Below are 1,153,433 nucleotides of genomic sequence, written 5' to 3'. Positions count from 1 at the left end.
CCCTATGTTGCAGCCGATGTCCCTCTCTCCACAAGTGTACGCAATGGGTCCGTAATGTTGCAACCAAACACAAGTTGACCTGCTGTGAGGAAAAAACGAGTTAGTACATTTCAAACATGCAAAAGGTCATTTTTATATCAATATAAAAAACCAAAATTCCAAAATTATCAAACACAAAAAAATGCTTACCGAAGAAAGAAAATGTATCGTGCTAGGCACCCTCCTACCGCCCTGTGGTGGAACTGATGTCCCTCTCTCCAAAAATGTACTCAATGGTACCGTAATGTTGCAACCACACACAAGATTACCTGCTGTGAGGAAAAAACGAGTTAATACATTTCAAACATAAAAACGGTCGTTTTAAAATCAACATGAAAAACCAAAATTCCAAAAGTATCAAACACAAAAAAATGTTTACCGAAGAAGCAAAATGTATCGTGCTAGGCACCCTCCTCCCGCCCTGTGGTGCAGCCGATGTCCCTTGCTCCAAAAATGTACTCAATGGGACCATAATGTTGCAACCACACACAAGCTGACCTGCTGTGAGGAAAAAACGAGTCAGTACATTTCAAACATGCAAAAGGTCATTTTAACATCAACATGAAAACCAAAATTCCAAAATTATCGAACACAAAAAATGCTTACCGAAGAAAGAAAATGTATCGTGCTAGGCACCCTCCTCCCGCCCTGTGGTGCAACTGATGTCCCTCTCTCCAAAAATGAACTCAATGGGACCATAATGTTGCAACCACACACAAGCTGACCTGCTGTGAGGAAAAAACGAGTTAGTACATTTCAAACATGAAAAAGGTCATTTTAAAATGAACGTGAAAAACCAAAATTCCAAAAGTATCAAACACAAAAAAATGCTTACCGAAGAAAGAAAATGTATCGCGCTAGGCACCCTGCTCCCGCCCTGTGGTGCAGCAGATGTCCCTTTCTCCAAAAATGTACTCAATGGGACGGTAATGTTGCAACCACTCACAAGTTGACCTGCTGTGAGGAAAAAACGAGTTAGTACATTTCAAACATGAAAAAGGTCATTTTAAAATCCACATGAGAAACCAAAATTCCAAAAGTATCAAACACAAAAAAATGCTTACCGAAGAAAGAAAATGTATCGTGCTAAGCGCCCTCCTCCCGCCCTGTGGTGCAACTGATGTCCCTTTCTCCAAATAAGAACTCAAAGGGACCAAAATGTTACAACAACACACAAGTTGACCTGCTGTAAGGAAAAAACGAGTTAGTACAGTTCATACATGCAAAAGGTCATTTTAAAATCAACATGAAAAACCAAAATTCCAAAATTATCAAACACAAAAAAATGCTTACCAAAAAAAAAAGAAAATGTATCGTGCTAGGCACCCTCCTCCCGCCCTGTGGTGCAACTGATGTCCCTCTCTCCAAAAATGTACTCAATGGGACCGTAATGTTGCAACCACACACAAGATGACTTGCTGTGAGGAAAAAACGAGTTAGTACATTTCAAACAAGAAAAAGGTCATTTTAAAATGAACGTGAAAAACCAAAATTCCAAAAGTATCAAACACAAAAAAATGCTTACCGAAGAAAGTTAATGAATCGTGCTAAGCACCCTCCTCCCGCCCTGTGGTGCAGCTGATGTCCCTTTCTCCAAAAATGTACTCAATGAGACCGTAATGTTGCAACCACACACAAGTCCACCTGCTGTGAGGTAAAAACGAGTTAGTACGTTTCAAACATGCAAAAGTTCATTTTTAAATCAACATGAAAAACCAAAATCCAAAAGTATCAAACACAAAAAAATGCTTACCGCAGATACAAAATGTATCGTGCTAGGCACCCTCCTCCCGCCCTGTTGTGCAACTGATGTCCCTCCCTCCAAAAATTTACTCAATGGGACCGTAATGTTGCAACCACACACAAGTTGACCTGCTGTGAGGATAAAACGAGTTAAAACGTTTCAAACATGCAAAAGTTCCTTTTTAAATTCAACATGAAAAACCAAAATTCCAAAAGTATCAAACACAAAAAAATGCTTACCGAAGAAAGAAAATGTATCATGCGAGGCACCCTCCTCCCGCTCTGTGGTGCAACAGATGTCCCTTTCTCCAAAAATGAACTCAATGGCACCGTAATGTTGCAACCACACACAAGTTGACCTGCTGTGAGGAAAAAACGAGTTAGTACATTTCAAACAGGAAAAAGGGCATTTTAATACAACATGAAAAACCAAAATTCCAATAGTATCAAACACAAAAAAACGCTTACCGAAGAAAAAAAATGTATCGTGCTAGGCACACTTCTCCCGCCCTGTGGTGCAACTGATGTCCCTCCCACCAAAAATGTACTCAATGGGACCGTAATGTTGCAACCACACACAAGTTGACCTGGTGTGAGGAAAAAACGAGTTAGTACATTTCAAGCATGCAAAAGATTATTTTAAAATCAACATAAAAAAACAAAATTCCAAAAGTATCAAACACAACAAAATGCTTACCGAAGAAAGAAAATGTATCGTGCTAGGCACCCTCCTCTCGCCCTGTGGTGCAACTGACGTCCCTTTCTACAAAAATGTACTCAGTGGGACCGTAATGTTGTAACCACACACAAGTCGACCTGCTGTGAGGAAAAAACGAGTTAGTACATTTCAAACAGGAAAAAGGACATCTTTAAATCAACATGAAAAACCAAAATTCCAAAAGTATCAAACACAAAAAAATGCTTACCGAAGAAACAAAATGTATCGTGCTAGGCAACCTCCTCCCGTCCTGTGGTGCAGAGGATGTCCCTCTCTGCAAAAGTGTACGCAATGGGACCGTAATGTTGCAACCACAGACAAGTTGACCTGCTGTGAGGAAAAAACGAGTTAGTACATTTCAAACAGGAAAAAGGTCATTTTAAAAACAACATGAAAAACCAAAATTCCGAAAGTATCAAACACAAAAAAAGGCTTACCGAAGAAAAAAAATGTATAGTGCTAGGACCCTTCTCCCGCCCTATGGTGCAACTGATGTCCCTCTCTCCAAAAATGTACTCAATGGGACCGTAATGTTGCAACCACACATAAGCTGATCTGCTGTGAGGAAAAAACGAGTTAGTACATTTCAAACATGCAAAAGTTCCTTTTTAAAATCAACATGAAAAACCAAAATTCGAAAAGCATCAAACACAAAATAATGCTTATCGAAGAACGTAAATTTATTGTGCTAGGCACCCTCCTCCCGCATTGTGGTGCAACAGATGACTCTTTTTCCAAAAATGAACTCAATGGGACCGTAATGTAGCAACCACACACAAGTTGACCTGCTGTCAGGAAAAAACGAGATAGTACATTTCAAACATGAAAAAAGTCATTTTAAATCAACATGAAAAACCAAAATTCCAAAAGTATATAACACAAAAAAATGCTTACGAAGAAAGAAAATGTATCGTGCTATGCACCCTCCTCCTGCATGTGGTTCAACTGACGACCCTTTCTACAAAAATGTACTCAATGGGTCCGTAATGTTGTAACCACACACATGTTGACCTGCTGTGAGGAAAAAACGAGTTAGTACATTTCAAACATGCAAAAGGTCATTTTTAGGTCAACATGAAAGACCAAAATCCAAAAGTATCAAACACAAAAAAATGCTTACTGAAGAAAGAAAATGTATCATGCTTGCAACCCTCCTCCTGCCCTCTGGTGCAACTGACGTCCCTTTCTAAAAAAATGTACTCAATGGGACCATAATGTTGTAACCACACACAAATTGACCTGCTGTGAGGAAAAAACGAGTTAGTACATTTCAAACAGGAAAAAGGTCATTTTAAAAACAACATGAAAAACCAAAATTCCGAAAGTATCAAACACAAAAAAACGCTTACCGAAGAAAAAAAATGTATCGTGCTAGGCACCCTTCTCCCGCCCTGTGGTGCAACTGATGTCCCTCCCTCCAAAAATGTACTCAATGTGACCGGAAAGTTGCAACCATACGCAAGTTGACCTGCTGTGAGGTAAAATGAGTCAGTACAATTCAAGCATGCAAAAGATTATTTTAAAATCAACATGAAAAACCAAAATTCCAAAAGTATCAAACACAACAAAATGCTTACTGAAGAAAGAAAATGTATCGTGCTAGGCACCCTCCACCCACCCTTTGGTGCAACTGACGTCCCTTTCTACAAAAATTTACTCAGTGGGACCGTAATGTGGTAACCACACACAAGTTGACCTGCTGTGAGGAAAAAACGAGTTAGTACATTTCAAACAGGAAAAAGGTCATCTTCAAATCAACATGAAAAACCAAAATTCGAAAAGTATCAAACACAAAAAAATGCTTACCGAAGAAAGAAAATGTATTGTGCGGGGAACCCTTCTCCCGCCCTGTGGTGCAACAGATGTACCTTTCTCCAAAAGTGAACTCAATGGGACCGTAATGTTGCAACCACATACAAGTTGACTTGCTGTGAGGATAAACAAGTTAGTACATTTCAAACAGGAAAAAGGTCATTTTAAAAACAACATGAAATACCAAAATTCCAAAAGTATCAAACACAAAAAAACGCTTAACGAAGAAAAAAAATGTATCGTGCTAGGCACCCTTCTCCCACCCTGTGGTGCAACTGATGTCCCTCCCTCCAAAAATGTACTCAATGGGACCGTAATGTTGCAACCACACACAAGTTGACCTGCTGTGAAGAAAAAACGAGTTAGTACATTTCAAACATGCAAAAGTTCCTTTTTAAAATCAACAAGAGAAACCAAAATTCCAAAAGCATCAAACACAAAATAATGCTTAACGAAGAAAAAAAAGTATCGTGCTATGCACCCTCCTCCCGCCCTGTGGTTCAACTGACGACCCTTTCTACAAAAATGTACTCAATGGGTCCGTAATGTTGTAACCACACACAAGTTGACCTGCTGTGAGGAAAAAACGAGTTAGTACATTTCAAACATGCAAAAGGTCATTTTTAAATCAACATGAAAGACCAAAATCCAAAAGTATCAAACACAAAAAAATGCTTACTGAAGAAAGAAAATGTATCGTGCTTGGAACCCTGTCCCCGCCCTGTGGTGCAACTTACGTCGCTTTCTAAAAAAATGTACTCAATGGGACGGTAATATTGTAACCACACACAATTTGACCTGCTGTGAGGAAAAAACGAGTTAGTACATTTAAAACAGGAAAAAGGTCATTTAAAAAACAGCATGAAAAACCAAAATTCCAAAAGTATCAAACACAAAAAAACGTTACCGAAGAAAAAAAATGTATCGTGCTAGGCACCCTTCTCCCGCCCTGTGGTGCAACTGATGTCCCTCCCTCAAAAAATGTACTCAATGGGACCGTAAAGTTGCAACCATACACAAGTTGACCTGCTGTGAGGAAAAAACGAGTTAGTACATATCAAGCATGCAAAAGAATATTTTAAAATCAACATGAAAAACCAAAATTCCAAAAGTATCAAACACAACAAAATGCTTACCGAAGAAAGAAAATGTATCGTGCTAGGCTCCCTCCTCCCGCATTGTGGTGCAACAGATGACTCTTTTTCCATAAATGAATTGAATGGGACCGTAATGTAGCAACCACACACAAGTTGACCTGCTGTCAGGAAAAATCGAGATAGTACATTTCAAACATGAAAAATGTCATTTTAAAATCAACATAAAAAACCAAAATTCCAAAAGTATCAAACAAAAAAAATGCTTACGAAGAAAGAAAATGAATCGTGCTATGCACCCTCCTCCCGCCCTGTGGTTCAACTGACGACCCTTTCTACAAAAATGTACTCAAGGGGTCCGTAATGTTGTAACCACAAACAAGTTGACATGCTATGAGGAAAAAACGAGTTAGTACATTTCAAACATGCAAAAGGTCATTTTTAAATCAACATGAAAGACCAAATCCAAAAGTATCAAACACAAAAAAATGCTTACTGAAGAAAGAAAATGTATCGTGCTTGGAACCCTCCTCCCGCCCTGTGGTGCAACTGACGTCCCTTTCTAAAAAAATGTACTCAACGGGACCGTAATGTTGTAACCATACACAATTTGACCTGCTGTGAGGAAAAAACGAGTTAGTACATTTCAAGCATGCAAAAGATTATTTTAAAATCAACATGAAAAACCAAAATTCCAAAATTATCAAACACAACAAAATGCTTACCGAGGAAAGAAAATGTATCGTGCTAGGCACCCTCTACCCGCCTGTGGTGCAACTGACGTCCCTTACAACAAAAATGTACTCAGTGGGACCGTAACGTGGTAACCACACACAAGTTGACCTGCTGTGAGGAAAAAACGAGTTAGTACATTTCAAACAGGAAAAAGGTCATCTTCAAATCAACATGAAAAACCAAAATTCCAAAAGTATCAAACACAAAAAAATGCTTACCGAAGAAACAAAATTTATCGTGCTAGGCAACCTCCTCCCGTCCTGTGGTGCAGAGGATGTCCCTCTCTCCAAAAGTGTACGCAATGGGACCGTAATGTTGCAACCACAGACAAGTTGACCTGCTGTGAGGAAAAAACGAGTTAGTACATTTCAAACATGCAATAAATCATTTTTAAATCAACATGAAAGACCAAAATTCAAAAGTATCAAACACAAGAAATGCTTACTGAAGAAAGAAAATGTATCGTGCTTGGCACCCCCCTCCCGCCCAGTGGTGCAACTGACGTCCCTTTCTACAAAAATGTACTCAATAGGACCGTAATGTTGCAACCACCCACAAGTTGACCTGCTGTGAGGAAAACGAGTTAGTACATTTCAAACATGAAAAAGGTCATTTTAAAATAAACATAAAAAACCAAAATTCCAAAAGTATCAAACACAAAAAAATGCTTACCGATGAAAGAAAATGTATCCTGCTAAGCACCCTCCTCCCGCCCTGTGGTGTAACAGATGTCCCTTTCTCCAAAATTGAACTCAATGGGACCGTAATGTTACAACCACACACAAGTGGACCTGCTGTGAGGAAGAAACGAGTTAGTACATTTCAAACATGCAAAAGGTAATTTTAAAATCAACATGAAAAACCAAAATTCCAAAAGTATCAAACACAAAAAAATGCTTACCGAAGAAAGAAAATGTATCGTGTGGGAAACCCTTCTCCCGCACTGTGGTGCAACAGATGTCCCTTTCTCCAAAAGTGAACTCAATGGGACCGTAATGTTGCAACCACACACAAGTTGACTTGCTGTGAGGAAAAAACGAGTTAGTACATTTCAAACAGGAAAAAGGTCATTTTAAAAACAACATGAAATACCAAAATTCCAAAAGTATCAAACACAAAAAAACACTTACCGAAGAAAAAAAATGTATCGTGCTAGGCACCCTTCTCCCACCCTGTGGTGCAACTGATGTCCCTCCCTCCAAAAATGTACTCAATGGGACCGTAATGTTGCAACCACCCACAAGTTGACCTGCTGTGAGGAAAAAACGAGTTAGTACATTTCAAACATGCAAAAGGTAATTTTAAAATCAACATGAAAAACCAAAATTCCAAAAGCATCAAACACAAAATAATGCTTACCGAAGAAAGAAAATGTATCGTGCGAGGCACCCTCCTCCCGCATTGTGGTGCAACAGATGCCTCTTTCCCCAAAAATGAACTCAATGGGACCGTAATGTAGCAACCACACACAAGTTTACCTGCTGCAGGAAAAAAACGAGATAGTACATTTCAAACATGAAAAAGGTCATTTTAAAATCAACATGAAAAAACAAAATTCCAAATGTATCAAACACAAAAAAATGCTTACCGAAGAAAGAAAATGTATCGTGCTAAGCACCCTCCTCCCGCCCTGTGGTGCAACTGATGTCCCTCTGTCCAAAAATGTACTCAATGGGACCGTAATGTTGCAACCACACATAAGCTGATCTGCTGTTAGGAAAAAACGAGTTAGTACATTTCAAACATGAAAAAGGTCATTTTAAAATGAACGTGAAAAAGCAAAATTTCAAAAGTATCAAACACAAAAAAATGCTTACCGTAGAAAGAAAATGTATCGTGCTAGGCACCCTCCTCCTGCCCTGTGGTGCAGCTGATGTCCCTTTCTCCAAAAATGTACTCAATGGGACCGTAATGTTGCAACCACACACAAGTTGACCTGCTGTGAGGTAAAAACGAGTTAGTACATTTCAAACATGCAAAAGTTCATTTTTAAATCAACATGAAAAACCAAAATCCAAAAGTATCAAACACAAAAAAATGCTTACCGCAGAAACAAAATGTATCGTGCTAGGCACCCACCTCCCGCCCTGTTGTGCAACTGATGTCCCTCCCTCCAAAAATGTACTCAGTGGGACCGTAATGTTGCAACCACACACAAGTTGACCTGCTGTGAGGAAAAAACGTGTTAGTACATTTCAAACATGCAAAAGTTCCTTTTTAAATTCAACATGAAAAACCAAAATTCCAAAAGCATCAAACACAAAAAAATGCTTACCGTAGAAAGACAATGTATCATGCTGGGCACCCTCCTTCAGCCCTGTGGTGCAACTGATGTCCCTTTCACCAAAAATGTACTCAATGGGACCGTAATGTTGCAACCACACACAAGTTGACCTGCTGTGAGGAAAAAACGAGTTAGTACATTTTAAACATGCAAAAGTTCCTTTTTAAATTCAACATGAAAAACCAAAATTCCAAAAGTATCAAACACAAAATAATGCTTACCGAAGAAAGAAAATGTATCATGGTAGGAACCCTCCTCCCTCACTGTGGTGCAACAGATGTCTCTTTCTCCAAATATCAACTCAATGGTAACGTAATGTTGCAACCACACACAAGTTGACCTGCTGTGAGGAAAAAACGAGTTAGTACATTTCAAACATGCAAAGGATTATTTTAAAATCAACATGAAAAACCAAAATTCCAAAAGTTTCAAACACCATAAAATGCTTACCGGAGAAAGAAAATGTATCGTGCGAGGCACCCTCCCCCGCTCTGTGGTGCAACAGATGTCTCTTTCTCCAAAAATGAACTCAATGGGGCCATAATGTTGCAACCACACACAAGTTGACCTGCTGTGAGGATAAAACGAGTTAGTACATTTCAGTCATGCAAAAATTTCTTTTTAAATTCAACATGAAAAACCAAATTCCAAAAGTATCAAACACAAAAAAATGCTTACCGAAGAAAGAAAATGTATCGTGCTAGGCACCCTTCTCCCGCCCTGTGGTGCAACAGATGTCCCTTTCTCCAAAAATGTACTCAATGGGACCGTAATATTGCAACCACACACAAGTTGACCTGCTGTGAGGAAAAAACGAGTTAGTACATTTCAACCATGAAAAAGGTCATTTTAAAATCACCACGAAAAATCAAAATTCCAAAAGTAACAAACACAAAAAAATGCTTACCGAAGAAACAAAATGTATCGTGACTAGCACCCTCCTCCCGCCCTGTGGTGCAACTGATGTCCCTTTCTCCAAAAATGAACTGAATGGGACCGTAATGTTGCAACCACACACAAGTTGACCTGCTGTGAGGAAAAAACGAGTTAGTACATTTCAAACATGAAAAAGGTCATTTTAAAATCAACATGAAAAACGAAAATACCAAAACTGTCAAACACAAGAAAATGCTTACCTAAGAAAGAAAATGTATCGTGCGAGGAAACCTCCTCCCGCCCTGTGGTGCAACTGATGTCCCTCTCTCCAAAAATGTACTCAATGGGACCGTAATGTTGCAACCACACACAAGTTGACCTGCTGTGAGGAAAAAACGAGTTAGTACATTTCAAACATGATAAAGGTCTTTTAAAAATCACCATGGGTAACCGAAATTCCAAAAGTTTCAAACACAGAAAAATGCTTACCAAAGAAAGAAAATGTATCGTGCGAGTAACCCTCCTCCCGCTCTGTGGTGCAACAGATGTCCCTTTGTCCAAAAATGAACTCAATGGGACAGTAATGTTGCAACCACACACAAGTTGACCTGCTGTGAGGAAAAAACGAGTTAGTACATTTCAAACATGCAAAAGATTATTTTAAAATCAACATGAAAAACCAAAATTCCAAAAGTTTCAAACACAAAAAAATGCTTACCGAAGAAGGAAAAAGTATCGTGCTGGGCACCCTCCTTCCGCCCTGTGGTGCAACTGATGTCCCTTTATCCAAAAATTTACTCAATGGGACCGTAATCTTGCAACCACACACAAGTTGACCCACTGTGAGGAAAAAACGAGTTAGCACATTTCAAACATGCAAAAGATTATATTAAATTCAACATGAAAAACCAAAATTCCAATAGTTTCAAACACAAAAAAATGCTTACCGAAGAAAGAAAATGTTTCGTGCGAGGAATCCTCTTCCCGCCCTGTGGTGCAACTGATGTCCCTCTCTCTAAAAATGTACTCAATGGGACCGTACTGTTGCAACCACACACAAGTTGACCTGCTGTGAGGAAAAAACGAGTTAGTACATTTCAAACATGCAAAAGATTATTTTAAAATCAACACAAAAAACCAAAATTCCAAAAGTTTCAAAAACAAAAAAATGCTTACCGAAGAAAGAAAATGTATCGTGCGAGGCACCCTCTTCCCGCTCTGTGGTGCAACAGATGTCCCTTTCTCCAAAAATGAACTCAATGGGACCGTAATGTTGCAACCACACACAAGTTGACCTGCTGTGAGGAAAAAACGAGTTAGTACATTTCAAACATGCAAAAGATTATTTTAAAATCAACATGAAAAACGAAAATTCCAAAAGTTTCAAACACAAAAAAATGCTTACCGAAGAAAGAAAATGTATCGTGCGAGGCACCCTCCTCCCGCTCTGTGGTGCAACAGATGTCCCTTTCTCCAAAAATGAACTCAATGGGTCCGTAATGTTGCAACCACACACAAGTTGACCTGCTGTGAGGAAAAAACAAGTTCATACATTTCAAACATGAAAAAGGTCGTTTTAAAATCACAATAAATAACCAAAGTTCCAAAAGTTTCAAAAACAAAAAATTGCTTACCGAAGAAAAAAATGTATTGTGCGAGGCACCCTCCTCCCGCTCTGTGGTGCAACAGATGTCCCTTTCTCCAAAAATTAACTCAATGGGACCGTAATGTTGCAACCACATACAAGTTGACCTGCTGTGAGGAAAAAACGAGTTAGTACATTTCAAACCTGCAAAAGATTATTTTCAAATCTACATCAAGAACCAAAATTCCAAAAGTTTCAAACACAAAAAAATGCTTACCGAAGAAAGAAAATGTATCGTGCGAGGACCCTCCTCCTGCCCTGTGGTGCAACTGATGACCCTCTCTCCAAAAATGTACTCAATGGGACCGTAATGTTGCAACCACACATAAGCTGATCTGCTGTGAGGAAAAAACGAGTTAGTACATTTCAAACATGAAAAAGGTCATTTTAAAATCAACATGAAAAAACAAAATTCCAAATGTATCAAACACAAAGAAATGCTTACCGAAGAAAGAAAATGTATCGTGCTAAGCACCCTCCTCCCGCCCTGTGGTGCAACTGATGTCCCTCTGTCCAAAAATGTACTCAATGGGACCGTAATGTTGCAACCACACATAAGCTGATCTGCTGTGAGGAAAAAACGAGTTAGTACATTTCAAACATGAAAAAGGTCATTTTAAAATGAACGTGAAAAAGCAAAACTCCAAAAGTATCAAACACAAAAAAAATGCTTACCGTAGAAACAAAATGTATCGTGCTAGGCACCCTCCTCCTGCCCTGTGGTGCAGCTGATGTCCCTTTCTCCAAAAATGTACTCAATGGGACCGTAATGTTGCAACCACACACAAGTTGACCTGCTGTGAGGTAAAAACGAGTTAGTACATTTCAAACATGCAAAAGTTCATTTTTAAATCAACATGAAAAACCAAAATCCAAAAGTATCAAACACAAAAAAATGCTTACCGCAGAAACAAAATGTATCGTGCTAGGCACCCTCCTCCCGCCCTGTTGTGCAACTGATGTCCCTCCCTCCAAAAATGTACTCAGTGGGACCGTAATGTTGCAACCACATACAAGTTGACCTGCTGTGAGGAAAAAACGTGTTAGTACATTTCAAACATGCAAAAGTTCCTTTTTAAATTCAACATGAAAAACCAAAATTCCAAAAGTATCAAACACAAAAAAATGCTTACCGTAGAAAGACAATGTATCATGCTGGGAACCCTCCTTCGGCCCTGTGGTGCAACTGATGTCCCTCTCTCTAAAAATGTACTCAATGGGACCGTAATGTTGCAACCACACACAAGTTGACCTGCTGTGAGGAAAAAACGAGTTAGTACATTTCAAACATGCAAAAGATTATTTTAAATTCAACACGAAAAACCAAAATTCCAAAAGTTTCAAAAACAAAAAAATGCTTACCGAAGAAAGAAAATGTATCGTGCGAGGCACCCTCTTCCCGCTCTGTGGTGCAACAGATGTCCCTTTCTCCAAAAATGAACTCAATGGGACTGTAATGTTGCAACCACACACAAGTTGACCTGCTGTGAGGAAAAAACGAGTTAGTACATTTCAAACATGCAAAAGATTATTTTAAAATCAACATGAAAAACGAAAATTCCAAAAGTTTCAAACACAAAAAAATGCTTACCGAAGAAAGAAAATGTATCGTGCGAGGCACCCTCCTCCCGCTCTGTGGTGCAACAGACGTCCCTTTCTCCAAAAATGAACTCAATGGGTCCGTAATGTTGCAACCACACACAAGTTGACCTGCTGAGAGTAAAAAACGAGTTAGTATATTTCAAACATGCAAAAGATTATTTTAAAATCAACATGAAAAACCAAAATTCCAAAAGTTTCAAACACAAAAAAATGATTACCGAAGAAAGAAAATGTATCGTGCGAGGACCCTCCTCCTGCCCTGTGGTGCAACTGATGACCCTCTCTCCTAAAATGTACTCAATGGGACCGTAATGTTGTAACCACACACAAGTTGACCTGCTGTGAGGAAAAAACAAGTTCATACATTTCAAACATGAAAAAGGTCGATTTAAAATCACCATAAATAACCAAAGTTCCAAAAGTTTCAAAAACAAAAAAATGCTTACCGAAGAAAAAAATGTATTGTGCGAGGCACCCTCCTCCCGCTCTGTGGTGCAACAGATGTCCCTTTCTCCAAAAATGAACTCAATGGGACCGTAATGTTGCAACCACATACAAGTTGACCTGCTGTGAGGAAAAAACGAGTTAGTACATTTCAAACATGCAAAAGATTATTTTCAAATCTACATCAAGAACCAAAATTCCAAAAGTTTCAAACACAAAAAAATGCTTACCGAAGAAAGAAAATGTATCGTGCGAGGACCCTCCTCCTGCCCTGTGCTGCAACTGATGACCCTCTCTCCAAAAATGTACTCAATGGGACCGTAATGTTGCACCCACACACAAGTTGACCTGCTGTGAGGAAAACACGAGTTAGTACATTTCAAACATGCAAGAGATTATTTTAAAATCAACATGGAAAACCAAAATTCCTAAAATATCAAACACAAAAAAATGCTTACCGAAGAAAGAAAATGTATCGTGCGAGGAACCCTCTTCCCGCCCTGTGGTGCAACTGATGTCCCTTTCTCCAAAAATGTACTCAATGGGACCGGAATGTTGCAACCACACACAAGTGGACATGCTGTGAGGAAAAAACGAGTTAGTACATTTCAAACATGAAAAAGGTCATTTTAAAATCAACATGAAAAAACAAAATTCCAAATGTATCACCCACACAAAAAAATGCTTACCGAAGAAAGAAAATGTATCGTGCTAAGCACCCTCCTCCCGCCCTGTGGTGCAACTGATGTCCCTCTGTCCAAAAATGTACCCAATGGGACCGTAATGTTGCAACCACTCATAAGCTGATCTGCTGTGAGGAAAAAACGAGTTAGTACATTTCAAACATGAAAAAGGTCATTTTAAAATGAACGTGAAAAAGCAAAATTCCAAAAGTATCAAACACAAAAAAATGCTTACCGTAGAAAGAAAATGTATCGTGCTAGGCACCCTCCTCCTGCCCTGTGGTGCAGCTGATGTCCCTTTCTCCAAAATGTACTCAATGGGACCGTATTGTTGCAACCACACACAAGTTGACCTGCTGTGAGGTAAAAACGAGTTAGTACATTTCAAACATGCAAAAGTTCATTTTTAAATCAACATGAAAAACCAAAATCCAAAAGTATCAAACACAAAAAAATGCTTACCGCAGAAACAAAATGTATCGTGCTAGGCACCCTCCTCCCGCCCTTTTGTGCAACTGATGTCCCTCCCTCCAAAAATGTACTCAGTGGGACCGTAATGTTGCAACCACACACAAGTTGACCTGCTGTGAGGAAAAAACGTGTTAGTACATTTCAAACATGCAAAAGTTCCTTTTTAAATTCAACATGAAAAACCAAAATTCCAAAAGTATCAAACACAAAAAAATGCTTACCGTAGAAAGACAATGTATCATGCTGGGCACCTTCCTTCGGCCCTGTGGTGCAACTGATGTCCCTCTCTCTAAAAATGTACTCAATGGGACCGTAATGTTGCAACCACACACAAGTTGACCTGCTGTGAGGAAAAAACGAGTTAGTACATTTCAAACATGCAAAAGATTATTTTAAATTCAACACGAAAAACCAAAATTCCAAAAGTTTCAAAAACAAAAAAATGCTTACCGAAGAAAGAAAATGTATCGTGCGAGGCACCCTCTTCCCGCTCTGTGGTGCAACAGATGTCCCTTTCTCCAAAAATGAACTGAATGGGTCTGTAATGTTGCAACCACACACAAGTTGACCTGCTGTGAGTAAAAAACGAGTTAGTATATTTCAAACATGCAAAAGATTATTTTAAAATCAACATGAAAAACCAAAATTCCAAAAGTTTCAAACACAAAAAAATGATTACCGAAGAAAGAAAATGTATCGTGCGAGGACCCTCCTCCTGCCCTGTGGTGCAACTGATGACCCTCTCTCCTAAAATGTACTCAATGGGACCGTAATGTTGTAACCACACACAAGTTGACCTGCTGTGAGGAAAAAACAAGTTCATACATTTCAAACATGAAAAAGGTCGATTTAAAATCACCATAAATAACCAAAGTTCCAAAAGTTTCAAAAACAAAAAAATGCTTCCCGACGAAAAAAATGTATTGTGCGAGGAACCCTCCTCCCGCTCTGTGGTGCAACAGATGTCCTTTTCTCCAAAAATGAACTCAATGGGACCGTAATGTTGCAACCACATACAAGTTGACCTGCTGTGAGGAAAAAACGAGTTAGTACATTTCAAACATGCAAAAGATTATTTTCAAATCTACATCAAGAACCAAAATTCCAAAAGTTTCAAACACAAAAAAATGCTTACCGAAGAAAGAAAATGTATCGTGCGAGGACCCTCCTCCTGCCCTGTGGTGCAACTGATGACCCTCTCTCCAAAAATGTACTCAATGGGACCGTAATGTTGCACCCACACACAAGTTGACCTGCTGTGAGGAAAACACGAGTTAGTACATTTCAAACGTGCAAGAGATTATTTTAAAATCAACATGGAAAACCAAAATTCCTAAAATATCAAACACAAAAAAATGCTTACCGAAGAAAGAAAATGTATCGTGCGAGGAACCCTCTTCCTGCCCTGTGGTGCAACTGATGTACCTTTCTCCAAAAATGTACTCAATGGGACCGGAATGTTGCAACCACACACAAGTGGACATGCTGTGTGGAAAAAACGAGTTAGTACATTTCAAACATGAAAAAGGTCATTTTAAAATCAACATGAAAAAACAAAATTCCAAATGTATCAAACACAAAAAAATGCTTACCGAAGAAAGAAAATGTATCTTGCTAAGCACCCTCCTCCCGCCCTGTGGTGCAACTGATGTCCCTCTGTCAAAAAATGTACTCAATGGGACCGTAATGTTGCAACCACTCATAAGCTGATCTGCTGTGAGGAAAAAACGAGTTAGTACATTTCAAACATGAAAAAGGTCATTTTAAAATGAACGTGAAAAAGCAAAATTCCAAAAGTATCAAACACAAAAAAATGCTTACCGTAGAAAGAAATTGTATCGTGCTAGGCACCCTCCTCCTGCCCTGTGGTGCAGCTGATGTCCCTTTCTCCAAAAATGAACTCAATGGGACCGTAATGTTGCAACCACACACAAGTTGACCTGCTGTGAGGTAAAAACGAGTTAGTACATTTCAAACATGCAAAAGTTCATTTTTAAATCAACATGAAAAACCAAAATCCAAAAGTATCAAACACAAAAAAATGCTTACCGCAGAAACAAAATGTATCGTGCTAGGCACCCTCCTCCCGCCCTTTTGTGCAACTGATGTCCCTCCCTCCAAAAATGTACTCAGTGGGACCGTAATGTTGCAACCACACACAAGTTGACCTGCTGTGAGGAAAAAACGTGTTAGTACATTTCAAACATGCAAAAGTTCCTTTTTAAATTCAACATGAAAAACCAAAATTCCAAAAGTATCAAACACAAAAAAATGCTTACCGTAGAAAGACAATGTATCATGCTGGGCACCCTCCTTAAGGCCCTGTGGTGCAACTGATGTCCCTTTCACCAAAAATGTACTCAATGGGACCGTAATGTTGCAACCACACACAAGTTGACCTGCTGTGAGGAAAAAACGAGTTAGTACATTTCAAACATGCAAAAGTTCCTTTTTAAATTCAACTTGAAAAACCAAAATTCCAAAAGTATCAAACACAAAATAATGCTTACCGAAGAAAGAAAATGTATCATGGTAGGAAGCCTCCTCCCTCACTGTGGTGCAACAGATGTCCCTTTCTCCAAAAATCAACTCAATGGTAACGTAATGTTGCAACCACACACAAGTTGACCTGCTGTGAGGAAAAAACGAGTTAGTACATTTCAAACATGCAAAGGATTATTTTAAAATCAACATGAAAAACCAAAATTCCAAAAGTTTCAAACACAAAAAAATGCTTACCGGAGAAAGAAAATGTATCGTGCGAGGCACCCTCCCCCATTCTGTGGTGCAACAGATGTCCCTTTTTGTCCTAAAATGAACTCAATGGGACTGTAATGTTGCAACCACACACAAGTTGACCTGCTGTGAGGAAAAAACGAGTTAGTACATTTCAGTCATGCAAAAGTTTCTTTTTAAATTCAACATGAAAAACCAAATTTCCAAAAGTATCAAACACAAACAAATGCTTACCGAAGAAAGAAAATGTATCGTGCTAGGCACCCTTGTCCCGCCCTGTGGTGCAACAGATGTCCCTTTCTCCAAAAATGTACTCAATGGGACCGTAATATTGCAACCACACACAAGTTGACCTGCTGTGAGGAAAAAACGAGTTAGTACATTTCAAACATGAAAAAGGTCATTTTAAAATTACCACGAATAACCGAAATTCCAAAAGTAACAAACACAAAAAAATGCTTACCGAAGAAACAAAATGTATCGTGACTAGCACCGTCCTCCCGCCCTGTGGTGCAACTAATGTCCCTTTCTCCAAAAATGAACTCAATGGGACCGTAATGTTGCAACCACACACAAGTTGACCTGCTGTGAGGAAAAAACGAGTTAGTACATTTCAAACATGAAAAAGGTCATTTTAAAATCAACATGAAAAACGAAAATACCAAAACTATCAAACACAAGAAAATGCTTACCGAAGAAAGAAAATGTATTGTGCGAGGAAACCTCCTCCCGCCCTGTGGTGCAACTGATGTCCCTCTCTCCAAAAATGTACTCAATGGGACCGTAATCTTGCAACCACACACAAGTTGACCTGCTGTGAGGAAAAAACGAGTTAGTACATTTCAAACATGATAAAGGTCTTTTAAAAATCACCATGAGTAACCGAAATTCCAAAAGTTTCAAACACAGAAAAATGCTTACCAAAGAAAGAAAATGTATCGTGCGAGTAACCCTCCTCCCGCTCTGTGGTGCAACAGATGCCCTTTGTCCAAAAATGAACTCAATGGGACAGTAATGTTGCAACCACACACAAGTTGACCTGCTGTGAGGAAAAAACGAGTTAGTACATTTCAAACATGGAAAAGATTATTTTAAAATCAACATGAAAAACCAAAATTCCAAAAGTTTCAAACACAAAAAAATGCTTACCGAAGAAAGAAAATGTATCAAGCGAGGCACCCTCCTCCCGCTCTGTGGTGCAACAGATGTCCCTTTCTCCAAAAATGAACTCAATGGGACCGTAATGTTGCAATCACACACAAGTTGGCCTGCTGTGAGGAAAAATCGAGTTAGTACATTTCAAACATGCAAAAGTTCCTGTTTAAATTCAACATGAAAAACCAAAATTCCAAAAGTATCAAACACAAAAAAATGCTTACCGAAGAAGGAAAATGTATCGTGCTGGGCACCCTCCTTCCGCCCTGTGGTGCAACTGATGTCCCTTTCTCCAAAAATTTACTCAATTGGACCGTAATCTTGCAACCACACACAAGTGGACCCACTGTGAGGAAAAAACGACTTAGCACATTTCAAACATGCAAAAGATTATATTAAAATCAACATGAAAAACCAAAATTCCAATAGTTTCAAACACAAAAAAATGCTTACCGAAGAAAGAAAATGTTTCGTGCGAGGAATCCTCTTCCCGCCCTGTTGTGCAACTGATGTCCCTCTCTCTAAAAATGTACTCAATGGGACCGTAAAGTTGCAACCACACACAAGTTGACCTGCTGTGAGGAAAAAACGAGTTAGTACATGTCAAACATGCAAAAGATTATTTTAAAATCAACACGAAAAACCAAAATTCCAAAAGTTTCAAACACAAAAAAATGCTTACCGGAGAAACAAAATGTATCGTGCGAGGCACCCTCCCCCATTCTGTGGTGCAACAGATGTCCCTTTTTGTCCAAAAATGAACTCAATGGGACCGTAATGTTGCAACCACACACAAGTTGACCTGCTGTGAGGAAAAAACGAGTTAGTACATTTCAGTCATGCAAAAGTTTCTTTTTAAATTCAACATGAAAAACCAAATTTCCAAAAGTATCAAACACAAACAAATGCTTACCGAACAAAGAAAATGTATCGTGCTAGGCACCCTTGTCCCGCCCTGTGGTGCAACAGATGTCCTTTTCTCCAAAAATGTACTCAATGGGACCGTAATATTGCAACCACACACAAGTTGACCTGCTGTGAGGAAAAAACGAGTTAGTACATTTCAAACATGAAAAAGGTCATTTTAAAATTACCACGAATAATCAAAATTCCAAACGTAACAAACACAAAAAAATGCTTACCGAAGAAACAAAATGTATCGTGACTAGCACCCTCCTCCCGCCCTGTGGTGCAACTGATGTCCCTTTCTCCAAAAATGAACTCAATGGGACCGTAATGTTGCAACCACACACAAGTTGACCTGCTGTGAGGAAAAAACGAGTTAGTACATTTCAAACATGAAAAAGGTCATTTTTAAATCAACATGAAAAACGAAAATACCAAAACTATCAAACACAAGAAAATGCTTACCGAAGAAAGAAGATGTATTGTGCGAGGAAACCTCCTCCCGCCCTGTGGTGCAACTGATGTCCCTCTCTCCAAAAATGTACTCAATGGGACCGTAATCTTGCAACCACACACAAGTTGACCTGCTGTGAGGAAAAAACGAGTTAATACATTTCAAACATGATAAAGGTCTTTTAAAAATCACCATGAGTAACCGAAATTCCAAAAGTTTCAAACACAGAAAAATGCTCACCAAAGAAAGAAAATGTATCGTGCGAGTAACCCTCCTCCCGCTCTGTGGTGCAACAGATGCCCTTTGTCCAAAAATGAACTCAATGGGACAGTAATGTTGCAACCACACACAAGTTGACCTGCTGTGAGGAAAAAACGAGTTAGTACATTTCAAACATGGAAAAGATTATTTTAAAATCAACATGAAAAACCAAAATTCCAAAAGTTTCAAACACAAAAAAATGCTTACCGAAGAAAGAAAATGTATCAAGCGAGGCACCCTCCTCCCGCTCTGTGGTGCAACAGATGTCCCTTTCTCCAAAAATGAACTCAATGGGACCGTAATGTTGCAATCACACACAAGTTGACCTGCTGTGAGGAAAAATCGAGTTAGTACATTTCAAACATGCAAAAGTTCCTGTTTAAATTCAACATGAAAAACCAAAATTCCAAAATAATCAAACACAAAAAAATGCTTACCGAAGAAGGAAAATGTATCCTGCTGGGCACCCTCCTTCCGCCCTGTGGTGCAACTGATGTCCCTTTCTCCAAAAATTTACTCAATGGGACCGTAATCTTGCAACCACACACAAGTGGACCCACTGTGAGGAAAAAACGAGTTAGCACATTTCAAACATGCAAAAGATTATATTAAAATCAACATGAAAAACCAAAATTCCAATAGTTTCAAACACAAAAAAATGCTTACCGAAGAAAGAAAATGTTTCGTGCGAGGAATCCTCTTCCCGCCCTGTGGTGCAACTGATGTCCCTCTCTCTAAAAATGTACTCAATGGGACCGTAATGTTGTAACCACACACAAGTTGACCTGCTGTGAGGAAAAAACGAGTTAGTACATTTCAAACATGCAAAAGATTATTTTAAAATCAACACGAAAAACCAAAATTCCAAAAGTTTCAAAAACAAAAAAATGCTTACCGAAGAAATAAAATGTATCGTGCGAGGAACCCTCCTCCCGCCCTGTGGTGCAACTGATGTCCCTCTCTCCAAAAATGTACTCAATGGGACCGTAATGTTGCAACCACATACAAGTTGACCTGCTGTGAGGAAAAAACGAGTTAGTACATTTCAAACATGCAAAAGATTATTTTCAAATCTACATCAAGAACCAAAATTCCAAAAGTTTCAAACACAAAAAAATGCTTACCGAAGAAATAAAATATATCGTGCGAGGAACCCTCCTCCCGCCCTGTGGTGCAACTGATGTCCCTCTCTCCAAAAATGTACTCAATAGGACCGTAATGTTGCAACCACACACAAGTTGGCCTGCTGTGAGGAAAAAACGAGTTAGTACATTTCAAACATGGTAAAGGTCATTTAAAAATCACCATGAATAACCAAAATTCCAAAAGTTTCAAACACAAAAAAATGCTTACCGAAGAAAAAAATGTATCGTGCGAGGCACCCTCCTCCCGCTCTGTGGTGCAACAGATGTCCCTTTCTCCAAAAATGAACTCAATGGGACCGTAATGTTCCAACGACATACAAGTTGACCTGCTGTGAGGAAAAAACGAGTTAGTACATTTCAAACATGCAAAAGATTATTTTCAAATCTACATCAAGAACCAAAATTCCAAAAGTTTCAAACACAAAAAAATGCTTACCGAAGAAAGAAAATGTATCGTGCGAGGCACCCTCTTCCCGCCCTAGGGTGCAACTGATGTCCCTTTCTCCAAAAATATACTCAATGGGACCGGAATGTTGCAACCACACACAAGTGGACATGCTGTGAGGAAAAAACGAGTTAGTACATTTCAAACATGAAAAAGGTCATTTTAAAATCACCATAAGTAACCAAAGTTCCAAAAGTTTCAAACACAAAAAATGCTTATCGAAGAAAGAAAATGTATCGTGCTGGGCACCCTCCTTCCACCCTGTGGTGCAACTGATGTCGCTCTCTCCAGAAATGTACTCAATGGGACCGTAATGTTGCAACCACACACAAGTTGACCTGCTGTGAGAAAAAAATGAGATAGTACATTTCAAACATGATGAAGGTCATTTAAAAATCACCATGAATAACCGAAATTCCAAAAGTATCAAACACAAGAAAATGCTGACTGAAGAAAGAAAATGTATCGTGCTGGGTACCCTCCTTCCGCCCTGTGGTGCAACTGATGTCCCTTTCTCCAAAAATGTACTCAATGGGACCGTAATGCTGCAACCACACACAAGTTGACCCGCTGTGAGGAAAAAACGAGTTAGTACATTTCAAACATGCAAAAGATTATTTTAAAATCAACATGAAAAACCAAAATTCCAAAAGATTCAAACACAAAAAAATGCTTACCGAAGAAAGAAAATGTATCGTGAGAGGCACCCTCCTCCCGCTCTGTGGTGCAACAGATGTCCCTTTCTCCAAAAATGAACTCAATGGGACCGTAATGTTGCAACCACACACAAGTTGACCTGCTGTGAGGAAAAAACAAGTAAGTACATTTCAAACATGATAAAGGTCATTTAAAAATCTTCATGAATAACCGAAATTCCAAAAGTTTCAAACACAAAAAAATGCTTACCGAAGAAATAAAATGTATCGTGCGAGGAACCCTCCTCCCGCCCTGTGGTGCAACTGATGTCCCTCTCTCCAAAAATGTACTCAATGGGACCGTAATGTTGCAACCACATACAAGTTGACCTGCTGTGAGGAAAAAACGAGTTAGTACATTTCAAACATGCAAAAGATTATTTTCAAATCTACATCAAGAACCAAAATTCCAAAAGTTTCAAACACAAAAAAATGCTTACCGAAGAAATAAAATATATCGTGCGAGGAACCCTCCTCCCGCCCTGTGGTGCAACTGATGTCCCTCTCTCCAAAAATGTACTCAATAGGACCGTAATGTTGCAACCACACACAAGTTGGCCTGCTGTGAGGAAAAAACGAGTTAGTACATTTCAAACATGGTAAAGGTCATTTAAAAATCACCATGAATAACCAAAATTCCAAAAGTTTCAAACACAAAAAAATGCTTACCGAAGAAAAAAATGTATCGTGCGAGGCACCCTCCTCCCGCTCTGTGGTGCAACAGATGTCCCTTTCTCCAAAAATGAACTCAATGGGACCGTAATGTTCCAACGACATACAAGTTGACCTGCTGTGAGGAAAAAACGAGTTAGTACATTTCAAACATGCAAAAGATTATTTTCAAATCTACATCAAGAACCTTAATTCCAAAAGTTTCAAACACAAAAAAATGCTTACCGAAGAAAGAAAATGTATCGTGCGAGGACCCTCCTCCCGCCCTGTGGTGCAACTGATGACCCTCTCTCCAAAAATGTACTCAATGGGACCGTAATGTTGCACCCACACACAAGTGGACCTGCTGTGAGGAAAAAACGAGTTAGTACATTTCGAACATGAAAAAGGTCATTTTAAAATCACCATAAGTAACCAAAATTCCAAAAGTTTCAAACACAAAAAATGCTTACCGGAGAAAGGAAATGTATCGTGCGAGGCACCCTCCTCCCGCCCTGTGGTGCAACTGATGTCCCTTTCTCCAAAAATGCACTCAATGGGACCGTAATGTTGCAACTACACACAAGTTGACCTGCTGTGGGGAAAAAACGAGTTAGTACATTTCAAACATGATAAAGGTCATTTAAAAATCACCATGAATAACCGAAATTCCAAAAGTATCAAACACAAAAAAATGCTACCGAAGAAAGAAAATGTATCGTGCTGGGCACCCTCTGTGCGCCCTGTGGTGCAACTGATGTCCCTTTCTCCAAAAATGTACTCAATGGGACCGTAATAATGCAACCACACACAAGTTGACCTGCTGTGAGGAGAAAACGAGTTAGTACATTTCAAACATGCAAAAGATTATTTTAAAATCAATATGAAAAACCAAAATTCCAAAAGTATCAAACACAAAAAAATGCTTACCGAAGAAAGAAAATGTATCGTGCGAGGAACCCTCCTCCCGTCCTGTGGTGCAACTGATGTCCTTTTCTCCAAAAATTAACTCAATGGGACCGTAATCTTACAACCCCACACCAGTTGACCTGCTGTGAGGAAAAAACGAGCTAGTACATTTCAAACATGAAAAAGGTCATTTTAAAATCACCATAAATAACCAAAGTTCCAAAAGTTTCAAACACAAAAAATGCTTACTGAAGAAAGAAAATGTATCGTGCGAGGCACCCTCCTCCCGCCCTGTGGTGCAACTGATGTCCCTTTCTCCAGAAATGTACTCAATGGGACCGTAATGTTGCAACCACACACAAGTTGACCTGCTGTGAGAAAAAAACGAGTAAGTACATTTCAAACATGATAAAGGTCATTTAAAAATCACCACGAATAACCGAAATTCCAAAAGTATCAAACACAAGAAAATGCTTACTGAAGAAATAAAATGTATCATGCTGGGCACCCTCCTTCCGCCCTGTGGTGCAACTGATGTCCCTTTCTCCAAAAATGAACTCAATAGGACCGTATGGTTGCAACCACACACAAGTTGACCTGCTGTGAGGAAAAAACGAGTTAGTACCATTCAAACATGCAAAAGATTATTTTAAAATCAACATGAAAAACCAAAATTACAAAAGTTTCAAACACAAAAAAAGCTTACCGAAGAAAGAAAATGTATCGTGCGAGGACCCTGCTCCCGCCCTGTGGTGCAACTGATGTCCCTCTCTCCAAAAATGTACTCAATGGGACCGTAATGTTGCAACCACACACAAGTTGACCTGCTGTGAGGAAAAAAGAGTTAGTACATTTCAAACATGCAAAAGATTATTTTAAAATCAACATGAAAAACAAAAATTCCAAAAGTTTCAAACACAAAAAAATGCTTACCGAAGAAAGAAAATGTAACGTGCGAGGACCCTCCTCCCGCCCTGTGGTGCAACTGATGTCCCTCTCTCCAAAAATGTACTCAATGGGACCGTGATGTTGCAACCACACACAAGTTGACCTGCTGTGAGGAAAAAACGAGTTAGTACATTTCAAACATGCAAAAGATTATTTTAAAATCAACATGAAAAACCAAAATTCCAAAAGTATCAAACACAAAAAAATGCTTACCGAGGAAAGAAAATGTATCGTGCGAGGAACCCTCCTCCCGCGATGTGGTGCAACTAATGTCCCTTTCTCCAAAAATGTACTCAATGGGACCGTAATGTTGCAACCACACACAAGTTGACCTGCTGTGAGGAAAAAACGAGCTAGTACATTTCAAACATGAAAAAGGTCATTTTAAAATCACCATAAATAACCAAAACTCCAAAAGTTTAGACACAAAAAATGCTTACCGAAAAAAGAAAATGTATCGTGCGAGGCACCCTCCTCCCGCCCTGTGGTGCAACTGATGTCCCTTTCTCCAGAAATGTAGTCAATGGGACCGTAATGTTACAACCACACACAAGTTGACCTGCTGTGAGGAAATATCGAGTTAGTACATTTCAAACATGCAAAAGATTATTTTAAAATCAACGTGAAAAACCAAAATTCGAAAAGTATCAAACACAAAAAAATGCTAAGCGAAGAAGGAAAATGTATCGTGCGTGGAACCCTCCTCCCGCCCTGTGATGCAACTGATGTCCCTTTCTCCAAAAATGTATTCAATATGCACGTAATGTTGCAACCCCACACCAATTGACTTGCTGTGAGGAAAAAACGAGTTAGTACATTTCAAACATGCAAAAGGTCATTTTAAAATGAACATGAAAAACCAAAATTCCAAAATTATCAAACACAAAAAAATGCTTACTGAAGAAAGAAAATGTATCGTGCTATTCACCCTCCTCCCGCCCTGTGGTGCAACTATTGTCCCTCTCTCCAAAAATGTACTCAATGGGACGGTAATGTTGCAACCACACACAAGTTGACCTGCTGTGAGGAAGAAACGAGTTAGTACATTTAAAACATGATAAAGGACATTTTAAAATCAACATGAAAAACCAAAATTCCAAAAATATCAAACACAAAAAAATGCTTACCGAAGAAAGAAAATGTATCATGCTAGACACCCTCTTTCTGCCCTGTGGTGCAACAGACGTCCCTTTCTCCAAAAATGAACCCAATGGGACCGTAATGTTGCAACCACACAAAAGTTGACCTGCTGTGAGGAAATAACGAGTTAGTACATTTCAAACATGCAAAAGGTCAATTTTAAATCAACTTGAAAAACCAAAATCCAAAAGTATTAAACACAACAAAATGCTTACCGAAGAAAGAAAATGTATCGTGCTGTGCACCCTCCTTCTGCCCTGTGGTGCAACTGGTGTCCCTTTCTCCAAAAATGTACTCAATGGGACCGTAATGTTGCAACCACACACAAGTTGACCTGCTGTGAGGTAAAAACAAGTTAGTACATGTCAAACATGAAAAAGGTCATTTTAAAATCACCATAAATAACCAAAATTACAAAAGTTTCGAACACAAAAAAATGCTTACCAAAGAAAAAAATGTATCGAGCGAGGCACCCTCCACCCGCTCTGTGGTGCAACAGATGTCCCTTTCTCCAAAAATGAACTCAATGGGGCCGTAATGTTGCAAGCACACACAAGTTGACCTGCTGTGAGGAAAAAACGAGTTAATACATCTCAAACATGAGAAAGGTCATTTTCAAATCAACATGAAAAACCAAAATTCCAAAAGTATCAAACACAAAAAAATGCTTACCGAAGAAAGAAAATGAATTGTGCTAGGCACCCTCCTGCCTCCCTGTGGTGCAACAGATGTCCCTTTCTCCAAAAATGAACTCAATGGGACCGTAATGTTTCAACCACACACAAGTTGACCTGCTGTGAGGAAAAAACGAGTTAGTACATTTCAAACATGCAAAAGGTCATTTTAAAATCAACATTAAAAACCAAAATTCAAAAAGTATCAAACACAAAAAATGCTTACCGAAGAAACAAAATGAATTGTGCTAGGCACCCTCCTCCTGCCCTGTGATGCAAGTGATGTACCTTTCTCCAAAAATGTACTCAATGGGACCGTAATGTTGCAACCACACACAAGTTTACCTTCTGTGAGGAAAAAACGAGTTAGTACATTTGAAACATGGAAAAGGTCATTTTAAAATCAACATGAAAAACCAAAATTCCAAAAGTATCAAAAACAAAAAAATGCTTACCGAAGAAAGAAAAAGTATCGTGCTAGGCACCCTCCTCCCGCCCCGTGGTGCAACTGATGTCCCTCTCCCCAAAAATGTACCCAATGAGACCGTAATGTTCCAACCACACACAAGTTGACCTGCTGTGAGGAAATAACGAAATAATACATTTCAAACATGAAAAAGGTCATTTAATAATCAACATGAAAAACCAAAATTCCGAAAGTATCAAACACAAAAAAATGCTTACTGAAGAAAGAAAATGTATCGTGCTAGGCACCCTCCTGCCTCCCTGTGGTGCAACAGATGTCCCTTTCTCCAAAAATGAACTCAATGGGACCGTAATGTTTCAACCACAAACAAGCTGACCTGCTGTGAGGAAAAAACGAGTTAGTACTTTACAAACATGAAAAAGGTCATTTAAAAAACACCATGAATAACCGAAATTCCAAGACTTTCAAACACAAAAAAATGCTTACCGAAGAAAGAAAATGTATCGTGCGAGGAACTCTCCTATCGCCCTGTGGTGCAACAGATGCCCCTTTCTCCAAAAATGAACTCAATGGGACCGCAATGTTGCAACCACACACAAGCTGACCTGCTGTGAGGAAAAAACGAGTTAGTACATTTCAAAATTGCAAAAGATTATTTTAAAATCAACATGAAAAACCAAAATTCCAAAAGTATCAAACACAAAAAAATGCTTGGCGAAGAAAGAAAATGTATCGTGCAAGGAAACCTCCTCCCGCCCTGTGGTGCAACAGATGTCCCTCTCTCCAATAATGTACTCAATGGGACCCTAATGTTGCAACCACACACAAGTTGACCTGCTGTGAGGAAAAAACGAGTTAGTACATTTCAAACAGGAAAAAGGTCATTTTAAAATCAACATGAAAAACCAAAATTCGAAAAGTATCAAACACAAAAAAATGCTTACTGAAGAAAGAAAATGTATCGTGCTAGGCACCCTCCTCCCGACCTGTGGTGCAACAGATGTCCGTTTATTCAAAAATGAACTCAATGGGACTGTAATATTCCAACCACACACAAGTTGACCTGCTGTGAGGAAAAAATGAGTTAGTACATTTCAAACATGAAAAAGGTAATTTTAAAATCAACATGAAAAACCAAAATTCCAAATGTATCAAACACAAAAAAATGCTTACCGAAGAAAGAAAATGTATCGTGCTAAGCAACCTCCTCCCACACAGATGTCCCTTTCTCCAAAAATGAACTCAATGGACCGTAATGTTGCAACCACACACAAGTTGACCTGCTGTGAGGAAAAAACGAGTTAGTACATTTCAAACATGCAAAAGGTCATTTTAAAATGAACATGAAAAACCAAAGTTCCAAAATTATCAAACACAAAATAATGCTTATCGAAGAGAGAAAATGTATCGTGCTATTCACCCTCCTCCCGCACTGTGGTGCAACTATTGTCCCTCTGTCCAAAAATGTACTCAATGGGACTGTAATGTAGCAACCACACACAAGTTGACCTGCTATGAGGAAAACTCGAGTTAGTACATTTAAAACATGAAAAAGGACATTTTAAAATCAATCTGAAAAACCAAAATTCCAAAATTATCAAACACAAAAAAATGCTTACCGAAGAAAGAAAATGTATCGTGCTAGGCACCCTCTTCCCGCCCTGTGGTGCAACAGACGTCCCTTTCTCAAAAAATGAACTCAATGGGACCGTAATGTTGAAACCACACACAAGTTGACCTGCTGTGAGGAAAAAACGAGTTATAACATTTCAAACATGAAAAAGGTCATTTTAAAAGCAACATGAAAAACCAAAATTCCAAAAGTATTAAACACAATAAAATGCTTACCGAAGAAAGAAAATGTATCGTGCTGTGCACCCTCCTTCTGCCCTGTGGTGCAACTGGTGTCCCTTTCTCCAAAAATGTACTCAATGGGACCGTAATGTTGCAACCACACACAAGTTGACCTGCTGTGAGGTAAAAACAAGTTAGTACATGTCAATCATGAAAAAGGTCATTTTAAAATCACCATAAATAACCAAAATTACAAAAGTTTCGAACACAAAAAAATGCTTACCAAAGAAAAAAATGTATCGAGCGAGGCACCCTCCACCCGCTCTGTGGTGCAACAGATGTCCCTTTCTCCAAAAATGAACTCAATGGGGCCGTAATGTTGCTAGCACACACAAGTTGACCTGCTGTGAGGAAAAAACGAGTTAATACATCTCAAACATGAGAAAGGTCATTTTCAAATCAACATGAAAAACCAAAATTCCAAAAGTATCAAACACAAAAAAATGCTTACCGAAGAAAGAAAATGAATTGTGCTAGGCACCCTCCTGCCTCCCTGTGGTGCAACAGATGTCCCTTTCTCCAAAAATGAACTCAATGGGACCGTAATGTTTCAACCACACACAAGTTGACCTGCTGTGAGGAAAAAACGAGTTAGTACATTTCAAACATGCAAAAGGTCATTTTAAAATCAACATTAAAAACCAAAATTCAAAAAGTATCAAACACAAAAAAAGCTTACCGAAGAAACAAAATGAATTGTGCTAGGCACCCTCCTCCTGCCCTGTGATGCAAGTGATGTCCCTTTCTCCAAAAATGTACTCAATGGGACCGTAATGTTGCAACCACACACAAGTTTACCTTCTGTGAGGAAAAAACGAGTTAGTACATTTGAAACATGGAAAAGGTCATTTTAAAATCAACATGAAAAACCAAAATTCCAAAAGTATCAAAAACAAAAAAATGCTTACCGAAGAAAGAAAAAGTATCGTGCTAGGCACCCTCCTCCCGCCCCGTGGTGCAACTGATGTCCCTCTCCCCAAAAATGTACCCAATGAGACCGTAATGTTGCAACCACACACAAGTTGACCTGCTGTGAGGAAATAACGAAATAATACATTTCAAACATGAAAAAGGTCATTTAATAATCAACATGAAAAACCAAAATTCCGAAAGGATCAAACACAAAAAAATGCTTACTGAAGAAAGAAAATGTATCGTGCTAGGCACCCTCCTGCCTCCCTGTGGTGCAACAGATGTCCCTTTCTCCAAAAATGAACTCAATGGGACCGTAATGTTTCAACCACAAACAAGCTGACCTGCTGTGAGGAAAAAACGAGTTAGTACTTTACAAACATGAAAAAGGTCATTTAAAAAACACCATGAATAACCGAAATTCCAAGACTTTCAAACACAAAAAAATGCTTACCGAAGAAAGAAAATGTATCATGCGAGGAACTCTCCTATCGCCCTGTGGTGCAACAGATGCCCCTTTCTCCAAAAATGAACTCAATGGGACCGCAATGTTGCAACCACACACAAGCTGACCTGCTGTGAGGAAAAAACGAGTTAGTACATTTCAAAATTGCAAAAGATTATTTTAAAATCAACATGAAAAACCAAAATTCCAAAAGTATCAAACACAAAAAAATGCTTGGCGAAGAAAGAAAATGTATCGTGCAAGGAAACCTCCTCCCGCCCTGTGGTGCAACAGATGTCCCTCTCTCCAATAATGTACTCAATGGGACCCTAATGTTGCAACCACACACAAGTTGACCTGCTGTGAGGAAAAAACGAGTTAGTACATTTCAAACAGGAAAAAGGTCATTTTAAAATCAACATGAAAAACCAAAATTCGAAAAGTATCAAACACAAAAAAATGCTTACTGAAGAAACAAAATGTATCGTGCTAGGCACCCTCCTCCCGCCCTGTGGTGCAGAGGACGTCCCCCTCTCGAAAAGTGTACGCAATGGGACCGTAATGTTGCAACCACACACAAATTGACCCGCTGTGAGGAAAAAACGAGTTAGCACATTTCAAACATGAAAAAGGTCATTTTTAAATCGACATGAAAAACGAAAATCCAAAAGTACCAAACACAAAAAAATGCTTACTGAAGAAAGAAAATATATCATGCTTGGCACCCTCTTCCCGCCCTGTGGTGCAACTGACGTCCCTTTCTCCAAAAATGTACTCAATGGGACCGTAATGTTGCAACCACACACAAGTTGACTTGCTGTGAGTAAAAAACGGGTTAGTACATTTGAAACAGGAAAAAGGTGATTTTAAAATCAACATGAAAAGCCAAAATTCCAAAAGTATCAAACACAAAAAAATGCTTACTGAAGAAAGAAAGTGTATTGTGCTTGGCACCCTCCTCCCGCCCTGTGGTGCAACGGATGTCCCTTTCTACAAAAATGAACTGAATGGGACTGTAATATTGTAACCACACACAAGTTGACCTGCTGTGAGGAAAAAACGAGTTAGTAAATTTCAAACATGAAAAAGGTCATTTTAAAATCAACATGAAAAACCAAAATACCAAAAGTATCAAACACAAAATAATGCTTACCGAAGAAAGAAAATGTATCGTGATAGGCACCCTCCTCCCGCACTGTGGTGCAACACATGTCTCTTTCTCCAAAAATGAACTCAATGGGACCGTAATGTTGCAACCACAAACAAGCTGACCTGCTGTGAGGAAAAAACGAGTTAGTACATTGCAAACATGAAAAAGGTCGTTTTAAAATGAACATGAAAAACCAAAATTTAAAAAAATCAAACACATAAAAAAGATTACCGAAGAAACAAAATGTATCGTGCTAGGCACCCTCCTCCCGCCATGTGGTGCAACTTATGTCCCTCTCTCTAAAAATGTAGTCATTGGGACCGTGATGTTGCAACCACACACAAGTTGACCTGCTGTGAAGAAAAAACGAGTTAGTACATTTCAAACAAGAAAAAGGTCATTTTAAAGTCAACTGAAAAACCAAAATTACAAAAGTATCAAACACAAAAAAAAGGCTTACCGCAGTAACAAAATGTATCGTGTTAGGCACCCTCCTCCCGCCCTGTGGTGCAACTTACGTCCCTTTGTCCAAAAATGCACTTAATGGTGCCGTAATGTTGCAACCACACACAAGTTGACCTGCTGTGAGGAAAAAACGAGTTAGTACATTTCTAACATGAAAAAAGTCATTTTAAAATGAACATGAAGAACCAAAATTCCAAAAGTATCAAACACAAAAAAATGCTTACCGAAGAAAGTAAATGTATCATGCTAGGCACCCTCCTCCCGCCCTGTGGTGCAGCTGATGTCACTTTCTCCAAAAATGTACTCAATGGGACCGTAATGTTGCAAGCACACACAAGTTGACCTGCGGTGAGGAAAAAACGAGTTAGTACATTTCAAACATGCAAAAGTTCGTTATTAAATCAACATCAAAAACCAAATTACAACAGTGTCAAACACAAAAAAATGCTTAACGAAGAAACAAAATGTATCGTGCTAGGCACCCTCCTTCTGCCCTGTGGTGCAACTGTTGTCCATCTCTCCAAAAATGTACTCAATGGGACCGTAATGTTGCAACCACACACAAGTTGATCTGCTGTGAGGAAAAAACGAGTTAGTACAATTCAAACACGAAAAATATCATTTTTAAATCGATATGAAAAATCAAAATCCAAAAGTATCAAACACAAAAAAATGCTTACCGAAGAAACAAAATGTATCATGCTAGGCACCCTCCTCCCGCCCTGTGGTGCAACTGAAGTCCCTCTTTCCAAAAATGTGCTTAATGGGACCGTAATGTTACAAACACACACAATCTGACCTGCTGTGAAGAAAAAACGAGTTAGTACATTTCAAACATGAAAAAGGTCGTTTCAAAATCAACATGAAAAACCAAAATTCCAAAAGTATCAAACACAAAAAAATGCCTGCCGAAGAAACAAAACGTATCGTGCTAGGCACTCTCTTTCCGCCCTGTGGTGCAGCTGATGTCCCTTTCTCCAAAAATGTACTCAATGGGACCGTAATGTTGCAACCACACACTAGTTGACCTGCTGTGAGGAAAAAACGAGTTAGTACATTTCAAACATGAAAAAAGTCATTTTTAAATCAACATGAAGAACCAAAATTCCAAAAGTGTCAAACACAAAGAATGCTTACCGAAGAAAAAAAAAGTATCGTGCCAGATACCCTCCTCCCGCCCTGTTGTGCAACTTATGTCTCTTTCTCCAAAAATGTACTCAATTGGACCGTAATGTTGCAACCACACACAAGTTGACCTGCTGTGAGGAAAAAACGGGTTAGTACATTTCAAACATGAAAAAGGTCATTTTTAAATCAACATGAAAAACCAAAATTCCAAAAGTATCAAACACAAGAAAATGCATACCGAAGAAAAAAAATGTATCGTGCTAGATACTCTCCTCCCGCCCTGTGGTGCAACTTATGACCCTTTCTCCAAAAATGTACTCAATAGGACCGTAATGTTGCAACCACACACAAGTTGACCTGCTGTGAGGAAAAAACAAGTTATTACATTTCAAACATGAAAAAGGTCATTTTAAAATCAACATGAAAAACCAAAATTCGAAAAGTATCAAACACAAAAAAATGCATACCGAAGAAACGAAATGTATCGTGCTAGGCACCCTCCTCCCGCCCTGTGGTGCAGCTGATGTCCCTTTCTCCAAAAATGTACTCAATGGGACCGTAATGTTGCAACCACACACAACTTGACCTGCGGTGAGGAAAAACGAGTTAGTACATTTCAAACATGCAAAAGTTCATTTTTAAATCAACATGAAAAACCAAAATACAAAAGTATCAAACACAAAAAAATGCTTACCGAAGAAACAAAATGTATCGTGCTAGGCACCCTCCTCCCGCCCTGTTGTGCAACTGTTGTCCCTTTTTCCAAAAATGTACTCAATGGGACCGTAATGTTGCAACCACACACAAGCTGACCTGCTGTGAGGAAAAAACGAGTTAGTACATTTCAAACATGAAAAAGGTCGTTTTAAAGTCAACATGAAAAACCAAAATTCCAAAAGTATCAAACACAAAAAAATGCTTACCGAAGAAACCAAATGTATCGTGCTAGGCACCCTCCTCCCGCCCTGTGGTGCAACTTATGTCCCTCTCTCCAAAAATGTACTCAGTGGGACCGTAATGTTGCAACCACACACAAGTTGACCTGCTGTGAGGAAAAAACGAGTTAGTACATTTCAAACATGAAAAAGGTCGTTTTAAAATCAACTGAAAAACCAAAATTCCAAAAGTATCAAACACAAAAAAATGCTTACCGAAGAAACTAAATGTATCATGTTAGGCACACTCCTCACGCCCTGTGGTGCAGCTGATGTCACTTTCTCCAAAAATGTACTCAATGGGACCGTAATGTTGCAACCACACACAAGTTGACGTGCGGTGAGGAAAAAACGAGTTAGTATATTTCAAACATGCAAAAGTTCGTTATTAAATCAACATGAAAAACCAAATTACAAAAGTATCAAACACAAAAAATTCTTACCGAAGAAACAAAATGTATCGTGCCAGGCACCCTCCTACTGCCTTGTGGTGCAACTGTTGTCCATCTCTCCAAAAATGTACTCAATGGGACCGTAATGTTGCAACCACACACAAGCTGACCTGCTTTGAGGAAAAAACGAGTTAGTACATTTCAAACATTGAAAAGGTCGTTTTAAAATCAACATGAAAAACCAAAATTCCAAAAGTATCAAACACAAATAAATGCTTACCGAAGAAACAAAATGTATCATGCTAGGCACCCTCCTCCCGCCCTGTGGTGCAGCTCATGTCCCTTTCTCCAAAAATGTTTTCAATGGGACCATAATGTTGCAACCACACACAAGTTGATCTGCTGTGAGGAAAAAACGAGTTAGTACATTTCAAACATGAAAAATATCATTTTTAAATCAACATGAAAAATCAAAAACCAAAAGTATCAAACACAAAAATATGCTTACCGAAGAAACAAAATGTATCGTGCTAGGCACCCTCCTCCCGCCCTGTGGTGAAACTGATGTCCCTCTTTCCAAAAATCTGCTCAATGGGACCGTAATGTTACAACCACACACAAGCTGACCTGCTGTGAAGAAAAAACGAGCTAGTACATTTCAAACATGAAAATGGTCATTTTAAAATCAACATGAAAAACCAAAATTCCAAAAGTATCAAACACAAAAAAATGCCTGCCGAAGAAACAAAATGTATCGTGCTAGGCACTCTCCTTCCGCCCTGTGGTGCAGCTGATGTCCCTTTCTCCAAAAATGTACTCAATGGGACCGTAATGTTGCAACCACACACTAGTTGACCTGCTGTGAGGAAAAAACGAGTTAGTACATTTCAAACATGAAGAAGGTCATTTTTAAATCAACATGAAAAACCAAAATTCCAAAAGTATCAAACACAAAAAAATTGCTTACCGAAGAAAAAAAATGTATCGTGCTAGATACCCTCCTCCCGCCCTGTGGTGCAACTTATGTCACTTTCTCCAAAAATGTACTCAATAGGACCGTAATGTTGCAACCACACACAAGTTGACCTGCTGTGAGGAAAAAACAAGTTAGTACATTTCAAACATGAAAAAGGTCGTTTTAAAATCAACTGAAAAACCAAAATTCCAAAAGTATCAAACACAAAAAATTCTTACCGAAGAAACAAAATGTATCGTGCTAGGCACCCTCCTCCCGCCCTGTGGTGCAGCTCCTGTCCCTTTCTCCAAAAATGAACTCCATGGGATCGTAATGTTGCAACCACACACAAGGTGATGTGCTGTGAGGAAAAAACGAGTTAGTACATTTGAAACATGCAAAAGTTCATTTTTAAATCAACATGAAAAATCAAAATCCAAATGTATCAAACAGTAAAAAATGCCTACCGAAGAAACAAAAAGTATCGTGCTAGATACCCTCCTCCCGCCCTGCGGTGCAACTTATGTCACTTTCTCCAAAAATGTACTCAATAGGACCGTAATGTTGCAACCACACACAAGTTGACCTGCTGTGAGGAAAAAACAAGTTAGTACATTTCAAACATGAAAAAGGTCGTTTTAAAATCAACTGAAAAACCAAAATTCCAAAAGTATCAAACACAAAAAATTCTTACCGAAGAAACAAAATGTATCGTGCTAGGCACCCTCCTCCCGCCCTGTGGTGCAGCTCCTGTCCCTTTCTCCAAAAATGAACTCCATGGGATCGTAATGTTGCAACCACACACAAGGTGATGTGCTGTGAGGAAAAAACGAGTTAGTACATTTGAAACATGCAAAAGTTCATTTTTAAATCAACATGAAAAATCAAAATCCAAAAGTATCAAACAGTAAAAAATGCCTACCGTAGAAACAAAAAGTATCGTGCTAGGTACTCTGCTCCCGCCCTGTTGTGCAACTGTTGTCCCTCTTTCCAAAAATGTACTCAATGGGACCGTAATGTTGCAACCACACACAAGCTGACCTGCTGTGAGGAAAAAACGAGTTAGTACATTTCAAACATGAAAAAGGTCGTTTTAAAGTCAACATGAAAAACCAAAATTCCAAAAGTATCAAACACAAAAAAATGCTTACCGAAGAAACCAAATGTATCGTGCTAGGCACCCTCCTCCCGCCCTGTGGTGCAACTTATGTCCCTCTCTCCAAAAATGTACTCAGTGGGACCGTAGTGTTGCAACCACACACAAGTTGACCTGCTGTGAGGAAAAAACGAGTTAGTACATTTCAAACATGAAAAAGGTCGTTTTAAAATCAACTGAAAAACCAAAATTCCAAAAGTATCAAACACAAAAAAATGCTTACCGAAGAAACTAAATGTATCATGTTAGGCACACTCCTCACGCCCTGTGGTGCAGCTGATGTCACTTTCTCCAAAAATGTACTCAATGGGACCGTAATGTTGCAACCACACACAAGTTGACCTGCGGTGAGGAAAAAACGAGTTAGTATATTTCAAACATGCAAAAGTTCGTTATTAAATCAACATGAAAAACCAAATTACAAAAGTATCAAACACAAAAAAATGCTTAACGAAGAAACAAAATGTATCGTGCCAGGCACCCTCCTACTGCCCTGTGGTGCAAATGTTGTCCATCTCTCCAAAAATGTACTCAATGGGACCGTAATGTTGCAACCACACACAAGCTGACCTGCTTTGAGGAAAAAACGAGTTAGTACATTTCAAACATTAAAAAGGTCGTTTTAAAATCAACATGAAAAACCAAAATTCCAAAAGTATCAAACACAAAAAAATGCTTACCGAAGAAACAAAATGTATCATGCTAGGCACCCTCCTCCCGCCCTGTGGTGCAGCTCATGTCCCTTTCTCCAAAAATGTTTTCAATGGGACCGTAATGTTGCAACCACGCACAAGTTGATCTGCTGTGAGGAAAAAACGAGTTAGTACATTTCAAACATGAAAAATATCATTTTTAAATCAACATGAAAAATCAAAATCCAAAAGTATCAAACACAAAAATATGCTTACCGAAGAAACAAAATGTATCGTGCTAGGCACCCTCCTCCCGCCCTGTGGTGAAACTGATGTCCCTCTTTCCAAAAATGTGCTCAATGGGACCGTAATGTTAGAACCACACACAAGCTGACCTGCTGTGAAGAAAAAACGAGCTAGTACATTTCAAACATGAAAATGGTCGTTTTAACATCAACATGAAAAACCAAAATTCCAAAAGTATCAAACACAAAAAAATGCCTGCCGAAGAAACAAAATGTATCGTGCTAGGCACTCTCCTTCCGCCCTGTGGTGCAGCTCATGTCCCTTTCTCCAAAAATGTACTCAATGGGACCGTAATGTTGCAACCACACACTAGTTGACCTGCTGTGAGGAAAAAACGAGTTAGTACATTTCAAACATGAAAAAGGTCATTTTTAAATCAACATGAAAAACCAAAATTCCAAAAGTATCAAACACAAAAAAATTGCTTACCGAAGAACAAAAATGTATCGTGCTAGATACCCTCCTCCCGCCCTGTGGTGCAACTTATGTCACTTTCTCCAAAAGTGTACTCAATAGGACCGTAATGTTGCAACCACACACAAGTTGACCTGCTGTGAGGAAAAAACAAGTTAGTACATTTCAAACATGAAAAAGGTCGTTTTAAAATCAACTGAAAAACCAAAATTCCAAAAGTATCAAACACAAAACATTCTTACCGAAGAAACAAAATGTATCGTGCTAGGCACCCTCCTCCCGCCCTGTGGTGCAGCTCCTGTCCCTTTCTCCAAAAATGAACTCCATGGGATCGTAATGTTGCAACCACACACAAGGTGATGTGCTGTGAGGAAAAAACGAGTTAGTACATTTGAAACATGCAAAAGTTCATTTTTAAATCAACATGAAAAATCAAAATCCAAAAGTATCAAACAGTAAAAAATGCCTACCGAAGAAACAAAAAGTATCGTGCTAGATACCCTCCTCCCGCCCTGCGGTGCAACTTATGTCACTTTCTCCAAAAATGTACTCAATAGGACCGTAATGTTGCAACCACACACAAGTTGACCTGCTGTGAGGAAAAAACAAGTTAGTACATTTCAAACATGAAAAAGGTCGTTTTAAAATCAACTGAAAAACCAAAATTCCAAAAGTATCAAACACAAAAAATTCTTACCGAAGAAAGAAAATGTATCGTGCTAGGCACCCTCCTCCCGCCCTGTGGTGCAGCTCCTGTCCCTTTCTCCAAAAATGAACTCCATGGGATCGTAATGTTGCAACCACACACAAGGTGATGTGCTGTGAGGAAAAAACGCGTTAGTACATTTGAAACATGCAAAAGTTCATTTTTAAATCAACATGAAAAATCAAAATCCAAAAGTATCAAACAGTAAAAAATGCCTACCGTAGAAACAAAAAGTATCGTGCTAGGTACTCTGCTCCCGCCCTGTGTTGCAGCTGATGTCCCTTTCTCCAAAAATGTACTCAATGGGACCGTAATGTTGCAACCACACACAAATTGACCTGCTGCGAGGAAAAAACGAGTTAGTACATTTCAAACATGAAAAAGGTCATTTTTAAATCAACATGAAAAACCAAAATTCCAAAAGAATCAAACACAAAAAAATGCTTACTGAAGAAAGAAAATGTATCGTGCTAGGCACCCTCCTCCCGCCCTGTGGTGCAGCTGATGTCCCTTTCTCCAAAAATGTACTCAATAGGACCGTAATGTTGCAACCACACACAAGTTGACCTGCGGTGAGGAAAAAACGAGTTAGTACATTTCAAACATGCAAAAGTTCATTATTAAATCAACATGAAAAACCAAAATACAAAAGTATCAAACACAAAAAAATGCTTACCGAAGAAACAAAATGTATCGTGCTAGGCACCCTCCTCCCGCCTTGTGGTGCAACTGATGTCCCTCTCTCCAAAAATGTACTCAATGGGACTGTAATGTTGCAACCACACACAAGCTGACGTGCTGTGATGAAAAAAGGAGTTAGTACATTTCAAACATGAAAAAGGTCATTTTAAAATCAACATGAAAAACCAAAATTCCAAAAGTATCAAACACAAGAAAATGCATACCGAAGAAAAAAAATGTATCGTGCTAGATACTCTCCTCCCGCCCTGTGGTGCAACTTATGTCCCTTTCTCCAAAAATGTACTCAATAGGACCGTAATGTTGCAACCACACACAGGTTGACCTGCTGTGAGGAAAAAACAAGTTATTACATTTCAAACATGAAAAAGGTCATTTTAAAATCAACATGAAAAACCAAAATTGGAAAAGTATCAAACACAAAAAAATGCTTACCGAAGAAACGAAATGTATCGTGCTAGGCACCCTCCTCCCGCCCTGTTGTGCAACTGTTGTCCCTCTTTCCAAAAATGTACTCAATGGGACCGTAATGTTGCAACCACACACAAGCTGACCTGCTGTGAGGAAAAAACGAGTTAGTACATTTCAAACATGAAAAAGGTCATTTTTAAATCAACATGAAAAACCAAAATTCCAAAAGTATCAAACACAAAAAAATGCTTACCGAAGAAACCAAATGTATCGTGCTAGGCACCCTCCTCCCGCCCTGTGGTGCAACTTATGTCCCTCTCTCCAAAAATGTACTCAATGGGACCGTAATGTTGCAACCACACACAAGTTGACCTGCTGTGAGGAAAAAACGAGTTAGTACATTTCAAACATGAAAAAGTTCATTATTAAATCAACATGAAGAACCAAAATACAAAAGTATCAAACACAAAAAAATGCTTACCGAAGAAACAAAATGTATCGTGCTAGGCACCCTCCTCCCGCCTTGTGGTGGAACTGATGTCCCTCTCTCCAAAAATGTACTCAATGGGACTGTAATGTTGCAACCACACACAAGCTGACGTGCTGTGATGAAAAAAGGAGTTAGTACATTTCAAACATGAAAAAGGTCGTTTTAAAATCAACATGAAAAACCAAAATTCCAAAAGTATCAAACAAAAAAAAATGATTACCGAAGAAACAAAATGTATCGTGCTAGGCACCCTCCTCCCGCCCTGTGTTGCAACTTATGTCCCTTTCTCCAAAAATGTACTCAATAGGACCGTAATGTTGCAACCACACACAAGTTGACCTGCTGTGAGGAAAAAACGAGTTAGTACATTTCAAACATGAAAAAGGTCATTTTTAAATCAACATGAAAAACCAAAATACCAAAAGTATCAAACACAAAAAAATGCTTACCGAAGAAACAAAATGTATCGTGCTAGGCATCCCCCTCCCGCCCTGTGGTGCAGATGATGTCCCTTTCTCCAAAAATGTACTCAATGGGACTGTAATGTTGCAACCACACACAAGTTGACCTGCGGTGAGGAAAAACGAGTTAGTACATTTCAAAGATGAAAAAGGTCATTTTTAAATCAACATGAAAAACCAAAATTCCAAAAGTATCAAACAGAAAAAAATGCTTACCGAAGAAAAAGAATGTATCGTGCTAGATACCCTCCTCCCGCCCTGTGGTGCAACTAATGTCCCTTTCTCCAAAAATGTACTCAATAGGACCGTAATGTTGCAACCACACACAAGTTGACCTGCTGTGAGGAAAAAACAAGTTATTACATTTCAAACATGAAAAAGGTAATTTTTAAATCAACATGAAAAACCAAAATTCCAAAAGTATCAAACACAAAAAAATGCTTACCGAAGAAAGAAAATGTATCGTGCTAGATACCCTCCTCCCGCCCTGTGGTGCAGCTTATGTCCCTTTCTCCAAAAATGTACTCAATAGGACCGTAATGTTGCAACCCCACACAAGTTGACCTGCTGTGAGGAAAAAACGAGTTAGTACATTTCAAACATGAAAAAGGTCATTTTTAAATCAACATGAAAAACCAAAATTCCAAAAGTATCAGACACAAAAAAATTGCTTACCGAAGAAAAAAAATGTATCGTGCTGCATACCCTCCTCCCGGCCTGTGGTGCAACTTATGTCCCTTTTCCAAAAATTTATTCAATAGGACCGTAATGTTGCAACCACATACAAGTTGACCTGCTGTGAGGAAAAAACAAGTTAGTACATTTCAAACATGAAAAAGGTCATTTTTAAATCAACATGAAGAACCAAAATTCCAAAAGTGTCAAACACAAAGAATGCTTACCGAAGAAAAAAAAAGTATCGTGCCAGATACCCTCCTCCCGACCTGTTGTGCAACTTATGTCCCTTTCTCCAAAAATGTACTCAATTGGACCGTAATGTTGGAACCACACACAAGTTGACCTGCTGTGAGGAAAAAACGAGTTAGTACATTTCAAACATGAAAAAGGTCATTTTTAAATCAACATGAAAAACCAAAATTCCAAAAGTATCAAACACAAGAAAATGCATACCGAAGAAAAAAAATGTATCGTGCTAGATACTCTCCTCCCGCCCTGTGGTGCAACTTATGTCCCTTTCTCCAAAAATGTACTCAATAGGACCGTAATGTTGCAACCACACACAAGTTGACCTGCTGTGAGGAAAAAACAAGTTATTACATTTCAAACATGAAAAAGGTCATTTTTAAATCAACATGAAAAACCAAAATACAAAAGTATCAAACACAAAAAAATGCTTACCGAAGAAACAAAATGTATCGTGCTAGGCACCCTCCTCCCGCCCTGTGGTGCAGCTGATGTCCCTTTCTCCAAAAATGTACTCAATGGGACCGTAATGTTGCAACCACACACAACTTGACCTGCGGTGAGGAAAAACGAGTTAGTACATTTCAAACATGCAAAAGTTCATTTTTAAATCAACATGAAAAACCAAAACACAAAAGTATCAAACACAAAAAAATGCTTACCGAAGAAACAAAATGTATCGTGCTAGGCACCCTCCTCCCGCCCTGTTGTGCAACTGTTGTCCCTCTTTCCAAAAATGTACTCAATGGGACCGTAATGTTGCAACCACACACAAGCTGACCTGCTGTGAGGAAAAAACGAGTTAGTACATTTCAAACACGAAAAAGGTCGTTTTAAAGTCAACATGAAAAACCAAAATTCCAAAAGTATCAAACACAAAAAAATGCTTACCGAAGAAACCAAATGTATCGTGCTAGGCACCCTCCTCCCGCCCTGTGGTGCAACTTATGTCCCTCTCTCCAAAAATGTACTCAGTGGGACCGTAATGTTGCAACCACACACAAGTTGACCTGCTGTGAGGAAAAAACGAGTTAGTACATTTCAAACATGAAAAAGGTCGTTTTAAAATCAACTGAAAAACCAAAATTCCAAAAGTATCAAACACAAAAAAATGCTTACCGAACAATCTAAATGTATCATGTTAGGCACACTCCTCACGCCCTGTGGTGCAGCTGATGTCACTTTCTCCAAAAATGTACTCAATGGGACCGTAATGTTGCAACCACACACAAGTTGACCTGCGGTGAGGAAAAAACGAGTTAGTATATTTCAAACATGCAAAAGTTCGTTATTAAATCAACATGAAAAACCAAATTACAAAAGTATCAAACACAAAAAAATGCTTAACGAAGAAACAAAATGTATCGTGCCAGGCACCCTCCTACTGCCCTGTGGTGCAACAGTTGTCCATCTTTCCAAAAATGTACTCAATGGGACCGTAATGTTGCAACCACACACAAGCTGACCTGCTTTGAGGAAAAAACGAGTTAGTACATTTCAAACATTAAAAAGGTCGTTTTAAAATCAACATGAAAAACCAAAATTCCAAAAGTATCAAACACAAAAAAATGATTACCGAAGAAACAAAATGTATCATGCTAGGCACCCTCCTCCCGCCCTGTGGTGCAGCTCATGTCCCTTTCTCCAAAAATGTTTTCAATGGGACCGTAATGTTGCAACCACACACAAGTTGATCTGCTGTGAGGAAAAAACGAGTTAGTACATTTCAAACATGTAAAATATCATTTTTAAATCAACATGAAAAATCAAAATCCAAAAGTAACAAACACCAAAATATGCTTACCGAAGAAGCAAAATGTATCGTGCTAGGCACCCTCCTCCCGCCCTGTGGTGAAACTGATGTCCCTCTTTCCAAAAATGTGCTCAATGGGACCGTAATGTTACAACCACACACAAGCTGACCTGCTGTGAAGAAAAAACGAGCTAGTACATTTCAAACATGAAAATGGTCGTTTTAAAATCAACATGAAAAACCAAAATTCCAAAAGTATCAAACACAAAAAAATGCCTGCCGAAGAAACAAAATGTATCGTGCTAGGCACTCTCCTTCCGCCCTGTGGTGCAGCTGATGTCCCTTTCTCCAAAAATGTACTCAATGGGACCGTAATGTTGCAACCACACACTAGTTGACCTGCTGTGAGGAAAAAACGAGTTAGTACATTTCAAACATGAAAAAGGTCATTTTTAAATCAACATGAAAAACCATAATTCCAAAAGTATCAAACACAAAAAAATTGCTTACCGAAGAAAGAAAATGTATCGTGCTAGATACCCTCCTCCCGCCCTATGGTGCAACTTATGTCACTTTCTCCAAAAATGTACTCAATAGGACCGTAATGTTGCAACCACACACAAGTTGACCTGCTGTGAGGAAAAAACAAGTTAGTACATTTCAAACATGAAAAAGGTCGTTTTAAAATCAACTGAAAAACCAAAATTCCAAAAGTATCAAACACAAAAAATTCTTACCGAAGAAACAAAATGTATCGTGCTAGGCACCCTCCTCCCGCCCTGTGGTGCAGCTCCTGTCCCTTTCTCCAAAAATGAACTCCATGGGATCGTAATGTTGCAACCACACACAAGGTGATGTGCTGTGAGGAAAAAACGAGTTAGTACATTTGAAACATGCAAAAGTTCATTTTTAAATCAACATGAAAAATCAAAATCCAAAAGTATCAAACAGTAAAAAATGCCTACCGAAGAAACAAAAAGTATCGTGCTAGATACCCTCCTCCCGCCCTGCGGTGCAACTTATGTCACTTTCTCCAAAAATGTACTCAATAGGACCGTAATGTTGCAACCACACACAAGTTGACCTGCTGTGAGGAAAAAACAAGTTAGTACATTTCAAACAGGAAAAAGGTCGTTTTAAAATCAACTGAAAAACCAAAATTCCAAAAGTATCAAACACAAAAAATTCTTACCGAAGAAACAAAATGTATCGTGCTAGGCACCCTCCTCCCGCCCTGTGGTGCTGCTCCTGTCCCTTTCTCCAAAAATGAACTCCATGGGATCGTAATGTTGCAACCACACACAAGGTGATGTGCTGTGAGGAAAAAACGAGTTAGTACATTTGAAACATGCAAAAGTTCATTTTTAAATCAACATGAAAAATCAAAATCCAAAAGTATCAAACAGTAAAAAAAGCCTACCGAAGAAACAAAAAGTATCGTGCTAGGTACTCTGCTCCAGCCCTGTGTTGCAGCTGATGTCCCTTTCTCCAAAAATGTACTCAATGGGGCCGTAATGTTGCAACCACACACAAATTGACCTGCTGTGAGGAAAAAACGAGTTAGTACATTTCAAACATGAAAAAGGTCGTTTTAAAATCAACATGAAAAACCAAAATTCCAAAAGTATCAAACACAAAAAAATGATTACCGAAGAAACAAAATGTATCGTGCTAGGCACCCTCCTCCCGCCCTGTGTTGCAACTTATGTCCCTTTCTCCAAAAATGTACTCAATAGGACCGTAATGTTGCAACCACACACAAGTTGACCTGCTGTGAGGAAAAAACGAGTTAGAACATTTCAAACATGAAAAAGGTCATTTTTAAATCAACATGAAAAACCAAAATTCCAAAAGTATCAAACACAAAAATATGCTTACCGAAGAAAAAAAATGTATCGTGCTACATACCCTCCTCCCGCCCTGTGGTGCAGCTTATGTCCCTTTCTCCAAAAATGTACTCAATAGGACCGTAATGTTGCAACCCCACACAAGTTGACCTGCTGTGAGGAAAAAACGAGTTAGTATATTTCAAACATGAAAAAGGTCATTATTAAATCAACATGAAATACAAAAATTCCAAAAGTACCAATCACAAAAAAATGCTTACCGAAGAAAAAAAATATATCGTGCTAGATACCCTCCTCCTGCCCTGTGGTGCAACTTATGTCACTTTCTCCAAAAATGTACTCAATAGGACCGTAATGTTGCAACCACACACAAGTTGACCTGCTGTGAGGAAAAAACGAGTTAGTACATTTCAAACATGAAAAAGGTCACTTATAAATCAACATGAAAAACCAAAATTCCAAAAGTATCAAACACAAAAAAATGCTTACCGAAGAAACAAAATGCATCGTGCTAGGCACCCTCCTCCCGCCCTGTGGTGCAGCTGATGTCCCTTTCTCCAAAAATGTACTCAATGGGACCGTAATGTTGCAACCACACATAAGTTGACCTGCTGTGAGTAAGAAACGAGTTAGTGCATTTCAAACATGAAAAAGGTCATTTTAAAATCTACATGAAAAACCAAAATTCCAAAAGTATCAAACACAAAAAAATGCTTACCGAAGAAACAAAATGTATCGTGCTAGGCATTCTCCTCCCGGCCTGTGGTGCAACTGATGCCCCTTCCTCCAAAAATGTACTCAATGGGACCGTAATATTGCAAACACACACAAGTTGATCTGCTGTGAGGAAAAAACGAAATAGTACATTTCAAACATGAAAAAGGTCATTCTTAAATCAACATCAAAAACCAAAATTTTAAAGTATCAAACACAAAGAAATGCTTACCGAAGAAACAAAATTTATCGTGCTAGGCACCCTCCTCCCGCCCTGTGGTGCAACTGATGTCCCTCTCTCCAAAAATGTACTCAATGTCACCGTAATGTTGCAACCACACAGAAGCTGACCTGCTGTGAGGAAAAAACGAATTTTTACATTTCAAATATGAAAAACTTCATTTTAATATCAACATGAAAAATCAAACTTCCAAAAGTATGAAACACAAAAAAATGCTTACCGAAGAAACAAAACGTATCGTGCTAGGCACCCTCCTCCCGCCCTGTGGTGCAGCCGATGTCACTCGCTCAAAAAGTGTACGCAATGCGACTGTAATGTTGCAACCACACACAAGTTGACCTGCTGTGAGGAAAAAACGAGTTAGTAAATTTCAAACATGAAAAAGGTCACTTATAAATCAACATGAAAAACCAAAATTCCAAAAGTATCAAACACAAAAAAATGCTTACCGAAGAAACAAAATGCATCGTGCTAGGCACCCTCGACCCGCCCAGTGGTGCAGCTGATGACCCTTTCTCCAAAAATGTACTCAATGGGACCGTAATGTTGCAACCACACACAAGTTGACCTGCTGTGAGGAAAAAACGAGTTAGTACATTTCAAACAAGAAAAAGGTCATTTTAAAATCAACTTGAAAAACCAAAACTCCAAAAGTATCAAACACAAAAAAATGCTTACCGTGGAAACAAAATGTATCGTGCTAGGCACCCTCCTCCCGCCCTGAGGTGCAACTGATTTGCCTTTCTCCAAAAATGTACTCAATGGGACCGTAATGTTGTAACCGCACACAAGTTGACCTGCTGTGAGGAAAAACAGAGTTAGTACATTTCAAACATGCAAAAGGTCATTTTAAAATCAACATGAAAAACCAGAATTCCAAAAGTATCAAACACAAAAAAATGCTTACCGAAGAAACAAAATGTATCGTGCTAGTCACCCACCTCCCGCCCTGTTGTGCAATTGATGTCCCTTTCTCCAAAAATGTACTCAATGGGACCGTAAAGTTGCAACCACACACAACTTGATCTGCTGTGAGGAAAAAACGAGTTAGTACATTTCAAACATGAAAAAGGTCACTTTTAAATCAACTGAAACCCCAAAATTCCAAAAGTATCAAACACAGAAAAATGATTACCGAAGAAACAAAATGTATTGTGCTCCGTACCCTCCTCCTGCCCTGTGGTGCAACTGATGTCCCTCTCTCGAAAAATGTACACTACGGGACCATAATATTGCAACCACACACAAGTTGACCTGCTGTGAGGAAAAAACGAGTTAGTACATTTCAAACATGATAAAGGTCATTTAAAACTCAACTTGAAAAACCAAAATTCTAAACGTATCAAACCCAAAAAAATTCTTACCGAAGAAAGGAAATGTATTGTGCTAGGAACCCTCCTCCCGCCCTGTGGTGCAACTTATGTCCCTTTCTCCAAAAATGTACTCAATGGGACCGTAATGTTGCAACCACACACAAGTTGACTTGCTGTGAGGAAAACACGAGTTAGTACATTTCAAACATGAAAAAGGTCATTCTAAATCAACATGAAAAACCAAAATTCCAAAAGTATCAAACACAAAAAAATGCTTACCGAAGATACTAAATGTATCATGCTAGGCACCCTCCTCCTGCCCTGTGGTGCAGCTGATGTCACTTTCTCCAAAAATGTACTCAATGGGACCGTAATGTTGCAACCACACACAAGTTGACCTTCTGTGAGGAAAAAACGAGTTAATACATTTCAAACATGAAAAAGGTCATTTTAAAATCAACATGAAAAACCAAAATTCCAAAAGTATCAAACACAAAAAAATGCTTACCGAAGAAAAAAAATGTTTCGTGCTAGGCACCCTTCTCCCGCCCTGTGGTGCAACTGATGTCCCTTTCTCCAAAAATGTACTCAATGGGACCGTAATGTTGCAACCACACAGAAGTTGACCTGCTGTGAGGAGAAAACGAGTTAACACATTTCAAACTTGAAAAAAGTCATTTTAAAAACAACATGACAAACGAAAATTCCAAAAGTATCAAACAGAAAAAAATGCTTACCGAAGAAATAAAATGTATCGTGCTAGGCACCCTCCAGCCGCCCCGTGGTGCAACTGATGTCCCTCTCCCCAAAAATGTACTCAATGGGACCGTAATGTTGCAACCACACACAAGTTGACCTGCTGTGAGGAAAAAACGAGTTAGTACATTTCAAACATGAAAAAGGTCATTTTAAAATCAACATGTAAAACCAAAATACCAAAACAATCAAACACAAGAAAATGCTTACCGAAGAAAGAAAATGTATAGTGCTAGGCACCCTCCTCCCGCCCTGTGGTGCAACTAATGTCCCTTTCTCCAAAAATGTACTCAATGGGAACGTAATGTTGCAACCACACACAAGTTGACCTGCTGTGAAGAAAAAACGGGTTAGTACATTTCGAACATGCAAAAGTTCCTTTTTAAAATCAACATAAAAACCAAAATACCAAAACAATCAAACACAAGAAAATGCTTACCGAAGAAAGAAAATGTATAGTGCTAGGCACCCTTCTCCCACCCTGTGGTGCAACTAATGTCCCTTTCTCCAAAAATGTACTCAATGGGAACGTAATGTTGCAACCACACACAAGTTGACCTGCTGTGAGGAAGAAACGAGTTAGTACATTTCAAACATGCAAAAGGTCATTTTTAAATCAACATGAAAAACGTATTCTAAAAGTATCAAGGACTAAAAAATGCTTACTGAAGAAAGAAAATGTATCGTGCTAGGCACCCTCCTCCCCCCTGTGGTGCAACAGATGTCCCTTTCTCCAAAAATGAACTCAATGGGACCGTTATGTTGCAACCACACACAAGTTGACCTGCTGTGAGGAATAAACGTGTTTGTACATTTCAAACATGAAAAAGGTCATTTTTAAATCAACATGAAAGACCAAAATTCCAAAAGTATCAAACACAAAAAAATGCTTACCGAAGAAAGAAAATGTATCGTGCTAGGCACCCTCCTCCCACCCTGTGGTGCAGCTGATGTCCCTTTCTCCAAAAATGTACTCAATGGGACCGTAATGTTGCAACCACACACAAGTTGACCTGCTGTGAGGAAAAAACGAGTTAGTACGTTTGAAACATGAAAAAGGTCATTTTTAAATCAACATTAAAAACAAAAATTCCAAAAGTATCAAACAGAAAAAAATGCTTACCGAAGAAACAAAAGGTATCGTGCTAGGCACCCTCCTCCCGCCCTGTGATGCAGCTTATGTCCCTTTCTCCAAAAATGTACTCAATGGGACCGTAATGTTGCTACCACACACAAGTTGACCTGCAGTGAGGAAAAAACGAGTTAGTAAATTTCAAACATGAAAAAGGTCACTTATAAATCAACATGAAAAACCAAAATTCCAAAAGTATCAAACACAAAATAATGCTTACCGAAGAAACAAAATGCATCGTGCTAGGCACCCTCCTCCTGCCCAGTGGAGCAGCTGATGACCCTTTCTCCAAAAATGTACTCAATGGGACCGTAATGTTGCAACCACACACAAGTTGACCTGCTGTGAGGAAGAAACGAGTTAGTACATTTCAAACATGCAAAAGGTCATTTTTAAATCAACATGAAAAACGTATTCTAAAAGTATCAAGGACTAAAAAATGCTTACTGAAGAAAGAAAATGTATCGTGCTAGGCACCCTCCTCCCTCCCTGTGGTGCAACAGAGGTCCCTTTCTCCAACAATGGACTCAAAGGGACTGTAATATTGCAACCACACACAAGTAGACCTGCTGTGAGGAAAAATCGAGTTAGTACATTTCAAACATGAAAAAGGTCAATTTCAAATCAACATGAAAAACCAAAATTCCAAAAGTATCAAACACAAGGAAATGCTTACCGAACAAAAAAATGTATCGTGCTAGGCACCCTCCTCCCGCCCTGTGGTGCAACAGATGTCCCTTTCTCCAAAAATGTACTCTATTGGACCGTAATGTTGCAACCACACACAAGTTGACCTGCTGTGAGGAAAAAACGAGTTAGTACATTTCAAACATGCAAAAGTTCCTTTTTAAAATCAACATGAAAAACCAAAATTCCAAAAGTATCAAACACAAAAAAATTGCCTACCGGAAAAAAGAAAATGTATCGTGCTAGGCACCCCCCTCCCGCCCTGAGGTGCAACTGACGTCCCTTTCTCCAAAAATGTACTCAATGGGGCCGTAATGTTGCAACCATACACAAGTTGACCTGCTGTGAGGAAAAAACGAGTTAGTACATTTCAAACATGAAAAAGGTCATTTTAAAATCAACATGAAAAACGAAAATACCAAAACTATCAAACACCAGAAAATGCTTACCGAAGAAAGAAAATGTATCGTGCTAGGCACCCTCCTCCCGCCTTGTGGTGCAAACGATGTCCCTTTCTCCAAAAATGTACTCAATGGGACCGTAATGTTGCAACCACACACAAGTTGACCTGCTGTAAGGAAAAAACGAGTTAGTACATTTCAAACATGCAAAAGTTCCTTTTTAAAATCAATATGAAAAACCAAATTTCCAAAAGTACCAAACACAAAAAAATTGCTTACCGAAAAGGAAAATGTATCGTGCTAGGCACCCTCGTCCCGCCCCGAGGTGCAACTGACGTCCCTTTCTCCAAAAATGTACTTAATGGGACCGTAATGTTGCAACCAAACACAAGTTAACCTGCTGTGAGGAAAAAACGAGTTAGTACATTTCAAAGATGAAAAGGGCCATTTTCAAATCAACATGAAAAACCAAAATTCCAAAAGTATGAAACACAAAAAAATGCTTACCGAAGAAAGAAAATGTATCGTGCTAGGCACCCTCCTTTCGCCCTGTGGTGCAACTGATGTCCCATTCTCCAAAAATGAACTCAATGGGACTGTAATGTTGCAACCACACACAAGTTGACCTGCTGTGAGGAAAAAACGAGTTAGTAAATTTCAAACATGAAAAAGGTCACTTATAAATCAACATGAAAAACCAAAATTACAAAAGTATCAAACACAAAAAAATGCTTACCGAAGAAACAAAATGCATCGTGCTAGGCACCCTCGACCCGCCCAGTGGTGCAGCTGATGACCCTTTCTCCAAAAATGTACTCAATGGGACCGTAATGTTGCAACCACACACAAGTTGACCTGCTGTGAGGAAAAAACGAGTTAGTACATTTCAAACAAGAAAAAGGTCATTTTAAAATCAACTTGAAAAACCAAAACTCCAAAAGTATCAAACACAAAAAAATGCTTACCGTGGAAACAAAATGTATCGTGCTAGGCACCCTCCTCCCGCCCTGAGGTGCAACTGATTTGCCTTTCTCCAAAAATGTACTCAATGGGACCGTAATGTTGTAACCGCACACAAGTTGACCTGCTGTGAGGAAAAACAGAGTTAGTACATTTCAAACATGCAAAAGGTCATTTTAAAATCAACATGAAAAACCAGAATTCCAAAAGTATCAAACACAAAAAAATGCTTACCGAAGAAACAAAATGTATCGTGCTAGTCACCCACCTCCCGCCCTGTTGTGCAATTGATGTCCCTTTCTCCAAAAATGTACTCAATGGGACCGTAAAGTTGCAACCACACACAACTTGATCTGCTGTGAGGAAAAAACGAGTTAGTACATTTCAAACATGAAAAAGGTCACTTTTAAATCAACTGAAACCCCAAAATTCCAAAAGTATCAAACACAGAAAAATGATTACCGAAGAAACAAAATGTATTGTGCTCCGTACCCTCCTCCTGCCCTGTGGTGCAACTGATGTCCCTCTCTCGAAAAATGTACACTACGGGACCATAATATTGCAACCACACACAAGTTGACCTGCTGTGAGGAAAAAACGAGTTAGTACATTTCAAACATGATAAAGGTCATTTAAAACTCAACATGAAAAACCAAAATTCTAAACGTATCAAACCCAAAAAAATTCTTACCGAAGAAAGGAAATGTATCGTGCTAGGAACCCTCCTCCCGCCCTGTGGTGCAACTTATGTCCCTTTCTCCAAAAATGTACTCAATGGGACCGTAATGTTGCAACCACACACAAGTTGACTTGCTGTGAGGAAAACACGAGTTAGTACATTTCAAACATGAAAAAGGTCATTCTAAATCAACATGAAAAACCAAAATTCCAAAAGTATCAAACACAAAAAAATGCTTACCGAAGATACTAAATGTATCATGCTAGGCACCCTCCTCCCGCCCTGTGGTGCAGCTGATGTCACTTTCTCCAAAAATGTACTCAATGGGACCGTAATGTTGCAACCACACACAAGTTGACCTTCTGTGAGGAAAAAACGAGTTAATACATTTCAAACATGAAAAAGGTCATTTTAAAATCAACATGAAAAACCAAAATTCCAAAAGTATCAAACACAAAAAAATGCTTACCGAAGAAAAAAAATGTTTCGTGCTAGGCACCCTTCTCCCGCCCTGTGGTGCAACTGATGTCCCTTTCTCCAAAAATGTACTCAATGGGACCGTAATGTTGCAACCACACAGAAGTTGACCTGCTGTGAGGAGAAAACGAGTTAACACATTTCAAACTTGAAAAAAGTCATTTTAAAAACAACATGACAAACGAAAATTCCAAAAGTATCAAACAGAAAAAAATGCTTACCGAAGAAATAAAATGTATCGTGCTAGGCACCCTCCAGCCGCCCCGTGGTGCAACTGATGTCCCTCTCCCCAAAAATGTACTCAATGGGACCGTAATGTTGCAACCACACACAAGTTGACCTGCTGTGAGGAAAAAACGAGTTAGTACATTTCAAACATGAAAAAGGTCATTTTAAAATCAACATGTAAAACCAAAATACCAAAACAATCAAACACAAGAAAATGCTTACCGAAGAAAGAAAATGTATAGTGCTAGGCACCCTCCTCCCGCCCTGTGGTGCAACTAATGTCCCTTTCTCCAAAAATGTACTCAATGGGAACGTAATGTTGCAACCACACACAAGTTGACCTGCTGTGAAGAAAAAACGGGTTAGTACATTTCGAACATGCAAAAGTTCCTTTTTAAAATCAACATAAAAACCAAAATACCAAAACAATCAAACACAAGAAAATGCTTACCGAAGAAAGAAAATGTATAGTGCTAGGCACCCTTCTCCCACCCTGTGGTGCAACTAATGTCCCTTTCTCCAAAAATGTACTCAATGGGAACGTAATGTTGCAACCACACACAAGTTGACCTGCTGTGAAGAAAAAACGGGTTAATACATTGCAAACATGAAAGAGGTCATTTTAAAATCAACATGAAAAACCAAGATTCCAAAAGTATCAGACACAAAAAAATGCTTACTGATGAAAGAAAATGTATCGTGCTAGGCACCCTCCTCCCCCCTGTGGTGCAACAGATGTCCCTTTCTCCAAAAATGAACTCAATGGGACCGTTATGTTGCAACCACACACAAGTTGACCTGCTGTGAGGAATAAACGTGTTTGTACATTTCAAACATGAAAAAGGTCATTTTTAAATCAACATGAAAGACCAAAATTCCAAAAGTATCAAACACAAAAAAATGCTTACCGAAGAAAGAAAATGTATCGTGCTAGGCACCCTCCTCCCACCCTGTGGTGCAGCTGATGTCCCTTTCTCCAAAAATGTACTCAATGGGACCGTAATGTTGCAACCACACACAAGTTGACCTGCTGTGAGGAAAAAACGAGTTAGTACGTTTGAAACATGAAAAAGGTCATTTTTAAATCAACATTAAAAACAAAAATTCCAAAAGTATCAAACAGAAAAAAATGCTTACCGAAGAAACAAAAGGTATCGTGCTAGGCACCCTCCTCACGCCCTGTGATGCAGCTTATGTCCCTTTCTCCAAAAATGTACTCAATGGGACCGTAATGTTGCTACCACACACAAGTTGACCTGCAGTGAGGAAAAAACGAGTTAGTAAATTTCAAACATGAAAAAGGTCACTTATAAATCAACATGAAAAACCAAAATTCCAAAAGTATCAAACACAAAATAATGCTTACCGAAGAAACAAAATGCATCGTGCTAGGCACCCTCCTCCTGCCCAGTGGAGCAGCTGATGACCCTTTCTCCAAAAATGTACTCAATGGGACCGTAATGTTGCAACCACACACAAGTTGACCTGCTGTGAGGAAGAAACGAGTTAGTACATTTCAAACATGCAAAAGGTCATTTTTAAATCAACATGAAAAACGTATTCTAAAAGTATCAAGGACTAAAAAATGCTTACTGAAGAAAGAAAATGTATCGTGCTAGGCACCCTCCTCCCTCCCTGTGGTGCAACAGAGGTCCCTTTCTCCAACAATGGACTCAAAGGGACTGTAATATTGCAACCACACACAAGTAGACCTGCTGTGAGGAAAAATCGAGTTAGTACATTTCAAACATGAAAAAGGTCAATTTCAAATCAACATGAAAAACCAAAATTCCAAAAGTATCAAACACAAGGAAATGCTTACCGAACAAAAAAATGTATCGTGCTAGGCACCCTCCTCCCGCCCTGTGGTGCAACAGATGTCCCTTTCTCCAAAAATGTACTCTATTGGACCGTAATGTTGCAACCACACACAAGTTGACCTGCTGTGAGGAAAAAACGAGTTAGTACATTTCAAACATGCAAAAGTTCCTTTTTAAAATCAACATGAAAAACCAAAATTCCAAAAGTATCAAACACAAAAAAATTGCCTACCGGAAAAAAGAAAATGTATCGTGCTAGGCACCCCCCTCCCGCCCTGAGGTGCAACTGACGTCCCTTTCTCCAAAAATGTACTCAATGGGGCCGTAATGTTGCAACCATACACAAGTTGACCTGCTGTGAGGAAAAAACGAGTTAGTACATTTCAAACATGAAAAAGGTCATTTTAAAATCAACATGAAAAACGAAAATACCAAAACTATCAAACACCAGAAAATGCTTACCGAAGAAAGAAAATGTATCGTGCTAGGCACCCTCCTCCCGCCTTGTGGTGCAAACGATGTCCCTTTCTCCAAAAATGTACTCAATGGGACCGTAATGTTGCAACCACACACAAGTTGACCTGCTGTAAGGAAAAAACGAGTTAGTACATTTCAAACATGCAAAAGTTCCTTTTTAAAATCAATATGAAAAACCAAATTTCCAAAAGTACCAAACACAAAAAAATTGCTTACCGAAAAGGAAAATGTATCGTGCTAGGCACCCTCGTCCCGCCCCGAGGTGCAACTGACGTCCCTTTCTCCAAAAATGTACTTAATGGGACCGTAATGTTGCAACCAAACACAAGTTAACCTGCTGTGAGGAAAAAACGAGTTAGTACATTTCAAAGATGAAAAGGGCCATTTTCAAATCAACATGAAAAACCAAAATTCCAAAAGTATGAAACACAAAAAAATGCTTACCGAAGAAAGAAAATGTATCGTGCTAGGCACCCTCCTTTCGCCCTGTGGTGCAACTGATGTCCCATTCTCCAAAAATGAACTCAATGGGACTGTAATGTTGCAACCACACACAAGTTGACCTGCTCTGAGGAAAAAACGAGTTGGTACATTTCAAACATGCAAAAGGTCATTTTAAAATCAACATGAAAAACCAAAATTCGAAAAGTATCAAACACAAAAAAATGCTTACCGAAGAAACAAAATGTATCGTGCTACTCTCCCTCCTCCTGATATGTAATGCAACTTATGTCCTTTTCTCCAAAAATGTACTCAATGGGACCGTAATGTTGTAACCACACACAAGTTGACCTTCTGTGAGGAAAAAACGTGTTAATACATTTCAAACGTGAAAAAGGTCATTTTAAAATCAACATGAAGAACAAGAATTCCAAAAGTATCAAACACAAAAAAATTGTTTACCGAAGAAAAAAAATGTATCGTGCTAGGCACCCTCCTCCCGCCCTGAGGTGCAACTGACGTCCCTTTCTCCAAATATGTACTCAATGGGACAGTATGTGCAACCACACACAAGTTGACCTGCTGTGAGGAAAAAACGAGTAAGTACATTTCAAACATGAAAAAGGTCATTTTAAAATCATCATGGAAAACCATAATACCAAAAGTATCAAACACAAGAAAATGCTTACCGAAGAAAGAAAAGGTATCGTGCTAGGCACCCTCCTCCCGCCCAGTGGTGCAACCGATGTCCCTTTCTCCAAAAATGTACTCAATGGGACCGTAATGTTGCAACCACACACAAGTTGACCTGTTGTGAGGAGAAAACGAGTTAGTACATTTCATACATGAAAAAGGTCATTTTAAAATCAACATGAATAACCAAAATTCCAAAAGCATCAAACACAAGAAAATGCTTACCGAAGAAAGAAAATGTATCATGCTAAGAACCCTCCTTCCGCCCTGTGGTGCAACTGATGTCCCTTTCTCCAAAAACATACTCAATGGGACCGTAATGTTGCAACCACACACAAGTTAATCTGTAGTGAGCCAAAAACGAGTTAATACATTTCAAACATGAAAAAGGTCATTTTAAAATCACCATGAATAACCAAAATTCCAAAAGTTTGAAACACAAAAAAATGCTTACTGAAGAAAGAAAATGTATCGTGCGAGGCACCATCCTCCCATCCTGTGGTGCAACAGATGTCCCATTCTCCAAAAATGAACTCAATGGGACCATAATGTTGCAACCACACACAAGTTGACCTGCTGTGAGGAAAAAACGAGTTAATACATTTCAAACATGCAAGAGATTATTTTAAAATCAACACGAAAAACCAAAATTCCAAAAGTATCAAACATCAAAAAATGCTTACCGAAGAAAGAAAATATATTGTGCTAGGCACCCTCCCCCCGCCCTCTGGTGGAACTGCCGTCACTTTCTCCAAAACTATACTCAATGGGACCGTAATGTTGTAGCCCCACACACGTTGACCTGCTGTGAGGAAAGAACGAGTTAGTACATTTCAAACATGCAAAAGGTCATTTTAAAATCAACATGAAAACCAAAATTCTGAAAGTATCAAACACAAAAATATGCTTACCGAAGAAAAAAATGTATCGTGCTAGGCACCCTCCTCCCGCCCTGTGGTGCAGCTTATGTCCCTCTCTCCAAAAGTGTACGCAATGGGACCGTAATGTTGCAACCACACACAAGTTGACCTGCTGTGAGGAAAAAACGAGTTAGTACATTTCAACAATGGAAAAGGTCACTTATAAATCAACATGAAAAACCAAAATTCCAAAAGTATCAAACAGATAAAAATGCTTACCGAAGAAACAAAATGTATTGTGCTAGGCACCCTCCTCCCGCCCTGTGGTGCAACTGATTTGCCTTTCTCGAAAAATGTACTCAATGGGACCGTAATGTTCCAACCACACACAAGTTGATCTGCTGTGAGGAAAAAACGAGTTAGCACATTTCAAACATAAAAAAGGTCATTTTTAAATCAAATGAAAAACCAAAATTCCAAAAGTATCAAACACAATAAAATGCTTACCGAAGGAACAAAATGTTTCGTGCTAGGCACCCTCCTCCCGCCCTGTGGTGCAGCCGACGTCCCTCTCTCAAAAAGTGTACGCAATGGGACCGTAATGTTGCAACCACACACAAGTTGACCTGCTGTGAGGAAAAAACGAGTTAGTATATTTCAAACATGCAAAAGGTCATTTTTAAATCAACATGAAAAACATATTCTAAAAGTATCAAAGACTAAAAAATGCTTACTGAAGAAAGAAAATGTATCATGCTAGGCACCCTCCTCCCGCCCTGTGGCGCAACTGATGTCCCTTTCTCCAAAAATGTACTCTATTGGACCGTAATGTTGCAACCACACACAAGATGACCTGCTGTGAGGAAAAAACCAGTTAGTACATTTCAAACATGCAAAAGTTCCTTTTTAAAATCAACATGAAAAACCAAAATTCCAAAAGTATCAAACACAAAAAAATTGCCTACCGGAAAAAAGAAAATGTATCGTGCTAGGCACCCCCCTACCGCCCTGAGGTGCAACTGACGTCCCTTTCTCCAAAAATGTACTCAATGGGACCGTAATGTTGCGACCACAAACAAGTTGACCTGCTGTGAGGAAAAAACGAGTTAGTACATTTCAAACATGAAAAAGGTCATTTTAAAATCAACATGAAAAACGAAAATACCAAAACTATCAAACACAAGAAAATGCTTACCGAAGAAAGAAAATGTATCGTGCTAGGCACCCTCCTCCCGCCCTGTGGTGCAACTGATGTCCCTTTCTCCAAAAATGTACTCAATGGGACCGTAATGTTGCAACCACACACAAGTTATTCTGCTGTCAGGAAAAATTGAGTTAGTACATTTCAAACATGCAAAACTTCCTTTTTAAAATCAATATGAAAAACCAAAATTTCAAAAGTACCAAACACAAAAAAATTGCTTACCGAAAAAAGAAAATGTATCGTGCTAGGCACCCTCGTCCCGCCCTGAAATGCAACTGACGTCCCTTTCTCCAAAAATGTACTTAATGGGACCGTAATGTTGCAACCAAACACAAGTTAACCTGCTGTGAGGAAAAAACGAGTTAGTACATTTCAAAGATGAAAAGGATCATTTTAAAATCAACATGAAAAACCAAAATACCAAAAATATCAAACACCAAAAAAATGCTTACCGAAGAAAGAAAATGTAACGTGCTTGGCACCCTCCTTTCGCCCTGTGGTGCAACTGATGTCCCTTTCTCCAAAAATGAACTCAATGGGACCGTAATGTTGCAACCACACACAAGTTGACCTGCTCTGAGGAAAAAAGGAGTTAGTACATTTCAAACATGCAAAAGGTCATTTTAAAATCACCATTGAAAACCAAAATTCCAAAAGTATCAAACACAAAAAAATGCTTACCGAACAAACAAAATGTATCGTGCTACTCTCCCTCCTCCTGATCTGTAATGCAACTTATGCCCTTTTCTCCAAAAATGTACTCAATGGGACCGTAATGCTGCAACCACACACAAGTAGACCTGCTGTGAGGAAAAAACGAGTTAGTACATTTCAAACATGAAAATTGTCATTTGAAAACCAACATGAAAAACAAAAATTCCAAAAGTAACAAAAAAAAAAAATGCTTACCGAAGAAAGAAAATGTATCGTGCTAGGCACCCTCCTCCCGCCCTGTGGTGCAACTGACGTTCCTTTCTACAAAAATGTACTCAATGGGACCGTAATGTTGTAACCACACACAAGTAGACCTGCTGTGAGGAAAAAAGAGTTAGTACATTTCAAACAGGAAAAAGATCATTTTAAAATCAACATGAGAAACGAAAATTCGAAAAGTATCAATCACAAAAAAATGCTTACCGAAGAAACGAAATGTATCGTGGTATGCACCCTCCTCCCGCCCTGTGGTGCAGCCGATGTCCCTCTCTCCAAAAATGAACTAAATGGGACTGTAATGTTACAACAACACACAAGTTGACCTGCTGTGAGGAAAAAACGATTTAGTACATTTCAAACATGCAAAATGTCACTTTAAAATCAACATGAAAAACCAAAATTCCAAAAGGATCAAACACAAAAAATGCTTACCGAAGAAAGAAAATGTATCGTGCTAGGCACCCTTCTCCCGCCCTGTGGTGCAACAGATTTCCTTTCTCCAAAAATGAACTCAATGGGACCGTAGTGTTGAAACCACACACAAGTTGACCTGCTGTGAGGAAAAAACGAGTTAGTACATTTCAAACTTGAAAAAGGTCATTTTAAAATCAATATGAAAAACCAAAATTCCAAAAGTATCAAACACAATAAAATGGTTAGCGAAAAAAAAAAAATGTATCGTGCTAGGCACCCTCCCCCCGCACTGTGGTGCAACTGATGTCCCTCTCTCCAAAAATGTACTCAATGTGACCGTAATGTTGCAACCACACACAAGTTGATCTGCTGTGAGGGAAAAACGAGTTAGTACATTTCAAACATGAAAAAGGTCATTTTAAAATCACCACGAAAAATCAAAATTCCAAAAGTAACAAACAAAAAAAATGCTTACCGAAGAAACAAAATGTATCGTGCTAAGCACCCTCCTCCGCACTGAGGTGCAACTGATGTCCCTTTCTCCAAAAATGTATAAATGGGTCCGTAATGTTGCAACCACACACAAGTTGACCTGCTGTGAGGAAAAAACGAGTTAGTACATTTCAAACATGAAAAAGGTCATATTAAAATCACCACGGAAAATCAAAATTCCAAAAGTATCAAACACAATAAAATGCTTAACGAAGAAAAAAATGTATCGTGCGAGGAACCCTCCCCCCGCCCTGTGGTGTAACTGATGTCCCTCTCTCCAAAAATGTACTCAATTGGACCATAACGTTGCAACCACACACAAGTTGACCTGCTGTGAGGAAAAAACGATTTAGTACAATTGAAACATGAAAGAGGTCATTTTAAATTTAACATGAAAAACCAAAATTCCAAAAGTATCAATCACAAAAAATTGCTTACCGAAGAAAAAAAATGTATCGTGCTAGGCACCCTCCCCCCGCACTGTGGTGCAACTGATGTCCCTCTCTCCAAAAATGTACTCAATGGGACCGTAATGTTGCAACCACACACAAGTTGATCTGCTGTGAGGGAAAAACGAGTTAGTACATTTCAAACATGAAAAAGGTCATTTTAAAATCACCACAAAAAATCAAAATTCCAAAAGTAACAAACAAAAAAAATGCTTACCGAAGAAACAAAATGTATCGTGCTAGGCACCCTCCCCCCGCACTGAGGTGCAACTGATGTCCCTCTCTCCAAAAATGTACTCAATGGGTCCGTAATGTTGCAACCACACACAAGCTGACCTGCAGTGAGGAAAAAACGAGTTAGTACATTTCAAACATGAAAAAGGTCATTTTAATAGATTATGAAAAACCAAAATTCCAAAAGTATCCATCACAAAAAAATGCTTACCGAAGAAACAAAATGTATCATGCTAGGCGCCCTCCTCCCACCCTGTGGTGCAACTGCTGTCCCTCTCCAAAAATGTACTCAATGGGACCGTAATTTTGCAAAAACACACAAGTTGACCTGCGGTGAGGAGAAAACGAGTTAGTACATTTCAAACATGCAAAAGTTCATTTTTAAATCAACATGAAAAACAAAAATCGAAAAGTATCAAACACAAAAAAATGCTACCGAAGAAACAAAATGTATCGTGCTAGGCACCCTACTCCCGCCCTGTGGTGCAACTGCTGTCCCTCTCTCCAAAAATGTACTCAATGGGACCGTAGCGTTGCAACCATACACAAGCTGACCTGCTGTGAGGAAAAAACGAGTTACTACATTTCAAACAAGAAAAAGGTCGTTTTAAAATCAACATAAAAAACCAAAATTCCAAAAGTATCAAACACAAAAAAATGCTTACTGAAGAAACAAAATGTATCGTGCTAGGCACCCTCCTCCCACCCTGTGGTGCAACTTATGTCCCTCTCTAAAAATGTACTCAATGGGACCGTAATGTTGCAACCACACACAAGTTGACCTACTGAGACGAAAAAACGAGTTAGTTCATTTCAAACATATAAAAGGTCATTTTAAAATCAACATGAAAAACCAAAATTCCAAAAGTATCAAACACAAAAAAATGCTTACCGAAGAAACAAAATGTATCGTGCTAAGCACCCTCCTCTCGCCCTGTGGTGAAACTTATGTCCCTTTCTCCAAAAATGTATTCAATTGGACTGTAATGTTGAAACCACACACAAGTTGACCTGCTGTGAGGAAAAAACGAGCTAGTACATTTCAAACATGAAAAAGGTCATTTTTAAATCAACATGAAAAACTAAAATACCAAAAGTATCAAACACAAAAAAATGCTTACCGAAGAAACAAAATGTATCGTGCTAGGCACCCTCCTCCCGCCCTGTGGTGCAGCTGATGTCCCTATCTCCAAAAATGTACTCAATGGGACCGTAATGTTGCAACCACACACAAGTTGATCTGCTGTGAGGGAAAACGAGTTAGTACATTTCAAACATGAAAAAGGTCATTTTAAAAACACCACGAAAAATCAACATTCCAAAAGTAACAAACAAAAAAAATGCTTACCGAAGAAACAAAATGTATCGTGCTAGGCACCCTCCCCCCGCACTGTGGTGCAACTGATGTCCCTCTCTCCAAAAATGTACTCAATGGGTCCGTACTGTTGCAACCACACACAAGTTGACCTGCTGTGAGGAAAAAACGAGTTAGTACATTTCAAACATGAAAAAGGTCATTTTAAAATCACCACGAAACATCAAAATTCCAAAAGTATCAAACACAATAAAATGCTTAACGAAGAAAAAAAATGTATCGTGCGAGGAACCCTCCCCCCGCCCTGTGGTGCAACTGATGTCCCTCTCTCCAAAAATGTACTCAATGGGACCGTAACGTTGCAACCACACACAAGCTGACCTGCTGTGAGGAAAAAACGAGTTAGTACATTTCAAACATGAAAAAGGTCGAATTAAAAACAACATGAAATGCCAAAATTCCAAAAGTATCAAACACAAAAAAATGCTTACCGAAGAAACAAAATGTATCGTGCTAGGCACCCTCCTCCCGCCCTGTTGTGCAGCTGATGTCCCTTTCTCCAAAAATGTACTCAATGGGTCCGTACTGTTGCAACCACACACAAGTTGACCTGCTGTGAGGAAAAAATGAGTTAGTACATTTCAAACATGAAAAAGGTCATTTTAAAATCACCACGAAACATCAAAATTCCAAAAGTATCAAACACAATAAAATGCTTAACGAAGAAAATAAATGTATCGTGCGAGGAACCCTCCCCCCGCCCTGTGGTGCAACTGATGTCCCTCTCTCCAAAAATGTACTCAATGGGACCGTAACGTTGCAACCACACACAAGCTGACCTGCTGTGAGGAAAAAACGAGTTAGTACATTTCAAACATGAAAAAGGTCGAATTAAAAACAACATGAAATGCCAAAATTCCAAAAGTATCAAACACAAAAAAATGCTTACCGAAGAAACAAAATGTATCGTGCTAGGCACCCTCCTCCCGCCCTGTTGTGCAGCTGATGTCCCTTTCTCCAAAAATGTACTCAATGGGACCGTAATGTTGCAACCACACACAAGTTGACCTGCTGTGAGGAAATAACGTGTTAGTACATTTCAAACATGAAAGAGGACATTTTAAAGTCAAAATGAAAAACCTAATTTCCAAACGTATCAAACACAAAAAAATGCTTACCGAGGAAACAAAATGTATCGTGCTAGGCACCCTCTTCCCTCCCTGTGGTGCAGCTGATGTCCCTCTCTCCAAATATGTACTCAATGGGACTGTAATGTTGCAACCACACACATGTTGACCTGATGTGAGGAAATAAAGAGTTAGTACATTTCAAACATGAAAAAGATCATTTTTATAATAGAAGGAAACATTCCACGAAGGAAAAATATACTTAAAAACAAAGATGATGTGACTTACCAAATGAAAGTGCTGGCAGGTCGACAGACACACAAACGAACACTAACATACACACAAAATCCATGCTTTCGCAACAAACTGTTGCCTCATCAGGAAGGAGGGAAGGAGAGGGAAAGACGAAAGGATGTGGGTTTTAAGGGAGAGGGTAAGGAGTCATTCCAGTCCCGGGAGTGGAAAGACTTACCTTAGGGGGAAAAAAGGACGGGTATACACTGGCACACACACACATATCCATCCACACATATACAGACACAAGCAGACATATTTAAAGACCCCCTAAAATAAGTTTTTCCCCCTAAGGTAAGTCTTTCCGCTCCCGGGACTGGAATGACTCCTTACCCTCTCCCTTAAAACCCACATCCTTTCGTGTTTCCCTCTCCTTCCCTCTTTCCTGATAAGGCAACAGTTTGTTGCGAAAGCTTGGATTTTGTGTGTATGTTTGTGTTCGTTTGTGTGTCTGTCGACCTGCCAGCACTTTCATTTGAAAGGTCATTTTTAAATCAACATGAAAAACCAAAATTCCAAAAGTATCAAACACAAAAAAATGCTTACCGAAGAAACAAAATGTATCGTGCTAGGCACCCTACTCCCGCCCTGTTGTGCAGCTGATGTCCCTTTCTCCAAAAACATACTCAATGGGACCGTAATGTTGCAACCACACACAACTTGAACTGCTGTGAGGAAAAAAGGAGTTAGTACATTTCAAACATGAAAAAGGTCATTTTAAAGTCAACTGAAAAACCAAAATTCCAAAAGTATCAAACACAAAAAAAAACTTACCGAAGAAACAAAATGTATCGTGCTAGGCACCCTCCTCCCGCCCTGTTGTGCAGCTGATGTCCCTTTCTCCAAAAATGTACTCAATGGGACCGTAATGTTGCAACCACACACAAGTTGACTTGCTGTGAGGAAATAACGTGTTAGTACATTTCAAACATGAAAGAGGACATTTTAAAGTCAAAATGAAAAACCTAATTTCCAAACGTATCAAACACAAAAAAATGCTTACCGAGGAAACAAAATGTATCGTGCTAGGCACCCTCTTCCCTCCCTGTGGTGCAGCTGATGTCCCTCTCTCCAAATATGTACTCAATGGGACTGTAATGTTGCAACCACACACATGTTGACCTGATGTGAGGAAATAAAGAGTTAGTACATTTCAAACATGAAAAAGATCATTTTTATAATAGAAGGAAACATTCCACGAAGGAAAAATATACTTAAAAACAAAGATGATGTGACTTACCAAATGAAAGTGCTGGCAGGTCGACAGACACACAAACGAACACTAACATACACACAAAATCCATGCTTTCGCAACAAACTGTTGCCTCATCAGGAAGGAGGGAAGGAGAGGGAAAGACGAAAGGATGTGGGTTTTAAGGGAGAGGGTAAGGAGTCATTCCAGTCCCGGGAGTGGAAAGACTTACCTTAGGGGGAAAAAAGGACGGGTATACACTGGCACACACACACATATCCATCCACACATATACAGACACAAGCAGACATATTTAAAGACCCCCTAAAATAAGTTTTTCCCCCTAAGGTAAGTCTTTCCGCTCCCGGGACTGGAATGACTCCTTACCCTCTCCCTTAAAACCCACATCCTTTCGTGTTTCCCTCTCCTTCCCTCTTTCCTGATAAGGCAACAGTTTGTTGCGAAAGCTTGGATTTTGTGTGTATGTTTGTGTTCGTTTGTGTGTCTGTCGACCTGCCAGCACTTTCATTTGAAAGGTCATTTTTAAATCAACATGAAAAACCAAAATTCCAAAAGTATCAAACACAAAAAAATGCTTACCGAAGAAACAAAATGTATCGTGCTAGGCACCCTACTCCCGCCCTGTTGTGCAGCTGATGTCCCTTTCTCCAAAAACATACTCAATGGGACCGTAATGTTGCAACCACACACAACTTGAACTGCTGTGAGGAAAAAAGGAGTTAGTACATTTCAAACATGAAAAAGGTCATTTTAAAGTCAACTGAAAAACCAAAATTCCAAAAGTATCAAACACAAAAAAAAACTTACCGAAGAAACAAAATGTATCGTGCTAGGCACCCTCCTCCCGCCCTGTGGTGCAGCTGATGTCCCTCTCTCCAAAAATGTACTTAATGGGGCCGTAATGTTGCAACCACACACAAGTTGACTTGCTGTGAGGAAATAACGAGTTAGTACATTTCAAACATGAAAAAGGTCATTTTTAAATCAACATGAAAAACCAAAATTCCAAAAGTATCAAACACAAAAAAATGCTTACCGAAGAAACAAAATGTATCATGCTAGGCACCCTCCTCCCGCCCTGTGGTGCAACTTATGTCCCTCTCTCCAAAAATGTACTCAATGGGACCGTAATGTTGCAACAACACACAAGTTGACCTGCTGTGAGGAAAAAACGAGTTAGTACATTTCAAACATGAAAAAGGTCATTTTAAAGTGAGCGGAAAAACCAAAATTCCAAAAGTATCAAACACCAAAAAAGGCTTACCGAAGAAACAAAATGTATCGTGCTAGGCACCCTCCTCCCTCCCTGTGTTGCAACTGAGGACCCTCTTTCCAAAAATGTACTCAATGGGACCGTGATGTTGCAACCACACACATGTTGAACTGCTGTGAGGAAATAACGAGTTAGTACATTTCAAACATGAAAAAGGTCATTTTTAAATCAACATGTAAAACCAAAATTCCAAAAGTATCAAACACAAAGAAATGCTTACCGAAGAAACAAAATGTATCGTGCTAGGCACCCTCCTCCCGCCCTGTGGTGCAGCTGAAGTCCCATTCTCCAAAAATGTACTCAATGGGGCCGTAATGTTGCAACCACACACAAGTTGACCAGCTGTAGGAAAAAACGAGTTAGTACATTTCAAACATGAAAAACGTCATTGTAAAATCAACATGAAAAACCAAAATTCCAAAAGTATCAAACACATAAAAATGCGTACCGAAGAAACAAAATGTATCGTGCTAGGCACCCTCCTCCCACCCTGTGGTGCAGCTGATGTCCCTTTCTCCAAAAACGTACTCAATGGGACCGTAATGTTGCAACCACACACAAGTTGACCTGCTGTAAGGAAAAAACGAGTTAGTACATTTCAAGCATGAAAAAGGTCATTTTAAGGTCAACATGAAAAACCAAAATTCCAAAAGTATGTAACACAAAAAAATGCTTACCGAAGAAACAAAATGTATCGTAATAGGAACCCTCCTCCCGCCCTGTTGTGCAGCTGATGTCCCTCTCTCCAAAAATGTACTCAATGGGACCGTAATGTTGCAACCACACACAAGTTGAACTGCTGTGAGGAAATAACGAGTTAGTACATTCCAAACATGAAAAAGGTCATTTTCAAATCAACATGAAAAACCAAAATTCCAAAAGTATCAAACACAAAAATATGCTTACCGAAGAAACAAAATGTATCGTGCTAGGCACCCTCCTCCCGCCTTGTGGTGAAACTTATGTTCCGCTCTCCAAAAATGTAGTCAATGGGACCGTAATGTTGCAACCACACACAACTTGAACTGCTGTGAGGAAAACAGGAGTTAGTACATTTCAAACATGAAAAACGTCATTTTAAAGTCAACTGAAAAACCAAAATTCCAAAAGTATCAAACACAAATAAAAACTTACCGAAGAAACAAAATGTATCGTGCTAGGCACCCTCCTCCCGCCCTGTGGTGCAGCTGATGTCCCTCTCTCCAGAAATGTACTCAATGGGACCGTAATGTTGCAACCACACACAAGTTGACTTGCTGTGAGGAAATAACGAGTTAGTACATTTCAAACATGAAAAAGGTCATTTTTAAATCAACATGAAAAACCAAAATTCCAAAAGTATCAACACAAAAAAATGCTTACCGAAGAATCAAAATGTATCATGCTAGGCACCCTCCTCCCGCCCTGTGGTGCAACTTATGTCCCTCTCTCCAAAAATGTACTCAATGGGACAGTAATGTTGCAACAACACACAAGTTGACCTGCTGTGAGGAAAAAACGAGTTAGTACATTTCAAATATGAAAAAGGTCATTTTAAAGTGAGCGGAAAAACCAAAATTCCAAAAGTATCAAACACCAAAAAAGGCTTACCGAAGAAACAAAATGTATCGTGCTAGGCACCCTCCTCCCTCCCTGTGTTGCAACTGATGACCCTCTTTCCAAAAATGTACTCAATGGGACTGTAATGTTGCAACCACACACAAGCTGACCTGCTGTGAGGAGAAAACGATTTAGTACATTTCAAACATGGAAAAGGTCGTCATAAAATCAACATGAAAAACCAAAATTCCAAAAGTATCAAACACAAAAAAATGCTTACCGAAGAAACAAAATGTATAGTGCTAGGCACCCTCCTCTCGCCCTGTGTTGCAACTTATGTCCCTCTCTCCAAAAATGTACTCAATGGGACCGTGATGTTGCAACCACACACAAGTTGACCTGCTGTGAGGAGAAAACGATTTAGTACATTTCAAACATGAAAAAGGTCGTTATAAAATCAACATGAAAAACCAAAATTCCAAAAGTATCAAACACAAAAAAATGCTTACCGAAGAAACAAAATGTATAGTGCTAGGCACCCTCCTCTCGCCCTGTGTTGCAACTTATGTCCCTCTCTCCAAAAATGTACTCAATGGGACCGTGATGTTGCAACCACACACAACTTGAACTGCTGTGAGGAAAAAACGAGTTAGTACATTTCAAACATGAAAATGGTCATTTTAAAGTCAGCTGAAGAAACCAAAATTCAAAAAGTATCAAACACAAAAAAATGCTGACCGAAGAAACAAAATGTATAGTGCTAGGCACCATCCTCCCGCCCTGTTGTGCAGCTGATGTCCCTTTCTCCAAAAATGTACTCAATGGGACCGTAATGTTCCAACCACACACAAGTTGACCTGCTGTGAGGAAAAAACGAGTTAGTACATTTCAAACATGAAAGAGGACATTTTCAAATCAACATGAAAAACCAAAATTCCAAAAGTATCAAACACAAAAATATGCTTACCGAAGAAACAAAATGTATCGTGCTAGGCACCCTCCTCCCGCCTTGTGGTGAAACTTATGTTCCTCTCTCCAAAAATGTACTCAATGGGACAGTAATGTTGTAACCACACACAACTTGAACTGCTGTGAGGAAAAAAGGAGTTAGTACATTTCAAACATGAAAAAGGTCATTTTAAAGTCAACTGAAAAACCAAAATTCCAAAAGTATCAAACACAAAAAAAAACTTACCGAAGAAACAAAGTGTATCGTGCTAGGCACCCTCCTCCCGCCCTGTGGTGCAGCTGATGTCCCTCTCTCCAGAAATGTACTCAATGGGACCGTAATGTTGCAACCACACACAAGTTGACTTGCTGTTAGGAAATAACGAGTTAGTACATTTCAAACATGAAAAAGGTCATTTTTAAATCAACATGAAAAACCAAAATTCCAAAAGTATCAACACAAAAAAATGCTTACTGAAGAATCAAAATGTATCATGCTAGGCACCCTCCTCCCGCCCTGTGGTGCAACTTATGTCCCTCTCTCCAAAAATGTACTCAATGGGACCGTAATGTTGCAACCACACACAACTTGAACTGCTGTGAGGAAAACAGGAGTTAGTACATTTCAAACATGAAAAAGGTCATTTTAAAGTCAACTGAAAAACCAAAATTCCAAAAGTTTAAAACACAAAAAAAAACTTACCGAAGAAACAAAATGTATCGTGCTAGGCACCCTCCTCCCGCTCTGTGGTGCAGCTGATGTCCCTCTCTCCAAAAATGTACTCAATGGGACCGTAATGTTGCAACCACACACAAGTTGAACTGCTGTGAGGAAATAACGAGTTAGTACATTTCAAACATGAAAAAGGTCATTTTCAAATCAACATGAAAAACCAAAATTCCAAAAGTATCAAACACAAAAATATGCTTACCGAAGAAACAAAATGTATCGTGCTAGGCACCCTCCTCCTGCCTTGTGGTGAAACTTATGTTCCTCTCTCCAAAAATGTACTCAATGGGACCGTAATGTTGCAACCGCACACAACTTGAACTGCTGTGAGGAAAAAAGGAGTTAGTACATTTCAAACATGAAAAAGGTCATTTTAAAGTCAAATGAAAAACCAAAATTCCAAAAGTATAAAACACAAAAAAAACTTACCGAAGAAACAAAATGTATCGTGCTAGGCACCCTCCTCCCGCCTTGTGGTGAAACTTATGTTCCGCTCTCCAAAAATGTAGTCAATGGGACCGTAATGTTGCAACCACACACAACTTGAACTGCTGTGAGGAAAACAGGAGTTAGTACATTTCAAACATGAAAAACGTCATTTTAAAGTCAACTGAAAAACCAAAATTCCAAAAGTATCAAACACAAATAAAAACTTACCGAAGAAACAAAATGTATCGTGCTAGGCACCCTCCTCCCGCCCTGTGGTGCAGCTGATGTCCCTCTCTCCAGAAATGTACTCAATGGGACCGTAATGTTGCAACCACACACAAGTTGACTTGCTGTGAGGAAATAACGAGTTAGTACATTTCAAACATGAAAAAGGTCATTTTTAAATCAACATGAAAAACCAAAATTCCAAAAGTATCAACACAAAAAAATGCTTACCGAAGAATCAAAATGTATCATGCTAGGCACCCTCCTCCCGCCCTGTGGTGCAACTTATGTCCCTCTCTCCAAAAATGTACTCAATGGGACAGTAATGTTGCAACAACACACAAGTTGACCTGCTGTGAGGAAAAAACGAGTTAGTACATTTCAAATATGAAAAAGGTCATTTTAAAGTGAGCGGAAAAACCAAAATTCCAAAAGTATCAAACACCAAAAAAGGCTTACCGAAGAAACAAAATGTATCGTGCTAGGCACCCTCCTCCCTCCCTGTGTTGCAACTGATGACCCTCTTTCCAAAAATGTACTCAATGGGACTGTAATGTTGCAACCACACACAAGCTGACCTGCTGTGAGGAGAAAACGATTTAGTACATTTCAAACATGGAAAAGGTCGTCATAAAATCAACATGAAAAACCAAAATTCCAAAAGTATCAAACACAAAAAAATGCTTACCGAAGAAACAAAATGTATAGTGCTAGGCACCCTCCTCTCGCCCTGTGTTGCAACTTATGTCCCTCTCTCCAAAAATGTACTCAATGGGACCGTGATGTTGCAACCACACACAAGTTGACCTGCTGTGAGGAGAAAACGATTTAGTACATTTCAAACATGAAAAAGGTCGTTATAAAATCAACATGAAAAACCAAAATTCCAAAAGTATCAAACACAAAAAAATGCTTACCGAAGAAACAAAATGTATAGTGCTAGGCACCCTCCTCTCGCCCTGTGTTGCAACTTATGTCCCTCTCTCCAAAAATGTACTCAATGGGACCGTGATGTTGCAACCACACACAACTTGAACTGCTGTGAGGAAAAAACGAGTTAGTACATTTCAAACATGAAAATGGTCATTTTAAAGTCAGCTGAAGAAACCAAAATTCAAAAAGTATCAAACACAAAAAAATGCTGACCGAAGAAACAAAATGTATAGTGCTAGGCACCATCCTCCCGCCCTGTTGTGCAGCTGATGTCCCTTTCTCCAAAAATGTACTCAATGGGACCGTAATGTTCCAACCACACACAAGTTGACCTGCTGTGAGGAAAAAACGAGTTAGTACATTTCAAACATGAAAGAGGACATTTTCAAATCAACATGAAAAACCAAAATTCCAAAAGTATCAAACACAAAAATATGCTTACCGAAGAAACAAAATGTATCGTGCTAGGCACCCTCCTCCCGCCTTGTGGTGAAACTTATGTTCCTCTCTCCAAAAATGTACTCAATGGGACAGTAATGTTGTAACCACACACAACTTGAACTGCTGTGAGGAAAAAAGGAGTTAGTACATTTCAAACATGAAAAAGGTCATTTTAAAGTCAACTGAAAAACCAAAATTCCAAAAGTATCAAACACAAAAAAAAACTTACCGAAGAAACAAAGTGTATCGTGCTAGGCACCCTCCTCCCGCCCTGTGGTGCAGCTGATGTCCCTCTCTCCAGAAATGTACTCAATGGGACCGTAATGTTGCAACCACACACAAGTTGACTTGCTGTTAGGAAATAACGAGTTAGTACATTTCAAACATGAAAAAGGTCATTTTTAAATCAACATGAAAAACCAAAATTCCAAAAGTATCAACACAAAAAAATGCTTACTGAAGAATCAAAATGTATCATGCTAGGCACCCTCCTCCCGCCCTGTGGTGCAACTTATGTCCCTCTCTCCAAAAATGTACTCAATGGGACCGTAATGTTGCAACCACACACAACTTGAACTGCTGTGAGGAAAACAGGAGTTAGTACATTTCAAACATGAAAAAGGTCATTTTAAAGTCAACTGAAAAACCAAAATTCCAAAAGTTTAAAACACAAAAAAAAACTTACCGAAGAAACAAAATGTATCGTGCTAGGCACCCTCCTCCCGCTCTGTGGTGCAGCTGATGTCCCTCTCTCCAAAAATGTACTCAATGGGACCGTAATGTTGCAACCACACACAAGTTGAACTGCTGTGAGGAAATAACGAGTTAGTACATTTCAAACATGAAAAAGGTCATTTTCAAATCAACATGAAAAACCAAAATTCCAAAAGTATCAAACACAAAAATATGCTTACCGAAGAAACAAAATGTATCGTGCTAGGCACCCTCCTCCTGCCTTGTGGTGAAACTTATGTTCCTCTCTCCAAAAATGTACTCAATGGGACCGTAATGTTGCAACCGCACACAACTTGAACTGCTGTGAGGAAAAAAGGAGTTAGTACATTTCAAACATGAAAAAGGTCATTTTAAAGTCAAATGAAAAACCAAAATTCCAAAAGTATAAAACACAAAAAAAACTTACCGAAGAAACAAAATGTATCGTGCTAGGCACCCTCCTCCCGCCCTGTGGTGCAGCTGATGTCCCTCTCTCCAGAAATGTACTCAATGGGACCGTAATGTTGCAACCACACACAAGTTGACTTGCTGTTAGGAAATAACGAGTTAGTACATTTCAAACATGAAAAAGGTCATTTTCAAATCAACATGAAAAACCAAAATTCCAAAAGTATCAAACACAAAAATATGCTTACCGAAGAAACAAAATGTATCGTGCTAGGCACCCTCCTCCCGCCTTGTGGTGAAACTTATGTTCCGCTCTCCAAAAATGTACTCAATGGGACCGTAATGTTGCAACCACACACAACTTGAACTGCTGTAAGGAAAACAGGAGTTAGTACATTTCAAACATGAAAAAGGTCATTTTAAAGTCAACTGAAAAACCAAAATTCCAAAAGTATAAAACACAAAAAAAAACTTACCGAAGAAACAAAATGTATCGTGCTAGGCACCCTCCTCCCGCCCTGTGATGCAGCTGATGTCCCTCTCTCCAGAAATGTACTCAATGGGACCGTAATGTTGCAACCACACACAAGTTGACTTGCTGTGAGGAAATAACGAGTTAGTACATTTCAAACATGAAAAAGGTCATTTTAAAGTGAGCGGAAAAACCAAAATTCCAGAAGTATCAAACACCAAAAAAGGCTTACCGAAGAAACAAAATGTATCGTGCTAGGCACCCTCCTCCCTCCCTGTGTTGCAACTGATGACCCTCCTTCCAAAAATGTACTCAATAAGACCGTGATGTTGCAACCACACACATGTTGAACTGCTGTGAGGAAATAACGAGTTAGTACATTTCAAACATGAAAAAGGTCATTTTTAAATCAACATGAAAAACCAAAATTCCAAAAGTATCAAACACAAAAAAATGCTTACCGAAGAAACAAAATGTATCGTGCTAGGCACCCTCCTCCCGCCCTGTGGTGCAGCTGAAGTCCCATTCTCCAAAAATGTACTCAATGGGGCCGTAATGTTGCAACCACACACAAGTTGACCTGCTGTGAGGAAAAAACGAGTTAGTACATTTCAAATATGAAAAAGGTCATTTTAAAGTGAGCGGAAAAACCAAAATTCCAAAAGTATCAAACACCAAAAAAGGCTTACCGAAGAAACAAAATGTATCGTGCTAGGCACCCTCCTCCCTCCCTGTGTTGCAACTGATGACCCTCTTTCCAAAAATGAACTCAATGGGACTGTAATGTTGCAACCACACACAAGCTGACCTGCTGTGAGGAGAAAACGATTTAGTACATTTCAAACATGAAAAAGGTCGTTATAAAATCAACATGAAAAACCAAAATTCCAAAAGTATCAAACACAAAAAAATGCTTACCGAAGAAACAAAATGTATAGTGCTAGGCACCCTCCTCTCGCCCTGTGTTGCAACTTATGTCCCTCTCTCCAAAAATGTACTCAATGGGACCGTGATGTTGAAACCACACACAAGTTGACCTGCTGTGAGGAAAAAACGATTTAGTACACTTCAAACATGAAAAAGGTCATTTTAAAGTCAACAGAAAATCATAAATTCCAAAAGTATCTAACACAAAAAAAAGGCTTATCGAAAAAACAAAATGTATCGTGCTAGGCACCCTCCTCCCGCCCTGTGGTGCAACTGATGTCCCTCTCTCCAAAATGTACTCAATGGGAAAGTTATGTTGCAACCACACACAAGTAGACCTGCTGGGAGGAAAAAAAGAGTTAGTACATTTCAAACATGAAAAAGGTCATTTTAAAGTCAACATGAGAAACCAAAATTCCAAAAGTGTTAAACACAAAGAAATGCTTGCCGAAGAAACAAAATGTATCGTACTACGCACCCTCCATCCCGCCCTGTGTTGCAACTGATGTCCCTCTCTCCTAAAATGTACTCAATGGGACCGTAATGTTGCAACCACACACAAGTTGACCTGCTGTGAGGAAAAAACGAGTTAGTACATTTCAAAGATGAAAAAGGTCATTTTAAAATCAACATGAAAAACCAAAATTCCGAAAGTATCAAACACAAAAAAATGCTTACCGAAGAAACAAAATGTATCGTGCTAGGCACCCTCCACCCGCCCTGTGGTGCAACTTATGTCCCTCTCTCCAAAAATGTACTCAATGGGACCGTGATGTTGCAACCACACACAAGTTGACCTGCTGTGAGGAAAAAACGAGTTAGTACATTTCAAACATGAAAATGGTCATTTTAAAGTCAGCTGAAGAAACCAAAATTCAAAAAGTATCAAACACAAAAAAATGCTGACCGAAGAAACAAAATGTATCGTGCTAGGCACCCTCCTCCCGCCCTGTTGTGCAGCTGATGTCCCTTTCTCCAAAAATGTACTCAATGGGACCGTAATGTTGCAACCACACACAAGTTGACCTGCTGTGAGGAAAAAAAGAGTTAGTACATTTCAAACATGAAAGAGGACATTTTCTAATCAACATGAAAAACCAAAATTCCAAAAGTATCAAATACAAAAATATGCTTACCGATGATACAAAATGTATCGTGCTAGGCACCCTCCTCCCGCCTTGTGGTGATACTTATGTTCCTCTCCCCAAAAATGTACTCAATTTGACCGTAATGTTGCAACAACACACAACTTGAACTGCTGTGAGGAAAAAAGGAGTTAGTACATTTCAAACATGAAAAAGGTCATTTTAAAGTCAACTGAAAAACCAAAATTCCAAAAGTATCAAACACAAAAAAAAACTTACCGAAGAAACAAAATGTATCGTGCTAGGCACCCTCCTCCCGCCCTGTGGTGCAGCTGATGTCCCTCTCTCCAGAAATGTACTCAATGGGACCGAAATGTTGCAACCACACACAAGTTGACTTGCTGTTAGGAAATAACGAGTTAGTACATTTCAAACATGAAAAAGGTCATTTTTAAATCAACATGAAAAACCAAAATTCCAAAAGTATCAACACGAAAAAATACTTACCGAAGAATCAAAATGTATCATGCTAGGCACTCTCCTCCCGCCCTGTGCTGCAACTTATGTCCCTCTCTCCAAAAATGTACTCAATGGGACCATAATGTTGCAACAACACACAAGTTGAGCTGCTGTGAGGAAAAAACGAGTTAGTACATTTCAAACATGAAAAAGGTCATTTTAAAGTGAGCGGAAAAACCAAAATTCCAAAAGTATCAAACACCAAAAAAGGCTTACCGAAGAAACAAAATGTATCGTGCTAGGCACCCTCCTCCCTCCCTGTGTTGCAACTGATGACCCTCTTTCCAAAAATGTACTCAATGGGACTGTAATGTTGCAACCACACACAAGCTGACCTGCTGTGAGGAGAAAACGATTTAGTACATTTCAAACATGAAAAAGGTCGTTATAAAATCAACATGAAAAACTAAAATTCCAAAAGTATCAAACACAAAAAAATGCTTACCGAAGAAACAAAATGTATAGTGCTAGGCACCCTCCTCTCGCCCTGTGTTGCAACTTATGTCCCTCTCTCCAAAAATGTACTCAATGGGACCGTGATGTTGCAACCACACACAAGTTGACCTGCTGTGAGGAAAAAACGATTTAGTACATTTCAAACATGAAAAAGGTCATTTTAAAGTCAACAGAAAATCAAAAATTCCAAAAGTATCTAACACAAAAAAAGGCTTACCGAAAAAGCAAAATGTATCGTGCTAGGCACCCTCCTCCCGCCCTGTGGTGCAACTGATGTCCCTCTCTCCAAAATGTAGTCAATGGGAAAGTAATGTTGCAACCACACACAAGTAGACCTGCTGTGAGGAAAAAACGAGTTAGTACATTTCAAACATGAAAAAGGTCATTTTAAAGTCAGCTGAAGAAACCAAAATTCAAAAAGTATCAAACACAAAAAAATGCTTACCGAAGAAACAAAATGTATCGTGCTAGGCACCCTCCTCCCGCCCTGTTGTGCAGCTGATGTCCCTTTCTCCAAAAATGTACTCAATGGGACCGTAATGTTGCAACCACACACAAGTTGACCTGCTGTCAGGAAATAACGTGTTAGTACATTTCAAACATGAAAGAGGACATTTTAAAGTCAACATGAAGAACCTAATTTCCAAACGTATCAAACACAAAAAAATGCTTACTGAGGAAACAAAATGTATCGTGCTAGGCACCCTGTTCCCTCCCTGTTGTGCAGCTGATGTCCTTCTCTCCAAATATGTACTCAATGGGACCTTAAAGTAGCAACCACACACAAGTTGACCTGCTGTGAGGAAATAACGAGTTAGTACATTACAAACATGAAAAAGGTCGTTATAAAATCACCATGAAAAACCAAAATTCCAAAAGTATCAAACACAAAAAAATGCTTACCAAAGAAACAAAATGTATCGTGCCAGGCACCCTCCCACTGCCCTGTGGTGCATGTTATGCCCCTCTCTCCAAAAATGTACTCAATATGTAAGTAATGTTGCAACCACACACAAGTTGACCTGCTGTCAGGAAATAACGTGTTAGTACATTTCAAACATGAAAGAGGACATTTTAAAGTCAACATGAAGAACCTAATTTCCAAACGTATCAAACACAAAAAAATGCTTACCGAGGAAACAGAATGTATCGTGCTAGGCACCCTCTTCCCTCCCTGTGGTGCAGCTGATGTCCCTCTCTCCAAATATGTACTCAATGGGACCGTAATGTTGCAACCACACACATGTTGCCCTTCTATGAGGAAATAACGAGTTAGTACATTTCAAACATGAAAAAGGTCATTTTTATAATAGAAGGAAACATTCCACGAAGGAAAAATATACTTAAAAACAAAGATGATGTGACTTACCAAATGAAAGTGCTGGCAGGTCGACAGACACACAAACGAACACAAACATAAACACAAAATTCAAGCTTTCGCAACAAACTGTTGCCTCATCAGGAAAGAGGGAAGGAGAGGGAAAGACGAAAGGATGTGGGTTTTAAGGGAGAGTGTAAGGAGTCATTCCAGTCCCGGGAGCGGAAAGACTTACCTTAGGGGGAAAAAAGGACGGTTATACACTGGCACACACACACATATCCATCCACACATATACAGACACAATCAGACATATTTAAAGACCCCCTAAGGTAAGTTTTTCCCCCTAAGGTAAGTCTTTCCGCTCCCGGGACTGGAATGACTCCCTACCCTCCCCCTTAAAACCCACATCCTTTCGTCTTTCCCTCTCCTTCCCTCTTTCCTGATGAGGCAACAGTTTGTTGCGAAAGCTTGGATTTTGTGTGTATGATTGTGTTCGTTTGTGTGTCTGTCGACCTGCCAGCACTTTCATTTGAAAGGTCATTTTTAAATCAACATGAAAAACCAAAATTCCAAAAGTATCAAACACAAAAAAATGCTTACCGAAGAAACAAAATGTATCGTGCTAGGCACCCTCCTCCCGCCCTGTGGTGCAGCTGAAGTCCCATTCTCCAAAAATGTACTCAATGGGGCCGTAATGTTGCAACCACACACAAGTTGACCAGCTGTAGGAAAAAACGAGTTAGTACATTTCAAACATGAAAAACGTCATTTTAAAATCAACATGAAAAACCAAAATTCCAAAAGTATCAAACACATAAAAATGATTACCGAAGAAACAAAATGTATCGTACTAGGCACCCTCCTCCCACCCTGTGGTGCAGCTGATGACCCTTTCTCCAAAAATGTACTCAATGGGACCGTAATGTTGCAACCACACACAAGTTGACCTGCCGTGAGGAAAAAACGAGTTAGTACATTTCAAACATGAAAAAGGTCATTTTTAAAACAACATGAAAAACTAAAAATGTAAAAGTATCAAACACAAAAAAATGCTACCGAAGAAACAAAATGTATCATGCTAGGCACCCTCCTCCCGCCCTGTGGTGCAGCTGATGTCCCTTTGTCCAAAATTGTACTCAATGGGACCGTAATGTTGCAACCACACACAAGTTGACCTGCTGTGAGGCAAAAACGAGTTAGTACATTTCAAACATGAAAAAGGTCATTTTAAAGTCAACATGAAAAACCAAAATTCCAAAAGTATGTAACACAAAAAAATGCTTACCGAAGAAACAAAATGTATCGTACTAGGAACCCTCCTCCCGCCCTGTTGTGCAGCTGATGTCCCTCTCTCCAAAAATGTACTCAATGGGACCGTAATGTTGCAACCACACACAAGTTGAACTGCTGTGAGGAAATAACGAGTTAGTACATTTCAAACATGAAAAAGGTCATTTTCAAATCAACATGAAAAACCAAAATTCCAAAAGTATCAAACACAAAAATATGCTTACCGAAGAAACAAAATGTATCGTGCTAGGCATCCTCCTCCCGCCTTGTGGTGAAACTTATGTTCCTCTCTCCAAAAATGTACTCAATGGGACCGTAATGTTGCAACCACACACAACTTGAACTGCTGTGAGGAAAAAAGGAGTTAGTACATTTCAACCATGAAAAAGGTCATTTTAAAGTCAACTGAAAAACCAAAATTCCAAAAGTATCATACACAAAAAAAAGACTTACCGAAGAAACAAAATGTATCGTGCTAGGCACCCACTTCCCGCCCTGTGGTGCAGCTGATGTCCCTCTCTCCAGAAATGTACTCAATGGGACCGTAATGTTGCAACCACACACAAGTTGACTTGCTGTGAGGAAATAACGAGTTAGTACATTTCAAACATGAAAAAGGTCATTTTTAAATCAACATGAAAAACCAAAATTCCAAAAGTATCAAACACAAAAAAATTCTTACCGAAGAAACAAAATGTATCAGCTAGGTACCCTCCTCCCGCCCTGTGGTGCAACTTATGTCCCTCTCTCCAAAAATGTACTCAATGGGACCGTAATGTTGCAACAACACACAAGTTGACCTGCTGTGAGGAAAAAACAAGTTAGTACAATTCAAACATGAAAAAGGTCGAATTAAAAACAACATGAAATGCCAAAATTCCAAAAGTATCAATCACAAAAAAATGCTTACCGAAGAAACAAAATGTATCGTGCTAGGCTCCCTCCTCCCGCCCTGTTGTGCAGCTGATGTCCCTTTCTCCAAAAATGTACTCAATGGGACCGTAATGTTGCAACCACACACAAGTTGACCTGCTGTGAGGAAATAACGTGTTAGTACGTTTCAAACATGAAAGAGGACATTTTAAAGTCAACATGAAAAACCTAATTTCCAAACGTATCAAACACAAAAAAATGCTTACCGAGGAAACAGAATGTATCGTGCTAGGCACCCTTTTCCCTCCCTGTGGTGTAGCTGATGTCCCTCTCTCCAAATATGTACTCTATGGGACCGTAATGTTGCAACCACACACACGTTGACCTGCTATGAGGAAATAACGAGTTAGTACATTTCAAACATGAAAAAGGTCTTTTTCATAATAGAAGGAAACATTCCACGAAGGAAATATATACTTAAAAACAAAGATGATGTGACTTACCAAATGAAAGTGCTGGCCAGGTCGACAGACACACAAACGAACACAAACATACACCCAAAATCCATGCTTTCGCAACAAACTGTTGCCTCATCAGGAAAGAGGGAAGGAGAGGGAAAGACGAAAGGATGTGGGTTTTAAGGGAGAGGGTAAGGAGTCATTCCAGTCCCGGGAGCGGAAAGACTTACCTTAGGGGGAAAAAAGGACGGGTATACACTGGCACACACACACATATCCATCCACACATATACAGACACAAGCAGACATATTTAAAGACCCCCTAAGGTAAGTTTTTCCCCCTAAGGTAAGTCTTTCCGCTCCCGGGACTGGAATGACTCCTTACCCTCTCCCTTAAAACCCACATCCTTGCGTCTTTCCCTCTCCTTCCCTCTTCCCTGATGAGGCAACAGTTTGTTGCGAAAGCTTGGATTTTGTGTGTATGTTTGTGTTCGTTTGTGTGTCTGTCGACCTGCCAGCACTTTCATTTGAAAGGTCATTTTTAAATCAACATGAAAAACCAAAATTCCAAAAGTATCAAACACAAAAAAATGCTTACCGAAGAAACAAAATGTATCGTGCTAGGCACCCTCCTCCCGCCCTATGGTGCAGCTGAAGTCCCATTCTCCAAAAATGTACTCAATGGGGCCGTAATGTTGCAACGACACACAAGTTGACCAGCTGTAGGAAAAAACGAGTTAGTACATTTCAAACATGAAAAACGTCATTTTAAAATCAACATGAAAAACCAAAATTCCAAAAGTATCAAACACATAAAAATGCTTACCGAAGAAACAAAATGTATCGTGCTAGGCACCCTCCTCCCACCCTGTGGTGCAGCTGATGTACCTTTCTCCAAAAATGTACTCAATGGGACCGTAATGTTGCAACCACACACAAGTTGACCTGCTGTGAGGAAAAAACGAGTTAGTACATTTCAAACATGAAAAAGGTCATTTTTAAATCAACATGAAAAACTAAAAATCTAAAAGTATCAAACACAAAAAAATGCTACCGAAGAAACAAAATGTATCATGCTAGGCACCCTCCTCCCGCCCTGTGGTGCAGCTGATGTCCCTTTCTCCAAAATTGTACTCAATGGGACCGTAATGTTGCAACCACACACAAGTTGACCTGCTGTGAGGCAAAAACGAGTTAGTACATTTCAAACATGAAAAAGGTCATTTTAAAGTCAACATGAAAAACCAAAATTCCAAAAGTATGTAACACAAAAAAATGCTTACCGAAGAAACAAAATGTATCGTACTAGGAACCCTCCTCCCGCCCTGTTGTGCAGCTGATGTCCCTCTCTCCAAAAATGTACTCAATGGGACCGTAATGTTGCAACCACACACAAGTTGAACTGCTGTGAGGAAATAACGAGTTAGTACATTTCAAACATGAAAAAGGTCATTTTCAAATCAACATGAAAAACCAAAATTCCAAAAGTATCAAACACAAAAATATGCTTACCGAAGAAACAAAATGTATCGTGCTAGGAATCCTCCTCCCGCCTTGTGGTGAAACTTATGTTCCTCTCTCCAAAAATGTACTCAATGGGACCGTAATGTTGCAACCACACACAACTTGAACTGCTGTGAGGAAAAAAGGAGTTAGTACATTTCAACCATGAAAAAGGTCATTTTAAAGTCAACTGAAAAACCAAAATTCCAAAAGTATCATACACAAAAAAAAAGACTTACCGAAGAAACAAAATGTATCGTGCTAGGCACCCACTTCCCGCCCTGTGGTGCAGCTGATGTCCCTCTCTCCAGAAATGTACTCAATGGGACCGTAATGTTGCAACCACACACAAGTTGACTTGCTGTGAGGAAATAACGAGTTAGTACATTTCAAACATGAAAAAGGTCATTTTTAAATCAACATGAAAAACCAAAATTCCAAAAGTATCAAACACAAAAAAATTCTTACCGAAGAAACAAAATGTATCAGCTAGGTACCCTCCTCCCGCCCTGTGGTGCAACTTATGTCCCTCTCTCCAAAAATGTACTCAATGGGACCGTAATGTTGCAACAACACACAAGTTGACCTGCTGTGAGGAAAAAACAAGTTAGTACAATTCAAACATGAAAAAGGTCGAATTAAAAACAACATGAAATGCCAAAATTCCAAAAGTATCAATCACAAAAAAATGCTTACCGAAGAAACAAAATGTATCGTGCTAGGCTCCCTCCTCCCGCCCTGTTGTGCAGCTGATGTCCCTTTCTCCAAAAATGTACTCAATGGGACCGTAATGTTGCAACCACACACAAGTTGACCTGCTGTGAGGAAATAACGTGTTAGTACGTTTCAAACATGAAAGAGGCTATTTTAAAGTCAACATGAAAAACCTAATTTCCAAACGTATCAAACACAAAAAAATGCTTACCGAGGAAACAGAATGTATCGTGCTAGGCACCCTCTTCCCTCCCTGTGGTGTAGCTGATGTCCCTCTCTCCAAATATGTACTCTATGGGACCGTAATGTTGCAACCACACACACGTTGACCTGCTATGAGGAAATAACGAGTTAGTACATTTCAAACATGAAAAAGGTCTTTTTCATAATAGAAGGAAACATTCCACGAAGGAAATATATACTTAAAAACAAAGATGATGTGACTTACCAAATGAAAGTGCTGGCCAGGTCGACAGACACACAAACGAACACAAACATACACACAAAATCCAAGCTTTCGCAACAAACTGTTGCCTCATCAGGAAAGAGGGAAGGAGAGGGAAAGACGAAAGGATGTGGGTTTTAAGGGAGAGGGTAAGGAGTCATTCCAGTCCCGGGAGCGGAAAGACTTACCTTAGGGGGAAAAAAGGACGGGTATACACTGGCAGACACACACATATCCATCCACACATATACAGACACAAGCAGACATATTTAAAGACCCCCTAAGGTAAGTTTTTCCCCCTAAGGTAAGTCTTTCCGCTCCCGGGACTGGAATGACTCCTTACCCTCTCCCTTAAAACCCACATCCTTTCGTCTTTCCCTCTCCTTCCCTCTTTCCTGATGAGGCAACAGTTTGTTGCGAAAGCTTGGATTTTGTGTGTATGTTTGTGTTCTTTTGTGTGTCTGTCGACCTGCCAGCACTTTCATTTGAAAGGTCATTTTTAAATCAACATAAAAAACCAAAATTCCAAAAGTATCAAACACAAAAAAATGCTTACCGAAGAAACAAAATGTATCGTGCTAGGCACCCTCCTCCCGCCCTATGGTGCAGCTGAAGTCCCATTCTCCAAAAATGTACTCAATGGGGCCGTAATGTTGCAACGACACACAAGTTGACCAGCTGTAGGAAAAAACGAGTTAGTACATTTCAAACATGAAAAACGTCATTTTAAAATCAACATGAAAAACCAAAATTCCAAAAGTATCAAACACATAAAAATGCTTACCGAAGAAACAAAATGTATCGTGCTAGGCACCCTCCTCCCACCCTGTGGTGCAGCTGATGTACCTTTCTCCAAAAATGTACTCAATGGGACCGTAATGTTGCAACCACACACAAGTTGACCTGCTGTGAGGAAAAAACGAGTTAGTACATTTCAAACATGAAAAAGGTCATTTTTAAATCAACATGAAAAACTAAAAATCTAAAAGTATCAAACACAAAAAAATGCTACCGAAGAAACAAAATGTATCATGCTAGGCACCCTCCTCCCGCCCTGTGGTGCAGCTGATGTCCCTTTCTCCAAAATTGTACTCAATGGGACCGTAATGTTGCAACCACACACAAGTTGACCTGCTGTGAGGCAAAAACGAGTTAGTACATTTCAAACATGAAAAAGGTCATTTTAAAATCAACATGAAAAACCAAAATTCCAAAAGTATGTAACACAAAAAAATGCTTACCGAAGAAACAAAATGTATCGCACTAGGAACCCTCCTCCCGCCCTGTTGTGCAGCTGATGTCCCTCTCTCCAAAAATGTACTCAATGGGACCGTAATGTTGCAACCACACACAAGTTGAACTGCTGTGTGGAAATAACGAGTTAGTACATTTCAAACATGAAAACGGTCATTTTCAAATCAACATGAAAAACAAAAATTCCAAAAGTATCAAACACAAAAATATGCTTACCGAAGAAACAAAATGTATCGTGCTAGGCACCCTCCTCCCGCCTTGTGATGAAACTTATGTTCCTCTCTCCAAAAATGTACTCAATGGGACCGTAATGTTGCAACCACACACAACTTGAACTGCTGTGAGGAAAAAAGGAGTTAGTACATTTCAAACATGAAAATGGTCATTTTAAAGTCAACTGAAAAACCAAAATTCCAAAAGTATCAAACACAAAAAAAAACTTACCGAAGAAACAAAATGTATCGTGCTAGGCACCCTCCTCCTGCCCTGTGGTGCAGCTGATGTCCCTCTCTCCAAAAATGTACTCAATGGGACCGTAATGTTGCAACCACACACAAGTTGACTTGCTGTGAGGAAATAACGAGTTAGTACATTTCAAACATGAAAAAGGTCATTTTTAAATCAACATGAAAAACTAAAAATCTAAAAGTATCAAACACAAAAAAATGCTACCGAAGAAACAAAATGTATCGTGCTAGGCACCCACCTACCGCCCTGTGGTGCAGCTGAAGTCCCATTCTCCAAAAATGTACTCAATGGGGAAGTAATGTTGCAACTACACACAAGTTGACCAGCTGTAGGAAAAAACGAGTTAGTACATTTCAAACATGAAAAACGTCATTTTAAAATCAACATGAAAAACCAAAATTCCAAAAGTATCAAACACATTAAAATGCTTACCGAAGAAACAAAATGTATCGTGCTAGGCACCCTCCTCCCACCCTGTGGTGCAGCTGATGTCCCTTTCTCCAAAAATGTACTCAATGGGACCGTAATGTTGCAACCACACACAAGTTGACCTGCTGTGAGGAAAAAACGAGTTAGTACATTTCAAACATGAAAAAGGTCATTTTTAAATCAACATGAAAAACTAAAAATCTAAAAGTATCAAACACAAAAAATGCTACCGAAGAAACAAAATGTATCACGCTAGGCACCCTCCTCCCGCCCTGTGGTGCAGCTGATGACCCTTTCTCCAAAATTGTACTCAATGGGACCGTAATGTTGCAACCACACACAAGTTGACCTGCTGTGAGGCAAAAACGAGTTAGTACATTTCAAACATGAAAAAGGTCATTTTAAAGTCAACATGAAAAACCAAAATTCCAAAAGTATGTAACACAAAGAAATGCTTACCGAAGAAACAAAATGTATCGAACTAGGAACCCTCCCCCCGCCCTGTTATGCAGCTGATGTCCCTCTCTTCAAAAATGTACTCAATGGGACCGTAATGTTGCAACCAGACACAAGTTGAACTGCTGTGAGGAAATAACGAGTTAGTACATTTCAAACATGAAAAAGGTCATTTTCAAATCAACATGAAAAACCAAAACTCCAAAAGTATCAAACACAAAAATATGCTTACCGAAGAAACAAAATGTATCGTGCTAGGCACCCTCCTCCCGCCTTGTGGTGAAACTTATGTTCCTCTCTCCAAAAATGTACTCAATGGGACCGTAATGTTGCAACCACACACAACTTCAACTGCTGTGAGGAAAAAAGGAGTTAGTACATTTCAAACATGAAAAAGGTCATTTTAAAGTCAACTGAAAAACCAAAATTCCAAAAGTATCATACACAAAAAAAAACTTACCGAAGAAACAAAATGTATCGTGCTAGGCACCCTCTTCCCGCCCTGTGGTGCAGCTGATGTCCATCTCTCCAGAAATGTACTCAATGGGACCGTAATGTTGCAACCACACACAAGTTGACTTGCTGTGAGGAAATAACGAGTTAGTACATTTCAAACATGAAAAAGGTCTTTTTTAAATCAACATGAAAAACCAAAATTCCAAAAGTATCAAACACAAAAAAAAAAACTTACCGAAGAAACAAAATGTATCATGCTAGGTACCCTACTCCCGCCCTGTGGTGCAACTTATGTCCCTCTCTCCAAAAATGTACTCAATGGGACCGTGATGTTGCAACCACACACAAGTTGACCTGCTGTGAGGAAAAAACGATTTAGTACATTTCAAACATGAAATAGGTCATTTTAAAGTCAACAGAAAATCAAAAATTCCAAAAGTATCTAACACGAAAAAAGGCTTACCGAAAAAACGAAATGTATCGTGCTAGGCACCCTCCTCCCGCCCTGTGGTGCAACTGATGTCCCTCTCTCCAAAATGTACTCAAAGGGAAAGTAATGTTGCAACCACACACAAGTAGACCTGCTGTGAGGAAATAACGTGTTAGTACATTTCAAACATGAAAGAGGACATTTTAAAGTCAACATGAAAAATCTAATTTCCAAACGTATCAAACACAAAAAAATGCTTACCGAGGAAACAAAATGTATCGTGCTAGGCACCCTCCTCCCTCCCTGTGGTGCAGCTGATGTCCCTCTCTCCAAATATGTACTCAATGGGACCGTAATGTTGCAACCACACACAAGTTGACCTGCTGTGAGGAAATAACGAGTTAGTACATTTCAAACTTGAAAAAGGTCATTTTTAAATCAACATGAAAAACCAAAATTACAAAAGTATCAAACACAAAAAAATGCTTAATGAAGAAAGAAAATGTATCGTGCTAGGCACTCTCCTCCCGCCCTGTGCTGCAGCTGAAGTCCCATTCTCCAAAAATTTACTCAATGGGGCCGTAATGTTGCAACCACACACAAGTTAACCAGCTGTAGGAAAAAACGAGTTAGTACATTTCAAACATGAAAAAGGTCATTTTAAAATCAACATGAAAAACCAAAATTCCAAAAGTATCAAACACAAAAAAATGCTTACCGAAGAAACAAAATGTATCGTGCTAGGCACCCGCCTCCCACCCTGTGGTGCAGCTGATGTCCCTTTCTCCAAAAATGTACTCAATGGGATCGTAATGTTGCAACCACACACAAGTTGACCTGCTGTGAGGAATAAACGAGTTAGTACATTTCAAACAAGAAAAAGGTCATTTTTAAATCAACATGAAAAATTAAAATTCTAAAAGTATCAAACACAAAAAAATGCCACCGAAGAAACAAAAAGTATCGTGCTAGGCACCCTCCTCCCGCCCTGTGATGCAGCTGATGTCCCTTTCTCCAAAAATTTACTCAATGGGACCGTAATGTTGCAACCACACACAAGTTGACCTGCTGTGAGGCAAAAACAAGTAAGTACATTTCAAACATGAAAAAGGTCATTTTTAAGTCAACATGAGAAACCAAAATTCCAAAAGTATGTAACACAAAAAAAAACTTACCGAAGAAACAAAATGTATCGTACTAGGAACCCTCCTCCCGCCCTGTTGTGCAGCTGATGTCCCTCTCTCCAAAAATGTACTCAATGGGACCGTAATGTTGCAACCACACACAAGTTGAACTGCTGTGAGGAAATAACGAGTTTGTACATTTCAAACATGAAAAAGGTCATTTTCAAATCAACATGAAAAACCAAAATAACAAAAGTATCAAACACAAAAATATGCTTACCGAAGAAACAAAATGTATCGTGCTAGGCACCCTCCTCCCGCCCTGTGGTGAAACTTATGTTCCTCTCTCCAAAAATGTACTCAATGGGACCGTAATGTTGCAACCACACACAAATTGACCTACTGCGAGGAAAAAAGGTGTTAGTACATATGAAACATGAGAAAGGTCATTTTAAAGTCAACTGAAAAACCAAAATTCCAAAAGTATCAAACACAAAAAAAAAACTTACCGAAGAAACAAAATGTATCGTGCTAGGCACCCTCCTCCTGCCCTGTGGTGCAGCTGATGTCCCTCTCTCCAAAAATGTACTCAATGGGACCGTATTGTTGCAACCACACACAAGTTGACTTGCTGTGAGGAAATAACGAGTTAGTACATTTCAAACATGAAAAAGTTCATTTTTAAATCAACATGAAAAACCAAAATTCCAAAACTATCAAACACAAAAAAATGCTTACTGAAGAAACAAAATGTATCATGCTAGGCACCCTCCTCCCGCCCAGTGGTGCAACTTATGTCCCTCTCTCCAAAAATGTACTCAATGGGACCGTAATGTTGCAACAACACACAAGTTGACCTGCTGTGAGGAAAAAACGAGTTAGTACATTTCAAACATAAAAAAGGTCATTTTAAAGTGAGCGGAAAAACCAAAATTCCAAAAGTATCAAACACCAAAAAATGCTTACCGAAGAAACAAAATGTACCGTGCTAGGCACCCTCCTCCCTCCCTGTGTTGCAACTGATGTCCCTCCTTCCAAAAATGTACTCAATGGGACCGTAATGTTGCAACCACACACAAGCTGACCTGCTGTGAGGAGAAAACGATTTAGTACATTTCAAACATGAAAAAGGTCGTTATAAAATCAACATGAAAAACCAAAATTCCAAAAGAATCAAACACAATAAAATGCTTACCGAAGAAACAAAATGTATCGTGCTAGGCACCCTCCTCCTGCCCTGTGGTGCAGCTGATGTCCCTTCCTCCAAAAATGTACTCAATGGGACCGTAATATTGCAACCACACACAAGTTGACCTGCTGTGAGGAAAAAACAAGTTAGTACATTTCAAACATGAAAAAGGTCATTTTAAAGTCAACATGAAAACCAAAATTCCAAAAGTATCAAACACAAAAAAATGCTTGCTGAAGAAACAAAATGTATCGTGCTAGGCACCCTCCTCCCGCCTTGTGGTGCAATTTATTTCCCTCTCTCCAAAAATGTACTCAATGGGACCGTAATGTTGCAACCACACACAAGTTGACCTGCTGTGAGGGAAAAACGAGTTAGTACATTTCAAACATGAAAAAGGTCATTTTAAAATAAACATGAAAAACCAAAATTCCGAACGTATCAAACACAAAAAATGCTTACCGAAGAAACAGAATGTATCGTGCTAGGCACCCTCCTCCTGCCCTTTGGTGCAGCTCATGTCCCTTTCTCCAAAAATGTACTCAATGGGACCGTAATGTTGCAACTACACACAAGTTGACCTGCTGTGAGGGAAAAACGAGTTAGTACATTTCAAACATGATAAAGGTCATTTTAAAATCAACATGAAAAACCAAAATTCCAAAAGAATCAAAAACAAAAAAATGCTTACTGAAGAAGAAAAGTGTTTCGTGGTAGGCACCCTCTGCCCGCCCTGTGGTGCAACTGATGTCCCTTTCTCCAAAAATGTACTCAATGGGACCATAATGTTGCAACCACACACAAGTTGACCTGCTGTGAGGAAAAAACGAGTTAGTACATTTCAAACATGAAAACGGTCAATTTTAAATCAACATGAAAAACTAAAATCCAAAAGTATCAAACACAAAAAAATGCTTACCGAAGAAAGAAAATGTATTGTGCTAGGCACCCTCCTCCCGCCCTGTGGTGCAATTGATGACCCTCTCTCCAAAAATGTACTCAATGGAACCGTAATGTTGCAACCACACACAAGTTGACCTGCTGTGAGGAAAAAACGAGTTAGTACATTTCAAACATTAAAAATGTCATTTTAAAATCAACATGAAAAACCAAAATTCCAAAAGTATCAAACACAAAAAAATGCTTACCGAAGAAAGAAAATGTATCGTGCTAGGCACCCTACTTCCGACCTCTTGGTGCGACAGATGTCCCTTTCTCCAAAAAAGAACTCAATGGGACCGTAATGTTGCAACCACACACATGTTGACCTGCTGGGAGGAAAACACGAGTTAGTACATTTCAAACATGAAACAGATCATTTTAAAATCAACATGAAAAACCAAATTTCCAAAAGTATCAAACACAAACAAATACTTACCGAAGAAAAAAAATGTATCTAGCTCCGCACCTTCTTCCCGCCCTGTGGTGTTACAGATGTCCCTTTCTCCGAAAATGAACTCAATGGGACCGTAATGTTGCACCCACACACAAGTTGACCAGCTGTGAGAAAAAAACGAGTTAGTACATTTCAAACAATGAAAAGGTCATCTTAAAATCAACATGAAAAACCAAAATTCCAAAAGAATCAAACACAAAAAAATACTTTCTGAAGAAAGAAAATGGATCATGCTCCGCACCCTCCTCCCGCCCTGTGGTAAAACTGACATCCCTTTCTCCAAAAATGTACTCAATGGGACCGTAATGTTGCAATCACACACAAGTTGACCTGCTGTGAGGAAAAAAACGAGTTAGTACATTTCAAACATGAAAAAGTCATTTTAAATACAACATGAAAAACCAAAATTCCAAAAGGATCAAACACAAAAAAAATGTTTACCCAAGAAAGAAAATGTATCGTGCTAGGCACCCTCCTACCGCCCTGTGGTGCAACTGATGTCCCTCTCTCCAAAAATATACTCAATGGGACCATAACGTTGCAACCACTCTAAAGTTGACCTGCTGTGAGGAAAAAACGAGTTAGTACATTTCAAACATGAAAAAGGTCATTTTAAAGTCAACATGAAAAACCAAAATTCCGAAACTAGCAAACACAAAAAAATGCTTACCGAAGAAAAACAATGTATCGTGCTTGGCACCCTCCTCCCGCCCTCTGGTGCAGCTGATGTCCCTCTCTCCAAAAATGTACTCAGTGGGACCGTAATGTTGCAACCACACACAAGTTGACATGCTGTGAGGAAAAAACGAGTTAGTACATTTCAAACATGAAAAAGGTCATTTTTAAATCAACAGGAAAAACCAAAATTCCAATAGTATCAAACACACATAATGCTTACCGAACAAACAAAATATATCGTGCTAGGCACACTCCTCAAGTCCTGTGGTGCAGGTGATGTCCCTCTCTCCAAAAATGTACTCAATGGGACCGTAATGTTGCAACCACACACAAGTAGACCTGCTGTGAGGAAAAAACGAGTTAGTACATTTCAAACATGAAAAAGGTCATTTTAAAATCAACATGAAAAACCAAAATTCCAAAAGTATCAAACACAAAAAAATGCTTACCAAAGAAACAAAATACATCGTGCCAGGCACCCTCCTCCCGCCCTGTGCTGCAGCTGATGTCCCTTTCTCCAAAATCGTTGCAACCACACACAACTTGATCTGCTGTGAGGAAAAAACGAGTTAGTACATTTCAAACATGAAAAAGGTCATTTTTAAATCAACATGAAAAAACAAAATTCCAAAAGTATCAAACACAAAATAATGCTTACCGAAGAAACAAAATGTATCGTGATGGACACCCTCCTCCGCCCAGTGGTGCAACTTACGTCCCTGTCTCGAAAAATGTGCGCAATGGGACCGTAATGTTGCAACCACACACAAGGTGACCTGCTGTGAGGAAAAAACGAGTTAGTACATTTCAAACATGAAAAAGGTCATTTTTAAATCAACATGAAAAACCAAAATTCCAAACGTATGAAACACAAAAAATGCTTACCGAAGAAACAAAATGTATCGTGCTAGGCACCCTCCTCCCGCCCTGTGGTGCAGCTGATGTCCCTTTCTCGAAAAATGTACTCAATGAGACCGTAATGTTGCAACGACACACAAGTTGACCTGCTGTGAGGAAAAAATGAGTTAGTACATTTCAAACATGAAAAAGTTTATTTTAAGATCAACATGAAAAACCAAAATTTTAAAAGTATTAAACACAAAAAAATGCTTACCGAAGAAAGAAAATGTATCGTGATAGGCACCCTCCTCCCGCCCTGTGGTGCAAGTTATGTACCTTTCTCCAAAAATGTGCTCAATGGCACCGTAATGTTGCAACCACACACAAGTTGACCTGCTGTGAGGAAAAAACGAGTAAGTACATTTCAAACATGAAAAAGGTAATTTTTAGTTCAACATGAAAAACCAAAATTCCAAAAGGATCAAACACAAAAAAATGCTTGACGAAGCAACAAAATGCAACGTGCTAGGCACCCTCCTCCCGCCCTGTGGTGCAGCTGATGTCCCTTTCTCCAAAAATGTACTCAATGGGACCGTAATGTTGCAACTACACACAAGTTGACCTGCTGTGAGGGAAAAACGAGTTAGTACATTTCAAACATGATAAAGGTCATTTTAAAATCAACATGAAAAACCAAAATTCCAAACGTATGAAACACAAAAAAATGCTTGCCGAAGAAAGAAAATGTATCGTGCTAGGCACCCTCCTCCCGCCCTGTGGTGCAGCTGATGTCCCTTTCTCCAAAAATTTACTCAGTGGGACCGTAATGTTGCAACCACAAACAAGTTGACCTGCTATGAGGAAAAAACGAGTTAGTACATTTCAACCATGAAAAAGGTCATTTTTAAATCAACATGAAAAACCAAAATTCCAACAGTATCAAACACAAAAAATGCTTACCGAACAAACAAAATATATCGTGCTAGGCACCCTCCTCCCGTCCTGTGGTGCGGCTGATGTCCCTTTCTCCACTAATGTACTCAATGGGACCGTAATGTTGCAACCACACACAAGTAGACCGGCTGTGAGGAAAAAACGAGTTAGTACATTTCAAACATGAAAAAGGACATTGTAAAATCAACATGAAAAACCAAAATTCCAAAAGTATCAAACACAAAAAAATGCTTACCAAAGAAACAAAATACATCGTGCTAGGCACCCTCCTCCCGCCCTGTGGTGCAGCTGATGTCCCTTTCTCCAAAAATGTACTCAATGGGACCGTAATGTTGCAACCACACACAACTTGACCTGCTGTGAGGGAAAAACGAGTTAGTACATTTCAAACATAAAAAAGGTCATTTTTAAATCAACATGAAGCACCAAAATTCCAAAAGTATCAAACACAAAAAAATGCTTACCGAAGAAACAAAATGTGTCGTGCTAGGCACCCTCCTCCCGCCCTGTGGTGCAGCTGATGTCCCTTTCTCCATAAATGTATTCAATGGGACCGTAATGTTGCAACCACACACAAGTTGACCTGCTGTGACGAAAAAACGAGTTAGTACATTTCAAACATGAAAAAGGTCATTTTAAAATCAACATGAAAAACCAAAATTCCAAAAGTATCAAACACAGATAAATGCTTACCGAAGAAACAAAATGCATCGTGCTAGGCAGCCTCCTCCCGCCCTGTGGTGCAGCTGATGTCCCTTTCTCCAAAAATGTACTCAATGGGACCGTAATGTTGCAACCACACATAACTTGACCTGCTGTGAAAAAAAAAAAAAGTTAGTATAGTTCAAACATGAAAAAGGTCATTTTTAAATCAACATGAAACAACAAAATTCCAAAAGTATCAAACACAAAAAAATGCCTCCCCAAGAAACAAAATGTATCGTGCTGGACACCCTCCACCCGCCCTGTGGTGCTACTTATGTCCCTTTCTCCAAATATGTGCTCAATGGGACTGTAATGTTGCAACCACACACAAGTTGACCTGCTGTGAGCAAAAAACGAGTAAGTACATTTCAAACATGAAAAAATTCATTTTTAGTTCAACATGAAAAACAAAAACTCCAAAAGTATCAAACACAAAAAATGCTTACTGAAGAAACAAAATATATCGTGCTAGGCACCCTCCTCCCGCCCTGTGGTGCAGCTGATGTCCCTTTCTCCAAAAATGTACTCAATGGGACCGTAATGTTGCAACTACACAAAAGTTGACCGGCTGTGAGGAAAAAACGAATTAGTACATTTCAAACATGAAAAAGGTCATTTTAAAATCAACATGAAAAACCAAAATTCCAAAAGGAACAAATACATAAAAATGCTTACCGAAGAAACAAAATGCAACGTGCTAGGCACCCTCCTCCCGCCCTGTGGTGCAGCTGATGTCCCTTTCTCCAAAAATGTACTCAATGGGACCGTAATGTTGCGACCACACACAACTTGACCTGTTGTGAGGAAAAAACGAGTTAGTAAATTTCAAACATGAAAAAGGTCATTTTTAAATCAATATGAAAAACCAAAATTCCAAAAGTATCAAACACAAAGAAAATGCTTACTGTAGAAACAAAATGTATCGTGCTGGACACCCACCTCCCGCCCTGTAGTGCAACTTATGTCCCTTTCTCCAAAAATGTGCTCAATGGGACCGTAATGTTGCAACCACAAACAAGTTGACCTGCTATGAGGAAAAAACGAGTTAGTTCATTTCAAACATGAAAAAGGTCATTTTTAAATCAACATGAAAAACCAAAATTCCAATAGTATCAAACACAAAAAATGCTTACCAAACAAACAAAATATATCGTGCTAGGCACCCTCCTCCCATCCTGTGGTGCGGCTGATGTCCCTTTCTCCAATAATGTACTCAATGGGACCGTAATGTTGCAACCACACACAAGTAGACATGCTGTGAAGAAAAAACGAGTCAGTACATTTCAAACATGAAAAAGGTCATTTTTAAATCAATATGAAAAACCAAAATTCCAAAAGTATCAAAGACAAAAAAATGCTTACTGAAGAAACAAAATGTATCGTGCTGGACACCCACCTCCCGCCCTGTTGTGCAACTTATGTCCCTTTCTCCATAAATGTATTCAATGAGACCGTAATGTTGCAACCACACATAAGTTGACCTGCTGTGACGAAAAAACGAGTTAATACATTTCAAACATGAAAAAGGTCATGTTAAAATCAACATGAAAAACCAAAATTCCAAAAGTATCAAACACAGATAAATGCTTACCGAAGAAACAAAGTGCATCGTGCTAGGCAGCCTCCTCCCGCCCTGTGGTGCAGCTGATGTCCCTTTCTCCAAAAATGTACTCAATGGGACCGTAATGTTGCTACCACACAGAAGTTGACCTGCTGTGAGGAAAAAACGAGTTAGTACATTTCAAACAAGAAAAAATACATTTTTAAATCAACATGAAAAACAAAAATTCCAAAAGTATCAAACACAAAAAAATGCTTACCGTAGAAAAAAATTGTATCGTGCTAGACACCCTCCTCCCGCCCTGTGGTGCAACTTATGTCCCTTTCTCCAAATATGTGCTCAATGGGACCGTAATGTTGCAACTATACAAAAGTTGACCGGCTGTGAGGAAAAAACGAATTAGTACATTTCAAACATGAAAAAGGTCATTTTAAAATCAACATGAAAAACCAAAATTCCAAAAGGATCAAACACAAAAAATGCTTACCGAAGAAACAGAATATATCGTGCTAGGCACCCTCCTTCCGCCCTGTGGTGCAGCTGATGTCCCTTTCTCCAAAAATGTACTCAATGGGACCGTAATGTTGCAACTACACAAAAGTTGACCGGCTGTGAGGAAAAAACGAATTAGTACATTTCAAACATGAAAAAGGACATTTTAAAATCAACATGAAAAACCAAAATTGCAAAAGGATCAAACACAAAAAATCCTTACCGAAGAAACAAAATGCAATGTGCTAGGTACCCTCCTCCCGCCCTGTGGTGCAGCTGATGTCCCATTCTCCAAAAATGTACTCAATGGGACTGTAATGTTACGACCACACACAAGTTGACCTGCTGTGAGGAAAAAACGAGTTAGTACATTTCAAACATGAAAAAGGTCATTTTTAAATCAATATGAAAAACCAAAATTCCAAAAGTATCAAAGACAAAAAAATGCTTACTGAAGAAACAAAATGTATCGTGCTGGACACCCACCTCCCGCCCTGTAGTGCAACTTATGTCCCTTTCTCCAAAAATGTGCTCAATGGGACCGTAAAGTTGCAACCACAAACAAGTTGACCTGCTATGAGGAAAAAACGAGTTAGTACATTTCAAACACGAAAAAGGTCATTTTTAAATCAACATGAAAAACCAAAATTCCAATAGTATCAAACACAAAAAATGCTTATCGAAAAAACAAAATATATCGTGCTAGGCACCCTCCTCCCGTCCTGTGGTGCGGCTGATGTCCCTTTCTCCAATAATGTACTCAATGGGACAGTAATGTTGCAACCACACACAAGTAGACCGGCTGTGAGGAAAAAACGAGTTAGTACATTTCAAACATGTAAAAGGTCATTTTAAAATCAACATGAGAAACCAAAATTCCAAAAGTATCAAACACAAAAAAATGCTTACCAAAGAAACAAATTACATCGTGCTAGGCACCCTCCTCCCGCCCTGTGGTGCAGCTGATGTCCCTTTCTCCAAAAATGTACTCAATGGGACCGTAATGTTGCAGCCACACACAACTTGACCTGCTGTGAGGAAAAAACGAGTTAGTACATTTCAAACATGAAAAAGGTCATTTTTAAATCAATTTGAAAAACCAAAATTCCAAAAGTATCAAACACAAAAAAATGCTTACTGAAGAAAAAAATTTATTGTGCTGGACACCCACCTCCCGCCCTGTTGTGCAACTTATGTCCCTTTCTCCAAAAATGTGCTCAATGGGACCGTAATGTTGCAACCACCCACAAGTTGACCTGCTGTGAGGAAAAACGAGTTAGTACATTTCAAACATGAAAAAGGTCATTTTAAAATCAACATGAAAAACCAAAATTCCAAAAGTATCAAAGACAAAAAAATGCTTACCGAAGAAACAAAATGTATCGTGCTATGCACCCTCCTCCCGCCCTGTGCTGCAGCAGATGTCCCTTTCTCCAAAATTGTGCTCAATGGGACCGTAATGTTGCAACCACACACAAGTTGACCTGCTGTGTGGAAAAACGAGTTAGTACATTTCAAACATGAAAAAGGTCAATTTAAAATCAACATGAAAGACCAAAATTCAGAAAGTATCAAACACAAAAAAATGCTTACCGAAGAAACAAAATGTGTCGTGCTAGGCACCCTCCTCCCGCCCTGTGGTGCAGCTCATGTCCATTTCTCCATAAATGTACTCAATGGGACCGTAATGTTGGAACCACATACAAGTTGACTTGCTGTGAGGAAAAAACGAGCTAGTACATTTCAAACATGAAAAAGGTCATTTTTAAATCAACATGAAAAACCAAAATTCCAAAAGTATCAAACACAAAAAAATGCTTACCGAAGAAACAAAATGTATCGTGCTAGGCACCCTCCTCCCGACCTGTGCTGCAGCTGATGTCCCTTTCTCCAAAATGTACTCAATGGGACCGTAATGTTGCAACCACACACAAGTTGACCTGCTGTGAGGAAATAACGAGTTAGTACATTTCAAACATGAAAAAGCTTATTTTAAAATCAACATGAAAAACCAAAATTCCAAAAGTATCAAACACAAAAAAATGCTTACCGAAGAAACAAAATGTATCGTGCTAGGCACCCTCCTCCCGCCCTGTGGTGCAGCTGAAGTCCCTTTCTCAGAAAATGTACTCAATGGTACCGTAATGTTGCAACCACAAACAAGCTAACCTGCTGTGAGGAAAAAAAGAGTTAGTACATTTCAAACATGAAAAAGGTCATTTTTAAATCAACATGAAAAACCAAAATTCCAAACGTATGAAACACAAAAAAATGATTACCGAAGAAACAAAATGTATCATACTAGGCACCCTCCTCCCGTCCTGTGGTGCAGCTGATGTCCCTTTCTCCAAAAATGAAATCAATGGGACTTTAATGTTGCAACCACACACAAGTTGACCTGCTGTGAGGAAAAAACAAGTTAGTAAATTTCAAACATATAAAAGGTCATTTTTAAATCAACGTGAAAAACCAAAATTCCAAAAGTATCAAACACAAAAAAAAGCTTACCGAAGAAACAAAATGTATCGTTCTAGGCACCCTTCTCCCACCCTGTGGTGCAGCTGATGTCCTTTTCTCCAAAAATGTACTCAATGGGACCGTAATCTTGCAACCACACACAAGTTGACCTGCTGTGACGAAAAAACGAGTTAGTACATTTCAAACATGAAAAAGGTCATTTTTAAATCAACATGAAAAACCAAAATTCCAAAGTATCAAACACAAAAAAATGCTTACCGAAGGAACAAAATGTATCATACGGGGGACCCTCCCCCCGCCCTGTGGTGCAGCTGATGTCCGTTTCTCCAAAAATGTACTCAATGGGACTGTAATGTTGTAACCACACACAAGTTGACCTGCTGTGAGGAAAAAACGAGTTAGTACATTTCAAACATGTAAAAGGTCATTTTTAAATCAACATGAAAAACCAAAATTCCAAAAGTATCAAACACAAAGAAAAGCTTACCGAAGAAACAAAATGTATCGTGCTAGGCACCCTTCTCCAACCCTGTGGTGCAGCTGATGTCCCTTTCTCCAAAAATGTACTCGATGGGACCGTAATGTTGCAACCACACACAAGTTGACCTGCTGTGAGGAAAAAACGAGTTAGTACATTTCAAACATGAAAAAGGTCATTTTAAATTCAACATGAAAAACCAAAATTCCAAAAGTATCAAACAAAAAAAATTCTTACCGAAGAAACAAAATGTATCGTGCTAGGCACCCTCCCACCGCCCTGTGGGGCAGCTGATGTCCCTTTCTCCAAAGTGTACTCAATGGGACCGTAATGTTGCTACCACACAGAAGTTGACCTGCTGTGAGGAAAAAACGAGTTAGTACATTTCAAACAAGAAAAAGGACATTTTTAAATCAACATGAAAAACCAAAATTCCAAAAGTATGAAACACAAAAAAATGCTTACCGTAGAAAAAAATTCTATCGTGCTAGACACCATCCTCCCGCCCTGTGGTGCAACTTATGTCCCTTTCTCCAAAAATGTACTCAATGGGACCGTAATGTTGCAACCACACACAAGTTGACCTGCTGTGAGGAAAAAACGAGTTAGTACATTTCAAACATGAAAAAGCACATTCTAAAGGCAACATGAAAAACCAAAATTCCAAAAGTATCAAACACAATAAGAAGCTTACCGAAGAAAGAAAATGTATCGTGCTTGGCACCCTTCTCCCGCCCTGTGGTGCAGCTGATGTCCCTTTCTCTGAAAAGGTACTCAATGGGTCCGTAATGTTGCAACCACACACAAGTTTACCTGCTGTGAGGAAAAACGAGTTAGTACATTTCAAACATGAAAAGGTCATTTTAAAATCAGCATGAAAAAACAAAATTCCAAAAGTATCAAACACAAATAAATGCTTACCGAAGAACCAAAATGTATCATGCTAGGCACCCTCCTCCCGCCCTGTGGTGCAGCTGATGGTCCTTTCTCCATAAATTTACTCAATGGGACCGTAATGTTGCAGCCACACACAGGTTGACCTGCTGTGAAGAAAAAACGAGTTAGAACATTTCAAACATGAAAAAAGTCATTTTTAAATCAACATGAAAAACCAAAATTCCAAAAGTATCAAACACAAAAAAATGCTTACCGAAGAAACAAAATGTATCGTGCTAGGTATTCTCCTCCCGCCCTGTGGTGCAGCTGATGTCCCTTTCTCCAAAAATGTACTCAATGGGACCATAATGTTGCAACCACACACAAGTTGACCTGCTGTGAGGAAAAGACGAGTTAGTACATTTCAAACATGAAAAAGGTTATTTTAAAATCAACATGAAAAACCAAAATTCCAAAAGTATCAAACACAAAAAAATGCTTACCGAAGAAAGAAAATGTATCGTGCTAGGTACCCTCCTCCCGCCCTGTGGTGCAGCTGATGTCCCTTTCTCCCAAAATGTACTCAATGGGACCGTAATGTTGCAACGACACACAAGTTGACCTGCTGCGAGGAAAAAACGAATTAGTAAATTTCAACAATGAAAAAGATCATTTTTAAATCAACATGAAAAACCAAAATTCCAAAAGTATCAAACACAAAAAAATGCTTACCGAAGAAACAAAATGTATCGTGCTAGGCACCCGCCTCACGCCCTGAGGAGCAACTGATGTCCCTCTCTCCAAAAATGTACTCAATGGGACCGTAATGTTGCAACAACACACAAGCTGACATGCTGTGAGGAAAAAACGAGTTAGTACATTTCAAACATGAAAAAGGTCATTTTAAAATGAACATGAAAAACCAAAATTCCAAAAGTATCAAACACAAAAAAATGGTTACCGAAGAAACAGAATGTATCGTGCTAGGCACCCTCCACCTGCCCTGTGGTGCAGCTCATGTCCCTTTCTCCAAAAATGTACTCAATGGGACCGTATTGTTGCAGCCACACAAAGGCTGACCTGCTGTGACGAAAAAACGAGTTAGTACATTTCAAACACGCTAAAGTTCATTTTTAAATCAACATGAAAAACCAAAATCCAAAAGTATCAAACACAAAAAAATGCCTACCGAAGAGACAAAATGTATCATGCTAGGCACCCTCCTCCCACCCTGTGGTGCAGCTCATGTCCCTTTCTCCAAAAATGTTCTCAATGGGACCATAATGTTGCAAAATCGCACAAGTTGACCTGCTGTGAGGAAAAAACGAGTTAGTACATTACAAACATGAAAAAGGTCATTTTAAAATCAACATGAAAAACCAAAATTCCAAAAGTATCAAACACAAATAAATGCTTACCGAAGAAACAAAATGCATCGTGCTAGGCACCCTCCTCCCGCCCTGTGGTGCAGCTGATGTCACTTTCTCAAAAATGTACTCAATGGGACCGTAGTGTTGCAACCACACACAAGTTGACATGCTGTGAGGAAAAAACGAGTTAGTACATTTCAAACATAAAAAAGGTCATTTTTAAATCAACATGAAAAAACAAAATTCCAAAAGTATCAAACACAAAAAAAAACTTACCGAAGAAACAAAATGTATCGTGCTGGACACCCACCTCCCGCCCTGTGGTGCTACTTATGTCCCTTTCTCCAAAAATGTGCTCAATGGGACCGTAATGTTGCAACCACACACAAGTTGACCTGCTGTGAGGAAACAACGAGTTAGTACATTTCAAACATGAAAAAGGTCATTTTTAAATCAACATGAAAAACCAAATTTCCAAAAGTATCAGACACAAAAAATGCTTACCGTAGAAACAGAATGTATCGTGCTAGGCACCCTCCTCCTGCCCTGTGGTGCAGCTGATGTCCCTTTCTCCAAAAATGTACTCAATGGGACCGTAATGTTGCAACCACAACTAAGTTGACCTGCTGTGAGGAAAAAACGAGTTAGTACATTTCAAACATGAAAAAGGTCATTTTTAAATCAACATGAAAAACCAAAATTCCAAAAGTATCAAACACAAAAAATGCTTACCGAAGAAACAAAATATATCGTGCTAGGCGCCCTCCTCCCGCCCTGTGGTGTAGCTCATGTCCCTTTCTCCAAAAATGTACTCAATGGGACCGTAATGTTGCAACCACACACAATTTGACCTGCTGTGAGGAAAAAATGAGTTAGTACATTTCAAACACACAAAAGTACACTTTTAAATCAACATGAAAAACTAAAATCCAAAAGTATCAAACACAAAAAAATGCCTACCGAAAAAACAAAATGTATCGTGCTAGGCACCCTCCTCCCGCCCTGTGGTGCAGCTGTTGTCCCTTTCTCCAAAAATGTACTCAATGGGACCGTAATGTTGCAAAATCACACAAGTTGACCTGCTGTGAGGAAAAAACGAGTTTGTACATTACAAACATGATAAAGGTCATTTTAAAATCAACATGAAAAACCAAAATTCCAAACGAATCAAACACAAAAGAATGCTTACCGAAGAAACAAAATGTATCGTGCTAGGCACCCTCCTCCTGACCTGTGGTGCAGCTGATGTCCCTTTCTCCAAAAATGTACTCAATGGGACCGTAATGTTGCAACCACACACAAGTTGACCTGCTGTTAGGAAAAAACGAGTTAGTACATTTCAAACATGAAAAAGGTCATTTGTAAATCAACATGAAAAACCAAAATTCCAAAAGTATCAAACACAAAAAATGCTTACCGAGGAAACAAAATATATCGTGCTAGGCACCCTTTTCCCGCCCTGTGGTACAGTTGATGTTCCTTTCTCCAAAAATGTACTCAATGGGACCGTAATGTTGCAACAACACACAAGTTGACCTGCTGTGAGGAAAAAACGAGTTAGTACATTTCAAACATGAAAAAGAACATTTTAAAATCAACATGAAAAACATTAATTCCAAAAGTATCAAACACAAAAAAATGCTTACAGAAGAAACAAAATGCAACGTGCTAGGCACCTTCCTCTTGCCCTGTGATGCAGCTCATGTCCCTTTCTCCAAAAATGTACTCAATGGGACCGTAATGTTGCAACCACACACAAGTTGACCTGCTGTGAGAAAAAACGAGTTAGTATTATTCAAACATGAAAAAGGTCATTTTTAAAACAACATGAAAAATCAAAATTCCTAAAGTATCAAACACAAAAAAATGCTTACCGAAGAAACAAAATGTATCGTGCTGGACACCCTCCTCCCGCCCTGTGGTGCAACTTATGTCCCTTTCTCCAAAAATGTGCTCAATGGGACAGTAATGTTGCAACCACACACAAGTTGACCTGCTATGAGGAAAAACGAGGTAGTACATTTCAAACATGAAAAAGGTCAATTTTAAATCAACATGAAAAACCAAAATTCCAAAAGTATCAAATTCAAAAAATGCTTACCGAAGAAACAAAATGTATCGTGCTAGGCACCCTCCTCCTGCCCTTTGGGCAGCTGATGTCCCTTTCTCCAAAAATGTACTCAATGGGACCGTAATGTTGCAACCACACACAAGTTGACCTGCTGTGAGCAAAAAAACGATTTAGTGCATTTCAAACATGAAAAAGGTCATTTTTAAATCAACATGAAAAACCAAAATTCCATAAGTATCAAACACAAAAAATGCTTACCGAAGAAACGAAATATATCGTGCTAGGCACCCTACTCCCGCTTTGTGGTTCAGCTGATGTCCCTTTCTCCAAAAATGTACTCAATGGGACTGTAATGTTGCAACAACACACAAGTTGACCTGCTGTGAGGAAAAAACGAGTTAGTACATTTCAAACATGAAAAAGAACATTTTAAAATCAACATGAAAAACATTAATTCCAAAAGTATCAAACACAAAAAAATGCTTACAGAAGAAACAAAATGCAACGTGCTAGGCACCTTCCTCTTGCCCTGTGATGCAGCTCATGTCCCTTTCTCCAAAAATGTACTCAATGGGACCGTAATGTTGCAACCACACACAAGTTGACCTGCTGTGAGAAAAAACGAGTTAGTATTATTCAAACATGAAAAAGGTCATTTTTAAAACAACATGAAAAATCAAAATTCCTAAAGTATCAAACACAAAAAAATGCTTACCGAAGAAACAAAATGTATCGTGCTGGACACCCTCCTCCCGCCCTGTGGTGCAACTTATGTCCCTTTCTCCAAAAATGTGCTCAATGGGACAGTAATGTTGCAACCACACACAAGTTGACCTGCTATGAGGAAAAACGAGGTAGTACATTTCAAACATGAAAAAGGTCAATTTTAAATCAACATGAAAAACCAAAATTCCAAAAGTATCAAATTCAAAAAATGCTTACCGAAGAAACAAAATGTATCGTGCTAGGCACCCTCCTCCTGCCCTTTGGGCAGCTGATGTCCCTTTCTCCAAAAATGTACTCAATGGGACCGTAATGTTGCAACCACACACAAGTGGACCTGCTGCGAGGAAAAAATGAGTTAGTACATTTTTAAATCATTTAAGTCATTTTTAAATCAACATGAAGAACCAAAATTCCAAACGAATCAAACACAAAAGAATGCTTACCGAAGAAACAAAATGTATCGTGCTAGGCACCCTCCTCCTGACCTGTGGTGCAGCTGATGTCCCTTTCTCCAAAAATGTACTCAATGGGACCGTAATGTTGCAACCACACACAAGTTGACCTGCTGTTAGGAAAAAACGAGTTAGTACATTTCAAACATGAAAAAGGTCATTTGTAAATCAACATGAAAAACCAAAATTCCAAAAGTATCAAACACAAAAAATGCTTACCGAGGAAACAAAATATATCGTGCTAGGCACCCTTTTCCCGCCCTGTGGTACAGTTGATGTTCCTTTCTCCAAAAATGTACTCAATGGGACCGTAATGTTGCAACAACACACAAGTTGACCTGCTGTGAGGAAAAAACGAGTTAGTACATTTCAAACATGAAAAAGAACATTTTAAAATCAACATGAAAAACATTAATTCCAAAAGTATCAAACACAAAAAAATGCTTACAGAAGAAACAAAATGCAACGTGCTAGGCACCTTCCTCTTGCCCTGTGATGCAGCTCATGTCCCTTTCTCCAAAAATGTACTCAATGGGACCGTAATGTTGCAACCACACACAAGTTGACCTGCTGTGAGAAAAAACGAGTTAGTATTATTCAAACATGAAAAAGGTCATTTTTAAAACAACATGAAAAATCAAAATTCCTAAAGTATCAAACACAAAAAAATGCTTACCGAAGAAACAAAATGTATCGTGCTGGACACCCTCCTCCCGCCCTGTGGTGCAACTTATGTCCCTTTCTCCAAAAATGTGCTCAATGGGACAGTAATGTTGCAACCACACACAAGTTGACCTGCTATGAGGAAAAACGAGGTAGTACATTTCAAACATGAAAAAGGTCAATTTTAAATCAACATGAAAAACCAAAATTCCAAAAGTATCAAATTCAAAAAATGCTTACCGAAGAAACAAAATGTATCGTGCTAGGCACCCTCCTCCTGCCCTTTGGGCAGCTGATGTCCCTTTCTCCAAAAATGTACTCAATGGGACCGTAATGTTGCAACCACACACAAGTTGACCTGCTGTGAGCAAAAAAACGATTTAGTGCATTTCAAACATGAAAAAGGTCATTTTTAAATCAACATGAAAAACCAAAATTCCATAAGTATCAAACACAAAAAATGCTTACCGAAGAAACAAAATATATCGTGCTAGGCACCCTTTTCCCGCCCTGTGGTACAGTTGATGTTCCTTTCTCCAAAAATGTACTCAATGGGACCGTAATGTTGCAACAACACACAAGTTGACCTGCTGTGAGGAAAAAACGAGTTAGTACATTTCAAACATGAAAAAGAACATTTTAAAATCAACATGAAAAACATTAATTCCAAAAGTATCAAACACAAAAAAATGCTTACAGAAGAAACAAAATGCAACGTGCTAGGCACCTTCCTCTTGCCCTGTGATGCAGCTCATGTCCCTTTCTCCAAAAATGTACTCAATGGGACCGTAATGTTGCAACCACACACAAGTTGACCTGCTGTGAGAAAAAACGAGTTAGTATTATTCAAACATGAAAAAGGTCATTTTTAAAACAACATGAAAAATCAAAATTCCTAAAGTATCAAACACAAAAAAATGCTTACCGAAGAAACAAAATGTATCGTGCTGGACACCCTCCTCCCGCCCTGTGGTGCAACTTATGTCCCTTTCTCCAAAAATGTGCTCAATGGGACAGTAATGTTGCAACCACACACAAGTTGACCTGCTATGAGGAAAAACGAGGTAGTACATTTCAAACATGAAAAAGGTCAATTTTAAATCAACATGAAAAACCAAAATTCCAAAAGTATCAAATTCAAAAAATGCTTACCGAAGAAACAAAATGTATCGTGCTAGGCACCCTCCTCCTGCCCTTTGGGCAGCTGATGTCCCTTTCTCCAAAAATGTACTCAATGGGACCGTAATGTTGCAACCACACACAAGTGGACCTGCTGCGAGGAAAAAATGAGTTAGTACATTTCAAACATGAAAAATGTCATTTTTAAATCAACATGAAAAAACAAAATTCTGAAAGTATCAAAAACAAAAAAATGCTTACCGAAGAAACAAAATGTATCGTGCTTGACACCCTCCTCCCGCCCTGTGGTGCAACTTATGTCCCTTTCTCCAAAAATGTGTTCAATGGGACCGTAATGTTGCAACCACACACAAGTTGACCTGCTGTGAGGAAAAAACGAGTTAGTACATTTCAAACATGAAAAAGGTCATTTTTAAATCAACATGAAAAACCAAATTTCCAAAACTATCAAACACAGAAAATGCTTACCGAAGAAACAAAATATATCGTGCTAGGCACCCACCTCCCGCCCTGTGGTGCAGCTCATGTCCCTTTCTCCAAAAATGTACTCAATGGGACCGTAATGTTGCAACCACACACAATTTGACCTGCTGTGAGGAAAAAACGAGTTAGTACATTTCAAACACACAAAAGTACACTTTTAATTCAACATGAAAAACTAAAATCAAAAAGTATCAAACACAAAAAAATGCCTACCGAAAAAACAAAATGTATCGTGCTAGGCACCCTCCTCCCGCCCTGTGGTGCAGCTGATGTCCCTTTCTCCAAAAATGTACTCAATGGGACCGTAATGTTGCAAAATCACACAAGTTGACCTGCTGTGAGGAAAAAACGAGTTTGTACATTTCAAACATGGTAAAGGTCATTTTAAAATCAACATGAAAAACCAAAATTCCAAACGAATCAAACACAAAAGAATGCTTACCGAAGAAACAAAAAATATCGTGCTAGGCACCCTCCACCCGCCCTGTGGTGCAGCTGATGTCCCTTTCTCCAAAAATGTACTCAATGGGACCGTAATGTTGCAACCACATAGAAGTTGACCGGCTGTGAGGAAAAAACGATTTAGTACATTTCAAACATGAAAAAGGTCATTTCAAAATCAACATGAAAAACCAAAATTCCAAAAGTATCAAACACAAAACAATGCATGCCGAAGAAACAAAATGTATCGTGCTAGGCACCCTCCTCCCGCCCTGTGGTGCAGCTCATGTCCCTTTCTCCAAAAACGTACTCAATGGGACCGTAATGTTGCAACCACACACAAGTTGACCTGCTGTGAGGAAAAAATGAGTTAGTACATTTCAAACACGCAAAAGTTCACTTTTAAATCAACATGAAAAACTAAAAGCCAAAAGTATCAAACACAAAAAAATGCCTACCGAAAAACCAAATGTATCGTGCTAGGCACCCTCCTCCCGCCCTGTGGTGCAGCTGATGTCCCCTTCTCCAAAAATGTACTCAATGGGACCGTAATGTTGGAAAATCACACAAGTTGACCTGCTGTGAGGAAAAAACGAGTTTGTACATTTCAAACATGGTAAAGGTCATTTTAAAATCAACATGAAAAACCAAAATTCCAAACGAATCAAACACAAAAGAATGCTTACCGAAGAAACAAAATATATCGTGCTAGGCACCCTCACCCGCCCTGTGGTGCAGCTGATGTCCCTTTCTCCAAAAATGTACTCAATGGGACCGTAATGTTGCAACCACATAGAAGTTGACCGGCTGTGAGGAAAAAACGATGTAGTACATTTCAAACATGAAAAAGGTCATTTTAAAATCAACATGAAAAACCAAAATTCCAAAAGTATCAAACACAAAAGAATGCTTACCGAAGAAACAAAATGTATCGTGCTAGGCACCATCCTCCCGCCCTATGGTGCAGCTCAAGTCCCTTTCTCCAAAAACGTACTCAATGGGACCGTAATGTTGCAACCACACACAAGTTGACCTGCTGTGGGGAAAAAATGAGTTAGTACATTTCAAACACGCAAAAGTTCACTTTTAAATCAACATGAAAAACCAAAATCCAAAAGTATCAAACACAAAAAAATGCCTACCGAAGAAACAAAATGTATCGTGCTAGGCACCCTCCTCCCGCCCTGTGGTGCAGCTGATGTCCCTTTCTCCATAAATGTACTCAATGGGACCGTAATGTTGCAAAATCACACAAGTAGTCCTGGTATGAGGAAAAAACGAGTTAGTACATTTCAAACATGATAAAGGTCATTTTAAAATCAACATGAAAAACCAAAATTCCAAAAGTATCAAACACAAAAAAATGCTTACCGAAGAAACAAAATGCATCGTGCTAGGCACCCTCCTCCCGCCCTGTGGTGCAGCTGATGTCACGTTCTCAAAAATGTACTCAATGGGACCGTAATGTTGCAACCACACACAAGTTGACCTGCTGTGAGGAAAAAACGAGTTAATACATTTCAAACATGAAAAATGTCATTTTTAAATCAACATGAAAAAACAAAATTCCAAAAGTATCAAACACAAAAAAATGCTTTCCGAAGAAACAAAATGTATCGTGCTTGACACCCTCCTCCCTCCCTGTGATGCAACTTATGTCCTTTTCTCCAAAAATGTGTTCAATGGGACCGTAATGTTGCAACCACACACAAGTTGACCTGCTGTGAGGAAAAAACGAGTTAGTACATTTCAAACATGAAAAAGGTCATTTTTAAATCAACATGAAAAACCAAATTTCCAAAACTATCAAACACAATAAATGCTTACCGAAGAAACAAAGTATATCGTGCTAGGCACCCTCCTCCCGCCCTGTGGTGCAGCTAATGTCCCTTTCTCCAAATATGTACTCAATGGGACCGTAATGTTGCAACCACACATAATTTGACCTGCTGTGAGGAAAAAATGAGTTAGTACATGTCAAACACACAAAAGTACACTTTTAATTCAACATGAAAAACTAAAATCCAAAAGTATCAAACACAAAAAAATGCCTACCGAAAAAACAAAATGTTTCGTGCTAGGCACCCTCCTCCCGCCCTGTGGTGCAGCTGATGTCCCTTTCTCCAAAAATGTACTCAATGGGACCGTAATGTTGCAAAATCACACAAGTTGACCTGCTGTGAGGAAAAAACGAGTTAGTACATTTCAAACATGAAAAATGTCATTTTTAAATCAACATGAAAAAACAAAATTCCGAAAGTATCAAAAACAAAAAAATGCTTACCGAAGAAACAAAATGTATCGTGCTTGACACCCTCCTCCCGCCCTGTGGTGCAACTTATGTCCCTTTCTCCAAAAATGTGTTCAATGGGACCGTAATGTTGCAACCACACACAAGTTGACCTGCTGTGAGGAAAAAACGAGTTAGTACATTTCAAACATGAAAAAGGTCATTTTTAAATCAACATGAAAAACCAAATTTCCAAAACTATCAAACACAGAAAATGCTTACCGAAGAAACAAAATATAACGTGCTAGGCACCCTCCTCCCGCCCTGTGGTGCAGCTCATGTCCCTTTCTCCAAAAATGTACTCAATGGGACCGTAATGTTGCAACCACACACAATTTGACCTGCTGTGAGGAAAAAACGAGTTAGTACATTTCAAACACACAAAAGTACACTTTTAATTCAACATGAAAAACTAAAATCAAAAAGTATCAAACACAAAAAAATGCCTACCGAAAAAACAAAATGTATCGTGCTAGGCACCCTCCTCCCGCCCTGTGGTGCAGCTGATGTCCCTTTCTCCAAAAATGTACTCAATGGGACCGTAATGTTGCAAAATCACACAAGTTGACCTGCTGTGAGGAAAAAACGAGTTTGTACATTTCAAACATGGTAAAGGTCATTTTAAAATCAACATGAAAAACCAAAATTCCAAACGAATCAAACACAAAAGAATGCTTACCGAAGAAACAAAAAATATCGTGCTAGGCACCCTCCACCCGCCCTGTGGTGCAGCTGATGTCCCTTTCTCCAAAAATGTACTCAATGGGACCGTAATGTTGCAACCACATAGAAGTTGACCGGCTGTGAGGAAAAAACGATTTAGTACATTTCAAACATGAAAAAGGTCATTTCAAAATCAACATGAAAAACCAAAATTCCAAAAGTATCAAACACAAAACAATGCATGCCGAAGAAACAAAATGTATCGTGCTAGGCACCCTCCTCCCGCCCTGTGGTGCAGCTCATGTCCCTTTCTCCAAAAACGTACTCAATGGGACCGTAATGTTGCAACCACACACAAGTTGACCTGCTGTGAGGAAAAAATGAGTTAGTACATTTCAAACATGCAAAAGTTCACTTTTAAATCAACATGAAAAACTAAAAGCCAAAAGTATCAAACACAAAAAAATGCCTACCGAAAAACCAAATGTATCGTGCTAGGCACCCTCCTCCCGCACTGTGGTGCAGCTGATGTCCCCTTCTCCAAAAATGTACTCAATGGGACCGTAATGTTGGAAAATCACACAAGTTGACCTGCTGTGAGGAAAAAACGAGTTTGTACATTTCAAACATGGTAAAGGTCATTTTAAAATCAACATGAAAAACCAAAATCCCAAACGAATCAAACACAAAAGAATGCTTACCGAAGAAACAAAATATATCGTGCTAGGCACCCTCACCCGCCCTGTGGTGCAGCTGATGTCCCTTTCTCCAAAAATGTACTCAATGGGACCGTAATGTTGCAACCACATAGAAGTTGAGCGGCTGTGAGGAAAAAACGATTTAGTACATTTCAAACATGAAAAAGGTCATTTTAAAATCAACATGAAAAACCAAAATTCCAAAAGTATCAAACACAAAAGAATGCTTACCGAAGAAACAAAATGTATCGTGCTAGGCACCATCCTCCCGCCCTATGGTGCAGCTCAAGTCCCTTTCTCCAAAAACGTACTCAATGGGACCGTAATGTTGCAACCACACACAAGTTGACCTGCTGTGGGGAAAAAATGATTTAGTACATTTCAAACACGCAAAAGTTCACTTTTAAATCAACATGAAAAACCAAAATTCAAAAGTATCAAACACAAAAAAATGCCTACCGAAGAAACAAAATGTATCGTGCTAGGCACCCTCCTCCCGCCCTGTGGTGCAGCTGATGTCCCTTTCTCCATAAATGTACTCAATGGGACCGTAATGTTGCAAAATCACACAAGTAGTCCTGGTATGAGGAAAAAACGAGTTAGTACATTTCAAACATGATAAAGTTCATTTTAAAATCAACATGAAAAACCAAAATTCCAAAAGTATCAAACACAAAAAAATGCTTACCGAAGAAACAAAATGCATCGTGCTAGGCACCCTCCTCCCGCCCTGTGGTGCAGCTGATGTCACGTTCTCAAAAATGTACTCAATGGGACCGTAATGTTGCAACCACACACAAGTTGACCTGCTGTGAGGAAAAAACGAGTTAGTACATTTCAAACATGAAAAATGTCATTTTTAAATCAACATGAAAAAACAAAATTCCAAAAGTATCAAACACAAAAAAATGCTTTCCGAAGAAACAAAATGTATCGTGCTTGACACCCTCCTCCCACCCTGTGATGCAACTTATGTCCTTTCCTCCAAAAATGTGTTCAATGGGACCGTAATGTTGCAACCACACACAAGTTGACCTGCTGTGAGGAAAAAACGAGTTAGTACATTTCAAACATGAAAAAGGTCATTTTTAAATCAACATGAAAAACCAAATTTCCAAAAATATCAAACACAACAAATGCTTACCGAAGAAACAAAATATATCGTGCTAGGCACCCTCCTCCCGCCCTGTGGTGCAGCTAATGTCCCTTTCTCCAAAAATGTACTCAATGGGACCGTAATGTTGCAACCACACATAATTTGACCTGCTGTGAGGAAAAAATGAGTTAGTACATGTCAAACACACAAAAGTACACTTTTAATTCAACATGAAAAACTAAAATCCAAAAGTATCAAACACAAAAAAATGCCTACCGAAAAAACAAAATGTTTCGTGCTAGGCACCCTCCTCCCGCCCTGTGGTGCAGCTGATGTCCCTTTCTCCAAAAATGTACTCAATGGGACCGTAATGTTGCAAAATCACACAAGTTGACCTGCTGTGAGGAAAAAACGAGTTTGTACATTTCAAACATGGTAAAGGTCATTTTAAAATCAACATGAAAAACCAAAATTCCAAACGAATCAAACACAAAAGAATGCTTACCGAAGAAACAAAATATATCGTGCTAGGCACCCTCCACCCGCCCTGTGGTGCAGCTGATGTCCCTTTCTCCAAAAATGTACTCAATGGGACCGTAATGTTGCAACCACATAGAAGTTGACCGGCTGTGAGGAAAAAACGATTTAGTACATTTCAAACATGAATAAGGTCATTTTAAAATCAACATGAAAAACCAAAATTCCAAAAGTATCAAACACAAAAGAATGCCTACCGAAGAAACAAAATGTATCGTGCTAGGCACCCTCCTCCCGCCCTGTGGTGCAGCTCATGTCCCTTTCTCCAAAAACGTACTCAATGGGACCGTAATGTTGCAACCACACACAAGTTGACCTGCTGTGAGGAAAAAATGAGTTAGTACATTTCAAACACGCAAACGTTCACTTTTAAATCAACATGAAAAACTAAAATCCAAAAGTATCAAACACAAAAAAATGCCTACCGAAGAAACAAAATGTATCGTGCTAGGCACCCTCCTCCCGCCCTGTGGTGCAGCTGATGTCCCTTTCTCCATAAATGTACTCAATGGGACCGTAATGTTGCAAAATCACACAAGTAGACCTGGTATGAGGAAAAAACGAGTTAGTACATTTCAAACATGATAAAGGTCATTTTAAAATCAACATGAAAAACCAAAATTCCAAACTTTTCAAACACAAAAAAATGCTTACCGAAGAAACAAAATGTATGGTGCTAGGCACCCTCCTCACGCCCTGTGTAGCAACTGATGTCCCTCTCTCCAAAAATCTACTCAATGGGACCGTATTGTTGCAACCACACAAAGGCTGACCTGCTGTGAGGAATAAACGAGTTAGTACATTTCAAACACGCTAAAGTTCATTTTTAAATAAACATGAAAAACCAAAATCCAAAAGTATCAAACACAAAAAAATGCCTACCGAAGAAACAAAATGTATCGTGCTAGGCACTCTCCTCCCACCCTGTGGTGCAGCTCATGTCATTTTCTCCAAAAATGTACTCAATGGGACCGTAATGTTGCAAAATCACACAAGTTGACCTGCTGTGAGGAAGAAACGAAATAGTACACTTCAAACATGAAAAAGGTCATTTTAAAATCAACATGAAAAACCAAAATTCCAAAAGTATCAAACACAAAAAAATGCTTACCGAAGAAACAAAATGTATCGTGCTGGACATCTTCCTCCCGCCCTGTGGTGCAACTTATGTCCCTTTCTCCAAAAATGTGCTCAGTGGGACCGTAATGTTGCAACCACACACAAGTTGACCTGCTGTGAGGAAAAAACGAGTTAGTACATTTCAAACATGAAAAAGGTCATTTTTAAATCAACATGAAAAACCAAATTTCCAAAAGTATCAAACACAAAAAATGCTTACCGAAGAAACAAAATATATCGTGCTAGGCACCCTCCTCCCGCCCTGTGGTGCAGCTGATGTCCCTTTCTCCAAAAATGTACTCAATGGGACTGTAAAGTTGCAACCACACATAAGTTGACCTGCTGTGAGGAAAAAACGAGTTAGTACATTTCAAACATGAAAAAGGTCATTTTAAAATTAACATGAAAAACCAAAATTCCAAAAGTATCAAACACAAAAAATGCTTACCGTAGAAACAGAATGTATCGTGCTAGGCACCCTCCTCCCACCCTGTGGTGCAGCTGATGTCCCTTTCTCCAAAAATGTACTCAATGGGACCGTAATGTTGCGACCACAACTAAGTTGACCTGCAGTGAGGAAAAAACGAGTTAGTAGATTTCAAACATGAAAAAGGTCATTTTTAAATCAACATGAAAAACCAAAATTCCAAAAGTATCAAGCACAAAAAATGCTTACCGAAGAAACAAAATATATCGTGCTAGGCACCCTCCTCACGCCCTGTGGTGCAGCTCATGTCCCTTTCTCCAAAAATGTACTCAATGGGACCGTAATGTTGCAACCGCACACAATTTGACCTGCTGTGAGGAAAAAATGAGTTAGTACATTTAAAACACACGAAAGTTCACTTTTAATTCAACATGAAAAACGAAAATCCAAAAGTATCAAACAAAAAAGAAAACGCCTACCGAAAAAACAAAATGTATCGTGCTAGGCACCCTCCTCCCGCCCTGTGGTGCAGCTGATGTCCCTTTCTCCAAAATTTACTCAATGGGACCGTAATGTTGCAACCACACACAAGTTGACATGCTGTGAGGAAAAAACGATTTAGTACATTTCAAACATGAAAAAGGTCATTTCAAAATCAACATGAAAAACCAAAGTTCCAGAAGTGTCAAACACAAAAAATGGTTACCGAAGAAACAAAATATATCATGCTAGGCACCCTCCACCCGCCCTGTGGTGCAGCTGATGTCCCTTTCTCCAAAAATGTACTCAATGGACCCGTAATGTTGCAACCACATAGAAGTTGACCGGCTGTGAGGAAAAAACGATTTAGAACATTTCAAACATGAAAAAGGTCTTTTTAAAATCAACATGAAAAACCAAAATTCCAAAAGTATCAAACACTAAAAATGCTTACCGAAGAAACAAAATATATTGTGCTAGGCACCCTCCTCCCGCCCTGTGGTGCAGCTGATGTCCCTTTCTCCAAAAATGTACTCAATGGGACCGTAATGTTGCAACCACACACAAGTTGACCTGCTGTGAGGAAAAAACGAGTTGGTACATTTGAAACATGAAAAAGGTCATTTTAAAATCAACATGAAAAACCAAAATTCAAAAAGTATCAAACACAAAAAAATGCTTACCGAAGAAACAAAATGCATCGAGCTAGGCACCCTCCTCCCGCCCTGTGGTGCAGCTGATGTCCCTTTCTCAAAAATGTACTTAATGGGACCGTAATGTTGCAACCACACACAAGTTGACCTGCTGTGGGGAAAAAACGAGTTAGTACATTTCAAACATGAAAAAGGTCATTTTTAAATCAACATGAAAAAACAAAATTCCAAAAGTATCAAACACAAAAAAATGCTTACCAAAGAAACAAAATGTATCGTGCTAGGCACCCTCCTTCCGCCCTCTGTTGCAGCTGATGTCCCTTTCTCGAAAAATGTACACAATGGGACCGTAATGTTGCAACCACACACAAGTTGACCTGCTGTGAGGAAAAAACGAGTTAGTACATTTCAAACATGAAAAAGGTCATTTTAAAATCAACAAGAAAAACCAAAATTCAGAAAGTATCAAACACGAAGAAATGTTTACCGAAGTAACAAAATGTATCGTGCTGGACACCCTCCTCCCGCCCTGTGGTGCAACTTATGTCCCTTTCTCCAAAAATGTACTCATTGGGACCGTAATGTTGCAACCACACACATGTTGACCTGTTGTGAGGAAAAAACGAGTTAGTACATTTCAAACATGAAAAAGGTCAATTTTAAATCAACATGAAAAACCAAAATTCCAAAAGTATCAAATTCAAAACAATGCCTACCGAAGAAACAAAATGTATCGTGCTAGGCACCCTCCTCCTGCCCCGTGGTGCAGCTGATGTCCCTTTCTCAGAAAATGTACTCAATGGGACCGTAATGTTGCAACCACACAAATGCTGACCTGCTGTGAGGAAAAAACGAGTTAATACATTTCAAACATGAAAAAGGTCATTTTTAAATCAACATGAAAAACCAAAATCCCAAAAGTATCAAACACAAAAAAATGCTTACCGAAGAAACAAAATGTATCATACTAGGCACCCTCCTCCCGCCCTGTGGTGCAGCTGATGCCCCTTTCTCCAAAAATGTACTCAATGGGACTGTAATGTTGCAACCGCACACAAGTTGACCTGCTGTGAGGAAAAAACGAGTTAGTACATTTTTAAATCATTTAAGTCATTTTTAAAATCAACATGAAAAACCAAAATTCCAAAAGTGTCAGACACAAAAAAATGCTTACCGAAGGAACAAAATATATCGTGCTAGGCACCCTCCTCCCGCCCTGTTGTGCAGCTCATGTCCCTTTCTCCAAAAACGTACTTAATGGGACCGTAATGTTGCAACCACACACAAGTTGACCTGCTGTGAGTAAAAAACGATTTAGTACATTTCAATCATGAAAAAGGTCATTTTAAAATCAACATGAAAAACGAAAATTCTAAAAGTATCAAACACAAAAAAATGCTTACCGAAGAAACAAAATGTATCGTGCTAGGCACCTTCCTCCCGCCCTGTGGTGCAGCTGATTTCCCTTTCTCCGAAATTGTACTCAATGGGACCGTAATGTTGCAACCACGCACAAGTTTACCTGCTGTGAGGAAAAACGAGTTAGTACATTTCAAACATGAAAATGGTCTTTTTAAAATCAACATGAAAAACCAAAATTCCAAAAGTATCAAACAGAAAAAAAATCTTACCGAAGAAACAGTATGTATCGTGCTAGGCACCCTCCTCCCGCCCTATCGTGCAGCTGATGTCCCTTTCTCCAAAAATGTACTCAATGGGACCGTAATGTTGCAACCACACATAAGTTGACCTGCTGTGAGGAAAAAACGATTTAGTACATTTCAAACATGAAAAAGGTCATTTTAAAATCAACATGAAAAAACAAAATTCCAAAAGTATCAAACACAATAAATGCTTACCGAAGAAACAGAGTGTATCGTGCTAGGCACCCTCCTCCCGCCCTGTGGTGCAGCTGATGTCCCTTTCTCCAAAAATGTACTCAATGGGACCGTAATGTTGCAACCACACACAAGTTGACCTGCTGTGAGGAAAAAACGAATTAGTACATTTCAAACATGAAAAAGGTCATTTTTAAATCAACATGAAAAACCAAAATTCCAAAAGTATCAAACACAAAAAATGCTTACCGAAGAAACAAAATATATCGTGCTAGGCACCCTCCTCCCGCCCTGTGGTGCAGCTCATGTCCCTTTCTCCAAAAACGTACTCAATGGGACCGTAATGTTGCAACCACACACAAGTTGACCTGCTGTGAGGAAAAAACGAGTTAGTGCATTTTTAAATCATTTAAGTCGTTTTTAAATCAACATGAAAAACCAAAATTCCAAAAGTATCAAACACAAACAATGCTTACTGAAGAAACAAAATGCATCGTGCTAGGCACCCTCCTCCCGCTCTGTGATGCAGCTGATGTCCCTTTAACAAAAATGTACTCAATGGGACCGTAATGTTTGAACCACACACAAGATGACCTGCTGTGGGGAAAAAACGAGTTAGTACATTTCAAACATGAAAAAGGTCATTTTTAAATCAACATGAAAAAACAAAATTCCAAAAGTATCAAACACAAAAAAATGCTTACCGAAGAAACAAAATGTATCGTGCTGGACACCGTCCTCCCGCCCTGTGGTGCAACTTTTGTCCCTTTCTCAAAAAATGTGCTCAATGGCACCGTAATGTTGCAACTGCTGTGAGGAAAAAACGAGTTAGTACATTTTTAAATCATTTGAGTCATTTTTAAATCAACATGAAAAACCAAAATTCCAAAAGTGTCAAATACAAAAAAATGCTTACCGAAGGAACAAAATGTATCATGCTAGGCACCCTCCTTCCGCCCTGTGGTGCAGCTGATGTCCCTTTCTCCAAAGTGTACTCAATGGGACCGTAATGTTGCAACCACACACAAGTTGACCTGCTGTGAGGAAAAAACGATTTAGTACATTTCAAACATGAAAAAGGTCATTTTAAAATCAACATGAAAAACGAAAACTCCAAAAGTATCAAACACAAAAAAATGCTTACCGAAGAAATAAAATGTATCGTGCTAGGCACCTTCCTCCCGCCCTGTGGTGCAGCTGATGTCCCTTTCTCCGAAATTGTACTCAATGGGACCGTAATGTTGCAACCACACACAAGTTTACCTGCTGTGAGGAAAAACGAGTTAGTACATTTCAAACATGAAAAAGGTCTTTTTAAAATCAACATGAAAAACCAAAATTCCAACAGTATCAAACACAAAAAAATGCTTACCGAAGAAACAAAATGTATCGTGCTAGGCACCCTCCTCCCGCCCTGTGGTGCAGCTGATGTCCCTTTCTCCCCTAAATTCACTCAATGGGACCGTAATGTTGCAACCACACACAAGTTGACCTGCTGTGAGGAAAAGACGAGTTAGTACATTTCAAACATGAAAAAGGTTATTTTAAAATCAACATGAAAAACCAAAATTCCAAAAGTATCAAACACAAAAAAATGTTTACCGAAGAAACAAAATGTATCGTGCTAGGCACCCTCCTCCCACCCTGTGGTGCAGCTGATGTCCCTTTCTCCAAAGTGTACTCAATGGGACCGTAATGTTGCAACCACACACAAGTTGACCTGCTGTGAGGAAAAAACGATTTAGTACATTTCAAACATGAAAAAGGTCATTTTAAAATCAACATGAAAAACGAAAATTCCAAAAGTATCAAACACAAAAAAATGCTTACCGATGAAACAAAATGTATCGTGCTAGGCACCTCCCTCCCGCCCTGTGGTGCAGCTGATGTCCCTTTCTCCGAAATTGTACTCAATGGGACCGTAATGTTGCAACCACACACAAGTTTACCTGCTGTGAGGATAAACGAGTTAGTACATTTCAAACATGAAAAAGGTCTTTTTAAAATCAACATGAAAAACCAAAATTCTAACAGTATCAAACACAAAAAAATGCTTACCGGAGAAACAAAATGTATCGTGCTAGGCACCCTCCTCCCGCCCTGTGGTGCAGCTGATGTCCCTTTCTCCCCTAAATTTACTCAATGGGACCGTAATGTTGCAACCACACACAAGTTGACCTGCTGTGAGGAAAAAAAGAGTTAGTACATTTCAAACATGAAAAAGGTCATTTTTAAATCAACATGAAAAACCAAAATTCCAAAAGTATCAAACACAAAAAAATGCTTACCGAAGAAACAAAATGTATCGTGCTAGGCACCCTCCTCCCGCCCTGTGTTGCAGCTGATGTCCCTTTCTCCAAAAATGTACACAATGGGACCGTAATGTTGCAACCACACACAAGTTGACCTGCTGTGAGGAAAAGACGAGTTAGTACATTTCAAACATGAAAAAGGTTATTTTAAAATCAACATGAAAAACCAAAATTCCAAAAGTATCATACACAAAAAAATGCATACCGAAGAAACAAAATGTATCGTGCTAGGCACCCTCCTCCCACCCTGTGGTGCAGCTGATGTCCCTTTCTCCAAAAATGTACTCAATGGGACCGTAATGTTGCAACCACACACAAGTTGACCTGCTGTGAGGAAAAAACGAGTTAGTAAATTTCAATCATGAAAAAGATCATTTTTAAATCAACATGAAAAACCAAAATACCAAAAGTATCAAACACAAATAAATGCTTACCAAAGAAACAAAATTGATCGTACTATGCACCCTCCTCCCGCCCTGTGGTGCAGCTGATGTCCCTTTCTCCAAAAGTGTACTCAATGCGACCGTAATGTTTCAACCACACACGAGTTGACATGCTGTGAGGAAAAAACGAGTTAGTAAATTTCAAACATGAAAAAAAATCATTTTTAAATCAACATGAAACAACAAAGTTCCAAAGGTATCAAACACAAAAAAATGCTTGCCGAAGAAAGAAAATTGATCGAACTAGGCACCCTCCTCCCGCCCTGTGGTGCAGCTGATGTCCCTTTCTCCAAAAATGTACTCAATGGGACCGTAATGTTGTAACCACACACAAGTTGACCTGCTGTGAGGAAAAAACGAGTTAGTACATTTCAAACATGAAAGAGGTTATTTTAAAATCAACATGAAAAACCAAAATTCCAAAAGTATCAAACACAAAAAAATGCTTACCGAAGAAACAAAATGTAACGTACTAGGCACCCTCCTCCCACCCTGTGGCGCAGCTGATGTCCCTTTTTCCAAAAATGTACTCAATGGGACCGTAATGTTGCAACCACACACAAGTTGACCTGCTGTGGGGAAAAAACGAGTTAGTACATTTCAAACATGCAAAAGGTCATTTTAAAATCAACATGAAAAACCAAAATTGTAATAGTATCAAACACAAAAAAATGCTTACCGAGGAAAGAAACTGTATCGTGCTAGGCACCCTCCTCCCGCCCTGTGGTGCAGCTGATGTCTCTTTCTCCAAAAATGTACTCAATGGGACCGTATGTTGCAACCACACACAAGTTGACCTGCTATGAGGAAAAAACGAGTTAGTACATTTCAAACATGAAAAAGGTCATTTTTAAATCAACATGAAAAACCAAAATTCCAAAAGTATCAAATTCAAAACAATGCTTACCGAAGAAACAAAATGTATCGTGCTAGGCACCCTCCACCCGCCCTGTGGTGCAGCTGATGTCCCTTTCTCCAAATATGTACTCAATGGGACCGTAATGTTGCAACCACATAGAAGTTGACCGGCTGTGAGGAAAAAACGAGTTAGTACTTTTCAAACATGAAAAAGGTCATTTTAAAATCAACATGAAAAACCAAAATTCCAAAAGTATCAAACACAAAAAAATGCTTACCGAAGAAACAAAATGCATCGTGCTAGGCACCCTCCTCCCGCCCTGTGGTGCAGCTGATGTCCCTTTCTCAAAAATGTACTCAATGGGACTGTAATGTTGCAAGCACACACAAGTTGACCTGCTGTGGGGAAAAAACGAGTTAGTACATTTCAAACATGCAAAATGTCATTTTTAAATCAACATGAAAAAACAAAATTCCAAAAGTATCAAACACAAATAAATGCTTACCGAAGAAACAAAATGTATCGTGCTGGACACCCTTCTCCTGCCCTGTGGTGCAACTTATGTCCCTTTCTCAAAAAATGTGCTCAATGGCACCGTAATGTTGCAACCACACACAAGTTGACCTGCTGTGAGGAAAAAACGAGTTAGTACATTTCAAACAGGGAAAAGGTCATTTTTAAATCAACATGAAAAACCAAAATTCCAAAAGTATCAAACACAAAAAAATGCTTACCGAAGAAAGAAAATGCATCGTGCTAGGCACCCTCCTCCCGCCCTGTGGTGCAGCTGATGTCCCTTTCTCAAAAATGTACTCAATGGGACTGTAATGTTGCAAGCACACACAAGTTGACCTGCTGTGGGGAAAAAACGAGTTAGTACATTTCAAACATGCAAAATGTCATTTTTAAATCAACATGAAAAAACAAAATTCCAAAAGTATCAAACACAAAAAAATGTTTACCGAAGAAACAAAATGCATCGTGCTAGGCACCCTCCTCTTGCCTTGTGGTGCAGCTGATGTCCCTTTCTCCAAAAATGTTCTCAATGGGACCGTAATGTTGCAACCACACAGGAGTAGACCTGCTGTTAGAAGAAACGAGTTAGTACAATTCAAACATGAAAAAAGTCATTTTAAAAGCAACATGAAAAATCAAAATTCCAAAAGTATCAAACAAAAAAAAATGCTTACCGAAGAAACAAAATGTATCGTGCTGGACATCCTCCTCCCGCCCTGTGGTGCAACTTATGTCCCTTTCTCCAAAAATGTACTCAATGGGACCGTAATGTTGCAACCACACACAAGTTGACCTGTTGTGAGTTAAAAACGAGTTACTACATTTCAAACATGAAAAAGGTTAATTTTAAATCAACATGAAAAACCAAAATTCCAAAAGTATCAAATTCAAAACAATGCTTACCGAAAAAACAAAATGTATCGTGCTAGGCACCCTCCTCCTGTCCCGTGGTGCAGCTGATGTCCCTTTCTCAGAAAATGTACTCAATGGGACGTAATGTTGCAACCACAACCATGCTGATCTGCTGTGAGGAAAAAACGAGTTAATACATTTCAAACATGAAAAACATCATTTTTAAATCAACATGAAAAACCAAATTTCCAAAAGTATCAAACACAAAAAAATGCTTACCGAAGAAAAAAAAAGGAATCGTGCTAGGCACCTTCCTCCTGCCCTGTGGTGCAGCTGATGTCCCTTTCTCCAAAAATGTTCTCAATAGGACTGTAATGTTGCAACCACACACAAGTTGACCTGCTGTGAGGAAAAAACGAGTTAGTACATTTTTAAATCATTTAAGTCATTTTTAAATCAACATGAAAAACCAAAATTCCAAAAGTATCAAACACAAAAAAATGCTTACCGAAGGAACAAAATGTATCGTGCTAGGCACCCTCCTCCCGCCCTGTGGTGCAGCTGATGTCCCTTTCTCCAAAGTGTACTCAATGGGACCGTAATGTTGCAACCACACACTAGTTGACCTGCTGTGGGGAAAAAACGATTTAGTACATTTCAAACATGAAAAAGGTCATTTTAAAATCAACATGAAAAAGGAAAATTCCAAAAGTATCAAACACAAAAAAATGCTTACCGAAGAAAAAAAAAGGAATCGTGCTAGGCACCTTCCTCCTGCCCTGTGGTGCAGCTGATGTCCCATTCTCCAAAATTGTACTCAATGGGACCGTAATGTTGCAACCACACACAAGTTTACCTGCTGTGAGGAAAAACGAGTTAGTACATTTGAAACATGAAAAAGGTCTTTCTAAAATCAACATGAAAAACCAAAATTCCAAAAGTATCAAACACAAAAAAATGCTTACCGAAGAAACAAAATGTATCGTGCTAGGCACCCTCCTCCCGCCCTGTGGTGCAGCTGATGTCCCTTTCTCCAAAAATGTACTCAATGTGTCCGTAATGTTGCAACCGCACACAAGTTGACCTGCTGTGAGGAAAAAACGAGTTAGTAAATTTCAAACATGAAAAAAAATCATTTTTAAATCAACATGAAACAACAAAGTTCCAAAAGTATCAAACACAAAAAAATGCTTGCCGAAGAAACAAAATTGATCGAACTAGGCACCCTCCTCCCGCCCTGTGGTGCAGCTGATGTCCCTTTCTCCAAAAATGTACTCAATGGGACCGTAATGTTGCAACCACACACAAGTTGACCTGCTGTGAGAAAAAACGAGTTAGTACATTTCAAACATGAAAAAGGTCATTTTAAAATCAACATGACAAACCAAAATTCCAAAATTAGCAAACACAAAAAAATGCTTACCGAAGAAACAAAATATTTCATGCTAGACACCCTCCTCCCGCCCTGTGGTGCAACAGATGTCCCTTTCTCCAAAAATGTACTCAATGGGACCGTAATGTTGTAACCACACACAAGTTGACCTGCTGTGAGGAAAAAACGAGTTAGTACATTTCAAACATGAAAGAGGTTATTTTAAAATCAACATGAAAAACCAAAATTCCAAAAGTATCAAACACAAAAAAATGCTTACCGAAGAAACAAAATGTATCGTACTAGGCACCCTCCTCCCACCCTGTGGCGCAGCTGATGTCCCTTTTTCCAAAAATGTACTCAATGGGACCGTAATGTTGCAACCACACACAAGTTGACCTGCTGTGAGGAAAAAACGAGTTAGTACATTTCAAACATGCAAAAGGTCATTTTAAAGTCAACATGAAAAACCAAAATTGTAAAAGTATCAAACACAAAAAAATGCTTACCGAGGAAAGAAACTGTATCGTGCTAGGCACCCTCCTCCCGCCCTGTGGTGCAGCTGATGTCTCTTTCTCCAAAAATGTACTCAATGGGACCGTATGTTGCAACCACACACAAGTTGACCTGCTACGAGGAAAAAACGAGTTAGTACATTTCAAACATGAAAAAGGTCATTTTTAAATCAACATGAAAAACCAAAATTCCAAAAGTATCAATTTCAAAACAATGCTTACCGAAGAAACAAAATGTATCGTGCTAGGCACCCTCCACCCGCCCTGTGGTGCAGCTGATGTCCCTTTCTCCAAATATGTACTCAATGGGACCGTAATGTTGCAACCACATAGAAGTTGACCGGCTGTGAGGAAAAAACGAGTTAGTACTTTTCAAACATGAAAAAGGTCATTTTAAAATCAACATGAAAAACCAAAATTCCAAAAGTATCAAACACAAAAAAATGCTTACCGAAGAAACAAAATGCATCGTGCTAGGCACCCTCCTCCCGCCTTGTGGTGCAGCTGATGTCCCTTTCTCAAAAAATGTGCTCAATGGCACCGTAATGTTGCAACCACACAAAAGTTGACCTGCTGTGAGGAAAAAACGAGTTAGTACATTTCAAACAGGGAAAAGGTCATTTTTAAATCAACATGAAAAACCAAAATTCCAAAAGTATCAAACACAAAAAATGCTTACCGAAGAAACTAAATATATCGTGCTAGGCACCCTCCACCCACCCTGTGGTACAGCTGATGTCCCTTTCTCCAAAAATGTACTCAATGGGACCGTAATGTTGCAACAACACACAAGTTGACCAGCTGTGAGGAAAAATCGAGTTAGTACATTTCAAACATGAAAAAGGTCATTTTAAAATCAACATGAGAAACCAAAATTCCAAAAGTATCAAACACAAAAAAATGTTTACCGAAGAAACAAAATGCATTGTGCTAGGCACCCTCCTCTTGCCTTGTGGTGCAGCTGATGTCCCTTTCTCCAAAAATGTACTCAATGGGACCGTAATGTTGCAACCACACACAAGTACACCTGCTGTTAGAAGAAACGAGTTAGTACAATTCAAACATGAAAAAAGTCATTTTAAAAGCAACATGAAAAATCAAAATTCCAAAAGTATCAAACAAAAGAAAATGCTTACCGAAGAAACAAAATGTTTCGTGCTGGACACCCTCCTCCCGCCCTGTGGTGCGACTTATGTCCCTTTCTCCAAAAATGTACTCAATGGGACCGTAATGTTGCAACCACACACAAGTCGACCTGTTGTGAGTTAAAAACGAGTTACTACATTTCAAACATGAAAAAGGTTAATTTTAAATCAACATGAAAAACCAAAATTCCAAAAGTATCAAATTCAAAACAATGCTTACCGAAAAAACAAAATGTATCGTGCTAGGCACCCTCCTCCTGCCCCGTGGTGCAGCTGATGTCCCTTTCTCAGAAAATGTACTCAATGGGACGTAATGTTGCAACCACAACCATGCTGATCTGCTGTGAGGAAAAAACGAGTAAATACATTTCAAACATGAAAAACATCATTTTTAAATCAACATGAAAAACCAAAATTCCAAAAGTATCAAACACAAAAAAATGCTTACCGAAGGAACAAAATGTATCGCGCTAGGCACCCTCCTCCCGCCCTGTGGTGCAGCTGATGTCCCTTTCTCCAAAGTGTACTCAATGGGACCGTAATGTTGCAACCACACACTAGTTGACCTGCTGTGAGGAAAAAACGATTTAGTACATTTCAAACATGAAAAAGGTCATTTTAAAAACAACATGAAAAACGAAAATTCCAAAAGTATCAAACACAAAGAAATGCTTACCGAAGAAAATAAAAGGAATCGTGCTAGGCACCTTCCTCCTGCCCTGTGGTGCAGCTGATGTCCCTTTCTCCAAAATTGTACTCAATGGGACCGTAATGTTGCAACCACACACAAGTTTACCTGCTGTGAGGAGAAACGAGTTAGTACATTTGAAACATGAAAAAGGTCTTTCTAAAATCAACATGAAAAACCAAAATTCCAAAAGTATCAAACACAAAAAAATGCTTACCGAAGAAACAAAATGTATCGTGCTAGGCACCCTCCTCCCGCCCTGTGGTGCAGCTGATGTCCATTTCTCCAAAAATGTACTCAATGGGTCCGTAATGTTGCAACCGCACACAAGTTGACCTGCTGTGAGGAAAAAACGAGTTAGTAAATTTCAAACATGAAAAAAAATCATTTTTAAATCAACATGAAACAACAAAGTTCCAAAAGTATCAAACACAAAAAAATGCTTACCGAAGAAACAAAATATTTCGTGCTAGAAACCCTCCTCCCGCCCTGTGGTGCAACAGATGTCCCTTTCTCCAAAAATGTACTCAATGGGACCGTAATGTTGTAACCACACACAAGTTGACCTGCTGTGAGGAAAAAACGAGTTAGTACATTTCAAACATGAAAGAGGTTATTTTAAAATAAACATGAAAAACCAAAATTCCAAAAGTATCAAACACAAAAAAATGCTTACCGAAGAAACAAAATATTTCGTGCTAGAAACCCTCCTCCCGCCCTGTGGTGCAACAGATGTCCCTTTCTCCAAAAATGTACTCAATGGGACCGTAATGTTGTAACCACACACAAGTTGACCTGCTGTGAGGAAAAAACGAGTTAGTACATTTCAAACATGAAAGAGGTTATTTTAAAATCAACATGAAAAACCAAAATTCCAAAAGTATCAAACACAAAAAAATGCTTACCGAAGAAAAAAAAAGGAATCGTGCTAGGCACCTTCCTCCTGCCCTGTGGTGCAGCTGATGTCCCATTCTCCAAAATTGTACTCAATGGGACCGTAATGTTGCAACCACACACAAGTTTACCTGCTGTGAGGAAAAACGAGTTAGTACATTTGAAACATGAAAAAGGTCTTTCTAAAATCAACATGAAAAACCAAAATTCCAAAAGTATCAAACACAAAAAAATGCTTACCGAAGAAACAAAATGTATCGTGCTAGGCACCCTCCTCCCGCCCTGTGGTGCAGCTGATGTCCCTTTCTCCAAAAATGTACTCAATGGGTCCGTAATGTTGCAACCGCACACAAGTTGACCTGCTGTGAGGAAAAAACGAGTTAGTAAATTTCAAACATGAAAAAAAATCATTTTTAAATCAACATGAAACAACAAAGTTCCAAAAGTATCAAACACAAAAAAATGCTTACCGAAGAAACAAAATGTATCGTACTAGGCACCCTCCTTCCACACTGTGGCGCAGCTGATGTCCCTTTTTCCAAAAATGTACTCAATGGGACCGTAATGTTGCAACCACACACAAGTTGACCTGCTGTGAGGAAAAAACGAGTTAGTACATTTCAAACATGCAAAAGGTCATTTTAAAGTCAACATGAAAAACCAAAATTGTAAAAGTATCAAACACAAAAAAATGCTTACCGAGGAAAGAAACTGTATCGTGCTAGGCACCCTCCTCCCGCCCTGTGGTGCAGCTGATGTCTCTTTCTCCAAAAATGTACTCAATGGGACCGTATGTTGCAACCACACACAAGTTGACCTGCTACGAGGAAAAAACGAGTTAGTACATTTCAAACATGAAAAAGGTCATTTTTAAATCAAAATGAAAAACCAAAATTCCAAAAGTATCAATTTCAAAACAATGCTTACCGAAGAAACAAAATGTATCGTGCTAGGCACCCTCCACCTGCCCTGTGGTGCAGCTGATGTCCCTTTCTCCAAATATGTACTCAATGGGACCGTAATGTTGCAACCACATAGAAGTTGACCGGCTGTGAGGAAAAAACGAGTTAGTACTTTTCAAACATGAAAAAGGTCATTTTAAAATCAACATGAAAAACCAAAATTCCAAAAGTATCAAACACAAAAAAATGCTTACCGGAGAAACGAAATGCATCGTGCTAGGCACCCTCCTCCCGCCCTGTGGTGCAGCTGATGTCCCTTTCTCAAAAAATGTGCTCAATGGCACCGTAATGTTGCAACCACACAAAAGTTGACCTGCTGTGAGGAAAAAACGAGTTAGTACATTTCAAACAGGGAAAAGGTCATTTTTAAATCAACATGAAAAACCAAAATTCCAAAAGTATCAAACACAAAAAATGCTTACCGAAGAAACTAAATATATCGTGCTAGGCACCCTCCACCCACCCTGTGGTACAGCTGATGTCCCTTTCTCCAAAAATGTACTCAATGGGACCGTAATGTTGCAACAACACACAAGTTGACCTGCTGTGAGGAAAAAACGAGTTAGTACATTTCAAACATGAAAAAGGTCATTTTAAAATCAACATGAGAAACCAAAATTCCAAAAGTATCAAACACAAAAAAATGTTTACCGAAGAAACAAAATGCATCGTGCTAGGCACCCTCCTCTTGCCTTGTGGTGCAGCCGATGTCCCTTTCTCCAAAAATGTACTCAATGGGACCGTAATGTTGCAACCACACACAAGTAGACCTGCTGTTAGAAGAAACGAGTTAGTACAATTCAAACATGAAAAAAGTCATTTTTAAATCAACATGAAAAATCAAAATTCCAAAAGTATCAAACAAAAAAAAATGCTTACCGAAGAAACAAAATGTATCGTGCTGGACACCCTCCTCCCGCCCTGTGGTGCAACTTATGTCCCTGTCTCCAAAAATGTACTCAATGGGACCGTAATGTTGCAACCGCACACAAGTTGACCTGTTGTGAGTTAAAAACGAGTTACTACATTTCAAACATGAAAAAGGTTAATTTTAAATCAACATGAAAAACCAAAATACCAAAAGTATCAAACACAAAAAAATGCTTACCGAAGAAACAAAATGTATCATACTAGGCACACTCCTCCCGCACTGTGGTGCAGCTGATGTCCCTTTCTCCAAAAATGTACTCAATGGGACTGTAATGTTGCAACCACACACAAGTTGACCTGCTGTGAGGAAAAAACGAGTTAGTACATTTTTAAATCATTTAAGTCATTTTTAAATCAACATGAAAAAGTCATTTTAAAAGCAACATGAAAAATCAAAATTCCAAAAGTATCAAACACAAAAAAATGCTTACCGAAGGAACAAAATGTATCGCGCTAGGCACCCTCCTCCCGCCCTGTGGTGCAGCTGATGTCCCTTTCTCCAAAGTGTACTCAATGGGACCGTAATGTTGCAACCACACACTAGTTGACCTGCTGTGAGGAAAAAACGATTTAGTACATTTCAAACATGAAAAAGGTCATTTTAAAAACAACATGAAAAACGAAAATTCCAAAAGTATCAAACACAAAAAAATGCTTACCGAAGAAAATAAAAGGAATCGTGCTAGGCACCTTCCTCCTGCCCTGTGGTGCAGCTGATGTCCCTTTCTCCAAAATTGTACTCAATGGGACCGAAATGTTGCAACCACACACAAGTTTACCTGCTGTGAGGAGAAACGAAATAGTACATTTGAAACATGAAAAAGGTCTTTCTAAAATCAACATGAAAAACCAAAATTCCAAAAGTATCAAACACAAAAAAATGCTTACCGAAGAAACAAAATGTATCGTGCTAGGCACCCTCCTTCCGCCCTGTGGTGCAGCTGATGTCCCTTTCTCCAAAAATGTACTCAATGGGTCCGTAATGTTGCAACCGCACACAAGTTGACCTGCTGTGAGGAAAAAACGAGTTAGTAAATTTCAAACATGAAAAAAAATCATTTTTAAATCAACATGAAACAACAAAGTTCCAAAAGTATCAAACACAAAAAAATGCTTACCGAAGAAACAAAATATTTCCTTCTAGAAACCCTCCTCCCGCCCTGTGGTGCAACAGATGTCATTTCTCCAAAAATGTACTTAATGGGACCGTAATGTTGTAACCACACACAAGTTGACCTGCTGTGAGGAAAAAACGAGTTAGTACATTTCAAACATGAAAGAGGTTATTTTAAAATCAACATGAAAAACCAAAATACCAAAAGTATCAAACACAAAAAAATGCTTACCGAAGAAACAAAATATTTCGTGCTAGAAACCCTCCTCCCGCCCTGTGGTGCAACAGATGTCCCTTTCTCCAAAAATGTACTCAATGGGACCGTAATGTTGTAACCACACACAAGTTGACCTGCTGTGAGGAAAAAACGAGTTAGTACATTTCAAACATGAAAGAGGTTATTTTAAAATCAACATGAAAAACCAAAATTCCAAAAGTATCAAACACAAAAAAATGCTTACCGAAGAAACAAAATGTATCGTACTAGGCACCCTCCTCCCAAACTGTGGCGCAGCTGATGTCCCTTTTTCCAAAAATGTACTCAATGGGACCGTAATGTTGCAACCACACACAAGTTGACCTGCTGTGAGGAAAAAAGGAGTTAGTACATTTCAAACATGCAAAAGGTCATTTTAAAATCAACATGAAAAACCAAAATTGTAAAAGTATCAAACACAAAAAAATGCTTACCGAGGAAAGAAACTGTATCGTGCTAGGCACCCTCCTCCCGCCCTGTGGTGCAGCTGATGTCTCTTTCTCCAAAAATGTACTCAATGTTGCAACCACACACAAGTTGACCTGCTATGAGGAAAAAATGAGTTAGTACATTTCAAACATGAAAAAGGTCATTTTTAAATCAACATGAAAAACCAAAATTCCAAAAGTATCAAACACAAAAAAATGCTTACCGAAGAAACAAAATGTATCGTGCTAGGCACCCTCCTCCCGCCCTGTGGTGCAGCTGATGTCCCTTTCTCCAAAAATGTACTCAATGGGTCCGTAATGTAGCAACCGCACACAAGTTGACCTGCTGTGAGGAAAAAACGAGTTAGTAAATTTCAAACATGAAAAAAAATCATTTTTAAATCAACATGAAACAACAAAGTTCCAAAAGTATCAAACACAAAAAAATGCTTACCGAAGAAACAAAATGCATCGTGCTAGGCACCCTCCACCCGCCCTGTGGTGCAGCTGATGTCCCTTTCTCCAAATATGTACTCAATGGGACCGTAATGTTGCAACCACATAGAAGTTGACCGGCTGTGAGGAAAAAACGAGTTAGTACTTTTCAAACATGAAAAAGGTCATTTTAAAATCAATATGAAAAACCAAAATTCCAAAAGTATCAAACACAAAAAAATGCTTACCGAAGAAACAAAATGCATCGTGCTAGGCACCCTCCTCCCGCCCTGTGGTGCAGCTGATGTCCCTTTCTCAAAAATGTACTCAATGGGACCGTAATGTTGCAAGCACACACATGTTGACCTGCTGATGGGAAAAAACGAGTTAGTACATTTCAAACATGCAAAATGTCATTTTTAAATCAACATGAAAAAACAAAATTCCAAAAGTATCAAACACAAATAAATGCTTACCGAAGAAACAAAATGTATCGTGCTGGACACCCTCCTCCCGCCCTGTGGTGCAACTTATGTCCCTTTCTCAAAAAATGTGCTCAATGGCACCATAATGTTGCAACCACACACAAGTTGACCTGCAGTGAGGAAAAAACGAGTTAGTACATTTCAAACAGGGAAAAGGTCATTTTTAAATCAACATGAAAAACCAAAATTCCAAAAGTATCAAACACAAAAAATGCTTACCGAAGAAACAAAATATATCGTGCCAGGAACCCTCCCCCCACCCTGTGGTACAGCTGATGTCCCTTTCTCCAAAAATGTACTCAATGGGACCGTAATGTTGCAACAACACACAAGTTGACCTGCTGTGAGGAAAAAACGAGTTAGTACATTTCAAACATGAAAAAGGTCATTTTAAAATCAACATGAGAAACCAAAATTCCAAAAGTATCAAACACAAAAAAATGTTTACCGAAGAAACAAAATGCATCGTGCTAGGCACCCTCCTCTTGCCTTGTGGTGCAGCCGATGTCCCTTTCTCCAAAAATGTACTCAATGGGACCGTAATGTTGCAACCACACACAAGTAGACCTGCTGTTAGAAGAAACGAGTTAGTACAATTCAAACATGAAAAAAGTCATTTTTAAATCAACATGAAAAATCAAAATTCCAAAAGTATCAAACAAAAAAAAATGCTTACCGAAGAAACAAAATGTATCGTGCTGGACAACCTCCTCCCGCCCTGTGGTGCAACTTATGTCCCTGTCTCCAAAAATGTACTCAATGGGACCGTAATGTTGCAACCGCACACAAGTTGACCTGTTGTGAGTTAAAAACGAGTTACTACATTTCAAACATGAAAAAGGTTAATTTTAAATCAACATGAAAAACCAAAATTCCAAAAGTATCAAATTCAAAACAATGCTTACCGAAAAAACAAAATGTATCGTGCTAGGCACCCTCCTCCTGCCCCGTGGTGCAGCTGATGTCCCTTTCTCAGAAAATGTACTCAATGGGACGTAATGTTGCAACCACAACCATGCTGATCTGCTGTGAGGAAAAAACGAGTTAATACATTTCAAACATGAAAAACATCATTTTTAAATCAACATGAAAAACCAAAATTCCAAAAGTATCAAACACAAAAAAATGCTTACCGAAGAAACAAAATGTATCATACTAGGCACACTCCTCCCGCACTGTGGTGCAGCTGATGTCCCTTTCTCCAAAAATGTACTCAATGGGACTGTAATGTTGCAACCACACACAAGTTGACGTGCTGTGAGGAAAAAACGAGTTAGTACATTTTTAAATCATTTAAGTCATTTTTAAATCAACATGAAAAACCAAAATTCCAAAAGTATCAAACACAAAAAAATGCTTACCGAAGGAACAAAATGTATCGTGCTAGGCACCCTCCTCCCGCCCTGTGGTGCAGCTGATGTCCCTTTCTCCCCTAAATTTACTCAATCGGACCGTAATGTTGCAACCACACACAAGTTGACCTGCTGTGAGGAAAAAACGAGTTAGTACATTTCAAACATGAAAAAGGTCATTTTTAAATCAACATGAAAAACCAAAATTCCAAAAGTATCAAACACAAAAAAATGCTTACCGAAGAAACAAAATGTATCGTGCTAGGCACCGTCCTCCCGCCCTGTGTTCCAGCTGATGTCCCTTTCTCGAAAAATGTACACAATGGGACCGTAATGTTGCAACCACAAACAAGTTGACCTGCTGTGAGGAAAAAACGAGTTAGTACATTTCAAAGATGAAAAAGGTCATTTTAAAATCAACATGTAAAACCAAAATTCCAAAAGTATCAAACACAAAAAAATGGTTACCGAAGAAACAAAATGTATCGTGCTAGGCACCCTACTCCCACCCTGTGGTGCAGCTGATGTCCCTTTCTCCAAAAATGTACTCAATGGGACCGTAATGTTGCAACCACACACAAGTTGACCTGCTGTGAGGAAAAAACGAGTTAGTAAATTTCAAACATGAAAAAGATCATTTTTAAATCAACATGAAAAACCAAAATACCAAAAGTATCAAACACAAAAAAATGCTTACCGAAGAAACAAAATTGTTCGTATTAGGCACCCTCCTCCCGCCCTGTGGTGCAGCTGATGTCCCTTTCTCCAAGAGTGTACTCAATGGGACCGTAATGCTTCAACCACACACAAGTTGACCTGCTGTGAGGAAAAAATGAGTTAGTAAATTTCAAACATGAAAAAGATCATTTTTAAATCATTATGAAAAACCAAAATACCAAAAGCATAAAACACAAAAAAATGCTTACCGAGAAACAAAATTGATCGTACTAGGCACCCTCCTCCCGCCCTGTGGTGCAGCTGATGTCCCTTTCTCCAAAAATGTACTCAATGGGACCGTAATTGTGCAACCACACACAAGTTGACCTGCTGTGAGGAAAAAACAAGTTAGTAGATTTCAAACATGAAAAAGGTTATTTTAAAGTCAACATGAAAAACCAAAATTCCAAAAGTATCAAACACAAAAAAATGCTTACCGAGGAAAGTCACTGTATCGTGCTAGGCACCCTCGTCCCGCCCTGTGGTGCAGCTGATGTCTCTTTCTGCAAAAATGTACTCAATGGGACCGTAATGTTGCAACCACACACAAGTTGCCCTGCTATGAGGAAAAAACGAGTTAGTACATTTCAAACATGAAAAAGGACATTTTTAAAACAACATGAAAAACCAAAATTCCAAAAGTATCAAACAGAAAAAAAATCTTACTGAAGAAACAAAATGTATCGTACTAGGCACCCTCCTCCCACCCTGTGGTGCAGCTGATGTCCCTTTCTCCAAAAATGTACTCAATGGGACCGTAATGTTGCAACCACACACAAGTTGACCTGCTGTGAGAAAAAACGAGTTAGTACATTTCAAACATGAAAAAGGTCATTTTTAAATCAACATGAAAAATCATAATTCCAAAAGTATCAAACACAAAAAAATGCTCATCGAAGAAACAAAATGTATTGTGCTGGACACCCTCCTCCCGCCCTGTGGTGCAAGATATGTCCCTTTCTCCAAATATGTGCTCAATGGGACCGTAATGTTGCAACCACACACAAGTTGACCTGCTGTGAGGAAAAACGAGTTAGTACATTTCAAACATGAAAAAGGTCATTTTAAAATCAACATGAGAAACCAAAATTCCAAAAGTATCAAACACAAAAAAATGTTTACCGAAGAAACAAAATGCATCGTGCTAGGCACCCTCCTCTTGCCTTGTGGTGCAGCCGATGTCCCTTTCTCCAAAAATGTACTCAATGGGACCGTAATGTTGCAACCACACACAAGTAGACCTGCTGTTAGAAGAAACGAGTTAGTACAATTCAAACATGAAAAAAGTCATTTTTAAATCAACATGAAAAATCAAAATTCCAAAAGTATCAAACAAAAAAAAATGCTTACCGAAGAAACAAAATGTATCGTGCTGGACACCCTCCTCCCGCCCTGTGGTGCAACTTATGTCCCTGTCTCCAAAAATGTACTCAATGGGACCGTAATGTTGCAACCGCACACAAGTTGACCTGTTGTGAGTTAAAAACGAGTTACTACATTTCAAACATGAAAAAGGTTAATTTTAAATCAACATGAAAAACCAAAATTCCAAAAGTATCAAATTCAAAACAATGCTTACCGAAAAAACAAAATGTATCGTGCTAGGCACCCTCCTCCTGCCCCGTGGGGCAGCTGATGTCCCTTTCTCAGAAAATGTACTCAATGGGACGTAATGTTGCAACCACAACCATGCTGATCTGCTGTGAGGAAAAAACGAGTTAATACATTTCAAACATGAAAAACATCATTTTTAAATCAACATGAAAAACCAAAATTCCAAAAGTATCAAACACAAAAAAATGCTTACCGAAGAAACAAAATGTATCATACTAGGCACACTCCTCCCGCACTGTGGTGCAGCTGATGTCCCTTTCTCCAAAAATGTACTCAATGGGACTGTAATGTTGCAACCACACACAAGTTGACGTGCTGTGAGGAAAAAACGAGTTAGTACATTTTTAAATCATTTAAGTCATTTTTAAATCAACATGAAAAACCAAAATTCCAAAAGTATCAAACACAAAAAAATGCTTACCGAAGGAACAAAATGTATCGTGCTAGGCACCCTCCTCCCGCCCTGTGGTGCAGCTGATGTCCCTTTCTCCCCTAAATTTAGTCAATCGGACCGTAATGTTGCAACCACACACAAGTTGACCTGCTGTGAGGAAAAAACGAGTTAGTACATTTCAAACATGAAAAAGGTCATTTTTAAATCAACATGAAAAACCAAAATTCCAAAAGTATCAAACACAAAAAAATGCTTACCGAAGAAACAAAATGTATCGTGCTAGGCACCGTCCTCCCGCCCTGTGTTCCAGCTGATGTCCCTTTCTCGAAAAATGTACACAATGGGACCGTAATGTTGCAACCACAAACAAGTTGACCTGCTGTGAGGAAAAAACGAGTTAGTACATTTCAAAGATGAAAAAGGTCATTTTAAAATCAACATGTAAAACCAAAATTCCAAAAGTATCAAACACAAAAAAATGGTTACCGAAGAAACAAAATGTATCGTGCTAGGCACCCTACTCCCACCCTGTGGTGCAGCTGATGTCCCTTTCTCCAAAAATGTACTCAATGGGACCGTAATGTTGCAACCACACACAAGTTGACCTGCTGTGAGGAAAAAACGAGTTAGTAAATTTCAAACATGAAAAAGATCATTTTTAAATCAACATGAAAAACCAAAATACCAAAAGTATCAAACACAAAAAAATGCTTACCGAAGAAACAAAATTGTTCGTATTAGGCACCCTCCTCCCGCCCTGTGGTGCAGCTGATGTCCCTTTCTCCAAGAGTGTACTCAATGGGACCGTAATGCTTCAACCACACACAAGTTGACCTGCTGTGAGGAAAAAATGAGTTAGTAAATTTCAAACATGAAAAAGATCATTTTTAAATCATTATGAAAAACCAAAATACCAAAAGCATAAAACACAAAAAAATGCTTACCGAGAAACAAAATTGATCGTACTAGGCACCCTCCTCCCGCCCTGTGGTGCAGCTGATGTCCCTTTCTCCAAAAATGTACTCAATGGGACCGTAATTGTGCAACCACACACAAGTTGACCTGCTGTGAGGAAAAAACAAGTTAGTAGATTTCAAACATGAAAAAGGTTATTTTAAAGTCAACATGAAAAACCAAAATTCCAAAAGTATCAAACACAAAAAAATGCTTACCGAGGAAAGTCACTGTATCGTGCTAGGCACCCTCGTCCCGCCCTGTGGTGCAGCTGATGTCTCTTTCTGCAAAAATGTACTCAATGGGACCGTAATGTTGCAACCACACACAAGTTGCCCTGCTATGAGGAAAAAACGAGTTAGTACATTTCAAACATGAAAAAGGTCATTTTTAAAACAACATGAAAAACCAAAATTCCAAAAGTATCAAACAGAAAAAAAATCTTACTGAAGAAACAAAATGTATCGTACTAGGCACCCTCCTCCCACCCTGTGGTGCAGCTGATGTCCCTTTCTCCAAAAATGTACTCAATGGGACCGTAATGTTGCAACCACACACAAGTTGACCTGCTGTGAGAAAAAACGAGTTAGTACATTTCAAACATGAAAAAGGTCATTTTTAAATCAACATGAAAAATCATAATTCCAAAAGTATCAAACACAAAAAAATGCTCATCGAAGAAACAAAATGTATTGTGCTGGACACCCTCCTCCCGCCCTGTGGTGCAAGATATGTCCCTTTCTCCAAATATGTGCTCAATGGGACCGTAATGTTGCAACCACACACAAGTTGACCTGCTGTGAGGAAAAACGAGTTAGTACATTTCAAACATGAAAAACGTCATTTTTAAATCAACATGAAAAACCAAAATTCCAAAAGTATCAAACACAAAAAAATGCTTACTGAAGAAACAAAGTGTATCATACTAGGCACCCTCCTCCCGCCCTGTGGTTCAGCTGATGTCCCTTTCTCCAAAAAAGTACTCAATGGGACTGTAATGTTGCAACCACACACAAGTTGACCTGCTGCGAGGAAAAACGAGTTAGTACATTTTTAAATCATTTAAGTTATTTTTAAATCAACATGAAAAACAAAATTCCAAAAATATCAAACACAAAAAAATGCTTACCGAATAAACAAAATGTATCGTGTTAGGCACCCTCCTCCCGCCCTGTGGTGCAGCTGATGTCCCTTTCTCCAAAGTGTACTCAATGGGACCGTAATGTTGCAACCACACACAAGTTGACCTGCTGTGAGGAAAAAACGATTTAGTACATTTCAAACATGAAAAAGGTCATTTTAAATCAACATGAAAAACCAAAGTTCCAAAAGTGTCAAACACTAAAAATGGTTACCGAAGAAACAAAATATATCGTGCTAGGCACCCTCCACCCGCCATGTGGTGCAGCTGATGTCCCTTTCTCCAAAATTGTACTCAATGGGACCGTAATGTTGCAACCACATAGAAGTTGACCGGCTGTGAGGAAAAAACGATTTAGTACATTTCAAACATGAAAAAGGTCATTTTAAAATCAACATGAAAAACCAAAATTCCAAAAGTATCAAACACAAAAGAATGCTTACCGAAGAAACAAAATGTATCGTGCTAGGCACCTATCTCCTGCACTGCGGAGCAGCTGATGTCCCTTTCTCCAAAAATGTACTCAATGGGACCGTAATGTTGCAACCACACACAAGTTTACCTGCTGTGAGGAAAAACGAGTTAGTACATTTCAATCATGAAAAAGGTCTTTTTAAAATCAACATGAAAAACCAAAATTCCAAAAGTATCAAACACAAAAAATGCTTACTGAAGAAACAAAATATATCGTGCTAGGCACCCTCCTCCCGCCCTGTGGTGCAGCTGATATCCCTTTCTCCAAAAATGTACTCAATGGGACCGTAATGTTGCAACCACACATAAGTTTACCTGCTGTGAGGAAAAAACGAGTTAGTACATTTCAAACATGATAAAGGTCATTTTAAAATCAACATGAAAAACCAAAATTCCAAACGTATCAAAGACAAAAAAATACTTACCGAAGGAACAAACTGTATCGTGCTAGGCACCCTCCTCCTGCCCTGTGGTGCAGCTGATGTCCCTTTCTCCAAAAATGTACTCAATGGGTCCGTAATGTTGCAACCACACACAAGTTGACCTGCTGTGAGGAAAAAACGAGTTAGTACATTTCAAACATGAAAAAGGTCATTTTTAAATCAACATGAAAAACCAAAGTTCCAAAAGTGTCAAACACAAAAAATGGTTACCGAAGAAACAAAATATATCGTGCTAGGCACCCTCCACCCGCCCTGTGGTGCAGCTGATGTCCCTTTCTCCAAAAATGTTATCAATGGGACCGTAATGTTGCAATCACATAGAAGTTGACCGGCTGTGAGGAAAAAACGATTTAGTACATTTCAAACATGAAAAAGGTCATTTTAAAATCAACATGAAAACCCAAAGTTCCAAAAGTAGCAAACACAAAAGAATGCTTACCGAAGAAACAAAACGTATCGTGCTAGGCACCTTCCTCCCGCCCTGTGGTGCAGCTGATGTCCCTTTCTCCAAAAATGTACTCAATGGGACCGTAACGTTGCAAACACACACAAGTTTACCTGCTATGAGGAAAAACGAGTTAGTACATTTCAAACATGAAAAAGGTCTTTTTAAAATCAACATGAAAAACCAAAATTCCAAAAGTATCAAACACAAAAAATGCTTACCGAAGAAACAAAATATATCGTGCTAGGCACCCTCCTCCCGCCCTGTGGTGCAGCTGATGTACCTTTCTCCAAAAATGTACTCAATGGGACCGTAATGTTGCAACCACACATAAGTTGATCAGCTGTGAGGAAAAAACGAGTTAGTACATTTCAAACATGAAAAAGGGTCATTTTAAAATCAACATGAAAAACCAAAATTCCAAAAGTATCAAACACAAAAAATGCTTACCGAAGAAACAGAATGTATCGTGCTAGGCACCCTCCACCCACCCTGTGGTGCAGCTGATGTCCCTTTCTCCAAAAATGTACCCAATGGGACCGTAATGTTTCAACCACACACAAGTTGACCTGCTGTGAGGAAAAAACGATTTAGTACATTTCAAACATGAAAAAGGTCATTTTAAAATCAACATGAAAAACGAAAATTCCAAAAGTATCAAACACAAAGAAATGCTTACCGAAGAAACAAAATGTATCGTGCTAGGCACCTTCCTCCCGCCCTGTGGTGCAGCTGATGTCCCTTTATCCAAAATTGTACTCAATGGGACAGTAATGTTGCAACCACACACAAGTTTACCTGCTGTGAGGAAAAACGAGTTAGTACATTTCAAACATGAAAAAAGCCTTTTTAAAATCAACATGAAAAACCAAAATTCCAAAAGTATCAAACACAAAAAAATGCTTACCGAAGGAACAAAATGTACCGTGCTAGGCACCCTCCTCCCGCCCTGTGGTGCAGCTGATGTCCCTTTCTCCCCTAAATTTACTCAATAGGACCGTAATGTTGCAACCACACACAAGTTGACCTGCTGTGAGGAAAAAACGAGTTAGTACATTTCATACATGAAAAAGGTCATTTTTAAATCAACATGAAAAATCAAAATTCCAAAAGTATCAAACACAAAAAAAATCTTACCGAAGAAACAAAATTGATCATGCTAGGCACCCTCCTCCCGCCCTGTGGTGCAGCTGATGTCCCTTTCTCCAAAAATGTACTCAATGGGACCGTAATGTTGCAACCACACACAAGTTGACCTGCTGTGAGGAAAAAACGAATTAGTAAATTTCAAACATGAAAAAGGTCATTTTTAAATCAACATGAAAAACCAAAATTCCAAAAGTATCAAACACAAAAAATGCTTACGGAAGAAACAAAATATATCGTGCTAGGCACCCTCCTCCCGCCCTGTGGTGCAGCTGATATCCCTTTCTCCAAAATTGTACTCAACGGGACCGTAATGTTGCAACCACACACATGTTGCCCTGCTGTGAGGAAAAAATGAGTTAGTACATTTCAAACACGCAAAAATTCACTTTTAAATCAACATGAAAAACGAAAATTCCAAAAGTATCAAACACAAAAAAAAGCTTTCCGTCGAAACAAAATGTATCGTGCTAGGCACCTTCCTCCCGCCCTGTGGTGCAGCTGATGTCCCTTTCTCCAAAATTGTACTCAATGGGACCGTAATGTTGCAACCACACACAAGTTTACCTGCTGTGAGGAAAAACGAGTTAGTACATTTGAAACATGAAAAAGGTCTTTTTAAAATCAACATGAAAAACCAAAATTCCAAAAGTATCAAACACAAAAAAATGCTTACCGAAGAAACAAAATGTATCGTGCTAGGCACCCTCCTCCCGCCCTCTGGTACAGCTGATGTCCCTTTCTCCAAAAATGTACTCAATGGGACCGTAATGTTGCAACCGCACACAAGTTGACCTGCTGTGAGGAAAAAACGAGTTAGTACATTTCAAACATGAAAAAGGTCATTTTAAAATCAACATGAAAAACCAAAATTCCAAAAGTATCAAACACAAAAAAATGCTTACCCAAGAAACAAAATGTATCGTGCTAGGCACCTTCCTCCCGCCCTGTGGTGCAGCTTTTGTCCCTTTCTCCAAAAATGTACTCAATGGGACCGTAATGTTGCAACCACACACAAGTTGACCTGCTGTGAGGAAAAAATGAGTTAGATAAATTCAAACATGAAAAAGGTCATTTTTTAATCAACATGAAAAACCAAAATTCCAAAAGTATCAAACACAAAAAAAATCTTACCGAAGAAACAAAATGTATCGTGCTAGGCACCCTCCTATCGCCCTGTGGTGCAGCTGATGTCCCTTTCTCCACTAAATTTACTCTATGGGACCGTAATGTTGCAACCACACACACGTTGACCTGCTGTGAGGAAAAAACGAGGTAGTACATTTCATAAAGGGAAAAGGTCATTTTTAAATCAACATGAAAAAACAAAATTCCAAAAGTATCAAACACAAAAATGCTTACCGAAAAAACAAAAAGTATCATGCTGGACACCCTCCTCCCGCCCTGTGGTACAGCTGATGTACCTTTCTCCAAAAATGTACTCAATGGGACCTTAATGTTGCAACAACACACAAGTTGACCTGCTGCGGGGAAAAAACGAGTTAGTACATTTCAAACATGAAAAAGGTCATTTTAAAATCAGCATGAAAAACCAAAATTCCAAAAGAATCAAACACAAAAAAATGCTTACCTAAGAAACAAAATGCATCGTGCTAGGCACCCTCCTCTTGCCCTGTGGTGCAGCTGATGTCCTTTTCTCCAAAAATGTACTCAATGGGACCGTAATGTTGCAACCACACACAAGTTGACCTGCTGTGAGAAGAAACGAGTTAGTACATTTCAAACATGAAAGAGGTCATTTTTAAATCAACATGAAAAATCAAAATTCCAAAAGTATCAAACACAAAAAATGCTTACCGAAGAAACAAAATGTATCGTGCTGGACACCCTCCTCCCGCCCTGTGGTGCAACTTATGTCCCTTTCTCCAAAAATGTACTCAATGGGACCGTAATGTTGCAACCACACACAAGTTGACCTGCTGTGAGGAAAAAACGAGTTAGTACATTTTTAAATCATTTAAGTCATTTTTAAATCAACATGAAAAACCAAAATTCCAAAATAATCAAACACAAGAAAATGCTTACCGAAGGAACAAAATGTATCGTGCTAGGCACCCTCCTCCCGCCCTGTGGTTCAGCTGATGTCCCTTTTTCCAAAAATGTACTCAATGGGGCCGTAATGTTGCAACCACACACAAGTTGACCTGCTGTGAGGAAAAAACGAGTTAGTACATTTCAAACATGCAAAAGGTCATTTTAAAATCAACATGAAAAACCAAAATTCTAAAAGTATCAAATACGAAAAAATGCTTACCAAAGAAACAAAATGTATCGTCCTAGGCACCCTCCTCCCGCCCTGTGGTGCAGCTGATGTCAATTTCTCCAAAAATTTACTCAATGGGACCGTAATGTTGCAACCACACACAAGTTGACCTGCTGTGAGGAAATAACGAGTTAGTACATTTCAAACATGAAAAAGGTCACTTTTAAATCAACATGAAAAACCAAAATTCCAAAAGTATCAAACACAAAAATGCTTACCGAAGAAACAAAATATATCGTTCTAGGCACCCTCATCCCGCCCTGTGGTGCAGCTGATATCCCTTTCTCCAAAAATGTGCTCAATGGGACCGTAATGTTGCAACCACACACAAGTTGACATACTGTGAGGAAAAAACGAGTTAGTACATTTCAAACATGAAAAAGGTCATTTTTAAATCAACATGAAAAACCAAAATTCCAAAAGTATCAAACACAAAAAATGCTTACCGAAGAAACAAAATATATCGTGCTAGGCACCCTCCTCCCGCCCTGTCGTGCAGCTGATGTCCCTTTCTCCAAAAATGTACTCAAAGGGACCGTAATAATCAACCACACACAAGTTGACCTGCTGTGAGGAAAAAACGAGTTAGTACATTTCAAACATGAAAAAGGTCATTTTTAAATCAACATGAAAAACCAAAATTCCAAAAGTATCAAACAGAAAAAAAATCTTACCGAAGAAACGGAATGTATCGTGCTAGGCACCCTCCTCCCGCCCTCTGTTGCAGCTGATATCCCTTTCTCCAAAAATGTACTCTATGGGACCGTAATGTTGCAACCACACACAAGTTGACCTGCTGTGAGGAAAAAACGAGTTAGTACGTTTCAAACATGAAAAAGGTCATTTTTAAATCAACATGAAAAAACAAAATTCCAAAAGTATCAAACACAAAAAAATATTTACCGAAGAAACAAAATGTATCGTGCTGGACACCCTCCTCCCGCCCTGTGGTGCAAATTATGTCCCTTTCTCAAAAAATGTGCTCAATGGCACCGTAATGTTGCAACCACACACAAGTTGACCTGCTGTGAGGAAAAAACGAGTTAGTACATTTCAAACATGGAAACGGTCATTTTTAAATCAACATGAAAAAACAAAATTCCAAAAGTATCAAACACAAAAAAATGCTTACCGAAGAAACAAAATGTATCATACTAGGCACCCTTCTCCCGCCCTGTGGTGCTGCTGATGTCCGTTTCTCCAAAAATGTACTCAATGGGACCGTAATGTTGCAACCACACACAAGTTGACTTGCTGTGAGGAAAAAATGAGTTAGTACATTTCAAACACGCAAAAGTTCACTTTTAAATCAACATGAAAAACTAAAATCCAAAAGTATCAAACACAAAAAAATGCCTAACGAAGAAACAAAATGTATCGTGCTAGGCACCCTCCTCCCGCCCTGTGGTGCAGCTGATGTCCCTTTCTCCAAAAATGTATTCAGAGGGACCGTAATGTTGCAAAATAACACAAGTTGACCTGCTGTAAGGAAAAAACGCGTTAGTACATTTCAAACTTGATAAAGGTCATTTTAAAATCAACATGAAAAACCAAAATTCCAAACGTATCAAACACAAAAAAATTGCTTATCGAAGAAACAAAATGCATCGTGTTAGGCACCCTCCTCCCGCCCTGTGGTGCAGCTAATGTCCCTTTCTCAAAAATGTACTCAATGGGACCGTAATGTTGCAACCACACACAAGTTGACCTGCTGTGGGGAAAAAACAAGTTAGTACATTTCAAACATGAAAAAGGTCATTTTTAAATCAACATGAAAAAACAAAATTCCAAAAGTATCAAACACAAAAAAATGCTTACCGAAGAAACAAAATGTATCGTGCTGGGCACCCTCCTCCCGCCCTGTGGTGCAACTAATGTCACTTTCTCCAAAAATGTACTCAATGGGACCGTAATGTTGCAACAACACACAAGTTGACCTGCTGTGAGGAAAAAACGAGTTAGTACATTTCAAACATGAAAAAGGTCATTTTTAAATCAACATGAAAAACCAAAATTCCGAAAGTATCAAACACAAAAAAATGCTTACCGAAGAAACAAAATGTATCATACTAGGCACCCTCCTCCCGCCCTGTGGTGCAGCTGATGTCCCTTTCTCCAAAAATGTACTCAATGGGAATATAATGTTGCAACCACACACAAGTTGACCTGCTGTGAGGAAAAAACGAGTTAGTACATTTCAAACATGAAAAAGGTCATTTTTAAATCAGCATGAAAAACCGAAGTTCCAAATGTATCAAACACAAAAATTGGTTACCGAAGAAACAAAATATATCGTGCTAGGCACCCTCCACCCGCCCTGTGGTGCAGCTGATGTCCCTATCTCCAAAAATGTACTCAATGGGACCGTAATGTTACAACCACACACAAGTTGACCTGCTGTGGGTAAAAAACGAGTTAGTACGTTTCAAACATGAAAAAGGTCATTTTTAAATCAACATGAAAAAACAAAATTCCAAAAGTATCAAAAACAAAAAAATATTTACCGAAGAAACAAAATGTATCGTGCTGGACACCCTCCTCCCGCCCTGTGGTGCAACTTATGTCCCTTTCTCAAAAAATGTGCTCAATGGCACCGTAATGTTGCAACCACACACAAGTTGACCTGTTGTGAGGAAAAAACGAGTTAGTACATTTCAAACATGGAAACGGTCATTTTTAAATCAACCTGAAAACCAAAATTCCAAAAGTATCAAACACCAAAAAATGCTTACCGAAGAAACAAAATATATCGTGCTAGGCACCGTCCTCCAGCCCTGTGGTACAGCTGATGTCCCTTTCTCCAAAAATGTACTCAATGGGACCGTAATGTTGCAACAACACACAAGTTGACCTGCTGTGAGGAAAAAACGAGTTAGTACATTTCAAACAGGAAAAAGGTCATTTTTAAATCAACATGAAAAACCAAAATTCCAAAAGTATCAAACACAAAAAAATGCTTACCGAAGAAACAAAATGTATCATACTAGGCACCCTTCTCCCGCCCTGTGGTGCTGCTGATGTCCGTTTCTCCAAAAATGTACTCAATGGGACCGTAATGTTGCAACCACACACAAGTTGACCTGCTGTGAGGAAAAAATGAGTTAGTACATTTCAAACACGCAAAAGTTCACTTTTAAATCAACATGAAAAACTAAAATCCAAAAGTATCAAACACAAAAAAATGACTACCGAAGAAACAAAATGTATCGTGCTAGGCACCCTTCTCCCGCCCTGTGGTGCAGCTGATGTCCCTTTCTCCAAAAATGTATTCAGAGGGACCGTAATGTTGCAAAATAACACAAGTTGACCTGGTGTGAGGAAAAAACGCGTTAGTACATTTCAAACTTGATAAAGGTCATTTTAAAATCAACATGAAAAACCAAAATTCCAAACGTATCAAACACAAAAAAATTGCTTATCGAAGAAACAAAATGCATCGTGTTAGGCACCCTCCTCCCGCCCTGTGGTGCAGCTAATGACCCTTTCTCAAAAATGTACTCAATGGGACCGTAATGTTGCAACAACACACAAGTTGACCTGCTGTGAGGAAAAAACGAGTTAGTACATTTCAAACATGAAACAGGTCATTTTTAAATCAACATGAAAAACCAAAATTCCGAAAGTATCAAACACAAAAAAATGCTTACCGAAGAAACAAAATGTATCGTGCTGGACACCCTCCTCCCGCCCTCTGTTGCAGCTGATATCCCTTTCTCCAAAAATGTACTCTATGGGACCGTAATGTTGCAACCACACACAAGTTGACCTGCTGTGAGGAAAAAACGAGTTAGTACGTTTCAAACATGAAAAAGGTCATTTTTAAATCAACATGAAAAAACAAAATTCCAAAAGTATCAAACACAAAAAAATATTTACCGAAGAAACAAAATGTATCGTGCTGGACACCCTCCTCCCGCCCTGTGGTGCAAATTATGTCCCTTTCTCAAAAAATGTGCTCAATGGCACCGTAATGTTGCAACCACACACAAGTTGACCTGCTGTGAGGAAAAAACGAGTTAGTACATTTCAAACATGGAAACGGTCATTTTTAAATCAACCTGAAAACCAAAATTCCAAAAGTATCAAACACAAAAAAATGCTTACCGAAGAAACAAAATGTATCATACTAGGCACCCTTCTCCCGCCCTGTGGTGCTGCTGATGTCCGTTTCTCCAAAAATGTACTCAATGGGACCGTAATGTTGCAACCACACACAAGTTGACTTGCTGTGAGGAAAAAATGAGTTAGTACATTTCAAACACGCAAAAGTTCACTTTTAAATCAACATGAAAAACTAAAATCCAAAAGTATCAAACACAAAAAAATGCCTATCGAAGAAACAAAATGTATCGTGCTAGGCACCCTCCTCCCGCCCTGTGGTGCAGCTGATGTCCCTTTCTCCAAAAATGTATTCAGAGGGACCGTAATGTTGCAAAATAACACAAGTTGACCTGCTGTAAGGAAAAAACGCATTAGTACATTTCAAACTTGATAAAGGTCATTTTAAAATCAACATGAAAAACCAAAATTCCAAACGCATCAAACACAAAAAAATTGCTTATCGAAGAAACAAAATGCATCGTGTTAGGCACCCTCCTCCCGCCCTGTGGTGCAGCTAATGTCCCTTTCTCAAAAATGTACTCAATGGGACCGTAATGTTGCAACCACACACAAGTTGACCTGCTGTGGGGAAAAAACAAGTTAGTACATTTCAAACATGAAAAAGGTCATTTTTAAATCAACATGAAAAAACAAAATTCCAAAAGTATCAAACACAAAAAAATGCTTACCGAAGAAACAAAATGTATCGTGCTGGGCACCCTCCTCCCGCCCTGTGGTGCAACTAATGTCACTTTCTCCAAAAATGTACTCAATGGGACCGTAATGTTGCAACAACACACAAGTTGACCTGCTGTGAGGAAAAAACGAGTTAGTACGTTTCAAAAATGAAAAAGGTCATTTTTAAATCAACATGAAAAACCAAAATTCCGAAAGTATCAAACACAAAAAAATGCTTACCGAAGAAACAAAATGTATCATACTAGGCACCCTCCTCCCGCCCTGTGGTGCAGCTGATGTCCCTTTCTCCAAAAATGTACTCAATGGGAATATAATGTTGCAACCACACACAAGTTGACCTGCTGTGAGGAAAAAACGAGTTAGTACATTTCAAACATGAAAAAGGTCATTTTTAAATCAGCATGAAAAACCGAAGTTCCAAATGTATCAAACACAAAAATTGGTTACCGAAGAAACAAAATATATCGTGCTAGGCACCCTCCACCCGCCCTGTGGTGCAGCTGATGTCCCTATCTCCAAAAATGTACTCAATGGGACCGTAATGTTACAACCACACACAAGTTGACCTGCTGTGGGTAAAAAACGAGTTAGTACGTTTCAAACATGAAAAAGGTCATTTTTAAATCAACATGAAAAAACAAAATTCCAAAAGTATCAAACACAAAAAAATATTTACCGAAGAAACAAAATGTATCGTGCTGGACACCCTCCTCCCGCCCTGTGGTGCAACTTATGTCCCTTTCTCAAAAAATGTGCTCAATGGCACCGTAATGTTGCAACCACACACAAGTTGACCTGCTGGGAGGAAAAAACGAGTTAGTACATTTCAAACATGGAAACGGTCATTTTTAAATCAACCTGAAAACCAAAATTCCAAAAGTATCAAACACCAAAAAATGCTTACCGAAGAAACAAAATATATCGTGCTAGGCACCGTCCTCCAGCCCTGTGGTACAGCTGATGTCCCTTTCTCCAAAAATGTACTCAATGGGACCATAATGTTGCAACAACACACAAGTTGACCTGCTGTGAGGAAAAAACGAGTTAGTACATTTCAAACAGGAAAAAGGTCATTTTTAAATCAACATGAAAAACCAAAATTCCAAAAGTATCAAACACAAAAAAATGCTTACCGAAGAAACAAAATGTATCATACTAGGCACCCTTCTCCCGCCCTGTGGTGCTGCTGATGTCCGTTTCTCCAAAAATGTACTCAATGGGACCGTAATGTTGCAACCACACACAAGTTGACCTGCTGTGAGGAAAAAATGAGTTAGTACATTTCAAACACGCAAAAGTTCACTTTTAAATCAACATGAAAAACTAAAATCCAAAAGTATCAAACACAAAAAAATGACTACCGAAGAAACAAAATGTATCGTGCTAGGCACCCTCCTCCCGCCCTGTGGTGCAGCTGATGTCCCTTTCTCCAAAAATGTATTCAGAGGGACCGTAATGTTGCAAAATAACACAAGTTGACCTGCTGTGAGGAAAAAACGCGTTAGTACATTTCAAACTTGATAAAGGTCATTTTAAAATCAACATGAAAAACCAAAATTCCAAACGTATCAAACACAAAAAAATTGCTTATCGAAGAAACAAAATGCATCGTGTTAGGCACCCTCCTCCCGCCCTGTGGTGCAGCTAATGTCCCTTTCTCAAAAATGTACTCAATGGGACCGTAATGTTGCAACAACACACAAGTTGACCTGCTGTGAGGAAAAAACGAGTTAGTACATTTCAAACATGAAACAGGTCATTTTTAAATCAACATGAAAAACCAAAATTCCGAAAGTATCAAACACAAAAAAATGCTTACCGAAGAAACAAAATGTATCATACTAGGCACCCTCCTCCCGCCCTGTGGTGCAGCTGATGTTCCTTTCTCCAAAAATGTACTCAATGGGAATATAATGTTGCAACCACACACAAGTTGACCTGCTGTGAGGAAAAAACGAGTTAGTACATTTTTAAATCATTTAAGTCATTTTTAAATCAACATGAAAAACCAAAATTCTTAAAGTATCAAACACAAAAAAATGCTTACCGAAGAAACAAAATGTATCATGCTAGGCACCCTCCTCCTGCCCTGTGGTGCAGCTGATGTCCCTTTCTCCAAAGTGTACTCAATGGGACCGTAATGTTGCAACCACAAACAAGTTGACCTGCTGTGGGGAAAATACGATTTAGTACATTTCAAACATGAAAAAGGTCATTTTAAAATCAACATGAAAAACCAAAATTCCAAAAGTATCAAACACAAAAAAATACTTACCCAAGAAACAAAATGTATCGTGCTAGGCACCTTCCTCCCGCCCTGTGGTGCAGCTTTTGTCCCTTTCTCCAAAAATGTACTCAATGGGACCGTAATGTTGCAACCACACACAAGTTGACCTGCTGTGAGGAAAAAATGAGTTAGATAATTTCAAACATGAAAAAGGACATTTTTTAATCAACATGAAAAACCAAAATTCCAAAAGTATCAAACACAAAAAAAATCTTACCGAAGAAACAAAATGTATCGTGCTAGGCACCCTCCTATCGCCCTGTGGTGCAGCTGATGTCCCTTTCTCCACTAAATTTACTCTATGGGACCGTAATGTTGCAACCACACACAAGTTGACCTGCTGTGAGGAAAAAACGAGTTAGTACATTTCAACCATGTAAAAGGTCATTTTTAAATCAACATGAAAAACCAAAATTCCAAAAGTATCAAACACAAAAATGTGCTTACCGAAGAAACAAAATGTATCGTGCTAGTCACCCTTCTCCTGCCCTGTGCTGCAGCTGATGTCCCTTTCTCCAAAAATGTACTCAATGGGACCGTAATGTTGCAACCACACACACGTTGACCTGCTGTGAGGAAAAAACGAGGTAGTACATTTCATAAAGGGAAAAGGTCATTTTTAAATCAACATGAAAAAACAAAATTCCAAAAGTATCAAACACAAAAATGCTTACCGAAAAAACAAAATATATCGTGCTAGGCACCCTCCTCCCGCCCTGTGGTACAGCTGATGTCCCTTTCTCCAAAAATGTACTCAATGGGACCTTAATGTTGCAACAACACACAAGTTGACCTGCTGTGGGGAAAAAACGAGTTAGTACATTTCAAACATGAAAAAGGTCATTTTAAAATCAGCATGAAAAACCAAAATTCCAAAAGTATCAAACACAAAAAAATGCTTACCTAAGAAACAAAATGCATCGTGCTAGGCACCCTCCTCTTGCCCTGTGGTGCAGATGATGTCCTTTTCTCCAAAAATGTACTCAATGGGACCGTAATGTTGCAACCACACACAAGTTGACCTGCTGTGAGAAGAAACGAGTTAGTACATTTCAAACATGAAAAAGGTCATTTTTAAATCAACATGAAAAATCATAATTCCAAAAGTATCAAACACAAAAAAATGCTTACCGAAGAAACAAAATGTATCGTGCTGGACACCCTCCTCCCGCCCTGTGGTGCAACTTATGTCCCTTTCTCCAAAAATGTACTCAATGGGACCGTAATGTTGCAACCACACACTAGTTGACCTGCTGTGAGGAAAAAACGAGTTAGTACATTTTTAAATCATTTAAGTCATTTTTAAATCAACATGAAAAACCAAAATTCCAAAATAATCAAACACAAGAAAATGCTTACCGAAGGAACAAAATGTATCGTGCTAGGCACCCTCCTCCCGCCCTGTGGTTCAGCTGATGTCCCTTTTTCCAAAAATGTACTCAATGGGGCCGTAATGTTGCAACCACACACAAGTTGACCTGCTGTGAGGAAAAAACGAGTTAGTACATTTCAAACATGCAAAAGGTCATTTTAAAATCAACATGAAAAACCAAAATTCTAAAAGTATCAAATACGAAAAAATGCTTACCAAAGAAACAAAATGTATCGTCCTAGGCACCCTCCTCCCGCCCTGTGGTGCAGCTGATGTCCCTTTCTCCAAAAATTTACTCAATGGGACCGTAATGTTGCAACCACACACAAGTTGACCAGCTGTGAGGAAATAACGAGTTAGTACATTTCAAACATGAAAAAGGTCACTTTTAAATCAACATGAAAAACCAAAATTCCAAAAGTATCAAACACAAAAATGCTTACCGAAGAAACAAAATATATCGTTCTAGGCACCCTCCTCCCGCCGTGTGGTGCAGCTGATGTCCCTTTCTCCAAAAATGTACTCAATGGGACCGAAATGTGCAACCACACACAAGTTTTCCGGCTGTGAGGAGAAAACGAGTTAGTACATTTCAAACAAGAAAAAGGTCATTTTAAAATCAACATGAAAAACCAAAATTCCGAAAGTATCAAACACAAAAAAATGCTTATCGAGAAACAAAATGCATCGTGCTAGGCACCCTCCACCCGCCCTGTGGTGCAGCTGATGTCCCTTTCTCCAAAAATGTGCTCAATGGGACCGTAATATTGCAACCACTCACAAGTTAACCTGCTGTGAGGAAAAAACGAGTTAGTAAATTTCAAACATGAAAAACGTCATTTTTAAATCAACATGAAAAACCAAAATTCCAAAAGTATCAAACACAAAAAATGCTTACCGAAGAAACAAAATATATCGTGCTAGGCACCCTCCCAACGCCCTGTGGTGCAGCTGATGTCCCTTTCTCCAAAAATGTACTCAATGGGACCGTAATGTTGCAACCACTCATAAGTTGACCTGCTGTGAGGAAAAAACGAGTTAGTACATTTCAAACATGAAAAAGGTCGTTTTAAAATCAACATGAAAAACCAAAATTCCAAAAGTATCAAACACAAAAAATGCTTACCGAAGAAACAGAATGTATCGTGCTAGGCACCCTCCTCCCGCCCTGTGGTGCAGCTGATGTCCCTTTCTCCAAAAATGCACTCAATGGGACCGTAATGTTGCAACCTCACACAAGTTGACCTGCTGTGAGGAAAAAACGAGTTAGTACATTTCAAACATGAAAAAGGTCATTTATAAATCAACATGAAAAACGAAACTTCCAAAAGTATCAAACACAAAAAATGCTTACCGAAGAAACAAAATATATCGTACTAGGCACCCTCCTACCGCCCTGTGGTGCAGCTCATGTCCCTCTCTCCAAAAATGTATTCAATGGGACCGTAATGTTGCAACCACACACAAGTTGACCTGCTGTGAGGAAAAAATGAGTTAGTACATTTCAAACACGCAAAAGTTCACTTTCAAATAAACTTTAAAAACTAAAATCCAAAAGTATCAAACACAAAAAATGCCTAACGAAGAAACAAAATGTATCGTGCTAGGCACCCTCCTACCCCCCTGTGGTGCAGCTAATGTCCCTTTCTCCAAAATTGTACTCAATGGGACCGTAATATAGCAAAATAACACAAGTTGACCTGCTGTGAGGAAAAAACGAGTTAGTACATTTCAAACATGATAAAGGTCATTTTAAAATCAACATGAAAAACCGAAATTCCAAACGTATCAAACACAAAAAAATGCTTACCGAAGGAACAAAATGTATCGAGCTAGACACCCTCCTCCCGCCCTGTGGTGCAGCTGATGTCCCTTTCTCAAAAATGTACTCAAGGGGACCGTAATGTTGCAACCACACACAAGTTGACCTGCTGTGAGGAAAAAACGAGTTAGTACAATTCAAACATGAAAAAGGTCAATTTAAATCAACATGAAAAAACAAAATTCCAAAAGTATCAAACACAAAAAAATGCTTACTGAAGAAACAAAAAGTATCGTGCTGGACACCCTCCTGCCGCCCTGTGGTGCAACTTATGTCACTTTCTCAAAAAATGTGCTCAATGGGACCGTAATTTTGCAACCACACACAAGTTGACCTGCTGTGAGGAAAAAACGAGTTAGTACATTTCAAACATGGAAAAGGTCATTTTTAAATCAACCTGAAAAACCAAAATTCCAAAAGTATCAAACACAAAAAATGCTTACCGAAGAAACAAAATATATCATGCTAGGCACCCTCCTCCTGCCCTGTGGTACAGCTGATGTCCCTTTCTCCAAAAATGTACTCAATGGGACCATAATGTTGCAACCACACACAAGTTGACCTGCTGTGAGGAAAAACGAGTTAGTACATTTCAAACATGAAAAAGGTCATTTTAAAATCAAAATGAAAGACCAAAATTCCAAAAGTATCAAACACAAAGAAATGCTTACCGAAGAAACAAAATGTGTCGTGCTAGGCACCCTACTCCCGCCCTGTGGTGCAGCTTATGTCCCTTTCTCCATAAATGTACTCAATGGGACCGTAATGTTGCAACCACACACAAGTTGACCTGTTGTTAGGAAAAATGAGTTAGTACATTTCAAACATGAAAATGGTCGATTTTAAATCAACATGAAAAACCAAAATTCCGAAAGTATCAAATTCAAAAAAATGCTTACCGAAGAAACAAAATGTATCAAGCTAGGCACCCTCCTCCTGCCCCGTGGTGCAGCTGATGTCCCTTTCTCAGAAAATGTACTCAATGGGACCGTAATGTTGCAACCACACAGATGCTGACCTGATGTGAGGAAAAAACGAGTTAATACATTTCAAACATGAAAAAGGTCATTTTTAAATCAACATGAAAAATCAAAATTCCAAAAGTATCAAACTCAAAAAAATGCTTACCGAAGAAACAAAATGTATCGTGCTGGACACCCTCCTCCCGCCCTGTGGTGCAACTTATGTCCCTTTCTCCTAAAATGTGCTCAATGGGACCGTAATGTTGCAACCACACACAAGTTGACCTGCTGTGAGGAAAAACGAGTTAGTACATTTCAAACATGAAAAAGGTCATTTTAAAATTTACATGAAAGACCAAAATTCCAGAAGTATCAAACACAAAAAAATGCTTACCGAAGAAACAAAATGTGTCGTGCTAGGCACCCTCCTCCCGCCCTGTGGTGCAGCTGATGTCCCTTTCTCCAAAGTGTACTCAATGGGACCGTAATGTTGCAACCACACACAAGTTGACCTGCTGTGAGGAAAAAACGATTTAGTACATTTCAAACATGAAAAAGGTCATTTTAAAAGCAACATGAAAAACCAAAATCCAAAAGTATCAAACACAAGAAAATGCCTACCAAAGAAACAAAATGTATCGTGCTAGGTACCTTCCACCCGCCCTGTGGTGCAGCTGATGTCCCTTTCTCCAAAAGTGTACTCAATAGGACCGTAATGTTTCAACCACACACAAGTTGACCTGCTGTGAGGAAAAAATGAGTTAGTACATTTCAACCATGTAAAAGGTCATTTTTAAATCAACATGAAAAACCAAAATTCCAAAAGTATCAAAAACAAAAAAGTGCTTACCGAAGAAACAAAATGTATCGTGTAAGTCACGCTTCTCCTGCCCTGTGGTGCAGCTGATGTCCCTTTCTCCAAAAATGTACTCAATGGGACCGTAATGTTGCAAAATAGCACAAGTTGTCCTGCTGTGAGGAAAAAATGAGTTAGTACATTTCAAACATGATAAAGGTCATTTTAAGATCAACATGAAAAACCAAAATTCCAAACGTATCAAACACAAAAAAATGCTTACCGAAGAAACAAAATGTATCGTGCTAGGCACCCTCCTCCTGCCCTGTGGTGCAGCTGATGTCCCTTTCTCCAAAAATGTACTCAATGGGACCGTAATGTTGCAAGCACACACAAGTTGACCTGCTGTGAGGAAAAAACGAGTTAGTACATTTTTAAATCATTTAAGTCATTTTTAAATCAACATGAAAAACCTAAATTCCAAAAGTATCAAACACAAAAAAATGCTTACCGAAGCAACAAAATGTATCGTGCTAGGCACCCTCCCCCCGCCCTGTGGTTCAGCTGATGTCCCTTTTTCCAAAAATGTACTCAATGGGACCGTAATGTTGCAACCACACACAAGTTGACCTGCTGTGAGGAAAAAACGAGTTAGTACATTATAAACATGCAAAAGGTCATTTTAAAATCAACATGAAAAACCAAAATTCAAAAAGTATCAAATACGAAAAAATGCTTACCGAAGAAACAAAATGTATCGTCCTAGGCACCCTCCTCCCGCCCTGTGGTGCAGATGGTGTCCCTTTCTCCAAAAATGTACTCAATGGGACCGTAATGTTGCAACCACACACAACTTGACCTGCTGTGAGGAAAAAACGAGTTAGTACATTTCAAACATGAAAAAGGTCACTTTTAAATCAACATGAAAAACCAAAATTCCAAAAGTATCAAACACAAAAATGCTTACCGAAGAAACAAAATATATCGTTCTAGGCACCCTCCTCCCGCCCTGTGGTGCAGCTGATGTCCCTTTCTCCAAAAATGTACTCAATGGGACCGAAATGTGCAACCACACACAAGTTGACCTGCTGTGAGGAGAAAACGAGTTAGTACATTTCAAACATGAAAAAGGTCATTTTAAAATCAACATGAAAAACCAAAATTCCGAAAGTATCAAACACAAAAAAATGCTTACCGAGAAACAAAATGCATCATGCTAGGCACCCTCCTCCCGCCCTGTGGTGCAGCTGATGTCCCTTTCTCAAAAATGTACTCAATGGGAACGTAATGTTGCAACCACACACAATTTGACCTGCTGTGAGGAAAAAACGAGTTAGTACATTTCAAACATGAAAAAGGTCATTTTTAAATCAACATGAAAAAAAAAATTTCAAAACTATCAAACACGAAAAAATGCTTACCGAAGAAACAAAATGTATCGTGCTGGACACCCTCCTCCTGCCCTGTGGGTCAACTTATGTCCCTTTCTCCAAAAATGTGCTCAATCGGACCGTAATATTGCAACCACACACAAGTTAACCTGCTGTGAGGAAAAAACGAGTTAGTAAATTTCAAACATGAAAAACGTAATTTTTAAATCAACATGAAAAACCAAAATTCCTAAAGTATCAAACACAAAAAATGCTTACCGAAGAAACAAAATATATCGTGCTAGGCACCCTCCTAACGCCCTGTGGTGCAGCAGATGTCCCTTTCTCCAAAAATGTACTCAATGGGACCGTAATGTTGCAACCACTCATAAGTTGACCTGCTGTGAGGAAAAAACGAGTTAGTACATTTCAAACATGAAAAAGGTCATTTTAAAATCCACATGAAAAACCAAAATTCCAAAAGTATCAAACACAAAAAATGCTTACCGAAGAAACAGAAAGTATCGTGCTAGGCACCCTCCTCCCGCCCTGTGGTGCAGCTGATGTCCCTTTCTCCAAAAATGCACTCAATGGGACCGTAATGTTGCAACCTCACACAAGTTGACCTGCTGTGAGGAAAAAACGAGTTAGTACATTTCAAACATGAAAAAGGTCATTTTTAAATCAACATGAAAAACCAAAATTCCAAAAGTATCAAACACAAAAAATGCTTACCGAAGAAACAAAATATATCGTACTAGGCACCCTCCTCCCGCCTTGTGGTGCAGCTCATGTCCCTTTCTCCAAAAATGTATTCAATGGGACCGTAATGTTGCAACCACACACAAGTTGACCTGCTGTGAGGATAAAAATGAGTTAGTACATTTCAAACACGCAAAAGTTCACTTTTAAATAAACTTGAAAAACTAAAATCCAAAAGTATCAAACACAAAAAAATGCCTACCGAAGAAACAAAATGTATCGTGCTAGGCACCCTCCTCCCCCCCTGTGGTGCAGCTGATGTCCCTTTCTCCAAAATTGTACACAATGGGACCGTAATATAGCAAAATAACACAAGTTGACCTGCTGTGAGGAAAAAACGAGTTAGTACATTTCAAACATGATAAAGCTCATTTTAAAATCAACATGAAAAACCGAAATTCCAAACGTATCAAACACAAAAAAATGCTTACCGAAGAAACAAAATGTATCGTGCTAGGCACCCTCCTCCCGCCCTGTGGTGCAGCTGATGTCCCTTTCTCAAAAATGTACTCAAGGGGACCGTAATGTTGCAACCACACCCAAGTCGACCTGCTGTGAGGAAAAAACGAGTTAGTACATTTCAAACATGGAAAAGGTCATTTTTAAATCAACCTGAAGAACCAAAATTCCAAAAGTATCAAACACAAAAAATGATTACCAAAGAAACAAAATATATCATGCTATTCACCCTCCTCCCGCCCTGTGGTACAGCTGATGTCCCTTTCTCCAAAAATGTACTCAATGGGACCATAATGTTGCAACAACACACAAGTGGACCTGCTGTGAGGAAAAAACGAGTTAGTACATTTCAAACATGATAAAGATCATTTTAAAATCAACATGAAAAACCAAAATTCCAAACGTATCAAACACAAAAAAATGCTTACCGAAGAAACAAAATGTATCGTGCTAGGCACCCTCCTCCTGCCCTGTGGTGCAGCTGATGTCCCTTTCTCCAAAAATCTACTCAATGGGACCGTAATGTTGCAAGCACACACAAGTTGACCTGCTGTGAGGAAAAAACGAGTTAGTACATTTTTAAATCATTTAAGTCATTTTTAAATCAACATGAAAAACCAAAATTCCAAAAGTATCAAACACAAAAAAATGCTTACCGAAGAAACAAAATGTATCGTGCTAGGCACCCTCCTAACGCCCTGTGGTGCAGCTGATGTCCCTTTCTCCAAAAATGTGCTCAATGGGACCGTAATGTTGCAACCACACACAAGTTGACCTGCTGTGAGGAAAAAACGAGTTAGTACATTTCAAACGTGAAAAAGGTCATTTTTAAATCAACATGAAAAATAAAATTTCAAAACTATCAAACACGAAAAAATGCTTACCGAAGAAACAAAATGTATCGTGCTGGACACCCCACTCCTGCCCCGTGGGTCAACTTATGTCCCTTTCTCCAAAAATGTGCTCAATGGGACCGTAATATTGCAACCACACACAAGTTAACCTGCTGTGAGGAAAAAACGAGTTAGTAAATTTCAAACATGAAAAACGTCATTTTTAAATCAACATGAAAAACCAAAATTCCAAAAGTATCAAACACAAAAAATGCTTACCGAAGAAACAAAATATATCGTGCTAGGCACCCTCCTAACGCCCTGTGGTGCAGCTGATGTCCCTTTCTCCAAAAATGTACTCAATGGGACCGTAATGTTGCAACCACTCATAAGTTGACCTGCTGTGAGGAAAAAACGAGTTAGTACATTTCAAACATGAAAAAGGTCATTTTAAAATCCACATGAAAAACCAAAATTCCAAAAGTATCAAACACAAAAAATGCTTACCGAAGAAACAGAAAGTATCGTGCTAGGCACCCTCCTCCCGCCCTGTGGTGCAGCTGATGTCCCTTTCTCCAAAAATGCACTCAATGGGACCGTAATGTTGCAACCTCACACAAGTTGACCTGCTGTGAGGAAAAAACGAGTTAGTAAATTTAAAACATGAAAAACGTCATTTTTAAATCAACATGAAAAACCAAAATTCCAAAAGTATCAAACACAAAAAATGCTTACCGAAGAAACAAAATATATCGTGCTAGGCACCCTCCTAACGCCCTGTGGTGCAGCTGATGTCCCTTTCTCCAAAAATGTACTCAATGGGACCGTAATGTTGCAACCACACACAAGTTGACCTGCTGTGAGGAAAAAACGAGTTAGTACATTTCAAACATGAAAAAGGTCACTTTTAAATCAACATGAAAAACCAAAATTCCAAAAGTATCAAACACAAAAATGCTTACCGAAGAAACAAAATATATCGTTCCAGGCACCCTCCTCCCGCCCTGTGGTGCAGCTGATGTCCCTTTCTCCAAAAATGTACTCAATGGGACCGAAATGTGCAACCACACACAAGTTGACCTGCTGTGAGGAGAAAACGAGTTAGTACATTTCAAACATGAAAAAGGTCATTTTAAAATCAACATGAAAAACCAAAATTCCGAAAGGATCAAACACAAAAAAATGCTTACCGAGAAACAAAATGCATCATGCTAGGCACCCTCCTCCCGCCCTGTGGTGCAGCTGATGTCCCTTTCTCAAAAATGTACTCAATGGGACCGTAATGTTGCAACCACACACAATTTGACCTGCTGTGAGGAAAAAACGAGTTAGTACATTTCAAACATGAAAAAGGTCATTTTTAAATCAACATGAAAAAAAAAATTTCAAAACTATCAAACACGAAAAAATGCTTACCGAAGAAACAAAATGTATCGTGCTGGACACCCTCCTCCTGCCCTGTGGGTCAACTTATGTCCCTTTCTCCAAAAATGTGCTCAATGGGACCGTAATATTGCAACCACACACAAGTTAACCTGCTGTGAGGAAAAAACGAGTTAGTAAATTTCAAACATGAAAAACGTAATTTTTAAATCAACATGAAAAACCAAAATTCCAAAAGTATCAAACACAAAAAATGCTTACCGAAGAAACAAAATATATCGTGCTAGGCACCCTCCTAACGCCCTGTGGTGCAGCTGATGCCCATTTCTCCAAAAATGTACTCAATGGGACCGTAATGTTGCAACCACACACAAGTTGACCTGCTGTGAGGAAAAAATGAGTTAGTACATTTCAAACACGCAAAAGTTCACTTTTAAATAAACTTGAAAAACTAAAATCCAAAAGTATCAAACACAAAAAAATGCCTACCGAAGAAACAAAATGTATCGTGCTAGGCACCCTCGTCCCCCCCTGTGGTGCAGCTGATGTCCCTTTCTCCAAAATTGTACTCAATGGGACCGTAATATAGCAAAATAACACAAGTTGACCTGCTGTGAGGAAAAAACGAGTTAGTACATTTCAAACATGATAAAGCTCATTTTAAAATCAACATGAAAAACCGAAATTCCAAACGTATCAAACACAAAAAAATGCTTACCGAAGAAACAAAATGTATCGTGCTAGGCACCCTCCTCCCGCCCTGTGGTGCAGCTGATGTCCCTTTCTCAAAAATGTACTCAAGGGGACCGTAATGTTGCAACCACACCCAAGTCGACCTGCTGTGAGGAAAAAATGAGTTAGTACATTTCAAACATGAAAAACGTCATTTTTAAATCAACATGAAAAACCAAAATTCCAAAAGTATCAAACACAAAAAATGCTTACCGAAGAAACAAAATATATCGTGCTAGGCACCCTCCTAACGCCCTGTGGTGCAGCTGATGTCCCTTTCTCCAAAAATGTACTCAATGGGACCGTAATGTTGCAACCACACACAAGTTGACCTGCTGTGAGGAAAAAACGAGTTAGTACATTTCAAACATGAAAAAGGTCACTTTTAAATCAACATGAAAAACCAAAATTCCAAAAGTATCAAACACAAAAATGCTTACCGAAGAAACAAAATATATCGTTCTAGGCACCCTCCTCCCGCCCTGTGGTGCAGCTGATGTCCCTTTCTCCAAAAATGTACTCAATGGGACCGAAATGTGCAACCACACACAAGTTGACCTGCTGTGAGAAAAAACGAGTTAGTACATTTCAAACATGAATAAGGTCATTTTTAAATCAACATGAAAAATCAAAATTCCAAAAGTATCAAACACAAAAAAATGCTTACCGAAGAAACAAAATGTATCGTGCTGGACACCCTCCTCCCGCCCTGTGGTGAAACTTATGTCCCTTTCCCCAAAAATGTGCTCAATGGGACCGTAATGTTGCAACCACACACAAGTTGACCTGCTGTGAGGAAAAACGAGTTAGTACATTTCAAACATGAAAAAGGTCATTTTAAAATCAACATGAAAGACCAAAATTCCAAAAGTATCAAACACAAAAAAATGCTTACCGAAGAAACAAAATGTGTCGTGCTAGGCACCCTACTCCCGCCCTGTGGTGCAGCTGATGTCCCTTTCTCCATAAATGTACTCAATGGGACCGTAATGTTGCAACCACACACAAGTTGACCTGATATGAGGAAAAAACGAGTTAGTACATTTCAAACATGAAAAAGGTCGATTTTAAATCAACATGAAAAATCAAAATTCCAAAAGTATCAAACACAAAAAAATGCTTACCGAAGAAACAAAATGCATCGTGCTGGACACCCTCCTCCCGCACTGTGGTGCAACTTATGTCCCTTTCTCCAAAAATGTACTCAATGGGACCGTAATGTTGCAACCACACACAAGTTGACCTGCTGTGAGGAAAAAACGAGTTAGTACATTTTTAAATCATTTAAGTCATTTTTAAATCAACATGAAAAAACAAAATTCCAAAAGTATCAAACACAAAAAAATGCTTACCGAAGGAACAAAATGTATCGTGCTAGGCACCCTCCTCCCGCCCTGTGGTTCAGCTGATGTCCCTTTTTCCAAAAATGTACTCAATGGGACCGTAATGTTGCAACCACACACAAGTTGACCTGCTGTGAGGAAAAAACGAGTTAGTACATTTCAAACATGCAAAAGGTCATTTTAAAATCAACATGAAAAACCAAAATTCTAAAAGTATCAAATACGAAAAAATGCTTACCGAAGAATCAAAATATATCGCTCTAGGCACCCTCCTCCCGCCCTGTGGTGCAGCTGATGTCCCTTTCTCCAAAAATGTACTCAATGGGACCGAAATGTGCAACCACACACAAGTTGACCGGCTGTGAGGAGAAAACGAGTTAGTAAATTTCAAACATGAAAAAGGTCATTTTAAAATCAACATGAAAAACCAAAATTCCGAAAGTATCAAACACAAAAAAATGCTTACCGAGAAACAAAATGCATCGTGCTAGGCATCCTCCTCCCGCCCTGTGGTGCAGCTGATGTCCCTTTCTCAAAAATGTACTCAATGGGACCGTAATGTTGCAACCACACACAAGTTGACCTGCTGTGAGGAAAAAACGAGTTAGTACATTTCAAACGTGAAAAAGGTCATTTTTAAATCAACATGAAAAAAAAAATTTCAAAACTATCAAACACGAAAAAATGCTTACCGAAGAAACAAAATGTATCGTGCTAGGCACCCTCCTCCCGCCCTGTGGTGCAGCTGATGTCCCTTTCTCCAAAAATGCACTCAATGGGACCGTAATGTTGCAACCTCACACAAGTTGACCTGCTGTGAGGAAAAAACGAGTTAGTACATTTCAAACATGAAAAAGGTCATTTTTAAATCAACATGAAAAACCAAAATTCCAAAAGTATCAAACACAAAAAATGCTTACCGAAGAAACAAAATATATCGTACTAGGCACCCTCCTCCCGCCCTGTGGTGCAGCTCATGTCCCTTTCTCCAAAAATGTATTCAATGGGACCGTAATGTTGCAACCACACACAAGTTGACCTGCTGTGAGGAAAAAATGAGTTAGTACATTTCAAACACGCAAAAGTTCACTTTTAAATAAACTTGAAAAACTAAAATCCAAAAGTATCAAACACAAAAAAATGCCTACCGAAGAAACAAAATGTATCGTGCTAGGCACCCTCCTCCCCCCTGTGGTGCAGCTGATGTCCCTTTCTCCAAAATTGTACTCAATGGGACCGTAATATAGCAAAATAACACAAGTTGACCTGCTGTGAGGAAAAAACGAGTTAGTACATTTCAAACATGATAAAGCTCATTTTAAAATCAACATGAAAAACCGAAATTCAAAACGTATCAAACACAAAAAAATGCTTACCGAAGAAACAAAATGTATCGTGCTAGGCACCCTCCTCCCGCCCTGTGGTGCAGCTGATGTCCCTTTCTCAAAAATGTACTCAAGGGGACCGTATTGTTGCAACCACACACAAGTTGACCTGCTGTGAGGAAAAAACGAGTTAGTACAATTCAAACATGAAAAAGGTCAATTTAAATCAACATGAAAAAACAAAATTCCAAAAGTATCAAACACAAAAAAATGCTTACCGAAGAAACAAAAAGTATCGTGCTGGACACCCTCCTGCCGCCCTGTGGTGCAACTTATGTCCCTTTCTCAAAAAATGTGCTCAATGGGACCGTAATGTTGCAACCACACACAAGTTGACCTGCTGTGAGGAAAAAACGAGTTAGTACATTTCGAACATGGAAAAGGTCATTTTTAAATCAACCTGAAAAACCAAAATACCAAAAGTATCAAACACAAAAAATGCTTACCGAAGAAACAAAATATATCATGCTAGGCACCCTCCTCCCGCCCTGTGGTACAGCTGATGTCCCTTTCTCCAAAAATGTACTCAATGGGACCATAATGTTGCAACAACACACAAGTGGACCTGCTGTGAGGAAAAAACGAGTTAGTACATTTCAAACATGAAAAAGGTCATTTTAAAATCAACATGAAAAACCAAAATTCCAAAAGTAGCAAACACAAAAAAATGCTTACCGAAGAAACAAAATGCATCGTGCTAGGCACCCTCCTCTTGCCCTGTGTCAGCTGATGTCCCTTTCTCAGAAAATGTACTCAATGGGACCGTAATGTTGCAACCACACACAAGTTGACCTGCTGTGAGAAAAAACGAGTTAGTACATTTCAAACATGAATAAGGTCATTTTTAAATCAACATGAAAAATCAAAATTCCAAAAGTATCAATCACAAAAAAATGCTTACCGAAGAAACAAAAAGTATCGTGCTAGGCACCCTCCTCCCGCCCTGTGGTGCAGCTAATGTCACTTTCTCCAAAGTGTACTCAATGGGACCGTAATGTTGCAACCACACACAAGTTGACCTGCTGTGAGGAAAAAACAATTTAGTACATTTCAAACATGATAAAGGTCATTTTAAAATCAACATGAAAAACCAAAATTCCAAACGTATCAAACACAAAAAAATGCTTACCGAAGAAACAAAATGTATCGTGCTAGGCACCCTCCTCCTGCCCTGTGGTGCAGCTGATGTCCCTTTCTCCAAAAATGTACTCAATGGGACCGTAAGGTTGCAACCACACACAAGTTGACCTGCTGTGAGGAAAAAACGAGTTAGTACATTTCAAACATGAAAAGGGTCATTTTTAAATCGACATGAAAACCAAAGTTCCAAATGTATCAAACACAAAAAATGGTTACCGTAGAAACAAAATATATCGTGCTAGGGACCCTCCACCTACCCTGTGGTGCAGCTGATGTCCCTTTCTCCAAAAATGTACTCAATGGGACCGTAATGTTGCAACCACATACAAGTTGACCGGCTGTGAGGAAAAAACGAGTTAGTACATTTCAAACATGAAAAAGGTCATTTTAAAATCAACATGAAAAACCAAAATTCCAAATGTATCAAACACAAAAAAATGCTTATCGAAGAAACAAAATGCATCATGCTAGGCACCCTCCTCCCGCCCTGTGGTGCAGCTAATGTCCCTTTCTCAAAATTGTACTCAATGGGACCGTAATGTTGCAACCACACACAAGTTGACCTGCTGTGGGGAAAAAACGAGTTAGTACATTTCAAACATGAAAAAGGTCATTTTTAAATCAACATGAAAAACCAAAATTCCAAAAGTATCAAACACAAAAAAATGCTTACCGAAGAAACAAAATGCATCGTCCTAGGCACCCTCCTCTTGCCCTGTGTCAGCTGATGTCCCTTTCTCAGAAAATGTACTCAATGGGACCAAAATGTTGCAACCACACACAAATTGACCTGCTGTGAGAAAAAACGAGTTAGTACATTTCAAACATGAATAAGGTCATTTTTAAATCAACATGAAAAATCAAAATTCCAAAAGTATCAAACACAAAAAAATGCTTACCGAAGAAACAAAATGTATCGTGCTGGACACCCTCCTCCCGCCCTGTGGTGCAACTTATGTCCCTTTCTCCAAAAATGTGCTCAATGGGACCGTAATGTTGCAACCACACACAAGTTGTCCTGCTGTGAGGAAAAACGAGTTAGTACATTTCAAACATGAAAAAGGTCATTTTAAAATCAACATGAAAGACCAAAATTCCAAAAGTATCAAACACAAAATAATGCTTACCGAGGAAACAAAATGTGTTGTGCTAGACAACCTACTCCCGCCCTGTGGTGCAGCTGATGTCCCTTTCTCCATAAATGTACTCAATGGGACCGTAATGTTGCAACCACACACAAGTTGACGTGTTGTGAGGAAAAAACGAGTTAGTACATTTCAAACATGAAAAAGGTCGATTTTAAATCAACATGAAAAACCAAAATTCCGAAAGTATCAAATTCAAAAAAATGCTTACCGAAGAAACAAAATGTATCGTGCTAGGCACCCTACTCCTGCCCCGTGGTGCAGCTGTTGTCCCTTTCTCAGAAAATGTACTCAATGGGACCATAATGTTGCAACCACACACATGCTCACCTGATGTGAGGAAAAAACGAGTTAATACATTTCAAACATGAAAAAGGTCATTTTTAAATCAACAAGAAAAATCAAAATTCCAAAAGTATCAAACTCAAAAAAATGCTTACCAAAGAAACAAAATGTATCGTGCTGGACACCCTCCTCCCGCCCTGTGGTGAAACTTATGTCCCTTTCTCCAAAAATGTGCTCAATGGGACCGTAATGTTGCAACCACGCACAAGTTGACCTGCTGTGAGGAAAAACGAGTTAGTACATTTCAAACATGAAAAAGGTCATTTTAAAATCAACATTAAAGACCAAAATTCCAAAAGTATCAAACACAAAAAAATGCTTACCGAAGAAACAAAAAGTGTCGTGCTAGGCACCCTCCTCCCGCCCTGTGGTGCAGCTGATGTCTCTTTCTCCAAAGTGTACTCAATGGGACCGTAATGTTGCAACCACACACAAGTTGACCTGCTGTGAGAAAAAAACGATTTAGTACATTTCAAACATGAAAAAAGTCATTTTAAAAGCAACATGAAAAACCAAAATCCAAAAGTATCAAACACAAAAAAATACTTACCAAAGAAACAAAATGTATCGTGCTAGGTACCTTCCTCCCGCCCTGTGGTGCAGCTGATGTCCCTTTCTCCAAAAGTGTACTCAATGGGACCGTAATGTTTCAACCACACACAAGTTGACCTGCTGTGAGGAAAAAACGAGTTAGTACATTTCAACCATGTAAAAGGTCATTTTTAAATCAACATGAAAAACCAAAATTCCAAAAGTATCAAAAACAAAAAAGTGGTTACCGAAGAAAAAAATGTATCGTGTAAGTCACGCTTCTCCTGCCCTGTGGTGCAGCTGATGTCCCTTTCTCCAAAAATGTACTCAATGGGACCGTAATGTTGCAAAATAGCACAAGTTGTCCTGCTGTGAGGAAAAAACGAGTTAGTACATTTCAAACATGATTAAGGTCATTTTAAAATCAACATGAAAAACCAAAATTCCAAACGTATCAAACACAAAAAAATGCTTACCGAAAAAACAAAATGTATCGTGCTAGGCACCCTCCTCCCGCCCTGTGGTGCAGCTGATGTCTCTTTCTCCAAAAATGTACTCAATGGGACCGTAATGTTGCAAAATAGCACAAGTTGACCTGCTGTGAGGAAAAAACGAGTTAGTACATTTCAAACATGAAAAAGGTCATTTTTAAATCGACATGAAAAACCAAAGTTCCAAATGTATCTAACACAAAAAATGGTTACGAAGAAACAAAATATATCGTGCTAGGCACCCTCCACCTGCCCTGTGGTGCAGCTGATGTCCTTTTCTCCAAAAATGTACTCAATGGGACCGTAATGTTGCAACCACATACAAGTTGACCGGCTGTGAGGAAAAAACGAGATAGTACATTTCAAACATGAAAAAGGTCATTTTGAAATCAACATGAAAAACCAAAATTCCAAAAGTATCAAACACAAAAAAATGCTTATCGAAGAAACAAAATGCATCATGCTAGGCACCCTCCTCCCGCCCTGTGGTGCAGCTAATGTCCCTTTCTCAAAAATGTATTCAATGGGACTGTAATGTTGCAACCACACACAAGTTGACCTGCTGTGAGGAAAAAACGCGTTAGTACATTTTTAAATCATTTAAGTCATTTTTAAATCAACATGAAAAACCAAAATTCCAAAAGTATCAAACACAAAAATATGCTTACCGAAGAAACAAATTGTATTGTGTTAGGCACCCTCCTCCCGCCCTGTGGTGCAGCTGATGTCCCTTTCTCCAAAAATGTACTCAATGGGACCGTAATGTTGCAACCTCACACAAGTTTACCTGCTGTGAAGAAAAACCGAGTTAGTACATTTCAAATATGCAAAAGGTTTTTTTAAAATCAACATGAAAAACCAAAATTCCAAAAGTATCAAACACAAAAAAATGCTTACCGAAGAAACAAAATGTATCGTGCTAGGCACCCTCCTCCCGCCCTGTGGTGCAGCTGATGTCCCTTTCTCCAAAAATGTACTCAATGGGACCGTAATGTTGCAACCACACACAAGTTGGCCTGCTGTGAGGAAAAAACGAGTTAGTAAATTTCAAACATGAAATGGTCGTTTTTAAATCAACATGAAAAACCAAAATTCCAAAAGTATCAAACACAAAAAAAATCTTACCAAAGAAACAAAATGTATCGTGCTAGGCACCCTACTCCTGCCCTGTTGTGCATCTGATGTCCCTTTCTACTCTAAATTTACTCAATGGGACCGTAATGTTGCAACCACACACAAGTTGACCTGCTGTGAGGAAAAAACGAGTTAGTACATTTCAACCATGTAAAAGGTCATTATTAAATCAACATGAAAAACAAAAATTCCAAAAGTATCAAACACAAAAAAGTGCTTACCGAAGAAACAAAATGTATCGTGCTAGTCACCCTTCTCCTGCCCTGTGGTGCAGCTGATGTCCCTTTCTCCAAAAATGTGCTCAATGGGACCGTAATGCTGCAACCACACACAAGTTGACCTGCTGTGAGGAAAAACGAGTTAGTACATTTCAAACATGAAAAAGGTCATTTTAAAATCAACATGAAAGACCAAAATTCCAAAAGTATCAAACACAAAAAATGCTTACCGAAGAAACAATATATATCGTGCTAGGCACCCTCCTCCCGCACTGTGGTGCAGCTGATGTCCCTTTCTCCATAAATGTACTCAATGGGACCGTAATGTTGCAACCACACATAAGTTGACCTGCTGTGAGGAAAAAACGAGTTAGTACATTTCAAACATGGAAAAGGTCATTTTAATCAACATGAAAAACACAAATTCGAAAAGTATCAAACACAAAATATGCTTACCGAAGAAACAGAATGTATCGTGCTAGGCACCCTCCTCCCGCCCTGTGGTGCAGCTGATGTCCCTTTCTCCAAAAATGTACTCAATGGGACCGTAATGTTGCAACCACACACAAGTTGACCTGCTGTGAGAAAAAAACGAGTTAGTACATTTCAAACATGAAAATGGTCATTTTTAAATCAACATGAAAAACCAAAATTCCAAAAGTATCAAACACAAAATATGCTTACCGAAGAAGCAAAATATATCGTGCTAGGCACCCTCCACCCGCCCTGTGGTGCAGCTCATGTCCCTTTCACCAAAAATGTACTCAATGGGACCGTAATGTGGCAACCACACACAAGTTGACCTGCTGTGAGGAAAAAATGAGTTAGTACATTTCAAACACGCAAAAGTTCACTTGTAAATCAACATGAAAAACTAAAATCCAAAAGTATCACACACAAAAAAATGCCTACCGAAGAAACAAAATGTATCGTGCTAGGCACCCCCCTCCCGCCCTGTGGTGCAGCTGATGTCCCTTTCTCCAAAAATGTACTCAATGGGACCGTAATGTTGCAAAATAGCACAAGTTGACCTGCTGTGAGGAAAAAACGAGTTAGTACATTTCAAACATGATAAAGGTCATTTTAAAATCAACATGAAAAACCAAAATTCCAAAAGTATCAAACACAAAAAAATGCTTACCGAAGAAACAAAATGTATCGTGCTAGGCACCCTCCTCCTGCCCTGTGGTGCAGCTGATGTCCCTTTCTCCAAAAATGTACTCAATGGGACCGTAATGTTGAAACCACACACAAGTTGACCTGCTGTGAGGAAAAAACGAGATAGTACATTTCAAACATGAAAAAGGTCATTTTTAAATCGACATGAAAAACCAAAGTTCCAAATGTATGTAACACAAAAAATGGTTACGAAGGAACAAAATATATCATGCTAGGCACCCTCCTCCCGCCCTGTGGTGCAGCTAATGTCCCTTTCTCAAAATTGTACTCAATGGGACCGTAATGTTGCAACCACACACAAGTTGACTGCTGTGGGGAAAAAACGGGTTAGTACATTTCAAACATGAAGAAGGTCATTTTATAATCAACATGAAAAACCAAAATTCCAAAAGTATCAAACACAAAAAATGCTTACCGAAGAGACAGAATGTATCGTGCTAGGCACCCTCCTCCCGCCCTGTGGTGCAGCTGATGTCTGTTTCTCCAAAAATGTACTCAATGGGACCGTAATGTTGCAACCACACACAAGTTGACCTGCTGTGAGGAAAAAACGAGTTAGTACATTTCAAACATTAAAAAGGTCATTTTTAAAACAACATGAAAAACCAAAATTCCAAAAGTATCAATCTCAAAAAAATGCTTACCGAAGAAACAAATTGTATTGTGCTAGGCACCCTCCTCCCGCCCTGTGGTGCAGCTGATGTCCCTTTCTCCAAAGTGTACTCAATGGGACAGTAATGTTGCAACCACACACAAGTTGACCTGCTGTGAGGAAAAAGCGATTTAGTACATTTCAAACATGAAAAAGGACATTTTAAAATCAACATAAAAAACCAAAATTCCAAAAGTATCAAACACAAAAAAATGCTTACCGAAGAAGCAAAATGTATCGTGCTAGGCACCTTCCTCCCGCCCTGTGGTGCAGCTGATGTCCCTTTCTCCAAAAATGTATTAAATGGGACCGTAATGTTGCAACCTCACACAAGTTTACCTGCTGCGAGGAAAAACCGAGTTAGTACATTTCAAATATGAAAAAGGTCTTTTTAAAATCAACATGAAAAACCAAAATTCCAAAAGTATCAAACACAAAAAAATGCTTACCAAAGAAACAAAATGTATCGTGCTAGGCACCCTCCTCCCGCCCTGTGGTGCAGCTGATGTCCCTTTCTCCAAAAATGTACTCAATGGGACCGTAATGTTGCAACCACACACAAGTTGACCTGCTGTGAGGAAAAAACGAGTTAGAAAATTTCAAACATGAAAAAGGTCATTTTTAAATCAACATGAAAAACCAAAATTCCAAAAGTATCAAACACAAAAAAAAGTCTTACCGAAGAAACAAAATGTATCGTGCTAGGCACCCTCCTCCTGCCCTGTGGTGCATCTGATGTCCCTTTCTCCCCTAAATTTACTCAATGGGACCGTAATGTTGCAACCACACACAAGTTGACCTGCTGTGAGGAAAAAACGAGTTAGTACATTTCAACCATGTAAAAGGTCATTTTTAAATCAACATGAAAAACCAAAATTCCAAAAGTATCAAACACAAAAAAGTGCTTACCGAAGAAACAAAATGTATCGTGCTAGTCACCCTTCTCCTGCCCTGTGGTGCAGCTGATGTCCCTTTCTCCAAAAATGTACTCAATGGGACCGTAATATTGCAACCACACACAAGTTGACCTGCTGTGAGGAAAAAATGAGTTAGTACATTTCAAACACGCAAAAGTTCACTTTTAAATCAACATGAAAAACTAAAATGCAAAAGTATCAAACAAAAAAATGCCTACCGAAGAAACAAAATGTATCGTGCTAGGCACCCTCTTCCCGCCCTGTGGTGCAGCTGATGTCCCTTTCTCCAAAAATGTACTCAATGGGACCTTCATGTTGCAAAATAACACAAGTTGACCTGCTGTGAGGGAAAAACGAGTTAGTACTTTTCAAACATGATAAAGGTCATTTTAAAATCAACATGAAAAACGAAAATTCCAAACGTATCAAACACAAAAAAATGCTAACCGAACAAACGAAATGTATCGTGCTAGGCACCCTCCTCCTGCCCTGTGGTGCAGCTGATGTCCCTTTTTCAAAAAATGTACTCAATGGGACCGTAATGTTGCAACCACACACAAGTGGACCTGCTGTGAGGAAAAAACGAGTTAGTACATTTCAAACATGGAAAAAGTCATTTTTAAATCAACGTGAAAAACCAAAATTCCAAATGTATCAAACACAAAAAATGCTCACCGAAGAAACAAAATATATCGTGCTAGGCACCCTCCTCCCGCCCTGTGGTACAGCAGATGTCCCTTTCCCCAAAAATGTACACAATGGTACCGTAATGTTGCAACAACACACAAGTTGACCTGCTGTGAGGAAAAAACGAGTTAGTACATTTCAAACATGAAAAAGGTCATTTTTAAACAACATGAAAAACCAAATTTCCAAAAGTATCAAACACAAAAAAATGCTTACCGAAGGAACCAAATGTATCGTGCTAGGCACCCACCTCCCGCCCTGTGGTGCAGCTGATGTCCCTTTCTCCAAAGTGTACTCAATGGGACCATAATGTTGCAACCACACACAAGTTGACCTGCTGTGAGGAAAATACGATTTAGTACATTTCAAACATGAAAAGGTCATTTTTAAATCAACATGAAAAATCAAAATTCCAAAAGAATCATACACAAAAAAATGCTTACCGAAGAAACAAAATGTATCGTGCTGGACACCCTCCTCCCGCCCTGTGGTGCAACTTATGTCCCTTTCTCCAAAAATGTGCTCAATGGGACCGTAATGTTGCAACCACACACAACTTGACCTTCTGTGAGGAAAAACGAGTTAGTACATTTCAAACATGAAAAAGGTCATTTTAAAATCAACATGAAAGAACAAAATTCCAAAAGTATCAAACACAAAAAAATGCTTACCGAAGAAACAAAATGTGTCGTGCTAGGCACCCTCCTCCCGCCCTGTGGTGCAGCTGATGTCCCTTTCTCCATTAATGTACTCAATGGGACCGTAATGTTGCAACCACACACAAGTTGACCTGTTGTGAGGAAAAAACGAGTTAGTACATTTCAAACATGAAAAAGGTCAATTTTAAATCAACATGAAAAACCAAAATTCCAAAATAATCAAATTCAAAAAAATGTTTACCGAAGAAACAAAATGTATCGTGCTAGGCACCCTCCTCCTGCCCCGTGGTGCAGCTGATGTCCCTTTCTCAGAAAATGTACTCAATGGGACCATAATGTTGCAACCACACACATGCTAACCTGATGTGAGGAAAAAACGAGTTAATACATTTCAAACATGATAAAGGTCATTTTTAAATCAACATGAAAAACCAATATTCCAAAAGTATCAAACACAAAAAAGTGCTTACCGAAGAAACAAAATGTATCGTGCTAGTCACCCTTCTCCTGTCCTGTGGTGCAGCTGATGTCCCTTTCTCCAAAACTGTACTCAATGGGACCGTAATGTTGCAACCACACACAAGTTGACCTGCTGTGAGGAAAAAACGAGTTAGTACATTTCAAACATGAAAAAGGTCATTTTAAAATCAACATGAAAAACCAAAATCCCAAAAGTGTCAAACAAAAAAAAATGCTTACCGAAGAAGGAAAATGTATCGTGCTAGGCACCCTCCTCCCGCCATGTGGTGCAGCTGATTTCCCTTTCTCCAAAGTGTAGTCAATGGGAACGTAATGTTGCAACCACACACAAGTTGACCTGCTGTGAGGAAAAACCGAGTTAGTACATTTCAAACATGAAAAAGCTCATTTTTAAATCATCATGAAAAACCAAAATTCAAAAAGTATCAAACACAAAATAATGCTTACCGAAGAAAAAAAATGTATCGTGCTAGACACCCTCCTCACTCCCTGTGGTGCAACTTATGTCCCTTTCTCCAAAAATGTACTCAATGGGACCGTAATGTTGCAACCACACACAAGTTGACCTGCTGTGAGGAAAAAACGAGTTAGTACATTTCAAACATGAAAAAGGTCATTTTAAAATCAACATGAAAAACCAAAATTCCAAAAGTATCAAACACAAAAAAATTCTTACCGAAGAAACAAAATGTATCGTGCTAGGCACCCTCCTCCCGCCCTGTGGTGCAGCTGATGTCCCTTTCTCCAAAAATGTACTCAATGGGACCGTAATGTTGCAACCACACACAAGTTGACCTGCTGTGAGGAAAAAACGAGTTAGTACATTTCAAACATGAAAAAGGTCATTTTAAAATCAACATGAAAAACCATAGTTCCAAAAGTATCAAACACAAAAAATGGTTACCGAAGAAACAAAATATATCGTGCTAGGCACCATCCGCCCGCCCTGTGGTGCAGCTGATGTCCCTTTCTCCAAAAATGTACCCAATGGGACCGTAATGTTGCAACCACATACAAGTTGACCGGCTGTGAGGAAAATACGAGTTAGTACATTTCAAACATGAAAAAAGTCATTTTAAAATCAACATCAAAAACCAAAATTCCAAAAGTATCAAACACAAGAAAATGCTTATCGAAGAAACAAAATGCATCGTGCTAGGCACCCTCCTCCCGCACTGTGGTGCAGCTGATGTCCCTTTCTCAAAAATGTACTCAATGGGACCGTAATGTTGCAACCACACACAAGTTGACCTGCTGTGAGGAAAAAACGAGTTAGTACATTTCAAACATGAAAAAGGCCATTTTTAAATCAACATGAAAAAACAAAATTCCGAAAGTATCAAACCCAAAAAAATGCTTATCGAAGAAACAAAATGTATTGTGCTGGACACCCTCCTCCCGCCCTGTGGTACAGCTGATGTCCCTTTTTCCAAAAATGTAGTCAATGGGACCGTAATGTTGCTACAACACACAAGTTGATCTGCTGTGAGGAAAAAACGAGTTAGTACATTTCAAACATGAAGAAGGTCATTTTAAAATCAACATGAAAAACCAAAATTGCAAAAGTATCAAACACAAAAAATGCTTACCGAAGAAACAAAATATATCGTGCTAGGCACCCTCCTCCCGCCCTGTGGTACAGCTATTGTCCCTATCTCCGAAAATGTACTCAATGGGACCGTAATGTTGCAACAACACACAAGTTGACCTGCTGTGAGGAAAAAACGAGTTAGTACATTTCAAACATGAAGATGGTCATTTCAAAATCAACATGAAAAACCAAAGTTGCAAAAGTATCAAACACAAAAAAAGCTTGCCGAAGAAACAAAATGCATCGTGCTAGGCACCCTCCTCTTGCCCTGTGTTGCAGCTGATGTCCCTTTCTCAGAATATGTACTCAATGGGACCGTAATGTTACAACCACACACAAGTTGACCTGCTGTGAGAAAAAACGAGTTAGTACATTTCAAACATGAAAAAGGTCATTTTTAAATCAACATGAAAAATCAAAATTTCAAAAGTATCAAACACAAAAAAATGCTTACCGAACAAACAAAATGTATCGTGCTGGACACCCTCCTCCCGCCCTGTGGTGCAACTTATGTCCCTTTCTCCAAAAATGTGCTCAATGGGACCGTAATGTTGCAACCACATACAAGTTGACCTTCTGTGAGGAAAAACGAGTTAGTACATTTCAAACACGAAAAAGGTCATTTTAAAATCAACATGAAAGACCAAAATTCCAAAAGTATCAAACACAAAAAAATGCTTACCGAAGAAAAAAAATGTGTCGTGCTAGGCACCCTCCTCCCACCCTGTGGCGCAGCTGATGTCCCTTTCTCCATTAATGTACTCAATGGGACCGTAATGTTGCAACCACACACAAGTTGACCTGTTGTGAGGAAAAAACGAGTTAGTACATTTCAAACATGAAAAAGGTCAATTTTAAATCAACATGAAAAACCAAAATTCCAAAAGTATCAAATTCAAAAAAATGCTTACCGAAGAAACAAAATGTATCGTGCTAGGCACCCTCCTCCTGCCCCATGGTGCAGCTGATGTCCCTTTCTCAGAAAATGTACTCAATGGGACCATAATGTTGCAACCACACACATGCTGACCTGATGTGAGGAAAAAACGAGTTAATACATTTCAAACATGAAAAAGGTCTTTTTAAAATCAACATGATAAACCAAAATTCCAAAAGTATCAAACACAAAAAAGTGCTTACCGAAGAAACAAAATGTATCGTGCTAGTCACCCTTCTCCTGCCCTGTGGTGCAGCTGATGTCCCTTTCTCCAAAACTGTACTCAATGGGACCGTAATGTTGCAACCACACACAAGTTGACCTGCTGTGAGGAAAAAACGAGTTAGTACATTTCAAACATGAAAAAGGTCATTTTAAAATCAACATGAAAAACCAAAATCCCAAAAGTGTCAAACAAAAAAAAATGCTTACCGAAGACGGAAAATGTATCGTGCTAGGCACCCTCCTCCCGCCCTGTGGTGCAGCTGATTTCCCTTTCTCCAAAGTGTACTCAATGGGACCGTAATGTTGCAACGACACACAAGTTGACCTGCTGTGAGGAAAAACCGAGTTAGTACATTTCAAACATGAAAAAGCTCATTTTTAAATCATCATGAAAAACCAAAATTCCAAAAGTATCAAACACAAAATAATGCTTACCGAAGAAAAAAAATGTATCGTGCTAGACACCCTCCTCACTCCCTGTGGTGCAACTTATGTCCCTTTCTCCAAAAATGTACTCAATGGGCCCGTAATGTTGCAACCACACACAAGTTGACCTGCTGTGAGGAAAAAACGAGTTAGTACATTTCAAACATGAAAAAGGTCATTTTAAAATCAACATGAAAAACCAAAATTCCAAAAGTATCAAACACAAAAAAATTCTTACCGAAGAAAGAAAATGTATCGTGCTAGGCACCCTCCTCCGGCCCTGTGGTGCAGCTGATGTCCCTTTCTCCAAAAATGTACTCAATGAGACCGTAATGTTGCAACCACACACAAGTTGACCTGCTGTGAGGAAAAAACGAGTTAGTACATTTCAAACATGAAAAAGGTCATTTTAAAATCAACATGAAAAACCATAGTTCCAAAAGTATCAAACACAAAAAATGGTTACCGAAGAAACAAAATATATCGTGCTAGGCACCATCCACCCGCCCTGTGGTGCAGCTGATGTCCCTTTCTCCAAAAATGTACTCAATAGGACCGTAATGTTGCAACCACATACAAGTTGACCGGCTGTGAGGAAAAAACGAGTTAGTACATTTCAAACATGAAAAAAGTCATTTTAAAATCAACATCAAAAACCAAAATTCCAAAAGTATCAAACACAAGAAAATGCTTGTCGAAGAAACAAAATGCATCGTGCTAGGCACCCTCCTCCCGCACTGTGGTGCAGCTGATGTCCCTTTCTCAAAAATGTACTCAATGGGACCGTAATGTTGCAACCAAACACAAGTTGACCTGCTGTGAGGAAAAAACGAGTTAGTACATTTCAAACATGAAAAAGGTCATTTTTAAATCAACATGAAAAACCAAAATTCCGAAAGTATCAAACCCAAAAAAATGCTTATCGAAGAAACAAAATGTATCGTGCTGGACACCCTCCTCCCGCCCTGTGGTACAGCTGATGTCCCTTTGTCCAAAAATGTACTCAATGGGACCGTAATGTTGCAACAACACACATGTTGACCTGCTGTGAGGAAAAAACGAGTTAGTACATTTCAAACATGAAGAAGGTCATTTTAAAATCAACATGAAAAACCAAAATTGCATAAGTATCAAACAAAAAAAAAGCTTACAGAAGAAACAAAATGCATCGTGCTAGGCACCCTCCTCTTGCCCTGTGTTGCAGCTGATGTCCCTTTCTCAGAAAATGTACTCAATGGGACCGTAATGTTACAACCACACACAAGTTGACCTGCTGTGAGAAAAAACGAGTTAGTACATTTCAAACAAAAAAAAGGTAATTTTTAAATCAACATGAAAAATCAAAATTCCAAAAGTATCAAACACAAAAAAAAGCTTACCGAAGAAACAAAATGTATCGTGCTGGACACCCTCCTCCCGCCCTGTGGTGCAACTTATGTCCCTTTCTCCAAAAATGTGCTCAATGGGACCGTAATGTTGCAACCACACACAAGTTGACCTGCTGTGAGGAAAAACGAGTTAGTACATTTCAAACATGAAAAAGGTCATTTTAAAATCAACATGAAAGACCAAAATTCCAAAAGTATCAAACACAAAAAAATGCTTACCGAAGAATCAAAATGTGTCGTGCTAGGCACCCTCCTCCCACCCTGTGGTGCAGCTGATGTCCCTTTCTCCATAAATGTACTCAATGGGACCGTAATGCTGCAACCACACACAAGTTGACATGTTGTGAGGAAAAAACGAGTTAGTACATTTCAAACATGAAAAAGATCAATTTTAAATCAACATGAAAAACCAAAATTCCAAAAGTATCAATTTCAAAAAAATGCTTACCGAAGAAACAAAATGTATCGTGCTAGGCACCCTCCTCCTGCCCCGTGGTGCAGCTGATGTCCCTTTCTCCAAAAATGTACTCAATGGGACCTTCATGTTGCAAAATAACACAAGTTGACCTGCTGTGAGGGAAAAACGAGTTAGTACTTTTCAAACATGATAAAGGTCATTTTAAAATCAACATGAAAAACGAAAATTCCAAACGTATCAAACACAAAAAAATGCTAACCGAACAAACGAAATGTATCGTGCTAGGCACCCTCCTCCTGCCCTGTGGTGCAGCTGATGTCCCTTTTTCAAAAAATGTACTCAATGGGACCGTAATGTTGCAACCACACACAAGTGGACCTGCTGTGAGGAAAAAACGAGTTAGTACATTTCAAACATGGAAAAAGTCATTTTTAAATCAACGTGAAAAACCAAAATTCCAAATGTATCAAACACAAAAAATGCTCACCGAAGAAACAAAATATATCGTGCTAGGCACCCTCCTCCCGCCCTGTGGTACAGCAGATGTCCCTTTCCCCAAAAATGTACACAATGGTACCGTAATGTTGCAACAACACACAAGTTGACCTGCTGTGAGGAAAAAACGAGTTAGTACATTTCAAACATGAAAAAGGTCATTTTTAAACAACATGAAAAACCAAATTTCCAAAAGTATCAAACACAAAAAAATGCTTACCGAAGGAACCAAATGTATCGTGCTAGGCACCCACCTCCCGCCCTGTGGTGCAGCTGATGTCCCTTTCTCCAAAGTGTACTCAATGGGACCATAATGTTGCAACCACACACAAGTTGACCTGCTGTGAGGAAAATACGATTTAGTACATTTCAAACATGAAAAGGTCATTTTTAAATCAACATGAAAAATCAAAATTCCAAAAGAATCATACACAAAAAAATGCTTACCGAAGAAACAAAATGTATCGTGCTGGACACCCTCCTCCCGCCCTGTGGTGCAACTTATGTCCCTTTCTCCAAAAATGTGCTCAATGGGACCGTAATGTTGCAACCACACACAACTTGACCTTCTGTGAGGAAAAACGAGTTAGTACATTTCAAACATGAAAAAGGTCATTTTAAAATCAACATGAAAGAACAAAATTCCAAAAGTATCAAACACAAAAAAATGCTTACCGAAGAAACAAAATGTGTCGTGCTAGGCACCCTCCTCCCGCCCTGTGGTGCAGCTGATGTCCCTTTCTCCATTAATGTACTCAATGGGACCGTAATGTTGCAACCACACACAAGTTGACCTGTTGTGAGGAAAAAACGAGTTAGTACATTTCAAACATGAAAAAGGTCAATTTTAAATCAACATGAAAAACCAAAATTCCAAAATTATCAAATTCAAAAAAATGCTTACCGAAGAAACAAAATGTATCGTGCTAGGCACCCTCCTCCTGCCCCGTGGTGCAGCTGATGTCCCTTTCTCAGAAAATGTACTCAATGGGACCATAATGTTGCAACCACACACATGCTAACCTGATGTGAGGAAAAAACGAGTTAATACATTTCAAACATGATAAAGGTCATTTTTAAATCAACATGAAAAACCAATATTCCAAAAGTATCAAACACAAAAAAGTGCTTACCGAAGAAACAAAATGTATCGTGCTAGTCACCCTTCTCCTGTCCTGTGGTGCAGCTGATGTCCCTTTCTCCAAAACTGTACTCAATGGGACCGTAATGTTGCAACCACACACAAGTTGACCTGCTGTGAGGAAAAAACGAGTTAGTACATTTCAAACATGAAAAAGGTCATTTTAAAATCAACATGAAAAACCAAAATCCCAAAAGTGTCAAACAAAAAAAAATGCTTACCGAAGAAGGAAAATGTATCGTGCTAGGCACCCTCCTCCCGCCATGTGGTGCAGCTGATTTCCCTTTCTCCAAAGTGTAGTCAATGGGAACGTAATGTTGCAACCACACACAAGTTGACCTGCTGTGAGGAAAAACCGAGTTAGTACATTTCAAACATGAAAAAGCTCATTTTTAAATCATCATGAAAAACCAAAATTCAAAAAGTATCAAACACAAAATAATGCTTACCGAAGAAAAAAAATGTATCGTGCTAGACACCCTCCTCACTCCCTGTGGTGCAACTTATGTCCCTTTCTCCAAAAATGTACTCAATGGGACCGTAATGTTGCAACCACACACAAGTTGACCTGCTGTGAGGAAAAAACGAGTTAGTACATTTCAAACATGAAAAAGGTCATTTTAAAATCAACATGAAAAACCAAAATTCCAAAAGTATCAAACACAAAAAAATTCTTACCGAAGAAACAAAATGTATCGTGCTAGGCACCCTCCTCCCGCCCTGTGGTGCAGCTGATGTCCCTTTCTCCAAAAATGTACTCAATGGGACCGTAATGTTGCAACCACACACAAGTTGACCTGCTGTGAGGAAAAAACGAGTTAGTACATTTCAAACATGAAAAAGGTCATTTTAAAATCAACATGAAAAACCATAGTTCCAAAAGTATCAAACACAAAAAATGGTTACCGAAGAAACAAAATATATCGTGCTAGGCACCATCCGCCCGCCCTGTGGTGCAGCTGATGTCCCTTTCTCCAAAAATGTACCCAATGGGACCGTAATGTTGCAACCACATACAAGTTGACCGGCTGTGAGGAAAATACGAGTTAGTACATTTCAAACATGAAAAAAGTCATTTTAAAATCAACATCAAAAACCAAAATTCCAAAAGTATCAAACACAAGAAAATGCTTATCGAAGAAACAAAATGCATCGTGCTAGGCACCCTCCTCCCGCACTGTGGTGCAGCTGATGTCCCTTTCTCAAAAATGTACTCAATGGGACCGTAATGTTGCAACCACACACAAGTTGACCTGCTGTGAGGAAAAAACGAGTTAGTACATTTCAAACATGAAAAAGGCCATTTTTAAATCAACATGAAAAAACAAAATTCCGAAAGTATCAAACCCAAAAAAATGCTTATCGAAGAAACAAAATGTATTGTGCTGGACACCCTCCTCCCGCCCTGTGGTACAGCTGATGTCCCTTTTTCCAAAAATGTAGTCAATGGGACCGTAATGTTGCTACAACACACAAGTTGATCTGCTGTGAGGAAAAAACGAGTTAGTACATTTCAAACATGAAGAAGGTCATTTTAAAATCAACATGAAAAACCAAAATTGCAAAAGTATCAAACACAAAAAATGCTTACCGAAGAAACAAAATATATCGTGCTAGGCACCCTCCTCCCGCCCTGTGGTACAGCTATTGTCCCTATCTCCGAAAATGTACTCAATGGGACCGTAATGTTGCAACAACACACAAGTTGACCTGCTGTGAGGAAAAAACGAGTTAGTACATTTCAAACATGAAGATGGTCATTTCAAAATCAACATGAAAAACCAAAGTTGCAAAAGTATCAAACACAAAAAAAGCTTGCCGAAGAAACAAAATGCATCGTGCTAGGCACCCTCCTCTTGCCCTGTGTTGCAGCTGATGTCCCTTTCTCAGAATATGTACTCAATGGGACCGTAATGTTACAACCACACACAAGTTGACCTGCTGTGAGAAAAAACGAGTTAGTACATTTCAAACATGAAAAAGGTCATTTTTAAATCAACATGAAAAATCAAAATTTCAAAAGTATCAAACACAAAAAAATGCTTACCGAACAAACAAAATGTATCGTGCTGGACACCCTCCTCCCGCCCTGTGGTGCAACTTATGTCCCTTTCTCCAAAAATGTGCTCAATGGGACCGTAATGTTGCAACCACACACAAGTTGACCTTCTGTGAGGAAAAACGAGTTAGTACATTTCAAACACGAAAAAGGTCATTTTAAAATCAACATGAAAGACCAAAATTCCAAAAGTATCAAACACAAAAAAATGCTTACCGAAGAAAAAAAATGTGTCGTGCTAGGCACCCTCCTCCCACCCTGTGGCGCAGCTGATGTCCCTTTCTCCATTAATGTACTCAATGGGACCGTAATGTTGCAACCACACACAAGTTGACCTGTTGTGAGGAAAAAACGAGTTAGTACATTTCAAACATGAAAAAGGTCAATTTTAAATCAACATGAAAAACCAAAATTCCAAAAGTATCAAATTCAAAAAAATGCTTACCGAAGAAACAAAATGTATCGTGCTAGGCACCCTCCTCCTGCCCCATGGTGCAGCTGATGTCCCTTTCTCAGAAAATGTACTCAATGGGACCATAATGTTGCAACCACACACATGCTGACCTGATGTGAGGAAAAAACGAGTTAATACATTTCAAACATGAAAAAGGTCTTTTTAAAATCAACATGATAAACCAAAATTCCAAAAGTATCAAACACAAAAAAGTGCTTACCGAAGAAACAAAATGTATCGTGCTAGTCACCCTTCTCCTGCCCTGTGGTGCAGCTGATGTCCCTTTCTCCAAAACTGTACTCAATGGGACCGTAATGTTGCAACCACACACAAGTTGACCTGCTGTGAGGAAAAAACGAGTTAGTACATTTCAAACATGAAAAAGGTCATTTTAAAATCAACATGAAAAACCAAAATCCCAAAAGTGTCAAACAAAAAAAAATGCTTACCGAACACGGAAAATGTATCGTGCTAGGCACCCTCCTCCCGCCCTGTGGTGCAGCTGATTTCCCTTTCTCCAAAGTGTACTCAATGGGACCGTAATGTTGCAACGACACACAAGTTGACCTGCTGTGAGGAAAAACCGAGTTAGTACATTTCAAACATGAAAAAGCTCATTTTTAAATCATCATGAAAAACCAAAATTCCAAAAGTATCAAACACAAAATAATGCTTACCGAAGAAAAAAAATGTATCGTGCTAGACACCCTCCTCACTCCCTGTGGTGCAACTTATGTCCCTTTCTCCAAAAATGTACTCAATGGGCCCGTAATGTTGCAACCACACACAAGTTGACCTGCTGTGAGGAAAAAACGAGTTAGTACATTTCAAACATGAAAAAGGTCATTTTAAAATCAACATGAAAAACCAAAATTCCAAAAGTATCAAACACAAAAAAATTCTTACCGAAGAAAGAAAATGTATCGTGCTAGGCACCCTCCTCCGGCCCTGTGGTGCAGCTGATGTCCCTTTCTCCAAAAATGTACTCAATGAGACCGTAATGTTGCAACCACACACAAGTTGACCTGCTGTGAGGAAAAAACGAGTTAGTACATTTCAAACATGAAAAAGGTCATTTTAAAATCAACATGAAAAACCATAGTTCCAAAAGTATCAAACACAAAAAATGGTTACCGAAGAAACAAAATATATCGTGCTAGGCACCATCCACCCGCCCTGTGGTGCAGCTGATGTCCCTTTCTCCAAAAATGTACTCAATAGGACCGTAATGTTGCAACCACATACAAGTTGACCGGCTGTGAGGAAAAAACGAGTTAGTACATTTCAAACATGAAAAAAGTCATTTTAAAATCAACATCAAAAACCAAAATTCCAAAAGTATCAAACACAAGAAAATGCTTGTCGAAGAAACAAAATGCATCGTGCTAGGCACCCTCCTCCCGCACTGTGGTGCAGCTGATGTCCCTTTCTCAAAAATGTACTCAATGGGACCGTAATGTTGCAACCAAACACAAGTTGACCTGCTGTGAGGAAAAAACGAGTTAGTACATTTCAAACATGAAAAAGGTCATTTTTAAATCAACATGAAAAACCAAAATTCCGAAAGTATCAAACCCAAAAAAATGCTTATCGAAGAAACAAAATGTATCGTGCTGGACACCCTCCTCCCGCCCTGTGGTACAGCTGATGTCCCTTTGTCCAAAAATGTACTCAATGGGACCGTAATGTTGCAACAACACACATGTTGACCTGCTGTGAGGAAAAAACGAGTTAGTACATTTCAAACATGAAGAAGGTCATTTTAAAATCAACATGAAAAACCAAAATTGCATAAGTATCAAACAAAAAAAAAGCTTACAGAAGAAACAAAATGCATCGTGCTAGGCACCCTCCTCTTGCCCTGTGTTGCAGCTGATGTCCCTTTCTCAGAAAATGTACTCAATGGGACCGTAATGTTACAACCACACACAAGTTGACCTTCTGTGAGAAAAAACGAGTTAGTACATTTCAAACAAAAAAAAGGTAATTTTTAAATCAACATGAAAAATCAAAATTCCAAAAGTATCAAACACAAAAAAAAGCTTACCGAAGAAACAAAATGTATCGTGCTGGACACCCTCCTCCCGCCCTGTGGTGCAACTTATGTCCCTTTCTCCAAAAATGTGCTCAATGGGACCGTAATGTTGCAACCACACACAAGTTGACCTGCTGTGAGGAAAAACGAGTTAGTACATTTCAAACATGAAAAAGGTCATTTTAAAATCAACATGAAAGACCAAAATTCCAAAAGTATCAAACACAAAAAAATGCTTACCGAAGAATCAAAATGTGTCGTGCTAGGCACCCTCCTCCCACCCTGTGGTGCAGCTGATGTCCCTTTCTCCATAAATGTACTCAATGGGACCGTAATGCTGCAACCACACACAAGTTGACATGTTGTGAGGAAAAAACGAGTTAGTACATTTCAAACATGAAAAAGATCAATTTTAAATCAACATGAAAAACCAAAATTCCAAAAGTATCAATTTCAAAAAAAATGCTTACCGAAGAAACAAAATGTATCGTGCTAGGCACCCTCCTCCTGCCCCGTGGTGCAGCTGATGTCCCTTTCTCAGAAAAAGTACTCAATGGGACCATAATGTTGCAACCACACACATGCTGACCTGATGTGAGGAAAAAACGAGTTAATACATTTCAAACATGAAAAAGGCCATTTTAAAATCAACATGAAAAACAAAAATTCCAAAAATATCAAACACAAAAAAATGCTTTCCGAAGAAACAAACTGTATCGTGCTAGGCACCTTCCTCCCGCCCTGTGGTGCAGCTGAAATCCCTTTCTCCAAAAGTGTACTCAATGGGACCATAATGCTTCAACCACACACTAGTTGACCTGCTGTGAGGAAAAATCGAGTTAGTACATTTCAACCATGTAAAGGGTCATTTTTAAATCAACATGAAAAACCAAAATTCCAAAAGTATCAAACACAAAAAAGTGCTTCCGGAAGAAACAAAATGTATCGTGCTAGTCACCCTTCTCCTGCCCTGTGGTGCAGCTGATGTCCCATTCTCCAAAACTGTACTCAATGGGACCGTAATGTTGCAACCACACACAAGTTGACCTGCTGCGAGGAAAAAACGAGTTAGTACATTTCAAACATGAAAAAGGTCATTTCAAAATCAACATGAAAAACCATAGTTCCAAAAGTATCAAACACAAAAAATGGTTACCGAAGAAACAAAATATATCGTGCTAGGCACCCTCCACCCGCCCTGTGGTGCAGCTGATGACCCTTTCTCCAAAAATGTACTCAATGGGACCGTAATGTTGCAACCACATACAAGTTGACCGGCTGTGAGGAAAAAACGAGTTAGTACATTTCAAACATGAAAAAGGTCATTTTAAAATCAACATGAAAAACCAAAATTCCAAAAGTATCAAATTCAAAAAAATGCTACCGATGAAACAAAATGTATCGTGCTAGGCACCCTCCTCCTGCCCCGTGGTGCAGCTGATGTCCCTTTCTCAGAAAATGTACTCAATGGGACCATAATGTTGCAACCACACACATGCTGACCTGATGTGAGGAAAAAACGAGTTAATACATTTCAAACGTGATAAAGGTCATTTTTAAATCAACATGAAAAACCAATATTCCAAAAGTATCAAACACAAAAAAGTGCTTACCGAAGAAACAAAATGTATCGTGCTAGTCACCCTTCTCCTGTCCTGTGGTGCAGCTGATGTCCCTTTCTCCAAAACTGTACTCAATGGGACCGTAATGTTGCAACCACACACAAGTTGACCTGCTGTGAGGAAAAAACGAGTTAGTACATTTCAAACATGAAAAAGGTCATTTTAAAATCAACATGAAAAACCAAAATCCCAAAAGTGTCAAACAAAAAAAAATGCTTACCGAAGAAGGAAAATGTATCGTGCTAGGCACCCTCCTCCCGCCATGTGGTGCAGCTGATTTCCCTTTCTCCAAAGTGTAGTCAATGGGATCGTAATGTTGGAACCACACACAAGTTGACCTGCTGTGAGGAAAAACCGAGTTAGTACATTTCAAACATGAAAAAGCTCATTTTTAAATAATCATGAAAAACCAAAATTCAAAAAGTATCAAACACAAAATAATGCTTACCGAAGAAAAAAAATGTATCGTGCTAGACACCCTCCTCCCTCCCTGTGGTGCAACTTATGTCCCTTTCTCCAAAAATGTACTCAATGGGACCGTAATGTTGCAACCACACACAAGTTGACCTGCTGTGAGGAAAAAACGAGTTAGTACATTTCAAACATGAAAAAGGTCATTTTAAAATCAACATGAAAAACCAAAATTCCAAAAGTATCAAACACAAAAAAATTCTTACCGAAGAAACAAAATGTGTCGTGCTAGGCACCCTCCTCCCACCCTGTGGTGCAGCTGATGTCCCTTTCTCCAAAAATGTACTCAATGGGACCGTAATGTTGCAACCACACACAAGTTGACCTGCTGTGAGGAAAAAACGAGTTAGTACATTTCAAACATGAAAAAGGTCATTTTAAAATCAACATGAAAAACCATAGTTCCAAAAGTATCAAACACAAAAAATGGTTACCGAAGAAACAAAATATATCGTGCTAGGCACCATCCGCCCGCCCTGTGGTGCAGCTGATGTCCCTTTCTCCAAAAATGTACTCAATGGGACCGTAATGTTGCAACCACATACAAGTTGACCGGCTGTGAGGAAAATACGAGTTAGTACATTTCAAACATGAAAAAAGTCATTTTAAAATCAACATCAAAAACCAAAATTCCAAAAGTATCAAACACAAGAAAATGCTTATCGAAGAAACAAAATGCATCGTGCTAGGCACCCTCCTCCCGCACTGTGGTGCAGCTGATGTCCCTTTCTCAAAAATGTACTCAATGGGACCGTAATGTTGCAACCACACACAAGTTGACCTGCTGTGAGGAAAAAACGAGTTAGTACATTTCAAACATGAAAAAGGTCATTTTTAAATCAACATGAAAAAACAAAATTCCGAAAGTATCAAACCCAAAAAAATGCTTATCGAAGAAACAAAATGTATTGTGCTGGACACCCTCCTCCCGCCCTGTGGTACAGCTGATGTCCCTTTTTCCAAAAATGTAGTCAATGGGACCGTAATGTTGCTACAACACACAAGTTGATCTGCTGTGAGGAAAAAACGAGTTAGTACATTTCAAACATGAAGAAGGTCATTTTAAAATCAACATGAAAAACCAAAATTGCAAAAGTATCAAACACAAAAAATGCTTACCGAAGAAGCAAAATATATCGTGCTAGGCACCCTCCTCCCGCCCTGTGGTACAGCTGATGTCCCTATCTCCGAAAATGTACTCAATGGGACCGTAATGTTGCAACAACACACAAGTTGACCTGCTGTGAGGAAAAAACGAGTTAGTACATTTCAAACATGAAGATGGTCATTTCAAAATCAACATGAAAAACCAAAGTTGCAAAAGTATCAAACACAAAAAAAGCTTACCGAAGAAACAAAATGCATCGTGCTAGGCACCCTCCTCTTGCCCTGTGTTGCAGCTGATGTCCCTTTCTCAGAAAATGTACTCAATGGGACCGTAATGTTACAACCACACACAAGTTGACCTGCTGTGAGAAAAAACGAGTTAGTACATTTCAAACATGAAAAAGGTCATTTTTAAATCAACATGAAAAATCAAAATTTCAAAAGTATCAAACACAAAAAGATGCTTACCGAACAAACAAAATGTATCGTGCTGGACACCCTCCTCCCGCCCTGTGGTGCAACTTATGTCCCTTTCTCCAAAAATGTGCTCAATGGGACCGTAATGTTGCAACCACACACAAGTTGACCTTCTGTGAGGAAAAACGAGTTAGTACATTTCAAACACGAAAAAGGTCATTTTAAAATCAACATGAAAGACCAAAATTCCAAAAGTATCAAACACAAAAAAATGCTTACCGAAGAAAAAAAATGTGTCGTGCTAGGCACCCTCCTCCCACCCTGTGGCGCAGCTGATGTCCCTTTCTCCATTAATGTACTCAATGGGACCGTAATGTTGCAACCACACACAAGTTGACCTGTTGTGAGGAAAAAACGAGTTAGTACATTTCAAACATGGAAAAGGTCAATTTTAAATCAACATGAAAAACCAAAATTCCAAAGTATCAAATTCAAAAAAATGCTTACCGAAGAAACAAAATGTATCGTGCTAGGCACCCTCCTCCTGCCCCATGGTGCAGCTGAAATCCCTTTCTCCAAAAGTGTACTCAATGGGACCATAATGCTTCAACCACACACTAGTTGACCTGCTGTGAGTAAAAATCGAGTTAGTACATTTCAACCATGTAAAGGGTCATTTTTAAATCAACATGAAAAACCAAAATTCCAAAAGTATCAAACACAAAAAAGTGCTTCCGGAAGAAACAAAATGTATCGTGCTAGTCACCCTTCTCCTGCCCTGTGGTGCAGCTGATGTCCCTTTGTCCAAAACTGTACTCAATGGGACCGTAATGTTGCAACCACACACAAGTTGACCTGCTGCGAGGAAAAAACGAGTTAGTACATTTCAAACATGAAAAAGGTCATTTCAAAATCAACATGAAAAACCATAGTTCCAAAAGTATCAAACACAAAAAATGGTTACCGAAGAAACAAAATATATCGTGCTAGGCACCCTCAACCCGCCCTGTGGTGCAGCTGATGACCCTTTCCCAAAAATGTACTCAATGGGACCGTAATGTTGCAACCACATACAAGTTGACCGGCTGTGAGGAAAAAACGAGTTAGTACATTTCAAACATGAAAAAGGTCATTTTAAAATCAACATGAAAAACCAAAATTCCAAAAGTATCAAATTCAAAAAAATGCTTACCGAAGAAACAAAATGTATCGTGCTAGGCACCCTCCTCCTGCCCCGTGGTGCAGCTGATGTCCCTTTCTCAGAAAATGTACTCAATGGGACCATAATGTTGCAACCACACACATGCTGACCTGATGTGAGGAAACAACGAGTTAATACATTTCAAACGTGATAAAGGTCATTTTTAAATCAACATGAAAAACCAATATTCCAAAAGTATCAAACACAAAAAAGTGCTTACCGAAGAAACAAAATGTATCGTGCTAGTCACCCTTCTCCTGTCCTGTGGTGCAGCTGATGTCCCTTTCTCCAAAACTGTACTCAATGGGACCGTAATGTTGCAACCACACACAAGTTGACATGCTGTGAGGAAAAAACGAGTTAGTACATTTCAAACATGAAAAAGGTCATTTTAAAATCAACATGAAAAACCAAAATCCCAAAAGTGTCAAACAAAAAAAAATGCTTACCGAAGAAGGAAAATGTATCGTGCTAGGCACCCTCCTCCCGCCATGTGGTGCAGCTGATTTCCCTTTCTCCAAAGTGTAGTCAATGGGAACGTAATGTTGCAACCACACACAAGTTGACCTGCTGTGAGGAAAAACCGAGTTAGTACATTTCAAACATGAAAAAGCTCATTTTTAAATCATCATGAAAAACCAAAATTCAAAAAGTATCAAACACAAAATAATGCTTACCGAAGAAAAAAAATGTATCGTGCTAGACACCCTCCTCCCTCCCTGTGGTGCAACTTATTTCCCTTTCTCCAATAATGTACTCAATGGGACCGTAATGTTGCAATCACACACAAGTTGACCTGCTGTGAGGAAAAAACGAGTTAGTACATTTCAAACATGAAAAAGGTCATTTTAAAATCAACATGAAAAACCAAAATTCCAAAAGTATCAAACACAAAAAAATTCTTACCGAAGAAACAAAATGTATCGTGCTAGGCACCCTCCTCCCGCCCTGTGGTGCAGCTGATGTCCCTTTCTCCAAAAATGTACTCAATGGGACCGTAATGTTGCAACCACACACAAGTTGACCTGCTGTGAGGAAAAAACGAGTTAGTACATTTCAAACATGAAAAAGGTCATTTTAAAATCAACATGAAAAACCATAGTTCCAAAAGTATCAAACACAAAAAATGGTTACCGAAGAAACAAAATATATCGTGCTAGGCACCATCCGCCCGCCCTGTGGTGCAGCTGATGTCCCTTTCTCCAAAAATGTACTCAATGGGACCGTAATGTTGCAACCACATACAAGTTGACCGGCTGTGAGGAAAATACGAGTTAGTACATTTCAAACATGAAAATAGTCATTTTAAAATCAACATCAAAAACCACAATTCCAAAAGTATCAAACACAAGAAAATGCTTATCGAAGAAACAAAATGCATCGTGCTAGGCACCCTCCTCCCGCACTGTGGTACAGCTGATGTCCCTATCTCCGAAAATGTACTCAATGGGACCGTAATGTTGCTGCAACACACAAGTTGATCTGCTGTGAGGAAAAAACGAGTTAGTACATTTCAAACATGAAGAAGGTCATTTTAAAATCAACATGAAAAACCAAAATTGCAAAAGTATCAAACACAAAAAATGCTTACCGAAGAAACAAAATATATCGTGCTAGGCAACCTCCTCCCGCCCTGTGGTACAGCTGATGTCCCTATCTCCGAAAATGTACTCAATGGGACCGTAATGTTGCAACAACACACAAGTTGACCTGCTGTGAGGAAAAAACGAGTTAGTACATTTCAAACATGAAGATGGTCATTTCAAAATCAACATGAAAAACCAAAGTTGCAAAAGTATCAAACACAAAAAAAGCTTACCGAAGAAACAAAATGCATCGTGCTAGGCACCCTCCTCTTGCCCTGTGTTGCAGCTGATGTCCCTTTCTCAGAAAATGTACTCAATGGGACCGTAATGTTACAACCACACACAAGTTGACCTGCTGTGAGAAAAAACGAGTTAGTACATTTCAAACATGAAAAAGGTCGTTTTTAAATCAACATGAAAAATCAAAATTTCAAAAGTATCAAACACAAAAAGATGCTTACCGAACAAACAAAATGTATCGTGCTGGACACCCTCCTCCCGCCCTGTGGTGCAACTTATGTCCCTTTCTCCAAAAATGTGCTCAATGGGACCGTAATGTTGCAACCACACACAAGTTGACCTTCTGTGAGGAAAAACGAGTTAGTACATTTCAAACACGAAAAAGGTCATTTTAAAATCAACATGAAAGACCAAAATTCCAAAAGTATCAAACACAAAAAAATGCTTACCGAAGAAAAAAAATGTGTCGTGCTAGGCACCCTCCTCCCACCCTGTGGCGCAGCTGATGTCCCTTTCTCCATTAATGTACTCAATGGGACCGTAATGTTGCAACAACACACAAGTTGACCTGCTGTGAGGAAAAAACGAGTTAGTACATTTCAAACATGAAGAAGGTCATTTTAAAATCTACATGAAAAACCAAAATTGCATAAGTATCAAACACAAAAAAAGCTTACAGAAGAAACAAAATGCATCTCGCTAGGCACCCTCCTCTTGCCCTGTGTTGCAGCTGATGTCCCTTTCTCAGAAAATGTACTCAATGGGACCGTAATGTTACAACCACACACAAGTTGACCTGCTGTGAGAAAAAACGAGTTAGTACATTTCAAACAAAAAAAAGGTAATTTTTAAATCAACATGAAAAATCAAAATTCCAAAAGTATCAAACACAAAAAAATGCTTACCGAAGAAACAAAATGTATCGTGCTGGACACCCTCCTCCCGCCCTGTGGTGCAACTTATGTCCCTTTCTCCAAAAATGTGCTCAATGGGACCGTAATGTTGCAACCACACACAAGTTGACCTGCTGTGAGGAAAAACGAGTTAGTACATTTCAAACATGAAAAAGGTCATTTTAAAATCAACATGAAAGACCAAAATTCCAAAAGTATCAAACACAAAAAAATGCTTACCGAAGAATCAAAATGTGTCGTGCTAGGCACCCTCCTCCCACCCTGTGGTGCAGCTGATGTCCCTTTCTCCATAAATGTACTCAATGGGACCGTAATGCTGCAACCACACACAAGTTGACATGTTGTGAGGAAAAAACGAGTTAGTACATTTCAAACATGAAAAAGGTCAATTTTAAAACAACATGAAAAACCAAAATTCCAAAAGTATCAATTTCAAAAAAATGCTTACCGAAGAAACAAAATGTGTCGTGCTAGGCACCCTCCTCCCACCCTGTGGTGCAGCTGATGTCCCTTTCTCCAAAAGTGTACTCAATGGGACCATAATGCTTCAACCACACACTAGTTGACCTGCTGTGAGGAAAAATCGAGTTAGTACATTTCAACCATGTAAAGGGTCATTTTTAAATCAACATGAAAAACCAAAATTACAAAAGTATCAAACACAAAAAAGTGCTTCCGGAAGAAACAAAATGTATCGTGCTAGTTACCCTTCTCCTGCCCTGTGGTGCAGCTGATGTCCCTTTCTCCAAAACTGTACTCAATGGGACCGTAATGTTGCAACCACACACAAGTTGACCTGCTGCGAGGAAAAAACGAGTTAGTACATTTCAAACATGAAAAAGGTCATTTCAAAATCAACATGAAAAACCATAGTTCCAAAAGTATCAAACACAAAAAATGGTTACCGAAGAAACAAAATATATCGTGCTAGGCACCCTCCACCCGCCCTGTGGTGCAGCTGATGACCCTTTCTCCAAAAATGTACTCAATGGGACCGTAATGTTGCAACCACATACAAGTTGACCGGCTGTGAGGAAAAAACGAGTTAGTACATTTCAAACATGAAAAAGGTCATTTTAAAATCAACATCAAAAACCAAAATTCCAAAAGTATCAAACACAAAAAAATGCTTATCGAAGAAACAAAATGCATCGTGCTAGGCACCCTCTTCCCGCACTGTGGTGCAGCTGATGTCCCTTTCTCAAAAATGTACTCAATGGGACCGTAATGTTGCAACCACACACAAGTTGACCGGCTGTGAGGAAAAAACGAGTTAGTACATTTCAAACATGAAAAAGGTCATTTTTAAATCAACATGAAAAAACAAAATTCCAAAAGTATCAAACACAAAAAAATGCTTATCGAAGAAACAAAAAGTATTGTGCTGGACACCCTCCTCCCGCCCTGCGGTGCATTTTATGTCCCTTTCTCAAAAAATGTGCTCAATGGGACCGTAATGTTGCAACCACACACAAGTTGACCTGCTGTGAGGAAAAAACGAGTTAGTACATTTCAAACATGGAAAAGGTCATTTTTAAATCAACCTGAAAAACCAAAATTCCAAAAGTATCAAACACAAAAAATGCTTACCGAAGAAACAAAATATATCGTGCTAGGCACCCTCCTCCCGCCCTGTGGTACAGCTGATGTACCTTTCTCCAAAAATGTACTCAATGGGACCGTAATGTTGCAACAACACACAAGTTGACCTGCTGTGAGGAAAAAACGAGTTAGTACATTTCAAACATGAAAAGGGTCATTTTAAAATCAACATGAAAAACCAAATTTACAAAAGTATCAAAAAAAAAAAAAATGCTTACGAAACACAAAATGCATCATGCTAGGCACCCACCTCTTGCCCTGTGTTGCAGCTGATGTCCCTTTCTCAGTAAATGTACTCAATGGGACCGTAATGTTGCAACCACACACAAGTTGACCTGTTGTGAGGAAAAAACGAGTTAGTGCATTTCAAACATGAAAAAGGTCAATTTTAAATCATTATGAAAAACCAAAATTCCAAAAGTATCAAATTCAAAAAAATGCTTACCGAAGAAACAAAATGTATCGTGCTAGGCACCCTCCTCCTGCCCCGTGGTGCAGCTGATGTCCTTTTCTCAGAAAATGTACTCAATGGGACCGTAATGTTGCAACCACACACATGCTGACCTGATGTGAGGAAAAAACGGGTTAATACATTTCAAACATGAAAAAGGTCATTTTTAAATCAACATGAAAAACCAAAATCTCCAAAAGTATCAAACACAAAAAAATGTTTACCGAAGTAACAAAATGCACCGTGCTAGGCACCCTCCTCCCGCCCTGTGGTGCAGCTGATGTCCCTTTCTCCAAAACTGTACTCAATGGGACCGTAATGTTGCAACCACACACAAGTTGACCTGCTGTGAGGAAAAAACGAGTTAGTACATTTCAAACATGAAAAAGGTCTTTTTATAATCAACATGACAAACCAAAATTCCAAAATTATCAAACACAAATAAATGCTTATCAAAGAAACAAAATATTTCGTGCTAGGCACCCTCCTCCCGCCCTGTGGTGCAGCTGATGTCCCTTTCTCCAAAAATGTACTCAACGGGACCGTAATGTTGCAACCACACACAAGTTGACCTGCTGTGAGGAAAAAACGAGTTAGTACATTTCAAACATGAAAAAGGTTATTTTAAAGTCAACATGAAAAACCAAATTCCGAAAGTATCAAACACAAAAAAATGCTTACCGAAGAAACAAAATGTATCGTGCTAAGCACCCTCCTCCCGCCCTGTGGTGCAGCTGATGTCCCTTTCTCCAAAAATGTACTCAATGGGACCGTAATGTTGCAACCACACACAAGTTGACCTGCTGTGAGGAAAAAACGAGTTAGTACATTTCAAACATGAAAAAGGTTATTTTAAAGTCAACATGAAAAACCAAAATTCCAAAAGTATCAAACACAAAAAAATGCTTACTGAAGAAACAAAATGTATCGTACTAGGCACCCTCCTCCCGCCCTGTGGTGCAGCGATGTCCCTTTTTCCAAAAATGTACTCAACGGGACCGTAATGTTGCAACCACACACAAGTTGACCTGCTGTGAGGAAAAAACGAGTTAGTACATTTCAAACATGTAAAAGGTCATTTTTAAATCAACATGAAAAACCAAAATTCCAAAAGTATCAAACACAAAAAATGCTTACCGAAGACAGAAAATGTAACGTGCTTGGAACCCTCCTCTCGCACTGTCGTGCAACTTATGTCCCTCTCTCCAAAAATGTCCTCAATGGGATCGTAATGTTGCAACCACACACAAGTTGACCTGCTGTGAGAAAAAAACGAGTTAGTACATTTCAAACATGAAAAAGGTCATTTTAGAATCAACATGAAAAACCAAAATTCCAAAAGTATCAAACAGAAAATAATGCTTACCGAAGAAAAAAAATGTATCGTGCTAGACACCCTCCTCCCTCCCTGTGGTGCAACTTATGTCCCTTTCCCCAAAAATGTACTCAATGGGACCGTAATGTTGCAACCACACACAAGTTGACCTGCTGTGAGGAAAAAACGAGTTAGTACATTTCAAACATGAAAAATGTCATTTTAAAATCAACATGAAAAACCAAAATTCCAAAAGTATCAAACACATAAAAATGCTTACCGAAGAAACAAAATGTATCGTGCTAGGCACCCTCCTCCCGCCCTGTGGTGCAGCTGATGTCCCTTTCTCCAAAAATGTACTCAATGGGACCGGAATGTTGCAACCACACACAAGTTGACCTGCTGTGAGGAAAAAACGAGTTAGTACATTTCAAACATGAAAAAGGTCTTTTTAAAATCAACATGACAAACCAAAATTCCAAAATTATCAAACACAAAAAAATGCTTACCGAAGAAACAAAATATTTCGTGCAAGGCACCCTCCTCCCGCCCTGTGGTGCAGCTGATGTCCCTTTCTCCAAAAATGTACTCAATGGGACCGTAATGTTGCAACCACACACAAGTATACCTGCTGTGAGGAAAAAACGAGTTAGTACATTTCTAACATGAAAAAGGTTATTTTAAAGTCAACATGAAAAACCAAAATTCCAAAAGTATCAAACACAAAAAAATGCTTACTGAAGAAACAAAATGTATCGTACTACGCACCCTCCACCCGCCCTGTGGTGCAGCTGATGTCCCTTTCTCCAAAAATGTACTCAACGGGACCGTAATGTTGCAACCACACATAAGTTGACCTGCTGTGAGGAAAAAACGAGTTAGTACATTTCAAACATGTAAAAGGTCATTTTTAAATCAACATGAAAAACCAAAATTCCAAAAGTATCAAACACAAAAAATGCTTACCGAAGACAGAAAATGTAACGTGCTAGGAACCCTCCTCCCGCACTGAGGTGCAACTTATGTCCCTTTCTCCAAAAATGTCCTCAATGGGATCGTAATGTTGCAACCACACACAAGTTGACCTGCTGTGAGAAAAAAACGAGTTAGTACATTTCAAACTAGAAAAAGGTAATTTTCAAATCAACATGAAAAACCAAAATTCCAAAAGTATCAAACAGAAAAAAATGCTTACCGAAGAAAAAAAATGTATCGGGCTAGACACTCTCCTCCCTCCCTGTGGTGCAACTTATGTCCCTTTCTCCAAAAATGTACTCAATGGGACCGTAATGTGCAACCACACACATGTTGACCAACTGTGTGGAAAAAACGAGTTAGTACATTTCAAACATGAAAAAGGTCATTTTAAAATCAACATGAAAAACCAAAATTCCAAAAGCATCAAACACAAAAAAATGCTTACCGAAGAAACAAAATGCATCGTGCTAGGCACCCTCCTCCCGCCCTGTGGTGCAGCTGATGTCCCTTTCTCCAAAAATGTACTCAATGGGACCGTAATGTTGCAACCACACACAAGTTGACCTGCTGTGAGGAAAAAACGAGTTAGTACATTTCAAACATGAAAAAGGCCTTTTTAAAATCAACATGACAAACCAAAATTCCAAATTATCAAACACAAAGAAATGCTTACCGAAGAAACAAAATATTTCGTGCTAGGCACCCACCTCCCGCCCTGTGGTGCAGCTGATGTCCCTTTCTCCAAAAATGTACTCAATGGGACCGTAATGTTGCAACCACACACAAGTTGACCTGCTGTGGGGAAAAAACGAGTTAGTACATTTCAAACATGAGAAAGGTCATTTTAAGGTCACCATGAAAAACCAAAATTCCAAAAGTATCAAACACAATAAAATGCTTACCGAAGAAACAAAATGTATCGTGCTAGGCACCCTCCTCCCGCCCTGTGGTGCAGCTGATGTCCCTTTCTCCAAAAATGTACTCAATGTGACCGTAATGTTGCAACCACACACAAGTTGACCTGCTGTGTGGAAAACACGAGTTAGTACATTTCAAACATGAAAAAGGTTATTTTAAAGTCAACATGAAAAACCAAAATTCCAAAGTATCAAACACAAAAAAATGCTTACCAAGAAACAAAATGTATCGTACTAGGCACCCTCTTCCCGCCCTGTGGTGCAGCTAAATTCCCTTTCTCCAAAAATGTACTCAATGGGACCGTAATGTTGCAACCACACACAAGTTGACCTGCTGTGAGGAAAAAACGAGTTAGTACATTTAAACATGTAATAGGTCATTTTTAAATCAACATGACAAACCAAAATTCCAAAATTATCAAACACAAAAAAACGCTTACCGAGGAGGCAAAATATTTCGTGCTAGGCACCCTCCTCCCGCCCTGTGGTGCAGCTGATGTCCCTTTCTCCAAAAATGTACTCAATGGGACCGTAATGTTACAACCACACACAAGTTGACCTGCTGTGAGGAAAAAACGAGTTAGTACATTTCAAACATGAAAAAGGTCTTTTTAAAATCAACATGACAAACCAAAATTCCAAAATTATCAAACACAAAAAAATGCTTACCGAAGAAACAAAATATTTCGTGCAAGGCACCCTCCTCCCGCCCTGTTTTGCAGCTGATGTCCCTTTCTCCAAAAATGTACTCAATGGGACCGTAATGTTGCAACCACACACAAGTATACCTGCTGTGAGGAAAAAACGAGTTAGTACATTTCAAACATGAAAAAGGTTATTTTAAAGTCAACATGAAAAACCAAAATTCCAAAAGTATCAAACACAAAAAAATGCTTACTGAAGAAACAAAATGTATCGTACTACGCACCCTCCTCCCGCCCTGTAGTGCAGCTGATGTCCCTTTCTCCAAAAATGTACTCAACGGGAACGTAATGTTGCAACCACACATAAGTTGACCTGCTGTGAGGAAAAAACGAGTTAGTACATTTCAAACATGTAAAAGGTCATTTTTAAATCAACATGAAAAACCAAAATTCCAAAAGTATCAAACACAAAAAATGCTTACCGAAGACAGAAAATGTAACGTGCTAGGAACCCTCCTTCCGCACTGAGGTGCAACTTATGTCCCTTTCTCCAAAAATGTCCTCAATGGGATCGTAATGTTGCAACCACACACAAGTTGACCTGCTGTGAGAAAAAAACGAGTTAGTACATTTCAAACATGAAAAAGGTCATTTTCAAATCAACATGAAAAACCAAAATTCCAAAAGTATCAAACAGAAAAAAATGCTTACCGAAGAAAAAAAATGTATCGTGCTAGACACTCTCCTCCCTCCCTGTGGTGCAACTTATGTCCCTTTCTCCAAAAATGTACTCAATGGGACCGTAATGTGCAACCACACACATGTTGACCTGCTGTGAGGAAAAAACGAGTTAGTACATTTCAAACATGAAAAAGGTCATTTTAAAATCAACATGAAAAACCAAAATTCCAAAAGTATCAAACACAAAAAAATGCTTACCGAAGAAACAAAATGCATCGTGCTAGGCACCCTCCTCCCGCCCTGTGGTGCAGCTGATGTCCCTTTCTCCAAAAATGTACTCAATGGGACCGTAATGTTGCATCCACACACAAGTTGACCTGCTGTGAGGAAAAAACGAGTTAGTACATTTCAAACATGAAAAAGGCCTTTTTAAAATCAACATGACAAACCAAAATTCCAAAATTATCAAACACAAAGAAATGCTTACCGAAGAAACAAAATATTTCGTGCTAGGCACCCACCTCCCGCCCTGTGGTGCAGCTGATGTCCCTTTCTCCAAAAATGTACTCAATGGGACCGTAATGTTGCAACCACACACAAGTTGACCTGCTGTGAGGAAAAAACGAGTTAGTACATTTCAAACATGTAATAGGTCATTTTTAAATCAACATGACAAACCAAAATTCCAAAATTATCAAACACAAAAAAACGCTTACCGAGGAGGCAAAATATTTCGTGCTAGGCACCCTCCTCCCGCCCTGTGGTGCAGCTGATGTCCCTTTCTCCAAAAATGTACTCAATGTGACCGTAATGTTGCAACCACACACAAGTTGACCTGCTGTGAGGAAAACACGAGTTAGTACATTTCAAACATGAAAAAGGTTATTTTAAAGTCAACATGAAAAACCAAAATTCCAAAGTATCAAACACAAAAAAATGCTTACCAAGAAACAAAATGTATCGTACTAGGCACCCTCTTCCCGCCCTGTGGTGCAGCTAAATTCCCTTTCTCCAAAAATGTACTCAATGGGACCGTAATGTTGCAACCACACACAAGTTGACCTGCTGTGAGGAAAAAACGAGTTAGTACATTTCAAACATGTAATAGGTCATTTTTAAATCAACATGACAAACCAAAATTCCAAAATTATCAAACACAAAAAAACGCTTACCGAGGAGGCAAAATATTTCGTGCTAGGCACCCTCCTCCCGCCCTGTGGTGCAGCTGATGCAGTGGTGTACACGTTCCGCTTTTAACCCGCCCATGCTTGCCCGCTGGCCAGGCGGGCAGGCCGCCGCGCGTTGTCAACAGAACGGGCAGGCTGCTTCACTCCCAGCCAAGCCAAGCAGAACCCAACCCGGGCGGGCTGCGGGAAATTTGCTTGCCTGCCCATATTACTGCTGAGCTGCGCTACGCAGCCGTTTAGACTGCGCGCGTCATTGTCGTATTACGAACGTTAGTTAAAAGTTTTTATTTTACCTGAGCACCAAAACACAAACCCCAATATATGTATTAATTTCAGGTCAAAAAATATTGGGCTTTATTTGTACATTCTTCCTTTACGCATATATTTCGGGCTTATTATCCATATAAATAAAAATGAATTTCAAATTTGTCGATAATCGTAAAACTCGAGAACGGCTGGACCAATTCGCCCAATTTCTTTTTTTTTTTTGCTGTACTCGTAATTCTCAAGAGAAGGTTTTTATGAAATGAAAGTTTTGGAGAATCGACCTAAAAATTGGAAAATTTGAGAAAAACTGAAAGTGCGTTTTCATTGTGCCCGTGTGTTTGTATTGCATACAACCTTGATGAAATATTGCACACTATACCTTGAAACTATAAAATTTCGTAGGGTGCATGGCAGAGGTTACTTCACCAAACGGAATTCGACAAATTGCAGATTTTTATTCCAACCTTGATTAAATTTGGCACACTTGATAATGTTTTTTGTTTTAGTGGAACGCAATGCAGTCTGCGTTGCATTTTTCAACACTGAAACGGATGGATATTTGTACTAAAGAAGTGAACCTCCATCCTCCAAAAAGAAGATTGGTCCCCTACCCAGAAGAATAAATTATCTACGCCCCTGATAACCACGGTACTGCAATTAGAACCAAATTAAGATTTTGGAAGTCTAGATTCATTAACTTTAGTATGTTTCAGCCAAATATGACTCCAGTTATACAAATATTTAACTACTTTTCCAGGATGTATTTTACTGGTTCTGTGAATTCATTCGAAGTTGGCAAAATCATTCTAAATTGCCAAAATGCATTTTAACAAAATCGAAGCACTTGTTTCGTATCCAGTTCGTCTAAAAACTATAGTGCTGGGAATACAATGGCGACTGTGAGCCATTTTTCGCGGCGTCTACGTTTGCGTCATGAGAGTCCACAGCGCAACCTGTTGTCAGGTGCAGCAAGCTGAGCGGGTCCCGTGAAGCTTCGCAGGCCTGAGGGAAGCCAGGTTGCCCGGGCTTGCGGGAGCCCAAGTCGGCCGCATTACCCACTATGCCTCAGTACACGCGCACTCTTGTGTTTACGTCGCGGCAGGCTGACCTGCATGAATGGTTGCAGAGGAGCTAGGGGCAAGCAGGCCGCAAGTGGAATTTGTACACCTCTAAGCTGATGTCCCTTTCTCCAAAAATGTACTCAATGGGACCGTAATGTTACAACCACACACAAGTTGACCTGCTGTGAGGAAAAAACGAGTTAGTACATTTCAAACATGAAAAAGGTTATTATAAAGTCAACATGAAAAACAAAAATTCCAAAAGTATCAAACACAAAAAAATGCTTACCGAAGAAACAAAATGTATCGTGCTAGGCACCCTCCACCCGCCCTGTGGTGCAGCTGATGTCCCTTTCTCCAAAAATGTACTCAATGGGACCGTAATGTTGCAACAACACACAAGTTGACCTGCTGTGAGGAAAAAACGAGTTAGTATATTTCAAACATGAAAAAGGTTATTTTAAAGTCAACATGAAAAACCAAAATTCCAAAAGTATCAAACAAACAAAAATCCTTACCGAAGAAACAAAATGTTTCGTACGAGGCACCCTCCCCCCGCCCTGTGGTGCAGCTGATGTCCCTTTCTCCAAAAATGTACTCAATGGGACCGTAATGTTGCAACCACACACAAATTGACCTGCTGTGAGGAAAAAACGAGTTAGTACATTTCAAACATGAAAAAGGTCATTTTAAAATCAACATGAAAAACCAAAATTCCAAAATTATCAAACACAAAAAAATGCTTACCGAAGAAACAAAATAATTCATGCTAGGCACCCTCCTCCCGCACTGTGGTGCAGCTGATGTCCCTTTCTCCAAAAATGTACTCAATGGGACCGTAATGTTGCAACCACACACAAGTTGACCTGCTGTGAGGAAAAAACGAGTTAGTACATTTCAAACATGAAAAAGGTTATTTTAAAGTCAACATGAAAAACCAAAATTCCAAAAGTATCAAACACAAAAAAATGCTTACTGAAGAAACAAAATGTATCGTACTAGGCACCCTCCTCCCGCCCTGTGGTGCAGCTGATGTGCCTTTCTCGAAAAATGTACTCAATGGGACCGTAATGTTGCAACCACACACAAGTTGACCTGCTGTGGAGAAAAAACGAGTTAGTACATTTCAAAAATGAGAAAGGTCATTTTAAGGTCAACATGAAAAACCAAAATTCCAAAAGTATCAAACACAATAAAATGCTTACCGAAGAAACAAAATGTATCGTGCTAGGCACCCTCCTCCCTCCCTGTGGTGCAGCTGATGTCCCTTTCTCCAAAAATGTACTCAATGTGACCGTAATGTTGCAACCACACACAAGTTGACCTGCTGTGAGGAAAACACGAGTTAGTACATTTCAAACATGAAAAAGGTTATTTTAATGTCAACATGAAAAACCAAAATTCCAAAGTATCAAACACAAAAAAATGCTTACCAAGAAACAAAATGTATCGTACTAGGCACCCTCTTCCCGCCCTGTGGTGCAGCTAAATTCCCTTTCTCCAAAAATGTACTCAATGGGACCGTAATGTTGCAACCACACACAAGTTGACCTGCTGTGAGGAAAAAACGAGTTAGTACATTTCAAACATGTAATAGGTCATTTTTAAATCAACATGACAAACCAAAATTCCAAAATTATCAAACACAAAAAAACGCTTACCGAGGAGGCAAAATATTTCGTGCTAGGCACCCTCCTCCCGCCCTGTGGTGCAGCTGATGTCCCTTTCTCCAAAAATGTACTCAATGGGACCGTAATGTTACAACCACACACAAGTTGACCTGCTGTGAGGAAAAAACGAGTTAGTACATTTCAAACATGAAAAAGGTTATTATAAAGTCAACATGAAAAACAAAAATTCCAAAAGTATCAAACACAAAAAAATGCTTACCGAAGAAACAAAATGTATCGTGCTAGGCACCCTCCACCCGCCCTGTGTTGCAGCTGATGTCCCTTTCTCCAAAAATGTACTCAATGGGACCGTAATGTTGCAACAACACACAAGTTGACCTGCTGTGAGGAAAAAACGAGTTAGTATATTTCAAACATGACAAAGGTTATTTTAAAGTCAACATGAGAAACCAAAATTCCAAAAGTATCAAACAAACAAAAATGCTTACCGAAGAAACAAAATGTTTCGTACGAGGCACCCTCCTCCCGCCCTGTGGTGCAGCTGATGTCCCTTTCTCCAAAAATGTACTCAATGGGACCGTAATGTTGCAACCACACACAAATTGACCTGCTGTGAGGAAAAAACGAGTTAGTACATTTCAAACATGAAAAAGGTCATTTTAAAATCAACATGAAAAACCAAAATTCCAAAATTATCAAACACAAAAAAATGCTTACCGAAGAAACAAAATATTTCATGCTAGGCACCCTCCTCCCGCACTGTGGTGCAGCTGATGTCCCTTTCTCCAAAAATGTACTCAATGGGACCGTAATGTTGCAACCACACACAAGTTGACCTGCTGTGAGGAAAAAACGAGTTAGTACATTTCAAACATGAAAAAGGTTATTTTAAAGTCAACATGTAAAACCAAAATTCCAAAAGTATCAAACACAAAAAAATGCTTACTGAAGAAACAAAATGTATCGTACTAGGCACCCTCCTCCCGCCCTGTGGTGCAGCTGATGTGCCTTTCTCGAAAAATGTACTCAATGGGACCGTAATGTTGCAACCACACACAAGTTGACCTGCTGTGGGGAAAAAACGAGTTAGTACATTTCAAACATGAGAAAGGTCATTTTAAGGTCAACATGAAAAAGCAAAATTCCAAAAGTATCAAACACAATAAAATGCTTACCGAAGAAACAAAATGTATCGTGCTAGGCACCCTCCTCCCGCCCTGTGGTGCAGCTGATGTCCCTTTCTCCAAAAATGTACTCAATGTGACCGTAATGTTGCAACCACACACAAGTTGACCTGCTGTGAGGAAAACACGAGTTAGTACATTTCAAACATGAAAAAGGTTATTTTAAAGTCAACATGAAAAACCAAAATTCCAAAGTATCAAACACAAAAAAATGCTTACCAAGAAACAAAATGTATCGTACTAGGCACCCTCTTCCCGCCCTGTGGTGCAGCTAAATTCCCTTTCTCCAAAAATGTACTCAATGGGACCGTAATGTTGCAACCACACACAAGTTGACCTGCTGTGAGGAAAAAACGAGTTAGTACATTTCAAACATGTAATAGGTCATTTTTAAATCAACATGACAAACCAAAATTCCAAAATTATCAAACACAAAAAAACGCTTACCGAGGAGGCAAAATATTTCGTGCTAGGCTCCCTCCTCCCGCCCTGTGGTGCAGCTGATGTCCCTTTCTCCAAAAATGTACTCAATGGGACCGTAATGTTACAACCACACACAAGTTGACCTGCTGTGAGGAAAAAACGAGTTAGTACATTTCAAACATGAAAAAGGTTATTATAAAGTCAACATGAAAAACAAAAATTCCAAAAGTATCAAACACAAAAAAATGCTTACCGAAGAAACAAAATGTATCGTGCTAGGCACCCTCCACCCGCCCTGTGGTGCAGCTGATGTCCCTTTCTCCAAAAATGTACTCAATGGGACCGTAATGTTGCAACAACACACAAGTTGACCTGCTGTGAGGAAAAAACGAGTTAGTATATTTCAAACATGAAAAAGGTTATTTTAAAGTCAACATGAAAAACCAAAATTCCAAAAGTATCAAACAACCAAAAATGCTTACCGAAGAAACAAAATGTATCGTACGAGGCACCCTCCTCCCGCCCTGTGGTGCAGCTGATGTCCCTTTCTCCAAAAATGTACTCAATGGGACCGTAATGTTGCAACCACACACAAATTGACCTGCTGTGAGGAAAAAACGAGTTAGTACATTTCAAACATGAAAAAGGTTATTTTAAAGTCAACATGAAAAACCAAAATTCCAAAAGTATCAAACACAAGAAAATGCTTACTGAAGAAACAAAATGTATCGTACTAGGCACCCTCCTCCCGCCCTGTGGTGCAGCTGATGTGCCTTTCTCGAAAAATGTACTCATTGGGATCGTAATGTTGCAACCACACACAAGTTGACCTGCTGTGAGGAAAAAACGAGTTAGTACATTTCAAACATGTAAAAGGTCATTTTTAAATCAACATGAAAAACCAAAATTCCAAAAGTATCAAACACAAAAAATGCTTACCGAAGACAGAAAATGTAACGTGCTAGGAACCCTCTTCCCGCACTGTGGTGCAACTTATGTCCCTTTCTCCAAAAATGTCCTCAATGGGATCGTAATGTTGCAACCACACACAAGTTGACCTGCTGTGAGAAAAAAACGAGTTAGTACATTTCAAACATGAAAAAGGTCACTTTCGAATCAACATGAAAAACCAAAATTTCAAAAGTATCAAACAGAAAAAAATGCTTACCGAAGAAAAAAAATGTATCGTGCTAGACACCCTCCTCCCTCCCTGTGGTGCAACTTATGTCCCTTTTTTCCAAAAATGTACTCAATGGGACCGTAATGTTGCAACCACACACAAGTTGACCTGCTGTGAGGAAAAAACGAGTTAGTACATTTCAAACATGATAAAGGTCATTTTAAAATCAACATGAAAAACCAAAATTCCAAAAGTATCAAACACAAAAAAATGCTTACCGAAGAAACAAAATGTATCGTGCTAGGCACCCTCCTCCCGCCCTGTGGTGCAGCTGATGTCCCTTTCTCCAAAAATGTACTCAATGGGACCGTAATGTTGCAACCACACACAAGTTGACCTGCTGTGAGGAAAAAACATGAAAAAGGTCTTTTTAAAATCAACATGACAAACCAAAATTCCAAAATTATCAAACACAAAAAAATGCTTACCGAAGAAACAAAATATTTCGTGCTAGGCACCCTCCTCCCGCCCTGTGGTGCAGCTGATGTCCCTTTCTCCAAAAATGTACTCAATGGGACAGTAATGTTGCAACCACACACAAGTTGCCCTGCTGTGAGGAAAAAACGAGTTACTACATTTCAAACATGAGAAACGTCATTTTAAGGTCAACATGAAAAACCAAAATTCCAAAAGTATCAAACACAAAAAATGCTTACCGAAGAAACAAAATGTATCGTGCTAGGCACCCTCCTCCCGCCCTGTGGTGCAGCTGATGTCCATTTCTCCAAAAATGTACTCAATGTGACCGTAATGTTGCAACCACACACAAGTTGACCTGCGGTGAGGAAAAAACGAGTTAGTACATTTCAAACATGAAAAAGGTTATTTTAAAGTCAACATGAAAAACCAAAATTCCAAAAGTATCAAACACAAAAAAATGCTTACTGAAGAAACAAAATGTATCGTACTACGCACCCTCCTCCCGCCCTGTGGTGCAGCTGATGTCCCTTTCTCCAAAAATGTACTCAACGGGAACGTAATGTTGCAACCACACATAAGTTGACCTGCTGTGAGGAAAAAACGAGTTAGTACATTTCAAACATGAAAAAGGTCTTTTTAAAATCATCATGAAAAACCAAAATTCCAAAAGTATCAAACACAAAAAATGCTTACCGAAGACAGAAAATGTAACGTGCTAGGAACCCTCTTCCCGCACTGTGGTGCAACTTATGACCCTTTCTCCAAAAATGTCCTCAATGGGATCGTAATGTTGCAACCACACACAAGTTGCCCTGCTGTGAGATAAAAACGAGTTAGTACATTTCAAACATGAAAAAGGTCACTTTCGAATCAACATGAAAAACCAAAATTTCAAAAGTATCAAACAGAAAAAAATGCTTACCGAAGAAAAAAAATGTATCGTGCTAGACACCCTCCTCCCTCCCTGTGGTGCAACTTATGTCCCTTTTTTCCAAAAATATACTCAATGGGACCGTAATGTTGCAACCACACACAAGTTGACCTGCTGTGAGGAAAAAACGAGTTAGTACATTTCAAACATGATAAAGGTCATTTTAAAATCAACACGAAAAACCAAAATTCCAAAAGCATCAAACACAAAAAAATGCTTACCGAAGAAACAAAATGTATCGTGCTAGGCACCCTCCTCCCGCCCTGTGGTGCGGCTGATGTCCCTTTCTCCAAAAATGTACTCAATGGGACCGTAATGTTGCAACCACACACAAGTATACCTGCTGTGAGGAAAAAACGAGTTAGTACATTTCAAACATGAAAAAGGTTATTTTAAAGTCAACATGAAAAACCAAAATTCCAAAAGTATCAAACACAAAAAAATGCTTACTGAAGAAACAAAATGTATCGTACTACGCACCCTCCTCCCGCCCTGTGGTGCAGCTGATGTCCCTTTCTCCAAAAATGTACTCAACGGGAACGTAATGTTGCAACCACACATAAGTTGACCTGCTGTGAGGAAAAAACGAGTTAGTACATTTCAAACATGTAAAAGGTCATTTTTAAATCAACATGAAAAACCAAAATTCCAAAAGTATCAAACACAAAAAATGCTTACCGAAGACAGAAAATGTAACGTGCTAGGAACCCTCCTTCCGCACTGAGGTGCAACTTATGTCCCTTTCTCCAAAAATGTCCTCAATGGGATCGTAATGTTGCAACCACACACAAGTTGACCTGCTGTGAGAAAAAAACGAGTTAGTACATTTCAAACTAGAAAAAGGTCATTTTCAAATCAACATGAAAAACCAAAATTCCAAAAGTATCAAACAGAAAAAAATGCTTACCGAAGAAAAAAAATGTATCGTGCTAGACACTCTCCTCCCTCCCTGTGGTGCAACTTATGTCCCTTTCTCCAAAAATGTACTCAATGGGACCGTAATGTGCAACCACACACATGTTGACCTGCTGTGAGGAAAAAACGAGTTAGTACATTTCAAACATGAAAAAGGTCATTTTAAAATCAACATGAAAAACCAAAATTCCAAAAGTATCAAACACAAAAAAATGCTTACCGAAGAAACAAAATGTTTCGTACGAGGCACCCTCCTCCCGCCCTGTGGTGCAGCTGATGTCCCTTTCTCCAAAAATGTACTCAATGGGACCGTAATGTTGCAACCACACACAAATTGACCTGCTGTGAGGAAAAAACGAGTTAGTACATTTCAAACATGAAAAAGGTCATTTTAAAATCAACATGAAAAACCAAAATTCCAAAATTATCAAACACAAAAAAATGCTTACCGAAGAAACAAAATATTTCATGCTAGGCACCCTCCTCCCGCACTGTGGTGCAGCTGATGTCCCTTTCTCCAAAAATGTACTCAATGGGACCGTAATGTTGCAACCACACACAAGTTGACCTGCTGTGAGGAAAAAACGAGTTAGTACATTTCAAACATGAAAAAGGTTATTTTAAAGTCAACATGAAAAACCAAAATTCCAAAAGTATCAAACACAAAAAAATGCTTACTGAAGAAACAAAATGTATCGTACTAGGCACCCTCCTCCCGCCCTGTGGTGCAGCTGATGTGCCTTTCTCGAAAAATGTACTCAATGGGACCGTAATGTTGCAACCACACACAAGTTGACCTGCTGTATGGAAAAAACGAGTTAGTACATTTCAAACATGAGAAAGGTCATTTTAAGGTCAACATGAAAAACCAAAATTCCAAAAGTATCAAACACAATAAAATGCTTACCGAAGAAACAAAATGTATCGTGCTAGGCACCCTCCTCCCGCCCTGTGGTGCAGCTGATGTCCCTTTCTCCAAAAATGTACTCAATGTGACCGTAATGTTGCAACCACACACAAGTTGACCTGCTGTGAGGAAAAAACGAGTTAGTACATTTCAAACATGTAATAGGTCATTTTTAAATCAACATGACAAACCAAAATTCCAAAATTATCAAACACAAAAAAACGCTTACCAAGGAGGCAAAATATTTCGTGCTAGGCACCCTCCTCCCGCCCTGTGGTGCAGCTGATGTCCCTTTCTCCAAAAATGTACTCAATGGGACCGTAATGTTGCAACCACACACAAATTGACCTGCTGTGAGGAAAAAACGAGTTAGTACATTTCAAACATGAAAAAGGTCATTTTAAAATCAACATGAAAAACCAAAATTTCAAAAGTATCAAACAGAAAAAAATGCTTACCGAAGAAAAAAAATGTATCGTGCTAGACACCCTCCTCCCTCCCTGTGGTGCAACTTATGTCCCTTTTTTCCAAAAATGTACTCAATGGGACCGTAATGTTGCAACCACACACAAGTTGACCTGCTGTGAGGAAAAAACGAGTTAGTACATTTCAAACATGATAAAGGTCATTTTAAAATCAACATGACAAACCAAAATTCCAAAATTATCAAACACAAAAAAATGCTTACCGAAGAAACAAAATGTATCGTGCTAGGGACCCTCCTCCCGCCCTGTGGTGCAGCTGATGTCCCTTTCTCCAAAAATGTACTCAATGGGACCGTAATGTTGCAACCACACACAAGTTGACCTGCTGTGAGGAAAAAACATGAAAAAGGTCTTTTTAAAATCAACATGACAAACCAAAATTCCAAAATTATCAAACACAAAAAAATGCTTACCGAAGAAACAAAATATTTCGTGCTAGGCACCCTCCTCCCGCCCTGTGGTGCAGCTGATGTCCCTTTCTCCAAAAATGTACTCAATGGGACAGTAATGTTGCAACCACACACAAGTTGCCCTGCTGTGAGGAAAAAACGAGTTAGTACATTTCAAACATGAAAAAGGTTATTTTAAAATCAACATGAAAATCCAAAATACCAAAAGTATCAAACAAACAAAAATGCTTACCGAAGAAACAAAATGTATCGTACTAAGCACCCTGCTCCCGCCCTGTGGTGCAGCTGATGTCCCTTTCTCCAAAAATGTATTCAATGAAACCATAATGTTGCAACCACACACAAGTTGACCTGCTGTGAGGAAAAAACGAGTTAGTACATTTCAAACATGAAAAAGGTCATATTAAAATCAACATGACAAACCAAAATTCAAAAATTATCAAACACAAATAAATGCTTACCGAAGAAACAAAATATTTCGTGCTAGGCACCCTCCTCCCGCCCTGTGGTGCAGCTGATGTCCATTTCTCTGAAAATGTACTCAATGTGACCGTAATGTTGCAACCACACACAAGTTGACCTGCTGTGAGCAAAAAACGAGTTAGTACAATTGAAACATGAAAAAGGTCATTATAAAATCAACATGAAAACCAAAATTCCAAAAGTATCAAACACAAAATATGCTTACTGAAGAAACAAAATGTATCGCTCTAGGCACTCTCCTCCCGCCCTGTGGTGCAGCTGTTGTCCCTTTCTCCAAAAATGTACTCAATGGGACCGTAATGTTGCAACCACACACAAGTTGACCTGTTGTGAGGAAAAAACGAGTTAGTACATTTCAAACATGCAAAAGGTCATTTCTAAATCAACATAAAAAACCAAAATCGAAAAGCATCAAACACAAATAAATGCTTACCGAAGAAATAAAATGTATCGTGCTAGGCACCCTCCTCACGCCCTGTGGTGCAGCCGATGTCCCTCTCTCCAAAAGTGTACTCAATGGGACCGTAATAATGCAACCACACACAAGTTGACCTGCTGTGAGGAAAGAACGAGTTAGTACATTTCAAACATGCAAAAGTTCATTTAAAAATCAACATGAAAAACCAAAATCCAAAAGTATCAAACACAAAAAAATGCTTACAGAAGAAACAAAATGTATCGAGTTAGGCACCATCCTCCCGCCCTGTGGTGCAGCCGATGTCCCTCTCACCAAAAGTGTACTCAATGGGACCGTAATGATGCAACCACAAACAAGTTGACCTGCTGTGAGGAAAAAACAAGTTAGTAAATTTCAAACATGCAAAAGGTCATTTTTAAATCAACATGAAAAACCAAAATCCAAAAGTATCAAACACAAAAAAATGCTTACCGAAGAAAGAAAATGTATCGTGCTAGGCACCCTACTCCCGCGGTGTGGTGCAACTGATGTCCCTTTCTCCAAAAGTGTACTCAATGGGACCGTAATGTTGCAACCACACACAAGTTGACCTGCTGTGAGGAAAAAACGACTTAGTACTTTTCAAACATGAAAATGGTCATTTTAAAATCAACATGAAAAACCAAAATTCTAAAAGAATAAAAAAAAAATGCTTACCGAAAAAGAAAATGTATCATGCTAGGCACCCTCCTCCCGCCCTGTAGTGCAGCTGCTGTCTCTCTCTCCAAAAGTGTACTCAATGGGACCGTAATGTTGCAACCACACACAAGTTGACCTGTTGTGAGGAAAAAACGAGTCAGTACATTTCAAACATGCAAAAGGTCATTTTAAAATCACCATGAAAAACCAATATCCAAAAGTATCAAACACAAAAAAATGCTAACTGAAGAAACAAAATAAATCGTGCTAGGCACCCTCCTCCCGCCCTGTGTTGCAGCTGATGTCCCTCGCTCCAAAAGTGTCTCAATGGGACCGTAATGTTGCAACCACACACAAGTTGACCTGGTGTGAGGAAAAAACGACTTAGTACATTTCAAACATGCAAAAGGTCATTTTTAAATCAACATGAAAAACCAAAATCCTAAAGTATCAAACACAAAAAAATGCTTACTGAAGAAACAAAATAAATCGTGCTAGGCACCCTCCTCCCGCCCTGTGGTGCAGCTGATGTCCCTCTATCCAAAAATGTACTCAATGGGACCGTATTGTTGCAACCTCACACAAGTTGACCTGCTTTGAGGAAAAAACGAGTTAGTACATTTCAGACATGAAAATGTCATTTAAAAATAAACATGAAACACCAAAATCCAAAAGTATAAATACAAAAAAATACTTACTGAAGAAACATAATGTATCGTGCTAGGCACCCTCCTCCCGCCCTGTGGTGCAGCTGATGTCGCCCTCTCCAAAATTGTACTCAATAGGACCGTAATGTTGCAACCACACACAAGTTGACCTGCTCTGAGGAAAAAACGAGTTAGTACATTTCAAACTTGCTAAAGGTTTTTTTTAAATCAACATGAAGAACCAAAATCCAAAAGTATCAAAAACAAAAAAATGCTTACCGAAGAAACAAAATGTATCGTGCTAGGCACCCTCCACCCGCCCTGTGGTGCAACAGATGTCCCTTTCTACAAAACTAAACTCAATGGGACCATAATGTTGCAGCCACACACAAGTTCACCTGCTGTGAGGAAAAAACGTGTTAGTACATTTCAAACATGAAAAAGGTTATTTTAAAGTCAACATGAAAAACCAAAATTCCAAAGTATCAAACACAAAAAAATGCTTACCAAGAAACAAAATGTATCGTACTAGGCACCCTCTTCCCGCCCTGTGGTGCAGCTAAATTCCCTTTCTCCAAAAATGTACTCAATGGGACCGTAATGTTGCAACCACACACAAGTTGACCTGCTGTGAGGAAAAAACGAGTTAGTACATTTCAAACATGTAATAGGTCATTTTTAAATCAACATGACAAACCAAAATTCCAAAATTATCAAACACAAAAAAACGCTTACCGAGGAGGCAAAATATTTCGTGCTAGGCACCCTCCTCCCGCCCTGTGGTGCAGCTGATGTCCCTTTCTCCAAAAATGTACTCAATGGGACCGTAATGTTGCAACCACACACAAATTGACCTGCTGTGAGGAAAAAACGAGTTAGTACATTTCAAACATGAAAAAGGTCATTTTAAAATCAACATGAAAAACCAAAATTTCAAAAGTATCAAACAGAAAAAAATGCTTACCGAAGAAAAAAAATGTATCGTGCTAGACACCCTCCTCCCTCCCTGTGGTGCAACTTATGTCCCTTTTTTCCAAAAATGTACTCAATGGGACCGTAATGTTGCAACCACACACAAGTTGACCTGCTGTGAGGAAAAAACGAGTTAGTACATTTCAAACATGATAAAGGTCATTTTAAAATCAACATGACAAACCAAAATTCCAAAATTATCAAACACAAAAAAATGCTTACCGAAGAAACAAAATGTATCGTGCTAGGGACCCTCCTCCCGCCCTGTGGTGCAGCTGATGTCCCTTTCTCCAAAAATGTACTCAATGGGACCGTAATGTTGCAACCACAGACAAGTTGACCTGCTGTGAGGAAAAAACATGAAAAAGGTCTTTTTAAAATCAACATGACAAACCAAAATTCCAAAATTATCAAACACAAAAAAATGCTTACCGAAGAAACAAAATATTTCGTGCTAGGCACCCTCCACCCGCCCTGTGGTGCAGCTGATGTCCCTTTCTCCAAAAATGTACTCAATGGGACAGTAATGTTGCAACCACACACAAGTTGCCCTGCTGTGAGGAAAAAACGAGTTAGTACATTTCAAACATGAAAAAGGTTATTTTAAAATCAACATGAAAATCCAAAATACCAAAAGTATCAAACAAACAAAAATGCTTACCGAAGAAACAAAATGTATCGTACTAAGCACCCTGCTCCCGCCCTGTGGTGCAGCTGATGTCCCTTTCTCCAAAAATGTATTCAATGAAACCATAATGTTGCAACCACACACAAGTTGACCTGCTGTGAGGAAAAAACGAGTTAGTACATTTCAAACATGAAAAAGGTCATATTAAAATCAACATGACAAACCAAAATTCAAAAATTATCAAACACAAATAAATGCTTACCGAAGAAACAAAATATTTCGTGCTAGGCACCCTCCTCCTGCCCTGTGGTGCAGCTGATGTCCATTTCTCCGAAAATGTACTCAATGTGACCGTAATGTTGCAACCACACACAAGTTGACCTGCTGTGAGCAAAAAACGAGTTAGTACAATTGAAACATGAAAAAGGTCATTATAAAATCAACATGAAAACCAAAATTCCAAAAGTATCAAACACAAAATATGCTTACTGAAGAAACAAAATGTATCGCTCTAGGCACTCTCCTCCCGCCCTGTGGTGCAGCTGTTGTCCCTTTCTCCAAAAATGTACTCAATGGGACCGTAATGTTGCAACCACACACAAGTTGACCTGCTGTGAGGAAAAAACGAGTTAGTACATTTCAAACATGCAAAAGGTCATTTCTAAATCAACATAAAAAACCAAAATCGAAAAGCATCAAACACAAATAAATGCTTACCGAAGAAATAAAATGTATCGTGCTAGGCACCCTCCTCACGCCCTGTGGTGCAGCCGATGTCCCTCTCTCCAAAAGTGTACTCAATGGGACCGTAATAATGCAACCACACACAAGTTGACCTGCTGTGAGGAAAGAACGAGTTAGTACATTTCAAACATGCAAAAGTTCATTTAAAAATCAACATGAAAAACCAAAATCCAAAAGTATCAAACACAAAAAAATGCTTACAGAAGAAACAAAATGTATCGAGTTAGGCACCATCCTCCCGCCCTGTGGTGCAGCCGATGTCCCTCTCACCAAAAGTGTACTCAATGGGACCGTAATGATGCAACCACAAACAAGTTGACCTGCTGTGAGGAAAAAACAAGTTAGTAAATTTCAAACATGCAAAAGGTCATTTTTAAATCAACATGAAAAACCAAAATCCAAAAGTATCAAACACAAAAAAATGCTTACCGAAGAAAGAAAATGTATCGTGCTAGGCACCCTACTCCCGCGGTGTGGTGCAACTGATGTCCCTTTCTCCAAAAGTGTACTCAATGGGACCGTAATGTTGCAACCACACACAAGTTGACCTGTTGTGAGGAAAAAACGAGTCAGTACATTTCAAACATGCAAAAGGTCATTTTAAAATCACCATGAAAAACCAATATCCAAAAGTATCAAACACAAAAAAATGCTAACTGAAGAAACAAAATAAATCGTGCTAGGCACCCTCCTCCCGCCCTGTGTTGCAGCTGATGTCCCTCGCTCCAAAAGTGTCTCAATGGGACCGTAATGTTGCAACCACACACAAGTTGACCTGGTGTGAGGAAAAAACGACTTAGTACATTTCAAACATGCAAAAGGTCATTTTTAAATCAACATGAAAAACCAAAATCCTAAAGTATCAAACACAAAAAAATGCTTACTGAAGAAACAAAATAAATCGTGCTAGGCACCCTCCTCCCGCCCTGTGGTGCAGCTGATGTCCCTCTATCCAAAAATGTACTCAATGGGACCGTATTGTTGCAACCTCACACAAGTTGACCTGCTTTGAGGAAAAAACGAGTTAGTACATTTCAGACATGAAAATGTCATTTAAAAATAAACATGAAACACCAAAATCCAAAAGTATAAACACAAAAAAATACTTACTGAAGAAACATAATGTATCGTGCTAGGCACCCTCCTCCCGCCCTGTGGTGCAGCTGATGTCGCCCTCTCCAAAATTGTACTCAATAGGACCGTAATGTTGCAACCACACACAAGTTGACCTGCTCTGAGGAAAAAACGAGTTAGTACATTTCAAACTTGCTAAAGGTTTTTTTTAAATCAACATGAAGAACCAAAATCCAAAAGTATCAAAAACAAAAAAATGCTTACCGAAGAAACAAAATGTATCGTGCTAGGCACCCTCCACCCGCCCTGTGGTGCAACAGATGTCCCTTTCTACAAAACTAAACTCAATGGGACCGTAATGTTGCAGCCACACACAAGTTCACCTGCTGTGAGGAAAAAACGTGTTAGTACATTTCAAACATGAAAAAGGTCATTTTAAAATCATTATGAAAAACCAAGATTCCAAAAGTATCAAACACAAAAAAATGCTTACCGATGAAACAAAATGTATCGTGCTAGGCACCCTCCTCCCGCCCTGTGGTGCAGCCCATGTCCCTCTCTCCAAAAGTGTACTCAATGGGACCGTAATGTTGCAACCACACACAAGTTGACCAGCTGTGAGGAAAAAACGAGTTAGTACATTTCAAACACGCAAAAGGTCATTATTAAATCAACACGAAAAACCAAAATCCAAAAGTATCAAACACAAAAAAATGCTTACTGAAGAAACAAAATGTATCGTGCTAGGCACCCTCCTTCTGCCCTGTGGTGCAGCCGATGTCCCTCTCTCCAAAAGTGTACTCAATGGGACCGTAATGTTGCAACCACACACAAGTTGACCTGGTGTGAGGAAAAAACGACTTAGTACATTTCAAACATGGAAAAGGTCATTTTTAAATCAACATGAAAAACCAAAATCCAAAAGTATCAAACACAAAAAAATGCTTACTGAAGAAACAAAATAAATCGTGCTAGTCACCCTCCTCCCGCCCTGTGGTGCAGCTGATGTCCCTCTATCCAAAAATGTACTCAATGGGACCGTAATGTTGCAACCTCACACAAGTTGACCTGCTGTGTGGAAAAAACGAGTTAGTACATTTCAAACATGCAAAAGGTCATTTAAAAATAAACATGAAAAACCAAAATCCAAAAGTATAAACACAAAAAAATGCTTACTGAAGAAACAAAATGTATCGTGCTAGGCACCCTCCTCCAGCCCTGTGGTGCAGCTGGTGTCCCTTTCTCCAAAAGTGTACTCAATGGGACCGTAATGGTGCAACCACACACAAGTTGACCTGCTGTGTGGAAAAAACGAGTTAGTACATTTCAGACATGAAAATGTCATTTAAAAATAAACATGAAACACCAAAATCCAAAAGTATAAACACAAAAAAATACTTACTGAAGAAACAAAATAAATCGTGCTAGTCACCCTCCTCCCGCCCTGTGGTGCAGCTGATGTCCCTCTATCCAAAAATGTACTCAATGGGACCGTAATGTTGCAACCACACACAAGTTGACCTGCTGTGAGGAAAAAACGACTTAGTACATTTCAAACATGCAAAAGGTCATTATTATATCAACATGAAAAACCAAAATTCCAAAAGTATCAAACACAAAAAATGTTTACCGAAGAAAGAAAATGTACCGTGCTAGGCACCCTCCTCCCGCCCTGTGGTGCAACAGATGTCCCTTTCTACAAAACTGTACTCAATGGGACCGTAATGTTGCAACCACACACAAGTTCACCTGCTGTCAGGAAAAAACGAGTTAGTACGTTTGAAACATGAAAAAGGTCATTTTTAAATCAACATTAAAAACAAAAATTCCAAAAGTATCAAACAGAAAAAAATGCTTACCGAAGAAACAAAAGGTATCGTGCTAGGCACCCTCCTCCCGCCCTGTGATGCAGCTTATGTCCCTTTCTCCAAAAATGAACTCAATGGGATCGTAATGTTGCAACCACACACAAGTTGACCTGCTGTGAGGAAAAAACGAGTTAGTACTTTTCAAACATGAAAAAGGTCTTTTTAAAATCAACATCAAAAACCAAAATTCTAAAAGAATCCAAAAAAAAAATAAATGCTTACCGAAAAAGAAAATGTGTCATGCTAGGCACCCTCCTCCCACCCTGTGGTGCAACAGATGTCCCTTTCTACAAAACTGAACTCAATGGGAACGTAATGTTGCAACCACAAACAAGTTGACCTGTTGTGAGGAAAAAACGAGTTAGTACATTTGAAACATGAAAAAGGTCATTTACAAACAACATGAAAAACCAAAATTCCAAAAAGATCAAACACAAAAAAATGCTTACCGAAGAAAGAAAATGTATCGTGCTAGGCACCCTCCTCCCGCGGTGTGGTGCAACAGATGTCCCTTTCTACAAAACTGAACTCAATGGGAACGTAATGTTGCAACCACACACAAGTTGACCTGCTGTGAGGAAAAAACGAGTTAGTACATTTCAAATATGCAAAAGGTCATTATTAAATCAACATGAAAAACCAAAGTCCAAAAGTATCAAACACAAAAAAATGCTTACTGAAGAAACAAAATGTATCGTGCTAGGCATCCTCCCTCTGCCCTGTGGTGCAGCCGATGTCCCTCTCTCCAAAAGTGTACTCAATGGGACCGTAATGTTGCAACCACACACAAGCTGACCTGCTGTGAGGAAAAAACGAGTTAGTACATTGCAAACATGAATAAGGTCATTTTAAAATCAACATGAAAAATCAAAATTCAGAAGTATCAAACACAAAAAAATGCTTACTGAAGAAACAAAATAAATCGTGCTAGGCACCCTCCTCCCGCCCTGTGGTGCAGCTGATGTCCCTCTCTCCAAAAGTGTACTCAATGGGACCGTAATGTTGCAACACCACACAAGTTGACCTGCTGTGAGGAAAAAACGAGTTAGTACATTTCAAACATGCAAAAGGTCATTTTAAAAATCAACGTGAAAAACCAAAATTCAAATGTATTAAACACAAAAAAATTGCTTACCGAAGAAAGAAAATGTATAGTGCTAGGCACCCTCCTCCCGCCCTGTAGTGCAACAGATGTCCCTTTCTACAAAACTGAACTCAATGGGACCGTAATGTTGCAACCACACACAAGTTGACCTGCTGTGAGGAAATAACGAGTTAGTACATTTCAAATATGCAAAAGGTCATTTAAAAAACAACATGTAAAACAAAAATCCAAAAGTATCAAACACAAAAAAATGCTTACTGAAGAAACAAAATGTATCGTGCTAGGCACCTTCCTCCCGCCCTGTGGTGCAGCCGATGTCCCTCTCTCCAAAAGTGTACGCAATGGGACCGTAATGTTGCAACCACACACAAGTTCATCTGCTGTGAGGAAATAACGAGTTAGTACATTTCAAATATGCAAAAGGTCATTTAAAAAACAACATGTAAAACAAAAATCCAAAAGTATCAAACACAAAAAAATGCTTACTGAAGAAACAAAATGTATCGTGCTAGGCACCCTCCTCCCGCCCTGTGGTGCAGCCGATGTCCCTTTCTCCAAAAGTGTACTCAATGGGACCGTAATGTTGCAACCACACACAAGTTGACCTGCTATGAGGAAAAAACGAGTTAGTACATTTCAAACACGCAAAAGGTCATTATTAAATCAACATGAAAAACCAAAATCCAAAAGTATCAAACACAAAAGAATGCTTACTGAAGAAACAAAATGTATCGTGCTAGGCACACTCCTTCTGCCCTGTGGTCCAGCCGATGTCCCTCTCTCCTAAAGTGTACTCAATGGGACCGTAATGTTGCAACCACACACAAGTTGACCTGGTGTGAGGAAAAAACGACTTAGTACATTTCAAACATGGAAAAGGTCATTTTTAAATCAACATGAAAAACCAAAATCCAAAAGTATCAAACACAAAAAAATGCTTACTGATGAAACAAAATAAATCGTGCTAGGCACCCTCCTCCCGCCCTGTGGTGCAGCTGATGTCCCTCTATCCAAAAATGTACTCAATGGGACCGTAATGTTGCAACGTCACACATGTTGACCTGCTGTGAGGAAAAAACGAGTTAGTTCATTTCAAACATGCAAAAGGTCATTTAAAAATAAACATGAAAAACCAAAATCCAAAAGTATAAACACAAAAAAATGCTTACTGAAGAAACAAAATGTATCGTGCTAGACACCCTCCTCCCGCCATGTGGTGCAGCTGGTGTCCCTCTCTCCAAAAGTGTACTCAATGGGACCGTAATGTTGCAACCACACACAAGTTGACCTGCTGTGAGGAAAAAACGAGTTAGTACATTTCAAACATGCAAAAGGTCATTTAAAAATCAACATCAAAATCGAAAATACAAAAGTATCAAACACAAAAAAATGCTTACTGAAGAAACAAAATGTATCGTGCTAGGCACCCTCCTTCCGCCCTGTGGTGCAGCTGATGTCCCTCTCTCCAAAAGTGTACTCAGTGGGACCGTAATGTTGCAACCACACACAAGTTGACCTGCTCTGAGGAAAAAACGAGTTAGTACATTTCAAACTTGCAAAAGGTCATTATTAAATCAACATGAAAAACCAAAATTCCAAAAGTATCAAACACAAAAAATGCTTACCGAAGAAAGAAAATGTATCATGTTAGGCACCCTCCTCCCGCCGTGTGGTGCAACAGATGTACCTTTCTCCAAAACTGATCTCAATGGGACCGTAATGTTGCAACCACACACAAGTTGACCTGCTGTCAGGAAAAAACGAGTTAGTACATTTCAGACATGAAAAATGTCATTTTAAAATCAACATGAAAAACCAAAATTCCAAAAGTATCAAACACTAAGAAATGCTTACCGAAGAAAGAAAATGTATCGTGCTAGGCACCCTCCTCCCGCCCTGTGGTGCAACAGATGTCCCTTTCTCCAAAACTGAACTCAATGGGACCGTAATGTTGCAGCCACACACAAGTTGCCCTGTTGTGAGGAAAAAACGAGTTAGCACATTTCAAGCATGCAAAAGGTCATTTTTAAATCAACATGAAAAACCAAAATCCAAAAGTATCAAACACAAAAAAATGCTTACTGAAGAAACCAAATAAATCGTGCTAGGCACCCTCCTCCCGCCCTGTGGAGCAGCCGATGTCCCTATCTCCAAAAATGTGCTCAATGGGACCGTAATGTTGCAACCACACACAAGTTGACCTGCTGTGAGGAAAAAACGAGTTAGTACATTTCAAACATGCAAAAGTTCATTTTAAAATCAACATGAAAAACCAAAATTCCAAAAGTATCAACCACAAAAAAATGCTTACCGAAGAAAGAAAATGTATCGTGGTAGGCACCCTCCTCCCGCCCTGTGGTGCAACTGATGTCCCTCTCTCCAAAAATGTATTCAATGGGATCGTAATGTTGCAACCACACACAAGTTGACATGGTGTGAGGAAAAAACGAGTTCGTACATTTAAAACATGCAATAGGTCATATTAAAATCAACATAAAGAACCAAAATTCCAAAAGTATCAAACACAAAAAAATGCTTACCGAAGAAAGAAAATGTATCGTGCTAGGCACCCTCCTCCCACCCTGTGGTGCAACAGATGTCCCTTTCTCCAAAACTGAACTCAATGGGACCATAATGTTGCAACCACACACAAGTTGACCTGCTGTGAGGAAAAAACGAGTTAGTACATTTCAAACATGCAAAAGTTCATTTTAAAATCAACATGAAAAACCAAAATTCTAAAAGTATCAAAAACAAAAAAATGCTTACCAAAGAAAGAAAATGTATCGTGCTAGGCACTGTCCTTCCTCCCTGTGGTGCAACAGATGTCCCTTTCTCCAAAACTGAACTCAGTGGGACTGTAATGTTGCAACCACACACAAGTTGAACTGCTGTCAGGAAAAAACAAGTTAGTATATTTCAAGCACGAAAAAGGTCATTTTAAAATCAACATGAAAAACCAAAATTCCAAAACTATCAAACACAAAATAATGCTTACCGAAGAAAAACAATGTATCATGCTAGGCATCCTCCTCCCGCCCTGTGGTGCAACAGATGTCCCTTTCTCCAAAACTGAACTCTACGGGACCGTAATTTTGCAACCACACACAAGTTGACCTGCTGTCAGGAAAAAACGAATTAGTACATTTCAGACATGAAAAATGTCATTTTAAAATCAACATGAAAAACCAAAATTGCAAAAGTATCAAACACAAAAAAATGCTTACAGAAGAAAGAAAATGTATCGTGCTAGGCACCCTCCTACCGCCCTGTGGTGCAACTGATGTCCTGTTCTCCAAAAACGAACTCAATGGGACCGTAATGTTGCAACCACACACAAGTTGACCTGCTGTGAGGAAAAAACGAGTTAGTACTTTTCAAACATGAAAAAGGTCATTTTAAAATCAACATGAAAAACCAAAATTCTAAAAGTATCAAACACAAAAAAATGCTTACCGAAGAAAGAAAATGTATCGTGCTAGGCACCCTCATCCCGCCCTGTGATGCAACAGATGTCCCTTTCTCCAAAACTGAAATCAATGGGACAGTAATGTTGCAACCACACACAAGTTGACCTGCTGTGAGGAAAAACCGAGTTAGTACATTTCAAACATGAAAAAAGTAATTTTCAAATCAACATGAAAAATCAAAACCAAAAGTATCAAACACAAAAAAATGCTTACTGAAGAAACAAAATAAATCGTGCTAGGCATCCACCTCCGGCCCTGTGGAGCAGCCGATGTCCCTCTCTCCAAAAATGTACTCAATGGGACCGTAATGTTGCAACCACACACATAAGTTGAACTGCTGTGAGGAAAAAACGAGTTAGTACATTTCAAACATGCAAAAGTTCATTTTAAAATCAACATGAAAAACCAAAATTCCAAAAGTATCAAACACAAAAAAATGCTTCCTGAAGAAACAAAATAAATCGTGCTAGGCACCCTACTCCCGCCCTGTGGTGCAGCTGATGTCCCTCTCTCCAAAAGCTTAGTCAATGGGACCGTAATGTTGCAACCACACACAAGTTGACCTGCTGTGAGGAAAAAACGAGTTAGTACATTTCAAACATGCAAAAGGTCATTTTTAAATCAACATGAAAAACCAAAATCCAAAAGTATCAAACACAAAAAAATGCTTACCGAAGAAAGAAAACATATCGTGCTAGGCACCCTCCTCCCGCCCTGTGGTGCAACAGATGTCCCTCTCTCCAAAACTGAACTCAATGCGTACATAATGTTGCAACCACACACAAGTTGACCTGCTGTGAGGAAAAAACGAGTTAGTACATTTCAAACATGCAAAAGTTCATTTTAAAATCAACATGAAAAACCAAAATTCTAAAAGTATCAATAACAGAAAAATGCTTACCAAAGAAAGAAAATTAATCGTGCTAGGCACCCTCCTCCCGCCCTGTAGTGCAACAGATGTCCCTTTCTCCAAAACTGAACTCAGTGGGACCGTAATGTTGCAATCACACACAAGTTGACCTGCTGTCAGGAAAAAACAAGTTAGTATATTTCAAAAATGAAGAAGGTCATTTTAAAATCAACATGAGAAACCAAAATTCCAAAAGTATGAAACACAAAAAAATGCTTACCGAAGAAAGAAAATGTATCGTGGTAGGCACCCTGCTTCCGCCCTGTGGTGTAACAGATGTCCCTTTCTCCAAAACTGAACTCAATGTGACCGTAATGTTGCAACCACACACAAGTTGACCTGCTGTGAGGAAAAAACGAGTTAGTAAATTTCAAACATGAAAAAGGTCATTTTAAAATCAACATGAAAAACCAAAATTCCAAAAGTATCAAACACAAAATAATGCTTACCGAAGAAAAAAAATGTATCATGCTAGGCACCCTCCTCCCGCCCTGTGGTGCAACAGATTTCCCTTTCTCCAAAACTGAACTCAACGGGACAGTAATGTTGCAACCACACACAAGTTGACCTGCTGTGAGGAAAAAACGAGTTAGTACATTTCAGACATGAAAAATGTCATTTTAAACTCAACATGAAAAACCAAAATTCCAAAAGTATCAAACACAAAAAAATGCTTACCGAACAAAGAAAATGTATCGTGCGAGGAACCCTCCTCCCGCCTTGTGGTGCAACTGATGTCCCTCTCTCCAAAAATGTACTCAATGGGACCGTAATGTTGCAACCACACACAAGTTGACATGCTGTGAAGAAAAAACGAGTTAGTACATATCAAGCATGAAAAAGGTCATTTAAAAATCACCATGAATAACCGAAATTCCAAATGTTTCAAACACAAAAAAATGCTTACCGAAGAAAGAAAATGTATCGTGCGAGGCACCCTCCTCCCGCCCTGTAGTGCAACAGATGTCCCTTTCTCCAAAAATGAACTCAATGGGACCGTAATGTTGCAACCACACACAAGTTGACCATCTGTGAGGAAAAAACGAGTTAGTACATTTCAGACATGAAAAATGTCATTTTAAACTCAACATGAAAAACCAAAATTCCAAAAGTATCAAACACAAAAAAATGCTTACCGAAGAAAGAAAATGTATCGTGCTAGGCACCCTCCACCCGCTCTGTGGTGCAACAGATGTCCTTTCTCCAAAACTGAACTCAATGGGACCGTAATGTTGCAACCACACACAAGTTGACCTGGTGTGAGGAAAAAAACGAGTTAGTAAATTTCAAACATGAAAAAGGTCATTTTAAAATCAACATGAAAAACCAAAATTCCAAAAGTATCAAACAAAAAAAAAATGCTTACCGAAGAACGAAAATGTATCATGCTAGGCACCCTCCTCCCGCCCTGTGGGGCAACTGATGTCCCTCAATCCAAAAATGTACTCAATGGGACCATAATGTTGCAACCACACACAAGTTGACCTGCTGTGAGTAAAAAAACGAGTTAGTACTTTTCAAACATGAAAAAGGTCATTTTAAAATCAACATGAAAAACCAAAATTCTAAAAGTATCAAACACAAAAAAATGCTTACCGAAGAAAGAAAATGTATCGTGCTAGGCACCCTCCGCCCGCCCTGTGGTGCAACAGATGTCCCTTTCTGCAAAACTGAAATCAATGGGACCGTAATGTTGCAACCACACACAAGTTGACCTGCTGTGAGGAAAAAACCGAGTTAGTACATTTCAAACATGAAAAAAGTAATTTTCAAATCAACATGAAAAATCAAAACCAAAAGTATCAAACACAAAAAAATGCTTCCTGAAGAAACAAAATAAATCGTGCTAGGCACCCTACTTGCGCCCTGTGGTGCAGCTGATGTCCCTCTCTCCAAAAGTGTACTCAATGGGACCGTAATGTTGCAACCACACACAAGTTGACCTGCTGTGAGGAAAATACGAGTTAGTACATTTCAAACATGCAAAAGGTCATTTTTAAATCAACATGAAAAACCAAAATCCAAAAGTATCAAACACAAAAAAATGCTTACTGAAGAAACAAAATGTATCGTGCTAGGCACCCTCCTCCTGCCCTGTGGTGCAGCCGATGTCCCTCTCTCCAAAAGTGTACGCAATGGGACCGTAATGTTGCAACCACACACAAGTTGACCAGTTGTGAGGAAAAAACGAGTTAGTACATTTCAAACATGCGAAAGGTCATTTTTGAATCAACAAGAAAAACCAAAATCCAAAAGTATCAAACACAAAAGAATGCTTACTGAAGAAACCAAATAAATCGTGCTAGGCACCCTCCTCCCTCCCCCTGTGGAGCAGCCGATGTCCCTCTCTCCAAAAATGTGCTCAATGGGACCGTAATGTTGCAACCACACACAAGTTGACCTGCTGTGAGGAAAAAATGAGTTACTACATTTCAAACATGCAAAAGTTCATTTTAAAATCAACATGAAAAACCAAAATTCCAAAAGTATCAAACACAAAAAAATGCTTACCGAAGAAAGAAAATGTATCGTGCTAGGCACCCTCCTCCCGCCCTGTGGTGCAACTGATGTCTCTCTCTCCAAAAATGTATTCAATGTGATCGTAATGTTGGAACCACACACAAGTTGACATGGTGTGAGGAAAAAACGAGATAGTACATTTAAAACAAGCAAAAGGTCATTTTAAAATTAACATAAAAAACCAAAATTACAAAAGTATCAAACACAAAAAAATGCTTACCGAAGAAAGAAAATATATCGTGCTAGGCACCCTCCTCCCGCCCTATGGTGCAACAGATGTCCCTCTCTCCAAAACTGAACTCAATGCGACCATAATGTTGCAACCACACACAAGTTGACCTGCTGTGAGGAAAAAACGAGTTAGTACATTTCAAACATGCAAAAGTTCATTTTAAAATCAACATGAAAAACCAAAATTCTAAAAGTATCAATAACAGAAAAATGCTTACCAAAGAAAGAAAATGTATCGTGCTAGGCACCCTCCTCACGCCCTGTGGTGCAACAGATGTCCCTTTCTCCAAAACTGAACTCAATGGGACCGTAATGTTGCAACCACGCACAAGTTGACCTGGTGTGAGGAAAAACCGAGTTAGTACATTTCAAACATGAAAAAAGTCATTTTCAAATCAAAATGAAAAACCAAATTTCCAAAAGTATCAAACACAAAAAAATGCTTACCAAAGAAAGAAAATGTATCGTGCTAGGCACCCTCCTGCCGCCCTGTGGTGCAACTGATGTCCCTTTCTCCAAAATGTACTCAATGGGACCGTAATGTTGCAAAATAGCACAAGTTGACCTGCTGTGAGGAAAAAACGAGTTAATACATTTCAAACATGCAAAAGGTCATTTTAAAATCAACATGAAAAACCAAAATTCCAAAAGTAACAAACACAAAAAATGCTTACCGAAGAAAGAAAATGTATCGTGCGAGGAACCCTCCTCCAGCCCTGTGGTGCAACTGATATCCCTCTCTCCAAAAATGTACTCAATGGGACCGTAATGTTGCAACCACACACAAGTTGACCTGGTGTGATGAAAAAACAAGTTAGTACATTTCAAACATGAAAAAGATCATTTTAATATCAACATGAAAAACCAAAATTCCAAAAGTATCAAATACAAAAAAATGCTTACCGAAGAAAGAAAATGTTTCATGCTAGGCACCCTCCTCCCGCCCTGTGGTGCGACAGATGTCCCTTACTCCAAAAATGAACTCAGTGTGGCGGTAATGTTGCAACCACAGACAACTTGACCTGCTGTGAGGAAAAAACGAGTTAGTACATTTCAAACATGAAAATGGTCATTTTAAAATCAACATGGAAAACCAAATTTCCAAATGTATCAAACAAAAAAAAATGCTTACCGAAGAACGAAAATGTATCGTGCTAAGCACCCTCCTCCCGCCCTGTGGTGCAACTGATGTCGCTCTCTCCAAAAATGTACTCAATGGGACCGTAATGTTGCAACAACACACAAGTTTACCTGGTGTGAGGAAAAATCGAGTTAGTACATTTCAAACATGAAAAAGGTCATTTTAAAATCAACATGAAAAACCAAAATTCCAAAAGTATCAAACACAAAAAAATGCTTACCAAAGAAAGAAAATGTATCGTGCTAGGCACCCTCCTTCCGCCCTGTGGTGCAACTGATGTCCCTTTCTCCAAAATGTACTCAATGGGACCGTAATGTTGCAACCACACACAAGTTGACCTGCTGTGAGGAAAAAACGAGTTAGTACATTTCAAACATGAAAATGGTCATTTTAAAATCAACATGAAAAACTAATATTCCAAAAGTATAAAACTGAAAAAAATTCTTACCAAAGAAAGAAAATGTATTGTACTCCACACCCTCCTGCCTGCCCTGTGCTGCAACTGATGTCCCTCTCTCCAAAAATGTACTCAATGGGACCGTAATGTTGCAACCACACACAAGTTGACCTGCTGTGAGGAAAAAACGAGTTAGTACATTTCAAACATGAAAAAGGTCATTTTAAAATCAACATGAAAAACTAAAATTCCAAAAGTATAAAACAGAATAAAATGCTTACCAAAGAAAGAAAATTTATTGTGCTCTGCACCCTCCTCCCTGCTCTGTAATGAAACAGTGGTCGAAGTATAAAACTCTGCCCTGACGTTTCGTCTCCGACTACGGGAGGCATCCTCGGAGGTACAGCTTGGATGTCAGAGTTGCACCGCAAGCGTGAAGATCGATTACTTTCAATCGACAATGCGTACAATGCGCCCACATAATTTTTTCATGTAAAAAATGTCTAATACAAATCCAACGAACTTAACACCCTCGAAGAACAGAAACATGAGAAATTTTTGCAAGTACCTGTAAGCAGAGCCGCTAATGATAATACGTCAGTCTCATCTTGGGCTACAAAAGAGGAGTATCTCTTACCTTCATGCCGAGTAGATTTCTGCTGGACGGTGGAAACAGAAAATAAAATCTTCTGTTACAGAAGTCCTTTATAGAATACTGGAAGTTTCGCATTCGCCTTGTATGTAACTGTCGAAGGCGGAGCAAAAAAGACAAGTCTTGCGAAGTGACAGCTACTTGTATACATACACCATTCAAAGAGCATTTATTCCTTGCGGGAAAACAGTGAGTAATTAATACGTTGCGGGAATACAATCAAAGAGTAAATATACGTGGCGGGAAAAACAGTCTCGTAGGGAACATGACTAAAACCTACGTATCAGTCGTACAGATTTTTGACATGAGCTCAAAATATAATATATGAATTCGAGTAATGTACTGTTTTGTAAATAGCAACGTCGATTGCAGTAGCCCTCTGTCGACCTGTATGTTTACAGAAATTATGGCCAAATTCTTCCATCCATTTATAAAGACCAGCTATTTATAAAGTCCAAAGATTCGAAATTCGTTTTTGCTTGACTCAGTGCCGCAACTTTAAATTTTTAGCTGACAGTTCGTTACACCGATAGCTAAACACGCACGCGAAAGAGATGTCAAATTTTACTTTTCCTTTGTTTGTTGCAGACTTGCGTAGTAAAGAAATAAACTTTTGCAAAACCCTTTGTTTATTCTCATAAAAAGCAACCTTTACACATGATTCATGTAGTTCTGGGCTATTAACGACGTATTCCTGTTGAGTATGTGGTTTTTAAAAGTAGTCTCACGAGAAGAGGTGTTACCAGGAACTAGGAAATGTGTCAAAGACAAAATAGAAAACTCAGCATACCACATTATTCATAGCCGACATTTGTTTGCACAGTCGTACCTCAACAAGTTTTAATGATAACATAGTGAACGGTCTGCTACGAGCTCACGCTGATTTCTTGTCTCAGAGTGTGTGCTCTATTGTGGTTAGCCGACATCAACAAGAACGAGAAATATCCCACTTGTCTACATCTACATCTACACGATTACTCTGCAGTTCGCAATTAAGTTCGTGGCAGAGGATTCATCGAACCACCTTCGAGCTATTTCTGTACGGTTCCACTGTCTAACAGCGCACAGGAGAAACGAGCACTGTGCGAGCTCTGATCATGATTATGATTTCTCGCTATGTGGGTGGGTGCCAACAAAATATTTTCGCATTCGGAGGAGAATGTTGGTGATCGAAATTTCACGAGAAGATTCTACCGCAACAGAAAGCGCCTTTTAATTACTGTCACCCTAATTCGGGCATCATGTGCGTTGCACTCTCTCCCCTATTTCGCAACAATAAAAAACGAGCTGCCCTTCTTTGAACTTTTCCAATGTCCTGCGTCAGTCCCACCTGATGCGGATCACACACCGCACTACAATACTCCAGAAGAGGGCGCACAAGCGAGGTGTACGCAGTCTCTTTAGTCGATCTGTTGCAATTTCTACATTCTCTAGCAATAAATCGCAGTCTTCAGTTTGCTTTACCCACAGCATTATCTATATGACCATTCCAACTGAAGTTATTCGTAACTGTAATCCCCAAGAATTTAGTTGAGTTTACAGCCTTTAGATTCGTGTGATTCATAGCGTAACCGAAATTTAGCGGATTTCTTTTAGTACTCATGTGAATAACTTCACACTTCTCTTTATTCGGGCTCAACTGCCACTTTTTGCACCATACAGATATTTTATCGAATTCCTTTTGGTCATCTTTTGACTTACAAGACGGTAAATGTCAGTATTTTCTGCAAACAATCTAGGAGGGCCTAAACACTTCCTTGGGAAACACCATACATTACTTCTATTTTACTAGATGATTTTACATCAGTTACTATGAACTGTGACTTGCCCAACAGGAACACACGAATCCAGCCGCACAACTGACACGATACTTCGTAGGCACGCGAGTTGATTAGAAGACACTTGTGAGGAACGGTGCCGAAAGCCTTCTGGAAATATAAAAATACGGAATCAGTTTAACAACCCCTGTCGACAGCACTCATTACTTCATGAGAACAGAGAGCCAGTTGTGTTTCAAAAGAACGATGTTTCCTGAATCCGTGCTATTAGTCAGTAAATCGTTTTCTTCGACATAATTCATTATGTTTGAACACAGAGTACGTTCCAAAAACCTACTGCAAATGGACGTTAGTGATAGGGGTCTGTTATTCAACGGATTACTCATGTTTCCTTTCTAGATGCGAATTGTACGACTTTCCAGTCTTTAGGTACAGATTTTTCAATGAGCGAACGTTTGTGTATCATTGTTAGATGCGGAACTGTTGCTGAAAGGAATCCGACTGGTATGCAATTTGGACCGGATACCTTGCCTTTATTAAGTGATTTAAGATGCTTCACTACACTGATGATATCTACTTCTAAGAAACTCATGTTGGCAGGTGTTCTGGATTCGAATTCTGGAAGATTTACTTCGCCCCATTTGGTGAACGAGTTTCTGAAAACCGTGTTTAATAACTCTGATTTAGAGGCACTGTCATCAGTGGCATAGCCATTGTTATTGCGCGGAAAATTATTATACACGCTATGTGATCAAAAGAATGCTGCGCGATGTCTGCGCCCATTGTCACGGTCCGTGCGGCTACCGCCGTCCGTGGTTCGAATCCGCACGCGGGCCTTGGTATGTGTGTTGTCCATAGCGTAAGTTGGTTTAAGTAGTATGTGGGCTTAGGGACCGATGACCTAAGTAGTTTGGTACTATAAGACCTCACCACGAATGTTTTTAATAGTATCCTGACACCCCCAAAAACATACTTTTTCATGTTAGGGGCATTGTGCTGCCACCTACTGCCAGGTACTCCACATCAGCGACCTCAGTAGTCGTTAGACATTGTGAGAGAATAAGAAAGCGGAACTCACGAACTTTGATCGCAGTCAGGTGTATGGGTGTAACATGTGTCATACGTCTGTATGCGAGATTTCCACAATACTAAACATCCACAGATCCACTGTTTCCGATGTGATAGTGAAGTGGAAACGTGGAGGGACAAGTATAGCACAAAATCGTACAGGCCGACCTCGTCTGTTGACTAACAGAGACCGCTGACAGTTGAAGATCGTCGTAATGTGTTATAGGCAGGCATCTATCCAGACCGTCACACAGGAATTTCAAACTGCATCAGGATTCACTGCAAGTACTATGACAGTTAGGTGGGAGGTGAGAAAACTTGCATTTCGTGGTCGAGCGGCTGCTCATAAGTCACACATCACGCTGGTAAATGCCAAACGTAGTCTCGCTTGGTGTAAGGAGCGTGAACATTGGACGATTGAACAGTGGAAAAACGTTGTGTGTAGTGACGAATCACACTACACAATGTGGCGATCCGAAGGCAGGGTGTGGGTATGGCGAATGCCCAGTGAACTTGATCTGCCAGCATGTGTAGTGGAACGTTAAAATTTGAATGTGGTGGTGTTATGGTGTGGTCGTGTGTTTCGTGGAGGGGGCTAGCACCTCTTGTTGTTTTGCGTGGCACTACTACAGCACAGGCCTATATAGATGTTTTAAGCAGCTTCTTGCTTCCCACTGTTGAAGAGCAATTTGGGAATGGCGATTGCATCTTTCAACACCATCGAGCACCTGTTCATAATGCATGGCCTGTGGCGGAGTGGTTACACAACAATAGCATCCCTGTAATGGACCGCCCTGCACAGAGTCCTCACCTGAATTCTACAGAACAGCTTTGGGATGTTTTGGAACGCCAACTCCGTACCAGGTCTTACCGACCAACACCGATACCTTTCCTCAGTGCAGCACTCCGTGAAAAATGGGTTGCCATTCCCCAAGAAGCCTTCCATGACCTGATTGAGAGTGGAAGCTATCATCAAGGCTAAGGGTGGGCCAACACCATACTGAATTCCAGCATTACCGATGGAGGCCGCCACAAACTTGTAAGTCATTTTCATCAGGTAGTGTAAGGGCCGCTTAAAAAGTTTCCGTTTGAGGAGCTGCTGCAGCGTATATGCAACATCGTGCGACTCGGATGAGAGTATACAAGCACCAACATGTTGGTAAGGGGTTAGTGTGACATTCGTGTCTTCCCGACACTCGTGTTGTAAATGAGGAAACCTGAAATACGACGACGTTATTACCAAATGTGTCCAAAAGCACCAACCATTTGTTATTCTGTTCGTGACTGCTGAAGGACGAACACCAGTAGACATCCACCAGAGAATGGAGAATGTGCCGTTGTGAATGGCGCAAGACTTTTTGTGCTGGTCGCGATTCGACACGAGGCACACTTCGAACCGGGAATCCAGCCTCATTTCAAGGAACCTGTGGCGTCCACCATGGAGGAACATTAACTGTGCAACGCTGGAGACTGTGTAGGATTTTGCTTCGACGGATGTTCTACAATGGCGGGCAGAGAGAGCGGTGTACAAGCCATTTTAAGACAGAACATTATCGATCCTCACACTTTCTTCGGTCAAGCCACAAACTCAATCTTGTGGCTTGCTGTGTCGTCTGAACAAGACACAGTCAGGGCAAAATCACCACAGGCGCAAAGATGCGAGCCGAGCAGCTCTCGCCCAGTTGGTTACAGATCATCGTCCAGTCCCGACTTAGTCAGGGAACGTCGTTTAGTGAACTCTTAGCGAACAGAGTGTTGTAGCCGGCCGCGGTGGCCATGCGGTTCTAGGCGCTTCAGTCCGGAACCGCGTGACTGCTATGGTCGCAGGTTCGAATCCTTAGGTTTAAGTAGTTCTAAGTTCTAGGGGACTGATGACCTCAGATGTTAAGTCCCATAGTGCTCACAGCCATTTGAACCGAGACTGTTGTTGTAATTGCATTTGCTATGTACTGTGAAGGTTACCTACAATTATTTGCATTTAGCCATTGAGGGTCTTTTTGTGTTATATTACAAGCAGTGCTGCAGACTTCATTGTTCAACAAGTCACAAAGATAAATCAACCTTTTCAACTCATTTGTGTCACTTCGTTACTAATTTGTTAGGGTGTTGTAGAACGTATCCTGCTATCTGGCCCTGGCGCATAGCTGTGTAATAGTGGCAGGGAGAAATTGTCTTAGCGTTGTATTGCACCAGAAGCCGTTTCACCAACTCACAAGCTCGATCTCCACAGCAGTAGCGACGAGGCCTTTACAAAATTGGCGGCGAGGCTTTACAAAATGGGTTAAGATACAAACACAGTGCCGAAAATTAGGAATATTGTTGCCATTGTAAAAAACACTATAAACATTTTTAGAGAATCGAATTTATCACGAATGTATAAGACGAGATGGCCTGAGAAATATGAAACCATCAGACTATTTTCTCAACATCGTGGGAGCTGGAAAAAAAACTCTACAGACGGATATTATGCAACAAGAGTATCTGTGTATCAGTTACATTCAGCCAAACCAGTGTTGATCTTAGCTTTACAAACAATAACCAAGTGCCCAGCAGTTTTGGAACCAGTAGTTCATGTGCAACTATCTAACAAGTCTATAGATATGACCTTGGCGAGGGAAAACATCACAGGAATCCTTGACGTTCTCAGTAACGACCGGAAGGAAGCAGATAGAATAATTACAGCATTGCTTGGAAAAACACGAACTATTCTAGGGGATCATACAATGTAAGGTTTCACGGCCAGTATTGTCTTCACTTAAAACTTCCGGGCTGATAGGTCGTGGTCGAAGTATAAAACTCTCCCCTGACGTTTCGTCTCCGACTGCGGGAGACATTCTCGGAGGTACAGCTTGGATGTCAGCGTTGCACCGCAAGCGTGACGATCGATTACTTTCAATCGAGAATGTTGGCATTACCGGACACAATCTCATAGCCGACGCCACGTGATCGACAGTGGCGCCCTCTGTACTGCCTATATAATCAGCGCTTCCTCGAGTTCTCTTAGCAGTTCGCCGCTGTATCTCGGAGGATGCCTCCCGCAGTCGAAACGTCAGGGGAGAGTTTTATACTTCGATCACGGCCTATCAGCCCGGAAGTTTTAAGTAAATACTGTAGAGGAATTGAAAATAGAAATTAATGTTCTATGTTCTGGATGCCAGCAAAAATTCAGAAGCAATCCGGAAAATGACACCGAATACTGGCGTCGTTCACTGATAGTACAATACATCGAATCGCTCATATGACAAACTGTGCGGATGAGATACCGATTTTGTAATATCCAGTAATACTGATAAAGCACTTTGAATGAGACAATTTGCCTCGGAAAGTTTTCACAGTGGTTGGCAGAAAATAATGGACATCCAGTATTCCGTTTAAGTAATTATTACACTATCCGACCCAAAGTTTCAAATCAAAGTGTACAATTTTACCCCAAACAGGGCAGCACTATTTGTGATGAACGTATACGCCACTAGAAGGAAAGTGCTTGTTTCTCCCTAGGGTCATGCCTGCCTTACACGTGTGAATATCTGTGGGCTATCGGCAGGTCGGGCAAGGATCATTTAATACCTTTTAAATGCCCGACACTAGGCCAATCACCAAAATCATTTATGCGTGTTGAATTAGATAGTGTTTCAGTATTTATTTCTGTTTCCTTTCTTTGTCATGTCATCACCGTCTACTTTGGATGGTCAAGATCAGCCGCTCTTGCTCCACCATTTCCTTCACCATCCGGGTCCGTGCAACAGCGCCCCTGTCATCCGAGTCTCGATGCGTTCGGAACTGGGAAACTGAAAGACGGCGTCTGAGTCAGACCTATCACTCCTACGGTTTTATGCAGAGCTGGGCTGAGTAACGTCTGCTAAGCTTAGCGATCGCAGACGCCAGGCAGTTGGCTTGGACCACGGTCAACGTAACCTCATTCAAACATAAGTCGATTTGTGTCTGCATTATAAAGTCGTTCTCGATTGAAAATGTCAGTTTACAAGCCTAATTCTCGTCATTTGCGGGAGGTGTTACTGTTTTGTTTCAGTATGAAGAAAACAACGGTTGAGTATCATCGAATGCTCTCAAGTACTTATGGTAAGGACGCTATTAGCGAAAGAACGTCTTGTGAGTGGTTTCAACGCTTCAAGAACGGTGGGTTTTATTGTCGTAGACCGGCATAGTGGTGGAAGAGAGAATGTTTTCGAAGATGCAAAATTGGAGACATTGCTGAGTGAAGACTCGCGTCAAACTCGAGAAGAATTGGCACGATTAGTGGGAGTGAGACAGTAAGCCATTTCAAAACGTCTCAAGGCTAGTGGCACGATTCAGACAGAAGGAACTTGGGTCCCGTGTGAGCTGAAACCGAGAGACGTTGAATGGCGTTTGTGTGTTGTGAACAGTTGCTTCAGAGGCAAAAATGGAAGGAATTTCTGCATCGTATTGCGACCGGGGACGAAAAATGGGTTAATTATGATAACCCTAAACGCAAATCAATGGGGTATCCCGGCAATGCTTCCACGTCGACGGCCAAACCGAATATTCACGGCTCGAAGATCGTGCTCTGCATTGGTGGGACCAGCTCGGCGTCGTGTACTATGACGTGTTAGAACCGAGTGACACAATCACAGGTGCTCGTTATAGAACGCAATTAATGCGTTTGAGCAGAGCATTAAAAGACAAACGGCCGCAAAACAGCGAGAGACTCGATAAAGTGATTTTGCAGCACGACAACGATCGACCCCACATTGCAAAAGAGGTCAAAACGTACTTGGAAACGTTAAAATGGGAAGTCCTACCCCACCCGCCGTATTCGCCAGACATTGCTGTCTCTGACTATCACCTGTTTAGATCAATGGTGCATGGCCTGGCTGACCAACACTTCCGATCTCATGAAGAAGTCACAAATTGGATCAATTCGTGGATCGCGTCAAAAGATGCACAATTTTTTCGATGCGGGATTCGTTCACTGCCGAAAAGATGGGAGAAAGTAGTGACCAGAGATGGAAAATACTTTGAATGGTACATGTGTAACCAATTTGTTTCATTAAAGCCTCAAATGACGGGGAAAAATGGCGGAAGAAGAGTTGTATTTGCCATGCACATTTAAAATTAATTTTCAGGGTTATAATGGGCTCATGTGCTGCTCAAAGTATTTTAAAGAAGAACTGTCTTACGTGTATGTAATAGTGTACTCCATTGGCAGTTACAGATAATACAAGTATCGAAGGCCACCTAGAATTAGGTTCCATTAGTTTCCGGCCTCGCCTTGAATACGACCGCGAAGGGGAGCTAGCGACATCTGCCAGTAGATGCTCACACAAACTACAGTCCGCTGCTAGCCTCACGCGTATGGTGACGACACTCCTTTCAGTAACGTGTTGCTTGCTGCGGTGGTGCAATGGATAAAATCGAGTACCGTGCAGGGATAAAGTTCCTCGGGTTTCCACTGGCTGTCTCCACTTGGATGGTATTATGGTGATTTTTCCCCATCATACTTCACAGTGAAGGAATGGTCTAAACAGTTTCGCCTAGGCAGAGAGAGCGTTGCTGATCCCCCCCAATCTGCCCGGGTCCTCCCCCCCCCCCCCCCCCATGCCCATATGCCATAGTGCAGTGTTCAGTGTTGTGCGTCCCTTTTGTAAGTGCTGCGAACAGAACCAGACTGTCGCCGTGTTCCTTAATTGTGCCTGTCTATTTCCTAAGTGTTTTAATGAGCATCACTGACCTCTTTGTTTTTTATTTCTTCACAACTTTTTCGCCATGTATGGCACCAGTTTTAAACAGTCACCGTTTTATCACCTCTTTTTATTGTTATGTCTCCTCATTATGTTTTTAACTTTATCTGTAGGCTGCAGAGCGGCGTATTACACTGCTGCCAGTCCGCCCCCTCCCTATGGGGAGGCGACATATAATAAAAAAAGGTTGGTCGGCCAGCTGAGATGGCGACTGAGAAAACTATAGCTATTTCTGAAAGTGAAGTTCTGAGCGACAGGCGGTTGAAAGTTAAGGACATTGCAGCAAGGTTAGAGTTATCTAAAACAAGCGTTTTCCGGGTCGTGCATGGTCATTTGCACATGAAAAAGGTTAGTGCAAGTCGGATGCCCAGACTTCTCTTTGCAGTGCAGAAGGAACAGCGCGTGACTCGTGCACCGAGTTTTTGGAGCTGTGCCGTGGCAACCAGAAAGAAGTTCTGGAATGTATGTTACACGGGATGAATCTATGGTTCTTTATTACGATCCTCTGTCCAAAAGAGAATCTCTCGAATGGCATAAACCAGATGATGCTCCTCAAAGAAAGGCGAAGGCTACTCAGTCCACAAAGAAGGTCACGGAACAATCTTCTGTGATTCCAGAGGAATTCTTTTAGTTCATTTCAAAGAAAGGGATACCACTGTGAGCGCACAGTACTATGCTTCACTTCTGCACAAATAACGCGAGTCCGTCATACTACAGGGGTGATGAAGGTTGTGACATGGTATTCGTCTTCTCCACGGCACTGCGCCAGTGCGCACAGGGGCAGTTGCGAGGGCTGCAGTAAAGGAATGTGGCTTCTACGAGACTGACCACCCACCTGCAGTCCAGATCTAGCCAACAGTGACTACTCCTCTTCTCCAAACTAAAAAACGTTCTTCGAAGAAGGCCATCTGTTGTGGCCGAGAGGTTCTAGGCTCTTCAGTCTGGAATCGCGCGACCGCTACGGTCGTAGGTTAAAATCCTGCATCGGGCATGGATGTGTGTGATGTCTTTACGTTAGTTAGGTTTAAGTAGTTCTAAGTCCTAGCGGACTGATGGCCTCGGATGTCAAGTCCCATAGTGCTCAGAGCCATTTGAGCCATTTCTTCGAAGAAGAAATTTGATGATAATAAAGTGAAAGCTGCTGTAATGGGACATTTTGCCGACACAGTATAAGATTATTTTCTTGAAAGGCATAGAGGTGTGAAAAGTATATTGACATAAAGAGTGGTTAGGTTGAAACATAATACCATTGAATGTAGTCAGGCAAGAGAGTTGTGGGACCTACGCCGTATAAGCAAACACCGTCTAAATAGCTGTTGATTCACTACTGCTTATTTGATATAGAGTTCCATTCGTAATCCACCTCATCGGCATCTCTGTTTATGCATAAAGAATACGTTATACCGAGGCATGAGATACTTTGTCTCAGTTGTGGCTATTCCGAATATGTAGAGACGCGCAGGGCGTGGAACAATAAGTACAACGCAATATCATGTACGTCTCCAAGGAAATGTTTCGTGTTGAATGCAGGCTGAAACATTGACGAGGGTGAGAAATTTCAGATAAATCTGGTTAAGGTCACCCATAGCAAACTAACAAAACATGGTAACATACGTGTACGTAACTATGTGTTAGTGAGAATGAAGCCATGTTCAAAATAGTTTCGATTATCGAACGTTTTTTGTTTTTTTCTTCACAAGTGGCGGAACGACAGTAACTGTCTCCGAGAAAATGTTTCGTGTTGAATGCAGGGTGAAAGACTTATGAAGGTGAGAAACTTCATATAAATCTGATTAACGTCACCCGCAGAAAACTAACAAAACATAATAACATACGTGAACGTAACTTTGTGTTTGTGAGAATGAAGCCATGTTCAAAATTCAGTTTCGATTATCGAACCTTTTTTCTTCATAAGTGGCGAAACGACAATAACTGGATAAAACTGGAGGACCATTTCTCTCAATATACTGGATAAAGACGTAGTTGTTTTCAAATTGGTAGTCCACTTATTTATTGTCTGTCTTATTTCTGATTATGACATAATCATACGAATTTTTAAAAAAATATAATCGATGTAGACGACTGACAGCAAACATTTAATGGCCTTTGCTACAAGATTATTTTTTCCGCCACGAGTTATTTATTACCGAGCGAGGTGGCGCAGTGGTTAGCACACTGGACTCGCATTCGGGAGGACGACGGTTCAATCCCGTCTCCGGCCATCCTGATTTAGGTTTTCCGTGATTTCCCTAAATCGCTTCAGGCAAATGCCGGGATGGTTCCTTTGAAAGGGCACGGCCGATTTCCTTCCCCATCCTTCCCTTACCCGAGCTTGCGCTCCGTCTCTAATAACCTCGTTGTCGACGGGACGTTAAACACGAATATCCTCCTCCCTCCTCGAGTTATTTATTATTCTCTGATTGTTTTGTTGCAACACAGTAGCTCCACAGTCTGACCAAGTTAAACACCCCCTAACTTTGAGAAATTAATGTTTGATTTTGATTGTATTTCTGCTTAACTAAGACATGAATGATCGCGAAATAAATGTAAAAAGAGCCAAATCTCGCTGATACAGTGAACAGCATATTCAGTTAACAAATACTTTCGTATACTGAATAACTGTAGCTTACTCCGCTGAAAGCAGTATAACGTAAACACAGTGTTTCATGTATAAGAAGCATGTAGGTACTTATGCTGCTGCCTGTTCTTGTTATGACTGCCACTTTTCTTGACACGTCTAATGATTAGCACTTTCGTACACGTCACTCGACTTTCTAATACACAGATATTACGCAAATGTAATTAATTTTTCTTCAAAAGACGACAGTGCTGAAGATTATTGCTTTTTCAGCAAAACCTGCAGCATTCGTTTCTTCTGTGTCGGGAAACTGTTTTAGAGATTCTGACGTTTTATTATCTCGTCTGTGTGGTGTCCTCTTCAGCCCAAGTTGTTGTTTGGTACGTTAAATAGGGCAGATATTGCATTCCATATAAGTTTCTTACGTTCTGTGTTCACTTATATATTTGGAAGTGTAACGAATAAAACTTAACGTTGTTGGGTAGTTACACGAGATCCTTCTGCAAAAGGTCAGGTCTCTTGCTGTTTACCAGTCACTTTTTGTTCTTAAAGGAAAGCGACATTCTTCAGTAAATATCTACAACAACAACAAAAATTATAGTGCATATGGCAGTACTGGCGGGGATTGGGGATTTTCCGCTGCCTGGTGCAGATCTTTTTAGTTGACGCCACTTCGGCGACTTGCGCGTTGATGATGACGAAATGATGGTGAGGACAACACACACGCCCAGTCCCGAGCGCAGAAAATTTCCTGAGGTGTCTTCCAGACTCTTTTAAGTTACTCATCGTAGTAGAAGACGAGCTTCTTCACGAAGAACTTCGAAATAACTTCTTCATGTACACGAATAAAATAACCTCTCCATTGAAAGAAAAATAAACAAATCTGCTCTAGGAAAATTAAGTAATTTCATTATGGGAAGAAGAGACGTTATGCCAAATTAGTCTGGAAGACACTGAAAAGAAAACGCTTCTAAAAGAAACAGTTGCCACTCCCCTTAAAGAAATAACTGAAACATGTTGGGAAGAAACACAGCGCAAAGACTCTCTATCGGAGATGGTGGAATTTTTTCTTGAGAGAAAACAATAAGAATTTCCTCGAAGAGTAAGAGAAAATCTCTTGTATAAACCCTCAATCTACCTGAAAGAGTTGCAAAAAATTGCAGATAAATTCTTTATGTTTCTGTTGTGACTTCTTTTTTAATAGCTTTGCAGTCGTTTAGCAGTGCCAGTCTGGTTGTAATAAATTTTTATCGGTATTGATAAAGGTGCTGTGCAGGTAATATGGGCCATTCTTTTGCGAAGCCACACCCACATTTTCTTTTGATTGACGCACACAGAACGGTGTTCCAGGATGTGTTATAGAGTACACTTAGTGAAATATGGATCCGGTGCCACTCCAACTCGGAACAGGTTCCCTCGCGTAACCACTTTGTCGACAACATCACACTACCATGACTGATGTTGGTGGGGAGAACACTGGGAGTATCACTGATGTTGGTGAGGAATTTTGTCTTTTCTAGTGACAATTGAAGTCCTACCTTGGCAGCTTGGAGTTTAGGCATATTGAGCTGCTTTACTGCTACTTCCACTCAGCTTGCTATAAGTGCCAGATCATCTGTGAAAGCTAAACAGTCTACTACCAGTCCCTTCCATTTGTGTCTAGGTAAATACCGTTCGGTATATTTTGATCTTCCATTTCTTTTCACCACTCTATGTTCCATAGGATCTCGGTCAACTTGCTAATTGCTTTGTCTCCAGTCTGCTTCCACAGCTCTGCAACTATAGCGTCTTCTCCTGGTGCTTTGTTATTCTTCAGGGACTGAATGATGTTTTTCACTTCTTCTTCTGTTGGAGGGCGAGAGTTTGGTTGTCTGGGACTGTCTCGATAAAGGAGGTTTTAGGGGACTCACAGTTGAGGAGATTCTCAAAATATATGACAAAATATTTGGCCAATATGTGGCAATTGTCTTTGTCATTATAGGCTATGTTTCCATCTGGTCCTCTGAAGTGTAAGCTGGGTGGGCCATAGCTTCTAATGTTTCGCTTGAAAGTCTGGTAAAAGTTTCTAGTGTTTTCTCCTTGATATCTTCATCTACTTTAGTCAATTGGTCCTGAGTGTACTGATGTTTAACGTGCTTGATGGTTTTGGCAGTTAGCCAGGGCTGTTCTATGAACTTCTCCTTATTTGTTTTGGACTTCTGTGAGCTCCATATTAGCCAAGCTGCTTGTCTCTTTGTGATCGCTTGGTCGCAGGTAATTGGTCCCAGTTGTTGCTTTCATGATCTAGTGTTTGCATTCTCTCTGTAAGCATATTGCAGGTTTTCAGTGTTTCAAAGTCAAACTTGGTGAGTTTGGGAGTTTGAGACTTTCTTGTATTCCTAGATAGAAATCGGAGAGGTAGTGGTGTGAGTCCAAGTTAACCTTTCTTAACTCTATCACATTCTGGACTTCTCTACAGGACTTTCTTGAAATGACCACATGATCTTTTTGAAACTCTCCTAGAAGTTTATTGGATGAAGTCCACGTCATTTGCTTTCTTGGTAGATGCTTAAAGGCTGTTGATTTCATTACTAGGTTAAATGGTTTACAGAGTCCCACAAGCCATTCTCCATTTCTGTTAGTGTGCATGTGAGCTGGGTATTCCCGCACTATATACTTATACTTCAGCTCTTTCCCTAACTGGGCGTTAAAATTATGCAATAATATGGCTGTATTCCTCCATGGGATCTTGCCAATAGTGTCCTCGAGTTTATTTATTTTTTTATTATTATTGAAAAGTTTATTTATTTATTTAAAGAGTTTTTCAAGAAATCGGTCACCACCCCCGCCAACCCATCACCGTCCCCCTCGCCCCCTTCACTCTCTCCCTTCCATCTGCTACCTGGAAATTAGCGGCTCTGCAGTGGAGAGGAAGGATCTCACGAAGGGAAATTCAAGGGTATATTGGTTTTTATAAAATAAAAGAGTTTGTGGGGCTTGGATTTCACTTGCTCATCATTTTCTGCTGTTTGGAAAGATGCAGGTCTTGTGAGAAGTAATTATATCGATCTCATTTCTTTTTTTTATTCCGGTTGCGTGAGGAATAGGGTCACGAAACACCCATCACACAGTTAAAAATCCTTCGATCGCGAAGCACGCACCGCCCACCGTACCCTGTCCACTGGACCGCACAGGACGCTACCGCACATGCTCCTAGGAGTCAGGATGCACCGTAAAGTGTTGACGTGGCCATCAGCTGCTGAACCACATGCAGGTGTCAGCTCGGGTCCCGCAAGGATGAGATGGTGGCATCCCTTTGACACGTGATAGCTGAGAAATACTTGTCGCAATATGTGCTCACCTAGGCACCGTTGCTGGCGCAATGATGCAGAGCTGCGGGTCTAGCGCTTTACAAATCTGTTCCAATGATCTATCTGCGAGATAATTTTCTAGTTACTCGATGGTTTACAGCAAGCTCCACCTCATTAACGTTTCGAGTTCCCAGAGAAATAATTTACGGTCTATATCTCGGAAATTATACTGCACAAGCGATACTGCTAAGCACGCATTATTGCTATGTACTAGATATCGAGAAGTATCACGAAAATGGTATGATATTCTGGCAAGCCGTGTGAAATTACATATGATCTTGTAACCCCAGAGTCTGGAGACTGATGTAGAAAACAAGCAAAGCAAGCAGGTTGGGACCGTGAACAGTGACGCCTTTGTGCCAAGGGGAACCGACGCGGCCTTTGTACAACGATTCTTCACGGTATATGTACGAGTGTCTGGTGGTCGATAGCCGTATGAATGATGCGAAAGGGGCGATTTTGTATGGCGCAAGATACGAATTGTATGTTTACTACATCGACACAGTACGCGGTGACATATTTTTGGGTTGGAGGTCTGTTTCATGCTCTTATGTTCAATCTTCCGTCCTCATTTGTGGAGCAGTGTAATTGAGTAAGAATCTTTCCATATTTGACGATCTGTAGGTCACTTTAGCAGGGTTTAACTGTCAGTGCAATATAGCGATCTGTACAAAATAGTTTCGGGACTGAAAGTCTTGTCTGCAGAAAGAAAAAGGCGGACAGTGGTTCTATACTGACAGCATCAGTAATTTGGCAGGTAAATTCAGTAAGTGCTGATCCTAATGCTCCATTCATTCACAAGATATCCTGTGTGACAGTACATAGGAGCCTCTATACAGGGTGGTCCATTGATAGTGACCAGGCCAAATATTTCACGAAATAAGCATCGAACGAAAAAAACTACAAAGAACGAAACTCGTCTAGCTTGAAGGGGGAAACCAGATGGCGCTATGATTGGCCCTCTAGATGGCGCTGCCACAGGTCAAACGGATATCAACAGCGTTTTTTTTTTTAATAGGAACCCCCATTTTTATTACATATTCGTGTAGTACATAAAGAAATATGAATGTTTTAGTTGGACCACTTTTTTCACTTTGTGATAGATGGCACTGTAATAGTCACAAACATATAAGTACATGGTATCACGTAACATTCCGCCAGTGCAGACAGTATTTGCTTTGTGATGCATTACCCGTGTTGAAATGGACCATTTACCAATTGCAGAAAAGGTCAATATCGTGTTGATGTATGGCTATTGTGATCAAAATCCCCAACAGGGGTGTGCTTTGTATGCTTCTCGGTATCCTGAATGACATCATCCAAGTGTCGGGACCATTCGCCGGATAGTTACGTTATTTAAGAAAACAGGAAGTGTTCAGACACATTTGAAACGTCAACCACAACAATTGATGATACCCAAGTAGGTGTTTTGCCTGCTGTCATGGCTAATCCGCACATCAGTAGCAGACAAATTGCGCGAGAATTGGGAATCTCAAAAACGTGTGTTGAGAATGCTACATCAACATCGATTGCACCCGTACCATATTTGGTTCAAATGGCACTGAGCACTATGGGACTTAACATCTGTGGTCATCAGTCCCCTAGAACTTAGAACTACTTAAACCTAACTAACCTAAGGACAGCACACACATCCATGCCCGAGGCAGGATTCGAACCTGCGACCGTAGCAGTCGCGCGGTTCCGGACTGAGCGCCTAGAACCGCTAGACCACCGCGCCCGGCGTACCATATTTCTATGCACCAGGAATTGCATGGCGACGACTTTGAACATCGTGTACAGTTCTGCCACTGGGCACAAGAGAAATTACGGGACGATGAAAGATTTTTTGCATGCGTTCTATTTAGTGATGAAGCGTCATTCACCAACAGTGGTAACATAAACTGGCATAATATGCACTATTGGGCAACGGAAAATCCATGATGGCTGCGACAAGTGGAACATTAGTGACCTTGGCGGGTTAACGTATGGTGCGGCACTATGGGAGGAAGGATAATTGGCCCCCATTTTATCTATGGCAATCTAAATGGTGCAATGTATGCTAATTTCCTACATAATGTTCTACCAATGTTACTACAAGATGTTTCACTGCACGACAGAATGGCAATGTACTTCCAACATGATGGATGTCCGGCACATGGCTCGCATGCAGTTGAAGTGGTATTGAATAACATATTTCATGACAGGTGGATTGGTAGTCAAGGCACCCTACCATGGCCCGCACATTCACCGGATCTGACGTCCCCGGATTTCTTTCTGTGGGGAAAGATGAAGGATATTTGCTATAGTGATCCACCAACAACACCTGACCACATGATCGGCGCATTTTCAATGCATGTGCGAACATTACGGAAGGTGAACTACTCGCTCTTGAGAGGAATTGTTGTTACACGTATTGCCGAATGCATTGAGGTTGACGGACATCATTTTGAGCATTTATTGCATTAATGTGGTATTTACAGGTAATCACGCTGTAACAGCATGCGTTATCAGAAATGATAAGTTCACTAAGGTACATGTATCACATTGGAACAACCGAAATAAAATGTTCAAATGTACCCACGTTCTGCATTTTAATTTAAAAAAACCTACCTGTTACCAACTGTTCATCTAAAATTGTGAGCCGTATGTTTGGGACTATTACAGCGCCATCTATCACAAAACGAAAAAAGTGGTCCAACTAAAACATTCATATTTCTTTACGTATTACACGAATATGCAATAAAATGTTGGGGTTCCTATTTAAAAAACGCAATTGATATCGTTTGACCTATGGCAGCGCCATCTAGCGGGCCAACCATAGCGCGATCTGGTTTCCAAAAAAAATGGTTCAAATGGCTCAACTGCTGTGGTCATCAGTCCCCTAGAACTTAGAACTACTTAAATCTAACTAACCTAAGGACAGCACACACATCCATGCCCGAGGCAGGATTCGAACCTGCGACCGTAGCAGTCGCACGGTTCCGGACTGCGCGCCTAGAACCGTGAGACCACCGCGGCCGGCAGAGGTTAATTAATTCATAAATTTAATTAAGTAGTCAATCGAATTGATAAGAGTGAGAAGGGCTATTACAATAACTCAGACCTGAAAGTATACCTGTAGCAGCGAGGGGGGAGCTTTCCTGAGAGGTGGGGGGGAGGTGGAGGAGGCGAGGAACAATAAGTTAAGGACCTGTCAATCAAAAGGAAGGATCCTTTTAGCAGAACAATAGGTTAAGGGTCTGTCAATCAAAGGAGAACAAGAGGTTGATGACCTGTCAATCAAAGGAGAACAGTAGATTTGCCTCTGAGTGCATACCTGTCCCTTACCTAGGCAACTGGCACTAGCAAAATGCGCTGGTGACTGCTTTGTTCCACTACTCACAAGCTGCTAAGTGAGTGTTACAAGAGAATCGTAAATGATCTATCCTATGATGTACCAGTTGACAGCAATAGAAAAGCTGAATCGCAAGTAACTAGTTTTGTTTTAAGGAGATCAGTAACACAAAATTTGAATTTCGTATTTCAGTGTGGACGAGGAAGTTTCCTTGGCATAAAGGTCAGAATATACGAGTATTACCAGTAAGAGAGTGTGGACAGCTGTGATTGTGCCCAGTAAGAACTGCAGGTCTTTGAGATGTGTGTTACTTCCATCCAGATGAGCTACGATGCGTTATGAAATGCTCACATGTAGTCTGTGCAACATGTATGAGTCACACATATACTCGAAATGCTGACATTTCAAGAGTTCTCGCTCTTTCACGGCAGTCGTTATCCATCACGTTAACCCATGGGCAAAACCTATACAGTAAGTGAAATTGCTTTTCTATTTATTGATTGTGCGTCGGAACAGGTAAAAAAGTTAGATGTGTTGTTATTAATGACTACTTTGAAGTCGTGTTGGTGACGCCCACTTGGTGCAATAATACCGTACAGTATATTCCACAACGTGAACTGACTCCGTCAGGCTGTTGTTTACGTTAGAACTTTACACTAGAATATATCTGACATACGCAGGTGTGCAGTCGAGTGAAATTAATGATCCGTGATCGTTATCATCCCTGTAGTTCCAGTTTTTTAGTGTGTTGCATGCACTGGCCTCCTGTTTTAAAATCAAAATCTCGTCATTGGAGCGCATGTGTGCATTCGGCCATGTTTCAGCAAACCAGCCGAAATAATGGCAAAATCCTTTTCCCCCCACATATCTCCCGTCCAGTGGAATTTCGTTTAAAATAGCCTGAATAAATTTTGTAGATGATAAAACTTACGATAAAGTTGTGTGTACAATTCTTTTATTCCTTGCGTGTTTCTAGATATCACGACTTAAAAATGCGTATGAGTTTGCCAAAACACGTATTTTGCACTAATACATTTGATTTGTCTTGAGTACTTCGTTCCCAGAGCAATTTTGAGAAAGATTAACTGACAAAAATGTAGCACAGCATAAAAGTTGATATAAGTAGTACCGAGGTAATCCTGCGCCCTTGATAGATCTGCCAAAATTGTTTCCAAAAAAGGTTGCAGGAGGAGGGGAGGGGGGGAGGGAGAAAAGTTGGCAACGGGAAGGGCATCGTGCTCCCTGCACCACTAACAAATTAACATACTGGCCCCGTGAAGATGCAGGATACAGCCTAGGAAAAAGAAGAAGAAGAGCAGATAATTTAAATCTGAACACCATCTTAGTTGATGTGTTACGGTTTACAACCGGAAAGTCAAAGCTATGAAACTGGTGGTTTCCCTGTAAATTTGATTTTCACAAACATCTACTTTTCTCAAAACTTTGTGTATGTTATTTGGGCCCTTATGGTTCTCAATGCCTCAATTATGGTCAGAGTTTACGTGAGTAGTCGTGAAAGAACCATATACGATATTTACAGTTCACTACAATATTACGCATAGTAAACACGTAATGTTATGGAATAGTGGTACTTCTCAGTAATAGGTATTGAATCTAACGGGATTAAAGTGGGAAGGTGGGGGTTTTGGGCGGGGGCAACTAACATCTAACACAACACTTGCAACAGAAAATACACAGAAAACGTAACAAGGACATAAGCAGGAAATAAGGAGAAAAAAATACTGAATTCCATAGAGTAAGGGCACTACACAGGTAACGAAAGGCAGAAACAATCCATGGAATCGATAACTAGAATGGAGCTATATATAGGATAGTTCTACTGATCGATTCCAACATTCATCATTTTCAGCGTTGTTTTCGTAGTAGGTGTGTGCAGTTCTTTGCTACAGGATTTCTGTTTTTGGTGTCGCTTTCAGTACTACCGTGATAAATAAAATATCTAGGAACCGGTATCTTGATTTCACCTACATAGGTCAATTCCAGTCGTCGATTCCATGGTTTGTTATTTATAGCGTTTTTGCAGTAGTAAAGGAATTAATGTCATAAGTTGAATCCTAAAGGAATTAGCAACTTTCGCGTAAAGAAAATGACGTAATAAAGGAACGTAGAATCGGCAATTAGAGTGGTAACACATACGAAAAATCTAAAAGAATGCACTGTAGATTATGCTTTCTTGGTGTTGCTTTCTGTAGTGTTGTTGTTACAGTAGGTGTGTATTGTGCATTCTTTGAGAATTGTCATCCATGCTATCACTCTAATTGTTGATTCCACATTCCGTTATTCTTCATTTCTACTGGCTGTTAATTATTTCGTTAAGGATTTGACTTGTTCGTATCGCTCACTAAGCTACTGGTAAAACGCTAAAAATAACAAATGTTGGAATCGACAACTAGACTCGTATAGAGGCACAAAAAAAGTCGCAGCAGAAATAAACACAAACACTCTATGAAAAATCACGACTTGACACACAAAAAAAGTCGTAGCAGAAATAAACACTATGAAAAATCACGAAAAATAATGAACCGTGAAATGGAGAACTGAAATTAAGCTATGTAGCAGTCCTCTTAGGTTGCTGCCTAACCACACGCTCGGCGATCGTGCGACATTCTAAAAAAAAGAAAAACAGCCAAATTTTTGTGAGAACCAAGATTATAAATATAGCTTCAAATCGTTTCACATGTAGCAATTTAAGCTTTGCCCTTAGGTTCTTACTTAAAGTCCCCGCCGGAAATCGTGTCATATTCGGAAAAAAAGTAGCCATATATATTTAGGAGAACCAAGATTATAATGACGATTGCTACTTGATTCACTCACAGTAATTCATGCTGTTCACTTAGGTTCCTGTCTAGCCACACCCTCGAAAATAGCGACATATTTGCAAAAAACAGCATATTTACGTCAGTTACTAAGAGAACCACAGATAACATTTAATAAAGACGCCAGTACATCATGCAGTACATTCTTCACATCGTGAACTCATGGCGTCACACAGGATGTGACAGGTAAAAGCCGACAGTTGGAATCACAAATAGTACTTAATACCTGAAATTCATCTACAACCCGTTAGAAATTCTTTTAAAAATATATTATTTCTTACGATAGGACCCTAGAAAACGTGTGTTTCAAGACAGCTTGGCGATGTACCAAACTTGTCGAACGTTATTTAAACGAGCGAATACGACAAGCACGTGGCACGGGCAGCTCCATATGAGCATTTACAATTTGTAGTATTCCGATCTCACTCTAATCACAAGATTTATAAAATTAATTTGTCTCCAGTACAAACTGCTTTAGACTAACCGCGATAAACAGTCTGGACGATTGGTTTGCATAATTAAATCATCCTGAATATAATTGCTGTGTCGAAGGTCTCTATTTCATTAAACATATATGACGTGAGAATTTGTGTTATGCGTCCGCAGAAAGGAACAATTGATCGACGCCTCTAGTTTTGGCTGCTAAGCATTCACAGAAGTAAGATGCTGGTTCGTGACTTACCAGACACCGCCATTGTTGCCCGTGCCCCTACTGCATTTCACGAACTTTGAAGGTTTTGCTGAATGCGGTCAGGAACACCCGAGTTGCTCACCATTCGAATCGTCTCAGACTGTTGCTAAGATACGGCCCGGACCGTTAAAGAGACCGCAGTATTGTTGAAAACTGCGTCACATCCCGATTTGTGTTGTTTACTCTAAGAGGGTACGCGGACAATTATCACCGTACAATTAAAGAAACTGCAAGCGATAATGACAGGGACACGAATGGTTGTGGCGTCTGGGGCAATGCCGCCGAGAACTAGGTCTGCCTAGCGCCCGAACGAAGGAAAGAAAGAAAACATATAATGAAACATTAAAACAGGAGGGAAAGATGGATAAAAATGGTAAAATGAATCAGCCAAAACAAAGTTTTCGCTACGTTAACGTAGTCAAAATAGTTTATTAAAACTTCTCGACAGATTAAAAATTGTTTTCGGGATCGAAAACCTAAATCGGAGCCTTTGCATTTCACTGACAAGTACACTACCACCAGAGCTATCCAAGCGCGACTTACAGCCGCTTCTCACAGCTATACTTCCGCCAGTATCTCATCTAATACTTCCCAAACTTCACAGAAGCTCTCCTGCGGAACATACAACACTAACACGCCTGGAAGAAAGAATATTGCGGAGACACGGCTTAGCTCCAGGCTATGGATAATCCGTGCCACCGCAATATCCTTTATCCCAGGAGTGCTAATCTTGCCTAATGAGGCACTGAAGGGAGTAAAGCTGTGAGGACGTGCTCGGGATAGCTGACTAGCGCATTTGGCCCCGGCGGCTGTGGCGAGAGAAGCGGGTTGTGCTTACGTCTCCGCTGCTGGTAGCCGTGTGGTGTTCAAGAATGGTTCAAATGGCTCTGAGCTCTATGGGACTTAACATCTGAGGTCATCAGTCCCCTAGAACTTAGAACTACTTAAACTTAACTAACCCAAGGACATCACACACATCCATGCCCGAGGCAGGATTCGAACCTGCGACCGTAGAGGTCGCGCGGTTCCAGACTGAAGCGCCTAGAACCGCTCGGCCACACCAGCTGGCCGTGTGGTGTTGTCAGTGAGTTTAACGCCGTTGAACTTTCGTAACTTATTGCCGCAGATCAGACAGCATTTTTGATGGCAGAACCTGTAAGGACACTTTGAAGTTTATGTTTGACAATAACTATGCACGACCTAAGCCGTTTGTGGTAGAGGACTTTACGGAAGAAGCAGTTAACAGTTGAGGATATAAGTGGAATCCTGCCTTCGACCAGTAGTAGACTATCTTAAGCTAAAGAATCCCGAAAAATGTGATCTAATTGTGGAATTATACACCAAGTGATCAAAAGTATCCAGACACCTGGCTGAAAATGAACTACACGTTCGTGGCGCACTTCATCGGTAATGCTGGAATTTAGCATGGTGTTGGCCCACCCTTAGCCTTGATGACAGCGTACACTCTCGCAAGTATACGTTCGGTCAGGTGCTGAAAGGTTTCTTGAGGAATGGCAGCCCGTTCTTCACAGAGTGCTGCACTGAGGAGAGGTATCGATGTCGGTCGGTGAGGCTTGGCACGAAGTCGGTGTTCCAAAACATCCCAAAGGTGTTCTATAGGATTCAGGTGAGGACTCTGTGCAGGCCAGTCCATTACAGGGGTATTATTGTCGTGTAACCACTCCGCCACAGGCCGTGCATTATGAACAGGTGCTCGATCGTGTTGAAAGATGCAATCGCCATCCCCGAATTGCTCTTCAATAATGAGAAGCAAGAAGTTGCTTAGAACAACAATGTAGGCCTGTGCTGTGATAGTGCCACGCAAAACAACAAGAGGTACTAGCCCTCTCCATGAAAAATACGACCATACCATAACACTACCGCCTCCGAATTTTACTAATTTCACTACAAACGTTGGCAGATGACGGTCACCGGGCATTCGCCATAACCACAGCCTGCCATCGGATCGCCACATTGTTTACTCTGATTTATCACTCCACACAACGTTTTTCCACTGTTCAATCGTCCAATGTTTACGCTCCTTGCACCAAGGGAGGCTGTCGTTTGGCATTTACTGGCGTGATGTGTGTCTTATGAGCAGCCGCTCGACCATGAAATTCATGTTTTCTCACCTCCCGCCTAACTGTCATAGTGCTTGCAGTGGATCCTGATGCACTTTGGAACTCCTGTGGATGGATGTCTGCCTATTACACATTACGACCGTCTTCAACTGTTGGCGGTCTCTGTCAGTCAACAGACGACGTCGGCCTGTACGCTTTTGTGCTGTGCGTGCCCCTTCACGTTTCCATATCACTATCACATTGGAAACAGTGACCTAGTGTGGAAATTTCGCGTACAGGCGTATGACTCTAGTGACACCCAATCACCCGACCACGTTCGAAGTCCGTGAGTTCAGCGGAGCGGCCCACTCTCGTCTCTCACGATGTCTAATGGCTACTGAGGTCACCCATATGGAGTACCTGGCAGTAGGTGGCAGCACAATGCACTTAATATGAAAAACGTATGTTTTTGGTGGTGTCAGGATACTTTCGATCACATAGAGTTGCTGAAATTCATCCGTCGACCAGTAGTAATCCGTCTATCTTAAGTTAAAGAATCCCGAAAAATGTGACCTACTTGTGGATTATACTGAACATTCTGTCGGCAATGTCGGTGATGTTAAAGTTATGAAAACGAGACTTGGACTGTTCCCTCACGTATAATCGTCTGTGGATATAGGGCTATTAATATTTATGAGGGGCAGCCTACAGCATGCACTGGATGTGGTTCCACGCGGCATGTACCCTTTCAGTGTCAGGAGCGCCGAGTGAGCCAACTACGGACGAGGGAGGCAGCTGTATCACCCACTATGTCGCAACTGCCAACTACTGATAACGTACGTCCCAGCAGTTCTTGGAACCCTAGCTAAGACATCAGAGGAAGTTACAGATGATCCTGCGGGCCACTTCGAAGAGGACACACGGATGGAAAAGACCGAAGCAGAAAATGCAGATATGCGGCCCCACGACAATAAACAAGGCAGTGGTGTAGATACTGCGCACAACAGCGCAAACGACGACGACATGGCCGCAGCTCCAAATACTCAGCACAAGTCCGCACATGAGACTGTATCACAGATGACAAACGACGAAACGACAGAAAGCTCCACCACAGAAAACAAAAAACGGAGGATTGCCCATCACGGAATTGAAAAAAGTGCGCCCACCTGAGAGGAAAAGCGAAGCGAGTACTACAGAAACTACATGACACACCATCGGAAAGACAATAAGATCACCAATAAATGGCGAAGAAATCGTGGGTAGCAGAACTGTCAGACCGTGAAATAGGAAAATTAGAGGAATACAAAAACACCACAAAAATTTAAAAAAAAATTTCAGCAAATACGAACAACCAACCTACGGAGGCACGAAATGAGAAAAAGGAAACACGGAAAGCCAACCATCCACAGGTATCGGAAGACGATAAGGAAGAAGGTGTTCATAACCAGGCAATGGCGGCGACTCTAGAAGACGAGGCTCGAAGAATAGGAAAAAATTTCAGGAGAAACCCCAAAGCAAAGAATGCCAAATGGCTGGCGTAGAACACAGGGACGTATTGAAAATCTCATTCCGTACAGCAAGGACGTGTCTGCAACATTACACGACAGTACACGTAGGAATGAAGAAAAGGAAGAGTGTAATCTGCCAGCAACACACGGTGGCAGACGCGATACAGGAACGCTCGGTGGCATGGGTGCAGACATGGAAGACGACTTCTATTAAAGCACAGCTGTGAATCGAGGACTGACCGAAATGACTACTGGCACTGATTTATAATCATATAGAACAGCTTGTGAGACCTGAGTTTCTTCTGGCGTATACAACTTTCAAATAACTTCCGAGAATTCAGCCAGGTAACACTTTCAGCGACCGCCGATATTTCGGTGGGAAAACACCCCGCCATTTTCAAGGCAAACTGCAACGGACAGGCGACGTACATGTAAATTATGTTATATAATAACACAGAGATATTGACTTGTACGTCCAGCTATTGGAGGCAGTTGAGATTAAATTAGCGAGCAACCTCGGTAACAGGGATGGAGGTTTTTCTTTAAACCCCCTTGTCAAAAAACAGAGGGACAGAGTCTATGCTACCTCACCTGCGAGTTCGTAGTCTCACTATCGACAGCTCCGACTTTGATCATCTTTGGTGGCACTAGTGTTCAGTGTGTGTGTTATCTTTCCTGCATCAGTCCGAGAACCGAGGTTTTAAATTTGCATGTACGTCGCCTGTCCGTTGTAGTTTGTCTTGAAAATGGCGGGGTGTTCTCCCGCCGAAACATCGGCGGTCGCTGAAAGTTTTACCTGGCTGAATTCCCGGAGGTTATTTGAAATATAGAACAGCTACCGTTAGCATTAACAGAATCTCTAATCTGACTAAAATAGAGTGCGTACGAGATTTTATATCTCGTACTTTCGGTAAGGCAGTCATGTTGCACGAAGTGTGCGTAAACAGGGTGGAACATATCGCGATATACAATGGTATCCTCAATAGAGGACCTAAAAGCGGTACCCCCACGTTATTCAAGGATGGAACTATACCTAGACGTGTTAAAAAGTTAGGAAGTGGACGAGTAATTTCTGCCGAAACAGACACAGCTCGGTTCGAAAGCCACACTGGCTAAAACTATCTTCTTTCAGGAAAGCATAGTTGAAATAATCAATCCCGCGAAACAAAACTCCAACCTTGTTGGTGATTTCAACCGTGTTCTTTCCGCCGCTGACCAATCACCCGATCCCAACATAGGGTTAGATCTGTGAGACTTAATGAAGGGATTGCACCTCGTTGACATCTTGCACAGCTAGCCAAGAGGGAACCCAGGGTTCACCTATATTACTAGCCACTCTATGAACAGAATAGACCAAATCTACGACTCTAGTACCCTGAAAGTGTATTCAGCGCAGAAACTTGTCCTGTCATTTTTTCTGCTCAGTTGGCAGTTGTGTCTAATATTAACATGCCAAGGCAAAGGACATTTAGGGGTAGGAGTGTGTGGAAATTCAATATCTCACACCTGATGGGCACAGCTTGAGCACGAGTTAAATTGAGGTTGGTAAATGTGCTTAAGGAACATACGGCGCTGCAGAACTAAGCTGGAATGGTGGGTAACACACACAAAACCTAATATACGAAATTTACTAAAAATGGTGGGAAACACACACAATGGAATTCTACTTCCGGTGTCTAAGAGAATTACATGGAGATGCTGCAAATATGCCACGTCACATCATGAAAATATAACGGGTCAAAGCCAAAATAACGCTGTGAAACGTCAACAAATATTGGGAGTTAAAATAAGATCGAGAGACAAAAGCGACGTCGAGCATGAAATGGTGATTGATGACTACTTATCCACCTACAGTACATCACAAATTTTGTCCAACGAGACTATATTCCGCAGAAGACACTGACGACAACGACAATTTAGAGGGTTTTTTAAACTGCACTGAACCGACTATGACGGGAGCAGAAAATGCAGATCTGGACTCTCAGATTACTGAAGAGAACTGTACGAAGCGTTGAAAGGAACCTCGGGAAACAAACACGCTGAACCTGATGGATTACAGATAGGGTTTACTTAAAGTACTGGAATTTGATCGGCAATATGTTGACCGCAGTGCTCAACGAAAAATGTACATCTGCCACCGGCCGGGATGGCCGAGCGGTTCTAGGCGCTACAGTCTGGAACCGCGCGACCGCTACGGTCGCAGGTTCGAATCCTGCCTCGGGCATGGATGTGTGTGATGTCCTTAGGTTAGTTGGCTTTCATTAGTTCTAAGTTCTAGGGGACTGATGACCTCAGAATTTAAGTCCCATAATGCTCAGAGCCATTTTGTACGTCTGCCACACTTCCTCGTGAGTTTTTAGAGGAGCTCATAATGTTGATCCCTAAAGAGAACTGCGCTAATGATTTGCAAAATACTCGTCCTAAATCGCTTCTAAACGCTGACTACGAAGCTAGCTGTTACCGTATTGCTTCATCGACTGAACACCATTGTTGGTCTCCTCACAGGTCAGTATCAGACGCGTACCGTCCCTAGGAGGACAATACAGCAAGCGCTGTAGGAATACCGTGATCTAACGGCTGTCGCTTCGGCATCCAATTGCAGAGTGACCATCATGTTGTTAGACATAGACAAAGCGTTTGACAGGGTCCATCACAACTACCTGCTACGTGTCATGTCGAAAATGCGATTGAAGCCATTTTTTGTAAATATCATCAGGAGATTATACATTCATTTAACTTCAAGAATTCTTGTAAATGGACAATTAACATAAAGAATTCCCATTCTACCGTCGATACGACAAGGCTGCCCCCTCTCGATGCTACTGTTCTCAATATCAATCGAGCAAGTTCTACGACCACTATCTGAGAAGCTTAATGGAAATGAAAATGGAGGCAACAAATATGTTTATAGATGTTACAGTGATGACCTGGCCGTGTACGTGTCTGATCCAACCGATGTTATGAAGATACAAGACGTGATTCAAATATGTAGTTCCTATTCTGGAGCTAAAGTCAATGTAAGAAAATCCAGCATTCTGCAGTTAGGTCGAGGGATATGATTCATTGAAACTGGGCCAGTAGAAAAGCAGATAGCATCAAACTTCTAGGGATGTGGTTGAGCGAATGCCCCACCAATAGCCGCATCCGGTAGGCGCGCGGTCCACGGCGTCTTGCCACGGTCCGCGAGGCTCTCCCCGTCGGAAATTCGAGTCCTCCCTCCGGCATGGGTGTGTGTTGTCCTTTGTGTAAGTTAGATTAAGTAGTGCGTAAGCTTAGGGACCGATGACCTCAGCAATTTTGTCCCATAAGACCTTACCACAAATTTCCAATTTCCTGCCGAGACAACAGCCTTGAATTTTAAAATGAAGCTCAGTAACAGCTGAGCGATATTAAGAAAGAATTCCACTCGTCTTCTAGTAATAACAGAAAAAAATCACGCCGATAAATCGTGCTATGCTACCTAGGGTGTACTCCCTCGCAAGTATTTTCCCCTTGCCTCCAACAATACAGAAACGCAATGAATCTGTTCCAGCGTGGTTCATATGGACACGGTGTGTCCTTATGGTTAATTACCAAACCGTGAATCTACCTGAAACAAATGGTGGCTTAAGGCTAACCGACGTTAGAGATAAATGCAGAGCTCTGTTGATATTTAGGACAGCAAATGTCCTAGCAACAGGTGACGGAAATCCCACAGCAGACGTTGTGAATGTTGCGTCTCCTCCAGATAGCAGGTTTCCAGCTATGGTCGGCCATATTAGTTATAAGTTGTTGCATATTAAAACACATATTATAGACAATAGGTACGTCAGATAAAGGGTAAGGAACTGAACAAGCAAGGAAGTCTATAAAGTGCTGGCAGAAGATAAGTGTGTAAGCAAATTAGCAAAGAACTTCCCCACAATCACTTGGAGTAAAGTTCGGCAAAATATTCGTGTTACAACCTTACTGTCGCATGTATGAGCTACGTTATTCAAATGGTTCTAAGCACTATGGGACTTAACATCTGAAGTCATCAGTCCCATAGACTTAGAACTACTTAAACCATCACACACATCCGTGCCCGAGGCACGATTCGAACCTGCAAGCATAGCAGCTGTGTGGTTCCAGGCTGAAGTGCCTAGAACTGCTCGACCGCAGTGGCCGGCAGCTACACGGTATTGCGCTTTATACAACACCACAAGCACAAATGAGCGTCTATTCAGGATCGGCTTGTCAAATACTGGACTGTCAGAACACTGATACACTCCTCCACCGTTTTATTTGCAGTGCTGCTAACGAGATATGGAAATGGACACGACATAAACTTGCCATTATGATCTGTACGACTGACAATAATATATGTGCTGGCTTAAGCTGTCGCTAGCGCACCAAGTGGCAAACAGGTTGCGAGAAGATCGATAGTAGGCACAAGCAATGCACCTATGAAGATAGAGGCCGAAAACAGACTCGCAGGCGACGCGCCGCCAACGGCCTCTCGGCCGCCAGTATTTAGATAGCCGCTGTAGACCAGAGGGCGTGGTCAATCCTGGGCAGTCATCCAGTGAGTCAACGAGTCGAGTCATCAGTCGCAGCCCAAAGGGAATTGCATTCGCAGTTAGGTCAGCCTCTAACTCAGAGTCAGTCAGTACCTTGCGACCAGGGTAGTGTGCATAGCGGGACGTGTACTTCACTCGCAGTGAGGCTAACGTGGACTATTACAGAAGAACTGGTACCACAACACCTGGACTGTCTTAAGTGACTTCTTGTTCTTACGAATAAAGAACCTTGTTAATACAAGCGTGCAGTTTGTGTTATAGAAGAAGATACCGGCCACCAAACAACATTGTCCCCTTGCTTCCCAGGGTACAAGCCTACTGTGACAATGAGTCGACACAAAAACTGGCGACGAGTATAATTCAGTGCAGATTTACTTGGTTTTCTTGTGTTTTTACTTGTAGGGGTGCTCGTATTCAAGTGTTGCTAATTTCTTATTGTATTCTTATATGTATTCCAGGAGGGGAACCGCAGAACTAATCAAATTTCTCTTTTCAGAGGCTTTGATTGCTTTTTTGGTATAACATATTTGTGTAAGCCATGGCTACCCCACCCCCTCTACCCCAGCCCCAGCGCCTCAGCCGCAGACGGCCAATGTGATGGCTCTAACACAAGCTTTTCAGTTTCAGAACCATCAAATTGCTGCTTTGATGACGACAGCACAATAACTTGTGGCTGCACAAGCCACGTCGGCCACACAACAGCAACCGACCGATTGACTAGCACAACAAGTGCCGCTGACCAGCATACCAGCGTTCCGGCACGGAAGAGGAATAGCTCGAATACCTGATACAGTTCCCAGCACATTATCAAGTTCATAGTGTAGAAGGTACTGTATAGCTACAATACTTTCTTCTGATTGAGGGGTCCCCATTGCTCAGGTTAATACAAAAACTATTCCCAATTGTATCTCCCTCTAGCACTACAGAAGAAATTTGATTTAATACGGTCATTCTTATCTTAAAAGAAAGATATGTATCCTTAATATTGTATTGTATGTTAACCGGGGGTCTAGAAACGACGGAGGGGCTCCGTCCCCGCCGCAGCCGCAGTGGTCCACAACCCCACAATGACCACCGCTGTCCACTTCACCCCTCCGCCGCCCAACACCGAACCACTCTTTCAGGGTTACTGTGCGACTCGGCCCCCGGTGGACCCCCCCCCCCCCTCCCCCCATTGAACGTCTCACATCAGACGAGTGTGTAACCCCTATGTTTGCGTGGTAGAGTAATGGTGGTGTATGCGTATGTGGAGAACTTGTTTGCACAGCGATCGCAGACATAGTGTAGCTGAGGTGGAATAAGGGGAACCAGCCTGCATTCGCCGAGGCAGATGGGAATCCGCCTAAAAACCATCGACAGACTGGCCGACTCACCGGACCTCGACACAAGTCTGCCAGGCGGATTTGTGCCGGGGACCAGACACTCCTTCCCAGTCCGGAAAGCCGTGGGGGTCTAACGACGCACGGCTAACCGGGTGGGCATCCTCACCATTCTTTTATATACACATAAGGAATATGTTTAAATTTTCAGGAAGTCTGTTCATTTATGGGTGCATAACACACTGTAAGTGTACTTAGAACATGTTTTATTTTTCGAGGAATGTAAGAATGCATTTCAGCTCTCAGGCAACAGAGATACCTGATACCACCATTTCTGTTTGATTGGTGTAGTATCATCTGAGTTTATTTCTCTGTTGAAGACGACATATGATAAAAAAGAAAACAGTTCTAGCAGAGACCTTCGTCATTATCAGCGCCAACGAAAATGGAAATGTCCACCTCCTGGCGAGTGGCACACTCCAAGTTAGGAGAAGTGGAATTAGTAAACAAAGAAAGAATAGTCCTTCGCGCATGCCAATTAATTGTACTTGAAAACAAGTGCATTGAAGCCAGGTGTATGTGTGTGTGTGTGTGTGTGTGTGTGTGTGTGTGTGTGTGTGTGTGTGTATAAAGTATGGTATAATGGTTAGCACTCTGAATCCAAAGGAAACAAAAGTTGGTAGAGCACATGCCTGCAAAAGGCAACGGTTCCGATTCGATTATCAGTCCGGCATACAGTTTTAACCTGCCAAGAAGTTTCATATCAGCGTACACTCCGATGCTGTATGAAAATTTCATCTTGGAAACATCCTACAGGTTGTGGTTAAGCCATAACTCCGCAGTATTCTTTTTTCCACGATGCTAGTCATGCATGTTTTGCAGCAGAGCTTCTATGAACTTTGGAAAGTAGGAAGTGAGGTATCTCCGCAAGCAAAGCTGTGAGAAGGGGTCGTGAGTCGTGCTTGGGTAGCTCAACTCCAAGCAAACAAGACTAGATCCCTCAACTGCTTCCAAAGAGCGCAGTTTATAAATATGTATGTTCTTAGTAGAAAGTGTTACCGAAACCAACTGACACTGATCACAAGCTTCTTGTTGCTATATATATATATTTTTTTTTTTGGAGAAAAAATATCATCAAAACTCCAGTTCAGATAACACTGGCTCGCCATGCAGGCAGGTTAGGTACACTACTGGCCATTAAAACAAGACTAGATCCCTCAACTGCTTCCAAAGAGTGCAGTTTATAAATATGTATGTTCTTAGTAGAAAGTGTTACCGAAACCCACTGACACTGATCACAAGCTTCTTGTTGATATATATATATATATATTTTTTTTTTTTTTTGAGAAAAAATATCTCCAAAACTACAGTTCAGATAACACTGGCTCGCCATGCAGGCAGGTTAGGTACACTACTGGCCATTAAAACAAGACTAGATCCCTCAACTGCTTCCAAAGAGTGCAGTTTATAAATATGTATGTTCTTAGTAGAAAGTGTTACCGAAACCCACTGACACTGATCACAAGCTTCTTGTTGCTATATATATATATATATATATATATATATATATATTTTTTTTTTTTTTTTTTGGAGAAAAAATATCTTCAAAACTCCAGTTCAGGTAACACTGGCTCGCCATGCAGGCAGGTTAGGTACACTACTGGCCATTAAAACAAGACTAGATCCCTCAACTGCTTCCAAAGAGTGCAGTTTATAAATATGTATGTTCTTAGTAGAAAGTGTTACCGAAACCCACTAACACTGATCACAAGCTTCTTGTTGCTATATATATATATATTTTTTTTTTTTTTTGAGAAAAAATATCTTCAAAACTCCAGTTCAGATAACACTGGCTCGCCATGCAGGCAGGTTAGGTACACTACTGGCCATTAAAACAAGACTAGATCCCTCAACTGCTTCCAAAGAGTGCAGTTTATAAATATGTATGTTCTTAGTAGAAAGTGATACCGAAACCCACTGACACTGATCACAAGCTTCTTGTTGCTATATATATATATATATATATATATATATATATATATATATATATATTTTAGAGGTAAAATATCTTCAAAACTCCAGTTCAGATAACATTGGCTCGCCATGCAGGCAGGTTAGGTACACTACTGGCCATTAAAACAGGACTAGATCCCTCAACTGCTTCCAAAGAGTGCAGTTTATAAATATGTATGTTCTTAGTAGAAATTGTTACCAAAACCCACTAACACTGATCACAAGCTTCTTGTTGCTATATATATACACCATATATATATATATATATATATATATATATATATATATATATATATTTTTTTTTTTTTTTGAGAAAAAGTATCTTCAAAACTCCAGTTCAGATAACACTGGCTCGCCATGCAGGCAGGTTAGGTACACTACTGACCATTAAAACAAGACTAGATCCCTCAACTGCTTCCAAAGAGTGCAGTTTATAAATATGTATGTTCTGAGTAGAAAGTGTTACCGAAACCCACTGACACTGATCACACGCTTCTTGTTGCTATATATATATATATATATATATATATATATATATATATATATATATATATATATATATATTTTTTTTTTTTCTAGAAAAAATATCTCCAAAACCCCAGTTCAGATAACACTGGCTCGCCATGCAGGCAGGTTAGGTACACGACTGGCCATTAAAACAAGACTAGATCCCTCAACTGCTTCCAAAGAGTGCAGTTTATAAATATGTATGTTCTTAGTAGAAATTGTTACCGAAACCCACTAACACTGATCACAAGCTTCTTGTTGCTATATATATATATATATATATATATATATATATATATATATATATATATATATTTTTTTTTTTTTTTTTTTTTTTGAGAAAAAATATCTTCAAAACTCCAGTTCAGATAACACTGGCTCGCCATGCAGGCAGGTTGGGTACACTACTGGCCATTAAAATTGCTACACCAAGAAGAAATCCAGATGATAAACGGGTATTCATTGGACAAATATACTATATTAGAACTGACATGTGATTCCATTTTTACGCAGTTTGGGTGCATAGATCCTGAGAAATCATTATCCAGAATGACCACCTCTGGGCGTAATAACGGCCTCGATACGCCTGGGCATTGAGTCAAACAGAGCTTGGATGGCGTGTACAGGTGCAGCTGCCCATGCAGTTTCAACACGATACCACAGTTCATCAAGAGTAGTGACTGATGTATTGTAACGAGCCAGCTGCTCGGCCACCATTGACCAGACGTTTTCAATTGGTGAGAGATCTGGAGAATGTGCTGGCCAGGGCAGCAGTCAAACATTTTCTGTATCCAGAAAGGCCCGTACAGGACCTGCAACATACGGTCGTGCATTATCCTGCTGAAATGTAGTGTTTCGTAGGGATCGAATGAAGGGTAGAGCCACGAGTCGTAACACATCTGAAATGTAACGTCCACTGTTCGAAGTGCCGTCAATGCGAACAAGAGGTGACCGAGACGTCTAACCAATGGCACCCCATACTATCATGCCGGGTGACACGCCAGTATGGCGATGACGAATACACGCTTCCAATCTGCGTTCACCGCGATATCGCCAAACACAGATGCGACCATCATGATGCTGTAAAATCAACCTGGATTCATCCGAAAAAATGATGTTTTGCCATTCGTGCACCCAGGTTCGTCGTTGAGTACACAATCGCAGGCGCTCCTGTCTATGATGCAGCGTCAGGGGTAACCGCTGCTACGGTCTCCGAACCGATAGTCCATGCTGCTGCAAACGTCGTCGAACTGTTCGTGCAGATAGTTGTTGTCTTGCATACGTCCCCATCTGTTGACTCAGGGATCGAGACGTGGCTGCACGATCCGTTACAGCCATACGGATAAGATGCCTGTCATCTCGACTGCTAGTGATACGTGGCCGTTGGGATCCAGCACGGAGTTCCGTATTACCCTCCCGAACCCACCGATTCTATACTCTGCTAACAGTCATTGGATCTCGACCAACGCGAGCAGCAATGTCGCGATACGATATACCGCAATCGCGATAGGCTACAATCCGTTCTTTATCAAAGTGGGAAACGTGATGGTACGCATTTCTCCTCCTTACACGAGGCATCACAACCACGTTTCACCAGGCAACACCGGTCTACTGCTGTTTGTGTATGAGAAATCTGTTGGAAACTTTCCTCATGTCAGCACGTTGTAGGTGTCGCCACCGGCGCCAACCTTGTGTGAATGCTCTGAAAAGCTAATCATTTGCATAACTCAGCATCTTCTTCCTGTCGGTTAAATTTCGCGTCTGTAGCACGTCGTCTTCGTGGTGTAGCAATTTTAATGGCCAGTAGTGTATAAGGATGTACGCACTCAGCGTCTTGCGGTCTTCATACATAGAACATGCAAAATAATCGTCAGCAACCAGACTGGGATATACGAGAGACTATTCACCTCCTTAATACCTCAGGATGTGACGCCGCCAATCAACGTTGGGCACACCAACCAAAGGCTGGGATACGTCAGCGTCTACTTCACGGAAACCAACTGCCGGCACCTGTCACTTCATCGTTTTAGTATATCTACACTTTACTTTGAACTGACAAAGAGACAACAACGAAATCCGATCGAAAAGAAAAACCCGGGTAAAACACGGAAACGTATATAGGCGAACATCACCAACCCCGTTCTTGTGTCGGTCATAGGTGCTGTATGGTATGACATTGTAACTAAAAAGATCTCCACAGGCGAAAAGATGCATCAAATTAAACTACGCCCTACACCATACTGTAACCAATGTCACTTCATAGATACAATGGCTCACACCTTCGTTTGTGGAGAGAACATCGTGATATGGAACTGGACGAGGGAAAAGTTATCGATTATTAACAGAACGACAGAGAATGCGATCACTGTGGACGATGTGTTACACCCGGACTAGCACTTGTTCCCTGCCGCGAAGAACAATAGTTATACCTGGCCCTCGGAAAACGTGCCTACTACATTGTCACCCAACAGCATGCACTCCTCAAAGCATTAATTTTGTATGTTCAGGAGCAACATCGTAATTTGGAAAAACATCCTAAGTATAAACAGTTGTTCCAAAACTTTTTTATTTGCGTTTTACCTCAAAACTGAGAGTCATTCCACATCGTACAGGGTGTCCGAAAAGTCTTTCCCTGATTACAAAAATTGATAACTCAGGCTAGAAGTAAGATAGACATATGAAACTGGTGTCTAATTGTTTACAAACTATCAAAGTTTTTTTCACACCCTTGGTAGCACGTAGCACATCTAGGCGATATTTAATTTCCGTGTGAATGCTCTCAAAAGCTGATCATTTGCATATCACAGCATCATTAGCCAACATCACTGGAGGGATCGATTCAACGACTGTGGTTATCCGTTGCCGCAGGGTTTCAAGATCTGGTACACGTGTTCGGTAGACCTCGTCCTTGACATAACCCCATAAAAAGAAGTCTAATGGGGTTAACCCCATAAAAAGAAGTCTGATGGGTATATGTCAGGAGAGCGTGGAGGCCAAACCATTGGCCCATCACGACTAATCCATCGCCCAGGAAAGGTCATATCGAGATAGGCACGGACGTCCAAACCCCGATGAGGCGATGCACCGTCTTGCTGAAACAAGGCATCGGGATGATACTGAAGCAGCTGAGGAACAGCATACAGTTGCAACATGTCCAGATACACTGCAGATGTGATGGTAGCCTCAGCGAAGAAGAATGGCCCGATAATTCGATCGTGCAATAGCGCGCACCAAACATTCACCTTTGGACTGCCTCTGGTGCACTCCATGACGTCGCCAGGGGGTTGTGAACCCCAAATGCGCACATTCTGGCGATTCACTACTCCACTGACAAAAAACGTTGCTTCGTCGGAAAAGACAATTGGTCTGAGATAACCATCATCGTCCTCAATATGTGATAGCATTTCGACCGCAAAGTCATATCGACGTGTACTGTCATTGGGCAACAAGGCCTGAACGATTAGCACTTTGTATGCACGAAACAATAAACGTTTGTGTAAAATGTCACGGAGAGAGCTTTTTGGCATCTGTAATTCACGTGAGGCCCTGCGCACCGATTTCTTCGGACTTCGCAGAAAAGACTGCCTCACAGCTTCCACCCTGTCTGCTGAGGTTCTTGGTCGACCACACCTCGAAGGTCAGCAGCTGATCCTGTGTTCTTGAACCTCTCGTACCAGGCTTTAATGCTCTTGACATCAGGTGGATTCCTTCCAAATGTTATCTGGAAGTGTCTCTGCACTGTGGTTGGTGATCGTGTCTCATGGTACCACAGGACACACTGTGCCTTCTCCTCATTGGTTAACATGGCTTCTTGGGCACTGCACCTCATCCACTACTTACGTACTGCGAACCTAAAACAGAAAAAAATCTTTGATAGTTGTAAACAATCCGACACACGTTTCATATTTGTATCTTACTTCTAGCCTGAGTTATCAATTTATGCAATCAGGGAAAGTCTTTTCGGACACCCTATATTACATCATGTTCGGAAAAGCATCTTACACATAGCTGACGAGCGCAAGCACAACAAAGTCACATGTACACACGCCAGTCGAGAAAACTGTAAATAGTCAAACGAGAAATGTTATGTAATTTGTTGGAGAAATCTTTTTTTTTCTTTTTTTTCTTTATTTCAAACTGACGCTTACATATTGCTGCAAAGTAAATTTCATTTCCAAATGGTGAGAAGCTACCACCACAGGAGAAGCAACTTTCCTTCCGTTTCTTTAAGTTTATTTGTTGTGAATAGCATTCATCCACAACATTCATTTGGATATTAAGAGAAGAAACCCATTACATGAACGCGATACCCTCCTCATATTCTGATGCGCCCAAGCTGGGAGAAAGGATCTTTCAGAGCGTGACGCTGAGAGTTCAGAGAAGATAAACAGAGAAATCCAAACTCGGGAAACCAGAGTGTGGATACATACCTGCCACGAAATGGAAAACCAAGAAACTACCCTTCGAGAAGACCAACTTGAAGCAGTCACTGAGCTGGGATTTCTCGTGCAGCGGAGGCGGGCGTAGACGGCTGCGGCTACACTTCACGCGGATACAACATTCACCTGTCCGCCACCGGTAGCTGAGTGGTACACCGGCACGGTAGCTCAGCGTGTTCGGTCAGAGCTACCCTCTGTAGTAAAAAAAAAAAAAAAAAAAAAAAAAAAAAAAAAAAAAAAAAAAAAAAAAAAAAAAAAAAAAAAAAACTGAGTGAACGGATCAACGAACAACCTGAACAGATGTCATGAGAAGTCCGCCCCGAACGTATACAACGAACAAAACAGAACAAAATGGGATCAACAAAATGGTCAGCGCGACACAATGTCAATCCTAAGGGCCCGGCTTCGATTCCCGGCTGGGTCGGTGATTTTCTCCGTTCAGGGACTGGGTGTTGTGTTGTCCCAATTATAATAATATCGCAAGTCGCCGAAGTGGCGTCAACTCGAAAGACTTGCACCCGGTGAACGGTCTATTCGACGGGAGGCTCCAGTCACACGACATTTATTTAACACCCACCTGATCGACGGCTGTCCTTGGTAAGAAGAAACCTGAAGCTGTACGTCTCCTGCAGGGATTGCGACCTTACAATGAAATAATGAAATGAATACTGAATGTCATGTACGTCTTTAAAAGTGTAGTCACTCTGCTGTTGGCCATTCTTGAAGACTTTCACTTTCAGGGGAGTTGGAACGCCCTATCCCGATAATGTTAAATTTATTGACTTGGTTTCCCTGTATTTAAGGAACTACTGTATCCATTGACATGAAGCTTTTACAGGGCGTTAAACTGTATGTTCTGTGTCTACTGATCTACAATAATTGCATTTCAGCAACTGCTTTCGCAAATACAATTTTTTAATTACATGGTTAGAATTTTGTGTACTTTTTTGTACGTTATCCTAAATAATTTTAATTATACATAACATTATGTTCTTCTTTTAGTTCAGTGGACTCAGGATATGTATCTCATTACTCCCTGAAAATTTGAATACTCTACTCGAAGTGGTATCTGAGATTTGGGGAAAATGCAACGGAAGACGTAAATTTTCAGGAACGGCTTCTAAAGTTTCAAAAGACTGTAGCTCAATATATGCTTGATTTTTTATTTTTAGTTACTCAGAAGCACCCTAAATCATACTGTATATCATCCTCTTGATCTTTTTCTAAGTTTTTTCTTCTTTCTGGACTCTTCAGTGGCCAACTGTGCTGCATACTCTGCTTTATCAATGCGAGCCTTGTCCATCCGTTCAAGTTCTCTGATACAGTTTGCTCCAGGATTAATTCCCATATGCTGTAGGACTTTCACCCTACCAATGTTGCCATCGTTAAAAGCAATAACAGCATCTCTGACCCCCATGTTAGTGTCTTCATTCCAACAAAAACATTTTTTGGTAAGCGAGTCCATGTAAGATTATTGAACGACTCATTGGGATTTTGAGTCTGACAATGCAGACACTTCTTCAGCAATTCAGGATTTGCCAGGTCTCTGTAAATAGGTGTTATGATGTCCACGGCTGCTGTTGGGATGGAATGTTTACGGCTCTATGAACTTTTTAAGTACTGGGCATTGCGGTAATTGCACCATGAATTAGGTCCTGGAGGGTTTTTCATCAGTTGACAGTCTGTGGAAGACGGTAGCACATACTGCCTGATTCATTTTCAACAAATCCTCAGTATTATTTCTGATGGTCATCCCATAATATTGCTGTAGTTCGTCAATCATTTTGTCTGTTAGCCTGTTTCTTATGGTTTTACGATCAGAAAGGTTCATGTCTCTCAAACTTTGTTTCAACTTCCTCAACCTGGTGCCCATCCTGTTCTGGACATTGCAGCCTTCTATATAAAAAATTTGCGATTTTATTAAATCTTGAAGTAATGCATGTAAAAATTTTAACATTTTCAACCAGTGTAGATTATATTTCAAAAAATAAAATAAAAGACTTCCCATGTGAGTGTATATATATATATATATATATATATATATACAATTTTATTCGGAAAATTGCAAATTTTATAATGAGATAAAAATCCGACAATGCGAAAAAAATTTTTTCCTTTCTAACTCCCCTTCTTAATGGTCAAGCTCTGTGATATCGTTGGTGAAAAAAAAAAAAATTCCCGCAGAAGGTAAAGGTCCCGAGTTTGATTCTCGGTCTGCCACGTAATTTTAGTCTGCCAGGAAGTTTCATACCCATGCACGTTCCGCCGCAAAGTGAAAATTTCGTTTTGGAATGTGATTTATTTATTTTTATGTTATTTTACACTTGTGGTTCATCAGGGCCAAACTGAGGAGCAAATCTCCGTGGTTATGGAACGGGTCAGTACATGAAATTAACATCAGAAACGTAAATAACAGTTAACGTTTACACGAAGCGTATGCAACTGACAAACTGATGAGTAAAAACTGACATAATCAACAATATAACACATGAATTCCCGTCACACTAGAAGGAGTGAGCTATGACAAAATTCTTCATGGTAGCTTATTGAAAATGAATGCACTATAATACTGTACGCCTTTCTTCACAAAGAGGAAAGGAGGTGTGAGTAAAATGCAGGCTGGATTTCTGCCTAGTATTAACTGACGGAAAGCTGCTACTTCTAGAGAGTAAGCTCAAGTTGTTAACAGCGAACGAAATTAAAGAAAACGTATACTGAGAGGCCTGTGTCAGAATTCCAAGACTCTTGAACAAGGGCCGAGAAGAGGTTCGCGAAGGTATATCACATTTTGCTCGAACTCCCCATTTCTGAACCAAAAATTGAGAATGGAAAGATTTATCCAAGAGTATAATACGATATGCATAAGCGAATGAAACCAAACAAAGTAGACTAATTCCCGTGTTGGTCTATCACTTAGCTCAGATACTGTTCTAATGGTGGTAAATATAGCAGCATTAAGTTTTTGAACAAGATCTTGAAAAGAATTCCATGACAGTTTACCAACTATCCGAATATCTAGGAATTTGGACTGTTCAAATTCATAAATCATATGCTCATCCTGTATAATCAAAATAGCAATTGTAGTTGAATTCTGTGTTGGAAACAGTGAAATCTGGGTCTTATTGTGATTTATCAACAATTTTCTTTCTACAAGCCACGAACTGTACTGTTTGGTACTTTGCCTATGCTGCACTCGATATCCTTCACTACCGAGTTAACAGAAATGTTTCAGGATCACCTGTCATATTAAAAAGTATAACATTTATACATATAAGAAGCGGGAACCGTCCCATCACCGACACCTGCGCCTCCCTCCCCAACCGTCTCTCAGTCAGGCTCCACGTCTTAGCCGTTCTCATTGCTGTGGATGTATGACCTTCCGCTGTATATTCTGAAAGTATGAGTGGAGCCAATTGCGTGTTACTGGTCTTATTCCAACTTCTCCAGTAATATTTTGTGACCAACACAATCGAGCACCTTAGTTAAATCAAAGAAAACAGCTAGTGTCCACGAGTTTTTGTTTAATCCAAGTGACTCACAGAGAAAAAAAGAATACATTATTTTCAGTTATTAAACCACTTCTAAACCCAAGCTGATCTTTTGACAGCAAATTATGTGAAGTGAAATGATTAATTATCGTTATGTATACAGATTTTTCCATAACTTTAGCTAACACCAATGGTATAGGATTACGTCTGAAACTGTCTACGTTATCCCTTTCTCCTTTTTTATATACCGGTCTCACTACTGAGTACTTTAATCGTTCAAGAAACTGACCATTCCTAAAGGAAAAGCTCTAAATGTGGCTAAGTACTGAGTTAATATGTGCAGCACAGTGCTTTAGTATTCTCCACGTAACCCATCATATCCATGAGAGCCCTAAGTCTCCAACGATTTAATTATTCACTCAGCCTCCCCCTTGTCAGTATCTCGGAAGTATATTTCAGAGGATAGTCTTGGAAAGCCATTTTCTGAGAGAGTTATGTGATTCTCCTTGGAAACTAAGGTATTATTTAACTCACCTGCTTTATTGAGAAAGTGATTGTGAAATATTGTAGCTAAATCTGACTTATCAGTAACGGAATCTGTATTAAATACTGATTTTATGTCATTGGCCTTGTGCTGCCGACCAGACACTTCCTTCAATACTGACCGTATGGTTTTAATTTTATCCTGGGAATTAACTATTCTATTAGCATATCACATGCTTTTTGCCTTCCCAACAACATTTTTAAGTACTTTACAGTACTGTTTGTAACGGGCTACTGCAATTCTATTGTGACTATTTCTAACGTTATATAATTCCCACTGTGTTCTACAAGATATCCTTATCCCACTAATCAGCTACCTCGAATGCCTGTTAGTGCTAGTATCCAGTATAGAGTGCTCTAATGGAAAGCAACTTTCAAACACCATGAGAAATATGTTGAGGAAAGTATTATATTTACTTGTCGGCGATGTTATCAGCTCTCTAAACGTCCTGCCACTTTTGTTCTTTAATGAAGTTAGAAAAAGTCTCTGTTGCCGCTGGATTAACTTTTCTAAATGCTTTGCGATTATATTTAACATTTGTGTATGCACAAATATTATCTGTGTTTGTGCTACCGTACCCTGCACTCTGGTCAGAAAGAACATAATCAACGTCAGATGACACGAATTTAACAGATCTTTCAACATTGTTTTTATTGCACAGTCACATGTAAAATTAATGTTAAAGTCACCACATAAACTAATTTTTGGTACTTTCTATAAAGTGAGCCGAGAACCCTCTCTAGCTTGAACGGAAATTTCCTGAAATCCTAATTAGGGGACCTGTAAATAATTAAAGTTTAACGTTAAGTTTCAATAAATTCAGCTACTCCTGCACAACAGTCGAAGACCTATACAGTGCAGTGCTTTGCTACGTCAGTAGGTTAAAATGGAATATTGTTTTTCATGTACATAGCCACTTCCCCCCCCCCCCCCCCCTCCGAAAAGAGCTCCTTGAAAAACAGACGGGTAACCTGTATGGTGGTAAAGGTAGCCTCTGAAATGTCACATAGCCGGCCATTGTGGCAGAGCGGTTCTAGGCGCTTCAGTCCGGAACCGCGCTGCTGCTACGGTCGCAGGTTCGAATCCTGCCTCGGGCATGGATCAGTGTGCTGTCCTTAGGTTAGTCAGGTTTAAGTAGTTCTAAGTCTAGGGGACTGATGACTTCAGATGTCAAGTCCCATAGAGCTCAGAGCCAATTGTAGTGCCCTGATATACCAACAAAGTCTGAGTCAACATTTATAAGCAGCTCACTCACTATGTTTACATGAGGCTCTCAAATCCGGATTTAGTAGACCGATTTCACAATTCCGTTTCAGGCTGGTCATATAAACACTTCAAAATTTAGTTTTCAGAGGAGAAAACAAGTGTGATGGGCAGAGTATGTGCTCATCACAGGTAAACACCACAGCTCGAGCCTTGTTCGGTCCAGGTGCCTGCGCATTGCTTTCTGGCAGTGGTACACATAACATACACTGCACACTATGGGGGCCAGGCCTAGATTCACAAAAGTCGTATATAGCAGCGTGATGAGCTCCTTTGTTCGTGCAGTCTTGATTTTACAAGCAGTGCCATCCGGGCAAAACACATTTCAAAAGAACTGTGTTTTTTTCCGACGGTTCACCTTCTGATAATGCTGTGCAGCGGGAAGTCAGTAACAGACGGAGATTTCTGTGTTCCTTGAAACGCGACTTAGCTGCATTGTATTCAGGAATTCTTTTTCCTTTGGGAACCGTTGGGCCAAATTTTCGTCGCCGGTTAACAGGTGAGCACACTCCTGTCTATAAAGTTTTAAGAGAGCTCCTCTCTGGTTAATCTTAACGAAACAGTAGAGAAGGGGAAATCGGGACGCCAATTTCCGCGAAATGTGAACGTGGACAGTAGCGTATTGGCTGAGGTGGAAAACTTAGGTGAAGAGTTGGAATTGTGTAAGAACTGAGCAATTGGAACTGAAACGATTGGTTAACATTGTAAAACCTTTCGCTATGCGGGGAGATAGTTGTGTTCTTAAAAAAATACATTGGTTGCATTTAGCAGAGCCTTTTCCATTGGCATGATGCAATTGCGCAGACTAGTAGAGTGGAAGGAGAAGTCTGTAGAGAATACGTTCTACGGCAAAAGACAAACGACGCACCACAAAGGAATTACCTGAATGGGACGGAAATCGGTAGACACGATGTACAGTCGTGCTAAAAAGTATCCGAACGACCTGAATTGCATTTCGCCCGATTCGCATACAACCCTCATAACGCAGCTGTCTATCAGGTCCTCTAATCGCTCCTCGGTACAGTCGTTTGACTATTGAAAATGGTTCCAACAAATCACCACTAGAAAACACTGCTCTGTATCGCAGTAACTCAAGATGTAAACTAATACCACGATGTTACAAATATCAGGGAACACCTTATCACAGGTAATACTGTCCTTAAGGCTTGTAAGTTCACATTTATTACAATAAATGAAATACCTGAAATGTTACCACTCTCATTATTACGTCAGATAGGTAATGCACGTAGTAAGTTCGTCGTATTCATGATTTCCTCTTAAAAGAAACGTACCGTACTTATTATTTAACACAAAATGACATTAAAAATTTACGTTTTTCTTGAGCTGCTAGTTGAGAATATGTATGAACTTCAAATGACAAGACGAACCGTCTCGTTATGCCTATGGATTCAAACCCAGGTCATGCAGACTAAGCAAAGATTTCGTGACTGACGGAAACTAATAATAATTCCTGACTAGGCATACAGAGAGTGATATACCTCGATTTTAGGTAGCATCAGTTAGGGAATACCAACTTTAAATTACATAACGTAAACATTTTTAACGGACGCGAATTCCTACCCAGCATCTATTGTCCATGTTAACGAACTACGAGACATGTTAAATATTGCTTCTTCACAAGTAACTTACTTGAAATGCCGTGAGGTAAAGCTTTGTGTTGGACAGGGATTCGAACCCAGAACCTAATCGGATTGTTACCGGAGCACAATCAACTGTGACATATCGGATTTTCTCGGCAGTAGCAAGATGTTTTAACTGAAATGGAGAGACGAAACATAAATTTTTTTCCTTCCCAGAACACCAACCCGGCACCTATCGCTGTTGTATCCTAGAGAAAACTAACGTTAAATATGGGTTTGTTACACCAGCAGCGACATGTCAGCATGTTTGAACTAGAAACAATATGACGAAGAGTTCAGTGCTGACTGGTAATCGAACCCCACACATATCGTTGTTGACTACACACAAAGAGACGTCAGCTACCGAATTTTTCTCCACCAGCAACTCGGAATAACATCCTTGAATTTACAGTGATCTCGCAAATAGTTCTGTGTCTCAACTAGGAGTCAAAAACGTCAGGTATCGTTAGTATTGACAACGAATGAAAATACGTTAAAAATCAAAATTATTATCCACCAGCAGATAGGTGTTCTCACGCTAGGGGTTGATAACACATAATGAAAACTTTAGTGCCGGGCCGGGATTGGAACCCATTCACGCCCAATGTGTGGAGATGTTGAGGAATCTGCAGTTTTGAACAAACAACAAATTGTAGTCGAGCTGTATTGTCACGAAGGGATCAAATTCCGCGTTAAGGGCTGTTTGAGCTGCATTCCCAGTTCAGAACCAATTTTATCGACATACTGAAGCTCAAATTAAAGATGGAATAAGTGTCCTGTGACCCTACATAGCGTTTGTTTCGTCACTAGAAATAAATAACTACTATAAGGAAGGTTACTAATGATAGAGTTTCTACATGTCGCCACTCCTGACTTTATTGTGGTTTAACCTAATGTCTACTTGGTAGAGAAGGAATATCATTTTTAATGTGAATTTCAGACCACAATGCCATTATACCTTCTCCACCTGGCGTAGCCAGAAGAGAATAGAATCTGCCTCTCCCTATCAAAAAACATTGGCAGAAGTTGGAAACGAACCGAGACCAACATCATATGAAACTACCATCAATCCAACAGACAACCAAACCCTCTGCTCTACGACTCATTTCTGTATCGTAACACCGTTGCGGCACACAAGATGAGAATTCTGACACACAGGCTCCCTGTAGTGGTTTGCAGGATGTTCAGTACATTCATTTACTTGGTTGACCGAATCGCCATGAACTAGCTGCCTTGGCTACCCAGTGCATACATTCGACTATTTTGAAATCACCGAAATAAAATAACGTAACTGCCACCTACACAGAACTGCCAACAGTGTAGGATGCAGAAATTTAAATAGGAAGTGTTCCTTTCCACTTGAGCTACTCTATTGCGCTATCTGTTTGTTGAAAACGCCGTGCAGTGCAAAATAAAAGCTGTAACTGTCTGTGTCTCGGAAGTCTACATCCGGCCATACGCATTGTCTCACAACACTGTGGAATGCGGAAGTTCTTGAGGTGCTGTAGCTACAGTTCAGCTGGTAGTGTAACGGTAAGTGTACTGCACTGTCGACGAAACGTCGCGAGTTCAAATACATTTTTAAAAACGCAATTCTGCTGTCTGATGAAGTTATCAATCTAATCGAACTTTGAACATAATTTCCTTCACTTCTCAACCCAAAATAGTCGCATGTGGAAAAAGAGCCAGCTACTGCGACATTTTTTTCTTTTCAGGTTTAATAGACGGCCAGGCAGCAGATGCATCTCGAAACTTTTGTATTATGTATGGGGAGAGCACATCGTGCCAAAATACGTCAGAAAAGTATTTTCTACATTAGCTGTCGTGTGGTAGTGGCATATTATTATTCTTCAAACCTTGTTTGACAGCATTAACTCAGAACAAGATTTTACCATGCATGTAATCAATAAATTGCATGTGCATTGTCAGACTGTTATAGATAACATCAGACAATTCGCATACATCGTTGATGATTAATTTCTCTCTCATGTTTACTATTTTTCAAACAACACTAAAACAAACATTACGAAAATTGTGCACTGTATTATAAGAAATGAAATAAAACTATCCACGATAACGTTACAGCGAAAGTCTGTTTTAATAAAGGTGAGTATCTGTACACAAGCGTGCCTCTATCGAACCGAATTAGTAAAATGCTACTCACTTAGATTTAGACTGGGTCTGTGTTTAATTGGTATGCTGTGTCATACTCAAGAGGTATGCAAATGTAGCATTTCATAAATAAAGTTATGTATTCCTAGAAACCCAAAATCTGCTTCTCAGCAATGGAAAGAGGCGTTACCAGTTGTGCATCAATGTAGATTTTCACCATTGCACTATGAACCGAAAGTATTTTCTTGCGTTTTCTTTATCGATGTTTGATCTGACTGCTTGTAGCTCTTTCACAGAAGGGATAAAAACGTCAGATCTAGCGAGACTGGAACCGCGAACCAGAACAGGCACTTTTTACATGTCTGCATATTACCACAGAGCTAGCGAATAAGTATGTATCCACGATTCCTATTACGAGGCCAATAGTGACTAGAACTCGTGAATCGCTATTTAAAGGACAAGATTAGTTGCGATTTCCACGTGCAACGAGTTTCCTGGGCTGAAAACGGTAAATTTACAATCTTTTGTTACACCTCAAGCGATAACAACTCAGATTATTCGATGGAACAGACAAGAAAAATCAAGTGAACTTTGAGGCTTAATTCTATGCACACCAGGAAGTAACTCGTCGATCACAGATTGCCAAATATACCTTGCCTTGTTGCCAAATCTCAGTTACAGAACCAGCAGGAAGAAGACGAACCGATGTGTTCCTACAGAGGGCTGGGAAGTGACCATAGCTGGCATCTCAAAGACGCGGCTGGCACGGCCTGGAATACGTAATGCGTCTGATTCACATTTCTGTAACTAGGTTTAGGGACTGCAGCGTAGTTACTAATAATACTCAGAAATGATTGTGAACCAAGCATCATAAATCAGTAACTCTCATGGTTGTTTTTATATTTCTTTCGTAAGTGTACTCAAAACTAAGAAACTCATTCATGGACGTTTTCGTGCCTGGCCGATAGTCGAGCACAACATTTGCTTGTTTTGAGGTCCATACATTAATTAATGGAGAAGTGAACGCTGTTCAAAAGTGATATTTAAAATGAAATGATAATTAGATGGACACCCTAGCTGCAAACAGGCGTTGATGTACTTCATTGGGGACATGTTGAAAATGTGTGCCCCAACCGGGACTCGAACCCGGGCTCTCCTGCTTACATGGCAGACACTCTATCCATCTTTTTCTTTTTTTTATCTCTAAAAGAGGGGCCCGACTTGTATCGGTTCCGCTCCGAAAACTAAGGGAGAAGGCAAAATTAAAGAATCTAACAGCACGCAGACTTCCTAGTTAGTCAGCGAGCCGTGTGCTAAGCACGCAAAAACGCTGCTTAACTTCGGTGATCGGCCGAGAACCCGTGTCGTCAGCGTGGCACAGAAGTCGGCGAGAACGTTTCCAGACGCGCGGACATCTTAGTCCTTTACAGATCACTTGAGATTTGCCTGGCAGTCTCGCGCTGCCTTTTAGGGAAGCAATATGGAATAGCCCTTGGTGGGACCTAACCCACAGCCTTCCCGTTATTAGCATGACACACTAACTTAGACAGCTTACTGCCCACGCAATACGGCCGCTTCAGAACTCCAGTACCTGAGCCACCGTTTCATCTATCTTTATTAAGGCCCTACGATTCATTTAAACACTGACGTGTTGCTGTTGAGGTTTTCTCGCTGTCGCTTGGAACGCAGAGCCACAACACAACGACAACGGAAACGTCCGTGAGAAGAGCTAAACCTCGACACAGGAAAAGTATGTTCCGCTATTTCTTTTCGACCGCTCGGGCTGTCACTGTCGTCTCTAGTAAAATCTGCATGGCGTGTTTCTGCGTAATTTACTTCTTGTGTAAGATCAAGAGAGTATGTTGGTTTCAGAATGTTTAAAATGCGTTGTCAGATGTGGGGTTCGAACCCACGCTCCCTTACGGGAACCAGAGCTTAAATCTGGCGCCTTAGACTTTTTTTTTTTTTTTTTTTTTTTTTTTTTTTTTTTTTTTTTTTTTGCGGCCCTCCTTCCTCCCCTACAGCCCGTCCTTCCGCTCGCCATTTGTGCCTTCTTCGGCTAGCTTCTGTGCTATGTTTGTTCCATAAGAGATAGTTGACCAACGAAGTCAATGTGTACAAGTGAACAAAATCCCTTCTTTTGGGGTTGTGGAAAGAAAATAGGTCCGCTACATTCTTCCATCATCGTGCGGGAGCGATTTTTATAGGAGAGCCAGGCGTACTTCAGCCTGCTGGCGTCTCATGTTTGCGTCAGCAACCTATTAGTGCTGCTACACGAGGGCAAAGGGTAAACGAAATAGCCACCTTGTTGGCGTGAAAAGAATGAGAAACTTAATAGATAATTTCATAAAAAAAGAAAAAAAGTAATCCTGATATTGTACAAAATATCGTTTAATCGTTCTTCAGCTCTGTCGGTAGGACAAAGTTCGGTTCAAGAAATTTGCGTAATTTTCTTTGTATTTCTTTTGTCGTTCGAGCTTTTGATGTTCTGTCATCAGGTACATCCAATAGTCTGCTGCACTCTTCGTCATAGCCGTTGAGATGTAATGGACTGTCAGTCCTTTGAGCCAGTTGGCTGACCTTCTTTTAGTGTTAGGATATGGCACGTCATCTGGCAGAAGGACGTGTGTCGGTAAATGGTGTTAGGTGACGTGCGGAGCACATGTGCTAGTTTTTGCCTGAAGAGATTCCACACGTCTTTCACATCGTCACAGACGAAACGATGTTCTTCAGTGTCGATGACATTGCAGCTGGGACAGTTTGGTGTGTGTGCCAGACGTATCGCGTGCAGTTTAGAGTTGTTGGGGATTTTTCTATTGACTGCGAGGTACCACGTAGATCGCACATTGGATGGTAGATGGGGGTCAGATATGTTTTCCCATATGTTTTTCCAGTTATAATGTCGAAACTTGTTTTCTATTCGATTGCGCAATTTTCCTTCCAGCAAGGTGTTGTAAACCTCCTTAACCTGATATATGTCCTTCTCCGGTATTCTATGGCGTACATAGCTGTATTCCACAAGAAAATGTTTATAGTGGTACAGCTCGTGGGAGATGTGATGCACATCGATAGGTGGATCTCTGCTGACTGGGGTGACTTCACGTAAGAGGTGAGCCAATAAGGTCCGCGGTGATCGTTGCCACTGTCTATAAGTTTTGCTAACGTACAGCGCTTGCGCTTTAAGGTAGATGTCTGTTAGATGTAGCCCTCCATTGCGTGTCGGTAGCGTCAAGGTATCATACGAAACCTTAAATATCTGACCTCTGCTGACAAAATATGGAAGCGCTGCTTGCATTTGGTGTGCTATGGTTCGTGGCAGAGGCAGCACTTGAGCAACATAGTTTACTTTGCAGGTTATATAGGTATTGGCTAGTTGCACTTTTTGTATTGCATTTAAATTACGCAAGCTGTGTTGTTTTATGCTTGCTCGTAATGTGGCAAGTAATTTTCTATAATTGAGAGCGGCTGTGCGGCGGATATTATTCGTATATTCTATTCCGAGGCATTTTATTTTTTCCACAGTGTTGATACGTCCAGCGGCTCTGATCTCTATGCCCCTACCAAGATTCATAATACCAGATTTATTGCGGTTGAGTTTAGCTCCTGACGCCAGTTCGTAGGTCGCCACAACTTCGAGTACTGTTGCCACCTCGCTTTCGTCAGTCACAAGTACCCCTACATCGTCCGCGTAGGCTTGACATATGATCTTCTGCCGTGTATATGTAGTCCACGGAGTTGCCGAGTCAGGGATACTAAGAGAGGTTCGAGCGCAATCGCGCAAAGCGTCATGGACATGGGGCAACCTTGTCTTACCGAACTGTGAATATTGATCGGGTGACTGAGTTGTCCGTTGACACTGATTCTTGACGTGCTATTCGTCAGTCTGTTTTTCACGGAGGCTATAATTTTCTGTGGGAAGTGCACGGATGTCATACACCGGAACAGGTACGAATGATCAACTTTATCAAAGGCTTTTTCAAAGTCAAGCGACATCGGGCACAGCGAATGTTGCAGGCTTCCGATATCGCTATAATGTCTCTGTAGTCGCATAAGGTCTGAAATATCGTTCTATCCTTTCGCACACTTGTCTGGTAAGCTCCTGTCACTGTAAGAATAACTGAATTAAACCTTTGCATCATGATACGGGCGAAGATTTTATAATCACTATTGAGAAGTGTTATGGGTCGAAGATTCTCCACGGTCTTGCCTCTCGGTGTTTTGGGGACTAAGACCACTGTAGCTTCACAGAATTCCTTCGGAAGGGCAGTGTCGGCATTTAGTATTTCATTGCAGACGAGGGTCAATTTAGCAATTATCTGTTCGCGAAAAGTTTGATAAAATTCAGCGGGTAGCCCATCTGGTCCAGGTGATTTATTCTTTGGACTCCTCGAGATGGCATCTTCGACGTCTTCGTCCGTTATTCTCGCTGCGAGCACATCAGCTTCTTCTGGAGTGAGTCGCTCTGTCGTCCTAGCAGTGAGAGCTTGCTGCGCTGTTTCATCTGTCTGTGTGTTGGCCAGCAATCCACTAAAGTGTCGATGGATCTCGTCTCGTACTGCAGCTTGATCTGTCAAGAGTCTCCCGTCTGAAGTTTTGAGTTCCGTCAGAATTTTCAGTTTTTGTCTTTTGTTCTCTTGGAGGATGTGGTACATCGATGTTGTTTCTTCTCGTGTACCGTTCTGCAAACGCGTTCGTATTTTAGAACCTTCGAGATGGTGTCTCTGCAGGGTGAGCAATTTTGCTTTTATTCTGTTGATTTGCCCATAGTTTGTTATGATTGTAGCATCCCGAACGCACAAGTCTCTCAGACAGCTGAAGTAAAAGTCTAATGTCCGCTTCCGCCAGGCGACTTTTTCACGGGAGTAAGTTTTCATTGTCTTTATTATTGCGGGCTTCGCGCAGATTAGCCACCAATTCAGCGCCGTACCGTACAAGTGGAACTTCCTTTCACATTCTGCCCAAGTGGTGTGGAAGGCGGCGTGACATCCAGGATCCGAAAGATGAGCAACGTTTAGCTTCCACTGACCTCTCGCCCTGTAAGTACCTTGTCTCTCTAAATTTATCGTACATATGTACGCGATGTGATCAGAGAAAATAGTGGGCCATAGCTCGGACTGTAAAACGTGTTTCCTTAAATTGGACGTTGCGTAAATCCTGTCGATACGACTGGCAAATGGCTGGTGATATAGGTGGAACCTAGCTGATCACCATGTTTTAGTTCCCAAGTATCTAACAGATGGAATTCTCTGACGATGTTCTCCAGCTCCAGAGATTTGTTAAAATTTGGCGTCTGATCTTTGGGACTCAGCACGCAATTAAAGTCACCCGCAAATATTATTTGTTCAAATCGCACCGCGAAAAGGGGGGCAATGTCCTCCTTGAAAAATTCGGCCCTGCGGTGCTTGTTTCCGGTTCCTGACGGGGCATATATGTTGATAAACCTGGTGTTGTTTATCGTAACAGCGAGACCTCTACTGTTCGGCAGTTTCGTCACGTCTGTAAGTAGGATCCCCTCTTTAGTCATAATCGCTGTGCCGAGGCTATTGTCATTGCCAGGATTGATGACGGCGTTGTAGCCAGTGATGTCGTCCAAACGGATAGCCGTTACTTCTTGCAGCATTAAGATGTCAACATCAGCGGCGTACAGAAAATCTTGGAGATTTCTCAGATTGAGGGTGCTGCTAATTTTATTTATATTCGAGGTCGCAAACCTGTACGCCTGCAAGGATGACATGTCGACTATACCGTGTCAGGTGGGATACTGTTTGCCAGGTGAAGTGGATGTTTGCTCTACTTAGAAGAAGTCGGCATCATCATCTTCTGCGAGAGCGTCTTTGATGGTGGTTTGTTGCCGGGTGGACACATCTTGTCGACGGTAGGGTGCCGTCCGTCCTGAACGTTGTGGTATGTCAGCCATCTCTGCATCACGGTTTTGCTCCTCCATGTCGTCCGCCCAATCTCGCGTGCACGTAACTTCCCGCGTGTCCGTTTTTGGTACAGGTGGAGGGTCCTTCGGACTAGCTGTACCGCCTGGAATGTGGATTCCACGGTCGGGTTCAGTGTCCTCGTTTCGGGTCTTCGTTTTTGTTGTTCGATCTTCCAGAGGAGCTGCTTGTGTCGTCTCCGCCAATTCTTGGCCTATCTGTTTCGCCTTTTCACGCAAGATTGGCGCTATTTCTGCTGCTCCCTGACGAGCAATTCGACGTTTCTTCCGTTTATTTGGTGAAACAGTTGTAGGCTGCTGGTCATTATCCTCCGATGTTGCAACTGTGTCCTCTTTGTGGTGCCCGACTTCTTCGAGTGGTTTGCACATGCCTTCTTCTGCCGTCTCAGCCTGGTCTCGTTCTGCACACCTGTCAGTTTCCTCGTGTTGTGAGTGTGCTGGACCTGTAGCTTCTATGCTGCTAGTATCCACGGCTACGGTACCATCGGGAACGTCGGCATAAGCAACTACCGCCCTGTCGAAACACATATCTGGGGCGACGTCACTGCGAATTGCGGCGGCGTACGTCACGGGTAGCGTGGCGGGTCCCGCTCTCCAGTCGGCAGTTGCGTCACACGCCGTTGAACACAATGCGCGCGGGCGTGTTGGGTCGAACCACAACCCGAGCAGGTTCTCGGCTGGCCATCGTAAATGACGATCGCTCGATATCCACCAATCCAGAGATACGATGGGATATGTTTCAGCATGTCAATCTTAACTTGCCTGACTCCATTTAATACTGGATACTTGTGCAAGCTAGACCATTTTTCGGCGACATTGCTGATAATGGCGCCATAGTCTCTCAGTTTGTTGTTAATCTCCTCGGGCGTTATTTCAAAGGGGAGCTCAAAGATTCGAACCGTTCTTATTCCCATTCCGGCACGCGAAACCGTGACCTGCCCCATGTGTCCGTCTGAATGTTTGAATTTTGCCACCCCACCACATGTTTCCACAATTTGGTCGCACTTGTCAGAACTGGATAACTTAAGGAACACAGTCGGACTGACAATCGACAGGTGAATTCCAATCAATTCATCCACTTTGATCTGAAAAGTTTCTTCGGTAAATGCCTCAACTTCGTAAGATTTCGGTCGGGCGCAGCTCGGATCGAAAATCAAAGTATCGCGTCGCGTCGTCTGTTCCATTATGTCGTTCTAGAATGTGATCGTGGACTACGACCAACGCAGGAAGCGCGCACTCACCACACAGCGCGGGCCGCTCGCAGCGACGACGTAAACACCGCAGCAGCCGCTCCGCACGGCCGCCGGCGGCGGACTGTCCATCTGAGCCACCGCGGGCACAGAGGATAGTGCGTCGACACATTTTCAACATGTCCCCAATGAAGTACATCAACGCCTGTTTGCAGCTAGGGTGTCCATTTAATTATCATTTCATTTCTAGCAAAGCTGCATGATCATCCACGGTAACTGTTCTTTCGGGAACAGATACTACCGTCATATATAGTTAGATATTTAAAATATTCAATTGGATTGAAGCCGACAAAATGGCCCATTTTGAAACTACCCAGAGAAAAAGTAAGTTGCTAGAGCCACTGTTAGCAAATGTCTGCAGAGAGTTCCTAATTGCTAATGTGGAAATTTATCATAGATGCCCTATAGTAATCAAGAGGTTCATTTCCTTTATACTTATCACGCTGGCATGTGAGTCTTAAGTGAAGAACAATATTGAAACTCTTATCATTGACACTCGATTCGAATTTCTTCAGATTCGCTTGTATTATGAAGCAGTTTGGCGGTCAGAAATCGAGATCTATGAATATTAACACAACTTTCTGTGTCGAGCTACCAAGAGGACTTGATGTGTAAAAGTTTTCTTCTAATTTCGTTACAGATTTTTTTTCTGGAAATTCGCAGCTCCATAAAATAAATCAGAAAAAAAACTTGCACACGCTGATCCCTGCCACGGTTAGAACTGACGACTCATTTAGCCGTTGCGACACGAGATACGGGCGGGGGCACGGGGCTACGGACACACTGCTGCCAGCACGCCACTCTCATCATGGTATTAGTCGCTCAACCTTATAACGAATCGTGAACGATTGTAGAAGTTGCCACTTACGTGAAGAATAGTATTTCTTTAGCCAAAAAATTGAATTTGCTGTGTCAGTGTCTAGGGGTTATATAGCAAGAGGCATTCTGATGGAAAGGGAATATCAAGTGAATTTAGCGAGTCAGTTCAGTACCATACGTGGAAGTGATTGCACTGTCACAGTGTCGCCAAATTTTTCTGACTCTGTTGCTAATTCTCAGTTGTGCTAGGAACAGCTCTGTAGCGGAATGCGAGGAGAATCCCGTGCTCGTGTCATTGGCGGATGTGGAGAAGAGGTGCGTTTTCTCCCACCAGTTGTGTCAAGCATTCAGGTGTATAAACTTCCATCACGAGTACAGTTTCCCACAAAATATATACGAATAAAACACTCACCCTGTTACTTTGTGACAAAAGATTATTTCAGTACAATAAAAAGTCTTTGGAAATCAACTTTTTCCGCCTATCACGAAAAGTAAGATAACAAACACTTTGCACCTTGAAATCGGTTGCATCTATGTGCAGTCTTGTGATTATACTAGTAGCGTTTCATGAATTGCACGAGAATGTAGAAAAATGTTGGTGGGAATGGAAGCTATAAGAAACACAGTTAACTCATTAGTCTGTGCCACGTAATAATCAATACATTTGAAAATTCAGAAGAGAAGGAACTAAAAATTATGCCCATTAAGACAGTAACTAAAGTGCACATGCGAGCACTGTGCAGGTCTGCGCTTTTGCATCTTCAGATCTATACGAATAATGTATACTAACCAGCGTATACATTGATCTTTTTTAGTTTTCTAATGATGAACTGCATCCACACCCATGAGTCTGATTGTTTCTTTGTATCCTTCCATCTACTATCTTTGTGTGTTATTGCTCGGTGTTGTAAAACAAAAACGTCATGCCTGCTTCCACGAGGTATTAGAACGAGGCCGCAACAAGGCTAACAAAGTATTATCAAGATACATTGAGACGCCAATTTGTCTGTCGTCATGGTGTTAAGTCGACAGATATAGTTGGATATTATTGCCTGCATCACCGGCATCCCATTGTTGTCTTCTCTTACTGAGATTTTCATATTACCCTGAACACAAGACGCCGAGATAGATGTGTATATTCTCCGTGACGAAACATCCCACATTCCATTCATCCTGATCCACTCTTCACGTGCATCGGCAGCAGTGAGCGATAGGAAAGCTATTGTGAGACGAATAACATTGAAAATGGTAGTAATAACAAATAAGTAATCAAGGATGTTTACTGCAGTACAGACGATTAACAAAATAACCAAGAAAGGCCGAGTGTTTAATCGGCCCACTGCATAGGTGTTCTTACCACTTTGTTACTGAATTCTGTTCTGGTTGTTTGCAGAGAGAAAAGAAAGACTCCTGTAGCCATACATATCGCTAGTTCAACGAGATATTACCTATCAACTATCCTTGCTTTACATCACGAGACGAACATGGCATCACCGAGCTGATATTTGAAATACATTTCTGTTTTCTCTCTGTTCCTCTCTTTTTCTTTTTCTTTTTATTTTAATTTTTTGAGAAAGCATCAAGAAGCGCGAGTAATAAGCAAGTAGGCATATAATCTATTTACAGTTAGTTTCATCGGGTTATATAATGCAAACATACACCTTTTAAGTGTATTGTTGCGTAATTCCAATTGTTGGTAGTCTATTCGTGAGCTTGCGCACATTCAGTGGGGTGAAACCTATCACAGAAGCAAGCAAAACACAAATATTTCTTGCCCCATGCGCAACACACAAACGAAACCTCGCTGCACTGACATATTTTCTGATATATTGCTCGGAAAACATATCTGATTCGTGTTGCTAAACACAGCTGTATCAGATATCAATGTGGATGCATACCGAGTGTATAAAAGTGTATCTTGAAATACACAGAAAGGCACAAAGTGGTAGTCGACTGAAACATAGCCATGAGCAAGATTGTAGCATCGTCGTCTCCCACCTTGACAACTCGAACGGTGACAGTGCTCGGTCGGTTACTTACGTTTACTGATATCAAAGCTACACCATGAAAACACAAAAATGTTAATAACCTGAAGATCATTAACTTTGGAACCCATAGTAAAGTAAAGCAGTCATCAGTCGGAAGATTGATTTGAACACCACAGTGCTTTAATAGGCACGGTCCTGTTGGAGGTGCTATGTCGTTGCTTTCCTCCGACCATTGAGTTGACGTGCCTAGACAGTTAATAGGGGAACCTACAGTTTAACGTGGCTATCGGACAACAGTGCAACTCGGCATTTTTCACATCAACAAACACTGCCCAAAGGGAAATAAGTGTAAAACGGGAGATAAAATTCGTGGGACTGTCCAGGGATCAGTTTTCCGCCATGTAGCCACCTCTGTAGCTTCTGCTTGGCATTAAAATTAAGGATCTCTCGTTTGTGCCTGCGTTGGCACTTGCGCGTCCCTGCACCAAAATAAAGAAAACTAAATTGAATGTAGTGCCTTCAAGTTCGCATAAACAGAAAAGGAGAAAAATTAAACAACGTAAATGGTCTCTCTTTGATGCCTCAACCTTCATTGCCATTATGCATCTTATGACGTACAGTGGAAGGTCATGTTGAAAATCAGGTAAAACGAACAGTGAGGTTGTCAGTAAAAGCACATTACTGTTGTCAGTATGATGTTGCCTGTAATGATAAAGGGCCCGTTTATCAGGCGCATTTTAGACAGAATTGGAAGAGAGAGCACTACTAAATTCTAAAATCCGTATGCGTTGCATACACACAGAAATTATTGTTACAGTTTACTTATGGAGCCCAATGGGTTAATTGCGTATTTTCCGGTGAGAAAGAGCACTGGCAAATAGTCTTCGCTATATCAGGTTACTTAAACTGATGTCATTGTGAGCTAGAATTTATGGTCAGCGATTAAGTGTAAGGTCAATGGGTCGGATACGGGTTTTGCAACTGTGAAATACTTTCCCACATTACAGAAGCCAATATTAAGTTTGAACTAATGTTGCGAAAACATGCTAATGTTGGATAGCTTAGAATGAAAATCTTTCTGTTTATTGCAAAGGAAAACAATTTATTTTCTAAAACATTCTCTGTCATACACAACTTGAAACAGGTCACGTCGACCAAATCATATGGAAGAACTGACAGCGACATATATCGGAAGGCAGTAAGATCCACTGACTTTTGGTTTGGCAGTATTCGACAGCCATTTCTAGGCGCAAGTAAATGAAAGACAGCGCGTTTTTGTTATCAAGTGACGTCTTCATCAATTACTTCAGTTTTAATGTAATCTACGTGTTATTGCTGATGTTTGATATTAACATGAAAAGAATTCCGTAGACAGGGAAAGAAACTGTTCTTGGGCAACTACTTCTATAATGACCAAAACACATTAAATGATGTTCAAGCACATGTGTTCCAGCAGCGGTATGAAGAAAATGATAATAATAATGATGGTAATAATCGAATTATCCGGTAACTTCACACTTCAAAGTGGATTTTCTGTAACTAAAAAATTTGCTGAATTAGTGAAAATTTCAAAATGCTTCACATCGAGGCTATGATGCCTAGAAGAGTCTTTACATCCTGCTGACATGAGAATTGCATAATCTCCTTCTCAGAAACTTGCTTCTACTTAACCATTTAATAGACTCGCATATTTTCCACCGTGACTAATGTTGTAAGCTAAGCATATGATCCGTTACAGCACACTCCTGGGACTGGGAAATGTGGCCACAATGGTCTGGTGGAACCATGGAGGTAAGAATAAGGGGAGATGGCGCTACGTATCCCAGCCGTACTACGTTTTGAAGCCATGGGGGCGTGGCTCGCTGCCATGACACTCTGACCAAAACATTGCCAGTGTGCTATAGCGCTGCGTGTATTACAGTCGCTAATTGCACCATATACACATGTAACGTCATCAGATTGGTTGTTTCAAAGTTTTTGTTTAACATAAAATCTCGTAAAGGCGAAATTCCGCGTTTCTTCTGATTAAAAATAGTTTTTAATGTAATATTACGAATAGCTAGCCTTCAATGTTAACGATACAATTTTGTTAATTCAGTAATAAACGTGTATCACAAACTAAATAATAGAAACTGAAAACTAAGTTAGCTATACCCTCCCTCCAAAGCCCCATAAATACATCTTCTTAGCGTCATCATCCCTCTGTTCTTTGTTTTAAGTTCCACGATTTCTTTTCGCCATGTTACTCTTTAAGTCTCCGATTTTATCGCCTGTTTTTATTATTTAATCTTTTCATCATTCTAACAAAGTCTGTAGGCTGAAGAGCGGCCTACTAAGCTGCTGCCAGCCCGCCCCCTTCGTGGGGAATTGAAATTCAATAAACAAAAACTGTATTTTACCCCTGCCACCTTCAGAATTTGAAAGAGAGTATTACAGTCAACATTGTCAAAAGCTTTTTCTAAGTCTACAAATGCTAGAAACGTAGGTTTGCCTTTCCTTAATCTATTTTCTAAGATAAGTCGTAGGGTCAGTATTGCCTCACGTGATCCAACATTTCTGCGGAATCCAAACTGATCTTCCCCGAGGTTGGCTTCTACCAGTTTTTCCATTTGTCTGTAAAGAATTCGTGTTAGTATTTTGCAGCCGTGGCTTATTAAACTGATAGTTCGGTAATTTTCATATCTGTCAACACCTGCTTTCTTTGCGATTGGAATTATTACATTATTCTTGAAGTCTGAGGGTATTTCGCCTGTCTCATACGTCTTGCTCACCAGATGGTAGAGCTGTTTAAGGGCTGGCTCTCCCAAGGCTATCAGTACTTCTAATGGAATGTTGTCTACTCCCGGGGCCTTGTTTCGACTCAGGTCTTTCAGTGCTCTGTCAAACTCTTCACGCAGTATCATATCTCCCATTCCATCTTCATCTACATCCTCTTCCATTTCCATAATATTGTCCTCAAGAACATATCCCTTGTATAGACCCTGTATATACTCCTTCCACCTTTCTGCTTTACCTTCTTTGCTTAGAACTGGGTTTTCGTCTGAGCTCTTGATGCTCATGGAAGTGGTTTTCTTTTCTCCAAAGGTCTCTCGAATTTTCCTGTAGGAAGTATCTATCTTACCACTAATTATATATGCCTTTACATCGTTACATTTGTCCTCTAGCCATCCCTGCTTAGCCATTTTGCACTTCCTGTTATCTCATTTTTGAGATGTTTGTATTCCTTTTTGCTTGCTTCATTTATTGCATTTTTGTATTTTCTCCTTTTATCAATGAAATTCAATATCTCTTCTGTTATTCAAGGATTTCTATTAGCCCTCGTCTTTTTTACCTACTTGATCCTCTGCTGCCTTCACTATTTCATCTCAAAAAGCTACCCATTCTTCTTCTACTGTATTTATTTCCCCAATTATTGTCAGTTGTTCCCTAATGCTCTCCCTGAAACTCTCTACAACGTCTGGTTCTGTCAGTTTATCCAGATCCCATCTCCTTAAATTCCCACCATTTTGCAGTTTCTTCAGTTGTAATGTACAGTTCATAACCAATAGATTGTCAGAGTCCACATCTGCCCCTGGAAATGTCTTACAATTTAAAACCTGGTTCCTAAATCTCTGTCTTACCATTATATAATCGATCTGAGACCTTCCAGTATCTCCAGGCTTCTTCCATGTATACAACCTTCTATCATGATTCTTGAACCAAGTGTTAGCTATGATTAAGCTATACTCTGTGCAAAATTCTACCAGGCAGTTTCCTCTTTCATTTCTTACCCCCATTCCATATTCACCTACTACATTTCCTTCTCTACCTTTTGCTACTATCGAATTCCAGACACCCATGAGTATTAAATTTTTGTCTCCCTTCACTATCTGAATAATTTCTCTTATCTCATCATACATTTCATCAATCTCTTCGTCATCTTGTGGAGCTAGTTGGCATATAAACTTGTACTAATGTGGCAGGCATGGGCTTTGTGTCTATTTTGGCTACAATAATGCATTCACTATGCTGTTCGTAGTAGCTTAACCATGCTCCTATCTTTTTACTCATTATTAAACCTACTCCTGCATTACCCCTACAACTTTGTATTTATAACACTGTATTCACGTGACCAGAAGTCTTGTTCCACCTGCCACCAAACTTCACTAATTCCCACTATATCTAACTTTAACCTATCCATTTCCCTTTTTAAATTTTCTATCCTACCTGCTCTATTAAGGGATCTGTCATTCCATGCTCTGATCCGTAGAATGTCAGTTTTGTTTCTCCTGATAACGATGTCTTCCTGGGTAGTCCTCCGTCCAGAGAGCCGAGTGGGGGACTATTTTACCTCTGGAATATTTTACCCAAGAGGACACAATCATCATTTAATCACACAGTAAAGCTGCATGCCCTCGGGAATACTTACGGCTGTAGTTTCCCCTTGCTTCCAGCCATTCACAGTACCAGCATAGCTAGGCTGTTTTGGTTAATGTAACAAGGCCAGATTAGTCAATCATCCAGACTGTTGCCCCTGTAACTACTGAAAAGCTGCTGCCCCTTTCCAGGAACCACACATTTGTCTGACCTCTCAACAGATACCCCTCCATTGTGGTTGCACCTACTGTACGGCTATCAGTTTCGCTGAGGCACACAAGCCTCCTCACCAATTGTCAGGTCCATGGTTCAAGGGGGGGGGGGGTTGTGAGATTGCTAGTCTTCAATATTAACAACAACCTTTTAAAGTTTTTAGCATTATCCTTAGTTGTTCAAGTAATCTTTAATGTGAAATATTTTCTCAATGAGCTATTCAGTTGCTGTTCGAGAACAACTAGATGCCTGGAAGTTTCATGAGTATACTAACAACTGATGAAGGAACGAAGATACTTGAAGCTGTGTCATGTAAGGTTATACATGATGAATTTGCTTTTCTGCAACACTAAAAACATTTTGTGGATCTGTGTTCCAAATGTTCAGATAATTTACAGAATTAGTGATGAACAAATATTTCTTTGATTTTGATATAAATGTTTTAAAGATTTACATTTTGCTTACCTGCAAACCACTGTGAAGTGCATGGAAGAGGAAACCTTATGCCGTAACACATGTTAGGGTTTTCTAAAATTCCGATTACACGTGGGGCATGAGAAAAATTACTATTTAAATATCTCTGAGCATTCTGTACCTAGTTTAATCTTGTCCTCACGGTTTCTATGGGAGTGATACATAGAGAGATGAACATTGTCTCTACAGATTCTTCACATAATACTGTTTCCGGAAACATCACAGCTCAGTTTCTCAGTATATATGGCATCTATCTTCAAGAGTCTGCAAATTCAGATTTTTTAACATTTTTGTGGCATGCTGCTATGAGTCAAAAACCTGTACAGTTTATGCTGCCCTTATCTGTATACATTCAGGATCCCCTGTTAGCCTTACTTTGTACTTGAGCAATATTCCGGGATGGGTCCTGTGAGAGTTTTGTGAGAAATCTCATTTATACACATATTGCATCTTTCACCAATATTCTATCAGTGAACAGATGTCTGCCAAATGCTTTACCTATGACAGAACCCACATGATCATTCAATTTCATACCCTTAGAAATTGTTACACCCTGGTGTTTGCATAAGATCACTGCTTCCAGCTCTGACTCACTGATGTTGTGGTCATAGAATATCACTTTTTTGGTTTGTTTAGTGAATGCACAATTTTACAGTTCCGAACACTGAAAACAAGATGCCAATCTTAACACCACTTTGAGCTCTGATTATCTAGCTCTACATATAGGGCAACTTATAAAAAATCTACATATTATAAAAAAATATGTAGACAGAAAAATGATTTGAATAAACTTAAACTTCGTCAAGTACAGATTGAATCTGTTTGTGTATGTGAAACAAGGTTTCAACAATTGGTTTAATTGTCAACTCCCATGCAATAACTGTGAATGTTTTGAAGCTCCAGTCAAACAAAATAAAAGATTTGGAACTAGTCACCCACTTTTTTGTAGTGGTTTACCTGCTGTTAGTTCTTTGTTGTTTGTTTTGTGTTAATTTTGTTTTTAATTTTTTCCCCCACAAGATGGAAGCAGAACAACATCAAAGCTTTGTCTATGGTGTGACTACCATCAAACAAGAGTCAGTAAGTAATGTTAATATGAGCTATTATGTTTTTGTTTTTTGAGATTGTAGCAGTATCTCAAAAATAAAACCAAATATAGGGAAACAAATAAGCCTTTTTAAAATGGGTTATTGTCCAGCACAATCACACAAAATTTCAAATGGATATTACTGGTTTCTGCAATCATTGACCAATTTCAGATCTTTTGTTACCCAATTGTTTTCACAGCTGTGAGCCACCTTCAGTGGGTCTTGCTTTTTTGGAAATTTAGTACAAGTTTGGCAGGTTTTGTGTATTGTTATTTTTATGTCTAAAACCGTAATAAGTGCATCAATCTTTGAAGTGATATCTCACTTTAAAGTGCATTACTTATGACTCAGATTCAACTATTTGGCATGTTGTACATTTATGGGCTGTCAGCTTGTAATATTTTTTGTCTTATGGTGCTTTCTTATTTAGAGAATGTATTTACTTTATTTTTTGCAATAATCCCTGCAATCTCATTTTGTATGATTGCAACAACAAATCAGCAGACTGGTTCTCCCTGTCAACACATTTCTTTTTTTTATTATTTCACATCCCCAGAAACCTTTGACATGTAGAAGTGTCAGAGCTGTTCATGTTACTCAGATGTTCTGGTTACATCTGGAACAAGACAGTACACAAAATAAACAGTTTTTTTAAAAAAAGGTGTATAATAATATAAGAAGTGGTAGTAATCATCAAAACAAGAAAACAGATCGTATAAAGGAGCTCATGGAATCACATACTTTCTTAGATCTCAATTCTTGTTTACAGGAGGGGCCCAGTGTTATTACTAACCACAACAATGTGTCCTTTTGTTCTCCAGGATTAGGAATCACACTCCTTTGAAACTAAATCCATTACTTCTTCAGTTGCTGCCATAAGTGAAAGTATGTATGATTGAGGTGTGGGGTACCAAGAGAGTGGGGCCTTCCTAACCAAACCAGTGGTGGTCCTGAAATGTCAGTGCTAGATGTTCTACCACACTGCTGCGAGAATGTGCTGGTGTGCCGTTGTGCTTCAACCTTATCTGTAGTCTTCACTGACACAACTCGTCCTTGATCAGTATTAATGAGAAAATACTGATAATGAGCACTGTTTAATCCCTGTGGCCCTATTAATCTTTGCCCAAAAACACCTGTCTTTTTGTTGTTTGAGAAACAGTGCTTATCATGTCTTAGTACAGGTGGATGATGTTTTCATCAGCCCCCACATGCTCATATTGGAAGTTTATGACACAAATTGATGTAAGCTGTGCACATTATCTGTACGTGAAATTTTAGATACAAACAAAGGATCTGCACTACACACTTACTTGTGCCATCGATAGAACTGCAAGTTGCCAATTGTGATCTTGTTGCCTTGATGTCTGGTTGTGCTGGTATGGATACAGAAATTGTGTATGAAGTACTGTCTATAAAAGGGTAGGAACCACACAGCCCACTAATCGTCACACATTTTATAGAATTTTTGTCCACTAAGGATGGCATGTTCCATCCATATCAGGTGTACGGAGTGGACAAGGCTATCGACTGTTTACCCTTTGGGTTGCCAAAGAACCTGTGTAACTAGGACTGTGGAAATGTTTGGCAAACAGTTTATTAGGTGCTACTCTGAGGTGCAGATATTTTTCAGCATGAAGTTAACATACTTGAAAGTTATTTACATTTGCTAAACTGTAACATAAAATCGTATTTGCCATATCATTTGTGGAGTAGTAGGTTTCCATTGTTGGAGAGAAAAGAAAATGCACTGGACCATTTTTACTTAAAAACAGTACAAAAGTAATCTGCATAAGTAGCTAAGACACCACAATAAACACCAAGGGTTGAGAGTAATTTACTGTACAGTTACATAGACTAACAAAACAAGCTATGCTACAACACAACTCTAGCCACATAACTGACTACTGACCACATCAGAGTGATGTGTACTGTTGACACACTTTATGAAGCACCAAGTGGTGACTGTGCTCACATCAGCAACCAATAGTCTTTCAGCCCCTCATGCAGATTTCAGACATGCCTCGCTTGGCACATGTTAATTGGACTTGTTTTGATGACTAACACCACTTCTTAATCTATTTGGCACTTTGTTTGTAATGCTCTGTAAATATCAATACACAGGATACAAATGCCAAAAGGCACAGCAATCATACCAGAAAATATTAGTAATAAACTTGACAAGGTGTGGTATCTCCAACTTCATTCTTTATTTTATGTCCTTTGATTGAAGTAAATGTTGTCACACATGACTATCAGTGGAGATGATGCAGTATTATCTTAAGAATTATGTAAAATAAGGAAACAAGGAACAGGAATGTGCATGTAGAGAGTGGCATCTCGATAAACAGGCCTGTCTGCGGAGGAGATAGGAAAAGGTACATCCATTAATTGTGTGAGGGTTCTTTAAGAAAATTTGGACCCACTTTCCTCCCTAGATGAGATGTGGTGAAACACCCTCCCTTTCCCTCACTTGAAGTTTACCCTATAATTTTTAAATAATTAAATTTATTTGATATGTTCATGTTTTTTGCTTAATACCACTAAAAATACCTAATGCAATGCTCAGAATTATTTTTATAAAACTTGAATATCATGTATTATGATAACAGATATTCTCTGAATATTCTCCACCATTTGGCAGCTTTCAAGAAAGTTAATTAAAATTGTTGTTTTCCATTGTAAATGTAGCTGTCATGCAGAAAAAATGTAGTACATCCATCTAGAAAGTGTATTAAATAGTATTTTCAACTCATGATTAAAAACATTTTAAAACACTTATTTTAAACATTCCAGCTCTGAGGAGTATCCAGATGGACAGACAAGAGTCTGACAGATGTAAAGGCTCTGCAAATATAGTATTCATAGTTTGATGGATAGGTAAAAAAACTAGACTTTTATTGATATATTTTATACAATACATTAAATCTCATTAAAGTTTTGCTTACTTTGCGAATGAAAGACAACATTGTTTGTACTTTCCTTTGAACTGCTCGATTACTTAGCTTTTCTCTCTCTTCATTTGAATGACTGCTAGAGAGGTCATGTTGGTGAACTCCATCTTAGCATCCGCCCATGAATGCTTAACATCTTGCTGGCATAATAGCATTGACTCAGAGGGGCCATAAAGGTTGATGGACACTTTTATATTGTTATACAGGAGAGTAATTTTGTAAATGAAAATGTTATCCACTATAATAATGTATATTCTTTCCATCAACAAACTGATGTGAGGTTTTCATTGCCCTCCCCTCCACAATTAAATGAGATTTGGTGAGGTTTTGAGTTCAGCTAGTTATTGGACATCCCCAAAGCATGTACACTGTTAAGACAGGTACCTCAGTGTCCAGAATGTGATAAGGTGGAAAGATAGTCCTGTATATAAAACCTTTCTGATATTCACACATTCATTCCTGATCCAAGATGTAATGGAGCTTGCATTTGAAGTTGCATTTCTGGCTCAGATAGTTTTGAAAATGCAAGTTTTACTGAAGGTGAAGGCTCAAAATTTGAACTTGAAACTTCTAAAAGCAAAATTAACAAGTAGTGACAGCAGTATTATCAGCTCTGTACTGTGGACAGTTGAGCATCATTGTGGGCTTGGCCCTCCACAGAGGAATGCTGCGGTGTACGAATTGCCATCATTAATTACGTAAGTAATTGACAATAAAACCAATTTTATCAGGTAAATGAGTAAATTAAAAGTCTTAGGCCATTTCAGAAATGATAATGAAGTGAATACCACCTTCAACTTGAGTTCTGAGAAAACCAACTCCATTGCATCCGTAGTGAGTGTAGTCCCCAGAAAATAATTGCCCATCTTGTGATTGGCCATGGTGATAATAAAAGGATGGAATTATTAGTCTGAATATTTTCAATGGGTATTATTGGACTCTAAAAATAATATAGTTGTACTGTAAAGTACTGTTACATATGGTTTCATATGTTTTAGTTGAGAGTAGTTCCCTCCATTAATGTTATAAAACTGTGGTCCTTTGTGGTGAAACTTGAGGTACACTTATAAGGCACTGAGATGAAATTTCAGTACAAGTGCCACTCCAAAATGAAAGATTCTTCCAGGAATCAACTTGCAGTCTTTGGATCTACATCTACATCTACATTTATACTCCGCAAGCCACCCAACGGTGTGTGGCGGAGGGCACTTTACGTGCCACTGTCATTATCTCCCTTTCCTGTTCCAGTCGCGTATGGTTCGCGGGAAGAACGACTGTCTGAAAGCCTCTGTGCGCGCTCTAATCTCTCTAATTTTACATTCATGATCTCCTCGGGAGGTATAAGTAGGGGGAAGCAATATATTCGATACGTCATCCAGAAACGCACCCTCTCGAAACCTGGCGAGCAAGCTACACCGCGATGCAGAGCGCCTCTCTTGCAGAGTCTGCCACTTGAGTTTGTTAAACATCTCCGTAACGCTATCACGGTTACCAAATAACCCTGTGACGAAACGTGCCGCTCTTCTTTGGATCTTCTCTATCTCCTCCGTCAACCCGATCTGGTACGGATCCCACACTGATGAGCGATAATCAAGTATAGGTCGAACGAGTGTTTTGTAAGCCACCTCCTTTGTTGATGGACTACATTTTCTAAGGACTCTCCCAATGAATCTCAACCTGGTACCCGCCTTACCAACAATTAATTTTATATGATCATTCCACTTCAAATCGTTCCGCACGCATACTCCCAGATATTTTACAGAAGTAACTGCTACCAGTGTTTGTTCCGCTATCATATAATCATACAATAAAGGATCCTTCTTTCTATGTATTCGCAATACATTACATTTGTCTATGTTAAGGGTCAGTTGCCACTCCCTGCACCAAGTGCCTATCCGCTGCAGATCTTCCTGCATTTCGCTACAATTTTCTAATGCTGCAACTTCTCTGTATACTACAGCATCATCCGCGAAAAGCCGCATGGAACTTCCGACACTATCTACTAGGTCATTTATATATATTGTGAAAAGCAATGGTCCCATAACACTCCCCTGTGGCACGCCAGAGGTTACTTTAACGTCTGTAGATGTCTCTCCATTGAGAACAACATGCTGTGTTCTGTTTGCTAAAAACTCTTCAATCCAGCCACACAGCTGGTCTGATATTCCGTAGGCTCTTACTTTGTTTATCAGGCGACAGTGCGGAACTGTATCGAACGCCTTCCGGAAGTCAAGGAAAATGGCATCTACCTGGGAGCCTGTATCTAATATTTTCTGGGTCTCATGAACAAATAAAGCGAGTTGGGTTTCACACGATCGCTGTTTCCGGAATCCATGTTGATTCCTACATAGTAGATTCTGAGTTTCCAAAAACGACATGATACTCGAGCAAAAGACATGTTCTAAAATTCTACAACAGATCGACGTCAGAGAGATAGGTCTATAGTTTTGCGCATCTGCTCGACGACCCTTCTTGAAGACTGGGACTACCTGTGCTCTTTTCCAATCATTTGGAACCTTCCGTTCCTCTAGAGACTTGCGGTACACGGCTGTTAGAAGGGGGGCAAGTTCTTTCGCGTACTCTGTGTAGAATCGAATTGGTATCCCGTCAGGTCCAGTGGACTTTCCTCTGTTGAGTGATTCCAGTTGCTTTTCTATTCCTTGGACACTTATTTCGATGTCAATCCTCATAATATTGTTTCACCTAGGAGTGCTAACTCAATAGAGGGTTAGAGGAGAACCTGTACACAGTCTTCCAAAACTGGAAGCAACTGCCAAGTTGAAGTTGGGTGTTGTGTTCAGACACGCAAAGTCTGGGATTGGCTCCAGATTGAGCACAAGTATTCTCCTAGTCACAAAGGTCACCTCAGTATGGTTTGAGTAAATGGGAGGCAGACCCCAGTGGTGCCCTGGTGTGAATGGTCTACTCTTCTTTTGTTGTAGAGCCATACAGTATCCCTGTAAGCCAACTCCCTGCAACCTGCGCACAACCTGATTCCAGACATTCAACCTGCAGCTGCACATTGGGGTGCCTAATACAGCAGGTACTGAACACTTCTTATGCTTGTGTTGCAGGAGCTATGTGTCTATTATGTAACTGAAATGAGTTGAAAGAGCAGAAATGAGTGGAGAGATCGGTACGGATGAAATTGGTGTAGATAGAGTAACATGAATTATGCCAGTGAAAACATTCAGGATATGCTGAACCTACAATGTGAAATATGTTGAAGGTATGCAAGTTGGTCTTGATGGGTAACAGTCTCTTCAGTTTATGTCACTGTGCGGTATTGATAAGTTTAATTTGTCATTTTTGTACTAAAAAATTCAGACAGCACCATTACAGATTTACTTTTGTTGTATGGATTATGGAAATAATAGCTATGTGGGTGATCATATCACATCCATTTGCCTTTTCTAATTACAGTATAGAATAAAAAAAAATCCAAAATAATAGTTTCACTTCCCAGAATTAGCTGTCAGGACCTTAAATTATTGTCAAGATTAGCACAATGACTACTTGTTAACTTATGTAAGAATTTATACTGTTACATATGGTTTTTACTCTGTGTTTTGGAATGAGATGTTGTTACATTATGGTTGTTGTTGATTGGGTAGCAGGCATGATGGTAATAGTATGGCCAGCAGTATGTGAAGTGGTAACTTGAGTAGAGTGGAAACACATTCTGAATGGTAGAGTGGAAACACATTCTGAACGGTATGTCTTCAAGAAAATATAAACAAACCCAAGAATGAAAAATTGCATATTGGATTTAACTCAGAAATCACCAATTCCACATTTGATGCATACAAAATAGCAAAATCCAGTGCTTTAAGTAAATAATTCAATTACTACAATCAACAACAGATGAGAACATTGATCCGTAAAGATGATGAGTAAAGCAAAGGATATGCTTTCTGCTCTTGAATAATTTTAAATTTGTTGTAAATTTTTTGTTGAGTAAACTGCATGTACAGCTAAATTCAGCATATATTCAATCTCATTGATTCCCTCAAAGTAGGAGTGTTTGAAATATGATGCATTGATTTCATCCATAAAGACCCAGTTATTTAATTTCGCAGCATTTAACTAACTTCATGTACATCCTTTGTGTGAGGCTAAGCCACAGTGGTCCACCGACTCTGTTCCCCTTGAGCTGCTGTTGTGTTCTGTACCACACATGTCATGGTTGCAGAACCTCAGGAAACAGGATTGTGAAATTGTAGGAGGGGACATCAGTGGCAAATGAAAGTCTGAATCAGGTAGGATGGTTTGTCAGACAATCTGACTATTGTGGCAATTTTGTCTAGGTTCAAGTCCCAGTCTGTCACAGACTTTCAGTTGTCATGACATATTCATTTATGTTGTTTAGACCCATTTTTCTATATTTTTGTAGCCTGTGTTGCACCTGTACCTCACATTTATTTTCATTCAGGTTGAAACTGACCCATCCACATCTCCAAATCAAGAGATTGAAGACATATTCATTAAGGAAGAAACTCTGGTAAGTATCAAACCTCATCTGTCTTTACATTGTCTGCAAATCAATGTGCACAGCATGACGGAAGGTGACTTGTGTGGATATTAACTCCTCGTCTTGTTATTTCACTCGTAGGTGATCCGTAAAGAATGTTACTGGCCCCCACATGCATCCTAGCCTTGTACCTTTTTTGTAAGCTTCTGGTGTGCCTTGTGTGATAGAGGTACAGGAATTTGGTTTCAGTCTATCTGAACTGCTGGTTTCTAAACTGGATTGAGTGAGGTAGAACACTGGTTAAGACACTGGAGGACAGGCGTTGTGAGTCCTGTATGACCACCCATATTTAAATTTTTTGGAGTTTCCCTGATTTGGATAGGCCAAATGCAGGACAGTTCCTTTGAAAAGGTTGCATCTGATTTTCTTTCCCATCCTTTCCCTGTAAAGATCTTGATACCTGCAAGGTGTTGAGCCCTAGTCTGTCTCGCTTCCTTCCCTCGATCTCCTTCAGTCTGGCATGCTGAGGTAAAAGGAACTATAAATCAAATATTCAGAAGTATTATTGATTATTTGTCAGTAAATGGTATATTGCTAGACGTACTCTTTATGAATCACAGTTCACACTATACAGTACAAGGAAAATAGGTCACTATCAATATAAGTGCATCACAGGAGAAAGGAAAGATGTAAAACTGACTGTTCAGTGTTCCTGGGTAGCAATGTGCATCAGAATTTTTATTGAATATGATATATCTTCTGAAACCCTTGGGTTCAGTGTTGTCCACTGTACATGACATTTGGTACTGGAAAACATTGCAAAATTAGCTTACTTTACATGCTTCCATCCATTGATGTCAAATGGAGTAACATTCTGGGTCATTTCTGGATGTACACATAAAGTATCCATCATACAGAAAAGAACTGTGAGAGTAAATCTGGTGCCCATCCTCAAACTTCATGTACACAGATGTTTAAAAAATTATGCATAGTAACAACAGCCTCACATATGTTTAGTATTTTCTGACCTTCTGTTGTGAAGAGTTAGTCACATTATTTGAAAATAGCAGCACACTTAAATAGGCACAAAAATGTCCTCCATTATCTCCAATATTACCTTAACTCTTGCACAGAAAGTTGCAAAGTATGCTACAACAAAAATATTTGATCACCTTTATGAATTAAAGTTGCCGGTAAATAATGAAATTTCTAAAAACCAATTGAAAGCCTTTCTATTTGACAACTATGAATTTCTGAATGTGCTTGGGTCACATTTGTCAAATTTTGTTGTATATTAAGATAAAAAATCTAGTTACATAAATGTTCATAATGTAGCAGTGTTTCAACAGTGAAAATGTGTCTTATTTGGAAACTATTGATGTGTTACAGATCACAGATGAGTTATTGTGAATGTGATTCATAGAACAGCAAAAAGTAAAGTAAACTACAAAGGATGTTCTGAAAACATGTTTCTGTTTGAAAAACAATGATGAAACTTGATTGCCAAAATCAAATACACCATGGCATCAAAAACTATACATCTTGCACTATTTTTCGACATAGTCACCACCAATATTAAAACATTTGTCATAGCGTGCAATCAGTTTGAAGAAACCACTGTGGTAAAACTTGGTACCTCGGGATGCAAGAAAATTTTGCACAGCCTGCTGCACTTCAGCATTGGTTTGGAAGTGACATCCCAAGACTAGATGGGGATAGTCTGTAGGCATTCACACACTAGTCCCATGTACCCTTTCGCACCAGATAACAGCACACGTTTCCATTGGTGACCACATTGTCAGTGCACATCTGTCTGCCATCATGATAGGTGCTCTAATAACCTCAGTTACACCAGTTTACTGCTATTCTTTCTTTTCTGGTGCTCTGTGCATACATCATTCTTCCTCCACTGGCACTCCTTCTCTTTCTAAACTAGCATTGGATGTCGATTCATGTGGCACCTGTTGTGTCACCTGGTGTACCACGTTCTCTTTCAAAAACAATGACAGAAGTTGCTTTTGGAATGTCCCTTGTATATCTATATATTAAGATGGCAAGGTGTTTTGTAGGCAGTTCTGTAGCAGTTCCACTCATAGATGAAGCTCGACAAGATTGATTACTTGCATCCCTTTCTCCATGCCCTGCTGTAAGTTTTTATTTCTGTGGTCTCTTCAGCAGATATATCTGGTGTTCAAAAGGTATGTGAAGAGTTTGTCCTGATAACTGAGACTTATATTTTTGTAAATATATTTCATGGGATTTTGTTCTCTTATTAGTATACTTTACCCGTAATTTCCATTATTATCTTCCACAGAACAGACAGGTGTGTAACCATTTCTGCTATCCCTTTCTTTTGCACAAGTTTAATGGCCCCTGTTAGTCCAGCCAGTTTTGGATCCCACACAATTAAGCAGTACTCTAACGTATGGCATAAGCAGTCTCCTTCACAGCCAAACTGAAAATTCCTGGTGGCCAATCGATGGATTAAACTTGCCATTTGTTTTACCTAAGACTAAGATTATCTAGTAGTTCAACTTCTTATCTCTACAATTTGTTTACGCTCAGACACTTGTAGGACAGGTCTGACTTTTGCTGTGATTCATTAACCCCTTAGTGCAACATTACTGCATTTGTTTGTATGAGACTGATATTTTGTTGAAAACCAGCTGGGCATTCCTACAATTCTTTATTGAATGACTGTTTGTCATAGATACATCATTTGCTAAAAGCTGAGCCTGCAACTAATACTATCTGCAAAGCAATTAATGTATAACATGAACAGTAACAATTCTATTACACATCCGTGAGGATACTAGGTATGAAATTCAGTAACTGTAGATGCTTCTTTATCCACTCATGACATATTATGACTGTCACATTCATGAATAGGTCTCCAAAAAAACATACTGAGTCAAAAACTTCTGAAAAGTGTCGTAATACCAAATCCAAGTCATATCCATAACTCTCACAAGGAAAGTAACCCAGCTGACATGGCTTAACCTGAATAAAAATAGTTTTTAAGCTTGGAGAAATGTCTTCTCTGCCACTCACCACTGTCATCTATCTGTGAAACTGTGCACAATCGATGATCAAAGGTTTACAAATTTGAATACTGCAGAAGCAAAAGTCCCAGAAGGTTCATGAGAATCATAAGTGATTTGGCAAAAAAATTAACACATGCAATATTTAGTATTATATTTCTCAAAATAGAACTTCCATTTTTGGGTATTTCAATCACCTCCTTGAATCTCCACAGTCACATTTCAGTTACTAATAGCGAAGACTGTACAGAAACCCAGCAGCATCTATTTTGGGGAATATGAGTCTTCAAGTACTGCATGTTTTTTCAAGCAAATACTTAGCTTTTTACATATGATATCTAATTTATGAAACTTGTGCTTCTGTAGTCATTGATTTGTTAACCTTTGAACATTGGTAGTGTTAAAATATTAAGGTTTATGGATAAATAACCTTGATGGGTGGTGGACCATACATATCTCCTTATTTTACACTAATTTTTATTAGTGTTACTCATCCAAGCTACTGTGGTTCCATTGTAGGAGTATCACGTATGAAGAGTACAGGATAGGTTTTACATCACTCACTGTTTAGGGAACCCAGACTCATTGCTGTAGAGAAAAAAATGGTTCCAATGGCTCTGAGCACTATGGGACTTAACTACTGTGGTCATCAGTCCCCTAGAACTTAGAACTACTTAAACCTAACTAACCTAAGGACATCACACACATCCATGCCCGAGGCAGGATTCGAACCTGCGACCGTAGAGGTCACGCGGTTCCAGACTGTAGCACCTATAACTGCACGGCCACTCCGGCCGGCACTGTAGAGAAGGTCACTTTGTCTTGAATAGGCCATTTTTAGTATTCTGTGGATCAGTTCTGCTGTTTATTTATTTATTTACTCATTTATTACAATTGGTGTGAACTATATTCAACAAATAATGGTTATTAGTAATTCACTTGTGCATTTTATGTAGGACCCAACAGGGATTAATCAATAAGTTTTCACGACTGCAAATGTTTCATTTATAAAATTATCTCATCTATTATGTTGAGGTGGAATGTATTTTCTGGTCTTTGGAGAATGTTCGGGAGCTGTGGCCCTTTCAGTTTACCAACCACTGTGGCTCAGTGCTGACTGATTTGGTGTACATCTGCACCCTAGTGTAGTATCACATGTTTGACATTATAATGCAGTGGACAGTGCAGTTGAAATAATAAATAATGTGAGTAAGAGTGTGACAGGAGAGTGGAAGGGCTGGTTGATTAAGTGGTTTATACTTAACAACCGTTATTAAAACAAATAAATTAGAACTAAACTTAATTATCTCCATGGGTTCAATTAAAAACACATTGAAGGTAGTTTAGGAGCTATGGCTGCTTAAGAAAACAGGAAAAATAGCAGTTGTCCCCAACTACCAAAATTATAACAAAAACCTTTAAGAATTTGGCATGACAATCCTGAAATTAAAAACTTACATTAAAACTGCCGTTGGCACCAATATAAAACAGAGAAACAATTTAACATTCAAATTTGATCAGTCATTTTACAGATATGCAAATTGAGAGATTGCCTTCACCACCTCGTTCTACAGAAACTCTTCAGATGTCCTCTTGAGTAGCTGGGAGTTACATTAAGATGCCTGTTGACATGGCCACATAGGTTGGTCCCATCACATTCGGCAAGACTTCCAAAATCGTCCAGGGTAAAGCTTTTGCTCTATATCAGCAGCCCGGTTGCTTGTCCAGTCAGTGTCCCATCAGTTCAGCCACAGCAATCATTCTGTCTGCCAGTCAAGTACTCTCATGGCCAGATGTCACTCTGTGTGGCCACTGCAAAATTAAAAACTTGCACAGCTGGCAGCTACAGAATGGTGCTTGTGTCCATCACAGCACATACTCCCGTTGCCAAAATGTCTAGATGAGGTAGGAGCTTCCTAGTGAGGGAACTTGAGAAGACAATATTAGTGCCACCACTGCACGGGATACTACAGTTAAATTAAATTGCTAAAGGTCCTTTTCTTTAGTGTTGTTACATCTCCAATTAAGGATAAATTGGAAGATAGCAGGAGTAGAGGTAGTGAAGATCTACCCATGCCTTGCTTAAAAGTACAATTTGTAATGTACATACATAATATACATAGGAGATGAATATTTGCTCACAGTTGCACCAGTTCGTTGAACACTATTACTGAACATTGGTTATCAAAACAGTTGCTCCCCTTCTTTATACAGGCTTAAATTCATAAACATCACTTATTACGTTTTCTTACATCATTAGTATTGGGTTTAACTTGGGATAAATACACCCAAAAAAAATTCAATTACAATGTGGGTTTTTGATGCAAAGGGTGACTGGAGTTGCAAACAGGAAGAGTTGTACCATCACCTTCAATCTGGGCAACAACTTCATCATTATTTTATTTTTCACTTTACTGACTGCCTGAAAGCTCTGCACCCAGACTCTGTCACCCTCTTTGAGGTGAGTAGGACATCTCCCCTTGTTATAATTCTGGGCTTCTTGCTCTTCAAATTAGCTCTTGTCCTCTTCCAGTAGTCTCAGATCAGCATTGTATCACTTTTCTCAGTTAACAGTTGGTTGATTTATCACAAATTTTCTAGTGGCATGTTGGGCTTACATGTGAACATAAGGCTAGCGGGATCTGTTTCTGAGACTCCTGTACCATCATGTTGAAGGCAAAAGCTAACCATTGAAGTGAATAGACCCACCAGGAAAGGTCTTCATATTGGTGTGCTATGTGGGCAGAACACAAATTGCAGTTGACTCATTCCTCAAGTGATGGGTTAGGACAGTAAGGCATTGTAGCAGTATGTGCAGTCCCCCTTTCAAAACAGGAACCCTTAAACAGTCTCGACTTGAATGATGCAGCATTATCAGAGACTAAATATTACAACTGCCCAAGGGTACCAAACAAGGACTTTAAGCAATTTATAGTGCCAGGTGCAGTCATATCACAGCTCGGAAATAACCTGCAAAAGCAGGTAAAGATATCCACACAAATTAATATGAACCTATTCCCGACATGCTACTGCAGAAGATTGTCTACATGATTTATGTATAATATCTGCGTGGGTGACGTTACTATTTCAGAAGATAGCAGTCACTCTGTGCCGTGTTCTCATCATTTGGTTACTCATTGCCCAGACTTTGCAAAACTATAACCACCCCGTAATTCCCTTGTCTGTGATCTGCCATATAAAATTTTCCTGAATTTTAAGTTGTGTTTTAAATATTCCTAAATGGCTACTGAGTGGCAACTCTCAGTAATATTTACATAGTAAAGATACTACTCCAGGGGTGAGAGGTGAAGCTATTTTGTCCTGTTTACTTCAACTGACTGGACAGCTCAAAACATTTACAGCTAAACAGCAGGGCTTATCCTTTTCTCCCCCTTTATCATCTCTTTAATTTCTTGTAACCTAACATTGGAATCCTGATGTTCTGCACTGTCTGTAAACAACCGCAGGAGATAGGTGAGGATAGCCACAAAGAAGTCTGCTTTGTGCTTACTGCCTCCTTGAAATGTCCGCTCACTGTATGATTCAATATCCCCTTTCCTGAACATAAAATTATGTTTGTCAGCAACAGCTTTATACCCTCCACCTATATGACACACTCTAAACTGGAGGCAGAGATCCGAATTGCTTCTCTTGCAGTACACCCCATCCACCTTGGTAGTTCCCATACCCAATAAGGGCATGGTTATCACTTTCAACAACGAATGGACGGTGCTCCCGGGATGTACGGATTTTCTGCAAAGCAAACAATACAGCCAACCTTTCCAGTCTGTAAACTGAATATAAAATTTCTAATCTTGGAAAACTGAGAGAGGTGTACCCTATCAGTCTTCTCCTTGACTAGTGTTCTAATAAAAGAAGAGGTGCTACACCTGATATAGAGGCATCCAGGGTATAATCCACCCTGAGAAAACCCTGACCCTTCCCCCTCTTCTTCTCTTAACCTTTTGTCCTGCTAATTGCTAAGTTGTGCACAGTCTTAAAGCAGCTTTGGTCAACAATAATATCCTGTGGAGAAACTGTGTGTGCCGAAAATTGCATCTGTGATGGTGCAAACTTTACCTTAGAAGGTTTGACTGTGAGCCACTGCCTTATTACACACTAAGGGTCTACTCCTTAACCTCGCTCCTACTACTGGCCTCTAATCAGTCAGAATTCTCGCTTTTCTTTCGCTAGATGCCTGGACAGTCTCATTTGAAATGGTCAGGACTCCCACACCTAAAATGTGTACATGGCATCCTGTTATGTGTAAGGCAGTACTGTCTGCCTCCTATAGGCACCTTTGAATCCTGTATCCCGGTCTCAGCCTTTAGAGTAGATGAGATTAGATTAATTATTCATTCCATAGACCCATAAAAGAGGGAATCCTTCTGGGTGTGGAACATGTCAACACATTACAAAAATGTAATTAGAAAAACTTGAGTTTCATTAATTTTTAAGATCCTCAGTAAATAAACAGTAAAATTATGTACATGAATTAAATTTAAACTTCTAATATTTACAGGTTTAATACTTACATCTGCTTTCATTAAATCCATAATTCAGACATTTGCTAGTTTCTTGGCTATTACAATCAAGTATTGTCAAAAATTAAAAGTAAATTATTCATTTCAGTGATCCTCAGTTAATAACAGTCAAGATTATGTACAAGATTTAAAATTAAACTTCCACTATTTACGGTCTTAAGACGTACATCTGCTTTCCATACATCCATCATTCACACAGTAGGTAGTTAGTTACTTGGCTGTTACAACCGAGTATTGTCAAAAATTAAAGTATAATAAAATTTCATTAAAATGGTCTACTGCACTTGTTGAGAAACTCATGGATGGAATAGAAGAAGTTGGCCACCAAAAATTCTTTTAAATTACGTTTAAATTGTGCCTTGTCTGAAACTAAACTCTTAATGGTTGCTGGTAACTTATTGAAAATATGCCTTGCTGAATACTGGACTCCTTTCTGGGCAAGAGTAAGTGATTTTAAATCTTTATGTATATTGTTCTTATTCCTAGTATTGATACTGTGTACTAAGCAGTTAGTTGGAAAAAGAGATGTATTATTTACAACAAACTTCATTAAGGAATAAATATGCTGAGAAGCTGTGGTTAATATGCCCAGTTCTTTGAATAGCTTTCCACATGATATTCTTGGATTTACACTACTCATTACTCTTATTATATGCTTCTGTACTCTAAAAATTTTTTCTCTGTTTGTACAGTTACCCCAAAATATGATACCATATGACATAATGAAATAGTGAAGGCAGCAGAGGATAGAGTAGGTAAAAATACGAGGGCTAGTAGAAATCCTTGGAAAACAGAAATATACTGAATTTAATTGATGAAAGGAGAAAATACAAAAATGCAGTAAGAGAAGAAGGCAAAAAAGAATACAAACGTCTCAAAAATGAGATCGACAGGAAGTGCAAAATGGCTAAGCAGGGATGGCTAGACGACAAATGTAAGGATGTAGAAGCTTATCTCATGAGGGGTAAGATAGATACTGCCTACAGGAAAATTAAAGAGACCTTTGGAGAAAAGAGAACAACTTGCATGAATATCAAGAGCTCAGATGGAAACCGAGTTCTAAGCAACGAAGGGAAAGCAAAAAGTTGGAAGGAGTATATAGAGGGTCTACAGGGTGTGGTAGATAAGTAATGAGACTCAGTCTAGAAAAACAAATTTATTGATCCAATTTGTGCAAAACGTTAATATTATTCAAAGTACTCGCCTTGGGCGTCGACACAACGTTGCCAGCGCGTTTTCCAAGCTTCATAGGCCCCACTGTAGTCCGTTTGAGTTATTCCAGTTAGTGCCTTTGTGACAGCACGTTGGATGTTCGGAATATCGTCGAAACGATGACCCTTCAGGCATCTTTTGACCTTCGGAAATAGGAAGAAATCAGGAGGACTTAAGTCAGGGCTGTATGGTGGCTGTGGCAATACTTCAACTCCAATTCGGGTCAAGTAGGAGGTCACGAGGAACGCTGTGTGCGCCGGAGCGTTGTCGTGGTGGAGACGCCAGCGTTGAGCAAGGTCCTGTCGCTTCCGTTTGACGGCTCTGTGCAATCGCTGAAGGACTTCTTTGTAGAATTCGGCATTGACAGTCTTCCCCTGAGGGACAAACTCTTTGTGAATTAACCCCCGCTTGTCGAAAAACACAATCAGCATTGTCTTGATGCGGGACTTTGACATTCTTGCATTCTTCGGCCGCAGGGATGCCGGTGTGTGCCACTCCGAGCTCTGGGATTTCGTCTCTGGGTCGTACTGGAATGTCCATGATTCGTCGCCTGTTACTACGTTGTGGATTATTTTCCAAATCATTCAACCTCTCATGGCAAACGTCCACTCGTTGTTGCTTTTGTTCGGCGGTGAGCACTCGGTGAACCAATTTTGCGCAAACTTACCTCATCATCAAATCTTGCGTAACAATTTGGTGAACCATAAATTTATTCACGGAGACCTCATCGGCGATCATTTTGAGACTTAAACGACGGTCGGAGTCCAGGAGTTCTTTCACTTTGGCCACCGTTTCATCCACATGACTCGTTGAAGGGCGTCCAGATCGTTCCATGTCTTCAACGGATTCCCTCCCGTTTTTAAATTCATTAAACCACCGGAACACTTGAGCTCTTGATAGGGAGTCTTCTTTGTAGGCCTCCGTAATCATAGCAAAAGTTTCCGAAGCAGTTTTGCCCAAGCAAAAGCAAAATTTGATTGCATACCGCTGTTCTATCGAGCGATCCATCTTCAGCGTTTTCACAAGTGTCACGGGCACACAAACAACGTAATACGCGAAGCTCGACCCTCACTGCACCACAGCTCCGACGCGACTGCGAACCGGTTCTATTGTTAGCTCAGATCCCCCACCACGTGACGTACAGGTGGAGACCGCCCTGCAAGCGACTGGGGCGCCGCGTGGCGGCCAGTCTCATTACTTATCTACCACACCCTGTATACAGGGCGATGTTCTTGAGGACAATATTATGGAAATGGAAGAGGAGGTAGATGAAGATGAAGTGGGAGATATGATACTGCGTGAAGTGTTTGACAGAGCACTGAAAGACCTAAGTCAAAACAAGGCCCTGGGAGTAGACATTCCATTACAACTACTGACAGACTTGGGAGAGCCAGTCCTGACAAAACTCTACCATCTGGTGAGCAAGATGTACGAGACAGGCGCAATTCCTTCAGACTTCAAGAAGAATATAATAATTCCAATCCCAAAGAAAGCAGGTGTTGACAGATGTGAAAATTACTGAACTATCAGTTTAATAAGCCATGACTGCAAAATACTAACGCGAATTATTTTACAGACAAATGGAAAAACTGGTAGAAGCTGACCTCAGGGAAGATCAGTTTGGATTCTGTAGAAATGGTGGAACACGTGAGGCAATACTGACCCTATGACTTATCTTATAAGAAAGATTAAGGAAAAGCAAACCTACGTTTCTAGCATTTGTAGACTTAGAGAAAGCTTTTGACAATGTTGACTGGAATACTCTCTTTCAAATTCTGAAGGTGGCAGGGGTAAAATACAGAGAGCGAAAGGCTATTTACAATTTGTACAGAAACCAGATGGCAGTTATAAGAGTCGAGGGGCATGAAGGGAAGCAGTGGTTGGGAAGGGAGTGAGACAGGGTTGTAGCCTCTCTCTGATGCTATTCAATCTGTATATTGGTCAAGCAGTAAAGGAAACAAAAGAAAAGTTCAGAGTAGGTATTAAAATCCATGGAGAAGAAATAAAAACTTTGAGGTTCACCGATGACTTTGTAATTCTGTCAGAGACAGCAAAGGACTTGGAAGAGCAGTTGAACGGAATGGACAGTGTCTTGAAAGGAGGATATAAGATAAACATCAACAAAAGCAAAACAAGGATAATGGAATGTAGTCGAATTAAGTCGGGTGATGCTGAGGGAATTAGATTAGGAAATGAGACACTTAAAGTAGTAAAGGAGTTTTGCTATTCGGGGAGCAAAATAACTGATGATGGTCGAAGTAGAGAGGATATAAAATGTATACTGGCAAAGGCAAGGAAAGCATTTCTGAAGAAGAGAAATTTGTTAACATCGAGTATAGATTTAAGTGTCAGGAAGTTGTTTCTGAAAGTATTTGTATGGAGTGTAGCCATGTATGAAAGTGAAACATGGATGATAAATAGTTTAGACTAGAAGAGAATAGAAGTTTTTGAAATGTGGTGCTACAGAAGAATGCTGAAGATTAGGGGGATAGATCACATAACTAATGAGGAGTATTGAATAGAATTGGAGAGAAGAGGAGTTTGTGGCACAACTTGACCAGAGGAAGGGATCGGTTGATAGGACATGATCTGAAGCATCAAGGGGTCACCAATTTAGTACTGGAGAGCAGCGCGGAGGGTAAAAATCATAGAGGGAGACCAAGAGATGAATACACTAACCAGATTCAGAAGGATGTAGGCTGCAGTAGGTACTGGGAGATGAAGAATCTTGCACAGGATAGAGTAGCATGGAGAGCTGCATCAAACCAGTCTCAGGACTGAAGACCACAACAACAACATGACATAATGGAGTGAAAATAAGCAAAATATACCAGTTTTTTATATTTATAAAAAAAAAAAAAATCCTATGTCTGACATCATTCACATTACAAACACAGACTTGTTTAGGCACTTTAGCAGTTTGTTAGTATGTTGCTCCCAACTGAATTTATTATCTCAAGAATTATACACTCTCAACTTCTCCTATTTCCATGTCATCATATTTTATACACACACCAGAAGGAAATCTGTTGGAAGTTCTGAACTGCATATAGTGGGTCTTTTCAAAGTTTAATGACAGTGAATTGGCTATGAACCACTTATTAATGTCAGTAAAAATTTGATTAGCTGCCATTTCTACATTTATATTTGATTTCCTATTTATTGCAATGTTTGTATCATCTGCAAATAAGGCAAACTTGGCATCTGGTAATGTAACAGATGACAGGTCATTAATATACACAAGAAACAGTAGTGGACCTAGTACGTTACCTTGGGGAACACCACATGTAATTTCTTCCCAGTCAGTTGATGTCTGGTTGCCTACTGCTGAAGAGTTACATAATGACACTTTTTGTTTTCTGTTAGTAAGATATGGCTGAAACCACTTCGCAGTACTACCAGTGACACAATAATATTTTAGTTTATTTAAAAGTATGCTGTGATTCACACAGTCAAATGCCTTTGACAGGTCACTGAATATGCCAGTTGCCTCTAATTTGTCGTCCAATGAATTAAGGACATTTTCGCTGTAAGTGTAAATAGCTTTCTCAATGTCAGAACCCTTAAGAAACCCAAACTGTGACTTTGACAGTATGTTATTTTCACTAAGGTGCTTAAGTAGACGCTTGAACATAACATTTTCAAAGATTTTTGAAAAAGTTGGCAAAAGTGAGATTGGTTGGTAATTTGATGGCATTTCTTTGTCCCCTTTCTTGTGGAGAGGTATAACTTTAGCATATTTAAACCAGTCTGGGAATGTTCCTGTGACAAGTGATTGATTACACAAATAACTTCAGATATGACTAAGCTCACATGAACACTCTTTTATTAACTTTGTTGATATGTTATCATAACCACCAGAATGCTTTGATTTCAAGGACTTTATGGTGGATTCTATTTCTTTGGGTGAAGTAAGTGTCAACTCTGTTTTACTGAGATTGCTTGTGTGCACTGGTCTCAGATATTCCATTGCATTATTTACTGAACCTGACAACCCCATGCTATCAGTAACAGAGGCAAAATACTTGTTTAATTGTTTTGCAACACAACATGCATTTGTTACCAGGGTTTCCTTTATTTTTAGAGCTGTTTGTTCCTCCTCATTTCTGGTCCTACCTGTCTCTGACTTAACTATATGCCATGTTGTTTTTATTTATCTTCTTCTCATAATGCAGGTGTTTAGATTTCTGGATAATCTTCTTCAGCATTTTGCAGTAATTTTTGTAATGAGCTATATTGCTAGTATCAAAGGTGTCCCTACATATCAGATGGAGTTTCCTTTTTGTCTCACATGATATCTTTCAGATTCATATCTGTGTAATGGATCGTGTACACACGTGTCTGCCTTGTAAATCCATGAATGAGTTGGCCTTTCCACAAACAACAACCAACACCTATCCTCTGGACTTATCCCTTCAACCTCTGCTTCACTCTGTGGTAAATATAATGCCTTTACTACGTCTAATATCCCACATGTACCGTGCTAACAGCTCCCTCTTTTCTTATACCCACCAGTAGTCCCTTTGCACTAATTCCTGCAGTATCTACAGAGAAGGTATCAGTTTCTTACACAAATAGCCCCCAAATTCACTGAGGCTACACTGTGCTATTCTAGCTGTATTATCAGAACACATTAACTGAGCTGCGTGCTTTGGATATAGCAACTTATAAAAGTGTTGTCCTGTCAATCCACAGTTTCCACCTTGTTCCTGTAACTCATCTAGCGACCACAATAGGTGCTGAATCTGGCCTAAAGTGTTGACTGACAATTTTCTACTTTGTAACAACCCAAGTGAAAAATTAGGTAAATTACCAAACAAATTAACGCCCCATCGGTCTGCTGTATTGTCTCGATATATACTGTAGAATAAGGGATGTGGCCAGAGTTGTGATAATCACTGATGGACCTTGTCAAAGATGAAACTTATTTATCAGTTGTCATCTTGAAACTGCCTGGCAGATTAAAAATGTGTGCCGGACCGAGACTCGAACTCGGGACCTTTGCCTTTCGCGGGCAAGTGCTCTACCCAACTGAGCGACCCAAGCAAGACTCACGCCTGTCCTCACAGGTTTACTTCTGCCAGTACCTCGTCTCCTACCTTCAAAACTGTGCAGAAGCTCTCCTGCAAACCTTGCAGAACTAGCACTCCTGAAAGAAAGGATATTGCGGAGACAGTCGGTAGAGCACTTGCCCGCGAAAGGCAAAGGTCCCGAGTTCGGGTCTCGGTCCGGCACACAGTTTTAATCTGCCAGGCAGTGTCATATCAGTGCACACACTGCTGCAGAGTGAAAATCTCATTCTGGAAACATCCCCCAGGCTGTGGCTAAGCCATGTCTTATTACTGAAATAAATGGTGAGACATAATAATTGTCGTATTACTTGATATCGGAGCACAGAACTTCTCCATGTCTGACATCTGCATCGTGTGTCACATTGCAGTTAGGCAAACAGCTTCAGTTGGTCTGTATGTGTTTAGAGTATATTTACCTATTTCTGTGTATTAACTTTGTCCCTAACTGTGAAAGAACTGTAAGTAAAACAGATCAACATAAATACATAGCGATATTTCGTCAGTTGACTGCCTCATAACCAGAATAATTCTTTCCTTCACATAAGCTAAGAATTGTACTTTCTCTCTTGTGGTCCTGTTCCAGCAAGAGTTGACTGAAAATTGTGATTAACTTAAAAAGTATGGAGGCACATTTACTATGTATATCAAGCAGAAATTTGAGAGATATTTCGAACACTATTTCTGAAATCCATTATGTATCATTTCTATTTTCAAAGCCAACATATGTTTTATCAATAATGCAGATTATGTCTGGGAAATTTCAAAATTAAATGTCCTGTTACTGTGTCACATTTGCAGTGTGTGTTTCTATGACAGTGAATGGTAACATAAATTCTGGTAGACAACATATTACTTTGGATATGAAGCATGTAAAATGTATTTTGCATAAGCTTGAGAAGTGAGAACCCTTGCACGTGTCAGTTTCTGTTTATGAATTAATAGAGGGAAACATTCGACATGGGAAAAATATATCTAAAAACAAGATGATGTGACTTACCAAATGAAAGCGCTGCCACGTCGATAGACACACAAACAAACACAAACATACACACAAAATTCAAGCTTTCACAACAAACTGTTGCCTCATCAGGAAAGAGGGAAGAGAGGGAAGGACAAAAGGATGTGGGTTTTAAGGGAGAGGGTAAGGAGTCATTCCAATCCCGGGAGCGGAAAGACTTACCTTAGGGGGGGAAAAAAGGACGGGTATACACTCGCACACTCACACATATCCATCCACACATATACAGATACAAGCAGAGCCCAGGCGCCGTGCCGCTAACGAAGCGATTGCCTTTGCTGACATCTTTTGCAATAACGACTGCGCGAATCGACGGTATCTTGAAAGGAAAGAAAGAGCAGCAGATGCTGCTGAGGACTCTCCCTCGAGCATTTCCAATGACTTTTTGAGCTCTTATTCGTCATGGCATTCAGGCAGTCTAGGGTGCTGTCGATTGCTGCACACGAATGCGAAATACCTGCATTGTGCGTTTCCGCAAAGTGATTTTTACGCCACAGTGGCGATCGTCCTAGAAGTTGTATCAGATGTGGAGGGCAGAGCGTAGCAGTTTCCGTGGTGTTTCTGTTTATATTTAGGAGTAATTCAACAGTTCACCCATAATTTTCCTGTCAGTAGTGGCTTGTCTGACCAGTCTGCATTTTTTGGGACACTTTATTTTACATATATCAAAGCATATTGCTACACAGAATCTGATTTATCAGTTTCTGCTGCCTCCCACGATACTGCTCTGCACATCCATAAATGGGCGAATAAAGCGTATATGAAAAGGAAAGAGAATCATTTTTATGTTTGGCCTGCCAATTTCTAGATCACACTCTACTTTTGAAATTATAGAAATGAACTATTGTCATTGTTTTGCACGTGTTTTGAAGCAGTTTATTTTTTCTTCTGCAGTATTCTAGACATTGGACATAACTGTTCCTTGTAGGTACTGTATGGAAAGTATTTTCTTTTTGTCTTAGTCACTCTTTGTTTCTTGTCTTACAACAACATGGCAGAGACTAAGTAAGAGTATTTTTTGCTGGATTACTCAGACAGCTACAGCTCGACGTCCAGTTAAGGTAGAGTCGATTATACGGTCTGGAAGAAACATTATACTAAAACTTAGTTTTTTCTGTGGGAATACCAAGTATACTAATTGCCGAGGGCATGAGATTATGTAGAGTCGTGACATGACTTGTGCATGAATGCACATTTGGGAGTAGCTCCTTTTCAATTTCTAAACAAATGGGAGTTTCCTGACACTCTCAGTAGTGCACAGGACCTCTGAAGCATCGAGAAAGAGGTGAGTGTGTCACATTGAAACTAAAAGTGTACCTCGGTTCCAGTTGTAACTTGCCAGTTAATGTGATTGCTGTAGGGTTCTTCCTGGTGCACCTAGATCACATGCTCGCTCTTTTATTATGTGATGTGTGTCGACTTGAGATGGCAATATAACAGCAGCAAAAGGTGTTTCGCGTTCTTCATCTCGACAGATACAGTTTAGTGCAACTATGGCATACGGTTATCACACTGTGCCTTTGACTTCCAAGATCTCCTGATCGCACAGTGTAATATTTATTTTTGTGGGGGTTTTTGTAACACTCCAACTATGTACCTTTGCTTCCAATGACTTTGGACGAACTGCGACACTGCCTAGCAACAGCATTGAATGCTGGAACTCCAGACTTGCTTGCAAAACTATGGGACAAGTATGACTATTATCTTGTCATGCTTCTGGTGGAGAGCACATGGAATATTTTTGGTAGTAATAAAAAGTTTCATAAATAAACATAATTTTAAAAAGTATTCAGAGATTTTATGCACACACATGTAGAAGACAAAACCTTGCTAAATTATAAATTGGTCTGGAAACAAGTTAAAATTCGCCTTAAGTTTCCACCTTCATTCATGTAGAAGATATGATCTTGTGAAATCTGATGACTCTTTTGAAACGTTAACATATTTTTATTTTTCATGAGTGATTTTGCTGCTATTATATGTCTGCACTTTATATCCTCTCATCTTCTTTTGTTATCAGTTATTATGCTGCTCAAATAGCAAAAGTTATCTACTACTTTTTGCATCTTGGTCCTATTCTCATTCCCTCAGCATCAGCTGACTTAATTCAACCACACTCGATTTATCCTTGTTTCACATCTGTTGATGTTCATCTTATAAAATCTTTTCTAGATGTTGACTTCTATGGTAATTTAATCTTCCAAACTCTTTGATATCTCTTACAAAATCACAACATCATCAGTGAACTTTCATGTTTTTAGTTCTGGTCACTTAATTTTAATTTATTGAATTTGTCCCTTGTTTTATCCAAAAATTAAATTTCTCATTGGCTTCCTTCACTACTTGCTTAGTGTAAGATGGAATAACTTGGAGTACGGCGTACATCCCAGTCTCACTACGTATTCAGTTGCTGGCCTCCTTTTATGTCTGGTTTTTGTTCGAGTTGTAGATATGATGTGACTTACAGAATTTTATTCGTGATAAGTTCAGAATTCCAAAGAGTGTATGCAAGACAACATTGGCAAAATCTTTTTCTTAACCTAACCTACCTCTACCTTCAAGGATAAGTCACAGAGCCACCATTGCCTGTCATATTCCTACATTTCTCCAGAACTCAAATTTATCCACTCCAGTATAGTCTCCTACCAGTTGCTCCATTCTTGTGTGCATAAAATGTGTTACCATGAGTTACAGGTTTTATGATTAAGTAATTCTCACACATGTTAGCAACTGCCAAAGTCAGCATTTAACATAATGTGCTCATCAAATGTAACATAAGATGACACAGTAATGTTTCTTAGCCCTGTCACAGGTATCACCAAACTTAACATACAATTGGTAGACAAAAATTAAAAAACACCAAAAACACTACCATGCCAAATACAGTGTAGGAAAAGAGTTGCATTCAAAACAGCTTCCATTTGTCTCAGTATGGATAAATTGAGGTTCTGTAAGGTTTTTACGGGAATCTTATACCATTTTTTGTGCAACTAGTTTTGCAAATTCAGGCAGTGACAGTGTAGATGGATAGCGATCATGCACCCTTCTAGAAACAGACCACAAAGGCTCAATAATATTGAGATCTGATGACCTTGGTGGCCAGGGGAGATGCAACAATACATCTTTGTGTTGTCAAAACGAGTCCTGGACGATGTGAGCTCTGTGAACAAGGGCCACATTGTCTTGTAACACAGTGTCACCACTGGGGAACATTGTACCATGATATGGACCTGGTCAGCCAAAATGATCACATAATCCGTGGCAGGAACACAACATTGCAGAGTAACCATGTGGCCCATGGAGTACTGTTTTACGGCTGCCCAAATCATCATCAAACCCCCTCCATGTTTCAGACTTGGGGCATAAACTTGACCAGAAATTGGAAACCTATGAAATAAGAGTCATCCAACTGGGTCAGAGAGGTCACTTCTTTCGAAGAGAGTAGCAGTGTGTGTTGGACAATCTGACTACGTACTTGGTTTGAAAAGGGTGGAAGCTGGCGTGCCATATAGTGGAGGCAGACGTTCTTATTCAGTTGTGACGTGAAGGGGGCATCCAAAACGGGCAACGCACGTACACAGAAACGTTTTCGCAGTAGCTTCGGCTGAAATATCGACTATTGGAGTTGCTTCTGCCCATCTTGTGCACATATCTATGGCCGGAAACAAATATCTGTAACCCTCTGACTGTGGGAGAGGTCCAACCAGGTCCACGTGAATATGTGAAAATCTAGCAGAGGTACCTTGAAAATCTCCAATACCAGTACGCACATGTCGTCCTACTTTACTTTGTTGACAAGGAATGCAGGAACGTACCCAAAGGTGCGCGTCTCTTTTCATAGAAGGCCACACATAGCGGTCTGTCAGCAGCTTGATTGTAGCGTTGGCTCCTGGGTGCGATAGTGTGTGTACACCATCGAATGCCGTCTTGCGTAATATTTTTGAAATGAATGGCCTTGGTCCGCCTTGAGAAAAGTCACACCACAGCTTCAGCTTGGAGTTAGGCACCAGAATTTGCTCGAACCTCAGATCTGTAGACGGGTCGTTTAACAGCTGTCGTAGCGCTGCATCCTTGGTCTGTTCCACTGCAATCCCGCAAATACGTGAAAAATAGTCAGCAACTAAATTTTCTGCCCCTCTTAAATGGCGTATATCTGTCGTGAACTGACTTATGAACTCAATATAACGGAACTGTCTTGGTGAGCACTTATCACTGGTGTTCATAAAAGCCGATGTTATGGGTTTGTGGTCTGTAAGCACAGTCACTTGTCTAGCCTCTATTTGTGGGCGAAAGTATCGAATTGCTTCGTAGATCGCGAACAATTCTCTGTCATACGCGCTCCACTTCTGTTGTGCAGTCTGTAAACTTTTAGAGAAAAACGGTAGTGGTTGCCATTGCCCTTCTACACGCTGGTGCAGCGCCGCCCCTATTGCTGATTGGTTCGCGTCTACAACAATAGCTAGCTGTGCGTAGTGAACCGGGTGAGCGAGCAACACTGCTTTGCTGAGGCTTGCTTGAAGATCATTAAACGCTTTGTCCATTTCTTGTGTCCACTTAATTATTCGCCGACCTTTGGCGTCGCGTCCCTTCAGTGCATCAGTGCGTGGTGCTTGCACCGTAGCCGTTGCTGGCAGATGGCGTCTATAAAAATTTATTGCTCCCATGTATCGTCGTAGCTCTTGGTAGTTTGTCAATTTCGGAAGGGCCTGTATCGCCGCGATCTTCTCTGGCAGAGGCAATATACCTTCTGATGACACAATATGGCCAAGGAAAGTGACTTGGTTCTTGTGCATGACGTATTTATTTTCGTTTAAAACGACTCCGTAGTCAGATAGACGCTTGCGAAGTTGACACAGATGCTGTTCATGTGTTTGACTATCCGGAGAGAAGACCAAGATGTCATCAAGATAAGCAAAGCAAAATGTTAATCCCTTAATCACTTCGTCCATAAAACGCTGCCAAGTCTATGCCGCGTTCTTAAGGCCAAAAGGCATAAACAAAAACTCGAATAATCCAAATGGTGTAATCACTGCTGTCTTCTGAATATCTCTTGGAGCCACCGGTATCTGGTTGTATGCTTTCTTGCAATCGAGGATGCTAAAAATTTTCGCGCCGGCCAAAGCACATGTGAAGTCCTGTATATTAGGTACTGGGTATCTATCTGGAATGGTCCTTGAGTTTAATGCTCGGTAATCCCCACACGGTCTCCATGATCCATCTTTCTTACGTACTAAGTGTAGGAATGAAGACCACGGATTGTCTGACCGGCGAATTATTCCCGACGGTAACATTTCCTCGAATATCGCCTTTGTTTCTTTCAATCTGTCTGGTGCGATTCTATGTGCTCGTCGTGAAACTGGTTGCCCTGGCGTGGTACGAATATAGTGAACCGTACTATGTTTAAATTCTTTTGTCTGTCAGAACATCTCCGATTCTTCTCTTCGCCATGTAGCTCATCGGCTTCAGAGTTGCCAATCGCCTGTAGCTTCTTACAAGTTGTATGCCCTTTAGTGCTTGATATTGCACTGCTGTCTGTCAGATTTAACAAACGTTTTCCTTGTAAGTCGACCGCCAACTCGAAATGTGCCAGAAAATCAGCGCCCAAAATAGGTTCTGATATACCAGCTATCACAAAAGACCAGGTAAACTGGAAAAACCTACATCAATCTTGCACACTTTACATCCGTACGTGTTAATCATCGAGTTATTCACTGCCTTCAAACGTGGCTGTATGTCTTTTTCGTTGTGTGGCGCATGGCTGACAGGAAGCGAACTAATGTCAGACCCGGTATCCACCAAAAACCTTGTATCCGTAAGTACGTCTGATACATACAATCTTTTCGAAGCAGGAGGCATATATATTGACGATTGCTGTCGCTGACATGAAAACACTGCACTGTTTCTGTGCATACCTTGGTTGTCTGAGTAGGCGCACGGTGATGTACATCTTGTAGCATCTCTCCCAAAACGTTTATGGTACCACACACCTTACGTTCGTCCTCTTGTTGACTTCGTGTTTCACGCCCAGCCCGGTCTCTCTTGCGCTTAAAGGTAACTTGTGGTCGCTGTAGCGTGCGTAGCTGCGTTCGCAAATCCTCTATTGCAGTTTTTAAATCTCTAATTTCTTTTGAACTTTTTGGTGTTTGTCGCGTTGCGACCGCGGCACAGTTTACTGTTATATCGTCAGTTTGGTCTTGCTGGTAATGGTAGTTACCGCACGTGGCATCTGTCGACGTCATTGCGACTGTAGCAGTAGGCTCGTGCGTCTCGCAGATTCTGTCTGCAGCGAGCAGCAGTTTGTCGACTGATCTTTCGTCGTATATAGCTAGTGTAGTTCTTAATTGCGTTGGTAGCTGTTGTTGCCATACGTGGAGTAACAGTCTATCAGAGACTGTCGAACTATCTACCAGGCTGCGTAAATGACGCCAGTATTCGGATGGGGTCCTATCTCCCCGTTTCTCTTGATACAGTACTTGTTTGACTCTGATGTCGACTGACTTCACACACCGAGAAATTAATTCTTCTTTCAGTCTACAGTATGCTCCTTCTGTAGGCGGGTTCACTATAATATCAGATATCAAAGCCGAGGTCTGATGGTCCAAATTACTTATCACCAAGGTGAACTTCTCGTGATCACTGACTATTCTTTGTTGTAAAAATATATTTTCCATTATCGCGAACCATGTGTATGGCTGAGAAGGCATGAATGGGGGCGCTCGTAATTGCAACCGTTGAGTTGGTGAAGCCGGCCGCGGTGGTCTAGCGGTTCTAGGCGTTCAGTCCGGAGCCGCACGACTGCTACGGTCGCAGGTTCGAATCCTGCCTCGGGCATGGATGTGTGTGATGTCCTTTGGTTAGTTAGGTTTAAGTAGTTCTAAGTTCTAGGGGCTGATGACCATAGATGTTAAGTCCCATAGTGCTCAGAGCCATTTGAACCATTTTTTTGAGTTGGTGAAGCCTTGAAACTAGCAGGTAGTTCCATTGCTGTTACTTGCTGTGGTTGTGTTGCAGTAGTCCCAGTTGCCTTGCTGGTATGTGCAATGGTTATTGAACCAACGCCATTCCTTTGGTCTGGTATATGCTTGAAGTTCATATCTTTCGAAATATGCAACTGTAGAGTTTCTATCTCATTCTGAAGCCTATGAATTTCTTCCGTTATCGAACCGTATCGTTTGCCGTCGTCGTCCATTGCTTTTGCAGTTAATGTTCGACGTAGCTAACGAATGGTTTAAAGTTCCTTAAGCGGAGGTCACCATTTATGTAGGCCACTTGCCTACAACAAATAATTGCATAGCCGTCCGGTATAATGTGTTGACGAAAAAATATTTATTCGAAAAAACTCACAATGAGAAGAAACTAAAAAACAACAGAGAAGTAACAAGAACTAGGATACTCTATAGTCTTACGGCAAAGATAAAAAAACAACACATGACCAGAAAAAAACTCTCGTGCACTTTTGAAATCACTTTGCACCAGACATGAATAATATCACTGCCGCATGGGCTTTAAATTTAGCATTGTCAGTGAAGCATCCACCAGGATGCTAGTGTTGAAGAAAGACTAGCAAGTGGTGATCCAGGAATTAATCAACAAGATGAGGCTTGTAAAAAAACATGATATTACTTATTGAGATCATAATGATTTAGAATCTAGATACCAAGTTGATAAAGAACTTCAATTAGCTGCAAAAGAAAGAATGCATGCAAGTGATGATTAGGAGAAATAGTTGTAGCAATACTAGTTAGAGGAAGAATGTACGGAAAACGAAAATTAGGAATGGGCTTAGACATGGATGACAATGGATAGGGCATATAAAAATTTCATCTTATTAAATTTTTAATCTGTATAAATAAACAACTTTTCGATCGATTATACTTTGCTTCCAAGTGGCAAAACCAAGCCAAAAGCGGTTAAATTAAAGTTGAATAATGAACAGTTAAATGTGATTGAACCATTTTTGACTGATGTTAAAAAGAAAAAGAAAGATAAGAAAACTGGTAGAAATTTACTTGTTACAGTAGCTATTCCTGTTGTGAAGAAAAATTATTGAATATCTAAGAAAAAGAAGGAAGGAAAAGTACTAACAAAACACAAAGGTGGATTTCTACCATTACTTTTGGTTGCATCACCATATCTAGCAACTATTGGTTCACTCGCTGGAGGATCTGCGAATGTAGTAATAAACAAGAAGAAATCCGATAAAGAATTAAAAGAACAGAAAAGACATGATCAAGCAATGGAGAAGAAATCTGGCGTTGGACGCAATCATAAGCCTGCTTCAGCAGGCACTGGCGCTAGACTGAAGAAAGCAAACAACATTTTGAAGAGCTGATCGAAAAATTTAACAGTCCTTTATCTAATTTTGACATAGAAAACCTACTAAACAATCTAAATGAAACATTTTCGTGGTGTATACATGATTGATAAAAGATCGAGTCATCCAAAAGAATATGAATGTGGAATAGTTAATATACATACATCTGATCATCCTGGTATTCATGGGATTTGTTAATATAAAGCGAAAAATTTAAGATTTGTTTTCGATTCTTTTGGTGGTAATATACCAAAACAACTAGTTAACTATTTGGGAAAAAAATGAACTATACTACAACACTGAGAGAATATAAAATTTCGATTGAAGTAATATGTGGTCATTTGTGTCTATTTGTTTTAAAATTCTTACGCAAATTATAAGTGAATGATATTTTTAAACTAATAAATGGACATTTTTGTGAATAAAATCAACACTGATGAGGAGCCACCATAAGATTTAAGCTCATTGGAATCAAGAATTAAAAGAGAATAGGGCCAAATTTAGCGAATTTAATCAAACAATTCCAGAAATAATTATGGGGCATTTTTATAATAACTAAAACTTTAATTGATTTTAGAGGCAGACGATTAGTAGACATAAAAGATCCAGTAAATGATTATGATGCTGTTACTAAACAGTACTTAGAGAAGGAACGTGTAACAAAACCTGAATACACAAGCATTCTAACACAGTTCAATAACTATGTCAACACTATACAGTTTAATGAAAAAATTAATCAGATTCATCAAGATAACTACTACACTATAAACAATTTCTTTACAAAAAAGGAATTAGAAAAAGCTTTTTCGGATTATTTCTCAAAAACAGATCCGTCTGCATCGACAGGTGAGCAAATTTAAATACATAAGTAATTGAATATTTAATCAATACAGTATATTCGTCAAATCTTCGTTTTGAACCAGCAGTTGCTGCTGTAGCTGGTGGCAGAAGGCCTATTATCATTTTCCAATCTTGAAATGATTGGCAAATTTGCATTTCAGAATAATAGTTCGACAGTTTGGTTAGTTTAAGAAATTCAGATGTTAACATATATTTCTTAGCTTTAGTATAGACAACATATTTCAATTTGGATGTAGGTCTACAACGAACTCTAGGTAACATTTCATGATTCTTAAGATCATTACCAAGTTGGTCGATGGGTCCCCTCCAGGCATCAAGATATACAGTAACAAGTGGTGAATGTATAATTTTATTATCATGCAGAAACAAGTAATCATCTACACCAGGTGCTTTATCTGAAACTTTGGCATCCCAATGTATAGAATCATTTTTCTCCTTCTTGTGTTCATCACTCCACTTCCGAATAAATTCTTGTGGATGCTGTAGAAACAGTAAATTCACTGGCATTTCTGGCTTTTTGTTGTTTGCAAATGATAACGTATGGCGTACACCGAATGTCCCATATTTTCATTACCACACTAGAAAGCATAATATAATTATAGGTATTTGATAAGTTTTACCCTTAGCAACAATGACACCATTAACATGGTAATGGGTGGGTAACTGTTCCTCTCGTCCATGGACTTAAAGTCGATAAAGTTGCTGGGCTAGAAAATTTGAACAGTCGTGACATCATTGCTTATCAGACATTTCACATCGCAGAGGTTTACAATAGAGTTATTGGTAAATCATATTACTTGTCATCAATGCCGTTGGTTCTGAGGACTATGAATCATTGTAAAATAAATGAATTTGAATCTGCATCAGTCTGGGTAAATGGTACTGAAAACTGTAAAAAAAATTAATGTCGTCAGTGATCTCACACATTATTATAGAAATTAAATAAATTTTTCCCCTTCTATTATCCTTACCAAAAAAACTACACACTGATCTTGCCAAAAGCCGAGAAGCAATTCTTCTTAGTGTTGTAGCTCTCTGGAGCACTCTGGGATGCACTCTATGTGAGCCGTGACTTCAGTCATTATGCAACCGCTTATCTCTCTGTGTTTACAAACAGATGCCCAATCGCGCATGCTGTTAGAGAGACTACAGCACGCATATGGGATTACACATCTCTGCACTTAGTAGTTCTTGGCTGACGCTGTGGATCAAAATTCTCTAAGTGTACATTGAGTATCGGGGGCTCAAGGATGCAACACTTTGTCTATACAAGTAATGAATCTGCATCTGGTAAGGAGGAGTCAGTCTTTGGGCAGCCACTTGAGCAACAGCATTGGACCACACACACAGAACATGCCACAATATTATAGGAGGAGAAGGTGTACACACCTTACAGGTTGTAAAGCAATAGACAATATTTCAATTAATACTGAGATGATAATCTTTACGAAATAACTTCATCTAGTCAGTCAATAAGAGTAAATAAGTCAAGTTTTCTGACTCTAACATTGAAAGATTCTGTTGAAACAGTACCAGTTGATGTTAAGTTAATTATATTTGCGGAAATAATTTAAGCCTTATTAAATATTTATTGTATATAAATGGAAAATCATGTTTTGCATTAACTCCTTAAGGACAATCACATTTATTGCTTGAAGTGTAAAAAATTTAGTGAACACACAATCCACACAGAGTAACAACAAAAATGAAAGACAAAGAATCGAAGGTCTTTATACAATATGTAAAACCAAATAGAGTAAATTTGTTAAAAATTTTTTGTAGATAGTGAAGGTCTGAATAATATTCATGAAGAAATAATTAATGAATTACATAAACCGATGAGGAGAAATTTTAAAAGAAAAAGGTTGTCTTTCTTGGTATAGACGATTTATGGCAAGCTGATCTATTCAAGATGGACTTAGGTAATCTGAAAGGAATTTAAAAAATAAATCGAGGATACAAATATTTATTAACTCTTATCAATGTATTTTCAAAATTTTCTTGGGCTGTTCCTGTTAAAGATAAAACAGGTAAGAATGTGGCTGATGCTGTCGAAAAAAATTTCATAGTAAGAAAGCAAAAAACTTTACAAACAGATAATGGCAAAGAATTCTACAACAAACAATTTCACGACCTGATGAAAAAATATAACATTAATCACTATTCATACTTTACTGAATTAAAAGCATCTGTTGTTGAACGATTCAATAGAACATTGAAAGAGAAGATGTGGAAAAACTTTACTCAACAAGGAAATTTGCAAATGGGTGGACTTAGTTAAAAATCTAGTTGATGAATACAACATCACAAAACATTCAACTATAAAAATAAAACCGATAGAGGTTAACAAGGAAAATTTAAAGATGGGCACCATTGTAACGAATCAAAAAGCGAAATTTAAGAATGGTGACAAGGTGAGAATTAGCAAACAGAAAGGACTTTTTGGGAAAGGATATACTGCCAATTGTCAACAGAAATTTTCGAAACTGAAGATGTTATTCCTTCGGATCCAATCACATACAAATTCAGAGACATCGAAGGAAATTTTTATGAACAAGAACTACAGAAAACAAAATATCCAGATGTATATCTTGTTGAAAAAGTTTTGAGAAAGAAAGGAGATACAGTTTATGTTAAATGGTTGGGTTTCCATAAATCACACAACAGTTGGATAAATAAAGATAATGTAGTATTATAAACTGTTGGTGATTAACTGATCTGCAGAGTACAAATAATTGACCTCTGCATTTTTGTCTCAATGTAAGTGTAACCGATGGCTACTCTTCAATTCTATATAATTTTTTAAAACACTATTAAAATTTTTGTCTATTAAATGGCTACCCTAAAAATGAATAAGCTAGCACTTTCATTCTTTCTAGCCGTATGTTATCCAAATGCAGATACATCAACATTCATAAATCAATAAACTGATGCAAATGTAAATTATTTATACGATCACAAAGGAGACAAACTTTGTATTGTTTATAAATACTTCAAAAAACAGCTATTGATTTTTCCTATCTTTCATGCTACATGATAATAAACCTTCTTTCATGTTACCATGCTGACTTTTTTAAACTAAATTCTTTTTGGTCTGCAGCGGGAAAATTTTACCCTTTGAAATTCCATACTAAAAATCCAGACTCTGAAAATCCATAGTGGACAAAACATCTTTTTGATCTGCATAAGGCATTTTGGATCTCGTAACTAAAGGATACCATCCCAGTTCATTAATAAATTTTGTGTGTGGACGAATATTTTGTGTGCGGACGAATATTTTAATAGCGTCATTTCACCACTATTCAAATTTTCATATGTTTTACAATGATTACAAACACTTGCTTACCATTGTACATCAGCTTGTTGTTGGCGTCCATTTATTAAAGTTCGACCGCAGGAACAATTAGAATTGCAACATAAAAATTCTTTCTCTCCTCATTAATTTCATCAACAATATCATTTGACTGATCACATAATTTCTCAACAAAGTATGATAGGCTGTTGAAGTGAATATTGTATATTTCTTTTCTTTTGTCTACTCTGAGTACACCAAAATAAATCTTGAACATTTGCTCTACTAAGTCATAATCTGTACCTTTGTATTTTCTGATGTAAAATAATATATTGTCTTTAGGTCTTCCACTATTATAGATCAATAATCATCCTGACGGATGAGTTTCAGATAATACACCACCAAAATATAATTTTTCTTGGCATAGTGTTTTGATGTTGCAATGTATATAATTTGTTCTTTTTCCATCTCTACTACATCAGAAATTACACCTCTTAAGTGAAGGCATTTTTTTTCCTTTTCTTTTAATTCTATTGATTGCTGTTCGATAATTTTTTGAGACTGAATGGCTTTATTTTCTTTTACATACTCAGCATAATCACGAAATATTTCTTCAAGAGCAATATAGAAATCTTTAATTTCATTAGCTACCTTAGTTCACAAACTCATTACAAGTTTTCTAAATTTTTTAATCGGCGCTGAAATCCATGTTTTTTTTTATTATTTGGTGTTATCTGTTTAGCTTCATTTTGAGTATATTCGGATTGTAGAGCAAGAGGATCGTTATATTTTATTTCGGTGTAATTATTTAAGGAGTGTACTAAATTCCTTTTAATGATGAGGTAATCTTCAGCTGATGGCACCACATTGGCTGAAATTCCATACTTAATAAAGCATAAATTGTCGATTTCATAAAAACATCCTTTTTATTAAATAAAGGAATCCAAATGTGATTTAACCAACTTCCTAAACTTAATTCATACTTCCTTTACTAGTGACAACTGCCAGTTTATGTAGAATGAAACAACACATTAGTAATTTTTCAGGGGTGACGCTCTGCATGCCTGCAATTTTTGTGACAGACGTGGTTGAGAGCAAATACTGTTGTTTAAGATCTGCAGGGGGAGAATATGCTCCTTCGAAAAAGTTGGTGAATCGCCCAGAGAGACTAGCACCATTGATAAAATAGTATGCGAGGGGAAGGAACGTATCTTCAGATAATGAATATTATAAGCAACAGGTCGATTAATAAGTAACTGTAATTTTAACTTCTTTATGTGTAATCTGTTCTTTACTACTTTTCATTGTTTTAGTTCTTTGAAGCAATTCCAAATCTTTGTGATGTTAATGTGATGTTCAACTTTTATTTGATGCAACAATTCTGATCTAGTTAAACTTAAATTATTTTCAGTTATGCAATCATCAAGAGCTTGATTTATTTTCTCCTTCATTTCTTCTGGATAAATAACTCCTCTTCTTCGGGCGTTATCGGGTCTAAAAAGTACATTTCCTGTAAGAGATTTTTAGTTAAATCATTAATGAAATGGAAAGGCTCGTTTATGTTTTTAATCGTTAATTTAGCACTCTTGAGCAGTTGTGTGTGATGTAAAACGAAGATTTCCTTGTCCTTTTTATCTCTGAAGTTGTCTAATACTCGTGAATCATCTTTTCTGTTTTATGAATATCATATACTTTATTGTAAAAACAGATATAGAATTTATCTTGCTCATTGTGTGAAGAATTGAAATTCAAGTTTCGAATAGACAAATTCCACTGTTTTTCCAACTTTAAAGTTGTTGATTAAGGAGTACCTTTCTGATGTAATTATGTAAATGTATGCACTTTTTGTTTGACTTTGTCAATAAAAACTTTCATATTCATTTTGAAATCTTTGATTCTTTTGTTTTCCTCTTTCAATTCGTCTTTCTCTTTTGAGTCGAACGAGAGTCTGTTTTGAAATCGTTGGCTAGTTGCTCCTTCTTCTTTATTGTTTGTTGCAGTTTATATTCGCCGAATTTTCGAATGGAAGGAACAACTTCATGAGTGACCCATTTTCTAAACACGTTTGCTTCTTCTTTTTATATTTTCAAATTAAAAAATAAAGACCTCCATCATTGATAAAAACTGAAGATTTTTCGTTGTCTCTTGAGGGTGTCTGAGACACTCTTTAAATCTTCAAACATTTTACTGTCATCTACATCCACATTTTCTCTAATTTCCTGTTTTGTGTCTTCTAATATTGCAGCAGAATCTTTTGCTTTGAACCATGGATTATTCTCTTTATCAATTATTACAAGCACTTGTTTCTTGTTGTTTGTAAGCTTGTTGTTCATGAGGTCTACAATCGACTCCATTTTATACAGAATGAAAATACAGTAAATTTCTTTGGCATCATGGTCTGTTAATTATTCAGGTGCCTGGAATTCCATCTGCAATTTCCTTAAGAGTGTGTTATTATATATCACAATTTGTTTTTCGTGAAATGTGCATTGTACTAAAAACTCATAAATGAAATAAAAAACACACAGTAGAAATACTAGTGACAGAAGGAAAATTAAGAACGTAAATACTTTATCTATATATTTAACAAGCCCACAGCAACATGCAAGAGGATTCATTTATTAAGGAGTAATTTTAACCCTTTCAGACCTGATTTTTTATTTACCCGCAAAAAAATCTGACATCATTTTTACAGTATGGTGAGTCTCCTGACAACATTTTTCTAAGAAAAAATTTCGTGTGATCTCTAGTTTTCTAGATATTTAATGTACACAAATGTGTTCATCAGGTCTTGAGCTTCATTCATGTCATACATTAAGGAGGTTAACAGTATGAATCAATTATGCCACTATTTATTTCACTTTAAAACAGAGGAAACAATAAAAATAATTCCATATTACATTCTTATTTAAAAAAACAATGGTCAACACCTGATTTTAACATTTAGTATGAAACTGCAAAAAACAGTTCGTGGTCTTTTGGAGACACAAATGTGTTTTACGTTTTCTGCACTGAATTCTTGAACACCCTGTACATTTTGGAAATTTGCGACTTGGAGCTCTTACATCATGAAAAGGCAAATGGTCAACAGAATCAAACTGTATCTCTGTAGCTGGCCGTAATTCCCCTCTTTTTCTTGGTGTGACTCTCATGTCTGAAGCCAGTCCTTCTTCATACAGATGCCCTCTCTTCTTTTCAGTCACTTTCTTTTGGCACAGTATCAATCCATCTGCTGCCCTGATACGAAAGGAAGAAGGCCCATTTGCTTCTTCTTTGGGACGGACAGGTTGTCTGCATCTCGTCTGTATTTCTAACCAACTTTGCACAATGGCAAAGTCAACAGCGTGAAGAATCATACGCAAGGCCATTTTCGAGATCTGATGAAATCTATGTAGCAGCTTATCAATTGATCAAATAGATCCACACTACCCATTGCATGATTATATTTTCTGACAATTTCAGGTCTTTCTACTTTCACATATTTATGGTGCTTTTTGTCCCAAAGCTCAACTTCATCCACTGAGCCTTTACCAACAAAGTTTGAGCACAATACAATTGGCCTATTGTCTAACCATTTACACATGGTAATTTCATCAGCACTAGTGATTTTTTCATAGTAACCTCTGGTTTGTTTCATTATTGTTTTATCATCTGAAAAAGGCAAGTTCTTTCCAAATCTGTTTTGATGGACAGTACCTGCTGCATTGATGCCTTGAGATTTCAGAACTTGAAACAGGAGGAACTAATCCAAATTTTTTTACAGCATGCAGTATTTAGTTCATTTGTAGCGCCTTGATCCAAAAGGAAATCATGAAACTTAAGTTTGGAAAGTAGGAGACGAGATACTGGCAGAAGTAAAGCTGTGAGTACCGGGCGTGAGTCATGCTTTGGTAGCTCAGATGGTAGAGCACTTGCCCGCGAAAGGCAAAGGTCCCGAATTCGAGGCTCGGTTGGGCACACAGTTTTAATCTTCCAGGAAGTTTCATTGATCCATTCTGTTATTTAACCATCGCTGGAGTTTGCATGGCTATTTACAGATCCAAATATTTACCGAAAAATACAATCGCTGTATTGAATAAAGAACAGAAAGAGAATTATAATAAGAATCCATAGCTTGGTTAAGCAGTAACAACATTCAACAAGCTCTTAAAGGTGGTAAAGTAAGAATAGCTGGTGCAAAAGTAGATGGGTTTGGTAAAGAAACTAATACTGTTTATCAATACCATGGCTGTTATTGGCATGAATGTAAAAAATGTTTCAAAAGTGATACGATTAACAGTAAAAATAAGGAGACAATAGATGACATTTATCAAAAGACTTTGAGAAGAAGTCCAGAAATACGAAATGCTGGATACAATCTGGTAGATATGTGGGAATGCGATTGGGTGAACTCAGCAGAATATAAAAGGCTTAAGAAATTAAAGCAGTTGCCTGAAATTGTTGAACTGTTGAATCCGAGAGACACTTTTTGTGGTGGTCGAACAAATGCAATAAAATTAAGAGATAAAGCAGATGGTGTTAGCTCAAAAGTAAAATATATTGATGTATGGAGTATTTATCCTGTGCAATTTCATGACTTTTATCCTGAACAACATCCGAGAAAAGTATATAGAATAAAATATTATTCTAAAAAATGGTACGGTTTAATAAAATGTGAAGTATTGGCTCTTAGAGGATTGTATCAGCCTGTTTTGCCTGTACATATGCAAATCGATAAAAATGGAAAACTGTTGTTTCCTTTGTGTGTCAAATGTGGTCAAGAAAAAATAGATAAGTGCAATCACAGCGATGATGAAAGAAGTTTTATTGGAACTTGGGACGACTGATGAAGTGAAGAAAGATGTAGAAAAAGGATATGAAATTTTAAAAGTGTATGATGTTTGGGATTTTAAAAATAAAATCAATATGTTGTTTGAAAATTATGTGAAAGATTTTCTGAAAATAAAACTCGGAACCAGTCAAATAATTTCGAGTCTGCTGAAGAGTATATCAAAATAGTTAAAATGAAGTTGGATATTGACTTGGATCATAACAGAAAAAAGGAAAATCTGGGAAAACCAGCTGTTGCTAAGATACGTCTTAATTCATTATGAGGAAAATTTGGGCAAAGGCAAAATATGAATCAAACAGAATAGGTAACCAATTTACAGCACTTTTATGAGATACTGCTGGATGACCAATTAGATAACTTAGATATCAATTTTATTACAGAGCAGATGGTTCAGATGAGATATAATTTCAAGGTTTATTAGATGGAAAAAAACACAGCTACAAATATTTTTATAGCTGCATTCACTACATCAAATGCAAGATTCAGATTATATGATATGTTAGATAAACTAGGAGAATCTGTTATATATTTTGATATCGATTCTGTAGTATATATTGATGATGGTGAAAATACTGAGGAAACAGGCTGTACGTTAGGCGAATGGATTGATGAAATGGGAAATAACTGGATTACAGATTGGGCATCAACAGGCCCAAAAAGTTACTGTTTTGAGAAAAATGATAAAAAGACAGAGATGAAGGGAATGGGCTTCACTCTAAACAACAGGAATATTCGAAAGTTGAATGGTGAATCCATGATATGGCTAATTGAGAGTGAAGTGGAAGAAAAGATACAGTTAGAGTACAATCAGATAACTAGAGATCATGAAACAAAAAATCTGGTCAACAAATAGGTTAAGAAAGAATTCTCATTTCAGTATGATAAAAGAGTGGTTCTAGAAAATTTTGCTGCAGTGCCTTATGGCTATTGAATCTCTTCTAATGAAAAAATAAACTTCATACCACATTCTTTATACAAATAATATAAAGTAGTTAATTGGGTTTTGTTGTATTCTGTGCTGTCTAAGTTTTTGGTTATAGAGTGAGATACTTTTAAAAATAATGAATAATCTTTCAAATATTTTTTGTAGTTCTGTTAAGAAATTATTAATAGACAAATTAGAATCAACTATTTGCTTTACAGTCATAAAATAGAGAGAACTGGAGTTTTCTAATTCCTCCCATATTTCTATATCAGTTTCCTCATAGCTATCAAAGTTCTTTTCATGTTTTTCTCCATAAATTCTCTTTAATACATTAACACGTTCAGTATGATTCTGACTTTTCAAGTGTTCTATAATTAATGATGGTTTAAAATATTCTTTGCAAGAATTACACTTAACATGTTTCTCTCTAGGATTGTTACTTCTCTCAACAAAGATGTCAAATTTAAATTCGTCCCACACATTAGTCATATTTATAAAGATTAAAAATTTAAAAGCTTATTAAAATTTTGTTCTACATAAATGGACGCTCTACTGAAGAAGCTCAATAATGAAAGCAATTCTAGTTTGTTTAAAAAGATTAATGAGTTAGAAGTAAATAAATTTTATTATATTACAGGCTGTGAATATTTAAAAACTAGAAATTGGGGGAAAGATTGCATGTAACTCGATGGAAAATTCATAGCTACTTTACTAAACAGATACAACACATTAATTAGTGGTTGGGACTTTCAGTATTTTGAAGAAGGTGACATTAAGCTAAAATATAAAGGAAAGAAGAAGATTAAAAATAAAGATTACGAATTTCATGTTCTGGAGTTCGTTGTGTGACTTTTGGGTGCGTTAGTTTGCACACTCAAGTGATTCGTTTATAAAAAATGTCATTAAGTAAGTTTCTAGTGTGCTCAACCTACCCGTTTATAACAAAATGAAAAATGTCAATAAATTACCTGCGAGTGCGCTCAGTCCGCCCACTTACTACTTAAACGATTTACTTCCTTTCTTCCATTTGTCTCCTGCCATTTGACTACCCTATTGCATTCTTTCTGTTCATATGTCTAAGCATTTTCCGAGAGAGAATTATCGGGGATGGCTGCAAACCAGTTGGAAGAGAGCAGCATATCGTTGGTGAATTTAAATAAAAATAATTATTCATTTGTTTAAATATTAATTTACAGCTTCGTATCACTTACTAACTTTACAAATCAACCAAAAATTGTTCTGTAACACCAGAAGTACGAAAAATTCATATTTAAGTAAATAAACACAGTACATGAATTAAGAATATACAGGGTGTTTTGAAAAGATTGACCTGGTTTTGGGCAGTAATAATTACAAAACGTGGGACGCGCCAGCAGGGAAATCCGTTTTTTTTTTTTTTTTTTCTTAATGGACGTGTCCAAGGTTTTAAGAAAATCGCCTTAGCTGTCATTCAATACGTTTTCTCAGTTTGCAGTCTCTCACAAGTAAGATAACGTCTGCTTAACGGAAAGCGTCTTGTGTGCTGTAGTTTTCAAAGAGTCAGTCAGTGATTTCGGCCCAGCGTGCTTTTGTCGCCGTTTTGGCATTGATTCGCCTGCACCCAAAAACATTCGTCGCTGGTTTCGTCAATTTGAAGAGACAGGTTGCTTGAGCAAAAGTAAGAGACCAGATGATAGTATGGTGGAAGGAATCCGGCAGACGTCTGAGCGGAGCCCACGGAAGTCTACTCGCCACGATTCCGCTGACTTCATTTTCCAATAGGATGGAGCTCCATCACAATGGCACAACAACGTGTGTTAGTTTCTCAATGCCGCTCTGCCTCAACGCTGGATAGGGCGCACGGGACCCCCATACACTGCTCTGCATTCTTGGTTTCCGAGGTCGCCATACGTGAAGGAAAGTGTGTTCATATCTCCTCTAGCTCGTGACATGCAAGAAGTCAAGAACAGAATAACAGCCGCCGTAACTTCTGTAAAAGCAGATACATTGTGTAAAGTTCATGATGAATTTAGCAATTCTCTGGATTTTGCTCGTGCTGCTGCTGCTGGACACATAGATCATTTTTAATAGCTTAAACTTTAAGATTTTGAGTATTTTGCAATTAATCCCATGTTTGTAGTATGTTTTTATCAATAAATATTGAGTTTTGAAATCAGATTATTCTTTTTGAAACATTGTGTACTTCATTTGACAAATACAGTTTTCCCCCTGTATCTAGATACGTTATTTCTGTTGAGAGAGGCTGGCTCAGTAGCTCAGAAACGAGTGGATGCCACTTTCGTCTGTCCCCGTGTTCTGTGCCTCTGACTGCCCACTGCCACTGGTGGCCGCTGTCTGGGGCGTGGCGCCACCATCTGGAACCTCCGTGGCAAAACTGTAGCTGAAACTGCTCCTTTCTCTCTTCTGGCCAAAAAACATAACTTCTTCTGATATTCTCATGTTCTCAACTGCCAGGAGGAAAGTGCACACCTGAAAAATAACATCAGCCTTTAGTATATAAACGCGACACTGTATTAGTGTAATAAAAACTCTCACTGTAAATGTTTGTACTACTGTCATGTACAAATAGTGTTTCAAAACAAGGAGCATTCTTACAGCTGATAGATGAATGTTTTGCGCTAATAAACTGGAGGTAGACTAGTGTGAGTAGCATAGCTAAAAAATTTGTAGTTTTATCTCCCTAACAGCGCGTAATTTAAAATTAATTTCGTTGTGGTGTTTGAGACATTCCTGATGTAATAACTGCTTCATTGGTTCACGGTCGTCGCGTCGGATAACGTTGTGAAACTCCGCTTCGTCCGAACAGGCCTCGAAAGCCCCAACTTTACCGACCGACCACCGCGTCATTCTCAGACTATAAGCCGCACTGGATACGGATATGGAGGGGTACACAGTCAGCACACCAATTTCCGGGCCGTAGTCAGCTTTCGCGGCTGGAGCCGCTGTTTCTAAGTCAAGTAGCTCCTCAGTTAGCCTCACAAGGTCTGAGTGATCCCCGCTTGCCAACAGCGCTCGGCAGACCTGGATGGCCAGCCTTACAAGTGCTATCCGAGCCCTACAGCGCTTAACTTCGGTGATCTGACGGGAACGCTGCACGGTTGTGAAAGCTGCACGGTACTTCAATGAGATAGCCACTCGCCATCTTCAGGTGCTCACTGGTGATTTGCTGGAGTGGTTCGCCAGAAAACTCGATAGAAAAACGCAGGCGCCAGTGGGTGGGGCTATAAAGTCATCATAGACGAATCGTGGAGCACAAAATCGACCAGAGTCCCTTACCAGAGAAATGGACCACGGTCTACGCTTTCTCAAGCAGCAGCCCTGCGTTCGCGTGGGCAGAGTGTTGGCACCCAGTGTAAGTGCCGACTCCGATTCCCCGTCTGAGTCGACTCACTGGATTCCTTGGTCTGCGGCCGCGAGGCCTTAGTGTCGCCATTGCTGGTTCCCATGCCTTGCTGAGTTGAAACCCCGTGTCTCTCGTTACTTACGCACGTTCCGCTTGCTTCTTTAATGATAGAGTCTCGGCACGTGGAGGCAGACGAAAGGATCTATGTTTCTCCATAGTTCATGCTATGTCCCTTGTGAAGACAGTACTCAGAATAGCAGACTTTCCTGGCTGACCCGATTTGGTATGAAGTCTATTTTCAGCGCATCTAACATTGCGACCTGTCTGTCCAAAGTATGATTTCCCACACAGGCACAGGATTTTACATATCCCTGACGTCCTTAGCCCAAGGTCGCCTTTAACAGAACCCATCATCGTTTTCACTTGCGCTGGTGGACGGAAAACACATTTTATGTGATGTTTCGTATACGGCCTGCCGATATTAGAGGACACACCACCAACGTAGGGTAGAAAACCATCCTCGTGCAATTCTCCATTTCTTTTGGCTATTTCTGAAGTTAAGTGCATGCAGGTTGAAATCCATTACAGATAGGTTTATCAGACTACAAACACAAATCAAAGATAGATAAGATCTACTGACAAGCTCCCTGCAGCTGAGATAACTCTAGCCCTACGAACGACAGTCATAATACGTCACTGCATTGAGATGGATGATGGCTATTCCTGAAGTTATGTGCATGCATTTTGAAATCCATTACAGATAGGTTTATCAGAGTACAAACACAAAGCAAAGATAGATAAGCTCTACTGACAAGCTCCCTGCAGCTGAGATAACTCTAGCCCTATGAACGACAGTCATAATAAGTCACTGCATTGAGATGGATGATGGCTATTCCTGAAGTTAAGTGCATGCAGGTTGAAATCCATTACAGATAGGTTTATCAGAGTACAAACACAAAGCAAAGATAGATAAGCTCTACTGACAAGCTCCCTGCAGCTGAGATAACTCTAGCCCTATGAACGACAGTCATAATACGTCACTGCATTGAGATGGATGATGGCTATTCCTGAAGTTAAGTGCATGCAGGTTGAAATCCATTACAGATAGGTTTATCAGAGTACAAACACAAATCAAAGATAGATAAGATCTACTGACAAGCTCCCTGCATCTGAGAAAACTCTAGCCCTATGAACGACAGTCATAATACATCACTGCATTGAGATGGATGATGGCTATTCTTGAAGTTAAGTGCATGCAGGTTGAAATCCATTACAGATAGGTTTATCAGAGTACAAACACAAAGCAAAGATAGATAAGCTCTACTGACAAGCTCCCTGCAGCTGAGGTAACTCTAGCCCTATGAACGACAGTCATAATACGTCACTGCATTGAGATGGATGATGGATATTCCTGAAGTTAAGTGCATGCAGGTTGAAATCCATTACAGATAGGTTTATCAGAGTACAAACACAAAGCAAAGATAGATAAGCTCTACTGACAAGCTCCCTGCAGCTGAGATAACTCTAGCCCTATGAACGACAGTCATAATTCGTCACTGCATTGAGATGGATGATGGCTTTTCCTAGAGTTAAGTGCTTGCAGGTTGAAATCCATTACGGATCGGTTTACCAGAGTACAAACACAAAGCAAAGATAGATAAGCTCTACTGATAAGCTCCCCTCAGCTGAGATAACTCTAGCCCTATGAACGATAGTCATTACGCGTCACTGTGTTGATATGGATGATAGCTATTCCTGAAGTTAAGTGCATGCAGGTTGAAATCCATTACGGATCGGTTTATCAGAATACAAACACAAAACAAAGATAGATAAGCTCTACTGATAAGTACCCTGCAGCTGAGATAACTCTAGCGCTATGAACGACAGTCATAATACGTCACTGCTTTGAGATGGATGATGGCTATTCCTGGAGTTAAGTGCATGCAGGTTGAAATCCATTACAGATCGGTTTATCTGAATACAAACACAAAGCAAAGATAGATAAGCTCTACTGATAAGCTCCCTGCAGCTGAGATAACTCTAGCCCTATAACGACAATCATAATACGTCACTGCATTGAGATGTATGATGGCTATTCCTGAAGTTAAGTGCATGCAGGTTGAAATCCATTACAGATCGGTTTATCAGAGTACAAACACAAAGCAAAGATAGATAAGCTCTACTGATAAGCTCCCTGCAGCTGAGATAACTCTAGCGCTATGAACGACAGTCATAATACGTCACTGCTTTGAGATGGATGATGGCTATTCCTGGAGTTAAGTGCATGCAGGTTGAAATCCATTACAGATCGGTTTATCTGAATACAAACACAAAGCAAAGATAGATAAGCTCTACTGATAAGCTCCCTGCAGCTGAGATAACTCTAGCCCTATAACGACAATCATAATACGTCACTGCGTTGAGATGTATGATGGCTATTCCTGAAGTTAAGTGCATGCAGGTTGAAATCCATTACAGATCGGTTTATCAGAGTACAAACACAAAGCAAAGATAGATAAGCTCTACTGATAAGCTCCCTGCAGCTGAGATAACTCTAGCGCTATGAACGACAGTCATAATACGTCACTACATTGAGATGGATGATGGCTATTCCTGAAGTTAAGTGCACGCAGGTTGAAATCCATTACAGATAGGTTTATCAGAGTACAAACACAAAGCAAAGATAGATAAGCTCTACTGACAAGCTCCTTGCAGCTGAGATAATTCTAGCCCTATGAACGACAGTCATAATACGTCACTGCATTGAGATGGATGATGGCTATTCCTGAAGTTAAGTGCATGCAGGTTGAAATCCATTACAGATAGGTTTATCAGAGTACAAACACAAATCAAAGATAGATAAGATCTACTGACAAGCTTCCTGCATCTGAGAAAACTCTAGCCCTATGAACGACAGTCATAATACATCACTGCATTGAGATGGATGATGGCTATTCTTGAAGTTAAGTGCATGCAGGTTGAAATCCATTACAGATAGGTTTATCAGAGTACAAACACAAAGCAAAGATAGATAAGCTCTACTGACAAGCTCCCTGCAGCTGAGGTATCTCTAGCCCTATGAACGACAGTCATAATACGTCACTGCATTGAGATGGATGATGGATATTCCTGAAGTTAAGTGCATGCAGGTTGAAATCCATTACAGATAGGTTTATCAGAGTACAAACACAAAGCAAAGATAGATAAGCTCTACTGACAAGCTCCCTGCAGCTGAGATAACTCTAGCCCTATGAACGACAGTCATAATTCGTCACTGCATTGAGATGGATGATGGCTTTTCCTAGAGTTAAGTGCTTGCAGGTTGAAATCCATTACGGATCGGTTTACCAGAGTACAAACACAAAGCAAAGATAGATAAGCTCTACTGATAAGCTCCCCTCAGCTGAGATAACTCTAGCCCTATGAACGATAGTCATTACGCGTCACTGTGTTGATATGGATGATAGCTATTCCTGAAGTTAAGTGCATGCAGGTTGAAATCCATTACAGATCGGTTTATCAGAATACAAACACAAAACAAAGATAGATAAGCTCTACTGATAAGTACCCTGCAGCTGAGATAACTCTAGCGCTATGAACGACAGTCATAATACGTCACTGCTTTGAGATGGATGATGGCTATTCCTGGAGTTAAGTGCATGCAGGTTGAAATCCATTACAGATCGGTTTATCTGAATACAAACACAAAGCAAAGATAGATAAGCTCTACTGATAAGCTCCCTGCAGCTGAGATAACTCTAGCCCTATAACGACAATCATAATACGTCACTGCGTTGAGATGTATGATGGCTATTCCTGAAGTTAAGTGCATGCAGGTTGAAATCCATTACAGATCGGTTTATCAGAGTACAAACACAAAGCAAAGATAGATAAGCTCTACTGATAAGCTCCCTGCAGCTGAGATAACTCTAGCGCTATGAACGACAGTCATAATACGTCACTACATTGAGATGGATGATGGCTTTACCTGAAGTTAAGTGCATGCAGGTTGAAATCCATTACAGATCGGTTTATCAGAGTACAAACACAAAGCAAAGATAGATAAGCCCTACTGATAAGCTCCCTGCAGCTGAGATAACTCTAGCCCTATGAACGACAATCATAATACGTCACTGCATTGAGATGTATGATGGCTATTCATGAAGTTAAGTGCATGCAGGTTGAAATCCATTACGGATCGGTTTATAAGACAAACACAAAGCAAAGATAGATGAGCTCTACTGATATGCTCCCTGCAGCTGAGATAACTCTAGCCCTATGAACGACAGTCATAACACGTCACTGTGTTGATATGGATGATGGCTATTCCTGAAGTTAAGTGCATGCAGGTTGAAATCCATTACGGATCGGTTTATCAGAATACAAACACAAAGCAAAGGTAGATAAGCTCTACTGATCAGCTCCCTGCAGCTGAGATAACTCTAGCCCTATAACGACAATCATAATACGTCACTGCGTTGAGATGGATGATGCCAACTCCTGAAGTTAAGTGCATGCAGGTTAAAATCCATTACAGATCGATTTATCAGAGTACAAACACAAAGCGAAGATAGATAAGCTGTACTGAAAAGCTCCCTGCAGCTGAGATAACTCTAGCCCTATGAACGACATTCATAATACGTCACTGCTTTGAGATGGATGATGGCTATTCCTGGAGTTAAGTGCATGCAGGTTGAAATCCATTACGGATTGGTTTATCTGAATACAGACACAAAGCAAAGATAGATAAGCTCTACTGATCAGCTCCCTGCAGCTGAGATAACTCTAGCCCTATAACGACAATCATAATACGTCACTGCATTGAGATGTATGATGGCTATTCATGAAGTTTAGTGCATGCAGGTTGAAATCCATTACAGATCGGTTTATCAGAGTACAAACACAAAGCAAAGATAGATAAGCTGTACTGATAAGCTCCCTGCAGCTGAGATAACTCTAGCCCTATGAACGACTGTCATAACACATCACTGCGTTGAGATGGATGATTGCTATTCCTGAAGTTAAGTGCATGCAGGTTAAAATCCATTACAGATCGGTTTATCAGAGTACAAACACAAAGCAAAGAAAGATAAGCTCTACTGATAAGCTCCCTGCAGCTGAGATAACTCTAGCCCTATAACGACAATCATAATACGTCACTGCGTTGAGATGTACGACAGCTATTCCTCAAGTTAAGTGCATGCAAGTTGAAATCCATTACAGATCGGTTTATCAGATTATAAACGCAAAGCAAAGATAGATAAGCTCTACTGATAAGCTTCCTGTAGCTGAGATGACTCTAGCCCTATGAACGACAGTCATAACACGTTACTGCGTTGAGATGTATGATGGCTATTCCTGAAGTTAAGTGCATGCAGGTTGAAATTCATTACAGATCGGTTTATCAGAGTACAAACACAAAGCAAAGATAGATAAGCTCTACTGATAAGCTCCCTGCAGCTGAGATAACCCTAAACCTATGAACGACAGTCATATTACGTCACTGCGTTGAGATGGATGATGGCTATTCCTGAAGTTATGTGCATGCAGGTTGAAATCCATTACAGATCGGTTTATCAGAGTACAAACACAAAGCAAAGATAGATAAGCTCTACTGATAAGCTCCCTGCAGCTGAGATAACTCTAGCCCTATAACGACAGTCATAATACGTCACTGCGTTTAGATGGATGATGGCAATTCCTGAAGTTAAGTGCTGCAGGTTGAAATCCATTACGGATCGGTTTATCAGAATACAAACACAAAGCAAAGATAGATGAGCTCTACTGATATGCTCCCTGCAGCTGAGATAACTCTAGCCCTATGAACGACAGTCATAACACGTCACTGTGTTGATATGGATGATGGCTATTCCTGAAGTTAAGTGCATGCAGCTTGAAATCCATTACGGATCGGTTTATCAGAATACAAACACAAAGCAAAGATAGACAAGCTGTACTGACAAGCTCCCTGCAGCTGAGATAACTCTAGCCCTATGAACGACAATCATAATACGTCACTGCATTGTGATGTATGATGCCTATTCATGAAGTTAAGTGCATGCACGTTGAAATCCATTAAGGATCGGTATATCAGAATACAAACACAATGCGAAGATAGATAAGCTCTACTGATAAGCTCCCTGCAGCTGAGATAACTCTAGCTCTATAACGACAATCATAATACGTCACTGCGTTTAGATGGATGATGGCTATTCCTGAAGTTAAGTGCATGCAGGTTGAAATCCATTACGGATCGGTTTATCAGACAAACACAAAGCAAAGATAGATGAGCTCTACTGATATGCTCCCTGCTGCTGAGATAACTCTAGCCCTATGAACGACAGTCATAACACGTCACTGTGTTGAAATGGATGATGGCTATTCCTGAAGTTAAGTGCATGCAGGTTGAAATCCATTACACATCGGTTTATCAGAGTACAAACACAAAGCAAACATAGATAAGCTCTACTGATAAGCTCCCTGCAGCTGAAATAACTCTAGCCCTATAACGACAATCATAATACGTCATTGCATTGAGATGTATGATGGCTATTCCTGAATTTAAGTGCATGCAGGTTGAAATCCATTACAGATCGGTTTATCAGAGTACAAACTCAAAGCAAAGATAGATAAGCTCTACTGATAAGCTCTCTGCAGCTGAGATGACTCTAGCCCTATGAACGACAGTCATAACACGTCACTGTGTTGATATGGATGATGGCTATTCCTGAAGTTAAGTGCATGCAGTTTGAAATCCATTACGGATCGGTTTATCAGAATACAAACACAAAGCAAAGATAGATAAGCTCTACTGATAAGCTCCCTGCAGCTGAGAGAACTCTAGCCCTATGAACGACAGTCATAATACGTCACTGCGTTGAGATGGATGATGGCTATTCCTGAAGTTATGTGCATGCATTTTGAAATCCATTACGGATCGGTTTATCAGACAAACACAAAGCAAAGATAGATGAGCTCTACTGATATGCTCCCTGCAGCTGAGATAACTCTAGCCCTATAACGACAATCATAATACGTCACTGCTTTGAGATGTATGTTGGCTATTCCTGAAGTTAAGTGCATGCAGGTTGAAATCCATTACAGATCGGTTTATCAGAGTACAAACACAATCAAAGATAGATAAGCTCTACTGATAAGCTCCCTGCAGCTGAGATAACTCTAGCCCTATGAACGACAGTCATAATACGTCACTGCATTGATATGGATGATGGCTATTCCTGAAGTTAAGTGCATGCAGTTTGAAATCCATTACGGATCGGTTTATCAGAATACAAACACAAAGCAAAGATAGATAAGCTATACTGATAAGCTCCCTGCAGCTGAGATAACTCTAGCCCTATGAACGACAGTCATAATACGTCACTGCGTTGAGATGGATGATGGCTATTCCTGAAGTGAAGTGCATGCAGGTTGAAATCCATTACTGTTCGGTTTATCAGAGTACAAACACAAAGCAAAGATAGATGAGCTCTACTGATAAGCTCCCTGTAGCTGAGATAACTCTAGCCCTATGAAGGACAATCATAATATGTCACTGCGTTGAGATGGATGATGACAGCCCTTTGCTCGTTGGTATAGACCACTGTGAGTTGGTTTACAGAACCTGATGTGACCTTAGGAAACGTCTTCTTTTCTGGGGGCCAAGACATTTAAGAATGGGATGACTTGATTTTTCTCCACTTCCATGCTGAAGCAGATGCTAGGATGGACGGAGTTAAGATGTTTCAGAAATGCGGCAAGTGATGCTGCCCCATATGGCTATACTACAAAGGTGCCATACACATATCTCCAGAATCTTTTAGGTTTTGACACAGCTGGCTGACTGCTTTTTTCTCGAAGTCTTCCCTGAAAAGGATAGCTGCTACTGGAGACAAAGTCAGTTTGCTCAAAATATCGTTCATTAAATAAAATGTAGGACAAGGTAAGCACATGTTTCAATAGCTGTAAGATAGCCTCCTCCAACTTAGCTGCTGTGGGTTGTAGTCAATCCATCGGAGATACTCGTGTGGACAAAGAGACCATATTGAAACTCAATAATATGTCAGCTGGTTCGAGACGCAAAGTGTTTAATCTCTGTATAACATTATTTTTATATATATGCATAACCATTTGTCTCCCATAGTGGCTAACATTTTCATGGAAGACTTCGAGGAAAAAGCAGTTCAGTCAACTGTGTTGAAACCTAAATCTTTCTGGAGGTACGTGGATGACACCTTTTTAGTAAGGCCACGTGAGGCAGCAAGGCTTCCTGCATTTCTGAAACACCTTAACTCCCTCAACCCAAGCATTTTGTTCATCATGGAAGTGGAGAGAAATGAAGGCAGGGTCACAGTGTGTGCAAACGATGCTGGGTTCTGTTGAGGTTTAAGGAGATCACGGATCGATAAAATTCCGTGCCAGGGAAATCATACATTGGCCAGACGTGTCGCACTGTTAACAATAGATGCGCTGAAGATAGACGTCACGCCAGATTGGGTCGAGTAGAAAAGTCTGCTGTTGCTGATCTTGACAGAGGATGTAGTATGAACTACGGAGAGACAAAGATCCTTTCGTCTACCTCCACGTACTCGGACTTCAATCCACAAGGCATGGGAACCAGCATTGGCGTCACCAGCGCATCGTCGGACGCAGACGAGCGAATTAGAGTCAACATAGATGCTTATTGGAATCCGGACGCTGGACCACCATTTGCGACCGTGCTTTTCCCGCGTCGCGCATGCGTAGACTGTGGCTCTGACAGGGGCGCTGGATGTCGCCATGCTCCATGATTTGTCTAAGATGACGTTACAGCCCCACCCCTTCTCGCCCGCGCTTTTCTAGCGAGCCGGCGCATATATTGGCGATCCACTGTAGCGACAAGTCAGTGAGCACTTGAAGATGACGAGCAGCTGTCTCGTTGAAATATAGTGCAGCCTTCACATTATTCCACGCAACGTCCGCTAAAATGAAGCACCAAATAGAATGTCAGCACAAAAAAGTTATGACGTACACACAGGAAAGTTTGATTTAATGGGATAATGAGGTACGGAGATCTCGGCATCCCTCGATTTCGCGTTCTGAGGAAAACAAGGAATTGCTTTGGAAAATACTAATGTTTGGCTAATATGAATATAGGTAAAGGCTGTACATGAAAGTAGCGGAATAGACTGTACATGCAGTCCTCCGAATATATTAAAAAGTTATGCGTACCACCACGTTTCCAACTTTGATAAATGTTGGATTGTAGCCTATCGCGATTGCGGTTTATCGTATCGCGACATTGCTGCACGCGTTGGCCGAGACCCAATGACTGTAAGCAGAATATGGAATCGGTGGGTTCAGGAGGGTAATACGGAACGCCGTGCTGGATCCCAACGGCCTCGTATCACTAGCAGTCGAGATGACAGGCATCTTATGCGCATGGCTGTAACGGATCGTGCAGCCACATCTCGATCCCTGAGTCAGCAGATGGGGACGTTTGCAAGACAACAACCATCTGCACGGACAGTTCGACGACGTTTGCAACGGCATGGACTATCAGCTCGGAGACCATGGCTGCGGTTACCCTTGACGCTGCATCACAGAAAGGAGCGCCTGCGATGGTGTACTCAACGACGAACCTGGGTGCTCGAATGGCAAAACGATATTTTTTTCGGATGAATCCAGGTTCTGTTTACAGCATCATGATGGTCGCATCCGTGTCTGGCGACATCGCGGTGAACGCACATTGGAAGCGTGTATTCGTCATCGCCATACTGGCGTATCACTCGGCGTGATGGTATGAGGTGCCGTTTGTTACGCGTCTCGGTCACCTCTTGTTCGTAATGACGGCACTTTGAACAGTGGACGTTATATTTCAGATGTGTTACGACCCCTGGCTCTACCCTTCATTCGATTCCTCCGAAACCCTACATTGGAACAGGATAATGCACGACCGCATGTTGCAGGTCCTGTACGGGCCTTTCTGGATACAGAAAATGTTCGACTGTTGCCCTGGCCAGCACATTCTCCAGATCTCTCATCAATTGAAAACGTCTGGTCAATGGTGGCCGAGCAACTGGCTCGTCACAATACGCCAGTCACTACTGTTGATGAACTGATGATGTTGAAAGTGCATGGGCAGATGTACCTGTACACGCCATCCAAGCTCTGTTTGACTCTATGCCCAGGCGTATCAAGACCGTTATTACGGCCAGAGGTGGTTTTTCTGGTTATTGATTTCTCAGGATCTATGCACCCAAATTGCGTGAAAATGTAATCACATGTCAGTTCTAGTATAATATATTTGTCCAATGAATACCCGTTTATCATCTGCATTTCTTCTTGGTGTAGCAATTTTAATGGTCAGTAGTGTATTTGTTGGAAAATGTTATATTGACTGGTGGTTTCATAAGTAGGAGCGACAGACACTTGTGCTCTGAATTAAATCTCGTAACGTGACTGTAGGGAATTAATAAGTGACAGCGTGGCACGGTATGACAGCCTATAGGATATCTGACCAACATCTGTAATAAATACATATGTTTGGTACGTGATACGTGATTGGGGAAATGTCAATAAAGCAGCTTTCATGCTAGCCAGTGCACCATGTCTTCACACTTGATTGGACGAGCAGCTTCAAAGACAGCTGCTACGACGAGAATGTAACCAAAATAAAACAGTAGCTCTGATCTCAAGCTTTTGTGATACTTGACATTAAAAATTATATTGTCCAAAACTGGATGCACCAAATGAGTCGGAGGAGAGATAGAATAAGTTACACAAGACATCCCAAATGAACTCTTTCAAAAGATTGTGGACTCATTACCCTCGTGTTTAAGCAATCTGATGGACGCCGCTTGTACCTAAGTGTGTGCCCAAACCAGACTGCAGTTCTAGATGAAGAATATGAAACAGTAGTTCAGAAGGGATTATTCAGGGTTGTATTTCACATGTTTTTCATTCTGTTGACAGAGAATGGATAAAAGGAAACCAAGGAGAAATTTGAAAATGGAATTAAAGTTCAGAGAGAAGAAACGACGTCAAAGAGCTAGGAATGAATGGAACGGATAATGTTTTGTGTAGCTCCACAACAGATGCTTATACAGATGACGACGGATACTACGGAAGTAACTGTAAGTAATCGCAAAATATAGTCGCGAAAACCTTTTTGGTCAACAAATTTACATTTTTAGATATAGTAACTTCTTAACTTCCCACTCAAACTTACAATGACACCATTTCCTTGCATATAGAAAGCTGTAGGGAATGCCCTACAGAAACTAACATTCACAAAATAAGGCAAGAATCACGGCAGACATTAACTGTTGGTATGCATAATTTTCGTGATAATAATTATCACTTAAAACATGTTTGCATTTTTAGAACTGAATAAAAGTACCCATTGATGACGGCGCGAAGGTGCCGAAACATGTTTGGTAAAGTTCAGCGTTGAGAATTTTAAAATCAAAATTTGAATTCCTTTTTGCTTGCCACATATGTGAGACGCTGCTACAGATTTGTGATCTGGAGATAAGGTACTGGCATTTTAGCAGACGGATACCACAAGGCTTTAGAATCTAAATTAAGAAACCACATTAGAGGTTTGGGAGCCTGAATAAAGAAACCGACGTCTGCCAGGTATTACACGATTACCAGGTATGACCCCTACGGCGATGGCGTTGCCGGTTCCTGTTCTTGGACCGGTAGTTTCAATGTCACCATGGATCAAAGCAATAGAGAGAGATATTACGTGTCAATTTAAAAATAAAAACAACGTGCAGTGAAACACAGACAATAGGTTGCTGCAATATTGTCTGTTACCTGGAACATTCCCTCAGCTTTGTCTGTCGTTTTCAGGTACTGTTAGAGCACGTTGGAAAATCGACCACGGTTTTCTAAATGCTTGAAAACATGCTCTTTAAAATGATATTAGTTTGAAATCAGTTATGCAAAAGAGATTTACTAAAAGCAAATTGAATGTGATTTATTCTCGTAATTTCTACGAAAATCTAGTCTGAACTGATTTTGTGGAAATTGAGAAAGCAGCACGTGAATGATATGTTACTAAGTTGCTGTTTCCAAAATTTTATTTTTATCATGCCTTTAATCAACGAGGTATAACCCAAAGTTATAACTGTATGCGCACCTAGTTTGCGTCAATTTATATACCTCTGTTGGATATTTTACCCACTGTTCTGGGAGGAAGCTAAAAATACGTTATTTCGAATGAGACTCGTTTTGAGGCTTTAGCAGAAAACGATATTTTGGAAAATATTAGCTCAATGATTTTGTATTCTACACTCTTGTGCTACCGAGGTACTGCGAATTAAGTTTCGTGTTCACCATGTGTTTACTCTACGAGATATAAGAAGCCAAAGTTCGCATTTTTTTCGTGTCGCGATTTCCGTGCCAAAATCTGGTTAAAATCATCTAGTATTATTATCCCGCGTTTGGTAATCAAATACACTTTTCTAGGCCGTTTAAACCATGGACTTTCTAATAAGTCCAGGTTAGAGAGATTTTTAGGACATAGTTTTTTGCAAAATCAGGACGAAAATTGCGCATTTTTTACCTTTTCACGAAATCTTCAACTTCGTACTTAAATTACTCAGTATTGGAAAGTGGTACATGAATGAAACTTTATATCTGGGAATCTTGTATATTTAAGTTACTACATGCCAAGGTTCACACTCGTGACACCGTTAGTCTCTTGCTATATCAAAAATAAACATGGAACTTTTTCGAATGTCCGTTTTCTCGGGTTATTTTATCTAAAATTTTCTGGCTGAAGATAGCTTTTAAAATTCTTTTCGTTATTGCTCTTAAGAGAAAGTTTACAGCTGTAGAAGACGGACAAATTTCATTTCTTTCAACAAAGAGTGTCCGAGATATAACAAGTCTACATCGTCAGAAGTTCATGCTCGCTCTGCGCCAAGTCGCACATGGAGTCAAACTAGTGACTGTATGTCAGGCAGTATTACTTCGACGAACGTTAAAATTTACCTTTGTTCATAGGGGATATGTGCGAATATTCACATGACATGTCATCAAAATCATTCTTTCATGGAGAACAGATACTTCGTTGGCGAGTGTGGTTGAGGGAGGGCATTGGTCGGATGGAGTTCGGTTAAGGAAAATATGTATTGCTATGAGTACTGCAGAAAGGCCGTTATGCTATTTCTGGATTGAGCTGAAGTGAATATAAATACTGTGATTAGTTTTCATATTGTCTTGCAACCACTGATTCTCTGTTCACGCCACTTCTCCGCAAGCACGTGTGCTATATCGAAAAGTTATTCCTTGTTTCCTGGCGCGAGTTGTATTAGTAATAGCAGTAGTTGTAATGTGTATGCTGATCTCTTTTGCTGGTTATCAGAAGAAATTACATTCGTAAGCTGGTCAACTTTCTGACTTGAGTATTGTTGTTTGAAAGGGAGCACGTGTTACGCAATATGTTAGGCTGGTGCGTACGTTCGTAGCATTTTCCCGGAAGTTTAATAACGTATACTATGATATGTGTGAAACACATATCTGCTGAACAAGCGCTCACAGCACTTAAGGTATGCATTTTTGAGCCCACGTTTATTGGACGTTTTTTGCTTCTATTGGTCCGTACTATCACCTCTGGCTGCCTGCCCTGCTGTCTTAGCAACAACAGCACCAGTACGTGTATCTGACTGTCAGAGGTATCAGGACTGTTTTCGCTTATAACTTTCGACTGGTTCGTTTCCTTGAATTTTGTCGTTTTGGGATGGCTGAAGGGCGATCTGTTAAATTGTGAAAAACCATTCAACAGTCAGGATCGCATATATTACTTTTTTAAATTTAAGACAACCTATTTCAACAGATTATGCTGTCATCTTCAGGTCTCAAAATCTTTTTGCTCTAAACATGTTCCTTTTACGCTGGCATCACACATGTTAAGTGGATAAAAATAGCACATTAATAAAATATTTAAAAACATAAAGCCTCTTGTGCAACAGGCTATGTGCATATACATATTGTTCACAGTTGCATGTTGCACCATAAAATCACGGTATACAAAAAGCGCGTTTCCGGGGCAGCGACCTTACCCTTTTTAACATCGTCGTGGAATCACCCTGCATATACATACAGGGTGCGCCAATAAAATGTATACACACTTTGAACTGTCATAGACAAATTATTTCCCGTTCTACAAGGTTAAATATTTGTGAGAAAATAATGTTATGTTTCTTCGACAGGTGGCAGCAGTGGCAAGGAAGTAACTGCAACATGGCGGACGTGCGTTTGAGCTTTAAACCGCGGAAGCAGATAATTAAGTGGTACTGGAAGTTGGAGAATGTAGCTGCGGTTCGAAGACAGTGAAGAAGTGAGTATGGTACAGAACCACCTTCAAGGTTAACAATTACACGTCTACGAGACAAATTCGAAATTCATGGAACAGAGTGTGATGTGCATAAAGGTCGATCAGGGCGACCTCGTACAGCTACAAGTGATGATTCCACAACCGTGGTCTTGGAACTGTTTCAGCGTTCGCCTCAAAAATCTTCAAGGCAAGTGGCATGTGAGGGTAATGTAAGTGCTAGTAGTGCGCTACGCATTCTGAAGAAAGGCAAGTTTCGTGTGTACATTCCAAGGCTGGTGCATACCTGACGATGATCCAGATCGAAGGTTAGACTTTTGTGAATGGGTACAGGAGATGGTGAGACGTGAACCGGGATTTATGGGTAGCATAATTTGGTCGGATGAAGCCCAATTCAAACTGAATGGAACTGTGAATAGACACGATCGTGTACGGGGCTGAAGATAATCCTCACATTACAGATGAGAAGGCTGTGAATTTGCCTGGTGTAAATGTGTTGTGTGGTTTGTCTGCAACGGGACTTATTGGGCCTTTCCGCTTTGAAGGTACTGTTACTGGAGAAACGTACCTAACAATGCTTGCTGACTCTATATTCCCTGCCATTCGTGCATTAAACAGTAATGATGAGTTTTATTTCCAATGAGATGGCGCCCCGCCGCACTATCATAGGGACGTACGAGCATACCTGGATCACAATGTGGCAGGCCAGTGGATAGGACGCAGGGGACCAATCGAGTTTCCTGCACGCTCTCCAGACCTCACGCCGCTGGATTTCTTCTTATGGGGCACAGTAAAAGATGAGGTGTACAAACGTAAACTACGTAACCTGGACACACTTTGGAATGAGGTTCAGGTGGTGTGCGCAGAAATCTCATTGGACACTTTGGTACGATGTACGGAATCAGTCGTGACTCGTACTCAGAAATGCATTGATGCTGAAGGCCACCAGTTTGAACATTAATCACATTTGCAAAGTACATTTATTTTTCGAATTGGACTTTAAGCTATCCATTTCCAGAAATTTAACATTGTAGAACGGGAAATAAATTTTCTATAACGCTTCAAAGTGTGTATACATTTTTTTGACACACTCTGTATACGTACAAGCGCCGACGCCTATAATTTTGACGCTGTGCGCCGTCGTTGGATGGCGTTTCCGGACACAGTTTCCTATGTAAAACTCGATCCACTAAGTTCCGTCTACAACCTCGTGAACTTGAAACACCCTGTAGAGCTTGGTTATAAAATTAAACTTTCGGTACTTTAAAGCACGCCCCCTCCTCCTCCCCCCATGAAAACCCAGTGATCGTAGGACAATGAAATTTTACGGAAATTTTTGCAAAGGCATGCAGAAATGAAATTACGAATATGACGTTGAAAGAAACACATTTTAATTTCCACATAAGAGGGTAAAGTTTGTTAACTGCATACCGCTTCTAAGTCCCAGGCTACAAGCGTTGCGTAACGGGACTGCCGTCTGCAGCGTACAGCCTGGAACCACACTGGACATTGCTCTACTGCTGCCTGGGACTTCTCAGCTGGGACACAGGCTGCCCCCTTCGCTTCGCTCACGTCAAACCCCACACTGCGTCCAGCATTCTCCGCCGTGGCAACAGAAACTTTTTCAACAATTTGTAGCGCAACTGGCTGTCAGCTTCTCCCAGGAACAATTCCCAAATCCCCAATTAATGCGGATGAGTAGGAGGAACAAATCCGTAATGTTCGGATACAACATTAGTAATGTCCTGCAGACACAGTCACGTCCTTTAAATATCTGGGCGTAACGTTGCAAAGCTAACATATAAGGACTGTGGTCGGAAAGGCGAATGACCGACTTCGTTCTATTGGCAGAATTCAGATTCACCTGTAAAGGCGACCGCATATAGTACGCTAGTGCGACCTATTCTTGACTACTGTTGGAGTGTTTGGGATCCGCACCAGGACGCCTTAAAGGAAGACATACAAGCAATTAAAAAGCGGACTGTGAGATTTGTTACTGGCAGTTTCGAACAACATGAAAGCGTTACGGGGATCCTTCGGGAACTCAAATGGAAATTCCCGGAAGGAAGGCGACCCGTTTCGACGAAGACTATTGAGGAAATTTAGGTAACCGACATTTGAAGCTGACTGTACAACGATTCTGTTGTCTCAAACATACATTGTCCGCAGCTCGTGGTCTCACGGTCGCGTTCTCGCTTCCCCAGCACCTGCCTCGAGATGGCTGGGTGTGTGTTGTCCTCATCATTTCATCATCATTCATGAAAGTGGCGATATTGGACTGAGCAAAGGTTGGGAATTTGTACGGGCGCTGATAATCGCGCAGTTGAGCGCCCCACAATCCAAACATCATCATCATCATCCAAGATACAATGCACGTAAGGGCCACGAAGATAAGATACGAGAAATTAGGGTAAATACGGAGGCATACAGACAGTCGTTTTAGCCACACGTCCTAAGGTCGATTGCAGAGTATCGATGTAGATGTAGAGGTAGTTGTAATTCGAATTTTGAATCATGTTCTTCAATTCCGGTGTCGAAAGAGGACCTCTCAACCTTTCTTTCACGCTTCGATACTCCCGAAGAGCAGGAGCGCTATTGCTGTTATTTTGATATAACCGCTTTACCGTAAAGCTCTGCTCACCTCATCCAGACCTACGTTGACTGTCTGCAGCTGTAGTGCACGCTGATGCTTGCTTGTGTTTCACCTCTACGTCCGCGTACCACTACATGCACTTAACGGCAAGTCATGATGACACTAAGACTACTACCAACAGTTTGAGTGAAATACCTATAAAACTGGGCACTCATACGGTAAATATTTTCCCGTCAACAGCGGCTCAAGTGGCTAAAGTCTGACTATAACCATCCTGTGCTTTCCTAACAACATAACGTGTCTGCAACACAAACAGGTGGCATTCTACATCTACATCTACATGATTACTTTGCAGTTCACATTTAAGTGCTTGGCAGAGGGTTCATCGAACCACAATCATACTATCTCCCTACCATTCCACTTCCGAACAGCGCGCGGGAAAAACGAACACCCAAACCTTTCTGTTCGAGCTCTGATTTCTCTTATTTTATTTTGATGATCATTCCTACCTATGTAGGTTGGGCTCAACAAAATATTTTCGCATTCGGAAGAGAAAGTTGGTGACTTGAAATTTCGTAAATAGATCTCGCCGCGACGAAAAACGTCTTTGGTTTAATGACTTCCATCCCAACTCGCGTATCATATCTGCCACACTCTCTCCCCTATTACGCGATAATACAAAACGATCTTCCCTCTTTTGCACCCTTTCGATGTCCTCCGTCAATCCCACCTGGTAAGGATACCACACCGCGCAGCAATATTCTAACAGACGACGCACGAGTGTAGTGTAAGCTGTCTCTTTAGTGGACTTGTTGCATCTTCTAAGTGTCCTGCCAATGAAACGCAACCTTTGGCTCGCCTTCCTCACAGTACTATCTATGTGGTCTTTCCAACTGAAGTTGTTCGTAATTTTTACACCCAGGTACTTAGTTGAATTGACAGCCTTGAGAATTGTACTATTTATCGAGTAATCGAATTCCAACGAATTTCTTTTGGAACTCATGTGGATCACCTCATACTTTTCGTTATTTAGCGTCAACTGCCACCTGCCACACCATACAGCAATCTTTTCTAAATCGCTTTGCAACTGATACTGGTCTTCGGATGACCTTACTAGACGCTAAATTACAGCATCATCTGCGAACAACCTAAGAAAACTGCTCAGATTGTCACCCAAGTCATTTACAGAGATCAGGAACAGCAGAGGTCCCAGGACGCTTCCCTGGGGAACACCTGATATCACTTCAATTTTACTCGATGATTTGCCGTCTGTTACTACGGATTGCGACCTTCCTGTCAGGAAATCACGAATCCAGTCGCACAACTGAGACGATACCCCATAGGCCCGCAGCTTGATTAGAAGTCGCTTGTGAGGAACGGTATCAAAAGCTTTCCGGAAATCTAGAAATACGGAATCAACTTGAGATCCCCTGTCGATAGCGGCCATTACCTCGTGCGAATAAAGAGCTAGCTGCGTTGCACAAGAACGATGTTTTCTGAAACCATGCTGATTACGTATCAATAGATCGTTCCCTCCGTGGTGATTCATAATTTTTGAATACAGTATATGCTCCAAAACACTACTGCAAACCGACGTCAATGATATAGGTCTCTCTTCCCCTCCACCGCAAAATAAATTAAAAGCCACATCATCCTACACCTCCCATCTCTTGAGCATACTACGCCGAATGTATTTGATGTCTTTGAACTTCAACGTCTAAGGTAAGTTTTTTCAGACTCTCAGTCTACGAGTCGCGTAGGTAAGTTAAAAAGAGTTCCCATTGCGGTAATTACTGCGAATGTCATCGACAGACCACTTGTGTTAATTAAGTTCAGGAAACTGCGCTTCAAGATTGATCCTTAGAACCGTACTAAAGCAGTAGGAATATCTAGGCAACCGACGGGTATACATGATAATTTGTGTTTCTTCTTCGACATTTAGGAGTCGGATTTTATGTGAGCTAACAAAGGGCTTCATAGCTGTCAAAGGTAATGCATATTTTCAGGTCGATGACTTTAGTGATATTGCAGCTGTTATTCTGGTCGTATCTGAGTATGTGATTGAATGTGTCCATGCACCTTTCACTCTTACAGAACAATCAAATATTTTGATATTATACTATTAATGTTATCATTATATTATTATTTTGACGTAATTACAAGCTATATAAGGCCAATTGTTCTTGACGCAACAATGGTTAGACAGACTCGTCTGTTACCCCAATTGTCTCTCCAATTCGTAATTTTCAAAAATCTTACATTCTTTTCGAGATTACTAAAAAATCAGCTGTCCTTATTGTTTTCTTCCTTCTTACTCATGTATACGTGTAATCTAATTACATTATCAGTCCACTTAATGTTCCTAGCATTTAGCTTTGCTATAATGTTAGGAATCTTAAATTAATTATAGAGCATTCGCCATCCCTTAGTGACATCCCAGATCACGTAAGATCGGGGGTGACATGAGCCTTCATTACACCAAATACTTTGTAAGTTTCCTCTCGAAATTCCTTCGTGCTGCGTATGTTAAAAGTGCAGTGTAAGTGATCGACAGATGCCCGTCTTTGCCTTGCTATAGGTATATTTGAACTTTATGACGTCGTGCAGGGCATAAAACACTTCGTGTACGCTTTCAATGCTGGTTTTAGTGTTAGCTTTCATATACTACATTTAACATTCCACCCTTCCCAAATATAAATTGCAATGTATTTGTTCAAATGTTTCGGTTTAAACTATTAATTTTATCATTACCTTCGGTAATATAAGCAAAAATATATAATTTTTGTATTCTTTATTATATGCTTGTAATTTAAGGCAAATGGGTAGGTTGAAGTTAGATATAGTGGGAATTACTGAAGTTTGGTGGCAGGAGGAACAAGACTTTTGGTCAGGCGAATACAGGGTTATAAATACAAAATCAAATAGGGGTAATGCAGGAGTAGGTTTAATAATGAATAAAAAAATAGGTGTGCGGGTAAGCTACTACCAACAGCATAGTGAACGCATTATTGTGGCCAAGATAGACACGAAGGCCATGCCTACTACAGTAGTACAAGTTTATATGCCAACTAGCTCTGCAGATGATGAAGAAATTGATGAAATGTATGATAAGATAAAAGAAATTATTCAGGTAGTGAAGGGAGACGAAAATTTAATAGTCATGGGTGACTGGAATTCGAGAGTAGGAAAAGGGAGAGAAGGAAACGTAGTAGGTGAATATGGATTGGGGGTAAGAAATGAAAGAGGAAGCTGCCTGGTAGAATTTTGCACAGAGCACAACTTAATCATAGCTAACACTTGGTTCAAGAATCATAAAAGAAGGTTGTATACATGGAAGAAGCCTGGAGATACTGACAGGTTTCAGATAGATTATATAATGGTAAGACAGAGATTTAGGAACCAGGTTTTAAATTGTAATATATTTCCAGGGGCAGATGTGGACTCTGACCACAATCTATTGGTTATGAACTGTAGATTAAAACTGAACAAACTGCAAAAAGGTGGGAATTTAAGGAGATGGGACCTGGATAAACTGAAAGAATCAGAGGTTGTACAGAGTTTCAGGGAGAGCATAATGGAACAATTGACAGGAATGGGGGAAAGAAATACAGTAGAAAAAGAATGGGTAGCTTTGAGGGATGAAGTAGTGAAGGCAGCAGGGGATCAAGTAGGTAAAAAGACGAGGGCTAGTAGAAATCCTTGGGTAACAGAAGAAATATTGAATTTAATTGATGAAAAGAGAAAATATGAAAACTTAGTAAATGAAGCAGGCAAAAGGGAATACAAACGACTCAAAAATGAGATTGACAGGAAGTGCAAAATGGCTTAGCAAGGATGGCTAGAGGACAAATGTAAGGATGTAGAGGCTTATCTCACGAGGGGCAAGAAAAATACTGCCTACAGGAAAATTAAAGAGACCTTTGGAGATAAGGGAACCACTTGTATGAATATCAAGAGCTCAGATGGAAACCCAGTTCTAAGCAAAGAAGGGAAAGCAGAAAGGTGGAAGGAGTATATAGAGGGTCTAAACAAGGGCGATGTACTTGAGGACAAAATTATGGAAATGGAAGAGGATGTAGATGCAGATGAAATGGGAGATACGATACTGCGTGAAGAGTTTGACAGAGCACTGAAAGACCTGAGTCGAAACAAGGCCCCGGGAGTAGACAACATTCCATTGGAACTGCTGACGGCCTTGGGAGAGTCAGTCCTGACAAAACTCTACCATCTGGTGAGCAAGATGTATGAGACAGGCGAAATACCCTCAGACTTCAAGAAGAATATAATAATTCCAATCCCAAAGAAAGCAGGTGTTGACAGATGTGAAAAATACCGAACTATCAGTTTAATAAGTCACAGCTGCAAAATACTAACGCGAATTCTTTACAGACGAATGGAAAAACTGGTAGATACCGGGAGCGAAAGGCAATTTACAATGTTTACAGAAAGCAGATTGTAGTTATAACAGTCGAGGCGTATGAAATGGAAGCAGTGGTTGGGAAGGAGTGAGACAGGGTTGTAGCCTATCCCCGATGTTATTCAATCTGTATATTGAGCAAGCAATAAAGGAAACAAAAGAAAAGTTCGGAGTAGGTATTAAAACCCATGGAGAAGAAATAAAAACTTTGAGGTTCGCCGACGACATTCTAATTCTGCCAGAGACAGCAAAGAACTTGAAAGAGCAGTTGAACGGAATGGACAGTGTCTTGAAAGGAGGGTATAAGATGAACATCAACAAAAGGGAATTAGATTAGGAAATGAGACACTTAAAGTAGTAAAGGAGTTTTGCTATTTGGGGAGCAAAATAACTGATGATGGTCGAAGTAGAGAGGATATAAAATGCAGACTGGCAATGGCAAGGAATGCGTTTCTGAAGAAGAAAAATTTGTTAACATCGAATATAGATTTAAATGTCAGGAATTCGTTTCTGAAACTATTTGTATGGAGTGTAGCCATGTATGGGAGTGAAACATGGACGATAAGTAGTTTGGACAAGAAGAGAATAGAAGCTTTCGAAATGTGGTGCTACAGAAGAATGCTGAAGATTAGATGGGTAGATCACGTAACTAATGAGGAGGTATTGAATAGAATAGGGGAGAAGAGGAGTTTGTGGCACAACTTGACAAGAAGAAGGGACCGGTTGGTAGGACATGTTCTGAGGCATCAAGGGATCACAAATTTAGCATTGGAGGGCAGCGTGGATGGTAAAAATCGTAGAGGGAGACCAAGAGATGAATACTCTAAGCAGATTCAGAAGGATGTAGGTTGCAGTAAGTACTGGGAGATGAAGAAGCTTGCACAGGATAGAGTAGCATGGAGAGCTGCATCAAACCCGTCGCAGGACTGAAGACTGTAAATCTGTTGAAGGTGAAGTTAAGAAACTAAAATTCGTCCCTTCGGTTACAATAGAGCAGTTTCGTGCAATTACCTCTAATATTATAATTCTACTCAATCAAAATACTGTTAATTTTTTATATGCGTGAACCAATGAAAAACTGCATTATAGTATCAGTTGTGCGAAAACACAATCAGAATACAACTTTTACACAAATGGTCAAACTGTGTCATCATAAGAACTCCACATATCTTAGCGTGACACTTCCATCATAGTTAAAAAACATTTATTGTCAACAACCGTTGTACTTACCGTCAAATGCCCTTTCTTCCTGGCCTTGTGGTAGATGAGATTGAGACATTTCCTTCGCACCTTTGCAGAGATCAAGAATACAGCAAACTGCAAACCATGAGACTATGTCAATGCATTTTTACTATCTTTACCGTAATAAAAAAAATTAGCAACAATCCACAGAGAAAAACAGCTATTTTACAAGCCTACATATTTTCCAAAAATGGAAATACATTTTGAGTCCAAATCTCGTTGCAAAACACCCTTGAAATTGTATGGAAGTAGCAAACCTGGCAAAGCGTCGCAATTGCTAAAAATGCTTGGGAATTGAATGTACATCCTAAACTCCTCCCCCCTCTCCTCTCTGACCCTCTTTCCCCTCTCTTCCACCATCTCCTCCTCCTTTCCCTCTTTCTGTCCATCTCCTAATCCCTCTTCTCTATGTTCACTTCATCCCCCCCATACCCCACCGCGGCCACTTACCATTTCTATTTATTGTTTATTGTTACTGCAAACGAAACCTTGATACCCCGTAGTAAGTCAATAGTCCCAGCCAATTTACCTGTTCACTTTAAGCAACTTCAGTATCCAAACACCTCTTTATCTGATAAACACACATGAAAAACAGTTTTGCATAGCCCCAGTTCCCAGAACTCCTGAAGATAGACGTTGACAATGGATATTGTATCACAGACACAGTCCCTTCGACTGTTCAGAGATGTCACTAAACCCGCACAAAGATGTAAACAACCATGCATGAGCAGCGTCTATTAGACGGAGGGGGTCCGACAGCCGATCAGTTCCAGTCATTCCTCCAGGAAGGAGGTACACGGCTCGTGTAGTCTGTCGTTCAACCATGCCGGTTCGATCTGGTCAACAAGGGAAGTGTCTAGGCGTCTCGGAGTGAACAAGAACGATATTGCTCGACATGGAGGAGGTAAAAAGAGACAGGAACTGTCGATGACATGCCTCGCTCAGGCCGCCCAAGGGCTACTCCTGCAATTGATGACCGCTACCTACGGACTATGGCTCGGAAGAATCCTGACAGCAACGCCACCACGTTGAATAATGCTTTTAGTGCTGCGACAGGACGTCGTGTTACAACTCAAACTTTGCGCAATAGGCTGCATGACGTGCAACTTCACTCCCAAGGTCCAAGGCGAGGTCCTTCTTTGCAACCACGACACAATGCAGCGTGGTACAGATGGGTCCAACAACATCCCGAATGAACCGCTCAAGATTGGCATCACGTTCTCTTCACCGATGAGTGTCGCATATGCCTTCAACCAGACAATCATCGGAGACGTGTTTGGAGGTAACCCGGTCAGGCTGAACGCCTTAGACACACTGTCCAGCGAGTGCAGCAAGGTGGAGGTTCCCTGCTGTTTTGGGGTGCCATTATGTGGGGCCGACGTACGCCGCTGGTGGTCATGGAACGCGCCGTAACGGCTGTACGATACGTGAAAGCCATTCTCCGACCGATAGTGCAACCATATCGACAGCATATTGGCGAGGCATTAGTCTTCATGGACGACAAATGGCGCCTCCATCGTGCACATGTTGCGAATGACTTCCTTCAGGAGAACGACATCGCTCCACTAGAGTAGCCAGCATGTTCTGCAGACATGAACCCTATCGAACATGCCTGGGATAGTATGAAAAGGGCTGTTTATGGACGACGTGATCTACGCCGAATCGCCGTTGAGGAGTGAGACAACCTGGACCAACACTGCCTTGATGAACTTGCGGATAGTATGCCACTACAAATACAGGCATACATCAATGCAAGAAGACGTGTTACTGGATATTAGAGGTACAGGTGTGTACAGCAGGCTGGAGCACCACCTCTGAAGGTCTCGCTGTATGATGGTACAACATGCAATGTGTGGTTTTCATGAGCAATAAAAAGGGCGGAAATGATGTTTATGTTGATCTGTATTCCAGCTTTCTGTACAGGTTCCGGCGCTCTCTGAACCGAGGTGATGCAAAAAGTTTTTTTTTATGTGTGCATATGAGAAGCATGCACCTTCAGTGACGGCATTTCGCAATGTTAGTCTGTGAATGGATAGGATTACTAACTTTCGGACTATTCAGGTTCCGTAGTAGTATTCTAATCATAAGCCGTAAATACAGCTTTCCTGTATTCTGTAAAAATGATGGCGAGAAATAAAACAAAGCATCGCACTGTTGTGTGTAGAATTTTTGTTTGAAAATACGTATAAGGAGAAAGATTATATAAATTGGAGAAAAAAGTTTGTCTAGTGGTTTACAAGCGCTCACGCCCCCCCCCCCTTTCGTAGTTGAAACGGTGTCATGTATTCTCCGCCCTGTGAATTTTCCGCCCTGCGAAATTTCCGCCCAGAAAAGGTCGACGAAGGGCCCACTAATCCTCCGTGTATTCTCCACCTTTGAAATATCCGCCCTGTGAAATTTCCGCCCAGAAATGGTCGAGGAAGGGCCTACTAATCCCCTGGGGATGTGAGCTAGCATGCTCAAGCCGTACGGTACTAGGCATACTGTATACTGCATGTAACAATTTCAATGTAATTAATTCTGATATGTATATGTTTTTACGTAGAGAGTTCTTACTGATTAAGAGCAAAAAAAAATGATTCTATTAATTTATGCAGAAATTTGGTTTATAACACACACACAGCGATGTTGCCCAAATGGAGCACAAAATAAGTAAATAAATAAATAAACAAGTAAATTGTGGTCAGGTTTTTGAAGGGCCATTTGTTGGCTGGTTCAGTGCTGAAATTTGTTAAACTTTCGTCGGAGAACCACTCGACCCAAAGGACATGAAAGAAGGCGCAAAAATATTATAGTTGAAGAGAGCATTTGTAGATAATCAAAAATTTGACGAGACTAACAAAAACTAAGAACCTATTAAGTGGGTGGTTCTTGATAAAACTGAAGGACTTAAAGAAAACGTAGAAAATCTTGCACATAACTGTCATCAAAAGATGACAGTGTATTAGTCGAAGAAAGAGCACATGAAGAAGAATCCAATGAAAGTAGTAGCAATATTTTCTTTTTTGTTATCTGTCAGTGACCTTTGACTGTCTTGAAAATCTAACAGTTGAATCTTCAAAGTGGTAAGTGACAAAAAATTTAAAAACAAACCTTACTCATTCGTTTTTGTTTAACAGATGATGAGATAAAAAAAAGCGTTAACTAACAGTTAACGTCTGACTCCTTCTATATCAGCCACAACGTGAGAATGTTTTTAAAACTTGGATGTCACATTCAAGTAAAAATAACAGTTTGTACTAATTTTGTTGTAGTCTCTTTACCACATATAAATTTGTTAAAAGTTTCAAGAGTAGTTGAATTTTTAAACCTTAAAACCTTAGGAACAAGTCTAACTGTAAATACCTTACCTAGACAGCACCTCAAACGGAAGAATGGTTCTATCTGAATTAGTAAATAAATAAAGGATTTTGTGAGGATGGTAATTGATGAGGATGACAGAAGTCCACGTTTGGTTCCAAAATACATAGCTCAACCACTGCGTAAACGTCAGTCTGAAGTTGTGACTCACAACTTCTTCACTTTCGAAGGCCAGACATACCAACAATTAAAGGGAACAGCCATGGGTACCAGGATGGCCCCCTCGAACGCCAACCTATTTATGGGTCGCTTAGAGGAAGCGTTCTTGGTTACCCAGGCCTGCCAACCCAAAGTTTCGTACAGATTTATTGATGACATCTTCATGATCTGGACTCACAGTGAAGAAGTACTCCATAATTTCCTCTCCAACCTCAACTCCATCAGATTCACCTGGTCCTACTCCAAATACCATTCCACTTTCCTTGACATTGACCTCCATCTGTCCAATGGCCAGCTTCACACATCCGTCCACATCAAACCCACCAACAAGCAACAGTACCTTCATTATAACAGCTGCCACCCATTCCATATCAAACGGTCCCTTCCCTACAGCCTAGGTCTTCGTGGCAAACGAATCTGCTCCATTGCTGAATCCCTGAACCATTACACCAACAACCTGAAAATAACTTTCGCATCTCGCAACTACCCTGGTACAGAAGCAAATAACCAGAACCACTTCCTCATCCCCTCGAACCCAGAACCTCCCATAGAAGAACCCCAAAAGTGCCCCACTTGTGACGGGATACTTTCCGGGACTGGATCAGACTCTGAATGTGGCTGTCCAGCAGGGATACGACTTCCTCAAATCCTGCCCTGAAATGAGATCCATCCTTCATGAAATCCTCCCCACTCCACCAAGAGTGTCTTTCTGCCGTCCACCTAATCCTCGTAACATCTTGGTTCATCCCTATGAAATCCCAAAACCACCTTCCCTACCCTCTGGCTCCTACCGTTGTAACAGCCCCCGGTGTAAAATCTGTCCCATGCATCCTCCCACCAGCACCTACTCCAGTCCTGTAACCTGGAAGGTGTACACGATCAAAGGCAGAGCCACGTGTGAAAGCACCCATTTGATTTACCAACTGACCTGCCTACACTGTGAAGCTTTCTATGTGGGAATGACCAGCAACAAACTGTCCATTCGCATGAACAGACACAGACAGACAGTGTTTGTTGGTAATGAGGATCACCCTGTGGGTAAACATGCCTTGGTGCACGGCCAGCACATCTTGGCACAGTGTTACACCGTCCAGGTTATCTGGATACTTCCCACTAACACCAACCTATCAGAACTCCAGAGATGGGAACTTGCCCTTCAATATATCCTCTCTTCCTGTTAACCACCAGGCCTCAACCTCCGCTAATTTCAAGTTTCCGCCGCTCATACCTCACCTGTCATTCAACAACATCTTTGCCTCTGTACTTCCGCCTCGACTGACATCTCTGCCCAAACTCTTTGTCTTTACACATGTCTGCTTGTGTCTGTATATGTGTGGATGGATATGTGTGTGTGTGCGAGTGTATACCTGTCCCTTTTTCCGCATAAGGTAAGTCTTTCCACTCCCGGGATTGGAATGACTCCTTACCCTTTCCCTTAAAACCCACATCCTTTTGTCTTTCCCTCTTTCCAGATGAAGCAACCGTGGGTTGCGAAAGCTTGAATTTTGTGTGTGTGTTTGTTAGTGTCTCTATCAACATACCATCCTTTGGCAAGTTACATCATCTTTGTTATATAGTTTTTGAAGGTAGGAATAGCCTTCAAGCAAACCCCTTACCTCACCATACCCCTCGTACTTTTTCAGTATTTTCTCCAGCCGTGCATCCAGTTTATGTACACTGTTTTCTTTCTTTTACCTTCCAATATCAGTTCTGTTCTCATTAACGCGTAAGTTGAATATTCTGCTTCCGTTTTCAGGCAAGTCATTACATCACTAATTTTAGGATTTGGTTTGGAAAGCATATTAATAATTTTGTCATGCCAGCCCTTTACAGAGTTAGTTGTTCGATAGAGCCGTTTGTAGCAGCTCCAAAGGCTGATAGGATGTTCATTTTCCAACGATCTCTCTACAAAATAGCCGAAAAAGTCAGAAAGCCTAGGAAAATCCGGTGCTTGTGAATGTATCTGCAGCCAGCCATCACATACATATTCAGGCCGTAGAAATGCCAGCGTAGCACACATGCGAATTTGTTGTCTTATTTCATTTTCTTTATACACTCCTGGAAATTGAAATAAGAATACCGTGAATTCATTGTCCCAGGAAGGGGAAACTTTATTGACACATTCCTGGGGTCAGATACATCACATGATCACATTGACAGAACCACAGGCACATAGACACAGGCAACAGAGCATGCACAATGTCGGCACTAGTACAGTGTATATCCACCTTTCGCAGCAATGCAGGCTGCTATTCTCCCATGGAGACGATCGTAGAGATGCTGGATGTAGTCCTGTGGAACGGCTTGCCATGCCATTTCCACCTGGCGCCTCAGTTGGACCAGCGTTCGTGCTGGACGTGCAGACCGCGTGAGACGACGCTTCCCAAACATGCTCAATGGGGGACAGATCCGGAGATCTTGCTGGCCAGGGTAGTTGACTTACACCTTCTAGAGCACGTTGGGTGGCACGGGATACATGCGGACGTGCATTGTCCTGTTGGAACAGCAAGTTCCCTTGCCGGTCTAGGAATGGTAGAACGATGGGTTCGATGACGGTTTGGATGTACCGTGCACTATTCAGTGTCCCCTCGACGATCACCAGTGGTGTACGGCCAGTGTAGGAGATCGCTCCCCACACCATGATGCCGGGTGTTGGCCCTGTGTGCCTCGGTCGTATGCAGTCCTGGTTGTGGCGCTCACCTGCACGGCGCCAAACACGCATACGACCATCATTGGCACCAAGGCAGAAGCGACTCTCATCGCTGAAGACGACACGTCTCCATTCGTCCCTCCATTCACGCCTGTCGCAACACCACTGGAGGCGGGCTGCACGATGTTGGGGCGTGAGCGGAAGACGGCCTAACGGTGTGCGGGACCGTAGCCCAGCTTCATGGAGACGGTTGTGAATGGTCCTCGCCGATAGCCCAGGAGCAACAGTGTCCCTAATTTGCTGGGAAGTGGCGGTGCGGTCCCCTACGGCACTGTGTAGGATCCTACGGTCTTGGCGTGCATCCGTGCGTCGCTGCGGTCCGGTCCCAGGTCGACGGGCACGTGCACCTTCCGCCGACCACTGGCGACAACATCGATGTACTGTGGAGATCTCACGCCCCACGTGTTGAGCAATTCGGCGGTACGTCCACCCGGCCTCCCGCATGCCCACTATACGCCCTCGCTCAAAGTCCGTCAACTGCACATACGGTTCACGTCCACGCTGTCGCGGCATGCTACCAGTGTTAAAGACTGCGATGGAGCTCCGTATGCCACGGCAAACTGGCTGACACTGACGGCGGCGGTGCACAAATGCTGCGCATCTAGCGCCATTCGACGGCCAACACCACGGTTCCTGGTGTGTCCGCTGTGCCGTGCGTGTGATCATTGCTTGTACAGCCCTTTCGCAGTGTCCGGAGCAAGTATGGTGGGTCTGACACACCGGTGTCACTGTGTTCTTTTTTCCATTTCCAGGAGTGTATTTGCAATTGAGTCCAAGTTCCTGTACTGCGACTTTGCCCTTTCCTTGTAATACGTTCTCTTCGTTATTCGCTGCTCTGCCATTTCTGTCACAAAGTCGTACACTCGATTATGCAAGCTACGTAGATCCTCTGAATAGATTTTGGAAATAGACGTATTTTCCTCTCGTGCCCTCTTCTTTGCCTGGTACCAAGTCCTCAGTACTTTCAACCTTGCGTCACGCGGAGCTCCACATTGATGCTCGTGCGGAAAGAGCACTGTAGAATCCTTGGTTTTAAGCTTTCCTCGGCAACTCTTTCTGTTTCGAACAGCGCCGAATCACAGTCCCATCTTCCTTCGTTTTGTTCACTGTGTAAGAATAACCTTCATAGTGGCAACTAGGCTTACCACGAATTGCCGTTGAAACTTCCATATCACAACTACTGAGATGGTCATATCCAAGTGACACGATGTGGAGTCTACGAAAACTAGAGCGGTACTAACAGGCAGACGGAACTGTGCGGGCGGAATTCGGTTTGGCCGAGTCCAGCGAACAGGTAGAGCAAGGTGATTAGGACGGTCCGCTGCATGTAGGATGGGACATAATGGACGCAGGTACGAGGCGGAGAGTTCGCAGATTTCTGGTGGGGAGGAAAGTTCGCAGGGCGGAGAATTCATGTATTCTCCGCCCTGTGAAATTTCCGCCCAGAAATGGTCGAGGAAGGGCCTACTAATCCCCTGGGGATGTGAGCTAGCATGCTCAAGCCGTACGGTACTAGGCATACTGTATATTGCATGTAACAATTTCAATGTAATTAATTCTGATATGTATATGATTTTACGTAGAGAGATCTTACTGATTAAAAGTAAAAAAAAAATGATTGTATTAATTTATACAGAAATTTGGTTTAGAACACACACACAGCGATGTTGCCCAAATGGAGCACAAAATAAGTAAATAAATAAATAAACAAGTAAATTGCGGTCAGGTTGTTGAAGGGCCATTTGTTGGCTGGTTCAATTCTGAAATTTGTTAAACTTACGTCGGAGAACCACTCGCCCCAAAGGACATGAAAGAAGGCGCAAAAATATTATAGTTCAAGAGAGCATTTGTAGATGATCAAAAAATTGAGGAGACTAACAAAAATTAAGAACCTATTAAGTAGGTGGTTCTCGATAAAACTGAAGGACTTAAAGAAAACGTAGAAAATCTTGCACATAACTTTCATGCAAAAGAAGACAGTGTATTAGTTGAAAAAAAAACTGAAACCGCACATTTTCATAACACAGCATTTTTTTCCTTGGAGTCCATTTTAACAGAAAACATATACATTACAGTTTACGGAAAATGTATAGTATAGCTCTCTGAATGGTCATTAGAGTATCGTGTAAAAATTTGAAACAAAGCAGTCAGAAACTTTTCGAGACTTTAGGAAGCAACGTTTCCCCCGTCATATATTGTATACATATTTATATATTATGCATATTTAAATAATGTATAGCCTATGTCCGTCCGAAAGTTCATTAAAGTAACACGTAGAAATTGAAGTGCTTCAGATAATAGCTTTTCTCAACTTTTCATAACGACGTTCCCTCCTTATACATTACATATGTATTTGTATATTACGTGTATTAAGAATAAATAGCCTAGGTCCATCCGTCGATTCATTAGAGTGTCATGTGAAAATATGAAGTAAATCATTTAAATACTTTTCGAATTTTTCGACAACAATGCTAAAAACCGACTTGTCCATATATAGTAGGATGGATGTGCCGCGAAAATGTGTGGCAAACCTCGCAAAGCGCTGAATAACGTGATCACCGTGTCTTTTCCTGTAGGACACACCGAGAATGATGTAACACGTCCGCTTGTTGGCCTTGTCACCTGTGCATCTAGTTCTGACCTCTGTGTTTCTGTCACTTCACTCAAACTCCACATTAGCACTTCGATAACGAATAATGGCAGGAAGTACGACAAACAGCACCTTCTGTTTTGTGGAATATGGATCCGTAAGCATGTCTTAGCATATACTTTTTGAAGCAAGTGTTAAGCTTTTTGCCAAATAAGAGCTCATTTATGCAAATCCGATAGTCGTTATACTAGTCTGTTACGTGGTGTTGCATATTTAGCAAGCTTCTGTGTGTACATCGATTACACACAAATGCAAACTTTGACAGATAAAAGGACACGTCTTCGAATTGCAAAATCATTTTTATTCGTTTTTAGCCATTTTAGTTATGTTACTTCCCTTGTTGGAAGTGAAAGACGATTACGTGGAAATGTGAAGTATGTGCTTAGAGAAATAAAACGGCAAATATAAACTTTCTCTAACTAAGAGTAAATTTTCTGTGATCGAATCGCCATTACATTCCGGATTTGATTCGTATGTTAGTAGAACACTGAAATGAAATCGCATACAAAAACCAAGAACTACAAGATCGGTACTATAATACAAGTAAGTTTGAATGTAAATTGCCACGTCATTATGTAAATTAAAAAGGGAGTTAAGTTTTGAGCTAGACAAGAGAGGACAAGTGTCGTGTGTAATAAACTCCACATCATCAAAATGAACGTTCACTCTCGTCTGAACTGTAACGGATTTGACCTGGTGTTGTAGACCATCAACAAGGCTAGCAAACCCACACAGTTGTTTCTGTCCCACCAAAAGAATGAAAATAACGGTATGTGGCTTCCGAATATATAATTATTAAGAGTCTGCTGTAACGCGAGATCCTTTCAGTTGCACGAATATCTTACGTCAGTGACATTCATAGTTATGCCAAATTACGTAATTAGATGGTAACCACACGTTATAATCTTTTAATGAAATTTACATAACGGTTGATCGCTAATTCAGTTTATATGTAGGTCCACGTGGACGGTCAGCTTCTTACACCATTTCCATGCTGTTTGCCTCATATCAGTTGTTTTTATGCAGTTCAAAAGTTTGAACTAGCTGTTAGCTTTATGTGTTGATCAGATTTTGCTTCAGCAAATGTGCCACACAATAATATACCAGGTGATCAAAAAGTCAGTATAAATTTGAAAACTGAATAAATCACAGAATAATGAAGATAGAGAGGTACAATTGACACCCATGCTTGGAATGACATGGGATTTTGTTAGAACCAAAGAATACAAAAGTTCAAAAAATGTCCGGCAGATGGCGCTTCATCTGGTCAGAATAGCAATAATTAGCATAACAAAGTAAGACAAAGCGAAGATGATGTTCTTCACAGGAAATGCTCAATATGTCCACCATCATTCCTCAACAATAGCTGTAGTCGAGGAATAATGTGAACAGCACTGTAAAGCATGTCCGGAGTTATGGTGAGGCATTGGCGTCGGATGTTGTCTTTTAGCATCCCTAGAGATGTCAGTCGATGACAAAAGTGGTGGCTGACCACACGATCATCACCAAACGACACGCGCAAGAGATCTTTCACGCGTCTAGCAATAAGGGGTGGAGCGCAATCCTGCATAAACATCGTACGTTCCAGCAGGTGTTTATTAGCCACGCTGGGGATGATGCGATTCTGTAACATATCGGCGTACCTCTCACCCGTCACGGTAGCAGTTACAAAACCAGTCACGCATTTCCTCGAAGAAAAAAGGCCCGATAACGGTAGATGTGGTAAATCCAACCCATACCGTGACTTTCTCGTCGTGCAATGGCGTCTCCACGACAGTTCTAGGATTTTCGGTAGCGCAAATTCTGCAGTTGTGGGCGTTGACAGACCCTCGGAGCGTTAAATGGGATTAGTCGGTCCACAACACGTTACTTAATCAATCGTCATCTTCCGCCATCTTCTGAAACGCCCACACCGCAAATGCCCTCTGCTTCACTAAATCTCCAGGTAACAGTTCATGATGCCGATGGATTTTGTACGGATAGCATCGGAGAGTACGGCTAAGAGCCAACCAAACAGTAGTGTATGGAATGCCGGTGCGACGTGCGACTGCACGAGCGCTGACTTCCCCGTGCATAGACGAACCTGCTACAGTCTCCATTTCTTCCTGAACTGTCTCAGCAGCATTACACCTTGTGCTCGGTCGGCCACTACGGGATCTATCGTCTAATCGTCTAAATAACCCGTGGTTTCGAACTTCGAAATCATTCTCGCCACAGCTGCATTTGTCAACGGACCTTTACCCGTTCGATTCCTCTTCGTATGGCGATAGGATCGTAACGCTGAACTAGCACATTCCCCATTCTGATAATCACTAAAAGCGCCTTTTCATGTAACGTCAACATGCTGCGACTGCTGGCGCATCTGATTCTCTCTCTTTTTTTTTTCTTTATTGTATTTCAATTCCCCATCGGGGCGGGCTGGCAGCAGCATATGTGCTGCTCTTCAGCCGAAAGACATAGAAGAAACAATAGAAGACATTTAAAAATAACAAAGGAGAGAATATGGTGAACATAGATATAAAAAAGGGGGAACATCATGGAAGGCAATAGACAAAAAACGGGGTGACCGTAAAATGGAGATAAAAGACTGTTAAAACTGTTTAAAAGTAGCACACACAAAAAGCCACACACTGCGACAATTAAAAGAACACAAGGCACAGTATGGCTGGAGCATAAAAGGTATCGACGGATGGCGTAGCACATAACAAACATTGACAGCAAACCTCAAGGCAGTACACAATTAACATCACACCTCTTGACGCACAGGAGAAACAGCACTAAACACAACACTGATGTGGCACACTGACGATGATCAAAATAGGGGATCTGCCAGGCGCAAGGAGATGAGGGAGACCGGAAGAAGGGAGGGAGGGGAAGAGGTGGTGGAGATGAGCAGGGGGCGCGCTGAAGAGGGTCAGGTAGGGAGGGATGTGGGAAGGAAAGAGGCAAGTATGGGGTGCAGGGTCTCAGGGGAGGGGGGGGGAAGGAGGAAAATCCGCTCTGGGAGAAGGAGGGAAGAGGAAAAAAGGGGGCCCTGGGGGGGGGGGGGGGACAAGGGAACAGGTTATAGTTGGAAGGAAGGGTAGATGTCACGGCGAAGTTCGTCATCCGGGAGGGGGAGGCGTTGGAAATTGCCCTGATGAAGGAGATGGAGGGTGTGGAGGTGGAGAGAGGGAGGGATAAAGCGATAGAGGCACGGCAACGGTCAGGGGGTGGAGAGAGGGAGGAAACCAGAGGGTGGGGGGGATCAAGCCTGCGGACAATGTAAAGGATACGGAGATGTTGGAGGAACAGGAGGAGGTGGGGGAAGGGGATCAGTTCATACAGGAGCCGTGTGGGGGAAGGAAGGCGGATACGGAAGGCAAGGCAGAGCGCATGGCATTCAAGGATTTGGAGGGCCTTGTAAAAGCGGGTGGGGGCGGAGATCCAGGCATAACAGAGGATAGGATGGATGAGGGATTTGTATGTGTGGAGGATGGTAGAAGGATGGAATCCCCATGTCCGGCCAGACAGGAGTTTCAGAAGGCGGAGGCGGGAATGGGCTTTCTGCTGGACGGTCTGGAGATGAGGGGTCCAGGTGAGGTGTCGGTCGAGGGTGAGGCCAAGGTATTTCAGGGTGGGGGTGAGCTGGATGGGACGACCATAAAGGGTGAGGTAGAAATCATGGAGGCGAAAGGAGCGAGTGGTGCGGCCTATAATGATTGCCTGGGTTTTGGAGGGGTTGAGACGGAGGAACCACTGGTTACACCAAGTGGTGAACTGGTTAAGGTGGGTTTGGAGGGTACGTTGAGACCATTGAAGGGTAGGATAGAGAGCCAGGAAGGTGGTGTCATCAGCATACTGGAGAAGGTGGACTGGTGGGGGTGGCTTGGGCATATCAGCTGTATACAAGAGATAAAGGAGAGGGGAGAGGACAGAACCCTGGAGGACGCCAGCCATGGGATAAAATATACGGGAGTTGGTGTTGTGGAGGGTGACATAGGAAGGACGGTGCGAGAGGAAGGAAGCGACCAGATGGACAAAATTGATAGGCAGGGCGTAGGTTTGGAGTTTAAAGAGGAGAGATTCTCTCTCTCATTAGAGCTCCTTTTATACACGATTGTCATGCGCAGTCACTGACGTTTTGCTGTCCAGCGCCATCTGTCGGACATTTAGTGAACTTTGTTTTATTTTTATTTTTTTTGTTCTCATAAAACACCATGTCATTCCAAGCATGTGTGTCAATTTTTACCTCTCTATCTACATTATTCCGTGGTTTATTAAGTTTTCAAATTTATACTGACTTTCTGATCACCCGGTATTTTGATACTTAATGATATACACATTGAGTTCACCAAATCTTTCAAACGTAAGGAGTTGTAATCCAAGTGTAATAATCCTGATTTCCCTCCGTCACTAATAAAGTCGCAATTACACCGTTCTCCTGTATGTTATGAAGAGTTACCCGTGTGCCTTAAATTTCACCCTCGAAGGTACCTTTTGCAGAGTGAAGGAGATAGGCAACAGTTGTACTAATTATTATTCTTTAATTTCCCTACGGTGTCTACTGTCTAGCAGGGGGTATGCTTTTTTAGGATTTGGCAAATTTTTATTATCAGCTGAGAAACTGGTATTTCTATTAGTCCATCTCGTCGTTTCACCTCCCTCTGCCCACCTCCTCCAGCCCCTCTCTGTGCTTCTCCCCCTACCCCTCTCTCTGTCTATCAGCCCTTCCCCCTCTCTCCGTCCCCCTCTGCCCATTGCCCATCTGCTCCTCTCACCTCTCTCTGTCCGTTTCCGTCTCTCTGACAATCTCCTTCCCCTACCCCCCCCCCCTCCAATATCGGTGTCCATCTCCCCCTTTCCTCGTTTTGTCTGTCAATCTCCTCCTCCTCCTCCTCTCGTGGCGTTACCACTCGACTAGGAGACTGGTGGTTCTTACTCCCATTTGTTCTATTTTCCGAACTTTACATGAGAACTCGCACTCACACTGCAGAACTAATACTATTGGAAGGAATCATGTTTTGTGTCAGTGCACACATCGTTACAGAGAAAAAAAAACAGTCTGAGTAAGCCATTAGCCAGAAATATACTTTCTTGTAGGAGTAGTAGTCAAACCAGGAATGCAAGAGACCTTCAGTTAGGTTTGGATAGTAGGAGACGAGGGACTGGCGGAAGTAAAGCTATGTTAGCAGGTTGTGAGTCGTGCCTGGATAGCTCATTCTGTAATACAAGGTCCAGTCACATTCATGTTACCACCGCCTATTTATGATGTCAGCTCACAATACCCAGTCGCAAATGGTGGGTGGCTGCACTAGCAATGAGGGGTAAGGGTATGTAAAGCATATCGGGAAGGCAGGGGAACATGGAAAACGATGCAGTGATAGTGTTAATGCGCAAATGGAGCGATTTATCTGCTATCCCAAAGCCCAAGATCATTGGCTTTTGAGCCATGGGTGGCTGAATTTCCGAGATGGTTAAATATGTAAACTAACTGCTTACCACGGTGGATAAAGTATACTGTGAATGGCAAAATGGCGCTATCCAAAACCACCGCCAATGCAAATGTGGTGCACCATGGACCATAGGTGACAGAGGTGAATGCCGGATATGGTGGCCAAGTGGTTCTAGGGGCTTCAGTCCAGAACGACGCGACTGCTACAGTCGCAGGTTCGAATCCTGCCTTAGTCATGGATGTGTGTGATGTCCTTAGGTTAGTTAGGTTTAAGTAGTTCTAAGTTCTAGGCGACTGATGACCTCCACTGTTAAGTGCTCAGAGTCAGAGCCACAGAGGTGAACGTCAGCTGCAGAGATGCATATGGGCAAATAGGCACGCAACTGTTGAGCAACTAACTGCCCAAATGAAGCAATGAGCCCCCAACAGTGTCTCCTCAATGACCGTTCAGTAGGTGTTGCTCCATATGGGCTTGAGCAGCAGGCACCTGGTTCGTGCACCCATGCTGGCTGCTGTGGATCAGCGACAAAGGCTGGAATAAGCAGTACTGCGACAGGACGTCCACTGAGTGGGGACACGCGTCCTTTTCAGATGAACAACATTTTTTGCTCCATCTAACAAATGTCTGTTGGCATGCACAACTTGAAATGTGTGAAAGCAGACATCCTGCAACAATCATCAGAAATGTCAAGGCTAGAGGAGGAAGCCTTATTGACAATGAATTCGTGGCATCCCCTGGGCGATCTAGTCATTCTGGAAGACACAATAGATCAACACAAGATTGTAGGTATCCTCTACATGGAGTTTTTTTTTCCTTGGCATGATGGCATATACAAACAATGCAACATGTCACACAGCAGGTAGGGTACATGTGTGATTCAGTGAGCCCCAGAATGAGATACTAAACTCCCCGCAATGAAAATCTTTGATACTACCTCTATGAGGCTGTTCGCATCATGGAGCCACAACCAAGAGACCACGACACTGAGGTCGGCATGGATCCATATCCCTATCAGTACGTTCCAGAACCTTACCAACACTCTTCCTGTACGTCTCACTACAGTCCAAGCTGAAAAAGTGCTTATTCAGGTTTTTGACAGATGGTAAAAAAGTGTGGCTGGACAGTGAAGCGTTTACGCACAGTATGCAAAAGTTCCGGATCTAGTACTGGTTGGCATGCAGTTTTCATCTGCCAGAAAGTTTCAGATTAGTTTCAGCTACATAATATGTGGTGTATGGTACATTTTAATTTACCTCGATTTGTTCTTCCATACTTTCCTTTACGGGATGTTTCCGCTTGATGACATACTGGTACAGCATCCAGTATCCACAATGTTCGAATATGGCCTGAACGTTACAGGATCGTGCAGCCCCGCCTGGAAGTCCCCGAGGAGGTTGAGGTCACCGCCAGCCAACAGCAGCTTGTACAAGGCGAACCAGCGTCCACCCTCAGCGGCGTACCTCACGGGAGTCCACCCGAGCAGGCCGTCCACAGCAGACAACGTGGCCTCCCAAGCGTCTCCCCACAGTCGCCGCAGCACAGGGATGGAGAAGCCCCTGCCGTACCCTACCGTACCGGTGGCTGCAGATGCAGTGCGTTGCGCCCGCACTCGTCTGTCTGCCCGGGGTCGGCACCCTCGGCCATCAGCGCCTTCACCTGGCCCTCGTCGCCGTCCAGTACCGCCTCCAGCAGCGGCCGATCCCTCACTGCCCTGCGGTTGAAGGACTCCACAAAGAACTCGAGTCGATTGCGCACGTAGGCCTTGCGGTACAGTGCCGCACGACTCTGCTTTCCATCCCCGAGTAAACACCATTTGGCGAGGAAGTGTTCGGCGAATGTCCTGTGCAGAAACGTTGGCTTCCCATCGGCAAACTCGTACACAATTCCGGCCTTCACAAAGTAGTCCCTATTGAATGACGGCTTTGACAGTATGTCCGGACCGCGTAGCAGAACGGATGCTGCGAGGGGCATCAACTGTTCCTCGTGCTTATTCAGTGCCTCCTCCACTTCGCTCTTCTTCCCAGGGGCGGAAAAGTTGTCACCACACTTCTCCTCATAAAGCCTCCTGAATTTATTTCGGAAGAAAGCTTCGTACAGAGTCACAATGTCGTATTTCTCACCTAATTCCTGGGACAGATTTGCAAACATTTCAGCAAACAGAGGCGTTCTCAGTAGATTCCTCACGCCCTTGTTAAGACTACGGAAGCGCTGGATGTTTCCCGCCGAGGCGTGGCGTCTGAAGAATTCTGTTAGCTCTAAGTTACTGAAACGCTCCAGCGAGTGGGCATTCACACCCATCTGAGCCTTCAAGAGCTTGACAGTTTCTGGCCTCGTCGTCACCAGGAGCTTGCCCTCGCGTGCTGACAGCAGAGGCAACACACCCAGACACCTTCTGATGTAATCTGGGCACACCTCGTCGAAGCCATCCACAAGACAGACCATTCTTGGGGACTCTAGCAGGTTGTAGCGAAGTAGTGCGTACTCCAGTTCACCAAACTCGCCCTCCCTAAAGACTGACCCCCTTAAGATGCCTTCCACAGCTTTCTCGTCGCTATCACTGTGCTCTAAAACCGTGTAAAACTCCAAAAGATTAACTCTTAATAGCCAACAGCCGGGGAACCTTTCTTTTATTTTCTTCGCCACATATGACAGCATCTTCGACTTTCCCGCTCCGGGACCCCCCACCACGATTACTGTGTTTCTACTAATGTCCTGTGCTTCGAGCTGGACTTTTTGCTGTTTACTTTCACACTCTCGAATCCTATCCAGAGACAAGAAGAACTCGTCCGTCAGTAGCCTCTGGTCCTCCAACTCCCTTGCTACGTAGTGTGCAGACAGCGTTTCCAGCTCGTGGCCCATCCTCAGAGGTTGCGACAGCCGTGCCAGAGCCAGCAAGAGCGCCGGCTTTTCGTCCAGCAACGACTTGAGAGCATCGACTCCTGCCACCAGGTCCCGCAGGTGGCATTCCTAGCTGTCCCCGTTCAGTCTGACTTTGATGTCCAGGAAATCATTCCAGGTGTCATCGGAGACGTCAGATGATTTGTATTTGTCGTCGAAGCAGTTAATTCCCTGCGGTGACACAATGACGAGACGCCGCTCATCTTCCATCTGGTTTACCAGCTCATCCAAAATGGTAGGAGTGTCTTCTCTATCATCGTCTACAATCACCTGTAAATGATTGAAACGGATTAGTTGAATACAAATGTTTCCGAAACTATTTTTTTTTTTCAGGAAAAGTGCGTGACATGCAACTCGCCTGAATCAGGGCACAAAGAATTTACAGACGTTGGACCTGGGTTTCCTGCTTAATACACAGATGCTGCAACATAATGCCCCTTGCCAATCCTGTTATGTCCAAAAGAACAAACACCATACACACACACACACACACACACACACACACACACACACATACACACTCACATGGCGCTACAGTCTGGAACCGCGTGACCGTTACGGTCGCAGGTTCGAATCCTGCCTCGGGCATGGATGTGTGTGCTGTCCTTAGGTTAGTTAGGTTTAAGTAGTTCTGAGTTCTAGGGGACTGATGACCTTAGAAGTTAAGTCCCATAGTGCTCAGAGCCATTTGAACCATGGCCACTGATCTCTTCAGTGTGGATGCACACCAGGCTCGAACTCTTACGGGAATTGGCGAAATGTCACGAATGATGAGGAAATGGGCAATGGGAGTTACGTTAGTTGTGTGTGGATAAGTTGAGACTTTGGGTCTGGCGGGATGAGTGCTGGGGTAGTCCGTGGAGTTGCCCAGACCCCTGTGTCCAGATGGCTTAGTTATCAGACCATCTCCCTAGTAAGCAGTTTCCCCACTGATTTAAATCAATTAGATTAGATTAGATTTAATTTCATTCCAGTTGATCCGTAATGAGGAGGTCCTCCAGGATGTGGAACATGTCAGAAAAACAACAATACCTGACATATATTTACAACTAAAACAAATAAGCTAATGTACCATTCCACAGGTCCCAAGTGGAATGATCATCATTTTTTAATGAACACTACATGAAAGAGTCATTTTACAAATACTAATGCATTGAATTTAAAATTAAAAAGTTTTTTATTTATTTATAAGGTAATGAACATGTAATACAACTACTATAATACTTATTTACAATGAACACGTTACTGCACTGAAATTGTGCAGAAATTTTATATGTATATGTATATATATCAGTTGATTTTACTGAGAAATTCATCAATGGAGTAGAAGGAGTTAGCCACAAATAAATCCTTTAGGCTTCTCTTAAAGTGAATTTCATTGGTTGTTAAGCTTTTTATGGCTACTGGCAAGTTATTGAAAATGTGTGTTCCTGAATAATGCACACCTTTTTGTACAAGACTAAGTGACTTTAAATCCTTGTGAAGATTATTCTTATTTCTAATATTGATTCCATGAATTGAGTTGTTGGTTTGAAAAAGTGATATATTTTTAATGACAAATTTCATTAAGGAATAAATATAATGGGATGCAGTAGTTAGTACCCCTAGTTCCCTAAACAGGCTTCTGCAGGATGTTTTTGTGCCCAGAAAACTTTAGCTTGGCTTGATGAATTACCCCATAAAATAATCCCATATGACATTATGGAATGAAAGTAAGCATAGTATGCCAGCTTTTTCATTTTTATATCCCCTATGTCTGACAAAATTCGCATTGCAAACAGTGACTTGTTAAGATGCTTCAGCAGTTCCGTGGTGTGCTCCTCCCAGTTGAATTTATTATCAAGCTGTAATACCAAGAATTTAACACTGTCCACTTCTTCTATCTTCTTGTCATCGTATGTTGGACATATACTTGTGGGACACCCCTTACAAGTTCTGAACTGCATGTAGTGTGTTTTTTCAAAGTTTAGTGACAAAGATTTGGCTAGGAACTAGTGATTAATGTCCACAAATATTTTATTAGCTGATCGTTCTAAGATTTTTGCTACTTATTGCAATGTTTGTATCATCGGTAAACAAAACAAACTTGGCATCTGGTAATGTTACTGATGAAAAGTCATTGATATACACAAGAAAAAGTAAGGGCCCCAAAATGGAACATTGTGGGACCCCACATGTAATTAGTTCCCAGTTGGATGATGCCTGATAGCTTGATACATGTCTTTTTCCTATTAACACCCTTTGTTACCTGCCAGAGATATAAGATTTGATTCATTTTGCAGCATTTCCTGTTATACTATAATATTCTAATTTACTTAAAAAGAATATTGTGATTTACACAGTCTAATTCCTTTGACAAATCACAAAATATACCAGATGCCTGAAATTTTTTGTCTAATGAATTAAGCACATTTTCACTGTAAGAGTAGATAGCCTTCTCAATATTAGAACCCTTTAGAAATCTAAACTGTGACTTTGACAATATGTTATTTGAGATAAGATGGTTATAAAGCTGATTGTACATTACTTTTTCTAAAATTTTTGAGAATGCTGGCAACAGTGAAATTGGACAGAAATTTGATGCTATTTCTTTATCTCCCTTCTTAAACAGTGGCTTAACTTCAGCATATTTCAACCTTTCAGAAAATATTCCACTGATAAACGACTGGTTACACAGATAGCTTAATATGTTACTTAGCTCAGAATCACATTCTTTAATTAACTTTGTAGATATTTCATCATACCCATTGGATGTTTTTGATTTTAAAGATTTTATGATGGACCTTATTTCCGCTTGGGTAGTGAGGGCCAAATTCATATTATGGAAGTTACTTGAAATGTCTGGTCTGAGGTATTCCATAGCAGCATCTACCGAACCTGACAGCACCATCTTTTCAGTAATAGTTACAAAATGTTTGTTAAAAAGTTCTGCAACACTATACATATCTGTCACCAATGAATCATTTACTCTTAATGCTATTTCTTCCTCTTCATGTCTGGTTCTACCAGTCTCCTCCTTCACTATATCACATATTGTCTTTATTTTGTTATCTGATATGACTATCGTTTCCTTGTAATATATTTGCTATCACATCCGTATTACAGTCTTTAATATTTTGCAATATTTCTTGTAATGTGCTATAGCATCAACATTGGAACTGTTTCGGATTGACAGATACAGTTTTCCCACTTGCAACCAATGTCTGTAATTTCTTTGTGTCTTAATTGTAGCTGCTGGGTCAAAAATGGTGTTTTCTCTTTTGGACACGTATGAAACAACAGACACCACATATACACACATGAATTTTCGCGTATCGAAACATATACTTCTGTTTACAACATGAAATGTGTTGATACTTACTTTTTTTCAGACCTATGATTTCTACATTCTGTTAGATACTTTCATACGATTCAGTTTTCGCATTTAGTTTCGTTTAAGGAAATTAATATTACACTGGAAAAGATCTATTAGCAGCAAGAACCACCGTTTGTTCCCAGTGAAATAATAGGGCTTGTGCCAGAGAGCTATCATAGGCTAATTTCACCAATCTTATGGCGAAAGAACACTGCAATATTTGGCTTGAGACACAGTTGAGAAACAGGTTATTGAACAAGCTGAACTATCTGCTTGAAAGTAGGAGCTCAAAACGACTCAGTTCAAACACTTTCCTACACGATACTTCGTCTTAACTAACATGAATAAATTAAACCTTGGGCTACCTTCCACGCAATTTTCCTAGGCTTAATATTATATCAGATTCATGTTCCCTATATCAAACAAACCCAATAGTCTGACATGCTTGTCTGTGTCATTCCATTCAACTTCTACTTTAGTAACATTCTAGAGAATTTTTTTATGTGCAGCCTCTATGTCAATCTGTGCAATCAGAACCTTGCTAATATGATTTACATGCATGAGGAAGTTGTGTTATGTGTCTCACTGAAGCACACAAAAAATTTATTACACTGTGTCAGTAGCCACTACAATGATTATTTCAATGTACAGTATTTAATAATAATAAACTTTAAAACTGTTCTGACACGCTTACTGCATAACATCATTGCTATGTGGACCAAAATAAGAGTAATTTTAATAAAAATATGGTAAATATCAAGCAGGTTTTAGGACAAAGGCCTACTCCCCAAATATGTTCTTCTGAAACTACTACTCAAAAATAAAAAAAATAATATAACTGGCAAAAAGTTTTCACCTTTGTAAATTAGAAATGAGCTTATGACTTATAAGTATCCTTTCCAAATCCTGAAGAAGCTAAGCTCACGCCTCAAGACCAGTCAAACTATTAGAGAAATGCTAAATGGCGCACAATACAAGTAAAATTTAGGGAAAATTTAAGACAAACATTGAAATTAAATCAGGAATGTCTCCATTCATTTCAAACTACTTCACAGAAAAATATTTGAAGACTTGAACAAATAAGAGATTAAAATAGACCAATCAATCAAATAATGAAGAACTAATATCACGTTCGTCTGCTTAGCGGTTGCATGCAAACTGGTAATTCTGCGTTGGAGCACTGAAATAGCACAAAAAGAAGCAGATATTCTTAAGGAGACAACAGGACGAGTAAGTGTTCATATCTCATTACAAACGGAAAAGTACATATTTGGTCCCCAAAGTCTCTCTACATTTAGGCGAAACCTCTCAAGAGACTGCCTTAGAAAATATTACAGAAGACATTTACTTTAAAAGATACGCCTCAAAATACTGATAAGTAAGACACTGCAATATGATCAACAGATCAGAGTTTTCTTTAATGGGGCTGAAAAACGTATTTTAAACAGAAAGAGAGGCACTGAATGAATACAAAACTGAACTAGACAAGTTGTAGGATTCTACTAAACTTGCAGCAAAGATAAAATAGGAGCAATGAAATGGATCACAGTAGTAGAACAAGAACAGTAAGAAACAGATATAACCCAAGGAAATACAAGATCTTGAGGCAGGATGTGCATGAATGGGCAGTTTGTAACGCCGGAAATGCATATCCTCCTATTTCCATCTATTGTACTATTATTTTTTTTTCCTTGCTTTGTTACCTCAAGATATGACATTTCTGTCTCTTTATATATTGTAATTGTTTTACTGTTTGTATATATATATATATATATATATATATATATATATATATATATATATATATGCTCTTATGTCGATGTATAATTGGTTGTTTTGCAAATATTATTTGTATTTTTGTGCTGGGTCTTGCCTAGGGAAAACTGCTATCGAACGATTACATCGATAGGTCGTGTGAAGAATCAAAGTGTGTAGGTTCTTTGGTAGTGTGAACTCTGTCGCGTGGAGCGCGGGAGAGGGGGAGTCTGGCTGGAGTAGCGAGTGGAGCAGGTGTGTTGTGTGACGCTCCCGCGAGTTGCCGCGCTTTCGGGGTTTGGCAGCATGTAATTGCGATCGACTAGCGATGATAGTTTCTGACATGGTGTCGCGGACGGGAAACATTAACTAGCGCACATCAAGAGCCCGTTTCGTCTGGTGACCGTGTCGAGAAGAAGGCGTGCCAACATCCAGCTTCTGCAACAGCGACGGCCGACAATGAGTGACTGTCGCCACCTCCTCGACCGACGGCTTCAAACCTTCAATCAACCGACGAGGAACTCTGGACGCACGTAAAGTTTTAGAACTGTATGGCAGACCTCAGCTTTTAAAACTGTACAAATCACAAAATTACAGCAACTTAGCATGAACGTTTGTTGCTCATTGTCCCAATTGCATTACCAAGCAGAGTCCCTTCCTTTTCCGAAATGAACCCGAGTGTCGTTGAAATTCAAACGCCAGCATTAAAGTAATATAGCTAACTCGTTTTCACTGCTTTAATTTCAAAGTTCAGTTATGGCATTCATATCTGGCTACAATATTCAGATTACACAAGCACGAATTAAGAGTGCGAGCTTTGTTACCGTATTTTAGCTTACCTGTGACTGCAGCTCAGCTTGATACGTACTACATTTTACTATTGTTAATTGTTCAGAATCATTTAATTCAAGTTCAAAGTTCAATCTCTTATTTCTAAATTGCATAGATTCAAGTAGCTTTTGAAATGATTGTTGAGGTAGTCCAAGACTAACCGTATTTTACTGAATTTCGATGTGCTTCAGAAAGAAAGCTCACTATTAACTTCAGTCACTAAATTAACTTTCGATTTTCCTGTTTTATTAATTCTTTTGCTAAATTAAGTCAGAGTGTAGCGAAATTTATTACTTCTGACAAACTTTCAGTTTTCACACTACATGTGTCAACCTTCAGTTGCCACACTTCTAGTGCTAATTATATGTGTAATAACCTTTCTTTTTCAGTTACTATAGTAATTGTCCTTAGGACTGGCGACCGTAATTTCCCCCAAATCTCAAATATCTAATTAACGCTAGTTAATTGTTAACGTAACAGCCGCACATTTACTTTCTTTATTAACTTTACCCCTTTTCAAAATTAATTTCCACCTGTTTCATTAGCATTTTTCCTTTCATTTAGATGTAACCCTTTCCTCCCTCTTTACCGACAGTTTAACTTCGGTGACGATTGCTTTTCCCAAATTTCCATTAGGTACACGCGATTTAATTTTTCACTGTCATTAGGGCGATAAGTGAGGGGGAGGTTACAAGTTCTCGAGGAAGCAAAACCCAAGAAGAGTCAAATCGCTTGGTCTGAAGACAGGAAAAGAGCTCATTCCGAAAACCAGAGTGTAATATAGCGATAAATAAAGAGTGAAAGTAACAATTAAGTAGCACCTGAACGAGAGTAATAATATTAGTAAAGAATCCTCAGTTGTTACATGTCTGTTGTTCCGATTTTGTCAATTGAGATAAGCTATATTTTCCACTTTATCATGTTTCTTTCGACGAACAGGGCTTTGGAACCTACAGTAATTTAAGAATATAGCAACTTCCGCTTAGGAACTCAATGCTATGGTTGGGAATAACAGCGAATGGACATGACTGAGGTTATATGAGGTCCTCAAATTTGTGTTAATTAGAGCGTTATCCTGTTGAATCAGACAAAACACTAGAGTTATTACGATAATGATATGCCAGTTACACTGCTCTTTATGTGAATTGTATGGCCGCGGGGTTAGAGACGACATGTCACTGACTGCACGGCCCCTCCCACCGGAGGTTCGAGTCCTCCCTTGGGCATGGGTGTGTGTGTTGTTCTTAGCGTAAGTTAGTTTAAGTAGTGTGTAAGTCTAGCTACTGATGACCTCAGCAGTTTGGTCCCTTAGAAATTCACATACATTTTTGAGCTGTATGGTGTAAATCATTATGAGCTCATCTGGCATACTGCCATCTTCAGGTGTTACATAAATACGTGAACAAGTGATAATGTTGATTTAGTAAACTGTAACTATGATCGTAAAGGTATCATAAATTCAATTGGTGTTTTTGCCTTAACGTGTAATATTAATGATGCCAATTGCTGTCTTTGTTGGAATTGTGTTTGGATGTTACTTGCACGTTTATTGTAAGTTTAGTGTTATATCTGATCTTTAGATATATATTAGTCAGTTTATGTGCATTATTTTTTTCTTGACAGCGTTTATCTCAGTGAATCAGCGATATTACATATTTCCATAGTTACTACTAGAGGTAAGCGATGTGTGGAAATAGTAACTCTCCATATTTACTGAACGAACAAACCGACCTCGAGCACAAAAATATATATTGAAAACTTCATTGACATTGTAAAGCAGAAAAACGGGTAAAATAACCAAACCAGAGATACTAAGTAACTCACATCCATTGTAAGAGCATAAACACTGTACAAGAAAGATATAACGCCAAGAAAACATCGCAGCCCATAAACCATAAAAAAACTATCAGAAAAAAATAAGAATGAAACATAATAATAACACAACCCAGGTGAAAACAAAAGCAGATGTTTCAAATTTCACGTCCAAGAAGTCGGTCACACAGGAGACTCGAGCAAACATATTGTCATTCGGACAGACTCCCGTATGGACGACATAGTAATAACCACTCTGGAATAGAGAAACAACCGGAAGATTTGAAAACAAGTAATCACCAGGTCTGCAAGGAATCCCAATTTGGGTTTACATAGAGTACTCTACAACATCGGCCCCTTACCTAGCCTGCATTTATTGTGAATCTCTCTTCAGCACAAAGTCCCAAGTTACTGGGAAAAAAGCGCAGGAGACTCCAGTATGGGAGAAGGGTAAAAGTACGGACCCGCCAAATTAGAGCTCAATATCCCTAAGTTATGTTTGTTGCAGAATCCTTGAACATATTCTCAGTTCGAATATATTAAACTTTCTTGAGTCGGGGAAGCTTATGTCCACGAATCAGCATGTTTTTAGAAAGCATTGGTCGTGTCAACTCAGGGTGCCCTTTTCTCACATGATATACTGCGAATTATTCATAAAGGGCAATAGGCTGACTGCGTATTTCTAAATTTGCGAAAATCATTTGACCCGGTGCCCCATTGCAGGCTGTTAAAGGAGGTACGAACATATGGAGTAAGTTCACAGATATGTGAGTGGCTCGACGACTTCATAAGTAACAGAACCCACTGTATTGTCCTCGACGGCGAGTGTTCATCAGAGACAAAGCTATCGTCAGGAGTGCCCCAGGGACGTGAGATAAGACCGCGGTTGTGCTCTATACAGGGTGTTACAAAAAGGTACGGCCAAACTTTCAGGAAACATTCCTCACACACAAAGAAAGAAAATATGTTATGTGGACATGTGTCCGGAAATGCTTACTTTCCATGTTAGAGCTCATTTTATTACTTCTCTTCAAATCACATTAATCATGGAATGGAAACACACAGGAACAGAACGTACCAGCGTGACTTCAAACACTTTGTTAGAGGAAATGTTCAAAATGTCCTCCGTTAGCGAGGATACATGCATCAACCCTCCGTCGCATGGAATCCCTGATGCGCTGATGCAGCCCTGGAGAATGGCATATTGTATCACAGCCGTCCACAATACGAGCACGAACAGTCTCTACATTTGGTACCGGGGTTACGTAGACAAGAGCTTCCAAATGCCACCATTAATGAAACTCAAGACGGATGATGTCAGGAGAGCGTGGAGGTCATGGAATTGGTCCACCTCTACCAATCCATTGGTCACCGAATCTGTTGTTGAGAAGCGTACGAACACTTCGACTGAAATGGGCAGGAGCTCCATCGTGCATGAACCACATGTTGTGTCGTACTTGTAAAGCCACATGTTCTAGCAGCACAGGTAGAGTATCCCGCATGAAATCATGATAACGTGCTCCATTGAGCGTAGGTGGAAGAACATGGGGCCCAATCAAGACATCACCAACAATGCCTGCCCAAATGTTCACAGAAAATCTGTGCTAATGACGTGATTGCACAGCTGCGTGCGGATTCTCGTCAGCCCACACATGTTGATTGTGAAAATTTACAATTTGATCACGTTGGAATGAAGCCTCATCCGTAAAGAGAACATTTGCACTGAAATGAGGATTGACACATTGGTGGATGAACCATTCGCAGAAGTGTACCCTTGGAGGCCAATCAGCTGCTGATAGTGCCTGCACACGCTGTACATGGTACGGAAACAACTGGTTCCCCCGTAGCACTCTCCATATAGTGACGTGGTCAACGTTACCTTGTGCAGCAACAACTTCTCTGACGCTGACATTAGAGTTATCGTCAACTGCACGAAGATTTGCCTCGTCCATTGCAGGTGTCTTCGTCGTTCTAGGTCTTCCCCACTCGCGTGTCATAGGCTGGAATGTTCCGTGCTCCCTAAGACGCCGATCAATTGCTTCGAACCTCTTCCTGTCGGGACACGTTCGTTCTGGAAATCTGTCTCGATACAAACGTACCGCGCCACGGCTATTGCCCCGTGCTAATCCATACATCAAATGGGCATCTGCCAACTCCGCATTTGTAAACATTGCACTGACTGCAAAACCACGTTCGTGATGAACACTAACCTGTTGATGCTACGTACTGATGTGACCGAGCAAGGTGGCGCAGTGGTTAGACACTGGACTCGCATTCGGGAGGACGACGGTTCAATCCCGCGTCCGGCCATCCTGATTTAGGTTTTCCGTGATTTCCCTAAATCACTCCAGGCAAATGCCGTGATGGTTCCTCTGAAACGGCACGGCGACTTCCTTCCCAATCCTTCCCTAATCCGATGAGACCGATGACCACGCTGTCTGGTCTCCTTCCCCAAACCAACCAACCAACGTACTGATGTGCTTGATGCTAGTACCGTAGAGCAATGAGTCGCATGTCAACACAAGCACCGAAGTCAACATTACCTTCCTTCAATTGGGCCAACTGGCGGTGAATCGAGGAAGTACAGTACAAACTGAGGAAACTAAAATGAGCTCTAACATGGAAATTAAGCGTTTCCGGACACATGTCCACATCTTTTCTTTATTTGTGTGTGAAGAATGTTTCCTGAAAGTTTGGCCGTACCTTTTTGTAACACCCTGTATACATAAATGATTTGGCAGACGGGGTGGGCAGCAATCAGCGTGTGTTTGCTGATGATGCTGCGGTGTTCTGTAAGGTGTCGAAGTTGAGTGGCTGTAGGAAGACACAAAAGCACTTGGACAACATTTTCAGTTGGTGTGATGAATGGCGACTAGTTCTAAATGCGGAGAAATGTAAGTAAATGGGCATCAGTAGGAAGAACAAACCTGTAATATTAGAATATAGTTTTACTAGTGTTCTGCTTGACGCAGTCAAGTCGTTTAAATATCGGTGGTGGGAGGGGGTGAGGGGGATTGCAAAGCGATACGAAATGGACGAGCGTGTGAAAACTGTGGCAGGGAAGGAGAATGGGAGAATTTTAGGACAGAGTGGTTCGTCTGTAAAGGAGACCACATATAGGAAGGTTGTGCGACCTATTCTTGAGTACTGCTGGAGACTTTAGGATCCATACCAGGTCGGATTGTAGGAATGCTTTGGGAACTAAATGGGAATGCGTGGAAGGAAGGCGACGTTGTTCTCAGGAAGCACTATAGAGAAACGGCATCTGAAGCTGACTGACACACGATTCTACTGCAGCCAACATTCATTGCACATAAGGATCACGAAGATAAGATACGGGAAATTAGTACTCATATGGAGGCATACAATCATTTTCCTTCGCTCTGTTTGCTAGTAGAACATGAAAGGAAATGGCTAGTAGTGGTTCAGGGTACCCTTCGCCACGCACCGTCCCGTGCCTTGCGGAGTGCCTATGTAAATGCAGATAATCGGAACCAAACCTAAGAAAATAACAGAAACATAACCGACTTCCCACACACCTCTTACTTCTAGTGGTGAATATGTAAACATGTAATATCGCTGATCCACTGTCATCAAAGCCGTCAAGAGGAAAGATAACGCACAGAAACCGACTAATGTATACATCTGTAAACCTAATATAATACTATGTTTACAATAAACGTCCAAATAACTTCAAAATACAATTCCAATACAGACAGCTGATGGCAGCATTAATATTACACCTTAAGGCAAAAACACCAGTTGAATGTATAATACCTTTACGATCATAATTACAGTTTACAATATCAAGTCTACCACGTATTTATGTATTTAAAGAATATGGCGTACACGAAAGGAGCCTCCCCGAAGACTGCAACGTTTGAAGATAAGTAGAGAGCATTCGGGCGTACCCTGGGCAACGTCCGAGTCCAACTCAGAATGACCTGGCGGCTTATCCTTTCACACCAGATGTATCAGAGATATCGAATCAACTGTCCTTTTTAGGACCAGTGTTGTCTATAATATCCGTGAATATCGAAGGAATATGAACAACTGTATTCGAGAATGCAAGATCCCTAAACTATGGCGAAAAGCAAGAGTAATTGCCATACCGAGACCGGGAAAGGATAGGAAAAATATCAAAAATTATAGACCTATCTGCTTACTCTGTCATCTGTTCAAAATACTGGAGAGGAACATTCTCCAGAAAATGATTAGAATGGTGGAGCCCCTTCTAATACTACAGACAGCAGGTTTGAGAGACGGGAAGTGTTGCACGTATAAAATATTAAACTTAGCACAACATATCGAAGATGGATATGAGAAACGGCTCATTACAGGTGCTGTCTTTATCGATATATCCGCGTCCTACGATACAATAAACCATCGGCTCCTTCTGAATAAACTTTATAAAGATTTCACACTCCTGTCCAATATTAGAAACCTTCTCCAAAACCGCAGATTTTTTGTGGAATTTCAGGATAAGAAAAGTAGATGGAGAACTCAGAAAACTGGGCTGCCACAAGGCAGCGTGCTTGCGCCGCTGTTATTCAACATCTATACCAACGATCAACCTATCCCTGAAGGAACTCGAAGCTTTATTTATGCTCATGATTACGCTGTCACTATTCAGGCTGCCTGTTTTGAAACTGTACAAGATACGCTAACAAAATCTTTGGAAGAATTAACTGTTTACTGTAATGGGAATTACTTGAAACCTAAGCCAGCCAAAAGTCAGACTTGCGCTTTCCACCTGAGGAATAAACAGGCAGATAGATCCTTAAATATATCCTGGGGAGGCATCGTTTTCGAACATATTCCTACTCTCAAATATCTTGGAGTAGCTCTGGATCGCGCGTTAACATATAAAAAGCGTAGCCTAAACGCCGGACGGAAAGTGGCAAACAGAAATAACATAGTGCGAAAACTGACCGATAGATCATGGGGTGCTAATCCATGCGCTGTGCGCTCAAGCGCACTTGCTCTATGTTATCCACTGCTGAACATGCATGTTCGGTATGGTACAAGTCCAGTCATGCCAGAAACATAGAAGTTGCTCAAAATGAGTCTTGCCGGATTATCACGGGTTGCTTAAGACCTGCTCCTGTGGACAAACTCTATTGCCTCGCTGGCATAGCTCCTCCTGAAATCAGACGTGAGGTAGCTGCGAGATATGAGAAAAGTAAGGCCACAACGAAGGGAGCCCATCCACTATATGATCTTCAGCCCGCACATCCCAGGCTAAAATCAAGAAAGAGCTTCTTGACAATTACGAGGCTCTCATCGAGAATCCACATGCGGCAAGGATCTCGCGATGGCGGGAGAAATGTCGGTATTTGGGAGAATGGATGGCTCCAAAGGAACAACTTCCCCCTGGACATTCGGAGAAGTGGTCAATATGACCACATATTTCTCACAACGAGATGCGGAACCAATCTGAGGGCTTGGGGTGTCTCTATGGGCTCAGTTCTTTGCCAGTGTGGCGTTGAGCAGACTAACGACCATTTCCTTCAGTGCTCCACATCACCAACCACCTGCACCATACAAGACCTTATGAGAGAGACACCAAATGCACTTGAAGTGTCCAGTTTTTGGCCTTCTTTTGCGTAAAAGTATGTCAATATATATATACAGGGTGTTACAAAAAGGTACGGCCAAACTTTCAGAAAACATTCCTCACACACAAATAACGAAAAGATGTTATGTGGACATGTGTCCGGAAACGCTTAATTTCCATGTTAGAGCTCATTTTAGTTTGGTCAGGATGTACTGTACTTCCTCGATTCACCGCCATAATTTCATACGGGATACTCTACCTGTGCTGCTAGAACATGTGCCTTTACAAGTACGATGGATTGGTAGAGGCGGACCAATTCCATGGCCTCCACACTCTCCTGACCTCAACCCTCTTGACTTTCATTAATGGGGGCATTTGAAAGCTCATGTCTACGCAACCCCGGTACCAAATGTAAAGACTCTTCGTGCTCGTATTGTGGGCGGCTGTGATACAATCCGCCATTCTCCAGGGCTGCATCAGCGCGTCGGGGATTCCATGCGACGGAGGGTGGATGCATGTATCCTCGCTAACGGAGGACATTTCGAACATTTCCTGTAACAAAGTGTTTGAAGTCACGCTGGTACGTTCTGTTGCTGTGTGTTTCCATTCCATGATTAATGTGATTTGAAGAGAAGTAATAAAATGAGCTTTAACATGGAAAGTAAGCGTTTCCGGACACATGGCCACATAACATATTTTCTTTCTTTGTGTGTGAGGAATGTTTCCTGAAAGTTTGGCTGTACCATTTTGTAACACCATATATATACAGGATGATTCGAAAAGAATACCACTACTTTAAAAATGTGTATTTAATGAAAGAAACATAATATAACCTTCTGTTACACATCATTACAAAGAGTATTTAAAAAGGTTTTTTTTCACTCAAAAACAAGTTCAGAGATGTTCAATATGGCCCCCTCCAGACACTCTAGCAATATCAACCCGATACTCCAGCTCGTTCCACACTCTCTGTAGCATATCAGGCGTAACAGTTTGGATAGCTGCTGTTATTTCTCGTTTCAAATCATCAATGGTGGCTGGGAGAGGTGGCCGAAACACCATATCCTTAACATACCCCCATAAGAAAAAATCGCAGGGGGTAAGATCAGGGCTTCTTGGAGGCCAGTGATGAAGTGCTCTGTCACGGGCTGCCTGGCGGCCGATCCATCGCCTCGGGTAGTTGACGTTCAGGTAGTTACGGACAGATAAGTGCCAATGTGGTGGCGCTCCATCCTGCAGAAATATGAATTGTTGTGCTTCTTGTTCGAGCTGAGGGAACAGCCAATTCTCTAACATCTCCAGATACTGTAGTCCAGTTACGGTAGCACCTTCGAAGAAAAAGGGACCAAAAATTTTATTGGCTGAAATGGCACAGAAAACGTTCACCTTAGGCGAGTCACGTTCATACTGAGTTGTTTCCCGCGGATTCTCAGTGCCGCATATACAGACATTGTGACGGTTGACTTTCCCGTTAGTGTGTAAAGTTGCTTCATCACTAAACACGATCTTTGAAACGAAAGATTCATCTGTTTCCATTTGAGCAAGGATAAAATCACAGAAATCGATTCTTTTAATATTATCAGCTGCAGATAGTGCTTGAACCAATTTCAGACGATAAGGTTTCATAACTAACCTTTTTCGTAGGACTCTCCATACAGTTGATTGTGGAATTTGCAGCTCTCTGCTAGCTCTGCGAGTCGATTTTCCTGGGCTGCGAACAAATGCTTGCTGGATGCGTGCTACATTTTCATCACTCGTTCTCGGCCGTCCAGAACTTTTCCCTTTGCACAAACACCCATTCTCTGTAAACTGTTTATACCAACGTTTAATACACCACCTATCAGGAAGTTTAACACCATACTTCGTTCGAAATTCACGCTGAACAACTGTCGTCGATTCACTTTTGCCGTACTCAATAACACAAAAAGTTTTCTGTTGAGCGGTCGCCATCTTAGCATCAACTGACGCTGACGCCTAGTCAACAGCGCCTCAAGCGAACAAATGTACAACTAAATGAAACTTTATAGCTCCCTTAATTCGCCGACAGATAGTGCTTAGCTCTGCCTTTTGTCGTTGCAGAGTTTTAAATTCCTAAAGTTGTGGTATTCTTTTTGAATCACCCTGTATATATATATATATATATATATATATATATATATATATATATATATATATATATATATATATATATATATATATATATATACACGATAAAAATCATGTCACTAGCAGACAAGAAAATAAACTGAGTTACCACACTCCCTTTGCTGACTGGCAGCTGACGAGTCGATATGCGTCGGTCCTCGAGAATGAGCGCTTCAGCAAGGTGCATATTGTGAGGCGTGACAGCTGTGGATGGCCGCCGGGAACGCTGCAAATCTTGAAGCTCTGCCGAACTGCCTTCTCGCAATGGCCCAGCGACTAATCTTACTTCTGCCGACTATAGATGCTCCGTAAACTGCTCACAGACTTCATTTGTGTGGCCGTATTGGCTGTACTTCCTTTACAATTCCTGAGGATGTTTTTGTTCCACCGTTGCAATATAATAAAAATGTCTGTAATTACAAATATTTACAATCTATTTTATTTTTAAGATTGAAAAAAAATTGTTGCTTTTTATTTGCGGTAATTTCTGCATGGTTTTCCGCCTACATCAGAAAATGGCATCTGCTAGCACTTCTTTGGTTCCATTTCCCGTTAGACACTGACGCTTATGGTCACTGCTTTGCAGAAGTTTGCATTTTTTTACGTTTTACGCAGCACACATTTTCGTACACCACTGTACACTGTTTATTTGTGTACTTCCGTGTATTGAGTTCTGTAGTGTCGCCAACATTGCCATTAGTTTGTCTTTGACCTATTCTTTAATAATATGTATGTTATTGTATTTAATTATGTTTCTGTGTCTTTATGAACTGTGTAAGAGCAGTGAAGGGACAGTGATGGAGTTTTTTTGCGATGAATAGGTGGGGTGGGGGAGAGAAGCAAAGATGAGTGGCTGTAAGTGCATAGCAGTGTGATGGGGCGTGAGTTGGAGGAAAATGTGAGGAGCAAGAAGTGACATGAAATTATTATATGCAGTGTCTCGTTTCCCATATTTATTTGGTCATTGAGCAACTCCATCAGACAAGTACGCACGTATGTCCACTCACCTTTCCTCCTCCCTCCCCAACCTATTCGTCACAAAAAAACCTCCATCACTATTCCTTCATTACTCTTACACAGTATGTAAATACACAACAACACAATTGGATGACGCACATATAATTAACTACAGAGAAAAAGAAAAAAATGTCTAGGTCAGAGACAAAGTCGTGGCAATGTTGTCAACACTACAAAACACAATACAGCTTTAGAATCACACAAATAAACATTGAACAGTGGTGTACGAAAAAGTGTTTGTGTAAAACGTAATTAATGCATAGTTCTGCAAAGCAGCGAAAAATTAGAGCACAAATGGCAGTGAATAATGAAAAACTAAACCAAAGACAGCATTTCCTGAAGTAGGCGAAAAACCAAGCAGAAATTACCATAAGCAAGAAACCAACAAACTCTTAATGAACTGCTTTCCGATCTTAAAAACAAATGAAATTGTAAATATGTGATTACAGGCCAGTGATGACACTTTACTTCAATGAAGCGAAATGCGTCTGGTGACAAAAACACGCATATTAACGTAGTTGTAGCGATAGAACAAAAAGCAAGAGAACCGTTTGTAAATGTTCCCAACACTTTCTTTCTCTGCAGTGAGAAATTCAATGACCACACGCTGCATGTAACGTTCATCACTTACAGACGCCATGTTGAAACATTGCTGCAGCTACGCAGTCTGTCGGAGGAACCGGAAACCCCGAAAATTTGAAATAGTGGATACCTGCACTTTCTCGTTAGTACTACTGTTATTGGCTAAGACAATGTAGTGTATTACCTTTTGGGCGACCCTCGTGTATTGGTCTAAAAAGCTCTATATTCTAGAGTGAATCCCCAATCCACCTGTGTTCTGCTTGTTTACTTTCCTGGGCGCGTCGTGTTTAAACAATGCCATCAGTCGCCATTTCAGTCTCGCGACAGGCGGTGGTCACAGTGTTTTGGCTCATTCAGTCTAAAGGTTTTACAGACTGGATTAAGAAACTAGTGAAATGTTAAGACGCTCGTTTTAATGCCTCAAGTTGTCTGTGTAGACTGCCCCCTGTGAATATAACACATATAATGTTTGTACAACTGTGTGAAACTGTCAGAAAAACCTTCTTTAGGGGGTTGCTCGGCTTGTGTGTCATATTTACAAATCAGGCTTTGGCGTACCTTCAGAGACCCAGGCTGCACTTTGTCGTTTTATGCTAGGTTAATATTGATAACAACAGGTCTCGTCTCCAGTGATGAACTTTCTCAGAAAACAGCTGTCCGCGTTTCTTCATTTCAGTCAAGTCATGGCAGTTGTCCACTCGTCATTGGCTTTGTTCAGAAGTCAAGCTGAGTGGGGCAAACTTTGCACACACTTCACTTCTTCAGGACTTTCTGGAGATTGTCTTGAACACCTGATTTGGAGAAGTTCATTTTGTCGCTCCATTGCTGTTTGTGACGCAACCACATGGGCACAATTTGGTCGCACGCCCGCTGCTTAATAATGTCTGCCTACAACTACTGGTTGAAGGCATGTCTGTTCTTTTCAATTGTTGGTTCTAGTTACCACCGAGGTATTGCTGCGGTGACTTCACTGGTACATCAGGAGCAAAATCATTGCAGAAATCGTATATGCATATATTTGAGGATTGTTTAATAAGTAGGCATAGTGCAACGCACTTTTTTCCGAAAGCAGGATGGTTTTATTCAGGGTTTCAATACACTATACTATTCCCCACTCTTTCGGCTACAAAACCGTATTTATCATCATAATCTCCTTCAATGCGACGGCCTTCCGCCACATTATTGGGAGGGCCTGTATGCGCACATCGTACCACTCCAAGAGTCGATGTTGGAGCCAACGTGTAGTTGTTTCAATAACCTCCCCATCATGCGCGTACTGCTTTCTGTAGAATTCATCATTCTTTGGGCCAAAGAGATGGAAGTTGTGAGGTGTGGGCAGTAGAGTGGATGAGGAAGAAGAGCCCAATGAAGTTTTGTGAGCTCCTCTCGGGTGCACAGAGTTGTGTGAGGACTTGTGTTGTCAGGGAGAAGGAGAAGTTCGTTAACGTTTTTGTAGCGACGAACACGCTGAAATAATTTCTTCAGTCTTATGCGGAGAGGCCGGCGCGTGGGGGATCAGACAGGTTTGTGCGACTTTGTTGTGATGGTGACAGACGCCTCGCCCGACGACTTACTGTGCTTTTGTTCACTGCCAAATTTCCGTAGACCGTCTGCAAGCGCTTGTGAATACCTGCGATGCTCTGATTTTCCGCCAAAAGACATTCAATGACAGCTGTCTGCTTGGAACGCACCTTCGTTACCGATACCTTTTTAGAGGCTATGTACAGCGCCACCACCCACCGGAAGTTCGTGAAACTATAGGGGCTGAAGCGGGAATATTCCACGATGTCGCACAACAAACTCTGCATTTTTTTTTCAACCGAAATTGGCTGCGAAGAAATGTGTAGCATCACTTATTGAACGGCCCTCGTACAAGCTAACTGGACAGTGAAGCACCTAGAAGACATGGCTGGATGAAAATGGTTTGAGTCGCAGTTCTCCATGATAGGTAGAATGGCAACCAGACTGGAAGAGTGTCATTTGTGTTGGCTCATAAGACATATAAAGGGCGTGGGCAGCACCAGATGTCGAGTAATCACTGTGAAGGATGCGGAGATGCCGCATACTCATGTGAGACAGAGCTTGAAAGGGCCTTCATTGTGTGACTCCATTTGGCCAATACATCCGTATTTGTCGCGCAGTCGGATGTGTCTATGTCACGATGTTGGTCTGCAGGAGGACGTGGGGGCAGGCATACTCATCGTTAACGTTCTGGTCAAGCATGTGTGATCGTCACAAGGGGAAGTTGCCACATTGTGCATCAACGGACATGGTAACCTTTCACGTCTGCGGGTATTATCCGAGAACAAGTAATGGAGTCCCCGCTACGGTCTGTTGGGTTGGGTTGTTTGGGGAAGGAGACCAGACAGCGAGGTCGTCGGTCTCATCGGATTAGGAAAGGACGGGGCAGGAAGTCGGCCGTGCCCTTTGAAAGGAACCATCCTGGCATTTGCCTGGAGCGATTTAGGGAAATCACGGAAAACCTAAATCAATACGGCCGGATGCGGGATTGAACCGTCGTCCTCCCGAACGCGAGTCCTGTGTCTAACCACTGCGCCACCTCGCTCGCTACGTTCTGTAATTGCTTGAGAGTAGCTGCAGCCGTACTACGGAAGTAGCGTCGAATGTGTTTGCAACGCAACAGGAAACGCAGCGTTTAGGGTGGGGCTGCGACTGGGAAGTATGTATCAATGGCTCTGAGGACTATGGGACTTAACATCTATGGTCATCAGTCCCCTAGAACTTAGAACTACTTAAACCTAACTAACCTAAGGACATCACACAACACCCAGTCATCACGAAGGATGTATCACTTATGAATGGCTTGTTCAAATGGCTCTGAGCACTATGGGACTCAACTGCTGAGGTAATTAGTCCCCTAGAACTTAGAACTAGTTAAACCTAACTAACCTAAGGACATCACAAACATCCATGCCCGAGGTAGGATTCGAACCTGCGACCGTAGCGGTCTTGCGGTTCCAGACTGCAGTGCCTTTAACCGCACGGCCACTTCGGCCGGCACTTATGAATGGCGTCACCTGGTGTTCAGTTATGGTTCAAATGGCTCTGAGCACTATGGGACTTAACTGCTGAGGTCATCAGTCCCCTAGAACTTAGAACTACTTAAACCTAATTAACCTAAGGACATCACACACATCCATGTCCGAGGCAGGATTCGAACCTGCAACCATAGCGGTCGCACGCTTCCAGGCTGCAGCGCCTAGAACCGATCGGCCACTCATGCCGGCTGTGTTCAGTTATGAACAGCGGTTCTGCAATACCGCCGGCGAGTATGGAAGAATCTGGGTTGGGGTCTCTTCCTCCAAAATTTTGGGGAGACACTGCGGTATTACTGCTGGCGTCACGTGTGAGTAGCCGTTGGGGACACTTCACATCACGACTGGCTGTAATTGAGAGAACTACGGCAGAACAACTGTTCCTAGGATTGCCAGGTGTCAGGCTTTAGCCGGACCCGTCCCGCATATTAGCGTCGTATAGGATCAAATATAGGCAAGTAAGGCCCGTCCACCTTTTCTTAGGATTTTTAGCAATGAATTAGAGAGCGCACAATCATTCTATGCTAATGAGCTAAGCACAGGGAATGAGAAAAGGAGGAACAAGGAGATATACCATACACATGTACAGATAACACCAACCAATACTATTGTTATCTCTGTGTTCTTTGTTTTTCTTCGTAAGCCGAACGAACATAACGCACGATGTTACAACCGTGCTACGCACAGAACGAGCGAGGCACAGTAGGATGTGCAAATCACCCGATGCCAACCTGCGATAAACAGCAGCAACTTCAGAAATTTGGCCTAGAGAAAACGTAAAGCTGGATGACAGTAATTTATTTAATCAATAGCACAATTTCATGACATTCATGCGAAAAAAAGACAGCTCAGCCTTTAAAAACCTTTTGGCATACGAAAAGTGGACTGCTTGTATCAGATCATAGCTTAAAGAAGAATTTTATTCGAAATTATTGAAATTGGCAGAATATTACTTTGCAATTCCAGGAGATATTGGCAGCATTTAAAGAGCGTTCGCTTACACAAATGTCCAATGGAGAAAGCAACACAATAAATTGCAAATCGACACAATCACAAAGATCATGTTCTTGTCGTGTACTTTAAAATTATGCTTTCAAGAGTTATGTGAAATGATTTTAAGAAAAATAACGTTCTTGAAACTGGGTTCAAAACAAAAATTTCAGTACCGGTACTTAACAACACATTATTATTATCTCTTTATATGTCTAATTGAAATTCCAAAGCCATTGCATATCTTCCCACTTTGCGTCCCAGAAAAACAGATAGTTACTTTGATTAAGGAAGACCTTTTAGTGTATTTTGACATAAGATTTTCTTAGAAAGAGAACTAAGCAGTCAAGAAGACTGACAACTCTGTTGCAATCATAATTTCCAAATCAGAAGAATGTTCAGTGATAGTTTAAGCACGTTGAAGACAGATCTCGCAAAACACAGACTGTAAGTGGTTATTAATAAACGATTTAAAATACCTAGCAGACTCTGTAACGTCCCCTTAGAACAATTTATACACGACTGTGCTTAAATTGACACACAATAATTTTAGCGCAACACAATCTGACTATCAAAAATCCCTACAAAAGAGTGGCCCAGACAAACATTAAACTATACCTTTCACAAATCACTTACCTCACAACAATCTTCGTTACTCGTACTACTGCAATGCGGCGAGCGCCACTACTGCCAGCTAAATAAAAGATTCAAACTACTGAAGGCGCTAACTACTGATAGGGATAGTTAGCAAATGAAAGATTTTAATAGAGAACAAACAATGTATTTACCTTAATAGTGTTGAAAAAGCATAATATACATAGCAGTTCATAATATCCATTCTGTACTCAAAAATCCGCCATCTCATTTCCCACATCCACCACTGCTGGCGGCTCACCTCCAACTGCGCAACGCTACGCGCTGTTCACATCCAGCTGCCGCTGCCCAACACTACAGTGGCAGACAACAATGCAAACCAGCCACAGGCCGCACACAGCACAGCCAGTGACCCTCATACACAGCGCTACGTAACGTTGCCAATAAGAAAATATAAACAGCCTACTTACATAGCTCCCATGCTCCCCACAAAAAATTTTACAAATTATTTTGGCCAGTGGCCAATAATGATTTGATAAAATTTTTCATAATTACACTAACAAAGATATCCAATGCACACACTTATTGATACAATGTTGGTCAAAAGCTAAAATTTTCTCACAGTCCATAAAGACAGTCCTGATCATTCATCATAATAGTAATTACAGTTTTTTATTCCACAAAGTCTCATTAGTAAAAAAAAATTGCACACAGAAGTAGTGGATTTCCATGCAGTCTTGAAGAAGTAGTGTTGTCCTTCCAACGGAAAGACAGTGCTGACTCTTGACACGCTGACAGGGAATGGGCCACAACAGAGCAAACCCACTGCAGAGTCAGTCGAAGTTGATGAATATTGGTAGGTAGGTCATCACAGAGTAGACCCACTGTAGTCCTGGTAGAGAATATGGTATTGGTGGGCCACCAGAGGTGCAGACCCACTGCAGTCCTCGTAGAAAGTGTGGACAGGCCCACTGTAGTCCTGGTAGAGATGGCCAGCAGCCATCTGTTGTGACTGTGCAGGTGCACAATCACCATTGAAGAGTCTTGCAGTTAATATAGCAAGTCCATAATCACCACTTGTGCACTCACAAAGTTTTTGGAATTGTCCTTAGAACCAGCAATGCTGTTATCCAGTCCCTTGCTGAATTATTAACACACATGCAAACACAACAGTCCCAACTTCTCACATATTGTGCATTACTGTGACCAACAGAAATGTGTGCAGTGAAATGAATGCTTACAAGTTACTTAATTTGATGAACAGGTGTCAATTACAATGTTATAACATGAGAATACAATTACAAAGGTACAAAATACATCATTAAATAACATAACAATACAGATAACATTTGTAGTACAAGCTTTACAAAAGAATCGAAATAACATATACATCAGTGTTACAGGAATTATAACATAAGTAAATACATAAAAGATCAGAATAACTTTTGAAACATCAACTTTACACATGAGCATTAAAACACAACAGAATAAATAATGTCTAAGCATATTTATAAGGTAAATAACATATTATTAATGCCAATTATATTTGAGGATAACAGTATTCCTCATCATAGTGAATGTAGCTTAATATTAAAAGAAGAAAAAGTTCTATGAAACTACACAGAGACAGGAAGAAAACAAATACACAAGGGTACACAAACACATAGTGGGATAACACAAAAGGAAAGGACAGGGTTTGTTTTACTGCAGTATTTTGCATGGAGATCTCCCTTCGTTCATCATTATTCCCAAAAGTCCTATCTAAGCCTGCTTTCTGTATTCTGTTCACATCCTCTGTCAAAAATAGTTTTTCTCCACTGTACAGTATCCCTTTTTTTTGGCCAAACCATTTTCATATAGCTTCTCAATACATTTCTTCCAAGTCATCATAGTTAGTTTCTTATATAGTCTACCCCTCTTATGCTAACGTAAATCTACTGAGCTCAGATGCTAAACTAAGGGACGAGGCAATGCAGCAGCATAAAACAATTAATACAAACATCAAGGACAAAAAAATTCAAATTGGCAAAGCAATTGCAGTACTACAACTAATATAAGGCACTGTGCAGCAAACAAGAAAAATAAACAGTAGTAAAACTAGCTTAGAAGAGTAACACAAAGTCAAATTCAGTAACACTAAGCCTGGAAAACAGCAGTAACTTATACCTAAACATGACATAGCTCAAGCAGAAAAAATATTACAGTAAAAACAACAATGCAGATAAAGAAAATTTATATTCACATCTTAATGTCTATGTAATTAAAGTGGTGCACCACAAATTATTCTACAAAAAAATTACCAAGTACTTGAAAAGAAAATTATATATGCAGTTACTGTTATTAGTCCCTTCTTATTGTTCTTTCCATTCTAAGAGCTCCTTTTTCGAAGAATGTGGATCAGAAAATAATTATTTAATAAATCTGTTGACAGAAAGTATTCACATTAGCAGATGCATTTAAGTTTATTTTATAAAACCAATGCTGCAACACAGCTGGAAAACAGGTATCAAATGAAATAAGCAATTACGCAAACCAAAGCATAAAAACATCATTCAATAGCTATGTGCCATTTCGTAAGTCAGTAGCTCTCAACTCTCGTAGAAAGACACTTGTCATAATCAGGTGTATAGACATAAAAATATTTCTCGTCATTTCATTAGGCATTTCAGTAAATATCATAAATTAAGAGCTCCACAGTGTAATCATATGTTTTCAAGTTCGACCATGTGGTTTTTGCGATGCTTTCTACAAAGGAATGTCAACAGCGAGGTTAATGGCCTCTTTTTTTCTCCACCTAATGGCTTTCTTTTGTCAGACGACTACCTCTCAGCTGGTTGCCCACGACGCATTACGTGCAGGTGGTCACTTAACTTTCTTACAGAAATATTTACTACAGCAGTTTGCTACAGTGACAGTCTCATATAAAAATATTTCACAGGTCAAGAATTTGCGTTGCAAATGTGTAGAAACAAAATCTTATGAATATAACAGTGTGCAAAAAATTTTCGCTGGCATTGTGATACATTCACGCATTTACACACATTTCATAACTCTTAAAGTATGATTCTTGGTTTCCAACATCCTTTTCATAAATCAGAGTCCCTAACCACTACTCCTTATTCCTTACCTTATTACACATATACATATTCATCAACACGTCTTCAACACTTCATCATAATAAATACATATCATAATAAACATTCCTGTACAGCATAATACACATCGTCATCGTAATAATAACATCAAACACCTCAGTCAAATCTCAAAAACGTCGTAGCTTTCTGCAATAATTTCAAAACCTAAAGAAAATTCTCTGCTCATTTCAATAGTGTCATCTACCTCAAACGTACTTTAAAAATCGTGATCTCATACCAAATATATCATTCAAAGCTCTCATAATATCACAATGGGTCCGAAAATATGAACAGTTCACACAGTACAGACAAAATACAATTTCGTAAGTGTGAAGTAATCCAACTCTGTAATTGCGTAAACATATGTCACTGACATAATAAAAAAGTTTGTCTCTCTCAGTTAAATGATCAGATAGCTGTGTAATTTATGTGTTAGAGAAATATGGTACCGATGTGTAATGTTGTGTAAGCAAATACCATATTAGCTAGGGCTCCTTGTGCTTGCCAGACACATGATACACAAAGTAAGCGTGTACCCCCCTGAGGATTAATGTAATTATACCCTCAGGTGTTACAGATTACAGCAATGGAATGAAATGTATCACGGAAAACTTTTTTTGTAATTCAAAAATCTTTAAAAATAAATGTTTTAAGTACAAAATTAATTACTCAAATACGTGTACTGTAGCGCTAAACTGTGCATCTTGTTGTAAGATAATCTCTGTGGAAGTGTCGTAGTTATCGTCCTCCGAAAGCTAAGTTCTGCAGAAGTCAATGTACTTACCTCATGATAAACAAAAGTGAAATGCTTTGGGTATAGATATCTTAGTTATTACGCTTATTGCCGTGATAAAGAAAGTACTGTGCTGTAATGTACTGTTGTCCTATGGAAAAGGCTGTCTCCTTGTAGCTATACCACAAAAGTTACTACTGAAACATGTTTTGCTTTCCAGAAGAATTCAGAAAAACTGTGCAGATATAAAACAGATACACCGCAAAAGCAACATTGTAAATTGTCACTCAATAGTAATGTCGTGATATAATCTTGTAGCTGTCACATAAACTAACCACTGTGTCATCTGGTATCTCTCAGAAAGTACTTTAATTCAGAATGTATTTTCAAGTACACCAAAATGTTGCATTAAAATCTCATTAGCAGTACTGGTATATGTTCTAAGTATGTGAGCCTTATAATCGTTACGTAATCGTGCAACTAACAAGCAAGAATGTACACACACAATTACACTGTGTCGTCTGTTCGCAATAACAATGCATTCGTAATTTCTGTTTAAATAAGTTCTCTTGGTTCTTGACTGGATATTTAACTTCAAACATTGTTGCATGTTAACAGATTCTAAGTCTGACAAAGCATACTAGAAATGTGAAGCGAAACGTTTTATGGCAAAGACAAAGTTAAAAAGCAGATTATCTTTCAATAAACGGTTTTATATGTGAAATGTGGTGTAAACCTTTACTCTTCCTAGTACGCAGAGTTTCAACTTTAACGCAATTATCATGTGGTATATGTCGGTAAAGAATACTGGAATTTTTCTCAAGGTTAGCATCTATGTTATTTTTCTCTGAGCCAGCCGGCGCACGAGGCTGCCTGGGGTGCAAGTCATTGTCTGTTTCTTTGTTGGCGCGCGTCGTTACTGGGATTAGGAGGCCTAACTTCTACAAATTCGCCTTGCCGAGAGGGCCCAGCTCTGTTAGAAACCCGCCAGTTCTGATGAAATTCACGTCTGTCGTTTTGTCGGTAGTTTACATAGTTTCTTGTTTGTCGGTCATGTGGTGGAAAATTTCTCCCTGAATTACCACTGCCCGGTGGACCGTTGCATCTGAAATTATTCTGTCTCCCGTGATAATAATAGTTCTGGTTGCCAAATTGTCTGTTTCTATGAGTGTCTCTGTCATATTCATTACTACGGAAATGCGATCTCTCTCTGTAACTATTACTCTGCCAGTGGTTGTCATACGGATGGTGTCTGTTTTGGTCACGATTTGTGTTGTGAGAATAGCCTTGTCGTGTCCAGTTATTATTTCTGTCATCACGGAATTGTGACGGATGTGACCTGTAGTGATTGTTTTCCTGTTTTCGCATCCCGCGACTGTCTGTGTCAATTTCTAATTCTTGTAACAGTCCCTGAAAAGCTTCAATGTCGTCTTTGCAACGTCCTGCTAAAATAATATGTCGTAAATGTTCAGGCAGTTTGATTAAGCAAATGCGGATGAGTTCTGAGGGGCTGTATGGGTTTGACAGGTTCCGATTCTTGTGCAACATGTCTTCAAAATATTTCACAAGACTGGAAAATTCAGATTGTTCGAAATGTTTCATCATTATGATGCCATGTTTTACTCGGTCTTGTGTGGCTTGAGACCAATATGCTGAGAGGAAGGCATGGTAAAATTCTCCTTCACTGCAGCAATCGTGAATGACCGATCGCATTCTTACAGCTGGTTCATTCTCTAAGTAGCCACACATAAATTCTAATCTGTGTTCTAATGACCAGTTGGGAGGAAAACAATGAGAGAATTGATGGAGCCATGCTTGTGGATGAATGTCGTTGTCAGAATTCTTAAATGTTTTGAATTTGTGTGTAGTAATGAACAGCTTATAGTCAAAGTCATCGTGTCGGCGAGTAGCATATCAGTCATTGTTACGTCGTGTCGGCGGTTCCATTTCAAAATTCGGTGCACCTTGCCAATTCCTTTCATAATTACCGAAATGCCCTGTGTTATTATTTTGTGGCTTTTCCGTATTTCTAAGTTCCTCTTCCCGTATTGGAGCGCGAGTGGCCTCTGAAATACGTAATTCTTGTATTATCTGTGTCAGCTGATCTTGTACTTCCCGGATTTCTCTTTGGTGTTGCGTATTAATTTGATTCTGATTTTGTTTGAATTTCCTAATTTGTTCGCACTCTTCTGTGTCAGTGATGGCTACAGGTCTTGTGTCATTCAGATCATCATCTACCTTTGCAGATAAGTTAGTGAACTGATCCGAAAGTTCGGCTACTTTCTCTGATAGTGTACTTATTTCCTCGGTGTGTTTTTCTTAACCAAGTTTCAGAGTGTCCATTTGTGTTGAAATCGTATCTACTGTGTCCTTTAAGTTTTCCTGAGTTTTTGCAAGTTGCGTAACCGAATCGGTAGATGCAACTGAGTCAATTTTAGCCCACAAGGTCTCATGATTTTCATGAACAATGGTTTGCAGTTCTTTTATGGCTGCTTCATGATTCTGTAATGCATTTTCATGCTGCGAAAAAATAGGTTGAAAATGCTCACAAATTTGTGTTTTTACGTCATTACAGACTTTTTGACATTTCGATTCAATGTTATGTAATTCAGTAGTTAAATCTTCACGTGTTTGTTCAAGTGTGGTGTCTAACTTTTGAAGATTTTGTTCCATTGTGTCTAACTTTTGAAGATTTTGTCCCATTTGTCTCTGATTTTGTTCCATTTGTTGCATTAATTGCAATAGTAATGTATTAGTGTCTGGAATCTGTTTCTCTATGCTTTTTGGCAGTGCATTTTCACCGGCAACATTCACATTTTGACAAGCAGAAAATGTGTCTTGACTCATTTGAGAAAACGGTGAGGACCCAAAACCGAAGTCTACAGTATTTGCAGTATTGTGTTCTGTCATTTCGGATTCCTGAGGCGAGCTGTTGCCGACCGATCGATCGATAATGCTTCCCTGTTCACTACCTGTTTCACTGTCTACACCATTATTTGCCGCCCGCTCCATTTCCCTATGCACAGTTACCAAATTACTACTTTGAATAGTAGTTAATTCATTACATGGTGGCGTTAACACACTGCTTTCGTCTTCACTGTCATTTCTCAGTTTACTTTGGAGCCTAGTGTTACGTTTTTCACACGCCATTATTGTCACAATATTTCACACGACAACACAGAAAAACGCAATTTGAAGAGAAAAAATAGGGGAACACATTAACATAGCACTGAAAATAATATGTAGTTAATTGCAAGCGCAGCTGCGAAATACTTGGTGCAAATCTACATGCATGCCACAACTGTTTTACTGTACAACAATGAAAGACTGCAACTACAAAGGAGATTCTCAATACAATTACACACAAGCAATAAACAAAATCTACACTAATTACACAAACTACAAGAAAAAATCAGAAGATTCCAGTGAGGTATCCTAGGCTAAGTGTCGCCATATGTAACATCCCCTTAGAACAAATTATACAAGACTGTGCTTAAACTGACACACAATAATTTTAGCGCAACGCAATCTGACTATCAAAAATCCCTACAAAAGAGTGGCCCAGACAAACATTAAACTATACCTTTCACAAATCACTTACCTCACAACAATCTTCGTTACTCGTACTACTGCAATACGGCGAGCGCCACTACTGCCAGCTAAATAAAAGATTCAAACTACTGAAGGCACTAACTACTGATAGGGATAGTTAGCAAATGAAAGATTTTAATAGAGAACAAACAATGTATTTACCTTAATAGTGTTGAAAAAGCATAATATACATAGCAGTTCATAATATCCATTCTGTACTCAAAAATCCGCCATCTCATTTCCCACATCCACCACTGCTGGCGGCTCACCTCCAACTGCGCAACGCTACGCGCTGTTCACATCCAGCTGCCGCTGCCCAACACTACAATGGCAGACAACAATGCAAACCAGCCACAGGCCGCACACAGCACAGCCAGTGACCCTCATACAGAGCGCTACGTAACGTTGCCAATAAGAAAATATAAACAGCCTACTTACACAGACTGTAAATGGTTATTAATAAACGATTTAAAATACCTAGCAGACTCTATCTCTACGCAAAATCCAGCTTCTAGAGCATAACATCTGACTAAATATAACGCAGGGTCCGGCTTTTGCGATGCTGGAAGAAGAAAATCGCTACACCGAAAAAAAATTATGTAGACTGAAAAATCCCCTTATAAAAATTTATGAATTACTATGCTGATAAACCTCTTACATTATTTGATTTTCAAACAGCTGAGCAGAGCTGAACGTACTCAGACATTTCGCTCTTTACCTATTCTGATCAACACTAAACTGACACACAATATTTTTAGCGCAACGCAATCTGAATTTCAAGAATCTCTACAAAAGAATGGCCCTGACTAACAATAACCTATACCTTTCATGAATCACTTACCTCACAAAAATCTTCGTTACTCGAACTACTGCAATACAGCGAGCGCCAATACTGCCAGCTAAATAAAAGATTCTAACTACTGAAGGCACTAACTAACTGATAGGCATACATAGCAAATGAAAGATTTTGATAGAGAACAAACAATGTATTTACCTTAATAGTTTTCAAAAGTAATTATATATATATACATATATATATGTATATGTATATCAGTTCATGACATGCAGTCTTACAAATTTACTGTCTCTGATGGACACGGGTCCAGATCATCCGCTCTCAAAACTCCGCCATCTCTCTTCCCACATCCACCAATGCTGGCAACTCACCTCCAACTGCGCAACGCTACGTGCTGTTTGATGTGTTGGCAGAAGAGCCAACACCGTGTTGCTAGAGGAGGCCGAAATGCACGCGTTTAAGCTCACGCAGACTGGCGTGAGGTCTGGAACAGGACAATGTCTTGAGAATTGGAAATAAAGTACGAAGATCTTGGAATACTTAACTTTAATCCATAATGGGTGTACATCGCTCTTGATGATACATAATTACAGTCTCAATATAAACTGGTAATGGCGCCTTGCTAGGTCGTAGCAAATGACGTAGCTGAAGGCTAAGCTAACTACCGTCTCGGCAAATGAGAGCGTATTTGTCAGTGAACCCTTCCTAGCAAAGTCGGCTGTACAACTGGGGCGAGTGCTAGGACGTCTCTCTAGACCTGCCGTGTGGCGGCGCTCGGTCTGCAATCACTGACAGTGGCGACACGCGGGTCCGGCGTATACTAATGGACCGCGGCCGATTTAAAGGCTACCACCTAGCAAGTGTGGTGTCTGGCGGTGACACCACACTGTTCACATCCAACTGCCCAACACTACAATAGCGAATATTCCAACAAAGCCAACCAGCCACAGACTGCACACAGCACAGTCAGTGATTTTCATACACAGCGCTACGTGGCGTTACCAACATAAGAACCTAAACAGCCTATTTACATAGCCCCCAGTACGAAAATCACTGACTTTTCTGTGTGCAGTCTGTGGTTGGTTGGCATTGTTGCAATATTCGCTATTGTAGAGTTGGGCAGTTGGATGTGAACACGCGTAGCGTTGCGCAGTTGGAGGTCAGCCGCCAGCAGTGGTGGATGTGGGGAGAGATGGCGGAGTTTTGAGAGCGGATGATCTGGACGTGTGTCTATCAGAGACAGTAAATTTGTAAGGTAAATACATTGTTTGTTCTATATTAAAAACTTTCATTTGCTAAGTATACCTATCAGTTAGTTAGTGCCTTCAGTAGTTAGAATCTTTTATTTAGCTGGCAGTATTGGCGCTCGCTGTATTGCAGTAGTTCGAGTAACGACGATTTTTGTGAGGTAAGTGGTTCATGAAAGGTATAGGTTATTGTTAGTTAGGGCCATTCTTTTGTAGAGATTATTGAAAGTCAGATTGCGTTGCGCAAAAAATATCTTGTGTCAGTTTAGTGTTGATCAGAATAGGTAAAGAGCGAAATGTCTGAGTTCGTTCAGTTCTGTTCAACTGTTTGAAAATCAAATAATGTTAGAGGTTTATCAGCACAGAAATGCATAAATTTTTGCTAAGGGGACTTTTGAAGACTAATGAAGTTTCGTGAATGCACTTGTAAAGGTAATATATTTCAGGATTCAGCATTGCAAGATGCGGTTTAATGTGTGTCCGAAATAAGCTATTAAAAATGTGAAACATTAATAACCGGTGCAACCGCCAGAATGTTGAATGCAAACATGAAAACGTGCCTGCATTATGTTGTACAGGTGCTGGATGTCAGTTTGTGGGATGGAGTTACATGCCTGTTGCACTTGGTGAGTAAATACAGGGACGGTTAATGTTGTCTGTGGGTGACATTGCAGTCGTGCTGTGATGACTCATATGTGCTCGACTGGAGACAGATCTGGTGAGAGACGAGGCCAAGACAACACGTCGACACTCTGCAGAGCATGCTGGGTTACAACAGCGGTACGTGCACGAGCGTTATTATGTTTGAAAACACCCCCTGGAATGCTGTTTATGAACAGCAGCACAAGAGGTCGCATCACCAGACTGACGTACAAATTTTGCAGCCACGGTACACGGGATAGCCACGAGAGAGCTCCTGCTTTCATACCCCCAGACCATAACTCGAGGTGTAGGTCCTTTGTGACTAAAGTGCGCGTCATTTACGACGGCGGCCGAGTTTAGCTTCGTTCTGCGCATCTGACGTCACAAAACACAGTCAGCCAATGAACAGAGAATGACGTTGCCAGAGCTCGACTGCAGTGCAGAGCACGGACGAGTGTATTCAGTTTTAGAAACGTTCAGTCATAAATAAAATAATTGAACAAAAGCAATGTATTCATAGCAGATTTTCTTTTATAGAAAGTTTGGAAAAAGCATTCTTTATACCAATTGCTTCATATTCTATTAATTAACTAAACCAAACAAGCAATAAACCTCCTAATTCAGGCAATAGCAAGGAAAGGTGTTTTTATGATTCTCACTAACCGCTTTTTCGCAATGAAGAACAGCGGTAATTGTTTATTTCCTATTGCACTTGGACGAAACGTGAGTAATTCATAGTCATACCGACAGTGTTTGTCGGTATTTTGCGTGATACATTAAAGTCCTCCTCCGGGAGGGCTATTGAACAATGTGTTGCGTTAGTGTAATGGTTAAAGTGTATGGCTGCTAACTGTAAAGGTTCTGAGTTCAAACCTTGTTTGGTGCTTAATATTTTCTTTATTTAAAAACAATATCGAAGTGTCTAACTTCATGAATTTTATTCGCTTGAATGTAATTTTTTGAAATTTCTAGTGGCAACTAAAATCGACCATACGGAAAGTATACGCTATGGACTTTTACCTCGGCAAACTCTTCATAATTTCGTGCAATGGTTTACTACATCTAATGCTGCACAATAATTGCGTCGAACATCGAAACAAAATTAAGTCATTTATGGGGAGAAGGTATCAGTCAAGATGTGTAAAAATCAAATTTTTTGGCCAAATAGTTTTTGTGAAATCGAATGATAAAGTGTGTCAAAGCAGTCTGAACACCATGTGTCTGCACTGGCGAGCAGTGCAGTGATGACAAAATCGCAACCCGCGCGGAATGCGGGGAGCACGTCTCTGTAGCAGCGAAAGGGTTAATGTGGCCGTGGTGGCTTTACTTCATAAACTACGCGCTTCCCCCTAAACGTAAGTTTGCGAACTATACTATGGCGCTATTTCTGTTGGCGCGTGCAACTGGCAACGCAGCTATCTCCCGCGTCTGGGCGGGCATGCGCGAACCGCCAAGATAAAAGAATTGAACTATAGCACACAGAGACTCGGCTGGCCTCCTAACCAACACACTGTCATCACTGGCACCCAAACAGAAACCACAACAGACCACTGTCCTACTTTCCAATGAGCTCTCTCTCGAGTCGCAAGTAGCGGTGGTTTCGCGTCCACGCATTGCACGCTACAGGGTGTGTGGCTCACAGCTCTTCTTGAAGGAACCGATCTGCAACAATTCGTTATGTCACTGTGGTGGGAACTGCTGCTTATATTGCTGCTGCAGATGCGATGCGATGTGCTGTAGCCACACGCCGAACACGATGGTCTTGCCTCTCGTAGTGCCACGTGGCCGTCTGACGCCTGGTCTTGTTGCGACCGTACATTCACGTGACCACCGCTGACAGCAATCACGTGCAGAGGCTACATTCCTGCCAAGTCTTCCTGAACTGTTGCAGAATGACCGTCCAGTATTTCGTAGTCCTATTACAAGACCCCCTTCAAACTCAGTGAGGTGCTGATAATGTCTTTGTCGCCTTAAAGGCATTCTTGGCTAACATCAAGCTACAACGAACAATCGCAAAGGTAACTAAGGCTCACGATCACTACAGCACGTACCAGGTGATCAAAAAGTCAGTATAAATTTGAAAACTTAATAAACCACGGAATAGTTTAGATAGAGAGGTAAAAATTGACACACATGCTTGCAATGACATGGCGTTTTATGAGAACAAAAAAAAAAAACAAAGTTCACAAAATGCCTGACAGATGGCGCTGGACAGCAAAACGTCAGTGACTGCACATGACAATCTTGTATAAAAGGAGCTGTAATGAGAGAGAGAATCAGATGCGCCAGCAGTCTCAGCATGTTGACATTACCTGAAAAGGCGCTTTAAGTGAATCTGTATTATCAGAATGGGGAATGAATTAGTTCTGCGTTACGATCCTATCGCCATGGGAAGGGGATTAGAACGGGTAAAGGTCTGTTGACAAATGCAGCTGTGGCGAGAATGATGACGAAGTTCGAGGCCACGGGTTGTTTAGACGATAGACCCCGTAGTGGCGGACCGAGCACAAGGCGTAATGCTGCTGAGACACTTCAGGAGGAAATGGAGACTGTAGCGGGTTCGTCCATGCACGGGGAAGTCAGCGCTCGTGCAGTCGCACGTCGTACCGGCATTCCATACACTACTGTTTGGTTGGCACTGAGGTGTACTCTCCGATGCTATCCGTACAAAATCCATCGGCATAATGAACTGTTACCTGGCGATTTAGTGAAGCGGAGGGCATTTGCGGTGTGGGCGTTTCAAAAGATGGCGGAAGATGACGATTGGTTGAGTGTTGTAGACCGACGAAGCTCATTTCACGCTCCGAGCGTCTGTCAACGACCACAACTGCGGAATTTGGGCTACCGAAAATCCTAGAACTGTCGTCGAAACTCCATTGCACGACGAGGAAGTCACGGTATGGGTTGGATTTACCGCATCTACCGTTATCGGTCCTTTTTTCTTCGAGGAAATGCGTGACTCTGGCTTTGTAACTGCTACCGTGACGGGTGAGAGGTACGCCGATATGTTACAGAATCGCATCATCGCCAGCCTGGCTGATAAACACCTGCTGGAACGTACGATATTTATGCAGAATGGCGCTCCACCCCATATTTCTAGACGCGCGAAAGATCTCTTGCGCGCGTCGTTTGGTGATGCTTGGCCTCCCAGGTCCCCAGACCTCAGTCCGTGCGATTATTGGCTTTGGGGTTACCTGAAATCGCAAGTGTATCGTCATCGACCTACATCTCTAGGGATGCTGAAAAACAACATCCGACGCCAATGCCTCACCATAACTCCGGACATGCTTTACAGTGCTGTTCACAACATTATTCCTCGACTACAGCTATTGTTGAGGAATGATGGTAGACATATTGAGCATTTCCTGCAAAGAACATCATCTTTGCTTTGTCTTACTTTGTTATGCAAATTAGTGCTGTTCTGATCAGACATTTTTTGAACTTCTTTTTTTTTTTTTTTTTTTTTTTTTTTTTTGCAAGTGTGTCAATTTGTACCTCTCTATCTAAATTATTCCGTAATTTATTCAGTTTTCAAATTTTTACTGACTTTTTGATCACCCAGTATTTAAAACTAACATGATTTGCATCCTCATTGTGGCGCTACTTGCGCCACTCTTATGCGACTGGCGCGAAATCTGAACAGACATTGTCTTTCAGATGTAGAAACACGCCTACCAACTTTCGTTTGTATTGCTCAACTCCTTGGTGTTGCGATTTCTTTTGGTCAGTGTATTTTCAGATCTGGAAACCCTACCTTTACCTCACGGACATCCTGTGTTCTCATGTCCCTCCTCTCATGCTACAGTATCCTTATATCATTTTTCTTTAGGACTACGTCTGACCACACACGGCACGTTGAAAGATGACTGTTGTTACCCTTTCATGGGAGTTAAGGGCACTTTGCGACCTCTCATGCGTGCAGTTTGTAATGACCTGCCTGTAAGTCTTGTTTCATGCTGCTGCAGCTACGCAGAGCCCCTGCAGATGGGGTGAACGATTTTTGTTTGGTTATTTCAGTTACTCAAAGTTTGTTCTTTACCTCATTCTCTTTGTATGTGTTGGTGTATAAATGAATGTGAGAGTGACAAGGCTTTGAAGTTGGCACCACATGTCAGAGACAGTACAGTAGTAATTTTGCACTGCCAGTCGAAATGGGCTGTGTCAGGCAGCAGAGTCCAGGGAGCTTCTTGACCAGTAACAAGATGAGAGCAGGGAAAATAAATCCCCGGAGAATGTTGGCACTGTCCTTCCGGCGCTTAAGGGAAACTACCCCACCTTTGGCCGCCCAGAGGATGGCCAGGACTCCCAGTGAAACCGGTATCTGTTGCTGGCATCCCGGAGGTAGTTGCAGCTGGTTATTGCTGTGCGCTAGACGTCAGGATTAAGATATTGAGTTCGTTTAAGGGAATTGTAAAAAAAAAGCACTCCGTCTTCCGGCCTCAAGTGGCCCATCGGGACCATCCGACCGCCGTGTCATCCTCAGGCGAGGATGCGGATAGGAGGGGCGTGTGGTCAGCACACCGCTCTCCCGGTCGTTATGATGGTTTTCTTTGACCGGAGCCGCTACTATTCGGTCGAGTAGCTCCTCAATTGGCATCACGAGGCTGAGTGCACCCCGAAAAATGGCAACAGCGCATGGCGGCTGGATGGTCATCCATCCAAGCGCCGGCCACGCCCGACATTGCTTAACTTCGGTGATCTCATGGGAACTGGTGTATCCACTGCGGCAAGGCCGTTGCCAAGGGAATTGTAGTGGGTCATTAATCTTTTATCTTTCATCTTTGATGCGAATTTTAGCCAAATACTTTGAAAGGTGGCTACACTGAGTCACAGCGCCAGAGATTGCGCCAAAGAGTATTATTCCGCCGCCTCCACTGGCGCAGTAGTAGCTCAGAGGTTGCTGTGGGCAGTGCTTGTTGAGAGGATGTCGAGAGCAGTACTAGTTGAGAGCATGTCGTGTGCAGTTATTGTTCTGTTGGGCGAGAGAATAGATGCTGTTCGGTTGGTGTAATGTATATATGGAGGATGTTGCAACGATCATAGCGTATTTTTCGTCTATGTATATGGAGGTAACAAAATTTTTTTTTATTTCAAATCTCCTTAATAATAATACATCTTGGCCACAGGTTCAGTCAACAAAGCATCTGGCTCGTGTTCATGTATTAGACTTGTAATTCTGGTTTCGATGTGCAATTATAGTATTTGTGGTTTTTCAATTAGTTCATTGTAAATGGTGTTTAAAAGTTCTTGTCGTATTGAGGAAGAACTGTGCCAGATACAAGTACGTTGAACCACACTACCACACACAGAACAGTTACACTTGTGCTTTGTTGTTTCGTAGCTTTTATAGTTGGAGGGGACTTAATTAATCAATTGTGTTAAAGGAAATTTCCTTTCATTCTTTATTGTTATTTTATACAGTCAGATTGCGTACTAATACTAGTCAGGGCGAACCGCTTACGAGACTTCATAACCGGACACACAGCTACTAAAATTATTATATTTTCATTTTATAACTAAGCCCCCCCGCAACTTGCTTTAATTAGTTAGTTAGTTACATGTGGAATATGATGCACGATAGATCGTAATATTGTCCAGTTTGATAGAGGAAACAGACATTAGAACGTGTTAGTCCGGTTACAGAAATGCTATCACAGTCTCCTTCAGGTTCGTTTATGTTAGTAAAAGGTCCAATATCTTGTTTGTTAATGGCATTTTGCGAGAGAGATCAGTCTCATAGCCAGCGCTTTGTTTGAAGTTGAGCCAACGCTCTGTGATCATATAATCCATTTTCTTAAATCTTGGGCTTGACGTTTGTTAAATTCTGGTTATCATTAACTTACACAGTGAGTGGAAATTTTGTGTGGGGTTCAGTTTTTTCTCTGTGCCTGCTAGGATGCTCTTTGTCCATTAGAATCCCATGTGCTCAAGATCTCACAGCTACTAAACTGTAGTATCTTGTATGTGTAGTATGTAAAAACCTGTGCGAAGCAGATACCTACATTTCATCTGAATTATTGTTGGTAATCATTTTGTTGACTTTTTGCAAACTGTTGGCGACCAAGTGCCTTTGATGTGGCTTCTCCCAACATCCACTGTTTTCATTCTTTGCTTGGCTTACTGACAGCGGAGAATAATATAGTCTGGCCATTTTAATGGTATGAGTGAATTTGTAAATTATGTAATTTCACTCTCGATGTGTGAAACTTGATATCTCTAACTCTAGGTTGTATCCACTACCAACGATCCGTTTATCCAAATGAGTCCATCACCATAATGTGTTAGGCGACTCATTGTTCAATAACTAACTATGATTCACTGCTTCTGTTCGCACAATGAATATTGTGTACTGAATACCCTCCAGAAAACTATTGGTGGCAAACTTCTGCCTTTTGATAAACACATTGTCACCATTTATGATGAAAAATATCGTATTGGTTACACAAATGATTTTGTTACTATGAATAATATTAGCCATTCCAACAATCTGTATTTGACCCTTAGAAAGAAATGTGTCTACAGTGCCAAAGCATATTTAAAAAAAGTAGTAAGTAAAACGAGATACTGTCAGTACGATAAAATCTAATGTGACTTACAACGCGTTATTTTCCCTGACACGGTCATTTAAACGCGCATTAACTGTTTTATCAAATCCTGTTTTGATTCATTGATTGGGTCATATCGGTTGTGCCCTCGGTGAGCCAGTAAGACGAGCAAGCTAATCAGAAAATGCGACGTATCCAGGAGCGCACTTTTTCAACACTATCTAGACGAAAATTAAACTCATTCGTTCAGAATCTCTGCTCATGTTATTAATTTCCTTTACAAACAATAGTAAAATATGTACACCATCTTTCACGTGGCATTCCTGCTCAGGATCCTTCAATTACTAAAGCAAATAAATATCATATCCACATATACCTTTATATATATATATATATATATATATATATATATATATATATATATATAATTTATTGGTTACGATCTGATTCTGATTTAAAGTGTTCTCATGATGGCAATTGTTGGCTGATAGTTTTTTGCCAAACACAACAGACATCAGTAAATACTGCACTTGAGTACCACTTACCTGCTATTGAGGAAGAATTTCCACTAGACAGAACAATACTTCTATTGTCCGCAAATGGTGTAGGTATTCAGACATCAACAATTTACCACCTATGAGAACGTTTTTGACTAGCTTCCAAACACTGTACACAGTTCATTAGGGAACACAGCGTAACCTCTGTGCATGTTCGCTAACAACCATCAGCCATACATGTCCACTTGTTTGGACCTGGACCACGGTTCGAAATAAGCGTATCACGAAATTCTGTTTGAAAATACTAACGCTATAAAACTTACCAACCATCGGCAAAATGGTCCCCAACAGCAGAGAATCTGATGTTCCAGCTCTCTGAACTGCTCCACAGCCACCGTGATGTGTGATTCGAGAGCCAGTGCTTGGTGGACCTTTGTAGCAGAGAGAGCTGCAGTTCCCTTTTCTGGAGGCCTCACCCACACAGGGTTAGAGGACTCTATGTAGCCGCGAACCTCGTACAGGCTGCAGTATTTGAGTCTGGTGGTCACCGACCTGCACGCAGTCACCTCCTTCCTTATGTATTCGTCTACAGTTCTCTGCCATTTGCTCCAGCCACTTGTCAAACACACATTCTCCTTGTTCATCCACTGCCGGAGATTCTTGCACAAACTCTCAGAGATGGATTCGCATAGGAGGCCACCCATACCGAGCAGCTCTTCCAGCTCCCCATAAATGTTGTCCGCAATCTCCTCCCAATCTCTCTGCTTGCACAACAAGTAGAAATGATTCACGAAGCTGGGGTCTCGGCGCACTGCCTCCTGCACCTGTGGGTTGTCCCAGTTCAGCTTGCAGAGGCCACCACCTGCGTGTGGCAGCTCTAGCCCTGGGACACTGTCCGCATCCTGGCCCACAAATGTGTTATCTTCAAGTTCGCCCAGAAAGGCATTTGTCAGCAACACAAATGTGACCCTGTCCATCTTAAGTGACTCTCGAACTTTTACATAGGAGGCACAGTACTCCCTGATCCCAAAGTTGCGTTTAGGGTCCTCAGACAACCACTGTTTACTGCAAATGCGCATGTTATTGAGGGAGGTTTTGTGCTCGATTTGCACGAGCAGGATGTCCGCCTTTGTGTCTTCCTCGGGTCGCCACACCAGCACCAAGTCGTCGAACCTGCCCGCATCGCCATTGTTGGCGGACAACTGGAAGAGCAGCCTGCGCTTCAAGCAGCGGAGGAAGACCGAGGCTAGCACGCGCTCCTCGTACCTGTCCCCTTCTCCTGTAGCGTGTGCTCTCCTATTGTATTCCAAGGCGACAGACCTGCAACAAGCAACAGCATAATGATGATGAGGATGATGATTTTAGGGTGCTCAAGGGTGAGAGTACAAGCCCTTTTGCTGAACACGAATATATATGTTTAATACGAAAGTAAAGCTAAAGTACTCTCATAACTTTCTAATTTATTACAACAGTATAAACTGGCACCACGCCTTGAGGTGCACTCGTTGTGACGTTGCCCAAGTTCCCCAGTATCTGTAGAAAGATGTTTTCAGTTGAGCAGCAAGCAACACAAACAACAATCCCTTCTTCACGTCTTTCTTCACTGGAGGTGAACCAGTGGCGTCTTAAAACAGGGTTGCTATGTAGGCCAGCAATAATTTAAGACTAGAGGAGCCCTGTGTGTGCACCTTGTTATAGTCAAAAAATAAAGCGGAGGTCTAACTGCACTGCATAACAAATTAAAGGACGCATAAATTCGAAATCTGCCTCAAAGGTACCTACTACCTTCTTCTGTAAAGGTGCAAAGCTTGGCTCCCTGCAACGCCACCCTCAGGCTCGGCGATGCTTCAAAGAGCAAGGTGACGACACATAAGAAAAAAAAGGCCAGAGCTCAGAAGTTAATGATGTCACACTGGGATCACATTTCACGACAGTTCTGCCCAACGCCACCGTGGATATTTGACACAATAGGGAGGTCGTTGCACCTCCTCTTATCCATATGTCACCCCTTTTTTACTGCTATGCCGTGGGAGTCAGAACCGCAACACCCAAGTGGAAATCTCAAGTCTTTCTTACGGGTGGCCGAGGCAAACATCTCAGACACACCGAAAAGGCTTCAGGGGGGTAGCATAACATGCTTCAGTGAAATCACACCTTTGCTTGGGGCGCTGATTCACACATATTTCGCGGTTCAGAAACACCATTTTGCTGTGCGATCAGCAACGGAACGATGTCTTCACAATCTTTGACACTGCTGACGTCTCCCAGACGGTTCAACCCTTCACTCAGGATATGTAGTCCTGCAACTCCTTTGAACGTGACCATTCGCCTTTGGAGTGTGGTGTGATCACAATTTTCATTCTGGTTTACAGCGTGGAACCACTAGGGACTGTTCAAATCCCTTCGACGAAATTTTAACGTGATCTGAAGCAGCAAAGCGTACTTATGCTTTTGCAGATGTCCTGTTTTGTGTCCTCCTCTGGTGTAATAATGGGGGAAGTGCGACATTGACATTTGCATGAGGAGAATGACAAAGGGTCCCTCTCAGACCACCCAGTTTGGCAGCACTGTAGGCGCTATCTGCCCATCTTTGATGAGTGCTTTACAAATGTACCTGTACTGAGAGAACTCGTGGTGGAGTCCTAGGCGCCTACAGACAGACAACCGCCTGAGACCTCTCCAACTACGCATGCCTGCTAACAGGGGCTAGAACAGCGGCTCAGCCGTGCCTGAGGTTTACGGCGCAGGGCGTCACACTTTTGCACAATTACAGAGGGCGGTCGCAGATACCTTTGAGCGAAACTCCAAACTCCTACGTCGCAATAGGAGACAAGTACCGAGTTTAGCAAAACGGGTCTTTTAATTGTGTTGTACAGTGTATTTTCTATTGGCTAATTTGGCTGAATTAACTGGTGGACAGCTGCCATGAGTTAAGTCAACATTAACCTCTCCAGCTTTGTTCTCTGTCCCAGTTGCACCGAGATAAACATGTGGCACTTCAGTTGACAAAACTGCATGGTTTTGAAGGAATGGTTAACGGAATTTTGGCTGTTGCATGAGAGTTCGATACCACCGAAAGGAAATTTTCTCTATACGTCTTTTCATCTCAATCAGGACCTATAAGTCGTCTATCATTGTTTTCCTAACGTCAAGGTCACTTTAAAGTCATACTTGGAAAAATTAATTTTAATACTGAAGTTGCTCAAAAAAAAAAAGGAAAAAAAGTTTTGAACCTTCATGTTAGATGCCAGGTGTCAATGTTTTGGCATCGCCAACAATAAATATTGAAAGTGTCCGCCCCCAGTGGCTGAGTGGTCAGCACAACAGAATGTGAAAATTTAAGGGCGTGGGTTCGATTAACGGCTGGGTCGGAGGTTTTCTCCGCTCAGAGACTGCGTGTTGTCTTGTCTTAATCATCATCATTTCCTCCCCATCGACGCGCAAGTCTCCGAAGTGGCGTCAAATCTAAAGACTTGCGCCCGGCGAACGGTCTACCTGATGGAAGGCCCTAGTCACACGACATTTACATTTGTTTTAATATTGAAAGTGGTACTTTAAGACGCCAAAGTGATGTCGGTAGGAGGGACATTCCAAAAGTTCTCAAAAAACAAATAGACCATGGCATCATGAACTATACACCTAGCACTATTTTTCGACTTATTGGCCACCGACGTTGAGGCATTTGGTCGTAGTGTCAAACAGTGGAAGAAACCACCCTGGTAGAAATCAGTGCCCTGTGATCCAAGGAATTGTCCCACTACTCCACCTCAGCATTGGTTTTCAAGTGGCGTCCTGAGAGTGCAGCTTTCAGTGCAGTGAAAAGATGAAAATCTAATGTGTCAAACAACACCAGCGACCAACTACTTTACAAGACATGACTTTTTCACTATACACTATGTGTAGGCATTCATGGATAACAACACACTAGTCCCGCATGCCCATTCGTACTGGATATCAGCGTGCACCTCCATTGGCGACTACGTTGTCGATACATATAGGTCTGCTACCGTGACTAGCATGAGATGTACTCGAATAATCTCTGACACACCAATCTGTCTTCTTTGGCGCTCTGCGCATGCGTCGTTCCTCAGCACTGATTCGCCTTTTGTCATTGCGCCAGCAGTGTGTATGGATTGATATGGCATTTCTTTGAGTCACCTCGTGTCCCATCTTACCTTTCAAACACAACGACGAAACTTATTTTGGAACGTCCCTCGTATTATAAGCAGCCTCATTGCTATAAACTGTAGGCACAAACCAGTTGGTCGATAAATTTAAAACTTTCAGTTTAAAGCTGATTATTTGCGAAATTATTGTATTTGAAATCAGCACAGTAAAAATTGTTTTCTGGACACATCCCTTTTGTTGTCTCGTATTTTTCTAAGAAACATCTTTGCTTCTAGTTACAAGATATTATTGTTAAATTGGAACACCGTTGTTTTTTCATGAACATGAATCTCAACTTCTGTTTTTTACACTGCGTGGATGTTCGTTACGACGTCGATAAATCATACTGAACACCTTAACGATTTTATTTGATGTAATTTTTTTTATCTCAGCAATAAAATTTTGCACAAGTAGGTAATAAACCTTAACTGCTACATTACAGGCTTTTAATTGGAAAAAATGCTCTAAAATGCTATTTTTGACGGTTAATCATCAGAGAATTGTCCTCTTTAGGCCTGCACCTCATGGCCAACGTATGGTTCTACAGCTAAAATGCATACCTTAAGACCTATGAGCACTCATTCATCTTCGCTACTGTGAAACATATCTTTTCTACCGAACAAGTGCTCATACCTGTTAAGGAATGCGTTGTAGAGCCTATGTTTATTTGACATTTTTTCTTGTTTTGTCAGTACTAGCTCCTCCCAAAATACGAAAAGCTAAGAAAACGGCCTTGCCACAGTGGATACACAGGTTCCCGTAAGATCACAGAAGTTAAGCGCTGTTGGGTGTGGCCAGCACTTGGATGGGTGACCATCCAGGTTGCCATGCGCTGTCGCCATTTTTCAGGGTGCACTCAGCCTCGTGATGCCAACTGAGGAGCTACTCGACCGAATAGTGGCGGCTCCAGTCAAAGAAAACCATCATAACGACCGGGAGAGCGATGTGCTGACCACACGCCCCTCCCACCCGCATCCTCAACTGATGATGACATGGCGGTCGGATGGTCCCAATGGGCAACTTCTGGCATGAAGACAGAGTGCTTTTTAAGAGCTTGCAGTAGAAGAGACGTGTTTCGTAGTATCGAAGATAAAGAAGTTCTCATAGCTCTTCAGGTATGCATTTTAGAGCCCATGTTTACTGAATTTCTTTTCTTGTTTTAGTGGGTACTACCACCTCTCAAAATATTCAACACTTTCTCTAAACACCCTGTCTGTGCAGACTGAACCGATGAATGTAAATTTGTACCAAGTCTGAGATTCGAATGCGGACCTCCTGCTCAGTAAGCAGATATGCTAACGACTTGATTATAGCACCTACGTCTGGGTTTCAGGTAGGATTCCCCATTTAGTTCGATGCTGACGTGAGCTGGGGAGCCCCCGCAGTGCTGTTGGAGCTCAGAGAGAGTGGTCAGTGGGCTGTGGCGTGAATGGGGATTTGGACTGAGCAGGCAGGTGTGCTGGGATCATTCATTCAGTTGTGTGTTGTGTACATAGATCCGCGTAGTCAGCGCGTGCACAACTTTCCCACTACAGCGCGCCCCGCTAAGCACAACAGCACAGGCGCAGCACTCGTCTGTCACCGCACTACGAGATGGCGCTGCCTTAGAGATGGACCAAATTCTGCTTCCGCCGATCCGCGTATTAATATGAAACGCAGCCAATGAGATTGCTGCTAACGTAGAACCTTTTCTCCTCACGGATCACACTCGCGCAGTGATACCTGAACAAGCGAGGTATTATAACGAGTGTACAGACCTCTGATTAGTCAGTCTGCATGTGTCTGCACCAGTCTGTACCAGTCTACATTAGTCTGTACCAGTCTATAGTCAAGTTTCAGTCTGCGCCTAATAAGATTATCACATTCCTGTACATAGCCATGAAGAGAAATGTATAGACACTTTGTCAAGTATCAGAGATATGTGAGAATAAGATTAATGTACCAAGACCAAAGGAACTTCAGATTGTCAATTGTAAACAGCATCCAGAATCAAGTTACATAATGTCTATGCTTTTTATTATTTTAATAAATGTGTGTGAAAATTAATCAAGTTCTGTTTAAAGTTGGTCACTGTCAATCTGCTACTCTAAGCGTGCAAGTGGCATTTCTATCATCTGACCTAACGGCAGAAGATAAACACGCCACGATAAGACCACGAGACATATTGCTGACACTCGCCTACCTCGTTAGAGCGAAAAGTCAAATAATCTGATGGTGTGTATACCGAAGGTCTTACAGTATGCACACCGCATTGGCGACGAGGTACTAAGGAAACAGAAGATTTCAGCATGCTTACGGATGACCACGTGTGGGCCTGAAATAAAATAGAATACAGTGGCCTTCTGGAAGATACAAACTTTACTGCTAACCCGCTCTCTTGCAGCTAGAATATCATTATTGCAGTAATCTAGTCGCACTTGGAATTTTCAGATAACCATGGACCTCACGGTGCAGATCGTAAATCTCATGGCACAAATACAACAGACACAACATGCGTTGCTTACAAGAGTGGAACGTTTGGAGTCGCAGCCTGCCGTAGCGTCTCTGCTACTAATTAAGCTTCCGCCACCACCTTTCGCAGTTTACGACAGCAAGGAAGAAGCGTGGCCGGACTATGCAGCACGCCTGGAACAGCACCTCTCTCACACACCAGATATCAGGTGATGTAGAAAAAAGATCTTAATTTTTGGTAAATTGCGGCGCAGCTATCTACAACCTTATCTTAAAACTGAATCCGACTTGTGAACGGACAAATTTGTCATTCCCAGCTATTAAAGACTTGCTCGAAAAATACTTCGACAAGCAAACGCATGTCGCTGCTGCAAGGCATAAATTTTACTTATGCAAGAAAAAGGCACGGCAGACATGCACGGAATGGAGTACACAGTTGCAAGGATTAATTAGGAACTGCAAATTTATTTGTGAAAACGAAAAGTGTAAAAAGTCATATGCAGATTCTTTAATACGTGATATGCTCATAATGCATTCACCAGACGTGAAATTAAGGAAAGAACTCCTTAGTTTAATCAATGCGTCCTTGCAAGATTGTTTTCCAATCATTCGAGCACACGAACAAAGCCAAGCTTCTGTGAGTGTGGCACAAGACGGCGGCTCTGACGTGTTCGCGGCACAGGCACGCGACACGGGGCAACGCGGCCCGCGTACCCAAGGCCGTAAACAGCAAGGCTAGGCTCACGCGATCTAAGAACGGATCACACACCCAAACTCAAAGACTAAAGTTGAAATCGTGTCTTAAACGTGAAATCAATCATCACAGGGACAATTGTTACTATCGTAATGCTCACTGTGACTCTTGCAAACGTAAAGGGTACAAATCAGAAGTGTGTAATAAGAAAAGTGTACAGTCTAGAAATAAGTTTAACAATAAAAAAGTGCTTAATTTTAAGAAGTGTACCTCCAACGCGTGTGACGATATGAGTAGGCAAGACTATATTCAGGTTTCAAAAGTTAAACATAAGTTCATGCTATTGTAAAAAAACAGGGACAAATCTTTGTATGTCACATTACTGGTGAACAAAATACCTATCAAATTCCAGATTGACACAGGATCGTCGATCTCTATCATAAATCTGCACGCGCATAAACGGCTAGGTTCCCCTAAATTGCAGCATTTTGACAGCTCACTGTACAGCTACAGTAATGAACAAATTCCAGTCAAAGGTGCACTGACGACGGCAGTAACTTACAAACAGTTTACCGAGACAGCTACTTTAGCAGTAGTTAACACCCATAAGGTGTCAAACTTGCTGGGTCTGGATCTCTTTAACGAATTAGGCTTCACAATCCATGAAGCGAAACAGGTCACACATGAAGTTCCGAAAGGAAAATTACAAACAGTGTGCAAAAGTACGAAGATATTTTTTCCTCCGCGACAGGCAGTGTAACTGATTACCTGGCACACATTACGCTGACACTGAATGCAGTGCCGAAGTTTTGCGAAGCTAGAACTGTCCCTTACGCAATGGAAGAACGCGTAAAACAAGAACTTGACCGTTTAGAAGGCAATGGTATTATCGAACCAGTCACATGTAGCGCCTGGGCAACACCAATCGTTGTAATAGAAAAGCCAAATGGATCATTACGTATCTGTGGAGATTTCAAGAATACTGTCAATTCACAGTGCATTATAGATACATACCTGATTCCGAAGCCGAAAGAACTGATGTATCAATTAGCACGGGGCGTGTATTTCACCAAACTGGATTTAAAGGAAGCATTTCTGCAGATCCCTTTAGACAAAGATACACAAAAGTTTATGGTAATAAATATTCCATTTGGATTGTGCAGATACAAGCGCTTACCATTTGGTATCGCTAGCGCACCAAGCATCTTTCAACGTTAATTGGAACAATTAATTAGAAACTGTCCTATCGCAGTTACCTATCTCGATGACATAATCGTCTCGGGAAAATCTCCACAAGATTTACTAGATAACCTGGAAGAACTGCTCGAGGTTCTCAGAATTGCCAATCTCAGGTGCAACAAGGACAAATGTATATTTTTTTGTCAAGCATAGGACATATATTGTCAAATAACAGAATCAGTCCTACACCACAGCATATAGAAGCAATACAGAAATTGCCAGCTTCGAAAGACTTAAAGCAACTAAGAGCTTTATTAGGCCAAATTGATTATTACCGGAAATTCATACCGAAAGCAGCTGAAATTTCCGAACCGTTGCACAGATTGCTTCGCAAAGGAGTCGCGTGGAATTGGTCCAAAGAATGCCAGCGCGCATTCGACAAACTGAAACAAAGTTTAGTAGACGCAAAATGTCTTACGACATATGACCCGCAAAAGGCGTCGAAAACTTTAAACTCAAGTCAACGAAACTATAGCCAAGTCGAAAAAGAGGCACTAGCAATTATCTTTGCCGTGAAGAAGTTTCATGACTACATCTACGGACGAAAATTTATTCTGCTCACAGAGCATAAGCCATTGGTGACAATATTCGGACCACATAATAGTGTATCCACTAAGACAGCACAGCGTTTACGACGTTGGGCATTGCTACTGTCTAATTACAACTATGAGATCTTATATAGATCGACGGCAAAACATGCCAACACCGATGTATTTTCACGTCTGCCGGCGGGTCAAGATGAACACTTTGACAAATCAGAGGACGTATGTTTTCAGATAGACGTAATCAGTGAGGACGTCGTGGAAAATTTCCCCGTCAATGCCACCTTAATAGCTAAGTTAGTGCCCAAAGATCCAGTGTTATCAAAGATAAAGCAGTATATTCTTACGGAATAGCCAACCGATAAGAACATGTTAGCTCAGCCAGAAGTGAAATCTTATTGGAACATGAGACATGCTCTCACAGTGCACAAAGGCGTCATATCAGTTCACAGTGAAACGGGAAAAACACGAGTAGTTATACCCAAAGCTCTCAGGCCTAAAGTGCTAACAATGTTACACCAATGTCTTTGGGGCATAGTACGCACGAAACGCATGGCCAGAGAACATTGCTACTGGAATAACATTGATAAAGATATTGCAACAATGCTTTCTAACTGTAAATTATGTCAGACGCATCAATCAGCTCCACTAAGACAATATTTTCCGTGGCCACAGGCAACAGAACCTTGGTCAAGATTGCATACTAACTATGCACGTCCTTTTCTTGGAACTTCTTGGTTAATTGTCATTGACGCATTTTCAAAATTCCCTTTTGTACTACAAATGCGCACAAGTTCTTCAGAGACAACAATTCAAGCGTTGTCAAAGTTCTTTTCAATTGAAGAACTGCCTCAAACCATAGTGACCGATAACGGCACACAATTTACGTCGCAAGAATTCCAGTCATTCTGTCAGATGAAAGGAATTGCACATTACAGGACGGCACCATTTCACCCTGAGGCTAATGGACTCGCCGAACGATTCGTACGAACGTTCAAGGCACACATGACAAAGTTGGTGCAACACTACAACAAAGAGACATCCTTATTAATTTTTCCGTCACAATACGGAGCTCCTCCGCACGAGGCACGGTCACCAGCAGAAAAACTGCATGGGCGACAACACAGGACTTCGATGTCTATCCTAAAACGCACAATGCATCCAGAAAATGATCAACGAACGTCGAAAGGACGACGATTCCACGTAAACGACAAAGTCCTCGTAACTGTTTACAGTCGAGGAAAGCGTACTTGGACACAAGGAATCATTGTAGAATGCATTGGAAATGTCATGTATAGAATAAAAACGAAAAGCGGCATAGTTACTCGCCATACTAATCAATTACGGCAGCAAAGACAGCAGTCACATATAGGCAGAACTCCTAGGCTGTTTCATTTTGCAGACTCAGAAGCAGATGTCAACCCCGAGCAGCTCGCAGGATTCCAGGCGCCGTCACCGGCAGCCGCCGCCGCCGCCGCCGCCGCCGTCGACACAGACACCGCCGCCGACGCAGCACCTTCAGGGGCAGCCGACTACCCCAGCCGTCCACAGCCGACATTCCCAGAGAAGATGGACATCGAAGAAGAATTAGATTTAAGCTATGACCAATGTACCGATGTTGAAATGCAATTATGTAACAAAGTTTTTGCTGTTCCGTAGGTTTTGAGTGGGTTTTTCTGGCGGACCGCGGGCGAATGCCACGGGGAGCAACATGTGTGCACCCACAGACATACGCTCGCCAGAAAGCAAGGAAGCAGAAAAAAAAGGCTTTTCAAGCAAACTTCAAAAGCCTTTTTCCTTCCCCCGGAAGGGAGGGATGTTGTGTACATAGTCCCGCGTAATCAGCGCGTACACAACTTTCCCACTAGAGCGCGCCCCGCTAAGCACAACAGCGCAGGCGCAGCGCTCGTCCGTCTCTGCACTACGAGATGGCGCTGCCTTAGAGACGGACCAAATTCTGCTTCCACCGATCCACATATTAATATGTAACGCAGCCAAAGAGATTGCTGCTAACGTAGAACCTTTTCTCCTCACGGGTCACACTCGCACAATGATACCTGAACACGCAAGGTATTATAACGAGTGTACAGACCTCTGATTAGTCAGTCTGCATCTGTCTGCACCAGTCTGTACCAGTCTACATTAGTCTGTACCAGTCTATAGTCAAGTTTCAGTCTGCGCCTAATAAGATTATCATATTCCTGTACATAGCCATGAAGAGAGATGTATAGACACTTTGTCAAGTATCAGAGATATGTGAGAATAAGATTAACGTACCAAGACCAAAGGAAGTTCAGATTGTCAATTGTAAACAGCATCCAGAATCAAGTTACATAATGTCTATGCTTTTTATTATTTTAATAATGTGTGTGAAAATTAATCAAGTTTTGTTTAAAGTTGGTCACTGTCAATCTGCTACTCTAAGCGTGCAAGTGGCATTTCTATCATCTGACCTAACGGCAGAAGATAAACACGCCACGATAAGACCACGAGACATATTGCCGACACTCGCCTACTTCGTTAGAGCGACAAGTCACATAATCTGATGGTGTGTGTACCGAAGGTCTTACAGTACGCACACCACACTGTGCAAGAGTGTAGTAGTGGTTAGCGCATCTGCCCAGTGAGCAAGAGACGTGGGCTTGAATGCCAGCCTTGGTACAAATTTTCATTTGTCACAACAGTACCCATATATACGTCATAGATAGTTGAGACTTGAAAAGCTCTCTGGAAGCGTGCAGTTTCATTTGCTCACGAATTATTGACAGAGAGAATCCCAGGCGTCTCACGGAAAACGACTGTCTTAAGCGCACACTTTGACATCTTTTATTCGCTTGTTTTGTCTCGTGAGTTTGCATCTTGGCGGTGGTGACTGCGATGAGTCTGTACGAGGGGCGTTTGAAAAGTCCATGCAAAGTCCGAGGGATGGCACGACCGGTGCGGATTGAGGTCGTATTTAGTTAGTAGCATCTTTGGAAAGAACGCACATATTGTTTCAGCCATATTGGTCTATTTCTTTGTGTTTGGTATTCGTGTCAATCAAGGAAGTCGAGTGATTGTCAAAAAATGGAAGAAAAGGAATTTCGTGTGGTGATTAAACATTAATTTATGAAAGGCAAAAGCTTGATAAACATTACGGTGACTCTGCACCTTCGATTAGAACTGTTTATAAGTGGTTTCAAAATTTTCGGAGTGGCCATATGGGCACAAGGGATGCTGAACGTTCTGGACGCCCTGTGGAGGTTACTACTCCAGAAACCATTGATAAAATCCATGATATGGTGATGGATGACAGAAGAGTTAAGGTGCGTGAGATTGCTAGTGCTGCAGGCATCTCGAATGAACGGGTACATAATATTTTGCATAAACATTTGGACATGAGAAAGATATCTGCAAGATGGGTTCCGCGATTGATCACGCTTGACCAAAAACAGAATCGTGTGAAGTGTTGCAAGGATGGGTTGCAGCTGTTCAGGAAGAATCATCAGGACTTTAAGCGTCGTTTCGTCACTGTGGATGAAACATGGGTACATGACCACTGAGACCAAACAACAATCTAAACAATGGGTTCCCAATGGAGAATCTGCGCCAAAAAAAGCGAAAGGTTGTGGGGGCTGTCTTTTGGGATACGCAAGGGATTATCCTCATCGTATATCTGTAAAAGGGTAAAACTATTACAGATGCATATTATTCATCGTTAATTGACCGTTTAAAATCCGAGCTGCAAGAAAAACGCCAGCGATTGGACCACAGAAAAGTCCTTTTCCATCACGACAGTGCACCAGCACACACCTCAGCAGTTGTGGTCGCAAAATTATTGGAAACAGGATTCCAACTCGTTTCCCATCCCCCCCCCCCCCCCGCCCCCTCATTCTCCAGACCTGGCTCCCTCGGATTACTATTTGTTCCCCAGTTTGAAGAAATGGCTGGCGGGACAAAGGTTTTATTCAAACGAGGAGGTGATTGCAGCAACTAATAGCTATTTTTCAGACTTGGACAATTCCTATTATTCGGGAGGGAGCAACAAATTAGAAGATCGTTGGACGAAGTGTATAAGTCCAGAAGGAGACTTTGTCGAATAATAAAAAAGGTTTACCCCGAACACGTACGTAGTTTTTATTTTTGCACGAACTTTTCAATCGCCCCCCACACAATAAGTCAGAGAAGTCCCGATAGCCCCAACTCAAAGCTGTATATTGCGTTATGGAGAATTTCCGTGTAGAAAACTATGTATCAAACGGATCTGTATCCGACCATGTAGACTTACACAAAAGTCTATGCCTCTCGCCGTTCATGATATCCAGCTTCTGAGGAGTTACGCTTCGAAAGGCATCCCCATCACTTTTGCGGGGTTTTTCATCAGCCTTCTACCAACGTTGATACACATGGGACCGAATTACTGCCCACACTGAGTTGCCTGGTGTGGTGAGGAGCAGGCTACATAGTGGCCATATCAATGGGGCAAAGAAGTAGCCGAGACACGACCAATCCAGTAGCTTCGAAATTGTCCATCAAGGAACTCTTGCATCTGATCAGGAAAGTGTGCTGCAGTTCCAGCCTCCTCTAACGCCATATGATCCACGATTCCTTTGTTTTCGAGAAGTTGTATTAACACATGTTTGCAACGTGTCTATATAATAATGCAGAGAATTAGTAGACAGTATACTGGTTGATATTTTATTTTTGTATGTGAGCTCATTTCGGCTTTACTGCCTCCATCAGTAGATCTGAAAAAAAATCGCTTTTATTTATATTTTACATAATGTATAATTAATAAAGGATTTTTACATTGGATGTTCGCTCACGTCCTGTCACTGTAAAGGGACATACGTCAACTTTGAGTAAACTTTCGCTCTGTCCGTAGTTGGTCGATGTAACATTCTTGAGTTAAAGACGCTCGGTGATCTCTAGTTGCACGTATATTAAAATAGTTTTTGTATGTCCATCCTTCCGACAAAGTTTTAGGGAGTTCAGCCGTTCACTTAAGTAATAAGCCTCCTTTTGCTGTTTGCTCCACTCATACACACGGTTCCATCACTGGCCACATCTATAAACTGGTTTCTGCGGATTGTAACAAAGATGTGTCTCCAACCATCAACTTACCAACAACATGGTAGACTGTAACAACTACGTTGTGTCTCCAACCATCAACTACCAGCTAGTTGGTAGTTGATGGTTGGAGACACAACATCGTTGTTACAGTCTACAGAAACCAGTTCACAGATAGTGGCCACTGATGGAATTGTGTATACGAGTGGCGTTAACCTCCTCAGCGTTAGTTAAGGCCTGAAGATGGTTTAGTGAAGCACCGAAATGGTTGCCATATAATAAATATCAGCAAAAGGACGGCTTAGGTGTTCCATTTTATTACATACATCGAAACAAGTTTTTTTTTTTTTTACTATTTTGGCATTCGTGGAAATTCAAGTTTGACAGCTCGTAGTTTACTCGAAATGTTTATGTTGTTGCAGGTCGTGTATCAATGGAATTATTCATGAGTTTGTAATCTCCGGTATTTTATTTATCTGTTATTCCTATATAAATTTGCAAAAAATCTTTTTAAAAACTGTGTGTGCGTGAAATAGGTTTGTTCATTTATTATATCGTGGGGATAATGATTAGTGTGCGTGTGTATATATCAAAGTCCTCAAAATGGGAATGAGCGTACGCCATTGTGGGCTCGGAGCCCCCCATTCGGGGAAGTTCGGCAGTTGCGGGCACGTAATTATTGCATTCGACGCCACATTGGGCGACTTGCGCGTCGGAGATGGTGATGAAATGATGATGATGATGACAACACAACACCTAGCCCCTGAACAGAGAAAATCTCCTGCCCCAGCCGGGAATCGAACCCAGGCCCCTTCGCGAGCCATGCCACCACGCTGACCACTCAGTTAACGGGCAAATTCCTCCAAAATACTCCTGATTGAGCCTTTCGGGATTTTGTGCAACATTTTTAGTGCGTTTTCAAATATGTGAACTTCGTGTTTTTCACTTTTGAAGTTTGTGAATGAGGTGGATAAATGGTTCAAATGGCTCTGAGAACTATGGGACTATCTTCTGAAGTCATCAGTCCCCTAGAACTTAGAACTACTTAAACCTAACTGACCTAAGGACATCACACACATCCATGCCTGAGGCAGGATTTGAACTGCGACCGTAGCGGTCACCCGGTTCCAGACTGTAGCGCCTAGAACCGCTCGGCCACTCCGGCCGGCCTGAGGTGGATAGGTTGGTATTTGTTTCTCTCGTGTGTTCTGGGAATCTGACGATGAAATTTCTCCCCGTCTGTCCTGCATAAAATTTTGAACAGTTACTGTAGTAAATTTTGTAAATTCCAATGTTCAAGTGTTTTTGGAAGTTTGGTTTTTCCTGAACGCGGTTTTGTATTAATATTATTTGTAGTTCTCAAGGTTAATTTCACGGTTGTATTTCTTAGTGGGGCGTTTATTTTATCAGATAGTTTTCCCATACAGTTTGTTGGTATGTAGATGGTTTTCTGTCTGTCTGTCGTTAGTATTATTATATGGTTATGGCGTCTTTTTCAAATTGTGTTTTTTGTTGTGAAGCTGTAGAACCATATTATAGTCATACCTGTTCTCGTATGTGATGTGCTGTAGCGTACTTATTTCTTTTTCCTGTTGCAGAGGCATACTTTGGAATCTGTTAATCATGGATTGAAAGGATGCATATGTATGAGATTTTGGATGTGAAGATGTATGGTCAATCTTTAGTGGCTACTTTTCTGTAGATTTCAAAAGCACTTTTACAGTTGTTGTTGGTTATACAGGGTGTTACAAAAAGGTACGGCCAAACTTTCAGGAAACATTCCTCACACACAAAGAAAGAAAATATGTTATGTCCACATGTGTCCGGAAACGCTTACTTTCCATGTTAGAGCTCATTTTATTACTTCTCTTCAAATGACATTAATTATGGAATGGAAACACACAGCAACAGACGTACCAGCGTGACTTCAAACACTTTGTTACAGGAAATGTTCAAAATGTCCTCCTTTAGCGAGGATACATGCATCCACCCTCCGTCGCATGGAATCCCTGACGCGCTGATGCAGCCCTGGAGAATGGCGTATTGTATCACAGCCGTCCACAATACGAGCACGAAGAGTCTCTACATTTGGTACCGGGGTTACGTAGACAAGAGCTTTCAAATGCCCCCATTAATGAAACTCAAGACGGATGATGTCAGGAGAGCGTGGAGGTCATGGAATTGGTCCACCTCTACCAATCCATCGGTCACCGAATCTGTTGTTGAGAAGCGTACGAACACTTCGACTGAAATGGGCAGGAGCTCCATCGTGCATGAACCACATGTTGTGTCGTACTTGCAAAGGCACATGTTTTAGCAGCACAGGTAGAGTATCACGCATGAAATCGTGATAACGTGCTCCATTGAGCGTAGGTGGAAGAACATGGGGCCCAATCAAGACATCACCAACAATGCCTGCCCAAATGTTCACAGAAAATCTGTGTTGATGACGTGATTGCACAATTGCGTGTTGATTCTCATCAGCCCACACATGTTGATTGTGAAAATTTACATTTTGATCACGTTGGAATGAAGCCTCATCAGTAAAGCGAACATTTGCACTGAAATGAGGATTGACACATTGTTGGATGAACCATTCGCAGAAGTGTACCCGTGGAGGCCAATCAGCTGCTGATAGTGCCTGCACACGCTGTACATTGTAAGGAAACAATTGGTTCTTCCGTAGCACTCTCCATACAGTGACGTGGTCAACGTTACCTTGTACAGCAGCAACTTCTCTGACGCTGACATTAGGGTTATCGTCAACTGCACGAAGAATTGCCTCGTCCATTGCAGGTGTCCTCGTCGTTCTAGGTCTTCCCCACTCGCGAGTCATAGGCTGGAATGTTCCGTGCTCTCTAAGACGCCGATCAATTGCTTCGAACGTCTTCCTGTCGGGACACGTTCGTTCTGGAAATCTGTCTCGATACAAACGTACCGCGCTAATCCATACATCAAATGGGCATCTGCCAACTGCGCCTTTGTAAACATTGCACTGACTGCAAAACCACATTCGTGATAAACACTAACCTGTTGATGCTACGTACTGATGTGCTTGATTCTAGTACTGTAGAGCAATGAGTCGCATGTCAACACAAGCACCGAAGTCAACATTACCTTCCTTCAATTGGGCCAACTAGCGATGAATCGAGGAAGTACAGTACATACTGACGCAACTAAAATGAGCTCTACCATGGAAATTAAGCGTTTCCGGACACGTGTCCACATAAAATATTTTCTTTCTTTGTGTGTGAGGAATGTTTCCTGAAAGTTTGGCCGTACCTTTTTGTAACACCCTGTGTATTACGTACAATGTAAATAAATGCGTCTGTTTGCTGATGTACTGATGAAGACAATAAAGCTGAAGTTAAATTTATATACAAAAATGAAATATCAAGCAATATACTGTCTACTAATTCACTTCATATTGTCCTACTGTGGCATAGTACACTGAAGAGCCAAAGAAACTGGTGCACTTCCCTAATATCGTGTAGGGCTCCCCAGGGCACGCAGAAGTGCCGCAACACGACAGGGCACGACTGATGCCTGAAGTAGTGCTGGAAGGAACTGACACTGACTCCTGCAGAGCTGTCCATAAATCCGTAAGGGCACGGGGGGCGGAAATTCCTTCTGAACAGCACGTTGCAAGGCTTCCCAGATATGCTCAATAACGTTCATGTCTGGGGAGTTTGGTGGACAGTGTAAGTGTTTAAACTCAGAAAAGTATGGAGCCACACTGTAGCAAGTCTGGACGTGCGGGATGTCGCACTGTGCTGCTGGAATTGTCCAAGTTTGTCGGAATGCACGATGGACATGGGTGGATGCAGGTGATCAGACAGGATATGTCACCTATCAGAGTCATATCTAGACGTATAAGGGGTTGCATATCACTCCAACTGCACAAACCACACACCATTTCAGAGCCTCCACCAGCTCGAACAGTCCTCAGCTGACATGCAGGGTCCATAGATTCGTGAGGTTGTCTCCGTAACCGTACACAGCCATCCGCACGATACAACTAGACTCGTCCCACAAGGCAACATTTTTCCAGTTGTGAACAGTTCAATGTCGGTGTTTACGGGTGCAGGCGAGGCGTAAAATTTGTGTCGTGCAGTCATCGAGGGTACACGAGTGGGCCTTCGGCTCAGAAAGCCCATATCGATGATGTTTCGTTGAATGGTTCGCACGTTGAGAATTGTTGATGGTCCAGCACTGAAATCTGCTGCAATTTGCGGAAGGGTTGCACTTCCGTCACGTTTTCAGTCGTCGTTGGTCCCGTTCTTGCATGATCCTTTTCCGGCCGCATCGACGTCCGAGATTCGATGTTTCACCGGATTCCTGATATTCACGGTACTCTCGTGAAATAGTCGTACGGGAAAATTCTCACTTCGTCTTTATCTCGGAGATGCTGTGTTCCATCTATCGTGCGCCGACTATAACACCATATTCAAACTTGATTACCTGCCATTGCAGCAGCAGTAACCGATCTGACAAATGCGCCTTTTTTTTTTCTTTATTGTTATTTTTAAACCTGTACAAACAGGCAGGCTGTCAGCAGCATGTTACGCCGCTCTTTAGCCATAGAAAAGAAACAACAGAAAGAATACACATAAGTTACATAGCGGTGGGTAATAAAACAGTAGACACATACAGACAAACACGGAGCCGTTCACACTCGACGATAATCCACACTACAAACTGTTGGCACGATGCACAAACACTGAAGATGTCGATGGCACAGGTGAATGATGGAGTGCGACGGTGAACACTGAACAATAAACACGACGGCACACACGAGACACTGATGGCGATGATCTCCGGCGCGCGAATGTCCACGTAGCGCGTGCGAGTCTGGGGACCTGCCAAGAGGGGAAGAAGGGTGAGGAGGGTGAGGGGGGGGGCGGAGAAGGGAGAACAAAGATGCCAATGGCTGAGGAGATGGGAGGAGGAGTAGAGGCACAGGGGATGGGAAGCCCAGGGGAGGAGTGGGGAGAAATGGAGGAGGGAGGGAAGGGGGAGAGAAGGGAGGGACGGTGCCCAAAGGAGCAAACACAGGAAGAGGGAGGATCAAAGTTGGTAGGTGGGGTGGATGGAGGGGAGGAGAGCATCATCAGTGAGAGGGAGCTGGCGGAAGCCACCTTGGGAGAGGGTAAGGAGGGTGGAGAGATGGAGAGCAGGTGGGACGTGGGAATACAGGCGCGGCAGCAGGCGGGGGTCGGAGAGGATGGGGTAGACAAGCGGGTGAGGAGGATCGAGTTTTCGGCAGGTGTACAGGATCCGTATCCGTTCAAGGAAAAGGAGGAGGTGGGGGAACGGAATGAGGTCGTACAGGATCCGCGTGGGGGAGGGGAGATGGATCTGATAAGCGAGGGAGAGAGCATGGCGTTCAAGGATCAGAAGGGATTTGTAAAAGGTGGGGGGGGCGGAGATCCAGGCAGGATGGGCGTAACAGAGGATAGGGCGGATGAGGGATTTATAGATGTGAAGGATAGTGGAGGGGTCCAGACCCCACGTACGGCCGGAAAGGAGCTCGAGGAGATGGAGTCGGGAGCGTGCCTTGGCTCGGATTGTCCAGAGATGTGGGGTCCAGGAGAGGCGACGGTCGAGGGTGACGCCAAGGTACTTAAGGGTGGGAGTGAGGGCGATAGGACGGCCATAGATGGTGAGATAGAAATCAAGGAGGCGGAAGGAAGGGGTGGTTTTGCCTACAATGATCGCCCGGGTTTTGGAGGGATTGACATTGAGCAACCAGGCGCACACATGCGCACACATGCGCCAGAAACTTGTTGTCCTATATAGGCGTTGCCGACCGCAGCGCCGTATTCTGCCTGTTTACACACCTCTGTGTCTGAATACGCATGCCCATAACAGTTTCCTTGGCGCTTCAGTGTATATGCTGCAGATCCCATAGTGAAGTAATATCTAAGTAATATTTTACATTCACGAGCCCTTCAAAAAAAGATGGACCCAGCAGTGGTACCGTGGTGACACTGTGACCCGTATCATGACACGAATCAAGTTTCCTTACAACTCTTGCACGTAATGAGGACCGTAAAACTACATTCCTCCTGTGTGAGCTGTAATACACTGGACCTTCATAAGAACCTAACGCCTTTGAACGTGACGCAGCATTTGGAAACTGGTTAAGTGATTGCAGCTGCACGGTTCCTTATGTCCACGGCCAGTCTTTGTCACTAACTGTAACAAAAGTACGTTTCTGCCACTGAAGCAGGTCTGTTTTAGTAGCCAGGGGCTTGCCAAAGCAGAAATGCAAGTAAAACAGCTATATATCTCCCCAATTTAAAAAAAGTGAAGAGGGGTATACAAACTTCTTAGACACATTATAAAATGGCGCGTCTGCGTTTTACTGGCCAAGTGCGAATAGCACTCACGCACTGAGGGATGTGTACAAACTTAATTATGTGTGTATATAGTTCACCCATCTTTGTAATCGAAAATTTGAACGATTCTTGCCCATTTAGGATATCGATACAGGCAAGATATTGGTCCCAGGAATTTCAAGACCGTATCAAAATCTCTACACCAGTTCCTCGGACTAGGCAAAACATAGAAAACAAATTGAGCAGGCAATTTCAGTTTGTATTCGTAGAGAGAGAGAGAAGATTTGATGAAACAGTTTTATTTAGTTACTGAAACATACATTTTACGTTTGTATGACGTAATGTCACACCCATGAACCATGGACCTTGGCGTTGGTGGGGAGGCTTGCGTGCCTCAGCGATACAGATGGCCGTACCGTAGGTGCAACCACAACGGAGGGGTATCTGTTGAGAGGCCAGACAAACGTGTGGTTCCTGAAGAGGGGCAGCAGCCTTTTCAGTAGTTGCAGGGGCAACACTCTGGATGATTGACTGATCTGGCCTTGTAACAATAACCAAAACGGCCTTGCTGTGCTGGTACTGCAAACGGCTGAAAGCAAGGGGAAACTACAGCCGTAATTTTTACCGAGGGCATGCAGCTTTACTGTACGGTTAAATGATGATGGCGTCCTCTTGGGTAAAATATTCCGGAGGTAAAATAGTCCCCCATTCGGATCTCCAGGCGGGGGCTACTCAGGAGGACGTCGTGATCAGGAGAAAGAAAACTTGCGTTCCACGGATCGGAGCGTCAAATGTCAGATCCCTTAAGCGGGCCGGGAAATGGATAGGTTAAAATTAGATATAGTGGGAATTAGTGAAGTTCGGTGGCAGGAGGAACAAGACTTTTGGTCAGGTGATTACAGGGTTATAAATACAAAATCAAATAGAGGTAATTCAGGAGTAGGTTTAATAATGAATAAAAAATTAGTAGTGCGGGTAAGCTACTACAAACATAATAGTGAACGCATTATTGTGGCCAAGATAGACACGAAGCCCACGCCTACTACAGTAGTACAAGTTTATATGCCAACTAGCTCTGCAGATGATGAAGAAATTGATGAAACGTATGATGAGATAAAAGAAATTATTCAGGTAGTGAAGGGAGACGAAAATTTATTAGTCCTGGGAGACTGGAATTCGATAGTAGCAAAAGGAAAGAAGGAAACATAGTAGGTGAATATGGATTGGGGGTAAGAAATGAAAGAGGAAGCTTTCTGGTAGAATTTTGCACAGAGCATAAACTAATCATAGCTAATACTTGGTTCAAGAATCATGAAAGAAGGTTGTATACATGGAAGAACCCTGGAGATACTAAAAAGTATCAGATAGATTATATAATGGTAAGACAGAGATTTAGGAACCAGATTTTAAACTGTAAGACATTTCCAGGGGCAGACGTGGACTCTGGCCACAATATATTTGTCATGAACTGTAGATTAAAACTGAAGAAACTGCAAAAAGGTGGGAATTTAAGAAGATGGGACCTGGATAAACTGAAAGAACCAGAGGTTGTACGGAGCTTCAAGGAGAGCATAAGGGAACAATTGACAGGAATGGGGGAAAGAAATACAGTAGAAGAAGAATGGGTAGCTTTGAGGAATGAAGTAGTGAAGGCAGCAGAGGATAAAGTAGGTAAAAAGACGAGGGCTAGTAGAAATCCTTGGGTAACAGAAGAAATATTGAATTTAATTGATGAAAAGAGAAAATATGAAAACTTAGTAAATGAAGCAGGCAAAAGGGAATACAAACATCTCAAAAATGAGATTGACAGGAAGTGCAAAATGGCTTAGCAAGGATGGCTAGAAGACAAATGTAAGGATGTAGAGGCTTATCTCACGAGGGGTAAGAAAAATACTGCCTACAGGAAAATTAAAGAGACCTTTGGAGATAAGAGAACCACTTGTATGAATATCAAGAGCTCAGATGGAAACCCAGTTCTAAGCAAAGAAGGGAAAGCAGAAAGGTGGAAGGAGTATATAGAGGGTCTATACAAGAGCGATGTACTTGAGAACAATATTATGGAAATGGAAGAGGATGTAGATGAAATGGGAGACACGATACTGCGTGAAGAGTGTGACAGAGCAGTGAAAGACCTGACTATAAACAAGGCCCCGGTAGTAGACAACATTCCATTAGAACTACTGATAGCCTTGGGAGAGCCAGTCATGACAAAACTCTACTATCTGGTGAGCAAGATGTATGAGACAAGCGAAATACCCTCAGACTTCAAGAAGAATATAATAATTCCAATCCCAAAGAAAGCAGGTGTTGACAGATGTGAAAATTACCGAACTATCAGTTTAATAAGCCGCAGCTGCAAAATACTAACGCGAATTCTTTACAGACGAATGGAAAAACTGGTAGAAGCCGACCTTGGGGAAGATCAGTTTCGATTCCGTAGAAATGTAGGAACACGTGAGGCAATACTTACCTTACGCCTACGTTTCTAGCATTTGTGGACTTAAAGAAAGGTTTTGACAATGTTGACTGGAATACTGGCAGGAGTAAAATACAGGGAGCGAGAGGATATTTACAATTTGTACAGAAACCAGATGGCAGTTATAAGAGTCGAGGGGTATGAAAGGGAAGCAGTGGTTGGAAAGGCAGTGAGACAGGTTTGTAGCCTCTCCCCGATATTATTCAATCTGTATATTGAGCAAGCAGTAAAGGAAGCAAAAGAAAAATTCGGAGTAGGTATTAAAATTCATGGAAAAGAAATGAAAACTTTGAGGTTCGCCGATGACGTTGTAATCCTGTCAGAGATAGCAAAGGACTTGGAAGAGCAGTTGAACGGAATGGACAGTGTCTTGGAAGGAGGATATAAGATGAACATCAACAAAAGCAAAACGTGGATAATGGAATGTAGTGGAATTAAGTCGGGTGATGCTGAAGCAATTAGATTAGGAAACGACACACTTAAAGTGGTAAAGGAGTTTTGCTATTTGGGGAGCAAAATAACTGACGATGGTCGAAGCAGAGAGGATATAAAATGTAGACTGGCAATAGCAAGGAAAGCGTTTCTGAAGAAGAGAAATTTGTTAACATCGAGTATAGATTTAAGTGCAGGAAGTCGTTTCTGAAAGTATTTGTATGGAGTGTAGCCATGTATGGAAGTGAAACATGGACAATAAATAGTTTGGACAAGAAGAGAATAGAAGCTTTCGAAATGTGGTGCTACAGAAGAATGCTGAAGATTAGATGGGTAGATCACGTAACTAATGAGGAGGTCTTGAATAGAATAGGGGAGAAGAGGAGTTTGTGGCACAACTTGACAAGAAGAAGGGACCGGTTGGTAGGACATGTTCTGAGGCATCAAGGGATCACAAATTTAGCATTGGAGGGCAGCGTGGAGGGTAAAAATCGTAGAGGGACTCCAAGAGATGAATTCTCTAAGCAGATTCAGAAGGATGTAGGTTGCAGTAAGTACTGGGAGATGAAGAAGCTTGCACAGGATAGAGTAGCATGAAGAGCTGCATCAAACCAGTCTCAGGACTGAAGACCACAACAACAACAACATGACGTAATGTTCGTCTATTATGCTTTTAACGGATGGTGAGGGCAGTGTATGTTCTAATGACGAAAGACTTTTTTACGTGGTATAATTACAATTGATGTTTCAGAGTTTTTTACATTACTTATAACGTAAAACCTCGCTTCTTGCCAAGTTTCATTATTCTAGGTCGACGCGAGGTACCCTACTTGTTTTGAAGAGTGAGTTTGCTAATATCAAAATGTGTGACATAAACGGCCGTATCTTTTGACTGCAGTGACTTAGAATCTTAAAATTTCTACATCTCCAGCGGACCGTAGAGCTTAATGCACTACTGGCCATTAAAATTGCTACACCACGAAGATGACGTGCTACAGACGCGAAATTTAACCGACAGGAAGAAGATGCTGTCATATGCAAATGATTAGATTTTCAGAGCATTCACACAACGTTGGCGCCGGGTGGCGACACCTACAACGTGCTGACATGAGGAAAGTTTCCAACCGATTTCCCATACAGAAACAGCACTTGTCCGGCGTTGCCTGGTGAAACGTTGTTGTGATGCCTCGTGTAAGGAGGAGAAATACGTACCATTACGTTTCTGACTTTGATAAAAGTCGGATTGTAGCCTATCGCGATTACGGTTTATCGTATCGCGACATTACTGCTCGCGTTGGTCGAGATCCAATGACTGTTAGCAGAATATGGAATCGGTGGCTTCAGGAGGGTAATATGGAACGCCGTGCTGGATCCCAACGGCCTCGTATTACTAGCAGTCGAGATGACAGGCATCGTATCCGTATGGCTGCAACGGATCCCTGAGTCAAGAGATTGGGACGTTTGCAAGACAACAACCATCTGCACGAACAGTTCGACGACGTTTGCAGCAGCGTGGACTATCAGCTCGGAGACCGTGGCTGAGGTTACCCTTGACGCTGCAACACAGACAGGAGCGCCTGCGATGGTGTACTCAACTACGAACCTGGGTACACGAATGGCAAAACGTCATTTTTTCGGATAAATCCAGGTTCTGTTTACAGCATCATGATGGTCGCGTCCGCGTTTGACGGCATCGCGGTGAACGCACATTGGAAGCGTGTATTGGTCATCGCCATACTGGCGTATCATCGGGCGTGATCGTATGGGGTGCCATTGGTTACACGTCTCGGTCACCTCTTGTTCGCGTTGACGGCACTTTGAACAGTGGACGTTACATTTCAGATGTGTTACGATCCGTGGCTCTACCCTTCATTCGATTCCTGCGAAACCCTACATTTCAGCAGGATAATGCACGACTGCATGTTGCAGGTCCTGTACGGGCATTTCTGTGTACAGAAAATGTTCGACTGCTACCCTGGCCAGCACATTCTCCAGATCTCTCACCAATTGAAAACGTCTGGTCAATGGTGGTCGAGCAACTGGCACGTCACAATGCGCCAGTCACTACTCTTGATGAACTGTGGTATAGAGTTCAAGCTGCAAGGGCAGCTGTACCTGTACACGCCATCCAAGCTCTGTTTGACTCAATGCCCAGGCGTATCAAGGCCGTTATTACGGCCAGAGGTGGTTGTTCTGGGTACTGATTTCTCAGGATCTATGCACCCAAATTGCGTGGAAATGTAATCACATGTCTGTTCTAGTATAATATATTTATCCAATGTATACCCGTTTATCATCTGAATTTCTTCTTGGTGTAGCAATTTTAATGGCCATTAGTGTATGTGACGTAAATTTTAATTTGGTACGTCTATCCGTTCCTGAGGATATGAGTTCTTAACATTGGGACAGACAGAACTGACTGACAACAAAGCGGTGCTGTAAGGGTTCCATTTTTTACAGACTGAGGCACGGAACCATAATAAAAGGACAAAGATAGTGAAAGCCGCTGTGTACTCCTCCCGAATGGCATCGCAGCGGCTTCTGAACTTAACATTCACCCTCGACAGATGGATCGCCGTCACCAGTGTCACAGCTCCTTACTCCTTAAGACTCTGTGTCGAGGTATGGACTCGAACCCAGGACAGTGGAGGAACGTCTGGTGATTATAAACCGTATGCTATCACCACTTCTCGCCTTACTGGCCAAATATTTGTGTTGGAAATTTTTCTACCAGAATTTTAGCCAGGTGTCTCTGAGTCGCTGGCCATATCACAACAATGTGATACCGAGCTTGTCTACAGGGACGGGTATGCAGTTACTCTAACTAACATAGTCTTTCCTTGTAAAATGTTCTTATGATGGTATCTCAAGGCTGTCTGGCTACGTTAACTAGCTGCTGTTAGTACAACAGAGCTTCCATAAATGTTTTAAAGCAGTGGTCGTCAAATTTTTTGCTTACGATCCAATACCGACATTGTAGAACGATACCTCGGGCCAAATAGGAAGGGGTGATGGGTAAAGTGGCCACTCCAGGAGAAATTGAAAGGTGGCTACACTGAGGAAAGGTGGCTACACTGAGCCACAGCGCCAGAGATTACGCCAAAGAGTATTATTCAGCCGCCTCCACTGGCAGTTCTTAACGAGAAGTCGTGGTGGAGAGTGCTATTGAGATGTAGCAGTGGTGAGTCGTTGTTGAGAAGTTCCCATGGAGAGTGCTTGTTCAGAACTTGTAGTATTGTTTTGATGGGCTAGACACCAGATGTTGTTGGATTAGGGATGCTGTAATGTGCTTTTCGTCAATATATATGAAGGTAAAAAAATTCCTTTTTTTATTATTGCAATGTCTTAAACAATAATGCCTCTTGGTCACAGGTTCAGTCAACAAAGAATCTAGCTCGTGTTCTTGTATTAGACTGTATTTCTGGTTTCTATCTGCAATTATAGTATTTCTGGTTTTTTTATTACTTCAGTATAAATGATGTTTAAAATATCTGGTCTTATTGAGGAAGAACCGTGCCAGATGTGTACGTTGAATCACACTTCCACACACAGAACAGCTACACTTGTGTTTTGTTGCTTCGTAGGTTTTTTAGTTGCTGGGGACTTAATTAATTAATTGTGTTAACGGAAATTTTGTTTCATTCTTTGTTGTTGTTCTATGCAGTCAGATTGCGTACTAATACTAGTCAGGGCCAACCGGTTACGAGACTTCGTAACCGTACAGTCAGCTACTAAATCAAAAAATTAAAATTATTTGCATTATATAAATTAAGCCCCCATGCACGTGCCGACCGCTGCTTCGGATCGTCCTTTGGAATCTTCTGATAGTAAAAATAGCAGACAGTAGTAGTAATGTAGAAATAATTTGTAGTTTGGTAATTGTAGTCTATATTGCATGTGTAGATTTGGTAATTGTCATTCTTCTAATGGTATTTTTGCAGAATTTAATTTTTGTTGTCTTGTATACGGGTTTGACAATTTTGTGCAGTTATGAAGATTTCAATTGTTCGTTAATCGTGTTTGTCGGGAAGCATTTCGTGTGAATGGTATTGTTGGTGATAAAGTGTCATTATGTGTAATTTTCGTATAGTGACGAGTTTTGTATGTTTTGTAAATGATTACGCGATCGATGAAAAACGCAAAAATGATGAATAGTCAGAATAACGAAATTGTTGACATGGCGAACTCGCCAACACAGGAGAACAGGATGATGAATAATGAAGTGGAAAACAATTTAATAAGTCGGGAAAATAGTCCGGAAGGATTTCAAAATTTTTCTCAATCAGAAAATTCACAGAATACGAGATTAACGATAGAAGATTCTGAAATAGTATCGAACACAGATAGCTTTACAGTTATGACGAAAGAAGTTGGTTTTGCAGGAAATGTTAGGATGTAAGTAGGCTGTTTAGATTTTTATATTGGTAATGCCATGTAGCGCTCTGTATGAAAATCACTGGCTGTGCTGTGTGCAGTATGTGGCTAGTTTGCATTGTTGTCTGCCATTGTAGTGTTGGGCAGCGGCAGCTGGATGTGAACAGCGCGTAGCGTTGCGCAGTTGGAGGTGAGCCGCCAACAGTGGTGGATGTGGGGAGAGAGATGGCGGAGTTTTGAAAAATGTCATGAACTGCTGTATATATTATGAATATTGTGGTCAATACATTGTTTGTTCTCTATTAGAATCTTTCATTTGCTAAGACTATCAGTAGTTAGTGCCTTCAGTAGTTTGAATCTTTTATTTAGCTGGCAGTAGTGGCGCTCGCTGTATTGCAGTAGCTTGAGTAACGAAGATTTTTGTGAGGTAAGTGATTTGTGAAAGGTATAGTTTAATGTTTGTCAGAGCCATTCTTTTGTAGGGATTTTTGAAAGTCAGATTGCGTTGCGCTAAATAATATTGTGTGTCAGGTTAATCACAGTCGTGTATAATTTGTTCTAAGGGGACGTTTCAAGGGGTGAAAAGAATTTTGAACCAATTAACATGGAGCAGTTAATGGGTGCTATATTAAATTTGGGATCACATATGTGAACAATGGAAACACAGTTAGACTCACTGGGATCACAGTTAAGATCTGAATTAAAAACAGTGGGATCACGGTTAGACTCACAAATAGGAACAATTAAAACAGAGATAGAAACAATTAAAACTGACATGGGAACAATGGAAACAAGGTTAGGATCTGAATTAAAAACAGTGGCAACACGGTTAGAAACTGATATGGGAACAATGGAAACACGGTTAGACTCACGAATAGGGACATGTTTCAAAAACATGAAAGATGAATTAAAGAAAGAAATTAGAGAAGAAGTACAACCAATTTTGAATGCTCACAATAACAGATTAATTGCAATAGAAATTACACAAAAGGAACAGGATAGAGAACAGGAAGAAAGAGATCGCGTGATAGTACAAAAATTTTCAGAGTTAAATTTACAACGTGCACACAACAAGGAAGAAATATTTGAGAGAATCGAGGAATCCGTACCAAATGACAGAATCAATAACCTAACACAATAATATGAACAGTTAACTACTAAATGTGTCAATACTGAAATCCGAGTCGCTACACTTACGGAAGACGTAAATAAACAGAAAGAACAAATAGGTGACTTATCGAAAAGAGTTGAGGAGATTGCAGTTAAATTGACAAGTCTTAGTTTAAATGGGGACAGAGATTCAGATGATACAGCTCCATTGCCATTTGCAGAAACCGAAGAGTATCAGAACATAAATAAACATGTTGAAAATCAGGGAAAATTTAATGAACGCGTTAAACGGGAATTTGAGGCATTACGAAAGCAAGTCAAGCAAATTGAAGGTGAAATCGTAGGAAAAGACAGTAGAAGAAATTTAGAATCACAGATAGCAAAGGGGTTTGAAGAAAGTAATTTATTTCATTTACGAGAAGCAACAAGAGAGCGCCAGGCGCGCGAACTTGACAATAATCGACATTCGGACTGGGACAGACGCGGTAGGTCTTTGTCGCCACGAGGAGAAAACTATGACTATAAACACTTTTTAACTGTTCGGAAATTTAAGATTTTTCGCAATTGTAAGAATGACATACATCCATGTTCATGGTTAGATCAATTTATGCACGCACTTCCATCAAATTGGCCAATAAGTCACAAACTGGAATTTATGTGCGGCTATTTATGTCCTCAGGGGATTCGCTACGCTAAGTGAATATGTGCCTTAGCGTGCACAGGGCCCCGAGCTGTAGTGGTGCTATTTCCCTTTTAGTTTTCTGCACCGCTGCCTACTCTTTTACTATTCTTTGAATCTACAAAAACAACTCTTCAACTATCAATCTATCTAGAGAGTCGATAAAGGATAACCGGATATGACTATGTTACCCAAAAGTGATTTCGAAATTACCGTTTGGACTTACTATATCTTCAGCAGCATTCATTCGTAGTTTAAACGAAATTTTACCTGTTTATCTTCGTGACAATATTACTTCATATGTTGACGATATTCTTATTGCTAAACGTTCTTGGAGTGAGCATAACAAAATTTTGGATTCATTATTACGTATCTTTGCAAGAGTTGGCATTACAGTAAACTTGGAAAAATCTGAATTTGGTCGTTCTCAGGTGAAATTTCTTGGTCATATTATTTCTACAGTCGGTATTCTTCCTGATCCAGAAAAACTAGACGCTATTCGTAATTATGCTGTACCTACCACAAAACGTGATGTTCGTAGTTTCCTTGGTGTCTGTAATTTTCTTAGACGCTTTGTTAGATTGGACAGTTTGACCACACCTTGTTTATGTGAACTATCTGGAAAGAATTCTAATTGGTGTTGGGATGAGGAAGCTCAGTCAGAATTTGAACAACTTCGTGATGCTTTAGTTGCTGCTCCACTTCTTTCACATCCGGATTTAACTAAAGATTTCTGTTTGGCGACGGACTCATCATACAAAGGCCTAGGTGCACATTTATTTCAAGAGATAGAAGAAAACGGCGTTGTAGTACAGAATACTATTGCATTTGGAAGTCGTGTTCTCTCTAAATCAGAAAAGAATTATTCGATTACGGAACTTGAAGCTTTGGCTGTTGTTTGGGCTTTCACAAAATTTCGCACATTTTTGTTTGGCAGACATACTAAGGTTTACACCGATCATCGAGCTCTGGAATTTCTTATGTCAACAAAATTAACACATGGAAGATTGTCACGATGGGCGCTGTACCTACAGGAATTTGATTTTAGTATTGTTTACATACAGGGTTCTTCAAATATTATTGCTGGTGCTTTATCACGTGCACCTATGGGTTTGAAACAAAGTGCTCAGGAGGACTGCAAGGAAAACAATTATTGTTTGATGTATATTCAAGGTGTTGCGTTTGAGAATTTTATTTCGTCTTCGCTCCAGGACATCGCTAAGGAGCAAAATAAGGATCCAATCTGGAAGGACATTAAGGAGAAGTGGAGGAAAAAGGAAAGCGTAGCGATTAGACAGTATTATTTACTTCTCAATAAGGATCCAATCTGGAAGGACATTAAGGAGAAGTGGAGGAAAAAGGAAAGCGTAGCGATTAAACAGTATTATTTACTCCGCAATGATATTCTTTTTAAACGAAAATCGGTCGACAACTCTGTTTGGTTAGTTTGTATTCCTGATGAGTGGGTCAATAAATTGATTTGGTACACACATTTCAGTTATGCACACTTTGGTCCCAGAAAATGCTTTCATAAATTACGAGAAAATTGCTACTTCAGTAATATGGAAAAACGTATTCGATTTGTTCTTGCCAAATGCAGATTATGTCAAAAGGCTAAGCCGCCAACTATTTCTCACAGAGCACCGTTGTTTCCTATCATTCCAGCGAAATTAAAGGACATGGCTGCAGTCGATTTGTTCGGTCCAGTGGTTCGTTCTACTAATGGTTTTGCGTATATTTTCGTAGCAGTGGAATTGACATCAAAATATGTGTATTTTACACCTTTACGCAAAGCAACAGCTCGTTCAGTATCTAACGCTTTCATCAAACATTTTCGTAAAGAAGTGGGACATGTTGATAATGTTATATCAGATAATGGATCACAGTTTTGCTCTAAAATTTGGCTTCGTACTCTACGGCGTAAGATTAAACCAACTTTCATTTCACTTTTTCACCCTCAATCTAACGCTTCAGAGAGATGGATGAAGGAAATAAATAAATTGTGTCGACTTTATTGTCATCAGAATCACAGAACATGGGATCAGTATCTTCATATTTTTCAAAACATTCTGAATGAACTCCCTAATGATTCAACTTCTTTACCGCCTCTATTGATATTAAAAAATAAAGCACCGACAAATCGCATTTCTGAAATCGTTCCTTTTCCGCCTTCACGGAAACTGCGGCATTCTGAAGTTGTCAACCTGGCTCTGCAAAATATTGCATCTGCGGCTGCTAGAAGAGAGAAATCAGCTAAATATCCTGGTCCTTTAATAATCTTGTCTGTTAGTCAGAAGGTGTTAATTAAGTCCCATCGTTTGTCTCACAAAGGAAAAGGCTTGTGTCGCAAATTTTTTCTGCTTTATAACGGTCCATATAGAGTTCGCAAAATTATTCATGATAACATTGTTGAAGTAGAAACTCTTAAATCTCGACGCTCTAAGGGAATACATCATATATCGAACGTTAAAATCTTTGTGGAATGACATACTTTAGAGAAACTAACAGCTACATGTAAACACGCAGAGAATACAAGGATACTGCGCTGTGTTTTGGCGGCGGCACATACTCAAAGCAACAGTCAAGTCTGCGCGCCTCACAAGGCAGTCGTTGACCGCAAACAATTACTTCCTACGTCACGCGCCTACAGCTGATCGAGCGCTCAGTGCGAATGCACTGACAGCCGTAAACACGTCCCTCAGTCCAGATGCGATTGTAAGTACGAAGAAGAAAACCTTTACCCGCAGGAGAAAGGTTCTTCAGCATCTGAATATGAATAGAATCAGGCCCTGGAGCGGAGGACCGTGACCGGCAAGTGCGTTTTCGAGTTCCCGCATGGTGAATGGGGCATTATAACTTTCACGATTCGAGGAGCGGAAGTTAGGTGGCCTAGCCTCCTCTGCCTGTTTGCGGGGGAGGAAGGCAGGGTGGTAATGAGCGGAGCTCGAAACCTCTGCGAAAAAGCGGCCGAAGGCATTGGAGACATCCTCCGGGGCCACAAGGACGTCATTCGCGACCATCAAGCCAGAAACTGGTGAGTGGACCTTAGTGCCAGATAGCCGGCGCAGGCTACCCCAGACAACAGAAGAAGGAGTAAAACTGTTGAAGATGCTTGTGAAAGCAGCCCAGCTGGCTTTCTTGCTTTCTTTAATAATACGACGACACTGTGCACGTAATCGTTTATAAGTGATACAATTCGCCACTGTAGGGTGGCGTTTAAAGGTGCGTAAAGCACGTCGACGAGCACGTAAAGCGTCTCTACATGCTGCGGTCCACCAGGGGACCGGTACGCGATGTGGGGAAGAAGTAGAGTGAGGGATGGAATATACAGCAGCAGTGAGAATGACTTCCGTGAGGTGTGCGACCTGACGATCGCAGCTTGTGAAGGTTTGATCCTGAAAGGTCGCTCTGGAAGAGAAGAGCCCCCAGTCTGCTTTGGAGATGTTCCAACTAGATGAGCATGGGGAGGGGGTATGCTGCAGGAGATGGATAACACACGGGAAGTGGTCGCTCGAATATGTATCAGAAAGTGCATACCACTCAAACCGGCGTGCAAGTTGGGGAGTACATATAGAGAGGTCTAAATGGGAATAGGTGTGAGATGTGTCCGAAAGAAAAGTAGGGGCGCCAGTATTGAGGCAGACAAGATTGAGCTGGTTGAATAGGTCTGCTAACAGGGAGACCCTCGGGCAGGATGCCGGAGAGCCCCAAAGGGGATGGTGGGCATTGAAGTCTCCAGTTAACAAAAATGGGGCAGGTAGCTGAGCAATAAGCTGCATCATGTCTGCCCTGGTAACGGCAGATGACGATGGAATGTAAACGGTACAAATGGAAAATGTAAAAGTGGGGAGAGTAATGCGGATGGCAACTGCCTGCAGGCCGGTGTGCAATGTGATGGGATAGTAGTAAATATCATCCCGGACCAGCAACATAACCCCTCCATGAGCCGGAATACCTACCACAGGCGGTAGGTCAAAACGCACAGAGGTGTAGTGTGCCAAGGCAATTTGATTGCATGGGCGTAGCTTCGTTTCCTGGAGGGCTACGACGAGCGGACGGTGCAAGCGGAGCAGCAACTTCAAGTCCTCTCGGTTGGAGCGAATGCTGCGTATATTCCAGTGAATAAGTGCCATCGTAAGAAGAAAAGGAAGATGAAAGAAGGGGTCACCTCGAAGGCCGAGCGAGCACTGCCGCCGCTATCAGTAGGCGGACAGTCATCGTCCATTGGGTCTATAGGTTCATCGACCATCTTGGTAAGCTGGCCGGTGAACGGCCAGATGTTCGGCTACCAGCGGTGCGGCCAGGCGAAACGGATGACGGCCTGGGGCGGCAACCGCTGGGTGCCGCAGGAGAAGAAATGCGCCGTGGCGGAGAAGGAGAACTGTGCTTCCTATGAGCTTTCTTGGAAGGTCATTTGGTGGAAGTATCGGTCGAAGGCTGGGAGGTCGAGGTACGTAGGAAGTCTGCACGGGACGGTTCCTTCTTGAAGGCCCGTGCATCTGACTTCTGGGTCTTCGTCTTAGCAGAAGCTGATGAAGGGGCTGGTGTCTGTGGGGTGATGGGAGGAAGAGGAGACGTCGACAGCGCGATCTTAGCACTGGCCGAACGGACGACCGTGGTGATGAAGGTCAGATCGCATGTCTGGGTTGCCACCTCCCTGGTAGTCCGAGGAGAGGCGAGGACAGTACTGTATTTCCCCGCTGGGAGCAGCGTGGGCTTCCTACTAGCCAACAGCTTGCGAGCAGCCGAGGTGGACACTTTCTCTTTGACCCGAATTTCTTGGATACAGCGTTCTTCCTTATAGACAGGAAAGTCGCGGGAGGATGCGGCATGGTCACCCTGACAGTTCACACAACTAGGAGACGGAGGTGGACAGTCACCCTCATGGGCATCCCTGCCACAAGTGACACATTTAGCCGCATTGGAACAAGACTGTCGAGTGTGATTGAAACGCTGACACTGGTAGCAACGCGTAGGTGTCGGGACATAGGGGCGAACAGAAATAACCTCGTAGCCCGCCTTGATGCGCGATGGCAGCTTAACACTATCAAAGGTCAAGAAAAGTGTCCGGGTCGGTACAAGGTCATTGATGACCTTTTTCATGACACTATGGACAGCCGTCACGCTCTGCTCAGCGAGGAAAGATTGAATCTCCTCGTCAGTCAATCCGTCGAGGGATCTAGTATAGACCACACCACGAGACGAATTCAAAGTTCGGTGAGCCTCCACCCGGACAGGGAACGTGTACAGGAGTGTTGCCCGAAGCAGTTTTTGTGCCTGAAAGGCGCTCTCGGTTTCTAGTAATAAGGTACCGTTACGCAACCTGCTACAAGATTTGACAGATCCGGCTATGGCATCTACGCCCTTCTGGATAACGAAAGGGTTGACAGAGGAAAAATCCTTTCCGTCCTCAGATCGAGAAACGACGAGGAACTGTGGGGCAGGCAGTAGTACTTTTGTCACTGGTGGCTGGTCAAGTTTACGTTTTTGGGCAGAAGTCGAGAGAGATGGAGTGAAATCCATTGCGGAGGAATCCCCAATGATTGCCAGCGTCTCCGATGGCGCGCTCCTTCCTTGTGGGGACCCTCTCAGAGGACACTCCCGCCTTAGGTGAATGTTTACACCTCAGGTCACACCTCCCGAGAAACTGACGGACGGACCAATCGGCATGGTCAGAAGGTATCAGCTCAGGCAATCACATAGCCCAGCCCAGCCCAGCCCAGCCCAAGCTAAGGTAATATAAGCTAACCTAACCTAACCTAACCTAACCTAACCTAACCTAACCTAACCTAACCTAACCTTAACCTAACCTAACCTAACCTAACCTAACCTAACCTATCCATCGATAACATTGAATTCTCAACATCTGCTGCAAACAAGAAGAACAATGCTGTGAAGAACGTTGCTGCTACTGCACTTGTCGACGGAACCTGTGTTTTCTGTGGATGTAGACTTAACTTTAGCATTAACATTAACCATTCCTTTACTCATGGTAATGGTTGGCTTACTGTCGCCATGGTACGTGGAGTTACAGGAGTACTTAATGTTCCTGGACTTGACAGCTTTGTAGACAGCCCAGCCCAGCCCAGCCCAGCCCAGCATAGCAGAGCCCAGCCCAGCCCAGCCCAGCCTAGCCCAGCCCAAGCTAAGCCGGGCCGGGCCTAATCTGACCTAACCTGACCCGACCCGACCCGACACGACCTGAGCTAAAATTGACTCACTTGCATCTACCGATTCGGTATGCAACTTGCGAAAACTCAGGAAAACTTAAAGGTCACAGTAGATACGATTTCAACACAAATGGACACTCTGAAACTTGGTTCAGGAAAACACATTGAGGAAATAAGTACACTATCGGAGAAAGTAGGCAAACTTTTGGATCAGTTCACTAACTTATCTACAAAGGTAGATGATGATCTGAATGACACAAGACCTGTAGCCATCAGTGACACAGAAGAGGATGAACAAATTAAGAAATTCAAACAAAATCAGAATCAAATTAATACGCAACACAGAAGAGCAATCCGGGAAGTACAAGATCAGTTGGCACAGTATGTGAGAAGTTGGGACCTTAAGTGTTTGCACGTGTGTTGATAATTCAGCAAGGGACTGGTTAACAGCATTGCTGGTTCTAAGGACAATTAAAAAAAACTTTGTAAGTATACAAGTGGTGGTTTATGGACTTGCTACATTCTCCGCAAGACTCTTCGATGGTGATTGTTCACCTGCACAGTCGCAACAGATGGCTGCTAGCCATCTCTACAAGGACTACAGTGGGTCTACACCTTTGATGACTCACCAATAACATTATTTCTACAAGGACTGCAGTGGGTCTGCACCTCTGGTGGCCCACCAATACCATAATCTCTACCAGGAATACGGTGGGTCTGCTCTGTGGTGACCTACCTACCAATATTCTTCAAAACTTCGACTGACTCTGCTGTGGGTTTGCTCTGTTGTGGCCCATTACCTGTCTGCATGTCAAGAGTCAGCACTGCCTTTCCGTTGGAAGGACAACACTACTTATTCAAGACTGCATGGAAACCCACTACTTCCGTGTGCATTTTCTTTTACTGCTCAGACTTTGAAGAAGAAAAAAACACTGCAATTTTACTGTGATGAACGATCAGGACTATCTTTATGGACTGTAAAAAATTTTTAGCTTTTGACCAACATTGTGTCGATAAGTTGATTTCTTCGTTATTGCAATTATGACAAATTTTTTCAAATCTGTATCGGCCATGGCCCAAAATAATATGTAAAATTTTTTGTGGGGAGCATGGGGGCTATGTAAGTAGGCTGTTTAGGTTTTTATACTGGTAATGCCACCATCACGTAGAGCTCCGTATGAAAATCACTGGCTGTGCTGCGTGCAGTTTGTGGCTGGTTTGCATTGTTGTTGGCTATTGTAGTGTTGGGCAGTTGGCTGTTAACAGCATATAGCGTTGCGCAGTTGGAGGTGAGCCGCCAGCAGTGGTGGATGTGGGGAGAGAGATGGCGGAATTTTGAGAGCGGATGGTCTGGACGTGTGTCCATCAGAGACAGTACATTTGTAAGACTGGATGTCATGAACTGCTATATATATTATGACTTTTGAACACTATTAAGGTAAGTATATTGTTTGTTCTCTATCAAAATCTTTCATTTGCTAACTATGCCTATCAGTAGTTAGTGCATTCAGTAGTTTGAATCTTTTATTTAGCTGGCAGTAGTGGCGCTCGCTGTATTGCAGTAGTTCGAGTAACAAAGATTTTTGTGAGGTAAGTGATTTGTGAAAGGTATAGGTTATTGTTAGTCAGGGCCATTCTTTTCGCATTGCGCTAAAAATCTTGTGTGTCAGTTTAGTGTTGATCAGAATAAGTAAAGAGAGTAATGTCTGAGAACGTTCAGTTTTGCTCAGCTGTTTGAAAAGCAAATAACGTAAGAGGTCTATCAGCACAGTAATTCATTAATTTTTCTAAGGGGACGTTTCACCTAACCTAACCTAACCTAACCAAACATAACCTAACCTAACCTAACCTAACCTAATCCGTCATTGATTTTACTACTCGGATAACAAAGAACAGCAGTACATTGATAGATAACTTTTTTATAGGCCAAGATAAGTTTAAGCACATAAATGCTTATCCTGTTGAGAATGGTCTTTCAGATCATGGTGCACAGCTAGTTACAGTACATGACATAGCTCCATGCAGTATATCAAATCAGACTTTCAAAGCAGTGCGTTCAATTAAAAATATAAATATTGCAAACTTTAGGGAGAGCGTACAGCAGCTAGACTGGGATGAAGTGTATAAGGAACCCAATGCAAACTTGAAATATAACTTATTTCATGATACATTTACGAGGTGCCGGGGCTAGCAGTGTATTTAACACTGAATTCTTCTAGAATCTACATATGTAAATGATGCTCTAAGCCCCCCCTATTCTAACTCCAACTTTTGCTGTTGCACATGGAGTAAAAAGATACGCGAACTGACTGTAATCAACCCTGCAAGTGGAGTAGAAAAGAGTTGGGCACCTGCAATAATTTAATTTGATAAATAAGTTAAACAAAGGAAGGTTTCATTAACGTAGTGAGAACTGATAGGGTTGCTCTACCGATTAACAGAATGAAAGTTCTGTCCAAAATAACAATATGATTTATTAAGACTAAACACAAAATAATAAACAAAAACACATGAAACATTTACAATACATCAAATTGGCTCAATATGGATACTCAAATAAACACTGTGAAGGTGAAGTTGTCCCTAAACTAGATTGTGACATTTATGACGAAGTGGTATGTGGAGCCAATTCCTTGCAACTCAAATCTTAAGAGAGACACACAGCTAACCGAACATTAATTGCTGCTACATTAGTAAGAACTCAGACAGTGAACACCCAAGATAGAACAAAGTTAGAAAAGACAAACAGGCGCTCTCTGCTGAGCTCTGATTATCGCCTAGCAAAAATGCTTGCTTTGCCGGTGCTGCGGACATACATTACCAAGCTGTCTTCTTAGCTGCAAGGACAAGATCTGGCGTACTGGAAGCGATGGCTGGTTGCTTCGATGCCCCGTCGTGGTGATGATAATGTCGCGAGTATAGCCCGAAACAAATTGTCCTGTTCTGGTTGTTCCAGACTAAAGACTTCCTATCAATACAAATGAGCCTCTGAGGAAGATGAAGAAGGCTCGCCACACAATCACTGACGGTACAGTGATTGATTTTCACAAGCGAAGTCACACAGTAACTCCGATACAGTCAACTTTAGCTAAAACTGCCCAAGACAGACAACATAGGCCGCTTGTACGCAGAACGCTCAATTGCCAACTGTACTCAGAAAGTTACGTTGAAGTCGAAACTTCAGCAATTTCGTTAAACAGTAACAATCAAACAAAAGTATATTAGACAGCCAACGGAAGGCAGGCTGTCCAGAGCAGCGAGAGCTCAGTGTTGTTAGCTACTCCGACTGAAAGGCGAGAGCCGACTACCCACAAGAGCACCCGTACAAACCGAACACAGAACATTCCCGCCCCCACGACAGTGGCCGTGGTTAACCGTTCCAATCAGCAACTCGAAAACCGGCGGAAAATTCCACTCTATTGCCGGAGCACTACCATTCCACCAATGGAGATTCTTGGCGCCAATTTCTGCGCCGATTTTGCTACGTCACGTAGCTATGCCCTGAGCAAGCCAATCACAGTTACAATTTTGCAGAAAGCGCGGGAATTTGCCCACCACAACTGCCTGGGTACACAAGTCATTCCCACGCCTCGCTGGTAGCCCACCAGAAAGGGTTTTCGCTAAGTTTCTGCGACGTAACGGACCTCTAGCCCAGCCGCTACTTCAGGCCCCTCCGAGCGTGTCTGCCACTATTCTACAATGTCAGCGTCTGGAAAGCATTCACTCGACTCCCTTACACCCGTCGGCTTACCCTTTCAAGATCAGCAGTGCCCGCCTGTCACCGGACCACCCGGGTGACGAGAGATGCTACGTGGGAAGTCCGCGTGTGAAGGAATAGCAACTTTTCACTGCATGCAATTAGAGAGGAAAATCGTAAGATAGAAATATGAGAGGGGGCTCATGCCACCTCTCACATTTTAAGGGTATTTGAAAATTGTTTTCCCAAGAAAATAGTTAAACATAATTCCAAAAACACATATAAAAAACCTTGGCTAACTAAAGGAATAAGAATATCTTGCAACCGTAAAAGAGAACTGTTTGTAACAGCAAGAGGGAGGACTGACCCCGAAATTGTTCAATATTATAAAAACTATTGTGCGGTACTGAGAAAAGTTATTAAAAAGTCCAGAAGCATGTGTATCATGTCTGAGATCAGTAACTCTGATAATAAAATTAAAGCAATTTGGAATATTATTGAAAGGGAAACAGGGCAACCAAGCCCAGAGGAAGACTTTAGTGCCATAAAACTGAATGACAAGTGTACTAACAAACAATCAGAAATTGAAAATATTTTCAATAATCATTTTTTAAAGGTTGTGGAGAAAATAGTATCTAGATCTTCACTAGAAGAGGCAAGGCTACTAATAGAATAGGCCATACTTGTGCAGTTTGAAACAACTGTAATTCCACCAACCACTCCCTCTGAAATCAGTAAAATAATAAACTCACTGAGAAGTAAAAGCTCTTACGGAATTGATGGCATTTCCAGCAAGGTACTTAAAGCTTGTTCCCCACAGATAAGTAGGATTCTCAGCCACGTATGTAATAGCTCTTTGGAGCAGGGTGTTTTCCTCGATAGACGGAAATATGCCATTGTGAAACCATTGCATAAAAAGGGGGATACGTTGGATGTCAACAACTACTGCCCAATCTCTCTTCTGACAGCTCTATCAAAACTTTTTCAGAAAGTAATGTACTCAAGAGAAACCCCCCATATTTGTAAAAATAAATTACTAATAAAATGTCTGTTTGGTTTTCAGAAAGGCTTTTCAACAGAAAATGCTATATACGCTTTCACTTATCAAATATTAAATGCTCTGAATAACCGGACATCACCCACTGGTATTTTTTGTGATCTCTCAAAGGCCTTTGATTGTGTAAATCATGGAATTCTTTTAGATAAGCTAAATCATTATGGTTTGAGGGGGGCAGTGCACAAATGTTTTAATTCATACTTAACTGGAAGAATGCAGAAAGTTGAAATAAGTGGCTCATGTAATGTTAAAACAATAGCTGATTCCTCAAACTGGGGGGGCTATCAAGTATGGGGTCCCACAGGGTTCGGTCTTAGGTCCTGTACTGTTCTTGATATACATTAATGACTTACCATTCCACATTTATGAAGATGCAAAGTTAGTTCTTTTTGCTGATGATACAAGTATAGTAATAACATCCAAAAACCAAGAACTAAGTGATGTAATTGTAAATGAAGTTTTTCACAAAATTGTTAAGTGGTTCTCAGCAAATGGACGCTCTTTAAATTTTGATAAAACACTGTATATACAGTTCCGTACGGTAAATGGCACAACTCCAGTAATAAATATAGACTTTGAACAGGTGTCTGTAGCTAAGGCAGAATTTTCAAAAGTTTTAGGTGTGTCCATTGATGAGAGGTTAAACTGGCATCATATTCTGGGGTAATTCATCGTTGAGTAGAAAAGTATTCATTGCTCAAAAACGTGTAATCAGAATAATTGCTGGAGCCCACCCACAGTCATCCTGCAGACATCTATTTAAGGATCTAGGGTCCTCACAGTAACCTTACAGTACATATATTCACTTATGAAATTTATTGTTAATAATCCAACCCAGTTCAAAAGTAATAGCAGAGTGCAGAGCTATAACACCAGGAGAAAGGATGATCTTCACTATGCACGGTTAAATCTGACTTTGGCACAGAAAGGGATAAATTATGCTGCCACAAAACAGCATCAAAAGCCTGACAGATAGCTAACTAACATTTAAAAATAAATTAAAAGAATTTCTATATGACAACTCCTTCTACTCATTGGCTGAATTTTTAGATATAAATAAAAAACAACTTAAACGTTAGTGTCATGCAATATTTTATGTAATGTAATATCTTGTACAGACATCTTTTATTAACCTGACACGTTCCACATCATTACGAACTATCGTATTTAAGATCTATGGAACAAGTATTAAACTAATCTATTCTAATCTGCTGAGGAATGCGGTGGCACTAGAAGCAACAAAATATAAGCTTCTAAGTTGATGCAAAAGGCAAGTAAGATGTAGTAAAAGTCAAGTGTTATTTATCGAAACTACAATTATTGGCCGATTTGGTGCCTTGCAGTAGACCGAGGACCTTAAGATTTTGCATGAACTGAGGTCTGGCAGCCACATTACGCAAGAAAATGTGAAACGTATTAATATGTAGTAAAAAGCTAAGAAAAGTCCCATTTTCGTTATTTGCTTTTGTAATGACGTTATGCCAGATCGTCAAATTGGTCGCTTCTTTCTCAGAAACATTTACATTTATCGTCAGGAAACTTATGTCACGTGCCGACAAGCAACAAAACAGAAGCTTCTAAGTTGATACAAGCAGCAAGTAAGAAGTATTACAAGTCAAGTTTTACATATCGAAAAATCAATTATTGGCCGGTTTTGGTGCCTTGCAGTTGACCGAGAACCTTAAGATTTTGCATGAACCCAGGAGTGGCAGCCACAATACACGCGAAAATGCGAACTGTGTTAATATGCAGTAAAAACATAAGAATATCTCCCGTTTTCGTCATTTATTTTCGTAATGACATAATGCCAGATCGTCACATTGGTAGCTTTTCTCTAGGAAACGGTTACATTTACTGTCTGGAAACTTATGTCGCATGCTCAGGTATGAGGTGGCGCTACAATCAACAAAATAGAAGCATCTAATTTGATGCAATCGGCAAGAAAGAAGTAGTACAAGTCAAGTGTTAACTATCGAAAGTTCAATTATTGGCCGGTTTGGTTGTCTTGCAGTTGACGGAGGACCTTAAGATTTTCCATGAGCTGAGATCTTTTCAGCCACATTACACGAGGAAATGCGAAACGTATTAATATGTAGTAAAACGCCAGTAAAAACTCCCATTTTCGTCATTTGCTTTCGTATTGACATAATGCCAGATCGTCACATTGGTAGCTTTTCTCTCAGAAGCGGTTACATTTCTTGTCTGGAAACTTATGTCACGTGCTCAGGCATGCGGTGGCATTACAAGCAACAAAATAGAAGATTCTAAGTTGATGCAATCGGCATGTAAGAAGTAGTACAAATCAAGTTTTTGCTACCGAAAATTCAACTATTGGCCGGTTTATGTGCCTTGCAGTTGACCAAGGACTTTAAGATTTTGCATGAACTGAGGTCTGGCAGCCACATTGCGCAAGAAAATGTGAAACGTATTAATCTGTAGTAAAAAGCTAAGAAAAAGTCCCGTTTTCATTATTTGCTTTTGTAATGACGTTTTGCCAGATCGTCACATTGGTCGCTTCTTTCTCAGAAACATTTACATTTATCGTCAGGAAACATATGTCACGTGCCGACAAGCAACAAAACAGAAGCTTCTAAGTTGATACAAGCAGCAAGTAAGAAGTAGTACAAGTCAAGTTTTACGTATCGAAAATTCAATTATTGGCCGGTTTTGGTGCCTTGCAGTTGACCGAGAACCTTAAGATTTTGCATGAACCCATGAGTGGCAGCCACAATACACACGAAATTTCGAAATGTGATAATATGTAGTAAAAACCTAAGAATACCTGCCGTTTTCGTCATTTTCTTTCGTAATGACGTAGTGCCAGATCGTCACATTGCTCGCTTTTCTCTTGGAAACATTTACATTTACTGTCTGGAATATTACTTCGCATGCTGAGGAATGCGGTGGCACTAGAAGCAACAAAACAGAGGTTTCTAAGGTGATGCTATCGGCAAGTAAGAAGTAGTACAAGTACAAGTTTTAGTTATCGAAAATTGAATTATGGGCCAGTTTTGGTGCCTTGGAGTTGATGGAGGAGCATAAGATTTTTATCAACTGAGGTCTGCCAGCCACCATACGGGAGAAAATGCGAAATGTGTTAATATGTATTAAAAACCAAAGAAAAACTGACGTTTTCGTCATTTGCTTTCGTAATAACGTAATGCCAGATCGTCACATTGGTCGCTTTTCTCTCGGAAAGGAGATACATTCACTGTCTGGAACTTATGTCGCGTGCTCAGGTATGCGGTTGCTCAACAATCAACAAAATAGAAGCATCCAAGTGATGCAATCGGCAAGAAAGAAATAGTACAAATCAATTATTGGCCGGTTTTGTTGCCTTGCAGCTGATGGAGGACCTGAAGATTTTGCCTGAACACAGGTCTGGCAGCAACATTAGACGAGAAAATGCGAAATGTATTAATATGTAGTAAAAAGCTAAGTAAACCTCACGTTTTCGTCACTTGCTTTCGTATTGACGTAATGCCAGATAGTCACAATGGTCAATTTTCTCTCGGAAAAGTTTACATTTATTGTCTTAAAACTTATGACGCGTGCTGAGGAATGCGGTGGTACTACTAGCAACAAAATAGAAGCTTCTAAGTTGATGCAATCGGCATGTAAGAAGTAGTACAAGTCATGTTTTAGGTATCGATAATTCAGTTATTGGCCCTTTTTTGTGCCTTGCAATGACCGAGGACCTTAACATTCTGCATCAACCGAGGTCTGGCAGCCACATTGCATGAGAAAATGCGAAATGTGTTAAATTCTAGTAAAAAAATTAGGAAAACCTCCCGTTTTCGTCATTAGCTTTCGTAAGAATGTAATGCAAAATCGTAGCATTGGTCGCTTTTCTCTCGGAAACGAATACATTTATCGTCTGCAAACTTATGTCGCATGCTGAAGAATGCGGTGGAACTACATACAACAGAATAGAAGCTTCTAAGTTGATGCAATCGGCATGTAAGAAGTAGTACAAGTCAAGTTTTAGTTATCAAAAAGTCAATTAATGGCCGCTTTTGGTGTCCTGCAGTGGACCGTGGACCTTAAGATTTTGCATGAACCGAGGTCTGGCAGCCACATTACACGAGAAAATGCGAAATGTGTTAATATCTAGTGAAACCCTTAGAAAACCTCCCGTTCTTGTCATTTGCTTTCGTAATGACGTAATGCCAGAATATAAGATTGGTCGCTTTTCTCTATGAAACGTTTGAATTTATTGTGTGTAAACTTATGTCACATGTTGAGATATGCGGTGGCACTACATGCAACAAAATAGAAGCTTCTAAGTTAATGCAATCGGCAAGAAAGAAGTAGTACAATTCAAATGTTAACTATCGAAAATTCAATTATTGGCCGGTTTTGGTGCCTTGGTGTTGACCGAGAACCTTAAGATTTTGCATGAACCCAGGTCTGGCAGCCACATTACACGAGGAAATGCGAAATGTGTTAATATGTAGTAAAAACCCAAGAATACCTCCCGTTTAGGTCATTGGCTGTCGTAATGACGTAATGCCAGATCGTCACATTGGTCGCTTTTCTCTCGGAAACGTTTACATTTATCGTCTCGAAACCTATGTCGCATGCTGAGGTATGCAGTGGCACTACAAGCAACAAAATAGAAGTTTCTAAGGTGATGCAATCGGCAAGTAAGAAGTGGTACAGGTACAAGTTTTAGTTAACGAAAATTAAATTATTGGCCATTTTTGGTGCCTTGCAGTTGACCGAGGACCTTAAGATTTTGCATCAACTGAGTTCTGGCAGCCACATTACACGAGAAAATGCGAAACGTGTAAATATGTAGTAAGAACCTAAGAAAACCTGACGTTTTCGTCACTTTCTTTCGTAATGACAGAATGCCAGATCATTACATTGGTCACTATTCTCTCGGAAAGGGGATACATTTATTGTCTGGAAACTTATGTCGCGTGGTCAGGTATGCGGTGGCACTACAATCAACAAAAAAGAAACTTCTAAGTTGATGCAATCGGCATAAAAGAAGTAGTACAATTCAACTGTTAGCTATCGAAAATTCAATTATTGGCCGGTTTTGTTGCCTTGCAGCTGATGGAGGACCTGAAGGTTTTGCACGAACCAAGGTCTTCTCAGCCACATTACACGAGAAAATGCGAACCGTATTAACGTGTAGTAAAAAGCTAAGAAAAACCTCCCATTTTCGTCATTTGCATTCGTAATGACGTAATGCCAGATCGTCACATTGGTCGATTTTCTCTTGGAAAAGTTTGCATTTATTGTCTGTAAACCTATGTCGCATGCTGAGGTATGCAGTGGCACTACATGCAACAAAATAGAAGCTTCTAAGGTGATGCAATCAGCAAGTAAGAAGTAGTACAAGTCAAGTTTTAGCTATTGATAATTGAATTATTGGGCGGTTTTGGTGACTTGCACTTGACGGGGGTCTTAAGATTTTGCTTGACCGAGGTCTGGCAGACACATTCCACGAGAAAATGCGAAACGTATTAATATTCAGTAAAAAGCTAAGAAAACCTACCGTTTTCATCGTTTTATCTCGTAATAATGTATTGCCAGACCGTCACATTGATCGCTTTTCTCTCGTAAACGTTTACATTTATCGTCTGGAAACTGATGTCGCGTGCTGACAAGCTACGAAACAGAATCTTCTAATTTGATATAATCGGCAATCAAGAACTAATACAAATCAAGTTTAAGTTATCGAAAAGTCAATTATTGGCCGATTTTGCTGCTTTGCAGTTGACAGGGGATCTTAAGATTTTGCATGAACCGAGGTCTGGCAGCCACATTACACTAGAAAATGCGAAATGTGTTAATATCTAGTGAAACCCTTAGAAAACCTCCCGTTCTTGTCATTTGCTTTCGTAATGGCATAATGCCAGAAGAGAAGATTGGTCGCTTTTCTCTCGGAAACGTTTACATTTATCATCTGGAAACCCATGTCGCATGCTGAGCTATGCAGTGGCATTACAAGCAAGAAAATAGAAATTTCTAAGGTGATGCTATCTGCAAGTAAGAAGTGGTACAGGTACAAGTTTTAGTTAACGAAAATTAAATTATTGGCCATTTTTGGTGCCTTGCAGTTGACCGAGGACCTTAAGATTTTGCATCAACTGAGGTCTGGCAGCCACATTACATGAGAAAATGCGAAACGTGTAAATATGTAGTAAGAACGTAAGAAAACCTGACGTTTTAGTCATTTTCTTTCATAATGACGGAATGCCAGATCATCACATTGGTCGCTTTTCTCTCGGAAACGTTCACATTTACTGTCTGGAAACTTATGTCACGTGCTGAGGAATGTGGTGGCACCAGAATCAAGAAAATATAAGCTTCTAAGTTGACGCAATAGGCAAGTAAGGTGTAATAAAAGTCAAGTGTTACTTATCGAAAGTTCAATTATAGGCCTTTTTGGTGCCTTGCAGTTGACCGAGAACCTAAAGATTTTGCATGAACCTAGGTGTGGCAGCCACATTTCACGAGAAAAAGCGAAACCTGTAAATATGTAGTAAGAACCTAAGAAAACCTGACGTTTTTGCACATTTGCTTTTGTAATGACGGAATGCCAGGTAGTCATATTGGTCGCTATTCTCTCGGAAATATTTACAGGGCTATTACAAATGATTGAAGCGATTTCATAAATTCACTGTAGCTCCATTCATTGACATATGGTCACGACACACTACAGATACGTAGAAAAACTCATAAAGTTTTGTTCAGCTCAAGCCGCACTTCAGGTTTCTGCCGTCAGAGCGCTCGAGAGCGCAGTGAGACAAAATGGCGGCAGGAGCCGAGAAAGCATATGTCGTGCTTGAAATGCACTCACATCAGTCAGTCATAACAGTGCAACGACACTTCAGGACGAAGTTCAACAAAGATCCACCAACTGCTAACTCCATTTGGCGATGGTATGCGCAGTTTAAAGCTTCTGGATGCCTCTGTAAGCGGAAATCAATGGATCGGCCTGCAGTGAGCGAAGAAACGGTTGAACGCGTGCGGGCAAGTTTCACGCGTAGCCCGCGGAAAATTGGCTCTTGCCACAACTGGAGACCGACAGCGCCGACTTCATCTTTCAACAGGATGGTGCTCCACCGCAATTCCATCATGATGTTCGGCATTTCTTAAACAGGAGATTGGAAAACCGATGGATCGGTCGTGGTGGAGATCACGATCAGCAATTCATGTCATGGCCTCCACGCTCTCCTGACTTAACCCCATGCGATTTCTTTCTGTGGGGTTATGTGAAAGATTCAGTGTTTAAACCTCCTCTACCAAGAAACGTGCCAGAACTGCGAGCTCGCATCAACAATGCTTTTGTACTCATTGATGGGGACATGCTGCGCCGAGTGTGGGAGGAACTTGATTATCGGCTTGATGTCTGCCCAATCACTAAAGGGGTACATATCGAACATTTGTGAATGCCTAAAAAAACTTTTTGAGTTTTTGTACGTGTGTGCAAAGCATTTTGAAAATATCTCAAATAATAAAGTTATTGTAGAGCTGTGAAATCGCTTCAATCATTTGTAATAATCCTGTACATTTGTCGTCTGGAAACTTATATTGCGTGCTAACAAGCGAGAAAACAGAAGCTTCTAAGTTGATACAATCAGCAAGTAAGAAGTAGTACAAGTCAAGTTTTAGTTATCGATAATTGAATTATTGGCCGGTTTTCGTGACTTGCACTTGACGGGGGTCTTAAGATTTTGCTTGACCAAGGTCTGGCAGACACATTCCACGAGAAAATGCGAAACGTATTGATATGCAGTAAAGAGCTAAGAAAACCTACCGTTTTCCGTCGTAATAACGTGTTGCCAGACCGTCACATTGGTCGCTTTTCTCTCGTAAACGTTTACATTTATCGTCTGGAAACTGATGTCGCGTGCTGACAAGCAACGAAACAGAATCTTGTAATTTGATACAATCGGCAATCAAGAAATAATACACATCAAGTTTTAGTTATCGATAATTCAATTATTGGCCGGTTTTATTGCTTTGCAGTTGACAGGGGATCTTAAGATTTTGCATGAACTGAGGTCTGGCAGCCACATTACACTAGAAAATGCGAAATGTGTTAATATCTAGTGAAACCCTTAGAAAACCTCCCTTTCTTGTCATTTGCTTTCGTAATGACGTAGTGCAAGAAGATAAGATTGGTCGCTTTTCTCTCTGAAAAGTTTGAATTTATTGTGTGTAACTTATGTCGCATGTTGAGATATGCAGTGGCACTACAAGCAACAAAATAGAAGTTTCTAAGTTAATGCAATCGGCAAGAAAGAAGTAGTACAATTCAAATGTTAGCTATCGAAAATTCAATTATTGGCCGGTTTTGGTGCCTTGTAGTTGACCGAGAACATTAAGATTTTGCTTGAACCCAGGTCTGGCAGCCACATTACACGAGAAAATGGGAAATGTGTTAATATGTAGTAAAAACTCAAGAATACCTCCCGTTTTCGTCATTTGCTGTCGTAATGACGTAATGCCAGATCGTCACATTGGTCGCTTTTCTCTCGGAAACATTTACATTTATCGTCTTTAAACTTATTTCACGTGCTGACAAGCAACAAAACAGAAGCTTCTAAGTTGATGCAATCAGCGGGTAAGTAGTAGAACAAGTCACGTTTTAGGTATGGAAAATTCAATTATTGGCCGGTTTTGGTGCCTTGCAGTTGACTGAGACCTTAAGGTTTAGCATGAACCCAGGTCTGGCAGCCACATTACACGAGAAAATGTGAAATGTGTTAATATGTAGTAAAAACCTGATAATACCTCCCGTTTTCGTCACTTGCTATCGTAATGACGGAATGCCAGATCGTCACATTGGTCGCTTTTCTCTCGGAAACGTCACATTAATTGTCTGGAAACTTATGAGGCGTGCTGAGGTATGCGGTGGCAGTAGAATCAACAAAATATAAGCCGCTAAGTTGATACAATAGGCAAGTAAGGTGTACTAAAAGTCAAGTGTTACTTATCGAAAGTTCAGTTATGGACCAGTTTTGGTGCCTTGCAGTTGGCCGAGTACCTTAAGATTTCGCATTAACCAAGGTCTGGCAGCCACATTACGCGACAAAAAGCGAAACGTGTCAATATGTAGTAAAAATCTAAGAAAAACTCGCTTTTCCGTTATTTGCTTTCGTAATGATGTAATGCCAGATCGTCAAATAGGTTGCTTTTCTTTCGGAAACGTTCACATTTATGTTTTGGAAACCTATGTCACGTGCCGAGGAAAGGGGTTGCACTACAAGCAACAAAATAGAAGTTTCTAAGTTGATGCAATCGGCAAGTAAGAAGTAGTACAAGTCAAGTTTTAGGTATCGAGAATTCAATTATTGACCGGTTTCGGTGTCTTGCAGTTGACGGAGGATCTTAAGATTTTGCATCAACCGAGGTCTGGCAGCCACATTACGCGAGAAAATGCGAAACAAGTTAATATGTAGTAAGAACCTAAGAAAACCTGACGTTTGAGTCATTTGCTTTCTATATGACAAAATGCCAGATTGTCACATTGGTCGCTTTTCTCTTCCAAACGGTTAGAGTTATTGACTGGAAACGCGTTCTCACTACACTCTCACTCACTCAGACCACAATCAACAAAATAGAAGCTTCTGAGTTGATGCAATTGGCAAGAAAGAAATAGTACAATTCAAATGTTAGCTATGTAGTAAAAACCCAATAATACCTCCCGTTTTCGTCATTTGCTGTCGTAATGACAGAATGCCATATCGTCACATTGGTCGCTTTTGTCTCGGAAACGTTCACATTTATTGTCTGGAAACTTATGTCGCGTGCTGAGGAATGCAGTGGCACTAGAATCAACAAAATATAAGCTTCTAAGTTGATGCAATAGGGAAGTAAGGTGTAATAAAAGTCAAGTGTTACTTATCGAAAGTTCAATTATGGGCCGTTTTTGGTGCCTTGCAGTTGACTGAGGACCTTAAGATTTTGCGTGAACCAAGCTCTGGCAGCCACATAACGCGACAAAATGCGATGTGTGTCGACATGTAGTTAAAACCTAAGAAAACCTCCCTTTTTCGTCATTTGCTTTAGTAATGATGTAATGCCAGATCGTGACATTGGTGAGCTTTCTCTCCGAAACGTTCACATTTATGTTTTGGAAACGTAAGAATACCTCCCGTTTTCGTCATTTGCTTTCGTAATGTCGTAATGCCAGATCATCACATTGGTCGCTTTTGTCTCAGAAACGTTTACATTTACTGTCTGGGAACTTATGGCGCGTTCTCAGGTATGTGGTGGAACTACAATCAACAAAATAGAAGCTTCTAAGTTGATGCAATCGTCAAGAAAGATGTAGTACAAGTCAGTAGTAGGGCAACCTTCGCTTCACCCCACTCTCCATTGTTGCCAAATTTCTTCGAGGTGGTGGCGATAACGTCATCCAAGATGGCGGCATTTAGACTTGGCAACATCGCATGTTGTCATCCAAGATGGCGGCTTTTGACAGGAAAATAGGCCAATTGTGCTACGTCCACTAACCTAACCTCAAGAAAAAATGGCGGTAATTTTGAATTTTGGCGTTAAAATACCCAAATTGAGCTATGTTCACTAACCTAAGCCTCCAGAAGAAAAAATGACGGGAAGTTTGAATTCCAATGGGATAATGCATGCAAAGACCTTACTTGCCTTTTTATTATTATTATCATTCATTAATTCATTATTATTTATTATTATTTGTTATCATTCATTATCATTTATTATAATTATTTATTATCATTTATTATTATTGGCCTGCCTCCACTAGAAAATTTCCTCTAAATATAAATTCCAACACGATAATGGCTGCAAATCCATACTTTTGTTTATTATTATTCATTATTATTTATTAACATTCATTATCATTCATTGTCATTTATTATCATTTATTATTACAGGTCTACCTCCACTAGAAAATTGCGCCAAATTCAAATTACAACACGACATTCTCTCGAAAACTGTACTTCTATTTATTATTATCATTTATTATTTTTTCAAGATGTCCGATTTTCTCGGTGAGAAAGCCATTTTCCTTATGTCCCTAACAAAAATCTATCACAAGTTCAAATCCCAACACCATAATTGATCACATGTACGAGCTTTTTCACTGGTAGCCCATCATAATCGCGTCAAATAATAAACTGCACATATAGTAACGTAAGTCACGACCTTTGATTTTGCAGGGGGGAAGGGACTGAAGACTTTATTTCAAGCAATACGGTCATCACTTGTTCTCCAACACAGTCAGCACACATATCTTTGATATCGCAGTGCAAACACCACGACGTCCGCGCTCCAACTGAATTAGTTCAAATCCTCGCCACCCCTTGGCCAGAGCGTGGAGACACTGCCTACACCTGTCACGTGAGGCGGCCGGCCACTAGCGCGGGGGGGGGGGGGGGGGGCGAGCCCAGCGATCGCTCCCACGTTGTAAACATGTTTTCGCTGGACACCCTTGAACTTGTCGAGTTTGATGTCACAGCGGCCCCTTGTCCGCTCACCACGTGTATTCGTCGCCTCCGCACGTTTCCCGCCAAAATTGTCTGCCTCAGAGCTGAATCACACAACAGTCGACCGTTCACTGCCACACTTTTGGCGCCACGTTCAAACCTATCAATGCCGACCACTCAACGTCCACCACATGTCCCTTTCCGCGGCCGCGAGCACTTAACGCTGGACAGCATGGAACCTGTCGACCGCATGCCGGACAAAGGATACGTTTGGCGCCAGAGTTTGACAGACAGATGAATCCACCATGACCGTATAACAGCGCGTTTGCTCGTCGCGAGAACGCTCGCTAATTCACTCTCACCACCCCGCTATATTAAATAATTGAATTTACAATTTCATATACGTATGAATACGTGTTCAACTCCCTAATTTCAACTACTTTTCGAGGACCAGACCGCCACCTCCTCCTCCTAGGAACCAGCGCCAAGTTTGAAATCTGCCAATAGATGAAAGCTCACTTGCGCTTCCGCCACCAACCTAGGAAAATTGTTTCAAACTAAGCCACGAGCACTCAACCTCTTCCTACACGTTTCTGGTAAACGGACACGCTGCGCTAGGTCCATGGATGGAGGAACGAACTTACTTTATTTAGGGAGGAGTATATGTATCACACCGACATATCCCACATCATACAGACGTGCGAAACACGCCTGTATAACTCATTTATAATGTTCTAGACACATGCTTGCTAATTGTAAACAGTTAAAAATAACTCATAGCTCAGCCTACAGACATGCGAACCGCTCGTAAATAATGCAAAACATTTACCTCCAAATAGCCAAACAACTGCTAATTTTCGGAAATAATTTCAGTGCATAGGCTGATGGAAGGAGGAACGAGTGTACTTTATTTATTTGCGACATATCTTTTTGAAACTCTTACTTCTCATAGGTCTCGATATGTAACGCTCACATAAGGCATGCTCTGAACTCCAGTAGTGCACTACACTTGGCAACACAACCACACCCATCAAGATATTCATTCCAATCCAGACCTGTAACTCCTCTACAGATAAATTTGTACAGTTATTTGTCGACTCACTCACATTCTGGCCAGATTGCCGTTATTGCGCAAAAACAGCTCAGACTGCGCTGTGCTGCTCGGGGAAGTAAGGAAGGGCTGCACTCTATTTATTTGGAGCCCTTTTATTTAGTCGTGGAGTATATTTTTCACAAAACACCCACACTGATCCGACTGTGGTCATCTGACCCAGGCCACAAACACGTAAACAACTCCTAATTTCACCACACAATAGCAAACAGCTCTTAAATAGTGCAGTACACAATATCAGCACACGACCTCTGTACTCTTAAACTCTCCAAATAAAGCACCACACAGTGCACAGACATGCTCTTAAAATAGTCCAACAGACGCGCCCACACCACCAGCTGCCAAACCGACCAAAAAGTCTCTGCTCGGCCTCCCCCAAACATGACCTCAACACAGTCGCATTCGCACCTATCACCCGAGAAATTCATATCCCCTATGCGCCTTAGATTACGCTCCAAGGCAGGCCGCGCGCGCGTGTTGTCGGCGGGGAAGGGGATTCCAGAGTCTCCAGCCAAGTTCAGCTTCCGAGCGTTCGTGACAGCCGACACATGTGAAAGCTGAATTGTTCTTCTGTAGGCGGCGACCAAGACTTGTTGTAAAGGCCATCTTCGGTCTATCCTCGGAACTTACTTCTATCTGATGGTACCCACTCTTTAGATCTAGTGTCGAAAAATATTTACACCGACCTAGATTGTCCAATGTTTCCGTGATGTTCGGTATTGGATACGCGTCTGTTACAGTTCGTGCGTTCAAAAAACGATAGTCACAACAAAACCTATTCTTTTTAGTACCGTCCAATGACTTCTTAGGAACTACCACTATGTTGTCAGACCACGGGCTTTCACTGTTCTCTATAATACCGTCCCTTAGCTGTTGATTAATAACTTCTTCCACTAGTGGTTGTAGGTGTTTCGCTATCCTGTATGGTTTTCTATAGACCGGCGGACTATCGCCAGTCGGTATATGGTGCTGTGTAATAGGAGTTGCTGGTAATGGACCTTCTGAATTAAACAATTAAACATAATCTGTACTTAGGAGTACCTAGTCTTCTCCTACCCACGAGGTCTAGACTAACAACAGATACATGTGCCCCTGTATCAATCAAAAACTTACATCTGTTATTCCCTACAACACCCATCAAGCAACAATCCGTCTCTGTACTAGTTTTCACTGTACTTCTGGTTACCGGGAATGTCTTCCGACGGACGAAACCCTCCCGTTCCCGTTTAACGCTTTTTCCTGTTTATTGCCGTTACCATTCTTACTACAACACTCATTCGCCTTGTGACCGTAGCGTTTACAAGCATAGCACTGCGGCTGTCTGCATTGAGCCTTCATATGACCTTTCTTCCCACAACGGTAACAATTCCTCTCCGACGCAAAGATGCGTTTATCATTGCGAACCCTTGTTGAAATGTCTATCTCCTGCAGATGCGTTGCAATACGCAGTGCTGCAGCTAAATCCCCAGGATTCTCCATCCTAACCCTACGAGAAAATTCTGCAGCAATTCCCCTAAGGAATACATCGAGGGCTCTGTTTTCCGCCTCTCGTAGTAACACACGATCCGCATCTTGATTACCCGATAATTCATAGGTCTGCGAATTAATTTTCCTTATCCTATCTGAAAAGGACTCCACTGTCTCATTGACCTTCTGTGTCAAATTAGCTAACTTCTCCCTAAAAAATCTTGCACTATTCTGCTTACAATATCTTTGCCGTAATCCATCTGCCAATTCTTCAAACGTGCTCGCCTTACTAAGGATCTCATGGTACATCACGAACGTCTTGGCTTCCCCTGCAAGTCGCAAATTTGCCATACGTAATGTAGTTACGTCCGACCAGTTGCTCATTGCAGCTGTCGCCAAAACTTCGTTAATGAACGCTGTGACATCCTCTGTTGTTTTACCCGAGAAAGGCGTGATCAGGTTAGCTATGGAAGGATTTATTACAAGGTTGGACATTGCTACTGACTTACACTCACTTGAAACCGTTTGCGACTCTTGCGCCGAACGCAAGGTCTCCATTTGCGTCATTAATTCTACATGACGTAACTTACGCTGCGCATTCTCTTCTAACAATTTTGAGACTTGCTCCGTCAGAGCAGCTATACCCACTTCAGTACTAACGGATTTTGTTTCCGGCATTATTTGTGCAAATTACCAACAACTTACTCTATACTGAATTTACTCCTCAGAACAATAAATACACTAGCTACTCAACTCCTTTGTCACAGTTGAGCACTAGACACAAGAAGACAAGCAAGACTCACAATGCACAACTAAACAAAATTAATTCTTCCGTCTTGTTATTGCCCAGCGACACTCTCTACAATTGTGCGCTGCGTGACCAAACCGTTTACAAATTGAACATTCTACTGGTACAAACTTCGTGCACGGCTCCCCATGCCCCGTTAAATTACACATAGTATATCTGACTGGTACCAAGTACGTTTCCCAACTGTTTCCCTTTAAACTCAGATAAATCTGCTGTTCCCGCAGGTCTCACAAAGTGCACTCCCAACAAAGAACGTGCATCCATAGTCATTAACAAAAAATCGCCTCGTGCACTTACCACTACACCAAATCTGTAGGCAGCGGGCGCAAGCACTTCTGACACAAATCTGTAGGCGGTGTCAACGACTCCAGATACAAGATCTGCAGGCCAGTGCTGTAGTTGGCGGTTCGAACACTTCTGACACCAAATCTGTAGGCGCCCCGGTGGTCCCGGTCGCCTACGGTGGACTGGATGGCCGAGTGGTGACCTCTCCAGTTGTCAGGATGCTAGGAAATGGCTGTAAAAGCGTCAGAAACGCCAAAGAAACGTTATTAATTCATAACATCTTTATTCCCGCCGAGTACAATGTGGCTCGGTGATATCAACGACCTCCCCCGAGTCCTCGCTGACTCGTAGCGATGACACCAGATCCGTGGCGCACGGTCTTGCTAGCGCAGCGCCGCGTGCTGTGACGTAGCGGAGGAATGTCCTTACTTCGGCCGCGCGTGGCTGGCGGCGTCCGGCTGGCCGGCCCGCTCGGCGGCGGACAGCAGGTGGTTCCGGGTTGGAGTCCACGGCGCTGTCGGCACGAGAAGCGTTCTCGTAGTGCGGAGTGTACTCTGTCCCACCCCGCCTTCTTCCCTGCTCCTGCTGACGGCCCGTCCGCGGTGGACGGGCGGAACGGGCTGCAATCCCCCAGCGTCGTTAGCTCACCCGGTTGTGACGGCGGATGCACAGGGCCTAGGCCCCGCACGACCTCGACGACAGCTCACTGATGTCAGCATTGGCGGCGAGCGAGTCTGCCGCGATGTCTGCTAATCTTGGGTTGACGATTGACAGCGGCAGCAGAGAGGACCAGAGCTGGTACTGTCCCCTCACGTCTGCTGCTGGAGGGGCCGCCCTTACTGCAACAGCTCCTTGATAAAGATTAACATGTCGATCACCGAGCTGAGCGCTACGCAGCGACCCAGTACACACCTAACTGCAAGTCTGACTGCGAGTGCGAGTGCCTTGTTGCTGTCCAAGCTGGCGTATTTAAAGGAAGCACGAGCGACGTCCTGACGTCATGCTCGTTTGTAATGACCGCATTCGTTCCACTTATACTGCTGATTCGTCTGTCGTACTCGACTCGCCCCTTTGGTGTTCTTGCGACAGAGTTACGTGTTGTTGCGGCAGACTTAAGCGAAGTTGTGAAATGCAGTACAGCTGACGCTATACCTCTGTCTTGCACTCTACGAAAGTCTCCGCCTAACACAAACCGGCGTGCTAAGCAATTCTCTCTCGCCTGTTGTGCGTAACCAGGCCATTGCCCTTGCGTGACGACACATTCCGATATATGAGCAATGCTCTTACCTCTTGGCTAACTTACTGCCTCTGGCTCTCGGCATAGGCAACGAAACTTTGACAATATTCCACGTTTCCAACACTTTACTATTCTGCGACACCACACATCCCCCTCCTTTAAGAAAATTCGTCCCGAATTTTACAATTCTGGACTTACTGGTTGTGCACGGCATACTTCCTTATACTCTACAGGAATCTTACAACTACTCCTTCAACACTGTCAAACTTTTCTTATCCGCTAATAATCTATTTACACTTAATACTGATTCCAATCTTATCATTGGTTATCTATTTATATTACATTCCACTATTCCCGATCCATCCCATAGGTATTTGATGTACGGTTGTTATTTGAGAACGAGACATCTTTTTCCGTATACAAAAGTAAGTTGCACAAATAAACGTTAGAACTAAGGTTATGCTTGTCGTTGACACATCAAATATAATTGTGTTTTGCTTACGTTTCTCCCGATATTGCTGCACGTGCTGCAGTAGTTGATTAACTGAGATCTGCTCTTTTCTGAGATAATCAGGCTATCTAAAGATTGTAGCAATGTGGGATAAAAGGACTAGTTAATAAACGTTAGGTTCTGGCGAGGCAATATGTTTGGTGGTTCCTTTGGATAATACAAGATAGGCTGTGTCACGTTAATCATTGTTGTACCCGTGAAAGTAGCTGGTAGGTGAAAATGCTTCCCCACTATTTCACATCCAGTGCCATTAATCAATAATCCACTGCCCTGCAATTCAAGCTTTGATATATCTGTCAATCTATCACTTCTGTAACAAGTGGCAACTTCGGTCTCTAGTTTGAACACAGAGTAAATCCAACGTTCTCCAACTTTCTGAAATTTCGGTCTCGGAAGTAACACCTTCTTTTCGCATTCTAAGGTTCCCAAATTCCCCAAGAAGAACTGCATCTAACACGAATGATTGTGAGTTGCCACCTCCTTTGCTGGACAAATAAAAACACTTCCCCTGAAACAGTCTGTCAGATCTTTCGTAGACATTACCATATGAGCACTCCTCCGTCTTGACACTAACAACACTTCCCGAGTTTGCACTTGCTACCACTTCTCCTCTGCAACAGTGTAGCGGTACCAGACTGACGAAAAGTTTCCCGGGCCACATCCTGGCACGGTACCTGAAGGAAAAGGATGTCATGTCATTCGCTCTGTTCCTTACCACGTCTACAACACACAAATGACAAGTAAAAACTACACATACCCTATTACCTAATAACAATAAATACGACATGTTCCTCTCCGAGGACACTTAATCTACTTATCCCTAGAGCTAAGTGCGTAAGGAACGTTCCTCTGCTGTTCTTTTAGCTTCGGTGCCCTCACATCCTTTGTTACTGCTGGAGAAATTTGCGGTAACGCATCCACTGCGCCCTTAAACGGCTTCATCCTCCCCACATGAACTACTGACGACTTAGTTGGTAACTGCAACTTTACGTTCACTGGAGACAGTATTTCATTTACCTGATATGGTCCAGAATATTTCGTCAAAAACTTCTTAGTTTTAGCTTTCGGAACATAAGGATTAGCCAACAATACCCATTGACCAATTCTGAATTGCGGTAGTTTACCTGATCTTTGCCCAATTCTATCTTGTTTCTCCAAAGCTTTAGTATTAGCACGCCGTACCTTTTGCCAAATCTCTCTCAAATTCTTGGCGAAATTCTTCACTGACTCATCCTGTGAACCTACCTGAGGTTTGAGCACAACAAATGGTGATGGCATTTTCCGACCATAAATTACCTCATACGGAGAGAGCCCCGTTCCTGTATGGACTTTCGCGTTATATGCGCTTATCAACAGATTTAAATACACGTCCCAATCCGTGTGTTTGGAATTTACGTAATGACTAATCATCTCAACTAACGTCCTATGAACCCGTTCTGTTCGTCCATTCGACTGAGGATGAAATGGGCTTGTCCGCAATTTCTTAACTTTCAATAAACGGCATAATTGCTTCATCAGCTCCGACATAAAGTTACTACCTTGATCTGTAATTATAGTATCAGGCACACCATACTTCAGCAACCAGTTATTTACTAAGGCTTGTGCAACAGTGATCTGGAATAGCTACCATTACACAGGTATCGGGAAAATTGATCTAATATTGTTGATACGTATCGATTACCTGCTTGGGTCTTGTTAAATTCCCCGATTACGTCTAATCCTATGAATGCGAACGGACCTCGCACAGCCCCTGCTCGGCTTCCGCAAGCGTGAGTTGGCGCGGTCAACGCGCTCGTCAGCTGTCAAAGCACAGGCAGACGTCCGCCGTCTAGGACCGCGATCCCGAGCCGCCACCGCCGGACGCGGGTGAAAGTCTGCTTTATATCAACGTACCGTAATTCCAAAGCGCAGCCTCCATACGCTAGACACATCATAGCAGCAGCGCACGTCTTTACCTCCTATGACACACTGCGCATTGCTCTTGACATGACATTACACGGTCCTATAAGATCTAATTTACGCCTCCCACCATCAACAAACGCAAACGTCCTCAACCCTAACTTGACGCTCATATTTCACCCCACAAACCATATCCATCAATCAATTTATCATTCTCATCCCCGCTCTTTTCGAATTACGAGCGTAGCCTGTATCTAAACACCCATCAGCTCATCTTACTCGCACTTTCAAGAGTAAAATTAATTTTTACACACACCCCGAAATACCAAACCCAATTAAAGATTGAAACTTTTATACAGACCATCAAGCACATATCACACTCACACCAATATTCAAAGTCATATCCATATTTACCACCTACAGTCGTAGATGTGCCACGTCATCCACTCACTCATTCATTCGACACACGCTTTCACAGAACTTGTTCTACTTATAGACAAAGGAGGATGAAAATTTACGATTTCTGCACTTAATGGCTGTAGTGGAGGTTGCTCAAAGACAGCTCCTCCAATAGGATAGACTCGAGACTCCTACCCACAGCTCGCCTCAGGGCTTGTCAACGTCCCTCACGACTCAGTCAGTGATCTAGTGCTCGGACCATGGACATCGAGATTACCTGTGAGTATCCGTTTCACAATAATTCTCATAAGATTAATTTATAAATTATTTGGTAATTATATAAATTAATTTTTTTAATTGTGATATTTTATTCCAGTCACAGGGGCGGTCCTACTCCCGCTAACTGTTACTATAATGGTGGAGGAGGAGGAAGACATGGAAGCTGCTGGAGATACAATCTCGACCGCACATATGGTCTAATTTAATGCTGGTAAGTACTATACCTCATATGCGGTTAATATATTAGTCTAAAATTAACAATATGTAAACAAAATTTTACTAATTTAATTATTTTTATTTATCTGCAGGGGAGATGAACATTTGGGATGATGAGGTGTATCAAAATGAAAATCGTGGTGAGTACATATTCCCTTTAAATATAAATTTATATTTTATTTTTATTTTAATTGAAGAAGATGAGATTATTTTAATCTTAATTGAAGTTGATGAGTTAATGTACGCGGGGCCATCAGTGATAAGTTAGTGTGCATTGTACGATCATTGTTCGTTTATCTTTCATAATATGGTCATTATATATGTTAATGATTAAATTAATTTAATATTAGATCCATAATCATCCATGAATAGAATTGAGAGAGTGTGATGTAATTGTAGTATACGTTAATTGAACCTAAATATACATTCATTGAAAAGCGTTACCTTCTATATACATGCGAATACAGACGAGATTAATCGAAGCGTTTAGCCCGCACATATTTTCATAGAGTTCATCACCATTGTAATTAAAGATTTAATATAAAATAGTCATTTTAACAAATAAAATTAATTTACTAATTGTACAGTGGCTGTGTGTAAAGTTGATCATTTTTATCTACTAGCCTCTCCTATTATATGAAGTGTATTCTGTATGTGGCGGATTCGCTTCCTAGTTAGCTAAAAATACGAAATGAGTAATTTAACCCCACCCGACCTGCTATTAATGAATCAGACGTATGAAGTAGACGCTGCACTAGCTATACCAGACCCGAACGTTAAACTACATGATCCACCCCCAGTCGCCCTGATTAAGTGAAATCTTACATCATTTAAACGTTGCGACTGTTCATTATCTAACTCCTACTACACTTAGGCTACGTAGATTTTTTTAATAAGAATAATATCAGCAGTTCAATAGAGATTTAAAAATTCACGTCACTAATAAAAGCAACATATAAAAATACAATAATTATACAATTGATCTCGCTAAAGATGATCATTTTTATGCGACTGTTCCTTATCTAACTCCTACAATGGTGATGAACTCTATGAAAATATGTAATTTTTTTTAATTTTTTGTTAATTTTTTTAATAAGAATAATATCAGCAGTTCAATGGAGATTTAAAAATTCGTGTCAACTAATAAAAGCAACACATAAAAATACAATAATTAAACAATTGATCTCGCTAAAGATGATCATTTTTACCTACTAATCATGGTCATTATATGCAGTGTATGGGGTAGCTTGATAGAGTTCCTCATCAGTGTAATTAAAGATTTATTATAGAATTATCATTTTAACACATAAAATTAATTTACTAATTGTAGAATGGCTCTATGTAAAGTTGATCATTTTTATCTACTAGCCTTGCCCATTATATGAAGTGTATTCTGTATGTGGCGGATTCGCTTCCTAGTTAGCTAAAAGTATGAAATGACTAATTTCACCCCACCTGATCTGCTATTAATGAAGCAGACTTATGAAGTAGACACTGCGATAGCTATACCGGACACGAGCATTAAACTACATGATCCAGCCCCCCCCCCCCCAAGTCGCCCTGATTAAGTGGAATCTTACATCATTTAAACGTGGCCACTATTCATTATCCAACTCCTACTACACTTAGGCTACTTTGATGTTCTGCAGCCCACCACATGGTGAGGTGGTTATCAAATGGAAAACAATTCATCTTTGAGGACAGTGGCCAGTCCATAATGTATATAGAAATAGATGTGCTTCTCTCTCTCTCTCTCTCTCTCTCTGTGTGTGTGTGTGTGTGTGTGTGTGTGTTTGTTTTTTGTAATTTATATATCATTATTATTATTATTATTTATTAATTTATTTATTTGAATAGATGAAGCAGGCCATCACCCCCGATGGTACCACCTCCCGGAAGAATATGCCGACAACGAGGAGCAGGCGAATAATGATGAAAACCATGATGATGTAGAAATAATTTACGAAATAATAAAAATTGATTAAATAATATATATTTGTTTTTTGTTTACGTGTGCTGCATGGGGCAGGCTAGTGCTAGTTTGGGGGGTGTAGGTGTGTGTGATGATGAGCTTCTATGCGACTGAATTTGATCTCTTTATTAGAAAACTAATATATAGTTAATAGAAGATAAAGTAATAGATCGTGTGTCAAAAGCTTGTGCACAGTTCATGCGAATTCAGTAAAAATAATGTTTAGATAAGTTTGTGTGCGTTTTTCAATGAAAGTTAATTAGTTCATGGCCTAATCTCGTTCAAGTACGATCGGTTTGTTAAAATTCACTTCTATCCATGGTGTTATATGAGCCAGATTTTGGTACAATGATTTTGTGTGTGTGTGTGTGTGTGTGTGTGTGTTTGACCGCTGTACAGGCGAGCGGTGTGGAAGTGATAAAAGGTTATAATTAATTAGATGTGGATGTGAGTGTAGCTCAATTAAGAGTGGTACAATTCAAATTGTTAAATATAATATTTAATATGTGATTGTTAGCTTTGGTGATTGGGTTGAAGGGTGAAAAAAATTTTTTTCTGTCTTTTTAGGTCTGTATAGAAGAGAAGGGATTTAGTTATTTTATTAAAAGAAAAATTATAAATTAAATTTAGAAGGTCTTACAAAACAAGAGACTTGTTATTGATTTATTAAAAGAAAAATTATAAATTAAATTTAGAATGTTTTACAAAGAAGACAATATTGTTATTGAGTACTGAGTATATAAATTGTTTATATTTACTTGGAGTTAGTCATAGGTCTGTGGCACGCTAAAGTACTAGGACTGTGCTTCATATCGACGATTATGAGACGAATTTTATATCATATTTTAAAAAAAATATTTTTGGTCTTCTAATACGTGAGTATGTAGATATCTGTAGAAAGGGGTGAAGGCTCTGATCAGAAAGACTGACACGTTTCTGCTAGCGGCAAAACGCTCTCCAATCGGTTGAATTGTTATGAGAGCGACTTGGGTTGACTGAGGGTATACTGATGTATAATAGTTATTTTATACCGTATAGAACAATGAATTCTATCTTTATTCGAAGGACAAAGTGTACGTGGCAATATTGTTATCATTGGTGTGTGTTTAAGTATATAATATTAAATGGATTATCCGCAGTGAGCGGGGGTGTATATGGGTGAATGTATTTTAGTTATTTGACTAGGTGTACGCGTAATTTATTATGTTTAATTGTTCAACAAATATGACTATCTGCGGAAAAAGGTATTATTATGTTCTAATGAGCTGGGTTGTATGTGGGGGGGGTTAAATGATCCTACTAAATTATTATAAGAGGGTGGGTGGCATATAAGTAGAGCAAGTTTTGTGAAAGCAGGTGTTGAACGAATGAGCGAGTGGATTACAAGACTGCATCATTATGGCATGTAAATAACTGTTGTATAACGTAAATTGAGGTCATTTTTTTTCTTTTTAATGATATGTGTGATTTATGGTCGGAATTATGTTTGTTCTAAATGCATATTGATCTATGCTTAGAAAGGGGGAATGATTTTTTATTATTGAGTTTTGGCAGGGGTGAATAAGCCTTTAGATATGAGCGTATTTAAGATCTGTCACTCGAAATTGGCAGCCCCGCATTAATGACGTCGGGTTCCCTGGCTGGGGGAGACATTGTTTACATGTCGAGCTGGAGAACGAGATCCGCGTTATTGAGGAATCCATTTGTGCAGTGTACGTCATTAGACAATAGCTGGAGAGCAGGTATAGAGAGAGACCACTTCCTCAGGCTGTTTAGATGGACAGATATGTGGCTTTGACATACCGCCGACGGCGCTCGGGCGCGGGCTTTTTAAGGCGCAACGGGATTAGTTTGAGCATTTAGTGCTTGTTTTGGTGGTTATTGGATTAAGAAATGTAATATTGAAGCTCATGTACTCAGCGAGAACGCTGTGTAATTGAGTAAGGTATAATGTTGTTGCTTTATTTTGTGGTGTAAGCGGAACTGATGGACAATAAAAGCGGGTTAAAAGCTGTGAGCTCTCTGGGGAAGTTAACCTTGCATTACTGCGCGACTGTTTCACCAGGTATCCAGTCTAGCTTACCAAATTCCCAACCAGACGAACATTAATTATAATCTTTTAATAGTCATACGACAACCAGTGATATATATATATATATATATATATATATATATATATATATATATATATATATATATATATATATATATAAAAGAGAATTTAAATAAAAAGAAATAAATCAGTTTATATTTGGGAATTTATTTTAACATTGATCATTGAAATTTCAGCATATTAAACGTGAGTCGTAACTAAGCTGGTGCCTAATTTAGGACTGTGAAAATGTGAGTTTGTAATCTTACGAAACACATCAAATATGGAGCCAAGATTGGGAGACTGCATACAACACTGCATTCATAAAATAACACACGAAGAACGTTGAAACATATGCAAGAGGAAATTAACCACAACCAATCGATTCAATTTTCACCCAAAGAAGTTACGTTCGTAGCACAATCCTGTCCATCATGTAATTACCACACACTGGTATACTAAATTCATACTAACTCTCTGTGAAATCTTCCCGAAAAGAATAGCTGAGGGCTATTTGATGATTACACCACATGCTTCACGTGGTCAACTTGCTTTACACAAAGATGTAACTCCACAATAATTTTGATAATTAAAATAAATTAGATCGAAAAGCAATTTACAAAAGAAAAACCTCGAACTGGTTACTAACGTCTTACTATTAACCTGATGTGTTAAACAATTATATAAGCATGTGGTAGTGGTCTCACAAAGTACACCCCACGTGGGTTGAACATAAAGAAAAGTTGCTATATTGAAAAATATTGTCAAGACGAGATGTTATAATCTCACGCACACTCGCATTTAAGATTGATGATCTTAGTTAGAGTTACTGATCAACACGTGGTTCCACTTTACTCTCAAGGTAGTGACAAAGCAACTACTGGAAAATATTCTGAACTTCACACTCGAAATACACCGTGTTGCAATTTAAGATAACATTAGATATTTTAGAGCTAAACCTGAAATAAAGGTGATTAAATTTTCAGTTAGGCTGAACTTAAGAAATCCATTGTCCTACGGACTTAGCAGACACGCGCTTAGCCGGATATCTTACCACTTCAGACGCTCGCCACGGACAGACTGACCTCGTCCCTTCCTGAAGGGAAGATCGAATATTCCCCTGAGTTTTGCTTTAATTCAACACAGATCTTGCTTCTCTCAGGAGCTACTCTTTTCAATTCACACATAAAAAACATAAACAGCATTTCACTCGTTCACAAAGAAACACCGAGCAAGGTGGCGCAGTGGTTAGACACTGGACTCGCATTCGGAAGGACGACGGTTCAATCCCGCGTCCGGCCATCCTGATTTAGGTTTTACGTGATTTCCCTAAATCACTTCAGGCAAATGCTGGGATGGTTCCTCTGAAAGGGCACGGCCGACTTCCTTCCCCAGCCTTTCCTAATCCGACGAGACCGATGACCACGCTGTCTGGTCTCCTTCCCCAAACCAACCAACTTTCAGGAAGGGAACCAACTTTTATCTTCACATTTGAACAACCTAAATCCTAATAACTCAAGGATAGAAAAATAACTAAAAACGTCACTTTAATCAATCACATAGAAACATCTTTATCATTATTTTTACCAACATATTCAAAATGCATACGTCACAAATTTAAACTAATCAATTCTTTCTCCTCACCGTCCTCTCTACTTCTCACTGTCCTTTCTACTCATTTGCCATGTCGCACATTTGTTCCGATTGGGCGCCTTCTGCGCTGATCATTTGTCATTGCCGATTTTGTTCATTTCCGTTTGTTGGATTATGTCTAGGGTTAGCCGGCCGAATTTCAACATCATGAGGTGCTCCGCCTACAGTCCTATTCCCACCGTATTCATCGTAGCATCGATTCTGGTACCTGTAGCGTTCACGATCTTGTCCACGTCCTCGATCATTTCCGTTGTTCCACCTTTGTTCGCGACTGTAACCCCAGTTTCTATACGGCCGGTCCCGATTATTGTTCCGTTCGCGTCGCGACGACCAGTCACGCCGTTGATTAGTACTACGGCCACGACTGCGATCGTGCTGCTGTGCCCCGTAATAACTTTGTGCCTGATTAGGCGGGCATTCTCCTGTATTGTATTCCAACTCTTGGAGAAGTGTCTTAAACGTTTCCACGTCCTCTTTGCATCGTCCCGCAAGAATGACGTGGCAATTTGGCAATTTGGTGATGCATATCCTAATTAGTTTCGCAGGCCCGTATGGGTCGTATAAAAATTGATTTGCCTGCAGCATGTGGTCGAATAGGCGTGCTGGGCTGCCGAAACCAGACTGGTTCAAATTTGGCAGCATAATTATGCCATGTTTGACGCTATCTTGTGCCGCTTCCGACCAATAGGCGGACAGAAAGGCTTGTCGAAAATCACGAGTGGAGTTGCAGTGACGCGCTGCCGACCTCATGTTAACCGCCGGTTCGACTTCCAAATAGCCACACATATATTCTATCTAATGTGAACTTGCCCAGTCGGGAGGAAGACAGAACTCAAACTGCTCGAGCCATGCTCGTGGATGTATTCCTTTTTGCGAATTTCGGAATATCTCAAACTTTCTCACCATAAGGAAATGTTTGAAATCAAACCCCCGCATTTCCTCCTGGCGAGGCCCTTGAATGTTTCTATTTTTCTCATGTCTGCCCCTCAAAATACATTCTTCCCTGTCGTCAAAATCTCCCTCGTGGCCGGAGTCCATCTCTGCACTGTTCGTACGGCTATTTTTAGTGCTATTGGTGAGTTCGTAATCACACGCCATGCGGTTTTCCAGACGCGCCACGCGTTCTTGTAATTCGCCTGTTACAGCTTTGTGCCGCCTGTTCACTTCGAATTGTCCCTTCTGAAATCTAAGGAGCGAACGCAGTTCTTCAGCTTCTGCGGCCGCTACCGGTGTAGTATTGTTATCGCTTTCCGTCACCTTCATCATGCCTACGATGTCCGCTAATGCCGCAATCTTATCATGTATTTGTCTGTTGTCCTCTGCCCCAGTCTGCTTCAATTGTTCTACTTGCTGTTCCAGTGCGTGAATCGCTTGACTGTTGTCCGTTACTGTGTTGCTAACGGACGTGGGACAATGCGTTTCCACCTCTTGGACCCTCGAGAGTACCTGCTGGTGTTCTCTTTGGCGTTCTTCTCTCAGCACTTGGAAATTCCTAAGTAGCTGTTCTTCACTCTCTTTAGATTCCGCATCGCGACTCCGCTTGCCCTGTTCTAAGGCTTGCAGACGGTCATCGATTTGTTCAAATGTGCGGCCTAATTCTTTCATAATATCACTTTTTATTTCACATGGCAGATTCTTTATTCTTTGTGAGATATCATCAGACACTCTCTGCATCGACTTGTCGACTTTATTTGTCTGCTGGATTAGTTTTTCGTCTATTTGTTGGCCTAGCTCTTGGATCGATTTTTCAGATTTCTGCGTCATTTGTTCACCTAGCTCGCGGATCGATTTTTCAGATTCTTGCGTCATTTGTTCGCCTAGCTCACGGATCGATTTTTCAGATATTTGCGTCATTTGATCGCCTAGCTCTCGGATCGATTTTTCAGATTTCTCAGCGTTTTCTTTATTTTGTTGCAATAAGGCTTTCATGAGTTCTGCCAAATCAATTTGGTTAGTTGGAGGCAAATTGATTTCTGGCTCTGATGTGAGCCCATTCGTCCTGTTTTGCATTTCCTCTGAAGTCTTTCCCAATGCATTTTCGGAACCGTCCGACGCGTTAATATTCGAAATCAAATTATCCCCTTGGTCCATGATGCTTAAGTTATTGGACCGCCTATTTTTAGCTTGGTTATGTGTCTGCATTAGTTCAATTTATACCCGGTACGCAACACACTAATCAGAATATATGTATCCCCCAAAAATTACGACAGTCACACGAAAGGTACCCAACCTAGTACGCACTTTTTCACACACAAAACAAATTCATATCTTTGATCAAAGTCAGTGCAATTTACAAGCGAGAAGAAAAACACATACATATAAAACACACAAATATAGAAAACAAAACAAGACAAACAACACAACGCCGCTCAACAACGCCATGAATCTTTTGAAAGTCTGCTCAGAAACAATGCAGAAGTTGTTTGAGCGCTGCAGGAAAAAAATTAACATTATACAACGCTCGCAATCTAATGTTTCAGAGATTCCAGAGTCTAGCGGAATCACAGAACAGGGTCGCCATGTATAACGTTGTTGCTATAATATGCTATGAAAGCGGTACTGATTGACAATAAAAGCGGTTTAAAAGCTTTGAGCTGTCTGGGGAAGTTAACCTTGCATTACTGCGCAACTGTATCACCAGGTATCCAGTCTAGCTTACCAAATTCCCAACCAGACTTAACATTAATTATAATCTTTTAATAGTCATACGACAACAGGTGATATATATATATAAAAGAGAATTTAAATAAAAATAAATAAATCAGTTTATATTTGGAAATTTATTTCAACATTGATCATTGAAATTTCAGCATATTAAACTTGAGTCGTAACTAAGCTGGTGCCTTATTTAGGATTGTGAAAATGTGAGATTGTAATCTTACAGAACACATCAAATATGGAGCCAAGATTGGGAGACTGCATACAACACTGCATTCATAAAATAACACACGAAGAATGTTGAAACATAAGCAAGAGGAAATTAACCACAACCAACCGATTCAATTTTCCCCAAAGAAGTTACGTTCGAAGTGCAATCCTGTCGGTAATGTAATTACTGCACACTGGTATACTAAATTCATACTAACTCTCTGTGGAATCTTCCTGAAAAGAATAGCTGAGGGCTACTTTGATGATTACACCACATGCTTCATGTGGTCAACTTGGTTTGCACAAAGAGGGTAACTCCACAATAATTTTGATAATTAAAATAAATTAGATCGAAATTTTACAAAAGAAAAACCTCGAACTGGTTACTATCGTCTTACTATTAACCTGATGGGTCAAACAGTTGTATAAGCACGTGGTACTGATCTCACAAAGTACACCCTACATGGGTTGAACATAAACAAAAGTTGCTATATTGAAAAATATTGTCCAGACGAGACGTTATAATCTCACGCACATTCGCATTGAAGATTGATGATGCTAGTTAGAGTTACTGATCAACACGTGGTTACACTTTACTCACAAAGTAGTGACAAAGCAACTACCGGAATATATTCTGAACTGTACACTCGAATCACACTGTGTTGCAATTTAAGATAACATTAGATATTTTGGAGCTAAACCTGAAATAAAGGTTATTAAATTTTCAGTTAGGCTGAACTTAAGAAATCCATTGTCCTACAGACTTAGCAGAGACGTGCTTAGCCGGAGATCTTACCACTTCAGACGCTCGCCACGGACAGACTGACCTGGTCCCTTCCTGAGGGTGGCTCACAAATACAAACGGAAGTGGCCAGAGGGGCAGCTTCCTATACCAACATGACAAGGGACGGTCAGGACCATACTAAGGATAGAAACCTCTTTGCTTTTAGAAAGCGTAGCTACCTGTTCCGACATTGGTCCTACTGTTCTCTAGCAGACAGGCTTGTCTGCTACCCTCAAGCATGCAACTAGAAATACATTTGCTCATTCATCCTCTCACACAGAAGGGAAGGGGGATGGCAGTATCTTATCATATACAGTATATAAAAGAAAGCGGATGTAGGTTCCGTATGAGACTGTGTGATATGAATTACATATAAACTGTGTTTTAAAGTGTAGTAGTGTGACAGATCGTTCTTGTTTATGTGTAAAAGTAACACGTTTCACTGCTCAGTCTCCGCCCAGATAGTCAGAAACACCACAGTAAATTTAGAAGAGGAATTTATGCCATAAATGACAACAGATTTAAGAAATTAACATGAAAGGAATCCAACAGAGACCTTTCAACCTATGTCACATAGAAAGTAAAAGAAAGACCAAGAGGCTCAGTCTGCAGTCACATGAGCAAGATAAACAGTGTCACCACAAACTGTTGTGTTTCGTCAATATTTGAGCACCAGAAAGGGCAAAGGTGGTTAAAATGTTTTGCTTCCCTGAAGCCCAAAATCACTGCTCTTCACTGTCACATGAGTTATGTATTATTACTTTCAGAATATTAAATAACATAAAACTATTTACAAAAAGAAGGCAAATGAATGCTTTACAAAATTTCATAAATATTTAAAACCTCAGAATGAACAAATTCAAAAAATTGGAATTACCTCTTTTTTTCACGTCACACTGGTTCACGTTATGTCTTTTTAACTATTTTAAAAATGCTCATATAACAAATATAAGATGTACAAGTACTCTTGTAAGTATGTGTCCCACTACAAATGAAGTAACAACAATGTAGAAAGACAGTTTGCTACTTACCGTAAAGATAATACTCTAAACTGCAGACAGGCACAACTAAAAGACACTTGTACATATGCTTTTGGCCATAGCATTCATCAGAAAAGAGAAACACACACCATTTCTTCACACATGCAAGCACAAATCATGCACATATGACCGCCAACTACGAGAGGTTGGGCCAGAATGTAACTATCATGAGGGATGGTACCAGCAATCTAGATGGGATGGGGAAGGGGAAGAGACAGGATTGTATGGGGAAGAGAGGAGTGCTGACTGATGAAGTGTGCAGAAACTAGAATCCCAACAGATACAGTGTCAGGTTGTGGGGCAGGGAGGTGGGGAAAATGGAGCAAAAAAGGAGAGGAGTAGGGAAACATGGATGGGTGCATTGGCAGAAGGTGGTAAAACAAAGAGTGTAGGAGACAGGAATGGGAAGGTGATACGACAGAGGGTGTAGAAACTGTTGTGTGAAGGGTGTGGGAGCAATATGTTGCCATAGATTGAGACAATTACGGTGTAGAGAAAGTGTTGTAAAGATAACCCCCATCTGCACAGTTCAGAAAAGCTGGTGGTGGAGGGAAAGATCAAGATGGCTTGGATATGAAGCAGTCACTGAAATCAACCACCATTTGGCAGTAGCTGTTCATCCTGGTGGACAGCTGGTTGGTAGTCAACCAGTCACCTTTTTAGACTTGTCCAAGGCCTTTGATACAGTTGACCACAAAATCTTACTTCATAAATTAGGGCAAATAGGAATAAGAGGTGTGACAAAGAAGTGGTTCAAATCATACTTGGAAAACAGAGTTCAACGAGTTGAGATATCACAAGTTTCAAACAATTCCCTTATAAAACACCTGTCTGACCCAGAAAATGTGAATATAGGCGTCCCACAGGGAAGTGTATTAGGCCCAATATTGTTTCTTATATACATAACGACTTCCCACAAAGTATCAGACATGGAGAAAAAATACTTTTTGCTGATGACAGCAACATAGTAATAACAGGTGAAAATCCAATGCAACTGTCACAAAGAGCAAACGAGGCTCTCAATGATGTCCACAACTGGTCATTATAAAATAAAGTAACCATATATGTAAAGAAAACTGACTATATTAACTTCCAATTGAACAAAAAACACAATGCCACAAGAATAAAAGTTAATAATAATGAATTAGAATGTGTAACAAGTACCAAATTCTTAGGGATGAATATAGACAGCCAATTGAAATGGACAAACCATGTCAACATTTTGGCAGAGAAATTATCCACAGCATGCTATGCTCTTAGAATCCTTGTACCAGTATGCAATAATACCTGTCTTAAAATAACATATTACGGATATCTATACTCAGTCCTCAGCTATGGGATCATGTTTTGGGGAACAAGTGCCTGTAACATACAAACTGTGTTCAAAGTACAAAAAAGAGCCATAAGGATAATAACAAACAGCAACAACAAGGCCCACTGTCTAGGATTATTTAGAAAGCTAGGCATTCCAACTGTTTCTTGTGAGTATATCTTTCAGAACATAATGTTCATTAAGAAAAATCCAACATCTACAACACAAACAGCCTAATACATGACCATGAAACAAGAGCTTGTCACCACCTCCATCTAGATAGAAAGAACAAGGCAAAGACGCAAAAAAGTGTATTTTATAATGGGATAAAACTGTATAACAAATTACCACAAGAAATTAAAGAAATGAGCCCCTCACTTTCAGACAAAAGCTTAAAACCTTTTTAGTAAGTAAAAGTTGTTATACTGTAAAAGAATATTTAACATAGATGTAGATTATTAGCAACATATGACATTATCACCAAAATATTATGTAATTATAAATGTGTGTATGACTAGTTATAAAAACTACACAAAATATGAGAAACCTGTTTCATTGTACATGTAAATGTGTGTTCATGTGTTGTAAACTTGCGACATCCATACAATATTTATTGTTCCACAGATGAATAAATAAATAAAATAAATAAATAAAAAATGATAAAAAGTAGTTTAGTAATTGCACCAGAGCTGATAAATAACATGGCTGCTTTCACATGTGGCCCGGTTCAAATGGTTCTGAGCACTATGGGACTTAACATGAGAGGTCATCAGTCCCCTACAACTTAGAACTACTTAACCTAACTAACACCTAAGGACATCACACACATCCATGCCCAAGGCAGGATTCGAACCTGCGACTGTAGCGGTCACGCGGTTCCAGACTGAAGCGCCTAGAACCGTTCGTCCACTTCAGCTGGCCCGTGTGGCCCGGCCCCTGATGGGGTAGGATAAACCCGTGACAGGACTGAAATAGGAAATTCTGGGTAGATGGATTGGGTATGTCTTGCACCTGGGTTTTTCACAGTGGTATGATCTTTGTAGCAAAGGGTTGGCACTGGGGTTGGAAGGACTAGGATGATTTGGAGGTTGGGTGGGTGATGGAACACCAGTTTAGAAGGGGTGGGAAGGATCTTGGGTAGGATGACCCTAATTACAGGGCATGCTGATAGGTAATTAAAGCCTGGTGAAGGATATGGCTCAGTTGTTCCAGTCTGTACACTGCTATCCCCTCTACTTCCCCTTCCCCACCCCTTCCAGATTGCTGCTACCATCCCAAGTGATAGCTGCATTCTGGTTTGAGCTGCCGGAGTTAGCGGTCAAGTGTGCATGAGTTATACTTGCTTGTGTGAATGAATGATATGTGTTTCTCTTGTTCTGGTGAAGGCTGTGGCCAAACGTTTATGAGTCAGTGTCTTTTAATTGTGCCTGTCTGCAACTTAGTGCATTATCTTTACAGTAAGTAGCAATCTATCTTTTCCTACATTGTTGATATTCCTAGCTGGAGTTCCCATTGTTTTGATTCTGCCACATGGTTATTCTTCCATCCTACAATCTTGTGATTTTTTTTGTTACTATTGTATACAGCATTACTGTTGTCAGTGTCTGTTCTTTCTCTTATTTACTGTGTTTTTGCACTGACCTCCAAATTGCATCTGCTTCCAAGCCACACTGAATCAATAATCTTCTGTGGGCAACATGAGCTTTGTGACCGTGCAGATTGTTGATGCAGCATCTGATGCACCAGAGTCTTTCCTCTGGTTGTAACTATATTTATTCCTATTTACCTCACTTCATCCCTCATCCTGACATACTTCAGTGTTTTATTTTGCACACCTGCCTGTGCCACACAAACTTGGATCATCGACCGAATCAATCCTTCTTCCACTCTCTTCCTTTATCACAACACATACATACTCCCATACCTCTTCCATTCTTTTTATCCCATGTTTATGAACGTTTTTAATGTACTTTTGGTTATTTTTATGTAGTTTCACACATTTTTGCGAATTTTTATGAATTTGTGAGCATTGTCAAGTATTTTTGCATATCTGTGCATGTTTTTGTGTGTCTTTATGTATTTTTTAATTTCTCTTATCCCACGATCATCAAGACCTATCTCCTCTTCCCATTTCCTTTACACCATTCCTGCCACAATGAACCCCTGCTCCATCTTTCAGCACCAGTTCAGAAAAGTATCCATTTCCCTTGCTAAAATCCAGTCCCACATCCTATCTCAAATGCTGCCTAAGTCATGGAATCCCACCAAATGACCAAATCATTAAAATTCCTATCTCTGGATCACATCCCTCATTTCACAATGTTCTTCACCTTTTCAGATTCCGCCAGTCCCTGGTCCTCACAAACCTGGAACTGCAAAAACACATCTCCATGGCACAGGCATCCGAGAACCACCTCTGCTCCCTCTGTAAGGTTCTGCTCCTGTGCAATCCCTGCTTCATACATAACATCTCAGAAACTGAATCCCATGCTCTCCAGCACCTGGAGAAGCATTCCAGATACCACCTCCATAAGTTATCCAACTGGTTGGTGCCCTACTGCCACCTTGGGACCAACATTTTCCAACCCTTATCCTACCTACAGATTTCCTCCTTGTCCAACCCTCATAGCAGCTAAACACTGCCTAGCTGATCTTTTCAACTTGTCAAATCCCCCAGAAACTCCTGAAACACTCCACCAAATCTAGAGCCAAAACATCCATGTAATCATGATGTTAACCTTTCCACCAAAATCCTCAGCCCCACAGAAGTTTCAGTTCTATCCAAAGGCCACATCTTTAGCACCACACCCAAATTTAACCATGCTATACTCGTCAAAGACCTTCTCTCCTTTCCCTGATCCCTGCAATGGAAATACTTCTTTGCTGCCAGTCCTGGCAACCAAAGCTAAGCTAATCCCAACATTGACCGCTCTCTCTCCCAGTTCATACCAACATCCAAATGTGATCCTCCCCCCTTCCCACCTTCCAGGAATTCCTCCCCTCCAACTCAGACTCATCTTCCTTCTGCAGGTCCCTTCCTCAGAACACCAACCTTTCAACAGAAGAAAGAACAGCCATACACAATCTCAAAACTAATCCTGACCTGATCATCCTACCTGCAGACAAAGGTTCCACCACTGTTGTTACGAATCACAGGCGGAAGGTGGAAGGCACCCACCTGACCAATCCACCTACAAACTCTGCCAGAGTGATCCCATCCCAGGAGACCAACGCAACTTCCAATCTATGCTTAAAGTCTTAGCCCCTTCGCAGAACCTCTCCCCTGAATCCATTTAACTCCTCACCACCTAATACACCCCACAAACCTACCTTCTGCATGCTCCCATAATTCAAAAACCCAACTATCCTGGTTGCCCCATTGTGGTTGGTTATTGTGACCCCTCTGAAAGAATTTCGGCCCTCATTCACCAACACCTCCAACCAATTGCCCATAATCTAGAGTCCCAAAGATACCAACCATTTCCTTCACCAACTCTCGCCAATCCCCACTCCTTTGTCTCCTGGATCCCTACTCATCACTGCTGACACCACCTCCCTATACACCAACCTCCCTCATGCACATGGTCTTACCGCTATTGAACACTACCTCTCCCAAGATCCTTCAGACTCTAAACCCACTACCTCAATCCTCATACACCTTACTAGCTTTATCCTAACCCACAAATATTTCTTCTTTGATGGTGAGTTATACAAACAAATCTGTGGCCCAGGCAATGGTACCATCGAATGCCAAACAGTTAATGGGCCATCTCTAGGAGACCTTCTTAGCCTCCTAAAATGCCAAACCCATAGCCTGGTTCAGGTTTATTGATGATATCTTCACAATCTGGACTCAAGTCAAAGACACATTGTCCTCATTCCTTCACAACCGCAATACCCTCTCTCCCATCTGCTTCAATTGGTCCTCTTCAACCCAGTGTGAGACCTTCATAGACATTGACCTCCTCCTTTCTGATGGCTCCTTCTGCACCTCGCTCCACATCAACCCAACAACCAGCAACAGTACCTGCATTTTGACAGCTGTCACCTCTTTTGCACCAAAAAATCAGTCCCGTATAGCCTGGCCACCCGGGAACAGCATATCTGCAGCGACAAGAACTCCTTTGCCTAGAATGCTGAGGATCTCACCGAGACCTTTACAGACAGCCAGTATCCCCCAGATACAGTCCTCAAACAGATCCCAAACCCCTGCTGCAAGGATCATATCCTATTCCATTACTGTTACAGGTTTATCCTACCTCATCAGTGGCCAGGCCACCTGTGAAAGCAGCCATTCGTTTTCCAGCTATGCTGAAATTATTGCACAGTTCTTATGTGGATATGACTTATATTGTCCATTAAAAATGGTTACTTGAACACCTCCAACTGTGAAGACAATGTATCCGTTTATAAATATCTTTTCTGTTATAAGTCATGATTTTCTTTTACTAATATTTTATACAAAGCATTTTGTGAAACAATTCCCATTTTCAAGAGTGTTTTCTCTTTAAACTACACCACTTTTACATAATGTTTTCAATTTGTGAGGTTCTGCTTTGTTTTGTTGATTTTAAGTTTTTTTATGGTCCATTCATACAGAGTCTCGCACACGTTAAACACCACACACAACTTTCAATGCACACCGTACATTGCAATGTAAGTTATCTTTGATGTGCACTTTGCACTGAAAGTTGTGTGTAATGTTTAATGTGTGAGACACTGTATAAATGGACCATAAGGAAACAAACCGAACCTCACTCATCAAAAACATTACCTAAAAATGGCACGGTATAAAGAGAAAACACACTTTGTGATGTTCACCTGCTTTATTTCCTCGTGTCTCATCTTCAGTGTCGACGTAGTGCATTGTGATACTGGCTGAAAAAATAGGGGGGGAAGTCAAACATTGACTAGTGACTACTGTAGATGAAGTAGCTGACACATGCATATTTGCATTTCACGGTTCTTTACTTTCACTGTTCACAACCGCCCAATAATACACAGTTATATAGCCAGTGCACTATTTTTAAACTTTCAATAAGCCTCATTAATAATTTGCAGACGAACATCCACATATTGCTACAATAGTTTTACTGTTGAACATCTATAAGTAGTAAAAGCCTAACCACACATTTCACAGTTCTTAAAGAATAAAAAGGTATGTATAGAACAGACACTGTCATTGTTTTAACACATGGCCTACTTGTGTTACACTTATTTTACATTTAAGTTGATGCATTGTTGTTGATCTAACCATTACAGGTTTCTTGTCTGAAATTCAGTGCTGAACTGACTGTATCAGGGCCAAAAATTGGACCCTTATATATCCTCACAATAATAGGCACTGAAACTACACATTGTTCAAAGTTAAAGTTACAGAAATTACAATTAAAATTTAACTCATTAAATTAATAGAATACATTGAAAAATTGTGTCTTTTTAACAGTTTCTTCTACTACAAGGGTTAAGCCGAATTATTTGTTTAAATGATGAAATTAACAACTATAATTATGCAGACAATACTTTTGACAAAACTGTTAATTACTTTGGAATTAGTTAAAAGCTCGTTTGCTAACTTGTTTTCGAATAGAGCCAAATATATCCTCAAAGAATGCTATTGTTTTCTCTTTCCAGTGTTTATAATTAGTATAGAATTTATATTTGTTTATAAGTTAACAATAGAATTTAAGTTATGAAACAATTACAGATTTCACCCTGTAACAAAAGATACTAACTAGGAATAGTCAAAATAAATTAGAAAATCAATTACATACATAAAACTAAGCACAAAATTAGATCTGGTGTTATATTCTTTAAAACTGAGGGCCAGCCTTTCCCTTTTATAGTAATGCACATTTTACTCCCATATGTTAATGGTGATTAATTCTAAAATGAAAAAAATGAATTCTAAGGAGGCATATGGCAAAACAAGAGGGGAAGTAAAAATTATCCCAGCTTGCTTCATCACAAAGTGAGAGAGTGGTGTAATCGTTGTATGACGTAGCTACCACTGCCTGGTTTCATGGATCTGAGGATGCCAATACATATTGCCAAAACTAGTAATCCAATAATTGTCTTTACACTGTGATCTTGGTAAATGAGAAGACTACAGTATGAAAATATAGATCACCTCCTGCACTGCCTTATCATGTCACATAACCATAACGAATCTTTTACCATTCCTGTCAGTTACACAAAATGAGCCAGCATACTGAGGAGCAAGTGGTAGTTTGACCCTGTCAGCTCTCACCCAAAACAAACTACATGTAAAGAGATCTCTGAGGTAAAATAAGGGCCTGATACCAAGTCACACAGGATTCACAGGGTGGAGACAACACATGAACGTTTGTAAAGTTCACAAAAAAATCTGTATATTCTCAAATTGATAAACAGGAAAAGAAGTCCAGTATTTTTAAAACTTTGCCATACACCGGTTGGGCAGTGGAACATCTTAAGTCTTCCTTAACTATGGTTCTCAACCCAAGTAGCACTACTGGCAGCACTTTGGAATCATTTCCCAAAATGTGTCGTGTAAAATATGAATAAAAGAAAATCAGGACTTCTAGCAGAAAGGTTATTTACACATACCAAAACAAGTTCTGCATCACCTCAGTTCCAAGGTTTCTGGAACCTGTACAGAAAACTGGAATAAATATCAACATAAACATCATTTCCGCCATTTTTATTGCTCATGAAAACCAGACATTGCATGTTATACCACCATACAATGAGACCTTCAGAGATGGTGGTCCAGATTGCTGTACACACCAGTACCTCTGATACCCAGTAGCACATCCTCTTGCATTGATGCGTGTCTATACTCATCATGGCATGCTATCCACAAGTTCATCAAGGCACTGTTGGTCCAGACTGTCCCACTCCTCAACAGCAATTAGGTGTAGATCCCTCAGAGTGGTTGGTGGGTCATGTCTTCCACAAACAGCCCTTTTAAATCTATCCTAGGCATGTTCGATAGGGTTCATATCTGGAAAACATGCTGGTCACTCTATTCGAGCGATGTCATTGTCCTGAAGAAAGTCATTCACAAGATGTGTATGATGGGGGAATGAATTGTTGTCCATGAAGACAAACAAATGCCTCGTCAATGCTGCCAATATGGTTGCACTATCGGTCAGAGGATGGCATTCATGTGTTGTACAGCCATTACAGAGCTTTTCATGACCACCAGCAACATACACTACCGTCCATTAAAGTTGCTACACCATGGAGATGATGCGCTACTGAAGCGAAATTTAAACAAAAGGAAGACGATACTCTGATATGCAAATGATTAGCTTTTCAGAGCATTAACACAAGGTTTGGTACCGGTGGCGACATCTACAACGTGCTAACATGAGGAAAGTTTCCAACCGATTTCTCATACACAAACAGCAGTTGACCAGTGTTGCCTGGTAAAATGTTGTTGTGATGCCTCATGTAAGGAGGAAATGCGTACCATCATGTTTCCGACTTTGATAAAGGTCGGATTGTAGCCTATCACGATTGCGGCTTATCGAATCGCGACATTGCTGCTCGCATTGGTCGAGATCCAATGACTGTTAGCAGAACATGGAATCGGTGGGTTCAGGAGGGTAATACAGTACACCGTGTTGGATCCCAATGGCCTCGTATCACTAGCAGTCGAGATGACAGGCATCTTATCCGCACGGCTGTTACGGATCGTGCAGCCATGTCTCGATCCCTGAGTCAACAGATGGGGACGTTTGCAAGACAACAACCATCTGCACGAACAGTTCGACAACATTTGCAGCAGCTTGGACTATCAGCTCAGAGACCATGGCTGCGGTTACCCTTGATGCTGCATCACAGACAGGAGCGCCTGTGATGGTGTACTCAACGACGAACCTGGGTGCACGAATGGCAACACGTCATTTTTTTGGATGAATCCAGGTTCCATTTACAGCATCATGATGGTCACATCCATGTTTGGCAACATCACGGTGAATGCACATTGGAAGCGTGTATTCGTCATCGCCATACTGGTGTATCACCCAGTGTGATGGTGTGGGGTGCCACTGCTTACATGTCTCAGTCACCTCTTGTTCGCATTGACAGCACTTTGAACAGTGGACGTTACATTTCAGATGTGTTACGACCCATGGCTCTACCCTTCATTTGATCCCTGCGAAACCCTACATTTCAGCAGGATAATGCACGACCGCATGTTGCAGGTCCTGTATGGGCCTTTCTGGATATAGAAAATGTTCGACTGCTACCCTGCCCAGCAAAATCTCCAAATTTCTCACCAATTGAAAACATCTGGTCAATAGTGGCCAAGCAACTGGCTCATCACAATACGCCAGTCACTACTCTTGATGAACTGTGGTATTGTGTTGAAGTTTCATGGACAACTGTACCTGTACGCACCATCCAAGCTCTGTTTGACTCAGCTTGCTGCACTTGCTGGACAGTGTGTCTAAGGCATCCAGCCTGCCCAGGTAGCTTCCAAACACATCTCCGACAATTGTCTGGTTGAAGGCATATGCGACACTCTTTGGTGAAGAGAACGTGATGCCAATCCTATGCGGTCCATTCGGTATGTTGTTGGATCCATCTGTAGTGTATTGCATGGTGTCGTGGTTGCAAAGATGGACCTTAGCATGGATGTCGGGAGTGAAGTTGTGCATCATGCAGTCTTTTGCGCACAGTTTGAGTCATAACACGACATCCTGTGCCTGCACAAAAAGCATTATTCAACATGGTGGCATTGCTGTCAGGGTTCCTTTGAGCCATAACCCGTAGGTAGCAGTCATCCACCACATTAGTAGCCCTTGGGCAGCCTGAGCAAGGCATGTCATCCACAGCTCCTGTCCCTCCATGTCTCCTCCATGTCTGAACAATGTTGCTTCTGTTCACTCTGGGACACCTGGACACTTCACATGTTGAGAGCCCTTCCTGGCACAAAGTAACAATGCTGATGTGATCAAACTGTGGTATTGACCCTCTAGGCATGTTTGAACTACAGACAACACGAAACATGTACCTCCTTCCTGGTGGAATGACTGGAACTGATTGGCTGTTGGGCCCCCTCCATCTAATAGGCGCTGCTCATGCGTGGTTGTTTACATATTGGGCGGGTTTAGCGACATCTCTGAACAGTCAAAGGGACTGTGTCTGTGATACAATATCTACAGTCAACATCTAACTTCAAGAGCTCTGGGAACCAGGGTGATGCAGAACTGTTTTTGATGTGTGTATAAACAAACCCACTGGTATGACCACCAACCAACTTTCTACCAGAATGAGGCCACCACCAAACTGTGGCCAAGAGCAAAGTAGACCATACTGTGGCACAACATGCAGCTGCTCACAACAACCGTGACTTCACTGGCTCCACCATGAGCTTTTCTGAACTGTACAGATGGAAGTTATCCTTACGACGCATTCCTCACTCCCACAATTACCTTGGCCTCAACCTAGAATAACATACTGTCCCCACACCCTACACCCAACGATTTCCACCCCATCTGTCATATCGCATCCTTCCCATACCCATCTTCCACACTCTTTGGTTGCCACCCTCTGTCTCAATGCACCCACCCATCTTTCCCTGCTCCTCTCCTTTTTGCTCCATCTTCCCCACATCCCTGCTCCACAATCTGATGCAGTGCCTGTTGGCATCCTATTCACTAACACTCTGCCAGACAGCACTCCTCTCTTCTCTCACCCATACACACACTGCTATCCCTTCCCCCTTACCCCTTCCCACCCCATGATAGTTACATTCTGGCCTGAGCTACGAAACTGAGGATCATGTATGTGTGAGGTGGGCTTACTTGTGTGAATGAATGGTTTGTGTTTCTTTTTTTCCAATGAAGGCTGTGTCCAAAAGCTTATGTACAAGTATTTTTTAATTGTGCCTGTGTGCAACTTAGTGTGTTACCTTTATGGTAAGTAGCAATCTGTCTTTTCCTACATTGTGTATATTGCCCTACCTGGAGTTTCCACTATAAATGAAGTAAGGTTTTTCAAACAGAATATTGGTGTATAGTCATTGTCTTCCATTTTTTTAAATTGCCCTCCTCGAAAATTTAATTTTGTCACATAGACTTACCCTGTTTCCCCCTATGGTCTTCAGTTTATGACATCCTGAAAGCCAGAGTTCAATACAGCCAAGGAGATGTAGTGTTTCTTGACTTCTGAGAAGCATTTGGCGAGTATCACACCAGCACTTATTGACAAAAGTAAGGTGATAAGGGGTATCAGGAAAAAATTGTGACTGTTTGACAGCAACGTGGATCTTCTGATCTGTTACTTTTTTTTCTCTCTCTCTCTTTCCCTACTCCCATAAATAACTTGTCACTTTTGGTAATTTTTCTGTTATTCTCAATAAATTTATCTATAGGCATGTGACTCTTACATGAAAATCTCAATACCTTATTTGGACTCTATTTCACTTAAATTTATTGTTCACATTATTACTCACTTTGGTTGCTCTGTTCACACTGATGTAATTAATTAGAAAACACAATTAACAGGTATCAGTACTACAGCTTGTGACATGCAAAACCCTATGAGCTAGTCAGCACATTTGACAAAAGTGATTTACACCAACAGTAAAGTACTTTGAATTATCAGAAACTAATTACAAGGTGCATTCAAGTTCTAAGGCCTCCGATTTTTTTTCTCCAGACTGGAAAGAGATAGAAACATGCGCATTGTTTTAAAATGAGGCCGCGTTCATTGTCAATACGTCCCAGAGGTGGCAGCACTGTACAGCAGATGGAATTTTACCACCAGCGGCGAGAATGAGAACTGTTTTAAATACTTAAAATGGCGACGTTTTCCTTACTTGATCAGCGTGCAATCATTTGTTTTCTTAATTTGCGTGGTGTGAAACCAATTGAAATTCATCAACAGTTGAAGGAGACATGTGGTGATGGAGTTATGGATGTGTCGAAAGTGCATTCATGGGTGCAACAGTTTAATGAAGGCAGAACATCGTGTGACAACAAACTGAAACAACCTCGGGCTCGCACAAGCCGGTCTGACGACACGATCAACAAAGTGGAGAGAATTGTTTTGGGGGATCGCCGAATGACTGTTGAACAGATCGCCTCCAGAGTTGGCATTTCTGTGGGTTCTGTGCACACAATCCTGCATGACGACCTGAAAATGCGAATTGTGTCATCCTGGTGGGTGCCACGAATGCTGACGGACGACCACATGGCTGCCTGTGTGGCATGTTGCCAAGCAACGTTGTCGCGCAACGACAGCATGAATGGGACTTTCTTTTCATCGGTTGTGACAATGGATGAGGCGTGGATGCCATTTTTCAATCCAGAAACAAAGCGCCAGTCAGCTCAATGGAAGCACACAGATTCACTACCACCAAAAAAATTTCGGGTAACTGCCAGTGCTGAAAAAATGATGGTGTCCATGTTCTGGGACAGCGAGGGCGTAATCCTTACCCATTGTGTTCCAAAGGGCACTACGGTAACAGGTGCATCCTACGAAAATGTTTTGAAGAACAAATTCCTTTCTGCACTGCAACAAAAACGTCCGGGAAGGGCTGCACGTGTGCTGTTTCACCAAGACAACGCACCCGCACATCGAGCTAACGTTACGCAACAGTTTCTTTGTGATAACAACTTTGAAGTGATTCCTCATGCTCCCTAGTGACTTTTGGCTTTTTCCAACAATGAAAGACACTCTCTGTGGCCGCACATTCACCAGCAGTGCTGCTATTGCCTCAGCGATTTTCCAGTGGTCAAAACAGACTCCTAAAGAAGCCATCGCCGCTGCCATGGAATCATGGCGTCAGCGTTGTGAAAAATGTGTACGTCTGCAGGGCGATTACGTCAAGAAGTAACGCCAGTTTCATCGATTTCGGGTGAGTAGTTAATTAGAAAAAAAATCGGAGGCCTTAGAACTTGAATGCACCTCGTAATTGAAGTTATAATCGGCATTCAAGTGCATAAGCAGATGATTTCCCATGACAGATTTCACCACACTCATTGCTACATTCTGTACACAGTTCCGTTATTTTAATTTTTTTGTACAATTTGACGTACAGTGTAGTCACTTGACTCACTAATAATGTCACATAATTTACTATGGTTTTCCACACAGTACTTATACACTGAAACACTAAAGAAACAGGTATAGCAGTGCGTATTCAAATACAGAGATACTGTATGTAAACAGGCAGAAAACGGCTCTGTGGTTGGCAATGCCTGTATAAGACAACAAGTGTCTGGTGCAGTTGTCAGATTTGTAATTGCTGCTACAATGACAAGGTATCAAGTTTTAAGTGAGTTTGGACGTGGTCTTATAGTTGGTGAACAAGAGATTGGACACAGCATCTCCGAGTAGCAATGAAGTGAGGATTTTCCTGTTGACCATTTCACAAGCATACTGTGAATATCAGGAATCCAGTAAAACATCAAATCTCTGACATCACTGCGGCTGGGAAAAGGTCCTGCAAGAGCAGGGACCAACAATGACTCAAGAGAAATCGTTCAACATGACAGAAGTGCAACCGTTCCGCAAATTGCTGCAAATTTCAATGCTGGGGCATCAACATGTGTCAGCATGTGAAACATTCAATGAAACATTGTCAATATGAGCTTTTGGAGCTGAAGGTACACTTAAGAACCCTTGATGACTGCATGACACAAAGCTTTATGCCTCTCCTGGGCCCATCAACATCAACACTGGATGGTTGATGACTGGAAACATGTTGCTGGTTGGATGAGTCTCATTTCAAATTTTATCAAGTGGATGGATGTGTATGGATATGGATACAACCTCGTGTATCCAAGGACCCTGCATGTTAACAGGGGACTGTTCAAGCTGGTGGAGGCTCTGTAATGGTGTGAGGTATGTGCAGTTGGAGTGATATGGGACCCCTGATACATCTAGATATGTCTGTGACAGGTGATACATATGTAAGCATCCTATCTGATCACCTGAATTCATTCATGTCCATTGTGCATTCCGACAGACATGGGCAATTTCAGCAGGATAATACAATGTCCCACAGGTTCAGAATTGCTAGAGAGTGGCTCCAGGAACACACTTCTGAATTTAAACACTTCCACTGGCCACCAAACTCCATAGACATGAACATTGTTGAGCATATCTGGGATGCCTTGCAACATGCTGGTCAGAAGAGATCTCCACTGCTCCCACATCAGACATTAGTCGAGTCCATGTCACGTCATGTTGTGGCACTTCTGTGCGCTTGTGGGGGCACTGAGCGGGTGGACTAGTTTGTTTCACTCTTCAGTGTACCTGTAAATGAGGAGATCCACATCACATAAGAATAATACTACCGACATTTGTTCCTAAGCTTCTAACAAGCTACGTTTTCTATGAGCCATAACATCACATTAGTTCTTATAGCACATCAAAAACAGTAAAATTCAGTGCAGCCATTATGTAGTTTTAACAATAACAGTTTATTCCTATACCAGACTGTATAAGACCATCTCTGTCACAACATTGCTAATTCACAGTCCAAAATCCCTCCAGGAAGAACTATCGTGGGTGCAGTCTCCAAGTTGGCTCACACCACAGTCACAGACATTCTATACACAAATATAAATGCATGAGACACCTTAATATTAATGTTTACTTTCAAAGTGAGCTCAGTAATCAGAATTAATGAACATTTTAACTGAACTATGCTGTGTTTAGCAAGAGTGGGGAATGTTATTGTCACCAAAACCAGTGATTATTGGACAGGGTGATACTCATTATTGATTGAAGTAAATCAATAATTGAAGTGTGATCCTTTTCAACAAATTATTACTGGACAGTACTAAGTACAAACTGTGACATTTTTGTATAAATGTGAACTTTGTTTTGTGCCACATTTAAATTATTAACTTCACCACTGGATTGACAATAGGTCATTGCAGGTGCTGATATGATTCTGTGGACTAATAAGTTTTCAAAGTTCACAAACTGATCACCTTACTTAATAACTGAACAAACTGGATACCATTCTTCAGAGCTGAACTTAATGTGTGTATTAGTGCAATCTAAGTTACAGTGCCATGTACATCTTTAAGCAAACACCATCCCACAGACATTTAGACTTCCAGCTTATTAGTGATGAAGACTAATGCTACTGAGGAGACATTATGAAAACCAGGTCGGTATCACTACGAGGTGCGCCCTCAAGGAAGTGCGTTGGGACACTTGCTGTTCATGATGTATATTTATGACCTGGCAAACAATGTTAATACTAACCTCACACCTTTTAAGGATGATCTAGTTACCACTTTCAACAACCTGCATAGGCAGAAATGTTTTTGAATAAAGATGGAGAAGAAGAAAAAGAGTAAGAAAGAAACACTAGTAGTTATCTATAATGAAGTACCGTGTGAAAAGAGCTGTACAAATTAAATTAAATTAGGTTAGGTTAGGTTTTCAGTCAGATTTTAATAATATTTCAAAGTGGTGCAAATACTGACAATTTGATTTAAATGTTTATAAATGGAAAATTGTGCACTCCCAAAAACAGAAAAACATAGTACTCCATCGCTACAACAACAATGGCTGGCAAATGGAATCAGGCAACTCATACAAATATCTGTGAGTAACACTTTGTGTGGAAATAAAACTGAGTGACCACAATGCCTTAATCATTAGTAAAGTAGGTCTCAGACTTTGGTTCACTGGCAGGAAACTGGGAAACTACTGTCACTCACGAAGGAGGCTGTTTACAAATCATTCATGAGACCCATCCTGGAATATTGCTCTCAACAAATACAGACTAACAAGGGAAATTGAGTGTATACAAAGAAGATCAGCACAAACAACAACAAAAACTTAATTGAACTCACAACAGTGTTCTGTAGATGCTGAAAAACATGAACTGGCAGATAGCTGAAGCCAAATGTGAACTGTTCAAATGTGTGTGAAATCTTATGGGACTTAACTGATAAGGTCATCAGTCCCTAAGCTTACACACTACTTAACCTAAATTATCGTAAGGACAAACACACACACCCATGCCCGAGGGAGGACTCTAACCTCTGCTGTGACCAGCCGCACAGTCCACGACTGCAGTGCCTCAGGCTACTCGGCTTGTCCCGCTCGGCAATGTGAACTGTCCTGGAAAAGGTAACTTACAAATTTCAAGAATCAGTAGGTAGGGACTCTCGAAATATACTACTGTCTCCTATGTATCATTCCTGGACAGCAGGCAGCTACAGCATTAGACTAATTACAGTGGGCACACAGCCAGTTAAGTAGCCATTGTTCTGTATACGAATGGAATGGGAAGAAACCCGTATATTTGGTACACTGGTGAGTACCCTGTGCCATACATTTCCCAACAGTTTGCCGAGAATAGTTGTAGATAGTCCTTTCAGTTTTATGGCCTTTGAGCATGTAGATGACTATTTCAGTGATCTGTGCTTTGTGTTACCTCTTACAAATACTTAAGTTTATAGTAAAGTGCACAGTTTGCATTTCTTCATTTGCGTGGATGTTGTCAATACACACTGAACTGCCTCCTGTGATTTACCAGCTATAATGGAGATTCAGCTGTACCCTTTTCATCAGAGACATTCTGGCCATCACGTTGTTTGGCCCAGCTAATGTTGTTGTTTTTTTTATGGTGTGTGGAATTTGAGACCATAATGTGCATAAACCCTATAGTGTGATTCTGGATGTTCTGCCATGTTGTTTCTATTTTATGTGCGATATTTGAGTGACTGACACAGTCGTCTTCTTCAGGTAATGTGTGTTTTTCTGTTATGTGTGTTCACAGCCTGAACTCCAACCAGACTGAACTGTTGTTGATCTCATACCACTATTTATACCTAAATTCAGTACTCAGCTCTCACTATGCCCTTTAATGCTCTTTCGTTTTTCAGAGCTCTCACTTATATGCCATAAAATGCATATTCTCTCGGCATATTTCAATGCTGGTGGATGTGATGTCCAACGAAATTTTAATAAACTGATTGCCAGACCCTAAGCATTATTTAAATTGAAACCACCACCACCACCTCCATCATCATCATCTTCATCATCTAGAATAGGTCTGTTTGGAACATAACCCTCATTATCTAGTCCTGTTTCCTCACTGTCTTTTTGTGTTCCCTCTGGTCAAGTCCTCAACTGTTTCTCAGTAAATTCCTCCACATCTTTCAGCATCTCCATTTCACATATCTTCTTGGGAATCCTCTTCTTTTCCATTTTCTGTAAGTGCTCATACTACCTCAGCCTTGATGTTTCTGTCCTGCTCTGCAAAGGTTCTTCTTTCACTATTTCCCTTGCCCTTTCATTCCTCACCCTATCTCTCCTTGTTACTCCTATCTGAGTTCTAAGGAACTTCATCTCACATGCTTGTAATCTGCTCTCATCTCTTTTCTTCATTACCAATGAAGACCAAGCTGCATAGGTCAATATTGGGATGTAGTAACTTCTATATATCATATCTTTGTTTCTTTCTGGGACATCTTCTTTCCAAATGAAGCTCCTAACATTTTGCAGGAATGCTATCTGCCTGTCTGCCACATTCACTGATTTCTTTCTCATTTCCACACTTCCCAAGTACTTACCTCTTTCCATCTTCTTCAGTTGTTCACCTCAAATCCTTATTCTGCTATTTGGTTCATCTTTCTTTCTAGCTGTAACCAGCATCTCTCATTTCTTTACATTAAATTTCATTCCATACTGTCTCTCAGTTTCTTCCCAAGCATCCAGCTGTTCTGAATCTCCTCCTCCCTGTTTGCCAGATTATCAATTCATCTGTGAACGCCATTGCTTTCATATTATCTTTTCCAGTTTTTTCTGCCGCTTTAGTCATCATCTCATCCAAGACCACAATCAAGAGGAGTGGTGACAAAGCACTGCCCTGTTTCACACCACTAGTTTTCTGGAACCAGCCTGTTCTTTCATTCCCCATTTTCACACAACACAAACTTCCATAGTACACCTCCTCCACTCCGCCTGTTGTCTCTTTTTCAGCTCCCTTCTTTTCTGGTGCTTCTCAGACCCTTCTTCTACAGACACTATCAAATGCCTTTTCTCTATAAAGAAAGGCCATTACAAAGCCTTCCCCATATTCATAGAGGTGTTCCTGAAGCTGCCTCAATACAAATATGAGGTCAACAGTAGATCTCCCAGGTCTGAAGCCACGCTGTTCCTCTCTCATTTTGTTCTCGACCCTCGTTTGAATTCTGCTCGCCAGGATCTTTTCATATATCTTGCCACAGTGTGGTATCAGTGTGACACCCCTGTAGTTTCTACAATCCTTGCTACTCCCTTTCTGGAGTCATTTTCTCATTCCACATCACCCTTATAACAGAACGTAAAATCATGTATGTAAGTAAGTTCTTTACGTGTAATGTTTTATGTAAATATAGCCTTTGACTGTGAGTTTAACAACTAAGAGACGGTTATCTTGGGTCATGCGGGAAGGTGATTGAGGGTCTTTGGATCGAGAGCGTGTTTTGGAGGAGGTGGTAACACAGATGTGGTGTAAAACAATGTCTTATTTCATATTATTGTAGAAGTGTTAAATGTGAATAAATGAATTAAATAGTGATGTGCAAAACTAATGTAACGTTTGCTCTCTAAAAATCAAAATACCACATCGCCCTACAAACCAGTTAGTCTCATCCAAACACAAAGAAAACCGCGGGAACATCGCAGTGGAATCACCTCTAGACTTCACGAAGACAACAACGCAGCCATCGATATGAGTTAAGTACCAAACTGTTCGTACTTGTTAACGACCTCGGACTATAAATTTGAATCTCCTGTAGTGCCTGAAGTCACCATGTGGACGAAGGAGTAGGACTGCTTATAGACTGTGGAAATCATAGGAAGAGGTCTGTTAAACTTGGGGGCTCGTCCGGGATATTACAGTTAAATACGATGAGACTAACTGTGCTTCGTTTGCGGAACATTATAAACTATAATTCGTAAAACATGAATAACATTGTACACGTTTCCTGGACCAGAAAAAGTAGTGTGAGAACCAACAAAGTGCTGGCTTATCGGAGAGGTGGACCTGTGATCGACGTCATAGTGTGAAAAGATAAATACAATTCTGCTTTGTTTTAAACTTTTCGTCAAAGCTGTGTCCAAACACATGGTGTCATCATGACGCTATCAGAAGAAATTAAAAAGGAAGTGGGAGAAATGTTAGACTCGACATGTGTGGTGTAAGTGACGAGTCAGATGACTCACAAACAGAAAGAAAACCGGATCAACAGGATTCTTTGCCAGAATGGAACAAATGCAGTCCGAATTAATAATGGCAATGAATTCAAATAGTGAATTCCTAGAATCAAAAATAAATGCATCCAGTGAGTCGCTAGAAGCGAAATTAAACTTAACTAGTGAATCGCTGGAAGCAAAAATGAAAAGCAACGGTGATGTACTGAAAGAAGAGATCTCAAATTTAAAACTTCAATTAGGAGAAAGTTTGAAGGGCGTGAACTCCAAAATTGAAGCTATAGAAAATAAGTTTGTGACCTTAGAAAATAAGTTGGCCACAGTTAGCTCAAGTCAAGGGAACGAGATTGAAAGGTTAACTGCAGCTCAAAGAACTGTGGAGGAGAGGGTAGACAAATTAAGTCTAGATACAGAATCAAAAGTTAACTCCTTAGATGCTGAATTAAATAATATACAAGAGTCTGTAACATGTAATTTAAGTGTAATAGACAAGAGATTCACTGAAATGCAAGATAATTTTGTGTCTAGGAATTTATGTATGAATGGTGGAAGTGTGTGGAGTAATTCACCTGTAAAAAGTTTTCCTTGTGATAATTTACACCCTGTAGACTTTTTACAACACTACTCTGACAACCTTGTTCCTGGCATGTCTGATAATCTAAAGATTAAATTTGTCAAAAAGTTTCTTGAGGGAGAAGCTTTGTCTTGGGCGAACCAACATTTTGATGAGTGGAAAACGTTTGATGATTTTAAGAAGAGTTTCTTAAATAAGTTTTGGTCTGAGACTGAACAGGGTAGAATAAAAAGTGAATTTTTAAATGGGCCTAGTTTCAGGGGCAGAGACCACTCAATGAAAGACTTTTGCAGGGATCAACTTAGGAAATTGGTGCATCTAGATAAACCCTTCGACGAAATGACGCAAATTGATGCCCTTAAAAGAAGGTTACCTGAAAGAATACAGTGGGAATTAGTGCATGGACCTGACGACTGTTTAGACCAGTTTCTAAAATATATAGACAAATTAGACAGGGCAATGGAGAGAAATGTGCAACAATTTAGTAACGGTAACCATTACAGTGGGAGGTGGAATTCTAATTACCGTGGGGAGAACCCTAGAAGGGACGATAGAGATTTTCGGAATGAACACCAATATGATAGACCAAGAGAGTACAATGCTAATGGGAGAGGGAGTAACTGGGAAAACAATGGTGTAACTAGGAACAACAGATGGGAAGGTAACAACAGAATGAATACAAATTGGAGGACTGACAATAGAGGTAGACATCCGGAAAACTCCGGACCGCCTCAATGAGGGTCCACAGCTTTGGGGCGAACAGATTTAAACATAATAGAACCACTAACTTTCACACAAAACCCAATAGTGTAAATAACTGTACCATTAACAAACAGCTTAAAAACCAGGAATACCAAGTGAATTATATAAATTTTGATAAAAAAATTTGGGATGCTATGTGGCACAGTAGACCACCACAAAATAAACATAGGAGAGATCAAAGTTTTGACTCAATTCTGGATGGGGAGATGTTAAATGATTTTTACAGCTGGGCAAAAAGGGGAGAGCAAGCTAATAATGAAGAGAGCAATAAATGTTTTAGTTCAGAATTGGGGGGGTTGTTCACACAAGAAGGTAATGGTGAATCAGCTGATGATAAACCTAAGCAACAGGAAAAAGAATCAACCATAGAAAGTGAGAAACAGAGAGAAATAGATGAAACTGGCAGTAAAGTATACCATAGTAGTGATGATGTTAGTAATTTTGATGTGGAAAGTATGGTAAGCAAACCAGAAAGTGAGTACAATGTTTTTATTGAAATAAATAATGAAGTGTTGGAACTTGATGATAGTTGTGGTGACGAAGCAAAGGAATATGATAAGAATAATGAAGTGACAGCTGAAAATCAATTGCTACATGTCTGCCCTGATGATTTCATGGTTAATCAAAGTGGTGATAACAAAAGTGAAAATATTGTGAAAGAATTAGATTTGCATGATATTATTGAAAGTAAAGGAAGCCAATTTTTAGAAATCCTGTGGAACCAGTATAATGAGAGTTATAGTAGCAAAGTGTTTTGGTATCATCTAAGTATAATTAGTAGAGTTTTATGCCCACGCTGGTGGGAGAGTAAAAGAAAGAGACTGAGTGAAAGGTACATAAACAGTAGGGAGATATTTTGTGTGCAGCCAAAGTGTAAACTTGACACTAGTAACTTAGAATCTAAAAATCAGGTAAACCTGATGAAGACTGAAAGGGAGGAAGTAGATGGAAATTATAAAGAAGTTGAAAAAGATTTATTATATGAAGCCCCGAGGGGAAGGCAGATGAAAAGGAATTAGGCTGTCCATACATTAAAATAAGAGTAAATCAGTGGGAAGGGCACTGTCTTATTGATACAGGAAGCCCCATATGTGCAATATCAGAAAAATTTAGAGATAAAATTAGAGATGGTAAGAACTTTGTAGAAATGCCGGTTGTAGGGGTAAAAATCAGAGGTGCCACTGGTAGGCAAAGTAAGGTAGTTAAGAGTCAAGTATCGTTAACGATTGAAATTGAAGATGTGGAATTTGAACAGGGTTGCCTTGTGGTCCCAAGGTTAGAAGAAAATATCATTTTTGGGAAATACAGAAGCGTCCGATCCTACCCATCGGCTTTGACCCATGACGTCACAAATATGGCGGAAACGACCATAAACGACAATTCCAATATGGCGCATATAAAAACATCGCATACGTATCATAAACACGAAAATACATAGAAAAACAACACACACACAGGTTTCGCAAAAAGCCTAATGACTCTAACAAGACAAGCGTGGGAAATTGGGGGTTTTTGGGTGGGGAGAAACTAAATATACACAAATTTAGCCACGGACCGCCATACAAAACCACTCAAAAAGACGAAAAAAATCGACATCACAAAACTCACCAAATACCACAAAACACATTCTTATCTGGAATCAGACACTTCCCTTGACCTATATAGATCTACAGTAGCTCCCGATCCCATAAATTGGGATCGAACACTTCCCTTGACCTATATAGCTCAACAGAATCTCCCGATCCCATCCCCCAATACAAAAATCAAAAAACACCACAAACCATAGCAAACAAACACTTCCCTTAACCTACATACATCTACAGCAGCTCCCGACCGCACTTTACGACTTCGGAAATTAAGCCAAATAGCTGAAGAAATTTGATCAGCTCTAAAGGTGTCTCGCCCATCATAGCCCTCAACCGAGCACTATTAATCCGGTCTTTCATATCCATTCCTGAACAAAAAACCACAACCGAATACACTTAATAACAAACTCACCCGACGTACAGCAATCATCATTACATTAACCATCACACAAAACCGTTAACTCACTAATACAAATTCGGCTTCAAAATCACGCACGCAGCACTCACCACTGAGCAACAGCAAACTGACCCCAACACACCAAACAAACGAAAACCATGAACACACCACCAGAGGGCACAACAAACAACAACATGACATCTACAAACACGCCACAATCACAAACCAAACTACGCGCCGTAATGACGTCACAAACACGCTTACGTCACGGGTCAAAGCCGACGCGTGAGATCGGATGTTTCTGTTGACCCCATTTTTGGCATGGATTGGGTCTTAAAAGTGGGTGTAAGCTTCTCTTGGGAAGATAAGTGTGTTATGATTACTGAACCTGAGAAAAATAGTATTCTAAAAACAGAAATGTTCATCCTTAACTGTAGTAATTCTTGCAACCATATCAAAGCTGTTGTAGCGAGGTAGATAATCAAGGCAGAAGTGATAACACATCCTTTGACCTTATAAATGAACAAAATTTCAAAGAAGTAGTCAAAGACAAATTGAAGAAAGCTGTAAATCTAAGTGAAAGTCAGAAAAATCAGTTAAGAGAAGTGTTATGGGAATTTCAGGATACATTCAGTGAGAGACCAGGGAAGGTAAAAGACTATCAGTGCAGACTTCAACTCAGAGATCATTATCCTTTCTTCCTAAAACCATATGGCATTCCATTCTCCAGAAAAAAAGATGTAGAAAGGGAAATCCAAAAAATGGAAACTTGGGGGAATATAGAAAGAAGTAGAAGTGCTTACAACAACCCATTAGTAGTTGTGTCTGAGAGAAATGGTGGGGTTAGACTTGTACTTGACTCTAGGCACCTTAATAAGTTTTTGATTAGAGAAAATGACCATCCTGACAATATGGATGAACTCCTGCACAAATTTGATAATGTAAAATTTATGAATAGCCTAGACTTGACATCTGGTTTTCACCAAATACCACTTGAACTTGATTCTAGGAAGTATACTGCCTTTTTGTATGGTGGCAAAAGTTACCAATATTGTGTTGTCCCTTTTGGATTGAATGTATCTGTGGCTGAATTTATCAGAGCACTGGATTTTGTATTAGGTGATGAATTGTCTTCAAAATTAATAGTATATGTATATGACATCCTTGTAACTGGAAAAACCTGGGAAGATCATCTAAACCTTCTGAGACAAGTCTGTTCAAAATTGAGGGAAGGGGGAATGACTGTAAAATTGGAAAAATGTTGTTTTGGAGTTAATGAACTGAAATTTTTGGGGCATAATATTTCAGAGAAGGGAATCTTACCTGATAAGGATAAACTTGAGGCCATTGTAAACTTCCCTACTCCCAAGAACAAAAAACAACTCAAGTCCTATTTTGGTCTCACTGGATTCTATAGGAAATTTCTTAGTACCCAAGCTTTAAATGCAAACTGCTTATGTAACTTACTAAAAAAGAATACTGTTTGGGATAGGACACAAGAATGTCAGGATGCATTCGTGGAGATAAAACAACAACTGTCCCAAAGTCAGATGTTGTATAGACCTGTTATGTCATTACCATTCTGTATAATGACAGATAGTAGTGAGACAGGTTTAGGGGCACACTTGTTTCAAAACATAGAAGTAGAAGGAAAATCAGAACACCATTCTATTGCTTTTGCTAGTCGGGTTTTACAAAAGTATGAAAAATCATATACAGTCACAGAGAAGGAACTACTTGCCATCCACTGGGCTTTTTAATAAGTTTAAAAGTTATCTGTTAGGGCACAAGGTAATTGTTTTCTCCGACCATAAAGCTCTATCGTACATTCAGGAGTGCAGACTCTATCATGACCGTATAACAAGGTGGGTTTTATTCCTTCAACAGTTTGACTATGAGGTCAAATTTATTCAGGGTAAACATAATGTCATTGCAGATGCCCTTTCCAGACTACCAGTAGGTGCAGATGTTGAAAATACTTATGGAAAAGAGGAGAAAGAATTCAAACTTATGTACTTAAAGGGGGTAAAAGATGAAGCTGAAATACTGAAAATCTGTAATGATATTCGTAGAAACCAAAACCATGATGAAAATTGGAAGTTGGTTAAAAGTTATATAGGGAAAAAGGGAGGAGAAAAGGTAGATCAGTATTATAAAGTACAAAAAGGGATTTTGTTTAGGAGACCTAGACCTGACTTAGATAATTGGAAATTATGCTGGCCTGAGCAATGTATTGATACGTTAATCAGTTACATACATGAAAGCTTCGGACACTGCGGAGCAATAAAATGTATTCAGAAGATACAGGAAAATGTATACTTCTATCATATCAGCAGGAGAGTGAAGAAAAAACTTGAAACCTGTGATCGTTGTCAGAGGGTAAAAGTAACCAACCAGACTTCTAAAGGATTGATGCAAAACATTTTACCAAATAAAAACATTGAATTGACAGCTATTGATCTATATGGACCACTACCAAGATCAAGGGGAGGGTATAGTTACATCTTCGTTATAGTTGATGTTTTCTCTAAATTTATAAAATTGTATACATTAAAGAGAGCAACCAGCAAACAAATTATCATCAAGCTGACGAAGCATTATTTCACAAATGTTGGTATACCCCAGGCCATCATGTCTGATAATGGGTCACAGTTTACATCTAAATTATAGAAAAATTTTATTGACGATACAGGAATAAAACATATTTTGATTTCGGTTTGTTACCCATCAAGTAACCCAGCAGAAAGGTACATGAGGGAAATTGGAAGGCTCTGCAGAACATACTGTAGTAAAAATCATGTTAATTGGATTGAAAATGTTACTGACTTCGAGGATATAATGAACAGCCTACAGCATTCATCCACTGGTTTTTCACCTTATGAAGTAATGTTTAATAGACGACCTGCAAATTTGATTTCTGAGAATGTTGATTTCCCACCTCGTCAAACTATGACACCCCAGGAAAGAGAGACAGCTGTTAGGAACACTATGAAAAGACAAGGAGAGATAAGAAAACGGAGACATGATGCAAGAAGTAAAGGAGTACAGTTCAGGACAGGAGATCTGGTTTTAGTAAAAACACAGGAAAAATCTAAATTGATGAGTTCTGAAATAAAGAAATTTTTTGACATCTATATAGGCCCTTTTGAAATCAAGGAAAACCCTCACCCTAATGCCTATAGGCTAATCTACCCAAAATCCAAGGAGCTATTTGGACTGCGCAATGTTACAGAGTTAAAACTCTACAAACATGACCCATAAAATAGTCATTAATAAGTAAAATGCTGCTCGGAAAGAACTAGTTGACTGGCCCAACTATACCAGTTTATTGTTTTATCATTCAAGGAACACTTCATGTCAAAGTGTGGGACTATGTCAGCTAAAAGTATGAAGTAGATTTTGTGTTAATGTGAATTATGTCTGTACTAATTTCTCTTTGTTCTCTAATATACCCATCCTTTAAATTTGGTATGAGATCAGTGTGTCGGACTACGAACCATTCTACAGTGTCATAGTAATGTCTCTTAACAGAAACCAAAGTTAATGATGTGGGCACTTTTAAAGTAATAAGATATGAATAGTGATTGTGTGTAAGAAGACAAGACCTTGTCATTTGTAAGCTATGTCAGATGGAACATTATTTAATGAATAAAGCAAACTGGAGGTACTTGTCAGATTACAAGAGTGTGCTTTGAAAGACCAGGTATGTTATAGTGTGTTAAAAATATAGTGAGTAGTCATGAAATTTAATTATGCAAATTAAGAATGTATTGAGGTTTAAAGCATTTTGGAAACAGATGTTGGTGTGTTACTTTTGAAACCCTTGTGATGGATCAAAAGTTATATGATACTAATTTTGAAGTTTATGTTGTGGGAGAATATTTTGTAATAGTTTAGATAATTTAATGTTAAAGTAAATGAAGAGCTGGTAGGAATTCATCCCATACCCTGTTACATAATTTGGAATAATTTCTATTCATGGTAATACGCTATTTGAGCACAGGAGAGTAAACAAAAATTAAACACTGCTTAATAATGATGTAAAGTTAAGGTATAAATACTAACAATCTTACACAATTTAAGTGTAGAGTTTGTCATAATTTGACCTATAAAGCTGACATAGATGTACAATGTGAGGATACTGCAATGATAGTCACAATCATATATGGAACGTCTCAGCTACCTCATTATAAAGGAAACATTCAATCATAAATATGTAAACCAATCTGACTCTGAAAATACAGTGCTGATCACACATAACTGTATTTGCACTGGATTCACCATGTGAGTACATTCATCACGTACACATGAATTTTCCCTAAGAGACAACCATTTAACATTGTATATAAGTATTACGATATTTTGAACTATGTCTATTTTATGTATGTGGTTAAAAGAACCTGTTTATTTTAGAATAATGATTTCTTTAGATTTAATGGTTGTTTTGGGCACAAGCCATGCCATAAGGTATTTTATTGAAGCACTTATATTAAAAGATTGTGAGGGATGCCTGCGTTCCATAGTTCACTTAATATATTCTAAAGAAACCACTGACAATGTTTCCTGCTATCAGAAGAGTGGGTTTAACTAAGATGCATTAAGTCAGTATTGAAGTAAACTTGAGTTTATACATATACTATATAATTATGTACCCATCTTAACACGGCTCTGCTGCTACCATGATCAATTAAATATAAGGTGCCATATTTTATTGTTAGTTATAAGCTCGTTACACTTATTACTCAATACAGCCAATGTAACCTTCAAGTTGTATATCATGGAAAGTATATATATATATATATATAACTAAGATCAATGGGGAAACCAATTTTATTACTAACTTTTGGAACTGGAAATTTTATTATGATGTGTGAATTAGATATATTTTATTCCATAGTGACACACAATCCCATGCATGCCATGCATGGACTTGTGGGGGGGGGGGGGGGGGGGTATTATAACAGAACGTAAAATCATGTATGTAAGTAAGTTCTTTACGTGTAATGTTTTGTGTAAATATAGCCTTTGACTGTGAGTTTAACAACTAAGAGACGGTTATCTTGGGTCATGCGGGAAGGTGATTGAGGGTCTTTGGATCGAGAGCGTGGGTTGGAGGAGGTGGTAATACAGATGTGGTGTAAAACAATGTCTTATTTCATATTATTGTAGAAGTGTTAAATGTGAATAAATGAATTGAATAGTGATGTGCAAAACTAATGTAACGTTTGCTCTCTAAAAATCAAAATACCACATTGCCCTACAAACCAGTTAGTCTTATCCAAACACAAAGAAAACCATGGGAACATCGCAGTGGAATAACCTCTAGACTTCACGAAGACAACAACACAGCCATCGATATGAGTTAAGTACCAAACTGTTCGTACTTGTTAACGACCTCGGACTATAAATTTGAATCTCCTGTAGTGCCTGAAGTCACCATGTGGACGAAGTAGTAGGACTACTTATAGACTGTGGAAATCATAGGAAGAGGTCCGTTAAACCCTCATCATATGATATGGCCACTGTTTCCCAACCTCCCCTGCTGCCTTCACCATTTTGACCCTTACTTCATCCATACATGGTCCCTTTCATCCTCACTCTTTCCTGTGCCAATCCAATTTCTGCATGCCCAGTTTCTTCTCTAATCAGTGAATTCTTCTTTCTCTTTACTCCTGTCTTGCTAAGTTGGTCCTTTCGTGGATCCACAGTCTGAAGGCCTTATTCTTCCTTCACACTACCTCCTTGATGCTTTCATTTCACCATTTTCATGCTACAGTCAAACCTCCAATAATGATTGCCAGTACACCAATAAACCTTGGTACAGCACTAATTTTATATGGCCCTGGCTGATTTTTGATATGTACTATGTTAATTAACTCTCATTACAACGATGAAGTAAATTTAGCAACATCCTTTTATAACAAAGACAAAATTTCTTTACTATTTCCTATTTCGGCACTTTTTCCAGAAGCTTCACTATGTACTATAGTACTGTATTTATTCTAGCTGTAAAGAGAATAGCGTACATCCACAGGCGAGCTGTGCTGAGCGGCAAACATCAGAGAGCTCCTTTGTTTGAACGAGTGTTTAGTTTGTCCTTTGTTGAGATTCAGTAGTAGACAGAAGTGTTTTGTCGGGCTCATATGCAGCTTATCTCCATGATTTTGGCAGTCTGTGAAAGATTTGGACAATGGCTGGAACTGGGAAACAAATAAGGTTGGAGACAAAAATGGAGATTTCCAAAGACTTCAATAATGGAATAAAACAAGTAGACGTTGCGAGGAAGTATAGTCTTGCACAATCAACGTTAGCTACATTCCTAATGAAAAGAAATTGAAGGAAGTATTGTAGGTGGCAAATTTAACCCTTCAAGAAAAAGAATGAAGATGGCTACTGCTGACGATGTGGACAGTGCTACACTGTGGTGGTTTAATGAGATGCGTGCACAGAATGTACCAATTAATAGTCCGTTAATATGTCAAAAAGCCTTAGATTTTGCTACCTTGCTTGGCAATTCTAATTTTAAGGCAAGTAAAGGTTGATTGCAAAGATTTAAGGACAGGCATGGGATCATTTTTAAACTGATTTCAGGAGAAGAAAAATCAGCACCTTTAGGTGAAGCAGAAATTTGGAGGAAAAACACCATGTGTAAACTGTTACAAAAATACAGCCCTGAAATCCTGTACAACACAGATGAGACAGGATTGTTTTACCAATTGATGCCAGAGATGATGATGGCCTTTAGAAGAGGAAAGTGTAAAGGAGGGAAGCACTCTAAAGTACGCCTAACTCTTCTTCTCTGTAGCAACACCTCAGGGACACATTTATTTATTTATTTATTATTTATTTGTCCTATAGATCAAATTAGTACAATGGCTTGTACAACTGATATGGGAGAAGTCAATACAAGTATACAGTTTACAGGAGTCTGAAACAGCAAACAAGAACACAGAAGAATGATTATTTTACATTACCTACAAATTATGTTACTTAAAGTTACAGCTTTACAGAGAATTGTTACATGATGTGACAAAATTGACTTAACAACATTCAGCTTTGATACATTATCATGCACTAAGACAATTTTGATTCCAAATATTCCTGGATGGTATAAAAGCAGTCTTTTATTAAAAGAGATTTCACTGTCTGTTTGAATTTATTTATTTCTTGTATAAAAGTTGGAAGATGGTGGAAGATGGTTATATAATTTTATTCCCATGCACTTGATACCATCACTGTACAGTTTTGTTGAGTGGGGAAGTATTCTTAGAGAGGTTTTTGATCTTGTGTCATAATCATGGTGATCCATATTTTTGCTAATTTTGTTGATACTTTTTTGGTAAAGAATAATAATTCTAGTATGTATTGGCATGGGAGGGGAAAAATATTTAGTTTCTTAAATAATGGTTTACAAGTGTCTCTTTGTTTTTGTGAACATAATTGGTTCTGACTATCTTCTTTTGCAGTTTGAATATCTTAATTGATTCAGAATCTTTGGCCCCAGAAGATGATTCCGTAGTTAAGTACAGAGTGAAAGAGTGCACGGTACATTGTGGTTAGGGTACTTGTGTTAGTGACATTCCTTATTGATCTAATCATGAAGCATACTTTACTAAGTTTTGTGCTGGTAACGTCAATGTGCCTTTTCCATGTGAGCGTACCAGTAATAGTGACCCCCCAAAAATTTTATTTCATTTTCAAGTTTAACATTATTTTTTTTCCAGTGATATAGTTGGTAGTAATGGATTTCTGTTTTGGGCAGTGTGGAAGGTTATTCCAATTGTCTTTTTTTACATTAAGAGGCAGCCTGTTACTTTTGAAGCCATCGACTTATTTGATCTGTGGTCCTGTCTATATTAGATTGGAGAATTTGTTCGGGCGCAGATATGAGTACAGAGGTGTCATCAGCAAACAAAAGGGTTTTTGTGTCTGGTAGGCTGTGAGGAAGGTCATTTATGTAAAGTAAGAACAGCAAGGGGCCCATGAATTGACACCAATTGTGATCGGACGATCGTCAAACCCACAGTGCTTCAAAAATGTAAGAAGATTACCAGATAAGAGAGTATTGTCAAACAGGGTGATTTCAGACACCTGGGCGAATTTGGACATTATGGCTTATTTGCTTCTTGCTACTGCATAGAAACAAAGAGTTACTTATTTTAACATCCATGCGCCAGTTATTTTAAACACAAGATTGCATTTATCACTTTCCACAACTTTTATTTTGCGTCAGTTGTTTCCCTAGGTGAATAATTGACGAGCAGTCTCAGTGTTAAAAATCCATGCATTATTGTAAAGTGGAAACTTTCTACTGTTGCGTCGAGCGGGAAGTTATTGTGACCGTAACGGTCAACGTGCTCAGTAGCTAATAGCATTGAGACAATTTCTGTACAAGTTTGTCGAGTTTCTCGTGCAAGGTTATAAAATAACAACGGATTTTGTAAAACTGTGTACTGTGTGGGGTGATTTCGGACAATGCCAAGAACGCAGGAGAGGTGCTACAGTATAGTGTAATTATGACCCAGAACTTTTAGATAAAGCTGTTCATGGTATTCAGAGAGGTAAATTTTTGTACAGAAAAGCATGTGATTTGTATGATATACCTAAATCAACCCTACAAAATAAAGTGCAGGAAGCACATCCAAAAAAAATGGGAGCACAGCCAGTGCTAAATAAAGAAGAAAAAGAAGTGTTGAAGCAAGGTATCTTGAGGGCTGCACATTGGGGATTTCCCTTCACTAAATTGGATATTAGATATTTAGTTAAAGGCTACCTTGATAAATCTGGCCGAAAAGAGAAGAATGGGTGCATTTATTCCTCCGACAGTCAGAAGATCTTTCTGTTCGCTTAAGCGAAAATATTAAATGAGCTCCCGTAAAAGTGAACAAAGAGACTGTTTATTTAAATTCTTGCAAAATAAAAACTTATCTGTAATATATAAAATTCATTATATCATTCCATATCACTTATTCATAACAAAGGGCTGCCTTAAAATGTGTAAAATGTCACCGATTTTTCAGCCATTAAATATGGGGATAATTAAGAACTTTAAGACAAAATACCGTTCACATTTAGTTCAACACATGATTGCAAACATTGAAAGAAAGGCGACCAGTCCCATAGATACTTCAGTAGTTGAATACTTGTCAGTGGATGATGAAGCATTGGTGTTCGAAGCATATACCGATGAATCTGTCATCAAGGAGTTAAAGGGTAATTTACCAGTTGAAGATTTTGACGATGTCAGTGATGTGATAATTGCGAATCCCCCTCCTCTGGTGGAGCTAAAAGGTCAGTTGGAAACCATTCAGCAAGTAGCATTTTCAATACCCAGCGTTTCAGCACAGCAATTGATTGCATTAATGGAAATAAAGACAATATTCACAAGAGACTCTTTAAGAAAAAAGAAACAAAGGAAAATAAGTGAATCTTTCTGCACACAAAATTAAGATATTCTACAGGTACAGTATTAATAAATGAACGAAATGTGTTTCATTATTTGTCTTTTAATGTTATTTTTAATCAGAAAAGTATGATAGTAATGTACTTCTTAGTCATGAAAACATGGCTCCTTGCTCTGAGTCACGATAAGAAAACCTCATTATAACAATAACCCTGGTACAACAATGTAATTTTCATGGTCCCATGAAATTTGTTATATTGACGTTTAACTATACTTGCCCTTTCTGCATGCAGATAATGCAGCTTTTACCACAGCACTTTTAAACTGTCCCCATCCCTCTTCTCTGTTTCTGGTTCGTCCTTTAGTAATCTTTCTCTTATAATCTACTGGTATTCTTCCTTGACTTCCTTCAGTTTTCATACTATAATTCTCCTTTCCTGGTTCTCTGTCTCCTTCCATTCTTTCATGATTCATGTGCTTATCACCAAAAGCCGGTGGTCACTAACCAATGCCTCGGATGGTACTACTTTTATCTCTGTTACAGTCCTCCTTGTTTGCCAATCTTAGTGCATGCAATCCCCCGAAGATTTCTGCACTAGACTCCTGCTGTTCCGTGTCACTTTGTGGCTCTCTTACTTCAAACAATAACCTACCTGTCACTAAACCATCTCTCTTGCAGAATTCTAGCAATTGAAACAACCATCCCTGTTTATTACATTTTCTGTATAAATAATTTGTGGGCCCAGCACTCAACTTATTAAAATGTCATTGATCATCAAATTCACCAGAGTTGGAAAATGCTGAGAGAATTTGCATTAAATGAAATATCACTGCCAACTCCGAAGAACAAAAAAACCATCAAAGGGCATAGTGGGTATCAGGAATCAAACTTGTCTACAAATAGCAGTACAAGAGCAACAATAGTTCAGTCTGGTTGGAGTCCGGGTAATTGCACATTGCAAAACCCGCAGCTCCTGAAAATGACTGGGTTGGTAATTGAAATATTGTGGATAAAATGGAAAAATAAACTATTCAGCAAAACACCCGGAATCATGTTATTAATCAATCATGCCAATGAAACCTGAGAGACTGCATAAAAGTGATTGTAGTAACATGCTGAAATGATACTTAAAAGTTAGTAAGGCTGCACTATGCTAGACAAACAATATTGTTATAAAATGTAGTTCAGTTATATTTAGTTTGTATGCTCAGATATAGGTACTGGTAAAGTTGTAGCCAGTTGTTATGTTGTTTGCATTTCAGTCACTCGCCAGCAGTTTTCTATTCTTTAGCATCCAGTACACATGTCTGCTTAGTCTTCAATTCCTAGTACAATCGTGGACTATCCTAGGAAACCAGTAGTGGTGGTTCCATTGCTGTTGACCTTGTGCTTATCTAAAAGCATGATGTTAGTCTAACAGCATTCTTGGTGAGGAAGTTATGATTGTATTAGAACATTCACAGTTACCCAAAAATATTGTAATGATACTGCAGAAATCAGATGGTATACAGCTGGTCAGGTTGTCCAATACATCATATTTGTGCTATGTGTTACTTTTCTGTCAATGTGCTTACGTTTATGACCCTTTTAATAGTTGAGTGCATGTTTTGTGCTAGGCCAAAACATTTATAGTTGTATGTATTCAAATAGAACTTTGATCATGTAATCAAAAACTGGAAAATCCAGGATGAAATGTAACAATATTAAGAAAAGGAAAATTGCTACTCACCATGTAGCAGAGATGCTGAGTTGCAAATAGGCACAACAAAATGACTGTCACAAATAAGTTTGTAACTGTGTAGGTTTTAACATTCTGACTGTCCAATACTGGTTTGGCATAATAAATGTGCAAAACAAATCCTAATATGGAGCTGACATTTACGTTTGAACCAGCATGAGACAAAAATGAATATTCAGGCCATTTTAAAACAGTCCATTTGTAGTACTATTCAATCCACAGATAACAGCTATCTCTGACCTTCTGGTCTTATTCTCTGAATAAGACTTCAGCCAAAAGCTAAAATGTGGAACAATCCTTTCACTGTGCCTTCTGCAACTCAATGTGTCATCTTCACAGTAAGTAGCAATCTATTCTTTTCATAATATTGTTGATAGTCCAACTTTGACTTTCCATTATTTGAACTAAAGCATCCCATGTCCATAGACACCTATTTTCACCTCTCAAGACTCGGTGCTTCTACAATTTTTACACTCCTCCCCACACCCCCAACCCATGCCAGGACCAAATTAGCTATTCGTTTGTGTCTTAAGATTTGTAGTCAAGGTGTGCTGTAAATTTAATTTCTTTCTAATATGACACAGTGCTTACTCATAAGTTACCTAAACAATCCATCTAATCTTCAGTATTCTCAAGTAGCATCACATTTCAAGAGCTTGTATTTTCTTTTATGTAATGTCTACATTCCACTTCCATAAAATTCTACATTCTAGAAAAATAGTTTCAGACTAAGCTTTGTAATGCTTAAATTTGTATTAGGTGTTGACATCTCTATTTTTCAGAAATTTTTTTTGCTACTATCAGTTTCTCTTTATCTCAGCTATCATCTTATTTTGCCGCTGAAATATAAGAACATGCCTACTACTTTCAGTACCTAATTTTATAATTTAACTCACTCAGCATCAACTCATCAAATTTGACTGCACTTGTTTACCTTACATTGACAGATGTTCACCTTGTAACCACTTTTCAAGACACTGTCCATTCCAATCAACAGATCTTCCAAACCACTGGCTGTCCAATATAATTACAAAGTCATTGGCAGATATCTAAGTTTTCAGTATTTTCTCCAGCTTCAACTTCTGTATTTCTGTTTGTTGAGATACTCGGCAACCATTTCCACAGAACAAATTTTATTGTTTTGCCAGTTTCAGGCACCTAGTGCCCTTCTTCAAAAGGTTGTTCAGAAAAATACCACAAATAACAAAAAGTTACATAAGAATATTAAAAGTTAGGAATGAAAAGTTTAAAAATTTAAAGATAATGGTACACACTTGTAATTATCACATTATTTGTGGGTGTGAAATGTATGCAGAATATTGCTGTGCTCATAAAAAATACACAAAGAATATGAAATACAATAATGATTCCATTAAAACGAAGAGAACTTGTAAGTGCTTACATGTGTTTCATAGTGCCTGTACAAAAACGGTATGAGGAAACCAAACAAGTAGTTCACACATCATGACAGAACTGGAGTTGATCACCCAATGACATGCATTGCTTTAGGTTTGATTTCAGGGTGGGGGTACAAGTATGATAAAAATAACAAACAAAAAATCTTACACAGTCGTAGTTGCCATAAGGCATCAACAAAAAAATGTAAGTGTACATAAGCACCAGTATAAGTAATATTGAAAAACCTAATGATAAGTAAAGTAAGTTAATATGAATGACAGGTGGCACTATGGATGGGAAATTTGGAAACTAATCTCCGAAACAGCTGTAGTGAGGACTGTAGAGTGCTAGCATGGAACTCTTTAGCAAAGCAAGCACTTCATGGAGCTGGCACCTGTAACTGGGGTAAATGAAGAAAAACCTCAATCAGTAGATAGTATTAAGGGCCAGAAAGTAACTACAGAGGAAGGACACATGGGCACAACTGTATGCTTCTATTACAGTGAAACAACTAGTACTGAATATATTAATGTCGCAATTACAGTTCGTGAAAGATTTCTAACTAGCAGCCTTCACACTAATTATATGGTACCTTAAGTTTTACAATAGATTGCTGAACATGTGTAGGGATTTTATTAGTGTGCAAGGAGGACATACAGCTGCATGAACAGCGTGTGAGATGCGCCAAGATGTGAGAAGCAGCAAATGGAAAAAATGGGGAACAGTTCCTTTTCAGTAGCCAAAATGAATGGTCAAAAATAACTATATGAGAAAGAAAACTTGGGCATTGTTGTATACCTGTATTACAGTTAATAAGCACTTTTACTCATTCAGTGTCAGATAGTCTAACATATTGCACTTATTTTCTACAAGTAATACATATGTCGCTAGTTACATTTACTTCGTGATGCATATTAAGGACTTTTGTATACATTTCTGAAATAGCTATTCAACTGTAATAGAAATATACAATGATGCCCACTTTTCCTTTCTACTAATGTTATTTTTGACCCTTCATTTTGGCTAGTAGCTAGGAATTTTTTCTGCATTTTCTCCAGTTATTGCTTCTTGCCTCTCGGTGCATTTCGCGTGCTGTTTGTATGGCCATACTTCCGACTAGCATGTTACTCTCTTCTCTACAAGAGTTCAGTGATGTGTTCTAAAACTTAAGATAACTTAGAATTAGTATGAATGCCACTAGTTACAATTCATTCACAAATTGTACTTGTGACACACATATATTATAATACTAGTATGTTTCACTATAATAGAAACATACAACCATGCCCACGATTCCTTCCTCTACAGTTACTTTCTGATGATATTAGCTACTGATCGAGAATTCTCTCCACTTACCCCAGTTACAGCTTCCGGCCTCACGATGAGCTTGTTTTTGCCGACAGGTTCCATGTTAGCACGCAACTGTCATCACTACAGCCATTTCGGAAATTTGTTTGCAAATTTCCCTTCCATAATGCCATCTGTCATTTATATCAAATTATTTAATCTATCCTTAGGTTTTTCTATGTTACTTATAATGCTGCTTACATGCACTTACATCATTTTTTTGTTGATGCCTTGTGGCAACTACGACTGTGTAAGATTTTGTTCTGTCATTCCCCCTCTTCCCGAGGTCAGATACCAACATCAAGCTATGTCTATCATGTCTATACCACCTGTTTGGTTGGTTTGCTTATATCATTTTCATAAAGGCACATGTAAGCATTTACAAGTTCTTTTTGCATTAATGGAATCATTATTGTACCACCTATTTTTTGTGGTGTTTCTAGGATCTCATGTTCACAAACAGTGAATGATTTTAAGTATGTACCATTTATCTTTTGAATTTTTAAAGATTCATTCCTGAATTTTAATACTCTTATCTAACTTTTTCCTATTTGTCAAACAATGGAAAATCCAGGATGGAATGTAACAATTTTCAGGAAGGAAAGTTGCTACTCACCATATATATATATATATATATATATATATATATATATATATAAATAGAGGGAAACATTCCACGTGGGCCTTTACAAATGTCTGCTTGTGCCTGTGTAGGTGTGGATGGATATATGTGTGTGTGTGCGAGTGTAAACCTGTCCTTTTTTCCCCCTAAGGTAAGTCTTTCCGCTCCCGGGATTGGAATGACTCCTTACCCTCTCCCTTAAAACCCAATCCTTTTGTCTTTCCTTCTCCTTCCCTCTTTCCTGACGAGGCAACCGTTGGTTGCGAAAGCTAGAGTTTTGTGTGTATGTTTGTGTTTATTTGTGTGTCTATCGACCTGCCAGCGCTTTTGTTGCAAAAATATATATATATATATATATATATATATATATATATATATACACCTAAAAACAAAGATGATGTGACTTACCAAATGAAAGTGCTGGCAGGTCGACAGACACACAAACGAACACGAACATACACACAAAATTCAAGCTTTCGCAACAAACTGTTGCCTCATCAGGAAAGAGGGAAGGAGAGGGAAAGACGAAAGGATGTGGGTTTTAAGGGAGAGGGTAAGGAGTCATTCCAGTCCCGGGAGCGGAAAGACTTACCTTATGGGGAAAAAAGGACGGGTATACACTCGCGCACACACACACATATCCATCCACACATATACAGACACAAGCAGACATATCTGCTTGTGTCTGTATATGTGTGGATGGATATGTGTGTGTGTGCGCGAGTGTATACCCGTCCTTTTTTCCCCATAAGGTAAGTCTTTCCGCTCCCGGGACTGGAATGACTCCTTACCCTCTCCCTTAAAACCCACATCCTTTCGTCTTTCCCTCTCCTTCCCTCTTTCCTGATGAGGCAACAGTTTGTTGCGAAAGCTTGAATTTTGTGTGTATGTTTGTGTTCGTTTGTGTGTCTGTCGACCTGCCAGCACTTTCATTTGGTAAGTCACATCATCTTTGTTTTTAGGTATATTTTTCCTTCATGGAATGTTTCCTTCTATTATAACCATATATATATATATATATATATATATTCAAAAAGAAAGATGATGAGACTTACCAAACAAAAGCGCTGGCAGGTCGATAGACACACAAACAAACACAAACATACACACAAAAATCAAGCTTTCGCAACAAACTGTTGCCTCATCAGGAAAGAGGGAAGGAGAGGGAAAGACGAAAGGATGTGGGTTTTAAGGGAGAGGGAAAGGAGTCATTCCAGTCCCAGGAGTGGAAAGACTTACCTTAGGGGGAAAAAGGGACGGGTATACACTCGCACACACACGCATATCCATCCACACATATACAGACACAAGCAGACATATTTAAAGTCAAAGAGTCTTTGTCTTTGGGCAGAGATGTCAGTCGGGACGGAAGTACAGAGGCAAAGATGATGTTGAAAGACAGGTGAGGTATGAGCGGCGGCAGATTGAAATTAGAAATTAGCGGAGATTGAGGCCTGGCGGATAGCGAGAAGAGAGGATATGCTGAAGGGCAAGTTCCCATCTCCGGAGTTCTGACAGGTTGGTGTTAGTGGGAAGTATCCAGATAACCCGGACGGTGTAACACTGTGCCAAGATGTGCTGGCCGTGCACCAAGGCATGTTTAGCCACAGGGTGATCCTCATTACCAACAAACACTGTCTGCCTGTGTCCATTCATGCGAATGGACAGTTTGTTGCTGGTCATTCCCACATAGAACGCTTCACAGTGTAGGCAGGTCAGTTGGTAAATCACGTGGGTGCTTTCACACGTGGCTCTGCCTTTGATCGTGTACACCTTCCGGGTTACAGGACTGGAATAGTTGGTGGTGGGAGGGTGCATGGGACAGGTTTTACACCGGGGGCGGTTACAGGGGTAGGAGCCAGAGGGTAGGGAAGGTGGTTTGGGGATTTCATGGGGATGAACTAAGAGGTTACGAAGGTTAGGTGGACGGCGGAAAGACACTCTTGGTGGAGTGGGGAGGATTTCATGAAGGATGGATCTCATTTCAGGGCAGGATTTGAGGAAGTCGTATCCCTGCTGGAGAGTCACATTCAGAATCTGATCCAGTCCCGGAAAGTATCCTGTCACAAGTGGGGCACTTTTGGGGTTCTTCTGTGGAAGGTTCCGGGTTTGAGGAGATGAGGAAGTGGCTCTGGTTATTTGCTTCTGTACCAGGTCAGGAGGGTAGTTACGGGATGCAAAAGCTGTTTTCAGGTTGTTGGTGTAATGATTCAAGGATTCCGGACTGGAGCAGATTCGTTTGCCACGAAGACCTAGGCTGTAGGGAAGGGACCGTTTGATGTGGAATGGGTGGCAGCTGTCATAATGGAGGTACTGTCGCTTGTTGGTGGGTTTGATGTGGACGGACGTGTGAAGCTGGCCATTGGACAGGTGGAGGTCAACGTCAAGGAAAGTGGCATGGGATTTAGAGTAGGACCAGGTGAATCTGATGGAACCAAAGGAGTTGAGGTTGGAGAGGAAATTCTGGAGTTCTTCTTCACTGTGAGTCCAGATCATGAAAATGTCATCAATAAATCTGTACCAAACTTTGGGTTGGCAGGCCTGGGTAACCAAGAAGGCTTCCTCTAAGCAACCCATGAATAGGTTGGCGTACGAGGGGGCCATCCTGGTACCCATGGCTGTTCCCTTTAATTGTTGGTATGTCTGGCCTTCAAAAGTGAAGAAGTTGTGGGTCAGGATGAAGCTATATATATATATATATATATACACACACACACACACACACACACACACACACACACACACACACACACACACACACACACACACACACACACACACGACACACATACACCCCCCCCCCCCCCCCCCCCTGCTGTCTCAGACTCATTTGCGGTATTTTTCTGTACAGCCTAAGAAGGTTGCTAGGTGCCTGAAACCAGTAACAGAATAAAATCTCTTTTGTGCATATTATTGCCGATTGTTTCAACAACTGGAAGTTTTTATTTTTTATACCTGAGCTTTAATAACCTTTTTAAATTTTTTCTTGGTTTCCTTTACTACTTACTCGATCACAAGATTAAATAATATGGGGATAGGTTGCAACTACGGCTGTAATTTTTCCCCGAGGGCATGCAGCTTTACTGTATGGTTAAATGATGATGGCGTCCTCTTGGGTAAAATATTCCGGAGGTAAAATAGTCCCCCATTCGGATCTCTGGGCGGGGACTACTCAAGAGGATGTCGTTATCAGGAGAAAGAAAACTGGTGTTCTACGGATCGGAGCGTGGAATGTCTGATCCCTTAATTGGGCAGGTACGTTAGAAAATTTAAAAAGGGAAATGTATAGGTTAAAGTTAGATATAGTGGGAATTAGTGAAGTTCGGTGGAAGGAGGAACAAGTCTTCTGGTCAGGTGAATACAGGGTTATAAACACAAAATCAAATAGGGGTAATGCAGGAGTAGGTTTAATAATGAATAGGAAAATAGGAATGCGGGTAAGCTATTACAAACAGCATAGTGAACGCATTATTGTGCCCAAGATAGATACGAAGCCCATGCCTACTACAGTATAAAATATTCTCGGTATTCTTGCCGCGTCAGTTCTACATAAAATCTCGAGCTTTCGACGATTACCTCCATCGTCATCGTCAGGAGCTGACTGTCTCCACTGCTGCTATGGTAGCCTCTATATAGCCCGAAGACGGCTTCTGATTGGTCGGCAATTACGTGCTGCTGTCTCAGACGGTGTCACTGTGTGCGCCGGTGGCGCCACCGCTTCCGTTTGAATGTAAACCTGGGAAGGAACGTCTCTGCTGCTTCTCTGCATCAAGCGCTCGTTTCCACGCACAGCTCAGATGGTATCCGCTATCGCGGTTAAAGTTCTTTTGACTCATTCTGATTTCAACAGCCTCCTTAATAACAGAATCCCAGTACGTGGAGGCATGGGACAATTTTAGTTTCATCGAACAATATTTTGTGTTTGTTCGTGAGGCTGTGCTCCGCAATTGCCGATTTCTCAAGCTCTCTATTTTTAATGTGGTGTTGGTGTTCTGCACAGCGGTCGGAAACGGTACGAATAGTCTGACCTATATAATTGCTTCCACACTCACAGGGTATATTATAAACACCGGGAACCCTGAGGTCGAGATTGTCCTTAACAGGGCGCATCATCTCCTTAATTTTCTTAGGAGGACGAAAAATCGGTCTAATACCACGTCTACGCAGGACTCTTCCTATTTTGCTGGAAATTGCGCCACAAAAAGGAAGAACCGCAATCGGTGTTTCATCCTGTGAGGTTGCAGCATTATCACGTTTCCTTCTTTTGGAGAATGCTGCCTTTGTATCGCGTGCACTATAGCCGTTCTTTCGGAACACGTTCTTTAGGTGATTAATCTCGAACCTTAAGTGGTCCTCGTCAGAAACAGTTTTGGCTCTATATACCAACGTGTTCAAAACGGCTCTCTTCTGAGCAGGGTGATGGAAACTCTGTGCGTTCAGGTATAAATCGGTATGCGTCGGCTTGCGGTATACAGAGTGGCCAAGACGCCCGTCCGTCTGTCGTTGTACTAAAACGTCTAAGAAAGGCAGTCTCCCTTCCTTCTCCATCTCGACAGTGAACTGGATGTTCGAATGGATGCTGTTCATGTGTTCAATGAATTCTTTAAGAGCTTCTTCGCCGTGTGGCCAGATCATAAATGTATCGTCAACGTAACGATAAAATAAGGACGGACGGAGGGGAGCCGAATTTAGTGCACGTTCTTCAAAATTCTCCGTAAAAAATTTAGCCAATGATGGAGACAACGGAGAGCCCATTGGGGAGCTGGCCAAATACTTAACAAAGTTGATGACTCCTATAGTTGGCCGGTGTGAACATCACATCAAAAGCTCCCAGATGTTCATTGAGAAAATCAAAGATATTAGAGTTGGTCCAAATGACATTTTAGTCAGCCTGGATGTGGTGTCGCTGTTCACAAAAGTTCCTGTGGAGGACACTTTGAAAATGATGGCGGATCTTTTTCCTCCTGAAACTATAAAATTGTTCCGGCACGTGATGACAACCACCTACTTCTTGTATGGTAATAAATTTTATGAAATGACAGACGGTATGGCAATGGGCTCTCCGTTGTCTCCGTCATTGGCTAAATTTTTTATGGAGAATTTTGAAGAACGTGCACTAAATTCGGCTCCCCTCCGTCCGTCCTTATTTTATCGTTACGTTGACGATACATTTATGATCTGGCCACACGGCGAAGAAGCTCTTAAAGAATTCATTGAACACATGAACAGCATCCATTCGAACATCCAGTTCACTGTCGAGATGGAGAAGGAAGGGAGACTGCCTTTCTTAGACGTTTTAGTACAACGACAGACGGACGGGTGTCTTGGCCACTCTGTATACCGTAAGCCGACGCATACCGATTTATACCTGAACGCACAGAGTTTCCATCACCCTGCTCAGAAGAGAGCCGTTTTGAACACGTTGGTATATAGAGCCAAAACTGTTTCTGACGAGGACCACTTAAGGTTCGAGATTAATCACCTAAAGAACGTGTTCCGAAAGAACGGCTATAGTGCACGCGATATAAAGGCAGCGTTCTCCAAAAGAAGGAAACGTGATAATGCTGCAACCTCACAGGATGAAACACCGATTGCGGTTCTTCCTTTTTGTGGCGCAATTTCCAGCAAAATAGGAAGAGTCCTGCGTAGACGTGGTATTAGACCGATTTTTCGTCCTCCTAAGAAAATTAAGGAGATGATGCGCCCTGTTAAGGACAATCTCGACCTCAGGGTCCCCGGTGTTTATAATATACCCTGTGAGTGTGGAAGCAATTATATAGGTCAGACTATTCGTACCGTTTCCGACCGCTGTGCAGAACACCAACGCCACATTAAAAATAGAGAGCTTGAGAAATCGGCAATTGCGGAGCACAGCCTCACGAACAAACACAAAATATTGTTCGATGAAACTAAAATTCTGTCCCATGCCTCCACGTACTGGGATTCTGTTATTAAGGAGGCTGTTGAAATCAGAATGAGCCAAAAGAACTTTAACCGCGATAGCGGATACCATCTGAGCTGTGCGTGGAAACGAGCGCTTGATGCAGAGAAGCAGCAGAGACGTTCCTTCCCAGGTTTATGTTTAAACGGAAGCGGTGGCGCCACCGGCGCACACAGTGACACCGTCTGAGACAGCAGCACGTAATCGCCGACCAATCAGAAGCCGTCTTCGGGCTATATAGAGGCTACCATAGCAGCAGTGGAGACAGTCAGCTCCCGACGATGACGATGGAGGTAATCGTCGAAAGCTCGAGATTTTATGTAGAACTGACGTGGCAAGAATACCTAGAATATTTTATACATAAGTGCCGCCGCGAAAAACTTCGTTCTCACATGCCTACTACAGTTGTACAAGTTTATATGCCAACTAGCACTGCAGATGACGAAGAAATTGAAGAAATGTATGATGAAATAAAAGAAATTATTCAGATTGTGAAGGGAGACGAAAATTCAATAGTCATGGGTGACTGGAATTCGGCAGTAGGAAAAGGGAGAGAAGGAAACGTAGTAGGTGAATATGGATTGGGGGTAAGAAATGAAAGAGGAAGCTGCCTGGTAGAATTTTGCACAGAGCACAACTTAATCATAGCTAACACTTGGTTCAAGAATCATAAAAGAAGGTTGTATACATGGAAGAAGCCTGGAGATACTGACAGGTTTCAGATAGATTATATAATGGTAAGACAGAGATTTAGGAACCAGGTTTCAAATTGTAAGACATTCCCAGGGGCAGATGTGGATTCTGACCACAATCTATTGGTTATGACCTGTAGATTAAAACTGAAGAAACTGCAAAAAGGTGGGAATTTAAGGAGATGGGACCTGGATAAACTGAAAGGACCAGAGGTTGTACAGAGTTTCAGGGAGAGCATAATGGAACAATTGTCAGGAATGGGGAAAAGAAATACAGTAGAAGAATAATGGGTAGCTTTGAGGGATGAAGTAGTGTAGGCAGCAGAGGATCAAGTAGGTAAAAGATGAGGGCTAGTAGAAATCCTTGGGTAACAGAAGAAATATTGAATTTAATTGATGAAAGGAGACAATATACAAATGCAGTAAATGAAGCAGGCAAAAAGGAATACAAACGTCTCAAAAATGATATCGACAGGAAGTGCAAAATTGCTAAGCAGGGATGGCTAGAGGACAAATGTAAGGATGTAGAGGCTTATCTCACAAGGGGTAAGATAGATACAGCCTACAGGAAAATTAAAAAGACCTTCAGAGAAAATAGAACCACTTCTATGAATATCAGAAGCTCAGACAGAAACCCAGTTCTAAGCAAAGAAGGGAAAGCAGATAGGTGGAAGGAGTATATAGAGGGTCTATACAAGGGCGATGTACTTGAGGACAATATTATGGAAATGGAAGAGGATGTAGATGAAGATGAAGTGGGAGATATAATACTGCGTGAAGAGTTTGACAGAGCACTGAAAGACCTGAGTCGAAACAAGGCCCTGGGAGTAGACAACATTCCATTAGAACTACTGACAGCCTTGGGAGAGCCAGTCCTGACAAAACTCTACCATCTGGTGAGCAAGATGTATGAAACAGGTGAAATACCCTCAGACTTCAAGAAGAATATAATAATTTCAATCCCAAAGAAAGTAGGTGTTGACAAATGTGAAAATTACCGAACTATCAGTTTAATAAGTCACAGCTGCGTAATACTAACGCAAATTCTTTGCAGACGAATGGAAAAACTGGTAGAAGCTGACCTCAGGAGAGATCAGTTTAGATTCTGTAGAAAGGTTGGAACACGTGAGGCAATACTGACCCTATGACTTATCTTAGAAGCTAGATTAAGGAAAGGCAAACCTACATTTCTTGCATTTGTAGACTTAGAGAAAGCTTTTGACAATGTTGACTGGAATACTCTCTTTCAAATTCTGAAGGTAGCAGGGGTAAAATACAGGGAGCGAAAGGCTATTTACAATTTGTACAGAAACCAGATGGCAGTTATAAGAGTCGAGGGACATGAAAGGGGAGCAATGGTTGGGAAGGGAGTGAGACAGGGTTGTAGCCTATCCCCGATGTTATTCAATCTGTATATTGAGCAAGCAGTGAAGGAAACAAAAGAAAAATTCGGAGTAGGTATTAAAATCCATGGAGAAGAAATAAAAACTTTGAGGTTCGCCGATGACATTGTAATTCTGTCAGAGACAGCAAAGGACTTGGAAGAGCAGTTGAATGGAATGGATAGTGTCTTGAATGGAGGGTATAAGATGAACATCAACAAAAGCAAAACAAGGATAACGGAATGTAGGCCAATTAAGTCACGTGATGCTGAGGGAATTAGATTAGGAAATGAGACATTTAAAGTAGTAAAGGAATTTTGCTATTTGGGGAGCAAAATAACTGATGATGGTCAAAGTAGAGAGGATATAAAGTGTAGACTGGCAATGGCAAGGAAAGCGTTTCTGAAGAAGAGAAATTTGTTAACATTGAGTATAGATCTAAGTGTCAGGAAGTCATTTCTGAAAGTATTTGTATGGAGTGTAGCCATGTATGGAAGTGAAACATGGACGATAAATAGTTTAAACAAGAAGAGAATAGAAGCTTTTGAAATGTGGTGCTACAGAAGAATGCTGAAGATTAGATGGGTAGATCACATAACTAATGAGGAAGTATTGAATAGGATTGGGGAGAATAGAAGTTTGTGGCACAACTTGACTAGAAGAAGGGATCGGTTGGTAGGACATGTTCTGAGGCATCAAGGGATCACCAATTTAGTATTGGAGTGCAGTGTGGAGGGTAAAAATCGTAGAGGGAGACCAAGAGATGAATACACTAAGCAGATTCAGAAGGACGTAGGTTGCAGTAGGTACTGGGAGATGAAGAAGCTTGCACAGGATAGAGTAGCATGGAGAGCTGCATCAAACCAGTCTCAGGACTGAAGACCACAACTACTACACGTTGCAACCATGTGTCACTTCCTTCTCAATTATTGTTTCCCTTTCATGTCTTCTGTTGTTGTAGCCTTCAGTCCAAAGACTGGTTTGATGCAGCTCTCCATGCTACTCTATTTTGTGCGAGCCTCTTCATCTCCCGTATCGCACATCTTTCTGAATCTGCTGAATGTACTCATCTCTCGGTCTCCCTCTACAATTTTTACTACCCACACTTCCCTCCAAAGCAAAATTGGTAATCCCTTGATATCTCAGAACGTGTCCTATCACCTAATTCCTTCTTTTGGTCAGATTGTGCCACATATTCCTCCTCTGTCCAACTCTATCCAGTACATCATTGTTCTACCTGCTATAATTGCAACCTTGATCCTGTACAAGTTATAGATAGCCTTCTGCTCCCTCTACTTTATCCCAGGTAACTTCATATGTGCAAAGTTTGTATATCAGTGGAGTGGGCTGAACTTACCGTAATCAGATGACAGCTTTGATGCTCGATGTAATGATGATGCGGCATATGGCAGAGAGGGCATAGCACTTATATGTAGAGATTTCGTATTTATGTTGTGGTGACAGATTGATCTGTATATAGCATGAGAGATGGATTATGTTGTAAGGAGATCATTTCATTTGGAGTTATCACAGCCAATAAATGTCATGTAATGAGAATAGCTGTAATACATGTCGTGCTGTGTATTGTATGTAAACTTGATTTTCCTCAACCGGTTTATGCTATATCGAAATGTCGCTGGACAGCTCAAAGTCGACACATTTGTGAAGGGTGTGGCAAGCAACCAAAAATCGGCACGAAGTTGATGTCGCGTGGTACAGAAGGTCACAAGAGAACTACCACACGGCCCTAGGAACAAACTCCCAACACAATGCTGCCTGCCAATACTCCACAAGCATCCTGACTCCAAGCTGTCCACTGACATTCCAGATGGAATCTACTCCCTTGGCAAAGGTTGGAAAAATTGCATTCTCCTGAAACAGAAATACATAAGATTGTTAATGTTTTTACCAAAAAGTAGCTCCACTGTCAAATCCAAGAACTTTTTATCCTTTCCTCAAACCATTCAGAAAAGCCCTGACAAATTAAAACAGTGTATCAGAACGTACGTGAATCTATCATGACCCAACACATATGAGCAAATTTTTCATTCTGTCCAAGTTTCAATTAACCAACTTATCTGTACTACCAACCACAATACACACACTACAGCAGAGGAAAATTTCATTATAGGATTATGTCTGCAGTTTGTGTCATTCTTCTAAAGTATGTATACTTTTTGGGACACACTGTATTCAGTGCCACAAGTGTTCTCTCTAGAACCTATGATGTACCTTTTCGTAACAAAACTAACAAAATACTTTTTGATTCAACAGTAGTCTAAATAATTTACCATGGATATATTCTTTGTTCCCACTGTGTGTGTGTGTGTGTGTGTGTGTGTGTGAGAGAGAGAGAGAGAGAGAGAGAGAGAGAGAGACTAGACATTTGTAAGACAGACTGGACATGAGGAAATGTAGGCAGTAATCAGACAGTAGAAGGCATGAAATTTGTTATTCACAAACAAATCAAAATCAGGTGCATAATCCTTAGTAAATACAAAATTTAACATTAAATGATATATCATTTTTTATTATGCACAAAGAAACATTTTAATTTTCATAGTTACACAAAGCAACAGAAATATCATGCCCTTTTAAAACTGATCTCTGCGTCACATGCAGATAACAGTTATACCAAACAGCTTTGTCTGAACAGAAGAACTTCCAATAGGTTACAATGATTCTTGAAACCACTCTTAATTATTAGGAAGGATTAGTTTCAGCTACAGAGTTCATTAAAAGAAAACTTCATTGGATACCTGAATCCTCCATGATGGAGCAACTTATGAAAAATTTCTAAAGAGGTCATCAATACAGAATTCTGAATAACAACACTCATTAAGCAGCACATAAATCGTCACATATTTTACAATATACATTTTGTAGAAATATTTTTTCTGTGTGTCTTACTTACACTTCTGAAGAAGGAAAACAAAAATTAAAAATACTTGTTTCATTCTGAGGTAGAATGTGGCTGCTTGTTTTACTTGACATGTATAAATGACTTACAGTAATAGAATCACAGGTAGATCTTTCCTGTGTTATCAGTATGTATAGCTTATATACATATCACAGTAAATTGAAGAGGCAACTGAAACATATGTTCTTTTGTTCTGTTTGAAGGGAATATTTGCTTAATTCTTGTGAGGTACCATGTTGCTCTGTGATTCTTTTTTTTTTTTTTCCATGGTGTGCCCAAGAGTGGTAAATGATCTGAGCTTCTGCTAATAGCTTGTAGCATTAATTAGCTGCCTTAATGAGATATATCTGAAAAATTTTCAAGTGTGCACTGGCTATAAAAATAAAATATCAAATTTTCCCCCCTTCAGGTAAACAATCTGTACAACAGCAGCACATATTTGCTGTATATTTGAAGCCATAATTCACAGTATAGCACTGCTTATTGGAAAAAAAATCATACAAATATATTAAACGAGTAGCATTAAATATCTGATGAGTGACAGTGTTGGTCATGCTTTGAAGTGGGTTGAAACTGGTCCACACCTCGACTTGCCATGTCAACCTGACGTATCCCATGTCCAAAAAGCAAACACATTTCTTAAATGAGAGCATGTTACATACATTAGCAAACTTCTTTCTCTCTGCTTTCATTTCTAATCCGTAGTTTGCTTATGTACCACAATCAACTCCTGAGTACGTTCTAGAAGAAAATTATAACATTAGTTTCAATGGAGAATTATAACTTTCCTTTCAATGAAGATATGGGGTCAGAAATATGGTTTTAGAGTCTTGAAAAATTTTAACTTCAAACTGACCATACAAAGCATCCACAAGAAAACATTCTCACAAAAGGCAACAGTAAAACTTAGTTTTATCAATTAACAAGAACAGATACCAATGCGTGAAACAGTGATCAGATTAGCATAATCTTGATCTAAAACAAATTCCATGTCATCACTGAAGTTAGGCACTCAATGGTATGTCACAATACTACTATTGTAAGCAAACTAGCAAACAGCATTATTAAAATGTCTTTCTACAAAATGCAATATATGACTTTTACAGCTCCATAAAGCTCTAATTGCAAAATGAAAACTGGAACAAAGCATTATATCTAGTGTCTGTGAGAAAAGATTTGCTAATTACTGTATTGCAAAGAATACATATCTGCTGCTCCACTTCTTTCTTGTTCTCAAACAAGGAAGAAAAAATGGCAAGACATCAAAGAAGTTTGGCTGCATCTATTAACTGCAAATATGTCCTCTACTCTACTGAAAAGACTTGAAAAATGCACCTTATGGATGTGAAGAAGATGATACAAATTTTAAAAACCAGAACAGAAACATAGCAAAGATGTTAGTAATAAAGAGAGTAATTTAGTGATAGAAAACACACCACCACAAGCCTGTCCCACAGAAAAGACATAAAAATAAAAATTCCACCTATCTCCATCAAATGTAACATTCAGGTGATACAGGTTACCACACTGGTAGTTGTCTAGATCAAAACTGATGTGTGTGTTTTGTGTTTGCATTTTCAAATGGTTATCACACTTGAAAAATGAATAACATGTTTGAATGTTTAATATAAGGTTCTGTTCTTTAAATAATTTGAAACAATACAGCCAATGAGGCAAATTACATTCTCAACCTAACGAACAACAGTTGCAATCATTCTGCCAACAAATATTTAAGCAATGCATTAACTTTTCTTAATATAATTGGTACATGTAATCAGCAGTGCTTGAAACTGTGACTTATTGGCACAAGGTAGTCACAAAATGCATGCACATTTAGTCAATGAAGAAGCCAGTTTTTGTCTTCACATTAAAAGTTTTGTGCTTTTCATGTTTGCTGTATGATAACAGCTAGCAACACCTTTACTTTAACAATGTTCATTGAAGCATGAACAATGATCATCTGCAGTCCCATCACAAACTGTTTGGTACATTGGAAAAATGTACTATTATGTCTGACCATAGGATGAAGATTAAATTTAGGTGGCAGGTCCTGCTGATAAATACAAGCAGTACCCAATAATATGCAAGTATAAACCTAGCTAGGAGAACCACCCATAAGCTTCTCTCATACCTATAACCACTTTGTGATTTAGTTACCGAATTACTACATAGAAAGGTAATAAAGCTGTACAGTTCAATTGATTAAATCAATAGAAACATAATAAAGAAATTTGAACAAAGTGATTATAGAGTGAGTTGCTCACTTAGGGAGAACTATATAAATATCAATGCATTATAATTTAGAGACCACATGGAACACTGCTTACAAACAAAAATGTCAAATTTATTTTATTTTCATCATATTTATAATTATGAATGAAAAAATAAAAAGGTCAATAATGACAGAAATCTATTATTCTCACATTGTACAGTTGAGTAGAGCAACAATATTTATCAAAGTACGAAGATGTAATTAACAAAAGCATTCACAATAAAACAGTGTTTGTGAATAATAAATTATTTTTAAGGTCAAAAAACATCAGCTTTTGCATTATGGTGTTCAGCACCCTACAAAGATACCAAATAACAAAAAAGGATGATTCCTCCAGGCTGATATAACTTTCAATACAGCCAAACAAAACTAGGACAAAGGTTTTACCATTGTAGTATCATTCAAGATATTTGAGTGAACAACTTTGAGCTTCAGACAATATTCTCTACAACTGTCAAACACAATAATCATTTCAAACAGTGATCATATGTGGTCCACTTAATATTGGTTATTCAACAACGACAAAGGCTTTCATAATATGACATAATGAGAAAATACCTCAAAAACTAAGCAATTTGACTCACATTTTACAAATCTTGACTAATTCTGTAGAAACGAGATAAGCAAAAACAATTAAAATAACTTAGGGACATCTGAAGTATTAAAGAAAGTTACCATAAAATGAGTAATGGTAATAAGACATCAAAAGAAACAGAGTTTACATCTCTAAGCTTTAGTTACCAACATGTGATAATCCTAAATTTATGGAAAATATATTTCTTCAGATCCAGTGACAAGTGTATGAAGCTCAAAATCTTTCCCACACATACATGCCAATATCATAAATATTATGCAGCAGTCTTTTTGTGAGCAAAACTAAAAATCTATTTTATAAGAAACTACATACACATTTACATTAAGAGCACAAGAACTTCAGATAAAACTATTTTAAAGGTGTACGACATCAATAAAATTTATTACATGTGTGTAGTCAACAATTAGAAAATGAATGGTGCCATATATTTTCTCTATACAATAGGCCCATTGTTTTATCTTTAACTCCATGTTGTCCACTAATAACAGTTTGTTCCTCAACATAATGCACCTGAGAGTTCTTCCAGAGTTTCCAAACACTTCCTCCTTTTTTATACTCACAATATGTCATATTTAACTGTGCAGCAGTAAGCTCAGGATCCAAGCACTTTCTTATTGGCGTGTATTGTCAAAATTACACTTAGTTCTTCATGCCGGAAACACATTCACAGTATCACATCTGCAGTATTTCAGAAGAATGGATAAATTGGTCAGTAGATAACTTCATACACAGTTGCTTTCTTGTCACCTGAGCCTGTCACAATATACTTGTCATCAGCTGAAATATCGCAGCTCAGCACGGATGATGACTCCTTTGACTGCAAAACAAATAAAGACAACAAACGTCAGGTGGAGTGTGGAGAGTGTTAAAAATATAGGGGTCAAGAAGCAAGTTAACATGAATCATGTATAGCACATGTACCATTGTTGCCAATGTGCTATATAGCAAGTACAAAATGAATATGTAATATAGTCTACTCAACGTAACTATTTGCCTTGTAAAGCCTGTTGTCATTGTGTAATTACAGTGTTCAGATGAATGACATTCTTTATAAGCCAAAGCAGGTTCCCATTTGATGAAGAGTAAATTGGAGAAATGGGGTGTAATTTTAAACAAACATTTATTAAAACCTGTGTTGCACAGCTTCTTTGAAGCCATCCTAAAACATGAGTCTTGATGTCTAGTTTCATAACACGTGACCAGATAACAACTTAGTTATTACTTTTACGTTAAAAAATGAGATGGTGTTAAAATGAGCAGAAATGACCAAGAAATTGCAGAAACAGATGTTTAAAGCAGTAAACACTTTAATGCAAAGACAGTTACAAAGAAACTTATACAGAAAAGTATAAACAAAATTTCAGATCTTCAAAGTTAAAAGAAATGCTCAATATTTTCAGAAAAGAAAAATTTACGTGCCCCATGCCTTTTACACTCAGGGTGGCTTCAACTGGCACATATGGGAAATAAAACCTCTTTCCCTGTCTGTTGTATAAAGATACGACATCTTGAACTCCTTGTCTCCATAGGCGTGAATAAGTTTCCCTATACAGTCATTTATTAAATTGCTTGACACACTTTTTAATCAAGAATTTTATCACAACAAACATTTCAAGCATTATTTGGGTAAGATGCTGGGCCATTGTGCCATTCATTTGATTATGTTCACAAATTGCTGAGTTACGATCCTCTTCACAGCAAAAATTTTCACACCTGTGTGCTTCCAGTTTGATTGTAACGAGCCTCGGCATTTTAACGACATGTGCAGAGACAAAAAAAAAATCAGTTAAGGAAAAAAGTATGAAAGAAATAAGAAAATGCAGAATTCTAAACTGAGAAAGTTCTACAATTTTTACCACACTTCCTGGTCAACATTGCCAAGTTATATTATTATACTAAATACAACACTCTATTTGATTTCTAAAAGTGATTCACAAACTTAATTATACACTGCACTGAACAAAAGAAATAGTTTTTACTTAGGTCAGAATGACTGGGCAATGTGAGACACTTCTGTACACCTAAAATGCATGCAAAATCTGTCGTTTTCATAGTTTGCCATGTGCAATGAAAGCACTTGCACCTCTACTGGATGATTAAGGAATTTGGTAGGGTGCCAAATAAAATCTTGCTTCATAAAGTGGCAAAGCTGTCTTGCTTGGCAAAGTTGTCTCAGTTTACAGTATCAGTACTTCAACAATCCTATCTACATCTACTTTCCTCTATAAATACAGTCCTTAATATTTGTCTGAGGACTCTATATAAAAAAACTGAGAACTTTATTTTGTGTACTGAAGATGGAAACTGAACAACAGATTAAACAATGACAGAGCAGAAGAGCTTTCCCTCGATCAGAATCACTAATCAACCAATGAAAACATCATTGAGATGGGAAGGAATACCGTATGAACATACATTTCAGTCACCCATAATAATTCAGTGGTACAGGAGGAGGATTAACAGTAGTAGTAGTAGTAGTAGTAGTAGTAGTTGTTGTTGTTCTTGTTGTTGTGCTCTTCAGTCCTGAGACTGGTTTGATGCAGCTCTCCATGCTACTCTATCCTGTGCAATCTTCATCATCTCCCAGTACCTACTGCAACCTACATCCTTCTGAATCTGCTTAGTGTATTCATCTCTTGGTCTCCCTCTACAATTTTTACCCTCCACACTGCCCTCCAATATTAAATTGGTGATCCCTTGATGCCTCAGAACATGTCCTACCAACTGATCCCTTCTTCTAGTCAAGTTGTGCCACAAACTTCTATTCTCCCCAATTCTATTCAATACCTCCTCATTAGTTATGTGACCTATCCATCTAATCTTCAGCATTCTTCTGTAGCACCACATTCTGAAAGCTTCTATTCTCTTCTTGTCCAAACTATTTATCGTCCATGTTTCACTTCCATACATGGCTACACTCCATACAAATATTTTCAGAAACGACTTCCTGACACTTAAATCTATACTCGATGTTAACAAATTTCTCTTCTTCAGAAACGCATTCCTTGCCATTGCCAGTCTACACTTTATATCCTCTCTACTTCAACCATCATCAGTTATTTTGCTCCACACATAGCAAAACTCCTTTACTACTTTAAGTGTCTCATTTCCTAATCTAATTCCCTCAGCATCACCCAACTTAATTCAACTACATTCCATTATCCTTGTTTCGCTTTGGTTGATGTTCAGCTTATATCCTCCTTTCAAGACACTGTCCATTACGTTCAACTGCTCTTCCAAGTCCTTTGCTGTCTCTGACAGAATTACAATGTCATCAGCAACCTTCAAAGTTTTTATTACTTCTCCATGGATTTTAATACCTATCCCGAATTTTTCTTTTGGTTCCTTTACTGCTTGCTCAATATACAGATTGAATAACATTGGGGAGAGGCTACAACCCTGTCGCACTCCCTTCCCAACCACTGCTCCCCTTTCATGTCCCTTGACTCTTATAACTGCCATCTGGTTTCTGTACAAATTGTAAATAGCCTTTCGCTCCCTTTAGAATTTGAAAGAGAGTATTCCAGTCAACATTGTCAACAGCTTTCTCTAAGGCTAGAAATGTAGGTTTGCCTTTCCTTAATGTTTCTTCTAAGGTAAGTTGTAAGGTCAGTATTGCCTCACGTGTTCCAACATTTTTTACGGAATCCAAACTGATCTTCCCTGAGGTCAGCTTATACCAGTTTTTCCATTCGTGTGTAAAGAATTCACGTTAGTATTTTGCAGCCGTGACTTATTAAACTGATAGTTCGGTAATTTTCACATCTGTCAACACCTGCTTTCTTTGGGATCAGAATTATTATATTCTTCTTGAAGTCTGAGGGAATTTCGCCTGTCTCATACATCTTGCTCACCAGACGGTAGAGTTTTGTCAGGACTGGCTCTCCCAAGGCTGTCACAAGTTCTAATGGAATGTTGTCTACCCCCCGGGCCTTGTTTCGACTCAGGTCTTTCAGTGCTCTGTCGAACTCTTCACGCGGTATCGTATCTCCCATTTCATCTTCATCTACATCCTCTTCCATTTCCATAATATTGTCCTCAAGTACATCACCCTTGTATAGACCATCTATATACTCCTTCCACCTTTCTCCTTTCCCTTCTTTGCTTAGAACTGGGTTTCCATCTGAGCTCTTGATATTCATGCAAGTGGTTCTTTTTCTCCAAAGGTCTCTTTAATTTTCCTGTAGGCAGTATCTATCTTACCCTTAGTGAGATGAGCCTCTACATCCTTACATTTGTCCTCTAGCCATTCCTGCTTCCTGTCGATCTCATTTTTGAGATGTTTGTATTCCTTTTTGCCTGCTTCATTTACTGCACTTTCATAATTTCTCCTTTCATCAATTAAATTCAATATTTCTTCTGTTACCCAAAGATTTCTACTAGCCCTCGTCTTTTACCTACTTGATCCTCTGCTGCCTTCACTACTTCATACCTCTGAGCTACCCATTCTTTTTCAACTGTATGAACAGTACTGGAACATAATTTATCCTGTCACATACAATATGACGACGTCTGGTGTACAAATGTAGATCAATGCCCCCCCCTTCCCCCCCAAACACACACACACACACACACACACACACACACACACACACACACACGTCCTGAGTCCTGATCTCTCCTTATACAAGTGTGCACTGGAGACAATAGAATCTACCACAAATCTGGATGCTCATCAGCCTTTTGTGTAGACAACAGAATATTGTAAGCAAAAATTTACACGTAAGGTCACAGACATTTCAGTCACATTCCCATACTAATGCTGGCTGCTCTTGCACCAGACCTATGGGTTCCTTAAGTAGCTTCTTTCATGCCAATTTCAAACGGTTCCAAAACAGTTAAACTATACTTGTGAAAAAGTTGCAGAAATGTGTTTTATGCAGTCTCCTCTACAGAAGTGTTCTATTTCCCAGGAGTCCAATATATATAAAAGTCTTTCATCACAAATGTTTTTCTGCTTCATAGTACTTCATATAATGTTAGACAGTAAACCTGCAATCGACATGGTACAGTCTGAAGTTGATCAAGGACCCAATAAAATGTTATTTTATTCTCTCTTATTTTGTTTGTAATCTACTGTTCACTTATCTACGATTCACATCAATCAGTGAAAATGCTTCACCGTTCTGAATTTCTGTAACTTTACTCTGGGTTGACAGTTTTCTATCTCAATTTTTATGTCCACTATTCTCTTGTTATTGCCAGCTGTAATTCCAGTTTACAAAAAATAGTGTCTACAAAGGTTTAGATTTCATTAGGACGTGTACCTACACATGAAACTTGACACTCCTGTGACATAGTTACTCCTGACAGTGCTTTGTTAGTGTCCAAAACTGTGTCAATTAGATGGCCCTACATAATTTTCCTTAATGGAAGTGTCAAAAGATTAACATACCCGACTGCAGTACGTGGAATTCCTTCTGGGAGCCATTCCATTACATCTTTGCTGTGAACTTCACTGACATTTCAAGTATCGAAGACAAATATTTTATAAACAGTGCTCAGTAAATCAGTCTAAATCAGCCACAATAAATGAAACAATATCGCTGCAGTGTCACGACGATATACGAACGAACGAAATGAAGTCTCACGCTTCTCGACAGAGCATAGGGGAACAATGCGGGAGATCTGCACCGCCGTACTAGGCAAGGTGCTAGTGGAAGTGGTTTGCCGTTGCCTTCCTCCGACTGTAATGGGGATGAAGGAAGATGATGAAGATGACACAACACCACCCAGTCATCTCGGGGCAGGTGAAAATCCCTGACACCTCTGGGAATCGAATCCGGCACCCCGTGCTGAAGAAGCGAGAACGCTACCGCGAGACCACGAGCTCCGGACACAATGATATACACCAGCAAATTATCAGTTTTCATTGCTTATTAAAATCTAAAATCCAATCAGGGTCGCTTTCACATTAGGCACATTAGCACACTGAACACTAATACATGAAAGTATTTCTGCAGAGATATCCAAAAGCTTCACGAAACTGAGAAAAATTTTTCCTTTGCTAAACAGAAAAAAAAAAAAATATTTTCCTCAAATAATGTGTTACTGTTATCTTTCCCACAATTATAATTTTGCTGTTATCTCCACAGCACTCAGTTACAGTTGTTACATTTTCATTCTTTGCAATTTATTATATTTTAGCATTAAACAGTGATATTCCATCTTTCTTCTGCAATACAGAGATGGAAAAAGGACAGGTGGAAGCACAGGTCACAAGTAGCTGTTGATGGACAACTGCCATAATTTGGAGGACTGTTTTTTACTGTTTTGTTACACAAATTGTTATTAATTACTATAGATGAAAATAAATCAGTGAGACAACGTGCTTTGGTGTTTCACAGTAAACATTTTTCTGTTTGTTGTATTACTAGTTTGTTCTGTCACTCCTTTCACAATCTCATACTACGCTAAAAACAATTGAAAGTACTATTTGTAGTTTAGGTGATGTAAATTAGCATCTGGAGCCAAGAATATGAAACCTTATAATACTGATAATTACCTGGAAAATAGATGCTCCATATGGAGTTCGCCATGCATTGAGGAGATTGTCCTTGCCAGTGGACACAAACCATTTCCCACATGCAGCGAACCTCAGAGAAAGCACACATGATTCGTGAAGATGAAGTTGGTATTTGTCTGGTTTAGCTGCATGTAGCACCTGTTGAAACAATACATGAACAAATATTTAAAAATAAGCATTCTGACCCACAAAAGGTACGAAAAGGGCTTTTTTCAAAGCAATTTGTTCAATTTCTTACGATGTACTATAATGAGTATAATGTTGTGCCATCTTTCTCTCTCTCTCTCTCTCTCTCTCTCTCTCTCTCTCTCTCTGATTCTCTTTCTTTACATGGTTTAAATAGAATGTAAAATAAGGGGGGGGGGGGGGGATGAAGACTACAGAACATTTAACAATGACACTAATCCTCACAAGACAGGAAACTTGACAATTACACAAGATTCACTATTCATTTTTTATTAGTATTGTTTTTACTATAATTTTAATTTGAGTCAGTACCATGTCATCTGTGCATGGGTACTAGATGCTTTTTTCCCCAAAGAGAGAAAAATTACATCAGCTGTCTGTCTGCTTATCAGCAATTTACAATGTATTCAGTACCTTGAAAAGCTACACTTTTAATTTGAGGGTCATTCAGTAAATAATGCTCTACAATTTATCCTATCATATTTATTCTTAAGAGCTAGAGTTGGTGGCAATATAAATCAATTTTTCTTTTGAATGTATTATTTTTCTACTTGGTCTCCATTATGTTCTAAGGCCTTATGCCAGAACCCGTGTTTCCTTTTGGTAAGGTTATTGTCCTGTGCTCGTAGCCATGTTTTCACTGCATGAATTACAATTCTCTCAACATGTTCAAAGTTGTGGTGCACTGGTCTGTACAAATGATGGAGCCCCTGCAACTCACCATATTGGTAGCAGTGGCTGTGACAGGATGTCTCTAATGCGACTGATCGTGGAGCCCATGATGCTTTCACTCTCTATACCTATCACCCAACAGTAATCTTATCAACTGCATCATTACCATACACTGCACACGAACTTTGAACTTTATGGATTTTCACCACATTTTCTTTTTACAAAACCAAGAATTCCATTACAGCACAATGCTTGTAATGAAGTATCTCACACAGGTGCCCTTTTGATGGTTCACTACAGCCCTGCCATTTGATTTGATATGATTTGATTTGATTTTTTATTGGTCCAGTTTTATCATATAGCACAAATTGTACAATTGATATTGGAACTGTTTGAAACTCTGCACATATGCAGAAGATACATCAAATGTGAAGTACCAAAATGACTTTTCCTATATAAAGGACGTAACAAAATGAAATTGACAAACTTCGAGGGGTTGTATATAGTGTCTTGAGGAACAAATTGAGGATAGGAACACGTCTGAAACCGTCATCCACCAAGGCAACAGCATCACATGCGTAAGAGACGAGGCCCCCTATGCAGCAGCTTTTTGATGTTGTTGTTGTTGTTGTCTTCAGTCCAGAGACTGGTTTGTTGCAGCTCTCCATGCTACTCTATCCTGTGCAAACTACTTCATCTCCCAGTACCTACTGCAACCTACATCCTTCTGAATCTGCTTAGTGTATTCATCTCTCAGTCTCCCTCTACAATTTTTACCCTCCACGCTGCCCTCCAATGCTAAATTTGTGATCCCTTGATGCCTCAGAACATGCCCTACCAAGCGATACCTTCTTCTAGTCAAGTTGTGCCACAACTTTCTCTTCTCCCCAATTCTATTCAATACCTCCTCACTAGTTATGTAGTCTACCCATCTTATCTCCAGCTTTCTTCTGTAGCACCACATTTCAAAAGCTTCTATTCTCTTCTTGTCTAAACTATTTATCTTCCACGTTTCACTTCCATACATGGCTACACTCCATACAAATACTTTCAGAAACGACTTCCTGACACTTAAATCTATACTCAATGTTAACAAATCTCTCCTCTTAAGAAACACACTCAAACTTTCTTGGTACTATTTTGCAACACCATGTATATTAGGTAATTTTCCTAGATTTCAATGGCTACAAAAATCTTCAGGACATTATTGATTAACCTTTGCAAAAACTGCTTTAATATTATCAGAGGGCAGCAAATCTATACTGTATGTGTAGACCAGAGAAAGTAAGGAACTTTTTTTTAAAGAAAGGCTTAACTTCATGCTGACACTCAAGTACATATAAGTATAAGTTCAGATTGCAGAAAGATAAGAAAGGACAAAAACGGCTATAGTGATAGCATCCCTGTTGAAAACTAACCTGGCATTTACAACACGGGATTTCGGGAACAACTGAAATGAGAACTCCGGAGAGAAACTTATTTAACCCGAAGCAAACTTCTAATAATTGTTCGTGCGAAGACACCAACATTATGCCCCAATCCAGAGCAGAAGTGTTCATGTAACATGTACTTTAGAGCACACATATTCCGCACTAGCATCACTTCATACATATTGTTAACTGAGACCCAATATTTTAATGTGATTAATGATTACGGACACAAGTACAAATCTCACTGTATACTTGTAAATTATAGCTTTCCAATAGTTAAATGTATAGTGTGTTCAATTCTCGAAATAAATCACGCATTTGCTGAAAGCCACTAGTGAGAATTGCAAACACACACACACACACACAAACACAAACACACACACACACACACACACAAAAACTATCCCCCACATTACACAGCTCTTCAGAATCAAAAACCAGATTCAGAGATTCAGCTCACAGATGAATGCTTCCACAGCTACCACTGTTAGCTTAAAATTCCTCATACACTGGAATTTTGCTCAGGTATTGTGTTAATAGCTTGTATGGGAATAACCCATTGCTGCACTCACCTCAACATTGGAGTTCTCCATTCCAACAGCAAGCCATTCACCTGTAGGGCAGTAACCGAGTGAGAATATTTGGGATGTAAAATCATGTTGTTGTAACTGTCTGCCTTCACGTAAGTCCCACGACCGCACTGTATTGTCGAGTCCACCAGTCCACAATTTAGTGCCATCTGCTGAAATGTCTATACAAGAGGCACCATCCGTATGACCCTGGAACTGTCGTACCAGAGTCTGATTGTGGAGGTCCCATACAGCAATGTTGCCATCTGAGCAGCAGCTGAAGCACACCTAGAAAAAATTTTTAAAAATACATAACATTATACAGCTACATGTACCACATTTATACAGATTACAGATCACTTGACATGTCTTTTTTTGGTCTGTGCGTTACATCTAATCTGAGAGAATACTGTACGGATTTTTGTACGGTTTCCACTAACAAACTGACTGATTCACGGGGAAGGTTTGTGTACATAATTTATTACTGCCACCCAAGACATCATCCATGTGCTACCAGTGTGAAGCTTGGGCACTCTGTGAATTTATTACAGTATGAAAGTACTGCCTTCAATGAACAATTTATCACACATATCACATATATTTGTTTCTTCTTCAGAAATCGCCAAAGGAAAACGAAGAAATGAGGAAAGAAGAGAGGAAGGTCACATGAAGTACTTAACAAAGTAACAATATGTTGACAATGGGAATTAACACAATGTAAATGACTAATTTATTTCCCTGCTTACAATATTGTGTCCCGCTAAACTGTGCCCTAAAAAATTTGTCCTTCAGTATTTCGCCATTCGTTGTCTTTCTTCTACCACATTTAATGCTTCTCCCCCCCCCCCCCCCCTTCATCCCCCCAAATAAGACAGTAAGGGTTTCGTCTACAGTAAGTAAAAAGTGCACTTTTCACTAATTACAAAATTAGATTTACTGCTCATAAATACAAATTTTGAGATGGCCTGCAGTAATGAGTTATTCTTGGGTTATAAGAAAACTGGATGAAAGGAAGAGGGAAAATGTATACTCTTAAGACTGTAATCTGTCAGCATATTTAGAGAAATAGTCCAAAAGTAACAGTATATTGCATTAACCAAACAAAGTAGTTACAGTAACATATAGGCCTAGTCCAATATTGGTCAAGCAGTGTTCTGTATTAATTCAATCATTTCAAGACACTGAATCAATTACGCCAATTCAAAAGTAATTTTTGTATATTTTACTGTTTGGAAACAGGTAATGTTGTTCGAACAACATATACACACATATTCAGTAGTAGTACTGCTAACATAAGCATCAACACATTCTGAGAAACAATGTTGGTAATAGTACGTACTGGAAAATCGTAAATATACTGAACACATGTGGTTAGAACTCACTATCTCAGTTCAGAAAATTAACAACCATCAAAAACCGCTATTAAAAGAACTGCACGTACAGAGAGAAGAAGTTATGTTGTGTAGATGGATGAGGGCACGGTGGAGCTCAAACTATGAAATGTAAATACTATAGCGGTTTTAAATTAGCATTAGATGAAGTCATTACTCTTACTAACAAAGAGAAGACATAGCAGAAGGAATGCTTGTTATTCAGTCAGTCTGAGGTACAATTTGAGATTTTGTGTTAACACTATTTGGAATACAAATATTATAGTGCTGAAGGTGAATACAAACTGGAGTTGTTCAGACATTCAACTTTTCATCACAAAAAACTGATTAAAACTACACTATTGGACAATAAAAGAATTAAGATTTTTTTTCCCTTACACTATATATCTGTACACTACACTACCATCAACAGGTTCTATTGTCTCAAAATATCTACATAATTTTAAATGTATTTGCAGTCAGTGAGTCAATTATGTGTTGTACGTGTGCCAATTTCACATTATTACTCTGCTTTTCCATCTTTCATCACAAAGTCAAAACCAACTTTACGAAAATCAAGTTGGTTTAATATGGAAAACGGCTTAAAAATTGTTGTCAGACTGAGTAGCGTGCTAGGATATGAATTACAAGGGGGTACATTATGGCCATTCTGATTTAGATTTTACTTGGCTTCCCTAAATGACTTCAAGCAAATGCTTGGATGGTTCCTAATATAATGCCACAGCCGACTGTGCCCCATTCTTGTCAAGCGAGACCTATACACATATGTAATTGACTGTATGTGTCAACTACACTCCTGGAAATTGAAATAAGAACACCGTGAATGCATTGTCCCAGGAAGGGGAAACTTTATTGACACATTCCTGGGGTCAGATACATCACATGATCACACTGACAGAACCACAGGCACATAGACACAGGCAACAGAGCATGCACAATGTCGGCACTAGTACAGTGTATATCCACCTTTCGCAGCAATGCAGGCTGCTATTCTCCCAAGGAGACGATCGTAGAGATGCTGGATGTAGTCCTGTGGAACGGCTTGCCATGCCATTTCCACCTGGCGCCTCAGTTGGACCAGCGTTCGTGCTGGACGTGCAGACCGCGTGAGACGACGCTTCCCAAACATGCTCAATGGGGGACAGATCCGGAGATCTTGCTGGCCAGGGTAGTTGACTTACACCTTCTAGAGCACGTTGGGTGGCACGGGATACATGCGGACGTGCATTGTCCTGTTGGAACAGCGAGTTCCCTTGCCGGTCTAGGAATGGTAGAACGATGGGTTCGATGACGGTTTGGATGTACCGTGCACTATTCAGTGTCCCCTCGACGATCACCAGTGGTGTACGGCCAGTGTAGGAGATCGCTCCCCACACCATGATGCCGGGTGTTGGCCCTGTGTGCCTTGGTCGTATGCAGTCCTGATTGTGGCGCTCACCTGCACGGCGCCAAACACGCATACGACCATCATTGGCACCAAGGCAGAAGCGACTCTCATCGCTGAAGACGACACGTCTCCATTCGTTCCTCCATTCACGCCTGTCGCGACACCACTGGAGGCGGGCTGCACGATGTTGGGGCGTGAGCGGAAGACGGCCTAACGGTGTGCGGGAACGTAGCCCAGCTTCATGGAGACAGTTGCGAATGGTCCTCGCCGATACCCCAGGAGCAACAGTGTCCCTAATTTGCTGGGAAGTGGCGGTGCGGTCCCCTACGGCACTGCGTAGGATCCTACGGTCTTGGCGTGCAACCGTGCGTCGCTGCGGTCCGGTCCCAGTTCGACGGGCACGTGCACCTTCCGCCGACCACTGGCGACAACATCGATGTACTGTGGAGACCTCACGCCCCACGTGTTGAGCAATTCGGCGGTACGTCCACCCGGCCTCCCGCATGCCCACTATACGCCCTCGCTCAAAGTCCGTCAACTGCACATACGGTTCACGTCCACGCTGTCGCGGCATGCTACCAGTGTTAAAGACTGCGATGGAGCTCCGTATGCCACGGCAAACTGGCTGACACTGACGGCGGCGGTGCACAAATGCTGCGCAGCTAGCGCCATTCGACGGCCAACACCGCGGTTCCTGGTGTGTCCGCTGTGCCGTGCGTATGATCATTGCTTGTACAGCCCTCTCGCAGTGTCCGGAGCAAGTATGGTGGGTCTGACACACCGATGTCAATGTGTTCTTTTTTCCATTTCCAGGAGTGTATGTTTTTCCTTGCTCTTAAACTGAAGTAAGATGACATATCAAGTATATGTGTAAAACTGATTAACAGAGGACAACCAGCACCATGATGACAACTATGATTATTAAATGCATAACCTTTTGGCTAGAAAGTCTTCTTCTGAAATAGATAAAAAACACACACACACACACACACACACACACACACACACACACAAAAAAAAAAACTGTTTTCCACATCTCCTCCTAAACCACTAGATCACAGTCAAGTAGTACACCTACTAGTTATTGTTTGGAAAGAAGTACTGTGGGGGTAAAAATCATCTCCCACTGAGGTGGGGGTGAAAATGGGCTGATAGGGGGAGAGGGAGAAGGTGGCCGGAAGAATGTGTGCAGTATCTGTGACATAAATACATGGGTGAAGTCACAAATAACAAAGCTAAGAAAAACATAAAAGAAAAATCTTTGAAGTTAACTATTCATGTACTGTGGGTAATTACATTTGACAACCATTGAACTTTTATGTTTGACCACACTGGGAACGTACTTCACATAAAGCAATGCTTGGTATGGCAACTACTAGAAGAATGAACTGCTAAAAGAATGAATAATACGCATTGCAGAACTAACCACATATAGTTAATACCACTGAACAACAACACACACTGGGGGTTTGGTTACCTTCGAATCTGGGCTGATAGCGAGGGCGTAGCAAGCTGGCGCACTAGAAGTCAGCTCGGCTTTTATCCGTGGTGTAGGGGACGCCAAGTCCCAGATGCTGAGATTGCTCGCCTCTCCACCGACGATCAGAGTCCTGCCATCTGGCAGCAACTTCACAGAGCGAATGTAGTTGTCGCGTTGCTGTAAGTAGCAAAACACATCAGCATTACTGATGGAACACTTTAACTGGCATGCTAATATGACAAACAGCCCTCGTCTCGTGGAACCTCCACTCTCTTTTTCGAGTTGAGGGTGAGCTGTTGAAGATTCTTCAAACAAAGCAAACGTGCTATTAAGTAGTAAAGACTTTTCTTCTTTTTTGGTAGTTGCTACAAAGCACTATTTACAGTCACTGTTACTGGCATATTCCTTTTTTACAGCCTTCACACTGATAAAATCCTGGGAAGTGAGTACAGGTGTGACGAATATTGGAACTCTATTGAAACTCCTTAAGAGATGAAAGAGCAAATCACAGACAAGAGTTAAGTTTCAATCCTTGTCTTTAGTGGTAACTGTTCTAACCAAATAAACTACCTAGGAATGCCTCCTGGACTTTACACTCACAATCCACCAGTACCTCTCCCTGTACTTTTTACTGGAGGAAAAAAGGCAAACTAAAACAGTGTGTTGGCAACTGTTGCTCTAAAGTATTATTTAAAAGAACACACAGATAGTCTACAATCCTCTGACCCAACCTAAAACACTGGCTTAAATTAATCTATGTTTTGAGGTTTGTTAAGGAATAGACTGAGAGATTATTGTACATCTTTGCTGCTTTCTTGTGCTGCTGCCAACTGCTCAGTATTTTCTGTGTACCTTATGTGTGCATCTGTCCTCATTACTTTTTTATTCTACTGACTTTAACCTCTGTAGGGTAGAAATGACCGATTTTGCATTATTCTATTGTCGCGAGTTTTCTTGGCACAGCTCTAGCTTTCGTGTCACATCTCAACCGTATTCGCTAACTAAATTTAAGGTAGGACAGAATTTAATCAATAACTAGAACAAACACTGAACAGCATTTCTCAACACTTACCAAACAGTCCAGCTGCGAAACAGGGCTCTTTGAGCCAGGCTGGCTGATGTCCCACACTTTCACACAGCCTTTACCACCAGTGTAAACATACTTTGTAGGGTTGCTGATAGTGACTGCACACACAACCTCTCCGTGTGCCAGCGTATTGATCTGGCGAGCATGTCGCGGAATGCCCGGACCGATGAGTGCATCTGGAGGGAATGGCACGGGCTGCATTTGGCCATCTGAGCTGACGTGGAAGGAGTAAGCCCTGTTCCAAAGAAATATTATGTCTGAGTAACATTGCATGTATAACAAATATTTTTAAGCTATATCTCAAGTAACAGACCCACAGAAATTCACTACCCATTTAAAACTCTTTAATAATATCAGTGATATCCTACTTCACAAACTATATTCTCTCTCTCTCTCTCTCTCTCTCTCTCTCTCTCTCTCTCTCTCCACACACACCACACACAAATTTGTGACACAGGACTCAATCACTGAAATGTGAGGCACTGCACACTTAGTATTCATGACAAACATAAAGATTTAAAATGTTCAAATCCATACAGTACACTGCTACAATAATTTTTTTATATGTGTGATTTCATGTTACTTCCATACATTCTCCAGTAAGTTCAAGTACACAAACTCTTCATACTGGCATACCTTGCTTCGGATGGAATGAGAAACACAGAAGTTGTGAGGAAAGGACAAGAATTTACTGCAAAGTTGAGCAACCCCAAATAATGTTATCATATGGAGAACATTTCAAATGGCAGTGCATGGCTCAAAATAACTCCAGGCAGAATTTTTGTAGTAACTGGCCAAGGTACAGCTGATAAAGTGGGCTAATTGTGACGGGCAAGACAACTTAGTACGAACAATGTGGTACCCGAAATGAATCCACCTTAAACGACCACTGGAACACTACGAAGGCTCACGACGATATTTCACACGACGGAGATTTCCTCGCCAGGAAGAGGTCTACGACAACTGCACGCCAATGTGGCCGGTCAGTGTAAAAGAAACGACGGCTCTTTTTTTCGTTCCATAGCAACGGCCCAATTCTGGGTGAATTCTTTTGGTCGTGAGTAAACATACTTCACTGAGCCTCAAAACAATTCGTATGTAGTTGGCTCCAAACAAGACTAATATTTTAGTCTTCTGTGAGTTCAGAGTGATAACTGCACATCATTAATTTACCTGGGATTCCAGCACTACAAGTGAATACTACAAAAGTTGGCTCAGACATTACGTAAATAATTATATTTCTCCCTTCTGTGTTGCTGGGATTATTAAAGAATAATGTGATCTGTGAAAGCTAGAATACTTTTTGCTAAGCTGTGAGACTAAGCAGAAGACCAAAAAATTACATTCGTTTTTAGCTCGACTCTCGCAACACGAAGGACCACCAGTCCCTCGACAATATTTAGTACACGTACAGACCGGCAACTTACGGTTTTCCTCCCGGGATGCCTCCGAGGCCAGCAGGCCCGAGGGGTGCTCTCATCTGCGGGTGCGGCTCGTAGCTGACCAGAGGTGGCCTCGGGTAACTGTTGAGTGCAGGCGGTAAGTTGTTGTGCAGAGCGGCACCGTACGACTGCAGCTCGTGGGGCCCGGCCCCGGCGAGGTAGTGCGGGTACAGCGAGGGTGGCTTCACCACCGGTTTCAGCCCACTACCCCCGGCCGCCCCTGCGGCACTACCGCCCCCACTACTGCCGCCGCTAGTCGGAGTCACGGACTTCGAGATCGGAGTCGTCGGTTTCTCGCCGTCCAGTTTCTTCGTCGAGGGAGTGCTCGCATTTGACGACGTTCCACTCCTCGGGCTGGAACATTTTAAAGGTTAAACTTAAAATATCTGCGACATTACAGTAGACTGCGGTATTACGGAGACAGTCGCACACTCCCGTATCACTTTCTTACCGACAACAGCACTAATCTGTACTACTTTACCGTCCCACAGTTTGCACGTCGACTTCTCTGACGGTACTTGTAGCATTCGGTTAAGGTTTGATAACCGGTTTATTGGAGGATTTGTGTTTTTACATCTTTCCCGATACCTTTATAATGGCTCCGGCAAATAAACATTTGATCGACGGCATTTTGTCGGTATATTTTCGGGCATTCGAATGTGCTAATTACATAAAAAAACAGACGTATGTTTCACAGTACATTAATACGGTCATCAGGAAGCAAATATGCATCAAAGGACAGTTACAAACAGCACCACAGCACTGATAATTCCTTTCAGTTCAGAGTCTGTGTGGAGAGGACATCTAAGGCCACAAGTCATAATATCAAAAGAACTTATCCAGTCAAACTGATCAAATATTGTGCTTTATGAAGGAATCGTCAACCTAACTGGAGAGCCAAAAATATACCGACACATTTTCCTCAGTTTCCTTCTCCAACAAGAGTGTGAGGTAGCAAATGAAAGCCCACAAACTTCCACATTTAATCGAGGGCACTCACTGACTACTGTGTGCTTCATCGCTAAACGTACAGGGCTCGGACAAAAATACGGAGCAAGTGCGAGAAATTCGTGCTTAAACTAATCGAGTCTACAGGTCGTGGTGTCGTATCTGACTAGGAAGAGCGCCTGTTCAATGACCTCAGTATGTCGCGTATGTCAATCCCGGTCAGAACAGTGCTCCGTGTTGTCGTGAGCGCACTATGTCGGAGCTGAGGGAGTTCGAACGTGGGCAAACTGTCGGTGCACGTACGGTGGGTGCTTCCGTAACCGAGAGGGCCGAAGAGTTTGGCACCGTACCTAAGATTTATACTGCGTGCAGGGAAAGTGGAAAATCGTCATCCTTTAAGTCACAAGGCGGACCAAAGTGTGCACCGAGTAATCGTGACAGATGGTCACTAAACAGTATTGTAGAGGAAAACTGAGGGCATTTGCAAAGTCATTGCAGAACTGTATGTCACACTCACAAAAATTATCAGCACCAAAACAACACAAACAGAGCTCCGTAAGCAGGCAATTACAGGAAAGCTGCAATTCCAAAATCACACATCAGTGATAGAAATGCCCGTAACAGGAGTACGTGTTGCCGAAACCGTAAAAACCCGGAGTATAGAGCAATGGGTGAAAGTCACTTGGCCGGGTGTGTGCACGCTATGTTCCGAGACAGGTTCTCTGAGCACAGGGATGAATTTTTGCATTCCCCCTGGCACGACTGTCACGACATCTATTACTGAGCCTTTGTGGTCTACTTTGAAGAGAAGGGTGCACAATTGCTATCCACCTCCATCACTGTCAGCTGAGTTTGGCAATATCTTGCTTGAGGAATGGTATAAGAATCCCTTAAAAACCATACAGGAACTGTATTTATCCATTCCAAGATGACTCAAAGCTGTTTCGGTTTTCCTATGTCGTATTAGGCACGGTAATATGTTGTGTTGTTTTTTGTATTTCCGTATTTTTGTCCACCTTCTGTAAGTCAGCAGAATTCACTGCTACGCTAACTTTTCCCATGTAGTATCTGTAAAAATATATTGCACTATTGTTCACATTCCAAGTTTAACTTCTGTCCCGCTCATAACTGATTGGATGAAACAATTCCCAGTTCAGGCATGCCACACGAAATAGGATTAAGGCTGGTAAAACACTCGTGATATTCACTGACGGCCGTATTACTTGACGCAGGAAACGTAAAAAGCTGGACCGCCGTGCACAGAGAGTAATTCGGTGGCATATGCCTACTTATTGTGAGGCATAAAAAATAATTTAAAGCTTGTGAAAATAAAGTAGAAGAGTGAATGCTGTGAGCTGCTAAGAGAAAGAGACAAATAAAAAAGAAAAATTATTTATTCATTTTGAATATTGTATTCTTTTGAATGGTGCCTTTCAAGAAACAAAAATTTTTTAATTTGTCAATAGAACTATTAATTGAAGTTCCTGCGCTGAATTTCACTTACACAGGCACAAAGTTATGATTATCTCAAAAAGTATAGACCCGTGTGCCTCACAACCTGTTTGTTAACATATTGTGCAGTCGATAAGTATATGCACTGTACTATTTGTACGTAATATCAAATAATGCTAACAATAAGCCTACATTTCTCCAAGTACCAATCTGCAATTTATCTCTTGGCGGAGTTTAAGCAAGTACATACTCTTTCTTTCTCACACAGAAGTAAACAAACATTCTTACATGTACATTGTGTGAGAAATCTACAATGTGTTTACCTGTGTGGTCCAATGTGTTCCTTCTTTGGTGCAAGCTTGTCAAGTCCATTTTCTCGAGGGGATGCAGTGCCATTTGGTGGTGAAACAGGATCCTGCATGACAAAAGAATGATCGACTTTTATTTCATTACGCCCATTAGTATATAAAGAGCAATATTAAAACAATTTCAGAGTCAGATGTTGGTGGAGACAGAAAATATAGTGTACATCTAATACCTTTTGGAACTGCAGCTCATTGTCAGCATTAAGAACTAACATATTATGGTAGTGCTTCAATAATGTGTAGAGCTTAAGCATACAATTACATCAAAGTAAGCAATGTCACTAACCTCACTTGCATCATCCACTACGAGGTCCTGATCACTCTTCTCCCCATCACTTGCCTGAAACACAATGTTAAGTATCAGATCCTTAACTAGGACACTTTCTAGTTTTAGTAGTAACACTGAACAAAATTTACTTCCTTCGCTACAACTATTTAAAAAATTTTCATAAATTATCTCAACGTATAAGTAACAGACAAACAACACCGGAAGACTTAGTGAAAGAGTTCAACGCAGATTGAAGTTATTTATAGTTTCAGGAGAGACACTTAAAATTTAAGAGGACCATTTTAGTTTGTCAAGCACTGCATTTATCATAATACTGACGGAATGTCAACTTCTGTAACTTACGTGGCAGTCTTTCTCCTCCTTTTTCATTTTCTTGTGTTCAGGATCAGGTGAGCTACGTGGCCGGTATTTCTCCCGCTCTGCTGGTGAGATTGAGTTTCTCTGGAAAGGCCAACAGGAAACTAGTGTAAGCTCAACAGTTGCTGATTTTATCGAGTGAAGCGAGCAAACGAGAAAATAATAGCTTCCTATTGCTTGTAACTTTCATTTCAGTATCAACTTCTAGAAAAACAGCAGTTTAATCGGGAGATTAAAAAAAATCCCATAATAATTTCCACCTGTCTTCACATAGTGGATTCTTGCTTGTGTTTAAACTGGAAGGAAGCAGTTCTCTCAGAGTTGGGATTAAAATTAATATGCTATACAACTTTTGCCATGACTGTTGTTCATTAATTCTGAGTTGCTAACAAACCCTACTTGCATACAAACTTGGATGTTTATTCGTCGTACATATATCATATCGGAATTTTGGCATTCATTTATTTACCTTAAAAGTAACAGAAAAAAATGTCTCATTGTGAAACTATGGTGACAAAGTAGGCTATACATAGTAGAAATATTTGGGAAATATGTAATGTCTCTAAACGCCCTGAAAGGGAGAGGAAATTTATTATTTTATATGACTGACGTTTCGCAACAACGTGCAACGACTCGAAATAACTATTTCTGCCATAAGAAAAACGGCAATTATTTTCGATCGATATTAACCTTAAGTGACAACCTTTCCTCTATTTCCGGCACCTTACCAGCAGATCTAATTTCGGGGCAGCCTAGGCATGATTACAATAAAGGAATAATAAGTACACTGCAAAAAACTTAGACGAAGAGTTAAATTAGCTTGCGTATCATCTTCTGACACACATTGTTACTGTTGTTTCAAAACGTTAATTTTTTTTCCTTTTAATCGAAAACGAAAGGAAGAAAAACAGCATACTCGCTAGACAATTATTTCCATTCTAACAACCCATTATCTGATTTCCTATGAGCTTGTCAGCGTGTCACCGATGTTCAGCAGCTTCAAACGCAAAAGATCTCCGATCGCTAATGGGCGAGCAAAATACTGCGAATTTCCTTGCTTGTGCTAACGTCGCAAGTTACGCAATCAAGTCTGTCTGTCGATACACTACTGATCGATCTCTCTCTCTCTCTCTCTCTCTCTCTCTCTCACACACACACACACACACACACACACACACACAGTATTGTGTGCATCTTCTGAAATTCTCGACTGTTCAGTATCAGGTAATTTCCGTATCATGAACTTCACTGATAATTATTCGCAGCGACAATTTACCTCGTAACAAGCAGCACAACGCCATATTTATGACTACAGTGAAAACACTACGGGTACACACTCACTCATGAATTGGCAAATTAGGGATGGCAGTGTTACGTAAGTCACAAATTGTGTAATTGTGAAAAACAAGACACAATGGTTTCAAAAATACGTCCTAAAAGAGATATATATACCTGCAGAAAGATTTATCTCCACAGATACTCAACCACCCACACAATGGGTACAAAAAAGCACTAAATGTATATACCATCTGATGATGAGTTGCTAGGCAGCTCGAAACCGGTCATGGTTAAATAAAATACATCTACATAAAAGGCGACTGGTTGCAGTAATTTCTGAAAACCTTTTCACACCACAGTCGCAGTGTTCCACATCCACAATGGATAAAAGTCTTAATTGTTTATTTATTCTGCTGGCAGTGTAAGCTGCAAGAATAGCATCTTGATGATGATAATGATTCAATTTGACTTTCGAATTATATAAATTAGATATGCCTCCTACATAACAGAATTTTTTGACATTCATGAAAGAAATTTGTCTATTTTGGTGTTACTGAGATGGTACCGATTTTCCTGTGGAATGTTTTCGTGTAATCTATGTTGACTGTTAACACGTTTTGACGCTGCATAAATACTCCGCACGCCACCTGGATGCTACTCCTGATACCATTAACTGATTAACTGATCCATCCCTTCTCTGTCCCTTAAGTGAATGAAGCGTGGAAAGTTTCGTTGTCGTTACGCATTAGCTCTCATTTCTATAATATTATTGTCCTGGTCATTTCGCGAGATGTACGTGGGAGGTAGCTGTGTTGTCAGACTCCTCCCGGAAGGTTCTCGCCCGAAATTTCAATAGTAAATTTCTCCGTGATGCTCACCGTCTCTATTCTAGCATCGCCATTGGAGTTTGTCCTACACGGTAACAGCCCCAGACTAATGAGCAATACTAAAGAATCGGTCGAACAAGCACTATGAAAGACACTTCCTTGGGGGGCGATTCACATTTTCGTAAGATTATTGGTTCAAATGGCTCTGAGCACTATGGGACTTAAATTCTGAGGTCATCAGTCCCCTAGAACTTAGAACTACTTAAACCTAACTAACCTAAGGACGTCACACACATCCATGCCCGAGGCAGGATTCGAACCTGCGACCGTAGAGGTCGCGCGGTTCCAGACTGTAGCGCCTAGAACCGCTCAGCCACATCGGCCGGCTAACATTATTCGTATGAACCATATCCGGTCATCTACTGTTCCTGCTGTTTGTTTATATAGTCGTCCCACATGAGGTAACACCTAGATATTTCATCGCAGATACTGTTTCCGATAATTTTTCATTAATATCGTGGATTTACAGCAGTGGATTTCTTCCGTATGCGCAATACGTTGCATTTATTTACTGCCAGAGCCAGTTCCGTACGTCATTCTACGAGTCTGTACTGTCTTCTGGCGTTGTTAACTTTCTTATACACGACAGCATCACCTGCGAATAGTCTCAAAGGGCTTGCACCGCTTTCTACTTGACCATTTATATGCACTGTGAACGGTAACGGTCCTATCACCCTTTTTGCGGTACCCCTTTACATTTGTCGATTTTGTTCCGTTAAGAGCGACGAGTTGAGTCTTTTAAGGCTTGAATCCACTCGGTATGCTAGTATCTGTTTTTCACTACACGGCAGTTAATGTAGTTGCAACAAACACACGTTTTTCGTTTGAATGTTATATGAATGGCACTTAAGTTATACAAGAAGCGTACATACATACGAGTTCTTGGGAACTGATGACGTCAGCAGTTAAGTCCCATAGTGCTCAGAGCCATTTGAACCATTTTTGATGTCTGAACGGTTGAAGCGCCTATTGTTGACGAGTCACGTTTTTTATTAAACAAGGGCATTATCCAGAGCATAAACCGTTACAGATACCCAGGCCGGCGACCGCTCATTACTAACACTGTACCTCGTGTACCTCTAACGGCAATCTAATAGGAACGCCGGATAAATGTGCAAAGTTACGTTAATATTAGCGATTAGTCAGACTTTTCGTTGTTAACTTATGTCAGTATGAAAGAGCTGTTTGCCGTCGAAGCAAAAATCGGCAGGGGTTGTCCAACTGCACACAACGATGCTTGTGTTTTTTTTTTTTATCACGGAGTCTGTATACGCCAAGCCACACGTTTTATACTCGTGAATATTTTACTTAAGCCTTTTTCCGCTTGACGCCAGTCCCTCTTCGCAAGGGAAGAGCCCACACGTGGGTGGCTGAGTTACAAAGCCCTCGCCACCTCCCGGCGAGACACACCACCGCGGCCTGCCTCAGATAAACCCACCCTCTGTGCGCGCCCGACTCCGCTGGGTTTACAGGCTCACCAGTGAGGCAGATGGCGGAACGGAAGATCAGAGAGAGAGAGAGAGAGAGAGAGAGAGTCCTCTCGACGCCCCGCCCTCTAAAACCCTCAAACGGACCATCAAGCCGCACAAATCCCACCCTCGCCTATTTCTTTACAACCTCCCCTTTTCGCTCGTTCTGTGCTTCGTCTCAGCTCCCCCTCCCTGTCCTGCCCTGCTCGCTACACCCTACACAAAATTCGCATGCCCCAGGGGTGAGCCGGGGAAGCAAGGGAGGCGCGGGAAAAAATCTCATATCCCCAGCAGGGCAGGAGCGTGATGGCTGGGTGGGTTATGGCTGGACCGCGTTACGGATAGAGAACGACTATTTTATGTCCGCACGGGGGCTGTGCGCCGCGGCCGCCGCCGTTGCCCGGCCGAAGGGGAATCAGCACTCAATTTAATATTCACTTTCTGTTTAACGAGAGAGGCTCCCAGGCTGCCTCTGCCATTATGTACCGGACCCTCGTTTATTTTTAACAATAGCCGCGTCCCCCTCTGGCAGTTTTCCCCACTGGCGCTAGCTCGTGGCATGACCCTCCGCCTTTCTCCTCCCCTGGCCGGCTGACGCCGTACCCTCTATGCCACCCCTGCACACCGCACCCCTCCACTCGAGTGTTTCGCGGTCTTGTAAATTGATTAAAGGATGAAGGGTGGGAAAGACTAGCGGGGGTAGGGAAGTGGGGTCTGGCAGTGTCGCCTGCGTGACTTGCAGCCCTCGCGCCAGCAGCCGCAGAGATGTGGACTGCCAGAGATGGGGAAAGGGAGCGAGATAAATGAAATATAAGTCAAATGGGCCGGCTGTACTACTACGCCCCGCGCTCTGCTCCCCCGCCGTGTTTTATTTATACTGCGCGGCGGCCGTTCCGCGCCGAATGGCTCGTCGCCAACAGATGGCAGCAGCGGTGGCGGCACAGGCGGCGCTAATCGTGTTTGTCTCCCCAGGCGGCAGCACGGGCGAGTCCATTTAGTGATCAAAATACCACCCAGCGCGCGCGCTAACAACGCGCCCCCTCCCGAGCGAGCGTAACTGCTGATCCGGCAGGCGCGCCGCCCTCGCCAAACTCGCCTGCTTCGCGGCCGTAATTAGGTTTTGCGTTGCGACGAGGGTCGCCGCCGGGGTTTAGGACTGGCGGACGAGAGGTGCTGGCGACACAGTGACGAAGAGAAGCCACGGAGAGTGTGCGACCTACGCACGTGCACACAGCGGCGCGAGACAGCTCGAGCCCACGGAAGACCCACTTCCGAGAGTGCTGCTGCTTCCGGTGAATTTGTTCCGTGTCCCCGGGTCACTTTCCACAATTTTTTCGGTTCTCCAATGCAGTTTCATGCCGATGCCAAATATTTTGCGACGTATTCGTTCTGCTATACCGAGCGAGGTGGCGCAGTGGTTAGCACAGTGGATTCGCATTCGGGAGGACGACAGTTCAATCCCTAAATCGCTCCAGGCAAATGCCGGGATGGTTCCTTTGAAAGGGCACGGCCGACTTCCTTCCCGTTCTTCCCTAATCCGATGAGACCGATGACCTCACAGTTTGGTCTCTTCCCCCAAACAACCCAACCCCGTTCTGCTATCTTTGCTATCTTTCAAACTGCCAACACAAACAGTGAATGTAACTTCAATACCATCTGACTAAGTTACAGTACCCATAAGAACATTTTATGGTTCTAACAGCATCAGGGAGGTTCGTGAGATCCATTGGTAGTCTGGTGGCTGTACGCTATTTCCCGAATATCGGAGGTGTGTCTCCTTCACTATTAGGTATGCGCGTTTTGAAATTACCAAAGCTGTTTCAAGACAATGACGTATGTCTCTGTGAAATTATAGGGTGGTATAAAGGTACGAGCAGTCGCCATTTTATGACCATTTGTATTTGTTACAAATGGGGTTACCTCGGTGCGGTCTGAAGTATATCCACTATCCTGCATTGCGAATTATCGATAAACTATACAGGAAAGAAGCAACTAGTGACCTCGTGGAAGAAAATGTTGGAGGTCCTCTTTGCAAAATTATGGAACCTGTCACTCAGCCAAGTTTCTGTCCTCTTAAGTTTACATTACCAAAAAAATAATCAGTTTGAGAATGTTGGCTCCTGCTTATATTTTCGTGTACTGCAAAATAAATCAATTTTCATGAGGTGCTGGTCTGATTTACGGTCCTGTTGAATCCCCCAAGAAACTTGTACTGAAGATCGTAAACGGTGGAAAAAACGTACGGTATCAGAACTAAAAAGAAGTCTCTGGCTCTCGATGGAGGAGTCAGTGCTCACTCGCTCGCTACAGTTTGTATGCAGCACAAATAACCGACGTCTACGTTTGGGTTACTTCGGTTTAGAATGTTAAAAAGTACGATACGTAATATGAGTAACTGACATCTCGTGGTAGAAAAAATGCTAGTTTACTCCTCACTCTTTAATTTTTATCTTATGAAGCAACATATGGCCTTATTTCGATGTCCTATTGTGATTTTCAGCCGACCACAGGAAAAACTTCAGCCGACCACAGGAAAAACACGTCATTAAGTAAAGCGGGAGTTTTGTAATGGGCGACGTAACAGGTATACGAGATATGAATCGTTGGTCAGAATCTTTACGGTGCATCGAGAACACAATTCGACGTAATAACGGTTTCGCTGAATGTATCGGGTCGGAAATCGCGTGTGAATGCCGCCAGTCCGCACGTGTTGTTTTTACATATTTTACGGCGGCAAAGCGTAAAACATACATCAACTTCAAACAGCGAAGTGCGCCGCAAAATGTGAAGCTACGACAAGCAGAAAAACGCGACCCGTGTAGATAAATATAAAACACCCCGTGCACCTACACTGTGTGTGTGTGTGTGTGTGTGTGTGTGTGTGTGTGTGTGTGTTTAATGCTCGCCGCCATTCCCCTGCTGTGACGCAATATGCCCGACAGTAGTATGACAATGATAATCATTGGATCGCCAAATAGATGGCAACTCGTTGAATATTCAATTTGTCGCCGAATGTAAACTTAATCTGCTTGCAGTTCAATTTACTTTTTTGTTTTGTTTTTTAGGAAGCCCGCTCTACCCTGTGCTGGCGGTTATGCGGGTCAAATAGTAAAGGATTAACTTTAAAGTGGATTTAATGGCATTACAGGCTGAACACAAATTGACAGTTTTTCCCCCGCGCTGTTTTTGTGACGGTGGGACGGCTGCGAACAACAGCTAAAACGCGAGACAAAAAACAGAGGTTTACAGGGGTGGGGGCGCGGCCCAGCGAAGGGAGGTGAAACGGTCACGGTGGGAGGGGGGGGGGGGGGCATGTAGGCGCGACTGCCCTCCACTGTCGCACCGTCAGTGAGACAACTCAACATGACGCATAACTAGCTGTTCAGTTTTAACGACATATCTGTAATTTGCGAATGGTCGTACGTTCTTTTTTCTCTCTTTCCTTTTTATCTGTTACCCTTATTTTCTTTCATATCTGTACAGTTTTGTTCCTGTGACTGAATGACACTAGGTGACGAGATTTTACTTATTACCTAAAGCTTTCCTGAGCACTTATTAACGGAAATTTCGGGATCAGCCAAGAAAATACGTATTATACAAGCAGCTCTTCATATCATGGTCTGCCATACGCTTCCAGTGGACGTCAAACTGCGATCCGAATGTAGTTTTCTTGCTCACAACCAGTAACACACAAAAATACTTACAGAGACAACAACTGCAGCAAGGAATATGAAATTAAATTAAGGCTGTTGTAATACAGTGCAACGACTAGAAGAAAAGCGAAATTCAAAACATTTAGCAAATATTTGTGAATGTGTCGCATAGTGTATGATGTATTTAAATATAAGTACAATTGCTGTTATTAATAAACTAATCATCTGCTCACACAAAACAACACAACACAACATTTCAGACAGTAGATACTGTCTCACAACTTCGATGGTCTCTGGGGAGGCAGCATTCTGTGACGGAACAGTCGACACGAAGTGTTCCGAATGGCGCCGACGTCTAACGATCAGTAGCTCGTGGCCAGTAGCCATCTTCTGGCGCCCTTACTATGGCTAGGCTAGTATACCGAAACTCATAGCCTATTAATCCATGATGGTTACCAATCAGTAATAAGATCGGTCCATGTGCGGGTCAAGATGCCGCCCCCACAGTGTAATATTGGTTCTTTGACAAAAAAATAGCTTGGCGACCGAAAGCCTTTTTATAACGAAAACTGGCCGAAAATAAAGTTCTTCTGGAAGTACTTTGTTACGAACACGGGAGTCGTGCAGTGAAAATCTGCGACGGACAGTCACCAAATTATCTCCTCGCAGAATGATAAAGGGGTACCGATACTATTTCTCCCTCCTCTACAGGCGCTAATGGAAGCTAAATCTACATACGTAATGAGCAATCCACGATATGGTGCATGGCGGTGGGTACATCGTACCAATACCTTCGTCTTTTTCTTTAACGGTCAAAACCACTGCTATATGTCTTCAGCCCTGTGTCCTCAAATCTCATCTTATTGTCTTGACCTCTACGGTAGATATTCGTTGGTAGCAGCGTAATGACCACCGTCTTCTTTGAATACATGTTCTCCAAATTGATCCAACAGGTTTTCGCGACAACTAGGTCACTCTCATTGAGGTAGCCTACACTTTCTTATGGGCTAGATACCGATCTGTTACGGTTTTAGCAGTGCGTCACTGAATTCGTTTACTGCCTACTGTCAGGCCTACTCGATAAGGAATTCAAACACTGGAACAATACTCTAGAACAGGTGGCACTAACGTACGTATGCGACTTCCTTTGCAGTTCCAGTTTATTTATCTAGAACCGTTCCAACAAACCCAAGTCTTTTACCCCTAAATACGAGGGCGATTCACTAATTAAACGGACTAAATGATGTAGAAAAAGAACCTGCATTTTTACACAATGAGAAATTTACTACTTCTGACAGTAATGCCTTCCTGAATGGAGCCAACAAATGAAAATCTAAGGGAAACAAATCTGGACTGTAGGGACGATGAGGTGTTATCTCCCAACGTTTTCTAGTTGGGCGGTGTGCCAGTATCACGCCGTTTCTTTGACGTCCTCGACGTTTATCTCTTATTGCTGGCTTTATTTTATTCATGAGTATGTTTGAATAATAGGCAGTGTTTACTTTAAGTTGATCTTCCAAATAATTACAAGAGACCCTGGGAGGGTCAACATGACTTTTCGTAGTGTTGCTTGCATTCCGAATTTCTTTCGGACAAGTGAGCTGAGGTGCTTCCAATCCAAGCTTTGTCTTTCAGACTCTGGTTCAAATTGGTGGATCCAAGTTTCATCGCAAGTTAAAATCTTGTTAAGATAAGGATTTCATAGCACACTTCCGAGTGTGTTTTCGTGTGTCGTAGCGTAAATTCTTTAGGGACCCACCTTAAACTTGTTTTACTATACCTGAGCTCGTTGCTGATAACGTTACAACCTATGTCACCATTCCCTGCAACTGTCTCTGCTACAGCTCAATGTAACACGTCGGTCTTCAAGACAAGCAGTTGACACTTCAGCTGGTGGGCCAGGACGTTGATCGTCGAAGTTTACACCGTTTTTGAACTGTCCTATCCAGTTAAAAAGTTTATGCGCCCTCTTACTACTTTGGCCATATTGTAAATCATTCGCTTTTGTAGGCTTCCGAAAGCAAAAAACGGTCACTGAGCGTTGTTCAACTAAGTGGAAATGCAATACTGAGCTTATAAACAAAAGAAATTTTATCCGTCATCTGTTCTCAGCTCATCCCATTGGATACGAAAGTAAAATCGGATACGAAAGTAAAGTCGGATACGAACGTAAAGTCATGAGAGTACACAAAACTACTACTACAAACTGTTTTCTTTCTACATCAATTTGTCCCTCTAATTTATTGAATGCTCTTTTACGATACGACATGACCGAGATGTTCACCATTAATCTTGTAATCACGTACTAAACGGTTCTTTCTCGTTTATATGAATTACCTTACATTTATCTACATTTAAAGAGAGCTGAAATCCAAAAACCTGTTTGTGCCGCTGATCCTGTTTGATAAATGGTTCAAGTACGCTGAAAATAGAGGGACTGGCTTACACCCAATGTTACTTTCGTTTCTGTAAAAATTTCGCCGTCAAGTAACGTATTGTGTTCTATCCGCCAAATATTTTTCGAGTCAGTCATATACAGGGTATTCGGAAATTCGCGTCAGAAACTTCAGCGACTTGCAGGAGTGAGTGAATATATAATATTTTGAACAGAAACCTATGCGCGGACGGTTTCAGTCTAGATGTGTAACGCGTCCACGTATGCTGAGGGAAAGGGAAAATTTGCTTGTCCTGGTATGCAATACGGTACACAGGATGACGTGCGTTATGTCACACATAATGGGGTCCTATGCAAAGCTCAATTTAAAAGACAAGAGTTCTGGCCGCTGCACTAGAAATTGAAGAGACGCCAGGTGGGATGGACAGTGTGTACCAGAACATTTTGTAACGACGTTCGTGGTCGCCACATTGAGCAGTGTGTAATGCTTCAGTAAGTACAGTATGTTGGGTTCTTACTTGCTTTGAAATAGTGTAAACACGTAAAGTTTAAGTGTTAATACAAACAAATGTGCTTAAGTGACGAACAGATGTTTCGTTACGTACGCTTTCGAATTATTACCTAAAAATTGTACTGCGTCACGCCTAATTCAGTTCGTCAAGCAACAGTGGACCAGTGTAACATCTGAACTGAAACCGTCGTAGGACCGAAACTGTACGTTTCCGGACACGGTCTCCTATTGCAAATGTTTTGTACGCACTCCGCTCAGTCCTAGAAGTCTCTAACGGGAATTTCCGAACACTCGCATTTACGAAGACATTCCGCCTGATCGCATCTGACGAAGGATTGCGCTATAGTTCGTACTCTCCGCTTCACAAGATACGGAGCGCTGCAAGGTACAAAAATGTGGATGTAAAATGCTCTGTACTGGTTAGAATCGAGATTTTTGTGCGGGAAGCACGGATGACACCTCCTTCTAACTCTGAGCAGGTGTTTGCGATCTCCGGGACGACACGGCGCGAGGTGTCAGGGCGGGGCTGTCAGGCTGTGCTGTCAGCTCGGAAATTCTGGGTCAGGCGGAAGCTGTGGGCCGGGCAGGGGCGAAGGAAGGGGGCGGGAAGGGTTGGCGCCGCGGCCACGTGTCAGGTTATCGATGTCTGGCGGCGCGGCGCGGCGCTGTTTGCGGCGGGCGCGATGTAAAATGCAGGCGCGGCCGGCCGCCGACACGAGCGCGCCCGTCGCCGTTAAAACGTAATGCCGCCGCCGCCGCCGCCGCCAAACCGCAGGCTGCCCCTGACAGGCCGCGCTTCTGCGGCCCGCACAACACTGCGGTCGCCACAACTCTCCCCCTCCCCGCCCGCCAACCCCCGCTAATCTGGCGCCAGGATTCCCCCACTCCACTCCTACCACCTAGTTCCAGCAGCTCAACTGCTGCTCGCCCGTCACCGATACAACTTCCTGCACGTGTCGCTTGTATCTCTTTCGACATTATAACTCGATATTTTTTTTTATTTATTCTTTTGTTACGAGTCTCGGCTCGGCGGCACACGGGTAAAGTGTCCGACTACGGTTCAATAGGTCTCGAGTTCGATACCCCGTCAAGTTATCGATTTTTGCCACTTTTCATTTCTTTTCACCTCTGCAAATCTTTCCTAATTTGTAGGCCCCCTTATAACTGCGTAAGTCTCATCAAAGATTGCAGAAAGGCCATCCCTAGTAAGGCTCTGTGGAGTTCGAGCCAACCTCCAGACATACGATTACTTCACTCTTTAAACCATTCTGCTGACTGCTTTAATGCGGCCTGCCACGACACTCGCACACGCGCCAATCTCTTCGTCTCATAGCTCCGTTTACACCTGACCACCTCGATTACGTCCCGGATATATTGGAATATTTGACCCCCTACGTCTACCTCTGGCGCAGGTTTCCGAACTCCGTTCCGTGGAACACTGGTACTCCGTGAAAAACTATTAATAACATGCCGTTTTTCTCGACATTTTGACGATACTAATTACTTTTTAATTTTTATTTTTGTGCTCTCAGCTATGATTTAAAACTGTAGTGAACACGGAATAAAACCAGTTATTAAAAAAAAATTATTCACTTTCAAAATAAGCAAGGTGTTCCATCAAAGTACCGCGATTCTCAAAGTGTTCCACCGTAAGGAAAAGTTTGGGAACCCCAGCTCTCGAGTCACGTGCGCTGACGCAACAATTTAAAAAAATGTTGAAATCTGCTGTGGGTTATGTTACTGGTCTTAGGTTTGAGACTGATGTGATTCTACTCTTTCTGGCAACTAATACTGTATCGCCTTGGGAACTGCGCTGGCATTTAGCCGCTCTTTAACTGTTAGTCATAGATAGCTATTAGTGAGCTAGTGCCTCAGTGTGCCTGTGTTTGGTATACAGGTATCTCTATCGGTCAGCCATTTGACTTCAGTGTATGTTTAATAACATCGTACAGATTCACGGTACTCAACGAAGTTAACGTTACGATTTGTGATGCTCGGCAGATTGATCTGGTGCGAACCGCTAGCTCTCGTGTGAAACTCCTGTTCTCAGAGAAGCACTTGCACCCTACGTGTTCAATTATTTGTTGGGTGTATTTCAGTTTCTGTCTTTCGCTTCAGTTTTCGCCTTCTACAGCTCCCACTAGCACTATAGGCGCTATTCCCTGATGTCTTAACGCTTGTGTCTCGGCTCTCTGTATTGTCAGTGTTTTCAATATATTCCTTTCCTCGCCAATTCTACAAAGAATCTGCTCATTTCCTATCGGTCCCCGTAGTTTTCAGAACCTTTCTGCAACTCCGTATCTCGAACGCTTTGGCTCTTTTCTTCTCCGGTTTTTTGCACAGTCCGAGAGACATATCCAAAGAATGTTGCGCTCCATACACGTGCGTTCTCAATAAGTTACCGCTCGAAATAAAGGCTATGTTTGATAAAAGTAGATTTCTTTTAGCGAGGTATGATCTCTTCGCCTGTGTTAATCTGCTACTGATATCCTCCTTTCTTCGTCCATAATAGAAATACCTCACTTGTCTACTATCCGCAATTTTGATGTTTAGTTTATTTTCGAAAGACTATCTACAATTTATACAGAAAAGTGGTTTAACTTATAAGAGCGTAGGGATAAAAGCGATTCAATAATTAATAACGGAGTGAGATAAGAGTGTTGCGGGCTATTCCCTCGTGTTGTTCAACCAGTACATAGATCACGATGATGTACGGAAGTAATGTACAAGGTAAACGCACCTTACTTAATAAAGGAGGTCGTGAAAGGCTACCTACATAAACTACAGTCTTTCATAACTCATAAGACGGACTTACGCACAATTTGTGCCTCACGTTTCGCTCGCTGCTGTGGGAAACATCATCAGAGGCTATGAAGATGTGTTTTTTTTCTCGCCCTTTCAGCATCAAATATTTGGAAGAACTCATTGGTAAGCATAAACAACTCAACTGTTAATTCGCGTGACGTCGGAAAGTCGATGGCAATTCTGCGGTTGGAAATGAATCGTTAAGGGGCTCTCACACGATCAATAATATTGTCGAGCTGTTAATATAAAGACCGCCTGAGGGTGCGTATTGACGTGTTGTCAATACTAGAAACATTGACGAGCAGTATTGATGGACCTCAAAATATTCTCAGTATTGTCAATACGTACTGAACGCGTGGGGTCAAGTATTGACGGTTTGACAATATTCTCCATGCCGATGTTGACAGAGCTTCCGGAAACAGGCATCCGCAGTCAGTGCTCACTGTTTATCTTCCAGTACGCTGTTGTGTGTACCATATGTCAGAGTCAGTTTTTAAGGAGTCTTAACACAAAAGAATTTTAATAGGCCAGTGCATTGGTAATCACTGTTATACTACTTTGGAATGGTTAATGGAGGATTCCCTATGACACTGCTTACTTCATTGATTTGAAAATGTGGTACAGCAGTTTGGAAAAAAACGCTACCATATCGAAAAACAGTTCATATCTCTGCTTTGACTAGAAAGAGGTGTGCGAAATACACGTCAGTTTCACCAACGTATCACAAAGCGAAAAAAAAGGGTTGTACGTAAATTTTCTGAACAGATCCTTGCCAGGCATATGTAACTGTTTCGCAGGTTTCCACAGAATTTTACTGACTGTGCTAGCTCATATCATAGAACTACACTTCGAGCATTAGAATGAGCTGCTTGTCACCAGAAATCTCTAAGTTACTCCTAATCTCTTGTCGAATTGCTACTGTTTCTTTCACCAACGTATTTTGCTTCTCTGTTTTATCTCGTATCAACGCTAAGAGGCAGGGCTCGCCGCTAAACCATTAAATCTTTCGAGCGCACGTTTCTGACTTGAATCAGTAAATTAACACGTGATCAGTCGCTCCTTTTTTTCCCCAACCATTCTCGGATCCATTTCGTCTTTTTGTTTTCTGTTGCTTGCAAGCTATAGGTGATGTAACTGCAGCAAACGCTTTCTTTCGGATTTTCGACATTTTAACCTCGTAAAATCGCGCTGACGGCTGACAAGTTTTGTCAATGTTATCAACCGTGTGAGGTCGGATCAACATATTGAAGGTTTGGCAAACTAGAATTATCAGTAAAAATTGAACGTGTGCAGGCCCCTTCGAGCGCCGAATTATACCTAAGACCGTGTCCGAAGTTCTTAAAACCAGATCTCACCACGATATTAGAACTTGCTCGCCTTTTTCGCATCTGAAAGCTGAATAGTACTGGTAATGCACTCAATTTTCGGCTTACACGACTGAGTGTTAGACAATCGACAGTCGAGGGCATATTCCTATAACTGGTTTTCTTTGCACCTTCGAATTAGCTCTAATTCAGTCGCCAATTTCTTTTCACGGCGCGCACATGACTGATCCAATCTCAAGGTGTGCGAGAGAAAGTCGACATCGGCGTTATTGGAGATGACACACAAACTGGAGACTGAAGTCGTGTAAGGAGAGATGCCAGCTTCCGTCCCTGTACACGATCTCCAGTTGCCAGGGCACACCAGGGAGGGCGTCGCTGTAGGAAACAACTGAACGGTATTGCGTAGGGCAGCGCCTCTGCTGCTGAGGCGGTGTGGGCCGAGGTGCGCGGTGACCGCCGGCGAAAGCCAGGCCACGCCAGGCCCCGCCGTGCTGTGCTGTGAACGAGGCCGGGCTCCAGCCAGAGGTGGTGATTATCACCGTCGCGGGCCGTTAGCACAACACGCGGCCGCTAAGCACGGCAAACAGCCCCGCTTCGTAGCGCCTCCTCCAAACTTTGCTCTACACACACGGCTCACCCCCTCCTACATTCTGACACTGCGTCAATAGTTGCTCTGTCTCTCTACATTAGCACAAGTAACTCACACTACTTCGTCTCTGTACAATTTTTTCCCCCCCAGGCAACTTTCGTAAATAATATGGTTGTAAATCCATTTCTTTACGGAAAAAATACCGGTTTGTCCTCGCTTTCCGAATATTCGTACGCGAACAACTTGCCTGTGTTCAAATATGGAATTACATTTATACAGGGCTATTACAAATGATTGAAGCGATTTCATAAATTCACTGTAGCTCCATTCATTGACATATGGACACGACACACTACAGATACGTAGAAAAACTCAAGTTTTGTTCGGCTGAAGCCGCACTTCAGGTTTCTGCCGCCAGAGCGCTCGAGAGCGCAGTGAGACAAAATGGCGACAGGAGCCGAGAAAGCGTATGTCGTGCTTGAAATGCACTCACATCAGTCAGTCATAAAAGTGCAACGACACTTCAGGACGAAGTTCAACAAAGATCCACCAAATGCTAACTCCATTCGGCGATGGTATGCGCAGTTTAAAGCTTCCGGATGCCTCTGTAAGGGGAAATCGACGGGTCCGCCTGCAGGGAGCGAAGAAACGGTTGAACGCGTGCGGGCAAGTTTTACGCGTAGCCCGCGGAAGTCGACGAATAAAGCAAGCAGGGAGCTAAACGTACCACAGCCGACGGTTTGGAAAATATTACGGAAAGGGCTACAGCAGAAGCCTTACCGTTTACAATTGCTACAAGCCCTGACACCCGATGACAAAGTCAAACGCTTTGAATTTTCGGCGCGGTTGCAACAGCTCATGGAAGAGGATGCGTTCAGTGCGAAACTTGTTTTCAGTGATGAAGCAACATTTTTTCTTAATGGTGAAGTGAACAGACACAATGTGCGAATCTGGGCGGTAGACAATCCTCACGCATTCGTGCAGCAAATTCGCAATTCACCAAAATTTAACGTGTTTTGTGCAATCTCACGGTTTGAAGTTTACGGCCCCTTTTTCTTCTGCGAAAAAAACGTTACAGGACACGTGTATCTGGACATGCTGGAAAATTGGCTCATGCCACAACTGGAGACCGACAGCGCCGACTTCATCTTTCAACAGGATGGTGCTCCACCGCACTTCCATCATGATGTTCGGCATTTCTTAAACAGGAGATTGGAAAACCGATGGATCGGTCGTGGTGGAGATCATGATCAGCAATTCATGTCATGGCCTCCACGCTCTCCCGACTTAACCCCATGCGATTCCTTTCTGTGGGGTTATGTGAAAGATTCAGTGTTTAAACCTCCTCTACCAAGAAACGTGCCAGAACTGCGAGCTCGCATCAACGATGCTTTCGAACTCATTGATGGGGACACGCTGCGCCGAGTGTGGGAGGAACTTGATTGTCGGCTTGATGTCTGCCGAATCACTAAATGGGCACATATCGAACATTTGTGAACGCCTAAAAAACTTTTTGAGTTTTTGTATATGTGTGCAAAGCATTGTGAAAATATCTCATATAATAAAGTTATTGTAGAGCTGTGAAATCGCTTCAATCATTTGTAATAACCCTGTATTTCCAGACACCGCAACCCGTGTTTTATCAGTATTTGGATGGTGACGTGACTGAAAGAAAGCCACAAACATATGGACTTAGGCTCATTTCACAGCCGTGGAGAGAGTTCTAGGAAGAAGGAAACCATTTAACCCCCGATTACCGAAAGCTAATAAAATTTACGCCTGCTGTAGAATTTTAAACACGACTTTTGTACTTAATTTGCTATGCAACATAACGTCGGAGATCTAATAACGGTAATTAACTGATGAATAACCTATACGTTATGACTTTCTTCGAATAAAATGTGGAGCATTAAAGTTTAAATTTAGTAGTAATTTAACATTCTAGGGTTAATAGCAGAATGGTCACGGTTCGGAGCGCTCAAAGAGGTACTATCCGCATACGAGTTAGAGCATCCCCCATATTTTTTTCTCACAAATTTGTCACACGATACCTGCGAAAGTTTTGTGCACGTGATCTCCCTGTGGCCGCGCACATTTCACACGACGTCGACCACACGATTACTCAGCCGCTCCGACCGCTTTCTACCAGTCTGCTTCGACCACTGCAAAATCGCTGCGGTAGCGGCACGGCTCGGAAGGTAGGATCACGGAGAGAGCCGTTCGTGGTCGGAAACATCAGAAATCGCTAGGATGAGGGAGGAGCATCAGAGATTACTCTCAGTTTCTTGTCACGAAGAAACTGCAGTCCGTGTTCTGCCGATGCGACGGTGCGTTGTCTCGGTGAAAGAGCGTATGTGCAGCCTTTCCGGCCGCTTTTCACTCAATGCTGTTTGTTTTGTTTTGTTTTGTTTTAGGGCGCAAAAACAACTATGGCCATACGCGTCCCATGTCATAAACTTAGAACGCTAATGCGAAAAAGGAGTTAAAAGCGACTACATCTTAAGCCCAATCGATGGAAGGGGAAGAGAGCTAAGAACAAGGACTTTCTCTTGGAGACTAGTCTACAAAATACGCCGTAGAGACAACAAAGGTCGCGAACTTGAGATTAAATATCCTTCGCCATATAGCTGCGACGCGTGAGAAATAAAATGTAAGCGCGTCGCTCGCCACAACGGTCGACAACTCAGACGGCAAACATACATTAGAACGTAAGTGGTTAAATGAGCCTATAGTGGTGCGGGATCCCCACCTAACAAAAGACGATGGGTATTTGCGCAATGATGGGTGGAGCTCGTTCCTCGGTAGGGTGCGCCTGTCACTGTGGAGCCCTTTGGAGCGAAGTTGGTGAGGATTACGTCATCGCTGTATCAGAATGTCGCTTCAACCATTTTTTTCATCGTTGAGTGTGCGAGCTTCCATTGAGCTGACTGACACTTCGTTTCACGACTGAGAAATGGCACCCGTGTCTCATCTGGTGTCACCGTAAGATGAATAATTCATACCGATATCTGCGATTTTCTATTCTATTCTACTCTTTATCCGGTTGCTGAGCGAGGGAGGAGTTACTGTCTTTATGCATCTATACGCGCCATCATCTCTCGCAACTCATTTTCTGATCCACATGCGAGATATACGTACCGTGATCAAAGCAGAACTATCACAAAGTATTTCTCGAGTAGTGGTTCTCTACAAATAAGAGATAGAGAAAGCAACTGGAGCCTGCCGTTTGGTACAGAGACTGGGAGTACACTGTCGAAGCACAGTCTACGCAGAGTGTGTAAGACGTCTGTCTGGACTATGTGATGGGAGATGTGTGAGTTAGGTGAAGTATGGCGTGGAAGGGGGCAAACTGATGAACGAATCCGCAACTTCTGCGTTTGTGTAGCGACTCGTACACCACGCATTCACCGAAGCACACACCAACTTCCCCTACAGATAGCATCATGTTTGAATAGTTGGGGAAATACTTACCGCATTATCCTATTTGATCCATTAGAAATGGTTTGTGAAAGTATGCAGCTGTAAAAACAATTGGTTTATTCATAAATAATTTTTCTGTTGCCGGTCACAATTTTCTTTTATTTATGTTCTACACGAAGCGTTTCGGGAAATAATTTCCATTTTCAAATGCGTTTTTCTCCGTGTAATATTCCATTTTTCGTAATGTTTTTTATGTATGACGTTCTGCATTGTTCTGTTGACCTTACTGCAATACATTTAAGAAGGCGCAGTTCTTAGTTGATTATCTATAGTTGATTATCTATACGTACGTTGATTATCTATACGTAATTAGTGACGAAATTTGGTAGAACTTGCACTTACAATTTCCTTATGGTACATATGTGCAGTCTCTCGCACATGTTAAACGTCACACACAATTTTCTGCGCACAGCATACATCGAGAATAGCAAACTTAAATAAACAGTTACAAAGTTGTTTTTAGATGCAGTCAAAAATGTGTGTGAAATCTTATGGGATTACAGGTTTTCCACAGAGTATGATATACTTTCGAACAGAGGGCACTTATCTTAACAACCTGAATTGTAATTCCCTTATGTCTATTTACAATGGTGCTTACTTCTGCGTGTTACCGTTTTTATTTAAGTACGATGCTTCGACAGTATACTTAAATAGAAACAGTAATACACACGTAAGCACCTGCTCATACTCTGTGGAAGACCTGTAACATTATTTCTGTTGACTACATCTAAAAACATGTCTGTAACTGTTTATGTACGTTTGTTATTCTCAACGTATACTGTGCACACAGAAAAAAATGGTTCAAATGGTTCTGAGCACTATGGGACTTAACATCTATGGTCATCAGTCCCCTAGAACTTAGAACTACTTAAACCTAACTAACCTAAGGACAGCACACAACACCCAGCCATCACGAGGCAGAGAAAATCCCTGACCCCGCCGGGAATCGAACCCGGGAACCCGGGCGTGGGAAGCGAGAACGCTACCGCACGACCACGAGATGCGGGCAAGTGCACACAGAAAATGGTGAGTAATGTTTAACATGTATTACACGCTGCAAAAAATGGAACATAAGAAAATTAAGATGTTCTGTCAAAATTCGCCACTAAGTACATAAAATGATAATCAACAAAAGAAGTTGCGTTTTTTCATATTGCAGTAAAGTCAACGGGACGATACTGAACTTGACATATCAAAAAATTACGAAAAACTGGAATGGAACACAGAGAGACACGCACTCGAAAATGAGAATCATTTCCCGAAATGCATCGTGTAAAACATGAATAAAATAAAATTGTGACTGGTAGCAGAAGAGTTATTTGTAAGCAAACCCGTCATTTATAGAATACGAGGCGAATATTTGCAGCCACGTCCACGGCATGTCTCTGATGTTCCTTTTATCGACTGGTCTCACTGGCGTTCGGTCTAACCATTCAGCGAGAGAGAAAAAGGCAGATAGAGAAGTCTGAATCGTGGTCGCAGTCGTATTACAATGGGATCGATCTCGACAATATTGGCGGACTGGCGATAGCAAGTGTTCTTTACGTGGAGGAAATGCTGCACGGAAATAAAAACAAACAAAAAGGACGGTGGTAGGGATGACGGGTGAAAAGGCCGCGGTGAATGGCGGCGGGTTCTTTCGGCGGCCGGGCCGGAAAAAATGGAGCGCCTCGCGCAGTCAGCGGCGGTGAATAGGGCGAGGATCCGGTGCGCTGGCCCGGCCATTGTGCAGGCGGCGGCAGCCTGCGGGGGCGGGGGGGGGGGGGGGTCACACCGACACGACGAGCTGCAGGTGCGACACTCGTGTTCTCCACTGGAGCGATACGTTACGCGATGTGACTTAACATGCGAAGGCAGCACAAATCAGGCTGCTGCTTCAGTGTCAGATGCAATCGTAACCTCTTTAAAAGGCGAAGTTACTGAAGCTTGTAATTTAGAAACACTGAAAAAGAACAGACACTGAAAAAGAACAGGAGGTACTGGGTGCGCGAGAACAGTGCGATAAATGCAGCGAGTAACCTTAATATTTATCGACGGCCGTGCCGCAGTGGTAACACGGGTTTCCGTCAGATGGCCGAAATTAAGCACTGTCGGGCTTGGCCAGCACTCGGATGGGTGACCTTTCTGGTCTGCTGAGCACCCCTTGTGGGGCTATCTCATTCAGAGACGGCGCCCCCCCCCCCCTCCAGTGACGCCTGCGCGCTGGAGACGACACGGCGGTAGGTCGGTGCCGCTGGGCCTTCCGAGGCCTGTTCCAATGGAGTTGAGTTACTATTCGGACACTATGAAATTTTTACTTTGTAGCATCATAATTTTATTCTTAACGAAACAAAAAATGTATGCAAGTTAACATAATAACGTATACGTACTGTAAGTAACAGCCTAAACTTTATTAATACAATTTGCAGTTTTTTTTAATTACGTGATTTAAAAAAATATTTTGAAGTTATTTTAATATTCGGACACTTTTTGCAGAACTATTATTTCAAGACAAATTTTTTTTGAAAAACGCATATTTCAATCTATTGTCGGGTAGTAATTCTATTATATCACCTCTTTCAAATGCTCCGGGATACTGCTAATGATAATTTTTAATAGTCTGTACACACACCGTCCCATTCTTCTTTTCACACACGCTTCATACTTCTCTAGGAAGGAAAATATTTCTAATACGTCACTCTAATTCTCCCCAAACTTTCTCAATAGGGTTGACGTCTGGTGATTTACGTGGCGGTTGTAAGGCTTTCGGGCAACTGTACAAAAAATATTTCTGCCTAATGTTTATGGTCACTGTCATGGTAAAACTTGAATGTCTCTGATACCGTATTTTTTCAGGACTTTGGCGTAAATTGTTTTCAGTACGTTCAGCTACACATATTTGTCCAAAATACTAGCGACGAACACTAATGCGCCGGGCGTAAATGAGGAGCCACAGCCCCCAGACAAGAACACTGCCGCCTCCGTGGTTTACATTCGTCACTTCCAACTGTTCATTCTTCCGCTACACCAATCTTCGTCTATCCGATCCAAAAACGTTAAATTTACTTTCGTTGGTAAAAAGGACCTCGTTCCACTGTTCCTTCCTTCGTAACAGTGTCTATAGCCAAGTCCATTCTCTTCATTCGATCATGTTTATTTACATACGGTTTCTTCCTGGCCACTCTTCCCGGTGTCATTTTCGTTCAATGCTCTGCGAATCTCTTGTGGACGTACCTCCTGTCCATTCTCCTTTAGAACCTTACTTGCTAATTTTGGTCACTGAGTGTAGGATACTCGTTTTTTTTTTTTTTTTTTTTTTTTTTTTTTTTTTTTGTAGTAGATTCGTCTTGTCAAGTGCATCAAAGTTCTTTGATTGTTCCTTTTGAGCTGTAGGGTCAATTCGGTTCTCGTCTTTGAATTGTCTAGCGATATCTGCCACAGTTACCTAACTCATGCTGAGCATGGCAGCGATTTGTCTATATTATTTACCACCCGCGTTATGAAAAATTACAATTTGTCGTATATCAAGACTGGTATTAGTTTAGCCTGGCACTGTACCGCCTGGAAAGTCAACCGCGCTTCTAAACAAACACTGCGCTGCCAACTGTTCGAATACTGAAGTGACGTTAAAATCGAACAGGGTTTTATTTACATCGTATTATGTAACAATTGTTATAAGATCTGTAAAAAAAGTTCATTGGCCTGCTACCTTTGAGAATGGGTACAAATAAGTAATCTGTGTTTTCTGAGGAATACATAATTATATGTATCATGAACTAAAAAAAAAAAAATTTTAAAGGTACTTCCGTGTTTTATATTCAAACAACTTATGGGCTTTCCACATATAGAATTTAACCGTTGAAATGTAAACCGGTGAACACACACCACAGGAAGACTTAACAACAGTCTGAAGGTGAAAGTGGTTTTACCAAGCGCCGCTTCTGTTCATGCAAGCAGGTGTGTAACTTGGTGAGGCTACGTGTTGACTTGGAAACAGCGCTCAACTACTCTATAAAGCACTGTCTGTCCTAGAACAACGACGGTTACCTGCCGGGTAGTGTGCCTGTAGAATCACAATTACTTTTTATTATGTTGATACGAATCACTAACCAAGTACAAATACATGGTACGTGAATTTATTATATAGTGAACATTCAATATATTTGTGCATGGCAGGCAAGCAGGAGCTAACGTGAATAATATAAGAGGGAATATTCTAGTCTCAGATACTGCTGGCTAGACTAATGGGTAATTAATTTCGTGACAAGTAAACACACTCACCAAATGTAACCCCTACATAACTACTTTAGAACGGCACTATGGCCGAAACAAGAGTGTAGCAAAGAAGAAAGATTACTAATTAAAGTATTGCCGCTACCCTGGAATTATTCGTTATACAATGTCATATGTATGTTTTTATGCACCTTTTTTTTTTTTTTTTTTTTTTTTTTTTGAGCAAATGTAGCTATTCTCGTGCCAAAACGCTCCGATATTTTATATTCATTTCAGTTTGTTTTCCGCACCAAATTACGAAAGAGGCATTTTACTGAACTTTATATGTAGTATCGTTTTTGCCAACATTTTGTTAATAAAAGCAACTTAAAATTTAGTTATTGGTTACGTTGCGTTTTCGTTTGTATTTTGTGTAATAATTCTTAGAAAGAAGATAGAGGCCGTTATTCAGTGATCGTTTCGAGGCGTGGGCAAAAGAGCGAATCAAAATTAGCATTAATAACGAAAGACGCGATCTGTCAACTACGACAAGCTGCAGCTGAACCGCGCGCGCATCGAACGCACTGCGGCGGGCAGCGAGTTGAACGGCTGTGACGTACCCGCGCCAACCACCGCTGTTACGAAACAATTTTCTAATCGACGCTGCACGCTGCCGGCAGCAGAACCGATGCCAATAACGCGACCGGGCCGGGCGACGGGGGGACACTGTCGAAAAACAGACCAGGCAGCGCGGCGTTTTAAAATATGCGGCCGAAAAGCGCGCGCGGGTTTTAGCGCGCGCCGTACCCCTCTGTGAACTCGGCGCGAGCATGCTTTCATAAGAATTACACGTCCCGGCGCCGAGAATCGAGAAGTGAATGACGGCGTGTTTTCAAATTAAAGCAAAGCGCGTGTACCGGTCGCATGTTTTAAAATTAAAAGTCAATAGCCATCGAAGCTGGGAGCGGCGAGCCCAGTGTTTGCGAATAAACAGACGCGAAATGAGTTAGGGATGTGTTGTTATTTTAGGTTGCGAAATGAACATAAAACGCGCCGCCCGGAGCTCCGCTCACTCGCCTGTTTACCGGCGGCCGCGGCCGCGGCGGTGCCCAAATATTTCCACGGGCGCCCACGCAGGCCGGCCTTACCCTTACCTCACCTCGTCCTGTTCACGCGAATCGTTCACTGTCTGCTGCTATACACACACACACTTGGGGCGGCGGGGATTTACTCCGAGATAGACTGACGCGAGACAGAGAAACGACGGAAGACAACAGTCGCAGAAGTCAACACAAAATTCGTATACATCTAAAAGGGTACGGAAACGTCGGCCGCGACTGTCCATCCCATTGACGAGGGGTAGTCCGAGTTATTTTTCAGAACGTTTTACCTTCCTGAACACGCTGAAATTGATTGACTGCTTGTCTGAATTTCTCTTTCTCGAGTAAAGTGTGTTCAAAGAGCATTTCTTCCAACGAAACGAATACGACGAGTGCCAGAACCTTCGCTCAGTGGGAGAGGGGCCATAATAAGCGGACACGTGTCTCGGTTTATCCGTAGATATTCGGCCGCTTCTGAGAAAACGACGGTAAAAATTTTCGAGGTCATTAATGCACATTTTCGCGAGTAAACAGCCTAGCCGAAGCTGTGTCTCGGTGGCTATCGTCTCGGATTCCCACTTTTGCGCCCCATCTTCGAAACCCGATTATTATTTTTGTGGTATCGATAGGTAGGTGCAAGTTGGTAGGTTGGCACTACGACAGCGCCCTCTAGCCTCTAGCTGTGCACCTCTACGAGCGCCGCTCCAGATGCTGCGTGATAGTTTGTCTGACTACTAGGAGCTCTTAGCGTCGGTACCTGTACGGCTCCGCACCTATGTGCTCATCTGTACGCAAAGTTAAGTAAAAGAGTTGTAACTCATATGCAGTACCGCAGTACTTCACTTTTCCTGCTCCTACTTGCTCCTACTTGCTTCCTACATTCGGCCTACCCTTCTGTTTTCAGGAGCAGACCCACGCGCCGCCTTCCAGGCGGGAACTTCAGATGTTCGTAAATATGTGCGTAAAGTTTCAAATTCGTATGTCTTAAAGTTTAATAAATATATGGATTCGGAATACGTATGTTCTTTTTGGGCCACCCTGTGCTATATACACATCTATTATACAATAAATCTACGAAATTTACTGTCAAACCCAGTTGTAATTTACAATTAATATAGCGCTCTTATATCCCCCACCTTATGTATTAACCTTCTGCGGAAGTGGGTAGATAAATGAATGAAACAAAATAAATGAAAACGATAATCGGGTTTCGAGCATCGGACGCAAAAGTGAGGGGCTGGTACGCTAGCCACTGTGCCACCAGATGAGGCGAGCTTATCGCGCGCTAAAAAGCATCTACTAGGTCGAAAACTTCGAGGTTCGTTCTCTCAGAAACGGTCGCATATCAACAGATAAGCCGAGACAATTGACCCTTCTTCCACTGCGCCAAGTTTCTGGGAAATCGGGTTAGGGCATTCGCCGTGCTCTCGTAGATCCTTTTTTGTCTCGCCTCCCATCCATTTCCTTTATTTTCCTGTTCTGGAACAATACGTGGATCTTCTTTGTTAATCTGTCTTCCGTCCTCCTCTCTAGATGCGCATTGATGGGTAACACGCCTTTTCCAGATATTCGTATGATATTTTAGAGCAGGAGGAGCAGATATATTTCCTTTGTTTCTCTTTCTCTTATTTGGATCTAATAATTTCCGTACGTTTCTTCTATCTATCTTTAACTAATTTTCTAACGCCACTTTGGATCCAACTGTATAATAATGCCTTAAAACCGTTTTTATTGTACAGATTTCTGAGTTTTCACGTAGTCTCTTTTTTAATTTTGTCAGTTCTGATAACTGTTTCTTTTTCCACTTTTTATGTTTTTTCCAGTTTTTATGTTTATATTTTCACACAGGTATTTAAAGCTGTGTGTTTTCTTAATGTTGTCATGCTTTGTTTTAAAAAAAAAATTGAGAGTTACTTTTATTGGTCATGTATTCTCCTTTCCAAACGGTGTTAGTAGAAGTCCCTTCATAGGTATTCCCTACAGTAGTTCTAGTGTGTTCTTTGCATTCTATGAGGTTCTGCCTGTTATTACGAGGTTGTCTGCAGAGACCAAATTTGTTGCTTGTTACGATCTACCCATTTTATGTAGTTATTACCTTTTTGTATTCCTTCCTCTATTTTCCATTCCGTTATAATTTTTCCAGCACACAGTTAAACAGTAATGGTGACAAGCAGTCACCTTGCCTTGACTCCTAATACATGTTGAAAGGGACCAGAAGTTGTCCAAGGAAATTTAACTTTCGGTACTGTGTGTGTAAGAGTCTGTTTCGAAGAGTCAGTTTAGTTATTTCCAAGGTTTCTCGATCTGCTTTAAATTGCTTCCGGGTTTTGATGAGTGAGTGTCTATTACGACAAGTGTCTCAGGCTTGCAAGCGGTAGTGGCGAAATTGTTAGCAATGTTTTACATGTTACCTCGAAAAGGAAGTCAGGTACTTAATTTTAGTTTGTATGCAGCTACGTGTCTGCATTCCCGGTACGCACTGAAATCTCTGCAGACGCCTTTAGAGAAACCACAACAAAATCGCACAATCCATTTCTAAATTTGAATAGGAACCGAGCTGCTACAACACATGCCGAGTAGATGGAAGTAAATGAAAACAACGCTCTATTTGGAATTTGGACTGGCATGACAGCTGCAGCATTTACGCTGTTGTCAAAAACCATCGTATCGAGCGCAATACTATTCCATCAATGGGATAAACCATTTCCCTTTGCTTGCCTGTAGCGACATACCACGGTGCAGTGGTTTGCGGCGAATGTACAGAGGGTGAACAAAAATATGGAAACACCAAAAAAACATTACCATGCCTAAACGCTCGGAATGCATAAGAATGGTTTTCAAGGCAATCTTACACCATTTGCTCGGAAAATGGTGGGGGGGGGGGGGGGGGGGGGGTAGCGATCGTGCACCCTATCACGCGGTTTAACTCTTCGCTACAGTGCCTCTGGAAGTACCGAGCACTTTGCCTAACTTGATTACGGAACCACCCACCATACGAGCGCCAAGAATTTTCCTACGTTCGAATTCACATGGCACCGGCATAACGCACTCACAACCGCGAAGAACACTTATTTCCACGACTGACACTCGCCAAGTATTGAGGGCACTGCATTCAATCATTCGTTCGAAATGTTACTTCCAACTTGGCCTATTTTCTTGTATTTTACTGAGGAAACTGAATATATTATTCAGTTCCTTCCTAATTTCCGAATTCCAGAGTCTTTCTGTTCTCGAACATTCCTTCACTGCTCTCAGTAATCTCACGTCTGTTGCTTGTATGCAACTTGGCCGCGCGGTCTGGGGCGCCTTGCCACGGTCCCCCCGTCGGACATTGGAGTCCTCCCTCGGGAATGGGTCTGTTCACCTATGCAGTTTGATCCCATAAGACCTTATCACAAATTTCCAAATTTTTGTACGCAATTTAATTGATGTGTGTTTATAACCCACAATTCACTTCCGTAAAAAGGCACTGGAAGTGACAGACATTGTCTTAATTTTGTTTCGTTCCTCGTTTCATTTTTGAGACTTCTGTTTATTGTTGCAGATATATTCCTCAAATTCGCTAATCTCTTCTCTGTGTCTTCATTATAGTGATATGTGACAGCGCAACGAAATTAGTGAAGGTGTTTGATCTGTTATATTATTCCATTATTAGTCACAATTTTTGTCCGTACAGGGTGCTTTCCCGTAAAAGCCACGGGTTTTGTCTTCATTTACGAAATCCTCAAACGGTGCTGTTCCAACTCTTACCTAATAAATGCTTCCCCTTCATTCTCCGCCAGATGTCACATCTCTGTTATTTCTTAAGGAGTTTTTTTTTTCTTTCTTTTTGCGGCGGGCAGCTTCTGCACTCCGTCCGCCCCCCCCCCCCCTTTCCACTACATGCGCCCTTGGCGAGACCGATCGCCCACACCCTGCCAGGCCCTGCAGTTGGGCGGCATTTTTCCGCAGTAAACACGCCGAGTGAAGTTGTGTGATGATGCCTCGTTACGATATATCACCCGGTCTAACAATTTTAATTCTTATTCTCCACTCTGCGGACGTGCGAACTACGGTGTGAAAGTGGCCGGCAGAGGCCGCCAGCAGAGGCCGAGCCGCAGCCGAACACGCGGCGCGCAGTTTACAGTCGCAGCGACGCAGCGGGCCCTTGTCAGCTGTTTGGCGGGCAATCAGTGCCTCGTTTATGCCGCGGCCGGGCTAACCGCGGACAATTCGCATCAGAGTAAATACTCGCCGGCGTTTTGACAGCGCGGGATCGCGCGCGTATCGAAATTCGATTACGCGATAATTTATAAAGGTCGCCTGCGCCGCCACCGGCACGGCGCGCGACAGTAAATAGCGTCGCCGCCAGCCGAAAAGGGGCAGCCGAGCCGAGTAGCGCGAGCTGGCCGCGCGGGTTTTACGGCGGCTCTCTAAAAGAGGCGGGGCCTCACGATGTATATATAGATACGTCTACGCCTATACACCGCCATATACATATATATAAAATGGCGCGCTTTTCAATTTTGCGGGACCGCTATAAAAAGGCGGGGTCTGCGGCGGGCGCGAATCTCTGGGCTCGGCCATAAAGGGCGGGCATTACTCCCTTAATCAAGGCCATAACCGTTTAGGAAAGGCTGAGGTCGCGAAAGCGGTTCCGTCGTAAAAGAAAAAAAAGGGGGGTAGGCAGGGGCTAAAAGGGGGGGGGGGGAGGGGCAGGGGGCTAAAAGCGGAACGGCCGAGAGTGTCGGTAGCGCAGGATTACCGCGACTAACCGCCTCTTATAAGCTGCGCGGATTTCTCTGCAGCCGCCACCGTGTTGCGAGCCACTTCCGTACCTTACCAGCTGGTTGTAGAGGGCGCTCCTTTCTGTTACGACCGGAAGGCCTGTCGACGACCACATGCCGCATATTGTAGGAGGAGCCGTTCCACAGTAACGTGACAGGTTACGATAAAAGCTACTCCGCCTACAGACAGGAGTCGGACGAGAATACCGAAACATGGCGAGTAATGCGTGCTTGAGATGCTAGCCGAGCCTGCAGACTGCGCTGTTCTTCTAGACCACGAACGGTACTGCTGCAATGTCAACACTTTGGAAGTGTTCAGTCGTGAACAGATCTGTTTTTCCGGCCGCTGTGGCCGAGCTGTTCTAGGCGCTTCAGTCCGGAACCGCGCTGCTGCTAGGGTCGCAGGTTCGAATCCTGCCTCGGGCACGGATGTTTGTGCTGTCCTTAGGTTCGTTAGGTTTAACAAGTTCGAAATCGAGGGGACTGATGACCTCAGATGTCAGAGGCATTTGAACCGAGAACTGTGTTCTGTGAAGGTCGAGTGCGTTATTTCGGAGCTCAGTCCATTTGAACTTGTGCAAAATGTCTCCGCTCGTATGGTGGGCGCTTTCTTAACAAAAGAAGCTAAACTGTTTCGTGTTTCGAGAGACATCGGATCTAAGATTTATAGAGCATACAGGGAACGCGGAACATCACGAGTCACTCCACATGTGTGTGGAGTGAACGTGACGAACGGTCATTCGAGGGGACAGCAGCAAAACTCGGTGAAGAACTGGACGTGCAGCTCGTCATCCCTGGCAGCCGAATGGAGCTCCATAAGCACGGAATTCCAGGGTGAGTTGGCATTCCGAAATCACCCACCAACGACGCAAATACCCTCAGAGGACCACGTGGTGCCGAAGCCACAAGAACCTGTGCTGTACAGCAATGGGAGAATGTCAATTGGACCGATGGGCCCTGCTTCACACTGTTTCCACCTTATGGACGAGTTTATGTCCCACGAGTGAAACATGGCGGGGATTCGGTGAGGATATCAGCAGCCACGGTCCCTACGGTTACACTACTGCCAGTGATTGCAGTACCTTTCTGGCTGACGGGGTCTACCCCGTGGTGCAGTGCTCGTTCCCCTGTGGTGGTTCTGCTCGCGCATCTCGTCTGCTCCCGGACTGGTTTTGCGAGCACGAGAGTGAACTGCCGCGTCCCTTCGTGCCCAGCACAGTCACCAGGTCTCGGTATTACCCACTTCCACCATCGTTACCCGAACTTGCCATTACATTGCGGGAAGTATGCTGCAACATTCCTTTGGAAAGCATACGGCTTTTATTTACCCATTACGAGGGGAAGGCTGGAATCTGTTCTCAACGCCAACGTGTTTCCTACACGGTATGAGGCACGGTAATGTGTTTTGTTTTTGGTGTTTCCACATTTTGTCAGACACTAAAGTCTTTCACCAGCTTTTGTTATTATGACTGGGAATGTTTATCTGCCGTTCTTCGTGTATACTGGGTTAAACCACAAGCTGAGGACGACCTGTAGAGATAAATATTTACAGATTTTCCAAAGTAGTTATCTGATTTTTTTTATTCCTGTTGTGAAGTAATTTGTCCCAATTGCAAACCTAATTACCGTCAGAGATATGTTCCAACAGATGGAGTATCCGCTGTCGTCGATACAATACGAATAAATGCAATCTTGCCGCCAGCGCCCTAATCTCTCGTCCCTCCCTCCGGCTCAACCTCGTCGATTATGTGCCTAAAGAACCGAATACGAAAATTAGAAAAATTGTAATACTGCATATCTAATCTGCTAGATATAAAAATGACGGAAATATAGCTTAGGCGAAAGCTGAAGCAACCGGTTTCTTAGACAAAAGCTTTATTTCTTATAAAATTTCGAGCGAAATAAATGCCAAAAAAAAGCACATGAACAGCTTCGTGGTCAATCAGGCCGTATCTGAGCGTATTATCGCCCACTAACTGTTCATTATAGAGGTAGTTAACAAATTACCTCCGAGCCTCAGTAAAGAGGGACACGGCTCTGCTAGGGGGAAAAAAAGTGAATGGAAGCAATGAGGAGTGGGGTGGGGTGGGTGGGCAGCCGAGACGCCGGAACGTTTCGTTGAGCCAGGGCGCCGCAACACGTGTAACCGCTGGCGCCAATTAGCCGGTCCGGGCTGCTCCGGCCACGAGAGAGCGGGACTGAACAGGCCCCCCCCCCAGCTGCCGCGCGCTCCGCGCCTCTGCCATGTTGGCAGCGCCGGCCTGTGCGGCCGGCCGCAGCTCTTTTGTTTCGGTGCCAACCGACCGCTACGACACAGCAGCCGCCTAGCCAGCCGCAGACGCTCTTTTGTTCTGTTTTTCTTTTCTTCCCCCCCCCCCCCCCCGTTTTTTTTTTCCTTCTCGCTGCCGCGTCCTCCCGGCGTTCCCCATTCCGCAAGGTAAGCGCCGCGCGGCTGCTTCAACTCTTCTGATCCTCTTTCCTTCTTCTTCCCCCCCCTCCCTGTTTCTTTTTTTTCGCCTTTTCTGCGCTCTTTTTCTGCCCCGGCGCGCTGTTCAACATTAATGGACGTGGCCGCTCGCAGACCTCCGCCGCGCCGCGAACGCCGCACTAAAGAAGGTATTTTACAGCTACCGTCTTTGGCTGGGAGCTCGCTCGGTTTTATAGGACGGCATATCCGCACGCAGAAGCCGGCCACAGCTGACGAGGGCGCGGCGGCGACAATCCCTGGCTGCGCCAGTTGCCGATTCCCTCTTTGCTCGCGCCTTTATCGACCCCTCCCCACCCTCGCCTCCTGGCTCGTTTCGCGGCGATAGCAGCCCGGGCTCCGCTGCGGGGGGTCGGGCGGAATGGATTCTTCTTGCCCTCCCCGCGGTTGCGACCGCGCACCCCCGAAAATGTGTCGGCTCTTTTCCGTCCCGGCGAGAGAAGTTTTATAAAAGTTACAAGCCGCACAGTTCTCTGAGCACAGCAAACTCGCGGGGCGGTTACCGCGATCACTGTCTCCGTCCCCATTCGGGAGAAATAAAAACTCGATTGCCCGTAACGCTACAAAACGTCGTCTCCGGTACCGAAACACTTGTATTCGCCTAAACTGCCGCGTCGATATGCTGTGAATGACTGGTCTCTTGCGAGGTTGTTAATTATGAACTGGCTTTCGGTTTCTTAGGCCATCGTCAGATAACTTCATACCAAACAGATAGTCCACACAACTTCAGCGAGAATTCGTAGCCTACAATGATATGACATTTTATGACTATATGACTACTACACACAAGCATAATGTAAAACCTAGAGAGACTCCAAAAAATATTATATTACAGTGTATTCAAATATTAAAACTAGATGAATGTATAAGCCAAAGGGACAAGTGAGTAATGGCACAGGCTACAACGTAATATTGACAAAGTGCTCAATGTGATGAACAGGCCGAACACAAGGAGGGGAGGGAGGGGGGGGGGGTCGAGAAAGAAGTCTGTGAGATGGGCGTGGAACTAGAGAAATAGCAACTGGCTACAGCTATTTTATTAAGGCTAAGTAATGGTTTGGTCATTAAGGACTAGGTCACGGTTCATTGATTGTCGTATTAATGGTCAGAATTTCACGCAACGTTAGTTTTCTCCCTGTAGTTCCTTTATTGCGAACATCAAATTTCACACCATATGAGTGACATTCATTCAGAGCATGTTCAGCAAACGTGGCATCTTTCTTTTTCAGCCTCCAGCTGCTTTCATGCTGAATCAGTCTAGTAATTACAGCCTGACCTGATTGAGCAACATATAATTTGCCACACGGATTGCAGGAAATTCAGGCCTAAGAAGCCGAAAGCCGGTTGATAACGAACTACTGAATAAATGTCATTGTGGAAAATTAATACTGTGTATTCAAGTTATTAATACGCCTATGTTCCTCCGAGAACTGACGGAATGTTCCATATAGCTGAAATTTATCAGGGGAATAAAAAATACTGTTTGTACATGCCTCATTTGTACATTACAAACCTGTGTTGTTCAGACATCACAGAACTATGTTGCTCATCACAAAAAATGAGAAAGTAGAAGACAAATACTGTATTAATAACGTAAGTACTAGACCAGGGAACTTACTGGTTCTAAGCACCAATAAGAAAGTTTTCACAGGTTGATTCCTGCAAAGAAGAAATGAACAACCAGCCACTAGTATGGAAACAGCGCAGAGATTTAGGACCGCCAGCTTTGTGTTCAAACGCCTGCTCACGTTTGTATTATATTTGTTGAAGAAAGAGCCAAAAACTAATGTAAACAACAACTATTGTAATATAAACGAACAGCCATCTGAAGATATACCTATCAATTCGAAACCGGTGACGGCGCTATTTGCGTAAATAAATAGCATTATTAACATTGTTTGATTGCTGTTTTCTTGTTTTCAAGGATCAACATTGTAGACCTTCACGGTCTCAAAAACGTCAGTTTTCGACAAAACAACAGAAAGAAAGTTTTCGTTCCTAGTCCCATTAAGACTACGTCTTATTTGTGAAAATAAGAGGGTTGGAACTTAAATAGTGCTCTGTTCGGTCGATGGGACTGGGAAGTACTGTACCATCCCCAGACTTAAGTCACTGTGACTTTGATTTGATTTCGAATATTAAGGAACCACTTCGTGGCAGCCTCTTCAGAACTGTTCCAGAGAGTCGACAGGTAGCAGACCGCTCCATTCCCAACATCGACAGAACAGCCTCTGCTAACGGCATACTACGCCTTACACATCGCTGCCAACGGGTTCTACACAACGCTGGTGACTGCTTTGAAGGACAGTAACAGGTGCAAACATGTAACTCTTTTGTATCGGTTGTGAATAAATAGTTGCCACTATTTACGTTCAAACCTACGTACAAGTACAGAAATATTCCTTCTTCCCGGAACGTTTGTGCCTAAGCTGGTCGTTCACAGAGCCCCTTCCAAGCTTCTCTTTTCTCTCTCAGCCCATCATTCAGCATCTGCTCCCTTTTTAGTCCTCTTTGGTTCACATCACTTGGTCTCTCCATCTTGTTCGCGGTCTTCAATTGCTCTTCGTCCAGATTCTGTCCTTACTAAGGCTCTTCTCGGAAATGTTGGATTTCTTTTAATGTGTCCAAACCATTTAAACCTGTTAGTCTCCATGGTTTCTTTTTAACGAACTTTATCTGCACGGTGTTTTGTATTATTTCATTCCTCATCCTGTCCCTTCTCGTCTTACCGAGGACAACACGTAGAAAGTGCATCTCTGTTTTTGTTTTCTGCTCAGATCTCTCTTTGTCTAAGTCAAACCTTATGATCCAGAAGTCACACTTTTCTGTTTTCCTCGATATTTCATCCGTAAGGTCTCCTTCCTTGGTTAATTTACTTCCTAAATACTTCTTTCGTAATTTTTCCATTGCAAATTACATCATTTCATTTTTTTCATTTTTCCTTACTTCGTTACTTCAGTTTCTGTTAAGGTGATCTCCATGGCTGCTTCTTCAAGTACACTCTGCCAGGTGTTCAGTTGTTATTCCAACTTCTGCTCATTTTCTTCCCAAATTACCACAACATCTGCATATGCTATGATTTTCACATCATCCTCTGTTGACCCTTGGCGAACTTAATTTATGATGTTGCTCATGAATATATAGAACTGTAGCCAACAATAACCACTTCTCTAATATTTTAAATTTCGGACCTCCAGAGATAAGCACTGCACAAGACAATGCGTCATGTACTAACTCATGTTAGGATGACTTTGTCTTCCACGGTTTGGCACCTGGATCAAGTCTGGCGACATGGAATACAGCAGTGCGTGAAGAAATGGTGTGTAGAAACTTATCCATTTCCACTCTTCAGCTGTGAACCAGTCTGTTGTGTTACTGAAGATTTGTGACTAAGAGCATAAAACGCAGGCAAGAAACCTGCCTACATTGTTCACTCAAAATGCTTTTATACTGTGTTGGTGATGAGACTTAGGATGGTGTCCTTCTCCTTGGAAAAGTGGTACCCTGCATAAGAAATGTGATCGTCTTCCTGAGTCTCATGAACTATATCGATTTATCGCACTTCTGAAAAAATTCATGAACGCTTTTCTGTGCTTCTTACGCCGAAATTCTGTAGTCTCTTATTAGTGACGACTAAATGCTTTATACTGGAGATAAAGTGCCAATGCTAATGCAAGTTGTCACCCGAAATATTAAAAAATAAAATAAAATAAAATAAAACCTTGCTAAAGGGTACCTAAACGCCACAAAGTTTGACTACAGCTGGAGACCGCCAATATATCGGCGTAAAAGCCAAAGTAAAGTGTGTCCCACCACCATCTTAAGGTGAACAAGATTTTCAACAGCAAAGGCTAGATTCTGAACATGCAGTTAACAACGACTGGGTGTTGTTTATACTTTCAATAAAAAACAAATGTGTCTGTATACAACCAATTACCGCCTCAGCCAGTCATTTTGTTCAAAAATGGTTCAAACGGCTCTGAGCACTACGGGACTCAACATCTTAGGTCATAACTTAGAACTACTTAAACCTAACTAACCTAAGGACACCACACACACCCATGCCCGAGGCAGGATTCGAACCTGCGACCGCAGCAGTCCCGCGGTTCCGGACTGCAGCGCCAGAACCGCTAGACCACCGCGGCCGGCAAGTCATTTTGTGACACGTCTAGAGGTACATAGGTAGTCTTCTGTCCTTGAAACAAAAACAAACGGAAACTGATACTTTAATACATTTATTGATTCGTGGGTTCTCATACAGCGAAAAAAAGTTTGAATTGACTGAGAAGTTCAAGAAATTGTAACAGGAAATTTTATTCCTGTACGTGGTTATCTATACTAGCAAAGCTTTAATGCTACAACAAACCTGTGCAATTTTATCACCTTTCAGGCGCCAGCAAACATCAAGGTCAGTACAGCGCGTCTGTTCTTATTTTATTTCTCCATCCACGATACTGGCTGACAATCACTTTCAAGCTGCGGAAGTGTCCACCTGTTATCAAATGTCCCGCGGGCAAAGTTTAGAAATGCCTCCGCAGCCGCTCGGATGCTAGTTGAGAGAACACAGCCAGTTCGTCGGAACCTGGGGGCCGGGAAGTATTCCGCGCACCGTTACACCTGCTTGCCTTAACCTCGATTTCTTCCCACCCGCGACGAAAGCAATTCAATTTCGCGGGAAAGCGGAGTTATTTTCCCCGCCCCTGTTCCTCCTCCCATTTCGCAAAATAATCTGCGGCGCGAGCGCACGGACAATGGAGTGAAACCCTCGCACGAAGGCATTAAGACATTCTCCGGCCGCCGGCGCGCAGATCTGTTCGTGATCTGCGAGCGAGATTGCGCTCTCTCTGTCTCCCCAGACCGCCGCGGCGTGGCGCGCAGATCGTGCCTGCCGAGCATCCGCGCTGGCTGCGCCCTGCTGTTGCTTTCCCTTCCTTTCCTTGCCGTGCCTTTCCTGTTCCCGCTCTTCCCTCCCACCCCATCCCACAGCGTCGCCCCGCCGGCTACAAGTTACAATTACACCGTGGCCGCGTCGAAGATTACAGTGCCGGGCGCCGCGCGCGCACAGGCGAATATTGTTTAAATATAAGTGCCGCCGTTAGGAAATGGGCAATTTGGGACCGCAAGCCCTCCGTGATTGTGTTGTTGGCACTGGGCCGGTAATGTGCCGCTGTAATTACTGGCTGCGCGTGGATGTTACTGCAAGCGTGACAATATCCCTCCCAGGTCCTCCTTTCATTCCGACAGCGGTGCGCTCACACCCACTGTGCGCTGGTACCGGGCGACTCACAAGTCTGTCCCGAGAACAGTGTGCAGCCCAAGTTGCTCGCCTGCCGTCCCTACACGTCCCAGCAAAAGTTTAAACACGCGGAAGTACAAAGGGTCGTGTCGAAAGCGAGCTAGTGTCCTATACACCGCAAGCAGGAGAAGGTAGAGGAAAGGACCGCTAGATCGTCGGGTGTGGTCTCCGTAACTTGCCCGGCAGTTAGAAGAGCAGAGAGCTCTGAGGCACAGTTTTGCTCCATACTAGCTGAGAAACCCAGCGTTGTCCGGATATTTATTTGCAGCTGTGCCCGAGAATTCATACGTATGGAATTTATTTTTTGACCCTTCTTTGTATACAATCCTTTAAGTAGTACGATTGGGGACAAAAACGAAGAGCGTGTTTGCTTCAAAAATACAGGAGAGAGCTACGAAGAGCTGGCCGTGCAAAAATCAACAGCCACGCAGGAGCTGCGAGGAGCGAGATAATGCACGATGCTCTCGATCGCTTTCCGAAATCGTTTTCCAAAGAGCGAGTGCTTGACGTTCTCGATCGACAGTACGTCTCCTCTCACGATCTTCATCAGTCTTTTAGTCGTTCTGGTGTATTCAGAAGGACTCTCGCGGACAGGTATTTTATTCAAAATAAAAATGGAATCAAAATTGTAACGAGTAGGCACCCCAATCACAAATCAAAGTTAATACATTAGTTATCCCTAGCAAAGAAAGTGTGTGTGTGTGTGTGTATGTGTGTGTATGTGTGTGTGTGTGTGTGTGTGTGTGTTTTGTCCTTAGCGCAAGTTAGTTTAAGTTAGATTAAGTAGTGTGTAAGCTTAGGGACAGATGACCTCAGCAGTTTACCACAAATTTCCAATTTCAAGGGGCTAGGCGAGGACTTTCGGAGCGCAGGTACGCCGTAACTCACGGGAAAGTTTCCGGTGGGCGAGGATTCTCGAGGTGCTGGTAGGTCGTAACTTAACTGACGAGTACTGAGCGCAAATTACACAGGGCACAGTTTTCATTCATCCAACTACGTTGCCTTAGTGGCTTAGGTAAGAAGGTGACGTATTTGCCTGGAAACATTTGTCGAGAAATACACTCCTGGAAATGGAAAAAAGAACACATTGACACCGGTGTGTCAGACCCACCATACTTGCTCCGGACACTGCGAGAGGGCTGTACAAGCAATGATCACACGCACGGCACAGCGGACACACCAGGAACCGCAGTGTTGGCCGTCGAATGGCGCTAGCTGCGCAGCATTTGTGCACCGCCGCCGTCAGTGTCAGCCAGTTTGTCGTGGCATACGGAGCTCCATCGCAGTCTTTAACACTGGTAGCATGCCGCGACAGCGTGGACGTGAACCGTATGTGCAGTTGACGGACTTTGAGCGAGGGCGTATAGTGGGCATGCGGGAGGCCGGGTGGACGTACCGCCGAATTGCTCAACACGTGGGGCGTGAGGTACCCACAGTACATCGATGTTGTCGCCAGTGGTCGGCGGAAGGTGCACGTGCCCGTCGACCTGGGACCGGACCGCAGCGACGCACGGATGCACGCCTAGACCGTAGGATCCTACGCAGTGCCGTAGGGGACCGCACCGCCACTTCCCAGCAAATTAGGGACACTGTTGCTGCTGGGGTATCGGCGTGGACCATTCGCAACCGTCTCCATGAAGCTGGGCTACGGTCCCGCACACCGTTAGGCCGTCTTCCGCTCACGCCCCAACATCGTGCAGCCCGCCTCCAGTGGTGTCGCGACAGGCGTGAATGGAGGGACGAATGGAGACGTGTCGTCTTCAGCGATGAGAGTCGCTTCTGCCTTGGTGCCAATGATGGTCGTATGCGTGTTTGGCGCCGTGCAGGTGAGCGCCACAATCAGGACTGCATACGACCGAGGCACACAGGGCCAACACCCGGCATCATGGTGTGGGGAGCGATCTCCTACACTGGCCGTACACCACTGGTGATCGTCGAGGGGACACTGAATAGTGCACGGTACATCCAAACCGTCATCGAACCCATCGTTCTACCATTCCTAGACCGGCAAGGGAACTTGCTGTTCCAACAGGACAATGCACGTCCGCATGTATCCCGTGCCACCCAACGTGCTCTAGAAGGTGTAAGTCAACTACCCTGGCCAGCAAGATCTCCGGATCTGTCCCCCATTGAGCATGTTGGGGACTGGATGAAGCGTCGTCTCACGCGGTCTGCACGTCCAGCACGAACGCTGGTCCAACTGAGGCGCCAGGTGGAAATGGCATGGCAAGCCGTTCCACAGGACTACATCCAGCATCTCTACGATCGTCTCCATGGGAGCATAGCAGCCTGCATTGCTGCGAAAGGTGGATATACACTGTACTAGTGCCGACATTGTGCATGCTCTGTTGCCTGTGTCTATGTGCCTGTGGTTCTGTCAGTGTGATCATGTGATGTATCTGACCCCAGGAATGTGTCAATAAAGTTTCCCCTTCCTGGGACAATGAATTCACGGTGTTCTTATTTCAATTTCCAGGAGTGTATACAGTGATCGTTGACTTCTCAACGTACTCATTTGCACATATTCTTATACATTTATTGTCGTGAGACCGACGTCGCTTGCGACTGGAAGCGGTGTGGATAACGGTCTGCACCTTTCCGCCCACTTTGCCAAAGTCTGAATAGAAAGGTACACCGCATCACATTTTGTCGGATAAAAACATGCAAGATAACTGGTGATGGAACAGCTCACACTGTGGATAAAGCCGTTTACCGTGCCAAACAACGAAATAAACTGTTAACGTCCGGAGGCTTTATCCAGAAAATAAAGCATCTCGTTAGAAGAGAGTGGGACAATGTGGAGAGCCCTTCCAGCGACAAGATTTTCACTGAAGAACAACATGCGGCGAAATACGAACGCGGTAAGCACTATCAGTTGATGAGACATAAAATGAAGGCTGTTTGAAAGTCTAGAAATATCGCATGTGATTCAGAAGGTCATCATATTATACCCAGTACTTTCTTATATGCATCCAAATCTCATTTCGGATTAAAATTTTTATTTTAATTTTGTGCTATTTGCATCTTAACAGATTACAGCTACATAGAAAGCAATAACGTGGAATTATCTCCTTTCTTATTCCGCGTATCATTTCCTACCCAAATGATCAAGGTAGAATAACTGTTGACTTGTAGTTAGGACAATTATATCACTTGGAAGCAAGATTCTCCGCTGTTATTCTTACAAGGGAAACTCCCCACCCACCCCCCTCAGATTTAGTGGTAAGATAGCCCAGTGGGTAGCCGTCAAAAAACTGAACACAGATCAAACATGAAAACAGGAAGAACGTGTGCCGAACTGTGAAAAAAAAGGAAAATAGAAAGAGTGAATGGCCCAAGAAGAGAAGTGTAAGAAAGAGCAGCGTGATACAGCAGAGTAAGTGGTCATGGTGATGGACTGTCCCTCGCGCCATTCATTTTTTTTAACCCCACAACATTATGATTTGTTTGTTCGGTCATTGAAATGTTTGTTCTCTTTCCGTATTCTTGGCAGTTGTCATACTATACATTGGTTACAGAAAATGAGTCATGTTGGTAAGAGAATGTTACTGTCGCAAGTAAATGTGATGAATAGTGACGGCAGGCGAGATACCACACAGACGTTTCACAGGAATTAAAACAACTAACGAACGGGTGTGAACTGTGTTACAACAAAGGAATTCAAGAGTCAAGACTTCCAAATCGGAACGCAACTTCAAAAAATTTAAAAACCTATGTTTTGACATAGCACAGAGAAACTGTGTGATTGTGAAGCTCTTGCTTTCATTTGTTGCAGCTTATGCGACAAACTATTATGTTTTCATCATTTCCTTAGGAGTGATCACATTCACACGAAACCCTATATCGCGTAAGGAGGCCTATCTCACTCACTTACCAGTCGTACAAATTAGGTGCGTCGATAAGATATTCGTATCATATGACACACGTACTATCACTATTGCCGTGTATGAGACACCAAACGTGTTTTGACTTCTCGCCTTGTCATCAGACGTTTATGATTCCCATGCGAAAGTCACTTCCTTTCGGTTGCTAATAGAGTAGTTATGCAGAATTAACTGTCACTTGTTGTTGCAACAGACGTTACACCACGACACAGACACAAAATTTGAATCAAGCGAACAACAATATATATATTGGCACGATAGAGGTTTGGACACGTCTCACCCGCTTGGTAGTCAAACACCGTAACCACGACGCCATTTTCCTTCCCCTTTGCTCTATACTGCACTTCTTGTTCTTGGACCGTTCACTGTTTCTATTTCGCCTTTTTTTCGCACTTCGGTACACCTCCTTCCCGTTTTCATGCTCGATCTGTGTTCAGTTTTTGACGGCCTGTCCGCTGGGCCCTCTTACCACTAAACCTGAGGGGGTGGGTGTTGCTGTGGGGAGTTTCCCTTGTTAGTAAAGAATGGCGAGTGAGGCGTAACACAGTGTACGACGGCTGTCGTGCACACTGACGCAGCAGCAGTGCCAGAAGTTTGTTTTCATTCTTTTCACCTGTACTCAGTGAGCAAGCTTCTGTACGGATTTCGAAGAGTACTGTTTGTAAGTGAACAACAGAATGCCGGATAAAGCGACTTTCTCCTATCCTCTGGCGAAGCACCGCACTCGCCGCGGAGTAGCGTAAACCACAGCCGGCAACCGCTTATTTAGAGCCGTCACGAAGTAACTATCACGTACGCGTGTGTGTGTGTGTGTCGGCAACCATTAATCAGCACAAGCAATTATCGCGTGGAGTGAATTGAAAGCTCTAGAGGTCCTGAAAAATATTCTTCACATCAAGCTATTTATATGCAAATAGCCCGTCTCATTACTTTTCGGTGGCGTTGGGGCCCGGAGGGAGTGTGCGGTGAACACTACACTTAGCTTCCTTCTCAAATTTGACGAAGGTCTCTTCCTCTTTTTCTGTAGCCACCGTAATTACCGACCCGATATTCCCCTTTCATAACGCTACAACGAAAGTGCTGCAAAACACATACAACACACACACGTGTGCGTTGCGTTGCGTGTGTGTGTGTGTGTGTGTGTGTGTGTGTGTCACGGAGCAAAGCTAACAAGCAGAGATAGTGGCGCAGTTCTGAAATGAACTACTACAGACCCACGAGCGCAACGATCAGGAACTAAAGGCACAATTTTCCTTCCCCGGACTGTCTTACCCGAAAACTGAGGTCCCGCCTATTACAAAATCATTTGGAAACTTACATAGATTGTGCAAGCGGCAGCGATAACATGAACATTTCTTGACGCGTAGGGACGCGAAATGTGTGTCAAAATACTAGATGAAAGCTACGAACTTACGTGAATTTGGCATAATGCCTAAGAGGAAAACGGAGTAACCGTCTTGTGAAAGAAATTCTTTGCATTGTTTACGACCTCCGATCAAGCAAAAGGTGTAACCGGTTGAGAGTTCATAAAACACTAAGAAATTACATTACAAACTCAAACCAACTACACGCCGACCCGTCATTTGGACTTCCTCAGAAGTGGAAACTGGTTAGGACTATATTTTTTGTGATCCGATGAAGTAGAAATGCAACGAAATCTTTTTTAAAACATACGAGGTTTGTTCAATGAGTAATGACCCACAGTTTTTCTCAGAACATATTTATTATAAAGCGTCAGAATTTGGTGAAAATATACATCAACATGACTTATCCGTGTGTTAGTTTTCTACGTTCTACGGCCGTATGCCAACGTTGTGGAAGTGCATCTATTCCGTGCCGGTAAAAGCTGTTGTACTGTAGCCGTAGCCACGTTTTCACTCCACGACTGATACTCTCGTCATCTCCAAAGTGTGTTCCCCGTAGAGAATCTTTAAGCGGCTCCAAGTGATGGAAGTCCGAGGGTGCCAGGTCGGGACTGTAGGGTGGATGAGACCACGATGTCCGAGCCAATTTGGCGATGTCTGGTCCTCAGACTCGTATATGGCCGTGCATTATCATGTTGGAGGAAGATTTCTGCTCTATTCTTGTCCAATCGAACAAATCGGAAACGGTTCTCGAGTTTATTCAGAGTCTTCACGTACGCCTCTGAACTGACGGTTGACCCTCTCGGCATCACATCCACGAGAACGACGCTGTGACAACCCCAGAAGACTGCCACCACGACTTTTCCAGCGGAGACGGTTGCCTCGAATTTCTTCTTTCGTGGTGAACGAGGATGATGCCACTCCGTGGACTGCCTTTCCGTTTCCGTAGCAAAGTGGTGCACCCGGCCCTCGTCCCCCGTAACGACCCGTGACAGAAAGGCCTCTCTGCCGCTCTCAAAGCGCTCCAACAATTCAGATCAAATGGCCTTTGTCTAAATATTGTGGTCCGCTGTGGAACCCACAGTGAGCACCTGTTTGAATATGCGAGAGTCTCCGTCATTGCAGACGCACTTCCGATACTGACTGACAACTGTAGAGCCAAGTGTCGCGTTGTGATGCGCCGGTCGGCACGAACAACGGCACGCGCACGATTCGGCACGTCTGGAGCAGTGGCTGCGGCAGGAAGTCCCGAGCGCGGTTGACCACGGAGCATTTCCCGCATTTCCTGCCCAACTATGCTCCTATCAACTGCAGCATCGCCATACACTGCACACAAACGTTTGTGGATGTTCACCACGGTTTCTTTTCCTGCACACAAGAATTCAATAACAGCACGCTGCTTGTAACGTGAATCGTATGTAGACGCTATTTTGACGCTGTACTACGGCTGTGCCATCTGCCAGAACGGTTAGGCGCACAGACAAACATCAAATGTGAAGCAACAACGTTTGTCTACGTATATTAATTGCTTTTTTTTAAAATGGTGGGCACTACTTATTGAACGATCCGCGTAAAAACTTTTCAGGCGTGACAGGGAAGATAAAGGCAACATCGAATGAGTAGTACGCTCGTTGTACGTGTAAACAGCACCGCAGAGCACTAGTATTCAGTATTTCGTACTTACTTTCTTGTACTCTTAAAAATAGCTGAAGCAAAATAATCGTAGGTATGGACCATCATAAACCCACTGAATAATTTTAATAATTTATTGTATAATAACCTAGAGAGAGAGAGAGAGAGAGAGAGAGAGAGAAGGAGAGAATCCAGCCGCGGACAGAGAAAGGGCTACAGAATGAAGTAAGTGTGTCTTAGGAGCGAGACTCGATTCGGGCATCGGCTTGCACAATCTGGCTCGTTAGCCGTGGCAATTAGTTTTAACTGCGGTGGCGGCTCCTGGAAGGCCAGAGGAGGCTGCGGCGTTTCCAACGCGGCCGTGCAGAAAGCAGCACTGCCCGACATGCAGAAGGGCCACCCGCACGTGATACGTAGCGTGCGTCATTTGGCCAATTCGCGGCAACTGATCTCATTTCCGCTCGTTCACAATACACAAAGCCAACGGCCCTTCTTAATTGCGCGCAGATAATGTTTCGCGAACAATGTCTCGTGTGCAGATCTGTAACGGAAAAATAATTTGCAGAGGAGACCTCATCAGTCACACGGAGAGAGAATGTAATTCGACGAGTAAGAGTGTTACCATTAAAAGCCGACTGTAATGAGTACGAATGGATAACACGGCAAAAATACCTACACCGCAGTACGCAGACAACAGAAAGGAGTCGAGAACTTTGGAGGGAGAGGTGGCAGGTACCTTCAAGACACGAGTTCGTGTTATAGCTGCTCTGTCGTGTTCTGTAAACACTCCCCGAGACGGCCAAGCACCACTCCTTTTGGAGAACGCATTACGGTTCGTCGAAACATACCAACAGTCCCAGCTTCGACGCATATTTTGCATACTTTAGTGCACAGCCTCCAGCGTTGCCATCTTTCCGCTATCAGTCTTTGTATATTTCGACTCTCTCGTATTCTGTTGGGTTAATTCTATTTTATCTTTCTCTTTCCGAACAGCCCGCTCATTTGGCAGGGCTACATCTGTTGCGTACAGCAGTGCGTTTAAATTGTCTATCTCCCCCTTCTCGTTATCTGTATCGGCAATTCTACATACACAGGTTACCTGCCGTTGCTATCGTTCGCTAGTACTAGCGTTCTTCAGTCTGAAAGTATCCACAAACGGAATTCTAGCTCATTTGGACACGAACGGGGAAGTATTCGACTGTGGCGTTGTTCGAGAGTAGCCTATTTCTCTGCTAATGTAAAATGTCAAACGCAAAACACTGCAATCTTGATACAGAAAACGGCGGAAAACCGTTTGGAATACAATTCTGTAACTCACATTGGAACGACAGCTATCTTCTTAAGCAGTATAGCCGGTCGTTGTGGCCGAGCGCTTCTAGGCGCTTCAGTCTGGAACTGCGCGACCGCCTGAGCGACATCCTGCCTCGGGCACGGATGTGTGTGACGTCCTTAGGTTAGTTAGGTTTAAGTAGTTCTAAGTTCTAGGAGGGGACTGAAGACCTCAGATGTTAAGTCCCATAGTGCTCAAAGTCATTTGAGCCTTAAGCAGTATAACAAAAGCAACCAAGATCGCAACTTCATACTTGGCCCATTTTGTTACTTTCAGCGTTAGTGGTCTGAAGATGGTCATGTCTGAATGAAACTAGATCGCAGTAGAAATATATTTCAGTTGCAAACTAAATCGTTTTTGTTACACAGTTCTGAATACGGCTTTTGCCAAATACGAAACCAGTCTTGTCACGACGTCATCTTAGTCGATTACCATCGCCCACATGATCTCCTTCACTGAACCACTGATCGACTGTCATAGTTTTAGTGTCTCGTGCACAGCAGTGTCATTAGTGCTGAAGCACCAGGCCAGCTGGTAAAATGTTGGGGTGGAAACAATGCGAATATGTCGATAGAAGCATTCTGACCCCTGCCTGAAGTGATTTACATAAAAATGGTACTAGCAAAATTTTGCAATACAACGCAACAATAATTCGCAGTAGGTTCATTGTCGCTGCGTTCTGAGAATACTTGATACATGCATTGTAGCCGCTGTGCCAAGTCTGTGGGCGCAGTAGTTCACGAGCAGGGTTAGTTTGAGAAGTGCTTGCTATGGCATCGCGGCCACGAAGTGAGATTCGGGCAGTTTTTTGGTACAGCTTCGCGCGTTGTTTGAATATAGATCAGTGCTTTGAAGGAAAGACCCTTGCACTTGGTGATGTGTGTCCACATCGTACAACTATATTCAGGCGGTACAGAGAATTCCAGAGAGTAAATTTCACTCTGCAAGAAGGTGAGAGGACGGGATGGCCACGACCGTCAGTTACAGATGACACGGCTTATGACTCGGTGCCGTGAGATGTCGAAGTTTTCTGAGGGAAACATCGCGACAGGTGACAAGACGTGGCTGTCCTGGCGTGCCGACTGTGACTCAATACAAAGTTTGGGCCTTCGAAGATGACGACACAGCCGTAGCTGTCAGAAAATCCCCATCAGTAAAGAAGAAAATGATAGCCTTTTTCTTTCTTATTCAAATGGAGAGGAATTGTGGAGAGTTGTTTTGGGCACAGAAGACGCTAAGTGGTGCTGGGTGCAGGACAAACTTGTTGAGCACCCTCCCTACAGTACAGACCTTGCTCCTTGTGACTTTGCAATGTTTCCGCACGTGAAAATGAAGCTGAAAGGAGCGCAGTTTTCAACTGATGAAGACCCCTGAGGGCTTGGGACAACGAGTATGCCTTATTCACTACAGAACCTGGGGAGAACAGATTTAGGCATTGGTTTCATTAACACACACACACACACACACACACACACACACACGCACGAGAGAGAGATAATGTGGTGGTACATACAGCACCACACACATTACTGTTTTCTCTGTCGCCTTCGCTGTAATACGGCGGAATGTGTGTGTGTGTGTGTGTGTGTGTGTGTGTGTGTGAGAGAGAGAGAGAGAGAGAGAGAGAGAGAGAGAGAGAGAGAGAGAGAGAGACACAGAGAGAGAGAGAGAGAGAATGAGAACGGACAGAAACAGAAGTACGTTCCTGTTGTCCCTATAAACGCGTTACAACAATTCGCGCGCCTGTTAAGAAATCACGTTTTTCGCAAATGAGAAAAGTTGGTAACCGCAAACATTTGTGTTGGTGCCTCGTTCCGCGGCCCTAGGGCGGAGGGGGGAGGCGGGGGCGGCTGGGAGAGAAGCAGCTGGAGCGATACATCGACGCGAGGGCAAGTTACACTGCGACCCGAGTAATAACAGAGGGGCCGCAGCACTCGTTGGCGCCCAACTTTTATTACGGCCGCCGACAAATTTCCGATTCGAATTTCCTCCCCGCGGCTCGGATTAAGGGCCAGAGAGGCGCCGAAAGTCGCCGAATAAACCCGGCGGAGGCTGCCACAGCAATCAGACGGCAATTACGAGTGGAAATGGCGCGACAGCGCGCGCCCTCCGCTCCCAGTTCACGGGAGTCGCGTTGCGGCCTGCCGCGCTGGCGCCGTAGGGCGGGCCGAGGGCGCGCTACTCCCGCCACTTTGGCAGTTCCTTAAAAAACCCTGCTCCGCGGCGCTCTGCACAACTAGGGAAAGAAAAGACGCAGCCGGCCAGATTTAACCGTTATTTCTGAAGATTTTCCAGCGTGACTGACACACACACACACACACACACACACACACACACACACACAGTGTGAAGACACTGTCAGCCTGAAGATACCGAAGCCACCTCTTCGACTGTTACATTTACTCATTAGCTGTTTTACGTTTTTAAAGTAGTTACAGTCTACATAATTAACAAGTCGCAGCAGCCGATGACCCCTACATCCCGTTTCTTTGGCGGCGTACGTGTTTTGCCTTGGGCCCGAGAGTTAAATGTGTGTGTGTGTGTGTGTGTGTGTGTGTGTGTGTGTGTGTGTGTGTGATTAACGATGTAGGGTGGCCAGAAACAGTCTGCACAGCTTGTAAGAGTGTTGATGTTAGGTTGTGCTGAGAAATAATTGTTGGGAAAAAATTCGATACGTTGCGCCGTTTACGATATAATTAACACTTACCTTAGTCAATTAGATCGTTGGGCGTGCAAATTCTAGCGATCTGCTGGAAACGTTGTCACCAAACGGATTCTTCGTTTTCTATCCCATAACCGAACGAGAGAGCCATACAAAAATTGGACATGGGACGGTAGTAACGTCCGAATCCGATCCAGAGGCTGAGCAGAAAACAACTGACACTAACTGCATCTGCCGGGCCGTTTGAACTTACTGGGAAACGGTGTAACGTATCGAAATATTTTCCCTAACCTTTAATTGTCAGTACAACCTACTCTGCAACACCATTACATGCTTCCCTAGCGGTTTCTGATCACCCTCTATACAATTAAGCTGCTCAAAGGCGTGTGAAAGTGTACTGGATGTACACCAACAAAGTATTTACGTGCTCAAATATTGCAAACATATAAATAAGAAAGGCGGTTCACTGAAATATTGTGCAGAATCTCCAACCAGGATGAACACTTGGAAAATAATTTACCACCAACGCTACCCTATATTTACGAAGGACTTATGCTATTTTGGAACTCATTCAGAAAGAATTATTTTTCATATAGTTAAAAGGGAAAACAGCCATTTTCTCCCGGCTACTTTTTATGAACGAGTGAAGAAATCTATTTTATCTTTTTTTATTCTGGTGCTGAAACGATGTTCCCAATAAATGAATAACACTTCTGGTCCATCACGAGAGTGAGTGGCATGCCGCAAGTGAGTGAGTGTTCAGAATCCCTCCTATTCCACTTTTATCTGCGAAATCGACAGATTACGGTGCCACTTAAACCATTACACATGGCCACTACCTAAGTGAATAGGTACTAGACAATACTTAAGTACTGATGATTTTCTCTCTGCAACTCGTGTTGGCTATGGAAGAGACATGCGCTAATTACCATTGCACTACATCCCTTGTCGAAATTTATGAAACTACTGCACATCAGGCATTCTTCTACTGATGACGAGAGGAAAAAAGTAGACTAGTCGTCATATATTCGTTTGGAACAACAAGTTTTCGTTCATTTGTTACAAAGCATTTTGGTTATGTGAGGTACACTGCCCGAGTCCAGTGCTCTCCACTTGGAGGGTACTGCGTAGATTTGCTGGTTCCTCCACAAGTGCAGTGAAGCCTGCTGACCAGGTAGGTACTGCAGAGGATGGAGAGCGAATGAACGCCTGTCACACAGCTCCGTCCTCAATATCACACAGAGCACAGCATCCGCCGTATACTTCTGCACTTCCAAATTCGTTCATCGCGTACTGGATGATCAACGAACACAGGAGGAAAGTATTGTCTTTGATCTTGTCATTGTTGTCGCGTTCTCTGTAAAAGTACGGCAACCATTATTGAAAGAGCACTTGCTTACTATAAAGTCTGTCTTTGTTTGCCCCCGTCTTGTCAACAGATCCCTTCTTTTATTTACATTGACACATATAACTCATTTCTCCCAGTTTAGTCTAACACCTCCGTTGCTGTAACGATTACTTGATCTGCCCATCTAGTCTTCAGCATTTGTATGTCCTTCTCCATTCCAAAATACTGTACTCTCTCCTCTTGGCTGCGCTATTTATCGTCCATCTTTTACTTCGACATTAGCAAGTTTCTATATTTCAGTAAAGTTTTTTTTCATGTTTACATAATATTTACTTCTGACATAATTTAATTTGCTACCCGAGGAGAAAATCTTACATTCTGCCCTCATATCATTTCCTGGTTTCATCGCCTGATTAATTCCACCACGCAAAGGCGGTTTACGTTGCGAGGGGACCTTTTCAAGAAATCTCGCTCGCCAACTTTCTCCTCAGAATGCTAAAATGTCTTGTTGACACCCACGTACACAGCGACAAATATCCATCACAATAAAACACGGGAAATAAAGAGTCCGCACGGAAGGATTTAGGTGGTCGTTTTTCCGCACGTGTTATTCAGGAATGCAACGGTACACAAAGAGAGCCCCTCGCTGACAACCCCGCCGTTGAGCGCCCACAAAGCCAGAGAACTAGTCTGACGGCGGCCCCACGAACCTTCTGCCAAACACACACGTCTGAGTCGCAGAGCAGTCTACATCCACATATGTACTCCGCTAGCCACCAAGCGGAGGGCACAATTCGCGCCAAAGTCATATTCCCCCCCCCCCCCCACCCTCTGTTTCACTCGCGGATCGCACGATAGTCAGGTACATGTACTTTAGTTGATGTTGACATTATAGTCTCTTTCTCAAAATTCCGTTGCTGCCTATTTACGAGGGCGCGTTGAAAAGTAAGGCCTCCGCTTTTTTATGTGAAAGCTCCAAGATTTTCAAATAAAACAAACGTTTTAACATTTTACATGTCTATAGTTCATTTATATGTATTTGCAGCCCTCTGTCGCTAGAGGGCTCCGAACTACTGTGTGTAACGTAACTGTGCCAGTGCGAGACGAACAGAACAGTACGCTGCAGTCTAGTTCTGAATACGACGAGTTGGTCCACAAATGGAGCGCCCTCTCCTTCAGCGTGACCACTCCAGGCCACACCGAGCGAGCGCTGCGAAATTTGCAATAATCTTCTGTACTGTCCCAATTTGGCTCCATCCGATTTCCGCCTCTCTCCGAAACTTAAAAAGAACACCTTCGATTACTTCGCTTTGATAGTGACGAAGCGGCGCAACCAGAGGTAACGTTGCGGCTCATTGAATATAGCAGTGTACAGTGGCGGTATCGACAAACTAGTCTCTCGTCGGAAGAAATGTGTTCGTCGCCAGAGTGCCTATGTTGAGAAATAAGTACGTAGACACGGAGAATGAAGATGCAGAGTTTTAATAACGTTTGTTTTATTTAAAAAGGTTTAAGAGTTTACTGACAAAAGATTGGGAGGCATTACTTTTCAGCACGCTCTCCTATTTTTTCCCTGAACTCCGTTTCAAATTTCTCCTTTGCTTTATCGCTTGATCAACGTAGAGACGGAGTAACATGTCCGAGTAAGATGCACACTGCGTTCTTTTTTTTATGTTACGACGTAAATTGTCCGAAATGTAGTACTGACTGAGGACCTGAAGGCAAATGTGAATTAGCTTTTAGACAGCAGTTTGAACTACGTCCCAGCCGATCGCGAGTTTGTTACGAACATTGCGTTAACCAGCCACATAAGTAACAGGTTTGCCTCTGGATTGTCACGTATCGCAGTGTATTTAAAGCCACGGTGTGAGGGCGAGTGCGAGTGCGAATTAAGTAGGCGAGGAGAGGAGGGGAGAGAGGGGAGAGGGAGAGAGAGGAGAGGGAGGGAGAGAGAGAGAGAGAGAGAGACAGAGAGAGAGAGAGAGGCCGGCCATGCGCGTCCGACGTCCGCAGGCTGACCGGGCAATTACTGTAATTTATCGCTGCCCGCGGCCGGCCAGAACAGCGCCGTCGCCGCCAATTAGAAACGTCGTCATTACAAATCATTTCGCAGGCGCGCGGCTCGCCGGGCCCGCTCCAGCCGTCGCTCCTGAGACCAATAAATTTCCATGCGTTACGGCGGACACGGGAAGCGCATACAGGCGACATGCGCGCCCGCCGCCTGGGGGCCGCCGCGCCACAGGTACAACACGCGCCTGCTGTCTTCCGTGACACCGCCGCCGTGTCCCGTAGCTGTCTGGCTGCACACGGGGCAAGAAATACAATCGACCGTAACTCACAGGTCCCTCTTTTGCAGATATTGCGGAGGTAGTTCAGTTGCGAGAACACTGCCGCACAGAGGTACCAATTCGAGACTCCGCCAAAAACAGAGTTTTTAACCGTCAATTGGAACAAGCGCCGAGATTTCAATACTCTTCATCACCATCGATAGCAAAATGAACTCGGAATTCGAATAAAGCAGACACTATGTACCGCAGAGTTTTATTCTGGGTCCTCTTTTCCTGATGTACACACACTGTCTGAGCACAAGTCTCTCAACACCTATTTGCGAACATTAAATGTGGCGTCTGTCCACCCTTCGGCTTTAACTCTGTTGTGGCCACTTCTAATGAGGTGAATGATTGTCGGTGGAGGAATGGCAGCCCATCCTTCCCCGAGACCCGGAACTGGTGAGGACAGTAAGGTTCGACGCTCGATCTGGAGCGAACTCGACACTCCAACGCGTCCCGAAAGCGTTCCGTAGGGTTCACGTCGGGACTCTGGGCAGGAGAGTTCAGTACATTTCACGAATGTGGTTATCCCCAAACCCTTGCCTCACGCATGCCGATTTATGGCAGAAGGCATTGTAACGACGATACAGCCATCGTTTCCGAACTGTTGCTCTGTTGTACACAGCACACAATGCAGTGAGATGTGGATTTCCGAATTCGGAATTTCCTCGGGAGTAATAAGGAGACCACACCGCAACCGAAAAACGCCTCCACATAGTAAAATCGCCTTCTCCAAACTTCACTGCTAGCACTGCACAGTACCACAAGTAACGTCTTCAGGTATTCGCCAAATCCAAACAATTCCGTCGTGTTCCCACAGGGTGTAGCGTGAATCATCACTCCAGATCACTCGTTTCAAAATGGCTCTGAGCACTATCCGACGTAACTTCTGAGGTCAACAGTCGCCTAGAACATAGAACTAATTAAACCTAACTAACCTAAGGACATCACACACATCCGTGCCCGAGGCAGGCCACAGCTTCCTGACGTCCACTGACCAGCTTTACCTCGAATGTCACTCGCTTAGCACTGATTGCAGCAAAGTATGGCTTACAAGGCGCTGCTCGACCCCATTCTACACTCGTGCTCATAAATAAAGGATAACTGCAGAATGTGGTGCCACACAACGTGGCACTACACAAAACTGGCGCTAATAGCATAGGCACATAGGGAACACGCACGACACAGATCTGTAAGTCCACAGTATTGGTGATAAGTTGAGAAAACCGTCCCGAAACACATGTGCTACAAAGCGCCTCTGTCTCCTGCGCATGTACCCTGTCATCAATATGGGATATGATCACCGTGCACACGTACACAGGCCGCACAACGGGATGGCATACTCTGGATCAGATGGTCGAGCAGCTGCGGGGGGTATAGCCTCCCATTCTTGCACCAGTGCCTGTCGGAGCTTCTCAAGTGTCGTTGGGGGTTGAAGACGTACAGCAATACTTCGACCGAGAGCATCCGAGACGAGCTCGATGGCGTTTACGTCTGGAGAACAGGCAGTCCACTCATTTCGCCTGATATCTTCTGTTTCAAGAGACTCATCCACGATGGCAGCTCGGTGGGGCTGTGCGTTATCTTCCACCAGGAAGAAGGTGGGACCCACTGCACCCCTGAGGTGCAAAATGACGTCCCGATACACCTGACCTGTTACAGTTCCTCTGTCAAAGACATGCAGGGGTGTACGGGCACCAATCATAATCCCACATCACACCATCAAACCACGACCTCCATATAGGTCCCTTTCAAGGACATTAAGGGTTTGGTATCTGGTTCCTGGTTCACGCTAGGTGAAAACTTGGTGACAATCACTGTTCAGACTATACCTGGACTCGTCCGTGAACATAACCTGAGACCACTGATCAAATGACCATGTACTGTGTTCTTGAACCAGGCTTTACGGGTTCTCCTGTGACCAGGGGTCAGTGGGATGCACCTTGCAGGTCTCCGGGCGAATAAACCGTGTCTGTTCAGTCGTCTGTAGACTGTGTGTCTGGAGACAACTGTTCCAATGGCTGCAGTTACGTCCCGAGCAAGGCTACCTGCAGTACTCCGTGGTATCATGTCTGCTGGTCTTGGTGTAGCTGCTGCTGCTCCTTGGCGTTTCCACTTCGCAATAACATCTACGGTCGACTTGGACAGCTTTAGAAGGGTTGAAATGTCCCTGACGGATTTGTTACTCACTTGATTTCCAGTGACTAGTCCAGGTTCGAAGTCACTGAGTACTCTTGTTCGGTCCACTGTGGTGTCATTGCTTATCTACTATCGACACAATACTGCCCGCTTCCTTTCACGTATATTGGCACCCCCATTCCCCGCAACATCTAGTGGTCAAGAGGTGTCCCCGATACCTTCAATCAGATACTGGAAATGATCTTCCGCTTGCACGGTTACAAGGCGCGAGTTCTGGACTTCTTGAGAATGATACAAGTTGCTGTGGTCTTCAGCGCGAAGAGTTTCATGGAGAGCTTGTAAGTAGGCTGTTCAGGTTTTTATGTTGGCCACGTAGCGCTCTGTATGAAACTCACTGACTGTGCTGTGTGCAGTCTGTGGTTGGTTGGACTCATTGTTGGTATATTTGATTCGCTTGTGTAGTGTTGGGCAGTTGGATGCTAACAGCGCGTAGCGTTGTGCAGTTGGAGGTGAGCCGCCAGCAGTGGTGGACGTGGAGATAAGGTGCCAGAGTTTTGAGAGGTTACTGTAAGCGGATGATCTGGACGTGTCCGCCAGAAAAAGGAAATTTGTAAAGATGGATGTCATATGATGATGCCTTTTGAACACTATTAAGGTAAATACATTGATTGTTCTCAATCAAGATCTTTCATTTGCTAACTATGCCCATCCGTAGTTAGTGCCTTCAGTAGTTAGAATCTTTTACTTAGCTGGCAGTATTCGTGCTCGCTGTATTGCAGTAGTTCGAGTAACGAAGATTTTTGTGAGGTAAGTGATTCATGAAAGGTACAGGTTATTGTTAGTCAGGGCCATTCTTTTGTAGGGATTATTGAGAGTCAGACTGCGTTGCGTTACAAAATATTGTGTGTCAATTTAGTGATGATCATAATAACTAAAGAGAGAACTGTCTGAGTACGTTCAGTTTTGCTTAGCTGTTTGAAAATCTAATAACGTAGAAGTTTACCAGCACAGTCATTCATAATTTTTCTTAGGGGACGTTACAATCCAACGCCAGTCTACCTTTTCGTCTATACTAACTGCGGCAACCTATATCCATTTGCACTTGCTTACTTTATTCAAGCTTTGCGTCGTTTCAACCGATTGCTTCATTTAGTCACGTTGTCGCTTTTCTTTTTCACCACAATCGATTCACTACCTCCTGAATCGATCTACCCATATAACCTTCAGCACCCTCCTATAGTACGACATTTCAAAGTTTCTATTCTCTTCTTGTCTGAACTGTTTATCTTCCCTACAAGACTAGACTACAGACAAATAACTTCAGAAAACGCTCCCGAACATTTAAATACATGTTCGACGTCAACAAAAATATCTTTTTTTCCAAAAATCCTTTCCTGCTATTACCAGTTTGCATTTTATATTTTCCACTTCAGCCGTGGTTGGTTAGCTTGCTGCCCAAATAAAAAAAAAGTGATCCAAGTCCTTTAGCACCTGACAGAATTACTGTGTCACCTGTGACCTCAAATTATTATTTGTTCTCACTGAGCTCTAATTGCCTTTCTAAAATTCCCTTTGGATTCCTTTACTTCTTGCTCAGTGTACAGAGTGAATAAAATTGGGTGCAACTATAGGGATAAATAGCACGACCAATCGCCACACGCAAAAGGAAGCTGACGAAATATTTGAAGACATCCAATAGTTTCGAAGCGAATGGCGTTTTATCTAATTTTAACGAGACTCAGTTCATACGATTCAGTACTGATCTACTCCATTCAACAATACCTTCATTGAAACTCTTAATAAATAATACCAGTGTAATGGAATAATATTTTACGACGCTTCGTTATTTTATAGTACTGTACTTATGTAAAACGTACATCTTTATTTTCCACATGCCAGAGGCCCTTCTGTGCTGCATCCGTAGATATCAACTAACGTAACTTCCACTGCCACGTTTGCACCGCAAGGCGTAAAGTTTCTAACGTGCAGCTATCTCATAAATGTAGGTGCGGACCAGAAGTTTGCACAAGGCAGCTGCCTAGCTATAGTTTCCGCCACCGGACAAGTTCTCCCCTATTTTTCCCCCTCTACACAATACGTGCGACTGTCGGCTGTAGAGAAGTTGTTGCGATGCTGGGTAACACCATATTGCGCAACACACAGTAAGAATTATTGTAGCTTTTACGGTCATATACGTTACGTGCAACTGTGTTTATGGCTGTAGCGGTCGTGAGTGGCAACAGCGGAAGATTGCTGTGCAGACTTGGTGATTACGCTGCCGACTGCCTGTGTATATCGAGGCATGCCAAGGAAGAATGCGAACAGTCCCGTTACTGTCTCTTTGAGGCAATTATACCAAGTTGACTGCTCGTTGCAATGGAGCTAACACAGTTGGGAGTGAACAGTGATTTTTTTAAAGGCATTTTCACTTTGTTCCGAACGACCAGCCACTGTGCCTTGCTTGGCCTCATTATCCGTGTCAGTTATAAGCCCACAACTCGAGTGGCAGATAGACCTATGAGACGAGCAACGTAGGCGAGAGAGTAAGTGACCGTCTGTATAAAAAGCGATGTCCTCAGTGACTGACTCATCACCGCCTAACCCACCCCGATAAGAATAGAAACATGAAATTTGGAGAGGGTGTTTATCTATTACTATAGGTGGCGTTTAAGAAGCGATTTTTTTCAAATTCCGTCCCCAAGGGGTTAAGTATGAGATGAACATTTTCAGGAAAATATCTTGTTATGTTTAAAAAAATTTAAAGCTAAATCTATTGGTTAACACAAAGAACTATTTGCTATTATCACCACAAGAACACCAAAAGCATGATTAACAAATACCTTGGACACCGGGTACCAGAATCGCCTTTTGGTCGGAAGTACATTCGGAGAAGACCGTGCTTCTACGACATTCATTCACAAACTGCAACGGTGTTGCAGTTTACGAAGAACATAAAACTTGGATTTAAGAAAAACAAAAACAATCTGTGCAGACCACACAGTCTCAGCGAACTAGTCTGGATACAAACAAAATACGAGCTTCCTCCACGCAACACGAGAAGCTCACTGCGGGGGCATCGCACCACGACTACGGCGAATTTCTAGCCGACTTCTTGTTAACCAGTTCACGTTTAACTACTGCTCAGTTACTACAAAACTAATGAGAGCAACCGAATAATAGGCCCACATAATCGGATGTCCGCCTGTTCCGCGTACCGGCTTCGTCACCGACAGACCGCCACGTCATCCTGCCCCAGTGGCGTCATCCGGATGCAGTACGGAGTGGTGTGGTGCCAACACACAGCTAACAGGCCGTTGTCAGTTCCGGAAAAATTCGCCGTTATCGTTCAGTTTAGCAGAATACACCAGTGTTTTGGAACCATTACGAGGACGATAATGCAGCTACGTGTAGCCGATCAGGGAAACATTAGCGCAGCACGGTATAAAAGTCACAGCACCACCTCTGCACCGGCCTTTTCATATATTTTTCCCCCACAAAGAAAGTATCATCTGTGCCACCAGAAAGCATGCTGCGGCTGGAAGGCACGCCACGCTATTACCGCCAGAGCGAATGTAGCGGCTGCGCATTTCGCGCCACCGAGTTCTGCCGGGCTGTTCGGAGCAACAAAAGGCTACGGCAGTGGCAGCAGAGCGCACGGGGCGGTGATTCCCCGCTGCGGAGGGTGGGGTGGGGTGGGGGGGGAGGGGGTTCCCCGGAGCGGCAACGTATTGTGTGTCTGGTGCGCGGCCATCAGATGGCGGGCAGATACGTAAGGGCGCCGCCGCTGCTGCCGACGCACGCACGTCCGCACGCATTCACGGCGCCCGTGCGCACGCACACACACATACACATACATACACTGGGCCCGGCACACGGGGGGGAAAATGGAAAAGAGACGCCCTGCCAATTTGCAGCTGAGAGTTTTACTGAACCAGAAATAACGAACAGAGCGCTGGACACTGCAACTCGATTTCCGGAGCTTTTAGAGGCAGCGAGCATTATTTTAAAAGGGAATTTTTTACGCATCGCTAAAATCGCGCTTCCGTCGCCAGCAGCGCCGGTGTAACAAAAAAAAGAGAAAAAAAGAGCGGAGGTTTGGGGAGGAGAGGCGACGCGCTGGAACAAAACCAGGGCGCCAGCGGAAGAGGCCCGCACTGCAGGCGTGGACGGGGGTCGGGTTTTCTTCGACGACGCGCTCCTCTGGTCAAAGGGCTATTTCGTTTCACTGATTCTGGTCCGCCGACAGAGTGGCACAGAGTCACATGCAGCAGTCACCTCTTTTACAACTACATACACACTCCGCAAACCATGGCGGAGGATACCCTGTTCCGTTACTAGTCACTATCATTTCAGCAGTGGAAGTTGACGACTGGCGCAGCAGAATGAACGTTATTGTAGTGGGCCTTAACTCAAAGGGCAACGGCCTTGCCGCAGTGGCTACACCGGTTCCAGTGAGATCACCGAAGTTAAGCGCTGTCGGTCGTGGTCGGCACTCGGATGGGTGACCGTGCAGGCCGCCATGCTGTTGCCATTTTCGGGGTGCACTCAGCCTCGTGATGCCAACTGAGGCGCTACTCGACCGAATAGTAGCGGCTTCGGTCGAGAATACCATCATAACGCCGGGAGAGCGGTGTGGTGACCCCCACGCCCCTCCTATCCGCATCCTCCACGGAGGATGACACGGCGGTCGGATGGTCCCGGTAGGCCACTCGTGGCCTGAAGACGGAGTGCTTAGCTCAAAGCATTTCCGACCACGTATCTGTGCGTATGGTAAAATTTTTATTACATCTCCTGACTGGAAGAAATATTCGGAGAAATTCGAGATTTCCGTATAAAGTCATTTTATGAAATGTTCTGGAAAGAAGCAAGGCAACTGAAATTTTAGGCACATCATATATTGCATTACACGTAACAAAATGATCCCGTTGATATCTATGAATGCAAATTGATAACCAACATGATTACGCGCTAAGCTTTATACTAACTGTGAGACCATATAAGAGGCAGTCTAACGGAAACAAGACAGATGGGGAAATAATAAGTGAACTGTTTATTATTTCAAAAGTAATCGCCGTAACTTAATACATTTATCCCACTGTCTGGCAAGGTGGTCAATGCCTTGCATGCTACGGACTACGGAACCCAGGCGTGCACCTTTTGATCGGAAGTAAATCGACAGCCACGGATGTCCTTATTCGGGGCTCCTACAATATGGCAGTCGCATGGGGAGAGGATGTGTAAGGGCTTCCCAGCGAAACTTCTGCTGCGTAGTGGAAACGTCCGTGGGTACGTGTGGGCCCTCCTTACCCATCTGCCACACAGTCTCCATCTCCCGAATGCGATTTCCATATTTTTGGAGGCCTGTCCGTGATCGTCGATTTGCTTCGCACGTAAATATGTTCGCCTCGTTCCAGTCACGATTCCGTAGGCAACCGCAAACATTTTTCCACGAAGGCACTGACTGTCCTGTTTCTCCGTGCGATAAATGTAGTAACAAGGCGATTATTTTGGAAGTAATAAACAGTTTACTTACATTTTATAGCTGTCTCATTTTCATTTGACTGAGCCCTTATAGTGATTAAAACCTACTGTTTACATGCACGTGTGATCATATAACGTTTACTGGGTCGATAACGTCCATTTGGTTGAAATTTGAGAATAATGGCTAGTAAGAAAACATTATTCGAATAAGAGAGATTCAGTCGGATTTCGTCTTCATAAACTAAATTGAGTGCGGGGCTCGGAGCCACACAATACCGAGCGGTGGATGTATCGTCCGTCTGCCTCAGGTGTTGTGCGCGAGGGCTCTTCCTCCCGTGGTGGCACATCGGATTGTGAATGTATAGTGCGAGAGGACTCACTGTCCTCCCCTTGTTTCCACTCACAACAACTGGACGGAACAAGTTGTCTGGTACAAGTGTTTATTACATCAAACTTTACAACTTGCACAGGCAGCGCGCCAACTGCGGCTCCTGGCTCGGCTGGAAGACATACACGCCCCTCCGCTACGGGGTCTCGCAGCTACCTGCTCGGCCGTTACCTCTGCTTATCTTACCTGCGCGCACAAAGGACCTGGGAGATCCACTTCTGCACGTAGGTTGCAAATTCTTCCGACAGGGGCCAGAGACTATACTGGACAGTGTGACCTGCCTAGTTTGAAGCTGCCACTAGATGGCAGTTGGTGTGAGTAGCTGAGTCCAAACAGGTGTCGTTTGGAGGTTAGTACTGGAGGAAGAAGCGGTTGCCATACTCCAAGTTGTTAATGGCGGCATTCCGAACACGAGCCGCTACTTACCGTCTACGTAGTTCCCCCTATTGTCTTCGCGAGCTCGAGTCATCTTCGGCGGTAAATGGAATCTAACTCTGGTGATCCGTGTCGCAGCCCGACACTTCAGAAGTGGACCAAACTGTTGAAAGTACCTGCAGATGTGGATAAATAAAGGGTACTGCACTCTTAAGCGTCGCTCGTTAAAGGCCAACTGGCAAAGTAGAGATCGGTGGTGGACTGTGCGGGAAAAACAGCCAGCCGAGTCGTATTAAGAAAGCGACAGGCTGGCTTTTGGGAGGAACTCGCGTACTTTGGGTAGTGCAGTGAGCTGCGTGCGCCGGCAAGTTTTCAGGGCAGGCCGCAGGGCGCTGGGCCGGCGGTGAATGAGAGGCCCTCGGGAGGGCAGTGGGGGCAGGGCGGCCGGCATTATGCGCGACACGGCCCTTCCATTTGGAGCGCGCCCTCGAGGCCGGCTGACAATTACCGCCGATGTCTTCTCAGCCATCGAGGAGCTGCCGCGGCCTCGAGCCTAGGGGGCGCTCTGGGGCCGACGCGCAGCCACACACCGGCGGGCCGGTACCAAACGACAAGTCAAGTGCTGTGTGGTCAGCAGAGGAGCTGCAATAACACAGACAGCTCAGTCGTGGATGTCACCTAAGTAACAAATCCTTTCTAAAGTTTCCCACGTCGACAGCTGTTGACGTGATTGTGAATTCGAAACGCGAACCAACAACTACAGCTAAACCGGGGCCAAGTACGCCTCACCTCGTATACTGACCAACAGGGATCTTAGAGCTTTGCCGAGGGTGGTTATACGAGGTCACACGAAATCGGCGGAAAGAATCCGAAGCGCTGCCAGCAGAGTAACTGTATGTAGGGAGGGGGAACACGGTTCACCAGCTCCTAAGAAGCCACACTTCTCTCTAGAGAACGCTAAGCGACGGTTGAGGTGGTGTAAAGACAGTGTATGCCAGGAAACGAAGCTTTGGATTTGGCGAATGCTAAGGAACGTTACCTACGATCTGTGTAGTGCCAACAGTCAGGTGGGGTTTGGGGGTGATTTCTGCGATTGGGGAGTGATCTCCAGACCCCACCGCCCATCGGCACTAACTTGTCTGGTTTCGGCTGCCATTCCTCCAGAATCACATACCTCACTGAAATATTTGCAACAGAATTCGAGTCGTCGTAGTGACGAAGGATGGACTCACCCTGTATTAATGTCTACTGACAGGGTGCCTGGCTACTCGTGATGAGCAGTATACGGTGCATGGCGGAGGGTACCTTGTTAGTCACTCCCTCCCCTGTTCCACTCGCATGGGAATCGAGTGAAACAACCACTGTCTGTACAATTCCGTCCGAGGCTCCTTTTTCTTCTCTTCACAGTGGCTCAAATGGCTCTGAGCACTATGGGATTTAACATCTGAGGTCATCAGTCCCCTAGAACTACTTAAACCTCACTAACCTAATGACATCACACAAATCCGTGCCCGAGGCAGGATTCGAACCTGAGACCGTAGCGGTCGCGCGGTTCCAAACTGAAGCGCCTAGAACCAGTCGGCCACACCGGCCGGCTCTCTTCACAGTCCTTATACGAAATGATGGCAGTAGGATCGTTCTGCGGTCCCGTCACAAATGCCGGTTATCACAACTATTTCAGTAGCGTTTCGCGTAACTGACGTTATCTTCCCTCCACAGATTCGAACCCAAGTCAGAGCTCATTTCCACAACATTCGCTACTGGTAGCAAGCTTAGCAGCAAATCTCAGAACCGCTTCGATGTCTTCCTTTAATCCGACCTGTCGGGATCCCAAACACTCAAGTATGGATCGCACCAGTGTCCCGTATGTGGTCCTCTTTGCACGTACACTACACAGTTTTAGAATTCTCTAAAAAAACTCAAGTCGTCGATTCGTCTTCCTCATAACTGGCCTTGCGTGCTTATTCCATTTCACGTCACTTAGCAAACTAACGCGTAGACTTGCTATGTCAAGCAGCGCACCAGTAATACTGGCGCTGCTTCTAAAGCTGTTATACAATAACGGCGTCTGTACAACAGTATCTCTGTCGAAGTTCCGGATTGGTCGGATGTCTGGCCAGGAGAAAGTGAGGGCGAAATCCGAAAAAGGAGGTTCTTTTGAAGTGCAATCTGGCAGAGCGATTGCATTGATGTGACGTCCGAATATGTGGCTGCGGCACTGCAGGAGGGATCGAACTGTGGAGCGGAAAGATGCAGTGCACGGGGAACTGGCCGAACTATGGACGTGCCTGTGAGCACGCTGCATTAAATTCTACGGGACATCGTGCATTGCTACCCAATTTATTGCTCCCGTGGAAACGGACAATGAATGGCCACAGAACATTCTGTGTAAAGACGAAGCGCGTTTCCATCTAAACAGAATTGCAGGGTATGACAACGGAAAATCCGGTTGGTTGGTTGGTTGGTTGGTTTGTTTAGAGTGAAAGGGACCAAAATGCAGGGTCGTCAGTTAAGTGGCAAACCAGTAGTAGTCGTCAAAGGAAGGAGGCAATAGGCGAATCCTGGAAAGCGTTAAGCCCAACTAACACAATTAAAAAGAGATAAAGCCCAGAAAAAAGACAGCACCGGCAAGTCGTTAAAAGATGTCAAGACAAGGTATTAAAACGTAGAAATGAAAAAGAATGAAACGCAGAGGCCAGGCTCCGGCTGGGCCACCCAGTCACGGACCTTGAGTGTGGGGGGGAGGGGGGGCGGGGGGAGGGGGGGGGAATCCACTCGCACATCAACCGGTAGTCTCATTCTGCAGAGGTAACGCTAGGGCGCGAGTTGACAGCACCGTTCATCGTAGGGCCATATATTTCTTTTCAAGGAGTTGGGTCCTGCAGGTCGTGTTACCTGTACCATCACTACTAAACGCTAAACGCCTTTTGCGGCACCAACGTCATTGCAAACCTTGTACATGGATGTAAGTGTAGGGTATTTTTTATGTGAGATGGCACTATACAACCGGTGAACCAGATGCTGCAGATTCATTAAGAGCGAAATGATTTTGTGTCGTTTGGAAAATGGTGACGGAAGTACGGGTTTGGGAGTGAGCGTCAGTTGCGCTGGTATAGATCAGTCGGTGATGACCGCGAAAGAAAATGTACTGGGTTCGAGTCCCAGCCTGCGGACAGTTTTCATCTGCCAGTAAATTTCAGTCATTATGTTGTCGTCATAAGATCGAGAGAAATGTTTTGCCTTCCTGTGTTTGTTCGCCAAATTAATACTACGGCGGTATTAATAATTTGATTAATTACTTCTCATCTTAACTCTGAGATCTAGAGAGAGAGAGAGAGAGAGAGAGAGAGACAGAGGGGAAGCTATCTCTCGTTCCTTAGACGTACAGCTACTTTTCTAAGCTACACGTTTACCCTGGGTATTGTGTGCCGTCTCGGTAACGGGTAATTCACCTATAAGCGACCAAACCGCAGAGAGGAGAACGACGTAACGAAATTGGTGACGGAAGCGTCTCACGGTTAACGAGACCTCTTTCTCGAGGTCGCAGTTTCGAATCGCAGCGATACTCTGAGAAGGAGAAGGAACTCTTCGCGGCTGCCCTGAGAGCATGTGATCTCCCCCGAGCGCCCCGCGAGCGAATGCATCCCAAAGCAGTTTTGTCGGAGAGCCAGTGGGCGAAGGGAGGGAGAGATGGTTGGAGGAAGGGAGGGAGCAGGCGCGAGGGAAGAAAAGTCTGCGCCCTCAGGGACGCGGCCCGCGAGAATCCCCTGCCCTAATCCCGCCTCCGCCGCCTCCTCATCCTCCTCCTCCACCTCCTCCCATATTAATATTTGAGCGAGCATTTGCCTCGCCGCGGAGATACGGGCGCTCGCCTGCCGAGCAGAGAGCGGCGGGCGGCGCAACGCGACTCCCGCTCCGCAGGATTTTAACATAAAATATGAAAATTCGCAGATGCGGGCAGAGAAGAGGGGTGGCGCCCACGCCCTAGCCGGCGCGGGTGGGAGGGATCGCGTTCCATTAGTGAAGAGAGCTCTGCTCGCAACCGGCTCCGACTTCATTCCGGTCCGCCGATAACAAAACCTCCCTGCGGGGGGATTGCCCGGCGCTGCCGACGAAAGGAGAAACAGGAAGCGGCGATTCCGCTGACGGCTTCCGGGTAGCTGGCGCGCTGCTTTGGCAACCTCACGGAAACTTCTCGCGAAAAGCGCTGCACCTCGTTAGAAATTGTAGCGGCACACCGCTGTCGGCACACACAATTCTGTCTGTCTCCCGGCTCGAAGAGAGAGCGAGGAAGTACGATTACCTATACACGGAAAGGCAAGTTTTTCAAATGTGTGGAGTATTTCATATCACATTTCGTCACATTACATTGTCACCGTCCATTCATTTCTCCCTGTCTCGGCCTTTACTCGCTTTTGTATGTGGTGACAACGCACCATTTAGTACTCTTCGCTTTGAATACTATTTTTACGCACACACGCACGCACGCACGCACACGCGCACACACACACACACACACACACACACACACACACACACACACACACACACACACACACCACACATTTAACCCAAAACTTAGCGCACTCATGGATACTAATAAGAGACGATTAACGTTTACGTCTGCAGACATACTCTGCAAGCCACCGTACGGTGTTTGGCGAAAGGTATTCTGTCCAGTACTCTAGCCATTTCCCATTCTGTTCCACTAGCAAATAGAGCGACGGAAAAACGACAGTCTGTATGCCTCCGTACAAGCTCTAACGTCTCTTATGTTCGTGGTCTTAACGCGAAATGAATATTGGCAGCAGTAGGATCATTCTGCAGTCAGCTTCAAACGTCAGTTCTCTGAACTTTCTCAATAGTGTTTCTCGGTTGCCTTCCCTTCACCGATTCCCATCTGACTTCCCCAAGCATCTCTGTAATACTGGTAACGAATCTAGCATCTCACCTCTGAATTGCTTCGATGGCTTCCTTTAATCCGAACTGGTGGGGATCCCAAACACTCCAGCACTACTCAAGAATGGGTCGCACTCGTGTTCAATATGTGGTCTCCATTACAGATAAGCTGTGTTTTCCGAGCACGCTCCCAATAAACCGATCGGTTAGGTAAGAACCCCTTGGTAGACACTTTTGTACAAGGGTGGGCTGGAAAAATTACATCAATATGGAGCGCCTGTATCAATTTCAGTCCACTTGGTACATGTATTACACTCTGTCTGGGAAAATGTAACATGGGAGTAAGAGACCGCTGCAACCGTTACGGATAAGACGCCTCAGGGAAATAATCAAAAACCAAGTTTATCAGCCGGGAATCCACGATTTTCGGAGTCAATAGCATGATTTCTAGCAATACTGATCGCTTTTAAGCCAAGAGGTGCACGTGGCGACAGGAAGGAAATGGCATTAGAAGCATAACTCCTGAATGTTGGCGGCTATGTTAAGCAAACTGGATACAGAAGTAATCGGGAAAGTACTGGGCCAAATAGTACTGACAAACGAGCATACAGGCTAAGATGAAATAAAGAAATTTAGATGTCTGTTTATTGATCAATACTCTGTAGGTAACAGACAGTTGTGTATACCTTCTCGTATTATTATTTCTCGGAGTGCGAGTGCAGGGGAACAATGAGAAATATGATCATCAAATTGTCAGCAGCAAGTGCCTAATCACGTGTACACCTGTCTTACGATTCCCGGTAGACCAAGCCGGAAACAGGATTGACTCTCTTGGGAGGAAGCAGAACGAAGTCACCACAGTACCGACATGCAACTCATTCAACTGGCGTAAATGCGTAAAACTTGCTCTAGGGATAGTTTCTACCATGGAACGGCGAAGAAATTCCATCTCTGAACATGGTTCTTGCAGTCGAGTAGCTGCTACCAGCGTAGACGAAGGCGGCAACTTGTCCGACCCATTCTCGAATACGGATCTCGAGTATGGATTATGTCATCTAACCAAATGAAAACAATTCTACACGCTGCCCGGAGGATGCTTCGAACAGCTGGAGATGTGCGCTTGACTTCCCAATAAATAGCCTTTAGGAAACGCAACCAAGAACATGCTACACAGAGTAAAAGAACAAATCACCAGATTCGGGGTCAACAGACTACGTAACAATGGACTTACAAAATCACCCTTGCAGCACGACCCAACAACATCTAATTTTACGAAATTCGAATATGCTTTTCCTCCCTACGTTATTCTCGAAGCAGTTTCGAATTCAGCTCCAAGAGAATCCTCTAGAAAACGAAGAAATAAATGAAACTGTTAACAGGCCAAGAACACCTACAAGGATGTGGGCTGATGTAGCAGCATGATATAGGAAGAACAATCACTGAGTAAAAGTATTTCAAATGCTATAGAAGAAGACATTATTCTTTACATCTACTACACTTTAAAGTTTTTCACCTTCTACAGAATTAGACTGAAATCTTCATCATCAAAATTCCACGATGACAATATAAAATTATCGAGATCACTCAGACCATACGAAGCTATGTAAGCCGGGAGCAAAAAAACTAACTTGCATCGCGTGCTACCGGCAGGAGTACAATATTGATTTAGTAGGCATGCAGAGTTTCCGAACATATCGTACCAAAAATTATAAATATTCACCTTGCCCAGTTCGCAACAAGGTTTTCGGGGGGGCTCTTCCTGACCGTGAAGCAAATGCCGGAACTGGAAGTCTCTTTCAAAATGTTCCCAATTGGGATTCCCCCCGTTCCACTGCTAGCTCGCTTTGTACAAGGTGTAGAAGTATAAACCGGAATTTGGTTGCAATAATTACACGTCTGTTGTTTGAAACTGATAAACAATATTTCATTCAAAATAATCTCCATTGCTAATTATACATTTGTCCCACCTCTCTGGCAGAATATGAATGCCACGCCAAAAGAAACAGTTCTTCTTTTGAAGCGAACCATTCAGCGAGCCAGTTTCGTACATTTTCATAAGAAGTGAAGCGTTGTTCAGCGACAGCGTGTTCCAGCGATGCCAAGTGTGGAGAATAAGCCGCATGTTCTGGTATTACGTAACTGAACGCCTCGTTCGTTTCCCTGACCCGTTTTGCTGCGCGTTATGGGGCGTTATCACGGAGCAATTGGCATTGTGTTGCCTTTTTCTGTATTCCGGTCGATTTTCACGTAATGCTCGATTTAAATGAATCATTTGCTGTTGGTAGCGATCAGTGTTAACGGTTTCACCAGGTTTTGGCAGCTCATAATAGATGACACCCTTCTGACCCACCAGCGAGTACTGTCTTCTTTCTAAAGCGATTTGGTCTTGCAGTGGATGTCGATGGTTTGCCTGGATTCACCCACCACGATTAACGACGCTTAGGATCCTCAAGATGTATCCTCATCCCCTGTCACTGTTCGATGGAGATACGACTTTCTTTTGTATCTGGCGAGAAGCATTTCCCAAGTGTCCTCTCGATTTGCTTGCTGTGTTTCATTCAGTTCATGCGGAACCCATTTTCCCGCTTTCTGCACCCTTCCCATAGCTTTCCAACCGAAGGGAGCTAGCTTTCTGCGTCATATTCAATTGTTCCGCGAGTTCTTGTCGAGTTTGAGTATCATCTTCACCCAATGAGACCTGCAATTCGTTGTCTTCGAACTTTTCCGGTGGTTTCCCGCGCTCGTCCTTTCTCACGTCAAAATCACCACTTTTGAATTTTTTGAACCACTCAAAACACTGAGAATGTTCGCCGGAAGCTTCGACGAGCATTGGATGGGATTCTGCAGCAGTTTTCTTCAAACGATAACAGAAAACCAATGCTGTCCGCAAAACTCGACGTGTTTACAGGTTTGAAACAGATACCGATGTGTTGTTACTGTGTGTTGACATTCGTCGTCGGCCGTTACAGGAAGCAGATGGTGCTGCAGACGCCGCGGTCCTACGTGCCCTACACTGACGGCTAGGGAAACTCCGGATTCATACACCTGGTACTTTGGAGAGGCTGCATGTTACTCTACCACGGGTCAGACCTAGTTGCCAGAGCTTGGCAGCTTCGGGAGGCGTAGTTTGCCTCCTCGATACGCAGCCAGGGCGTGGGAGGGTGAGGGTGGGGGTGGGAGTAACGAAGTGAGACGGCGGACAGAGGGCGTGACGAGCCGCAGCCGCAGCCGCAGCGGCAGCCGTCGCCGGCGGTAAACAAGGCGCCAGGGCGCGAGGAAGCGCAAACTGCCGGCTGCCGTGTCAACAAATCCGATTACTGAGAGCGAACACCACCCCACCCCACTCATTGCCGCCCGCTTCTCGTACACAGATACCGCTCCGGTTTTTTGTTTGTTTGCCAGTGACTCACATTGCGCCGACAGGGAGGATAATAGAGGCGAGGCGGCAGCTCGCTTCTCTATAAAGATGCTGTCGGATCGCTGAAGAACTGGCCCCGCAAGTCGCCTGTCTTTCGAGCGAACTACTTTTACCATTTCAGCAGTCATCCAGAGGTTTCATCTCAGTTATGGTGGTTCTGGCAAACAAACCACGTATTTCCATATAATCAAAGGACACAAGAATGGTTTTTCATGTTCGCGATGAACAATCGTTACGCTGATATTTTTGCCATATCAAAGTAGCACTGGTTACAGTATTACAACTGCTGCTGCTCTCGATGAAGTACACTCGGTGCAAACGAAGACACGATCAGGGGAAAAAACCTGATTATAGGGGCCTATACTGTTTAAGACTGAAACGTTACAAGAAACTGCCACACACTTCAACAAACAATACGTGCCTTGCCTCACAATAATCGGAAACGAACTCGTGATTTAATTTTTTCCACGGTCCCTCGTCATTACACAATCCTCCTAGTGTGAGTTACGTAATCTGTGTAATTATGGATTTAGGGTTCTGAATTGAGCAGACAAATTATTCTTTAACATTCGTACATGTTTTGGTGAAGTTTTTTTAGGTTTTTTCTGTCAAACAATATCAAATTTTTTTTGCATGTTAACATATGTGGGATTCTGGTATTTATATTGACAGGTGTTAAGAATTTGTGTTCACTCAACGCAGAACCCTACCTCCAGAATTATATATTTGAAAATAAAAATTGACATTCTGTCGCTGACCATTCTGCTATCGGGGACGGACAATCTTAAGATGGACATTACCGTCTATCACAATAAGATTCACACTACGAACTGAAATTTACACGTAATTCTTATTGCGTCATCATGGTGTCCCGTGACGACCGCATTTCAGCAGAGGATTTGAGCCTATTACAAGAGGATATTGGTGGACATTCTATATATGATGTAGGTGAAGGCCAAATTTCGCAGTAGTTACAGCACACCATGAAACCTCCTTTCTCATGTGCTGGTCATATGATACCTATGTTCCAGTTATCAAGGATACTTTCGGCTTTCCAAATCTTAATTACAAGCTTGTGGAAATGTTTCGAGAATTCCTTTCCTGCATTTGTAATGAGTTGTTCTTGTATTAGATCCATTACTGGGGCCTTCTTCTTCACTTACTTGATGGCTGCCTTAGTGGAGGTGTTCAGTTGGGAAATAGTAGGACATGCGGCTTATTCTCCAGACTGCACTAGGACACCCTCTCGCTGAACAACGTTTCAGTTCGTATGAAAATGTACGAAAATGGCTCGCTGACTGGTTCGCTTCAAAATAAGTACTTTTTTTTTGGCGTGGCATTCATAGCCTGTCAGAGAGGTGGGATAAATGTATAAATAGCAATGGAGATTATTTTGAATAAAATATTTTTTATCAGTTTCAAACAACAGACGTGTAATTATTGCAACCAAATTCCTCAGCAGTTGGTGCTGGTTCCCCTGTTCCTGAGAGCTCTGCATTTACAGAGGGTAAGATTCCTTCATAGTCAGCTACACCCTCATTCGACAAAGTGTTGAACCCATCTTCTACACACTGGTTCATCGTTACTCAAAACTGAGCCGTCAGTATTTCTACATAAATTCGTCCTTACATTTACAGAGGGTAAGATTCCTTCATAGTCAGCTACACCCTCATTCGACAAAGTGTTGAACCCATCTTCTACACACTGGTTCATCGTTACTCAAAACTGAGCCGTCAGTATTTCTACATAAATTCGTCCTAGGCTGCAGTTCCTTTCGGCTCTTATTTAACTTCTGACAAAAAGCTCTTACTTTATTCGAGCCCTTCAGCTGATTCATTTCTTTCGTTTCATGCTCTATTTCCTTTTGTGGCGCCTCTCGTGTTTTCTAGCCATTCTGTAATCTACATATCTTTGAGTGCCGGCCGAAGTGGCCGCGCGGTTCTGGCGCTGCAGTCTGGAACCGCGAGACCGCTACGGTCGCAGGTTCGAATCCTGCCTCGGGCATGGATGTGTGTGATGTCCTTAGGTTAGTTAGGTTTAACTAGTTCTAAGTTCTAGGGGACTAATGACCTCAGCAGTTGAGTCCCATAGTGCTCAGAGCCATTTGAACCATTATCTTTGAGTACGGTTTACCTGTTGCAGTTTTTAATTGCTGTTACTTGTGTTGACCGTCATATTGATCTACAAGGACCCATATGATCAGCTTTGCCTTCACTGGACCTTCCATCTGAAGTTTTCGCCTCTGGGCAAAGGTTGGAACACTTCCGAGGAGTGACACTTCTACGGAGCCTGGGGTTCTTCCTAGGAGAAGCAGCTTTTCACAGGTACAGGCGCACTAAGAAGTCGTGCAGTATAACAGAGTGTGTTGCAGCCTATGGCACGTCTTCAGACTGAGGGAGACTGAATGGATGTAGCCGCATGTCATTTGGCTATGTTTCTGCTGTAACATTTTGTGATCGGTATCCACCGATAGAGATGTATCAGGGGAATGCCACGATGATTCCCTAGAAGAAATAGGGCCTTTGAGACATTCTCGTTTGTCTTCATCAGCGAATATTTTACAAATCGCAAGAGACATTTAGACCTATGTGATTGTAACGATATTATTACGTCGTAGCCGACCTTCATCGTAAATGGATGAAACTGTAGTGTGTGTTTGCGTTTCACGCTTTTCTGCACTTACAAATCTTTCTGCACTTACAATCCTTCCCGCACATAGTTTGCTGCTTCGTATGGAATACAAAAATAGCTATCCTGGGCTAGAACTTTATTAGTGGATCGTTTGCATTTATTCTTTACAGAACGCCAGTAAGTTATATCTTCTTTAATGCTCTGTGTATTGATGCCCGTTGTATATCAATAAAGGCTTCCCTCGGAGGCCCCGGTGAATTCCACATTCACGCCACTTACCGCCGGAGAATGACAGCAGTACTGAACTCTGGGAAAGAGCCACGCACCGCAGCCTTCTGTCAATCAACTGGTGTGCGGAAGTGACCTTTCACAATGGTGCGTCGCAGGTAGCAACAGAGAGGCTGGTATATTCTATTTGTGTAACACCCTGTTCCGAGGTCCACTACTTTAATTGTCCTGGGTTTCACAGAAATGTTAACGCATTTCATCTCTACGTGTCACCAACTCACTGGGCCTCTCCTGTAGGTGATCGTAGGAATCTCTTGCGGGACTCGAGTCTTCGAAGTCCACAGGAAGCTCCAAATTCGAGGGTAGCTTTCATCGAAGGTATGCCGAAGCTTCTCATTCCGTTCGTGACCGGCTGTTCGGGAGTTGGAGTTAAAATCCGGTCACACTCTATTGTTTACGGAGAGACGTCAGTTCCAATCGAGCGGTTATTAATCGGCTGTTTCGTTTAAGGATAAAGTTGACCTTTTAGGCACGTACAGATCTGGGGTCACACCGGGCGAGCATATTCTGCCGCGAGGTAGTACAGTGGCTGGGAAGCACGTGTAGCCACCACAGCAGGGCGCACGTGCGGCTCTCGGGGAAGACGGGACGGGACGCGCGCGGCGAGGCGATAACGAGCCAGCGGCCGCCGCGGCTGAGCGCCGCCCCCACCCCCGCTGTCCCTGGCGGCGGGGGCGGCGGGGGCGGGCTTGCGGCCAAACCGCCAAGTTGCGGCGGCGCGCCCGCCTTGCTTCTGTTTTGTATTGATCGTGCGGCGGCGGGCGTGGCCAGGGAGAGAGAGCACGCCGGGGCAGAGCAGGGCAGCCGCAAGGCGGAATGAAGCCGCAAGCAGGACGGCGCCGCCGCACACACAATTATATAATCCCCGGCGCGGCGGCCGGGCCATTACGGCTAATATTGCGAGGCCGCGGCTTAAGCCGGCTCGCCCAATTGCCGCGTGCCGCCGCGCCGGCCCCGTGGGGATTTGCCTGCCGACACTGCCGGCAACAGCACACTTCTCTTCATTTAAATACCTCTCGGCCGTTCTCTCCGTGTGCTATTTCCGGCGTTTAAAGACAAATATACAGTTTGAGCGGGTAGAGAATATTTGAAAACCACAAACAGCTGCTGATGACGTACGTACTTACTCAGTATCAGTTTCGATGAACCTACCACATCATCAGGTATCATTACGTCGTGTTGTCTTGTGATTATCGGTTTAATGAAGCTGGTACTTGGTAAATAAATTTTCACTTCAGCAGCATCTCTTGCTGGTTTCCGAATACGACTGTATTCAAATTAGAGACATATGTTTTACCTATCTTTGAACTCTGCCTGTGGCTTAGTTGAATAGAATTTGACACTGCCGACCTGGAGCACGCGAACTCCTTGAAATCCCACTCCTGCCTCTCTGTTTCTTCTATCAGTCCACCTGCTGCTTCCCCTTTTCCCTCCCCCTCTCCCTGCTCTCTGTATCAATCTCTTCCTCACCCCTCCATCTCTTCGTCTCCCCCTGTCTCTATCCGTGACCTCCCCTCCCTGTCCATGTCCTCTCCCCTCTCTGCCCATTTCCACCTTCAACATTTCTGTCCACCTCCATCAATTTCTCCACTTCCTCCTATCTCCTCCTTCTCCCTTGCTGTCTGTCCATCTACTCGTCCTCCGTTCTCTCTCCATCGGTTTAGGATGAGCTTTTTACCCGTGGCTTTGCCCGCATACTCACGTCTCAAACATTTCACACATATTTAACAAATTTCGTGCGTGTTTGTTACACATGTTTCACCTGAATTTCGCCCTGCAGTTTCACTTTCACGCAGATCAATGTTTATGAGCATGTCCTCAACTACGAGCCTGCACAATGATGTAATTCTGCAGGTTCATCCAGTGGTATATGTGTGTACTGCCTGCGAAATGTGTTGTGAATAGTGCCAGTACTAAAGAACTAGTAAATTAAAACGTAAGGCACGATGCGGCATTTTCTAACAAATCTCAGTGTTTATGACCTCGTTCCTCGTTGACTACGCATCGTACAATCGTATATTTTTGTAAGTACATCCAGAGGCATATGTGGATACCGTCTCAGAAATGTGTCACGAATACAGTTAGTAGCAAAGCAGTAACAAATCAAAACATCGTGCTTCGTGAGGCAGTTTTACTGCGTGAATAGCGAAAATGTACTAAGCGATAAACTTTATTCCTTTCACCATTTTGTGTGGTTCCTCTGTGAGAAAGAGATTCGTAATGGTTTAAAATTATGTGTAAAGTTTGCTGGAAGTCTGAGTGCTGTCATTCTCAAATACTGGACGACTTGAGTACGGCTACTTTCGCTGTGGACTGCCCTCGACCCCTGCCCTTTGACAGGTGGGTAGTTCTTATCCCCACAGCGATTCTTTCCAGCCAATAAGTGATAAGTGAACTGAGTTTGGTTGAAATCGATCCAGTGGTTTAGCACATGTGGAATACACAATTTCTATGGATGCCTTGATCGCACGTGGCAGATGAAAGACAGTTAACCTCTTTCTTCTTCGAGTCATCGACAAATAAAAATCCATAAAAGGCAAAAATATAAAATTACAATTAAATGTCAATAGTTACAGAATAAAACCAGTGTCCTGTTACGAAAATAAAGCGAAGTCATCATCTAGCGCCTACAGCGTCTCCGAAACAGAACCTACCGCATCGTTTCGGCTGCTGACAGACGTCCCGAACTCACATATTCGAGACCTATTAAAGCACCTATTGACATTCTTATTCAGGGAAATTTCTACAAAATTTTACGTAAAACCACAAACTTCGCACCACTTCATCATACAACATTTAGACGAAAAACCCTCAAGCTTCTGACAAACGCCTAAAATCAAACCTTACACGCCACTTTAGGAACGAATAACGCCCACAAAGTCTAAAAACAAACATTTGCAATAAAAATAAACACCTTTCCCCAACTCCCATTTTGACGATACCCATAGCGCATTCTGAAGTCAGAAGGGCACAGCCCAGTGGTGCGTCGAGGTTCGAACCCCCACACGCTGCCTCACAGCGGTCGTCGCGGTCTCTTCGCACAGGTGTCGTGCCTGCTGGCGCGTCTACTTTACAGAGCGGTGCCCGTGTAGAGCGCACGTAGGCGTGCTTGGCTCACACGGCCGAAGAGTACAATCTTTAAAGAAATATTTATGTTTAAAATGTCAGTGACGATCGAGTGAGGTGACGCAATGGTTAGCATACCGGACTCGCCTCCGGCCATCCAGATTTGGGTTCGCAGGAGAGCTTCTGTGAAGTCTGAAAGGTAGGACACGAGGTATTGGCAGAACTAAAGATGTGACAACGGGGCGTGAGTCGTACTTGGGTAGCTCAGGTAGTAGTGCACTTGTCCACGGAAGGCAAAGGTCCCGAGTTCGAGTCTCGGTCCGGCACTCAGTTTTAATCTGCCAGGAGGTTTCATCCTGATTTAGGTTCTCCGTGATTTCCCTAAATCGCTTCAGGCAAAAGCCTTTGAAAGAAATGGCCGACTTCCTTCCCTCTCCCAGTTCGGTCTCCTCCCCCAAATCAGCCCAACCCAACTCCGACAACTGCTGTCAATAACGTCATCGTTTTTATTTTCTGAAGTACAATTAACTACAATCTAGAGTATTCAGTACAATTTGGACCAGACGTCTGATAAAACGAAACTAACATGTTTCACTGTTGCAGTTAGGGAGCATATAAAATTGTTAAATGCGAAGAAACCAAGCATTTGTTGAAGGCACAAAAGTTTGCCAGCAAAGGCTCATAAAATGAAAGTATTACAACAAATGAGTAGTAAGGAAGAAAGCAACCACCTACAAATCTTTAAAAAAAAATTCAAATTGTCTTATCGCGATTGTCGGTATCGTGGATGTACTCCCGTCTTCCGATGATTACGTTACACCGCTAGTATCGTTGGCAAAATCACTGTCTACTCCTTCCTCCAGTGATCTACGTTTTGTTCCCGTCTTGCCCACATTAATTTTTGAGAGAGCGCATGAAATGCTTATTGGCAGACACACTGTGAAACTACAGCTTCTATCGACGTATCGGATGGTTACATAACACACAGCAATGCAGCCGCGTAGCGTCTCCGTCAATCACATACATTTTTAAGCTGTAAATGCAGCCAGAGATCGCTGAGCAACAAATGTTTTCCTTTCGTTCGACGGCAATATTTTTCACTCTCCTTGAAAATGTTCCGAGCATCGTAATTAGTTAATTTAACCACTGTACTCCATTCTTTGAAGTCCCCCGCACCAAGGAATCCAAAATTCACGTTCGTCTGTGCAATATAGGAAAAACAAAGCATACGACGTAGCTAACAGACGTATGGTCTTCCTTCTAATGTTGCCCACATATTGTCCACATGCTGCCCACACGGCTAAACAATTATGTAAAATTCGTTGTTCGTAACATCGAATCAGTAATGTGGTTGGTTGGTGTGCAAGTTTCCAACCTGGTAAAGTGAAGACGGTATGCTATGAGGACACTATCAAAAGCTGTACTAGCGATGGGAAGGAGTTTGTGAAGTAACAGAAACGCTGCTTAACGTTCCAGATTCATACGCATGAGCTAGGAGACCATTTTCTTACCCCACAATCATATGCGAGAAGGACGACTGGCTTTTTATATTCGATGCTATCGAGAAAAACGGGTTAAATAAATGTGAAACTGGTGCGTCTATTTAGGCATAAATTATAGCCGAGGAGTGGAATCCGTTCTGTTAAATTTACGTAGCGTGTCTGCGGAACTAACGAACCATCAGCGGGTGTGTCATTTCAGAGGAGATGGAACGGGAGGGGAGAATAATGTAACCGCATCCGGTCCGACGAGACTGGAGGCAATAAATGTTTTACGTCTCGAGAAATGAGACTTGCACGCAGCAGCGATTTCGTGTTTTCTCGTCAGCGAACTCCAGTTATTCACGAGAGAAAGTCCGGATCCATAATATTACACGAGATTCACTTCACTGCGCAACACGATGACCTATTCCGTTTGTTCCCATTATCTGTAGTCGCCAGAGCGTAGCGTTAGGTTGTTTAGACCTGCATTTGTAGCTTAGCACAGTATTATCGAGAACAAATTTAGTCGCCCTTGCAGGAATCGCAATAAAACCGGAAAGGACTACTAAAGGTACTTATTTTCACTGTGGACGCTCAGTTTCATACTCTTCCCTTGCCCCCCCCCCCCCCCCCTCGCACGAAAACGTAAAAAAGTAACGAGTTATTTCACTCTCTATTAACCCTCGCAGTACACCGGTGTGTGTGTGTGTGTGTGTGTGTGTGTGTGTGTGTGTGTGTGTGCGTGTGTGCAACTTAACCCAAAATTTTAAGTGTTAGTAGTACATGTCATTTTCCTCAGTGAAAGTCATATTCAATATTTTCCGATTCTGGACATTATTTACACATGAATCTCTGTTTAAAAAGTATGTTGTGAGTAAAAGTCAACAATAATGGAGAATTTGGCATTTTTTATCTTTTGTGGGTAAAAAGGGCTCTCTGTTGGTAGTGCACGTTATTGAAAGTTTGTTGACATCGCTAAGAGAGAGTTATAAATTCAGGTTCTGGACACTACTAGCACATCAGATTATCTTTAAGAACTACGTTGCACAAGTTAACAACAGCGAACATATTTTTTTTATTTTTTTATGGTGAGCACAAATTACTCCCTCCCCCACCTGGTAACGTGTGTTATGGAAAATAAATTTGCTAGTGTCGATAAGTCTAGTACGGCTGTTGCGCTTCGCCAGACTGTCTTTTGCAAAACACGGTTCTGAGATTCCATGCCACAAATTTCATGATAGACAGGTAAGGGCGAACCACTCACCACAGTCTGCTGCTTCTGTCTTTTCATCTTTGTTCGCTACCCCCAATTCAGCGTTTGTTGTGGGTGCTTGACGTAACACTCAAAAAATCGATTTAATGTGGCTTCTAACTTCTCTCTATTTTCTGCGAAATTTTTACTGGGACCTTCTGAGACAAAACGATCCGCATTTCAACGCAGCAGTGTACTTGTCCAGGACCAATAGAATTACAGTTACTTCTGCAACTGAACAGTGGTATATGCCATCACTTGATGATAATGCAAAGAAACCGGTACTGCAGTTTTTTACGAACCTGGGGCGTCCCCATTTACGTGTATCCGCGAAATACCTAACCGTTACCCTCAAAAATATATCAATCATTTTGTATCTTTTCCACTTATCCCAGTCAATAATTCATTATTTGGCTCAACTGGATTCATTACTCTGATTATACGGTACAAACAGAAACTACACACAAGAAGGCTTTCTGCCATCCCCCTCTCCCTCCGTCACAAACGTTTACTCTATTGCATTGCGCACGTCGTGTCATCGCGTACATCCGTTTGTGTGGAGACTGGTACTGGTTCCTTACGTCACAACCCGACTCATCCGAGAGCCGAAACCACTACGTTAAAAAAAACAAATTGCACTACAAAATGAACGTACCGGATACTACACGCGTTTTTTTTTTATTACAGCAACAAAGCATTTCCTTGTTTAACTACGCTGATTCGTCTTCACAAGATCGCCACCAATGCTAAACATCTGTGCAGCACTCAGTATTGTTCGCAAGTTCACACGTCAATGGAAACAGCACTCGGTGCGAGCAACGGCGGCGATACTTGGACAATACTGGAGCGACCTGCAAGACTTGCCAGGAACCAGCGGTCGATCAGCGACTGCAGTCATTTGTGCCCATTCGACAAAGAACATCTCCACCCCGAGAGTTTGCGTAAAACAACGAACTGGGGAAAAGGTAAGCGGCACCGCGTCCAAAAGGTTAATAAAAAGCGGCGACGGATCTCTCTCCGGCAGCTGGGTTAAGGAGGCGAGCAAAACTGCCACGGAGCAGTAAAACCTGGGCGCCCACTCGGGCCGTAAATATTACTAAGTGATACCGCGCCAACACACGAACGTATGCCCGGCCAAAGAGTGTCACGGCCGTCGTTAATTCCGGTCGCGTGAATTTAAAGACGCACAGCTCGTAAAAACCGAGCCGGCCGGAGGGGGTGGGATGGGTGACAATTAAGATGCAAATGACGGCGTAAAATTCCGGAATGGCGAGCAAGAGGAAAAAAAATATATATATTCCGTGGCGTAAGTAGCCGGATTTATTCTCACGAACCGAACTCGCGGCGAACATATATATTTTGAATGTGACACCTTTAGAGACTGGAACTTCGTGTTTTTGAGACGTAGTTCCACAGGGGAGGTTCTCCTTTCGATGTCACGAAGTTGAAACTTGTAAGTGTGTACCAGAGTGAATTTTGCGGCTTCATAACTCGGCTTCGTAACTTTCATCCACCGCAGGACAACGATTTTCTGTCGCCTTCAAAGTCAGCAAAAATGCAATCTCCACTGAGGTGAGGATAGTCACGGTATACCTGCAACATCGTGTTCGTGTCCGGCGTAATGCGACAACTCGACGTGGCATTGACTCACAAAGTCGTTGGAGGTCCCCTGCAAGAATACGGAGCCACGTGTGGGATTCTGTGCACGAACTCACCTCTCGACTACGTCCCATAAATGTTCGATGGGTGGCAAATAATTCGCTCAAATCGTCCAGAATCTTCTTCAAGCCATTCGCGAACAATTGTGACGTGGACCGTTGTCAACCATTCCATCGCTGTTCGGTAACATGAAGTCCACGAATGGCTGCAGTTGGGCCAGAGGACCGATCCATTCCATGTGAACACAGGGGCCACCACCTGCTTGCACAGTGCCTTTTTGACAACCTAGGTGCTTGGCTTTGTGTGGTCTGCGCCGCACTTGAAACCTTCAATCAGCTCTTACCAACTGAAATCGGGCCTCAACTGATCAGGCTACCCGGCCGGAGTGGCTGAGAGATTCTAGGCTACGGTTTTGTAATCGTCTAAGGTCCAACCGATATTGTCACTTGCCCAGGAGAGGCACTGCAGGCGACGCGGTGTTACTAGCGAAGACACTCGCGTCGGTCACCTGCTGCCACTCCCCATTCACGCTAATTTTCGCCTCACTGTCGTACGTCCCACATTGATTTCTGCGGTTATTTCCTTGTCTGTGAGCACTGACAACTCTAAGCAAACGCCACTGCTCTTGGTGGTTAAAGTGGAGGCAGTCGGCCACTGTGTTGTCCGTAACGCTTGAAATTCGGTGTTCTCGCTACGATCTTGTTACTGTGAATCTCGAAATGTATAATTCTATAACGGTTTCCAAAATGGAATGTCCCACGAGTCTTTCCATCCCATATAAGTGATGAGTAAAGTTCTGTCAATTATTTAATTTATCACTGCGTTCTGATTAAAAATGGTTCAAATGGCTCTGACCACTATGGGACTTAACATCTGAGGTCATCAGTCCCCTAGAACTTAGAACTACTTAAGCCTAACTAACCTAAGGACATCACACACATCCGTGCCCGAAGCAGGATTCGACCCTGCGACCGTAGCAGTCGCACGGTTCCGGACTGAAGCGCCTAGAACCGCTCGGCCACAACGGCCGGCGCGTTCTGATTATGTAATCAGTTATTTCCTCACACCTTCACATTGTATTCTGCCCAACGTCGTACCTCCTTTAATGCTCCTTAAAAATCTCATTACAGCCGACCGTATTTTACTCGGTTGCTTTTGAGTTGACGGTCAGGCTTCGTTGCCGTCAGGCAATGTAATTCCTTAACTTCTTATAATTTCAATTATTTATTTCTTACATGCCTGTCTGAAGGAACACACACTGTTGGCGATCCACAGCTGTAGAAAATAAGAAGGCGTGCTGAAAAGTAATTCCTCTAATTTATTATGTGAAAACCCTTGAGACTTGTTAAATAACATAAACGTTATTAACATTCTGCATCTTCATTCTTCATATCTATATACTTATTTCTCAACAATGGGACGAACACATTTCTCCCAACGAGAGACCTGCTTATTGATACCGTCACTATATAATGTTTGACTTTGTTGACGGAGCCATACCCTCACCTCTGCTTGCACCGCTTCATCACCATCGAACTGAAGTCCTCGAAAGTTTTGGAAACAGATGAAAAACGGATGGGACCAGCTCGGGACTGTGTGGAGTACGGTCGGTGGCGGGCCCGCACCGCGAGCGCGAAGGCGTGCCGGCCCCCGGCACCAGCCCCAGGTCCGGCGTGCCGGCCAGCCTGCGGGTGGTTTTCCAGGCGGTTGTCCATCTACCTCGGCGAATGCGGGCTGGTTCCCCTTATTCTGCTTCAGTTACACTATGTCGGCGATTGCTGCGCAAACAGTCTGCACGTACGCGTATACCATAATTACTCTACCACGCAAACATTGGTGTTACCATCGTCTGGTATGAGACGTTCCCGTGGGAGTCCACTGGAGGTCGAACTGCACAATGACCATGTGTTCGGTGTGGGGCGGCGATGGGATGGGTGGACTGCTGTGGTCTGTTGTGTGGTTGTGAACCACTGAGGGCTACGGCGAGACGAAGCCTCTCCGTCTTTTCTAGGTCTCAGGCTCAATACACAATGATCGATAACAGTGAACCACATGTGTGGTTTGGGCGCTTCATACTGAAGGAGAAGGTGTTCCCTGTGTAGACGAACTCTTCGAATTCGTGCTTTCATTTTCCTGAGGATTACCCCACCCACCGACGTAGTTACGTTACATACTGCTCCATTACACATTAATATTCGGAGCCCTCTAGCGGCAGAAGGCTACGTAGAATGGTAATAACGCATGTTGTATTTGAAAAAGCTGTAAGAGTTTTCACATAAATTCGGAGGCATTTCTGCTTTCGATTTCCGACAGTAAATTCGTTGACATCGCCTATATTACATATATACTTATCACCCAACGGTGACATGTGAAAAACTTTTAACAGGACAGCGTTCGAGTACCGGTCCGCCTCAAATTTTCATGTCTTTCTATTGGATAGTAAATCTATACCTAATACAGCTGAAGTCAACGAATTCGCAGGCAGAGAATGAATTCCTACCAATTTTATTTTCCGTTTCTTTCCTAACTTTATTTTTAAAAGCTTTTTACAGCTTGGAATATGCTAACTTTTTGCTCATTATCACAGTAAAGATAATGAAAATGTCGTTTTCTAGAACAATATTTGATGTAACTGGGTCCTTTCCTCTGAACGTCTTAATTTTCATTCTATTAACTGAGATTTTAAAATTGTAAGATTCACATATATTGTTTAAAAGATACATGGATTTCTGTAACTTTGTCCGATTTACTTGGAAGATTAATTGATATTTGATTGTCTGCGTGTGTGTGTGTGTGTGTGTGTGTGTGTACGCTCGCGCACTATTTGTTTCATAATTTTATTCCTGGATCTACCAGCTATTTCCATTTCTTTAAATTGTCATCGATATATGTCACGTATAAAATAGCGAATGATAGGCTACATTATTGTCCAAGTCCCGTAGTTGCCACTGATACCCAGTAGTTATTTTTATACTCAGTTGACACCTCGCAATACTTCGAGTTTGTAATCGTTCGTGATATATTCACAGATTCCTTGTTAAACTGTAACTATCGTGCTGGTAAACTGTGATCCTAGATCGGGTATCAAGTTGAAGATATGGAAATACGACACCCACGACGACAATGTCAGCTGAAACAGCGCGGTTTCAAAAGCGAGCTTAGGACTGATGACTTAAAAACAGCTTCCATCTGTATTGTGATCTAAGTGATAAAAGTGAGTAAGCTCGTATTTAACTCCAAACGTTCTCTACTTGTCGCTTATTCTGGCAAAGGTGACAGTATGGGAAGCGTTGCGTATCACATGGCAGCCCTCATTTTAGGGTTGATATTACTTGAAAAATTGCTCCGGGCGAATAACAGCCGTGGAAGGTCGCGTGCTGACGGCTCGCTGTGCACTTTTGTCCCAGAAAATGACTTACAAATGCCTCTAGGCGCCATGCTACGTACTGGTCTTGCAAAATGTTATTTATTCCCCAGTGTTATCCTTACATTACGCCAACTGAACGTTGTAACTAATAAGTTGTTGCAGCACATATAATATTTGATCAGGTCGTCAAAAACATGAAGGAAATAAATTTGACGGTCATAAGAATCGTCTGTTTGCCCTGCCGGATATCACCACGAGCTCGGTGAAATAATGTCATCGAACACGAGAGCTACTGCATACGGCTAAGATGATGCGGAGCTAGTCCGGGCTACATTCGTCCGCTCCGCTCGTGATCAGATTTCAAAAATTCCGTTGGCTGGTCCCTACGCACATCCTAGCGGCTCTCTTCTGCGCATAGCCGCCGACAGAGGGCAGCCGAGTTTATGCCCGATAGATTCAGACGATCCAATTAAATGTGCCGACAGGCAGGAATCCCTCTGCCCGCATAGTGCGGGAGAGGAGGGAGGATACGAAAAAAGGGGGAGGGACGATAAAGAAGGGCCAGACGAATGAGGGGACGCGTGCGGGGGACGAAGAACACCGCGCAGACGGGAGAGCGAGCTAAATGAAGTTGCTGGGGGAGCCGGCGCCGTGACCTCGCCCCGGCATACGTCAGCCAGACACAGGGCGCCTTTTCTTGCCTCCTTTCTTTCTCTTTTTTTTTTATCTGCAGCCCGGAGTTCTTCACACTGCTTTCTCGCATTCGTGCCCTGCTGCAGCAATGTCACGCGGCACCACGGTTTTGTTGCGCGAGCGCGCAGAGAGAGAGAGAGAGAGAGAGAGAGAGAGAGAGAGAGGAGGCAAGCAGAGGTGAAAGACAGACGAGGCTTGCCTGCAGGGGGGCGAGCCGAAGGGCGCAGACAGAAAGCGAGGGAGCAGCCGGGGTCGGGGACGGAAAACTGCCGGAAATTGTTCACGTCCCCGGGGGATGGCGGCCCTGCTAGTCTGGCATAACCCTCCCCCGGGGCGCGCTGCGAGGGACGTGTGATATGACGTGAAGAAAGATACACACGGCGAGCTGTTTAAACTGCGCCACGGCAAACACGGGCCGACGCATAAAATACGACGGCCGGCGCCGGATTGGTCGCGATTTACTTGGGCGGCGGTGACGTCACGTCCGGGGAATACCCGGCCCTCGCGGCGTGACCGCACTGCGCTACGGCGGCGCGACTGGGGTTAGAAGCCGGCGACACGTGCGTGGGGCTCGTTTCAGGCGGAGCTTTATGCTAATCGATCCGCTTTCTCAACCTCATACGCAGTGCGGGCTGACGACATACCAGTAATCGCCGCGTGTGATGGTGCTCGATGAAATGGAAGTGCGGATGGCTATAATACGCACATACAGGACAGGAAAGTAATCGAGTACGTCGTGGGTGTACGTGCTAGAGGGCTAAATGTTTAAGCTTGGACCAGAGGATCTCGAAAAGATAAAGAATCTTCCCATCTCCGAGGTGAAAAAGGTACAGGAGTACAAGTAAGGAGACACATAGCTGCGAGGATTATACGCATGCTTTGAGTAAGTGATTCTTGGTGTTAAATCGAGTTGTTTATTTTACGCACAATATTTTGACGACCGACCTAATCGTCTTCTGCAGGTGGTGCAAGTTGTGCGGTTGGGCATACTGGAGTTGGAAACGGTAACTCTGCTGAACATGCGGAAGCACGCCGTCAACCAATCACGCGAAGAAAACTGACGTATCGTAAACCTCGACACCTCGAAAAGACTGACGAAAAGCTACATTAGCGGCACAGCTCTGCGGGTGGGTGCGCAACATGGACGAGTGCGAGAAACCTTTGATACGTGATGTTACAGTTGACTGTTGAAAGTCAGATATACAAATGTGATCAAATGTATCCGGTCACTTATCAGCGGACCTTAACATGGCGTTTGTCCACCCTTCTTCGCCTTTATGACGGCTTTAACTTCCACTGAGGTGTCTCAATGTCTGTAGATCAGTGGCAGAGCGGAAGCCCGAGGAGGTAGTGATGTTGGTACGCCGCGTTCTGGAACGAAGTCTACTTTCTAATTCACCCCAGAGATATTCCACTGGGTTCGAGTCAGGACTCTGCGCGCGCCAGTCTACTTCAGGGATATTATTGTCCACAAATCGTAGTGTCCGACGGATGCTGCATTATGACAGGGTGCATCGTCGTGGTGATACAATGAATCTTCGTCTCTGAACTGTTGTTCTGCTGTACGCAGTACAGAACGCTGTAAAATGCGTTTCACATCCTTCCACATTTCGTATTTCCTTAAGCGCAATGAGGGGAGCACAACGTAACTGCAAAATACAGCCCCACAGAGCGACACACCTTTCTCCATAGTTCACCGTCGGCGGTACACGTGATTGTGTGTGACGTTCTCCGTACATTGGCCATAACCAAATCCTTCCGTTTGATTGCTGCAGGCTATACCGTGCTTCAAATCACTCGTTTCCAGACACCCACTGTTCGTGGCCGTCGCCCTTCACAGCAGTTCAACCGTCGATTAGCACCGATTACAGAAATTCGTAGCTTACGAGGAACTTCTCGACCACGGTAGCGCATTAACTCCCTAAGCACACTCGTCGTGTTATCTGGACCGGTAATAGCACTCTGGAACTGACAACTGATTTCGCTGTCTTTTTACAATGAAACTCCGCAAGGATCGGTTGTTCCGATCCGTCACTATCTGAGATCTGGATAGTCTGGGTTCAGCTGTGGTTGTTCCTTCGCGTTTCCACTTTACAGTCACATCATCAGTAGTCGAGTTGTCCAGTTATAGAAGGGTTGAAACGTTCACAATGGATGTGTTACTCAGGCGATACGCAATGACTAGTCCAAGTTCGAAGCCACTGCCCTCTACAGGACGATCCGTTCTCCTGTCATTACTTCTGTAATGGCAACGTGACACTCCTCGCCCCCCCCCCCTTTTATACTGGCGGGTTCGCTTCTCGAGACACGTATGCTCTAGCTTAAGGGATCACGGAAGGAAAGTCGCTGGGGAAGCTCCGGCTACGAATGTGAAGGATGCAGCAGTTACGCTGAAACGAAGAGGACAGATAACTCGCTAAAGACTCTGACGAATGATAACGAGCGTCAAGCCGCCCTTACGTCTGATGACCGAATCGAGTTTTACCGCCACAGTGAGAATTTAACTGAACACAGCCGCAGTGATCATTGGCTGTAAGGACAACCTGTGAACTAAGGAGTAAGAAGCATTGGCTTTGCGTGCACTGTAATGCCCTGTTGCCCTCCACACTAGACAGCATTTTATCGGTAAGCGTGCGAGGTTAAAAAAAAAAAAAAGTCATCGCTGGCGCTCGGGCGAAGTGCGAACGGATGGCGGTGCGCGGCGCACAATGGCCGGCCGATCTGATAGCGGCGCGCGGCCAGCCAATCGCCCGTTTCCGCCAGATAGGAAAGAGAACAATGGCGGCCAAGCAGCGATAGCCCTTAAATTACCGCCCGGCGGAGCGGAAAAAAAGCCGGCCGCTTATAATTACCGCGATACCCATCGCTATGTGCTGTGACACCGGCGCAGCGCCCTCCATCCCGTGTCTCCTCTCGGCGTGCTCCATTCTTCCCGGCCCATTTCTTTTTAATTGTGTTTTGTCCCAATTACCGGCGCCCACGGACACGCACCTAGCTGCCGGTCACGCCCCCGCCCACGCCCACGCCAGGCCGTAAATCTCAATTTGCGGACCTACGCGGCAGATTACGAGGCAGCCGCCGCCACACGCCCGCCCGGGAAACGACAGTGGCGCACTTCCGGCTCGCGCGTCTCCGGCGGGCGACCAAATGTCGACAGTCGTGCCGAGGCGCTGCACTCATATTCGGGAGGATATGTCTTCGAACCCCTGCCCGGCCATACCACTGTAGCATATCTGCTCGTCCCACTTGTCACTACAGGAGACGCTGGCAGGTAACTTCAGGACAAATCCGTCACCCTTTGGAATGGCAATCCGAGCTAGCCTAAGGCTGTAATGGACCCGCAGTCGAGTTACACTGCGTCTACCTTCCTTCCATCACGGTAGCTTAACAGGAGGAGGAGGAGGAGGTAACATTAGCTCGAGTCCCATCGACGACAAGGTCATTAGAGACGCAGCAGAAGCTCGGGCTCTGGAGAGATGGAGAAGGAAATCGGCCGTTTACTCGGAAAGAAACCACCCCAGTCAGGAGCGTTGGTGTTTTTCTCGCCCTAGGTCATAATTCAAAACTGACGTCCTTATTTTCTGGGAAAAGTCCTAAATTTTTATGCTTTGCCATCAATTCTTTTAAAACAAACTGAGAACAACAAATGTCCTCAATTTCCTAGTTTTTGTCCTCAATTCTTGAAGTTTTCCAAAATAACTGAAAAAAAGGAACAATGTGCAACCAAATTTGGTGTCAAAATGGTTCAAACGGCTCTGAGCACTATGGTACTTAACTTCTGAGGTCATCAGTCCCCTAGAACTTAGAACTACTTAAACCTAACTAACCTAAGGACATCACACACATCCATGCCCGAGGCAGGATTCCAACCTGCGACCGTAACGGTCGCGCGGTTCAAGACTGTAGCGCCCAGAACCGCTCGGCCACTCCGGCAGGCAAATTTGGTGTCAATTACTTTATTTAATTGCAAGAAATGAAGTAATAAAGATGTGTTATTTCGTTCCTGTTTGAATTCAAGTATTTTTTATAACGACCGCAAGACAGCGCACTTGCCTCGCTCCAGCGCTGGACAGAGATGAATCTGTTTCCGTTTCGTACTCAGTAGCGTCTGCTTTAGTTTTGAAGTTGGTAGACGCAATGTGTTTACTTCCGTCAGAGTAAGCAAAGACGCATTAAGGAGCTGTTCCGTACGTTTTTGAAAAGAATCCAGTGTTTTAATATTTCCTCTTTTTGTTTTTCTCTTCACTTGCTCAATTTTTTCGTTTTTTTTTTTGTTTGAAATTAATTTTTTCCGCCCTTCGCCCCCCCCCCCTCCCCGACATTTTGTCTCCCTCGGCTGTCGCCTAGTGTTTCCTAAAGGTAGAAACGGCCTGAGTCCAGAATTCGCATTTAGAGAGGGAAACGACGGGAAACGTATCTCTAGATGCCTCATAGAGATTTGAACCGCCGTCGTCTTAATGGGAGGCCAGTATCGGAGCATCACGCCGCATCACTCTGTCGTAATTCGAAATCGTTTCCGTAAAATATCACAAAGTTACGGACTTGCAGAACACTGAGTTTCTAGCTGGTGCCTACTGTGTACACAGCTTCCTGAGCAAAAATCCCTCATCGGCTGCTCGATGGGTCTCTGAAGGCCAACAGTGGTCCCTCGTCTACGATTAGATCAGCTTCTTCTACATACATCGACTGTCTACATGTTTCTCGAGTTTTCGTGAAGCTCCAGAGAATATGACGTAAATGAGCAAAGACTGTTTTCTCCGTGTAGAACACGAAGCATATCGTTACTGTCCAATGTTCCAGTTTATGGAGTGACTAAATTGTTAAAATGCGATTCTATTGCCTCTCTAAACTGATTGTAACTAGATAAGACGTCAACGATTAGATGTTTTGAATATATTTCTCTGTTCTATACTGCAGTTTAGTGTATTTTAAATCAGTTACAATTTAATCTATTTCTTACTGTTATTTCCAAATCTGTTCTTTTTTGCTGAAAATTCTGTGTTATATAAAGAGCGGTAATGGCCACGCTTTCGAGCACCGTATTCTGACAAAGGATTCTTATTAGGGAGCAGTGGGGTTCAGATTCTCCCTACTACTTTCAGATACAGCTCATCCGTGGCCTCCCTATTTCAAAGGCAACTGCCTAGACAGATGCTTTCTACGAAAGGACGCGCTCGATTTCCTTCCTCCAGCCGACGCTGCGTCGAGTCCCTTAGGACCTCGTCGTCCACGTGGTTTAACCCTAATCTTCCTACATTTGTTTGTTTTTTAGGTACGCTGCACCAGCTTCGGATAATTTAACCTACACTGTGACATTTCCATCTCCGAAAATAAGTGTGCTCCGGGAGTCCAGTTTACAGACCAACTTCGGCGAAGCATCAGTACTGTTCACACAGAATACATTTTTGTCTGTCAGTAGGCAAGAACGTGCTTTTGTTACTAAATGTTTAATATGCACATTCACTGCGTTTCCGAGAAGACCTGTAAACAGCGGAAAGGAGAGGAAAATAGCTTTTGAGATGTGGCGCTACAGGAGAACGTCAAACATTAAATAGCTAATGAAGAAGTACCGAGTCGAATCAGCGAGAAAATAAATTTACGGTACAACTTAACTAAAAGAAAGGATACCTCACCAGGACACTTCCCGAAGGATCAAGGATGACTGAAATAAGCAAATTCAGACTGATGTTAGCTGCAGTAGTTATTTAGAGCCGGAGTGGCCGTGCGGTTCTAGGCGCTACAGTCTGGAACCGAGCGATCGCTACGGTCACAGGTTCGAATCCTGCCTCGGGCATGGACGTGTGTGTTGTCCGTAGGTTAGTTAGGTTTAATTAGTTCTAAGTTCTAGGGGACTGATGACCTCAGAAGTTAAGTCGCATAGTGCTCAGAGCGATTTGAACCATTTTAAAGTTATCCAGAGATTCATGCGGCATTGCTGTAGCCTGGCGAATTGCAACGTTAGTTGCGTGTGGGGTGTAGTATTCCCAGTCTTTTTTTTTTTTTTACATATCTTGAATATTTTAACATTGAAAGTAATGTAGTTGAAAGTAATGTAGTTGAAATTAAGGTAGTGTTATAAGCCCTTTGCTGTTCCTTATCTATATAAACGATTTGGGAGACAATCTGACCAGCCGTCTTCGGTTGTTTGCAGATGACGCTGTCGTTTATCGACTAATACGAGGTGCATTCAAGTTCTAAGGCCTCCGATTTTTTTTCTAATTAACTACTCACCCAAAATCGATGAAACTGGCGTTACTTTTCGACGTAATCGCCCTGCAGACGTACACATTTTTCACAACGCTGTCGCCATGATTCCATGGCAGCGGCGAAGGCTTCTTTAGGAGTCTGTTTTGACCACTGGAAAATCGCTGAGGCAATAGCAGCACGGCTGGTGAATGTGCGGCCACGGAGAGTGTCTTTCATTGTTGGAAAAAGCCAAAAGTCACTAGGAAAAGTCAGGTGAGCAGGGAGCATGAGGAATCACTCCAGTTGTTATCACGAAGAAACTGTTGCGTAACGTTAGCTCGACGTGCGGGTGCGTTGTCTTGGTGAAACAGCACACGCGCAGCCCTTCCCGGACGTTTTTGTTCCAGTGCAGGAAGGAATTTGTTCTTCAATACATTTTCGTAGGATGCACCTGTTACTGTAGTGCCCTATGGAACGCAATGGGTAAGGATTACGCCCTCGCTGTCCCAGAACATGGACACCATCATTTTTTCAGCACTGGCGGTTACCCGAAATTTTTTTGGTGGCGGTGAATCTGTGTGCTTCCATTGAGCTGACTGGCGCTTTGTTTCTGGATTGAAAAATGGCATCCACCTCTCATCCATTGTCACAACCGACGAAAAGAAACTACCATTCATGCTGTCGTTGCGCGTCAACATTGCTTGGCAACATGCCACACGGGCAACCATGTGGTCGTCCGTCAGCATTCGTGGCACCCACCTGGATGACACTTTTCGCATTTTCAGGTCGTCATGCAGGATTGTGTGCACAGAACCCACAGAAATGCCAACTCTGGAGGCGATCTGTTCAACAGTCATTCGGCGATCCCCCAAAACTTTCTCGATCATGTCGTCAGACCAGCTTGTGCGAGCCCGAGGTTGTTTCGATTTGTTGTCACACGATGTTCTGCCTTCATTAAACTGTCGCACCCACGAACGCACTTTCGACACATCCATAACTCCATCACCACATGTCTCCTTCAACTGTCGATGAACTTCAATTGGTTTCACACCACGGCAAATTCAGAAAACGAATGATTGCACGCTGTTTAAGTAAGGAAAACGTCGCCATTTTAAGTATTTAAAACAGTTCTCATTCTCGCCGCTGGCGGTAAAATTCCATCTGCCGTACGGTGCTGCCATCTCTGGGACGTATTGACAATGAACGCGGCCTCATTTTAAAACAATGCGCATGTTTCTATCTCTTTCCAGTCCGAGGAAGAAAAATCGGAGGCCTTAGAACTTTAATGCATCTCGTAAATTCATCAGAAGATCAAAACATACTGCAAAACGATTTAGAAGAAATATTGGAATGGTGCGCAAAGTGGCAGTTGACCTCAAATAACGAAGAGTGTGAGATCATCCACATGAGTGCTAAAAGGAACTCAAACTTCGGTTACACGATAAATCAGTCTAATCTAAAAGCCTTAAATTCAAGTAAATACCTATGTATTACAATTACGAACAACTTAAATTGGAAGGAACACACAGAAAATGTTGTGGGGAAGGCTAACCAAAGATTGCGTTTTATTGCAGAACACTTAGAAAATGTATCAGACCTACTAAGGAGACTGCCTACACTACGCTTGTCCGTATTTAGAATACTGCTGCGCGGTGTGGGATCCTTACGAGATAGGACTGACGGAGTACATAGAAAAAGTTCAAAGAAAGGCAGCACGTTTTGTATTCTCGCGAAATATGGGAGAGAATGTCACAGAAATGATACAGGATTTGGGATGGACATCATTAAAAGAAATGCGTTTTTCGTTGCGACAGAATCTTCTCAAATTCCATTCACCAACTTTACACAGTGACAATAACATAATGGGATACTACCTATTAATTATTAGCCACATATCAGATAAAAATATTGAGGTAAACTTTTCATCCAGTGTAACATATTCACTGGCAAGGAAAAGCTTCTTACAGTTACTCACAAACCGGTAAAGAACATCTCTAATTGGAGCCAATTTTACTATTTCCTTCTTGGCAGTTCCAATATCTTGCTGATCAAAACTAGAGCAGCGCAATCTTCGGAGGGACACAGTAGTTCAAAAACATCTTTATTCCAGTTCAATCAGATGCCCAAAGGTCTGCCAGATTCATTGTACTTGCCTCGTAGGTTCCTGCTAAATGCAGAACCACACTGCCATTATTTCGTGATCCGTTATAGATTTTAGTACGTTTTCTTGTGAATACCTCTCCCTGACTGTGCGCTTATTTGTAAACAAATCAATTTGTTGTGTGATATCAAAAAATGTAAAGAGATTGGAACACTTTAGTGATACAGGACGTTGTCTGGCATCACCAATGACGCCTGGGGAGTTGGGTAATAATATTGGGCAACTTTCTTCTAACATTAGGGCGTGGAAATTGTTTTCTCCATTTAGTCGTTCCATCTTTCCGCAGATAAAAATTATCACTGACCTCAGCTTCATCGTTTCGATCTCCTCCCTGCTCTGCTAATGTGTCGCGATCGTTGACAATAACAGCATCCTCTTCATCTCCGTCATCGGAATCTATTGGTCCCCATCGAGTAAGCGATCAATCAATGATCGAACTTTTGTCGCCTTATGGCCCATAACAAACCATATATAACAATATTTGCTACGAATTGTACGACACCATATCACGCAACATACTCTCAAAAATTCAGTGAAACAGCTATGTTGACTTATTATTCTTATGGGAAGAGAGTCGTGTGTTGAGGTTTCACGAACACCAGCATCTCACTAAGTCCTATTCTCAACTGAAGTTACAAAAACGCATTTGTACCATTGTACTGACGTCCCGTAGCATCTACAAGGAACTACAACTACAAGGAACTACAAAGCAGTGTGACAATGCCATCTAGCAGAATACAGAAATTCGTCGTAAGGGGAGTACCACATCACTGCCGGTTTACGAGAGCTCGACAGGTAGATTACTACGTATCGCTGCATATAAACAGTCTTCGTACTGAAGGCCATGATAACGATAACAACAACAACGAAAACAACAACAAAAACGCTACCAGCACCACCACCACCACCACCACCACCACCACCACCACCACGTGCATTAGCAGGACAGACACTAGATGCAATCTTTGGGATTTAACCTGTCATTATTCAAGATGTCACGAAGTGATTAGGTTTACCGAGTACAGCTGAAGGAATTGGCCGCTGCTTAATGTTTTAAGAATACGTGGTGTTCCTACAATACGAACGCAGTCAGTTATCGTTGCCCCTTGACACAGTCACAGGACTGCGGAGCTGCCCCGGCCGGCTGACGGCCGTGGCCGTAGTGAAGGAAACAGGAGACGGAGCGGAGGCGGGCACCGGACGCGGCCACTGAGCTGCGAAACGACGTGCGCTGTGGGAACGGCGGCGGCCCGTATCCAGTGGCGACGCGGCGGCCGGCTCTCGTTTCGCGCCGCCACCAGAGGTGTACAAACCCTCCTTCCAGCCTGCCTGCCCCTATTTCTGCCGTAACCGTTAAAGCAGCTCGAGGTGGCGCATCGGAGACTCAGTACGTGTGTACTGAAGGCAGGAGAGCTCGGGTTTCCGCGAGCCGTTCGGCCTGTTCCACTCGACAACAGGTTGCTCTATCGACCCGACGAGACTAGCCGGGTATATGTTTGCTTAGGTAGTTTCAATGCGGCTCATTTATCGTAACGCTGGGAGCAGCAAAATGACCGAGCCAGACTCGAAGGAGACTGAGAAAAAGATAAGTAATGGGGAATAATATACCAGCCACAAACGGAGCGCAAGTCCAGCTGGGTAAAAGTTGTCGGGTGCTTATTCAGACACTTTCAGATAAACCGGTAGGTGTCTCGCAATGCAAATTGTGTAGATAGTAAACTGTCGTTCGGGAATTTCGTGTACGTTACGACATATTTGTGAATTTGACCATCAGTTTCCTCAGTCCATAAATAATGTGAAAGAGGTCCAAGTCTCGGTGTCTGACAAGGATGTGGAAACGTGTTCCGAGGACTCGAGGCCATTTAGGACTTTCCAAGCTTGGGGCAAACGTTGACTGAAATAGGGAAAAAACCATTACGCAGTGGATTAAAAATCGTAATCTGGTGATATGCAACATAGTGCGAAGAAAGTTTAGTATGGAAGAAAAGCTGGTTCCTTCAGACATGCCTTTTCAGATTAACGTGAAATGGAAAACGAACTTTTCGTCTTTGCTAAAATGCGTTGGAGCATTTAGACTCAACTATTTTGGCCACTTAGGATTAATTCAGCGAATCGGCACTACACATATCGGACAAAGTAATTAAAACTGGTATAACTGGGTCACATTTGGCTGCAACACACTAAGGTTGCAGGATAATAGATATCTTCAGATCCTTAGGTGCAAAGGATCTCGACTTTCGGAGATGACCCTGTCTAATACAGAAAAAATACACGACAGGTCACCTGATGATGGTTCGAATTCAGCATAGGCCGTGCTAGCCGAAAGAGGGTGAAGTTGCAGAGAAAACCTTTCACATCCAAATAAATAATCTCGAAATACGCCAAAAAGGAGAAACAGGACAAAAAAAATCCACCACTGTATCTCCTACAGTGACCCATAACATAAATATATTTCAGTGAGCCTCGTTTTGTGATACTCAGGTAAAACCCTACTCATAAAACTACAATGAAAGCGTGCAGAACGAATTGCTACGAACGTAGCATTGTGGGAAGACGGGCAGGCATGCAAGATTCCTTCAGTGTGCTTCAGTTGGACATATCTTGGCTTTGATGGAAGTAAAGCAGGCTACCCGTTCGGCTGACAAAGAGCGGCAACTTGCCTGTCTGGCTAACAGACAAGCATGGGCAGGTTAAAAGCGGAATTTGTACGCCTCTGTCCGTCACCCATCTCTGCTTTCAAGCTTTGAGAGTCTTATTTTGTGCGCCTTATACATACTAGCAATAAGCAGACTGCTTAAAAACGGTACGAGCAACTCTAGTGGCGCCATCTTTTCCACTCACTTGCAACAAAAAGACAGGTTGTGTGAGCTAGAGAGGGAAATCTGAGAATCGTTGGAGAGCGTTTGAAGTGTCTTGCGAGTTTTAGCATGGCGCAGGTGCTTGTGTAATATTACCCCCTCCACTGATAGTTTTCCTTTGATCTAAAATAATTCTCTTCCTCTGCGAGTGGTCATGTGTGTGTTACGTCGCTTAACTGTGTTAATATATGTTTAATTAATATGTAACAGGAATGAACGTTTAATAATGGTGTTTATCTAATCCGTGGGTAGTTGGTAGAGGCGTGACCGGGGTGGGTGAAAATGAGCGGACATTAAATGCAAAGTAGTGAAATGCAAAGTGCTATTGACAGAGGATGTCAAATTGATTCCATATTTTTAGATTTCCAGAAGGCTGTCGACACCGTTCCTCACAAGCGTCTTCTAACGAAACTGCGTGCCTGCGAAGTATCGCCTCAGTTGTGCGACTGAATTCGTGATTTCCTGTCAGAAAGGTCACAGCTCGTAGTAATAGACGGAAAGTCATCGAGTAAAACAGAAGTAATATCTGGCGTTTCTCAAGGAAGTGTTATAGGACCTCTATTGTTCCTGATCTATATTAACGACATGGTAGACAATCTGAGTAGCCGTCTTAGATTGTTTGCAGATGATAGTGTCATTTACCGTCTTGTGAAGTCGTCAGATGATAAAAACGACTTGCAAAATGATTTAGATAAGATATCGGTATGGTGCGAAAAGTGGCAATTGACCCTGAATAAGGAAAAGTGTGAAGTTATTCACATGAGTACTAAAAGAAATTAGCTAAATTTCTATTGCGCGAAAAGTCACATAAATCTGAAGGCTGTAAATTCAACTAAATACTTAGGGATTACAATTACAAATAATCTAAATAGGTACGATCACATATATAATATTGTGGGTAGAGCAAACCAAAGCCTGCGATTCATTGGCAGAACACTTAGAAGGCGCAACAGGTCTACTAAGGAGACTGCTTACACCACGCTTGTCCGCTGTATTCTGGAGTATTGCTGTGCGGTGTGGGAGTCGCATCAGTTGGGACTGACGGATGACATTGAAAAAGTACAAAGAAGGGCAGTGTCACAGAAATGATACGTGAATAGGAGAGGCAAACATTAAAACAAAGGCGTTTTTCGTTGCGACGGGATCTTCTCTGAAATTTTCAATCACCAGTTATCTCCTCCGATTGCGGAAACATTCTGTCGGCATCCACCTACATAGGCGGCCGGTGTGGCCGAGCGGTTCTAGGCGCTACAGTCTGGAACCGCGCTACCGCTATGGTCGCAGGTTGGAATCCTGCCTAGGACATGGATGTGTGTGATGTCCTTAGGTTAGTTAAGTAGTTCTAAGTTCTAGGGGACTGATGACCTCAGAAGTTAAGTCCCATAGTGCTCAGAGCCATTTTTGAACCACCTACATAGGGAGAAATGATCATCACGATAAAATAAGAGAAATCAGGGATTGCACAGAAAAATTTAAGTGCTCGTTTTTCCCGCGTGCCATTCCAGTGTGGAACGGTAGAGAGAGATCTTGAAGGTGGTTCATTGAACCCTCTGCCGGGCACTTTATTGTGAATAGCAGAGTAATCACGTAGAAGTAGAAATGTAGAAATGCAGAGTGTGTTAGAGGAAACGGATGAGGACCAAGAGGTGAAATAGGGGGGGGAGAGAGAGAGAGAGAGAGAGAGAGAGAGAGAGAGAGAGAGAGAGATTGTGAATATCTTTCATTACAGGAATCTGATGATTTGTTCCAATAAATCGAAAAGTTTGGTGAAAGGGGGTCTTGTTTTCTTGTTGCTGCAAAGACGCAATTAAAATACTTTCAATAATTTTAAAGTACGGACAGAGAAATGAAGAATTTAGTATGTTATATATCGTCCACTCGGTCACGCAGTGTCAAAATGAAAGGAATCCGAACCACGATTGAAAAGCGAGATGTTGATTCCGTACTGACTCTGTTTTGGTAAAAGCAAATGCTTGGGTGAGTTCCTACCCTAACCAACAAACCATTGGTTATGAGACAGGCCTGTGCGTACGGCTGTATTTTAGGCAACGAGACGGGGAACGTGGCCGCGCGAAAGCGTGTGTGTACCAAGTCCTGCACTGCACAAACAAGGCGGCTCGGCTCGACAGTGCTGGGAGCCGACTGTACTGCTGCGCTGCTGCACTGCTGTGCGCGGCCTGCCTCGCCCTCGCCCTCGCCCTCGTCTTTTTTCCGCTCGGCTGAGCCAGCAGTGTTACCAACCGTAAACATCGGCCGCTGCCGGAGCTGCCAGATGGGGCCCGGGCGGCCGCTCCCCATGTAACCTAATATTCCCCCTCGCTCTTGCACGGCGGCTCCCCGCGGTCCTGAGGGCCGTTCTCCCCGCGCTATTATGTACAATAACTGATAAGGGCCCAGGGAGTGGGCGCGAGGGGTGTGATAAATTGCGAGGGCAGCCTCGCCCCAGGGGCAGCCTCGCTCGCCCGCGCTACGCCGTTTCGCCCACTTGCCGTGACGCCCGTCCTTTGTCTGCCGGCTCCCCTCCCCTCCTAACGACTGCGCGCCTCTCTGGCCGCTTCGCTCTTCTTCGCACACGTCTCGCCGACTCCCTTCGCGCGCGAGTCATTATTTAATCACCCACTCGCGTCAAGTACTTCTGGCGCACAGCTTCCACTGTGCAGGACGCAGGACTTGGAGGAACGTCGGTTAGCACGTCAGCAGTCAGTGATCGGGCGTCGAGTGGACGCCATTATCACACTCGGACGGCAGCTGGTGTGGCGTTCCTTTGTTCAGTGCGTGTGGTCAGTCACACGAAAGTAACTACCAACTCCTGTGTGTCTTCGGCCAGCTAACAAACAGCGGAAAGTGCGCTATTCTGAAACTATTAGCTACAACTATGCAAGGAACATAAACTCCAATTAGGAACATTTCGTTATCAGCCGAGCTATCCAGGCACAGCTTATGACTCTCCCTCACAGCTTTCACTGTCGGGCACGGGCAACTCTTTCGCGAAGAGTATTTTGCCCGCACCGCCACAGAGTTTTAATTTGCCAGGAAATTCCAGAACCGGGGTTACGGTTAAAAATTACCAAGGAGAGAGAGAGAGAGAGAGAGAGAGAGAGTGCGTGTGTGTGTGGGGGGGGGGGGGGGGGGGTTGTGTGTGTGAGTGAGTGAGTGAGAGAGAGAATTGTTTGGAAACGAACAATCTACTTTCCTTCTAGAAGAAGGATGAATCACGAAGCCAAAATCAGCCAATACAGATACCACTACAAAAGTAAATTAATTGTCGACCGAAAGGGCTCTACTTGATATTGTCGCGACTGAGCGTGGCGGGCCCTTCATTCTCAGACTAGGAAACTGGCTGGCGCGAAGTTAAACGTATACTCGCACACAGGACGACGGCGGTTTTAAACCCTGCCCGGCGTCTCAGATCTAGGTTTCCCGTGGTTCGGAAACGACACGGTCGACTTTCCTCCCCATTCGTCCTCAATCCGAACTCGTGCTCGGTCTCTAATGACACCGCCGTTTGATGTAGAATCCGCAAACTCCGCGACTTTTTCCGTCCACTCAACGAAGCACTTTCAAACGTGAAAATCACTTTCAGGAAAAAAAAATACAAAAACATGTTGATCAGAACATCGACAGTTGTCTTTCCTGTCTGAGACGTTGTCCCCTGCAGCGGGATGACATATTTTCTGTATCTTGTAACTGCTGTACTGTTATATCCACTTCGACTTCTCTCATTCACGTATGCCTCAGCGCACAGACGAATGTCACGTATTTGCCTCGCATTTGTACGATGAGAGTACAGTCGTGGAAGCACTTCTCGGCACGGTACTTTGCTAAAGTATCTGTGCATATACTCACTCCAGTTACTCCAGGATATAAGCACAACGAGCACCATCTCAACGTAGAGATACGTGCACGACCTGACATTGTGCACGGGGAGGTGGATGTCAAACGCATGTTCAGGGATGACTACAAACCCTGGAAAAATACTTTCGAGTTGGTTGCACTAGCGTCTACTGTGCAATTTGCTTTACATATGCGCCGCACTCCATTTTCCCTTTACCCTTCCAACGAAATCTAAATCTTCACTCGCCTTCCCCAAGACTGATTTTACACGTTCTTCTCATTTCATACCGCTTCTTAGTATTAGCCGTAAATACTTATACTATGTGATGTATTCAACATGTTCACCACTAATCTTGCATTCTGCATGTCCATACATAATTCAAAAGCCGCCATATGGTATACGGTGGAGGTTACCTTGTAACACATTAAGTCATTCCGCTTGCTATTCCATTCAAAAATGCATCTAATGCAAAACGACTGTCTATAGCCTTCCGTCCGAACCCTCATTTCTCCTCTCGTGGTCATCACGAGAGGTGTATGTTAGTGACAGAAACATCCTCGCGCAATCTGCAACAAATGCCGGTTCCCTAAACTATCTCAATAGTGGTTCGTGGAACTCAATAGTGATTCGTGGAAGAGGACATCCTCTTCCGTCCAGAGTCCTACTTCGGATCATGGAGCATTTCCGACAGCTCAGGTGTTAACCGAAACTAATGGTAACAAATTTAGCAGCACACCTCTGAATCGCTCCCTGGTGGCGATCCTAACACGGGAACAGCACTCAAGAATGGGTCGCCCAAATGCCCTGTGGACCGCCTCCTTTATAAAGGAGCTACACTTTCTTACAATTGTTCCAACAAACCAGAGTCGACCATTCGTCTCCCCTGCTTGTTGCATGCCGAATCGCTTTGCAATGTCGTGCGTATTTAATCGACGTGACTGTCAAGCTGCAAACCACTACTCGAACATTACAGAACCGTTTTCCGTACTTACCTCCTAGTGTCCTACTATAAAGTAACATCGTTTCTTTCTCTGAATATTTTTATTTTATTTGCTGTCATTTACAGAGATCTGCCACCTAGATGGTACGACTGGTCGTGCTTATACAATATCTTTTACATACACATGACACGGTAAGTTATTCTAATTTTAATTACTTGTAATGCTGTTGTAATGAGATTTTTTCAAACTATTGTAATTCTACTTATGTAAGCACAAGTTTAGAGAGACACTCTGCAGTAAATCACCGGTCACTGTCTGATTCTACTGTACGCATTCTTATTTTATACGGCGCTAATAGCTTTATTTTCTAGTCCATTTATGTCTCTAATCTTACTTTAAGTTATATTTACGTATTTTCTTATGTGGGTTTTGTGCCATGTGCTTACTGACTCTCGCTTTTTTTTTGTCTATCGTCCCTGTTCGTGTACCCTGTGGAGTCGCTCTCATTGCTGCTTATTACGATGTGAGTTGTTTAGTTGTCCCATAGGGTGCTCAGTGTGTAGTGCATTACAGATTGTGTTGTGTGTCGACTGTCCACGTGTCTTCGTTACGCACTATATTGTGTACGGTGTTGTGTGTTAATGCATTTCTGTGTTGTCCTGCTTGCCTGAGATCGTAATCATCGTCTCGCACGTTCTCACATGTAACTGGAGGTTTAAGCTCTGGTGCCACGTGTGTTTCGGCAGAAGCATTACCTACAACGGCTCGATGTTTCCGCGGCAGCCTCGATCGGGGGAAGGCTGCCAGATAGGAAGGCCTCGGGCTGTCCCGAGAGCTGAGAGGACTCTGGCCGCCCTAGCCGGCAGGCGGCGCTGCGTCTGCATCACAAAGCAGCCGAATTATTATCCGCAACCCTCGACTCGATCCGTCTTCCGCCCTCGCGGGCGCGCACAATGGCCGTCGAGGCAGCGGGGGAGCAGAAACCCAATTAGGGATGCGACGAGGGCCGCGGATTGCCGTCACGGCCTCGCCCGCCACCCCCCATCCCGCGCCGCTTCGATCGCACTTCAAAACTCTGTTTTACATCGGCATCGCTGACTAATTTGTCACACGAGCAGCGGCCGGCCCGACCCCCTCCGCGGCTCACGGCTCCAGCCTGCTTTTTTTTCCGACCCCCAGCTCTCCAGTTCGGTCGATCGGTCCCATCACTGGTGCGCGCTGGAGTGTCGCCGCTGCCGGTGTCTCGTTGGTGACAGACGCTCGCGAACCACAACGGCGCTCTCTGTCCTCTCGCGCCTCCACGAGAGGGTAATAGCAGGTGATAAAAAAAATAAAAAGGCGTCCCGGGGAAAAAATATAAATTCGTCGAAATTCGAGCATCGGGAGGACTCTACGGCTCTGCTGAAAATGTAATACACTGCGCAAGAGCTCATTAGCGAACTAATAAAAAAAAACAGTGCTAAAAACGTGGTGCGTTGTACCGGATGGAAAAGACTGATTTCACTAAATGCGATTCACTGAGGCGTTAGCGTGAAGTGTTTATAACACAGGTGGTAGAGTGGTAAAGCCTGACGTACAACGGTAGCACGAGGACCATTTCCAGTTAGAACACCGATGTAAAAATGAGGTTTCAGTCGCAGTAGTAAAGTTTTTCTCCGAATGCAGGATATATTTGTAAAGACCCCAGCTTCTCTGGCAGACTTCAGCTACTTGCAGGGATTGGAGAAAAACGTGGAAAAGCCGCGAGGAACGAATGGTTCGACATAAATGCAGACGCTAGCCCAGCTTTCAGGTTGCGCTGCTGTGTCTGACCACAGAAGGCGTCCGTCCAGCGTCTTCAATACGTCGCACGTGTCAGCCGAGGTCGAAACAGAAACACTGAAGGTGGAGCCGTAACACCGTAGAGCAAAGCAAGAATGCCATTTCGCCAGGTGAGTCTTGTTTCGCACTGTTTCCAACTTCTAACCGTCCCACGACAAACACTACGGGAGTTCGATGATGATTTGGGCATTCATAATGTTGTATTCCGTGGGCACTTTCAGTCTGCAAGGTCGCATTACTGCGAAGGACTACACAACCATTTCGGCTGATCACGTCCATTTCCCCGATAGCGATGCTGTGTTCCTCCGTTCACACAGTTCGCCTCGACCACGACTGGTTTTCCGAGGATGAATTGTCGGGTCTCCCCAATACAGGGTGTTTCAAAATGGACTTGACAACTTTAAAAGTTCATACAAATTTATTGAAAGAAGATGTGGAGCTGGGTTTAGTGTTATTTTGTAGGGCAAAACAAGTTTTTTAAAAAAACCCTAAACTAAAGATCCAGCTCGTGGTCTCGCGGTAGCGTTCTCGCTTCCCGAGCACGGGTCCCGGATTCGATTCCCGGCGGGGTCCGGGATTTTCACCTGCCTCGAGATGATTGGGTGGTGCTGTGTCGTCGTCATCATCATCATCATCATCATTCATTATTACGGTCGGAGGAAGGCAACGGCAAACCACCTCCACTAGGACCTTGCCTAGTACGGCGGTGCTGTTCAAATGCAAACTGTTTCTTAACACACGCCAAACAGTCGTACGTGCGATCTGCAGTTCGCGAAATGCTCGCCGGGTCGATATAGTAGGGCTGTTAACAAAACGTTGTCTCCCTCACTCACCGAAATCGTCACATGTGCTTGGACGCCCCGACGGTTTCCCGTGTCTTACCAAGCACCCTGTTTCTACAAAACATTTACGGCACTAGGAGGATCTTTAGCGTACTTCGTACGCAAATTACGCTGAACTGTTGTCGCCGACTTCGATTCTTCGAACCAAACTACACGGCTAGCATGCTCAGCTCCAGTGAAGGCAGCCGTCTTTAAAGTAACTGCCGCTAGCGCACCGTAGTGCGATTCGGCACTAGCGAACTACGCGAGAGACAACTTTACGTATTTCACTACAAACTGACACTACAATCACTCTGTAGATAGTACAAATTAATTTATACGTATTTTGGAAGTTGTAAAGTCCTTTTTGATACACTTCGTGTTCCTGAGCCCGTGGTCTACTTTGGAGAGAAGGATGCGTAATGGATTTTGACTGCCATCGTTACCTGAACTTACCGCTTTTGCAAGAAGACTGCTACAAGATTCTCTTGAAAACCATGGAGTAATTGAACTTATCCATTCTGAAACGACTGGAGGTTTTTTTGAATGCCAGCGATTTCCCTACACCGCATTAGCTTGTTAATGTGTTGCGATTGGGGTTTTTCCATATTTTTGACCACCTTGGTAGGTTTGGCAAAAGAAGACTTCATAACGGGAAGAGTCTGCGAGCTGATCGAGCATCTGTTTTAAATCAGAACCGAGTGCAGCGTTATTACTTGGACGTGTACTGCGCTTCCATTAGTTGCACGAGGACAGCTGCTCAGGTGTGCGGTTGTGCACCTACTGTGTGCCGAGGTGTCTCCGCCCACACTGTGTCTGTACACGTGCTGTGGAAAGTGGGGAGCTACCTGTTGGCTTCAATTATTGCTTTAAAAGCGCAGCACTGAATACGGCACGTAAACGATTCGTAATTCGATTGCTTGATACATTATGCAGTCCAGGATAAAATGCTTTCGTAAAAATTCACTTGGCGACGCTGTTTCCAAACAGAGAGCTGCAAATGCCAGGACGAAATGCGCGCCGGGGTTTAAAAAAACTGCGCAGCTCTTTCGGCTTCCGAAATGAACAAGTGAGGACCATTCCGGCCGCGGTGCATTGGAAGGAGCGGTGGGAAAAGGCAGTGTGGAGTTCATCGTCCCACCTGCGAGAATGTCATTAGTGACGGACCACATGCTTTGACTGGGGAAGAATGACGAAACCTTTACCATTCCGGAATTTACCTTAACTGATTTAGGGAAGTCGCGGGAAATCTCAACAGGGATTTGAGCAACCGAATGCGCTCCAGTGCCTTACTGTCGGACCACTTCTGTAGGGGCGTGGCACACTGGCGCACAACAGCTCAGCGTCTTTGAAGCTGGAGAGTTCGTGGCTCTGGCTGTTGGCCACAGTAGAAGGCTTGCGCAGAATTTATTAGGATCAAAGTTTCACGCATGTGAAATCAATTATTGTGAACATTTCGGCGAGAATTGCTAGTTTCGCTACGGAACAAGAGCAGTGAGTTCATTCCTGCATCGAAAAATCTACCATAACGTGTTACAGTTACAGTTTCCGCGCAGTATTTGCTCGCAATTTACGCTTACATTTCAGACAGCTATCGGTGGTCTGTAAGATTACAACCTGAAACAGTCGCAAACTACGTTTCTTCGAATGTCAAACGGTTGTAGTACGGAGGGCATTCTATGAGTAATGCGACACTTTTTCTCAGCCAATTTCGCATGCAAAAAGTAGAATTTCTTTAGGTACACAGTGAAATATTCCCGCCTCAGTCCCTATAGTTTCACGAAGTTCCGATAGGCGGTAGCGCTATATGCAGACTTCAAAATGTCTGGAGCGGAGGTGTATTCCGAGCGGAGCGCTCTCATTGAGTTTATTTTGGCGGAAAATCAACCCCTCGTAGACATTCAGAGGCGCTACTGAGACCAGGCAGCGTACAGAAGCACGGTGGGTCTGCCCTCATCGCAACAAGGATTCAGCGCGCTCGTTGTCACAAAACCTGCAAACGAACTTTCTCTGCACGACGCTGCAACGCCTCACCCGAGTTCGAGAGAAGCTCACAAAACTTCACTGTACTGTTCTTCCTGCCCAGATCTCGCACCTTTCGACTTCCATCTGTTTGAGCCAATGAAGGGAGCACTGCGCACAAAGCAGTGCATGGCTGATGGGAACATTATTGATGCAGCAAGATGCTGTCTTTAACGTCGACCAGGGGAATGGTACAATGCGCGCATACACGCCCTCCCAATAAAGTCGCGTAAGGTCGTCGCATTGAACTGAGATTATGTTGAAAAATAGGGTGTTGTAGCCTAAAGAGTGGGGAATAATATGGTTTATTGGAATCCTGAATAAAACGAACCTGCTTTCAGAAAAAAAATGTGTTGCATTACTTGTTGAACACAGTTCTAGGTTAGCCTGCAGTGGGACGGGCCATTACTCTTGTCCCACTAACGAGGTGTGTAGAGATTTCGACAGACTGAACAGGGTTAAGTGAAATATCGCCACCCGCTTGGCTCTCTTCCATATGCCACAGTTCTTCGTAATTCAGTTTCCATCCGCCTTATAAGTTAACGGATTCTTAGCTGTTTAGTGAGAGGCGTTTTGATTACAATTAGTCAAATCGTGGTTACGTTCACATCGTCGTCTGAGTTTCTGTTAGCGTGGCGAGGAGACGGCCGTACAGCGCATTACTTACCAAACTGCACATACTAGAGGTTATAACCAAAGCAAGATTAGAATTTGCAAAAAATAGTATTAGTCTTGTTTCGATCAAACACTCACCCACCTGGTGCCATATCTGTTGATAGCCACGGGCATTTCTTTTTAAAATAAACTGAACGTAGCACCTAGACTTAGCGAAGCATATAGAAAAGAATTAAACATAGGATGTACTCACTACAGTCTAACTGGGCCTGCCGCAATTTCGCACGTATGCCAGTTACGTATTAAAGAGCGACCAAACGAGTACGACAACCTGTACCGCCATCAGTCAGTAATTTTATATTCAGCACACAGTAGTAGTCACAAAATTGTGATGATATTCTGGATTACTGCGTGTGTCTTCGGAGAGTCCCGATCCGTAATAAATTTAATGACACCTTGTACTAATTTTTATAAGCCACCCGGTTACCGAAGACATACAAAGGTACTTCACTAATACGGTTAACCCTTAAACTGGTACTTTATCTTGTAAAATAATAACTTTTTATGGCGAAATAGCGTCGAAGAAGGAGGCTCTCCAACTCTTTTCTTACATTGTGTATTTCTAACAAAACGCTATACACTGCTAGTTTTACACTTAATTCGTAGGGCGATGGAAAATATATTTCTTATTTCACATCGATCTACGGCTGTCGATTTAATCATTAATCAACAGACTTTGCAAGGTTGACATAAGTCTAGAATTTCATCTGTCTGACGACACCCAGCGCGCTCAATCAAATAATGGAAAGTGGGGTCCCGAATCTTTTTTATACCCGAACTTGGGAAAAATGCTACGGGCAGAATATCTCAACTGAAGGAGCAACATTTATTATGGATCACGGCTTCCCCACGAACCTGAAAGCACGAGCGGGGATGAAGGAAGGAAAGTAAACAGGAGACGGGAAGAACTCGGCTTCCACACAAAATAAAAGGTTTCGCCAGGGCGGCAATTTCGATGTCATCAAGTATTAAGGACTACACGGCGCGGCGCATAATACGAAAGAGGAGAGGTTAGTCGCTACAAAAAGAGCGGCCGGGGAGCGTGTAGAATTAGCGCTGATGGAAATCTGAGTGCCCGACTATAACGGTAATACAGTGTTATAATGCGGGTTTGATCGCGATAACAAAAAGCGATAATATCTCTGTTCGTGTTTAATGTGCAGAGAGGGGGCGCATAAAAACGGGCCCTCGGCTGCATATTAAAGCAATTTGGGGGCGCCAGGAGAGAGAGAGAGCAGCTCGTCTTTTTGGTGGCCGCCCCTGCAGATGGCGGAGGGTGAGCTGGAGGCAGCTCGGCTGATTGATAAGGTCGCCGGGGGCAGCTGCAGAGTCTCGCCTCTTCCCCCAGTCGCGGCCGCTTAACGCCCCTGCCAGCAGGGCTCACGCATTGCTGAATCACCCTCGGATCTTCTGGGACGACGACTCTTTAATCCCCCTCACTTGCTTGGAATATCTTTCCCTCGTCGCCAGAATACGTGTTTCGTCTTGTAGTAGTTGTTTCGACGTAAGTACTCACAGGTCGAACTAGCCTAGTAGTCTGAATTTTAGTGTGTACCGGTTCCAGTTTGCTCTGAGTCAAAGCCTTTCTTAGATTAGCCGCCTCGAGAAACCAGCTTGGGAGAAGAGAGAAGAGTGTGGGGGGGGGGGGAGGTAGCCAATTGCAAGCACGGTATCGATGGAATTATTACTTTGTCGAAGGCTTTGCCAGTGCATCAGTGAAGAAGCCTTGTTGCTCTCAATGCACTTTTCTTATGATCGCGTCCATTGGTATGCTTTTGGAAACAATTTTTCTCGAAAAAAGGAATAGAAAACTGCAATACACCAGTGGAAGACATATTAAATACGGACATCGCTACTTCTTTCACATGCTGTGTAAAGATTATTTCTCTGGAAAAACAAATACGAAGTGAACATTTTATTCCTACCTTGCACTGTCGGCTGAGAAACTTTACAGACTCCGAAAGCACACAACAAATCAAATCAGACACGTTGACGTGTAGTATTAGTGCAAGAAAAAAGTCGTTAAGACAGAAATAGTGTGCTGAAAAAACTCCAGATGTGCCATTTATTTTCATAAACAAAGAGAGACAGGAGATGTTATGGCCACATACGTTCGGAGAAACCAATACAAAAAAGTGTATTTTTCGTATTCTAGAAGGAAGATTTTTAAATCCCACAACTAAAGCTTCCTGTGTCTCCAAATTATCATTGACAGGGAAAACTAAAACATACAGACTATAATAAAGAGGGCCCAGATTTCCATGTAAATGCATGCTGCATACATGTTTTCATTTTTTGCCATCTACAGTGAAATGCGTGAATTTTGACATTAATACTTTTCTTGCCTCTGTGCGTGTATTTCAATGACTTGCACGATCGTAAATTTTATTGATTTTTTCATATGAATACGGAAAAAGTGCACAACGTGCGCAAATTTGCGAGTTTTGCTACAGTCTATACATTTCACAGTGAGCTCAAACGCCCCGGATGGGCTCGCTTGATCTCATTGGAACTCAATAATAGCTTTCATCCGAATAAATTTAAATAAAAAGGGTTCATATTTTTAAGCCACGCTGCCCCGTATATGATGAAGGGCGGGAATTAAAGTAAAATATTTTATTCTAGCATGTATCACGTTTCAAATGGTTCAAATGGCTCTGAGCACTATGGGACTTAACACCTGAGGTCATCAGTCCCCTAGAACTTAGAACTACTTAAACCTAACTAACCTAAGGACATTACACACATCCACACCCGAGGCAGGATTCGAACCTGCGACCGTAGTGGTGGCGCGCTTACAGACTCTAACGTCTAGAACCGCTCGGCCACCGCAGCCGGCTATCACGTTTCATGCGTAGCCCATGACTTACATCGTGTAGCTGGTACAATAGTAAGCCTAAAATATGGCAATATGAATACGGTGACATCCGCCAATCAGGTAAATAGATGCAGAAAATCTAACAGTTCGATAACTCTGACAACATTAACTAAACTACGCACAGTATGCTGAATTTTTTCTGCTATTGTAGGTATTCCTGAAAGTGCCTACAAGTGTTGCGGAACTTAGAAATATACTCCCAGATTTAGCTTTGCCGCCACAACCTATTTTAACCAGATGGTGTACCAGAATAAATGCTTGCATCTTTTAATGTGATGATTTTAATTAACTTAAACCGGTAACAGATTGTAAATTCCCAGAAATTAATACGAAAAGAGTTAAGTGAATGTCCGCTAATTGCTTTTGCTGGTTTCGGGTCGTAGACACTTTGTAAGCCATTAATGCAGCTTATGAAAGTGCTACTCGAGAACACAGATTTGAAGAAAGGCCTGATTTTACATCGAAAGAAATTTCGCGCATTTGCCTGCGGCAATAACGATGTTAGAATCCACAGGTTAACTCGTGAAATATCTGACAATTACTGAAGAGGTTGTTGAAAAATATTAGAAATCATCCTATGGAGAAAAATGGCTCTGAGCACTATGGGACTTAACATCTATGGTCATCAGTCCCCTAGAACTTAGAACTACTTAAACCTAACTAACCTAAAGACAGCACACAACACCCAGCCATCACGAGGCAGAGAAAATCCCTGACCCCGCCGGGAATCGAACCCGGGAACCCGGGCGTGGGAAGCGAGAACGCTACCGCACGACCACGAGATGCGGGCTCCTATGGAGAACTGGGAGTTGTAGCAAGTAAGATGATGAAAGTGAAAGTTATGAAATTGACAAAAAAAATATTTTGTGGCGAAAATGTGAAAGACTTTCAACTTCATAGTACTGACATATTTCTTCACTTTAGCATGCATCTGTCATCCCCTTGCGACGTAGAAATATCATTTTCGAAGTACAAAAAGGTATTTTCGCTAGACGGAAAATCTGCAGACATCGGTGGTTTTATTTTTTTATTTATGTATTTACACCATCCTGCATTACCATGTTTGTAATACTACATGTACTATGTAGAGTGTGTGTGGGGCGAATTGGGGGGGGGGGGGGTGGGGGGTAATGTGTAATGTTTGCGTTCGATGATGATGATGATGATGATGATGATGAAAGCGACAGGATGATATCCGGTGTCGGCACACAACGCACTCCTCGCGAATAGCACCAAAGGGGCCGCCGATCTTAAGGACCCCATTTAACGGACGGATCAGCAACAACACTGTCACATGGCTACACTACGGAGAAGCCTCATATCTAAACCAGGACATTGGCGACATTCGTGGTTGTGTACAGTTTTAGAAGAAAATGAAACTAATTATGAACTGACTTTTACTACCATATTTGTATCGTTTTGACGCCTCATAGTTGGTGTTTATGATACGCAATTGCATAAATGCATGCACGTTTTACTATTTGATAGTGCACAAAAATCTGGTCTCTAGTGATAACCACGTACCAGGAAAGAACGGGGTACGCAAATCAGGAATGCTGGGAGGGAGCCAGATGCGATAGAGGCATCTTTACAACTCGTTTTTGTAAGCAGAACAGAAAGAAACGATGATAGCTGAGCACCGTGTGCACGGTTCCTGCGGCGCAATGTTCTCGCCGAGACACAATTATCAGGACAAGTACTTGATCGTGGAGACGTCTCACCTCAGAGAGAGAGAGAGAGAGAGAGAGAGAGAGAGAGAGCAGCGGCAGGAAGAGGCGCGAACTCCGTGGCGGCAGCCGCCGGAAAAGCAATTTATTGGCCGCGGCTGAGGCTGGAGCTGGAGCGGAGCAGGGGGGCGCGGTTTCTTGCGGTGCCTGGAGGCTCCAGCCGGCAGTTAATTACTGGAGGCAATTAATTCCTACAGGTGGTTGGCCAACCAGGCGCGGCGCCGCAGCCGGCGACCCTTCCTTGTCCGCCGGGATTACAACGGACATTACACACGCGCCGGCGCACCTCCCCCCCTCCCCCCCCCCCCACCCCCGCAGCCAGGGGTGCCCGGATCGACGCCCGGCGCACGCGGCGCCTGCCCTGCGAATGCACTTCTTCCCACACGTCGCGAGAGGCGTAATTATAGTGCATGTGTCCTGATCCACAGCTGCCGCAGATGCTTTCATCGTCGATTAACATAACTGCTCCTAGCCATACGGTCTAATGCCGCGAGCTCGTGCATTTTTTTCATAGAGCACAGACCGCTAGGTGAAAGCACCAAAATGCGAGGATGTGTGTGCATAAACGCACACCGTTTGTATTGACATTCGACAGTAAACGCTTCCGTGTGTGTGTGTGTGTGTGTGTGTGTGTGTGTGTGTGAGAGAGAGAGAGAGAGAGAGAGAGAGAGAGAGAGAGAGAGAGAGATTTACTATGTGAGGAAGATACTAATATATGGACAGAAAGAAAAATTGAAACAACATTCTATGAATGAGTGATTCTGTTCTTTCGGAGACGTCGGAAGAACAGACGTCACACGAAATCCGTAACTGTGGTACATGTTATATAGACTCAATGTCGAAGGGGAAGAAAGGAAAGGAAACGGAAGGAACTGATAATGTCATTTGCATTGGGACTTGACGCGGAATCGGCGGCGACGAGTAGAAATGTATGCCCGACCGGGACTCGAACCACGATCTCCTGCTTACCACACATCAAGGATTCGTGTAACTCTTTCACCTCGATAGGCAATGAATCCACAACCTTCAATGCGGATGCAAAATATCGTTCGGCTACCAGAGGGACTCCAAAATAAGCGACCATGGGGACTGCACTAGGTGGGAGAGTGGATCGGCCACGGAGCGTGCATTTTATAAATACTACGTGCCGATAGCGCAGTGATTAACGCAACTGCCTACTTAGGAGGAAATCCCGGGTTCGAGTTCCGGTCCGGCTCGCATTTCCGCTCATCGCCGCCGATGAACACGATCCAACTGACACCAATTCCTTCCCCTTCCTTTCTCCCCCTCCACCTTCAATTTACATAATCAAATAACATTGTTGAGTATGATATATGGACATGCAACGTAAAGAGTCTTATCTGATGGGGTTCTCTTGCGACGGTCACAATGGCCCCCTTCTTGACGCTATAATTATCTTAAGTGTATCCGTTGAATGAAGGTGACTACTGCGTGTGTGCATAGTGCGGTGTCAGTCTTGTGTTGTATTGTGACGGGAGAAGGGCGAGGGTGAACCCCGGTGCAGATACACAGCCTACTCCTGTAGAATAGCACCGGGGTGGCGGGACGGGGGGTGGCTAACGTCTTCAGTCACATACGACAGACGGATGAAAAGCAGAAGTATCACGCGCGCCACGAGACACGGGGTAGTGGTTTCCAATTAAATTCAGGTCTCTGGAGCCAAGTCTGCTCCTCTTATCAGTCAAATATAGGTGGCCAGCAGGATTCGGACCAACTATCTCGGGTGCAATGCTACCGCACAGGCGTCCCGTAACGCCTTAGGCTGGTAATAAATGGAATCTTCACTGTTTGCTAAGACACTATGGGTAACTACGACGGCGTGCTGAAAAGTAACGCCTCCCAATTGTTTCGAAAGTGTTTTCAAGTAAAACATTCTAGTTGTTTATTTTTAAAGTCGACATATTTATCAACATAGTGGCCCTGATGACCAACACATTGCTCCCAACGAGAGGCCAGTCAATACGCTCACTGCAGGATGTCTGACACTGCTGGCGGGGCCACAGCCTCACCTCTGCTCGCACCGCTTCATCAGTATCAACGTGAAGTCGTCGGAGATGTTCCCTAAGTTTTGGAAGGAGATGAAAAACGGATGGGGACCAAGTCGCGCCTGATCGATGTCAGTGACCCCAGTGTGTCGGACTGCTGTGGGTGTCGCAGCGCTCGTGTGCGATCTGTCACTGCCATCGTCAAGGAGAGGGTGTTCCATTTGTGAGCCAAGTCTTAGACTTCGAAAAGCAGTTACAGCGCGCTGTTTTTCACGCACCGACATGGATATTACACACACCGCCATTACAGACTACAGTGCGGATCCCCCTAGCAACAGAGGGGTACAACTCGCGTCAGCAAAGCGGGAAGTCGACCGAGTAACGTGTCCGACGTGTATTGCCTCAACCGATATTGAAAACAGAATAAAAAATTCCGAAGCATTTCTCTTCAGCGTGCCCTCGTATTTCCAAACGTTAGTGAAACGTATTCACACTGTCGTATTTCTTACTGCTTAACTTAGTTGGCTGCATAGCTACGAACGCAGATGCAACCAGTAACTGGATACGTAATTTAATGGAGTTAATTCAGAAAAGCAGCTCATACTAATGTCTGGCCCCGTAGATAAACTGTGGCATCACGATAATTTGTTCTAATTTCGAAAAAAAGGTACGGCTGTATGAGTCACCGACCGATGTCTTCGCATGCTGATTAACCTAACGATTGTTGACCAGAGCGTGCAGTCGATAATCACGACGAGGCTCCTTTCTCACTTGCCAAGTAAACCGGCGCAATACTTACCCCACAACCAGCACCCGCAAAACGTCAAAAGAAATGGATTAAAAGCTAATCCGTAATGAACACATGCGATTACTAACTAGAATGTTGACGGTCACAGCTAGATTTCTACCTGTGTCTGTTAATAACAAGCTGTCATTCCTGCGCGCGAGCGACGCTTAGCCCTCAGGGGTCGTGGATTCGGTGCAACCTCACTTCCGTGTGCAATGTCTGAATGCTTGTAGCAAACAACAGCCACTTCTCCTTGTAACCGAACGTCTGATCCGTTCTGGGTTCCTAGGGTCACATTCGAAAGGGACTGCTTCCAATTAAAAAAGTCTCCTTGCAAACAATGTGTTTGTTTTTGTCATCACAATCGGTTTTCACTAACACTCTTGTTACAAAATGGTTCAAATGGCCCTGAGCACTATGGGACTCAACGTCTGAGGTCATCAGTCCGCTAGAACTTAGAACTACTTAAACCTAACTAACCTAAGGACTCGACACACATCCATGCCCGAGGCAGGATTCGAACCTGCGACCGTAGCGGTCGCTCGGTTCCAGACTGAAGCGCCTAGAACCGCACGGCCACACAGACCGGCCAGGGATTTACCTCGTGTGGTTCAGGATATAATGAAAGTGGGCAGGTAGATAATCGGACCTCCGGAGGGGAAGTTCCTCGCTACACTCTTCTCAGAATACTCAGCCGACACTTGTTTCACTTGTGATAGTTTGTTTATTTGTAAGAACTCAGTTACAGGTGTGTACAGAGGACGAGCCTGGCTCCGCCTGGACGCTGCTCAGGTACTCACGTGGCGCTCCTCCGCTGAGTTGAGGCCGGCCGAGGGCGCTCGCACCGCTCCTGCAACACAGAGGCACAGCCGGCTCAGCACGGGGCGTGCTCGTGCAGCGAAGCAACAGCAACAAGCAGTGTGGGATTCCTGGCCATAAAACTCAGATCTGCCTGCTTTGCACTTGCAAGTCCCCCTTCTATGTTGACCAGTGAACAAGACTGCTACGATTCTCTCCGTATTTCCCCTCCCCCCCCCCCCCTACAGTGCCCAAAGCCATAATCTGGTGATGCAACGCGGCCAAAGTGAAGAAATGCATTTTTCTGGAGAATCGTGAAATAAAGTTCTATGAAGTTGATAACCGAACATCTCGCGTCTTTACTTACGTGCCAATACATTTACTCCCTAACTGTATCTATAGTTAACAACGAGAGTGAATTTTCAATGAACTGTGCAATTTAAAAACAGAATAGTAGCAGTAAAAATTATTTGACAGACTGTACATCCCTTTCTAGGGCTTACAATATACGAGGGCTATCCACAAAGTACATTACGTTTTGGAATTAAAAATAAATTAAGTATTGGGAAATTTTTTATTATATACGGATGAAAGCCGCGCTTAAATACTACTTTTCTACGTAGTTTCCATTTAAATTAAGTCGTAAAATTCGGCCGCCTGCGCCTTCAACCACGTGGTTACCTGTTCTTGAAGCTGTGCGTCGTCATCAAAACGCTGCATAGCCAACCACTTCTTCATTGCTGGGAATAAGTGGAAGTCGCTCGGTGCCAGGTCGGGACTGTACGGCGGATGAGGAAACAACTCCCACTTAAAAGAATCGAGAACTTCACGAGTGGCATTCGCCGTGTGGGCCCCGGCGTTGTCGTGAATCGGCAAGATCTTAGAGCCCAACTTTCTCCTGCGCTTGTTTTGTATTGCTCTTCTGAGGTTGTGCAGTGTTTGGCAATACCTTTGAGAGTTTATTGTAGTGCCTCTTTCCAGGAAATCCACAAAAATCACACCTTTTCTGTCCCAAAAGAAGAGGTAACCACGTGGTTGAAGGCGCAGGCGGCCGAATTTTACGACGAAGGAATTTCCAAGCTCGTCCATCGCTACGATAAGTGCCTTAATTTAAATGGCAACTATGTAGAAACGTAGTATTTAAGTGTGGCTTTCATCTGTATATAATAAAAAAAATTCCAATACTTTATTTATTTTTAATCCCAAAACGTAATGCACTTTGTGGATAGCCCTCGTAGTTTTAACTTTTATGCAAGAGTTTTATATAATTATTTAGTTATCGATTCGGCGTTTTAAAGACGAATATTAATAAACAGATTACAACATAAAATACGCTACCAGTGGACATCCAAGAGGAAACTGAAAATCTTCCAATATTCATCAACAGAGTAAAAGAATACATCATTAGCATCTACTACAATTAATCAGAATATTTGTACTCGGGAATGTAAATTGGAGGCATTGGTGCAATAACCGGATATAGCCACTTTTGGCCGAAAATGATATTTCATCATGATTGCACGGTTTGAAAACTGCTTTGTCGTGTGGTGTAAGAATAACACCTGTGTTCGGGACCGACCCACGCTAGCATAGAGAATGGACCTGTCGACGTCGTGTCTTTGGGACAAGAACCAAACACGTCAGGCGCTTGTGCTTTGTAATTCCAAACAGCGGTCAGAGTCTGGCACGTGAAAAAAAAAAAAAAAAAAAAAAAAAAAAAACGGAAGACGTGCACTCTGGTTTATGAAGCTTGCCGAGATGTATGTGCCAACCTCAGACACGGAGTTTTATAAAATGACAGTAAGTGGTACCAGAGACCTTTTCAAGTCTCACACATCTATGATGTATATAGATGCAGGCTGGATGGAACCTGGGCCGCTTCCCCACTAGGCAGACGTGCTGAACACCACGCCCACCTAGTGTAGCGGCTCTGTACAGCTGCACCGATCACCCTACCACGCCTCCCTTCTCAATACAAATGACATTCACTCCTCAGCGCACTCGGTATTCCCCCTAAACTAGAACAGCATTGCAGAGGCTCTCCAGCTTCACTGGAATTGCACCGTCAGCAATGAACTGAAACACAGGCACAGGTAACTAGGAGGGAGGCGCGCAGCCGTAATCGGCGCATTTGGGCAAAGAAACCGTGCCACGGTGGTGTAGCGGTCACAGCGTCTGCCTACTGCCTAGTGAGCAGGAGATGCGCGTTCGAATCCCAGCCTTTGTACGAATTTCCACTCGTCACTTCAGTCTGCATGTGTATACATGGAATTTTATAATAAGGTGATCTGTGACGGAAATGCTACACGCAGTTCATCAGAAAGAGAACTGCTGACTAAACTTCCACCACCTATGACTTGTTAGGGTATCAATTTTTAAAAATCTCACTCTCTCCATCAACCTGCAATGTGATAATACTCGTATCTTTAATTACTTGTTTCTCTTTTGACTTTATATTACAAAAACAAGGGCGAGACAAGTCCAGTTTTTTGAAGTTCTATAAATAACATAATAAATTTTTCTTTGGTGATGTAATAAGATGCTGTGTGTTGGAGGTTGGAAAACGACAAGACTGATTAATGGAGTTTTTCAATTACTGGATGATATTTTGGCTGTTACTCGAAAGTATCCTAACGCGACTTATCTGGTTATTACACCAATTCATTCAATTACGATCAACTCTAATATTTCTGCAGACCTTGATAACAGCATTATACAGAGCTATACAGAGTTACATATACGCTTTATTTGAAACAGCAGACAGAAACAGCAGCTGAATAGTATAATAGAAGAAGCGGTTATTTTTTCCCAAAATAGTTGCTTTTATGTCAGTACACATTTATGAAGTAATCTAGAAGTAATTTTCTTAATTATTAGTGCGAGTAAATTACCACTAGTCATAGTTCTTTTTTACTGAGCCCTTTTATAACTGCTAACGCCTGTTGATATGCAACCTGTCTCACTCCCTATGTCTGAGCGATATAGTTGACGGTGGGATTTACGGGCCACACACCGTTAAAGAAAGAAAGAATGAATGAATAGGCCTACAAGCGCAGGAGGTAATTTTGCTGTTTGCTTAATACCCTTATCTTTTGTTGTTTTTCTAGGTAATGTTACAATCATAGCTTTTTCTAGCTGCAAGAGGAAAAAAGGCATACAGCTAAAGGGCAACGCGACATATCCTGAAGAGCATTACGATTGTGTTTGCAGTCTCCACAGCAAACGTTTCACTGAGTGCGGAGTCGTGCTGCTAGGACGGTAACAGACGGCTATAAAGTATCGTTACACGTTAACAAGATCTTTAGAGGCAGAGCACAAAACAGAAGTGGATAGGGGTATGGCTGAGGAAAGCGCGTGTCTTTTTGAAATCATCACGCGATTTAGGGAAACCGAGCAAAACATACGTACGTATATCCGTGGACAGACAGACTTTAACTCTTTCCTTCCCGTACGAGTCTGACGTCTTAACCATTGTCCCACCATCTTCGGTAGGGTTGTGCAAGTTACACTAAATGGTAACAACGTGTGTTTCTTAGGAAGGAAACCTACGGAAACTTTTTGGATAAATTTATGCAAATCGCGTTCGACGTAGACCGTACTAAAATTCTACCGCCTTTACCGTATATCGCAGAATCACGACAAAAACACGAGAGACATAAGGGCACTTACAGAGGCATACGGTCAGTCATTTCTCGGCCCATCCGAGAAAGGAATAGTGCAGTGTAATACTGACAGTATACTCCGCACCGCACTGCACGGTATATGTTTACACACATATTCCTTCCGTGTAAACACTGCGTAACGAAGCGGCAACAGCTGGCCTTTCGCAAATTGCTGACGGATTCTGTAATCTACTGAAAGCCTTTGACTAGCGTGCTACGAAAGAACAATCTATGGGTGTTGCGCTGTTCCTTAATCCTGATAAAAATATAATACTAATTCGCAAGTCTCAATAAAGTCTCATTGCCGAGGCGGAGATAACGGAACATTCACAGCTAGATAAAGCACAGCGCATGTTCAGTGCAGGAAACAACTAATGTCACGTGACAGAAAACGTGAGAAACCAACTGTGGGGACTTTCCGCTGTATTGTACAGTCGTGTTACGCCTAGATCGAGAGGAACAACACGGGAAGTTATCGACGATTTCTCAACGTGCGCGTCATTCCGACGCACTTAAAAATTATTCCTCAGGCGGCGTTTAATTTTCATCAATGGATGTTTAATTTCCATTAAATGGACTCCGGCAGTCTCTCCCTCGCCCCCACTTCCACCTAAAAGCATCAAGCTCAAACGTTTTCAAAGAGCGGCCGAGTTAATTTAATTTACGGCGAAAATAAGATTAATAACGGAGGTCGGCCCTTCATGGCTGCTGCCACAACGGGCTGGAAGGCTGCGCGAAGAACTTCAGCTACAAAGATATGGCACTCGTAACTGGAGGTTATAAAAGGCGAGAACGGAAGAGGGTTGCAGCGAGGCGCACAATGATCACATGTAACTTGTAATCTTATCTGTGGTTGAGTTTAAGACACGTCACGGACAGAGAACACGGAAATAAGTTTCGAATGTAACATTAGAGTGACTCAGTAGCGTAGAGCAGACGCACACCTAACTCGTACAGACAACGCAAATGTATTTCGTTTTAGGATTTTACAGGCAGTGATAAAAAAAAACAAAAAACACGCTAACCGACTTAGGACAGCACCGCTACAACGCACTCCTAGATAACAGTGAATAGGTTAGATGTAAGTTTCCATGTCTCAAATACTCTCTCTATCATGCAGTAACAAAGTTATCTTTTTCTGTTTGTGTTCGTGCAACATGGAGAATCAGCCGAAACGTAGATCACATTGCGTTCATGCGCAGAAGGTGAATGTGAACTATCCCCGTTTTCAGCCACGGAAATCTGGAACGATGAGCACACCTACATCGGTGCCCCGCAAACCTGCGGACGGTGCTCTGTACCACTACTGGTTATTTGCTGCCCTGCTTCACTTGCAGAAAGAGCGAGGGAGAAACGACTATCTGTACGTCTCCGTATTTCTCGTACCTTATCTTCGTGGCCCTTACGCGCAATGTCTGTTGCCAGCAGCACAATAGTTCGGCAGTCAACTTCAGATGCCGGTTCTCTAAATTTTCTCAATAGTATTTTTCGAAAAGAATGTCGCCTTCCCTCCAGGAGTTCCCATATGAGATCCCGAAGTATCTACGTAACACTTACGTGTTGTTCGAACCTACCGATAACAAATCTAGCAAACCACCTCTGAACTGCTTCGATGTCTTCCTTCAATCCGACCTAGTACGGATACCAAACACTCGAGAGGTACTAAATAACAGGTCGCGGCAGCGTCCTATATGTGGTCTCCTTTACAAGTGAAGCACTCTTTCCTAAAATTCTGCCATGTCAACCATTCACCTTCCCACCACAGTTCTTACATGCTCGCTGCACCTAAGATCGCTTTGCAACGTTACGCCCAGACACTTAAACGACTCTACTGTGTCAAGCAGGACACTACCCGAGCATTGCAGGTCTGATCTTCCTACTCATCCACATTAACTTACATTTTTCCAAATTTAGGGCTAGCTCCCATTCGTCACACCAACTGGAAATTTTATCCAAGTCGTATATCTTCCTACAGCCACTCAACTTCGACACCTTTCCGTACACCACTGCTTCATCAGCAAAGAGGTGCAGATTCTGCCCACCCTGCCCGCCAAAGCAATTATGTACACAGGAGAACAACAGCGGTTCTATCACAGATCCCTGGGGCAGTCCCGACGAGTTCTATTATTCACCAAGTCTTGGAGCCACTCATATATCTGTGAACTTATTCCATATGCTCGTACCTTCGTTCAAAGCTTGCAAAGGGGGCCCCCAGTGTCAAATGCTTTCCGGAAATCTAGAAACATAGACTCTGCCTGTGGCCCTTCATCCATAGTTCTGAGTGTATCATGTGAGAAGAGAACGAGCTGAGTTTCGCAGAAGCATTGCTTTCCCAAACCGTACTGATTAGCAGACATAAGCTTCTCAGTCTCAAGAAAGTGTATTATATTCGAACTGTGTACATGTTCAAGGATTCTACAGCAAACAGAAGAGATATTGGTTCGTAATTTTGCGGGTCTATTCTTTTCTTATATACTGACCGCACCAACTCTACCTGTGGAACCACGCCCAATGAAATCGAACAAAAGAAGGGCGACTTCGTTCCAGAAAAAGCTAGCCAACCATTTTCGAGTCACGTAAGGAGTGTGCTCGAATTTATTCGGTTCTGTCGAATATGTATGGAACCACTGTATTGACGGTTACTCTGATTCTTCTTTGAGTAGGATAGTGACGTTTCATCGCCCACAACAATATGGGAAAGCGAATGATCTCCTGCTTGTCGACAACGGTCCGAAATCGTTCGCCCACTTGACTTCGTGTTTGTCAGATAGCATTTCCGGTACCCAGCAACACACAAATCTCGAGTTTTGCCGTGACGATTCGTAATGCAAGGCGTCAACCACCAGTTTCGTGTGGATGCTGAGGCTGCCGCTCCTCCCTTCGCCATCCACACTGGCACGGCCGCTTTTCAGAACATCTCGACGCCAAATAAGAGGTCACTGTTGTCTGCTTTCTAATGACTACTCAATCAGTACGATGGCTTCTGTAGTGTTGTAAACCATCAATAGACGGTACTGCATTCGTGCAACTTTGTTTTCAGCGTAGATTTACATGTAAGCAAGCCAAACGAGTTATATGTAGAGCGCTTAATCCCCGTGTTATGTCTCGAGGGTCGCCCAAATACGAACTGGTAAGCGCGCGAACCGCGTGCGCCATCAGCCGTGCAGCAGCAGCTGATCTGTTCCGCACAAACGCCTACTGCACTGCTTTATGGACGGAGCTTTGCGTTGCACCCACAGCTGCTGCTCTTGCTTCTTGGCTAATACTGCAGAAGGCAGTGGCAGGGCCTGACGACAAAACTAATTTCCCCGTGCTGCCACGGCGTAACGATAAACTCTAGGCACGAATAACGCACAGCCCCAGTGGAGTTGTCGAAACGACTCGCAAACTGCTCACTAGTCTGCTGTGAACTGACGCCTTGTTCACGGTTAAAACCGTATTAATCCTAACCGTGTGGGATGCCTTTTAAATAGCGTCTACGCCGCACTCACAAGTAAACAAACAAGCAAGGCTAACAGAACGTATTACGCAGTAAACGAGACGTACCACGCACAATGGTCTAATGTCTCACCTCCGTTGTAGTCTTCTAGTCTTCGTAATAAGCGTTCCACGCGAGGATCGAAGTCGAGACCACAGTGTTGGGTTGGGTTGGGTTGATTTGGGGGGGGGGGGGGGGAGACCAAACTGCGAGGTCATCTGTGTCGTCGGATTGGGGAAGGAAGTCGGCCGTGCCCTTTCAAATAACACAGCGTGGGGATGTCAGTGCGTTAGTCACGATTACTGTCTGATGTCAGCTCCACTGGGATAAAGCAACACAGTAAGACAACTTTCAGAGCTTCCTAACTCCACAGCGATATCTAGTTGTTGACAGCAAAGAAATGGATGCTCAAAAACGTCGTTTTCGCTACTAAATTGATAATATTTATTAAGTAAACACAGTTGTGGTCCCATTTCGTTGTCCGATCTTCTTAAGAGATCTTCATCAGATCTACATTACTTGATGACAGCAGGAATCGCTGGCGTGGAGCCGGCCCGTCCGTGCTGGCGCAGACAACACTGCCCAGTGCTTTTGTTAAGTGTTTCAAGTTACTTCAATACTCCGAGGGTATCTAGTTCCAAGTTAATCATGTTGGCAGCTGTTCTTTATTCGAATTCTGGAATATTTACTTCGTCTTTGACGACAGTAGAAACGTGTGTACACTACACGGTTCTCACCTAGCGTGATAATATACATTGAAGCGCCAAAAGATCTGGTACAGGAATGCGTATTCAACTACAGATATACGTGAACAGGCAGAATACGGCGCTGCCGTCGACAACCCCTATATAAAACAAGTGTCTGGCGCAGTTGTTAGATCGGTTACTGCTGCTACAATGGCAAGCTATCAAGATTTCAGTGAGTTTGAACGTGATGTTACAGTCGGCTCACGACTGATGGGACCAGCATCTCTGAGGTAACGATGAAGTGGGGATTTTCCCGTACGAGCATTTCACGTCTGTACCGTGAAATTCAGGAATCCGGTAAAACATTAACTCTCCAACATTGATGCGAGTGGAAAAAGGTCTTGCAAGAACGGCACCAACGACGACTGAAGAGAATCGTTCAACGTGACAGAAGTGCAACCCTTCACCAAACTGCTGCGGATTTGAATGGTGGGCCACCGGCAAGTGTCAGCGTGCGAACCATTCAGCGAAACATCATCGATATGCGCTTTCGGAGCCGAAGGCCCACTCGTGTGCCCTCGATGACCGCACGACACAAAGCTTTACCCCTCGACTGGGCCCGTCAAGCACCGACATTGGTCTGTTGATATGAAGTATGTTGGCTGGTCGGACGAGTTTCAAATTGTATCGAGCGGATGGATGTGTACGGGAATGAGACACCCCACGAATGCACGGACCCTGCATGTTGGCAGGGGACTGTTCAAGCTGGTGGAGGCTCTGCAATGGTACGGGGCGTGTGCAGTTGGAGTGATATGGGACCCCTGATACGTCTAGGGACGACGCTGCAGGTGAGACGTACCTAAGCATCCTGTCTGATCACCTGCATCCATTCGTGTCCATTGTGCATTACGACGGACCTGGGCAATTACAGCGGGACAATGCTACACCCCACACTACAGAATGGCTCCAGGAACACTCTCCCGAGTTTAAACACTTCCGTTTGAGCGTATCTGGAATGCGTTGCAACGTGCTGTTCTGAAGAGATCTCCACCCCCTCGTACTCTTACGGATATACGGACAGCTCTGCAGGACTCACGGTGTCAATTCCCTCCAGCAATGTTTCAGACACTAGTCGAGTCCATGTCACGACGTACTGCGGCACTTCTGCCTGCTTGCGGTAGCCCTACACGATATTACGCAGGTGTGCCAGTTTCTTCGGTTCTTCAATGTATTTCTGACAAGAAACAGCGGCCAAAGAACAATCGAATTCCACACACACTTCCGCAGATTATGCGAAGTTCGACAGAAGCAATTTTGCGCTGAAAACTGCCTTCGGGAATGTAAATATGAAACGTCGAGCCGTATTTAAGTCGCTTTGAAGAGGAAAGTTGGGCGTCGCTGGTGCTGCTATCGTCAGCAGCCTGGGATGCGCGATGCTACATCGGAGGCCACCAGGGAAAAAAGAAACGTCGCCGACGGCGAGGGAGGCGCGAGTAGGCGAGGAGAGCTGCCGAGGGCGCAGGCATTATGCCGGCGGGCCGCTGCACACGACGCGGCGCCCTCGTGACATTTCATTCGTCGCGCTGCCGCTACGGATTTAATAACGTAATGCCACCCGCGCCCGGCCCTTCATAAGAATTAACTTAGCCCGATCCACAGCCGGCCACATGAAAAATTCACTGCGACGGCGCCGGATAAAAGAGAAATAATGTTTTATAACTGAAGCGGACTCGTCCGCTACAGCCCTCCCCTCCCCCATCACTTGCCTTTTTCCAACGCCGGTTGTCGTTATTTCTGTTCCAAACGCAAAAGGAAGTTTCATATTTTAACAGATTTATAAATTACTCAGTAGGTAGAAGCGCGAGAACAAAGCTAACGGACATTTTAACCAGCGGAGCTCTGTCGACGCCGGCGTAATGTGCGGCAGGCGGACGATCCATTTCTGCCTCGCGCGTTCGGCGGAACCCAATAAAAACACACGCCCGTCTGCTCGCGCGCCCGCCAGCCACTTCCCCTCTATACGTTGACAAATGGAAAAATTAAAAAAAGCTCGCACAGTATACCCGAGGTCTAACCTGTTGGTTACAGGTCGAACTATCGCAGTTCCTCGCGATTGTGCGCATACACAGCATCCCGCACCAGGATGACATTATCAGACGTTTTACCAATTTCGTTTATCACGTAGTTCACTCAGTCGTTTGTACAATGCTACTTCAAAGAAGGAAAATGGCAAAAATATATTTCAAGGTCGACCCGTTGGTAGTGGTTCATGGTGAGGGTTCCTGTAGTCATGTCCTAGTTCATGAACCACGGGCAACGTATGAGTGGCCAAGTAAGTGGTCCCGACAGTCGGGATACCAGTTACTTTGGAATAAGGCTGGGCATCTCGGACATATTCTGAGTCGTGGTCACCTTTGTGCTCACACGGCAAGGACTACCAAATCCACCGGTTAGTCCCTCAGCCGTTAGGGGTAAAACCCAATGGGACTCGGGGCAAGTAAGGATAGCAACCTGCTTCCCTGGTACTTTAAATATGATGCTGGCAACAATCAGAGCAAAATGCCTCGGACCTTTGGAGGTGACGGAGTCCCACCTCTAACTCACAAACCAGGGACTCCTAAGATACGACTTGGCAAACAAATGGTAATGAGATGGAGAGCTATTAATATCAATGGGGGCTACTCTGGGAAGAAGGTAGAGCTGGCAGAGGCTACAAGTAAGATGGGGCTGGACGTTTTAGCTGTTAGTAACATTCGGGTAAGGGGTGAGAAAGAAGAGGAAGTGGGAGAATACAAGGTCTACCTGTCAGGAGTCAAAGCTGGAATAGCACAATGGGGTGTAGGGCTTTACATCAGGAAAGAAATGGAACCCAGCGTAGTTGCAATAAGGTATGTAAACGAACAACTGATGTGGATAGATTTGACAGTGTCTAGCAAGAAAATTAGGATTGTGTCAGTATATTCGCATTGTGAAGGGACAGATCAAGATAAGATGGATAGTTTTTATGAGGCACTCAGTGATGTAGTTGTTAGAGTAAAGGACAAGGACAGTGTTCTGCTCATGGGTGATTTTAACGCCAGGATTGGAAATCGAACAGAAGGGTATGAAAAGGTTATGGGTAAATTTGGAGAGGATATGGAGGCCGACAGGAACGGGAAACAACTCTTGGATTTCTGTGCCAGTATGGGCTTAGTAATCACAAACTCCTTTTTTAAACATAAGAACATTCACCGGTATACTTGGGAAGGCAGGGGAACCAGATCTGTCATTGACTATATAATAACAGAACAGGAATTCAGGAAGGCTGTGCGGGACACACGAGTATTCAGGGGATTCTTTGATGACACTGGTCATTATTTAATCTGCAGTGAAATTGGGATTGTGAGGCCGAAAGTGCAGGAGGTCAGGTCCATATGTAGGAGGATAAGAGTGGAGAAACTACAGGATAAGGAAATCAGGCACAAGTACATAACAGCGATCTCAGAAAGGTACCAGTTAGTTGAATGTAGTCAATTACAGTCATTGGAAAAGGAATGGACAAGGTACAGGGACACAGTACTAGAAGTGGCTAAAGAATGTCTTGGAACAGTAGTGTGTAAAAGTAGGATGATGCAAACAGCTTGGTGGAATGATAGTCAAGGCAGCCTGTAAAAGGAAAAAGAAGGCGTATCAAAAATGGCTACATACCAGAACCCAGGTAGACAGAGAAAGTTATGTTGAAGAAAGAAACAAAGCCAAACAGATAATTGCAGCATCCAAGAAGAAATCGTGGGAAGACTTTGGAAACAGGTTGGAGACTATGGGTCAAGCTGCTGGAAAACCATTCTGGAGTGTAATTAGCAGTCTTCGAAGGGGAGGTAAGAAGGAAATGACAAGTATTTTGGACAGATCAGGAAAACTGCTGGTGAATCCCGTGGATGCCTTGGGCAAATGGAGGGAATATTTTGAAGAGTTGCTCAATGTAGGTGAAAATGCGATCAGTAATGTTTCAGATTTCGAGGTAGAATGGAATAGGAATGATGATGGAAATAGGATCACATTTGAGGAAGTGGAAAAAATGGTCAATAGATTGCAGTGCAATAAAGCGGCTGGGGTGGATGAAATTAAGTCGGAACTCTTCAAATACAGTGGAATGTCAGGTCTTAAATGGCTACACAGGATAATTGAAATGGCCTGGTAGTCGGGACAGATTCCATCAGACTGGACAAAAGCAGTAATCACACCAATCTTTAAACATGGAAACAGAAAAGATTGTAACAACTACAGAGGTATCTCTTTAATCAGCGTTGTGGGTAAAATCTTCTCAGGTATTGTCGAAAGGAAAGTGCGAGTATTAGTTGAGGACCAATTGGATGAAAATCAGTGTGGGTTTAGGCCTCTTAGAGGTTGTCATGACTAGATCTTTAGCTTACGGCAAATAATGGAGAAGTGTTATGAGTGGAACAGGGAATTGTATCTATGCTTTATAGATCTAGAAAAGGCATATGATCGGGTTCCTAGGAGGAAGTTATTGTCTGTTCTACAAGATTATGGAATAGGAGGCAAACTTTTGGAAGCAATTAAAGGTCTTTACATGGATAGTCAGCTAGCAGTTAGAGTTGACGGTAAATTGAGTTCGTGGTTCAGAGTAGTTTCAGGGGCAAGACAAGGCTGCAACCTGTCTCCACTGTTGTTCATATTATTTATGGATCATATGTTGAAAAGAATAGACTGGCTGGGTGAGATTAAGATATGTGAACACAAAATAAGCAGTCTTGCATATGCGGATGACTTAGTTGTGATGGCAGATTCGATTGAAAGTTTGCAAAGTAATATTTCAGAGCTAGATCAGAAATGTAAGGACTATGGTATGAAGATAAGCATTTCCAAAACGAAAGTAATGTCAGTAGGAAAGAAATATAAACGGATTGAGTGCCAAATAGGAGGAACAAAGTTAGAACAGGTGGACAGTTTCAAGTACTTAGGATGCATATTCTCACAGGATGGCAACATAGTGAAAGAACTGGAAGCGAGGTGTAGCAAAGCTAATGCAGTGAGCGCTCAGCTACGATCTACTCTCTTCTGCAAGAAGGAAGTCAGTACCGAGACTAAGTTATCTGTGCACCGTTCAATCTTTCGACCAACTTTGTTGTATGGGAGCGAAAGCTGGGTGGATTCAGGTTACCTTATCAACAAGGTTGAGGTTACGGATATGAAAGTAGCTAGGATGATTGCATGTACTAGTAGATGGGAACAATGGCAGGAGGGTGTCCACAATGAGGAAATCAAAGAAAAACTGGGAATGAACTCTATAGATGTAGCAGTCAGGGCGAACAGGCTTAGATGGTGGGGTCATGTTACACGCATGGGAGAAGCAAGGTTACCCAAGACACTCATGGATTCAGCAGTAGAGGGTAGGAGGAGTCGGGGCAGACCGAGGAGAAGGTACCTGGATTCGGTTAAGAATGATTTTGAAGTAATAGGTTTAACATCAGAGGAGGCACCAATGTTACCACTGAATAGGGGATCATGGAGAAACTGTATAAGGGGGGCTATGCTCCAGACTGAACGCTGAAAGGCATAATCAGTCTTAAATGATGATGATGAACAGAAGCTTCTGTTTTATCAGCACATCCAGCATTCATCCAATTGCTCTCCACCGTTGGTAGCGGAACAACTTTTTTTTTGCACGATTTTTTAATCACAGACTGGACCGAGGTTCGCAGTGCGCGTTAAAACTGCTGCAACCGGCTCGATTAAGTCGTGACATCTGTCGGAGGACGTCAGAAGCGTGCGTGCCAGCGGCAGCTGAACCACGGCCAGTAAAACACTGCGGCGTTGGTCCCAAAAGCTAACTTGGCGACAGCTCGATCTAGAGGAGTGAGTGAGTATCTGAATGTAGTTCCACATATTGCACCATTTCCAGAGCGAAATGTTTTGAAATGCACAGTAAAAGCCGGCTGCTTACGGGGCGCTACTGGAACAGCGAGAAGCGGCAGCAATTACATCGCGCCATCGACTGTACTCGGTCCCCGGTCAGTTACTGCCCAGGAACTGTGCAACACACTGTAAAAGGTGACGGGGCTGGCATTTTTTTAAACACCGCCCTTGGCCTTTGCTTAAGGGCAGCGGGCCCTGGCATTACCGGCGCCATCTCGTCCAGTCGGAGTTATTAGGCTAGAGTTTCCCACCTACTCTTCTCCTTCTCCATGCGTAATACGCAACCACTGGCCGCCTCTCTACAGCGAACTCTGAAGAATACGAGCACAAAGATTTAATTTTGATGCTACACACTAGTCTGATTCTCACCTTTTTTCCACAATTTCCTCGCAGGCTTGTTATCTGAAATATGTATTAGCGAAATATTTGCCCCTCTTCTTTTCATTGGCTCTCCGCATGCTTTACTACGATTGTTACAGTCGTCCATTATACCGCTGATATTAGTTTCTGATTTCAAAGGCAGAAAACTTGGCCGAAACAAGGGCGTATCTGTGCTTTGACCTGTAATGACGCTCAAACGTGAGGCGGGTGAAACATATGTTTAGTTCTGGCAGCACTCTTTAAATGGGACGCACAGGTGTCACCGAACGGAAGATTACAGTGTTAAGTTTCACAGTTTTAAACACGGCTGTTACTCAGCAACCGTATATTAGTTTCAACATAGGATTATACAGCCAACAGGTTGCAAATAACTGGTTCATTGAGCGAGGTTTCGACACCTACTAAGGGTGTCTTCATCAGAATGAAATTTTGATAAACCGTAAAATTACACTGCGAAAAGGGAATGGTCAGACTGATGATGAACCTAGTTAGGCACACTTGGCAAAGGCTCGAATGTTCTATTTTATTTTTGACTCGAGCACAGCTGCTCTGAATTCTGACTATTCCCTGTTCGCAATGTAATTTTAAGGTTTATCAAAGTTAAATTCTGAGTAGTAGGTGTCGAAACCTAGGCAATGTACTAAACAGTTATTAAAAACCGGCTGGCTGCATAATCCTATGCTAAAAAAAGGGTGTCAAGTTCGTGGACCGTGTGACATCGATTACATGCCTATGAGTAATTTCACAAAACTATATGGAAGTGAACGTAAATGTGAATTCACGAGTACGGGTGGCAGATAGAAATCTCGTACTAGTTTGAAGGGTTCTGGAAATGTGCGGTGCGTCGCATACCAGACGCTAGTGCCGTCTATTTTCGAGTGCCGTTGCAGTATTTTGTGCTCTTCTGAAGACATCTCTGGAGCTGACAGATACGCTGCTATGTTGGTATTAAGTCGCTGCAGCAACAGAGAGGATCGAGGAAGCTGAATGAAAATCGCTGTTCTCTTGTAATCTGTGGCATTTCTAGGACTGTGCGAAAGTTCTACTGTCTCCATCACCTGTTTCGTTAGGGGTAAGAGGTAAGAGAGAGCGTACGGAAGTGTACGAACATGTCTTTCTTGTTGCATCAACGGCCCTCACACGTTCGATAACTTTGCCAAACCATCACCGCCTGAGGACTGATACTGACATGCTGTCATTACATGAAATATTGACGAGCAGTACTGATTCCCCTAAAACAGTCTGAATATTCTCAGTACGTACTGTGCGTGTGGGGTCGTGTATTGACGGTTTGACTATAATCCACGTTCAAATGTTGACAGAGCTTCATGAACCAGTCACAGAGCGTTATTGTGAATTGTTTCTGTTTTCAGTTCGCCTTTGTCTCTCGTAAGAAGTTCGCGCTTCAGTGCCCTACGTCCTAAATTGAACAAAGAACTGGTGGCTAAATTTATCGAGTACTACAAAAACAATAATCCCCGTTAAATCAATATTCAAAGGAATATACGGAAAAAAAATTAAAATGAGGCCTGTGAAGACTTACTGAACATTCAGACTAAACAGCGGTAGTCATTTTATTTATGGCTTTTTGAAAAATTTTAAACGTACTATTAATTCGACAAATTACGCAGCAGTGAGGAAAAAGGCTTCCATTTCGAAAAGTAGATCACATATATGCAGTATGAAGAGGTCTGCGAAATGCATTGTAGTCTCACAAAATTATCTGAAAACGTTAAAAAACGCTTTACGTTAATAAGCTTAATATATGACTGCAGGACACAGTTTCTTCATAGACTCCCTTAACAATTTCGCTAGTTGTATCTGTTACTATTACAGCACTAAAAGCTTTCGAATGACGTGCCTGTCGCCAAACATCTCAAAACTAATCGTAATCTTTTCTCATTAACGTGTGTTTTATGTTGTTTCAACCTTAGTAATTTTTGGTACAACGCATCCGAAAATTGCGGAATCTTTCGGGCTCTCGGTTCTGATTTGTCAGTCAGTTAGTTAACACGAGAAAGAGGTCGCCCCTCGTTTCCAGCCATTCTCGGACTCATTTCCTGTTTTTGGCTGTTTTTTTGTTGTTTCTTGCCAGTTATAGTTAATACTACAATTGCGGTACACGCTTTATTTTGTATGTTCAACGTCTTAACGTTGTGAAATTGCGTTGTCAACTGGCAATATTATTCGTCGCTTCAGTGTACTGAATGTTTTGGCAAAGTAGTATTGCCAGCAAGTAATGTGGCCGTATGCAGGGCGCTATATGCAAATAAAGCAGTATAACAGTGCCCTGTGGGCTTCTAGGGGCGCCCTTTCCCTGGAGCGGCGGCGCCGTACGGATCGGAGGTCAGTCGTGTTGGGAGCGGGACTGTACCGGCGCGTTGCTATGACAACTCCCCATCGAGCCCGCGGCCTTCCTGCCCGGAATTTCTTCCAGCAGGCCCTGGCTCCCGGGTCACCCTCAATCTTGTCAGGCAGCGCTTGCAAATTACTCGCCGCCTCGCACTATAAACTACCTTAATGAAATTTCTTTGTCGGCGGCTGCGAGCGCCCAGTGTCTCTCCCCCTGCCTCGGTTTTTCTTTCTTAGCCGCCCGAGCTCGCCGAACTACATTAGCTACTGGCAAAGGGTCTTGTAGGAGGTGCTACAGTCGAGGAGAGACTTTTCCAACGAGCACTCATTTAAACGTGCACACACTGAAACGTATATGCAGCAGATCTCAGTCTAACGAAATCATGAAATAAGCCTTGTGCCGGAGGAGCATCACCGTTTGTTAATTGAGAGTTTCGTTTTAATTTTGTTTTCAGCCACTGTCAAAACTTTTACAGCTATTACCGGTTAGACGTCTACGTCATCTCCTACTGCAAGCTCTCGATCCGTCTGGCGACGTACTGAGTAAGCACCCACAGCTGAGAGTCCATCTGCTGGTCAACTTCTTAAGTATGTAATTCACGACGTAATCTCTTCCATAGTTCCCTACTTTAATCTGCAGCGAACCAAAGCCGATTACAGAGATTATTCAAATGCCTCTACTTTCAGTACATCTGTCCTCAGGCAGGTATCAACTGGACGTCCTCCATACCTCTCTGTCCCGACCATCTTCCTTCATTTCTTTGTAACTATTTCGTCTCTACACACATGTTAGAATTACAGAGCACCATCTTGCTGTCCCTCTTTTTCCTTCATTTCCCTCCACGATTCTCTGTAGTAGACAATTCCTACGTGACGAGTGTCCTATCGACTGCGTTTTCCTCTTCTGTACGACCCTCATCAAGTTCCTCTCCTTCCTTGTTCGGCACCTCATTTCGCAGTCTGTCCATCCATGTCACTTTCTTCAGTCTTCTAACTTTCTAAATACTTTTGTTGTTTCTGAGTGCCCACGTTTCAGAACCACACGACATACACCCCAAACAAAACATTTGGTGATCCTCTTCCATAATACCATTCCATCTAGTGATATATTAAATGTGTCATTGCTTTTTGCGATTCTCATCATTTTGGTCTTGCCATTGTTCAGTTTCATTCCAAATTCCTTAACCAAACTTACAGTATTTTCCATCCTTGCCTACGGATCTTCCTCCGTTTCTGTTAGCACAACATATGATCAGCGCATTTGCTGCTTTTTATTCTTTCTCGTCTTACTTACATGTCCCTATCAGTAGAAGGCAGGATGAGGCAATGAAAGTTCTTCAACCATATGTCAGCAATTTGGGGCTAGTGAAAAAGGAAATGGCACATGGGAATATCTAGGGGGATTCGCAACTCGGCACCGTAAAATCTTTATAAACACGAGCAGAATCAGCGGGTGTAACTCAGTTATTTCCTATGATCTATTACGTCTCAGCACAAAAAACTGAACTCTAAGTTGTACCGTAGTTCCGACGCAAAAAATGATAACATAATGCAAACGTATACACACGAGCAACGGTATGGAAACCTGTCCCCGCACTGGGCTACTGCTGGTACAGTATTGCAGTTGTACCGATGTATTTCCATCGGAATACCAATCAGAAACAGACGATTTTATAGTAAGGATTCTACGTCCACACCCATACTCTGCAAAAATAACTACGATTTGCCGACAGAGGGTATTTCTCATTGTACGACGTTTTAGGGTTCTTCCCGTTGCCTTCAACTGAGAGCTATGCGTAAGGTGCTCGAATTTATTTCGAAGAGTCCTCAATTTTAGTTCTTGAAACAAAGCACGCTTTCGTGTCTGTCAATGCAGTTCTGGTTTATCAGCAATTATTGACGCTCTGCCACACGCCAAACAAATTTTCGATGTGTGACCATTCGTGGCATGGGTTCCACACACTTGCTGTGTTTTATGCAACCCACAAAGCTACTGACTTGGCGCTGTCACTAAACACTCAATGCAAAAGAGATAGACATGAGATACTTTTTTTCTCAAATGGGGCTTAACATCTGAGGTCATCAGTCCCCTAGAACTACTTAAACCTAATTAACCTAAGGACATCACACACATCCATGCCCGAGGCAGGATTCGAACCTGCGACCGTAGCGGTCGCGCGGTTCCAGACTGAAGCGCCTAGAACCGCTCGGCCACTCCAGGCTGGCACTTTTTTCTCAAATTGTATCGTTGATTTTTCTGTAGTTGCCTGAAGTAAAACACAGCAGGTAAAAATTTATTAGCGATGTGAAGTACTTGTTGGATAAAAGTCCCGAAGTAGACGTTATCAGAGAGATGCAGCGGTGTGAGGTTGGGGTGATTTCGAAGCACGTGGGCTTAAAGGAATGAAATGAATGGATGCGGTAGGAACGCGTGCAGCCGTGGACAAAGCGCGTTCCGTGTGCCACAGCAGAGTGGCTTCCACACGTACCACACGAAGACGCATGATCAAAATTATTCAGAAGAAACTTTATTGATGAATGAAGACTTGCTAAAAAATTTCTAACGGTAAGTTGGCATAACGAGCGGTTTCGACAGACTTTGCTGTCATCTTCAGGTTTTAAAAGAACTTTTCGATACGAAACGTGTTCATTTTAAATTGGATCTCACGCCAAGCTGTCATGTGAATAAAAACTTTGCTCGCGGACCAACTTAAAATGAACACGTTTCATAACAAAAAGAGTCTTTGAGACCTGAAGATGACAGCAAAGTACGCCGAAACCGACTGTTTTAAATAAAGAAATATTTACGTGCTCTTGGCTTTAGAGTGTTTTTGGCAAGTAAAACAGATTGCTCCTTCTGTCTTCTCAAAGTCAGAACTTTCAATCGAGAATGTGGGGCTTTTTTTTTTTTTTTTTTTTTGAGAGACGAAACATTCGGAAATCACTGTCCAGCAGAAGCGCGGCTGATGAGAGATGTGAGGGCGAGGTGCCGCATGCAGGCAGCACGGAGCCCCCTCAGCGGCCAGCAGGGAGTGCTCGCCAGCTGCAGCCCACAAAGGCGCCGGCCGCCCTTATTGTCGGTGGCGGGGCGAGGTCCGGGCGAGCGTTTCAGACCGAGTCGGCTCTCTCTGCCTCCAACTTCCAACCCTCGCGCTCCAATCCCGGCGAACCGCCGCGGTTCTTCGGGCACGAGTCACCACTGAGTTCACCAGCTGCCTTCATCTAATCCCTCTGAAGCACACGGCGATCCCGAACATCCGTAAAACCACCTCCGACGATATCAGGGCACAGCAAGCGATTTCCACGTTCTCACATCACGGTCGTAGACACACCGTGAAATCTCAGTAATTTTGGTGAGTAAGTTTTGAACAAATTTTATTGTGGGTTCTAAACGAATAATTTTTTTTACGTAAATACCCAATCGTATAAATCCAGTGTATTTATTTCCTATTTCCAGACGCGTTCCGCTTCAGTACAGGGTGGCTATCATTAAACTTTCACTACCTGAGCCAGTGTAGACGGAAGACTATTTACCAAATGGGCACTCCACTTCGTAGGAATGATATTCAAACCGTGTGCTGCACGATTTTCGTTGTTAGCAGTGATAATGTCATGACTTGCCTTAGCCACCGGCACTGGCAAGCCGACGTACGGTTGAAACACGACGAGGCCTACGAGAAAGACGGGCCGCGGCGCGTACGTCACGAAGGTATCCTGCCCTCGATCAAATCAGCAGACAAACTACCTTTCTACACCTGTTGACTCCGTACAAACGAAAACTGAATCTTCTACTGGAATCCGCTATTATGGAATCTTACTGTTATTAGTTCTATAATAATGGGAAGTCCGTGGGCCTACTTGTAATTTGTTACGGCTGTACTGACGTACAATAAAATCAAATCGTGCTAAAATGATTATCAGTTGCATAAGGCACCACTTCCAGCATTTAATGAGTATTGTTAAGCAGAAGAGACTAAATGCTACAATCTCGTCGTTATACCATTTATATCGAGTATTGATCTTAAATTAAATTTTGCTGTATACTGTTAATCAGTAAGACTTCATAACAGCGGATTCCAGTGGAAGATGCAATTCTCGTTAGTACTTACACGCCGAGCTGCGAGTTAACAGATTTAGAAACGCATTTTGACTGCTGAGCTGAACGAGCGAGCGAGTTCAGGACTACGTCCGTGACGTACGCGCCGCGGCCTGTCTTTCTCGTGGGCCTCGCAAACACAAGGGTCAGCGTGCACTGCAGTTACGGACAGTCGGCATTGGTCTAGGCGTGGTGAGCAGGGCTTCACTCGTAAAGCTGTTTTGATAAACCAACAGCAACACTGCTGCAGTTGTTCACGAGTATTGATCCGTAAAAGGATAGAATATGGTACGGTCGTGTTTCCTCACCGGGGTTCGAGAACATGATTTGGAAGTTCGAATTCACTGGTGACTCGGGAATTGCTGCTGGGAGAGGTTGACTGCCAACTGTGCCACAAAATTGTTGTTGAAATAACCATTGCCAACCCTGGGAATGCTGAACGGAATGTGCGATCTTCGAGCACTGCACGACTGTATCACGACAGCCGAATATTCCACGGTCCACAGTTCGGAAGGGTTTCTAGCAATTGTGAAATGGTATCCACAGTGCGGTTCCAGGCTGCCGTGGAAGCAAATAGTCGTTACACTGAGAAACTTCTGTAACCTGGAACGCAGAAACGGTACGCAATTAAAAAGTGTTACCTGTCTTGAGCCGGCCGATGTGGCCGAGCGGTTCTAGGCGCTTCAGTGTGGAATCGCGCGAGCGCTACGGTCGCAGGTTCGAATCCCGACTCGCGCATGGATGTGCGTGATGTCCTTAGGTAAGTTCTAGGGGTCAATAGTTTATGCGTTATTCCTATTCCGCCTGTCCTTGCAAATGTTTCCACAAAATTATATTGTCCTACGATCAATCGTTTCTCATAGCAGCTCTCACAAGTAGCGACAGTTTAACTACAACGACACTGTCTGTATATTGGAGCATCTGCAGTGGCAGTGTGTCTCGCTGTTCTGCTGGTGAGGGGCTGAGCGGCTGGTCCGGGCGGAGGTTCGAGTCCTCCCTCGGGCACGGGTGTGTGCGTTTGTCCTTCTTTTAGGTTAAGTAGGGTGTAAGCTTGGGGACTGACGACCTTAACAGTTAAGCCTTATAAGATTTCACACACATATTTTTGTTCTGCTGGTGAAGTAGTAGTTCTTTCAATACATGCCACAGCACAGTGCAAACACACTCCTTTCGACCGTGTTACGTTCAGTTGTAATGGTGGAACCACTGAGGACCGAATTCTTCAGTCGGACGGAAATGTGATCTCCCCAGCGAGGGTCCAGTCCGAGAAGCAGTGCGCGCCGCGGCTCGGTGAGAGGGAACAACAGAGCTGGCTGGTCTGTATGGCAACAAATACCGAGGAGGCAAAACTGCTTCGTGCGAATTTTATTTTCTCGAAACACGGTACTGAAAACAAAGCATCACTATCAAAAAGCGTTGTAGTAGCCTGAAGCAGCTTTTCAACTATGTTTTGTAGATTCTTCTGTAGTGAATTTCATGACGTCGAACTGGAAACACTTTTTTATGAAAATGTCGCTGCCCCCTCCCAAGGACCCTCTTTCGAAGAATATTTACAGTAGCATCACGAAAACCGTCGGTACACGAAGGCAGGTGTATCATCCGCGATGCTCGCCCGGCACTTCTGGCGATGCCGTAATACCGTCAGCATACAGAAGTAGGCGCACAGGCGTGTGAGCAAACAAAGGCTCTCTCGTGTAGTATTCCCGTGTGATGCATTTACACGCTTCTTCCCTCCTGTTTCCACCTCCCTCCGTAACAGACGAGCCCTCGTGGTCGTTACGAAGTGCCAGACAACTGCTCGGCGCGGCGCACGACTTCCGGAGACTGCTTGCGCCGCACGTGGGCCAGCCACAGCGGAGGAGGGAGCGGCCGTGACACCAGAGGACACCAGCAGCAGCGGCAGCAGCGGCAGCAGCAGGCCTCTCCAGCGCGTCTTAGGGCGCCACTCGGCGCGCCGCGCTACTCGGCAAGTGCCGGCAAGAAGGCGTCCGTTATTCGACGCTCAAAGGGGATCAATGGCGGCCACGTGATCCCCGCCTTGAGGAGGGCTGCGACCGGGAGTACTCTGGAGCGTCCGAGACGAAACATTTTGTTACCTCTAAAATTTCACCTGTGCTCCTTTCCGGACCAGAACGGTTCAGTAACGTACTGAACATGCGGCACGGACGAGATCTTTTATTAGTAGTTGATGGGAAGTGGTCGACGATCTAACATGAGAGTCTGATGGAGCAACAGTCTGTTTTAACAATAATTTAGAAGCCTTTTAGTTTTAGACAAACGCTACATGTGGGCGCCGTGGTGGCCGAGCGGTCCTAGGCGCTTCAGTGTGGAACATCGCGACCGCTACGGTCGCAGATTCGAATCCTGCCTCGGGCACGGATGTGTGTGATGTCCTTAGGATGGTTGGGTTTAAGTAGTTCTAAGTTTTAGAGGACTGATGACCTCCGATGTTAAGTCCCATAGCGGTCAGAGCCATTTTTTTGCTACATGTGGAGCATAGAGCTATACGGTGCACAGTTTGGACGACGCGAAAACGTGTATAAAGAAAAGTGGACAAGTTTCCAGAATGAGATTTTCACTCTGCAGCGGAGTGTGCGCTGATATGAAACTTCCTGGCAGATTAAAACTGTGTGCCGGACCGAGACTCGAACTCGGGAAGTTTGCAGAGTAGGAGGTGAGGTACTGGCAGAAGTAAAGCTGTGAGGACGTGGCGTCAGTCGTGCTCGGGTAGCTCAGATGGTAGAGACCTTGCCCGCGAAAGGCAAAGGTGCCGAGTTCGAGTCTCGGTCCGGCACACATTTTTAATCTGCCAGGAAGTTTCGAGAGTAGAAAAACTGGAAATGTAGGATTGTAGAAAACTCTGCAGCGGAGAGTCCGCTGATTTGAAACTTCCTGGCCGTGCCGTAGTGGAGTTTGGATCTCGAATGTTTACCTTTTTTTTTGTACTTTTTCTGCAACCAATCACTTTTATTTTATTACAGTTAAACACTTGGAATGCGTTTCAAGCATGTTTTGCTGATCTCAGGCGTATCAGTCTGAGCTAATGTAGAACTGTTTATTCGCTGTTCCTGTTGGAGAGTTTGAGCGGAAGAGAGGGGGCGGGCACGGGTGGCCAGAAATCGACGTCCAGTGTTGTCTTCTGCTGTTATAACCGTGTCATGTGCTTTTTATGTGTCGGTTGTTCACTTTCAATTGTGACGTCCCGAAGCTTTATCTGCATCACTGGCACACTGACGGAAGTGTTTTTTAACACGACACGGTTGCACTCCAATCTAACACTGTTTTCGACGTACTTTCGCTGTAACAACGTCTGTCCATAAATGTCAACAGTATACCTTAAATACAATACGGCACCCTTGCAGTATGTGGATGACTATGGATAATCATTTACTTCCATCGATGCCCGCATCTCGTGGTCGTGCTGTAGCGTTCTCGCTTCCCACGCCCGGGTTCCCGGGTTCGATTCCCGGCGGGGTCAGGGATTTTCTCTGCCTCGTGATGGCTGGGTGTTGCGTGCTGTACTTAGGTTAGTTAGGTTTAAGTAGTTCTAAGTTCTAGGGGACTGATGACCATAGATGTTAAGCCCCATAGTGCTCAGAGCCATTTGAACCATTTGAACTTCCATCGATATTCGCGATACCGATATTTTCGGAGTCATTTGTTTCACAATGCAAGAAGTTAAATTTATTGCAAGGCCGCCATATTGTATTCAAGGTACACTGTTTAAATCTACGGAGAAACGTTTGTGCAGTGGAAGTACGTCAGTTACATTAAGAAGTGCAATAGTGTAGTGTAGTGTAGTGTAGTGCTGAAAAGCGCTCCGTCTTCGTGCCGACGATGCAGATGAAGCTTTGGGAAGTCACAATTTTAAGTGAACCATCAACATATGAAAGTATAACACACGATTGTCAGACGGTAAAAACTGACGGGAAACTGTCTGCATCCCGCACAGGCACAGCACATCGGTCACAACAAGGCACAGCTGAACGCCAGCGGACACCATCGCTGGACGTCGATTTCTGCCCACCCGCTGCCCGTCCAATTCCCTCTGGGCTCCTTTGGACAGACATTTTTTCTGCAAGTAGCACATTTATTAATAAACGCCAGACGAAGAGCAGTCTTCTTTTGTAACATTGTTCACACCCGTTTATTTGTTGTTTTAATTTCTGTAAGAGATCTAGGCGCCATCTCGCCTGCTCTCACAATACATCAAATTCACTTGCGACAGTAATACATTCTTACCACGTGACTCATATTCTGTACCCAATGGATAGTTTAACAGTTGCCAAGACAAATGTAGGAGAACAGACACGTCGATGACCGAACGGAAAGATGATAATTTTGTGTAAAAAAAGGGGGCACGAAAGGGATTTGAACACTGACCTCTCGCTTAGCAGTCCAATACCGCGAAAACACAACCAGGGCAACGTTATTCACGCAGTTCGCTCGATGTCGCACGTGCCGAGCTTGGACCGCTCGCTGTGCCTACTTTGCTTCTTTCTTCGAAGTTCAGCGCACCTTCTTGCTGTTTTCATCCTTGAGCTGTGTTCAGTTTCGGACGGTCTGTCTACTGGGCAATTTTACCATTAAGTCTGAGGGGGATGGGACTATTCCCTTGTTAGGTGTAGTAAGTAAAACAAAGATAAATTGGTTGGTTTGTTTGGGACAGGGAACCAAACAGCGAGGTCATAGGTCCCATCGGATTAGGGAAGGATGCCCTTTCAAACGAATGATCGCGGTATTTGCCTGAAGCGATTTAGGGAAATCACGGAAAACCTGTCAGGATGGTCGGACGTGGGTTTGAACAGTCGTCCTTCCGAATGCGAGTCCAGTGTGCTAGCCATTACGCCATCTCGCTCGGTGAAAGATAAATTGGGTACACCACATATTGAAATCCCAATGCTTACTCCAGCTATAAACTTTGTAAAACGTGTATATATCTATAGTCAAACCACAATTTATGAAAGATGTTTATATTTTATTTATAGGATTAAGTAGGAAGAATTAATACTTGTTATTTTGGAAATAATTATGGTAGCAGGGAATGTCTGCACCAAAGTATTGTTGGCGGGACAGACCGCACATTGGTATAATTTTAAAAAGGGCGGGAGAGACCGTGTATGGATACATTTTAAGAAAAGAGCGGGAAAGACTGCGCATTGATACGTTTGTGTAATGGCAGCAGGGATTGCCTGCACCAGAAAGCATTGTTGGCGGGAGAGACCGCACTTTAGCGTTCGTAGGGAGTCAGTAGTAAGCGACACGGTAGCAGGTCTGAAGCGAAAGGTTGAGAGGAGCGGTGTGCCTGCCAGCCACCAGCTATGATTTACAAGAGATTATAAACGGATGTACAGAGACATCAGCTAACTATTATCATAAGAGGAACCAATATTACTGATTATTTTTTCGAGAAACTCAAGACTACTGAAGGTATGTTTGCGCAATGCTATTTGTAAGATTATTGTAAAAAGTGAGTCCCATTTGAACGTTTGTAAAATCATTTTATTACCAACAGTAAATATATGAAGAATCGATTTCACAATATAATTAATTTTTGCCAGCAATACTGCATTACTGATTATAATCCATCCCAAAAACCATCAACGAAAAACTGTGCAAAATTTTATTGTTGTCAAGAAAAAAACTATGAATTACCTAACTTGAATGAAATTAATTAAAGAATAACGTCAGCTATGCTATTAAAGAATAACGTCAGCTTTGGTAATAAATACAGCCACTTACTATGACATTCCACCAGCAGCTAAGAGAGTATAGTAAAACAGAGTAAGTATATTGATGTCGCAGTTCGATGTAGCAGTCAGATGGCGATCCAGTAACAGTAAAAAAGATAAGGAGCAGTTTTGGGTTATTGCAGGTCTGAAGGCAACGACGACGACACATTCTATGTTTGGTCGAATTAATCATCAAATCACTTCTAATAAGCAGCAATTAAATTTGTATGCGTAGACTGCACTTGTTATTATTGAGAAACAGAATTAATTTTAAAGGGAAGATTTCATTTGTTGTTATTAAGGAAGAGATAGAAATACTAAGGGGAGGTTGCGTAACAAGATATAGAAGAGACGGGAAGATTTCGACATAAGAGGCTAGTAGAGAGAGAGAGAGAGAGAGAGAGAGAGAGAGAGAGAGAGAGGGGGGTAGAGAGACGGGGGGGGGGGGGGTAGAGGGGGGAGAGAGAATGGGGGGGAGAGAGAATGGGGGGGGGGAGAGAGAGAGAAAGATACTGTGTGTGAGTGAGTGACTGTGTGTGTGTGTGTGTGTGTGTGTGTGTGTGTGTGTGTGTAAAGGAGGAGGGAGAGATGGCAAAGTAACACGCGCTGACAGGCCCCAAGCCACCACACAACTAGCCGTGATCAGGACTTGTTTTTAGGCGCCAAGGAAAGGTGTAGTGTTGTTCCCCCCCAGAGCAGAGCCAGGCAGGTACTGACCGGGCGCCGGCTTGTCGTCGCGGTGCAGGTCCGGCTTGGCGGCGCCCAGCATGGCGAGCGGGTGTCCGGGCGGCGCGGCCAGCGCCCCGGAGAGGCCGAGCAGCGACGCGGCGGCGGCGTTGGGCGGCCCGGGGTGCGGCATCATGGGCAGCGGCGGCGCGTGGGCGGCGTGCGGCAGCTGCTGCGCGTGCATCTGCTGCTGCAACACGGGCCGCGCCCTCTCACTCCGCACGTCCGCAGCGTTCTGGCTCCGACACTCTGACGTCACTGGTGCCCACTCGGCGCCACGCAAGGTAACGTTTTCGTGCCTGCCAGCGGCTGGCCCGCTTCGGCATTCCTCGGAGCCTCGGCGAAAACTTTACCGTACGTGGCGCCGGAGCGAGCACCACTCGCAAGGTCGGCAGCCGCAATCACACGACACTTACCGGTTGACACCGTTAAGCATTTCAGGAAGCGAAATCTACATAAACGAAAAACACTACTGGCCATTAAAATTGCTACACCGAGAAGAGATGCAGATGGTAAACGGGTATTCATTGGACAAATATACTATACTAGAACTGACACGTGATTACATTTTCACGCAATTTGGGTGCATAGATCCTGAAAAATCAGCACCCAGAACATCCACCTCTGGCCGCAATAACGGCCTCGATACGCCTGGCCATTGAGTCAAACACAGCTTGGGTGGCGTGTACAGGTACAGCTGCCCGTGCAGCTTCAACACGATACCACAGTTCATCGAGAGTAGTGACTGGCGTACTGTGACGAGCCAGTTGCTCGGCCACCATTGACCACACGTTTTCACTTGGTGAGAGACCTGGAGAATGTGCTGGCCAGGGCAGCAGACGAACATTTTCTGTATCCAGAAAGGCCCCTACAGGACCTACAACATGCGGTCGTGCATTATGCTGCTGAAATGTACGGTTTCGCAGGGTAGAGCCACGGGTCGTAACACATCTGAAATGTAACTTCCACTGTTCAAAGTGCCGTCAATCCGAACGAGAGGTGACCGACACGTGTAACCAATGGCACCCCATACCATGACGCCGGTGATACGCCAGTATGGCGATGACGAATACACGCTTCCAAAGTGCATTCACCGCGATGTCACCAAACACGGATGCGACCATCATGATGCTGTAAACAGAACCTTGATTCATCCGAAAAAATGACCTTTTGCCATTCGTGCACCCAGGTTCGTCGTTGAGTACACCATCGCAGGCGCTCCTGTCTGTGATGCAGCGTCAAGGGTAACCGCAGCCATGGTCTCAGACCTGATAGTCCATGCTGCTGCAAACGTAGTCGAACTGTTCGTGCAGATGGTTGTTGTCTTGTAAACGTTCCCATATGTTGACTCAAGGATCGAGACGTGGCTGCACGATCCGTTACAGCCATACGGATAAGATCCCTGTCATCTCGACTGCTGGTGATACGAGGCCGTTGGGATCCAGCACGGCGTTCCGTATTACCCACCTGAACCCACCGATTCCATATTCTGCTAACAGTCATTGGATCTCGGCCAACACGAGCAGCAATGACGAGATACGATAAAACGCAATTGCTGTAGGCCACAGTCCGACCCTTATCAAAGTCGGAAAGGTGTGGGGCGCATTTCTCCTCCTTACACGAGGCATCACAACAACGTTTCACCAGGCAACGCCTGTTAATTGCTGTTTGTGTATGAGAAGTCGGTTGGAAGCTTTCCTCATGTCAGCACGTAGGTGTCGCCCCCGGCGCCTACCTTGTGTGAATGCTCTGAAAAGCTGATCACTTGCATATCACAGCATCTTCTTCCTGTCGGTTAAGTTTCACGTCTGTAGCAAATCATCGTGATGTAGCAATTTTAATGGCCAGTGGTGTAGTAAACGTTGTATTGTTCAAAATCGTGTATCTCTGACATTATTAATCGATTGCTTTGAAATTTTGGCACAATGTTTAATTCTAATACGAGGTGTGATAGGAAAGTTTTGAGAATGGATCCGCTACTGCTTTCTGGTTGGCGGGCAGGTACACGGACGGTGGGGAGTGAGTCATTGCCTTGTCCCTGAACTCCCTGTGACAGGAAACTGCGTTTCCTTTGTTCAGTTCGTTGTGGCAGCTGGTTGAGTGCAGGTCTGCTAGAGCTTGTTGCTGGATTCTGTCTGCGTAAAAATGGACGTAAAAACGGAGCAACGAGTTTGTGTGAAATTTTGTTTTAAAACCGAGAAATCAGCTTCTGAGACGAACTACAAAAAAACAGCTTTTGGAGATAATTGTATGAGCCAGTCAGGTGTTTTTGTCTGGTTCAACAGATTTAAAAACGGCCGCGAATCATTTGAAGATTAACCAAGGTCCGGCTGTCCTTCCACTTCAAAAACGAATGAAAATGTTTCGAAAGTTCGCGACTTAGTACTCTCTGATCGTAGACTTACAATTAGGGAGATGGCCGATGAATTTAATTTAAGTTTCTATGCAGTTCAGTCAATTTTAGCTGAAGATCTGAACATGTGTCGAGTGTCTGCAAAATTCGTCCCAAAAGTATTCCCAAGTGACCAAAGAAAATATCGACTTCAAGTGTGCCAGAACCACGCGGCTGCTACGGTCGCGGGTTCGAATCCTGCCTCGGGCATGGATGTGTGTGATGTCCTTAGGTTAGTTAGGTTTAAGCAGTTCTAAATTTAGGGGACTGATGATCTCAGCTGTTAAGTCCAATAGTGCTTAGAGCCATTTGTGCCAAGAACTGATCAATCGGACTAAAAATGATCCCGATTTCTTAAATAGGGTAATTGCAGGCGAAGAATCGTGTATGTATGGATACGATCCTGAAACCGAAGTACAGACTTCGCAGTGGAGGACTCCAGGTTCACCACGACCGACAAAGTCGGTCTAAGGTGAGGACAATGTTGGTGACTTTTTTCGATTCTACCGGTATTGTGCATCATGAATTTACCCCTGGAGGACAGACAATTAACGAGCAATACTACAAATTTGTCCTTGAGCGTTTGTGCGAAAAGGTGCGGAAAAAAACGCCTCCATCGTTGAATTTCTGACCAAGTTCAAAATTCCTGTGCTTCCACAACCGCCATATTCCCCTGATTGGACCCCTGCTGACTTCTAACTATTCCTTAAACTGAAACTTTCACAGAAATGGAAGCGATTTGACGCGGTTGAAGACATCCAGGCAAATACGGAGAGCGTCCTTAACACAGGAAGAACATTTCCAGGAACGTTTCCACAAGTGGATCGGTGTGTTCAGTCAGAAGGGGACTGTTTTGAAAGAGATTTAACACAGTAGCATGTAAGTACCACTATTGTACAATTACAGGCCCATTTTTAAAACTTTCCCATCACACCTCGTATATACACATTTTTAACGCATGTAATATATAAATATGATATATATAAAGCGAGAACATTGTTACGAAAACACACACCCACACACACAAACACACACGAGATAGACGGGAGGGGAAAGGATATAGGAAAAGCAGAGGTGATGGATGGAGGGAGGGAGGGAGGGAGGGAGGGGGACAGAGAGAGGGGGAGAGGGGGGGAGAGAGAGAGAGGGGGGGACAGAGGGAGGGAGGGAAGGAGGGGGGAGAGAGAGAGGTAGGGGCGGTGAGAGAGAGGGGGGGGGGTAGACAGAGAGAGGGGAGAGAAGAGGATGGACAAAGAGGGGAAAAGAGGACGAGGTGGATGAAGAAAGGGGGAGATGGACAGAGACAGGGGAGATGAGGACATTAGGGTATATCTCCAATTCCCATAGGCTATATATTAGAAACGTGTGCTTTCTCTTTTTTCTCTTTCCATTTAATCAGACTGCGCCAAAGCAAAGCGTGGCCGGGTATAGCTAATAACGAGTAAACCACTGCAATAAACACATTTCAATTTTCACTTGGCATTCGTTAATTGCGTACCACGTTCACGTTCCAGGTTACAAGTGGTTACTGCTTCCCGAAACACCTCTCGTGGGGTGCCTGCTACCTCCCTCGACATGCTAGTCTTCGGCCTCCAGCGTGTGACAGTCAATACTGTCCTTCAGGAACACCCCCCCCCCCCCCCCCCCCGCACACACGGCTTCTTTGTGGCCGCGCAGTTTGGAACTACTGGCCAATCATTCGGATTTCTCCAAATCTGGTTACGGACTCAGCGAATGAAGTCCCGGCAATGTGGGGTGCAGCGTTGCACACTGCATGTACCGACTCACCTTAAGCCACGACACACGGCAACAGCCAAGTTATTGTCTCAGCAATGCCGTGTCAATTGTTGTGTCATGTGTTTCCTGCTCTTTCTGTCGGCATGGTGATTAAAATAGTACTGGTCACTTTTCAAATTTTCTATTATAGTACAATACTTCAAACTAATGCAAATTTTATGAATAAAAATTTCTCCTTTTCAAAAAAGTTTCAGCTATAAACGAAAAATTATAGTACGCTGCTATAGCTAATTGGCATTTTGGTTTATTACTCCGTTATACTAAAAAGAAAGAAACACCTGTTAAGACCGAGACGGAAAAATATCGATTATTCAGAACTAAAATATCGATATGTCTTTTTACCGATCGCATTTTCCCATCCCTTTGGCAGGGCACAATGTCATTGGAATACATAGGAGATTTTACTACTACTCCCTTTCCAAATTCGCTTTTGCTTTTCGTTACAGCTTCTTCTGCAGATGGAATAAGAAGGGAATGGAGGGAGGGGGAGTGGGGGTAGCCTAAAAGCCCATCTCACTATTATTTGAAGAACTGCCTACCTCGACGTTCGACTTCTCTAACTAGACTCTGATTTCTATAGAACGTTTGGGTAACAATCTCCATCCGTGTATTTATCACTGATAACTTCGTAATTCAGGAGAAAGTATAGTCCAGTCAAGGATACATATTACAATTCGAAAAAAATGGGGACCATGAAACTCAACAATCAAGGAACAGAACCACGAGGAAAATGTGACAAGCATTTAACTAGGAATACGTAACTCTTCCATCTTCGTCCTGTAATATCTGTACTTTCGGTTTTTATTCAGCTTAAATGTTTTCTTTGGCCAGAGACCAAGCCTTTGCTTTCTATGTAGCGACGTCTTATTGTCTGTCGATAGGCTAGTTAATGTCACGTATCTCATTGCACATCTGTACACGTGGTATCTCTTTTCCTCGCTGTACCGACACGCGACAACACACTAGAGGTTTGATTACAGCCGAAATACACACCCGAAGCGGGACCCCAGCCCGCGACGCCAGCACGAGAGCACAGGGACCTGCGGACACACAACTTCACCACGCCAGCTGACCGGCCTTGCGGCGCTCATGTTCACACACGTGGGTACACTCTTCGACCTTCTCCACTTCCTCAGTGTCTGAGCAAATTAGATTAGTAAGCAAAATAGTATCTGAAGATGAAGTCACTACGCGGAAGTAATACAATAAGACAAAGGCATGTGTGTCAGGAAATTTTTGTCTATTACCAATCCAATAGCCGCGCCTACATGTTTTTACAATGTACAGGTCAAGTAGAGGATGCTCATTACGAGACAGGTTCAGATGAAACCAGTTTGTAGTACACTGCGCGGTGCGAGGACAGTTTCATTGGAAACATGCACCAAACTTAAAATGAAAGTTAATTATGCAAATGGTATGGTCGGGATTTTCCATTGGCGCAATTTTGATACGCGTGTTACTACACTGTAAATGACCGATATACTGTCCGAGCACAGCCCAGCAAGAAGTGGTGCACTTTACAAAATTTAAGAATGGAAATTACTGGTCATATGCCGGATTCCAGTCGTGTGTGTGTGTGTGTGTGTGTGTGTGTGTGTGTGTGTGTGTGTGCGCGCGTGCGTGCGCGTACGCACGCGTTTTCATTATTATGCTCCGCAACGCACTTTTCGAAAAGCATAAGCTGAAGCTTTTCTGTTCGTCGCTTCTGTTAGGAGAAAATATTAGGTACCTGTACAGTACATCATCGTACCTAATTACACGTAAGTTGACTGTGTGTACACAGAAGTAACAGCAAGTACGCTATGTATTATTGAAATTTTCTTTACTTGTAGATGCCCTGGCTAGCTCAATATTTGTTCCTTTCGGTATGCTAGCAGGTAATAGGAACATTTACCTTAGGTCTATAATAATGCTTTAAGCACAACAAAGTTCCGGAAAGAAAATTCTAAGCTGATACATGAAGACGGATCAAAATGTAATGCAGGAGTTCATTATGATACGCAGTCACAAATCATTCTGTAATCCACGGATGTTCACTCTCATTATCCTTCAAAAAGATTATATAAAACAATATTTTCTTTGATATGTGCGTCGAGTGCTGTTATTTCATATGCTATAGAAAGGAAGTGCGCCGTCATCATATTTTCAGTGATTTCTATTGTAGCTAGTACGCATTTATTTCTGAACTTTTGATGCAATTTTCACACCGCTCGCTTCCGACAGCCAAATGGGCTGATTTGTAAAGAGCGCTAAAACCCCCGGTATGCTTAATAGCCATGCATATTTGCACTTTATTCGTTATAACTGTAAACTGGTGCGCGTAGTGAAAAACTCGCTTCGCTTTTGCTTGTTGCACGTGCGAGTGCCCATCCAATGGAAATTACGTTTGCCCAATCAAATTGGTTTTTCTGTTACTCTAACGGGACAATGGGTTTATAGAGCGTGCAGGAAATTACTGTTTCACTGTCTGTGTTTAAGGCTACCTGACACAGCCCTCACCCGTCCACGAGAAGCGTAACACGCTACGTAGAAGTGTGTTTTATTTTAATGTAATGTAATCTTTTAACTCTTCACGAGGATCCCAATAATCTTCAGTATTCTCGCTAACAACATCGCGCGCTTTGTTACATTTCGCACTCATGTGATAGCTTATGGCTTCCGTAAACGGATATAAAGAAGCGTAAATAAGATTTTGCTGGCACACGCTCATTCAGTAGAAGTGACTAGGTGCATACGCGTTGAATAAGGAATTCCCAAAGCATCTTATTTTTGAAGTAATTGATGGCAAACCATATTTCGCATCAAACGTCGAAGAAAAATGGAAAATCACTTTGCCAACAAAGTCGTTTTGTACTATAGTATTCATTGGCAGGATTAAAGGCGATGTTGAGCTTCACGGTATGTCAGTGATGAGGCGTTGCAGCAGTTGGCCTTGTTTAATATCCGTTAGCTACACTTCTCATCACCCCCCCCCCCCCCCCCCCGATGAGGTATGTGATGCACAAAATGGTGTCCTTCGGCAAAGTTTTTTTGTGAGACATTTATTTCCTGTTGGGATCAGACAATCGATGGGATAAATTTACTGACCACCTACTCCCCAGAATGTCGTCGGATGTGGGTATCAAATACAGAAGCGCCACAGCAAACGAGTAAAAGCGTCAGACGTATGTTCTATCGAGACAGTTAAATCTGGGCGGAGTATAGATCTCTACCTCATTTACAGTACTTACCATTGCGCAACTGACTACTTTTAGACATATTTTTTACACCTATTCTCGACACTGCTGCAGACGCTTGGTCTTCGGAATTCCCACAACGGCAGCAATATGGGCGCTGACCAATTAAAGCGCCAAAATACAGCGAGTTTACTGTTCCACTTTGGCCTGTTATATACCCAGCTGACAGCGGCAGCACGTATCCCGAGACGCTTCAGAGCGAGGTGTCTGCTGGAGAGGGGCGCCCCACTAATTAAACTCATTCCGGACGCCTGTTACGTTTCGTTGGAGCTCGCGCTACTTACACTGGTCTGCAGTACAACTACGGAACACTTCTTTGTCTGATTCAACCTATCAAATTTGGGATTCTGTACGACGGAACCGGTTCGACTTGTAGAACGTGTTTGAGGCGGCCAAAGTCTGTCTTTAGGAATCCGGTTTGTATGTTCAGCGAAAGTAGGCTATCACCGGAGGAGAACGTCACTTGCAGGAATTCTCTTATGGCCAGCGAGTATCCGTGCCGAGCATACTAATGCAGCTCTGTCTGGGCAGCTGCCCGCTCCACCAGTCCGCGAGGAAAACCTCACTTGCTAAGAGTCTGAGTTTTATATTTGTTCTAAACGCCTCCATGTAGTTGCAAAAATATCTAGTTTCTGTTTACTTCTCCCTCCAGTAGTCTTCGGTTTCGTTCCCAACTGGTGTGATTTGTCTGAACTAAAAAAGACAGAAGACCTTGTCGACTACGGGACCTCACATTCTGGCGGTGGATCACAAGTTCTGGGAAGGAAACAGGCAGTGCATTTACAAATGATCTGTCCCGGCATTTGCCTCAAGCGGTTCAGGGAAACCACTTGCCGCATCAAGAGCAGTCGTTTTCTATAAATGGATGCCGAACTAGGCACCGAGCAGCGACCATCTTATCTGTAGTGGTGCTGACATACAGGGTTTGGGCAAAAACACGGAGACACAAAAATCAGAAGACATTACCGCGTCTAATACAGTGTAGGAAATCCGCTGGCATTCGAAACAGCTTCTAGTCGCCTCGGAATGGATAAATACAGGGCCTTTATAGCGTTCGAGAGAATCTTATGCCATTCGTCCTGCAAAATAGTACAACTTGAAGTAACGATGATGGATGTGACTAGTGATCACGCGCCCTTCTCTCCGAAGCAGGTCACAAACGGTCAATAATGTTGAGATTTGTCGACTGTGGTGGTCAGGGGAGATGCAACAATTCCTCCTCCTCCTCATGCTCGCAGAAGTAGTCCTGGACGACGGTAGTTGTTTGAACGGGGCCCCTATGGTTTTGGAACTCAGCATGACCACTGGCAAACAAAAATGTTACCAGGGGTTGGACCTGATCAACCAAAATGTTCACATGATCCCTGGCAGTAATGTCAGCTTGCAGAGGAACCATGGAGCGCATGGTTCAAAATGGTTCAAATGGCTCTGAGCACTATGCGACTTATTTCTGAGGTCATCAGTCGCCCAGAACTTAGAACTAATTAAACCTAACTAACCTAAGGACATCATACACATCCATGCCCGAGGCAGGATTCGAACCTGCGACCGTAGCGGTCGCTCGGTTCCAGACTGTAGCGCCTAGAACCGCACGGCCACACCGGCCGGCGGAGCGCATGGAATACTACGATATGGCTGCGCAAATTACCGCAGAAGTTCCAACCATATTTCACTCTTCAGATGTGAACTCAGTCAAAAGGTGGAATAATGTGCAACAGACTAATCCGATTAAATCTCTTTTTCCATTGCACCATAATTTTACGGCTTCGGAATCACGTTTTCGTGCCACGGGCCCTTGCACCACTGATGAATAGTTTTTAAATTGTAGCTCGCCTTGGATTTCCCTACTCACGGAGCTCTGTTTGTAGGGTTTTGGTGCTGACAGGTTCGGCGAGTGCGACATTAAGTTCTGCAGTGACTTTCGCAGATGTTGTCCTCTTGTTTTTCCACCACAGTTCTTATCTGTCACGATGACTCAGCGTGCACTGTCGTCCGATGATCCGTGATTACCCTAAATCGCTCCAGGCAAGTGCCGGGACGGTTACTCTGAAAGGGCACAGCCGATTTCCTTCCCCATTCTTTATAAATCCGAGCTTGTGCTCCGCCTCAAATGATCTCGATATCGAAGGGACGCTAGATCCAATCTTCCTTCCTTTTTTTAGCAGATGATGTTTTCCCACTTATCCTGTATGCGGTGTAAACCTTCGATACGGTGCCTCTCGAGGAGAAGGGTGGAGATTAGTATTTAACATCCCGTCGACAACGAGTCATTACAGAAGGAGCAAAGATTGGATTAGGGAACGAAAACGGCCGTACCCTTACAGAGTAACCGTCCCGGAATTTGTCTGGAGCGATTTAGGGAAATCACGGAAAACATAAATCAAGACGGCCAGACATGGATTTGAACCATCCCCCCCCCCCCCCCCCGACTGCGGGTACCTCTGTGAACACCAAACACTTCTGTTACCTTGGTTACGTAAGCACCCACCATTCGCGCACCGACAGTTTGCCTACGTCCGAATTCACGTAGCTTTGACATAATGCCCTCACAACTACACACATCGCTGTTGTCAACACGACGGACACTTGCAACGTATCGAGGACACTGAACAGGTGCCGTTCGTGGTCGAATACAACAGCGCAACACGCACGCTTGGCTGGCAGCTGCATTTATGTTGAAGCATGCATTTCTAGCGCTCTCCCCACTTTTTTATCCAATCCCTGCACACATTTTGCAGTGCCATTTTTCCTGGTTTAAGAAAACTTGAAATATCGCACTTGCATGGCAGCTAGGAGAGGTCCAACTTACGATGCTTCCCTAGTCACTGACCGGTTCATTTTTGTCCTTAGTCATTCGGGGTCTTAGAGGTGGGCTACCGTGGAGAAGGCAGCGTGGCGGAGGCGAAGGAGCGCGGAGCCGGGCAGATACAGTCGTCTGGCGCGGCAGCCGCTCTATCGCGCTATCTGGGGAATCCGGTTATGCAGAAAGGCGGCGTGTCGTCGCGACAGTCGAGCGATAGTCGTAATTGAATGCGGCATTGTGCGCCACGTGCAGCTGGCCTGCGGCCGCCGCGTTACGTTACAGCTTCATGCCCGCCGTCTGGTCGGGCGGGTCCAGGGCAGAACAACGGGCCTCACACGTGCCGTTTTAATTGCGCGACTGACGGGCACGCATCTGCGTGCGCGCGCGCGCGTCTCCAGTGAAGTTAAGGGTCACGTTCCTATCCACGTGCGAGCGTCTGCGTGTTAACGCCGAAAGCCGCGCGGAGGTACGTGCGAAAGCGTGGCATGTGGAGTTTCGTCAGTCCTGAAAATCGTGCGTGGCGAGTATATTAGCTGCAGCCGTGTTCTGTGCGAAAACGGATCGAACACATTGCTATCGGCACTACAGCAGTAGGTGCCACAGTTATGAAAATAGAAAGGGAAACGTGGTACTTGGCTAAGGAGTACAATTACCGTCACAATCATACTTCTGTCATTAACGAGCTGCAACACAATTACCGAATATCGAAATATTTAAGATGATAAATTGCCGGACACCGTCAAAGACAACATTAGCTAGACTGAGGCAGTTATGGGGAAGAGCTTTTCTGCAGAGGAACGTGTTACAGCTGCTCGCAGATTTTTCGTAATGGGTAACACCGTCGGAAACTTAAAATTTACCACAGCCGTTTCCAAATCTTCGTTGTACAGTATACTTCCAAGGACATGAAAATTACTTTATGATGCACTATAGACAAAGGTCACGAAGGTAAATAATTAAAAGTATTAGTTATTGTATTAATACCTTTTATTTAAGAAACCGACGGATATTCCAACATGACAATGCTCTGCTTCAGTTTTGAGTAACAAAGATAAATGTAAGCGCCATCAGTTTATGAAAAGTACTTTCTTCGACAAGGGAACCGATCCGACGATATTAAGAAAGGAAAAGGGACGGATCGCACCACAGCTCGTGCAAAATTATTTGCTCGTACGAAATTATTTACAGGACGACCGATACACGAAATGAAGCAGAATACCCCATACGGGGTTTGAAGCCGAGGCACGGAAATTGCAATTTAACGTCCCAGCGACGGTGAAGTTATTAGAGATGAAGCGCAAGTTCGAGTTGGATGGGGAAAGAAATCAGTTGTGTTCTTTCTGAAGAAACAATCTCCCTTAAGTCATTTCGAAAAACGACGCAAAACTTCAATCTGGATGAAGTCTAACGCGCTCAGATTGAAATGCGACTCATGTGCGAGACCAGGGTTTCTTCAGGTACTGAATGGATACTACGAGTTGGCTTGGAGCAGAGTGCGCCAGTCACTACTGTGAGACCAGATTAGTATTTACCTATAAAGACTCAAAAACAAACATCACACCAGGGCGAAGCGGGACTATGAAACTAAAGAGGCGGCCTCAAGGTGAACCTAGCCATGTACGCTTTACGAATTACACCGAAGTGACTCCCCATGATAAACCTTTACATATGACCACCACTTCGCTACGTCATATTTTTAGTTACACAGCACTGCGAGTCTGCTGTGCCTTCGATTTCCTAGCCATACCATCCCGTGGTAGCATCGAACGCTAATCTCGTGCAATCTTTATATCAAAGTTCATAAAACTACACCACCAAAGTTAATTTCTGTGCGTTATTAGCTCAGTTGACTACGGTAGTAGGATGGAAGGCTATTAGATTTAGAAAAGTCGCTGCCTGGTACCGCCTTACACTATCAGGATATCTGTCTGTCCGTGAAAGTTACTACAGTCACTATCAGAACTTAGTGTCATCATGCTTCGTGGTAGATGACTTGCCTAGCAGCATTCCGACGTCACTTGCCACAGCGTAGGAGTACCGGACAGAAAAAACGTGTCTGTCTCACATCCGCTAAATACAGAGTTTGGCGAAAACAGCGGGTCCTGTCCAAGTTCTAGCTTTGAATGCTGTCCAACAGTGGACTCAAGCTACGCACCATACCGCGCCTGTCTAGTCCGATACTTTTGAACACTCAAACCAGAGTTCTCCACTGTAAAATATAGGTGCATAGCATCATCTATATTCGTCGCACCTGCAATGTTAGCCCCAGCAAACGCCAACTCTAGAACACGCACTCGCGAAACAAACGCAACTTTTCTAGTCTTACGTGACTGCGTTTGTTCAAATAATAACAACAACTCCTCTCGGACAGCAGTTGACTGTAGGGTCGTCTCCCGGAGCAGTTCCTCATTAGGTATTACGATTTTCTTCTTTTGCTTTTCGTTCCTGCCAAAGCCTGGATTATTTAAATTTTTTCTGTACGTGAGATTTGGACAACACATGGCAGTACATCAACTACGTATAGAGGATAAACCGGAACTCAGACAACACTTCAGAGGGTGTTGAGGAATATGTTCCGAATATTTAGGTAGAAGGGACACACGGTCCCTGGTGGCTCCTGCCAGAGTAAATGCATTTCGTTTGTTTTCTTGCCCTCCTTTGTATCCGCACTCCACTGAAAATATCTGTGTGACGTATCACATGTCGACGGTGAACACTGCGAATCTCGTTTGGAAACACTTTTGCCATTCACTTGAGCTACATGTTGTTGACAATAGGAAAGACTATTTTACTCTTACACCTCAAAATTGCACTGAGTACGGCTCGGTTCTCTCTTTGGTACTTCGTACCAATCTCAGTGGTTTTCCACCCTATTCCGTTCGCGTGTTGGGCGAAGGAAAACGCTTCCCTTCGCGCTCTAACCGCTACCCGCCTCTCCACGATTCCTGTGTTAAGTAGACGGTTGTTCTCCTTCCAGAACTGATTCTGTAAACTAATCCAACTGAGTTTCCCGATTGTTCTACAAATTCCCCATTCCAATTGGCCGAGCATCACAACTTCAGTTTTGTACAGCCTACACAGAGCTGTCAGGATACCAGCAGTGGGTCTCTGGATTCATTAGAACACTGCCGTTGTGCCTACATGAGGAGCTCTCCGAACACTACTAACACACTTTAGAACTTACCGCTCTAGCGTCTTGTAGGCGCTGAACACTAGCACAACCGTTCCATTAAGTCTAATATTTCCGTTCACTTTCCTTACTTCTACATTAATACTCGGCATGCTACCTGATGGCGTGTGGCCGAGGGTACTTCTACTAGCACTAACTTCTCCCCCCTTCCCTGTTCCACACGCAAATGGCGCGTGGGAAGAATGATTGTCGGTAAATTCCTGTATTATCTCTAATTTCTCGGATTTTTACTCTGTTGTCGTTTAGCGAGTCATGCGTAGGAGGAAGTAATATGATGTCTGACACTTTCCGGAAAGTACATTAGTTTGTCCTACTTCCTATCACTTCCTAGAAATAAGTATAGTTGAATTTTTAACATTTTTTTTCTCTTCGCCAACAACTAAGCTATTTCAGCTAGTACAACGCCAACACTATTGACACAGTTAATACGGCGAAGCGCAGGGTTAGCCGAGCGGCCTAAGGCGCTGCAGTCGTGGACCGTGCGGCTGGTCCCGGCAGAGGTTCGAGTCCTCCCTCGGGCATGGGCGTGTGTGTGTTTGTCCTTAGGATAATTTAGGTTAAATAGTGTGTAAGTTTAGGGACTGATTACCTCAGCAGTTAAGTCCCATAAGATTTCACACACATTTGAACATTTTTGAATACGGCGAAGGTAAGACATTAGCATTCAGATTAGCAGGGCGGATGTGTTAATCTGGCCGTTGTAACTTAGGTGTGAATTATCGGTGAAACTTAGTTTGGTTCTTTTAACACGACATAACGGCTTTTTCCAACTGAAAACGCTATAAGACTAAAATTAAATTTGTACCAATCTCAGTACAAGCATTACTTCTTGATATGTTTCATCAGCACGCAAAACACGGCGCATTCCCTGCTCATTCAGCCTACATATTACGTTACCATTCTAAGCTTAACCTCAATAGTGCCCGGTAAGGTTTGTTCTGAATCGCTGACTGGCGATAAGCTGAGAATCTAAACGAGCACCGATGTACGCTACCCGATACTAGGACGCATACAATAGAGGCAATACTACTACTGTGTCTAGTCTCAGCATTTCAGAAAAGTTTAATTTTCCACTGCACTCTCGGGTTGTCTATCGCGTACGATGGTAGTAGGCTCTTTTTGCTATGGATCCGCGGTCGTTACTCATTCCGTCTTCTGACTTACCGAAAACTATGGAAGGGAGGATGTTGGTTGTAATACACAAATAGCTGTAACAGGCCACATCTACTTATCTTTCCAGTTTTACGACGACATACATTTATCTCTGGCTGTATGTTCGCTTGCCTTATTACTTTTTGAATAATTAAATTCTATGAAACGCTTATTGGAAATATCAATGGAAGTGACAGGCTGCATATATTTGTGTGCTGCAATTTATGATCATGACATTCCCAGTTGCGTCTGACCTAAAATGTTCGCGTTTAAAGGAGGAGAATGTATATACTAACTAGCCGTGGAGCGATTTTCCTTCGGTTTATTGTCTTTCATAGCACAGTGGGAAAAGAGCAAGCAAGAAAGAAAGCCTCAGCGGAATTTATGAGAAAACTGGGGAGCCATACTTAAAGCTATCGAATGCACGAATGTTCGCCTTCGCACGAACTTTTTTCCCCTGTTATGTTTCTCAATCTTACCTCGTGATGGCGGAGAAACTGCTTTAGGGGAATCTGCATGTCTCGACGGTGGAGAAGTGTCGGCTTTCGGCCAATCCAGTGCTATAGTAGCAATTTAAGTGATTCGTGATTCTGCGGAAATATTTTCTCATTTTCAGAAAATCGTATCACCACCTACAAAACTCCATAGTAACTAAATTCCTGCCGAGACAACGAAAGTAGCACTGAAAAGTCTGAAACAGATAGCCGAAAGCTATAATGGCAACACAATAGAGCATCTGCACAAACAAGACCACACACACCGCTACTGTAAAAATTATGAGTAATGCAGAAAATACATAACGCCGCTTCTTACGTTACGCTTATTAAAAAAAAAAAAAAAATAAGAGAAGCTGTCAAGCTATGACGAATAAGCATGTGCGTTACGAACACCAATAACGTAAAATTCAGCAGAGCATTAATTCTTCAGAAAGCAGAATAAGAAGATTAAATTGTTTCGCATGCATTTCGACGTCTAATACGCCGATACCGTTATAAATTAATTAGAAACAACTGAGCGAAACAAGGAATAAAATTAAGAAAGCACGACACAATAATGAACGTATTTAACTGAGGTACGCCCATCACCGAAGTTCATGCGCATGCGTAATGAAAGACAATACAGAAGGCTACGAACCAGCAGTCTGGGAAGGTCTGGCCGCTGTTGCTGAAAAACAGAAGAGAACAAATCAGGGGGATGCTCGCGCACCACACGCCACACTACAGCTAGCACACACACAAAGCACACACTGGCTCGGTCGCGAGATGTGCGTGCCGCACCACGCATGCAACTATCTGCTACTCACACCTTGCTTCAAAAACGAGAAATTCGATCCCGAAAAGGTGTCAGCACCCATTTCAATTACAATTCAAACATTTAACGAGTCTTCTGTTATTCCCCAATACCTTACAGCTAGAAATTACGTGTCTCGACAGTTTTATCAATCTAAGCAAATAACTATTTTTCCTTCAAATTCTCGAGTACAGGAAATCTCCTTGCCTGTTTAATGGTTATGATCACTGGTTTATCACGTCATCTCTCGGAGGAGGGAGTCCCTCCGCAGCAACCGACGTGGTTCTCAACCACTAGCGAACTTCCTGAATGGCGTGTTTCGGCCGATGACTGGCAAGGAATTACTGGAATTACTAAATAAGTCGGTATATTAAAGAGTGGATTGACAGGTTCTGCGGCAGACGTTAACAGACTGGCCAATTTTCAAAGCTAACCCTGTTTAAGTCCGTGCCACCGCACGTACACAAATCAGCCTGAATGTGGTTTTTCGTCTGGGGCGATGCAATCTTGCCACCGTGTCAGAGCGAAAAATACGGGAATACCTGTTCTTGGATTAGAGCTTCTGCTACACAAACAAGTTTAACTACAGGTTCCCTACTTTAGCGCGGAAATATAGGACCACGAAAAATAATTCACACACTTCGAATGCACACAGAAATTTTAATTTCAAAGTTAACAGTTGCACAAATACAATGTGCCACATATGTAGAAATTGTATCATTGTACTGGGAATCAATGTTATAAATTCAAAAACTATCATTGTTATTATTACTATAAAGGGGAATGGACATATTTTCATTGTGTAAGGAAATCGCCAACTGCAGAACAGAATAACATCTCACCATCTCCCATCCACAATCAACAAACATTAATGTGAACAGTCCCAAATGGAATTTTATGGCCATCGTTTCATACGAATAATTCTATTGCTTCATAAAACAACGGGTGGAAATAATGCTTTTTTTTTAATGATTACATCCGCTGAACGACATTGAAGCTGAAGGACATCATTGTTTATCCTCACGTAATCAAGATGGATGCCTGTCTGGGGGAGGGGGCCAAACAGCGAGGTCATCGGTCGCATTCGATTAGGGAAGGAATTCGGCCGTATCCTTTCAATGCAACCATTCCGGCATTTGCCTGAAGCGATTTAGGCTAATCATAGAAAACCTAAATCAGGATGCCCGGACGCTTGATTAAACCGAATACGAGGTAACCAGTGCGCCACCTCGCTCGGTCACGTAATCAGAGCAGAAGGCTGCATACGCCGTCTCAATGTAGGCTGCCTATTTCCTAGCTAGGGCTAAATGCACTACTGGCCATTAAAATTGCTACACCACGAAGATAACGTGCTACAGGCGCGAAATTTGACCATAGGAAGAAGATCCTGTGATATGCAAATGATTAGCTTTTCAGAGCATTCACACAAGGTTGGCGCCGGTGGAGACACCTACAACGTGCTGACATGAGGAAAGTTTCCAACCGATTTCTCATACACAAACAGCAGTTGACCGGCGTTGCCTGGTGAAACGTTGTTGTGATGCCTGGTCTAAGGAAGAGAAATGCGTACCATCACGTTTCCGACTTTGATAAAGGGCGGATTGTAGCCTATCGCGATTGCGGCTTATCGTATCGCGACACTGCTGCTCGCGTTGGTCGAGATCCAACGACTGTTAGCAGAATATGGAATCGCTGGGTTCAGGAGTGTAATACGGAACGCCGTGCTGGATCCCAACGGCCTCGTATCACTAGCAGTCGAGATGACACGCATCTTATCCGCATGGCTGTAACGGATCGTGCAGCCTCATCTCGATCCCTGAGTCAACATGTGGGGACGTTTGCAAGACAACAACCATCTGCACGAACAGTTCGACTCGGTTTGCAGCAGCATGGACTATCAGCTCGGAGACCGTGTCTGCGGTTATCCTCGACGCTGCATCACAGACAGGAGCGCCTGCGATGGTGTACTCAACGACGAACCTGGGTGCACAAATGGCCAAAAGTCATTTTTCGGATGAATCCAGGTTCCATTTACAGCATCATGATGGTCACATCCGTGTTTGGCGACATCGCGGTGAGCACACATTGGAAGCGTGTATTCGTCATCGCCATACTGGCGTATCACCCGGCGTCATGGTATGGGGTGCCATCGGTTACACGTCCCGGTCACCTCTCGTTCGCATTGACGGCACTTTGAAACGTGGACGTTACATTTCAGGTGTGTTACGACCCGTGGCTCTACCCTTCATTCGATCCCTGTGAAACCCTACATTTCAGCAGGATAATGCACGACCGCATGTTTCAGGTCCTGTACGGAGCTTTCTGGATACAGAAAATGTTCGACTGTTGCCCTGGCCAGCACATTCTCCAGATCTCTGACCAATTGAAAACGTCTGGTGAACGGCGGCCGAGCAACTGGCTCGTCACAGTCACTACTCTTGATGAACTGTGGTATCGTGTTGAAGCTGCATGGGCAGCTGTACCTGTAAACGCTCCCAAGCTCTGTTTGACTCAATGGCCAGGCGCAACAAGGCCGTTATTACGGCCAGAGGTGGTTGTTCTGGGTACTGATTTTTCAGGATCTATGCACCCAAATTGCGTGAAATTGTAATCACATGTCAGTTCTAGTATAATATATTTGTCCAATGAATACCCGTTTATCATGTGCATTTCTTCTTGGTGTAGCAATTTTAATGGCCAGTAGTGTATAAATATCAATATCATCATAATTTAAGCTGGAGTGTTGACTACAGAAATGAATGAGTGCGGTGACCTAGAGGTATGTTCTTTGGATAAGCAGAATTTTTTATTTCTGACAAGATTAAAGGCGGATAAAAAAATTTCATGCAAATCTTGTATTGTGCAGCCACATCTCTTAATGCCTTAATTTCCTTTACCGATTACGTTCACGGAACACCTCCAGGTGACAGCCGTCTAGGTGGTCTCAGAGTGCTTTGCTACACATGAAAACAGTTTCAGTAGGTTTTATCATGAGCATTGGCAAAAAACCATAAGTACCGATGCGCTCTGTGAAGTTCTATACACCCGTCACTTGAAGATGTTCCTGGAATGTAAAAGTTAGCGCAAATTAAAGCATTTCTTAACAACTATCTCAGCTGTGTTTCACACTTGCCGGAAAGCCACTTAGGTGAATATAAAGTGCTGGTTCAGCTGGAGCAGCCGCGTCTACGACACCCACAGCTGTCTCCGCGGCTTCGCAGAGTGTGTGGCCCTCATGTCCCTGTGTGGATAGCTTTGGCGTCGCAACTTCTCTCTCTGAGCGTGGTCATTAACAATGTAGAGACATTGCAGCGAAACTTCTCGGGAACAAAGCACGGTGCAAGAGCGGCACGCGCAAAGCAACCAACGCACAAGTTTGCTGGAATGAATTATCGAGAGAAAAGTCGGTGACAATGAGGCGCGCCTTGACACTCGTGTTCGCTGCCTGTTATCAGAGGCACCGAAAGGTACTCCCAAATTATCGGCTACGACGAAGAACTCGTATTTTTGAAGCTTTCAACATTCTAGAAACTTATTTACATACGAGACGCGTATGTGGGTGACCCGGATGTTCGTCGAACACGAAGAATAACAGGTGTGCCAAGCGGGGTAGCCGTGCGGTCAGTGGCGCCTTGTCATGGTTCGCGCAGCTCCCCCTCCTCCTTCCTCTCTTGGGCATGTGTGTGTGTGTGTGTGTGTGTGTGTGTGTGTGTGTGTGTGTGTGTGTGTGTGTGGGGTGTGTGTGTTGTCCTTAGCGTAAGTTAGCTGAAGTTAGATTAAGTAGTGCGTAAGCCTAAGGACCGATGACCTCAGCGATTTGGTAAGATAGCCCTTATCACAAATTTCCAATTTCCACAAAAGGTGTGTGATTATTGTGCAGGTGTAAATCTACTGAGTTTCAACTTAAATGTTTTAAGAAATTGTCGACATTATCTTGCATTAAACACAGGTGCAATACTTGAGCATGTACCCAGATCCTAACGTCGTTCACACAGCTACTTCCATACAGGCTTCGTGCAATTATGTGAACAATCTGTGTTTTGGCATGCCTATCTGTATCAGATACTATGATTGATTACTTTTGTACTTGTTGATTTTCCGTACGCACGCTGCCTTATTTTAGCGAGAAAAAAAGAAAGAAAAAAGAAAGAAAACAAGAAAAAAACAACTACCGGTAACGCCCTGTATGTCACACATACACTCATTTGCGTACAGTGACTTGTGATGTCTAGACATCGTACTCAGCAAGTGAATGAAGAATATTGTCCGTCTCCGAATTTTGTATTTAAATCTAAGTCCGTAATGTTGGCACATAATAAAGAGCCCCCCCCCCCCCCCCCCCCAATACACCGTACGTGCAGTTTGGCTACAATTTGGGTCGTTTGTGATACATTTCAGGAATGCGCATTACCGTACCGTAACACGTCTGGAGTAGCACAGGCCCATATTCAGGCAACATGGTATAATATACCAATGGAATCCTCGTATGGATACGTTGGGGCATATTCCAGACCCTAACGAAGTTTGGTTACTTTTTTTTTTTTTGTTTATAACAGACCCACTAGAGTGTGTTGTCTGGGTAGTAACTTCTTACTGGACGGCGACAGAATATTGCACATGACGAATATGTTCCTTTTCAAAGATGAATATATCCAAGCTATTTCTGGAATGGCAGCAACGATTTAAGAGCAACTTACCATTCATGTACAAACACAGGGAATAGAAGCGAAACTGTTTTTCAGTGTTGAGGCTTTCTGTACGAAATACGATTTCTATTCGGAAAGAAACACTCGTCGTAGGAGGCAGCTGCCCGTGCTTTCCGCTAATTGTCCGCGCTGCTCTGGATATGCCGAAGTTCAAATAAGCAGAGATGAAACTCAGAGGGAGCCAATTATGGGCTGCATTGTGGTGATTCAACACTTTCCATCGAAAACGCTGCAGGAACATCTCCACTGCCCCCGCGGCAATGGTCGTGAAGAAGGAAGCGCTTGACGGTTATGTGGGCTGCATAACATCAGGCGAAATCTTTCATTAGGCCATCATACGTGGCGGGGGACTGTTGTTCAGGGCATCTTCACAGACTCACAGAGCGACGTGACGCGAGCGACGGGTGTACCAGGGACTTTGCCCAACACATCTGTGCCAAGTTCAACGGATATTCACTGTGGTGCTCAATCGGACTTTGCTTTCCGAATAGCCCTCCTACTAGTATACCCTAATAGAAATTCGGAGTAGGCCTGTCAAAAAAACTTGCGCTGTTACAAGGAACCTCACCCCCCCCCTCCACGAACACACACACACGCACAAACAAACATTCCTCCTGTTTAAACGGCTTGCGACGTATACGCTGTCTAAATTCCGCGATTCTCAAAGTCGCCGAGCTGGGTGGCGCAGCGCCCCGTCGTCGTATTTCATCTTCTGAAAATGAATCCGCAGCGATTCCTCAGCAGACGGCCGCAGCGCCTCTGGGAAGTGGCGTTCGGTCCTAAGTCGTCTTCCGCCGACAGACGTCTTTACCCTCCTCGCCTTTCGCTCCGTTTTTTCCCTTCTTTTTGCCCTCCTTCCCGCGCCGTCTTTCTCCTTGCCGAGAGGAGGAGGTCTTATATTAAAAACTCAGAGGCGCGGGCCCTGAAGGAAGTTTTAGCCCGGCACCCGCGCCCCACCCACCGAGGCGGCCCCCACTCCTTCCTAATCAACATTCCAATCTGGTTCTTCTTCCGCCGCCGCCGCCGCCGCCTCCCCGTCGATCGAAAATTCAGCTCGGCAGTTCCGCCCCGCCGCCGAGGCGGCATCCATAGTAAATTAAGCAGCCGCCGCCGTCGCGGATTCTTCGCGTGTTTCTCCGTCTGCCAGCGGGCAAGTCCGCTCCTCACACCTCGCGCTCGCTCCAGCTCTCTGCTCTCGCACGCCGCCGCCGCCGCCGTCATCTTTTTCGCGTCCTACCTACTTTTTTCCCTTATTATGCACGGTGCACGGCAGACTGTCGACACGAGCAGAAGGGCACGTGGCATAAAAGCGAGAAGGAAGCGGGGAAGACACGAAGAAAATAACAATAGTAGTAGTGCGTTGTCAGATTGGGGCATACTGGCGGATTTGCAGGATAGGACGATATGTAAAGGATGGGGAAGAGGGTGAAAGAACGCTGAGAAGAAAAGATGAGCCGATTTGAAGGAGAGTGGCAGAGAGACGTCGGCGTGTGACGGGCGGCACAGTAGCAGAGCGTCCTGGTCCACCCACGCCCACGCCCACGCCCACGCCTAGGTAGGCCTGGCCTGGTGAGCGGACGTGGGGGCGCCGTCACAGGACGCCGCTCAGATAAGACGGGGGCGCGCCGCTGACGACACGCTCAGACCTTCCGGTTGCCACTGTGGCTCTCGATAAACACTCGCCCGACTAGCAGGTCGCCCAGAGGTCAGCTGACGTGAAATGATTACCCGTATCTGGAGAAGTATTGCGTTTCACACGGCTGACAGTTCCAGTTCAGCTCGATGTCAGCGTCAATTAACCAAACACATCGACGTATATTCCTCCCCTAGCCGACCAAATGCTAGCGACGAAATTGTCTTCTTCCGTCAGGATGAAGAACAGACTGCCTGTTGCGCTGGGCCATTCCCTTGAGTATGATGGAGCTACAGAGGTTTGACAAAAATATGGAAACATCGTGAGAGACGCATGCTTGAACATAAATGCAGATGCTGGCCAAGCCTGCAAGTTCCGCTGATGCACCTGCCCACGAACGGGACCTGTCCAATGCCCTCAATACGTTGCAAGAGTCTGTCGTCCTCAGAATAGTGTTCTGCGTTGTTGTGAGTGCGTTATGTTGGAGCGAAGCGAATTGACGTGGGCGAATTGTTGGTGCTACACCAAGAACAAATGCAGAATATAAACGGGTACTCATTGGACAAATATATTATACTAGAACTGACATGCGATTGCATTTTCACGCAATTTGGGTGCATAGATCCTGAAAAATCAGTACCCAGAACAACCACCTCTGGCCGTAATAACGGCCTCGGTACGCCTGGCCATTGAGTAAAACAGAGCTTGGGAGGCGTTTACACGTACAGCTGCCCATGCAGCTTCAACACGATACCACAGTTCATCAAGAGTAGTGACTGTGACGAGCCAGTTGCTCGGCCGCCGTTCACCAGACGTTTTCAATTGGTCAGACATCTGGAGAATGTGCTGGCCAGGGCAACAGTCGAACATTTTCTGTATCCAGAAAGCCCCGTACAGGACCTGCAACATGCGGTCGTGCATTATCCTGCTGAAATGTAGGGTTTCACAGGGATCGAATGATGGGTAGAGCCACGGGTCGTAACACATCTGAAATGTAACGTCCACTGTTCAAAGTGCCGTCAATGCGAACAAGAGGTTACCGAGACGTGTAACCAATGGCACCCCATACAATCACGCCGGGTGATACGCCAGTATGGCGATGACGAATACACGTTTCCAATGTGCGTTCACCGCGATGTCGTCAAACACGGATGCGAACATCATGATGCTGTAAACAGAACTTGGATTCTTCGGAAAAAAATGACATTCGTGCACCCAGGTTTGTCGTTGAGTACACCATCGCACGAGCTCCTGTCTGTGATGCAGCGTCAATGGTAACCGCAGACACGGTCTCCGAGCTAATAGTCCATGCTGCTGCAAACGCCGTCGAGCTGTTCGTGCGGATGCTTGTTGTCTTGCAAACGTCCCCACCTGTTGACTCAGGGATCGAGATGAGGCTGCACGATCCGTTACAGCCATGCGGATAAGATGCGTGTCATCTCGACTGCTAGTGATACGAGGCCGTTGGGATCCACCACGGCGTTCCGTATTACACTCCTGAACCCAGCGATTCCATATTCTGCTAACAGTCATTGGATATCGACCAACGCGAGCAGCAATGTCGCGATACGATAAGCCGCATTCACGATAGGCTACAATCCGCTTTTTATCAAAGTCGGAAACGTGATGGTACGCATTTCTCCTCCTCAGACCAGGCATCACAACAACGTTTCACCAGGCAACGCCGGTCAACTGCTGTTTGTGTATGACAATTCGGTTGGAAACTTTCCTCATGTCAGCACGTTGTAGGTGTCTTCCACCGGCGCCAACCTTGTGTGAATGCTCTGAAAAGCTAATCATTTGCATATCACAGGATCTTCTTGCTGTAGGTTAAATTTCGCGTCTGTAGTACGTCATCTTCGTGGTGTAGCAATTTTAATGGCCAGAAGTGTAGCTATAGTGTTTGATGTTTCTAGAGATACAGTATCTCAGTTCTGTGTACTGCAAACAGGGAAAGAGTAAAATTATGATCCGGAAAGTCGCAAAGCAGACGAAAGTGCGTGTTGAATGATGGCGACGGACAGCCGTTGAAGAAGACCGTTATGAAAAACAAGAACGACAGCCTCAAACACCAGTGCAGAGCTGAGTGTCGCACTCGCGAACCTTGCCAGCAGCTGTACACTGAGGGAGCTCGAGACGTGGGGCGAGGTGGTACTACAAAACCACTCATCAATAATGCAAGAGGAGAACCTGGTGCCAAAGATAAAAAGCCTGGACTATGGATCAATGGAACGAAGTCATATGTTGTGGTTCGTCTTGGTGCACACGGTTTCCAACTTCTGGCCGAGTTTACATCACAACAGCGAAACGTGGCGGGGGGAGGGGGGGGGGTGTCATATCGTGATCGTGGTATTCCATGAGCCCCCATTGGTACTCTGCAAGGTCGCATTACTGTCGTGGAATATATGACTATTTTGGCTGATCATAGCCCATCCCATGGTACATGTTTGTCCGCGTACGGCGATGCTGCGTTCCGAAACGATAGTGCGCTTGTTCAGACTACTCGCACCGCCCAGCACTAATTTCGTCAGCACGAGCGTGAATTGTCACATCGCCTGCAGTAGCGACACCTGGCGAGCTTGCGACACAAACATTTTGTGGTCACTATACGGCAGTCTGCTTTGAGCAGCAGCGCTGTTGACAAAATGACTTCAGTAAATACGATATTTCATTTGTGTGTTACGGTGCTGAGCTGATTGTTTATCTTTTGACGATGTCACTACGGCTCCATTACGTAAGGACATGTTCTTTAAAACATGTGTATTTCGACACATTTAAAGCGCATAATTTTCACGTGTATTTCAATAGTACCTTTCTTTATGGCCTACTTTATTGTTTTAAGCTGTGGACAGTCCACTCGTTATACTTGTATTTTCCCATGTTTTGCTGTAGTTATTAACGTCGATTACAACGAGTCGGCACGTCTTGCAGCCGTTGTTTGGCTCGTTTCTTGCGAGCGCGCGACTTGAGGGTAATGCGTGTGCGCGCACGGTCGAAGCGCCAATGAGCCGTAAGCACAACGCGGGGGCCGCAGCCGGCAGACTTTGCTGGTCCATTAGTCGCTGGCGCCAGTAGGGTGCTCCACAGGGCAGCGGAAGCGACCGTGGCGCCACCGAGCTACGCCGCACGCGGCCCTCGAGCTGCAGCGCGGGCGGCGCGAAGAAGGGCTTTCAAAAGGGCTCCGGGGGCGCGGAGCGCGCTCAAGGGCGCTGCGAGGACGAGAGGGGCGGAGCACAGAGGGGGCGGGAGGGCGGGGGCGGCGGCGCCGGAGGGCGCGCAAAGCAAAGAAAGACGGCGAGAGAGGCGGCGGGGGCGGGGGGAGATGAAGTGGCGCGCCAGATATGAGCCCCACTTGCCAGTAATCACCATACGCCGCTATTGTCTGCGGCGGCGCTCGCTGCCTGCGACGTCAGTAATTAATGCGGCCGCCGCGGGGAGGGCGTCGGCGTCGCTGCTCAGCAGCCGGCTCGGGGAATCCCCATCTGCCAGCGCGCGACCGCCGAGCGTGGGTGGGGTGGGGTGGGTGGGTGGGCAGCGGGGGAGGTGCGTTCGTGCGAGCGTTATTTTAATATCACGCTACTGCCTTGAGCCAGAAGTACGAAATGGGGAGAAGTCGTCACTGATCGCAGAAGTGCGGCGCTTGGAAAGATGAGGAACTGCAGGGAGCAAGGGAGCAAGAGGGTGTACTCGTAGAATGGGCGAAAGCGAGGAGGCGTCTAAATTAAGAGATGAGGTGCTATGTATGCCTCTGTGCCACAATGCTGTTTTTCCGGTGAGAGCAAGGGAGTAAATAACTTAGGGGAAAATACGACTCTGAAAACCTGCACAAAAGAACAGCAACGTGGAGTTCTGCACGTTGTTGTGCGACGCAGACAAGTTCCTAATTTGCGCATTATTAATTGAACTACGTTAATTCTTGTTGTTGCTGGCGAATAGAACAAATTATTTATCAACTATGGAAGGTGTAAACAGTTTTACTGTAGCCGACATATTCACCCCGCGAGAAACAATAACTGTACTGATGCTAAAACATTTCCCAATTTATTTTTCAATGCAAGTTGACATTTTAATTACCTGACATGATTTTGATCAGTCTGGATAATGTTTCAGATATAAAACAAAGTAGAACCTTACTGACGCAACTACTTACTTTCATATTGTTTGACATTGCGAAGATGATCCAGAGTGATCGATATAAGACATGTAATTAAAAATGTTCAACTGAGACTAAAGAATAGTGGCAATTGTTTTAGAGTGTGTGTGTGTGTGTGGGTGTGTGTGTGTGTGTGTGTGTGTGTGTGTCACACACGGTTTAAAATCCGTGTCCAGTTAAGAAATGTATCATACCATGGCTGGGATCAGTATGTTTCATTCTCAATACCGCTCACTTTTATCAGTTACATCCCACTCACTTGCCACGTATCCAAACCTCAACTTTAAGGCGAGTTTCAACTGTATCGGGACACCAATTATTGCGTGTACGGTGTTGTTGTTGTTGTTGTTGTTGTTGTGTCTTCAGTCCAGAGACTGGTTTGATGCAGCTCTCCATGCTACTCTATCCTGTGCAAGCTTCTTCATCTCCCAGTACCTACTGCAACCTACATCCTTCTGAATCTGCTTAGTGTATTCATCTCTTGGTCTCCTCTACGATTTTTACCCTCCACGCTGCCCTCCAATACTGAATTGGTGACCCCTTGATGCCTCAGAACATGTCTACCAACCGATCCCTTCTTCTGGTCAAGTTGTGCCACAAACTTCTCTTCTCCCCAATCCTATTCAATACCTCCTCATTAGTTATGTGATCTACCCATCTAATCTTCAGCATTCTTCTGTAGCACCACATTTCGAACTCTTCTTGTCGAAACTATTTATCGTCCACGTTTCACTTCCATACATGGCTACGCTCCATAGAAATTCTATCAGAAACGATTTCCTGACAAATCTATACTCGAGGTTAAGAAATTTCTCTTCTTCAGAACGCTTTCCTTGCCACTGGCAGTCTACATTTTATATCCTCTCTACTTCGACCATGGTAAGTTATTTCGCTCCCCAAATAGCAAAACTGATTTGCTGCTTTAAGCGTCTCATTCCTAATCTAATTCCCTCAGCATCACCCGATTTAATTCGACTACATTCCATTATTCTCGTTTTGCTCTTGTTGTCCATTCCGTTCAGCTGCTCTTCCAGGTCCTTTGCTGTCTCTGACAGAATTACAATGTCAACCTGAAAGTTTTTTATTTGTTCTCCGCGGTATCTATCGTACTGGTATCCCGGCAGGTCTAGTAACCTTTGTGAAGGCTCGAGTGCGAGTGGGCTGCCACTTGCGTTCAGACGAGTGGGCCAGGCACGTGGCGAGACCCAACCAGCCCTGCTCTGTCCTTTGTGGGCTGCGCAGATAAACCGACAGCGGCTCGGGCAGACAGCCACGAATATGGATCGCCGCGATATTAGTTTTATTTATAAGAAAGGCGGCTGTGGCGCGGGGGAGGGCAGCCGCGGTCGTCGAGCCGCAATGCGTGTCAATCAGCGGCCGACCTAACAGCCGGCTGGGGTGTGTGTGCGTGGGGAGGGGCAGGCAGCGCCGGCGGCAGAGATGGGGTCGCCAAGCCAGACGAGGGCGAATGACTGCTTCACTCCGCGGCTGGGGCGACCCCTCGTCACGCTCTGCCGCCAGATGGCGCCGCTAAATCAACTGTCACTCTCTCCTCGAGTAGGTCTCCCAGTGGGGAAGCGGCTCTCTAACTGCCATCCTTCCTCACTTTCTGCCGCTTCGGAGGGGATGCCGTGTGAGCTATTGGCGTTTAGCAAACGATCTGTCGGAACATTATGACCACCGATCTATCGATATGAACCTGTCCAGGCTACAGCAGCGTCACCCAGTGAGGAGTGACACCTAGTCACACCGCACGGTGTACGTAGTATCATCGAGTGTGCTGTAGAATGTGTGTGTAGAAACGGGGAAGGCGCGCGATCTGCCCGAGTTTGACCGACGGCTGACTGTGGATGCCCCGGAGGCTCGGCACGACGTTTCGGAAACTGCACGACTTGTCGGGCGTTCGAGGAGTGCCGTGGTGAGAGTCTCCTCAACGTGTGAAATCACGTCCGAACATCGCGGATTGGGTGGCCACCCCTCATCACAGATGTGAGACGCCGAAGGCTGGCAGACGAACACACAGTGCACCGAATACTGCTAACGATGGTTTCGGCAGGGACGATACGTGCGTGTGCTAATGTCAACACCACGACATCGGCAACTACGACTTAAATGTCAGGACACCCCCGGCATTGGACGTTGGCGCAATGGCAGAGCGTTGCACGGTCTCGTGAACCCCTGTATCTACTTCATCGTGCCGATCGGGGGGCGCTATTCTGTCATTTTCCGAGGGAACAGCCCCGACCTGAGGGACGGACACATGCTGGCAGCAGCTCCATTATGGTCTGGGGAACATTCGTGTGTTCATCCAGGGGTCTGGTGGAGCTCGTGCAAGGCACCATGAGGGCCGAGGAATATCTTACACTGGTTTCCGATCGTGTTCACGATGGCATTTTCCAACAAGATAATCCCCACGTCACAACGCCAGGAGTGTGATGGAGTGGTTCAGGAGTGTGATGGAGTGGTTCGAGGAACACAGTGGTGAGTTCAACTGATATGCTGGCCTCCCAACTCGTCAGATCTGAACCCGATCGGAATTCATCTGGGATGTGTGACTGAACGTGGCGTCAGAGATAACGTGTGTGTGGGGGGGGGGGGGTGGGCGGGGGGCAACTCCCTCCAGCGACCTACCAACACCTCGTTGTATAGATGCCACGACCCTGTTATCTTTTCCAAAATGGACATACCGGCTATTAGGTAGGTAGTCATAATATTCCAGCTAAAAAAACGTAACGTGTATCCACAGGACATGTGGCCTGTAATTGAAGAAGTGTCATGATGATCTCTCCATTGGCAAAAGATTCCGGAATAGTCCCCCATTCGGATCTCCGGGAGGGGACTGCCAAGGGGGAGGTTACCATGAGAAAAAGATTGAATAATCTACGAAAGGATAACGTTCTGCGAGTCGGGGCGTGGAATGTCAGAAGCTTGAACGTGGTAGGAAAACTAGAAAATCTGAAAAGGGAAATGCAAAGGCTCAATCTAGATATAGTAGGGGTCAGTGAAGTAAAGTGGAAGGAAGACAAGGATTTCTCGTCAGATGAGTATCGGGTAATATCAACAGCAGCAGAAAATGGTACTACATGCCGACGTCGCAAGCTGAAGATGAACAGATAGAGAAAGTGTATGAGGATATTGAAAGGGTAATGCAGTATGTAAAGGGGGACGGAAATCTAATAGTCATGGGCGACTGGAATGCAGCTGTAGAAGAGAAGGTTACAGGAGAATATGGGCTTGGGACAAGGAATGAAAGAGGAGAAAGACTAATTGAGTTCTGTAACAAGTTTCAGCTAGTAATAGCGAATACTCTGTTCAAGAATCACAAGAGGAAGAGATATACTTGGAAAAGGCCGGGAGATACGGGAAGATTTCAATTAGGTTACATCATGGTCAGACAGAGATTCCGAAATCAGATATTGGATTGTAAGGCGTACCCAGGAGCAGATATAGACTCAGATCACAATATAGTAGTGATGAAGAGTAAGCTGAAGTTCAAGACATTAGTCAGGAAGAATCAATACTCAAAGAAGTGGGATACGGAAGTATTAAGGAATGACGAGATACGTTTGAAGTTCTCTAACGCTGTAGATACAGCAATAAGGAATAGCGCAGTAGGCAGTACAGTTGAAGAGGAAGGGACATATCTAAAAAGGGCCATCACAGAAGTTGGCAAGGAAAACATAGGTACAAAGAAAGCTGCGAAGAAACCATGGGTAACAGAAGAAATACTTCAGTTGATTGATGAAAGGAGGAAGTACAAACATGTTCCGGGAAATCAGGAATACAGAAATACAAGTCGCTGAGGAATGAAATAAATAGGAAGTGCAGGGAAGCTAAGACGAAATAGCTGCAGGAAAAATGTGAAGACATCGAAAAAGATATGATTGTCGGAAGGACAGACTCAGCATACAGGAAAGTCAAAACAACCTTTGGTGACATTAAAAGCAACATTAAGAGTGCAACGGGAATTCCACTGTTAAATGCAGAGGAGAGAGCAGATAGGTGGAAAGAATACACTGAAAGCCTCTATGAGGGTGAAGATTTGTCTGATGTGATGGAAGAAGAAACAGGAGTCGATTTAGAAGATATAGGGGATCCAGTATTAGAATCGGAATTTAAAAGAGCTTTGGAGGACTACGGTCAAATAAGGCAGAAGGGACAGATAACATTCCATCAGAATTTCTAAAATCATTGGGAGAAGTGGCAACAAAACGACTATTCACGTTGGTGTGTAGAATATATGAGTCTGGCGATATACCATCTGACTTTCGGAAAAGCATCATCCACACAATTCCGAAGACGGCAAGAGCTGTCAAGTGCGAGAATTATCGCACAATCAGCTTAACAGCTCATGCATCGAAGCTGCTTACAAGAATAATATACAGAAGAATGGAAAAGAAAATTGAGAATGCGCTAGGTGACGATCAGTTTGGACTTAGGAAACGTAAAGGGACGAGAGAGGCAATTCTGACGTTACGGCTAATAATGGAAGCAAGGCTAAAGAAAAATCAAGACACTTTCATAGGATTTGTCAACCTGGAAAAAGCGTTCGACAATATAAAATGGTGCAAGCTGTTCGAGATTCTGAAAAAAGTAGGGGTAAGCTATAGGGAGAGACGGGTCATATACAATATGGACAACAACCAAGAGGGAATAATAAGAGTGGACGATCAAGAACTAAGTGCTCGTATTAAGAAGGGTGTAAGACAAGGCTGTAGCCTTTCGTCCCTACTCTTCAATCTGTACATCGAGGAAGCAATGATGGAAATAAAAGACAGGTTCAGGAGTGGAATTAAAATACAAGGTGAAAGGATATAAATGATACGATTCGCTGATGACATTGCTATCCTGAGTGAAAGTGAAGAAGAATTAAATGATCTGCTGAACGGAATGAACAGTCTAATGAGTACACAGTATGGTTTGAGAGTAAATCGGAGAAAGACGAAGGTAATGAGAAGTAGTAGAAATGAGAACAGCGAGAAACTTAACATCAGGATTGATGGTCACGAAGTCAATGAAGTTAAGGAATTCTGCTACCTAGGCAGTAAAATAACCAATGACGGACGGAGCAAGGAGGACATCAAAAGCAGACTCGCTATGGCAAAAAAGGCATTTCTGGCCAAGAGAAGTCTACTAATAACAAATACCGGCCTTAATTTGAGGAAGAAATTTCTGAGGATGTACGTCTGGAGTACAGCATTGTATGGTAGTGGAACATGGACTGTGGGGAAACCGGAACAGAAGAGAATCGAAGCATTGTGGTGCTGTAGACGAATGTTGAAAATTAGGTGGACTGATAAGGAATGAGGAGGTTCTACGTAGAATCGGAGGAAAGAAATATGTGGAAAACACTGATAAGGAGAAGGGACAGGATGATAGGACATCTGCTAAGACATGAGGGAATGACTTCCATGGTACTAGAGGGAGCTGTAGAGGGCAAAACCTTGTAGAGGAAGACAGAGATTGGAATACGTCAAGCAAATAATTGAGGACGTAGGTTGCAAGTGCTACTCTGAGATGAAGAGGTTAGCACAGGAAAGGAATTCGTGGCGGACCGCATCAAACCAGTCAGTAGACTGATGAACAAAAAAAAAAAAAATCGGTGTGTTAGCTGTGCTGGAGGGCGACCTTGTATGAAAGTGAAACGTGGACGATAAACAGTTCGAACAAGACGAGAATAGAAACTTTCGACATGTGGTGCTGCAACACAATGCTGAGCCTAAGATAGGCAGATCACGTAACCCATCTGCAGTTAATAGAATTGAGGTGAAAAGAAATTTGTGGCGTAAATTGACTAAAAGAAGGGATAGGTTGAGACAACACATTACGGGACATCAAGGGATCACTAGTTTATTACTGGGGGGAGAGAGAGAGAGAGAGAGAGAGAGAGAGAGAGAGAGAGAGAGAGAGAGAGTGATAGTGTTTTTTTGGGGGGGGGGCAGATAAAAAACCGCAGAGGGAGAGCAGACAGGTTGAAATGGATGTGTGCTGCAGTAGTTACTGAGAGATGGAAAGGCCGCCACAGGCTAGAGTAGCGTCGTGAGCCGCAATAAACCCGGCTTCAGACTGAAAACCGCAACAACAAACCTCAGCTTCATCCATGTTTACCTGGCATCTACAGCCATGTCGTAATAAGGGGAGTTGGGCATCAAATGGTATACGTAAGTTAAAAAATTCAGTTTTTTCTGAGTGAGGGGCACTCAGCAAGACTAGCAACTAGCACGTCTAGATTTCAAATAAAAACACGCTCGTTAACTTTAGAGTACAGCAGAGTGGGGAACCAAACAACAAATTGTCAACAAACATCCTTGATCAACTTCTCCAATATTTTAGTACGAGTAACAATTGCTTTGCAGTATTTCGCTGCAGACTAGTTGGTTCTCTTTGTTGCAGCAGTTATTAGTAAACCACAGTACTACTGCACCTGGCAGTCAGTGCAGCTATTATCCTGATATTTTACGAGAATATGCTGAACCTCTTCATAGTATACGCACAACTGTCTTGAAAACATTTACAATGCGATGCGCTTTCCTTGGTTTACTGTAGCGTCTCCGCGCGCGCTTCCAACAACGCCCACGAGAATCCAAGTGCAGTAACCTCGTGGTCGGGTAGTACGTCTGTGGCTGCAGCGCACTGAAAACAGCTTCCATCAGCGTCCACCGCTTTCAAAAAAGATGCCTCGTTTACGGACAGTTTGTGCAATGATGCATGAGTCGTCCTGAACCTGAACCTGAACCACGTTCAGCTCGGACGATTTCTATGACAACTGTGCGCGCGCGAGAATGTGTTTCTGAATATTTTAGGCATTATTAGGCACCGTGCATCAAACAAAAATAACAGCCAATACCGAACTACGCCCAACGTGGGATCGATGCACTAAATTCCATCTTGTAGCTGGCATTTAAACCTCTCATAATACGCGGTAACTCGTATAGCCTAACAACTGGTAACTGTCTCAATCATTTTAACGTCTTCCTCTTTCGGAGGACCACCACGCACGGACATTACGTCTCAGTCGACCGATTGCACTGCATATTTGTGTGGGCGGCGAAACTAGCATAAGCAACTAAGTATCTTGTCTGTGTGATGTAAAACTATTATGAAATGGTTGAGGAAACAGTACCATATGTTAATGAAGAGAAGATAGCATATTTGGTCACAAGTAAGAAAATCCGAGGTGATGCATCTTTTGACTGAAGCTGGATTCACTTGGCCGCTTGAAGCACTCTGAGTCTTTTCATAAACACACCAGAAAGGATACAAAAGTAAATGCTTGTCTAGCAGCAGATAATGGAACTCTTTACAGTTTTATCAATGTCTTAGGAGAAAGTTCAGCTGTCACCAACTTCAGAATTCACCTTTATTGGTCAAATGTCTAACCTGTAATATTAGGCAGACGTGAAGCTTTAACATACAGGAAGAAAGATGAAGAAAAGCTATTAATATTGGGAAGAAAAATATTTTTAAAACGATTTTGGGCATGTAGTCTATGAAAATGAAAGAATGGGATATAAGAACTAAATCACAGGAGTTGTAGAACAACGTTAATGTCGTCGACGTTCTGGAGAAAACAAGAATGTCGCAGAATAGACTACTTTAAGAGCAGTCCTTAGAACATTAGTTGGCAGGAGCACGACGACCCAGAATTAAATGGTGTGACAACATCCGAGATAACCACTAGGATGAACGTCACCTCCGAATGGAAAACGCACTCACGACAGCAAGAAATTGGAAAAACTTGTAAAGCAGACATACGGTTTATGACGCCTTTGGCCGCACGAAGTTCGTTTCCTGTGACTGGACCCCTACAGCCCCATTTCTTTTCGTTGCGGAGGGAGCTGAAATTTTCTCTGGTATCCTGTAAAAGCCACCGCCTACACCCAACACGTGTTCGCTGCCCCGCTCAGTCTAAAGGAAAGTTACTTGCCAACATAGCTACCGCCCAATCAGGCCTTAAGCAGCGAAAAGGATCAAATAGCAGTTTTCTCCCCCCCCCCCCCCCCCCGCCCTCCATCCATCGCCATAACCGGTCTTCCCGTAGAGCCCTATAAACGTCTGTGGCCCGAATATAAAATAACACGCCTTACGGTGGAAGCCGATAGGAATGCGTAAGCAGGGAGATTTGAAGGAGTGCGAGGAAATGGCTGCCGCCGCGAAGCTCTCAAATTATTGCGAGCGACTTCCCGAAGCCGGCGGAGGGGCGTCTGAATATGGATGAGGGCGGGGAAGTCCCGGCGCCAGTGCTGCCACTACATGCGCCCCTACAGTTTTTTTTTTCTTCTCATCCTCATCTCCGATCACCCCTCCCCCATTTCTACCCATGCACCAGCAGTTCAGCCTGACTCGCCGGTCAGCCCGACCGAAATAACGGATACTGTAATACGATTATACGGGGCGAAAACACAAAAAAATATGTCGTATAAAAATTTCGGAAATCCATTCAAATAGGATTTGCGAGATTTCGGGCGACGAGTTGTGATGTGTGATCAACAAGCAAACGACCGGCTGTGGGGGGGAAAGGAAACAAAAACAAGAGCCAGTGGGGGGGAAAAAATGTCTCTGCTACGCTGGGTGGAACATCGGAATAACCACAATGCGATTTATAAATGGGACGGGTAGGGGTGGGGGGTGACTATCTCGTGCCAGTGAGTGCTTTCCCCATCTCAACACAGACTGTGCGCAGAAAGAACGGCACACCATAAATCAATCTTTTCACTTTAAATATACGGTAGTGGCGCAGCGTACACAACTCGTTAACTGCCGCGGCGTCCCAGCGGCCAAATCCACCGTATACCTGCAGCTGGAAACGACCCTCGTCTCGAATTAACTACCTTCAACAACTACGCTGTTGTGTAATAAGGGCATGACTCCACTCTCGAGAGGGCTATTTAGTACGGGCAATGTTTTACAAACAGAGTTTCCAGCTAGTAATGAACAGAAATTTCAGAATAATTCATACCGGTCAAGATTTTTTCATTATCTTACAGCCCGCTGAAGTGTAGTCACAAATCAATAGTCAAGCACAGATTAGCTTTGGAAGTCAGCACTGAACTGAGCTCCCAGCCAAGAAGAGACGGGTAAACGAAAATGACTTCGTCTAGTTTGAAGGATTCACTTTTATTTTAAAGGACTGTGTGGTACTTCCCTGACACCGTGCATTTGCAAATGCACAACGCACGAATTTGTTGGAGCCAAGACAACATCAAATCCTTCAAGAGATTAGTAGGATTGCTAGGAAGACTAAGTTGTTAGTGTGTTCAGTATTTTATGTCTCGTCGCAGGTGAAAATTCATTTTTGCTTAAAAAAGAAAACGAGACTTCATTGTTAAACATGAAAGAAATGGGCATCTAATTCACTATACTTTCTTCATTACAGTTTATGTTAGTGGGAGATTAAATGTCGGAATTTTTATAACATTATGCCCTCAACAATCCTTCGGAGCAATTACGTTCGCATGGACAGCTAATAATTGCGGTGGCAAAATGGCCTCATAAACCAACTAATGAACGCAATGCAAAATACACACGAACCCACCGGCGAACATCCACGTACAACGAAAAATGTGTTTGGCGCTAACGTTGCCACGTAGTATTTCACGGTCCGGCCCGTACTATCAGATGCACAGTTTTTCAGCTGACTCCTCCCTCCTACGCCACTGTGCAAATTTTTTGCTCAGTGTTATTCCACGTCGACAACGGGTTCCCGCTCGGCAGGGCTTCGTAATTATTTCGGCTGGAACATGCAGCAATTACGCAAACACTGCGCGTGTTTAACCAAGTCCGTGTAAATTTTTATTATCGCCCGGGAACAACAGAACAGGCGGACAACACGGCGGCTGCAGCATGCGGCGGGGGGAGGGGGAGCGGGTGGAACACACACACACACACACACACACACACACACAGGGAAAACAGGGAATTGAGCCAGTAACGCCAATACGCTGGCAGGAAGCTGTTGTGGGAACGTGCTACTATTTTTCCATGTTCGGCGTTTTCCCACAGCGCCTGCTACAGCGGTGCGGCCAAGACTACACGCGACAGCGTGAGACCAAAAAAAAAAAAGTTTCCTTGAACAAGGCTTCCGGCAGCTGCTAGCTGCAGTTGCCACTGCTGCCTCCGCTGCTAGCAGTAGCGCCACTGGCGGCGCTGGTGTCGGTGCCGCTGCTGCCGCCTGGCGGAGTTTGTGCTAATTAGGTGTGTAAACAGAGCGAGAGCGATGTTCGCGCTGAGCGGTGCGGCGCGGCGCTGCGGTGGCGCTGGGGCGGGGGAGGGTGTGGAGGGGGAGGGGTAACCGCACCTCTCTGGCGTACCACTGACATCACACTCACTAATCCATTAGCTGGCTGCTCGCCGCCGCGCCGCGCCAGCCGGACAGTCGCTGCCGCACAAAACGCGCCACAGCCGCGCTTGTGGTCTCGCCGGCCCCGAGCGCATCATCTCCCTATCTTACAACGCCTCTTCTTTTTCTCAAATAAAACTTTTCCCTTCGCTTTTTCCCATTTCTTGGGTCTCCTGCATGCATTTCAAAACGACTACGAAACTAGTTTTTAGCACCGTGTCCCAGGAATTTTTTTCTTTGTTATTTAGAAGAAGCAGAATGAATGTGCATGTGTCCCGGATCTCCTCTCAAATCCCTGGATCGATTTCAACCAAATTTGACACATAAACAGAAGGCCTCGTGGGTATCACAACTGTGGGGTTTGTAACTCCAACAGGAGCGAAGATAAGAGCAAAAACGTGATTTTTCACCACTTGGTGTATAGGCTGCCCTGCACAAACGGCATATTGTGTAGGAACACTATGGGCCTGCCAGACCGAGCTACTTTGCAGGGCAGCCTACATTCGAGGGGAAGAAACTGTTCTCTGGGCCCTGACCTATAGGTAGTTCTACATGACAGACATGTGTTGGAGCGGTATTTGCCTGCTTTATCGACCTGCTTTGCGTGGCGGCCTGTACAGCAGGGGCAAATAAATTACTTTCAAGCTACTGATTTGCAGCCTGCCCTTCATGACAGACATGTTGACAGCCTGCTGTACTGCAAGAGCTACATGTGCCAATGAGCATAGCTGCAGACAAGTGGAGATGGATAGAGAAGGGAGTGGACAGAGTGAGGGGGAGCAGGGAATGGAAAGAGAGGGAAGAGATGAGGTAGATACATGAGGCAGGTGGAAGGTATAGCAGAGTAGTGGGCTGGTGGAGAAGGAAGGAGGAAGATGTAGATGGAAAGACAGAGGAGGAGGGGACTACATTCAGAGGGATAGGAGAGGAAGATACGGTCAAAGAGGGAGTGGATGATATGAGCAAAGAGAGAGGGATGAGGAGATGAAGAGACAGAGGGAGTGGGGAAGAGGAGACAGAGGTGAGAGAATGAGGACAGGCACAGGAAGGAAGATGTGGGTACACAGAGGGGGGGGGGAGGAGGTGGTGTGTTCCATGTGTTACACATGTGGGGCGATGCTGCTGGGGAAAGACTAGTTCGCCTAGAAAGGTGAGACTCTTTCTGAGACACGCACCATTAGTTATTCTTTACTAAGATCCAATGCAAAGGGATTGCTGAACAGTGCGTGTTCTGAAATAATATACTCACCATCGAAAATGCGTAATTTGCCATGCCTGTTGTTCTTAGTCATGGATTGATAATACTAAGCGTCCACTCTGAACACTAAGCGATATTGTATCGTGTTTTCAGCTAAAATATACAAAACTGATAATGAAATATTAGGATATTAGAAACCAAATAATATTTTGGTGATGTTCATGTGGCGTCACATTTAACTACACCCACGCAACTACTCATCACATGAGTGGCTTCACACTCATTTCATTTATTTGTAACGAATTTAGCAGTATGGTTTCCTCTTGCTAAACAATTAAGAAAATTTTTTGAGACCATGACTGTAAAAATACAGAGAGAACAAGAGAGATCCAATATTTTCATCGAAACACACAGCATACAGAAATTAAGCTCTCATCGACCCTAATACCAGTTTGACCGCTACAGTGCCTCACGAAGCACGATCCCACTGGAGCTGGTATCCCTATATTTCGTCCAACTATGAAACGACTTAGTTATTACGGAAGCCACAGTTTCAAGATCCACGGTTCATATTTTCCTTTCTGGGATGTGCAAAAATATCGAAAGTGACGTAAGGGTTACATACTCTAAACGTGACTGTGGTTCGAACTCCGGAACAGTAGATCGTGGAGCTTTACCTCTCTTCACAAAATTCAGAATGTTGTGAGCCGTATAGAAATGAAACTAAATACGAACAAGCTTCTCTAGAACTCTTAAGAGTCCTTAACTTTGCAGCAGCTACTGAACGACTTGACATTATGCTGTGTACAAGATAGGCAGCCGAACTTAGTATCCTCCCCTATGCGGTTGTAGCTCTAACTGTACGAGGTACCAACGGGTTCAGAAATCCGAAAGTGTCCATTATATTTGTCTGAGCAGTTCTCCATTCTCTCGCTAAATATTGATGGTGTACGAATGGAATGAAGAATACGAGAAAAAGTGACGCAAGATAAGAGACTTCTGGCCAGCAGGGGAAAAACTGGAGTCAAACTGTCTGTCGACGGCGGGGATGGTAGAGAATGAGCACGGTTTAGGAATCGATAATGACGTGGGAGCAAATGCACCGACTGCACCTGAAAGGAATCATCCAGCATTCACCTTAAACGATTTAGGAAACTTCAGCAAACCCACACTGCATATGGGCGGACAGACATTCGTAGCACATTCCCCTACAATATGACACAGCGAAACTTTTAGCAACTGGCATCCTCGATCGTCATTACTCGAGCTGAATACAGAATACTTTCGGCACATCTGACAATGAGAAACACGTACGGTCTTAACTAGAAGAGCCCTTTCGTGCACAAAACGACGATCTTGCTAGTGTGGAGAGAGCGCTCGATACTGAAGGCGCAGACTTTGGAAAAATGAGACGTAAGACTGGGATGTGGTTGCGGCGGTGCCGGGTTCGGCGCGCACAGCCCCCGATTATACAGTCGGCAGTGGTCGAGGTTTAGCAACAAACGGGTCGATACGGCCGTCCTGAAGTTGCCACCGCGACCGGGGCTGAAATATGCCTCTACATCACTTTAATTAACATTCAATTAATGCCGTAATTCAGTGCCACTGGAAGCGTCGATTAGCAATCGAGTGGTCTGGCTGACAGCCATTACACACGCAGCGGCCGCAACCGCGTCGCTCGCGGAACCTGCGCAGCGCAACGCCGCGGTGTGACCTGCCGCCTCTGCCAACCGCACGGCAGCAGGGGTCGGTGCCGAGGTAGGCGCAGCAGACAAAGCCCTCTGACCGGCAACAGTTGAAGTGAGAGCAATCTGCCTCTAACAATAGAAGGGCTTTCAAAGCAGGCCTGAACAATACTCAAAACTCTCTTCCGTTCTTCAAATCCTACTCGTCTTCAAGTGTCAGGAAGATAGCTGCTATGGCCGGTGTTATACTATCAATTTCTCTGACAAAAAAATGTGGCCAAATATTCGTCAAATTTCTTTGACAAATATTTTTGACGTGGCGCCAAAAGGGTGTATTACACTGTCGTCATATTTTTCGTCAAATTTCAAGACGGCGGACGAGAACTACTTGTTATGCGCTGCAGTTGCTCGTACCACAATTGCATTGTGTGTACATTTGGAATAAATGCGGCGAACAAAATGGAAATATAATTGGGTGAAGCCACTGGTATTATTTCGAGAGAATAAAAGCATTCAGCAAAATTTGCTACGAGAGCTGCAAATGGAAGATGTCAAGTCTTACATAAATTACTTACGAATGGATGAGAGTGCATCTCAGTATTTGCTCAGTAAAGTGGATTCTCATATTACAAAACAGAATACTCACTTGAGAAACGCTAAATGTGCAGAACGACACGTTCACCGTGACACCACTCTAGTGGCACTAGAATGCGGCACGGCACATTAACCAAAATAATTCCAGAAACGTGTGAAGCGTTTTATAAAGCACTGAAGGGGTCAAATGGCTCTAAGGACTATGGGACTTAACATCTGAGATCATCACTCCCCTAGACTTAGAACTGCTTCAACCTAACTAACCTAAGGACATCACACACATCCATGACCGAGGCAGGATTCGAACCTGCGACCGTAGCAACAGCGCGGTTCTGGACTGAAGCGCCTCGGACCGCTCGGCCACAACGACAGGCTGCACTGAAGGGGAAATGTCTGAAGGTAAATAAATGTTTAGTACACTATTTTTTATTTTTGAACAATTTAATGAAGAGTTTTCCTAGAATTAGAAAATGAATAAGAAGTAAGAAATAGATGAAGCGCTTTTTAACTCGTGGCATCGAGAGTTCAAAAATAGATAAAATAAAATGGATAGCTAAGATTTTTTTCTACTTTAGAGGGTGACCACCTCCTCTATTCCAGCTCGCTAATAAGCTGCCTGGATGTTTCCAGACGTAGACGTGTATGTCTCTAGCTGTCGTTGTGGATGTGAAGTCGCCTGGAGCATATTCCAACCTGGGAGTAGCACTCGATTAATAAAATGCATTGTGCCCCTTGCTCTGACCCCCCCACCGCCCAGTCGAAGCAAGGTTATTAAAAGAGAGTCCCAACCAACACACGTCCCAACTTTGAAGCCGTGTTTACAAACACACTACAGAGACGTCAAGTAGCTGTAGCGACGTCAGCGCTGCAAGCGGTTACATTTCACACTGCAGTGAACAGAAGACGAAATATATTTATGGTCAAATCTACGGTGAGACTCTAGAGTCGATCGTATTTCTTTGACGAAATGCGAGATTTGGCAAAGTTCCCTACTACACTCTCATGTTTCTTTGACATAAATATTTGACATATCAACTTTGACAAAGATATATGATAGTATAATGCCGGCCTAAGGGACCTGAGCTTGTTCTAACAACTTCTGTGAGTAATTTAGAAGCCAAAAAACAACCGTCCCATCTCGTATAAAAAGTGACGTATACAATGCTGCAAACAGTTATTCGCAGACGAACTGATAACGTTCTCTGAAAGTGAAGAAGCCTTGCAGCAAGTTACGTACAATCGACAAAATATTCTCAGAAAGTGTAATATGAAAATTTCTGAAACAAACACTAAGTCAAAATTGCCAAGGCCTTCGTGGCCACTTGTTGACAAATTGCCTGTTGGTTTCTGCCTTGGGTTCTGCTGCTAAAGTCGTACAGTGATTTTTCTGACGTCCGCTGCAAGTAACGGAGGTGTGAAGCTTCGACGCCGTCGCCTGTGTTGGCGAAACGTCAGAAAAATCGCCAAATAATCGTCGGCCGAAGACCGCGAGACAGAAAGCCAACAGAGAGTGTGTTGACAGTAAGTCAACTTGTGTAATTGGGAAGACTCTCAGGATGTGAAACACCAACAGAAAATAAAATTGTTAGAGAGGAAGTCCCAGGAGGAGCTGTCGAGTATTCAAGGGTATGGCAGAAATGATCATTCAAAGCAAACGTAGACTCCAAAACTCACACCTTCAGAGCTACTGGCACTTTTTTTCACTACAAGAGTTCACAGTACCGAAGCGTAGCAAGTGCACAAGGTCCGCATTTTACAGCCCACGTTTACTCACAGTTTTTTGCTTCGAATGATCATTTCTGCCATTGCCCTGAATATTGACTGTTCCCCTACAATCCTCTGTATATTTGAGTAGTCATATTTCGCAGTTTACAAACCAATCTGACACAGAGAATTTAATCAGAAACGATAAACTGCATGTAATATTGAGAAGACTGGATGAACAAAGGCCTAATAAATACACCTCAAATTTCGAGACATATTTAAACCGGCTGTTCCACAAGAGAACGTAAGATAATTTTTTTCCGACGTTGTAGACAAAATAATCTATTACAGAAGAGATTTTCATGGTTTGTAAAGTGGTGTAAATTTAAGATGCAGAAGAAATGGGCGAAAATGTAGTAGGGATACCGAAGATTAGATTCTCACGTGAAGTGAATAGGTTCTCACGTGAAGTGCTGCGAAGTCGAGCAGAACAAAAGCAGTCATTTGAGAAGAACTATACCGCGTATGAATGAAGTAGTATGCAGGAGAGACTAACCAGAAACACGGCGCAGCGCCCCTCACCAGAGACGGCCACGTGCAGGGCCACTCGCTAACCACCAGAGGAGCCCCGACACGAACCATAGCAGAATGCGCCATTAAAATAAAACCTCAGGGCTTCCCTTCTATACGTTAAGAGAAAACTGAAATCCATCTCTCTCTCTCTCTCTCTCTCTCTCTCTCTCTCTCTCTCTCTCTCTCTCTCTCTCTTCCTTCCCTGTCCGTACAGAAATCTTTTCAACATTTACCTCAAAGCGCTGGACCGGCACAAAAGCCTTGTCTAACCCATTAAAAACCCCTCCCACGAAACGCACCTCCCACACTGCTCTCCAGATGTTTGTAATTCTCTGACAGTGTCACCACTCGCTTAGCAACAGAGGAAAATCTTTCCAAGTCACCATCGATTGTCGTATTTTTGTTGACCTTCCACTATTTTTCGTTTATATTTTCAACGGTTTTATTTTGAAGTGCCAATACGTTTATTTTTAAAAATGTTTTGGGGAACTTTTCACTGGTACATTTTTTCATTATGGGGAAGGTAAATTTGGGATGCGATCTGTCGTCATACTAATCAACGAACTGTACCAGCGTAGTGGTACGACAACAACGTGAACACAGTAACGAACAATCGACATCTGAGCAACAGTTGGCCACACTCCCAAATTATTAATTATTTTCCACATGCTTAATAGTATGGTACAGGCCACGCACGAAGGGACGAAAATAAATAAAAAAAATCAGCTAAAGGGTACAAGGAAAGAGGTGTCCCATTGAAGGATGATCTGGTTAACACGAATAGTGATGAAAGAATTTCTGCGTAATAAGTTCTTTATTTCTTGTGTATTTTCTAAGTTTAGAGTTATTTTAGATCAAGCATATGCATCTGCAATTGTTGGTCACATCAGGGATTGAAGAGTAGCCAGGACTGCACAAGGGTCAGGACGAACACGACTTGGCGCTTTATCTTATTACCACGGAACTACTTTTTTGAGGAAATGGTTTCTATGTTTATGTAATACAGTGATGTCAAATAATACAAATAAATCCCATATTTTTTGAAGTACTCACACGAACACAAGTGCCTGATCTATTTATAGATCACTGGCATGACACAGTATCTGATGTTTATAGAAACATTTAGATTTTTATATTTTGTTGAATATTCGTTTTCGTAAGTAAATTATTACAGCTTTATTATTTGTAAAGGTAAATTACACATACTAAACAATATTTTTATATTTCTGTATTAAATGTCTTTCAGTTTTAGAAGAAAAAGCTTTATTTCTTTTAAAATTTACTTTACATACACCTAGCACTGCAAAAACCAATGATTTTCAGTTCTGAGCGCCTATTTATGCTTTTAAATTGTTCCGTATTTTGTGGGTAAGGTTCAAAGCACTTGCGACAAAGGGTAATGTTACATTCCTTACAAAATGTCAATAGTCTGCTTTTGCAACCAAAAAACTGACGACTTGTTTGGGAATGACGTGTCGACATGAAGTGGTGCTTTCAATCACATCTGTCTCCATGGAACGCTCTTCCTGCTGTCGCTAAGGGACTCCCCACTCTGCTACTGGTAGCCATTTTCATATACTGGACGGTAACCCAACTTCAGAACGCCAAAAAGTCGAAAGATCTTGCTCCATACACCGTGTGGTATATGATCCAGCTGTTCAAAAAAGCCATGTCAACTATTCTTGTAACAACAGCCCAATATCATTTCCTGTCGCGTAAAAAAGTAAGGATGTGGAAGTACCTGGTGCGGCTGACCATAGAAGATGAGATTGTTGGAGGCGACAGAGCGTCGTAGGCGAAACTCCGCTACAGAGCGCAGAGGTGGCGGTGTTTTATCTGACTGAGGGGTACAGCAAGTTGGGGGAGGGGGAGAATGTGCCGGAAAAGGAGGGAGGAGGGAGGACAGGAGATGCTGCTGCCCCCCCCCCCCCCCTTCCCATCCACAACGAAGAAGATTCACCTCTAGCGATCGAGTTCAACTTAACGCTATTTCGTCCAACACGCAATGGCAAATTCTTCCGCACAGGCTCGTCTCTCTGAGTGGCCATACGTACATACAACATTCCACGTGGCCGAAATACTGACTGTGGCACTCTCCACTGTGTCTGTATTACTCCGAGGAATACCAAGTCGATGGGGCCACAAAAGTAACTCAGTAACTGCGATGCAACCAGCACAAAACAGACACATTGTCACCTCAGAAGGTTTTTTATGTTGTTTCAGTTAATGATCAGGTCCGATTTAATTAAAACAGTCCTTTCATTGACACCTATTTTCGCTGATCGGCATCAACACTTCAAGAAACATTTGCTACAACCAGAAACAGCCGACATCTTGTGCGCAGCATAATTTAAACAAACGGAAGTGAACAGCCGTCTGAAGACAAACCTGCCAGACACCGATAAGCGCTCCATTAGCTTCTCATGTAAGTATAGTCGGACTATTGGCGACTGGTAGTCCTTTTTTCCTTTTTGTACGAATGAACGTGGGCATTTACAATTTCCATCGGCCCTCTCTCGGTGTCTTGTTTCACTCCTCCTCTTCAGCATCTTCGTCCCGTTTCTGCTTGTCTTTGTCTTCCTCCTCCTCCTCCTCCTCCTCCTCCTCCTCCTCCTCCTCCTCCTCCAGTCGAGACAGAATAATGAAGCATCAGGCGACGGTAGTTACATATTCACGAAGGTGAACATAGAGGGTGTTAAAACTTGGCATCTCATAGAGACTTCTTTCCTCACAGATTTTACTAAACTAGCGCTTAAAAGCATTAGAGAATGACTGACAATCTAATATCGAATCTTTTCAGCTTCCAGTAGAATTTGTGGTAGACTTCCGGTGACGCATATGAAGACTGAAGGGACTGTACACCCAGAAGCGTCTTGTGTAATCTTGAAGATGGAAAGAGCAAAGAAAAAAAGTGCACTAAATGGCGCAAATAATGTTGCACCTCACCGTGAAATCATGTATCGTTTCATAAGGAAGTGTGCGAAGTCATGACGCGTATGTGTTTGACGTGACGCAGGGAACACATTAACAGCAAAGCTGTCAGATTACGCTGTCGAGGTGTTCTCCTCCGCTGACGATTTATGGAAGATACAAATACCGTCAGAAAGTAACCTCGTTTCCATGAACCATCACTCGAGGTCGCGTGAAACGCAGATACCGATAGCTGCCGCTATCAAAATATCCTACTGCTGTGATCTCACTCCCTATCGGCGACAATGCGTAACCACTGGCACCGGAAATGAGGTACCAGCTTACGAATGACGAAATAGTCGGAAACGTAGAGACTGAAAACTGTGCAGAGACAAAACCTATTATTTTGTTCCAAGTTCGTGTACAGGTGTAGGTATTATCTTGAAAAAGTTCTGCGAAATATTCAAAGTACGGAGCGACTGTGAGAAAGGTTGTTATCTGCCGTTAAGGAGAACCGATGTTCTTGAGATTAGTCCCACTTAGGCCTGCCTTTCGATGATATCAGGTCTTAATATGTCGCGTCCTTCGCTAATAAACAGCGCAGAGCAGAAAATGGCACATCTCTGAGTAAGAAATACTTGGAACACGTTTTATGTCTTAAGCAGGTGTTCAACTGAACTTCTGGAAATAAATTACACGGTACCATAAAGGCGCGTTCGTGTAAACAAATTAGTGAGACATTCGTCGGGCGTAGTCGTGCTGGGACAGTGACACAAAATGCAAATGTATGACGAAAAAAGTATTAATAAGACAGCAGTAACTGGTCCTGGTGTTTGCCTGAACAACTTCTTATTCAGGTCGGTAGAAACGCCACTCTTTCGGTTTTTCAGAAGCACTTTATATGATTCGCTACTCTTTGGATTTGATGATGTTTCTCACTCGCTAAAACTGATCGCAACCAATACTGTTCCACACAGTTTTTAATTCGTCACCCTCGAGTGTCTCATTTATTAGGGCGCGTACGAATGAAAACGTTTCGCTTCGTCTTGTGTGCCAGAGTCCGAACAGCTTTCCGCTGCAGCCACGCTTGTCACGTACTCTGCCCGGCGCTGCCACGTCTTAAATGACAATTCTCGGGAGGACAGAGTGCTCTGTCAAGCTATCAGCGAGGCTTTACCTCGTCATGCTCACTACTCGCCGACTGGCGCCCGAAGTTATCGCGGCGGTATTCCGCCAGTGCATCGCGCACAGTAGGGTACAGTAGCACCTCGGTTTCTACGAAGAGCCGTCAGACAAGCTGCCGTCAAAACTACAGACTCCCGCGTACTACGACCGGCTGGGTCGCGTTTCCTGGAAACGCAGCGTCATGTTGCCGCCTGCTCGCGACTAATTCTTTTATCCGTGCCGCCCAAAGGAGCCGGCTGTCTTTAGCACTCTGACAGCGAACTTCACAGGGTGAGAAAATATGCGAACCACTGCTTTACACCTAAAAGTCGGCACAGCTGAGAGGGCACAGCAGCAGTTGGACAGCGTACTAGAATTATTGCCGCATGGCTGCTAGCACACAAGTAAAGTGTTGTATTCGGCATTGACGTAATGGCACCCATTATCATCGTGTAATGTCAACAAATTTACTTAACATCCAACTATGTGACGCGCAGTATCATTGCAAAACCCACTCGACAAGTAAAGCAGGCAGGCTTATATGAATTACTGGGCACGCCTGACATAGCGTCTGAATTGCAAACACAGGTGATCTAGTAACGGTGATATGGATCGCTCAATACTGTCAACAGATAAAACACCACCGTCTGGAGGTCTACTATATACGATTAGTTATCTGTATTTAGGTATGACTTGCTCTATGCTCAAGAGCGAGTGCCAATCCGCAACTGTTTGGTGATAGCAATGGAAAGAAAGCACCCCCATTGCAGCATCGAAGTCTACCGATGTCCAAACTGGCGCTATGTTTCTCGTCACTGAAATTTATCTGTCGTCTGTATTCGACGAACTTTGCCGCTTAATCTCTACGGCGCAATTATCAATTCTCTGGCAACTTTAACTTTCCATTAGCCCACGGTACTACAGCATTCATAATAGGACGACGCATATGTGCGTGAACCCATTTCGTATCACAGAATTACTGTTCTCGAACTACAACGCTGGTTCCTCGTTTCCGGCGTACAGCAAATTAACTAAAAAACATTGCAGATTCTTAGGTTGATTCTTCTGAAGCAGTTGTATGGATATGTGAAGTTTCATAATTATTCTAACTATGTACGCAAAGGCTCGTTACGTACAGATTCGACGTAACCTATGACGTCCCGACAATTATTTCGTCCGTAAAGGACGACTGATATTTAAAAACAATTAACAGACTTCTGTGCCAGTCACTCCCTTACTATTCCGCCAAGCGTTTCACCGGTTCACGTTATTTTCAGGTGAATAGTTACGTCGGTACACTCTTGGCATTAGTGCAGAACAAGACGTCTTTTCTGGAAACAGGCCAAATGAAACATACATTATGTTTCATCTTCTGAGGAGAAGTAACCGAAAACACTTTTTAATATAGTACATAAAGAATATACAGCGTATACCATAAACGTGTATAGTTGGAAGTACACGATACAAGTAAATAATCAGGAAGTAAAAAAGTCTCAGTAAACAAAGGTTCTAAATCGAACACCTTAACAGCTATGAACACGTCCTCATCTTGGACGCCGCGAAAAAAATATTTTCTAGTGCAAGCTTTTTGTTTTCCGTATTTTGGGAAGAGGTAGTGTCGACCAAAAGAAGGAAAAATGTCCAGTAAGTAAGGGCTCTAAAGTGCGTACCTTATAAACTATGAGGACTTTTTCACGTTCAATACTGCAAAACACATCACTTCTACTGATCAAGTGCTTATACGTCTTAAGGTATGTTTGCTGGTTTTCTTGTTTTGGTCGCCACCACCACCACCACCACCACCACCACCACCACCACCACCACCACCACCTCCTCCCAAAATATAGAAAGCAGAAAGCTTGCAGTGCAGGAAATTCCTTTCACAGTATCCAAGGTGATAAAGTGCTCACAACATTTTACGTTTGAGAGCCCATGTTTACAGTGAGTTTTTGTTTAAGTATCGTGTACTTTCAACTGTATGCGTTTACGCAATTAATTATTACACACCCAGTATAATATAAATGTACAACGAAGGATACAGCGGCTATTTGTTCTGCTTTACGACGACAGACAAAACGACCTGTTTTTCCGGCCGACCTGCTGCTGCGAGACTACACCAAGAGTGCAACTACGAAATCGTTCACCTGAAGATGACAGTCATCGAAACGCGTAGAGGTACAATAAACGAGTAACTGTGGCAAAAATGCTTCATTTATATATTCCCACGCGCCAAATACGAAATATCGTGCGGTAGGATACACGAGCTAGTTAGAAACACAGCCGTGCTTATCCCCCGGTATCCGCGGTGAAATAACAGCACCGTGTGTGTGTGTGTGTGTGTGTGTGTGTACACACACGGTAGCTGTAAAGGAGGCGCGGGCGGCAGCGACGGCGGAACGCGGCGCAGGCAGCGGCCGTTGACACGGCTCGGGTTCCGCGGGCCAAACTTGGCTGGGGCTGGGGGTGGGGGTGGGTTAGCACTTTGCCGGCAATTAGCAGCCCGTATACTTAACAGTGCGGCGTGGCTGCAGCGCAAACACGTAAACACGAGCCGCGCAGCCGCCCTCGTGCCTGCACCGCCCTCGCCTCGCTAGCCAGCTTCTATTTTCCTGGCCGACAAACACAAACAGCGGCCGATTTCCTATCCTCGCGCTACCCTGCCAGAGGCGTGGCGACACGCCGTGTATCCCCCAGCTAGGCCGTAGCCGTGCAAACAGCCCGCCCGCGCGTCACGTGTTGTCGCTAGCTACGAAATTGCAAGACGCTCTGAGCCGGTTGCCTCGCGTTTACCCTCGTTTGGAACGAAGATCCATTTACAGGATATTTGGAAATTTCCGTCATAAACTTCCAGGACTTGTAGAGGGGAGTGAGTACGTAATATTTTGAATAGGAACCAATGTTCGCAGTACAGTTTCCGTGCTACAGCCGTCTGAAAACGTGACTGCTGGGTAGGTATGCAACAGTCACTGTCGGATCGGCCGATGTCATTTGACGTCTGTCCTGCCCCCTCACACCTGCTTCCAGCGATATTCACGTGTCTGTGTGGTTGAGTACACCAGTTCAAAATATTATCTATGCACTCCCCTCCACAAGTCCTGGAACTTAATAATGGTAATTTCCGAACACCCTGGATACATGTATCATCTGAATCATTCGCGACGAAACAGTTATTCACACTGTGTACCGGACTGGGACAGACCTGGACCCTTGCCTTTCAGCGGGCCACAACATTACCAGCTGACCTCTCCTGCCACTACCCACGGCCCGACCAAACATCTTCCTCTCCCTGCCTTCCACATGTATGCCGGAAGTACCATCGAGTACCCACGCGGCAGTTGCGGTGGCCGGCCGCGGTGGTCTAGCGGTCCTAGGCGCGCAGTCCGGAACCGCCCGACTGCTACGGTCGCAGGTTCGAATCATGCCTCGGGCATGGATGTGTGTGATGTCCTCAGGTTAGTTAGGTTTAAGTAGTTCTAAGTTCTAGGGGACTGATGACCACAGATGTTTAGTCCCATAGTGCTCAGAGCCATTTGAACCATTTTTTGGCAGTTGCGGTGGCATTCGTGAATAAGCAAGTTACTGCATCTTACGTAGACCGAAACGCCTCCATGTTACCGAGCAGGTGTACGTCGAGGGTAAGCGCGGAATCGGCTGAACATACAGGCGAATGCTTGAATCTCTACTTACAGCAGTCTCACCGTAGAAGTCGCGGACAGAATGAAATTTTCATTCTGCACAGGAGCATGCGCGGACATGAAACTACTTTCCGAGTTCCGCGATAGAGTTCTTATGAAGTTTGGAAGGTACGAGACGAGGTACTGCTGGAAATACAGCGTGACAACGGGTCGTGATTCGTCGCTCGGGTAGCTCAGTCAGTGGAGCACTTGCTTGAGAATGGCGAGGGGTCCCGAGTTCGAGTCTCGGTCCAGCGTGCAGTTTTGATCTGCGAAGTAGTTTCCAGTCAGAGAAAGCTCATGTTGGAAAAGAAATACAAAAACTATCAAGACCACAGGTTTTCGCATCTTTCACACTTTTCGTTGGGCTTGTAAGTACGTATTTAACGTTTCTGGATGTTGTGTCCCGAGATAAATCTGGCTGACTTAGTATTGATTTAGCTAACTTCTCTATAGCTGCAGTAGATTTGCTGATATAGGACAGGACAGCAGGTTGGAACGCTATGACTATTTATAATACAATTTCGGAAAAGTCGAGTAAATTTTTTTTAATCGGAATTTTGTGATAGCATGCTTTTCTAGGAGATGTCTGACTATGGAGCTATATCGTAAGTTCCCACGAACCCAGGTGTTGGTTTCAACAGCACAGTTCTTTATTTGGTATGATTTATTGGAGGCTTTTGCTTCCTACCACCTTTGAACTGACTGGCCCATCCATTACGGAGACTTAAAATTCAACGTATATTCAAAGCGTCGGTGAAGCTCGCCATCCCTCACTTTAATCGATCAGTCCCAAAGGCGATATAAGCCAACAGTATTAGAAAGAATCCGTGCACTTTTTGTATGACACCTGTCCACTAACCCAACTCAAATTTTCTCGAATTTTTCGTCATGGTAATTTGTCGACAGGCGTTTGGAAGAAGGTAATATTGCATTAGCTTTCGCGGTAAGAACAATGAATTTTCCCGTGATCCATTGCGCTTGCGTTGTACTGCCTGCCAACTGAGTTCGAAGAGAGTTGCTGTGACGCTCACCCGATAATCCTACCGGACACCATTTCGTCTCGATTAACGCCCTGAGGCATATCTTTGAAAAGGACGCCACTTCCGACGACCTATCGCAGTTGATCCTCCTTGGGAAACGGATCTATGGTGTGACGTGTAATCGGAAGCAGGTGTCTTTCCAGGCTAATCTTCACCTCACTGAGAGGTGAAAGCCGACTGAAACTTGTTTGGCCAATCAGGATTCAATTCCACGACCGTCCGGTTTTCATGCACCCACTGCACCAATATACCTCCATACCCCATTAACCCCCTACGGAATTAACAACAGAGATAAGTGCTTAAATATCCGCAAGCTTTAAGGAGTACTCCTCGGTCATGGTCAAGTGGTCGTGTTAGTGCAGCTTCCATGTTTAGCACGGTTGTATGAGGGCGGAAGCAGCAATCACACGACAGTAACTGTTGTGGTCTTCAGTCCTGAGACTGGTTTGATGCAGCTCTCCATGCTACTCTATCCTGTGCAAGCTTCTTCATCTCCCAGTACCTACTGCAGCCTACATCCTTCTGAATCTGCTTAGTGTATTCATCTCTTGGTCTACGATTTTTACCTTCCACGCTGCCCTCCAATAATGAATTGGTGACCCCTTGATGCCTCAGAACATGCCCTACCAACCGATCCCTTCTTCTAGTCAAGTTGTGCCACAAACTCCTCTTCTCCCCAATTCTATTCAATACCTCCTCATTAGTTATTTGATCTACCCATCTAATCTTCAGCATTCTTCTGTAGCACCACATTTCGAAAGCTTTTATTCTCTTCTTGTCTAAACTTTTTATCGTCCACGTTTCATTTCCATACATGGCTACACTCCATACAAATACTTTCAGAAACAACTTCCTGACACTTAACTCTATACTCGATGTTAACAAATTTCTCTTCTTTAGGAACGCTCTCCTTGCCATTGCCAGTCCATTTTATGTCCTCTCTACTTCGACCATCATCAGTTATTTTGCTCCCCAAATAGCAAAGCTTATTTGCTACTTTAAGGGTCTCATTTCCTAATCTAATTCCCTCAATATCACCCGATTTAATTCGACTGCATTCCATTACCCTCGTTTTGCTTTTGTTGATGTTCATCTTATATCCTCCTTTCAAAACAATGTCCATTCCATTCAACTGCTCTTCCAAGTCCTTTACTGTCTCTTGCAGAATTACAATGTCTTGGGCGAACCTCAAAGTTTTTATTTCTTCTCTATCGATTTTAATTCCTACTCCGAAGTTTTGTTTTGTTTCCTTTACTGCTTCCTCAATATACAGATTCAGTAACATCGGGGATAGGTTACAACCCTGTCTCACTCCCTTCCCAACCACTGCTTGCCTTTTATGTCCCTTGACTCTTGTAACTCCCATCTGGTTTCTGTACAAATTGTAAATAGCTTTTCGCCTCCTGTATTTGACCCCTGTCACCTTCAGAATTTGAAAGAGAGTATTCCAGTTAATATTGTCAAAAGCTTTCTCTAAGTCTACAAATGCTAGAAATGTAGGTTTGCCTGAGTCTCAGGACTGAAGACCACAACAACAACAACCGCAACCTATCTTCTAAGGTAAGTCGTAGGGTCAGTATTGCCTCACGTGTTCCAACATTTCTACGGAACCCAACTTGATCTTCGCCGAGGTCGGCTTCTACCAGTTTTTCATTCGTTTGTAAAGAATTCGTGTTAGTATTCTGGAGCCGTGGCTTATCAAACTGATAGTTCGGTAATTTTCACATCTGACAACAGCTGCTCTCTTTGAGGCAGTTAGGACTGTCAAAATGGCCAACGAGCAGGCGTACGAAATCTCGTTGATATTCGGAACTTGACGCGGCTGGAAAATCGAGTAAAATTTTATTATATGTAAACTGAAGTTGGAGGGAAAAAAAGGGGGGGGGGAATAGGGAAGGGATTACCGATGTCAGCTGCATCGGGACTTTACGCGACGAGTGAAAACGTATACCGGACCGAGATTCGAATGGTTCAAATGGCTCTGAGCACTATGGGACTCAACTGCTGTGGTCATAAGTCCCCTAGAACTTAGAACTACTTAAACCTAACTAACCTAAGGACAGCACACAACACCCCGCCGGGAATCGAACCCGGGAACCCGGGCGTGGGAAGCGAGAACGCTACCGCACGACCACGAGATGCGGGCGCCGAGATTCGAACCCGGGATCTCCCGCTTAGCAGGCAGGTGCGTTAACAACTGCGCCATCCGGACACAGTGTTAATCGCAACTGCGCAGACTTTCTCGGTGCCCCTCACAGCCGACCCACATTCGCACCTAGCGCCACATGTCCGCAGTCCGTGTCCTCCAGGCTTGCTACTGAGATTCCCGCAGGAGGTCGGACATACTTGGGCATCCGCACTGAAGGACACGGGAGAGAGCGCGAGCGTGCAGCTGTGGTAGGAGCGCGGCGCTCCTCGGAACGCCTGCACGCTCTGCCCTGGGACGCGCCGAGCTGTTTGCCGCCCCCAGTGTAAACACCGCCCCGGCCGTGCCCGTCAGCTGCCCGCCCCCCCCCCCCCCCCCCCGCACGGCGACCCAGTCGCCGGAGCCTCGAGGCGCGGTTTCCACAGCCGCTGACAGCCCGCACCACCACTCTCTCGTACCAGCCGGCTCGCGTGAGGAGCTACCGTACTGGCAGCAATGGCACGACACGAAAGTTCAAGCCCAGCTGCCATTATGTCACTACTTACAGCAACACCGAAGACATCGAGTAACCGCAGCTAGGTATAAATGCAATCGGCTTTCGTTCGACCGTAAATAATTGAGCTCACGCCATACACACACGAAATGCAAATAAATACTTTGTTGTGGGGCCTAAACACACAAACTTTGTGATAGGAATGTAATTATAGTATTCGGCAATTAATTTCCATCAATAGTGCAGGGTGGTTATAACTTTCTCTATCTGAGCACCCATAAAAAGCCAGTGATCGTGCGACAATGAAACTTTGTGGAAACATTTATACGAACATGCGGGAGAAGAAGGAAAAACCCAATAACCCACTGGAAGAAAAACATTTTAATTGGACACGAGCGGGTGACATTTGTTAATCGGGTATCATGTTTACGTCCCAGGTTACAAACGTTAGTGAAGGAGACGACCGTCGGCATCCACAACTGTTGGCAGCACTTTCCGAACGGTGGGCCGCAGTACGAGTGTGCTCCGCAGTCGCGACGCAGCCTGCGCGCTGCTTCCAGGCACACTGCGCCCGGCGTCCTCAGCCGTGGCAGCGGAACTTGTCGAACAACTTGTGCTGCAACTGGCCGTCGGCCTCTCCGAGGAGCCAGTTAATGCCGAGTTCTCCAGCACCGCTGCTCAAAGAAGACCTTTCCGTAATCCTTTAATGCTTCGATACTCTCGGGAAGAGCAGGAGCAGTGTTGCCCCTGCTTTGATAAAACAGCTTCACGAGTAAGCCCCGATCACCTTGTTCGTGACTGTGTCGAACTGTAATGCACATTCGTGCTTGTATTTCAAATCTATGTCGGCGTACTGGCGTCTAACGGCAAGTCACGACACTAACTTTACTAGTAACGCAAATCCTGCAGCGCAAGGTCTGAACATCGCTCCTATGAAGTCCACACCGACTCAAGTAGCGGAAGATTAGTACACCCACCTGTAATGTAGCATCACTCCGCACCGAATTTAACGCGCTCCCTATCGTCCGCCCCTCCTCCTTTCAACTTTTTCTTCTTCACAACGATTCGCTGACTTCCGTCTTAGTTACACCGATCCTAGATCCCATGTTCGTACTCCACTCGCCCGACAAGATTCCACCCTGAGACGCCAATTCTCCTGGAGTTTTCGTATCTGACACCAACCGCCGCTCAATCTCTTCTCTCCCAAATACTCCGTTACCGGTGCTAGTACCCACGTGAAACCATTTAAAAATCTTCAAATGCCTTGTAAATATCTTGATTCCAGTTCAAGGACGGCATGTTGCATTTCTGTCGGTTAACCCCCATCCGTATGAATGGCTAGACAATGAAATGAAGTATAAAAAACACTATAACACAGTGCATTCCGAAGGAACTCAGAACTAACAGGCAGGTTCAAAAATGGTTCAAATGGCTCTGAGCACTATGGTACTTAACAGCTGAGGTCATCAGTCCCCTAGAACTTAGACCTACTTAAACGTAACTAACCTAAGGACATCACACACACATCCATGCCCGAGGCAGGATTCGAACCTGCGACCGTTGCGGTCACGCGGTTCCAGACCGAAGAGCCTAGAACCGCTCGGCCACACCGGCCGCTAACAGGCAGGGATTCGAGATCTCTAATGACGAAGGAGTGGAGTATACGGGTAAAAGGAAAAAAATTAATAACATTGAAGTTTAATGTCTCGTCGGCTACAACCTCTGATTCGGGAAGTATGAGGGAAGACATCAAATGAATTCGGACTTTTAGCCGCAGAATGTAATGACAACAATGAAAATTTGTGCCGCACGGGGACTCGAACCCGGACATCCCGCTTTCGCGAGCGGCCGCCTCACCGTTCGGCTATACGTGCGCGTCTCACAGCCAGACCCAAACTTCCAGTATGTCGGCAACCGTGCGTCTGCGGCCTGCACTCGTGCATCCGTTGTGTGTACTCCCGTGCAGGTCAGACGTTGTACTGTAAAGTCGCCTGCCCGGTATCGCCAGATAAATACGATAGTGCAGTGCGTTTGTTGTGCTGATTACGACGGAAAGTTCCTTTGGAGATACATGCGTGTCCGAAGGAACTTTGTATCGTAATCAGAACGATACAGGCGCTGCAATATCGTACGAGGGAAGAAGTCGGCACGCCTCTTAACAGAACCAAAGCGCAAGGCATCTGCCTTGGGCGATTCAGGAGACCGGCGGAAAAATTTAATCGTCCTACCAAATTCGAGGCCTCCCTCGGTATCGTTATGGGGTTATTTACTATCTAGATGGCAAAAAAGGCGGTGGTTCCGGGTTATTTCGTCTCTATTTATTACTGGTAAGGGAAGTTTTTCGCGACCGTTTTATTGCAGTTGCAATTTTTAACTTGCACACGATTCACTGCCTTTCTGCGGCACTACGAAAGAGATGGGAGGGAGCACATAATTAGGGCAAGCGGGGGAAAGCCGGACCGCGGCGCAGCGTTTCGGTCACGTGTTTCGTCTTCAGCGCGATTGCGGGGCACACACGTCAGGAGCGAGGGCGGACCGGCGCAGCCCCCCCCCTCCCCCCCCCCCCCCCCCTCACCCGCCGGCGGCGGCCGCGCTGTTTGAACAGCAAACAGACGGAAGACAAGCAAGCAGCGAGCGTTTTAATGCACGCCAGCTCAACTCAAATATTGACTCTGGCCGGGCTGAGACCGCCGCCACTACACTAATAGCTGGCGAGCCTGCAAACACGCCAGCGCCGCCTCCGCTGGCCAAGGAAGCGCTACAGCCGCGGGCCGATTCATAACGGCGCAGCCCACATCAGCCGGGGCCGGGCAGAGCGGCGATCACGATTAAAGAGGAAGGGCGGCAAAGCGGCAGCAAGGACAGGGATCGAGTACTGGACAAGGGATGCAGACACTAGTCGAGGGGGGACAGAAAAAAAAAAAAAAAAAAAAAAACAGGAGAACCAACACGTGAAACAGAATTCCGTGACGCCAAAGGAGGTACTGGGAAAAATCGTATCCAATCACATTTATACAGGGTGGTCCACTGATAGTGACCGGGCCAAATATCTCACGAAATAAGCATGAAACCACAAAGAACGAAACTCGTCTAGCTTGAAGGTGGAAATCAGATGGCGCTAGGAGCGTAAGTATGAGTATAATATAAGTGATATCAGATGGAGTAAATTGGTAAACTCATGAAAATGCGTGGGTACGACGACTTTTAGAGATACGAAATGTAACGATCACACGGGTTCAGTCGTAAGTAAAGCAGATAGCAGACTTAAGTTGCTTGGCAGAATACTAGGGAAACGCAGTCACTCTACAAGAGAGAGTTTATTCGAGACACTAGTGCGACCGGTTCCAGAATACTGCTCAAGTGTTTGTGACCTGCACCAAATAGGGCTAACAGAGGATATTGAAGTTGTGGTACCGATAGCTAGGGGCAAGTTGGTAGGTTGGCACTGCGACACCGAAGACGACGCCCTCTAGCCGGCACTGTGCAGATCTACGAGCTCCGCTCCTGATTGAGCCCATTTGATTCCGAGGAGACGACCTAGCAGTACTGTTTCTACTTCGTAGGGGGCTAGCAATTACAGTGTTACTTCAGTAACTTCAATGATAGTTCTTCCAACTACTAGTAGCTGTTAGATTTGATGGATGAACGGCTTCGCACATACGTGCTCATCTGTACGCGAAGTAAAGTAAAAGAGTTATAACCTAATTCGAATACCAAGCATTTCACCTTTTCCTGCTCCGACTCACTTCCTACATTCGGCCTACCCTTCACTTTACAGGAGCAGACCCAGCGCCGCCTTCCAGGCGGGATACAAAAGTAGTTATAAAGAGAGGGGCATCACGGAAGGTCAGTGGTTTGTTGGACCGAAGGGAGTATCAGGAAGATGTTGAAAAAAGTAAAACGGTAGACGCTTGAAGACAGACGGAAAGCACCACGTGAAAATCTACTTAGGAAGCTTCTAGAGCACACTAAGAGATAAATCTAGCAATATACTAGAACCACCTACGTAACTCTGCCATAGGGATCGCCAAAACGAGATTAGAGTAATCTTTCTGCGATCCATATGTGAATGGAGCGACAGGAAGCCCTGAGAGTAACTGGTGCATCGGGATGTACACACTGCCTTGCACTTCACAGGGGTTTGCAGACTGCAGACGTTCTGGGCTGAATGATGTGCCATACTGCAGGTATCCAAATAGGTGTACCAAATATGAAGGGCTTATTTCAATAGTGGTACAAGTCCATTACCTGCACTTTTCTGTCTATAATGCTTCTGAAATTAATGAGCCAAACAGAAGCAAAGGTTCATCTGAAGCAAGAAGCCATATGCTTGAATATTCCTGTTATCTCAACTGCAAATTTTTCAGCGTTCATGTAACTTTGCATAAGTTGATAACTTTCTTTAAATGTTCATCTCAACATAAACAAAAATGGACTTGTACCGCTATTGAAATAAGCCCTTCGTATCACACCCCGGCAAGAGCAGCGACTTGACAGAAATGCAATACGCGAGAAAACTCTACTTCAGGAATTAATTGTACAATGAAATAATTTAAAGTTCGTTTAATTTTCATCGAAGTATTGTTGGCCGTCAATTCAATTTTATTTTTCGCGCACGTTAGGTCACTTCAAGCATATTTTTCAGTCACGAACTAATGGTGGCGTTTATCGGCTTTTGTCACTCTTCTTGTCGGGGTGCGATTTTAAGGGAGGGTCGGAGGTCAAACGGGCCGACTTGCAGCAGGAGAGGCACCACGGCACATTTTAATTTCCACTGTCTATGCTTTTACAAATGAATTCACGAAACTTTGTCAGCATGAGCAGGAAGGATTCAGAATTCACACTCATAGCAGTGGAAGTTCGAAAACGTAACTTAGTAATTTTTTTTACATATGAAATTTCATAATTTTTTGACTTACTAATGGCAGCATTTGTTGCTATAGGTACACTTTTCTTCATAAGTAAGAGAGATTTTCCGACGAATTTTGCACAGGATACAAACCATACTCAAAGGTGTATGAGACACTAGAGTTTTCCAAATCTATTAAAAAACTGTGTGTTTTAATCTGCCAGGAAGTTTCAATATCAGCGCACACTCCGCTGCAGAGTGAAAATCTCATTCTGGAAACATCCCCCAGGCTGTGGCTAAGCCATGTCTCCGCAATATCCTTTCTTTCAGCAGTGCTAGTTCTGCAAGGTTCGCAGGAGAGCTTCTGTAAAGTTTGGAAGGTAGGAGACGAGGTACTGGCAGAAGTAAAGCTGTGAGTACCGGACGTGAGTCGTGCTTCGGTAGCTCAGTTGGTAGAGCACTTGCCCGCGAAAGGCAAAGGTCCCGAGTTCGAGTCTCGGTAGGGCACACAGTTTTAATCTGCCAGGAAGTTTCAATATCAGCGCACACTCCGCTGCAGAGTGAAAATCTCATTCTGTGGTACAAATTGAGGTAATTAACTATAAAATTTGTGTTTTTTCTAAACATGAACTTTAAAATATAGCAGCTCATTCGTTTTTTCATAAATTAAATAAATTCTAGAGTTTCATACACCTTTGAGTATGGTGTGTACGCTGTGCAAAATTCATCGAAGAATCTCTGTAGCTTACGAAGAAAAGTGTACCCATAGCAACAAATGCAGCTATTATTAAGCGAAAAAATGATGAAATTTCACACGTAAGAAAAAAAATTGTCACGTTTTCGAAGTTGCACTGCAATGTGTGTGAATCCTGAATCCTTCGTGGTGAGGCTGACAAAGTTTTGGGAATTTATTTGTAAAAGTACAGACACTGCAAATTAAAATGTCCTTCGATGCCTCTGCTGCTCCAAGTAGGCGCGTTTGACGTCCTACTCCCCTTAATATTATGCAGCCAGTTTAGTAATTACACAGTGCGCTACATAGATAACGACTTACTGCAAGTAGCTGCAGAGCGACGCAGTATTCTAGCAGGTTTCTGGTGGTCGTACACCGAAAGGTATCAGTACGGTCCACAATACTAGTGCGTAACTGAAAGGGAGGGAGACGGCCTGAGGTGTCACAGTGTGCGTGATGTCGCCTCAGTAGCCTCAGCGACGCAGCCTTCACCACACGCCTGCCTCTGGCGAGGGAGAATCCGAGGCGACGGGGCGGCGAGCGAGGCGGGAGCCGGCGGGCGCAGTTGCGCCGGCAGCCAGCGAGGGCGTTCACACCGCGGGGGCGGGCAGGAGCGGGCTGAGGGGGCGGCAGGAAGCGGCGCCGGCCTGCATAAAACATGAGCACCGCCGCAGTGTCTTCTGGATGGGGCCCCCACACGTTCATTAACACTGTCCGACTGCCAACACACTGACCCTCTGAGGGCGCGTACTCACGTACTGTTCATCTTAGAAATACTGATGAGCAGTATTGACGGACCTCAAAATATTCTGCAACACACACTGAACGTATGAGGTAGAATATTGGCTGTTTGGCGATATTCTCCATTTAATGAATTAGAAACATCGGCTGTGTACGGGACGTCGATAGAATCCACGGGCAGAGTTAAAAATGTGTCTCCGCACGGGATTCGAACCTGGTAGCTCTGACACGCGTGTCACCGAGAGGACACAGCGGCTGCTGAGGGAGGCGCTCGGGGTACATCCGCGCTGCCGCGCCAGTTCCCTCGTCTCCGGTGGATTAGGGGGCAGCCGGCACGGTAGGTAGCTCAGCGTGTTCCGTCACAGGGTTGGCTCCTCTCTCTAGTAAAGAGAACTGAGTGAACGGGTCAACGAAGAACCTAAACGGCTGTCATCAGACTATAACAATACCTCCACTAACAGTTAATTAGTTCAAAAATCATCACATCGCGCACTCAAAGTATCATCTTTTTATAGCGCAACTAAAAGGTCTTTAATGTGGCAGGTATTGCTGCATCAATTGATTACAGTCACTGAAGAAAATTAACAATAATATCACTTATCTTGTATTTACAATCCAACGACGATCTCTCTCTCCCTGGCTTTGGCTCGTAATTAGAATTGTTGTCTAGCTAGCACGACTATCGCTGTCGGTGCGAAAGGCAGTCGGACTCGAAGAACTTACGGAGACAATCTTTCAGGATTAATTTGATGATTTATGTTTTTCATTGCAATGTGCTTCATACTTTTTTAAACAATGGTCACTCGAAAATAATTCTCGACACTCGCTTTTCACAAAAATTCACATTTATTAAACTTCTTATACTTTCGCATGTTCAAAACATTACTTCATCATACAATTTCGTAGCCGTCACTGCTCTTAATAAAACTCTCAACATTTTTCATTGTCCACAACTCAGATTCATTTTTTCATTTCCAACACAAAGTCAAGACTGTTCATATCCGACACAAAAACTTGACTACTCTGTACGCTCCGCGCCAAAAGTCACAAACCAGCATCAAAGATAGCAATAAGTACAAACATATTCGCACTAGATATTATATCGATTTCAACATCTCAGAATATCGACGTATGAAACCAAATTTGAATAGAGTGAAAAAACATGAGACATTACGTAGAAAAATATTCATTAATATACGGTATCGAAAAATAGGATTGGCAGTTGGTAATGGTTTCGCAAATAAAGAACCAATACAAGACATACGCCCCTAACAAATACCACGAACAATATAGAAGAAAATGAGATAAAAAAAGGGTTAGAGCACCTGCCCAGTAAGCAGGAGATCCCGGGTTCGAATCCCGGTCGGGCACACATTTTCAACTCTTCCCGTTGATTCCATCAACGTTCCGTACACAGCTGATAATTGTAATTAATTGCAGTTTCATTCTTGACGGCTGTCACGATCCACCATGGTGAAAGAACACACCACACACACATACATATTCTCCATTCATATGTTGCCACAGCTACAGGAACCAGGCCCGTGGCGTTACTATGCGCTGTTCATTTTCTCCATTCGCCGTTGTGTATATCGTACCCTATATCAAATTTTTAAGGATTCTTAAAAGAATGCTAATAGGTGTATGCAAGGGTAATCATTGTATGTGTCACTTTAGGATAGTTAACGGAACATTCTCTATACCATTGCTTACTTCGTTAATCTGAAAACATAGTATACATTGTTGCGTTACAGATCAATGTTGGAAAAAAAAAACGCTCGCTTTTCGAAAAATATGCCCTATATCTGCAGTGACTAGTAAGTAGTCTGGAAAACGCGTATCAGTTTGACCAAATTATCAAATTGCGCAAAACGTTTGACGTTTAATTTCCTGAACAGGTCCTTGCCAGAAAGATATAATTCCTGAATAAGTTTCCATAGAATTTTGCTAACTGTGCTTGCTGATATTACAGAAATAAAATTCGAGCATTAGAATGACCTGTGTCTTCAGATGTGTCTAAGTTACTCCTAATCTCTAGTCGAATGCGACTGCCCCTCTCATTAACATAATTTGCTTTTTTGTTTTCATCTCGCATCAACACTAATAACTTGTCATAACATGCGCAACTCATCGGAAAATAACACATAAAATGTTTTGGTTCCGTGATTCTCATTTCAGTCAGTAAATTAACAGGTGATCAGTGGCTCCTTTTTTCAGCCAATCTCGGGCCCATTTCCTATTTTTGGTTGTTTTGTGTTGCTTGTAAGATATAGCCAATATAACTGCAGCACACGCTTTCTTCTGTACATTCGGCATCTTCGCGTCGCTGGCTGACAGTTTTTGTCAATATTACTGATGGTGTGACGACGCGTCAATATACTGACGGTTTCACGAACTAGTATTGCCAATACACATTGAACGTGTGCAGGCTCTCTACAGCGTCCAGGCTTTTGGCGATTATACGACTCTCACCTAGCAAGTGTAAGCAGGGCACCCATCGAACCGAGTCGCTCTTGCAACTTAAGTCGTGAGCAACACCGTCTACAAAATTTCAGCAGTAGCTCAGATGATGATTTCCTAAGAGGAAAGCCGGCCGCGGTGGCCGTGCGCTTCTAGGCACTTCAGTCCGGAACGGCGTGACTGCTACGGCCGCAGGTTCGAATCCTGCCTCGGGCACGGATGTGTGTGATGTCCTAAGGTTAGTTAGGTTTAAGTAGTTCTAAGTTCTAGGGGACTGATGACCTCAGATGTTGAGTCCCATAGTGCTCAAAGCCATTTGAACCATTTGAATCCAAAAAGGAAAACAAGGGTGTAACAGAACGTTGAGTCACGGCTTGTTGTTGTGACAAGATTTAGCGACTGAACATTATCATACCTCACAGCTTGCAGGCGCCATCTGCCAAGAGCTGTGTGCACTAATGTTAAGGGCTTTTTTGCAGGGCGAACTATATGAGAAAAAATCGTAAATTAGTTACAAACTGTGGCGTGCATACACATTATTCGACATGTCATCGTCACTACAGATATTTGGATTTAGGTTATGACATATTCGATATGCCTGCCATCATTGGCGACGATGTGGCGCAGACGAATAGCGAAATTCTGCACGACCCGCTGAAGTGTCGGAACATCGATGCTGTCGAAGGCCTCCTGAACGGCTGTGTTCAGCTCAGCAATGGTTTTGGGGTTATTGCTCTACGCCTTGCCTTCATTATAGCACCACAAAGAGGAGTCTCACGTGTACAGATCCGGAGAATATGACGGCCAATCGAGGCCTATGCCAGCGGCCTCTGGGTATCCCAGAGACAGAATCCGATCCCCGATGTGCTCCTCCAGGGCATCAAACACTCCGCTGCTTCGATGTGATCGAAGTCCGTCTCGAATGAACCGCATCTTGCCGAAATGACGGTCACTTTGGATAACGGGGATGGAATCATCATCCCAAGCCTTCACGCACAGTTCGGTAGCCACCGCGCCATCGAGGAATATCGCACGGATTATTCTGTGACTGGACATTGCGCACCACACAGTCATACGTTGAGGGTGAAGCGATTTCTCGATCACGAAATGCGGATTCTCAGTCCCTCAAATGCGGCAATTCTGCTTATTGACGATAGCCCATATCATCATCATCATCATCATCATCATCATCATTTTTAAGCCTGATGACATACCTTCACAATCGGAAGGCAATATTTCCGATAAATACTTTTCACTAGTCGTCCTCCGGAGCTCAGAGCCACTGTCTGGTTGCCGTGCGCAGCAACAGGATTCAACTCCCAGGACTGCCAGTGAGATTTCCTTGGAGGGACGACTGGCAGCGACCCGAGAATTAGCAGCTCCGAGGTCTGGGAAGCTGGAGGCCGCAGGCCCTGCCACACCACAGCCAGGGCTGCAAAGCGAAGCTTAGAACTTTTCACTTTATACCGCGGACTACAGAACGGACAAGCTTAACGCGACTTTTGTAAAAATGAGAAATAAAACTCTATCGCCCTAATTGCTCAACAGCGCACTCGTAAACCACGTTGTTTTTTTTGCTCGGCAACTCTCTAGAGAGAACCTCTTTACGAAGCCAGGGAAAGGCCAGTCACCTGGATCGATATTTCGCTGCGGGAAACTGCTCGCCCCGCGGAGTGTTGTTTCATTTTGCGTTAATGGGATAACGGCAGCGCGAAAATGCGGCGTAAGATGCCGGAGAAGCGAACCCTTCCGACGGGTGTAAATTAAAAAGCCGGCGTCGGGTGGAGGGCAGACACAAAAGAGGGCGCAGCGGCCATTGTCCGCGGACGGACAGCTGTCGTGGCAACTCGCAGCCGGCCGCCCTAATTGCTCTCCGCCGTGTTTTGTCCGCGACCGGCGTCTCCGCCATCTCGGCCACTCATTAATTTACTCATTAAAAATGGCCATTAAGTAAACCCGCTTTAATGACTCGCAGGTCACGCCCGGCGCTAAATTTATTGCTCGTAACGGCAGAAAAGGCTCGAGGCGCCAAATTGCTCGCGCAGTTTGTGTTGGTGGTCCCCCCAGTCCATGGCGCGCTCTGCTCCCTGCTAGCGAAGTCACGCGACTGCCACCAACCTCGCAGATTCCCTCAAAAGATGCGGCGACGCTGTCACTGCTACCAAATCGATGAAATGCAGAGCGTAAAGAGATTTATAACGTGCTTTCACTCCTACTGAGCAGTAATTAGTCTCATACTTGCTATCGGGTGCCTGATTAAGAGGAGAGCTGTCGATACAGCTACAATTATACCTATGACGTACGGACGAAAAATTGTAGATCAATGTTATTTTCTCTAGATACGAAGTCGTCAACATTACCTCAGATGTATGCTGCTCGATTCGCTGTGGAATGTTGACCTCCTAAATCTGGAGGGTAAGGCTCATCGCGGATCCCCCCCTCCTCTCTCTCTTTCTCTCTCATCTATGTTGGAAGAACATTAACAGTACCGAATGACTGACCGAACGAAACCTCGTGGGTGAGCCAACGGACATGCCGCAGTTCCCGAAGTTACGCGCTGTGCGGCTCGGCTGGCCCTTGGATGGACCGCCGACCCGGTCTGCACTCGGCCCTGTGAGACCAGGTGAAGAGCTACTTCACTGCGAAGCGGCGAGAAAGACCGCAAGGGCGGTGTGCTGACCGGCCGCCCCTGCGTATCCACATCCAGTGACGCCTAAGGGCCGAGGACGACACGGCGGCCGGTCGTCCGCTGTTTTTTTACTTCGTGGCTCAATTAAATATCTTTAGGTTTCTTCCAATATATCCTGCGTGCTATCTCTGTCACGACTAGATTCGACGTTCCAGAAGATAAATTACGACTGTGTCTGAGTCCAGTGACCGCTCCCCAATTACGTAGTGAAACGATGTTTGGTATTTTCGTCTATTTAGAGCACTACATTACGTTTATTGATTTTGAAAATCAGATGTCAATCTTCGCACGAACCGTCGATCGTATTCTTCTTGCGCACCAGAGTAACATTCCTACACACGTCTGTGTCGCACTGAACAGTTTCAGCGAGGGTCAAGCGGTTGTCGCTTCTGTTTCTAGATTTCCGGTCAAGTCGCCAGCTTTCTACATCTGTAACCGATAAAAAAAATCAGTTATTTCGTGAATAATCCAATCTAAAAAGCTTAATGTTTACTGCCCATCATCATATCTAAACTTAGAACTTGTGAAACAAAGTCTACCCTCAATTTCAACAAGTTGCGAGAAAGATACGATGAAGTGGGCCGCAAATGACACTGAACTTTGGATGTGATGATGATTGACATGCACAGAACATCACACTTTACGTAAATAAATAAATATCCGATACAGACAGTATTATCACCCGAAGTTTGCATTTCATCGCGGACTCTTAATTGGAATTTACTTGGTGTGGTAAAAAAATCATCTTAAAATTACCTGCTTACTTATCTGTGGTAAATTGGTAACCAATAAAAGTGTATATTCTTTGTGATACGAACCTTCCGTGTGGAAATTTAAAATTAGCGTCGATGCCAAGTGAAGTAGAGGAATTCCTCAGGCCCGTTGTTATACACGCAGCCCGCAGCTCGAGTGCTCCGTAACTTTTTTTTTGCATCGCCGTGCCGTACATTATTTGCAGGATGTGCTCTACAGATATACAGTCTGAGTGTTCTTAATGAAGTGGCAGGTGAGTGGCGATACAGGAAAAACCGCTGATACATTCTAAACCCACTTGTCGCGGCCCCTTATCAGACTCGAGTGCAACAACTTGCGACACCGGAATACGAAAGCTACTCCAGTTGTCAGATACGACAAACACTTGCAAAGCGTCCTTCTTTTCTCTCCCCTAACGCCCGGCAAACAGCGCGCGTCTCGAGAGCGACAGAGGCGGCCTTATCAGCCGAGCCGGAGTGTGACGACGCGGGCTGGGACCGCCTCATTACTGGCTACCGCTGACAGCCCGATAGAGCTGGGCTCACACTTGCGCAACATTACGCCGGGTTGGCGTGCCCTGTGGCCTGGCTACTCTTGCACAAACATCTGCCACCGTGTCTACTGTCGAACTACAACGCCACTCGGCCGCACGTGATCGCTGTTTTCTCGAAAGACAAACATCGACGGTGCAAGCCGGGTTATCGGTTCTGTCGAGCTGATGGAATAAAAACATGAACGCGTCGCTAGACCACGTGATTTTGAGTACGAGGTTTACCGTCACGTCGAAGTTAGGAGATACTCAAAACGCCCGCTTTTATACAGCAGCCATCCACAGGGACGTGTACTGACTGATAGGAAGTGAAATCTTACGAACAAGGGGACGCCACGACGTTCGGATCGCGGATTTACTTCATACTTTGTACACCTTTAGTAGGCTACTGAAACAATAATGTCAAAGTAGCAAGGTGCACTACTCTGGCAATTCCGAGAAAATCGCAAGATGAGTTTTATGCGTAGGTGCGGGATGGTAGAGTTCGTGGTGGTCAAGTGGTTACATTGGAGCTTTCGTAAGACGAACGTAGAAGAGGCGGCGGTTCGACTCCTGCTCACACCTTTACTTTTGTAGCACAAGTGTGAATTCTGTGATACTCAAAAAACTTGTACCTACACTACCCGTTCTTGCCACATTAGCTACATCTTACGCTATGCGGGTAAACTGTCAAACGGGGTCTACCGGAGTGAGTGCAGGTCGAGGCGACGAGGTGCAAAGAAGTTCAGAGTGCCTTACCAGACTGCATGCGCAAGGGAGTTCGTACATCACGACACGCACACATTTTCATGAAAACTCTACGCATTACTTCATTTACTTGCCGATAGTTATTAATATGTTTGTTCTCACGATTAAATTTAATCAAAAATAGTAAGCAGTCAAATAATACGAAATTCACTAGAACTTCATGCAAATACACATTTTTTTAAATTATGTTACCTCCCAAATGTCATAAATTGAATAATATGACCAGTGATGAAAAAATGGATTAAAAAATTGAGGGTGAGCGGGAACCACAACCAGGCTACGAACAGATATATCTGTTACGTAATAAATGCGTAAAACTTCTCTTGCGATTTTCTCGGAATTGTCACAGTAGTGCAACTTACTATTTGCACGTTATGTTGTTTTAATGGCCTAGTAAAGGTGTACAAAGTCTGAAGTAAATCAGTGATCCCAACGTCGTGGCTTCCCCTTGTAAGTAACGGTGGTGCGTCGACTGATCAATTCAGAAATAGTACCACAACTGCCTACTGGACTTCGTGCATGAGGAAAAAAAAAAAAATTTGATCCTGGAAAGTACTTCATCGGGAAATCCAAGTCGCAGAACAAGCCATGCCCGAGTATGTAACTGACAGTGAAGCCTGAGTAGTTATGTAGGGAAGAATCGCACAGAGTGATTGGAATTACTCAAAACGTCTGTTTGTATACAGCAAGGAATAAACATTACAGTGAAAGCAATTCACTTGCCACTAAAGATACGCTCTACCAAAACTACGGTTTGGTAGTTCATACCTATACTTAAATGACGAAGTAAATGGCAGTATTACCTGTACTACTGCTAGCATTTGCAGGGAAAAAAACGCAAACGCCTTCTCTTTGTTCTCTGTTTTACACGTAATCAGAACCTCACATCGTCCAGTGTTAGTTCATTGCGCATTTCATATTTTTGCCAGTATAAATTGCATTTTGTGAGTAATAAAAATTAGTTGATAGCGTAGCTCCTGCGTTTTTATGCAACGAAAGCAACTAGTTTTGCTGCAAGTAGCACGGTTTACACGTAGAAACCTGAAACATGTACGTACTTACTGTTACTTCGTACGCAGTGGAACGTCCTTCATCAGGATCAAAGGCGAAAGTTTGCCGTCATTATCAATAAGTGTCAAATTGTTTATGAATAACACAAACATGTCTTATATAAGCTCGACGAAGTATCTAAGCGGTCTTTGGTAGGTTTTTGTTTTGCTTTTTTTATATAATTTTACTTTTTTAGGAAATTGCGTTTCCTAACAGAATATGATAAATCTGTATTATTTTATATTTTTACTAGAACATCCCTACGTTTCACGTTACAAATCAGTTTTAAAATGAAACCTGAACTAAACATTGATACTTTCAATTTTGCTATAAATACTGTTTATTTTAAAGTGACAGACAGGAGGATTAGTATTTGCAACAGTAATGTTCCACAGGTTACGCGGCCCTTTATACAAGGTGTTTTACAATTCACGTGACTCACTCAGTAGATCAAGTTTTACGTAGGAATTCATGTCCGGAAACGTCTTCCAACTACGTTACAGAACGTCGAAGTTACAGACGCCTGTATGTATACACAGGGTGATTCCGTGATGATGTTACATACCGGTACTTTCAAGGATGATGGAGAGGAATCAATCTGAATGAGTCGAATGTTATAAGCGAAAACCGTTCCGGTAACTCTCACAGTGGAATACATGTACTGGTAAGGTCGTAGGGTAGGCAACCTTCAGAGGTGGTAGAATGGGCCAAAGCAAGGGAAAACTGTCCAATAAACATGGACTCTGAGATGGCATACCTTAAGCGCTACGAGCATTTGCTTAACAGAGGAGATGTGTTTCACAGAAGCAAAGATGGACAAATGCTCGTAGCATTTTAGTGCCCGTGTTTACTGGACTTTTTTCCTTGTTTTGGTCCATACTACCACCTCTGAAAGTTGCCTACCCTACAGTTTTGGCAAGAACAGTACCAGTACCTGTATTATACAGTCAGGGGTATCAGAACGACTTTCGGTTACAACATTCAACTCGACTGTTTCCAGTAAAGCGACCCTTAACTCAAATTGATACCTCTACCCTTCTCCATCATCTTAGATAGTTTGTATCATCACCATGTAATCACCCTGTATATATGCATACATTTACAGGCGCCAGCGCCTTTAACTTCGACACTGTGGAGCGTCGTTGGATGACTATTTCCGGACATGGATTCCTATGTAAGACTTGATCTAGTAAGTCCTCTCCACAAAAGTGCGAAATACCCTGCACATCCTCAGTCGGTTTCTAGACGGTTCACCGCTTCCGCTTTCTAGGGGAATCTGTCACGACACTGATCGCGTGCGCGTACAAAGCGACCGGAATGCAGTAACACCCGACAGGCAGGCAACACACCAAACGTACACGTAACGCGGTTACGATCTTAAATGACCGAGGCTACTACGAAAACTAGCGTAATGTACTCTTACTTATGATAGTCTACAGTAGCCGATGGTAGTTTTACAACTCTACTTGCCATGCAACCAACAGTCGTACGGCTGCCACGCGGTACGGAACCGATCCATCACAATTCGCGATAAGTTCACCATGTTTTCTCTTACTGATGATCCTCTCGGATTATGAGCTACGTACTGTTTGAACATGAAATTCAAAAACATGCCGTGGATGTATTCTAAATGTGGAACAAGCCTCATTCTCGAAACTGCTAATTCGTGTAGATTCATTTACCACTACCCACGCCTAACAATCCCAGATAGCAATGTTTCCACGAACCTATAATAATAAATGAAGACCAAAATACCTTGACTGACAATAGTACACAGTATACAACACTATAACCATAGGTTTCGCTAATGTTAACTAGTCCATTTATGACTGAATATGGAAGAAACTGGAATAAAATACGAAAAGTACACTGCTCAAGTGCGTCTTATATGAGGCATAAATGTTAATTATTACAATTATTTGGGAAGTAACAACAGTGAAATTAAGATCAAATACATCTAAGCATTTCAACAACTGTTAAGTTTCTTTTTTTTTGTTTGCGAAGAGAAGTGTTAGAAGAAACTAACGGAGACAGGTTCAAGAGAAGTGACGGCTGAAGTGCGTGCGTACACACACACACACACACACACACACACACACACACACACACACACACACGAGAGATAGGGGGGGGGGGGTTGTCCTAGTGTGAAAGACGGACTCACCCCTACTACGGCGTTCAGTTCCGTCATCGTGACCTGCTTAGCCCGCTCCACCGCCGTCGCCACCTGTTGTTGATGCTGCAACACAAGACCACAAAATATCACTACCACTATCTCTAGTCTTCTCAGTGTAAAAAGCAATCTCAAAGTAGGTGGAGAAAAAACCGCCGCTGTTTTGTCCCGTAAAATTCCAGACAAAATAACTGCGGACGTGAGGCGCAGGAGGAGGAAAGGTGGGGGATGCTCGATTCCGATGATCAAAATAAGGCAAATTATTTCAGTTAATATAGACGGATAAAAAAATCGCAACACCAAAAATTAATACAGATTACTGAAATTTGGCGAGTACATTTGTCAGGTAACCTATTTAACTGATTAACACTGCAAGATCACAGATTAATGTAAGAGGGAAACCACTGCAAATGTGAAATGCTTATAGATCAGAATGTTGAATGTAAGCCGACAAACGTGCATGCATTGTGTTGTACAAGTGGGTCAGAGTTGCGTGCCTGTTACTCTCGGTCGGTCAATATAGGGACGGTTAACGCTGGTTGTGGATGACGCTGCAGTTGTCCGCCGACGTCCCGTATGTGCCCGATTGGACGCAGATCTGGTGATCGAGCAGGTCAACGCAACATACCGACACACTGTGCAGCGTGATGGGTGGCGAGCATTATCCTGTTGGAAAACACCTTCTGGAATACTGTTCACGAATGGCAGCACGACCAGTCATAACAACAGACTGAGACTTTGAGTCAGGTTGCGTGGGATTACCTCGAGAGTGGTCCCGCTGCCATACGAAATCGCAGCCCAGGCCGTAACTCCAGCTGTAGATGAAGAGTGTGTGTGGTACAGAGACAAGATGGCTGCAGGCTTTCAAGTGACCTCCCCCTAATGAACACACGGCAATCACTGGCGCCGAGGCCGAACCAGACCTCCAGCAGACCTCCATACTGCCGTCCAATGAGCTCTGGCCTGACCGCACCTGGCGGTGGTCTGGAGTCAGTGGAATGCACGCTACGGGGCGTACGGCACGGAGCTGCCCTCGACTCGTTCGATGCGTCACTGAGATGCCAGCTGCTGCTTTGCAGCACGATTCGACGGAGCCGTGCAGCCGAACACGGTGGTCTTGTGTCGAGTGGCCCTCCACAGCCCGGTACTGTTGCCACCGTACGTGCCTGTGGCCATCGCCGCCAGAAACCGTGTTCGGCGGATCCATTTCTGCCAAGTCTCGCTGTAACACCGCAGGAGAAACATCCAGCTTCTCACAGCCCATTTACACGACCTCGTTCCCACTCTGTGAGGTGGTGTTATTGGTGACAAAGATGTCACCTTAAAAGCAGTCCCGACGAACACACCTCACCACGTCCAGTCTCAAACGTAACTATGGCACGCGACCGTTACAGCGTGCATTTAAAGCAAACCCGATTCGTATCCTCACAGAAGCGCTACTAACGCCACTCTTATGCGACTGGCGCGACATACGAATCGTCATCTTTCAGATGTAAAAACACGCCTACCAACATTCGAGACAGTCGTGCAACTACTCCTGAGCTCGCTGCGATTGCTCTTCCGTCAGTTTGTGTCCCGTAGTGTGACGGTTGTGAAGCTCCGGCGTTGTACAAAATGTAGCATGTAACCTTATCGCAACGGTTTGCTCACGGAGAATGGAATTGTTGGTAGAGGTGCCATCGTAAACTTACGGGACACTGACGGGGCCAGGTGCTGAGTCCCCTTCAAACAGCTGACACTTTTTATCGACACCGATGTGTTCGCGCGGTGTGTTCGTCTTGCTACCGTGGCACGACTGGATGGACCAGCGTACTCTGAACTCATCGACTGCATCACTTGTGTCACTGCACTACTTGGCTCGATGCGTCTGTCCGAATGGACCTAGGCATCATCGGAAGCCTTCGTGCATTCATACTGACGCGTGCACTGCCGCTTACGACCGACATTATAAACATCTCTCGTCTCGAAACTTCCTGGCAGATTAAAACTGTGTGTCGGACGGAGACTCGAACTCGGGACCTTTGCCTTTCGCGGGCAAGTGCTCTACCCAGTGAGCTAGCCAAGCACGACTCACGGCCCGTCCTCACAGCCCTAATTCAGCCAGCACCTCGTCTCCTCCCTTCCAAACTTCGCAGAAGCTCTCCTGCGAACCTCGCAGAACTATCACTCCTGCAAGAGTCTTGTCTTGTGGGCAAAGTACGTCCTTCAGAGATGTATGGCGTAAGCCAGGAACGACGCAATTGGCGAGACTTGTTCGTGGAAGCGTGTTGTTTTGTGCGTACGAAAAATCTGTTTGTTATAGATATCTATACACGTGTTATGTTAGCGCATTAATAATTCCTGATGAAATCGTGTTGCAACATGGAAAAATTTTGCCATCGACAAAACATTATGGTAAACGCATACTGTAAGTATTCACTAAGAATGTCGGCAGATAATCAGTCCGTACGTAACAATGAAGCAGTGCATTATCTTCGTATTTATTTAGCAACACAGCAAATTACTATAATCAAATACTTAAGATACTAATAACAGCTTAAAAAGGCATAAAAGTTGAGAACAACAGAAGAGCATAAATCGCAAGAATAAAAAGCTGTCATTTTTTATACCATGGATTTCATCCTGGGTCACAATAAAGAAGTCAGATAGCTAAAAAGCGTAAATGGCCTTGTACAGTAAAGTGGTGAATCGTCTGCTGTCACCATGTTAAAATTCTAGCGAAGTTGGCTATTTCAAAAAAATGATTCAAATGGCTCTGAGCACTATGGGACTCAACTGCTGTGGTCATAAGTCCCCTAGAACTTAGAACTACTTAAACCTAACGAACCTAAGGACAGCACACAACACCCAGCCATCACGAGGCAGAGAAAATCCCTGGCTTTTTCCATCGGTAGTACGGAACTACACATCTGCCGTCATATACTCGTATCTTGTTGACATTGGTTCATATTTTTTGGTGTAAAGCCCAGGGGCGCTTCTGTATCTGCCATGCTTCGGTGAGATCAAATCGTCGGCAAGCGCAACCCATTTCCACACCTCCGGACAGTTGGCGGAACGGGAGCAAAGGATTACTGTGTGTTTATTTTAATATATACTTCGACAATAGTATTTGGGGCGCCGATAGGTAGGTCGTATCGATTCAGTTGATATGCAGATGGTGCTGTTTACCACTCCCTTGCCGGCCTGTGTGGCCGAGCTGTTCTAGGCGCTTCAGTCTGGAACCGCGCGACCGCTACGGTCACAGGTTCGAATCCTGCCTCTGGCACGGATGTGTGTGATGTCGTTAGGTTAGTTACGTTTAAGTAGTTCTAAGTTCTAGGGGACCGATGAGTTCAGAAGTTAAGTCGCATAGTGCTCAGAGCCATTTGAACCATTTTTTGAGCCGCAACAACGCACGACGACGTACAGCTAATACCAGAAAGAAAAACAGTCGGGGGAAAGTGGAGCTCTGCCCTCGTCATCTCTCGAGGGCGTTTCTATCTTACTGAACTGTGGTTTGCATTTCTCTTCAAAGCCATATGGCACATTTCGGTAAGCGGCAACTCGATCACAGAAGCTGACGTCAGTCGCAACAGTGGAGTGGCACTGCAAGCTGGGTTGAGACGACGCGTCATTCGCACTGCCCACTGTGCCGCAAATCAGCCTTGCGGCGGCTAGGGGGGTGACGCGGCGCGCACGAGCGTACAACCGGCGCCGGCTGCGGGCGGCACAGATTACGAATAGCGGTCCGCCGACTCGTTTAATGGAGCCGTCAGCGGGCGGAGAGGCGCCGTAATTGAGATTAATGCCGACAAGTTACCGCGTGGGAGCGCCTGCCCAACTGTCTGCTCTCTGGCTGCTTCTCGCAAATAGGGGCCGAACGTTCGCGGCTTCCGTAGTCAGGCACACCATCTCGACACACGTCTGCTACAGGGAAAGTGCCACTGCCCACTGTTTCAGTCGCGCTGCGTCTCTGCCTGCTCTCGCTACAGTGACGGATGAAAGTATTCACACACCTCGGTCCCTGTAGAACATATTTATTAGGAGGTAAGATAACCAGAGCTGTTATTTGGTAAACCAACAGTATCGGGGTTCCTTCCTAATCTGTACATGTCAAAGGACTCGCTTAGCGCCAACTGCTTCGCTCAAGTACTGTTAGACTTTAGTCTGCACATACTTTTTCTTGGTTTTCCTTAATCGAATTTTTACGTTATTTACAAATTACAACACCTTCTAACATTTTGACACTAATTTTCACCGAAGCACGATATTCCCCAAGTTTACTTCAGACCAAAATGTGATTCTGGTAGCTGGAGTCCAAAGTTTTTTTTTGCGTTCTTGTGGTGAAACTTTCATCGCCTAATACAAATTTCCGTCTGTCTAACCGTGAAGTAAAATACCAGTTTTCACAGGTTCAGCTTTAAATTTTTTTTAGTATAATGAAACATTTCCTTAAAATTTCTCATCCCCTATTTCGCACCCATAGGGGTTGCATTTCCAACAACAGTGAAATACGTAATTTTATTTCTAACAGAGAAGCCAAATTCCAATTGCCGTAGACATACCTTTGAAAACCACTTAGGAGTTGAGTTTCCAGACACAGTTAATCGCATTTTTTTTTAATTTCTAAGACCTAACCAAATAGAAATTTTCATAATTTAACTTCAAACATGCTTGTATAATCAAATATTTGCATGAACATTTGACCCCTTTTTCACTACCACGGAGGTTTCTTCCCAAAAACAGTGACATATCTATTTTTTATTTCCAATCTAGAAGCCTAATTCAAAATTTCATAGATTTACTTTTAAAAGTGCTTTGATAATTAAACATGGTCATAAAATCTTTCATCCCCTATATCACCCCCTTCGGGACGGAATTTCAAAATCTCTCTTCTGAAACGACGCCTACAGTATAAGATCACCATCCTCTGCAAATTTCAAGTTTCTGTCGTCAGTGGTTTGGACTGGGCGGTGGTCGGCGAGTGAATCAGTCAGTCGGCGCACTGCCTTTCATACACAGAGTGCAGAAAGTAAATAAAAATTCTGTACCAGCTGGCTTCACACAGTGCGGAAGAAGTATACGCACACGACCAGAACTGTAAGCTTGCAGCAAGACACGCATTCAGTGCAGAGCTGCGCCTCATGAATATTAGTTGTGATAGGCGGTGAATGCCGTGGAACAACTAAATGGGCAGCAAATCGAAGAAAATAACTGTGGAGGAAAGACAAATAGTTATTTCCTAAAATGAATAGCGTCAATCATTTTCAGAAATAGTTAATAACTGACATTATTGGAAGAACCGGACAACTGCGCAGTCCGCAATATCGCGATTTAGAAAAAGAAATACTCTCATTATTACCAAAATAAGAGGTCGAACACAGAAGATAACGCAATGGGAGCGAAATATATTAATAAGGATGGTCAAAAAAGATTGTAAATTTGAAAACTGTGCATTGCCTGCGCATTTTATCGAACAGTTCAGGGAGAAAATCACACCATCGGATGTTCCTTATTAAGAAATGCAGATCATGTAGCTAGGGTAGCTAGAAGAAGACCAAATATCAGCAAGAAGAGCAAGAAATTGAGACTTTAAATTGCTAGAGAGCATAAAAGCAATAACACAAGTTTCTGGGACACGACACCGTCCACAGATGAAAGTAAATTTAATAAATTTCTAAATTATGGCAGAATTTAGATGTGGGGATAACCATATACTGAGCTGAATCCTAAACACATGCAACACGCAGTAACGCACAGTGGTGGAGGAATTATGGTACGGGGATGAATGGCTACATCTGGTGTTGGGCAACTTGTTTTTGTTGAAGGTAACGTAATACATTTGAGTATTTAAATATCCTACAGGATTATCTGCAAGAAAGTGTCGATAGCTTGGGTTTACACACATACTGCTATTTTCAGCAAGACAAAGGCCCTACACATATAGCGAAAACTGTTCGTCTGGTCTCATGTTTCCAGTACAGAGCGCAGACCCTAAACAAATTGAACATCTTTGGAGTGTGCTTGAAAGAATGGCCAGAAAACATGAAATACGAAGTGAGACTGCCCTGAAACAATGTCTACAAGAAAAACGGCAAAATATTACCTCAGAGGCTACCAAAAAACTGGGTGACTTCATGTCAAAGAGGTTAACAGAAGTGTTACATAGAAGAGGAATGCCTACAAAGTATTAACATTGTCATTATATTTATGTACATTGTACTAAATTCTTTGTAGGAGTTAGTACATTTTCCCACTATACGAAGCCAGCGGGTACAGAATTTATTATGTTTTGCAGAGTACTAGTTTAGTTAATTGGGAAGGAAACCCCATACTGTTGCTTTACCAAATACATCTGGTTGTCATCTTTAGCTCTAATAAAGGTATCCTACATGAACAAATTAATCGAACACAGACAGCCTCACAACTTTAACGCAATACATCCGGAGAAGCACAGTAGGCCTTTGGCGTCTCCGAAGACTGCAGTAGTATTCGGCGCTAACTTAGACAATTATTTTAGTTCATACAGCTCCCAATCACGCAGTTTTCTGTGCCAAGGAATATTTAGCTTAAATGTTACAGCTACAGTCCACGTGGTAGAACAGACTGTTCCAAAATCGAAAATTTTAGGTCAACTGTGCAACTGGCTCTATGAATTAGCAGTAATAGCGGGTTTTCGTTTGTTTATTGAGGTTTAAAGATGCGAAGTAGTACGAACATCGGTGGAAACTTTAGACCTAAGTCTTTTCCGGCGGCAGTCCAGGAAAAATTCTACAGGTGTCACGGCCATCAGTGACAAGATTTATCGATGTCAGGTGGTGTGATCTACTGCGATGGTATCTTTTTCCTCCTCGGCGACCAGTTGTACTGATGGCTTATTGTGTTGTCTTTGACGTCAGAGCACATGTCAATGGCGTCTCGATTTGATGACTAAATATCGTGCCCCTCTGATACACTAATACGGCGCGATATTCAAGAATTATTCCTCCAGTAGTAAACACATTTGTATGGAGACAGATCTCAAACGCAATATTAATTCGAAGAGCAAGGAAGAAACGAATGAATTTTAGGATTTAACGACGCGTCGATGACGAGGTCATCAGAAACCGAGCACGAGCTCTGATTGCAGAAGGATGAAAGAAGAAAATCTGTCGCGCCCTTCCAAGGGAGCCATCCGAGCATTCGCCTTAAACAGTTTGGGGAAACCGCAGAAAAGCTAGAACTTGTGGCCGGACGGGGATTTTAACCGCCGCTCTCCCAAATGCGAGCCCACTGTCTCAGCACTGCACGACGGTTCTTTACAGGAAATGCTCAATATGTCCACCATCAGTCCTCAACAATAGCTGTAGTCGCGGAATAATGTTGTGAACAGCACTGTAAAGCATGTCCGGAGTTATGGTGAGGCATTGGCGTCGGATGTTGTCTTTCAGCATCCCTAGAGATGTCGGTCGATCACGATACACTTGCGACTTCAGGTAACCCCAAAGCCAATAGTCGCACGGACTGAGGTCTGGGGACCTGGGAGGCCAAGCATGACGAAACTGGCGGCAGAGCATACGATCATCACCGCAAGAGATCTTTCACGCATCTAGTAATACTTTGCTTTTTTTGGTTGTAATAAAACCCCGTGTAATTCCAAGCATGTGTGTCAATTTTTACCTCTCTATCTACATTATTCCGTGGTTTATTAAGTTTTCAAATTTATACTGACTTTTTGATCACCCGGTACATCTGAAACTTCGACCGTCGTTTTATCACGTCTAAGTCGAGACAGGTGTTCGCTTATTTTGACCCCTGGGAAATCGGGTTACGGCAAGAAGGTCCGGGAGTGCGACCATAGCAGGCGCTCTTCCGTGGATTGGAACCCGCTTCGCGCTTACGTAGCGCACTCATTCCTCGACACAGCGCCTCACGGGGCACGTCTACGTGTAGTGCGCCTGAGTGAATTAAAGTGTCGGTGGCGATGCCACAATCGAATCTGTCTGAGCTACGATGGACTATGGAACTACCTGGCATGTTGACGTTATTAGATTTTAAAATAGAAGAGCTGAAGAAATCTGTGATGGGATCGGGTCCTGGAAGCAGGTGGCGGCGGTCCGCCTGTGAACACCTCGAATGCGGAAGACGCTCTCCGACATTGATGCGGCGGGAATTTCTGGAAGTCGGCGAGGCGTGGGACGCGAATGGAGGAGACAAAGCGACAGCACCAGGCGGCTGAATGCGGCGACAAAAAAGTCGCACCATTAAAAATCTTCCTCGTCTTCCGCGGGAAGAGAGAATTACGTAAATAGGCTGCACCGCGGTATGCGGCAGACCCGTTCTGGCCGAGACGCAAAGTGAATGAACAATACGGCGATGGCAAAAGCTGTAATCAACAGTTAATGGTCTCAGGGGGGAGGGCGGCCGTAATGAATGGGCACACCGCTAACTGCGAACCAAAAAACAATGGCAATAGTGCGACAAAGGGCCGGCACAAAGGCAGACAACGGAGTGCGCCGCAGACGCGATGGAAACCCGCCGCAAGGTGGGCCGGGCCCCTGGCGGCGGCGCCGACTCGCCGGGGCACTGGCGCGACTCAAAGAAGGCCTCGAAACGAGGATAACAGCCGACGGCGGCACCAGCCAAGTCCCCTGTCATTAAACACACAATGCCCACCGACGGGCTACGCGAAGGAGAAAGAAAGAGCGATCAAACAGTGCGGTCGATCCAACGCCGTGTACAGGACACAGGGCTCGTGTGCGATAACTCGTCACGCCTGTGGCCCGAAATATGTGTACCGTGAGTGCGGACGTCGTAATTAATGTGCTTTCGATGTATTCCGTTGAGACAATGGAGCTGAGAGAAACAGGAGCAACAGAAAGGTACATTTGTCCAGCAACCACGAGTAAAAACCATTTAGCAGGTACAGTGGAGGAAGAAATTATAAAATCAGTAATTTTATCCTTCCCAGTGACAAAGAACACTAACGTGGTACTTTAGCACAAATTTGCAAATAATTTCTTTCGTTTTGTGTGACATTTCTGCAAAAAAGTTACCAACATCTACGAACAGTTTTTTTTTTTTACCAAATATGCATTATATAAATATATTACTTGCTTTAGCTGGAGAAAAAATTAACACAGAGAACGTAATTAAATCATTTCGTTGAACTATAAACGTACGTTCAGCAGCTTCGCAATAAATTCATCGAGACAGTCGTGAAGTTCCCCTGATATCAATCACTTCATAAGTGAATGTGTTGAGATACGCAACATACACTCTAGTCTTCGATTGGCGAAGTAGTGGAGCGTGTGTCACGAATACGATACACGTGTTGGGGTGGCAATCATTAGGACAAAGGCGTTCTTCGTTGCGGCAAGCTCTTTTCAAGAAATTCCAATCTCCACCTTTTTCGCCGAATGCGAAAATATTTTCTTGACACCCACCGACACGGGGAGAAATGACCATCGTAATGAAATAGGAGAAACCAGAGCTTGCACGAAAGGATTGAAGTGTTCGCTTTTCCCGCGCGCTGTTAAGTGGGTGGAACGGTAGGCGAGTGTGAAAGTGTTTCGATGAACCCTCTGTCAGTAACTTAAGCTTAAACTGCAGAGTATTCACGTGTATGTACTTCTAACAACGGTAGAAATTTAATATCAACTGTTCGTTCTTAAAAATCAAACATATCAATCTTCCACATCCGCAACGGACTAGCATCATACCAGCTTCTTCCAGTTTCACTTTGCATTTAGAAGCCCTATGCAGAGACGGTGACTCCGTATTTTGTTTTCAAAGATGGTGTCCACACGAGACTGCTAGTGCTGCTGCGTTTTGAAAACGTAATAATGTGGTGACTCGCGATCTCGCACGTAACATATGCGTCAAGTCAACAAAGCTAATCCGTTTATCATAGCCGGAACAAACTCGATCTGCTCCTTCGAGACGCAAAAAGTTTGTTTAGCCCTTGCGTTACATCCTCCTCCACTTGACCTACTTTATAGAACTCGTGGACCAGTGACTGACAGTGTAACAACTCAAATTGTATCGATTACTATCATATTTGTGGTGTCTGTTCCTACGGAATGTCAGAAAGAATACACACACATTCAGAATTTCGTGGGCGCATATACACATGATAAAGAAATATCGATGTCTGACACATGACGGCGTCGAAATAATTCAGCGGCAAGTAAAAATTCGTGCCGGAACGGTCTCCTTAACAATTTCGGCTAGCCGAACACGCTCTCCACGCTATCCAAATTCTCAAGTTGTCTCTCACTACTTCCGTTTCGTCCACCATCTTTGCTCGTAGCACTTAGCCCTACTCCCGCAAGAGGTCGGACCTAGAGTGCAGTCAGACTGATTAAGTCAAGAAATGCCGTCAAGGCGTGTAAGTTACCATTGTATGTGTGGTGTACTTTTTTGACTTGTCTCCAATGAATTATTTTGAGGCCCTTTCATCATGCATCGATTTTTGGCTTATATCACAAGATAAGAGGGACTGTGCTTTCAGCAGCTTTCGGCGATGATGTGTGTTACCGTCAGTGCCCCGAGATGAGTCAGCCCGAGGGTGCTAGGACGACAGAAATGCCCCCTGTCATTGATCCGTGTACAATGGCTATCGGCTCCTGGCTGTGAGGCAACCATTCGTACACAGCAGAACTGCCACGCCTTAAGAAACGGCAGTGGACGGGCGTGTATCCGCTTTATCACGTCGCTCGTCACGTACATGACGAGTATATGACGTGTACGATAGATCGTCTGGGCACGTATCCTCCGCTGGTGTAGCGAGCGGATGGAACTGTTCACTGTAATTTCACAATTGTCGGCTTTCGCAACAAGAGTGCCAGTATTTGTGAAACTACAACATGGTTAGAATGGATTGTGGCGTTGAAGGAATAATGTTCATATGATATTACATGCTAATTTTTTTTCTTCGTCTTCGCATTTGTAACAGGTTCTGAAAGTCTTATTAATGTGCTAGAAGTACGGTCCGCAACAGTCGATGTTATTTACATATAAGAAAGTGCTGTCTCTCACAAATGAGTTTCTTCCATTCTAATGGTTCTAATGGCTCTGAGCACTGGGGGATCTAACATCTGAGGTCATCGGTCCCCTAGAACTTTGAATTACTTGAACCTAACTAACCTAAGGACGACACACACACATCCGTGCCCGAGGCAGGATTCGAACCTGCGACCGTAGCGGTCACGCGGTTCCAGACTGAAGGGCCTAAAACCGCTCGGACACTCCGGCCGGCTTCCATTGTACAACTTTAGCGTGATTGAGAAACGAAAGATGAAATTGCTGCGAGTGAAACGACCAGCAATGACGTTTTTATTCTAGCTTGTAGCAAATATCTGGTCGTTTTTGCTAATACGTAGCGATTTCAGAGGGTGTGATTAGGCAGGAACCTAAGAGCACAACTTGAATTGCTACGAGTGAAATGTGCAGCAATTAAACTTTTATTCTTGCTTGTTATTTTAAGTATGGTGAGGGTTGTTAGCTACTTTAGAGTTCATTAAAGATAGCATAAAGCCGGCTGGAGTGTGGGCGTGGGAGGGAGACAGCACACCGGCCAGCGCAGAACGCCCCACAGAGCAACCGGCACAGGTGCACGCCACCGGCAAGCGTACACAGAGCCAGGTCGCCGGCCTTTCACCGCCGCCGCCGCCTAATGCGACGCGGCAGGTAAACAGCGGCGGGCACACGAGTGCACCTCTGCCGGACACACGCTTTTTGTGCCGTTCTCCCCCGTCTGCGACAAAGTGCTTCTCAGCCGGGTCCGGCGGGTAAACAGGCGACTGGCGTCGGCACGCGAAGCACGGCCTCTGGGATAGCGGGCCGCGCTACCGCAGCTGTCTTAAACCTGTCACACTTTAATCTCTTCTGGGCAAAGCAAAACTTATTATTTATGTGGTAATGCTCTTAGTAGTTTTTTAATCATTTTAGATGAGAGGTCTATAAAAAAACATGTACCAGTTTCCGAAACATACATCGTACACTTGGCTTCATTTTATGGACTAATTACGAAATATTATGTATTATAATAAACAGTAAAATGATCACTCGATAATTACGGTGCAAAATAGCAATATTCAATTATACAGCAGAATACAGCGAACCAATCACATCCGTGTATTCTGGTGGTTACGGGATGCTGCGCACTGTTGCTCGGACTTGCTGATATTTTCGTAGTGATGCCCAACAGTTGGCAGTACTTCTCGCGCATGTTGAAAAGGCTGAACATTCACAAGTGTCTACCTCACGTTTGCATAGGGGAAAAGTACTTCTGTTGCAGCTAAGACGCAGCAGTAAAAGTCAGTGTACACAATTGTACCGAGAGGGTGTCATTGCTACACGTAGCCAGTAAAGCAGACGAGTGAGAATGCAGGACTACGCAAATAAAGTCATCAACCAACTTGACTAAATAAAAAACTGACTTAGCAAAGAACTTTACCCAGGACTTTAAAAAGTTTTCATACAAAGTAAAAATATTGTACGTGAATATCACTCCCACCCCTCGCGTTACAGCATCATTTAAATCGACTAGTAGCGACATTTGCGTTCACGATATGTATTTGTTGAGAAATAGACTGACATGTACCATGACCACTTTAAATAAAAAGGTACTATTCGTATATTAGTAGACGTCTACAAAGTAATAAAAGCGTTAATGATTTCACAATAAATGTTAAAATATTGCAAGCTTAAAAGCAAAGGGATTTCCCTCCGCCCCCCCCTCTCTCTCTCCCCCTCTCCCTCTCCCTCTCCCTCTCCCTCTCTGTTTTCCCGAAGTACTTCACAGCTACAGGACATCCCTACTTCGTGCCATTGCCCCTCTCCCACGACGTCCACTAAGGGGTTGCGTCTTTCTAACGGACGTAATCAGGAATTGCAAAATATCGAACTAAGCAAAGATAACGATTTCAAAGTCATATTATTACACATTTTGACTTACGGATCGCAATGTTGAACAAGGACAAAGAATTGCGCAGATTACCAGCGATCAGAGAAGCGTTTCTTACGAGGGATCCTGGGTAGAACGAGAAGGGACAGGATAGAGAATCGAGCAATACGAAATACCCTTTAGATCAATTCCCTAAAAGAAACTACGGAGAGAAAAGGCCTGAAATAGTTTGATCACTTTAAAAGAACGAGATAAGAAGCTCTTCTAGGGAAAGCCCTGGAACTGACGGAATCTGGAAGAAGACCAACTGGAAGACCACGAACAAGATGGAGGAACCAGGTGAATCATGATGCGAACCGAAGAAAACTACAGTGGGACGAAATACTGAACGGTAAACTTGTGGGAGAAAAGATAACATCGGAGCAGGCACTACACAACCATACAAGCAGAAACCATTCCAAAAAGGAAAAGACTGTGTCCAAAGAATGCTTTGGCCAATGACATCGTAATGGTTATTACGTATTAATAGCTGTCATAGACTCTTTAAATGAAATGCGTATGTGGTTTCAAAAATAAAAGATATCTTGAAGGTTCGTATCAGACAGTAAATTTTTCTGTAATCTCAGGTTTATGACAGATGCAACTGTGTTGCCACGTTTACGAGGGGGAAGAAATAAAACACGAGTGTTAAAAACAAGTATCAGACCTGCTGCTAGTCTCATGTAATAATCTGGACTGGTAAAGCGTAATACATTCGATGTCATCAATAGTGACTGGATGCTGGAATTCCTTCCTGGGCAAGAGTATACGTAGTTTCTACTATATATCGAGCAGAAAACGAGGACGCTGTTTCCACGACGCACTACCTCGACAGGAAAGGCCGAGAGCGGCCGCATTTCTAAGGCACGACTCGACGCGACTTACAAGTGTGCTATGCCACCGTTTTCTGGGCATGTACAGTGTTCTCACGTCGTGGCAACTTTCAACTTCCTGGATCAACTCAGCGCAGCTGTTGTTAATCGTTAACCTGTAAACTGCACTACAAGTGCGCAACCGCACCTCCTCCCACCCCCGCGAATGCACAGTTCATAAATACTCACATACGTCTCGGTGTCTGGAAGATTCCTTACGGGAAAGAAGAATTAACGTTTTAATATTATGAAAACAAGTCCGTGGGGTGTGATCGAGTCACGAACAAGAGTAACACTGAATATTTGGCCACAGGTCAAGCAGAATACTGGTACATACTACACACAAAATACACGCCTTGCACCAACGTTCTACATCTACACGGTTACTCTGCAATTAACACTTAAGTGCCTGGCAGAGAGTTCACCGAACCATCTTCATACCACTACTCTACCATTCCACTCTCGAATGGCGCGTGGGAAAAAGGAACACCTAAATCTTTCCGTTCGAGCTCTGATTTCTCTAATTTTATTATGATGATCATTTCTCCCAGTGTAGGTGGCTGCCAACAAAATATTTTCGCATTCGGAAGAGAAAGTTGGCGACTGAAATTTCGAAAATAGATCTCGCCGCAAAGAAAACCGCCTTTGTTTCAGTGACTGCCACCCCAACTCGCGTATCATATCACAGACATTCTCACCCCTATTGCGCGATAACACGAAACGGGCTGCCCTTCTTTGCACTTTTTCGATGTCCTCCGGTCAACCCTAGCTGGTAGAGATCCCACACCGCGCAGCAGTATTCCAGCAGAGGACGGACAAGTGTAATATACGCTGTCTCTCTAGTGGGTTTGTCGCATCTTCTTAAAGTGTTCTGACAACAAAGCACTGTATTTGTTTCGCCTTCCCCACAATATTATCTATGTGGTCTTTCCCATTTAAGTTGCTCATAATTGTAATTCCTAGGTATTTAGTCGAGTTGACAGCCGTTAGATTTGTGCGATTTATCGTATACCCAAAATTTATCGGATTTCTTTAGTGGATGACCTCGCACTTTTCTTTGTTTACTGCCAATTGCCACTTTTGCACCATACAGAAATTCTCTCTAAATCACTTTGTAATTGGAATTGATCGTCTGATGATTTTACTAGACGGTAAATTACAGCACCATCTGTAAACAGTCTAAGGGGGCTACTCAGATTATCACCTAGATCATCTGTGTAAATCAGGAACAACAGAGGGCCTATGACACTACCTTGCGGAACGCCAGATATCACTTCTGTTCTACTCGATGGTTTACCGTCTATCACTACGAACTGTGACCTCCCTGAGAGGAAATCACGAATCCAGTCACACAACTGAGACGACACTCCATGTGCACGCAATTTGATTAATAGTCGCTGGTGAGGAACGGTATCAAAGCCTTCTGGATATCTAGGAATATGAAATCGATCTGAGATCCCTTGTCGACAGCACTCCTTACTTCTTGGAACGGTAATACAGATGATTAGTACCAGAGAAAAGGAAAGTAGCACATAAATAAAAATTTCAGACGTACAAAGCTTGTTGACAGTCAAATGAAGGTCGATGAGTTACACAAATATCCCGGTAGTAAAAAAAAAGGAAAGGTAATGGGAACAAGAATGCAAAACTTCAAAAAATGTTATCAGTGGCAGCGAATCATTAAAGAATAATATCCAGGAGAAAGAATTAACAGGACTTAGTGAAAGACTCATCATCTTTACTCGACGACAGTGATTTAAGCAAGTACGAGAATAATAACGTTAATGGCCGCGAACGCAGTACCGTCCAGATGCGGGACTAGTGGTATGGGAAGCAGTGAAGCAGCTATTCTTTCCTTGGGTACTTCTTGTGTTTTTCTTTATACCTATAAGTTTTTTCTTTAATTTAGGTATTATTGTCTGAATTGATTGTGCCGCACGAAAATAAAAAAGATCTATATAATCGATCATGTCTTACGCAGCTGAGGACACGTTATGACAAAATCTGTATTTGGTAATTAAGGAGATATTTTAGGAAACAAAACTCTCACCTCCGATACGGCACCGTAATTCTAAGTGGGTTACTGAGGAAAGAAGAATACTAATGTGCACAATGAAGCAGTATGGACTCCCGAGCTTTGGTAGTAATGTCTCGTTTAACTTCCTTAAACCCAAATCAAGTTTCCGTGTAAGTAACAGACACAGCTCGTCTCAAACGTTCCTTGTAAAAAAAAAAAAAAAAAAAAAAAAAAAAAAATATATATATATATATATATATATATATATATATATATATATATAGTTACAGCTTTTTGATTTTTTCCCATTATAATTTCAAAGCCAATGTGCTTTAATAGCGTTAATAAACGCAGAACGTAAAAAAGTGCAAAGCACATTTCCACGTGACGTGAGTTAGTATCACTTTTTTAAAAAGTGCTGCATAATATAATGTCGGTAATTAGCAATAAATCTGCAGCGAAATGTAAATCAGTTACACGCGATAAAGGGCATTTTGTGTAACATTATACAAACAAAACTGATTTTCTAATTTGCAACAAAAAGAATAATTGGTTTAAAGTGAAAATGTATTGTAAATCATAATCCCGGCAGAGCTGTATACAATCTACGATTTAAACCTATTAATTTGAGAGTAATTTTAATTGTGTCACGCAGAGGCACTGCGAATGCAGCTAATGTATAGCGAAACAAAATCAATCAGTGTGTCGGGGTGGGAGGAAATTTAACTGCGTTGCGCTGGCTGCAGCTGCTCTGGACGCGGGATGTTTCACTCGGCACAGCGTGCGCGGTACTCACCTCTTGTGACAGGAAGGGCAGGATTTGCGCGATGATGGCGTTCAGTCTCTTGGAAATCTCCGTCTGGAACAAAAAGCAAAAGAAATCGTGGTGGAGAAGCGCTTCCAGTCCAAATCTAAGCGCGCAACGCAAGGTTCAACCCAACCCCACACTTCAAAATTGGATGCAGGCACTACCAGGAAACAAGGCGCAGCGATGTGTCTCAGCATTAAAGTTTTCTTTTATCGTCTAATAGTACCAGGATGAACCTTTCTTTTTGAAAAAAAAGAAGGTGCAGTGATTTCTATTCTCCCCCTACCAAACATTTAATAGCCGTACTATAACACGCACCGAACACCAGGCATTGTTTACACGAATTTTTTCCCAAATAAAAATTGAAAAGCACTAAATTGTGGAGGTTCTATTGCACGGGTAATCAACATTTTTTACCTATCGTTCACTTTTGTATCTCCGTTCGCAGTAGTTAAATTTTCTAACCGTCCTCCGGTTACACAGTAAAGACCTATAAAATAGGGACGTACCTTTACTTAAAAAAATTTATAATGTAGAGTTACAGCAAGTTAAAGCATACAACAACACCGTAATTACTTACCAAACACTTTGTGTCAAAATTTTATGAAAACCTGATGAAAATGTTTCTATAATCCTTACCGCCTGCCGTCCAACATAAAAGCTGGAACAAGCGCTACTGGCCAGTAACGACCAGATTGGCCATCAATGTTCTACGGTATAAAGGCTAATGATAGCCTTGTAAGCTGAAAACGAAGTAAATCATACCACAGAACATAAACAGTTTACTGCTTTTCATTTATAATTTGTGAAGTGGTTTATCTAGGCTCGTGCATTTAGTTTCAGGCTCTATAAACAGCGAAGTCACATCAGCCCATCTTTGTATTGTAGTGGGACGATAATTTTTAATGCAGACTAAATATGTGTGAAACCAATCTTTATAACGTTACAACGCAGTCATCGATATATCGTGGTTACTACTGACAGAGTAAACGTTCGTATTTAAATGTGTGATCAAAAAGTTTAGGAGGCATGAGTTCGTAGTACATCTTGTAATTTATAATACGAAATAATTACCCCGAAACGCAAAGTCACCGCGCACATAAATTACGAAAAACCTTCGACGCCGTTCACCATTTTGAAAATCTTGTTACTCAAATTTTTCACACTGAAGTGAAATTTCTTACTCCTAAAAAACACTCATTCTGAAAACAATCTCGATGTCACAGATGTTTGTTTGCAATATCCTTTCCTCCAGGAGTGCTAGTCCAGCAACTTCTGTGAAGTTGATGATGAGGTTCTGACAGAAGTAAAGGTCTGAAGGCTGGATCGAGTCTTTCTTATGTAGAGCAATTGCGTGCGGACAGGCGAAGGTTCCGGGTTTAACTACCGGCATGGCACTGTGTTTCCATCTCACAGCAGGTTTCGATCTTTTTACTGTCAGCTTTTAGTGAAGAAGGCAGAACTAAGTTTTCTTGCAGGTCAAACGATTGTTTTCCCCTTATCAGCATAGTGATGACCCCACCCAAGTAATCTATTATTTCTTGTTATACACATGTGTTCCGACATTAGGTGTGGACTGCTCGCTCTCGTAAGACGATTCGGATGGGGACCTTCACCGGCTAAAAATTGCACTCTAACGCTTAAAAGCGCTCTCTCAACCACAGTATACTGTCTCATGCACGATCCACAACTTCACCCTGAATCAGTGGTGAACCTGGAGGAGGGAGACAGGAGCCGCTACGCCTTCCCCCACCCAAGGACTTTAAGACAGAAGAAAAAGATTCTTTGAAACATAGCTTTCAGGCTTAAGAGCGTCGAAAATTTTCTCGTTATTGTAGTTGGTACTATGAAACCCGGCAATGCTTCGCTATTATCAAGTGTGTGTGGAAATTGGATATACTTCCTTATTTCTTTCCCCTCCTCTCTGTGCACACCCTCCTCCGCCCCCCACTCTCTCTCTCTCTCTCTCTCTCTCTCTCTCTCTCTCTCTCTCTTTTCCTCCCCCCCCCTCTCCACTACTCCTGCCTCCTGCCACCGTCTCTCTTCTCCTCCGACCTTGAGCCTCGTTATTGTTACGGAAAATTCGTATTCTGCAGTACTGTTCTAATCATAACGCGATGAGCCATATACAAAACTTTTCTATCCAACTGAGAGGAAGAAAAAGAAATCACATATTGTTCTGTATACTTTTTTAAAATGCATATAATGAGAACCAATAAGCATGGAAGAAAGGCTTTGTCTGACTCTGAGAAAAGAAACAAAACCGCACACTTCCACAAAAGAGTACAGCACAGGATTTTCTTTACCCGAGTCTGTTTTCACACAAGACCTGCACATTTGTTGTATAAAAAATATGTAGCCCATGTCAGTCTGAATGTCTGTTACGGTATAGTGTAAAAATATTATCCGAGAATTTTGGTGATTCCTCTTGAGATAGATATTTATGTACCTTGTAGCTTATGTCCATCCACAGTTTTATTAGTGTGTTGTGTAAAAAATTTGAGGTAAATTAGTAAATACCTTTTGAAACAATATCATATATACACTCATACACCATGTATGTGTCTAAAAATGTGTCGCCCATGACCTTCAGCACGTTTATTAGAATATCGTGAAAAATCTGAAGTAGATCGACCAAGAACTTTTCGAGACTTTTGGCAACAACGTTAAGCTAATATCTATCTCTATTTGGTAGAATAGATGAAAAACACGTAGATTTACTGTAGACGATTTGGAGACAGCACAGCGATACAAAATTAGTATGAGCCCAATGCTACCCTCCCCGACCGGAATCATGGATTCGACTCCCCCCGAAATATTTATTATTTCTCATTAGACACGCTGTGAAAGGGGACTGCTCTGCTATGCTGCTAGAGGTATACTGTGACGAAGGAAGGAAGGAAGCAAGCAAGCAAGCAAGAACATAATTAAACGTCGCGTCAACTTCAAAGTCACTAGGGATGGATCTCAGATACAAAAAGAGGAAGATTTTCTGTTTTTTTTTTTTTTCAACGGAAACATCCCAGAACTCAACGGAAGTCAACGAAAAACGTGCAAATATTGAGAAGTGTGGATCGGTGCTCCTTCGCCGGCTGGTGTGGCTGAGCGGTTCTAGGCGCTTCAGTCCGGAACCGCGCGACTCCTATGGTCGCAGGTTCGAATCCTGCCTTGGGCATGGATGTGTGTGATGTCCTTGGCTTAGTTAGGTCTAAGTAGTTCTAAAGTTCTAGAGGACTGATGACCATAGATGTTAAGTCCCATAGTGCTCAGAGCCGTTTAAACCATTTTTTGGTGCTTCTTCCCAAATTTGAACACAACTCCGAATATCGCAGTACAACTTCGCTGGGTGTCTAGTTATTCGTGATGTGCGATTTGTCGGGTACAAGATACGAATAGGAGACGTGAATCAGAAAAAGGCAGGATACACAGTAACATGGCAGAATGTGTGTGTGTGTGTGTGTGTGTGTGTGTGTGTGTGAGTGAGTGAGAGAGAGAGAGTGAGAGAGTGAGAGGGAGAGAGAGATTTAATCATGTGTGGCTACCAAGCGGCTCTGCCCTAACCTGAATCCGTTAGCAGCGGGACAGCTAAAGCCACAGTGTGGCACTTAGCTACATGTCGGCTGAAATAGTGTGTTCATTACCGAAACCTCGAGACGAGTGCGGCGCGGAATCGACTGGTCGCAGCACGTTGTCCGCTCGGCCCCAGAGCCGGCAACGGAGCGAGGGTGGCGGGGAAAACCTGGGAAGCCAGCCCTGTCCACTTGTTATTCACAGAGGGGCGAGGAGGAACAAAAACAGACGGGGCCCGGGGTTGCGTGCCGGCCGCGACCTCGGGTATCGACCGCGAAGCGACGCCGCGCAGCGCTAATTTATATATTCAGCGCATTTAGAGGCTCGGCGGCGGCCGGATTAAAGTTTGAACGGCCACCTACAAAGCGTAACACCGCGCCGTGCCGGCTGCATATTTAAAACGCCATTCCGCTTCACACGGCGCCCGCCGCCTGCTCTCGCATCGCGACGAGCAAAAACCCGGAGCGGTTCCTGGGAGCGGACACGTGACAGCGAGCGAGACACACAGACTGGACGCCGAGTGGAACCCGGCCGCCACGGGAGAGCGTACGTCTTCGTACCCATTTCGCTGTGCAAAGGGGGAAAAGCGGAAACATTCCAGATTTATCGTGGCTTGCCTTCACACGCAATAAGGTGATACCGGAGTGTCGCTAGTCTGCCGAGGATAAGAATATCAGAAACGATCACAGATACCACTTGCTAACATCTTCAGTGGAAAGACTAGTCGAACTCAGTTCTCCTAATTAGTCTATCCTGTCCTAGTCTCTTCAGCTCTGCGTAAAAACTGCAACCTACCATCCACTTGAACCAACTCGTTGTCTTCAAACCCTACCGCCCCTTCCCAAGCTGGCGATTCCTCGCTGCTTCTTCAGTACCCGCCCTTCTTTAAGTCCGGTCTTGGCGTAAAATTCCTTCTTACCCAGTTCGATTCAGAACCTTTTGTTTGTTTATCTGAACTACCCACCTTATTTTCCCCACTTCAAAACCTATTTTCTTCTACTCTGCACTATTTATCGTTCAGGTTTCTGCGCAATATAAAGCTATACTCCGGACAAATACTTCCAGAAGACTTCGTAACGCTTACATTTTTAAACATTTCTCTCTTTCTAAAATCCTGTCACACTACTGCCAGTGAGCGTTTTCTATTGTCTCGATCTGTACCATCGTCAATTATTTTGTTCCACAAACAGCAAAACTCTTCTACTGGATTCGGTGCATATTTCCTTATATAACTGCCTCACTGTCATCTGATTCACTTGTATAACTCTTAATCACCCATGTGTTACTTTTAGTTATGTTCTTTCGAGGCACTATTCCATAAACTGACCTTCCGACACTTTTGTAGTCCATTGTAGAACTTTCCCTTTTTTCAGTTTAATTACTTCCCCAAATATATCGTGCTTTCCTTTCCTTCTTGTTCACTGTAAAAACTGAATAATGTAACAGAAGAGAAGTTTAGCGCTTACAATAACCAATTTTCGATTTTCGGTAGGTCCGGCAAGATACAGCGAGGGTGACGCACACAGACGTGACTCGTGCGCCAGAGTATTACATTATTTACGCAGGGGCCACTCAAGTCTAACAATTCTCGCGGCTATAATCGGGGACCTCCAGGAGTTCTGGATCCGTGTTGTCTTCGCTGACTGTCTTATTATGAGCCTGGAAGCAGTCTACTTACCTAACCTCATTAAATACGCCTGGTCTGGGTCGATATCATGAAGTACGTTTCTGATTACAGTATGTGGCGTAGGAAGTTGCACGGTTGCCTGTCAGTACCCACTCACGCTGTTACTGAGATCGAAGTGTTCAGTACCTCGCTTGTACGTTGCAGGTAACATGACAGAGCGACTTCTACTGCTGGGTCTGATTTTATAGTTTCAAATTTGGAGAAGCTAATACCCGTCTAAGGAGCTGATGTAACTAGAGGGCGACAAATTATGAGAGGAACACGAATGATGCACGTTTCCATGTAGCGTTTGAGTAACTGGTTCCAGATTCTCCAGTATCTTGCAGTTGCTGTAAGTTGGTAGACAACACGAAGAATGTATAATTCGTATTTTTTCTTTCTTTTCAGATCTACTTGGATTCGTAGTATTTCTTACAGGCTGAGTACGAGCTCTTATTACAGTGAGTCTGAAAACTGTGCAAAGAGCTTAATATCAGATCGTTGAAAAATTTGCAGCCGTTTGCTACACTCATTGTCGCCTTCCCTGTCACCACAAATACTACCAAGCTTAGAATACTGCTTCTTCGGGTGAATAAGAACACGGTAAGAAAGTAATTAGGAATTGGCTGATTTGGGTGCAGGGGAAGGAAGTCGGCCGTGCCTTTTTAAAGAAACCATCCCAGCATTTGCCTGAAGGAATTTAGGGAAGTCACCGAAACCTAAATCAGGATGGCCGGACGTGGGTTTGAACCGTAGTCCTCACGAATGCGAGTCCAGTGCGGTAACCTGCGTGGGAAACGGAAGACTAGATGGTACAGGCACTTTGCAGATACATACGAATGGCATATTATGGCAGGGTGACAACTGACAAAAGTATAGGCATCGTGTTAGACAGTAGCGTAGGCTGTTTAAAGGAGTATGAGGAATCTTGTATTGGCGACCGAGTTATGTTTTATTGTGTTGTGCGACTTTATTCTATCTGTTAACACGTTACTAAAAAAGAGGGGTGGGGGTGTTACACTCCGAACGAGGAATTTATTTGGCTGGGACGAGCGTTGTCACGAAATGCCACAGTCTAAAGCACCAAACAAATATTGCTTCCTCGGGTACATCGATTGAAATGTGATGTGCGAGTCTCGGCAGCAGGCGCCTAGCGCAGGGTTTCCCAAACTGTGTTTCGCACGACGCTCGTGCTCCAGAGGAACTGAGTACGTGCTCCATTAAAAGCTATTAATAACACAGCATTTTTATTTTCGATATTTTGAGGATACTAATAGTTTTTAATTTTATCGTAATTTCTGTAAAACTGAAGTAATCGCAGAATGAAATAATGTTTTTCTCCTTTTTCAAATTTTATTAACCTTCAGAATGAGCAAGGTGTTCCATCAAAGGACCAGGCTTCTCAAAGCGTTCCGTCAAAGGAAAAGTTTGTCAAGTCCTGGCGTGGAGTACTATGTCATCCGGCACGGTGTTCCCTGCTAAGTTTGCTAAGATGGTAGCATCCGGCGATAGAGAGAAGGCTAACGTATACATTCGGCACATTAAGATAACTCTCGGTATGACATGAAGCGATGTTAAATTTCCCGAGTTTTTTTAATAGTTTTTTACCGCAGACTCGCCGACACGCACACACACACACACACACACACACACACACACACACACACACACACACACTCGCCTCGCGCTCTGCATATTTAAAAGCCGCGGCGGGCGTCGCCGGGGCGACGGTGGCAGCCAGTGCTAGTGGCCAGCGGCTTCCGGCCCACGCACGCGGCACGCAGCGCGCGTGTCAGTGCGTGCGAGGGGCCGGCGGCCGGGGCCGGGTCGCGGCGACAAATATTGGAGCCGCCGCCAGACTTGGCCAGCAGGTAAATATTTGCGGCGATATGTCGGCCGCAGCGGCGTCCGTGTTTGCCGTCGCCTCAAAGGGCGCTTCGCCACTCGGCACACAGACGCACACACGCACAGAGGCAGAGGCAGGCAGACAGGCAGGCAGGCTGAGGCGACGCGGCTCGCAGGCAAGAAGCGGCGCGTCTCGTTAGCGAGGCGAGCAGAACAGAAGAGAGGGGGGGGGGGGGGTCGCTGCAGCCCCACCTGCTGCTTACTGCCCCGCTCTTCGCCGCCGCACCTTGGTACAGACTCGCCATCCTCCGACGTATTCCCCATTAACCTTCAGTCAACACCACCGGTCCGAACGATCGAGCGCGCGCTAAATTACGCGGCAACCGGGGGAAGGGAACAAACGCGGCATTCCCTCGAGGAAACGAGCACGGATTTCGACGGTGCAGACGCGAATTACAAACCGGCTCGCTTAGAATCCACTTTGGTTTACGACACGAAGTTTACCGCCTGTAATTTGAGCGGTCCGACACTTGCTTTATAGTGTAACATTCCGAGTTCTAAATAATGCAATTCGAGTCACAAATTCGTGTCTTACAGAAAATAAACGAAGACTACATCAAAGACTCAGTTTTTACAGTTTCTAACACAATTCACCAAAACCTGACGTTCTAATTACAAATATGGACATATAATTAATGACACTGAACAGTTCAAATTTCCGAATTCCTTCGATATCTGCAGACACGCCTGCTGCAAACGCTGGAGCGACATACGATAATTGGTCACACAGCTCCTTGTTTTCTGTTTACCTACAACTGCGCCATATGACTCCTAAAACTGGCCGAGAATCCCAACACTGGGGGCGCGTGCCGGGACTGCAAATGGCTAAAATGGTTCAAATGGCTCTGAGCACTATGGGACTCAACTGCTGTGGTCATAAGTCCCCTAGAACTTAGAACTACTTAAACCTAACTAACCTAAGGACATCACACACATCCATGCCCGAGGCAGGATTCGAACCTGCGACCGTAGCGGTCAACCGGCTGACGAAATCGCCATGCACGCATAAGCTTCTAATGTCACCGTTTCCGTACTCACGCCACTCTTTCTCGTACCGTCACGCAAATTGTGATCGCCCTTTGTCCACACCAGTACAAGACCCGCAGACATCCTCTGGCCTTAACTGTGTTGCTTACGAACAAGTGCCACAGAGTGTTCAATGCTGGGTATCATAATGACAACCGTTACCAGCGTTGTTTTCGGAAAAGCTAGTTAGAACTTGGGACGAAAAGCAAGCAGAGCTCCGCGTTCAGGTCCAGACAGCCCAGCCGCGACGGACCGACCGGCCGCCGTGTCATCCTCTGACAATGAGGTCATGCGATCTCAGTATGGAAGGGAGTGGGGGCAGCACACCGCACTCGCGCTCGTTGTTGCGGGATTCAGATTCCCTAGTGGTTTCCCTGAATGTAAGTTTCCTTTTAAATTTGGCTATAAGTCTATCTGTTGGTGTACTAACAATTTTGTTCTTGTGTTACTAGCTTCACAGAGGCGTTAAAAAAAATTTTCACCGATTTACCGAGTATGGCGCTCGCATGACGACTTAGACGTCTTTTTTAGGCGTTTAGAAATTGTAGTTTAAGTATCTTCCAGTAAAGATCTTCACATGTATTTGAAATACGTATTCCAGTATGCTCGTTACCGCATGAGCGGTTAACCACGCCATAAAAAACTGAAAAGAGGGAAAAAGTATGTAAAATGATGATGTGCCTAGACTTTGCAATTCCGTTAACTGTCCCCTTTCCTGGTCTTCCTAATATCTTCTAAACTTCGGTGTCTCAGGTGAAAAAAGTTCATTCCTGTATTGCTTTATACTGAAGATGTGTTTCAACAACACTGGAAGTTCGTGTGACTATCGTAAGTTATTACATGGCTTATCAATAAGTACCAATTGTCATCAGCTATATTTGTATGGTGGCACAGTTCTGTAATGTACAAAGTGACCATGGATAACCTGTTTTTGCTTAATACGGATATCACGTCAGCCTTTCAAACGAAAGAGACAGTAGTGGCAGCTTTTCTTGACGTTAAGGGTGCATATGATCACGTACAAATACCGATACTCTTGGACAAGCTGGCAGGATTCGGAATTCCTTCACGGATGATCTACGGTATCAGTACCCTGATTACTCAAACAGCGATCTGCGTCCGCTTCAAAGGCACCATGATCGGACCTTTGTATGTCTCCTAGGGCTTGCCGCAAGGTGCAATTTAAGTCCTCTCCTGTATACTCTATATACGCACGTCCTAGAACGCATACTTACTCCCCCCACAAAAATCCTACAGTATGCTGATGATATGTGTGTTTATTCTACTGCTGCTTCATATCTTCAGGCCAAAACGGCATTAACCACAACCATCGCACACATCGATGAGTGGCTCTCTATCAATGGGCTGGAGATCTCGGCTGAGAAATCAGCAGTCGTTCCCTTCTCCAAGTCGACGACAGCTCGCACGGAAGATAACATTACCTGTGGCAAGTACACCTTCCAAATTAAATCTCACGTTCGATTTCTGGGGATGATTTTTGACTCTCGGTTAAGCTGGGCGCCCCACATCCGATACACCGTTGCCACGCGTGAAGAAGGTTTAAGCGTAATCAGATCACTCACTCGTGTCTGGTGGGGAGCGCACCAGTGCTTTACTCACCATGTACCGAAGGATAATTCGATCTCGATTAGACTATGGCTGTCAATTGTACCACACTGCGTCAGACTCATCTCTCCAAATTAGATCCTCTTCAATATAGAGCCATTCGTACCTGTCTTGGAGCCATGCGATCGACGCCCACCAACACCCTTTTAAGAGAAGCAGGGGAGATGCCCTTGAGCATTAGGCACCAAATGTTATCGGACAAATTCTACATTCAAGGCATGGCCATTATGGACAGTTCCGTCTATCAAAGTAGAGACTGCATTTATCGACTGTGGATTGCATCCCACAGAAGGAATAAAGTGCCAGCCGTTTGTGCCAGCTTTGACACTTGGTCACCTGTCATACATTCTATACGGCCTTCAGCGCATCTACCTGTTTTTGAATATGATCTTCAAACGCTCTGCTCCCAGGTCCCAGTCCATTATTTAAGTACGACCTGGCTGGACAGTACTAATGTCAACGTTGGCTTCAATCGTCTCGTTCAAGCACAGTGGCCGAGTTTTCTCTGTGTATATACCGATGGCTCCAAAATTCCGCAAGAAGAGTGTACAGGATGCGCTTTTCTCTGCCCTCAGATCCAGATCCGCAAAACCTTCAAACTGCCTACGAGCACCTCTATTTTTACGGCAGAGACAGTGGCAGTTTTGGAAGCACTTAAGTTTGCCTCTAGCACTTCCCCAAGATGTTGATAGTATCTGACTCGCAAAGCGTTCTTAAAAACATTCAGTACAGTCGATGGAACAAAACAACCAACAGTTACATCTTGGATGTGATATCTGAATATATTCGCAGCACACGCACGGGCCGGACGACCCATTTGTTGTGGGTACCTTCCCACTCTGGTATCCTCTATAATGATGAAGTTGATGCATTAGCCCAACAAGCGGCAACCTTAGGCACCGTCCTGGATCTGCACCTTCCTAATACAGACTACTTACGTGAAGTCAAGGATCACGCAAGACGACAATGGCAGGAAATGTGGAACGTTTCTCAACAGACAAAAGGCGGTTATTACGCAGTGCTACAACCTCGGATTCCTTCACAGCCGTGGTTCGTGAGGACACATCTGGACCGATCCACGATTTCTACCATCATAAGACTCCGCTTCAATCGTGCCTCTTTCCCACAACATCTACATCGGATCAACGTTTACAGTTCACCAGCATGTGAGTGTGATCCTGAGTCGGAAGCTGATGTCAACCACGTCTTATTTATGTGCCCCACATTTGACCGTGAACGGATGGTCTTTCTGAAGACATTGCTGAGTATGGGCTACCATCTTCCTCAGTCAGCTTCTTCTCTTTTGTGTACTAAAGACGTTCGTCTGTACAAAGTGATAGTTAACTTCTTCAAGAGTACTGGTTACAATCTGTAGGTTTTAATGGTGTACGTAAATTGTAAATATGTCTTGCTGATGAAGATATTTCAGAATTGGTGTGAATTGTAAGCCAAGACATTTTTAATTATTTTCCAATTCAATTTTTAAAACATTATGTAGAAACTGTAACAGTTAAGCTTTTTATTCTTGTAAATATGCATTCTGTATTTGTTTGTTCAATTATGTGTACATTGTCTTTATGTGTCGCCGATGGCTAAATTGAGTAGACACTAAATAATAAAAAAAAAAACTACTTTTTAAAACCCCTCCCCCCAACCTACCCCCTCCCCCCAGGGAGTCTGTGTACCCCAAAAGTGTCTGCGTTTATGGTTATCCATGTGAAAATGTGCTTGCATAATTCAGGGCCGTCGAAGAACTTGCTTTGCTACTGCGTGGTGTCCTCGCTGTCCCCTAATGCAGTGACGTGACCTCAGCAGTCTTACTTCTTACGGTGTGCTGACACTCTTACGGATGCCCACTTTGCATCACGCCTTCTCTCTGCTTTCTTCGTAGCCGTGCCGCCTTTTATACTAATAAAATGAGAGTGCAGCGCGAGAAATAACAAACAAATGCTGTACACTTACGTGAGCAGTCTCGGAGCCCTGGCGTCTCAAGTGATCAGCCGCTGGCGTTCAGTCTGCCGGCACGGCTCGTATTCCACACTTACCAGACTCCTGACAGGGAGCTTTTCCTCCTCTTTCTGCAGGAGGTCGGTTCGTAGCGAAACACAGCTGCTCACTACGCACATACATACTGCTCTCCAGTTCCGCCTCTTCTGGAGAGGCACCGAATCGCTTTCAATGGAAGGAAAGGAAAATATCGCGCGAGCTGCACAGCGCGGCAGCGTCTGCAGTGCGTTTTAATTCACGCTTATATTAACCGACAAGCGGACAGACACCACCAGCACGCCCCCTATAATTAACGAAGTGAGGAACGAGCGCGGCCGACGCGGCGACGCTTTTCCTCTCGCGAGTCGGAATCAGCGACGCACGCGCGCGCACAAAAACATTCCTCATTTAACGGCGCGTCAGCCTAAGATAGCGACGCCGACGCCTCCAATGAGATTTGAGATCGTCTCCCGCAGGAGGAAATGGAACATGGCGGCAGTGCAGTAGCGAGAAGAGAAGAGGGGGGGGGGGGGGGGGGAGGGCAGAACTGCCTCGCAAGACGAGCTGCGGGCTTGTCAGTCGAAATGAGCGCCGGATTTGTTTTTTTTTTCTTTCTTTCCTTTTCTTTTCTTCTCCCCCTCCCTTCCCCAACCACCCACGGTCCCTTTTCATACAGCTGCGCCTCCACTCTGCGTGTCGTGAAAGGGAAGAGGCCGCGATGTGGCGAGGCGTCCGCTTCGCATACCGCCCCGCGGCGCTCGGCGCGTGGGAACTCATCAGCGGCACGGCACGAGTGCCTTTTCGTTCTCGTCCTCTTTTACTCACACACTCGCCGGCGGCGTGATTATCAGTCCGCCGGCACCGCACGAACCGTCGGCGCGCTGTTTCTAAGGACCACTGCGCCTCTCCGGGAGCCTTTTTCCCCCTCCTCCCCTTTTTCTTTTCTTTTCGTCCGTAGCGCAATAAGCACCGGAGAGGAGCGCGCTATGCGAGGCCGGAGAAAAGCTACAGTGCGGGCGAGCCGCCCCGCCCCGGCTTAGGCGCTTGCACACACACACACACACACACACACACACACACACACACACACAGACGCGCGCGCGCACGCAGGTGTGGGCCGGGGGTTCACGTGAGGCGCAATTTCCGGCGCGGCGCGGCGCGTGCTTCCACAGGCAACGCGCGCTCTTGCTCACTAGCTCGGGCCGGAGCTGCCGACACACCTGCGCGGGGCTTCATTTTCACTGAGGGGCCAAAGGATCTTGCAGGCTTTCCATTTCACACGCCGCGCCAAAGAGGCAGAGTGTGGCAGCGCGCGCGGCGCGGGCTGAAAACCTCGCCGAGGCCGTTGTAACGGGAATTCCCCGACGCCTTTCATTCGTTTAATTACGCCAATCAGACCGCGTGTACGGAAGAATAGGCCGGCCCGAGCGTACTCAACAACGCTACGGCCCCTTCGGGCCAACTCTCGAGTCTCTTAGAGGATATCCAGTTGGTAAGCCGATTCGTGTACAACATGGCGTTGTATATACGAGTCTTATCCTTTCTCACTTTGTTTTCACGTCACGAATGTTTCTCGAGTCAACCCCTCCATCAGAGCAGCAATTCAGATTGAGCTAGGGAAGAAGGATGCGAGGACCCATTTCAATGTCCTGCATGAGGGAACCACCGGAATGGGATCACAATTACTTACAAACTAAAACTGAAACAACTGTTCGCTAATCACCAAACACTGGTACACCTGCCTCATACCGTGTAGCGCCTCCGCGAACGACGTGGCACGGACTCTACTTTTCTGAAGTAGTGCCGGAGGAATTGCCACCATGAATGCTGCAGGGCTGTCCATAAATCTGTAAGAGCAAGGGGGCTGCAGATCTCTTCTGGACAGCACGTTGCAAGGCATCCCAGACGTGCTCAATAATGCCCGTGTCTGGGGAGCTCGGTGGCCAGCGGAAGTGTTTATACACAGAGGAGTGCTCCTGGAGCCACTTCCCAATTCTGGACTTATGGGGTGTCGCATTGTCCTGCTGGAATTGCCCGAGCCAGTAGCAATGTACAATGGACACGAATGGATGCAGGCTATGAGACAGGATGCTCATGTACGTGTCACTTGTCAGAGTGACACACCATTACAGAGCCTCCACCAGCTCGGAAAGTGCCCTGCCGACACGCAGGGTCCACGAGTTCACGAGGTTGTCTCCATACCCGTACACGTCCGTGTGCTCGATACGATTTGAAACGACACCGGTCCGACCAGGCAACAACTTCGCAGTCGTCAACAGGCCAATGTCGGTGTTGACGGGCCCAGGAGAGGTGTAAAACCTTTGTGTTATGCAGTCGTCAAGAGAACACGAGTGGGTCTTCCACAATTTGCGGAAGGATTGCAATTACGTCACGTCGAACGATTGTCTTCAGTCGTCGTCGGTCCCGTTCTTGCGGCGATGTCGGAGATTTGATGTCTTATTGCATTCCTGGTGTTCACGGTACACTCGTGGTCGTAGGGGAAAATCCCCACTTCATCGCTACCTCGGAGGTGCTGTGTTCCATCGCTAGCGTGCCGACTGTAACACCACATTGGAACTCAAATCTTGTTACCATGCCACTGTAGCAGCAGTAAACGATCTAACAACTGCGCCAGACACTTATCTTACATAGGCGTTGCCGACCGCAGCGCCGTAGTCTGCTTGTTTACATTACTCTGCATTTGAACACGCATGCCTATACCAGTTTCTTTGGCGCTTCAGCGTAAAACGTACAACATACAATGTATGTCACTTCACACTAACACCCAAACCTCCACTTGTCAAACACTCAGATCGCTACCAAACGTTGTATGTCGATAGAGTATCAAACAAAACACCGATTTAGTTAGTAAAACGTGCTGTCATCAGTAGAAAACGTGTAAACGGTGGATAAAAGTAACGTCAGAACTACGAAGCCCACGAAAATTGTATCTGTGAATAACAGTTTTGAAGATCTCGTGTGGGTGAGTTGGCAGTGTGTGTGGTCGTCGTGCAAATTGTCCCGCGTTCATTCAAACCCCGTTATTGTTTTTAACTGTTTGCGCGTGAATCTGTTACACAAAACGTTTTCCTGGCATGTGAAAGGACTTTCGGGAGTTTGTAGCAATGTTCTTTTGGCTGTCTGCTTTCGCTTCGTTAGTTTAAAGTAGCTAACCCATACAGTAGATCTGTACAGATAGGTGTGGTGTTCTGTCGGATATGTGCGACAGAACAGACACGACTCGTGATGAAGCAGCTAGTGCATTTGTAGTGTCACAGAGTAAACAAACTGGAAGAGTTCAGTAAAGAAACACTTGCACCACGTTGTAAAAGTATTAATAATCCCCATACAAAATTTTCACGCGTAACACGGTAAAAAAATTGGCATCCCTGGGCTTTGAAACCAGAATTCTTAGTACGACGATCTAACGCTCTACCAACTATCTGCGGAAGCTACGTATACTTAGCACTCACTGTTATACTTTTCATGTGTCCCGTAGTTCTGGTGTGACTTTTAATTAACGATTACGCCCGTTCTGCTGGAGGAGAAGTGCACAGTACGAGCTAAATCGGAGTTTTGGTTGATACTCCGTCGCTCCACAACGTTTGGTACCGATCTGAGAGTGTGGCATTTGGAGGTTTGAGCGGAAGTATAATTTACGAGCGTAGAGATCTCAGGTTCCTGTAGCCTGTCAGCAGAGCTGCGTACAACCTCGTCAAACTGTAAAGTAACTGTGGCTACACGGATAAAACCGATGTTTTGGCAATGTCTTCCATAACGATATACTAATGACCTTCCTCCCCCCTCCCCCACCCCGGCTCTCCCTCACACACTGTATAAACAACAATTGTTTGCAACGTACCACAGTGGAGTAGAGGTAGTCAACCCGACAGGACACGTGTGGTCTGTCGAGTCGCGGGAGCCCTTCTAATTGGCCAGAAAACAGCTACGATACAGTGCGTGCGAGTTGGGGGAGGTTTTCATATTCTCTCGCTCTTTACGCACAAACTTCCAGTACCAGACAAAAAAACGGGAACCCTGCCGTAGGAAATTTAGAGTAGTTCAATTTTGTAGTGGAATACGTTTTCAGTGGCAGTCACAGTTTTTCGAGAAGGACTTACAAAAAGTGACATCTACTAAAACGCACTCCATTCCCCATCGGCCAGCATTTCTAGTATGTCACTCATGACTTGTTCCTACCGCTGTACAAAAATTTGCGACAACACTAATTGTTTCCCCACATTCGACATTCTTTGGTCTTTGTTGACTGGGCTGTAAGACCAGCGGCTCAGTCTGCTGTTTCATTAAGATTACTATGTTAAATGTGTAGGTGAGGCTAATGAAAGAAAAACGACTTTCGTAAACGTTATGTAAAAACTAAATACGTCTACAATTCGATCTAAAGTTAACTCTTGCAAACAAAGTTTCGTAGTCAGAGGGCCAAACAATAGGATTTAACTGTCAATTGCCGGTGGCGTAATAACCAACTCAATGAAGACCAAAAATGGTCTAATACGGAAAAGAATTCGTGTATTTGCAAATTTTTGAACAGTGGGAGGAGAGAGTGCCATGAACAACACACCGAAAATCTTGATCGTTCTGGGAAGGGACGGGGATCGGTGTAGTGTGAACTGAAGGTCTCTGTTTTTCTTGAGTAACTCCAAAACCGCAGTCTCTACCGAAGAAACGCACCCCAGATCAAAATTTAACTCCACTGAACTTTCTACACAAAAAAAGGCCAGATTCATTTTCCTATAGGACAAATAGCCTGAAAACAAGTGCGGCCTAGCATATTCTTCGGAAATTGTCAATTGGATTGGCGAAACGCACTGCGAAAATATAATATCGGTATTCTAGAGCGAGAGGACTGAATGCAGTTGAAACACCCATAAATATTTAAAAAAATGTTTCTACACTTATCTCGGTCCCGGAAAACTGGCGTACCAGTCACTAATCTAGAATTCATATATACAGCAAGTATTGAAGACGATCGTATTAAGTAAACGAAGTACTTTGAAGACACAATACGCCAGTACAATTGAAAATGAGGCCAATGGAGACAGCACAGAAAAAGAGATTAATGCAGATATTACTACGGTTTCTGCTTTGAAGATAAAGGATTAGACGTACAAAAGAAAAATGACGATAACATCCAGAAATAACTAAAACATTTCATTTGCACAAGCGAGCACGTTCAAATAAATAGAAGAAACAGCCAGATAATTATCGATTAGAGCCGCATATCTGAAAGCGGAGATAAACGAAAAAAGTTATACATCGAAATTCCGTTAAATTCCTACCAGAGATGGAAACTGAAAACAGGACTATTCACAAAATTCGCTCCGGGTATTAATAATGCAACAGTTTTGTTTTCTTGAAAAATACGTACTTCGATGAGTAGGAGATTTAATTTTAATCGCACAAGTTCTGTTACTAATGGAACTGAGTTTTTAGCTCGAGAGTACAAAGCATTCCACTGACGTATAAGAGATTAATTTTATATGAGCTCAGTTTTTGTGAATCTCATTTGGTCTCGCGAGCGACGAACAAAAAGCTCACTGGGAAACAAAAAACGAGCACCGACGCAATATTACTGTCGATTGCATCTTTTTTATACACATTCGCGGACGTTCGTTTGATATAACATTCATAAATAACAATTGCGCATGTTTTATATTTTGCAATTAATGCCTTGGTTACTGGCAATCGGCACTGAAAAGATATAATGAACTTATAGAGTTATCCCCGCAGTCTGAAAAAAGCCCTGTCTACAGCTTCATCTTGTACATCAGTTTGCCTAACATTTTCTTTCACTCGCGATCCGTATAGAACTTAGTCGCGATCTTCCTGAAATCTTGTGTAATTTACCACCACGAAAATCTGTTACCACTACCCTAAAAATTGTGATTAATTGTAACACTTCATTCACTCAACGATAAACATCAGACTTCCATTCGATAGACCAATATAAACTAAAGTTTGAAGGTACAGTGATTCAATTGTTTAAAGCATTATTTTTGTTTTCCGAGCTTTTGGTAGCTTACATTCGACGTTACGATTCCTCTATGTTCACGCTTATATATATATATTTTTAATTTGGCCTTATTAATTTCTGCACTTTCGTTCTCTCTCCCTGTCAGATTTTTCCATACCTAAGGACGAAGTATCTTCTACATCAACAAGCCATCTCTAGTTAACAAACATTTTGCAATTTACAAAAGGGGCAGCGAAAAAGTGGCAGATGGAAAAATTAAGTCATGTGTTTATTATCTCTAAAGTACTCGCCTTAACTGTTAATACATTTATTCCACTGCGAGACAAGACGATCCGTGCCTTCAAGGAAAAATGATTGCGGCTGCGTAGAGAACAATGACTGTACCCAGGAGTTCACTCCCCCGTCCGAATTCAATCCACGACCACGAACGTCTCCCAAGGCTCCACAAATACGGAAACCTCACTGGGAGAGATCGGGGCTGTGTGGAAGATGTGCAAGGGCTTTACAGCGAACCAACTTCTCGGCACACCCGCATGAAGTCCCGGCATTTTTCCATGAGATTTCTTTATTTTAGCAGTCCTGAAGGAAGACATTCGTGACTGTCGAAGCGCTTCGGACGGAGATGTGCGCGCCGCGGTACAATCACGGCTTCGCCGGCAACCGTTGACATTCTTCAGTGATGGCACAGACAGTCTTGCCTCACAGTAGGATAAATGTGTTAACAATTATGGCGGTTACTTTTGAAATAATAGTTTACTTTTTCCATCTGTCTCGTTCGTATTTGGCTGTCCCGTACAAAAGCAACTTATTGAGTATGGAAGAATTTTGAAATGCATTCCTCAAACTTGAAGGGAGAAAATACTTTTCCGGCAAAACGAAATACGTTTTGCAAGTGAAGGCTGGCGATGATTTACGCGGTATTTTTAGACCAAGATACACCTTACTTCTGTCATACTTATCCAAGTGTCTCCGATGTTTCTTTGTGTAATTAGCGGTGTAGTCACACAGGTTTTGGATGTCTCTAAGTTTATCCCGTTTATAGTACTATGAACGGAATAAACTAACAGAGACGGCCAAAACCTGCGTGGCTACACCGCTAATAACACGAAGTGAGATTGGAGACACTTGGATAAGTATGGCAGAAGTAAGGTGTATCTCGGTCCAAAAATACCGTGGAACTCGTGGCTATTCTTCACTTGTATTCACAGTACTGTTCAGTTACCGAAAGCTCTGGGAGGGAAGTAACGTCGATTACATTGCTGGCTCGATACCGTTCCCGTTACAGACGTAGTGCAGGTTGCATGAAAGACATCGCTAGGGGCAGCTGTGTGTGTGTGTAATTGAAGTTGCAGCCGACGAGAGAGATACGAAGAAAATCAGCCTTTTTCGTTTGCAGTGGACCACAGTATTTTTCAAACTGTATCTTGACGACTAAGCAAATGGCGTAAAAAATTGTATTGTTGGTCATTGAAATGTTGAGAAATGCACAAACAGTTCAGTGGTAAAAGAAGAAAACTTGAGAAGTATCAGGAGGTGTACAGGCAAGCGATGCGTATTTGTACAGAGCGAACAGAAAAATTATCTCCAGAACGTAGGCTTATAGGCAGTGTCAATAACTGTACCGGTGATCACTGATGTTTCTTTGGACCAAAACGTGGTGCACTAGGTGTGGTCGATGGTTTCTTCAAGCTGCTCACGACACCACAACCAAGGCCATATTCGTGTTACATTATATTACATTAATACTTGTTCTATAGATAATTAATACATTTCGTAATGATGTGCAATTTGTCTGTTTAACGTAAGGTTTCTTTACACGATATTATTTCTATTATTACTATTATTATTATTATTATTATTATTATTATTATTATTAAACAATTACTGCTTCATATCTAATATTTCGTTTGCTGAGTATGAGTAGATACGCACAGAAATTCCTTTAATTTGCTTTTAAATTCTGGTTGGCTGACTGTCAGTCTTTTAATGCTATTTGGTAAATGACCAAAGATTTTTGTGGCAGCGTAATTCACTCCTTTCTGTGCCAGATAATTTAACCTAGAATAGTTAAAATGATTCTTTCTTCTTGTATTGTAGCTATGCACTTCTGTGTTATTTTTGAACTGGGATTGGTTATTAATAACAAATTTCGTAAGTGATTTTGTGTGTTGAAATGATACTGTGAACATGCTTAGTTCGTTAAATAAATGTCTGCAATGTGATCTTGGGTGGGCTCCAGCTATTATTGTGATTACAAGCTTTTTGCAATGAATACTTTCTCTCTTAATGAGGTATTACCCCGAAATATGCCATATGGAAGCAGTGAATTAAAATAGGAAAAGTAGGTTTTTTTTACTGATATGTTTATTATCAAAATTTGCAAAAATCGTAATGGTGTTAAGTAGCTGAACCTAAACGTTTCAGCAGATCACCAATGTGTTTCTTCCAGTTTAATCTCTCATCAATGCACACATCCAGAAATTTTGAATATTCTGCCTAGTAACAGATTTCTATTCAAAATCTGTATTTACCAATGGTGGTGTTATATTTTACTTTACAAAACTGTATATACAGTCTTTTCTCAAAATTTATTGAGAGTCTATTTGCAGAGAACCACTTAATTTTCTGAGAGGCATTATTTACAATTTCCTCGGCAAATTTTTGTTTGTTGGGTGTGGTTCGCAGGAGAGCTTGTGTACAGTTTGGAAGGTAGGAGAGGAGGTACTGGCGGAAGTAAAGCTGTGAGGACGGCGCGTGAGTCGTGCTCGGGTAGCTCAGATGGTAGAGCGCTTGCCCGCGAAACGCAAAGGTGCCGAGTTCGAGTCTCGGTCCGGCACACAGTTTTAATCTGCCAGGAAGTTTCGTGGTTACTCTAGTTGCGTCACCAGCAGAAAGGACCAGCTTTGCATATTCACGAATGTAGAGTGGCAAGTAGTTAATATATATTAAGAACAATGAGGGTCCCAAGACTTCACCCTGTGGAACACGGTTCTCGATAGCTCCCCATTTACAGGATACTGCTGGTTTTGGCGTAGGTAATTGCTCAGGATTACGTACGGGAGCCGAGAGACAGACAGAGAGGTCAGCAGCTTAATTCCCTCGGCAGTAGGCGATCCGTGCGGCCGGCGACGTGAGGTAGAGCCAGCCAGAGCAGCAGGTAGAGGCAAAAGCCGGACGGTCCACCGTGTGGCGTGGGCCGGCACCCGCAATTAATCGGCCCATTCTTCAGCCGCAGACGCCTGGGCCGGCGCCGCCCATTCATGCGCTATATATATACGCACAGACACACACACACACACACACACACAGACAAGCCGGACTTATCTTCAATTAACCCGGGGCGGCGGCGCGGCTGGCCGCAATAAGGAGAAAAGGACTCGCTAGGTGGCGGCGGGCGGAGAAGGAAGAAGAGGGACCGAGGGCTGCAGGCGTCTGCCTTCGTTTTATTTCCGTCCGCACAGCCTTGTTGTGTTCCACCCCACCCTCCCCGTCTGCCTTGCAACGCCGAGCCGTGGTCACAATCCACTTCCTTTTTTCCTCGTCCCTCCCTACTCTTTTTTTTTTTCGTCGTCCTTTTCTGCCCCCTCGGCGGCAACAGCAGCAGCCTCGGCGATAGTTTACAACGCGCTGTCAAGACCAGACAAGAGGCGACCCGAAGCGCAGCGCCGCCGAGGCAGCACAGAGGACGAGAGGTAGAGGAGGAGGGACAAAAAGGCAAAGACAACAAACGACAGAGAGCGAGGGAGAGAGAAGGAGAGAGAGAGCAGTTTAATGTCGGGCTGGTGAGGCGGGCTTGTGGCGGCGGCGGCGGCTGCTACACACACACACACACACACACACACTGGGGCCGGCGCCGTGACTCCTTATCTGCAGGCGGCTCGGGCTCATTACTGCCGCTGCCGCCACTTTTCACGCTGCTTTAAGCGGCGTCACGCCCGCGTGCACGCGTGTGCGTCGGTGCGTCCGACCGTGCAGCCTGTTCCGCGTCACAGGCAGCCAGCCGGGGCACGGCGACGTCTGCGTTTGCGTGACAGGAACCAGAGAGAGAGAGAGAGAGAGAGAGAGAGAGAGAGACGCACAGTAGCTTGCTGACAACACTGTCGGGTAGCCACGCATAGGAGACAGAGGTCGATTCTCTGCCACGCAATGACGCGTCAGTAAGCTTTATGCTACTGTTTGCTCTGATTAACGCACACTTACGTGTGTGTGTGTGTGTGTGTGTGTGTGTGTGTGTGTGTGTGTGTGTGTGTGTGTCGGAAAGAACAGAGGGGGGCACGGTACCGCGCATGCTGCCGACTCAGTGCCCTAGTAGGATCTCAGTTGGAAACATTGCGTTGTACTGCACTGTCGACTTAGCAGGAAGACAAAAGCTGCGCAGCAGCTACCTCGAAGGAGACACACTAGTTCTGAACTTACTGACAATCATCGTAGTCAAATTACGTAATTTTCGAGTTTCCAGGATTCCGTCAAAATACACGACAAATAATTCCATCTCGGCCATAAAATAATTCTCATTTCCCGCCGTAATGTGTGTTCTTTGTTGTTTCGGGATTGCAGCCGGATGATGACATCCGGCCACGATATGCTTCTCTTGACAACCAGTGAGCCATCTGCAGGACATTTTTATACTGGACATTGCTGGTGAACGTCGCTCAGTTAATATCACTACGCCAGTTTTTGCTATAAAGTCAGCTACGTACTATAGCTGAAGGTGGCTGAATGGTTGTCAGCAGAAACATATCGTGGCCCGATGTTGGCATCATTCTGCTGCAGTCTCCTGAAATACGAATGTTCTTTTAACACGTTAATCAAATATATGTAACAGCTTTGTACCGTCTTCTGTATGTTGCTTTATTTCAGTTGTTGGCATTTGCATTGGGCGAGACGGAATTCGTCACCGAACAGCGAGATCTTGGTTGCATTTCTGACAGAGTTAACGGAATGTCTGAAGCCGCCCTCAGCAAGGCACTTGAATGTGATTTGCAGAGTATCCGTGTAGATGCAGGTGAAGCGACAGGACTGCATATGCGTGAGAAACGAGTGCCCTGCCCTGCAGAGGAATCCAACTACTGTGCTGGTCGAAGCTGTAAGGCAGCTTACGACTGCGCGGAAGAAATTTGACTCCCTCCTCGAACTCTGTGAACGTATTCGGTCTACAGAAGGAAGGTATCAGATAAGCTCCCACTAAGAATTTCAGTAACTGTCGGATCGCGTGAACAGTCTAATGAGGAAGACTGAGGTAATGAGGAGTACCAGATACGAAATCGGCGACGAACTGAACAAAATTAGGGTCCACGTAGCGGTCGAAACGAATTCTGCTATACTGCAGGCAGATTACGGCGTGACGAACGATGCGAGGCCAGAAGAAAACGAGGGCATACCTAGCTAAGAGAAGTACCCTGGTATCGAACGTAGAACCTGAGAGGGAAGTTTCACTATGTACACCTAACTACAGAATTGTACACCAGTGAACCGCGGACGATGCTGCAACCGGAGAGGGAGCTAATGGAAGCATTTGAGTTGTGGTGCTACAGAAGAATGTTGAAAATTGCGTGAACTGTTAAGCTGAGAAATGAGGTGGTGTTCCGCAGGATCGTCGAGGAAAGAAAATGTGGAAAACAGTGAGAGTACAGGGCAGGATAGGACATGCAAATAACTTTCACGGTACAAGAGGGAGCTGGAGATGGTAAAAACTGTAGAGGAAGACAGCTATTGGAACAGGTCCACCAAGTAAACGAGGCTATTGGCTGTAGGTGGTATGGGGCCGCTTCTGATGTCAGGGGAGGAAGTCGTGGAGGACCGCACAAAAGCAGTGAAGAGACCGGTGTCAGAAACAAAAGCGACCTCTGGCCTCTCCAGTACCTCAGTACGCACAGAGATGTTCATTTTTGCCTCGTTTGCGCAAGGTCTATTCGCAAACGTGTACCGCGGGGATGACTAATGCAATTTTAAGGAGCATGCCTAGAAAACATTACCAGGGACCGCTAGGCGGCCTTCGTAACTGATTCACGGCCAAATAAGCACCGCACCGTGGGGTACTGTCGGTGGATAGGCATACGACGCAAAGACAGAGAGAGAGAGAGAGAGAGAGAGAGAGAGAGAGAGAGAGAGAGAGAGAGAAAGGACTGCCCAGAGATGCCTGGGCGCCAGCATAAACACGTCAGCGCAGAAGGGGCCACGAGATTAAGCGGTTCGCTGGCCGCTGGCCACAGGCGCCTGCGGCAGAGGGGACTGAGCCAAGTTTTTAGCCACAGGGGCTGCCTGCAGCTCCCGTGTGAACACTGGGCACCGCTTGTCTCAGCGGAGCCGAATCGAGTACTGGCGCACCCGAGACTCACTTCACCCTCCCTCAGGACAAATTACCAAATTCGTACGCATCTGACCAGGTGCTCCAAGTGATAACGCTAACGTACACCGAAGGGTCAGAAGTCACCCCAATACCGTGCCGGAACTCCTTTTGTCCGGAATAGTACACGAACCGACAAATCGTTAAGTCCCGTGTAGAAACATTATCCCGTGCTGCCTCTACGGCCATCCGTAACTATTAATAGAGTTGTCGGTGCAGGATTTTGTGCACGAACTGACCTCACGATTATGTCCCATACACGTTCGGCGGTATTCGTGTCGGGCGATCTAGGCGGGCAAACGATCCGCTCGCATTGTCCAGAATGTTCATCAAACCAACTGCGAACAGCTGTGGCTCGTTGACATGACGCATTGTCATCCATAAGAATTCCGTCGTTGTTGCGAACTTTAAGTCCATCAATGGCTGCAAATGGTCGCCAAGTCAATGATCGGTCGCGCTGGACCAGAGGACCCGGTTCATTGCACACCACTGTGGAGCGAGCCATCAGCCTGCACAGTGTCTTGTTGACAACTCGGGTCAATGACTTCGAAGAGTCTGCGCCACACCGAGCCTACCATCATCGGCTCTTACCAACTGAGATCAGGACTCTTCTGTGCAGGTCACAGTTTCCCAGTCACCCAGGGTGCAACGAGCCCAAGAGATGCGCCACAGGCGATGTCGTGCTGCTACCGAAGGTCGTCTGTTTCAGGCTATAAACGCCACATTTCGCCGCACTGCGCAAACGGATACGTCCGTCCACGTCTCACATTTATTTCACGCAGTGCTGGTTGTCTGTTAACACTGCCGCCATCTGTATACGTCCACATCGCTCGCTACTCCTTGACTTCTGTCCCCTCAGTGTACCGTCCTGTAGCAACTGTGTTTAACAAATGGTTCAAATGGCTCTGAGCACTATGGGACTCGGCATCTGAGGTCATCAGCCTCTACAACTTAGAACTACTTAAACCTAACTAACCTAAGGACATCACACACATCCATACCCGAGGCAGGATTCGAACCTGTGACCGTAGCGGCTGCGCGGTTCCAGACTCAAGCGCCTACAACCGCTCGGCCACAGCTGTGTTTAACAAATACAATTTAAAAGATCCTGTGTAAAATGACACTATGTTCAGAAATGAGTGTATTTCAAGAGTACTATAGGCAGCCGAAGAGGATAAAATTGTACGGATGACATGAGAATTGAATATATATAACAAATAATTGACGAATAAAGACACACACGTGGGTGGTACACTGAGATCAAGAAACTGGCACACGAAAGGGAATCATTAGGGGGTGGGGGTGGGAGAAATTATGTGACACATGTAACTGTAAAAAGCATGCCAGAAGAATAAACCGTGCGACTAGCTGCGGTTCGGCGTTCGAGGTCTTAATTGCCATCGTGCGGCTATAATTACGTGCGCCGGTGTGCCGGCCAGCCTGTATGTTGTTTTTAGGCGGTTTTCCACATGCCTCTAGGTGAATACCGGGCTGGTCCCCACATCCCGCATCAGTTACACGCCTCGCCCACATTTGTAGCACTTGACACGCAGACAGCTGGGGTGCACGGACTCCGTCCCGAGGGGTGTGGGGTGGGGATGGCCGCAGGAAGGGCATCCGGCCACCCCTGCCGAATCCGTCGTAACTGAGCCGACCCTGCGAAAACTGCGGGAAAAGCAATAAGCGAAAGAAAAAGGTGAAATTTATGATAAAGTGTGCCTGAAATATACGAATGAGTTGAATATGGAGATATAACTACGAAAGTAAATAGTATTCCATAACAGCCGCACTCATCGCACCACACGTCGTACAGATTACGCTCGCCACTGGCGTCAGGTGAAGGCGTCGAGAGGTTGGCAAGAGATCCGCGAAGAATTTATCCGAGCTTCACTGGCCTCTTTTGTTCAGATCCTCCTCGAGTGCCAGTATGAGGAGGACTAGTACCTGTCTCAATATTTTCCGCCACCCGATCGGGAACCCTGCGGCAGCGCTCGCTCTCTGTTTACTTCGGCGGCCGCAGCTGATCTTGCAGGCGCCGCAGATGGCTTCCGCAGCGTAATTTTTTGGTTGGCGCGCGTGCTGCGAGAGGCGCGGTTTGTTTAGCGCGGGCCGGCTATTTACGACGGTCCGGGGGCCAAATTGTATTAGTGACACGGCGCGGCAAGGCGCTGTTTGTCTTGGCCGGGGCGGCAAAAAGCCGGCGAGAGATAGCCCGCTGTAGCCGGTGCCGCTCTCCCGCGTCGCAGGTTATATTTACACCGAGCGGCCTGAAGGGCTGCCAGCCGGCAAAGCAAACACCGCCTCTGCCCCGTGGTGCGTGCGGGCGTCCGGTTTACCGAGAGCTGCCGCCGGTCCGCACACTGGCGTCCTTGTTTACAAGGTTGGTGGCGTTGTACTGTTGGAAGACACGTACTCTCCGACCTTCCAACTGACTTACTCCTGAACCACGGAATAACTCTCAATTTCTCACATTACTAATAATTTTCGAAGGTTAAAGTCGCTGAGGGAGGATGGGGGAGTGTGGATGGGGGAGGGTGGCGGACCGTATTCTGGATCTGGGATACCCAGAGGGCACAGGCCTCGATTGGCCGCCATATTCTCCGGATCGCAGCACATATGACTCCTTTTTGCTTGGCTATATTAAAGACAAAGTGTACTGCAGTAACCTCAAAAGCATTGCTGAGCTGAAAGCAGCCATTCAGGAGGTCATCGACATCATTCGTGTTCCGACACTTCAGCGGGTCATACAGACTTTCGCTTTGCGTCTACGCCACATCGTCGCCAATGATGGCATGCATATAGAACGTGTCTAACACTTGAATCCGAATATCTATAGTGACGTTTACATGTCGAATAAACTGCGTGCACGTCCACAGTTTGTTACTAATTTTCGTTTTTTTTTTCATGTAGTTCAATAATTCTCACTACATATATAATTTGGCAGATAGGAATTAGTTGACTGTAGGATGATACAAGATAACTTTGAAAAAATTTCTGCTCGGTGAGATGAACGGCAGCTAGCTATAAATGTAGAGAAACTTAATACGGATGTGTTGGGAAAACAAACCCGTAGTGTTCAGATACGGCGTTGGTTGTGTCATGCTTGACGCAGTTACGTCGTTTAAATATGTGGGCGTAACGTAGCGAAGCGATATGGAACGGGCATACGAGGCTTGTGGTAGGGAAGGCTAAAGGTCAACTTCGGTTTATTGGGAAAATCTTAGGGAGGTGTGCTTCATCTGCAGAGGAGACCCCATATAGAAAGCTGGTGCGACCTATTCTGGATCCGTAACAGATCGGATTAAAATAAGACATCGAAACATTTCACAGGCGAGTTGCCAGATTTGTTACTGATAGGTTCAAACAACATGCAACTGTTACAAACAGGCTTCGGAAACTGAAATGGGAGTCACTAGGGGAACACTGTTGAGAACCGCCGTTTGTTGCTGACTGCAGAAAGATTCTACTGCAGCCAACACACATTGTCCGTAAGAACCACGAAGATAAGATACGAGCAGTTAGGGCTCATAGGGAGGCACTCAGAATGTCAAAGCAGGAGTGAGTAAGACTGTGACACAGTGTAACGCGCGTTTGCACCTGTGCGGCTTGCGGCTAGTCGGCGCGTGTCCGTGCTCGCCCCACGCGCAAGCAGAGGCACGCGTCTAGCGTGCACGCCTCTTCCTCAACACGTGCGCACGAGTCGTTTACATTCAGACCTGTGTTCACACTGGGCGCCTCTACTTCCGCCTGGGGCAAACTACAGTCGCACGGCGGCCAGCCGCCAGGTGCCAAAGTGTAGACGCGCCTTTAGTGTGTCACAGAAACTGAGGAGGTATTCAATCACGAAGGCCTTTCCTCACTTTTCCACTGAAACGAAGAATAAGGTACACCATTAACTCGATGGTGTATTTACGAATATATCCTTCCTCAGAGTGTTCGGGTGATGACACCAGAGACCTGTAGCGACGTTTAGGCAAGTGAGAAACGCGTGTCGATGCCGCGAAGAGAATTCGATGCTGAAATCGTATACACATGACAACTATTCCACAGAAGAATTTTTCAAAGTATACTATAGTGAGTGAAGGAATAACTGGATGAATAAGGATTGAGTGTGTGCACACTTTGAAGACGACTTTTGGCACAGAGCAGGGCGTGGAGCAAAGCGGCGGCCGGCGTTTCACTCCAGAGAGCGGTCGCCTGTGCGTGGGTGTGGAGCAGGGTGCGGTGGGGTGGGGTGTGCTGGGGTGGGCGTGGCCGCGCTGGTGTCGATCGCCACTAATAGCGCTCCAGTCACGCGCCAAGCCGCCAGCTGGACTGCCGCGTTCGCACCTCGGGCGCCGCACGCGCTCGCACCTCACCCAGGGGGCGTGGCAGTGTGCGAAACAAACTTGTACCTGCACTACACGACGATAAACTAGACAAGACGAAAAGACTTCAAGTAGTGACCCTCATCTTCATTTTAATTGTGTCCTGGGTTCGTGTCGTCCTGCTGCTTACTGTCCAGTCACCTTACCCACCAACTGTAGCGTGCACACAGAATAACGCGCCGAGATAGCGGTATCTGTGGAGATTGTGAGCAGGCACTGTAGGGGAAGTGCTGTTCCGTGCTAAGCTGAAGGCGCCTCAGCGCCCACACTTGCAGATCTGTCATCTCTGCTTTGGTTAGGGCCTAATAAGAATTCAGCTGAAAACGCAATAAAGGCAGCAATATATTTTCGCCTGGCCTGTCAACCACTTGTAGCTTTCGGAGGAGCGTCACGAGTGGAGAATTTTGAGTATAAGCTACACTTGCTCTTGTCGCCACGTTAACATTTGCTTCTTTCGGCGAAAGACGACGGAGTTTACACAGTATCACCTCACAAACAGGTGCAGACACAACTTTGAGAGTATTCTGAAACAGTGTTATTTTTTACATTTATCTGGTGAGGAACTGAGAGAAAACAAAGCCAGCATCTTATGAAAAAGCACATCCTCGCTACAAAAATAAGCGTGTAATGTCTGTACTTACGTTGTTCCAAAACCCGTAGCATTTAATGTTTCAACTAGCAATCGATGGCCCTTAAAAATTACTTTCATCGAAAAAGTCTGTAGTTAGCGGAAAAACACGATACATAATGACGTGTTGCATGATAACCGTATCGGCAAAATCTCATTTCGATATCTCTAACAGTTTATGATGTGTGAGGGATGTTGTGGATATTTCACTCAGGTTTTATCGCTAGCGCGCCCGATCGCAAATGAATGTGCTACATCAGATTAGTTTTCTCGACATTTATGACAGACAGGGACCTTCGCCGAAGTCTGAAGAAAGCTTCATTTCATACGCAGCAACATATTATGTAATACGCACTAAACGCAACATCACTGCGACCCCTATTTTTCATTGCAAACTTTTTCGAATTCTCGCAGTGTCTTTCTTACATGCAAATATCACAATAACTATGACTATTAACCAAATGATGGGCACATCATGAAGCTAACATATAAAGCTGCACGTAAGGCAAAAACGAAACTTCTTCAGCTACTAGTTTCAGTAAACTCGTTTCAGAAAGCCTGCAGGACATGCGCCTCGATTCTGTCATGGCCGACCGCCAGAAAGGCGGCAAACACTGTCGACCGTCGCTTCCGAACCCACGAATGCACTCACCCAGCGGTTTGGACGAAAATTGGTCACTACGCATCGGCTGCCGTATCCTGTGCGGACTCTAGAATCCTTGGTGATTTCTGTTTTGCGGGCGTTAGACTGCGTGACTCAAGGCATGTTTCTATGCCTGACGTTTGTCTCCTCAGAGAGAAACTTTAGGGGACGATGCCTTACACCACACGGCCGAAAACCCGTACGACAGAAATCGGCGATGATTGCACTGGATTGCAACACGTTGGCTACGTGTGTTGTCATCGATAAGTCGCATCGATACCTCGCATCGTAACGCTAGCAGCCAGCGGTGCCGACCAGCAGTAACCTGGCCTTAGAGCTCGAGGCTCAATATGTGTTCGGCCGCCACTCTTTTATCACGGAGATACTCGAGTCTGCCAACAAGTGCAGTGGAGGCAGGAATGACTACGTTCCCTACGCAGACACTGTCTGCCTGATTACTATACTGCACTGCCGGTGAACGGGACACAGTTTTGCGTTAACAGTCGATTTACTGTCATTCCTGCACCGTCCCACGTACAGGGCCCATCTACTCTGCAAGTAATGTGTTTGTCTTCATTAATGGAAAATTTGTTTGGAATTGTCACTGTTCCTCATTGTTTTAGGCCTGAACGTTCTTACCCTCTGGACATAATAACACCACGAGCGTGCATTTGTTTGTTGCTCTATGAACAACAGCGAAGAGGAACGGAGATATGCCAGCTTTGAGAGAGGTGCGTATTATAAAATACTCTTTGCACTTTTCTTCGTTATTGTGCACTCTTCTGTTGCTGCAGTACAAAGAAAACCAGTGACGGAAGAAAGCAAACACCTAGAAAATGTGACGAGACGCATACACTCTGTGACAAAGTTTGTTAAAGTGGAAAGTGCAGAACTGCACAGTTGTTCAAAGTCCACGTGAACTTGTTGGTCCCCCTATGACTGGATGAATAAATCAGTCCAAAGGTACGACGAAGGGATAATCCACTTCACTGGCTATCGTTAACAAGCAATGATTGGTACATCGTGTTTCTACATTATTACACTGATCTGTGCGGCACACAATAGCATGAGGCCACCTGAACAACAAACTTATTTATTTGCGACTCAAGTGTTTGAAGCAGAAAATGCAATAGAATACAGAGCTGAAGCAAATGTTTGGAGCGAAAGGCGTTGTTTGAGTCAACAGCTCGGAGTCGTAGAGTCTGCGGCCGGAGCGTGGACCGACTGGCGACTGGCGCTGGCTCGCATTAGTGAGACTGAAGCAGTTACGCAGGACGATTCCTTTATGATGTTGCGAACTTTCAGTAATAACGGAGAAGGGTAAATGTTTAAATTCGTGTTAAGGCACCGTCATTGTGACACCTCTGACAGTGGAATACACGTACCAGTACTGTTTGTTGTTGTTAAGATTGTAGGGTACGGAACTGTCAGAGGTGTTAGTATGGTCGAAAGCAACAAAAAATATCCGTTAGATATTGGATCTAAAAATGCCTTCCTTAAACGCTATGAGCACTTGTTCATCTCGGCTACAGTGAAACACAGTGCTTCTACTGAAAATGTGCCCTATTTCTAAAGTTATGAATTTCAGAGCCCATATTTACTGAACTTGTTTTTGCTTTGGTCCATATTAATATCTCTGATAGATGCATAACATTACCTGCACACGTATTCCACTGTCATAGGTATCAAGGCGATTTTAAGTGTTGGCCTTCGATTCCGTCGTTTCTGGACAAGGACTCTTACCTCAGATTGACCCGTGAAAGTTTCTAACATCACGGGATCATCCTGTATACAATGCAGTCAGTAGGGGAAAGACGAAATGACATCATTAGAGATGTAAACTGTGACTAGAGAATTTGCGTGTACTAACTATAAATCATAACGGCTACATGTGACAAGTTCAAGAAATTTAAATTTCGTCAAATTTTTGACCTGTTATTACTCCCAGTCAGGATAAAACTAACGACTTTACCCGCAATCGTAACCTCTAGAGCATGGGATCGTCGTCAGAAGCCAATACCACCAACGGATGTGAACTCTACTACTAACTGAACGGTCTGATTGCCGAAGACAATTTAACTGTAAAAATATTTTACTAGTACGGAGCTTCCACGGTGACAGCCTTCATTTACCAACACATACTCTTCTGTGACTGCCAACTTACGGGAATACAAGTCAGACGTCAGCACTTTGAGATCCGCGTATCTAAGATGTGTTCGTTACTACTAGAAGATAATTAACAGTCCATTTATGCATAAATTTAAGCTACGTTTTACGTGACAGAAGAAATAAACTCGGCGAAAAACAGCTCGAGCATAAAATAAAGTTGCCGCCAAGTCGGCACCAGGAAGTAGGGGAGGCGCCTGGAAGGTGGCCGGAAGCGTGCCGGAGAACTTGTTGCCATTACCGGAAGCGCACCTCTTTTTTCCCTCTCACCCCGTCACTCCGCCCTCCCCGCGGCAGAGCAAGTTGGCAACAGTGGCGGGTGCCCCCAGCGAGCCGACGGCGGGGGGGCGCGCCCCATTACAAGCGGTAATGAATGAGGACCAGCGTGCGACACAAAAAGGAACGGCGGAGGGCACAATAAAAAGCGGCCGCCGACGTCACATTCAATTACCCCGGCGCGGCGATCCATCTCGCTTCACACCCCGGCAGCCCCCAGCGCGCTCCCTGCACAAACACGCTCCAGCCCAGACATCTGGGCCGGGCTGCTGGCTGACGTCGCGACTCGGGAATCAGGCACAAAGGGCATTCCTCGTCAAGAGAAATTTACTTTCGTCAAACGAGGAAGAAATTTCTGTGAATGAACGTCTGGCGCACAGAACTGTACGGCAGCGAGTCGCGGACAAACAGAGAAGAATCCAAGTGTTTGAGTTGTCGCGCTACTGAAGGAAATTGAAAATTAAGTGTAGTGATAAGGTTAGGAAAGAGGGAGTTGTTCGCAATATCGGCGAAGAAAGGGGTATATGGGAAACATTGACGAGGGACAGGATGAAAGGGCATCTGTTGAGGCAACAGGAAATAACTTCCACGGTACTAGAGGGTACAAACTTAAGACAGAGACTGGAATACATCTACCATGTAGCCGGCCGCGGTGGTCTAGCGGTTCTGGCGCTGCAGTCCGGGACCGCGGGACTGCTACGGTCGCAGGTTCGAATCCTGCCTCGGGCATGGGTGTGTGTGATGTCCTTAGGTTAGTTACGTTTAAGTAGTTCTAAGTTCTAGGGGACTTATGAATTAAGATGTTGAGTCCCATAGTGCTCAGAGCCATTTGATCCATCTACCATGTAAGTGAAGACATAGAATGCGAGAGCTACTCTGAGGTGAAGAGATAAGCGCATGAGAGGAGTTGATACCTACCTGTACACACTGTCAGTACATCTCACTGAATGCCACAGCACAATCCACCATATTGCCTATTGTTTCAGCAGATTACGTATCAAAATGTCACGTTTGTAAAATCGGTTTTCACTGGACCTATACGCATTTGAGGTTGTCTGAAACCATTCGTCTGGAATATAGTCTTAAGCGGAAATGAAACTTGCAAGATAAGCGGTTCACACAGGAAGAGAATGCCTAAGTTTCTGATTGGATGTTTCAGGAGACCGAACAGCTAAGGTCATCAGTTTCCTACTCACCCTCCCCTCCCTGCTAGGTCAGAAGCACTTTACCCATTCTGTCTGCATATAGAGTAAATTCTCTGCACAGGTGTGAGAAAGCGTTTAAATGTGTCTCTCAGGCGGAATGTGGTAACCAGCAGGGTGTGGAGCAGCACTCCTCCTTCAGACCACAAGTCGCCCATCGGGGCCATCCGACCGCCGTGTCATCCTCAGTTGTGGATGCGGATAGGAGGGGCGTGTGGTCAGCACACCGCTCTACCGGTCGTTATGAAGGTTTTCTTCACCGAAGCCGCTACTATTCGGTCGAGTAGCTCCTCAATTGGCATCACGAGGCTGAGTGCACCCCGAAAAATGGCAACAGCGCATGGCGGCCCGGATGGTCACCCATCCAAGTGCCGGCCACGCCCGACAGCGCTTAACCTCGGTGATCTCACGGGAACCGGTGTAGCCACTGCGGCAAGGTCATTGCCACCAGGGTGTGGAAAACTGCCTAAAAATCACATCCAGTCTGGCCTGCACACCGACTCTTCGCCGTTAATCCGCTGGGCGGAAGCGGTCGCCTTAATTCACGCAGTTAATCGGGTGGGTAGGGGGGGGGAGAGAGGTGGAACAACTAAAGAGGTGGTGCTGAATCCGACTGAAGAGCGAAAATTACGGCACAACTTGACTAAAAGAAGGGCCGACTGACATGACACACTTAGCGGCACCAACGAGGAACAATTAATTTCGTAATGGTGGGAAATGTGAGGGGGAGGGGGGGGGGGAGTAATGTAGCAAAATGTAAAAGCGGGCGGCGAGTAATGGAGGGAAATGTGGAGTAAGGTATTCGTGGAGGAAAATGTGAGGAGGGAATTAATGGAGGGAAATTTGCTACACTAAATACTCAGATAGAGTTAGGGTGCAGCAGGTACAGAGATGAAGCGCCTTGCGTGGGAAAGACTGTAGTTTCCCAGATACGTGAGTGGCTCGAGGACGTTGTCCTCGGCAGTGCTCACCAGGGTCAAGGTCAGGTGTGCCCCAGGGAAGTGTGATACGACCGCTCTTAGTCACCACACACACAAATGAACTGTCGAAGAGGATGTGGCGTACGAGAATGTGTCGCCGCTGAGTGACTGCAGGTGGATACGAGATGACTCAGACAAAATTTCTAGTTGCTGTGATGAGTGGCAGCTTGCTCTAAATGTACAAAAATGAGGGTTAATGCGGATGAGTAGGATAAACAATCTTTTAACGTTCGAATACTTCGTCGGTAATGCGCTGCTTGAAAGAGTTACATCGATTAAATGTCTAGGCGTGTCGTTGCAAAGCGATATGAAATTGAGTCAGCATGTCAGGCTGATAGTCGTGAACGCTAATGTTTGAATTAGTTTTCAGCGGAGAATTTTGGGAAAATTTCGCTCATCTATAATGGTGACTGCGTAAGTACGATCCATTCTTGAATACTGCTCAAGTATCGGGGATGCCGACCAGGTCGGATTGAAGGAAGACATCGAAGCAATTCAGAAGCGTATTGCTACATTTGTTCAAAAATGGTTCCTAACATCTGAGGTCATCAGTCCCCTAGAACTTAGTACTACTAAAACCTAATTAACCTAAGGACATCACACACATCCGTGCCCGAAGCAGGATTCGAACCTGCGACCGTCGCAGCAGCGCCGCTACATTCATTACCGATAGGTTCGATCAGCACGCACATATTACGAAAGTGCCTCGTGAACTCAAATGAGAATCCTTGGAGAGAAGACGACGCTCTTTTCTCGAGGCACTATTGCGTTAAGAGAACTGGCATTTGATGCCAACTGCAAATCGATTCTACTGTCGCCAACGTACATTTCGCGTGAGGGCCAAAGAAATGACGAGAGAAAGTAGCGCTCGTATGCAGGCTTATTACACAGCCTTTTTTCTCGTGCTCTATTTGCGATTGGAACAGGTCAGGAAAAGATTTAGTGGTACGTGGTTCTCTTCGCTAGGCACAGTACGGTCGCTTGTGGAGTATGTACGTCAATGTACACTAGCGTAGAGACCATCAAACTAGTCACTAAACTTTTTGGGACGAAAAGTTTTATCTACAGGGTTGAAATTTCTATTTATGCCTCTCCTTCGAAAGGTTCTGCAGAAGTTTCTACATGTTATTTCCACGTATCTGTTAACACTGTAACCTCCCTCAGGGGTGAAAGATTGACCAGATCATTACGGACCACAGCGCATGAAACACTGACCCATTGCGTAGGACCTTCGGTCCCGAAATAAACTTAATTTTATAAAAAAGACGACCGACTTTTATTAATGGCATACAGTGAAAAAACGTAATGTTACTGCTGGTGGTACGCACCTGCCGATGGAACCCCGGGATCTCGCGTGAGAGTTCTAAATCCAAAGGGCACCTCTGGTGGACCAGTTTCTTTTTCTTGGGGTGGATTTTAGATACCACCCATCTGCTCAAGTTCTGCGATTGTCTGTAGTTGGTTGGAGGAGAGAGATCCCAACTGGAGAGCAGCGTTTACGCACTACACAATATTAAACGAATCCGGCTGTCTTCGTCTGAACGACACCAAAGGTGAAATGACGAATTAAGTTTTTTTCAGGTAGGGAGTGTTGGTTTCGTGAGGTAAGAGAGAGATTTTTTCCTCACAGACGGAAGTCGCGTTACGTACCATCTCGTGGGATTAGACTGATAACTTTCACGTAACTTGCGTAACTACTTTGTAAACTTGGCGACGAACAGGCATAGCGCATTACGAAGCTAATACGGCGTTTGGAAATCGTGCTGAAACTGCGGCGAGAGATGGCACTCGTCGCAGAACGCGCCACGTTTGCCGGGGCAATTTCTCGCCTATTACAGCTATTTAACAGGCCGCGGAACGATGCGGTGAAACGCGCCGCCGTGCCGCTGTGTGGGTTGCGTTGTGGAGCGGGGCGGGGCGGGGCTTGTACCGTAGTCTACAACACGCGTAAAAACAACCTATTTACAAGCTTCCCCGTGGCGTCCACTTGCACGCCGTAATTAGCCGCTGCATTATTCATGAGAATTATTTCATTTTAGCTGGGGGAACAAAGTAGTCATTAATTAAACTCAAACAGCAAAATAATTACATTCAAAAACGAATTAGATAGCCCGAGAGGTGTGCGCGTGGGTGTGGGTGTGGCCCTTTGCCTACTGATTGATTTTATACTCAGTGATCGGTCGGTGTAGTTTATTTTTGCTGAAATTTCATTTTAATCACAGGTCACGTGCTCTGATATTCGGCTTACGCTGTTAACACGGATAATTGTTTCATTTTTGTCGTCAGGCCCTCCTTTCAGAGCAGTGGCGAACAGGTTATCGCACAGTAGTTGATTTCTGTGTCGTAAGATTTTTGTTGGCAGATTACCTAAGATGTACAGGCAGAGACAAAACTGGAATGAAGCACCGTTTCCCTAGTTTGGTTTAGCGAAATGGTTGTAAAGCTAACTACGGAGGACTAAAAAGAACTACAAACATTGTATTCTCTGAACGACACTAACGGATCAGGTTTAGTTTTGCCCAGGTAGAGGACAATGGTGAGTCATTCCTGTTTTCGCTCGAGCGGCAGTCTCTTGCGGGGTCGAGGGTGGTGTCTCAACAGGAGTCGGTATTGTTCACGACCAACTGTGACGTAGTACTCTACAGTCCGGAATGTGGAATCCTGTTCCTTCTGCTTCTCTCTCGACAGCCCGACAGGGGGAAGGTTTATGCTTCGCCCACCGCACTCCACATACGCACATCTGATGCATTATATTTCTGCCCAATGTTTACAAAATTTTACGTTCATTCTCTTACACTGTCGAAAATCACCTAGTACTGCAATCATGAAATTTTCTCATATACACGACAGGTCTGTTCAAATAGGGCGGGGATTGTCACCGCCTCATTCAGAATGAAATACTATAGATAAAAATGCATCGGAATAATCAGCGAATTACCCGCCCGGGTAGCCGTGCGTGCTGAAGTTCCGCTTCCGGGACGGTAAGGCGCTTCGGCCCGGCATCGAATCTGCCTGGCGGGTTAACGACGAGGGTCGGTGTACCCGTCACCCTGGATGTGGTTTTCAGGCGGTTTCCCACATTCCACCAGCTCAGTTACGAGTTTCCCTCCTCAGTTACGAGTTTCGCAGACTTTTCCAAAACTTTTGACCACTTTCACATAACTCTGGCATGCGGTCACCCCTTCAATAAACCGTGCCAAATAGATTGATAACCGTGCCGATTCTACGACCATGCGGGACAACGGCACAAAGGAAAGACAATAATCAGTAAATTAATTCGGGAGATTAATGTATGAAAAGTCGAAGAAGAGCCAATGGTCTTGCCACAGTGGTAACACCGGTTCCCGTCAGATGACAGAAGTTAAGCGCTGTGCGGCTTGCCTAGAACTCGGGTGACCGTCTGAGGTTGCTGAGCGCTGTCGGCAAGCAGAGTGCCCTCAGCCCTTGACTGGGAAGTAGCGCCTCCGACCAGAGAGAGAGAGAGAGAATGACTACCGCGAAATTGTACTCCCCGGGATTACGGAGCACAAGCTGATTACACACGGAACTTTATCACGGATAGGCAAGAATGGCGAAGGAAATCGGCTGCGACGTCTACAATGATCCCGGCGCTATTCTTTATCGTTTTACGGAAACCTCTGAGAAAAATGAAACTTTTTTGTCAGGACATGGAGATTCTTCCAGAATGTGAGTCTAATGTGCTACCTTACTGCTCGGTAGTGCAGCTTGTGGTGGTTTCGAACTACAAAAGCGAGCGCGTTAGCGAAATTAAACGCCGCTACCTTCAGGCTCCTTGTAATGTAGTCGCAACTTCCTCGAGAAACTAGACGCCTCATCCGACAAACACTGAATACACCAGAGTTCGAGGCGGTAACGTACGATACATCACGCTTTGTTTGCTCGACACAAGAGTTTGCGTAAGATATTCTTGCCGTCTGAGAAAGCTTAACAAACGCCATGTTGCAAAACGGCTTCGTGTAGCATACCAATATTATTGTAATATCGACGGTAACCACACTCAACAGCGTAAGCTAGAACAACAGATGCTCGTCTCATTGAGAGTACGAACTGATCATCATGTTGTCCTTCGTAGAATAGCAGTGATGCATCCCTGAGCGCGGGTAGGAAACAGCAAAATATTTAAAAATGCGGAAAAAAGCAGTGCCCTGCAGCCGGCTACGAGCGGAGGCGCGTGCAATGTTCCCGCGGGCTTCTGCCAAAATGGCGGAATGTGGAAGCGTAATTAACGCAATTTTCGCGTGCATCTGTTTTAATAACCCAGATTGGCAGCCATTAAACAGCGAGCGGTATGGTTACCAACCCCCAGCCACACTGATGCTCCTACATTCTGCTGGTGCTTCCTTTTTTTCTGTAGACTTTGCAGTAGTTAAAAATTACATAACTTGTAATATCGAACACAAAACAATGGTGGCAATAAAATTCATCGTAAATGACCCATCACAATTTGAGAAGGGCAGTGATATACATACGCACAACACTACAGGAAAAAAGACCTTTATAACCCAGTGTTAAGGCTTTCAGTGGCTCGTAGAGGAGTTCAATATGCAGAAATAAAAATTTTTCATCATTTGCCCAATAACATAAAATATCTGACAGGTAGCGAAGCAAGTTTTACATCTTATTTAAAATCATTTCTGCTGGACAACTCCTCCTATTCCATTGACGAATTTCTATTTCAAAATTGGTAACCTGTTGAAAAAAATTGTTTTTACGTGCAGCTGCTTGACGAGGGAATAAAATTACGTTTTTATTCATGTTAACAGTAATGCTGTATACATACCCTGTAAACTGACTCGTTTCGTACCGTTTCGATAACGAAGTCGTTCAAATGATGTGTGGAACAAGTAACTAACAACCGTGGTGCTAACGGGAACACTGCAAGCGTACCGATCACTACTTCAACGAAAATCGAACTTTGGGGTGCAGCTACTAATTCTGACTAATGTGGGTGATCTTTACCCGGCCTCAGTTGCCGAGCGGTTCTAGGCGCTTCAGTCTGGAACCGCGTGACCGCTACGCTCGCAGGTTGGAATCCTGCCTCGGGCACGAATGTGTGTGATGTCCTTAGGTTAGTTAGGTTTGAGTAGTTCTAAGTTCTAAGTTGTAGGGGACTGATGACCTCAGAAGTTACGTAGCACTGTGCTCAGAGCCATTTTTTTAATATTTAAGTGGTGAAGTAATTCTCAGAGTATCTGGCTGCACTGGGGGTCTTCGACAGTTTGCATCCTGGACAGACTAGCGACAATCAGGTTTTAGGAACTCGTCTGTGAATTGTCTGGAACATTGTGATGTGTTTTCACTGTCTCCCACCATCAGCACAACGGGTACGTAAATACGTGAGACAGAGACATACACGGTGGCGAGTCACATTAATGTGACCGCCGGTCGAAAGCCCAAATAACCACCATCTGCAAGACGCGCGGGCCCAGAGTCGACGGTGTTGTGGAAGATGCCGTGCAGACTAGCCCGGTGGCCAGCTGCGCTGAGCGTGCCCGATCGACGTGCTCTCTCACATTCTGGAGTGGGTTTAAATCCGAGGTCGGTCGGTTAGGAGAGGCGGAGACTAAACTACAGCCTCATCAGTCCGCGAGTTGGGGCAGTACGGTAAATTCATTCTGGTGCTCTTCGAACCACGGACGTGGCCTGCGAGCACCATGACACGGTGCATTGTCCTGCTGGTAGATGTCACCGTGCCGAGGAAAAACGAAACGCATACGGGGGCACACGGTCCTCAGGGACAAATGCATACTCGAGTTGATCCATCCTGCCCACGGAATGTCCTCCGGCCAGGACGTTTCCGACGATTGTCGGATGGAGTTTTCTTTCCGACGCTTTGAGTCTCACGCGCCAACGGCCTTCTGTCCGATGGAGCATGAAACGCGATTCGCCTGGACAGGTCACCTCACCTCTCTCCACGGACTGGAGTGGTGTGGCAATTCCAGCCTCGGGTGCGTGAACCAGGCGCCTGCCAGTGATGCCCGCGGACAGCGACGTTCACCGAATGATCGTCGATGAGACACTGTTGGCAGTCTAGACAGCTGCAAGTCTACTCGCCCGTACACATCTCCCAGCCGTCGTTCACCCCTGTCATCTACGGCCGGTGATTCAGCTCAGTTGCCCTGGCACCAGTTTTCGTTAGCACAATTTTGCCACGCACGGTGTATTTTAACCGTTTCGTAAATGTTTCCACGTTTGGCCCGAATGACAATGATCGTGCTATTTTAGACGTCAGACAGCTCGCTCAGTTTGCGCGTCCCCCCACTTCTGGGACTGCCACGTGCCGTCTGTGAGTGGTTGCTGCACGTTGACGGCGGGTGCATCATCTGCTATGACGACAGAGTTACCCGCGCATCTAATAGACCTCGAAGGCACGCAAAAGGTCACCAAAATCACCGACTAGTTTACTGCCAGTTTGTTGCCACAGTCTCTGTCGAGGCCTGATAGTGGACTCGTTGCGCAGACATGTACGTGCTGTTTTGTTTCGGTGCCATATTCGTGGGTTACTGTGTGTACGCCACTGAATGTTGCAGTGGTGGAGAATCTGTCCTCGATGCCCAGCTCTTTTCTACACTTTTACAACACACGTTTCACTTTTCACAGTTCTGTCCGTTTTTATGAGCCAAAACCTTCCGTTCTGGTGCACTATAGCCTGTTACAGGCCTTCCTTTGCATTTTCCTTGGGGATACGGAGTGGGTGTCCAACATTCCTCTGAGGTTCGGTGGCGAAGTTTTGTTCGTTCTATCAACGCCGTTGCCGATTATGATGATGGTGATGATGAATGTAAAACAGTGTAGTGCATAATTTAATAGGCGGGTACCTGTTGATCATGTCTAAACGTGTTTTTCCTAACAAAAGATTGTTACTGAAAGATCAGCAGAAGCAGCATATAAAATATTTACTATGATTTACTATTATTATTGTTGAGACACTAACCACAGATGCCTACCGCGCCGCAGTCCAGCTGCAAGTTCGTGCGGACGTATTGTGCAACAGTTGACAACTTTATGACGGTTGGTGCAATCACGGCGACAGTTGACGCTTTGTAAGCCGCGAGAAGAGACGCCGACGAGGCAGACGGGCGACACGGCGGTTTCGCCAGCGCTCAACTGTTTACGCTGCGGGGGTATCGATAAGCAGCACTGGAGCTGATTTATGCCCCAGCGTGGGCTGCACGGGAACACGTGGCAGTCGCAGTTGCAGTGTTCGGCACAAAGGCCACACAACACCGCCAGCAGCGCGCCGTGAAAATCCCGCGGCTGTCGGGGGTGGAACAGCGCCGGGGCCGGGGCCGGCCGCCCCTTTGTTTCGCAGCTTTTCGTACGCCTCCACCCCTAACCCGCCTCCCCCACCCACCCCTTGCGAATTGGCGGCGGTATCGGTCGGTCCACGCGGCGGCGCGGCCGCGCTTAATAATGTACGGACGCTGCAGGTCACGTGACACGATCCGGCCCGGCCGGCAGCCGCTGTAAATTGGTTATAAAGCAACTCCGCCGCCGCCCCTGACAGCAGGGGGAGAGATAGCTGCTGCCCGCCGGGTGATCCTCATCTTAGTGCGCAGCGCGGCGCCGGCGCGGTAATCCGATTACACTGATGAATTATTAGAGGGAGCTGGCTGCCTCTGCCGCTCTGTTTAACATAGGAGGTAATTTCTGCCTCCCTGCTAACTGTGTCAACCGGCGGCTCGGCTCTGCTTCACCCCCCGGCAGCAAAATCCACTGCCGCTGCCGCTGCCGCTGTCGCCCCCGAGGCGGGGCCCCGCTGCTGCAGCCTTCGAGATTGCCCCCCGCAGACCGCCACCCCACTCGATCTGAGCTCCGCCAGATGTCGCTTTCCATTGTGCAGCCACCAGCAGCAGATAACACACGCTCCGCTCCCGGCCATTTGTTTTGTCTGCTGAAGCCCGCTTACCACCCGAAGCGAAACGTGACGTCACCACGCAAACGGCGTGACGCCTGCAGCTACGAGGCAGCGGAGGCACGGTAATCGGCGGCCTGACTTCTACTATGGACAACACAGTACGTACTTAGGAAGTAAAAAGGGGACATCGCAATCGGGCTGCAACGCTTACTTCTGCTACAAAAACAACCGTTTTGCAGAATGTTTCTCAACAATCTTAACTGCCTCGATTTACCAATATTTTTTCGCCGTATTTGCCTACAATCTATGTCGACAGGGATTTAGGTGGAAACGCGTTTCTTTTACGTACGTAACGGCTTCACAGGTTTCTATATATGACTGCATTACCTGCTAGTGATATGAGAGTCGGAAAGTCTGTCCATCTCACTACCTTGTTACATATGAGAAGTAAACAGCAAGCATCAAGACGAGCAATTACGACAAAACTAGGCATACAGCAGAATGAATTTTATTTATGGATTCTTCCGTCGCTTCTTCATAGAATAATTCCATATTCAGGGTTGAATAGCACTTAGGCGGTTTTTTGTTCTACCGATATTTATTTGTAGGAATTTTTTCCGCTTATTAGACCATCTTCAGATAACTACTGGCTATTGTTTACGAGGAGCTTGTGTTCTTACGAACAAAACAAATGGTTCAAATTGCTCTGAGCACTATGGGACTTTAACTTCTGAGGTCATCAGTCCCCTAGAACTTGGAACTAATTAAACCTAACTAACCTAAGGACATCACAGACATCCTTGCCCGAGGCAGGATTCGAACCTGCGACCGTAGCGGTCGCTCGGTTCCGGACTGTAGGGCCTAGAACCACGATTAAAACATTCTGGACTAAGATACGACGCACTTACATACGATGTTTAGCTGTGATAGTCTTTCGAATTGTCAAATGGGTGTCTTGACTTTTTGATCTTTAAAACTGTTCTTTAACATAAAAAAATCACATTTTATGCTTTGTCAGTACCATGTATGAGAAGAATTAGAATTGTTTAGAATACACATTATTACAAATTTTTGGTATTTGTTGTGAACAGTTGTACAACAGCGATGTTTTCTTTGGCGGTTACATTTTGTTATTGTAGATACGAACCTGACAGGTTACACGTATGCAAGCATCCTGTCTGATCACCTGCATCCATTCATGTCCATTGTGCATTCCGACAGATTTGGGCAATTCCAGGAGGACAATGCGACACCCCACACGTCCAGAATTGCTACAGATGAGCTACAGGAGCACTGAGTTTAAACACTTGTGCTGGACACCAGATTCCCCAGACATGAACAGTATTGAGCATATCCGGGATGCCTTGCAACGTGCCGTTCAGAACAGATCTCCACCCCCCCCCCCCCCCCCCCGTACTATTACAGACTTATGACAGTCCTGCGGGATTCATGGTGTCATTTCCCTCCAGCACTACTTCAGACATTAGTCGAGTCGAGTTCATGCTACATCGTGTCGCGGCACTTGTGCGTGCTCGTGGGGCCCTGCACGGTATTACGCGGGTGTACCAGTTTCTTCAGCTCTTCAGTGTACTACTTATTGTCTCGCTCATTTTACTTGTTACTAATGAAATCACAACGATTTAAACAACCAGTTAGCAGTAAGTTATGTTCTCCGTGAACCCGAGGAAAGTATTGTGCAGATTTTTCATCAGAACTGCCTGTTGCAGTTGTCAGCAGAGTGGAGGACGCAGTTTTAAGGTCCTGCAGACTGTAGACAGTTTACTTTATGATGAGTCTTTATGTTAGCTGTACAAAATGACTCAATAACGCTCCAGTTAGGGAAGGTTGGAAACGATTTGCTTCTTCTTTAGACGATTTTGTGCATTTTTCATAACAACCGAAGGTTTGGAATCAAAGTATTCTTGTCTCTCAACATGCGATATCACTGCATCTTCTAGTATTTTTTGTGGAAGCTGCTGCTATAATCAGAGAGGAGAAGAGGAGGAGGAGGAGGAGGAGGAGGAGGAGGAGGAAGAAGACAAAGCCGATGGCGTCACGTTACAAACCACACGCACGTTTCGTTTGTGTTCTGCCGCTAAGCTACGCTCCGCTCCGCTGCTGAACCCCGAGCTGCGGCAGCTGCAAGCTTCCCATTGTTCAGCCGACACACACACCTCCGCTGGCCTTGCGACTGTCAGCGGCGATAATACGACTCGCTTGCTCGGCTCGGCTCGGCGCGGTGCGGCGCCGTAATATAATTAGCCAGATGGCTTGGAGAGCGCGGGGGCGCACAAATCTGTATTAGCAAATACCGCCACGTGTCGCCCGGGGCACAGTCAATAGCGTTAATTAAAAAGCGCCCACGCACGCAGGCGGCGCGCCCTCCCGGTAGTACACTAATAAAAGCTTCACTCTGGTTTCCCCCAGGCTCGGGCACGCACTCGTACGCTTCACGCGCGGCAGCTTTCTGCGTCGAGAGGTACGTCCACTGGAGCATCCGCAGGTACAGCGGGAGCGGAGGCGTGGTTTCTGATCACATCACACCACGCCACGCCATACAGCCATACTCTGGGCACAAACCCATCTAGATTACAAAAATGTATGTACATACAGTATGTATCCTGTGTTGCACATCTCCTCTAGAAGCACTGGACCGTTTCGACCGAGCTCGATACATCTATCACATACTGACTGAAAAGAATCACTGCGGACATAAGAACCGCCTACCTATAAAAGAGGTGAGAATGAAAAAGCAGAGTAGCCAGTAACGCGCGAATACCCGTATGTTATTCACCCAGTTTTCGGGAATAAGAGCACTCTCAGTGACTTGGAACAAACCTTGCACGTAACTTCAAACGTTTGCGAAATGTTTCCTCGCTGACAACCCCCAGAAAGTGGTGAGAGAGTTTTCTCTGTTCGTGCTTTGAAACTGTTGCACGAAGCTCGACGTTTTAATTTATTACATTTTCTCTACTAACGCTATTCGCAAGACATTTCGCAGACAGAAACCACATATGTCGCTTATGTACCAACAAAAATGTATCCTTGTACCACACAAAGAAATATGACGTCATGAGCGCAGATATACGTGAAAATGGAACTGCAGGGCGAAATTCACTAGACATAAAGGTGACGTGTGTGTACAAACACGTGTGAAATATCTTAAATATATGTGAAATATATCTGACATATGCGTACCGGGCAAAGCCGCGGGTAGAAAGCTCATCCTAGACACCTGGATCGATTCCAATCACATTTGGTACACACAAAAGTTACGATCTGGAAAGAAATACTGTGCGGGAAACAAGCACCAGCCTCCTATTGGATGGGGATGAGCTGTGGAGAGAAACGCGGAAGGGGGGGGGGGAGATGGTGGATAGAGAGTGGGCAGGAGGAGACGGACAGAGAGGGGAGTGGAGAGGGAGAAAGAAAAAGAGAGAGAGAGTATAATTAAATTAATTAATTTCTCTCTGAGAAACGTCCACACGTCTCTTGTGTTAACTGGAAATGTTCCGTTTGCCTGTCTTACGTTAACGGCACTGCCGTGTAGCGGATCTATAGGCTGTTGTCATCACATCCTACAGAAAGATCGAGCGATGTTCCAGTAGCAGATTCTGTGTTACGTTCGGTGTCGATACCAACAGCTACAATTACACTGACGGAAAAAGGCAACACCAAGAAGGAGATGTGAGGCGTAAACGAAAGTTGGTAGGCGTTTTTCAACATCGCAAGGTCGACGTCGAGTGACATAAGCACGGCGCTAGTAGCGCCACTATCAAAATGCGGATTAGATTTGCTTTAAATACACGCTCTTACGGTCGAGAGCGTTAGTTACCTTTGAGATTGGACGTGGTGCGACAAAGACAGACATTATCAGCAAGTCACTGAGTTTGAACGAGCTTCTGTAGTATCGCTACGAGAAGCTGGATGTTCTTCCTGCGATACTGCAAAATGAGTTGGCAGGAATGTAGCCATTGTGCACGATTGCTGATAGCCGTGGTGACGAGAATGTACGCTCGCAAGAAAACCTGGCTCCGAGCCACGTAGCACTAACGAGAGGTAAGACCACCACACTGCAGCAATTTGGTACCACAGTGACACAAGAAGCTGTTAAAAATCTGTCACTAAAGAAGAGTCTCAAGCCAGAAGTCCTGTAGCGCGCATTCCAATGACACTGAACTACCGCCCGTCTCCCTGCGACGTCGGCTCACTGGAGGCCAGGCTGGACGGCTGTTGTGTTTTCCGACGAGAGCTGTCAACCTATCTGCATGCTAGACACACTGGACCTCCACTTGGAGTTGTGGTGTGGGGTGACAGCAAGAGCACTCCCTTCCTTAGTCTGTACCTCAGTCTGGTGATCCGAGCTGTGATGCTGTACAGAGTGTCAGCTGAATCACCAGCTATGTCTCCAGTGGAGAAGATACGGGACTTCACCGGACAATTCCAGCATTAACCGTGCCTGTATTGATCGAGCATATGAAACAGACACGAACTCCATCCCACAAACTGACAACCGGCACTTGTACAAGTTACATCAGTTATTAATGTACCAGCATTTCAGATTTGCCACGTTTTATCTGGTGCTTACAGTAACCTATGATCTTGTAATGTTAATGACTTCAGTATATTATTTGCACAAATGTATTCGCGAAATTTCATTAATCTATATAAGTATTGGTTAAAAACAGTCTCGGTTGCAATTTTATTTTTTAACTACGCGTTTCGCCTTATTTAGGCATCTTCAGGTTATCTGAATCTGGTATTTCTTAGAAGGATCCTTCAGTCAGTGTAGCCAAAGGGCATCGCCGAATATATCAGGCCAACAACATCGCCTTCATTAGATTCAGTAAAAACTTTTCTAGATGGACGCGAAAACTAAGTTTAACGAAGGCGATGTTGGCCTGATATATTCGACGATGCCATTTGGCTACACTGACAAAGGATCATCCTAAGAAATACCAAATTAAGATAACCTGAAGATGCCTAAATAAGGCTAAACGCGTAGTTGAAAAATAAAAAAATAAAATTGCAACCGAGACTGTTTTTAACCAATACCGTTAAGCACTGATTTGATGTATGCAAAATACGGATTGTAAGAATTTCTATAGTCTAAATTAATTTTTTGGTGTTGCGGATTTTTCCGTTGGTGTACATCGGTATCTCGAAACGTAGCGGTAACGACGATATACTAAGGTATCGATTAGGCCAACACGAAAGCACTTACTTAGAATAGAAGGCTAAATCCGGAAATCAACTTACGTGCGCATGAACACCATTAAGATACTAGTTAGCAAGTAAAGGTACAATCGTACCAATTCTCTTTCCCAGCCACACCACGAAGCTTACAAATCTCATATTACTCGACTGGTGAACGCAAACTGAGGCAAGCATTCGTCATACGCAGTTGCGGCGCGTGTCGCAAGTACCCCGCGCCCTCGGCTTGCGACAGTTTTGAGATGTTGGGACTGCCCTGCAAAAGAGCTTGCCCTGCGGCCGCTACCGACGGAGGAGCGATTTCTGCAGCAGTGCTGCTGCCCAATAGTTTCCCAGATTCAGGCTCCTTTGCTGCATGTAGGCAGGGGAAGTTTCTTCAAACGTACAGTCTGTTAAGTTATTAACGCTTTCCTTTTCCTACATTTAGTTCGTACACATCTGGATACTGTTGGTCCAACCACTTTTCCGAGAAAGATTCTGTAAGTAACATCAATGGTGTAAGTCTTTGGTACCTAATAATTTCATTGTAAACTTCTGCATGATATCTAGTCTTTAATATTTTTCCGGTCCACTGTCTATATCATTTTCATCGTGATTAAAGTTGTATAGAAACTTTATTACTTTCCCCTGGAATATTCGATACCTTCCATGCTATCAAACTATTATTATTATCATCACTATTATTATTATTATTCACTTCTTGCATTCGAATACAGCGTCGTTCAGTCTGCAGTAAGACCACTCGATTTTTACACTGTTTTAAATGTTACTTGTTCATGATGGAACCAATCGTGTGACACACAACACGTTCTCGAGACGACGGGATGGTAATCTCATGCAGGTGGGCATCCGACGTTCAGGCGTAATACGGCTGCGGCTTCTCTTCTTGGCCCACCAGTTAGGCCTACGTCTGCGTCGTCAATGACGTTTTTTCGATCTTTCCTTCACATATTTTACAGGATCATTTTAATTCTTGTCGAAATATGTTGTTAACAGTGCACTTCACTGCAAAATTCATGCTAATTTTTCGGTCTGTTAATGTGCTCTTTGTAACTAGAAAAGCCGCACTTTCTAATTAGAAAAAACTGCTCTTTCGTTACGATCTACGTCACAGTGAGATAACATGCTTTGAATCGCAGTTTTCTTCTTCTGTTGTTGGTATTTAATTAGTTCTCGGACCTCTTTAGCTTTAACGTTTCTTTTGGATCTTGTTGATAACGGCCGAAACTGCTGCTCTGAAATCACAAAATATGACTGATTTTCTATCATACTGTAAAATACTTGAGATCGATACAGAAACAAAAATATCAGCTCTCACTCTTGTAATTTAAGTCGCAATGTCCCTATTCACGAGGAAACAGAGCTTGTCGGAACTTCAAACCCAGAGTCTTCAGACACTCGGTAGAAGGAGAGGGGGGGTGCATTCCGCAGTTTTCAATTCTCTCGGCACGATTACGAATTCCACTACTACCATTAGACTTCCTCCACGCCGAAGTGAGTGTGGACCACGATAGGCGGTGCACGAATGCGCCACACTTGCGCGGCTACCTCGGAATTACTCCGGACTTGTGGATGGCTATTCTTAACGCGCACACGCGCAGAAACGTGGAGCCACTCGGAGCAGTAGTTCCGTGATTGAGCCAATAAAGAGCAGCGGGCCACAGTGCCGCGGCAGAGTGGAGGAGGAGACGAGAGAGGAGAGAAATTTAATAGGAATCCGGGCGGAGTGGGCAACTCAATTAGGGGCGTGAGGCGCGGTTAGCGGGCGGCTGGAGTCTGGCTAGCGCCGGCGGCTGCTGGCCCCATTAAGTGCGCCACTGCTAATGGCCGGCCAATGAAGTACGGCCACAGGACCCGCCGCCACCTGCGAGCTGCGAGCTGCTAACCGACACGTCGCGTTCACCAGACCCACATCTTATGCCGCCGACTGTGCCGCAATGTGGAAGCAGTACACAGAGGAAGACTAACTTTAAGGCAGTATTCTAGAAACGGAAGACGACACACATGAAGATGAGATGGGAGATATGAGAGTGCGAGGAGAATTAACTCCAAATAAGGCCCCAGGACTACATGACATTCCATTGGAACTAGTGATAGTCTTGGGAGAGCCAGCCCTGACTAAACTGTTCCACCTGATGAGATGTATGACGCAGGCGAATGCCCCCAGACTTCGAGAAGAATATATTAATTCCAAATCCGAGTAAACAGTTGGCTACAGGTGTCAATAGTACCTAAGTATCAGTTTAATGAGTCATTGTTGCAAAATACTAACACGAATTCTTTACAGAAGAATGGAAAAACTAGCAGAAGCCGATCTCGTGGAACATCAGTTTGGATTCCGGAGAAATGTAGGAACACGCGAAGCAATACTGACCCAAAGACTCCTATAAGAAGAAAGGTAGACTTAGAAAGATGCTTTTGACAATGTTGACTGGTGTACTCTCTTTGAAATTCTGAAGGTAGCAGGGGGAAAATACAGGGAGCGAAAGACTATTTACAACCTGTATTGATACCAAACAGCAGTTATGAGAGTCGGCGTGGCAGCACGAATAATGAGTTTTGCTATTTGGGCAGGAAAATAACTGATATGGCCAAAGGAATATAAAATGTAGACTGGCAACGACAAGAACAGCGTTTCTGATGAAAAGAAACTTATCAACATCGAACGCAAACTTACGCGTTAAGTCTTTTTTGAAGATATTTGAAGTGAAGCCATGTACGGAAGTGAAACATGGACGGTAAACAGTTTAGACTAAACGAGAATAGAAGCTTTTGAAATAATGTGCTACAGAAGAATGCTGAAAATTAGATGTGTAGCTTACGTAACCAATGAGGGAGGTACTGAATAGAACTGAAGAGAGAAGAAAAAGTGGCGCAACTTGACCAAAACAAGGGATCGGTTGATAGGACCCATTCTGAGACGTGAAGGGATAACCAATTTAGTATCTGAGGCAAGTGTGGGGGATAAAAATCGTAGACGGCGACCAAGAGACCAATACAGTAAGCAGATTCAGAAGGATGTAGGTTGGAGTTGTTATTCGGACATGAAGTGAATTGCACAGGATAGAGTAGCGTGGAAAACTGGATGACACCAGTCTTCGGACTAAAGACCGAAACAACAAGCTTGCGATACACGGAAATTTTTCAGTATGGCTGGCCAACAGTTGGCAGGTTGTTGCCGATATATTGCCTTGATGTGGTCGGTGTTGCCCACTAAGGCTGGATTTTTTTTTTTTTTTTGCGGAGCAATGTCGATCTGTGTCCTCTCTATCTTGTGCATTTGTCCCATTTCAGTGAAGGGTCGGCATGAAATGTTACGGATAGAGCATGGTTAGCGTTAGTTTTAATATAGGCCTCTCCCCAAATACTCCAGCACTTTGCATTACGTTGTTACAGAGTGGCACTGGGCGAGTGTAAACTAGATAAAAGAATAAAACCACAGAAGGGCTTTCTTGGAATAACCCAAATAAATGAATTTCAACATTCAATTATTGTAATTAATGCCGTATGAGAAACAACACTGAACATTTGTGCCAACATTATAACTGCAATACTTATTTATTGAAAGTAATCGTTACAAGTAATTTTTGCTATCAATTCAACGCAAATTATCGGGAAAAAAGCGAAATTTTCAGAAACATTTTCTGAAGACGCGATATTTTAATTCACATTAACATACACAAGACTGAAACAAAACTTTTTGTTGTAAATATGAACCCAGTAAAGCTTACATCTGTCGACTCATTCAGCCGCAAATATTTTATGCAGTAAGTTCTCAACTACAGGTCACATCTACTTGCAAGCACATAGAGGAAACTTTTTTAACATGTATTTGGGCATTTCACAATAAAGCCAATATTTTAGCTTGTCTTAGGATTCTGAGTCCTGTTTCTTTCGGCACACGATGTACTTAGAGGACATGCATCTCAGCAACTTTGAGTTTGACGTTTCCCGTGGACATTTTACGAGGGTCACTCCAAAGAAATGCACACTATTTTTTGTAAAAATACAGTTTTTATTCTGCATGTGTGGAAGTTTTACAGTGTGTCGATACATGCTTCCCGCTTGTTTTCAAACTTAGTTTAACCTGCTCCCGTGAGTGGCATGCCTTCAAGATGGCTGCTACACTTGACGTTCGTCACAAGCAACGTGCTGTCATAGAATTTGGGAAACTGAAAGAGTCTGTTCGTGGAACACGGTTTGAAGACGATGACTCCATTGTACACGCTGCCAAACAGTGGCTCCCACAGGTCGGTCCAGAATTTTACGTGCGGGTATACAGGCGGCGGTTTCAAGATGGCGTAAGGCAGTCGAGAGGGATGGAAATTATGTGGAGAAATGAAAATATTGTTCCTAAAGGATGTATTACTCACTGTAAAACTTTCAAACATGTAGAATAAAAGATTGATTTATAAAAAAAGTACTGTGCATTTCTTTTTGAGTGACCCTCGTAACGCGCGCTCATGAGACGCGCACAAATACGAGTATGACGTTTAGAATTTACGCCCTTGCCTGAAACGGTACTAACGAGAGGCAACGGAACTTGCCGCTGTAATCGTCTACGGCAAGGAGGTGGCGAGTCTTGTTAGAGAGAGTAAGTACTCTGTAGCTGCTTACGTCAGAAAGCAGCGGGCCGGCTGACGGCTGAACCACCGTGGTTTCCACCCGCGCCACGGGCTGGCAGCTTCCACGCTCGCGCTCACAGACTTCCCCTGCAGTTGCGCGATAACGCTGCAGTTATCTTTGTTACACCGGCAAGGAGCGTGACAACCACGCTGCGTGTAAGGTGTTGCACTGACCGAGTACTGCTCTACAGCGTGTTTCAGAAGAGATCGTCGTCATTAGGGGATTTGACAGGAATGACCATTCGAAACGGAAAAGTCAAGTAAACCTGGGCTCTAAAACGCTTACCTTAAGAGGTATGAACTATTCTTCATCTTCGATAGAGTTTCATCTCTCCTACTCCAAGTTCTTTGCTTTTCCTATTTGAAAAGTGATAGTACGGACCAAAAACAACAAAAATTTGTCCAGTAAACATGTGCTGTAAAATGTACGCCTTAAGAGCTGTGGACACTTGTTCCTCTTCGCTACTTTGAAACACAACTCTTCTAATGAACAACTGCTCATAAGTTTTAAAGTACGAATTTTGGAGAATATATGGAAAGCAAAGTGCTTGCAGTAGAAAAAACTTGTTTCACAGTATCGAAGATCAAGAACAGTTCGCATCTCTTAACGTAAGCGTTTTAGAGCCCATGTTTACTTTTTTGTTTTGAATGATCATACCTGTCAAGTCCCTGAATACTGACCATCACTTCTGAAACACCCTGTATAGCCCAGATATCGGAAACACCTTCAGATGCACAAAAACGTACGAATAATTGATCAAATGCCAGAAGCACAATCACTGACTTGGAACACTCATTATTCGTCCTGCTTCTATACTGCAACACCTGAAAAATTAGAAAATGTCGAGAATACATTCATAGTGCACACGTAAATGTGTCGTTTTGTGAAAGAAGACTGTTGTATATTTAAAGTTTACCTATAGTCCTGAGATAATACAGCTGTATTAAATATTTTCAGGTTGTGTATGTGCAAATGGAAGTACGAAGTTGGTAGAGGAAAAGGAGGATAAGGAAGGAGTCGCTATGGCTCGGACAGAACTGTACTTATTTGCACAAGTGTTTGGCTGGCAGTAGCAAATTGCCGTCAGTACTCACCTGTGTTTACAAATATGGCGCGGTATTCTGATGTCCTGGTGCGCGACGGCACAAAAACAAACAATCGGCGCTGGCTACTGGCTGCTAAAGCGCCGTTGGTCGTAATACTCCGAATGCTGTGTGTCCAGTCAATAGAAACAAAAACACTTCAAGACACGCAAAAGATCCTTTTCCGTCGTCTATCTTTAACTAAATTTTGCCTATTCATTTAGGCGGATACAACTTCTGTTGACGTCATGTAATAAGAAACATGCGGAATGTTTTTACGTAATCTTTTCTCGCAGACGTGTGTGTGTGTGTGTGTGTGTGTGTGTGTGTGTGTGTGTGTGTGTGTGTGTAAGAGAGAGAGAGAGAGAGAGAGAGAGAGAGAGAGAGAGAGAGGTGTGATTGAGTGGCATGGTAACTGTGAAGTTGTTTGTACCCAACAGATTACGCTTCGTATCTAAGGGAAAAAACAGAGAGCGTACTGTAGCGAAATTCTGTTAAATATATCCGTCGACCTCGGGTCACGCAAGTAGTACTGGATTTTAGAAAGTCATCTCGATGGTATCCGAAGCAGTACACTTGCGACTGCAGGCTACCAGTTTACTCCTGGTGTCTCCGCGCGAGTGTCATCTAACCTGCTACTATCATCATCTGATGACGGCGCGTGAAGAAGTCGAAACCATCGTGGTGGTGTTTTCTCACCCTGGGCTGAGAAAAGCCTTTTATTCTTTAAAAAAACTGCTCTTAACTTGCATCTCGTTACACAACTTATTCTGCGACCGATAACTGGCGGCATTTTACATCGCTATAGCGTAACTTCACATCTACCCTTTTCATTTCAAGCTCGTTGCAGCGTCTAAAGAGAAGAAATATCTGCCATACACGTTTTCTTTTTCATTTTTGAAGAAGGAAAACAGATTGAGACTTTAATTTCATGCCGACGAGGTGGCCAATAAGGATGAGCACAATCTCGAGATAGGGAGGGACGTTGGCTGTATCCTTTTTCAAAGGATCCATCCCAGCAGTTTCCTTACGAGACTCAGGGAAACCACATACAGTAAATACCTAAATCTGGTTGACCTGCTCCTCCTGTAAACAGCAGAGACGCCGGTTTTTATCTTCGAAAAATCTACTGCAGCCTGTCGTACATGGTATGGATTTTAATACATGTCAAACTAAATGTATGCTAACATAATTTTTCGATAAATGTGTAAGGGTTATAAGGAAAAGGTAGGATTTAACAATCGGGTTACTATTATTTACATAAAGTTCGATTCCATATGCAATGAAACGTTACTGAAAACTATTTATTGAAACAAAATTGGTTCCATTTTAACGCCAGCTCCAATTAAAGTAAACACCAGAAGCTTTAGGAACCTGTGTAGCAGGAGAGGCAGAGTTCGTACTGTAATACAGGGTGTTTAAAATATGATTTTACAACTTTGAAAATTCGTATAAATTAATTCATAGTACCTACCGAAGTGATTGTAGTGTGAATTTGTAGGGAAATAGCTCAAGTATTGTCTGTCCCGCGCATTCGCTAGTGTAGAATCGCAGCGCAAGGAGAGCTGGCGGTAGTTGCGTTACAGATGGCTGCCTTCACTGGACCCGAGCGTGCTAGCTGCGTAGTTTGGTTTGAAGAACCGATGCCGGCGACAACAGTTCAGCGTAATTTGCTTACCGAGTACGCCTAGTAGGCCTACAATTTATGAGTGACAGAAACGTTTTGTAAAAACAGGGCGCTCGGTAAGACATGGGAATGTCAAGGTCAACGGATTGGCCGTGATGCGCCAATTGCGTGGGTCCCACATCCCCCAGACCTGACACCACTCGATTTTTCTTTTATGGGAGTTCATCAAAGATACCGCGTTTGTACCTCCTGTCCCAGCTTCTCTACCTGAAGTTAGATCAAGAATTTACGCCGCCCCTGAGCAAGTTACACCTACAATGCTACAGTAAGTTGGGGAAGAAATTGACTTCCGATGGGATATGTGCAGGATAACCAACGGAAGCCACAATCAACATATTTAGTTTATGGTAAAATGACTGTTTCCCTACAAAATAACACTAAACCCAACTCTACATCTTCTTTAAATATGAATTTTCCAAGTTGTAAAGCCCTTTTTCAGACACCCTGTATAATCTTACATGTTTTTGGCACTGATTGCAGTCACACTGTGGTTGCTGTCTAAGTCTGTAATAAACGCCTGACTGCGGTACATTTTCTCAACGTTTACTTACACGTTTCCGTGACTGTTTTTCGCATCCGTGCTGCTGCTTTAGGCAGTCGTTTTTGGGTATGATCATCTTCAGGTAAGTTCCACAACCCACATCCGTTCGAAGTCGTCGGGGCGGGCGTAACACCGCCATCAGTGTCCGTGACGACTGCACACCAGCGCTGCCACCGCCGAGCCACTCTGGAAAGCAATGGTTCGGGGTGGGGGGCAGCGCATTCCAGGCAGCTGGCGGCCGTAACGGGCGGTTTCACGGTTCACAGCGGCGGGCGCCACGCCACGCCACACCGTTAGCCGGTCTCTGCCTGAGAGCCTGGGTGCCGGAGCAGCGCAGGGCCGTGACAGGTCAGGTTCGGCCCGGCCGCGGGAATTTTCCCCCCTGCGCCTGCCGCCGTGTGTGTGTGTGTGCGTGACGACAGCACGTGGGTCCGGCCACTTTGGCCAGGCAGGCCGGCCAGCAATTATGCCGTGAAGTGGTGTGTGGCGCGGACATGCGGGCCGAACACCCTCTCGACCGGCAGCCAGCTGCCGGCCTACAACGGCGCGGGAAATTAGTGCCAGCGTGTTGGCGACCCTGTCGGGGCGTCCCCTCTCGCCCCGCCCCTTAACCGGCCCATTCAGCCGGCACACACACACACACACACACACACACACACACACACACGGCTGCACGGTGGCGCCGCGGCGCGGGTTATCGAGTTACTACTGGTGCGGTGGCGACGCCGTCGACACGACGCGAAGCGCCGAACCGGACGGGCTCTGTAAGCCGATAGCGCACGGGGCAGGGTACACCGCCCGCCCGGCTGGAAACTTCTCATTCCCCTACAATGACAGTCTTCTTCCCTCTTCACCGTGTGAATGAACTTCGAACCGTATTGGATGCCACACTAACGAAAGAGCACGTCGTCGTCAAACTGATGTATGTGACGAAATTGAAATTTCAACATTAGCTGCAATCGGACACTGAAAGAAAGTCGACGGCGACAAGTGGAAAGTTGCTCTGGACCTGGACTCTAACCTGGACTTTTCACTTTACGCGAGAGACCGTCTTAACAACTTCGGCTACCTGAGCGCGCTTCAACTCAAACCCAAATTGCCAACTTGTTGCACACTACATACGTAGCGTCCCATTTCCGTTACCCTCAATGCTCGCAGCTTCACTTTGATTCCCACAATAGGTCGTACGAAGAGTGCAGCTGTATACTCAATGATCTTAAATAGCCTTGAAGGAGCATATATTTGTGTGTGTTTTGTATATTCTTTCGTACGTGTCCGACGTTAAAGATCATTCAGCGCAGATGCACTCTCCGTCCGACGTTTCGCAGTAATCGGCACGAACCTGCGAGCAGCGAGGGTAATGGGCGGGGAACGGCACACACTAGTGAGCAGCAAGCTGGGAATTACGTTCGACGTGAAGCGTGTTCGGATAGCCCAAGTAAATAAGGTGATCACCCACGTAAGGAGGGACTCCCGGTCCGGCACACATTTGCACTTGTCACTCAATCTACGAGTTTCATGCTCGACTGCGGAATTTCAATTTCGTCACGAATAAACAATGTCACAAACAGAACGTGTGTTCCACGTAAGCGAAAATGAACAAAGGCTAACATGCATTTTAGGGCCCTTGTTTACTCGATAACTTTGTCTTGTTATGATGTAAGGCAGATGTACCTAACACTTGTCAGTGTTTTTGTGGGGACACCCTGTATATATGGCTGGGGGATCAAAACCATATGGCGTTTGTTCTTTAGGGCATATCCCAAATGGCAGACACCATATATACAAACACTAGATGTCCGTCCACACAACGTCCTTCCACTTTCTACAGTACAGCACTGAAAAAGGGACGTTATGACGATGAAGAAGGAAGGAAGGAAGGAAGGAAGGAAGGAGGGAAGGAAGGAACGAACGAACGAACGAACGAACGAACGAACGAAGGATGGTGAAGAAAATCGGCTGTGCCCTTTCAAAGAAACCATCCCGACATTATCCTGGAGCGATTTGGGGAAATCGTAAAAAACGTCAATCGGGTGGTCGCGGATCTGAACAGTCGTCCACTATGGTTACCACTCACTCAATTTGATGTTACGAAATGCCGAAAATGATACAGAAAGTCGGAATATACTACCAGACTTAAGGACCTAGCTGCGGTAGAAGAGGTTATAAATTTAGCTTTGGCTGTTAACAACGGATGTTCTTGAAAAAAGTCATATGGTACATGTTACATAGGGGTGAGAATAGGAAAAAAGTCGTTCAAACACATCAAAACAATAAATGTTTGGTCTATAAAATAAACACATACAAATACGAAAACAATATTTAGAATGCATGGCGTCTTTGTGTGTTTTGTTTTCTTTCGAAGTACCGAACAACATCGCGGAATGTTTTGTCGTTTCGATCTCTGACGTCCAGTGTGAATCGTCCTTTAAAAAGTTCAACATTACGCAGCGTTTCGACCCAGTGCCAACGCACCATCCCGATACTTTATAAGGCGGTACACAGAACGCTATTCTGCACGGAGAGTCATTTACACACTGAATTCCTATCTCGTGTGTGGTAGGGGACGTCATAAATTGTCTTAGCGAATAGTAATACCGGCCATCGGAGACTTTAACGCAAATTACGGAATTCTAGACTGTAAGAACAACAGTAATACCTAGTCGGATCTCGAGAGAGTATTTGCCTAGAGTGACTGCTGGCAGTTACCTGTTAATGGAAAGTAATGCGAAGTTATACCCCTCAAGACACGCGAAGCCATGACGCTCTTTGACTAATTTTGTCACGACTAGAGTGTGTGATACAAATATTTATGAGTAACACTACTTAAAATAACGTAGTGGAACGAGCACACTGGCTCATGTGCAGTCAGTATATGGCAGGCTACGTCTCAGTTGTCGGGTACGGGGGAAGTGCCGTTTGTCTTCAGTCTCCACTTGTGGCTTGGAAACCTCCGTAGCTCGCCCGGCCCGCACAGTGCTGGAGATGTTTCATTTCGTGCGGCCACGCGCGTCTTCCTCGGCGCCGTCGCTGACCTGTCACGCTTCGGAGCTACCATAACTGTTCCACTTTGCTGGCAGTCTCCGACGTGGGCGAACGACGTTTTCTCGAGTGGGCTAAGCGTATTGGGTCGCAGGCGGTGCATTTTATACAGGGTGTATCAGAAAGGATCATCCGATTTGGCACGTCTGTATTTCTCAAACTAATAAAAATATGCAATGAATTTAGATTTTTGATGAACGGCAAACGTTCAGTGTTTAATATGCACCCCTTGAGATGCACGGCATATGTAAATGAGGTATTCAAACTGTTCCATCATAGCAAGGAGCATTCAGTTACAGTTTCCACAGTTGCTGTTATGCGATGTTTCAGTTCATTCATTGTTGTTGGTAACGGAGGCACGTAAATAGACTCTTTTATAAAACCCTACAGCAAATAATCGCATACAGACAGGTCCGGAGACCTTGGAGGCCAGTAATGTAAGGCTCAATCATTTGGTCCTTTGCGACCGGTCCATCGTCCAGTAATCCTTTGATTTAAAAATTCCCACACTCCCAGATGCCAGTGTGGCGGTGCCCATCCTGTTGGTAAATCGAGTCGTTCGAATCAGTCTCCAACTGTTGGAAATGGAAGTTCTGAAGCATATCGAGGTATGTGCTTCCTGTAACAGTATTCTCGGTAAAGAAAAATGGACCATACACCTTTTCCCGTGAAACTGCAAAAAACTCGTTAAATTTTGGAGAGTCCCTCTCATGTTGTACAACTTCATGTGGTTGTTCTGTACCCCATATTCTCAAATGGCGACTGTTCACCTTTCCATTTAAATGGAATGTTGCCTCGTCACGAAACACTAAGCGTGGAAGAGGACTGTGGTCCTCCATCTTGCCAAGAATGAAATTTACGGAACTCTACAGCTGCTGTTTGTCGCCTTCACAAATAGGTTGCAGAAGCATAATTTTGTATGGTTTCATGTGAAAACGTCGACGCAATATACGCCAGACGGACACTGGGGCGCGTTGAGCTGCAAAGCGAACGGATATCTGCGGATTCGTTGTCAAACTACGGCGGATGCGTTCGACGGCTGTGTCGGATAGTCGTTTGCCTCTACGCAAACAACTTGTTTCCCGGAATTGTTCGTGCCATCATCTAATGCTCTGTACTGCAGGAGGATCCACACCACACCTAGTAGGACAGTCACGCAAAATGTAGAACACAGACCGCTTTCTGTTGTCCCGACACCATTTTTACTAAAACTGAATTGGGCGCACACTGCTGCTAGCAGGAACTATGTAAAATCGAGAGTTTGTTCTTTCCAACAGTACGTTGTTCACGCACATATCTCAAGTAACATCATACATTCATGCTCATAAATTAAGGATAATTGCAGAATGTGGTGCCACACTGGCGCTAATAGCATAGGCACGTAGGGAACACACACGACACAGATCTCTAAGTCCACGGTATTGGTGAGAAGTTGAGAAAACCGTCCCGAAACACATGTGCTACAAAGCGCCTCTGTCTCCTGCGCATGTACCCTGTCATCAATATGGAATATGATCAACGTGCACACGTACACAGGCCGCACAACGGGTTGGCATACTCTGGATCAGGTGGTCGAGCAGCTGCGGGGGTATAGCCTCCCATTCTTGCACCAGTGCCTGCCGGAGCTCCTGAAGTGTCGTAGGGGTTTGAAGACGTACAGCAATACTTCGACCGAGAGCATCCGAGACGAGCTCGATGGGGCTTAGGTCTGGAGAACAGGCAGACCACTCCATTCGCCTGATATCTTCTGTCTCAAGGTAGTCCTCCACGAAGGCAGATCGATGGGACTGTGCGTTATCATCCATCAGGAGGAAGGTGGGACCCACTGCACCCCTGGAAAGGCGGACATACTGGTGCGAAATGACGTCCCGATACATCTGACCTGTTACAGTTCCTCTGTCAGACATGCAGGGGTGTACGTGCACCAATAATAATGCAACCTCACACCATCAGACCACAATCTCCATAGAGGTCCCTTTCAAGCACATTAAGGGGTTGGTATCTGGTTCCTGGTTCACACCTGGACTCGTCCGTGAACATAACCTGGGACCATTGTTCCAATGACCACGTACTGTGTTCTTGACAACAGGCTTTACGGGCTCTCCAGTAACCAGGGGTCAGTGGAATGCACCTTGCAGGTCTCCGGGCGAATAAACCATGTCTGTTCAGTCGTCTGTAGACTGTGTGTCTGGAGACAACTGTTCCAGTGGCCGCGGTAAGGTCCCGAGCAAGGCTACCTGCAGTAGTCCTTGGCCGTCTTCGGGTACTGATGGTGAGATATCGGTCTTCTTGTGGTGTTGTACACTGTGGACATTCCGTACTGTAGTGCCTGGACACGTTTCCTGTCTGCTGGAATCGTTGCCATAATCTTGAGATCACACTTTGTGGCACACGGAGGGCCCGTGCTACGACCTGCTGTGTTTGACCAGCCTCCAGTCACCCTAGTACTCTACCCCTCATAACGTCATCAACATGTGTTCTTTGAGCCATTTTCAACATACAGTCACCATTAGAACGACTGAAAACTTCTGCACACTTACTCGCTGCACCGTACTCTGACATGCACCAACACACCTCTGTATATGTGGACTGCTGCCAGCGCCACCGTGCGACGACCGCAGGTCAAATGCACCGCATGGTCAGACCCCGAGGTGATTTAAACCCGCAAACCGCCCACCAGAGCATTGTTTCACCATGTATCAGCATTATCCTTAATTTATGGGCGTGAGTGTAGTTATGATGTTTTTAAATCGGTTGATTCTTTTTGGTACACACTATACAATTCTGGTGTTGGAGGCGATGTCACAGATCACTTATTTTCCATAACCTGGTAATTCCTTTACGTTCCTGATTTCCTTGTCATCAATGCTGGATTCTGCTGCCGTAAAATGGGTAGAAACAGGATCACTTCCTCCCGTACCGCACTTTAGAATGTGTCGCGTACTGCCTACCAAAGTGAGACTATTCGAATTTGTTTGCGACGCTTCTGTCAACTACCTTCCTCGCCCCCATCTGTCCGCGCTGTTTCGCAAACACTGTGCCGAATAAAAAAACTGCAAGAGCAAACTGGGCAGCGCGCATGGTAATGATCAGATTACAAGGTGACAAGCGCCCAATCGTATTCGCAAGCACGCGCGCTGATTGGGCGCGAGAGCTATTCTAAAACACGTTTCCGCACCCCCCCCCCCCCCCCCCCCGCCCATCCCCCCTCTGTGCCTTTTTTATTTTTTTGTGCAGAGCAGCTCGGTCTACTTTCCGCCGAATAATGACGGCCGATTGCAGGAAATTAAAGCGGAAACGATTTAAATTTTGATTCGGCGAGGTTTAATTTTAAATTAAAAGTATTCCCCGTTGCTTCAACACTCAATCTGCATGAAAAATGCGTAATGTTGTATGAGTGCTGAAAAATTTCAAATGCATTAAAAGCAAACATCACGAGTTTTTACAGCCCCGAGTAAATGGCAGTCCAACTAGAGGTAGTAGCGTGCATTTAGAATTTCAATTTATGTTTTAATATTCGTACAGGCGACGCATTAATATTTTCCGCTCTCGTACAATAATTTTGCGCCCGGGGAAAATTGTATTAAAACACAATTTTCTTGATCATTTCCAAATATCTGGGACTGCAAAAGAAAATATATACTCTGTTTATTTCTCGTATTCCGCATCCTTTATTACTGACAGCGAGTGTAACCTCGATATCCTAAAGATGCTCATTATTATTATTATTATTATTATTATTATTATTATTATTATTATTATTACATCAAGTACTTTCGTTTACTGTGTTACCTACATACAAGAACAGACCTACTGTAGCAGACGAATTGGTATACGTGAATATAAAAAAAAAATTGCACATAAAAATTAAATGATTTACTATATCGGTAACTCTGCACTATCATACGGAAAAATTATACATAAATTACTCAAAAAATTATAAAATATCCGCGCACTACATTTTGCCATCTCGCGCGTAGGAATACGTTCATCCGGAATCCTGAAGGGAAATGCTACTGTACTATATCCCATTGCTACGTAACAAATTCTGTTATTTATAATTTTAGACTATACGATAGCACACTATATGCTATAGAACAGTCAGTTACAGTTCCACAGATAATTTGAACGACTTTTTCATCAAAATGATATGGAATGAGTCAGTTTACACGATGTGTGTACATCATTAGTGTTAACGTTACCGAACATAACTCACACAACTAAAATACCAGTTTTTTTTTCTTTTTTGACAGGCTATCAGTTTTTAGATAAAAATTCGTCCGTAGAAGAACAGTCAGAAATGTGTGTTGCTGAAGACTGAACTATCTGAGCCACTGACAACTTTATTAACAAAGGTGCTTTTTTCCTAGTGATGTAGTGATAAACATCAACGTTCTTCTCAAACTGCGTCTTATTATGTACGACGAATTTCATTATCGAATGTATGTATTGCGATGGGTCGGTAACGTGGCCAACTCCTTGATGAGACAACTCCATGATGGCCGCGGGTGAATATTATGCTGGCTTTTGTGCAATGAATACTTTGCTTATAGGAGTTACCACAGCAAGTTATTCCTTAAGACGTTGAGAGGGAATATGCAAAATGTGTAAGGAGGTTCATTCGTCTGTTTCCTATCTTAGATGTTCCAGATCAAGTTTTAGGAATATGTACACCCAAAAATTTGGAGCATTCTACTCTTTTCTACTGACTCCTCGTGTGCTACATCAATCGCTCGGACGACTATTTTTTTTTTACAGAGTTATACAAGTGTTTTCTCAATGAACGGAGCGTCCATTTTCAGAGAACCACTCAATTCTTTGAAAAACAATGTTAACAGTGTCTATTGGGATTTATTATAACACTAGTAAAGGCAGCAACAAAAAAATAATAAAAAATAAAATAAAATAAAAATAAAAAAAATATCGCTGAAGGTGTAGATACTCCGAGATTACTGTCAGGGTCTCACGAAATCCATGCTAGCACTCTTCGAGTCTCGTCTCCCCGTTACTTCCTGAAGATAGTTGAATGTTGTGCCAGGGCGCGTTATTGAAACACGAGACACTGTCTCCACATCACCTTAATTGCACATTGCACTTACATCGAGAAACAAATGACAAAATATTCCTGACAGACTGATTCTTGGATTCCTGTATTTAGAAGAAACACGGTTCCGATATCCACCCGGCCATTTAGATTTAAGGTTTCCGTTATTTCTTTAAATATTCCAGGGGAGAATTTAGCATAGTTCACAATCGTAAACTGACAGACTACCCTAGCATAGTAGCCCACCTCTGTAAACAAAGCAAACCTGGTTTGGTCTCTACTAGAAATTTCGCGTTATCATAGCGATTTCCGACGCTAAAGGTAGGCGGGAAGATACTGAGACTATAACGTATGTAGTACAGTAACTAAAGTCTCCGTCACACAAATGCTTTGTCGGTTGTTTTGCTTTTCGACATGTTTGTTGAGTCTCGGGCCTAATTATCTGTCTCTAGTTTCGTCTCATTGTACGAGGCACTGGCAGCCTTGGGTCTTTGGCATAATGATTTGTTTATAGTTCAGTTCTATCTTCTCTTGCGGGAGACATCGTCAGAGATAAGGAGCATTTAAGCTGACTGCCTGAAAGAAGAATAACTTCGAACCCTTTAGCGATGTTAGTGTCAAGAACACACGAACTGTTTACCCGAATCCTGAAGTAGTTCACTTCAGAACATTTCAAGTACCTGCATCTAAAGCAGCTGACGAGAACTCACGGAGCGGACAAGAATGCAAGCATGCGTGAGGTGAAACCCGAAAACACATCAAGAAAGTCGAGTCTACATACACTGTGCAACAGAATTAAAGGATAATTTTTTCGAAATGCCGCAATTGTTTCCCATTGGAAGACACTATCTTGAAATTTCGGTCCAAGGAGCCTACAACCTCCTCCTCTAATGCTGCAGAACCGTGGCGCACTGCGACGTCTCCCTCGGCGACACTTCCAATAACAAGGCGAAAAACACGCCGGAGCTCTAAAGTTCAAGCGGCGTGTAAAGTGGACTAATGATTTCACATTGTCACCAAATTTCACCACAATTGTGCCCAACGCCTCTGTGGACGTGTCACACGCTGGTACGGTCGTTACATTTCTTCTTACACACATTTCACCCCTTTTGTGACGTCTCTGCGATGGAGATGTGAACCGCGACACCCGACGTTCAGATCACGTGCTTCTCTGTTGGTGGCAGGCGGAAACATTTCACACGCATCGCATCTCAGAATCGACACGCGATGATCTCATGGGGAAGGGGGGGGGGGAGGGAGAGATCATAAAGGGCGCCAATGAAACCACATCTAGTCCGGGGGCGTTTATTCCCACTCATTTCGCGGTTGGAGAGTTAGCAGTGCCAGGAGCAACGGGACGATGATCTTGACAGCCCGTGGCACAGCTAATACCCTCGGACGTTTCAGACTTTCTCTCAAGTCATTACGCGCTGCAGTCCATTAAACGTGATCCTACCCCTTTGGAGTGGAGAGCGACCGCAATTTTTGCCCTCGTGTGCAGGTTCGAACCAGTAGAGACCGTTCGAAAGCATTCTACGAAATCTGAACGTGATCCGAAGCAGCGTAGGCTACTTATGTTTTCTGAGCCCTCCCGATTTCCGCTCTCCTGTGACGAAGTACGACACAACCATCTGCGAGAGTAGAACGGAAAAGCGTCCCTGTGAGACCCTCGAGTTCGGCAACACCCCTCGGTGCCACCCACGCACCATTTTTGAGCACGTTACAAAACTACCTGCCAGAAACTTCGACACCAATGCTGCCCGACGGCTGCTCTAGCGCCTGAGGATAAGACAACCTCTTCCACACCCCACGAATGGAGTTTGCCTACCTTTAGACGACAGAGCAGCCGCCAAGCTCAATTGAAGTCGCGGTTTCCAACAGGTATATTTGTAACGTGCTCAACAAAGGTGCGAGGGTGTCGGAGAACCGACAGGTCTCAGACAGACCTTTTCAGTTTCATTAACGCACATTTTAATGTTACACTCTCGCGTTATCACGCCACAGGAGGGTGGAAAACAGCGGAGCTGATTTCGTTGAATGGTTTTGAACAGTCGCTGGTGGTTCTAACGTGCACACCAGAGCAAAACTGCGGCAGCTCTCCACTGCAAAGGGAAGCGATGACTCTGAATGGGGATGAAGTTCCACAATCTACTAAGAGATAGGTTAAAACGTCGGAGGATGCCAGCATCTCCAAAGGTTGCTCACTGCACTGCGAAATGTGTGCTGACGCCCTTTTTGGGAACCCCGCGACCTTTTCGTGTCTATTCTGAGCAGCGGTGTACCTAGAATGTTTTCCAAGAAAGCCCCGTGAGTTGAATGCTGGGCTGAGAGGGGCTGTGACGACTGACAAGTCCACAGTGGCGTAATTTGGTGCCAATGGGACACTTTACAGCTCACGTGCATTTCTCAGCTGTGGTCTTTTTTTCGCACGTGTCGACACCTTGGTGTTTGGAGCGGCGTGCAACGCGAGGCTGACGTCGCAGGGCGCCACGCTTACAGAGGAAGGCTGCAGATACCTTAGAGCCAAATTTCGAACTTATGCATCGCACTGGGAGGCAATTACCTGATTTCAAAATAATCATCTCTTAATTGTGTTGTGCAGTGTGTTTGAAGGTTATTTGAAAAGGTCAGGTAGCCAGTGATGAGACGCAGTCTTTTATATTCACTTTTACGAACAAAGTACGTTTACAGAGGTTGGTGAACAGTACTGCACTTTCTGTGAGCATCAGTCCCCCTATTTGTCGTGCCTTTAAGGAAGAGAATATGCGCCACAGAATCCTTCTATGTGGATTAAGAATAGCCGGTTAAAAACAACTGACTGTGGAGACACGCACATATTAACTTTTCGTTCTGCGTGACTTGTCCATTTCTAACAACTAGACGAGTAGTAGTTTCGGTCTTTGCTCTGTCAGAAATGGCGTCAGGAATTCGTCTGCGGTACGAACTTACACCCGTGCTACAGACGCAGACTTATTTCGGCCGTACTCACAAAGCAGATCAGTCAGTGCATTTCCTCTCGTATCAATTATTATCGACTCAAACCACAGCTGGTCTGTAAACGGCCAGTAGCGCGTGCACACACACACACACACTCGCTGTCCTGCGATGTTAGCCGCGGGAACGCGGTTTAGCATGTAGATTAAACTGGGACTACAAACAGAACAGAACAGAACGGTCGGGCGGCAAGTGGACCACCTAATAACGCGGGCTGTTTCCAAATTTTGATGAATATTTAACTAGGCGGGGCGGGACGTCTAAACAAGCGAGCGTCCGCTAACAAGCGGCGACAGCCATTAGCCGGCAGCCGCATTCATTAAACGCGCGTCGCGACGCGGCCTGCCCGGGGCGACAATTAAGGGCGCGGCGCGGCGCGGGCCAAGTTGGGCGAGCGCCTCCCCGGGGGCGCAGACACGTGTAGCGGCGGCCGCGACGACTCAACTTCCCTGCAGCGTCCGTGTTCTGCGCCGAGGGGAAAAGGGGGGGGGGGGGGGTTAAGCAGAAACCAAGCATTCCACTGCAGGAAGGAACGATCCGCGAAACGTCTGACATCCTAGGCGTCCCGTGCGGGCTCTTTGGTCATTAAATTTCAAGCGGCCACTTTTCTGCAGCTCCAGTAAACTACAGATTTAACACTGACGAGAAGTACTGCAGCCGTATCTTGCGTTTTCACAGTCATCACGAGTGGCGGCCAGCTGCGTGCCGGTGTGCTGCAGCTGCCTGTACACTGACGTCACGGAAGTCACGGCACTACACGGAATATCGTGCCTGACCCGTTGCCTGGCGTAGTGCAACAACTCGAGGCGTTGGACGTTGGAAATTAGTGGTAAGATCTTATGGGACCAAAGCTCTGAGGTCATCGGTCCCTAAGCTTGTACACTACTGAATCCAACTTGAAATAACACACACACACACACACACACACACACACACACACTAACCTCCCGGTAGAGGCGCGCGGACTGTGACAAAGCGCCCTAGAGCGCGCGGCTTCTATCTCTACTTCAGTAGGACCAAACTGAGCAGCACATCTCTAAGGACATGCAATATGTCAGTACCTCAAATTACAACATAAAAGTAAGAACAGATAAAATAAAATGTTTATGAATCCAAAAAAGTCTTGCCGTAACTTTAAGTGAACGCAATTTACATTGTAACATAGGAATCAGCTGAATTTTTCGAGGAACTCCTCGACAGAATAAAAGGAGAGACCCATGAGGAAACTCTTCAGTTTAGACTTGAAAACGCGTGGATTACTGCTATACGATTTTTGAATTCTTTGGCAGGTTATTGAAAATGGATGCAGCACTATACCGCACACCTTTCTGCACAAGAGTTAAGGAAGTGCAGACTGGATGCTGCCGAGTATTAACTGAGTGAAAGCTGTTAATTCTTCGGAATAAGCCGATATTATTATTATTAAGAAACGACAGTTTATATATCTCAGAAACCAATGTCAGAATACAAAGACTACTGAACAGGGATAGACAAGAGGTTCACGAATTGACACCACTTATTGCCCAAACTGCCCGTTTCTGAGCCAAAAATGTCCTTTCAGAATTGACACAGTTACCCCAAAATATACCACATGAGATACGCGGATGAAAATAAGCGAAGTGGACTAATTTCAAGCTCCCCTACGCCTAGTATCCGTACTTTGGATTCTACATAGTAATTTTCTAAAGCTTTCAGTACGGGGAAGTACTGTTATCGGTATGCAGCTGCGGGTTCTCTTAGCAACACAGAAAGCGATTCACTTCCTTAATCCGTTTTCTGTATTTTTCCTTTTCTTTCACTTCGCCCATGACCAGAATTGGTGCAAGAAATTCTAGGGCGCTGAACATTTTGAATACCGAATTGCACGATGCCCACAACAACCACTCTACCCTTGCGTGAGCTGTCGCAGAAGGCAAGAAAACCTCTACTGCTGTTACTACCCGACCAGACTATCGCAGAGGTTTCCTTCCCTTGGCGGTTGTCTCGTCACATTTTTCCCCCTATGCCCTTGAAACCGCCACCCTTCGTTCGCTCTTCGTCCAGCCCGTGAAGTCCTCGATTAGTGACTAACAAACACGCACGTGACAACAGATCTTTCGAGATGGCCACCACGACGGTGTGCGCGTGGCTGGCTTCCACCCTTTTAAAACCGAATGCTACTCCTCAGTCAGGAAGCATGAAGTATGTCGAGATGTAATTTCGTTTAACGGAGAACACTGGGCGGTATGTAAATTCCAGCGGTGTGACGGGACGAAAAAGGGCACAGACAATTATTAGAAAAAATATATAGTTTCTGCACAGTAAGACACGCAGCCGGATAAAAATGACTGCAAATGCGAGGATTCGTTACCCTCGGCAACACTGCGAATTCCAACCTGACGGGTAGGGCGCGGATGGCCGCCGGGCTTTGGTGCGTCCTTTGTCGTGCGGTGCGGCGCGGCGACCACTCCTACTTGACATTCCCTTTAATGCCTATAGACGTCTTTTTTTTGTTGTTTCCGTTAGCCGTGCCGTGCGGCCGCGATCAATAGCTGCTTCGGCAGCCAGAAATATGCCGGGGGGAGGGAGTTGCCGCTTTATGGCGTGGCGCTGTACAAAATTAACGCCGCGCGCTCTGTACGCTGCTCGATAATGTAATCCCAGTAACTGATAGGCCTCGCCGGCGCTTAATAATCGACCGAGCTCAAAGTGGTTATTTGCATAAAGGCGCGACAGGACGCCAGAAGCGAAGCAAAAAAAAGAACGGACCGGCGCGTGCCAAGCGACGCCGTGTCGAGTCCGCGCACAATTCTGCGACCCGATACTGGCTAACAGCCGCCACCGTCGTTCCGTAGCCTTCTGTGGACACTACAGTCGTAGAAATCAGTATAAAGGTACGGATATTTGTGCGAAAATTAACAATGTCGGCTGGAGTACCTGTGCGCAGCTTATATGCAGTGGTATGAGATCCAGTATACTGACAAATGCAGTCAAATGGTATAGGATTTGGCATCAGTAGTACAGTATATAACAAGACAACATTGATTCAGATAGTAGAGGGTAGAAGTCAATATAAAGGTAGTCGGCTCTGTGCGATGTTAGTGTGTGCGTATGAGCCTTTACGGACGTGATCAGTGACAGCGCGTCTTGTGTACATAAATCACGATTGTGACAATGCCAAGCGAAAACAGTTGTCACGAGATGAAAAAGTAAAAATTTGGGCTTTCTAATCGCCAGTCGGCAAGTAGGTTGAAACGTTCGAGTACAGTTATTGATAACTTCGTTGGATTGGGCGCACGCTATGAACAGAACATGAAATATGCGCCCAGTAGTAAATTATATGAGGCATCGAAACGGTTCCTTTTACGCAAAGCGAGGACCACAACTTGTTGCCGATTTACAGCTACCAGTAGCTGCCAGACGTGTAAGACAAATTTTGCCAGAAATCAAAGATCTTGCATTCAAGAAAGTACTTCAGAGACTCGCTGTAACACTCAAAAATAAATAGACTGGGTTGGAGTTCGCTGAAAAATGTGTCTCCTGGACTTCAGAATGGCATAAAGAGATTTTTAGTTACGAGAAAAAGTGCAAATTACATGGACCACATGGATTTCAGTATTATTGGCATCGTACGATGACAGAGCAGCGGGTAAGAACGAGTAGAAATTTGTTGGTAGAAGTCTTACGATTTGAGCAGCCTTCTGTGCTAAAGGTGAGTCACGCATTGCTCGGTTGTAGACTACAATGCACTAACATTACACTGAGCTACAAGAGACAATTGATTGGAATGTATGAGGACACAGGGAACGAAAGTCTAATGTTTCAACTAGATAACACATCTGTGCACGTTTCTGCTACAACCGTACATGGTTTTGCAGATAACGTTAGATGTCTTGCGTGCGCTGCGCGTCGTCCTTATATGAACCCCATGGAAAACCTTAGGCGAATATTTACAACGGGTGCTTATCGCAATGAAGGTAATTTGAGGCCGTATGTAAGCTGTGAAGTACGATACGAGAGGAGTGGGAGACAGTTCCAGTGCAACAAGTACAACATCATTGCCGAAGAGAATTTTTGAGGTAATTAGGAAGAACAGAGGTTGGACAGAGCATTAACAATATAACAACACAACAGGACAGTTAAGTCCTTTACACTAGTTTTGTCCCAGGAAACGCAAACGCCTATTTTGTTACTCATGTTATCGAAGAAACTACGTACTTCCATCATGATTTCTCAGCTGCTGTTGTTGGTCTTCAGTGGTCTAGATTGCTGATCGTCAACGTATCACTTGCGTACAAGGTTACCGTCAGAGAAATAGCTCCAGAAATACACCCTAACATTGGTGCAAGTACAAAGGACTGGAAATTTTTTGGTATGGATTGACACACACACACACACACACACACACACACACACACTCACACACACACACACTCACACACACACACACACACACACACACACACACACACACACACACACGTGCCGCCTTTGGAGCCGACCAGGCAGCAGCTTTTCACCCGCAGAGCCATTAGCACACAACGCTGCGGCAACCCCTACGAAATTATTCACGAAGTTTTTTTCCATTATTTAGGGAGACCGCTAAGCGAGTCGCCCGCACAACGGCCACCTCCGCGTATTAGTAATTGATCCTACACAGAAAGCGCCAAACCACGCGTTCACTCGGGGTGGTTCCCCCCAGCTGCTGGGGAAAAAAAGTTGCGCCCGCGCCGCCTCGGCTTTTCCCCCCTCCTGCTTCTGCTGCCGCAGCCACCCTCCACGGGACAACCGAACTGCCGGCACACGGAGCTTCCGCAAACACCTCCAGCTTGTTCGCGTCCCCTCCTTCCTTCCCGGGCGCACAGCTTTCCCGCCAGCCCCTGCGCGCATTTTACGCCGGTATTTTTCACCGCAGGGCCGCTCCCTGAAAATAAATAAAAAGGAGAAACGGCCGCCGACCCCGTCCATTAATTTGGCTCCCCCCGTCGCGCCGGCGCCGGGCCCTCGGCAGCCGGCTTAGCTCGGCTGCCGCCCTCCCTCGCACGGCGCGCACCACAGTAGCCGCCACCTCCCCCCCCCCTCCCCCCTGCCGTCGCTTTTGTGTCTGACGAAGAGGTCGGCCGGGTCGGCTGGCGCCTTTTTTCGTCGGTATATTTATTTATCGCTTCCTCGCTGGCTCCACAGATACCACTTGCCGTCCAAATAAATAAAGAGCGTGGGCGGGGGCGGAGCCCGGCGCCTCTTGGCCTGCCACTGCCCTCTCTCTATATCAATTTTCATTTAGCGGGGGCAGAAGGGGAAGCAGAGATGACGACGCAGCCTTACGCACGGCTCCGCAACAGCCCAGCAGCCCCACACAAAAGCGCCGCCACAACTTGGGCTATCCGCTACCGAGTGAATCGTCGTATCTTACCAGAATAGGGAAGCTGAAAAAAACCTCCTGCCTTCGGCCCCTTCAAAGTGGAAATGAAAAATGAATTTGATATCAATCGAGGCTTAATAACGTGTTATATCACTGTGCAAACACAACGTGTTTCCTGACTATCATTTTTAATTTTTAGGAAGGGAGCGAGATGACACAGACACAAAGTATACACAGTTGTGAAGTTAAAAAATTAACTACTTTAAATATTTGCTTCTCCTGAGGAAGTCGGAACGTATTTTATGATTGAAAGTTCGACTGTTTTTTGGGTTTTAGACATCAGAGTATGGAAATATGGGACAAGGCACTCAACCTTTGCAGAACATTTAAGAGAAAATAATCGCAAACTTACTACAAGAGAGAAAAAACGAAAATAACTACAATAAATAATGAAAGACACCACCTAACCATACAAGAAAATTACCATATAAACAAAACCAAGGCTGAAAAGAAGCTCGTCGTAAATGACCACGTGAATATGACTAACCACTCACTCTTTACATTGGCTAAGCATACAACAGACAGTAATCCCAACAGATGATCACAAATTATTTCATTTCTCTCCCGAAGTATATAAATTAAAACAAACACACACACACACACACACACACACACACACACACACACACACACACACACACACACACACACAGAGAGAGAGAGAGAGAGAGAGAGAGAGAGAGAGAGAGAGAGAGAGAGGGGGGATTTGATATAGCCCTTTGGAATTTCTGGCCGATCCATAAACTGAAGGAAAACACTCAGTCTCGTCTTTTGACGAAGCTGAAGACTTCATGGTTCTGAGAGTTTGACCATCTATCGCACGGTTTATTTTTGAATGGACTAGAAACGCTGCAACTACAACGTAACACAAATGTGTGTGTGTATGTATGTATGTGTGTATGTTGTAGAGTATCGTTAGTTTATGACTGAATCTGTGTCATGTCGACAGCTATGACTGTAGTCCGTATTAGAATAGCACTTTACTCCCTGTATAAGCTCGCTATGAGATATAGTAACACAGCATGTTACAAAGTCGTGGATTAGATTACGGCAAGTGAAAGAGATACATTGCGAGAGGGACTGATGTGCGTAAGATAACTCCCTTCGCTCGAAAATTTCTTTCGTACGTTCTCTGTGTTACCGCAGATGACGTGTCACTGATCTCATCTGTACTTTATCTGCAGTACACGCGAGGTACCTGCTTGCTTCCACCGCACTGAGTACAGTGCATGTGCATGTACAAATAATTAAATTTTGAATCGGTTTGTTTAAACGCGAAGCCACTCGCTCCGAATTAGCGGAATACGAGAAACTGCACAATTACTGCCCACTTCGTGGATCACCATTTCCGTTCTTCACACTTTCGCAGAGAATGAACAAAATGATGAACTGCGTATTTGCGTAATTACTATCAAAATAGCGCTCAACTGCGTGCCCAGAGATTGCTATTTAAATTCTTAACCGATACCGACCGCGGCAGACAACACGTCTGTCCTTAGAAACTGCCAATCAACCTCCGCCCTAGAGCCGAACCACTTCGCCCACCAACCAAGTTATTCGCCACCCGGAGATCTCGTAAGTGCTTCGTCTGCCTTTTCGTTTAGCAAGTGTTTATTATTCTGCTGGAAATTAACGCTTTTGAAATATTGGAATGATAGCTTGCTTTTGCGAGATGCTTTTACTTGAAATTCAAGTAAATTCACGGTTTAGTTTTCGTAACACAGTGCCTCACAAAAGTATTCGACCACCCTCATTGTTCTCGAAATGTTAAGTTCTCTTCGAACATTGATGCCCACGAGAAGCAATTGCCGGTCCATTCTGTAGTGTGAATATGGTCTGACAATTTACCACAAGCAAATCGCTGTATAACATAATTAACTAAATGCAATTTATATTTGCATTGTAAGACACCGCAGCACGTCGTATAGGCGGCGGTGGAGCTACTGGTAGACCGAGCAGGCTCACTCTGTGCTGCGTTCCCGAGAAGCCAACACACACGGTGCACAGTACGATAGGGCGGAAAGTAAACAATACCTCATTGGAAAAGAGACAACTTGTTCTCTTCCGTCACGCTAAAGGACGTTCCGAAAGACAGATTGACGCACTGCTACAAATCAGTAAGAGTACTGTAGGTGACATTATGCGAAGATTCAACAGAGAAGATGGAACTGAAAATAAACCAAAAACAGGGCGACCAAAGAAGCTGAGTATAAGAGAGGAAACCGGAGAATTAAGAAAAATTAAAACAAATCCAAGGTTGTGCAGCAGGAATATGGGAAGGGCGTGCACCCTGAAAGTCCGACGAATTATCAGACGAGAGGGGTATAATGGTCGAGTAAGCAGGAAGAAGCCTACGATAAATGAGAGGAATGCAAAGAAACGACTGGACTTGGCGAAGCAGCACGTAAATAAAAGTGTCGGTTGGTGGGACGAAGTAATTTTTGTCAAGGGGTGTCAGGTGCAGATGTTCTCAAATGGAAGACCTATGATTTGAATGAAACCACGTGAGGAATTTCAATGTAAGAATCTGCAACCCACAGTTAAACACTGTGGTGGAGGTGTAACGATTTGGGGTTCCACGTCATCTGGGGTAGCCGAATTAGGATTCATTGAAGGTACAATGGACAAGCTTAAGTATCTGAAATCGTAAACGAGGAGGAGGAGGAGGAGGAGGAGGAGATTAATGTTTAACGTCCCGTCGACAACGAGGTCATTAGAGACGGAGCGCAAGCTCGGGTGAGGGAAGGATGGGGAAGGAGATCGGCTGTGCCCTTTCAGAGGAACCACCCCGGCATTTGCCTGAAGCGATTTAGGGAAATCACGGGAAACCTAAATCAGGATGGCCGGAGACGGGATTGAACCGTCGTCCTCCCGAATGCGAGTCCAGTGTGCGAACCACTGCGCCACCTCGCTCGGTAAATCGTAAACGAGAACTTACCGCAAAGTGATACAAGTTTCGGGCTTTCCAGGACTTTCAGATTGTATCAAGACAACGATCCGAAGCATAAAGCGGATATTGTGAAAGTATGGACGCCGTACAACTGCCTCCTCCTCAGAGTCCAGACTTGAACGCAAGAGAAAATCTTTGGAGTGAATTGAAGCGAAAAGTACGACAAACGCCAGTAACAGCAAAACAAGCATTGAAGGGACGAATACTGCAAGAATGGCGGCAAAAGTCCTCATTATACGCGAAAGCTCGTTCACAGCATGCCTAAACGCTTCGAATAAGCGATTAAGCAAAAAGGACTGCATACAAGGTATTAAAATGTACAAGGTTGTGATTGTTATACTTGCCGCCCGGAAACTTTTGTGGCTGTGATACTGGGCCTCTTTCTTTATGTATTATTGTTTATGTTGTTTGAGTTGAGTTTGCAAATAAGAAAATGCTGTTCTGTTATTTATTACATAGTCCTATACCATTGCGTGTAGAGACTACTCCTGTAACATGTGATGCCTTTATATAATGAAATAAAAATAAAAACACTGGTGGCCGAATGCTTTTGTGAGTCACTGTACCAACAGCAGAAGTTCATTATTTTCGCGCTACATCCGAAAACAGAAGCCAGTGGTATAGAAGATCCACAATTTAGTAGTTCTTTCGCACGATACACATACCGAGTAAACTACCTGTCACCGGAACCACACACCACATTACCGTCTTCTCAACTGCTCTAAAGAGCTTCTCGTAGCTGAACATCCACTAAATGAACCGAGAATGCGCGTTCCATCTGGCATTGCGACTTTCTTATGTTCAACTTCATAGTCCGTGAACTGCACGACGGAGCTTCTGACTTAGCAACCATTTCATTTGTGTGTTTCGCCATCAGTAATTGTCTCCTTAGTGTAGGCCTGAATCTATATTCACATCCGAATACGTCTCCCCGTTCTAAATAACGCAGTGAGTTTCGGTTACGGAGAACCAAACGCTGGTCTGACGCCAGTTCGTAAGCTCGTTTATTCACTAGGTGATTGTGTGAAAGGTTATGATACGGGAGCACAAACAATATGCACGCCGGATCTCCAAGAGGAAAAAAAGGACGGTTCGAAAGCCAAGAACGTTTGGGAAGCAGCTTAGCAAAGCGGCTGTCTTGTGCGGAGTGGTGGAGGGTACGTCCCTGGAGACGGGGGCGACTTGGCGCCCGGGCTAGTGGGAGGGCGGGCCTCGAAGACACGGTGGGTGCGCGCGTAAAAACCCGACTGCCGGCGCCACTCCATGAATCGCTAACAAGTTGTCGCCGCCGCCGCCACTTCGCAGGTCACCCACTGGCGCTGCTCTTAATTGAGGTTTTAATTGCCGGGGCGAGAGTTACCGCTAATTACCTCTGTGATTATCATGCAGTTTCCCTCTCGCGCGTCTTAATGAGCCGTCGCCGGAACGGAACGGTAGAGAGAGAGAGAGAGAGAGAGAGAGCGCAGCCTTGGAGTGGCGGTGCAGGGTGGAGGGGAGGGGGGGGGGTAGGCTAGAGGTAAGGCAGAGGGGCTAATAATAGTCGTGCTTAGGGCGCCGAAATAATTACCGCGCGCCAGTTGTCACGGCAACCGGCTCTACCGCCAGATGGCGCGCCTGGGATTCCCCCCCCCCCCCCCCCCCGCCCCACGCCCTTCACGCCTGGCAACGGGCAAGGTGCGAGGGTTGGAGACGGGGTAGGGGTGTCGACGCAGTTCTCGAATGAAAACTGATAAGGGGAGAAATGACGCAGGTGTTGCACTCCCTGAACACCCCAGCATTTTGTGCCGTGAGACTGTAGTGCCTGGTGAAGCTATCACGACAGACGAACAGGAATACGTAAAAACAGCTATCTTTAGCAGCTTTTTTTCACTGGCGCATGTAGTGTCCCATAAATTCTGCTTCTGTATCGTTTGAGCTAGGTAACATTAACTTGGATAACACCAATAATCCAATATAGGCCTAATTGCTGGCGAAAGTGCTTTGAGCTTCCATTTAATTTGAGCAACATTTGTTTTTAGCACTGTATTGGGGCGCTGCAATTGACGCGGGTCAGTAGATCTCTTAAGCAGCTAGACAGGTCGCTACTGTGTAGAGTAGCGAAGCAGTTCCCACGATCGGAACTCTGGCAGCAGGACTGGCAATGCCACGTGATTTGAAACTCCAGAAGCCGTGAGAGGGGGCTGAGACTGGACCCACCAGCATGCAGCCGCTGGAATGGAAATGAGGTCCCATCCTTCTTGACAGAGCCTGGGGGAACAATGCGGGAGACCTGCACAGCCGTACTAGGCAAGTTCCTAATGGAGGTGGTTTGCCGTTGCCTCCCTCCGACCTTAATAGGGATGAATGATGACGATGACGACACAACAATACCCGATCATATCGGGGCAGGTGAAAATCCCTGACCCCGCCTGGAATCGATCCCGGGACCCCGTGCTCGGGAAGCGAGAACGCCACGGCGAGACCACGATCTTCGAACAACTTTTCTATACCACATAAATTTTTTTAAGATTCCACTTTTGGCTAAGGGTACCCCGAGTGCCACAGAATCTTTGTTACCGTAATTTCATGAAGTGTTGAGTCATTTGTACCACAAAAAATATTACTTTGTCAACAACGTACGAACAGTTCCGAGATTTCTGAAGATTTTTTGTTGCTCACCTATTTCGCCAGTCGGGGTTAGAACACAATCCGAATCACATTATCAGAAAACCATGTCCTTAGTTTTCAATAACTTTTTAAAATTAATTACATCAAATTGCTCGAATGTTATCTAGTCTGCCGTGTCTGTTAATAAATGCACTGTAATGCCAGTCCGATTTTTTTTCGAAAGCAAATTAACTATCCAAACTTCCATTTAGAGTCATACAGGTAACCTGTACGCATCTCCGAAGAAATCCAGTACGCTACGAGAACTACTTCAAGAGACATCAGCGAGAAATCTAGACAGAACAGGTAGTAGGTCTCGTACCGACTGATTCACTAACCTAATCCTGAAAAAGGTTAACTTTCGCAGTCACGAATGGTAAGGAACAACCTCTTATACTGCAAGTCGCTTATACCACTTTCTACGGAGCTTTAGTACACAGTGGGCAAGGTAGGGCGGGGGCAGGGGTCTCGCGGTATTTCTTGAAAGCTTATTGCTGTTTTCTAGAAGGGCCGCGCACGAACACTATACGCCTATATCCGTGATGCCAATCGCTTTTACTTTGTAACACAGCACGCTCACCTATTACAAATAATTCTATTGATCGCAAACCACCTGTACAGGAATTCACACGAATACAGCGAACACTGGCACTATGAAACCCAGCTCGCTCACAGTTCGCCCACGAGACGCAGCAGGCGACAGACACAGGTGCCCAAGTCGATACCTATTGTTCCTCGATTTGCGCGAAGCGCCCTATACTGTTCTGCACTTTCGGGTAGTGAACTAAATGTGAGGGTGTGGAACATTACACCAGCTTTACGGCTGTATTCGAGAGTTCCTAGGAAACAACACAGCACATCATCCGTGACGTACAAAACTCTGCAACGCGAAAACTTGCTTCGGGCGTACCCCCCCCATGAGGGTGACAAGACCACTAATGTTTACAAGATATATAAATAACCCAGTTAGGTGGCTTGTGGAGTATAGATGTAGACGCGAATGTAGAACTCTGACAGAAAACTATCTCGAGACTTCCGCTCTAGTGTGTAGTATACACGTAGCGTGAGGACAGTTTGTTCCCTAGCACAACTGCGTATCAATCTCTTTCTCTGCAACAAGGAATCAGTTTTGTCTTTCGCTTCTGAAAATCATCGCACTTGCTTTGTTTCTCAACTGCAAGCAGCGTGCCACAGAATTTTCTGTCAGTCGTCTGCGGCAGATTTGCGGCGACTGTTTGTTTACTGACGACTACTTGAGTAAGTTCCACTTCGCCGCAAATGAGCAGGGAACAGAAACGTTGCGTGTGTGTCATACCGTTGTCAGCGAATTCGTCCAGGACAAATGTTTACTCTTGCGATGTGAGGAAAGGGAAGGGGAAGGACTTCTCTAAGTTTCTTGTTTGAAGAGCTCTCGCGTTCGTCACTAGGGTGACTCACTGAGCCAGACCGAAGAGACTTTTACATCTGCGCTGTGTGGCGCGAGGCAACAACAGGGCCACATAGGAAAGTCTGAAACTTCCGCTTTTCTGCATGTAACACCTACTTACTGTGACATTCTCTCCTCGTCAATAGTTATTTTCATTTTTCTTAATTTTGTATGTCGATAACATTAGTGCTATACACAGTAGTTGTAAGTACATCGAACAGCCCCTCCCAACAGACAAAACAGTTTTAGAACTAAATACCATTGAACTGAGCTCTCTATGTGCAGCGTTTCTCGGAGATACATGGTCCTATTTTCTTACTGTCTTCAGTGACTGCAGTTTATGTGCTATTGAAGCCATACGGACAAAATACATCTACATGGATACTCCGCAAATAACATTTAAGTGCCTGGCAGAAGGTTCATCGAACCACCTTCGCAATTCTCTATTACTCCAATCTCGTATATCGCGCGGAAAGAATGAAAACCTGTATCTTTCCGGACGAGCTCTGATTTCCGTTATTTTATCTTGGTGATCGTTCCTCCCTATGTAGGTCGGTGTCACCCAAATACACTCCTGGAAATGGAAAAAAGAACACATTGACACCGGTGTGTCAGACCCACCATACTTGCTCCGGACACTGCGAGAGGGCTGTACAAGCAATGATCACACGCACGGCACAGCGGACACACCAGGAACCGCGGTGTTGGCCGTCGAATGGCGCTAGCTGCGCAGCATTTGTGCACCGCCGCCGTCAGTGTCAGCCAGTTTGCCGTGGCATACGGAGCTCCATCGCAGTCTTTAACACTGGTAGCATGCCGCGACAGCGTGGACGTGAACCGTATGTGCAGTTGACGGACTTTGAGCGAGGGCGTATAGTGGGCATGCGGGAGGCCGGGTGGACGTACCGCCGAATTGCTCAACACGTGGGGCGTGAGGTCTCCACAGTACATCGATGTTGTCGCCAGTGGTCGGCGGAAGGTGCACGTGCCCGTCGACCTGGGACCGGACCGCAGCGACGCACGGATGCACGGCAAGACCGTAGGATCGTACGCAGTGCCGTAGGGGACCGCACCGCCACTTCCCAGCAAATTAGGGACACTGTTGCTCCTGGGGTATCGGCGAGGACCATTCGCAACCGTCTCCATGAAGCTGGGCTACGGTCCCGCACACCGTTAGGCCGTCTTCCGCTCACGCCCCAACATCGTGCAGCCCGCCTCCAGTGGTGTCGCGACAGGCGTGAATGGAGGGACGAATGGAGACGTGTCGTCTTCAGCGATGAGAGTCGCTTCTGCCTTGGTGCCAATGATGGTCGTATGCGTGTTTGGCGCCGTGCAGGTGAGCGCCACAATCAGGACTGCATACGACCGAGGCACACAGGGCCAACACCCGGCATCATGGTGTGGGGAGCGATCTCCTACACTGGCCGTACACCACTGGTGATCGTCGAGGGGACACTGAATAGTGCACGGTACATCCAAACCGTCATCGAACCCATCGTTCTACCATTCCTAGACTGGCAAGGGAACTTGCGGTTCCAACAGGACAATGCACGTCCGCATGTATCCCGTGCCACCCAACGTGCTCTAGAAGGTGTAAGTCAACTACCCTGGCCAGCAAGATCTCCGGATCTGTCCCCCATTGAGCATGTTTGGGACTGGATGAAGCGTCGTCTCACGCGGTCTGCACGTCCAGCACGAACGCTGGTCCAACTGAGGCGCCAGGTGGAAATGGCATGGCAAGCCGTTCCACAGGACTACATCCAGCATCTCTACGATCGTCTCCATGGGAGAATAGCAGCCTGCATTGCTGCGAAAGGTGGATATACACTGTACTAGTGCCGACATTGTGCATGCTCTGTTGCCTGTGTCTATGTGCCTGTGGTTCTGTCAGTGTGATCATGTGATGTATCTGACCCCAGGAATGTGTCAATAAAGTTTCCCCTTCCTGGGACAATGAATTCACGGTGTTCTTATTTCAATTTCCAGGAGTGTATTTTCGCATTCGGAGGAGAAAGTTGATGATTGGAATTTCGTTAGAAGATTCCGTCGCAACGAAAAACTCCTTTCTTTTAATGATTTCCAGCCCAAATCCTGTATCATTTCTGTGACACACACTCCCATATTTCGCGGTAATACAAAACGTGCTGCCTTTCTTTGAACTTTTTCAATGTGCTCCGTCAGTGCTATCTGCTAAGGATCCCACACCGCGCAGCAGTATTCTAAAAGAGGACGGACAAGCGCAGTGTAGGCAGTCTCCTTAGTAGGTCTGTTACATTTTCTATATGTCCTGCCAATAAAACGCAGCATTTGGTTAGCCTTCCCCATAACATTTTCAGTATGTTCTTTCCAATTTAAGTTGTTCGTATTTGTAATACCTAGGTATTTAGTTGAATTTACGGCTTTTAGACTAGACTGATTTATCGTGTAACCTAAGTTTAACGAGTTCCTTTTAGCACTCATGTGGATGACCTCACACTTTTCGTTATTTAGGGCCAACTGCCACATTTTGCACCATTCAGATATTTTTTCTATGTCTTTTTGGATTTTCTTTTGGTCTTCTGATGACTTTATTAGTCGATAAACGACAGTGTCATCTGCAAACAACCTAAGACGGCGGCTGAGAGTGTCTCCCGAATCGTTAATATAGATAATGAACTGCAAAGGGCGTCCTTGGGGGACGCCAGAAATACGGAATCTATCTGAAATCCCTTGTAAATAGTGGATTACTCCTACTACCTTTGTTGAATATTGGTGTGACCTGTGCAACTTTCCAGTCTTTGGGTACGGATCTTGCGTCGAGCGAACGGTTGTATATGATTGTTAAGTATGGATCTAATGCATCAGCGTACTCCGAAAAGAACCTAATTGGTATACAGTCTGGACCAGAAGACTTTTTATTAAGTGATTTGCGTTGCTTCACTACTCCGAGGATATTTACTTCTACGTTACTCATACGTTACAATGAAGGTAACGGTACTGCGTTATCTATGTTATCCAAGTGTGAAATGCTTTCAGAGCGAAATTTTCACTTTGCGGCGGAGTGTGCGGTATTGTGACACTTCCTGGCAGATTAATACCGTGCTGGACCGAGACTCGAACTCGGCCCCGAGGTAGAGTATCGATCCGGCACACAGTTTTACTCTGCCAGGGAGTTCCGAGAATGAAATCTGGGTTCGAGTCCCGATCTGTCACATCTCTTCAATTACCACCACATAACCATGTTACGTTAATCTGTACGATGCCACTGATTTCGGAAACAGGATGCAGTAATGGCTACGCCGTGTCGAGCACGATATGGAAGGGTGTAACTGATCGTTTAGCACGCCTCGTTGTGTTTCCGAGCTGGAAACAGACTGCTGTTTGCTCAGTAGACGTGTAGCAGGCGGCACCGTTCGCACGGGCTGCGTGCGGGGAGCGTACGACGAGCGCCACCCGACGGCGACCCCCACATAAAAGGGCTCGGGATACGCCCGTCCCTTCGACCAGGTTTTTACATCGCCAATCGCCCACTCTTCCGCCGTGACAACGGCCGCTTTCATCGCGGCGTAATTACATTCCACTCCGGTCGATGCCTGCGCGTATCGCAGCGGAAACAAGCGGCGACGGCTACGTGCACCCACATTCTCCAGCCACAACGTCAGTGTAGTCTCGTTGTCGCGCGTGACGACGGCACAGCAGCGTTATCGCCAGCCTAAGCGCGCGTTACGAGGTCACCGACAAACACAGAAGCACCGCTGGAAGCTGTATCGGACCTCCGCATTGTTTTCACGCTTCCTGTCTCGCTCGCCTGTCGTGACGTAGAGCAGCTTTCAGAAGGGATAAGTGAGTACCAACTGGACGGAGTGGCGTCTGAGAGACATTCCAGTGGCACGGTACGGCTAACGGCTTGGCGAACTACTGTCAGCACAACACGTGCTGGAAAGTGTTACGGAGGATGTGCTCGTTGGCAGCGCTGGATTCGCCCGGCCTGCGCCGGTCGCGCAGGGCGCAGACAAAGCACCCGCTGCCTGCGGATTTCCTGCTTGGCGGGTTCCCCCCCGCTCGCGGCGCAGCAAGCTGCTAGCTAGCCGGGCGCAGTCGTTCCATCCCAGCTCCGCGCAGAACGGCGTCCGCGAACGTGCAGTCGCTGACCTGCCGCACAGCTCTTCCACCTCGAGAGTCGCTGGAATTCTGAACTTAAACATCCACACTTCGCGAGCCATCTTACCGTAACTGGCGGACGCTACTCTTCCCCTTTTCGTCATCCAATCGCCAATTGTTGACGGGGGAACGAGTGCTGGTCAGCCTTCGTATGAGTACAAATACCTCTAGTCTTTTCTCGAGATATACGTAGGAAAAAGCAGTACACTGGTTTACTCTTCTAGAAAAATAAACCTCTCGCGGTCCGTCAATTCGCACGTGGACGTGGACCTGGTGACGTGGAATTGCACGTCCCGCTACACTGCAGAGGGTGATAAGAAGAATCTGGCATGCCAGATTTTTGCCTCGCGGAGAGGAACGTGGCCAATAAAATGCGACATAGTTTTTATGTCCCAAGTAAAACTTAGGAACCACCACTGTATTGAGTTAAACTACATATTTGGTGGGTTTTGTTTCTCAGAGAACGTTCTGTGATTGTACGCATCGAACGCTGTTTCGAAGCATCAACAAATTGAAGATCTCTCGAAAACGCGTCTTTTCAGCTACGATTTTTTAATAATGACAGGAAACTGCATAGACGTGGATCGAGGCTTCCTATATTTGGAGGTTTTTAGTACTACAGCTTGTGTACCGTGGAAGGGCTAGAGAACAACGATGAGTCGTTTTGATGCAATTTGTCATACTTAAATATCAAATAACATTTCTGGATACAGTCTTGAGCCAGCATATCGCATAAACGGAGGCGGCCTGACTGCCACGCCGAAGCTGTAGTTAAGCTGATAGCGCCGTCAACTGTGAAGAGAAAGATAGCACGTTCGTGTCTACTTTTTTTCGCCTTTTGTTTTTGACAGATTATGGATCTATTTTACTAATTTAATGGAAGTATTACCCGTAGCATAGGTAATCTATTTGCAGCAATTCTTGTTACTAAAGCCAACGACTGCAATGTTTCCACATCTGCCAGTCTACATCAGAAAGTTCTTGCAGTTATCAAACTGCATATATATATATATATATATATATATATATATATATATATATATATATATATATATATATATATATATACCTATCTTAGTTTATGGACTGCCTCATGTTTGGTGAGCGGCTTCGAAAAACTCTCCTCTTCCATTCCGAAGACATCACGAAACGAATCTCGGGCTTGAAATCTTTAAGATGATGTACTTTACTTCAGAGGGATGGTAGTCAGTGCAAAATTGAGAAAATGAATATTAAGTATATGCGAATTCTGTATCTGCATCTACATCCATACTCCGCAAACCACCTGACGGTGTGTGGCGGAGGGTACCTCGAGTACCTCTATCCGTTCTCCCTTCTATTCCAGTCTCGTACTGTTTGTGGAAAGAAAGATTGTCGATATGTCTCTGTGTGGGCTCCAATCTCTCTGATTTTATCCTCATGGTCTCTTCGCGAGATATACGTAGGAGGGAGCAATACACTGCTTGACCTCTCGGTGAAGGTATGTTCTCGAAACTTCGACAAAAGCCCGTACCGAGCTACTGAGCGCCTCTCTTGCAGAGTCTTCTACTGGAGTTTATCATCTACGTAACTCTTTCGCAATTACTACATGATCCTCTAACGAAGCGCGCTGCTCTCCGTTGGATCTTCTCTCTCTCTTCCATCAATCCTATCTGGTACGGATCCTACACCGGTGAGCAGTATTCAAGCAGTGGTCGAACAAATGTACTGTAACCTACTGCATTTCCTTAGGATTCTTCCAATGAATCTCAGTCTGGCATCTGCTTTACCGACGATTAATTTTATATGGCCATTTCATTTTAAATCATTCCTAATTGCTACTCCTAGATAATTTATGGAATAAACTGCTTCCAGTTGCTGACCTGCTATATTGTAGCTAAATGATAAAGGATCTTTCCTTCCATGTATTCGCAGCGCATGACACTTGTCTACATTGAGATTCAATTGCCGTCTGACATCTGAGACTACAGATTAACTAATGGTACGGAGATTAAATTCACTTAACGAATAACTGATACTAGTATGTTTGTTAGATCGTTGTACAGCATTCTTCGCTGCTCGGGCCGCGGACGAGTGAGGAACCTTCTTTGCGATTACCTCCACTGTTCGTCGACAATCGCCTAACAGAGCCGTTTCACGCACGAGCGTGACTGGCACTGGGGAGTGCTGGCGAAGCAAGCCACGACCACGACCACGACCCACGTTCCAGGAGACGACGGCTTGAGCCCTCTCAAGATCCAGGGATACAGAATGTCTGCCACCGGAGCCGGCTGTTGCTATTTGATGTTTCGCGCTAACTAATGTAGATCTTATAAATGGATTTAAGTTCGATTTTGTAAAATTACATATATACACTCTAGCCACTATACAGTAGTTTGGTGTAACAAATCTTCATATGCTCCTAAAGGTCACGATTTTCCTTTGTTCTACACGACGTGCTTCGGGAAATAATTACAATTGTGAAAACAGTTTTCGCGTATTATGACACGCGTACGACTCTTGTTTGCGATGTGTGAATCGCTGCCATTATTTTATTGCCTTTCAAGATGTCCTCTTATGCAGAAACACGATATAGACTACCTACACAGTTGACAATCTAAAATAGCGCTTGCCATGCACCACCAGAAAACGTATTCAGTACGCCCGTGTTACTTGACGGCAACTGCGATTGGACGAGATATCTGATAGTTGTACGCTTTAATCTGAATAATCTGAACTGTTGTATCTGACACGTGTAGCGCAGGTTCATATCGAAATAACAACTAGTCTGAAGAGCGACTGTGGAATTCTAGCTTTCCACGTGAGAGCCAGACACTGGCACACGAATTTTAAGTTAATCGGCCTTTTAGACACTAAATCCTTTCCTTTCTTATATAATTGAGTGATGAAGATAAGTAAATAATTCACACGTATGGTTAGCAGCAACTACCTATGGCTTCATTTACTGTAAATTTACATCATCTCCGAACGAGTTCCGCATAGCTACATTGCACTGATAAAGTTTAGGCTTTAAGTAATTATCAGAGATTACATATATAATCTCGGATCGACTGAATAAGCCCAAATGTGAAAGTCAGGCGTAAGCAAAATCTATCGCAGAAGTGAGACTCATAAAACGGCGGCTACGCCTTCTACTGTTTTCTGTTATACGCATTTGAGAAGCACTCAGAACACCGCCGCAATTCTCTATAATTGATCGAACAACCATCTCGTTTTCTATCTCCTTATCCAAAAATTATTTAACCTCCTCTAAAGATTTAAACGATTTGACGAGCCCTGAATGTTCACCAGTAATCTTGTCACCTGAAACAGCGGGGTTCCGTGTTGAAGAGATTTAGCATTCATTATACTTATACAATGCGGCTACATATCTCTGTTGTTCACTGCACATGCTTCCAAGCGGAGCACTCTGTCAGTACGCCAGTGAAGTGAATTAATCCCGAGGGGTTCAAGCCTACCAAATAAATCCCCCGCATTGTTTTATTAACCGCTTTGCCTCGTAAGGGGAAGCACACTTCAGTGATCGAGTGAAAAATTTTTATGTGGCGTTCTCCAGGGCACTGTTATAGGCACTCAGTTTTATCTCCTCTATGTAAATGATTTAAGAAACAATATCAGCAGCACTCAGATTATTTGCAACGATGCTGCCATTTAGCATCTAGAAAAAAGATGAAAATATCAAAAGGAATGACAGAATTATTTAAATAAGATACCCGTATACTTGGAAAAGTGGCATTTGACCCTACGTAATGAAAGGTGTGAGGTCATCCGCATGAGTACTAAATTCCGGTTACATAACCGATCACCCGAATTGAAAGACTGTCAATTTAACTAAGTACCTAGGGACAATCATTACCAATAACTTGAAGTGAAATAACAACATAGATAATGCAGATAAGGCTGCATAACACAAGATGCAGCAAGTCTACTAAAGAGATTGCTTGCACTACGTTTGTCCGTCCTCGGCTAGACTACTGCTGTGCGTTATGGGATCCTGACCAGATAGGATTGGAGGAGGACATCGAAGAAATTCAAAAAAGGGCGAGTTATCGTCAAATGGTGAATAAAGTTTGGGCGGCAACCGTTAAATTAAGGCGTTTTCCGTTACGGCGTGATGTTTTCATGAAGTTTCTACCACCACCTTTCTGCTGCGAATGCGAAAAGATTCTGGCGCCCACCTACATTGGAAGACACGATCATCGAAATTAAGTAAAATAAATTATAGCTCCTACGGTAAGAGTTAAGCGTTCGTTTTTCCCGCTTGCTGTTTAAGAATGGAACGGTACAGAAATAGTGTGAAAGTGCTTCTATGAACTCTCTTCCGGGTACTTCGAATTGCACAGTATCGTCGTATATGTACCACATGTTATTTACGTTTATCCACCAGAGTCTGGATAGAAACCGCCGAAGTTCAGATGTAAAGTCATGTCGCGCGGCAAACAGCGATTTAGTCTAAGACTAAGTGGACCGCATGTTACAGGCTTGTGCGTGCACAAACTTTCGTCCCCTCGCCCGTTGCGCGGACTCCGGGCTGCAAGAGCGACTCGTTTTTCCGCCCTTCCGTAGCAGCCGCGCGGCAAAAGACGCGGCCGCGAAATCCCCGGCGGGCTGGCGGAATTCTGTGGGCTTTCAGCTGCGCAGACAATGCGCTGCGCTGTGCTGTGCGGGGATTCCCCCCGAAGGCGTGTCAGCGCCTGTTTACCCCCGGGGCTCGGGGCCGCGCTACTCTTAATCCGCACATTGTGCTCTCCGCGCCCAGCCTTGGGAGGGGGAGTAGGCGGATGTACAATGACGCCCGCGCCCTAATAGTCATTGTTTTCAGAGCTCTGCACCATTCCCGATTTCCAATGCCGCCACCTATTCGGGGCCTACCCATTTCCTCCACCTGCTGTCTCTGAATGGCTGGATCACCCACTCCCACTCAAGCCTCGAAATAAATCGTGCCGTCTGCGTCTATTTTGACGGGAAGATGTTTTGTCCCCTCCGCGCGCGCGCGCGCGGACACACACACACACACACACACACACACACACACACACACACATCCCCACAGTTTCTGCTGAATGTTTCCCGAACACCACGAACGTCTCTCGTTCAGTATTTGCGAGCGCTGATGCACTGTTCTGATCGACAGCACGAACGTGGACGCCGGGACAGGCGTAGGTAAGCTGTGAGACATCGACCAGACAAAAGCGGTCTCGTATGTTTTGTGTCCAACAGGGGGAAGCGGCTTTCATTCATCGCAGCTACAGCACACCGGCAGTATTTATTTATTTATTTATTTATTTTTACAGACGAGTCATTTAGTCTCTGAATTATTCAGCTATAGCGACTGCAATTTCTTCCCTTGTCATTTTTACAGCATAATGGATTGGCCAAACAAAACTGAAACGGAGCTGTGAAAGGCGAAACGTAGTAAATGCATCCCCTGTAGGAGACAGTGATCTTGAAACAGGAATAAGAAAAGCATGCTTAGTGTTCGACGACAATTATGTCATCGTAGACGCAGCACAAGATCTGAATGTACTATGGTGCGCGCGCACACACACACACACACACACACACACACACACTCTCTCTCTCTCTCTCTCTCTCTCTCTCTCTCTCTCTCCTGCCGTTGGCTGTTTCTTTCCATATAATTTTCACAACATATCCTCTTCGCAGTGTCGTCCAATACATCTTACGCCGTCCTCTTCCTTTTTCTCGTAGCATTTTCCCTTCTATAATATTAACGGTGAAGGTGAGGTGTCTGTCTTACTACATGTCAGAGTTAAGTAATTTTACTCTTTCCTATTTACTTCAACAATCTCTCTTCATTTACTCTTTTCGAGTTGGTTTTTCTTTCCGCCCAGCCCATTTTCGCCATTTTCCACCACATCCAGATTTCAGCAGCTTCGGGTCGATTCCTTTCCAATTTACAGGAGTCCAATATTCACTTCTATAGACCAGTGTACTCCATAGAAGTAATTTCGCAAGGGATTTTCTGTCATCTGCACTTATGTGTTTGCTAGTTAAAAAGTTTGGTTAGTCGTGGTTGTTTCACCTATGGAATCCTTGACTTGCATTAAGCATCTTTTTTCCTGTGTGAATATACTAGCGAGATTGTTCCATCTGGTGAATTATGATGAATTGCTAGACAGTAGCACATGCGACAATATTTCACTTTTCACGTTGACAACTTTTATGCATCGTGTGTTACAGTGTGAGCCACTGTCTCTGTGATAAACAGATGGCAGACGTGCTGCAAAAAAATACACATCAGGGTAAACAGTGTGATGTACGGTATAAATGCTGATCAGTTCTTGCAATAGAGGAAAGTAGAAATTGCTAGCGCTAATGCAAACATTTTCAATAAAATCTTCAGTACAAGTCCAAAATTTCTCCCCAGTTACGAGGCTGATACCTCCCTCAGAACCTTACGAATACATGCAATACATTATGCGAAATAGCCACAGTCACATATTTGTACGTATAATTTAATTTCAGGACACTGATAGCGGATTTGGCAATAAAAAGCGAAACGCGTCTGACGTAAATACAGAAGTGGTGTTGCCAAAAACAAATCATTAACTCAATGAATTAGTTTTATTGGATTGGACTGATTTGGGGGAAGAGACCAAACAGCTAGGTCATCGGTCTCATTGCATTAGGGAAGGATGGGGAAGGAAGTCGGCGGTGCCTTGGCAAAGGAACCATCGCGGCATTTGCCTGCAGCGATTTAGGGAAACCACGGAAAATCTAAATCGGGATGGCCTCCTGATTGTGAGTGTAGCGTGCTATCCACTGCGCCACCTCGCTCGGTAATTACTTCTATAAAAGGGTCAGAACAGAAGAAAGTGACTGTTGCGGGGAAGTGAAATGGCGCAGCACCGAAATTATTCCTTCTAAAAAGCTATTTCCATGACATTAAAACCGAGTGTAATATCGTCACGACGCGGTGACAAGTCGAAACAACCGTCTGTATAATCACACAGTACGACATACCTTCAATTTTCTGTATCATTAAGCGGCGTCACAAGTGCAAAGCCAATAATAAACACGAATGATCAAACATAAAACTGTTCCTTCAACATCTCATGTTGACGAGTAATAGTCTCACAAAGCAAAGTTCCAATCTAAAGGCAGCTGCCTTCACCTACCAACATCCTGTAACGTGTAACGAGTAACGTGTATATCACAGCCTCCTAACGATGCCCTTGTCTTCTGCAAAGTCTTCGCACGTCCTACGTCAAGTCTTCGAAAATACTAAAAACCAATAATGGAACTAAGTTGCAAAGACTTTACGGTAGACCGCTGCATCGTTGGGGGGAGCTGTGATATAAACGCTACAGGATTGTACTATGTTGGCAGGTGAAGGCAGCTGCCTCTGGATTGTACCTGACCTTTGTGAGACTGTCACTCGACGACATGAGTTGTTCAAGGACGAGTTTTATGTCTGACAATCCGTGTTAACCGCTCGCTTTCTACTTGTGGCGGTGCCTAATGGTATAGAAAGTTCAAGATATGTTGTAATCATGGCTGCCAATATGCGTACTATTGCGACGTACTTACGCGTGTCTATCCTGTTATAGCACTTTATGGACTGCCTCATGGTTCAAATGGCTCTGAGCGCTATGGGACTCAACTGCTGTGGTCATAAGTCCCCTAGAGCTTAGAACTACTTAAACCTAACTAACCTAAGGACATCACACACATCCATGCCCGAGGCAGGATTCGAACCTGCGACTGTAGCGGTCGTGCGGTTCCAGACTGTAGCGCCTTTAACCGCTCGGCCACTCCGGCCGGCGACTGCCTCATGTTCACATGTTTTCATAGACGGTGAGCGGCTTTGAAAAACTCTCCTCTTCCATTCCGAAGACGTCACGAAACGAATCTCGGGCTTGAAATCTTTAAGATGATGTACTTTACTTCAGAGGGATGGTAGTCAGTGCAAAATTGAGAAAATGAATATTAAGTATGTGCGAATTCTGTATCTGCATCTACATGCATACTCCGCAAACCACCTGACGGTGTGTGGCGGAGGGTACCTCGAGTACCTCTACCAGTTCTCCCTTCTGTTCCAGTCTCGTATTGTTCGTGGAAAGAAGGATTGTCGGTATGCCTCTGTGTGGGCTCTACTCTCTCTGATTTTATCCTCACGGTGTCTTCGCTAGATATACGTAGGAGGGAGCAATATACTGCTTCACTCCTCGGTGAAGGTATGTTCTCGAAACGTCAACAAAAGCCCGTACCGAGCTATTGAGCGTCTCTCCTGCAGAGTCTTCCACTGGACTTTATCTACATCGATATAAGATGAGCGTGTGACCCATTCGACAACTGGTAACAGTCTCAGTACTCAATCGTGAGAAAGTCGTACGACGGCTTCACAACACACGTGATTTAAGTTGAATTTTTAGCAGGTAAGCAAGTTGGCAGAAATTCTGTTTCCTACAGTCAGTACTCTCCATACAACGAAAATATTTCTCAATTAGTCGCGGGCAAACAACATACGCCGGAGAAGCACCTGAGAGACGGCGACACACACGGCGGTAGATTAAGTTCGTGTGTGTGTGTGTGCGTGTGAGCAGTGAAAGATGGTAATTAAGGCAACGAGCACACCAACAGTTGGCTAATAGTCGATGGGCCCGAGGGGCGCGGTGCGTTTTGGAGCGTACAGCACTGCCCGGTCCGCTCTGCGGGCAGCGCGGTGTTCCGCTGCCAGGCGGTGCAGAATTCTGCGCTCTGCGATTTACGGACCGCGGTAGCCGGAGGACAAAGCACATTCGGCGCCCGACTGTTCGCAGAAAGCCGACACACACACACACACACACACACACACACACACACACACACACACACACACACATCGCGCCACGCACGTCCGACGCATAATCGCGCGGAGGCGCGCGCGTGCGCATTCCTGAACTATCTGACCGTAAACAGGCGGCGCCGCGGGAATCGGGAAGAAGGCCGCGTCGGGCGGAGCGGCCGTGACAGGGCGGCAGCCGGCCACAGCCACAGCGCCGCACCTCACACCCGTGTAATCTGAGCCCAGCTGTGCGCCACGTCTCTCTGGACAGGAATACCGTCTTATGCTAGACACCGATTTATAGTTTCGTTTTATCCAGTCACGTTTTCAGATTTGGTGTGCTATCTTCGAAGGGCTTTGTTTTTTCTGATAAATTATTGCTACATGATAAACTCTTTTGTAGCTTGTATCAATTTTTGCTCTCAAGTATTTAGATCTACAAAAGGAGCGATCGTTGGGTACGAGTTTACATTAGTTCATATACCTTTAAGACATATAAAATCGTAACATACACACTACGTAAACTATGTGCATTTGTAAGTAATTCTCAGCCTAAATTCATATAACCTACACAAGAGGTTCCCGTGTAACAGTTTTTCAGAAAGAAAAGTCCACTGAAGGAGACACAAAGAGCTGAAACATCGCTGGGTACACGAGAACTATAGAACACTATTGTGGAGGACTAAATCCCTGTCCACTTGTTCCCCTAGTAAGCAAATAAATAAGAAGCGCTACAACATTCGAAAGACGATTAGTCTCGAGTCTCTTTGCCTATCTGAAGGCAATATATTACATTTACAGCGGTTTGGCATCGACTACCAGCCGCTGCACCGATCTTCGATCCTCCGGCTGTCTTCCCGCATTTCGATACAGTCTTCTCACGTTCTGCGCATCCCGCATCCCACAAACGAATCTGCAGGATGCGGCGCTTACATCCAGACGATGAAACTTCTTTTCGAAAGCAAATTTGTTGAAACAAAATACAAATGAAATTGTTTTTACCTAAGAGTAGTGGTATCTTTGAAGAGTAAAATTACTCGATGTAATCCCCTTCAGCAATGACCCCCTCCAATCTTGTCCTAAAGCGGTCGCACGGACACACTAAAACAGCGCTGTCCATATTCGCGAATGATGCTTCGACAGCGATGCTTAGAGATGCGACATTAGGGTGGCTCTTCTTATTCGTGACTCTTTCGACTACGATCGAAACGTGGTCGAAGGGATTCAAATCCGGGCCCTTTGGCGGTGAGAGCTCCTCCGACCAGAACGTGCCAACGTTATATACGAGAGCCAGCTTTGAACTAAATGGCTCGTATGAGGTCCTTCTCTGGCATCGCTCGCAGAATTCAATGCCGACGCCCGTTTCTTCACCGATTGCCACGCGTCCTCCGAAATCAGTGCGTGAGCCTTTTCTATGACTGCCGCAGTTAGTGAAACGCGTTTCCTCGAATAAAGTTCCCTCGCCGGGTTAGCGGAACCTCGCCCACACTTGTCCGAAGCGTCAGACTTGGCCACAGTTTCGTAGACAGTCGATCTCGGGTGTACGAAGAATCGAGCTATCTCAGTGGGTGAACGCCCAGCGGCAAGACTTTCGACAATCGCAGCTTTTCGGTTGTACTCCGCACTTTTCCCGGAACATCTCGGCCATTTTATGGTTCTGACTGTTTAGTAAATGCCTACGGCTATCAAAAACGCGGTTCGCGACCTTCGGCGGAACTACGATATGGTGGCAAATTCAAATTGCAATTCGTCTGAATTTAAGCGCCGCACCCTGTATACCTTACAACAGTTTCTCAGATGGACAGAAATTTCTCTGTTGCTTGTAGACTCGATGAATTTGAGGTGATATCTGTGAAACTACCTTAAAAATCGATTTAGCAGGTGCTGCTAACTGTAACTGTACGAGCCCAATCTCTGGTATTCGTTTCGGCAACGAGTACGTCACACATTCTTCCGCCCGTCTACGCCACTAAAACAGACTCTGTCTTATTTTCCCACCTGCCTAGTTTACTGCGGAACACCTCGCTAGTTCTCACCACGACTCCCACTGCTACCTCCCCTCCACCGTGGTGACAGCACCCGCCCAACTCCGCGCGCCACGCCCACTTTTCGCAGCACCCACGGCCGGATCATTTCCGCACCACCGACGCCGCCGCCCGGCGAATCTGCGCTTCAATATCTGTGCGCGCGTCGGCGAAATATGAGTGCCGCTGCCGTTGCCGCCGCGGGCGCGCTCCCCTGCGAGCGAGGAACAACGCCCTAGCGCAGCGCAGAGCGACGCGGCGCGGCGCGCTGCAAATCTGCCGCTCAAGTGTTCGGCAAACAACGGTTTACATTACGGAACGCTGCGAAAGGTTTTCCATCGGCTGCGCACTCCCTACCAAATTCACTCCCACTCCCCTCCTGCCTCTCCCATTCTTTCCGGCCATCCGCATCGCTCGAACACAGCCCGCCCGCTGAGGTCTCGCCTAGCCATCGGTCGCCTCCAGAGAGAAAACGTTCCCGAGTCCGCTGCTCACCTTACTCCCTCCCTGGCGCCGGCTATCCATCGTGCCTGCGACGCCGGCTGTTCCAAACTTTGATACAATGCGGGGAAATAACGGTCCGTACAAATTGCGGTAGAATGGTGGTGTCGGTGGTTGTGGTTGTCGCTGTTGCTTTATGGCGGAAAACGCTGCGGTCAAAAGCGCCCGTGTCAAAACCTTAAATGATCGAATACCGGATGAAGTCAGTAGTAGACCCTAATCAACTGGAGTAAAGGCATAGCTAAAAACGATCACTTCCCCTTTGAACACGATGCTCAAACGGTTGAAAATTAAATTTCCTTCACCACATTACGACAAATAACGAATAAACAGCGATCTACAGCTCGCGCTGTAACTGCTGAAATATCACATAACTGAGATAGCAACACACATTGAAATGTAATCGGTTACAAAATGGACACTGGGTCAGAAAACAGCGCACTGCCAATGGTCAGTTTCAGTAAGCAGAGCAGAGCAGAGCGAGGTCTCCACTTAAATGACGGCGACTGCAACGACAGCGCCCCGTATGCAGCACAGCAGACAGCATCTCCTCGCGACAAAAGGGGCGAGAGGAAGTCGTCCAAAGCCGTCGGGAGCTGTTTACTTTCCCGGAGTTTATAGATCTTATAATTATATTTTTTCCTGAGACATTTAACTCTCTTCCTTATCTGCGATAATCATTGAATCAGAAGAAATGGATTAAAATTAGTGCTACGGTCGGGACTCGAACCCGGGGCCGGCCGCGGTGGTCTAGCGGTTCTAGGCGCTCAGTCCGGAACCGCGCGACTGCTACGGTCGCAGGTTCGAATCCTGCCACGGGCATGGATGTGTGTGATGTCCTTAGGTTAGTTAGGTTTAAGTAGTTCTTAGTTCTAGGGGACTGATGACCACAGATGTTAAGTCGCATAGTGCTCAGAGCCATTTGAACCATTTTTGAAGCGAACCAAGCCCAAGATTAACGCGGACCTCTGCAGGAAGGCAAGGCGGTGAAGGGCCCTTAGCCATAGAGGACATGACAGCTGAAGTAAGGTTAAGCTTCCGAAGCAGTATACGAAAGCGAGCTCCGGGAGGTTACAATTACTCTGTATTCCCGGTCAAGGGGGTGACCAAACAAAGGACACACTGGATGGATGGGCAAAGCTGCAGACAACACCCACATCTGTTGAGGAGAGCATCTCGCCGGCGTGACAGCGGCAGAATGGTGGTGGCACTACTGCACCCTGCCTTCGCCCCCCCCTTCCCCCGAAACCTCCCCCCCCCTCCCTCCCTCCCTCTCTCTCTCTCTCTCTCTCTCTCTCTCTCTCTCTCTCTCTCTCTCTCTCTCTCTCTCTCTCTCTCTCTCTCTCTCTCTCCACCCCCTCCCCCTCCCCCAGAGACACACATACACATTACAACAGTCGTCAGTTTCTTTTTCCCGCTTAAGCCCTATGATTTTCATCAACATATTTTGTCTAGAAAGGAGTTAATCAGGTAATTTGGAAGCAATGTTTCGTTCCTAGTCTCTCCAAGTCCCGAGTGTAGCCACTGGTCTTCTGCAGATGTCCCACGTCCGAATATTGCTAACCGAAGGGGCCGGGTTCGATTCCCGGCCGGGTCAGGGATTTTCTCTTCTCGGGGACTGAGTGTTGTGTTCTTACATTCGTATCGTCATCACTGAAGCGGAAGTCTAATGAAACACACTGTCGTATCGCCTTTCCACTACTGACGGCTGCATGGGCTCGAGCCGAAAGCCAATAAACTGAAATTAAAGCAAAACAGTCTCGCAACCGCTCACTCCAGTGTTTGACCAACTTGAATGAAAGTAAATAAACATTCAAACGTGGATGTTAATTTTTTAAAATAAATGTGTCTGGGTCATCCCTCGCAAAGGAATGTGCCCAGAAACTAAACTGTTAAATTATACTAGCAAATAGTTGGGACATGAGTCATGGTAACACAGAAAAAGTGACGAACTTTTCCACACTCGACTCGTTTCCATAAATAGAACGCAGATGAGATTGTAGTACGAAATATTGAAAGAAATGAAACTGATACTAAAAGAGTGGGGGAGGGGATGCACATTTTACCAATTAACGATAGCAGATAAATAAAAGAACAACTTCCTGTATATTATGAATCTTTCATGTGTTGAAAACACTAGATAGACTTTCAGTTTTAGCATTCCCTAACTTGGGACTATCGACGAACGGTATCATTTCGTACGTCTGCTGTTGGTAACTTGGTGGCCGTCCGTCTGTGACACATATGGTCACTAAGTGCAAAAATCAACCGTCTATTATAATGTTATCAACACTGTCTCGGCAGTGTACCGTAAATGCCACTGTGACGAGACAGTATGCTATTACAATAATGTATGTTTTTTTTACATAGTAATTGCTGGAAATGTGTAACAGGGAGAGAGGTATATATATATATATATATATATATATATATATATATATATATATATATATAGAGAGAGAGAGAGAGAGAGAGAGAGAGAGAGAGAGTGAGAGAGAGGGGGGGGGGAGAGGGAGAGAGGGAGTAGAGGAGGGGGTTGGGGAGGGGTTTGCGAAGGGGGTTGGGGAGGGGAGGGGGAGGGAGGGGGGTTGAGACTAAAAGCAATCGCGTATTTGGCGTCAAGGAGTGAAGCTTCCTTGAACTTTCCGTGTTAATCCAGGAGATGATGATGGTCGCTTGTCGAAAATTGGTTGCCCGGGAATAAATCGTAGTTGTTTCACAATTCCGTTCGGAACTATGGATTGACCACGAGACTTGTTGAGAAGTTAGACCATTGTTAAAAGGGCACGTAGAAAATAGAGCGATTACGTCGAAAACGAATTTAGTACACCACTGCACTCATCGCCTGATAAAGGCTGCAGAAAATAAAGCGCTGTTCGAGTTGCTTTCCGTGTACCCGCTCTTTCGAATGAAGCCAGCAACATGAAAGGGAGAAGAAACAGGGAGATTGTGCAAGTGCACTCCTGGCTCGATGTTCTCGTCCTTTTGCAGCGACTGGTATCGACGTGTTATCCGGCGATCGCGCGCGCACCCCCCTCCAGCACCCGCGACTTGGGAACGGTTAGTATGAATTATTTACACGGGCGCTTTTCCCTCTTACCCCCCCCCTTTTTTTTTGCATGAAATATGCCTCCGGCTGCCCCCCCTTCCCCCCGCCCCCTCTCGCCGGCAGGTTCCCATCGCTGCGGAGGAGCAAACATCACACAGTGCTGCGTGTCACGAAGCGACCGCATTAGCATACAGATAAATATTTATCGAACACTCGAGGCGACGCGGAAAAGGAAAAGCCAGAGGCAGCACTAATGACTCACCTGCTTGTGCATCTCGACGTTCAGCCCGTACGACATCTCGTAGTACTGAAACGAACAACAAAGCGTTTATTAGTGGTCGGCTCGGCGCCCATCAAGATAACACAGCCAACAGCCGGCCGGCCCCTATAATATTATGCGTGTTGTTTAACGGCACCCGAACACGGCATGCCGACCCGGCAGAACCGGTCCTCTCGCGCTGTGTGTGTGTGTAAAAAGAGAAGATGGTTGTGTGGAGTCCGGCCGGCAAGTTACAACTACTGTGTTCACTCACACTCGCACACAAAACACGGAGGCCGAGAGCCTGTCATCAGTCATGTGTGCTGTAGAACGGCCTGTTACAAGGAGTGGTGGTGCCACGGACGAGCCCTGAGTCCGCCTGCACGCTGCGGCCAACACGAGTCACCCACGCGGCCGGCTCACTAAGACACGAGCCGGCATGGCGCGGGGGACGGGAATGAAGCCATCCGCTTTCTGGTATGCAGACGCTGCCTCGTCCTGGGTCTCATCCGAGTGTCCCTGTTGTGACGAGCCATCCACAGTGTACGTGTATATTGCGCTTTCATCGACTGAAGCGAGGACTGTCGGCTGACTTTGTTCACTACTTGGGTTCTACACGCGGCAGGTGTCAAGCACGATGACGCGCGAGTGACGGAATGGGTAACCTGAACGCACTCTACTTCGTGAATGTTACCTCGGCATTCTCATCTCTTGCAGCGGGAGAGACAATTTAACGAGTAATGCAAACACGACAAAGTCAGTCGTAGAAAATTTAAATACGCGTACGACACGTTGAATTATATCGTGGCACAGTGAGTTGTGATGGTTTATAATGCTTTGGCTAAACAGGCTTTTTCCCACCGTGATGAACAACGTGCGCTTCTTCAATATCGCTTGTCTTTCGTTTCATCAGGATGGTACCAAGAGACTGGTCTATCTCTTAAGAACAAACAGTTCTACAGCCCACATGTGATGTCAAACAACAGCCAACTATCTAAGCAGATACGCATTAACAAAAACTAATTTAAATAATACCAGACCCTGCAGAAACCATGCGAAAATGTACGCCCATATCCGAAACCGCAAAGCAATGTCGCCATGCAGAGCATACAGACAGAGTGTCGAGAGCGACAGGCACAGCTATAGAAGCGGTTGCAGCTATTCTACTTCTCATGCAGAGCTACGAGGCACCGCAAGCGGGTTTCAGCGCAACTGCGCTGCGCCAGCTGTAGCGTCATGCAAAGCAGCTGACTCTCGCCCAACACGGCAGCCATAAAGCACGACAATTAGCCTCCGACCGGCGGGAGACACGCTACAAATTGAAGCGCGCGCGGGAAAGCCGCAGGGGTGTTTGTGAGCTTTTGCATGGCGCGAAGGACGGCCGGAATATTAACGCGCGTTTCTTTTGGCTCCCAAGCCAACACGTATCCTTTTTGTTTTCAGTGCTGCTCACAGCCGTCGAGGAATAAAATAAACAACAGAGGGAGACAGATGCATTGCTGAGGCGACACACACACACACACACACACACACACACACACACACAGGTACAAGCTGAAGGAATAAGAAAAGGAAAAAAGCTGCTGCACAAGGAATTTATCTGTAGGCCAAGTGCTGCCTCGTGTGAGAGCAGGAAACAAAGATTGGCTAGCGATTCAGCGAGGAATGGTGAGATGAAATTTGCGGTGTCCGAGTAGAAGAAACACGATTAGGGTGAAACAGTGAAGATAAAAACCACGAATTCTGCTGCTGGTGTGGAGTAATTCGGAGCGACCTGGACGAAGCAGGCGGAGGGCCTCGTACCGCCGGGTGGCACGAAAAAATGATCGGTTAATTTTAATAAAGGCTTAATAGCGTTTGCCGAGTAATTACCAGGTAGTTAGTTTCCCGATTAATTTCTCGAGGTCGGCGGTGGTGTAATTAGAGGGTTGGGCTGCGGTGGCATCGCCTTCGTCCCCCACTTCTCCCCCCCTCCCCGCACCCCTCACTCCGTTACCCAACATGGACGTATCGAGTGCTACTTCACGGTCTGCTGCGCACAGAGCAGAAGCTGACAGCTCGCTGCTTTTGTTTATTTCTTTATTCCAGGAAAGGAGACTCAGGGGTCAAATCTAGTGACGAGTCCCAGTAGTCTACGAACTGTTACTCGTGAAGTGGGGGCAACCCGAGGAAGGAGGAGACCCGACTGTGTGTGTCACGTCCGATTGATCCCGCTATCCGAATCGTCTGTCCTTAATCTAAACCGCAGTGTCCGCTAATCGATTTCTAAACATACGATTAACCCACTGAGCTGCTGGTAAAATCCTTCACACCACCAGTTTCGGTCGTCTAACCATCATCAGGTTCACAGAAGTATTCACAGCATCATGTTAGGTGAAATATAAAATTATTGGCAGGTGATGAAGCCACGAATTACATACTATTATAGATTCACGGCGTAATTTACGATACACCGTGTACAATTCGAGATTTAGACTGGAATTGGTTGTGTAAAGAAAGTATTTTAACAGCAGCTAAAGGCGGGAATACATTTCTCCAAATATGAGAGTCGCCATCGTGAACTACTAAAACAACAAGCAAGCGAGTCGCATTTCAAGCCACATTTTCATGTTCTTCAGGGCGTCGAAGGGATTCTAAAATATATGGACACTGAATTGATACGAGTTAACCGAACAGCATATCTGAGAATTCGGGGAAGTTCTGTAATGCGCGTTGTAAGACTGAGCGAACCACTGGGACCCAATTCGATGGTTACGTCGTGTGCGTGGTTAACACGTCAGAAAATTTCTTAGACCATTCTAAGCCTCCATGCCTATTACATTTTTTACTCGTTCCTGTGAACGGGAACGCGTTATGCAGATCTCGGTGCCTCTCGTATCTATCTAGAAAAGATAAGCTGAAGATGTCTAAATAAGGCGAAACGCGTCGCTGAAAAATAAAAAAAAATAAAATTGCAACCAACAGTGTTTTTAACCAATACTGTTAAGCACTGGTTTGCTGTTATGCCACATATGTGCCAGCTTGATCTACAGGACGTTTCTACGTTTTTTATCACTTATTTCTTCCACCTCTTCCAGTGATTCGTGTGGCGTTCAAACCAGCACTGGAGTTGTCGCTGCCTTTACGTTTTTACGCATGAACGATAAAACGAAAAGAAGGGAAGCTGATGGTAGTGTTACGCTTAGTGGAAGCATAGGCTTTCGCTCGACTTTCACTGGACCTGAGGCCTCTTTTCGCACATGGGATCACTCTTACAATTCCACATCCGTGCTAAACGGTCCTTTACACTCGTGACGCGTTTCCGACATGTCCAGTTAGTGGTCTCGATTGTGAGCGAGGTGCCCCATCCGCTACCAGCACTTTGCAGGGTTACACGACCAACAGGCGCGAGTCAGTAGTATTTGCAAAACGAAAGCGTAATGAAAGAACAGTGTGGAGAGAGAGAGAAAAAAAAAGAGACAGGACTTGTACAGCACTGGAGATGACCATCTACGGATCGGTAACCCAAGACCCGAGTCCCCGAGAAGAAGCGACAAGAGCTGCCGCCGTGGAAGAGCAAGTTCTACTCACAACAGCCCCGCGGAGCAGCACAAAGTGTTAAAACAAAAGCAGGCGCCAAGCCCCCAGCACCAAGCGGTTCCCGGCATGCATCACATACCCCTCCGGCGTGGTTAGTTTACGTCCTCCACTCACCATCACGTAATGCCTTTGCATTTCTGTTTTCTCCGCGGCTAATTTGTCACACTCCAATTTCACACTGAAAGTAAAGCAACGCAGCCACCAGGGCAGGCATGAGAAACAAAAAAAAGGAAACTGGCCATGCTGGTGTTTTCTTTGTGTGTTAGAGCGGGCGGGTACACGGGAGAAAAGACAAACAAGCGAGGCATGCAGCTGCGGTACACGCGCGTCAACAGCTCGGCGACAAGAAAACAGGGCTCTGAAAACCGCGGCGGCAGCGGCGGCGGCGGGGGCGGCTGTGGTCCACGGCCTGGGGCAGCCCACGCGCCATGTTGTCTCGTCAATATGTATGCTGCCGGCCGCAAACACGAAACGCACCAAGTGGGCCACCGACTGCATTTCTCCTTCTGCATACAGCTTTCGCTGCTGACACGGCACGCGGGGGAAGGTAGTCTTTAGCGAGGGGGAACAGCGACCGTTAGAAATTGAAAATGTACACGAGCTACAAGTCGCATACAACTACAAGTTTTATGCGACTTGTGGCTGGTGTACCATTTTAAAACTAAGGTAATACTTGTTTAGTCCTGGGCCGATACGTGGTCGCCCGCAAGGTAAAATATGAGGGTTTACACCGAGAAGGGAATGTTCTGGACTTTGTGTAAAGCAACAAGCTGGCTACGCAAACGGAAGAGACAAGAAAAATAGAACAAGGAAGCTGGGAAAAATTTTCTGAAATGGAGCACGATCTACACCGACAACAAACTAAGGCCCATGAGATGCTTAAATAATAAAGATGAAACAAAGATGGCTCAAGTTAAGCCTATTTTAGAAAGTAAGTGACCAGTTACTTCCATATCCAAAGTTTATGGACAGGCGATTAGGAAAATGTGAGAAATGCTGTGACTGACAAGGTTGTTGATCTATCAAAGGAAGAACTAAAGGCTGTGTTAACGCACCCCGAGGGAAGACTAGCTCCATTGCGGAATTATTATTAAATATGCTTCATATCAAACAATTCAAAGTATGAATAATGACAACAAAATGGAAGCAAAACATGCAAGTGCGTTTACGCGAAACCATCTCTCAAGGAGTCAGCCAAGTGCGTCCTCGATCACCCACATTAATATACACAGACGACGGCGTAGAGGCACGGCAGAATGAAGTAGTGCGCCGTTATAAGCTTAGCAATGAACTTATAAATACACTCCTATTTGCAGATGATCAAATAATATTAGCAGACTCTGAAGATAAATTATAGAGGGCAGTATGGTCATTATACGAAGTAGTAAATGATTATAATATGACAATATATAAGAAAACTAAGATAGTGGCACTTCACGGTAAGCAGCATTTCAGAGCAAAAGTAACAATTTACGGTAGACCACTTGGACAAATGAATTCACTTAAATATGTGGTATGTGAGATTTCGTATTACATCCAATGACCGGGAACAAAAATTGCAAAAATTTCATCAGTTGGTAGGTAGTATATAAATCGCACATTCCTCGGAAAGTTGGTGAAGAGACAGGACTACAATTTTATAATCTGATAGCAATCCCCAGTCAACGGAGAACTGAAACAGCAGAGGTGGCAGTCCTAAGGTCACTAGGCTGGTTACAAACTCACAGGTCAATGAATAGTGGAAACAGGGATGAACTGGGCGTCAAAAGCACACATCCGAAAACAGACGAGCAAAGAATGCCAGATGAACGAACACCATCATTAACATACGAAAGTACACCTCAAGGTAAAAGAAACAGATTTCCACATCAGCTGCAGGGTACCTGAAATTGGAACAGGCAAGGATGCCTAAAGCAAAACTGGATATTAAGATTACGATTATGCAGGTGACAGTGTTGGTGGAAGATGGACAACACGAAACAGTAGGAGGGACGATGGCAAGAGGCAGGAATGTCGAGTCAACGTGCTGGTGGTGATCAGCCCCTAGACAGATGGGTCTGAAGAATATATGACGCAGGATTCTATAATGGCGCCACAAACTGCGTAAGGGACATTACTTGAAACGTTTAAGCTTCTGATAACTACACGTTCACCTCCGTCTTTGGCCGAAATGGATGCCGTAACTCATGACAGTGTAAAATGGTCCAAGATGTTCAAAATTCTGAAAAAAATAGCGGTAAGCTTTAGGGAGAGAAGGGTTATATAGAGTATGTACAAGAGCCATTAGAGACAAATAAGAGTGGACGACCAAGACCGAAGTGCTCGGATGAAAAAGGGTGTAAGGCAGGGAGGTAGCCTGTTCAATCTGTACATCGAAGAGAGAACGATGGCAATGAAACAAAGGTTCAGGAGCGAGATTAAAATTCAGGGTGAAAGGATAAAAATGATACGATTTACTGATGACATGGCTATCCTGAGCGAAAGAGAAGAATTACATGATCTGATGAATGGAATGAACAGTCTAATGAGTACAGAATAAGGATTGAGAGTAAATCTAAGATAGACGGAAGTAATGATAAATAACAGAAATGAGAACAGCGAGAAACGTAATGTCAGGGTTGGTGAGAACTAAGTAGATGAAGTTAAAGAATTCTACTACATAAGAGCAAAATCACCAATGACGACGGGGCAAGGACATCAAAAGCAGACTAGCATTGACAAAAAGGGTATTCCTGGCCAAGAGAAGTCTATTAGTATCGAACATAGGCCTTAATTTGAGGAAGTAATTTCTGAGAATGTACGTTTGGACCACAGAATTATATGGTAGCGAGACACGGATTGTGGGAAAACCGCAACAGAAGATAATCGGAGCGTTTGAAATGTGGTGCTATAGTCGAATGTTGAAAATTAGGTGGGCTGATAAGGTAAGGATTGAGGAGGTTCTGCGCAGAATGGGAGAGGAAAGGTGTATGTGGAGAACACTGACAAGGAGAAGGGACAGGACGATAGGACATCTGTTAAGACGTCAGGGAATGACTTCCTTGGTACTACAGGGACCTGTAAAAGAACACAGACATTTGACTACATTCAGAAAATAACTGAGGACGTAGGTTGCAAGTGCTACTCTAAGATGAAGAGGTTGGCAGAAGAGAGGAACTAGATGACTGATATGCGTTGCGCGTGTACTTGCTGCTGGCTGTTAGTGCGCTGCAGGCGCCCCAGGAAGGCGGGCGCCGCCCCCGCCGCCGCCGCCGCCCCCGCGCCACAACACACACACACACAGAAGCAGAGGACTCACCATGACGTAGTGGCGCTGGATCTCGATCTTCTCGCTCGCCAGCTTCTCGCACTCCAGCTTAAGGCTGCAGGTCATGAAACACAACGTTTAACATTACATCCAATCTCTGTGCTGCTGGCCAGTCGTCGCTGTGGAGAAATCGGCAGAGCAAAATAGGCCTCACATACGGCGGCAGAGCGGCCAGCTTCCAGCCTCCCTTGTATCGTCCCGTCCCTTTCTTCTGGAGCGTCATGACGGACAAAGACTGCTCGTGGCGTGTGTCCTCTCGGTTGCCACTGCACATTCAACTACGTTACAAGCGAAATTTTGCCTGTACGTTCAATAGGCCGATAGAGGACAAATCCTGTGCGATGCTGAGTCCAATAATATTTTTTTACGGAGGCTGCGAAACACGAAGAACAATCTGTACATGCAGTAGCGACTGGACAAGAATACCGCACGAATGTAGACGCAAGGTGACAGCACAGGTCTTTCTCAGTGGCTGCTTGAAATACTGACTGTTGTTCGTGTTTTGCTCTCACTGTCAATAAATACATCTCGAACTGAATTTCACAGCAGAACAGTTTATCGCCACTTAATCCAGTACATGCACACAAAATTAGATTTGAAACAAAATTTTGTTTGTTTATGACAACCAAAGCTGTTTGCCTGTAGCGAATGAAATACACGTGAAATGCCCGATGAAGTATTTGTTTGGGTTTACACTACATACGCATCATAACAATGAAATTGAATATATCTCCCGAAACGCTAGAGGAAAAGCACCTGACGATTCTCAGAGCACACAAGCATCTGATATGTACTTGTTCGTGCCCGATCGCCATTCTGCGTTGCAAAAGGTTACTGTTAACTTCCAATGAGTGAAGCTGTGCAAAACCCATGCGACCGTACACTCGTTAAATTTCGCATTATTTTCTCGTTTTTCCGTTTCAATCTTCCAAACTGAGCCGCACCGAATCCACACAGAATCCGGTTGGAGGACACCGGTCTGCCGCCGTAAGTGGGTGAAGTAGGCGGAAGTTTCCAATAATGCCCAGTTGTAGTCTTTCAGTTCTCCAGGAGCACCCACCGCCCACACAGCGAATGCCGGCTCGCTGCGCATCGGGGACGGAAGTAGTCGAGGAACAAGGAAAGGGATGTTACAGTGCTCCTCTGAATGTGCCGCCAATTTGCCTTGTATAGTTCAAAATACACGCAAGAAAACTCCGTGAAAGTGGCGTGTTATGTCTATTCTGACGGCAGTTTCTCAGTATTGTGCTAACACTGGGGAGAGATTAGGGATGGCAGCCGCACACAACTAATCAGAGATGGGATCACGCTTCCAGAACGTCATCTGCGTCGTACGTTCGAACGTGGATAACACCAGGGGCGTGGGGAAGAAAATAGCACCGATGACTGTGTACAATTCGTGTGGGAGTTACGATGATGGTATATAAAAAGAAATGGAGTAAGGCGTCGAACCAGTTTTACAACCAATGACTACAAAAAAATTATTATTTCTCTGTTTCAGAAGCAAAGTTTGCTAAGCCTGTACATTGCTGAAAACGGACTGTCCTGCGAACGATATGTCGTTGTCAACCTAGTTGAAAGGCTTTCCGTATCGAGGATCTGGAAGCCAGTAACACTGAGTAGATCGCAGAGGCGGTTCATAAATGACACGTATGTAACTCCTCTCGAACTAAACTCATCACATCGATTTAGCATGTATATCCTAGATGAGATGCCTAACTTTCATCTCAAATAACTTCTTGACAGGTTAGAGAAATTTGTTATGTCTCTTCACTGAGACAAGTAATCACCAACAGCTTACGAATGAAGAGCAACTCGTGTTTGTAACTTCGTTAATCACTGAGGAACAAGCACACACTTTTGTAAGTGGACCTACGGCTTTTTTCTTGGCCCAGAATAACACATCTGCACGAAATAAAAATCAGCGACTTAATTGCTTTCTTAGGTCTAACACGTTACGGAATAAAAATACATCGAATTTAGAGATTCTCGTGCTGTTGTTTGAATGACGTGTCACCCGGAAGATTGCGACACTGTACATCGAGAGCCACATATTGCCTGCCCAGGCGGCTCTGGTTCCCGACGAGTGTGGAGTAGTCTTCCGTGCCAGGCACCTTTCGAACGACACTCTACGCATTTCCGTTAAGTAATTCTTGTCAGACTCACAAGAGTGTTATTTCACGGAATGTATCTCGTACAGATGTGCTACTCTGGTGCAGACAAGTACTACAGTACTATCTACGAAGTCCTTGCTCACTATTCGCCTAGGTTAAAAATACCATAACCAAGCAAAAGCTATTTACGATGAAAAAGTTACGCGCTTTTACTCTTATATAATGCACTACGAAGATATTTATCTTGGTGCAACAGGTATCTAAACAATAGGCGCGATGAATTTTGTTTCAGATGTTTATTTACATAATACTAAAATGTTATGGAAGCTTGTCAAGATGTCAGTCTGAGATAAATTCACGACAACTGAATTATTATTGTAATTTTTTAAATTAGAGTCTAGCTGCACTGACTTAGCAAATGTCACAGAATAGGCAAGTAATATCGCGTAGGGCCTCCTCCGGTTTCTACGGAATGCGGTGAGACGCCGCGGAAGCGAGTCTACGAGTCCCTGGTACTCCTCTGGAAGCAACCGACGCCAAATCGTTTGCAGAGCGGCAGCCAATTGTGACCAGGTGGTCGGTGTCGGGCCCACGGCACGGAGCCTGCGTTCCACGACACCCCAGATACGCTCGCTGCGGTTCCAGAGCGGCCGTCTCAGTCTTTGGACCTGCGCTGCACGCCGGTGGACCCAGTCCCGGGCGACGTGGCGCGACAGTCAGCGTGCAGGAAGCACAAAAGTGGGTGGACACGGTCCCCGAAACGCTCGACATACCGCACCACCGTCTCGGACCACACCTTACTGCCAGCCGGGATCCATCGATTCGCGTCGTCTAAGCCACACACTGTGCTTCCGACCAGCACGGTGCAGTTGAAAGCACGATTCGTCCGACCAAATGACGTTACGCCATTGTTCCACTGTCCATCCGTATTGACTGCTGACACGCGTAGACATAATAGGTTGTCACGTAAACTGCAACAAATGAACGCAATCGTTCCTCAATGACACAGTTTCTCTGTGCTCTGTCAAAACACATGTTTTTAAGAAGTTGCTTTGTGCTTTGGAAGTCTCAACTGTCGAATTCCTTTGTTCTAACGTAGTTCACTCCTCTCTGTTGTTTTCATCCCTGCGAGACGTCTGTGTGGTACCTCGCCTGCTCTATTCGTCACATTTACTTGCGACGGTAACGTGTTCCTACCACGTGATTCATATTCTATAACCAATGTATAGAATGACAACTGCAAAGACTAGAGAAAGAGAAACATTTCAGTGACCAGACTGACAGTACATAATTGTGTGAAAAAAAAAAAATCAATTGTGCGAGTGAGTTTTGAACACCGATTCGACTGCTTGGCAGTCCAACACCGTGACCACCTATTCATGACCGTTGCTGTTTCACGCTGCTCTTTATCATACTTCTGTTCTTGGACCGTTCACTGGTTCTATTTTGCTTTTTCCTTCCTGTTTTCATGCTTGATCTGTGTTCAGTTTTTGACGGGCTATCCCTCAGTCCATCTTACCATTACATCTGAGGGGGGTGCGATTGGGGGGGGGGGGGTGCCTTGTAAGAAAGGTGGGACAGAGAAACATCTGAAGTTGAGAGAGGTGTATGTGTGTATGTGTGGGGGGGGGGTCACGCTTGACGAGTTTCGTCTTGGCTGGCGGCACAGAGGCGGCAGAAGGAGAGGCAAGGAGCGCCACAGAGGGGGCAGAAGGAGAGGCGGGGAGCGCCACAGAGGCGGCAGAAGGAGAGGCAGGGAGCGCCACAGAGGCGGCAGAAGGAGAGGCAGGGAGCGCCACGGAGGTGGCAGAAGGAGAGGCAGGGAGCGCCACAGAGGCGGCAGAAGGAAAGGCGGGGAGCGCCACAGAGGCGGCAGAAGGAAAGGCGGGGAGCGCCACAGAGGCGGCAGAAGGAGAGGCGGGGAGCGCCACAGAGGCGACAGAAGGAGAGGCGGGGACCGCCACAGAGGCGGCAGAAGGAGAGGCAGGGAGCGCCACAGAGGCGGCAGAAGGAGAGGCGGGGAGCGCCACAGAGGCGGCAGAAGGAGAGGCGGGGAGCGCCACAGAGGCGGCAGAAGGAGAGGCGGGGAGCGCCACAGAGGCGGCAGAAGGAGAGGCGGGGAGCGCCACAGAGGTGGCAGAAGGAGAGGCGGGGAGCGCCACAGAGGCGGCAGAAGGAGAGGCAGGGAGCGCCACAGAGGCGGCAGAAGGAGAGGCAGGGAGCGCCACAGAGGCGGCAGAAGGAGAGGCAGGGAGCGCCACAGAGGCGGCAGAAGGAAAGGCAGGGAGCGCCACGGAGGCGGCAGAAGGAGAGGCAGGGAGCGCCACGGAGGCGGCAGAAGGAGAGGCAGGGAGCGCCACGGAGGCGGCAGAAGGAGAGGTGGGGAGCGCCACAGAGGCGGCAGAAGGAGAGGCAGGGAGCGCCACAGAGGCGGCAGAAGGAGAGGCAGGGAGCGCCACAGAGGCGGCAGAAGGAGAGGCAGGGAGCGCCACAGAGGCGGCAGAAGGAGAGGCAGGGAGCGCCACAGAGGCGGCAGAAGGAGAGGCAGGGAGCGCCACAGAGGCGGCAGGGGCGCAGCGAGCTGTGCGGGGCTTTGAAGGCGGACCCTCCAGGTGGGGAGCCCTCGCACTCCAGCGAGCAGCGGCCGGCAGCCCGTGCCGAGGCTGCCGACACGTTCGCGGCTTACAACCTGGCCATCTGCATTATCAGAGGCCTACCGTGTCGAAGTGGCTACACGAAAACATTTCCTTTTGGGCACTATTTCCAATTCCGGTTCTACAGCCACGTTTCGAGTAAATCGTTATAATGCAATTGTAATTAATTACACTGCGTGCTGTAGCGCTTGTCGAGATCATCACAGGCAACATCTGGCCGTACGGCTAACACCAGCCGAAGCCATTTACAGGTCGAACCAGCGTTACCTCCGAAACACCACCAGCCCACCTCAACATTGACTATATTACGATCGCTTTGTGAAAAATATGGTGTCTGCGACGAAATTTGTCAACAGCTATGCCGGGGCTCGAATCTGAAGCTAATGCCCGATTGGTTCATCATTTCAAGTGGCGTCGGCGATATCGCTCTGTGGTAACGTGTTGCTTATGATCCTCTCGATGTGTGTTACGACACGCAATGCGTCTGATTACCACAAGACGATTAATCACTCGAAAATGGCTAAAGGGTCGAAATTGCAACAACGTTCAAAAGAAAATAACCGTCGGACGGCGAAAGTGTTACGATTTGGACTGTGGAAACACTGTTTCGGCTCCTGACAGCACTAGCGGCCGCTGAGGCGACTGCGCCATCTCAGCGCGAGTCTTTCAAATTTAGCATCTGTGGGGACCACGGCCTCCAGGTGCTTAATAAACGTAAACTTGGTCGGTTGTAGGCTGTAATGTGACGTTCATTTAATTGCCAGACTAGCTAATTTCGACTAAGCGTCATTGTCAACCAAATTTTTAACATCTGTATTTGACGTCTTTTTCAAATCTCTCTAATTATAAGTAAAAAGTAGCCATATTCCGTCACTTTGCGAAGTAGTTGTACGCTGAGCAAAGTCAAAATACTATCTTAAAAGGTATCACTGTAGTGTGGATCCTTTCGTAAAATGACGGAATATGGCTGTGGCTCTGAGCACTATGGGACTTAACTTCTGAGGTCATTAGTCCCCTAGAACTTAAAACTACTTAAACCTAACTAACCTAAGGACATCACACACATCCACGCCCGAGGCAGGATTCGAACCTGCGACCGTAGCGGTCCCGCGGTTCCAGTAAATATGGCTACTTTTTAATTATAATTGGAGTGATTTGAAAGACACATGAAATACACACGCTGCAAATGTGCTTGACCATGACCCTTAGTCGAAATTAGCTAATCGCACGATTAAACAAACATCGCACTACAGCCTACTATACACCATGTTTACGTTTATTCAAGACAGTCCTCTGATACGAGCCAAAATATGTGATAATGCAGACAACAGTTCTTTGGCTTTCACAGCAGATTATGTCTTACTGCAAGGAAACTTCCATTCTCCTTGCCCCACACGACAACACTCAATGTCCAGTCTTCCCCAGCGTTTCTTCACCCTAACCTGACGTACACTGCTCACTGGAGTGCGAGCGCACAGCTGCCGAGATTTCTGAATGCTGTAAGAAAGAAGTCATTCATTAATGCGACCGCCACATCTTCCACGCCAGTGTCCTGCCTGCTTCGTTTTGTGCTCGAGATCCATATTTTACGGAAACAACTTTTGTGTTTATCAGTGAATGAACTCATGTTTAACCACGAATTATCTGCATATTGTGTCCCGGCCTGTACCTGTTATTTCGGGCAACAATACCTCTTTTCCGTTTCTTGTCACAGCCGTATTGCATGTAGGGTCTGATGATAAAAATATTGCCACAAAACGAAGCAAGACATACTTACGTCGTGTCATCTTCTCACTTCTTTCTATGACAAATAGAAACATATCAAAGTGTATTTTAGATAAACTGGAGGAAGTAGAGCTTTGATGACGGGTCGTGAGTCGTGCTTTGGTAGCTCAGTCGGAGAAGCCGGCACGGTAGGTCAGCGTGTTCGGTCACAGAGCTGGTTGGCCTCTGCAATAAAAAACTGAGTGAAAGGATCAACAACGAACTTGAACGGATGTTACGTGACGTCCGCAACGACCAAACACAAAAAAAAAACGTTGGTAGAGCACTAGCCCGCGAAAGGCAAATGTATCGGTCCGGCACACAGCTTTTACCAGCCGGGAATTTAGCGGACACTCCACTGCAGAGAGAAAATTTCATTTTGTATTTAAAATAGTTCACGCGTGATGGTAATAAGGAGTTACGATAAGAGTATTTCACTCAAACAAATAGGCACACTCTTATTTCAGTCTGAGTTACTACTCGTGACACAATTACTAAATTTAATACGACCCGAAACTAAGAATGTGGGATAGGTAGTGAAGATGACACGACGTCTGCAGACTGTGAATGAGATGTGTCTGTAAAGATAACCTGAAGTTCGACCAAGTGAAGTGTGTGACTGGAATGACGGGTGCGCAATACGCCAACAACTGCACGTGACGCTAAGCCGATGCCGTCTCTCCACTTTTAAACGTTTGTCTTCACTAACTCAGAGTGGTTTCGTCTAGTTACCTCCCGGACACGAAACACACTTCGCTTGGTCACGGTACACAGCAACAACGTCTACCTGTCGTCGTATGACTGTTCAGCATCAAGTGCAAACACACAGTAATTCAATTGTGGTCAACAAACAGAAGAAAACTAGTAATTTGGTTTCACTTAGCTGCAACAGAAAAATGACAACACTGTTCATACATCAACGGGCACACAATGTCAAAAGCAAAATGCAATCAGTTAGGTTCATGAACGAGAAAATGGTATAAACATTTGAGCACAGTTTTCGTTGCAGAGCACAATAGTCGCAAATACAACAGTAGTCTGTAAAAGTAGCGTAAAAACATACCACGTTCACTCAATGAAATACTTAAGGGACCGTATTTCTTTGAGATTTTATAAGTCTTAATAGAAGAGACTTCTTCTCTTGACAATAGTGGAAATTATTGCTTTTCATTGAACAGTAAGAGTGACTTTTGCTGGCTACAAAAATATTACATTTCCGTAGTTCTTTGGAAAGTTTAAATTAAGAAACATTAGAAACAACTTCCTCTTTATTCTTAATATGATACAGATAATAACTAATGTTGCGTCAAGATATTAACCGCATTAAGAGTCTTTACGGCTACAACTGTTCAGATACGGGACTCTAATTCCTGCGAGAATTACAAGCGTGAGAAAGTACAGCTGGAAAGACTTGGACTGTACGTTTTAACGGGAACTGCTATACTCACTTGTGGTACTGGGCTTGCAGGAAGTTGAATTCTTCCTTTATCCTGTCGCATGACTCCGCGACAGTGAACTTGAAGGGCTGCGCCGGTTGAGGCGGCCCCTGCAACAAAAGAAAGCCGTCCTCAGTTTCTTCCTCAACCTCCGCTTCAATTTTTGTAGCGAGGACAATCAAGTGCAAAAAAATATATAAAAAAATAGTGGAGTGCGGCTCAAGTCACAGTCGTTGTCGACTGTTGCAAATACATCACTCTTTCATCTGCGGTATTTCAGAAACGAAGAAACATGTTATGACTTAGTCATCCTGATCATAGAAGTCGTTAGTTTCGATCAACTGTTTGAAATGACAGCGAAATAACTCTAATATTGCCTCATATCTGAACAAAATAATCTGAGGTAGTGCAGTGATCGACACGGCACCTTTCGTAGCACTGTTATAGACGGTAAAATGTATTGATTATATTCGTCCTGTTCGTATTTTACTTCCACGACCTAGCTTCACGCTTTTCAGGGTCACAGGTTCATCGTCACCAAACATTATCTCATTGTCAGCATTAAATTCAGCCACCTATCAGTCTTCAGCGACATATGGTTTATGATTAAACCAAATTTGTAACACGTTTTTATATTTCCGTTTATTTTAAGTCACCATCAGTCATAAATAACTAATTGCTATGACCTCCTCACGTAAATACTGCAACTGAATTCTCTTAAACGGTATGTATTACAACGTACTCATTGTAGACAATATTTTTTATTCCATCGACACAGCAGAACCGAAGCCAGTTTTATCCACAAATGGTTATTGGTGCAGTGGTGACTCCGCTGTGGCGACAGGTCAATTGGTAAAATACTTAAAGCAGTTAGAATGGGTTAGTTATTATTACGGAATCCCAGTTATTCGTGTCAGAACAACACAGAGCTGCAAGTATGACGAATCTATTTGAACAGAGGCAAACTTGATAAGACTCGGTGGACTTTGCAATAACAAACGAGGTGATTCTCGTTTGGATGACACGTGGGGAATCTGGAAGAAAGACTGGGGACCGAAAGCCATTACAATGGCAGGAGCTTAATTTTTTGGCCCTACATTTGGTTACGTTCCAACCCCGTTCCTTTGTTCATAAACGTTCGCTCGGTCGAAAGGAAAAATGATACGAATTGTTTGACAATGGATCTACATACAGACGGCAGCGACTTCTTTGATAATAGCAAACTGTCAGTTCTGTTTTGTTTTCGTGTAACTGAAAGCGGTTCGTATAGATTTGCTAACTCGTACCATCTTATTGTGTAACAACAGTATCGGGTTCCTTGGTAAGAACTAACATTTCCGCGGGGTGATTACTTCGGCGAGGGAGTTAAGTACATGGCCAGCGTGGATCACTACAGAAGACGATACAGCCGTTCTGCCCTGAGACTGACCCAACTTTTCCACTGGAACTGCTCAAGGTGTGGGACAGACGAGCAATGACGTACACGAACGGAGCATTGAACGAATGTTTGAAGACTTCCATGTAACCATGTTTACCTAAGAGGGCATTATCAGGACAAATAAAATCACCTGCCTAGTCACCGGCTCTAGTCCTATCAGACGGGAGTTTTCCACACACCTAACATCCGGTATGCTACCTCGCATTCTTATGCGTAAATCAGACTATTCCGTACCACAAGCGTTCATGCCTTTCTGTGGCAAAAACATATCCGTCCACATAAGTTTGTTACCTGCATAACTGTTACTCTAGATTACTCGACGATGCCGTCAGACCAGTTTGTTGAGCAACTTGATAGAGCACACTTGGCCGCTTGTCGTTCGTTATTGAGTAATTGATACATCAAAACCTTTCTGATGTGGCCACTGAATATAGTGGGCATCACTGCAATGGTGTCTGCGACGTAATGCCCCCGATACTGTTGTCTCCAATTTCTTCCGCGTTCTAGACTACAGCGTCTGGGGCTTCGTTTATAATCTGTCGTAATAACACTTAACATTACGAAAAGGTCCCGCACGGAAATTCAGTAAGTTTACGTGGTATACCGTACCGTAACTGCGGTTCTTACTGCAGTAGTCTCAGTTCCGTGCGTTCGTGGTACTGTTAGTGGATAGTTTTCTCTTCCAGGACTCAGTGGTTAAGTACAGAGGCATGCAGTGACGTGCCCTCAGGGCTATGTACACTGAGGTCACAAACGTAATGGGATGGCGCTATGCACATATACAAATGGCGGTAGTATCGCATACACAAGGTATGAAAGGGCAGTGCAAAGGCGGAGCTCTCGTTTGTAATGAGGTGTCCGACGTGATTACGGCCGCACTATGGGAAGACTTGTCACACTTTGAACGCGGAATGGTAGTTGAGATAGACACGTGGGACGTTCAGTTTCGGAAATCGTTGGGGAATTCAGTAGCCCGAGTATACCAGATTTCAGACATTACCTCTCACCACAGACAACGCAGTGGCCGATGGCCTTTCACTCGATGACCGAGAGCAGCGGCGTTTGCGTAGAGCTGTCAGTGCTAACAAACTGCGTCGTTTAACAGCAGACAGTGTAACGTATAACGTACGTATCTGTGAAGACGGTGTCCACGGGCTACGGCAGCAGTGCGTTTGCTAACAGCACGACACCGCCTGCACCGCCTCTGCTGGGCTCGTGACCGTATCATTTGGATCCTAGGCGCCTGGAAAACGGTGACCTGGTCAGATGAGTCCAGATTTAGTAAGCGCTAATGCTAGGGTTCGAGTGTGGCGCAGACCTCAGGAAACCGCGGATCAAATTTGTCAACAAGGCACTGTGCGAGCTGGTCGTGTGGGCTACGTTTACTTGAAACGGACGCGGTGCCCTGGTCCGACTGAACCCATCACTGGCTGCAAATTTGGAGACCATTTGGAGCCAGTCATAGGTGTCATGTTCCGAAACAACGATGGAATTCTTATGGATGGCAGTGCGCCATGTAACCGGGCCACAGTTGTTCGAGATTGGTTTGGAGAACAGTCTGGAGAATTCGAGCGAATCATCTGGCCGCCCAGGTAGTCCGACACGAGCACTATGGGACATTTTGGTGATTTGATCGAGAGGTCATTTTGCGCACGAAATCCTGCATCGGCAACACCTTCGCAATTATGGACGCCTACAGAGGTAGCACTGCTCAGCATTTCTGCAGAGGACTCCCGACGCCTCGTTGGGCCCACGGCACCACGCCGGGCAAAAGCGACAACGATATCAGGAGCTGCGCCGCGACTTGCCACCTCACTGTTTATTTGAAGACCAGGAGGAATCGTTACGATGAGAACGTCTGACACGTACTGCTACGCCAAAATTTGGACACTAAAAAAATCTTCCAAATACAGGCATGGCACTACTCTTTCCAACCTGTCTTTTTTTTACGCTCACTTAGTGACAGAACGAAACCTACTCAACAGAGGGAAAGTAAAAAAATAAACCGTCCAAGAGGGTCGTGTTGCATCGTGAGAGATTATCAGTATTCCTGCTGGTATTGCTCGTGAACTCGCAGGGCGTGCCTGTTTCTGAAGAATGAAGTTCCGGCAGTGCTCGCTTTGCCACGCCGTGGTGTGTGTGTGTGTGTGTGTGTGTGTGTGTGTGTGTGTGTGTGTGTGTGTGTGCCGGCCGCCGCACCTACGCTGGGATAATGTGCAGGGAGGCAGGCGCCTGCACAGCGGCGGTGGCAGTTTTGCGCCCAGGCCGCGGCTGCGGTTTCTGCGGCGCGCCCGACGCCCCGCGCAGAACCGCAGCTCCCACAGTAGCCGAGCGCCAGCCTGTCCCACCCAACACGTGCGTCTGCAGGGGACTCGGCATTCGCGGAAGGCTGCTCCTGTAACCGTCCCTCGTGTGTGTGTGTGTGTGTGTGTGTGTGTGTGTGTGTGTGTGTGTGTGTGTGCGTGTACGGCGAGCTAATCAGCGCCCTTACGAAAATTTCTATGCACGAATGCGATGAAAATCACTAAAACGTCACAAAACAAATGAGATTAACCCTTACTCTTCTTCCAATCTCTCTCTCTGTCATCCGCACCATCACAGTAGCCGTTTTTTAAGGTACCGTAAAAATGGTCACATAATCTGAAATAGGCAATTGAAATAAAGGAATACACTACTGGCCGTTAAAATTGCTACACCAAGAAGAAATGCAGATGACAAACGGGTATTCATTGGACAAGTATATTATACTACAACTGACATGTGATTACATTTTCACGCAATTTGCGTGCATAGATCCTGAGAAACCAGTACCCAAACAACCAACTCTGGCCGTAATAACGGCCTTGATACGCCTGGGCATTCACTCAAACAAAGCTTGGATGGCGTGTACAGGTACAGCTGCACATGCAGCTTCAACACGATACCACAGTTCATCAAGAGTAGTGACTGGCGCATTGTGACGAGCCCCACCATTGACCAGACGTTTTCAATTTCTGAGAGATCTCGAGAATGTGCTGGCCAGGGCAGCAGTCGAACATTTTCTGTATCCAGAAAGGCCCGTACAGGGCCTGCAGCATGCGGTCGTGCATTATCCTGCTGAAATGTACGGTTTCGCAGGGATCGATTGAAGGGTAGAGCTACGGCTCGTAACAAATCTGAAATGTAACGTTCCCTGTTCCAAGTGCCGTCAGTGCGAACAAGACCTGACCGACACGTGTAACCAATGGCACCCCATACCATCACGCCGGGTGATACGCCAGTATGGCGATGTCGAATACACGCTTCCAATTGCGTTCACCGCGATGTCGTCGTTGAGTACACCATCGCAGAGTCTCCTGTCTGTGATGCAGCGTCAAGGGTATTCGCAGCCATGGTCTCCGAGCTGATACTCCATCCTGGTGCAAACGTCGTCGAACTGTTCGTACAGATGGTTGTCGTCTTGCAAACGTCCCCATCTGTTGACTCAGGGATCGAGAGGTGGCTGCACGATCCGTTATAGCCATGCGGATAAGATGCCTGTCATCTCGACTCCTAGTGATACGAGGCCGTTGGGATCCAGCACGGCGTTCCGCATAACCCTCATGAACCCACGGATTCCATATTCTGCTAACAGTCATTGGATCTCGACCAACGCGAGCAGCAATGTCGCTATACGATATACCGCAATCGCGATAGGCTACAATCCGACCTTGATCAAAGTCGGAAACGTGATTGTACGCATTTCTCCTCCTTACACGAGGCATCACAACAATATTTCACCAGGCAACGCCGGTCAACTGCTGTCTGTGTACGAGAAATCGGTTGGAAACTTTCCTCATGTCAGCACGTTGTAGGTGTCGCCGCCGGCGCCAACCTTGTGTGAATGCTCTGAAAAGCTAATCATTTGCATATCACAGCATCTTCTTCCTGTCGGTTAAATTCCGCGTCTGTAGCACGTCATCTTCGTGGTGTAGCAATTTTAATGGCCAGTAGTGTATTACAACATTCACCACATGAGAAGAATACCTATCCAAGGAACTTTGGAATCTTTGGTAAATGTTTCGAGCACCATGCCACAAATTACCTGGGCGATGGAAATACTGCTACACTTTTAAGAGCTGTTTTAAGAGCTGTTCAATTGCAACACGCTGTGTCTGCTTTGTTGCCTCACAACATTGTCTTATCTAATCTCCAAGCACGGCGATTAGCCGTTCCGAAAACACTGTCAGATAAAATGCATCCGTAGAGCAATTTACTTCTCACGGCTATTATTAAAAAATGAATACACTCGTCTGGCGCAGTCATCATATTACAGGCTGCCAACACGTCTGTCTTTGAGATCCAGTATCACCCATTCCTTTCACTTATCTATAGAAGATATTAACCAATGAAGGCCATTTCGAGGCCCTGCTTAATGCGTATCATACAAGGCGCACAAGCAGAAGTTTATTTAATTTTATTTATCCGTGGAGATGGTTGACTTCTTTCATTACGTATTTATGGCGTAAGTATCATATTTGATAGCGAAGTACTTGTCGGATTCTCAGAATAATACTGAATCAATTTTGCCACATTTTTAGTGGTATTTCGCACGTATGCCTCAGGAAATCTAATGAAATAATCGATATTTCTAAAAGAATTTAAGAAGCACACAACAGCAATTACAGGAGATAAATGTATAAGATAGTGACTGTTATGTCTCGTGCGCCAAGAACTGTTAAGTTTTTGTTTTGATCTGTAAGCATACAACAGGGAGTCTAAAAGTATATTATGCTGCATAGAAGGTCGTTATATAAACTCTTAGTACTCGGAATATTCCACGTTACTTATAAAAGATGTGTAAATCTATCATCTCTGAAATCAGCATTGCTCTGTCGAGATATGATTCCCCGGAAAGGTCCAATGCACTTTGAAAGTTTCTTCAACGAACGGGAGATTTAAAGACGGATCAACTCTGATTCCAGGACAGAAAATGGTAGTTTAGGGGAAAACCTACTGTTCCAATATGTTTTCCTTTTGATGCACTCTCCGTACCGAAAGAAAAAGATGAACACTTTTATTTTATGAAAAAGTGTGTTTTCTCTACATCGAAGAACAATCGCAGCAATTGCCAGTATGAGTTCTATTACGACATCGAGAGCTTCGCGGACCGACCGGTAGTGTGTGCAGTGTCGCAAACCGGAGGACGTGTGGCTGGTGCCCTCGGTGTGAGCTCTCTACACAATGCGTGCTCGACACGACTCCGCGCTTATCTCTCTCTATGCTGTGTCGGTTACTGGCTCGTTATCGTATGCTAACGAACGTTCAAAGAAGCAAACATACCCGATGTGACGAGGCAGTCGGTAGACTGTGTGTACATATCGCAACGACCTTGTAACATATGTCAACTTGCTTGGGCATTTCCTGGTAACATCTCGAGTGAGACGTCGAGAAATGGCCTCTCCTCTGCTTCTCCCATCGCTCTGTGGTTGCTGGGTGCGGTGCAACATTGCGACACTGACACGGCGGTTAGCGCAGCTCAAGTGTAGCTTCACTTCTTCATTCTACACAATAGCGACACATTTTAAAAATGCTCCGCCTGAACAACACCAATGGACGATATACGACACTGACTATTTCCCAACATAGGACAATGCAGAATATGATCTACGTGAGTGACGAGAACTTCAGAACGTAATTTGTGTGTACGAGGAAGAAAGAACTATATAATCACACATCAAAGAAGACAAGAGCAACTGTCGAATCCCATGTGGGGTTCTGAAGGTGGGCCGGCCACACACACCCACCCACCCACCCACCCACCCACACACACACACACACACACACACACACACAAACAGCAAAAGAAGCTGGCAAACTACATCGACCTTAGGGTCCTGCACAACACTGAAGCATCTCAAAACTCATCAGCGTGGTCGAGAAAAGCTTCATAATAGCTCCCTCTAACCTAAGGGTAAGAACTGAAGATTTCAAGGAAAAGCAACGCTTTCTTTCTTTCTTTCCTTCGTTAACTCCTTCATTGGATAGAATCTGTCGACTTGTCTCGAAGTCAGTCGTCACACCATTAAGGTACCTTTGCTTTTTCGAATCACGTAAAATTCCAGGTTTTATAGGAATTGGCAACTTTTGCGGCAGAATTTGTAAATGAGAAGAATTATATTTAACAGTAGCTAACCAGAAAGTTGCCAAAGGAGAAAGACGATATGGTATTACATGTTTGAGTGGTTCAAATGGTTCTAATGGCTCTGAGCACTATGGGACTTAACTTCTGAGGTCATCAGTCCCCTAGAACTTACAACTACTTAAACCTAACTAACCTAAGGACATCACATATATCCATGCCCGAGGCACGAGGCCAAACAATCAATGCACGTGGTTACTGCGAGACCATTAAGAAATTGCGCCGGGCGGTGGCATTTTCAATTACGGCTGACATTATGAAGAGGCACTACAAAGCACACGTCGGCAGCAGCGATCTGAAAATGGCGTACACGTCTTCTCCTCAAGTCAGAGTAACTGCGATCTTAGCGCTGCCGCGGATACAAATAGAAACGGAACTTACTTTGTGGACGAGCTTCGTATTAGTCTAAGCAGTTGCGCAATGAAACACGTAGAAAGCCTCTTGTTTTAAAATAGTTCGATATCCTTTCAAATAGCGGACTACAGCTTTTCATCAACTATTTGGCGGAAGATTAATTTGTAGTAATTGTTACCAATGTGAGACTATTCTTAGTTGTCGACATTACGAGATTAAAGGAAGACCCCATACAGAACCGCTGCTGTCTTCTACGACACGTGGTCGACATTCAGTAAGCGAAGAGACTTGTGTAACAACAGAATGTCTGCCAGAACATCGGTTGGCCATTCTGTAGCAAATGGCTAAATGGAGTACAAACGCGTGAGACGAGAACTAACAGGAGAAACATAACTTCTAAACTTCTAACAACATTGCATCACGCAGTATGTGCCAGGAACGTGTTGTCTTTGACGCTGCTTGTCTAATGACGCATACAAGAAACACTGCGTTCTCTCTCTCTCTCTCTCTCTCTCTCTCTCTCTCTCTCTGGAAAGCCATCAACTCGCGCAGCGCATTTAATACACTTGACAGTGTATCTGCCGTCTTGTTAAGCTTTTCTCGCCTCTTACAAGATTACCCGATAACGTTATCTCTCCGCCGAAAGAGAGCTTTTTAATATGTCGACCTGGTCATTCAATTAGTACAGATGTAATTTCGCAAGGAGACCTTTCCAAGTTGTTTATCTGCGGCGGAGAGTCGAGTGTCCATCAATCAGGCCAGCCCGCCGAGATAACCCGGCTTGTCACTCTGAGCCGAGCGCGATTGCCCGCTTCTGAACAGCAAACAGCAGCGCTGCAAGGCGAGATACAAAAGGCCGGCCGTAAAGGTTATCTGCGTGCGGAACCAGCAGACTCTGCTGGCTGTGTTTACTGCAAAGGCTCATTCAGCGGCCGCAGTTTGTTACAAGTCACCTACCCGATTGTCCACCTACGCTGGCTGCTTTACAATATTTGAAACACACACACACACACACACACACACACACACACACAGCGCGCACGCACCCGTGACTAGACGGCGAAGATCCGAAGTGATATGTAGCCTGACTATTACGAGTATATCATTACATAAGAAAATGGAAACTGAACACAAATATATGTGCGAGCAACGTATTTTCTAGTGTTATTTCGCGGTGTAATGCTGGAGATCCCGGAAACGGACACGCACCGAGGCTGCACACAGGCCAACTGTTCTCCATCTATCGTACGCATCGCACGTCAGCAACTCTCGGGGCGACAGTAACCTCTGCTGGAAATTGACTGCGAGTATCTCGTATTTCCGCCATATTATGTTTCTGTGTGGAGTGATTACTCAGGTCGGCCTTGTCCTGGTTGTCAGAGCCGCCTTCCGACCTCTGAAATCTCACTCAGCAACACACCTAACGCTCACCAGGGGCGTGGTCCGTATCTGGCCTGTCTCAAAGCGTCGAATTGTAGTCTGCATACCAAGAGTCCCAAAGCCACCATTATCGCATTACATTTCTACATCTTCAGCTATACTCTGCAAACAACTGTGAAGTGAATGGCAGAGGGTACAAGTTATTAGGGTCTGTTTAAATGCCTCTGTGCGATACCGCTGTGAGCTAAAGCATCGGTGTGTGTGTGTGTGTGTGTGTGTGTGTGTGTGTGTGTGTGTGTGTGTGTGTGTGTGCTACATTCGCCGGCTGCAGTGGCCGAGCGGTTCTAGGCGCTACAGTCTGGAACAGCGCGACCGCTACGGTCGCAGGTTCGAATCCTGCCTCGAGCATGGATGTGTGTCATGTCCTTAGGTTAGTTACGTTTAAGTAGTTCTAAGTTCTAGGGGACTGATGACCTCAGCTGTTAAGTCCCATAGTGCTCAGAGCCATTTGAACCATTTTTTTGTGTGCCACATTCCTGAAATAATCATTCGAAACCCGGTTCTTGAAACTTTCTAAGCAGGCTTTCTCGGGATTCTATCTTCACGAGTCTGTCACTTCAGTATCTCTGTGACACTCTCCCACGGGTCAAACAAACCTGGGAGCCTTTGTGCTGCTCTTCTTTGTATACGTTCCATTTGGTCTCATTTTTGCTGTTTGGTCTCATTTGGTATGGGTCAAATACACTTGACCAGTATTCTAGAATGGGTCGCATAAGTGATTTGTAAGCAATCTCCCTTGTAGAGTGATTGCGCACTTTCCCAGTATTCTACCAACAAACCGAAGTCCACCAGCTGCTTTACCCACGACAGAGCGTATGTATCATTCCATTTCATATCTCTGCAAACTGTACACGTACATATTTGTAGGAGTTGGCTAATTCCAACTGTGATTCATTAATATAATAGTCACAGGATATCACGTCTTTTTGCCTTTTGTGAAGTGCATAATTTCACATTTTTGAACATTTGAAGCAAGTTGCCAGTCTTCGCACCACTTTGAAATCTTATCAAGATGTCACTCAATATTTACATGTCTTCTTTCGGACAGTATTCCACTACTGATAACCGCGTCATCAGCAAAAAGTGTAAGATTGTCATTAATATTGTCCGTAACCTCATTAATATACAACATAAAGAGCAAGGGACCCAACATACTTCACTCGGGCACACCCGAGGTTTCTACATATGTCGAAGACTCTCCATCCAAAATAACATGCGGCGCCCTCCTTATCAATAAGTCCTTAATCCATCACAAATCTCTCATAATTGCCCATATGACCGTACTTTTGACAATAACCGCAGATTTGGTAGCGAGTCAAATGTTTTGAGGAAATCAAGAAACACTTTATCTACGTGATTTTCTTGACCCCAACCTCCCAGTGTGACACGCGAGGAAAGTGCGAGTTGTTTTAGGAATCAGCACTGGTCGGCGTGTAGGAGGTCACCCTATCCGAAAATCCTCATTATTGAGCTCAGAATATGTTCTAAGATTAACAAATCGATGTCAAGTATATTGCGATTACAAACTTCTCATAACGACTGATAATGAGACTTCTCGAATGACGACACAGACTTTCCTTCCACTTCCTGTGTGTGATACACTGCGGTTGTAATGCAGCTATTTTCGTCGTCGAGTCACGTCCCTACGCAAAGCGGAACCAGCTTGCTGCCTATACAGACAGCACAAATATGATTCGTTGGGAAGTCTTGACCATAGTGCCAGAGCTCATCAACGCTCTTTCCACTGTCACTGTTGTATTTCCCAAAATATGGTTAAGTTTCAGACAGTAGTGCAATACTAAGCCTGTTTACAGATTCTTCAAGTGCTCGGATGAGTTAGTGTGTGTGCCTTCTTTTCCAATCGCGCTCCGTGTCTCTTCTCTCTCTCTCTCTCTCTCTCTCTCTCTCTCTCTCTCTCTCTCTCTCTCTCTCTCTCTCCGCCCTCTCCTGTCCCCGCCCCCCACGGATTTACTCCGCACTCCGCAATCTGCTCGCTACCATCACTGCAAATTAATCGACGGTATAAGGCACGGAGAGCTGTCGACAAGCACGTTTCGTGTGAAGGTGGTTCGTACAACGTGCCGACCAGTGGACGCCACCACCCCCGCACAGGATGCAAATTTTCTCCGCAGTGAAGCTGGGAGGCAGATAACGTCGTCATGGCAGCAAGTTAAATGGCAGTGCCGGCACTGAAGCATTTGCTCGTTCATTTTATTCCACGAAAAAAAAAGAAGAATAAATAGGCCTCGTCACTGAATACCGAAAAACCGCAGAATATGGGAGCTAGATCTTTTTTTTTATAGAAAAAATCTTTTCCTCTCCTGCGCGCGGCAGCCGGGGGCAGCGATGCGCGCCGGCTACAATGACTGCTCTGGCCGCGCACTCGGCCGGCACATTAATGTTTGTTACATTCATTGCACAACACGCGCGGTTTTTTCCTCCCCCGCTCCTCCCCCGTGTATTATACACCTCTCCTTTTTTTTCACAATTTCGTTGTCCGACCGCTCCGCGGTACGAAGCTAACGACGCGGATATTTATGAATAATTTGAACAATTTTTATTTAAATTATTCCGCGGGCTGGCTGGTGTTAATCAAATTACCATATTCAAATTGGGCCAGCTCGGGCGGGTTTCCCCTCCTCTCTTCACCATCCCATCCCGCGCGCGGTATTGATTCTCCCGGCACAGACGACGCAGCTGGCCGGGGATAAATCCAATTGTTTTAATATCCTTGCGCGGCCGCGCTCGTCTGCCGAGTTTTGGTCCGCAGTGCCTCTGTCCGCCCCCGCGCGGCGCAAAGTGGATTACTAGCGGGCTAAGCGCCGGCGGGGAGCGCCCGAAACGCAATTCCGGAAAAATACGGACCTCGGCGGAGCTGTGGCGGGGCGGTGATTCTCTGCCTGCGCGCCGCGGTCACTCGGCCGCTCACCGACCGGCCGTCAGGGGCGGAGCAGTACGGCAGACGAGGCGCGGGAGGAGCGGGGTTCGATTCCCAGCTCCACCACCCTGATTCACAATTGCTTCGTTTTCCAGCAAACAGCCTGTCTCTCACGTCAGTCAATGTGTAGGTAAACGGAGCAAGCGGTAAAGGAAACCGACGAGTCACTTTGGAAACAAAATCATTGTTCAGTGAGAAGAAATAAAAATTATCATCAAAATGAAATTTTCACTCTGTAGCGGAGTGTGCGCTGATATGAAACTTCCTGGCAGATTAAAACTGTGTGCCGGACCGAGACTCGAACTCGGGCCCTTTGCCTTTCGCGGGCAAGTGCTCTACCAACTGAGCTACCCGAGCACGACTCACACTCCGTCCTCAAGGCTTCTGCCAGTATCTTGTCTCCTACCTTCCAAACTTTGCAGAAGCTCTCCCGCGAACCTTGCAGAACTAGCACTCCTGAAAGAAAGGATATTGCGGAGACATGGCTTAGCCACAGCCTAGGGGAGGTTTCCGGAATGAGATTTCCACTCTGCAGCGGAGTGTGCGCTCGGTAGAGCACTTGCCCGCGAAAGGGAAAGGCCCCGAGTTCGAGTCTCGGGTCCCGCACACAGTTTTAATATGCCAGGAAGTTTCACTATCAACAAAATTCGCCGATGACATTCCAATTCAGTCAGAGGCCGCAGAGGACCAGGAATATCAGTTGAACGGAACGGATTGTGTCTTCAAAAGAGGGCCCCAAGATTAACAAATAGAAGTAAAACCAAGGTAATGAAATGCCATCGAATTAAATCGAGCGATCCTGAGGCAATAAGGTTAGGAAATGAAATACTAAAAGCAGGTGAGTATTGCTATTCGGGCAGCAAAATAACTAATGATGGCCAAATTGGAGATGATAGAAAATGCAGATGTCTATAGCAAGAAAAGCATTCTGGGGAAGAGGTATTTGTTTATTAGTAATCTCTCACTGAAAGTTGACTCCTAGAGTGTAGTCTTGTACGGAAGTGAAGGTGCAGCAACACTTCAGACAACAAGGGAAAAAACTGGAAATGTGTGGTAAGTTCCTATGGGACCAAACTGCTGAGGTCCTCGGTCCCTACGCTTACATACTACTTAATCTAACTAACTTACGCTACGGACAACACACACACACACACACACACACACACACACCCGTGCCCGAGGGAGAACTCTAACCTCTGACGGCGGGGGAGGCGCGCGAACCGTGGCAAAGCGTCCAAGACCGAGCGGCTAACATGGGGAACAGTAGCCTATGAGACGTGGTGCTAGAAGAATGATGAAGGTTAGGTAAGTAGATAGGCCAAATAACGAAGCAGACTCAACCGAATACAGAAAAAAGACTTACTGCCACAACTTGACCTTAAAAAATATATTGGGGGGGGGGGGGGGGGCTCAGTCAGATTATTCTCGCAGTATCGCATCTCCCATTTAATCTACACCTACGTCTCTCTCATTTCTACATTATTGCCTTCAAGTTCATCTTCCTTTTGTAGACAATATACTCCTTTCCTTCTTTGCTCTGAAGGTATGTATTTTAGAGCCCTTGTTTAATGAACTTTCTATTTCTTCGTTTAGTGGGTACAACAACCTGTCAAAATATTAGACACTTTAACACCCTGTATAACACACATATAGTACGATTACGAAAAGATTCTTTGATTTGAGATGGTCGATCTGGTGGTGGTGGTGGTGGTGGTGGTGGCGATATTTACAAACTGTGGGACCACCATCTAACTAAGACATCGTCTGGTGGGTTTTGAAATGCTCTATCGTTTCATAACCTCCCCTTCCTCGGTCCAGAGTACTCACCGCGCGACGCTGTAGGCACTTGCACTCTAGATACACTGAATGAAGCAGCTACGCGGTAGTAGAACAGTGGACGAATATTTGCGTCCTCGGAAAAGCTGACGAGCGGAATTTGGACAGGCACTGGAGTCTGGCGTCGCCGGTAGCGCTGGGCCCTGATTTCTGGAGGGAAGACCAGAGTGTACATATTTACCGGCGGCGCGCAAACAGTGCCCGGGAGACGCGTGTTTAGACACAGATAAAGGGCCGGGCCGGCAGATAACGGGGTTCTCCATCTGTGGCTCGGGGGCCAGCAGCGGCGCGCGTGTTTGCCCACTCGGCCACGGAGGGCGATAGGCGGCCGCAGGGGACGCTGCAACACGGGCCCCTCCCCAGTTTAAGGAATGAGAGGGACGCACTAATCGAGGAGGGAGTGACACACAGTGGCTATCCCCTATGACACTGAGCAAGCTACCGAGGTACCCAACAAGAAATTTAGAAAGGGAACTCAAGTTCAGAGAGAATAAAGGTTTGGTAATGAGACTGTAAGTCAGATAAAGGAAAGGATTTACAAGATCAGTTGAAGAAATGCGTAGTGTTTTGAAAAGAGACGTAAGATGATCATTGACGAAAGGAAAACGACGGTAATGAAGTGTAGTAAAATTAAGTCTGGTGATGCTGAAGGAATTAGTTTAGTAAATGAGAGACCCGAGGTAGTGGACCTGTGATGCTATTTGGGCAGCAAACTTAACGATGGTCTACGTCAAATGCAGTCTGGCAGTAGAATGAAAGAGCTTTGCTGAAAAGGGGAAATTCGGTAACATCAGATGAAAGTATTTTCTGAAAGTATGTGCCCGAAGAAGCCTCACGCGGAAGTGATACGTGCACTTAAGAGTATGGACAATATGAGAAAAGAAGCGTTTGGAATGTGGTGCTACAGAAGTACGCTGAAGATCTGAGGGATGCCAATGTTGTCGTTGTTGTCTTCTTCTTCCGACCAGATACTGGTTTGATGCCGCTTTCCATGCTACTCTATTCTGTGTAAGCCTCTTCACTCCGAATAACTACTGCAACCTACATCCTTCAGAATTTGCTTAGTATATTCATCTCATGGTCTCCCTCTACGATTTTTACACTACACACTTTCCTCCAATACTAAATTGGTGATCCTTTGATGCTTCAGAACGAGTCCTACCAATCGATCCCAGTCAAGTTTTGCCACAAATTCCTCTTCTCCCCAATTCTGTTCAGTAACTCCTGCTCATTAGTTACGTGATCTACCCATCTAATCTTCAGCATTCTTCTGTAGGACCACATTTCGAAAGCATCTAGTCTCTTCGTGTCTAAACTGTTTATCGTCCATGTTTACTTCCATACAAATACTTTCAAGAACGACTTCTTGACAGTTAAATCTTTACTCGATGTTACATTTCTCATCTTCAGAACCGCTTTCCTTCTCATAGGTAGTCCACATTTTATATCCTCCCCACATCGACAATCATCAGTTACTTTGCTCCCCAAATAGCAAAACTCATCTACTTTAAGCGTGTCGTTTCCAAACCGAATTCCCTCAGCGTCACCTGATTTGATTCGACTAAATCCATATGGATACCAATAAACGAAGATATAGTGAATCGAATACGGGAATAACACATATGTCACTATCTGATTGAAAGAATGGATAAATTGGTAGCACACAGCCTGAGGGAAAGGAGGAAGAGGAGGAGGAGGAGGAGGAGAAGAGAGTTTACTTTACAGGGAGAGGCAAGCAAGGGTTTAACACAGCGAACAGCTTCCAGTGGTTATAGGTAGGAGTAGCTATGTACGAATGAAGGCACCTGCACTGGATACATTAGAGTGGAGATGTGCATTAAACCAGCATTAACACTCAAGACCAGAGCAAAAACAAGTTTTCTTTAAGGAAATCATCTTACCACACGTTAATTTTTTATGATTTAGGATTAGGAATCTCTCCTTTTTATTTCTCATCCAGAATTGAGTGGAAGTTATCTGTGTCCAACAGCGCACCCGAAGAAGAGGTTGGTGACCTGCCCTTCTTTCACGTTCCATTTCCTTGCACTCCTCATATCCAGCAGTGTGCAAGTATTTTAAACGACCTTTTAAGTAGCTGTACCTGTTTTCCTCCAACAACTTCCCTCGCAAATTTTCCCCGCTGGTAGGATCGCACTAAATTCCTCTAGATTTAAATCAGCATTTGAAAGTCACTCCCTCCAGCTAACCGAGTGGAGTGACCTACGGTCTACACGCTGCCTATGGTCTATCGTGTAGAGACATACCTCGGCTGCTCCTTTACGTTCTGAAGTCTGGTACTCGGAATATGTTTCCACTAGCGCCGCTAAACGCGAGAACTTCCAATTGCAAACGTGAGCTAGTGAGTGACGGCGTCTCCTCTTTGAGAGACGAGACCTCCACAACTCGATTTCTGCAGGGTGAGGCGGAGGAGAAGGCGAGAATCTGCGACAGGCACGGGTGTTACGGGAACCCGCGCTGACGCCCGGCATTCCGCTACACACACGGCGCCCGTGGAGGATGTAATTACACGCCCGCAGCGGGGCAATTACTCACAAACCTATATCCTCCGGAAAAAAGGAAAAGAGAAAAGCGCAGTTGCCGCCGGTAGGACGGTGCGCCTTTGATGTGGCAGGTTTTACGACGCGGGGGCCACAACACGGCCTGGTCCGCTCACAAAACGCCCGCCCGGCCGCTAACGGAGCATTAAAGATAATTACAAGTCCACCGTCGGACTAATAGGGCCAATATAATTACGGCTATTGCAGCTGGTCGCTCAGTAAATATCCATTCCCAGAGACCTCCCCTCTAAGCAGAGCCCCCGTGTCTTCTTCCGGCGCTCCCCGCCACACCTGTCTTCTGGTCCCCCCTCCTGACAGGCGACCTCACATTATTAACGCCGCTGTTCTCACGGATCAGTAAGTCGCTGCATTTGTGGTCGACGATGAAGTTATTAGTGACCGAGGACGAGCTCCGATTGGATTAGGAAAGGGGTCGTATCCTTTTTACCGCTTCAGCGACTTAGGGAATCCATACAAAACAACCTACAACTGGACGGTTCGACCGGGGGGATTTGCATCCCCGTTTTCCTGGATGCGAGAACAAGACAGGGGGGCGATAATCTGTCGTAAGGCGGAAGAGGCTCGACGAAAGGTGTTGGTCGATGTAAGGAAGTGAACTGAGCTCTGCCTCGCGCGTCTGTCAATGGCTTCATTTGGAAGTGAGCATCTCGCATCGTCAGAAATGTGATTAACACAATGCTCTTCTCAACCACGAATGCAGTCACTTCGTAACTGCACCCATTACTGCTAATTCGAGCAGATCCTCATCCCTCCCTTACCGCCACAGAAAAACAGTTGGCTTTCCTATTTAGCCGTAATTTTGAGATGGTCTCACATAAAGCTGGCTTGTACGCTGTTTAATTTACACTCTCAAGTCTTCGACTAACTGCACGGCAGCTCTGCAATTATACAAAGAGAGCGACGGCCACCCCATGCCAAAGACCCTCGATATCCACCCACGCTGTACAGCAACCTCGAAAGATTACCCACTGTAGTTTTTCTTCCGCGAGAACCTAGAAAGAAAACACGTTTAGTAACGTCTACTCTTCCACATTCGCAATAAGATGGGTGCTTGTCCCACAAATTTAGTACAACTTCGTTCCGAAATAGCTAAGGTTTAATTCTAGCCGAGGAACAGGTGCACACAACTCCTGAGACATCCTCATTATTCAGAGTAACGCAAGTAATTTCTGAATTATTCCCGTGCGTCTGTCTCCCGTTAAAGGCTATATTTTCCACTCTTCATTCCAAATTTTTCTCCAGCGCATTTTGAACATCCTGATTCGGGCGTAATATAGGATCCTCCCGTGCTGCTGAGAACAATTTCTTGTTATTTTGCTCGATCTGAATTGTAATGAGAAGGAAATAATAGGCACTATCCGAATGACCAGAATCAGCCACCTGTCACTCGCAGAGTTACTACGTTTTGGTCCAGTATGACAATTTGCAAGTCCTTAGGTGAATTGATGGTACAAAACCTACATCCACATCTGTAATTCGTAGGCCATCTTTTGTGTAGAGGAGCGTACTTTTAGAGCCACTATAATTTCTCCACCTGTCCCATTCATCAATGGCACGTGAGAACGATTTTCGATGAACCTGTGTATGATACTCAATTTCTGATTTGTCTCGTCGTGGTCGTTTAGCGAAATTTATGTGGGACAAAGTAATATTTTGCCCGACTGCTCTCGGAACGCGAGAACAGGAAATTTGAATAGCAAACCTCTCCGTGAAGCAGAATTCTTCTTTCGTAGTTTCTACTGCTGTAATCTGGCTAGCATCTCCGCAGCGTTTTCGCGCCAACTAAACGATCTCGTGACGAAACGCGCCGCTTTTCGGTGGATCTTTTCTTAATCGAACTTGGTACCGAACCAGGCTCATGAGTTATACTCAAGAATCGGTGATCCAAGTGTTTTGTAAGCCATTTCGTTTCCTTACCATCCTCCAACATACAGCGAGTTCCAAACATTTGAAATCCCTTTCTTCCCATAAAACGCGTTTTCAGTGTTGTGTTCTTGGTATTCTGTTGCATGTTCCTGCACGTGTTCCACATACCAAATTACGGAGAAAAAGTTTTAAACGTTCATTACTAGATGGCGCATGGTCCCTGTGCCAAATAGTGCTCCCCTCTCGAGTTAAGGTGTTATGCGTCAGTCTCCTCCATTTAATTCGTGCACCGTTTTTGTGACAGGCAGTGCGCTTGTAAAGCTGTGTTTGCGCCAATAAAACATCTTTGTCCACGGAGGCGATAATCTGGATTTAAATAATTGTAAAAAATGCTGAACAGACAAAACAGCGTGTGAATGCAAGATGTTACGAAAAGCTATTTCTTCCCCAGCAGCACAGGAAGGTCCACAGCAAACTTCGCAACATCCGCTCCCGCAAATGGAATTGTGTAAGAAACAGAAGTCGCTGAGTCCGTAACTCACTCTGCCAGTACTGAAGACTCTGCAACAGATGTATGTTTCGACCAGCCAAGTATCTTTATACAACAAGTTGTATTCCGTGTAATCACTGGACTGGACAGGAGGGGTGGGGAGGGGAGGGCAGTGAGTCCTCTCGCACTGTACGCTCAGAACGTAAATGTGCCAGTGCAGGACCAGAGGCCGTCAAGTGAACTCCGTACCAAAGTCAGTACTTAAAGATTTCTTCTAGAAACTGAATTTTGTTATTCTCTTAAAAGTTATGGAGAATAGTTTTTGTTGACTACAGTTCTACTAGGTAAGCCGTTACTGTCGTTTTTCTGTACTTTTGTTGTCACGAATGAAACGTATTGCTCCGTATTAATGGCACTTGAATGAAAACGTACAAAAAGAAGACACGGTTTTTCGATTCTCGTGACAAATGTGCGATTTGACAGAACGTTTGGTGTTTACAGACACACACACACACACACACACACACACACACACACACACACACACACACACACACACACACACAATGAGTACTAACCAAGCTAAAAGCATACGACTCGTAATAGCTATAATTATTAGTCTGCAAATGTAAATGCTAATGTATGTTTTTCAGTACACCGTCCTCGATCAACAGAAATATCTGCAGTTATAGCCTTTACATCATGTATAATTTCCCAGTAACACTCCCTTAGGGTATGGCCAATTTCCATATTTACGTTTATATCCGTCGACTTTGTTGAACACAGTGGCGGTGAAGGTTTAGGCGGCCTGCCCGCATATCTAAGCTGCCGCTGCCGCCGGGTGTGGCAGGCGCCGGTCTGCCCAGCAGCGGCGATCTGCGAGTCGCGCCAGACGATGCGTGGGAGTCGACGGACCACCCGCCGTGCCTGCCACCGGAAGAGTCGGTTCGCCTCGACACCATCACTGCCTGGAGGCTGGCAGTCAGCACAGGAGCTCTCACAGGCTTTTCGCGTCCTGAATACGAGCAAGCAGCCGTTCAGTCCGATCTCGTTAGAATCCTATCACAGCGAGCGAGGGAGGTCGCACAGTGGTTAGAAAATAGTGGTCGCGCATTCTTACCAGGGGCAGCGAGGTGTCAAATTCCTGTAGGCCTCCAGTCCATTTAGATTTTCCGTGGTTTCCCCAAATCGACTGAGACGAACGAGGGGATAGGTCCCTCGGTAACGACACTGGCCATCGCCTTCCCTATCGTTGCTACGTCCGAGCTTAACTTTCGCCTCTAATGACGTCGTCGTCGACGTGACGTCAAACCCTGATGATCTTTTCCTTCTACCTCTACTTATGTACTCTGCAAGCCACTGTACAGTGCGTGCCGGAGGGTACGTCGTGCCAATTTTATCAGTCTTCTGGCCTATTTCGTTCGCGTATTGCACGAGAAGAAACATTACTATATGTGCACCTCTGTACGCCCCTAATGTTTCCCCTCGTATTCCTGTAATCCCTATCTGAAATATACACTGGTGACAGGATCCCCATTTAAGATGGAGTACCTCTGTCACACTTCCCTGTGGACCGTGCTGGTTTCCCACGATCCTAGCAGTGCGTCATCGGATTCGCTTGATGTCTTGTCATGCCTAGTCAATAATGACATCAAACTCTGGATGACTGCTCTAAGTGTTTGTCGTACCAGCGTCTTGTCGACAACTGATTCTCGGCAAGTATGAGCTTCCTTAACAATCAGCGTAAAAATACTGTCTCCAGCCTCGTAGGGAAAACCGACAGAACACACACCCACCACCATCTGTAGAAAGTGTTGTTTGATGTTAGTAAGTAGAAAGACAAGACTTCCACTTCGTGTAATGAATGGGAGCAATCAATAAATGCGGATAAATTTAAGACTATTCCTGGAAGAAAAAGGAAGAACCTTATCATATCCAATTTATTTTTTACAGATTAGTGAATTTCTCTCGTGTCCCTCACGTCGCCTTTAAAATATTTAGGGCTAATATTAGGAAGCGATTAAAATGGTACATGGATTCAGTAATGGTGAATGCGAAAGAATGAGAGATTTGTTGGGAGGATTCTTAGACAACGCTGTGCACCTAGACAGGCGATCGGAAAGAAGTTGCCCTTTCGACTACATCTTGAGTTCTCCTCAAGCGTATGGAGTAATCACGCAGGTTTTAGAGCACCGAACGCACTGTAAGTGCCTGGCGCATTTGTTAGACCGATTGCTTCTGCTATAATGGCAGGTTATCAAGATTTAAGTGAGCTCGAACGTGGTGTTACAGTCGGCACACGAGCGATGGAACACGCGATCTCCCAAGTAGCGATGAAGTGCGGGATTTTCTCGTACGATCATTTCACGAAGGTACAGTGAATATCGGGAATCCGGTAAAACATCAAATTTCCGACATCGCTGCGGCTTGAAAAATATCCTGCAAGAACGGGACCAACGACGACTGAAGAGAATCGTTCAGTGTGACAGAACTGCAACCCTTCCGCAAGTTGCTGCAGATTTCGATGCTTGGCCATCAACAAGCGTCAGCGTGCGAACCTTTCGACGAAACACCATCGATACGGGCTTTCGGAGCCGAATGCTCACTCGTGTACCCTCGATGACTGCAAGACACAAAGCTTTACGCTTCGCCAGGGCCCGTCGACACCGACATTGGACTGTCGATGACTGGAAACTTGTTGCCTGGTCGGACGAGTCTCGTTTCAAATTGTGGACGTGTACGAGTATGGGCACAACCTCATGAATCTGCGGATCCTGCATGTCAGCAGGGGACTGTTCAAGCTGGTGGAGGCTTGGCTCCCAGAAAACTCTTCTGAGTCTAAACACTTCCGCTAGCCACCAAACTCCCCGCACACAAACATTATTGAGCATATCTGGGATGCCTAGCAACTTGCTGTTCAGAAGAGATCTCCGCCCCTAGTACTCTTACGGATTCACGGTGTCAGTTCCCTCCATCACTAGTCTAGACCACGCCACGCCGGGCTGAGGCACTTGGCCATGCTCGCGGGGGCCCTACACGGTATTAGGCAGGTCTATGGCTCTTCAGTGTATATACCGCTCAATACTGGAATGGAGACGTACATAACGAACGGTGCAGTCTCAGTCACGCACTCCCATGATCAAAAGCTCGTACTGAGCTGTTTATGGAAAGGTCCCAGCTGTTTATGGAGACATCCAATACATTTCGTATTTGCCATTAGCAATGGACTCAGGTTTAAACGGAGTAGCAGAAGTAAAGCCTTTAACATTTATTTTAAGAGTTCCCGTGGTTGCTGTTATTCCACCGTTTCTTGAGAAATGCTGATCTGTCTGGATCCCCTATCAGGTTGGATTAATGGAAGTGATGGAGGGTCTCCAGGGAAGAACGTCACGTTCGTCGCCTAATTATTAAGTGAGGAGTGTTACAGAGATGCTTAAGCGTCACTAGCAGACGCTAGAAGAGAGGCGCTTGCTGTCATGGAGAGGATTACTCTCGCAAGGGCTCTTACGAAGTCTTCGGAGACTCTCCCACGCACCACTCGCGAATGAAGCGGAGATGGGGGAGGGTGTGTGTGTGGGGGGGGGGGGGGGGGGAGGAAATGGTGTTAGCACAACACACCGTCAGGTGACTTGCGGCGAATCCAAACGTTGACCAGTATTTTTAGCATTGGTCGCGCCAGCGTCACATATGATACCTCGCTGCCGTGTGACCACAGCGGTGTCACACACACGCAAAATCTGTCAAGATTAATAGCAGCTGACGTTACGCGAAACACCGCTTGCGCACAGAACGCCGTCTTGTACGTAGACAGAAGATTAGTTTAAGTAAGGAAGGAGCAGAGAAGACGGCACTGCTGTTCAGCGAGTGCGGCCCCGCCTGGTAGCGCGACGTTGAGGCAGTCCCCGTGGTGAGCAGCTGCGACGTTTCGGCCTGCGAACGAGAGCTCAACTTCAGGAAGTGGGCGCGAGCTGCGGCGGCCGCAATTACGGGATAGCCGCGGGCTGCGGCACGCCCGCCGTATAAATCCCCGTAATGGCCGACCCGCGCCCCCGGCGCACTTTATACGCGGCTTTTATTTGTCGGCGTTAACTCGGCGGGGGCGGCGACGTGAAGAAAAGAGAAGGCGGCGAGTATATTGCCGGCGGCGGCGGCGGCGGCGCCCGCTCCTCCCGTTCCTCCTCTTCCCCGCTTCCCCTGCTCACCCCTACGGCTGACAGCTCCTCTGGCCTTCTTCCCGCCCCCGCCTCGTTGACCCAGTGGCGGCCTAGTCTCCCCCCAGGCGGCGACCCTCCATCGATCACGCTACGCGCCGCGTGGTCGCTCTACTGTCCAAGCACGCCCCGTGCTCCGACACGCGCTGTCTATTATGCGGCCACCGGGCCAGCGGACACGGCTCGACAATGGGAACCGCTTGCCCTGCTCCGCAACTGACGCCAAATTTCCACAGTTCACACACGCCTCTCATACTCAGAGCACTCGTTAATTTTGACAACACTGACTACAGAGTGCTGCGATCTCGTGCTCTACTTAGGTCAGAATCGACGGTCTAGGTCGCAATAATATTTGGGTATTTATCTGTTTCCACTTATGTTAAAGCCTTCTTCGGAATTTTTGGCCCGCTGTGGCTGGTGCTGGTACGATACCACGATCGTACCCTGTTGGACAGTGTGCGGTCGTGGTATCAGGAGGAAACCGAGGAGCTGCCGACAGCAGCACTATGGGGTCAAAAATACTGAAGATGGCTTCAACGTAAGCCGAAACCGGTAAATAAACAAACATTAATGCGACCTCGTCTGTTGATTTTAACCTAAATTTAGAGCACCGACGTCAGGGGCAAGTCAGTACAAACTTAAGGTGCAAAGCTAAAAATTATTTGTAAAATAACACTCTTTCGCCTTCAGCATCAACATTTCGACACACCAACCTCACTGACACAACCAATAAAGAAAAACTGTTTCGCGCTTGACAGGAATGTGCAACAGTTCCGAGAGTGGAAATGGAAAACGTTCCAAGTACTACTTCTTCCCAATACACGTTTTCAGAGCTATTGTGTTCTCGGTACCTTTGATGCATTTCCCTACATCTCAATCAGGTGCCAACCTGTGGAGACAGTCTTTGAACCCGGCCGGGGTGGCCGAGCGGTTCTAGGCGCAACAGTCTGGAACCGCGTGACCGGTACGGTCGTAGGTTCGAATGCTGCCTCGGACACGGATGTGTGTGATGTCCTTAGCTTAGTTACGTTTAAGTACGTCTCAGTCTAGGGCACTGATGACCTCAGATGTTAAGTCCCAAAGTGTTCAGAGCCATTTGAACCAGTCTTTGAACTAAAAGTTAATATATATCCCATGAGTGTTGTGCAAAATTGTGCTTCCCTCTGCAGTTACAAAATTTAAAATACATGAAAAGTGCATTGAGTTTTCGGCTATACTATTAAAAAAGTAACGCTGTATTTCTGTACTTGTATTTTCGCAAATAAAACAGTGTCTCCTACCAATACCACTTTGAACAAAACCCTCTTTCCGCTATTTTCTCGGAAACTGATATTTTTGAGATCATAGCTCCGTACAAAATAGAAGCTCATTCTTGGAAAAAAGGGAAACAGCAAACAGCCACTCTCGTAACAGTGCTATTTATTTACACAAATAGTGCCAGCCGGCCGAAGTGGCCGTGCGGTTAAAGGCGCTGCAGCCTGGAACCGCAAGACCGCTACGGTCGCAGGTTCGAATCCTGCATCGGGCATGGATGTTTGTGATGTCCTTAGGTTAGTTAGGTTTAATTAGTTCTAAGTTCTAGGGGAATAATGACCTCAGCTGTTGAGTCCCATAGTGCTCAGAGCCATTTGAACCATCAAATAGTGCCGTTACGGGCTTCGAACCGACAGGTTTATCTAAAGACGCCTGACCACGGGCATATTGTCACGTAGAAGGGGCAATTATATGAATGACGAACCTGACTTCACTTAACAAAGGTTTATTCAGCACTTGCACATACAAGTGCGCAGACCGAACTGCCTCCGGCCAGGACACACACACACACACACACACACACACACACACACACACACACACACACACACACACACAGGATATATACAGCTACAGAACATTCCAGTACGATTCTTGACATTTGCAGATACTTCTAGAATGTACTCGAACCTAATATAGAAATTAAAATTGTACAGTCCAGGTGAGTTTTGAACTCACGACCCCCCATGCAATAGTTTAGTATCATAACCACTACACCACGGCGCTACTCGACTTCTTCTGCGTCAATATTACACTTTTAGAGCACACTAGTTTTGGAAAAAGCAGTCAACAGCTAATGTAAACAACTAAAATTAATATAAACGTGAACAGTCGCCTGAAGACGCACCTGTCAAAAACCTGTAACGGCGCTGTGTGTGTAAGTAAACCAAACAGTTTACTGATACGGCACTCAGAACGTTCTCAACACAATACTTGTTTTGTCATTTGCCTTTTGTTGCGGTGATGGGCGCAATTCTGTGCTATCCGTATACCTCCCTCAATTTTTTGGATACACATCTGTCATGTATAGAGAGTGATTTTTGTTTTCAGTCTCCTGATAAAAGTCAGATTTCGTATTTAGATCGTATCCCCATGTCCACTCTACAATTGACGGACAAATTACGCAACTGACGACGGCAACGTGCTGCTGAAACACATCGTGCTAATACATACCTGAAAATAAACGCGACGAACTCTGAATTATTTTACAAACTTCGCGCTACGGAACTCAACCAATGCCACGCAACACGTACGAAATTTATATTTACTAATTAATTTACATCCACGTAGCCCTAATAATCCTGGATATGTTAAGAATTTTACTTGCATAACGGTCACGAACGCCGAGCGTGTGCGTGCGCACTCGCACCGAGGCGCTACTTGCTGCGACAGGCGACTTCCTGCCGAGCGGCCCACGGCGGCCAGTTTATGTCTCGGCCTAAAAATAATGCAGGTCCGAAGCAGCCGCGTCGTAAAGCGCGGCCGCAGAGCGCCACGAATCGCCGCGCTCGCTCGCCTGCGTCCTCTCAACACGTCCGGCGGCCGCCCCGTCGCTTTGGTCTGGCGCGAGCGACCAGTGCCGAAGGGCGGGTCCACCCCACAGATTTTCGCATATTTATAAAATCAAATACTTTTCAGGAAACCAGTGCTGCCACAACATTACACGTACCATCAACAGAACGCCAGTTGCAAATCAGTCTGGGAGGATAAGCTATGCGAGACTGACAGCTCTCACGTCAGATAGGGTCTGTGGAAGTGTGAAAGAGTGATGTTTCTCCCACACCGATTCCAGCTCGATTGTGAAAATAATAAAATAACTGAATGCTTCCAGGGTGAATGGTGCAGCACGCAGCATTGTTTCTCTATTGTCTGACCTCTTACCCTTTGTAGAGCCTCCATATCTTGGCGAATTCGGACGACCTGAAAATCAGATCGGCACCATGTCCGATTTCGCTATATTACCGACATAAAAGTGACCAAGTCAATGCGAGTTAACTACCGAGTGAATATTTTTCGGTGCTGATGTAATGGAGTGGTTTATGTGTAGGCAAGTACGACAGTTTTAAAACAATATTTTGAGATGTAGTGAGCCTAGGTGAACAGCAATTTACGGCTATTTGGTGATACAGAAGATGACTCACAGATTTATTTCTGTCTCATTAATGGCCGCTTGATGTAAATATAGAAAAATATAAGTCAATGCGGATTAATAGAAAAAAAATCCTGTAACGTTCTAATACAGCATTACTTATGAGCTTGACAGTCACATGGATAACCTATTGAGGCGTAACTTTGCTATGCGATATGAAATGGAATGAGCGAACCAGATTGGTAGAAGGGACGGTGAATGCTCGACTTCGTTTTACTAAGATAATTTTGGTGCGTGTAGGTAGTTCATGAAGGAGATGGCGTATAGTACGGCAGTGCGACCCATTCTTGAATACTGCTGAAGTGTTCGGGATCCAGACCGGGGCGGATTAAACGAAGACATCGAAACAAATCAAACGCATGCTGCTAGATTTGTCACCAGTAGGTTCGATTAACACCCAAGCGTTACTGAAATGCTTCACGAACAAATGGGATTCCCTGGAGGGGAGACGAAGCTCTTTTCGCGAAGCCTTATTGCGGTAATTTAGATAACCGTCTTTTGAGGCCCCGACTACGGGTGGATTCTACTGCAGCTAGTTTCGCTTAAGAATCATGAAGATAAGGTGAGAGAAATTAGGGCTCGTATTGGGGTATATAGACAGTCTTTTTCCCTCGTTCTATTTGAGAGCGAAAGAGGAAAGGAAATGACTTGTACTGGTACGTTGCACCCTCCGCCACGCAGTGTGCGGTGGCTTGAAGAGCAAGCGTCTTGATGTTGTACGTAGACTGTTTAGGTTTTTATGTTGGTAACGCCACGTAATGCTCTGTACGAAAATTGGTGACTGCGCTGTGTGCAGTCTGTGGCTGGTTGGACTCGTTGTTGGGATATTCGCTAGTGTAGTGTTGGGCTGTAGGATGTGAGCCGCCAGCAGTGATGGATGTGGGGAGAGAGATGCCAGAGTTTTGAGAGGTTACTATGAGCGGACGATCTAGACGTGTGTCCGTCACAAAAAGAAAATTTGTTTAATTGGATTAATTTCCCTTAGGTAAATACATGTTTGTTGTCTATCAAAATCTTTCATTTGCTAACTATGCCTATCAGTAGTTGGAATCTTTTATTTAGTTGGCAGTATTGGCGCTCGCTGTATTGCAGTAGTTCGAGTAACGAAGATTTTTGTGAGGTAAATGATTCGTGAAAGGTATACGTTATTAGTCAGGGCTATTGCTTCGTAGGGATTATTAAGCCAGACTGCGTTGCGCTAAAAATATTGTGTGTCAGTTTAGTGATGATCAGAATAAGTAAAGAGAGAAATGTCAGAGTACGTTCAGTTTTGCTCAGTTGTTTGAAAATCAAATAACGTAAGAGGTGGTTCATGGTGTGGGTTCCTGTAGTCATGTCCTAGTTCATGAACCACGGGCAACGTATGAGTGGCCAAGTAAGTGGTCCCGACAGTCGGGATACCAGTTACATTGGAATAAGGCTGGGCATCTCGGACATATTCTGAGTCGTGGTCACCTGTGCTCATACGGCAAAGACTACCAAATCCACCGGTTAGTCCCTCAGCCGTTAGGGGTAAAACCCAATGGGACTCGGGGCAAGTAAGGATAGCAACCTGCTTCCCTGGTACTTTAAATATGATGCTGGCAACAATCAGAGCAAAATGCCTCGGACCTTTGGAGGTGACGGAGTCCCACCTCTTAACTGACAAACCAGGGACTCCTAAGATACGACTTGGCAAACAAATGGTAATGAGATGGGGAGCTATTAATATCAATGGGGGCTACTCTGGGAAGAAGGTAGAGCTGGCAGAGGCTGCAAGTAAGATGGGGCTGGACGTTTTAGCTGTTAGTGACATTCGGGTAAGGGGTGAGAAAGAAGAGGAAGTGGGAGAATACAAGGTCTACCTGTCAGGAGTCAAAGCAGGAATAGCACAATGGGGTGTAGGGCTTTACATCAGGAAAGAAATGGAACCCAGTGTAGTTGCAATAAGGTATGTAAACGAACGACTGATGTGGATAGATTTGACAGTGTCTAGCAAGAAAATTAGGATTGTGTCAGTATATTCGCATTGTGAAGGGACAGATCAAGATAAGATGGATAGTTTTTATGAGGCACTCACTCAGTGATGTAGTTGTTAGAGTAAAGGACAAGGACAGTGTTCTGCTCAGGGGTGATTTTAACGCCAGGATTGGAAATCGAACAGAAGGGTATGAAAAGGTTATGGGTAAATTTGGAGAGGATATGGAGGCCAACAGGAACGGGAAAAAACTCTTGGATTTCTGTGCCAGTATGGGCTTAGTAATCACAAACTCCTTTTTTAAACATAAGAACATTCACCGGTATACTTGGGAAGGCAGGGGAACCAGATCTGTCATTGACTATATAATAACAGAACAGGAATTCAGGAAGGCTGTGAGGGACACAGTGTATTCAGGGGATTCTTTGATGACACTGATCATTATTTAATCTGCAGTGAAATTGGGATTGTGAGGCCGAAAGTGCAGGAGGTCAGGTCCATATGTAGGAGGATAAGAGTGGAGAAACTACAGGATAAGGAAATCAGGAACAAGTACATAACAGCGATCTCAGAAAGGTACCAGCTAGTTGAATGTAGTCAATTACAGTCATTGGAAAAGGAATGGACAAGGTACAGGGACACAGTACTAGAAGTGGCTAAAGAATGTCTTGGAACAGTAGTGTGTAAAAGTAGGATGAAGCAAACAGCTTGGTGGAATGATAGTCAAGGCAGCCTGTAAAAGGAAAAAGAAGGCGTATCAAAAATGGCTACATACCAGAACCCAGGTAGACAGAGAAAGTTATGTTGAAGAAAGAAACAAAGCCAAACAGATAATTGCAGCATCCAAGAAGAAATCGTGGGAAGACTTTGGAAACAGGTTGGAGACTATGGGTCAAGCTGCTGGAAAACCATTCTGGAGTGTAATTAGCAGTCTTAGAAAGGGAGGTAAGAAGAAAATGACAAGTATTTTGGACAGGTCAGGAAAACTGCTGGTGAATCCTGTGGATGCCTTGGGCAGATGGAGGGAATATTTTGAAGAGTTGCTCAATGTAGGTGAAAATGCGATCAGTAATGTTTCAGATTTCGAGGTAGAATGCGATAGGAATGATGATGGAAATAGGATCACATTTGAGGAAGTGGAAAAAATGGTCAATAGATTGCAGTGCAATAAAGCGGCTGGGGTGGATGAAATTAAGTCGGAACTCATCAAATACAGTGGAATGTCAGGTCTTAAATGGCTACACAGGATAATTGAAATGGCCTGGGAGTCGGGACAGGTTCCATCAGACTGGACAAAAGCAGTAATCACACCAATCTTTAAACATGGAAACAGAAAAGATTGTAACAACTACAGAGGTATCTCTTTAATCAGCGTTGTGGGCAAAATCTTCTCAGGTATTGTTGAAAGGAAAGTATTAGTTGAGGACCAACTGGATGAAAATCAGTGTGGGTTTAGGCCTCTTAGAGGTTGTCAGGACCAGATCTTTAGCTTACGGCAAATACTGGAGAAGTGTTACGAGTGGAACAGGGAATTGTATCTATGCTTTATAGATCTAGAAAAGGCATATGACCGGGTTCCTAGGAGGAAGTTATTGTCTGTTCTACAAAATTATGGAATAGGAGGCAAACTTTTGCAGCCAATTACAGGTCTTTACATGGATAGTCAGGCAGCAGTTAGAGTTGACGGTAAATTGAGTTCATGGTTCAGAGTAGTTTCAGGGGTAAGAGAAGGCTGCAACCTTTCTCCACTGTTGTTCATATTATTTATGGATCGTATGTTGAAAACAATAGACTGGCTCTGTGAGATTAAGATATGTGAACACAAAATAAGCAGTCTTGCATATGCGGATGACTTAGTTGTGATGGCAGATTCGATTGAAAGTTTGCAAAGTAATATTTCAGAGCCAGATCAGAAATAAAACGAAATTAATGTCAGTGGGAAAGAAATATAGACGGATTGAGTGCCAATTAGGAGGAACAAAGTTAGAACAGGTGGACGGTTTCAAGTACTTAGGATGCATATTCTCACAGGATGGCAACATAGTGAAAGAACTGGAAGCGAGGTGTAGCAAAGCTAATGCAGTGAGCGCTCAGCTACGATCTACTCTCTTCTGCAAGAAGGAAGTCAGTACCGAGACTAAGTTATCTGTGCACCGTTCAATCTTTCGACCAACTTTGTTGTATGGGAGCGAAAGGGCTGGGTGGATTCAGGTTACCTTATCAACAAGGTTGAGGTTACGGATATGAAAGTAGCTAGGATGATTGCATGTACTAGTAGATGGGAACAATGGCAGGAGGGTGTCCACAATGAGGAAATCAAAGAAAAACTGGGAATGAACTCTATAGATGTAGCAGTCAGGGCGAACAGGCTTAGATGGTGGGGTCGTGTTACACGCATGGGAGAAGCAAGGTTACCCAAGAGACTCATGGATTCAGCAATAGAGGGTAGGAGGAGTCGGGGCAGACCGAGGAGAAGGTACCTGGATTCGGTTAAGAATGATTTTGAAGTAATAGGTTTAACATCAGAAGAGGCACCAATGTTACCACTGAATAGGGGATCATGGAGGAACTGTATAAGGGGGGGCTATGCTCCAGACTGAACGCTGAAAGGCATAATCAGTCTTAAATGATGATGATGATGATGATGATGATGATGATAATAACGTAAGAGTTTTTCCAGCACTGTTGAAATGCCTCTGAGCACTATGGGAGTTAACATCTGAGGTCATCAGTCGAGTAGAGCTTGGAACTACTTAAACCTAACTAACCTAAGGACATCACACACATCCGTGCCCGAGGCAGGATTCGAACCTGGGACCGTGGCAGCAGCGCGGTTCCGGACCGAAGCGCCTAGAACCGCTCGGCCAGACGGCCGGCTCCAGCACTGTCATTCTTTCCATTCGCAGCGGACGTTTCAGCCAATGGTTGACGACTCCCAAAAATGATAGTAACGCGATGTGCATTCGTATTATTTCTCAGACAGTAAAGAGTTACTAATGTCATAACAGAAACATTACAGAAGCGCAGGTTCCAGGTATTGGCTGAAAGCGTAGAAAACGCGACGTTGTTCAGAGCGTATACGAGAACGCCACCTCACGTCCTGTTAAGGAAAGCTTTCGTTGCCGCTACCTGTTACGTTCACGGGACATCTTTTGGTAACAGGTGCCTAGGAGCTTCTGGTGGCTCGGTACACACGAAAACAGTTTTAGAGGGTTCCTGCGTGAGACGACGCTTCCAAGCTCGCGGACATCGCCGGGTGCGCGCAGAGGTGTCTCGACGTGCCGGCACGGCTGCAGTGGACGTGCGAGCGCCGACGTGTAGGGGGAGCGGCGGCGGCGGCAGGTCGCGCATTCCTGGGCGTGCGCCACACACTCCGTCTGCAAGAAACGCTGCCCGCCGCGCCGGTCCACTCGCAATGCGCTGCAGCAGCCACCGGCCGCCGTCATAAATCCAAAGGGGGCGCCGCTCGAGCCGCAGACTCTGCCCCGCTGGCGCTCAGCGCTCGTCTGGACTTTTAGGGCAGGGCCGCCACGTTACGTATGACGAGTTTCCCACGGGCACCGGACTCAGTAGTAGAGTGCGCGCGAAATGCCGTGGCCGCTAGATGCGCAGGCGGCTGGGAAAGCGGCGGTGGTGGGGGTCGCTCAGGGCAAATGCCGAACGCCGGCGGGCAAGTGGCGTACACTCACATCTCGGACCCCGGCCTTATGCTCGTAAATCGAATATCACCAGTGCCACGTTAACTGTATTTGAGACTAGATGCGCCGATGTTTCCGATCACGCAGACATTTAATTTGCATTTCTGCAGTCCTACTGTGTCTCAACTCGACGCCACTCTGTCGACTTAATCTAGCGCAATAGTCCTACGGGGGAAAAAGGGACTGATCGTTTAACGTGTAAGAAGAACCACGTATCGTAGCACAGTTCAGAGCTAGAGGGACGGTTAATATGCCAAATTGAAATTTTCTGCGGCCCGGCCGAGGTGGCGATCCCGCGACCCTCCTGTTTTGAGGCACGCGAGGTGTGTAGGCGTCATCCGTGGACCGTGCGACCGGCGCCAGCAGCGTGGCGTGGCGTGGCCAGGTCCTGGCGCTGCGAGCCGGCCGGTCCGCCATCAGGGAAGCTCCACGTCACCCGGGGTCGCCGGTTACCAACCCCGCGCCCACGCCGGCTGCGGGCAGGAAGCGGCTGCCTGCCAATTAGCATACAAAGCGGCGGCGGCGGCAGCGACACACGCACACACATCTGCTATGAACCTCACCGCGGTAACCACTCCATCGCCGCCGCGACTCTCTCCCCCCCCCCCCCCCGTCCCCTTCCCCTGGAAACGAATCACGAATACTTTTTTTTTCTTCTTTGCTCGGCGTGTGTGCTAGCAACTTGGTGCGCCCACTACGTCTACCAGTTACGAGGCCACTGCGCGCACAAAACTATTGTCTCAGCCAGCCCTTCACCGGGAGAAACGAAGCCACCTGCGACAAGACGAATGCCACTGAGCAACTTTGCGAATTTGTGGAGGCAACCGCAGCTCTCCAGTATCTGCACATTTCGTAGTAGCCGTAGAGACTATTCTTGGCGATACCGAACTAGTGAAGCAGATGAAAAATAAAGTTACACGAAAAATATATTCCAACTTTCCGAAACGCACTCACTCCGTCTGCTTTCTTTTTCAGCAGCGTTTTTACTTCGCATATGTACATTTCTAAGCCACATTATCATCGCGATTTCAGTTGTATCTGCGAACTTGCCAAATTTCTTTCATCCTTAGAATTACATAATTTTGCTTGAAAGATATAGTATATTTGAGAGTTCTGCTAACTTTTTAATAATAATATTTACGTAATTCTAAGTGATTTGCCACAGTCCTACAGGTACGCCTTTCTGGTATCCTGTCGTCACAGTAACGGTCGTTACATAAACTGAGGCCCTGACAATGACAGCTGTGATTTCGGAATATACGTTCTCTAAGTAGAAACACAGTTGGAAAGACACCAAACAGTATTATAAAGCTATACGAATTAAGATATTCCAACTTTCTGATCAAAGTGTTGATGAAACACACTCACCCATCCAAGTGACAGCCATCTGCCAATGTCTCGTTCGACTGTTACTAATAACTAATACACAGATATACCCCCAGATAATTATTTAAGACTAATGCAGTAGGCATATTAGTGCTTTCATAAAAACTTAGTACTTTGCTTCGTCAGTACAAAATGTGAACCGTGATGCCAAGTCAATGAAGTGAGTATTATTTAGTAAAATTCTTACACAATGTGTATGAAACGCTACAGTGGTTTGAAACAAACAATGCACCGCCTCTTAAAACCCATTCGCCAGACGGATGAAATAGGATAAACGATATATCTGACACTGTAATAATAGCGGCAGATCACTGTAATGGGCGTATCACTGCTTTCTTTTGTTTAGTGTCACATGGAAGACACTGTCTCACAATCTTCGTACAAATTACTGTAACAGTTGTCCGAAACAGAAAAAAATTGGTGTAAATAAAAGCAACTAATACGCCGTGTATCACCACAGCTAACAGCGGCGATATCCGACAAACCATCAAGATATCACGATTAAAGCGAAAAATATCTAATCCTACTTGTAACCAATGTAACCAAACGTTTTGCCACGCACTCGAATGTTACTTGCAGAGTATCCATGTAGAATCTCAAACGCCATACTCTAGTGCACTTGTTGTATCATTAAATGCTGTAGGTGTAAATCTAAAGTTCGATAATACAACACATTCGTCACTACTGAACTCGCAGAGTGGCTGAAGAAAGCTAGCATCAGTGTATAACATGACGATTAACGTGGCATTAGCAAAAAACTTGCTCTCTACGCCACGTCTTGGCGCTGAAAGCGTCAAAGTCTAAGCATAAACTCAGCTCCGTTGTCACCTGGGAAACAGTCATGCCTGACTTTCAGAGAAACCTTCACAAACCGCACTCAACAGTAAACTGAATCGTGTGCGTCCGGCGGGTTTTTGAAAACCACTCCTCGTGCGTACACTGCGAATCTTAACTGCTTTCCACTAAGCCGAAGGAATACCTAACGTCGATAGCAGTCACAAGCTGATGTCACGCCTCAGTCGTGCAGCAGACCTTTCCCGAGTGCACGTTACGTGCTTCCAACAGCTGCTTTCTCGGCCACCTCGCGCTGCCGTGACGCCGGAGACGGCTGCGGCGGAAGCGCCGAGCTCCGTGTAGTTGTTAAGTGCCGGCGACTCGAGGGCATACTGGCGGTAGTTAGCCGCGCTGCAAGCGACCAGGTAGCGTCAATTATAAATGCGCGGACACACTGCCCGTACGGAGGTGTACACGCGGCCGCGAGGGGCGAAACGACGCAGTAAAACTGAACACTTCTGGAACACGGCGAGATAACGAAAGCGGCGTTACACAAGCGCGCAAAAACTGGTCGCTCGCTCGAACCACACCGCCGGTCGTAAAGATAAAACGGCCGTTCCTGTCGGCGTGTTGCGATCGCGCTCTTCCCTCTTTTTAACCGATACAGTCGAGACTAGCAAAGCACTGATTGGTGCTCACTCGGAACGTCCACCAACTGCCGTTACTTGTTGCTGTTGAGCAGCTATAGTGAGAACGGCGGAAGATCACACACCCTCCACCTCACATTCTCATTCCTTTTTTTAATTTTTTTTTTTTTTTGCACCGTATAGTGACCCGAGTGTTGCTTGCTAATCAAAGTTTATCTTCGTCTTTTCCATAAAACTGGGCCATTCCTGCAACGTACACCAAAGTCCTAGTCTAATCGCAATCCTGACATCCGCATTTATGTTTGCTGGGTTTTCGAAATTCACTTGACAGCACACGGCACGACTGGTTGTCTCCTTAATTTTTGTGAAATTTAAGTACTACCGGTATCTGAGAGTGCAGTTTAGAAATCCATTCATGCGAACAGCAATGTCCGCAGAAAAGTAGACTTATACTCCCTTTTGAGCTAAACTGTACTGGCGCCGACAGTCACTCAATAACTAGGGCATTGGGAACGACACACAGAACAAAGGAACATTAGGGAAACACCTTAGCAAAGGGCCATTGCATGCCTCAATTCTTCACCAGGCTACAGCGCCTGTTAAGAGCAGCTGAGCGCCCATAGTATTGCGCACGGCGCAACAGCCCATCAGCACGATATAACCAACACACAGAATAATGAAAAGAAATCACTGTACCGCTTTGCAAGAGTACCGACTATGAAAGGAAGCAAGCAGTCGAAATTTTATCACTAATTTCGACCGCTCAAACACTGCAAGCGAGGAATGGTGGTAAAAATACGCCTGCACCGATTGAAACCCCCATATGGGGCAGTCAGAAGGGGTGTAAGTACACTCCTCGTTGTTTCGAGAAAAGTGAAGTTAACGTTCACAAAGTTTCAGAATTCTCTCGAGATTTCAAAATAGTGTCAGTTTTTTGTGAATATTTGACATAAAAATATTTGTAACATTTTCTGTTCACATGTTGGACTTACAGGTTGATATACATGACCAGTTTTATATCGTAATTCGTAGAAGTCTGCATGCACATGTATCCCTTCGCTTCCAGAATTTTGTGAATTAAGGGGAAAGTGACTATATTTTCGCTATAATGTTTTATTGCGCTATAGGTTGTTGTCGATTATCACAGAATTGCTATTTAGAGCCATAATGAAACATTTATGTAATGCTTCATGAACAACGTGTCTTCTGGCTTAAAACAGTGTAACAAAATACAGATTACTGTTCAACACATTATCACATTATTGAAAATATTTCACACCACCTGGGTCAGCTTCCCTTCTGTCATTTATCATAAAAAGGTTTTTTAGATAACGTACTTGAGCGTAATTGTTTCGTCACATATTGTAACTAGTTTTCTCCTGAGCGGGACTTGACGTATATCCCTTTGCCATAACAATTTTACGTGTCTTACCACCTTCTACATACACTTATTTTTATGGGAAATGAGACTTTGCTTTTGACCCTACATATACATGAACAAATGCGGAGTCGAGTAGCAACCCACTGGTGAAGGTGCAAAAATATGGATGCAGTCCAACATGTAGTTTTAATTTGCCAGAAAGTTCCAAACTGGCGTACTCTGTGAAGCATTTGTTAAGGAATTAAATGTAGTTTGCTGAAGTCTTATGACTGCAAAGTAATTTACTACATCTACATCGATACTCTGGAAGTTCATCTCCGCCTTTTTCCAGTCGCTTGGGACTTTGTGCTGAGCGAGAGATTCACGATAAATCCACGCTAGGTAAGGGGCTTACGTCGTAGAGGGCTCTGAGTGAAACCGAACTGGGATTCCGTCCGGACCCAGTTAACTATTTGCTTTCAAATCTTTCAGTTGTTTCTCGACGCTAGTTACGCTTATTACTATGTCGTCGATACGTTAGTCTGTCCGATGGTCAAATGACGGTATGTTTGTACGATTTACCACACTAAAATGGACGTCTGCTGTGAGAGGTGCTCAATGTGATGCGACGCATCCTTTCACATCTACAGAGCCGCTCTGCTTTCTCTCCTCCAAAAAACAATCACGAGATGGTGCGAACAGATTGGCTGTCCTCGGATTCGGTCACATGTATGGGCCACAAGCTCATGTAACGCGTACACGACGTCGATGGCCCTGCATCACAGCGAAGCCTTAAATAACCAACAGCCAGAAATCTACAAGATTAGGAACAGGCGACGCAATGGCCACACTGCCCGTTGGACAACTGTGCTGGGTACTGTCGTGTGAGGTAGTAATGGGAAAGCGGCACGTCGTAAATACGGCACATCGCTTTCTTTGACACCAGCGGCACAGGCAAGATTACTAACTCTGGAGGAACGCAACCAATAAGAAATGAGCGATGCAAATCAAACGGAATGCAGCTTACACTGATTCTAAGCACCCTCCATCGATAATACCCACCACTACCGAGTCACGAGAGCATCTTTGGCGGAGTTGCTGTGGAAGAGGGAAGCGATGTGTGGGTGGGCAAGGTAGCAGGAGATGGATTTTGTGTGTGTGTGTGTGTGTGTGTGTGTGTGTGTGTGTGTGTGTGTGTGTGTGTGTGTGTGTGTGTGGGTTTTGTCTTATTTGTGTGTGTCCAGTGCTGCTACACTAATTAACATTATAAATAATTGTGAACGGTCTTTGTGAATGCCCTAGCAATAAGCCGAGTGTCGCTAAGCAGGACAAGGTCCATTAACTTTGCATTTTGTCAGCGACGTGGCGCAGAGCATACTGATTTAGCGCATTTCTCCACCGACTGGGCACTTTGAAGGTGAGTTAGAAGCGTTATCTCAATGCTGGGGCAAGTAGTACTGGCGCACCGAACTTAACTCTTTAGCGATGTCGGGAGGAGGGGGGAGGGGGGAGGGGTATCGGATAAACCCACAAATCGCACAAAGACCACTTACACACTGAGCACTAGCAATTACCAACACAAGTAAAATGGTACAAATTTCTCACGTTTATGGGACTGTTTTCTAGCGTAGATCACTACTACTTCGTGCAAGTATATAGGACCTTATCACGTGTTTAGTAGCGTCAAAATCTTCGCCGATATCGTGCCGAACCAAGTTCATAATTTTATGAACTGCGACTTCCGATGTCACGCGGTGCGAGCTACTTGCCGTAAAAAGGCAGCAGCAGTATTACGTCGCCCTTTCTGTATAGCGGGAGGCAGCGGCGGCCGGCGTGAGGAGGGCAGAGCCAGCAGGCAGCGGCGCGAGCAGTCGGGGCTGCGCCGGTGTTTGCGAGTGTCGCTAACGGCTTCCTGTTTGTCTTGCAGGGGCCGTAATCTCCCCTCGCGGGCCGTCGCATTCCCCTGGGAGTGAGCAGCGCCCGCTAACAAGCGGCCATTCAGCGCCCCCCGTCCCTGCGGAAGGCACCTGTCACGCCTGTTACTACACAGCGCCGCCGCTGCAGCTGCCGCTGCCTGCAAAAAAACACTCCACTCGAAAGGGAGCAGCCGCCGCGCCGCGCCACACAGGCGCTGCATTTCCAGCCAGCCGTGTCCGGCTCCACACCAATACCACCCCCCGCCACCCCGCTTTCAAGTTATACGTACTCGCTCACTCATCTCGCGCCACAGAGACATGGTGCTGCAGGAGGACACTGCAAATTAAGTAAACATGGAAAATCAGGACAGAAAAATTTGGAAAGCACACAAGAAGTGAGGATAGCAAGACAGGACATGTCCTAAGACATCAGGGAACACTGAAGAGCCAAAGACACAGCCTAGTACCGTGTGAGGCCCCCGCGAGCACGCAGGAGTGCCGCAACACGACGTGGCACGGACTCTCACTGTTGTCTGATGTGGTGTTGGAGGAAACCGACACCTCGAGTCCTGCACGGCTGTCAATAAATCCGTCACAGTACGAGAGTGTGGAGAACTCTTCTGAACAGCACGTTGCAAGGCATCCCAGATATGCTCGACACACTTCATATCTGCAGTGTTTGGTGGGCAGCATAAGTGTCTAAACTCAGAAGAATGTCCCTGGTGACACTGTAGCAACTCTGGACGTGCAAGGTGTCGCACTCACCTGCTGGAATTGCCCGAGTCCTTCGGAATGCACAATGGGCACGAACGGATGCAGGTGATCAGACAGGACGCTTACGTACGTGTCACCTGTCAGTCACATCTAGCCGTATCGATGGTCCCCCGTCACTGCAACTGCACCCGCCTCCACTACCTTGAACACACCCCTGCTGACATACACGGTCCACGGATTCACTAGGTTTCCTCCACACCCGTACACGTCCATCCGCTCGATACAATTTGAAACGAGACTCGTCCGACCAGGCAACAAGCTTGCAGTCGTCGACAGTCCGATGTCGGTGTCGGCGGTCCCAGGCGAGACGTAAAGCTTTGTGTTGCGCAGCCATCACGGCTACGCGAGTGCGGCCGCTGCCCCGAAAGCCCGTGTCGATGATGTTTCGTCGAATGGTTCGCACGCTGACACTCGTTGATGGCCAAGCATTCAATTATCCAGCAACTTGCGGAAGGGTTGTACTTCTGTAATACTGAACGATTCTCTTCAGTCGTCGTCTGTCCCGTTCTTGCAAGATGCAATTATCCAAGTAAAGCGTCTCAATGATTGTTCCTTTATTACCAGTACACCTTAGGAGCCGAAGATAACAAATTGCTGTGAAGAAGCAAAATAGTGATAGGGAGCAGGATTGAGATCTGCATTCTGTTTTTTTTTTTTTTGTATTTTTCATTATACAGAGTGTTCGAAAATTCCCATTACAGACTTCTGGACTTTTAGAGACAGTGAGTAGACAATATTTTCAATAGGAACTACGACGGCTTCAATTCAATTCATATGTTTAGCTCATCCACTTCTGCTTGAGGAATTTAACTAGGCGTAACGCAGTACAGTTGTTAGGTAACATTTCGAAAGGAAACATAACGAAACATCTGTTCATCACATACGCACATTTGTTTGTATTAACATTTAAACTTAACGCGTTTACATTATTTCAAAACAAAGAAGGACCTCTGCTCTGCAGAAGTTTCGCAAATTAAACTGAGCGTACGACGCTGAGCTACAGAATTACGCTCAGTTAAAAGAAGTTTTTTCACATTTTATGTAACAAAATCTAAAACAGTGTTAGAGTAAGTTTCCGGGCTGGCACCGTTATTTGAAATTTTACTGCCACGAACTAAAAAATGAAAATATATGACCATACAAAAGCTGGAAAAAGTCTAGTTCCTATTAATTCTTCCTTTAGTTATTATAGAAGGAACACAACTTATGCACCAGTTTTGCGAGCGTAATGATTGAGGCCTTTTCCGCTTGTGGATTTAGCAAGTGCACCGCCTGGTTTATAGGAGTTGCCTTGTAAATTTTTCCTTCGAATGATGTCCAGTTGTTCAGTTTGTTGATGGTCGATCAGTTTTTCACGTTACGTCGAAGTACAGATCATTCTGTCTAACTTACTGCATACCAGGACAAGCAACTCTAGATTTTTCTCTTTCCCTCGGCTCACGTAGACGCGTTACACGTCTGAAATGAAACCGTCTTAGAAGGAAAAGGGTACGTTGCCAGACACAGGTTATAATTCAAAATATTATGTACTCGCTCTCTCTGTAGGTCCTAGAAGTTTGTAGTTTTTAACGGGAATTTGCTAACACCATGAATTTCGCATCCCACAGTTCCGGTTCTTCTCAGTACGTCTCGTTCGGTAGGTGAGCCCTCATCCAAAACACAGCGCGCACGAACGAAGTATTTTTTTTTTTTCGGGGTGCCAGCATCGTGCGGAACTTTTCCGTTATTGCTCGACGATGCGCAAAGCGATACGCCGTGGACAACATAAGCTACATTTCAATAAATAATACAGAAACAAAAGAAATATTTAGTGTTCTGTTTGATCCAAATTTGTCCATGTATGACGTCATGGTTCAGAGCCAATGTCCAGTGTGTGTGTGTGTGTGTGTGTGTGTGTGTGTGTGTGTGTGTGTGTGTGTGTAGGTTCACCCCACCTTGGAACTGCGAGTAAGAGGAGAGATGAAATGGTATGTGCTACATCGCCAAGATTGCACGGTTGTCAGTTTAAAAATATTTAAACGGTGAATAGCAAGGCTTAAGAGCTGAAAGTTTCATCGAAAAGATCCAGTTTTTATCATTATTTTTTCGGACTGTGTATCTATGAATATAACGTTACCTCCTGATCTGTCTCATGTTAAATCTAACCACCAGGTACACGATGGAGTGGGGCAGGTAGTAAGGGATGTAATGTGACATTAACGACATCTTTGTTTCGTCAGTCACAAATGGAAATATTCCAGTCAAGTAAATAGACGGTAATCACATGTCTGACTTTCCGTGACAATTACGCAAGCGATTTTCATCGCCACGCCATCGTTCCTCTACCTTAAGAACACATTCTGCAATGCATTTTTAGTTATCCTACAACGAACTTTCCTGTTGTTACTCCTGTTTCTCATCACAGAACCAACGTCAGTTCCCTCGGTTGCGGCAACACCTGAGATATTCTGGGCGCATTAACGTTCCAGGGCTGTTTGAAACTGTGAAATGCTATCAGGATGTTATCTAAACTACTTTACGCCACATTCAAACGAAGCCGACGAGCCATTCTGTGATGAAACCGGCCGCTCGATACACAGGCATTTACGACTGTCTGGAATGCGGTTCGTGACGCAGAAAAACCGGTCGCCTGTCACCGGACTGAGCAACTGGACGCCATTCCAAGGAAAGACTTCCAAGGCAGTTATTGAGAAACCAGACACTGCATCTGCTTAGTTCACAAGGGGAAGAGAGCTCAATAAATATGCTCCTAAAACTAGCGCATTAGTTGTGTGCTGCCTATTCCTTCGAGACGAATGCCATAACTAATACGAGATACTGGAAACATTTTTCACTCTTCTGGCCCGAAAACACTCTAGTTACCACAGTTTTCAATGTAAATCCAAATTTGTTCCGCAAAATTGAAAGGAACTATTAAAAACAATTTCTTTAATTGCGCATAATTCTCAAAAACGATTTACTCTATGGACTTGCTCCGTTAGAACATCAATCCTAAATTCCTGAAGATATTTTCATTCCATCGTTACAACTACAAGAAAATGTGTTTTTCTCACCAGCAATGTGCAGTGTAAAACTAAGAATTGCATAGTTCTGCATACGAGCGAAAAGTTAGATTACAAGTATCAGTGCCTAACGAAGAAAGACACCGCTAGCGGAAGGCATTTCCTGATGTAGCCGAGGAACTAAGCAGAAATCACCGTAACTAAAAACCAACGAACTGTTTTTAGATCTTAAAAACAAATTGTAAATATTTTTTTCATTATAGACCACTGATGATGCATTACCTCAATAAAGCGAAACGCGTGTGGCGAGAAAAACACGTACTTTCTCGTAGTTTTAACTACGGAATGAAAACACCCTCAGGAATTGTAAAGCAACTACGGACAATATGGACTCACAAAGAAATCAACCCTAAATATAACGGAGTAACTTGTCGCATCTCAATGTAAACGACCATAGAATTTTTACCTGAATCTGTTTCCTGTAAAAATGTTGACAAGCGATACTACTACGAGCTCAGTTAAGAGACAGGATAAGGCAAAGCGCCAAAGATAAAGTAATGACATTCTCCCTGTTTGAAAGGCACACAGCTCTACGCATAACAGCAATGTCTGCCAGTAAATAATCAGTAGAGCATGTACCTGAGAAACATACGTGTGACCCCTGTTACATGCTCTAAGGCTCAGCGAAAAAACAGATGACTGGGCGCTTCCTAAGTACACGTTTTTTCAGCCTCTAGTTTACGAGGAATTCAAACATTATATTTCACATGACAAAGTCAGTTAGACAAGGGATTACCAACGATGAAAGTAACAAAGCACTAGAAAATATTTTGTGTAATACCCTGAACAGTGGGTTCCTATTCCGATGCTTACCCATACAAGCAACAACCCATACGAACTTGCAGCCATTAATCTGTACCAAGGGTTGTATTGGGTGTTCAGAAAATCATAGACTTTTCGATCAAGATACTATTGCATCGTAAATTTTATACAATATATCGAGCATTCGTTTTTCTTCCTCGGTTAATCAACAGCCTTGCCCAGCTTTTCTTTCTATATAAGGTCTGCTTACTTTGTGCAGTCCTTGATAAGCCTATATTATTCTTCCATCTTCCAGCTGAATCTAGGCTACTTCCTCGATGCTTAAATTAATACATCTGTTCAAATCTTTTCCCAAGTTTTTAACACTGAAAGCAAGTATGACCACTTTGTGTGCACGCGTTACTTTGATTTTATTTTGGTAAAAATCTAGATTGGAGCCAGCACCATTAAGTGTTTCGTACTGCAATATTGTCAGCTCAACAAGGAAAGAGGAAGTGCCCGCTGCTGATTTATGTATCCAATGAGAGAACAGGGGGCAGACGACGTGTTTCGTAATAAGAATTATTACCTTCCAACTTATCCTAGACCTCGGGCTATGCTCCAGTTCAATCAACATGACTTTCACTGGAAGTCAACAAAAAACCGCGAACCAACAGGAAAGGAGAACTCAACTCTAGTGCTAGAAACATTCCCTCTTTTCTCGTCTCTCACTGGTTCGTGAAACTACTGTCCCAGTGGCTAAGCGAAACACGCGTGGCCAACCTACGAATATATAGGAACACCGCCGTTACTGGTGCTGGCTACGATCTAGACTTCAGCTTTTTATTTTTGAAAGTTTAAGCACCAGCTAGTACTACACGTTCAGTTTCACTGAGCACCCGGCAGGATAACTTCAGTTTGGGCGAATAACGTTATGTCACCAGGAAACTATCATTCTGATATTCAGTCCGTGAAAAACGCCTGCCACGTGGAGATAATCTTTTTCGTATCTCACAGCCTCTTCTATGGTTGCGTTAAATATCAGTGGCGACGTCCGCAGCTCGTGGTCGTGCGGTAGCGTTCTCGCTTCCCGCGCCCGGGTTCCCGGGTTCGATTCCCGGCGGGGTCAGGGATTGTCTCTGCCTCGTGATGACTGGGTGTTGTGTGATGTCCTTAGGTTAGTTAGGTTTAAGTAGTTCTAAGTTCTAGGGGACTGATGACCATAGATGTTAAGTCCCATAGTGCTCAGAGCCATGTGAACCATTTTTTTCACTGGCGACAGGTTGGTTGGTTGGTTGGTTGGGGTATAAAGGGACCAAACTACAGTGTCATCAGTTCCTTTTTCCGGACGCAAACAATGCTCAAAGTACGAAAACACCCAACACCACACCCAAAAAGAAAACGAATGGAATGAACAAAAAATGGGGAAAACATACACCAAAAGGAAAAGTAGAAGGTATTAAAGCCACAGAGCAGATGGTCTGGGCTGGCTGATCACAATAATAAAGAGGATGAGCCAGCCACGCTGCAACACATTAAAACGTCCACCTCAAAAAGACAAGGCGAGATGAACACATGTAGGGAAAAGACGCCCACCAAGAAAAACAAATGCAAAAAAAAAGTCTGTTGTTGGGGCACGGTGCTGGGAAGGTTGAGGTCTGCCGCAGAGCGGCTAAAAGTGGGCGGTCCAGCAAGATGTGGACGACAGTCATATGTGAGCCACAGTGACACCGAGGTGGGTAGCCATGTGTTAGCCACGTACGGCCAATGCGGAGCCGGCCGAGAACCACAGAGTCCCTGGGAGGTCTTCCACACAATCGTAGTCTCCCTAAGAGCACGCAGTTTGTTGTACGTACTGAGACTATGCCACTGCGTCTCTCAAAGCTGAAAAACCTTGCGGCGTGATCATGATCGCAGGTCAGTTACAGAAGAGGTTTCCGTGAAGCCTGTTTGGCCAGCCTGTCGGCAAGTTCATTTCCTGGGATTACGTCCACACGAACACCACGGAACGACTGGACCGTTCCAGGGCATAGATGGACTCCTGGATAGTCGCTATCAAGTGATGGCGGGGATATCACTGGTCGATAGCTTGCAGGCTGCTCAAGAAGTCAGTATAGAGGAGAAACGACTCGCTAGGGCATTAGCGGATGCGCTCAAGAGCACAAGAAATGGCTGCCAGTTCAGCAGTGAAAACACTGCAGCCATCTGGCAAGGAGTGCTGTTCAATATGTCCCCCACGATCATACGCGAAGCCAACGTGACCGTCAGCCATCGCGTCGTCAGTGAAAACCAGTGCACAGTCCCGGTACATGTCAAGAATCGAGAGGAAGTGACAGCGGAGAGCCGCGCGGTCGACTGGGTCCTTAGAACCGTGTGAAAGGTCCAGGCGAAGCTTCGGCCTAGGTGTACGCCGTGTAGGTGTACGTGGTAAAAGCAACGACTCCACTTTAGAAAGGATCGGACGCGAACTGCAATCTTAAGCCCTGACCTGGGCCTCCGGTTAGGGAGAAGAACCGCCGTGGATGGCAAAAGGAGACGGTAATTCGGATGCTCAGATGAACGTAACTGTCGAGAAGTTGTGCACGCCTAATCTTCAATGGATGGACTCCGGCCTCCACCAGGACGCTGGTCACCGGACTCGTCCTAAAAGCTGCTGCTGCCAGTGGTGCACTGGGTCGAGTAAACGCCGCCGAACCACAGACCAGGCTCCCATAGTCAAGGCGGGATTGAGCAAGGGCTCTGTAGAGCTGCAGCAGCGTAGAGCGATCTGCACCCCAGCTGGTGTGGCTCAGGCAGCGGAGGGCACTGAGGTGCTGCCAGCACTTCCGCTTCAGCTGACGAAGATGAGGAAACCACGTCAATCGGGCGCCGAAAACCAGTCCTAAGAATCGATATGTCTCCACTACCGTGAGTGGATCGTCACGAAGGTCAAGATCTGGTTCCGGATGACCGGTACGACGCCGACAGAAGTGCACGACACAGGACTTCGCGGCTCAAAACTGGAAGCCATGGGCTAGCGCCCACAACTGCGCCTTGTGGAGGCGACAGTGAGCAATCTCGCGTTACAGTTTTCCCGAATTTGTCCTCTTGTACCACTGCTGCAAAGCCTATTACTGCTCAACGAATTGTGTAGAGAGGAGGGGCGGTCTTTTTCTTGTGTTGCCCCAGGGTGGCGGGCCCAGCCTGTGTGGGTGGAGTGAAGTGGGCAGGTGGTGGCGAGCCGTTTTGTCGGCTGCGCGCTTTTGTGCCGGGCAGGTATTCACCGAGAACAAGGGCGCGCGGCTTTGTGCTGTCGCCGTGGCCGCCTGCGGTCTGGACAGGTGTGTGCGGCTAACTGGCACAACCATACCGGCGCTGGATTCTCTTACAGGCATCGCAAGCACTGTTACATAACGTACCACTCTGCCTGTCCACTGCTTTTCTACTGTTTCGAGCGCACTGCGTGTTCTGCTGTGCGAGAACTGGAGGATTCAAAGACCTGTCGTACGTCCACACGTGGAAACCGATATGAGCCCGCAACTGTTGAAGCTATTGGGAACACGCGCACCGTCTCTACACACCTGAATCACGTACTGCTGATGGCTTTGGAAGAGGGTATCATGATGATGATGATGATGATGATGATGATGATGATGATGATGATGACGATGACTGGTTTGTGGGGCGCTCAACTGCGCGGCCATCAGCACCGGTACAAAGTCCCAATATTTCACAGTCCAATTTTTTTAACAGTCCAATCTAGCCGACGTCACGAATGATGAGGATGATTATGAAATGATGAAGACAACACAAATATACCCAGTCCCCAGGCAGAGAAAATTCCCCAACCCGGCCGGGAATCGAACCCGGGACCCCGTCATCCAGAGGTAGCTCCGCTAGCCATTACACCACGAGCTGCGGACGGAAGAGCGTATTATGACCAACACACACACACACACACACACACACACACACACACACACACACACACGTGCCCAACTCCAGCTCCTTCCGGAAGCCTAGGTACTTACAGAGGAGCTCACTGCAATTTTGGAGGGTCACATATGAAGGGGTTATTTAAGTTGTGGTACAAGTCCATCTTGGTTTATATTGAGATACAGAGTCCTACAGTTAAATGAGATCTGAAAAATCTGCAGTTGAGATACCAGAAATAGCCAAGTATATGGCTTCTTGCTAGAGATGAACCTTTCTTTTTGGCTGATTAATTTCAGAAGCATTATAGACATAAAAATGGGGGGCAATGAAAGTGACGTTCTCGCTACGAGTGCCGTTTAGCACAGGACAAAGGCGTACGAACACATCCCTCACAGAGAGACACTGCAGCAGATCACAACCTTGTGGAAAACAAGTGGCACCTATCGTACCGACAAAGAGGAAGCTATTACGCAGGTACCACATATCCCTTCACGACCCTGCTATTTCCATCGTGTGTACCACGAAGTTTCTGATTACCATGTCCCGCCTCCGTTTTAACCAGTTACGCTTCCGGCTGCACTTCCATCGCCTACAACTGACTGATTCGCCCCTATATGAGTGCGGCGCGGAGGACACCGACCACACCGTTTCCGGCTGCCCTCTGATACCACGCGGCAGCTGAACTACTGCACTGCTTGGTGACGACTGGACAACGACTTGCTTCGAATTGCGCGCGCGCGCGCGCACACACACACACACACACACACACACACACACACACACACACACACACACACACACACACATTCTTCGCAGCTGACCCATCATGATTTAACGGTGGTGTATAAACCAATGTAAATATCCTAGGAAAGCCTTTGCTATATATATATCACGAATGCGATTGGATGCATCTTTTAAATTTTATATGATGTACTGGAGGCTAGTTGAGTGGGTATCGCCCAATGGTCACAATAAACAAAAATTAACAAAGCCTGTGATATGGGAGAGATCGCAGATACCGCGGGGTAGCCTCCCGCAACTATGTTTCCCAATTTCGTATGCTAATTCACCGCATATTCCAGCTTTTCCCAGTCGCCTTCTTCATTATCAACAAACCACGTACTTGATCAGCGCATTTGCGTATCACTGTTCAGGGATTTCTAAACATTCCATATACCCATTAACAAATACAGGAATATCAAACTTAAGTGCGGAGAACTTAAATATTGATCACGGCTCACCACAGTAATGAATTGCTTTCAGGCGCTGCGCGTTGTCAACAGCAATTCAGCGTAGCAACTACGCTATTTCCTGCAGAGCTAAAAGCGGCGATAGGGTCGAATTGACGCACTGAGTCATAAAGTAACACTTTACCACCCACGTGTTGGACGATAAAACTGCCAAGTGCTCCGCAAATGACTTGTGTGCGGAAGTTGGTGCTGCTTTTGTCCTTATCACCTGGTAATGTTTTTCCCCCTTCGAAATGACAGTGCCGCGCTTTGAAATAGTTTTCTTCCGCTCGAAAGCCATGCAAAACTTTATCCTTTTTGTGGAATTTCCGAACATGTGTTATCTACAAGGACGGTAAAGAGCCTGCGTCATTCTGGACACAGAACCAGGCAGTTATTAGCCCTGATAAGCGAACAGCTCGCGACTTGTTCCCAGTGGCTGTGTCCAGGGTCACACTATCCTCACGTTAGGCGCTGTCCACCTTTTTCGTGTAGACAGCCAATTGCCCAACAAGTGCGCGTCCGGAATGTTCATTTTGCGCCCAACGTTCAACTTGAGACCACCGCGAATATCGCAGTTTGCTTTCAGCACAAGAAAAGAATTGTTTCATTCATTCACAACAGAACTAATTTAATTTTAAACCAAAAGGTACAAGGAAAGATATAACCTTACGTCCCGTTGACGAGTTGACTATAGGGGGGGGGGGTTACTTTTTGCGCATCACAAAGAAGTTGAACGAATTCTATTTGATTTTAACTCTTACTAACAGCGTCCTTTTTTAAAAAGGTTCTGATGCATAAGCAGGTTCCGGAACCTGAAAATATCTCCTCGCAGTACAATCTTGGCAGCACCAACAAAAAATGGCTCTGAGCACTATGCGACTTAACTTCTGAGGTCATCAGCCACCTAGAACAAATTAAACCTAATTAACCTAAGGACATCACACACATCCATGCCCGAGGCAGGATTCAAACCTGCGACCGTAGCGGTCGTTCGGCTCCAGACTGTAGCGCCTAGAACAGCACGGCCACTCCGACCGGCGCAGTACCAACACACTTTTCGTAACGTGTACACAAGGGAGCGGTACTTCATGACAAAAAAAATAAAATAAAATGAAAATAAAAAATACAGATTTCGTTAATTACCGCGAAGTTTTATTCACAACATCCTTTCTACATATGTGTAAAAAGAGTCGTGAACTTGAAAACATGAATATGGCATTTCTTACGAGAAGTCACATTTACTACTAAGAGATTGATCAGCTTCGTTTCACTGTAGAATTCAATTACGAAATCAAGTATAGGAAGTCACTAAAAATAATTTTCAAAATTTTAAAATATGAAGTATATGAGTAGATTAGAATATTTGCGCAAAGTAGGCATGAAGCCGCCCCCCCCCCCCCCCCCGGTATTGCAACGATTAAAAACCACTCGCGGGGGGAAATTTGAGAACTATGAGGTAGCCTTGTTAAGCGATATTCGAGCGCGTCTATTTAGAGAATCCATGGGACTCAAACCTATCTGCTCCCGTGAACGAGTAGTCTTTTACTACAGCGCCGTCACTCAGTAACTCTCTATTAGCTAAAATTTATAATTCCGTGTTACACAGAGCTGCAAATGAGTGCGTACAGAGAAGTCCGATTGGCCATGCAAACGCACTGTCTAAAAATATTCCCCGCAGTTCGTATTTTTGCAGATTTTTTCGATGACCTCCGTTTTGGGATGTGCTGTCTGCTGCCCTTGTGACGGATGGAGCGGGTAACTACCCTCGTCTGTGTGCCACACGCCAGTCTTTTTCTGTCGTAAAATCCCGCAGGAATCTCTACAATACAAGACGCTCGGGTGAACAAATCTGTTACGAGCATCTGGAGTCCTTTCGAGGCAGGCACAGCAACAAATCAAAAGAACAGACAGGAGCAACAAGGACATAGTGCATTAAAAAGTAACAAATGCTGTGATAAATGGGAATCTCTGGAAGACAGACAACGTATTTCTCGCTAACACACATTATTTTAGAGAATCTGTATTCTAAGAAGGCTGTGTTCCTTCCAACGTATACCTCGCGAACAGATGAGAAAGATTAGCGGACGTACACAGATAATCTTTTTCCTTCACTCGATACACAAATGAAATAAGACGAAATCGATGTTGAGGTATTGGTTCCGTCACGACCTGTGTAGCTGCCTGCTAAGCATTGGTGTAGAAAGAATCCAACTGTTCAAAGAAAAATCATTTCTCTAGAGAAAACCACTGAAAACTTGTGAATGACCCAGTAATCATATTTTAATAAACAAGTTCGGTTGCAGTACAGGATTCACTGGACGGTCGATAGAGAGCAACTGCTATCCGTGAAACGTATTACTACACCAACAGAACTACAATATAACTTTGGTATGAGGGAGGGAACTCATGATTCAAAATGAATTTTACTTGTTTTGATTGTCAGATCTAATTCCAATAATCGGTTTCGTTTAGTACACGTTTATTCTTGCACCCAAACAAGATTTCTTAATATAAAAGAAATGAAGTTAACTGATCATCATTAGGCACTGTTTAGATAGGGAGCTCCAGTAAAACAGCAGTTCCCGAGCTAACACAAGCCGCATTAAAGAAATAACAGCGTACACAAAAGTTTGCACTGAAGTAGCTAGGTTGAATGAATTTAACACAGCTGTCAAAAGTTGGCAGTACAACAAGGCAATAACATATTGAGAAAGAATACTAATGCAATAAATTCAATAAAAATCTCCATAGAGAAAGAGTAATAACCACCAACACCGACAGTGTCAGTATTAAAGTGAGCAACGGGTCTACTGAAAATATCCAACTACAATTTTTCAAAAATTAGAAGTGCTACTAACAAGCTGATGGATATCTTGAAGAGGAAAGGAGCAGATTGGAAACAGAGGCGACTGATACAGAATCTATATTTACACCAGAAAGTAAGGATAAAGATTGGAAATGAAATGTCAGAAGGAAGCAGTATTGGCCGAGGTGTTAGACAAGGTTGTCGCCTTTCCCCACTGTTGTTTAACGTATACCTTGAAGAGATTATTGCGAAATGCTTAGATGGGAAAAGAGGAGTATGTATTGGTGGAAAGAGAATAGAATGTTTAAGATTTGCTGATGACATGGTGTTAGTGGCAGAAAGCGAGCGGACAGTGAGTAACATGCTCAGAGATCTGAATGAAGCTTGTGTGGAATATGGGATGCAAATAAACACAGCAAAAACAAAGAGTATGGTCATCAGTACAAGACGCAGACTGTCCAATATTAAAATAGGACAATCTACCATTAGCCAAGTAAGTGAATTTAAATATCTCGGAAGCACAATAACTGAAGACTTGAGATGTCAGCAGGAGGTGAAAACTCGAACTGCCATAGCGAAGGAGGCATTCGACAGAAAGAGGAGACTCTTATGAGGCAAATTAGATAAAGCACTACGGAAAAGGCTTGGCAAATGTTTTGTGTGGAGTGTGGCACTATATGGGGCAGAAACATGGACACTGAGACGAGAGGATGAAAAAAGGTTAGAAGCATTTGAGATGTGGAGGAGAATGGAGAGAATAAGCTGGATGCAAAGAGTGAGTAATGAAGGAGTATTGGAAAGGGTTGGTGAGAGAAGATGTCTGCTGAATGTTGTAAGAGAAAGGAAAAAGAACTGGTTGGGACATTCATTGAGAAGGGAGTGCTTGCTAGTAGATGCTTTGGAAGGATTGGTTTGTGGGAGAAGACTGAGAGGAAGAAGGAGGTACAAGGTGATAGACGACGTAAAGGGAAGAGGAAATTATTCAGACCTGAAGACGATGCCAGAAGACCGGGCAGCCTGGAGAACTACCATGTGAAAACCTGCCTTTAGGCAGAACGCTGATGATGACTAATGTTAAATGTGAGGACATTTTTTCAAACAAGCAATAGCTATTATTACATCCCATAAACCCGATCCAAACTTAACAAATTAACTCAGGTGTGTACAAAGTCAACTATCAGTATTGTGTCACACAAGGTATTGATGTCAAACACTAACCAGAGAGCATACAGAAATAAATTTTTTTTCAACAAAACGCGTTTCCCAGATCAACTTTTTCTTAAAAAATTGTGGTTTGACTAAAATTACCGTTTTTATATTTTCTGAGAAGGCGCTTTTATGATGCGACACTTTGTCTTCAGCTGCTAAAGCCTGCCTTTTCAGAGCAGCGGTGTACGGGTGAATGGTGCGCATATTGGACTGGAGTGAGTCAGTACCGTTGCCCTTCTGCACTCGATCGCTACACAACAGCAACTGAAACCGAGACCAGGAAGTTGGGAGCGCAGCTCCCGAGTAAAGCGACCTCTAGCGACGACAATCAACCAGTCACCTGACCGAGTTTTCCGTCTTGTTTGCCACCTTGTCTTTTTATGTTACTTGTTTGCTACAGATTCATGCCTTTGGTTTTGTGTATCAAACAAACATGTCAGCTTATTCATTTACAGCACCTTGGCTCCTATCCACTGTTCACCTACTCTTCTCATATTTTAATTGTACTTTCGTCACCTGTAGTTAGCTTTTTACTGTTCCATTCTTCTACCATAATGCATAGCTTCGTTGCGCAATGAATTCCATCATGTAGCTGTCTCGGTCTTCGCGCGTTCTAGTGGATGGTTGGTTGTTTAAAGTAAGTACAGTGGCACGCTTTACAGTTGTAATTGCATAGCACGAACATGCAATGCTTGAAATTTTGTTACCTGCTGTAACTACGTTTTTATATTCAATATAGTGTATGAATGGGAGGTGTATTTCCTGTTTTTATTTATTTATATTAGATCTGAAGATGATTATTTGGAAATCTATACCTATCATTAGAATCGTATCTTACGATGACAACAAATAAAATGGTCATTCAACATTCGTACCGCGTGCTCCGTAACTTGACCGTGGAAACCTTTGTACAACGAAGACGATTAATTGATGCAGGAGACCATTGTTCTCATCTTCGTAGCATAACGCGCAGCACACAATGACGCGAACTGCTGTCAGATGCCATGTAACCATTTCGTCTAGAAAAATTCACCACAGTTTATCATGTTATTCGTATGAAGTTCTTACCCTATTACCGTAAGGCAGTGAGACGTTCAATTCATACAGTAGACACATAATAAGGACTGAGGGAAAGTATCGATACGAATGTTGCACATTGGGAAAGGCAACAAATAAATAAACCAGCTGAAGATGTCTTTCATATATACGGATAAACGATTCTGGGAAATCGAATACTAACATTGTTGCAAGAAAAAAGACTTTTTAAAAACGAAGTGTTATTTAAATATGCCGTGTTAGTATTTTAAAATCTAGTTTATAATGAAATGATAGTTCTTTGGAGAAAACTTTCTTCGTGTAGGTGGCTTAATTTCCTTCTCCTTGGCAAACGTCGCTTTATGTGTTCCCACACCCAGTGTGGTTGTAGAAGACAAGAAACGGCGGAGCATAAAATGGTGGTCGCATTCGCCGTATGTTGTTCGCAGTAACATATCAGGCATTGGAGGAAACGACTGCAGAACAATATATTTTGCCTAGCTTCCTCTACAAAGAGAAATATAACGGTCTGCAAATGTTTAATCCAGAAGACTTAATAACGGTTCCAGACATTTCTGCGAAGTCAAGTTAGGAGTAATACTATACTTTTTCTTATTTGTGATTCTTCCGACTCATTGGGTTTTTCGACGTATGGTACAATACGAGGGTCTTCTATGTATTCAAAATCGTTGACAAGAATCATATGAATTAAGTTTGATAAAAAGTTTGCAATTTACTTTACCAATCGTGCACAGTAGTGGAAGGCATTCCTGATTCTGTTTCTGCTGCTCCTATATCACACTGAACTCGTAGGCTGGAAGGGATTGATTGCTGCAGAGGTGAAGAAGATGTATTGTAAAGGCAACTGTGTATATACGGTTGTGCCTCGAGGAAACACAAACTCTTCTCAACATTCAATCATGTTTTGGTGAAATTTCACCATCGCCAGTGGATTCGTTTACTTTCTTAGTATAACATACTGATGCTCGTGTGGTTGTCTGACATTTGCAGTGCAGCTGACATTTTGTTCCAGTACGGCATTTTGTTGATTCCTCTTTTTCATGCCTTTACAGGATATGTAAACTGTAGTCTGTAACGAGCACAGTCACTGTTTATCAGTCATTCACTTGTTGAATCGGTGAAGCGGCGAATATCTGACAAACAGGGATAGTCGTTGTTACAAAGCAGTTTACACACACTTCAGAAATCTAAAGGGATGCAAAAGAGGAATAAATAACTTACTGGAACAAAATCTCAGCTGCACTGAAAATGTCAGCCAGCCACAAAAATGTCAATATGTGACACTAAGAAAATAAATGAATCTATGACGATGGTGAAACTTAACGGAAGTCTGGCTGTTACGGGAGAAAAATTTCTAAGCCAAAAACGTTATTTCCATAATTATATATTATGAAGCCGTGCGGTGTTATCTTTTAAAAGAGCTGAAATGGAGATATTTTGGTAACAACGTGCCAAGAAGCAGATAACAAACAGAAATACAGTAGAAGCAAGCGCAACATCAGGTAGTCCCCTTTTTTGCATGTTCGTAAATACACACCTCTACGTGGCATCTTTAATATACGACTCCAATATTTATTACTGTTTGTTCAAGAGCCACAACTTTTATTTAAAAAATACATGTTTACACTCAATACATGTGAATTTACTTACATTGCACACCACGATGTCGCCAGTATAAAGTAAACTTTTTCAACGATTTAGTCAACGGTTAAGGTCAGCCTATTTTGTTTAGGCCGGTATTACACTATCAAATTTCTTTGTCCAATATCTTTGTCAAAGATATTTGATAGTGTAATAGGGACTTTGTCAAATGTCGTCCAATATTTGATCAAATCTAGGGCCTCGCTGTATATTTGATCAAAGAAACCGCTTGTCTTCTGTTCACTGTAATGTGACATATTACCATATGGAGCGCTAGCATCGCTGCAGCGTTCTGTCGTCTGTAGTGTTTTTATAACCATTGCCGGTAAATACAATTGGTGTGTGCCGACAACTACAAAATTAATAAAGATGTCTGAAGCTGATGAGGCGCTTTACAACGTGAGGCACCCTGAATACAAAAATAGATTAAGAAGATTGGAGACCTGACCAGAACTGACCTAACCTAACCTAACCTAACAAACCCTCTCCTGTAGCAAGGAATCGGAGTGTTACAGCGAGCCTGTCTTCTGAAGATGTAGCAGTTCTTAAGTGAATATTGTGCTTTGTGATATGAGGATACACTTCATTGAGCACATACAGAAATGTATGCTCATCCATACTTAAGTAATTGATGTACGACTTGACGTCTTCCACTGTAAGCTCACGTAACAAGTTTTGTTGAATGCTTTTATCGTGTCGTCGTAAAACCCACGGCTTCACCCAGTTTAGATTAGTTTTTCGTTCCATAGATCCGTGCTGAGGAGATCCTCGTGGATGTGGAACATGTCGATTTTTTTTAAGCTGAAATTACAATACTAATAGTATGAATAAATACAATACACCATTTCTTTCTATTAAAAATTTCGCCAATGGAGTAGAAGGAGTTGGCTAGTAGTAAGTTTTTCAGCCTCCTTTTAAACTGATCTTTATTTATAACTAAATTTTTTATGTTTCCTGGCAAATTATTGAAGATGAGTGTTCCTGAGTAGTGGACCCCTTTTAGAACTATAGTAAGTGTTTTAAAGTCCTTGTGCAGATCATGTTTGAACTGAGTTGTTTGTTGGAAAAAGAGATATATTATTTACGACAAATTTCATTAAGAAGTAAATATACTGAGAGGCAGTAGTTAGTATATCCAGTTCTTTGAAGAGGTTTCTGTAGGACGTCCGTGAATTTACTCCACAAATAATACGTATTACACGCTTTTGGACTCTGAAAACTTTTGTTTGACTTCAAGATTTACCCCAAAATAATATCCCATATGACATTATGGAATGAAAGTAGGCAAAGTATGCAAGCTTTTTCATTTTTATGTTGCCTATGTCTGCTAACACTCGAATTGCAAATACAAATTTGTTAAGGCCTTTCTGCAGTTCTGTGGTGTGCTCCTCCCAACTGAATTTATTATCAAGTTCTAATCCCTGGACTTTAAGACTGTCAACCTCGTATGTATGGTTCCATTTTTCCCCCACTTCTTTTCCGCATGTGCACACAATGCAATTGGGGTACGTACAACTGCTGCGGTTAATAACAAGTTGTTGTCAGCCATCTTGAACTTTGACGAAAAATTTGATGACAGTGTAATACCCCTTCTAGCGCTACGTCAAAGATCTTTGTCAAATATATTGGACGGAATATTGGATCACATCTTTGATCAAATCTTTGACAAAGAAATTTGATAGTGTAATACCGGCCTCAGAGGCACTACCTTCGTAAACCGCACGTGGTCGGATGTGGCGGCTGTGAACGATTGTCGGAAGAGTTCAGAAAAAGGATCTGCGTGAAATCTTTATAATGCTATTTTACATATGAATTAATGAGATGAACGTTTTTCCGTTTTGTCATTTGTGTGATGCAGAAATGTAATGGCAGCCGTGTAAATAATAGTTTGCGTGAAAAGTGGTACACAGCTTTTTGATATGTTTCTGTCATATCTACCTCGTTAGATTTCACTTAAGCAACAAAACAGGAAACTATGAGTACTATCCCTCCTCGCTTCATTTCATTTTCGAATATGTACCTACAGCAGGGACAGTTTGCCTCTTCTGATGTCTGCTGCAACCCGCTTTGTTACCAGGTGGATCAGCTTCACTTTTTCCACAGAGTGCCTAAACATAGCCTGCCGACGTTAATTATGATAGGTAAGGGTGGAAGAATAAGGGCGGCTAAGGAATGCGGGGGAGAGAGTAATAGAAAAGGCTTGGCGGACAGGAAGAGGTGCACGGCGTGACCGCCGCGAGCTGCCCGGTGGTTATAATGAAAGTGCCGCTACTCGAGGAGGTGCAGTGTGGGCTCTCATTATTGTGCCGCAGCGAAACTAATGTGTTCATGTGGATCCGATTTACGCTGAAAAAAATTAAGTCCCGTTTTGGCCCCAGGCGCAAATCTGACGCTGTACAGTATCTCTCCGGTGCTCAAATTGAACAAAGTATGTAAGCACAGTATGCCTCTCTTACTTGTTTGATATTTTCTGCCCACGTCCCGTTCCTAATCCGTTACATAATGAAACATTTCTTTAAGTGTTTGTTGCATTCACAGCGCCAGATTTGCACCTGGTGGCCAGAATTGGAACTGATTTTTTTTTTTCCCAGCGTAAATCTGTTCGGAATTAACGCATTACAATATCTGAGAAGTTGCCGGCACCGGCTGTGACGACCGCCGTGCAGTGACGCCCTTTCGTAGACAGCCACACGCGTCCACGCTCGGCCGCGCGGCCGGCCCCAGACCTAGGCGAGGCCGCCGGCGGAAGCCGCAGGCCGCGTCCTGCACGCGCCGCCGCAGGAAGTGACGCCACGCCCGCCCACGCCACCGGCCGTGTAACTGCTGCGAGCGCGCACGGGCGGAACTAGCGTACTTCCTGCTGCACACGTGTTCCCGCCAGCGCAGCTCTCTCGTGCGCGAGTGTTTCGAGGACATCTATGCACGCAATACAATTTTCCACTCGACATTTATTTATAGCGCACAATTCGATCTATCAATCTGAAACGTCACCCTCGTCTACTAGAGCACCGTTCAAGATATACGTCAACTATCCCACGAAAGCCTTAATCCGAAATTTCGACAACCAGCATTCACTTTAAATGCGAATCATTTTAATTAAGGCTTGGCCGTGGCCTTTATGAATATCACTTGATGATACAAACTTCTGTAACACGTACTCTTATTATTTTATACTTTGTAATGTTTCGGAGGTTCATGCCTCCATCATCAAGTGGAGTTACGTTCGTTAATACGGCAATAATGCGTTGTACGCCTTTGCGTGGTGGCAGCCTACCTTCTAATTGTATTTACATTACACACACAAGGTGCTCGAGGAGGAGTGGTCAATATTCCGTGGCGTGCCAGGAACGATAACTCTGATAAACGTGGACTCTAAAATGTGTACCTTCGAGACCTACGAGCACTTCTTCAATGATACTGCGACACAAATCTCATCTACTGTAAATTCTTTGCTTTCAGTGTTTTCAAAGATGGTAGCATGGACCAAAAGAGGAAAACAATTCGGAGAATTGTGGCTGGAAGAAATTATCATACCGTTTTACGTGTCGACCATCCGACACTTAAAACATTACTGGAAATGGTTCTCCACTTAAGACTGGCGCCTCCAAGCACAGCCCTCTGCCACCTCCCCCCCCCCCCCCTTTACCAACGATTTAATTTCTGTAGACGCCCATATTCCCATCATCCAAAAACAAAATAATACAATGATAGACGCAGTTACCAAGTCAATACTTATCTATTATGCCAAGATACCTTGCTACTGGCAGTTGTTTCTGTGGTGTCACCGCCAGACACCACACTTGCTAGGTGGTAGCATTTAAATCGGCCGCAGTCCGCTAGTATACGACGGACCGCGTGTCGCCACTGTCAGTGATTGCAGACCGAGCGCCGCCACACGGCAGGTCTAGAGACACTTCCTAGCACTCGCCCCAGTTGTACAGCTGACTTTGCTAGCGATGGTTCACTGACAAATTACGCTCTCATTTGCCGAGACGATAGTTAGCATAGCCTTCAGCTACGTCATTTGCTACGACCTAGCAAGGCGCCATTATCCTTTGCTATTTATCTTGTGATGCATGTACCGTCAGACCGATGTTCACCAATTATGGATTATAGTTAAGTATTCCAGAAGCTACGTACCTTTTTTACTCGACTCAACTCCTATAACTGTTCCAGACCTCACGCCAGCCTGCGTGAGCTAAAAGCGTGCCTTTCGGCTACCAATCATAGTGGCTTGGCTGTCTTGCCAAGTCACAACAGTTTCCAAGACTTGAAATTTTCAAGTGCAGTACAGTACTTCAGACACAGTTATGTGGCAACGTGTATGCAGCAATACGCGCACTAAAGATTTGTGTTCGGGTAAGTAATGTATACAGCAGAGACAAATATCTATAAATGCTTTTATTCACAACTTTGCATTAATAATGTCTTTAAAGACTTTCCCTATATTTTCTGAGCAACATCACACGATTGTCACTTCCGTTTCTGGGCTCATCTGTCCTAGTACCCCACAATGCCGGCAACGATTTACACATTTCGATGCACCCATAATAATACTCTACCGTCATTTGTTCATACGTTTTCCACGCGAAAACAACAGACCTAATCTCCTTGCCCTGTGTAACACGCAACAGCCTGTCTAGGTTACTGCCAATACTGCGCACAGACAGCTCAACATTTCCAGGCACCGCAATACATTTCCACTTTTTGATGTTCTCAGTATTATTGAGCAACCTCTCGATCTCACTGCTAGACGATCAATAGCATTACGCATCTGCGAAATATTATCAGTATTACTGATCGCGTAGGGGCCGCTCAGGGTATGCATTTTAGAGCCCATGTGTAGTGGGCATTTGTTTCTTACCACCTCTCAAAGAGTTTGCAGAGAATTGTTTCACAAAATCGAAGCTGAATAAGTGCTCACAGCTCTTAAGATAAGTATTTTAGAGCCCATGTTTACTACACGTTTTTTCCTTCGACATTTCCTGAACACTGACCGCTTCTCCTCGGACGCCTTGCATAGCAGTGTATATATAGTAGGTGATTTTAACACGACTCGAAAAGTAGCCTGTGACCCAAAATGGTAGTGTCACAGATCACCCTTCGTGCATACAATATATCCACTCTGTAATAATTAACACAAGTCCACTTCAGGGGGTATAATCCTCCGAAACATGAAATATGTAGCGGAAAGTGTAATATCATAACTGTGACTGGTTTACAGTAAATTGTAGTTTCAATTAGAACCAGTATTAAGTGAGAAATCAATAAATATGCTAGAGACACCGACGTACCGCCCCTGAAGACAAAAGTTAATTAACTACACTGCGCACAGCAGCAATGAATGTATATATATGTACAAGATAAAAATAGTCGAAAGTAAATATATGTTCGTATCCTACACTTAATTCCACAGCTCAAGATATGGGAAGGTGAACTGTTCAGTTACGGCAACTGTAAAGAGACGAAACATAGAACTGCTCAGTGCTGAATACGTGTAAGCTTGTTAATGTGCACAGCTGAACTACGCGTTTTTCAGAGAATGTACAGGTATGCATAAATGTAATTTATCGACAAAACATTTTTTTAATGAGAGAATAGGACCCGCGTTCAGAAAAGTATTGTCATATACTTCCACCGCAATATCCGATTGGTACAAATAATTCACCAGCCTGACAATTTATACACAGAGAGAGAACTAACGGTACAATGAACAGGGACTGTCTTGTGAGCAAAGCGTAAATACACGAAATATTTTTGTTCTGATACGTTTATTTGCTTTACAATGCGATAAGTCTGTGTAAATAACGGCTCTCACCGGGTCAATTTCGCCGCATCTGTACTTTATTGAAACACAAACATTGCAAACTAAAATGACAAAACATAAACAAAAAATACGCGGGTTAATATAAACACGAGAACTGCCAGTGTTTGTGTTGCCGAAAACAAGCGAACCGCAATTTACGCCGTCATCGGTGGAATGCTGCAGAATTCCGTCCGGACTCGTGCTCCCAGATATCTAAACATTCAGACTAAAAGGGAAACAACACGTACAGGTTGGGGAAAAAAGGACGAGATGCGTTCATTCCTTCTGCAAGAGCTCGACTTGACAAGGACATAAGAGAGAGCGTTAGCAAAGCAGTCTGCCATAGACGTACATGCTAAGCGAAAGTGTGAGAGACTATATGAAGAAGAGAAAGACAGCAGAAGAGAGGGTGTGTAAGGAAGTAATGGTATCGGCGGCGTGAAATTGGATGCGTTCGCTAAACCCGACGCCCACGAACTACAATGACGGCCAACTAATGATGTACTGCCGTTATTACCGACCCAGTAAATTATTAGCGGACAAGTCGACCGGAAAAACCACCGCGTAAACGAGCTTGACGACAAAAAGAGAGTCCTGCAATTATTTTCTCACAGGACGCTCGTCTGCTGGCCAAGTTGCCATGCGCGTTCTGTACTGGTGCTGGCGAAGTGAAAGAGCCCATTGACAGTAAACTAATTTTATCGACGGCGTCGTTGTCTACGTCAGTAAGCAACTGAAAATACAATGAGAAAAAGGAAGCACATCAGTATTTTAGAGGCTTAATTTGTATCGTAATTTCAATAGGGACAGGGCAAACTTGTAGTTCTCTTACGTGTTGTCAGTGAGTGATGGCAACAGGAAGACACTTTTTCAACGGGGCAAGGATGGTGAGGCGAAGAGCCTATGTCATTACCCAACGACTCGAGGGGCCCTGACAGGCTCAATATTTAATGCGGAATACTGAGTACTGGCAATAATATTGACCGTTGAGGCACATAATCGACGGTTTGCGCAATATATTGACGCTCGCTGAATGTATTGGACCGTGTAATGGTAGTACAGTGCAATAAACAGAGTTTCCAACGGAGCCCGAGAGAAATTCAGTTCGCTCCGAGCGAATTTCCGCAAAGAAATGAAAAAGTAAATGACAAAAGCTCAGAGAGTGTGCTGGAGTATGTATATTAAAGGACCACGCGGTACTTCCAGAAATGAAATTCCTGACCGTTTAGAAAAGGCCAGATTCCTCATTGTCGACAATAGCAGAGGAAATTGAAGGTCACGGTGTCATGACAGTAAGCAGAAATGTTTATTTTACTTGCAGCAGTTTTCAGAATAGGCAAATAACATCAAGTCAGCTGTCCAGTAATCATACTTTTTTTTCTCCTAACAGTTATCAGACGACAGACATAAGATCATGTAAGCTTTCAATCGGTAATCGGTAAATAATTAAAAAAAAGGCTCTGAGCACTATGGGACTTAACATCGATGGTCATCAGTCCCCTAGAACTTAGAACTATTTAAACCTAACTAACCTAAGGACAGCACACAACACCCAGCCATCACGGTAAATAATTGTTTTATGTCGTTTGGAACGGTTGTTACAACGGAGAAATGCGTAGAAAAAGTACATTTACACGATAAATTATACAGTTCACTTGTTGAATTTGTAATTATTTGTTGTTGTTTACCTATCTAAGTTGCAGCGAATGAATCCGTGGGTCTAGTGAAATGTTTACTGGAAGCTTTACAGACTTAATTCGTCCGTTCTGCGTAATTCCCGCTTCTGGTTTGAAAGGAAAGCAACACTATCGCAATACGTAGGAATTAAACATGCTCGTTACGAAGGCAGAGAGAGTGTTCTGTCACTCCCGAGCATAAATACTGCTCAATAATATGTTGCCGTTCTTGCCCTCGCACTTTCTTGCAATATATTGACAGAATATTACTGGGCAATAAATAATGAACTTATGAGGTCCAGTTCGTGAGAACATGGGATCTTATATCCACGACGAACATACCCTTTTTATTGTTTTTTCAAGTTTTTGCTTGTCGGTTTGATTCGGGCGAGATGGCCAAACGGCGAGGTTATCGGTCCCATTGGATTAGGGAAGGATGGGGAAGGAAGTCGGCCGTGCTGTTTCAGAGGAACCATCCCAGCATTTCCCTGAAGCGATTTAGGGAAGTCATTGAAGACGTAAATCAGGATGGCCGGACGGGCGTGTGAACCGTCGTCCCCCCGAATGCGAGTCCAGTGTGCTATTTTACCTTGTTTTCTCGTGAACTGTGGTCCTTTTCCCTACATGGAAATACAGTAATTTTGCACGTCCTCGATTCAATCTGAGTGCTCCCATCGTGTTGTTGTTGTTGTGGTCTTCAGTCCAGAGACTGGTTTAATCCAGCTCTCGATGCTACTCCATCCTGTGCAAGCTACTTCATCTCCCAGTACGTACTGCAACCTACATCTTTCTGAATCTGTTTAGTGTGTTCATCTGCCTCTACGATTTTTACCCTCCACCCTGCTCCCATCGTACTATAGCACGTTAGTCGGTTGGTTCCAGAACGCTAGTTCGTGCCGTGTCCAGGAAGTCAATCATCCGGCAAGCAGCAGCTGCTACTCCTCGAGCTCCTGGGCTGTCGACACGACTTCCCGATCGAAGGAAGTCTCTGGTAACTCTAGAAAGCTGGTTCTTAAGGAGTCGTCCTCGACGGAGGCGGTACACTTTATTCAGTTGGACCAGGACGAGGAAGAGAATCGGCAGTGGTCAAGTCGAACCGACAGTCCCAGGATTCACACGAGGGTATCCCCGCACTTCCGCGATACCGCTGCAGTGCCTTACAGTCGCCGCGTCGTCTCGCTCGGTCGCTATCACAGGTCGAACACAGGACTTTCTAGTGGCGGTGAGACGCCCTTCAGAGCTCAGCTCAGCCACCGTTAAAGTGACGTCTCGCTACCTCCCTCGCAAAAGTCCCGCGCGAAGATATTTACAGGAGTCCGCCAGTATCGTCGAGGTGATAAAAAGTGAAGCCAGAGAAATGAGCAGGTCGAGCCAGCTAGAGGGGAGAAGGCGGCGGGCGCGATTACGGCGTAATTTACGAGCGCGCGCCGGCGGCGGCCGGTGACAGCTGTCCAAACAGCCGGCCCCGCCCCGGCTGCCTCTGCTCTGCTCAGCTCTGGTGGCCGAGGCCGGCGGCGCTTCCTGCCGCCTCCAGATAGCCGGTCGCTGACCCTCCCCCACCGCGCCGCCCACGGCACGTCTTCGTCGCAGGCCCGCCACAGCTTCCAGCTAACGGCAGTCTACGAGTATAGACTTTCCACCCGCGTGCTGGCATTCCCCGAGCGTCCGTCCTCTCACCGCTCCTTCAACTCCCATCCACAGCCGGCGTTTCCTCATCGTCCCCTCCTGCCGAGTATCAGCTTCAGTCGGGGCCCTACGAGAAACGAGCGCTCCACAGACAACTTGTGACTTCACACTACTTGCTTTGCTCGACACACCGAGCGAGGTGGCGCATTCGGGAGGACGGTGGTCCAGCCATCCAGATTTAGTTCGGATTTCCGAGATTTCCCTGAATCGCTTCAGGCAAGAGCCGGGATGGTTCCTTCGAAAGGACACGGCCGACTTCCTTCCATATCCTTGCCTAATCCGAGCTTGCACTGCATCTGTAATGACCCCGTTGTCGACGGGACGTTGGACACTGATCTCACCCCCCTCCCAGTGCGACGTACATCTGGTACGCTCGTCTCTCACCCCTGAGTTGTCAATTAGCAGGATAGACGACGGTCAGGGCGTGGGACCTGGGTCAGGTAAACACGCTGTCCCGCCCATTTCTCGGCCATCCACATGTTGCACGGATCTCCATCCCTCCATATTCTCACCTTCAGTTTCCATACACAGTTACCCTCCCGGGACCGTATAGTGTAACAGCTAATAAAGTATCCACTTCTCCTGAAACTGTTGCAGCACTTATGTTTCCCGTGAAATACAATCCGAAAACCGTACTCAATCCCTCATCAATGAGACGCATTGTCTGCTGCCGCACGCCTGTCATCACATTTTAACTTTTTTATACATTCCGTATGCTTTCCACGGTAATTTCAAATGCCATCCCCCTCCAGACAATGAAATCGGCACTGTTACATGTGCTTCCTATCAACTACAACTCATAAAACCTCTTACATTCCATATCGTGGCTCCAGGATACCATTCCCTGCGGCCTCCAACCACATATATCCCCTCTCTTGGCTCTTCCACTATTCATCCCCAACCGAGCGAGGTGGCGCAGTGGTTAGACACTGGACTCGCATTCGGGAGGACGATGGATCAATCCCACGTCCGACCATCCTGATTTAGGTTTTCCGTGATTTCCCTAAATCGCTCCAGGCAAACGCCGGGATGGTTCCTCTCAAAGGGCACGGCCGACTTCCTTCCCCGTCCTTCCCTAATCCGATGAGACCGATGACATCGCTGTCTGGTCTGCTTCCGCAAAACAACCCCAACCGCTATTCATCGCCCACATATTCTTATATTATTTCCTCTCCACTCCCATCTGTATAGGAACCCCACATGTACCAAATTTAGCTCGACATCACGCAGACTACGAGGTCATCAATGTTAAGATGACTTTCTATACAAGGATTTCACATGTCCCTCTCCGCCAACCCCCGTACCCGCCCCCACCCACTCGCAGAATACGCTTAGCGCCAGCATCGGGCGCAAACCTATCAACTGAGATCACAATAATCGTAAGCCCTAGGTGAGAACCGAAACGCTGGTGCCCCGCTGACAGTTAAGAAACACATCACGCCAATTTCGACAAAATGTGATCCACTAGTTAGAAACTCGACAATCCAATGTCTGAAGCAGTCACGTGCAATGGCGCATCGCCTATTCACTCTACAACAGTGGGTACAAAGTGACGGAGGCAAGGATTAGTGGGTGGTAACGCCAGTTGCTATTCCCCAAAACGTGGAGGGTGATCCGAGGAACGCTTTTTGTCGAAGATCCGTCTTCGCACCTTCAGATATCAAGTACGATTTTTAACTTTCTCGGTTTTATAGATCCTCGTTTAATAATCTGGCGATGAAGGCTCGCTCCTTCCAAATGCGTCTATTTTGGTGTTTTCGCACTGTGAAACGAGATTGAGTCTACATTTTAATAGTTGTTGTAACAACCGCGGCGTCGTATGCATAACGGATAAATTCAAAGTTCAAGTAGCTTTGTTCTTTTAAACATTGCCTGCTTTAGATTACGAATCAGTTGCATTAGTTAATCTTAGGACAACGACGTACTGACTAGTTTACATAGCAGACAGACGACGTTCTTGCTCTAGGTTGGGGAACTCGCCCCCTCTGCGATGAGCCAAGAAGCCGACAGTGCGTGTGTGTGTGTGTTGTGACAATCGTAAAGTGACATCACGAAGATAATATGCAACAATGTAGAAGTAAGTCAGTATACGGGCTCTTTTAGTTACATATGATGGTGTTATACGTGAAGAATGATAAAACAAAAAAGGGTTATCACGACGCCGAAATTTGGGTCGGGCGGGGAGTTACGGAGTCGGCAGACATCGTGCCAAAGGAACGTTCCCAGGATTCGCTACAAGCTGCTGTAAGAGGTCGGCCTGTGCACCAGAGGGCCGCCGAGGCGAGGCGGGGCGGGGCGTGGCCGGAGGAGGAGAGGAAAGCAGCGCCGTCCGCAGCCGCCCACGGGACCCGGCGCCGCCCACGGCGAGGCAGCGAGGGCGAGAGTGTCTGTCCTGCTGCCCCCTCCTCCCTCACTGCTTTACCTCTCCTCCTGGACACTACTCGCCCACAGCATTTGCAGTAAACATACGTACACTGAAAACTGTCGACAACTATGCTGGCCGGTGTGGCCGAGCGGTTCTAGGCGCTTCAGTCTGGGACCGCGCGACCGCTACGGTCGCAGGTACGAATCCTGCCTCGGGCATGGATGTGTGTGATGTCCTTAGATTAGTTAGGTTTAAGTAGTTCTAAGTCCTAGAGGGCTGATGACCTCAGTTTAAGTCCAATTGTGCTCAGAGTCATTTGATTTCTTACAAGTATATCATTTAAGCGTGTCCAATGAAGATAATGGTAACACCGTCAGATTACCGAAGTTAACCACTGTCGTTGTGTGCTGGCACTTGGATGGGTCTCCATGCGGCCGGCCGAACGCTGTTGCCAAGCGGGCTGCACTCAACCTGAGCAGCTACTCGACGCACGGCCGGGAGAGCGGTGTGCCGGCCACACGCCCCTTCATATCCGCTTCCAGTGACGACTATGGTCTGAGGACGACACGGCGGCCGTTCGGCCTTGATGGGCTGATCGGGAGGAGTATAGTATGGTATGCAACTAATAAAGATGTGTATCTATTACACCATAAACGTTCAGTAACTCCCACAAAATCCACTGACGTAAGTATTACTATGAAAAAATCAACAAGGGAATGGTTTTAGTTAAAGTCAGCACCACAGCTAGTCGATCAATTGGGAGCGCTACACAAGGAACACGAGGACATAGGTTTGGATCACAGAAAAATAGACATTTACATGGAATAGTGGTGCAATTGTTTTCTCTCAATTTACTATCTACAATCATTCCGAATGGATCGATTATTGTGCGCTGTTTTGATTAAAACCGTCGACAGAAGTGAAGCCGTTAGTAACACAAAGGTTTAATTTCCGAGCAAATGTTCAGTCTTCGTGCGATATAATACTGTCGTTCTGCCTATGTCCAACTGTAATTTTATAACATGTGGTGTGCATGTCTCGTTCTCACTTTTCACCATCTGCTGTGTCTGCACTGATATTTACACCTATCTACAGACGACTTTTTTTTTCGTTTAACCTTGCACCACAAGCAAATTCGACAGTCGTAAAGAGAGGAGACTGAGTGATACATAGCGGGGCTGTGCTTCAGAATGAACAGAAGTCTGAGCTGCATGTTTCTTTGACACATTTCAAACCAAGCGTTGAGAACCATAAGAGCCTAAGGCACACCGCCTTCGGGCCCATATCAAAGTGAATAGCAGAGAAACGGGTGAGACCGCTTTTCGTTGATCTTGACAATAATGCGTGCCTGCGGTACAGACAAACCTGACTCATGAGGTCGATAGTTGTCAGCAGCATCCGTTCGCAGCACACTGGACTCGCATTCGGGAGGAGGACGGTTCAAACCCGCGTCCGGTCATTCTGATTTAGCTTTTCCGTGATTTTCCTAAATCGCGTCATGCAAATTCCGGGATGGTTTATTTGAAAGGCCACGACTGACTTCAGCCGGCCGCTGTGGCTGAGCGGTTCTAGACGCTTCAGTCCGGAACCGCGTGACTGCTACAGTCACAGGTTCGAATCTTGCCTCGGGCATGGATGTGTGTGATGTCCTTAGGTTAGTTGAGTTTAAGTAGTTCTAAGTCTAGAGGACTGGTGACCTCAGATGTTAATTCCCATAGTGCTCAAAGCCATTTGAACCATTTGAGCACGGCTGATTTCCTTTTCCATCCTTCCCTAATCAGATGGGATCGACGACATTGCTGTTTGGTTCCCTCCCCCACATCAACTAAGCGCCTCAAAACGAAGTACCTGCAACTGTGCATGACAAAGTAACCTAGCAAAGAAGCACATGAGAGCGGGAAACGGGGAGGAAGGGTAGGTGAATAAGAAACCAACACTAACATGTCAATTTCTGACGTGCAGTGTATTCACAAGCATGCTCCGAATGTTGCGAAAAACCAGTATTCTCGCTTTCGTCACAGCAACAAATTACAGAATTAATATACAAGGACGCTTTGGCAACGTTCCTATCACCTTACTCGTAAAACAGGTTACCAGTGTTTTCTTGCAACTTTAAATCGGTGTAAATGATGTAGGAGAAACCTTAGCAAAAACCTTAGTCTCCTTCTCTTAATGGCGTGTTATTTGCATGAAAGGAGAAACCCCGGAAAATTTGTTCCAAGATAACGATCTGCTCGCATAATGTCGCCAATGTGTGTCATGCCAAGAGCATAGCACTAGAGCAGCCAAATGGAGGGAAAAAACCGCGACATACAAGCACTTCTGACTAATTAGTAGTAACACATAACAAGAATTATCCACTCCGCATTTGTAACCTTCCAAGCTAGATTGCTACACCACTTTATTAGTTTCTCTTAAGCTTTTTCTCCGATATTTAAAGACAGTTATTTAAACGAGTCGGGTTTAACGTCCCGTCGACGACCAGACAATTAGCGGCCAGAGCACAGGCTCGGGTCGGACAAGGAGAGGAAACGAAATCGGAAGCGACCTTTTCAAAGGAACTGTTCGAATATTCGCCTTAATTATAGGGAAAAGAAAAACTGTACTGGATGGCTTCACGAAGACTTAAAGCACGTCTAAAGTTTCAAACGATTGCGCCACTTCTCCCGCAACTTAAAAGAGAGGTAATTTCTAATAACTTTTAGACGCCAAAAGGTTGCAAATGCTAATCTTTAACGATCCCAACATGTTGTGTGCGTGAACTGATACTCCTCGAGCTGATTGTCCAGCAGCGCCGCAAACTGGACAGAGTGCAAGCACAATTCTGGATGGAAGAAGATAAGCCGACCGCAGTAAGGTTAGCCTCTGGAATCATACCTCCAATGCTGACTGACATCGGCACAACACCGTGTCAACTTTGTAGCTAATAACCTGATACTCCATCAGTAGCTTCCGCTTTGTCGGTTAGGTGGCGAAATTCTTTTTACACTACTGGCCATTAAAATTGCTACACCACAAAGATGACCTGCTACAGACGCGAAATTTAACCGACAGGAAGAAGATGCTGTGATATGCAAATGATTAGCTTTTCAGAGCATTCACACAAGGTTGGCGCCGGTGGCGACACCTACAACGTGTTGACATGAGGAAAGTTTCCAACCGATTTCTCATACACAAACAGCAGTTGACCGGCGTTGCCTGGTGAAACATTGTTGTGATGCCTCGTGTGAGGAGGAGAAATGCGTACCATCACGTTTCCGACTTTGATCAAGGTCGGATTGTAGCCTATCGCGATTGCGGTATATCGTATCGCGACATTGCTGCTCGCGTTGGTCGACATCCAATGACTGTTAGCAGAATATGGAATCGGTGGGATCAGGAGGGTAATAGGGAACGCCGTGCTGGATCCCAACGGCCTCGTATCAGTAGCAGTCGAGATGACACGCATCTTATCCGCATGGCTGTAACGGTTCGTGCAGCCACGTCTCGATCCATGAGTCAACAGATGGGGACGTTTGCAAGACAACAACCATCTGCACGAACAGTTCGACGACGTTTGCAGCGGCATGGACCATCAGCTCGGAGACAGTGGCTGCGATTACCCTTGACGCTGCATCACAGACAGGAGCAGGTGCGATGGTGTACGAATGGCAAAACGTCAATTTTTTTTTTTGGATGAATCCAGGTTCTGTTTACAGCATCATGATGGTCGCATCCGTGTTTGACGACAACGCGCTGAACGAACACTGAAGCGTGTATTCGTCATCGACATACTTGCGTATCACGCGGCGTGATGGTATGGGGTGCCATTGGTTACACGTCTCGGCCGCGTCTTGTTCGCACTGACGGGACTTTGAACAGTGGACGTTACATTTGAGATTGTTACGACCCGTGGCTCTACCCTTCATTCGATCTCTGCGAAACCCTACATTTCAACAGGATAATGCACGACCGCATGTTTCAGGTCCTGTACGAGCCTTTCTGGATACAGAAAATGTTCCACTGCTGCCCTGTCCGGCACATTCTGCAGATCTCTCACCAACTGAAAACGTCTGGTCAATGGTGGCCGAGCAACTGGCTCGTCACAATACGGCAGTCACTACTCTTGATGAACTGTGGTATCGTGTTGAAGCTGCATCGGCAGCTGTACCTGTACACGTTATCCAAGCTATGACTGAATGCCCAGGCGTATCAAGGCCGTTATTACGGCCAGAGGTGGTTGATCTGGGTACTGATTTCTCAGGATCTATGCACCCAAATTGCGTGAAAATGTAATCACATGTCAGTTCTAGTATAATATATTTGTCCAATGAATACCCGTGTATCATCTGCATTTCTTCTTGGTGTAACAATTTTAACGGCCAGTAGCGTAATTCTTGCTGTAAGCAGCCGCGGGTCAGTGAAGTGTGGCGGGCAGTTAGCGACACGAGAAGTGGCCAGTGGCCAGTGTGCTGAGAGGTGGCCACGGGCCGCTAAGGGGCGCTAAGCGGCCGTCTCTCAGAGGACGACGTCTCGCACGCAGTCGCGTCCCACCGCCCGACCTCCATCCAAACAAAACAAAACACGTACCACCTGACAGCGTCTGCCCCCCCTCCCCCCTTCCTCATCTGCTCCGCTGCAGTTGCCTGTGGGACACGCAGCAGTAGATCCACAACAAAATAGTCCAACTGAAAGAGATTTTGCAAACCCAAATCAGTAGTCGATACTAAATTTCTTGTACAAGGCGAGTCAAAAAGGACTTTACAGCTTTGGAATGACACAGAAATTTATTGAGATAACTTGCAGACTCGGTAGATGTGCCATATTGTGGCGAACACCCTCAAGTATGATAAACGTAGTGCATCAGTACCCCATTTCACCACCAGGAGCGCCAGTATACTGTACAGTTAGAACAGTTACTTTCACTGGTATTGTGTACCTGGGTATGCTTCGAGAGTTTTTAATTCCTCAGATCGATGAAGAAGACCGAGATGGAATGGCTTTCTACCAACAAGGCGGCGCACCACATCACTTCCTCGACAATCGCTTCCCAGGTCGCTGGAGTGGCGTGGAGGGCCAATCGTACGGCCACCTCGCTCCCCAGACTTGACAGCGCTGGATTTCTTTCTTTTTTCATTTAAGACCTTGAGTATGTTCCTATCCTACCAAACAATTCAACCGATCTGAAAAATCGGAATCTACGCTAACCGCTACACAAGTTACGCCCGATTTGCTGCAACGAGTGTGGGAAGAAACTTATTAACGGTGGGACGTTTGCCACATCGCAAATGGTAGTCACATCGGACCAAAATAACACTTGACAGTTTTACGTAAAACTCGAGGCTGGTGCTACAAAATGACATATCTACAGATTCTGTACGTTACCTCGACAAATTTCTATCTATTACCAAAGTTGTTAAGTCCTTTCTGACTCGGCCTGTATTTAACAAGTTACCCGAGACAATTTAAGCAGCGCAGAGGATTCCGAGAACCTACTATGCCCCTACTGTAACACAACGATTTAGGACAACGAAACACTGTTTTGAACAAATGATGCTACACAAAAAGATACTTAATACTCTTCTTTCGGTGATAAATGGAAAGTGCATCAGTCCCACAACATTTCCATCTCTTGTGTCTACCGTGCTTTCCCGCACATTTTCATCGCTAGCAATTGAGGAATGTGATGGAAAACGAATCAGCCACAGCGCAAAGCTAATTTTCAGAATTAATATTGTTTTCCGAGTGTTTCTCATTAATTTAGGTAATTTAATCTGGCTATGCAACTAACAAGCCAACGGCCTTGTCGCAGTGGTAACACCGGTTCCCGTGCGATCACCGAAGTTAAGCGCAGTCGGTCTGCCGAGCGCTGTTGGCAAGCGGCCTGCACTCAGCCCCTGTAGCGGCTCCGGTCTCGGAAACTGACACACGGCCGGGGGAGCGTATGCTGGCCACACACCCCTCCAATCCGCATCCAGTGACACCTATGGGCTGCGGATGACACGGCGGCCGGTCGGTACCGTTAGGCACTGATGGGCTGTTCGGGAGGAATATAGTATAGTATGCAACTAATAAAGAAGCGTATTTATTTCACCATAAACGTTCAGTAGCTCCCACACAATCCACGGACGTAAGTAAATAAATAGGTATCGACATTAATAAAAAGTAATAGTATGAAAAAATCGACAAGGGGATGTTTTCAGTTCAAGTCAGCACCACAGCTAGTCGATAAATTAGGAGCGTTACACAAAGAACACGAGGACATAGGTCTGGATCACAAAAAAATAGACATTTATATGCAATAGTGGTGCAATACTGAATGTATAGTGTGCAAGGGAAAGTAAAAATAGGACAAAACGACCAGTATCAAAGGCAAGAAAACCTGATAGAAAATGCATGTGCACATCATTTCCGCATATGAGTAGCAAACTGACAAAAAAGCATAAATAGGGAGGCCACAAGGCAGCCATATTTTTGTAACTTTTTATGTTTCTGGTACGTGAAGTTCAGAATGTAATCATTTACCCAAAGTCGTTCGATGGATCTCTCAAAAATTCTCGAGAAACTAGAGTTTAAGGTTTCCCAGCATTTTTTATTTGACATAATCAGAAAAGTATTTTTCGATGAGTCCCGGGGATCTGTAGAGTGTGGGTTCCATTCCCGGCTCATGGAAATTTTTAAACACGTGTTGATGTTCCATGGGCATTTTGCGCAAGCGTAAGATACGTAGAGAAGAAACAAAGAAAAGAAAATGTATCAAATATATGAAAATTAACAAATATCTAGTTCATGTTTGTCATCAGAAATGCATGTCTTCTAATTTCTAATTACGTAACGCATCCAAAATCACAGTTTTCATGCAAATTTAAATTCTTAATTATCGGTCTTTTATAAAAGACTCTTAATAAAGATAGTTTAAACAAAAATACTAATTTTTCCATCTTAATATATTTTACATTTCACAGCATTGGTCCATGCACCTTTGTTTAAAAAATTGCAAGAATCCTACTACAGAGGCACTAGGTCCACAAAAAATTAACTGAGCGTTAACGAAATAAAGACGCTAGGAAAACCTCAAAATCAACTATTTCGAGGGTTTTTGAAAGTTGCATCGAACTCCTTTGGAGACAAATCTGACTGCCGTCTGGTCTCGTAAGTCACACTTCCATAGTTTGCAAAATAAGTTGTTTTGAAATCTACAATCAGAACAAACTTGGTAGGCTAAATTGTTTGGTTCCAGACCATTTATAGCGTTGTACACCAACAAAACGGAACATATATAGCAAATAGATTTTTAGTCCAATGGAATTACAATTTACTCGTGACATGGGCGGATAATGATTGAATCTGACGAAATGAATTAAAATTTGTGGAGCTTGTACCTGGGTCTGTGCTTACTTGGCAGATGTGTTGACTATTAAATCACTGTAGCAATATGGCTAACATCCCTGTACATGCTATCCTAGTTCAACTGGGCTCGCTACCACAAACTCCAGTACACACCTCCAGCCCATTTTCCCCTTCTTAAATCGTCTATACTGCCGATGCTCTCCGTTACTGCAATAGCATCCCAGCTTTGTACGTGATGTGGAAATCATGCCTTTACCGGAGGTGTAGATGATCTACTGATCTGATGGAATTACAACTTCCTCGAGGCATATGAGCCTCGACTTTAAATTCTATCATTGTCGGAGTTGAGACTCTTGTGTCTGATCTGCGCCTGAGGTACACGCAGGATCTGCCCATCGCTTACAAAGTTGGGGTGCTGCTGCGGTACCGGAGAGCCTCGGCAGTGGGCGTGCGGCGTCGCTGACCGGGAGGCCCCCAACCGGGGAAGTGCAAGTCTCATTTCATTCGACGCCACATTGGACGACTTGCGCGCCGGTGTGTTTTGGCCCCTTTCTGGAGATTTGTTAATAGACGAAACCAGCGTCTTTGAAGTGCGCGAAGTAACGGGGAGGGATACGTGCAGATTATTTATTTATTTCATTAACAGTATAGAGTAACCCACCGCCTTGAAATGTAAGGTGGGTCGGATGCTTCTGAATCTAATAGGAAAGACTTCTCATTGTTACAGTCTTATTGGTATACAGTTGTTAATGCTTTTTTTAAAATAATATAGACAACATAATACATAAAGATTTCTCTGAGGTTACATAGAATTGAATGCTTAACAATTGTTAAAATGGTTTCATATAATTTGTTACTACCTAGTTGGAGAAAATATAATTTATACAATGCAAATGTAAAAGAAAAAAAGAAAATGTAACACAACGAGCGTGGTTAACAATAATTTGTAACATATAGAGGGAAGTGATTTGCTGTATTTGGATGACTAATACAGTCTAAGCAGCATGTTGGTTGGTAATGGCCTATTTCTATCTATTTCAGATGAGAAGGTCTCCGACGACCTCGAGCTATTCTCGTCTGAAACGGATTGCGCTAATGTATGTTTACGCAGATTATACAGATTAAATGCTGATTGAGCACTTCATACATGAATTGCACGAATTTTAGCTTCACATGAGAAATACACTTACGTTTGTAACTTGTTAGTTGAAACAGAATATAGTTCATTCTGCTTCCAAGCGACATTACCTTATTACAACAGTCTTAGTATGTGGTGCCGGTGTTTATTTGTTGTGTCGTTTGTGACTGTGTTGTGGCATGCAGTGTCATACATTGTAGGTTTTGGTCCCTTACATGTCGATCCCTTCTGAGTCATGTTCACATAGTGTTCCTTTCTCGGTTTCGGAATCTGTGGTTGTGTTTGTGTCCTCCCGTGTGGTTTGTTGTGTTGTTGTGCTTGTCTACGCCTCCTTCCATATGGGTTTCGGCGGTTGTAGGCCTATTCTTCGCGTAGAGTGTTCGATTCAATATCGGCTACGCTATTTATTGTGTTCCAGTCATCGGGGTTACTTATTATTCTGGTCTCACTTGTGGTAGCGTGCTGCACAGCAGTGTGACATGTTCTGGTGTCCCAGTTTCTCCGCAAACGCATACTTCATCGTCAGCTAGTCCCATACGGTTTAAATGTACCTGATACGGACCGTCGCCTGTCAGGAAATGGACCATCCCCCGGCTCGGGTCGACATGTCGCAGTTGTAGATGGAAACGTCGCGTAGGTCCCCACGACGAGCTCGGACAGATCAACCGGTACGCGAAATATAACGCTCTGCCTGTGTTCGCAGCCCGGCCGGCCACGTATGTTTAATATCGGGTGGAGCGCGCGACAGCCAGCAGCACACAGCTTCTCTCCATCGTGTAGGGAGCCACGGCGGCAGTGACTGTACGAGGCGCGCTGCAGCGAGTGTACGCGCGTCAGCGTGGCGGGGGCGGCGAGGCGGCCGCAGCGGCGCGGCCAGCCGCAGCCCGCCCCCGCACGAGTCCTGCCCGCCTCTGTGTGTGTTGTCGCTGACTACTGCAATACAGTGCACAACTGCAGACTTTAGCTCGCCACTGTCGTGGAACTAGATGGCCCAGTTGTAGTGGGCGGACAAAAATATGGGAAGGCCGCGACAACTGCACGGACCTCAATACGTTGCCAAGCCTTTGTCGTGACCAGAGCAGTGTCTAAGCAGTCGGGGCTGAGTGAGCTCCCATGTGGGAAAACTGTTTATGCTCGTACCGTAGAGCCGAAGTGTTTGCTGTTTCAAGAGCCGAGAACTTCATCTGCCAAAACACGATGCTGACGACAGTGTGTGCTAAGTGATCCGACACACAGTCACCGATGAGGATTGTGGCGATATGTAAAGAGGTCAACAGCCGCCAAAGTCACGCACTCGCGAGTTGTGTCAGTGCCGAAACAACACGAAATGGAGCTCCAAAACAACCGAATTACGGGGCCACCATCGGTAACACAAAAACTTTGTGTCGAAGCCATGAAACTTGGACTATGGAACAATGGAAGAATGTCATTTGGCCAGCTGAGTCTTGTTCCACAGTTTCCATCTCCTGGCCCAGTTTACGTCCCAAGAGTGAAGAATGGTGGGGGATCGACAAAGATTTGGGCAGCCATATCGTAATATTCCGTGCGCACCACGGCTATTTTGGAAGGTCGCATGACTGCCATGTTTCGTCTATCAGGTCCATCCCCTGACGACACGTCCCCTGTCCACACAGACCCCATCGTCCAGGACTCGTCTCCCCTGGCCACCCCAGCCGCTAGATCTCAATAATGTCGAGCCTTTGTTGCCTTACTTTAGAGAGAAAGGTTCGTTATAGCTGTCCACGTATATAATCGTTACATGAAACTGCCATTATTTTGCAGGGAGAATGGTGTAACATTCTCCTAAACGCATATAAGACCCGCGTTTACTCACTGCGAGACGACTGGAAGGTTTGTGGTGTTTGGAGGAAAGGTTCATTATCGTTGCCCATCTACATCATCGTAACCTGAAATTGCCATTATTTTGCAGGGAGAATAGTATAAAAATATGTTGAAAACTATATAATGTGTAGGACCTGTGTTTATCCACTGCAAGACGACTGGAAGGTGTTTCGGCATGGTAGTGTGTCGTGTTTACGATATTTCCAAATTGTTGTCCAATCCCTGTAGTTTTTAGTACGAGAGACAGTAAAGAGCAACAGATGTAATTATTAGTACAGTCACACTTGATACACTAGAATTCAGTTTGTTCACGGCTGAAGGTAACTGTCACGAGTCGGGTCTTGTACAGAATTCAAGCGTGGACGGTGAAGAATTCGTACTAGAAGTTTTTGAAATTTATCTATTTGTGACGGATTTAAAGACCTGTTACCTGATCTTTTAAAACGGGTCGTACGTCTTACAATTTTCATCTGTCATATATTTGGTAGTTTTTTCGTTTTTATCTGGAACATTTGATGAACTATAATACCATTTTTAAAAAATAACGATAAAGTAAGGTTAAAATTTAAAAAAATGTTCGTTGTTTTAACAAGACTGTAAAAAGATTCTAGGATAGATAGAATTTGTTAGTGCGATCATCTATTGTTCAAATGGCTCTGAGCACAATGGGACTTAACAGCTGAGGTCATCAGTCTTCTACAACTTAGAACTACTTAAACCTAACTAACCTAAGGATATCACATACATCCATGCCCGAGGCAGGATTCGAACCTGCGACCGTAGCGGTCGCGCTGTTCCAGACTGATGCGCCTAGAACCGCTCTGCCACAGCAGCCGGATCATCTATTGTTAACTGGTGGTGAATACCTAGGAGTGATTTCTTCGAGCTGTTCACCGCCAATCTCAACAGTCTAGTTTATCTATTAGTAGAGAAATGGTGATGCTAATGCTATGCATTAACATTAGGTAATCTTCTGTGTACGACATTGGGTGCCTTTCTGGCTAGATCGTTAGGACCTTACACTACATTTACTCTAGTATTCGCTATCCTAGACTGATAGGTAAAATTTGTCAGTGCATTTTGGCACGTTACGCGTCATTCATAATTCTAGGTGTCGTATTTACTTTTACATCTCGTCTTCCTGCTCCTCTCCAGTGTCACTATTACCGCTGTCAGTGTGGGTGTCGCTGTCCACCCTCTGCAGATTGTTGTTTCGTTGCACATGTCGTGCCCGCAGGTAATTTTTATGTGTTGTTTTTGAAATACTGTTTGTTAATGAATTTAGCTGTGCCCATTGTTCTTCGCCTCTTATTTCTGTGTATACTAGTGGTCGGAAATTCCCGTTACAGACTTCTTGGACTTGTAGAGGGGAGTGAGTACATCGTATTTTGGAAAGGAACCCGTGTCCGGAAACGTCGTCCAACGAGACTACAGAGCGTCAGTTACAGGCGCGGGCGTCTGTAGATGTACGTGTACACGGGGTGGTTCCGTGGTGATGTTGCAGACTTTCTAGGATGATGGAGAACGATAAATGTAGTAATTCAAGTAAGGATCCCTGTACCGGAAACGAAAGAGGCGAAAGTTATAAACGAAAACCATTCCGATACCTGTGAGAGTTGAATGCATGTATTAGTTCTTGTGTTGCGAATGTGTAGGGCTGGTAACTTTCAGTGGTGGTAGTGTGGACAAAAACGAGAAAAAATGTCCGATAAACGTGGGCTGTAAGTAGCATACTTCAGGAGGTATGACTATTCGTTCATCTTCGCTAATGTGAAACAAATATTCTCTACTGAGCAAGTGTTCATAGCTGTTAAGGTACGCACTTTAGAGCCCACGTTTATCGGACATTTTTTCTCGTTTTTGTCCCCACTACCACCACTGAAAGTTACCAACCCTTCACTCTTCGCAAGACAAGAACCGGTGCATGTATTCAACTGTCAGAGTTATCAGAACGGTTTTCGTTTATAACTTTCGCCTCTTTCGTTTCCGGTACAGGGATCCTTACTTGAATTACTACATTTATCGTTCTCCATCATCCTAGAAAGTCTGCAACATCACCACGGAACCACGCCGTGTGCACGTACATCTACAGACGCCCGCGCCTATCACTTTGACGCTCTGTAGTCTCGTCGGATGACGTTTCCGGACACGGAGGAGGAGGAGGAGATTAGTGTTTAACGTCCCGTCAACAACGAGGTCATTAGAGACGGAGCGCAAGCTCGGGTGAGGGAAGGATGGGGAAGGAAATCGGCCGTGCCCTTTCAAAGGAACCATCCCGGCATTTGCCTGAAGCTATTTAGGGAAATCACGGAAAACCTAAATCAGGATGGCCGGAGACGGGATTGAACCGTCGTCCTCCCGAATGCGAGTCCAGTGTGCTAACCACTGCGCCACCCCGCTCGGTTCCGGACACGGGTTCCTTTCCAAAATACGATGTACTGACTCCCCTCTACAAGTCCAAGAAGTCTGTAACGGGAATTTCCGACCACCCTGTATATGTACGTATGTTTTTGAGTAGTCAATGTGAAGTGTATGTCTACTGTTTGCGTACTGGCCGCAGAAGAAGACCGTCTGTTCTGGGGAACCTTGTTTCCCGCACGTGCAGGTGTCTCGAGAGTGCGTGGCATGATATCCGTGTACAGTTAGGAAACGTATCGGAACGCGGCTGCGATGGATAATCCAGTCTAAACCTCTCCCTTATGTGACGGTGGCAGTCGTGCAGTCGACATTGCTTTTGAAATGTGGCGCTAAACGAGTATCCCACGTAAATTGTTAGCCAGCTGCACTCGTACGCTAGCAACTGACGCCAGAAATCTTAGACGCCGGCGACTGTCTCGTTGCGAAAGTAAAGCGGCTTCCGTTGCCGAGGCGTGTACGGTCATGGCAAGATGACGCCAGCGCAGCGGCGGCTGTCGGCCGGCCAATCAGCCGCGTCTCAGACACACGCGCTGGCAGGCAGGCGCGAGGCGCAAATCGCGTGAAGTTGGCGCCATTACGCGGGCTGCATGGCTCCTAGCTCGCCGCCTGCGGAGAGACGATTCGCGACGGCGGTTTTTTGAGGCCGCTGGAACGGGAGGAACGGCCTCGCGCCGACTGCAGCGCCAATTCTGCTCGCGCGGTCCCGACCGCGCAACCTGTCCGGTGACTTGCATCACACAGCGCGTGCACGCGGGCCGTGCTGTCAAGTGCGCGAGGTGTGACCCGCCAGGCACTGCTTCAAAGGGCGGCCACACAGCAACACACATCCAAAGCCGCCGACGATTCTACAAGCGTCACTCCGAAAGAAATGCACACTATTTTTTTTAAATCTATCGTTTATTTTACATGTTTGAAAGTCTTAGGGTGTGTAGATACATCCTTTAGGAACAAAATTTTCATTTCTCCACATAATTTCCATCCCTATCAACTGCCCTACCTCATCTTGGAACCAGCGCCTGTATACCGGCACGGTAATATTCTGGACCAACCTGTTGGAGCCACTGTTTGGCAGCGTGCACGAGGGAGTCGCCATCTTCAAACCTTGTTCCACGACGACAGCCTTTCAGTTTCCCAAAGAGATGATAGTCACACGGAGCCAGGTCAGGACTTTAGGCCGGGTGTTTCAGTGTTGTCCATCCGAGTTTTGTGATCGCTTCCACGGTTTTTTGACTGACATGTGCCCGTGCGTTGTCGTGCAACAGCAAAACATCGTGCCTTTGCCGATGTGGTCGAACACGACTCAATCGAGATTGAAGTTTCTTCAGTGTCGTCGCATATGCATCAGAAGTTATGGTTCAAAATGGCTCTGAGCACTATGGGACTCAACTGCTGAGGTCATCAGTCCCCTAGAACTTAGAACTACTTACACCTACCTAACCTAAGGACATCACACACATCCATGCCCGAGGCAGGATTCGAACCTGCGACCGTAGCGGTCGCGCGGTCCCAGAGAACCGCTCGGCCACTTCGGCCGGCTCAGAATTTATGGTGGTTCCACAAGAGTGCTTCGGAATCGAAAAACACAGTAGCCATAACTTTTCCAGCAGAAGGTGTAGTTTTGAATTTTTTTTCTTGGGTGGATTTGCATGATGCCACTCCACTGATTGCCTCTTCGTCTCTGGTGAAAAATGATGGAGCCACGTTTCATCACCTGTCATAATTCTTCCAAGAAATTCATCTCCACCATTCTCGTACTGTTCCAAAAGTTCGCTGCATGCAGTTTTTCTTCTTTCTTTGTGAGCCACTGTCAACATCCTGTGAACCTACCTGGCACATACTTTTTTTAACGCCAACACTTTCAGTATTCTGCAAACAATTCCTTCCCCTATCCCAACGTAGCGCGACAATTGGTTCACTGTGATGCGTCTGTCAGCAGTCACCAATTCGTTAACCCTCTGCACACTGTCTGGAGTGTGTGCAGTACGAGGCCTGCCGCTGCGAGGACAATCCTCAATACTGCCGTGCCCGCTTTCGTCACGTAACCTGCTTGCCCACCGACTAACTGTACTGCGATCGACAGCAGCATCTCCATACGCCTTTTTCACCCTCTTGTGGACGTTTCCCACTCTCTCGTTTTCACAGCACAGGAATTCTATGACAGCACGTTGCTTCTGACGCATGTCGCGAAGTGTAGCAGCCATCTTGAAGACAAGCTGTGACGGCGCCACTCACGGGAACAGGTTGAACTAAGTTTGAAAACAAGCGGGTACGATGTATCTACACACTGTAAAACTTTTACACATGCAGAATGAAAACTGTATTTTTACAAAAATAGTGTGCATTTCTTTTGGAGTGGCCCTCGTAACTGAGTCGGTAGTTACTGAACTTCCGTACCTCAATCGGCAGAAACGGAACTCTCAAACGATCGCTTTGTTGCCCGCCTGCCTGTGCTCGACTGTTACGGACAATTTTTCTCATGAGCAAGTTTGCGTATGAAGTTAAAATTGATATCACGTACTAAGGTTGCCTTGACGGTATAAGAAAATCAAGTTTCTAAATTAGTGGTAGTCAACACGGTCGTTATGGCTGAATAGTGCGCGTTGCATATTTCACGTTGGACGGCAGGCGGTATGAGTTTTAAACACTTCCCTATGTTCAAAATCACTATTATTTTGGAACCGATGGGTTCTTAGAAAATTTTATTATTTGCAAGATACAGAAGTGGGCGGTAGTTATAGAAAGTTGACTACCCTTGTTCGAAGTCAGTACAGTCGAAAGACGACGATTTATGTCAACATATTTTGACACTCGCGAACTCAACTATCAAAACCTATACGGTACTTCCCGTTGACCAAGAATCGTGTAAATTGGCAAGACGCAAGGGTTCAAAGTGGATGTAATGAGAAATTCAGAAAAATGTTAAATTGTAATTTATGTCACAAGAAAAAGTATTTCTTTGTCATTTTTTATCCGTCTGCTTGCCTGTCCATCAGTTAAAACCCATTTCACTCAGGAACAAGTTGCCCTATAAAGTTAAAATTTGTGTTACATACTAACGTCGCTTGGTCCCTTGGTGATTAAAGCACTTAAGATTTAAATCAATGAAATCAAAAGACACGGTCACTTATGTCGCATATTTTGATAATCGCAAACTTACTCACCAAAACCTTTAGGGTTCTCCCCGTTGAACTAGTATCATGAAATTTGTCAGGAAGCAAGGTTCTGCAGTACAAGTAAAGGAAAAATTTCTAAAATTGTTAATTTATAATTCTATCGTACGATACAAAATATTTTTGTTGTCAGTTGTTATTCCAATGTCTGTCTGTCCGTCTGTTAAAAACTCTTTTTACTCTGGAACGGGTTCACATAGCAAGTTGAAATCTATGCCACATACTAAGGTCTATGGTCCCATAGTGGTGTAAAAACTTTAATGTCCTAAGCCAATGCAATTAAAAGATACGACCATTTATGCCTCATATTTTAACACTTGCCAACGCAATCACCAAAACCTATAGGGCACTTCCTTTTGACCTAGAGCCATGAACTTTGGCAAGAAGGAGAGTTTCACAGAAAAAGTAAAAAAACGAGAAGAAGTCCAAAATTGCTGAATTTTAATTATATCAAGTAAGAAAAAAGTTTTTGCCATTTGAAGCTACATTGCGTTCATCATCTGTCGAAACAATAACAGAAAAATGTTATTGAATGTAAACATAAAATGTAAGAAGTAATCATGTTTGAAGAGATATGAGCACTTTTTTACGTTCGATACTACGAAATACATCTCCTCTACTGGAAGTTCTTTGCTTTTGATATTTTGGCAGGAGGTAGTATGGACCAAAAGAAGGAAAAATGTAGCAAACATGACTTTAAAACGAATATCTTAAGAGATAATTTCAATAGAAGAGATGGTTTCACACTAGCAAAGATGAAGAAATGTTCAATCTCTTAAAAATGTTTTTTTTTCCTTGTTTTGGTCAATACTACCTCCTCCCAGAATATGGAAAGCAAAGACCCTACAGTAAATGAGATCTGTTTTGTAGTATCGAAGATGAACAAGTGCTCATACCTCTTAAGATATGCATTTTAAAACCCATGTTAGTAAACATTTTTTACTTATTTCTGTAGAATAAATCCGTCCCTACGGTTGTCGCCGTGGTTCCCGTGACGTCTCCTGCCCCCTGCTCGCTTTTGTTTGTAGGTTCAGAAGTGTCTCAGGAACCACTGTAGAGATATTGGAATTTGAAGGACCGATATATTGCCAGTATCGATATCGATAACAGGCAAAAATCGTCCAGATCCTCGATTTCCATGATGGATAACCTATACGTACACGTAATTAAATTTGTACGTAAGCGTCAGTGCGTGGGTTCTACTCACACTTCACCATTTTTTTTTCTTTGTCTATGATTTCATCCCCCCCCCCTTACACACGGATGGATGGGAGATGCTCTTCAGCCAAATAACATTATAAACAGTGGATCACTAGTTTATAGTGAGAAGTAAGTAAAACTGCCTTCATTGCGAAGGTTGATCTCAACGTGACGGTCCTTTGCTAAGCATGGCTCTGTTGGAGTGGTATGCTGTGATCTTATGCAGCCAGTCACTAAGGGACCTACAGTTAAACGTGGTCAATGAATGACAGAGCAACTCAGCATTTTTTCACACCAACATTGCCACAGACGACAGAAGTGTTGACAAACAAAGGTCCTACGACCGACTAGGGGTCGAACCCAGTACTTTAGAATCTGTAGTCTCGCGCTTTACCACCGGCCATCACACATTTTAATTGATAAAACACGGGCCCTTTGCTGTACCTGATCAATACAAACGCTTTCGGAGGCAATCTCCGCGCCACTGCTACGGTCGCAGGTTCGAATCCTGCCTCGGGCATGGATGTGTGTGATGTCCTTACGTTGGTTAGGTTTAAGTAGTTCTAAGTTCTAGGGGACTGATGACCACAGAAGTTGAGTCCCATAGTGCTCAGAGCCATTTTGGAGGCAATCTGAGCAGCCCTTTTAGATTGTTTGCAGAAGATACTATTGCTTACTGTCGAATGAAGTCATCAGAAGATCAAAACGAAGTGCAAAATGATTCACATAGTACGCCCACTGTTAAGATCTACACGGCTACAGCGGTCATCATCAACAAACACTCTTTCTTCATTGGACGTACACATCAATTGCTAGCCCTGTGCAACTGCAATTTCCGCGAAAGCAGACGAATCTCATTTCCATGTAAATAAGATTTCTTGTTCGTATATATTATTTATTAGCGATTCTCATCACGTCGTAATAAAGCAAGAAAACATAACTAGAGCTGCTGGGAAAAAGTAAACGTGTCAAAAAAACTGTAAATATTTCCTGATGAGAGTGAGAATGCCCCCCCCCCACCCCCAACGCTCACACACACACACACACACACACACACACACACACACACACACACACACACAGAATATTATTTAGTTAGATACGTTGGTAGCCTTGCAGCGGCTCACGGGAAACCAGTTTCAAGACCTCTTAACCAAGCGCGGGGGACGTAAAGAATAATTGACTTCCACATTCCACAAATAAGCCATTCCGAGCGCGACCGAAGTGATTTACGGAACACATCCTGGAGTACAGAACATTAACTGCATCGCAGAAATGGGGAGGTGACAGATGCGTAAAAATAAAAGGAGAACGATCCACAGGGAGAGGAAAAAAGGCAGCCAAAGAACTACCTGCCTGACTAATTAAACGACGGCCGAAAAGGACGCCGCGACGGGCGCGCGCAAATTGAAAACCTGATTAATGCGTTTCTTCTTACACACGCCAGTCACACGCAAAAACCGTGATTAATCAAAGCGAAAATAAACAGGTGACCACGCCGCATTTCTCCGATAGCTATCAACAAGTAATTAAAGGTGTGCTATTTAATTCAGCGGCGGCGCTTTTATTACAAGTAAAAATCACGCCATTACCGCTTTCCTTCTGGCTCGCAACTTTTTTTTCGCTCTCGGGCGCTGCTCGCCACCCGCGAATGAGAAATTATAGCCTCGTAAAGCTCCGGTCGGCAATTACCACGCTACGACGCCAAAGGCACGATTTCATCTCCGCTGCCCTCGGAACGAAACGTCCAGCGGGCTACGTCTGTTGGGAAGTACGGCACAGTACACTCACTACAGAGTAGCATCTTCTTCAGGCTGACGTGCTCTCACCAAACTGAGGGAGCATACAGCCTACCTCGGACGTTTCGACGGTATCTTTGTGACTGTACGAACTGCTGCCTCTATTGCTATGAAACTATCATTTTACGAAGGTAATCCCAAAAGTAAGGTCTCCTATTTTTTTTTATTAGAAGATAGACCTGTTTATTTCTACAGTGCTTTACATCAGTTTACAGCTTGAACATTTAGCTATTTTTCGACATAATGACCATTTCTGTCGATGCACTTTTGTAGGCGCTGTGGCAGTTTTTGTATGCCCATGTGATACCAGCTCGTCGCCATGCTGTTTAGAAAGTTATGAACCTCTTCTTTCACCTCGTCGTCGGAGCTGAATCGCTGGGACCACAATTAACGCTGACAGGTACTGTGAGTCTCTGAAAACAGTTAAACGGGCAATTCAGAACCGGAGAAGAGGAATGTTGAGCAAGGGCGTACACATTCTCCGTGACAACGCTCACCCACACATCGCTCGGCAAACCGTTGCTCTCCTGCAACAGTTTCAGTGCAACATAATCACCCACCCACCCTGTAGTCGTGACTTGGCGCCCAGTGACTATCACCTGTTCCATAGGCTAAAAGAACATTTGGCCGGAAAGCGATTCAGCTCCGACGACGACGTGAAAGAAGAGGTTCATAACTTTCATTAAGCGTAGGCCGTGGGCCACTCTGTTCGAGGTAAAAAAGCACTCCGTCGTCAGGCCACGAGTGGCCTACCGGGACCATCCGACCGCCGTGCCATCCTCAGTGGAGGATGTGGATAGGAGGGGCGTGGGGTCAGCACACCGCTCTCCCGGTCGTTATGATGGTATTCTTGACCGAAGCCGCTGCTATTCGGTCGAGTAGCTCCTCAATTGGCATCACGAGGCTGAGTGTACCCCGAAAAATGGCAACAGCGTATGGCGGCCTGGATGGTCACCCATCCAAGTGCCGACCACGCCCGACAGCGCTTAACTTCGGTGATCTCACGGGAACCGGTGTAGTCACTGCGGCAAGGCCGCTGCACTCTGTCCATGCGCCTAGCTCCAACTACCACTCCGCGTTCAAAGTCTGTCAATTTCCATCGTGCGACCATTGTCACGTCGGAAACCTTTTCACATGAATCACCTCAGTACAAAAGACAGTCCCGCCAATGCATTGAATTTTTATACCTCGTGCACACGATACTACCGCCATCTGTATATCTGCGCATCGCTATCCAATGACTTCAGCGTACAACTAGCGCAATTCGAGGAGAATTACTTAATTCTGCACTTTTAAACTTCTGCTTCTTAGCAACTGGTATCAGAACACAAACTGATGTCGAATTCTCCACGTAGGAGAGAGCCTCCTTAAGTTCTGCCGCCCCCCCCCTTTCACCTTCGGTTAAACCCATCACTTTTGCACAGCGTATAAAGACAAAAATGAGCGTGACTGACGACAATGAGCGAGGATGGCATTGGATAAGTCTTACGAACAGCATTTGATGGGATCGGTGTTCAAACACCGCTCTAAGATCCGAATTTGCGTTTTACACGGTTTCCCTAAATCGCACGGTGAATGGAAGAGTAAGTCCTTCAAAACGGGCTCAGCTGATTTCCTTCCCCAATGGGAAAATTTAGTCATTCTCTAGGGGCCTAGTCGTCGACATTGTGGCTCATAATGTTCATTCCACAATAGTACTAGCATTTCGTCATTTTTAGTTTCTTATTAACAAACACACAGTGGACTTTCTCACGACGAGGGAAAAACTTGAAAAATGTGCGTAATAAACCTATCCGGGCCGACGGGTCGAGTTCCGGGCAAAATTGCTTTCGCTGAAATGCTTAGCGAGTGAGGTTAAAGCTGAGGCTTCGTTATCGGCGAGCCTCTAAAAGCTAACAGACCAAAGTAAACTGGCCCAGCAGCGGCACGGCACTCCGTGCTCGGTCGCCAGCGCGCCAAAAGGTGACGTCACCTAAGCTGGCTGGGAACAAAGAGTCGCTATCACACTCGGGCTTGCGTGACCCATTGGCTACAGTACGCGCACTGTACTAAAGGCAAATATCTGTGGTTTCGACGTGGAAATTAGTTTGCGGGCTCAGTAAAGTTGCGTCAACTGAAACTTCCCGACACCCCTTGGAGGGTATTACATGGTACGGTCAGACTACTTACTTTCTCGTCTACATGTTCTAATTTTCAAATCTGATTTCCTCAGCACCCACTCATTTCCTCTGTCTCACTGCACTGTCCTTGTTTCACTTTTATTGGTCTTCGTTTTCTAACATATATTAAAAAACAGTAACTGCCCTACGTTCTTTTATCGTGTCTGACAGGATAACAATGTCGTAATTAAATCCAAAAGAACTTATATCTTAAAACAAAAAATGAATAAATTCACGTAGAGGCTTGAATATTTTACAGTTCCACGGGACTGCAGACATTTGTGTTTGACAGAAATTTCGATATGATATCCGTAACTGTTTCGAGAAAAAGGAATCTTAACAGACAGGCAGACATGATAAATGACAAAACAAAATTTTGTACGATATAACTACAAATTAACAATTTTAGGATGTTTTTTTTTTTTACTTGTGTTGTGAAACCTTGCCAACTTGCATCAATGTAGATTAACGGGAAGTACCTTGTAAGTTTTGGTGAGTGAGTGAGTGCGAGTACCAAACAAGTGACATAAATGTCCATATCTTTCGATTGCGATGACACAATAGTTTCAAGTTTAAGACAGCCAAGAGACCGTGCGACTTACTGTGTAACATAAATGTTAACTTGATACGCCTACTCATCCCTGACAAAAAGACGGACACGCGGATAGAGAGACGGACAAAAGGTCATGCTATAAGTGTTCCGGTTTCACCGATTAAGTTGCGGAGCTCTGAAAAGAAAGATTCGGGTTTAACGGCCCATCGACGACGAAGACATTAGAGATCGCGCACGAGATCTGTTGGGGGGGGGGGCAGGAAACCAGCTGTGCCCTTTCAAGGATATCATCCCAGCATTCGCCTTAGGAGTTGAAAAATGATGGGAAACGTTAATCTAGATGACCGAACTGGGTTTGAACTGCCAGTCTCTGACCACTGCATCACCTCGCCCTTCTGCCCGAACAGCACGCGTGAAAGTAGTCGTCAATCTCGATCACACACACTGTACAGCAGTCTACCGTGCCACCTGGAGGCAGGCCACACATGGGCCGCTCACGACTGGCGAACAGGAACGTCCTCGTCAGGGAAGGACGCGTGTTCCCGCAGGACCGCCCACCCCAGTCAAACACGCCACGGCATTCCAACGCCGGCGACCTCTAGCTATTCCTCCGGCGAGGGAAGGGGGAATCCCCGAAAACCCGATTTGTCTCACCCGCCGGGCCCCAGACGAGCGTCGCGGCGCAGCTCCCGCCTCCCGGGAGAAGGAAAAAAGGCGGGCGTGCGGCGCCGAGTTTTTGGGATCCTCGGGGGAAATAACGCGGCCGGTGGCGGCGGGGGCGGTGGTCACAATCAATAGCGACGCCGACTCGTCCGGCGGCGCGCCTCTCAATTATCCGGCTCCCGCGGCTTCGCCTCTCGCTAGTTACCGCCGCTCTCCACTGCGAGCAGGGGGCGGCTGACTCCCGCCTCTTACTGCCGCCGTCCTGTGTCGGACCAGAGACCTCTCAGCGAGACAGCTCAAAACCCTGACAGAGAACTCGACGCGAAGGGAGCGGAGTAACTGTGAAAAAGCCCGCAGGGTACTTCAGCTCCATACTTAACGATCATATACAACCACTCGCTCGTCGAAAGATCCGTACCCAAACACTGAAAAGTTGCACAGATCACACCAATATTAAAGAAAGGTAGTAGGAGTAGTAATGCAGTAAATTACTGGCCGATATCACTGACGTCCATACGCAGCAGGATTTTGGAACATACGTCGTATTCGAATACTATGAATTACGTAGAAAAGAACTGTGTATTACCTCACAGTCAACACAGATTTAGAAAACATCGTGCTTGTGAAACACAACTAGCTCTTTACACACACACACAAACACACACACACACACACACACACACACACACACACACACACACACACACACGACATGTTGTGTGCTATTGATTCAAATGGTTCAAATGCCTCTGAGCACTATGGGACTTACTTCTGAACTCATCAGTCCCCTAGAACTTAGAACTACTTAAACCTAACTAACCTAAGCACATCACAAAAATCCATGCCCGAGGCACGATTCGAACCTGCGACCGTAGCGGTCGCGCGGTTCCAGACTGCAGCGCCTAGAACCGCTCGGCCACTCCGGCCGGCAGTGCTATTGAGCTCTCAAATTGATTCCGTATTTCTAGATTTCCAGAAGGCTTTTCGACTCTGTACCACACGAGTGGCTTGTAGTCAAATTGGGTACTTACGGATTATCGTCTCAGTTATGCGACTGGATTCGCGGTTTCATGTCAGAGAGGTCACAGTTCGCAGTAATTGACGGAATATCGAGTACAACAGAAGTGATTTCTGGCGTTCCTCAAGGTAGTCTTACAGGCTCTCTGTTGTTCCTTATCTATATAAACGAGTTCTGGTTCACCTCATAACCGTTTGTCACAGGAAAGGCAACTTATACAGACACACGACGACACAACAGAAGCGCTGCAGGCCAGAGGTCGTCGACCTGAAGGAGTGTACAGACACAACATCCAGGGTGCTCCCCAGCGACACGGCAACGAGCACAAGCGACAAACGACTCCACAGACAGACGGCAGCAGCAGCCGTTACATATCAGGCGGTAGCAGCGCCGCCCAACACAGTCTACGGACTAAATGTGTAGTTGGCGGAGTGTCACGAAAACAAGCATTCATCAGACCAGCGCTTCCTAAACTCCGTTCCACGAAACACAGATGTTCCGCTGGGAGTGAATAACAGCTGCGCGAAATACTGTTAATAACATGGCGTGTTGTGTTTCGATATTTTGACGATACTAATTACTTTTCTAATTTTATTGTGATTTCTGCGTAGCTACGATTTAAAACTGAAGTAATCACTGAATCAAACAAGTTTTCAAAATTTTAAAGAAGTCTACGAACCTTCAGAATAAACAAGGTGTTCCATTAAAGTACCAAGATTCTCAAAGCCTTCCGTCAGAAGAAATGATCTAGAACTCAGCATTACACAATAACATATATGTTTTCTTGTCACATATATGGCGATGAAAAATTGGAAACGACGCAACTCTCTTTTAACGAGACAGTAACACACTTTAATGGCCTCTGTAGAGTATACAGCCACCGACTGAATTTTGTGATTTTCACTTAGAGTATGCAGTACCCGTACACACGGTTATCGAACCTTCCCCATTGCTTGAAAAAGTGTCACTTCTCGAGTACACTGGCGTGGATAATTGGGGATTAACGCGTTTAAACCATCTTCAACAACGCCGGAAAAAACGATCCTTCTTAAATGGAGAAACTACTTTTTGCCGCGCTCTGTCCAATGGCATTATCCCTTGCACGGCGGAAATGTTTCTGGCTCCTCTGAACTCAAACACAAGAATATGTGCGAAATATTCCCATTTCTTCACTTGGCACTCCATTCTCTATCATCCACAGTTCCACTCAACAATCTCGAAATGACAGAATGACGACTTTTAAAGCCAAATAGCAACAACGGACAACAAATAAAAAATGACAATCGATAAATAAATCCGTAGCAACCGGAATACAAACATGGAAAAGAATAACGCTACAAACTTATGTACCAACCTAATGTATATGATCTTGCTTACTGTAGTCGAGCCTTGGTTTCCCTCTCCAATTTTAATCATCCCACACCGACCTGCAACAGCAAATTTACAATTCGTTGATGTCTCAGGACGTGTCCAGTGAAGCAGTCGCCTCTTTCCGTCATATTATGCATAAATGTATATTTTCCCTTCATTCCATTAAGCATCTCCTCATTAGTAATCCGGTCTATCCATCCAATCATCAGATTTGACCTGTAGCACAACGTTTCTGAGGTTTCCACTCTCCTCTTGGCTATTCTGTTTATCATCCACGCCTCACTTCTCAACAACGCCACACTGCAGTCAGATAACTTCAGAAAAGACGGACTTACACTTAATGTAATATTCGATGCTAACATATTTCTATTTTACACAATTTTTTTTCTTGCTACTGTCAATCTTCAGTTTACATTCTTCCTATTTCGTCCACCGTCAATTTTTTTGCTGTCATATATCATTTTCTTACAATTTTTTTTCTTCGTACTGCCAGCCAGCATTATAACTTCTCAGTATTTCATCCACGGTCAGTGTTTTTGCCGCCTAAATAGCAAAGCTCATCGACTGCTTTTAACGTTTTTTACGTTTTTTTTTTCTTCCTACTGCCAGTGTGCATTTTAAATTCTTCCTATTTAATCCATCGTCAGTCTTCTGCTTCTTAAATAGCAAAACTCATCTAGCCTATTGCTTTCGGCAAAACTAATCTACTGTTTTTAGCTGGTTTCTTTCCTATTCTTTTCCTTCGTATTGCCAGTCTGCATTTTAAACTCTTTCATTTCGTCCGTCGTCAGTTTTGTTGCTGCCTAAGCAGCAGAACTCATCTGTTGCTTTTAGCTGCTTTTGTACAAAGGCATTTCAAATTCTTCCTATTTCATCAAGTGTCACGATTTTTGCTTCCGAAGTAGCAAGAGTCATCCACCGACTAATCTACTGTTTTTAGCTGGTTTCTTTCCTATTCTTTTCCTTCGTATTGCCAGTCTGCATTTTAAACTCTTTCATTTCGTCCGTCGTCAGTTTTGTTGCTGCCTAAGTAGCAGAGCTCATCTGTTGCTTTTAGCTGCTTTTGTACAAAGGCATTTCAAATTCTTCCTATTTCATCAAGTGTCACGATTTTTGCTTCCGAAGTAGCAAGAGTCATCCACCGCTTTCAGCTTGGCCCAGTCTGCATTTTAAACTCTTTCATTTCGTCCGTCGTCAGTTTTGTTGCTGCCTAAGTAGCAGAACTCATCTGTTGCTTTTAGCTGCTTTTGTACAAAGGCATTTCAAATTCTTCCTATTTCATCAAGTGTCACGATTTTTGCTTCCGAAGTAGCAAGAGTCATCCACCGCTTTCAGCTTGGCCCAGGCTCGCTGCCACTACAAAGTGATTGCTTTTGTTGACATCTTTCGGAATAAAGACTGCGCGAATCGACGGTGTCTCGTACGGAAAGAAAGTGCAGATGGTGCTACTGAGGACAACGCCGAGCTACCTGAGCTCTTACTTGTGATGGCATTCGACCAGCCAAAGGTGTTGTCGATTGTTGCGAACGAACGCTAACCACTTGCACTGTGCGTTTTCGCAAACTGATTTTTACGCCAAAATGACGTTCTTCCTTCAAGTTCTATGTGCTGTGCACCGCTCAGCGTAGCAGTTTCCGTGATGTGATGTTTATCACGTGTGCCTAATACGCAGAAGGTCCCCGTTTCAGTTCCGGCGAAAACATTTTTTCATCGCACCGAATACTCAGCATCGCCTGATTTAATTCGACTACAGTTCATCGGCTTCGTTTTGTTTTTGTCGATGTTCACCTTATAACCTCTCTTCGAGACACTGGCTCGACCGCTCTTCCGAGTGAAGTCGCCACGCGTGGTCTTTCTGTTGCCGGGAGCGGCGAGGGTGGACGTATTTACGGACATCACACGAGGCCACAAGTGAGACGCGGCACACGCGAAACACCAGGTCTCGCCCGGCGGCCTTTTTACTGGGTCTCGACATTAGCACGACGGGAGCATCATTAGGTAGCGAGTGTGCGACCGTCCCGTCGCACCGTAAAATTTAATTCTCGATTACGGGGCACCGGCTCTTGCGCCAGCCGACTCCTCCTCGGCCCGGAATTTTATTAGGAGGGGGCGAGAGCTTCCCCCCCTCCCCCCCCCCCCCCCCCCACTCCCTCGGGTAATTGAGTGGCCATGCCGCGCCGCTCGCAATACGAGGCTTAATTTATGGTGCGACCGAGCGTCGCTGCTATCTCTTCCGAAGAGTGGCTTCCTTTTTTTTCGTCTCCCTCTTTCCATTTCGGAGCTGCCCGTGGCGTGTTGCTTTATTTGTGCGCCGGTCACCGGACCGAGATAGGCTGGCGTGTCCGATGGGGCGCGCAGCACAACCCGCCGGCCACGTGCCCGGGGACAGCCAGGTACTGGAGGCAGCGAGCCCACTAACAAATCCTGTTTGTCCAGAGATGCGGCCGAGTTGGAACAACCGCGTTCTGCTTCAATTTCTTTCGGAAGTGTCCTTTTCGAGTACCTAGATAGAGAATTTTGTACAGTAGTTCATCCGTATGTTAGATGGTGAACATAAGATTGTGTTACGGTGAAAAAACTTACGATTTTACGATGGCTTACTGAGAAGTAATGTCTCCGAATTTTTTTTCTTTTTTGTAAAACTCTTACAGCTTTTGAAATAAATGGGAAGTTGTTAACCTTCTACATCTTTATTCTTCGTGCCCACCTATTTATTTCTCAACATATTCACCTCGGCGACGAACAGATACCTCGCAACAAGAGGCCAGTCTATTGATACCGTGACTGCAGAATGTTTGCCGGCGGAGTCACAACCTCAGCACCGCTTATACCGCTATCAAAGTGCGGTCTTCGAATGTGTGCTTTCAAGTCCTGGAGATAGATAAAAGCTCTGTCACATACACTACCGCTTCCTTCACTGTCAGCACGAACAACCCAACGTCGCACACGAACCGTGACGATACAATCGGCACAGTGCACAGCTTTCATTCTCTTACGGATTTCAAGTGCGACACGTTTTCTGCTGTTTCACAAGCAAACACACAATTACGTTACACACCGCAATCCTACACGCTACAATTCGGATGTCTCTATCAACAAAGAGTAGCAACATGCGCCAGAGAAGCGGGAAAACCGACCGAGTAACATGCACGACATGTAACACCTCCATCGATAGAATAGAATAAAAAATTCGGAGACACTGCTTTTCAGCACGCCCTCGTACGTCGAAAGTTCACGCAACACAGCTGCTCCAAAACACAGTTAGTTGCAGAGGTCCGCGTTCTGTTACTGGTTGCACGTCTGATCGTGTGAAAAACTGTCAGAAATCTAACACTAACGTACGAATTTTTCGCCCGTCATAGGTGTGTGTGTGTGTGTGTGTGTGTGTGTGTGTGTGTGTGTGTGTGTGTGTGTGTGTGTGTTTGCAGTTTATCAGCGCTCAGCACCGAGGTTATCAGAGCCTGTATGAAAATCGGTACTTATGAATGTGCTGAAAACAAGTACAAGTAAGTCTGACACAATGACAGTGTCATTCGCAACCTCACATGCACAATCGCACCATCTCACGTATTGTTCGCCCTTCGTCATCATAGTATGATGCAATAATTATATACAATGTTTACAAACATTTGACAAGGTGCTTGGTTCCAGGATTGTACTAATATGGAGCGTCCGAGGCTGCTTGAGAAAGGAGGGAATTTACCAAATTTGTATTCGGGAGGGGAGGGGCTAAAATTCCTGTCTCACGGTCTGATTTTGGTTCTCCGTAAGTACTTTAGCTCACTTGGGGAAAAAAAAGTGTTTAAGTACATGAGATCAATCATTTGCCACCCATCTCTGAGATACGCTGCTTTGGTGACCTTTACGATGACAAGGTGCCTGCCTTTACTTTCTTCGTCTTTGCAATGCAAATGACAAGCTGCTGACTTTGGAGGAATTTCTTGAGCAATAAACAGAACACTGACATATTAAACCCGACAAAAAAATAGTCTATTTATAAAACGACGGTGGTGCCATTCTTGTTGTACGGCAAGAGTTGGATAAATAAACAGGAAAATGCCAGCAAAATTCCAACTGCAGAGATGAGATTATTGAGGGTAGTGAACAAGAAGAGATTCAATAAGAAATGAAAACGTTCAAAATAAGTGAAATTGACTCAAGGCGTTAATGAGGAAATAACTGTACACAGAGACGAGGAAACAAAATGTGAACTGAATGGCAGACGGACTACCGAATAAAACCCTGGTTTGCAAACACAAGAGGAATGAGAAACATGGAACGATGGCCATATAGTTTATGAAGACGGAACAGGCACATGCCTAACTCTGATATGTAAGACGACGACGACACTGACAAGCATTCTGTCACTTACCCACCCTGCATGCTTTGTCCTACCTGGCGGGCGGTGGCTCCCCTTGCTTCAGTTAACTGATTTAGATCATTCTGACGGCGACACAAGAACGCAGCCGGTTAAAATTACGCAGCAAAGCAGTAGGTTGAAAATAGTATACCTTTTGATGTAACAGAATTTAATTTTAATTGTGTACAAAGATAAGCGTAGTGCGTACACAGCAATTTTATAAAAATGATACCTTTTTTGCTAGAAACAGATTGAAGTGCTGCACAAAAATAGTCAAAACTAACAGTTGTAACTTATGTGTATAAATTATGGTTGGTTGTATAGCCAAAAACCAATAAATAAATTAACTTATTTAGCACTATCCAGTCAGAGAAAGGTAGGACAAGGTACCTTATGCTGGATGGCTTCACCAGACCGCAAGGAGCGTACCAAAGAATGGAGATGAAAGCAGAGGATAGAGAAGCAACGAAGGCCATTAAGTCTGAACCTGCCGCAAGACCACCAAATGAATGGGTCCTATTTTAGTCTCGTTCCCAGTTTCACCGCCTTCGTGTTTCGTGGGCGTGTTTCGATAGAACTCACAGGGTGACGTGCAATACGTCGAATGTGACGGCAGGTTTAGTCACAAGACAATGTTACGAAAATGGTTGGGGACCTTATTATATGAACCGTTAAAAGAATACTGGAATTTGCGAAACTAGTAAATTTACGTGATCAACACTTTTGATACATTGCAAAATATGTTTGATGCTTAAAGAATGAAGCAAGAAAAGAAATTAGGAGGCGACATTTTCTCTTAACGCTAAACGCTTGAACAGGGTCGCCCAATAACAGTTATCGCTCAGTGGCTCGGGAGAGAATGGAGAAATGTTGAATGCGATTTTCCTTGTAACTGGGAATAATATTTGGCTGACTTACAGCTGCAAGTGAGCTGCAACTAAACACACCCAAATGTAACTAAACACACCCAGCTGTTTTTTCGTCACACGTCGTGCTTACGTACTGCTACCCCACACCTCCCATCTTCCCCTTGTAGGCAATGACTTTACGTCCATCAACAATATAAGCGGAACTCCGTGTGGTCTCAAATATTCTCGAATCGCCTCAGAGAGGAGGTGGTGCAACTCCAGTGGTGGGGAACTGTGACAGAAGCCCGAACAACAGGGGACATACATTGATACTATGAAATAGTACGGCTAGGTACTAGCCGAAATCAAGATTTGCATAATAAAACATGAAAGAAAAGGAGGACTGATTGCTGTGCTCCATCTTTTTTTGCGATTATGTCCAGTCTGATTGGCAAGAGTGAGTAGCTCGAGATTCCACTGCCATGCGCGGCAGCTGGCTGTTCCTGGGCCAGACGTGTAGAGCAAGTTCCGCGTCGAGAAATGAGCTGATGTCGCGCTCACCACAAACTTGCCCGCACTTCCGCAGGATGTTTCGAGACCAGGAATAATTCGCCAGATCCTTCCTGCGGCCAGCCGGCTCTTCCTGGCGTTATATTCCTTGTCCGGATCTGCCTCACTTCTGCTTTGCCTAACGTGACGCACTGGTTCTGCTTTCTTCACATCATCCTCCCCAACAAACTAGCGCACCGAGTTATAGAATTAATACTAGCAAGCACGTAGCTCAAGGAAAATGCGAATTATGTCGTCTTCAGTAAGTAGATATGAGCGTTACTTCTAATAATTTTAATGAGAGCTTCTGTGACGCAAATCGTATCGCGTTACAGTAGTCTCAGAAGTCAAAAACAAATAAAATACTTTTAAGGTTTTAATAGCCCTACTTTGCAGTATAATTATCTGGAAATACACTAAATGAGACAAAGCGTCTATAAATTATGTGGTTATTTCGAAAGTTGCGGGTACGAGGGTCAAACGAATAAGAAAACTACGAGGTGTTGCGAAACGGCAGGTGTTCGACACACTGCTATCGCGAACTGAGACAACACGTTATGTCACGGCATGTACGTAAGGCCAGAATTACACCGCCAAAGATATTTTACAAATAACTTATAAATGATCTGATAAAAGATCTCTGACAGAGTTCGTTTACAGAGCAATACGAGCCCGAGGAAAAGTCCAGCAGCGACCAACATCTTCAAAAAAAATTCTGAATTCCGTCAAACCGTGTGGGATGGCCCACAATAAGAACCTCAGAACTGCGAATAATGCAACCGCGAGTCACATCTGTACGGATCTAAACATCTGAGAAAAGTCAGATCCTCTTCGACAAGTCGTGGGTCAGGCCTGGAGTCAGTCATTGAGACACTGGCTTCTCTATAGATACCTCGGCTGATTGGATGGTTGATTTGAGCGAGGTCATCGATCCCACCCGATCGGGGAAGGAAGTCAGCCGTGCCCTTTCGAGGAAACCATTCCGGCATTTGCCTGAAGCTATTTAGGGAAATCACGGAAAAGCTAAACCAGGATGGCCGGATGGACTCTCCTCGACAACTGAGCTTCATAAGGGAAAGAGTGGATGAGACACGCGGGATGACAGTCACAGTAGCCGCAGCAAGCTTGCAAACATATGGAAGGACCGGTAAATGTCAGGACGTGAACCTCACTGGCAAGGTTAGAATTTATCATACTAAACTAACTCATCTGAATTATAGACCAATTCGAAGGATTTTGTGTTTCTTTACGAATATGTAGATTTTCTGAAAGGAGCTGACTGCATTCCAGATCAAAGTTCTGAACAAATCATGAACTTCAGGAAATACCGCCAAAGCCTCTTTAAAATGTCCGCGCTTACACAAACACACCGCTAGAGCACACGCACATTATAAACGAGTACCACATAAAACAGCAGAACGCCAGTGGGAGACGCGTTTCAAAATCACATCATTCTACTAATTTATCGTCAACTTCAAACAGAATACACATAATTAACAATTATGACACTACGTATCATGTAATTAAATCAAAGTGTAATCAACGATTCAGTTCATTAGTAAAATCTATTACCTGCCCACGGCAATGGAGAGAGGACAAAATAATTCCTGAAATCATGAACAGGATGCACCATATATGGTTGAAGCGCTTTATTGAAAAATACTGCCGTAGCAGGAATTAAAATACCTAGGCCACATTTCACAAATAAATTGCTAACTTATTGAAAAACAATATAACAATTAGATTTTCCACTAACAATACGTCGGAACACTTATTACTCAGCTAAATATAAACAGATTCAACAACACTGGACTGTATAAAGTATGAGGCCAAGTTGTCCTGCATATTATGTATGGAAAATGGAAAGACATGGTTCCAGGTACATACGAATGCCTTTCAACTTTATCACTTTGAAAAATCAGTCATTGCCCAGCATACGATGGACACTAAAAGCATTATTAACAAGACAGAAGGCAATCTAGTATTACTAGACAGTGAAGCAAATAGTAACACGACACATTGTTAGAACAAACCACAAACCCTGAATCGACGTAAGTGACCACACACACTTCCCTTACTTACGTCAATTTCTCTGATATCTGACACTGAATAATAAACTTCATCTTACATCATCTTCTATTAAACTGCATCTATGAATCGTTTCTGAAATGTACAAACAAATGTGAGTCCGATTATAGACGCGATAAATCAATGTCTGCTGTCACAAAAACGCTAATAATATTCTTCCTTGATTTTTCTGTACGTTTTTCAGGTTTCTATCACACTTTCCGCCACGTGATTAGCGAATTTCGAAATCTAACTTTCTCGCAACATGAACATTACCTCGCATTTCGCATTACCTCACTCAAATGCCAAAGTAAATAATTCATTGGGACAATTTGGACCTAATGACACCACAGGGTCCGAGGTACATGGTATGACTCAATAAAATACGAAAAATTGTCACAGAGGGCTTCATACTTCCTGGAAATAAAATAATCGGAACTTGTCGTTTTATTATATCAAATTCTCTACGACACCGTGAACAATAACAATGGCAACCGTCCACACTCCCAGACAATTTACTGCTTATGACGTTCGTCACCATCCAGCACTACTACCATGCAATGTGTTTAGATGTCGGATGAATCTCTTCCAACAGATATATTTTCACATTATACACAGATTCTGGCACTAATGCTAGGCTTAAGGATCCGCAGAAAGTAAACGAGGTAACGATGTTCCCACAAACACACACACATCCACGTGTTGCTAAGGGCACTAAATTTTCTCCGAGACATTCACGATGGGAGATCGTAAAAGTAAAAAAAAAAAAAAAAAAAAAAAAGCCGGCGAATAGTCTACGAACGTATCAGTAAAATAAGAAATCACAAGTACTTAGCCGAGCTAAACTAATAAGAAAAGTAACTGAGCAGTTAGTGTATGGAAATTCCAAGTGATATTGATAACCGTCAAGACAGCTCAAATAATTCTTGAGGGTATTTTAGGTCTGTCGTTGCAACTACGAAAATGCGTGATTTTTTCACCAGACGCGTTTCGCTTTATTGAGGTAAAGCATCATCAGTAATTAAGTTATTTACGTTTTGATTTGTTTTTTAGATCGCAAAAGAGTTCGTTAAGAATAGATTGACTTGTAGTTACGGTGATTTTTCGGCTGATTTCTCGCTTATATCTAGAAATAAGGTCTGCTAGCGCATCGTTGTTTTTCTGTTTTAGACACTGATAATTTTCTTCTCATTTTTAGATGTTCTGCAGCCCTATGCATTTCTCAGAACACACTTTTAAACACACCACTGTATTCTGTTTCTTTTTGTACTTCAAGTTTGTGTTTTGTAGTGTTGGCAACATAACCTTTCCACTACTGTCTTTGACCCACAAAATTAAAAAAAAAAATAAATTAGATTGTTGTATGTGCATAATTCTATTTAATTATGTTTCTGTGTATTTATGGACTGTGTAAGAGCAGGGAAGGAATAGCGATGTGGAGGTTATTTTGTATTTTGTTAGGGGAGAGGGGAAACTATGATGAGTGGACATACGTATATGGCAGTGTGATGAGTCACAGGAGGTGAAAGAGTGGGAAGCGGTCAAGGATGGGAAAGCTCTTTTCTTTTTCATGTAATTTCATCAATTATTCTATATACAGTATGGTTTCCAATATTTATCTGGTCATTGAACAACTGTTTATTTTGTGTTAATGCTTTTTGTACGTGGGAGAGAAGGAGGTGTCTATCTTTACTGATTTTTATGATAATCATACAGTTTTCAATATTGCGTGGCCACACAAATGAAGAATTCAGCTCAAATAAATAAACAAAACAAATTAATTCTGCCATTCGTAGGCTATTATCTCACTGTTGTCTTAATTAACTACATACCCCTACAATCTGACAGAAATGGCACCAATGAGGACAACGCGTGATTCAGCACAGCAAAAGTTTAGTACGTGTTTGCGAAATAAAGCCCACAACCACGTCTGCCTCACGGCCGAGTAAAATATAACAAGTCAAGTATTTTCTCAACTGCGACAAAATAATTTGTGAGGCGGAAGAGCATGTGGTCTGACACAAAGGATAATTGCTACGAGACTGGGGGAAATATAGTTTACGATTCTTCTAATGGCATTAGGGGTGCATTTTCTGACGACAAACTCGCCAGCACTTAGCAGTGACTCCCTGACATTCTTAGTGCTCCACTGCGCGCTAGAAGCCAATATCAGCAGGTGCCTGCGTCCTCGTCTTGGAATTGCAGAAGAATCAATGCTTGGCAATGGCAGAGATTTGAGCCCTCGATTGGAATAACATTTTGAATTGTCATCAACGCTGAATCAAAATTACCGAAACACGTTCGTTAACCGCTAGCTATTCAGTTCATAGCCATCTGTACGTAAACACGTTAAGCAGCAAGTAAATTCTTGAAATGATAAATATCATGAAGACAGTGATTCACTTAAACGGCTGTCGCAATGAGGCGCGGGCTTCCAATGCGGAAATTATTTAAAAACGAATATAAAGCTTTCCGTTTTCTAACCAAATGAGTTCGTGTTAATGACGCGCCGTTTCGATGAAGTCATTACCCTCGTATTCTGGCGCGGTGGAGAGATGCATGATTTGGTGTATCAGACGAAATACCAAAGTAATTAAATGGCTCACAGAAGAAACTGAAATGGAAGTAAGTTTTGACTGCATTCAAAAATGTAAATAAAAGTTAAATTCTATGTGAATTTATTTGTCTAAATGTAAGAAATAAAATACATTAGGGAAATATTTGATGCATCTCATTTGCTGTACACGATTTCGAGCATCATTAAAATGGCCGTCAATTCTTTTCTCTAATCTATATTATTTCCTACTTTCAGGTAAATCCTTTCACAAAACATTTGACCGATTTTCTTTTATTTTCAAGTTTCGTTCAGATCTAATTGAAGGCTCATTTGCTTTCCTAGCGCCTCCCGTTCTGAAATAACCTGAATTCAGTACTTCATTCGGAGGAAACCACTGTGACAGTCAAATATCACACAAGCGTAACATTTTGTCTACAAAATACGGGGGGGGGATGTACTATTTGACACATCATTTACGTATCAACAGCTGTTCGTGAAATATTTTACTTTTCCCTGAAATCAATAACTACGTTTCTCTTCGTTACAGTGATAACTTTCAAGCTATTAAATACTTCTTTCTTTGCAAAACGAGACCTCACACTGGTCGCTTTGATGCCCACTTGTCCCACTCCTTGTTTGGCTCTGAAAATTCGGACAAAAAGCCCATTAAGTAATTTAGAGGGAGTCTCGTTTTCGCTCTGATTAAACATTTGAGTAATACAATGGAGACGCGGGACATATTTGAGCCAGACGATTGGAAGACAAAAGATGGACTAAGGAAGAAGCTCTTTACTACATGTAAGACAAGAAAATTTCTGGCGGCGGCCATGTAGAAAGTAAGTGCCAGTAGAAGAAAGCTTGTCAGTAAAATGGATAGGGGGAGCTGGTGACCATAATGCTCGGAGAAGGCCGTTCTGCGGCCATCAGTGGAACGCCATACTGATGCCGTTCTCCACTGTCGGGGACGAAGCAAATCCAAATGCGTGGAAGAATGTGGACTGGCAGCACGAGGCAGGTGGGCTCGCCTCAACACTCGTGACCCGTTCAGTCCGACCTTCTGAAGTGAAGCCACGGCGCCACGTGTGAAATATCCGCGTGCACCTGCTGCGCAATGAACGTATTCAGCCACCCCCGCGACGAGGCATGCGGTTAAGCAAGCACAACGGACGTGTCAACAAGAACCACAGCATCGGCATTCTGGCCTCTCACGCACGTACGAATAATGGATTGGCGATCGGGAAATTTGAGCCGCGCTCTGCGAGTGGCGGATACCTCTGCCTTTTGTTGACTCGAACCTGAGAGCCGTCAGTCCCCGAGACAGCCTCATACGGAATGGACAAGAAGATGGGCATTCCGTGCCGAGAAGTTACCTCGCCGTATTACGCCAGCGTCTCCAGTCACGACGCACGTACAACCGATTCGTGACATTGCTGCCTGCGCGGGGGCACACGGGAGATTACAGAACGCTGCTTTTCACGGGACTGGTTACCAACGAAAGAACAATCCATAGTTCTTCCCCATAATTATAATGCCACTGCCTGAAAATCCAGTTCGAAATACGCAATCTGCCCACCGGGGTCCCAAGAACAACCCCTTCCACGTCAAAAATGTGATAATTTTCATGTCGTTATTCTCAAATCACTGTGCGGAAACGTTGATTTCAATGAACGACGAGAATCCTGAGTAGTATCTTTTGAAGTGAAACCGGAAGTAGTAGTTCTTTTGTGGATATAGCATATTTTAAAGCGATAATCAAGATTCAGGTTGTTACCCAGGTGTTTTTTTTCCCTTATCAGTTTGGGGCACTCGTATATACATCGCCGTTTTCTTTATCTGTAACTGGGGCCATGCAACACCAATCCCATTGGCAATCACCGGTACCCATAAGCTGACATTCTAATTTATATGTGTGACGTATCCACAAACCTAATGATTATCCTAAAGCCAAACAGGCATTACAATCGTCAGCGACAAGGGGACAAGATAAAATTGTTCCCTAAATAAAATAACGCTTCGTAACACGCAGCTTCACTTAGCTCAGCGTCTGAATTGGCCCCAGAAAGGTGCCGTGGAACCATCACACACCAAAGCTTTGTTACAAGAGACTAGTCCATTTCTCTCACACAGAAAAACTGATGCGACATGCAAGCGAACTTATGATTCACAATTCGAAGAATTATATGCTCGTAACACTAGAAGCCGCGCGGCATTAGCCGAGCGGTCTCGGGCACAGCAGTCATGGACTGTGCGGCTGGTCCCGGCGGAGGTTCGAGTCCTCCCTCGGGCATGGGTGTGTGTGTTTCTCCTTTAAGATAATTTAGGTTAAGTAGTGCGTAGGCTTAGGGACTGATGACCTTAGCAGGTAAGTCGCATAAGATTTCACACACATTTGAACATTTTTGAACTAGAAAATTTCGGGGGGGGGGGGGGGGGGAGGGGGAGATACAGAGAATGTTACACCGTTAACTAAACCCTTCGTAAATTTTACTTCTCCATATTTTATTAAAAGGAACTCTTAATTTATGATTAATCGACTAGTTGATTATAATTGTTGTCTCCAATGGTGCGTGACGTAGAAAGTAAGTACCAAATGCAGCCGTCCACATCCTGTACTGTCCACGCGAGATCGGCGGGAAACGCGAAGTGGAACCAACTGCAATCGTAACTCATACGAGGGTTTAGTAATCCAGGGATAAATAAGGCATAGGATAGCAGATCTAGCAGGACCCTGTAAAAAAGAAGCAATGCAAACTGACTGCGGCTTTCTGCATGACAATGCGCGGCCGTGTGTTTCAGACGGTCTACTGGAACAGAAGTGCGCGGGGGTGAGATTACAGTTAGGGGCCATTCCAGCTGCTTTCGAGCCGTCTGTAAAAATAAGAAATTTAAACTGCCTTAACTCTCGGATGAGTAGTCTTAGGCCTTCAAGCACCGCTTTTCACTACTAAAGCAGGAGCTAATGGACCATACTTTGCGTACAGTACAGTCAAGCATAAACTGGGTCCTGCACGATTTATAAAAGTCGTCGCGAAGGCAAATAGTACAGCAATCTGCTCTTTCTCTGCTAGGAGAAAACCTAGTTAGCTCCGAGTTTTTTCGGCAATTACGACGACTGCGTAAGAAAGTAATAATTTTTTCTTCCCTGGTATGTCAGAAAGTTGTATGTTCAGGAGTCTAGAAGGACTTGAAGTATGCACTGGTGTTACTTAATGAAACACACGCCGTCGAAACGAATGAGAAACAAGTATCTGACGACGAGGTATAAAACCTCGAAACGCGTCGCACAAAATCAGTCTGCTGTTATACTATTGTTCTCACACTGTATGCAACATGGTTAATAAAGATAATGAAATGCCAAAACCGTCTATCTATTTTCCTCTTCTTTTGTCAGTCCCATACCAGTTCATGCTGTCGGCAACACACAGTAGCGGTCGACGAGAGGGGGGCAAAGAATAACAGACGCACCGGGAAGTACAATCGATACACGCGGCATAGCTGCATAAATACATAATTAGCACGCGCGATTGGGAGCCATCAGAGAGGGTACGCCGGCGGGGGAGGGGATGGGGGCGGCAGGGGAGGCAGACACAACAGGCTGGTGGCAGCGGTACATGTGGCAACCCCGCGGCCGCCCCTCCCACAAGCGACACTAATTGGTTAGTAACGGATCCACGCCTGAAAGGCCCCCGCGCCACACACACACACACAAAAGGAAGGCCCCGGGGAAGCGCCTGCACTCCCACGGAAAAGGAGAAAAACATGTTTATGGCCCAGTTGCAATGGGAAGGTAGCAGAGGCGAGAGCTACGCATTCCGGGGCAGCCTTTGTACAGTTGCTACGCTCCGCATCGAATCTGTGATGCAACCCGAACTGAAGAGGGCTATCTAACGGGCGGGCGCAAATCTTCAAAACTGCCAGTTGACGAAACCTCTGCCGAGGACCGGAAAAAGAAAACGAAATGCGTCACGAACTTGCACGACTTATGGGATCAGTGAAGTGGGTGGAACGTTCTGAAACCTGTGGTGGCATACTCGCTTACTGGTAACGGTAAATCCTCAGAAACTATACCGTGCACCGTAATTACGACCGACACTGTAGCGAACCTGTGTCGCGCAAACACCACTCTGGCGACACATCGGCACTGGAAAATTGGCCACTAGGAACGTACAGCACAAATTCTCGGTCACGCGACGACGGTTTGTGGAGGATTCAATTTGGCGAACTGCATATTACATTTTAATTTTCTCCCCCCCCCCCCCCACCCCCCCTCTAGCCTCCGGGTATATTTCAGTGCGAGTTACGATTACCAATTTCAGCGCCCACTCTGCACGGCTTGTTCCAAATCGCGCGTTACGCACGAGACAAGTCGGCGGCAGTACAGAGAGCAGAAATATAAATTTGTCGTTGCAATCTTTCGGTCGGTCGCTGAGGAATGTTATACTTCGAAATACGAGCGCCAATTCTTTCCCTCCTATTCCTGCCCTGATATCTGCAACTGTGTAAATATTTTGTTAGTGTAAGTAGTTCCTCCTCAGCTACTACAATAACTTATCAGAATGAATTAAAACGCAAATAGTAGTGTCAGAGAGATCGCTATCGGTAACCTTTATTACCTAGAATAATAAATCAGTGTAAATATTGAATGCGTGTCTCAGCTATGATGTCTGATGAATGCGATTGGATGTAGACTCCTAAACTCTGACACATCATGTGTCGGAGACTGACTGAACGGATAATGCCTGAACATCGCAGTTACAGCAGCACATTTGTTACACCGACGTGCTACCTTCGTTGTTAAAAGTCCTGTAAAAATGGGTGTCGATCTCCGTTCGAATGAAGCGTACACCTTCTCCCTTGTCCATACTTTTTCGAACTGAATATCACTGCTCATCGACAAACTACGTTTACAATATATGCCCACGGTGTAGGGCACGGACGTTTCACGGGGAGTCTGTGAGGTATAAGCTCAGAAACGCCTCACTTTCTCATCATCATCTCCAGTGGAATTCCAACGTCCACCGACAGATGGTACGTTGGTGTTTTTACTTCGTCCAGCGCGTCCGTATTTTTGCGTGACAGAAGATAGGGAGCAGGGAAGCCGACGAGTAACACGGAGTTCACACAGGGCGTATGCTCATCCGGTGCCTCGTTGCAAACGAGCGCCGCAACACAAAACCAGAGCCACGGGCAGCGCACAAAGGGCAACGAAACAGACGGGCGGGAATTGCGAGTGCTGCGTGGTTCCGGCTCTACGTTTCCTCTTCGGGTCCGTCGTTATCTTTTACGTACCGGGTGTCTTGCCGCCGCGGCGGCAGCAGTCATGGCTCCGCTGGGGAACATCGTCAGCACTGTGGCAGGCTCCCCCGCAGCGTCATGTCGCACTCAGCTTCCAGCCGGGGACAAAGGCCCGCGCCGCCGTCACGTCGCCTCGGCGCCGCTCGTCACACTGGTGCGGGCGCGCTCACACTGCGGCGAATCTTCTCCGCTCCCTCCAAAAAGTAGGCGAACAGCTTGCAGCCGACCAGGCGACACTCGCAGTGGAAGTTATGCCAGTTGGGCAATCGAGCACGATAGAAGTGAGTAGAAGGAGGAAGAAGGAAAAAAAAAAAAGAGGTGAAATGCTAGTGGATGAGACGCAGAACACGAACACACCAAGACGCGGCGAGGGACGCACTGCAGCGGATCACACTTCGCGCACACTCCGGTCACCACACGCGCAGCCGAGACACGAACAGTCGCGCAACACTCGACACTCACTGCGCGGCGGTCGCTGCCCGACTGAGCGGCGAGCTGCGCCTGGCGCGGCGCCCCCCACCACCGTGCCGCCGCTGCCCCCCCTCCCCCCTGCCCTGCCGCCGACACCGTTGCCGCCAGCAGCGGCGCGCGCGGCCGCCTAGCCTAGCCGCGACACCCTCTCCCTCGCCGCACCGACACACACACACCCCGTAGCGCCGAGGGACTCGTTCGCTGTACAGCGGCGCCGCCACCAGCTAGAGATCCCTGGCGCTCACACACCACCGACGGCTGCTGCTGCTGCCGCTCTGGCGGCGTGGCTTAAAGAAGGCAAAAAGAGGGGAAAAAATCCCCCCGCACACACACACACACACACATGAGCGCGCGCGCTAGCGTGTATATATATAAAAACTGCACACACAAAATGGCAGCCACCCTACTAGGCGCTGCAGAAAACTCTCGAGAACAACACAAAAGGGCTCGGCACTGCCAGGGGTTCGTATATATCCTCGCCTCTCTCTCTCTCTCTCTCCTCCGCCCTCTTTTCGAGCCCGCTCGCCGAGCCGCCACCCTCCTGTAGCTAGCAACCCCCTGGCAAATACTCTCCACTGATTTTCCTTTTCCGAATATGGCAGGGCTGGGGGCGCGCGCGGGCGGGAGGGACACAGACAGTGTTTCCTCCCCCTCGCGCACGGCCCGCTACCCCTTCAGCAGCGTGGCCGCCGCCGCCGCCGCCGCCCCCAGACCGCCACCCTTCCCTCCGCCGCCGCCGCCGCGGAGCTGATTGCCCGTATCCCCCTCGCAGGCGTGCTGCTGCTGCGGGGCCGCGGCGCAGGGACGGCGGCGACTCCACGTGGAGTCGGCGCGCACACGGAGCCAGCGCGCCAGCTGCGGCGGACTTGGCGAGCCTCTCAGCCAATGGCGCGCCGCGCAGCGCGGCTCTTGGCCAATGGCGCGCGCGCGCCGGAGGCGGGGACTTTTTGCAAGACGGCCAATGGAGCGGCGTGGCGGCGCGCCGACAGCCGGCCGTCGACTCCACGTGGAGCTCGGGCGCGGGCAGGCGGCCCGGGGACCCTGGCGGCGGCGGCTCGGCGCTGTAGTAGTGGTGGTAGTAGTGTGTTGCTTTGTGCGGCCGGGCGCTGCGGTGCGCTGGAGTGAGACGGAGGAACACACGCACTCTGGACCAGAAAAAAAAGGAGGCAGAGAGAGAGAAAGAGAGACGAGGAGAGCCAGAGCCCCTGGCCCGCTGGGAGAGAGGTAAAAAAAAAAAAAAGAGAAAGAGTTGCTGCCAGCCAACACACAAGAGGCCCGGTCGGCTACAGGCGAGGTACAAGCAGCGCCGCGAGCCGGCAGGGCCTGCCGTGTGGTAGCGCGACAAGCAGGCGCGCCGCCGCGGTCCGCGGTTCGCACCCCGCCGCCGCCGCTGCGGTCTGGCTCGCCGCAGCCACCGCACGCCCCTCCGCCTCTCGCCCGACCCCACGCCCATAAATTATATTACAGCTCGCAACGCAATTACCGTACGGTGTGAGAGCGCGCGGCTTCTCGGAATGCCGTCGTGTCCGAGGCGTGCAATCTGTTGCCGGCCCACTGAACGGACTGGCGCCGAACCGGTAGACCCGTGCGCGCACCACGCTGTCGGAACAACACGGTCCCGCCGTTTCGAGACGCAGCACGGAGGCAGCGGATTTCTACCGAGGGAAACTCCCCATCTTGCCCTCCCCCCCCCCCCCCCCCTCAGATGTAGTCGTAAGATGGCCCAGTTTATAGCACCTCAAAAACTGAACACAGATCAAGCATGAAAGTAGGAAGAAGGTGTACTGAATTGAACAGTGAACTATCCAGTGTTAAGATATGCATTACTCAGCACTGTTGAGTAGCGAGGGCGTTATGGTTCTGTGGTTACGATGTGGACTGCGAAGAGAGAGATCTGGTGTCAGATCTCACTCGTACCCAGAACTTGTGTTTATTTATTTATTTTTTTCACAAAATTATTCACTTTTCGTCCGGTTATTGACGTGTCTGTTCGCCGTATGCAGATTTGTGTCTGTCTCGTGCTGTAACGTCCGTTTGTAACAGCGAGGTGTAAGAAACGGAGCTCCAGAGGTATACAGTGCGATTCACGAAGATATGCAAATATTTTAATATGTTATTCTACAAGCAAAACTAAAGAAAAAAGTTCATGTAAACATAGGTCCGCAAATGTTTGGTTACGGAGTTACGGCTAATAAAAGATTTCGCCTGAAATTTAACAACTTCGTTAATATGAAATCATCGCAAAACTGTACGAGGTTAAAGTAATGCACTATTTCCATTTATTTTGTTGTCATTGATCTAGTGAATCGAATAAAATATATCCCAGACGTGTTTCTGCAGTAGTTTTCCAGAAAGTCCAGAACAGCAAACACGTAATATCGTACAATTTTTAATTTATTAACTACTTGGCACAATTTGTTTTTTAAATTCCAGACAGTTGCACAAAGTTTTCGACACAAGTTGTAGAAAATTTAAATCTGGAAAAATGATGGTAATAACGTTAACTGCAACAGTATGAATGTGTCAGATAATCTACTTTTATTAATCCCCGTAGCAAAATACTATAGCACGTAGCAGATTATCTGACACATTCATATAGTTCCAGTTAACGTTATTACCATCATTTTTCCAGATTTAAATTCTCTACAACTTGTATTGAAAGCATGGTGCAATTGTCTGGAATTTAAAAAAAACAAATTGGGCTAAGTACTTAATAAATTAAAAATTTTTACGAAGTTACTTCTTTGGTTCTCTGGATGTTTTGGAAAACTACTGCAGATACACGTCTGGGGCATGTTTTATTAGATTCACCAGATCAATAACAACAAAACAAATGGAAATACCGTAGTGTTTTGTTTTAACCTCGTACAGTTTTGCGATGACTTCATATTAGCGAAGTTGCTAAATTTCAGGTAAAATCTTTTATTAGCCGTAACTCCGTAACTAAACATTTGCGAACCTATGTTTACATGAGCTTTTTTCTTTAGTTTTGCTTGTAGAACAACATATTAAAATATTTGCACATCTTCGTGAATCTCCCTGCGTAACTCCTATTTGTTCTACACATGTGCCAAATGTTATGACAGTTTGCCTCCCGTTTTGGAAGTTTTGACTTTTGAATTACAGTTTATTTGTTATTTTCATTTCTGTGTAAGGTCGATGCGGCATCTCGCCTGCTGTCACTATACCACATTTACTTGCGACAGTAATATATTCTCTCCACATGACATAGCCTATAACCAGTGTATAGTATGACAATTGCCAAAACTACAAAACGCGAAAAGACACGTCAACAACCGGGCAGAAAACTCATAATTTTCCTTAAATAAAAATGTGATTTCAGCACGGGTGTCCCCAACACTGCAGCTACATCACCACGACGCCCTCGCTATGCAAGTCTGTCCACTGCTGCACGTCTCCAGACTGGACTGTTCGTTGTTCCTAGTTTCCTTCTGTTTTCATTCTTTAGCACACGTTCTTCCTGTTTCCATGCTTGACCTGTGTTCAGTTTCTGATGGGCCACCTCACAACTAAATCTGAGGAGGTACAGTGGGGAATTTCCCTTTTAAGATCGTTGACTACACTACCCAATTAATATCAGTTGAATCTACAAGTTTAGTGTTAGCTATCACAATTTCTTTGCACCCAATTGCTGTTATCAGAGGTTTAAACCCTGCATATCATATCATATGCGTGCACGCGTTGCGTCTGTCTCCGATGTCTCCGTTTTCTCGTCTTATTTACATCGCGTAAGTGTAAGTGCTCTAAACACAACACGCAAATGAGTCTGTGATACACAATGTAGTGGAGACGGAAACAAGACATGATCCGTATTATTAACTGACGCTACCTGATGATAAACGTTTAAACATCTGAAACGCCTAATGGAAACGAAATAAATCGTGATAAATGTCGTATTACCGCCTTGAGCTGCTGGTAAAATTCTTTTTTAACACAACCAGTTGCAGTCGTTCATAAGAGTATTCACAGCATCATGTTTAGCAGAACATAAAATCATTATCGTTAGATGATAAAATCATGATTTATTCACTGTTAGCACATCGCATTATAATTTTATGTTAAGATATCGCAATATAATTTTATGTTACGATATATTAATAATAATCTAATTTTACATTACCATATGACAACAGTGAATAATACTTGGTTTCATTATCTGACGATAACGATTTTATATTTCCACTAACATGATTCTTGTGAATACTTCTATGAACCTCATGATGGTCAAAACGACTGAAACTGGTTGTGTAAATTAAGAATTTTGCCAGCAGCTTAAGGCGGCAGTATGACATGTTTCAAATATATTGAGGCAGTCGAGTACCATCTCCTGAAATTAAATTGTGAGTGATTACAGTAAACTTGTAGCTTCAGTTGATAACGTTAAGCTTATATAGGGTGTCCCAGGAGGAATGGTCAGTATTCATAGATATGACAGGAACCATAATTTAAAAAAAAAAAATCTAGTAAACTTGGGCTCTAAGATGCGCGCCTTAATAGTTACGACCACTTCTGTCTTCGATACTTTGAAACAAACCTCTTCTTCGTCAAGCTCTTTGCTGTCCGTATTGTGAGGTATCATAGTATGGACAAAAACAGCGAAAATTAAAGCCCAGTAAATATGGGCTCTATAGTGTAAAACTTAAGAGGTGTAAGCATTTGTTCATCTTCGCTAATGTGAAACCACGTCTTCTACTGCATCATTCCTGATAGCTCTCAAAGTATCCACCTTAGAACCCATCTTTGGAAAGCAAAAAATTTGCAGTAGAACAGATCTGTTTTACAGTATCGAAGGTAACAAGTGCTCAAGTCTTAAGGTACACATTTTAGGACCCACAGCCGAGCGGTTCTAGGCGCTACAGTCTGGAACCGTGCGACCGCTACGGCCACAGTTTCGAATCCTGCCTTGGGCATGGATGTGTGAGATGTCCTTAGGTTAGTTAGGTTTAAGTAGTTCTAAGTTCTAGGGGACTGATGACCTCAGAAGTCCCATTTGAACCATTTAGGACCCACATGTACTAGAGATTTTTGCTTCCAATGGTCATTCCTGCCATTTCTCTGAATATTGGTCGTTCCCCTCAGCCAGCCTATATATGAAAAAGACCAACTCTGTCAAACTGAAAATGATTTACAGAAAACCACTTCCGACACTTCTACAGTGTATTTCAGTACGACCTCTCAAGGTAAAACCCCACAAATCTTTGTTTTAGAAAACAAAATAGAAAGCCAAGGCATCTGAATGTTGACTTTCCCGGCATATGCTGCTGACGAAATGCCGGCCGCGGTGGTCATGCGGTTCTAGGCGCTGCAGTCCGGAACCGCGGGACTGCTACGGTCGCAGGTTCGAATCCTGCCTCGGGCATGGATGTGTGTGATGTCCTTAGGTTAGTTAGGTTTAAGTAGTTCTAAGTTCTAGGGGACTGATGACCTAAGATGTTAAGTCCCATAGCGCTCAGAGCCATTTGAACCATTTTGCTGACGAAATCTTTTCGTACTTTCATCCGGGTCCACCTGCATTGAAGCTCGAGAAGATTTCGTCGGAAAGCTAACATTAACCGGCAAAGAAGGCTGTGAATTATTAGGCAGATATTTCGAGATACTATTAAACAGCGATGAACCAAAAGAGAGACTTCAAATGTCAACTCCTGAAGTGAAGTTTCCGTAATCAAAGGCACAACATAAGAAGGTACTTTTACAAATCGCTTCAGAAGTGAAAAATAACGAAGCTGCTGGTCAAGACGAAATTGTCGCAGCACTGTGGGAACTGGGTGATGGAGATCGACTGCTGACGTTACAACGATTGATGCAAAATATATGGCTAACAGAACAAATTTGCAGGGGACTGGAAGTACGCATTAATTCATGATTTAGGTAAGAAAAGAGATAAAACTCAAGACAACCACAGAGGAATACCACTATTATCAGTTACATACCAAATTCCTTCTGAAGCTGTAGGTTATGGGCTACAGAAGCAGGAATACGACAGGATCGGAGAATTTCATTATGCATTTTGGAAGGCAAGGTCATAACCGAACCAGACCCTGAATCTTAAGCTCATAATCCAAGGCAGAATAACGAGATGCATGCTCTAAATCACTGTGTTTGTGGATTGCAAAAATGCACGCGGCGCTGTTGAAAGAACATATCTGTTTAAAATATTGGAAGAGTCTGGTGTGTATGATAAGAGAAGAAATACACCGTAACTAGAAGAAGACCGAAAACAGAAAATAAATTAAAATTGCAGGTGAGGTATCTGAAGATTTTGATGCACGAACATCAGGTGTTAAACAAGGGGATGAACTATCAATTTCTTTTTCAATTGTATCTTTGAAAAGGTGATGCAAGGATGGGAACAAAAACTGGGAGAGAACGCAGTAGATGACCAATGCTATGGGCTGTAAAAGAAAATGATCTAATAATTCAATGTTAAACTTTTGCCAAAGAACTTGCAATACTGTCCCGAGACATAGTAATGGCAACAAGGAAAATCAACATTTTGAAAACAACTGCAGAAAAGCAGGCCTCAAATATCTTACACAAGGCCAGAATTTATGTTAAATATATGATATGCTCCAAAATTCATGAACAAAGATTACCAAAAATTTAAGTGAAAATAATTTTAAACATATTGCTAAGGTAATACAGAAGAACGGCCATGATGACGCGGCTAGAAAACTTAGAGCAAGAAAGATGGAAATGATCTTACAGTTGACTAAAGATGTGTACAATAAGAGATCTATCTCCTCTCAAGGGAAGTTACATCACTTTGTTGCAGTAATAAAACCTCGGTGTTTATACACAGCCAAATGCCTGCGTCTGATTAGTATAGGAAAAATACAAAACAGGGAAAAGATAGAGGGGAAAATACTGAGAAAAATATTGGGGGCGATAAAAAACAACGAAGAATGCACGAATTTAAGCAATAAAGATATGTGCAAGAATACTGAACATTTAAATGTAATGACGGGAAAATGTAGATAGGGGTTTTATGGTCATCTAGCTCAGATGAATGAAAACAGGGTATGCAAAAGAATTTTTGAATATGTCAGTCGCAAAAAATTTTCCTGGTGCAAAAAGGCTCCAAGAACTCTGAAGTGATCCGAAAGAGTTGAAGATTGAAGAATATGAAATTGTGAATAGAGACAGATTTCAAAGGAAGTTTTTGGAATCTGATCTCCAATGAAAACAAATGAAGTGTTTAGAAATTCGGAAACAACAGCATTCAGATCGAATGAAAAATTATTGGAAAAATCGTAAGTTTAATAGGAAGACCCAAATGAAGTGAAGACCTTGCGGCAAAGCTTAACCTTTCTCAAATATAAGCAGCACATTATCCCAAAACCTGACCATGAAAAATTAAGGCACGGTTTACCTGCGCCTGTGCGACTTTAAAATACTGGGGAAAACGTGTGATGTGGACGAATCCAAATTCAGTGCGAGTATCGGTTGGTGACGCATCTTTGTACAAATACAGTACTTCGCTTCCACACAGACATCCAGAAGATATAACCTAGAAAGTCGTCAACATTAAGCACAGCTCCTTGTACAAGAGAATAATGCACTCATTCCGTCTGGTAAGATTAAAAAGCCATTAATTAGCTTTATGTCAAAACACGGTATCGCCAGATTCCATTATCAAAGTACTCGCGAAGTGTTACACGTCCCGTGCCCTAGATAGTAGCAAGGCCATCGTACTTTGGAAGCGGAGTGACGAAAAGAGTGGTGAAACAAATGCCGGTAATGAAATTAACAATGACATCGGCGATGATTACATTACAAACCTAGTATTTATGTGTGGTTTATCTACATTACAACATAAAAAATGTGATTAAGAGTGATATGTTTCAAGAGTTTTTGTAAACGGTAATGTGCCATAAATTTTTCTCCATCCAGTTTTTCTCAATTTTCCTGCTTAAAATTATTCGGGCAAATACGGTAAACATAACGCTTATATCGACTGCGTATATTCGACCGCCCTGTTTGTACACGTGAAAAATAAACCAAGAAAATAATCAAGAAAAGTCTTCCGTAGAGAAATAGATATGCACAGTATAGAAAACCTATGATATCAGAAGGAATGTTGACATCATAAGATGCTCACCTAATAACCTGGAAATAAATCGTTGCACTGCAGTGGTGAACCCAGTATTCCTGTACGCAAGTCAATATATAGAATTATGAGTTCGCTAAGGTATGATCATTACAAAGAAAAATTATAAGAAATTTAATGGAGACACTAAAAAACACAGACTCTCAGGAATTTATAAGCTATATCGACATCTATCAGAACATATAAAGTATAAGAGAATCAGTAGGAAAGAGAAAACGAATATCCTCAGTGAATCGTATAATATGGGCAGTCAAACATAGCGTTTAAAACGTTTAGCAAAATAAATTAGCAATGTGCTGGATGTAAAACGTCAAGAAAAATTTCAACTACTGAACAGATGAAGAAACAACAATTAACAACAGTTTTAGAATAAAAACAAACGGAGGAAGGAAAAGACATGAGATTTAGCGTGAACCGATGAGACGAGAAAAAAAACAAAGAAAGTTATAATGGATGAAAGGCAAGAGGAAATAGCAGAACTTGAAGAACGCTACCGTATGGATCTCATAAGGTCTGAAAGAGACAAACGGAAAGAAATTAAAGCGAATGAATACACGAGAAGGTAGGATTGACAGGTACAGCATTTTACTCCAGTAAAACCATTGAGCACCCTTAAATGAGACTGGCAATACTATAAAAAAAAAGGAGATCATTAACACAATTGGAGAGTTTACTTACATACCGTTTTCTGGGTTTATCATGCTGGAAGATAGTGCAATAGTCGCAGATTCAGAGAGGTAACAAATTATAGTGCAGCAACAATACCTTTCACAGAAACAGATAACGCCGAAACTACTCGTGACCTGAAACCACTCTATTTAAATTTATAAATAAAACGTGCTGAGTTTAAACACGCTATCAAAAGTTGTGTTCTGGAAAACGACTTTTTTGTTGCGTAAATACATGAACTGATTTTCTAAAGGCCGTGCTTTGTCAAACCACCCAGTCTACTATGTCCCGTGCTACTATTTTCGTTTACTTGCATTGTTCTCTTATTATTTTTACCTCGAGTGACCACCTTTTCTATTTCTTTCGATAATACCTTGCCGTCAGATATATTTATGAACGAGGTATTGTATCTTAAGAAATGAATTTTAGTTCATCATACTCCTCTTATTAGGCTCCTGTCTTTTACTTGCCTTAGTTTTACATCTACTTTTTTTTCATTCAGTTTCTTTCGGTCATTTCCGCTATTCTACACTTTTTCTTGCCTCCTGTTGGAGCTTCTCTTATTTTCTTCATGCCTAGTTTTTACAGCCGTTGTTAAGCGTATCGCACACAAATCATTCGCAGGGATCAAGACCAGCTTACTTGCCTACAGATTTTATCTGTCGAAATATTGTGTGAACAGTTTGTAAAGGTGAACTAGAAAGTTTTATTGAATCTACCGATACCATCTCCATAAATTTACACCCTTCTGAAATGGAACTTTCTAAAACTTCTTATATTCTTTTTCTCGAAAATTCTATAACATTCTTGCACGTTTTGGAAGATTCTATAACATCCTGGAACATTCTACATCGCTCCAACACTTCAGAAAAAAAAAATTTTCACCATGTTACTCCCACGGAGCTGCAGGGAAGGATTGCGTAATTATACTGACACACACCGACTGACCACGCTTACATTTATTGTACACGGGGTTACAGATTTTCAAAGATGATGGTGGAAAATAAATGTATGAATATGAGGTAATAGATTTTGCTCTGTAAACGTCCGAGTCAAGAGTTAACAAGTGAAAATCATTCTGATACAGTGCGATCCATATAAACCTGAATAACGGTACAAATTCGCAATTTTGGGAGATGATAATAAACAATTGGGAGATTACGTACGATACAAAGTCCTCATAGCAAATGTTGGAAGTGCCCTCCACCGGCATCGATGCACAGCTGTACTCGCTTCACCATATTCCACTACATTATGTGAAGTGCATCCTCGCCAGTGTTGCTTATTCCGTGTGTCCTGGCCTCACGAAGTTCTGCAGTTATCCGTGGTCTATTCTTGTACACCAGGGTTTTAAGATAGCCCGCACAAGGGAAAACAAAAAAACAAAAAAAAAAAAAAATACGAGGGAGCGGCTGGGGCTAATTGAGCTGATCGGAAGAGCCACAATTTTTTTGAGAGTTATCGGTCACGTAAGAAACTGGTTACAAGTTGAATGGAAACGTTAGACATGTGACACGTTGCTCCAGCATATTGGAAATAGCCTTCTGTAAGTCTGACGTCATTCAGCTGTCCCGCAAATGTACTGAAGACGACCGTATGAACTGTAGTGACTACAGCCATATGAAGGGATATGCAACAATCTTGAAATCTGGCACCGCGCAGCTCACTGCAAACTTTTCATCTTGCTGTGGCGTTTCGTGGGTGATACGGGGATTAAAACCAGTCCAGTATCTGCTGTTTTGTGTGTTGGTGTAACATGACAGATGGAATCATGCCTCAACTGTAAACCAAGCTGCGGAGAGAATATCTGGTGAATAAGAAACCCCTGAAACCATCGACAGAAAAGCATGATTTTCTCATGATCTGTTTCTTGCAATATTTGCATCACGTACATACTGTACGGTCGCAGTCCCGATTACTTCGCACCTCTCAGACATGTGCTATATGAAATGCCTGTCTTCTGGCTCGTTCGATGCAACGATTTCCTTGGAGGATTCTCCAAGCATCTTCGAACACTATCAATAACCTCTGCACTCGGTGATGGTCTATGTTTACCACTCTCACTGTTTAGTACTCGTTGTCTGCAGCTTCCTTGCAATTGGTAAAATTGTTGCCTTTATTGGAACGTCGTACGCATTGAATTCTCTCTGGAATATCGTTGTGTTGTAAATCAACGGATCTGCCTTTGAATGTTTTCACAATAAAAACCCGCTCTCGAACTGTGTACTGCATGTTTCTGCCAGCAAAAGACCGCGAACGAATTACTAATTTGCTCGTTATTGTCACGTTATCCGATCGACACACTCGCTCACTTCACAAACAGCTACCGACGAGGCTACCAACGAACTAACACGAACCGAGCAAGCGCGGTGTTGTATCGGACAGAGGACCTCATGCACAGAAACTTCAATTAACTTGCCGGCAACGGGCAATACTTCTGATTCTCCCAGGGCTGCTAAGATCATTAAAACAACGAGCTTTCGGAGGGAAATTATGACCCATTGAAGTAGTTCAGGTTTATATGGATCGCCCTGTACTTCTGATAGTAGAATACATCCACCGTTACTGTTGTTACTAAGGCTGTACGGTAGACAACTTTCAGAGGTGGTAGTATGGACCAAAACAAGAAACAAAATGCCTCTTAACTTGGGCCCTAAGGTGCATATCATAAGAGCAAATTTCACTTGTTCATCTTCGCTACTGTAAAACACAACCCAATGCCCATAGCTCATAAGGTATGCATTTTACAGCCAATATTTACTAGACATTTTTTCTTGTTTTGGCTTACACTACCTCCCCCAAAAATATTGAAACCAAAGAATTTGAGCAGAAGACTAGTGTTACACAGTATCGAAGATGAACTAGTGCTCATAGCTCGTTAGGCACTTAAAGCCCCAAGTGTACTGCTCATTTTGTCCTTGTCTTGGCCCATACTACCACCTCTGAAGTTCGTCTGCCCTACAACAGTACCGGTCCATGTATTACACTGTCAGAGGTATCAGAACGATTTTCGTTTACAACTTTCCAATCAGTCGTATCGAGAAGAGGGTCCTTTACCTTAAACTGACAAGTTTATCATTCTCCAACAACGCTGAAAGTCTGTAATCTAATCTGGGAATCAATCTGTATATTGATTTTAATTCCATCTTTGCAGCTACCGATAAATGCGCATTTATTTTCCCACGCAGGTTCCCTGTTATTCATTTTATCGCGGTCAGTGTCCTGAAATGGAGAATAATTGCAATTATGATCTGCTTGTACATCTAAAACAGTTCATTGGAGGTGATATAGGGGTATTATTTTTTACTTACAGCATTTTTGTCTAATTTCCGTTTAAATCTGGAATTGTCACTAGACCAGTTCTTCGAGATAGAAGTCGAAATGAAACGAAAATGCTGTAAGTAGAGATCACACTCATATACCTTCTGTAAAGAAACTTTTTCTAGATTTACAAGCAAACCAAAATTGTCAACATGTTTCATTCTAGTTCACTGGCAATAGCATAAAACGAAGCGCGTAAGGTGAAATAAACACATATTTTTTATAATACGTCAGTTTGTGTGGCCATCTCCCGCAGCAGCTGTTAACATCTGTTATTATAGGTTATCTGTCTTGAGCTCACTGCAATGTAATTAAAAAGATTACACCAAACGCGTTTCGCTTTTATTTATAAAGCATCTTCTGTGGCATTCTGTAAATTGGATACATACCCTTGTACATTTTTTTGTTTCTTTTAGGTTAAAAACAGCATTTTCTTTAGGCAGGTAGTCTGTAAGCTACTTGCGGTGTTTCTTTACATAGTCTTCACCTTCCCTTCTTGCTAGCAGTGGCTGATGTTGACAGGCTTCATTTCACATATGCAGTTTTTTGCATTTTGCGTTATTTCCTGCGCCTCACTGTTTATAATTGACTTTCTTAACTGTTTTTCATTATCACTGCTGCAGTGTTTACGCCTATTCGTTTGTTTTCGTTCATGTTGTGGGTGTTGTCAACCTACGAAACGATTGTGTGTGTGTGTCGTGTGTGTGTGTAGATAGAGACGTGAGAGGTGTGTCCTGGGACTGCCTGGACAATGATTGTGGGATAGATCTGGAAGAAAATGGTAGTCGTAAATGCAACCTGTGATTGTATTTGTACTTCTAATGTTATATTAAGGGGTCAATCAGTTTGAAGAGTGTGTGGTAAGCCAAGTTGATCTGATCATTTATGACTTGTTTATATTCTGTTACGGTTTTTTGGATGTGGTAGTTTTATGGGAAGGTGAGGAGGTGTTTTTTGTTGTTGTTTGTCCTTGTGATTTCCATGTCTGTGTCTCTGGTTGTAATTTTATGTTGGTGTTGGTGTAAGTGTTCTGCAAAAGTTGAATGATTTGTCCTATACTTCCATGCTCTTACATTTTCTTCGTATCTGGTGTCAAATGTCCTGCTGGTTTGACCTATGTACGAACCATCACATGTATTGTATTTCAGTTGGTATATTCCTGATTTCTGATACAGATCAGTTTTGACTATTGTGTTAGGGAAGTATTTCTGAATTGAGTTGTTGGTTTGGTGTGCTATTTTTGTGCCTTGTTTTTTGAAAATATTGGGTATTCTGTGTGTGTATTTGTGGTAGATTGTCATTGTATAACATATTGTACTTTCTGTTTAATTCACGCTTTGTGCTGTTTCTATTTCTGGATTTTGTGTATTTCTTTGTGTGTGATTTTGTCCTTGTATTGGTGTCAGTTGGGTGTTCGTTCTTTCCTGTTTCTTGATTTTATTGTCCAGCTTTGTTAGTAAGTTCTCTTTGTATCCATTGTTTGTGGATATTTGTATTATAGTATTTATTTCATTTTTGTAATTGTCTGTATCTAATGGTACTGTGTTTAGTCTGTGAAGCATGTATCTAAGTGCTGCCTGCTTTTGAGAATTGGCGTGTTGTCACGTCTCATGAATAACTGTGTCTGTTGTTGTCTGTTTTCGGTATATGGCAAATGTGTGTTGGTTGTTTTGAATCTTTATGGTGATGTCCAGGAAATTTAACTGTGTATTTTGCTCTTTCTCTATTGTAAAATGTATCTTATCATGAACAGAATTTATGTCTGTGTGTAACTGGTCAAATTCATTGTTTGGTTCAGCTATCAGGCACAAGATATCATCCATATATCTAATACAGTATTGGATGTTGTCCCTATTTGGCACTATTTTGTTAAATATAATCTGTTCTACATGGTTCATAAATACTTGTTATGGTTCCAGACACTGGAGTTCCCATTGGTAATCCTTCACTTTGCAGACAGAATTCATTATTGAACTGTAACTAATTCTGTTCTGTTTTTAGCCCTAGAAGCCTGACTGTTTCTTTGATGTATTCATGTGGAAATGTACTGCGTGTCTTAAGATTTTGTTCTATAATGTTTATTGTTTCAGTTATTGGTATATTGGAATATATATTCTCTACATCAAATGGCAGGAGGGCGGCTGTATCTGGAACTAGTGTGTCTTTTATGTACTGAATTAATTGTGAGGCATTTGTTATAGTCCTGTCTTCTTGTAATTTGTAGTTTTCTGATAAGATTTTTGACATTTATCTTGTAAATGGGTAAGTGGGAGCATTTCTATAATTCACAACAGTTCTGACAGGGAAATCTTTCTTGTGTAGCTTTGTATGGCGTCGGAGGGAAGGTGCACCGGGGTTTACCTGTATCAGTTTCCCTTTTTCATTGTTTTCTATTCTATGTTGAATGTCTTTTAGACTGTTTCTCAGCTTTGTCTGGAATCTGTTTGTTGGATCTGATTTTAATTTTATTACAGGTTTTTACTTTTTACTTTTAAACCCCGGTGCAACTTCCCTCCAACGCCATACAAAGCTACACAAGAAAGATTTCCCTGTCAGAACTGTTGTGAATTATAGAAATGCTCCCACTTACCCATTTACAAGATAAATGTCAAAAATCTTATCAGAAAACTACAAATTACAAGAAGACAGGACTATAACAAATGCCACACAATTAATTCAGTACATAAAAGACACACTAGTTCCAGATACAGCCGCCCTCCTGCCATTTGATGTAGAGAATATATATTCCAATATACCAATAACTGAAACAATAAACATTATAGAACAAAATCTTAAGACACGCAGTACATTTCCACATGAATACATCAAAGAAACAGTCAGGCTTCTAGGGCTTAAAGCAGAACAGAATTAGTTTCAGTTCAATAATGAATTCTATTTGCAAAGTGAAGGATTACCAATGGGAACTCCAGTGTCTGGAACCATAACAAATATTTATGGACCATGTAGAACAGATTATATTTAACAAAATCGTGCCAAATAGGGACAACATCCAATACTGTATTAGATATATGGATGATATCTTGTGCCTGATAGCTGAACCAAACAATGAAATTGACCAGTTACACACAGACATAAATTCTGTTCATGATAAGATACATTTTACAATAGAGAAAGAGCAAAATACACAGTTAAATTTCCTGGACATCACCATAAAGATTCAAAACAACCAACACACATTTGCCATATACCGAAAACAGACAACAACAGACACAGTTATTCATGAGACGTGACAACACGCCAATTCTCAAAAGCAGGCAGCACTTAGATACATGCTTCACAGACTAAACACAGTACCATTAGATACAGACAATTACAAAAATGAAATAAATACTATAATACAAATATCCACAAACAATGGATACAAAGAGAACTTACTAACAAAGCTGGACAATAAAATCAAGAAACAGAAAAGAACGAACACCCAACTGACACCAATACAAGGACAAAATCACACACAAAGAAATACACAAAATCCAGAAATAGAAACAGCACAAAGCGTGAATTAAACAGAAAGTACAATATGTTATACAATGACATACTACCACAAGTACACACACAGAATACCCAATATTTTCAAAAAACAAGGCATAAAAATAGTACACCAAACCAACAACTCAATTCAGAAATACTTCCCAAACACAATAGTCAAAACTGATCTGTATCAGAAATCAGGAATATACCAACTGAAATGCAATACATGTGATGGTTTGTACATAGGTCAAACCAGCAGGGCATTTGACACCAGATACAAAGAAAATGTAAGAGCATGGAAGTATGGGACAAATCATTCAACTTTTGCAGAACACTTACACCAACACCAACACAAAATTACAACCAGAGACACAGACATGGAAATCATAAGGATAAACAACTACAAAAGACACCTCCTAACCTTACCATAAAACTACCACATCCAAAAAATCATAACAGAAAATAAACAAGTCATAAATGATTTGATCAACTTGGCTTACCACACACCCTTTAAACTGATTGACCACTTAATGTAACATTAAAAGTACATATATAACGTCATGCTCCATTTACGACTACCATTTTCTCCCAGATCTATCCCATAATCACTGTCCAGGCAGTCCCTGGACACACCTTTCACGACCCTATCTACATTTAAGACATTTTCATTAACTCTCACACACACACACACACATACACACACACACACACACACAATCGTTTTTACAGGTTGGCATCACTCTCAACATGAACGAAAACAAACGTATAGGCGTAAACACTGCAGCAGTGATAATGAAAAACAGTTAAGAAAGTCAATTATAAATAGTGAGGCGCAGGAAATAACGCAAAATGCAAAAAAACTGCAGATGTGAAATGAAGTCTGTCGACATCAGCCACTGCTAGCAAGAGGGGAAGGTGGAGACTATGTAAATAAACACCGTAAGTAGCTTACGGACTACCTTCATAAAGAAAACGCTGTTTTTAACTTAAAAGAGTAAAAAAATAAATGTACAAACGTATGTAGCAAATTTACAGAATGCCACAGAAGATCTTTATAAAAAAAGCGAAACGTGTCTGGTATAATTCTTGTTAATTACATTGCAGTCAGCTCAATACAGATAGCCTATAACACATATTTTTTAGTATTTACAATGAAGAATTCAAATAACTTTATATAAATTTATGTCGCGAAAATGTTTCTGATGTTTTTGTAAATCCGAACTTTTTTTGGTGGATCATGGTTGCACGTATTTTATTAGGTACCTATAGAGATACGTAAATATCACTTATTAAATTAATAGAGTACAAGTAGATCCCCCAAAAGACGAAAGGAATCTCATAATAAACAAGAGCAAAAATTGCATCGAACAGAAATCGTGCGTAGCTCTTAGTAACACCAAAATTTGTAACAGCTGTTCAGTCACGTTTAAAGCGAAAGTTCAAACAGGAAAACATAACATTGTAGCTACAAAGTGAAGAACATTTTTGAGTTACTATATTTTCATATAGGTAACATTATTTACGATGGCTGGAAAGGGATTTCAAGATCAGCCAATGTGGGATATTGGGGCCAACGATCAGTGCAGTATCATTCAGTTCAGTCGCGGGTAGAAGTTATTTACGACGAAATAATGACATGATAAAGTCTTTGGGACTGAAGTAAATTCAAAAGTAGGAAATATAAATGTTCTTCCAACGTTGTCTGCTCCTAGATAGTGCTGATAATGGCGTAATATGCCTATAAATAATCAAGTACAGCCATTATATTTGAAACATCCCCTTTGAAAAATTATAAATGACTGTGCTGGTAAACTTCTACATTATTTAATTTTCAAACAACTGATCAAAACTGAACGTACTCAGACATTTCTCTCTTTACTTATTCTGATCATCACTGAACTGACACACAATATTTTTAGCGCAACGCAATCTGACTTTCAATAATCCCTACAAAAGAATGCCGCTGACTAAGAATAACCTATTCCTTTCATGAATCACTTACCTCGCAAAAATCTTCGTTACTCGAACTACTGCAATACAGCGAGTGCCAATACTGCCAGCTAATGAAAGATTCTAACTACTGATGGGCATAGTTAGAAAATGAAAGATTTTGATAGAGAACAAACAATGTATTTACCTGAATAATGTTCAAAAGTCATCATATATATATCCATCATCTCATGACATACATCTTCACAAATTTCCTTTTTCTGACAGACACACGTCCAGATTGTCCGCTCAAAATTCTGGCATCTCTCTCTCCACATCCACGACTGCTGGCGGCTCACCTCCAACTGCGCAACACTACGCGCTGTTCCCATCCAACTGCCCAACACTACAATAGCGAATATTCCAACAATGCCAACCAGGCACAGACTGCACACAGCACAGCCAGTGATTTTCATACCGAGCGCTACGTGGCGTTACCAACGTAAAAACCTAAACAGCCTACTTACACATTCTTCGTTGTTATTATAATCAATTTGGCCGCTGGAATACCACTACGTTTGCTTTCGCTGGATTCAAGCTGGCTGGAAACAACCATTACCGTCGTCCGTTCACGCTCAAACTTGCAAAATGATTTCCCCTACAGCAAAGTGTAATTGTGGTCACTCTCGCACTTTTAGAGCATGCGCAAACACACTATTCCGCAGCTCCCCTGCAAGACGCGTAACGTAGTGAATGAAGCGATTACACTGCCGCTTTACAAAAACTTTTCTTTCTCTCTCTAAAATATCTACGTATCATGTAAGCGAGCAAAGATCATATAAGCGAGCAAAGATTGCAGCAACAATCACATCTCTGCTCCTAACAACTCCACAGAGTCTGAATATATATAAAGTGAGCACTGCGAATGTCGAAAACATCAAATTATAAATGTCACGTGATGTTTGGTAGGGTGTCGAAACTTTAATACCAGTTGCACTGCTTTAACGCGTTTTTAACTATTAACAGCAACGGTAACGGTTATTGGTACGGATGTCGAAATAAGTGAAAGGAGTGACTTACGTTCATTCACGTGACTTTGGAGCCGGTTTTTGTTGGTCACAAAAAGTCTGTTCTGCGCATCTGAATGATCATTTCATAGATAAGTTTACACTATTACATTCATTGGAAGTACACTCTAAGACAAAAAAGACACACCACGAAGGAAGTATCCGAATGGGACGGAAGTCGGTAGATGTGACGTACATGTAGAGAGAAACAAATTATTACTGTTTCAGAAAAACTGGATGACTTATTCAAGACAAAGAGCTTCACAAAGTGAGCAAGCTAATAACGCGTTGGTGTTCCTCGGGCCTCATGCAAGCAGTTATTCAGCTCGGCATTTGTTGACAGAGTTGCTGGTTGTCGTGTCAGATTTCGTCCAACTGGCGCGTTAAATCGTCCGAGATGAGTGGACGGATCTGCCCATAACGCTCAAAATGTTCTCTGTAGGAGAGGGATTCAGCGACTTTGTTGGCCAAGGAAGTGTTTGGCAAGTACGACGACAAGCAATAGAAACTCTTCACTGATCACCGCAGGTCAGTTCGAAGCGGCACTCATCACTGAAAACTGTTCTACTCCAGTCAATGAGATTCCACGCCCCGACGACCAGCGAAAACGTGTCTGGAGGCGCCCTGGACAGCGGTGGGATAAGTTTCCATACGATCCGACACCCAGGAGTGATACTGTGGGTGGCACTTCTTTCCACAGCAGGATGCCTTCGGTTGACAGCCGCAGCACCCTTACAGCACAGCTGTTCGTCGACGATATTCTGCTCCCCGTTTCGTTGCTCTGCATGCCAAGGCATCCTGGGCTTGCATTTCAGCAAGATAACGGCCGTTCACACACGGGGAGAGATCCCACTGCTTGCCTTCGTGCTTGCCATACCCTGTCTTGGCCAGCAAGGTCGCCGGACGCCTACCCAGTTGAGAATGTTTGGAGCGTCATGGGCAAGGCCCTCCCACCAGCTCGGGATTTTGACGATCTCAAGCTCCAATTGGATAGAATTTGGTCCGATGTGCCTCAGGATGACATCCAACAACTTTATCAATCAGTGCCGAGCTGAATAACTGCTTGCATAAGGGCCGTAGGCGGACCAACGCGTTACTAACTCGCTCAATTTGTGAAGCTCTTTCTCTTGAATGAATTATCAAATATTTCTGAGATTGTAATCAGTTGTCTGTACATGTACATCGCATGTACTGATTTCCGTCCCATTTGGATAATTCCTTCATGGTGCGTCGTTTTTTTTTTAAATTTTATTTTTTGTCTTAGCCTCTATTATAAGGATTTACATGGAAAGGAAACGCAGCACACGAGAGAATGAACACGTTAGTAGTAACGCACAAGCCGTGTACCACAAAGAAAACTTCTGCGTGGTTCCATGCCTTCCTACTAAACATCACGTAAACTGGCCAACATGCCGGATGTTTCAGGTTTCTTTCTCTGTAAGTAAACGTAAGAAACGTTACTATTACACCTCAGGTATGAACATATTTTATTTAATTTTTTAAAAATTCTATCCATATTTCGCAGCGTTAAACGTGACTGTATTAAATACACTGAAGGTATGAATTAAAAACGCCTTCAGTCACAAGTTTTGGTGTTTTATTAAGTACACGATGCAGGTGTAATTTGTCTTAATACATGGTTTATTTTCTCTTGAATGAGGTGAAATACATATTCCTCTCACGAAAAGTTTGATATTAGGTTATGAATTTCAAAGTCAAACGGGGAAAGTATGTGCGAATAGCGGAAAAAATGAACAGCGGAAACTTACTACACAATCCAAGAAAAGCGTTTTTAGCTTTTTAGCACCGGCAAACATTCTTTCCTCCATCGTTTTCGTTCAATTCACTTCATTCAAGAGGCACATTTGCATACACATATTTGTAACCTCTTCACAAATGTTTTTGTACATGGTCTGGCCAAAGACGACTTTATTTGTAGTGCTACAGATATAATTATTAAACAATCGACATATGCAGGAAATAACTTTAGAATAGGTCTTTAAAATTACTGAAATAACTGTGGCTTGTGAAATCTGTTTGTTCATTTAACATGGATCCTGTTTTTTTTTTTTTTTTATTTTGTGGAGGTTGTTCTAACAGATTTAGGGTCTTACCGTTGGTTTCATTAGGTAGTACCACCAAATTGTGTTCAAGACTGTTGATGACATGTTTCGTTTCCAGCATATGTTGTGCAATGACTGATTTTTCGAGGTGGTTGAGCCTGAAAGCATTCATGAATTCTTGAAAAGGTGTTTTGAAGTTTCTGTCTGTTTTCCCTACGTAAGTACGCCGCACAACTTGGGCATGATACTTTGTACACTCCGCTACTGTATGTTTGCGTATTTGATTTTATCTTATGGACGAGTAAATTTCCTAACTCATCATTAGTTGAGAAGGCAACTGTTACATTTGTCTTTTTGAAAAGGTTAGCGATTTTTTTTGTGATATGAGGCTCAGATATGGGATACTGCCGAATATTTTCTCTTCTTTCACAGTGTGACCATTCGTTGTCTTACTTTTATGTATTGGTCTGTTTAAATTGTCAGTTGTTTGCAACTGACATTGCTTATGGCGATGCTCTTTATTGTATCTATCCCATTCTTTAGGGTGTTTTCTTCTAAATCAAGAGAGTGTACTCTGTGTAGCATGGGCCTAAATTCAGAATGTTTCTGTGTGGTGGGATGGCACGATGAGTTGTCCAGTGTTATGTCTGTGTATGTGCATTTTCTGTGTTTGCTGAACTTGTTTTTGTTGGTGGTTGGTGATTTTAAGATCCAGGAAATTTATGCTTTTGTTGTCCTCATGTTCTATTGTACTTTTATGTTTTCGTGGAAAGAATTGAATAATGCTAGTAGTTCTTCGATCTCATCTTTTGTTCCATCAGACAGCAGCAAGGTATCATCAACATATCTCCAGCAATATATTATTTTACTTTAGAGTCTATTGTTTTCATTAAAGACTTTACAGGTGAATGAACAAACAGATTTCGCAAGCCACAGTTATTTCAGTAATTTTAAATACCTATTCTAAAGTTATTTCCTGCATATGTCAATTGTTTAATAATTGTATCTTTAGCGCTACGAATAAATTCATCTTTGGCCACACCATGTACAAAAACATCTGTGAAGTGTTTACAAATATGTGTATGCAAATGTGCCCCTTGAAAGAAGAAAGAAGTGAAATGTACGAAAGCGATGGAGAAAAGAATGCTTACTGGTGCTGAAACGTTTTCTTGGATTATGTGGTAAGTTTGCACTGTTCATCTTTTCCACCATTTCGCACATATTTTCCGCGTTTCACTTACGAAATTCGTAACCTAATATCAAACCTTTTCGTGATAGGAATATGCATTTCACCTCATTCAAGAGAAAAAATAAAGTTACACCTGGTTATGGACCCACAGGGTCTGAAATGTATCGTGTACTTAATAAAACACGAAACGTTGTGACTGAAGGAGTTTTTAATTCACACCTCCAATATATTTTATTTAGTTACAGCAACAAATTGTAGTTTTTTGTGTAGAACCAACACTTCTTTCCTATCATTTAGCTGATGTTTTTAAGCCAACTGTGTACAAAGTAATTTATATTAAATTTATATCAATTTTATTTGCAAAGCTAGAAATATCGAAAGTTTTACAGGCAGATGCAACATGTTGTACATTAATTGCCTATGTTCAGTTGGATGTTCTGTTGGCGGAATGTCTATTTGAGTGAGCTGGTCAAATGAGTACCTACTTCTGTGAATAAAAAACTCAGTGTGATTTCTAAGCGACCTGCGGACATCTCACGGTATAAGCGATGGGTGCCTAATTGGTGCTGTGACGGCATTCGTCAAGCATCAGCAATGTAGGAGAGAGGGGCATATTTAGCGGGTTTCTTTCCAGGATTCTTAAAATTTTTTTGGTTAGATTAATCGTGTTTAAAACTGTACACTCTTATAACATGGTTAATAAATTATAACTTAGTATATATACTTCTAACTCAACAACAACACAGTTAAGAGTGCAAAATAATTTTGTATAGGCTCAAGTCGAATGCGTAAACCTGCCCCGGGTATGGGTCGAGTTTGCACAGCTATGGATGCACGTTCACGCATGTCACAACACAACAAGGTGTAAACAAAAGACACTTGTAAACTTTCCAAAATATGTTTTGTTGGCAGCAAACAAAATTGAAGTTCTACTTACACCATTTAACGTGGTAAAACACAATAATCTGATTGTAAGCAAAGTTTTTGCTTAACTTCAACCTGTTATCTTTATATTGCCTACATAAAATGTTGATTGAGGACTTGTTGACGATCACTGTCCGAATTGCAAAAACTTTGTTTCCTGAGGCACATTCGTCTAAGACATTGGGCCCATTCTTGGCTTCTCTTGGACTGGCTATATCGTTTCAAGCAATGAATACAATTTTTTTTCTTTGCGTCAGAATTCTGCAGGTTATAGGAGAAAGGAAGAAGAACTGAGTGGGACATACATCGAGACGTGATTGCTTGCAAACAGACGTTTTGGACGCACTAGTTTGTGAGAGGATACTGAGCGGATTGAGGAGACACAAGATGACAGACGAAATAAAGGAAGTGAAAATTACGCAGACTTGAAGACATCGGCAGAAGATAGGAAGGTATGGAGGGTTACCATATGAAAACCCGGATTTGGGCAGTAAACTAATTGTGACATGAATAGGCCTATCCACATTTTTCATTGCTCTTATTTTAGCAATTGCTTGCCATTATCAGCCCCTGCTCTCACAGAATTAATTCTTACTGCTTGAGATTCATTAGGTTCAAACAGCTTTTTTGGCAATTTCTGCCTTTTACTTTCCTGTGCCTTCATTTTTTTAGACTATGTCTTAAGGTTTCCTTGACTGGAGTATCAGTTAGGATGGCAAAGCAAAATAGTGCGTAACGTACCCCAGCACAACTGCCTAAACGTATCCCATCGTCATGTTTCAATTAATTTCCAAGTTTTCAGGCTTTCAAATTATACTAATATATCTTGGATAGTAGAAATATCTCCTGTAAACGAACATATATTAATCTATTTTCAATTCTCAAGGTACGATCCATGGGAGCTTCGACAACTGAGGGAAAAAATTAACTCACCTCGCACAGAAACACAAATACAGGGTGAGTACAAAGTCTTGCCCTGATTATAACAATTTATTACAGAACAGAATTTTGACATAATAATTTACATTTGATGCTGTCACATAGGTTAGTGTTACTGGTTTTTTTAAGACCACTTACGGTAGTAAACCTCAACGTGTGCTCCCTTGATAGCTCGGAGAATGTCGAGGCGGTAGGTGTTTCGTAACATGTGTTCTGTCACAGTACCCACAGCAGCTTGTATCCTAGCCTTCAGTTCGTCGACGTCAGCAACTGGTGTGACGAAGACTCTGTCCTTGATATAGCCTCAGAAAAAAAGTCAAGGGGAGTAATGACCGGATCGGTGGATTGGAAGGAACGGTCCAACACCCTGGCCACCCCTCTCTCCAGACATTACGCCCCTCGACTTTTTTCTCTGGGGCTACATCAAGGACAGAGTCTTCGTCACATCAGTTGCTGACGTCGACGAACTGAAGGCTAGGATACAAGCTGCTGTGGGTACTGTGACAGAACACATGTTACGAAACACCTGGCGGGAACTGGAATACCGCCTCGACATTCTCCGAGCTATCAAGGGAGCACACGTTGGGGTTTACCAATGTAAGTCGTCTTAAAAAAGCAACTAGTAACACTACCCTATGTCTATGTAACGTCGTCAAATGTAACTTATTATGTCAAACGTTTATTCTGTTATAAATTTTTATAATCAGGCAAGACTTTGCACTAAGATGTTTCATCCAATTGGTGCTTTGAAGTTTGTGAGAGCCCTCAGTAGGTCGCACTACTAATCTCCTACTGTCGGTAGCGCAGTAGCAAGAATGGTTCCCGAGAAAAGCGTTCTGCGTGAACGTGCGCCATGCATAAACGTACGCCGGTCTCCCCTACTCCTTGGACTAGTTCACCATGTTTATACCACATCAATATCTGTACTAGACCGAACTTTGTTTGCGCATTCCGACCTGCTTTGCATGCGGCAATGTAAGGATACATTCTACAATCTAACAGAACATGACTTCAAACAGTGCATTGAGCCAGAAATTTTCTGTCTCTTCCGCGCTGGTGCTAACTGCATAGTTCTCGCAGCAGGTTTCTTTCGTTGCTGTTATGCTTTCTAAGATAACAAAGATAATCGTTAACTGTGGCCCTAGAAAAGACTCAGATGTGGATGTTTTTGCTGTGAAAGGATTAGCCGTCAGTCCCTGACGTTTCCCAGGGTACGCGGCACTCGATGGACCTCTTACTTTCAAGAAGGACTGTACGAACTGCGATTCGAAATTTTCCACCAGGAGCAATCACCCACGGAAACTGACCGGAACAGAATGGGTTTGTCACCTGAAACTATACGAATTTCTGCAATGGCACTATGCTATTTTGTAGCAGAGTATGCTTGCCATGTTCGGTATATTTTAAAACATGCCTAACAGGTGGGTTGCTTGAGACCCAGTCGAATGGCCTTACCGCCTTATAGGTATAGCACGACCTCCTACTCGCAGCGAGACAGCTTGAATGAGGAAAGAGAAACACTGGAGCAGGAAAGAACACATCCTCTGTATGGTTTAGCACCCACAACAACTGAAGTAACATTTTGAACGATCAGTTGTAGCTCGCGAGTAAGCACTTCTTTGATGGCTTTAAACCGCTGTTCACGGTCACATAATACCTGTTTACCGATCTCCGCTGACATCGGCAAATGTGCCGTTTTCCTCAAAATACTTCCTCTCTTATTATGCTTATCCATTACGGATATTTTAGAACCGTGACTGTATATTGAATGTAAATACGTTATACACAACTGCAACCAGTCACTTTTAGTGACTGGTTGAAGTTGTGTACAACTTATTTACTTCCTCTCTTACTGTTGATCTACATATGTCATATCACTGGGTTTCATTTTTCCTGGGCTTTTCAGCACATGGTCCTACAGTTGGTATTCCAAAAAAAATGTATTTTGTAATATGGTACAGTTAAACAGAAGTTCCGAAATAAATACATTAGGGAACGTGCTGGGGTGGACATAGTACTACTACTACTACTACTACTACTACTACTACTACTAGTAGTAGTAGTAGTAGAACAAGAAGAAGAAGAAGTAGTAGTTTTATTCATCCGTGGATCTCTTTTACAAGGCTACTGGATGGGTCTTGGTATTACAATTTAAGAACAACATAAGCTAAGTAATTCACATATACAGACATTTACAGACTTACAGATCTAGTATGACAAGGACGTTACAGGCAGTCGACCATGGCCTTACAGTACGAACCATTCCGGCATCTGCCTGAAGTAATTAGAGAATTCACAGAAAACCTAAATCTGGGTTGTTAGATGAAGAGTAGAGCCTCTGCCTCCCCGAACACAAGGCCAGTCTGTTTCACAAACAGTGCTAGGTCATTCGGTTTACCCCTTGTGTACAATACTGCTTTAAAACTAAGTTATTTAATAACGAACGAGACTAGTGCTACACTGTTCATTCAAAATTTATCATTCCTAGTCACTGCACATACCACACGAACTAAGTACACAACACTACACTCACTATCTGCGGATGTCAGGCCTCTTTTGTGGACCTCAACTCTCCATTTGCTAGCCCGAAAAACTGACTCAGCATCCTTCTATTACGAGTGACATGCAGAGTCCTGAAAGACGATAAAGTGTTACTATTACACATTGCATAGTTTTTGGAGTAAGTTTTTCCAAAAAAGGAAGACAAGATGAAAAAAGAACGTAGTGTTTAAATGTTGAACGGAATGTTATATGTTTTACTATCGTTATTATCATTTATTTGTGATACTTTTTTTACTGAAGCCTTACTCTGTGTTGCTCAAGTAGTCCTTCAATGTAGAGAATGTATTGCTTAACGGCTACTTTTTGAATACCTTCTTAAAAGATGTTTGTTTTATAATTTTTTAAATCATATTTGGCAATTTATTGTACAGTTTCATTCCTTGGTAGAAAACGCTCTTTTGGGTTTCATGTTTATTATTTCTTAGTAAATGTATGTTTAGTCTAGATCCTGTTCCATGGTCATGAACAGAGCTGTTTATGGAGTAATTAACAATGTTATTTTTGATGTGTTCATCTGTTTGCTAAATGTATTCACACGGTGCAGTTAAAATCCCTAGTGTTTTGAACGGATCTTTACAGTGGGCTCGACTACTATTCTTGTTTATTGTTCTTATGGCCCTTTTCTGCAATTTGAAAACTGTGTTCATATATTTTTTGCCACAGCTAAGAACTGACTGTTCATATGAATGGATGTAACTGAAAGACACTGGCCGTTAGACGCCGATGACAGGTCTCTAAGGGCATAACATGCTGATGACATTCTGTTTGCAAGTACGTTTGTGTGTTCATAACACCTAAACTGTGAATCCACCTTAATTTCTATAAATTTTGCGTCTGTTACACAGTCTATAGAAGTGTCATTAACATTAAATGTAACAGAGTAATTTTCTCTCTTCAATCTGAAATTCTTAGCATTCCTTTTTTGTGTTTTTAGTGTCGTTTTATTGCTTAACGACTGATTGTAAACTTGTAGAGAGTTTCATTTGCTTCCTCTACGAGGAGTACTCTTATTTTCTCAGTTACTATAATAATGCTGCCATCAGCAAAGAGAATTTTTTCACTATGTCTAACACTACTGAAAAGTCGTTGATATATATTAGGGAACAGTAATGGTCCTAAAATGCTATTCTGAGGAACTCTTATATCAATGGTATTGTGGTTCTGATAACTGTTTTACTAAAATTTAGACTTATTTGAGTTATGTATTATCTCAACTCTTTGTACCCTATCTGCCAGGAACGATTGGAACCAGCCATTAGCTACCCCTCTTATTCTTAATGCTTCTAGCTTATTTAGTTGAATCTTATGTTCTACTGACTTTTTGTTTTTTAGTTTTTGTAAACTTTTAATGACTTCATGCTCTGTGGTTATTAGTAACGTCATTGTACTTAGTGCAGAATTATTTAGAGATGTTATATTTGTTTTGGAAATTTTTGCTTTACTTTCTCTGCAATACTTGAAAAATGCTCATTTATATTGTGTGCTAGGTGGTGTGGATCATTTCTTATTTTATCTCTCTCCCTTATCAGTTTGATATTCTGACTTTGTTTGTCACTCCACATTTGTTTTTTTTTATGACATCCCAGATTGCTTTGCTTTCATCCTCAGCATTGTATACTATTTTTTCACTGAAGGATTGTTTTGCAGCAGTCATCACCTTCGTATAAATATTTTTGTATTTATGATAATAATTTAAGACTCTAATTCATTATGACTCTTTTTCATGGAACTGAGGTATTTGACGGTTTGGGAGGGCTTCTTAATGCCTGCTATTATCCATTTGCTTTTGTGAGACATTGATACTAATGTAGGTACTGTCGGCAATGTCTTTTCGAAGGTTAGTTTAAATGCCAAGTAATTAAAGAATTTCATATTTACGTTGGTTTCTCTATACAATTCATTACAGCTTTTGTTTGCTAGTTCTTTTGGAAAATTTATTGATAAAAGTGGCCACGCTGCCACTGGGAGATCGATACCCTTACAAAATTATTAATTTCTTGGTGTTATCGAGGCTTGTTAATTGAACAGCTGATATTTCAAAGTGTTTGTCTTCACTTATTGTATTAAGGTCATGTCTTCACTTGAATTATATTTCTTTTGGGATATAAATGCGTGATCTTCCTTCCTTTGAAGTTGTCCTATAATAATAGCCTGTCCTTTCATTTGATGATAGTATTACATGTAGGATTTCCACGTCGCTACACGTGTCAGTGACACCAACTAATGTGTAGTTCAGAGAGTGAAGCTCAACTTCAAATAGTTGTACTTTATTTTTTAATGATCACCTGTTTCGATGAAGGATTGTTAAGTATGTGAAATGTCCCATATTACTTTTTTCAGCGGCTCGATTACAGTGAATCTAAGATGGGTGTAGGCGGGATGTGTTGCCAGGGGAACAAACGATAGATAGATCAAGAATGTTCTTTCTGCATTCCAAGAAGAGAGAGAAGGAAAAAAACGACGGGTTGGTGGAAGGCTGGTGGCTGGCACAAAGAAACGTGCCAGAACAGCGTCGCTGTGAGTAACTGAAGCCTATGGAGAACTCTATTCACAGCAGCGAGTGTCAAATGGACGACGATGATGACTGTTGAAAATCGGAGCGTAATGTCGAGAATGGAGCTTTGAAAGTTCGAGCTGTGTCATATGGGCCGGCTATGTAGCCCAATGGTTAGCGTCGATGCCTTCGGTGCGGACGGACCGGGGTTGATGCCGTTTTTTCTGAGGTAGGGGGGTCTGGGAAATGGGCCATTAAGGTGGTGCTGCCAAACAAGGCGCTGCTGCAGTAGTCCGGCGTCGCCAGGACTCCCCTGCTGGCACTGCTGGCTCGGCGAGCTGGCCACACGCCCCACGGCCGCCCGCCGCTGCTGCTGCTGCTGCCTCGTCGGCGCCCGTCGGCCAGACGGACGCGGCTCGGGCGACATCTGTGAAGTGTGGCGTATGTGCTGAAGTGGGTCCCTTTTGAACATTAAACGTTCGCAAAGAATATACTTCGTGATGCTCACGAATATCTGCAGCTGCGCTTCATTCGAGGAAGAAATTCTAAACTAAGAAATATTCTTTCTGTGGTCACTTGTAGAAATTGTTCTCGAACAGGGTTACAGTTGTTGAACTATTGAAAAAAACGTAAATTAGTTACAAACTACGCCGTGCACACACTTTATTCAACATGTAAATGTCACTGCAGATGACATATTCGATATGCCTACCATCATTGGCGACGATGTGGCGCAGACGAATAGCGAAATTCTGCATTACCTGCTGAAGTGTCCGAACATCGATGGTGTCGATCAGCTCCTGAATGGCTACTTCCAGCTCGGCAATGATTTGTCTTTAACACAGCCCACAAAAAGGAGTCTGGAGAATATGGCGGGCAATGGATGGCGATGCCAGTGGCCTCTGGGTACCGGAGACAGGGTGCAGTCCCCAAGTAATCCTCCAGGACACAAAACACTCTCCTACTTCGATGGGGTCGAGCGCCGTCTTGCATGAACCATATCTTGTCGAAATCAGGGTCACTTTGAATAATGGGGATGAAATCATCTTTCGAAATCTTCACGTACCGTTCGATAGTCATCGTGCCATCGAGGAATATCGCACCGATTATTCCGTGACTGGAGATTGTACACCATACAGTCACCCGTTGAGGGTAAAGAGACTTCTCGATCACAAAATGCGGCTTCTCAGCCCCCCAAATGCGCCAGTTTTGCTTATTAACGAACCCGTCCAAATGAAAGTGGGTTTCGTCTCAAAACCAAATCACAGAGCGCATACTAATTCCCAAAACGCCCCGCGGCCAACCGCGCTGTTCGAACGTCCTAACACAAGCGGTTCAGAAGTTATGCCGATTTTATGTCATATACTTCAATATTATCGCCCTGTGTCTGGTTATTGATTTACTCCGTCGCCAAGACTGCCAGCGATATTATTTAAACAGACAGTCAACAAAACCGCTGAATGATAACTAGCGTAAGTAGCAGTTACACTTAAAATTAATATTTTCCAGCATTAGTCTACCGAGGGTTATTTCCTAGGTAATCAACCTGTGTACTTTTCATCAATATGCAGATCTTTCCGATCGTGAAACATTAAAACATTCTTTCGTAAATACACGCCGTAGCCGGCCGCGGTGGACGAGCGGTTGGTTCTAGCCGCTTCGGTCCGGAACCGCGCGACTCGTACGGTCGCAGGTTCGAATCTTGCCTCGGGCATGGATGCGTGTGATGTCCTTAAGTTAGTTAGGTTTAAGTAGTTCTAAGTTCTAGGGGACTGATGACCTCAGATGTTAAATCCCATAGCGCTCAGAGCCATTGGAACCATTTTTTTACACGCCGTCGAAGTTTTATAAAACCAAGTCTACACTTTAACTTTTAGCGCTACTGGAAATTAAATAACTTTTTCATATGGATCTAACCATCTGATTAAAACGCCGTAATACGTTCAATTGAAATAATGTCCTTGTTTGGCGTATAAGGTGGTACGTAAGCATCATTCAACGAATATTAGTTATGTCTAGTAAAATACTTTGAGTTGGGTAATTCCCACCAACATTGTACTAATGTAGACCATGAACATGAACTTCATTCAATAGTGACCAAAGACACTGAAAATATTTTTAAACAGATACACGATATCTTATATTCACTCATTTACCTGATTATCAGATCGTTGTCGCCGCAGGAGACGTGCATATAGCTCTTGGCTTGTAGCTGCTGGGGACGGCACGCAAGTACCTGGGTACTGTATCCCCGGACGTGATGAGCTTCTGCCGTGCCAAGTTCCAGTACACGCGTCAGCGCTCGCCAGATCTCTGCGACGTACCAAAAATATTATCACACAGAGCAACGTCGACAAGTAAGTTATACATGTCGTCCCATGCGAAACCATTGCGTAAAAAGACTGTTGCATTGTCAGGACAGAGTATACGTTCCAGGTTTCCTGCGAGCACGGTGCTGCTGCGGTACAGGTAACAGGTGCGTCAAAGCGGAACAAACGCTGGTAGCAGATACTTCTGTAAAATATCTGGCAGTATGCGTACGGAACGATTTGAAGTGGAATGATCATATAAAATTAATTGTTGATAAGGCGGGTGCCAGGTTGAGATTCATTGGGAGAGTCCTTAGAAAATGTAGTCCATCAACAAAGGAGGTGGCTTACAAAACATTCGTTCGACCTATACTTGAGTATTGCTCATCAGTGTGGGATTCGTACCAGATCGGGTTGACGGAGGAGATAAAGAAGATCCAAAGAAGAGCGGCGAGTTTCATCACAGGGTTATTTGTTAAGCGTGATAGCGTTACGGAGATGTTTTGCAAACTCGAGTGGCAGACTCTGCAAGAGGGGCGCTCTGCATCTCGGTGTAGCTTGCTGTCCAGGTTTCCAGAGGGTGCGTTTCTGGTTGAGGTATCGAATATATTGCTTCCCCCTACTTATACCTCCCGAGGAGATCACGTATGTAAAATTAGAGAGATTCGAGCGCGCACGGAGGCTTTCCGGTAGTCGTTCTTCCCGCAAACCATACGCGACTGGAACAGGAAAGGGAGGTAATGGCAGTGGCACGTTGGGTGGCTTGCGGAGTATAAATGTAGAGTAGATGTAGACTGCGAGACGGGTGGCGTCTAGTACGTGGGGCAATACTTTTGTTTTGGGCGATACGTCTAAACTGCACACACATACACTTTGAAATTAAGGCGCTGCGGAACAAACATAATGTTGCACCAAGCTATGCTGAAATGGTGCCAACAATCTGACAAAGTTCGCGCCGGCATGGATAATGACCACGCGATTTCCATGTTTTCGGGAAGATGGCAAAACATCTGAGGGGAGGGGGGACGCAAGATTTTCCAACGACCTACATCTACATCTACTTAGATACTCCGCAAGCCACCTTACGGCGTGGTCCACTCGCACATAGTGCAAGGGAAAAACGACTCTCTATATGCCACCGTATGAGCCCTAATTTCTCGTATCCTATCTTCGTGGTCTGTTACGATTCCCGTCGTCAGTTGTTTTGATGACAGGTGTGGCAGTGAAGTCGGTGTCAAGCTGGCTGCATAGTCTGTATCTGTAACGACTGAAATAATTAGTAGTCGTTGGTAAAAGATAATAGATATTGTACTTGTGTTAAAGGCTTCTTCATATGCTACGTATATATAATTACAAACATATCTAGAGAGGCATTACTTATGCCATACTTGACCAGGCGCCTTGTTAGAGGTTGCTTCCTATCAGCTGAAGGCTATGCCACATTCCTAGTTGATGTCCCGAACAAGAGTGGACGAGAGCTCGCTAGACACTTGTCACAAGCCGCGGAGCGGCGCTAGTCCCGACTCGCGGGTTCAGCGATATCTATTGAAAGGTCTCTGTCGGATTCCTTTCATGTTAATTTCTTAAATCTGTTGTCATTAACGGCATAAATTCCTCTTCTAAATTTGCTGTGGTGTTTCTGACTATCTGGGAGGAGACTGAGCAGTGAAACTGTAAGTAGGCTGTTTAGGTTTCTATATTGGTAACGCCTCGTAGCGCTCTGTATGAAAATCACTGGCTGTGCTGTGTGCAGTCTGTGGTTAGTTTGCATTGTTGTCTGCCATTGTAGTGGTGGGCAGCTGGATGTGAACAGCGCGTAGCGTTGCGCAGTTGGAGGTGAGCCGCCAGCAGTGGTGGATGTGGGGAGAGAAATGGCGGAGTTTTGAAATTTGTACGACTGGATGTCATGGACTGCTATGTATATCATGATTTTTCAACACTATTAAGGTAAATACATTGTTTGTTCTCTATTAAAATCTTTCATTTGCTAACTATACCTATCAGTAGTTAGAATCCTTTATTTAGCTGGCTAGTGGCGCTCGCTGTATTGCAGTAGTTCGAGTAACGAAGATTTTTGTGAGGTAAGTGATTTGTGAAAGGTATAGGTTGATGTTAGTCAGGGCCATTCTTTTGTAGGGATTATTGAAAGCCAGATTGCTTTCCGCTAAAAATATTGTGTGTCACTTTAGTGAATGTTTGAGTACGTTCAGTTTTGCTCAGCTGTTTGAAAAGCTCAAATAATGTAAGAGGTTTATCAGCACAGTAATTCATAAATTTTTCTAATGGGACGTTTCATATGTCGACCCTTAGCCTAGGATACCTCACTGGAATCTTCTGATTTTTTTCTTGTTGTTTGCGCAATTAGTGCAGCCTTTGTTTATTGCTAGCGCGTAATTGTAGAAAGAACTTCCTTTGTAGTTGTAGTTTTTCATTCTTGTACACTAAAACAGTTGTGGCATACATGTACACTCCTGGAAATTGAAATAAGAACACCGTGAATTCATTGTCCCAGGAAGGGGAAACTTTATTGACACATTCCTGGGGTCAGATACATCACATGATCACACTGACAGAACCACAGGCACATAGACACAGGCAATAGAGCATGCACAATGTCGGCACTAGTACAGTGTATATCCACCTTTCGCAGCAATGCAGGCTGCTATTCTCCCATGGAGACGATCGTAGAGATGCTGGATGTAGTCCTGTGGAACGGCTTGCCATGCCATTTCCACCTGGCGCCTCAGTTGGACCAGCGTTCGTGCTGGACGTGCAGACCGCGTGAGACGACGCTTCATCCAGTCCCAAACATGCTCAATGGGGGACAGATCCGGAGATCTTGCTGGTCAGGATAGTTGACTTACACCTTCTAGGGCACGTTGGGTGGCACGGGCTACATGCGGACGTGCATTGTCCTGTTGGAACAGCAAGCTCCCTTGCCGGTCTAGGAATGGTAGAACGATGGGTTCGATGACGGTTTGGATGTACCGTGCACTATTCAGTGTCCCCTCGACGATCACCAGTGGTGTACGGCCAGTGTAGGAGATCGCTCCCCACACCATGATGCCGGGTGTTGGCCCTGTGTGCCTCGGTCGTATGCAGTCCTGATTGTGGCGCTCACCTGCACAGCGCCAAACACGCATACGACCATCATTGGCACCAAGGCAGAAGCGACTCTCATCGCTGAAGACGACACGTCTCCATTCGTCCCTCCATTCACGCCTGTCGCGACACCACTGGAGGCGGGCTGCACGATGTTGGGGCGTGAGCGGAAGACGGCCTAACGGTGTGCGGGACCGTAGCCCAGCTTCATGGAGACGGTTGCGAATGGTCCTCGCCGATACCCCAGGAGCAACAGTGTCCCTAATTTGCTGGGAAGTGGCGGTGCGGTCCCCTACGGCACTGCGTAGGATCCTACGGTCTTGGCGTGCATCCGTGCGTCGCTGCGGTCCGGTCCCAGATCGACGGGCACGTGCACCTTCCGCCGACCACTGGCGACAACATCGATGTACTGTGGAGACCTCACGCCCCACGTGTTGAGTAATTCGGCGGTACGTCCACCCGGCCTCCCGCATGCCCACTATACGCCCTCGCTCAAAGTCCGTCAACTGCACATACGGTTCACGTCCACGCTGTCGCGGCATGCTACCAGTGTTAAAGACTGCGATGGAGCTCCGTATGCCACGGCAAACTGGCTGACACTGACGGCGGCGGTGCACAAATGCTGCGCAGCTAGCGCCATTCGACGGCCAACACCGCGGTTCCTGGTGTGTCCGCTGTGCCGTGCGTGTGGTCATTGCTTGTACAGCCCTCTCGCAGTGTCCGGAGCAAGTATGGTGGGTCTGACACACCGGTGTCAATGTGTTCTTTTTTCCATTTCCAGGAGTGTAGATTTGCACCAAGTATTTCACAGCTGCGCTTGCAATTAACGAGATATTATTTTCAATGCTATGTTAATGTGTTTTCATTCTGGAAACATCGCCCAGGCTGTGGCTAAGCCATGTATCCGCAATATCCTTTCTTTCAGGTGTGCTAGTTCTGCAAGGTTCACAGGAGAGCTTCTGTAAAGTTTGGAAGGTAGGAGACGAGATGCTGGCAGAAGTAAAGGTGTGAGTACCGGGCGTGAGTCGTGCTTCGGTAGCTCAGTTGGTAGAGCACTTGCCCGCGAAAGGCAAAGGTCCCGAGTTCGAGTCTCGTTCGGGCACACAGTTTTAATCTGCCAGGAAGTTCCGTATCAGCGCACGCTCCGCTGCAGAGTGAAAATCTCATTCTAGGAATTCCAGTATTCTTTACCGACGTATACTACATGATAATTGCGTTAAAGTTGAAACTCTGCGTACTAGGAAGAGCAAAGGGTTACACCACATTTCACATGTAAAACCATTTATTGAGAGATAATCTGCTTTTTAACTTAGTCTTTGCTACAAAATTTTTCACTTCACGTTACTCGTACTCTTTTTCAATCTTATAAACTGTTAACATGCAACTATGTTTTAAAGTTAACTATCCAGTCAAGAACCAAGAGAACTTATTTAAACAGAAATTACGAATGCAATGTTATTGTGAACAGACGACACAGTGTTATTGTGTGTGTACATTCTTGCTTGTTAGTTGCACAATTACGTAACGACTATAAGACTCACATACTTAGAACATTTACCAGTTCTGCTAATGAGATTTTAATGCAACATTTTGGTTTACTTTAAAATACATTCTGGATTTAAAGTACTTTCTGTGAGAAACCAGATGACACAGCTACAGCTACACTATTTTATCACGACGCTACTATTGAGTGACAATTTACAATGTTGCTTTTGCGGTGTTTCTGTTTTATATCTGTACAGTTTTTCTGAATTATTCTGGAAAGTAAAACATGTTTTAGTAGTAACTTTGTGGTATAGCTACAATGAGACAGCCTTTTCCGTAGCACAACAATACGTTACAGCGCAGTAATTTCTTGGTCACGGTAATGTACGTAATACCTACGATATCTATATGCATAGCATTTTGCTTTTGTTTATTACGAGGTAAGTACATTGACTTCCACAGAACTTTGCTTACAGACGACGATAATTACGACACTTGGGACATTTTTTACCATTAAGTAATGACACAGATTATGTTACAACAAGACGCACAATTTAGCGGTACAGGACACGCATTTGAGTAATTAATTTTGTATTTAAACCATTTACTTTTCAAAATTTTTGACATACAAAGAAAGTTTTCCGTGATACATGAGGGTATAATTACATTAATCCTCAGGGAGGTATATGCTTACTTTGTGTACCATGTGTGTGGCAAGCACAAGGAACCCTAGCTAATATGGTATTTGCTGATACAACTTTAGACATCGGTACCATATTTCTCTAACACATAAATTACACAGCTATCTGATCATTTAACTGAGAGACAAACATTTTTTTTACTACATCAGTGACAGATGTATACGTAATTACACAGTTGGATAACTTCACACTTATGAAACTGTATTTTGTCTGTACTTTGTGAACTGTTCATATTTTTTCAGAACCACTGTGATACTATGAGAGCTTTGAATGATGTATTTGGTATGAGATCATGATTTTTAAAGTACACTTGAGGTAGATGACACTACTGAAATGAGCAGAGAATTTTTTTTAGGTTTTGAAATTATTGCAGAAAGCTACGACGATTTTGAGATTTGACTGAGGTGTTATGTTGCTATTATTACTATGACAATGCGTATTATGCTGTTGAGGTATGTTTATGATCAATAAGCTGATGCTATATGAGGAATTTTATTATGCTATGTATCTATTATGATGAAATATTGAAGTGTCGTCGCAAGATTGACGTGTCGATGAATATGTATATGTGTAATAAGGTAAGGAGTAATGAATAGTGGTTAGGGACTCTGATTTGTGAAAAAGGATGTTGGAAACCAAGAATCGTATTTTAAGAGTTATGAAATGTGTGTAAATGCGTGAATGTATCACAATGCCGGCAAAAATTTTTTGCACACTGTTATATTCGTAGGATTTTGTTTCTACACATTTGCAACGCAAATTCTCGACCTGTGAAATTTTTTATATCAGACTGTGACTGTAATGCAAACTGCTGTCATAAATATTTCAGTAAGAAAGTTAAGTGCCCACCTTCACGTAATGAGTCGTGGGCACCCAGCTGCGCGACAGTCGCCTGGAATAAAGCCATTAGTGTGTGCCTTTCAGAGGCACAGGTGGAAAAAAAAGGGGCCATTATCTTCGCTGTTGACATTCCTTTGTAGAAAGCATCGCAAATACGACACGCTCTAACTTGAAAACATATGATAACACTGTGTAGCTCTTAATTTATGATATTTATTGAAATGCCTAATGAAATGACGAGAAATATTTTTATGTCTATACACCTGATTATGACTACTGTCTTTCTAGTTGAGAGATCTTTTTACTACCTTATGAAATGCCATATGGCTAATGAATGATGTTTCATGCCTTCCTTTGTACATATTTGCTCATTTTCTTTAATATCTAATTTCTAGTTGCACTGCAGCATTGGTTATTATAAAATTTCATAGATGTACTAATATCACTATTTTCTGTCTACAGACCCAGTAAAGAATATGTTTATGATGTACATTCTTAGAAAAGAGAGCACAAATAGACATCTCCCTTCACAGGAATTGCATAAATAATTTTAATGACTTGGTAACTTTCTTGCAGAGTAAGTTTTTGTGATGCATCACTCTAGTGTTAAGATGTGACATAGGTATTAAAAATGGCCATTTTTACTGTAATATTTTTCCTGCTTGAGCTATGTCATGTTTAGATATAAGTTATTGCATTTGCTGCTGCTGTTTGCCAGGCATAGTTCTACTGAATTTTACATTGTATTAAGCTAGTTTTACTACTGATTTATTTTTCTTGTTGCTGCACATTAGCTCATATTAATTGTAATGTTGCATTGCTTGGTAATTTTGATTTACTGTAGCTTGCTTTGCCAATTTGCAGTTTTTTGTCATTGCTGTTTGTGTTAATTGTTTTGTGCTGCTGCATTGCCTAGTCCCTTAGTTTAGCATCTGAGCTCAGTAGATTTAAGTTAGCTTAAGAAGGGGTAGACTATATAAGAAACTAACTGTGATGAATTGGAAGAAATGCATTGAGAAGCTATAAGAAAATGGTTTGGCAAAAAAGTAGTGTACAGTGGTGAAATAATTATTTTGATAGAAATATTACTAGAATACAGAAAGGAGGTATAGATAGGACTTTTTGGGAATAATGATGAATGAAGGGAGATCTCCAAGAAGTAAAGAAAGATTTGTTTGCAAAATACTGCAGTAAAACAAACCCTGTCCTTTCCTTGTGTTATCCCACTATGTGTTTGTGTACCCTTGTGTATTTACGTTCTTCCTGTCTTTATGTGTTTATCTAATAAGAGATATGTTGTAGAATTTTTCTAATAATGTGTTATTTACTTTGTAAAGATGTTTAGACATTATTTATTCTGTTTTGTTTTAATGCTCATGTGTGAAGTTGATGTTTCAAAAGTTATTCTGATCTTTTATGTATGTACTTATGTCATAATTCTTGTAACACTGATGTACATGTTTATTTCTATTCTTTTGTAAAGCGTGCTTTACTACAAATGTTATCTGTATTTTTATGTTGTTTAATGATGTATTTTGTACCTTTGTTATTGTATTCTCATGTTATAAAATAGTAATTGACACCAGTTCATCAAATTAAGTAACTTGTAAGTTACATTTCACTGCACACATTTCTGTTGGTCATAATATATGCACAGTATGTGAGAAGTTGGGACTGTTAGTGCTTGCACGTGTGTTGATAATTCAGCAAGGCACTGTATAACAGCATTTCTGGTTCTAAGGACATTTAAAAATAAACGTTTTTTGGTGAGTGCACAAGTGGTAGTTTATGGACTTAATATATTGTCTGCAAGACTTCTAAGGACAATTCGAAAAACTTTGTGCGTGCACAAGTGGTGGTTTATGGACTTGCTACATTCTCTGCAAGACTATTCGATGGTGATTGGGCACCTGCACAGTCACAACAGATGGCTGCTGGCCATCTCTACAAGGACTACAGTGGGTCTGCATCTATGATGACCCACCAATATCATTATTTCTACAAGGACTACAGTGGGTCTACACCTTTGATGACTGACCAATACCATTATTTCTATAAGGACTGCAGTGGGTCTGTACCTCTGGTGGCCCACCAATACCGTAATCTCTACCAGGACTACAGTGGGGCTACTCTGTTATGACCTACCTACCAATATTCTTCAGAACTTCGAATGACTCTGCTGTGGGTTTTCTTTGTTGTGGCCCATTACCTGTCTGCATGTCAAGAGTCAGCACTGCCTTTCCATTGGAAGGACAACACTACTTCTTCAAGACTGCAAGGAAATCCACTACTTCTGCGTTCATTTTCTTTTACTGCTCAGACTTTGAGGAAAACACTGCAATTTTACTGTGATGAATGATCAGGACTGTCTTTATGGACTGTGAGAAAATTTTAGTTTTTGACCAACATTGTATCAATAAGTGTGTGCATTTGATGTCTTTGTTATTGTAATTATGAAAAATTTTATCAAATCATTATTGGCCACTGCCCAAAACAATTTGTAAAATTTTTTGTGGGGAGCATGGGGGCTATGTAAGTAGGCTATTTAAGTTTTTATATTGGTAACGCCTCGTAGCGCTCTGTATGAAAATCACTGGCTGTGCTGTGTGCAGTCTGTGGTTAGTTTGCATTGTTGTCTGCCATTGTAGTGTTGGGCAGCTGGATGTGAACAGCGCGTAGTGGTGCGCAGTTGGAGGTGAGCCGCCAGCAGTGGTGGATGTGGGGAGAGAAATGGCGGAGTTTTGAAATTTGTAAGACTGTATGTCATGAACTGCTATGTATATTATGATTTTTCAACACTATTAAGGTAAATACATTCTTTGTTCTCTATTAAAATCTTTCATTTGCTAACTATGCCTATCAGTAGTTTGTGCCATCCATAGTTTGAATCTTTTATTTAGATGGCAGTAGTGGCGCTCGCTGTATTGCAGTAGTTCGAGTAACGAAGATTTTTGTGAGGTAAGTGATTTGTGAAAGGTATAGGTTAATGTTAGTCAGGGCCATTCTTTTGTAGGGATTATTGAAAGTCAGATTGCGTTGCGGTAAAAATATTGTGTGTCACTTTAGTGAATGTTTGAGTACGTTCAGTTTTGCTCAGCTGTTTGAAAAGCCAATAATGTAAGAGGTTTATCAGCACAGTAATTCATAAATTTTCAAAGGGGACGTTTGAAAACGTGTTACTTTTACACATAAACAAGAACGATCTGTCACACTACTACACTTTAAAACACAGTTTATATGTAATTCATGTCACACAGTCTCATACGGAACCTACACCCGCTTTCTTTTATATACTGTATATGATAAGATACTGTCATCCCCCTTCCCTTCTGTGTGAGAGGATGAATGAGCAAATGTATTTCTAGTTGCATGCTTGAGGGTAGCAGACAAGCCTGTCTGCTAGAGAACAGTAGGACCAACGTCAGAACAGGTAGCTACGCTTTCCAAAAGCAGAGAGGTTTCTATTCTTAGTATGGTCCTGCCCATCCCTTGTCATGTTGGTATAGGAAGCTGCCTCTCTGGTCACTTCCGTTTGTATCTGTTAAGCACACTCGGTAGGAGCCCAGGTCAGTCTATCCGCGGCGAGCGTCTGAAGTGGTAAGATCTTCGGCTAAGCGTGTGTCTGCTAAGTCCGTAGGACAATGGATTTCTTAAGTTCAGCCTAACTGAAAATTTAATCACCTTTATTTCAGGTTTAGCTCTAAAATATCTAATGTTATCTTAAATTGCAATGCAGTGTAATTGGAGTGTAAAGTTCAGAATATCTTCCAGTAGTTGCTTTGTCACTACTTTGTGAGTAAAGTGGAACCACGTGTTGATCAGTAACTCCAACTAAGATCATCAATCTAAAATGCGAATGTTAGTGAGATTATAACGTCTCGTCTTGACAATATTTTTCAATATAGCAACTTTTCTTTATGTTCAACCCATGTGGTGTGTACTTTGTGAGACCAGTACCACGTGCTTATACAATTGTTTGACTCATCAGGTTAATAGTAAGACGATAGTAACCAGTTCGAGGTTTTTCTTTTGAAAATTGCGTTTCGATGTAATTAATTATCAAAATTATTGTGGAGTTACACTCTTTGTGTAAACCAAGTTGACCACGTGAAGCATGTGGTGTAAGCATCAAGGTAGCCCTCAGCTACTCCTTTCGGGAAGATTTCACAGAGAGTTAGTATGAATTTAGTATACCAGTGTGTGGTAATTTCATGATGGACAGGATTGTGCTACGAACGTAACTTCTTTGGGTGAAAATTGAATCGATTGGTTGTGGTTAATTTCCTCTTGCATAGGTTTCAACATTCTTCGTGTGTTATTTTATGAATGCAGTATTGTATGCAGTCTCCCAATCTTGGCTCCCTATTTGATGTGTGCCGTAAGATACCAACTCACATTTTCACTATACTCAATAAGGCACCAGTTTATTTATGAATCAAGTTTAATATGCTGAAATTTTAACGGAACAATGATCAATGTTAAAATAAATGTCAAATATAAACTGATTTATTTCTTTTTATTTAAATTGTCTTTTTATATATATATCACCGTTTATCGTAAGATGAGTACTAAAAAATTATAATTAATATTAGTCTGGTTGCGAATTTGGTAAGCCAGACTGGATACCTGGTCAAACAGTTGCGCAGTAATGCAAGGTTAACTTCCTCAGACAGCTCACAGCTCTTAACCCACTTTTATGGTCTCGAATATCAGCACCCCAATCAGAACAAATTAATGCAACAACTTTACACTATTACGAACCGGGGTCGATATCTGAAACCCCTAACAAGTGTGGTATCGAACGTTGATACCACATGGTCCTTACGCGCAATGTACACTCGCGGCAGTAGAGTCGTTCAGCAGTCAGGTCAAATGCCGGTTCTCTCAATTTTCTCAACAGTGTTCCTCAAAAAAAATGTCGCCTCGCCTCCAGGGATTTACATTCCAGTTTCCGAAGCATCTCCGTATCACTTACGTGCTGGTCAAACCTACCGGTAACAAATCTAGCAGCCCGTCTCGGAATTACTTCGATGTCTTCCTTCAATCCGACATGTTACGGATCCTAAACACTCGAGCAGTACTCAAGAATAGGTCACACCAGACTGCTTGCTATATGCTGTCTGCTTTACAGGTGGACAACTCTTTCCTAAAATTCTCCCAGTAAACCGAAGAGGAAGTGGGAGAATACAAGGTCTACCTGTCAGGAGTCAAAGCAGGAATAGCACAATGGGGTGTAGGGCTTTACATCAAGAAAGAAATGGAACCCAGCGTAGTTGCAATAAGGTATGTAAACGATCGACTGATGTGGATAGATTTGACAGTGTCTAGCAAGAAAATTAGGATTGTGTCAGTATATTTGTATTGTGAAGGGACAGATCAAGATAAGATGGATAGTTTTTATGAGGCACTCAGTGATGTAGTTGTCAGAGTAAAGGACAAGGACAGTGTTCTGCTCATGGGTGATTTTAATGCCAGGATTGGAAATAGAACAGAAGGGTATGAAAAGGTTATGGGTAAATTTGGAGAGGATATGGAGGCCAACAGGAACGGGAAACAACTCTTGGATTTCTGTGCCAGTATGGGCTTAGTAATCACAAACTCCTTTTTAAACATAAGAACATTCACTGGTATACTTGGGAAGGCTGGGGAACCAGATCTGTCATTGATTATATAATAACAGATCAGGGATTCAGGAAGGCTGTGAGGGATGCACGTGTATTCAGGGAATTCTTTGATGGCACTGGTCATTATTTAATCTGCAGTGAAATTGGGATTGTGAGGCCGAAAGTGCAGTGAAATTGGGATTGTGAGGCCGAAAGTGCAGGAGGTCAGGTCCATATGTAGAAGGATAAGAGTGGAGAAACTTCAGGATAAGGAAATCAGGCACAAGTACATAACAGCGATCTCAGAAAGGTGCCAGTTAGTTGAATGTAGTCAATTACAGTCATTGGAAAAGGAATGGACAAGGTACAGGGACACAGTACTAGAAGTGGCAGTGAAATTGGGATTGTGAGGCCAAAAGTGCAGGAGGTCAGGTCCATATGTAGGAGGATAAGAGTGTAGAAACTTCAGGATAAGGAAATCAGGCACAAGTACATAACAGTGATCTCAGAAAGGTACCAGCTAGTTGAATGTAGTCAATTACAGTCATTGGAAAAGGAATGGACAAGGTACAGGGACACAGTACTAGAAGTGGCTAAAGAATGTCTTGGAACAGTAGTGTGTAAAGATAGGATGAAGAAAACAGCTTGGTGGAGTGACACAGTCAAGGCAGCCTGTAAAAGGAAAAAGAAGGCGTATCAAAAATGGCTGAATACTAGAACTCAGGTAGACAGGGAATGTTATGTTGAAGAAAGAAACAAAGCCAAACAGATAATTGCAGCATCCAAGAAGAAATCATGGGAAGACTTTGGAAACAGGTTGGAGACTTTGGGTCAAGCTGCTGGAAAACCATTCTGGAGTGTAACAAGCAGTTTTCGAAAGGGAGGTAAGAAGGAAATGACAAGTATTTTGAACAGGTCAGGAAAACTGCTGGTGAATCCTGTGGATTCCTTGGGCAGATGGAGGGAATATTTTGAAGAGCTGCACAATGTAGGTGAAACTACGATCAGTAATGTTTCAGATTTCGAGGTACAATGGGATAGGAATGATGATGGAAACAGGATCACATTTGAGGAAGTGGAGAAAATGGTCAATAGATTGCAGTGCAATAAAGCAGCTGGGGTGGATGAAATTAAGTCGGAACTCATCAAATACAGTGGAATGTCAGGTCTTAAATGGCTACACAGGATAATTGAAATGGCCTGGGAGTCGGGACAGGTTCCATCAGACTGGTTCAAAAATGGTTCAAATGGCTCTGAGCACTATGGACCTTAACATCTGAGGTCATCAGTCCCCTAGAACTTAGAACTACTTAAACCTAACTAACCTAAGGACATCACACACATACATGCCCAAGGCAGGATTCGAACCTGCGACCGTAGCGGTCACGCGGTTCCAGACTGAAGCGCCTAGAACCGCACGGCCACATCGTCCGACCCATCAGACTGGACAAAAGCAGTAATCACACCAATCTTTAAACATGGAAACAGAAAAGATTTTAACAACTACAGAGGTATCTCTTTAATCAGCGTTGTGGGTAAAATCTTCTCAGGTATTGTTGAAAGGAAAGTGCGAGTATTAGTTGAGGACTAATTGGATGAAAATCAGTGTGGGTTTAGGCCTCTTAGAGGTTGACAGGACCAGATCTATAGCTTACGGCAAATAATGGAGAAGTGTTATGAGTGGAACAGGGAATTGTATCTATGCTTTATAGATCTAGAAAAGGCATATGACCGGGTTCCTAGGAGGAAGTTATTGTCTGTTCTACGAGATTATGGAATAGGAGGCAAACTTTTGCAAGCAATTAAAGGTCTTTACATGGATAGTCAGGCAGCAGTTAGAGCTGACGGTAAATTGAGTTCATGGTTCAGAGTAGTTTCAGGGGTAAGACAAGGCTGCAATCTGTCTCCACTGTTGTTCATATTATTTATGGATCATATGTTGAAGCGGTTCTCGAATGGCTTGATCAAGGAGTGGATTTATATAGCCTAGGAACTGAACAGCTGGTAGAACGTGCCAACCATTCTTTACAGAGACTTGGTGACTACGTTGAAAAAAGCGTATTGCAGCATTCAATAAAAATTACTTGGTCCGCCATAATAATGTGTAGGTTACATTTTGGTGTCCAGTTGTAATAAGCACGCCGGATTAATTACCTACTGTACCACAAACTGTGTAGGTGGCGAAGTTCTCTGCGATGCTGCGGAACTTGTGTGTCACCACAGAGACATCAGAAAAATTATATTCTTCAACCAAAATAGAAAAGAGTTTGAAGAGAAACTCAGTTCAGAAAAAGCAGAATGTAAGTGGTCCTATCTCTGTTGATACGCATCTGCAGTAAGCATCGAGGGATTGTTGTGGCAACAAAGTGTTTGGAATGTAACTGTTGTATATTTCTTTTTTGGCGCAAAAGTGGTAGTTATCCGATTTTACTTACGACATCATCAAAAGCATACTAGACGAGCGACTGCAGTGCTCAGTGTGTGTCAGTTAAACAGCTGATCACAATAGCTGCATATAAAGTGAATGATCAGAATGTTTTGCAACGGAACGTCGTCACAATGAGACAACTTAAAAATGCAGGTAATCTGTTTACATGTATAGTTAGAGGCTCGTGGGAGTGTAGGATAACTATAGGCTCTAAATCACCTATAGGCTCTGCATCAAATCTGAAAACAACAGATATTTATTTGCTCAAATAATTGAACACAAATCACACTAAATGGTGAAAAATTTGCTCCTATATAAATGAGTACAGAAACATGTACTTGCTCTCCTTTACAATAAATCTTCCTTCATCACAAATCAACAGGGCACTACTGAATAAGTCCATCACCTATCATACTTCAAGTAAGAACGTATCGGACTTCGCAGAGGCGAAGACTGTGCAACACCAAGACAAAGATTGTTTAACAGTAACGCAACTTGCTCTCTCTTTGACGCGCACATCGATAACTTACAAAAATCAAAATGATATACGCACCATACAAGGTGCGTGCCTCGTTATTTCTCCAGGGGACTTCCAACGACTTGCTGCACTCCGCCGGGCAAAAGGAGGTCCGACACGGTATTAGGAGGTTTCCCATGGCTTTTGTCTCTTCAGTGTTTGTGCTGGATCTAAACTATAGTTTCACAAAGGGAATTACAATACCAAGTTACACTGCCTGAGGGAAGAGGAATTCTCTTCTGTATTTGCGTGTCTGTGTCATGGAGGGTAAAGGCGGGCACGTAAAGCATTGAGAACACAAAATATCCGTGTACAGAATACGCAGTAGAAGAAAGACAAAGGTCAACTGCAGATCTAGAACAGGAGCGAAGTCTTGTTTGGGAGATATCGCACTATACATCTCCTGAAACTAGAGCTGTTGGACGAACGACAGAACGCGGAGTGTATGAAGACGGGCATGAGTTGCCAGCTGTGAAGAGGCGCTAGCGTTGCAGCCCCGTGTTCCGAGGCGGCAAACGGAACACTTAATTAGAGGCGCTGACTAAGGCGGTCGAGAGCGCGGTGCGGCGGTACGCGCTCCTAGGACTCCGCACTCGTAACTACCTGCTGTCGGCGGGCTGGGGTAGTTTCGCAGGACCAGTTACCGCACGATGTTTAAATGTACATCAACATTCAGAATACGAAAAGTCCGTGCAAAGTCCGAGAAATGGCAGCACCGGCACGTATCGTGCTCATGTTTAGTTAGCAGCATCTTTGGAAAGAACTCACACCAAGTTTCAGCCGTATTGGTCTATTTCTATGTGTTTGGCATTCGTGTGAATCAAGGAAGTCGAATGATTGTCAAAACATTGACGAAAAAGAATTTCGTGTAGTGATTAAACATTACTTTATGAAAGGCAAAACGCCTCGGGAGACTAAAGTGAAGCTTGATAAACATTACGGTGACTCTGCACCTTCGATTAGAACAGTTTATAAGTGGTTTCAAAATTTTCGGAATGGCCATATGGGCACAAGTGATACTGAACTTTCTGGATGCCCTGTGGAGGCTACGACTCCAGAAATCATTGATAAAATCCATGATACGGTGATGGATGACAGAAGAGTTAAGGTGCGAGAGATTGCTAGTGCTGCGGGCATCTCGAATGGATGGGTACATAATATTTTGCATAAACATTTGGACATGAGAAATCTACCCGCAAGATGGGTTCCGCAATTGCTCACGCTTGACAAAACACGGAATCGTGTGAAGTGTTACATGGATTGTTTGCAGCTGTTCAGAAAGAATCCGCAGGACAATGAGCATCGTTTCGTCACTGTGGAGGAAACATGGATACATTACTATACTCCTGAGACCAAACAACAATCTAAACAATGGGTTACCAAGGAGAATCTGCACCAAAAAAGGCGAAGACCATTCCTTCGGCCGGAAAGGTTATGGCGACTATCTTTTGGGATTCGCAAGGGATAATACTCATCGACTATCTGGAAAAGGGTAAAACTATTACAGGTGCATATTATTCATTGTTATTGGACCGTTTGAAAACCGATCTGCAAGAAAAACGCCAGCGATTGGACAGCAAAAACTCCTTTTCCATCACGACAATGCACTTGCACACACCTCAGCAGTTGTGGTCGCAAAATTAATGGAAATCGTATTCCAGATCGTTTCACATCCCCCCCCCCCTATTCTCCAGACTTGGCTCCCTCAGACTGCCCAATTTGAAGAAATGGCTGGCGTGACAAACATTTTATTCAAACGAGGAGGTGATTGCAGCAACTAATAGCTATTTTGCAGACTTGAAAAAAATGATTCAAATGGGTCTGAGCACTATGGTACTTAACATCTATGGTCATCAGTCCCCTAGAACTTAGAACTACTTAAACCTAACTAACCTAAGGACAGCACACAACACCCATTCATCACGAGGCAGAGAAAATCCCTGCCGGGAATCGAACCCGGGAACCCGGGCGTGGGAAGCGAGAACGCTACCGCATGACCACGAGATGCGGGCTGCAGACTTGAACAATTCCTATTATTCGGAAGGGATCAACAATTAGAACAGCGTTGGACAAAGTGTATAAGTCTAAAAGGAGACTATGTCGAAAAATAAAAAAGGTTTACCCCAATACGTAAGTGGTTTTTATTTTTGCACGGGCTTTTCAAACGCCCCTCGTACTATCTTTTCTTGGTAATCATTCTCCAAGATGTCTGAAAAGTCGCTTAAACCCCGTGTTCATCAATTACACGACACAGACTGATGTTTTAGCTTTGAAGTGCTCTTTATCTTTGACCATTGTGCTGAAGATTCACTCCGAGTTTCGGTTGCTTGAAAATGGTGACAAAAGCAAAAGGTGCCCAGTTTTGATGATTGTTGAGTCCTAGTCTTCGCTACGTCACAAATTCGTGGCCAGAGTGCAAGAGACCCCTCACCAAAACATAGCGTTTAAGACTTACTAAAAGCGTCAGACAGAATGCGAATTGGTCTGTCATGACAGCTGAAAACTTATGCCAGGCCGAGAATCGAACCCGCTGCTGCTTCTCTAGAATGTTTGCCTTAATCAGCCCATGCGAGTACGCTTCCAGGGTTGTCTCAAACGTTAAATGTCACTGGCGTTTCTTGTCCACTATTTCCGAACACTAGATCCAGACAGTGCCCCACGATGCGTGAGTGAAGGGATGTGGCCACAGACCCCGAGAGATTAACATGCACGTTGAAACACTGAAATTAGCGAAATTAATTTCTTTGAAAAATTTAATGCAGAACTTAATAACAAAATTCGTCCATTGTCTTTTATAGCGTTTTTACTTCGCCAGTGTGCGTTTTGAAGTTACACCTTCATCATTAGAATTTCATTGTTTTGTGTAATTAACTTCACTGCCATGCCAATACGTCAGGAGAGCGTATCTGTGAATGTTGTTGACTCCTTTCGCACATGACGTGACAATGTACAACTCCCACATTTTCAACATGTACAGTTTTCAAATGCTATTAATAAAGAGTATACAGATTTTATTACTAAATTCTGCATTTATTTCGCTGCCTCTGTTTGCCAACTATGACTACTATGGAAAAATTTCATTTCTCACGATTAATGAAAATTTTCGTGATAACTCTTCAGATAACTGATTTCATTGAAAGAAGCCACGTTCCTGCGTGAAACAGTTTATTTTTGTTTTTGTTTGAAACATTTTACTTCACTGGCAGTTCTTCCCTTCAGGCACCATCAAGCACCATCGTAAAGTAATTACGTTATAATTATGTTTATCTTCGACAATACGGTTCTGTCTGCGGGCTCATGGACGTTTATGCTATTTAACGACGTTTTCGAGCTGACTGAGTGCACGAGAATATGTGAGTTTAGCAACCAGCCCTGTAAACATGTCCTTTTTTTATACAAAATTAGACTCAGGAAATAAACTAATTGTTAATGCTATCGCGTCACTGTTCTGTAAACCTATTCAAGAGAAGGAGATGCTTTCATTGCGCAACGGGAGAAACAGGAGTATGAATGAACATTTGAACAAATTCAGGATCACGATTACTTCTCAGTGTCTTTGAAGACTTTTGTGACTTTACATTGTCTCCGTCGTTATAGGCAGATGAGTGCAGTGAGGATTTCAACCTCACCCTGAAAACCTAACGTCTGTCCGCATAAGAACATGAACGTTCTCACGTCGAACATTATTTGTGAACAGCACGCTTTCTCGAAGGCTCGCCAATACTTACCAAGAGAGCTGTAAAGGCATGCGAAGAGCTCAAAATACTTCTGCTGCTGGTAGTTTGACTTTGTTTTGACTAATAATACTGAATAAACGTAAATATGGTCCGTAGTAGCCTGTAATGCAACGTTTATTTGGTCGTGTGGTTAGCTCATTTCGACTAACCTTCACTTTCAAACACCTGTAAAACCAACAAGGAAAAGAACTACATTTTCTGCATACATCACCATGCATAAATAATACTTTTAACATTTCGCATTAAGACAAAACATTACTGTACAAATTTCTTACTTACATTTGTAACATATGTATTTCATGTCATTTTCAAATCACTCTTAATTACAAGTAAAAAAGTAGCCATATTCCGTGATTTGAAAATGACATGAAGTACAGATGTTACAAATGTAAGTAAGAAATTTGTACAGTTATGTTTCATCTTAAATGTGAGTTGTGTAAAGTGTTATTTCTACATGGCGATGTATGCAGACAATATAGTGCTTTTTCATGTTGGTTTTACAGGTGCTTGACGACGACGCTTAGTCTAAATTAGTTAATCACACGATTAAATAAACATTTCATTAAAGCCTTCCGCAGATCACGTTTACGTTCATTAAGCATCTGAAGGCTGTGGATCCACACAAATACAAAATTTTTAATTCTGTTCAAGACAGAAATCACAATAAAGTTCGTGCTCCAATCAAGTACAGACATAAGAATCAACCCAAAAAACGTGTGCAGACCGAATATAGTCAAGATTAAATGAATCGTAATAGTTTTAGTGAAATTCCTGATTATTAATGCTCAGTTAAAAAGCAGTAACAGATAATAGTTTTACGTTCTTCGCATGGTGAACTACATGGAATACAAGTCCACTGCATATGAAAATCAGACCAAAAGAAAACTCCATACACGCCAGAATATTTTAAACAATATTAAATCACTGGAAGTCAGACGAAGCCAGCACGCTAACCTCGCAGATGAACAGATGAAATGCCTATACCGTGTCACGGGCATGAAACACAGTCTGCCCATTTCAACTACAAAAGCTAAGTGTGAACACACATGAAGACCCCGGGGAAAGATACAGTAGAAAACTGCAGTTGCTGGGACATTCAAGACGCTACATAGAGTCTTTCAAGAAGTCTGGGAAACAGATGCCATAGCAGAAGATAGGAAAACAGCACTGCGTTATCTAATCGACAAAAAAAGTAGATGAAGCACCCCAAAAACTACTGAGGAATTCCTTCCTACCAAATGACAGAGGGATAGAAAAACAATTAAAATCATTCAAAAGAGGAAAGGCCGCTGGACCTGATGGGATACCAGTTCGATTTTACACAGAGTACGCGAAGGAACTTGCTCCCCTTCTCGCGGCGGCGTACCGTAGGTCTCTAGTAGAGCTTAGCTTTCCAAAAGATTGGAAAAGGGCACAGGTCATCCCCGTTTTCAAGAAGGGACGTCGAATAGATTTGCAGAACTGTAGACCTATATCTCTAACGTCGATCAGTTGTAGAATTTTGGAACACGTATTATGGTCGAGTATAATGACTTTTCTGGAGGCTAGAAATCTACTCTGTAGGAATCAGCATGGGTTTCGTAAAAAACGATCGTGTGAAACCCAGCTCGCGCTATTCGTCCACGAGACTCAAAGGGCCATAGACACGGGTTCCCAGGTAGATGCCGTGTTTCTTGACTTCCGCAGGGGTTTTGATACAGTTCCCCCACAGTCGCTTAATGAGCAAAATGGGAGCATATGGACTATCAGACCAATTGTGTGATTGGATTGAAGAGTTCTTAGATAACAGAACTCAGCATGTCATTCTCAATGGAGAGAAGTCTTCCGAAGTAAGAGTGATTTCAGGTGTGCCGCAGGGGAGTGTCGTAGGACCGTTGGTATTCACAATATATATAAATGACCTTGTGGATAACATCGGAAGTTCACTGAGGCTTTTTGCGGATGATGCTGTAGTATATCGAGAGGTTGTAACAATGGAAATTTGTACTGAAATGCAGGAGGATCTGCAACGAATTGACGCATGGTGCAGGGAATGTCAATTGAATCTCAATGCAGACAAGTGTAATGTGCTGCGAATACATAGAAAGAAAGATCCTTTATCATTTAGCTACAATATAGGTCAGCAATTGGAAGCAGTTAACTCCATAAATTATCTGGGAGTAGGCATTAGGAGTGATTTAAAATGGAATGACCATACAAAATTAATCGTCGGTAAAGCAGATGGCAGACTGAGATTCATTGGAAGAATCCTAAGGAAATGCAGTCAGAAAACAAAGGAAGTAGGTTACAGTACACTTGTTCGCCCACTGCTTGAATACTGCTCACCGATGTGGGATCCGTACCAGATAGGGTTGATAGAAGAGATAGAGAAGATACAACGGAGAGCAGCGCGCTTCGTTACAGGATCATTTAGTAATCGCGAAAGCGTTACGGAGATGATAGATAAACTCCAGTGGAAGACTCTGCAAGAGAGACGCTCAGTAGCTCGGTACGGGCTTTTGTTGAAGTTTCGAGAAATACCTTCACCGATGAGTCAAACGGTATATTGCTCCCTCCTACGTATATCTCGCGAAGAGACCATGAGGATAAAATCAGAGAGATTACAGCCCACACAGAGGCATACCGACAATATTTCTTTCCACAAACAATACGAGACTGGAATAGAAGGGAGAACCGATAGAGGTTCTCGAGGTACCCGCCGCCACACACCGTCAGGTGGCTTGCGGAGTATGGATGTAGATGTAGATGTAGACTTGCAAAATTCTTTCAAAGCATTACAAAACAAGATTATAAGGTAATCGAACAAGCAATTAGCAGAGTACCAAGGCGTGTTTATAAAAGGACGGTGCCGTGGGGAACAAAGTTTAAATCTGAAAATTATAATCAGCTATCGAAGAATGTGAACTAAAAGCATTTAAATAACATTTGTAGACTTCAACAAAGCAAATGATTCGATTGACAGGGAAACATTATTCAACATCTAAAAAGTGTTTAGAGATGACAACGAAAAAATCGCAATCGTGAAAGACACGTTAACATATATGAAGTGTAAAATTCTACTTTTAGGTGAACACTCCAAGGATTTTGAAATCAAAACTGGGGAAAGATAAGGAGGTTGATTTTCGTCACTACTGTTCAGTTATGTACCAGAAAGATAATCAGGGAGTGCAGTGGTGGATTTAAAAATTTTGCGCACCTAGGCACACCATATTATATGCCCCTCTCCCCAATAAAACTATGTTTTAAATAACAACTATTACCCGATCACTTCACAACTGCCGTTTTGGGTGGGAGCGCTGTGAGCTGTTCCCGCACTCTGTCTGCTATTCGCTGTTCTGAAGGACGCGTCAGCGGTCTAGTCGCGCTCAATCAAAACGTAATGTGGTTCCTGAACTGTACTTCGCGTACGGCAGCGGATGAAACAAACTTTAAACTACATTGTGTTAACACAGTCTTCTGTGTAAAGGCAACAGAAACGAACACAAGGCTAATAACTTTTCTTTTATGGCCTAAAAATTTAGCAGAGCGTGAAAGGAGACAACGGATTTTTGTTATATATTCACTTTTAATATGGTCTTTTACACGAAACCGTTGAAAATGAAAATTATAACGCTACGTTACGATCTAAAAATTGAAGCGAACGTGTCATACATTAGAAATTAATACGTTCTTTCACAAGGATTCGTTCAAAATTAAAATTAAACTGTCGTCGTACGATCTAATAACTTGAATGTATGTGTAGCAGATAAAAAAAAATAAAAAAACACGTTCGGTATTAATACGTGAATCTATAGGAAAGCGTAAGAAATGAAAATGAAATAGAGATTTGGGTGCACGAACTAATAACCAAATATAGATGAACGTACACAGAACTGGATTTGCTATTACATAATTTTACAGACTAGTGTGGAAAAATCAAATTTGTTTTATAATCTAATAGTTAAAGTGTAAAGCATTAGGGTCTGTGTAGCTAGATGCTGCATAATAAGTGTACACAATACCTTTAATCCGTGTAAGGGCTGAAGAGTTTGTACTGCAGCTGCTGCTCTCACCGTAGCTCTTCCTAACGGTATTAGCAAAGCTTTTACGTATTTGTCGACAGTTTTCATCTGAGCGTAATCTCCGATAACGTATACTTCGGCGATAACTATACATTTCAGCAGACGCCAAGAATACGCATCAGTAACACAGTATAAGTATGACTTGACTGTACAGCGCCGAGCGGCCTGGGTCATTCGGGTATTGTTTAGTATTGTTGGGCGCCTTCGGTCACGTCTGCACTTAAATATGGTTTAGTTGCGCGTTCTGCCATCGGCAATTGTAAAGTAAACAGGTAATACGTAGTTTGTAAATCCAATGAATGTGCTCTAAGTTATAATAAAAATCACATTATAATCTTCTTCGATGTCAAGAATTGACAAGGCGTTCAATCTCTCCTCAGACAACGTAGAACGTAGGTACGATTTCCGTCTTTTAAGAGCCGAAAACGAGCGTTCTGCTGAACAAGTTGTTAAGTGCGTACATAGAAATATTATAAGATCAATGTCAACATTCGGAAACACGGAATTTAACCTCCCGTTTCGTAAAAATTTGCTCATTTTGACTGGTGTTTCACTAATCTCAGAAGGTTTCAAAAGTTCCGCGAAATGTACACATTCATTAGGGAAGGAAGGCTCTAAATCGGTGTCACATGACGCATGGAGTTTTGCTGCACGTTCAGCAATATCGTCAGATGAACTGTTCTTAAGCTTACTGAAAACTTTGAAAGAGTCCAACACTGTTCTATAGCTTTCCTTCCTTCTCACTAAATCCGCGTAAGACTTGAAACTTCCTGGCAGTTTAAAACTGTGTGCCCGACCGAGACTCGAACTCGGGACCTTTGCCTTTCGCGGGCAAGTGCTCTACCAACTGAGCTACCGAAGCACGGTACTCACAGCTTTACTTCTGCCAGTATCTCGTCTCCTACCTTCCAAACTTTACAGAAGCTCTCCTGCGAAACTTTTTACCGTTTGGCTTCCTGGTTTCATGAAAGAAAGAAGCGCTGTGTAGAAGCAGAAACAAAAAATGGTTCAAATGGCTCTGAGCACTATGGGACTTAACTTCTAAGGTCATCAGTCCCCTAGAACTTAGAACTACTTACACCTAACTAACCTAAGGACATCACACACATCCATGCCCGAGGCAGGATTCGAACCTGCGACCGTAGCGGCCGCGCGGTTCCAGACTGTAGCGCCTTTAACCGCTTGGCCACCAAGGCCGGCCAGAAACAAAAATTATAAAGGTTTTACTCTACATTGAAAAATGAACATGCTTCCCGACAACAGCTTGCAGAACTAGTGCCGACTAAATTCAAAGAATGTGCTGCACAAGGCACATAATGCGCTCTCGGATTTCGTTCTTTAATGCGTGCCTGCAAACCAGTGTAGGTTCCTGACATATTGCTTGCGTTGTCTTATGACTAGCCTCTACTGTCAGTAATATCAATGGAATTTGTAGACAGGACTTTTAGTACGGCCTTAGCTAAGTTGTCGGACTTGTGTCCCGGGTTTGGTAAAAACAGAAGGAAACGTTCAAAAGGTACACAATTCTCGTTCGCATATCTTAATATGAAAGAAAATTGATCAGTATGTGAAATGTCCGCAATAGAATCTGCTATTATAGAGAAATATTTGGCCTGTTTTATTTCACTTATGATAATTCTTTTTATTCGTTCAGAAAGAAGCTCTTTTATTTCATCACAGATTGTTGAAGAAAGATAATTTGTATGTCCCTGCCATGGATTTCCATATCGTTCAATTTGCTCTGCAAGAAAAGAATCGAACTTGGCCATAAGTTCAAGAGACATCATAAACTGACCATTATGCAACGAATGGAATCTTCCAACGTGTCCGCGTAGGAGAAGTCCACGACTTGTTAGCTTCTTCACTACTACAAACCCCTCCCGCCGGAGGTTCGAGTCCTTCCTCGGGCGTGGGCGTGTGTGTTGTTCTTAGTGTATGTCTAGGGACCGATGACCTCAGCAGTTTGGTCCCTTAAGAATTCACACACATCTGAACTACTACAAACACCCTTTTCAACACACAGCGCCAGTACATTTTTTTCTGTCTCAACATATGACTCGAAATGCTTATCTAATGCTCAAAGGGACTTTTTTCTTGTTAAGAATGATAACTCAGAATTTTTATGTTCAAGTGAATTCTCATGATGAGATAAAATATTAGAAATATTTAACCAATCTGCAATACCATTAGTAGCAATCACGGTCTTACCTCCAAACAATTTACATAGTGCACGAAAAACAGCACTGGTGCTACAGGAGTATACTAGAAAATCACGCAGAGTTGATTCACCGTTTAAAAGTTTACGATAAAATACATTTTTGTTCAAATATCTGGTTTTATTGCCTATTGATGTTCTTGAATTAGAAAAATGACCGTTACAATTTTGATCAATGGCACGTTGTAAGAGAATGTTCACTGTTGATTCATTGACACACCACTCTGCAGGATCATCACTAACAAGGATATTTCTTTTTGTAATGTCTGACTCGACGCTTAGTTTTTTGTGAAACTCTAAATCAGAAACAATTTGCTTTTCATCATTTTTAACATGTGTTTCGTCTGTATTTACATCTTATAACAGCTGCAGTGCCAGAAATATCATCTGTACTACTTGAACACGAAGTCAAACCAGCAAATTTTTTTGCGAAAAATTTATCTACTCTGCCAAGCGTTTTTATAACATTGGCTTCTCGTTTTCGCCTTTCCTTCGATAATTTCCGAAAAGCCACCCCACTTAATTTTGCACATTTGCTTTTTTCACTGTTATTCATGTTAAGGCACTTACAAAATTGTCAACCAACAGTCAAAACAAAAGGAAAAAAACTTTAAAAGGAAAGAAAGAAAGACTGTATCCAGTTCCAATCGTAATAAACCGCACATGAGCGCATAGCTTTTTACTTTAGATTCGGCACACCGAGCGATGAGCTGACCAACTAGGATTACTCGACGTAACTGTGCTATGAAACGACGACAATGTAGAATAATTCAATTTCATTGTCGCCTGTTTCTCTGTTATTAGCGAACAGTAGAAGCACACCTTCCGGCTGGAATTCGTCTCTTAAAGAAAACGGGACAGTCCCTTTTTTTGGCTTCTGTTTCTCGCGTCGCCGAAATTTTAGCTTGGACACAAAAATGTCTGAATATTCTTGACACTGTCTTTCTAATTTGAAAAGAAAGTAATTTTTGCAATTTCTTGCAGTGAGGTGTGCTCGATCGACTCTTATCCCACTTATAAAACATTTTAGCTGTTTCTGTGGGCAGGGAAGACAGACTACATAGTTTGCATAGTCTTGTTGGCAGTTGATGTGGTGTGTTGTCCTTTGTGTGAACACTGCTGTTATGTCTACACCCAAATGCACCTTTGTTCCAACATAAAATAAAAATAACCTTTCCTCGAAGAAAAATAAGCTTAGTTACAAAGTTTAATATAAAATTTGCAGTGTCACGTACTATTCGATTGCACAGAGTGGAAACTCTGATATCGAGCAGGCTGCAGCACAATAAATGAGACAAACGAAAGATGGTTTCTTCTTCTTTTTTAGCCAAAAAAAGTAACTAAGTAAATAAATAAATAAAATTTTTAAACTGTTCTGAAGTGTATTTCACACATTATTAGATATTCTGCTTATGTTCTTTTCGTATAAACATGTGTTTAAAAATGTAAAACATTCCTAGTATCATCATGTTTTGTTAAACGGGTGTCATAGTAATGGAGGTTTGACTTGATACTTCCCCGTGCTTTCTACAAGAAATTTAAGCTGAGTCGGGTTTCACATACTGAGGCCCACATGTGTTACAGTATTTAAGAAACTGCTGATTAGTTTATCACAACTTTTCAGGGGTCCCAGTATGGTAGGATTAAGTAGAAGGTGACAACATTCTCGGAATAATAACGTTTCAAGTATTGTATTGTAGATTTCCGTCCTTACTTCAAAATATTTTGAACAATCATGAAGCTGATACCAGACAGAATCCCCATGTTAAATTTCCACTCAGTCACCAAGTAAACTACGTATATTTCCAAGCTCGTATTGTCTAATTTCGTTCTTAAGGCTTATTTAAACTAGCAAGTTGTTTAACAGTAATAAAAATTTTTGTCGTTTGTAAGTGCAGTTATTTTAAAACATAAAACATTAAAACGAGTACAGAGCAAAAAATACCGCCCCTCTTACGGTGCCGCCCCTAGGCCCGTGCCTAAGGTGCCTATGTGTAAATCTGCCACTGAGGGAGTGGAGGAAAAGGACAGAAGAAGAAAGAATTCAAAAGAAAAGTCATAATTTCGAGAAAAGGGGACAGACTGCATATTGATTGTTTGACTTTTGCTCAAGATCGTGCCATCTGAGCGGAATCTACAGAAGTTGCAACAACGCACATATATCTCCTACAAGAGACAGCTTCCGTTTATCTTTTGAAGAAACAGAGTATATGACATATGCAAAGGAGGCAACGAAATTTATGGAAGCTGATAATAGAACAATATAAGAGGCTACAAAATTTAAATACTTAGGTGAAATAATAAAACAAAATGCTTTTGACAAAGAAGCTAACTGAGCAACTCTCAGGAAAAATAAAATGGCTTTTCAGATAACAAAAAACCTGTCTAAAAAGAAATATATTTCCACTATGTTGGCTAGCAGTTTTTGTTTCAGTTATTCTCACCATTTTGGACAAATAGCATCAAAACCTGTAAAACAACGACGAAATCACGAGAACTAAAATTACGTAGTACACATACTGCAACAGAAAATAACCACTTTCGTTAAATACCAAGACTGATTACAGTTTGCCAGTAATTTGAAGCTACTTTCTTATTTGCACTGAAATCTCTGATTGTTATGAAATTCCGTTAAATTTGCTTCAATAGAAAATGTATTTCAGGTAGTTATTACTATTGTTTCTCGTCCTGTGTCAGTTAACTTTAAATTTTAAATGGAAAGGGCACTTTTCTTTCAGAGCAAATATTATTCCTTTCAACTAAGAGACACTGTTGAAATAGTGAATAGGAAAGATTCCTACTGTGGGTGGTGACGTTGGTAAATCAGTAACAGTCAAGCTAATTACAGTTTGACAAAAATACTGTAATGTTCACTACGACTGAATCTACGCCACTGGCAAGTCTTACACAAAACTACACGGCTAAATGGCACAGCCGTACTTTGTGGTGAGTTGTAGATAGTGTGGCGTAATACTTTTCGTGGTAACAATAATTGGCAACAGGCTTTTACTTCAGTAACGAGAAAATTGTTTTTCACTTTGGGCACATAGTACTTTTCTTCCGTAGATCCATTTGCCACTTCCTCTTGATTTCGATATGTTCTGCGACCTTCATATTTTCTGTATTATTACAGAAAATACGAAGCCAAAACGCTAAACGAAAACTTGAAAATATTATTACAGAAAATATGAAGACAAAATGCTAAACGAAAAACTTGAAGGTGAATCGATGAATTTCTTTAGATGCTTCACCAATACAGTGAAATAAAAGTAGTAACATATAGAAATAAACACCATTGTAGCATAGATGGAAGCAAATCCATATTTTAGAGATAAATACCTTCTGTACAGAGAAGTATCTGTGGAGGACTTGTAATATATCTCTGACAGCTACATCTCAAAACACCTTCCTAACTATTTGTTCATATAAATTATCTTCTATGTGTACTGTACATTGAAAGTTGTGAGTAATGTTCAACACGTGTGGGACTGTGCACAAATGGACCATCATAAAACTGTAGAAACAAGTTCTTCCAAATTTTGTCACTAACTACAAATATAAAAATCAATAACTAACTAAAAATTGCAAATTTTTATATATTGTAGTAAAGTCAACAAAACAAAGCAGAACCCCACACATCGAAAACATTTACGAAAAAATGACGTAATACAAAGAAATACACACTTGAAAATGGGAATCATTTCCAAAAACGTGTCATATAAAACATAAATAAAAGAAATTCGTGACTGGTTGCAGAAAGTAATTTGTAAACAAACCCACGAAGAATAGAGATGTAGAATGTTAATAAAGTATTTTTTAAAAAGAAGTTTCAAGAGTTTTCTCATAAGAAATTCGGAGGCATTACTTTTCAGCACACCCTCGAATAAAAGTATTGCAACATTCTTGACACTGTAAATACCGTGATAATGATTTCACTTGAATGTCGTGTAGTGGATGCTTATTGCTGATCGACATTTTGTGTTGCCACCATGTTCGTTGTCAGAAGAGCCAGCCAACTACAAACGTGTGCAGGAATTGAGATAACCTCGTGAATCCTTGGACGCTGTGCCAGCAGGGGCTGTTCAAGCTGGTGGAGGCTCTGTAATGGTGCGGGGCGTGTGCAGTTGGGGTGATATGAAACCCCTGATACGTCTAGATCCGACTCTGACATGTACGTAAGTATCCTGTCTGATCACACGCATCCACTCGTGTCCATTGTACATTCCAACGGACTTGGGAAATTCCAGTAGGACAATGTGACAACCCACACGTCCAGGAATTGCTACAGATTGGCTCCAGGAACACTCCTATGAGTTTAAACACTTCCGCTGCCCACCAAATTCCCCAGACAAGTCATCTCGTTGATGGTATGTATGTCCACTCGCATGCAACAAACCAGCACCGGTTATTTCAACACTGAGAGAAACTGTTCCTTCGGACTAATACGAGGAACTTCGCCACCGTTGTGATACGGTTGCTAAGTGTATATTCGTGTCCCGATGACCTCCGCTAATTGGAGGTTTGTTCTTGTACTACTCCACCGGCGATAGGAGAACCGGTTTCATTTCGTCAAGACTGTCGAGTTTCCCCAGCGCTGTTCCGTCTTATTTATCGCGAGGTCTTTCTGAAGCCCGTCGTGGCAGCGAGTCGGATAATTGCGCGTTTATGTAATTCCGCTTAAGTGAGCTCACCCGAGAGCTTTATCTAGAGATTTATAAGCGATACGATAAGAGACATTGGAGCTTAGTATGGGAGAAAACCGTGTGTGTTAATTCTGTTGGACAAGAGTGATAGCAAAGGCGCGATATAGAACCTCTGACACGATTCATACAGATATGAAAACAGGTCCCGCGTATTGAGAATACGACCGAGCGCGGTACAATAGCAGTAATCTTTAATTTTAACAACCTGTGGAGTGATATTCGTCTGCTGACTAATGACATTCCAAAGGGAAGTGCTGGTGAACTGTCTTCCCCTGAAGTCTGATGCATCATGAAATCCCATGCAATTCACTTTGTTTTTCTATCTGCCTAAGCTGCAGGACATCGGCCTTCTGCCACAGTGTCTTTTATTTCCTGACTTTCCGCTTCGTTTCATTTTTCTATCACCTAGCCGCGCGGGATTGGCCGAGCGGTCTTAGGCGCTGCAGTCATGGACTGTGTGGCTGATCCCGGCGGAGGTTCGAGTCTGTAACCTCCTCCTCACTTATCGACCTTAATGACAGTGGAAAATTAAACCGCGTGTACCTAATGGAAATTTGGGAAAAGCAATCGTCACCGAAGTTAATCTGTCGGTAAAGAGGGAGGAAAGGGTTACATCTAAATGAAAGGAAAAATGCAAATGAAATTAGTGGAAATTAATTTTGAGAAAAGGGTAAAATTAATAAAGAAAGTAAATGTGCGGTCGTCACGTTAACAATTAATTGGCGCTAGTTAGATATTTGAGATTTGGGGAAAATTACGGTCGCCAGTCCTATGGACAACTACTATAATAACTGAAAAAGAAAGGTTATTGCACAAATAATTAGCACTAAAAGCGTGGCAACTGAAGTTTGACACATGTTGTGTGAAAACTGAAAGTTTGTCAGAAGTAATAAATTTCACTACACTCTGACTTAATTTAGCGCAAGAATTAATTAAAACCGGAAAATTGAAAGTTAAATTAGTGACTGAAATTAATAGTGAGATTTGTTTCTGAAGCACTACGAAATTCAATAAAATAAGGTTAGTCTTGGGCTACCTCAACAATCATTTCAAAAGCTACTTGAATCTACGCAATTTAGAAATAAGAGATTTAACTTTGAACTTGAATTAAATGATTCTGAACAATTAACAATAGTAAAATTTAGTATGTACCAAGCTGAGCTGCAGTCACAGGTAAGCTAAAATATGGTAACAAAACTCGCACTCTTGATTTGTGCTTGTGTAATCTAAATATTGTAGCCAGCTATGAATACTTTAACCGAATTTTTAAATTAAAGCAGCGAAATGGAATGATATTCCTTTAATGCTGGCGTTTGAATTTCAACGACATTCGGGTTCATTCCGGAAAAGGAAGGGACCCTGATTGGTAATGCAATTGGGACAATGAGCAACAAAGGTTCATGCTAAGTTGCTGTAATTTTGTGAATGGAACAATTTTAAAAGCTGAGGCCTGCCATACAGTTCTAAAACTTTACGTGCTTCCAGTCTTCCTTGTTGGTTGATTCAAGGTTTGAAGCCGTCGATCGAGGAGATGGCGACAGTCACTCATTGTCGGCCGTCGCTGTTGCAGAAGCCGGATGTTGGCGCGCCCTTTTCTCGACACGGTCACCAAACGAAACGGGCTCTTGATGTGCGCCAGCTAATGCTTCCAGTCCGCGAAATCGTGTCAGAAACTGTCCTAGCAAGACGAGCGCAATTACATGCTGCCAAACCCCGAAAGCGCGGCAACTCGCGAGAGCGTCACACAACACACCTGCTTAACCGCACTACTCCAGCCAGACTCCGCTCTGCCCGCGCTCCACGCGGCAGAGTTAACACTACCAAAGATCCTAAACACTTTCGTTCTCCACAAGACCTATCGATGTAATCGTTCGATAGCATAGTTTTCCCTAGGCCAGACCCAGCGTAAAATTACAAATAATATTTACAACACAAACCAATTATACATCGACATAAATGCATAAACATATACAAATAGTAAAACATTTACAATATACAAAGACACAGAAATGTTATATCTTCAAGTAACTAAATAAGGAAAAAAAAATTGCAGTGCAATAGATGGAAATTGAAGGATATGCATTTTCGGCGTTACACGTGCCCCACATTGTCTGAGGATGTTCGTGTAACCTAAACAGACTCAGAAAATGTCCCAAAAAAGAAAGAGCGGAAATGCATATGCTCAAAACATCAACAAAATTTAGCATTCGTCTAATTAACCATAAATCTCTTTTTAGACCATAATAATTGAGTGGAGACACTCCTAATCTTATTCTAGTCTGTCATTTTGCACAAAATAAAATAGGTTGACAACATATTAAAACTCATAGAAAATATAGAAAATGGTTTAGCTATTCCAAAATCATAAAAATTCCTACTAGTATCAAGAAATGGAATACTATTTACAAAATTAATCAGGGTACATGGTCATAGAAAACAGGTATATCAAAATACGCAAATAAATAATTAATTACATAGAAAACACATTTTGTATAACTTTTTCATAATTAATATTCTCGTCATGAGAGTCCACTTAACGCTAAACAAGAAAATAATATACAGCAGATAGACAAAAACATAAATATTGACAACAGAATTCTTTCACATCAGCTGTCCGGGAAGAAAAACAACTCCGCCTTCCGTACTCGCAAGTACAAAGAATGGCGACAGCGGCACAAGAGCCGACAGCGGCTCCGCCTCGCCACTATTGTTGCGCCCGCCTGTGTGGCACGCTTGATCTCACTCGCCTGTGTAACGGCATTTCCAGAACGTCCGTTTCACTGAATTCTTTCGGAAAAACCCACTCCCGAGTAATCTCAAGCAGTCCATAAACACTATCACAGTGGATAACTCAACACTGTCCATCATAATACGCGTGTACTAGCCTGAATCTTAAAACAGCGTCTAAGTACATCGGCAATGACTAGTAAATCACATATTTATGAAATCTTACAGCTAGTTACAAAATCATATTTACGTTGCTTAATCTACTGTGACTCAGCTGAAAACTTAAACTAGCAGCTTGGATGTTTCAATTGATAAATAATCACTCTCTCTTAAATCATTTAGTAAAAATTAATTACTTATTAATTACAACTTCTTTAATGTCCTCTTGGTCAGGCAAAAGCATGGCAATCTAGCATATCGTTTAAATCTTACACTCTATATTTACATACTGTACAAATTACCCATTCTGTGGTATTAATCAGTCCTAGGTTGGTACAATTTCAAGTCTACAATGTTCCGTATACCTAATAGTTTTCCAGAGCTTGGACACTCTAAGCAATAAGCATTTGTGTGAGGTATACCAATGACTTTATATGGTCCATTATAAACAAACTTAAATTTAGAGATTTCATTGTCTATCTCGTTCGATTTCTCATGAGCTTTTACAAGTACTAAGTCTCCGATTGCAAACTTAGCAAAACGCGCTTTAGCGTCATGACGACGTATGCGAGCATCGGCTTTTAGCTTCATTACTTCTCGCAAACGATCTTTTTCACACCAATACTAATGTGAATCCGTGGAGGGAATTTCCTTATCTCCTCCACAAGTCCCAGTTTGTCTGAAAACACACTCTTATTCCTCATTATTACTTCATACAGACCTCGTCTTTGCTCGTGTGTTACGTTTGACACACCATCTACAATACTTTCCAATTCACTTTCTGCACTATTGTCAACGCCGAGATTCCTCACGTTACAGTAGTTGAAATTCATACCTACGTCAATACCACCCGGCCAGTTAACAATGTGTATAGGCTGGTATTGCCTATGCACACCGTCTCCTGCCTCGTCAAAACTAAGTACTATTGTTTTATCTTGTGACGTAAATGTCAAAGTTTTCCTTTCGCAATTAATCACTGCACGTTGCTTTAATAGCCAATCTAACCCGATAATTACTTCCGTAGTTAAGTCTGGCACGACGACAAACTCTTGTTCAAATCGTGCCCCACATATCTCGATGTTGACAAAAATGTGTTTTGTGACCGGTTTACTGGCCTTCCCAGTAGCACCGATAATTTTCACTCCTGTTACTGGCATAACTACGACGCCAGGTCTGTCTTTCAGTAACTCAAATATTTTCCCAGATACAGCACTCAATTCTGCACCGGTGTCAGTCAACACGTTTAGTTGTAGGTCGTGCATATTAACAGACAGTACTATCTGTCTACACTTGTCCTCGACTGTTTCTTTATTTTCCCACAGTAAATCCTCGTCTATATCCATGTCATTCCAGAAAAAACCATCCGGCTTTGATCCTAAACCCTGCTTATCTGGCGGCTTTTTCAACCTCTGTTCACATACAGTTTTAATTTCAACACGTTTGTTCTGAGGCTTAGTCTGTAGCTCCGCCACCAATACCGAAACCTTTTCCTGTAACTCGTCAACCAGTGAGTGTTGCTTTGCTATCAGTTCATTAATTGTCACCTTCGTTGATTCCTCTTTGGTCAGATTGATCTCATCTGCCAATCTACCTGGAGGAATGTGCCCAGTAGTATCTGCAATTACTTCCTCTAGATCTGCGCAACCCACACTGCTGTCGTCTGACCGTATAATGTCAGCTCTAACCTCATACACGCTGTAATCTATGTGCTTTTCTACCAATCGTGTCCAGCTATCACTAAAATTTTCGCAATCTTTCTCCTTAATGCTCTCGCAATGTTTAAACTGGAGGTTTGCGTCGGATGGGTCGGCTACTTCTACCACTATAACTTTCGGTAAAGTCTGCCGGTTAGGGCCAGAACTTTCCGTTACTACTTCAACATCCAACTCCTGCAGGACGAAACACGACGAATCTTGCTCGTGCTCCCCATTAACATCAACTATTTCTAGTAATGTCTGCCGGTTAGGACCAGAACTTTCTATCACTTCACAAATACTATCTTCCTGTGGGACGAGACGCGGCAAATCCTGCCCGCGCTCCCCATAGACACTTCTCCCGTACAGGCCCCTGCAATTTCTTTGTTCGTCGTATAAGCGACCGAATTGCCTTAACCAGACCTCATCCCTCTCTGCATCCCCTCGCTCAATGACGAACGTGTTATCCGACATCTGATCTTCTCTCAACAATTACGAATCATTCTTAAACTCAATCTTCATTTCCGCTGTGGGTGTTAAAGCTGCCACTTTATAATCGTTTTCCGGAACACTACTTAAATTGTTCTCACTGACAGTGAATGTATTTTCTACCGCCGTCTCTACAGCTGATCTACTACTTGTGGGCGCACTCCTTTCTCCTAACACTGGCACACTCTCCCGCCGTTGAATATTCCATACGGAATTTTCATAACGACGACACCTGGGTTTTCTCTTGTTATTGGGCCTTCAAAATTTCTCCACTCCCGGTGGGCCCCTCACCGGCGCGGCTAATGGTTTCCCTGTCTCGTCCCAGCAGATCTGCTCTCCGGATGCTGCTGAGGCGGCTTATCGCACCCTCTGGCGTTATTACTATCCTGTGAAGCCCGTATCACGTTAGTATGATACTGGTTTCCGTAATTCCTATTATTATTTGCATTGTACCGATTGTTATTACGGTCCGAACCATTATTGTTATTGCTGCCATAGTTGCGGTATGCATTATTCCTATTCCATTGTTGTGGTTGCTGTGGTACCCGTTGTTGTTACCACAGCCTCTACCACTATCGCGATTATTGCGCCAATTGTCCTCGTCCTCAACTCTTTCCAGGAAATCATTGATTGTCCTGTAATTGCTTCCTATGTAGCGTTTTGTATCATCTGGAAGCTTCTTGTAGAGTTCCCAGACTATTTCGGATTCCGTGCGGCGATCACGCAAATATTCCAACTTGCGGATCCAGCCCTCACAAAACTCCTTCATCGAGCCGCGCGAATTCGCATCGAAAGGCCTCGATACGACAAATTCGCGCCAGACACTTTGCTGTTTTTGCTCTGACCAGTATTCGGCCAGAAACAAATTTTTTAACTCATCTAAAGTCAGGTTGGTAATGTTGAGGTTTAAGCCCCAACGCTTGGCATCACCAGCCAACACATCAATAACTGCATTAATTTTTCTCTCATTAGTCCATGATCTGGGTAAAACTCTTTCACAATTTTTAATGAAATCCGTCGGGTGTATACCGCCTTTTTTCAAGGGGTCGAACCGCTCCTCTTTCGTCATCAATTCCGAACTATGTGCACAGATTGGCACATAGCTCTGTTTTTCGTCAAGTTTCTTTTCTAATTCCGACACTCTCGTAATTACTTGGCAAGTGGTTGTCGCAACCGTTTCTACTTCCCTTTTTTTTTTCTTCGCAGGTATTAGCCTGCTTCGTCACTTTGGTATCTACTTCGGATACTAAAGCCTTTAAAGTTTCCACCTTCTTTTGATCCTCTTTTTTTACTAATTGAATTTGTTCCGTCACCTTATTCTCGATGATCGGAGTAACTGCTTCTCCTACACTTTTCTCGATTCTGCTAATTTCGGAATAAAAACGAGTATTTATGCTCGCAATTTCCGCCTGAACGCCTATCATTTCCTGTTTAAGATTACGGATTTCGGTATTAATCACAACAATATCTTCTTTGATTTTATCAACTTTTGTGTTAACAACTCCAACATTGTTGTTAACAACATTAATAGCTTTGTTCTGATTGTCTAGCTTCCGTTCAATTTTTTCAGACTGACTCGTGATTTCGTTAATCAAAAAACATTCAATAAATCAGTCAAATTCCCGGAAACTACCGGTTTTACTTCCGTAGCAGCTTCCTCTTTAACTGTCCCCCCGTATTCGTCATCAAGGGATTCACATTTGATTTTCACTCCAGATTCCGAAACATTTTCTAAAGTTTGGAATTCAATTTCTGCTCTTTGTTGCGTTTCGGTGGTCGCGTCTTTCATGCTAGCCGCCTGCCCCTGAACAATGGGAACCGCCGTGCGCGTTTCCCACTGTTCGACCGATTGTTCCGTACCCAAGTCTACCAAATTTTGGCAATTGTTGCATTCACTCATTTTAATAATTTTCAATATAAATGCCAAATCTCAAATCTAATTAGGATTCCTCACACTAATATTCTCCCTGAAGTATCGACCATTTCGTAACCAGTACTTTGTTATGAGATTTGCACAATGCGAAATTCGTGTCCAGAACAACCTCAAATCCGAAGATTGTCCTGTCACCAGGTCGCCACATGTAACCTCCCCCTCACTTATCGACCTTAATGACAGTGGAAAATTAAACCGCGTGTACCTAATGGAAATTTGGGAAAAGCAATCGTCACCGAAGTTAATCTGTCGGTAAAGAGGGAAGAAAGGGTTACATCTAAATGAAAGAAAAAATGCAAATGAAATTGGTGGAAATTAATTTTGAGAAAAGGGTAAAATTAATAAAGAAAGTAAATGTGCGGTCGTCACGTTAACAATTAATTGGCGCTAGTTAGATATTTGAGATTTGGGGAAAATTACGGTCGCCAGTCCTATGGACGACTACTATAATAACTGAAAAAGAAAGGTTATTGCACAAATAATTAGCACTAAAAGCGTGGCAACTGAAGTTTGACACATGTTGTGTGAAAACTGAAAGTTTGTCAGAAGTAATAAATTTCACTACACTCTGACTTAATTTAGCGCAAGAATTAATTAAAACCGGAAAATTGAAAGTTAAATTAGTGACTGAAATTAATAGTGAGATTTGTTTCTGAAGCACTACGAAATTCAATAAAATAAGGTTAGTCTTGGGCTACCTCAACAATCATTTCAAAAGCTACTTGAATCTACGCAATTTAGAAATAAGAGATTTAACTTTGAACTTGAATTAAATGATTCTGAACAATTAACAATAGTAAAATTTAGTATGTACCAAGCTGAGCTGCAGTCACAGGTAAGCTAAAATATGGTAACAAAACTCGCACTCTTGATTTGTGCTTGTGTAATCTAAATATTGTAGCCAGCTATGAATACTTTAACCGAATTTTTAAATTAAAGCAGCGAAATGGAATGATATTCCTTTAATGCTGGCGTTTGAATTTCAACGACATTCGGGTTCATTCCGGAAAAGGAAGGGACCCTGATTGGTAATGCAATTGGGACAATGAGCAACAAAGGTTCATGCTAAGTTGCTGTAATTTTGTGAATGGAACAATTTTAAAAGCTGAGGCCTGCCATACAGTTCTAAAACTTTACGTGCTTCCAGTCTTCCTTGTTGGTTGATTCAAGGTTTGAAGCCGTCGATCGAGGAGGTGGCGACAGTCACTCATTGTCGGCCGTCGCTGTTGCAGAAGCTGGATGTTGGCGCACCTTCTTCTCGACACTGGCACCTGACGAAACGGGCTCTTGATGTGCGCCAGCTAATGCTTCCCGTCCGCGACACCGTGTCAGAAACTGTCATAGCAAGTGTTACAAGGCCAGATCAGTCAATCATCTAGACTGTTGCCCCATCAACTACTGAAAAGGCTGCTGCCCCTCTTCAGGAACCACACGTTTGTCCGGCCCCTCAACAGATACCCCTCCGTTGTGGTTGCACCTACGGTACGGCTATCTGTATCGCTGAGGCACGCAAGCCTCCCCACCAATGGCAAGGTCCATGGTTCATTAACACATCCAGTAACATCACCAGAAAACAGCCACCTTACAGCAGTTTCCAACTCACACCTCTCGGAGGATGAACGCAGTGCTCAGGTGCATCCTTGAACCATCTCCACAAGAACGAGAGTATCGCGTGTTGCTTAAAAAGCATATCTACAAACTAGTGCAAAATCGTCGATGCGAGTCGTTGGAGGACGTTGCTGCTTGCTTCGGGTGTATGCGTGTTATCAGCATGAAAGTCAACGCCATTACAGCCGTAGACTTGCCGTTGTAGAGGGTACTTTTAGACTCGTAGTCCGTGACGACACTACAACAATAATTGATGGCATCCGTGATTGTCAGAGGCGGGAACTTGAAATCGCGTGGGAAGTTCAGAGAACTGATTAAACGTTGTAGTAACAACCGCGATTGTGGGTTGTGACGGGTAATGCTTTCTCCAGTTCCGGTAGCTCAGATTTGTGTGCGTACCGTTCTGGTCAAAAAACCGTGCCCTGTTCAGAACTCTCTATTCGATTACAAGATGAAACATTATCTAGCTCCTAGTGAAAGACTGTGTTTTATAGATTAAAAAACTGCACCTAATTTGAGATATAGGCACCACGCAGGTAACTGCGATTTGTCGTACTACCTCTAGTGAGTTGATTCAGTCCCAGAAGCACGATTCTGAACTGTCTGTGAAAGACTCTCCTTCTTTGTTTTAAGCCATCAGTCTCGCCACAGATTTGTTGCTGTCCTCCATATTTTCCTATTTTGTGTTAACCTTTTCACTTGTGCGCAACTACTACAGCCAGCATCCCATATAATTTGTGTTCCACACTCCACCTTTTGTCTACCACTACATTATTCCCGTCTACACGTCCGTCCAGCGCCAAGACAACTACTCGTGGATGCCGTAGCAGATGTTCCCTGCTTCTGGTGGGGACATTCCATAGACTTCTTTCCTCACCTATTCTTTTCAGCACCTATATCGCACACTTTATCGAAGTACATGATTTTTAAGTTTCTCCGATAACATCTTAATTCAGTTATCTCCAGTTTCTTCTTCGGATTTCCTTTGGTCAAAGTTCCACATCCATACAGCTCTAAGCTTCTGACAAACACTCCTGGAAATGGAAAAAAGAACACATTGACACCGGTGTGTCAGACCCACCATACTTGCTCCGGACACTGCGAGAGGGCTGTACAAGCAATGATCACACGCACGGCACAGCGGACACACCAGGAACCACGGTGTTGGCCGTCGAATGGCGCTAGCTGCGCAGCATTTGTGCACCGCCGCCGTCAGTGTCAGCCAGGCCAGTTTGCCGTGGCATACGGAGCTCCATCGCAGTCTTTAACACTGGTAGCATGCCGCGACAGCGTGGACGTGAACCGTATGTGCAGTTGACGGACTTTGAGCGAGGGCGTATAGTGGGCATGCGGGAGGTCGGGTGGACGTACCGCCGAATTGCTCAACACGTGGGGCGTGAGGTACCCACAGTACATCGATGTTGTCGCCAGTGGTCGGCGGAAGGTGCACGTGCCCGTCGACCTGGGACCGGACCGCAGCGACGCACGGATGCACGCCAAGACCGTAGGATCCTACGCAGTGCCGTAGGGGACCGCACCGCCACTTCCCAGCAAATTAGGGACACTATTGCTCCTGGGGTATCGGCGAGGACCATTCGCAACCGTCTCCATGAAGCTGGGCTACGGTCCCGCACACCGTTAGGCCGTCTTCCGCTCTCGACCCAACATCGTGCAGCCCGCCTCCAGTGGTGTCGCGACAGGCGTGAATGGAGGGACGAATGGAGACGTGTCGTCTTCAGCGATGAGAGTCGCTTCTGCCTTGGTGCCAATGATGGTCGTATGCGTGTTTGGCGCCGTGCAGGTGAGCGCCACAATCAGGACTGCATACGACCGAGGCACACAGGGCCAACACCCGGCATCATGGTGTGGGGAGCGATCTCCTACACTGGCCGTACACCACTGGTGATCGTCGAGGGGACACTGAATAGTGCACGGTACATCCAAACCGTCATCGAACCCATCGTTCTACCATTCCTAGACCGGCAAGGGAACTTGCTGTTCCAACAGGACAATGCACGTCCGCATGTATCCCGTGCCACCCAACGTGCTCTAGAAGGTGTAAGTCATCTACCCTGGCCAGCAAGATCTCCGGATCTGTCCCCCATTGAGCATGTTGGGGACTGGATGAAGCGTCGTCTCACGCGGTCTCCACGTCCAGCACGAACGCTGGTCCAACTGAGGCGCCGCCTGCATTGCTGCGAAAGGTGGATATACACTGTACTAGTGCCGACATTGTGCATGCTCTGTTGCCTGTGTCTATGTGCCTGTGGTTCTGTCAGTGTGATCATGTGATGTATCTGACCCCAGGAATGTGTCAATAAAGTTTCCCCTTCCTGGGACAATGAATTCACGGTGTTCTTATTTCAATTTCCAGGAGCGTATAATATCAGGAACTTTTTCCGTATTTCCACGTCGATGTCTGATTCTAGCAGAGATCTTCACATGTGGCAATCTACTTCTGATATCTTGCTTACTTCAGCCATTTTGTTCTTTCTCTGTTCTGTCCATCCTAATTTCGATGATTCCCCTTACTACCACTCCTCACCACCATTGTCTTTTCTTTGTTTACCTTTGGGTCTTATTCTCTGCTGTGTGTGCTGTCCAATGCTTCCACAATGCTTCCAAGTGTTCCTCACAAGCGGACAGAAGAAAGCCGCTAAACTTGAAACCGATATCTGTTCCTTTTGCACTTTCACGCCTCTTTTCAAATTATTTTTCATTTCCTTCATTGCTTTTTCAGCACGCCTTAATCCTTCTAAAGAAGAACTTTCCTTTCTTGACCTTCCACCTGACGACTGTACATTACCTGACCCAAGGTACACTGACACCCATATGTAATGCTGAATTGACCGCTAGATGTTATGAGAATCGGACACACCAATATGAACGGAGACGAGTATTACTGCGCCGTCAATAGACAAGGAGTAACACCAGAATGGATCGATCAGAAGGGCTCAGTGACTTCGAAAGTAGATTAGCCATTTGATGTCACAGGAGTAGCCGATCCATCAGGGACATTATTTTCAACCGTTCTAAAGCTGCTCAAGCCGACAGATGGTGACCTCACTGTGGAGTGGAAATGCGAAGCAACAATTGCGTCTAAACCGAGACTAGGCGGATATCATGTGCTGCCAGAGGGGGACTGTAGAGCACGATGGAGGATGGCTGTAAAAAAATCTCATGAAATCAACAGAAGGAATCACTCACGAGTTTCAATGCGCTACCATCTGGCACAATGACTGTACGCGGGAAGTTCAGAAGAAAGTTGTCGAATGGCCGAGCAGCTGTGTATGCACGTGTGTCGCGGATTCATAGACATACAGAAAACAGAGCAGACACTCTGCAAGTGCGCAGTTTGTGGGGTGGAGGCGACTGGATACAATCGAGTACCGTGCCATGGTATGCCTCCCGATCAGTGCATTTGCGCTAGGGCTTGGCAGCTGTACTACATTTACAAGCAATTTTAAAACAGGGAACGAGAGGTTATGTCATGATCGCATGGGTAGAACTGACATAAAAAAAATCGGTAGAACTGCGGAATATACGTATGAATTGAGGGAACATACACCTAAATGCGGGGAAATTGAGGAAGTACTTGCGTGTCTTCTGGTTGGCGCAGAACAATTTGTAGATGGGAACAAGTATGCGACAGCAAGAGGAATCCGAGAAATCGTCGACATGGAAGCGAAGGGAACCAGGGAAACAGTCACTTTTTTCCGTCGAGGCAGCATTCTACTGTATGTCTACAGAGGTAACAGTGATAAACGCGAGTTGACGACTGTATTTGACGCTTTCCAGGAAGACAGAGAACCATCTGCCTCTAAACTTACGCCGGGTGGAGTGGCCGTGCGGTTTGAGGCGCCATGTCATGGATTGCGCGGCCCCTCCCGCCAGAGGTTGGAGTTCTCCTTCCGGCATGGGTGTGTGTGTTGTTCTTAGCATAAGTTAGTTTAAGTAGTGTGTAAGTCTAGGGACCGATGACCTTAGCAGTTTGGTCCCTTAGGAATTCCCACACATTCTAAACTTACTTGTATCTGCGTTAAAGGATGACATAAAGTGGATGGAGTGGTCGGTTGAGATGGACTTGTAACGAGATACGATTTAATGGTAGGCTGATGATGCATTCTACAGAGAGAGAGGTAGAAGTTGCTGCAGGTCATTTGACCATTTTTTCCTCATGTTCTGTCAGGATGCGTCAGTTGTGTGACATAACCTGCATTCGACACGTGTACAACAGCGTGTTCTGTGTGGGTCTTCGAGCAGTGTCTAGTTGCGATCGTTAACAATAAACCTCTCCGTCATCAGAGGACTTCCATCTCATGTGTGATGAAACGTGACACATTCCTCTAAAAGTACGAAGATTTACGAGATGTACTCCATTCCCCTGCCGCATGTTGGGTGTAAAATCGATACTTCAGTTTCATAACTGAGTTAGCGATAAGTGCTTGTGAGACCGTGCAATGCCCTTGTATACATCTGCTTGACAGATGTGCTGTTTACAGAGTTAGTGGCGGCATGGTTTGTAATTCCACATGTCGGACGCTGCTGCTAAGGTTTTATTTGTTTCCTTGTAAGAGGTATTCTCCATTACTAACCATCATTTTATATAGGACTGATGTGGGCATAGTATAATTTCTGAACCGTGATCGATGTGAACAGTGGACGCTACACATTTGTGGAAAGCTATATTGTGCATGTATCACACAGAACCAATGTTTTAACGAAATAGTTTTTTCGTTTCACGGTTTGTTACCATAGGTTATCGTAGAGAAACCGACAAGAAGGATGTATGTCATGCGCTGTCTAACGATACCACCACTTGCAAAATAGGTTAGAAATCAGATTAATAATGTTGCTCACGCAGCATATGTTCGCTTTATCGGGCAACAAAAAAGTTATTGACTGTGGATGGTATCGTCAGAATGGAAATACTGAAGTCACTGTAAAAAGTCATTAATTTTGCCACTTATCTTGAATGGATTCCCACGTAGATTTCGTCGAAGTTGTTGTGACTCATCTTGTTGATTCTAGGGTGATTCTACTTTGACTGCTAGAAGGTCCAGATCTGTATTTTAGCAATATTTGAAGACCTAACAAATGCGTTTTTCAGGTAATTCTTATGATCAAACAATCCCAGATCAGAACAATGGTATGGTAGAAATAATTTTTGACTTGGTGTTCACGATCCACATTTTTATTAAACTTTTTGTAAATTCACATATACTTCTTCTTAATTGTCACGTCATCAAGAAAACTGTTTTGTATCAATCTTCATATATTTAATTTCCGCTTTAACCAATCAGAAGACTTGACTGTTCTTTTACAAAGCGAAATAACAACTTAACTTCTGCAAAGTGAAACAAAGACTGCTCTTTGCGCATTCGCGCCAAAACGGTTACAAGTAAGTCAAAGACTATGACAGTCTCACAGAAATGAATACACACAAGAACCGTATCACTGTAATATATCGATACATCGGAGTACCTATACATTAATAAAACCAAATGTGAATATTGTCACAAAAATATGTCTGTTACTTCGCAGAAAAGTAGTACGATATTACTAGTATCGAAAACTGGGGTTGGAGTGCCGTAATGGTCACGTAAATAGTGAACCATTACAGTTGGAAATATATTTTCTTACATTGGAATGTTAACAGTCAGCATTACACACGACTGATAGGTTGGAAACTGAAGCGGTCTAACACTGTAGCCTGTTTTAAGTGTGGAACCTTGTAGCCTTGATGTTGTCTCTTACCTTTACCCTCCTGGTACTGATACCAGAAACTAGAACAACACTTTAAAATTGATAGCGTAGTCGATTTACACAAAAATGCTTCGAACTCCATCCGTCTGCAGCTCCATCATGCAAAAATCACCCATTTCTTGTTCTTCTCAAGGGGAGTACGTATGGCGGAACTGGTCAAAAAGTGACATTTTCGGATTATTATCTCTTATTGATATTTGATCTCTCCTGAATAATTTGATGCATTATTTGTCGAAAAATTCCAATTGGAAGTGTAGTTTTTATCATTTCAAAGTTAATAGTGCGTGTGTAAAATTATCCGGTCGTTCTGCACTGAGTTGCCTTAGTATCTCTATCTCTTGAACTATTCAATCTAAAAGGCTGTGGTTTTCAGCTATTAATTCCTTGAAATCATGTTAATGTTCGTGTTAAGAGGTTGGATGCACTGTATAAACAGAAATGGTGGTATAGCACATGCATTTTGTTTATTTACTTTGTGGTTGTCATGTTTCATAAGTTTTGAACTGAAAACATAGTGGTTTGGTGTGTTATTATACTCTCTTGTACCTCTTTCCAACATGACGAAAAGAAAGGGTTGTTTTAAGAAGCGACGTTTCCATGGAAATCAGCATATCACAAAATCTGAATCCAGCGTTGATTCTGAAATAGATTTTTCACAGACCCGTGATAGGGACACGCCTACTAGTGCTTCGAAGAGGAAACTTGGAGACCATGAGGATTTATTTATTGGCAAAGATCAAAATAGTTTAGGTTATGTTCTTTTAGATTTGAGTGTGTTAGGACAAGTTTTGCAAGATGCTGTGTCATGTAAGGTTTGTGGTGGGTAAATTAGCATCTCTGAGGACTCATCTGCAAGGACTTGACTGGCTAACAAACTTGATATTCAGTGCGAAGTTTGCAGGCTCTCGACGTCATTTTGGACTTTTGAAAAGTGCAAGAATGACTTGTTTGAGAGCAATGTTAGATTCCTGTATGGAATGAGGTGCAGTGGGAAAGAATTGACTGCAGCTGAAGTATTATGTGCAACGCTGAACTTGCCAAACCCACCAACCAGATCAAGTAAGTACACAGAAGTAATTGGTGAATGTGTCAAATCTGTTGCTGTTGCTTCTATGAAAGCTGCTGATAAAGAAGCAGTAGAATTAAATAACACAACAGACTTATCTGTGGCAGTTGATGGCACATGGCAGAAGAGAGGTCACACATCAAAAAGTGCAACTGTCACTAGTGTTGACACAGTTAAAGTTAATAGTGCGTGTGTAAAATTATCCGAATGGATCAACTTACGATCATGAAAGCCCAGCGTGCAGCAGAGGAAGTGACTAAAGAAGCAAGAGGCAGGAAAAGAAGGAAGCTTCTAGGTTTGCAGGATAGTCAAGAACAGGATCCAGATAATGCTGATTATGGGCCTGGCTGTTTCTAGAAGCTGGCATGCCTCCATGTGTAAGTTAATATCAAATAAAATGTTTGAACTTGATTTGCCGGAAATGACATTTCTAAAATTATTTTATCCATTATCTCAGGGACTATTACAGATACTGAAACGTCCCCTTAGAACAATTATACACGACTGTGCTTAAACTGACACACAATATTTTTAGCGCAACGCAATCTGACTATCAAAAATCCCTACAAAAGAATGGCCCTAACTAACATTAAACTATACCTTTCACAAATCACTTACCTCACAAAAATCTTTATTACTCGAACTACTGCAATACAGCGAGCGCCACTACTGCCAGCTAAATAAAATATTCAAACTACGGAAGGCACTAACTACTGATAGGCATAGTTAGCAAATGAAAGATTTTAATAGAGAACAAACAATGTATTTACCTCAATAGTCATAATATATATAGCAGTTCATAATATCCAGTATAACAAATTTCAAAACTCCGCCATTTCCTTCCACACATCCACCACTGCTAGCGGCTCACCTCTAACTGCGCAACGCTACGCGCTGTTCACATCCAGCTGCCCAACACTACAATGGCTGACAACAATGCAAACTAGCCACAGACTGCACACAGCACAGCCAGTGATTTTCATACAGAGCGCTACGTAACGTTGCCAATAAGAAAACATAAACAGCCTACTTACATAGCCCCCATGCTCCCCACAAAAAATTTTACAAATTGTTTTGGGCAGTGGCCAATAATGATTTGATAAAATTTTTCATAATTACAATAAGAAAAATATCAAATGCACACACTTATTAATACAATGTTGGTCAAAAGCTAAAATTTTCTCACAGTCCATAAAGACAGTCCTGATCATACATCACAGTGAAACTGCCGTTTCTTTTCTCAAAGTCTGAGCAGTAAAAGACAATGCACACGGAAGTAGTGGATTTCCATGCAGTCTTGAAGAAGTAGTGTTGTCCTTCCAACGGAAAGACAGTGCTGGCTCTTGACATGCTGACAGGTAATGGGCCACAACAGAGCAAACCCACAGCAGAGTCATTCGAAGTTGATGAATATTGGTAGGTAGGTCATCACAGAGTAGACCCGATTGTGGTATTGGTGGGCCACCAGAGGTGCAGACCCACTATGTTCCTGATAGAGATTGTGGTATTGGTGGGCCACCAGAGGTGCAGACCCACTGCAGTCCTTGTAGAAATAATGGTATTGGTGGATCATCAAAGGTGTAGATCTACTGTAGTCCTTGTAGAGATGGCCAGCAGCCATCTGTTGTGACTGTGCAGGTGCACAATCACCATTGAAGAGTCTTGCAGATAATATAGCAAGTCCATAACCACCACTTGTGCACTCACAAAGTTGTTGGAATTGTCCTTAGAACCAGCAATGCTGTTATCCAGTCCCTTGCTGAATTATTAACACACGTGCAAACACTAACAGTCCCTACTTCTCACATATTGTCCATATAGTATGACCAACAGAAACGTGTGCAGTGAAATGGAACTTACAAGTTACTTAAGTTGATGAACTGCTGTCAATTACAATTTTATAACATAAGAATACAATAACAAAGGTACAAAATACATCATTAAAGAACATAACAATACAGATAACATTAGTAGTAATACAGGCTTTACAAAAGAATAGAAATAACATATACATCAGTGTTACAGGAATTATTACATGAGTACATACATAAAGATCAGAATAACTTTTGAAACATCAACTTCACACATGAGCATTAAAACAAAACAGAATAAATAATGTCTAAGCATATTTACAAGGTAAATAGCATATTATTAATGCCAATTATATTCAAGGATAACAGTATTCCTCATCACAGTGAATGTAGCTTAGTATTAGAAGAAGAAAAAATTCTATGAAACTACACAGAGAGAGGAAGAAAACAAATACACAAGGGTACACAAACACATAGTAGGATAACACAAAAGGAAAGGACAGGGTTCGTTTTCAGTGTAACATTTGGTACTGCAGTCCAACCCAAAACTTCATTCCATAGATCATTCCTCGTATTTCGATATTTGCTCCAGCCAAAAAAATCCTATCCAAGCATGCTTTCTGTATTTTTCTCGTATAACCTCTCAGTGCATTTCTTCAAATTCATCGCAACTCATTCTCTTATAGGCTATCCCCTCTTAAGCTAACTTAAATCTACTGAGCTCAGATGCTAAACTAAGGGACGAGGCAATGCAGCAGCACAAAACAATTAACACGAACAGCAATGACAAAAAATTCAAATTGGCAAAGTAAGCAACAATATTACAACTAATATGCAATGAGCAGCAAACAAGAAAAATAAATCAGTAATAAACTGGCTTAGCAGAGTAACACAAAGTCAAATACAGTAACACTATGCCTGGCAAACAGCAGCAGAAATAACTTATATCTAAACATGACATAGCTCAAGCAGAAAAAAACATTACACTAAAGACAACAAAGCAGATAAGGGAAATGTATATTCACATCTTAATGTCTATGTAATTAAAGTGGTGCACCACAACTTATTCTACGAAAGATATTACCAAGTAGTTGAAAAGAAAATTATGTGTGCAAGTCCTGTAAAGGGAAATGTAATTTTTGCTCCTTCGTTTTTTTTTTAAAGTTATTGTTTACTGGATCTGTAGGCATAAAATATCTATATTAGTACATTCATAAAATTTTAATTTAAACAATGCTGCTGTGCAGCTAGAAACTAGATATTAAAGAAAATGAGCAAATAAATACATAAAGCATGCCATATGGCATTTCTCTCAACTAGAAAGATGGTAGTCATAATCAGGTGTATAGACATAAAAATATTTCTCGTCATTTCATTAGGCATTGCAGTAAATATCATAAATTAAGAGCTCCACAGTGTTATCATGTTTTCAAGTTTGAGGATGTCGTATTTACGATGCTTTCTACAAAGGAATGTCAACAACGGGGATAAGGGCCTCCCCTTTTTTTTTCTACCTGTGCCTCTGGAAAGGCCCTCACTAATGGCTTTTTTTTTTTCAGGCGTCTGACGCAGCTGGGTGCCCACAACGCATTACGTGCAGGTGGTCACTTAACTTTCTTACGGAAATATTTACGACATTTTTCCGCTACAGTGACAGTCTCATATACAAAATTTCACGGGTCGAGAATTTGCGTTGCAAATGTGTAGAAACAAAATCTTATGAATATAACAGTGTCCAAAAAAATTTTCGTCGGCATTGTAATACATTCACGGATTTACACACATTTCATAACTCTTAAAGTACGATTCTTGGTTTCCAACATCCTTTATCACAAGTCAGAGTCCCTAACCACTACTCATTATTCCTTACCTTATTACACATATACATATTCGTCGACACTTCTTCAATATTTCATCATAATAAATACGTAGCATAATCAAATTCCTCATATAACATCGGCTTATTGATCATAAACATATCTCAACAGCATAACACACATAGCCGTCGTAAAAATAACATCATAACACCTCAGTCAAATCTCAAAATCGTCGTAGCTTTCTGCAATAATGTCAAAACCTAAAAAAAATTCTCTGCTCATGTCAAAAGTGTCATCGCCCTTAAACGTACTTTAAAAATCGTGATCCCATACCAAATACATCATTCAAAGCTCTTATAGTATCACAATGGTTACGAAAAAATATGAACAGTTTACAAAGTACAGACAAAATACAATTTCGTAAGTATGAAGTTACCCAACTGTCTAATTGTGTAAACATGTGTCACTGATGTAGTAGAAAAGTTTGCCTCTCTCAGTTAAATGATCAGATAGCTGTGTAATTTATGTATTAGAGAAATATGGTACCGATGTGTAAGTTGTATAAGCAAATACCATATTAGCTAGGGCTCCTTGTGCTTGCCAAAGTCATGGTACACAAAGTAAGCGTATACCGCCCTGAGGATTATTGTAATTATACCCTCAGGTGTTACAGATTACAGCAATGGAATGAAATGTATCACGGAAAACTTTCTTTGTAATTCAAAAATCTTGAAAAATAAATGGTTTAAGTACGAAATTAATCACTCAAATACGTGTACTGTAGCGCTAAACTGTGCGTCATGCTGTAAGATAATCTCTGTGGAAATGTCGTAGTTATTGTCCTCCGAAAGCTAAGTTCTGCAGAAGTCAATGTACTTACCTCATGATAAACAAAAGTGAAATGCTTTGCGTATAGATATCTTAGTTATTATGCTTATTGTTGTGATGAAGAAATTACTGTGCTGTAAAGTATTGTTGTGCTACGGAAAAGGCTGTCTCATTGTAGCTATACCACAAAAGTTACTATTAAACATGTTTTACTTTCCAGAAGAATTCAGAAAAACTGTGCAGATATAAAACAGATACACCGCAAAAGCAACATTGTAAATTATCACTCATTAGTAACATCGTGATATAATCTTGTAGCTGTCACATAAACTAACCACTGTGTCATCTGGTATCTCTCAGAAAGTACTTTAATTCAGAATGTATTTTCAAGTACACCATAATGTTGCATTAAAATCTCATTAGCAGTACTGGTAAATGTTCTAAGTATGTGAGCCTTATAGTCGTTACGTAATCGTGCAACTAACAAGCAAGAATGCACCCACACAATAACACTGTGTCGTCTGTTCACAATAACAATGCATTCGTAATTTCTGTTTAAATAAGTTCTCTTGGTTCTTGACTGGATACTTAACTTCAAACATTGTTGCATGTCAACAGTTTCTAAGTCTGACAATGCATACTAGAAATGTGAAGTGAAAAATTTTATGGCAAAGACTAAGTTATAAAGCAGATTATCTTTCAATAAGGGGTTTTACATATGAAATGTGGTGTAAACCTTTACTCTTCCTAGTACGCAGTGTTTCAACTTTAACGCAATTATCATGTGGTATACGTCGGTAAGGAATCTTGGAATTTTTCTCAAGGTTAGCGTCTATGTTATTTTTCTCTGAGCCAGCCTGTGGCACGAGTCATTGTCTGTTCCTTTGTTGTCGCGCGTCGTTATTGGTATTAGGAGACCTAGCTTCTTCAAATTCACGTTGTCGAAAGTTCCCTGCTCTGTTTGAGTCCCGCCAGTTCTGATGCAATTCAGGTCTGTCGTTACGATTATCTCGTCTGTCATCACGTTGGTAGATTTCATAATTTCTTTCTTGTCGGTCACGTGGTGGAGAATTTCTCCTTGAATCGTAACTATGCGCTGGACCGTTGCGTCTAAAGTTATTCTGTCTCCCTTGATAATAATTATTTTGGTTCCCATATTGTCTGTTTCTCTGATTGTCTCTGTGATAGTCATTACCGTGGAGAAGTGATCTTTCCCTGTAATTATTACTACTCTGCCAACGGTTGTCATACGGGTGGTGTCTGTTTTGGTCACGATTTACGTTGTAAGAATAGAATTTTCATGTCCAGTTATTGTTTCTGTCGTCACGGAATTGTGACTGATGTGACCTTCAGTGATTGTTTTCCTGTTTTCGCATCCTGTGACTGTCTGTGACAATTTCTAATTCTTGTAACAGTCCCTGAAAAGCTTCAATGTCGTCTTTGCAACGACCTGCTAAAATAATATGTCGTAAATGTTCAGGCAGTTTGATTAAGCAAATGCAGATGAGTTCTGAGGGGCTGTATGGGTTTGAAAGATACTGATTCTTGTGCAACATGTCTTCAAAATATTTGACAAGACTGGAAAATTCAGATTGTTCGAAACGTTTCATCATTATGATGCCATGTTTTACTCGGTCTTGTGTAGCTTGAGACCAATATGCTGAGAGGAAGGCATGATGAAAATCTCCTTCACTGTGACAATCGTGAATGACCGATCACATTCTTACAGCTGGTTCATTCTCCAAGTAGCCACACATAAATTCTAACCTGTGCTCCAATGACCAGTTGGGAGGGAAACAATGAGAGAATTGATGGAGCCACGCTTGTGGATGAATGTCGTTGGCAGAATTCTTAAACGTTTTGAATTTACGTGTAGTAATGAACAGCTTGTAGTCAAAATCATCGTGTCGGCGAGTAGCATATCGGTCATTGTTACGTCGCGTCGGCGGTTCCATCTCAAAATTCGGTGTACCTTGCTAATTTCTTTCATAATTTTCGAAGTGCCCTGAGTTATTATTTTGTGGCTGTTCCGCATTTCTATGTCCCTCTTCCCGTATTGGAGCACGAGTGGCCTCTGAAATACGTAATTCTTGTATTACCTGTGTCAGCTGATCTTGTACTTCCCGGATTTCTCTTTGGTGTTGCGTATTAATTTGATTCTGATTTTGTTTGAATTTCCTAATTTGTTCGCACTCTTCTGTGTCAGTGAAGGCTACGGGTCTTGTGTCATTCAGATCATCATCTACCTTTGCAGATAAGTTAGTGAACTGATCCGAAAGTTCGGCTACTTTCTCCGATAGTGTACTTATTTCCTCAGTGTGTTTTTCTGAACCAAGTTTCAGAGTGTCCATTTGTGTTGAAATCGTATCTACTGTGTCCTTTAAGTTTTCTTGAGTTTTTGCAAGTTGCGTAACCGAATCGGTAGATGCAACTGAGTCAATTTTAGCTTGCAAGGTGTCGTGATTTTCATGAACAATAGTTTGGAGTTCTTTTATGGCTGCTTTATGATTCTGTAATGCACTTTCATGACGCGAAAAAATAGGTTGGAAATGCTCACAAATTTGTGTTTTTACGTCATTACAGACTTTCAGACATTTCGACTCAATGTTATGTAACTCAGCAGTTAAATCTTCACGTGTTTGTTCGAGAGTTTGTTCCAATGAGTCTAATTTTGAAGCTTTTGCTGTGTTTGTCTCTGATTTTGTTCCATTGTGTGTAACTGTTGCTGTGTTTGTCTCTGGTGTTGTTCCATTGTGTCTAACTGTTGCTGTGTTTGTCTCTGATTTTGTTCCATTGTGTCTAACTTTTGAAGCTTCTGTTCCATTGTGTCTAACTTTTGAAGATTTTGTCCCATTTGTTGCATTAATTGTAATAACAATGCATTAGTGTCTGGAATCTATTCCTCTACGCTTTTCGGCAGTGCATTTGCACCAGAAACATTCACATTTTGACAAGCAGAAAATGTGTCTTGACTTATTTGAGAAAATGGTGAGGACGCAAAACCTAAATCTACAGTATTTGCAAAATTGTGTCCTATCATTTCGGATTCCTGAAGCGAGCTGTTGCCGAGCGATCGATCGATAATGCTTCCCTGTTCACTAATTGTTTCACTGCCTACGCCATTGTTTGCCGCCCGCTCCATTTCCCTATGCACAGTTACCAAATTACTACTTTGAATATTAGTTAATTCATTACATGGTGGCGTTAACACACTGCTTTCGTCTTCACTGTCATTTCTCAGTTTACTTTGGAGCCTAGAGTTAGGTTTTTCACACGCCATTATTGTCACAATATTTCACACGACAACACAGAAAAATACAATTTGAAGAGCAAAAATAAGAGAACACATTAACATAGCACTGAAAATAATATCTAGTTAATTGCAAGCGTAGCTGCGAAATACTTGGTACAAATCTACATGCATGCCACAACTGTTTTACTGTACAACAATGAAAGGCTGCAACTACAAAGGAGATTCTCTCTACAATTACGCGCTAGCAATAAACAAAATTTACACTAATTACACAAACTACAAGAAAAAATCAGAAGATTCCAGTGAGGTATCCTCGGCTAAGGGTCGACATATGAAACGTCCCCTTAGAACAATTATACATGACTGTGCTTAAACTGACACACAATATTTTTAGCGCAACGCAATCTGACTATAAAAAATCCCTACAAAAGAATGGCCCTGACTAACATTAAACTACACCTTTCACAAATCACTTACCTCACAAAAATCTTCATTACTCGAACTACTGCAATACAGCGAGCGCCACTACTGCCAGCTAAATAAAAGATTCAATCTACGGAAGGCACTAACTACTGATAGGCATATTTAGCAAATGAAATATTTTAATAGAGAACAAAGAATGTATTTACATTAATAGTCGTAATATATATAGCAGTTCATAATATCCAGTATAACAAATTTCAATACTCCGCCATTTCCTTCCACACATCCACCACTGCTGGCGGCTCACCTCTAACTGCGCAACGCTACACGCTGTTCACATCCAGCTGCCGATGCCCAGCACTACAATGGCAGACAACAATGCAAACTAGCCACAGACTGCACACAGCACAGCCAGTGATTTTCATACAGAGCGCTACGTAACGTTGCCAATAAGAAAACATAAACAGCCTACTTACAATACTATTGGAATTTGCGCAGCTGAATAAGTATTAAGGAGAAAAAAAGGACATTTTACTAATAACTATATTTGCACATTCAAGAACAAAAAAAATTTATAGCGAACACAACAGAATAATTAGTGCACACAAAGAGTTTAGACAATGCCAAAGAGGTCTATTTTACACAGTGCACTTTGCGCCGTCACACACGAAATATATTGTTCACACAATTCCAACACCCCTCCTTGAACTTATATTTTGTGTGTTGCTTCCACAAGATAAACCAAATAGTCCCATAATCTTCTCAAACTTCTCCCTTTCCAAGGGTTTGGTCAGAAGGTCAGCTAACATGTCTTCTGTGTGCAGATAGTCCACGGCAATGTTCTGTCGCTCTGTGTGGTCCCGAATGAAATGGTGCCATATATCAATATGCTTTGTCCTAGCACTAGTAACATCATTTTTAGCTAGGTTTATGGCTCCCTTATTGTCACAGAAGATGGTTGTAGGTTCCTCAATTAAATTGGATTCTATTTCACTTATTGATGTTCGTAGCCATAATGCTTCGTGTGTGGTGTAAGATAGTGCCATATACTCGGCCTCTACGGTGCTCAATGCAACAGTTTTTTGCTTTTGACAGGACCGTGATGTGAGGCCCCCATTAATTTAAAACAGCAGCCAGTGTTGGAGTATCTGTCTCCCAATTCACTCCCCCAGTCCGCATCGCTATATCCCTCTAGTTTTGCGTTACCATCTCTATGGTATTTTAACTCATAGCTTGAGGTTCCTCTTAGGTATTGGAATATCCTCTTTACAGCTTTCCAGTGCTTTTCCTTTGGGTCTCTGCAATATATGCTCACTGCATTGGTGGCAAAAGCAACGTCAGGGTGTGACGTTTGAGAAAAATATAACAGACTCCCCACTGCTTCTAAATAAGGAACATTCTTGTCACATTCCACATCAGTCTCATTTACACTTAACTTCATTCCTACTTCCATTGGAGTACTTATGGGTTTGCAATCACTCATGCCAAATTTCTTTAATATTTTTTCCGTGTATGATGATTGACTTATGCTCAATTCTTGTCTTTCTTCATCCTTAGTAATCTGCATACCTAAATAACGTTTGACTTCTCCCAAATCATGCACCTTAAACTTGGTTTGCAGCTGTTTCTTGAAAATTCTCATTTGGCCTTCACTTTCAGTCAGGATAAAGAAATCGTCCACCCATATCGCCATTATTATTATTTCTTCTTTTTTCCCTTTATAGTAAATGCTGGGATCTGCCTTGGATTGCTTCATATTCATATTTATTAGAGTTTCATGTAGACATCGATTCCAGCAACGTCCACTTTGTTTAAGTCCATAAATAATTTTTCTCAAACGCCAAATCTTTTTACTTTCTGATCTGGTTTTTATGGCTTCCCTTGCTGGAATGACATATATCTCCTCCTCCAATTTCCCATTTAAATATGCCGTTTTAACATCCATATGATGAATTATTAAATTTCGTTTTACTGCCAAGGCTAAAAGATATCTCAATGATGCATACTTGACTACAGGTGAAAAAGTTTCTTCGTAATCCAACCCTTGTTTTTGTGAATATCCTTTTACCACAAGTCTTGCTTTGTATTTTGGTGATGAGCTTTCAGGGTTCTTCAAATTGAATACCCATCTTGCCTGCAGTGGTTTCTTATCTCCTGGCATATCTACCCATTCAAAGGTTTCGTTCTGATATAAAGATTCTAATTCTCTCTTCATCGCTTCTTTCCATTCTTGAGAGTTTGGGCCACTCATTGCTTGTTCAGCTGTTCTTGGCTCATCATTAAAAGACTGTGCTGTATACATCTCAAAATCCGGATATTCCTTAGGTTTTGGTACACGAGAAGAACGCCTTACATTGTTTTCTTCATTTTTTTCATCCTCTAACTCAGTGTCATCATAAATTGTATCCATTTGTCCTTGGCTGTCGTCTTCCTCTTCTTCACTTTCTATTTCCTCACACAAGGTTTCACCTTCTGAACTAGGTGCAGTTAACTCAGTGGTTTTGCTCTCTTTTGAGTCCTTTCTATTTTCAAAGAATATTACATCTCTACTTGTGACAATCTTTTTAGTCAATGGATCCATTAATCGGTAGCCCTTTGAATTTTCACAATAGCCTCCAAAAATATACTTTTTAGCTTTCGGATCCCATTTTCCTCTTAGCTGTTTTGGAATATGTGCCATTGCATCACACCCAAAAACCCTTGTATTGCTTAGATCAGGTTTCTTTCCTATCCATATCTCATCAGGGGTTCTATTCTTTAATGCTTTTGTAGGTGATCTATTGTTCAAATATACAGCTGTTGACACTGCCTCTGCCCAAAAATCTTTGGATAATTCAGCGTCAGTCATCATGCTCCTTGCTTTCTCAACAATGGTCCTATTAGCCCTCTCAGCAACCCCATTTTGAGATGGGCTGTACCTTATGGTAGTTTGATGCCTGATTCCCTTTTCTGCCAGAAGTTTCTTCAATTTCTGGTTAATATATTCTCTCCTGTTATCAGACCTGATGATCTTGATCTTCTTTCCCGTCCATCTTTCAACCATATTGCAATATTCCTCAAAGATATCTCTCACGTGGTCTTTAGGACTAAGAAAATAATCATGAGTATATCGTGAGTAATCATCAATAAACGTAAGAAAATAATTACTCCCACCTATGGATTCACACACCATCGAGCCACATACATCTGTGTGGATTAACTGTAAGACTTCTGTGGATTTACTCTTACTAGTCTTGAAGGGTAACCTTGCTTCTTTTCCCTTTACACATGTCTCACAAGGATCCTTGGACATACTAAAATTCTGTATTCCCTTTGCCATATCCTTTATTATAGACATACTCTTTCTATTTAGATGTCCAAACCTCCGGTGCCATAAAAAACCTTCTGCTGAATATACTGAATCACTAACATTTTTATGTTTACTGTCAATGGTATCCAACTTAAAAATACCCCTTTCGTTACTTGCTGTAGCTATAACTTCACCACTTTCACTGATTACTCTTGCACCCTGCATGTCAAAAGTGACTGTATTTCCTTTCTTGACAATTTCCCCTAAAGACAGCAGGTTAGTTACCACATTTTTCACATAATGAAGATTGTGTGCTGTAACCATATCTGATTCACCATTTACACTTACATGTAGATCTAGTTTCCCAGCCAGGTGACACTGGAGCTTGTTGCCATCAACAGTAGATATTCCCATATGAGTCTTATCTTTGATGTCATAAAGAAGTGATTTATCTTTAACAATATGCACAGATGCACCTGAGTCTAAAATCCATTCCATAACACGATTACTCATCCCACCAAAAGAATAAAAACATGAGAGTGCCTTACCTTTGTTATTGGTCCTTCTCTCTGGGCTATCAGTAACATACCTCTTTTGCTGAGTGTCTGATCTTGGGCTTACTTTTTCTTTGCACTGAGACGCAATATTCTCATCTTCTAACATTTATAGCACCTCACCGATTTCTTCTTTTTGTTTTTTGAGTAGAGAGCAGACGCACCTTCCTTCTCCAATGTACAACAGCTTGGAGCACTCTTTACGTCCTGCAGGATTTTCACCTTAACACTGTCGCCTGTGATTGGTATACCCGAGCTTTCAAGTCCCATAATCATAGGTGCATACCTTTCGGGCAGTCCTGCCAACAGCAATGTTCCTATCCATTGGTCAGCGATCTCGAATCTGATGTTTCTCAGTCGGTTCGACGTGGTTATTATTTTGTTAACGTATTCGTCTACACTCTTACATTTGTCCAGACGAGTGGTAATTAACTCGCGTAATAATCCTACTTTTTTCTAAGACCACCATCATCGAATGCACTTCGTAAATTGTCCCAGACTTCTTTCGCTGTAGCAGCTTTTTCAACGTGAACATAATTCACCGAATCAATCAGTAATATCAATTTTGATTTTGCTTTCCTATCCTTATTTGAATAATTCTGATCTGTGGATTTCATTGTCCCATCTACCAAGTCCCATAGGTCGTCTAAACGTAAATACGCTTCTACTGCGAACTTCCAGTTTGCATAGTTTTCGCGACCCATAAGTTTTTCAATCTGTGGAATTTGTGCCGCACTCATTCTTAACGGTAACTTGCTTTTTATTGCCGTAAAAAACACCGAAAAATAATGCGGAAAAAAAATTGCGATCGTCTTGTAAGGATAACTCGCACTTCACGTAAATTGGAACTTTTCCAATACTTTCTCCCTACTATTTTATTGATATACTTATTCCAAATGCAGTCTGGGCCCATAACCTATTGGAATTTGCGCAGCTGAATAAGTATTAAGGAGAAAAAAAGGACATTTTACTAATAACTATATTTGCACATTCAAGAACAAAAAAAAAATTTACAGCGAACACAACAGAATAATTAGCGCACACAAAGAGTGTTAGACAATGCCAAAGAGGTCTATTTTACACAGTGCACTGCGCGCCGTCACACACGAAATATATTGTTCACACAATTCCAACAGATACATTAATTTTACACTATGTTATCACTTAGTATACTGCAGCTACTGAACCTCCCAAAACATCTCTACCTCTAACGGTTTTTTACTTACGGAAGAAAAAGTGGACTTTTAAACGAAAATATTGAACAACAATGATTAAAAAATCGTAACTAGCTAATTATTTCTCTATACATTTTGATTCTGGTTCAGCAATCAGAAAAGGAGTGATACTATACATCCCAAAAATTTCAGATCTCTTTCTGTCACAGGTTCTGAGATAATGGGTCATCAATATTGCAAATTTAACACTGTGGATACAGGACGTACGTACTCCCCTTAACTGTCTGCTATTACATCAAAACACTTTCAAATCTGTTACTATACATTGATAAGGGGTGCTGACCTCCTCGACATGGGCGCATCTGTAGAAATCTTGTGCACTTGGATGGGCGAGGACTCGGGAAGCTCCATTCATTCACGAGACGTGGAATGTAGAAGTCTGCTTCTGGTCGGCTTCAGATTAAATCGGTAACGGTGCTGCAGGGCGGGCTGGTCAAAGGCAGTGCGAGGGGGCCTTTCAGTCTCTAATTTTCTCCTAAGACTGCGAGAATGCTCTGTGACTCCCATCTGCATAGAGATAGATCGAAAAATTAAACACTATGCTCGAACTGCTAGAAATATGTAGAGCACTGTCTGGCATAATTTGATTATGTATATGTTCGAGAATTAACAATGAATGGCCTTACCGCACAGTTATCTATCTACATTCGCATTGATACACGTAAAGTAGAGAATGGCGGTTTAGCTATGATACTGAAATTGGGAACATGCTGTCACATCATTGGTCGGTGTTGAAATTACTGTTAAATTGCTAAAATTGTTCGCACTATCAACTGTGATGCTTATTATTAGAGTACATCGATGGTGTCTTTTCCACCCCATCCATCCACTGGCACGCTGTTGGTTGCCACATAATGATTGACTGACATCGCTTGTTTGAGTTGGAGAAAGAGTTTTGGTGTAGGGGCCACACCTTCTGGGGACGGTTAGCACTGAAACAGTGATCACGTACGTGACTGCAATACGAGGAATCAGTCGAAATGGAACGCAGAGCCATCAGCTATTCCGTCACTGTGACAGATGAGTATAAATGTAGAGGTTGTCAATCACCATCAGACAACCGTTTGGAAACTCTCGACAACGCAGCCAAACTCTTCCAGTTTTCTTATGTTGTAACTGTCTTTTATTTAAAATCGTCCAGTGTGTGTGGTGTGTTATGGTAGCAGCAGTAACAACATGACTTAAATAGTGCGACACCTAGTTTTCTGTGAGAAGCAATGGATCACAACGTGTTATGTCAGTTTAGAACCTGACGCAGACCCTGAAGTTGTGACAGAAAAAACAAAACATATGGCAGTGTACAAAGCGCGTTACAGCAGAAAAACAATGTTTCAAACAATGACACAGGGTCACAGTGAGTGTCTCTTAGAACTATAGTTTGTGGGATACGGTCATCTCCTACAGTACAGGTGATGCAACTTTACACTGGTCTGTGCAATGGATCACTAGCTGTATATTTAATAGAATCGTCACATGTGCTCGATGCCGGTATGCAGATGGTATTTGCTTTCGATATATGGGAGGAGAGAGATGCGGTAAAAATCTTATCGAGTTCTGTATCGGATGAAGTTAGTGGAGCTTTTATAATGCGTAATTTTTCTCTGTTGGATGATACAGAATAACAAAGATAGCATATTGGGGTGATAGACGTGAATGGGCCCTGAGGAACGCTGATCTGCTTTGGACAGTAGTACTTGTATGCAGTTTGGGGACGCAACACAATGCGGTAGCAAAATCCTCGTCCTTCCTCCAGTTCCCGCACTGTCTTTTATACTACCTCGTGTTGCAGGAGCAGGCTTCGTTTGGCACTGCCTTACACATCGTACACTGCTGGTGGAGTTACAACAACAGGTTCCCATTTCCACGGAATGGTCAAAGGAGGGACCTGTCGCACTAAAGGAGGCCCTCTGTTTCTACATGGGTTGCAGATACAGCTCTCCCAGACTTCTGCTCAGTTCCTACTTAAATTGGAACGATCACATGCGCAAAATTGCAGCAATGGCAGCAGTTGCATGAGGCATAGGGACTATCTAAAATTTTACTATAGCAAACAATTTCGAAAAAGGTGACTCGTTTCGAGATATGAGAGTGCCAGAAGTATGATTCGCTGGTAGCTGTAATCATTAAAGGACTTCTCCATCGGATACAATGCAGGTATGTGGTTGAATGGAAAGGCTTGATACCGGAGCGTGTAATAATGGAGATCTGAAAAGCCTGTGCACATTTCTTACGACTTCAGTCAGCACACCATCTGCTGTTTGTGATCCTTCTCAATCAGTCTTTGCTTACAGTCCAGTGGATATATTGCAGAACATCTGATATGACATCGAGATAGAATGTGTTATAAATATTGGAGAAATATCTAAAGCCGGCATGAGGGAGTCTTAAACATTAAACACCGGATTCATACCGTGTTCCTTAGCTGAATCACTTACTAAATTCAGTGATTTTATCACGAGGTTGCATCATTGGCTACGTGTAACCGCACTGTTGGTCTGATAATGTATACACCGTCTATATACAGTGTCACAGTATTTGTGTGGAAAAACCACTTCATTTGGAGTTAATGCCATACCTCGATTTATAAAGCCAGTTTAGCTTTTAACATGAATACTTGTGTGCACCTGTAGAATCAAAACCGGTTGTGATAGTAATATAGTCGTTGCGATCATGTTTTCTTTTAACATATGGTCTTCTGTAAGACGATTACGCCTCTCTTTCTAAGACACAGTGGTACCACTCGCTAGAAAAACTTATGAGACATGTCCTCCCATTGCTGATTTTCGGTCAGTATTATTTCGTATCGCCAGCAGTCAGTTATTGGCCAAGTATAATACTTAGTAGTAGGGGATGCGTGATAGGTTCGCCTTGAGCATCAGGGTTATGAAGAATGTGTGTGTGTTCCAACATGTGCAAAGGAACCATGTCCTGGCGTAAGGAAGGTACAGATTTGACATGGAATACTGTGACAGGAAAGGGACGCGTAAGGCTGTTGTCTACCGTATTCCTTGCAGTTGTGGCATGTCATATATTGGTCAGACAATCGGGACTGTGGAAGACCGGTGTATTGAACATAAACGTCACACACGCTTACAACAGCCAAACAAATCTGCTATTGCAGAACATTGTCTTGACACCGGTCATCTTATGAAATACAACAACACGGAGGTTCTGGCTTGCACGTCCAGCTATTGGGATAGTGTTATTAAGGAAGCTGTTGAAATCAGACTATCAAGCAACTTTATTAACAGAGATGGTGGAGTTTGTTCAAATGCTGCTTGGAATCCGCCTCTGTCTCTCATCAAAAAACAGAGGGACAGAATTAGTGCTACCTCACCTCTTGATTAATAGTAACTATCGAGATTTCTGATGTTGGTTATCTTTGGTTACGTTGACACTTGTTCTGTGTGTGGTGTCTTCCTTGTTTCTCCTCTTTGAGCCGAGGTATTAAATTTGGTAGCACATTTCTTCTTCCTTGCATTTGTGCCTTGAGAATGGCAGGGTGTGCTCCTGTCGAAATATCGGCGGTGGTCGACGACGTCACCCGGCAGCAAACCCGTAAGTTATTTGAACATCTGCATTAATGTTGAAGCCCGCGTTTCCCGCGGTGTTTCTATATGTTCGCCCAATCTCTGTACGCGGTACTGAAACACTGATTTGGGACTGATTCTTACTGGTGTGTCCATTTCTGTTATTGCTTGTGCAATTCTGGTTTGACTGTTTTGTGCTTGTTTTAAGTTCTTGTGAATAACATCAGGTTGAATTATAAGAACAAAACGTATTAAAAGCATAATAATGGATGGAAAGCGGACATGAGTCCATCATGGAGCCACGAGACCGCGACAAAATCAGAAAAAAAGGTCTAGAATATTGTATAAGAATGATTTTTATCAGAGCATAAAGAGAAAGCCAGCATATTTTGAGTCATGAGTCCTCTCACTTGTTTGATGCGACCCGCCATTGATTCCTCTCCTGTACCAACCTTTTTACCTCAGAGTAGCTCTTGCAATCTATATCCTCAATTACTTGTTGGATTTATTCCAATCTCTGTCTTCCTCTGTAGTCGCTACCCTCTAAAGGTCCCTCCAGTACCATGGAAGTTATTCCGCCATGTCTTAACAGATGGCCTATCCTCCTGTCCCTTCTTCTTGACAGTGCTTTCCGAATATTCCCTCCCTCGCCGTTTCTGCTGAGAATCGCGTCATTCCTTACCTTATCAGCCACCTAATTTTCAACATTGTTCAGTCGCACCATATTTCAAACGTTTCTATTCTCTTCTGTTCAGAATTTCCCGCAGTCTATGTTTCACTATCATACGACGCCGTTCTCCAAACGTAAATTTTCAGAAATTTTATTTCAAAATAAGGTCTATATTTGATACTAGTAGATTTCTTTTGGCCTAGTATGCCCTTTTTGCCAGTGCTATTCCGCTTTTTATGTCCTCCTTGCACCGTCCATCATGGGTTATTTTGCTTCCTGGGCAGCAGACTTCCTGAACTTCGTTTATTTCGTGATTCCAATTCTGATGTAAGATTCTCGCCCTTTGGATTTCTGTTACTTTCAATACTTGTGTCTTTCTTCGAATTACTTTCAGTCCATATTCTGTACTCACTAGACTGTCCATTCAACGGATTCTGTGATTGTTCTTTAGGAAGACTAACATATAGACATGAATGCCAGACGTCGTATTCTACCTGTGTGACAAAGAAATAAAATTTATTAGTCAAAACATCTCAAATTTTAGATGTATGTATTGGTACATATAAAAAACGGAAGGATACAGCAGAAAGAATGGTGATGCCGAGAAAGAAGATACCAGTTAATTGACGACATTAAGATAAATGCAGCATATACACCTACGAAAAGGATGGTAAATAACGGAGAGAACTGTAAAATGCTGAAGTTGCAGTAATGGATCTGCCTAATGGGCAGAACACAGCATCATCATCATCAACAGAGGAGGCTTTAGGCCCAGAAAGCAATGAAGGACATAGATTCTCTCTCTTTCTTACGCAGTAGGCTGAATACTCACTAACTTAATCGACATAAACTGTTAGTCATTTAACTCAATAAAGTTTGAGAAACTTTAACCGAATGCGTTTCAGAAAAAGGAAAAAAAAGGCTCCAGAAGCAAATTATCGGATAAGGCACATTAGTTTTTTGTATTATACTTGTCGACTCAGCGAAGTCCACAACTCCGCGTGCTCGATTCCACCAGGAAGCAGACCAGAATGACCACGAGGCCGGAACACAATGCGACGCCATTTATCGGAAGTCCACGCTCGCCAGTCACGGCACCATTCAAAAAGCGGCCGTCTGTGTTGCGGTGTTAACGGCAGCTTGTGAATGGGACGGTAATTCCCTTGTCTGTCTGCCGCTAGACTGCGGAGTGACACACAACGTTGCTGGAAGTGCGTTACTTTTTCTCGGACGGCACACGTGGAGCGGTACAACGTTCTTGGTGCACAGTACCGCGTCCTCCCTTCTAGTCGCCAGATGAGGCCGACCAGAAGCTTTACAGTGAGTGTGTGCCCGCTACCACGTTCGCACGCAGTCCAGCGTCACTCCGAATGCCCCACCAATCTGGATACTGCACGATTCCACCAGTCGGCCAAATGGAGACCCACTGTGAGGCCCCCTCCATATTCGGTAAGGCGCTGATAACGCTGCCTCACACGAGGAGGAGGCATCTCCGTGTCCTTCGCGGTCATCACTCAACATCTGACGCTGTTCACGGCATTTATACACCCTACCAAGTCTCGTAAATGCAGTAAGCACGAACGACAGAAATTCACTCTGGTGGCTGTTTCACCTGTCGCAGAGAATTGCAAGTGTTATCATTTACATTCCAGCCGATGGTGTGTGTATGTGTACGAAGTTACACTGAAATGCGACCATTTCTTCTGGGTGCTTCGGTTTTATTTCTATTTTTTTTCAGCTAACGTACGTACGAAGGCGTTTCACATCGACATCAGTACTACCGACGTGCGTGGATTTTTTTGTTGTTGTTGTTGAGGGCCCTTCCTTGCGCTCTCCAAAGATTCGGCGAGCTTCACTGATTTAGTTAAATTAAAACTCAGATGTCACGTGCCGACGAACGTGATTCATAACCTTCTCGACTTTACAACAATAAAAACGAAATCGAGAAAGAAACGGTATGTAATGAAATTGTATATGTTTCTCATAGTCCATGTACCGAGACGGAAGATCCTTGTGGGAACTAAACCTTCTTGATGCTATTGAACTATTTGAAATAAAATCATCATAACTTCTAAACGGTTTGCGTCAGGACACTGAAACTGCACGGTTGGCCGCGGGGCACGAAGCGAATTAATACGTGCATGAGTGGTTTCGTTTAGCGACGAATCCCACATTCATCTGGATGGGTTCGTCAGTAAGCAAAATTGGCGCACTCGGGGGACTGGGAATCCGCACTTTTCGATCGAGGAGTCTCTTCACCCTCAACGGGTGACTGTGTGGTGCGCAGTGTCCAGTCACGGAATACTCGCTGTGATGTTCCTTGATGACACGGTGACTACCGAACGGTACGTGCACGTTTTGGAAGATGATTTCATCCCCATTATCCAATATGACACTGATTTCGGCAAGATGTGATTCATGCAAGACGGAGCTCGTCTCCATAGAAGCAGGAGAGTGTTTGATGTCCTCGAGGAGCAATTTGGGCTATCCAGGCATGGGCATCGATTGGCCACTGGCAAGGGCATCGATTCGCCACTGGCATGGGCATCGATTGGCCGGATCTGAACACATGCGACTCCTTATTGTGGGGATATATTAAAGGCAAGGTGTACGGCAATAACCCCAAAGCAGCTGCTGAGCTGAAAACATCCATTCAGGATGTCATCGACAGCATCGATGTTCCGAAACCTCAGGGGTCATGCAGAATTTCGTTATTCGTCTGCGCCACATGATCGCCAATGATGGCAGGCATATCGAACATGTCGTAACCTAAATCCGAATATCTGTAGTGACGTTTACATGCTGAGTAAAGTGTGTGCACTCCGTTGTTTGTAACTAACTTACGTTTTTTTCATATAGTTCAATTATTATCACGCTGTATATAGTAAAACAGAAAGTGTGTGTCTTCCTGAGTCAAATTTGAGAACGAATATCTTGACGTAGTGTTGCTCTTCTCAAAACGAAATAAAGAACGAAGGACAAAACCATAATGAACACCAAATGGAAGAATGGACAGTGCGGCAGTACAGTTTAAAGCCTGCAGCCTTACTTGGTTGACAGACAGAAAACTAAACATTCACTGGATGCTGTAGAAAAATAGTAATCGTTCTCGAAGTACTTCGTCACTGACAAAATAATCATCTTCAATAACGATAACACCCGGCGGAAATATTGAAACAAATTAGCATAACTTGGCAAGAGAGATCCTCGCTGACAGTCGAAGTTAGTGTACACCTGTCGAGGTTACATGTTTTTCTAAAATAAAATAAAATGAAATGTACCTTAAAATGAAGGAATAAAAGTTTCTTCCAGCTGTTCTAAATATCCAGTCTTAGACAGTGTCATTCAATACACAAGCCGCCTATGCCTAATACATGGACCATGGAGCATTGAAAAGTAAATAACGACTTCAGACAGCACAGTAAATCACGAAATCACATTAAATGGAAAGAAAAGAGAACACAAAGGAAAGGGGAGAACAAATAAATTTATAGTCCCATATCACGATAGACTTTTTGCAATGTTATCTTCAGGAAATTTGCAAAGAAGAGTCCATAGCCCGCTTCGAACTGGACTGTAAATAAATTAAAGTAATAAACATACCTGAGGAAAGGAATTTAGTAATAGAATAGCGCTTGTCCTCCAGAACCAAACACTTCGCGGCTGACGCCACGTAACCGACAAGAAACGTTTCCAACGGCATCACCTGCCTGTGCACAGGTGCGCAAAGCCTCATAGAAATACAGTAGTTATCCACCAGGTGACTTGTATAGGCTGTATAATAAACAGCAGCAGTCCTCGCACACTGGCTTTGCTCTTGACGATGCCTCCCCATTAAGAAAGATTAGTTCTCCCTCTGAAATACAGAACGCAACACTTGCTTTTCCGCGCTCTGTTTATAGCGGAATATGAAGGAGTCGTAGCAGCACGATGTGGCTATTTTACGGGAAGCGTGACTGCGGAAAATATGTGGAAATTTGCAGACCGACACAAAGGACATACGTGAGTGCTACTCGGTCAGACAAGCAGGACAGGGCGTGGAGATGGCAGGCAGGCTTAAACATGCAGCAAACGACGGCACCGGGAACTTTTACTGCTCGTAGACAGCGCAGATAAAACTCCGCGTTTGAGAGCTTACGGTCCATTATCGTTTTAGCCGCTCGTGCGAATTCCCGCAGGTGTGCTCATTTGAGGGCAAAGTACCGTAACGCAGCGGCCCAGCCATCGCGGATGGGAAGTTTTATCCCTGTGTGACAGCGAAGTGAATACAACGAATACTTGTTTTCTTCTTGCTGTTGTCACAGATACAGTGAGGGAAATAAAACCTTTGAACAAACTGAAAACTTGGGAATGCTGCCATGTTAAGATCCGCAGCCTCGCGTGGCTGATGCCGCCACAGTAATGCATCATTTCCTGGTTGCGCCTGTGCGCCCTTTCTGTGTGCTGGTGTGGGCACACCAGGGCCAGCCCCCGGGAGCAGGGTTTCGTTCATCCTGCGGTTGGAGGAGTCTTTCCCTACGTTGGTGATGGGTAGGGCATTACGCCGATCTCAGTACGAGCAATTTTCCTGCGACTGCCGATATTTGATATTTGGCTCAACGGTGCCTACAACCTTCACCGTAAGCCAAAATAAATAAATAAATAAACCCTTCTGCTACGTATATCTCGCGAAGACAACAGGAGGATAAAATCAGAGAGATTACAGCCCACACAGAGGCATACCGACAATCTTTCTTTCCACGAACAATACGAAACTGGAATAGAAAGGAGAACCGATAGAGGTACTCGAGGTACCCTCCGCCACAAAACGTCAGGTGGCTTGCGGAGTATGGATGTAGATGTAGATGTAGATGTAGATGTTGCAAAAGCATGGCGTCCTGTGACGTCATTCCCAAGCCTGACAATGCTTCAGACGTCAAGGTGTCGACAGACACGAAAAACAGACCACAGCTCAGAAGTTCATCCGGAGTGTAAGGTAGGTCCAGTTGCTTATCTTACTGAAAACTGTCGTTTTCGACCACGAAACATGCCGGAGTCGATGCCCCAAGGCAAGGGGTTGTTTCATTGACGCCCCTTATGTTACCCTCTGAGGCATTTTCGTGTCGATTCTGAACGGAACTTGTGGACGGTATACTACGAGAAATACAGGCATGCACCAATGCAAGAGGACGTGCTACTGGATATTAGAGGCACCGGTACGTACAGCAATCTGGACCACCACCTCTGAAGGTTTTGCTTTCACGCTGAAATCGTTTCCTTGGCCACTCGTAAGAAAACGCAGAGTTCCGCCGCACTGGCCTCCATTGCAGAGGCGTCAAAAGAAGGGCTGCGATACGGATGAGAAGAGGTTGTGACGACCTTCCCATCCTGTGAGACATCCACAGTGGCTTTGGGAAGAATTGTGCAGAATGTGGTGACAATGAGACATTATTAGCACATCTTACACTTCAGATGAACTTTCGAACTGTGGCCCTTTTTCGCGCGCATCGACGTTCTAGCTGTTCGGAGAGTCGCCGAGCCCGACGGCGACGTCACAGTGCGCCACGCTTTTGCAGCATTATATGGAAAGATTTTTAGGCACGTCTGGGCTAAAATTCAAAATTGAGCTTTCCATTGGGAGACAATTACGCGTCCCGCCATGTTACCCGAGAGCTGCTTCCTGGACTCGGGTAGGCGCGTAGGCCGGATTAACGACGAGGGCCGATGTACCGGCCACTTTGGATGTGGTCTCGACGGTTTTCCACATCCCACTAGGTGAATACCGGGCAGGTCCCCACGTCCCGCCTAAGTTACACGACTCGCGGACATTTGAAAGCGTTTGCACTATTTCATCGCTTACACCAGACGCAGACAGCTGGGACACGCTACTTCCGTCCCGCCCTCCGACACTAACATTGCCAAATCCACAGCGACAGGGCCGCCCTTCGCTGAAGTGGGACAAAGGCGCAAGGAAGTGATGATGACGATTGGGAGACAATTACGGGGTTTAAAATAAGCGATCCTTCAATTCTGTTGCGCAGCGTGGACGTAGACTCTCTCTTTTTGCAGGTACAGTGGTGAAAGAAGAGTGGAGAAAAGTGTGGTGCCGCCATCGGCAGCAGAGGTGAGCGGCTCTCCGGCGTTATACGTGCGTTGGCTGGTGCCGCGGCGTGCCGTGCCGTGCCGTGCCGTGTCGCGGGCGGCAGGGCGCCGTATCTGCAGGAAGCGACCGGCGCGGCATTAGCCGCAGCACGGCACAACACAGCAGCATTGTTTCCATTCCGCGCGCGTCTTTCGAAACGTTTGTCACGGTCGCTGCCCGCCAGCGGAACGAGCTGCAGGGGCGGCAGTCGAGCCAGCAGGGCAGTAGCGGCGAGGGGGGGGGGGGGGGGGGGCAGGAGAGAGGCGGATGACGCACTGGGCAGAGGGCGGGAGCCTGCAGCACGGGAGCCTCTGACGTGCAAGAAACGGTACGAGCAGGTCAGAAGAGGCAGGGAATAGACCAAGTCCATACACCCCCTCCATTGCTTACCACTGTTATTAACAATACTGCACGTGCACACACACACACACACACACACACACACACAGATGTCTCACGGTATATCATAGGGGCGCTGCTGAGGAGAATGTGCGTGTGCTCATTGTGATCTAGACTCAGATCTCTCATTAATGCAATTGCGTCAACATTCAGCGAAGGCTTTCGAGGTCTGTTTTCGAATCCCTGCTGAGTTTCGTCACGCGCCGTCCTTTAAATTGCCGACACCAGATTAAGGCTTCGAAAACCTCGGAGATTTGGGTCCGATCAGATTACTTTCCTGGACACGTAGAGCCAGCCAACGATAGCTGCAGTCCAGTGTCGCAGACGCTGCGCTGACGACCGGCAGCCGCATTTAATTTAGAATGAAATCGCAAACTGCCATTACGGCTCTGCATCGGCTGTAGAATATTTCAGAACAAATGAAAATTTGTGCCAGACCGAAGGCCACAGAGCCCGCGTGGATAGGCAGCATCGGGTGGGAATGTTTCCTCGATCCTCCTTCCGTCATCACAACGCCACCTTGCGCTACCAATCACCAGCTATCGTATAAATTACGCACTAAAGTAACAAGGACTTGTGGTTGGTTGGTTGGTTTTGGGGAAGGAGACCAGACAGCGTGGTCATCGGTCTCATCAGATTAGGGAAGGATGGGGAAGGAAGTCGGCCGTGCCCTTTCAGAGGAACCATCCCGGCATTTGTCTGGAGTGATTTAGGGAAATCACGGAAAACCTAAATCAGGATGGCCGGACGCGGGATTGAACCGTCGTCCTTCCGAATGCGAGTCCAGTGTCTAACCACTGCGCCACCTCGCTCGGTAAGGACTTGTGAAAGTGTATTATAGAGACGTTCACGGTTCAAATGTACTACTAATTTGTAGCAATGAATATGGACTCCAGTCACTTGCACTACAATTCAATGAGTAGAACACAAATGAGATTTGAAACGTCATATGTATTATCTTCCAGCTCGGTCGAGTGGAGTGAAGCGTGACACTTTCACGGTTGGCCAGCCTGCGCACAACTGGGTGACGCGGTGCATGCGATCGTCGATTGTCGGCGGCTTCCCAGTGTTGGAAAATATCTGTACAAGAAAGCTTCTAAGCGTGGTTGCCGCTGGTTTTTTTAATGAGAAGTGAACGAAACTACCTACGCAGCAGTGCCCATTTACTGTATTTCAACTTAGATTTATTACAATCTATTTATTTCGGATGAACTGAAATTCAATGAAAGTTGCGGGTTTATCCCGGACTGTTGTATAAATCCCCCCCGCCCCCGCAGGACACCCTCGAAGGCCCTCAAAACCACGACAAATCCGGGAATAACCCGGTCACATGGCAGGCCTACTTACATGAGCATTAGGCCATTGTCTAAAGTACGTTTCTCTACCTAACAATTCGTGTCTCAGTAATGCAGACATCTACAGAGGAAATACTCGTATATACGCTGACAGTAGTTTCAAACTCAAGTCTCACCACACCAAATTGTTTTACGTATGCATGCAAGATCGCACAGTCTCTCCGAGTTCTATTAGTGAGCCTATAGTAGGAAATAGACGGCGCTGTTTGCTTTCTTTAGCACGGAAAAAGATCCTTGACCGAGGACTGGAAAGTTGCGCGAGTCATACCAGTACCCAAGACAGAAACTGTATCACTGAAGTCGATTTGTAGTAGGATTTTGAAACAGACGCTGTGGTCAAACATTATGAATCACCCTAGAACAAAGAGATTTATTGACAAATAGCCAACATGGATTCAGAAAATATCGTTCTTGTGAAACGCAACTATCTCTTTATTCTCACGAAGTAATGAATGCTATCGGCACGGAACGTCAAATTGATTACATATTTTTAGATTTTCATAAGACTTTTGACGGCGTTCCTCACAAGCGACTTCTAATTAAATTGCGTGCCTATGGAATACCGTCTCACTTCTGTTACTGGATTCGTGATTTCCTGTCAGAAAGGTCACAGTTCGTGGTAACGGATGGAAAGCTATAAAGTAAAATAGACGTAACACCTGGCGTTTCCTAAGGAACTGTTTTAGGCTCTCTGCTGATCCTGGTCGACATTAACGATTTAGGAGACAGTTTGAGCAATCCTCTTAGATTGTTTGCAGACGATTCTGTCATTTACCGTCATGTACAATCATCAGATGATCAAAACGAATTGCAAAATGATTTAGGCAAGATATCTGCATGGAGCAAAAAATGGCAATTTTTTCTAAGTCATGAAAAATGTGAAGTCATCCACTTGAGCACTAAAACGAAGCTGGTAAATTTCAGTTAGACGGTAAATCACACAAATCTAAAGACGGTAAACTCATATAAATACTTAGGGATTACAATTACGATTGACTTAAATTGGAACGGTTTTGTGAGGAAAGCAAACCACACACTGTGATTTATTGGCAGAAAGTGCAATAGGTCTACTAAAGAGATTGCTTGCACTACGCTTTTCCGCACTCTCCTGCAGTATTACTGTGTGACGTGGTATCCGCATCAGACAGGATTGACGGAGGACACCGGAAAAGTTCAAGGAAGACCAGGTCGTTTTGTATCATTGCGAAAGAAGGGAGACACACGAACTGAGGTGGCAGTGATTAAAACAAAGGCGTTTTTCCCTCCGGCAAGTCCTTCTCTTGAAATTTCAATCACCAACTTTCTCTTTAGAGTGTGAAAACATTTATTGGTGCCCACCTACACATGAAGGAACGAACATCATAACGAAATAAGAGAAATCAGTGCTTGCACTGAAAGATTTAAATGTTCGTTTTTCACGCGCGCTGTTCGAGAGTGGAACGATAGAGAAGTAGCTGAAGGGTGGTTCGATGAAACCTCTGCCAGGCACTTAATTGTGAATTGCAGAGTAATCTGTAGATGTGGATACAGATAAAACAACTTCGACAGAAAAAAAGGAGGATTGAAATTAGCCAATTTGTGGGCCTTAATGTTGAATTAAACAAATACTGCCAACTCTCTCGCGCTGTAAGCTCCATGACACAGGTTGGAATGACTGCTGAGTCTCGGGAAGTGATCTGATGACGTCACGATCCGACCATCGCGAGGATACATATGAGCAATTCGGCTTTGCTCAGTTTGTTTGAGTCTGAAACCACTGTCTGAGTCTTTGTAGCCTCTGAGCATGTGTCTACCACCACAAGACAAACGTTAGCCGCATAAACATGCATCAGACCACGTCCTAATGCCCATTGCATGGGGGCTTAATTAAATAAATATGAATGCAAATATTTTTAGTAGCTGTATGTCCGATTACGCTGTTTCGTAAACGGCTGGGCCTGACTAGTTTTTGTACGCATTCTGACTGCATGTAACAACCACAAAGAATGAAATAAAATTTCAGTTAATACAATTAATTAATTAAGTCCCCAGCAACTATAAAACCTACGAAGCCAACATAGCACAAGTGTAGCTGTTCTGTGTGTGGTAGTGTGACTCAACGCACATCTGGCACGGTTCTTCTTCAACAAAACAAGAATTTTTAAATACCAATTATACTGACGTGATAAAAGAAAATTAGAAATACTATAATTGCGTAAGGAAAGCAGAATTACACTCTAATACAAGAACACAAGCCAGATGCTTTGTTGACTTAACCTGTAATGGCACATTATTCAGGACACACAAATAATAAAAGAATAAAAGAAAATACCTCCATATATATTGACGAAATGCACTCTGACCATTACAATATCTCCATTAGAACAACATCTGCTATCTCTCCCATCAAACCAATGCATAAAACATGGAACAACACTCTCCACTACCACATCTCACTCTAACTTCAGCTACAAGCAGTGTCCACCACAACTTCTCGGCATGAACTGCTTGCCGCTACGTCTCAATAATCACTGCCAGTGGAGGCGGCAGAACAATACTCTCTGGCGCGATTTCTGGCGCTGTGGCTCAGTGTAGCCACCTTTCATATGCCCTTCCTCCACGGGCTAGAATTTGATGGTATTTTTGCCAGCATTGGTGGTGAAAATACCACCAAATTCGTCAAAAAATACAGACAAAAATAAAAGATAATATTAATACGTAAGTATCATATAACTAGATAAAATTTTGGCTTTGCACTGACCTTACAATAGCCTAATATATAAAATACACTAAGCAATACAAATTCTTTCGTACATGTGACTTTACATAATAATTTACACAATACACAAAAAAAATCAGTTTATACAAAGGTTCACATAAAATGCTTTCAATGATTCAAAAAAAAAAAAAAACAAAAAAAAATACAAGTAGTTGATAGTTCTAGCAGTAGCACCCAGCAATGGTTAACAGGTGCAAATACCAACAAGTGACATCATTTCAGTAGAAGCAGTCCATCAGTGGCACCCAGCATTGTGGAACAGGTGCAGTCTCCAACAGGTGACATCATTTCAGTAGAAGCAGTCCATCAGTGGCACCCAGCAATGTTGAGTAGGTGCAGACTCCAACAGATGACATCATTTCAGTAGAAGCAGTCCATCAGTGGCACCCAGCATTGTGGAACAGGTGCAGACTCCATCAGGTGACATCATTTCAGTAGAAGCAGTCCATCAGTGGCATCCAGCAATGTTGAAGAGGTACAGACAGCAAGAAGTAACATCATTTCAGTAGAAGCAGTTCCATCTGTGGTACCCAGCAATGTTGAAGAGGTACAGACAGCAAGAAGTAACATCATTTCAGTAGAAGCAGTTCCATTTGTGGTACCCAGCAATGTTGAAGAGGTACACACAGCAACAAGTCACATTTCTCAGTAGAAGCAGTTCATCAATGGCACCCAGCATTGTTGAGTAGGTGCAGACACCGACAGATGACATCATTTCCATAGAAGTAGCTCCATCTGTGGCACCCAGCATTGTGGAGTAGGTGCAGACTCCAAGAAGTGACTTCATTTCAGTAGAAGCAGTCCATCAGTGGCACCCAGCCTTGTGGAGTAGGTGCAGACTCCAACAGGTGACATCATTTCAGTAGAAGCAGTCCATCAGTGGCACCCAGCAATGTTGAGTAGGTGCAGACAGCAGTCCATAATATTCACTATCACTAATCACACTGTGCATACAAGTAACAGTCCATAATATTTACTATCACTGCTCACACAGTTCATCAGCAGAAATTAAACATGTCTTAGTGGTACCAATCATGTAGAAAAAGTACAAGTAACAGTCCATAATTTCACCATCACTAATCAGACAGTTCAAGCATGAACAATAGTTTGAATGCACATACAAATGCTTTTATAATGCTCTTACACTAAACATACAAATTCTAATAAACACACAAATGATGTCAGGTAATTGTCATATTAACTATCACAAACATCAGTAAACCTATAATATTTATGGGTGTCAGTGCAAGCCACTACAAACAAATAAAATAATATTTAGGAGATAGGTGGGTAGGATTAGGAAAGGAAAACACACAAAACACACTCACTCATCTTTCATCCACATTAAGTACTACTGTGTAATTGAATAGTGTTCTGTGTAAATGCACTTCTGTCAAATTTCATGTTCATCATGTGTATCAAGTAGTAGTGACAGCAATGTATAACAGTCAATAATAGTTAAGTCAACATCATAGTCATCATGTCAAGACCAATGTTTGCCAAGCCAAATAAAAATGTACGGTTGCTGAACAACTGTCAGTGTGCCAAGATATGCAACTTCATCTCTCCAAAAAAAAGTACATACTGCTTAGTGATTTAACAAAGTGTGTGTAGACAATCTTCCTTCCATTTTAGTGTTCTAGTCTGCTATCTTCATCCTCCTTGTTCCATATAGACCAACAACAAAAAAAAATATGCACCTCACTTATTTTACCTCTTATACACCATAACTCCAACCAACTTCATATAATCTCAATACCTTCATAATACCTCTTCAATATGTTGATACATATAAACCTTATTGCCAGTATCATTTCACTTCCATAACAACTCTTTCCTCTAGTCAGTCTCCTCGATCGAGTACAGATAAAATCCTAATGCAAACCTCCTCATCCCATACAATCCGAAGACACACTGTCAACACACAACCTCTGTGTAATCCATCTGACCAAAATCTTCTACTCATTATGAATTATGAACAAAGAATGCATACATGACCTCTAACAGACTTAGTTCGAATAACTCTCAGTAATTAAGTACGATTACGGAGTGTGAATGATCCTAATATTTCACAATGTGTACACCACTACAAGAATTATGGCAAACAGAAGCAAACATGTGGAGTATTTCTTGTGTCAAGTGTCACTTCCTATTTCAATTGCTCACGAAAAATGCAGTGTAATAACTGTGTTGGTATGTCATGTCGTTAGCTTCCTTCCTATTGGCATACATTTATACAGCTTCCATAAAACCTCCAGCTCATGTGACTTCTATGATGTTTCTTGTACTAAAGTCGCTCGTCGAATTACTGCAATTCATTTTCTTATGTTAAAATATAAAGCACTGAGCGTAAGCAAAACAAGCAACAGCGAGTAAATATACCAGTAGTGAACAGAATGTCAAGTGGATGCAGCACAATTTCTATAACGAGGCTTCGCCAAGCGAACAATCCGTAACCCATACCACATCGTAACCCACACTCCATGTCCGTACACTGTACATCAGCATTGCTATATACCAAATTAAAGTATAGTTATGACAACAAGCAGAAATGTGTAAATGTGCAATCCATACGCATAGCAGTAAACATATATCTTACGTACTAAACAGGTCATTAGCATCGTATCTTAATAAGTAAACATGAAGCCGCAAGCAGATAAATCACAAAGTATAACTCACATACCTAACCACATCAGCACAATTAATCAGGTGACAATTAGAATTTAAATAAATAGGCACAGCAGGCACATAATTAATAATATGACATCAGTGAAAAAGCAGTGCAGCCAAGCGATGCATAATATACACAAGTAACAATCCAGTTCATTAATAATCATTGTCAAAATCAGTTGACGTACGCAAGCACGTCGCTTCACAAGTAATTTCATTGAACATGTAATTAGCACCAAGTATGAATCACGTAATCGCGAGCAGCAAATTACGTCTAAAGTACGTACCTAAGTGGAAATATGTTACCTGAAAAATAAACTCAATTAATAATTACCTTTTTAGTTTATTACTTTCTTCTTCGAAATGACATTTTTCCTGAAATTTTCTCGATAGCAAGTCGTCTTAACGTCGGACACGCACAGAATTTACCTGAAGTTCTTAAATATTTTATAGAACCGTATCCTGAAAAATACTGAATGTTAATAACAGAATTCATCAAGTCACTATAGCTTTATACTGAATTTAGTCGGAGAAATTAGACTGTGTATTTATTTACGGCTGTCAGTGCATTCGCACTGAGCGCTCGATCAGCTGTAGGCGCGTGACGTAGGAAGTGATTGTTTGCGGTCAACGACTGCCTTGTGCGGCGCGCAGACTTCACTGTTGCTTTGAGTATGTGCCGCCGCGCCGCCAAAACACAGCGCGGTATCCTTATACTCTCCGCATGTTTACATGTAGCTGTTAGTTTCTCACAAGTATGTCATTCTACAAAAATTTTTCAAAAGTATATCATTCCACAAAAATTTTAACGTTAGATATATGATGTATTCCCTTAGAGCGTCGTGATTTAAGAGTTTCTACTTCGACAGTGTTATCATGAATAATTTTGCGAACTCTATATGGACCGTTATAAAGCAGAAAAAATTTGCGACACAAGCCTTTTCCTTTGTGAGACAAACGATGAGACTTAATTAACACTTTCTGACCAACTGACAAGATTTTTAAACGACCAGGACGCTTAGCTGATTTCTCTCTTCTAGCAGCCGCAGATGCAATATTTCGTAGAGCCAGGTTGACAATTTCAGAATGCCGCAGTTTCCGTGTAGGCGGAAAAGGAACGATTTCAGAAATGCGATTTGTCGGTGCTTTGTTTTTTAATATCAGTAAAGGCGGTAAAGAAGTTGAATCATTAGGGAGTTCATTCAGAATGTTTTGAAAAATATGAAGATACTGATCCCACGTTCTGTGATTCTGATGACAATAAAGACGACACAATTTATTGATGTCCTTCATCTATCTCTCTGAAGCGTTAGATTGGGGGTGAAAAAGTGAAATGAAAATTGGTTTAATTTTACGACGCTGTAGAGTACGAAGCCAAATTTTAGAACGAAACTGTGATCCATTATCTGATATAACCTTATCAACATGACCCACTTCTTTAAGAAAATGTTTGATGAAAGCATTAGATACTGAACGAGCTGTTGCTTTGCGTAACGGTGTAAAACACACATATTTTGATGTCAAGTCCACTGCTACGAAAATGTACGCAAAACCATTAGTAGATCGAACCACTGGACCGAACAAATCAACTGCAGCCATGTCCTTTAATTTTGCTGGAATGATAGGAAACAACGGTGCTCTGTGAGAAACTGTCGGCGGCTTAGCCTTTTGACATAATTTGCATTTGGCAAGAACAAATCGAATACGTTTTTCCATATTATTGAAGTAGCAATTTTCTCGTAATTTATGAAAGCATTTTCTGGGACCAAAGTGTGCATAACTGAAATGCGTATACCAAATCAGCTTATTAACCCACTCATCAGGAATACAAACTAACCAAACAGAGTTGTCGACCGATTTTCGTTTGAAAAGAATGTCATTGCGAACTAAATAATGCTGTCTAATCGCTACGCTTTCCTTTCTCCTCCACTTCTCCTTAATGTCCTTCCAGATTGGATCCTTATTTTGCTCCTTAGCGATGTCCTGGAGCGAAGACGAAATAAAGTTCTCAAACGCAACACCTTGAATATACATCAAACAATAATTGTTTTCCTTGCAGTCCTCTTCAGCACTTTGTTTCAAACCCATAGGTGCACGTGATAAAGCATCGGCAACAATATTTGAAGAACCCTGTATGTAAACAATACTAAAATCAAACTCCTGTAGGTACAACGCCCATCGTGACAATCTGCCATGAGTTAATTTTGTCGACATAAGAAACTCCAGAGCTCGATGATCGGTGTAAACCTTAGTATGTCTGCCAAACAAAAATGTGCGAAATTTTGTAAAAGCCCAAACAACAGCCAAAGCTTCAAGTTCCGTAATCGAATAATTCTTTTCTGATTTCGAGAGAACACGACTTCCAATGCAATAGTCTTTTGTACTACAACGCTGTTTTCTTCTATCTCTTGAAATAAATGTGCACCTAGGCCTTTGTATGATGAGTCCGTCGCCAAACAAAAATCTTTAGATAAATCCGGGTGTGAAAGAAGTGGAGCAGCAACTAAAGCATCACGAAGGTGTTCAAATTCTGACTGAGCTTCCTCATCCCAACACCAATTACATTTCTTTCCGGATAGTTCACATAAACGAGGTGTGGCCAAATTGTCCAATCTAACAAAGTGTCTAAGAAAATTACAGACACCAAGGAAACTACGAACATCACGTTTTGTGGTAGGAACAGCATAATTACGAATAGCGTCTAATTTTTCTGGATCAGGAAGAATACCTTCTGTAGAAATAATGTGACCGAGAAATTTCACCTGAGAACGACCAAATTCAGATTTTTCTAAGTTCACTGTAATGCCAACTCTTGCAAGAATATGTAATAATGAATCCAAAATTTTGTTGTGCTCACTCCAAGAATGTTTAGCAATAAGAATGTCGTCAACATATGAAGTAATATTGTCACGAAGATAAACAGGTAAAATTTCATTTAAGCTACGAATGAATGCTGCTGAAGATACAGTAAGTCCAAACGGTAATTTCCGAAACTAGTAACAGTTACCAAAGGCTAAAAGGCCGTGTATTTTCTACAATCAGGGTGGAGTTCTATTTGACAAAAACTTGCGCGCATATCAATCGTGGATAAAACTTTAATTACATGGAAATGTTGAAGAAGTTCATCTAAATTTTGTGGGCGGTCAGTTTCAGGAATGATGGTATTATTTATCTGTCTGGAATCCAGAACCAAACGAATTGACCCATCCTTTTTAAGAACAACGTGTAATGGGCTAGTATAAGGACTGACTGCAGGCTCAATAATGCCCTGATCTAACATGTACTGAAGTTCATTCTTAACCTTGTCTCTGTAAGCCAAAGGAATAGCGTACGTTTTCCCGCGAAATGGTGTGCGTTCTTTTACTTTAAATAAATATTGTAAGCCTTGTATAGTTCCTGTGTGATGATTAAATACTGTAGCATGTGAAGTCAACTTTATACAAGTCGCTGCACAACGCCAGTGAATGGGCAGTAGTTAATCACACAGTTATGTAGAACTAGAGCATTAGCTACAGTGTGGTCAGGAAAATTTGCGGAAGACTCAACATAGAAGATGCAGGTATAATGTACACATTCTCAGCAAGCATTGCATCGCCGAGGTCTTTCAAGGATGTGAAGTGTGCTAAAACATGGAGGAGAGCAAAGTGGTTAACACGTTTCTACCATGGAATTCACTGGGATGATTCTGGGATACGCTATAAGCATATGGTGACGTCACTTCGATTCTTCGACCACATGGGTACCATCATCTACATCAAGAGGAAGAAGAAGATCACATGGATGGATTGAATCTTCAAGTTTGATACGATTCAAGAGATGGAAATCTACGGGTGGGCTGCTCCCCATCGACTCAGGAAGAATAAGATGTGTGAAAATAGTGTTACTGTAACTGCTTATGAAAATATAAAATTATTTTTAAGTTGGATGAGAAACAGTTTTTTTTTCAAACTTACGTTCTGCATTCTTTTTTTACCGGTTTCATCTTGCTCACACACTTCAATAGTTACATAGTATGCAACTTCGCCTTTTCTTCAAGCGCAGGAGACGCAACTTTAGAGACGTGTGCCATGTCTCTTTGGAGCAGTCACGCTCACGGGCCATCTGCTCCCACAGTGAAACACGTACAGCATGCTATGCAAAATCCCGTGCAACCATTACAAATATTTTGTTATTCTTCATTTTTAGGTATAAAGCAGTAAGAGTAAAAAAAAATTATTTTGTGTCAAGAAAACTCATGTCAAAGTGTCACATTCCTCATCATTATGAAATGGGGTTGGGAATTTTCTCCACTCATGGAGGACTGGCTGTTGTGTTGCCCTCATCATCATTTCATCCTCATCACAGGAACGCGAGTTGCCCAGTGTGGCGTCCACTGGAATAAGACTCGCACTCGGCGGCTCAACTTCCCCGGATGGGGCCTCCTGGCCAGCAGTGCCATGCGATCATTTCATTATATATATATATATATATATATATATATATATATATATATATATATATAACGGGCAGTGGGGGGTAGGTTTCCTGTAAAAACCAACAATGAAGGCAACTGGTTACGAATTTTTTTAATTTGTTCAGTTCTTGAGATACATTTTGGTTCTTGAGATTTCAATTAAGTTCTTGAGATTAAAATTTGATTCTTTTCCACATAATACTTTTCTTTTAACAGTAATAAGTAAAAACGACATTCACTGGTTGAAATAGTTACAGTTTTGAGATATATATAAATCTACACTAAAAAGTAACATACTGGAGATACTTTTACTACAACAAAATTACAGTCTCAATTCCACCAGTTACGTGGATGAACAACAGTTATGATGGACTGTGAACTATGTACACTTAAAACGAATGCGAAGATACTTTTTAGTGCAACTAAATTACACAGCCTCAATAGCACTGGTTACATGGTTGTTATACAGTAACATTTCTGATGGACTATGAACTATGTATAATTAAAAACTAAACTGATTTGGATGGTTAACATCAGGTGAAACTCAAAAACTATTCTGTTTGCAAATGTACATAGCATATGATGTGCTAGATACGTTATTTATATTTGTCATCTGGAGTGCAACTGTATAATTGTTTTTCGTTGGTGTGTCTATATATTTGTACAAATATTTTGGCACACATAGGGTGCATATAATAGACACAAATGTGTACACAGTACACAAACTATCCAAGCACACATAGTGTACATAAATAATTATTTACACGACACACACACACGCACACACACACACACACACACACACACACACACACACATACACACACACACACACACACAAGTTACTTACCCTATGATAAAAGGGCTATACTATTTGGTCACATTCACACCCAGACACATTCTCTCCCTCTTACTCAGAGTCCCCCACCCCTTCTCTCACAACAAGTGAATAGTGTGAGTACAAGCAAGTTTCAATCCTGTTATCACAAATGGCTCTTTTATCGTCATGAGGCAAGAGACCAAATTTAGAATGCAGTACAGTCTACACCTAGTGTATCTCTATCAAATACTAGTTTGCTGTCCTGTATGAGCAGTGAACACCACTGTAGAGGCCCCGAAAGTAGTCTTTGGTTGAGAGGGCTCTCAGTGCAATGCAACACACACCCTTAGCCAGCACCATCCGATGTGCAATACACATACATTTTTGCTTGCAGACCTACAAACTCCACAATCAGCAATCCATTCGTCTTGTCTTTCAGAAGGCCAATAACCTTATTGCAGATGTTCAGGATTATACTATACTGTAAGGATTATTGGCTGTGTATGAGAACATGTCAAATTCATTGCCATGGAATCTCATTACTTCTTATCACAGATCTTCACCCAGTAGATGAAGCTATCTGTTTCTATATAAAGTAACTTTGGATCTGCAAAATGAATTTTCACAATTCATAGTGGAATTGGTACATGTGGACTTTGGATTTTACACAGATTACGTGAAGGAATTTGCCCCCTTCTTGCAGCGGTGTATCGTAAGTCTCTAGAAGAGCTAGCGTTCCAAAAGATTGGAAAAGGGCACGGGTCATCCCCGTTTTCAAGAACGGACGTCGAACAGATGTGCAGAACTATAGACCTATATCTCTAACGTCGATCAGTTGTAGAATTTTGGAACACGTATTATGTTCGAGTATAATGACTTTTCTGGAGACTAGAAATCTACTCTGCAGGAACAAGCATGGGTTTCGAAAAAGACGATTGTGTGAAACCCAGCTCGCGCTATTCGTCCACGAGACTCAGAGGGCCATAGACACGGGGTCCCAGGTAGATGCCGTGTTTCTTGACTTCTGCAAGGCATTTGATACAGTTCCCCACAGTCGTCTAATGAACAAAGTAAGGGCATATGGACTATCAGACCAATTCTGTGATTCGATTGAAGAGTTCCTAGATAACAGAAGGCAGAATGTCATTCTCAATGGAGAGAAGTCTTCCGAAGTAAGAGTGATTTCAGGTGTGCCGCAGGGGAGTGTCATAGGACCGTCGCTGTTCACAATATATATAAATGACCTTGTGGATAACATCAGAGGTTCACTGGGGTTTTTTCGGATGATGCTGTAGCATAACAAAAGGTTGAAACAATTGAAAATGCAGGAGGATCTGCAAGGAATTGACGCATGGTGCAGGGAATGGCAATTGAATCTCAATGTAGACAAGTGTAATGTACTGCGAATACATAGAAAGAAAGATCCCACATCATTTAGCTACAATATATCAGGTTAGCAACTGCAAGCAGTTAATTCCATAAATTATCTGGGAGTAGGCATTAGGAGTGATTTAAAATGGAATGACCATATAAAATTAATCGTTGGTAAAGCTGGTGCCAGACTGAGATTCATTCGAAGAATCCTAAGGAAATGCAGTCCGAAAACAAAGGAAGTAGGTTTCAGTACACTTGTTCGCCCACTGCTTGAATACTGCTCACCAGTGTGGGTTCTGTTCCAGATGGGGTTGATAGAAGAGATAGAGAAGGTCCAATGGAGAACAGCGCGCTTCGTAAAAGGATCATTTAGTAATCGCGACAGCGTTAAGGAGATGATAGATAAACCCCAGCGGAAGACTCTGCAAGAGAGATGCTCAGTAGCTCGGTACAGGCTTTTGTTGAAGTTTCGAGAACATACCTTCACCGAGGAGTCAAGCAGTATATTGCTCCCTCCTATGTATATCTCGCGAAGAGACCATGAGGATAAAATCAGAGAGATTATAGCCCACACAGAGGCATATTGACAATTTTTCTTTCCACGAACAATACGAGACTGGAATAGAAGGGAGAACCGATAGAGGTACTCAAGGTACCCTCCGCCACACACCGTCAGGTGGCGTGCGGAGTATGGATGTATATGTAGATGTAGATGTTAAGTGCGAATACTGAATTCCTGCGGGACATTCATGGCATGCTGATATGCTGCATTCATTATGGCATCGCCCGTTACATTACTGTAGAACGCAATATGTCGGGTAGTCTTGTTTTGTCTATTTTTGGCATACTATCCAGATCTCCGTATGGGAAATCCCCCTTCCTAGTTACAGGTTGAAACATTTCCTCATCAAGAAATGCAGCCTGAGTGATGTGCATACCCTCGTGAGGCAGAGTTTCGACGAGTTTCTGGTGTAGTGCCGGCATAAAACGTAGCCAGCCACGAAAGCGTAGCACTATCCTCTGCGTCATTCGTTTGGAGAATGAACTGATGATCCTTCTTACAGAAACTAGGAAGTGCTCAGCAAGAAAGTGACTGTCATAACCACTTAAATTATGAAAGAAAACGGGTATGTGCCTTGGTAGCTAGTACTTCAAATTGCACCACGGAACTTCCCGCAAGATGACAGTGGTCTCTACCAGGAGATTCCAACTTCCGGCCTAGCGCCAACCCACAAATAATACAGTCAACCGCCTTTTTGTACAAATCTTCATTCTTCTTAGATCATGGAGATATTGTTGCGGAAAAGCTTATCAGCTTCCCATGAAGGTTTTTTCAGCTCAGTGAGCAGTCAAACCCCAGGATGATCTCTGTTGTAATATTTGTAGGAGTTAAGACTAGAATCATAGAATGATTCAATTTGGTTGCAGCTGCATATGGTACACATTTTTCTGTAAAGGTGGTGTGTGAGGCTGTGAGGTCACCTAACAGCAGGTCAGAGGAGTGAGGAGGCATTCAGGGAAGTGTACACCACAAACAGGCGTCACTCCTAGTGGTGAGCATTTTTGTAAAGTGTATGAATTTCTTATCATGAGTGGGCATAATAACACGTACTGGGTCCTTGGAATCGCAGCCTACTAGATTCATTACTAAATGGTCGCTTCTCGAAAACGCATTGAGGAAACTTAAGCAAATATGCTGTTTACCCTTATGATTACTCATCTGGGAGGCGAGAAGGCAGGACACGTCTTCGAGTCAAATATAAAGGTAATTGCCTTTCTCCTTATTTTTCTCATCGGAGAAAAGCAGCATTTTTACATGCAGTTTATTCTCACCAGCAAATTCTGGCAAATGGCTTGGGCGAACGACTATATGATTATCCTGCTTGCTCTGCTCATCCGACTTGCGTTTCTCCAGGTCACAAGCATGAAGTGATATACTGGTATTCTGAGCATAAAATTTAGGTGTCCTGGCACTCGCCTGTGAACTCGATACCGTAAAAGTTATAATACCCATGAATGTATTAGGTTTTCACCATATCAGGCTGGGCATTATAATTTCTCTTGCAAGCCAGGATTGACCATGCAAAACATGCCTGATCCTTTTCATTTTTGACATTAACGCATGTTGTATTATCAGCTATATCTTTAGGAAGCTCGATATAGCTAGACCCTCCATTACACCGGATTATAGACATGTGTATGTATATTCAAGGGTAGTATTCGGCTGACTTCCACCTCAGGAAACCAGTCCATTATAGCACTCAAGGTGGATGCACCAAACCACAGGACAATTTATGTGCCTTGTGATATCATGCTATTATCTCCCCAAATGAATTGGTGACTTTTCCTCAACATCACTTTGCTGTTTGGGGTGATGCTATTAACTCAGAGCAAAGAATAGCACTACATTTAATGGCGGTATACTGTGGATCACTAAGAACTTTGAGGAGTTGTGATCCCAACACAGGAAGGCACACATCCAGAAATCTGGCAGGGTCGCAGTATCGTTAGACCGCCTTTAAGGCTTTAGCAGCCACCGAGTATTCTAATAGTGACATGATGCCACTGATCTGATGTCATTCACTAAAAGGATAGGACAGAGAACTGCTGCTGTCCATAGGACCATCAATATTACTATTACGACTGCTAGGAGATGAGGTTCATCTGGTTGCTGATGGCTCTGGGGGGAAAAGGACAAAGGTTTAATGCACTGAGGCACACATACATTTTGTTGATGCTGTTTCTGGCGAGGATGAGATGGTGGAGGAGGTGGAGGCGGTGATAATGCATTAGGCCAATGGGAGCAGCCTGGCTATGGTGACAGCTTTTAATGCTGCTGTTGCAACAGATCTGACATGCTAGCTTGAGGGGCAGGAACCGGCTGATCTTCCTGATGCTCGATCCACAGATGCCAGAGGGATGCTGAGAAGATGGAAGGAACTGACTGAGCGGCGGTCACGGCAGCTGCCCGTGCCACTACTAAAGGGACACTGCAAGCTGAGGCATGCCTTGTCAGGCCATGCTTTGTGGCCATTGGTTTGACCCCCCCCCCCTCCCCCAAGCACCCGCATCATGGCGTGCTGCAAGTTTGGACACAGCGCCACTGTACAAGAGTGAATAACGAAAAAATTAAGCACAACGATCCAGAGAAGAATACAAACGGTCACATGGATATAGGCAGAGTGAGTGAGTGTAAAAAAATGACCTCTTCCGGTCTGGGTCTATGGCATAATCATTTCATCCACATCATTGGGTATCTCCGCCACTCCTTCAGCAATGTCATCCTCATCTAAAAGGACCACGTCACGGCACCTTTGTGTCTCTTCGGCAGCCATTTCCCTGACCCATTCAGGCATCTCATCAGAACTGGCATGGAGCCACAAACCTATCTCACCTACAACAATAAAAAATATATGCCGATTTTTCAGAGAAAAACCTACTATACTACAGACACAAACAAAATATGTTTGAGCACTACAGAGTTTTTTCCTACCTGCAAGAGTACCGTAGTATATAAATGAGAATTCTGGATCAAAGAGCATATTGGATTAAGAGTTCTAGGATATAAACCAAAATTTCAATTGTGCCATATCCCCTCTCCAAAAATTTATCTATACCCTCAAGACCAAATTTTCATTGAATTAAAAAATAAATTATTTAATTGAAATTCAATACTAAAAATTAAATTAAAAAATTTAAAAAGAAATGAAAAATCTAAAATTTATCAAATTCAATAACATGAATCTGACGATCTTTACTTCTTTTTTTACCTTAATAAATAAAACATAAACCAACAATTTTCTATAATTTCTCATCATTTGTAAAGATTTTAGTATAATGAACTGGAAAAAGTAATCATCTAAGAGCAATAAAACTTTTTCACCATATTGGCAAAATTTCAGCTTTTGAAATGATGTAAGATTTTTTTTCCAGCTCTGACAATTTAGTGAATGCTCCTGCACAATCTTTACTATGATTGTTAAGTTCAGTTAATAGATTTTCAATGCTACCATTCATGTTGATTTTGTTTTGGTTTTATTTATACAGAGAAAATTTTACTTTTCAAAAATTAAAAGGTTTAATGAGAGGAACGATTCAATCCTTTCTTTAAATGTTTTAATTTTTGCAAATCTAGATTTTCAGTTTTATCTTGTTTATTTTTCTGAGAATATTTTAAAAGTAAATTAAAACATGAAATTAAAACTTCATTAATTTTCTCTAATGTTTTATTCATTCATGTAATTAAAATTTTTCAGTAAGCATTCTATACTGTGAATCATAAATCAAATTCGTTTTACCATAGATAATAACATATGAATTGTAACATCAGGTATTTTTTCATTAAAGAATGCCCATAATTTCATTTTTGGTTTTTGAGTAGTTACAACATTCATTCATCTGGATATTTATTACATAGATAGGATAATTTTGTTTGGATGGTTGATTTGGCGGAGGAGACCAAACAGTGAGGCCATTGGTCCCATTGGGTTAGGGAAGGATGACGAGGGAAGTTGACCATGACATTTCAAAGGAACCATCCCAGCATTTGCTTGAAGTGATTTAGCGAAATCACAGAAAACCTAAATCAGGATTGCTGGACACAGTTTTGAACCATCATCCAACCCAGTGCAAGTCCAGTGTGCTAACCTCACTTGATGATAATTTTGAATAAAACTGAATGGACTTACATTTACATTGTTATGTAATTGGGTTATTGTTTTAAAATCTTCAAAAGGATTGTAAGCTTTTGAGAGAGATGAAGTTAGTTGAATGAGAGTTGATGAAGAAATAAAATAACATTGAACAATTTTAAAAGGTAATTATCAATTAGTTTAATATTCGACTTACCATTATATGCTGAAAAATCTGTTCCATCTCCGTGAATAACATCAAAGATCATATAAAGTTGCAAACCATTAAGATGAATCCAAACATCACCAATATTAATATCAATTTCTGTTTCCTTGTTAGGAAGCTTTAAATTATTTTTTGGTTTCTCGTTAACAGGAGTGATAACTCTCGATATTATTCATGATTTATTAAGGAAAAAATTTATTAATTCATTTATAAAACGATTGTTACATAAGCTCCATTAAAGTCCTTCAAATTATCTTTTTCATCAGTTGTAGCTATTTGTAAATTCTGAATAGTACCAAAAATTGTAATATTTATAGGATGATTTGGTTCATAAATTATTGGTCCTCAAAATACTGTATTTGATTTAAATGAAGAAATAATTTTAATTTCTATATGAAAATAACCATTATGGTCAACAAATTATCTATCAGTTAGATTAGAATTTATATTTATTAATTAAAATGTAATAATTTTAGGAACTTCTTTAGGAACTGTCTTTTTGTTAGCTTCAATAATATGATTATTAAATCCTAAAACTTGCCCAAGCCTATCTTCGTTGTCCATAAATAATTTAATACCATATTCAGTAATGACTGCATATAAAATTTGTATCTCCTTTAATGGTTATATTTGGTTTTTGAAAAATTTTTCTGAAGTTTTCAAACTATATTGATCATCAGAAACTTCTATCATTTCTTCATTAGTATATAATTTATTATTTTTATGTAATACTTGAAGTTAAAAAAGTTGAATGAAAGCAACTAGTGAAACATTCCTAAAGCTGTTTCAAATAGGTACAGTTAATTTTTTTTTCATAACAGATGAATTACCAGTCAATTGATATAATCAACTCATTTGTATTAATAAAAATTATTGAAATAAATGACAGATCCAAAAATAAGAATACCAGAAAAGAAATAAAAATAAACATGGTAAATTTTATCAAATTCTGTTCAGTGTGTAAGCATAGGACTAAGTGGATGTGGAAAAACAACAATGATGTTTGATGATTATATTCTTGCTCCAGGATGGTTAAAATGGAAAAATTTAATCATTTGTATGTTTATTCAAAAAGTCTGGATGTAGCAAAATATCAAAAATGTTTAAAATGATGTGAAAAAATTGAAAATAAAATTAATAAAAAAATTGCTACTTTTATTGAAAATGATGATGAAATTATTCTGTTAGAGGAACATGGAGATAATTCAGTTGTAGTTTTCTGATGACTTCATTCTTGAAAATCCAGGTATAGTTAGAGAATGTTTTACTAGAGGTAGACATAAAGGAATAAATTGCTTTATTTAAGTCAAAAATACTAAAAAATACCAAAACAATTAGTTAGAGACAAACTAATTTTTTTAAATATTTTCAAATAAGATGATACAAAATGAGATTTTCGCTCTGCAGCGGAGTGTGCACTGATATGAAACTTCCTGGCAGATTAAAACTGTGTGCCAGACTGAGACTTGAACTTGGGACCTTTGCCTTTCACGGGCAAGTGCTCTACATTCTGAGCTACCCAAGCCCAGCTCATGCCCCATCCTCACAACTTTACTTCCGCCAATATATTGTCCCCTACTTTCCAAACAAATTTAAATCGCATTTTACATGAATTTGTTGGTGGTGATTTACAGTTCAGTGAATTTAAGGAAATAAGTGGTAAACATTGGAATAAAGCTGAATTTGATTTTATTAGGATAGATATAAAAAGAAACATTAATGATGATAGATATAGAGAGAAGATTAAGAATTTTTTAAACATTGAATGTAAATGTTGAACATAAATGTTAGGCATAAAAATAAAATGATTTTTATGCTTAATAAAATATGATCTGGAGGTTTATAAAAAAGCCAGATGCAGTAGAAGAGTAAAGGAACAATTAAGAGAATTTAAAAATGGAAGAAACAATAATTCCTTTGAAAAATTTAAAAAGGAATATCAACAAGTTAACCAAGGAATTAAAGGATTAGGTGATAATATTTTGAAAGGAATAGAAGAAAATAGAGAAGTTGAAAACCAAATGGTTCTTTATAATTGACATTATATAGAAGAATTTAATGATATTCCAACAATTAAAAAATATGACAGTTATAAAAGAATTATGAAAAAGAAAGAACAAAATTAAAAGACAAAGATGTTAAAAAAGTAAATATTGGTGAAAGAATGTTAGATTTTATCAATCCCAGTGAAGATATTGCTTTTAGGTTAAGACCTGTTGTTACTTTTAAATATGTTGGTAAATTACGAGTAGGATTCAGTGGCAATAAATTGAAAATTCTTGAAAAAGAAAATGAAGTTACTGATGCATTAATGAATCTGTCAACGAAAATACAAATAACTATGCATGATTTAGGTACAGAATTTCATTCTCTTGATGTACAAAACTGGGCTAGAATTTCATTCAGCTCAAATGCTGTATATAATGAAAATAATCCAATTAAAATAAACTCAAGTAATGGAAATAATTGTAATTATTTGATAAACATAACTCTTGAAGAATATTTTCCTAGTTTATCAGAAAGAAATCTTAACGATTCACTTGAAAAAGTTGGTGAGTGTTTAGTAAAAAAAATTCAGAAAAAACAGTTGAATATATTTGGATGAATGATGTTCATCAATTAATTGATAGATTAGCAGTAATCCATAGAGAAGAATTAGCTGGAAATAAAATGTATCATAATGAAAAAGCAGGAATAACTCCCAATAAATTTAGTGATTTTAGTGTTAATGATCCAAAAGGAATTCTGTATTTAATCAGATTTTTGAATAATCTACTATACATGTTTTGAAAAAATGAAAAATATGGGAAATCATTAGTTAGTACTTTAATCTATAAAGAACCATTTGGAATGCTTCTTCCAGAGAACTGTTTTCCTGTTCCAGGATAAAATTAGATGAAAGATTAGTTAGAGGTGATAAAGGAATTAATTTATTAGACAATGCTTGTAAGAAACATGATATTGCTAATAGAGATAACAAAGATTTGAAAAAAGTCATGAAGCTGTTAATGGCACTTGATTTGGAGAAAAAATGGCTGCAGCTGCAGTTAGAAGAATATTGTATGGAAAGAGTAAATTAGGTATAGGCTTAGACATAGTTGCAAATATGTGGGGATTATAAAAATTCTTTATTTATTTTTAATCTATGCAAATGAATAACTTTTCAGATGATTGCACTGTGCTACCTAGTGTTATAAATAAACCAAAATCAATTAAAATTAAACTCAATAATGAACAGTTACAAAGTATTGGACCTATTGTAACTGACGCTCAAAGGAAGGTGAAGAAAAAAAACTAGAGGAAATTTACATAGTCTGTTCAGCTTCTTATGAAAAAGAAAGAAACAAAACATGAAGGTGGGATTTTACTGTGTGTATTGGCAGCTTTACTGTATTTAACTGCTATTGATTGAGTGGCTGGTGATGCTGCAGCAATCGCTAATGCGGTTTTAAATAAGAAAATAGCTGATAAAGAAGTAGAACAAAGAAAACGCAACTTAGCAATCAAAAAGAAAGCTGGCACCTGATGTACGAAAAAAAATTCAAAGAAATGATTGAAATATTTAACAATCCTTTATCTAAATCATAGAAGCATTAGTTAAACTATTCAAAATGAAATATTTTCGTGGCATTTTAATGATTGATGAATTACCTAATGAACTAAAAAATTTAGTATGTGGAATAGTACATTTAGATACTTCTGATCACATTGGCACTCATTGTAAAGGTAAAGTATATGATAAGTAAATTATTGAATTTACCTTTATGACAGGAGGAGAGCAAAAAATGGAAAATTTCAATGAATATTATTTTTTCCTTAAAAAAGTCGCTGTTGTTGGTAAAAGCATACACAGAGATTTAACAGGTAATGATTTTTATCTTTCACTGAGTGTTTTTGACAAACTTTATAAAATAGCTGCTGATATGCAAACAATCAAAATAATGCACAAATCAAATTTTGTAACTGTAAGATTCAAGGATTCTGTACAAACTGTTCCAATTAAAGTAAAGTTGATTATATTTGGTGTTATAATTAAATTAATTTTTGTTTAATATAAATTAAGAATGATAATCACATTTACTGTTTGAAGTGCAAAAAGTTTACTGAAAGATGTAATTCTCACAGCTGAACACCTAAAATGGAAGATATAGGATTGAAGGTCTTTGTGCAGTATCTAAAAGGAAAATCGTAAATTCGTTAAAAAATTTTGGGGTAATCGATTAAGTATTCATGAACAAATTATTAATGAATTACATAAACCAATGAGAAAAAAATTTGAAAGAGAAAATGTAATTTCTTTTGGAATAGATGATGTATTCCAAGCTGATATAGTCGAAATGAATTCTGGAAAGTTCAAAGGGATTTCAGAAATAAATAAACGATATAAATATTTATCAACTGTTATAGATGTTTTTTCAGAATTTTCTTGGGCTATTCCAGTTAAAGATAAAACTGGTAAGAAAGTCGTTGATGCTTTTGAAAAAATATTTAGAGATAGAAATACAAAAAAATTACAAACAGATAATGCCTAAGAATTTTGTAATAAAGAACTTCAAGAGTTAATTTGAAAAATTAACATTAATCGTTATTCAACTTTTAGTAGTTCAAAAGCCTCAGTAATTGAAAAGTTTAATGGAAAATTTAAAGAAAACATGTGGAAGAAAGTTGCTCCATAAGGAAAATATAAATAGGCCAACTTAGTTTCGAAATTAGTTGATGAATATAATAAGAAATCATTCAACAATAAAAATGAAGCCGAAAGATGTGTTAAACGAGAATGAAGAAATCTTATTGAAAACTGTTTATATAACGGATTTGTTTCATACTAATCCTAATTATAAAATTGGTGATAAAGTGAGAATAAGCAAATTTGCAGGAATTTTTGGAGAAGGATATGCTGCCAACTGGTTGACAGAAATTTTTGAAACTGAAGATGTTATTTATTCTAACCCAATAACCTAGAAATTGAAAGATTTAAATGGTGAACAAATAAAAGAAAATTTTTATGAGAACTACTGAAAACGAAATTTCCAGATGTTTATCTTGTTGAAAAACGTTTATATAAGAAAGGTAATAATTTGTGTGTTAAATAGTTAGGATATTATCATTATTACAGTCAATGGGTAAATATAAGTGAAGTAATTTCTTAGAATATTAATAAAAAGCTTTGTATATGCAAATGGCGTTAGTTATTGAAAATTTAAACATGTTTGGTGGTGAATATATAATCAGTATGCTTACTGTTTCGTCTATATTTTGATATTCAACTAAAGGTCAACAAAAATGATTTAACGTCGGAATTATTTGAAAATTTTAAATCTGAATTAGTGGAATCGTATGGTTTCGAATTATTTGGTGTATTACATGAGGTATTTAGAGATATTTTTTGAGTGTGTTGTTATGTATTTCTACTTATAGCTGAAGGAGCGATATTTTTTTATGGACTTGTAGGTAAAGTGAATGTCCTATTTAGCATTACAGAGATATTTATTTACTTAGAGTTGTAAGTGAAGGGCACACTCTATGTAGAGTTTGTGTCCGCCTGCTACTGGTTTCGAGTTGTAATGTGAATCTTTTTCCAGTGGGGTAACACCAGCTCTATGTGACATCTTCAACTTGGTGTGTTGCGATTTTAGGCGCTCCCATAATGCTTATAGATGTGTAATTAGGACTGATCTTTGTGATTAAATACGTATTTACGACCAGTCTTTACTTCAGCTTTCCACCAAAAATAAATGAAGTACACTAATCTAACCTCTCTCTCCTGCAGCTGCTCAGAGACTGATAGTTTCCCGCCGTTTCCGTGAGTGGCGTATTGGTGGGGTGGGGGTGATGTCATAGGAATGGGGAGTTAGGTTATTGAAGCCCAGTTGCCCTATTTTCCAGCCAAAATTTAAATTTCCTGCCATTTTTCTCTGGTTGGGGGGGAAGGAGAGGGGAAGGGCAAGGCAGGGAAGGAAATTGGTAATTTGTGGTAAGTTCCTATGCGGCCAAACTGCTGAGGTCATCGGCCCCTGAGCTTACACACTACTTAATGTAACTTAAACTAGCTTATGCTAAGGACAACACACATCAGAGCCCGAGGGAGGACTCGAACGTGTGACGGGGGGAGCCGCGCGAACTGTGACAAGGCGCCTCCGACCGCACGGCTGCCCTGTGCGCCCGGTTTCCCAGAGGGGTGGTAGGGAAGGGGCGCATGCCAGCTGGGGAATCCCACAATGTCATGAGGGTGGAGCGGCAATAGATCAATTAATTAATTTACATAATTAATTTGATATAAATTCTCCCAGAACCCACTTTATTCCGTTACTAACCACTGGTAGATGTGTTGAGGTGGAGGGGTGTCCCATCTTTGTGGATATCTGGTAGTGCATAAATAATAGGTAGTCTAGGTACCTGAAGGGGTATGTCTTGACCACGCTATCTTCCAGCAATCAGTTCAGATGTCTTATTTATAACTGTCGATGCTGGATCTCGTAGGAGCTACCAATAAATTTATACGTCCAGTAGCGCTCAGATCTTAGTTTTTTAGTCTGCATATTCCAAAATGACGGCTGTGGTGGCCTTTTCAGCAGGAAGAACCACAGTGATGCCACCAGCACGGAAGGTGACTTTCTCTGGGCAACGTAAAATGCACTGGAAGTGGCGAAACTTTGTTCAAACATTATATAAACTGTGTTGATGTGTCGAGAGTTGTATAAACTGTGTTTTATATATGTTTCTGACACGAGGATAATGATACAAGCCACAGCGATTTCAACGTTGTGCAGCGCACGCATGGCTTTGCACTCAGCTGTAGTTGTGTTGGGGGTAACAGATTTGTTTTCATGAGAATACGTCTCGTTTCACTACATATTTCGTCCATCATTTCGCTGGGTAACTTGCGGACTGCTTGTCCGTTGCCTCGTATTGTTTCATAAATAGGAATGTCCCGCAGCAAAGATATCGTACGTGCCGACATACCACTAGTGTTTGTTCATCGCTCACGAATAGCTTATGTCGTCTGACCGGTATTTTAATTGCCACACGCCCCATATTAAATCTGGTACACACCTGTCGAAGCTACAAGTCCCCCTTCACAGAATGGCGCTGATCGCAGTCTTAAGAGTAAGGCGGAAGGTAATTTTGACTCCGTTTCACGAGGATCCGGTCTATCTTTGAGGAAAAAACACTGGCTTGAGGCAGGAGTCAGTGCTTCGTTTAGTGAGTTCTTGTGACAATGCTTGTATTGATCCGTCCACTGCATGGGCATTAACACGCTCGGTGCCTCCCATCCTCTCAAACAGGTTGCTCTTCGATATGAGTTGGCATTCCACCGATAGGACGTTATACTTTTTTCTTCTCATTATCATTATCAACAGCGACAGAAATACTACAATGCCCTACAAATGAGCTAATTACAGTCGACTCGACAGCAGGGTTACAGTAAAGACATGTGAGTGATAAGTCGCCAAGTGACGCTAGCATCATGGCGTCAGAGGCATGAAACTGTAAAGCGGAAAGTCAAGAAAAACAAGTTCTTGTGTAAGGCAGAGCTATAACTTACCGTCAGGTGTCTGCCTTTATATCAAAGGAAATAAATGCAGGAAATGAAAGGAAATTTTAGAACATAAAAATAAACACTAGGTGAACAAATATTAGTGCTTATGTTAAAGTTAAAAAAGAGTACGAAGAAAATGGTTAATATCTAACGATAAATAGTGAGGAAAAGAATGTAGGAAAGCAAGGCAGTACAAAATAACTGAAACAAACGAAAAATCGAGAAGCTGGCTCATTTCAGAAAGGGTTACTCTTCAGAATTTTATTCTTAACATCGTGGCCATTTAATATTTACTAGTTCAAGGTAGTTTATCCTGTAGATAGTAATGACTACTACTTCTCTTTTGTGTCTGTATTTCATGTTTGTTCTTCAAGAAAACAAATTCCACTTAATTGGTTCAGGCAATTTTAGTTTTTTTATGTTTCCTACCTTCTTTTGTGTGTTCGGGATTTTTCTGTTAACACTTCTGTACGTCACTGCAGTGCACTTCGCCGCACCACTGGTGATGCCTGAAAGTTAGACGAAACAGATTTTGATTCATATACAGAAATAAAATTTGGAGTCAAAACATTATTTCTTACCAACAAAAGAAACACCATTTAGCGAAACTACGGTAACTAATATCGAGAATCTACAGAAAATTACGGGAGTAATTCTGAAAAGCGTGCGTCTGGAACGCTAAGTTTTGTCCTGATGGAATCTAAACAAAAAAAAGGGGGGGGAGAAACAATTATAGGTAAGTAGAAGTAAAAGGCAAGGGAAAAATAGACCAGTGGTTCGAATGGCTCTGAGCGCTATGGGACTTAACTTCTGACTTCATCATTCCCCTACAACTTCGAACAACTTAAACTTAACTAACCTAAGGACATCACACACATCTATGCCCGAGGCAGGATTCAAACCTCCGACTGTAGTGGTGGCGCGGTTCCAGACTGTAGCGCCTAGAACCGCTCGGCCACTCCGGCCGGCGACGTAGTGGCATTACGGAGCTTTTGAAGAATGTTTTCCAGCGTAGGAAAATACGGTAGCCGGAGAAGCACCACGTAACGAACGTGGGAGAGAGTGATGAAATCTCTTAACAGCCACTCATTTTCCACACGAAACAGCCACACAGAGATGATGCACTGGCGACAGTACTGGGTCGCGCCAGCCATTAGGAGGTTTCCTCTGGTTTCCCCAAATTGACAAATGCGAAGGGGCATATGGTTCCTTCGAAAACGATATGGCCGTTTTCTTTCTCTGTTTGTGTTTTGTGAGAGCTTTCACTACGTCTTCAATGACCTCGACGTCGACAAATTGCTATACCCTCATCTTCCTCCCTTTTTTTGTTCGAGACTCACACCAAAGAATTTTTTGGAAGTACGAGGTGTATGGATAATGAAAAGGGTGCCCCACAACGGTGTCATCAGTAGTCCAAAACGATTCCGCGACCTAAGGTAAGGCGTACATGTGCATGTATACCCCGCAAGATAACTTAACGCTGCGTGGCGCCCCCCATCTGTCCCCCCCCCCTTTCTTTGCCACCCACTCTTCCCCGTTCCATTCTCCAATAGTGCGGGGGAAGAGTGCTGTTGATGGGGTACCGTGAAACGTCCCCTTAGAAAAATTATACATGACTGTGCTTAAACTGACACACAATATTTATAGTGCAACGCAATCTGACTTTCAATAATCCCTACAAGAGAATGCCCCTCACTAAATTAACCTATACGTTTCACAAATTACTTACCTCACAAAAATCTTCGTTACTCAAATTACTGCAATACAGCGAACGCCAATACTGCTAGACAAATAAAAGATTCAAACTACTGAAGGCACTAACTACCGATAGGCATAGTTAGAAAATGAAAGATTTTAATAGAGAACAAACAATGTATTTACCTTAAAAGTGTTCAGAAGTCATAATATATGTAGCAGTTCATGATATCCATTCTTACAAATGTACTGTTTCTGATAGACACACGTCCAGATCATCCGCTCTCAAAATTCCGCCATTTCTCTCCCCACATCCACCACTGCTGGCGGCTCATCTCCAACTGCGCAACGCTACGCGCTGTTAACAGCCAACTGCCCAACACTACAATAGACAACAACAATGCAAATCAGCCACAGGCTGCACGCAGCACAGCCAGTGATTTTCATATAGAGCGCTACGTGGCGGTGACGTTACCAATATAAGACCCTAAACAGCCTACTTACATAGGCCCCATGCTCACCACAAAAAATTTTACAAATTGTTTTGGGCAGTGGCCAATACAGACTTGAAAAAAATTTTCGTAATTACAATAACAAAGAAATCAAATGCACACACTTATTGATACAATGTTGGTCAAAAGCAAAGATTTTCTCACAGTCCATAAAGACAGTCTTGATCGTTCATCACAGTAAAATTGCAGTGTTTTTCTCAAAGTCTGATTAGTAAAAGAAAATGCACACGGAAGTAGTGGATTTCCATGGAGTCTTGAAGAAGTAGTGTTGTCCTGCCAACAGAAAGACAATGCTGACTCTAGACATGCTGACAGGTAATGGGCCACAACAGAGCAAACCCACAAAAAGTCGAAGTTTTGAAGAATATTGGTAGGTAGGTCGTCACACAGCAGACCCACTGTGGTCCTGGTAGAGATTACGGTAGTGGTGGGCCACCAGAGGTGCAGACCCACTGCAGTCCTTGTAGAGACAGCCAGCAGCCATCTATTGTGACTGTGCAGGTGCACAATCACCATCGATGAGTCTTGCGGAGAATATAGCATTTCCATAAACCACCACTTGTGCACGCACAAAGTTTTTAGAATTGTCCTTAGAAGTCTTGCAGACAATATAGCAAGTCAATAAACCACCACTTGTGCACTCAGAAAGTTTTCGGAATTGTCCTTAGAACCAGCAGCGCTGTTAACCAGTCCCTTGCTGAATTATTAACACACGTGCAAACACTGTCCCTACTTCTCACATATTGTCCATATACTATGACCAACAGAAACGTGTGCAGTGAAATGTAACTTACAAGTTACTTAATTTGATGAACTGGTGTCAATTACAATTTTATAACATAAGAATACAATAACAAAGGTACAAAATACATCACTAAAGAACATAACAATACAGATAACATTTGTAGTAAAACACGCTTTACAAAAGAATAGAAATAAACATGCACATCAGTGTTACAAGAATTATGACGTAAGTACATACATAAAGATCAGAATAACTTTTGAAACATCAACTTCACATATGAGCAACAAAACAGAACAGATAAATAATGTCTAAACATATTTACAAAGTAAATAACATAGTATTAGAAAAATTCTACAACATAACTCTCATCAGCTAAACACATAAAGACAGGAAAAACACAAATACACAAGGGTACACAAACACATAGCAGAATAACACAAGAGGAAAGGGCAGGGTTTGTTTTCAGTGTAACATTTGGTACTGCAGTCCAACCCAAAACTTTGTACTGTAGATCTTTCCTCTTACTTCAACATTTGTTTCCACCAAAAAAATCCTATCCAAGCATGCTTTCTGTATTCTGTTCACATCCTCTTCCAAAAATAGTTTTTCTCCACTTCACACTACTTTTTTGGCCAAACCATTTTCTTATAGCTTCTCAATGCATTTCTTCCAATTCATCATAGTTAGATTCTTATGTAGTCTACCCCCTCATAAGCTAACTTAAATCTACTGAGCTCAGATATATATACCAAGGGACGAGGCAATGCAGCAGCACATAACAAATTAACACAAACAGCAATGAGAAAAAAATGGAAATTTGTAAAGCAAGCAGCAGTATATATAAATTAGCAAAGCAACTGCAATATTACAACTAATATAAGGCAATGTGCAGCAAACAAGAAAAATAAATTTGTAGTAAAACTGGCTTAACAGAGTAATACAGAGTCAAATTCAGTAACACCATACCTGGCAAACAGCAGCAGCATGTGCTATAACTTATACATAAACATGACAAAGCTCAAGATGCAGATAAGGGAAATTTATATTCACATCTTAATGTCTATGTAATTAAAGTGGTGCACCACAAGAAGTTATTCTACCAAAAAAATTACCAAGTAGTTGAAAAGAAAATTATGTATGCAGTAACTGTTATTAATCCCTTCTTATTGTTCTTTCCTTTCCAAGTGCTCCTTTTTCGAAGAATGTGGATCATAAAATTATTATTTAATAGATCTGTTGACAGAAAGTGTTCACATTAGCAAATGCATTTAATTTTATTTTATAAAACCAATGCTGCAACACAGCTGGAAAACAGATATCAAATGAAATAAGCAACAATGTAAAGCAAACCATAAAAATATCATTAAATAGTCATGTGGCATTTCATAAGTTAGTAGAAATTCTCTCAACTCTCGTAGAAAGACACTTGTCATAATCAGGTGTGCAGATGTAAGAATATTTCCCATCAGTTTACAATCATTTCAGTAAGTAGCACAAAGTACGTGCTCCACAGTATAATCATATGTTTTCAACTAATAGTGTGTCATATTTGCGATGCTTTCTACAAAGGAATGTCAATAGCGAGGTTAATGGTCTCTCTTTTTTTTTCACCTAATGGCTTTTTCTCCAGGCAGGTGGCACAGCTGGGCGTCCACGACGCATTGCGTGAAGGTCACTTAACTTTCTTACCAAAATATTTACGACAGCAGTGACAGTCTCATCTAAAAAAAATTTCACAGGTCGAGAATTTGCGTTACGAATGTGTAGAAACAAAATCCTGTAAATATAACAAGTGCCCAAAAAATTTTCGCCAGGATTGTGATACATTCACGCATTTACACACATTTCATAACTCTTAAAGTACGATTCTTGGTTTCCAACATCCTTTTTCACATATCAGAGTCCCTAACCACTATTCATTACTCCTTACCTTATTACACATATACACATTCGTCGACACGTCAATCTTGCGTCGACACTTCAATATTTCATCATAATAAATACATAGCATAATCAAATTATTCATATAGCATCAGCTTATTGATCATAAACATACCTCAAGAGCATAATACACACTGTCATCATAATAATAACATCATAAAAACTCAGCCAAATCTCAAAAACGTCGTAGCTTTCTGCAATAATTTCAAAACCTAAAAAAAATTCTCTTCTCATTTCAATAGTGTCATCTACCTCAAACGTACTTTAAAAGTCATGATCACATACCAAATACGTCATTCAAAGCTCTCATAGTACCACAATGGTTCCGAAAAAAATATGAACAGTTCACAGAGTACAGACAAAACACAATTTCGTAACTGTGAAGCTGTCCAACTGTGTAATTGCGTCTGTCACTGATGTTGTAAAAAAAGTTTGTCTCTCTCAGTTAAATGATCAGATAGCTGTGTAATTCTGTGTTACAGAAATATGTGTACCGATGTATAACCAAATACCATACTAGCTAGGGCTCCTTGTGCTTGCCAGACACATAGTGCACAATGTAGGCGTGTACCCCCTGTGGATTAATGTAATTATACCCTCAGGTGTTACAGATTACAGCAATGGAATGAAATGTATCACGGAAAACTTTCTTTGTAATTCAACAATCTTGAAAAATAAATGGTTTAAGTACAAAATTAATCACTCAAATGCGTGTCCTGTAGCGCTAAATGTGCGTCTTGCTGTAAGATAATTCTGTGGAAGTGTCGTAGTTATCGTCCTTTGTAAGTTCTGCTGAAGTCAATGTACTTACCTCATCATAAACGAAAGTGAAATGCTTTGCGTATAGATATCGTAGTTATTACGTACCTTACAGTGATCAAGAAAGTACTGTAATGTAACGTATTGTTGTGCTACGGAAAAGGCTGTCTCATTGTAGCTATACCACAAAACTTCCTGGCAGATTACAACTGTGTGCCCGACCGAGACTCGAACTCGGGACCTTTGCCTTTCGCGGGCAAGCGCTCTACCATCTTAGCTACCGAAGCACGACTCACGCCCACTACTCACAGCTTTACTTCTGCCAGTATCTCGTCCCCTACCTTCCAAACTTTACAGATGCTCTCCTGCGAACCTTGCAGAACTAGCACTCCTGAAAGAAAGGATATAGGAAGGTTCGCAGGAGAGCTTCTGTAAAGTTTGGAAGGTAGGAGACGAGATACTGGCAGAAGTAAAGCTGTGAGTACCGGGGATGAGTCGTGCTTCGGTAGCTCAGATGGTAGGGCGCTTGCCCGCGAAAGGCAAAGGTCCCGAGTTCGAGTCTCGGTCGGGCACACAGTTTTAATCTGCCAGGAAGTTTCATATCAGCGCACACTCCGCTGCAGAGTGAAAATCTCATTCTGTATACCACAAAAGTTACTACTGAAACATGTTTTACTTTCCAGAATAATACAGAAAAACTGTGCAGATGTAAAACAGATACACCGCAAAAGCAACAATGTAAATTGTGTCACATATTAGTAGCGTCGTGATATAATCGTGTAGCTATCAAAGAAACCAAATACTAAGTCATCTTTAATCTCACCGAATGTACTTCAAACAAAGAATATCTTTTCAAGTAAACCAAAATGTTGCATTAAAATCTTATTAGCAGTATATGTACTAAGTATGTAAGCCTGATAGTCGTTATGTAATCGTGCAACTAACAAGCAAGAATGTACAAATAACAACACTGTGTCATCTGTTCACTATAACAATGCATTCGTAATTTCTGTTTAAATAATTTCTCTTGGTTCTTGACTGGATATTTAACTTCAAACATTGCAGATTATCTTTCAATAAACGGTTTTACATGTGAAATGTGGTGTAAACCTTTACTCTTCCTAGTACGCAGAGTTTCAACTTCAACGCAATTATCATGTGGTATACGTCGGATTCTGTAAGGTCCATAGTAAACTAGAAAGAATTTGTGACTCAAGTGTTTCTTCTTATGTGACAATGAATGAGCTTTAATGAGAACTCTCTGACCAATATATAATTTCTTTGCATTTGCTTTACCGAGTATTTTTCTCCTTTTATCTGCTGCAGATTTCATATTTTTAATAGCCAAATCAATTATGTCTTTGTGTCGAAGTTTATGTGTATTCGGAAAGGTACAAGCTCTCTGATTCTGTTCGGTGGTTCTTCATTCTTTAGTACAAGAATAGGTGGTAAATCAGTGGAGTCATGAGGCATTTCATTCAGCACGTTTTGAAATAAGTGTAAATATCTGTCCCAATGCTGATGCAAACCTTATTGATTTCTTTCATAATCCGTTCAGACGGGTTACAATGTGGTGAGTACAATGAAATAAAAAAAGGTTTGATTTTATGATTCCGAAGAATGCGTGACCAAACAGCAGATCTGAATTGCAGTCCGTTATCTGAAATGACTCTAGCAACGTGGCCAACTTCACGTAAGAAATTTTTAACAAAGGCGTTGGATACAGACCGTCCAGTGGCTTTACGTAACGGAGTGAAAGAAACAAATTTTGAAGTAAGTTCAACAGAGACTAGAACGTACGAAAATCCATTCGATGTTCTGACAGTGGGTCCCAAGAGATCAACAGCAGTGAATTCTTTTAATTTAGAAGGAATGATAGGAAACAGCGGAGCACGATGTGAGATAGTAGATGGTTCGCCTTTTGACAAAGTTTACAAATAGACAAGACTCTTCGAATTCTCTTTCCCATATTGTTAAAATAACAAGTCGTCAGAAGAATATGATAACATTTTCGTGGACCAAAATGGGCGTAGCTGAAATGAATGTACCAAATGAGCTTATTAACAAAATCTTCAGGAATGCAAAGTACCCATAGCTTGTCATCAACAGTGTAGAGTTTGAAGAGTACGTTGTTTCTAACCAGATAATAATTCCGAATCTGAGTGTGTGTCTTTTCATTCCATTTACTTTTGATGTCTTTCCAAATCGGATCTTTATCTAGTTTATGAGCAATGTCCTTTAAAGATGTGGTGATGAAGTTTTCAAATGCGACTTTCTGGATGTAAAGAATACTGAAATTTTTCTCGAGGTTGCTTTCTGTGTTACTTTTCTCAAGTCCAGCCGGTGCGCGTGACAGTGCGTCCGCAACAATGGTCTCCTTGCCGGGAATGTAGACTATTGTGAAGTGGAATTCTTGCAGAAACAATGCCCAACGTTTTAGCCTGTCATGATTTAATTTTGAAGACATAAGAAATTGTAATGCACGATGATCACTGTATACTTTTACGTGCTTACCAGAAAGAAAGAAACGGAATTTGTTACATGCCCAAAGGATAGCCAAAGCTTCTAATTCAGTAACGGAATAAGTTTTCTCAGATTTTGTTAGCACTCGGCTAGCAAAAGCAATGGTTTTCTGAACAGTAGTGTCATTTTCTGTGGCTTCTTGAAATAAATGGGCACCAAGGCAGACTTTAGAAGAATCCGTGCTAAGGCAGAAATCTTGTGACAGATCTGGATGAGCTAGTATTGGCGCGTTAAGTAGCGCTTCTTTCAAAGAATTGAATTCCGACTGTGCTTGTTCGTCCTAGTTCCAAATAGTATTTTTTCCAGTAAGGGAACAAAGTTTTGGTGGAACAAGAATTTGCATATTCAGAATACGACGGTAAAAATTTACGAGACCTAGAAAACTGCGCACTTGTTTTTTTGTGGTTGGAACTGGAATAGCTCTGATTGCTTCTAACTTTTCAAGATCCGGCTGAATGCCTTCAGAAGAAATAATATGTCCCAAAAACTTCACCTTTGTCCTACCGAATTCAGACTTCTCCAAGTTAACTGTAATTCCAGATTCTGCAAAAATATGTAACACGCTGTTGAGGATGCGATTATGTTGTTCCCATGAGGCTTCTGCTATCAGAATATTATCGACATATAAGGTGATGTGACGTTTTAATAACTCAGGTAATATGGAATTTAGCCCGCGAATGAATGCTGCCGAAGAAATGTTCAAACGAAAAGGAAGTTTCCGAAACTGATAACAAACGCCGAAACAAAGGAAAGCTGTGTATTTTCTACACTCTGGATGAAGTTCGATCAGATAAAAGCTGGATCTGAGATCAATAGAAGACAACACTTTTACACCATTAAAATTTTGAAGAAGTTCTTCCAACGTTTGCGGCCTGTCTGTTACAGGAATGATGATAGTATTGATTTGTCTCAAATCAAAGACAAGCCTGATCGATCCATTTTTCTTCTCAACAACATGTAATGGATTGTTGTATGAGCTTACTGCAGGCTCAATAATGCCCTCGTCAAGCATAGATTGTATTTATGTTCTAACAGGGTCCCTATAATGAGGCGGAATTACGTATGGTCTAACACAAAATTTAGTGTGCTCACGAGCACGAAATTGGTATTGAAATCCCTTGATTGTTCCTGTTTTGTGAGTAAAAACTGTGGAATGTGCTTGTAAAATCTCAAAAAGGTCCTGCCTATCAGTGTCATTACAATTCTCAATTGTTTGAATTTTATTCTGAATTAACTCATTAGTATCAAATGCGCCGTCGATATCGTCCCTGTCAGTACTTGCAGAGTGATTCTTAGTGTCAAGTTCCGTCGAAAATTCCGAACTGTTGTCTAACAGGAGGTAAAGCCAATTAATTTCCTCATCATGGTTTGAGAACCAATCTTCAAATTTCAAAGCTATTGACTTACCTTCTTTCTCTAAACTTATTTCAGCATCGTGAAAGTTTAAGATTGCTTTGTATTCATTAAAAAACTCTACTCCCAATATAATTTCCGTCGACAATAATGGAACAATAAGAAAGTTCATAGAGAAGCTGTGGCTTTGACAAAAGAATTCTAAGTTGGTTTGTTGGCGTACATCTACACTTTTTCCAAAGATTGCACCTTGTAATTTAATCTTACGTAACGGAAGTGTGGGGCAATCGTTCGATTTGTTGCATTTGCTAAAGGCTGTTTCACTAATTACTGAAATGGGACTGCCAGAGTCAAGTACAGCTGTAAATTTTACGTCATTTACTGTAATGTGAATCAAAGGATATGCAATGTTGTTATGTTTTACGTCGTGTTCCTGGAGTAAGATGTTCCTAATTACTAGCTACTGCAGCTGCGTCGTCAGTTTCATAAGTACGTTTTGTGGTTGCCAGTGGAATGAGTCATTGCCTATTGTGTCTTTGTTTACGCGCGTCGTTATTGGGATTTGGAGACCTAACTTCTACAAATTCACTTTGTCGAGAAGGCCCTGCCCTGTTTGAATACCGCCAGTTCTGATGCAATTCAGGTCTGTGTTTATGATCATATCGTCTGTCGTCATGTCAGTAGATTCCATGGTTTTTTTCTTGTCAGTCACGTGGTGGAGAATTCTCCCTGAATCATAACTGCGCACTGGACTGTTGCGTCTAAAGTTATTCTGTCTCCCTCGATAATAATTATTTTGGTTCCCATATTGTCTGTTTCTCTGATTTTCTCTGTGATAGTCACTACCGCAGAGAGGTGATCTTTCCCTGTAATTGTTTACTACTCTGCCAATGGTTGGTGGGTCTGTTTTGGTCACGATTTACATTATAAGAATAGCCTTGTCGTGTATTATTTCTGTCATCGCGGAATTGTGACAGATGTGACCTGTAATTGTTGTGTTCCTGTTGGCGTGTTCTGCGATTTTCGGTGTCGATTTCTAGTTCTTGTAAGAGTCCCTGAAAAGCTTCAGTGTCGTCTTCGCAACGTCCTGCCAAAATAATGTCGTAAATGTTCAGGCAATTTGATTAAGCAAATGCGGATGAGTTCTGTGGGGCTGTATGGGTTTGACAGGTACTGATTCTTGTGCAACATGTCTTCAAAATATTTCACAAGACTGGAAAATTCAGATTGTTCGAAATGTTTCATCATTATGATGCTATGTTTTACTCGGCCTTGTGTAGCTTGAGACCAATACGCTGAGAGGAAGGCATGGTAAAATTTTCCTTCACTGTGACAATCGTGAATGACCGATCGCATTCTTACAGCTGGTTCATTCTCCAAGTAGCCACACATAAATTCTAATCTGTGCTCTAATGACCAGTTGGGAGGAAAACAATGACAGAGTTGATGAAGCCATGCTTGTGGATGAATGTCGTTGCCGGAATTCTTAAATGTTTTGAATTTATGTGTAGTAATAAACAGCTTATAGTCAAAATCATCGTGTCGGCGAGTCGCATATCGGCGGTTCCATCTCAAAATTCGGTGTACCTCGCCAGTTTCTTTCATAGCCGGCCGGAGTGGCCGTGCGGTTCTAGGCGCTACAGTCTGGAACCGCGAGACCGCTATGGTCGCAGGTTCGAATCCTGCCTCGGGCATGGATGTGTGTGATGTCCTTAGGTTAGTTAGGTTTAAGTAGTTCTAAGTTCTAGGGGACTGATGACCTCAGCAGTTAAGTCCCATAGTACTCAGAGCCATTTGAACCATTATTTGAACCTTTCATAATTTTCGAAATGCCCTGTGTTATTATTTAGCAACTTTTCCGTATTTCTAAGTCCCTCTTCCCGTGTTTGAGCGTGAGTGTCCTCTGAAATATGCAATTATTTTATTACTTGTGCCAACTGATCTTGTACTTCCCGGATATCTCTTTTGTGTTGCGTATTAATTTGATTCTGATTTTGTTTGAATTTCCTAATTTGTTCGCACTCTTCTGTGTCATTAAAGACTACCCGTTTTGTGTCATTCAGATTATCATCTACCTTCGTAGATAAATTATTTAGCTGATCCGAAAGTTCAACTACTTTCTCTGATAATTATTTCCTCCATGTGTCTTTCTGAACCAATTTTCAGAGTATGTACTGTGTCGTTTCAGTTTTCCTAAGTTTTTGCAAGTTTCATAACCGAATCGGTAGATGCAACTGAGTCAGTTTTAGCTTACAAGGTCTCATGATTTTCATGAACAATAGTTTGCAGTTCTTTTATGGCTGCTTCGTGATTCGGTAATGCATTTTCATGCCGCGAAAAAATAGGTTGGAAATGCTCACAAATTTGTGTTTTTACGTCATTACAGACTTTTTGACATTTCGGTTCAATGTTATTTAATTCAGTAGTTAAATCTTCACGTGTTTGTTCAAGCGTGGTGTGTAACTTCGGAAGATTTTGTTCCATTGTGTCTAAATTTTGAAGCTTTTGCTGTGTTTGTCTCTGATTTTGTCCCATTTGTTGCATTAATTGCAATAATAATGTATTAGTGTCTGGAATCTGTTTCTCTATGCTTTTTGGCAGTGCATTTTCACTGGCAACATTCACATTCTGACAAGCAGAAAATGTGTCTTGACTCATTTGAGAAAACGGTGAGGACCCAAAACCTGAATCTACAGTATTTGCAATATAGTGTTCTGTCATTTTGGATTCCTGAGGAGAGCTGTTGCCAACCGATCAATCGATAATGCTTCCCTGTTCACTAATTGTTTCACTGCCTACACCATTATTTGCAGCCCACTCCATTTCCCTATGCACAATTACCAAATTACTACTTTGAACTTTAGTTAATTCATTTCTCGCCGACGCTAACACACTGTTTTCGTCTTCACTGTCATTTCTCAGTTTACTTTTGTGCCTAGTATTACGTTTTTCACACGCCATTATTGTCACAATATTTCACACGACAACACAGAAAAGCACAATTTGAAGAGGAAAATAAGAAAACACATTAACATAGCACTGAAAATAATATCTAGTTAATTGCAAGCGCAGCTGTGATTTACTTGGTGCAAATCTACTTGCATGCCACAACTGTTTTACTGTACAACAATGAAAGACTGCAACTACAAAGGAGATTCTATCTACAATTATGCACTAGCAATAAACAAAAGTTACGCTAGTTACACAAACTACAAGAAAAAATCAGAAGATTCCAGTGAGTTATCCTGGCAGGGTCGCCATATGAAACGTCCCCTTAGAAAAATTATACATGACTGTGCTTAAACTGACACACAATATTTTTAGCGCAACGCAATCTGACTTTCAATAATCCCTACAAGAGAATGGCCCTGATTAAATTGACCTATACGTTTCACAAATCACTTACGTCACAAAAATCTTCGTTACTCAAACTACTGCAATATAGCGAGCGCCAATACTGCTAGACAAATAAAAGATTCAAACTACTGAAGGCATTAACTATTGATAGACATAGTTAGCATTTTGATAGAGAACATACGATGTATTTACCTTAAAAGTGTTCAGAAGTCATAATATATGTAGCAGTTCATGACATCCATTCTTACAAATGTACTGTTTCTGATAGACACACGTCCAGATCATCCGCTCTCTAAATTCCGCCATTTCTCTCCCCATATCCACCACTGCTGGCGGCTCACCTCCAACTGCGCAACGCTACGCACTGTTGACAGCCAACTGCCCCCCACTACAATAGCCAACAACAATGCAAACCTGCCACAGATTGCACGCAGCACAGCCAGAGATTTTCATACAGAGCGCTACGTGGCGGTGACGTTACCAATATAAGAACCTAAACAGCCTACGTACAACCGTATGGGGTCAAATTTTTCTAATTTTTTCGTCATTTAGTGAATCGTATTGCAAGATGCAAGGGATGTGACAGTGATGGACAGGGTGGAGAAAAAATGTGTCAGGAAATTTTAACCCTGGATAGCGGATGCCAGTAAGAACCAAAATTACCAGCGGTTACAGCAATTCACTGGCGACTTGGCGAAACAGGCTCGTTAGCGGGATATCATGGTGATGCTGGAAGACCTCGAACACGACCAGGTGCTCAATTTGAAGAGACTGTTCTCGAGCGCTTCGAGGAAGCACCTACGACAAGTAATCGAGCGGTTTGACACGACATGGGGGTCACCCATCGGTTAGTCTTGGAGGTTTTGAGGGATGACAGCCAGCATCCATTTAGTTTCCAACGTTTCCAAGAACTAAATCCTGTGGCGGACTATGAAGAAAGGCTAGGCTTCTGCCAGTGGTTTCTGCGACGTGTTGCGCGAGATCCCGACTTCCCCGTCATTGTGTTGTTTACCGACGAGTGGACATTCCATCTCGATAGCCTTTACGACACTCGAAACGTTCATTACTGGGCAAGGGGAAATCCTCACGTCACGTACTTTCACGGACACCAGGAATGATTTTCGCTCAACATTTGGGCAGGCATTGTGGATAAACATCTGATTGGCTGGGTCCATCTACCTCCTCGACTTACCGGGGCAAATTACCTTCACTTTTTGCGAGAAACTCTACCCGGCCTGCTGGATGGTGTTCCCCTGGACATACGGCTATGCATGTAGTTGCAGCGTGATGGGGCGCCCGTACATAACAGTCGTGCTCTCTGTGGATATTTAAATGAACTCTTCGAGGGTCGGGTAATTGGCAGAGGTGCTCATAGGACATGGTCCTCGCGATCACCCGATCTCACGCCAGCGGACTTTTTCCCGTGGGGATTCTTCAAGGTTCTGGTTCATCCACCCGCACGCAAACGACCTAGAAACGAAGAGGGATGAATAGATCGCATTCAACATGCCGCCAATCACATCAGGGCAATGTCAGGAATGCTTGAAAGAGTTCAGCAAAACACCGTTCGACGTTACCAAGCTTGTGTCGTGTCATACGATCGCCAGATAGAGCACCTGCTTAAAGTAGACAATGTCCTAGCTACAAAAAAGGCGCTTTTCAGGGCCGACACACTTTGCAAAAGACTTTCTGTACGCGAACTAACAGATGTTGACGGGTTTGTTCCCGATACGTCTTATCATGAAACTGCAATGGATGTGTCGGGACCCCGGCGGATTCGCCCCCAGGCCCCCGGAGTGGAGGGCTGACGCGCTACCACCGAGCGTGCCCAGGGCTGATGGTTCAAATGGCTCTGAGCACTGTGGGACTTAACTGCTGTGGTCATCAGTCCCCTAGAACTTAGAACTACTTAAACCTAACTAACCTAAGGACATCATACACATCCATGCCCGAGGCAGGATTCGAACCTGCGACCGTAGCGGTCACGCGGTTCCAGACTATAGCGCCTAGAACCGCACGGCCACTCCGGCCGGCGTACAGGGCCAAAATTTCGTGACGCAGTTTTCCTCGACCCTGGATATAGACGCTATCGTGTGCGAAACCGACGGACGGTGACTCTCAGTGTCCTGCCTTTGCGCCATCCTAAATCAGACCCGCGCTGCCTACCTGACCCACTTTGTGTAACAATTCGGCTGGCGGTGCGCCCAGTGAAAACACCCCTCTCTAATGTGTTTCCTCTGCACAAAGTGGCTGTGAAACAGACCGCAGAAAAATACAGAGAAATAAAGGAAAGAACCGTCACCTAGGTAAGCAGAGCAACAAGTTGTCGAGGCCCTGAGTACCCAATCAGACTCGTTTGATAATGTTAAGTGGCACACTATCAATACATAAACTTCATATACGCAATGGAAATTAAAGAGTGACAAACCAAAAGGCCTTGTCTCTGAGTATGTGTGAGGCAGTAACATTCAGTACCTTATCGAAATTTCAACAGTAAACCTGTCCGCATGCACGACGCCAATCCTGCAACATCTGCCACAGCAGTCTGTTGAGCATCTCTGTGAGTGTGTGGGTTTTATTTTGTCAAGGTCCGCAATGGATTGATCCAAGAAGTACTCTTTGGCTCCTGCAAGAAACAATTTTCACCTCACACTACTACAGAAGTCAGACAGACGCTCCTAATGTACCAACAAGAGTTGCTTGAAAAACTTTCAGCAACAAATATCTTCTGGAGTTGTCCGCTGTAAGGAAAAGACACAAAAATATTCTATATATTCTTACGTAACTAGTAGGATACCTAGGTACAGGAGTATTGCTAGTTAGTGTAAGAAAAACATTAAACGAATGAAAAATATTATTTACTGCAAAAAATTCTGAGAAATTATATGAAACTTTTTCTTATACAAAAAAATAATGAATTTCCGGGTTCCTTTTGGAACCGTAGATTGCCGCTTATGGATAGGAATGTTATTATTTTACAAAGTATGGAAAGGTTCTTTTCTCCCTTTTCTTTAAGAATGTTATTTATTCAGCAGAATGGCTGAGAGCCGCCCCTACACAACTTGAATAACTTTTCTAGGTACAGTCAAGGCTGTCGTGTGAGAAATGTAGTGGAGAGTACTGTTAGGGAGGACAGATGGGGCTTGCATATGCTGTAGCGCACAATACCGTGAGCTGCGACGACTGCTGCCTGCGTCGCTCGCTGCTGACAAATAACACAAGTATCTCTTTCCATCTGGATTGACCTTCGCCAATCAAACTCTCCCTACGCCTTGATGAAGTCAGGGACTCCAATCCGCTCCTAGTCTAACTACTGGCGTGGTACACCGGTCAGATAACCAGTCCACCGCGATGCCGCTCAATACTCGCTCGCAGGCGTTTAACTAGTACTGTGTCCGTGTTCACACCGTACAATAAGTGTGGCAGCCAACTCAGTGAACAACGCTTAATCGCGAGCGACTCAATATAGAGTGTCACTCCGATTCGCTAATGACAGAGTTGCTTTCCCAGTGAAGTACTGAGGAGAGACTTTGTTTCTCGCTCATTGCGTACACATACCAGCGTACTCGCTCTGGTTACGTGTTCCCACTTCAAGAGCGTCAACGGAACGGCCCCTTTTTCTGGAAAAGTTGCAAGGGTATGTCATTCGCTGCCTTCTCTCACTCCTCTGGCTCTTTGCGTCAGAAATATTCCGCCAATCAGCGTTGCTCTTTTAAACGAGAGAATGACGTTTCGTTTAAGTCGACCAGTGCGGAAATCTGTAGCATCTCTGTTAGGCGTATACTGTCCTCCTGCGAGAACTCTGTAACTATGCAGTCGGTCCACGAAAAAATGCATCTTCTGGGCGTTCCCACACAATGTAGCGGAATTTGCTTTTAAGTCGAACACAGGGGTCGTTATCCCTTCGCTCTGTCAAGAGCTGTCTTCTCTCTGGGCGGTCGCTTTGGCCGAAGTAGGTGTGTTGTTGACCCAGCCCTCTGAAGGGATGGTCTACCCAGCGGGATGGTTTCCTTTTTAGAACGAAGTGGACACTTGCGAATTACTTATTAGATTTGCATATCGCTTACATGAAATCATACAAAATTGACTCTACCTTATCGAATTTGGGTTCGAATGAAGCGTCTTGATGTGCAGAGTACGATTGTAAGGACGGAATATGTAAGAAATGAAGGTCAGGAGACCACACCACCTTACATCTCCATAATGGACTTGCGCTTACTGAACGACCCGGAGGCGAAATGCACCGCTCTTAGTTGGATCTTCTCTGTTTCTTCTATTAATCCGACCTGGTGAGGATCCAACACTGAGAAGCAGTACTCAAGGACCAGTCAAGCAAGTGTTTTGTAAGCCAATGCTTTCGTGGATGAATTACATTTCTCTAAGATTGTTCCAATGAATCTCTGCTTATTTCATGTGGTCATAGCACTTTAGGTCGCTCTGTGTTGTTATTCCTAGCCGTTTCATGATAGGTGCTGTTTGAAGTCATTTTTCACCACTAGTATAATTGAACAGCAGTGGATCATTAAAGGAAGAGTACCCCCTGAGCATGACACTGCTACATACAAACAGATTTCTTGGATAAAGAATGGTGTGATTATCGGAATTATGTTTTGCAAAGGCCGAGGGGGGAGGGGGATCCACCATCGTATCATCATTGTGGATAATACTGAAATATCCAATACTGACGTGTTTGAACAGAACGAAGAGCTATTCAACATAAATTTTACTGGAAACGTATTTAATGTAGTTGAAAAACGGTTTAACAAATACGACGCTCTTCATTAGAGCTCTTTAGTTAGTATAGTTAACAGAAATGTACCTAGTGTAATGCCGTTTTTACCTTTGTCAGCCCTGTTGAATGTCCGTTATCACAGTGCTTAAAAAATAAACTCTGGTAAAGAAGGTAAATTGTTAATTCACATACCATTATTCCATCTAGAATTCGTTGCTAGACTGATACGCTGGTCACTGCTCGACGGGAACCTTACATGTTGCTTAAAACGTCTTTCATAACACCAGCCATTAACAGCTGCACTGTCGCAACATCTGAGAGAGCGATAAATAACCAGTCATCAGTGTAACCAGAGGGTAGCCGACAGTAATAAGCCTCGAACGTTCTGTGGAAATGGCAGGTAGCTCAGAGCGGCCTCACTTATCAAGCTGGTAGAAAGCCTGCCTTTCTTCACCGCAGCGGTTCACGGCTGTTAGGCGTCCTATCGCAGCGGACAACATTAGGGCTAATCTATTCGGGACAAAAGCATTGTTTCTGTTTCCGTCGACATTTTCCTTACAAGAGCCGCTCAGATCGACACGTGGACGATAAGAGCTCTTGGCCGACTGCCCAAGTTTCCATTCATATTTTGTTAACATGGGATGCAGCACTTATACGCTGCTAGAGAAAGTAGTGATTAGGAAAAGCAATTGTTCGCCCTCTCGTAAACCTCAAAATCAAGGTGTCACATCAAGCTATCTTTCTGCATAGAATTATGATTAGACGGAGTACGGCTCACTTTTCTTTTTTTACACTGTGTGGCCAGAAGTTTCCTTACGGCAGGTTGTGCAACCGAACGCGAATACACTACTGGCCGTTAAAATTGCGACGCCATGTAACAAACGTCGAAGTGCCACGAAATATACTACAAGCGTATACATGCAAATGATTAACATTTCAGCGCGAGCACAAGAAACAGATAGGAATAATGCAGTCTACCGGGTGGTTGTACTCGTAATTAAAGAGCAGCTGCTTACGAAGGTCCAGGCGTGGGGTATAATTATCGTATGGCAGCGAAACGTGGTAGATAGGCTAATGTGGAACCGATTTAAGCTGGAAAAAAGTTAGTTCCAATTTCGGCCACTAGGTGCAAATCTGGGGCTGTGCAGCATCTTTTCAACGACACCGGTGCTCATATTGAAAAAATTGTGTAAGCAGCGGTTAATTGTAAAATCAACATTGTGCTCTTCTCGCTTGGTTGACTTTTTCTGCCAACATCCTGTTGCTAATCCCTTACATACGGAAACATTTGTACACGACTTTGTTGCATTTACAGCGCCATATTTGCATCTGGTGGCCAAAATTGGAACTAATTTTTTCCTGTGTAAATCGGGTCTGCATTGACGCATTACTTTCGCTGCCATATGGTAATTACAGCCCATACTGGACCTCTGTAACTGAACTTTAACTATAACCACTTAGTACATTCTGTATATAAGGAAAGATAAATGCGGCGAATTTCTCACTCGGAGATCCGATTTGAATGTTGGTGAGAATACCATGTTGTGCTTCGTGTAGGGAAGAGAAATATCTGGAATTCGACTGAAGCTGGTTCATAGTCTGTCAAGACTGTGATTGACGTTCCGCGATATTGCTGCTCGGCGGTGTTCGGGATCCCAAGACTGCCATGCGAATACGGAGTCGATGAGTTCCTGAGAGCCTACTTAACGGCATGCAGGCTCTCAACGGCTCCACGCGATTAGCGCCCGAGAGGACAGATATACACTGCCTAACATAAAAAGTGATGCAGTCGGAAGGGGCAGAAGAAACGAAATGAAACCTCACGGTTTGAGAGGGTAACAGTTCAGTGTTTACAAAACTGAAACAAATTTACATAGAACTTGGCAGTGCAAGTCCACTTACACCTATGACGTTGCACGCCACGGTTCCTGGACGAGTGCTCTGATTCGGTTGCGATGTGTGTCAGAAAGACGTTGTAGCTCACCTGAAGCAAGCTGCCTGGACTTGTCCTTGATGCTCTGGATTCTACCAGTGGGACAGGCTTGACGTCCTGATTGGTCCCACCCAGATGCTACTGATGACAAATCCAAGGATTCTGTTGGGCACGGGAATGCCTAAACTTGAGGCAGACACTTTCCGTTTCTTGACGAGCATTGCCCTGTTCAAAAACGCCATGAGAGGTAACGCTTGAGGACACAGAACTTCGGTGCCACACAGACGGGTCATCCGAGTACCCTAAATCACTTCCAGCCACGATCTGAAGTCATACGCATTGGCTCTCGACACCGTTACACCAAGACTAACAGCACTGTGCCTCTCCAGATCGCCGGAAGAAGAGGACCTCTCCCCAGCTCGTCACCATACTTGCCGACGATGGTCGTCTGGGATGGTGCAGAACTATGATACATCCCTGAACACAATGCGATTACATTCACTAGCAGCCCATACCTCACGGTCATGGTACGACTCCAAAAGCAGCCGTTTGTGAGATGGTGTTAATGGCATCCTACACATGGGACGGTAGTTCCCTAGTCTGACTGTTGCTACTCTCTGACCGATTCTGCAGAATGATACAGATGTTCCAGGGACAGCATTACCTGTTCTGGAATGGCACGTGTAGCTGTCAAGGGTCTACAATATCCTTATTGCACAATACGGCGATCCTCCGTTATGGTTGTCAGACGTAGCCGGCTGGAGCCTTGACGAGGAGTACGCTTGCTCCCATGTTCCCATGCAGTCCAATATCGGGCCACTGTCACTTTCCGATATCCCCAAATTCTGGATATTGCACAACTAGACCAGCTGGCGAAATGGAGACCAACAGTGGGACCCACTTCAAACTTCGTCATGTGCTGATAATGCTGTATCACACGATTATGCTCATCTCCATGCCCCTCACATCGCGTTCGACATCTTACCCTCTTCGTGCCCTTTATATACCCTGCCACGTCTAATAAAGACAACAAAGATGAACAACATTAATGCGCTCTGGTGGCCGTTCTAACTGTTACAGAGATTTGAAAACTCTAATCGTTTACATATACACGACTGATGTCTATTTGCACGAAGTTACATTGAAATGCGACCATGTTATCAGTGTGCTTCACCTTTTGTGTCAGGCAGTGTATTTATGTACTAAAACTCTTCGTGTCCAAACAACTGATGGCCCATGTTTCACTCCTGTACAAGGCTACATTCCAGACGAATCCCTTCAGAAAATACTTCATAACACAATTTATATTCGCTGTTAGCAAGCTTTTCTTTTTCAGCAATGATTATTTTGCTTTTGGTAGTTTTCATTTTATATATCCTCTGCTTTGAGCATTGACAGTTATTTTTTTGCCCAACTAGTAAATATCATCTTTTAGTGTCTCATTGCTTACTTTAAATCTTTCAGTGTCACATGACTGAATAGCGTGAGGGATGGGCCTATAACACTATCTTACTTCCTGTTCCAACTGCTGCCACTTTTTCATGTCCAACAACTCTTATAACGGCAATGTGGATTCAGCAGAAACAAAAATTGACGCTTTTGCTCCTCTCCTTTTTTTTATCCCTGATACATTCATTAGTTGGAATACCGCCAGTAAGAGAGACAAGAGGATTCTTGAGGAAGATGTCAGCTGTGAGGTCGAAATATCGAGTTTAGAGAAGCTGGAGGAGAATGTGATGCGGCCATATCGGCTGGAAGATTTTACTTTCAAAGCCAAACTGCTGGTACCCTGTTGTACTGCGTTAGGATTCATTAGTGATACTCCTGGCTGTTTCAACTTTGAGCTCAAATAAAACGTATAGCGAACAAGGACGGGGAAAATATCATCCTTCTGAAAGAGCTGTCCCTTTACTCACGTGAAGTAACGACAGAGGATCTCCGACTGACGCCATGTCTCTAGATTTCCAGAAGACTTTTGCCAACACTCCTCATAGTCAAGTTGCGTGTCTATGGAGGGCTAAACAACGAAATTTCGCATCACTGGACTGGGCATAGTCGGAAGATGATATGGTTCTGGTCCCTCGGCCACGCAGGTCACCTGAGTTGTCCCTTTATGGGTGTTCTAAAACTGATACAGGCAAAACTTGCCATAAAATTGTACACCCAGTCTATTCAGAAGAAAGCCGTAACTATCACTAATGTTCCTACTGTTACTTATGCTGCCATTTTTAGAAATAATTAGTCATAATTTGTTTTTGCATTAGCAATTTCACTTTGACGGTAAAAAGCAGTTTTGACAAACAGCACTTTCAGCCTGAAAATAAATTTGCAAGCAGCTCTACAAAATCTGCACACTTACGCAAATATTGACTTCATACCCACCAAATTTGTGTTACATACACAGAAAACTTTGCTCTATCTGCTGAATTATTCGTTATTGTCACCCATATTATGTGGAGATAATTGTTAAACGATCAGTATAATCCTTAAATGAAGGGCTTATTTCAACAGTGGTTCAAGTCCATTACCTCCACTTTTCTGCCTATAATGCTTCTGATATTAATTATCCAAACAAACAGAAAGAAAAGTTCATCTCTAGCAAGAAGCATTATGCTTGAATATTTCTAGTATCTCAACTGCAGATTTTTCATTCAGCGCTCATTTAACTTTAGGACTCTGTATCCCAAAATGAACAAAAGTGGACTTGTACCACTATTGAAATAAGCCCTTCAAATATGGTATGCTCCACTCCAAAACTCCCAAAGGCGATACACTGTCACCTGCGTCCCAGCCATCGGCCACACAGCTGCGTACCGCGGGTTGCCGACCTTCCTATACGTCAGCAACACAAGCGGTGGTGACCAAACCTCCAACAGTCAACGGAAAGCCTCCAAACAAGAAAGGAGTACGCCAGACGCGAGAGAGCCAGAAAGATATGCCAGTGACCAGAGCAGTGGCAAGAACACAAAGAAGAAACGAAACTGAGAAGACTTATGATGATTCCGACATCTGTTTGAAGTGTGACGAAAGCATTGATCATGGCGATCTCTTTGGAGGACCCACACTAGGTTCTATTGCTACGGCAAATCCAGCACATGCTGGTGGAGGAGATAATATCTTGGCTAAATTTTGAGGAGGAAACAGCTAGTTCTACGGCTACAGGTACGTCTGCACCTTACAAAAAATGGTGGGTAGTTATCTAGAAATTATAGCTCTAAAGTCTGCGCACATACACAAAATAGTTTTTCAACTAAATGAAAAAGACATTTCTCTTAGTAGTAAGAGGGATATGATAGGGAAATTGCCAATTCCTGATTCTGCTGCTGGGGTGGGAAATATCAAATGAGGAATCTGCTTTGTGCAGTCCTGTTGATGTTCATCAAAAAATATCGCATAGTGATTCTGTTTTGTGTGTCTTCTGGATTAATGTCATTATAATAAGTATAACTGTAAACAGTTCATGCCAATTCGGGAGAAATTAATCAGGAAATTTCTGTACTTTTGACAACCATACATTTCATGTCATAAATATGCTAGAAATATCCCCCACAGAAAAATTCCAATTGTACACACGTTGTATTATGTGTGGTCGATAACACATTTTAAGACCCAAAACTTCAGCTATCAATTTACATAAGAATATCACATGTACATCATATTTTGGACGAGTTCTGTGGTATTTAATGATTTCAGTCCAAATGATGACACACTGTTTATATTTTTCTAGTCTATATTTGCAACTTAAAGAAATTAAATACACTGTCATTTCAAACCAGTTTACACTCGCTGATATTTACAATTTTTACTAACAGTTACTCCTGTTTTGAAAAAGGCACATGACTTTTTTGATTTTGTATCATATTTAGGTAAAGTCAAATGGAACTACACTAATAGGAAAAAAATCGAAACACCTAGAAGGAGTCTAGCATCATAAACGAAGTTTGGTAGGCATGCTTCTACACCTGAAAGATGATGTCTAGTCGCATAAGAGTGGCGCTAGTAGTGCCACTATGAGGATACAGATTAGGTTTGCTTAAAATACATGCTGTAACGATCGTAAGTGTTAGTTTCCTTTGAGAGGGCGTGGTGAGTTGATGTTATTCAAGAATACCTTTATTATGGCAAACACGGCATTATCAACACCGCACTGTGTCTGAATGAGGTCGTGTAATAGAGCCACGACAAACTGGATGTTATTTCCGCGATATTGCAGAAAGACTTGGCAGGCTGCCAACGATCGTCAGAAGAATGTACGGACTCCGGACGGCCATGTGGAACTTCTGAGACGGAAGACCGTTGTGTTCGTCGTATATCTCTGGCGTATCGTACTGCATACGGAGCAGCAAACTGAGCAGCTGTTGACACAGTACTGGCACACAGTGAACCGTTACCAGTTGATTTCTTGAAGCACAGCTCGGAGCCATACTCCCTGTTCCGTGTATTCCATTGACCCCAAACCACCACCATTGCTGACTTCAGTGGTATCAAGCGAGAGCTCACTGGAGAGCAGGCTGGAGGTGTGTTGTGTTTTCTGCCTCGCTGTGAGTGATGGCAGTGCTGGTTGGAAGGAGGTTCTGCAGCCGACCTATCTGCGTGCTAGGCACACTGGACTTCCGCCTTGCATTACGGTCAGGGATGCGGTTTCGTATGACAGCAGGAATACTGTCTTGGCTGTTCCACGCACCCTGACTGCAAAGCTGTGTTTCAGTCTGGTGATTCGACCTTCTGTGCTGCCATTCGTGAACAGCATTGCTGGGGATGTTCCCAAAACGGTAACGTTCGCCTACATACTGCTGTTGTAAACCAAATGCTGTGCAGATTATCGACATGTTGCCTTACCTTGCTCCATCACCAGATCTGTCTTCAATCGAATACATGCGGGGCGTCATCGAGCGACAACTCCAGCGTCATCCTCAGACAGCATTGTGACCGACCAGGTGCAACAGGCGTGCAACTCCACCCCACAAAGCGACATCCGGACGAGCACAACAGATTGCATACGCTTCTGCATGGCCGGCCAGTGTGGCCTAGCGGTTCTAGGCGCTACAGTCTGGAACCGCGCGACCGCTAAGGCCGCAGGTTCGAATCCTGCCTCGGGCATGGCTGTGTGTGATGTCCTTAGGTTAGTTTGGTTTAATTAGTTCTAAGTTCTAGGGGACTGATGACCTCAGAAGTTAAAGTCCCATAGTGCTCAGAGTCACTTCTGCGTGCTTGCAATAAACATGCTGCCGGTTATAAACCGGTTGTTAATGTACCAGTATTTCACATTTGCAATGCCTTATCTCGCGGTTATAGTCTGTTTGTAAACTCAAGAGCGAGCAGCGCTTTTGGTGGGGGAAGTGGCCTTTCCCGGAAGAAGGCTGCCACCGGCACCGTTTCTGTTCGTGGGATCTTAGGTGCCAGTGTCGCTGAGTTAACTTTGTCTACTTACTGATATACTTGGATATCCGGAAGTGATGGATAATCGTCTAGCATTGCAAGAAAATGTACAGAATACGAAGATGTGGAGGTATTTGCGAAGTAACGAGCGTTCGATCGTCTCTAATGTTATCACAGCGTGTATTAAAGAGGCAACCCAAAAGGAACTGTTGGCTAATATTACCAGTCCCAATCAAAGGGCTGCAATTTATGGAAACGTCTGCCTCACCCAATAGGACGCATAAGTAAGGAACGGAAAAAAGCCGCACGATTTACTGGAATCACCACGAAGGAAAACTAATAATTTTGGGAGGAAACCCATCGTTATAGACAGTTTCAAAATCAGGTAAAACCTTTAATACTTAAGGAACACTAAATCTCTATCTCGGTCACTGTTCACCTGATTCGAATACATATTGCTTAAAACATGTGCGTAATAGCTATTCTAAATACTGCTAAAATTTCCTTCGAAACATGTACACAGATTCTGGACTTCTAAGCAAAAAGCTTGACATACGAGGTGCGTTCAAATATTAATTTTTATTTTTTGGTAAGAACTTTATTTGTTAATCTACAGCAATGTTATCCTCTTCAAAATATTCCCCATTACATAATATACAATTATGCCAGTGCTTTTTCCAATTCCCGGAACACTGTAGGAACTGTTTCCTCGGGATAGTTTATAGCTCTCTTAACTGAGCAGTTTTAACCTCATCCATGCTTGTAAAAGTTCTGTCCTTTAAGGCCTGCTTTGAAATGCTTATACCAATTGTCTGCCCTTGGTTTACTCATAACAGGCTGACCAAAAGCAGTATTTACCATTTATAAAAGTTTCATACACTTTATACCATTCTTATAACAAAATTTAGTACAGATTCTCTAATTTATTTGTATGCTACCAAAACACATGTAACTTTTGTGACAGCGGACAACAGAGTAAATACCCAATATGCATAACATTGTACACATACTTTTGAGGCATGTTTACGAAGACAGTGACAAAAAAGTAGTGCAAATGGGACTAATACAACACACAAAATTATAAATTTCTGCTTACTTTTTAAACACCCTTCGTGTTGGAAGAATTGTTAACTTTCAATGCAGTCCTTCAAAGAAAACTTCTACCTTTTAATATGTAAGTAGGCTGTTTATGTTTTCTTTATGTAAGTAGGCTGTTTATGTTTTCTTATTGGCAACGTTACGTAGCGCTCTGTATGAAAATCACTGGCTGTGCTGTGTGCAGTCTGTGGCTAGTTTGCATTGTTGTCTGCCATTGTAGAGGGGCAGCTGGATGTTAACAGCGCGTAGCGTTGCGCAGTTAGAGATGAGCCGCCAGCAGTGGTGGGTGTGTGGAAGGAGATGGCGGAGTTTTGATAATTTGTAATACTGGATGTCAATTATGAATATTAAGGTAAATACATTGTTTGTTCTCTATTAAAATCTTTCATTTGCTAACTATCCCTATCAGTAGTTAGTGCCTTCAGTAGTTTGAATCTTTTATTTGGCTGGCAGTAGTGGCGCTCGCTGTATTGCAGTAGTTCGAGTAATGAAGATTTTTGTGAGGTAAGTTATTTGTGAAAGGTATAGTTTAATGTTACTCAGGGCCATTCTTTTGCAGGGATCTTTGATAGTCAGATTGCGTTGCGCTAAATAATATTGTGTGTCAGGTTAAGCATAGTCTTGTATAAGTTGTTCAAAGGGGACGTTTCATATGTCGACCCTTAGCCTAGGATACCTCACTGGAATCTTCTGATTTTTTCTTGTAGTTTGTGTATTTAGTGTAGCTTTTGTTTATTGCTAGCGCGTAATTGTAGAGAGAATCTCCTTTGTAGTTGCAGTCTTTCATTGTTGTACTGTAAAACAGTTGTGGCATGCATGTAGAATTGCACCAAGTATTTCGCAGCTGCAATTAACTAGATATTATTTTCAGTGCTATATTATTGTGTTCTCTTATTTTTGCTCTTCAAATTGTGTTTTTCTGTGTTATCGTGTGAAATATTGTCACAATAATGGCGTGTGAAAAACGTAACACTAGGCTCCACAGTAAACTGAGAAGTAATAGTGACGACGAGCGTAGCTTATCAGCACCACTGAGTAGTGAATTAACAGACGTTCCAAGTAGTAATTTGGTAATTGTGCACAGGGAAATGGAGCGGGCGGCAAATAATGGTGTAGACAGTGAAACAGGTTGTGAACAGGGAAGCATTATCGATCGATCGGTCGGCAACAGCTCGCCTCAGGAATCCGAAATGACAGGACACAATTTTGCAAATACTGTAGATTCAGGTTTTGCGTCCTCACCGTTTTCTCAAATAAGTCAAGACACATTTTCAGCTTGTCAAAATGTGAATGTTGCCGGTGTAAATGCACTGCCAAAAAGAGTAGAGGAACAGATTCCAGACACTAATGCATTGTTATTACAACTAATGCAACAAATGGAACAAAATCAGAGACAAACACAGCAACAGTTAGACACAATGGGACAAAATCTTCAAAAGTTAGACACAATGGAACAAAATCAGAGACAAACACAGCAAAAGCTGCAGAAGTTAGACACAATGGAACAACACCAGAGACAAACACAGCAACAGTTAGACACAATGGAACAACATCTTCGGAAGTTACACACCACACTTGAACAAACACGTGAAGATTTAACTACTGAGTTACATAACATTGAATCGAAATGTCAAAAAGTCTGTAACGACGTAAAAACACAAATTTGTGAGCATTTTCAGCGTATTTTTTCGCGGCATGAAAATGCATTACAGAATCACGAAGCAGCCATAAAAGAACTGCAAACTATTGTTCATGAAAATCATGAGACCTTGCAAGCTAAAATGGACTCAGTTGCATCTACCAATTCGGTTACGCAACTTGCAAAAACTCAGAAAAACTTAAAGGACACAGTAGATACTCTGAAAATTGGTTCAGAAAGACACATGGAGGAAATTAGTTCATTATCAGAGAAAGTAGTTGAACTTTCGGATCAGCTAAATAATTTATCTGCGAAGGTAGATGATAATCTGAATGACACAAAACCGGTAGTCTTTAATGACACAGAAGAGTGCGAACAAATTAGGAAACTGAAACAAAATCTGAATCAAATTAATACGCAACACCAAAGAGAAATTAGGGAAGTACAAGATCAGCTGACACAGGTAATACAAGAATTACATATTTCAGAGGACACTCGCGCTCCAACACGGGAAGAGGAACTTAAAAATACGGAAAAGCCACAAAATAATAACACAGGGCATTTCGGTAATTATGAAAGAAATTGGCAAGGTACACCGAATTTTGAGATGGAACCGCCGACACGACGTAACAATGACCGATATGCTACTCGCCGACACGATGATTTTGACTATAAGCTGTTCATTACTACACGTAAATTCAAAACGTTTAAGAATTCTGCCAACGACATTCATCCACAAGCATGGCTCCATCAATTCTCTCATTGTTTCCCTACCAACTGGTCACTGGAGCACAGGTTAGAATTTATGTGTGGCTACTTAGAGAATGAACCAGGTGTAAGAATGCGATCGGTCATTCACGATTGTCACAGTGAAGGAGATTTTTATCATGCCTCTCAGCATATTGGTCTCAAGCTACACAAGACCGAGTAAAACATAGCATCATAATGATGAAACACTTCGAACAATCTGAATTTTCCAGTCTTGTGAAATATTTTGAAGACATGTTGCACAAGAATCAATACCTGTCAAACCCATACAGCCCCTTAGAACTCATCCGCATTTGCTTAATCAAACTGCCTGAACATTTACGACGTATTATTTTAGCAGGATGTTGCAAAGACGACATTGAAACTTTTCAGGGACTGTTACAAGAATTAGAAATTGACACAGACAGTCGCGGGATGCGAAAACAGGAAAACAATCACTACAGGTCACATCCGTCACAATTCCATGACGACAGAAACGATAACTGGACGCGACAAGGCTATTCTCACCACACAAATCGTGACCCAAATAGACACCACCCGTATGACAACCGTTGGCAGAGTAGTCATAATTACAGGGAAAGATCACCTCTCCGCAGTAATGACTATCACAGAGACAATCAGAGAAACAGACAATATGGGAACCAAAATAATTATTATCAAGGGAGACAGAATAACTTTAGACGCAACGGTCCAGCGCGCAGTTACGATTCAGGGAGAAATTCTCCACCACGTGACCGACAAGAAAGAAACTATCGAATCTACCGACATGACGACAGACGATATGATCGTAACGACAGACCTGAATTGCATCAGAACTGGCGATATTTAAACAGAGCAGAGCACTCTCGTCACGATGAATTTGTAGAAGTTAGGTCTCCAAATCCCAATAACGACGCGCGCCAACAAAGAGACAATAGGCAACGACTCACTCCGCTGGCAGCCACAATACGTACTTATGAAACTGACGATGCAGCTGCCGTAGCTAGTAATTACGTAAAAATGGAAGACATTAGGGACATCTTACTCCAGGAACACGACGTAAAACATAACAATATTGCATATCCTGTGATTCACATTACTGTAAATGACGTAAAATTTACGGCAGTACTTGACTCTGGCAGTCCCATTTCAGTAATTAGTGAAACAGCTTTTAGCAAATGCAACAAATCGAACGATTGCCCCACACTTCCGTTACGTAAGATTAAATTACAAGGTGCAATCTTTGGAAAAAGTGTAGATGTACGCCAACAAACCAACTTAGAATTCTTTTGTCAAAGCCACAGCTTCTCTATGAACTTTCTTATTGTTCCATTATTGTCGACGGAAATTATACTGGGAGTAGACTTTTTGAATGAATACAAAGCAATCTTAAGCTTTCACGATGCTGAAATAAGTTTAGAGAAAGAAGGTAGGTCAATAGCTTTGAAATTTGAAGACTGGCTCTCAAACCATGATGAGGAAATTAATCGGCTTTACCTTCTGTTAGATAACAGTTCGGAATTTTCTACGGAACTAGACACTAACAATCACTCTGCAAGTACTGACAGGGATGACATCGATGGCATATTTGAAATTAATGAGTTAATTCAGAATAAAATTCAAACAATTGAGAATTGTAATGACACTGATAGGCAGGACCTTTTTGAGATTTTACAAGCACATTCCACAGTTTTTACTCACAAAACAGGAACAATCAAGGAATTTCAATACCAATTTCGTGCTCGTGAGCATACTAAATTTTGTGTTAGACCATACGTAATTCCGGCTCATTATAGGGACCCTGTTAGAACATAAATACAATCTATGCTTAATGAGGGCATTATTGAGCCAGCAGTAAGCTCATACAACAATCCATTACATGTTGTTGAGAAGAAAAATGGATCGATCAGGCTTGTCTTAGATTTGAGACAAATCAATACTATCATCATTCCTGTAACAGACAGGCCGCAAACGTTGGAAGAACTTCAAAATTTTAATGGTGTAAAAGTGTTGTCTTCTATTGATCTCAGATCCAGCTTTTATCAGATCGAACTTCATCCAGAGTGTAGAAAATACACAGCTTTCCTTTGTTTCGGCGTTTGTTATCAGTTTCGGAAACTTCCTTTTCGTTTGAACATTTCTTCGACAGCATTCATTCGCGGGTTAAATTCCATATTACCTGAGTTCTTAAAACGTCACATCACCTTATATGTGGACGATATTCTAATAGCAGAAGCTTCATGGGAACAACATAACCACATCCTCAACAGTTTGTTACGTATTTTTGCAGATTCTGGAATACAGTTAACTTGGAAAAGTCTGAATTCGGTAGGTCAAAGGTGAAGTTTTTGGGACATATTATTTTTTCTGAAGGCATTCAGCCGGATCCTGAAAAGTTAGAAGCAATCAGAGCCATTCCTGTTCCATCCACAAAAAGACAAGTCCGCAGTT

At 42.6% G+C, this 1,153,433-nt stretch overlaps 1 protein-coding gene and 1 non-coding gene across 5 annotated transcripts; both read right to left on the bottom strand.

The window, feature by feature from the left end:
- Positions 1-528,526: 528,526 nt before the first annotated feature.
- LOC126095306 (transducin-like enhancer protein 4) lies at positions 528,527-996,893 on the bottom strand. 4 transcript variants are annotated; one of them, XM_049910100.1, is made up of 18 exons: positions 996,416-996,893; positions 889,616-889,713; positions 881,627-881,690; positions 874,753-874,797; positions 777,063-777,125; positions 760,462-760,536; positions 705,555-705,584; positions 689,842-690,040; positions 662,821-662,870; positions 551,371-551,469; positions 551,026-551,079; positions 550,698-550,789; positions 547,960-548,328; positions 546,518-546,767; positions 545,443-545,622; positions 541,191-541,475; positions 538,310-538,468; positions 528,527-532,621 (listed from the first exon to the last, which is right to left on the bottom strand). In XM_049910100.1, the coding sequence occupies exons 1-18, from the start codon at positions 996,464-996,466 to the stop codon at positions 532,514-532,516; spliced, it is 2,271 nt and encodes a 756-aa protein (XP_049766057.1). In that variant the 5' UTR covers positions 996,467-996,893; the 3' UTR covers positions 528,527-532,513. The 4 variants fall into 4 exon arrangements, with proteins under 4 accessions (XP_049766057.1, XP_049766058.1, XP_049766059.1 ...); XM_049910101.1 differs by having other exon boundaries at positions 689,842-690,037; XM_049910102.1 differs by lacking the exon at positions 705,555-705,584 and having other exon boundaries at positions 689,842-690,037.
- Positions 902,217-902,291, bottom strand: Trnas-cga (transfer RNA serine (anticodon CGA)). The gene has a single exon. It is a non-coding gene; the product is annotated as a tRNA-Ser (tRNA).
- Positions 996,894-1,153,433: the final 156,540 nt, after the last annotated feature.

The sequence above is a fragment of the Schistocerca cancellata genome, chromosome 8 (genome assembly GCF_023864275.1).
Source record: "Schistocerca cancellata isolate TAMUIC-IGC-003103 chromosome 8, iqSchCanc2.1, whole genome shotgun sequence".
Classification (NCBI taxonomy): Eukaryota; Metazoa; Arthropoda; class Insecta; order Orthoptera; family Acrididae; genus Schistocerca; species Schistocerca cancellata.
The sequence above is the reverse complement of the archived record's forward strand: the minus strand, read 5'-3'. Positions and strand labels throughout refer to the sequence as shown.

Coding starts and splice junctions, on each gene's coding strand:
- LOC126095306 (XM_049910100.1), bottom strand. CDS start 996,466: ATGTTCCCCAGCGGAGCCATGACTGCTGCCGCCGCGGCGGCAAGACAC. Junction 705,585..760,461: donor AACTGAACGCCGTAGTAGGG/GTGAGTCCGTCT, acceptor TCTGTTTTTCAG/CAACAGCGGCCAGACCTTCC. Junction 548,329..550,697: donor GAACACATTGGACCACACAG/GTAAACACATTG, acceptor AAAATGTTCCAG/CCCGAGGAGTGGAACGTCGT.